At 39.8% G+C, this 1,153,433-nt stretch overlaps 1 protein-coding gene, 1 long non-coding RNA gene and 2 other non-coding genes across 6 annotated transcripts; 2 read left to right on the top strand and 2 right to left on the bottom strand.

The window, feature by feature from the left end:
- Positions 1-76,780: 76,780 nt before the first annotated feature.
- LOC123825025 lies at positions 76,781-76,909 on the bottom strand. The gene has a single exon (XR_006786809.1). It is a non-coding gene; the product is annotated as a small nucleolar RNA SNORA38 (small nucleolar RNA).
- A 75,032-nt stretch (positions 76,910-151,941) lies between these two features.
- On the top strand, positions 151,942-152,045 carry LOC123825074. The gene has a single exon (XR_006786840.1). It is a non-coding gene; the product is annotated as a U6 spliceosomal RNA (small nuclear RNA).
- A 46,237-nt stretch (positions 152,046-198,282) lies between these two features.
- CTNND2 (catenin delta 2) lies at positions 198,283-1,029,190 on the top strand. 3 transcript variants are annotated; one of them, XM_045848255.1, is made up of 23 exons: positions 198,283-198,917; positions 335,287-335,423; positions 495,578-495,690; positions 621,124-621,158; positions 623,484-623,600; positions 638,169-638,341; positions 651,631-652,198; positions 678,190-678,384; positions 693,048-693,303; positions 790,683-790,815; positions 825,888-826,101; positions 867,224-867,407; positions 902,245-902,362; positions 907,530-907,715; positions 921,425-921,598; positions 932,128-932,202; positions 933,252-933,402; positions 982,176-982,386; positions 987,697-987,781; positions 1,011,783-1,011,909; positions 1,016,467-1,016,598; positions 1,021,866-1,021,939; positions 1,028,011-1,029,190. In XM_045848255.1, exons 1-23 carry the CDS (start codon positions 198,881-198,883, stop codon positions 1,028,269-1,028,271), a joined length of 3,756 nt encoding a protein of 1,251 aa, XP_045704211.1. In that variant the 5' UTR covers positions 198,283-198,880; the 3' UTR covers positions 1,028,272-1,029,190. The 3 variants fall into 3 exon arrangements, with proteins under 3 accessions (XP_045704211.1, XP_045704212.1, XP_045704213.1); XM_045848256.1 differs by lacking the exon at positions 932,128-932,202; XM_045848257.1 differs by lacking the exons at positions 198,283-198,917; positions 335,287-335,423; positions 932,128-932,202 and adding an exon at positions 471,649-471,738.
- LOC123824853 lies at positions 583,224-587,515 on the bottom strand. The gene is made up of 3 exons (XR_006786773.1): positions 587,413-587,515; positions 586,158-586,302; positions 583,224-583,522 (listed from the first exon to the last, which is right to left on the bottom strand). It is a non-coding gene; the product is annotated as an uncharacterized LOC123824853 (long non-coding RNA).
- Positions 1,029,191-1,153,433: the final 124,243 nt, after the last annotated feature.

Genomic DNA, 1,153,433 nt, shown 5'->3' with positions numbered 1-1,153,433 from the left:
TGTCTTAACAAAGAATTCTTCCCCACTTGAAGTCATAAAGATTGTTCCCATATAACTTTTTTAATATTGTATCCACTCATATTTAAATCATTAATGACTTGGGATATGTCTTTATATGTGGTGAGAGATAGGGACATAGTTTTTCCCATAGGTCTGCTGGTGGTAAGAATCTTTGCAAGGGAACTGGAAAGAAAGAGTAAAGATGGGGTCATGACACTTGAAAATGAGAAAAAAAAGTTTTGTTGTTATAGAAAATAATAAAACGTAGGATATGTCCAGAGAATGAGCGACTGAGAGAGCACGGAGGGTACATCATTCAAGCAACTATTTTGAAAGGTTCATAAGCTGAAATTACCAAGAACCAAGTCAGAAGTTTTGACAGAGACCAACTGAACCAGATGATAAAATCTTAATCAAGAACAGCTGATTAGAAGATGATACAACAAAATGAGCAATTAGATGATAGAGCCAGCTGACCTGAGATTCAAAGCTGAGAGCAGAGTTTAGGAAAAAGAGAGAGAGAAAGATTTAGAAGTGGCAATGACGAGAAACAAAGATATCTAGTCTACCTCCAGGTCAAAAAGAAGGAGGAATGGAAGACAAAACATCCCCTGCTTGAGGGGACTGCTGAGAAAGCAATGGCTATGAAGAACAGCCCAATTTCAGTTAAACATGAAGTCAGAGAAAAGCAGTTGAGAAAAGTGTTTTGTTGGTGATAAACCATGAATTCCAGAGATTTTAGAAAGGTCTCAGGAGCTGTGTAGAGGGATGGGCTAAGGAAAGTGAAGCAGAGAACTGGAGAAGCATAGAACTGTGATGTAGGAGAGAAGGGCTGACTGGAGGTTTAGGCTTGACATCACAATGCCCAGGTGACTCATCTCCAAGGTCTCTTTACGGCATGTGAGATGATAAGACTATGACTGTTGAGGGAGAGTATACATGGGGACTTTTCAGGAGCATGGAAAGTCCCATAGCTTTCTTATTCTTCCTGCCAATAAGGTAAACTTGGGGAAATGGCTTACTTAGAACTCTTGAATCTAGAGTTCCCTCTCAAGATATGGACCCCACACCATCAACGACATCGCAGTAAAACCTGGAAACATCTTAGAAATGTAAATTACTGGTTTCAAATCAGGCCGACTAAATAAGAAGCCCCGGCTGGGGCCCAGTCTTCTGTGCCTTGGAAGTACTCCAGGCGATACTGCTGTGCACAAAGAGGTGTCTGAGAACAGGCGTCTGAGAGCAGGAGTTCTGAGAGCTGCAGCTCTCTCCCACTGGATTGGTCCCAACGGCGGTCTGGAGGCCAGTGTTCAGGGCTGCACAGTCTGACTCTAGCAGTGGTACTTGTATCCAAAACACAGCATCTCCTCATAACTTAGTTTGTTATATAATATTTTAAAGAATTTCAATGATCTTGCCACAGGAGCAGTGGGCCAACACTCAGGAAACTCATCTAGAAGATAAAACATTGACATTATTAAGATGATTAATTCTGCTGAATTTAATATCCTTAATGAAATGGAAATATATTTGTTGAAACAATGACATGTATACTCAAAAAATAAAATTAATGTTCTTTCAGATATATGGAAATTTGTAATTAAGAACTAAATTATATTTGTAGAATAATGAAAATGTGAATATATAATATCTTATAAAGTTCATTGAAGCTTAATAGGATTATTTTCATAACACTCAAAGAAATTTTTTAATGGAAAAGTATTTTCTTGAATGGTTGCATTCAATTTGGATAGCATACACACTTTATACTGCACATTTGATACAAAAAATATAGTCAATTACAGATATTTAAGCCATCTGTTATAGAAGAAAAAAATCCTTTCAGAACTGTGATTGAAAACATAATTAACAAATGGATAAAATGGAAAGTCATTACTATTCATTTATGTTTAACTCTACACAAAAAAGGGCAAATTTCAGATCTCTTTAGTATTTTTAAGACTGTTAAATAAAAAAATATCAGTTTCTCATGAACTATTAAGACAGTCTCACTCAGTAAAAAAGCAAGTTAGATTGATCAACTCATTTTTTCAACAGTTTCATTCAACAACCCAGCCTGCTGCATTAGTCCTAGGTTGATGGAAAGCTAGAGTTTCTGAACTTCAGACGTTAACATTCTAGTAGTACACAGTGTTTAGAAAACAATCCTCTCCATTCACCTATCCATAAAAAGGTAGTGTGAAATTTTCATAATTGGGATTTGTGTGTTTGGGCTTTCAATACTTTTAGTCATTAAGATTTGCTGTTTTGCACTGTAATATTGTGACTTGCAATGAAAAATAAATACATGCTCCTCATTCGCAGTTCTATCCCAGAGCTTCTGAAACCCTTAGAAAATCCGAGATGCATTCTGTTGTGTTAATGAGGTGACTTTTGGAATACACTTAAGGATGGGGCCTGGTTGTGGAAGAACCAATCATATGAGAAGGGCTACAGGTTATATCAATTGTCAATGAACAATGATTTAAATGACAAGGTTTATGTAATGATGTTGCCTCTGTAAAACCCCCAAAAAGATGGGGTTTGAAGAATTTCCAGGTTGGTAAATATGTGGATGTCTGGGGAGAGTGGCTTGCTTGCTCAGAAAAGTAGGGAAGCTCCAAGCCCTGTTTCCCCATACCTTGCCCTATTCATCTCTTCTATCTGGCTGGTTCTGAGTATCATCCTGAAATAATACACTGGTAATCTATTAAGTAAAGGTTTCTCTGAGTTCCATGAGCAGCTCTAGCAAAGTCATCGAACTCAAGTAGGGAGTCACAGGAAACTTCAATTTCTAGCCAGTCATTCTGAAGCACAGGTGACAATCTGTACTTGTGATTGACAGATGAGATGTGAGGTGGGGGGTGGGGGTGCAAAGTTTTGAAGAGCTGAAGGCTTAACCTGTGGGATCTGACTCTGTCTCCATATAAACAGTGTCAGAACTGTAGGAGAACCAGCTGGTGACTCAGAACATTGCTTGTTGGAGGTACAGGGAAACTCCCTTCACCATTCCCTCCCTACACACAAGTTAAAATTGGGTTCATACTTCTGAAAGAGGACATACCTGAGTTCTTTATTAGTGATTAGTATCTCATAATTTATCAAAGATTCCACAAGAATATGTAAAATGGGGAATTCCTAGAAAACTGTACTAGGCATTGTACCACTGCATAAAATGACTCACTGGAAAGAGAAAATAAATATGCAAAGATAAATGTTTTTGTCTTACATTTGTACAATGCCCACCCTGCTGAAATACATAGCAGAAAACAATGCAAATAAATGGTGTGTGCCTTTGTAGTTTAAAGACCAATGACAGTCCTTGCCAACTTCAACTTAGCCAAGATTATATCTAAAGCTGAGTTCAATTTTCATCTACAATAAGCATAAAGTTGGCTGAGATAATGGGTTTCAGTGTGAGAATTAAAATCTTTTTATTACTGTATTAATCAGAAGAACATATTATATGAAAACATAATTATGGAATTTAATTAATAATACCACCAGTTTCAATAGCTGGATATATAATGAATAGAAATTCCACTTAGGCAAAATAATCTTACAAATACTTCATGGAACTAATATATTCTTATCAGGGTGAGCTACGAACTCTGTAAGAAGAAATGGTGCAACAAGAATTGTAGTCATGTTACAACGTTAAGCCAAAACAAATAGAAATCTTTCTAGTAAGACTTAAAAAAGTATGAGGGGCTAGAAGGCTGTTAAAGAGCAAAATTCAGCTAAGTAAATGAAGATCTAATTGGTTTTATTAAACAAATGGTAAATCAAGCTGCATCCCATCTAACATGAAAAGCATTCAGAGAGGTTGTACAAAATAGAAGTTATTTCTAGAAAGGAGAGTGGTCAAGGGAGCTATTAACCAAAGATAAGAAAGGATTATTTTTAAACCAGAACATCTTGTAGTGGGAAGGAAACGGGCAAGTGCTTTTATCATGAAGAATGCCTCCTCTGCCCTGGCTGGCGTAGCTCAGTGGATTGAGCGCGGGCTGGGAACTAAAGTGTCCCAGGTTCGATTCCCAGCCAGGGTATATTCCTGGGTTGCAGGCCATAACCCCCAGCAACCGCACATTGATGTTTCTCTCTCTCTCTCTTTCTTTCTCTCTCTCTCTCCCTCCCTCCCTTCCCTCTCTAAAAAATAAATAAATAAAAATCTTAAAAAAAAAAAAAACTTATTTAAAAAAAAAGAATGCCTCCTCTTTCTAGGGTGTGGAGAAGGTCCAAGGGACAGATTACCTCACTGGTATTGATCAGAAAATTCCAGAATGGTTAAGATTATATTTCTAGAAAAGGCTGTAACAGAAATTAGATCAGGTATTAAATCTAAGTATGGTAGAACAGGCATTAATGCAAATGAGGCCATTTGGGGTCTGTGATTTTCTCTTTGTCAAGATTGTTTTTAAAATCCAGAAATATCATAAAATGTGATTAATCTAATAACAGACAATAAATGCTTGAGATAATTAATTTATTTACTGTTTCACACTAACTAGAGACTTTTACCTGTGTTTGCTTAAATTGGAGCCATTGATCAGATTGCTTAGTATCTGGACGAAGGATATGAGCTACCGTGGCTACACATAGAACCCAGGACAGTCACTATAATCCCTTAGACAATAAACTCTGAATTATTGAGTTTTCCTCATGCTTTCTAGTGTTACAGAACAAACAAGGGGGGCCTGGGACGATATGCTATTACTGAAAGAAACCTCCAGGTCCGTTATGTCTGCCACCTATAGGAAAGATGTCTCTCAATGCCAGCAATTCGTGAAAAGGAAAGGAAATGTTTATTTAATGCTATACAGACTTAAAGTAGTGACCTAATGTCTTTATCAAAATTCCAAAGTCCCTTAAAATACCCACAAAAACACACAGTCCTTCCTTCCCCCCTTTGCCCAGTCCAGAGTACCATATCTCAGGAAAGGAAATAGAAGTCCATGGCTCAGGCAGCCTCTAGTTCTTCCCAGTGATCCGTCTTGACTGGGAGACCTCCCTTGGTTCCGGCACCACCAGCTGTGTCACCAGGATCCCTGCTAGAGCCAGGTGGTGGTTCCCCCTTCTAAAGCTGTGGAGGTCCCCACTCTGGCACAGCTGCATGGTCCTCTCTCCCAGAGCCACAGGAGTCTCCACTCAGCCAAAACCACGTGCTTCTCCCCATAAAGCTGCGGGAAGGGGGGTCGCCACTCTGCCAAAGCCAAGTGGCGATTCTCTGCTAAAGCCGAATGGTGATCCTCTCTCTCAGGGCTGCAGGAGTCCCCACTCTGCCAAAGCCGTGTGGTTCTCTCTAGTGGCTGCTGAGTCTGGGTTTAAATCTCCATGCCAATCTTCCTCTGCAGCCCCATTTCCGACTCCTCCCACACCTGGGTACATTTGCCCTCAATCTGCTGTCCTTTCCAGCTTTTATGGCTGCCATCATGGGTCTGGGTAGGTGTGGCCCCATGTCATGGAGCCAATCTTCTCCAAGCTCCCACATAGGTGCTGTAACTCGGGGTGGAGGGGGGGACCCGCCCCCCAGTTATGTCTTGGTGGGGAAGTTACTTCCATTCCCTGGGCTCAGAGCATGGCCACAGCTATTTAACATATCTATATAACCAGTCAAAGGTTATAGATATGTTAAATGACCACCCCATAGGGTAACTGCAAGGCTATTGCTGTTCAAAACAGCTCTCAATGGCCCTGCTCCATTTGTCCCTTCCCCCAACCCACACCTGGGGGGAGGGGAGGACATCCTAAAATCTCCTGGACACCTTGAGTTCTGGATCCCATTTCAAATGCCCACTTGGGGTCCCCCCTCTTAGGACCCTCAGGGTGGGGGTCCACCCTGTAATACTAGGGCAAGTCATTTAAGCTTATTAATCCACAAGTTTCTCATTTAAAAAATATTAATAACAACATCAATGTTTTCTTGTGGTATTAAAGAAAATAATTAATTGAAAATATTTTCTATTACATAAAGCACTAAATATATATTTAAGAAATACTCATAACAATTATAAATAATGTGTGAAGAACATACTTAACTCCCCAAAATCAAGTAGACTAAATCCAAATCTTTCAAATCCCCAGAAAACCATACAGAAAAAATAAAGATGACCCACCCAACAAAAAATTAAAATTTGTTTTAATCAAGTCTAATAGCATAAGTAGGTGAGGGAAAATATTCCGAACTTAAAGTGAAACTAGGAAATAAATACCCAAATCCAGCAAAGCCAGCTTCAGAGTTCATTCCCTGGCAAATCAGTCAAGGAGATGCTTTATAGAAAACAGAACAGGGGAGAAAGACTCAGAAGTGATTAAACACATATAAATTCACCCTAAGAAATAGAAGACACCATCATGCTTCTAGAAATCCATTCCAAGATCTAGTAGATCATAGTGAGTAAGGTCGGTGGGTAAGGGCAGGGCATCACCAACATCTGAGCATCCTTCTGGCAGCATCTTAAAGTGCTTCCACCTGTATCCAACTCCATCCAACAGCCAACATGGGCAATGCTTTTTCAGAGTCTCCCTGCCAGACTTCTGGGGCTCTATGGAGCTGGCTTCATCCAGTGACTGAAGAGTGTGGAGTACAAAAGCCCAGCATCATTGCTCATTGTCAGGGCAATTCTTCAGACCTAGGGAACTTTGCTAATATCACCAGCTTACAGGTGGAGTAAGTCAAATGGCTTATAGAAAAAATAAAATATAATGGGCTGTAGATATACTGACACATCCAACCCACCTTCTTCAAAGAGTACAGTCAATTTAACAAAAGTATACTTGATTATATCAATAATGTTGGCAAATAGATTAAGGTGTCAGCCACTACTACAGAGAGCTGTTTCATCAAAATTTATGTTCCTTCCCAAAGTGAATCACATTCAAACTTTTTATAATGAAGAATATGAAGACCTGGCCATCTGCCCTAACTTGGGAAAATTTTGAAAGACCATTATGGCCCTGGCTGGTGTGTCTTGGTTGGTTGGACCATCATCCAACACCAAAGGGTCACTGGTTCAATCCCCAGACAGGTCACCGCATTCCTGGTTTGTGGGTTCAATCCCCAGTCTGGGTATGTATAGGAGGCAACTGTTTGATGTTTCTCTCACACATCTCTCTCTCTCTCTCTCTCTCTCTCTCTCTCTCTCTCTCTCTCTCTCTCTCTCTCTCTCTCTCTCCTCCTTCCCTATCAAGAAAAGAGAAAAAGAAAGGGAAGGGAAAGGGAGAGAAGGGAATGGAAAGGAAGAGGAAGGAGAGGAGAGGAGAGGGGAGGGGAGGGAGGGGGAGGGAGGGGAGAGAAAGACCATTATGCATCAGATGTCGCATGGGGCAGCCAAATCTGTGTTGCAACTCTATTTCTTCCTCTGCCATCCACTGCTGCTTCCTTCCACTACTTCCCACAAATACTGACCTTCAGGTCTCCCGTGAATAAATATTCTGAAGCTAAATTTATATCAAAGTCTGTTGTTGAGATACTCAACATGTAACATAAACTAACTCAAATCCTCAGCAACCACTGCACACTACTATCGTTGATGCTGAGAAAATTGACTTATACATGATTTTGTGAGGAGAAAAGAGAATATAATAAATTTCAGCTGATGAATATTCTCTTCTATAAAACATGCATTAAGCAAAAGAAAATTATAACAAAAAATCCATAAATAACTATCTGCATATGATAACACCCCTGTGTCAGAATATCAAAACCTGAGAACAGAGAGAAGAAAAAGGAGGATGTTAATTAAGAATTGTCTGTAATAAAGGAAGATTTTTAATAACTCAAAATAATCTTAGAAATAAATATTAAATTTAAAAGTCAATGAAGACATTCATGATGATAGTGAAGACAATGAGAATAAAATAAAAACATAATTAGAATAAGAAAATAAAGTCAAAATTAAAAAGAATCATTGACTGACATACAAGGTAAAAATAGAAGTCATATGGTATGCATCGATTCCGTACTGAATAAAAAACAGTGAAGAAAAATACATATATTTACATCAATCTAAAAATAATTTTTTAGGAGTAAATTAAGACTTCAAGCTCCATACAGAATGAGTTCATGATCTATCTGGAAAAACTGAGCTAGCATTGTCATTTCGGTGATATATCCCATTGTAGGAAAACAATTAGATTTTTATCAAACAAACAAGAAAAACAAAATAAAACAAAAACAAAAAAACCCTCAGAATCTCCAGAAAAACAATGCTAAGACAATTTCAAAAATGAGAGGAAGGGGAAGAAAAAGGAAAAGAAAAAGAGAAGAAAATCAACTTGGCCCCAGAATTCTTGAGAGCAATATAAAACACAAGAATTAAATGCAGAGTTTTAGAGGCAAATTTAACTGGGTAAACCAAGGACTTGACGTTCAACAGAGCTGTCTTTCCAGTATCAAGGTCTCAGAAGAACTGTTTTCAGTGTGCAAAGTCAGGGCACACCATATTTGCTCTCACTTCTTTTAAAAATTACCTGTAGAAAAGAACAAGCGTTGACACCAAAGGATTGGTCAGGGAAACTGGGAAAAGAACTGATAGAAAACAATGCATCAATCCAATTCTAGATCTAAGACTAAAGCAAGGTGGGGACAGAATAAAAGAATAACAATTAAATACCCACACCCAACTAAGAAGAAATGAAAGACATGAGGATAAGGTTTAGAGAAAGTAGAAGGTAGGATAGTCTCATTGATTGCACCATAGCTAACAAGGTTCAAGCAGAAAATGATGAGGTAAAACTGATAAATCCAAAGAACAAAAGACTAACCCAGAAATACCGACAATTATGGCGGTATATAAAAGTTTAATATAAAGGTACATAAAAACATACAGCCTTTCTGAGTTAAAAAAATAGAAAAATATAAAAGAGAATAATACAAGGGTAAGTGAGTATCTGCAGAACATGTTTTGTTTTATATATGTAATGACTGGTTTGAATAAAGATATCAGGTATTTCAAAAAATGTAAATTGGCTCTAGTCACCTGTTAAAAGGAAATAAGCATGTTAGACTGAGCAGCAAATATGAATTCTTATCTGGTCTATAAGACATCATAGGACAATGTTACTAGGCTCTTTAATATTTTAAAAACAACCCAACACTAGAAAAAATTCATATATTATTAAATTTTTCAAAATGATAGTCATAAAATTCTTCATTGGTTAGAAAAAATATTTTGGAAAATAATTTGGAAACTTATTATAGTGATGTCCCTTAAAGATAGTGAATTTATTCTTGAGTTTTAAGAAAACACTACACTCTGGAAGAAAACAATATTATCCCTACCCCATGTTTTTTAAAAAGTTCACTGAAAATGCAGGTTCCTGTCAAAAAATAAATATCTCTGGCAAAGAAAAACCCATGGCTTAACTGAAATGTTGATGGGATGTGGCAGGGGCACAACTAGGGACTCAATTTTCCTCTCTTGCCAGTACCGTCTCCATGACAACTTCAATTACATGTACTTGTCAGCTAATTGATACTTTATTGGGCTTTAACATTTTCTCCCACGTTCTTCTCTGAGAACATCACAACCGACTTCCACTCTGGACAGGCGACTGCACTAGAAGGCCCAGACCCTGGCCAATCTGCCCGAGTCCCGTGTACTGAAGAACCATCTTGGTGCTCTCTCCCAGGCACAATTGTCCACCAGAGTGTGAATCTATCTTCCATATATCCATTTTTGATTGAAGAATACAGTAAATGCTGCCAGAAAAAGTGCTCAGAAAAATCTATCGTATACATTTACTTAAGTTTGTTGCATTTGAACACCCTCCTTGTTTCAATATCAATCTTTAAAATTATGAAAATTGCTACTGGAATGATATTCCTTCTCTGATCTTGAGCTTCTCTTTTCATATAATTTTTACTGAAATATTTTCTGAAATACTTTCAATTTCTTTATTATTATACTTCTTAATATGGACCATCTAAATGTATATTTGTTAGTTTTCTTTTATGGAAATATTAGTAACTATTTAAGTGTTATATATTTATACATTAACCATTTGGCATAAATTACATTTTGTCCTACATCACCTTGCTAACATTAATTAAAATTCCTGCTCGACTGTAAAGTCCGGGCAGCCGAGGGCCTTGCCTTCCTTAGTTACCAGTGAGAGCCCAGCCTATGGCAGAGCGCAGGGTTGCCAGCTGTGGCAGGATAAGTGATGGCCCTTCCAAAACTGACCGTGTCCTACTTCCAGAACCTGTGAACATATTAGCTTATGTGGCAAAAAGAAATTTGTATATCTGATTAATTAAAGATTTGGGGGTAGAGAGATAGCCCTGTATTATCCCACTGGACTCTACATAATGAGCAGGGTTTTTATAAGAGGAAGGTCAGAGTTAGCACTCTGAAGAGGCTATGCTGCTTCTTGGAAGGTGGAAGAAGGGGCCAGGAGGGATGCAGATGGCCCCTGGAAGCTGGAAAAGACAGGAAACGGGTTCTCCCCTGCATACTCCAGAATAAACCACACCTACTGTGGAGAACAAGACCAATAAAGTGGCATTGATCTGATCAAGATAGCATAAAGTATATTAAAAAAGTGGAGTCACTCATGTCAACTAAGATGGCTGCCAGTCAGCTATGACACTTCGGTTCAAGAGGGAAACTACTTAAGTCATGGTAGACACAACTGGCAAGGAGACATGCCTGACATATCTTCACGTGTGACCAGAACAGCCATGTCTGCAGAGTGAGACCATAGAAATTCCCCACTTGTCAGCAGGGGTGCCAAGCAGAACAGCCATGTATCACTCATAGGCCCCTGGTCAAATTCCCTACTTGGCATCAAGGGTGCCAAGACATTTATGAAGAGACCCAGAAGGGTGGAGTACACCACTTTTAAGGCACAACTGAGGAGGGTTCCGGCCATTGCTGAGACAGCTGAGCTCCACACACCAGAGTGCTGCTCCACGCCACACCAATCTCCTTTCTCACCAGCCACTGGAGGCTTTGCCCTGCTGAACTGAGGACTTCGTCCACCCTGATGCCCACCTGGCTCTGGAGGTCCTTCCTTGCAAGACTTATAACTCCCGTGCTCACCATGCTGTCTCCCAGACCTCCAGACTGAGACCCTGGGACTCAGGTTCATTATTCCCCATTGATTGCTCTATGTGTGTGTGTTTTATATTTCTCTTAGATTGTTCGAGTGTGAGTAGGATATTAAGGTATGTTGATGTTCTACTTTGAATGAACCTGTATTCAGTAAAAGCTGAGTGAACAGCTTAGTTACCTTGTGTGTGACTCTTGTCTATTCCTTGGTGCCAGGCTGCTCAGCAGGCAGCTAGCCGAGTAATTGCCCAGCTGACCAATAGGAAAGACTGTAACGTGAACATACGCTGGTAACACCACCGATGTTCTGACTGTACTACGGAGGGACTGATATCAAATGTCTGATGTCCAGAACTCCAAGATAATAAATTTGTGTTGTTTTAAGATGGTGATTTCTTACAGTAACAGTAACTAATGCCTCAATAAGTATTCTTCAGATTTTACTCTTAAAAAGTCAGTTTTTAGTTTTTAAGGTAATCCTTCTTAGATGGCATGTGAATAGAATCAGGATCTAAAATGAGATTTTTCTGACAATAAACACTATGCTATTTTGATTAGATTTGCTGAATTATGACAGCCATTCCTGCAAGACAGCTGTATGGAAACTGACTGCATGTTCAGTGCTGAAATATTTTTCTGTGTTACTTTATTCATTTTAAGTAAAATAGAGGACTATAAATAAATAAATTTTAGTATGTGTCAATGATTGATATGCATTTCTGGGGTGAATATGGTAGAATAAAAATGTTATCTATATAATATACTGGTACGACTTTTTAGTTTACTTGCTAATTTATGCAGAATGCTTTCAGATAAGCCATTAAAATGATGGAATGAGTGTTAAAACTGATTTCATATATTAGTCATTTTGAAATAAGTTTCAGATCATCTCTTTATGCAAAGAGATTTAATACAAATTCAACTTCTCTCAAAAATTTCCATAATATAGGGCATCAATTTTTGTGTTTAACATTATAAATAATTGTATGTTTCAGGATCCACATCATAAAAATACAAAGATTTCTAAAAATTTAGTTTATTGAAGTATAATTAATATTAAAGAAACACACCTTTTTAAAGTATGCCATTTGCTGAGTTTTGACAAATGTGTACTGTTCTAGATTCACTACCACAATTAAAATATAGAATATTTAAATTTTCCCCAAAGCTTTCTCAGACTACTTTGCAAGAAAAAGTGTCCCACTCCCAACCCCTGGCAACCTCTGATCTGTTTCTTGTTACCCAAGTGTTGATTTTTATAGAATTTGATACAGATTGTGCCATGCTATATCTGGTCTATTTCATTTAGCAAAGGGTTTTTGTGATTCATCCATGTTTTTGTGTATTTCAGCAGCTTATTCTTTTTATTTCTAAGTTCAATTCCATGAGTATACCAGGATTTGTTTATGTTGGGAACCCCCACCAAGGCTAAGGCTGAGTGAGTGACCTTCGGACCATAAGCCTCTAAGGAGACAAAGCTTATCTCCCTGACAGGAGCACCACTTCTGATCCTTTTACTTCATCCATAACTGTCCCCCAAGGCTTGATTAGTTAGCCAATGATGGGTAAGATTCCCCAAGGAGGGAATGATCTAAGACAGGCATGATCACATGGGAGGGGGTGACAGACCTTTGCCCCTTGGCTTTGACAAAGCCTGAGTACTCATTCTGCCTGCAAGAAGTCTCCTATCTCTGGGCTGCCTTACTTCCTCTGCCTGACTTAATCCTGAAACAATGACAGAAGGCAGTGCAGCCCTGCGCTAGAAAGGGTTCCCCGGGTGATCAGGCCTGAGAAAGAATATATAAACTCCTGTGAAACCTGCTTTGCTAAGAATGCTGTTAATTAAATGATAAAGGTCCGGGCAGGAAATGAGTTTGTTTCCCAAAAAGTTTTGTAGCCCTTTAGCTAATAGACCCTGACTCAGAATAGACCCTTAGAGTTCTTTATATGTTATCTATTGTTTGATCCTTACTGCCTGACAATGATTAATGAACTTTACTTGTATTCCTGGGCAAATTAAAAGCCAATAAAAACCTTGTAAAGGTAAGGATAAGGGCACTCTCCTTTGAGAGAGTGGCCAAGCCACTCCGAGTCGCCCTCCCCTTGAGAGGGTAGCTGTGCTGTCCCTTTTCCTCCACAGGACTCTAGTCTGTGTGAATGTCTCATGTTTCATCCATGATGCCATGGACACTGCAGGCCGGTGTCTGCATCATGTTTATCCATTCACTAGTTAATGGACATTTAGGTACTCTGCAGTTTGGGATTACTACAAATAAAACTTCTGTGAACATTCAAATACCTGTTAGTGTGAGCACATGTTTTCATTTCTCTTGGATAAATACCTCAGAGTAGAATAGATAGGTCATATAATAAGTATATGCTTAACTTTACAGTGAACTTTCACATCATTTTCCAATTAACTTAATCATTTTACACTTCAATCTATAATATATGAAAGTTGTAGTTTCTCCCCATCTGTCAACACTGAAATTGTGAGACTTTTTAATTTTAGCCATTCTCGTGGGTGTGTCCTCATTTCCTAATAAACAGCAAGCAATATGGAACATTTTTTCATGGACATTTTTGATAAAATTTCAGTTGACTTTCTTCCTTGCTATAGAAAAAAATAGTTTTGCTTCCATTTGAACACTCGTTTCAATGTTTCTGATAATACCTTTTGAACTGGTTATAACATCTATCTGGTCCTTTCCTTGATGGATGAATGAAATAGAATCTTCACATGTGTTCATTTTTATATCTGTAAAGGCTCAGAATCTAACTTTAAAAAATATCTTTGATAATGGTCTGGTTATTATGAATGTTAGATGTAGAAACTCTGAAATCTATTCTTATTCTCTAGAAGTAATGTTTCTTTAATTCTTTTTTTAAATTTTATTTATTTTATTTTTAGAGAGGGAAGGGAGGGAGAAAGACAGAGAGAGAGAGAGAAACATCAATATGAGGTTGCTGGGGGCCGTGGCCTGCAACCCAGGCATGTGCCCTGACTCGGAATTGAACCTGCGATGCTTTGGTTCACAGCCTGCGCTCAATCGACTGAGCTATTGCAGCCAGGGCTAATTTTTCTTTTTTTTTTTTTTAGTAAACAATTTACTTGGTTCACTGCAAAATGGAAATTGTTTCTCGGACAGTAATTCCAGCAGCCTCGGTGCCCTTCTGTTGTCTCTCAACTGCCCACTCAGGCACGGTTCACGGATCAGCCAAAATGTGGTCAGACAGAAATCCGAGATCCCTTTTCTCGCTTTTTCAGTGAACTAACAAGCTGTTATCATAGGTATTTTGCCCTGTCTGCAATATGCCTGAATCACTCTGACCTCTAACAGTGCACCCTGAGGCCAGAAGCATTCCAGCCTTCCTACCATCCCCTCTTTGGAGCCACCTGTGTGTCCACTGCTCCTTGGAGAGAGACAATGAAGAACTGACGCTCTACACCTTCCCTCAGGATCAGTGTTGCACATCTGCCTGCCTCTGTTCAGTGCCCCATGCCTTCAGACAACTATTATATTCTGTTCAGATTTCATCATTGCTCTCTGTGGCAACATCAGTCCATTTGGACCTTAGTTTGGAAAATGCCATTCTGAATGCACTAAGGCTTTGAATAAATGTACCTTTGCTATACAGTTGGACTCTGTGCTTAATATTATATCAACACTTTTAAGTCTATTATATGCTTCAGAATATTGAGATACATGTACATATAATTGGAACATAAACATTGAATATGTGACATATTCCTCCCACATTATGAATGCAGTCTAATATTTGGATAACTGTGCCATTTTTATAATGTAAAATTAAAATTTTAATATATTCTTAATTGACTAGTATAAACTATAGTGTCTCAGAAAATAAAATAGGTAAAAATTGGAAATTTTTGAAGCTGACCTCTATTATGTCTTATTGAAAGAAAGAAACAGAAAGAAAGAAAGAAAGAAAGAAAGAGTCAGTGATAACAGTGATTAAAAATGGTTACAAATGAAAGCCTCACTATAAAAATAGAATCAAGTTTACATAAGCTGCTTATCCATCTTCATACACTTTTGTTATTACCCTTTTCAAAATGCTCATCATTACTGTGACTGCATCTTTTATTACCCTTTTGTATAAAAGCTTTGGAGTTGTCCCCTCTACAGGATGTTGCACTCATAACTCTCACACTTCTTATTTCCATGATGTAACAAAACACAGTCTGTTGCTATGGCAATGATCAGCATTTTGCAGCATGAGCTACTGTGATTACAGGTCCCTAGTGCTAGACTCTTTTTCTTTCAATCAATTGCAGAGATGCCTTTTGTTCCTCCATGCACTCCAAATTCAGTGCTTAATGTGATTTGATTAATATTTCAAAGTTTAACCAGTGTAGTAATATGTTAAGTGGTAATACTTGATCTGCATTTTTCTATAACTGCATTGTTCAGCTTATATGAATGTGTCACTGAATCATAGTAAACTAGGTGTATCTAAAATTTTAAAAATATGTTATTTACTCTTGAAATAGAACATAAGTGTGTTTTACAATGTGTTTACATGAGATCTAGATGGTCAGACTCAAATCCTATACATATAAATTGAATTATAAGGGAAATTTTTATTTCAATACTCAGGTCATGACCCAGACTTATTGTATGCTGGAGGGCAGAAACTATTCAAACTACATAGAGAAGGCTGCCCAAACTGACATTACCAAAGTATTACTTTATACTTGTCAAATTTTAGCTGAACAAAGGCCTCTTCTCTTGGAGATATATATGTTTAACTTGGAAAATGTATATATGTGTATATATATGGAGAAATTTATATATATATAAATTCACTCGAATTTAAACCAACAATTAATAATTTATATATATGAATATATATTTGCAATTTTTAATTCCAGTTTAGACCACAACTTAAAGTCCAACTAGCAATGAATTTTTGTTTCATAAAAATAATGAAAATGCACATCAGATTGTATAGAAAATAAATTACCATAGAAAACATACTATGAATTTCCTAGTCAAAACTTATTTTTAAAATTTTCACATAATATTTAAATTTGGTTTTTTACAACAAGGCAAATACCCTACAAAATGAAAATTTGGTTACATTTCTTGCATACATAAGAGGTCTTATTTTCCTAATTTGAATAATAATTTAGTAAAATTATTTAGTATTTACTATTAGCCTAATTACTTAGGCTAGGCTAATAGTAAATTAATAGCCACTGATATGAAACATCAGCCAAGCACCTATAACTCTCCTACCTGTGATTCAAACTTGGTTCCAATTAAATATCAATTACCAATTTGGTTTGCCATTGAAAGACTTGGAGTTTATAATACTGAAACAAATCCTTTCTTTTTCCCCAAACTAAAATGCTATTTAAATTTCAGTAGGTAAGAAAATCAATTCTGTGGACCACCACCTGGCATTATACAACTAAATTTCCTTTTATAATTATGAGTATATAGACTAAATATCTTGTATAGTTTCAAAATTCATTATTATAGATTAATCTGTACCCATTCATCAACCCATAGATTTCTTTAGTGTCAAACTCTATTTAGGAAGGAATATAGCCCTGGCTGGTGTGGCTCAGTGGACTGAGTGGCCCCCTACAGACCAAAAGGTTGCCAGTTCAATTCCTGATCAGGGCACTTGCCTGCATTGTGGGCGAGGTCCCTGGTTGGGGGTGTGTGAGAGGCAACTCATTGATGTTTCTCTCTAGCATCAAGGTTTCTCTCCCTTTCTTTCTCCCTCCCTTCTTCTCTCTCTAATGTAAATAAATAATATTGGTTATTTACAAGTTTATGAATTTAAATTTAGAATGTATAATTGACATGCTTATCTCCTCCTCTTCAGGATTATTCCCAAATGTGAGCCATATCTAGTACTATATCCTGTGCACCTCATGCAACTTACTCTCTCAAGTTGCCTTGTTGTCAAAATTCACTCAGAATAACTTAAACAATTAATAATTAATAATATAAATGCATTGTGTTTATATTGCATTAGGAAAAGCTGGTTTTAACAGTTAAACATGTCTGATTGAGACTGGTAGCAGGGGATATAGGATAATTAATTCCAAGGCAGCCACATTTACACTTCGAGTGATAACCTATCTCTGGTAAGGCACATGCCAGAAGAATAGCTATAATTGTTGTATGTAATGTTGTTCATATGGCAAGATTTTACAAGACTTGAATCAAACAAAGATGGCAATATATTTCTTATCATGTGTCTATAAGAATACATTTCAGAGCAAGACAGTATATATTTTAAAACCATTAATGACTGACAATAACTCAGAGTAGTTTTAGGTAACACGGTGAGATCTAAAGGAGGATGTGCAACTTCAGATGGAACTTTATGATGAAGTTGTTTTAGATTGACACAAATGAATTCATATGAAGAATGAAAGCAGAGGCATCAAGGACAGCTGACATGAAGTGCAGCTTGAAGTGAATGACCACAGGGAAAGGCAGCCAACTTAATGTGCCAACTAATGATATTAGTTGTACCAATATAATTTAAAATACCTATTCTGTTTGATGACTTTTTTTCATGATCAGAAGAACTAATCTGTAATTTAGAAAACATGTTTGTAGAAAGCAGCTAGACATTTTTAATAACTTTCATGTAAGAACAAATGATATATTTTAAAATTCATTGCCAATTTAAAGGTATTGTATTATTTATGTCAGATATCTAGTCTTGAATTTTTAAGTGCCATTGAGCAAAATTTCTAAAGTAAATGTTTAGCTTTCTTGTCATTGGTTTTACCTACCTACTTCTTAAGTGGCTGAATTTATGTATATACTAAATATTAACAATACTTACTAGAAACACATAAGCCAATAAATTCTAGTCACTTATTTAAATTATGCTTAAGTTGCATATAAAAGATTGAATTTTCCTAGGGTTGTTCTAATTATTTTTTTCATAGCAACTGAGTAATGATACGTTTAGAATAGTTTGAGGGTGGAACTCCCCCTCAAAAAACATGAAATTTATTCATAAAAAATTGTATTCATTCTTACCTGTTTGAACTTCAGCCACCTTCAAAGCACTCTTCATTTCATGCAATACACCTATCAAGACATTTTTTCCACTGCTCAAACAGTTTTCAAACTCATTGATATTGACACCTTTCAGTACTTCTGCCATTTTTTGTTTCACCTCTTTCATGTCAGCAAAATATTTCTCTTGAGGACATTTTTCATCTGGGGGAAAAAAAAGTCACTCTGGGCAAAAGATGGTGAATAGGGAGGGAAGGGCACATGGGCCATCCTGCTTTTAGTCAAAAACTGCCGAACACTCAGTGTGGTATGGGCAGGTATGCTCATAAATCACCCATCATTTAATAGGCAAACACATTGAAAGAGTCTTCAAAAAAATCACAGAAGTCAAATTCAGCCTCTCACAACAACACCAGCTAGTCTACTGACACAGATGGGTTCCTAAAACATGCACTTAGTGTGGGAAGACTGTGCTACAAGTGGCCTGCCCTCCAGAAAATAATTTCTGTTTTGGGGGGTTCCCCCATATATGAATTGACTCTCCTTTGTTCTCTATTACCTTGAATAAAATTATTAATTTCCCATTTTAATTTTTCATATATATATTTGAACCAATATGTTATTCAATTGATCTTCATCAGCAGTTATTATCATATTTCTATTATACAGATTCTTAAAATTGGGTTTGGAAAACACTGCAGTAAGATGAAGAAAGAAAATATTGGAACATCTGTTTACGACAATCTCATCCTCTAGAAATGTCTCATTCTATATTTTATGTAGAGAGTATAAATGTGTGTTATTGAAATCACATATGACTTAAAAATACACATAAACAAGTTATAAATAGGTAAATTGTACTTCTTAGTAAGGGAAAAAATGTAATTAATAGAAAAGCACTTTCAAAGACTTCAGAGACTGACTAGAATGTCCTAAGGTATAATTAATAAATGAATTAATGGTTTTATGTTATATTATGTTTGCTTTTCAACTTTTAGAAATTTTTCCATATAACAGATTTAATATTGATAAAATAACACTAAACTTGGACAGAAAACTACATGCAAGCACCTATTTATTTTTAAGATGGATCCTAAAATGTGAATAAAATAGTCTCAAGAGTATAACTTGAGAACATAATAATTCATTTAAATTTACATTATTTCTAATAAAGGAATAAAGAAAATATACAAAGTATAATGTAAAAATTCCAGTTCATGGGAAGAAATGCTTCTTTTGGAAGTACATCTGAAAACAATTATCACTTGATAGGCAGAGATCATTATTTAAAGAGGAAATTTTACAAGTAAGAAAATATGTGATTTTTACAGTACCTAATCTAATAATATCTAAAAGAATATTGCAACTTTGAGTCAAGATGGAGGCATAGGTAAACACAGCTAGGGTCATCACACAATCAGATCAAAATTACAACTAAACTGTAGAACAACCAGCACTCAGAAGAGCCAGAAATCAAGTTGAATGAAAGTTCAGTAATTATGGAATTAAGGAAACCACATCCATCCAGACTGGTAGGAGGGGAGGACACATGGAGGTAGAGAACGGGGCTAGTCCCACACCACGTGTCATGGATAAAAATTCAGAAGGGGTATCTTGGGAGCGAGGAGTTCAAGCCCCACACCAAGCCCTCCAGCCCTGTGTTCCAGTGCCAGGAAGATAAGTCAGCATACCTTCTGGCTGCAAAAAAAAAAACAAACAAACAAACAAAAAAAAAACAAAACCCTGCAGGGATTGAGCTGGTGGCAGAAACTTCAGGAGTCTGAAGTAATTCCTCTTAAGCACACATGGAATCACTCAGACTCACTTCCTCTGAGCTCCAGCACTGGAGTAGCAGCTTGAAAAGCACCAGTGGCATATGGGGAGGAACTGAAGTGTTTGGCATCAAGCTGAGAACTGCAGGGCAGCTCTCTCCCAGACATAAAGGAAGGCAAAGGTCATTGTTCTTAATTGAACCTGCCCCCACCCCAGAAAGCCATAGAATTGGCAGGTGGGTGCCATATCTGAGACTCCATCAACCTAACACTGTTCACCTGGCCCTGGAGAGCCCCAGAGGCTCCACCCAACCCAACTTATGGTCCCACCCAAACTGTTAAAAGTGGCTTTTCCATATGAAGGGTTGGTCTTGATCCTGGCTTTACAACTTACTAAATTTTCTCAAATAAGCAACAGCCACCTCAGCAAGTACCCAGACTCTATGAGGACCTCTTGCTAAGTGGCCCCATGCCTGGTACTAGCTGCAGCCAGCCTAGGTTCACAGCTTGGCTTCAGCTGGGAACCTTGAAGCTCAGCCCAAGTAGCAGCCATCTGAAGATTGCTTTGTAGCTCATACAGGGTGGCCCTAAGCAGAACACAGGTGGGGGCTGACCTTGGTCTGTGCCACCCAGGAAACCCCAGATCCTGTGTACCCAGTGGAGAGCTATAGACCATGTTGGAACACTGCCACGCTGCTCCTGCAGAGCTAATTTATCACAGAAGGCAGAAGTTGGTGGACAGTGGTCACAGTGAGTTCTGCAGCTGACTTGCCTAGGCAAATTCCTCCAGCTGACATGCCAACAACAATCAAGGCTCAACTACAAAAGGAGGGTGTAATCAGCTCATATGGTGTATCTTGAGTACCCAGGTTGAATGATAGGTAAGATTGTGTCACTATACAGTAAAGGACACCTGTTACATTAGGTCATGCTAACAAGACAGAGAGTCATAGAAACTCTACTTAACAGAGAAACAAACACAGGGAGGCTGCCAAAATGAGGAGTCAAAGAAACATGGCCCAAATGAAAGGACAGATCAAAACTGCAGAAAAAGAACTAAACAAAATGTAGATAAGCAATCTGTCAGATGCAGAGTTCAAAACACTGGTTATAAGAATGTTCAGGGAACTTAGTGAGGACCTCAACAGAAGAAGAAAAAAGATTCAGTTGGAAACAAAGAATACGCTGATTGAAATTTTTAAAAAATTACAGGAAAACAACATTAGACTGGATGAAGTTGAGAACCAAATCCATGATTTGGAGCAGAAGGAAACAGAAAACAACCAATCAGAACAACCAGAAGAAAAAAGAGTCCAAAAAACCAACGATGATATATGGCACCTCCACGACAACTTTAAGCATACCAACATCTGCAAAATAAGGGTATCAGAAGGAGACAAGAAAGACCAAGAAAATGGAAATCTATTGAAAACATAATGAAAGGAAATTTACCTAATTTGGTGAAGGAAATAGACGTGCAAGTCCAGGAAGCACAGAGTCCCAAACAAGGTGGACCCAAAGAGGCTCACACCAAGACACATCATAATTAAAATGCCAAAGATTAAAGATAAAGAGACTATCTTAAAAACAGTAGGAGAAAAGCATTTAGTTACCTAAAGGGGAGTTTCTGTAAAACTATCAGCTGATTTCTCAAAAGAATATTTGCAGGCTAGAAGGAACTGGAAAGAAATTTTCAGTCATGAAAAGTGGGGACCTGCAGCCAAGATTAGTCCACCCAACAAAATTATCATTTTGAATCAAAGGACTGATAATGAGCTTCCAAGACAAAGAAAAACTAAAGAGTTCATCATCACCAAGCCATTATTACATGAAATGTTAAAGGAACTTATTTAAGAAAAAGAAGATCAAAAGTATGAACAATAAAATGGCAACAAATATATATCTATCAACAATTAAATCTAAAAACACAAAGCAAGCAAACAAGAGTAGAGACAGAGTCATGGACATGGAGAGTGTTTTGATGATTGCCAGATGGGAGGGTACTTTGGGAGAACAGTTGAAAAGATTAGGGGATTAAGAAGTACAAATTGGTAGTTACAGAAGAGCCATGGGGACGTAAAGTACAATACAGGGAATGAATGGCCAAAGAATGTATATGCATGATCAATGGATGTGAACAAAAGTATGGTGATAGCCTGAGGGAGTAGGAATGTGCTGGGTGGAGGGGGGTAAAAGAGGGAAACTTGAACAACTCTGAAAACATAATCAATAAAATATAATTAAAAAATAAATGAATATTACAACATGTTTTTAATTTTTTAATCACAATTTCTTACTGTTTTTCTTAGAGATTATATTCACTGTGTTAATACAAAATAGCATGCTAGCCAAGGAAAGTTATCTATTAGGTAGAAAGAGTTTTTAATTTTCTTTATTTGACTTTGGCTGATCTGTTCCTTACACAATGAAACTTAACTTGATCCCCATAAAGCAGCTCTTCCCTTTGGGAATCAGAAGTACTTCATTAAAGCTTGTGTTTCTGCACACGTCACTAAAGGTATGATGATAACACCCTAGTTACCTCACAGGGTGTGGGATTCCCGACTTAGCTGAGCACACTCCAGGACCGTGGAGGTCGGGCAGTTGTCGTCTTCCCTTGGATCAAAAAGACTAATCCCAGCATTTATAAATCTATGCATCAAGAGGAAAATCTTTTATTTTTGTTCCTTAGGAACATTATGGACATAGTCACAAAGAAATTTATGGGTAAATTTTATATAGTGTATGAAATATAATTACCAGCATCACAGTTTTCCATATGGCAATGCATTTAAATGCAATATCAAATTGTAAGGTTAAATATAATAATAATGTTTTTGAATCAGGGCAGTTTTCTATTTATTTAATGTAAATTTTAATAACATGAAAATAGCTGAAATGTTTTTGCAATTTTCGTGCCTTAAACTTTCATTTTGAATAGTGCAGTATGTCGAGGATCTACAAGTGACCGAGCCACTTAGTTTACATAACTTAGTTTACAGTGCGGCAGGTAAACGCTAAGAGAGTCTCCGTGGTCCCCATTTCTTACACTCACGCCTGATATGTTCACCTCGCTCTGACTATACACAGGACATTTGACTCACCCCCAACCAATGCACTGTAGCAAAGGTATAGGATGCCACTTCCATGATTACGATACATAGGATTGTAACTTCTCTATTGCTGTCCTACTCTCCCTCTTTCTGACTTAGATGTCACAAGTTTTCATGTTGGGAAGGCACGTTTGTCAAAGAACTGAGAACTTCCTCAGGCTAACAACCCTCTAGAATCTCTGACCCTCATTTCAACAGCCAGAAATCTACCAACAGCATGTGAATAAAGAAATGGATCTTTCCCCAATTCAGTGCTCCAATGATACTCCCAATGCTGGCTGACAGCTTTGTAGCAGCCTCATGTGAGACCCAAACAGTGGATGAAGCTAAGCTATGCCTGACTTTAAGTCATAAATGTGTATAACTTTAAGTAGCTAAGTTAGTGGTGATTTGTTATACAATAATAGATAACTAATACAAACTGAAAACTTTTATGCTCATTATGCTATTTATGTCACTTCAGTGGTTGAGGAATGAATAGAGACTCATTGCAAGATTTCATGGAAAAGGAACTGTTACCAACCAACTGAAAATCAAAGCCAGCACTGTTTCAGGGGCTAGCATGTTCGATATATTTTCCTGCTCACCACACTATCTAAGGTTAGCTTAAGGACTCCCTGTATAATATGAGGTGACTTCTGAATATTTTTAGGAGTAGGCAAAATAACTTTATGGGTACAATTAATTCTGTATTGATAAATGGTATAGAAAATAAACAAGGTTCTAATCATACTGCCCATCATCCCACTGCTAAGAATAAACTCTGTGAGTATGAATGTATTATTATCTTATCAGTATTTCTATTAACTGGATTAAACAATAGAATGCTTATGAGTTGAGTATATGCTACCATTTGAAAACTGTTTTGAGATACATTAAGGAGTATTATCACTATGCATCAGTCAGAGAACTAACTCTTATGTGGTGAGCTTAATCCAGTTTTCATTGGGATGTCCCAAATTTAGATGTCAGTTTTATAATACTTCCCCTTTTCTAACCTGAATTAGAATATGTCCTCATACTAAAAATCAAAGCAACTATTATTTCTATCTTTATGAAATTCTTTATTGAATATTATTCTTAAAGATTTCATAGAAATTGACCACCAATTCTATTGAATTGCAAGGTGAATTTTTGAGAATTTTTATTTCATTTGGGAAGAGAAATATCCAAAATACCTTTTTACCATACAATATCTTTATCAACTGTTCAAACTTGGTTAAAAATAGAAGAGAGCAGCCAAAATCATCCCACTTCGGTGATTGTAGAAAATAGCATGTTTAAATATACCCAAAAGGAAACAGAAACAGTAATTTTATTTAAATGAGAGCCGGAAATGAAGTACGTGACGACATTTTTATGAGGAACAAATATGCGTGTGACAGCTCCAAATGGTGAGAATGAAAATGCAATCCGTTTTCTAATGAATTAATAGGCACAGCCAAGACTCCCCTGTTACTTCATGGGAGATAGCTAATGAGATGCAGGGAAGTTGCCAAAAAACAGGGTAGTCAGCACATTCCAGAAGCCCACTTACATTTTACAAATCATTATAAATAGCACATGGTTGCTTCACAGTCAACATACTTTCTTTTTCCCTCTACATGTGGAGTACATGGTTAATTTTTTAAATCTAGAGACATAACAATAATAGGAAAAGCTTCAAGTATCATATTATATATCTCATGTTTGCACTTTCTTTTTTACTTTTCTTAATTTGCATTACACTTAATATGAACTTAATATGAACTTTATCACTACTTTCCCTTACAGAATTCTTTTGGCCATCCCAGCAGAATGGCCTTCTAAGAATCACTTCACTAACACCTGTAGAATTAGCACATGTTGGCTGGACCAGGTAAGTAATTTAGAAGACTAGAGCTCATAATCTGGCACACAAAAAAGGAGTTATCACATCAAAAGGGCAACTCCTCTAGACTTAAATTGTTTGTGGATATGTGAAAACAAATACTTAATATTGATTGATTATTGAGCTTTCAAAGTGGGATCCAGCTGTATACTTGGAACCTTCTATTTTTTAAATGTCGATGCCTACTTCAAACAATTTAAAATATGGGGAAAGCTTAGTAAAATAATGTCTGGTTGCAAATTACCTGAATTAGTTTAAGGCAATATATACTGCAATACTTCCCCAGGGACCCATTCTCAACTCACTCCTTGTTCCCTAGCTGAGAGACTTCAAGTGAGATGCTCCTGACCAAAACTGGACCGACCACAGTCTTTGCAGGGAAGTTTAAATATGATAAAGGAAACTCAGATAATCACTTTGGGGACAGATCATCTTGTAAAGCATCAACAAATATAGTAAGAAGATCCAAAAACTCCAGGGAAGCATTGATTTCTAACCCCCTTCAGTTTTTTTTAGGAAAGTTCCAGTAGTTCTGACAAACACCTTTTCATTGTTTTCTCCCTTGGAGTAGCCTTATTTGGGTTTTCTTGCTTTCATGGGAAAACAAAACACAAACAAAATAAAACACCACCTACCACTTCTAACCAGAAGACCTTAATTGAGATGGAAATCAGTCTTTTTCCCCATACAATTCCCTTTCTCTATTCAAGTGGTTTCCAACTAGGAGAAAGACCATGTTTCTATGGATGTTTGAGTGCGGGGAGCAGTGTTTTTGGTTGTGTATGTGACTGTGGAGGCAAGTGCCACTGGTGTTTACTGTTTCAGGGCGTGCAGTTTGCAGAAGTCCCAGGATGGCAAACCTCCTGCAACAAGAGGCATGGTTCTATGCATACATTTTGCACCATTTAAACACCAAAGGACATATTGCTTTGCTCCTAGAAGATTCCAAAAAGAATGCCATTATATAGCTAATATCAATAAGGTTATTTCAAAGTTCAAGATGTCAACTAGTATCTTTTCATTCATATTCACAAATTTTATCTTTGTTCTTGAGTAGGTACAAAGTGAAATAAGGTATGTTAAGTAGCCTGGAATGCTTTTTTAAAAAAGAAGGAAAAGGGAAGACATATAGTCTTAAGTATCTTAAACCCAGGGATCATATTTTCTTAGTCAGCTGTCTGCCAGTTTTCACAGAATGCAGTCTTCTATCACCCACGTCTCTCTCTCTCTCATGTGATCGCTGGAGAGAAACATGAAAATTTCTTCACTTCTCATTATTTATTTTTGAATTCCATACTAAAAGAAAATCAAAGTTTCCCCCCAAATGGTGTGAACTTATTATTTAAGTAGACAACGAACCATTTTTACTGCTACAATAGCACAAGTCCATTCGAGAAAACACATATACATGCACTTGTACAAATGACAATACATTCATTTTTTGGTTCGGAACTCGTTGGAAACCTTGATGAGTGTACACAAATTGTGAGAAGTAATGTGGTGTGTGATAAAGCGGAGTAAAGCACGAATTGTCTACATTTCCTTTAGCCTCATCTCATTCCCATTTCTTATTCAAATCAATCTGCTTTCCTCAAATCCTTCAACCTCCTCCAAGTTCATTTGTCTTCATGGCAGATCTGGGGAACCCGTGTTTATTGAACACCTGCCACAGGCCAGCAGGTACCTCTGGACTGCAAGGGCTGCTGGTCAGAAATAGAAGCAGAGTGACACAAAGACACTGATAGGAGAGTATTTTTAATGTGGTTATAAAAAATATCTTAGGCAATCAACACTTGATGTCATTAACTATTTAAGAACTCTCTTGTTTACTACAGTTCTACTGTAAATACTTGCATGTTTACATAATTCCAACTTCACTATAATGTTAACCTTTTAGAGCAGTTGTTTTCTCGCAGTGTGTATCTCCCATCTAAGTAACTAGCCTGCAGTACTGTAGTTAATACATATGAAGCAATTCTAAGCCGATGTTTTAATCGAGTTTCCATCTGCATCACTGATTTCTGTGATTTTTGTACTGTATTTGGAGCAACTGCATCTTTCATTAAAGGAAGGAAGGAAGGAAGGAAGGGAGGGAGGGAGGAAGGGAGGGAGGGAGGAAGGGAGGGAGGAAAGTTGATTGACTGGCCATTCTTTATCTAGTGAATTGATTAATGGGAGTCAATCTCAAAGACTGTGCCCAGGGCACTGACAACATCTCATTTCTTAATTTTGAGAACTATAACTGGTTGTGGTGAATGTATGGAGGGAAATTCTTTCATAAAGACAGGATGATTTGTTGCTGAAGGTGGTGTGAAATTCTAAGTGGAAACCTGAGTCAAGCCCAGAATTGTGTAAAAGAACTTAAGTGAAACTCCTACACTCCTCATCAGAATCACAAATATGACATGCCCATTTTGAATATAAGTTACCATTTGTTACTGAAATATAACTCTAATAGAAGGTACTAGTAGGAACCACACACAGCAGCATGTGGTTTAGACACAGATAAAATTGGACTGCTTTCAGTTTTTGTCAGTTACGATCTACAGAAAATCTCCTTAATATTGCAGAGCTTCAGATTATTCATTTTTAAAGATGTTAATGAATGTAATATCTATCTTAAGAGCATTCTATCTTACAGGGCTGAAAAGTGCTTTGCCAAGTGCCTGACACACAATAGGCACTCGAATACATTACTTCCGTTCCCCCACTAAAATCAGAACATACCCTGCCTATCCAAATCCTATATATTGTTTAAATTCAACAAACATTTGTTGAGGACCTCAATGAAAGATATTATAGGAGATACAGGGATGAAATAGATAATTGCTCTGGCCTCCTGGGGCCTTAACAATTTGAGTTCAGACCCAATCACGTATGTAACTGAGGAGAATGTGGTGAATGCAGTGTTAAAGTTCAATTACCATGTTGCCCCGGTATGATGGCAAGTGAGATTTATGTGAAGGAGAGAAACATTGATTGGTTGCTTCTCCTCCATGCCCTAACTGTGTGTCAACCAGTGGTCGAACCCCACACCCCAGGTGTGTGTCCTGACTGGGAATCAAACCCATGACCTTTTGCTTTGTGAGACAAGGCAGCACAACCAACTGAGCCACACCGGTCAAGGTGAACTTTATGTTTTGACAGAGCTCAAAAAATTTATTTCTTTAAGTAATGAAGAAAGGATGATAATAAGCAGATTAGCCTTTATCTATTAATGTAATTCAATAGTAACAAGCCACAAGCATTTAAAATAAATTAAGATAAAAATTGGCAGTTAAATTTTTGGAGCCTGACGTTACATTGATAACTTAAAAATCAAGTATCACTTGATATTCACTTGAAAATGAAATCCCTACAAATATTTTAATTTTAAATAAATCTTCCCTCCTTTTGGAATGTCTTAAGCAGGATCTGAACTAAAGGATTGGGATTCAGATCACCTCTGCCTCACCAAATTTTCATGTCTTTCCAAAAACACGATACCTTATTCTCTCCCACTGATCAAATGGTTTCCCACTAACATGTCTACTACACATTTCATCATTTGCCAGCTCATAACCTCATAGCATACTTTCTTGTATTGGTCTCTAACTGCATTCTTTAAAGACTTTGATGATAGTAGAAATCACTGAGATGATGAAACACTTCAAGTTTAAATTCGGTACATTGTCCATAATGAAAGTAAACTAAGAGAATTTATCCAGTGGACAGTGACAACATGCTAACACTTATAAGAATAGTTTTTTAAAGTGTAAAAATATGGAGCAGCATATGTGATTCCTTCCTTCGTGGCGTTACATCCAGGATGTAGAAAATAGCACTGTACAGATGCTAGAGAAAAATTGGCACACGGTCTCTGCCCCTGAGGGGTTTTTCTCGAGTATAGAACCCATTTTGTTTTGCATATCTAAGTACAATAAACTTAGCATGTTGTGTTTGTTTGCTTGTTAGAGTTTCCTTTCTGGTTTTCTGCACCTATTTAAACCATACAAATAAGATATCAAACAAATATTTTAAATATTCAAAAATGAGGAAAGAATATCAAAGGAGAAAACCACATCATAGACCCCAATAACAAAAATGATAGAAGCCATAAAGTAAACTCCCTTTAATATTATATTAATTTCTGCATGTGTGAAATAATTTTTGTATCCAAGCACATTGACCCAAGATATTGCAAGATGTTTAAATATTTCTAAATAAAATCAGAACAATAAATTTTGTTTGTTCTGTGTGTGGGTGTGGGTGCGTGTGTTTCTTTGTGAGTTCAGTGCTGTGCTTACAAAGGTTCTACTATGTGCTCAGGGGTTTACCTGCTCCCTGTCTCCACGGATGCCCGCTGTCCAGGGCAACATTGCTATACCACCCTCCCTCTCTGTCTCCTGGCTTCACTGTGGTCCACTCTACTCTATGTATGGAAAACAGTGATCTTTACAGAATCCAAAATGGATCATTCATGGATCATGGATCATGGATCATGGATCATGGATCACTTCCCAGCTGACTATACTTCATGGCTTCCTGTCATTATCAAGATAAAATTAAACATTCTCAACATTTCATGCAAAACTTATTTTCCCCCTGGACTACTATAGCTAAACTCATTTCTTCTCTTTCACACCCTAAGTACTAGATACATCTTACTTTTTTAACTCGAATTTATTCTCACCCATTGGCCTCTGTATATATACTTTGTATTTTAAAAATATCTACGATGTCCTCTGTGGTTAAATTGTGTTGTGTGTGTATTTTTTTAATCACAAAGTCTGTTAGACATTGTCTCACACATTTTCTTCCTCATGGAGATGATTATTTTTTCTTCTAAGATCTATCAATACAGATTATACTTTCAGATTTTCTAATATTGACACAACCCTTAAGAAATCGCACTTAGGGATGATGTCTTCATTTTAAACAAACTGTTGAATTCTGCTCACTGCTATTTTTACATGATATTTCTGAAATAATACTGATACTTAAGATTGGCTTATAGTTTTGTTCTTTAGTATAATTTTGTTGGATTTAAGGATACAAGTTATTCTAGTTTCATAAATCTGATTTAGATATTTTATTTCTTAGTCTATAGTCTGAAACAACTATGATCCTTGTTCCATTCATTCCATGAATCTGTCTGGGCCGGAAATTTTTGTGGAGGAGCTCAGTCTCTACTTCCTCTCTTCATGCATTAACTTTTTCTCTATTTCCTCTAAGAAGGTGGTCTACTTCTTCTGGGGTTTAGATTTTAAATTTCCTTTATTTAGCTGTTGTTTTGACTATTTTCTTGATTTTTTCAAACAATTACCTTATAGATGTATTAATTTCACTGCCTTTTAAAATACTGTCTAACTTGTTAAATGATTGAAATTTGCTTAGAGAGTAGAACTTAAACGTTCTCTCTCAAAAAAAAGGGTAAATATGTGAGGTGACCGATATGTTAACGAACTCAGTGGGGAAAGCTTTTTACAGTGCATAGCATAGCAAATTATAATGCTGTACACTTTAAATAATTTACAGTTTTATGTGTTAATTATACCTCATTAAAATTGTGAAAAATTCTTTTATTTCTATAAATCCCTTTAATTTATTTTATTTTGGTTACTTTGATACTCATTTTCTTGCATTTTGAGTTGAGCATGTTAATCAGTAATATTTATGCATAAAATTTTTATTAACATAGGTATCCATTGCTACAAATTTTTTTAGAATACAGATCATTGAAACATAATCACAAGAAACCGTTTTACCCCTGCATCGTTGATTTGGAAGTTGTCATTCCACTATTTATATTGAAAAAATGTATATTTTTGTGTATTGTTTCTTTTTAACACAAGCTGTTTGTTTATATATTACACTATTGTTTTAAAGGAAAAGTTGTTTATATATTAGTTTTATAGTAAATTATTATAAATGTGCCATGTGCCATTTAAAAAGTATGTTCTATATTACTAGGGTTCCAATTATATAAGTATAAATAATATACAAATACATATTATATATTAAAATATGTACTTTTTCCTTTTCCCACGCTACCATTGTGGTTCCTGCCATATCACTCACCACCTGGATTACTGTGTCTCCTAAAAGTTCTCCCTGCTCTTCCCTTACCCCCACCCACTCATATTTTCTTAACATACTGGCTGGGAAGACCCCTTTAAGATGTCACTGAAATGTGGCCCTCAGTTTCTCTCAGTTTCTGTTTGCTTTCTGGGGACGCCTCTGATTTCCTCCTGTAACCGCCCTCTTGCTCACACTCCTCCATCCATGTGGCTGCTGCTGCTTTTCATTTAAAACTTCTATCATGTTCCGCATTTAAAACCAGATATTTTCATGAGGCAAGAAAAGACATGCATACAAAATTACATATAAGGAAACTATAGGAATAGCCTCTATACCCTATTTTTGGCTGGCTCGAAAGTTCACAAGGGCCTCAGGTCACAACATATTGGGGGAGCCTCCCCCTGGAAGCCCTGATGGGCTCTGGCAGTGTCTTAATGTAACAGGGTGTAGCCAAGAGGGGAGCCCCAAATAGGGATTTGTAATAGGGTCCGGAAGAGCTTGGAGATAATTGGCTCCACACCACAGGGCCACACCTGCCTGGAATGCTGGCAGCTGTGGCCAATTGTGAGAGGAGCCAGAAATGAGGATGCAGAGGAAGATTGGTGCTGGGATTTAAACGGAGGCACAGCAGCCACTGTGTGTCTCTCTTTTTGGGACCACGCATCTGTTTAGGGCCACATGGCTTTGGTGTCTTGGTTGGGACCATGAAGCTTGGGTGAGAGTCAGGACCACGAGGCTTTGGAAGTGCTCCCTTTTGCCATGTGGAGGGTGCTGGGAGGACTGTGTGCATTTGTGGGGAACTTTAGTTTATGTTATTTCAAATGAATAATAAATTCCTTTCCTTTTCACAAATCTCAGGCATTGAGAGATGTCTTTCCTCTGGCAGCGGACACAATGAACTTGGGGGTTTCCTTTTGGGTAATAGTATATTGCCTCATCTGCCTTTGGCCCCCCTTTTGTACTGTAACAGTAAGATATTCAGTATCACAACTTTTAAAATAAAGCATGTATATTTTAAAATTTAAAAAAAACAGCTATATCTTTTGCCTGAATTATTCTGCACCCAGGTAGCCATGTGGTTAACTCCTTCCTTTCTTTCCAATATCTTGTTGAGATGTTAGTTTCTCAATGAGGTTTGTCCAGATCACTTTGTGTAGCAGTGTCCCATTCCACCCGCCTCTACCATTGCACTCATGTCCTATTTATGTTGCTCGTCTCCTTTCTTCAATATCATTTCACCAAATAACATACTACATTGCTTGCATATTTATTATGATTATCACTCTTTGTTGCTTCTGTTCACCCCCAGGTGCTAAAATTCATGCTCCTCTGGAGTAGAGATGTTTTTTGGCTTCATTCACTGGTATTTCACAATCACCAGCAAAGCTCTGGTCTGTGACTGACACTTAGAAAAAATTACTGAGACATCAGAGTGCAGGGAAGTTTGCATGCAAGTACACTATTAAATGCAAATACTGATTTAAAAGTAAGGCAATGATATTGATTGTTATAAATAAATAAACAAGTATGAATTAGCCTTCTTGCATAAAGAGGAAAAGTAGTGTTTCTTAAATTCCTACTTGATAAAACAGGAGTTACTTCCTCCACCGTCTTCACTGGATAACAATAGAGTACGGAATATAATCAGAGACCAGTTTTCCTGTCGAGTGGAAACATGTCTCCGTCGGGCACAATGAAGTGAGGCTGTAAACGATAACCCTTCCATACACATAGGATTTTTTCAGGTTTAAATGTTTTGGTAGGACTGAAAATTCAATAGTGTCTCTCAGATGTTTGCGGTTTCTACCTGGTGTGTGATAACACAGTGCATGTTTTTAGAAAAAAACAACTTGCAAACAACTTTTGAGCATTGAGTGAGCTTTCTAGTAATTTAAAAAAAAAAACACATATATACAAGGAAGTCTAAATTGCAAAACAACTGGTTTCCAGAATAAAAGTGAAAGCACTATTTACAGTTCAAATTATTACACAGTAAACAATAACTTCATTTGGGTAAATGAGTCAATTTTAATGAAAAAGATGTTTCTGTCTTTGAAGGTAAGTCTCAAAATTTAGGGATTTATGAAGGCTCTAATTTACAATGTCTTCAGGAAGTTTCTATAATTGATTGCTTATCTCAGGATTTGAGAAACGTAGGCTGTTTTTTGCCTACAGCCAAAATGTGTGGTGAGGCCAAGGGCCAGAGAGCAGATGTACTTCCCGGGACCTTGTGGTGGCCCTCCACTACGGCACAGATCTCATCAAATAGTGAGTTTTTTAATTCAGAACCATCACTTGACAATCTGTTCTATTGGGCTGGCCAAAAAGTTTTAGGGTTGTTTTTTTTTCTTTCTTATCATGGCTCTTACAGTAGGGCTTAGTTGTCTTACCAGCATGCTGGTATAACATAAATTTTAAAAACTTATGAAAATTGGTAATGTTTTAAAGATGGAAGAAGATACACAACATTTTTAGCATATTATACTTTATTATTTCAAGAAAGGTAAAAATAACAACTGAAACGCAAGAAAAGATCTGTGCAGTGTATGGAGGAGGTACTATGACTAATAAAACATGTCAAAAGTGGTTTGCAAAGATTCATGGTACTATTGACATTTTGGCCAAATAATTCTTGGCTGTGGGGCTGTCTAATGCATTGGAAGATGTTTAGCAGCAACGCCTGGCCTCTACCCACTAGAAGCCAATAGTAGTAGGTAGCTGACATACTCAAAATATCCAAATCAATAAAGTTATTGGTGAAAATGAAATGTGTCTTTTATTTTATGGAAAAAAAACTAAACAGATGATTTGGCCAACCCAGTATTTTACCTATTTTATTTGTATTTGTGTCCCTATGATAGTGATTAATGATGTTTTTGTGGTATGGGTAACAAAACTCTAACTATAAAATACTCAATCTAGATGCTTTTAAAGTACCTAGAGTTATTCACTCACCAAATTTTTCTGCAAAACATAACTTCATTGTCCTTTTCTTGTGATCATTCCAAGACTGGAAACCAGAATCTCCAAGTTCACTGATGTAACTGGCAAGAAATAGCATTGTCTATTACCTGGGAGGCTGGATTCTGCAAACCCAGAGCAGTGACACACCACCTAAATAGGAAAAATTTACAGACATGTTCTCCAAGTATGAAATGAATGAGACATATTCTTACTCATTTCCTTGGCATATTCTTATGAATATTATAACTCTGGCATGGCCATGGTTGATGATTTAGTTGTTGTTTCCCTATGCAAATAAGTATTTTGCCTTAAGTGATTTTGCCAAAAATCACTTAAATCAGCCCTGGCTGATGTGGGCTCAGTGGATTGAGCACTGGCCTGTGAAGCAAAAGGTCTCTGGTTCATTTCCCAGTGAAGACACATGCCTGGGTTGCAGTAAAAGGGGTGCATGAGAGGAAACCACACATTGATGTTTCTCTCCCTCTCTTTCTCTCTCCCTTCCCCTCTCTCTAAAAATAAATAAATAAAATCTTTTTAAAAATCACTTAAATCAACAGTTGACTATGTTTAAACAAGATTTATGAGCATATATTTTCAAAAGAATTATCTTCTTTAGGTAGTCTTTGTTCACTTGTATTCCATACATATAATTTCCCATAAAGTATGTTTTCATGACTTCTGAGTGATCATTTAGAAAAGTCACCATTACAAATGAGTGTCATCCCAATTTCCCCAAGTAAGTCCTTTGAAATTGGTGGCTAGATTTATTATTTTTTCACAGCCCTACCAGAAAATAGAACATTAAAACAATATCAGCAGTATTTCAAGACAAATAAGTGCAGTTAAACTTTCTTCTTTAGTTTCATCTTGACCTACATAATTAATGCCTTTTCTCCTGATCTTGAGTCAGCAGTTCATTTCAAGAAATCATCTATTTCAGCAATAAATATGTAAGTCGTGACTCAGTCCCCAGAGGTGAGGTATCTGCTTCAAGAGGCAGTGTCATGCGGTCCTGAGCCTGAGCCCACGCTCATGGCCCTATTCCCTGTATCAACCATCGACTTGTCACAGCCTTTTCCACAGACATTCTGCTCTTATTGTTTTTTCTCCCAGGAGATTTAACTTCTGCTTTATAAGCTGTAGCAAGAGTTTTAAAGCACTAATAAGAGGATAATTCTGGCAAACTATTGAGATCATTTTGATCTTTGACAAGGTCAAAATGGAGGAAAATAGAATACCTTATTGTGGCCTGAAGCACACCCAAAACATACGGAGTCAGTTAATGGTTACCCTGAAGATAAGGAGCTATTAAGACCAATGAGGGCATTTGCAAATTTCCCAGACTTTCTAATCTATTTTATGAAGCACGTGTTAAGATTTTCAACAATGAGAGGTGTATTTTATTTGAAGAAACCTAATTTTCTTAAAAATCAATTTGCTAACAAATACTGTGCTAGAGTTTGCCCATGGATTATGTTTAGAAAATATTTATATCAATTGTAAAATATAATATAGCTAAAACGTTCATATTAAAACTATGATCTTGATAAAATAATTTCATTGCTTTATTGAGCTAATTCAAAATATAGAAAAATAAATGTTTTTCATAGCTACTTATTTTAGCATCACTGCTCACTCATGAATGCCATGACTCACAGTAACTAGTTCCTAGAGTTGGCACTACCCAGCACTCATTTCTCATTCAGGGATTTTAGGGAGGCAACATCAGAGAGTTATCAGAGGAGACTTACTGTTATGTCAGTCGGTGTGTACAGTCATAGGGATCTCAGGAAATGAAAGAGTTACATAATTAATGTTAGCATTCTTTGTATGAAGAAAAGTAGCATTATTACAAATTTATCTTTGATAAAATGTGGAACTTTTATTAAAAGCAATTGAAGACCATAGTAAAATTCAAACCAGAAACACAATAAATGAACAGGTTCTCAGGAAATAAGGGAATTCTGCTAAAATCATCTGTTTTTGCAAAGGGCACACCGATACACATGGTTTCTGTGTAAAAGGTATTACCTATAACTCAAGATATTGCTCAGCAACTGAGAATTCTGATAGAATAATGTCAGTTTTGTGAAAAACCAGTTCTTACTATTTATCATGGCGTATTTCAAAATGCACAGCTTTTAAGATACTCTCGTTGTTCAAACCTTCAGAAAACTTGTGTTATTTGTGACATATCAGAATGCAAGACACTTTAGAATTTATTTTCTGGGTCATATAATATTTTAATATATAACCCAAGTGGCAAAGTCAAAAGGAAACATGTTGCTTTACCATTTCATAATATTGTCAATAAAGAATAAAATTGGAATATGATATAAATGTATAAATACTAACATGCTCTAATTCTGTGTTAGTGTATTATTTTAAAATGTTTCAGCACCATGAAAGATTAACATTTAACTTGATATTTAATGCTGAAATGGTATTATCCATGAAAATACATCATTTAAGTGATTAAAGGATGAACAAATAGTGTTTATTAAAGATTTATTTTGCTTATGACTAGATTAGCTCTTGCAGGAACACTGAGAAGTACTGGTAAATAACTGTTGTGTCAGTAGATAATAAATTTATTTTATAATTACAATAATAAACTGGATTTACCACAAGTTAAAATGATAAGACACAAAAATACAACAAAACCACACTTCTCAAGATAAATCTGGTGAATAAGATCCTAAGTTACTAAAAATACTTTAAATTTTTGGATTCCCTAATGTTATTTATTCAGGCATTGCATTATATGCAAGCCCTCATATGGTCTCAGAAATGTTGCCACACTTAGATGTCTTAAAGATAAGCAGTGAAGAAAACAAAATTAACTGTGATGTTAGGATTTGGCACACTGAGGCCTGCACCTGTTTGGGTAAATTAATTTTTATTGGAACATATCCATATCTCCTCATTTATGCTTGTCCATGAATGTTGTTGTGTTACAATGGCAGATTTGAGTAGTTGTAATAGACACTGTACAGCTGAAAAACCTAAAATATTTACCATCTGGCCCTCTGTAGATAAAGCTTTATGGTTCCTGTTCCAGATTAATGATAACATGTTTAAATCTGGTATAAACAATAATATGGCTAATTGAGAAAATTTAAGGAAAAACTCACCCTCAGCTAGTTATCTATCATCCATCTATCTCTCTATCTATCTATCTCTCTCTCTATCTATCTATCTATCTATCTATCTATCTTAGTTTTCTTCCCTGAAGGCCAAACAATAGTACTTTGTATACTGAGATTTATTTTAGACATAAGTAAAATTCTTAATTTTCATATCAACTGTGCTTCTAAGTTATTTTGACTGTATATAAAATTAGTATCTAACCCTCCAAATAATCTCCATATCTGTGGTTCTGTTTTCGTTCTGCTTGTTTGCTTAGTTTGTTTTTTGGATTCAATTGTTGATATTAATGAATGTATTGCCATTGTAATGTTCATAGTTTTGATCTTTGTCTTAAATAAGTCCTTTTAACATTTCATGTAATAATGGCTTGATGATGATGAACTCCTTTAGATTTTACTTGTCTGGGTAGCCAAGTTCTGATTTCACTTTGTCTGCCCTCAATTGTAAATGATAGCTTTGCTGGGTAGAGTAATCTAGGTTGTAGGTCCTTGTTTTTCATCACTTTGGACACTTCTTGCCAGTCCCCTCCTGCCTGCAAAGTTTCATTTGAGAAATCAACTGTCAGTCTTATGGGAACTCCTTTGGAGGGTTATCAGTTGGTGGGGGAGGGGGAGAATGGTGGAAAAGGTGCAGTGACTAAGTATAAAATGGTAGGTACAAGATAGGGGAATGTAAGATACATTATAGGAAATGGAGAAATCAAAGAACTTATATGTATGACCCATGGACATGTACTAAGGGGGGCGATTGCTGGATGGAATGGGGGGCACTGGGTGGATGGAGGCTAAGGGGAAAATTTGGACAACTGTGATAATAGCATAATCAATAATATATATTTAAAAAGAAATTAATGGCTAAATCTTAATATAGATGTATTAATTAGCTACTTCTGTGTAATGAATGACCTGAAAACTAAGTGGCATAAAACCATAATCATTGTCATTGATCACTAATCTATAGATCATTTGATGGAGGTTTGTGTCAACTGGACTAAATCCGCGTCTCTCCAATGAGACTGTTCATGCATTCTCAGGAAAGCTGCAGGTCATGGCGGGACGGATGGGCAACAGGAACTTCACCTGGACTGAATCTCCGTGGTCTCACTCCCTATTATGCTTCTCCTTGTTTGGCAGGGATCAAAGAGACAGTAGAAACAGGTAGAGCCTCTTGATGCTTCAGTTCAGAATTGAGGGAAAATTGAAGAATTGGAGCGTTTTTGCAATCATCCACCACAGATGTAAAAAATTACAATGGAATGATTTTTTGTAACAGCTTTCTAGGGGGAGCAAAAAATGACTAAGTGCATATATATAAACAGAGTTGAAGAATAAGGGCCATGTTTGGGATCATCTTACTAAAGATGTTATATATTAAAAAATAATTAGTGGTATCACTTTCTTGTAAGTAAGAAATACTTTAATTAAAAGAACATTTGTATATTCAGAGTAAAGTTTAACTTAACTTTAATTGTGAAAAGTGAGGGGTTTTTTTTTTGAAGCACATAGTCAAAGCAGAAGCAAAAAACTTGGTCCCTGGACATCAGAAATAAGTAAATAAAGAATTCACTCAGAAAGGTCATTTGGGGACCACAGTACCTTGTAAAATCAAAAGTTTTTAAAAGGAAGCCATTGATGTCTATTTGTTCATCAGAAACATAACAATATGGCAGATACAATTCAGAAAACCAGGGACTAAAAATGAATGAAAATTAATATAAGAGAAACAACATACGACAAAATGTTTTTTAAACACTTTAAAATTAACCAGCTATATTTCTTAATATAAGGTTTTATAGGTAGAGAAAATACTTTACACAGAACATGATCAAAAATTATTATTTATTAGGCCAAACAAGAAAGCTGGCATACTTACAAGACAAATTCAGTTTATGAAGAAAAATTAATTTAATTAAAACATCATTCACACGGTCCTTATTATTACATAATTCAAAATACTAAAAAATTGGGAAAATTCTAATGTGATGAAATGTAAGATATTTTAGTATTTCACATCTCTAAAAGCTATGCTTTACTTTTTCGTATCTTTTAACTTGTTAGAGTTTCATCCAAACTTTTTGATTTCTCTAAATAAAAACATTATAATTCATTAAATTAATCAATTTAAATAATCGAATCACTTGCAGTTCTAATTACTTTGATTAGACCTTTAAATTATAAAGTGGATTTTTCATTATCTAATCAATTAATGCCATCTCTCTGCCAAAATGAGTAAATATGAATGGGCATTTTACTTAGCTCATTTCTTTAAATATATTAACACAAGTTTATTAAATGAAAATTAGATATTTTTCTAAGGGAACAGAGTTATATTTAAACTTTAAATTTTTAAGGGAAATAACTAATTCTTTTGGCCCTGATATATTTTTGCTGAGTTTTGGAGATTCCGTGTATAAACATATTAAAAGCTGAAATAAAAACAAATTCTAACATCAGTATTTACACAGTATCCTTTTATTTTAAATAAAATGATATTGAAACATACTGAAATAAGCCTTTTTCACTTACATTACATAGTAATTGATTTATATGCAAGACTAAAATTTGGTAAATTTTATTTTATAAGATGTATCCTAAAGACAATAGAATGACCTAATGTTACATATTTTTGAGGGGTGGAAACAATGGGAGAATTAATTATATCTTGGCCTTGGCTGCATGTTTTTCTTTAAATTCATACTTAACAATACTAATAGTTCGAATAACTATTTTATGTTGTACACAGACATATGTGTGTACAATACAGCACGTGATTTGGTATATACTTCCTCTCATAAAGTGTTTCTCAAAAGCAAATAAATGATCTATCTTGAAGAAATAAAGAAGTATTTCAATGCTACACTTTTTGATAAATGAAAAATGGGTTAACAGATGAAATTGTGTAAGAGTTCTGATTTGACCTTTTTAAGCAGGCATGATCAGGATTCTATAAAATCAGTCTTTGGCAAGCAATAAAAATAAATTATTTTGAAGTCTATTACATTTTGTTTATTTTATTGGATTTTTTCCTTTCCCTTTCTTCCAAGGCAAAATTGAAAAGCTTTTTCCAACATCAGCCAATATCAGACATTTTGCCAGACAGGCAAAGAAGTGGAAGTAATATCATGAAGATTAATGACTAAATCTATTTTAGAACCTCTGCTTTTGTAGCTTTGGAAAGAAAGTGATTCATTGCTGAGAAATCAGGATAATGTAATAAAAAATCCCCGTGGTACCATTCTTGACCTTTAAAGCCAACCCACATTTGCAGAATGGAAAAGCAAGCAGGAAGTTTGTGTTCAAAGCCTTTCCTAGTTCTGTCTGGTATTGTACCAGCTAGACAGTGATCCTTCCCAATATCTCAGAGTCTGATAGAGCAGGGGCCCTTTGTATCCAAGGGTCATATTAAGAACTGGAAAAGAGAACGGCATGAAGGAAGTCATCTCCGGTAATACTAATCATAGCTACAGAAGAATGTAGAAAGTAATTTAAAAGGAATGTTTTCAGGAAACATTTCAGAAAAGGTATTCTAATAGTAGACTTAACTAAGAAGCTTCTATAGCTATAATGTGTTTGTCAATATTCAATTACAAGAACAGAAAGGTATTCGTGCTTATATATATTTAAGAGTTTATTTTGTTTAAACACATAGAGGATCTCATAATATTTGTAGAACTAGAAAAACTGCACATCCAAGGTATAGGAATCTGGAATTGGAAAGTTGGACATTGAAGCTGCTGCCTCTTTCCATCCCCGTCTCTCACTACACTATCAAATGCACACTCCTAGTTCTCTCCAATTGCTGATGAGCTGTGACTTTCCTGATCACCAATGGCTTCTACACACCATGTTATTCACTCTGGTATTACATCCAAATGACTACTCAAGGTCAACACCCAGCATAATGTTTCTAGTTCTAACACTTATAGAATCAGAAAATTCACTCATTGCAGCATAAAGATTAGGTTCCTTATGCCAAAACTCCTGTCCTCTTATAGTGTTAAAAGGGTTAGATGCTAACAAAAATAAAAAATAAAAAATATCACCCTGGCTGGCGTAGCTCAGTGGATTGAGCGCAGGCTGTGAACCGAAAAGTGTCGCAGGTTCATTTCCCAGTCAGGGCACATGCCTGGGTTGCAGGCCACGGCTCCCAGCAACCACACATTGATGTTTCTCCCTCTCTCTTTTTCTTCCTCCATTCCCTCTCTAAAAAATAAATAAGTAAAATCTTAAAAAAAGAAAGTAATATCCAAAAACAAAGAAAATTTTACCCTTTAAAAAATAAAATAAAAAACCCAAAAAGGCAGGAAAATATGGATGGAACTTCAGTTGGTTGCACAGTATTTACAAAGGGGGTATAGGTAGGGGAGCAATTATGAGCTTCTCTGCTGAAATTAAATAGATTAAGGGTAGAAAAGTTCACCAATTTAAACCATTTGAATGAGCTTATTTACAACTAAATAAAGGCCTGTGTTGCGGTCTCCAAAGTAAAAGTTCTAATTTTCAAAATATGTATTGATGTACTACACCATACTGACTTTTTTCCAAGGATTACCAAAAAGCTCTGGAGCATAATGAGACATAAGTGATAGTAAACTAACCAGAATTGGAACATCAGATTACTCATGATAGTAGAGGAAAGAGGTATAAAGTTACAAAAGAATTCTGAGAGAAATATGGCCAGGAAAAAATACAGCAAATGCACCTTAAAATATAACATCATGGTTAAATTGTGACTTTAATATTAAACAATTTTTATACAAATATTCTCTTTTTAAATGTTTTATTTTTATTTTTATTTTTGAGAGAGGGAAAGGGAGGAAGGAAGAGAAGAGATACATCAATGTAAGAGAGAAACATTGATTTTCTGCCTTCTGCAAACTCACTGATCATAGACAGAGCACATAGCCTGCATCCCAAGCATATGCCCTAAATGGGAACCAAACTGGCCACCTTTCTGTTTTCGGGATGATTCTCAACCAACTGAGCCACACTGGCAAGGGTCAAAATTTCCTTTTTTGTAACCTAAGAAAGTTGAAGTAGATTCATACCATGGTCATTTGTTGAGCACTAACTGGGCCAGAAAATATACCTAGAGCTAAAATTATTAGTAGTAGTAATAAATAATACTCTATCTTTAGTGTCAGGGAACTTATAATCTAGAGATAATATCTGTTCTACCTCTAAAATCCTGCCAAATTAAATGTTTTGGGGACAATAGTGGTATTGAGGGAGATATTGGTAATAATGAGCCAGACCTGGGTTACTCAGATCTGCTTAGTACAAGCATTCTTTCACTCTAAGATTCTGAAAGCTATACACACTAAAAAATAATTTAATGAAAGCAAGCTATCACTTTCTACTGATGGAAGTAATGCTGCAATTCTAATGTTAAACTCTGATTAAAGCTGAGTTGTATAACGTGAAATGACATTTATAGGTCTAAAATGACCTTTGTTTAATTTCTGAAACCCAAATCTAAATTGAGTCTCACTGCCATCTGGCCAAGAACATGTCCTAAGAAATGAAAGCAGTGAAGATTCCAGGTCATAAGTGAGTTTATTGGCCCATCTTGCCACTTGTCCGGTTGTGTTGGGTAGGAGAAAGAAGCCATAGGTATCTGCAAAACATAGGCTCTTTGTTTAAGAAAAGAAGAAATGGATGGAGGCAGAGAGGGAGGGAGGGAGGGAGGGAGGGAGGAAGTGAAGGAAGAGAAAAGAGAAAAAAGAAAAACAAAAAAAGGGAAAATGACTCTATCACTATCTTAAAATCCCAAGTCAGATTAGCAAATATTTGAGGGAAAAAAGAAAGCATGAAGAAGGCACAGTCAGATAGGAAAAGATAATGTTTCTTGATAGGAAATTCCTGAATAGAAATCTGGGAACCCAAAATTGGAGTATGAATGACTTATGGATTCACCGAATCTACCAGTTGTCATAAGAGCAGTCCATATTCCTGACTAGAGCCTATAAGGTCCTTCACCATGGATTACCCACTAACTTTCCAAATCTAACCTCGGCCCTTTCCTCTTCATGGCTAGTTATACTGATTTATTTACTGGTCCCCATTCAAAACATCCTCATTGTGGCTTCCTGGCTTGGCACATCCTACCCTTCCCCTTCTAGATGATGAACTCCTTGTCACCTCCCAGGCCATCCTGTCTATAGGAAATATTTCCTAACTCCTGCTAAAAAGCCTCAATTATTTTTCACCCATGATTTTCATAGTGGATTTTACATAGCATTTAGAAAGCCATGATGTATTTTTTCTTCTCTCTTTATGTCTCCCTGATAAACTGAATGCATTGAATGTAAGGTAGATGAGGCTCCATTTTTGTGTCCATAGAGTGTATTACTTTACAGGTGCTAAAAGTAAATAGGATATCACTATACAGAAACAAAGAATAATATAAAATGCTTAAAAGTCATGGTATAATTGGCAGCTGACAACAAGAATCAACAATAAGTAAAATAGTAAAATAATGGTTTAAGGCTTCTTTAGTATCAAAGGTAACTTCCTATTAAGAAATCCTTTTCAATTCCTAAACAATTTATAATCATTTACATAAATAAGACATACAATATGTGTTAGATTTATATCAAAAAGTGGTCCCTCTTCTTCAACCTTCCTGTGCCTTCTCATCCTTTGTAACATCACTTGGAATTCTTCCCTTGAATCTGGACTGACCCTGTGATCTGACTTTAATATACTGTGGATGCTGGTTCTGCTGTTTCCCTTGGAGCCCCACCTACATGAAAAGCAAGCTGGAGCTGACCTCCTGCAGCACGAGGGACCATGTGGAGCTGAGCACTGTTGCGTAGGCTCAGCCTAGGCCTCCCAGATGAGCAAGATCCCAGAAATCCAACCACAGATGCATGAGAATTCAGCCCAATAGAAGATTATCACATCCGTACAGACACATAGGAAAAAAATTAGCTTTTTATTGCTTGGAACCACTAAGTATAGGGGGGTGGTTATTTAGCTGACACAAAACAACACACAAGTTTAAAAGACAAATATCTCATTACATTAGAATAGAAAGCAGACAAATGCAGATATGATCAAACTTATAAATATTTAAATATTTTACAAAGAATAACATAAATCCATCAGTACAAACCAGTATCTAAACTAGATTAAAAAACAAATTACAATTATTCTTCTTCATGGTAATGTTTTTGGACCATTATTTCATGAAAAAAATTATCACTACCTTAAGGTTTTATAGTCACATAAAAATAATTAAGTATTATAGTAAAAAAAACTTTATTCATAAGGACATCAACATTTATATCAATTCCTATTTTTATATTGCTCTTTGGCATCCAATATTTTAGTAAGTTATATTTAGACTCATGAAAGTGATTGGAAATAAGTTCTTCTTACTTGATTTCCTGGCTTTGCCGTCACTAAAACTGAGCAACTGAAACACTAGCTTTGTTCTGCTATTTCATTCCATTTTTCCTTTTTAATCTCTGGATGATGACTTAGATCAATATCATGATTTATAGAGCTATTTCTTTATCTGGAGTATTAAACCATATGAAGATTAATAATCTTTCTATTAAATTACCTTTGTCCATCAAAAAAGTTTTGAACAAATATGTTTATCTTGTACATAAATGTCACCATACATATAATTAAAAACATAGTTCCATTTGGATCATGCTTTTATCTCACAGAACAAAAAAAGTCACATTTACCTGGTTTTCTATGGGGATTTTAATATTCATTTGATCTTCTGCATGAGTCTTTTTATTTTTAAAATGAATCATGATGCATCTTTTCTCCGTTTTTCTAAAGAGTCAGGACAGTAATAAAAGGACTTTAAGAAAGTCTTTAAGACTAAAATTTTAAAGTCTAAGGACTTCAGACTAGATATTTGTGCTTAATAATACATGTGTAGTAGATAGTACTTGGAAATTCAGAATGATGTATGAAAGAAAAATGCACAAATGTAGAAAATTTTACACTGCTGCACTGCATTTAAGCTCTTCTCAAGGCTTTAATCACTGGATCATGGAGCTAACTGCTGAAAACAGTTATGACATCACTTACACATGGAATCTGAAAGAGCCAAACCCATACACACAGAGTGGAGTGGTGGTTACCCAGGGCTGTGAGATGGGGGAAGTAGAGAGATGTTGTTCAAGGGTACAAACTTGCAGCTCATAGATGAATAATTCCTGGAGATCTAATGCATAGCCTGGTGATTATAAGCAACAGTGCTGTTCTATAAACTTCAAAGTTGGTGAGAGACTAGATCTTTTTCCCCTTTTCATTGACTTTATTGGGGTGACACTTTTCATAAAATTATATAGGTTTCAGGTGTGCAATCCTGTAATACTTCATCTGTATATTGTATTGTGTGTTCACCACCCAAGTCAAGTTTCCTTCTATCACCTTTTATCTCCCTTTATACCCTCCTCCACTTCCCCGACCCACCTTTCCCTCTGGTGGTCACCATACTGTTGCCTGTGTCTGTGAGTTTGTTCTCACCATAAAAAAGGAATTAAAATTATGTGGCACAATAGAGGTGTTAGCTAATGCTAAGTGGGTAATCATATTGCAATATACAAGTATATCAAATCAACGCTTTGCACAACTTACAAAGTTTGTATGTCAATTTTATCTCAATTTTTAAAAAGACAAATTATCAGTCCAACTACAACCTCTTTACATAGTTTACAACCCAATACCTAATTATCTATGAGGAATGTCCATTTGAATACCAGGTGGATCAAGCTAACTAAACCTTCCCCATCCCTACAACCTAAATTTTATGAGTAAAAACCATAATCCAGACCTTTGTTCAAAGCAGAAAGCTGGTCAGTGGTCCTGATTTCAGCTTTTCATCAGAACCCTCCCTCCTCCTCAACTGCCTGTTTTACAACCTGCCACATCTACTTCTAAAACTTGTTTGCTTCACAACTCATGTATCTAATTTAGGCTAAAATTATAACACACCATGGCTTACACCACACCTCGCATATTCGTCACTACTAGGGGCCTGTTTCAGGTCCCTATAAACCCAGCTCCCAGGACCAAGAGTGCTGAGCTGCTGACAGCTCAGCTACACCCCTAATGTTCAGCGAAGTTCCTAATAAAAAAAATATGTTTTTGAATGAATTAAATAATGGGTAAGTCAACTTACAATAACTTAGATAGATAACCCTGATTTGCCTATTGATCATATGCATTTCAACATGAATTGCTAAACTGAATATTTTTCTTAATAAACCTTACAATATTAAGTAGACTGAATAAACCATGAAGGCAGATTGTTAAACTAGGAAGAATGCTGAATTAAGTCAGGAAAGAGGAGATCCACCTTTCAAATGTATTTACACCCGTGAAACCATCACTACAATAAAAATAGTGAACATACCCAAAACTTACCAAAGTGTACACTTAAAAGAGTGTGCCTTAATATATGTCATTTATACTTCAATAAAGTTGCTTTTTAACAATAGAGTTAAAATGGTCAAAGGAAAACAATACAAATTGTGTTCTGAATGGCCACACAGTGAGCAGCTGTAAATAAAATTCATATCACCCCTGAAAACACACTGCCAGAGTTATATCTGTCATCTTCCCCCAAAGAGAATATGAATAAATATATCACATAAGAAACTTATTCTAGCCACTTAGATAAAAATTGAGGAGAGCCCTTGCTACATGCGTCCATTTTTGGAAAACATTTATTGTTTTCCTCAGTGAGTGTTATTACTCTCTCAAGTTTCACTGGCAGAATTACCCTGCTGAAGGTCCATTCCTTTCTAAATGCCTAAATCACTGTGTGAACATGGCAGTGATTGACCATATAAATCAAAATCATAAAATTGTATATTAATAATTAAAGTCTTTCTGAGAAATCTATTTTTACTTAAACTTTCAGAGAAAAGGCTGTCATTGAAGGTAATCTCAAGATTATATTTCCTGTCAGCCCTTAGAAAGCTGACCTATGGCCAACACTTATTTTAAGCTTGGGGGTTGAGACAACAGTTCATTTACAGATAAAAAGTTCGCAATGCTTCCCCATGAAGTTGCAGAATACAAGCTTTCAATAACTGGGCTATATTCCTCTATAGTAATAGAATAACTGCCTGAGAAAAAAACTTGCATTAGCCATTTTTTTGAATCTTTCATTCTCATGAGAACTAAGCCGCATTTTCTAAGACTGAAACGCATCCCAAGGAACGAACATGCTGTTGGCCGCTATGATGACTAGTTTGGTTCTCTATAAAAGTACAAAAATAAAAACGTCACTTTCCTTTTTTTCTTTTCTGATTTTTGTTATTGTTTTGATAGTTAGGAAAAAGAGATAAAAATAATTGTTGTTCTTTTCCCCACTAATCCCAAGAAGTGCAGAAGGCATTCCATAAACCGTATTTATACCATTATTTTAAGGAAATTACAGACATAGACAGGTGGTTGTCAGTTCTTTTTTATTTAGAGCAAGTATTATATGTATGGCCTTTAGTTAGAACATTATAACTATTATCTTTCAATTAAGTTATGGGCAAAAATATGACACAGGGAGCTTAGCAGGATTTAAGAAGTTCAAAATGTGGTTCTTGTTAACTGCTAGAAATGACCACTTGCAGTATGATTCCGCCTCTTTTCGTCCCATTCAAGAACAGGGATATATTTATGATGATCACAAGATTGTTTGTGTTCACTTAAGACAATTAGCTCTGACAATAATTTATGAACTCAAATAATCTGCTTGCTTCTAATAAATCCAAAACCAGTCTGTTTTAGTTCTAATAGGGATGAAAATGATAACTCACGTATAGCCAAATTATGTAGAATACCCTTATTAAATACAGTTCCCATGAATCCAGATTTTACTTGAAAAACCAAACTAACCAGACAACTGGTGGGACCTCTGTGTGTTTCTCACGTGAATATGGCTCAACCAATTTTTGCAATGTAAACAGACTCATGAAACCAGCAACCAGATCAAGAAACAAACATTATCATAATTCCAGACACACACCTGCATTTCCAGGCATTATTCCCACACACAAGGCAACCACCATCCTAACTTCTAAGACCCTACATACCTTTTCTATGTTTTTGACCTTGTCATAAGTGGAATCATATGATAGGTTCACTTTTGTGCTTAGCCTCTTTGGTCAAAGAATAGGTTTACAATATTTATCTATCTTGGTGTATATTGTTTCAGTACATTACCATTGCTAATTAGTATTTTAATTATACAAGCTTTAAACAATTGAAATATCAATACCGTTTATATATAACAAATATTTTGTTCTACATGGATATATTATGTGACAATGTAAATATATCTGCCAATAGGCAAGTTTATAAAATAAAAATAATGAATTATTTCATTTTCCAATATTTTAAAATATTGGCACTATTTTAAAACAGTGCTACTGTTTTTCTATAAAATTTGTCCTTTGTCTTTTGATCAGCTACAGACGATTACAGAAAAAAATGTAGCACAAAAGGAAAATAGAAAGTATAAATTACCATCTCTATAGTAAATATTAAAATTGTTATATCCAAAATAATTATATTTCAAATGAGTAAATTGGTTTGCACTACACCTATGTTCTTCAGTATAAGGAGATTTATATTTTAAATTTACATGATGCTGGAGAGATAATAAATATGACACAGTTTTCAAAAATAAGTTTTCTCACTTATGTTTCATAGAACATAGAAAGAGGGGTTATGTGACTACCTCTTATATGTCTTGTACAATACAAACTAAGGTGTAACCTTCTGAAAAAGCAAACATCAGCATCACAGTTATTGCCCTTAAAGAAAATAGTTTTTGGAGCTGACTATGAAGAAGACAGAACTGGAAATGGAGAAGCAGGAGAAGCAAACAATGAAATATGGAGAATGCAACAGTCCTGCTTTTATAATACCTTTAATCCCCTCGTTTTGAAAGTGTTACTTTCATGTTCTGGCTTTTCATATCCCCTGTTCTTCCCTCACAATCCCCCAACTATGATTTTGAGGTTGAATATGAATGTGATATAGGAAGCAACAGACCTATTAAGTTAGGCAACCATAGCAAACACCTTTCGGGAGAATCTCCAAACTCAGAGATAGAGTTCTTGAAGATAAATGTCTGTAGACTGTAAGTTCCTTATGAAATATCCTCAGCTGGTGGTGGAGACCTGACTCCACTTCTGGGGGGGGCCTGTCTTGGCCCCATACAGATCCACAGAGGTGGGGAGTCCTCCTTTAAGGAGTGAGCTCTCAAACCATGCCAATGCCTCAGAGTCTAGGGACAAGAGGTATGTTTTACTGCTGGGGGATGAGAACCTTGGGTCCCTCTACAGGCCACACAAAATCTGTGAAAAGGACCAAAAGTGAGAAAGTCAGGACCAAAGTCCTAAGAAATGTCATGTGAGAACACAAGGAAACAATTTCAGTAACAGGGGAAAAAGTCATCCATTCACTGACTATTTCAAAAGCAGGAAACTTGAAAAAGGTTAAAATTTTAATACTCAGGTTCTGGTGGATGGATAGGCAAAGTTTCAGCTTTAGAAATCCCAATTTTAATCTAAATTATGCAGTGTGTAATCTAGGATTTCTCCTTCTTCCGCAGACATGGGATACCGCTGGCCTTGGGCCAGCAGTTCTGCAGAAGCAAGTCTTAGTGAATTTGACAGCCAACACTGGAAGGATGCAAAGCCTAACTTACATACATCATTCAACTCTTCTGTCTCCACCTCCATCTACAAAATTAGAAGGTTGAGAAAGACCATCTCTATCTGTCTTCTCGGTCTGCAATCTTCAATTTTTCCATCTTTTTAACATTTTTTCACAATCATTTTAGAGGTTAGCATTTCTTAAAGTCATTTCAACCATATGACTTTGAAAATTCAGACTCGCTGAAAAATCAGAATTAATCCAGCAATAAAAATAGACAGAGGTCAACAGTGGCTAAGTCCAAAGAAAAAGCAAATGAGGCTGTGGTGAGAAAATTATACCTGACTTCACCTTTCTATTTCCTTTGGCTTTGGCTTTTTCTAGGATGCTATATTTCTGTAGGAATCATTCATATTTGCTGTAGGTAAATACTTGTGCTCTGAATTTACTGAGACAGGAAGCAGAAGGCCAAGGTATAGGCCAAGGGTAGCTAAAACATGGAAAGAACATTTGAGAATGAGGTATGTGAATGCCAACTTTGAAGATTAGACCAGTTTTATCTTTGGGAGTGGTAAGCATTTACAGAAAAATGTAACAGACTTGCTTTTAAACAGATAGAATAAGAAAAAGGGCTGGCCCCATTTTTCTTTTCTTTTTATATTTTTGGGGAGGTGTTTTTCCCCCATTTTCTCCATTCCTGAAGCTGTCCTGAGTTACTACAAATAATTTCAAGAAAAGAATAAAGGTCCTTAAAATCGTAATGAATTGCATGTAGAATATTTGTTCTAGTCATATGCTTAGCTAATTTTGTGGGGGAAACATAATTTATACTTAATATAAATTCAGTCTCTGGATTGAACACTTAGAAAACAGGTACATAGCTTATCCATCCAAATGATGCAATTTTTTCCTCAAATATAAATGCTCAGTGACATTTTCCACTGGCAAATCACCCTAATGGGTTTAACTGAACATAGATGTTCTTATGAAAAATAAACAAATAAAAGAAAATAAAAATCTATAAACTAAACATTTACCCAGCTTCCTTTATAACAAATACATTGTTAGCACAGATCAAATAGCTAAGGAGTGGTTTTCTAAATAAATATGAAAAGTACAAATTGCTAATTCACTTTCAATTTAATTTAATACTATATATAGAATACAAAACAATTTTTACTAAATTCCAGGTTATTTAAATCACAGAAATCTAAAACATGGTTTTTACTTAATAGGCTTTTAATATGAGTTTATAACATACAGGGGATGTTCTTACAAACCTATACAGAAGTATTTAACTTGAGTATTAACCTGCTAAAAGAATATGTGTGTAAACTGAAGGGCTGTTGTCAAAGAAAAGCAAAACTTTTTTTTTAATTTAACTATTTAAAATTGAATTTATTAGGGTGACATTTTTTAAATTTTTTGAATCTGTTTTGTTTAATGTGATAGTTTGAATCTTTTTTAAAGATTTTATTTATTTACTTTTTAGAGAGAGGGGAAGGGAAGGGGAAAGAAAGGGAGAGAAACATCAATGTGTGGTTGCTCCTCACATGCCCCCAACTGGGGACCTGGCCCACAACCCAGGCATGTGCCCTGACCAGGAATCAAACTGGCAACCCTTTGGTTTGCAGGGCCGCACTCAATCCACTGAGCTATACCAACCAGGGCATTTGAATCTTTTTTTAATCTCTTTTGTTTAATGTAGTTTATAAAGTGCTTTTTAAAAGTCTAGTATATTTTTAATGGAAGAAGGTGGTAAAATCTCAGTTGAAGTCAGACTAAACTATTAGAGTTTCCTGTCACTGAATAATTTAAATTATTTGGTATTATGTTTTTACCTAACAAACTACTATCATAACACCCAAAATATACAATTATCATCAAACCAAATAAAGTCAAATTTAAAATGATCACTAGTTTGGTTGGTTGATCGAGAATTTTAAGATTTCCTAGACAATACCACACAGTATAAACCAACATTATGCTGAATGGATTGCTCTGGTGCTGGTTGGTGTGGGGGCTAGGGATTATTTGTGTAAAGGTCAAATAAAGGCAGCCGATTGAGGGTTTAGCTTGGTATATTAGTTGATAGAAAGTTAGAGTCAGTTACCTCTTGAAATGAGTTGAACAAGTCAGACCTGTTCATGAGCACAATATAAAGAATTTCAAAGACTGCAGATGTAAATACTATCAAATTGGAGTTTCTCTGTAGTATTTTTTATGGTTGATCATTCTTTTCCTTATTTACAAATGGTATGAGTAAACTGATATTAATGTGACCATATTACATCATCGGCCAGGATTCTTTAGAGGGCGAAGAGGGAACGATTTCTAGCTATTCCAGGTGAAAAAAATCTGTTCACCAGGATTATTTTGAATAAGGTAAATGTGTGGTCATGCGGTTTAGAAAGGCTCCAGGAAACTTTCTAAAAGCAGCTTTCTTGTTTGTCTTTTCTAAGCCATAAGTAATGGTCACAATAATCACCATTATTGACAATAAACAGTACTGCTGGAGTTGCTAAGTTGGTTGTAAACAGATGCTGATTACAGCCATTAAAAATAGAAACAGTGAGCCTGGTTTTCTGGGTAAGATTGAGTATTCATATGGTCCTCAGGAGCCCCAAAGAAACTCCGAGCCTGCCTCACTAGAACCTTCGTCTCATCTGAACCAAAGTAGCCTGAGTGTCAGATACTCAGACGAAGGGAGGACCCAAAAGTCAAGCAGTCAAAAGAATTGAGAGAATTGAATAGTAGCATTGTCTCCTGACGTGGGATCATTCTGACTGCAGAACCTTAGGCAACGGGGTTGAGAGCCCAGGGGACTCACTGAGCGACTCCATGTAACTAGGGCACAAGCCAGTGTTCAAGGTGCTCCGTGTTCCGGCTCACAACTAACACATAGGTTTCCTGAACAGGCCATTAATGTGGTGCTCTTTATTATTATTATTATTATTATTATTATTATTATTATTATTATGGCAAAAAAACCATATCATGAGGTCTACTTTCTTAACGAATGTTTAACAGTATAATACAATATTGTCTACTATCAGCGCAATATGGCATGTAAGATTTCTGGAACTTGCTCATGACTGAAACTCTCTATTCTCCCTCCAACAGCCCCCAACAAATACAATTCTTATTGTCTGTTTCTATGAGTTTGACTCCTTTATATACATCATTTAAGCCAATATATTTTATATTTTTTCTTTTTTATTTATTTGTTTTCATTGTTGTTCAAGTGCAGTTGTCTTCATTTCCCCCCACCCCTCAATCCCACTTCCCACCCTCAATCCTACCCTCCTTTGGCTCTGTCCATGTGTCCTTTATACTTGTTCCTTGATAACCCTTCCCGTTCTTTCCCCTTTATTGCCCTCCCCCTCCACTCTGGTTACTGTCAGTTTGTTCTTTATTTCAATGTCTCATTACATTTTGCTTGCTTGATTGTTTTGTTGATTAGGTTCCACTTGCAGGTGACCTCCTGCGGTATTTGTCTGTCACTGCCTGGCTTACTTCGCTTAGCATAATGCTCTCCAGATCCAATATTTTTAAAATAATGTTTGCAGTTGTTTAGAAGGAAACTGAGTGGTAAATGGGGGAAACCCAAAGAAAGAGGAACCTCTTTGTTAATCTCCATGTGACAAACGGAATAACAACCCCCAAAGGTATTCAGGTCCTAATCCCGGGTCCCTGCAAATATGTTATCTTACATGGCAAAAAGGGACTTTGTAGACCTGTCAGTGTTACAGATTTAAGATTATCTGGACTTATTCAGGCAAGCTCAATGTAATCACAGATAATAAATCTGTGCTGTTTTGTGTTACCAAGCTTGTGATTATCTGTCAGGAACAGCAGCAAACTACATTCCCCTAGATATAGAGACTGGCCACAAAATTGAAAACCTCACTCAGCAATACAAATCTGTAGTTACCTATATCCAACACTTTAAAGGGCAATACAGTGTCATTCATCATTACCTGAGAACACTGATCTCACCAGGTGAGTTCTGGTGAGACTAGGGACCTCTGCATATTATCAAGGTAGACCTCTTTAAAGTAGGCAGACTTCCCATGAGGGGTGTGATGTCAAACATAGTTTCTATTCCTTCTAACATTTCCAGTCACATTTTAGAGGCCTAGTTATGAATATGCCTCAAGAAACTAAGCAAATAACATATCCTGCCTGAGTATTCTGCTCCCCCGCCCCCACAATTTGTAATACATGCTCTGAAGCAGAGGGGAATTTGCCCAAAAATCAAGTACAGAGGTTCTTTATTGTTACCTCCTCCTCTCCTAAATAAGGGAATTACTGTAGAGGTCAACAGACTCAAAACAGAACTAGAGAAGAACTCAAATATTTCCTTCCCAATGAGGGTCACACCAATCACACCATTTATAAATTGTACCTCTTGTGCCCCTTGCCTTGTCTTATTTTGTATTTCCTTTAGCATATATCCATTCAGATTCACTATGTTTTTTCTTTTTTTTTTCTTTTGGCATATTGCATATTTTCTACCATTCCGTGCTAGAATGCAATGCACTGGATCAAGATGTTTTCTTGGGTCAGTAGTATACCCAAAACCTATATAAGTTGAATGAACGTGAGTGGTTTAATTAAAATAGAAATTGTGGAGTCTGGCTTAGGGTAAGCAGACTCTATAATGACTATTCTGCTTTACCTCTGGATCCAATACTGAAGGCAACTCAGGACAGGTAACCCTTTTGAGTGAGGGTCAGGGTTAGGCTGCATCGTTCTTAGTGGATTATTTTAGGGAGCCTGCTATGAAGCTGTTTAATCTCATTGCCTGGCAAATAAGGGTTCAAACATACCCAAAGACTATGATAACTATATGAGAAGTAAATTTCTTCTCTCTGCAAAGTCTCTGCTTGCTCACAGACAGCCTGAAGTTTACCTACGAAGACTATACCTGCTTTGGTAGTGCATGAGGCCCAAGGCTATTGCTCAAGGATGTCCTGAGACAAATGTTCTCACAACAGAGGAAACCTATAGAAATTGGTGGTGACTGGCCAACCCAATTTCTAAGAAAGGTTGGACAGCAAACAAATGGAGAAAAAAAACAATGCATAAAGTAGACAAGAAGCAAAAGGACACCCATGGACAAAGCAGAAAGTAGGATCAGGAAAAAGAAGATAAGAATCACTTAATAGGTAAGAGTCACTTAGTGGAGGGCAAAAACTATCAAAGCAGAAATTAGAGAATTCTGTTACCATGAAGTTGAAACTCTACAGCAGTGGATAGGAAAGCCTTGCAGCTGGAGGTGTGGTTTCTAGAGCTGTCATCATGTTACCAGAGTCATTGCCAGACTATTGTCAGCTACTGTGTCCTGGGTGATGGGGCTGTGTGTTGGGAACCACCCTGACTGGTATCAAAAGCTGCAACCCCCACCTAGGCTAAGGCTAAGGGAACGCCCTTGGAACCGTAAGCCAGCAAGGAGACAAAAGCTTATCTCCCTGGCAGGAGCGCTGCTTCTGCTGCTTCATTCATAACTGAACCCCAAAGCTTGGTTGGTTAGCCAAAGACGGGTAAGATTCCCTAAGGGGGGAACGATCTGAGACAGGCATGATCATGTGGGAGGCCCTCAAAAGAAGGACTTTGGGGGCTACAGCAAAAGAGGGTGCTGGACCCTCGCTCCTCAGCTGTGACACAGTCTGAGTCCTCATCGTCTGGGAGAAAATCTCCTTATCTCTTGGTTGCCTTAGTTCCCTTGCTCCCTCTAAACCTGAAACAATGACAAGGTGGTGCAGCTCTGTGCTGAAAAGGGCGGATTCCCCAGGTGATCAGGCCTAAGAAAGAATATGTAAATTCCTGTGAAACCTTCTTTGTTTAGAATGCTCTCAGTTGAATGAGAAGGGTCCAAGGAGGAAGTTAGTTTGTTCCTTAAAGTCTTACAGCTCTTTGACCCTGACTCAAAATAGGCCCTCAGACTTCCTTGTTATCTATTGTTGGATCCTTACTTCCTAGCAATGAGTAATGAGCTTTTACCTGAATTCTTATTCAAATGAAACCAATAAAAAGCCTCTCCAGAGGGGGAATGGGGTGCTCTCCCCACCAGGGAGGGTGGCTAAGCAGGGCCCTCCAGGAGAGAGGGTGGCCAACGTGCTCCCCACATGAGGAGTGGCCCTGCTGTGCCTATTCCCCCACAGGACCTGGTTGTCTCTGTGTATGTTTTTCTCGCATTTCGACGAGCCATCCGCAGCGTTCCGTGATCACTGCTGGCCAGTGACCCATGCATCAGCTGTGTTCCATAAGACTCTCCTGCGAGACTGTTGAGATGGATTCCTGTCTTTATTAGATAATACTTTATTCTCACTACCAAACATATAGTTTAGAACACAAACTCAAGTTCTATTTCTAGCCTCCATTGAATTGAATTGGATTAAACTAGGGTAATTTCTAATCCTTATTCCCATTCTTTCTCTGGAGTTGCACCAGATTTTAAGCAGCACATACAGCAAATTTGCAGCAACATTGCATGCAATTGTGAATGACAACAGTAGAGGGGTGGGTGGGAGTTCATCTTCACCGACGTCTACACGTGGGTATATGCACGTGTACATGGAGCCTTGGATCCTGAATTCACACAGTGATATCCTCTTAATCACAGCCTCTCTCCACACCTCAGCTACTTCTAAGACCTTCTCACACCTCGAGCCCTGGGATGTCTTGTTGGGAACCGCCCTGACTGGTATTAGAAGCTGAGACCCCCGCCTAGGCTAAGGCTAAGGGAACGCCCTTGGAACCGTGAGCCGGCAAGGAGACAAAAGCTTATCTTCCTGGCAGGAATGCTGTTTCTGCTGCTTTGTTCATAACTGAACCCCCAAAAAGCTTGGTCGGTTAGCCAAAGACGGGTAAGATTCCCCACGGGGGAACAACCCAAGCCAGGCACGATCACTTTGGGAGGCCCCCAAAAGAAGGACTTGGGGGGCTGCAGCAAAAGTGGGTGATGGACCCTCACTCCTCGGCTTTGACAAAGTCTGAGTTCTCAGCGTCCGGAAGAAAATCTCCTTATCTCTCGGTGGCCTTAGTTCCCGCGCTCCACCTAAGCCTGCAACAATGACGGGGAAGTATAGCTCGGTACTGGGAAGTGCGGATTTCCCGGGGGTGATCAGGCCTAAGAAAGAACATGTAAATTACTGTGAAACCTTCTTTGTTCAAGAATGCTCTCAGTTGAATGAGGAGGGTCTTAGGAGGAAGCTAGTTTGTTCCTCAGCCTTACAGCTCTTTGACCCCCCAACTCAATAGACCGGCAGAGTTCTTTGTTTTATATATTCCTTACTTCCCCTAATGAGTATTGTACGTTACCTGAGTTATTATGCAAAATGAGCCTAATAAAAGCAGGTATGGACGGTAAATCAGCGCGCTCCCCACTAGGGGGGGTGGCCATTCTGTCCCTACTTCCCCACAGAAACTGGTTTGTCTCTGTGCATGTGTGTTTTTTCTCGCGTATTGTCGAGCCATCCACAGTGTGCCGTGGTCACTGCTGGCCGGTGACCCACGCGCAACAATGTCTAAGGCCACAAGTGCTTAGGTAACCCCATAAATCACTTTTCATTAGAGCCTTTCTATGTTGTCAAGCAAACTTCAGACATGCCAAGGTATTCAACTGCTTCCCCTCACCTGGTCTGAACTTGGCCCCCTCGTGGGGCTCCTGGTAGGTGAGGGAGCGGGAAGCTCCGTGTCTCTTTCCAGAATACCACGGTGCCTTTTCAGCATTCACAACTGTCCACCCAATCTCAGTCCCACCAAACCAGGCCTCAGGAACAGACAGCCTCCAAGTAGTGTTCTCTAAAGTATACTCTCTCTCCCAGAAATGTGTCCCTAACCCCCTTCTTCTTTGACATCAGATTTTCAAAGAAAAGGCCATTAAGAATCGGCTCTAAATTCTGCTGTGTCATGTCTTCCCTGAAACGAAAGCTGAAAACTCCAACTGCCTAAAGGAGGAAAGGACACTGGGATATGATAATACCAAAGGAGAAAGCTTGATTAATATTTCAAGATAATATGCTGAAATATTCACATTAATTATGGAAAACTAGGTAACCTAAATACTGTGAATCTTAATAGAAATTTTAGGGCATGCAGTACATTTTTCTAAGGATACTTTTTATAGATAGATGTTCAGTTTTCCCCATAAGGCTTCTAAAATTGTTTCATCAATTATACATGCATTCTTAAACCTGAAAAAGTGAACTCACATGTATTTGGCACCAAAAGAAATAAAGTATAACAAGGTTGTGTATAATAATGTAATGATTTGGTATTCTCTTCCATTTGCAAACTGTTAAAATAAGTTGCACTGGCAAGAGAAATCTCTCACATTCCAGAGTCTGAGAAATAATTATAACTACCACCAAATACTAGCATTGTACCTCGGCAATTACGAAGAACTCCTTGGTATATTGCTGCAGTCAAATTTTATGGGAGAAATTGACTGCAAACTTTAAGTGAACACATTTTAAACCAATAAATCATTTTATTTTTTTTCCTTAAAATGAAGGATATGCATGGGAGTACATGGGCTGCCCCAGTGCTCACTGCAGTGGTAACTTTATACACGAAACAGTTACAGTAATTTCATAAAGAGATTTACCCTTCACCTTGAGAGATTTATTTGTTATACTAGCACAGACCCTGTCTCGGTGCTGTTCCAGGAGTCCCGTGTTTCAGTCTGTGAACTGTTTAGTGATCTTTGGTTGACCACATACATAAGCTGGAAGACTATTATTGCACAGAAAGGATTCATTTTTATCATTGTCCACTATGACTGGTTTTTGTGGTAATTACTTCTATTAAAAGCAAAGATTTCGTATCTTCTTTTCTATTCCCTTTTTATAACATGCCTGCAGCACTTACTCGGTATTCCAAGAAGACATTCAGTTTTCCCAAGGGTTTCTCTGTTTCTTCCTACTTACATTGTAACCATATTGAGGATTTCAGCAATTCATCAAGAATCTGACAACTTGCCAATCTGTCAGGGAAAGCAGCTATGTTTTAACCAACAGAGTTTAAAGGAAAAGAAAGGAGAGACAGAGATAGAGAGAGATACAGACAGAGAGGCAGGCAAAGAGAGAAATCTTTTTTTAAAAGACAATTTCTTTAAGTCACTCTAGAATTACAGGTTATACAAGAAATACTTTAATAACTCAAATGATGATATTGAAATAAATGGAGTTGCAATTTGTATATTAAGGATTTTCAGTGCTAATATCAATGAAAGGAAATAATTTTTATTCATTACCACAAATATGGCTACATAGAAGGTATATTTATGGTGTGACTGTTTTTCTAAAATTAAAATGTAATCTAGCTTATTAAATTTAACGAATAAATATAATGGATATTTCCACTATAGTTATAATGGAGAGGAAAAAGAAAGATAATAAAAGAAAGAAAGAAAGAATAGTATCTTACTTTCTTCCATACCAACGTTTGTTTCCTTACTCTAGATTTTTTCTTTTGAATTATTTTCTTTTTTATTATGTTTACCTTAATATTAAATTTGCTTCTGTAAAGTTCCTATTGCTCCTCCTTTTTTTTCTGTGTGCACGTGTCCATGAAGATGAGCTTGTGTGTGTGTGTGTGTGTGTGTGTGTGTGTGTGCATGTGGGTGTGCTGTTCTGTGCGTTGGGGGACAGAGGGAGAGCTGGAGAGAGACACACAGAGAGAGACACAGAGGGAGACAGAGAGAGAAAGATTGATTTTACCTAGATAGTGCATGCTCATTCCCAATGGGTCCAGTGCTATGAAAAAACCCTTCATGTCTCATGATTTGAGAGCAGATTTGAAAGTGACAAGAGTACAAGAATATTTTTATGGTCCACAAAAGTGAGCATTTCTATTTATTGTTCATAACAATTTTATATTATGAATTACCATTTTATTCAATCTACTCTAGTACACTATAATGTACATCACATGCCCTGGTGTCTCTCCTAACAGATTCTCAAAAAATTATTATTTGGTGAGAGCAACAGATAGACAAAATAACTATATTTCCAAGAATTTGAAATTGGCCATGAAAGTTAAGAGATGGCATAATTTCTGCAACGGGAGTGAGTGTAGCAATGACAAAATGCCTACAAGTCAACATGAGCATGGAATATGTTTGGTAAATTGAGAAGTATGTGAGTTCAGTGTTGGTCTTGGTCAGTTTGCTGTCATTTGCTACATGGCCAAGTAGGAATATCAGAAACACAAGTACCCGCATGTGAATGGCACCAGACAAAATGCCTTATTGGAAATCCACCCTATCTGCAGTCTTCTGGCAGTAGTAGGAGTAGATAAGCTCATACAGGTATGGCCTTCCATGAAATTTCTTTCCGTGGACCTAGTATTCAGGCAAGTAATTTGTTTTAATGTATCGGTACATTTCTTTAATTCTAAGATTCATCTTTTGTCATTTTTGATGTATTCAAAATTATCATAAGATTTGTACACATACAAATAAATGTATGTGTGTGTGTATACATATAGTTCATCATATTTTTGTCACTGTAAAGTCAAGGAAATACAGTTATATGTTTTATATTTCACATTTATATAACTTTTAATCCTCATTTAAAAGTATAACATCCCAAACTAAACATTTAGAGAGAAATTTTTAACAGAGAAAAAGCCTTCCCACTATCTGTACATTATCACAGGTAGAATTCAAATATTTCAAGCAAAGGGTGGAAATTTTAGGAGTGAACAGGTTGAGGCCCATGTCCTTTTTCTTTAGAGACTCAAGGCTGTTGAGCTATGTCCCTAATTGAAATAGTTCCAGGCAAGATCAATAGGCTGGGAATTCATTACCAGTTGTTTTGTGAGTGTGAGAATGCTGGAGGAAAAAGAACACTCTTTTTTTTGCACTTAAATTTCTAGCTTTGGTGACTGGGGGAATGATGTCCTTAAATGATACAGACACAGACAAATCAGCCCAATAAAAAGTTGGGGTGGGAGAGGGCAAATCAGCCTGAAACTCTTTAAATCAAATAGAAGAGGAAAGTTGATTATTTCTGATAAACTTCTGCAGATTTATATCTAGAATGCCAACTGGTATCATTCCTACTCTATATTTCTGACAAAGGTGTGCAGTGAGAGTTCACAAATGCTTTTTGAACACATTTTAGAAATATTTGTGTACATATCCTTTAGTTCTAGAGCTATGAATATTTTTATCAAGGCAATCCTGTCCTAAAGTGCAGATCTGTGCTGCTCAGTACTGTCAGCTTTCTTCTTCACGTTCTCGATGTGTGCCTTCAACCCGATAAGGTTGTCTTGTAATTACAACAGCTGCTCCATTTGTATTTCATTAATTTCTCATTTGAATGTGAATTCACCTCCCATTCTTAGTGTTGCCTTCTCTCCTTTTCTCTGTTCTTTTTAAAACTCTTCTTGGTTTATTTTTTATTATTCTATTTAATTCTGCTATTAGCTTTGTAGATTTACCAACTGTATATGGTTACAAGGTCTTTTACTATGGTTTTTAGTGACTACCCAGAACTTATAACATATATCCTTGACTTAGCAAAGTTCACTACTTTTCCTACTTCCTGTAGCAGGCACTGATCTTTCACCGTTTTAATTTCATTTGCCACCGTCCTGACATATTTTACCTTCGTGATGTGTTTTAACTCTATTTCACTACCACAAGTCATTATTAACACAGTACTGAACAGACAATATTCATTCATATTTATAAATATAGTTTACCACTTCCAATGCTCTTCTTTCAAACTTTCATCTTCAATCTTTCATCCAGGATTATAGTCCTTCCACCTTAAAAAACACAGTTTTTACTTTTGCTTGTGACAAATCCTCTTCACTTTTATTTTTCAAAAATGTCATTTTTTTCTATATTCACTTGTTGAACATGTTGGTGGGTCTGGAGTTCCCAGCTGGCAGATACCCGCTCTCCCCCTGTGAAGGCACCACTGGGTGTCGTCCAGCCTCCCAGGCCCCTGTGGGGACGTCAGCTGCCGCCCTTCTGTTGGTCCTCTGGAGGCACCATGTCTTTGGTCTGGTTTTTTAAAAACATTTCTTAAAAAGCCAACATGTTTTGAAAATCTTGAGTGTATGATTTCTAGTTAATAGTCAATTTGGGGAGCAGACTACAAAGTTTTTTAGTAATTCTTGTCAAGAATCTATCCTGTTTTCAATAAATTAGAGATTAACCTCACAAATTAGAGATTAACCTGACAAATTTAAAAGACAACCTTGATGGACCAGATTGACTCCTAACAGCATTTTAATCCACTGTTGTTCTCTGGCCACCAGGCTGTGTATTTCTCAATTGCTCTTTATTGTGTTTGTGAAACGAGTTACAGCAGAGCCTTGTGTTATTCCTATGAACAATTATTATCCCTGGTCAAGTCTTCTTTCAAGTGAAATGTGTTCAAGATTTCCTCAATGGAATCAGCCAGATAAATTAAAATGAATTCTTTCCCATGTGTTTATTACATTCCAGTCATTTTTGACAATTAATTTATTTTCATCAAATATAAACTATTCTCCTATGTCTTCTAGGTAACTACAGTGGAAGTCTCTGATGACAAAACAATTAATGTATGAAACATACGGACTACTGAAGAGTATTCGTCACCATCAATCTGACCAGGAAGGGATGGGACGCTGAGAGTGTCGGTGCTGCTGCGGTGCTGGTCTGTACGCCCAGCCCGCCTGAGTCCTCGCCGCCGCAGGGAACACCCTGCGCATGTGCTTGTGCGTTAGTTCCTTCTAAACATCGAAAAGCTTTTCTGGGAAGTGCACCATAAGCTTTAGCTTCTCTGATATAAAGGACAATGAGAGCCAGGTTATTTTGTCACTGTACTGTGGCATCTCCTCAACATGTGTTTCACTTAAATGCAGAGAGCAGGTATTTATTAAGGTAATTTATTAACACACCTATGTATGTTGGTCAAATATAAAGAAAATGGGGGGAGGATTGAATGTGGGAGAGGGGAGGTGGGCAGGGCAAGGAGAGTAATGGGGGAAAATGGGGATACCTGTAACAGAACAACAATTTCAAAAAAGAACAACAATGTTATCAAAGAAAAAAATTATTATTATTATATAGCACAGAACAACAGAATTTGCTCTAATGTAAATTTTGAAGTTCCACCATTCACTATGGTTGTATTCAATGCTTGACTTTCCCCATACTGAATAATAGGTCCGCCAATTGAATATTAAACTAATACATAAGAATAATATCATCATATAATTAATGTCTATGTATCCTACATGTAAATTAGTTTTCTTTTAAATTCTTAGCTTCTCTGAGTCTCTTGATATCTCCCATTGTCAGCTTTATAACAGGTTCCAGAATTTTCCTAAGAGTGATTATTATCTAAACCATTTATTTCACTCCAATAACTGGGATTATCATAGTCAGCACATCAATTTCCAGCTGAGAGCTGTCTACACTGATTTTCTTATGTTTTTCTTTTCTAAATGACAATCTTTCTTACAACTTCTGTCAATTCAGGGTCATATTCGAAAATGATGTAATTTGAATGGTTTTTTCAATCTGCTCCTATTTTGCCACCCATACTTTAGCTTTTTCACAGATAATCAAGTTATCATTGGGTTAGAACGAAGTTCTACCAAATGTAGGGACACATGCTTAGTAGAGTAAGGGTTTAAGGAAGGCTCTTTCTAGAGCCTTTAAATAGTCTTTACAGGTAAGCATAAACACATAACCTTCATTTCCAAAACTGTTTTTGTAGCAAAAGGCCTTCTTAATCCAAAAGAGTAAATGTGGATTTTTAGAGTACAATTTATTTATTGTTTTCAAATAGCCTAATTTTTTCTTCTTATCTGTGTGTAGTTTTTAGATTTTGTATACTTGATGCAATTAATTAAATTATACTAATCTAAATAACTTGTTCATGGTTGAGCATCAGTTTAGAAGCATGAATTATCTGGTGAATTTAAGGTTTGTGACTAAGAATTCCCAGCAATATTAATGTTGTACAGAAAAGCAAAGGAGATCACTGACATGCACCTTTTTCAAAGACCAGAGTCATGTGATTAATTAACATTTAACTCACAGGAATGTTGGTGCTTAAATTATGTTTAAAAAATTGATCAGGAAATGATGAATCAGATAAAAAAACCCTAAGTATGTTTGCAGTCTCTACTAAGCAATTATTCAATATTTCATCTAAATATTAAGGGCTTTTCTGTGCAATGATTACAAAGTCAGAAAGGTTACTAGTAAACTCTAAGATCTAAAGAAAAATTCCATTAAAAGGAAGAAAGATTTCACAGAATTCCTAGATACCTCCGCTGAGATTTCACTGAATGAAGGAAACCGTATCACCTTTAGCCTCTACCCAATAGAGGCCAGTAGCACCTGCTCCACAGTTGTGACAAAATGTCTCCAGTCATTTGCAAATGTCTCACAGTGGGCAACACTCTGGGGAAACATTATTTCTAAATAAAAGTCAAGGAAAGTTTCCTAAATTCCTAGCATGTGCTCCAGTTCCATTTGTTAACTTATCTAATAGTAAGATATTTGACACTGTGTATTTTTAACCTGAGCCTACACCTGCATTTTAAAAGAGGGAATTTATCTAGTGTATTGAGCGCAGAACAGTAAAATTGTTCCAATCCTTTCTGCCTGTACCAATTCCTGCTCCAACAACTATCACCTACCAGGAACATCAATCAAGCCTTCTCCCGTGGCCCTCTGCTTACCACCATACCCAGGTTTCACTTATTCTGCACATTTCAGAAGTGCTCTCCATTCGATGCAATAACTCATCTCCTCAAACACTTTGTACTCGCTATCCCACCTTCAGGAATATCTGCTACACTCAGAGTGCTTTCTCCTTGTCATGTCCTCCCTAAGCCCTAAATTTATAACCCTCAGGCAAGATTCATTCTAAACTATGAACAAATGCACTGTTATGTTAGCCAGACTGTAATTTATTTGAGAACAGCTGCCATTCAGTATTCAATAATATGCCCTTTGATGCATATCACATATATTAGGAAATTATGTCTTTAATAAAGAAATTAAAGAAATGCATTTTACACAGTGTAATAAAACCCTGTAATGATTTTGTGCTTTCCCATCACTTCATAAATTACAGTCCTATCCTGACTTCTCCTGCTCTAATCCAAAAATGCTCACACTCAGTGCCATCCTTGCAATTTCACAAGGGAATACCTTTTTCCTGGCTGATGCGCCCTGGGGCTGGGTCTCCTGGCTTGGATGACACATTGTGTGGTAGATTTCAGCTCCCACTGACCACATGAGGATGCCAGGACCTTTGTGGAGGGTAGAAACTGAAGAGCCACAAATAATCTTTTACACCCTTATATAATAGCCAAGGAGAATCCCATCTTGTCATATTAATCTCCATCGTCACCACTTTGTGGGAACTGTGCTATTTGAATAAGGACATATACCATTTACAACCTTTTAAATAGTCCACTTAAGTGAGATTAAGTCCCCAGTTATAAACATTACATAGTATTAATGACTAAAGGAGATTTTAATTCTGCATTAATTATTAAATAAAATTTCTTCATTGTCCTAAGAAGTGTCTGTGATAGTATATCAAAATGCACTTTATAACTAGGTTATGGAAGCATGTTAGGTCAAGATCTCATCTGTAAGTAGATTCAAAACCATCTCAAACATATTTTCTACCATTGCTTTATTTATTCTTGGACAAAATAAAAGATGCCGTAATATTCTGGCAATTCTATTAGGTTAGAAAGGATAAATGCCTTTCAGTGAACTTCCACATTGGAGAACCTCCAGGTTGCTTCCACATGCCACTGACCCAGGCTCCAGCTCTGTGAGGACAGAAGCTTCTCAATTTAGGACATTGCCCTAAGTATCTCTTTATCTGGCTGTTGGTTAATATCTGTTAATATCCTTATAATGAATCATTAATCTAGTGAAAAAAGAAAGAACAAATGTATAACATGCATTATGTATAATGCTAATATGGACTTAAAATCTGCATTTTAAGGCAAAATGGCAAATCAAAATGAGAGAAATTTTGAATAAATATTATGCCACTTTCTATTTTTAGAAGTGGCAGTTAGTAAGTCAGTTGGCTTGACTGTAGCTGAATTTGATCATGCTCAACACGCAACAGTCTCACTGGTGTTAAAGGTCTTCCCATTGTGATATACTTTAGGTGATCAGAATTGTCAGCTCTAAAAATATCCCTGGTTCAATTGTGAAAAGCTGTGCTCCAAAGGGACACCCATTGTGACCATGTAGTCCCTTTTTGTGTAGGTTTGTATTTGCTTCAAGTATAAAACATCTGCTGAAATCTGGCTCTTTCAAATGGCTCTTCTGAACATTTGCCAGTATCTGCTAAAGCCTGCCCTGTGTGACAACGGTAACAGCCCTTTAATGCAAAAGTGCTCCTCTGAGTAGAAAAAAAAGGTTGGATTAATTGCTAATTTGAAAATTTATAATTCCATACATTTGAACAATTTAATAGTTTAAAAGTTCACTTCTAGTTACCATGACTTGTTAAGTAACTGGCACTTCCCTTGAATTGGTGGCCCTGATGAAGAATTCTTCATCATTCACAGGCACTTCAGGGTGTCAGTAAAGAACAACACTACTGGCAAAGGACAGTGGTATTAGCAGGCAGCCCAGTCACCTCCTGTAATCAGCCAGACTGGATCATGTACGGATAACAAATGCCTCCTTACCTTTTTAATTTAAGAGCTGACCAGGCTATCTATGCCTCTTTTGGGGAGTACTAGTCCCCCCACATGTCTTCATGTGGTCAGACCTTCCTAATTATAGGAAGCAAGGGACAGAGCATAAAAGTAGAGAAGAGGGTCCAGAGACCACCAATGCCCTTCTCCAGTTGCATCTATATAAACCCTACATACCTTTCAAGGAATGATCTTTCAAGGAAAGGTCTACCGTCTACTACAATAATCCCATCAGATTCTTAAGCATTTTATTTCGTCCATGAGCTTTATCTAAAATATCTGTTTGTCAGGGTAAAATGAATGAAGAGAATTTCTTAAATTTATTGGATAGTGAAAGAAAGAGACTGTCTAAAATGTATATACAATAGTGGACTGGAATGTGCATGTGTGAACAATGACGACTTCATTGGGGGTAGTAGATGCTGTTGAGTGAGCATGTGTACTGTGGGACCATCACATTCAAAATGAATGATCGAGTAGAGCAATGAGTCTGCATTGAATTTTGCGTTATACTTGAACAGCCCTCCACAGAAATTATTTGGATGATTCAGAAGGCTGCAGCTATGGGCAACTGGTGATTGACAGCTTCATAATGACAACTCACCCACTCATACATCATGTCTCATGGAAAGTTTTTTGGTGAAACACCAAATCACCCAGGTGACTCAGCAGCCCTACAGCCCAGATTTGGCACCTTGTGACTTCTGGCTTTTCCATAAACTAAAAACTCTTTTGAAAGGGAAGAGATTTCAGACCATCGATGAGCTTCAGGAAAATATGATGGGGCAGCTGATAGCAGTTGGAAGGACTGTGTGAGGTCCCAAGGTGCCTACTTTAAAGGTGACTGAGTTGTCATTGTTTTATGTACAGTGTTTCTTGTATCTTGTATGTTCTTCAATAAATGTCTCTATTTTTCATATGACATGGCTGGAATCCTTCTTGACTATATATAAAACTTTTCAGCAGTTGGGTCAGTATTTTTTAATAGGTCAGCAATAATTTGTTATATGTGCAATCTATCAAAGTTATATATTCATATATTATTGTCTGTGCGGCAGTATTATCAGTTTGCCATACATTAACCTGGACATGCAAAATGGTATTGTGACCTGTTTAAAGAGGTTAAGAAAACACTTTAAACATACACATAAACATTAAATTGCCTAAAGTGTAACTCTGAGAAAAACAACTGTCCAAATACTCTGACCAAAATTAACTGAAATGTGCTAATGCAGCCTTGCATGTCTATGATTTGTTGGTGAGGGCAACAAAAATTTGGAACACTGTTAATTGATGAAACCTCCTTGAGGAATGAGCAATTTGACAATACTTAATAAAGGCAAAAATGCAATCACCATGAGACTAAGCAACTTAGTGGTGCGACTAGAGAAATGCTTTCACGTTTGCCTAAGGAGACACATCCACACATCTTAACTGGAGCACTGGTTTTTTAGAGCAGAGTAGGGAATCTGCATTTTCTTCTCAGGTATTAGAGTTGCTATAAATATTTTTGAATAATGAAGTATTCTGTGGCTGTAAAAAGAAATAAATTGGACCTATATGTACTAACATGGATGAAAACTAAAATGTGAAGTTAAGTTCAAATATTGCAAAAAGATATGTACATCATCATACACTTTATATAAGTTTTAAAAGCACAGAACAATAATATGAACTGTTAGTAGTAATAGGAGTTACAAAATGATGTCGAGGAATTACCGGCACCATTTTCTGGTAGTAATTACCACTAAGGAAGAAAGGCATGGGGGCACTTTATGTATGTATGCTATACAGAACATGCCAAAGAATCCACAATAATGCCTTCTCATGGGGAAAATTATGAGTGAATGCTGTGTCCTTCACTATAGTTTTCTGGAGTTTTTGGCATTTTAATGATAAATAATTTTAATAATAAATGTATTTGCTAAAAATAATTTACATTATTTTTATTAGATCATAGCTATAGCCATCCCTTACTATACTCAAATTATTTTATTAAGGTTTTTTTTTAAGATTTTATTTATTTATTTTTAGAGAGGGAAGGGAAGGAGATAGAGAGAGAGAGAGAAAGAGAGAGAGAGAGAGAGAGAGAGGGAAATATCAATGTGCTGTTGCTGGGGGTCATGGCCTGCAACCCAGGCATGTACCCTGACTGGGAATCGAACCTGTGACACTTTGGTTCGCAGCCCGCACTCAATCCACTGAGCTACACCAGCCAGGTAAATTATTTTATTAAGGTGTTTTAAAAATGAAACATATATACTTAGAAATATATATATTGGCACCAATATATGAAATACTATTAATGTTTGCATTTGTCACAAAGTGTTCAGAAGCTATGCATTGGTGAGTTATTGTTATCACATATTCACTTGTTTCTGTTCACCTCTGCCAACTCTTCAGAAATAACCATGAAGAGTAGTTATCACAGCATTAGTCAAATATGACATTCAAATCTGCAATATATCATTATATTATAGTTTAGAAAATCAAAACAAGAAGTTGAGATGTGCCCAAAGTCAAGTCAAGAATAGCAAGTCAAGTTTTAATACCTTGTGCATTTAGAAAAGTGTAGCCAGGGTAGACACACCTAGTTATATAGCATGGCTCTGACCCTTGGCCCCAGTGAGACTTTGCAAAAACTGAGAGTCTTGGCCAGGTTCAGTTTCCTCCGCTGAGCTTCAGGCTGCATCTCTGCACTGTCTACATGTTTCATATAATTTTTCTCACTTAATTCCTTAGCAACTCTGAGAGGAGATCTTATTACCACCATTTGATACTCAGGGAAACATATGTTCACCAGGCTAAGGTCTCCAAGTTGCAAAGTGTGCCAGTCCACACTTCAACCATGTTTTCTGACACTCCACCTTCCACTCTTATAATCAAGACACTTAATCTATTGAATGCATTGGCATATGTAAGTTTTGTGTAAAGACAATAAAAGAAGTTTTCAAAAATAAGAACTTTAAAGCATACAATAATTATAGCTTATCAACAGTAACAAGCTATTAACTCAAATGTAATCTAATAACAACCAGATAAAATCAGCCAAATCCCAGGCAAAGCAGACTGACTACAGTTAGAATGGCATCTTCTTCACTCACCTCCCATAGGAGCCCTTAAAACGAAAGCAATGTTTTCATGTCTTGATCATTTACTTAATACCATCCAATTTGTCTTTCCCACCTCCTCATCGTCTTCCCTCTCTTTAGGTTCCGCCCCCCCCACCAACCACCACCACCATGAATGTTTCTTTGGAGATGTGGCTGGTGGGGGAATTACACTTAGAAAATAAAAAACTCTAGCTACAAATTATTTTGCCTGGTTCGTAAAGCTAGCTCTGGGTCATGCAAATAAAAGTGTCAAAGCACACGAGCACACAAGGACTGAGTCATGAGCACTGGGGTTGTTTCAAGGACATGATCTGTAACTGTGCTGAATAGCAAACTCTAGGGAAAAACCCAAATGACTGTGTTAACTTTTTTAATAAATGAATGTGATCTTAAGGTTTTCTCTGTAGAAGCATATGCCCTTAACACTTGTAAAATTATACACCTCCCACAATCACCATAGCACATTTCATGTCTGTATTTTAAGAACTCTTTACTTTGTGTTTTGCCTCCCAGAATCTTTGAATTTTTAAAATTGAGATCAATATGTCTTTGTGGAATACAGCTTCATTCTTTAAATATTTTTTTATAATTTCTAAGTAACAAATTTCACTTTAGGGTAGACATAGTGATGAATTTCATGTTCCAAAGAATATTGCTAATTTAAGATCTCTGCACACTGAAGTTATTTATTGACTTTATTTAACCCTTAGGATCCAATTTAAAATGAAATCTTCACTTCTAATAAAGGTATAGGAAGATTTTTAGAATAAAGGGAACATGGTAGAACATACCCAAATATTATTTCATTTTTAATTTCTCATTTCTTTCCTAATTCTCTCACCTAGTATTTCTTTTGTTTGGGGCAGAAATGGGCCCAGTTCCCATTATAAAGGTCTTGGAAAAATTATAATTAACATAGGGAACTCATCCTATTCCTGAGGTTCAATCGTGGTTTCTCTGGACTTCAATAATTCTCAAAAAGATGATAAATTTAAGAAAAGACAGCACATTTGGGGAACTTGGGACTGAAGTTATTTCTAGGACAGGAGGCAAGTCCTTCTTGATCTCTCTTCATAATGAAATTTATTATTTGAGTGTGGAATCAAAATTTTTCCACAATTTATTTTATTTATGCTGATTTAACAAGGACTATATAGGCACTGTTCTAAGTGCTTTATGAATAAGAACAAGCTTGCTTGTCACTTTTTGAGGTAGGCACTAAGATATCCCCACTTTACAGATTAAAAACATGAGAAGCAGAAGGGTGAGGTCTCTAACCACTAGGTTACACAACTCGTTAAAATAAAACCAGGCATTCTGCCCTTAGAATATCTATCTGCCCATGACCACTTGCACTCCTGAGACAGACACAGAACCTTATGGCGCTTCTGATGCACAATGGTGTCTACCATATTGGAATAGTTGTTGGGATGAGAAAAATAAAGTACGCTTTATGTTTAACCTTTTTTTAACTTTTACTTAATGTTGTCCCACTTATGAAAGGGATAACTCCTCATCTACTAAGTATACATGGTCACCTGCCCTTCAGTCTTTTTGGACTACAACTTCTTTAACCCTCTCATCCTTCATCATGATCAGAGCTTAGGAAAAATGATGCCTGTTCTTCTACAGTGTGCTCAAAATTATGACTCACTTTGCACTTATTTCTGCTATCCAGTATTAGTTCTATTCATTTCATTTTTTGGGCTCTCCAAGTCTCCCTCCATCTATAATGACTTTCTCTGGCTTAAAGACAACTTTAAATACCAATGCTTGGTTCCTTCTCCCTTCAAAAGTGATTGATTTTTCCTGACAAAAGCCTACAACCCATCTAGTCTCACCTTTTATTGCTATTTTTAGTGCCAATTCTAGTGAAGACAATAAGCTACATGAGGAAGACTTATCTTTGAGACCTTTCACCCTGACCAAAATCCCAGTTCCCCAGTAAACACAATACCCTAAACCTGGCCTTCTTTATCCTGATCATCCCATCTTATCTGTTGTCTGACCTTGTCTGGCCCGTTCTTTTTCTAGCATGATCTCAAACTCATCCAAGAAACTAATCTCATGCATGTGTAAACACTGGTAAAACTTAACACCCCTTCCAATCCAAGTAGAGCCTTCCTTCTTTTCTCTGAATAATTTCATAAATATCCAAAGTTAGAGAATTCTGATCTACTTCAAGGCATTGTCCCCATCTTTTGATGTATATTTAGTTACTAATCCACAAGAATGTACATTTAAAATCTCTCTCTATCCTATTTCCAGATTTTATTGTATCTCTCCTGCAATATTGCAATGGTTTTTAACTGACTTGTCATAACCCAACCATTTAACATTTTAACAAATATTTTTAATGCCTCCTCATGCATGAATCCAAACATGGTTGCAGTAAAACAAAGTCAAATCACACATTGTTTCTCCCCTTTACCAAGCTCGATGGCCTGATTATGTGTGTGTGTGCGCTCATCCTTCAACATGGCAGCCACATTAACCCTCCTGAAGCATAGAATTGATTATTATATCCCCCTGACTAAAGCGTTAACCCACACGTATACCATCAACTAGTCCTTGACAGCACTGCCAAGATGCAATTAGGAAAAAGACAGCCCATTCAATAAATAGTGTTGGGAAAACTGAACAGCCATATACAAAAGAATGAAATTGGATCCTTGGCTTACACCTAACACAGCAATCAACTCAAAATGGATTAGAGACTTAAATGTAAGGCCTGAAAGCATAAAACTTCTACAAGAAAACACAAGGGAGAAAACTGTGTAACACTGGACTTTATAAGGATTTTTTTTGGATTTGACACCAAAAGCACAAGTCATAAATAAATAAATAAATAAATAAGGGGGCCTATGTTAAACTAAAATGTTTTTCTGCAAAGCAAAGGAAATAAATAAATGGAGTGAAAAGACAATCTCTAAAATTGGAGAAAACACTCACAACTGTATTCCTGATTAGGGATTAATATCTGAAATGTATAAGAAACTCATACAACTCAATAGCAAAAAAGAAAAAAAAAGCCTCAGTTAAATGATATAAGTAGACATTTTTACAAAAAATACAAATAATAAATAGGTATGTGAAAAGTGTTCAACAGCACTAACTAATCATCAGGGAAATACAAATCAAAACCCTAATGAGATATCACCTCACCTCACACTTGTTAGAATTGCTAATACCCAAAAGTCAAAAGATAAGTTTGAGGTTGTGGAGAAAAGGAAACTCTTGTATGCTGTTGGTGCAACACCCTTTTAACTTTCCAGGAGACCTGATTGCACTAGGGACGATGAAAATGCAGGGGTAGCATTACTAGCCAGCATAGTGAAGGGCTCACCTTCATTGCTCTCTGTCTAATGTTTTCCGGTGGTGCTTTGTGGGAAAATTGCCAGTGGCCTATATTTTTAGGTTTCCTTAATGACTGATACTGAATTCCCTATAAAGTCTCTTCTTTTTTTTTCATTTTGCACTCCCTGGCCCTCTGCCACATTCATCTTTTAAAATTCTGTGCGAATGTTGGCTTGCATTATGTGTATAAAATCCCAAGAAAAAACTTCTTTGACTGGAAGTACTCACGTAATCACAAATAAAATTTTATACATCTCCCTACGAGAAAATGTAGATCAAAGTTGCTGTCATATATGTGTGGATATGAGGCCAGTTTTACATACATCCTTTTATAGACAACCAAACCATCTCTACCTCCCATGCCCTGCAGGTACACACACCTGTGCATGCATATACACAACCTACACACATGTACACAGAGGAGACTTACTTGGATTTTACTTATGAACTAAAAGTACTAAGGATCATGTAACACATGCCAGGTAACTTACCATTTATCTTCCATTTTTGGATTATAGGTGGGTAAATCACAAGGATCTCTATAACCCCATGAAGACACTCACGTGTCATTAAGAGTGTATTTTTCTAAACTATTATAATTGCAAGTCATTAATGGAGACAATACCATTTAGTAAGATTTACTTTTTTTGGTGGTACTTTTAAAAATCATTAACTATCTTTGAGAATAACCAGGTATATGTACAATGATAAAAAAAAGATACTGTAAACCCATATTACTGAGAATAACAGGCCAGTTGTAATTTTTGGTTGTAGAACCAAATGAGTAGTTCTTTGCTGATTCAAACCAGCCTTAAGTGTCTGGCACTAGGGTTTAGAGATAATCACAGAGAGATTTTGCTCATTAATTTGACAGAATCTTTGCAACCAAGAGGAGTAATACAGCCTGATTTTCCCACATTATTGGAAAAAACTGCGGTTCAGAGATTCAGGTGACTCAATTCAACTGGAACTAAACTAGGGTTTCTGATGTTCTTTTCCATGACTAGTCAGTAATGTTTATAAGACAAAGTCAAATATACATTTAGACTAATTCATATGCATTTCTATGCTCTGCATAATTATTAAGTAATTTTGTGAATGTTTCTGATGTACATACACTGAGTTTTCTATAAGTGTGACTAGAGGTTTACTCTGTAATCTACTACCAAAATAGTATATGACTTGCATTTTCCTCCTTTGTAAAATTTATCCAATCAAATATGGATAGTGAAATGTCAATCAGATTCTAAAACAGAGACATCTCCTCTCTGAATTTTTAAGTATTATCTCTGCAGAGCAGAAGGTGTTTTATTTTTATGAAGCTAAATGTCTTGGTTATAAATATATTACTAAAATAATTTTAACTTCACATACTTACTTAAAAAAACAAGTTGTGCTTACAATTCAGTAAGTCATTTGCCTTGCAGGTAGAAAAAATAATGTTGGTGATTGCTTTGTGAAAATTAGAAAGGAAATAAATTCAAGTTAAAAAAAACTAAGTGCACTAAACAAAGAAGCACAAAACCAAAATTTAATTATCAAAATAAGTGAAGTATAGACATATAATTAGAGAAAAGTGTTTCATACATGTGTGGTCCAATTGCATTGCTTTAGAGTGTTATGTAAACTTTTAACAGGGGAAAGTTTTAAATGACATTATACTAGTTTCATATAGATGCCTTAAGAGATTTCCACAAACTTGGTGGCTTAAAACACACAAATTTATTGGGTTACACTTCCCGAGGCCAGAAGTCTGAAATCAGTTTCACTGAGTTAAAATCAAGGTTTTAACAAAGCTTGTTTTGTCTAGAGGCTCAAAACAAAAATATGGAGCTTCTTTCTTTCATTTCTAGAGTCTGCCTGTGTTCCTTGGCTTCTGGCTGCATCCCTACCATCTCTGTGTCCACAGTCACATGGTCTTCTACTCTGTTGTATTCAGATCTTCCCCTGGCTCTCTCTTTTAAGCACACTTGTGATTGCATTTAGAATCTACTTGGATAATCCAGGATAATCTCATCTGAAGACATTCTATCACACCTACGAAGTTCCCTTGTGGTATAGGGTAACAGATGTCAGAGATTAGGGAGTGGATATCTTTGGGGCTATTATTTAGTCTACCACAGAAATGCTGGGATTATTCTTGATAAACGGGTTAACAAATGCAGTTAGAATTTCCTTAAATCTCTAGACTAGTAGGACATTAAACCTCTCTGCCACCATCAGTCCTCAATAGAATTGGTAATGTTGGAAAATCTTTCCTTAGGTTATGTCAGTAATTAATTGAACTTGTACCATCATTAGAAACAAGTTTTGCTCAGAAAATGGATTATTTCTCTGTGAATCTTTTTTTCTAGACAAGACCTTGAGAAGGAATTTAAACTATATTGATCCTTGAAGCTCTTCATTAGTGAATTCATTATTGGCATGTAGCCATCACCTTATTGGGAAAATAAGCCCTAAATGCTGGACAAAAAGTAGCCAAATGATAACAAAGACTGAGAGATAAACTAGGCTATGGATAAATAGATCAATGGCAGATGCCTGATTACTTAGCTTTATTTTAATTGAAGCATCACCTAATTATGTTTATATATATATATATATATATATATATATATATATACACACACACACACACACACACTATAAAGTGAAGCAAGTATTTGAATAGTTGGAAAAATTACATGGCAAATTAAGCTTTTTGATAAATATAAGTGATTATTTCAAGAGCAAAATAGTTGTTTCATTAATAACAGTTTTTACTAAATTTGCTACATCTCCTCACTTTCTCACGTAGGCACAGCTTTAGCAAGGCACATTAAACTTTTCCCCAATAGACAAGAGGTGCACATTTACAGATGCAAATGCAGTATAAAGTACTTTTTGGAGCTGCCTATGCAGCAGCCCTGCGTAGCACCTGCAAAACAACTGCATGTGGTGGAACTGGGGGCTGATCAACTAAACACCCATAGATGTCTGAAAGAAGAAAAGGAGAAAGAGGAAGAAAGCAAACAGGAGGAAGAGAAGAGTGGGGGAAGGAAGGGAAGGAAAAGATAAAGGAAGGGAAGGGAAGGGAAGGGAAGGGAAGGGAAGGGAAGGGAAGGGAAGCTCATGATTATGAAATTAATTAAATTGAAATCCTCCAAAAACACAATCATCTGACTTGTTCAAAATAAATTAAAAAAAAGATGGCATCTTTAATGACTTTAGGCAGCCAAATCCCCAGAAAAGAATGGCTTTTTCCTTTTTCTGCAAGGATGGTAGACAACACTCTCTACTGATTAGGTAGAGAGGCATGATTCACATTTATCCATATGCCATGTTAATGTGGGGCATGAATCCAACCAGAATGTTCAGGTGAATCATTTCTGTTCATTTCCTATAAGAGACATGTGCTCTATCAACACTTATATAACAGATGTATTTTTTTCAATTATATAATCAAAGGTAAAAACAGAACACTTCCAATCACTTGAAAGTGAAAAAGTTTTTAAAGAGTAATAAATACAGGTTTACAGTTAACATTTTCCTCATGCACATCACTTTATCAAAATTCATAGGCATCACATTAATTTAAACACAAAAAATGGTGAGTCATTTTCTTGCCTACATCTGTAATCTTAAATGTCTGGTTTTAATTAATTGTAAATGCCCACAATGTTCTAAATCATAAGAGAAAAGTGTGAAATTTATATCATAGCAAAGGTACCACATGGTCTCAATGATCAAAACAGTCATTGCCAAAAATATTAATAACATGATAGGTTGTTCTTCAAAGGATTTCATTTTTCACTAACTTAACAAGTGAAATATAAAAAAATTTAAATATGGAAAAATAATACATAATTATGAACTCCTACAGCATTATTAGCAGATGTATACCCTACTTCTGGGTTTCCTTCAGTGAATCACCACAAACAACTAGATTCCACACTTTTTCTTCTTCTTCTTTGTTTTCCTTTTTTCTCTGTATGTGGGATGGCTGATCTTGAGCCTGCAGGGAGCAAGCTGGCCCCAGACCTCTCCAGTCCACACTTTCGTGCCCCAATTCTTATGTGTCCAAAGACAGGGAACCACAGACACACCTACGTAGGATGATTAAATTCCACACATTTTAGAGTTCAATTTGTTATACCTTAATTTAGGAAAGAAATAGGGCATGTTCCCCTAGAAATCAACAACTGCACAATAAATATGAGCTGAATTATATTTTACCCTTTTATTTCCCCATTTGTGTTGAATATTGCAAATGTTCTTGAAGATGCCATGATCGAATTTCCTTCCCAAAGAGGATGGTACAACCTTCGTTTAATCCTACAGGAATTAGGGTCCCCATAGTTCCTGAGAGCATTAAACTAATTGTTGTTCAAGTACTCAGAAGATAAAAAGCCTATAAGTGCTAGGCTTTAATTAGTATTTCTGTTATAATTATGACCTTGAAAGATAATCTGTTAATTAATTAGTATTTCTATTATAATTATGACCTTGAAAGATAAAAACTGTAGCTCACTCAATTAAATGTGGCTATACTTAGCAGTTAGAAATAGATCCAGTGAAGAATCAGATTTTTGATTGAACAAAGATAAAATATGTTACCTAAACACATTTCATTCCTGTCTTGAGAAAGGACAAACTATTCTGTATGCATGATATACATATGATGTATATGCACACATGTATATACACCTACATCTTTCAGCCATGAAAATTAATAGCCTATAATATAACAATTGACTAGGGACTGAGCTAAAATAGCCAAGATATATCTAAACCTTATTGCAATAAAAATGGAGTGAAAGGCATAAACTGCAACAAATACAAATATAGGTTCACAAAATCACCTCTACAAAAACATTATTTTATTATTTTCTGTACTGGAACTTAAATGCTGTTTTGACCCCTGTCTCACAGGGTGGAGGAGCCATACTTTTAGTCAAATTATATTCCTCCCATCCGAGCAAAGCCCTGGAAGACCTATCTGAGAAGCAGCATGCTGTGTGCTTAGTGGTGCGTCTTTCTGTTTGTAGTCCTGCTACAGTGGCACAGTTCTGCATCCCTAATCTAGGAAGGTTGCTTCTGAGCACGCCAGGAACCGCTAAACAGTTCTTATTCTGGAGGAGAGGACACAGAGACTTCTTGTCCTAGAAATGCCAACACGTCTTCGACTCCTTTATTATTTGAAACACTCATATAAAGTTTTCTTTTGAAAAAATTAGGAAACATACTGCACAGCACAAGAAGGAGAAAGTCTTAAGTACTAACAATTTTAAATTTATATCTGTACACATTTTGTCATATTATAATTTTAAAATCCTCATGTGGGGATATTTTTATTGATTTAAGAGAGAAAAGAAGAGAGAGAGAGAGGGAGGATAGAAGGGGGGGAGAGAGAGAGAGAGAGAGAGAGAGAGAGAGAGAGAGAGAGAAACGATGTGAAAGGAAAACGTCAATTGGTTGCCTCCAATATTCGCCCTGACTGGGGATCAAACCCTCAACCTAAGTGTGTGGCCTGACTAGAAATTGAATCTGAACCTTTTTGGTGTACAGGGCAATGCTTCAACCAGCTGAGCCATTCAGCCAGGGCTGTCATATTATAATTTTAAAGAAAAATGCCATTTTATTGTTTTTTATGGAAAATATTATAAAGTTGAAGTCATTTTCTCCCCATTATTAGTTTCATTGTGCTTCCCACTCTGCAGATACAAATTCCAGTCCAAGTTTATATGGTTACACATACAGGAATAAAAATATTTTTTAAATTATCATTGTTTTTGTCTCTACATTATATAAATGCTATCCCACTATTTGCATCATTATGCAACTTACCTGTTTTTACTAAATGTAGCTCTGTACTATGACTTTGAATGTATGTATATGTGTGTATACATATACACACACATACATATATACATATATTCATTTACATTATTTTCTGCACAGTCTTCCCTCATATCAATAAAGCATCATTTACATATGTAAAGGTATCTCTGTCTTTTTCCATAAGAATGGTCATTTAGTCTGTCTCTACATTTTGTGGTTAATACAATTTTATGATTAATGCCATACACAGAAGTTACATTTGATTTAGTTCAAAAATATCTGAATTTTTCTTTGAAGTTTATGCTTTATATGCTGTGTTTAGGTTATGTCTTTCAGCCTTGAAATTAAAATAATATATTCTCTTGCAGTTTTTGTGAGATATTTCAAATGTTAGATATTGTTTCCACTTGAACTTTTGTGTGCACATTGGTAAGGTAGCAATCTGGTTTAACATTTCCAATGTGCACAGCAAATTATTCCAACAGCAGTTGTTGAACAGCCAATGGCTCTATACTGATCTGCAAAACTATCTCTGTCATATGTATAGTTCATATACACACGTGGATTTTTGTTTGGTTTACATGTGGTTGACACATTTGTCTATTTCTTTTTGACACAACTCAATTTCAGCATTTACAGCTTTACAATATGCTTTGAAATTTGAAATGACAACCTCCACTGCCCCTACATACCTATATTCTTGACAATTTTGAAAGAATTTTACAATCAGTTTTTCAAATCCCACAAAAAGTCCTATTGCAAATTGTCTAAAAATTGTATTTAACTAATATAATCATTTATAAGGAATTTACATCTCTATAATGGTGCATCTTTCCAGGGTGTTTAAAACCTCCAATAACATTACAGATTTTAGGCATAAAGCACATTTCCAAATGTTTTACACACACACAGTGAGAGGCCAGTCAGCTTTGGTTGGTCTGGAGGCTTAAAGAGAAACACGCCATTGCATGTTATAATGGTTATTTCTGGAATAAAAACATTAATAATTTTTGTTTGTTATTCTGTATCTACATATTTATTGAAGTCATTAATTGTTAGGATTTTGTAAATTTTCTTGACTGTTATATCACTTATAATTTCACTTTAATATTTTAACTCCTATTTCTTTTAACTTTATTATTTTGTTAATATTTTAATAGTGTTAAATAATAGCTTAATATCTATTAGTGTGAAATTAAAATATTATTAAATATTAGATCAGCATAATTTCCTATTTCTAACCTTAATGAAAATTTTTGTATTTTCAGCACATTTATTAGCAACTGTTTTATAAAAAATAAATTGACTTATGCTGCACAATTTTATCCTATGGGACACAGTCATCTTGAGAATGTAACGGCAATATTTTTTGAAAATTATCAGAAATTTCACATTTCATCCTTACTTTGAATATATATTCAAATATATATATGATGTGATCATATGTATTTCTTTATGTGATATATGATTATTACAATGCTGTAGTAACACTACATATATTTAGTATGTGATCATATATATTTATGTGACATGATTATTACAATGTTGTAATAAGAAGTTTATATCACACACTTTAAATAACAAATGGCTTAATCAAAAATTCTAATCATTTTACATTTTTCTATTTATTTTATAGATGTGATCTAAAATAAAATGTTAATGCTACTCAAAAACACAAGTCTATATCCATGTAGTACATTTCATTGATTTAGTTCAATTCTACCTTTTCCCCAAAGTGTTATGCTTTAGGTTTTGTTCCAGATCATGTAAGATTTGATGTGCAAACAAATATACTGCCTGTCTAATATTTTGTGCTAAAATGACATGCTTTTCCAAATGGGCTGATTATAGAATGACAGTGATAACCTAATAGATAAAAAAGAGCCTTTTGGGTCATAACATCTTTTGCTATCAAGGCTCTCATTTCAATGCTTCAAGAATGAAAGTATGACACTTCTTTGAATTCTGATTATTCTTTCCATAAATATGGTACATAAGCAATTTATTCAAATATGCTAACATAGAATTGCATTTTTAAGGCACAATGTGTAAGGAGCTCAAAACAGTGACATACATTTCAATGTTAACCACTGAAGAAGTGGCCAAGATGTATTTTATTTTGTGTTATAAACATCAGTGTCTTAAATAAGCTAAATTGCTTTTGGGATGCTTCAGTGGTCTTGAGGAAATCATCCACTGTGCTGAACCAATCGATCTCTAGGGCATAAAACTCTATTCACAATTCTCTTTTGAATATAAATATGATGATATTGGCCAAAGCAAAATTTCTATGTAAGTAAATTTAGATTATAATTCACTTCCAAGAATTTTCAATAGTGGTATTAAGATGGAAATGAATAGCATGCTAAAAAGGGTTTTCTGCTCCTATGTGTGAAGCTATGTAAATTATTTGTCAGGACAAATTACACAATTATTTCAATTTATGTTTAGCAAAAAATTTATGTCGAAATAACAAAGTTTAAATTCCATTGGTTTGTCCAATTCTGTTTTGCCATCTTTATCCCCTTCTTTTTTATGTATGTTAGCAAAATTACAATTAATTAAAATATTAATCATTCTGGAACAATTCCCAGTAAATTCCTGTCTGTGTTTATTTGCTGCCATTCTTCCCTCCACCAAAAATACTTTTCTCTTTCCCGATGTTTGCCAGACAGGATTCACCCAAATGTCATATCATCCTCTGCAAATGTGTTGCATTCATGAATATTTATAAATCAACTTTACCAGAGATACTTACTTGTAAACTACTGGAAGTCAACTTTCAATAAATAGTATATATATTTTAAAATTTTATTTTAGGAAGTATTAATATGAATTAAGAGCTTTTCCCCCAGGATACTTGGGTTTCTTTTCCTTACATCTTTTGACCCTTTTCTTCTCACTCTCTGTAGCCCCCAGGGTTTTCACTGCCTCCAAAGGGGCCTATCACTTGGCCATCCCTGACACTTGCCAGGAGCCCCCAATTCATATGTTTGCCTGGCTGTTGCAGAATTTTACCCAATGAATGTTCCACTGGCAACACTAACTTAATTAGACTAAATCTATGTTCACTACTCTTCTGCCATGTTATACCTGCTGTCGGTGGTACCACTATATTTTTAGTAACCAAAGCCAAAAACATGGAATTCATTCTAAAGTCTTCATGTTCCTAACCTCCTTTGCTCACTGAACCACCAGAGCCTCTGTATTTTCCTTCTAGTCTAGTTAACTCAGATCTATTTTTAAACTCATTAGCAGCATTCCCATCGCTTAACTCAGAGCAACAGTATGTATTTTTCATGGGTCCACAGTGGTCCACACCTCATTTTAACTTCACTCTACACCAGTTCACACACATACTGCTTTCACTTCAACCCATTTCTAAGATGCCAATCTGTCAGTTGAGAAAGGAGCTTCAAACTATTAGCTTTCTATTGTCTTGAGAAAAGATCGAACCTCTATTATGCATAGCTCTTTATAATCTGACTTCTCACTTTTGCTAAATGCTTCCATATACACTGACACATAACCAGTATTTTTTTCAACATTTGAAAATAGAATTTGATAGAAGTTACACTATCGGATGAAAGTCATGTTCCCATTCAGGGGTATGAAGAAACCATCAGTGCTGCTGATTAGGGACAATTCCTCTTCTGTTAAATGGCACAAAGAAGCATAGTCAATAAGGTTGGCCACTCATCAACAATTGTCAACTGTAACCATGATTTTTGGATAAGTACATGATGCTCTACGCTTCTTATATAGTGAGATAGAGGGATCACCTTTTACAAACTAAGCAAATGGCTGAAATCCCAACAGTTTCACACCTGCCACCACTACTCAGAGCATTGGAGCCTGTACAACTTCCCAGCACGTGAAACCTGTCAAGAGACCTGGTACTAGAACAATCCCATTAATGATCTCGTTTAAGTCCTGCTTTTGTTCAGGGTAGCTGGAAGAGTAAGTCACCAGTGTAATTTACTTGACACCTGTACAAATATATTCATACTAGATATAAAGTAAGAAATGTGGGACAACCACTGCAATGCTGTTCCTTTGGGGTTAGTTAATTTTAATACACTCTTGCTGAAAATATTTAGAGAAAGTGAAATATTGAGGTCAATTCTCTCTTAGCAGTATACACAGCAGGATTTGTATTTCTAATCTCTGTAATACTGGGCTGTACAACCACATAACCCCCAATCTACATGCCAAAAAGGATGTAGAAGAGAGAAAGGAGTGTTGTTGCCATATTAACATAATGAAAATATATCTACCCTCCTCCTGTCTAAAAACAATGAAAACTATGAGGGAATGAAAAGGAGGGAAACTTGTCATCAAAACTACAATATCTATGCAGAGGAACTGCCAAGGATATTGAATATACAGGCAAGAGGTAGAGGACAAAAGAGAGGATCCTTGGCCTACAGAATCCAGTAAAATCTCAGAGAAGAAAGCTCCCCAGTAGGTGGCCTTATCCTCATTTTAAAGACAAGAGCAAAGACCTGTTGTTTGAAACAAGATCCGGGTAGAGAGAGTGCTAGGTGAAGTACCCAGTACCATGTGGGATAGCATGGCATATTCAGGGAGGTGCCTGTGAGCCTGGAAATCTCTGGGTGAGCCAACTTTGCAAAACACAAGGCAAGGAAGCCCCCAGGTGGTGGTGCATAGCACTGCAGCACTAATCTCGGTCAGCTGGAATTTATCAAAGCTCACTTCTTTGTTCACTCAATTTTTACTTATTTGAATGTGCATTATGTGCCAAGCATTCATCTTTTAGGTGACATGAATGAACACAGCAGAAAAATATCTGTCTCTATGATCTCGCCATCCATCTCTCTCCTACCCCCCACAGAAGCACACACATGCACACATACCCACACTATACTGGGTTTTAACTGAAGGCTTGGGATCTTCCTGTAGGCATTCCTGCACATTATTATTTTTTAGATATCTGTTCCAATAAGAACTTCTCTCATTCAAATACAAATAATGGAACAGAAAATAGACTTGAAGCTTTTCAATATTCTGAAGGAAAAAATGATAGTGAGCAGAAAATATAAAAATCAAGGCACCTTTTAAAGAAAAAGCATACTTTGCCATTGAGTCAAACACACTCATTAATCAAATCCTCACAGAGTCAAAAGTAATAAAAATGGCCTCTGTAAACAGAGCTCAAAATAAAAACTTAAGTAGGAAATTAGAAAATAGCATGAAGAGATTTTAAAAATAAATAGGCAGAACTTATGAAAGAAGTCTAATTAAAATATAAAACCGTCAGAAAGCCTCTAGTGCACTGGAAGCAGCAATAAGGAGAGTGGATACTTCATCTGAAAAAAAGACCCAAAGGAGAAGAATAAGAAAGTATATGAAATGCACAGAAAGACAAAAATAAAAGAGATTTAATTAATGCTTAATTGATACCCTTAATGAATACAAAATAAATGAGACCAAAAGATGGTAACTCAAAGAAACTTGCTTAAAATAAAAGAAGTCTCAACTCTACAAATTGAAAGATGCTCCAGTCTCTCACACAATTGCTACAGTTATCTATACTGAGTCATGTCTTATGATATTTACCAGATGTCAAAAGTAAGATAAAAATTATTATGAACCCAAAGCAGTAATATGAAAACAAAGTTAAATATTTTGCAAAAGGGTAACAAGGACACTGAATCTACGCTTCTATGCACCATCATGCATCAGTTCAAAACAGTAGAATGTTACCTACAATGACTTTAGTGAATACATGTTCCATGGATTTTCTCTGTCTTTAAGAGCTAGAAAACATATTTAGCAAAAGGCAAATATTTCCAGGGTTCTATCAACTCAGAAAGTATGGCTATCATGAGAAATTTTGAAAAAAAGTTAAGGACAACATTTCCCAAACAAGGAATAAGTAGAAATGTGTTTTCACTAACTGACAGCAAATCAGATCCACTTAGGTGTACATTGAAGTGTCACTAGGAGAATTATGAATGTAAGATGGAAAGTAGACGTTATAAACCACAACAATTTGAATATAATAACATAACTCAAAGAGTTTTAGAAGAAAGAAGAATAAAGAAAATATGTGAGAGAGTGAGCATTCAAGATTGTGCCTTTCTAGCATGAGAACAAAAACAAAACCAAATAAGCCAACTAAAAGGAACCTACCATGAGCTTCTACAGCTCAGATAATGAAATCATTCTCCACCTTGAACCTTTATTCTAGAAATTTTCAGAGATTTTGTTATTAAGAAGAGAACATGCAAAAACATACAATAGGCTAAAGATAGTTTCTTCAGTAAATGGTGTTGAGAAAATTGAATAGATATGTGCAAAAAATGGTGAAACTAGACCACCTTCTTATGCCACACACAAATAAATTCAAAATAAAGACTTAAATGTTCAACTCAAAACTACAAAATCCTAGAAAAAATAGTCAGTAAAATGTGAAACATTACTACTAGCAATAGTTTTTCTGATAAACCTCTTTGGATAAGAGAAATAAAAAGATAAAATAAACTAATGGGACTACATCAAACTAAAAGTCTTGCCTGGCAAAGAAATCCATCAACAAAATGAAAATACAACCCACTGAATGGGAAAACATATTTACTGATACATCTGATAAGAGATGAATACCCAAAATTTAAAAAGAACTTATAAAACTCAACACCAAAAAACAAACAATCCAATTTTAAAAAATGGGCGGAGGACCTGAATAGACACTTCTACAAAGAGGGCATACAGATGACCAATAGACATATGAAAAGATGTTCAATGTCACTGATCATGAAAGGAATGCATCATAGGTTAGTTTTGCCAGTTTTGGAACTATAATATAAATGCAACCTGATACAATATATCCTTTTGTGCAAGGTTTTTTATTTTCAGAAAAATTTCCATAAGTCCAGCCACATTGTAGCATGTGTTAGAAATTCATTCTTTGGTAATTTATTACTTAAGAATTTTATGTTCTCTGATATTATGGAATTGCAACAGCTTAATTAATTGTTTCTAATTTTTTGCTGCTAGTTTATAAAAATAGTTTTTTATTTTTGTATACTAGCCTTGTATCCTGAAACTTTATAAATAAACTTACTAGTTCTAACAATTATTTTTCAGGTACCTTAGCGATTTCTATGTAAACAATTATGTCATATGCAAATAAACAATTTTCCTTTTTCCTTTTTCCACATTCTAACACTTTTTTACATGTGGTAACGGCTAAGCCACAGTAAATAGCGGTCACATATGGTAAGAGGAAGCATCTGCCTTGGTCCTGACCCTAAGAGCAAGTGGCAAATAGTCCACCATTGTTAATCATGTTAGATAATGGGATTTTTTTTATGATGGCCTTTAGCATATTGAGAAAGATTGCCTCTTTCCCTAGTTTAATGATAATTTTACTATTATGAATAGGTATGAGGGTTTGTTTTTAAAAGCTTTTGTACATTTATGGGAATGATTTTATGGTTTCCTTTATTCTTTTAACAAGGTTGAATTGCACTGACTTTCACATGATAAATTGCTCATGTATTCCTGTGATAAACAATACTTAGTTGATCATGTTATTAACATTTTTACCTATTACTGTGTTCAGTTTGCTAATATTATTTTCAGTAATTTTAATCTATCATTTACTTCCTCCTTATCTATGATTTAGTTTCCCCTTTAACCCTTTCAACTTTGCCATACATTTTTGAAAACTTTGTTATTAGATGCTCCCACACTTATGATTGCAATTGACAGTTGACCCTTCACCCCTATACATCTTCCTGTTTTGCTTCTTTACATAAATAGCCACCTTCTATGTGCCAGGCACTGTGTTTATTGCTGAAATCCAAAACAAACAAAAATATTAAGTCAGGCTTTCTCCTAAATAATTCACAGTGTGATTGTGGAGGATAACAGCCAAAGCAGTAATCAAAATTTGGTGTAATAAGTCCTATATTTTAAATTATACATTACACTCTATGTGAGCACAATGAAAGACACACCTTTACAGGGGAGTTGGCACTTGAACAACTGGTTTCATCCAGGTGCAGGTGTGCATAATAGTGCTTTTGAGGACATTTCACTGTATCACTGTCCCTGATGAGAACAGCTACATAGATTTTGAGTAAAGGTGGTATCATCCACTTTGCTGATGTTAAAAGATGACTGTATTGTCTTAAATTCTTGTTTGGACACAATGTACCTACCTAACTATATCATTTTTAAAAAGATTTTTATGTGCTTCTAGCCACATTATGTAGTTAATTGATACTATATAAAGTAATTCCAAATGCGGTTTCCCTTCTTTAGGCTAGAATCTTCTGACTGAATTAATATTTGTAGGCATTTGACAGAAGGGGATTCTGATTTAGTTACTGGGTTGTGGTAATCTTGTAAGTTTGCCAGTGCAGTGACTACCTCTAGGACTTACTCTCTGAATGGGTAGTAGTTAGAGATATTTTCACCAAGCAGCAGAAAGGCTATCCGAGGCCCACCGATATCATTGTAACTTATCAAGTAAATGAAATGTTGGATGAAAGGGTCTCTCTCACAATCAAAGAGAAAGAACACAAGCTAATTTCCATGCTGAGAATCAAAGAGAGATTGTATCTATCTTCTCATGTGGGCTTCAATTTATGTGTAACCAGCTGCAGAAGTATATTGCCAGTTTCATTGCTTGAAGAAGAAACTGATGAGCATCATGTTAAAAATTTGTGCCTGTCTGCAGGCAGTGATGAACTACTCAGAAATATAATGAGCCTGCCACCCAAAATCATCTATCACCTGTCTCATCATTAAGATAGCTTAATTTCCATCATTGTTAAGTTGCATAACCAATTCTTAATGAATAATTATTAAATGCAGTTAAGCACTGTATGGGTGGTGTCTGGATCATCAGTTTCAGGCGTTTCAATGCCTTAAAGATGAAGCCAATGGCCATGTCACACAGGCAGCTGCATGTTTCTATAAAGAATTAGTAAATTGAACAGGAAGCTTGATATCTATGGATCATAGATTGCATAGTTTTCTGTGAGCTCCAAACTGGTACATTTTGGTAATTTTATGCATCACTTTCTCCCTTGATGACCATTAAGATCCACTGAAATAATCATTCTACAAATCCCTGGAAAACCATAGTTTTTGTCTGCATTAAAATTTATGTAAACTTACCTTTTGAAAGTTAAAAGGTAGTGATAAAATTTGAAACCTATACACCTTTGACATTTTAGGAATTACATGAATATGATTATTAAAATAGATTTGTGGTAATACTGTGCTCAAAATATATACCATGTCATAAAATAAGTGATTTACTTAAAAGTTATGTGGCCCATTTCCTTTTATCATGAGATCACAGATGGCCCAAGACGTTAAAAATATATTAAGACCTGACAGTTGATAGATATTACTTTGCAGGACATCTTTAAGTTCTTACATTTCTAATCCAGACTGTCATTTTTACTCACTTTTCATGTTTTCTTAGGAAGAAAAATTATTCCCTCTTGATTTATTCTGCCTAATATAAAACCCTAACTGAATTTTTATGAGGTTCCTTCCAAACACCCATTGGTACAGTGGATCATCAGCTGTTTTTTTGTCTAGTAAATTTTTCTATTAGTTTATACAAAATGATTGGGTTCTAGAGTTTGCCAGTTGGTAAAATACTGAAACACAACATTCTACATAACAATTTGGTGGAGTTTGGGGGAGGTGGTTTAAATTAAATACATCAATTAAAGAATGCTGTAGAACTAATGTGCTTCCTCAGTACTGTGTAAAACTTCCTACATACCAGTAGATAACATCTGGATACATCAACTCTAATTAAGCAAACACAGCAGGAAAAGATGGAAAAGATCTCTTTATCGCTACCCATCTGACACCTGCATATTCCTCATTAAACTATACAAACCAATGAGAAGCAGGTTCTAGGACTACTAAAACCTACCTCTCCCTTTTGCTGCTAAACCTAAGATAAGTCAGTGAAATGAAAAATCAAATATGTATTTAAATGTAGACTCTCAATTACCTTGTTTTACTTTTAAAAGTTAGTGCTGTTTTCTAACTTATAATGCACAAAAAATATATCACATTTTGGATATTAATTTTATTATATAAATGTTAAATTCAGTGTATAACTTTTTAACTTAAATGTACAGTATATATCCTAGGCTTTGAGTTTTAATAAAACTGGAAATAAGCCAAACTGTTTTTCCCTTTAGGGATGTGTTATCTCTTCCTCAAGAAAAATAATCTAAACAGGGCCCACATAACTCTGTACTTGAAAATATTTCTGGAAAAAGAAAAAGATGTTATACTACAAATAAGGTTTGGTAAACACTAAATTCTTTTCTCTGCCTCTATGGTCACGTTTCATACACATATTTTACTGTCTCTGCAAATTGCTGCAGAGTAGACTCCTGTTTTCCTTGACAACAGAATTTGTTTCCACACTGAAATACCTATTAGAATCAACTTTTGTGCAACCTGTCCTAGCGTATTCACTGATGCTAGTTTAATTTAGCATTTGCAAAGAAGAATCTCAGGTCGGAAAGCTAAACAGCCCCTCCTGGGATACCAAGACCTTGTCCACCGGGAAGGTCGGATGGCAGGCCCGGGGCCGTGTGCCCCCATCTGGCGGCTGAAACTGGCATGAAAAGTCTGACTCAGGTCATGACTTTTAACACCTAACCCCTTTCCTCTTTCACGCCAAAAATTAAAATTAAAAGTTTGCAAGTGTCCTTTATTTAAATGTAATGCTAAGTGTTTTTCTAAATAATTAACAGGGCCCGGTAGAATAGAAAGTCTCTCGGGACTACTACAGTGTTATCATTTCCACGGGTTGGCTGGGTTGAAAACCAGCAGAGGTCCCTTCCAGAGCTGCACGATTTGTACAACAGAAGAAGGAACTAGTGCCTCTGTCATTCCTAACGGTTGCATTGTCCTTTGTGAGCTGTCATCAGAGCACTTCCTTGGATGGAGCACGCAACTCAAAATTGACATCTGACATAATGTTATGTTTTTATTGATGATTTTCTCCACATGATAATTTTATTGAGTATAATACACAGACCTCAAGTGTGCCATTTAATCAGTTTTGACAAAATAATGTGGTCATATAAACTATGCTTCTATTAAGGTAAAAAATTATTTGGGCCTGTGCCAGGGATCCCCAAGAGCAACCCCCCCAGGTCAGTGATTTGCTGGGGGGAGGATCCCAGGACACAGCACACAGTCATACTCATGGCAGTGACTTACTACAGCACAAGGGTACAAAGCAAAATCAGCAAAGGAAAAAGGTGCATAGAGCAATGTCAGGCAGAAACCAGACTCAAGCTTCCAAGAGTCCTCAATGAGCGCAGTCTCACAGGATGACATTCATTCTGCCAGTAGCAAGTTGTGAGGACACATGTGGAATGCTGCCTGCCAAGGAGGCTCATGGGAGACTCATGCCTGTGGTTTGTATATATTAGTGGTGTCCCTGTAGACACAATCTGCCCAACACAAATAAAATGTTTAGATTCTAGGAAAGAAAGCAGGTGTTCAGCATAAATCCATTATTTGCAAAACCAGTTTAGGCCAATGAACCATTCTTGTTGGAGAATAGTGGGAAGCCTCTGGAAATACAAATTTTCACATGTTGGCCAAGGCTACAAGCAGTACCTGCTGAAGATCAGAAAATATCTAAAGAAATGAATGACCTCTCAATATTTCAGTAACTAAAAAGTCCTCAATTTAAATAAACTGTTTTCGCAGGTCGTGAAAAGTATGTGTTAAAAGGCAAGGCGCCATCTCCTGCATGTGGCCCACTTGGCCTGTGCTTGTCACACCTGCAAAATTTCTGTGTGTATTTCAGGATAGGTAGGCTTTTTCTGCTTCTACTTTTTAAGAAGAATCATATATTTTGTGCTTTACGTTTGATCTTTACATTTCACAGAAAAGCACATTGAATCACAGAAAGTTTTACCAAGATTGACAGTTAGTAATGGAGCTGGGGTGTGGAATCAGGTGGGCTGCGGCTAGAGTTCTTTCTCTTCAAGACCACAGGATACCATTGAGGAAAACTCACTGTGAATTTTGATGAAGATTATTTACATATCAATCTGTGAATGCTGTTTGCTGTTTGACCCTCTGAGACTAGAGCTGAAGGCAAATAAATATGAAATCACACCCATCAGGATACTTTGGAGGTGGTTAATTAGAAAGCATCCCAAGGAAGGTTAGTTTATCAAGTTGTCAGAGTACCTGGAGGAAACAACTGTCGGATCTGCAGACGACACCTCCAGGAGCCCCTCACAAGGGGAAGCAATCAGCAGTGAAGAAGTCCAGTTGCGTGGGGCTGGTCAGAATGGGCCAGGTCTCCTTGAGCTCTCCTACTTCCGGTTAGTTTTAGGATATGCCTTCTAATGACATATATGAGCAAGAAGGATCGTTTTCTTCACATCTCTTAGTATAAAGTATTTGACATGGATAATGCAGGTATTCTGACCTCTCATTGATGATGAAGAAACTGAGGCTCACTCACTTGCTAAGTGTATGTATAAATTCCAGACCAGGAGCTCAAACTCAGTTCTTGGAGTAACGCGCTCAGCCCGCAGAGCACGCTACTCAGTTCAGATGAAGTGGGTTTTTTCTTACCCTTTACCAAATTGCTCTTGTTTGATAAATTCTGGAAACACAGACAGCTAATCCTTAACATAGAATTAATTCATTATTAAGATGTCTGTGCTGCCACATTTAATTAACTTCATGTGAGAACAGGAAGGAATGGTAAAATCTTAGAGTGCTGATGCTTTTAATTTTTAACATAGCTGGTGTTTCTTAGGACCTTAAATTGATTCCCTACAAGATGCAGTATCTTGATGTCAAGGGTTAACATTGAGATTGTGAGGAAATTAAAACAGTTTAGGTAACCCAAAATCTAAAATCTGGATTCTCTTTTTATGATATCTGCTTTTGTTTTTTCATTTCCTAGGAAGTTTAATAAAACCCCAGTAGTTTCTGTCAATTACACATATATACATATTTGTTGTTAAGCAAATGTATTCCATTGAATATGTATATTCTGTATATGAGTTCATGTGCACTGTGACACCTACTTAGCCCAGCTCACCAAACCTGTTCGTTCAGTCCCAGCCTTCAGCAACTCATTAATAGAATTAGTTAGGTTATTCCCCTGAAGTAAGTGAATAGCTGCCTATTCTGAGGAGTTTTCTCTCTCTCCCAGAACCCGAGACACTGCACACTCATCACCTGCAGAACTTGGCCAACGATGACGGGCACAGACTACAAACATCTGCCCACCTTGCACCAACCAAAGTAGGATAAAGAACGCTTCAGCCTAGTTGGTGCTTCAGAGCTCCGTGGGATTAGAGTGAAGCCAGTACCCAGTCGAGACCACATTCTTGCCAAGCTTCCTCTCTGCTAAGGTGTGGTGCTGACCTCGTATCCCCTTTGAGAGCACTCCTTCAATAGTGCACTTAGAATACAATCAGCATCTCAAGCTCTGTTTCTAGGGAAGCTGGAGTCGAACAGCATTTAATAAGGATCTTGGTGATAGAAGAAAGGTTCTTCCACGGGATCACCAGGAGAACATTCCTTGTATCCACACATGGGAGATTTTGGTGTGGCAAGGTTTATTTAGGTAGAAATAAAAGCTGTCACGTGGGTTTCCAATTTCTCATCTCCTTTCATCCCCTCATGGAAAAAGTCCACCTCGGTCCTCTGGAAAGCCAAAGCAAAAGCCAGTGTCCAGTGTTTCTGCTTCATCTTAAAGCTCAGTCTTTTGGAACCCCACCATCTGGTGTGGGCCCTGGTAGCTGCTAGGCCTACTTGGCCATGGGCAAGAGAATGGAAAGGACACATGGGTGAGTGTGATATCAGTGGGGGAGAGAAAGAGAGAAAGGGAGAGAGAGAGAGAGAGAACGCACATCTTTGTACCTCTGGGAGTATATTAGCTTGGGTTTGGGATAGACCAGGTGCTTTTTCAAAAGAACCAATCAACTCCCCAAGCTTTCACAGGCTTTGAATAGGCTCACCCCCTAGTTAGACTGACAAGCTTCTTTGGTTAAGATCTCCCTTGCACCATTTTGACTTCTATCGTGCATTTGCTTGCTTCTCCCTGAGCCTCCCCTCGGCAATCTGGTGCCAAACTGGGAAACGGAGGGCCATTACTTCTCTTTATGAAGTGATGCTAGGATTCCCTGGGGTGTGAAGCTGTAGCTTTCTGGTGAAGCAAACAGGCTTATGCTTCCCAGTTTATTAAAGTCCATGTCTAATTCCCTTGCTTTCTTTTTCTCATTAATAATTAGCTAACTGCTGACAGTAAAGCTGTGAGTGAATGACGATGGTGGTACAGCCAAGTGAGCCCTGTTCATGAAGGTGATGAACATGGAGCCTCAAGATGTGGTTCCTACAAAGCAGAAGAAAATTTGGAGCATAGAATAAATTGGTTTGACTCAACTTTTTTGTGAGTCTCAAAAAAGCAACATTAATTTTTAAAAAGCAGAAAAGTAAAAATATAGGAGAGGAAGAAAAGAAATGGCTTTCCTAGTTAAATGTTCTTGATGAGCAGTACATAATCTTCCCACAAAAATGCATAAGGATTATTACAGCATATTAAAAGAGCAAAAATTTTGAAGGCTCCTATAAAATATCCACACACTAATTCCTGGAGCTTCTGATTAGCCTATATTAGACAGCAAGCGGAAATTGGACTTGAAGATAGAATTAGATTTGCTAATCAGCTGGTCAAGAAATACAGAGATTATATTGGATTGCTCAGCTGGGCTGAGAGTAATCACCAGGGCCCTGTAAAGTTGAAGAGAAAAACAGAAGACGAGTTTAAAGTCCATAAAAGATTCTCTGCCTGCTAACCTGACTTTAAAGTTGAAGGAAGGGACCAAGGGCCCTGGAATACAGGTGGGATGCCAGGAAGCTGGCAGCCCCAGTGAATTCTCACCAGGAGCCTCCAGAAGGCCCACAGCCCTGCTGACACCCTGGTTTTAGCCCACTGGGACCCATGCTTGACCTATGGCCTCCAGGCAGGTAAGATAACAAACTCATATTGTTTTAAAACACTTCTGCAGCAATTTATTCAGCAACAATATATATGAAACTAATACATGCAGTCAATAAGCTGCTTCACTTTTATTGAATTTGATGTTCACCAAATACATGGCAAAAATCATATTTTTCTAAATACCTATTAACATTACTTGTTAAATGCATATTTAATCAATCTAATCATCATTATTATCATACCTAAATTAAACCTGAATTGTTAAAATTCTGAAAAGTCACTTTTTACAGAATAATTTTTCTATTTCTGTAAACTGTCCACAAATTAATCATGGAGGAGGGGTAACATTATAATTAAACATTTAAAGGTACATGGAGCAAATCTTCATTTGGAGTAAATAATGAAAATGTATTTTTGTGTAATTTATGTAGCACGTGGATCTGAGATCACTCCTTTAGAATAAATACTTATTCGGAAAAATGATGGAAAACAATCTTGCTCTCCATGTAAAACACAGGGAGGACCTCTGGAAAGGCAGTGCCATTTCTATTTGCTTTTGAAGCTTTTTATGTGAAGGAAAGTCTACAAAGCTATTTTCCAAAACATTCACTACATTGCCACAAACATTTCAAATCCCATTGCATAAACTCTGTGTTCTACAGTGTTTACCATTCCAGAAATTGTTTATAGCCATTCCCCTCCCAGCCTTGCAAATACACACAAAAATAATTTTCCTTGATCTTCAGTCTACACCCTTTCTCTGTCACCACTGACATTCTTGAAAAAGTTTTTTATACTCATTAAGGAGCTTCCCTGTAATCTGACACTTATTCACCCTTCCGTTTGCCATTCCTTCTGACATTATCACCAGCGATTTAGACTTCCACAATAGACAGGCATGTAGCTTTTGGCATTATCAACATAGCTTCAGGTGGCTTTGGGGGATGTGTTGTAGGTTGTGAAAAATAACATAGGCGGAGCTACTTTGAAATGAAGGGGAAGCAGCCATTCCTGAGGGGACGCCTTGCATGTCCTGTTTTGTGAATCTATGAACTGGGCCAAAGCACCAACATTCCGAGGAGTCCCCAAGAACAGGAATTTCTTGTCAAAGGGACTGGAAAAAGTTAACTTCTACCTAGTGACCACTTCTCCTGATTAACTGATGCAGAACAAACCTAGTTCTGCTTGTTAGCACCAAAGAACTCAACAACTGGCCTCATCTTTCTCATTTTATCCCCATAAAAGCTCTGATTTCCTCTTCTGTAATTGAGGCGTTATCTGGGCTTCTAACTAACTCTGTATATGCAGAATTGCAATCCTTTGATCTTAAGTAAACATTTTTGCCTCTTGAACTGGTTCTTGGTTTGTTTGTTTGTTTGTTAGGTTGACAAGGTGTAGCCCAGTGTATGCAAAGGTATTGAGTGGCACGCAGTAGTGTGAAGACTGAAGTGTTCAATGGGCCATTTTTGGGTGGTGGGAATACTCTGATGGACTCTGTATCTAGAGGCCCAAAGAATGGCTGTGAACAGACAGCTAAACTTGGTGTGTTTTCAGGCAAACGATTATACGTAGGGTATGACACCTCTTATGGAATTAAATGTTTGAAAAATTACTTTCACTTTTAAAAACTGTGGGACTCTATGGAAATTACTTCATTTGGAATCTGTGCTTATGTATGTTTGTGTTTCAGTTTGTATGGAAAAATTATATAGTAAAATGCATAGTTTCCAAATTCTTTCCATAACTCAATAGCACATATTATTAGGTAAGCTATTCTTTAAGGCTACATCAAGTACTGAGGTACTCCTTGAGATGACTCAATTTGTGAAATAATACATTAATTAGAAAAGGCAGCTAATTCAAAGGCAGAAATGTTATGATTTGATCAAATCCACTGACCTCTGGGTTTCATAATTGTACGTCCTCTAAATAAATAAGTTGCAGAGTGGCCAATTAGAGCACATTTATACTTGTCAAATTTTCTTTTCATTTAAAATGAAACTCTTTCTTTATTCCATCTATTATTCTTTTAATCAATTTTTCTTGGTTAAGTTGCCAAATGATAACTTGCATGAAATTTATACTTTAGAAAACTTGAAGCATAACTCCAAGTTCATGAGTAAAGCCAAATGCTTAAAGGTATCAAAACTATTGATGTCCTATCATGGATGCTCTTCCAAAACACTGAGACACGGACAGCAGTGTTATTTGTCACTTTCTCGCCCAAAGTTCAAAGCCACATCTTTGGCATGCCTTTTCCCATTGACATTTTCAAAAACAAGCTAGAAGTTAGAATGTCCAAACAATCACTCTCTATCGCCAACTGCTTTATTATTGTTTAAATCAGAGTAATTGTTTTTCAAGTAAGAAAGTCAGTTTAGTTCAGTGCAAAATAACATTATTGATAAAAACATTATTGAATACCTGTACTTATCTCCAGAAAAAATTAATTAGATTCCAATTTTGCCATACAAAAATTTTTAATTTTATACACATTTTAATTTCATAAATGGACACATGAAATTAGATGTGTTTCAAACATATTGAAATGTTTCTTTTTTGGTGAAAACTTCATAAATTGCAATGATAATTCCATATACTATGGTTTCAGTGATAAAGCACCTAGTAGAAGAAGCTGAATGAAAATATGACATGTCTAAATCAATAAAAATTATTTAATAATAGTAAAGTAAATATTAGTACTTTTCTAAGTTACAGTTGTGTTTTTTATTATTACTTTTGCTAAGTAGTATTTGGTTAGACGTCTTCCCACCTGGTAATGCTACTTATCAAAATTTATGTAACTTTTGTCTCCAAAAAAAGAACAGTTTAAAAAAGAAATTGCAGCCCTGGATGGTGTGGATCAGTGGATTGAGCACCAGCCTGCAAACTAAAGGGTCACCTCTTTGATTCCCAGTCAACGTACATGCCTGGGTTGCAGGCCAGGTCCCCAGTAGGGGGCGCATGAGAGGCAACCACACATTTATGTTTCTCTCCTTCTCTTTCACCCACCCTTCCCTTCTGTCTAAAAATAAATAAATAAAATATTTTAAAAAAGGAATTGTAAAGCAGAAGAAATACTCAAGTCATACCAAAAGAAAATGAGATTCCAAACATAAGTTGGAAAGTATAAAAGTTTATAACTGAAGGATTCCTTTAAAAAATGTGAAACTGGTTTTTCTGCAAGTTACTGAACTTTGCAATTGTATTCCTGCTGAGCAGGAGGTAAATTGACCTAAATTTTATAGACTCTCCAATTTTGTGTAGTAGAGAAAGGCTTGGAAAAACAAGGTTAGAGAATTAGCATTCAGTTACTGGGAGGAACATGTCTTTGATTACTGTATTTGATTTATTAATATTGATTTTTGTAACAACTTCACAAAGCCACATATCTTTTTCCAAAGTCAAAATAAATGTTTCTTTTTGGGGGTTTGGGGAAGGGGAATTTTATTTTAAGTTTTACAGGTGAATTGGTATCAAGAAAATATTAAGCTAACAGTTCAAAATCTACAATGTTAGGTCCTAGAGAAAATAAAAGAATAATTTTGTATCGAGAAGCATATAAATTAAAACTGTGTAGAGTGAGAGTGTGGAGCAGCATAGACACCCGTGTCCAGAGAAAGAGCTGCTGGGCTTCTCCGAGCAGACGGGGATACTGATGTCGGACGAGTGCTGGGGAACCCCACACGCCTGCACCCAGCTTTACATCCACCCCAGCTTCCTACAAGCTGCCTGCTCTCCTTTTGTCAGGCCCCACATTCTTTCCTTCAAAAATCTCATGTGCGAGTCTAAAATTCAAACCTGCTTGCAATATCCAGGCCTCAGAAGAACGTGTAAATTTAAAACATGTAAGAAAAAAAGATTATACTTTCAGGGATCATTTCTATAGTTCGTTAAAACATGGACAAAAAATGAAGAAAATAAAGAAATTACACCTTTCCCTCTTCCTCCCAATAGCAAAAGCATTTTTCTTCTGGGAGATTCCTTTCTGGCTTTAAGTTGCAAACAGGTTGAAAATGCCATCAAGCTGACTTGTTACTTCCTGTGAGTAAACATCACCTAACGGCCTTTCAGTCATAAGTGCGGTTCCCCTGCCTTTGCTGGCTGATGACTTGTCATCTTGCGGACTTACATAACCAACCAGCATTTCAGCCGAAGTTTCAATATGTTGGGACTAGGACAATAACTGCAATTTACCAAAAACACAATAAGAAGCAAAGAGAAGGAATGAAAAAGGAAACGAAATGTTGGGAATGTGAAGGGAAGAGGTGACCGGTGAGTGTTCTTGGTGCAGACTCTCGCTGCAGAAAGGTGGGGATTCTGCTTCTGCAATCCAGACTCAGAACTAAGTAGTCCCTGTGCTGTGAGCTCTGGCAGTGAAACTCTCTCATTCATCCCGGCAGCTGACACCGACCCCCTATTAGGAAACAGATGCCTGTAGGCCTGTGTGGGACGAGGAAGTCTCCTCCTTTAGGTTCCTCTAAGTATATATAATGAAATGTTAGATTCTTTATTCTTAGAAATCTTTTATTTTTTTAGAATTGGTAAAGTTTGCATTTGATAAAAACAAGTTTAATAATTTTTCAAAGAAGCTCAAATTGATATCATTACTATTTGAATAGATATAATTTAATATACTTTCACATGAGGTTTTTAAACAATGATGACCTTAAAATGATATTTAGTCTCTGTTCAAGTCCACGTTAAACATTACTTCACTTTAATCGTCCTTTATAATTTTACAGGAACGTTTTTGCTTAAGTATTAGGGATGAACAACAAGTAGTCGGTACTCCCAGATTTTCCTTTATGCTGTCTGCAATTTCAGTCATAATGGGAGTCCGTGAAACTTCAATAGTGAGAGTTCTGAAATCCTGAGGCACACTGAACAGAACATTGACAGAGCAATAAAAAGTCAGAGACTTAAAAAACTACGCTGCAACTTTCATCAATCAGAAGATTAAATGATGTCATTAAAACCTTGGGATACATTCTTCGTAATTTATATCTAGTTAATAATGCAATAAACTGCAATTCATACCAGATAGGTGTACCTGCCACAAACAAGTGCCTACTAAGCCAATTAATGCTGAATTCTCACTATTGGTAAGGCAGTGTGCTGTACCAGTAATGGTAATTATGTTGTTATTATAGATCATATAATATATATCATTTGCTAATTGCTAGTCTAAGTACTTGATGTTCAAATTCAAAATAATACTATGAAGTAGGCAATATTAATGGACCCCCTCTTTTCAGATGAAAACTGAAATTCAGGAAGTTTAATTTGCTTGTCTGAAGTCACATAGTCATTGTGTTTGCCAGGATTGGATTCCACAGCGTCTGGCTTTGGAGTCAAAGCTACGAGATGATGCTCTGGTTGGCAGTACCTTAACATACCATGTCCCATTGTGCCTTCGCTGTTTTATTTTTGTGTTAAAAATTGAATCAGTTCTGCAATCCTTTATTCATCTAACAAATTAAAATACAAATTATAATTTTGGAAGAGATTGCTTTGATAGTACCTATTAATAATGATATTTTCCTTCTGAGAAGAATTGATGTGATTAATTTTAAGAATTTTTGGATAATAATTATTCAAATAAATATAATTTAAAATTAGAGAGTTAATTGTCATAGATTACAAGTTTATTCATGAGATTTTTTGTTAATACAGAATCAGGATTCCCTTTATCATGCATATTATAAGTCAGTTGTAGATATTCACTTATTCAAGAATTTTAGTGACTATTTCTTATGTACTAACATAATTTCTAGGAATATCCAGCTGGACTGGACAATGAATCTTTAAATATATAGATGGAGAGTAAAGGACTTACTGAGAATTTAGGGGAAAAAGTAAGTACATCAGCGCATGGCAATTTATATATTGCTTGCCATAAAAATTAGACAAACGTATCTGAGCTAGTTTTCACGTTCATTTCTCAGTAACAACAGAAAGCCCTGTGATGAGAATTCAAAGTGCAGGAGTTGGAAAGAGCATCTCCCTGTCCTCCAACAGGTGATACTTCCGCAGCTTCTGACAACACCACGGCAGTTGTCTCAGAAGACGCTCCGCTTTCTAGTTATTTATAATGATCCCTGTAAGAGTCAAGACTTCTTTCAAAAAGGGAAAAATAAATATTTTTATCAAATATTAACTGCCAAGTATATCAGTCTCTAACGTAAAATAACTTCACTTTTGTGGCTTCCCTCACAGTATTTTGTTCTTGTCTGTTGGTTGGTGGGTTTTTTCCTTACCACTGCGACAAAGAGTTTGAACTAAAAGAGGGGACCAAAAAAAATTCAATGCACAACTAAAGTATTTGTTGCAGCTAACTCTGCTGTTTAAAAGTAAATAAGATTTTAAAAACATGCTTTAGTGCCTGTGAATTCTCATTTTGTGCCTCCAACTACCAAAAAACAAACAAACAAAAAAAAAACAGAGGCAGCATGGAGTGCAAGAACGGAACTGCTCTTGGACTGGGTGGGATAAATGACTTCCAAGTTACTTTTACTTGAATAATTTACTTTTCTTCTAAATTAAGTATAGCAAAGTCAGTATTTCTTCATCTTCACTTTAGAGTATACCAGTTCCTACAGCTGTCACAAATAGTTTTAAAAACAGAAAGCAAGGGGGGGAACCACTGGAGAAAATCTATGTAAAACTACACAGCATATGTTTAATGTAATGGTGGTAACACAAGGTAAATCTCTCAGTGAGGCTTTTCACACTCATAACTTATGCTATAAGGAGTCAAAAATATAGTAGAACAATTACCCAAGTGAATTAAAAATTGCTTGTTGTAACTACTAGGAAGAAAACGTTCCTGAGTCATAAATGTCCATAAAGCGGGGGTAAGCCTATTCTGGGTATCTGGGAAGGATGACCCTCTGAAAGGCATTTTAGACTGGGCAGTGGAAGGATCAGGTTATTGGCTCACTTTTTTACCTTCTCACTGATAGTAACGCTGTGAATGTGCTGTACACCTTTCCCTGGATATGTCGAGCGTTGTTGTAGACAGTGGGCCCACGGGTGGGATTTCAGGGTTTGAGGCTACGTATATTATCACATTCACTACGTTTTGCCAAACTACTTTCCAAAGTGTATTCAAATTTACATGAACAATTCCACAGTGTGATTTACATTTCCACAATCATTCCCATGGCTCCACATCCTCATGAATTCTTGATATCGAGTTTTCGATATTTTGCAAATATGATAAACATGAAATGATATTTCTTTATGGTTGCAACTCCCTGACTACATGTGCAGTGAAGATTCTTTCACCTATTTATTGGCCACCTTATATTCTTTCTTTAAATTACTTGTTCATTTGTGTCTCATCTTTTCCTATTGAGTTACCTGTGTATTTTTATTTACTATACATTTAAATCTTTCTATGAATATTGTTTATCATGTTGATGTTTTTCAGTGACAGCTCTGGTTCCCAAACATTTAGATAGTTACACATTTACTTAACTCTACTATAGATGTATCATTGCTTCAGAATTTCTATTTCCATATCATTAACAACAAAAATCTGACCAACAAAATTTCAGTTGTGTTTTTTTCTTTCTATCTTTAGAGTATTTCACTCTGACAGTGTATATGACTGAAGCTATAGACTAGTCAAAGTTACTTAGATTAGTTCTGTATTTCTTTTTTAAGCATCTTTATTGAGAGATAATTTATGTACCACAAAATTTCTTCATTTTATATGTCCAACTCAATAATTTTTTATCAAATTACAGAATTATATAACTATCAGCACAATCCAATTATGGAATATTTTCATCCTTCTAAGAATAAACTTCATGAGTATTTGTAACCACCTCCATTCTCAATCCCAACCCCAGAAAACCACAAATTTACTTTCTGTCTCTATTCTTATCCTGAACTAGAACAAAGGTCAACTCTATAAAGAAAAATATTAATTAATATTAATATTTTGAATGCATGACATCAAAGTATGACATCAAAGAAATTGACTTATTATAAACATAATTATTAAGTCATTAAGAAATTATGATACAGTGAAGTATGTTCTTTATTATAATGTATTACATAACAAAATTTAATATTAGCTGTAATTACTATAATTTTAAGGTAATGATGAGCATTAATGGTAATTTGAGTACTATATCATGTGTGATATAAAAGAAAGATGATTTCTACTAGTAATAAAAATCTCATAATTCTTATGATAATTTTCTATTTTCAATAATAAATGAAGGAAATTTTAAATTTCAGGACAGGACAGATGTATTTTCTACCAATGTTTTATGTAGATCCCCCAAGTTATCATCATGGCAACCTTGTGGACCTTAAACAAAGAATTTCTGTTTTAGAGAAATGTAAGACAATTTGATATGGTTGTCTTTGAATGTAACTCTGTGTGTGTGCACACACAGGTATGCACATAATATGCCATGCACAAATGATACAAAGACCAAGGACATATGGGGGCAAAATCCTGAAGGGTCAGATGCCAATAAGGGGAATTCAAGACTTTAAATAAAAGTTCATAGAAAACCATTATAAATTACTGGTTGTAGTAATATCATGATAGTTTCTTTATTTTTAGAAAGTTCTCTGGTGGTAGGGTAAGTGTTCAAAACTGCAGGAAAGATCAAGATCAGTAGATAGTTTTTTCTCCAAGTAAAAATTTAAAGCATTTTCATCACACTTCTACCAGTCACATGACTTTTAAAAGAAACTGATATACTTCCGGTCAAGATGGTGGCTTACGTAAACATGGCTCACTTCTTTGTACAACCACATCAAAATCACACTAACATATAGAACAACCATCATTCAGAACTTTCAGAAATCGAGTTGAATGAAAGTTTGACAATTACAAAATCAAGTGGAATGGAAAGCTGACAACTGTGGAATTAAAGAAACCACATCCATCCAGACTGGTAGGAAGGGCAGAGATGCAGAACAGGCTGGTCCTTCACCCACATGTGGTAGATAAAAATTCAGGAGGGATATATGGGGAATGAGGAATCCCAGCCTTACATCAGCCACCCCCAGCTGGGGGTTCCAGTGCCAAGAAGATAAGTCCCAATAAACTTCTGGTGATAAAAACCAGTGGGGATTAAGCCAGTGGAAGAAAATGCTGAAACTCCAAGTAGTTCCTCTTAAAGAACCCACATATGGACTCACGTACTCTGACTCACTCCCTTTCAGCTCCAGCACTGGGGTAGCAGCTTGAAAGTCACCAGTGATGTACAGGGAAAAACTGAAGTGTCTGTCATCAAGGTGAGCACAGGCTATTGTCCCTTTTCTAAACCCTCTGTCCATAGAGCCAGCAGGTTGGTGCCATGTCTGAGACTCCATCAGCCTGGCTAACACTGTTTGACCCCACTTGGAGATCCCCAGAGACTCTGCCCCACCCAATTTAGAGACCCACCCAAGCTGCTTTTCTGTAAGAATGGCTGGTCTTGACTCCTGCTTCACAACTTCTAAAGCCTATCAAACAAGCAACAGCTAGACTTAGTGAGCCCCAGGCCTGGCACTAGCAGTAGCCAGTTTAGATTCATAGCTTGGCTTTGCCTAGATATCTCCAAGTCCAGCACATGTAGCAGTCATCTGATTGCTTTATAGCTCATGCAGGGTGGCCTGGATAAAACTCAGGTGGGGTCTGACCTTGGCCTGCACCACCCATGAAACTGCAAGGACAGCACAACCAGTGGACAGCTATAGACCACATCAGAGCACCACCACCCTGGTCCTGAACAGCTGATCCTCCATGGAGGGTGGAGATTGGTGATCAGAGGTCACAGCCAATCCTTACAGCTGACTGGCCTGGGTAAATCCCTCCTATTGATCTGCCAACAGCAACCAAGACTCAACTTCAACAAGACAGTGTACTCAGCCCATCCAAAGGGCATACGCAAAGATCCAGCTTGGGTGATAGGGGAGGCTATGACACTGGATCCTACAGGACACCTACTACATTAGGGCACACTACCAAGACACAGAGTCAAAGCAGCTCTATCTAATATATAGAAACAAACACAGGGAGGCTGCCAAAATGAGGAGACAAAGAAACATGGCCCAAGCAAAAGAACAGATGAAAAGTCCAGAGTAAAAGCTAAACAAAATGGAGATAAGTGATCCATCAGATGCAGAGTTCAAAACACTGGTTATAAGAATGTTCAGAGAACTTAGTGAGGACTTCAATAGCAAAAAAAAAGATCAAGTCAGAAACAAAGGACACACCAATTGAAATAAAGAACAATTTATAAGGAAACGACAACAGAATGGATGAAGCTGAGAATCAAACCAATGATTTGGAACATAAAGAAACAAAAAACTACTAATCAGAACAACAAGAAAAAAGAATAAAAAAATGAGGATGGTATAAGTAGCCTCTGGGACAACTTCAGAAGATTCAACATTTCCATCATAGGGTGCCAGAAGGAGAAGAGAAAGAACAAGAAATTGGAAATCTATTTGAAAAAATAATGAAAGAAAATTTTCCTAATTTGGTGAAGGAAATAGACATGCAAGTCCAGGAAGCACAGAGAGTCCCAAGCAAGATGGATGGAAAGAGGCCCACTCCTAGACTTATCATAATTAAAATGTCAAAGGTTGAAGATAAAGAGAGAATCTTAAAAGCAGCAAGAGAAAAGAAGTTAGTTACCTACAGGGGAGTTCCCACAAGACTTTTAGCTGATTTCTCAAAAGAAACTTTGTAGGCTAGAAGAGATTAGCAAGAACTATTCAAAGTCACAAAAAGCAGGTACCTACAACCAAGATTACTCTACCCAGCAAAGATATCATTTAGAACTGAAGGATAGGTAAAGAGCTTCCAAGACAAGAAAAAAATAAAGGAGTTCATCATCACTAAACCATTATTATATGAAATGTTAATGGGACTTATGAAGAAAAAGAATATCTAAACTATGAACAATAAAATGACAAAAATATATATCTATCAAGAATGGGAATAAAAGACAAGGAACTATACTTGAACAACAATTAAAATAAAATTAAATTAAAAAAGAATTGAATCCAAAAAACGAACTAAGCAAACAAGAAGAACAGAGGCAGAATCATTGATATGGAGAACGTTTTGATGGTTGTCAGATTGGAGGGTTATGGAGGAGAATGGGTGAAAGGGTGAAAAGATTAAGAAGTATAAATTGGTAGTTATAGAATAGCCACAGGGATTTTACATTGTACAGTTTAAGCAATGGAGTAGCCAAAGAACTTAGAAGCATGACCCATGGACATGACCATGGACATGACCCATAGTCATGAACAATGGTGGGGGATTGCCTGAGGGAGTGAGGGGTGCTGCATGGAGGGGGTGCAAGGAGGAAAATTTAGGACAACTGTAATAGTATATTCAATAAAATATAATTAAAAATGAAAGAAAGAAACTGATACAATTATTAGTCCAATCTTTTTGGAAGTGTAATAGATATAGCTCTTCTTATGAAAGAACTTTATTGGATTGACATATTTCAAAAAAATTCCTAGTAAAATATTCATGCAGGGAAAAATTCTCACTGAAAGCCACCTATGAGCTTCCACTTTAAGGTTAGAGAATTCATTTACTCAAAAACAAAGTCAACAAAACTATTTTCAGTGAAGAATCTTAACCATGTTCTCAGAGACTCCTTTGCTCTCAGTTGGAAGACATCTATGCTGTATCCTTAGTTTTCACAAGAAGGTATTGATTCCATGTTAGTTTAACTAATGTTTAAAAACTTGTTGAGTACCCATCAAGTACCATAGACTATCATTACAGGTGTCTATAAAGAAATATATTACAGGCCTGACTAACATTTTGTATCTTCTGAAAATGTGGTGGAGACAAACATATAAGAGGGGAGACCAATATAAAAAACAGCAATTTATTTATAAAAAAAGCATGTATTTATTCTTACGTGTTTAAACTTCAGTCACATTCAAAGCACTCTCCATTTTATGCAATACACCTACTGAAACATTTTTTTTACTGCTCAAAACAATTTTTGAACTCATGGATTTTGATCCCTTTTATTGCTTCTGCTGTTTTATATGTCACCTCTTCCACATCGGCAAAACATTTCCCTTTGAGTACCTTTTCCAACTGTGTAAACCAAAAAAAGTTGCTGAGGGTAAGGTGGGGTAAATAGGGAGGGTGGAGCATGAAAGTCACGCTGTTTTTGGTCAAACACTGCTGTACACTCAGCATAGTGTGGGCAGGTGTGCTTATAAATCACCCGTCATGAAATGGGCAAACACATTGAAATAGTCTTCAAAAAAATATACTAAACTTGAATGCAGCCTCTCACAACAATGCCCACTGGTGCACTGATACAGGTGGGTTCCCAGAACACTCACCTAGTGAGGGAAGCCTGTACTGCAAGGGGCCCGCCCTCCAGAGGACAATTCTGGACTTTTTAGGTCACCCCTCATATGAATATGATAAGCAAGATTAATAAACACATGAACTTTGTTAGATTTTAGATCATGGAAACTATGCAGAAAAAATATTTTGCATGTTGCATGCCAGCTTTCACTGTTCTCACATAAAATGCTGACCATATCTTCTCCCAATTTGTTCCAAATGATTTTTTTAATTTACTGATAAAACTAGTCACATTTTTCAATAGTCAATATTACTTAGAGTTTATGTTTATGAGCACACTGGTATTGATATTGAACATTTGTCTTTTGGATTAAAAGGTAACTAACATAATCAGGTATGGTATTAATGTCTAAACCCCTGCTCTACATTGAAACAGAATAAGGGGAAAAAGAGGTGAAATATACTTCCCAGGCCCTCGGTGATATATGACAGAAAGTAGGCCTAAAAGCAACCGACATGGTATCATTATCCAAATACAAGCTGGTCATACATAGAACTACAGTCATGAACAAAATAAAGTTATAAATAAATGATACTATTATTTTTTCACTGCCTCCTGAGCACCAGCTCAAATAAAATTCCTTGAAATTAATGCCAAGCTGGCTTTAATTTAATCATTGCTTCCGTAGTTTATAATACATATTACCAGTTATCTTTCATATGTTTAAGCCCCAAAGAGATCGAAGGTTCTTACACTCAAACCACAGAGCACATTCCTCCAAAATGAGAATATAAAGAAGTAAAAATGTCTATACAAAGATGTCAGTGACTCTCATATTTTATGATAATATTCCTCAGTCCTTTCCACTTAAAAAAATGCCAGGGTAGTTAAATTTGATTTTTTTTTAAGTATATTATCTACCAAGCTACTCTAAGGTAATTAGAAATCCATTAATAACATCAGATATTTCTTTTCCCAGTAGAGGGCAGTGCTACATATGGAAACCAATATATTACTAAGTTCTTCCAGAGTTTGTGAATGAATGACCCCTGTAATAACTTCTTGAAACATAGAATCAAATACGAATGAATAAAGTGGCAATAGTAATATGAAGAATTAAAATGTGCTTATAGCTAAGCAATAACTACAGAACTGGGCAACACCAATCTAATTGTTTAATATGAAGTGTAGTGCTGTTTTCAAATAATGGGTCAAATAGGTATGAACATGAGAGTCATAAACTGGACAGCTTTTCAAAATTAATATTCAAAAGTACTAGAAAATATGTAAACTGTCTTTGCTTCCCAACTGCTTACTAAAATTAAGATGGTCAAAGTCTGTGAAGACCAATGTTCTGAATGACATCATAAATTGGTATAATGTAAATTCTAGCTATTGAAATTTTTACTCCATATGGATCTCTACAAAGTGGTTAATTTTTTCAAATCAAATATCCCAAATTTGTGATCCAGTTTTATTTCATTATATAGCTTATGATGACATCAACATCCTAACACCAAAGACCAAAGTAATATTTCCTTAAAAACCTCCTCCTCAGAGATATGGAAATGAAAACAAAAACATCCTTTCGCACTTTACTTGAAAAATCCAGGAGTTGCAACATGTGAGTCTGATCCACAAGGGGAAAAACTATTCTAGTTTCATTTGGTTTTGCTCAATATAAATTTAAAACAAACTCCTAAAAATTGCTATGTTCATTTGTTCAATTATATATCTTTGATACATCTTGAGTATAATAAACATTTTCATAGTATTTCTTTATTTGAATCATTCTTTTATTATTTTGTTTTATTATATTTTATTTTATTTTATTCTATTTGTAAGCATTATTCTGGATATTTAGTCCTTAAACTGAGCTCTTTTCAGACTTTAAGAAGAAAGAATTTTATCTCCTTTATTTTATAAAATGCTTAGAAGTATTTGATGATGATGATGATGACCATGAAGCTTCCATGGGATTTCTTCTCTAGTCCATCATTTAAATCACAACTAAGAGGAGTCTCTAAAAAAATTTATTTAAATAAGCATGAGTGCAAGTTAGACATTTCCAGTTAATTTTTGTTGCAGCACCTAAGTCAACACTGCCATATGTTGACTCTCCTATTAAAGTGCTCTGCTGTGAGGGGAAGAAATTGGTAATGATTTTATAGACTTTATTTATTTATTTTTAGAAAGAGAGGAATGGAAGGAGAAAGAGAGGAAGAGAAACATTGATCTATTGGAACCTGGCCTGCAACACAGGCGTATGCCCTGATTGGGAATGGAACCAGTGACCTCTTGGTTTGTGGAATGACACCCAACCTACTGAACAATACTGATCAAGGAAAGAAATCGGAAATTTGACAGAAAAATTTTATTTAAAATGGCTACTTAAGAAAAATATATTGTCTACCAAAATCTTCTGGAATCAGCTGTAAATTATCTTATATTTAATCATTTGACTTGAAAAATAAGAACCCCAATTTTTCTGCTATCACAGAATTCATTAATATAACTATCAAATCAGGAGAAAGGAAGCTAACGTGAATGAGGGAAAATTGTCTTATGACAGTAAAATGCTCTTAGTTTAGTTCTAAGCCCTGCTATTTAGCTGAGTTAACCTTGGTTTTTATATCAGTTAACTGGTGGTAGCATGACTGGCCTTGGAAGACTGATGCAAGCATTGCAGGCAAAGGTATGCAGAGCACCTGTCTTACTGGCTAGGCTGTATTTTTTGCTTAGTAAATGCTTATGACTCTTTTTAGCTTTGAAAATCACTTTCTGCTTGATGCTGGCAAATCATTGACTTTCTTAAATCTCTTCTGCACCCCACAAATTAGAATGATAATACCCACCTATCTTACCAAGAGTGTTGTGAATTGGAAAACAGATAATAAATAAGTGTGAAAACACTTTGAAAGTGATAAAGTGCTGTGTAAATATTAGGATATATAATTAATTGGGAATATATACAGGAATTAAACTGGCATAACAAAAATCTCTTTTGTATACTCCATCATCTGGGGAAATTATTTAGAAAGATTATTTTCAATGAAAAGTTTACACTGGCTTGTAGAAAACAGATTAGTATTTATAGCACCATTATTATCATTTCTGTTTGTTTTGTGGAAATCATGTTTACATATTTCAGACTTTTGCCTGAATACTGATTGATTGATTTAGTGGGTCAGAACTAACCATGTTGATGATGTACTTAAAATAAAACACTCCCAAACTTCAGATTTTCTTAAATCCTCTCACACAACTTAGCAGCACACCTCTTGCTAATCCTCACTGTGCAACTTAGCAGCACACCTCATGCTAAGTTGCCCCAGGCCCAGCACTAGCAGTAGCCTGCCTTGGTCCACAGTGTGGCCTCTCCTGGACACCTCCAAGCCCAGTATAAACAGAAGCAATCTGCAGATGGCTTAGTAGCTTATTCTGTGTGACCCCAGAGAAAATCAGGCAGTGGCCGACCTCGGACATGCCAATAGCAATCAAGGCTCAACTACAACTGGAGGGTGTATACAGCCCACATGGTGGATGCACCTAGAACCGCCCCTCCCTCCAGGGTAATAGGGGAGGCTGTGCCACTGAATCTTACAGGGCACCTACCTTATTAGGTGACTCTACCAAGCCAGGGAGTTGCTACCAAGCCAGGGAGTTGCAGCAGCTCTACCTCATACATAGAAACAAACACAGGGAGGCTGCCAAAATGAGGTGACAAAGAAGCATGGCCTAAACAAAAGAACAGATCAAAACTCCAGAAGAAGAACTAAACAAAACGGAGACAAGGAATATACTAGATGCAGAATTCAAAACACTGGTTATAAGAATGCTCAAGGAACTTAGTGAGGGTCTCAGCAGCATAAAAAAGATCCAGTCAGAAGTGAAGGACACACTATTTAAAAGAAAGAACAATTGTCAGGGAATCAACAATAGAGTGGATGAAGCTGAAAATTAAATCAGTGATTTGGAACATAAGGAAACAAAAACAACCATTCCAAACAGCAAGAAGAAAAAGGAATCTAAAAGAAAAAGACAATAGATTAAGGACCCTCTGGACAACTTCAAACATTCTAACCTTCACATCATGGTGGTGCCGCAAAAAGAAGAGAAAAGAGAGAAATTGGGAACTCATTTGAAAAAATAATGACAAAGCTTCCTTAATTTGGTGAAAGAAATAGACATACAAGTCTAGGAAACACACAAAGTCTCAAACAAGATGAACCCCAAGAGGCCCACACCAAGATTAAAATGCCAAAAGTTAAAGACAAAGAGAAAACTTAAAAAGCAGCAAGAGAAAAGAAGTTAGTTATGTACGAGGGAGATCCAATAAAACTGTCAGCCCATTTCTCAAAAGAAACTTTGCAGGCTAGAAGGGATTGTCAAGAAATACTTAAAGTGATGAAAACAAGGACCTACAACCAAGATTGTTCTACCCAGAAAAGCTATCTCTTAAAACTGAAAGACAGATAAAGATCTTCCCAGACAAGAAAAAACTAAAGGAGTTCATCAACACCAAACCAGCATTATATGAAATATTAAAGGGTCTTCTTTAAGAAGAAGAAAAAGGTAAAAAATATGAACAATAAAATGTCAATAAATACATATCAACAATTGAATATTAAAAAAACAAAACAAACAAGCAGAACAGAAACATAATCATAGATACAAAGAATGTTTTGATGGTTTCCCGATGAGAGGGGGGTCAAGGGATTAAGAAGTACCAATTGGCAGCTACAGAACAGTAAATAAAGCACAACACAAGGAATAGAGTAGCAAAAAAACATATATGCCTGACCCATGGACATGGACAACAGCGTGAGGATTGCCTGGGGGCATGGGGTGCATGCTGGGTGAAGGGGTCCAAGGGGAAAAATTGGTACAACTATAATAACATAAATAATATAATATAATTTTTAAAAGATATGTTCACATTTACCCTTTTAATATAAATTTTAGTGAGCACATGTAAATGGGAAAGTTCCATATTTTTACCCAAGCAAATTTTTGTTACTGACATTTTACTGATAAGAGAACCCTGGTCTATATTACAAGGATTTTATATTCAGGATAGTAATCAAGATACATATCTGTTATGTGGGAGTTCCTTAAGGAACTAAAGACACAGATATTTTTGTTTCTGAAGAAAGCCATGCGAATGGTAAAAATCTAACCTCTGTCCCCTTATAGAGGGTTGTTATATAAGCAGCAGCATCAAGAGCTAAGACCTTCTGAGGACCACGATAGAAGGAAGATGTTGAAGAGCCGTTAAGATGCTTTCAGTACTTTAAGCTACTTGATCAACCAGGTCTGCTCCTTTTAAGAAGGGCTGTCATAACCCTGAGACCCTTCCCGCAGGAGTACCTATCTGTGAATGTGTACTGTATGACCTTTGTGTCTATCACCATGTCTTTCCCACTAGAAGGGAAAAGACTAGAACTGCTTTTATGCCACATGAAAAGCAGGGCTGGTGCCTGTTTTCTCATTATTTTGCTTAGAGATCTCTGCACAGTGCCATACACAGAATAGGTGCCTGGTAAATACTGCTGGATAAATAAAGTAGAGAGATTTAACAAATGGAAGTAGAGAAGCAGACATTCACTTTTACAAAACTTTTGGACTATTGCATCTCATTTTTTTAAAAACTTTTGTGTTTTTTTAAATATTTATTTATTTGTTTGTTTGTTTGTTTATTTATTTATTTATTTATTTATTTTAAGGAGGGAGAAAGAGGGAGAGAGAGAAGCATCAATGTGCGGCTGCTGGGGGTCATGGCCCGCAACCCAGGCATGTACCCTGACTGGGAATCGAACCTGCAACACTTTGGTTCGCAGCCCGAGTTCACTCCACTGAGCTACACCAGCCAGGGCTTTTTTTTTAACTTTTTTTTTTGAAGATTTATTTATTTATTTATTTATTGCATCTCATTTTTAAAAGCAAAAGACAGCACTGATTTACAGTTAGAAAGTAGGAAACAGGTAGATAAATTGCAAAATAACAAGGTACTTGAAAGCACCTCTTGGATACACTTCTGTGTAGCATCATCAAATGCCACAAAGAAGTGGAAGAGTATGGCAACTGAGAATAGTTAAGATGTGGCAAAAATAAAGTGCATTCTGCAGAGCATTTTTGAAACAATATCAGGAACAGAAAGCACAGACAGTTGATCCTTGAAAAGTGAGGTAATTTTGGAGTACAAATGAATTCATACATATTAGAGAAGATGGTAGCAGATGGAGATTATTTTTAAAAAGATGATAATATGCCTTGGCCAGTGTGGCTCAGTTGGTTGGAGCATCATCTTGTAACCAAAATTTGCAGGTTTGATTCCCAGTTTGGGCCTGGGCGTGTACGATCCCCAGTCTGATAGATACAATCCCCTCGGGGTGCGTAAGGAAGGCAACCAATCCATGCTTTTCTGTCACAGTGATGTTTCTCTCCCTTCCTTTCCCTCTAAAAGCAATGAAAAAAATGTCCTCAAGTGAGGATTAAAAAAAAGGAAGATACGGTAATGCTTCTTAGAGGATCCTTGCCACTGTGAAATCATACATATTTTCTTATACAGCTAATTTGGTGCTTGTTTAATATTTGTTTAATCATTGAAAATAATATCACGAGTACACCTGAATAACATAGAAAAAAATGATACAATAGAATCTGTGGAAAGTCAGCTAGTTCAATGCCTACTTGTTTACGATAAGGGAACGCCGAGACAGAACACAGTGTTTTCTCCCAGGGAACTAACCAAGCACTTTAAGGGCAGAAGTGGGACTAGACAAAGGTCAACTTTTCTTCACCAAACTTTTTAAAGGCTTATTAGCAATTAGCATTTGTAATATATTTTTCAGCATATGTTAAAGGAATGAAAAATAAACTGCTCTTGTTCTACAAAAACTGCTTCTTCTAATTAAATCATAATTAGTTAAAACCATATAATTCTATTTTGTTTGGATATGATGTGCCTTTATTCTTCAGAAGCAGAAAGAGTGTTTCTGTAGTTATGCTTACATTTTCCATTTGGTAGGTATCCAAGTACAGCTCTTTGCAAGTTATGTATCCTATAAACTAAAAATAATGTCTGGGTATTTGTTTCAGAATAGAAGCAATTCTAGACTAATGTGATAAATGGCATTCCCCCAGCTGCACCCATAATGATTCCATTTTGGTTATGGAGTTGCCTCCAAGACTCGATGCAGCTCAAAATGTCTATCTTAGTGCACTTTACATTTGTGACATTCGGAATTTCAGGCATGGAAATATATTTGCCTCTGTGTGCTTTAATTCATGGGCATAATGTTAAAATCTAACTCATTTCTTTCATTTTATTTTTTTGAGCAACCACTGAATGGTCAACATCCAGATGCAAAGTGTTAAAATAGGAGCCATGGAGAAAAGAAATATATATATATATATATATATGTGGTATACTCTGATACAGAAATTGTCTTATAGTCCAGTAAAGGAGGATGCCATGGTATACATTTTTCCCATTTTAAAAATTTATTTATACCCCCTTGAAACCCACATAGATATTGTTGCTATGCCCAGTAAGAGTAGAAAATCATTATTACTCAGCTTAGAATTCAATAACAGTACAACTACATTAGTAATGGTCATAATTAAATTGTTCCTTTTCAATATTTCTCTACTACAATCACGTTGTCAATTAGAACCGCAGAAATAATTTTTAAATGATGAAAATTAGATTCTAAAAAATATCAAAAAAAGCAATAAAAAATGTTTCAAAATTCTGTTCTGAGACATCCTTTTAAACATTGTTTTTTTCCAAACACATTTTCCACAATTTCAAATAAATCTTTCCAGCCAGCCCAGAACTATTTCATTATCTGCAAGAGGAATAAGCATTATTAAAGCACCCTGAAATACACATGCCATGTGTCAAATTTATGGCCAAAATATTGTTACTTATATTACCAAATCCATGGGATAATAGTGGGAAATGGTGTTCAGTAATCACTGGGAGTGATGAAGAGCTCTACAGTCTTTTGCTGATTGTGACAGAGGCTTTGTCCATAAAGAAGAATACTTTACTTTTGTTTAGAGATGGGTTGGCATGAACTCAAAGCTAAACTAGCAGCCCCATGGGTATTCATTAATTTTAATTGAATGAATTGAATGTCCAGTCTAGACACAGTTTTTCAAACGCAATTAATAAGGTACTTAAGGTGTTGACAAAATTCACTGCAAGGATTCTAGCTATAATTTTAAGAATTAGAAAGATGGGCAAGATGCCTAGGAATTACACAGGCATCAATACAATCATCTAGTTGAGGGGGCGGTGAGATGATGCTGTATGTACTAGAAAGCTTAATGTATTTACAGGCTTGTGCACAAGAAATTTCCATCAATATGTCAGTTTTAAGACACCTAGATGAGAGCAGGTACTAGGGAACAAACAACGCTGCCTATGAAAGAAAACCATGTCAGATTTATTTTATTCTCACTGTGAGGAGGAACTAAAATTAACATTTTGTGCTGGCAACAACTTCTATTTTTTCAAATATTATCTGACTTTTTTAAGAATATTCATTTTTCCTTTGGCAAAATTTTAATATTTTATCACCTAAATTGACATTACTTATGTTTAATAATCACTTTTTGGGCTACATTTTCCCGAAAGATTGATTTTGCACACTGTGGCACTCATATGTATAACTTGGACCATCATACATGTTACGCTACCTGAAATCAATACACTTGCATTGATCTTCACAACATTCTTGAATGCAGAGCAGTGATGGTTTTGCTAAGCCCATTTTAAGGAAGAGGGGATTCTCTGGGTTGTAATGCTGCAGCTGAGGTGAAGCTAGCTGAGGGCTGGGCGGGGGTAGGGGGAAAGAAGGAGGAGCAGGCAGCCACAGTTCCGGAAGAGTCAGAGCTAAGCGTTACAGGCGAGGTGTTGATCTAGAGCAAGCAATGGGGGTTTGATGAGAGAGAAGTTGGAAAGACAAAGAAAGACGATGTATAATGAGGAGGTTGATGCCCTGTGTCAAGTCCAATAGGCAACAAGAAGCAACAAAGGGCAGAACGAGTCCAGCTGCTGAGCCTGGTGGCAGGTCAAGATGCTGTGTGTATAATAAGTCAGAGTGGACATGTGGGGCTCGAGCAGAGAGTGGAATGAGACAAAGGCTGTGAATAACGTGAGGGTACGAAATAATTGTTTTATGTTGTCCTGGTTCTAGGCTTTGGGGATACATCTAATGCTCTATGAGCTCCTCAGAGGACAGATAGCAAGTGAGACCAGCAAAAGTGAAAACATTAATTTTTAACTTATGAATTTATGGATATTATTAATATATATTACTGTATGTTGTTGTAGTAACATTTCATATACTCTACATATGGAGATATACAGATATAGACACACAGACACAGAGACAAAGAAAGAGTTGGTTACAGAAATTGCTGTGCACATAGTAATTCTGATCACCTAAAATTAAAGCCTACATTTTGAATGTGTATGTTGGAAAGTGAATCTAATTACGATCACTTTAAAAATCAAAGCAAGGCAGAATATAATGAGCTCAGTCCTCCCACTTAACTAGCCTAACCAGAACAGGGGAGCATATTAGGTGGAGACCGGGTGGCTCCCAGGCTCAGTGGGAGGGAGGCAGCCCAGCCTCTGAAAGGGACTGAGCACAGGGTCTGGCATCCCTTCTGATTTTCCTCCTCTCAACTCCCCTCATCTTAGCTTTATCTATTTAATCTTCTTCATCAGGGCTTGCTTCCCTGGCCCCCAACCCCCGCCCTACAGAACAGAGAGCAAATGTTTTCTCCACTGCCACACTTCTAGATGCAGACAAAGTAAATGCCCAAGGAAAACATTTTGCATCTCTGAGCTCAGTCCAGTCAGCTTTGCACAGGGCTGGGTTCGGGGCATGAAACTACCGCCTGTAGTCTTTGCTATGTTGGAGGAGGAGAGAATTTAATAAAAACCAGAAAGGTCAGCTCTTAAAAATTATGTTTTTATTTAGATATCACATGTTGTGAATTTTGCTCAGAAGTCTGATATGTCTGGATTACAAAGTTCAGGGTTAAAAAAGCCCTGGATTATAAATTGAGGGGTCAAAGGCTGCTCAGAAATTTATGGTACCTGGGGTGGGGGGAGGGACTTTGTCCATTGGCACACTAGGAGGGAGACAGTTGCAAAGTTGCGGGATCACTAAAACCATGGGTGTCTCTCTCCAGAGGTCCTTGTTTTCCCTTTTCCCTGAGTGTCCACATCCGATTTCTAGTGTTTGTGAAATGACTATGGGCTAAACGTCTTTACTCCAATTTCTCCTCCAGGTACTTGAGTTATAACTGCCTCTCGTAACTGGCAATTGCCAGTCTTGGGAGTTCTGGGGTGCCAGAGGGATCGCCACTGGTGTCAACTCCTGCCCTGCTCCACACCCAGGTTGCTCCACCGCGCTCTGAAAGTGACCATGCGTTGGCACACTTTCCTCCTGCCCAAATAAGTGTCGGATTCTCTCCCGCTAATGTTCCACTCCTCTGCCCTTTCTCACCATTGCGAGATGACACCAAGTTTACACCTTGACTGTCATTTTAACGGCATTTCAGGTGGTGCTTGAGGGTCCCAGATACAGAGCTCCATGGGGAGATTCACTAGAGGCACTCACAGGATTGCTGTGCTTTATACTCGTGGCTGTGGTTTATCACTACAAGAAAAATACATGACGGAAGCAGAGAAGGGGCAAAAAACCTGTGGGAAGAGGTCCTCAAGAAGACAGCGGACCAGCGAGCCTGCCCCCGGAAATTACAGGCTTCTCGCTCCCACCCCTGTTCTTACAATGTGTTTAAGAGCCGTTTTCAAGGATGCTGCCTCAATAGAGCAATGCGTTTGGACACATATACGCAACCATATATTTGGACAATATACATGACTGAACCGAGTTAAACCCCCTACATAAACTTTTAAGAATCTGGCTGTTGGATGCAGAGATGGACATGTTTTGTGGTTGCCCAAGACAAGCCTCATGACTAAAGCTAGTGCTGCTCCTCCTTAGGAAACTAGGGATGAGGGTCAGGGTCCTTTCTGGAGGAGATAGCACAGCTGTGGGTGGCGCCCAGGTATCCCTCTCTCCTGCAGATTCCCTGGTAAAAGAGTCTACTTAAACTTGCCCCCTACCAATTGCTCTGCCTCTTTCTGCAGTCTCTCCTTGCCCTCCACATGCAAGGGCAGTTTCAGATTTCACCCAGGAAGTTCCCGAGGTTTGCTAACCAGCAGAAACATCAGACAGAGGCTGCAAAAATGCACGCACAGAATCCCTGTTCTCTCCCCTCCAGCACCAAGAGTGCCACACCAAGTGTGTTTTCCCCACAGCGAAAATGCATCAATATCTTTGCATTGTTTCTGTCCAGAGAAGTCAGCTCAAGAATCAGAGTGCAGAGATTTTCAGCGGGAGCTGCTCACGTAGGCACCCTCTGCCCACGTGTGTACCATAAATCACAATGTTTGGACAAATAGACCAGGTACAGCAAAGCAAACGTACCATGAGGAACAGAGAGCCCATGCTGGGAAATGAGTTCCCAGAGGCCAACCACAGGGGAGCCCTGCAAACAGGACCTTTTAAAGTTCAGTCCTGCTCTGTTAATTTTCTCTTGCACAAGTGATAAAAGGAGAGAAATATATGTAAGGAAACAACATTGGTAACAAACTAAAAATACTTTTGATCTAGGCAGCCACTCAAAAGGGAGGTTTACACTGCAATAAATTTATGCTAAAACCCATGATTCAGGTAATAAGTAATATTGGAAGTCAGAGAAGTCAGTAATTATTTTTTCCTTGGCCAGCTGAGCTAAATCTCACGTTTTTATTTGGATTTTGACGCATGAGTGGAGGGTAAATGAATTTAGAAAAGCATAAAACAGCATGAACTAGCATGTGATTTTCTGCACAAATGTACAGCATAGGGCAAAAAGGAAAGTCATCCATTACTCCAGAAATGGGATTACATTAGGAACCATATGGAGGTAAGAATTTATAGGTACAATCATGGACAATGTTGAGCAATAAATGTTAGCATTCTGCAGTAAGCCAAGAGAGGTATGAAGGCTTTTTTTCAGGAGAGGGACATAATGCAATTGAAACTATTGACAGAGAAACATCTGTGTCTGGACCCTAGGATGGTTCTTTGGTGATGAATGTGGGCAGCCACCTGAGCTAAGGCTCTTAAGAATTAAAAGGGAGAGCATTATTCTAACTTCAATGCTAGAGTGAAAGTATGTTGAGGGGAGGGAAGGAAGTGGTTGAGGGGCAAATAAGAGAGTTTGAAGGGGTGAGTATCAGAGAAAGGGCCGGATTTTGGTTCTGAGCTTCCTGACAGCACAATGAAAGAGAGCTGTGGGTGGTCATGTGTTTAATTCTCATAGTCACTGAAAAGAAAATATCCTCAAGCATCAAATGTGCAGAGCCTTCAGTACATTCTCACACGGTGCTCTTCGCTACAGCAGCCCTTCATGAGAGTCCATGGAAAACTCCCCCAAAGCAGCTGCAATTCTGCAAGTATCCAGGACCCAGTGTTTCCCACATGCAAGGCTCAGGTGATATGACCTAATCAATGAAGAAATCTCAAGGGATGGGGAGTCAGTTTGGTCTTCCATGATCATCCCTAATTACAACTTCTTCCAAATCATCCTGTAATGCTAGACAGCGAGTCCCAGGCTGTGTTCTTTGGTGAAGAATTAGACCGCGAGTTAAATCTACCCACTTATAATTAACTTTACATAATTTTAAATGATTTTTATATTATAATTTTTTTAAAAAGTTGTCCAAGTTAGCATGATTACTTCCCTTGAAAGTGGACCTATACTCTCTCTACCAAGGTTACCAATAATGCCTAACCCATCCTCTTCTAGGTGTGTCTCTATCCTTGCTGTGAGGTTCTGACCACAGAGTGGTCTCTGGCCAAGTCTCTACATCGAACTACTAATCTCAGAGCAGAAAATACAGAGTACCAAAGAACTAGCTACACAAAGTCACAGGCACACCCAGACTGTGGTAAAATTTATAGCTCAAACAATCTGATTTCTTCTAATCAATAAACATCAGGACAAATAAAATTGAAAAGGTAAAAATTGGAAAAGGTAAAACAAAACTTTTATTTGCAAATAAAATGACTCCCTACATAGGAAACCCCAGAGAATCTGTGTACCAAGTATTATGAATAAGGGAAGCTAATATAATGTCAATAGAATAGTGGTATTTCTCTACAAAGTAATGAACAGAGAGCCTAATTAAAAAATGCCCTCTTATCATAGCAACAAAAAAATACAGTGTTCTTAGGAAGAAATCAAGTGGAAGTTGGTCAAGGATTCTTTAAAGTAACTTTAAAAACGACCAAAGAAAGAGAAGTTCTTTAGATCAGAGGTTAGATTCAAAATTTTAAAACAAAATTCAAAATGCATTAACTACTCTGATCTGTGGATTGAAAATAACTTTGACTTAAGTCTAAGTCAAATTGGAAGAGAGAGTTCTAAAGTGAGTATGAATATTCAAAAGCTCACAATGGCCTAGATACTTCTAAGGGAAGCAAACTAGGTGGATTTGCCTGTCAAGTGCTATAATATATTACAAATCTATGGTCTTAGGGTAAGCAAATAATAACGTGGAGAACAGGAAGGAAACATGCAATATGGAAACTGTAAGAGAGATCAAGCATTGCAAATACATATGGTGTAAGAGGCTATGCAAGAAACAGTGCTGAGATGATTTGCCCTCCACATAAAATGAAATTCTACATGGAACCCTTTCCCATTTCACACATAGAAACTAAGCTTGGTTGGGTTAGACCCAAATGTTAGAAGCTAAAATGTAGATTTTAATGGGAGAGAATGTTGGAAGGTGTTCTATTTTCATCGATTAGGTTAAGATATTTTAAAACGATACTGGAAAGCATAAACTGTAAAGTAAAATAATAATGTATTTTGACTTCATTAATCTTTAAAAAGTGTTTTTTTTCAACTGAGAACACTGGAAAAGAAAAGTAAATGTACAAGCCATACTGTAGGAAATGACATTTTCAACACAAATAATTGATTAAGATTAGCATACAGAATGTATAAAGATCTTGCAAATCATTAAGAAAAGCATAAATGTGGAAAAGATGGTAAAATGCATATACATGCGACTTCCAAAAGCAAAAACAACAATTTATTGCCAATAAACATATAAAAAGATAGAAATACGTTTCACACTGACCTACAGATTCAAAACAATTTTAATCAAAATCCTGGCTGGCTTCTTTCCATAAACTGAGAAGTTGATCATAAAATTCACTGGAAACGAGAGGGACTCAGAACTGCCTACACAATTTTGAAAAATAACAGAGTTGAAGAACGCCCTACTCTCAATTTGAAAATGTACTAAATGCTGCAGTAAATGAAGAAAGTATAATACCAGCATCAGTGTAGGCATACGGATAAGTAGAATATAAGTGAAAATCCAGAACTAAATTTTTACATATTTGATCAATTGATGTTTGATGGGAAAACTAACCTTTCCAACAAGTGGTTCTGGGGCAATTGCAAATTTCCATGAAAAAGAATGAAGCTGGACCTCTCCTCCACACCATATTCAAAAGAACATGGAATGGATCATCAGTCTGTATATAAGAGCTAAAATGATAAAACAACTTTCTAAATGATAAAACTTTTAAGAGAAATCAGTCAATCCTTGTGACGGATGGCTGAGTCAAGTTTTCTTAGATATACAACTAAGATGAAGTAAATTATACTTCATCAAAATTAAGAAAATTCTGTGCTCTAAAGAACATCATCAAGAAATTGAAAAGACAGCAATGCAATGGTAGAATACGTGTAGAGCTGCTCCTCACCTTATAATGGGGTAACATTCCAATGAGACCGTTGTAATTTGAAAATATAAGTTGAAGTTGAACATCCTAGTTTAGCATTGCCTATGTCAAACTCAGAGCACTTACATTAGCCTACAGCTGGGCAATAGCATCTCACCACCACTGCCCAGAATCATGATAGAGTAACATCAGCTCTAAAAAAGATAAAAATTTGAAAATAATTAAAAGACAGACAATAATATGTGTTGACAGGATGAGAAGAAATTATAAGTTTTTGACAATTTTATAAGGTATTTATTTCCTTAGGGTCATACTCTATTTCTATAATTTATTTTTTCAAGTACATATTTTTTGTTTATTCTATTACAGTTATCCCAATATTTTTCCTTTTTGCCCTCCTCCACCCAGCCTCTCTCCCACAGTCAATCCCCTCTCCATTGCCTATGTCCATGAGTCATTCATACATGTTCTTTGACTAGTCCCTTCCCCTTCCTTCCACCATTCCACCCCTCCATACTTCCCTCCTATAGCTAACAGTCTGTTCCATGTTGCCATGTTTCTGGTTCTATTTTTCTCGTTAGTTTATTTTCTTCATTCAATTCCAGTTATAAGTGAGGTCACATGGTATTTCCCTTTCACTGACTGGTTTATTTCACCCAGCATAATAGTCACCAGTTTCATCAATGCTGTTACCAAAGGCAGGAATTCCTTTTTTTCTTTCTGTTTGGAACATTATCCCATACACCAAAAGGATAAAGAGAAATGAAATGATCAGACATTGCTGATGGAAAGGTGATGCAGACCCTGGCTCGTGGGGTCCTCGACATTGTGGATGGGGGAGAGACATCCACATGGACTACCGAGTCCTGTGGAGAAAAAGGGACAGCATAGTTTTTTCTCTCAAAGGGATCAAAAGCTGCGGCCCTCACTGTGACAGGCCTTTATTGGGTTTCTTGGCACATTACATAACGATCCTCATTTACTATGCACAGGTTGGCTTTAGGTGGTTACCTTTTACAGAAAACAAAGGAGGCAATGTCACTAATGACATCACAGAAGAAGGATATTTGCAAATGAAAAGGGAAAACTGGTTGAACCCGCTTATACCCAATACTGGGAGTTTTAGCATGGACTTTAGGAAGTTACAGTAAACACTTGCTGTCTCAATTCAGGGTGAGGGAGTTTTAGCAAAAGCAAGTCTCAAAGTGGCCTAATACATTGCAGGCCTGATTGCCTGCGGGAGAACCTATCCATGGGCATGGGTCCTGTGCACCTCCGAGTGGGAGCTGGGCCCACGCCACGCAGAACAGTCTCCTACAGAAAGGTAAAATGGTAAAGTTGCCTAGGGAAACACTTTGGTAGTTTCTTAAAATGTTAAAAATAGAGTTATATGGCCCAACGATCTCATTCCCAGGTATACACCCAAGAGAATTTATTACATATGTTTATGTAATGACATGCATACAATTGTCCATATATCATTGTATAGAGCACAACACACACAGAATTGAAAAACCCAAATGTCCATGAACTGACAAGTTGGTGAACAAAGTATCATACATCCACACACTGGAGTATTATTTGGCGATAACAAAATAAAGTACTTACACATATTACAACATAGATGAACCCTAAATACATTGTACAGTTTCTGTGAAAGAAACTGGTCATAAGACCACATCTGGTGTGATTCCTTTTATACGGCATGTCCACAGATGGCCAACTTTGAGGGACAGAGTACACATTAGTGGTTCTGAGGGACTAGAGGTAGTGGGAGATGGAGAGTGGCTACCAGTGAGTATCAGATTGATTTGGGGGTGTTGAGAATGTTCTTAAATCAGAGAGGAGAGATGACTGTACATGTCTGTGCATATATAACCACTCCACCCCACAAATTGTACATTTCAAAAGGCTGATTTTATGGTGCATGTGCCATATCCAAAAAAAACTACCATTTTTTTTTAAATCTGTAAAAGCTGACAGTGACATCAGGGTTACTTTTCATTTAAAATCTTTTTTAAGAGTAAATAAAGATCCTTAATGCAATGCTATATAAATTTTTCAAAGGCAATTTGAAGTTACGTTAATTTCTTACAAACTAGAATAAAAAGCATATTAATGCTGCTGAATTTTTAGACCCAGAGCGGAGCTTCTGTATCTTTTCATTTATTGAACTGTCCATTTTAGAATTAGCTATATGAACTGAGATAAATTGTCTATTTTTTAAGATGAATGAATCAAGTTTAAGTGAAAGAAATTGGAATTTTAAATGATGTCCAAACTTTAAATTATTAAATGATGATATTACTCACTTTAAAGAAATATCATTTTATTTTCCTCTCACGTATTCCACTTTAGATTACTGATAAGGCTAACAAATCAAGGAAAAATACTGACAGTGTATATCTCAACAGGAAGAAAAAGGAGAGAGTATTCTGTGCCCATTATAAAATGCTAATTATAACACAGTCATCCTTTATAATCATGCAAATTGTACTTTTGTTTATTAAAATTGGACAGATTCTGCTCAGTGTGATTTATTACAATTTTTTACACAAGGATGATTTGCTCACTGAACTTTTTTCTTTAGCTAGCATAAGGTAGAAGTTTAAAATAGATTTCCACTTCATCTTTTTAAGTTGTAAATAAAATGCAACACAGTATAACTATACTGCTGGAACTAAATAAATAAAACATTAAATAGATTGGGAGTGTCTTTGGAATTGGGATGATTTATCAATATGCTTAGAGATAACTAAGATGCATTCAACATGGGCATATTATATAAAAATCATGGGATACACAGCTATGTAAAATGAAATCTCTGTAAAGGCTTTCCAGATATGAATGCCCTTCTGAAGCCATAAGTTCCACAGTTGTTTAATTTTTGTATACAGTTAAATAAATTTAGCAATAATCGCTCCATATACTTTTTGACTCCACATTTTAAAAAAATAACTAATTGGTGGGTGTTTCAATCACCAATTTTTTTTTGTTATTGTGGTTAATGTTGCTATCTACTTTTTTATTTATTTGTTTCTGTTTGTTGTGCCATGAAAAGTCCATTGGTAGTATGAATTTTATTACATTTTAAAGCATCTACTTAATGGATACCTTATATTTGACTCGTATCTTGGCTTGGATAATAATAAATATCCCCATCTTCATTTTGTCTTGGATGAATAAAAAATTGGGGGATTATAATTTTCCCCTCAGAATTTTAATCATTACTCAATTATTTTTTTCTCACCTGAAATTGCTGGGTGGAAATCATTTTATGATGAAAAACAAAACACACCAAAAACAAAAATATCTTCTAGAAACAAAGAAACTTTCTTACTGATGAAACATCACAGCAAACATTATACTCAATAATAGCAAAGAACAGGGAGACTAACAACAAATTTAATAAAAGGTGTGCTAGAACTCTATGGAGAAAATTGTAAAACTTTATTAAGTGACATTAAAGAAAGCCTAAATAAACTGAAAGCTAATCCTCAAAATCATTCCATTCTTTGAATAAAACAAGGAGTGATTTGGAATCCCAAATGCTCAGGCTGATTCTTATTCTAGGACATTTTGCTCAGCTGGTGCTGAAGATCGATTTATTCTAGGATAAAGGAGATTAACATAAGGAGTTTGAAAGAAGGTACAGTCTCAGTCAAGTTTGCATAGTATGATTTTTAAAAATTAACTATGAAGTTAATTATCAAAACACAAACCCTACCCTCTTCTAGAGGACTTAAAGAGCCTTTGCATCTAATACCTCCATCTCCTCCATGCAGGCTGGGTTATGACTTAGGCGGCTTATAAACATGTCAATTTCTGCAGCGGTGACCAGGTTCTGTTACACTTCACCAGGACAGGATTCACTGAGGGCAAGACCCCTTTTGTATTTGTGTAGCAAAAATAGGTACTAAAAGATAAAAAAAAAAGTCCTGGATTTGACCCCTGTCTTAACAACTGCATATGTGAGTTAATTACAAAATACTGCAAATTAAAATTTTCTCCTTTATAAGATGGGGTCACTGACTAGGCTGTTCCTACACAGTAGGTGGGTTAAAGAGTGAGTTGCAAAGTCACTCCCCACAGGGTATTATCAATTGTAATCTTCTTACTTATTTATTTTACAACTTTATTAGTGTTGGTTTTATATTTATGACTGATAGATATTCCAAGTGATTAGATTTTACATAAACATTTCACTAGTTTGTTTTACAAATGATTCTTTAAATGTTAGTTACCTCTAAACTCTTTTAAAATGTCATATATATTTGTTATCAAATGCAGGTGCAGCTGATTGCCACAACAAAAGCCTCACTCATGAGACAGGTGCCGGTGAGAAGGAAAGGGGATTATTCAAGTGCTGACCACCTGAGAAGATGGGAGACTCTCGTCCCAAAGACCCTCTCCCCATATCCGTGTAGGCAGAGGTTTCTGTAAGGATGAAGAGGGAAACCAGATGGGGGGGAGCACTGAGAATTCTCTGTTGAGAGGGCTACATGCAAGCCAATAGAGTCTGTTCAGATAACTGGTTGAAAGTCATCAAATCTCCTGGAGCTGGAAACACCTGAATGTTGGAGTCTGGATCTTCTGAACTTAGTCCCCAGGAGTCTAATACCTACATGCTTTTTATCCACAAGCTACATATTAGTCAGAGTCAGCATTCACAGAATGTCAAAAGAATCGTGGGGTGGGTCAGAATTTCCCACTGTTATATTTTCTCATTCCTTTATACTGTGATTTTCCAAGTGTGACATGTACATTTAAAAAGTTATGCAGTCAATGCCATGGCAGAAAATGTCCTGAGACACAGCTCTGGGGATGGACAATATCGAGACATACTGGACAATATCACAACATGCCAGACACTATTGCAACAGGCAGCTGCAGGCCAGATGATATCACCATATGCCAGACGATAAACAGAGAGCGAGCACAACACGGTACAAAAAGAGAAGGAAATGTTGAATACCGGCACACAACACTAACACAACACGATTAGGGAGTCAGGCAGAAGCAACACCTTCTCAAAGAGTGGAATTAGGCATTTGTATTCAATCAGGATATTTTAAGTTTTAAAAACCTCACATTAGCAAGGATATTGGGAAGAGAGAATGGGAAGAGTGGCTAAGCTTACCTACATTCTCCATAAAAACACAGGAATTTAACTTACCTACACAGCCCAGCAAATATTAAGAATAAATACAAAGACAGTCAGGTTTAGGTGTTGATGTCACAGCAGACTAAACAATTTTTAAAGGGACCTCAATTCCACCAGGACAGTCTCTCAAAGCTTGGGCTTATGATAGGCAGCTGCGGGGCCAGGCAATACGGTGACATCCAACTGCACGACTGTGCCCACGAGAAGCAATAATAATAAGTGGGAAAATACTCAAATATAATCTTGAATGGAAAGAGTCTAATTGGTTTTTAACTCAATATTTATTTATGTTATATCAATGCATAGAAAAAAAATGTTCGTAAGGAACTCCCCAAAAAACATTACGCAGTCATAAATTCAATAAAAGTTAAAAAATAAATTAGGAAAAGATAGAACAGCAGGAGTGAAGGATCATTGATTAAATGGTATAAATAATTTGAGTTTTGGCCCTGGATGGTGTGGCTCAGTGGATTGAGTACTGACCTTTAAACCAAAGTGTCGCCTGTTCAATTCCCAGTCAGGGTACATGCCTGGGTTGCAGGCCTGCTCCCCAGTAGGGGGTACATGAGAGGCAACCTCACATTGGTGTTCCCCTCTTTCTCTCCTTCCCTTCCCTGTTCTCTAAAAATAAATAAATATTTTTTTAAACTCTGATTTTTGCCATCTGTATTTAGTACTTCATAAATTATTATATAAAGAATCAGATATTTGTGTTGGTTCCAAGTCTTGATATTTCACTGCTACAAAGGAACTTGGAGCACATTCTAGAAGAAAGTGACATCTTTATTTTCATAACCAATGATAGAAATATGGCATCCTTCAATTACAAATATGGTCAGCAAACCACAGTGGTATTAGTAATATGTGTGACTGTCACAGATAAAAATAGAAATCACAGGCATTTTTATATCCTACTATGGACTGCAGACATCTCAAAATATTTTGAAATTACAAAAGTTATTAGACACAATTGTTAGGCCTTGATATTCTATATGTTAATAATGAAGCACACATATTACTAAATAGCAAACTGTTAAATAATAGTTTGACATCAATGGCATTTATAATGCTCATTTTGTAACCTTATGTATACTATGAATTGTATTACATTGTTTTGAGAAAAGTCCATAGGCTCCATAAACTTCTTCATGGAGTCTATGAGATGTATTTTTTAATGATTAAGAGCCCCTCCTTAAAAACATACAATTGTATGCCCCACTCTCTCTAGCTTTTCTACTCCAAGGGGCCACCAGCAGCATCCAGATCATCTGGGAGCTTAGAAATGTAGAGCCTCCACCCCCACTCCAAAACTACTGAACTGGAATCTGCATATCAACAATATCCTTTGGTGATTTTTCAATGTTCCATTATATCAACATATTTACTATAGCAGGACCCCCTTTAGTACCTATACACTTTCTGTGATGCTGCCTCAACATTAGGCAGTTTACCAACATCAACATAAAGCAACGAAAAAAAAGGAAGAGGGGAGGGAGGAAGGAAGGAAGGAAGGGAGGGAGGGAGGAAGGGAGGAAGAAAGAAAGGGAGGGAGGGAAGGAGGGAAGAAGGAGAAAGAAAGGAAGAAAGAAAGAAAGAAAGAAAGAAAGAAAGAAAGAAAGAAAGAAAGGGAGAAAGAAAGAAAGGGAGAAAGCTCATTCTGTTGCAAATAAAATGAGCTTCCTGGGTTTAGTTAGAAACAGACACTACTTATCTAAAATAATTATTTATTGCATTAAGTTCATGGAGAAAATATTTCCATGTTTCAAAAGACATGACTCTAGAATCATCTAAAAATACACACATCTTTCTTCATTTTAATTTCATTTTGGAATTTAAAAATCTATGAAAATATGGAAAAGTCCAGCCATTGCTAATATAACAAAAACAGTTTGGGCAACATACATGTAACCTGACAGCCTAGAACAGTGGACTGGAATGCACATGCAAGAACAATGATGACTTCATTGTACTACTCAGTGGCAGTGGTAGACACCGCTGAGTGAACATATGTACTGTGTAGCCATCCCATTCAAAATAACTAAGCAACTACAGCAATGCATCTGCATAAAATTTTGTATTAAGCTTGAACATTCCTCCATGAAACTCTTCAGATGATTCAGAAGGCTTCAGTTATGGGTAACTGGTGATTGACAGCTTCCTCACAACATTGTGCCCGCTCATGCATCACATCTCATGCAGAGTTTTTTGGTGAAACATCAAATCCCCCAGGTGACTCAACCACCCTACAGCCCAGATTTGGTGCCCCATGACCTCTGGCTTTTCCCCAAACTAAAATCACCTTTGAAAGGGAAAAGATTTCAGACAATTGATGAGATTTGGGAAATTTCTATGGGGCAGCTGATGGCAACTGGAAGAATCCTGTGAGGTTCCGAAAGTGCCTACTTTGAAGGGGACTGAGGTGTCACTCTTCTATGTACAATGTTTCTTGTATCTTGTATCGTCTTCAATAAATGTCTCTATTTTTCATATTACATGGCTGGATACCCTCTGGAGAGGTCTGGTATGTATTTATCTAGAAGGCAGGAAAGAAGGAAAAAGAACCAAGTCACTAGGGAACATTGAGTGCTCTTGACTAGCAACAGCATCTGTATTTAAGGCTTGTGAAATGAGAAACAAGAGAGGAAAGGGATGACTGAAGGAAAACACACTGGCATATTAGTGCATTTATTTACCATCCAGTTTTCTCATTTACACAAATATTTTAATATGTGCATTAACTTAAAGTGTCCTTAAAAGTAGCAGTAATACTTACATTGATTTTTTAAAGAACTCCAGAATGATGGTGAACTTTCAGAATTCCAGGTTCTTAAAGTAAAGGATGTAATACCTTTCTCTGAAAATTTTGACTCAGTAATTTCCTGCCAAAAACGTTTTTTAGTAGTACTGCCTTTCAAGTATAAATAAATTGATTAAGCACAGAATACCTTCAAAATACGAGATAAGGCAACAACATGCTTAGGTAATGACACTTTCTGCAATAAAATAAAGTGTGCATTTTTATTATTCCCTTTCAGCAAGATTTATTGACTACAGTGTCAAAATTCTGAGCAGCTCATTAAGAAATGACTGGGTGAGCAAACACTAATGCAGCAACTTCCACTTTTTAAATCCCATTGATTAAAGTTTAAAAAGCTATATTTAGCCAGTTATTTTTTAATAAAGCCCATGCATACCTCCCTACAGTAGTTTTTTTTTCTAACTGCAAATGTAGTGTAGGAAAGAGTATACTTTAAAAAGAACATTTTTCCTAAGAGGGCCATAATTTATCATATCAGAAACTAACATGAACTTTTTCTTCATAAGAAAAAACTGAAAAAAAATATAGGGGAAAGGGATGAAAGATACTCATTTGCAAACAGAACTGAATATTCATCACTGACCTTACTATCAGATGAACACCTGCATAAATAAACCTAGAGTGAATTTAATTACAGTTCTTCCGGGGGACAGAATTTGAGATTCAGTGTCATAGGTAATGGGCTTGCATCAAACACAGGTCACTTGGACACTCAACACTGATACAAAAACCACTACTCTTGGGGAAGCAATAGTCACCCAGTTGTAAAGTGTCTACAATAGTGGCCCCTTTCCCATCTCACAGGGGGACCGTATGCCCTCGGGCCTGGAGAGGGTCTAATGGAATCTGTCCTCTTGAACTTCTTTCTTAATCTCTGCACGTATCTTCTAAGCACACAACTTTTTAAAACCTTATTCCATTTAATAATCAATCATTTTGCTACCATTTGTTGAATGTTTACTGCTTTCAAGGTTTTGAAACTTATAGGGACACAAAAGTAACATGGGTGTTCTGGTGGGACATGCTGATGTGCCATCCACACTTCCTACCAAGGAAGGACTTCTTTTTTAACGGATGGTGTTTAACAAAGAGGTGCTGAGAGCCACTTCAAAGATTGCCTCAGCTACCAAGACCCACCTATCCCTAGACTCCAGTCTTGGTATATGGGTCTTTATTCAAAGACTTACATGGCTGGGCTAGGAAGGCTTTACCATTACAGCCAACATGGAACAACTCCTCAGGCAATTCTAGCCCCAAAGCACCTATGGGAGTGGCCAAGATGTCACCTCCACTGCACCTTCACCTCTCCCTCTACCCAACCCTGCTCCCTTCCCCTGCCATACGTGATTTTAAACCAATGCTGACTGCTTTGTCTGAGAGCCTGCTTTCTGGGGAAACCCACCTGAGACTCTGCTGCTTTAGAAAAACAACTAAGCAAGAATAGTCTTTGTTCCTCCCCCCCATTCTTTCTCTGATTAAATTCTCTCTGTCTAGTAATCTATTATTTTAGATATATTCCAGTTAGCTGGCAGTTTAGTTGATGATTAAGCACCTCCCAAAAGTGTATTTTAATAAGGAGCTTTTGGAAGATGATATTGCCTTGACAGCCCAAAGGGATGGAGCCCAAAGTGATAGAGACAGAGGTAGGGGTTAACACTTTAATCCAGTCAACTTCTTAGCAACAAGTCAAGTACATCAGTAAGGAAAAATTGGCTTACGTTCTAGAAAACCCAATGTTCAGATCTCTGACCTCAGAATTAACTCCCATGGAACCAAACAAAAGCACTGGCATGGACCACAAAGCACTCCATCAAATCAATCTTTGAGGACCATTTGAGAAACCACGTGTTGTGTTCCTTAAGTGTTTTAGGGGAATTACTCCCAAACTCAGTCATTCTAAAATATCTCATCACCTTCGCCTCTTCCTAAAACACACTTAATAGAACACACTTATGTGCTATTGCCTGCTTGGAAATGTTAATGGATCCCAGATGCGAGAATGCTTTCTGACTTTTCACAGTTGTCATCAGGAATGACCAGAAATGCAGACCAAGGGAACAAATTACACAGTGCCTGTACCAAATGCCATTTGGATGCCTTACATAAATCATATAAAATTATTTACAGAAATTATTTTGGATTTGCTTAAGCGCTTTCCAATATTTCTGGTATTCTAAATTTTCCTTAAATTCATGAACATACAAACAGATCTATTTAAAATCCAGTCATGGGTAACCATGAATCAACTATAAAAAGCAAACTGATCCTAAACTACTGTTTTTCTTTGCTTTTTCATTTACAATATCAAGGCAGTAGTAGTAGAGGGAAGTGTGATTTACTTCTGGCAAATTTTGTTCCTCCTGTGAACTAGAACACCCTTCTTTTAAACATGTTCCTTTTCTTTCATCCTTTTGCTTTTCTATTTTTTCCCCTTTGTCCTTCACTTCCTGCTAGGCAGAGGTGCCAGGGAGTGCGCGTGTAAAGGAGCCTAAAAGACTTTTTTTCCATAACCCAATTGTACTTTCATGCATGTGGACAAAAGGCACACCTGTCTTTCTTTCAAGCCCCAATTAACACACATATGGTAAGTTCCTAATTCAATTAAGCAGTGCACAGGTAGGTCCTTAGTACAAGTACAATCCCCAAAGATTTGCCTCTCTGAAATGGGCTTCATAATCAAGGTCTCTTGCACATTACTTTAAAAAGACTATTGAAATATATAAAGAACTTTAACCAGTAAAGATATTTGCAGTTATTTGTAAGCAATGGTATCACAATAGTGGAAAAGAAGAAATCACTCTCTATTAAGGTTAACTTACAGTGCACTGAGTTGTGTTTGTAGCCTCTCTATAACCTGTTATACAATTCAAATATAGCAAATTCACAGAAACTTTTTGTGATACCATCTGATACCAGAATTATGCATATTATTTTTAAAGAACATTAGTAGTTTTATTTCTTGGTAATACAAAGAGAAAATAACAAAATTATATTTTTTATTTTTTGAAAATTTACTGGTAATATTTAGTAATGAATTTAAATAATTGTTGGGTATTTAACAATCTGTATGAAAGCAACAGAAGAATGTTTTATATATTTATGTATGTACTTATATACAGCTTATGTGTCCATTTTATTTAAGTAATTGAGTTTAAATACCATAGATGTTTAGAACTGGTCTGTAATTTCAAAACTGATATCTATCCAGTTATTTTCACTAATAATAAGTCATTTACTTTAATGTAGAGTCAGTTCCAGTATGTTATAAACTATTATTGGAATATGCATCTTTTTTCATAAAAATGTACTCTTGAGAATAATTAGTATGTTAGACACTACTGAATACTATAATAAAAAGGTAAGAAGGCCAAGTAATTTATATATAAGTTCTCCATAGAACCTTAAAAGTATATCTTTTATTTCATCACTTTTTTCTTGCAAGATCTAATATTTTCATCAGTACAATTTAAAAAATTTAAATGCACTAAATGAGTTCTAAGTCCCCTTGCTTGTTTTAGAAAATATCATTATTGCAGTTCATTTATCTTAATCTTTTGGATTTTAAATATGCATTGTTTCTCAGATCCATAAATAACATATGTAAAATAGAGCAGTTTGTATCCAGTATGTTACATGATAAGTGTATATATTTAAAGTCTTCAGTGAAAAGCACCCTAGTTACAAAGAATAAAATGTTTTTCATATTATAAAAATAGTTATGTTTATTTTATTTTTATATTGTAAAGAATTTATGATAAAGTAATATAAATTTATTACATTTAACCATTTAATTTTTTATTTGATATTTGTTAAAGCTCTGGGTTTTTTATACTGACTAACAAGTGAGTCAATAGATTTCTAATAAATTTCTTTCTAAGCCTTCTCATAATTTTGAAAAAACAAGCTGTATACACACACACATACACACACAGACGGATATATATATGCTGAAGCCACTTAACTTTCATAAATATATCTAACCATTTCTAACTTACTGTATCAGTCATCTATTAGCATAATAAAGCTGTGAAAATCACCAAAATCTCTGGAACTTAATAGTATAGCACTGTTCTCCTTTGTGTGCGAGCCAGATGGGGTTTGGGCAGTTTGGGATGGGCTCCTCAGAGTTTGGCTCTAAGCTCCAGACCTCAGATGTCCCATGGGTCTGTCATTATCTCAGGACCAGGCGACAAGCTGGAGCATGATTTTGGTGTGACTATGACAAAAGTTCAGGGAAGCAGCCCATTGTGCAAAGCACATTTTAAGTTTTTGCTGTTGTAATGTTTTTTAACATTCGATTGGCCAAAGAAAGTCTTAAGTGGGGAATTATAGTATATGCATCTCTAATCGGGGGAACCGCAAAGTCCTGTGGAAAAAAACAAAGGGAAGAATAAAGTACTGCAGACAGCAGTTCAACCTACAGCAGTCTCCGAAAGTCGTGATAAAGTCAGGAGATTCAGCTCAGCGTTTGGTGTCATTACAGTAATACTAATGGCTGCTGTCTTCAAAACAGAAGATAAGCTTTAGAGGTTGAGGTATTCTATTACTGCCCTTATGGCTTTCCATGATGCCATCGTGAATGAATATTAAAACAACGCCACTCTAGAAATTCCTCTGATATAGTTTCATTTCAAATTCTATTTCTCCCCCATCTCTTAAATTTTACTCTCTACATGATATGCCTAAACTAGCACATTCCTTAGAACTTGTGTTCAAATTCACAACTTCCTTTGTTAGTGTTTTATCTTGGAATGTAAGAACATACTATCTATCAGATTGAAAATGTAATTAAAATACTGTTGCCTACATGTAATTATTTTTGACCTCTAACCACTCATTATATTCATTCAGAATATGTTTTTCTTTTCTAAATATCCTTTGTCTTTTCCGTGTATCTTTTATATATACTTTAATTAGGTATATTTAAGGCCAGGACTCATCATTATGTTATCATATCACATAATTTGGATTATTAATTTTTTTCAATTCTATCTCATTGCCTCCTCACATACAATTTACAAGTGAAAATTAGAGAACCATTTAGTGTGCAAAGATTATGCACTTGACCTCAGTTCAACAGATATATTTTTTAAATATGTTTAATTTCACAAACTTTTTAAAAAATATATTTTATTGATTATGCTATTATAGTTGTCTCATTTTTCTCCCCTTTATTCCCCTCTGCCCTGCAACCCCCTTCAACCAGCGGAATCCCCCCCCTTAGAAAATTTTAACTTGAAATAAACTTAAATGTACAAAAAATTGCAAAGATAGTACAGAGATTCCCTACATACTCTTTACTCATATTCCACTCTTGTAACAACTTACCTTCATAATATTATACAACTATTAAAAGTAATAAATAAACATTGACACATTATTAGCCAAACTACTGACCTTATTCAGATTCCTCCAAATTTTTTACAAATGTCCTTCTGTTTCAAAATTCAAGGCTGGATGTCACACTGCATTTAGTTGTCTTTTCTTCTTGGTCTTCTCCAATGTGTGGCAGTTTCTGCCAGAGTCCTTTATCTTATCAATTGCTTCTCATTGTCTGGTATCTCAAACTAAACACTACTGTGTGATTTTCATACTTTTGGATTTAGAACATGGCTATTGGATAAAAATTCCATGTAGATAATCATTCAACCATTTCTTCCAACCTGTAAGAGTTATTTTTCATACCTGAGCTTTTCTTGGTGTTGCAATGTTTACTCACTGGCTCAAGGATATGCAAAATTGGTTCCTTGGAATATCATACTTGTTTTTTAACAGCCATCCTATTTCCATTTCCCAAGTCAGCCCAGTAATGGAAAGGAATGGAAAGGAGAGAGGAGGGGAGGGGAGGGGAGGGGAAGGGAGGGGAAGGAAGGAAGGAAGGAAGGAAGGAAGGAAGGAAGGAAAGAAAGAAAGAAAGAAAGAAAGAAAGAAAGAAAGAAAGAAAGAAAGAAAGAAAGAAAGAAAGAAAGAGAAAGAAAGATGCTTCCCCTATGGAATCAAGAATATAGTGTCTTTTGATAAATCCCAGAACTTTTTTTATTTCCTTGATCACAGAGAATTTTAATTGCTCACCTTTCCCACTGCCCCCCCCCATATTCTTAGTTGCTAATGTCCTTACTTTCCTCTCCAAAGGATGTTCTACTGCTTAGAACAACACATAAAGTATGTAGATAGTGATCATTTGCCTTTCAACTATCCATTGGCCATTGTCCTCATCATATTAACAGTGGGAAAACTTGTCTCCATAAAAGTATTTTCTTTTTTGTATTTTGACATACACAATAAGTAAAGTTATTGTGATGATTATATTTGGATAAAGATAAACTATTAGAAGTTGTGCTTTACTTGTAACTTATGAACCAGTATAGAATTTTAATTATGCAGCATTATTCAGTTTCTGATTTAATTAAACTAGGAACCACATTCATATTCAGTTTATTTCAAAACAATACCACTTATTTATATCTTTACCTTAGAATTTTCTTTTTGTTTTACTTTCTATATTATTTTTTCATAAAGATCACTATGTTCTTAAAAACTTGCATGCATGTCACTGTGACTTTATTTTTCCATACAAATAACAGAAGGTCTGAACCATGATAACCATATATTTGCTCTCTGCCTGTCACCTCTCTGCTGTTTTCCAAGGCTTATGAGGAGCTGTCTCCTTACAGCTGCACTACCAATCTTGTCATGTGCCATTTTCAGTTGCCTTTCACAATGTAGCACCATCTTCTGTTTTAACACTTAACTGTTAAGACATTATGCAATATAAGCAGTTTCCTCCAACATAAAATTCTCTCTTCCACATCCAGTTTGAATCAGCAGTGTCAGGTGTGGGGGTCAATGCTTGGTCTACATAAGGACAAAGAGGGAAATAAATGTGAAAATCAAACATTCTGTATTGAGCCATAGATTAAGACAATTATAAGAATTATGTTTGCATCCCAAAATACACGTGGTAAAATATAATTATCTGTTACTCTTTCCAAGATCGTCCTTTTCATAGTCACTTTCCAGTAGAGTTCTGATTTATTTGCAAAATGGAAGATTTGGACCTATGATGTGATAGTAATTAAAAGATGTTATTTTGCTTCTCAGGGTCCTCAAAGCCTACATAATGTGTGCATGCAATTAAGTCTACAATCATTATTAAGTTATCTTCATTTCAAAGCTTTAAACATGTATATATTATTATGTTTGGGGAGAAGATGGAAAGTCATTTGGAAAAACACTTTAAGAAAGATAAAATAAATCAGCTTGCCTCTGTTTTTTACCAGCACGTTTTCCTAGAAATTTCTCCCCAGACTCCTTCTTGTAATCACCTAGGATTTAGTGACTAGTGCACTATAAGCATCAACATCTTCCCTGACATGTGGCACCAAATATTTTGGATCATTCCCATATCTAAAATCATCAGACCTAATTAGTGTCAATGTTTTATTGATCTTTCATGAAACCATGGGGAAAGCACAAGTACTGTGATAAAATAACATAGGGAAGATGCTGTCACACAGTCATTAGGAAATTTAAAATGATGTCCAACTCTAACAGTTGAAAGATCCTAGGAATATTATAACTCTAAACTTCTGAGACTAAGAAGGAACACTCAGAAGAATGGAAGTTGGCTTACTGGAGAAGAGAAGCTGGACTTGGGGAGTGATACAAGCAAAGAAGCAGGGAAGAAAATATGCTGTGTATAGTCTTGCAGTTTGGAATCTGAGTTTAATTTTTAAAAAGTCAGGTTTCATAAGACATAGATCCACAAAAGAAAAGAAAATTTTCTAGCATCTAATTGAGTATATCTGAAACTCTGTTACTCTAGTATTTCACTAAATCCAATTTCAAGTCAGATATTTAATTCTAGAGTTCACTACACAATACAAAATTTTAAAGCAAAACAAATTTAGGAAATGTATGTAAAGACACTGTAGTTATTCTTATTAATTTAATGCTGATGAACCTGAAGAGAAATTCATGACTGAATTATCCACTCATTTTAGTTGAACATTGATAAGAAATAAAATGCCTAGGTTTTCTTAATAGAGAATAACAATCTTTTATGTTCATATTGCTAATTGTCAATCCCTAAAGCACAGCAGGTATGCGTACCTCTCCTTTATAATTCCTACATCCCTACCACTTTACTTATCCCCAAGTTCCACATCCATGCTAAATATAATAAAATACACTTTTTTATATTTTCTTCTTTGCTGACAACTACATTTCCACTCCAGTTGCACTTTCTATTTGAGGTTTGGAGCATTCAGATCTTTGTTGAAGTTCTGCATTCACAATAATGGCCAGACCAGACGCTGTGTAGGCAGCTACAAAATAAAGATTTAATTCAATTCAGACAGTGATACAGGGACCAGTATTCCTATATCATCGGCTACCATGTAGAAAGAAGGTCCTCCAGAATAACTTTTTTTTTAAGATTTTATTTATTTATTTTTAGGGAAGGGAGAGAGAGAGAGAGAGAGAGAGAGAGAGAGAGAAACATCAATGTGCGGTTGCTGGGGGCCATGGCTTGCAACCCAGGCATGTGCCCTGACTGGGAATTGAACCTGTGATGCTTTGGTTCGCAGCTCGTGTTCAATCCACTGAGCTATGCCAGCCAGGCCTCAGAATAACTTTTTGATGATCATTGTCCTTGTGAATTTTGAGTCATTATACAAATTCTTATTCAGTGTTCCATAAATTGTAAGTCAAACATCATAAGCCACATTCGTCCTTAATGATACATCATGAATACTATTTCCTTTTGTAGTAATTTTCTTTTATCACTTATGTAAGTTATTTACCACAGCACAATAAATTATACCATAAATCTTAGCAGCTGAAAATAACAAGTATTTATTACATCATATGTTCCGTGAGTCAGGAATCAGGACATGGATTATCAGAGTGCCCCTGGTTCGGGTTCTTTCTCAGGCTGCAGTCAAGGTGTCAGCCAGGGTTGCAGTCTCATCTGAAGGCTCAGTGCGGGGGAGGATCCACTTCTAAGCGCAGGCACATGATCGGGGCAAGATTCCATTCCTTTTGGGTTTAGAACTAAGTGTCCTAGTTTGCACTGGCTGTTGACTGGAGGTTTCCTCCTTGTCTGTGGCACACTGCATAGCAAAAGTCACAACATGCCACCTGCCTTCTATCACAGTGAGGAATTAAGTGAACATGAGGGAGTGTGCAGGATATCTCTATCACCTAGTCCCAGAAGAAACACTTCACCATCTTTTCCATATTCTAATTGTTAGAAGTGAGTCAAAAGGCACAGTTCACACTTGAGGTAAAAAGACTACAGGAGGGCATGAGAATTAAATGTTGGGGACCTTGGACCAGTCTCAGGGGCTGCCTACCACATCATGTTTAACCACTCATTGCCCAAATCCAGTGGCAGACAAAAACTGAACTGACCCAGTGACTCTGGCCCATGGAACCTCCTCCCTTTTGAGTGTGGGTAGAACCTATGAATATGGTGAAATACCAATCCAGTAATTATGTTACTTTATATGAAAGAGTTGACCAAAAGAAATGGAGATTGTCAGCATGGACCTATCTGTATCACATGAGCCCTTTCTCATCAAAGCATTTTCTCCATTTGGTGGCAGAAGAGGAACTCAGAGAGAGTAGACCTTTGAGAGGGGTTCAAAGCAAAGGGGAATATTTATTATTGACTTTGAAGATGAAGGGGCCACATGAAAAGAGACAGAGAGCAGCCCCTAAGGCCTGGGAGGAACCCCAGGCTCACAGCCAGCAAGAGAGCAGGGATCACTGTCTTATAGCCACAAGGAAATGAATTCTTTCAACAATAAGAAAGAGCTTTGAAGCAGATACTTCCCCAGAGGCTCCAGATGAAAACTTAACTCAGCCAACACTTTGATTTCAGCCTTGAGATACCCGCAGCAGAGAACCAGCTCACATCATGCCAGACTTCTGACTTACAGAATGGGAGATGATAAATGGGTGTTGCTTTAAGCCATTTTGTTTGTGGTCATTTACTATGCAGCAACAAAAAAGAATATACCCAGGTAACCAATGTTAATCTGCAGAGGCAAATTCTCCCTAGAGATTCTTTAGTATGAAGACCATTGTATACAAACATAAGCATTTATGCAATAGTTTTGTCTTTTTGGAATTTTTAAGCTATATAGTACAGACATGCATACATGTGTATTTACACATACAAAAATCAATGAATATTTATGTACACATACAATATATTAAATACCTTACATAAATAAATATATATTTATTTGTAAGTTACTCTCTGAAGATTGCTTCCTTATTTATTGTCACCTGGCCATTCCCTCAAATTTGTACCTAGTAATCTAAATCAGTACTCCTTTAGTTTCATGGGTGGTTGTCAGCAACCTCAAAAATATTTTTTATATTAATACTAAAACTTTAGTTACTTGCTTTACTCTCATGCTCTCATAAGTACATTGTAGAGTTTTCCAGGAACTGTATAAGGTGTGATATCACAACAGATTGGGTGGGGAAGCAGTGATGACAATTCAGGCATCTGAATCTTCCATTAACAAAGACATTAAAGAGGTTTTTAAAGTGGAAACAATGCCACTACTCCACTGTTACCTGTCATTCTGGAAAACATTATGCTTTACAAAAATATCATTTATCTTAACAGATAGTGGATTTACTAACATTATTGTAAAATGAATTAATGCATAGTGATTTCATATTTTCTCAATATTAATTGCCCATATGGTAAATATTGATAGGTAAAGCCTTTCTAAGTAAAAGCTCTTATGATTCTCAATAATTTTTAAAAGTGTAAAGTAACCTGAGACAAAATCCTTGGGAACTCCTGATCTAAACCTTTCTTTCTGTTGATGTTTTAATAGTTTACCTAGAGGATGAATTACACTTTATTGGCAGGGGGCGGGGGGGGTGGTGTTTGTTGATTTAGTGACTGTGAATTCCTACCTTTTGTTTCAAATAATTTTAGCAAAATGTAGAACCTAAAATATGCATACCTTTGATGCACTAGATCAAAGTCTAGAAAGCAAGTTGTGATAGAAGAAGGGAAAAAAATTAGTAACTCTGTTAATCAGAAAGGCTGATCCTTTTGTAACAAAACAAAACAGAAACAAAATATTAGTGCATTAACACAAGAAAGGTGTTGGTCTCATTCATACTGCATGTCCACAGTGAGGTAGGGGAGGAAGGACTTTACTTCATAGGGACCAAAGAAGCATTTAAAACTATTCAGAATATTAGACAATTTGTTTAGAAATGTGTGAGGTCAAATGAGCGAGGAAAAAAAAGGCACTAACACTCATTATTTAAGACAATGTTCAAATACACTGCATTAGTGTTGTGATGAAAACTACATCACTTTATGGGGAGAGACTCAGGAAAATCATACAAAAGACTGTAAGGGTTTTTTTTTTAAAGAAAATTTAAGGTGGAAATCTTATGTATTCATGTTTGTCTCTAATATCAGTTAAATTTTAAGAGGCATATATTTTAGACAGAAGATTTTGGATGTTGTTCAAAAACAGCTTTACAGAATTTGAGAAATGACTAGATTTAAAATGTGCGTTGAAGTTTCAAACTAGCAGTTGCTGCCTAGCTGATTTTTTTTAAGCCAATAAAGCACAAGAAAGCTTTACAGATGACAGATCTACAAGTTTTTAACTTTTTCAGTCAAGGAAGATGTCTAAAGGACCCATGGACAAAGGCGAAGGGGAGAAGAAGGGTTAAGGGCAGGACGCAGGGATGGGTGAGATGGGGGAAAGCGGTGGCAGGAAAATGGAGACAACTGTACTTGAACAACAATAAAAATTTTTTTAAATAAATAAATATAAAATAAAAGTTCTTAACTTTGTCATTTAACAGTCTGTTGTAGATGAGAGGGAAGGTGGATGACATATTTTTGAACAGGGGCAAGTCTTTCAGAACATGGAATTTTCAATTATGTTTAATCTCCAATTCCACTTCTAAGATGAAGAAAGATATCAACACAGTTTTTTCCTGAGAATGTGAATATATGAGTTAGATGCTCAAATGTGAAAGTAATACACTAGTGACATTTACATAAATCAAAAGAAGGTAATCCCCAAATAATTCTAGATTCCCAAACCAAAATATACAGATTAGTTAGAAGCATTGTACCAATGTTAATTTCCTGGTTGTATTAATTTTACCATGATTAAGTAAGATTTTAACATTTAGGAAAGCTAGGTGAAGACTATAAGGGAAGACTCTGTTTTATTTTTTAAATTTTGTATAGGTCTGAAATTATTTTGAATGAATAGTTTACCATGTAATTTCATTTGGAACAAGGTAAGAAGAAGCAGAGAGAAAAATAAAATGAAAACAAACATGAACACAAATGAAAATTTAAAATATAATGAAACAGACTATTCAGATCAGTGGGAGAAATTAGTTCCTGGGGTTTAGAAAACGCACTTGCTCTTTAGAACACGAAAAAGGATTGATTACCACATGATTTAAACTTACAAAATAACTATAATTACAACAAGTATTTAAAATGAGAGGTATGCAAGGTCTTTCTAAGCAAGAAATTTAAAATGAAAACAGAGACTATAGAAAACAAGTAAGAATTTCATTGAGGCTATTAGAAAAAACCAATAAAATAGGACAATAGAAGATAAATATAAGGCCAATGGCTGTGAATAGGTATACCCAAAAGAATAAACATGGCAAATAAATTTATGAAATGACATCCAAATTCAATCCTAGTTAATAAATACAAAATAAAATAACATTGACAGGTGACCTTTAGGAATTAAATTGGCCAAGATTAAAAAAGATGTATAGTGAGACCATTCCTTGTATGACTGATGGATTTGTCAACAGGAATGACCATTTTGGAGGGCAATTTTGGAGTATCTAGCAGAATTTTAATGCACATAATCTTTCTTTTAATAATTTCCTTTCTGGAAATTTATAATATTTTCTGCTCTCAACAGGACCCTAAGGATGTTTATTTTCTGGTAGCAGAAACTCCATGAGCAAAGAATTGTCTATTTATTCCCTGTTAAAGTCCTAGAACCAGAGTTCAATGTTTTTATGGAATCAATGAAATGATGAACAAATCAATTAATCAAACGTAGCATGCTTGTGTGGCAAAAGCTCAAACAAATACCTATTAAATAACCTATAATACCTTATATAGTATCAAGTATCGATTCTGGTTATTTTTTAAGGAGAAAGAGCTATGCATCTTCAAGTTAAATGCAGAACAGTCTATTCACAACTAAAGAGTTTCATTCAATCATGTGGCCATCAACGGCACGTTTTGTTGTCTTTGTATTGCCCCTTCAACTAAGGAAATTGGGCTCTTTCTTCCCCAATTTGAATAAGTCTTCGTAACTTTCCAGTCACTCACAAACAATAAAAAGGCTGCAGGTCATTTTCAGACAAGTGACACTGTTATTTCTGAATTAAAATCCCCAGTCTCAAGTCAAGCTGAGCCCCTCCCACAGTTTTCCTTCTGTAACTCCCTCTTCCAGCCTCGGAGTGTGTGTGTGTGTGGGGGGGGGGGGGAGGGGTGCAGGAGAGGGAGCAAGCGTGGTCATTCTTTTCATCTCAAAGCTTGAGCATTTCTCGTCTTCACTTTCTTAACGTGCTTGTGATTGCCACATGGGGGGTGTGACAGGAGGGAGGGAGGGGAGGTGAAGGTCATACACAAACACAAACGCAGGCTGCGCCCTCTGACCCTGGCAGAGGTGCCTGCTGAGTTCCTTCTCTCTTGTCATCTCAGAGCCTCTCTGGCACTCCGGATGGCCCCTGACCACTGCCCCTCAGAAGGCTGCCCTGCTCCCCCATCAGTGGGTCACCCTGAGAAAGTACTTCTATCCCCAGCCCCACCTGAAGGTCCAAAAGGGCCGTTACTCATCCCTGTTTAGCAAAAGAGACTAATGAGAGGCCTCATAGAATTAAACTTTCATATGCAGATTAAAGGTCAGGAATGAAGCTTATTTGGGCATTTAAAAATATCTGACAATAAAACTGACATAAGACTCAATGTGTGCCACTGGAATATATGGAGTCCCACTTGGATAAATTCTTTTAAAGCTGTTTTTCTTCTTTCAGCCTCAGTCCAGTCCAAACGCTTGTTAAATGTAATGTGTTTAGCCTATGTTGATGGTTGTAAGGGCATTTGGACAATAATCCATTTAATAAGTTAAAAACTGGAGAAATGCTAGTAAAAGTACTTTAAACTGTCAATTTGTTAATTATAATTAATTGTTAATTCTAAAACAGAGGCTTTTCTTTTTAAAGTAATATGCATCATGCTCTATGTAACTTTAAATTTTATGTATCATATTTTGATAAAGGTTTTATAAAAATAAAAAGCACTGTTTATAATATTAAACATTGAAACCTGGCATTGTGCCCAGTGGATATTGCTACAGAAGGAAATGTAGGATGGAGTGTGTTTCTAAAAATCTATTTTCAGCAACACTACAATAATAAATGAAAAAGTGTCTGAAACTCTTCCTTCCTGTGGACAGTCCCAGACTGGACATCAACTCTCCATTCAATGAGTGTAGACTAAGTCCATTTTTCACTTATTGACTATCCCAGCAACATAGGGGCATGGGTTCAATTAATTAATATAAAGGAATGATCAATTTAAGAGCATAAGCATGCACATACCTTGGTAAAATATTTAGCAAAAGCATCAAAATATAAAACAACAAAAATTTAAGCAATAGACAGATATTCTGCAAATTAACTTGAAATATTTTTCTGTAATTTCCAAAGTTTATGCAATGAGTATCAATTTCCAAAGTTTATGCAATGAGTATCTATCAAAATATTTTGTTCTATGGATAACATTTTCAAAGACTATCCCTAATAGATAAGGGATAATGAAGTGACCACAAAATATTACTAGATGAAAACAGTGAAGTCATTTCAAAGTATTTCCCTCATATCGTGTTGCTATTGATTTAAAACTAACTTTTAATTTAATAGACTCTAGTATCTTAATGAAAAAAACTGCTTCCTACATGAACGTATGTAGAACTACTATTTCTAGCAGTGTGGCAGGTGACATACTCAGAAAATCCTTTTCTAAAATGCTGGATGATATATTCAAACATGATGTTAACTGCAGAGGTAAAGAAGTAGAATAACTATCATGTACCCAAAATTCATCCGAAACTGGAAACAAGATGTAGAAACCCAAGAGTGATGTTACTGCCGCCTCTGTGACTTTAAAATTGAAGGGCTGAAATCTGCATCAGCTGAGAAGGTAGGCAACGTGTCCATCACCATGCAGAATGAGGACTTGGAACTGTAACACCACACAGTCAGTTTTCTTAAGGAACTCCCTCTTCCGTGAAAGGGTGGGCTTTAGTGAGAAAACAAAGTTACCTTTTCAGAAAGGGAGATGAGACATTTTCCTAGCTCTGGGTAGAAAAAGAAAGCAGTCTCCTCTGAGACCACCTCTCCACAGCACACTCGCTCACATCAATTTGCATACCTGATGCAGGTTAGCAGTGCTCCTGAGTGCTTCGAATGCCAAGCACATCCTCCTTGGAGGGACACAGTCAAGTCTGGTCACACAGGATTTCCAGAGCCGAGCCCCACTGAATTTAACATAACAAAAATAAATTAAAAAACAAACTAAAATAAACCATTGAGGAGAATCCACAGAAATAATAAAGAATAGAATCAGACATCCCCCCACATCCAAACTTCAGATGATGCAATTTTCAGATGACAAACTATAAATATGGAAAATGTTTTCCAAACTTCAGAAAGAATGTGAAAAGAATAATATCTCTGTGGAGTGGTGGAAATTGAGCAAGTGTATGCTGTGGCACTTGAATCATTCCAGCATCAAATCTAAAGTTCAAAGTTTTATCCAAATATCATCTAAATCACGCATAGGTGAGACTCAAGGTATGATGAAGATTCATCCTTAAGCAAAGCTTCTCTTCAGCTGTGAATCTGTAAAACAAGACAAGTTATGTGCTTCCAAAAATATAACGGAGGAACAGGCATAGGAGAGATAGCCCCTCCCCCAAAGGGAGAAATATGAAAAAAGGGAAGGGTGATGGGTACAAGGCAAGTCCAACACCTGGCAAAGTGAACTTCCATTAGATCTTAAAGGCTCAACATTAAACCTCTTCGGTTCAACGCTCTGCCCTCTAGGCCCACTGGGTGGCAGCATCTCCCCCCAGCTCTGGAGGGTTGCCCTGCCCTTAAGCTCAAAGGTGCTATCCCTGTGTCTCATTGAGGGCCTTGCCCCTGAGCCCCGGGTGCGGACACCCTGGCCCATCAAAACCCCAAGCCAGCAAGGCAGCCACACACTTTGAAATTAAGAAGGAACCAGCGCTGGCTCCGGGGCTGTGCTGGGAAAGGTCTGATGATCTGTGAATCCACTTGGGGGTCAGTCTTTGGTTTTCTTGAGGCAGTTCCAAGCCAAGCAGATCTGTGGTCCCGTCTCCCAGGATCCCAGAATCCCAGAATCCCAACATCCCCATTTTCATTTTCTCCCATGTTTTCTGTTCGCTTTTGTTCACAGCGACAGTGTCTCTGTTGATATAACATCTCTAATTCTGGCTTTTGCTGACAACAACATAAATATAAAGAGAATTAAAAATTTAGAAGAAATATTTTTAAAAACTTTAAAGTACCCATTATCACCACTCCTATTCAGCACTGTTCTTAAAATTTTAAGAAGTGATTTTAGAAGGAAAAAAATACAGGTGAGAAATAAACCTGAAGTAACAATTTACCATTATTTGCAGATGCTGCCTACACAGAAAATACAAGAATGACTAAAAACAATTTAAATTAATAAGATAGTCCAGGCTGTTGATTAAAAGATAAATATATTAAAAGTAATAGAGCATTCATAACCTGGAAGAAAAATTAGAAACATATCAAAAATATAATTTTAGAATGCAACTTAAAATAGCAATAGAATGTAAAATACCAAGGAACAAACATACCAAAGGTTTGCATGAATTTTATAAAAATTACTACATTTTTAATTTTTTTTGTATATTTTGTTGATTATGCTATTACATTTGTTCCATCTTTTTCCCTTGGTCTCCCTCCTCTGGGTACCTCACTCCTCTCCTTAATTCATGCCCATGGGTCATGCATGTAAGTTCTTTGGCTTCTCCATTTCCCATACTGTTCTTAACATCCCCCTGCCTATTTTGTTCCTACCAATTACACTTCTTAACCCCTGAACCTTTTCCCCCATTCTCCCCTTTCCCCCTCCCCACTCACTGATAACCCTCCAAATGATCTCCATACCCATGATGCTGTTCCTGTGCTACTTGTTTGCTTAGTTTAACTTGTTTTTTTAGATTCAGTTGTTGATAGTTGTGAGTTCCATACTTTTTTGATATTCATGGTATTTTAAAAGAACTAAGTGAATTGTAATATTCTCATATGTGAAGATTGGATATTAATATTTGTTAAGATGTCAGTCAAGCAAAATTCATTCATAACTATAGACTAACTTTTAAATAAATTAGAAAAACATGAAAAATATTTTTTCATGATGTTAGGAAAATTGTTTTAAAGAAGGCATGAGCAAAGCATGAGCAATAACAGTAATATTAAAAACACATTTGCCAATGATACTTCAGACAAGGGTTTAATCTCCAAAATATATAAAGAACTTACACGACTACACTCTAAGAAGACAAGGAACCCAATTAAAAAATGGGCAAAGGACTTGAACAGACACTTCTCCAAGGAGGACATACAGAAAATCCAAAGACACATGAAACTATGTTCAATATCACTAGCTATCAGAGAGATGCAAATTAAAACCATAGTGAGATACCACTTCACACCAATCAGAATGGTCATCATAAACAAAGCAACAAACAACAAGTGCTGGAGAGGTTGTGGAGAAAAAGGGACCCTAGTGCACTGCTGGTGGGACTGCAGACTGGTACAACCACTATGGAAAGCAGTATGGAACTTCCTCAAAAAACTAAAAATGGATCTGCCTTTCGACCCAGCAATTCCACTGCTGGGACTATATCCTAAGAACACTAAAACACCAATCCAAAAGAACCTATGCATCTCAATGTTCACAGCAGCACAATTTACAATAGCCAAATGCTGGAAGCAACCTAGGTGCCCATCAGTAAATGAATGGATCAAAAAACTATGGTACATTTACACAATGGAATTCTATGCAGCAGAGAGAAAAAGGAGCTCCTTCCCTTCCTGACAGCATGGATGGAACTGGAGAGCATTATGCTGAGTGACATAAGCCAGGCAGTGAAAGACAAACACCATATGATCTCACCTATAAGTGTAACCTAATCAATAAAAGAAACAAGCAAGCAAAATATAACCAGAAACATTAAAATTAAAATGACTGTCAGAACAAACTGACAGTAACCAGAGGGAAGGTGGGAAGGGATAATGGGATGAGAAAGGGGGAAGGGTTTGCAGGGACATGTATAAAGGACACATGGACAAAACCAAAGGGGGGTAGGATCAAGGGTGGGAAGTTGGGATGGCTGGGGTGGGGGGAGTAGTGGTGGGGGGAAAATAAAGACTTGACTTGAACAACAATAAAAAAGTGAAAAAAAGACAGTTTTTTAAAATGAGAATGAAGCTTTCAGACTAAAATATTTGTAACATTTACTTCAACAAAGTAATTTACTTTTCCAAATCCAAAGAACTCATAAAAATGAAGCAACAGACCAATCCAACAGAAAAGCCAAAAGACAAAATATGCAGGCAAAATATTCATAGGGGAGAATATCCAAATAACCAATAAATATTTGAAAACTTGTTTTCCCACCCTTTGGTAACCAAAGACCACGAAAGTAAAACTAGAGAACAATTAATTTAATGTTAATTACAGTTTAATGCTAAACATTGGTAAAAATTAAGTCTGAAGATACCATGTGCTAGGAAGGATATAAGCAATCAGATTATTTATACTGTTGGAAGTATTAATTGGTATATATCTAAAAACCAGTTGGACAATATCTAGAAATCTGAAAAAAAAAACCCTCAAAAATTTCAGACATTGGTGTATCCTAAAGAACCATTCGATCATGTGAACAAATAACAAGTGTACAAATGCTCAAGCAATATTGGTTTCCTTTAAATAATACCAGAAACAGCACTAATGCTCCTCAACAGGCAAGTGGGTAATAAATTGTGATATATTCTTGCAAAATAATAATGAGCAGTGAAAATTACTGCATTTAAGCCACATGCACTCACAATTCTGAATATAATTTGAGAAGAATAATAGTTGGAATACAGAAAAAATTTTGCAAAACTTTAAAATATGCAAAAATAAACATATTGTTTCAATGAAAAATTAACACCATATGCAGGAAATGGTTATCTTCAGCGAGAGAGAGGAGCTCCAACTGTACTTTCATGTTCAGTTCTCAAGTGGAGGCTAAATTATTTCAAACTATAACACAAAATAGGTAAATATAACCTATGCAAACTTTAAATTTATTTTCTCCTTCCCTCAAAATATTTAAAATATTTGCAAGAATTTAAAACTATTTGAAATAGATAACCCTGAGTTGCCACTTTATCTTCAGATACAAAAATGTTTTAGAAGTCACCATTATAACTATTATAATTGTAACTATTATTTTTTTCTAATAAAGAAACAATAATCTCCTGTCCTTGTTCCATGGATATTCAGTCATTTGAATAAATTATTTCACTGCAAACAGCATTAAACATTACTATAATCAAGCTCTACTCAATCTACCAGGAAAGTAAATAAAATAAACTGAGATTTTGACAATTCTAAAGGTAAGGATTAATAATTATAAATTAGTACTACTTTGTGTGCAAAATGATATAATTGGTTGTAATTTTTATTAAATTTTTATTGGCATTTATGAATTATATAAATATTATGTATGCACTTATCTACATTTGAAGTTTAAAGTAACATATAAGAGAATAAACTGAAAGATATTAATTAAATAATATAATAGTGCATTGAACATTCACTCATGGTTTTTTAGCTAAACATAGTAAATGTAAATCTGTGTTTTTAAAATCAATAAAATGATGAACTATGTTGCCAATTAGTAGTAATTCAGCAATATAATTGAATGCAAATTGGTAAATTATTGACTTTGTTTTTAAATATGTATGTGAGATTTTCTTAGATAGTGGATAGAGAGATGAGAATCAATTTACAGTGTAGGTTATAGCTGTTACATTCTATTCTGTTACATTTATTCTGAATTTCAAATATTTGAAAATAGTTAAACAATATTGATAATATATGTTCACTTTTAACTTTTGTCATAAAATATATGTCATCCCAAATTTATTCATGTAAAGTTTACCATATCCCTTCTTAAAAGAGTTTATTAATGAAATTTTTAAATTATCTTAAAAACTTGTGATAAATAGTATCCAACAGTATATTTCCTAATCACTCAATATTTACTAAGCATGTTATATAACTTTTAATATGTAAAAAATGTTTGTTGTATAAATTACTTTCAGACTGTTAATTTTCCAGACCTGAATTCTCCAGCATACAACTGTGGCCTCTTCACGAAATGTTAAGAACTTCCAATTAATTTTGTAAGTAAAGAAATAAATGTTTGTTCTTCTCTCTGAAACAAAAGAAAGCAGTGAAGAGCCTGCAGAATAGAAGAGGAAGAGGAAAGCCTATAGTCCATGTAACTAGGAAACACTATTAATTTTTAATTTTGCAGAAGTCCTCCCAGTGCCCAGTGGGAATAGGGTAAAGCGAGCACGCACAAGAACACCGTGACCTCCTCACCTCTCAATTACTGTCACTCCTGGCTGTGGAACAAAGCCCGTGGACAGGCGGTCTCTGTAGTAGCTCACCGACTCAACACAGGAGCTGGAGAATGAGGAATTGAATGAGAAACAAACTGATATTGCCCTTTTACAAAAAAAAAGGAAAAAAAGCAGAAAATAGAAAAGGCTATTGATGTAGGCATGTAAAGGGGGAAGCTTGGTTTCTGTGGCTCCATCAAAACACATACACACGTACACACACACACACACACAGAAAGAGACTTACTGTATTGCACAGTGAGCCAAAAAGCACCTCTTTCTTTCTGGACCACATTTGTATCTGCTCATGCAATTCATCATATTAATGCATTAAATAGAAAAAAACTCATGAAAATAATAATAATAAAACCTTCAAAAGGGGGGAAAATGACTTGGAACTGTTCACACATTTATGATAAGTTGCAAGTGAAGACACTAGAAAAGTTCCTTACAGTGTATTTATTAAAAATCTATAGCCAGCACCATACTACATGGGAAAAAGCCCTTAGTTCAAAGCCAGGAGCCAAACACAGGTGACTGCTTTGGGCAATAGTAGCAACATAAAGATGTAAGGAGGACTGTCCTGTACAACAAAAATAATGAAATATTTGAGATTGGAAGGGAAACATTAAACTACTATTGTTACAAAAATATATTTAGGAGAGTATTAGGTACAAACTGCATCAGGAGATCATTAAGAGAAAAAAACCTCATCACGTATTTCAACAATGTTGGATGCAAGATCAATATGTAAAAATAGGCAGCTTTTTATGACGCATGTGTAACAATTAGAACATATATTCAATAAAATAAAAATCTCATTTCAGTAGCAAAATAATACACAACGTACCTAAGTGTAAATCTTAACAAATGATATATAAAGATATCTATAGCATCAATATTTATACTATTCTGTGTCCTTAGAATTAGTAAATGTTTAAAACCCAAACTGCACACCTTGAGCTTCTTTTGAAGTACCTACTGATGATAATATCTAAATATTATAGGATTGGAAATAATAGTACTCCCAAGATAATAAATTAAATAATGTATTGCCCAATATAGATTTAATATGTAATTTATATAAAATGTGTTATTTAATTTAGAATTGGCACAGATAAAGAACTTTAAAAGCAGCCCAAAGACTCTGCAAAATATTTTCTGTCAATACCACTTAAGCTTCAGGCTCAGCTTCCTGAATATTCCCAGATCAAACTGACAACATCTGTGATATTGGCTTTATCTCCAGCATATGAGTGGAGCATCCACTATTCTGTGTTCACTACCCCAAATCAAGTCTCCGTCCACCACCATTCATCACCCTATACTCTCCTCCACTTCTCCCCACCTCACTCTCCCCAACAATCTCCACACTGTTTTCCATGTCCACGAGTTTTTTCTTCTTCTTTTCTTTTAGGATCAATAACTCCACTGCCCTACCCAGTACCCGTGCTCCCCGATAGCTGTCAGCCTGCTCTCTCTGAGTCTGTCACTATTTTCCTTGTCAGTTCAGTTTGTTCATTAGCTTTCACATATGAGTAAAATCATATGGTATTTGTCTTTCTCTGACTGGCTTATTTCACTTAGCATAATGCTGTCTAATTCTTTCCATGTTGTTGCAAAGGGTGATTCCTTTCTTTTTTAATGCCAAGTAGTATTCTATTGTGTAAATGTACCACATTTTTTTTTATCTATTCATCTCCTGATGGACACCCAGGCTGCTTCCAAATCTTGGATATTGTCGGTATTGCTGCAATGACCATAGGGGTACATGTATTTTTTCTGACTAGTGTTTCAAGTGTCTTCAGGTAAATTCCCAGAAGTGGAATCACTGGGTCTTAAAGCAGTTCCATTTTAAATTTTTTGAGGTATCTCCACACTGCTTTCAACAGTGGCTGCACCAGTCTGCATTCCCACCAAGAGTAGTACATGAGAGTTCCCTTTTCTCCATGTCTTTGCCAACACGTGTGTGTGTGTGTGTGTGTGTGTGTGTGTGCGCGCGTGCATGTGTTTTTGCAAAGATACAAGACCATTGATTGCCCCTAGGGAATGTCATTTGGCAGTTTGGCTACTGCTCACAACCTTCTCTCTGAACTATTGTCTCCAATTAGAGTCCTCACTTGATGAACAAAACTGCCCAAATCCTAAATACTTAGGCTTAGAAGACCATTTGCAGGGAAAACATATGAAAAGAGGTTTATCCATTGGATTAAAAGCACAGAATCCAAAGGTGTCCTTTTTAAAGGGACAATACTTTCGATGAGTAATATGATTCTAGGTCAATAAATATTTTTGCAATGTTCCCTGTTGAAAGGATATAAGAAATTCTACACCTCTGCCCAGCATAATCTTTGTAAATACATTATTTGAAAGTCACCATTGAGTACTTTCTTTGGCAGCACATATGCTAAAATTGAAATAATACAGAGATTAGCATGGCCCCTGCATAAGAATGACATGCAAATTCATGAAGTATTCCATGTTTTTTGGATAAAAAAAAACTGCAGTACATCCACACAATGGAATATTACACAGCAGAAAGAAAAAAGGAATTGCTACCTTTTGAGACAGCATGGATTGAATTGGAGACTACTATGCCAAGGGAAATAAACAAGTTGGTAAAAAACAAATATAAGAGGAACCTAATGAACAAAATAAACTAATGAGAAAAATAGATCCAAAGGCATAGAATCATGGAACATACTGAAAGCTATAAGAGGGGCAGGGAAAATGGGGTCAGACTGAAAGAAGGTGAAGGGATGGGTCAGAGAACATATGTGAGGGACCCGTGGACATGGACAACGATGAGGGGACTGATTATGGAAGTAGGGGGGCAGGCCGGTAGAGAGAGGCAAAGGGGGAAAGAGTGAGACAACTGTAATAGAATAAACAAAAATATTTTTTAAAAGTCACCATTGATTTTTAAATTTAATTTCTTGTGTATTTATTTACTTACATTTCACTGAATCAAGTTATGCTCATTTGTAAAATAATATTTTACTGCAATAAAAAGTCATGTAGCTGGATACAGAACTGTGATATTCTTTGGCCCAAATCAATGGGGACTAAAAAAATTATTATAAGATTAAAATATCTAAAAGAAAATCAACTGCATGATTGCCACCCATATTTATTTTGCCATCCAATTTATCCCCTCTTGAGGATTTAGATATTTAAAGTGCTGAGTTCAGCTAACAGAAAGCTTTGGAGGTGATGAAGGAAAGGTGAAATCCCATAAGGCTCCTTCATCAACAAGACTTGTTGAGGTCTACTAGCCATTCACCTAGGGTCTCTCTCTCCTAAGAAAATTGTTCCTCAGCTGCTCTTTCTGCTGTCCCTCACAAAATTTCTTATCCAAACAAGGTAAAGAGAAATGGATACTCTAGTTAAATGGCTAATAGCAAACAGTAAGGACAATAAAATGAAAATAAATGAACTATAAAGAAAAAAAGTAATATATATGTACTTTTAGACCAGTGATGCCTCTAGTTTTTAATATTGCATTAAATATTTTCATGAAAATCTAGGAACTCACTTATTGGAAGTAGGTTTATACAGGTTTACATACTTGTAATTCTATCAAATAGAAAATTAATGATGCCCTGGCTGGTGTAGCTCAGTGGATTGAGTGTGAGCTGCGAACCAAAGTGTTGCAGGTTCGATTCCCATTCAGGGTACATGCCTGGGTGGCAGGCCATGATCCCCAGCAACCACACATTGATGTTTCTCTCTCTCTCTCTTTCTCCTTCCCTGCCCTCTCTAAAAATAAATAAATAAAATATTTAAAAAGAAAAAAAGAAAATTAATGGCTTCAGACTAAAATATAATATAAACTAGAGTACATGTATGAAGATGTACATAGGCATACATGACTTTACATATTTGACTACTAAAACAGTTTTTACACTAAAGGAGCATGGGAATTTAACCTGAGTCAAGGCAGAATATTTTCAAATTATTTCAAACATTTCTGAAAGCCTTGGAAAAGAATATTCATTTATAGTTAGAGTAATTGTCTTGTTTCTGGAAGAGAACAAATTCACTCTTCACCATCACCGCATTAATTTTATGAACAAATAGTTCTGTCAAGGAATGTGAGGACCCTAAAAAATCTCTTTCAAAAAGTGGTGAAGAGTGAATGGTGAATATTTAGGAAAGAGATTCAATGATTGACTTTTATATTTACATAAATTACATTTCAAGACTCCTTTGTCATCTCCTCCTGGTGGTGCCTGAATGTGTTTCCAGCCTAAACGATACAATGCCAGTGTGTACAGTTCATTAGTCTCAAATGCTCTTGCTCAGAATTTACAAATGATATAATAGCATCACTAATTTTACATGTTAAGCTTACTTAATCATGTGAATACTATTTCTGAAACCATGAAAATTAAAACTTCATAAATAATTTACTTTTTTCTTTACAGATAACCTGAAATAATAGGGAGAGCTAAGTGTACATAAAATATTCATACTTTAAAAAATAATTCTGGTCAATTTACATTTACTCAGATGGTTTATAGACCTCTGATCTTTAGTTTAGAGACAATGTTGGATTTCAAGAATAGAAATAAATAAGCAGGATACTGTCGTGGTGAGATGATACCCATAGTATATTCTATTCTATGTGTTATGTGTGACTTTTAAATGACAGCGGAAAGAAAATATTGTAAAATATTTTAATGAATTATAAATATTAGAATTCAAGATACTATATCCCAGAATCTAATAACGGTGACCCTCAAAAATAGCCTATCTAGAGGGTCTGGCCACAGTGTGTTAACATCAAACTGACCTGAAACCTACTCAAAGGAAAGCTTATGGGTTTCTAAAGTATGGATTAAAACTTTTACAATCAGATGGAAAATACATTACAAGGTGATGGAAAATTACGTCTATATGTGATTCTGAAGAAAATAAATCTTGGGGAGATGCTTTAATGTTCAGGCTTAAAGGATGTTTTGAAGATTCTTCAATGACTTTTCACATGAAAAATGTGAAGGGAAACTTTGAGTCACACTGTCTTAAAATGCGTTGGTTTGTCTTAATCATCTATATATCATTTCATGGGTCATTCATTAATCCTTTCATGTGCAGAATCATAGTAAAATAAGCCTAGAATTTAAAAAAAAATACTGAAACTGTTCCATTCTTCCTAAAGACCTTAATTATTAAACATGACATTCTATTACATAGCAGATTAAAATAGCATCATAAACTAAAGACAGGTATTATTATTTTGCATAACAACAGTATAGAGACCAGTGCAGAAGTAAACAAATATATGATTCTGCTGGATGAGCAGAGATGGAAATTGAGAGATTATAATGATACATTAAATTCCACAAAGAGAGTGTTATTCATATATTTTAAAATTTGGAGCAATGATATATTGTGTTTTGAAAATGTTAAAGAGAAAGATGCTTTTAATAAATTGACATCTTTACAATGTTAATGTTAAAAATTATGTTTGCTAAAGGAGAAGGGGCAGGAGGATGGGAATTTAGAAAAAGAAAAACTACATCAAAATACCATTTCCCATCTCCCAGCAAATTTCCAAAAGTCTGACAACATATTCTATGGGAAATGCTCTAGGGAAGTAGGTACATTCATATAGTTCTGGTGTGAGTAAAATATGCTACACATAAAAAATAATAATAAAATAAATTTTAAAGCTCCATCTATAAAAATGATTAAGAGAAGACCTATAAAACATGCCAAATGGATAACTAAAATTTGACCGTGGTGGCAAGCTACCTGGGACAAAGTGACATGCTGCCCCAAGCCTATCAGCACTGCTGGTGTTCAGGTTCCTGTGACAACTCTTCACTCTTGCCTGCGCTGCCTGAAACTCTTAAGTAAGGGGAACTCTTAAGTAGGCAGTCTCTACGTGACAGGCTGGTATCTATGCAAATTTAGAGTTCCCTTTCCAACTCAAAAACAGGAATCAATTTCTTGAAACACAGGAAGGAGTGCCTGCTTTAGCCTTCCAAAACTTACGCTGCTTCAGTGATTACAAGTTAATTGATCTTTTCTCTTCTGTGACAAACCAACCTAAATCTATGGTTTTCTCTAAGGAAACTATAAGGAAAAGTGATCTTCTCTTTGGAAGCACATATTTTAAGACAATCTTCCAAAAAAGATTTTAATTGTAAAAGTCCCCATCATTTCAAGTATACAGTTAATTTTTCTCAGTAATTTTATTTAAATAAAAACTTTAGAAGTATTCTTCTTGCAAGGTACTTTTAAAGTGAATCTTTTAAGAAAAATTTTTTGGGGGGAGGCCTATTCACAAGAGTATATACAACTTAGATTTTTAGTGTACTCTCTCATGTTCCTTTTGTGGAATGAAATGAAACCCAGATGGTAGAGGGTTGTTGTACTATTGAGTTTGGGTGTGAGATTTATGTATTTGTTTTCTTGCTTTGAGCAGTGGAAATAGAGGAAAAGCTATCAAAAACTTCTTTGTGCTTGGTTTCATGTGAGGGAATTTAATCTGAGTACCAGATAGCATCAGGCTTCCAAGCATCTGACATTTCTGCCCCAGGGCTATTTTTAAGCAACTTCCCCCTTTTCTTATCAATACAATTTGGCATATAGCTCTCCATGTCCTCTTAATAAAAAAGGGAGGGGGGTAAATGGAAAGCTGTGCTCCTGCCTAATTAAGTGTCAAAGGTGAAATCAACAAGACAAATCAAATTCTGACTTCCATGTAGAAAAAAAATGACATATTTCACATGTAAATTTTGTGTTATTTGGGCTCCCATACTTTATCAAATTTATATACATCATAAAAATCATGGATTAAGATAGAATCTTCTGTGAGTTATTGAAACCCTGATGTTTCCCTGTATAAAAACATGTGGATATTATCAGTATTGGAACTTTTCCTTTAATAATGTTGTGGGGAAAATAACTTTAATTCCATGATCTCTGTTCAGAAGAAACAGCACAATGGAACTTTACCCAGAGCCACATGTGAAAGACATGCACAGCTTTTCAGAAATGACATCAACTGAAATGTTTCTGGTGATTTAAATATGGTTTAAACAGAAAATGGTTTTCTGTTTAAACCATATTTAATGGTTTTGAACCATATTTAACCATTGTGGTTTTGTCTTATATCCAAAGACAAAAATGCCCCTGCTTTTTGTTTAAAAATATTTTTACCTGTTTATTATATCAGTAGCAAATTGAGGGTTTCTAAGAAATGTCCTTTTAGCTAATGGCGTAACTTAGTTAAATTATTTGCTATTGGCTCTGCTTTGTTATTAAAGCATATGCATACCCAAACACCATACTCGAGGATTTGTGGATTGAGATGATGCCCTAAAACTATTATCTTATTGTTAGGAAAAGTGAAGCATAAATATACCAAATGACCTGCATTTGTACTAACAGACTGAAATATAATAATGTTTCTAGTATAATGTTCACTTTACTGCTCAAGGGGAATGGCTGTTACCAATGAAATTCTTGCTATTTTGGTATCAGTTGATAGGTATTAATGAAAATAATCATAATAATTTGTTCTGTGCTATTTGCTTTTTGTGTTTGTTTTGCTTCAAAGTTCTTCACAAACATTCTCAAAATGAAAATGTAAATTGTCTAATGTCAGAGATAGAAAATATATAACAGGAAGAAATTTTGTAAAAGAGTCAACAAGAAAGATTCAAGCAAAAATTACAACTTAGATCTCTTGAAAAGAAATTTAATTGAAAACTACTTATAAGATAGTGTCACTGCCTATAAAATTATTTTTTTGTTTAACATCTTCACAGTGCAAGAACTTCATTTCCCAGATTCACTTCAGTGGATCGTGCCACTGTTTGCTAAGGTTGTATACAATAACAGATGCACAGTCCATTAAGGTATACATTGTTTCTGTTTCATTAATTTATTTGATAATTCCTGTTATTCAGGCCAGCCTATGTGATCTTTCTTTAAATTAAAATTTTAAGTCCACCAAACACACTGACCCTTTTCATGAATATTAGGATAACAGTAATAGAATTAATGTAATTGTTTCACGATATTAGAGCATTCATAAAGTAGCACATATGACAGGAGGTTATAAAGATTAAAAATAATAATTGGCAATCTGTTCAAAACCATACTTAGCTTCCCAGATGTAATACTGCAATATCTCTGACTCCAGTTCCTGAAGGGATTAGGACACATTTACAGCAATTAAAAACACTCCCTGTTAGCTCATAAAAGGGTGAAAATCTATTTTCACAATCAGCTGCAATTATTGGTCCATTATCCACTTTCCCTCCAAGGGTTGTATGTGACCTTGGACCTCCTTAAACACAGGCACTCCAACACTTCAGCCTCAAGGGAATAGCCATCAAGATACAAAGACTACTTCTTAATGGCCAATCATGACAGAGATAGAATATTCAAGACAGATTGCCTCAGAATGTTCAAGTAAGTATGTAAAACTAATGAAACAACTCTGTAAACACACACCATAAAATAAACGAGCAAACATTGTTAATATAACAAGAATGGTTTGCGTGACATGCACATAACCTGGCAGCCAAGGAGAGTGGACTGGAATGCACATGCATGAATGATGACGGCTTCACTGTACTAGTCAGTGAGGGCAGCAGATACTGTTGAGTGAATGTGTGTACTGTGTATCCATTGCATTAAAAATAACTGAGTAGAGCAATGAATGTGCATCAAATTTTGCACTAAGCTTGAACATTCCTCTGCAGAAATTATTTGGATGACTCAGAAGTCTGCAGCTATGGGCAACTGGTGATTGGAAGTTTCCTCACGTCATGCCTGCTCATGCATCATGTCTTCTGCAAAGTTTTTTGGTGAAACATCAAATCACCCAAGTGACACAGCCCCCATACAGCCCAGATTTGGCACTCTGTGACTTCTGGCTTTTCCCCAAATTAAAATCACCTTTAAAAGGGAGGAGATTTCAGCCTGTCAATGAGGTTTAAGAAATTACAATGGGCCAGCTGATGGTGTTTGGGAGAACTCTGCGAGGTCCCAAGGTACCTACTTTGAAGGGGACTGAGGTGTCATTATCCCATGTACAATGTTTCTTTTATCTTCTATCTTCTTCAATAGATGTCTCTATTTTTCATATTACATGGCTGGATACCTTCTGGACAGACTTTGTGTACTTATTATATAAGTAGTATTCAGAAAGTTTTGAGAAAAAATCACAAGAATTAAGGTTTGGCATTTTATGCATAGAAAACATAGGGAGTCCCTATCATGTGCAAAGCACATTGGTTGTTGGTGCTGTGGTCTTCTCAAAGTTAAAAGCAGAATTCTACCTGCCAAGAGATTTAGTGAGGTGGTCCAACAGCTAATCCCTTCAAGGTGAGATGTGTTTAATGTCTTATAAGTGGGGCACACCATGCTGGAGAGTTATAGCCACTTGAATCACTCCTGGCTGGAGCAGCCAGGGAACGTTTAATAAAAAAAGGAACATTTCATCTGATTTTTATCCTTTCAGGGGAATCTCAAAGTTATCTGGGTAAGTTAAATTTATATCAATGCATTTTCTGATCCAGGGCAGGGTGGAAAGGCATCCCTAAGACCTGTGCACTTCTCTGTTTCAGGCTGATATGAAAAATATAGAGACACTAATCTTGGGAAGCATGCATAGCTATAATTCTCAAGCCAAAAGGTGGTCAATACATGGAATATTTTAGTTTGACAGAAGCTAAAGATTGTTCTGTTCTCCTGATGTGCTGTTCTATTTGACCTTCTTTGGGACAAAGTGACAATTATTTGAAGTTCAATGGCTTACCTCCAGGAAAAGGGACTACATTCTCATGAAAGAAAGGAGCTACCTGCGTAAATGCTTCCCGAGTTCCTGTGAGTCATAGCCATTTCCACATTTCCTGGAATGTGAGTCCACTGGTTAAGAATTCCCAAGATGGGAAAGCAATCTGAGATATCACAGCTATGCATTTTGTTTTTACTCAAGAACTTCCTCTCCAGATATTGACCCACTGGCTTCTCATCTCTCCCTTGAGCCAGCTTAGTTAAGAATCATTATAGGGCACAGTAACAGTGGTTTCCAGCACACGAGAGAAAGCAAGTGCTTTTAGGAAGGCTAAAAATTCTTATTTTCATGGTAATATTAAGTTTACCCATTCATTTTATGAAGCAATATTCTGGTTAATCAAGGTATAGTTAAAGTACCCTTTGGAACATTTCCTTCTTACTAAATTAAAGAAGAGAAAAGATGAGGCCAATCTTGCATATGTATTTTGTTTATGCCAAAGTAAAATACAGATTTCATCAGAAAAACTCTAAAGCAATCATTTAAAAGCTCTACCTTACCAAAATTTCCACAGCAAACAAGTTTTTACTCTATTCTGAACTCAGTGCAGGAAGAAACACATGTTTTACATCTGCTTTATTCTGTCTTCATCACTGCCAAGTTCAAGTTATTTTTTTATAACTTTAATTACTAATGTTTCTCACATTTAGTGCAAAATATTTAAATTTGAATCACATGTTCAAATCATTGCACCACTTGAATTCTAACTTATTCAAACTATAAATACTCAAGACTCTCTATCACCTGTCTAGATTGAGATGCTCACTGTAACTGATGTCAACAGCTTTTCTGAATGCTGTTTCCTCTCATTCCTGTACAGAAAATCCTGTAGTCCATTCAAAATTCATCTAAAGTCCAACTTCTGTTCAACATCTTTGTTATAGAGATTAACCACTATGGCATTGTAAGATATTGTTATAGAGCATATAATTTTGCCACAATTGTAACATTTATCAGAATTTGCATTTTGTTACTATCATTGCATTTTTTATGATTTCTACATAAATATTTGTTTATTGACTCAAGTATTCAAAGTCTGTTGGTTAAATAATGCCATCAAGTATTCTAAATTTTACAAAGAAGAAAAAGATGAGTCAGACATGAATATGCACCCCTTTCTGTTCAACATGAAAAATAGGACAGTTATACAGATATCTTTAATGCAGAACTAAAAATATAAAGCAGTATGAGAGGCATGGATTTGGAGTAATGGTAGCTCATAAATAGGAAAAGGGGAACATCAGAAGGCGATGAAGAGTGTGGTGGACCACATGGCTGGGAAGTTTGAGTTTTACTCTGTAAAATGAAAAGACTAAGTCAAGTTTTTCAACAGGAGAGTTAAATGGTCAGGCATAGCCTTAAGGAAAATTAACCTGACAACAATGGTTACATTGAGCCAGTCTGAGAATGGCTGGGAGGTGGAAGAGAACTTGTGTGAAACTTAATGAGAACCTAGGTTAGGGACACATCCGTGGAAGTAAAGAGGAAGAAACAGACCTGAGATGTATTTTAAAGGTAGAGTTAGCTATACCCAGGCACTGACTGTTGATGAAGCATTGGGGTAGGGATGGCAATCCTCAGTGTCTTCAAGTTTTTTGGAACTGAATGACTGAAAGATCTGCAATAAAAGCAAGTCTCTCAAAAGACAATTCTGTGTGTCCCTGCCATCCAAAAGTTCAACCCAGGGTAACATAACTTTCTGCAAATTCCCTTGTAAGTATCTCCCTAAAAAGAGATTTTTTGGTTCATTTTGTCTTTCTTTCTATGCATTTTCCTAGAAGTTTAAGGACAAATATTTTTTGTTCTGCGTAGAAAAACAAACAAAAAAAAGATACCTGTCTGGAAAAGATGGAAATTTCAGACAGTTCACCCAAAAATGAAGATTAATAAGTCATACATCTAAATCTTAGGAGAAATGCATACATTTCCACCACAAAATATGAGCAGGAACTTAAGATCTATTTAGAGATATATGAAATAATGATATAAAAGTACTTTTAGGAAAATGTGTATAAAGAAAGACAAAATGGACCAAAAACACCTGCTTTTTCAGGAAGATTCTTACAAGGGAATTTACAAAGGTTATGGTTACTCTAGAATGAACTCCTGGATGGCAGGGACATGCAGTATTGATTTTTGAGAGACTTTTGTAGGGAGACTTTCAGAACATATTTGTGATATTTACTCATTTCAAAATCTGTGCCAAGGATTTTATGTATGGGCTAATTAAGAGGAGTGGATTATGTGATCCAGAAGTTTCTACACCAATATTCTCTTGTTTCTTTGCAACAAAGCTTTTTTTTTTGTCACAACGTAATATCTTGTTAGTAACATTGTTCATAATAATAATTAAGAACTATACATGTGTGGCCTGTCCAAACCATATCCAGCCATTTATCATGAAAAATAGAAACATTTATTGAAGAAGATACATGAGACATTGTACAAAGGACAATGACATGTCAGTCCTCTTCAAGTAGGCACCCTGGGACCTCATGTAGTTCTCCCAATCACCATCAGCTGGCCCATTGTAACTTCTTAAACCTCATTGACAGGCTGAAATCTCTTCCTTTTCAAAGGTGATTTTAATTTGGGGAAAAGCCAGAAGTCACAGGATGCCAAATCTGGACTATAGGAGGCTGAGTCATCTGAGTAATTTGATGTTTCACCAAAAAGCTCTCTGCAAAAAACATGATGCTTGAGCAGGTGCATTGTTGTGGTGAAACTGCCAATCACCAGTTGCTCATAGCTGAGACCTTCTGAATCATTCAAATATTTCCTGCAGAGGAGTGTTCAAGCTAATACAAAATTCATTGCCTTACACGCTCAGTTATTTTGAATGCAATGGCCACACAGTACACATGCTCCCTCAGCAGCATCTACTGCCCACACTGACTAATACAGTGGAGTCATCATTGTTCACACATATGCATTCCAGTCCACTCTGCTTGGCTGCCAGGTTACATGGATGTCACATAAACTGTTCTCATTATATGAACAATGGTTGGACTTCTGGGCAGACCCCATACACAAATAGACAATGGCCAGACCATGCATGACAACGGAACTCTGAGCTGCAACCTCTCCAGCAACCATCTTAGAAAACCAAATACCATCCTCTGCAGCAGAGATCCCGAAAGGTGACAACTTGGTCAATGCCTGCCTGCTTTCCTAATCTTTGTCCCTGCTTCCTTTTGCAGGACCCACTAGACAAAGCCAAACATGTTCCCCAGACCAATCATATGAAATGCCCCACTTCTAGTCAACCTGCCTCCAGCTTCCCTGGTCCAAGACCCTCTCTTTCTCACTATAAACCTTTTCCATTCCACAGTCTCCCTTTGAGTCTGCCATGTGCAAGGGATGGTGGCTGACTCCCTTCGTTTCAGCAAACTCTGAATAAATAGCTCTTGTGCTCCTCCTTTGGGTGGGTTTTATTTATTTCCAGACTTGTCCTTGCGAAGCAATCTTCTCAGCCTTGGCTCCGAGTCTCTGAACAGGAACAGGAAAGTGGAACCTCCCGTGCCTTGCTGTTCATGGCCGCCAAGCCTACGTCCACCTGCTATGTCAGCACCAGGTTGGAAGTCTTCTCTTTTTGTGTCAGGCTCCTCAACTATTTTCAGGATGCTTGTAAATATTGTAACAGAAGAGATCCTGTAATAAAGATTTTTCTGCCAGAGAAAAACAACAAGACTGAAGATATTGATTTGTTCAATCAAGGCCCTCAACAAAGTTGTTATCCCTCAATTTCCGCTAGTGCCCAACCCAAATATCATCTTGTCATAAGTTCCTCCAGAGCCACTGACTCCTTGTAGCAAAGAGCGTCTTCTCAGTGTGTCTGCCTGTAGGCCAGGATGATGAGGACCTTTTTGCCTTCACCTCGGTGAGAACAACAGTGTACCTAGAAATTACGTCCCAGGGGTTCCCTGCACCCCTCTATGTTTTCCAGGTCCACAATCAAGTCTTAAGAGATCCAAATTTCCTTTGTGAGTCTGTTCTGATACAGTATGTGACTGATCTCCTATTGTGCTGAGGGAACAAGGAAGCCTATAGAAGGAATTCCATTTACTTGCTCTCAGCTTTAGGAGAAAAGAGACATAAAGTTATAAAAGCTAAACTGCAACTTACCCAACACATCTATTATTTGGGCCATGACTTACCTATGAAGAAATATAATCCTCTCTCAACAGACCAAAAACTATCCACGCTTCTCCCGGGACCCTTACAAGACAACTAGGAGAAGGTTTCTAAGTGTAGCTGGGTGTTGCAGATGGAAACTGCACTGTCCCTTTGTGAAATGACAAAGTCCTCAGTAAGAAACCCTCTGGTCTGGGAACATGATGGCCAGGTCTTCTGGAATCGGAGGAAGTTCCTGCAGATGCTTTCTTAACTACAAAATGCTTTTTTATCTATTTGTGCATGAGCAATATGGACAAATCCTTTCCCCTTTTAGTGGTTTTTGAGAACCATCAAAAACCCATCACTTTTGTACAATTCTATAATACGTCCAATGTCATCCCAATAAATTCAACCTTTTTTTAAAATCACTACTATAGCCTCATGTTTGGCCCACGTGCAAAGGTTTATCCCTCTTGTGTTAGAGAAAGAGCTACCACTGGAATATATGCCAATACCTCTGCTGAACTAGTTCTAGGCTCCACACTTGGTCTCCTGGTTCTCAGTCAGAACACACAACACTTCTCGGCCAGCTAATTACCTCTACGAGGTCATTAAAGGTAATTATTTTCTCCTCCTTCCTCTCACATTGCTATTCACCGCTACCACACCCTAAGTCCTGCTACCCTCAGGCTCCTGTCTGAAGAAAGGAAACCTCAAGATTACCTTACACCTGGGAGAGAAATTTTAGTACTTCGCTCCGATGTACTAAAGACCCCCAATTGAGAACTCTGACCTAATATTCTTTGCTCACGAATCAGACCTCCACACAGAAACTGAAGGTTATCTGAGGAGGTTTACGGTATCATCAATTTAGCTCTTTAGAATACAGGGCTGGATCTTAAGTAAAATCAGCCCAGATGGCCTAAACTTACTGCGCTCGCTAGAGTTTTTCAACCGGCCAAAGTCCAGAGACCACGGACATGTGCTGACAGCTGGTAGGCTTTGGAGAAACACATGACTTTGGGATGCTTTGGAAACAATGGGGCTTCTCATTAGCTAAAACCCCCATCGAAAATAAAAATGGATTGAAAATTAAGGAATTTTTAGATGTACTTTTACTTCTAAACAGAAGGCTTAGGTTTAGGCCCATGTAAAGAAATGATATGGCAACTAAAAAAAAATTATGTAGCAGATCATTATGCCAAACAAATAGTCTTACCCAAAGTTATGATCCTATTTAAACCTGGAAAGAGTGAATCTCTGGACAGATTCAAAGAGGCCATTAAAAAAATACAATCTTCATCTTTGATTTTAAAAGGGAATAATTGAAACATTTTGCTTATACCTGTAACAGGGTGTGGCCAAGAGGGGGGGCCCCAAATAGGGATTTGTAATAGGGTCCAGAAGATCTTGGAGATGATTGGCTCCACACCACAGGGCCACACCTGCCCAGAATGCTGGCAGCTGTGGCCAATTGTGGGCGGAACCAGAAATGGGGCTGCAGAGGAAGATTGGCGCTGGGATTTAAACGGAGGTACAGCAGCCATTTGGCATCTTTTTGGTTCTACGTGGCTTTGGCAGCTTGGAAGAGGAACCAGGCGGCTTAGTAGTGCTCCCTTTTGGGACCACGTGGCTTTGGCGAGAGTCAGGACCACAAGGCTTTGGAAGTACTCCCTTTTGCCACATGGATGGTGCCAGGAGCCTGAATCACGGACTTCTACTTCTTTCCTGAGATACAGTACCCCAGACTGGGCAGAGGGAGAAAGAAGGAGTGTGTGCATTTGTGGGTATTCTAAAGAACTTCAGTCTGTGTAACCTTTAAATAAATAATAATTCCTTCCTTTTCCACCGATCTCTGGTATTGAGAGACGTCTTTCCTCTGGCAGCAGGCAAAGTGAACCTAGTATGGGGGAGCAACCCCTGGGGAAAAGGGGGGATCTTTTATATCATTCAGCCCCATCCCGTGTTCTGTTCTGTAACATACCTTTCACTCAGAAAATCTTTAGCACTCCTGACATTGACTCTTGCTGGTATAAGGTGATTTCAAATGGGTGTTCACTACATCTCTCATCATGGTACAGACAAATCGATTACCACCCTAAATCAAAATGAGTGGGGAAACTTTACAAAGACAGCGGAGGTCATTTCCATGGTCTGTGTCAACTGTCAACAATGCATCTGTCACCAAAGTTTACGCACAGCCAGGAACCAAAGATTCAAGTTCTCTTTGAACACCCTCAGGTAGGTTTTTACTCAGGTTTCCTTCTCCCTGGGATTTGAAAGTGTTTTAGTAAGTACATATTTATTTTGGTGATGCATTGAAGTATTTCATTTTTGGAGGTCTACTGCAATTGCAGTTACTATAAAGTTACACAATTTGTTTCCAGCCAGGGGAATGCCAACTTTTATACCAAGTTATTGAAACAGAGTTTATGGGACCCACTATAAAAGAACACTGCAAGACAAAAACTATACTGCCCCTATTACCTGCAGTCTTCTGGAAAACCTGAAAGAACCAGTGACATCCTTACAATAGAATTAGAAAAGGCTTCAGAAACCCTTAAACCCACTAGCTCCATTGTCCAAAGGAAACTCCAATAGTCTTCATGGCCACGTGGGTGATTCCCTTGGAGCCCTGTCAGTCATCTCTCTTTGGACTGGTAACTGGGAGACCTGTGTCCTAGGGATTTCACCTCCTTACTAGACTCTTCCCTGCTGTATAAAGACATGAAAGGTGTTACAAGGGATTGGGAACTATAATCAGTCCAGTCACTAACAGGTTAAAGTCACTTTTCCATAACATTTCCTAAACAGTCTCTTTACAACACTCAACCAGATCTCCTGTATTAAAAAGGACAACGGAGAAAAAAAACTGCTATTGAACTTCATTGAAAGGGACCTTTGAACACCTTCAGATGGATTTTATCCCCATCCATTGTCCTGGAGATTTGTTTTAGTTATTGTATCTTATCAGATATGAACCGTTAACAGCAAGTTCAACAGTGAAGTGCCAGAGAGTCAGTCTTAGGTTCACATTTCACAAGTAAAGAATCAGTTCAGTATTCTACACAATTTGAGGGCTATTCCAGTTGGAGATCCACACAAGATTCTCAGGATCCACTTCCTTCAATCTCACTGACTGCTCATGACCAGCCCCCGAGAAAAATTACCTCTGGGACATTCTGATCTCATCAGATGAGACCGCAGGTAATTGTACCTGACAGCAATTGCCCTTGCGTCTCTATGGGGGGGGTGGGAAGACCTTAAACAAATTTATCTACAACCCAGAAAATTAGTGAATTTACAATCTATCTATTAGATTTTAGGTAATCCTAAATTTAAATTCAACAACCGTCATAGGAAAGTGAGCTAATTACTTGCCATCTAGAAGACATTAGTAGAAACCCAAATATGTAATCCAGCCAATGCAAGACGTTGGTTCTGACCTTGTGTCATAAACATCTTTTTCTTGGATCTTCACGTGCCCCTGCCACATACTACTTCTGCTGTTTTCAGGGTACCTGCACCTGCGTGTCTCAAACTAAAAGCTCCTGCACTTGAGAGTGGTATTTTGAGATTGGCCTATACACAGAGACACACATCCCATAAGTATCCAGAGCTTGGGATTCCAACTCAAACATGAGCTCCAAAATAAGGCTATTTTTGATTGTTTAGGCACTCTACCCAGGAAACACACTGAGTCATTAGTTACATGAACAGTCAGAAGAGTATTTCTGATTGTGTGTGGATGGAGGAATGACACAAAATAAAAAAACACTACAAGAAACTTATTACCAACTCTGGCAAAGGTTATTAATTAGAACACTTTTGCCTTGGGAGGAATATAAATCAGTCTCAACTTGTTGACAAGAATCATGATGGACAATTACCTTGCTCTAGATTTCGTATTGGCTGGTCATGGTGGTGTCTGTGCCATTGTCAGCATTCCTGTTGCCTTTGGGTCAATGAAACAGGCAAGGTATAACAGGCTATATGCTACCTTAGGGAAAAAGGTATTTGGCTCCCTAAGGTTGATCCTCATGCTTTATGGGATTTGTTCTCTTGGCCTGGATTGGGCAATTGTGTCTACTGGTTCCCAAGCTTCTTACCGTGAATGTTATTTGTTCTTCTTTTTGTCATAGTGATTATGATGTTAGTCTGTTACATTTTTCCCCAGAATCTTAAATTCCTCTGTGCAATTGTTTCTCACCATATGATCATCAAAATACTACAACAAGAAAAAGTCAAAAACATTTCAAAATAAAGTTGGCCAAGGAGACAAATGGATAACCTCCATGCAGTAAGGATCTCAATCTTTAGCCTTCCCTGAATTGGTCAGCTTCTCACACACAAGAGAGTAACCGAAGGGGGAGATTGAGATTTGAATGTACACATAGATATTTAAATGTACAAGTAGACAATGTCTAGGCCATATGTAACAATAGAACCTCTGACCCACAACCTCTGCAGCAGCTACCAGCCCAGGAAGCCAAACCACAGACTTCCAAGCAGAATAGTCAGGACTTGTACAATAACTGCTGGCTTCCCTATATACTGACTCTATTTCTAACTTAAGACCAATTACTTTTAGTTAGCTCACCTCCAGCTTCAGCACTTAGAGCATACCTGAAGCCTCCCCCTCTTTTATTATAGCCTTCCCACTCCCCTTTCTGGCTTTAAATCTTGCCAAATGCAGAGTATACATCATGGGCCAGCCATTATTTTATGCTCTCAGTCAGTCCAGGCCCTCTGAGAAGCAGGTGCTAAAATGAGATTAACCATAAAAGGAATTTACTGATGGAAACACCTATTCAGAAAAATGGGAAGAGAAATGGAGAAGGCTGAGAGAGCACTCAGTTAGTAGTAATGGTCTGGTGCCTAGGACAGAGAAAAGAAAGGGAGGGAGGAGGAGAAGAAGGAAGGAAGAGAGGAAGAGAGAATTTGGAATATAGCAATGAGAAGGTCTAAGAAAATTTCAGCAAAGATGAGGTGAGCCCTCAAGTCTTGAAGCAATGACCTGTCACAGTCAGCCATTGCGAATTCCTGTCACACTCAGCCATTTAGCCAGAAGGACCCCACCTGTGAGAAGTGTGGTTTCAGAGTGAATGCATTGTGGATTTCAGAGTGGGCAGCCTGGGCCTTTTACCAGTTATGCTCCACCAAGCAGCAAATCCAAGAGGTGTGTTGTGGGTTGAATGCTGTCTCCCCACAATTCATGTTGCAATCGCAACCCCAGTACCTTAGAATGTACCCTTATCTGTAGATAGAGCCTTGGAAGATGTGACTAAATGAGGCCATTGGGAAGGGGCCCTTACCTCATGCACCAGTATTCTAATAAAAGGAGACACTAAGGATGCATGTGCACAGAGAAGTAGCCACATCAGGATGGAGGGAGGAAGTGGTCGTTTGGAAGGCAAGGAGAGAGGCCTTAGGAGAAATGAAATTTTCTAGCAATAGGATCTTAGAATCCCAGCATTCATAATTGTAAGAAATAAACTTTTGATGTTTACCCCCGCCTCCCAATCTGGGGTATCTCATTATGGCAGCTGTGGCAAACAAATTAATACAAGAAACATTTCCAGGGTTGTCATAAACACTCTAAAATGCATGTGTTTGTGTTGTGCATTGATTCATTTCATTGTTATGACACCCTATGAGATATTACTTATGCTCCATTTGCATTAGAACTCTATATCACAGCATGCTCCCTCCTCATATTTTATGTTTCTCTATAATTAACTTCAGGTACTTCTCTTTTGGATGCAATTTTTTTAAAGCATTTAGAGTATAGATAACAGGTGAATGATTTTTTAAAAAATATGTTTTAATTCATTAGTGATATGAAAAACTTGTAGTTTTAAAATAAAATTATTTGATTTAGCAATCCAGTTTGATTTAAGTCTGTGCTAATCTGTGTACCCACGAAGATATCAATGTACATGAGTTCAGTGCATCATTGTGCTCGCTACTGAAGGCTTTATTCCACTTTGGCTCCTAATGTTCTTTAGTAAACAAAACATACAAAAGTTATAATTTTATATAACATAGTGATAAATGTTTATTTTTCATATTTCACTAAATTTATTATATTAAATGTGTATGGCTTATATATAATATCATATAAAATTAATCTCATAGTTTCCTTTGCTTCAATGATGTTTCTCCTATTAGGAAATGAAAACAGCTAGTGGCTTAATCTCTATGCACTTCTCCAAAATTTACTGTAATCCTAGATCTTGGGCTTTCATAAAATGATATGATACATACAAAAGACTGTGCACTAGAGTTCAGAATCCCAGAGATCTCTCACTAACTACCTTCTTTCTTTGCGCAAATTCCTTCTTTTCCTAAGCCTTTTTTTTTAATTTCCAATCTGTAAAATGAAGATCTTGGGGTAAATAGCTCTTAAGACACCACAAGTCTCGGGCCTAAGATGAACAACCCCACCGCCATCCTATGCTGCCAGCACATTTTCTTATACACTTGCTATCATGTGGCAACTTCCATTCCCACTGCTCATCCGTTAGTTAGACTTCTGCAGCCTGCGCAGCCCGCTTGGTTTAAGCAGGAAAAGATAACAGTCTACACCAAGGATTTCAGAAGAGCCTCAGTCAGCACAGGGAGCTCATAAAAAATAAAGAATAAAAAATGATAACATATGAAAGACACACTGGAGTCAGACACATTTCTGCCCAATAAACCTGGCATAATAATATTTGAAAACTGTTGTGTTTATACTAACAAATTAACTTTAAATATGGATTTATAACATAATTAGCATGTTAATATTGAAATTTTGTTTGTTAAAATCAGCTTGAGGCTTGATAATTATCCATTGTGCATTATGTAACTATAAATTTTTCCATTTATTCATTTATTGTTCACTGGTATGAAAGATTTCAAAAATCTTTTATGAAAGATACTGTGTCATTTAGCACAAATTTTCAATTATTGTGAACACTTTTACCAATTTATATTGGAAGCAAGTTTTATGTGAAAAATCAATTTAATAACTATCATAACTTTATAAGTCTTGGTTAATATTCATGTTAATAAGAAAAGTTTGTGTGAACTATTTCCTTTGCTTTCAGTAATCACATTTGCTGTAGAATTGAAACCAAAAGTATGACGCTGACTCATTTATAATTTGTTCCAAGTGTTCCTTTTGATTATGTTGTTTTTTATGGCAATTTATACTAATAAATCAATACTGAAACTCAACAGCTTTATTTTTTACTGGATGGATTTTTTTCAGTCTAACCCAAAAGCATACATCAGTCTATTTTAAAAGTATTCCCTCACTTAATGCTTTTGTAAATTACTAAATGTGATCTAACTTAATTTTCATTTAATATCAAGATCAGGTTCAAATATATGAATTTGAAGTATGATCTTTCAGATTCCCACAAAGCTCTGAACACTTTCAAATCCCTAGCCCCAAGCCAACTTATGTGGAAAGGCGATAGAAGCCAGTAAACACAGTAGGATCTGGTAAATAATTTCCTCATTAATGATGGTGATAACATTATTGACACCTTTTAAAACCACTTAAAGGGGACCTAGCATAAAGCACCGTTCAAATCATCCCACTGTCACTATATCCTCACAGTACAACATGATTGGGTCAATGTCATTGTTACCCTTAGTGGGAAAGGGGGGAGCCTGCGGTCCGGCAAGATTTCTGTTGAGTAAGTTGTCAGGGAGCGACCACACATTTGAGCTGATTCCAGCCTGGATAATGGGAATTAGGCGTAATGCCTCTTATATCTATGGTAAAGTATGTTTATCATTCTAATTCAATGTGGGCCTCTCACACACACACACACACACACACACACACCATAAATTAGATGAGGTATTATAAACATTAGAGAGGTTAGATTCAGTTCAGTAAGTGTGTTAGCCACAGGTATTGAGAAGCTCATGAAAAATTAAACTGTCATCTCTTTGTAGACTAGTTCATTTCGGGCTTAAAAGAAAGTATCTTAATGAAATGGGATTAAGAAAATTGGTATTTATACACTTTTTACCACTTACTTATTCTAATGACCCTGGGGCTTTCTTTCACCTTTTTCTGAAATTCACTCAATTTCTTCATTATTAAAAAAAAAACACTGACCTAGATAATTTATAAAGTTACTTCCCAGTAGCAAACTCTATTTGTATAAAAAACTATAAAATATTTTTATAAATGGTAGCAAACTCACAAGATAATTTCTGATCATCTTACACTGAACGAGGAAAATAATTTTACTCCTTAACTATAGAGTAGTAATGCATCTACTTTGCTTTACACAGGACATGCTACATATAAAACACAAAATTTAATTTAATGGAAATATTAACTTCCTATAAGTACATTACAACACTGTAGATTTCAATATAAAATCTCCCAATGTGGGAATGGAGTTTTGCTTTTGATTATGAATTGCCCATTTGACCTCCCGATGTCCAAGAGAACCATGAACTGTAATGAAAAATGTTTTATGGAAATAATTTTGAAATAACAGTTGTGTAAAAAGCCACAATCATTCCCAAGTTTGTTACTCAACTTGTTAGGGACCACCTTTCATTATCCTTTTCAGGGCCTCATATTAAATATACCCAGCTGCCTCCTACTCCAGAGATGGCAGCTCAAGGACAGATCAGTGCTGCACCTGGGAGAACCTGGATCCCTATCTGTCACTGCTCTCTGAGAAGAAGATGCTCATTGGAGAATGGAAGGGAAGGGGTCATTTATGAGAGTTATTGTTATCTGGGCCAGAGATACCAATTCTCTTATAACACAGCCCTGTTGAAATGCACTGTTGCAGCCCTGGTTAATAATTAAAACAAAAAATGAAAACCCAGCTTTTGATGGGCAATTATGTTGCTTCTATATATTGGTGATTATAAATAATGCTGCAATAAACTTAGGGGTGCATATATTCTTTCAAATTAGTGTTCTGGGTTTCTTTAGATGCATACCCAGAAGTGAAATCACTGGACCATAAAAACAGCAGTGGAACATATATACAATGGACTACTACTTGGCCATAAAAAATGAAATCTTACCTTTTGAGACAGTATGGAGGGAGCTAGAGGGTATTATGCTAAGTGAAATAAGTCAGCCAAAAAAAAAGACAAATTCCATATGATTGTATTCATATGTGGAATCTAAAGAACAAAACTGAAGTGAACTCATAGACACACACAGCAGACTGATGACTGCCACAGGGAGAGGGTTTGGGGGCCTGGGTGAAAAAGGTGAGAGAATTAAGAAGTACAGATTAGTAGTTACAAAATAGTGAGGGGAGACAGTATAGGAAATGTAGTCAATAATATTGTAATAACTGCGTATGATGCCAGGTGTGCCCTGGAGATATTGGAGGGAGTACTTTGTAAAGTACAGGATTGTTTAACCCCTATGTTGTAAACCTGAAATCAACATGACATAATAGTAACTGTAAACTGTAAGTGAAAATGAGATATTTAAAAAGGATGAAAAAGTTGAAAATTAAAAAATATATCTTAAATAGATTTATTGAGATATAATTGACAAACCATAAAATACAATCATTTAAAATATATGGCTCAACGGCTTTAATATTCAGAGAATTTCATCGTCTCGAAAAGGATCCCTTTACCACCACACCTCCCCACCCTTTCCTGCACCCAAGCTCCCAGCCTTAAGCAATCACTAGTCTACTCCCTAGCTCGATAGACTTGCCTGTTCACCCCATTTCAAATAAATGGAATTGTTCGTCATGTGGACATTTGTGTCTGGATTGTTTCATTCATCAGGTCTTCATAATTCACCTTTGGTATAATACATGTCAGTACCTTATTTTTTTATTGCTGAATAATATTCTATTGTGTATATACCCAGCATTTTGTCAGCTGATAGACTTTGGGTTGTTTCTACTTTGTAGGTATTATAAGTAATGCCACTATAAATATTTGTATACAGGTTTGCTTTTGATACTCAAGATTTGGTCTTCTTATCTAGAGTTCTAGGACTATGGGTTGGATTGCTAGATCATATGGAAACTCTGTTACCACATATTACATATAAGACACATGTGAATATGTATGTGCATGTGTGTGTTCTGTGTGTTTGGGGGTGGTGCCTGTGGATGTGATAGGTTGGTTGTTTCATGAGATGAAAGGAAAAGAAGAGAAATTACTTAATGGAAATTAAATATAAACATAGCCTTATACTTTAACAACAAATGTGTTGATTTTGTGTTTCCTTACTCACACAATGGGCATATAGACATAGCATTTATAGATTGCGATATTTTTTAAAATATCAGTAACAGCACAGTTCCTAACTTTACTCTGTTATCTAAAGAATATCTCAACCCCAAATTCTACTTATTACTATTCTAATGAAAATACCAACTTTGTGACATTGAAATCTTCCTCATTCTCTCACATTATATGAGCTTTTGATATTAAACAACCATTATGCCATTGTTTTCTTCAGACAGCTGGCAATCCATTCCTGCTTACACGCTTCATTGGATAAGAAAGACCAGCCTGTCAGTTGACTGCAGAATGAGCTGGAGGAACATCAGATTCCATTAGCTCTGGAGCAGGCATGATGAGGCAGAGTTTGAGAGACGGAGGACACGCCTTAGGGTCAGTTTACCCATCATTGCTTGCCAAGCTGAGGAGCAGATGTACCCGGATAATGGAAAGTAGTTAGAAGACCTTTAAGGGGTTAATAAAGTGAGTTAATATGTTAATAAATTCACTATTTTAGATAGCAGATCAGTAAACAAATTGTATAACAATGCCATTCCATGTGAATTTCCAGCAACAATAGCCAGGCTCTCAAAAGATAAGCTTCTGTGTTAAATGCCTTCACTTACCTGTTAGTTGAAAATGCAGATCCAAGTCACTGACGGTTTTAATTTTGCTTCCTGTCTCCTACGGTGTGCTGCAAAATCCTGTTTCTGCTCGCCATTCACTTTAACTTTAGTTTCCTATTTCAACCTCCAATTCATATTTTTATAGCTGTTGTTACATATATATATATATGAATGGAATTCATGAATTGTAAGTATGAGAACATTATGCTTGTAAGAAAAACCGAATAGCCTGAAAAGACACCTGTATCCGTTACCTTGGGATGCCATAACAATATCACGGGCTGGATGGCTTAAGCAAAAACTCTTATTTTTTCACAGTTCTGGAGACTAGAAGTCCCAGATTATGGTCCAGAGGAGTCTATTTCTCAGGAGAGCTCTCTACCTGACTTAACCTTCTTTCAGTGAGTTTGTATGGCCTTTTGTTCTGCTCACGTGCAGGTGTGTATGCACACAAAGGAGAAAGAGGGAGAGAGAAAGGAAGAGAGAGAGAAGGAGGAAGAAAGTTCTCTGGTTTATTCTTTTCATCTTATAAGGTCACCAGTCCCATTAGATCAGGGCCCTATTCTTGTGACTTTGTTTAACTTTAACTCCCTAAAGTCCCATACACAAATAGCACCACACGGAGATAGAGACTTCATCATATGGATTAGGAGGGAACACAATTCATACCTAACAAAACCAGCACCAGGGGTAGTTATACATAATGAATCTGCAACTTTATTAATCACACAATATCAAGCCTATACACACTAACCTCCACACATTCTAACTATGTGCTGGTTATCTGAGTAATGAGACTTTCATGCATGCTGATACATTATTATTCATTAACCTGCTTCAGCATTCCAGGGTAATCTATTCCACTTTATAAAACCAGGATTTTGTCCAGAGTTTAATCAAGATAAAATAAACTGATTTCTATCAGATAAGATAGAATTGAAAAATAAGCATTCTGTATATTTCAAGTTCCACATCAGATACACTTGAGTAGGTTCAAGAGGGAGAATATTGGGACTACACCAAACTAAAAAGCTTCTAAACCACAAATGGACCCAGACGCAAAATGAAAAGTCAACCTAAAGAGTGAGAGGAAATCTTTGAAAACCACATATCTGGTAAGAGGTTACTATCCAAAATATGTAAATAATTCAAAATACTTAATAGCAAAAAATAATAATAAATAACCCAATTGAAAGCTGAGGAAAGGGACTGAATAGACATTTTTTAAAAGAAGACATATCAATGGCAAACAGGTACATGCAAAGAAGCTCAACATCACTAATCATCAGGAAAAATGGAAATCAAAATCATCATGAGTTATTGCCTCACATAGGTTAAGGTGGGTGTTTTCTAAAAGACAAGTGATAACAAGTATAGGCAGGGTAGGGAGAAAGGGGAACCGTTGTATATTTTAGGTGGGATTTTGGAAAACAGTATGGAGTTTCCCCCCAACATTAAAATAGAACTACCATACAATCCAGCAATTCCATTTCTGGGTATACACCCAAAAGAAATGAAATTGGGATCACGAAGAGACACCTGAACCCCCATATTCATTACAACATTATCACAGCAGTCACGATGTGGAAACAACCAAGTGTCCATTGACAGGTCAGTGGATAAAGGCAATGTGAGATAGATAGATATATAATAAGAAAATCTTGCCATTTGTGACACAAGGTGAACCTAGAGGACATGATACTAAGTGAAATAAGCCAGGCACAGAAACACAAACACTGAATTATCTCACTTATATGTAGAATCTTAAAAAGTTGAACCTCTGTCGAAGCAGAAAGTAAAATGGTGGTCAGCAGGGGCTGAAAGGTAAGGAATATAGGGAGGTTTTGGTCAAAGGGTATAAATTTTTCAGTTGTAAGATAAATAAGTTCTGAGGACATAATGTATAGCATAGTGATTGGAGTTAATATTACTGTATTGTATACTTGAAATTTGCTACAAGAGCCTGTCCTAAGTGCTCTTATTACGCCCACAAAAAGATGACTATGTGAGGTGATGGATGTGTTAATTAACTTGATTGTGGTAATCATTTCATGATATAAGGAGGGACCTAAAAATGTAATTATCTTCTGGAAGGTGGGCCCCTTGTAGTATAAGCTTCCACAACTAGGTGAGTGTTCTAGAAACACGTCTGTGTTACTGTGCCAGCTGGTGTAGTACATTCAGTTTCAGTGAATTTTTTTTAAGACTCTTTCAATACATTTGCCCATTTCATAATGTGTGATTTATGAGCACACTTGTCCATACCATGCTAAGTGTTCAGCAGTGTTTGACCAAAACCAGCATGACTCCCACACCCCACCCTCCCTATTCGCCCACTCTTACCCAATCTTGCCTCGAGCAACTTGTTTTTGTTTTCCTGATGAAAAAAGCCCTCAAAGGGAAACATTTTGTTGTTGTGGAAGAGGTGACAGAAAAAATGGCAAAAGCACAAAAAGGTGTCAAAATTGACAAGTTCAAAAACTGTTTTGAGCAGTGGAAAAATGTCTCGATAGGTGTATCACATTAAATGGAGAGTAATTTGAAGGTGAACATGTAAGTCCTTTGAAGTTTAAATATGTAAGAATAAATACACAATTTTTAATAAATAAATTCCAGGGTTTTGGCCTCCCCCCTTGTACATGCATATATTAACTCATCATATGTGCACCTTAAATACTCATATATGCAATTTTATTAGTCAGTTATGCCTCAGTAAACATGAAATAAGAAAGTAAAGTGAATATTTCAATAACTAATATTAACTTTGAATTTTAAAATAACAAACAAGATACCAGTCTTGCAAGAATGCTAACTCATGAAGTTGTCAATAATATCTTCTGGGTCCCAATATATTTTCTTTGTGTGAAGTATACACATACTTGTCTGTTTTGTGTACTTCTTATTGTTCAGAATTGTAATCAATGTGTTCTTATTTTACTTTTTTTTACCATGGGCAATAAAAATGACCATTACAAGTTTGTGTGTCTTGTAGAAAACATTACATTTGTGAAGATAAGTCATGTCTGATTTGGAGAAAACATCTGCTCCATCGCTGCTGGATAAGCAAGACAAACCAGCTCTGATGAAACTGCCAACAATGTTCAGAAACAGCTGTGTGCTCATGTGCTTCCCTTTTATTAATGAATTTAAACCACTTACTATTAACAGAACTTCAGCAGTATTGTGGTTTTTAAATATGATGTTGATATATCAAATTTCAGGCTGCAATTTACAATTTTAACAGCAAATCATTAATATGTGTATAAAGATCTTTTACTGTTATCACATTAAAAAATTTTGCACATTCTTTTTGACTGGTGGCAGATAATGTGATTCAACAAGTGCCTTCTATTATTTAGTGGTGGCTCTAGCATGTCATAGGGTATATATCAGTATCAGTGTTGTATTTCTAAAGTATACTTGAATTCACCTAAAATTTTTTACTTGAAAATAAATTATAATTAAAACATAAACTTGTGTCTTTTATTTTATCCTAACTCTTGGGACTTTGGACAAATAATTTATCCTCTTCAAGCTTCAGATGGGAAATAAGGAAGTTTACTCAGTTGATTTACATTATCCTTTCTTTTAATACTTTCAAACTTCATTGTTGTTCAAGTATTGTTTTCTGCCTTTCCTCCCCACCTCTCCCCAACAACAACCCCAGCCATCCTCACCTCCTTCCCCTGATTCTGCCTACCCTTGGTTTTGTCCACATGTCCCTTATAGTTATTCCTGAAAACACTTCACTCTTTTTAAATGAAACTTTCTATACTTACCAAGTGAATTAAAAAAATATTTTTCAGGCCACAAACACTTTGATTAGACTCACTTTTTTTTAAAAGTTTTCTGCTAAATGGCATTGCTGAAAAAACAATATTTTTACTTCAACCCTCTTCCCTTTCAAAAAAGAATCATAACAATAACTCACCACAAAACACATATGTTGAATTTATGAAAACAACAGGCTAAGACAAAAAAGTAATGATCAACCAGAAACACACTTGCCATGTCTGTATCTTGCCTTCTTGTGATGTAAACAGTAACTGAATGGGGTGAGGCTCACATGAACCTCCAGTTATCAGCCTTGATTAAGAAAATTGGAGTGTAAAATATTTGGCAACTTCAAATATTTTTATATGTCTTTACATAGAATTTACCCAAATTCAGGGAGGGAAAGGATGACTCAGCATTTCTGTCATGGAGGCACTGTCAAGATTCACCAGAAAGGAGGTTAAAACAGTCAGGCACACAGCAAAGGCGCACTGATGTGCGTCCTTTCATTCCTGTGGCACCGTGTATTTTCCAAGATGACTATACCAATACTCTATCCCATCCCCTGCCTCTTCTTCCTGTGGACAGGCATTCCTCCCACATGCAGGTTCCACCCATTTCCTTCCACTGAAACTGAAGGGGCTTCTTGCTCCCCAGACAATGGGGTACAGCCGAAGTGATGCCATTTACCTTCTGAGGCAAGGTCATTCATTCATAAAGCCCAGGTTCCTGGCCCTGGCCAGAGAGCTCAGTTACTTAGAGCTTCATCCCAATGTGCCAAGGTCGCAGGTTCCTTCCAGGTCAGGGCACATACAAGAAGCAAGCAATGAATGCATAAATAAGGGAAACAACAAATTTGTGTTTCTCTTTTTCTTCTTTTTCTTTCCTTGTTCTCTCTAAAAATCAATAAATAAAAATTTTAAAAAATAAAATAAAGAAGTAAAAAAAAGTTTTTAAAAGAGTAAAGTTTCCCTGGCTCTCTCGCATTTGCATGCTTTCTCTCTCATTCTCCCATGTTCTCACCCTCACTCTATCAGAAAAAGTCATCGCTGTGTGACGAAGCCCCGTCTACACAGAGACCAACTGGATGTGTCCTAGCTGACCGTGGCAGCCACGGTTTCAGCCACCAGCCAGCATCACACCCAATGCATGGATGAATAAGCCTCCAATCATCCAGCCCCCAGCCTCAGGCCGAGAGCAGAGACAAGGTGCCCTCACTGAGTCCCCTTCAGTGAGTGACTCACCTGCTGCCACTGTGACAGGTCCATTAAGGATTAGTGTTTTAAGCCAAAAAATGTTGTGACAATTTGCTAAGCAGAAAAGGGTAGCTAATTCAACTTATTTTATCTTCACTAATGGAACTTTTAAAATGGACAATTACCCACCCTAAACACCACTCCTACTTATGCTGACTGGCTGGAATTAAATGCAATTTCATTTCACAAACATAAACTAGGGTATACCTCACACACTGTGATCAGATCAAACTCTGAGATGATGATTAATATAATCAATGTCCTGATAGCTCTAATAGTGGGCAAAACAACCATGGGCTCAATAAAATGAGATAGTTATAGTTATAATACATGTTTTAGATTTGTTGTCAAATGCCAGATGAAAACATATATTTTCTGAAAATGGTAGCACTTAATTTAAATTATATTGACACAAAGTAATAAGTCTATTATAGTTATTAATGTAAATTTAATATAAATGCTTCACAGCTTGCATTTTTTGCCACTCTCACTGGCCCTCTTCAGCTACTACTGTGGTAACACCTGTGATCACACAGCACATGGTTTCCCACCAGGGGGTCCACTTTATAGAAAAGGAGGTACACGAACAGGCTCGTTTTCTTGGCATCAACTAGTCTCATCACATTCCTCAGCATTCAGGGGTGGCAGGTCAGAGAGAGCGACAGGATGTCTTGGTAGAAGCACAGCTGGAGTGCCAGCTCAGAGGTGACATGTCCCCCAGATGGAGCCCACACCTGAAGTCGGAGGCCTTACATAGTTCTGTGTCCTTGAGAAGAACACATGGGTCAGGAACCAGTGGGTAAAAACAGAACAGTCCCACTTGACAAAGTGTGCTCTCTGTCCCTGTGATGCTGGGCTCTGAAGGTTTAGAAGCTCTTGTCTCCCAAAGAAGAACACTTGTACCTGGGGACACAGCCGATCATCCCTGTGCCCAGGCTCTTTGGGCAAGAAGAGAAGTGTATTTGTTTCCAGGTTTGCCATAACCAATCACCATATTTTTCAGACTATAAGACGCACTGCTTCCTCCACCCTACACAATTTGGGAGGAAAATGGGGGTGTGTCTTATAGTCCAAATGTAGCTTACCTGGCTTGCTGTGGCGGGGAGGGGTGGCGGTGGAGCAGGGTCACAGATTATTAAATATTTTACCACATTTTTTGCTTAAATTTTTTTTCCTATTTTCCTCCTCTAAAACCTAGGTGTGTCTTATGGTCCTAAAACTACGGTACCACATAGGGGAGGAGTGTGAAAAATAGCAGAAATATGTCCTCTCACATTTCTGGAGTCTAGAAGCCTGAAACCAGAGTTCTGTCCATCACCAGAGCTTTGCACCCCATGAGGCTCTAAGGAAGAACTTCTCCTGGCCTCTCCCTCGCTTCTGATGGCTCCATGCAGCCTTTGTCTTATAGCTGCATTGCTCCAGTCTCTGCTTCCCTCTCCCCATGGCCATTTTCCTTGTTCTTGTCTGCGTGTCCTTTCCTCTTCTTTATAAGGGTGTCAGTCATTGAATTTAGGGTCCACCCTAGCCCAGTATAACCTCCTCTTACCTTTTGCTTCCATCTGCAAAGACTTTGTTTCCAAATAAGATCACATTCTAGGAGGGCATGGATATTATATTTGGGGACACTATTCAACCTGCTATGAGGAGTCACTATCCCGGTAGGGCTCACTGACTTTGATCGTTAGGAAGTTAGTGAATATGTTACACAACAGGAATTGGGAGGAACTTAAAAATATTAGGAAATCCATAAATATAGAAATTATGATTTTATTAATACATTGTGAATATTGATGTTTTCTCAGATATATTGAACTCTCTTTTTCTGTTGATATAATTTACATTCAGTAAAATTAATTTGGGGTTTACAGGTATATGAGTTTTGACAAAATCATTGGAAAAACTTGTAGCTCAAAGGAAAATTCTACTTCTGTTACATAAGATTATATAAGAGAAACACCACTTTGTCCTTCAAAATCATCTCTGCCAACCATATAGTCTTTACTCTAGCTACACATAGTATTTCAAGGCAGGAGACTCATATTTCATATCAGCAAAGCCTGCAAAAGCAATTCTCCAAATTACAGCGATTTGGTGTTAGAAACTGCATCCATAAATGGGGTCAAGATCAGAGTTCTACAAGTGTTACTAGTTTATCTTCTTACGTTAGCACAGCTATGTGTTTCAATGCCATAAATACATTCTCTTTGCTCACAAATGAAAGCTTTGTCAACAAGTTGTGTGACCCCAGTATCTTCAAAATAATGTGAACATCCTCTGGCACTGGTCATATTAATGATGTGCTCATAGTCATCAATGTAACCTTAAAACCAGCCCCTTCCAGTGCAAAGCACAAGAACCAGCATACCTACAAGTTAGTCTGATAAGCTGCCAAAGTACTCTGTAGCAGAGTTACTGATCATTCATAGTATTATAATTATTTATATGTGCAGATATGAATAAGATTTGAAGAGTGATGTTTCTTTAAAAGAATTCTGTAGGGAAAAAAGTGTGAATAAGAGTTAGCAGTTACTAGAGTAGGTCTAAGGGTTTTTTTCTGTATTGTTTTGCTGTATTTTTCAACTCTGAAAAACCCAGAGTTTAATTTTTCAAGTCCAAAATAGAAATGAAAACAGTAACAACAGGTCATGTTTCAAAGTCCTTCTCACCATGAAGTTGAAAGGCACATACCACCTATGTGCCTGATTTTCCTGAGTACTGAACCCCTCACTCCCAGCATGCAGTGCTGTACACACATTCCTTATGTTCATTTCCTTCCCTCAACAAGTGAAGACACCTTCTGAGATTCTAGGAACACAAATATAAATGCATGGAGCATAATGTTAAAAATCTAAAGTATACATATTATATATATATAATTAGTTGGCATTTTTAATTTGTGAAAATGCAGGATTTTACTGAAGACACTAAGAAACACTTTGCTAAAGGGGGAAAAAATAGAACTTTGAACTGGATCTGAAAGAAGCATAAAGGTTGGCTTAGGCAACCCCATCGGATGGAAGAGACACTAAGGTGAAGAAACAAATTCTATACAAAGAGAAATGATGAAAAAAGGGCACAGAAAATTGTGACCCCATAATGCAAAATCTGACAGGAAAAATCTTATGCAGAACATCATACATCATGGAAAATTTTTCAAAGTATTAACATTCAGTGCAATGAGATAAAAAAGTATATGGGATTTCAAAAAGGACGACGCCAAACACCAATTATTTGTTCACAATGTAATTGTCTATCTAGAGAGTCAAAGGAAAAATCCACAAGCTATTAGAAGTGCTGAGAGAATCTAGCTAGGCCACTGCCTCATGCTGTCACTGTGCGATCTCTGGTGCTGGGTAACCCTCCCTCCATTCATTATTTCCTCTTCTCACCACACTGCCTGGTTGCTAAAGCTTAATGGTCACATATAGATTTTTATTTGCATATCATCATTACTCTAACTTTCTGTATATCAGGTAACCTTTTGTAAGATTTATGATTCTATTTTTCTCTTATACAGAAGTGAAATTATCACACCCTAACTTATAAAGACATGCATGCCATTCACTTGACTTTCCTAACAATTTCTACCTTGTCTCTTATGTCAGTTACCTTTAATAGAGTTCCCCTTTGGGACTACAGCTCTACAAATTCTGCATTTCACCCCAGTTGTGGAAGGAAATATCCTAGGGAAGATTCAACTGGATGGGGCTGAAGCAGGTGTCCACTCCTCAGTGGGCAGCACTGTCCCACTTCCGGCAGGATCTGTTCTAATCTGGTGGGTTTATCACAATGTTCCAACCAGGTGAATGACAAGCTAGAACTTTTCAATATTTAAGAATAATCAATAACCTTATATAGAAAATTATACTCATCCTTCACCATGCAGAGATGTTCTGTCTTATTTTAGGCGTCCCCAAGAGCTTCCTGTGCATGAAGTTCAGAAGCCTTGTCCCTTTCTTTAGGGTTCAATGATCAACATGAGAGAAACCAATTAGATTTATGGGGAACATATTTTCATATGCACTGTCTTTGTGTACGGGGGCTGTCATAACAAAGTACTGCAGGCTGGGGACCTAAACAACAGAAGAAACATATTTTCTCACAGTTCTGGTGGCTGGAATTCTGAGATCAAGTGCTGTATTCTTCTGAGACCTCTCTACTTGGCTGGAGATGGCCATCTTCTCCCTTTGTTTTCTGGTGTTCTTTCCCCTGTGTGTCTGTGTCTTAATCTCCTCTTCTTATAAGGACACTAGTCCTTTGGGACTGGGGCTCAGCCTAAGGACCTCGTTTTAATTTTAATTACCTCTATAAAGACCCTATCTCCAAATGCACTCCTGGGGAGTTGGAACTTCAACATGTAAATGAGGGAAACACAATTCGGTCCATAACATGCACCAAGTAAGCATCCCCCGAATATCTTGTATTGTTTATGAACTTGTCATAGATTGTCTCTTCATTTTGACTGATTCCTACACATTCTGCAGACTCCAGGTTCTGGGCTACTGCATATTTCCCAGTATGTTTTGCTCATGATCTCTGGAAAAGAACCAACAGTGATTATAGATCTTCCCGTGCCCAAGGTACAACCAATGTGGTAACTATTTTGTGTTGAGGATGGATCTCAATGACCCTTCAGCACTCCCATCCAATTTGGTAAATTGAATTTAGCTCCAAATTTCAAAGGTTGATACTTTGGGGGAATTTTAATTCAGATGAATCACCATATGAATGTGTTCTGTTTTTATATCTATATGTATTTATCATGACAAGAAGCACAAGGTCTGGGTGATAAAGCAGAGCAATCAGGGCAGGTTCCCCATGCCACGACTCTCCCCAGGGCAATGCAATATTGGCTGATATCTCCTGCACATGCAGGAGAGTCACCTGAAAGTTCCAAAACTCAGAACATACATAGGGTAGCCATTCTATCACATCTCCTCTCCAGAGATTATATTAAGACAGAGAGAGATGGACTTTGGCTCCGGGCTGTAAATAAACTGCCTCTAGGAAGAGGAGCAGGTCTTTAACCTGGAATGTTATCCAAGAGTTCCAGGAGAATACAGAATCTCTACCTTCCCAGGCATGCTTTCTATTCAAGCGGCCTTGAACCCAGGTTGCCAGTGACTTTTGCTCAGAAAGCTCCTATTATGCTTAATTACATCATGGAGAATTCCTGCCCAGCTGAAATGCCTTCCCGTATGACCACCGGACACTGACATGATTGGAAACCTGGCCAGGTTTTGAAGCAGCATCGCCTTACTGAATCCAAGGACAATCCCAGTGTGTTTGTCACCACTTCCACTTTGCCCACATTTAGTCAGTTGAGTCAGTTTATGTTGTTTCCTGACAGAAGGAAAAATCGGGGGCTCTAACTTAGTGCTACAATGTCAGCAGCAGAACTAGCATAGCTACTGTCTCAGTCAGTGTGGGCTACTATTACAAATTACTAACCCTAACCCATAAAGCATTTTTTCTCAGTGTATACAAATCTGCATTCAAATGTCACCTACTTAAAGAAGTGTCACCTGAGCACCCAAAAGTGGCACTCTTTAAAACTCTACCACTGTTTTTTTTTTCTCAGAGACTTTATCATTTACAAACTGATGGCATGATGTAGAAAAATGAAATTTGGTATTTGTTGTCTTTGTTTCCCTCAAAAACATCAGTTCTACGAGGAAAGTAGAACTGCTTTTTCCTTAGTACCTTGAACATGGCCTGCCACTGAGTTGGCTTTTAGTCAACATTTAATGAGTACACGAGTGAATGAAGGAAGAAATGAATGAGCAGGCCAAGAGAGGGAAATTAAAGGGTGACTGGCCAAATGAACTAAACCTTGAATTACCATTATAGGTAAGTAGCTAATGTGGAGTTAATAGCAGATACACTTATTTAGAAATACAGAGGTAAATACAGCAAAAAGAAAAATGAGTGAACTAGTGTTTAGGATACCAAGTAAATTCACTCAAAATTTAAAATCCAGTCTAAAATGCATTTTAATAAATTGGGGAAATCAAATTTATGACATGTTATCTGGAGATACATGTAACATGTTTCTAAGTAGAAGGCATTTGAATTGTCTACTGTTATTTTTGGCCGAGAACTAGAACAGATTTTGCTTTAAATAAAGCCGATTGAGTTAAGCACAATTTGGTCACATGTTCCTGATTTAGAGCAACAACTACTGTAAATTTATTTATTGAAGTTGAAATTAAATGTAAGACTTTAGTATATTGATATTTAGACAATGTAGACAAATGAGGTTACCTTATACTTAGTGGAGAACAATGGTAAGTCGTATGGAAAGAGAGAGAACTATGAAACTTGGATTTAAGGATACATGTCAACCTGAAAATAGGTCCCTTAGAAACTGGAAGTACAAATTCACGAATTTTAATAGTGAGATTAAAACTAATGAAAAATAACTTAGGAAAGTGCAACTGTGTGAAGGCAAAAATCCCAAGGAAGGACACAGAGTTGTGAGAGGGTGACAATTAATGGGAAGGAAAGAGACAGAAGACCTTGAATTTTAGGTGGCCACTGAGGGTGGCAGTGTTGAGAGTCACAGCTCAAGTGACTCTCAACAAGGTTCTAGGTGGTGTCAGAGGTCTGACAGGTACAGCAGACTCTAAGTGGTGCTTCATTTTCATGTCCAATGATAGAAGGATGAAGATGCTGTCCAGGCAGGTAGGAGATTAGATTCGTTGGGGTCACCAATGCTTGCCTCTGAGTAGAATTAGCAGCAACCTGCAATAGTCAGGAAATCCAATCTTCCCACAAAGGCATTAGAAGGAAATTTCCCTGAATAGATCCAATGAAGTGGGAAGCAGTCTGTTCCATGAACACTAAACTTCCCAACAACTGGGAGCAGCCAAACAGTGAATCACTGTCCAGAATCTCCAGCTCCAAAGCTGAACCTGCTCATGCTGTTCTGTCCACCTAAGGGAAGAACATGATGTTTCTCTCCATTGAATTTTACTGTGTTAATGGCAGACCACTGTGCTAATCTCCTGAAACATGTTTTGAGGCTTTAAGTTGTCTTTCAGTTCTTTGACTTTCTCTTCTTGCAGGTCCTACCTGATATTAGGCTTCCTGTGCCCTCATTGCGATTGTCAGCTGACAGTATGACACATGACAAGGCCACTTCCAAACCACTGAGAGGCCTCCTCGTGCTTATGTCTATCCCTTAAATAACCCTGGATATCCATTTCACAGAATTGTCCTGCTCAGTGTTTTTCATTCATTTTCTTGCCTGGAAGTTGTTGAAAAAAATTTTTTTTAATATATTTTCTGTGAAATAAAGATAGATGAGCCTAAGGAAGTCTCCTAAACTCTACCCGTGCAGGCACTGTGTTACAAAAGGAGACAGGAATTTCGATAGTGTGTGTGCACGTGTGTGTAGCTTGAAAGCGAGGCACTTGAGTAACCCATACAGATAAGATAAACTCTCGCTTGGTAATGACTAAATGTTCAGAGACCAGGGTCACTTAGTATGGAGCAAGAGGCACTGTAATGACACCTGAGACTATCATGATATCGGAGTGCATTAACATTTATATTATTTCTCTGAGTTATCACAGGAAGGTTTAGCTATATTTCCCATGCTCTGCTTAATAAACAGAAAATGAGTCCTTCATGAACATTTTACATAAAGTAGAGGAAAGTTCAAATGTTTTTCTAAATCTTGACATATAATGCAAAATAACCACTAAAACTGTTATGATGATGTGTATTTCATTAGCATTTCTTCATTCCAACCAACTGAATATCATAAGTAAAATAGACAGCAAATTTGATAGGGGAATATTGGCATTCCAAAGCTGTTTAAATTATTATGTTTATTATCAGTAAATGTATTTCTATGATTAATTTTTTATATTTTATGTTTTTACATATTTATATTTAGGTATTATAAATATTCCATAACTGCATGCACAATCAGTAATTTTAATATTGAATCAACATATAGCTTATTTATAAGTTAAAAAGAATAAAATAGCAAACTCTGTTTATCCACCACTCAGCTTTGGAATGAGGACCTTAAAAGCATCATGGAAGCTCCCTGGGTAAACCAGTAGTCCCCACCTGGGATGCTAACTTCTCTGGTACATACAAACTTTCCCAGGGCACAATTTGGTTCAGAAAGGCACTTAATGCATGATCAATTTTCATGTTCTTCCCCCTAAAATTGATATCCCTAATGACATACATATCTGTGATAGCAGAGATCCCTTCCTTACTCCCCTTTTAAAATTTCTTCCTTTAACAACTTTATTAAAGAAAAACACATACCTATCTCATACAATCCTAATTTTTCTATCATCAAGAAATGTCCCTCCTTATCTCAGTAAATTCTCTTTCTTGTGAAGTTTCTTTTATCTGCCATTAATGTAGACACTCTAGCATTCTTTTGCTTATCTTCGCATGGTAGGTCTTTTCCATCCTTTACTTTCAGCATTTGTGCATTTTTGTATTTAGCCTCTAGTAGGCATCATACAGTGTGATCTTCCATGTTAGTTACACTGTCAGTACCTGCCTGTTAAATATTTTGACTATTAACATTTAACATTTTTATTAACAAAGGGAGTTAGATCTACCAATTCATTCAATGTTTCTGTTTGTCCCTTCTTTTTAGTCCCTTTGTTTTGCCTTGCCTGACTTGCTTTGCATTACAGTACCTGAATATTTTTAATATTCCAATTTAATTGGTCTCCTGTTTTTCTAACAATATCTCATTGTATTATTTTTGTTATGTGTTGCTAGAGGAAATAATGAACCACTTCAATAAAGTTATAGCAGACTTGCAACTATATGTCTCTTTACCTTACCACCAACTCATATGTTACAGTTGCTAAATGTGTTGTATTTACATGTATGAGAAACCACTGTTGCGCGTGGGTCACCGGCCAGCAGTGACCACGGAACACTGTGGATGGCTCGACGATAAACACGCGAGAAAAAACACACATGCACAGAGACAAACTAGTTTCTGTGGGGAAGTAGGGACGAAATGGCCACCCCTTCTAGTGAGGAGCGCGCTGATTTACCATCCGTACCTGCTTTTATTAGGCTCATCCTGCATAATAATTCAGGTAAAGTACAGCACTCACCAGGGGAAGTAAGGAACTATAGAAAACAAAGAACTCTGCCGGTCTATTGAGCTGGTGGTCAAAGAGCTGCAAGGCTGAGGAGCAAACTAACCTCCTCCTAAGACCCTTCTCATTCAACTGAGAGCATTCCAAACAAAGAAGGTTTCACAGTAATTTACATGTTCTTTCTTAGGCCTGATCACCCCTGGGAAATCTGCACTTCCCAGTACCGAGCTGTACTACCCTGTCATTGTTTCAGGCTTAGGTGGAGCACGGGAACTAAGGCCACCGAGAGATAAGGAGATTTTCTTCCGGACGCTGAGAACTCAGACTTTGTCAAAGCCGAGGAGTGAGGGTTCATCACCCCCCTTTTGCTGCAGCCCCCCCAAGTCCTTCTTTTGGGGGGGGGGCCTCCCAAAGTGATCGTGCCTGGCTTAGATCGTTCCCCCCGTGGGGAATCTTACCCATCTTTGGCTAACCGACCAAGCTTTTTGGGGTTCAGTTATGAATAAAGCAGCAGAAGCAGCATTCCTGCCAGGAAGACAAGCTTTTGTCTCCTTGCTGGCTCACGGTTCCAAGGGCATTCCCTTAGCCTTAGCTTAGTGGGGGTTTCAGCCTCTGATACCAGTCAGGGCGGTTCCCAACAAACCACACCAGAAAATGTTAAAATTTTTATTTTTAACAGTCATAAATAGTGTAACCAAACTTAAGAGAATAATACAGTATTTTATATTTATCTAGATATTCACTATTTCTGTTGCTCTTCCTTACTTCCAAAAGTTCCAGGCTTTCCTCTGGTATCATTTCCAAACACCTGAAGAACTTTTAGCTTTTCTACTGCAGCAATGAATTCTACTTGTTTTCTTAATTTGAGGGTGTCTTTTTTTGTCATCATGACTCAAGGATATTTTCTATGGATTTCAAATTCTGGGTTAATATTTGCTTCATTCTATATTTTAAAGATTTTGTTCCATTGTTTTATGCTTTCATAAACTTTTCTGAGAAATCTGTGATATTCCCCAATTGCTCTTTTCCTCTGTGGAATGTGTTTTGCTCTATCTGACTTTAAGATTTCTTCAATCTTTAGTTTTCAACAAATTTATTGAGTCTTTATTCTTCTTTTATTATGTGCTTATTTTTGCTTTTTCTTTCCATACTAATGTTTTTTCGATGTACTTTGAAAATAGTACATAATGTCTTGAAGAGACACTGGGCCCTGTTATTTTTCCTCAAAAATACTGAGCTTTATGTTAGGAAACAGCAAAGTCTCAATGAAATACATTGATCTTCCAGGCTCTGATTTTAGGCTTTCTTCAAAGAAGTCTAATATAGTTGTCCCCCCCGCCCCAATACTTCTATGTTCCAGCCCTCAAACCTAAAGTGTGGCTAGCTTTACTTTTTCTGTCAGTTTGCTACGACTGCCATAACAAAATCACATATACCAGTTGGTTTAAACAAAACAGATTCATTTTCTCACAGTCCTGGAAGGCTGAATGTCCAAGATCAGAGTGTCAGCAGGGTAGGTTTCTCTGAAGTCTCTATCCTTGGCTTGCAGACTGCCACCTACTTGCTGTGTCCTTACATGGCATTTTTGCTGTGTGTGCACATTCATGGTGTCTCTTCCTCTTCTTATTCTTCTTATAAGGATACTGTTCTTATTTCATTAGAACTCAACCTCTCTGACCTCTATGACCATTTAACCTTAATTGCTTCTTTAAAGCCCTTATCTTTAAATACAATCACACTGGTAGTTGAGGTTTCTCGTATTAATTAACTGAGCCCACACACTCTTATCAAATGGCCTGTCTGATATGTCAGCTCTATTTGACTTCTTTATAAAGGTTCTCCTTTCTGGTTGGGTCTGGCAACGAGTCTCCATAGCACTGAAGGAGTTACAGAATCTCAGCTTAGCTCATGGCTTCCCAGCAGTTGTTCTCTACCTAGCTCCTTGGAAATTTAGTCCACCCTCATGAATCCAGGGTTTGGTCAAGAGGTCCAAGGGGGATCTCTGTGGAAACTTCTGGATTTTCCTCTCCATGACTTCTTCTTCTTCTTCAATTCTCTTTCTCCTAAATCACAGCCACCTTAGTATCCCCATATTCTGGTCTCTGTCTTCTCTGCCCAGTGAAACCTCTTCTCTTGCTTGCATTTTACATACATACACCACATCCCAGAAGTTCTTCCTGGGAAGAAAGCCCATATAAAAGTAAAGCATCCTTTGCATGCCTCCTCTCTTTCAAGGATACAAGCCTCACATTGGTGGATGTTCAATGCTTGCAACTTGTTGCAGTTATATATATCTTGACATAATATATTTTATACATACTGTTTTAGGTGCATCTAACAGGTTTCTATACATATGCATTGTTTATCTTTTATGTGAAAATAATTTAGCTTTCTTAAGTAGATTTACATTGAAGTAGTATAGGTCAAGTTCATAACAAGAATTATTTTTTGTAATTTTCTGACTCCTTGGTAACTATTTTCTGACTTAATTCCACTATTGTATGAGAATATACTCTGAATGATTCTATTCACTTTAAACTTGTAATAATCCAGCATATGGTTGATTTTGTCAAATGTTACCTGTTCACTTGAAAATAATTTTTATATAATGGGTTAAATAAAATGTATTATTGAAATTCATTTTAGCTATTATAGTTCTAAGTTCTCAAACTCCCAGTGGATTCTTTCTCATAGATTCCAGTTCTATGGTGAATTTCTTCATGTTTTCTTTTCCTCTATCATTTCCTACATTCCTATTTTCTTTGGAACATATTAATCATTCTTATTTTAAGTATCTTGTTTGCTAATTCTAATAGCTAAATCACATATGGTTGCAATTCTATTATATATTTGTTGATTGATTATGGGTCATTTGCTCATTTTCTTGCATAACAAATGTTACTGAATGCTGGAGACTCTATATTAAATAATTGGGGAAGTTTGCCTGAAAGGGTTCACTCTATCCTCTGTCAGACAGATAGATGGCCTTGTTCACCTCTGATCTAATCAGGGACCTCACTGAGTTGGGCTGTGGCCGTGTACGGCTAAATGAACATCCACTTCTGTTTTCCCCAGCTCTCAGAGAGCAACCTCCCAGGGATTTCAACTGAGAATCCCATGTGTTTGCCAAGGTCACTACCTCAGAAAAGTCTTGAATGTAAGAGCTTTTCTCTTTTTCACAGCAACATTGTTAAAATTATATTATGCTTCTTACTTAACTTTTTAACCCTGTACAGCTTCAGAAACTAGCAAATTTTTGAAGGAAAACCCAGTTATTTTTCAGCCTCAGTCTGCTCCTCTCTTCTTACTGGGATCTTGATCAGGTTTTAATATGAAGCCATATGAAACCAGCCAAACCTCTCCTGCCACCTATCTCCAACAGTGACCCTCTGCTCAGGAAAGTTTCAGACTCAGTCTCTTTCATTGCATCCAGCACTGGCGATGGTTCCCAGGGAAAAAAGCAGATACACGGCATCAGTTCAAACTTCACATCCTTCTCTTGCGGAATCTTGGCTCATCTGGTTTGTCTGTGCTTTCTGAAGATGCTGATATTAGAGATATATCTTTGATTTTTATTCAAGAATTCTAATTAATTTAGAAATATGGGGCTGCCACAAGTTATTCCATTTTACTCAGACATAGAACTTTTCAATTGGGGTATTTATTGTTTCCAACAATTTGAGAAAACAATTTTAATTGAAACTTTATTATCATGGGAGAAATCATGTCATCATAGCCAAATGTATAAATAGAAAATTGGCTACACAGAGAGTAATCTAACCTTAGAATAGAAAAGTCTAATTATGAAAAGACTAAATGGGAAATTACAGAAATGAAATTTTAACTTAATGAGAGGATGCACATTTGTGGACTACAATTAATCCAAACTATTTCAGTTCTGGGTTGTGAGATTATAATTTTCTCCACATTTTCCTGAATTTTCAAATTGATTCATGATTGAGAATTTCTTACTTTTAGAAACAAAAGCAAATGGTCAAGAAAATACTTACACAAACTTAATGTTCTATCATTTGGAAATTTCTTTTAAAAGTTCTTATCCCTGATAATTCTATAAGAAATATAAAATCTAACTAGCTGTGTGAATATTCTGTGTACACACAGAGACAAAAATCTTGAAGGATTTGGAAACTATTTGATAACATTATTATCAACAGATAAAATAAAGTGATACATTGCATGGAACAGCCAATTAAAGTGCATAAAGATATATATCATCCTGAAGTATAATAAATAGGAAAGCCAGTTGACTCTGGTATGGATGTTATGCATTTTTAAATTTCTAAAACTTAAGTGAAAGCAATAAACACAACCCATTTACAAAATGAAGATCAGTGTAAACTCTCATCATTAGTCTGCAAGATATAATGATCTGAAAATGGAAGAAATTCAGTTAGTGCTTATTAGTAAATAATGAATGTGAAAAGTATTCCTTAACAAGGTGGCATCGCCTCTGTGTTTTGATGACTAAGACACATACAATCAGATAATAAGTATGTGTTGGTATCATGGCTAAACCAGCAGAATTAAAAGGCAATTTTAATGCCATCACTAATATTAGCTATAATATCTTCATTGTTCACTATGAACCAGACATAGTGCCATTTGTTGTCATAGTGTGATCCGTTCACTCAATTCACACAACAGTCTAAGATGCCAGATTTAGCTTATTGGACAGGCAATAAAGTGGAAGGTTAATGAGTGGGTTGATTTCAGAATGTGCACTGTTTTCTGGGAAACACTAAGGAGACTAGTGACTGACACATGACTTAATTTACTGGTCAGTGACAGCAATCCCCTGCCATGCACTTTGCTAATTTATAATACATGCGATTTCAGACTGTATTTATTTAACTGAAAATCATCTTTAAAATTTTACATATAAAACATATCACAAAAGAAAGTGATACAACTAAAATAAGCAGAAGAGAGAGATTACAGTATGTATATATCAGAGATGACATTTAGCTGCATGTAACAGTAAACAACTACCATGGCTTCACCAAATAAAGGTTAATTCTTCTCCAATAATAAAAAGCTCAGGGAGCAGAAGTCCCAAACCTGCATAGTGGCTCCACAAAAATTTCAGAATCTTGGGCTTCTCCTACCTTAGGCTCAGCCACTTTTGGTCTATGGTCCTCGTTTGCATAGACAGTTTACAGTTACGGTGTGGCAGGTCCAAGTCCAGCCTTCAGACCGCACTGCAGACTGTCGGAAGAATGAAGGAACAAGCAATGGCGGAGGTTCCGCTTTCACACAAACAGCTCTGTGCACATTCATGAGACACTCATGTTTGTGTCACTGATCGATTATACATAGCAGCAAGGCAGGCTGGGAAGTGTTGTCTTAGAGTTTGTGACAGGCTTTTCTGAACAAAATCTGGGTCCTCTGCAAAGGCAGATAGGGAGGACAGACATTGGGCAAGCAACCAGCAGAGACCTGGGATTAATCACAGTGTTCTGGCTTAATCAGAAGAGTGAATTGAAAAAGTGGAAGATAAATGAATCTAAAAGGCCAAATCAAAATTCTAAAGCAAATAACACAAAAAGATGGTGATATGAGCAAATATTTAGGATTCTTAATGAAAGACTGTAAGACTGAGGAAAAATTGCCCTTATAGATTACTCAATTTTGAGGCCAGCACGTGGGATTAATCAACTATTATTTTTTACAGACTACCTGATCACTGGTGAGATCAAGACTGGTTAATGAACCTACCTTCTGTTCCCAGAGGTAGAGTATACATGATCATACTAGGTGATATTAATTTTCTTAAATGAATTATTTAGGCATTTCATTCTCAAACCTATTGACACCCATTGCCTCATTTTCATAACAAATACTGTGTAATGCTTATTCTGCTGTCCTGAAAAGAACTTCATAGATATTAACTGATTTTTTAAGGACCTACACAATACTTCAACATAAATATAGAGAAGAAATAAATGGAGAGACACTGAAAATATTCAGTTTTCTTTTGTGTAAATACCTGGTCACAACTAGGCTAGCAGAGCTAACCAATATGTATACACTTGTCTCTGTACAGATCACCGCCCCAACAGGAGTGGCTGTAAAACAGACTGATACAGAAATGTTTGCTGGGTGAGTTGTATACTATTGCCAATGCTCTCTTAATATTATGAACAGGGCTGGGTCAATTCTGAACCAACCAATGCTATTTTTTTCTGTAATTTTTATCTTAGTGGCATTGAACCTCTAAGTCTAAATGAACCTCAACAAAAACTCCCTGTTCCACACTCTTTGAATTTCACTTTAGGCAGTTTCTCCTTCCTATTCTTTTCTGTAGACATCAAGCCAGTCAATTTGGGGAGCCAATTCCTTCATCCTCTAGAAGCTTACTAAATCTATAAGCAGGGCTGAGAAATCATAGCAGAGTTTATTTCTCCTTCTGCCAATGCCTGTTATCAAGATTCTGTGCCAAGTTTCACACTCCATTATTTGATGCCTTCTTTACATGTGTATGTAATTCATCAATGCCTGTTGACCTAGACTTCTGACCCACCATCCAATTTTAATCAATAATGCTGAACCTTCTCTATGCCTGGCCAGCCTACATTGAACTTAGACATTTTAAAACAGACTGTGATAGTGTCCTTCACTTAGATACGCCACTGCTCTCTGATTCCTCCACTGAGTCTGCTTCTGGCTCCATCGCATCTCCAAGAACCCCAGCCCCTAGCAAACACACTCTCTCTACACCCCTCTTCCTTGCTTTGCTTCATTGCTTTAGGTCCTAGTTTCTCACCATGCTGCCTCTGTCCTGGTGTAAAAAACAAAATCCCTTGGGGAAGATAAAAACATTGATAAAACAGGAATAAAAGAATGATCAACATCATATATATATATATATATATATATATATATATATATAACACTTTTAAAACAGAGTAACATTCTCTAGTAACAAATGTATATCTTTTATGACAAGTAACCATGTTATTAGCCCCTCACTATATATGTATATACCTATATAGTTATTATGACACCACTGGGTTCCTATTGCAGAGATTTTGATTTAAAATTTAAATTGTATATTCCTAGGTCCTGTCATTACTCTCCTTATGATCACTAATGTAGTTTAATTTCCCAACATGAGAAATTTGTGTTTACCAATGGGCAATTCACATTAAACATTACAGAAATATTACCTTCTATTTCAACCTCAACAGTAAGATGAGGTACTATATTTAAATATAGTTGAGTTGAGTTGCTTTGAGTTGAACAGGGGTTCACTCTCCTAAAACTGGCTTATTTTAAAGTATAAAACATGATACATAAATTTGTAAAAGTATTTTAATTATTGGGTTTTATTTCTAAAATTCCATAAAACTGCTATATAAAATGTATTCCTTCAAATTTTGAAAAGTGATTTGAAAAATCAAGAAATACAGGAATTATTATTTAGATGTGATTTCTGTATCACATAATTATGATGATACATAAACAGAATAAACAATAAATATTTTCAATTAGCATCAAGTTCTCTAATTTGGACATAATAATTTGGACCTAATAACTCTCTGGTCTTCTAGTGAATTGGGGAGTTCAGAGCACTCCTCTTTACAGGAACTATCTGAAGCAGGAGGCAAAAGATGGCAGCAGTGAGTTGTTCCAAAACCTAACACTACATATGATCTTTTTACTTTAATTTTTTAATGTTATCCAATTGTGCATTTAATATCTTAAGTTACAAATTATTTTAGAAGAATAGAAGTCACATGTGTCCCAGTGAAATCAGGCATAGAGCAAACTGAATCGAAGAGTCCAGGGTATCCCCGATTTCCTTAAATACCCACCCTGCCCACCCTCTAAAGAAGGCTGTAGAGACTGCCTACAGGTCATTTCCAATTGTTGCAGTTAGAAAGTAAGGTGTGTTTTTGCTCATCTCAAAAATACTGTAAATAACTCTAGAAAACAATGTTCTTAGATCTATGTAGACATACAAGACGTGTTTGGCAAAGAGCCTCTCTGCCCCCATTTCAAGTGTAATCTAAGTGTAACCGATGTGTGCACGCCCCCCCCTTATACATGACTTATTGAGTTACAAAATGCAAAGAGGAGTACAGATTTTTTTTTAATCTGACCAAAGCTAAGGTGGGAACAGACAGCACACTTTAAAATGTAATGGGCCTAATGGATACCGTGCTGCTAATTCCTCTTGTACCAAGTACTCCACGGCAATTGAACTGCCTTTCTGACAACTAAAATAGCAAATATAATTCAACATGTGCGGAAATATGGCTTTGTAGTGTCTCCCTTCACAGGAATCAGAGCTATTTCAATATGGAGCTGGCTTTCAAACTTGGAGCTAGGCTGGAGCACTACTTTGGGAGGTGGGACCAAACCTGTGTATACACTCTCAGCCCCGGGGTAGAAGGACTAAAGGCAAACATTTGCACTTCTTTCAGAAGTCCTTGCTTTTACCTCTTTAACCTGTATAAATTTTTCCTCCTTTGCTCTTACTTCAAACTATATTTTACTTACTCCAAAGTGCAATAAATAATAGCCCTGGATAAATATTCAAATCACATGACTTGGTTGAATAATGTCTTCTGACCCAAAAGAGAAGCACTTTGCTTCTGAGACTCATCAGCCCCCAAACCCCTCTGGCACAGGTTCCTGTGTGCTGTCATGCTTCCCTGGGTCTCAGAAACCTGGAGAGGGACGGAGTGGAGCGATCACGACCCCAGACTGTCAGGGAGGTGGGTCTATAAGATCGGGGACAGTGAGTGGTGGCCTAATTAGGAGAGCCACCTGCCTTGGCAGGCTGTGCTCTGCCTGGGCGAAGGGACTCCTCGAAGGCCCGGAGGACTTCCTCGTCACACTGCATGGGTCTTGTTTTCTAACAGCCGTTCACTGTTTACTACGGCGATTCTACGTGCTGAATTTTAGCGAGAGAGGCATAGAGAAGTGCGGATGGAGTCAAGGAGCTCTGAAAACATGAGATGATAGAGAAAACCAATCTGAAAATGAAGAAAACAGTGCAGGGTGTACAGGAAGCCTACGGGAAAGGAACAGGTGAGGGTGTCCCAGATAGGGGAAAGAGGAGGAGGAAGGGAAGGTGGCAAAGGTGCTGAAGTAGCAAGAAGGAAGAGCGGGAGCTGGAGCAGGAGGAGAACCCTGTCTTAGTAATGCATTCCAGATCCAGACTAGACGAGGGTCTTTCTTGCAGAAAGTTTACATCCATTCCAGATTCGAAGAAAGGGAAGGAAGAAGGAAGTCTTTCCACCTGCAAAAACATGTTTAATCTAAGCACTGGAGGTGACTAGCATTGGAAGGGAGCTGTAGAGAAGATTGCAGACGGATGTCCTGCCTTCTTTGCTCTAGAACCCTAGGATCTGAGAGCATCCACCTCCACCCAGAAGCATGCACACTCAGTCTGCCCCTTCCCCCGCTCCCAGTGTACACACAAGGTATTCTAGATCCCCCTCCACCCTCGCCCCTTTGTTTGCAGGCTGACAGCTACCCCACACAGTAAACTGTCAGCATCTGGCCCGTGAACGAAGGAACCGGCCCTTTGAGAACCGCTTCGAACTGTGGTTGCGGGCCTTCCTCGTGTCCCTTCCAGCTCTCTTGCCGGGTTCCCGAGCATTCTCCCATCTCAGGGCCAGGGTGTGCATTCCCAAGGATGCTCGGCCCTCTCCCAACCCGAGTCCTCCTCCCCTCTCTCCCGCTGCTGCTGCTGCCACGAAAACCAGGAGAAGTGGAACGCGCACGGCGAAGCGCGGCGCTCTCGCGGCGGCACTGGGCATGCTCGGCGCCCAGGGCAGGTTTGGGCGGCGGGGCTGACGCTTCCTCACTTGCCGGGCGACGAAGCCGGCCACCGAGGCATAAGTGGAGGTTGAGGCTGCCACGCCGCGGGAGGAGCCTCGCCCTCGGCGGAGGCGGCGGCGGCACAGGTGGCGCGGGCCGCGGGCTGGGCGCAGCCAGGGAGCGCTGGGCGCCAGGCGCCGCAGCGGCGGCCCCAGGCTCGCGCCCGCGGCGGCGGCCAGCCGACTGGAGCGGCGGGCGCGGCGGCGGCGGCCGCTTTCCCAGCCCGCTCGGCGGCTGCGGTACCCGGAGCCTAGAGGAGCCCGCTGGAACCTCGAGCCCGTGGAGCCCGCCGAGCCCGCGGAGCCGGGCAGGGGGCGCTGCGGTCGCCGCGTTCGGAGGGGCTGCCGGGCCGGGCGCTGCGCACTCGCGTGGGGAGCCGCCTCTCCCCCGCGGCGCTCGCCCCTGCTCCCCGCCAGCAGCACTTGTCCCGCGGCAGCGCTCAGACAACAAAAGCCGAAGATGCTGCAGTTGGGCAAGGTCAGGACCTTGCCCTGAAGCCGGGCGGCGGCACGCACGCCTTTCCCCGGACTGAGAAACTGTCGCTGGTGGCGGGTGCATGTTCGCGAGGAAGCAGTCGGGCGCCGCGCCGTTCGGTGAGTTGCCTGCGCGGGGCTGCTGGGGCCAGGCGCATCCTCCTCCTCCTCCGCGCCGTTGTCCTCCTCGCCGCCGGTGGGGGTTGGTCCTCGACTCCCGGCCGGCTGGCGGTGGCGGCGGCGGCGGCAGCAGCTGCGTGGTCCTGCCAGCCCGGGGAGGACCGCGACTGCTCTGGGTCCCCTCTCTGAAGACAGCTCTGCCTAGAATGGGGGCCAGGGTTAGTGTCTTTCTCGGAGCGGTTAGCAAGTGGCTTCTCTGCGTGCTCCCCCTCTCTGCCACTCATCTCCCCCAGAGGAGGCGTATATAGGGCAACACCAACAATACTGCTCCCCGCCACCCTCAAGAACATACCCGTTGCATATATGACGTCCCTAATATAGAGGATAAGACGGGTGGGGGTGGGGAAGACTTCCCTCCAGTCTTTTGCCCTTATGTTCAATGTCATTACGATGTTTGGCTAGAACAAAATGGAAATACTTAGTCATTTGCGTCCATGGCCATTCCTTCGGTCTTCTGCCGCTTGCCAGACCCACAGCCCCTTGGTCTATATTTAGCGGTTTCAGAGCAAGCATTTTCAGCTCGATTCACAGGTTTCGGGGGCTTCTGCGTCCTGACAATAGATAGCGAGGCTCTGGAAAGCATCGCCTGAAACCCAGGTTTGGAAAGGTGTGAATGTGTACAGGAGGTTGCGATGCGATATTTGGGTGACTGGCAATTAATGGTAAAAGCAAGCTGCTTTTCTTTTTTTGCCGACCTTCCTCTTATTCTGGTGGGTAATGTGTTTCCATCGATTGCTACTCAGCTGCTTGGAGCCACTACGTTCTGAATTAAGTCATTAGAGGTGGTGCAGCCTTCCTGGTCTGTACGGTAGGAAAACAGTCTCAGGGATTGGTGTGTGCGTGTGTGTGTGTGTGTGTGTGTGTGTGTGTGTGTGTGTTTCCCACAAAGAACACTTACTTCCCAAATGCCTAAAGTTGTGTCTCGCTGTAAATGTGGGAGTAGTGAAGGGTGTGGAAAAAGAGAAAAAGAGGAGCAGGTTGTGGTTCCGAGGTGTTTTTCCCCCTTGCATGGCTTCGGTTGAACTGATCTGATTTGCTTTGGCCCTCAAAGGTGTTATTAACATGCATGCCTAGTGTTATCAAGTAAATATGCTGGTTTAAGAAGAGGGATATGTTATACACGTAATAGTGGGCCTGACATGCAGAGATCTTCACTTTTACGAACTATGTGACGGATATTCAAAACGCTGGGAATTTTCTGCAGCGACTTCCATGGAAATAGGGGGGTGCTGAAACTACCCTAAGAGTTACCTCATTGTGCATCCCTCCGTCAGTACCTTAGGCTAATGCTGGTAGTTCAGTTCATCTCTTTGGTGTTAGTAATTCTCCTACATGATTAAAAGGCTTTAGAGCTGTACCACTAATAAAATCCCATGAAGTATTTGATATGACTGGTATCAAATTACAGGGATGAAACTGCATGATTCTGGGCGCTACTCCAGAGGAAGCATGACAGGTACGGCGGGCATCCTCATATATGGACTAGCTGCTTTCAAGTGCTGTAAAATATCCTTGCCACATGCAGAATCCATTTTCACTGTTTGCGGGGAGAATGTTAAGAGGCATCCTTACTGGTCTGTGGGTTACAAGATCGCAGGGCTTGAATGAAGATGATTACATTTAGAGTCAGTTGTCATTTGGGAGGCCTTTAATTAGACAGCTAAGAAGTCTCAGCATTACAGAAAGACTAAGAAGGTCTATACAGCTTGAGTTAAGTGAGCGGTGTGATTAGGTTTATCAATATCGCTTTAGTTTCACCTTCTTCACATTCAGAGAACTTTCAACAGCACTTTGAACATGCTGTTTTGCTCATTGCATTGTTTTATCATAACATTTCTTTTAAAAACAAGCAATATATGAAGTAGACATTCATTTTTCTCTTCTCTTCTCTTTAGTCTACTGTTACAGATTTAAACATGATTCTCAAATGACTAGTAGATATTGTTCCCTGCCTGTGTGTGCAGACAGAGAGCAGCTGGGAGGCATGGGGAAAACTACGTGTACTGTCTATGTGAGTTTTATTTTATGTTGTGGATTGAAAATGATAGTACCTGATTGAATGGCAATTGCAGTAACTACATGAGGTTGTTGCTTTAATAAAATTGTCATAGTCTTGGGGAAAGGAGTTATTTAATTTGGTGTATGTTTGTATACTTGTATAACCTAATCATTATAGATGTCACTAGTGTTTTCATTGTTTGTAATAAAAGTCATGTACTATCAAATTACAGTATTACCATCAACCTCATATTTTTCATAGTCAGGCCAATTTCTTCTCCCAGTGAAATGATTCATCAGGGAGAAAAATGAAATTCAAATGATATTAGGTGGAAAATGCAATTTTTCATTTTGTTAAATAATTTCTAAGAATAATATCACTTTCCTAATGACCTTTAATATTAAAAATGAAGTTATAGTATTCTCCAATATTACATTACTTTTAACATATAATTGAATATACAGTGCTCTTCCTGAAAATGTTATAGAACTTGCTAGTTACTGTTGTGCTTTATCAAAGTTGTCTTTTGTGTAGTATGCCTTGATGTGGAATTGCTGATGAGTTCCCCAGAGTAATTTCATCAGGTTGTCCTTATGTGAGAAACATTAAAATTATATTTATTGGTCCATAAAGTCAGGTATATACTTTGTATGAACCATATAGCTGATTGCAGCAAACCTATTGAACTGCATTAGGAACTGTTGTAAAGTATTATTTTTCCTTTCTTTTTCTGACAATTAACCAGAAGCAGATAAGGAGCACCTGTTTATGGTTGTTTCTCTGTGAACATTATTTTCCCTCCTCCAGTGGGGAATTGATGTTGCTAGTATCACTCTTCATAAAAATTTCAATTTTTAAAAATAGAGATTTTTATTTTAAAAATAAAATGGTTGAGCATCCTTAAACTCAAACACTCTAATTCAGAGGATGAACAAATACCCTGAGAAAGCAAGCAAATATTTTTAAATCCAGTACTTTCGTGGGGGATTTGGTACAGTGGGTCTTTGCTGGCTGATTTACAATTCAGAAACACACTTTCAAGCCAAATTTCTCAGTTGGTTTCCATCATCCATATTGTGAAGGTGTCCTCAAGGCCACAGTTCCTTCATGGCTTTGTGAGAAGTGTCATACGGATGTGGGAGAAAAGTCAGTGTGAGTGGGAATAGTTCAGGATACTTGTTGCTGGCTTCAAGTTTATCTGGTTATGTGCCAAAGCAACAGCTTTTTATATTAATGTAAAATACTAAACATGTCATAGATAAATAGTTTCTATCACATTGTCTGCCAATCTAGCTTACTGATTAAATAAACTGCCTGGTTGGGTTTAATGAATCCAATCACTTTCACAAACAGTACCTTCAACACAGGAAACTCACAGAAGTACTTTATCCTACTGTGCTTTTGGTCTATTAGTAATGGGAAGACTCAAAACAAAAAAATGTGCAGTGTGACACCTCCAGTTATTTATCTTTTGATCACATAGTAGTTAAATGTAATTTCAGGCTCCATATCGTGGTTAATTGATTTGTAGGAAATGTCTTAGCTGTATTAGGATATTGAAGTTATATTCTTTATCAATTAGTTTCTGACAAATTGGAAAGAATGGCCAAATATGTGAAACAGTGCTTCCCAAACACTTTCCATGTTAGACACATATTCACCTGTATCCCGTGGCAAGATTTTTAAAAAGTTACCTGTAAAAGGAATTACATATATTGAAACTTATTATTCCACTACTGTTATTTCTTTTTTTAAAAAATATTTTATTTATTTATTTTTAGAGAGGGAAGGGAAGGAGATAGAGAGAGAGAGAAACATCAATGTGCGGTTGCTGGGAGTCATGGCCTGCAACCCAGGCATGTACCCTGACTGGGAATCGGACCTGCGACACTTTGGTTCACAGCCCGCGCTCAATCCACTGAGCTATGCCAGCCAGGGCTCCACTATTGTTATTTCAAATTACAAATATATTTCTAGAGCAAAAGTTGAGCTGTGCCCTCAAATAAATATATATATAATATTGTGATATAGACATAATATTGGAATGCATATTAATAATGTGATGCTGTTTGTATTCTGCTTTCAGTAGGTGTTGATGTGGTTGAGTAGGTTCAGTGGGTGTTGATGTGTTGATCTGGCTTTGGGTGGATCCTAACTCTGCCTCTTCTTAACTCAGTCCTTGGCCATTTATGTGATCCTCAGATCTTAGTTCAGCATTTTAGCTATAAAGTGGGTGCAATAAGACACAATATCTCAAAAGATAGGTTTCAGATAAAGTAAGTGAATATATAAGAGGCTTTTAAATTGCAAACATTTGTAGAAACACAAGAGAAATAGCTATATCTTAAGATGGATACTATGCTTCATTTATGTATCATAAAAATATGTTAGACAGGCCACCACCCTCAACCAAAGGCTATTAGATGGGTATATTATCACCCATATTGTAATATTGTGATATTACTCATCTTGTAATATTACTTTATATGCAGATTTACATATCAAATATATCAAATTTTCTACTCTGCCACATAACAGTCCTTTGTATATACATATAGAAGTAAAACTTATCTCCCAGCAATATTATTTAAAAAGATTCTAACCTTATAGGCATAGATGGCAGAACTTTGATACTCTTAATAGTGTTATATTATTACCTAATGAAAATTAAATTTTCTACAATTAATATTAGACAAAGAATATTATAGATCATCCAATGAGCATAACTCTTGGTGGGGTCCAGTGTTAAACATCTGCCCCATTTAAAACTACAGAGCGTGAGTTCCGTCACAATATCATTATGACAAAAAAAGAAACCTGAAACATCTAAATGTATGATGTAAATAAAAAGCCCACAGTGTCCCACCCTACTCCACTCCACCTCCTATTAAAATCAATTCTTGAAAAAGAAGTAAAAGTGTGTTCATTGGTACCTTTTGAAAATAAATGGCCATTTTCACATGTTATTTCATTCTTAGTAGCTTCAGTGATGTACCCACCTTATCTGGGTGTGATTATACCCAGCTCCTGCAAAGTATGGCTCTGAACTTCAGTGACATGGTTTGATTATAATAACCCTTGGTTGTATCTTAGAGTTTGTTACAGACTGTGACCTGTGTTACAGGAGACTAATTTATCTTCAGTCAGAAAAACATTTTGACAATAAACATGGTTATTTATATTCAAATTTATGTGTTGTTGTAGGAGCCACTGCCAATTATAAGTTACCAGAGTAAAAACATATTATAATAAAAGACCTTTGTATTTTTTGGATGAAATAAGCAAGTGAGCCACTTTGGTGAAATAAATGTGTCAAAATTTCTACAGGTTTTGAATGATACAGTTACAGATAAATGGGTTGTTTAGTTTATAGCATTAGATTATGGAAATAGTTAATTCTGTCATTTAAATTAGCAAATACATTTGTCCTTCATAAGTAAGGGTTGAAGTTTTATCATTATTAACAGTTTTGCTTCCTGCGGTTATTATGACTCTCCCTAGAAATTTGATGCAATAGGTCCATATTAAGAAAAATTCATTTGCTATACAGGTTTTATATAATTTAGTCTTTTGGTCTTGGAGCCTCTTCATAATCTTATCATACTTACTGCAATCTTTTCTCATTTAAATATGAAGCAAGATAAATGACAGAAAGGTACATATTTATCTTAAATTACAAAATGTGCAGAAATATGGAGTGTTTTGTATCTTTAAAGATCTTGATAAATATCACCTTCACCAACACTTCTAGGTTTTGAGTAAGTTGGAATATTGGAAGGAAAAATATGTAAAGGAGTAGCCATCAGAGGTGAAATGTTATTTTGGATTATATATAGTTTGGTACAATGCCAAATGACATCCCAGGTCCTTGGCCTTCCTCCCTCCTCACAGGGACAGAGCTGCCTCTGAGCCCTAGGGCCCCGGCCGTGCTCTTGCTAGGCAGGGAGACCTGCAGGGGGAGAAGGAAGGGCAAGCCAACCTGCTCCCTTTATTCCTCAGAGGCAGGGAAAGTGAAAGGTTGGAGAAAGGCCAGACGTGTTCCATTCATTAAGTTCCCTTCACCTGGAAGGACGCATCACAAGTAGGGAAGAAGTGTTCCTGAGTGACATGGTTTATAAAGAATTCAAGTTGAAGAATTCGGGATATAATAGCTTTCACAGTATTTTGCTTAGTACTTGAGCTTTTTAAATATTTCATGGTATTTTGACACTGTATCAGGAATGATCAGGGGAGTGTCTAATGTCCTGGCTGATTTATAGAGAGTATGGTCCATGAAATTCAGCAGATTTATGGATTGCTAACTTTAAAATAACTCACTCAGTATTTCTTCCTTACTCCCCTTGTTAGATTTTGACTGCCAGTAGTTAGATGGCTTTGGAAGTGATGAGAATTAGGCCTAAAACGGACCGAGTCAAAATCTGACTTCCCAAACCATACATAAATGATGATCCATGATAGCTTTCATCCACAGCACTTTCTATGTCAGTGCTGATAATTAGAGTTTGGCCATTGTTTAATGTTTTAACTTTTAATAGGAGCAATCATGGGCACTGTCAATAAAGAAGAAAAAAATGAATTTCCAAATAGACACAATGTTTTATTTGACTCTAAGCATGACTACTCAACCTAAAAAAAGCTCACTTCTTAAAATAAATTTTATTCTTCTTTCTCAAATATTTTATTTGGGCTTTCAAACATTAGAGTAACATAGCAGTTATTACCTTCAGTAACACAGAATAATTTAATTTCCAGGAAGAGCAATATCTTTGGCAGCAAACCAAGTCTTGCAAATAGAAAAGAGCCCGAGTGCAGTCTCTCTTCTCTAACACAGTGTTCACTGGTGCTGAGCACGGTCCTTTTGGAGTCCCTGGGTGAGGACCTGGAGGAGTTGTCCAGATAGGCATACAGGTGTAATGGGCAGTCTCAGAGACCGTAGAAATCGTGTCAAACTTACCCAGGACTTGCAAGGTGGTGCAGAAAGCCAGGGGCATGTAGAGCGTCAATGAGATGGTCTGGCTTGAGGTGCATTTGAAAGAATAATGTGAAATCCATAGTAGGTGCCTAGATACATCATGGTACCTCAATTCAAAGAGGTGCTATGTGCAACCATGAATTATCTCTCCAAAGTATAACTATATGAGAAATATACTTAATCTTCATGGTACTGAAGGTTAAGAAGAAAGTCAGGCATAAAACTATTGACTATGATACCCAGAATACACACCCACACAAACACCAGAGCAGAGCAGTTATGGCGGGGGTTCAATTGTGTTGTTGTTTTTATATTATCTTTTCATCAGATACATCATAGTTTGATATATACTGCAAAGGAAAAGCATGTCTTTAAACTTTTGAAAATATTATGTATTTGCTTTGGGATAAATTTCATAAATCAGCTGGATGCCTGACTGAAAATGAACAAGGTTCATTCTTCATGAAGTGCATTTTCTACTTACTCTAATTAGTGCCATACCTAGATTTTCTTTTTAAATTTAAGCTGTATTGAGTAGCTTTAGCAAGCTGGTATCTTCTTGAGAACTCTACAGCACATTAATGAAATATTCTTTCTCAAAATTCTTTTTTCTATTTTCAGAAGTAACACATGGTCATTAACATTTGGAAAATGTAGAAATGATAAAAAAAAGTTGAAGTTCATGTATGAACTCAAGCCCCAGAAGTGACTCAATTTTTATCAGAAATTCTAACTTGTATACATTTTTTAATTTAGAAGATATCTCATATCCTGTTTTGTTACTTTTTAATATGTAGAGAGGCTTTTAATTGACATTCATTTTTAGTGTCTGGTTTTTATACTTTTGTAACATCATTTACTTAAATAACTTGCTATTTCTGGATATTGATGACATTTTCTTTTCTTTCTTTTCTTTGGCAGTATATATGATGCTGTGATTAAAGCTAAATAGTTTCCCTTAAGTTATTTCTCTAGATTAATTCCAAGAACTTGATGTTTTCAAGGCTGTTGATATCATTGTCAAATTGTCCTTCAGAAATATAAATGTAATTTATATTTCTTTTAGCAAAGCTGGAGTATGCCAGTTTCCCCATGATTTTGGCAACTCTGGGCATTTTAACTAAAAACAAACAGACAACAAATTCTGATTAGATGGGGGTGATTCTATGTTCCTATTATTTAGTTTGCTTTCTTTTGAATATGAATGAAATTAAATATTATATAAGTGTATGATTCATTCCCCATTCTTTTGTGAATTGTTGTTTGCACATTTCTCAAGTATTTTATTTGCCTTAATATTGATCTGTATTATTTGTCTATAGTAATTACACTAGCCTTTGTCTTATGCTTTATCAGTTTATTTCTCATTTTATTCTTATTTGAAGCATAATGCTAAAGCTTGTAGCATACCGTCTCCCTAGGGGTGTTCTTTAAGGGGGCAGGGCATTCTGTAGCTCCCTGATTTTGTGTGTCTTGGGAGAAACCACAGCAGTGCAGCCAATGGTGGAGGGAATAGCTTAATAGTTGTACCACCACTTGATTGAATCATGTCACCACTTTTCCATATTTTTTTTAGCAAGTGGTTAAATGACTACTGTGTGTCATTGTTGATAGGGAGGAAGTAATAATTCCCATGTCTTCAGGTTGTTGAGAAGGCAAATTAAAGAACTATGGACTTAAAATACATAGCAGAGAACCTAGTATATTAGTGAACCTCAAACAACTTAGCTGTTTGTACGGTTAAATAAACAAGATGATATGCCTTTTTCTCTAATTCTGGCTTTTGCTTTCTCCGCATAAAGCGTAATTACGCACCTGCGCAGGCTTGGGGACCTCTGTGTGAAAGGAAGGCGTTTGCAGCAGCCTGAGGCTCCCAGGTGGAAGCTCTCTGCACTCATAATAGTCACTTCGCTACGCGTCCTCTGGTAGTGCTGTCTCTGTGTGTTTCAGATTCTTTGGGAACAGTAAGTCAGAGTGCTGTTCTTACGCAAATGCATAATTTCCAATATCATATGCATAGGCCCATATGGACATATATGTCATGTATCCAATGTACCTAGTCACATAGGACCATGTTTCTCTCCACCCCCACCCCATGTTGGTAATCTCTTTTTGTCATTGGTTCTAAAATCCTAGGACAGTAATTAGCACATGATAAACACTCAGCTAATCATTGTGAGTTCTGTGTGCATTTTTGTTTTTACTGTCAAAATGTTTCATGAGTTAAGGCTTGCTTGTTTACTTTTGGCTTGTTATGGGTTCTTGTCTTTGCCGTGTGTTGGAGGGAACATGGGATTAGGATTCTGAGTTCTGCAGGACTTACATCATGCTTGGTGCTAGCTTTCCCTTGTCACCTTCCATATGTGCCTGTATTTCTTTTGTTCATTGGGATCAAAATTCCCCTTTCTGTGTGTGCAAATGTGATATGATAATTCATATGAAAATGCTTTGGGAGGCATAATCATGAGTATTTACATATGAAATACATTCCTTGGAACTTATGATGTGTTCCAGAAATAGGGTATTTTTTTTTCTGTGAGTTGGAGTCAAATAGTTTTTTGCCTGTAGAATTAAATCTCTGACCTCCATTACTTAATGGTTTTAAAATACCCCATGGTTGTAAAGATATGTTATTGGGTATTGCCTATAGGAAGAATTCTCCTTTATCCTTCAGTAGAAGTAATTCCTGTTATTTCCTTATACCACTTCAAAAATTATGTCATACCAAATAGGCTCCAAAAAGTTCTCTCTGTTTTTCTTTTCATTTTCACACAGATATTTCCTGCTTAGAAGGAGAGTAGAATGTCGCCCCATTGTTCCTCAGTGATTGAAGTCTATACAAATGTCCCTGGAATATTATTTCCTCTCCTGGTGGGCTGCCGAGTCTGGCGCCTGGAAGGCTTTATCAGAACAGTTTTAGAAGTGTGAACTGAAGCTGGCTTCCATTTTTTGAGCATATTTCCTTAAATACTTTGAACAGAATTTCAGAGGATTCTGATCACTCTAACTATAGCCTGCCAATGGAAAGAAATCATGTATAAGTCATGAAAAAATAAAACTTTAATCTGGTTCCCACTCTCAAAACTTTTGAAGGAAGCACAAAAGGGGGAGGGCTAATAGACCTCATTGAGCATGTTTCTTAATGAGTGGCAGAGTTTCAGGTACTCAAGGGAAGATGCTAATCATGATGTTGTGCTCTGTGTATAGCGGGTTCAGGTATGGTTCTTTTTTCTTATAAATCTAACGCCTTCTTTCTGTAGCTGAGAGCAGGTTGCATGACAAATTGTATAGTGAGTCCATATTTCTTTTCAGCGATTAAGAAGATTCGTGGCGTACCCTTAGCTTGTACTGTGAACCCTGGAAAGAAAAAGAGTGTGAGAGGAGCGGGGCCAGGGAATGGCTGGGAGAAACTGACACTGGCCTGAGTGACAGGTGACACCCCATCTTCGTCTGCACATGCAGACTCTGGGCACAGAAGACTGTGTCCTGCTGAGTCTGACAGAGGGGCTGGGGGTTTGGTTGACACCTAGGGACAAGTGTGGAAATTTTAGGGGAGAAGAAGCAGGTAGCCTGAATTAGTTTTGGCAACAAAGCTTTTTTTTTAATGGGCTGGTTGATTGCTCATTGATTAATCCATGCACTCAATAAACTGGGCTGAAGATATGTTTTGAAGAAGCACTAAGTTATAAATAGTAGCAAACCACATGCTAGAAAATCTGTCCCCATCCCAGCGATTTATACATTTGTTCTAGTTGAAGGGTAACCAGCTACTTCTGTCTATTTCAAACTAGGACTTCAGACTTAGGTGGCCATTTCCCGTCACAGGTCTGAAATTGTTTCCTTTCTTCTATGTGTCAGTTCTAGTAAAATGAATTCATTGCTACCAGGACACAAGTTCTTTTAGTACCACAACTGCTTTACATGTACACAGTGTAATAATATGAGAGTGTGTATGGCTTCTTCTGGTGGCCTGGCAGCTTATGCTTTTTTGCAGTGGAGCAGTTACACCTACAGAAAGGCAGGTGACACAGAGTCACAAGTGGGAGAACAGGGTGACAGCCTGGTGAGGTGCTATCTGGAGTTGAACAGGGTAGGGGAGGAAGTATAAGCAAAGTTATTCCTTTGAGTTCTATGGCATGTTAGTCACCGCAGGTGCTTTCTTCTATTTTATCTTTTGAAAGTGAGGATCAGAATTTGGAAAGCAACACAACAGATTTTTGAACCCATAGTAGCATTTTTCATGTTCAGTTATTCTGAGAAACTCGCTAGGTGATGTCACCTGAGTTTAAAGGAAAGTGGGGGCAGACTCATAGATGGAGAGCAGGGTGACAGCTAGTGGGGCGAGTGGCGGGGTGGAGGGATTGAGCGAAAAGGAAAAGGGACTCATGGACATGGACAACAGTGTGGTGATTGCTGGGGGAGGGGAGCACAAGCGGACCAAATAGTAATGGAAAAATACAATAAAGATTTAAAAAAGAAAAAAACACATGCTGTTTGTCGTAGTTACTTCTCATTTCAGCTGGCTGAGATGTGACAGGTCCAGGACTTGGTGGCTGGACCAGTTCTCCAGTTCTGGCCCAAAGAAGATGCTGCTGAACGCAGCTGTTTGCACAGTTTCTGCCAGTGGCCTTTATGTGTGGAGTGAATTGCCTTGTGATCCTCAAGAGGAAATTCTATTTCTTATTTATACCTTAATAGTTTTCAATTAGTATGCTGATGATTTATGTCAAATAGCGGCCCATTACTATAGGAGTAATTTCAGATTTTCTGCTGAGTAGTTTTCATATAAGTAGAGCACTGTTACTTATAAGTTCCCTTCTAATGTATCTTCAAAGCTAGATATTGCTGGTCATTTGACAAAAGGCAGGGCTGCTCGTATATCCATTACAAGACATTGAGAAGGCAGGTGGGTTATTCCAGTACATGCACGCGGTACTCAACACTTTGTAGTGATTCTCTTGAAACATGGAAAAGTTTGCCATCATCATGTCAAGAAGCTAAACCACCTGTGCATGTCAAGCTAAACATATAGATGCAGCGTGAAATTTAGGTGTCGTGATGTGCAGATGTGTGATGTTCTACGGAATATCATTATGTCAGAAGACTTTTTGAAGCTGTTTTTGGATCGCCAGGAAAAGATGATAGAACATTTTGACAGCAGGTCTAGAGACGGCTCAGTGGCACTGAGTGGATAATTGGCGACCATGGTGAGTGGCATAGATACTACCTAAATCCAGATCTAAGAGTACGCCGTGTTCCCCTCCGTCCCGGAAGTTCGGGAAAAGGCGCCTGATGACTCCTCTGTTGTAATGGTGAGACCCGACTCTGCCAGGGCCTCAGTAAACGAACACACCTTGAGAGACTGTCTTTGCTCAGGTTGCCATAACTAACTATCACAGGTTTGGTGCCTCAGACAACAGACAATTATTTCTCACAGTCCTGGAGGCTGGGAAGTTCAAGATCAAGGTATGAGGGTGCCCGCTGATTCATTTGGTTCCTGGTGAGAGCCCTTTTGCAGGCTTGCAGATGGCTGCCCTCTTTTTATGTCCCCGTCTGTCCTTTCCTGGGTGCATGCATCGCCCCCCTCCCCTCCCCCCCTCCTGTTAGGCCACCAATCCCCTCATGAAGGCCTCATCTCCTCACGTCGTAATCTAACTCTAATTACCTCCATGGGCCCGATCTCCCCTTTGAAGGTTGGTCATTAAAATGGATTTAAAATTCATCCTATACTGATGGAGTACAAATAGGAACTCACAAGCATTGATGCATACCTGGCTTCTAAGTGGATGCCCATGTAGGATAAATTTTTAATAGATAATAATCATTGAATCATATCACAGAATACATTGAAATGGGAAGGATGAAGACAGGTAATCTATCACCGATTGAATGTCAGAGATCAGTATGACTAGTTAATAAGCTGGTAGGTTATCCTGTGCAGATCTAATAGAATGCCTCACCTTTGAAGTTAGCTGTTGCACAGTTTCCCCACGTCTTCAAGTATAGCAGGTTCTTTTTTCAAAGGCAGATTGTCTCCTAGCAAATGAAATAAAAATATGCCAGGGATTTTGCTACAGGAGGATATTAAACTTACTTTTAGAATAAAAAATGGAGCTGTACAAAGTTTATGTTTTCATGGAACAATAATTGTCATCTTCAAGAAAAGTAGTAGGCTATAAAACATAGGGAAATGTTGATTTAAATGAGAACTTCTCATATTTTTTTATCAAGACATTCTCTTAAGAGAAAGCATTGTTAAGTATAGGGAAAATTATGAAAAATAGCATATATAATTCTCAGAAGTAGATTCACTTTCTCAAGGTGAATGTATATTACATTTTCCATTACAGTCATAAGGATGTTAAGTACAGCATGGGGAATATAGTCGTTAATAAATAACTGTGTATGAGGGGTTACCCCCCCCAAAAACAGAATTATATTCTAGATGTTGGGTCCCTGGTAGCACAGGCTTCCCCCCCCACCAGGCGAGTATTCTAGGAACTCATCTGTATCAGTGTTCCAGCTGGTGTTGTTGTAAGAAGTTGTGTTCGGCCTCAGTGAATTTTTTGAAGACTTTTTTGATATGTTTGCCTATTTCCCTATGGGTGATTTACCAGCACACTTGTCCACACCACACTGAGTATTCAGAAGTTTTTAATGAAAAATAGCATGACCCATGTCCCCACCTTCCCTATTTACCCAGTCTCACCCCAAGTTCTTTTATTTCTTTCCTTTGATGAAAAAAGTCCTCAAAGGGGAACATTTTGCTGATGTGGAAGAGATGAAACAAACAACATCAGAAGCACTAAAAGACATCAAAATCAATGAGTTCAAAAACTGTTTTGAACAGAGGAAAAAAGTGTCTCAGTAGGTGTATTGTGTCAAATGGAGAGTACTTTGAAGGTGACTAAAGTTTAAACATGTAAGAATAAAAACAAGTTTTTTTTTATAAATACGGTTTTTCGGGGTCTCCCCTCATATGGTGTCAGATAAGTATGGGATTTATCAGGATGATCACTTAGTAAGTTATAATGTCTAATCACTGGGATGTACATCTGAAACTATTATATATTAACTAAAATTGAAAATAAAAATGATTTAAACAAAACAGAACAATATGTAAATAAATTGATGTCATCTATGATTTGGCATTTTGCCAAATGAAAGAAAATTTATTTGAAATTACTACAAAATTATTGAAATGTCACACTTAGCAAAAGGCTTTGAATGATATATATTGGAAATTTTGTCATCTGTTTTACAAAGAGTAAATATTAATGTATCAGGGATATGGAATGTTTTTAATGGCATCACAATAAAGTATCAGAAGCCAAATTGTATGACTTCAAGTGTGATATTTTTGTAATTGCATGTTTACTTCTTTCTCATCTCATGCAGGAAATGTCAGTTAATGTTATCAGAAAAAGAATTTTTATAAACTTTCATTTCACGTTTAGATGCTGCTATCACAAAAATCCCTCTTCCCTTTTTATAATCCTCTTTGATTTAAATTAGCTGTGCCGTTAGTCAAATTATGTCTTTGAAATATAAAGCCTCCACAAAGAAAGTTCTTGAAGTTATTAAAGTAGTGTCAATAGATTGGGGAGGTTCCTCTTAATCTAACAAGAGTATGTTAAGTTGATCCCTTTGATGTTTAATTTGTTGCTATTTCTGCAAGCAACAATTTAGATCACATTGTTTCTTTCTTGGAGCACTGCACCGGCTATGTATTTCTGTATCTTTACCTTTGCACCTTTGTATAGCGTGTCTTAACATCACACACAGGTTAGCCTTGGAGAGCAGTTTGGAGGTGTGTAGCTGAAAGTGTGTCATCTGTGCACGTGTCCAGATGCTGGTCCCTCATGAGCTCAGTGGAAAGTGGCACTGTGGCCTCTTCTCACAATCCTCAGCCCCACGGTTGACAGTCAGCAGGATGTCTAATAACTGGAGCTTTCAGCTCTGAGTCTTGCACAAAGAAGGAAATAGGACCTGCACCTGATTGTTTACCAAAGATAGTACATGCCTTGAAAAGTCTTTTATTTACCAGTCATTCTGGGAAATTGAAAAATACAAATCCGGGCCTGCAGAGCTGTGTTGCTGAGCATCTTGGTTAGAACCACTTGAAACTGCTAATATGCAACTTCCTTTGACCTACAAAAAATGGCAATTTAAAACTAATCATTAATCTCATTAATTGAGGAGCTAATTAACAACTGCAAAATTACATTTATACTTTCCCCCTGAAATTCACCATTTAGTGGGTTAATAACAAATAAGAGATTCAAATTCTCTTGTGTTTCAAGTACTGTGGGAGATGTGCCAACTCTTGGGTCACGAGGGAAATCACTGATTGGATTAAAGTTGGCAAGGCTGGAAAGAATTAACTTAAGTCCCTGAGAAATTTAAAGATCAGCTGGCATGTTGGCCCTAGGGCAGCAGGAAGCAGGCTGTTACTCTGTGCATCTCATATAAGATGTTTGTAACAAGGGAAATTGGGTGTGGAGTATATGGGAATTCTCTGTAGCATTTTTGCAATTTTTCTATAAATGTAAAACTATCCTAAAAGATAAAGGTTACTTTTCAAATTTAATTTTAACACTAGAAGTTGTTTGAATGTTTGCTCAAAGTTTTCAAAGACCTCAGTAGAGGAGAGGACATTTAAGTTTGATTTTTAGTAGGCTTCAACTATTATTAAGTTGATTTGTTAATTAATGAATAGCAAGTTGGAATTAGCTTCTTTTTTATCATTCATGTTCTGGATTTATGGTTAAGGGAAGGGAAGGGAGAATAATTTCTCAAAGTTAGAAAACAAAGCAGTAAAAAAGAAAACTCACTTTTGTTTTTGTCTCATGATGGCTTACAATGATATAATGTGGATAATTTAAAATTTGCAAAATTTCTCACTGAATGCATTTTGTGTAGTATGTTGCCTGAGAGAGGTAAAGGACATTGGTGTCATCTGTTTTGAAAATATTTTTCAAAAGATTTTGTTTACTTATTTTTAGAGAGAGGAGAAGGGAAGGAGAAAGAAAGGGAAAGAAACATCAGTGTGTGTTGCCTCTTGAGTGCCCCCAACTGAGGACCTGACCTGCAACCCAGGCATGTGCCCTGACTGGGAACTAAACCAGCCACCCTTTGGTTCACAGCCCAGTGCTCGATCCACTGAGCTTCACCAGCCAGGGCAAGTTTTGAAAATATTTTAACAAATAAGTAGGAATCTTTACCTTCTTCCATTTGTAAGACCAAAAAAATGTAATGAGTTTTTATGAATCATCTTACTTATAACTTTTAATGCCTAGCTACTAGCCAGCTTATACAACCTGTGCAATCTTCAGGATATACCCATGGTTGCTAGATTTAGCAAGTGAATATATATGACACCTAGTTAAATTTGAATTGCAGATAAACAATAAGTTTTGGGGTTTTTTTTTCAGTTTATGTCCCAAATATTACATGGGACACATTTATATTTAAAAATTATTCTTTTTCTGAGACTCAGATTCTATTGGACATACTCAGGCAGAGTCTCTTGGACACTATGGGCCCTGCTGTTGTCTCACTTTAATAATAATGGTGATAATAATTGTTGACCCTTTGTCATAGACTGTCACACTTTTTTTTACTTGTGGTAGGAGACCTTCTTGGTTTATTGATTCTTCAACATTACTATCTTAAATGCCACTTTGTTGCACTAAGCCTTCCAGTTTTAACCTTGGCCCAAAGGGAGCACATATAGATTGTTTTCTATTCACTATGAAGAATTTCATATATTGCCTTTTATATGAATCATCTGCTGATTTGTCAGACTGTGACCTTGAAGAGAGAATGTCCTCATTCTCTACGTACCTCATACAAACAAGCATAATGTCTTAACCAAGGATGTTGTGTATTCATTAGGACAAGCTTGGTTATGCTGCTTTAACAAACAGCCCCCAAATTTCAGCAGGTGTTGCATTTCTGTTGCTATGATCTTGTCTCTTCTATCTTAAGCCCTTCCTTTATTTTGCTGTTCCTAACTTTAATCACTGTATTCTCAAAATTAAACAAACAAAAAAGGTGGGGGGGTAGAAGTTGGCACCTCTTTAGCATGGGTTGGCAGAAAGTGGGAATGGAGCTTGGATGATCCTACTCACTCTGGGACCCAGGCTGATGTCCCCTACATCTTAGTGCATTCTCCCATGTCCACTGAGGTAGAGAATGGAAAGTGGAGAGTTGGTCATCTGTCACTCAATCCTGTTCCATGAGACAGAGAGAATTATGTGTTGATGCTCAACTTCCAACGGGGAGGGAAGCCCAGTCCCACTGCATGCCCAGGGGATGGGGAGAATGGCACACTGGTGAACAGCCCTAAACACATCGTAGAAAAGTGTACTGATGGAATCTCTGAGTGCGAGCAAGAGAGCTTACATACATACTTTAACTTTAGGAGTTAGTCTTTGTAACTTTAGAAGTCTCCGTAAGCCTTTAGTTTTTATTAGCACAGCAAAACTTACTTCAGGATTCTTGTACATAAGATAAAAACTGAGGATTTTGTTTAAACACAGGAATAAATAAATATCAAAGTCTCATTGATGGCACCGGATAAAGCGTGAGTTATGATCAGAAATAAATATTATGATAATGTGCTCGAATAAAATGGTGAGATGTGCTAAAGGCATCTTGCTGTTTTTCAATATTTCCATGAAAATTAACTTTACCAGAAATTCTGTTTCAGAGGTTGAGATCACATTTTTTCTGTATATTTATACACACACATGCATATGCATCCACATATATAATTTTTAAAATAAACTTGAAGACCTGATTGTATTTCATTTTTATAGAAACGGGACATTGTATCCAGACACCTGCCAATTTTAAATGTCTCTTTCTTGCATCTCAGTCATTTCCTTGTTCCTCCTGGTGTGTCTGTCCCGAGGACCTCGGATCTGGAGTGCTGTGGTCAGATCCGGCTGCTCCACTTGGCATCCGCCTCTCCATCCCCCTTCATGCGGGCACCATCTCCATGGAAACCGCAGGCTGCTCTGCAGGCAGCTCTGCTGTGCCAGGCGGCTGGAGCTGGCACAGGCAATCAAAGAGTGAGGAAGCCTTGAAGAGCCCTGGAAAAAGCTTCCAGTGTAATTGCTGAGACAGAAATGAAAAATGTTATTAATTTGAGACATCCAAGCTAGTGGCGAAACTCCCTGGAGGCTGCATCTCCCCTCGCACCTTGCAGATGTGGTCCTCCCACACCCACGTGCTGCCTGCTCTCTTGGGCCCCTGTTGTCTCCTGGGGTCTAAGGAAAGTAGGCGAGGGCAGCGTGGAGGCTGGGCAGGAGGGAGTCCCCGTGCTGGGGCAGCTGCTTACATGTGTGAACCTGCCATGGCGCTTAGGAAACAATATCTGAAAAAACATGGTCACTGAATATTGTAGTTAGGGAACCTTCAGCTACAAACCGCAGCTCAGGGTTCTGGAAATAGCTTCCAGTCACTTTCACAGGTGCACAAGCTTCCGAGGAGTTTTCTGATGTGATTGTACATAATTTGAGATCTGGGAGATAGAACACTGACAAACATTTGCTTCCCCCATGCTCTCTGAGCATCGACCTACCCTGAAGATGGGAATAAACACACGTACTAAGGCTGTTCATTTCTTGGGCTTCTCTGATCCCTGCCTAACTTGGACCTGACCTTCTGCTTGGGGAGCCTGTCCCAGACACAAGTGAGTGAACTTTTAGAAGAAATGACACATATTGATGAGGGGAGAGAGCAAAGAAGAGAGAAAAGAACTTTAGGGAACACAACTGAGAGAAACGTGCAATATTTATAATAGAGTTTTCATAACTCTTATACCATGTTGGTTAAGACAAACTAATGTAGTTTCTCAAGTATAAAATGAAAAGCAATTCAGAAAAGATATAATCACAACTCTGCATATGTTTCTGGTTCTTCCGAAATTTCTGTTCCTTTTATGTCCCTCTCTCTCAGTGTATATAAAATTAAACTACCATGTAAAGCAGTTTTTTAAAGAAAAAAGCTTGAATAGAATCTTTGTGCATATCTTTTCTTATATACAATAATTATCTGTTTGATTCTGCCATATAGAAAGTCTCAAAATTTTGCACACGGCTCTTTGATGCTTACATATTTTAGTTGTTACATGGATTTATATATAGTTTTATAGAAATGGATGTTTGAAACTGTGTTCTCTCTTTCTTTGGCTCTGTAGCACTTCTTCACAAACCAAATAAGCATTAGTCCTTCACATTTTGATTCTCTTATGTCTTTGAGTTAAAGATCAGTGATAATTATCAACATAATATGATGATTATGATAACAATTATTTTTATCGAGAGTGAGGAACTTCTTTTTTCAACCTTATTTTCCAGCTATGATTTGTGCAGTAATGTGAAATATAAACTTTTCAATAATAGATACCTTAAACATTGGGGGATGTTTTCAAGCCTACTCAATTATTAGAGTTAAAAATTACTTCCTTAACTTTTGAAAATACTTCTTTTGCAAATTAAATACAGATAATTTCTTATATGCTTTATTTATGAAGATAATTCAAAATTGCTTTCAAAAGTTAACTTTGAGACATTATAAGGAATTTTATAAAATGTTTATCACTGGCCCTGGCTCGCGTAGCTCAGTGGATTGAGCACAGGCTGTGAACCAAAGCATCACAGGTTCGATTCCCGGTCAGGGCACATGCCTGGGTTGCAGGCCATGGCCCCCAACAACCACACATTGATGTTTCTCTCTCTCTTTCTCCTTCCCTTCCCTCTCTAAAAATAAATAAATAAATCTTAAAAAGTGTTTATCACTGAATACTAATTAAAATAGCAAATGGCAAAACTCAAAGAATGTAGCTAGTGCAGTACATAGAGACTAATATTTAGCATTCAATTTATATATTGCAAAAGAGGAATAATTGATCATTTATAAGCTTGTGCTCATCTCAAGACATTAGGAAAAAAAAGCAATGGAGTAAAAGGAAAGGAAGCAGATAAAAGCCAGCTGTTACAAATATGCATCAAAAGGCATTTCTAAGAACCCAAACATGATTTAGTAATAGATTTTTTTTCTTAGTCACAGATGACCTCAGCATTTAAGCAGAGGGGATTTCATGTAGGAGATTGGTTACATAGTTCAAAGAAAAGCTGAGAATTCAAACAAGAGAGCAGAGAAGTAACTCAGGAACAACAAAGACTTAGGTGGCCCCAAAATGTCAATAGAGCTGAAACTGAGAAATGAAAAGGTTAGGGAAAGGAAGGCAGCATCGCCAGAATCCCAGCTCTGGGTTTTCCAGAGGGAGAGGCCCATCCAGCAGGATACAGAGCCATGGAGAGGATGCGGCAGCTGTCAGAGAGGGTACGGGAGGTGAGAGAATGGGAGAGGAATACTCTGCAGTCTCCTATCCAGCCAGCTGCCAGGGCCCCCTGTTGGCTGCACTCAGCTGGAAGCTTGCTGCTGCTACAGATGCACAGAAAACTGCCTGCAAGGCAGCCCTGTGATGCAGGGCAGAGCTGGGAAGGCAGAGGGAGGATCTGAGGACACAAGGAAGGGAGCAACCAACACTTACTTTAATTCCCCAAAGTAACAGGCCAAAGAGAGAAACCAGTGGTAATTTCAATCAGCATTTAAAACATTTCAGTAAATTTTAATACTATGTCATAGTTAGTACTTACAGTAAACTAGGAATTAACGGGAATATTCTTAACCTAAGTAATACTCTCTAGGTTTATAGTGCCGTTTTGATTGTGAAAACAAAGGAATATGTGTTTTCATTGCTTCTTTGTCCTTGGCCATTCACAATAAGACAAGAAAGGAGAGAAAAAGCAAAGCATTGGAAAAAAAGAATGTTTTTAAAATATCTGCAGATCACATGAGTATTTACATATAAATCCTAAAGGAATTTTAGGATTGACTATCAAATCTATAAAGAGAATTCAGCATGTTTTCTGGATCAAATATTAGAATGCTCAAATGTGGCTTATTTCTTTCACACTTAATTTATAGTGACAATTCAAATTTTAAAAGGTAACTTAGAGACATCCTAACTTTTGAAAATATGTATAATTCAAAGCCAACTAAAATGGCAAGTTTTTAAGATAATGTTTTATGCAAGTCACTCCCTTGGACTTTTTTTCTCATTTCACTTTCTATGTAAAGTTATTTTATTTTAGTATTTATTTCCTTTTAAATTATATGTACTTGTGTATTGAGAGTCAGTTTGTTGAAGCCATGTAATATTAATTTTAGTTCTGTGATTGTATTAAACCTGTAGACTTACAGAAAGAGAATTCTTCTCTGTGAAATTCATTTGTGACCCAAGTTACCTTGTTGAAAGATTATACATACAATCTCTAACATATATATTTTACATATATATACAATCATAAACATGACACAGCTTTTTTCATTTTTTCAAGAGAATAAAGTTGACCATTCAGCTCTGGCAGCAATTAAAGAAATACTCTATTTTTAGTTCCATCCAATCTTTCTTAATTATTTCACAATGGAGAGGTAACTTATATGAAATATGTTTATTTTGATCTTAAATTTATAATTAGGTAGTAAACTCACAGAGAGTCAATAAAATTTCCTTGTGACCTAATTCATCTTGAAAGATAAAATGATAGCGGTGAGAATAAACCTTAGCCCTCCCAATGGAAGTCTCCCTCCATGCTCTGGTCGTGGGAGCAGGGGTACCATAATTCACTGTCTGCTGGCTGTCTTGTTTGGTTTGGAAAAGATGGTCATGGTTTAGAGTGGCTTTCCATTTTAAAGTCTCAGTTCAGGTCATTTCAGGTACCATCCTGATATTCATTAACTTTTAAATACTCATGCAAGTAGGGTCTGCCCTACACACTACAAACATTTTGGAACTACCTTTTGCTTTGTTTGTTTGCTTGTTGTTTTTTTTTGTTTGTTATTGCATAGGAGTCTTGAACAAATAGGCAAGAAACCATTGAATAATTATTGAGGAATGAATGGATTTTCTGCAGGAAATATCTAGAAGTTATCAAATAAAATCATACTAGTTCTTTACCCAGCCCCTCTAAAAAAATGTTTAATCATTCCTCTTTCCCAATAACAGGACAGGAAGATTTCCAGTGAAAACTCCTACCACTGCAGTTGACTTTTATTCTTATCTGATCTCAAGTCTCGGAACTTGTGAAGACTTGGGTCATTTTAAATGATTAAGGCATTAACTACATCACAAGGAAGAACCAAATATTCCATGGGGATCTTTCGGAGATACAAGCTGAGCCTCTAGAAGGTGCCAGAAAGTCTGTCTTTGGTACCATTTTATGAGAATTTGGTAAATTGTCAGTTCAGTTTCCTTAAATTTCACCATCATCTTTTTAAAAATACAGATTCTTATATATTGGATAGTTCTGAAAGAAGTTACATGGTAAACAGAAAGTAGGCAATCCATGAAATAAGCCTTCACTGAATGCCTTTTGTAGATTTGCTTCAAAGTAATATGGAGACTGAGCTATTTCATATTTTGAATATAGATCAACAGTCATGAAACCAACACCGTAATCAAATGGCTAACTTAGTCTAGTTCTATTACTTTATAGTGTTCCATTCACTCTACTTGTGGTTGCTTTGAGAATAAAGACTGTTATTTCATCATAAACAACTTTAGAAATACTACTTTGACATTGATAAGCTTAGGTTAATTATTTCAAATTATAGTGAGCTTACCACTGCTAATGTGTTTCATGAAATACCAATATTTTTTATACAAAGGGAATAGCATTTTTAATGTTAAAGTATTTCCTCCCCCAAGGCTAATATATATTTTTGGCAAGAAAACTTCAAATGTGATATTGACTGTTCAGATTCTAACTACTTAACATTTCCATTTTAGTATTGGCCTTCCATAATCTATAGACACTTGGGCATCACATTGAACTTTTCTGAGCCTCGGATTTCATCTCTGAAATGGCAGAGTTGACTGCCTCTAAGATGAAGTACTTTCTGCAGTCTGATGAGGGCCGATTTTCTGGTTCATGGAGGACCATCTTCTCGCTGTGTCCTCACGTGGCAGAAGGGGTGAGGGAGCTCTCTGGAGTCTCCTTTTTTTTAAAGATTTTATTTATTTATTTTTAGAGAGGGAAGGGAGGGAGAAAGAGAGAGAAACATCAATGTGTGGTTGCTGGGGGTCATGGCCTGCAACTCAGGCATGTACCCTGACTGGGAATCGAACCTGCGACACTTTGGTTTGCAGCCCGCACTCAATCCACTGAGCTACGCCAGCCAGGGCTTTTAGAGTCTCCTTTTAAAGCCCATTTCATGAGGGCTCCACACTCATCATATAATCACCTTCCAAAGGCCCAACCTCAAAACACCATGACATTGGGGGTTAAGATTTCAACATATGGATGTTGGGGGAAACAAACGGTCCATGTTGGTGGCTTAGAGGGAAGCCTCATTCCTGAGTCTCCACCAGAGGTTAATGTTGTATAAATCAGTGTGACAAACTTAGGTCTTGATGAGTCTCTAGTGAATTTAACCTCATCGCTGCCTTGGAATTTGCGCAAGTTTCCCTCCTGGCACTGACCCCAGCAGGTCCTGGCACCCGCTCCCCGTGAGTGATGCCGCAGAGGGGTAGATAGCAACAGGGAGGGAAAGGCGTTCCCTGCTCCTCAGAGAGCTGTCGAGATGACAGGTTTTCTTATTCTGCCTTGTCAAAGCCAGCTGAACACTTGATGCGTTTTTAACACATCCTTTTTATAGGAAATGGAGCTAAGGGAACTTTTCATTTATTATCAAGTTTAATTCAGGGAACTTTGCAAAAGCATGTTCATGATGAGCAGATCCGGGCCTCCAGTATTTCTGCCTGCCCAGCTAAGTCATGAGTCTCACTGCCCTCCATTGTAATGGCTAGCCTGGCCACCAAATAGGGCCAACTTCCACGTGGAGCAGGGTTTCTCCACTTCTGCATCGTTGGCCTTATGGGCCGGATGACTGATGCTTGTGGGGAACCATCCTTCTGGCCCTCTCCTGGAGGCCATTTTCATGAGTGCGGGGGACTCCAGCATTACAGTCACTCTGTGTGTGAGCATTTGCCCAGTGGTTCTCATGCCCTAGCAAGGTCTCCCCAACATTCTAAGTGCAGGCATCTGGAGATTTTCATCCTAATATTGATCAGCTGCTGTGTGACTGTAAACATCAGAGCCAGTCTCCATCCTGGGCTTCTGTGCATGCTGCTCCGATTCCGCACAGTTGGTTTCACCTGGCTGATTAGTGATGGCGCTGAGATGTTGCATATGGTACCAGCTCTGTGATGGTTGCAGAGCAGACTCTGCTGGGAGTTAAATCAGGAAATGAGGAAAACTTTGAGATGTCCAGCACTGCTTAAATTTTACTTCTGTTTTTAATATATGCTTGTGATTTATGAATAGATCATTTTCTTAAGTCACAGTATAAGTTGGCATTGCTCTGATCCTGTGAATGTTCTCGCCTTAGTATCACAGCTTTGCAACTGATTTGCGGTGTGATTCAGGGATCCATGTCTGACTGCTTGATATTTGCACAGGTCTCATTGAGCACAGATTATTGTTGAATGAATGAGTGATGAAAGAGTCCCCCTGTCTATCACTAAGGAAGAAAGTGACTGGTCTTTCAAGTTACTCTGAGTTCTAGCACACCATGATTTTAGAAGTGAGGATTGTTTGTCTCTCACATGGGATCTCCACGTTTCCTGCCACTGTGACAGAACTCTGTTAATGGAAGAGAACGGCCATCTCTTGGAGGAGAGAAAATCTTAAACAGCTCATTAAAGTTCTGATTGGCTGATTATAATGATCTGAGATGTTCTTCTTCGTCTGTAACATTTTTTGGTGATTTCGTATTTTCTTCTCGCAAATAAAAACAAAAACAGCAATTATTTCTTGCCTCAAATAATTATTAGATGTGTTTTCTGAAACCAGTCCAAAGTCTGAGCAAAGGGCAATTTTCCTGTCTAGAATTAACATGACATAAAATTAGCACTGCAGCTTTTAGCAAGTTCATGCTTCTCTGGAATAACAACTTGTTGAAACTGTCCTCGGCTTCACCATATATTTTGCATTAGCCAGCCAGCTGGGTATCCTAGGTAAGGTCATTATGCCTTGGCAGTCCAGAAGGCATTGAGCTGCGAGCATGGAGCTTGAATCAGTATCATGTGGTATTACACACAGACTTGTGATATTCAAAGGAGGCTGGGTAGAGAAAATTTAATGCTGTATCATGCATTTGTCACAATGATAGATGTGCTTGCAGATATCTAGAAAAATTGTTACAGCTTATCTGCTGCTCCTGATAAGGTGTCAAGGAGGCAGTGACTTGGAGTGAGTTCATGATGACTGGAATCTTGTATTGATTGGGGACCACAAAGAATAGCACACAGTTATTGATCATTCTCTGGATTCTAGGAGAGTCCTAATGGCACTTGATTTCTCTCTCTCCCTGTGCATTTTGCATGAGCAGTAGTGTAGCTTGTCATCAGGCCAACACAGGAAAGATTATTTCATTATGGCAAGAGCTCTTTTATTTGTTCGCAGGGAAAGTGCAGTATAATATTTATTTAGCACTTTGGTGTGCCAGGCACTGTCCTCCATGCTTTATAGACAAATATCTCCTTAACTTCTCCCAGTGGTTCTCTGAGATAGATTTATTTTTTAATTTCCTGTATCATAGATGTCATGTAGGGCCTCTTGATTTTCAAAGATGGTTAACCTTGGCCTGTACTCACACTTATGTGGCCACTGAGCTACGGGCGTCTTCCGCTGTATAGTTCCTGATAGTTTACTTACTCAGGCTTCCCTGTAACCAGGCCCAGCACGCTCACATGCTTTCAGTTGTAATTGATTGTATTAGTTTTCTATTGCTGCTATTGCACATTACCGTATCTTTAGTGGCTTAGGCAACACAAATCTACCCTCTTATTGTTGTTTAGGTTAGAAGTCCAACATGGGTCTCACTTTGCTGAAATCAAGGTGCCAGCAGAATCCTGGAGATTCTGTGGGAGGATCCATTTCTTGCCTCTTTCAGCTTCCAGAGGCTGCCACATTCTTTGGCTCGTGGTCCCTTCTTCCATCTCCAAAACCAATGACACCTGATTGACTACTCCTTATCACATCCCTTTGACCATCTCCTTGGCCTTCTTTGTTTACATTTTAGGACCCTTGTGAGTTCCTTGAGATAATCCAGGATCATCTCCCTATTTCAACATCAGCTGATTAGCCTCCTTCAATCTCTCTGCAACCTTAACTCCCTTTTGCATGTAATGTGGAATAGCCATAGTTCCCAGGACTAGAATGTAGTCATCCCTGAGGGGTGTCATCTGCCTTCCTTTGTGATTCAACCTTTTGCTGGTCCCTATTAATAAGCTGTTAACACCTTTGCTGGTCTTTATTAATAAGCTGTTTATTTCAATTATATCAGGAGTTTTTCAGTTTATGAAGGCTAAAGAAGTTGGTGATTATAACATCTCTCTGCACCTTTCTCTCATTTCCCTTTTTCTCTGAAGTTATTGGTAGATTTTCCTCCTTTCTCTTCCCATCTCAGGGCCCTTGAAATCTCTCCCTGTCAGTAGCAAATGGGCTACCAAAAACCAAACTAAAATGAAATAAAACAAGACAGAACTTCATAATAACAGAGTATTCATCTTGAGAAAAACCTTATCAAATATGCTGTTTTCCATTTCATTTAGCCCTGTTTACAGAATACCACCAACAATAACTGGGACCACGCAGCTTGTGACTCACCATAGACCATGGTTTTCATCCAGGGATAATTTTGCCTTCAAGGGACACTTGGCACTGACTAGATACACTTGTTCCTCACAACTAAGGGAGGGTGGGTGGTGGTGCTACTGGCATCTAGTTTGTAGAGTTGAAGGATGCTTCTAACATCCTTCAGTGCACAAGAGAGCCCCACGAGAGAGTGATCTGCCCCATAATGTTACCAGCCTTGTGGTTCAGAAGCTCTGCTGAAGACAGCATGTCTAGCTGCACAGTAGATCGAGGAAAGTCTGCCTGAATGCCAGTCCCAGTCTGCAAACAGTTAGGCAGGCTCTGGGACCAGTAACTTGAGGCATCATTCCAGAGAAGAAAGGTAACACTTCTGTATAAACTTTTCACTTTTCTTGGATGTAGGATTATCGTATTCGTTTTTCATGAATCATATTCAGAGAACTTGTCAATATCCAAATACAATCTCTTCCCTCTGTTTGACTTCCCCTTTTCTTGGTGGTACAATAATGATTTCTACTAAATAACTGAAAAGAAAAACAATTTCTAAGAAGATAGGCATCATTTGTCTTCCTTTAAGATGGAATGACGATGTGCCTCTGAACCAGGCCTTTTTTTGTCTTGAACTGGATGTCAACGAAGACCCTTGCTGACGGCATGCATCTCTGAGTCAGCTCTTAGAGCCCCGCCTCTCATTTTGGAGGAGAGTCTTTTTGTGTTTCATGGCGACAGATCAAATTAGGGAATAAGGAAGAAGTAGAGATGCTGACCTGAACAATAAAATAATACATAGGATTCAGTTAGGGTGAACCAATAGAGAAGTTTCAAACCATTGAAGAACTGAGTTCTGTTTTAGATGGACCTCAAACTGGACCTCAGATAAGATGTTAGCCTTGGGTGTACATCTGCTGATCTCATATACCTACCGCACCTATTACACAGAGAATGGTGGAGGGGATTCTAGAATTCTGAGGTATAAAACCATCCCTTTGTCTCAGACAACTATAAATCAGACTATTCCTGATTGTGTGTTAACTTCTATGGAATATGTTACCTTAAAAATGCTATTACCATATTCTCAAATTTATTTTAAACAGAAGTAGTGTTTTGGTAGAAGAAGCAAAGTATGGATGGTGTTACAAGTTTATGCTACTTACATACTTGTAGCAAATTGACACTCAGCTGGCAATTGTTAAGTTGCGCTTCCAGTGCTCAGAGTTTATTATTTTCATAAAAATCAGCACTAAAAAGAAAGAGCTTCCCTCCCCTTCTTTTTTGCCCTTTGTAACACATATGCAAGCACCTGTTGTCCTAATAATTAAATTTACTACTTGAAATGATTAATAATTTCATTGTCTTGGTAGCACCCTTCCATGTAATGCTTTGACCAATCAAAAATAAGTGGTTTGGAAGCTGGGGCAGCTGTTGTGCATGGGATCATGTTGTGACCTATCTGGCCCCATAATTTGATTTATTCCCTTGGAGTAAAACCCTTTGAGATCCATAACCTTCAAGTTATGAAAGGTCATAATTTTCAGGATATATTACTTATGCTAAGAGACAATGATTATTTGGCAATCAACAATTTTGTTATTAAATATCTATTTATATAACAATGTGTTGGGTACCATGGAGAATGTGTATGGACAATAATATATGATTTATTCTCTTTAGGAGAATGCTTTCAACTTGATTAGGAAGATATGGTTGAAAGATATGAATGTTTTTATATAAATTTAAGCATTAAATGAAATATGAGCAAATAGATGTGACCATGCTGCATTGCTTAAACAGGGAGTGACAGTCAGTACAGGGATTCCAGATTGTGTCTGAGCTGCATAACTGAGTCTTGAAGTCTAACTAGTTTTTATATTTTATTTTAGCCCTAATTTTCCTGTTGTTTGGGACACAGAAGACTACTTTCAGCCTGTCTTCCAATGATACTCACTCTATGTCATCCATATGCAATTTGCTATTCAATTTAATTTCTCCCTTATTTGTACCACCTTATTCATATTCAAAAATGGATTGACAATAAATATGAAGGAGTTGGAGAAATGTCAGGAGGCTAAACATGGGAGAGTTACCCATGCGCTGAAAGAAATATATTGAAGAATAACCAAGAAACAATGTTCTAATAGTTGTTATAAAATCAAGACTTATTTTTTTGAGGAAAGGGTAGTAACTCTTCAAAATGTCATCTGTTGCCCTTTCTGGCTGGCTCATTTGGTTAGTGTGTCATTCCAATAGGCCAAAGTTGTGGGTTCAATCCCCAGTTAGGGCACATACAAAAAACAACCAATTAATGGAGAAATAAGTGGGACAAAAAAGAAATGTCTGTCTGTCTGTCTGTTTGTCTCTCCACTTTCCTCCTTAGTCTCTGAAATCAATTAAAACTTTTAACAAATATCATGTATTTAGGATTATAAGGTAACACACTAGAACTTCTATTTCAGTACTAATGCTAAGAAGTGCATCTTTTTTTTTTTCAGTTTCTTAATGCTGTACCATGCAAAGGCACTTAGGGTTGTGCTGAATAGGTGAAATACAAGTTTATTTCCAAACTGCAGTGCTTTTAAGGAATAAAAATGTCATGTTAGTGAATACTTGGATGTATTCCATGATTTGCAAGGAAACTTCCTCAAAATTTGACCAACTGCCCTAAAAATACTATAGCAAACGTGAATTCTTAGAGCAAATACCATCATACTTACTAGTTCCTATTGGATAAAACAGAACAGTTTTTGAGAAAAGTTTCATTATAATTGGTCCATATTTATATGATGTAACTGTAGATAAATTTGGTTAAATCAGCAGTTGGAAGAAATCTTGATTTTTATTTTCCATTTAATTCCATTTCATCTAATTAGAGTAGAAAGTGATAAAAGCCATGAGAAAAAAAGTAGAGCAAGGTTAGAAGAATCAGAAGATATGAAGAGAAAGAATGAAAAGATAGGGTGAAGTATTTAAAGTTTAAGATAGAGTGGCGAGGGTAGGCTACATTGAAAATGTTGGTTGAGCTAAAGTTTCAGGAAGGTGGGGCAGGTAGCCTTGGGTATCTGGGAGAGCAGCAAGGAAACAGCCAGTGAGGCCCTGAAGTGTGGGAACGCACAATATCCTCGACTTATAACAAGGAGGTCAGCTGTGGCTGGAGCACAGGGGACGTGAACCATAGGAAGTGTTGTGACATCAGAATGGTAATGGGAGACACATCCAGTGCTTTGTAGACCACTGTGAGGGCACTTTAGCTTTCACCATGCAGAGTCTTGAGAGGAGAAGTGACACAATCCAACTTGTGTTTTAAAAGAATCTCTGATTGCCTGGCCAAATTGTGGATGCTGGAGCTCAGATGGGAGGCTCTTGTAGGGTACCAAACGAGAGGGGTTGGATCGGACAGTGGTATAGAGATGGTGATCATATATTGGATATGTTCTAAAGTCAAAGGACTTGCTGACAAATTGGACAGAAGTGTTAGAAACAGAGGGACAAAAGACAACGTCAAGTTGTTGACATGGCAGCTGGAAGGATACAGTTTCCATTGAGGGCAGGAGAGTAAAGTTTAGTGGGGGAGTTTAACAGATCACTTTTGTTATTATGCTGCAGTTATGCTGTGTTACACTGGGTTCTGTGTCAGCAGTCTCATAGACACTGAAGTGGAGGTGTCTGGTAGGCTGTAGATTCTACGAGCCTGGAGCTGTGCAGAGAGGGCCGAATGGGACTCTAAAATGTGAGGTAATCATATTATATGCACATAAAGTGGACTACATATGTGGAATTGTGTCATAGTTTGTTTTCTGTCCAAGTCATTTTCTGTGGTTTACAGTGTAGAGGGTAGTAACAGGACGAACAGTGCAGTACCTTTTAGGAAAGTATCCATTAACAATGCTGTTGAGATTTTGATTTGTGATAGAAAGATTTCTGAAGACATGATCTTTACCTTTTGACAACAAAAAGAAACCTTATGTTTTATGGGGAGAAAAATTTTACTGGAGTAATAAGGTGTGGATGGTGAGTCAGGCAGACATTATGCCATGCTCTGTACTTAGAATATTTACAGAGCTGTACTGTTTAATGTGAGATCTTGGAGTAAGTGGGATTTGCTAATCTTCTTCAAACACTGTGATATTTAAATGCCATTTTTCATTAACTTAGGTCACTGCTTGAACGAAAGTCAATGAAAAGTTCTAATTTGTATCTAAATCACCTGGTTTAACTTGTAGTTAAATTATAGCACCTCTTAAAAAATAAACAACCAACTCAACTCTGGTTTCCATAGGATATAATTGTTTCAACTGGTATAATTGCATGTTTTAAATTTTTCCTATTTTTAACTGGATTACAGTTTATGCATGTTATAAAGCTTTAAATAGGATTACCAGAAACCCAATTAAGACGCTATAAGATAAACTTTACAGATGAGCTTAAAAGTACTTGGCTCTATTAGAAAATTGGTTATAAACCTCTGTGTTAAACATTACTGATTGTGTATCTTTTGAAATGATATCAGATGCTATATTATTAAAACAATAACAATCAAACTACACTTTAAGATTTACTAGGGACAGAGTTGTACAGAAGTGATTATAATGTTGGCCAGCGGTGGAAACATTAGTTAAGTCTCGGAGAGTCATTGCACAGAGGGAAGTGTGAGTGCACAGAGGGAAGTTTTGCTTAGAATATGTAATGCTTCTGAGCAGGGGAATTGAACAAGAAATTGAAATACATTTATAGCCACTGAGCCTTGGTTACAAAACATCCCTATTTAAAAAATAACTTTAAAAAATAATACGAATACACCACCTATGCATTCAAGGATTTACTGTATGACATGTAATGAAATTGTTTGCTAGTTAATTCCAGTGTGTGTGAGCAAGGATAGCAGAGTAAGAACACTACTTAAGAAAAATAAGCTTTAGAGCCAGAATTGGTGGCATGAAGTGCAATTTTTTCATTCTCAGTACTTCTGCAGTTTCTATTTTCATGGGAAATTGAAGTGGAGCTGCTGAAAGACTGATAGAATCACGGTTCCTCTGGCATTTCCTGGCAGATTACAAGCCCAGGACATATAACGTGGACTTCAGTCTCTGAATGAATCTGTACTTCAAGTTTACTATTCAGTGAAGTTGTTGAGTTTTTACATGTTGTGTTGTATCATGATTTGATTTAAGCGTCAGTGTTTCGGAGATTTAACCTGGTTGGTCGTGAGTCATGTGATGAGCCAACATGTGTTGCTGTTTGTGTAACAACAGACCAACGATTGGTCTGCTGCTTGGTCTTATGGGAGGAGATCTGCTGCTGAGGAAAAGGCTAAGTGGGAAAACGGTGCTGGAGGAGAAAACACGGGCACAGAGACTAATGTTGTGTGAGGCGCACATGTGGGTCTGAAAGATGAACCCTGGTGTCAACAGACAGACAGTTCTGAGAGTGAGTGTGTGCAGACCCGGGGCCAGAAAGAGTCTGGAGCCTTACTCAGTGGAGAGAAGGCCAGTGAGAAGCAGGATGCTGACCAGCAGAAGCCCTCCGGGCCCATGTGGAGACTCAAGGGCCAGATCTAAGAACTGGAATTTACTCCTTCTGTAACAATTTCGTGATCACTGGCTCTGAGGATTGAGGGAAAGGTGTTTTCATTATTATTGCCATTGCTGTTGTTGTTTAGTATATTTTGTTTTGTCTTTCCAGACGTGTTGCCCCATGAACATGTGCATGTGGAACTTGACTTGGGTGGAGATAGAGCAAACTGCAGTCCCCAGCACTGTATGTTAAGTATAGGACGTTTGGCACAGAAATGAATGGCTTCAGTCCTTCCTAGGAAGGGGATGCCAGTGTCAAGGGAAAGGGAAGAAGTCATACAGGATGGCACTTGCGCTGTGTCTTAGCTGACAGTCCTGCAGGAGATGCTGTTGTGGAGGTCCAGAGTGTGGCAGGGGGTCAGGCCAGGTTCTGACATGCTAGCTTTGAAACTTGGGGATCCTCTAGTCTCAGCTGTGAAGCATCGGCCATTACCGAACCTGCTTCGTTAGGTTTTTCAAATAAGTGAGACAATACACATAAAGCACTTAACCTGGGGCTGGCATCTCACGTTAGCTGAAATAGTAGCCTTTATTGTTGCTCCTTGTACCACTTTTTGTTATTTGATTTAGTTGGTAGCAAGTAGGGTGGGCAGGCACAGAGTAATTTATGCTTTGGAATTAAGAATGTGCATCTAAGATAAAACAGTAAACTGGATACAGAATTCATGTAGAGCAGTACTAGAAGGTGAGATGAGGAAAATAGGACAAATACTGGTATTTTATTTCTCATATTATGAACCAACACTTAGAAACCACAAGGGAGCTATTCTGGATTTCTTCACTCAAGAAACACTTCAAGTGCTCACTGTCACCAACCCTCCACCCCTTCACCCCACTCCTATCAACTGGGTATTTGACTACCTGTGAAATGTGAGGATTCCTTTGCATGCGTCATGCTGATGTTTTTATCCAGAGGTGCTCAGTAAAACTGACCATGCCACCTGTTTATGTTATTAGACAGATGCCAGTGTGGTTCTATAAAATGATAAAGGCTTATAGGGATGCATTGGTAACAAGGAAGATTGCATTAAAGCTGGAGCAAAACAAATGGAAGAAAACCATCAGCACATCTAGTATAGTCACTTTAAGAGAGTACAGAGCTGGGTCTGCACCCCATTGTCTGAATTTCATTCTATCACAATTGGTTTTTGGAATTAAGTCCACTACCAAGTGCATGCGGTAAGGAGACTCAGACTTGTGTGGGCCCCAAGCAAGTGTCCCTTCCAGCCTTGTGCTGACCATGAGCAGCCCTTGTCTGACTTTTGTGGATCCTGGTTTGAAGATTTGTGTTGAAATCACTACATGTTAACATTTGTACTCTTCCTTTTACTATATGCTGGGTACTATATCAAGACACATAAGAGAGCAGGCAGGCATAATTTTCCATGTAGGGAGATGATATGTTTTCTTTAATAGCATAGGTAGTCTGTGATTAAATATGTCCATTTGTAGCTTAGTTCAAATTTATTAAATATGACATTGAGCAGGTTAACACATACTTACTGTATATTAGCTCTTATGCTTATTGACCCCAAAGATCAAAGGTACCCTTATGAGTCAAGAGCTTTTTACATTATTCTGGACCCAGATGACAAGATTTGCATTAATCATTAGAACACAAATATAAATTCATTAACTAAGGGTGGTTGGAACATTCCGTTTTCCTGCTTACCACCCTTCCCGCATTTCCATGCACTAGGAAGAGCATCTTCACTACGGTGTGCAAGGTCACACCCCTTAGACCACCATGCCCCCAGCCACACTCGGTATTTCCCTGTTCTTGCATAGACCAGGCATGTTCCTGTCTTGGTGCCTTTGCATTTGCTACGTGTTCCTTTGTAAATGTCTTTGACAGAACTTCATACCTTGATACAGCTGGCTCATCCTTATCATCTTGTGCCTTATTCAGAGGTTTTCTCCACAGGGAGGCTCATTCCTGTATGTTTTCTTACATAAGATTTCAATTAATCAGGTGAGAGTAGATAACATTGAAATATGAAGACAGATATTTTTATTATTTAAAATGAAATTTAGAATTTAGGAGTAGATTCATGATGCAGTACTATAGGAATGTTTTTTTTTTTTCAAGTACAGACAGCTAATGAAGGGTGTGAAAATTTGAAAATGTACATTCTGAAACCAACTAATTAGACATTGATATGTCTTTATCACTGACTAATTTTAACTATGAGGGGGTTGGTTGAGAAGTTGATAAAGTGGAGAATGAACAGATTATGTAATGTTAAAGGGATTTCCATAATCATGTTTCCATTTTGGTTGGACACTCTATAAAGTGCTGTGATTGTAGTTTTGTTTCTTGCAAAAGTAACTCATCATGTGAAGCTCAGACTTATACTAGTCTGAATATATATTGCAGTCATATTATATAAAGCTCAGTTGCAGCCACATTATCAGTAAATGCATCATACCTCATACTACATCCATGTTGGAGGAAGATATATTTTTGGTACTATTTTTCTTTCTTTCTTTTTTTGCTGTAAACCTGGGGCCACATTTGACTCACCAATCCATTCATCCTGTAGATCTAGTCACTGATGCCTTGTATAGCCTGTCCTAACTGTGTTTAATTTCACTTCATCCTTATCGCCACTCTTTTCTGCACTATTGTTCATTCCAATCTCTGTGTAGCCTCTTTCCTCTCTGAGACTCAAACTGTTGCTGAACTATCATCCTGAGCTGAGTTCAGTGTATATAAAGAAATGCAGCCTTTCTCTAAAACCTTTAACAACTTTGTACCAAAAAAGTAATAAAGATCAGACTCCTCACATGACACTTGTATCCCAATGACATGTCCAGCCTCTTCTTTTACAACATCCCTTGTCACCTCCTTCCTCCGGACCATGCCTGACCAACAGTCATAGAGATCATTCCTCACATAGTTAATCTCCCAGAATGTTACTCGGTTTCTTCTTAATGGTGATAGCAGGAGCTGCATCTTGCTTCACATTCTTGGTAGTCTTTCCAGGTCTGAATACCTCCTAATATTGTTAACTCCCAGGGAAGAACCCTCATGTTTTATTCTTAGTGTCTTTCCCAGTTCATAGCCTGGTGGCTGACACAGAGTTATTGGTGGGTGGACATTTGTGAGTTGGAGATTCTGTGTCCTGCCAAACACAGTACAATTTACCAGTGAATACTGTATTTGCTCAGTGTTTTCTAAAGACGTTTTCTTGCAACCAAACACTATAACTTAATCACTTGAATAAAATACTCAAAAGTCAGGTTTAATTCTCCATCAGTATCTTTTCTCTTGGGAGTTGATGGCTTAGGGCAGTGGTTCTCAGATGTTGGTTAACGTTCCCACCATTGGGAGGCTTATGGTACATCAGATTGCTGAGTGCCAGACCAGCAGTGTCTGATTTATTAGTCTGGCTGAGGTCCAAGGAGGTGCATGTCTAACACGTTTGCAGGCGATGTGGATGCTGCTGGACCAGAACCCCACTGAGAGAACTCAGGTTTAGGGCAACCAGGAATTGCTTGGTGCTCCGTCCTTAAGTTCCTGGGTCAGGGAGTGCTCGCTCTGTGGACAGTCTTAACATCGGAGTCGAACCTAGCATCAGGTCATGTATATTTTGCATACCCCTTTGTTTTAAATTTTCTTTGTTTCTTCACCTAATGAGAAGGTGCTTCCCCACCTCTAGTCCTCTGGCCTTTATGTCATTGGCAGGGAAAATGCTTTAACCTGCTGGATGCCTACATGGAACACTGCTTTGTTTGTTTCCCCACACTTGGTTACCTAAAGGAATTTCTGTTGAGCACAGATCTCAGTGCTTCCCAGGTGGTAGCTCATTTGAGCCTCTCGACAAGTCCAGGGGTTGACTGCATTTTTCCAAGGAGGGAAGATTTGGTCTGAGGCTAGATACACAGCAAAGGTAGGGGGTTCAGGGGTCAAACCCAGGCACCTCACCACCTCCTTTGGTCTCTCTCTAGGTAAAAAGAGCTGCTGTTGTCCTTATTTCAACCTGCGGCCTGATGCCTTCTCCACAAATCCTTTTGGCATCTCCTGTTAATCTCTGGGTGAAGGCTGCCCTCTGGGCATCACAGGGTTTTTACGCCTGAGTGCAAAAACCCAAGTAACCATCACTCTTTAAGGAACTGTGTCTTAATCAGATTTATTTTGGTCTGTGAGTGCAGCTGCACAATTACAATTACAGTGTATTTTTACCACTTGCTTTATAAAAAATGACAGCGCACAGCAAATGTTCAGAAGAGAAGAGTGGCTCCTCCGATCCTATGATCTTGCACTTTTTAATTTACAGTTTTACATGCATCATCATATTTGGCCTTAAGCATAAAAGCAGCAACAAAAAACCTGTGAAACATTGTCCTGGTTTTACAGAGAAGAAGCTGAGTCTCAGGGAAGTTGAAGAAGTTATTCAAAGTCGAATCATAAAACCAGAATCCAGGCTCCACTCCAGGTTTTTCATTCTTAATTCAGTGTGGATTTCTCTATGTACTAGGGATTTGCATTAAATTGAAGTATATATTTGTAAAATTTAGGGGAAATTTTGTAAATATTGTACACAATTTTTTAAATATTTTATTTATTTACTTTAAGAGAGAGAGGAAGGGGAGGGAGAGAAACATCAGTGTGTGGTTGCTTCTCATGTGTTCCCTACTGAAGACCTGGCCTGCAACCCAGGCATGGGCCCTGACTGGGAATCAAACCAGTGACCCTTTGTTTCTCAGGCCAGCACCCAATCCACTGAGCCACACCCGCCAGGGCTTTGTGTACAATTTTTAGGTTAGATTTTTGAGTATTCATCTATTCACCAAAGTTTGCTGAGCCCCTTCCTGAACCAGGCACTCTTCTGGTTGCCCAGAATATATTACTGAACAAAACACAGAGACACCTATTACTGTGGAGTTTATACTGTAATGGCGGGAGACTAACAATAAGCAGTTAACACAAATGAGTAAACTACATTATATGTTAGAAGCCAATAAGTCTTATAAAACACAAAAGGGTTATAGAACAAGTCAAGGGAGAAAGGAGAGCAGGCAAGGGGGTGTCATTGAACTTTTACTTTGGGTAGTTAGGTAGAAGTGACATGTAAGCAAGAAGCAAAGGCAGTAGGGCCATTAACCTGCCTGGAAAAAGACTGGTCCAGACACAGAGAGCCACATGTGGGAGTGGGATTTAAGAATAGCGAGAAGGATGGTGTGGCTATGGGGTGAAAAATAGAGGGATACGTTAGAGAACTAATGCTCAGCCAGATTTTCCAGGGCCTTGAGTACCATCGAAAGTGCTGAGCTAAGGAGTGACATGACCCAATGTGGACCTAGATACATACGTATGGTGGCTCTGGTAAGAATAGGCTGTAGGGAGGCAATGGGGGAAGCAGAGAGAGCAGTTAGGAGACTGCGTCATGAGCCATGTGAATGAAGATGGAGTTCAGATTAGGGAGAGAGGACAGTGGAGGTGGCAAGAGGTGATTAAATGCTGGATATATTCACGCAATGCAGGCACTGAATGGCCTGATGGACTGTGTATAGGGAGTGAGAGAACAAGCTGAGTCAAGAATGCTTCCCAAGATTTTGGCCTGAGCAATGGTGAAGGATGGAGGTGGCATCAAATGAGAAGAATATAGATGGAGCCAGCTTGAGAGGTAGATAAGTTTACAAGGTCAGTTTTGAGTTCAGAAGGCCTCTTGGGCATCCAGATGTCAATGATGAGTAGGATGGGGGACAGAGGAGTCTGAGTCCTGATTGGGTGCAGTCCCTTCCTATTCATCAGCATGCGCATGCTATTTAAAGCCACCAGACTGGATGAGATCCCCAAAGAAGTGAGTATGTAACTAGATCAGAGTGTTTAGGGCCACTGAGTTCTGGTGCAAGTGTTATGAGAAGGTTAGGGAGAGGAAGAAATAGCAGAAGAGTGAGAGGAGTAGCCAGCGAAGTAAGAGGAAAACCAGCTGAGTCTAATGTCCATGACGCCAAACAGGACTAGGCAAGACCTTGGTTATAATGAAGAAGGCACGCTATGGTAGCTGAAGGAAGCAGCCCTGAGAACTGACCATGAGGTTAGCGCAGGACTGGTCACTGAGGACCCTGAGAAAAGCAGTTGTAATGGGGTTGTGGGAGTAAAAAAATGAATGGAGTGTTTTCCATAGAAAGGGAGACACAGGGGTGGGGGGCAGGTTGGGGAATATAGCAAGTGCGCTAGTTTGGAGCTATGTTGATTAGGTTCCCCTGATTTGATTCTTTTAAAAAAGAGACATAAGAAGAAATAAAGAGAAGGAAGGAAGGGGTGGAAAGGAAGAGGGAGAGAGAGCAAGAGAGAGAGAGGAAGAGAGAGAGAGAAAGAAGAAAAAACATTGGAAGAGAGACACAGAGAAACAGCTGAGACAAAGACAGGAGAAAGAAAGGAGAGACACAACAGAATGATTAACTCAGATCCCTGGGACTTTCAGCTGCAAAAAAATGCACATGATAAGGGCAGACACATTATCAAATCTGTTTCCTATTGTTCATTTCCAGCTTCCTCCTTTCTTTCTGATGAATAAGGGAATGGGTCTCCTGCGAACAAGTGACTCAAACACACATTTTTCATCCTCCATTACATATCCTAGCTTCGAATTAGATGCATACCATGAGCATTTCCAAAGGGTCAATGTGATTTCAAGATCTAGAGAAAGGCTGTTTTCAAACATCATTTAAATAAAAATGTTGAGGTTTTAAAATTTCAATGTACAGTATCTTTTCACTAGATGTGTGTCAGTGAAATCTGCACTGTGTGTATCACCTGGAGGGTGGTTTCTGTGACCAGTGATACTGTCAGTCTCCTTTCAGGAACCGGAGCTGTCAGCGATTTCCTTGGCATGATGCTGTGCAGATGGAAGTGCCTCATGTTGACTCAAATAAGTTTTCTTACAGTATCTACCAGTTCTTTCTTAAAAATTTTATATTGATTGATTTTAGAGAGAGAAGAAGGAAGAGAGATTGAGAGAGGGAGATTAATCAATTTATTGTTCCAATTATTTATGCATCCTTTGGTTGAATCTTATATATGCCCTGACCTGGAATCGAACCTACAAACTTGGTATAGCAGGACAGTGCTCTAACCAACTGCATTACCTGACCAGTCTACCAATTCTTGCTATTACTCTTTACTGCCATTTGACCATGACTTAGTGTCAAGATAGGAAAATAATGGTTCGGAATAATACTGATCATGTTTTGTCCATCATTACTGAACAAAGATTCCATTACTATTTTTTTTTTTTAGTTTGGAGAATGCACTTTTATTTTTAATCTCTTCTGGATTAAAAAATCACCTTTTATTGTAATGAATAGCTTTTCTTTTTTTCTTTGAGTCGAGTTGGTGGGTGACATTCTGAGAATGAGCACAGGGCCACTGACTATGGTGGGCACTGAGGAACAGAAAGTTAATAACTGAAAAATAATGAACTGTAAAGGGGATAGAGGGGACATACAGTGAATGGCATTGGGTTGGGCTAAGGAGGGAGCAAGGTTCACATATACAAGCTAACTTTCAAGGGGGAACAGAGAGAGATGGAGAGGGAAAGAAAACATGTGTCTGACTTGAGCTAGAAAGAGAAAATACACCATGACTTTGACCAAAATCCTACTCACTCGAAACCTTTTACTTGTCCTTTCTGGGAAGCATAGAATGCATTCAGCTGCCCTCTGTCCTAACCAGTTTGTCTACAGCTGATTAAAATGTAAATAGCTTATTCTGGCTAAGTTTTTGGATCTCAAGACTTCGATTTTTGAGATTACTTTTACCATTAGCACATTATGAAGCCATATGTGTTTACCAAAGTCACAAATGGAATTGCCCAATGCCAAAGTGGAGACTTGGCAGCAGCACACGGGCCAAGCAAACTCCCAGAACTATAAACACGATTTCTCATCACTCATTGGCACACGCAGAGTACAGCACTTCTGCGAGAAGGTCCTGGACACACTCTGTTGAATGACTTGAAAATAGGATCACCAACTAGGCCTTGTGTTTATTAACAAGGCAGCAGAAAGCCAACTGCTCCTGCTGGCTGTAGGTGGGCGGAACCAATTACCATTGGGCCCCAGAGTGGAATCAGGAAATATTTGTAAGAACTAACTGGAACTAAGAAAACAGCACCACTTCTTTCAATCAAACAAAGACTTTTCTCCTCAAAGGTAAACTTTAAGCCAGGATCTTTTGGGTGGCATTTAAACATCATTAAAATAAATGAAGTCCATTCCATGATAAACCATATGTACAGAAATTCTGGTATAATTTAATATTAATGATTTACATTGTCATTGGTAAATGTATGAGGGTTCGATGGAGTAACAGATCTAGTATGTCAGGGAGACAGGGGGAAGGAGAGAGAGAATATGAAAATGTGCTTTAAAATGTTCGGGCCATAGCTATTGCAGTTGTAAGTCCAAAATCTGTATGGCAAGGTAGTAGCCTGGGTTCTCAGGAAGGGTTTGTGTTGTAGCCCTGAGGCAGAATTCCTTCGTCTTTGGGACACCTCATTCTTTGCTCTTCAGGCCTTCAACTGATTGGATGGAGCCCACCCACTTCATGGAGAATGATCTGCTTTTCTTAAAGTCCACTGACTATAAATATCAGTCACATCCACAATGCCTTCACAACAGCATAGATGCTCATGATTGACCAGAGAACTGGGCGCTGTAGCCTAGCCTACTTAACACTTAGAATCAACCACAGTAAATGGGAAAACATAGGCTATTTATTTTCTTTCTTTTTTTTTAATTATAATTTTATTTTATTTTTTTAAGATTTTATTTATTTATCTTTAGAGAGGGAAGGGAGGGAGAAAGAGAGAGATAGAGAAACATCACTGTGCGGTTGCTGGGGGCTGTGGCCTGCAACCCAGGTATGTAGCCTGACTGGGAATCGAACCTGCGACACTTTGGTTCACAGCCTGCACTCAATCCACTGAGCTATGCCAGCCATGGCTTATTTTCTTTATAAAAATATGTTTAAGGAAGTTTAACTTATATAGTACACAGGATTATTAATCTATTTCAAATAGAAATCTTTGCTCTTTATTAATGAGATGCAAATGTGCACAAGTGAAATCCTGTGACCCTGGGTTTGCACCCCAGGAACTGTTGTCTTTATCAGTGCTCAGGAGTGGAATGGATTTGAAAATCAATGAACAAAATAATTACCATTATTTTTAGGAAAAAATTATGTTTTATATTAATAATATTGGGCTTCTTTCTCATTTCCCAGTCTTGTTTCTTCTGTCAACTTAATCATGTATTAAAAATAACAGTAGGGATAATTATATTCATAAAGTACACAAAGGTGTATGCTTAGTATATATAATGTAAATGAATCCATGCTTTCTGTATAAACGAGTCCATCGTTAGTAGTTATTTTATTGCCAATCTGTTACCTTACAGTTTCATATCTATGGAATTTATTTGTTTTTATAGAACAAACTATGCTCATCATTTTTAATTTGACACAGAATTTAAGCCTACTTTTTCCACTTATGTTTCCCATCTACTTAGAGATTTTGACAGAGTGCAACATCTTTTATGTTGATATTCTCTTGTGTTTGGATGCAGAGTTTCAGTGAGAATCCTGTATCAGCACCTTAGCTCATCTTTGTCCTCATCTCCCTTTCCTCCAGCTGTTCCGGGTATTTTAAAGCATATATCTTATAGCCAGACTTCTGGAGAAAAAGAGATGTGATACTGGCCTAGACTTGCCTTTTCCAGCCTGCAAGGCTCATGGTTTTCTGACTTGGTCATCTTGGGTTGCTGGCCAAGGGTAGAACTTGGCCCTGTTGTCCTAAGTTTATTTCCTTCTCTCTCTGTTTTCCTGTATACTAGTCTAAACATAAGATTTCCTGGGAGGACTTCACTAAAGGCTCTGAGAAGCATCTGGCACACCCCATCAAGTTGTCTGAACCTCCAGCCCCACAGCTGAAGCTGCCTTGCTAACAGAGGCAGGAGTTTGATAGCTGCCTTGCTAGCAGAGAGTGAATCACTTTCCTTTCCAGTCAAGGATAACACATCTTAAATACATAAGCCTTCCACCTAGATCAGCCAGGTCTACATTTCTGGGTGTGGCAGTAACTGCTGAGGCTGGGTTTCTGATTGGCTGGGACTCCTTTTGCAATCACAGAAAACCACTTAATGTGGCTTACTGGAAGCAAATGGGATTTACTGACTCTCACGTGAACAGATCTGAAGGTTTGTGTAGGTTCAGGCACTCTCCTCCTGACACGTCTCTCTCTTTCCATCTCTTAATTCTGCTTTCTTCTTTATTATCTTTAGCAGGCTCCTTTCACATAGCATCAATATGTGAGCGGGAAATCCAACTTTATATTCCTGGAGTTGAGCAATGCTAAGAAAGAGTGTACTTTTTTCCAGGTGGTTCCAGAAGACGCACAATTGATTCTGCTTGGTCCAGTTTAAGTTTCCTGGGAATCATCCTGGCCAAAGGGATGAAATAATCTGATGGAGCAGACTTGGGTCAGGATTCTCTCCCATTATATGCACACTACAGAGGACGGATGGCCCCTGCAGCGCCCGGATTCCTTACATGTGGAGACAGATCTGGAAGCAGTTGGTGAAAAAAGTTTTGGGTGTGGAAGACATGGCCCGAGCAAAGACTGTAAAGCATGGCTTTGTGCAGGACTGAGGTAGTTCAGCATTCAGAGATCAGGTAGGGAGGGATGACCTGGCAGAGGAAAACAATGTAGGGCCAGAGAGGAAGGAGGAGGGAAACCGGTAGGATGAGTTGTGCCTTTGAAGCCAAGCAGAGAGCATTGGGTTGACCAAAAAGTTTGTTTGTTTTCTGTACGATTGTTCTAGTAGCACTTAGTTGTCTTTAACTTCATTGCAAACCATTGTGTTAGATTGTGTTGGGTCAGCTGTCAGCATGCATTTTTTAAAAAATGGGTGAATATTTGTGTAGCCATTTTAACATTGAAGATGGAAGAAAATAAGTAATATTTTTGGTGTTTTATGCTTTATTATTTCAAGAAAGGTAAAAATGCAACTGAAATGCAAAAACAGATTTTTTGTACAGTGTATGGAGAAGGTGCTGTGACTGAGTGAACATGTCAAAAGTGGTTTGAGAAGTTTTGTGTGGAAGACTTCTTGCAGGACAGTGCTGTCCAGGGTCAGGTAGACTAGGTGAAGTTAATAACGATGAAATTGAGACATTAATTGAGAACAATCAGTGCTATACCACATGACAGATAGCCAATGTACTCAGAACATCCAAATCAATAGAGTTATTGGTAGAAGTGAAAAATGTGTCTTTCATTTTACAGGAAAAAACCACACAGACTTTTTGGCCAACCCAATATTTCAAGGGGAGCGAAGTTGCCAGGGGGAGGCGTAGAGAGGATGCAAATGTGTGTATTAGGTTTAGTGGCATGGGGCTGAGCAGTGGCATCGGCAGAAGGGATCCTGGTGAAGTGTCAGGAGAAGCCAGACAGGAGTGGGCTGAACGGGAATTTGCACCCTGTGTTTATAGCGGTGTTTGTAAACAATGATGGAATCACATTTGCTGTTGGCAAGAGCAAGGATGGGCTTCTGTACATTCGTAAGGATTTATGCAAAGTGAAGGCTATCTGTCTGTAGAAAGTAAAGTTTGGCATTGTGTGAATAAAGTAGGAGGAAAAGTGAGTCATCCTATGACACAACAAATTCAAAAAGATTTACACCCTACTGGTCAGTTCTAAATTCATGGTGTGAGCAGTAACTTATTTTCCTAAGCAGCAGCACCAAACACACCGTATTTGTGCTGTTGATTTGGATTTTGAATTTTAATTATTTTTAAATTGTCTATATTTATTTTACAACTTTAAAATTTATATGGGTGTAATTGTTGTACACTTAAGGATTTTTTTTGGCTCAGTTGTATATCTATGTTAAAGTAACTTCACAATAAATATAATTTAAAATTGGATGTCCTTTTTTTTTTTCCTTGAGAGATATACTCTAAGACCAGGTTTTGTTTTTTTTCTCTCTTGTAGAACCTAGTGTGTTTGAACACAGGAAGCAATTTGCTAAATAGTTTACCTTTTATTTTTGACCTAAATAAATTAAAGACAGAGGGCAAACATTTACCTTGCATAGGATCAAATCTGTGAAAATTATGTGCAAAAGTATGGAAAAATCCTCAGCACTGTAAGATTCTTATTGGTATCTTAACATATGTTAAAGATAAGCTTAAATAACTTTTTTCCAGAATTCTAAACAATGACCAGTTTTTAACATAATATTGTTATTAAAAGATTTTCATAAACTAACAATATAATCCACTAGTAATTCATTACGCAAGGTGCATATATGGATATATTGGCATAATTATGCTCTTCATTTAAAAATGTCAGTATCTATTTCCTCCTTGTTTATTTCTAGTCACCCCTTAAATACATAGGGACTTTGCCATCTGCACAGCATGAGGCAAACACTTGATAAATAGTTCTTTGAAGTGTTGAAAGGTCATTGTACTTGTGTTTTTCTCAAGCTGATGACATATGGCATATTTCTAACTTTTCTACTAGGATATCCTTTTTAATGACTGACATATATCTGATTTTATAAAAATTCCAAATGCCTCAAGTAGAACTGGTGAAAAACAATTGCTTTCTTTAAAAAAAAATCATTCTTTCTAGAAACCTTTTGCTTGCTTGAATTTTTAGTTTTTGACATTTTATTAAGTATGTTCACCAATTTGTTCCTATTTTGAATTATACAGAGTGGGACAAAAATAGGTTCATGTTTATTTATATGGAAAATAATACAATAATTGATAAATAACAATATAAGAATAAATTCTGTGTTTTGCCTACTCACAACTATTAACCTACTTTTGCTCCACCCTGTACATCTCTGTGTTACCCATTTATTTATTTATTCATGCATTCAGAAATCATGGTGGTTTATGGCCCTAATGAGGTAGGCTGTATTTTAGGTACTGGGGAGCGTCTGTCAAAGGGAAAATGAGTTTTTTTTTCCCCCTGAAGAACTTATGTTTTAGATTTATGATTTAATTTAGTTGATTTGTTTATGCTTTTCTGAAGGCAGACAAGGTACAATTTTTAGGGAACCAAACATTAAATGCAGTCATAAAGATCGCTTGAAAAAGCTTTTCTTAGCTTTGATATCTTACTGATTTTATTTGGATTTAAACTTTTCATTTTTGTTTATAAATATCAAGTCACAGGTTGTCTTGATTACTCTTGGTTTGCTAGGGTTGTTGTGACAAAGTACCACAAATGGAGGGGCTTATAAAGCATAAATTTATTATCTCACACTTCTGGAGGCTAGCAGTCCAAGATCAAGGTGTTGTCTGAGGCTGTGAGGATCTGTTTTGCATGTCACCAACATCTGTGGCTGCTAGTAATCTGTGGTGGTCCTTGGCTTTTATGGCATCTCCCTGGAATGCTGTTTCCATGTGGTATATTACCTGTGTGTCTGTCTCTTTAGTCGGCGTTAATTTGTGAAAGCACCAGTCACATTGGATTAGAGTAGGGGTGTCAAACTCATTTTCACCAGGGGCCACATCAGCCTTGCGGCTGCCTTCAAAGGACCAAATGTAATGTCAACTCCTTAACAGTTAAGGAGTAGTTCCATTTATACAGTCCTAAAATTATTTTGGCCCTTTGAAGGCAAGCCCGAGGCCGATGTGGCCCCCGGTGAAAATGAGTTTGACAGCTGGATTAGAGGCTCAGTGCACTCCAACAGAACCTCATCTTAACTAATGACATCTGCAAAGATCCTATTTTCACGTAAAGTCACATTCTGAGGTTCTGAGGGTTAGGACTTCAACACACGGATTTTGGAGGAGATGCAGTTTCACCCATAGGAGTCACCATGGAATGGATGAAACTTATTTAACAAACATTTCTTATATGTCTACATATAAATGGGAGTACTGCGTTAGGGATAAGTGTTACAGAAGTTGTTTCTAAAAGGGACATGTTGTAGCACAGGAGCCCCAAGCCAGAGAGATGCTTCAGTGTTCATGACTAAAAAACAAACAAAGAAACAAACAAACACCCGGTGGACTAGCAGATGTGGACATGCCGTGTATGACTCGTGTCACCAGTGAGCGCATCAAGGTGGTGGTCAGTGCAAGGGAGACCGTCCCTCCTGCAGTGGGAGGCTCCTTCTAAGGGGTCCCAGACAAAGGTCGCAGAAACCTGCATGTGGCCCAGAGCTCTGTGACATCAGTGTGCAGAGGGAAAAGATTGAGAAGCAGTGACAGGACAAGCAGCCGCCCCCACAGGAGATGAGGAGAGAGTTACAGTCCATTCCCCAAACAACACACAGTCCTTCTGGCCGGGGCCCCTGGCCAGCCCGTATCAGGAGTGGTGGTGTTACAGAACAACAAAGGTGGGGGGCGACTGGGAAGATAAACTATTACTAAAAGGAACCCCCCAGGTTCGTTATGTCCGCCACCATAAGAAGACATCTCTCAATGCCAGAGATTTGTGAAAAGGAAAGGAAATGTTTATTTAATGTTATACAAACTTAAAGTAGTGATCTAATGTCTTCATTGAAATCCCAAAGTCCCTTAAAACACCCACAAACACACACAGTCCTTCCTTCCCCCCTTTGCCCAGTCTGGGGTACCGTATCTCAGGAAAAGAAATAGAAGTCCATGGTTCAGGCAGCCCCCAGTTCTTCCCAGTAACCTGTCTCAGCTGGTAGGCCTCCCTCAGTTCTCGGCACCATCAGCTGTGTCGCTGGGATCTCTGTTAGAGCCAGGTGGTGGTTCCCCTTTCTAAAGCTGCAGGGGTCCGCACTCTGGCAAAGCCGCAAGGTACTCTCTCCACTGCCCCAGCTGCATGGTCTTCTCTGCACAATGGCCGTGGGAGTCTCCACTCAGCCCAAACTGCAAGGTTCTCCCTCCACAATGGCTGTGAGGAGGGAGGTCGCCACTTCTGCCAAAGCCATGTGGTTCTCCCCTCAATGGCTGTGATCCTCTCTGCACTGCCACAACTGCATGGTTCTCCCCTCCATGTCCACAGCTGTGTGGCTCTCTCTATGCACAATGGCCATGGGAGTCCTCACTCTGGCAAAGCTGCGTGGTTCTCCCCCGCAATGGCTGCAAGGAACGGGGTTGCCACTCAGCCAAAGCTGAGTGGCGGTTCTCTCTCTGCTAAAGCCGCATGGTTCTTCCTCTCCCAGGGCTGAGGGAGTCCCCACTCTGGCAAAGCCTTGTGGTTCTCTCTCCCAGGGCCACAGGGGTCTCCACGCTGCCAAAGCCACGTGACTCTCCCCTGCAATGGCTGCTGCATCTGGGTTTAAATCCCCACGCCAATCCTCCTCTGCAGCCCCATTTCCAACTCCTCCTACAATCCGTTACACCTGCCAGCACTCTCATATCCTTCCAGCTTTACTGGGGTGCCACTGTGGGTCTGGGCAGGCGTGGCCCCATGTCATGGAGCCAGTCTTCTCCAAGCTCCCACACAGGCACTGTAACTCAGGGGACCTGCCCCCCAGTTATGTCTTGGTGGGAAAGTTATTTCCATTCCCCTGGCTCAGAGCATGGCCACAGCTATTTAACATATCCATGTAACTAGTTAAAGGTTATAGATGTGTTAAATGACCACGCCAGAGGTTAGCTGCAAAGTTGTTGCTATGCAATACAGCTCTCAATGGCCCTGCTCCATTTGTCCCTTCCCCCAACCCACACCTGTGGTGAGGTGAGGACATCCTAATATTTTCTGGACACCCTGAGTTCTGGACCCCATTCAAAATCCCTATTTGGGGTCCCCCACTTGGCTGCATCCTGTTACAATGGGAGAGCCCTGTATTGACCCCCACACATGGTAAGGCCTGATTTGTAAATCTGACTGACAGGTCAAACCCATAAACATAGTAAGACTGGTGCTGACAGCCCTGGATGTTTCATGTACTGAAAGCTGATACAGACAGAAAGTTACTTTCCACTTTGGAAGTTCCCTTAACACGGTGATGGCTCCCTGGCCAGTTCTCAGCAATGGAGCCACTGGGGAGTCAGGTCCTTTGCCATGGGACCTTAGGTGACACAGATCAGGGTGCATTCCACCTCCTGCTCACTGAGACCATGGCCCCCTGGGCGCCCAGGCAGTGAGAGGGTGACTCCCTAAGTCTCCCCTTCCTGCTGTTCCTTGGAGAAGCCTTGTGATATGTAAATACAATGCTGACACTGCCCAGGAATCCTGACTAAAGACACTAACAAGACTTAGCATATAAAAGTAGCTTCCCAGGTGAATATAGTGATGAGCAAGAAAAAGGAACTAGCTTTTGAGATTTTTAAAAAAGCCATGAATGCATCAAAAACATGGCAGCAGGGTAAGCATGGCCTGTCTAAAAGAGCGGAGATTCAAGTCAGCAACAGGTGCTCCTGGATCCATTGGCTCTACAGTTAGAAATGAAGTGATACCGACGTTCTGGGCTGTGCGACTTCACACCACAACGTATTTCCCAATTTGCAGAATGAGTGTGATGATTATAGCTGGGGGATTGCTCTCCTTTTAATGGGAATCTGCAAATGCAAATCCTAATTTGCTTCAGGAGTTGCATTATTAGACTTCAAAATCCAGCAAGGAATGTGGTGTGTGTGTGCACATGTGTGTGTGCACGTGTGTGCCCATGTATTCCAGCCCATCCATCCCTTATTTCAAGGTACTCAATTTACATTCAAGCTACATGGCTTTATAAATTTTATAAAGTCTTTGGGGAGCTATTACATATCCTCCTTAGAAATATGCATTAAAATATTTCTGTAAGGATGTTCATTCTCAAATATCACCTAGGTTTTCTTTGGAAAAATATTGATTTTCTGTGGTTAAATAGAAAATTCCCTTTTGCCCCTCCCACTTACATAACACTCTGAAGTGTGGAGAGTTGGAGCTGGGAGGCAGGGCAGTACGACAGCCAGTGCCCTCATTAAGTGCTGAGCAAACTAAAACCTTAACAATTTGACCACGGTGAGAACAAGGACGCAGCCTGAATTCTTACGAATCTAAATCAGACAGCAGTGTTTGAACCATCGCAGGCCACTGATATTTCCTCATTTGAAGATAGACCAAACTACTTTTCAGATTCTCTATGCCAGATCAAATAATATAACTTTTTATTTCCTCTTTACCAACCTGGGTCTATCGAAACCAAACAAACAATCCTTGAAAACGTTTACTTTTTGGGATTTCATTGATCCAAATAAGGACAGAGTCTTTTTCTTAGGACCATAAATAATAATTTAGCATTTTTAATGGGCATCTAGGGGATGAACTACTTAGCAGTAGTGAAGCATGAGCCAACATTTTGTACTGTTATCTTGGAATCAAGATAAGATCGTTGTTTTCATTGGTATTATCTTCCATAACATAATGGTAAGATAGACACTGCTTGTTCAGCTCTTGTCAGTCTTGATTATATTTTGTTGAGATAAGGTTAATAGAAATGGGGAGGCTTTGCTTGCTTACTTATTTTCTTCTCCTGCAGTACTGGAGCAGGCTGGCTGGGCAGCTTGACAGTCCTGGCAGTGTTTGTTCTAACAGATGATGTGTAATTTGTCTGTGCGGACAGTTAGCAACAGTAAGTGGTACCTTCAGGAAAGTATAAATCTGCACACGTGAATGTCAGTTCTTCTTATCACGTCATTCTGTGCCGGGACTTCTACCATTCATTCTCTCAAGAGAAAATGAAATGTAATTCTTTTCTGGAGGAAAACAGAAAGTGCATTAGAAACTGCTCACGAGGCACTGTTTTTATAGGTTTTTATAGGTAGTTAGGTTTTCTTGTTTCTTTTTCATTGCCATATTTTCAGATTGTTTTGTAAAACAAGAAGTGCAACCTTTTTTTGACTCTCAGATTCAGTGATGAATCTGTGGCGTGATGACATTCTCTGCTGGGCTGGGTTAGAAAGCAGGTGAAGATATTTTACCTGCTTTCAGTCATAGAACATTGGAGCCTGTCTCCCGTCCTTGGCTCTGGACTGAGCCCGGCTAACACTGTCCGCATGTGGTGGGCCTCCCTGTGTTTGAGAACTGCAAAGCCCGCTCCTGGTGGCCTCTAAAGCAGCACTATCCAGTAGAAATAGAATGAGAGCCACAGAGGTACTTAAAATCTTTACAGTAACCATGTTTTAAAAATGCAAATAAAATCAGGTGAAATTAATTTTAGTAATATAGTTGAGTTAAAACAACGCATCAAACATATTATTTTACCATAATTAATATTAAAATGATTGAAACTGTATTTCCCTTTCATTTTCTTTCTTGCTAAATTTTTGCAGTCAGGGTGTACTTTACACTTACAGAACAGCTTAATTCGGACCAGCCTCATTTTAAATCCTAAATATCCTCTTGTCACTGGCTACTGGCTACCATGTAATGAACAGCACATGCTGGACTCAACATCCCCAGTGCCTTTGGATAATCTTGATAGTCTTAGACGTTTGAGTTTGTCCACTGCTGTGGTCTGATTACCTCATTAATGTGTGAACACAGGTGCTCCTGGTTTGCAGGTGTGGACTCTACACAAGGCTTGAGCTTTACCTGGTCTTCATCTAGTTAAGAGCCTCAGGTGGTGTTTCCCAAATTTTGATGTGCATGAAAATCACCTGCAAACCTTTTTCATCCTCAGAGTGTGACTGTGTATGTGTGGAGTGGATGTGAAGGTTCTGCATGGCTAGCCAGCTCCCAGGTAATAGTGATACAGCAGGTCCAGACACCACACTTCAGAGAGCAAAAAAAGCCTGGGACACTGGGGGAACCTCTTATTTTCAATTATTGTAAACCGTGCCTACCACTGCCAGAATGCCTGATAGATTTTCTTCATGTGTGTTGCTTCTAAGCCTCTCCATGCTATTCTTGCTCATTTGTTTATCTAATCCCTAATATAAAACTTTGCATTTGTTTCTGGTACATCTTACTTTGCATTTGTTTCTGGTACATCTTTGCATTTGTTTCTGGTACATCTGGTACATTTGTTTCTGGTACATCTGGCTTCAGCCCATCAACCTGGGCATAAGAGGTCACTGTGGATCCTAGTTCTCCAACGATGTATTCAGAATCAGCTCCTTTCCCCCAATCCCTATTCCTGATAACATTTATTCAGTGGAATCCTTCATGTCATAAAAAAGGTCAGGTTTCTGCATTGAAATTGATTTCAATTATTTGTATTTTTTATGTTATGAGAATTGAAGCAATAAATAATTTACCAAATTAGTTATCTCTGTCTGGTGGACAAGATAAGCCAATGTAGAATCCTGAAAACGCCTTGCTGATGTTCAGAGACACTGTGTCTGTTGTATTTCTTCAATAAATGGTGTTGGGAAAACCAGAGAGCCACACACAAAAGAATAAAACTGACTCACTATCTTGTACCACACACAAGAACTGACTCAATGTAGATTAAAGATTTGAATGTAACACCTGAAACCATAAAGCTCCTAGAAGAAAACAAAGGTGATAAACACTTTGACCTCAGTCTTGGCAATGAATTTTTGACTCTCAAAACCCAAAAATAAACAAATGAGATTAAATCAAACAAAAAAGTTTCTGCATAGCAAAGAAAATTATCAACATAATGAAAAGGCAACCTATGGAATAGGAGAAAATATTTGTGTTTTTTTTGTTAATTTTTATTTATTTATTTTTTTAGAGAGGGAAGGAAAGGAGATAGAGAGAGAGAAACATCAATGTGTGGTTGCTGGGGGCCGTGGCCTGCAACCCAGGCATGTGCCCTGATTGGGAATCGAACCTGCGACACTTTGGTTCTCAGCCCATGCTCAAGCCACTGAGCTATGCCAGCCAGGGCTGAATGGGAGAAAATATTTGCAAATCATATATCTGATTAGGGGTTACTATTCAAAATATATAAAGAAATTCAACTCAATGGCAAAAAATGAAAACAAAATGAATTTGATTAAGAAATTGGTAGAAGAGTGAACAGGTAAGGCTGAAAATGGTAAAAGGATTAAGAAGTTCATAATTGCATGATAGCCACAGGGCTGTAAAGCATAGCATAGGGAATGTTGTCAGTCATGCAGTAATGACTGTGTGTGGTGCCAGGTGGGTCCTGGAAATATCGGGGGGAACACGTGGTGACGTATACGATTGATTATCTAACCACTGTGCAGTACACCTGAAACTAATACAAATAATATTAAATATAAACATAACGAAAATAAAATAAAATAAAAATAGATCTGAATAGTTTTCTGAAGAGTATCTACAGATGAGCAGCAGGTACATGAAAAGATGCTCAGTATCACTAATCATGAGGGAAATACAAATTAAAACCACAGTGGGAAATCACTTTACACCTTTTAGAATAGCTGTTATCAGAAAGACAAGGAATAACAAGGTTGATGAGAATGCAGAGAAAAGGGAACCCTTGTGTACTGTTGGTAGGAATGTAAATTGGTGCAGCCATGAGAGAAAATAGTATGGAGTATTCTCAAAAACTAAAAATGGAACTATCATGTGATCCAACAATACCACTTCTGGGTATTTATGTGAAGAATTTGAAAGCACTTATTCAAAAAGATAGATGTATCCCCTTGTTCATTGCAGCATTATTTATAATAGCCAAGATATAGAAGCATCCTATATGTTAATAATGGATGAATCAGTAAAGAAAAGTGATACATAAATAGTATGGAATATTATTCAGCCATAAAAAAGAATGAAATCTTGCCATTTGTGACAACAAAGATGGACCTTGTGGGTATGATGCTAAATGAAGTAAGTCAGAAGGAGAAACACACATACCTTATGATTTGCCCTATAGGTGGAATCTAAAAACAAACCCCTACCACCAACAACAACAAAAAGAATCTCATAGATACAGAGAACATGTTGGTAGTTGCCAAAGGTGGTGGTCGGGAGTCAGTGAAATGGGTAAAGGGGGTCGAAAGGTATAAAGTTCTGTTATAAAATAAATAGGTCATAGGGATGTAAAAAAAAGGAAATATTGTATCCATTGCACACAATTGTACTAAACAGCCCACTAAGATTCAAAAGAAGAGACCAAGCCTTTCTTCTAAGAGGGGGAGTGTTCATAAGGGAATACAGCATAGTGATACATTAATACTCTTGGTTCCCGAATCAGAGATCTGTAGGTCAGCTAACAGAGCAAACTTCACTTTAAGGCTTTTCTTTTGAGTGAAACACCTCCGAGTCACAGGACTTCAGAGCATGAAGTTCTATTAAATGCCATTCTGGCCCAATTCTTAATTTGACAGAGCAGGAAACTAGAGCACAAAGAGGTTACATGATTTTTCCAGGGAAAGCAGGCTCTACTTTCTAGACACGCTGTAATGTGCAATGTACCCTCTGCTGAAATGTTACTGCCCCGGAGAGCCATGCCCTGCCAGGGTCACTCTCTGCGCGCCTTGCCCTGCTTCATTTTTCTTTCTCACTCCTGCTGCTTAGCCGTTTGTTTCCCGGCAGAACCTCTAGACATGGAAGCTCCAGGAGAACAGCCACTTCTCGTTTTAACTGTTTTATTCTAGGCAGCTGGCACAAAGTGTGTGGTCAGTAAGTATTTTTACTGACTTAATCAATTTAAGGCCTAAATACAGTGATCCATATTTCAAGTTTAATTAATTCTTAACTACAGTGATTAATGGGGCAGCGGGAGGTTTGCAGTGTCTCTCGTTTTGTGCGTCTGGTTGTTATTTTGTCTGGGACGAGTTAATTGCTGATCTGGGAGTTAGACATCCTGAAAGGCGGGTGGTAGTGCTGTGGGGACTGGAATAAGGAAAACGGGTTTCTAAAATGGGCTAGTGAGAAATGAGAGGGACAAAATTGCACGTGGGAAGGTTAGTTTTCCTTTCATTTTTGTTTGTTGTGAGGAAATGACTCCTTGAGCGTTTGTAGAAAATTGGGTGGTTTGTACAGCAGATTTCTCAGATCTAAAGTTGAATGGGTATCATCAGGCTTGTAGGTTTGTGGTGAGAATTGAGTGAAATAATATATTTCAGGCCTTCAAGAAGGTGTTTAAAATAAAGTTTGTAATATTAATACCGTAAACATGAAAATATAATAATTTAAATATATATTTTACATAATCAATTCCCTTATTACATTGGAAACATATTTTTGAAGCTTGCCAGTGGCTTCCGGTTAGGTGTGGACAGTTGAAAAATGGAGTTTCTAAATGACCTTAATTTTATAACACATGGGCAAAAAGAGAGATCTGGGGTGTTTTTTTTTTTGTAAAGTTGGGTACACCATTTACCAACATTACCACCTGGTAAGCCTACAGTCTCCCCTTGTCCCCACTTCCCACTGAGAATGAACTCAGACTGCCAACTCTGAGACCCGCTACCCTAACGAGCATGGAGCGCCTCACCCAGGCACTTCTGCTCCTTCAGTAAGTGAGGTATCACAGTCGTTTCCGTGGGTTCAGTGTGCAGCGTTAAGTCCAAGTGTGCGCGTCCAATCACAGAGAAGAGGCGTCTGCCCGTCTGGTGTTTACTTCGTTGAAAAATACTCAGCAGAGAGCCCATGGGCATTGTTTTGACTCTTCGGGTCCCTAGGCTTCACCTTTCTCTGGATGCAGTTTGCAGATAAGAAATAAAACCATCTACTAACCTGAGATAATTAGTTTTGAGGAGCACAACCCTTTCACAATGCGTTTTTAAAATGATCTTTAACACATCATTATAAACAATGAATATTTCATGAAGAACATTACTTATGGCATTTAACCAACTTTGTTGAGAAATTTTGTATTGATCCAGTTTGTGTTTAGGACATGCATTGTATATCTGTGGGCTTTTTTTGTTTTGTTTTGTGTTTTTTTTTTGGTTGTTTAGAGTTCTGTTTGTCTCAGCAGAGTACTTACATGTAGTTATGATTTTCTTCCTACTAATCAAAAAATTGTAGTAATTTCAATAACTTTTAAAATTAAAAGATCAGATTTTTAGTAATTAACTTTCCCAGTAGAGATTATTTAAAATGGAAGACTTGACTTTAGTATTCAAATGATCACTTTAATTTAAAATGCTTCTTTGTAGCAGTTTTTTTCCCCCCAAAGATTTCATTTATTTATTTTTAGAGAGAGGGGAAGGGAGGGAGAACAAGAGGGAGAGAAACTTCAATGCGTGGTTACCTTTTGCACACCCCCCACTGGGGACCTGGCCAGCAACCCAGGCATGTGCCCTGACTGGGAATTGAACCAGAGGCCCTTTGGTTCGCAGGCTGGCACTCAGTCCCCTGAACCACACCAGCCAGGGCTTTGTGGCAGTTTTGAAACATATTCATGAACTTAACCATCTTTCTCTTGAATATAGATTGGCTTCAGTGACTCAATTCTAACAAATATGATGCAGCAGACTTGCAACTGCTAGGCTAGGTCATAAAGAGCTGAGCCATTTCCATAGGCTCTCTCTGTCTGTCTGACTCTCACGCTCGTTCTCTCTGTGGAGACACTCACCATTAGAGCCCTGAGCCTGCCTGTAAAAAAATCTGACTACTGTAAAGACAGTATCTTGGAGAGCCCTGATGAACAGGCCACATACAGATTACAGGAGGTGCCCCATGATCCCACAGGTTCCAGCCCCCCGTAGTTTGTGTCTTCTTATCTAGGCATTAGATGTGTGGGTGGCCCCTGGCCCCAGCCACTCACGATCACGTTGCAACCACGTGTAAGACCCACATGTAAGGGAACCTTACTGAGCTGAGCCAGGTAACCCTTGGAGCCATGACAGAAAGCAATAACTTTTTAAAATTGTCTCATTGTGTACCACTAAGTGTGGAGTAGTTTGTTATGCAGTAATAGACAACTCTGGAACACTTCATATTTTCTAAAAGGTTCTCATGTGGACCGGAGTTTGGTGACTACAAATCAAGAAGTCCAAAACTGGAGTGTGGCTCCTGCCTCACCCTTTTGTGGCTCCTGCAAGAAAGTCTGCAGCTCTCTAGGCAATAGAAACTAGGTCACCACAATACCAATTCCTGTTTTGTACTTTCATAGGCCAATATTCTAAAGTGAATCCAATTATTTTAATATTGTCATTCTACCACTTTATTTCCATAGTAATTGAAATGTTTGACTGGGCTGGTGTGGCTCAGCAGACTGAGTGCCTGTCTGCAAACCTAGAGATCGCGGGTTGGATTCCCAGTCAGGGCACGTGCCTGGGTCGCGGGCGTGTGAGAGGCAACTGACTGATGTATCTCTCACACATTGATGTTTCTCTCCCTCTTTCTCCCCCCCCTTCCTCTCTCTCTATAAGTAAATAAAATCTTTAAAAAAGGAAATGTGTGAGTATACAGCATCTCTTTTAACTTCAAGTTAGATTAAGATTTATCTTTAAATTTTAGTTGAAAGATGTCCCATTATATTAGATGCCAATGTGAAATAAAAAATGCTGACAACTATTGTTAATATGCAGATTTTAAGACACAATTCAGTATCAAACATGTTAAAATGTGAAAAATTGTAGCTCAAATATAGATACAATATAATATTTAATATTGATACTTTCATATTATAGCAAAGGATATGAACACTAAAAGAAATTAAGACAGGCTTCATGGGACGGTACCTGAGTTGGCTGAGTCTGTTCCGGGGCCTAACTTTCATTCTCATACGTGGACAGCTGAGTCACATTACCCAGTTCCTCAGCAGTATCTTTCGAGTATCCATGTGTATCAGAATCTAAAACTGAGGAGCTGAATGGAAAGGGATTATAAGAAGCTTAAGTAAACCCCAGGAATTGGGATGTTTAGTGCAAGCAAACAGGCTGAGTTATGGAGAATTAGGAAACTCCCCCATGGGGAGAGGAAAATGTGGGAGCTCTGAGGCTCTGTCTGGGATGTCAGCAGGGGCAGGTTCTCTGAGCAGGGAACGTGAGTATGCAAAGGAGAGAGAGCATGGATATCATGAGTGGTGTTTCAGGACAGAAGCTGGATGTGAAATCGATTGTAGTGGTGAGAGACCGGAGTCGGGAATACCGGTTATCAGTGCCTGGTGATAACTGCGCTCCATGCTCAACGTAATAACAGTGTGTCATAGGGTAGTAGTGGCTCTTCTAACAGAGAAGAGGGAAGGGCCTGGAAATATTGATCAGAGTGTAAGTATATCTATTTGACTGTTTTCAGGATTGATTGTTTCTCAAAATACAACTCAAAAACCCAATAACCAACTATGTGGTGGATATTTGTGACCAAAAGTGCGTACATTATTTTGTTACTCTAGATTGTGAGTCTTTGAGAAGAAGGAACAGATTGAAGAAAAGATAAAACAGTCTTTGAGCTGAGAAAACCAAAACAAAAACTTCGAAACTCTTGTCCAAAGTAGCTGCTTGCTCCGCAAAGATACACATAGTAAAAAAGCCAAGAAACACACAAATCATGTTACTAAAACCCAACAGCTAGGACAGTGGCATCACTGGCAAGCTGTGGACTGAGATTCTAGATGGCCGCCTCTCACAAAAACCAGTCTTCCCTGTCCTTGAATGGCATTCTCTGCCTTAACACATGCTGGTTAAAACAAACAAAAAAAAAGCCAAAAATTTTATAACACAAAAAGTAAGGAATTGCTAAAAATTCCATAAAAGCACCGAAGTCATGAGGCCTTACCAATTCTGTTCCTTCTATTTTGACCACTGGCAATAATGCCTGTTTATATACATTTATTATGTATTTACATGTTGTAAAGCATTTTAGGAAGAAGCCAGTCTCAGAAGGTTACATGTTACACATGGACACACATACAAGGTAGGACAAATGTAGGTTTACAGTTCATATGGAAAATAGTGAAATAATAATAATAGAGGAATAAGCTGTTTCATATACTCACAACTGTAAACCTACATTTGTCCCACCTTGTATGTGTGTCCATATGTGATACATATGTGCATGTATATGCACGCACATATATGCATATATGTATATATTCATAGTTGAATTACAGTTGGAAATGGTGTGTTACTTCTAAAATAGAAAGTTTTTGATCAGTGTCATCTAAAGAACTATATCATAACGCTTCTGAGACGGTCCCATGGTTTGTATGTTGTTCCCCAGGAGTGGATCTGTGGCATGACCTGCCCTGCATTTACCTGAAAAATAATCGGATACAAATTCCACACAAACCAGGAGTGGCAACAGAAAGAGGAAGGGCTGCCACCTCTCTAGCCACTGCTTTGCATTTTACTTCCACAAAAGTACATAAACTTTCTTCACTGATTTCTATCTTAAATATTAGATTAATTTAATTTAATTTCAACAAGCTGCCATTAGATAGCCTGTCAGAACAAGTAGTTGGAAATGAATTGTTTTAAACAGGTAAATTAATTTATCTTCCAGTGGTGGTGGTATATTTTTTATTATTATCAATTACCATTATTAAAGTGCCATGTTATGTTCGGTGTACAGTGTGTGTTGAATAGACTCTGTGAGTGTTAGCGCCTCACTGGAGCTCGAGGAGGCTCCGGGAGGGTGCTGGGAGTGGGCAGGCATGGTACACAGGGTAGGATATGCTAGAGCCTAGCACGGTGAAGACGCTCAGCACGGCTGCGTTATTCTCCTTTCTTTATCCATGGGCTTTAACAATGTTCCTTAGTCCTATGTTTCCTGTGAGGGATTGCACCTTGAAAGGGGGCAACTTGAAAGACCTGTGAAATTAGGAGATTGGAAAGGTCTTGTATTTGTAGTCCTGGTTCCTCCAATGTGGGAGGCAGGACTTACCACTCTATGATGTAATAAAAGAGCATTCATAACTGGATCCCATGTAAGGCCCCTGGGATACAGGGGTTCATGAGTTCCATTTAATTGGATGCTTTCAGGTCACCTTTGATCTTAAATTCAAAAAACAACATGGTGTGATTACTTGTTTTGACACCTCATGTTATCTACAAAAGATAAATTAAAATGCACAGGAAAAAAATATGTCTATACCTGTGGTTACCAGATGTTGCAGATGAAAGAAAACGTGGATGGAGTTAGAGGGAGGGAGAGGGAGAGAGAGAGGGGGAGAGAGAAGCAGACAATAAGATCATGCTGTCATTTTTTTAGGGCATTTTCTAATGTATAAGTTTGCTAAAGGGGCTGTCTTACTATTTTTGCAGGCATTTGATGGTGCAAGTAATAAGAGTATTGTCATCTGTGTGTGCTTTCATTTTATTCCTTAAATTTATCTTTTTCTTAGATTTTACCTACAACCTGGCTGCTCCAAGACACACTGCTCTCACCCCTCCTCCTGGGCTCACCTGACTCACCAAAAAATGTTTAATTTGTCATGACATTAGCCCTTTGAGTCTTCGTATGACTAACATTTTCAAAATTCAAATTTGTTGCAGGATCCTTTGAGGATTTGAGCTATAATACACATACAACTTAACAAGTATGTGTTTTGGAAATACGTTCTCCCAATCTGTGGCTTGTTTTCCTTTTTACGACAGCGTATTTTAAAGAGCAGAACTTTTATAATTTAGTAACGTTCTTTTTTAAAATTTTTCTCTTTGATGACTGACACCTTTTGTTGGCACGGAGTCTTTACGTAATTCAGAGTTATAATTTCTCGTGTTTTCTTCTAAAATGTTTACCCATTGTTTTACCTGAGATCTGGGGTCCCTGTAAGTTGATTTATTTTTGTATATGGTGTGAGGTTCTTTCTAGATCTATTTCCACAAATACGTCCAGTCCTGATATCAGCTGTTGGGAAGATTTTCCTATGTCCAGTGCATGGTGTTTGCACATATAGTCAGAAAGCAGGTGACTCCTGTGTAAGAGTGAGCACATTTCCGAACTCTTCCATTCTTTTATTCTGCACATATATTCTTATGTCCAAAGTCACCACTTTGATGACTCTTGCTTCACATTAGGTCTTTTTTTTTTTTTTGCACTTTTTATTGTTCAAGTACAGTTGTCTCCATTTTCCCTCACCCTTCTCCCGCACCGCACCCACCCCCACCTCCCACTCCCAGTCCTACCCCCACTCTGGCTTTGTCCATGGGTCCTTTATACACGTTCTTGGATGACCCTTCCCCTTGAGCCCCCACTTGTGAACAGAAGGTCACTGGTTCTGTTCTTGGTCAGGGCACATGCCTGGGTTGAGATCCCCAGTTGGAAGAAAGGCAGCCAGTTGATGTATTTCTCACACATTGATGTTTCTCTCTTTCTCTTTCTCTCTCCTTTCTACTCTCTCTAAAAGTAAATAAATAAAATATTTTATTTTATTTTATTTGGCTGGGGTGGGGGGGAGTAGTGGGGGATAAATGCACACAACTGTACTTGAACAACAATAAAATAATTTTAAAAAACAAAATATTAAAAAAAATCATATTAGGTCTCTAATTGAGGTCTATAAGCCCTTCAACTTAATTCTTCTTTTTCAAATTTTTTTAAGTCTTACTTTTGGTCCTTCCTTTACCAGGCAAAATTTAGTCAACCTGTCAATTTCTACAGAAATGACTATGGTGATTTTGATTCGTATTGCAGTGAATTTAAAGATTAATATGGATATAGCTTAATAATATTGAATCTTCCCCTACTTGAAGGACAATAAAACAATAAAATATTGAATCTTCCAATCCATAAAAAATATATACTTTATGTCTTCACATCATTGCCTTATAATTTTCACTGCATACATCTTGAAGTTATTTTATGACATCCCTACATATCTCATATGCTTTGATACTATAAATAGAATTATTTTATATCAATTTCCAATAGTTTATTGCAAGTACATATAGATCCAGATATAGCAGAAAGTACTTAAGACAGCAAACACTTTCTTTATTTTACTTATTATTTAACTTTATGCTTGTGTGTGCATTCATACTAATAAGGAGACTGTGGTAAGGATGCTGCTGATAGGGTGTAGCTGTGTAACCTTTGGCATTTAGCAATTAGAAGTGCCCCTTTATGTATTCTACTTTTTGTGTAAGCATTTCCTTGGATCCCGTTGATAATTTCTACTAAATATTTAATGTTGAATGCCACAGTGTAATATGTCACTACTTGGTATGTACTAGCCTATAAAACTTACATATTATCATGAATAATACCTTCCTCTAAATTTATCACTAATATGAGAATGTTGTTCTTATTTATGATATTTTTATCATGTAAATTTATATAACATCAATTTGGGTAATGAAAATGAGCTATATAACAGCTAGAAATTCAGTGCTTTTGTAATGACTAATATTTAGACTTCAGATATGAAAATATCCTCAGTGATTAGTACTTTGGGTGAACCACTAGTGTATTTCTGTAACTGTGGCTGTAATGCTTTTATAATCAAGCTTAATATCAATTATATTTTCTTTGAAAATATTTGAGGACAAAATTGAGTCAATGAAATTCCCAATGAACTGTAATAATCCATCTAATGTAACCCAGCCCAAACTTGAAAACACAGTAATTGGGAAAAACTGCATGCATCATTAGTGGTTTTTCTTAACTCGATGTTTTTATCTTTTTTGGTAGGGCACTAAGTGTCAACATTTGAAATCTTCAACATGTGTGGTTCTTTTATCTTTCTCATTTTAATTAATGTTTTACTTCTGAACATATTTCCCATTAATTTAGTTTAATATATATTTGAACTTTAATATAAGTATTAAAATGCTCAGAATATGAATTCAAGAAAATTAGAATTAAGTATAAATTATCAATGCTTAGGATAATTGAATCATTTTAACATAGCAATATTGAATATATCATTGTTTTGTAAAACAATAAAAACTATAAAATTTAGAAGCTTAAAGAAATAGATATTAAAAAAATTTTATTTTTGTTGAGGAATTGTATTTTGTTTTGTAAAACAAAAAAAACTATAAAATTTAGCAGCTTCAAGAAGTAGATATTAAAAAATTTTTATTTTTGTTGAGGAATTGTATTTTATTGTATTATTTATATTTTTAAATTTTATTTTTCAATTACAGTTGACATACAATATTATATTAGTCCCAGGTGTACAACATAGTGATTAGACATTTAAAAACCTTATGCTGTAAAAGGGCTAGTGCCCATCTAACACCATACATAATTATTACAGTATTATTGAGTGTATTCTCTATGCTGTATTTTACATTCCTGTGACTCTTTTTATAAGTGGCAGTTTTTACTTTGTAATCCCTTTCACCATTTTTTACCCAGTGCTCCAACCCCTCTCCCATCTGGCAACCATTAATTTGTTCTCTGCATCTATGGGTTGTTTCTGTTTAAGGAAATGTTCATTTATTATTCATGGTTCCTGTGGGCAAAGTAGGTTCTGTGTTTCATAGTCCCTCGCAAAGCCTAAAACAAGTTCGCAGTCCTATCTGAAGGTTTGGGACTATGGGGAAAGATCCCTTTCTGTGCTCACTCAGTTGCTGTTGGTGGCATTGAGTTCCTCCCACGTTTTCAGACTGTGGTCCTCACATCCTCACTGGCTTTGGCCTAGGGGCTTTCCTCAGTTTCTTGCCATTGGCCTCTTCAGTAAGGAATCCTGCTTCATCATGGTGTGCAAGCAAAGAAACAAGAGGAAGAGTTTACTAGCAATATGAACTCAGAAATATTAATTGAATCATTGAAATGACATCCCATCAATGTCACCTGTTATTAGTTATAGGGAAGTCATTCCTGGGGGAGAAATTCCACAATGCCATGGATACCAGGGTGTGGAGGATCAACCATTGGGGTCTTAGAGACTGCCTGCCACGTTGCAATGATCATTTGTTACACAATCCAGGTATTATTTGACTCTTTTGTTAGACTTTCTGAAATTCTTTATCCTAGTATTATTTCTTTGAAGAATTTGAAAGTCACACTCTGCTTTTTTTTCTACCATGTCCCCAAAATTTCTTTTTAATTCAAATTGTAGTATAATTTATGATAAACCTCCAAAACATAGTGTTATAAATACAGACTAAGGCAGTCACTAGGAACTTAATGGAAGGGGGTTTAAACATAGATGTCAAGATATTATTTTACTCAAATTCTTTTCCTGCCCTTTAATATCTCTTAAGAATCATTTCTTCTTTTTCAGAAGAAGATAACAATGCTACCCTATTTGATACTTTTTACAGTTTACCTAAGATAATAATAATAATAAAGGACTTGTCATACTGGTGCATGTTAATTGTTACATAATTGGATTTTATCAGTATGCATATCATTACTTAAAGACTGAGTAGCCTATTGATAAAAACTATTAACTCATCTTTAGTTACGGAAGTTGTTTGCTTATTTTGGGACACTTACCTTTACTAGTAAGATGGTTTGTTTAAAGTGGCATTTCAGCGAAAATAGAATTGATGTGATCAACTATTAATCAGTTACTGAATTGTGACCTTCAAAGGAGCCAGGCTTTACTGGGAAGCTTCCATAGACCATTTATATACCCAAATTTAGTATTGTGAAAATGTCCACACTATTCAAAATGATCTATAGATTTAATGCAATCTCTGTTGAAATTCTAGTTGCATTTTTCACAAGCACAGAAAAAAATTTCTGAAATTCTCATGAAAGCACAAAAGACACCAAATAGCCAAAGCAATCTCTAGAAAGAAGAACATAGATGGGGGCATCATAATACCCAACTTCAAACTATATTATATAGCTATAGTAATGAAAATGGTATTGTACAGACATAAAAACAGATAAATGGAAAAGAGAGCCCAGAAGTAAACCCATGTGTGTAAAGTCAACTAATATTCAACAGAGGTACCAAGAACTAAACAATGGGGAAAGAATAATCTCTTTAATAAAATGTGTTGGGAAAACTGGATATCCACATCGAAAAGAATGAAATTGGACCCTTATGCTATCCACAAAGATCAATAACTTAAAATATGTTAAAGCCTTAAATGCAAGACCTACAGCCATGAAACTCCTAGAAAAAGTCATAGAGAGAGCACTGGCTGGTGTGGCTCAGATGGTTGGAGTATTGTCCTCTAGACCAAAAGATCATGGGTTCGATTTCCAGTCAGGGCACATACCCAGGTTGCGGTTCAGTCTCTGGTGGGGGCACCTACAAGAAAGCAACCAATGGATGTTTCTATTTGACATCAGTGGTTTTTTTCTCTCTCTCTCCTTAAAAAAAAAGAACTCAGAGAGAAAGCTCCTTGAAATTGGTCTTGGTAATAACTTTTTGTATATGACTTTAGAAGCACTGGCAGTGAAAGCAAAAATAAATTAGTGTAACTACATTAAGCTAAAATGCTTGTCAACAACATGAAAGGCAATCTACCAAATAGGAGAAAATATTTGCAAACCATGTATCTGATAGGGTCCAATAGCCAAAATATGTAAGGAACTCATATGACTCAATAGCAAAATAATGAACAACCTGATTAAAAATGGGCAAGAGACCTGAATAGACATTTTTGCATAGAATACCTGCAAATGGCCAACAGGTGCATGAAGAGCTGCTCAGTATCACCACTCATCAAGAGAATGCAAACAAAACCACAGTGAGATATCACTTAAAATCTGTTAAGTTGGATATTACCAAAAAGTTTAAAAAAATATTGGTGAGGATGTGAAGAAAAGGGAACCCTGTACACTCTTGGTGGGATTGTCAGTTGGTACAGATTCTAGGACAACTGGACAAAGATTCAACGAAAAAATGAAAGTCAAACAGCTCTATGGTCCAGTGATGCCAGCTCTAGGTATATAGGCAGAGAAAGTGAAATCAGTGTCTGGATAAGATACCTTTGCTCTCATGTTCATTGTTCACGATAACCAAGATAAGGAAACAACCTAAGTGTTCATCGACCTTAAGAAAATTAGAGTTTTCTTTTAAGCTTTACATATTTTCTTTTCTCTCATATTCACAAAACCTGGTTTAACTGCATTAATGTCTGTATAGTTATATACAGACCTTACTTGAAGTAGGGCCTCAGAGAGCCTTGCCCACCAGTAACCAGCAGTCCACTTAAGCCCGTTTATAAACCTGTCAACACATCCAGAAAGAAATTAAATAGGTCTTTGAGACACATTGTATCTCCTTGCCCCTGCCCATCTCCCACACAGCCACAGTTTCCTGCTGAGGAGAGAAACCACTACAACCTCTGTCAGGCATTTGTAAGTTGACTCCATGTTACCCTTGCAGCTTAATTTCAGTTGGCACATGAGCTTTCCCTTTTGGATGTGCGTGTGTGTTCTCTCTCTCTCTCTCTGTCTCTCTCTCTCTCTGTCTCATTTTGTACTCCTATGTTGTTAAATGCACTTTTCCCAGTATTTCCTACCACTTCACTGCAGCGGGGCTCAGAGGGTAAGAATGCAGGTGATACAGACAGTCGGCCTGGTTCAAGAGAGTTACTCCCTTCACAGCTGTGCAAACTAAGTTCTGTGACGTGGGCTCCTAGCACAGTGAAATAAATTAATAGATTCATTTAATGGATTAATGAATGAAAATTATTAATGTTAAAACCATTAAAATAATGCCTTGACATGTTGTAATCAATACATTTCCTTTTCTCTACCTGTCTGTTCATCCTTCCCCTCCTCCTACTTCCTTCTTCTTACTTCTGATTAATTGCCATGTTGTTTAATTGGTAAGGATATATTTAAGAACTACACTCACCTGCCAAATTAATGACTCTGCTGTGCTCTGAAAGGAAACATAATGTAGGGTTTTGGCATTGGATAGAGGAGAAATGGGAAGAAAAGCCCCATGATATGTATCTTCCCTTAATCAAATTTTGAAACTCTCAAGAGACTTCTGAATGAGTTATAGTCTGTATTCTCTGCTTCCATATTCAGATAATATACTCCTTCCCAAGCATTTTTTTTTATTTTGTAAGTGTTCTTTTAAGTATACAGAATATGTTTCAATTGCTGTTCTACATGAAGTCCTAGCCCTGCTCGAAGCATGTCCAACCCACTGGATGGATGCAAATCCCCAAGGAGCTAAAGGACATGCCTCTGGGAGCCTGTCCTTCAGCAGGCCCCGTGGATCCCCCCTTTCCTCTCCAATGGAAACATATACCACAGACACTCCTGGCACTTAGGGTCCTTTCAAATAGAGGAATGGTCTGATTTTAATGACCACATACCATTTTCATGTATTAAGTCCTGTTGGATTCAGAATTCCCACCACAGCTGTCAGCCGGAGTCCTGCCCCTCCCCTTCCTTCAGGCTGACCTAAAGGATGGAGTTGTGTTGATGAATTACCAGCCTTGCTGGCTGTCTCCTTTTCTTCTCTTTGCTGCTGCTGGTTTCTTTAGTGCTGGGCTTAGGGGAGCAGGCCTCAGAGGGAAAACAGTTGCACTAATCCCGGAGGCCTTATTATGACAGGCACCCCAAATGCTGGTTCTGCACAGACCCCTGACTTGTGTAGTTCTCATGACATATTTACACACTCTTGGGATTTCCTCTCCCAGCTGCTTCTATGCACAAAAGACACCCAACAACATCTTACATCTATGATCTCCTCACTCCAGCAGGTAGCCCTTTGGGGCTAGATCCCACCAAAAAGGCTCAGGCTCAGTTATCTTTTGTGTTGTCCAGTGGCCTGTGGGGCTTAGCACTTGTTTATCTCACTAATAGGACAAGCTGACTTAACCCATCTCCCCCTCTTTCCTCACCCTGCCTGTTATGGCTGTTCCATGCTGCATCTGTTTTCAGGTTTCTCCAAACACATGAGACGCGTGCCAGCCCCTGGCCCATGTGTGGCCCTAGGCTCAAGGACACCTGCCAGGCCTCATCACCTGCCAGGCCTGTTTGCTGTGCTGGACACCAGAGTGGGCTCCTGGGTGCAGCTCAGCTGGCAAGCAGGTGCTTCTGTATCTGTGTGGGGACCTTGGAGATGCCATCAGCGACATGGGAGACAGAGGTAGTCTTCCTCTCTGCTCTCACAAAGTTAGGACCAGAACCCTGACCTCTTGGCAAGTCTGGAAGGATGGCTCTTACAGCAAGAACCTGCCTTGGGCTTTTGCTGAAATGCCTGACAGCAGGAATTGCTCCGTTCCTCATCCTGTCTCACTAAGCAGTTGCTGACACAGCCCTGTTACCTAATGGAATACTTCATTTGGCCAAATGTGGCACTAACTACCACCATTTTCATGTGAGGTCTATATTTTCCACTTGACAGAATTAGATTTAAAAAATTGGGATTGTGATCCAGTAACATTTATCATACAGCATAAAGAACAACTGATCTGTAATCAGACAAACTCAGTTTGAGTCTCGTAAGGATAAGATAAAATTCATTGGTAGCTGTCAATTGCTTAAAACAGAATTTGTTCAATGACATCTTTCATTTAAGCATTCTTTATTCTTAGCGTACTTATGTAAGTAGGTATATGACAACAGTATTTTCTACAAGTTTAATTATGTGAAGTAAAATAATATAGGTAGATGTTCTACATTAATGTTGATATTAAGTAACATTGAATTTTAATTTATTGGTGCAGAAACTCCGCATTTCTCTACAGTTTTAAATTAATTTAAATTTATTTATTTTCCTTTTTATTTTATTCTTGGCAATCTTCATGTCATTTCTGCATCTAGCCATATATTGCTCCTTAGTGAAATCTTTCCTCTTTTAAGGAACCTGCATTTTGTAGGGATTTTGGTTTTTAGATATAATTTGCAGATATAACTCCTTTAGCAAGTAGGATTCCAGCATCCACAAAATTCTCATTAATGAGAATCCTACAGAATGAGAGGAGAGCTTAAAAATAAGTCCCTCAAATAATGTTTACCTTTAATAATATAAATCTATTAAATCAGCCCTGGTCAATTATAATTTAGCTCCAGTTTATTGTAATAAGGAAAATACCAACTCATTAATCTTGCTTAGAAATATACTGTAACCCCACAACCACAACTGCATTGTTATTTCTGCAGTACTTTTATTTGATACTTTATTTCATTTTGATCAAGTGGAGATAGGTTTCTGTTTGGGCAAAATTGCAGAGTCCTTCACATTTCTACCAAGATCCTTGACATCTTCCCATTAAAAGTGCAGTTTAGATATGATTCAAAGCAGATTAGTCTTAACCATCTCTGGCTCATCCTTTGCTGTGTAACTCTCCCTTGTCATGGCCAAGTGCCATTCACTTGGCTTTTCCCACGTACCATTCAGCTAACCATTCCATCAGCCCTCTGACTGTCACTAGTGCTTGCAGACTTTGAGGTGCACTTTGGACAGACCTGCCTTACTGTCATAGGGTTATTTAAATTAGCAGTCTGTTACAGTATTAACACATCCACCAGTGAATTCCCCCCACCCCCACACATGAACTGCCATCATCTGCCACATCTTGAGATTAAACGTGTGTCCACTGGAAACTCAGTATTCTGCAGCATCAGGTGGTCTTCACCACTCACACGGAGACTCCTGACTGAGCTGTGTAGGTGTGCAAATGGGCATTCTGCTTCAAAGTGTACACGCATTTAACACTCATTTTAAAATCTGCATTGGTATAATTTAAAATGTTTTATGCACCACCTAATTGAACTTTAGAATATTTGACTTTCATCATTGTTAAAAAGACATATGATGGAAAATAATAGGTATATAAAATATAATACACAGAAGATGAAAATATATATATATGTATAAATAAGTAAGCAAGCATAAATTTAAACAATCCAAAAATGAACATAATAGTTCATTCTATTAGGAATTTTGTGGTAGCTGTAGTAGATTTCACTTCTCAAATAATTACACAATTTTTTTACACAATTTCCATGGGGCAGTAAGTGTGCTCATCAATGATTTGTGGCAAAGCATGAAAATTGTAGCTTCATATTATAGCTTTGGTAACATTTGAGTTAAAATAATTATGAAAAATGTTTGTTTTAGAGCAGATGTGGACTGTTTTAGAAAGTGTGTGCTGACTTAAAAGGAAATATAGGTATCACCAAACATATTAGTTGCTAGGGAAATATTTGGATATGTATTTGAGTTCATTCAAAATCCCAGTAAGGGCAGACCTAGTTGAGTACACTTCTGTAATAAGTAGAGGGGAAATGAGAATTAATTCAAGCTATTAAAATGATAAATTACCAGGGAACACTTCAGACTGTGAAGACATTCCCAGGGTTTGGGCGACTGAGGCAGAGCTAATGCTATTTCACTCTATTATGGGACACTGTAGTACTAACAAGACTCTAAAAACGCCCAATTATGTGGCTTCATGAAGGTGTATATCCAAACATGTATGTACACATGTGTACGTGGGGAGGTGATAGTTCAGATTTCCTTGGTCTCATAAAACAAGAAAAAGACAGAATTAAATAACCACGGGACTTTCTTTGCACATCTGAAACACCTGCTGGTGCAGGGGGCTCCACGCTTAGCTTGATCAGGGGTCCATGACATGCCTGTGCGGTCACCTTCACTTGTCCTCTCCTAAGAGGAGGCTCGATCCCAGGCCGTCTTTCACTATCAGAAATCAAAGGCTGCGATTGTCGTGGGTCCCACATTTCCAAACACATCATCCAGAGAAAGGCGTCTGTCTTCTCGTCCTTCTCCTCCAGCTGAAAGTGCTCAACTATGCCCTTATTCTCTTGCCCTAGGTTTTGCTCACATCCGAGGTCAATAAAACGACCTACTTGGATTATCTTACATTTGGGATACCGACCCATCTCTATGCCAAATTTTGTTTCAATGTGGTGATCAGGTCAGTTCAGAGAAAAACCCAGGGCTATGGAAAAATGGGCTAGAAAAAGAATAAATGTGGGGGCGAACCCCACAGTGTCTGCCGCGGGGAGAATGTGAAACAGGAGTGGGAAGGATCAATAGGGGCCATAATATGTCAGCCTCAGGGTAGTTTCTAGGTTTATGGTTATAAAAAGACAGGAGGGATTTGGGCCTATGTCCAAACTGACCTCTTAACTAAAGAATATGGTTTTCACAGAAATAAAAATATTCTACTATAACCTAAGAATAAAAATAGGACAAGAACAGCAAAGATTGCAAACGGAGTATGGTAATGATATACAATTATAATTAATATAATCAATTTGATTCCTGCCCTTATGGTGCCCTCCCGTCTTTATTCATGTCAGTGTTCTCATCTTGACCCGCTCCATACAAAAGAGAAATATCTCACCCCACAATTTCAATTCACTTTCTCTGTTTGATTTCCCCTACATGACTGGACATCTGTGTTTAGTATTTATTTCTCTTCTCTAGAAGGGAGCTGCATGAGGGCAGAGATTTCAGACTGTTTTGAACATTGAATTGGAATCACTATTCCATTTAGTATGTGTTTAATACTTAATGGACACATTGTCATATATCCTTATATTGTGTTACAGTAGCACTTGAAGTTCATGAGGATAGCATTTGACTAAAGATTTAAAAAGACCATCTTGACTAGAAAAGTACTCACTTATCTTTCTTAGGAGGCTGTGCCTGATGCCATTCCTAGCCTGTGTTTGGGAACACAGTTTGTCAGCTCATGCTACACTGATAAAACACCATGGACATGGTAGCTTAAACAACAGAGGTACGTTCTCTCACAGTTCTGGAATCTGTGAGTCTAAGGGCAGGGTTCTGGCCAATTCAGTTTCTGGTGAGGGCCGTCTTCCGTACTTGCAGGGCCCACACAAGGTCCCAGTCCTATAACCTCACTTAGCCTTTGTTACCTCTTTCTTCAAAACACAACCCCCCACCCCTGCCCTGGGGTTAGGGCTTCAACATACAGCTTTGGTGCAGGAGGCAGAGATGGACACAAATATTCAGTCCATAACAGACAGTTTACCTGCAGGCTCAATGTCTAGAAGGAGGTGGGGCTCCTAAACCTTAAAGTATAGAATGATAGTGAAACTTTATATCATTTGATTTTACTGAACACATAACTCACATTACCGAAATTAGAGCATTCATGAATAGCAGTTCCTGTTATCTATAAATGCCAAAATGAAAATAAATCAGAAGCTTAAATCACTTTATAGCACTTAAGCAATGCAAAGTATAAAACAAGGGCATTAATGGGACTCTGCCCCATACAAATTGAAATTGGATGCCCCATATAAAATGGAAATTTTGGCCACTTATATCTTGGCTTACGCAAAAAAAAACCTTTCTGATGGCCTCTTAGATTTATTTGTGTTAATACATCATCTTTTTGCATAACAGTGTTTAAAAAATGGACCTAGGATCAGGCAGTTGTATAACTTATTCACTAATCAGGGTAAATCAAGATGCAATGCGGTGGCCCAGTCCTGCCAGGGATGGCACTGACCCGTTAAACCAGGCCCTGGAGTTGTGTGTCAAGTTTCCAGGGCAGTATGTAACCACTTTCTCAGTATTTAATACTCTTGACTCGATTCTCAATTAAGCAGCAGTGTAAGGCTGTGGAGAGAGCATGGCATTTGGGGTTGCCAAGGTCCGATTTTAGCTCAGCTGCAGATTGTGGGAGGAGGTTTGCACACGTGACAATCAGGTCAGAACCGTCAGTCTCAATTTCCTCAGTATCTCTTACACACCCTAGGAGCACCTGCTTCCAAGGAAATCCATTAAGTGTTTGTTGGTTGAAAAATCATTCTATATTTTTAGTATGTTTCTTTAATGAAAACTTTTCATTTTTAAGATGATTTCTTATAGCTTAAAGTATAATGAGTATATCTAACTCATAAGCTACAGTAAAGTTCAGATGATTTGTACAAAATATAATATTATGGATATAGATATAGGAGTCATTTTCATCATTACTTATCACAAAGTATGTCTTTCTTTAAAAATAGATCCGTAAGTACTGACTCCAGGTGTTGACTAACTTACCCTAGCATTTGAAACATCCATTTAAGGTGGTATGACGATACTTAATTAGTTGATTTAAGAGGTTCATTGCTTTTCATTTTAATCAATAGCATATCTGCATACACACACCTACATACACACACCAGTAATTGCGTTGCTCTCCAAATTATAATCATGCCTTCCACTAAGCACTGGAAACAAAGTTGTTTTTCACGTTAATGAATTTTCTGACACAACACAATTGATGTAATTGCAAATTATATTTCATAGTAAGTGGAAAATATGCTCATTTTTTAATTTAGAAATCAACATTTGTTAAAAGTAGTAATCTACATTTATAAATTTAATGCAATGCACATTTACTTTTCAAAACATTGCTTGAGGCAGTTCTTTGACATTTCTTACAATTTATCAGATTGCTTTTCAAGATTAAGCTGAAAAATTAATTTGTTATAGTAAATCTTTGAAAAAATTAATGAGTATCTTCCTAAGCACCACAACCATTTTTAATGAAGGCCTTTCTTTGTTTTCATTGTCAAAGTCACAGTTATCGTTAATTGCTCTTTAAGCTAATGTCATAATCTTAGCAATTTAACTCCAATTAACATGATAGCTCAGATGCCATCTTTAGCAAATGCTTAGGAAATGTACATCACACAATTTAAAACTACTGTGCTTGATACTAGATACAGTAGCATCTACAGTAGATATCTAGTGGCACTAGATATAGTAGCTATGTTTTTAAAACATAGCATATTATATGCAAATATTTCACATATTCAAGAATATGCAGTTCAACTTGGGTGCATCTGGTCTTACATTTAGTTCTTTAGGACACCAAGTTTCTCTGATCACGTGGTTTTCTCAATATTTAAAAAGTAGAGTATTATCAGGTTCCATGCTTTTGTTTAAGAGACTGACGCTTTCTGCAATACATTTACTGTATCATCAAGGCCAGTGTTTCTACCTGATGAGTTTCTGAAGCTCTGCTCTTCCATTGAGACCTGGTGCGAATCCACTCTCCTGAATGCACTGACGTTTTATGGTAGGGCTTGAGTAACCTCCCTCACACCCTGCACTCTTGTAACTGTTATTGATTGGATTTTGCATTTGACCATAGTTAATTGTTGTTTACAGATTTTTATTCTATCCAACTGAATTGTGAGCCTTCTATTAGTCATATTCCATTCCCATTTCTTGGTATAGAATGGAGTGTTACCTTGTCACTGTACACCAGTGATAAATCAATATTTGATGATGGGGAGGGAGCATCCCTTGATGTTGGAGACCTGTGAGTCTATTCTTCCTCAGTCAGTCCTTTCCCTAGCACAGTATATGAGCTTCTGCCATGACTCACTCTTTCTTTATTATAGGCTAGATTCATGCTCTAAAGGTACTGATAGAAGTGAGTAAATTCAGAGTTAGGTAATGAAATTATGAGCATATTTCTATCATATTTCTATGATATAACTTTCTTAATATATAGTCTAAGAAAAGAGAACTAAGTTAGAATTCTAACCAGAATTCTGCCAGTTTATTGTGAAACACATTTACTTTTTTTTCTGGAGCTTGAAAACCTCTGTGAGAGTTCCTCAAAATTTATCACTTTGGAAGTGAAGTAATTATATACAATGCTAGAATAAATAGTGCATTTAGAATTCAATTGTCCTAAGAGCTTTAAAATAAGGATGTTATAGTTGAAAACCGGGTTATGAAAAACATGTAGATTTCCCAACCCTATCACAAATAGTTTGTGCTTTCACACAAGAATTTAGTATTCAGCTCAATGCTCAACCTTCACCCTTCCCAGGGAGCTACATTCTGGGAATCCTCTTCCCCTGATAAGAACAGACTGGAGTCTCCCCAAGCAGTCTCAGTGGTGGCAGTGTGACAGCTTTCCCTGCCTACTGGACTTGCCCCATTTAGCAAGTGGATCAAGTTCATTTCCTTGGTATCTTTTTGAATGGTTTATCGGCAATTGTCAATACTCTCATTTCCACTTTCAACATCTTTTGTAATAATATATAGAATGAAATGTATTTATAACCACTGATCTTCTGGTCACATGTATATAGTAATGAAAATATGCTGTGTATTTCAGTACAAATTAGTTCTGCTGAAAGGTTTTTAAACCATGTTCCAATGGATTGGAATGAATAACTAAAAAAGGATAGAATCATTTTAAAGGAGAAATCTTGGTATCAGAGTTAACATGTTAGATGATTGTTCAGAGACCAAATAGTGTGATATATACAAGTCCTCAAGGTCCAACCTGCAGCTTGAGCATGTAAAATTGGCTCCAAAAACCAAAAGCTCTTTCGTGTGTTCATAGAAAAGTCACTGGCAGCACAATCTGACCTGGACTGATATACAGTGTATGCTGCCATGGTTCGTCCCACTTAATGGGGATATTCATATTTTTGCCTCAGAAATGTCAACATGTTTCCTTACAAATACCACGCTAGACACTGCTCGTAGGTGAGTCTTTCTAAATCCGAAAGAATTTTAAAATAGAATCACATACAATTCCAAGGATTCAGAGAACAAACTGGGGAGCTTGAAAAAGATAAAGGTTAATTGCTTTTACTAAAAAAATGATGAGGTCATGATCAGGCATAGAGGAATGTTGCTACAGTTATAAAAATGTTGGTTCATGTTGCTAAACTTCAGGGAATGGCTGTGATTCATATATATTTTTGGGTTTTGGTGCCTGAGATAGAAGATGATGGAAACCAGATGTAGGTTAGTCCAAGGTGGCAGACAGACCAACTAGAAGTGGGAACCTATTAAAATAGGAGCTATCTGGTTGTAACTGAGATGGACTTCTGGCAGCTATGATAAGCAGCACAGAACAGTTGGCATGAAACTACTTGGAAGCCCAGAGCTACAGAAAAACCCTGGGAGGATCTGATTCTAAATTAAAGAAATCCCGGTGAAAGTTAGGGTTGGTTTAAGTGATGATGGATCTTAATACTCATTGTGCTGCCTTGTTATTGCCTGCTAATGTCTCTGTATGCCCTCAGGACTAAAGCTCTGTGAGTATAGCAGTTTCCATCTATATTATTGAGGGAGGAGTTCTCAGCTCCAGCACATGGCCTGCCAGGTGGCGAGTGTTCATTTAATATTTGGCAATACATGAATGAAGTGTGTGTGGCCATGCTTCAGTGACTTTGTCTGCACATTATGTTTCAAACCTATGATGTTTAATGTGCAGTAGAGAAGAGAGGGGAGGAAGAAAGGAGCCACATGCTTCCAGAATAACTTTGAGTAAAGGAATGGGGGTTTATTTTCAACTACAGGACTAATGCCATCCCATCCAAATTCTAATATATTATGGTACCCTCCATCTGATGAGGATATTCTTATTTTTCTTTGTACCAAAGAGAAAAATAAGGGTGACAACCACCTTCGCAAGCAGCACATGAGTTACTCAAACACAATCAGGAATAATACAAGTTAATTTATAGACTTAGCAGTTCTAAAAATAATAATAAATAATGATAATAAATGTTTTAATATATATTTCATAACACACCATGTCATGCATTTCTTTTGAGTTAAGTGAACCTATGGGAACTTGCATAAGTGGATTTGGTGCATCCCAGTAGATTGCAACTGTGAACTATGGATTGTATATCCCATTCCTTTGGATTTGGTAACTGTGGAACCATATTTGCTGGATTGATACTGGGGAATATTAATAGCAAAAGAAAGAGAAGTATATGAATATAACGTTAACAAAATTAAGATTTTATTTATATATTTTAGAGAGAGGGGAAGGGAGGGAGAAAGAAAGGGAGAGAGATATCAATGTGCAGTTGCCTCTCGTCTGCCCCTAACCAGAGACCTGGCCCACAACCCAGGCATGTGCTCTGATTGGGAATCAAACCAGTGACCCACTGGTTTGCAGGCCAGAGCTCAATCCACTGAGCCACACCAGCAAGGGATGAATATAATTTAAATTTAAAAGCCTAATAAATACAGGGACTTAAAGTTATGATGTAAGTGCCACATACTGGGTAGAAGATGATAGTAGGGATGGTTAATAAATTAGCTAAAGTCTCATTTATTAAAATAGTAAAAAGACAATTTTTAACTTAATACAACAAACATTCTTGACACATTATTTAGAGATGTGGAAATAACCACTAGGAGAAGCACAAATAGAAAAATGTTAAAGTTACCAGCATGAATGAGCAAATGAATTTGGAAGGCGATGAAGAAGGAAAGAATTGTTTTTCAATACTAATCTTACTGAACATTAAACATTTAATGTGCATACATTATCTTAATAATATAAATTGTATTTTTTCCTGTCCACTTCATTGGAATATTTTTTCCAGCCCCTCACTTTCAGTTTGTGTAGCTCTTTTATTCTGAGGTGGGTCTTTTGTGTGTGGGTTATGTTTTCTTATCCATTTAGCTACCCTGTGTCTTTTGATTGGAATATTTAATCCATTTACATTTAATGTTAGCACTGCAAGACACTTATTCATTGCAGTTTTTCCTTTTGTACCTTTTCCTTTCCTTGTGTACCTTTTCCTTTCCTTTTGTATCTCTCTCTCAATCTATACCTTCATCTTCTTAAAGCAGTCCTTTTAGCATGTCTTGCAAAGTTAGTTTGGAGGTGGTATATTCTTTTACCCTTCTTTTGTCTGGGAAACTCCTTATTTCACTTTCCATTTTAAATGACAGCCTTGCTGGGTAGAGTAGTCTTGGTTGCATGTCTTTGCATTTCACTACTTGGAATATTTCTTGCCATTCTCTTCTGGCTTGTAGTGTTTCTGTTAAAGAGTCAGCTGCTAGCCTTATGGGGACTTCCTTGTATGTTACTTCCTGTTTCTCCCTTGCTGCTTTTAAGATTCTCTTTGTTTTTAAAATGTGACATTTTAATTATGATGTGTCCTGGAGTGGGTCACTTTGGATTCATCTTGATTGGGACCCTCTGTGCTTCCTTAACTCACATGCCTTTTCCCCTCTCCAAGTTAGGGAACTTTTATGTCATTATTTTTTCAAACAGGTTTTCTATCCCTTTTTCCTTTTCTTCTCCTTCTGGTATTCCTGTCATTTGAATGTTGTTACATTTCATGTTGTCCTGAATTTCCCTTAAGCTAGCCTCATACTTTTTTACTCTTTTTTTCATGTTGTTGCTCTACCTAGGTATTTCTTTATACCTTGTACTCCAGCTCACTTACTTGGCCCTCTGCTTTATTCAGCCTGCTTGTAATTGCTTCTAGTATATTTTTCATTTCAGATATTGTATTCTCCATTTCTTCCTGGTACCTGTTTATAATTTCTACTTCCTTTTTCATGGTGTTGTAGTTCCCACTCAGTTCCTTGTGGTTGTCACTGAATTCCTTGAGCATCCTTATAACCATCTTTTTGAATTTTGTCTGATAGATTGCTTGCCTCAATTTCATTTAGCTCTTTTACTGGGGGTTCTTCTATCCTTTTGATTGTGGGTTCTTTCTTTGTCTCCCCATTTTATGTAACTCTTTTTGTTTATTTCTGCACTTCAGGGTGCCCTGCTTTGCCTGCCTGTCTTCTTGGGGTGGACACCTATGGTAGGAGTTCTATCAGATTCAGTGGTACAACCTTTTTGATGTCCTTGGCAAATAGGATCCAGCAATACATTAAAGAGATCATACTCCATGATGAAGTGGGATTCATCCCAAGGATGCAAGTATGGTATAATATGTACACATCAATAAATATAATATGCTGCATAAGCAATATGAAAGACAAAAGCCACATGATCATATCAATAGATGCTGGAAAAGCATTTGATAAGTACAGCATCCATTTATGATAAAAACACTCAGCAAAGTGGGAATAGAGGGAGCATTCCTCAACATCATAAAGGCCATGTATAAGAAACTGACAGCCAACATCATAGTTAATGGGCAAAAACTGAAAGCATTCCCCCTAAGATCAAGCACAAGACAAGGGTGTTCCACTTTCATGACGTCTATTCAACATAGTATTGGAAGTTCTAGCCACAGCAATCAGATAAGAAAAAGAAATAACAGGCATCCAAATTGGAAAGGAAGAAGTAAAGATGTCACTGTTTGCAAGTGCCATGATAGTATACATAGAAAATACTATAGATCTCACCAAAACACTACTTGACCTAATGAATGAGTTTGGCAAAATGGTGGATACAAAGTCAACATTGAAAAATTGAAGGCATTTCTGTACACCAACAACGAAATATCAGAAACAGGGATTAGGAAAAAAAACCCATTTACTATAGTAACAAAAAAAAAATAAAATACTTAGGAATAAACTTAGCCAAGGAGGTAAAAGACCTATACTCAAAAAATTACACAACATCGAAGAAAGAAATTAAGGAAGTCACAAATAAATCAAAGCATATCCTGTGTTCATGGACTGGAATAATCAACATCATTAAAGTGCCCATACTACCCAATGCTGTCTATAGATTCAATGCAATCCCTATCAAAATACCAATGTCATATTTCACAGATGTAGAACAAATATTTCAAAAATTTATATGGAATGATAAGTGACCCCAAATAGCCTTAGCAGTTTTGAGAAAGGAGAACAAAGTAAAAGGGATCACAATACCTGGCATCAAACTTCATGACAAGCCCACTGTAATCAGAAGAGTCTGGTACCAGCATAAAAACAGACACATAGATCAATAGAACAGAATAGAGAGCCCAGAAATAAACTCATGTCTCTGCGGTCAGTTAATATTCAACAAATGGGGCAGGAGCATAAAATGGAGTAAAAATAGCCTCTTCAATAAATGGTGTTGGGAGATCTGGACAAATACATGCAAAAAAATGAAACTAGACCACCAACTTACACCATACACCAAATAAACTCAAGATGGATATAAGGCTTAAATATAAGGCATGACATCATAAAAATCCTAGCAGAAAACATAGGCAGGGAAATCTTAAATATCCCACACAGCAATATTTTCACAGATACATCCCCTAGGGAAAGAGATATAAAGGAAATAATAAACAAATGGTACTACATTAAAATAAAAAGCTTCTACACTGCTAAAGAAAACATCAACAAAATAGAAAGGAAACTAACCATATGGGAAAACATATTTGCCCATGGTACTTTGGACAAGAATTTGATCTCCAAAATACATGAAAAATTCACATGACTCTACACCAGGAAGACAAGCAATCCAATTTAAAAAATGGGCAAAGGACCTGAACAGATACTTCTCCAAAGAGGATATAGAGAGGGCCCATATGCACATGAAAAAAAATGCTCAACATCACTAGCCATTACAGAGATGCAAATTAAAACCATAATGAGGTATCACTTCACACCAGTCAGAATGGCCATCAGTAGTAATAAGTCAACACACAACAAGTGCTGGTGAGGTTGTGGAGAAAAGGGAACCCTAGTGTACTGTTGGTGGGAAGGCAGACTGGTGCAGCCACTGTGGAAAACAGTATGGAATTCCCTCAAAAAAACTAAAGGTGGAACTGCCTTTTGATCCAGTGAAATAATTTCTGGGCTTATACCCTAAGAATCCGGAATCACCAATTCAAAAGAACCTATGCATCTCAATGTTCATGGCAGCACAATTTACAATAGCCAAGTGCTGGAAACAGCTTATGTGCCCCTCAGTAAATGAACATCAAAAAGCTGTGGTACGTTTACACGATCACATACTATGCAGCAGAAAGAAAGAAGGAACTGCTGCCCTTACAACAGCATGGATAGAACTGGAGACCATTTTCCTAAATGAAATAAGCCAGGCAGTGAAAGACAAACAGCATATGGTCTTGCTTGTAAGTGGAACCTAATCAACAAAACAAAAAAAAATGAGCACAACAGAATCAGAGACATTGGAAAAAAGAAAAAAACTGACAGTGATTAGAGGGGAGGGGGGATAAGGGTCAAGCAAAGGAACATGAATAGAGGACTCATAGGCATGGACAAGGGGACAATTGACTGTGGGAGTGCAGGGGATGGGGTTGGGTTAGCAAAGGGGAAAAGGGCAGGACAACTGTCATTGAACAACAACAAATTAAAAAAATTAATTAAAAAGTCAAATAACTTGAAAAAATAATATAAAATTTAAAAACAGGCAATAGAAGCTTTGGCTTAATATATCAAATTGATTCACAATTTTAAATATTTTTTACAAGCTAACATATATTCCTTAGTAATTTAAGAAATGCAGAAAAGCATAAAAAAATAAAATCACCTCTGATTCATCCATTCAAAGGTAATAGCTAGCAGCAATGTAATGTCTATCCTGGCAAATACTCCATCCCACACACGTAAACCCCCCCACACAGTTTACTTTTAGTACAAATGAAATTAGGAGGGTAATTACTAATCATCTTTTTAAATGATAATTTCTCCTTTATGATATAAACATAATGCTAACTAATGTTACAGTAGGTATCTTCATGTGATATATAAATACATATATTCATTCCTTTAGTTTGCAGTGCCCTATAAGTGCTTTTACAGTATCGTTTTACAGACTAAAACCCAGAGTGTTAAGGACATAAACAAAACACATTGCTAATAAATGGCAGACTGGGGAAATGAACCTTGAAAGTGAATAAGCAGGAGTAACAAAAGCTTGACTACAAACTTTTGATTGAATATATTCTACCTTATGAAATATAAATTAGATACTAAGACACCTTTGATTTTAAATTTCCTTTAGGTATTCATTCTGTATTCAGAGTATAATGTACCCTTAGGTTATCACTTCCTGCTGCTTTTATTTGCTTTAAATTTTTAGAGGTACAATATAATGCATTTTTAGAAAAATACATTACAAATTTTTAGAACAATTTATAACTATAGAAAAGTTGAGAAGATCATGCTGAGAGTTTCCATATTTTCCACAAACAGTTCCCTATTACTCATATTTTGTATTAATTTGTTATATTTATTACAACTGAAGAGTCAGTATTAATTCATTATTATTAACTGAAACCTGCACTTTATTCAGATTTCCTTAGGTTTTACCTAATGCCCTTTTCTGTTCCAGGATCCCATCCAAGATGCCACATTACATGTAGGCTGCTCCGTGCTGTGGAAATGTGTGACTTCTTTTGTTTTTGTGAACTGTTCAGTTTTGAGGAACATTGGTCAGGTATATTGTAGGATGCCCTTCTGCTGAGATCCGTCTGATATTTTCCTCATGTGAAAGCTCACTTTAGTGTAGGCGTTCATGTGACTTCTCATTGGCAGTGTTGACCTGCTCACCTGGCTGAGGTGGGGTCTGTTAGATCCCTCCACTGAAAAGTGGCTGTTTCCCCCTTTCTGTCCTCTACCCATCATCACTGTGTTCAGCCCACTCTCAAGGAGGGGTAGTTATACTTTTCTCTTTGTGAGCCTGGTGTACCTGTACAAATTATTTGGAGTTCTTCTGAATGAGAAATGTGCCTTTTATCCCCTGTTTACTTACTTATTCATTCAATCTTTCATTTATATTATGATGAACGCTTGGGTATTTCATACTTTGGGTTATAAACCAATACTGCTTTATTTTGTGGCTCAAATTGTTCCAGCTTTGGTCAAAGGGGCTCCCCCATCCCTTTGGCATATGCCTATTGTTTTAGTACTTTCTTATTTCTGGCACTATAAGGTGCTCCAGACTGTATTTTCCTTGCCACAGCCCTAATACCAGTCATTTGTTTAAAGAGCCCTGATTCCTTTTGATTGGAGAATGGTGTTAGAAAACAAAGGTATTAGGTATGCTCATTGCTACAGGGTTGCTTTTGTTTTTAGGAACTCTGGCTAACAGAGCAAGAAAATATATGAGTGCATACCAGCCTAAGTAATATAATTCTCTGTAAATGTTTCTACAAGTACCCACCATGCATAGTAGCCCGTGTATATACATCTATCTGAATGTTTCTATATGTAACCACCTGTACCTATATTAAGTTATACATGAGTTCATTTGATGTCTCCAACTCTAGTGCTTTACCACATGGATCATTCAAGCATCCTCCTTTTGTTTATGTAATTTCCTACTCAGATATGAGAAATCCAGTTCAAACCATCTGCATTCATTTACTTAGTTGTTCAATTATAGTGTACATGTATAGCAGGCGCATAATTGTTAACCTGTACCATGTGGAAAATAATGACTAGGTTACAGTGCTTAAGAGTGGCATATTTTCCCTTTAGTCTTTCACACTCCACTCATTTCCCTAGTTACTTAGGTCACCAGCTCTTTACCCCACCTGCTTCAGTGAGATCATTTCTTATGTTGTAACATGGTTAGATTGCTTTGTTATAGTTTTCATTCCATCCCCCGATCCTTATCTCCTAAATTACTTTTTACACTTGCATATATTAAGCTTCATTGTTTGTGCTGTGAAATGCTGTGGGTTTTGAAAAATGCATAATGTAATATCCGTTATTACAGTGTATGTGAAATAGGTTTTTTTAAGATTTATTTATTTATTTTTAGAGAGGGAAGGGAGGGAGAAAGAGAGAGAGAAACATCAATGTGCGGTTGCTGGGGGCCATGGCCTGCAACCCAGGCATGTGCCCTAACTGGGAATCGAACTTGCTATGCTTTGGTTCGCGGCCTGCGCTCAATCCACTGAGCTACACCAGCCAGGAAATAGTTTTTTAACCCTAGATTATCACTTGTGCTTTACTGTTCATATTTTTTTTTCTTGCTCCAAAACTCTGGCAAACCAGCGATCTCTTTATGATCCCTATAGTTTCACATTTTCCAGAATATCATATATCTGGAATCAGACAGTATGTAGCCTTCACAAACAGAATTATTTCATTTAACAATGGGCTTTTAAGAATTATCCATGTCTTTTCATGGCATGATAACTCTTCTCTTCTCTTGCTTCTTAGTGCTGAATAATATTCCATTTGTGGATGTACCACAGTTTATTCATTCACCTACTAAGGCAAATCTTGGTTTCTTTCAATTTTGGTAATAATGTATAGTTACTATAAACATCCACATGCAAGTTTTTCTCCAGCTTGATTGGGATAAAATTGACATACAACATGGTATATGTTTAATGCATACAACCTGATGATTTGGACACATTGTTTTCCAAAGTGTCCATAAGTCTTTTACATTCCCATCAACAATGAATGAGAGCTACTGTTGTTCTTTATCCTTGACAGCAATTAGTATTGTCAGTTTTTTAAAAAGCCATTCTAATAGATATATAGAGGTTATCTCATTTCAACGTGTAATGTATTTTTTAAAAGAAACCATGATTTCTACTTGAAATAGCATCTACCAAGAAGTCCCTGAATCAATCTTTGTAAATCTTATTCCAGAAAGTATAGAGACTTGAAAAAAGTGGAGAACCGTTACGAATCCTCAGAGTAAAGGCCAGAAGTTAGAATTTAGTAGCATTTCTTTCTGGTTATATTAAGAGCAGAAAAATGAGTAAAAAAAAAAAAAAAGAAAAACCTAACAATACAGCATGAACAGCTATGGGAATGAGTGGACACTGGCAATAAAATGATGGTATCCAGGAGAAGTGGCATAAAATTGTATCCCCTTTGAAATAGAAAGAGAAAGAGGCTGTAGAATAAGCAATCAATTTATCACACATTAGACAGTGACAGTCTGTGAAACCCTGGAAGATGAGTTGTGTAAGTCATATTGCAGGAAAGGGCTAATTTCTGCAATATTTCCTAAACTTAAATCTGGTGGCTCTTGTCTCTCTCTCACCCCATTCAATGAATCATAGAGAAGTCCTGTTGAGTCACCTCTGGGATATCACTCCACACCATAATTTATGTCATCCAGTTATAACTAGATAATGGCAATATGGCCTGCTCCATTCAATCTTGTATACAAGGTCTGTCTGGGAAAAGTCCAACCATTGTTAATATGATGAGAATAGTTCATGTGACATTTATGTAACCTGGCAGCCAAGGAGAGTGGACTGGAATGCATATGTGTGAACAATGATGACTTCACTGTACTAGCCAGTGGGGGTGGTAGACAGTGTTGAGTGAACATGTGTATTGTGTGGCCATCGCAGTAAAAAAGAGTGAGTGAGTAGAGCAACAAATCTGCATCAGATTTTGCATTAAGCTCATATATTCCTCTGCAGAAACTATTCAGATGATTCAGAAGGCCACAGCTATGGGCAACTGGTAATTGGCAGCTTCCTCACAGCAATGCACCTGCTCATGAATCACATTTTGTACAGAGTTTTTTGGCAAAACATCAAATCACCCAGATATTTCAACCTTAGTATAGCCTAGATTTGGTGCCCTGCAACTTCTGGCTTTTCCAAAAACTAAAATCACCTTTGAAATGGAAGAGGTTTCCAACTATTGATAAGATTCAGGAAAGTATGATGGGGCAGCTGATGGCAACTGGAAGAACTGTGTGAGATGTCAAGGTGCCTACTTTGAAGGGGACTGAGGTGTCATTGTCCTGTGTATAGTTTTTCTTGTATCTTGTGTCTTCTTCAGTAAATGTCTTTATTCCTCACATTATATGTCTGGATATCTCTGGAGAGAACTTCAGATCTGTTTTACCCATTGGAACCAAAATAATTATGAAAAACACAAAGTTAAATATCTCAATGGGTGCTCTTCCTCAGAATATTGTTATTTAATTTTGTTAAAAAGACTTGCATGGGCTTATTCCTCTTGATAAACCTTTCATACATCAAGATTTCCTCTTCCTTTGTGCCCTGCATATTTTGAAATTCAAGACCCCTGATGTTTGTGTTTCAGAGCAGATCTAGGACACTGGATTGTAAGTTTTTGAGAGCAAATATTGCATTTATTATCTAATTGTTCAAAGATTATTAGTTGAATGGACACATATTTGATAAAATGATGTTCATTATCATGCAATTAATAATTAAAATTATTAAATTATCCAAGTAGGTAATAGTAGAAAATTGTTAAATAAATTTTGACAAAACCATGTAGTGGACTAATCTGTACTATTAGAATTGGGTTTGGGTTGTATCCAACCTGGTAAAATATTTATAATGTAACAAAGAATAAATAAATAAAGCTGTATTTATAGTATGAATCCAGTATCAGGCACATATGGACATAGCGATGAGTTTGGAAAAAAGGTTATCAAAACATTAACATCTCATGAGTGTCAGGATTATTTTTCTCCTTTTTCATGCTTTTTCTGTATTTTCCAAGTATCCTATATTAACCATGAAATTGCTTTTTTGTTAAATTCATTAGAAAGTGTTTGTTATTTATGTCACTATGTTCAACTCAAAACACCTGATTATTGTTTAGTGATTTGCTATTATAGTGTTACTTTTAACTTTGACCATAGAGGAGTGCTGATTTTATACTTAAGCACTTAGAATAAAAGTTCCAGTTCTGAATAATACAATATAGTTAAGGGTATTTAAGCAGATGCAAAAACCAAAAAAATAAAACAAAAGAAAATAACAATTGCTGCCTAAGGAGAGTCCCCAATTATACACCTGGAATGTACCAGCCATTCTCATTGCAAATGCTGGGAGACACAATTGCAGAAATGGAAACTATAATTACTGAGTTATCATACATAAGAGAAAGCCAGCACTGACTTTAAGTATCTCTGTGTCTAGTGCCTACTCAAATTAGGACTTTTACAACTGAACAAAAGCCCAGGTTTTGTTATTAAACATGGAGCCGAAAACAGATGTGAACATTAAGAGAGATCCCAAAGAAACTGTATCATCAGTTCAGTACTTTACACCTAGAGATTGCAACTATCACTGTTACTCACCCTGGTTGGTAAGTTTGCTCATTATTACAGTTGTTGCATATTGGCTCAGAAAATAAAACCACTGTGCAAACTTCTGAAAAGCTCCATGCTTACCTGGTGCCTATCAGCTACCAAGACATTTTGCCAGTGTGCTATTTAACTCAGGAAACTACAGGAACAAAAGAATCTATTCATTTTGGAAGATGAAATTGCAAAAATTCACTATGGAAGAACACTCCAAAATGTGTCCGAACCATGTTTATTTCTGTAGCAAATTAGCTGCTGCTGCTTTTTTTAAAACCCTGATGGGTGTAAAGTCACCTTCATGAGAAACAGTCATGAAACACTGTGTACCACCTCATTCAGCAATTAGTATGTGAATGCTGGTTAACTAACAACAGCATTTTCTGGAAGTCAGGAAGGTGTGAGAAGGGAATTCCCAGATGTATTTTTATGATTTACAAATACTCTAAAAATATCTACTACTTTACCTTTGGACTTTAAATATAATACTTAATTTTAAGTAAGAATGATCATATTTTTAGTTAGCTGAAGATACTGTGAAAATGCTGTTATTCTGCTAAAAGGAACTATTTCTGTCTGATTATGTCAGTTGATTCCATTTTTATCAATCATTATTTCATATATTGTGGAGAAGTCAAGTGAATGTATTGTAGTAAAAGCTTCTTTAGTAGACTGAAGCTTATGACATTTTCTCCTTTGTCACCTGGATACCCACCAGAGTGTCTGGCACACAGTACGACCTCGACAATTGTCTTTTAACTGGATGAATAAATTAAGAAATTTATGCTGGTCATTTTCTTCTTACTCTGCTATTTCGATCTTTAGAGTCAATAACATTCTTAATATATGTATTGTGTGATTCCATGACGACAATACCGAGGCTATCACATCTACTTTGAATTTTGAAGTATATGTCTCCAGGTGTCTTATGCCATTAAGCATTTTTTTAAAGATTTTATTCATTTATCTCTGTAAAGGGGAGGGAGGGAGAAAGAGAGAGAGAGAGAGAAACATCAATGTGTAGTTGCTGGGGCCGTGGCCCGCAACCCAGGTATGTGGCCTGACTGGGAATCGAACCTGCAACAGTTTGGTTCGCAGCCCATGCTCAATCCACTGAGCTACACCAGCCAGGGGCCATTAAGCATTTTGAATCACACAGGCAGTAGCCACTCTCAGGAGCCCAGATATCTTTATGCAGTACATCGAACCGTCTTTGCCTTCAGCTCCTCTCCTGAGTTCTGTATCTGCTCATAGGTGGCTACAGAAGGAAAGCTGAAACTGATACTCTGTGACATCAGTAATTAGTTGAAGATTAAAATTCCATTCAGTACTCAACATCTGTTTGTATCAGGCTTTTTCAGACACTTTATTTTATTTAGTTGTCTCAGCATGTTATTGTTATGGACTGAAAGTTTATTTTCAAATGTTTAATGATATATTGCTTTTAAAAACCTTTTCTTGAGGATAAGATTATTTTTCTGTGGCTATGGGTTTCTAAAATATGAGCCAGTTTGAAAATATGTTGTCCAGCTTATTAGGAATAGCTGTCATACATTTAAGACTACTTCTGATGGGTTTTACTGGAGCAAGTTCTTTAAAAAATTTGAACTATACTCTAAAATCCTATACTTTAAAATAAATTGCTTTTCCAGATTCTTCTGGGTAAAAATTATGTGTATTCTAACCTACTTATTTGCCATTTGAATCTGCATATTTTGTTGCCCATATTTGGTAGTGATATTATAGTTAGTGTACATATTTAGGATGTATTGCTTCATGAAAACATTGAATTGTAAACATAATTTTGTATTTAATTGAATATGTTAGGGTAATATACTTTATAATTCTTATTACCTAGAAATTCTCCCCTCAAATATTATACAAATTTAAAAATAAGTGCTACATTGAAGATTTCACAAAGGAGTAAATTGAGGTTTATAGAGGTTAACTTACTCAAAAAACACTCAGCAAGGAAAAAATTTCAATAAACAAGATTGTGTCTTAGGTATTTTAGATTTCTGAAACAGCTTTCTTATCTATGAATGAAACTGTTACCTGCATTAAATTCTGTTACCTGCAAATAAAAATAATGATCAATTTTCCAACCATGATTTATACTATATTTTATATGCCACATTGAATGGACCCAGGATATTTTAAGGCAAAACCTTTTAAAACAAAACTTTTTGCTGAATTCTTGTTCTACCATATTTGTAGAAAACATCTTTAAAGTATGTCGTGTTACTTTACACACACACACACACGTACACACACACACCAGTGAGAACAGGAATATTCTAATGTACAAGAAAATAGTTGCCAGTGAAAAAACTAGGGTTTCATATAATAAAATAAGTAAGTTAGTATCTTGATTTGAAGAAGCATAAATTGAACAATAAAATAATTTATAAAAAATAAGCATAAATTATTAAAACATTCACTTTTCACTTTTGCTCTGGGTACATTTAAAACAAATTTTTTATTGTATTTTTCTCATTACCATTTAGTCCCGGTATACTCTCCACCTTCCCAGCAATCACCACTCTGTTGTCCATGGCCACGAGTCCTTTCTCCTTTCTGCTCAAACCCTCCACCGCCTCCCCAGCCCCCAGCGTAGTAGCTGTCATCCTGCTCTCTCTGAGTCCGTGCTCTGAAGTACATTAAACTACATGCAAAAGTTACTGATAAACATACAGGAAAAACATATTGTATTATTGCATAGTTACTGAAGGAGAAAAGCAACTCTTGGCACTATCTTTTTATAAGTCTGGCAACTGTACCGTGAATTTAAACTATTAACCCATTTCCCGTTTGCCCCGAGAATGTTCGCCAGTGGTGCTTGTGGCTGCAGCATTTACATTAGGGTTAGACCTAAGCTCTGTTTAGAAATAACTCTTAGAACAGTTTTTATATTTTATTTTGACATTTAAAACCAGTCAGATTTGCTTCAGCCTCAAAGAGCCTGTTTATGCAAAATTAAATGAATGCTGGCAGCAAGCTGCACTTTTTTTTTCTAAACAGGAAATAGGTTAAATGTATAGATACTGGAAAATTACCTTTAAATCTGAAAATCACATAATCTTAACATGTTTATAGTATAGTTAGAAGGAAAAAGTATTTACGAGTGATTTCATAGATATATAGAACTAATAGGATTGGGTGATGAATTGGATACAGGTTGTTAGGGCCACTGTAACAAAACACCACAAAGTAGTATTTCTTCAAACAACAGAAATGTATGTTCTCACTTTTCTGGAGGCCAAGTCCGAAATCCAGGTGTCAGCAGGGCTGTGCGCCCTCTGAAGTGCCACGGAAGGACATGTTTCAGGCCTCTCCTGTAGCTTCCCGTAGCTCCCTGGCTGGGGGCAGCAGGACTGTAACCTTCGCATGGCCTTCTCCTGTGTGCTTGCCTATGTCTAGTTTCTCCTTTTCATGACTACTGCAGACACGCTGGGTTAGGGGCTCACCGCATTCTAATATGACTTCAGCACACTGCGTCTGCAGTAATGCTATTTCCAAATAAGGCCACATTCAGAGACATTGGTTAGGATGGTTAGGCCCTCAGCATATGAACTCGGGGGACGCAATTTAACCCACAACCAGTGCTGTGTGAGTCAATAGGAAAAGAGTCAAGAATGAGTCCAGATGCTTTGGACTGGGCCACTAGGAAAATGGAATTGCCATTCACTAAGGAAGGGGAGGCTGTGAGAGGAGCAGGTGGGTGGGAAAATCAGTTGTGGGACCGCAGAAAAAAATAATGCCGATGGACTCGTGTGAAAAGTATAGGTTTAGAGTTAGGATTGGGGGGCCCATAATCCAATAAAACAAATAAGAAAATATTCATCTGATATTCTGTCCATGGACATCTATATCAATAACTCATTGTGTGAAAAATTATAATATTCATTGCATAAAATATTTTTTTAACTATCCAAAGTATATTTATTTAAATACATTGTAGTTAATCATGGTATGTATTAAAGAGTTCTGGAAATGTGGACTGATATTTTTCCTCCTAAACAAATGTAGCTGATGCATTTATCCCTGAGTTAGTTTATCATTTCATGTCTTTGTTGGTGAGAGGTTATTGGCTGTGAATGGGATCTGGCAACAAAGCTTTCCTTAGGGGACGAGGAAATGGGAACAGAATAGAAGCATTGTGCACTGCCAGAATATCTTTCTTTTAAGAGGACATTGTTGTTTTATTGGTGGAAGTAACCATGGAATTTGATAATTAAAAGAAAGAATAAGCAAAATTCTAGGCCTCAAGAAGTGAGAATTTTATAAAAAGCCATGTCAAGCATGAATAATTTCTTGAACACTCTATTCATTGGCCTTGATATGCTTCCTCTTAAACCCCTGCTGTAATCATATTTAAGTTTTTGAAAGGTTTCACGCTTGCATAAAGATGTAGGGAAGAAGTATCTCAGGACATTTTTTCCTTCTCGTAGTAGTGTACTGTGTGTTAATGAGATATTCATTTATTATTGATTTGAGTAATATTGTTTAATTATTTGAAAATTGAAAGTAAAACAAGGTTCAGAACTCATTTGATAGTAACAGGTTTGTGTTAAGAATCACTAGTGACAGATTTTTCAAATACACACATATTTAGATAATTAAAAATATATGCGCATATATATGATTTAAAGAAAATTGGACCTTGGCATCAAAGTCAATTGGCATCGCCTGATAATTTTTGAGGGTAGAACATTGCAATAATTACTATCAGTCCTTCCCTGCTATGTAATTAGAGCACTGAGTTTGGCAGGAGTTCTCTTATTTAAACTGATGATCATCAGAGAATAAAAATTTTGAGACCGCCTGGTCTGGAGAAAAGAAAAGAGAATTGATGGTGCGAAATTCTGGTTTCATTCCCAGATTTAGAATAGCTCCATCATATGACTTGGAAAGCCAGTCAATCAACTCTATTTGTAGAACGTTAAATGCAGCCACCCACTTTCTTGGCATGATGGCCACACCTTTGATCTTCTGTGGCCAGAGTGAAACCAGAATGCCTGCATTTTACTTGCCTAGAAAATCTGATCAGATAATAGTCATGATTAACTTGCTTTAGACATCAATCAGAAAACAGGGAGTGATGAGGAAGATGAAAATCCAAAGATTGAGAATGACACTACTTAAGGAAGGTTATGGATTTGAAATTTGGCAGTAATGAATTGAGAGCATAAGTGTGAGTTACAAGGCAACAAAGAGTCTCAGTGCCCAAGGTGCTTTTTCATCTTTTCTAATAAAAAATTACTTTGGAAAATGTAACCTATCTAGTCACTATGCTCCAAGAAATTGCGTTTCTATGGCAATATTTGCTAAACATATTATCAGATATATTCTGGCAGTTAAATTACACCCATTACCCAATGAAGAGCATCCTACACAATGTTAGGAACTCTTTACTACAATTAGATATCATGATGTAAATGGCCTTTTTCTATGTCCCTTCTGTCATTCCCCCTATTTGCTCTGGTTGGTGCACAGTTCACAACATGTTCCTACTTTCACCAAGCTCAGAACACATATGACTTAATATCAACATCTTCTTGTTGTGGGTACCACACCATCTGCCTCTTGGTATACTTCGTTGACAACCTGAATCTCCAAGCCATGCCCTGGATCTGATCCATAATATCCTGGGCCTGCCATAAAAAAGTAACTCCATCCGGGTGGCTTAAAACAACTGAAATACAGGGTCTAGCAGAAGTAACACCTGCTTGAGTGTGGTTCATAGGGTAATAATATGGGTGCAATAATTTATAGTTTTCATTTGAAGATTTCACCTAAATTGTCAATGATGTGCTTCAGTATAATCTTCTTATATTCCAGAATTACATGCTGATGATTTTGTAATAAAAGATTTTGTAATTAAAAAGGGGCATTATTTGTGCTGGACCTGTATATTAATCTGGAGTCCTGAAGGCTAGAAGCCTGGAAGCAAGGTTTTGACTGAGCAATGTTCCCTCCAAGAGGACCCCTTCTTGCCCCTTCCAGCTTCTGGAAGCCCCAGGTATTTCTTCCCCTGTACATGCACCTCCATCGCTTCCATCTCTTCTCTCACCTTGTCCCTGTGTGCCAATGTCTTCATATCACTTTCCTTCTTTTTTGTAAGGACACCAGTCATGTTGGAGTAAGAGCCCACCTTACTCCAGTGTGACCTCACCTTAACTAATTATGTCTGCAGAGATCCTATTTCCAAGTAATGCCACATTCATATGCACTTGGGGTGGGAGAGAGCAGGCCCTCAACATATCTCCTGAGGGGACACGTTTCAATTCAAAACAATTGCCTACCTAGGCTGCTATTCCTATTATGTAGTTTTCATTTTCTCTACTGTCAGATTGCCCCAGGACCTGTCACCAACTTATGCTCACAAGACGACTAGTAAGCCTTTCTTTTATGAATGATATTTATGCATGTCCTGTGTAAACCTATGCTTCACTTATCATGCAGAGACCAAGGGTGATGTATTTAAAGAAACAAATGTTTATGTCTGTGTTCATCCAGAAAAAGCATCACTGTCATTACTGAGGAAAAACCTTGTACACCAGCTACTCTATAAGCATTAACTTCAGTCCTTATGGCAGTTTGCAGTGTGGGAGTCATATCAGTTTTACAGAGAAGGAGGACATAGGTCTTGATTTACACAGTAATGGGTCAAAATGGGTCACCAGCTGACTCCAAAGCTGGTGCTCATTCTGTAACCGTCTGACTTTGCCACTCAAATGAGAGGTTGCAGGACTGCATGTTAAAATGTTCTTTGAACAGCCAGTGAGGGCATATGGTGGGCACTGAATGGGTGAAACATAATCTGGGGGTGGGGGTTAAAGGTTGCAAAGGCTGACAGACCAGTGATATCTTGTCATTTGAGTTGGTTAAGGAATGGAAGATATTTTAGAGGAATTGAATTTTATATACAGATCTCAGTGCCCAAACTAGAAATGGAAAGCAGGATATGAAACTATAGGCTAACCTTACATTTTAACATTCAAGCAAGAGTCCTAAATAAAATTCAATTACATATATAAAATAATCGTAGCAAAATCAGTTTTATTTCAGATATGCAAGGATGGCTCAACATTAGCAAACTAATTAATAAAATGAAATAGTTTAATATTAATCAGATAAAAGCCCATGGTCATTTCCACAGATTCCAAAAATATATTTGATAAAGTATCATATTTTCATCATAATTTAAAAATATTTTTATCAGAATAACATGGAAAGGATGCTCTTTAACTTAGTTAAAAGTCACCAATCAGAAATATCATATTTATCATAGGAGTGCCATATTAGAGGGGCTTCCATTAAAATTTGGAGCATTATGTTTATGTCACCTGTGATATTCAACTTTACACTGGAGAAACTAGACAGTCCTAATCATAGGGGATGAGAGTGTGGGGAAGCATAACACATGCCATAATATGTAGACTCTATAATCATGTACCCAGAAAATGCAAGGAAATAGCTGACAAGTTATTATACCTAATAAAGTGATTCTATTAAGACATTCAGATACAATCTCAAAACACAAAAATCAATAGCATTCCTGTATACCAACCATAAATAACTAGAAAATGTAAAATGAAATGAAGTCTCATTCACAAGAACAATAAAATGATAAGATGCATAGGTAAAAATATGCAAAACTTTTGGGGGAGAAATTACAAATTTTAGAAGTCTGCAGAGAAGACCACAGAAAAATGAGACATGCGCCTGTTAGTGAATGGGAAGGCAAACTGGAGAAGCCTTGAATATAAAGGAAAGAAATCCTTCTATAATACAAATTTGATGCTCTTCCATTCACAACCCTAGCTAGATTTTTAAGAAGTGGCAAAAATTATTTGAAAAATCACATATATGTAAATGAACAAAATAACCCAAGATAATTAACAAAATAATCATTGCCATAATAAGACAAAGTATGCACAGGCACTATATATTTTTTAACAAGGCTTACCTCATTAAGGCCTTCAAAGAATTATATAATGACTAGAAATAGACTCCTACATAGATGAGAATTTCATGTATGGCAGGGGGAGTAAGAAGAGATTGTTTTAATGTTACTGTCTCAATGCCGTATCATTGGCTGTTTGTATGTAAAAACGAAGTAAAATTAGATTTTTATCTCCATAGTATAAACAAATTATGAGTTGATTAAAGGCCTAAATGTTTTGAGAATATACTGTGTTAGGTAAAGTTATGAAGATGTTCATTAACTTTACATATTTAATATCCTTATGGACATTAAACATGAAATAGATGACTAAATAATGAGAAATTGGACTATATCAATCCCCAGGTCTTCATAATAACTAAGCTTAAAAGTCAAGGGCTATGCAAATTAAAGCAACAGTGAGATATCACTACATTCGCATTAGAAAGGCCACATTTCAGAATGCTAATAACACCACGTGCTGGTGCAGCTGTGGAGCCAAAGCAGTCTTTTGTTGCTGATGGGAGAGCAAAATGGGACAGGCACATTGGAAGATGGTTTGGTAGTTTCTAACAAAACTAAACATCCTCTCACCACATGATCCAGCAACTGTGCTCTTTGGTGTTTGCCAAAAGGCTTTGGAAACTTATGCCCACACAAAAACCTGCATGCAGACATTTATAGCATCTTTATTTATAATTGCCAAAACTTGGCAGCAAGCAAGCTGTCTTTAGTAGGTAAATGGACAAACTGTGGCACCTGCAGACAATGGGACATTATTCAGCACTCAAAAGAAATCAAGTCATAAACAGACATGGAGGAAACTTAAATGCTCATTGGTAAGTGAAAGAAGCCAATCTGAAAGCACAATATACTATATGATTTCAACCACATGACATTGTTGGAAAGGCAAAAGTGTGGAGACAGTAAAAGGATCAGTGGTTGTCAGCGGGTCTGGGGGGATATTAAATCAGTAAGCTCAGAGGATTCTTAGGGCAATGAAATTGCTCTGTGTGATACCATAATAATGGATATACATCATTATATTGGATTGGCCAAAAAGTCTATATAGTTTTTTCCATGAAATAAAAGACATTTTTCATTTTCACTAATAACTTTATTGATTTGGATATTTTGAGCATGTAGGCTATCTCCTTCATGGCATAACATTGATTATTCTCAATATCTTGATTTGATTGCAGTCAACTTCAGCTGGTCTACCCAACCTTGGAGCATTGTCCAGCAAGAAATCTCCAGCACAAAACTTTGCAAACCACTTGTGACACATTTGATCAGTCAGAAAACCTTCTCCACACACTGCACAAATTGTTTTTTGCATCACAGTTGCATTTTTACCTTTCTTGAAATAATAAAGCATAATATGCTGAAAATGTTGCATATTTTCTTCTATCCTCATTATTAAAGTGGCTACACCAAAATTCACCAATTTTGTTAAGTTTTTTAATGTACACTGATATAACAGCTGTCACAATATAATCTAACAACTTTTTTGCCAGTCCAATCCATTTGTCCAAGCCCATAGAATGTAAAACACCAAGAGTGAGCCAAAATGAAATCTACAGATTTTGATTATATGTGTTAGTGTAGATGTTGGTAACCAATGTCTTACCCTGGTGGGGGATGTTGATAACTGGGGAGGCTATGCATATGGAGGGCAGGGGATACAATGAAAATCTCTGTATCTTCCCATGATTTTTGCTGTGAACCTTAAATTTCTCAAAAAAACTTATGGACTGAAACAGGGGCCTTTGCTTGTTCTGTCCATCAGATATTATTATTATATTATCTCTAGTACAGTGATAACAGAGGGAAGATTTAGGATTCCGTAGTGCAATAATGGACCCCAGTGACTGCTTATTGTCTTCAGTTTATTCAGTTTAAATGGTTTTTGTGGAACATGTTTTCTAATATCACAGAAATCTGATGATACTTTGCAATAGCTATTGAGGTTAAAATTGTATTAAATAGATATTTACAGGTCAAACTTTTGCTTATGTAAAAAGTTGCAAACTTCAGATTTGCTGAAGAATGCTGTTCCTAATTTTCCTCAACTTTTCTGTAATGACAGGTGGCTGTCAACTATATGCTATATATTTGAAAATATATTAGAAAAGAAAACTCATTTTAAAAAGTGGGTATTTCCAGGTGGCTTTTAAGAGAGAAGAATAAGTTAATACTCCTTTGTAAATGCATTATGCTCAGGCAAGAGCATTTTGAATGTTTGAACAAGTTTGGAGTTGTTTGAAGTGTTGTTTTGTGATGTTGTAGCTGAAATCACATCAGCCCTCATGTGTTTTTTTCATATTTGCTCATTTAACAAAACCAAAGAAAATAAGTATTCAAGACATCTTTGATTATCCAAACAATTTTGTTGGTATGTGGACCCGCTTGTTCAAAAATATAAACATAAAACAACTGGATAATTGGATGGCAAGAGTGGAAATTAAAAAATCACTACTTCAAGTTCAACCTTGAACTTGAAATATACCTTATACCAAAATATACCTTAATGATGATCAACTTCAGTCAACTACAAAGGTAACTGATCAACTGTCTGCAAAAAGGAGCACCCTACCTCTCATCACTGCATGGTTTCAGCTCTCACTCACTACCTTCTTCAAGGCTAATTCCTAATCTGCATTGTCTTTAAAAAGCTTCCCTTTCCTTCCCTTGCCTCTCATACTCCTGCTTCTCTCACTTTGGCTGACTTTATGGAAATGGTTGGAAGGGCATTGCTGTTGGGTGTGTGAGTGCGATTCAAAGAGCTGTTTGACAGCAACCACAATCACCTGTCAGGGCTTCAGAATGTCTTCTTTTGGGTGCAATAATCATTTTTCCATGAAGTTTGTTTCATTCATTCAAACATAAACACCTACTGGGGACTGGCAAAATGAAGATTGATGAACTATAGCTTCTTCCCTCAAAGAACCAGCAATCTAGGGAGACAGCAGTTAACTAGAATGTAGTAAGTACGGAGATGGGGAGACACTGAGGACCAGCCAGGAGGAGAAAGAGATCAAGGAAAGCTTCCAGGAGAAGGAGAATTAGCCAAGAGGAAACAGAACACTATTAGACCAGCAAAGGCAGGGAAGGGAAAAACAGGTTTGAGGTGAAATTACTACAGTTCGTCCTGATGGAAAGCTAGTCAGCAGCTAATTGAGATCTCTTGGTTTTAGGATGTTTCTATCACTAAATTATAAACTTTTGGTTCTTAGCCCTGGGTGTGCATTAAAATTGTCTGGGACCAAACCCTAAGACTACTGGATCACAGACTTCAAGTGGGGACCCATGCACTGGGTGTTTTACCACATCCAGAACCCAGAACTCAGAATAAATTAATTTGAGGGGCTGAGAAGTTTGTCTGTAGGGTGTGTATATGTAATGCTGTTTTGATATTGCAAGGCCTTCCTACATCGACACTCATCTATCTCAGCATGTATTCATCACATCCCAGGTTAGTTGCTTCCAGGCCTTGGTCTTCACTCCAGTTGAAGGCAGTCTGCCCATGGAGCAGAGTACTACGGACGCTTAGCACTGTCTTGAGCATAACGTGATTAGCCTGATTTAATGTGCTGAAATAACCTTAACAACTAGAGAGTGCTGAATGCCATGCTAAGTTGTTTACAACTGAAATTGTTTAAAGAGTTGGATCATCAAACTGAGCAAAACCAACTAGAGTTAAAAATTTGATGTGGCCATTCATAGAATGGTTTCAGCTTTGAAATGTTATACATGTTTTAAAAATAGGGTTTGAACAAAAGAAGTATTTTTTAGCATATCTTTCCTTGTATTTATTGGGAAAATCAGTCATTATTTTTTTATTTTAATAGTTATTAATTTGTTGCAGTTACTACATATTAATTCATACACTTCCATGTAAAAGTACATGTTCTTTTTTACATGTTCCATGTAAAAATTGAACATATTCTCAGCAGTGAATGGAATTATGCCCCCAACTAAATACAGCTTTATTTTAGAATTACTTTCACCTTTCTTATTTAAATTCCAAAAGTAGCTGTGCAAAATAATCTTTCTAGAAATAATCCTTTCTAACTCATTTTTAATTTAGGATCTGCATTGTTCAAGCATACACACACACACACACCCCCCCCCAAAAGACCCTTACTAACTGGTGGGAGTTTGTACAAAGTGCACTTATTTTTAACATAAAGCACAGAAATTTCAGATGGAGTTTTAACAATTCTTTGTGCTAATTAAAATTTTAAAATGATCCAAATCCAGCCTATTAAGAAATGTAAGTGGGACCTAATCATCACAACAAACAAGCAAGCAAAATATTACCAGAGACATTGAAATTAAGAACAAACTGACAGTAACCAGAAGGGAGATGGGAGGGGATAATGGGGGGAAATGGGGAAGGGTTCTCAAGGAACATGTATAAAGGACACGTGGACAAAGCCAAAGGGGGGTAGGATCGAGGGTGGGAGGTAAAAATAAAAATAAAGGTAATAAATTCTCACAAAAAAGAAAAATAAAGTAAACTTTACAGACGTTTTACATAATTAGGTCAATGCCAGATAGGATTAGAATAGTCCTCCCTGGAGAGCCTGTTTCATGGTGTGGCCATGGTGGCGCCAAAGCAAGTCCCTGGAAACCGGGCTGAAATACAGGATTTAATAAATCAGTAATAACATTTATTAGCACTGTTGCATGTATTTTAACCATGATTTATGTTCACTCTCAGATCTTTTTCTGAGTTGCCAATGTAGTTGGAAACCTTGAGTATATCTTGATTATGAACAGAAGTTTCAATCTAGGTGCACCCGTGCATAATAATTTTGTTTAGGTCTGTTTAACCAGAACATTGTGTAAAGATATTTATTCATTTTAATGAAGGCTTGCATTAAAAGAAATCTCAGGATCTTTAATAACTTGCCCACTGGGGCATGGTCCAGAGGTCTCACGTCAAGGGTGTGGGATCATTAAAACCAAAGCATATCATAGACACAGAGCTGATTTCATCTCTGAGGACATCTAAGTTGTTTCTATGATGTAACTCTATTTCTTTCTTTTTTAAAAAAGATTTATTTATTTTTAGAGAGGGAAGGGAGGGAGAGAGAGAGAGAGAGAGAGAGAGAAACATCAATGTGCGGTTGCTGGAGACTGTGGCCTGCAACCCAGGTATGTGGCCTGACTGGGAATTGAACCTGCGATGCTTTGGTTCGCAGCCCATGCTCAATCCACTGAGCTATGCCAGCCAGGGCTGTAACTCTGTTTCTTAAGGAATGGTGCATCTTTGTGAAGGCCTAACATCAGGAAGGTAAAGATTCCCTTCATCCAACATTTTCATGATCTGACTTCTGGCTTCAACAATTCAATTCCAGTACTTTAAAAGAAAATGAAACTCCTGTACAATAATAAAATAAATTGTGGGTGAACCCTGAAATAACTTTGGGCATCACAAGCTCAGTGTATTATAGCACAATGTAAGAACTTTGAAAATTGAAGTGACTAAAGAAAAAAAAATGCCAAACATAGAACAAGAGAGATCTTGAGGGAAACTTCATTTTTTACTTTAGTTCAGTTTCTTTAGTCCAAAATAAACTAATTTACATCATAGTTTTGCATTATCTTTGTCATTTCATTTTTATTCTGTGTAGCGTCTGAAAAATATCTCATCTGTCCTCTTGCCTTTCCTAACTATAGGAAAAAAGTGAATTTTCAACATCACTTATTTTCATAACATCTCTCTGGAAAATCAGCAGCATTTGCTTTTTTGCGCTAGGTACTGAGGGACTTATGATGTAATACTTTGTTTATAACCACCTCAATGATTTATCAGAAGGGAGCATCCTGGGAAGCTGTATCACTTTGAAAACTGTTAATAAATTAATAGAGTAACAGAAAAAAAGTCCCCAGGAAATATGCAGATTGAAGAATTCCCTTCTGGGAGGGCCATCTCATACTCTGCTTTTCTAAAATACAATTACAACAGCTATAAAAGTGGCTTGCGATTACTGAGAAATGAAAAACAGCCATGGCAGTCTGGGAGCTGGCCTGGCGCCCAGGCCTCCACCTTGGTGCTTTCCTGGTGCTCATCAACACTTCCAGAATGGGTGCTTTGGTTAAGAAGGGTGAGGAGGGCCAGGTGCACGGCAGTGGCCTGGGCACAGGAGAGGTGCTCCAGGGGATACAGTTGCTAAGGGTGCCCCTTGCAGGCCATGCACTTATGACTGCCCAGTCTGAGAGGCTGTTCGCGCTGCAAGGGCGGATTCCCACCCTGCCTGGCAGCTGAGAACCAACCGGGGAGGGGCTGAAGTTCCAACAGCTTGACCCTGCTTACCAGCAAGACCTTCCTCTACAGGGGCAAGGGCGAGGGAGGGCAGAGTTCTCCTAGCCTCCTGAGAAAGTTGAGAGAGACGGTAATAGTTCATCCCCCAAATTGAACCAAGGCACTCTTTCCATGAGTAAATATTGTACTGGCAGTTACAATATATAACCAGCAGGTTTGGGATACCATTATGCATTCTGTTTGAAGTTTCCTTTTAATTCCATTAACAATATACTATTAGCATATTTTCATTTCAGTCTTTCTTTCAAATGTGTTAAATAATTGAGATTATTTTGGTAGAACACACATTAAGCAACCAAATCATATTTTATTCACTTTAAAGTGGAACTGAACTAAAAACTTAGCTTTTAATATTTGATATTCACATGACTAAAAAGTATTTTAAAATGCTTATCTTGTTAAAAACCATAATGATTAGACTTTTTTACTTCATCCATCATTATTTATGATATTTCTTCTAAACATCTCTACTTGTCCTACTTCCAAAGAGTCGACTGGTAAAATAATTAGTGAGTATTTTTGACCAACACTATCCTCTTCTAGGTGTATGTGAATATTTTTATATTGGGACACATTAATTATGGTTCAATGGACTGTAATTCCCAATGTACACTAACTCCTTTATGTTTTGTTGAGAGAAAAAACTATACATAAAATGTTGCAATTTGCGAAACTACTGTAATCAAGAGGAACTTTTCATTTTTACTGTATGTGTACATATGAACAAGTTAAACATACATATAGTCACTTAAATTGAATTAACATTAGAAGAAAAGTGTGATAAAAATTGTCCCTGTATTAGTTATATACACAAAGCTGCATAATAAATACCACAAAGTCAGTGGCTTTCAGGACATTCACCTGTTATCTCATAATTGCTGTAGACCAGTTGTCCAGGCATGGCTCAGCTGGTCCTTCTCCCAGCATGTCACCAGCTCAAATGAAGGCATCAACCAGGCTTCAGTCTCAACGTCAAGTTCAACTATGAAATGATCCACTTTCACAATCTTTCAGATTGTTGGCAGAACGCATTTCCATTTGACTGTAGGATTTATGAATCTTGCTTCTTCACAACCCACGCCAAACAGAGATAGTCTGCTGCTTCGAGTTCCTGATCTCCACACCTGTTTTGTTTTTAATGTTGTTCACAATATCCTTATATACTTAAATTGCCCATAATACATCTGCTTTTAAAGAGCTCACCTGATTAGGCAAGGCCCACCAGGGTAATATCACTTTTGATGAACTGTAGGTTAATTGATTTAGAGACCTTACTCTGCCTTTGCCATACAATGGCAAAAAATGCCTGAGGAAGCGCTTTTGCCTTTGCCATGTAAAGTAGCCTGGTCAGTGGAGTGTCATCCATTATATTTACAAGTCTTGCTCACACTGAAGAGGAGGGTGTAACACAAGCACACGGATAATTGCAGGTCATTTTAGAGTTTTGCCTACCATATCCTCATCCCCCAGAAAAACCTCCCAAACTGTGTTATCGCTGGCATTCTTCAAATCACCAGTGTATGATAGAACATATATTATTTCTATTTATGAAGCACTTAAAACCAAGTTATTTTTCACAAAATTTTAACTGTTATGTATTTTTCATTTCATTTTTTTTCATTTTCCATTTGATGTCCAAGAGCATTTGTTTAATTTCCTATGTGCTTTTGTATATGGCAACTATTCTCATCTTGCCATAGCTCATGTCATTTTCCATGAGGCGACGATGATCTTTACACTAGTAAGTGCGCCCACTGATTCCCAATAGAAGGTCTATTTATTCCCTAGTGATTTTTGTAAACTGTCATTTTGGTTCTGCTTTATTTTACAGCAGCAACTTGTGGGGGGAGGTGGTAGGTAGTCCATCTACTGAGCATGGCTGACTCCCTGCTATGTAAGTAGGTTTACAGGTCTCCTTCTCAACTCTTCTGGCTTCTCTGCTGGCTGCCCAGGGTGCCATGGAGAACCAGCACTGGGGGTTCAGGGAAGGGGACCACAGCTCTGGTGATCAGGGCCTTAACTCCCCCTGGTGGACCTGGAAGAAACTATGGATTCCCAGAGCAGTGGGACAGAATAATGGTTTTGAGAAATAGAGCAGACGTTTTGGGTTTCTTTGGATATATTCCCAGAAGTGGGATCGCTGAGTCATAATGCAGTTCCATTTTTAGTTTTTTGAGGTAACTCCATATTGTTTTCCACAGTGGCTGCCCCAGTCGGCATTCCCTCCAAAAGTACACGGGGGTTCCCTTTTCCCCACAGCCTTGCTAGTATTTATTGTTTTATTGATGGTAGCCATTCTTACAGGTGCGAGGTGATGTCTTATTGTGGTTTTAATTTGTATTTCTCTGATGATTAGTGACATTGAGAAACATTGATTTGAAATAATATATGCACCCCTTTGTTCATTACAGTGTTATTTACAAAAGCCAAGATGTGGATGTAGCCCAAGTCCCCATCAGTAGATAAGTGGATAAAAAAGTCGTGATACATGTACACAGTGGAATACTATTCAGCTGTAAAAAAAGAAGGAAATATTACCTTTGGAGATAGCATGAATGGACCTGGAGACCATTATGCTAAGTGAAATGAGCCAGTAAGAGAAAAACCAATACCATATGATTTCACTGACATGTGGAATCTAATGAACAAAAGCAATAAATAACACATAAACAGACTTGTAGATGCAGAAAGTAAATTTAGAGCTGTCAGTGGGGAGAGGCTTTGGTGGCTGGATGAAACAAGTGAAGGGGTTAAGCAGCAAAAACAGAAACAAAAAAACCTCATAGACACAGACAATAGTATGGTGATTACCAGAGGGGAAAGAGGGTTGAGGGAAGTAGCAGGTAAAGGGGGGACAAATGGTGACAGAAGTAGACTTGACTTGGAGAGGTGAACATACAATACAACATACAGATGATGTATTGTAGAATTGTACACCTGAAACCTATAAAATCAATAAACCCAATAGAAACCCAGTAAATTCAATAAAAATTAAAAAGAAGAAATAGCCCTGACTGGTGTGGCTCGGTGGGATGGGCGTCTTAGCACCAAGGGTAAGGTCACTGGTTCAATTCTCAGTCAGAGCACATGCCTGGGTTGTGGGCCAGGTGTTCAGTTAGGGGCATGCAAGAGTCAACCAATTGATGTTTCTTTGGTACATCAATGTTTCTCTGCCTCTTTCTCCCTTCCTTCCCCTTTCTCTAAGAATAAATAACAACTTTTTTAAAAAAAGAAGAAGAAATAGAGCAGATGACATAATTACAGGTGGCAGATGGGAAGAGTGTCCAAGACAGAATAGCAGTGCATTTGGCAGTTCCTAGTGGGGACCATGCCCAGGTCTGCAGTGTGCTTAGTATGTGTGTACAAGGGGGGAGAAGCTTCTCTGGTCTGGCTCTCTCTTGCTACACCAGAGGTACACCAGCTAGAGAAATCGTCCTGCTCTAAGTGCCTCACTCATCTCCCCTCAGGTGAGTGGGGAGCCTCGCTTCTCTTTGGGAGCTGCTTCTCCGTTTCTCTACTTCATAATTCATTAAGTTGGCTACAGGCAGTCTTAATCAGTTGGTCTAGTTACATGTGTGCTTCAGTACTAGGATCCCCTCTGGAACACAGCCGTAAGCTACATTCTCCACAGTCCACTAGACCAGCATTAAAAGTGAATGTTTTATGCCCACTTGCCTGAATCTTGAACCAGCCCCTTACTTGGTTCTAATCTTGGGCACTAAACATGAATTTAGAGTAATATTTTAGGGGAATGAGCAATGTAGAAAGTCCCATAAAATATTAACATTGTAGAGGTTGGTGAATTGGTTATAGTCATGAGAGAGATCACCATGTAGCAGAGAAATAAAATCCTGAAATCATTATGGAATATGATAAAGAAATATGTTATTGTCACCCTTGTGAATAGGTGATCTATAGAACATTAGTCTTCAATCTTGTTTCTTAAAAAGGAAATTCTAAATATGGTAAGTTTTTGAAAGACAACATTTTTATACTTAATATTTAGAAGAACAATGATTTTAAACATTGCTGTGTATAAAAATTATCTCTGAAAATCCAGTCCACACCCCAACGCAGTTCCATCAGAATCTCTTTTTGACAGGGACCAAGGTATTAAGGTATATGTTATTAAACCCAGATGATCCCAAAGTATAGACAAATTTAAGAATCAATTAAACAGTAATTTTAAAGTAGTACATTGCAAACAGTGTTTTGAAATTGGAGAGAGTTGGTAGGTACCAAATACATGGTGATGTGATCAAATATAATAAATGTGATGCTTTGTAAGTGTCATTCAGTGTGGAGAAATTCAAAGGAAAAAAGGTTGCAAGTACATGTTTTAAGCACAAATGATCAGTTCATAATATATACAAATCATCTATTCTGTAAATGATCCGTTAAGCCCAGGAGAAGCTAACAGCTGACCCCCACCTAAGTGACTTGCGTAGTCTACCAGCTCATAATGAATATTGTAACTGGTGTCATATCTTATGTTTACATAGCACTGATACCAGCAGCTTGTTGGGTGCTCTCCCTCTGTGAGGCAGCCCATGATTCTCCCATCACCAGGGGGGTTGAAGTCAAGAAGTCTTCTTTCCATACCTGTTTGTGTCTATTGTGTTATCACAAATAGGCGATTTAGCTAAATAGCATCTAAACCAATGAAAAGCGAGGGAGAGTACAAGACAGTTAGTTATTGTCTCAATGGGAGCTATGATAAATGCTGGAAGGTCAGAATAAAAAGATAGCTGTTGAAACAGAGTATGTGAGAAAACAGTAGAAAGTATGGTGAAAAATCATAAACTTACGAAATTGGTCTGCTCTCCTGTTTCAGCTTTGTTTTTTAATTCCCCTTCCTCTTTCAGTTAACTGAGACAGGAGGTCATAGATGGTGTGTAATGCTTAACATATCATGTGGGAGGGTCCAGTGGCCTTTGGACCCAAAGCCCAGACTCAAAAAGGGAGATTGGGAAATTGAGTGTTTATTATATTCTATGTTTGAAAAAATTGAGGGATATATCAATTTTTATCAGGTTTTATTTTTCACTTAAAAGATACTTGAGAACATCACTGTCTCTCTCTTATTTTCTTAAAGATTTTATTTATTTACTTGTAGAGAGAGGGGAAAGGACGGAGAAAGGGAGAGAAACATCAATGTGAGGTTGCCTCTGGTGCGCTTCCAACTGGGGACCTGGCCTACAACCCAGGCATGTGCCCTGACTAGGAATCAAACTGGTGACCCTTTGGTCCGCAGGCCAGCACTGAATCCACTGAGCCACACCAGCCAGGGCTTTTTTTTTTTCCATTTTAAAGCAAACTTTCTTATTTTAGATAATTTTAGACTTATAGGATTATTGTGAAAATAGTGCAGAGAGATTCCATATGCTTCATACCTAATTTCCCTATTACTAGCATCTTATATTCCTGTATTACATTCATCATAATTAGTAAACCTGTACTGATGTATCATCAGTAACTAAAGTCTATAGTTTACTCATATTTTCTCAGTTTCTTTCTAATGTTGCCTTTTGGTTCCAGGACCCCACTCAAAATACCATTGCATTTAGTAGTCATGTCTCCTTAGGCTTCGTTGGGCTGTGCAGTTTTTCTGACCGTCCTTATTTTTGATGCCCTTGTCAGTTTTCAGGAGTGCCGGTCAGGTATTTTTTAGGATATCCTTCTACTGGGTATTGCCTGATGCTTTCCTCATGCTTAGACTGGGGTTTAAGAGTTGTAGAAGGAAGACCATAGAGATGCCTGCCATTCCCATCACATCATATTAAGGTTGTGTACTGTCAACATGACTGATCTCTGTTGATGTTGCCCTTGATCCTCTGGCTGAGGTTGCTGCTCAGAATCACCTGGATAACCCACTCACCACTCACGTCTTCAGGCCTGGAGATTCTGATTCTAAAATTAAAAGATATAGATGATAGGTGGTTGGGGCAGATAACACATGGGCTGGCATACAGTAAGCTCCATTAATATCTTTGGCTCTGAAGTTCTTTTATTCTGGGACCATTTTAGAACTAAATACCAGGTGCTGAGACTTACAAGTTTATGTCATAAACTGGTGGTCATGGAATGCTTAGGGACATCAGAGTCACCTAGGAGAGCTAATAAAGAACACACAGGAGTCTGGGGTCATTGAAAAAGCCTGGGCCTGGATGTTTGTATTTTTTACCAAGGCATTCAGATAAATCCTGATATGACTGATATTTAAGAACTAAAAATAAAAATGTTGGATGCAAGATAATTTTTCTATGGACAATGCCTGTTGTTTTTTCCTAACAAGCATCCAGTTCCCTGCTTCAGGCAGTTCTGAACACTTGTTAGAGATGCCTGCCCTTCCCAATGCTATGGCAGCCTTTGTCAGGAACAAAGCTTTGACCCATGCCTGGCAGTCAACCAACTCCATTTTCCTGGTCTCAGAACTTGATCCAGGGCTGGAAACATGAGTCAAGTCAATTTCATTAACTGGAGTGAAACATATGAATGGGAAATAGGAATATAAACATTGCATCCAGCCAACTTAATGTATTGAATGTTGACATATGAAATGCCAAGGTAAACTTGACTCGAAGTGTTTTGTAATCAATAGTCAATGAACTAATTATCTAGTCATGGGCAATATGCCATCTTTGGATGAATGATTGATTAGTATTGTTAAAGTAATTGTGTACAAAGGCCCTGTTTATTGAAGAGAAAGGTGATTCATTTGTAGCTGAAAGGCAAATTCACATATCAAGAGATGTTTCTTGACATTTTGCTCGTGTGAAGATCAGTTATGGTAATTTATTTAAACAATTCAATGAGTATATTAAAACAAAGTAATTGAAAGTGAGAATGTGCTTATACAATTCATATTTTGAAATGACACAATTATTAGCAGACCTATATAAGTATAACATATTTGTTGAGACTTTCTTAATGAAGGTAAATACTATTTGACAAGTAATCATCCCATTGATTATCCTTTTTGAAAAGCTAGATTTTATATACTATTTTTATAGAAAGCTCTGATAGCCAATAGTATAACTTACCAAATTATTTATTATAGGATGCTTCCTAGGTGTCAATTATTTTGATCATTATTATTAAGGACTTGTAACTAAAGAATGTTTAAAAATATTTCTGTCCTCTAGTGTGCAAGATTATGCCTTTTTTAAAAGTAACATGCTGTTTTTGTTGGCTACATAATTAATTTGGAAATAAGCCCCTGGGATAAAGCACTGTATAATAGCTATAATCAGATATATTTTATGTGGAAATCCCAGATCAGTCACTCATAGGCTGTTTGTGATGTTGAGTGTGTTAATTAATTTTTCTAAGGCTCAGTTTTCCTATCTATAAAATAATTGGCATTTTTAATATTATATTTCTGACTGTGGATAAAAATAACATATCCCAAAGTCTAGCATGCAGTGTGTATTCAAATAATAGTACCTATTTTAGGTTCTCATGAATTGTATCTGTTACATTTCTTTACCCCTCCACAGAAACACTAGCATTCTCAGAGAAGCTTAATGACTAGGGATTTAATTAACAAGTTATCCAAGTGCATTGTTGGTAGATATCCTATGGAAGTTGACAATGTCAAGTTCCAGTGTTTGCAACCTTCTTTGTTTTTCTTACTGGCTGATGAGGTGGAAGATTCTGCCCTCTGCTCCCCAAACCCTCTGCTCTGCACGCTCATGACCAGAGCAACTCCAATACTCGGGTTCCCTCCCGCTCCCCAGATGTATTGATTCCTAACACCCTGTAACAAATTACCACAAAGTGAGCAGCTTCAAGCACTAGAAAGTTATTCTCCTAAATCAGCGTGTCAGAAGGGCCAGCCATAGTTCCCAAAAAGCTCCACGGAGAGTCCTTCCTTACCTCTTCCAGCTCTAGTCAGTTACTGGCAGTCCTCGGCATACCTTGGCTTGTGGCAGCCTATGCCGACCTCTGCCTCCATCGTCACGTGGCCAAATTCCTTCCATGTGCATCTGTGTGCAAATTATTATTCTTATAAGAATACCGATCTTTGGATTAGCTGCACTCTAGTCCACTAGGGCCTCTTTGTTTGATTACATCTGCAATGACTCTATTGACAAATAGGTATCATTCACGGCTTCTAGTGAACATATATTTTAAGGGACCCAATTCCAACCAGTACTTGCTTCATCTCTACTCCCTTCTGGAAAGCAGGGTTTTTCACACGCTTTGCCCTTGACTCTTCTGCAGTCAGCAGCACCCATGAGAACAACCCACAAACCTCTGTGAAACTGTGTAGGAAGGTGAGGGGCCACACCTCCTTGTGACATAATCCATGTCAACTCATTAGGTGAAATGTCACAGCTGTGAATCCTCCACAGGAAGACATTCTCTGAAAGTACTAAGTCAACTAGCAGGAGAGTTGAGGACAATGCCGTGGAGGGACAGGTGACAGTTATTCAATGGTCATTATTGTAATGAGCTAAACTCTATCTCATCTCAGGATGCAGGGTGGGGAAAAGGTAGTTTTACAGTTGTTTGTGTGGAAAAAATACAATAATTAATAAACAACAATACAAGAATCAACTGTGTTTCATGTACTCACCACTGTAAGCCTGCTTTTGCTCCATCCTGTAGGACGAAGCGTTATCTCAGTTTTACAGATGAGGACATGGATGTGTAAGTTCTGTGACTTCTCCAAGGTCCTGCCACTAAAACACGACTGAGTAGATTCTTATGTCTAATTCTGTTCAACACTCAAGTTCTTTTCAGTTCTCCAAGAACTTAGGGTGTTTCTTTTTTCTTTTGTTTAGCTGCCCAGTGATTTTTATCAGCTTTTCTTACAGGGCATCAGAATGGCGGAATGTCCTGAGAGGACAGTGTGGCAGAAGCTGCGCTTTCCCGCCCTTTGAAGGAGGCATGTGGGACCCACACAGCGGCCTGAGGCGCATGTCCTCTTCATCCTCTATTTTTCTCCCTGATGAGAACCTTTTCTGACTGTTTCTCAAAAGCCAGATGGGATGTGTGACTCAAGGGGAATCTAGGGGGGGGGTTAAGAAGTGAGGAGCTAGTGACTGGATCTCCAGCTGAGCTGTGTGGCAGGTAGAAACTCTCCAGCTTTGAAGTCAGCTGCTGAGGACTGTCTCTCATACAAGCCGAAAAGCCTGGTTAGCTGGACTGTACATCAGTCCGGTGTTTGGGCTAAGGACCACACCATTTTTATCTCAATCCTTAAGAAGGTTGTATCGATGAGGTAACACAGAATTGAGTAGCATTTTACAGTTGAAAAAATATATTCCTTAGGTCAATGTTGAAATGTCTTTTTCCACTTTTCAAGTGAAAATTTAAGAGAATCTAATAATCAGCAGTGCTGGCATGCATACCAGTGTTTCAGACAACAGTCAGTATTGTTTTCTTCTCTATCAACAAATAAGCAAATTGATTTTAGCTTGAAATACATTCCAGTGAAGCATTCTGTATATTTGTTGTATAATAAGTGACACAATGATTTTAAGGTTTAGTCAGTTGGGGTTTTTTTAACTGCTACTTGAATTTCCTTCTGCTCAACGTTATTTGATAACCAGTTTCCATCCTATAGATTAATGTGCTCTCTCTTCTTGCTTGACAACTTGTTCAGCATTTTATCTCTTCTAACAAATTGTTCAGAAAAACAAGTGCAAACTTTAAAAGATAATGTCTACAGATCAGCCCTATTGTTCATCCTCTTAGTATTAAAAAAAGGAATTTCATGGCTTCTACATGATGATGCCCTTTTAAAATTGATTGGGTATAAATTTGCATGTTTTTTCATGTGCTTTTTTATTAGGTCCTGATATATGAAAACTACTTGTAAATCAAAAAAATTATTAATGTTCTGTTCTTAAACAGCTTTAAGCAGATTCTGGGGCTAAGGCTAAGCTTGACATAATTAAATATGCATCACAATAACTTCCAAATTAATTAGCTATGTTATTCGTTAAATAAAAATTCATTCTTTTCAGCAATATTATTGATATTATACAAAATATGAAAGCTGGAAATAACCTAATTTTACTTCCTGAAAAAAAATCATTGCATTTGTGTGGGCTTAGAGACATGTTTAAATTTACATGTTGGATGCATTTGTTCCTGTTCCTTTTTAAAATGCCTGAATGAACCCTAGAATATTATTGAGGGGAAGTTGGGGTGTTCAGTATTTGTAATTGATTTCATGGTGGGCAGTCACCATTAGCTCAAAAAGCTCCTTCTGTGATACCGTCAGTCTAACTTTGCACCATGCCAGACAGTCTGATGCTGGATGGTGACTAGGTCATCTGACACTCAGGTCTTTGAGGTAAGAGTGCATCTCCCTTAACTAGTCTACTACATCATTTTTTTTCACATTCTATAATCTTCACATATCTGATTTATGATGAATCATTATGAGAACTTCCATTTTAAAAGGTAGAAAATGAATTTATACGACACATTTTACCCCCTGGAACCATATTCTAATACAATATTTTCAGATTCTGCTCCAGATGTTCAGGCTCCCTGGCTCCTGCTTAAACAGAAGAGCTTTGCTTTTATCTCTTGGGCTTTGTGTGAAATTTCATCGGAACAAAGGAATTCAATGATCAGAAGATCAGACAACTATGTCTGCTCTTCTGAAATTGAAAGGGATTTACCCCCTTTAAAAGAAAAAAGACTACTGTGTGCTTAGTCTGTATTTTACTCTTTAGAGCAAAGTACTTCACCATTTAGGGTTCATATACCTCCTCGAGAATTTTATATAAGCATTGAGACCTCTTAATAAAATTCACAAATGCATAGGCATCTACATCTATCTGTTCAGAAGTAATTTAAAATATTCCAAGTCTACTATAAACCCTTAGACCCCAGGTTAAGAACTCTTCTCTAAATTTTATGTTATTATTATTATAAATACCACAGAAAACCTCAGACACAAAAGCCCACCACTTGACTTTATAGTCTTTATCAAAATGAATTCAGTAGAGGTACAATTTTAAGTCTAAAAATGAATCTATGAATAGTTAAGAGAAAATATAAGTATTTATAAAATATTGGAAAATCAAAGGCAAAAATAATATGGAAAAGAATCAAAGATTGAGTCAAGATTAAAATTTGAAATTTCTAAACAGCTAAACCACTGGGAAATATATATGACAAGTGAAAATATAGTTTGAGACATTCATATGTAGTTAGAGAGTTCATCTCTCACCTATACAAGCAAGAATCTGGTAAGGAAATCACTGCCCTACAGTATAAAAATGGGCAATGACCATGAATGTGCAAATTGTAAAGTGAGAAATAAAAATGGGCAAGAAGACAGAAATACCTATTTTCCCCTCCTAGTCCAAACTATGAGGTCACTCTTTGTCCTTTAGCTTCACACACTTGGCTAAGAAGTCCTGGTGTGCAGCACGGCACACTGATGTGCCCACTGAGCCCATAAATTGACCGGCCTGCCGGAGTGAACTTTTTCAATATGTTTCAAAAGCCCTATAATGGTACAGGGCTTAAGGCAATAATTTCCACCCCAAAGAATTTAAGAAAATGGACAAGCAAGCAAAGGTGTCTATTGCAACCTCTTTTAGTAGTGGAATATTGGAGACAAGTTAAATATCCAGAACAACAGATGGAGTGGATAAATTACAATACATCAGCTAATTAGATGTGATGAAGTCATTAAAATGGCATTGCATAAATTATTGCTGATATAGAAGGAGGTCAGGAGAAGATATTAATTGAAGCTTCCATATTACAGAGTAATGTAAAAGTTTGTTTGTAATTATGTGTCTGTTACAAATATCATGTTCAGGGCCCAGCACAATAATGCCTCTTTTTTATTACATAAAACTCTTTTATTACAAAATCATGAGCATGCAATTCTGTGACATAACAATATCACATGGAAGCATACTATATGGCATTCTAGGCGAAATGTTCAAAGTGCTGTCCATCTCGTGTGTGACATTCATATGACGTACCAACCACACTCAATAAATGCCTTTACTTCTGCTGAATCCTGTTTATATATAAAATTTTTAATTTGTCTTCCTCTGAATGGTGGTGTTTGAAATATTTTATCTGTTTTTAAAATGCATTGCTTTTCTGTATTTTCTGTTTTATACTATAGTCCTGCATTATGGAATGAATCTAAAATTTAAGAAAGTTCATATCAAATTCTAAAAATAATGCCAAAAATATGGATCTAGGAAACTTATACATATTTGCAAGATGGGAAAAAATCTGGATCCCTTTTCTTTTTTCACTGTAAAAACTTGTAATTTCACATATAGATGTGTATATGTGATTTCCTATGTATATTCAGATGTAGTGATTTTATAAGTACTTAATAAGAATATTTAATTTGGACAGGACCCAACTCTCACACAGGTTTAAGAAAAGAAGTGTTTTGTATTTTGTTTATAAGGATACAGTTGTGTTTCCCATGATCCAAGAGGACCATGGCTGAGTCTCAGGAAGTAAGTGAAGCTAATCTTCATGGTCCTTTCTGGGCACTGCTGTGTTCTCTCCCCCCCGCTCTCTCTCTCTTTTTCTCTGTCTTTTTCTGTTTTCCTCTCCCCTCCCATCCATCCCCTGTTCTCTGCTTTTCTGGTCCACATGGAAGGAAACACAGGAACTCATCACTCTGAAACTTTACATCCTTCAGCTGTGATCATTAGAAAAAAATGGGGTAACCCCCTGGGCCCCAAATCCAACAACCCCAGGACAGGCTCTGTCTGTCAAATGCCCAGTCTCTGTCAGATTTAGCATTGTATGGAAACATGTCAGCTCCCCCGCCCCCCATAGATCCCAGGACGCACATGGGTAGTGCCTTGAATATACTAGGAATATATCAATTCAACTTCATTAAAAATGCATCCACCATAGTGAAGTATTTTTTTCTTTGCATAATACTTGATGAACTAAATCTGTATTTTCATAGTATTTCAAGAGTTTTCTATATTCTAATTATGTTTACTTCATGTAATATTAGTTCAGTATGAGGATTTCAAACTCCATGAGTACCAGTTGTGTGTTTTGAAAAACAGGGAGACCTGGTTTCAGTGCCATTTCTGTGTCTCTCTAAGCCTTGATGCTGATGAGGTCTCCTAAGCTCCATGGTCTCTGTTTCTTTCTCTGTAATATGTGCCTGGGGCTTCTGCTTTCTGAAGACTCTCCCAGGCCTCAAAGCACAGGCTATTCTTAAAAACTGTCATGGTAGTTGACTTGAATGGTAGTTGACTTGAATGGTTCTCACAGGCTGATTATAATCCTTTAAATGTATTAGCTATTTGGAATTTCATAATTTTTTCCAGAATTTTAGCACAATATAGTCCTAAATAAGAGAAAGGTATTAAACCTGGAATTAGACTGCCAACATATTTGCAAATTGAATGTTTAATTTACTATTTGAAAAATGAGACATCTGCCCGGAGAAGACCAGTGGGGTTGGAAAACAAATTACATGTCAGCAGTGTTGGTATGGAAAAATTATACATATTTATGAATGGCCAAATTATTTTATTCCTGGGATTTGAAAATATAATTAACAATCATTTATAAGGGTGTAACTTCAGTTGAATTCCTTATGCTGGGGCATGTACCTCGTGTGCGTGTGAATTTACACATTTATGCTGTCCACTGTACAGTGTTTCTAGGTACCAGCTACTTTGATGTTTAAATCTTTATGAATATAATTCAGATGCTAGGCCATGAATATCTACTTCAGTGCTATAGGTAAATGGATAGTATGTAAATGAGTAGTAAAATAAATTGCCATTTTTAAGCTCTAGAAAAATGCAGTGTTTTACTATATTTTAATATTTATGTATAATATACATTTTAAGTGCCTTGTGTGAATTATTCAAAGGCTACGTTAAACTAAGTTCCTTTAAGGATTTAGTTGTGCAGCCATAAATGCGAAAGGATTGTCTTCCATTCATATGTTGTTACTGTAGTTCCTTATAAATATTAGTGTCTTGTCCACATCATTTTCTCTTCCAGGTTCACTGTTGGAACCAGGAGGCACCAGCCTCCAGAGGGCAAACCAGTGCCAGAGATAAAGCACTGAGATGCTCCTCAGAGAAACAGACCATCCCTAAGGGCACTGAGCCTCGTGTCTTCAGGATTCTGGGTCCTTTCTCTACCTGTCAGGCACTTGGAGAACTCAGTGATGGAGTTGTTCTGCTTGGATTTGTTTCTGCAGGAAAGAGCTCACTCAGCTAACATAATAAAGACAATTTCTTTTAGAGAGGAGAGGAGAGTGTTTTCTTATTCTTTGGTTTCTGTATAATATATAATGGATGCCTTTCCCCTCTAAATCAAATCATTGGGTCCCAAACTTTAATATGCTGCAGAATCTCCTGGGAACCTTAGTACAGTGTAGAATTCTAGGCAGCACACCAGCAAATCTCATTTACAGATTCTGGATTTCCTTCAAGGATCCATTGCTGGGTCACTTCAGGTACCAACTGTCCTGCACCAGTCTTTGAAAACTCAGTCACAGAAACTGCAGCGAGCCTGTTTCCATGGTAACTTTGTGGGGCCCAGGGGTGGGGCCTCCAGAGTGGCCCTGTGCAGGTAGTGTTTGTCAGGCAGCATGAGACAGTGTGTGTTTGTGAGTTTGTGAGAGATGGGAGGTGTGCTGCTGTGCACACCAGGTGCTCCTAGGCTCTGGGTCTCCTTAGTCACTTGTTAGTTATGTGAATTTAGGACGTTCTTGGAACCCTTGGTGCCCCGGCTCTTTACTAACATCTGTATTGAGGGAGGCTCTTTGGGTTGCAGGGGGCCCTCTCTGCCCGTGATTTGCTCTGTGTCTCTGCGCTAGTGTTCAGGAAGGCCAGAGACTAACTGAGAGACCTCAGAAAATTTGGGTCATTCCATTTTGTGAAGCTTCATGCAAAACCTTTTTCATGCTGACTACTGTAATTTAAAAAAACTGGCATGAATAGGCATGTCAGCCCCCTTTTTGGATTATTCATAGAAATGAAGGAGTCTGTCGTTTCAACCTAGAATTTCTATAGTTTAGTTAAGAATTTAGTGAAACATTATTGAAATAGTCCCTTTTTTGACCAATAAAACTGTGAGTGATTATGCATAATATTTGCATGTCACATATTTTCCTTTTTGTTTAATTTAACAAATATTTTCCAAAGAATATACAGGGAAGTAGTGGCAGTACAACAGGGACTCTGTCAACAGAACTCACAGCACTGTTGATCAGGCATTTGCCAGGTAACAAACTTGCTTTGTGCTGCCTTCACTCCTTCAGACGTGGTCATCTACACTTGATCAGTGGCTAACGTAGAGCCAAGAAGAACTGCGCCTTATAGCAGTCTGCCTTGATATGCATCCTCTAAAAATCCATTCCCAATATACTTACAGAGAGACTGAAGATATTATGCTGGAAATTTGCCAAAAGGCAGCAAAATAAAAATGGGCATTCATCTGACTCATCCTGCAGAGGGGATATAATCCTTGTGTGTGGCTCACTTTTAATTCATCTCTTGAGTACAGCATAAGCTTGGTGGTTTTTTGTCTTAGAGACAGAGGTGCTCAGGCATGACCCCTGAGCTTGTGGGAGAGGGATTGGAGAAATTCAGTGGGTGTATATGAACAGACAGAGATGAAGGCAGAGCACACACCCATTCTCACACCTGCAGTCATATGGCACCTTAGTAATTAATAGATATTGCATAGGCAATGGCTTTCCTGCCATCAGAACAGTATTGGAGCAGTGCTGGTAGTGAGGCTGCTGTATACAGCTGTACAGGTTGTACACTACACAACTCTAGGGGATATTATTCATCTGTATCTGTGCTCCTCACATGTGCCTGCAATCTTGTTACAATGCTAATCCACTCAACTTCTGGATCATAGCCAATGCTTCATGTGCGCTGATCACGTTGGGTAGTGAATGCCCCAGCATCAGTGTGGATGCCACCCTGTAGAGTTGTGTGGTGGGCAGCTCTGGGGCCATGTCAGGCTATCAGTGAAACACACCCTCTTGGCTGCAGCCGTGTGTTACTCTGATTGGCCAGTTTCTTGGTTCACCTCTCCTCTAGTACATAGAATGTGAATACTTCTAACTCACAACCCTTGCCCTAGAATACAGGGTGTACTTGGGATTCATGTTACCATACTCTAAAAGTGAGGAGAGGAGAAGTGAAATAGAACTTGTAACACATCAGCCCATGTGTAACAGGACTAAACATCTTTTCTTCATAACTTGTATGGAGCTTACAGCGGTAACCAGACCTGAACCAAGGGTCAGTCCGGTGTCCTGCAGCTTACCCTTTCTGAACATCAATGGCTCCAAGCCACCAACACTAATATTATTGTAACTTGCATTTTCCCTATGCAATGCTTTTTACTAATTCTCCCTATTAGATGTGCATTCACTCGGCCAGCCAATGGCATGTTGAATATACAAATATATATAAATAATTTGTTACTGGAATGTCATTTAATTATTAAACTTAAATTTAATGGGAAAATAATGATCATGTGTAACTCAAGTTCTCATTATAGGATGAAAACAGTTAAAATGCCTAGTGTCCATACCATGGGATTTCCCAATATTAAATTTTATAGTGCTGGCTTTATGGTACATCTTTTTAAATTTAAGCCTTTGTTTTCTATTTCTGTGGCAACTATAGTTATTAAGAAATCATGCCTGGCTTATTTCACTTGGCATAATGCTCTCCAGTTCCATCCATCCTGTTGCAAAGGATAGGAGCCCCTTCTTTCCTTCTGCTGTGTAGTATTCCATTGTGTAACTGTACCATGGTTTTTTGATCCACTCACTTACTGATGGGCATTTAGGTTGTTTCCAGCACTTGGCTATTGCAGTTTGTGCTGCTATGGATGTTGGGGTACATAGGTTCTTTTGGATTGGTGTTTCAGGGTTCTTAGGATATAATCCTAGCAGTCACCAGTGACTGGAATCTAATCAACAAAACAAGCAAGCAAAATGTAATCAGAGACATTGAAATTAAGAACAAACGGACAGTAACCAAAGGGGAGATGGAAGAGGATAATGAGGGGAAATGGGTAAAGGGATTTCAGGAACAACTGTAAATGACACATGGACAAAACCAAGGGGGGTGGGGTCAGGGGAGGGAGATTGGGTTGGTGTTGGGGGGGGAGGTTGGGGGGAGGCAGAAAACTCTACTTGAACAACAATAAAAATTTTTAAAAAATGAAAAAAAAGAAATAATGCAAAATCCACAATGTATAATGGATCTATTTTGATGCAATCAACAGATAACACTTTATTATTTCAATAATAGTTTTAAGTGAAACATTTTAATAAATATCGTAATAGTTCATGATTAATAAATTATTTAAGTCATGATCTGACCCTAAGAGTTCTGAGTCGCTTTGACAATCCTGTGTGCATCAGAGTAGCTCCCTGATGCTAATTCCCACATCTCTCGTCTGTGCCCTGCAGTCCACCTCTTCTGTCAGCCGTCTCCACACAGATGACCAGAGGAGCCTTTTCACTGGGCTCTGCCATGAGTCTTACATCTATTTAAAAATAATCTTTATGCTGCATTTAGAATAAAATTTTCAAAGTGTTAAAATCCGATCTTGCAGACCATTGCCACATGTATGAAATCTTCTCATGCATCACTAGGTTCTTCCGGATATCTAAAGAGTACAAATTCAAAAATGTGGACACAAGACCCAGGCCCTCTGACCTGGACCTTCCTTTCTTTCTTGTCACTCTTTTTAAGAGTCTTTCCCTCAGGGCTTTGCCCTTCTTTTCCGATCCATTTGGCAGCCTCACTGTTTGTTTTTCCTGCCTCAGACCGGCACCTGGGCTCCTGTGACTGGGACTCCCCTCTGCTCTCCGGCAGTCGGCTTCTGCCTGTCCTGCAGGCCTCCGCTCAGCGTCCTGTTCCCCAGACATGCTCCTGACCTCGCTGGCCCTGCCTGGCCCTGTCAGAGCGCTTGTCTCACTGCAGCCACTGTCTGTTCACCTGCACCACCTGTCCTCCTCCTTCTCCCCCTCCTCCGTGGCTTTGCTCCTATGCCTGGTATTCCCATTATCAGTGCATGAAAGAGGGGCTCTATGAACACCTGTTGTGTGAGAAAACTGAAGGAAGAAAGAGAGGGATGGGAAGGCCCTACCTGAAGACAGATTTAGTGATTCACTTTTTTTTTAAAGATTGTATTTATTTTTAGAGAGGGAAGGGAGGGATATATATATAGAGAGAGAGAAACATCAATGTGTGGTTGCTGGAGGTCATGGCCTGCAACCCAGGCATATACCCTGACTGGGAATCGAACCTGCGACACTTGGGTTTGCAGCCTGCGCTCAATCCATTGAGCTACGCCAGCCAGGGTGATTCACTTTTTGAGACTAGATCTTACAATATTCACAATGCCCCATGGCCAAAGGAATCGTAACACGTTTGCAGTCTGAGTGGGTGCCAATGAGATGATGAGTTCCTTGCTTTATGTCTAGACATAGTTTTCTTGGTATGACTTCTATTCCCATGAATGGATCTGCAATTATGGCTACTAGGTGGTACGTGCTTTATAGTAGACACTGCTTTTCTTGTTTACTTCTTGACCATCAGCACCTAGCACAGTGTCTGGAAAATAATTTTTTTAATAGCACAATGAGCCAAAGGCATTACTACAACCAGTTTAAGTAGCTAACTGACTGAAATGTATCAGTTAGGGTCATTGGTTACAAGACTAAGAACCACAGATTCACTTAAGGGGAAAAAGATATTTGTTGGAACAATATGAGAAGTTCATGAATGAAAAGGAAATGTATAAAAGTTAGGGTTTAAGAAAGGCAAGACCATGAGAACTCTAGGACTAGAAGTTCCTAGAGTAAACAGTGACTATGAGGTGTCCCCTTTAGGAGAATCAAATTCAACAATTTTCTATCCTTGCATTACTTTCCTTAAAGTTCAGATCCCAGGAGGGGCCCATTTGATGAGACATGCTCACAGTTGGCCAGGAAAGCATGGTATGTTAGTTTTCTGTTGCTACTGTAACAAATTACACATGTTTAGGTCTGAAAACAACATAAATTTATTGTTTTATAATTCTAGAGGTTGGGAGTCTACCATGGGTATCACTAAGATAACCTCAAGATGCTGATAGCTACATTGCTTCTAGAGGACCTGGAGATGAATCCATTTCATTAACTTTTTCAGTTTCCAGAGGTCACCCACATTCCTGGGCTCATGACCCCCTTCCATCTTCAAGGCCAACAACTGCATCATGCATCTTCTTCTGTTGTCACATCTCTATCTCTGACTCTGACCATCTTGCAACTACAATCCTTGTAACTACATTGGGCCCACCCAGATAACCCAGGATAACCTTCCAAGTTAAGGACAGCTAATTAGCAGCTTTACTTCCATCTGCACTAATTCAGCTTTGTCATGGAACATAACATCCTCGTAAGTTCCAGGGATTGGAGCATGGACATCATTGCGGAACATTGTTTTGCCTGCCACTGGTGGGAACTCCAGGTTGTGAGCCCAAGAAACTTCATGCATTCTAAAATGTATAACTCCATCCAGGAAAGTCAAGGTTCAATAAACCAAAGCAGGGAGAAGGGCTACTGATCAGACAAAAACAATAGATTTCCACTGTACACATTGAAGTTCACATTGTCCATTTTTAGCACTAAAAGTTACATTCTAAAGATGTTTCACCTTGCAGTGAGGATGTCTGAAGTTAGATGAGTGAGTTTGACAATATAAGATGTCGAACCTAGTATTTGGGTAAGGCATTCCCCTCCTTCATTACTTACTTTGAGAGCTCTGATGATGCCAATTGGCCAAGTTTGACAGACAAGTAAAGCCTAGTCAGTGTTTCTTCTGCAAAAGAGTTGCCCTAGTCAGTTGAACCATAGGCATGTGGGATACTAATAAGTCGAAAAACCACTACTGAACCGGTCACCATCCTACAATGAAGCGGTCTAAAGAATTTTTTGTCAGTTACCTTGCTTTCATAGGATTGGTTTGGCTTGAGTAACTGGGAGACTGTAGTAGCTCTGAATAAAAGTGTGTTTCTCCCATTTCTATTGCCTTTCACAAACCTACTAACAACAAGTAGAAAGGGGTTCTGTGACTTAGGTTAAGAACAATTGTCCAGGCAATATTCAATTGATGAACCCTCTTTCTTTTGCAAAGTCAAGTGTACGATTTCAGATTCAAATCCACAGAGAAGCAGGAGAAAAGAGGGGTCAGGTTGATGTTTGGGGTTGACTGGCCCATGAAGTTGCTGGTGGCCATACCAAGACAGCTAATTCATGATGCCCTAGATTAAACTCATGAGGTCATTGCAAAACACATGAAAAAAGCAAACAAAGTATAAATATGTTTACACAGTGTCATTTATCTTAAAAGCAAGCTCTCATTTGGAAATTGCAATATACCTTTTATTTCATCTTTCATTTACTTTTTGAAATAATTCTTTTTGGATCATTTCCTATCTTGGATAAGCAAGTGTTTCATATTACACATAAGAGGGTTGCCCAGGCCCAGCTTCTTCCTTTTGGTTCATTGTGCAGGATTGGGAGCTTGCTCTACACATTAGAGTATGTATCTAATAGCCAGACTTATGGTTTTATTCTCTGCTGTATTAAAGATGCTGCATATGACCTTGAAAGTGTTACTTAATTCCTTTATGCCTCATTACCCTCCCATTTATAAAATGTATCTGCAGAGAGTCCTTGCTTCATTCTGAGAAGAGACAGAGAACAGTTGTCATTGCAGAGGACTTGAGACCTGATGAAGTGAAACCGAGATTTTACCTAGTTATACCAACAGATATATTCTTCCTATTTAAAAGTTCAATTTATCTTCCATATAACTAAAAACTAAGTATAGGAAAAATCACATATATATAAGTGGATAACAGTTCTTCTTACTGATTCAACCAATACCACGTGCTCTATATGATTCGGTCCTTCAATTTTTTACTTCCCACATTTTTCTAATCATCATAGAGTCCAGTTTCCCAAAATTTCCTAATGTATAAACTAATATGGTTGATTTAAATTTTAAATTGGAAATTTTCTTGGTCACCAATATATAAGGTATGATTTTTTTAATGGGGGTGGCAGGGTATGTAATTGTGTACATAGGAAACATTGGTTTTGGATTTCACACATGCCTGAATGGCAATGGGATGAGGTCTTATGCAGCCAAAGCAGAGTAACTTGAATTTAATGATGGATCTGTGTGATGTGATGTAAGTTTAATTATGCAAAATTAAATTTCATTAATTTATCATTCAGTTTTTCTAGGAACCTATACAATGAGCAAATTATCACTAGGTATGTATAATCTTGAAAATAAAATCAACAAGTTAATTTAAGATTAATGTCCTTCACCCTATTACTTGTTCAATGTGTCCAATATATCAATAAAACTTTAATTCCATGTTCAAATTTCAGGGAAATTTTAAAAAAGTTAACCAAGAGACATTTTTTTCTGAATTGTGCAAATTATGTGTGTGGCACGCGGAAGTTAGATAATGATTTTTCAATAAGATGGTGTGTAGATTTGCTATTCTAAATTGAAATTCAGTCACTTGAACAATTTAAATATAGTATCGTTCTCAGGGTAATTGCTGTTTCACAAAAGCAGTCTGTCCGATGGCACTGCCTTGTGTTGATTCTGTCCACAAACACAAAGTCACCGGGGAATAGAGGCAGGATCTGCATGAAACAAGAGCGTCTTTCAAAACCCACCATCAAAAATGCCTTTGATTTCTGGATATTGACTTTGTATCCCACTGTTTTGCCAAACTCATTTATTAGGTTGAGCAGTTTTTGGTGGAGTCTATAGGATTTTCTGTGTATACTATCATGTCATCTGCAAACAATGACAGTTTTGTTTCCTCCTTTCCAATTTGGATGCCTTTTGTTTCCTTTTCTTGTCTGATTGCTGTAGCTGAAACTTCCAATACTATGTTGAATAGGAGTGGTGAAAGTGTACAACCTTGTCTTGTTCCTGATCTTAGTGAGAAAGTTTTTAGTTTTTGTCCATTAAGTATGATGTTGGTGGTAGGTCTCTCATATATGGCCTTTATTATGTTGAGGAAATGAATGGATCAAAAAACTGTGGTACATCTAAACAGTGGAATTCTACTCAGCAGAAAGAAAGAAGGAGCTCCTACCCTTTGCAATAACATGGATGGAACTGGAGAGCATTATGCTAAGTGAATAAGCCAGACAATGAAAGACAAATACCATATGATCTCACCATTAACAGGAACCTAATCAACAAAACAAACAAGCAAGCAAAGTATAGGCAAAGACATTGAAATTGAGAACAAGCTGACAGTGATCAGAAAGGAGAGGGGAGGGAATAAAGGGGGAAAAGGGTGAAGGGTTTACAGGAACAATTATAAAAGACATGTGGACAACAACAAGGAGGGGTGGAAATGGGGGAGAGAGGCAGGGAGGGCTGGGGTGGTAGGGAAGGGTGGAGGGAAAAGGCAGAAAACTGTACTTGAAAAACAATAAAAAATAAAAAAAATTAACCAAAAAGATCCCCCCCAAAACAAAACCCACCATCATTTTTTTGGTGGAATTGTTGACATCAACAAGTACCAGTAGCCACTTGTTTCTTAATTAAATTAATAAATGACTAGTTGATCTGGTTAGTAAATGATTCTAGGCTAAACAAATGTTCATACAATGAGTGAACCAACTAAATAATCACAAAACAGACAGACTAGGTTGAACACTACAATTCATTTAACATTCATTTATTGGTTATATAAATACTGAGACACTGGTTTAAAAAACAACAACAAAAAACAAAAACAAAACAAAACAAACAAAAATGCTTTAAACCAACAGATTGGAACCTGTTAGCAAAGAGAAGTCATTTAAAATTAGGGAGTCATTTAAAAATACATAAATTATATAGTCATTTGATTTCAACTTAATTTTACCTGTGCTCACTAATTTTATAGAACCTAGATTATTTAAATATGAGTGTGCCCATAAGAGGGCCAAATAAACATATTTGCAGACCCCTCCCTCACCTTAGCTTCCCCTCATTGCATCCTTTATGATTTCCAATTTCCATTTCTTTAAATGAAGAAGGAATCTAAGGCAGTTGTAAAGCATTTTGAAGGAGGAGTCCTTTTAGATGTTTATAATTTCCCCTAGCCTCTTACAATTATCTATAATTAATTCCATAACAATTTTAAATGAGTTATCTTAAAGGATTTTCCTCAAAGCATTATAAAGAAACAAAAACTCTTATTCTTGATGCAATTATGCCTCGTTGGTTTACATATGTTTAATTAAATAATATAATTATAGGTTACATTGGAATGAATGGTTTTGAATGCAACAAGCCTAGCTCTTGGAAAGCTGCTCTGTAACCAGTGAGGGCAGGAGAGTCCCAGGCAGCTGTGGAGTAGACAGCTCACCACAGGGGCAGTGGGGGCTGGTCACTGCACAGTAGAACCAGTTAAAAGAGCTTCTAGAATATACACTGGTCATAGTGCCAGGCATTTGGACACCAAAATAATAAGTCCTCTGAAGGCATTCTGACTTGTAAAATTTCCCTCTTTACAACAAAGCTCCACACTTTAGATCCAATGTCCATATTTATACTAGTCCCCTACAGGACCTCCTAAGTGAGAGGACACCATATCCTGTTCACTTTTTTGTCTCCAGTATTCAATGCCTAGTACTGGACTGGTGCACCCTGGGGTCAGTGAATGATTTTTAGTTAATGAACTCTTTTCAAAATTTGTCTCAGCATTGAGGAATTCCATAGATTAACACAGTGCAGTGATTGAGAGCCATAGGACATGTTGCTTTAAACAGTGTCTCTTCCCTTGATACCTCAGGGGGTTAACTTCTGAGGACCCCAGTTTTATCATCAGGAAGATAAGGATGATAATAACAGAAGTGCAACATAGTTTTTATATTAATTAATACTGGTGAAGAGTTTAGAAGAATGCCTATTACCGATTGAGTACACATTAATATTATTATGTTGCTTTGTAAAAATATTTGTTCAATTACAATTTAAAAATGTAAATATAGTTTCACAGCTATTTCCTCATTTGCACAAAAAATATTTATAGCTAATATTCTTTTATATACTTGCTAGGACTGGTATGACAGTGATGTGCATTTTTATTGCTTTTCATTTAAGAAATATTGAAATTAGTTGATAGAAAATCTGATTGTAGGAAAGATAAATATAAGAAAAAAAATTTTTAGTTGACTATTTGTGGTTTATCTAACCAAAATCTCTATATCTATAGTGTTTACATAATTGAAATTTTTAAAAATATTTTATTTATTTATCTTTTGAGACCAAGGGGAAGGGAAGGAGAAAGAGAGGGAGAGAAACATCAATGTGCAGTTGCTTCTTGTGTGCCCCCCCTCAAACTGGGGACGTGACCCACAACCCAGGCATGTGCCTTGACTGGGAAGTGAACTGGCGACCCTTTCATTTGCAGGCTGACACTCAATCCACTGAGCCACAGCAGACAGGGCATAATTGAGATTTTAAATAAATATTACGTTGATTCATCTTTGGGTAGTATTTTCTTAGGAACTTTAGACATTTGTATTAAAAAATTCAATCTCACATGCTTGCTACTATACTTTGAAAGACCCCAGCATGTTAACAGAGTTTTTGCATTAGCTAGAACTTAAAACATTTTTCCCCCTTTAAAAAAAAATGTTCTTCTTGATTGAAGTTTCATCTATCAGTCATCTTTTGGAAGTAGTAAAATCTTGTCAATAAAAGAAACACATCAAAAGAGAGATTGTAATCAAGTTTACTCTCAGACCATTGCCTTCAGAAAGACCGATAATAACCCCATAATATTGCCACATACACAGTATGAGGTTTCTATCTAATTGGGAGAAATATTATTATTCTCTCTGGACATAAAGCCAAAAATTTTTAATAAGGATTTGTTTACTTGAAATCTTCTAATTGACTAATTTTATACCAAATAAATTTTTAAATATTTGACATTTCATTCAGGAACAATTTGTGTGTTAGAGATTGGAACTGCTGATCATGAAAGATATAAATATTTAGAAAAAGAAGAGAGAGGAAAGGGAAAAGTGAGAAACCTAATGTTGGAAAGAGATTTTTCCACATACATAGAATAATTTAATTGTGAAAGAAATTATCTTTAAAAAATACAGTAGAAAAATGGTACAGGTGAATTTTAAGATGTTAACAATTACAGTTTTTATACCAACAATATAATATATCATAATTAACCAAGCCTACTTATTTATGTCTGAGATTTAAAATATAGGTTTGCATACAATCTTATTGCATGCAATAACTGCATTCAGTATTGCATACAGTAACTGGAAACATAGAGGGCTTTTTTCAAACAACTTTGCTGAAATTTGCCTTTGGGGATTTGAACCAGCTTGGTCTCATAGAAGGTAATGGACTCATAACACGTTTAAAAATGTTGGCATCACGATGACTTAAAAAAGATGACATTCCATCTTCAAGAGTTAGGTTTATCTAAAATTACAAAAGAAATTGTTTCCCCAAACTGATGAATATCGTAGTATATAAAAATCACTATTACATTCAAACCTTGAGAATCTTGAGGTCTTATCAAAATGATATGTGAGAAGATGTGAGATATTTGGGTTAAAATCTTTGACTGCTGATGACTTTTGACTTCTGAGACTAAACATGCTATACATTTTTTGAGTTTCATTGTTATCCTTTTATGAAATGAAGTTTCTAGAATTACTTTATACATTTGATGGGAGGGTCAGAAAATTTGTGTATGTTATCTCAATAAAGTGGGTAAAGTGCTGTGAGAAACATAACAACACTCACTTGAAAAGTCAAAGTGAAAGATGACATATTTCTCTGTGATTGGAATTTGTTTTTTTGTCTGGTGTATTCTACAGTTTAAAATGTTATTGTCTGGGCAGAGGCACTGATAGACATTTTTTCCTAAGAAGGCATATAAGTAGCCAACTACATTAAAGTGTGCTCAGCATCCCAATCAGCAGGGAAATGCATGTCAAAACCACAATGACAAACCATGTCATACCTGTTAGAATGGCTGTCATCCAAAAGATAGGAGGTAAGTTTTGGTGAGGATGTGGAAAAAAGGGAACCCTTGCACACTGTTTTGGGGAATGTAATGTGATGAAGTCACTATGTAAAATGAAAACTAGAACTACCGTATGATCCAGCACTTTGACTTCTGGGCATGTATCTGAAGAAAATGAAGCAGTGTATTGGAGAGATAGCTGCACCCCCTTGTTCACAGCAGCATTATCCACAGTAGCCAGGATACGGGTGCAACCTAAGTGTCCATCAGGGGATGAATGGTTAAAGAAGATATGGTCAAAAATATGCAGTGGGATATTATTCAGCAATGAGAAAGCAGGGAATCCTGCCACATGTGATCACATAGATGCCCCTTGAAGCCATTATGCTAAGTAAAATAAGTCATGCAGAGAAAGATAAATACTGTATGAACTCACATATATGTGGGATCTAAAAGAGGCAAATTCATAGAAACAAAGACTAGACCCTGAAAACAAATTGGCAAAGAAATGAGTTAGGGATTGACGCTCTCTTTGCATAGCATCCAATTATTCATCCATTTAAAATTATTCATTGGTCAAATACTAGGATATTTGAACTCCCAATGTATAATATTTAATGAATACGTGAACCAAAAAAAAAGAAGTGCTTTGCTGCATAGCCTTTACAAGTACAATAAAATCTCTTGTGCAGATATAACTTAGATTTAACTTGCTAAGCAAAGAAATTGTGGGTTGTAACAAGCTAATTATATCACTTAAAATTTCAAAATTCCTTGTCTGTGGGTAAAAAAACTTCAACATATCTTGGCAACTGTCAAAAATTATTCTGGCTCTATTCATTTTTGCTTTTATTTTTTGTCCTTTTAAGGCCAGTAGAGATATTTATGTTAAAAAAGTTTCAAGTCAGTGGTAGCAACTAGCAACTAACATTGTTTGAGTAGTTGAAACTGTGTTCCATAATTAAATTTAAAGCACTGGTAATTGCCCTGTTGTGATGGGTTATTCATACTGACTAAGGAGTGCAGGTGTTTATTTATGGTGTGAGGTTTTGCTCTTGACTGCCCATTGATAGTAATTCTGGGGCAGGGGTAGGGGGCGGTTGGGCTCCAGTATCTTGAGAGATTGTGAAGCGGCATGTACATATTTAGAATCAATATGAAGGGCAAGTTGCCATACTTTGAGTGGACACTTTCAAGTATGAAGTGAGAACATGGTGCAGCCAGTGCGTGGCTGGCACTGGGGACTTTTTGTCTAACATTGTGACAGTCAGAGTTGGTACTTCATAATAGTTAAACTGTGGGCTGGCTTTAGAGCGTGATTTTTTTTTTGTACCAGACTTTATCATGTCAATTTGTGATTAAGTAGAGGTAAATAAAATGGAAAACTGCATATTTTTTAAAAAATTATTATTAGAAAGAATATTTGGGAAAACAGGTTGCTTTTCATTGACAAGCTTAAAAGCTGTTTTTTTCAATGTCTCAGACAGAATATAGAAGATGGAGGGCAGGTCCTTAGAAGCTGCGGGGAAGGAGACTCTGGCGCCTGGGGCATTGGGCAGTGACAGCGTGTTCCGGTCCGTCACCCTGTGTGCAAGCGCTGTGTTAGAGACTGTGCTAAGCATACATCTTTGCAGTTCCAGCCAGAAGAACAGTCAGTCTGCCACTGGGTCTCTTTATTATAGAACATATTAGAACTTCCTTCCCATTCAGGGAGAGTAAAAATTTACGGTATTGTGCCCATATCAATTTCTGTTCAACTCGCTGTCATTGTGATGGATCTTTAATTGCAACATTTTGGACTTTATTGCTCTGGTATAAGGAGAAATGCTCCTGGAGCTTACTAAATCAGTGCCATCAGCTGTTGAAACACATTTGTGGGATCTGGGGGAGTCTGGACAGTTACTGAGTCTAAAAGTGGGTCACTGTCTTTTTTAGTTTTATTAAAGATGAGTCTTGAAATTGTTATGATCATAATCATTAATTTCATCCACATATATCCCCACTGTAAAGTAGGCACAGGTGCGATTGGTAAAATTATGTATAGTTTGGCTCCTTTAATATATACTACCCAAACTTGTTTATGTGAATATTTTTATTTTATAAACTTGGAAATACTTATAGGACTTCGATGTAGCAATTACTGTTGTAAGTATAAAATTCCTTGATAATTTTAAAGAGAGCTGATGATGAATTATAAACTTTCTTTCATTTTAATTTATTCAGTAAGCATTTAATGATGCCAACTATTTGCCAGGCAGTTCTCTAGGCATTGTGGTTATAGATTGGCCGTAGATATGCATAAGACAGTTTCTGTGCTCAAAGTATTCATAACTAATTAGGAGACATATAATGTAAAATAGATGGTGTTGCCATAAATCTAAAGTGGTGGGTAGTATACCATTGATTTAATAATACTTTTAGTTGCAAGTGACAGAAAAATCCATCCCAAATGACTTCAAGGAAAAGGCTACAACAGTCACATTAAGAAGCATCCTAATTTCAGAAACATTAAAAGATTTTTAAAAATCCCCAAAGAGGTAAGAACATAAGAGCTTGCAATGCTTGAGGAAGTTTCAAGTTACAAAGGTAACAGTGAGGGGGAAGTGATTTATGTTGTTCGAAAAGACTGCAGAGAAGAAGCAGCGTGTGCGTGGAACCACGAGGAAGGGAGGGTTTGACAGCCAGACAAGTCTAGGAGATGCCAAAAGCACAGAGGAAGGGGAATTTGATTTAATAAGATGTGTTCAGAACTGCATGGAAGTTGGTATATCTGTGGTGTAAGGTGTGAGGGGAAGAACAATGAGACTTGAGAGTGGAGTGTATGTCACCAAGAATAACAATTCAGGTGGCCTTAAGTCTGATGATATTTAGTTGGTCCCATTTTCTTAAACAAGTAATAGTTTGTGCAGTGATACACTGATACAAGATGGATTTCCTGACCTTCCGTGCTAGCAAGTTCAACCTCCTAATGTTCCCACTTCTCTGAACACACAGAGCAATCAGCCCCTTGTGTTTGACATATGAACCCCACACTCAGATCCCATGGTGCTCCACCCTGCCATCATATCTTCCAGCACAACAGTGAGAGACTTGTGTCTCTGACTCCATGAGTAATACCTCATGTCTCACCCTCAGCTTCTCGGGTAGAATTGGGATTTCTGTACCTCCTGGCTTTGCCTGCAGGTGCCTTTGTAGTTTCATATTACCTGTATGGCTCAGTGCTTCTGCTTCCCATCCATGCATGGTGCTCTCCATAAATTTTCCCAGATTCTGTTTTCAAGTTCCAAGTTCCGAGTGTCAAGTCCCAGATGCCCCAGAGTCTGCTTGAGTGATGGCTCTACCTTAGATACCAACAAGCCAGGGTGTGGATACTTGGGTCACCGTCTGAGGCAAAGCCTTACACTAGTCTGACAATTTCAAAAAGCAGTTTTCTTGAGTCTAAATTTAAAAAATATCATTTCAAATACCATTTAGAGAAATGTTCCTCGTGCAAAGCCCATTTTACTTATGTTACATGCTCTACAAAGCAGCCATTATTGATTTTACACTAATAGTCCATACATTAACTCAACAAACATTTATTAACCAGCTGCTATATATTAGATAGTGAGCTAGGTGTGGGAAATTGAACATAGACCGAAACAGATGAAGCTTCTGCCCAAATTGTATTTAGTTTGACAACCATTAATTATTATATTGTTTATATTAGGACAAGTTGTAATTTGTAATTTCTCTTTGAAAGGAAGAAGCAAGAATGGATATATTTTTATGTGTACAGAGAGTGGTGCTGTGCCATTTCTCTTGGTAGTGACATACTAATTACAATAGGGAATTACAGTTTTGGTGACCAGAGTGATTACACAAATGAGGTCTTCAATATTATTGCTCATGTCACTAATTTGTACTAATCTATGCATTCTCTGCACACCCTAATATTAATAAGGTGTTTACGCTTATTCTTCATTTTACATAATCATGGTCTTTTAAATGTCACCTGTGGAGTAGTAGGTTATAAAAATCCCATATGCTAAGTTACATTCAATTTTAATACATTAGATGCATATGTACATAGACATATAAATGACAGTATTTGCAGTATCCTAGTGACCAATGATTATTCTCCTGGGCGTGAGGTCACAGTGATTTCTGAAAGTGATACTTAACAGTGTGAGTAAAACTACAAGTGAGGCTTGAGTGCTAATATTTTTGTGTTTTAGAAAATAGGTGTAAGAAGTGGGAGGTGATTGTTTTGGAGAGGATGGGACCTGTGAGAGAGGAGATAAAGCTGGGAGTGGGAACACACGAGGTTCGTCTCTTGGTCTGGCATGAGGAACGGGAAATCAAGGAAGTTAACACCAGCGATTCTCCCGTTGATGCTATTAGCTGAAGGAGAGGGGAGGAGAGAAGTGTGCTAGAAGTTTCTAGGAAATGTAAAGTAAAAGATAAAAAGGGGCCTGCTTAAAGATGAGAGAAAAAAATAATATGTGACAAGCAGTGTTTAGAAATCCGCACTCTTCATGACCCCCATTCACACTAGAGTGTAGCTGCTGTCTGGAGTTGCTACCAGCTGCCCGGATGTTAGCAGTGCAGATGAATCATAGGTAGACACATTGTAGGTTGTGGATTCACAGGTCAGGCCCCCTTCCCCTGCCCCAATCTCTTCCACCCACTGTGCTGACATCTTGGCTGATGGCCAGTCACTCAGACCAAACCCTGGAGTTATCTGGACTCCTTCCTCTTTGTCTCAGAGACCACGTGCAATCCTGACAGTTCACTCTTTAAATTATATTCATAATCTGTCCACTTCTCACAATCTCTCTTATACAAGATTAAAGTTACAGATAAAAAATGACATCAAAGGGTTGACTATTGGGCATAGATCAAGGCCATCAATAGAACTTCCTGCACTAATAAAAATTTTTACATTTTCACTGGTCAGTATAGTAGCCACTGACCACATATGGCCATCAGACACTTGAAACATGCAGAATGCAACTAATGAACTGCCTTTTTAATGTTGTTAAAATTTCAACAGCTGAGTTACGAGGGGCTACCATGTTGGACAGTATAGGTCTAGCTAAAGAAATACCTGTTGAATCCCACAGCAGAGTGGAATTTGGAGATTCTGGAATTTGGAGCAAGTAGGACCTGCTAACTTGGGAGAAAATAAAACAGGTCTTTGATGTAGCAGAGCATGAGGGCCCTGGGAGTGACGTAGTGAGAAAAGTTGAGAGACTAGGAGGCCATTGGGTAAAGGAGTGGGCAGCTTGAGAAGAGCAAAAACTGTATCATGGCCAAAGGAGCTTGTTCTTGAATTGAAGAGAAAGAGGTCAAGTCATGGTAGCCTGAGAGTGCTGGGTGGGACACTGAACTGCATCATTGTGTGACACAAAAATCCCTCATTTACTGAAGGGGCTATATCTTGATGCTAAAGTCATTGGTCGCTGGACCAGAAGTAGCTAAAGAATGAAAACAGTTGAATTATGTAATGTAAAACAAGACTTTTTGGTGTGTGTGATGAGGTTCAGTAAAATAGAATATTGAATGTAGTCTTTGAATTGAGAGCAAGAGAGTTTGGCTTTCCAAAACACAGAGAAGATTTAAACATGTTCCCAAGTATAATATAAATTTATAGTGCTTATGTTTTGGATAAAAGTTTAGAATATTTATTTTAACCTCAAAAATCTTATTACATGTGAACACAGGGGTTCAGTTATATGGGGGCTGCCTGCTTTTGCTATTATTGTTATTGCAGCCAATTTTTCTGAATTTCTTATTGTATCACTACGAAAGTGGTAGTAACGTAGATGTGCTTAAGGTAGTGCTTTGTCCCCCCAGGTTTCTTTCACACCAGTGGGCACTTCTTTGTGAGCTTTGATTTACCCAGGCGTGCTGATTTAAAGTAGTGCAAGCCTGTTCCTGACGCCTACAGTTCATCTCCAACGAGGGTGTCAACAGAGAGCTGTTTTAAATAGTACCGCCCTGCTACTACCATCAGTTTCCAGTCCTCTCATGCCACCGTCTGAGGGAATTAAGGGAAAGAAAATGAGAAAAATCTAACCCTGCTTATACCAGTCTGCTTGGGCTGCCATAACAAGATGTCACAGACTGGGTGGCTTCAACAACAGAAATGTATCTTTTCACAGTTCTGGAGACCAGAAATTCAAGATCAGTCTGCCAGCAGAGCACATTTATGATGAGAGCCTTGTTCCTGACAGCCACCTGCTCTCTGAGTCCTCACATGGTAGAGAGAAAGACCTCTGGTCTCCCCTTCTTGTAAGGACAAAAGCCCTATGGGATTGAGACTTCACCCTTATGACCTCATATAACCTTTATTGCCTCCTTAAGGGCCCCATCTACAAATACAGTCTCATTGGGGATTAGGACTTCAACGTATCTATTTGAGATGGGGTAGAGGTGAAGGCAAGGGTGAGGAGCAAGGAATTCAGCCCGTGACACTGCTCATGCATGTGAGGGCAGAACAGGGTGACTTGGGCCCAGGAGCTGCTACATTTTTTTGTTCTGTATTTTCTAGACACGGAATTTTTTAGTACCAAATTCTGCTAGAGAATTAACCTTCCAGAATTTGAACTATTCTTCCCTTATTATTGTCTCTTTCCTCATGTTGAAGATGGGTCTGTTTCAAATGCACTTTGGGTATTTGTAGATTACCTTTCAACTCTAGACAGAAAGACTGCTCACCCAGTAATTATTGGTACATAAAGAATATGAAGAAGTGTTGTATGTAGGATGGGAAATAAGTAGGTGTTGTCTGTGGGGAAATGCCCACTGTAATCATTATCAAATGAAAACAAAATCAAAGGTATGAATTTTTCTGTACCAAGTTGACGAAAGCAGGACAGGACAAGAAAGGACAGTGTTGTTGCTGATGTGAGGAGGGGACATTCCCAGGGCACTGCTGGTGGACAGCAGGGCAGTTCGGCTCCTAAAAGCCTGAAAGATGCAGACCTTCCTCTTTCCATTGATACTAAATCTAGGTTAACTTATCTATTGAAAACATCATAAACAAAAGATAGGTAAACTGTGATGCCTGTGGTTGCTGAATACAAAGTGTTTGTTACGTGACTAAACTGTAGAATAAGTCTTTGACATAAAAATAGCTCATGGTATGTTCTGAGCGAAACTCTTTTTAAATAAAAAGCATTGCATTGAGATCCCATTATGTAAAACTTATTATGCAGAATGAGTCAAATCAGAAAAAAAAATATGTCAGAAAAACCTGTACCAAAATATCAAAGCACATACACTATCTGGGATGGCAGATTGGCCAACGATTGCTCTTCCTTTGCGTTTTTTTCTTTTTGTCCCCTACACTTTTCAGATCTAGCATAGATTAACTACTAATTTTTAGTGGTTTAGCTCTAATTAACACTAAAGTACTTAACCATAGACTGCGAAGTCAGGAGGCTTAAAATTAAGGCTCCTTATGCTTAGCAGGAGGCAGGCTTGGTTCTAGCAGTCTTACACAGCCCTCCCTCCCTTCCCTGTGCTCTGAGACTAGAAGACTGGGAGTGGAGGGCAACAGTCTTTACTGTTCATACATAGTGATGACCAGTGGGGCAATTAAGTCTGGATGTTAAAAATTATGAACCATGAAAATTATTCCAAGCCTTGTTTTTTCAGGCACACAGGTTGCCTTGAGTCATAGTAGCTCTGTATGGGGGGATAAGCCTTCTGAGGTTCACTTCTCTTTCTGTTATTGCTATAAGGAAAGTGGATAAACAGCCTGAGTTATTCTTTATATTCTCTGGGTCAGAATTGCCAAGTGCCTAAGGATATACCTTGATTCATTGCTTATTAAATCACATATTTCATTATGAGAGATAACTGTCATACATATGAAGGCTTACATTTTATGTAAAGTGGTATGTAGACTAGCATTTAGGAGGCAGTACAGGTTATAAGAAAATAGGTTGCTACATCAAAGGGCACTAAAATTGGAATTAAAGGGAGAAAACTTGGGTTCTGGGCCCACTTATGTTACTTAATAATTTGGGACCTTACACAATTTTTTTGGTCAAAAACTATATTGACAGTAATATTTGGCCCAGAACCTGAATGTACACAGGCCCAGTAAAATTTAGAAATCATGAAAGTTAGAATAATAATTTAAAATACATAAAACTCTTTATTTCTCAGCTTTAGACTATCCTTAGAGTCCTTTGGAGTCTAAGGATACCTTTGGAAGTCACTGACATGGCTCTACATGCAGATGCAAGGTCAAGGGCAGGTCTTGCACTGGCCACAGGTGACTTGGCACACAAGAACTGGCATTTTCTTCTTCTTACTTTCCTCCCCTGCCCCCTGCCCCCATCTCCCAAACCTCTCCTAAACAGAAGGGCATGGCTTTTAGGCGATTTTACCTAGGTACAACATTTATTTGTACATCTGTTTATCTACATCTTTATAATTATGGGGCTTGATTAAATTAAAAAAAACACATATTAAAGCAAGTAGAATATGCAAATGTACTTTATTATTGTCTTCTTGGTTCCACCACCATAATTACTTCATCCTGTTGGTATCCATGGCTTCATTTTACCAAATCATATTTAATCCTTATTTAATAATTTGATCCTTACTCTTTCCTCAAATTCTGCTTACTAATATTATTTCCCCAAACCCTCCCATGTATTCTGTTTGTAACTGACTTATTTTTCCAGTGCTGTTCTAATCCCTATTGGCAATAGTATAAGGAACTTACTTCACAAAATAAAAAGTTAAAACTAAGTGGGACTTTCCAATGAGCAAATAGATGACCACTTCTTTTTTTAATTATATTTGTCAACATAAGAAAAGGCCAAATCTGTAGAGAACTTTTATAAAAGTTTATTTGAGCCAAACTGGCCACATATGCTGGGGTGCAAGATCTCAAAAGCTCTGAAGAATAAGTTTTGGAGCTTCTTTTATGCATTTGAAATTAAGGAGAGGACATAGGGAAAACTGGAGAAAGCAAGGCTAGGATTGGATTACAGGAAAGTTAACAAGATTATGAACTCACTTGAGGGTTAATACTCTTTTCAAGAGGCATTTCAAAGGCTTGTGGGCACAAGAACAATGGACAGGGCTGGCTTAAAATCTTTCAGTTAAATTATAGGCCTGGGGCATGACTACCCACCCTGACCTGCCCAGTTAGGAATTTATGATAACATTTCTGATAAGCTTACCATGTATGTTTACTTCCCAGAGAATGCCTTCCCACACTACTCCCACCCCCTGCACACAAATTTTAAAGAATATTTGTAATGGAGCTCTTTGAATTCACCTATCCCTAAATTATTAACTAAAAGTAGCTGAGAATACAGTGCAGTGTTAGGGTTGCTATGAACGTTATGTCACTTAGTATAAAACCCAGAATGTACAGATAAAGTATAATAAAAGGAAATACCTTTTAAAACTCACAGAGCACTGGCTCCCCTAGGGACATGTAATGTGATAGTTTTAGGTCAGAAAATAACCTTTATTTACACCCAGCCTTCTACATGAATTGTGATTTTGTAATGCCTTGGTAAAAAATGTTGTCAGTTAATTATTTCCTCTGCTGATGAGCATTGCTATATAATATATGCAACAAATACTTTGCCCTTATTTATTTGTTTGGGTAAGTCAAATACAGTGGAACAAAATAATGTTTGGGAATCCTGTTTTTAACCTGTACGTGTGTGTTCATTTAGGAACTGAGCCCATGTTAGGAGTTTCTCCTTTTTTCCATAAATGAACTCAGACAAAACAAACTGTGATAAATGAGCTTTGCCAGATTTAAGGAGCTTTTGTTTGCTGTTGGTCACAGGGTAAGAACTCAGTAAATATTTGTGGAGTGGCTAGTTATTTATTATAGTTTACAAAGCCAACTGAGCTTCTTATGTTAATTGTGGTATTTCTTAATTACTTATAAATTATTGACCATTTATTTTCTGTGATTTCTTTATAGAGGATCTAGCAGGTTTTCTTTTTAGATGAAAATATATCAATGCCCAAGTAATAAATTTACCTAACAGCTATACAAAGGTGGTTCGACTAGCTTTTTTTTAAACTCAGTCCTTCTTTATATCTTTACCCTTTCTTGTAATCTGACCTGCATTTCTCCTCCACTTATCTCAAAGACAAGACATGACGTTGTGCATGTATTATGGAATGTGGTTGGGGTTGCTATAGGAGAAACCATTCTATTCATCTGTTTCCCAAATGTTATGGGCTTTCACTGCACTTCATAGTTTTCAGTTTGCCAAAGTGTATAGACTAGAGTTGCCTGAAAGATGTGTCTGCAGCCAGTGACAACATCGGATTGCATTGAGCATGTCCTCTTGCTTTGCAGGAGCTATGCCTGTCCCAGACCAGCCTTCGTCAGCCTCAGAGAAGACCAGCTCTCTGAGCCCTGGCCTCACCACTTCCAACGGGGATGGCTCGGAAACGGAAACCACCTCTGCCATCCTTGCCTCCGTCAAAGAACAGGTGGGAACATCTCGCTCTCATGATATACTACTTATGGGCTATTTTGAAAAGACATGTTCTTTCCGGATGAACAATGGTGGTTGGGAAAAATTATGATTTACTAATGGATTATTGGCATTCATTATCGAATTAATGCTCAGATGTTATTATAGAGGCTTTTGACACCATGTTTTATTCATAATTTTGGTAGATATTCTTGAAATAATATCCCATGGGGCAAAAATGCTTTACAGTCAAAATTACATACAGATGAAGTTTTGACAGATTTGGTGATGGACCTACATTTTAATACTATTAAATGCATGAAGTCAAATAACTGGTTTTTAGAAAATATGAAGTCTAATCAACTGTCAAAATGTATCCACTAGGCCACTAGGCTACATTAATATGTGTGACAGAAGATAAATATGATCTTGGGTCAAGGGAAATTAGCCTTCCCAGTGTTTCTGAGATGATGGATCTGGAAGAACGAGTTACAGAATTTTCCCTCTAAAACTAATCAATGTTTTGTGTATTTCCTCCTCCAGAATTACTTTGTCATAAAGATGGACACATAAATTAAATCTGAAGTCTTAGATCTAAACACATTGTTTCTTAAAAATCATGTTTCTTATCAACAAAAAGGTAGTACATAATTAAAGAAAGCTGGAAAGTCAATATTTTTTTTACTTCTTTTTTAGTATGTGCTAGAATATAAACCAGTACTTTTACTGAAAAAGCATCGTGTGTGTCTGGGTTACATGATTTGGGGATGCTGAGTTAACAACAAAGGTGGGTGAGAGTGACAGAACTTACCTAATTTCAGGAATATCTCAACAGAACAATAATCTAAGTGGGGTAATGAAGGACAGTTACTCTACTCAAAGAAAAAGACTCCAGGTTTTTTTGTTGTTGTTGTTGTTGTTGTTGTTTATATTTTGTTCAAGTAGGGACTAATTTAGGTAAAAGTAGGAAACCACCTTGACAGTCACGCTGTCTGTAGAACAGCGGAAGGAAAATCCATTGACAGGAGGGATCAATGATGCTGTCAGTCAGACACATGCCACTGGGTCAGGCAGTATGCAGCGAAGTAGGTACACACAGGAAAGTTGAATAGCTTGATTGGGTAATCTAGCTGTTGAAAATGGTCAGCAAGCAGAAGATTGGGCTGAGGCATATGCTGTATTGGTTGATTAGTTCTCTTCCGAGTACCAACCTGAGGAGTTTTCTGATTATTTTTCAGAAGCAGCGAAAAAGAAGAGCAAGGCTCATGCCCCTTGTATCCATACACAGGGTACTGCTTCGTTATGGCTGGGTCGTGTCATGGTTTCTTACTTTGGTATGATTTGGAAGCCCCGCTAGACCACTAAATTTAGCGTGGTGACAAAATATAAAACACACGGCATAAATTTAACAAGAAAACTTCGAGACCTGTCTGATGAAAACTCTAACACTTTGTCAAAAGACACAAAATGATTCAGAGTAAATGAAAAGGCATGCCACAGTCCTGGGTAGGAAAGCTTGATGTCATAAAAATACTACTCTCTCCCAAGTTAATGTGTAGCATTTAGGCAGTTGTAATGAGGAAGCTGTGGCCAATGGTTTGTTTCTTTGTCAAACAGAGTCAATTATTTTAAAGATCACAGGAAAACATAAATATATATGAATCCAAGGAAAATTTTGATAGATCTTTACAAATCATGTTAATCACAGTAGTGTTCAATTACCGCAAGGTAGAAAATGAGCTCTTTGTAGGGCATAACTGAGGATTCAGAACAGATTCAAATAATATAGAGGTTATATGTATTTAAAGTATTTCTGTTTAGTACAAAACAGTGTTTTAGGTGTTATTAACATAATCAACTAACCATCTGGAAGAAAATTAAAGCCTTTAACTCACAATATATACAGAAATAAATCACAAAGGTAAAGTACTGTAACTGGATAAATTGAACTGTAAACATTAGATAAAACATTGAAAAATATTTATATAAATTACAATTGGGAAAGACGCTCTATCATGAAAACTCAGAAACCATACATGAACAGTTGATGCAAGTTGGCAATATAACAACCAAGAATAATAACAAGAAAAATTTCAACATAAAAAGTAGAAAAATAGGCCAAGAGAAAATATGTGTGCCACAAATATGACAAAGTACTGATATTATTAATATAGTAAGATTTTTCCAATGTTGATAAGAAAAAGAGAAATCAAATAATAGAAAACTAGGCAAAAATATAAATAAGCAATTCACAGAGGAAAAATATTCAAATAACCAATGAATATTTCTCGCTCTAATGTGCTAATCAGGGACATAAAATTAATTGTAAAAATTAATTGTAAAACTATTTGGAATAGAAAAAACCTAAAACAATATTGAATGATGAAGAATTGAATAACGATATATATCTTTTCTGTAAAGTCCTTCATATAAAAGATATATCTTTTCTATGTTGTTATCAATAAAAATGAATTGGAGCCATACATCTAAACTTTGAAGAAATTCCTGAGGATTTTAGAAAGTAAATGACATAGAATTGTATTGTCTTGTTTTTTAAAAGAACAGTAAATATGTTTTATTTGTATATGTTTATGAGCTTCTACAAAAGTGTAGAAAGAGATCAATGAGCCTATTAGCATTGGTTACCATATGTGTTTTCAGTTAGATGGACGTGGGAGTGGACAGAGAACATGCAGAATTAGGAAGAGAAACGGACATGGGAAAAGAATTGGGAGACTGGAATAAATATTAGTTGGATAATAGGAAATATTCCTCTAGCTAAAATAGTGATATCTGTGGTTGAGAGAGTGGTAAGCTGCTTAAAGCAAAAAAAAATGTATTCCTGGACGGAAAATAGCCTCTCCAAATCCTTGTTGAAAATTTGGTAAAAATGTATTCTGAAGAGTTTTTTTTTTCTTTTTTTTTAATAAGCTTATTTTTTATTTTATTTTTAGATTTTATTTATTTAGTTTTAGAGAGAGAAGGGAGGGAGATAGAGAGAGAGAGAGAGAGAGAGAAACATCAATGTGCGGTTGCTGGGGCTCATGGCCTGCAACCCAGGCATGTACCCTGACTGGGAATTGAACCTGGAACACTTTGGTCGGGAGCCCATGCTCAATCCACTGAGCTATGCCAGCCAGGGCCTGTTTTTTGTTTTTTTTTTCTAATAATTAACATAAATCCATTGTTCAGGTTTGGACAGCAAAGGTGTGAGGTTCTTTGTGGCAGATAAGTACTGTGTGGGGAAATGATAATCTGCCCTGGGAAGCGCAGAGAGAGCAACCTGAAACACCCAGACCAGAGGCTTGGGCGTCAGGCCCTGTGTGTGGTGTCTGTCCTTTTCAAGGCAGAAATCGACAAGCAGCCAAGTCCATAGACTTTCTTGGTGTGACCTGATAGAAACAACCACTCTCTCCCTTTATGTATTTTTTTTTGTCCTAAATTATTCTTAAGCCTTCCTTCTCTTCTTTTCATCAGGTATAGACTATCATCTTCGAAGTTAAATATATTTTTAAAGAGATTAGCCAGATTAAAGAAAACTGACTTTACAGATTAATACATTCTATAATTCTATTTTTTACATTTTTATTGTATTTTTATTACCCTTTACCCCCATATCCTCTTCCATTTCAACTCCATCCACCCTCTTTCCCTCCACAATCACCACATTGTTGTCTGTGCCCATGAGTTTTTTCTCTTTTTTCATTATTATTCTTAATGTTATATGCAAAATATATTTATAAATCTGTTCACTTAAATAATATTATTTTCCCAGTCCTTTTTATGTACCAATGAGAAATAGGTTTTTTTGGTAAAAATCCTACTTACTAATTTAGGGAATTTCAACTAAAGTTTTTTTGGGGCACCACACTTTTTTACTACTGTAGCCTTCAGTTCTGCAGGATGAAGTTATCTTCTGTCATAGCAAACATATATTCTGAACTCTACTAGGTTATATACTTGATTTGCTCATTTATTAAACACACAGAGCATGTTATATTGGCAAAAAGCACAATAAAGGGTAATAAAAACTATAAGAAAACTCTCTGATAGAGATCATTGGAATAAACTGTTAATGAGACTAAGAATACAGGTTTTCAGGCAAGTAGTTAACACTGCATAGAAACATATCCTAATTTATAACCATACAATGAAACTTAAGTCATGCAAACCCTAAGTCACAAATACACCTCATATAGCATTGCATGGAATGACTAAGATATTTGTAAAGTGAGCCTTAGTCTCTTTGAATGCAACAGCTATGGGTTGCTCAATGAAAAGCTGTTTATTGATTTCTTTGTTTGTTATAATTTCCCATTTTGATTGCTTTTTAACTGGTGAATTTTACACTTTTATATCAACACTGATAGAACCTTGAATTCTGCTACACTTGGTAGGAAATTCGCCATACTTCTGATCATCTCATTTCTAGCAGTTCTTATGTCTCTCCTCCTCTGGAACTTTATTTTTTTCATACATCACTTTATTGTTGTTCAATTACAGTTGTCTGCATTTTCTCCTCACCAATCCCCCCCCATCCAAACACACCTCCCTCCCTTGCTTCCACCCTCCCCCTTGCTTTTGTCTATGTGTCCTTCATAGTAGTTCCTGAAAACCCTTCTCCCACAATCCCCTCTCCCCTCCTCTCTGGCTATTGTTAGATTATTCTTAATTTCAATGTCTCTGGTTATATTTTCATTGCTTTTTTCTTTTGATGATTATGTTCCAGTTAAAGGTGAGATCATATGGTATTTGTCCTTCACTGCCTGGCTTATTTCACTAAGCATAATGGTCTCCAGTTCCATCCATGCCCGCTGGAGCTTTAAGAGAGAGATACCAGTCCCCATTTCCTCTCCTGTGAGTGAGTGTCCTTCACCAGAAGAGGAGGTGGTGAAGGAGTTTGGGCATGTGATATCGCAGTCATATTATTTGGATATATAACTGAGAAAGGTGACTGATAACATTTATTACAGACATGGTTGAGGGACTTATTTTAAGGACAGGAGATATTCCTCTGATGATGGCAGTGAGCAAGAAGAGGAGACATCACCGATGCTTGGGGGAGGGGTATAATTTCAGGGGAAAGGTCACTGAGTAGGTGAGAGTGAACAGTATCCAGTACACCAGTGAAGGGAATGACTTTTTGGAGCAAATGTGACTCCTTTGTGAGGATAGGAGAGAGACAAACTACATGGTCGCAGATTCGCTGATGGCTTGGACTAGAAAGGTGTGATACTTCTCCTGTCATCAGTTAGGCACAGCAGCCTGTTTGGAGTGTGTGAACTGAGCCAAGGTGAAAAGGGGGAGGCAATGAAGGTAAAGGATGGAAGAGAGTGACTATAATGATGGATCTTGGGATAGACACTGATTGAAAGGGAACAGAGACAGAAAAATTGATAGGGATCATGGGTTCCCTACAGAACCCATACAGATAGTTATAGCTTGAGAACCTTGGGCTTGAAATCAGGAATTTAAAAATAATTATAGTTAATGTCTAAATGGTCATGGAAAACATACAATAAAGATTAAATCAATCAATCAGTCAATCATTACAGTTAATGTCAAGACCTGGGTCATGACTCCGGGAAGTGAGATCAGAACAAGAAATGAGAGAGAAAGCTCCCTGTGGGCTCTGTGAAAGTCAGCGTGCGAATGGCGGCAGAGCCGTGGGGACGTGAGAGCATGAGCAGCAGCTCCAACCGCTTGTCAGTGCAGAGACCCGGATGGCCTCATGAGTGTGAGAATATCAGTACAAACACGTTTGCTCATGATTTGCCTGTGAGTAGTCTTTGGATCTTCATTTGTGTGTTTACACTCTTTAATAATTGTTATAATATTGGGCTATACCATTAGATAAGAATTTACATTCATTTGTGCTCTGTAACATTGGTCTTTATATTTTATGTTAGATATATACTACTTTACTCTTAAGAAAATCATGAATTTCCTAAAAAATATACTTGTTTCAAAATAATATTTCATTTTCTTCAGTTGATCAGTGTTTCATTTGATCACCAATGCTTCTGAACTTCGCATCTAATGGGTCTTCTTACAGAAGCTAGAAAAGTTACTGGGGCATTTTAAAACCTTTAGAGCTCAAGTAGTTCATTGATCTTTTAAGTTATTATGACTCAGGTAAATGGTTGTTTATAATAAGTCTACCAACCAAGTATATTTAGTATTGAATAGATTAAATAACACATTTCTAAGTCGGTAACAGTATATGCAAATGTGCGTATTCATTGCATTTAATCCATTGTGTTTATCAAGTGTCTACTGCCTAGAACTGTGCTTCCTCTGAGTTATATACGGATTTACAGTTTACCTTAAAGTAATTAGCAGTGGAGTTAAAAATAAACATAACAAACATTTAAAAAGAGCCATAAACTATTTAAAAATTTAACATAAAAATTTAAGAAAACTCTTTAGTCCTTAAATGATCAAACTCAAAATAATTTATACTGATAAGAAAATTTCTTAAAATTGAAAGTATTTATAATGACGGACATACTATTTCTACAGTAATTTCTCTTGTTCTTTAAATCCCACAAAAACTGTAAATCATATTCTTGGTTTTAGGGGAACTTTTAGTACCATTGTATAGGATATTGATGATATTTAGGTAGTAACACAGAAGTTCTTTTGCTTTTAACAATTTTTAGTATTATGCTTACTGTAGAAAAGCAAGAATAAAGGCATTTCTGAGCTTTCATTATTGGAAAAACTGTTGTATGGAGTACTTTACATATGGGGTGTCATAAGAAGGCACTAGGAATTTAAAAAGATGAATCTTATGTAAAATCTAATGAAATCTTGAGGGAGGGAGGTTTGGCCGGGGTGTGGAGGAAGTGTTTGGGGGAAAATGCAGGCAACTGTAATTGAACAACAATAAAATAATTAAAAAAATAAAAAATTTCTAAGCCAAAAAAAAAGTCTAATGAAATCTTGATTTTTTACATTGACTCATGTGAGGCTAGCATGGCTTTATTTTTATGTAGCTTCTACATTTATAATTTTTAACATAATTAGCTCTGTATAACAAGACTAGTATTGAAAAGAAACATGTTATAAAATGCTTCCTTAATTAGTATTCTTCCAGTGCAAAATATCACTGCAAAATCTTTTAGCATTATTCATGTTACCATAATGTGCAGCAATAGTTTCCGATAACAAAATGTGGAAAATGACATATAACTGTTAATCAATTTCCAGACTATGTTTTGGAAAGCATATTATGAAAGTAATGACACAATTATTATCCATGAAAAAAGGAAATTAAAATACCTTTGAGAAAGGTCAAGAAATAGAGGGGGATTATCTGCAAAGGCTAGTGAACTTTATATTCATTTAGTCAGAGAAGAAAAGAATTATACATATCATAATGTCACAAACTGAACTTTCTTCATATATAAAAATTGTAATAAGAATTAGTTCATTGATGGTTTTTTAATGTATTGTTTCAAGTCAGATATGTATGGGAAATATTTTATGAAAAACATAATTTCACCCTAACTTTTATTACTAGAACAGAGACTATATTAGGAGCATTGTCGGTTTCAAGATGGCTTGAGATATGAAGGCACAATGTGGACTAGAACAAGAAGCTGTAGAACTGGGTCCTGGTCAAGGGTATAGTTCATAACAGGGAAAGAACAGAAACCAGAGTCATCAAAGGTCAGAAAGCCTTGTGAATATTATATGCACAGGATGGTGGGCAGCTGTAGATAGACTGATCATATTTGCTCTTTAGACTTCCAGAAGGGCAAAGAAAGAAAACAGGTGTTTTTTGTTTTGCTTTTTTAATTGAGTTTATCAGGGTGACACTGGTTAACAAAACCATATAGGGTTCAAGTGTACAACTCAATGAAACATCATCTGCATACTCCATCATGCACCCGTCACCCAAAGTAAAGTCTCTTTCCATCCCCACTTATGGCCCCTTTGTCCTCTTCTGTGTCTCCCTACCCCCTTCCTCTGGCTATCACCATACTGTTTTCTGTGTTTATGTGGAAAATAGGTGGTTTATGTCAAGTTCTGGAGTTCCAAGTGGGAAGGAAAGGCTGATGGGACCTGCTGGGTTTGAAGTGGGTCTGCTTCTTTGAGGATCTTTTGCATCACACAAAAAAATGATGGTTGAAACTAGAGATCAAGGAAAAACAAGGGTCATAAACCACTTGTGTAAGATTTTGGGAATTAATTTAGAGGTTTAGTTACGAGTGAGTAAGTCTGGAAGTGTAATAGATCATCTTCCTTCTCCCCACCCCCTGGTGCTTCCTTATGTGTCTTCTATTCTTCTTGGTAAGTTGTTTTGACTTTTCTCCTAAAACTTAATTTTTCCTTTAAAATATTACTTTGTAACTCTTCTTAAGACATATATGTACTTATCTTTTAAATCAGCTCAAGCTGTCTTCTAAATGAATTAATTCATTTGTGATCTGGTCTTTCCCGTTTGAAGGATTTTCTTGCTGAGTTTTTAGGGGGCTAGAAGCTATGATGGGAAAAATAAAAATGGCCTAAGCTTTGATATGCTAACTTAGAAGATAAGCTTTTAATATGAGCAGTTTGTAATATGATATTATACTGCATTTCTAATGGCTCTTTTGTGTTTATCATTAAAATTCATTGTTAAATATTTATATGTGAAATCACATTAAATATTTTAAATGTGATATTTTAATAATTTTTGTGAATTTTCCATTATAAAATAATTCATGCACATTGTAGAAAAGTTAAAAAACTCAGGAATAAAGGTGACAATTTTATTTAGAATAATACTGCTACTCGAGTTTGTTGCTAAGATTTAGGAAGATTCCCTTCTAAGATTTTTATATGACTGTATAATTTATACAATGATTTATTTTCCTTTATAAATATTTATGCTTGATATATTTAGCATTATAACAAGAGTATTTTTTATATTATTAAATATTTTTAAACATTTTTCTAATGGCTATGAACTATGAATCACTGTGAATTAATTAATATTATAATATTATTTAACTTTTCCATCTTTGTTGATCTCTTAGGTTAATTCAATTTTCCCAAAATAAAAAAAATGACAGGTTATACTTCCTGGTACATAAATCATTGAGTCTACTTTGACAGAAGCTGCCTGGGGCCAAGTTTTGAGAAAGGGTTTAAAGACCCTTAGGAACTCACTGGGAAGATGGTACTCCTTAATTATCAATAAGAGCCATGGGCAGTACTTACAAAGCAGGAGCCCCTGGGTTTGCATAGAGTAGGAATTTAACAAAGAGAATAATCTAGAGGGAGTAAATGGGGAAACCATGTTCAATATTCAAATAAACTACACCAAATACGGTAGGAATTATAGAATAAGAAACAACGTTAAATAGTATCTCAAAGTAATAAAAACATTTTTTAGGACACATTCAGTTTCTTTACAATTTATATATTTTACAAAATTGATATGTATTTCTATAAAATCTGTAAGTAAATATTTCATCATATATAATTAATTACTTTTCACTACATTGTGTAATATTTTCTATTTATGATTGAAGAAACTGATGATTTAAAAATACTCAGTTTACTTACCCAAAGCCCTATAGGAAACTGCCGTATAATTGAAATAAAAAGTTAGACGATTTTACTCTGAATCCAATGCTCCTTTCATTTTATTACATTGACTCATAATTTAAGTATAAAATGGGTTTCTGATTTATTTACTATAATATCTTCTTCTAAAGAGAAAAGTTTCCCTGTGACCAAGGGTTTGTTGATTTCCAGTTCAGCAGTGCCCTTGTCCATCTGGCTCTCAGTAAACTAAGAAAAGGGGTGTGTGTAACTTTACATTCATTTAATCTGCCATATTATTCCTGGAGTCTGAAGGAATTGTTAATGGGAGTCCAAACAAAAAGAGTCCAAGGAACTTACATACCCCATTGTCCATGTTTGCAGAGAAGGTGTGTGAGGAAGACAATGCTGGGGAGTAAATACGACATTGCTTTCCTCCAGCATTCCTGTTTCTGAGAGTCAGTGGCTTGGGTGGAAGTTTTCTGTAGCTTGCATCGGCAGCCCAGGTACACATGCCCAAGGTAGCCCATCGATCATGTTCAAGTTGCTGTCACTCAGCTGCAGTTATTAAAGGAATGTGCACATTCATGCTGTGGGCTCCGAAGGAGGCAGCTCTGCGTCCTGCTTACACAGAGCAGTGACGATCAGCACCCTCGTTTTCGGCCGATGACAAGTTCTGACTTACACATTCTACTCATGGCCTCCAGAAGCAGCTGGGTCCCTTGCCTAATTACTAGGAGAACACACTCAGTATGAGTAAGACCAAAAACAAACAAATATCACTTTTGACAGACATCCTTCAGCATTTAAAGTAGCCAATACTAAATAGCTCTATTCACCAAGTTCATATATTTAGTTATCTGGGGATGCCTTCTTCAGCTTACACATCCTGGAAGGTCTGCTGGAGGGAGAAGTTATGTACACAATTAAAACTCAGAATTACATGAAAGTCCAAACACCAAGATGGTTCCATAGTGGTTTTAGGCAAGTCCAGGCAAGTCCATGAACATTTTGAGGCCAGCATCTCTTCTGCTCTGAGAAGTAAAACTCTGAGATGTCAGGCCAGGGCGTTCAAACACGAGTTGCTTTGTAGTTTTTGAAGTACGGCTGTGGCCCTGTTGGTGTGTGCCCACACCCGCTGCCTGAACCAAGCAGAAGCCCCGCATGCAGACAAAATGTCAGCTCTGCACCCAGCCCACTTATCAGCGAACACAGACACTTTTAGTAAACAATGCCATGCACTCCACTGCCTGTCAGAGGCCTGAATTTGCCTTGTCATAAACCAGACAAGGCTTATTACTAAATTACTACTAACATTAACAATCCAGAGTATACATTCTCTCTGTTTGGGGAATTCTGTTTTTTATTTGGAATAGCATTTCAGCCCTCCACTGGAACACCTTCCAACAACTCAGCTTTAATAATGATGTAGCGATGTGGTCACTCCACCTTTCTGGGGCCTCGAGATAAGAAATGACCACGCTGGGCGCTTTGGCAGGTTGTGTGGAAACCTTATACTGAAAACCTGCCCTCCACTGTTGAGCCTGCATTGAGTAGAAATGAAATGGTTTAGTCCTAGGTATAAATACTGCTATTACTACTAATAGTAATTAACAACTCTAATATGTTTTTCTGTAAAACAGCTAACTTTATTGGATTATTTCTGGACTAGGGTTGTGGCCAGGTCTCCCCTCCTAACATTTGGTCGCCAGTTCCCGGAGCAACGGCAGACACAAGCGACATGTTCAATATGTTTGTGTCGAGGGTGTGAGTTCATGAATTAATTTGTTGTGCTCTCCTATTCCGTTTTATCTCCACAGAATGCTTTGTGTGATTGTGATGAAAACCCTTAGTAGCTGTGTAACAAAGGTCTCATCTCCATTCTCATATTGATCCTATTCTTTTACTCTTAGTTTAATGTTTATATTGGATCTCTGCCTAACCCTGTGAGCTACCTTTGCATTGTTTCAGAATTAGCCCATTTACATTGATAAATCCCAGGTCTCCGAAATGAAATTTCCTCTATAAACAACCTGAATCGAAACTCATTTAATTGGTTGCAGTGAGGTGTTTTCAGCTTAAAGTGAGGTACATTAGCTTAAGCCTATCCTTCATTAATAAATGATATGGGCGAGTGTATTTTTCCCCTCAAACTAGACTTGTATGCCTTATTTTAGTAAAAGGGAAAAAATAAACAGTGACTATGTTTGCACATGAATCATCAACTTCACATAAAAACACACAAATACCCAGTCCTTTTTGTTTATATGCAGTTATGCCAAATAATTGTTGAATATCTGCTTCAATAATTTTAACTACCCTTTGAAAATATACTTTTCCCCAGAGTGTGGAGCAATTCAATTATTTGCCTACCTTGCATTCCCTTTGTATTTGGGAGATTTTGTGCATATTTTTACTTTTTCTTTGTGAGTGCCTAGCACCATCTGAACTCCCAGCTGACACCAGCACCAACTTGCCAGCATGTCCAATGAGCCACCTTCAGTCGAGCCCCAGGTCAGGTGGCCCCAGCTGATGTCATATGGAGGAAAGGCAATCTGTCCTCACTGTTATTTGTACATTGATGGCCCAAATAAACAATGATTGTAGTTCTAAGCCAGTAAGTTTTGAGGTAATTCGCTATGTAGAAGTTGGTAACTAACTTACTCATTTTTCCATGTTTATGTAAGTCAGTTGTATTAGAGCATCCCTGTAGTTTTCTCTACTTCTAAGTCTTATGATTCTATACATCCTGAGGCAATTTTTTAAAAACCAGCTTGTTGAAATACAACTCACATACTATACAGTTCACCCAATTCAATGGTTCCCAGTATATTGACAAAGTTGTGCGACCATCACCATGATCTAATTTTGAAAACCTTGTCCCCTCCATAAGAAACTCTGTGCCCATTCACAGTCCCTCCCCATGTTCCCCGACCCCACAGCCCTAGGAAACAGCTCGTAGACTTTCTGTCTGTACATATTTTCCTAGGGTGGCCATTTCACAGAAATGGAACTGTAAATATATGGTCTTTGGTGGATGGCTTCTTTCACTTATCATAATGTTTCAGGGTTCATCCATGGGATAGTATGCATCATTAGTTCATTCCATTTTACTTCCAAATAATATCCCACTGTATTGCTATATCTCATTTCACTTATCCATTCTTCTGTTGATGGCCTTTTGGGTTGTTTCGGCTTTGGGCTAGTGGGAATGTTGTTATGAATAGTGGTGTACGAGTTTTTGTTTGGACATTGTTTTTATTTCCCTTGGGTAAATAACTAGGAATAGAAATTCTGGGCCATGTGGTCATTCTGGGCTTCGAATTTTGAGGAACTGCCAAACTCTTTTACAAAGATGCTACAGCACTGAGGGTTCCAGTTTCTTCACATCTTTGCCAATAGTCGTTATTCTCTGTCTTTTTCATTATAGCCATCATAGTGGGCTGACGTAATTTTTTGAAATGGACTGCTAAAGCAGAGCCAAAGGAAATGTACCAAAAACTTCTATGGGAAATTGATGACATTTAACAGTATTAAACATTATGTTAAAAGAAAGTATCAGTATATTTACATTGTAGACAAAATAAGCTCTCCAATGTGAGTTATAAGCCCCAAAATTCCTGGTTCGGCCTACCCATGCCTATAAAGAGTCCAGAAGCCAAATTACACAGTGTAAATGTCAGATGGAATAACCAATGATGTTTGGCTTGCAGATCATGATAGTAAGTTGAGATGAGTGGGTAGGATGGCAAGGAGAGCTCTAGGAGCTGTCTTCAATTTATTTTTTATGGAAAAGAAGGAGTAAAGTTTATTGGTCAGCTATTGTACAACTAAGTAGGGAATTTGGTAGGGTAAAGGATCAAACTTTGAGAGAGGTTTTAGATGTGTCTCAGACATGATTCTTGGTTGCATGCTTAGGCAACATTAAGCAAAAATGGAATAACTCTCCCTGGCCAGGCAGCTCATTTGGTTGGAGTATTGTCCTGTACACCAAAAGACTATGGGTTCTGTCTTGGGTGAGGGCACATACCTAGGCTGTGGGCTCAAACCCCAGTTAGAGCATGTATAGGAGGCAACCTATCAATGTCTCTCTCATTTCTCTCTCCCTTCTTCTCTATAAAAGTCAATAAACATATCCTCAGGAGAGATTCTTTTAAAAAAGAAGAAATAGAATCACTCAAAGACTTAGATAACTCATAAAATGTTTGGAAGGTCCAACTAGGCTTGGGGTTCATATTGCTAAGGACAATGGCCGGTTTAATTAGTTCACTTTAGGGATGGGTTCAAGAAGTCAAAATTTTCAAAAATGGAAGAAATGTTCTCAAAGAGTCTGGAAAATTACAAATTTAGAAAAGTACCAAAAAAGGATAGGTGGTTACTGCTGTGTCTTCATAAAATTGACTAACAAGCAATGATCAGTGGCAGACCTATGACCAGTGGGTGGTGGCACAAGTGGCCACCTGTAACTGATATAATAAGATATACTTGCTTATTAGTAAAGCTGATGTGACAGGTACTTTTTAAAATAACTTCATATATTGTTGTTCTATTAGAATTGTCTCAATTTTTCCCCCTTTTCCCTCCAAGTAGCATTGGAAACGATATTGAAATTAAGAACAATCTGACAGTAACCAGAGGGGAGGTTGGAGGGGATAATGGAGGGAAGAGTTTTCAGGAACAACTATAAAGGACACATGGACAAAACCAAGGGAGGGTAGAAGCAAGGGAGAGAGGTGGGTTTGGCTGGGGTGGTGGGGAATGGTAGGGGGAAAATGCAGACAACTGTAATTGAACAACAATAAAATAATTTTAAAAATTTTTTTGCAGTCTTATAATAAAAAAAGAAAAGAAGAAGAAACTATTGCCTCCAAATGAATCCATTTAAAGACTTGAGCTAAGACATTTGATAAATCTTTGATAATTATGGGAGAAGTCAGTTGGCATTACTGGTCTGAAAACTTTCCTTCCAGTTTCAAGGACAAGTTGAATTTTCAAAGCTTTTATCATGCCACAGACTAAACCTGCAGTGGCTTTTGAAGGAAAAGTGTGTCATCATGTTTTAAGGATTTATGCCTAGGTAGATGTGGGGTTTGGGCCAATATTCAGCATAGTGGAGTAAGTGATATACTTTGGATCAGTAGATTGTATTCAAATTACTCCATCATTTTCTTACTGAATACCCTTGTTTAAGGTAACATCTCCCATAAATTGAGTTTGATTAATAAAATAAAGGGAATCAGACCTCAGAGTTACAATGGAATGTGTGCTAATTAAAACACGGATCATACAAACACAGTAGTTAATTAGTTTATTATAGTTCTATGGAAATTTATGTTCCTTAATTAGTTTACAGTAGCTTGATGAATTGCTCTTCACCAGTCTTTCTGAGAAAATTAAACATATATGCAACCTTAAACTCAGGATGAATTCATGAAACCCAAAGGTAAATCTACACCTTTGTTGTTGTTGTTGTTAATTAGGAAATTGGGAGAGAGGAAGAAGATATTTGGCTGAGATAAAATAATAATAGCTTAGCTTTTAGAATTTTATCTATTGTGAGATTCTTACTTGAGATGTTGAAGAGAAAATGTGGGAAATAATGTTTTGAAGCTTCTTGATCACATTTAACTATGTTAAATTTCAATTTTCTAGGTGAATATATAAACCATTTTTTTCTCATTTTTCTTACACACTTCATGAATAAAGAGAGAAACACTTGTATCAAAAATCAGGGCATTTGTGTTGTGATTTAAAAATCCTCTGACTTCACAGTGTATACCCAAGTCCCAGAACATGCCAATGTCTGAAATCAGAAGTCTGCAGGGGAACCAAAGAAAGCAAGCTGTGGTTTTGTCTTGGTCTGCACATGGCACATGGGTTGTGTTTGAGAGAAGGAGGACATAGTTTCTACAGAAGAATGAGCTCAAAGACAGAGCTCTCTAGAAGAACATGAAGATTTAGGGTTTTCAGAAATTTTAGGCTAATTGGGATTCTCACAAAATATGAGACAGGTGACTCAAGAAGTCCTAATTAAATTTTAAGGACATTGTCATCCTTTGAATTATGTATGGATAGTGCTCCCGTGTCCCTCTGATATGTCATCCTTCTTTTGTATGTTATAGGGAGGCCCTTTCATAGTGCCTAGAATATGGAAGCTGCTCCCTTTGTGTAGTGGTTACAATTAAGGAAAGGGTATTAGTTTGTTGATTAACAATATGAGTGACAATAATAATATATTTCATTCTTTACCATCAAGTTGAATTGTATAAAATTCATTCCAGGAATTCTGATGTATTACTGTTCTATGTAAGTGAAACAAACCATGCATATTATTCAAATTATTGAAATGCTTAAAGTGTTAATAATGCATACAGTAAAACTTATACCTTTTCCAAAAATTTCTATTTGATAACCAAATTCCTAGTATCAAGACTTTAGTAGTTTTCAAAATCCTAAGATGGTTATTCAATTGTAGATTGAATGAACAAATGAATTTTTAAATAAATAATTTAGGAATTGTATATAGGAGAAATATAAGTAAATGAAATTTTATATATTTAGAGTCAAGAGCTGTGAGGGAGAAGAATATTTGAATAGCAATAATACCTTACATTTAATTTTAAAATAATTTAACCCATTAAATATCCCTCTTTACAGTAATGCTATGTCCCTGGGTATTTGCTTGAATTTTCCCTTTTAGATACAATGTAGATAAAGGAATGAATGACAAATGGGGTAAGCTTCCCTTATTCATTATTTCATTATTTAATCTACTTATCCACTTAATTAGCTGTGTGCATAACTAAATTGTTACTCTCTCTTTTTTTGTTAGAATTCACATTTTGTTAAGCCTTATGATGTTGGAATGTTGTAGTGTCACTTCAGGCCTCGTACAAAGGAGTCCAGAAGTGTACCACAAGAGATGGGACCACTTAGGGGTGGCTGCCAGGCTCACCTGAGCCCCTGCACTCTGTACAGTCACCGACACCCAGTGTTTGTGCTGGCCACAGAGGCTGGATAGACCCCAGAATGGTGGACACATCAGCACATTTCTCTGGGTCTTTTAGTCTCAGCTGTGTTTACCGAATGAGGTCTTATAGTCTCACGTATGAAGGTTGGCTAATTGGAGACCTTGCTTTTTGCCCGGTGAATCATCTAGAGTGGTTGGTGGTTCAACTTTTTGAGAGATTTGGTAAGATATTCTAGTATCCTCCCAATAAATGTTTTTGTTGTTTGCTTTTTTGTCATTGTTGGTTTTTGCTAAACTAGTTTAACTTAAGTATCTGTCACTTACAACAAATGTGTCCCAGCTGTATTTGGGACCTGAAGGGTAAGCTTTTTAAAAGTAGACCCATGCCTTTTCTATCTTAAGACATGTACAAGATGCTTTGAAAAAGCTATTAATGAGTTGAAGCATTTTCGGATATCAACTCCTGGCAAAACCAGTAAGAACTGAATTTCTAAAGAGCAGGCAGAGAAATCTGCGATCCATGTGTTGTGATTTGGACAACATTCTGTAGTTAGTTATAGGATCTTTTCCTTAGGTGAAAAGACTTGATTGACTAACTGGGGGTTCTGGAATTAACTATTAAGTCAAATATTTGTGAATACTTCTTATTAAAAAGTCATCACAAGGAGGCAGTCAGAATTCATTAAGAGGGAACTATTGAAGCTTGTCCCACCCTGACCCAACACACTTTTTTTTTTTCAGCTTACCTTTGGATAAGACTGTATGATTGCATCTTTGGTGGTCGTGGTGATAATATTCTTGTGTAAAATGAATAAATGCAGAGTTTATGCCTGATGGTACAGTTTGCATCTTCAGTAGCCATGAGAAAATAAACTCTTGCCCAGAGAATATTGAAAATTAAATTGAGGTGTGATTTTTTTCCTTTTGTTAATCAGCCTGCCTGGACAGAGGCAGTGGAGGGAAATTCAGTCAAGACAGAGATCCTGTTCCTCCAAAACCTATTTTCCTTTTACATAGCTACTTCTGTTGCCCGTAACAACGATAATCCTAATAATAACATCTAAGAATTATATATTACAATACAAATAAGTTTTCATTATCTTCCTGAATTCTTACAACCTACATATAAGCAAAGTTGTATTATCCCCATGTTAAATTGAAGATGAGACCAAGAGAGATTTTACAACTTGCTTAGGGTGTATCAAATTTCAGAGTGGGATACAAACCTAAATTTTCTTGCCTTTAAAGTGAGCTTGTTTCCACACTACAATACAAATGTATGCAAATGCACTCAATCGAGGCAACATATGTTGTGCTCTGTAACTAGTTGAATAAGGTGTTGGAGGGAATAAAAGAAACATTCAGGCAATGATCTTTAGAAAAACAGAGTTTTTCCTAGAAATAAGTCATTATCCCTAGGAAGATAAAAGCCTTTGAAGATTTGTTGGGCCATTTTCTTTGTCTCTGAAGACCGACTCCAGGCGATTTTTTTGCTGGGACTTTCCTTTTTCATTTTCTACCCATTTCAGCTCCACAGCAGCACTCCGCCATCACATGCGTTCACTTCGTTTGTAGCTACAATCCTGAGAAAAGTCTTTCAAGTTCTTCTTAAGAATAAATTAAGCCATTACAGTAAACACACACTCCTCATGCAACAAAACTAAATATAGGGGGTAATTTACAGTTAATCTAATACCTAATGTGTTGTTGAAGCTACAGTCTTGTTACAAACCGGACAGGAAGGGGTGTGACGAGGAGTCTCCAGGGTGCCCGGGTGTCCTCTGCCGTACCTCTAGGGGAGCAGTGGGTCAAGATGGCAAGTTCAGGTTTTATGAAGTTTTTCAAACCACTAATTTCGGTATTCAAATGCATCACACATTCTCTCTTATTTTGTACTCTAAGAAAGACTCAGAATTGTAGCTCTACATTATAATTTATTTCTTGCTGTGAAAAGGGAGCTGATATTAAGGTTGTTGGGATAGAGTCTTATCTTCCTGATGAAGTTACTAGGAAAAGAACTGTTCTGTGCTTGTGAATATTTGCATTTCTTCTGGGGCTGGGTGCTAAATATCTCTGCAGAGAATCAATAAGTTTGTAAGTCTTATAATAACAACAGTAATAGTAACAACACCAAAAAATGATGCTGGTGAAATATTGTTTGTGTTTATGTTTCTCATCCTAAAATAAGAAAATAAAATGCTAACTATAGCTACTGTTTCTGTCTGGTCATAGTCAATATTACTTTTTTAGGAAAAATAAATATCTTAGGTTCTCAATTCTTCCTTCTTTCACTCAATTTGGAATACTGTGTTCATACCATTTTGCAGCAAATGAGATTATAACTTTTTAAAAAATTTATCTTAACGTGACTCCTAGACTCATATAGAAGAATTTATAATCAAGAGTAACCCTTGTGTTATATGCTGATATTCAGTAATATTTCTCCATTTTCAGCTTGGCATATATATAATTATCCAAAAATTAACATTAGGTAAATTTTCATTCTTAAGTATAAGTATACTTAAAAGTATACTTTAGTATACTTTTTAAAACTATTTTAAGACATTGAGTATAGTGATTATGGGATGCTTCTAAACTTCAGTTTCAGGAATTAATGAATATTATTTTATTCTCTGTTTGCTGTATGGAAAAGAGAGTAAAATTATATCCCAAATTTATAAAAATATTATTTAAGTTAGACCCATTTACTCAGCCGTATTCCAGATAAATGAAACTCCAGATAAATGAACCTGCATCCCAGAAAATTTCTTTGAGAGAGTTCTTTGTTGAATATATCACCAAAAGTGTTTTTTATAAGTCATCTACCACTTTGTCATTAAAAAATGTAGTGAAAGCATTTAGCTATGTAAGCTTAGGAACCCTGAAAATTTGTCAAGTGGTAACTATAGAGTAAAAGGTCAAAGCATCTTTCTCCTACCTGATTTTTAAAAAGTGATAGTTTGTATGCATATAGTTCTTTACAGTTTACTGACTCCTTCTGCAAACATTTTTTAATTTAATCTTGTACTACCTAACATGTTTGACACAGGACATTTTATTAATTTCACTCACAGGTAAAGGAACTGGTGAAGCATAGTGCTTAAGTTTCTTCTCCAAAATTATACAAATTATAAGCTCCAGATCCAAGATTAGACATCATGTTTGAATTTATAATAATAATAATAATAATAATAATAATAAAACTAAAAATCATTGAGGGCTTACTGTGAGCCAGGCACCTGTGCCACATACATTATCTTAGTGACCTTCTCACATAGAAGCATATACAACTTCAGTGTCCATCTGATACATGAGTAAATTGAGGTCTAATGAGATAAATTAAGTTGCCTAATGTAGCATAGGTATGTGGCAAACCATAAATGTTTAGGATGTGAAGTTCATTCATAACTGAAAGTGCTATAACATATAGTTTTATTACATTATTTAACTTTTCTATGTTTTGGTTTCCTTATCAGTTAGCATATAGTTAATAATATTATCTTCTTCATAGGGTTGTGAGAATTTCAAAGTTAATATATGTAAAGAGCTTACACCAGCACATGTTATGTAGTAAATACATAAGAAATATTAGCCTAAGAATATCTGCTTAATTTTTTTATTTAAAAGGTAATAATGAGCCCTGGCTGGTGTAGCTCAGTGGATTGAGTACCGGCCTGTGAAACAAAGCATCGCTGGTTTGGTTCCCGGTCAGGTCACATGCCTGGGTTGCGGGCCAGGCTCCAGTAGGGGATGCTAGAGAGGCAACCACACATTGATGTTTCTCTCCCTCTCTTTCTCCCTCCTTTCCCATCTCTCTAAAAATAAATAAATAAAACCTTTAAAAAGATAAAAGGCAATAATGAAACCTGAACAGTTATGTAAAATAGCTTGGTATTAAGGCAATTGAAACTGACAAATACATTTCCCCATGTACATGAAAGTAACAAGATTGTCTTACAAGTTAAAAGTAGGACTATGCCGACTAAATTAAAAGCAACACTATCAAATATGATGAGTCATTGGTGAGAAGAATGTGAATCTCAGTGAGACTCCTTGAGAATCAAGTCAGTAAGAAAGACATTTGAATGTAAAGAGTAATATCTGTACGGCTAATGTGGAGTAACAGGTGCTCAAACTTGTTTTCCTTCATATGACTGTTTAAAGTTCATCATCAAGGCAGCAGATTGTGTTGTATTCTGTTTGGCCATGACAAAGAATAAAAGGGTAATTGAACAAAAATGTTAATGGGGATGTGAGCTCCACCCCAGCCTTCCCCTGGACACTGACAATGTGGCTGCGGTGGCCCTCTCCTGAACTCCAGCTCTGGCTGCGGGATGAGGGAGCAGGTGGAGGCATTTAGTGAGACTAGGTACACAGAGTTAAAGTTCATGATTGATCCTCACCAATACCTTCTTCCTAGATCTACTCTGGAGGACTTGTATTAATGAACCAATGAAGGAGAAAGTTTAGATGTCCTTCGTGTTGTTTTTGTTACATCGGAAATTAGTCTTCAGGAAAATTGTTTTAGGCTTCTTTCACAACTGTGTAACCACCAACTAAATTTTTTTAACTTCCAAGAAGTGTTCAGTGTATCATGTATACATAGCTTTAGATTCATGTCTCAAAGCTGGAGAATAAATTCCTTAGAAGTATTGAAGACACCACCCAGTTAAAATTAGACACCACCCCTATATCTCTTCAGAGTTATTAGGCTGGGATTTTGTCAGCATCTGTTGTGAAGCACTGCAAGAGACATAATGAGATCATTTACATTTATGGGGAAAGGGGAAGCACGCACATCAGGTATACAGTACGGTCTTGAGAAATTCATTTGTTCATTCAACTATGTATGAGTTTAGCCAATTGACAAACATTCCATCAGCTATTGTATACTATAACTGGAAAGATTAATGAAAAAAAGTGCTCTTTCAAGATCTTTAAATAGTAGATCGGGAAGGTATGTAATGACTGACCAAATCGTAGGATAAAAATCATAGCAAGTGTGCTAGGACAACGTAGAAAGGGGCATAGTTCATCCTAGGCAGATAGTTGAGGAGAAGACAGTGCCACCATGGGATCTGGGTCTTGATGATTTAGTAGAAGCAAAGAGTAAGGGAAGACTGTGGACTAAGTAGCTCAAGTGCCTTCCTCATTTGTTTGCTCTGTAGTCACCATCCTGACTGTATAGACTGAGTTCTCTTCTCTGTGGGTTTTCTGAAATCAAAGAAATCATCCTAGCAACAGTAGTGGAGAGATTTATTACTTTTACATGTAAGTGGACCTGTCACAACAATAAATCCCTATGAGTCACTGATGGATGGTGTCCCCCTTGAGGTTTTCTGAAATAATCCTCTCTCTTTGTCACTCCTGAGTCATTAAGGCTGCAGTGTTTAACCTCTCGAGCAGAGCTGTTGGAGTGAACTCACAGACTGGGGGTCTAAGGGTGAAGTCTCTAGTCCCCAGACAGCAAGCAACGCCTCCAAAGTTGCCAGCAGACACAGGGATGGAGGGCTAGCTGTCTGTGTCAGGGGAATTCTGGGAGCAGGTGATGCCACTGCAGTGCTGCATGGTGTCAATGCAGGCATGGGGACCAGAGATAAGATTACCCAGGAATAGAGGGCTCGGGACCACTATTCATTCATTTTGGATCTTAGTTTTCAGGGTCATCCATTCTGTCACTTCAAATTGAAAATGAAACCATTTTCCTAGTGATTAAAAAAAGACAATGTGTTCAAACAAAAGGGGTTTTGATTTGGCTCTGCAGAGAGTGGAAAATCACACTAGGAGGTGGTGGTAGTTGTGTTTTAGAGTGGGGAGATGCAATGCTCAGATAATCCTTTGAGGGGGAGTGCCCCAACAGTCTTGTTGAGAAACAAATGGAGAACTTGGGAGCTTTCGCAAAGCTCCAGGAGAGAGAAAATAGTAGCCTGACCTGAAGAGGAAGCCCAGGAATGGTCAGGGAGGGAGGCGGGAGAGCTGGGAGGACGACGGGGTGTGGTCCCTGGTTGGATGTGGACGGTCACGGGCAGGAGCTCGTGCATCCAGCTAGACTAAACCTCCGTGTGATTTGGGAGGTGGAGACAAAGTGAAGCAGATCAAGATTCAAATTAATTGTTCTCCACTCAGCCCTACTTAAAGCCTCCCTGAGGAACAGTCCTCTCTCCTTGGCCTGCCCGTCTCCTGGGGCCCCGAGAACTCTCTACCTGGTGTTCGAGGTGTCTGTGTGTGTCTTTTCTCCCTAGCTAAATTGAAGGATCTCTATGGGTTTAGCTTAATCTCTAAAGTAAAAATATTTTTATATTTCATGTTCACAGAATACATTGCATTCATGGATTTTAAGTGAAGCACTACAGACATTTGCCTAAAGAAGTACCTCTTGGTAATAATCTACCAATATTACTTTTATAGTATCTCTATTTAATTTTCTTTAAACGGGCATATTTTCTATTTTAAAATATGCTTAGATGACAGTTTCACTATCGTATGTTTTAGCTAACAAAGCATGAGTTTAATATTAAAATATAGCTCTTTACAAAGATCTCTTTATGAAAAACAGCCCAGTTTTGTAGTTACTGACATCATTTGCATTTTTTTTTATGTAATCTAAATACTTTGTCTACTGTTTCAAAAACAGTTCCGTCTGTACTGTGCTGTTTGCTTTCTGCATAACATGGAACTTTATATATTGTTTCAACAGTTCACTCTATGTTCTTTGCAGGAAAAAACAAAATAACTTGGAAAGTGCTTGCCATAATTGTGTATCAATTTAGAATACAGTATTAGTTTATCAACTTATTTTATCTGACATTTGGACAAGTATCTTAATAGATCAGAGAAAAGAAAAGCTTTTTCATGATTAAATTATACCAAGAATCACACACACATCATGTCACAGTGTAGTTGAAATTTTCCCAGAATCAGAAATCACTGAAGAGGTGTTAATTCATACCTTTCTATAACAAGTCCTGGGGGTTAACTCTAGCTGGCATTGTCCTTAAAGAATAATGACTACAGAAGCACTTTGAACTTGTAAGTCTTTGCCGGACACTGCAGATTAGTCAAGTTCAAGCAGCTTCTCCCTTTCCGATTTCTGCTTTAAAAATGAAAGAGATGACTTTATCTCAGCATCTTCTGTAGCCAGGTATGTCCCAAGTTACAGATCTGACAAATAAAAGCGGAAGCCAACTGAGATCTTTGCTTTCCTGAAAATGGTCAGTGTACTGCACTTCCCCATGGTCCCTGCCTCAAAAGTGGACCAATGCCTGGCAGTACAGTAGCAGCCTGTGGCGATGAGCTGGCCAGCAACACACCCAGGAGAAGGAGGCACCAAGAAAGATGGAGCCTGGGTCTTAGCATCCTTGAATCACACCACAGAAGTCCTGGACTAGAAAACTCCAGAATCATCATGCAAGAAAAATAAACCTCTAGTTTTTAGGTGGCTGTTATTCAGATCGTATAGATGGACATCACTGCAGATACAATAACATATAAATACTCATCGTTAGTATTGTCATAATTAGTAGAAGTGCTCAAACCTCCCTAATGTCTAGGGAGAACCCCAATTAAACCCTTTGCAGAAGGATGTAAACTTTTCTTCATTAAAACTTTTCACTATAGGGGTATTTTTCAGCCTCCTTAGTAACATTTAACAGTTCTCTTTAGTAAGCTGAGGCACATTTTATATTATTCTAGAAACAAAATAGAGCTGATTACTCACCAGTAGATATTTTCATATTTTACCACTGATAAATCTATTCAAATATTTGTAAGGTTAAAGAAAATCACCTTTTATTTAAAGATTTTATTTATTCATTTTTAGAGAGAAAAGGGAGAGAGATAGAGAGAGAGAGAAACATCAATGTGCGGTTGCTGGGGGTCATGGCCTGCAACCCAGGCATGTACCCTGACTGGGAATCGAACCTGTGACACTTTGGTTCACAGCCTGCACTCTATCCACTGAGCTACACTAGGCAGGGCCTAGAAAATCACCTTTTAAAACATAATTTTAATCATGTAGGTATATTTCCTCTGAACATATATGAACTGCCATTTAAATATATATATATATTTTGTTTTAGAGAGAGGGAAAGGGAGGGAGAAAGAGGGAGAGAAACATCAATGTGTGGTTGCCTCTCATGTGTGCCCTCTGTTGGGAGCCTGGCCCACAACCCAAGCATGTGCCCTGACTGGGAATCAAACAGGCGATACTTTGGTTTTCAGGTCAGCACTCAATCCACTGATCCACACTGTCCAGGGCATGAGATACCATTTAAAGATAACAGATATCTCTGAAGATTTTTATGAGGATGAACCTGTAATTTTAGAAATGCAGTGAGAACTGCCTTGAAAGTATTGGGAATAAATAAATCACCAAGGGAAAATGGGATGGCTATAGAGTTATTTTAAACAACAGAGACTGCATCTGCCAAAATCCTAACAAGAATATGTTAACAAATGTGGGGTCAAAACAAACAAACAAACAAACAAACAATGACCTAAAGAATGGAAACACTTCATATATGTCCCAGTCTTCAAGAATGGAGTGCAGTAACTACGGGACCATTGTTCTAATTTCCCATGCAAGCAGTAATGCTCAAGGTGATGCAGCTAGGTGTTGACCTTCTGTGGACCACGGAATGCTGGATATTCGAGCTGGATTTAGAAAACAGGCACTCAAGATCTAATTGTGAGAATTTGCTGGATAGTGAAGTGCTCTAAAGAATTTCAGAAGGTTCCTCTGTTTTATAGACTACAGTAAAGCCTTTGACTGCGTCCATCATGAAAAACTCTGGGTTGCTCTGAAGGAAACAGGCACGCCTCAGCACCCCATCGCCCTGACACATAACCTGCACTGTGAGCAGGGAGCTGCTGTCAGGATAGAATAGGGAGAGACAGAATGGTTTCCTATTAGCAAAGGTGTCAGTCAGTCCAGGGTGCCTTTTATCTCCCTGTTTAATCTGCATGCAGAACATATCATGAGAAAAACTGGGCTAGACTCAGAGAGGAAGTAGGAGTGAAAATTGGTAGAAGAAATATTAATAACTTAAGATATGTAGATGACACCACCTTACTGGCAGAAAGGAGCAATGATCTGAAATGACATCTGATGAAAGTAAAAGAAGAAAGTGCCAAACCAGGGCTGCATCTGAACATCAAGAAGACAAAAGTCGTGACTACAGAAGAAACACACAACTTTAACGTAGATAACAAAGGCACTGAAATTGTTAAAGATTTTACCTACTTTGTTTCAGTTATCAGTTCAAATGTAGACTCAGCTAAGAAATCAAGTGAAGACTGGGGCTCGGAAGGGCAGCAACGCAAGAGTTAGGAAAGATCCCCAAGAACAAAGATGGGTCATTAGAGACCAAGCCTAACATCATCCACAGCCTTGTGTTCCCAGTTACTATGTACAGATGCAGAAGCTGGGTAGTAAAGAAGGCTGATAGGAAAAAAAATGATTCAAAATGTAGTGTTGGAAGAGAGCTCTACGAATACCCTAGACCACCAGAAAGATGAACGAGTGAGTCCTTGAGCAAATTAAGCCTGAAACATCACTTGAGGCCAGAATGGCAAAGCTGCAGCTATCCAAGTTTATGAACACCGTGAGAAGGCAGGGTTCTTTGGAAAAGATGCAGTGGTGGGAAGGAAAGGAAGCAGCAAGAAAAGAGGAAGGCTAACTATGAGATGGATGAAAACATGAAAGAAGCCCTAGATATGAGTCTCCGGGAGCTGAGTAGGGCTGGCGAGGGCAGGGCACCGTGAATACCACTCATACACAGGGTCACCGGGAGTGGGAGCTGATTCGCTGTCACATAACACACGGGCTAAAAATCCCACCCTTTAAAACATATTTTAAAGTATGTTAATGTATGTTCTCTGAAAATATATGAGTAACCAATTTAGTGTTATAACTAATGTCCTAGAATTAGCAAAATATAGAAATTTAGAGTTGAAAGTTCTTAGAAGCGTTTAACTACCTTGTGAGATACGGGAGTGCGGGCTCCACAAGGTCAATGAAAGTCGGGTGGTGAGAGTTATCTACCTGGACAGTGATGGCCTCTGGAGACCTTTGAGGCTTTTTTGAAGCTTTTCCTCTTTGGGGGGACCAGGGGAAATTTTAATTTATGGATTTCATAATCATGAGTGGTTGCTATTCTAAAATGTCACTTGTAATGTTATTTCCATAACAAAGAGAATAGAAAGAAAGTATTTAAAATTTCTATTTATGTTTAGGTTTTATCTAAAAAATAATTGAGCTTTTACCATTTGCTATGTACTGTGGCAGTCATATGCCCATTCCTGGTTTGGGGCATGGTGGCTTGTCACTCATCATCTGTTGTAGCTTTATTTTTTGAAATATCTTTCTTGAGCACAAAGTCTGGAAAGGAAAAAAAAAACACTTTCCAGATTCCTTTTCATTTTGACTTTTAGATTTGCTTGAGGTTTTTTCTGGTTGGATCACTGGCATGAGATCGAGAAGGCAGAATGAGACAGGGTCATCCTTCTGCCTCTGAATGGAGAAGGGAGGGGCTTGTTTTGTGGGAACCTCATTAGATTTGTGCTTATCAAGAGGAGGGTGGTTATGGCAGGCCTGGTCTGTTTCTGAAGTCACAGATTGTCAAAGTTCTCAGTGATGGAATGCTTAGTTCTCACCCTTTTACTGTAGTAGCTAACTTGGTGAGCAAGTTTGGAAATAAAAAGGAACTAGTCAGTACTATGTGCAATGCCTGGATGAATCTCAAAAGCGTTATGTTAAGTGAAAGAAGACAGACATGCAAGAAGTACAGTATGTGGTTCCATTTACAAGGCATTCACAAAGCAGACAAAACTATAGACAGATGCCCTGTCAGTGGATGTCTGGGGGTCAGGGATGGGCCTGATGACAACAGGGCAGGAGGATACTCTTTGGGGTGAGAAAACTAGATTTTCTTTAAATCATGGTGCTTACACGCCTATAGACATTTATCAAAATTTGTTAAACTTTATGCCTAAGAAGTGTTGATCTTACTGAATGTAAATTTTCCCTCTATAAACTTGACTTTTAAAGAAATGTTTGGGGAACACTGGTCTTGATAAATCATCCTCTCCACTCCCCATGTTTCACTGCCATGGTTCAGACCACACCAAGAGAAATGGTTTTGATTTTGGCCTAAAGCAACACACACGTGTGATGTCACAGTTTCTGTGGGTCTGAGGTCTAGGACTGGTCATTTGGGTCCTTTGCTCAGGGTCCACATGGCTGCAGTCCAGACGTGGGTTGGGCTGGGTCTTCGTCTGAGAGCGACCTGAGGAGGAATCTGCCTCCATGTTCACCCAGGTTACTGGCAGAATGTCTTTCCTTGCGCCTTTAGGTCTGGGGGCCCAGACTACTTGTTGGTTAGAGGCTGGGGACTACCCTCAGCTCTTGGAGGCAGTCTTGGTTCCATGAGGTGGCCCCCAGTTCCTAGCCATGTGGGCTTTCCCAGTGCGGCTGCTTACCTGCTCAAGCCAGCCAAGAGAGCCTTTCCAGTGAGTGTGTTAGCAAGATAGAGTCTTATATGATTAAGTGTAATCACAGGGACAGCATCCCTTCACTTTGCCATGTTCTGTTCATTAGAAGCAAGTCCTAGTTCCTGCCTATACTCAAGAGGAGAGGGTTATACAAAGTTGTTAACGCCAGGAGACAGAGGTGTGTGGTGGGGGGTGGGGGAACATCCTGATGTCAGTGCATCAGAGTCAGGAGGAAGATAAGGGGAGGAAGCCGTTCAGGGCATGGTGGAAGCAGGTGGGAAAATCAGGGAAGTTCGTGGGAGGATCGGGAGCTGGGTCAGAGGCAGAGAATTGCTGAACATGTGAGGATGAGGGTTTGGCAGGGGGTGGATCATGAAGGTTCAGATTTGACACTGTAGCATTAACCTTCCCTGGAGAGATGTTCGTTCTCTCCAGAGACCAGCTCAACTCAGGTTTTTTAAAAATGCCATTTCAAGAGAATCAAAATGCATCTATATGAATAAAGTAGAGAGTAGAGAAACTTCACACTTCTTCCTCTCCCTCACACCCCAAATATCTACTGCTTGTGTTTTCAAATGGCTCATCCCAAATATCTACTTATTTGCCTTTATGTACATACATTTTTTGCATAAATGGGATCTGGCTCCATGTATGGTTTTTGCAGCTTATTGAGTTGTTTTCCTCATCTGCCTTTTGCCTTTTCCATTTTATATTGCTTTTATCATTTCTTTTTCTGCCAATTATCCTGTTGATTCTTGTTTGAATAGAGGACTGCCTCAGGATGGGCTCAACCACAGAACTCGGTGGGGGAGGGTGTTTTGGCTGGAGTATGGCTCCAGTGTGGTCTCTTCCTATGGGTACAGTCTGAGTGAAGCATCCTTGGACTCCAGGCAAAGGAGCTGGCAATCCTGGCAGAGGGCAGGCTGGTGTGTGCCCCTCATAGGTATTTGATTGACTGTTTGGAGATTACTTATTCCTGTACTATTGACAAAGGTCAGTTCTTCAAATGCTCCTAGCTGTTTCCTTTCTTTACCCTCTGGCTTCGTCTTCAGCTTCTCTAGTTTAATTGTCAGAAAATAGATCATTGGTTGAGACACTGAGGATTCTCTCACATAATTCCAGAGAAATCTGCCTTTGGCTGGGGCTCTGGAGCCACATTGGCTGTTTATCCTCAGTGGAATTTCACTGGTTTTGCCTTTGAGTTGTAGATACTCCATTTTTCTTATTGTGAATGCATTAATTATTTTCTCTAATCCCAGCAAATTACAGTGGAGGGGGCCAAGTAAATTTGCTTTTCTTAGGCAGCTTTTTCCTTTTAACTGTAAGCCACAACTAAAACTGCAACAGTTGTATCATGATTAGGACTGGCAGAGTCTCCAAAGTACAAGCTGGATGTATATTCATTTACACTGTATGCTTAAATGTATTTGTCTTATTATGGGTTAAAGGTTGGAATGCATCTGTTAGAGCTGATATAAATGGACTCTCTAGGACCAACACATTCAGTTCTAAACCTTAGTGACCTCCACAGATATTTATTGTCTTCTGGGGACCAGAACTTGAGCTTCATCCCTGATGCTCAGGGCTTGGGTCCAGGATCCCTCCGTGTGACAGAGGTGCCTTCGACACTTGACCACGTGAGAACAGAGAGGCACTCACTCATATTTTCATCAGGCTCATGTTAAGGTTAACCATCTGCTCCTCCCTGTCATCTGTTTCCTGACTTAAGTGACAAATGGTATGTGTCACTCAGTTCTCATTAGGTAGGCATCTGTATGCTGAGAAGGCTCCTTAATTAATCTTCATGTAGTGAATGTTGGCCACGGCCGTGCATGGAATTGCCCTGAAGTGTGAGCTGCCTTCACACCTTTGTCAGTGGTCCTTTAAGGTCAAGCCTGAACAAGATTGATAGAAGGAGCACCACTGAGGATTCTTGGATAATTAATTTCAAAGGAGTTTGACTACACCTAGTCTTCTGTTCACTGTGATCGAAACAGCATAGTCAGATATTTGGTTCAAGTCATGATTTTCTCCTTTTATATCTTCTTCATGAAAAATACAAAAATTGTAGGATCGTGGACTAAGGTGCTTTGAAATAAAAATTCTAGAAGATGTACTAAGACCCTTTATAAATATTTCCAAGAACCTCTCAGACCAGAGGTGATTCTTTTAATTTCTCCCTCCAGGATACTGTTTCCTTGCTTCTTCTTCGTATCTCAGTTACTAATGGATTGTGATCAGAGACATTTAGTTCTTATCAAAATATATTTTGTATTTTTACTCCAAATTATAATTATTTGGCAAATATACAAGATATCTTGATAAACAACTTAAGCCAAGTCTTTTTTAAAAACTCTTTTTCAGACACAAAAGACTGAAAGCCATATGTTTATTTATATACTAAATACCCCTGTGCATTTATCTGTCTTCTCCCTGTGGGCAAATATAATGTGGGGCTTTTTTTTCCATTCTAAACCCTTGAGACAACTAAAGCAGTACTTTGAACATAGCATTTGCTGAATAAACATTAGAATAAGAGCTAAGATGTAATTTCAAGGTAAAATTAATGTTGGCAGAGCATAAAACTCTATAGTGACAGCACTGATTGGCCTGTGTAGCCTCTGAGTGGTTCTGTGTTACACTCTGACTCTACAAAACCCAGTTACGAGCAAGATTCACATTAAGCTTTCAGTACAAAGCATTGGCCAGGTGCTACTCAGGTCTTCTGAGCATAAGAACATTTTTCTGCTGGGAAATCTAACAAATAGAGCAAATCCTTGCAGTTAGTTGCTATGCCCTGAGTCAAAGGTAGCAAAACTGTAGCCTACATGTACCTCTTGTTTGAAACATGTTAAGATTTAAAAAAAAATTAGTTGCTAACTATATTTTTAATTTATTTTGAAAATGTGGTAGATGAAACTATATTCTTCTTGAGAAAGATTGATCAGAGCAGAGTGGCTCTCACCCTGTTGAGAGTAGCCTGCAGATCGTAACTCAAGCCCCAGCCGGCCTGTTGCACTGATCTTTGCCATCTGCCTGATTTAGTGGGAACTTGCTCTCATGGCCTCAGAATGCTTCATCCTAGCAATTCCCTGGGTCAGGTTTCCTCTGTTGCCATGTTTTGGGTGAAAATGAAGCATCTGAGCATCAGGAAAGTCAGTAACTAAGTTGCCATGATCAGACACCTAGCCTCTCCTCCAATTTAAGTAGTGAGCTTGGTTTTCTGGTGCAGGATAGGGTCCAGAAGTCAGGACTGGTTTGCACCTGCAGATATTAGAGCAAGGAGAAACAGAAAAAAGCATCCCAGGAAAAGAGGACTCAATACCTCCAATTAGAGAGAGCCAAATCGAATTAATGACGTTTTTGTTTTGACCTATATGAAGCAGTTGCATTCACATCTAGGCAGAAAAGCCAGACAAAATCTTGTCCTCAGATTTCCACCGCCAGGATGCAATGTAACAGTCCCTGTCCTGGCAAGCCTGTGACCGGTAGTTGTCTTAGTGATTATGTGTGGAAGGAGGAAGAGAAGGTGGGTGATACTGGCAGGTGGGTAGAAGAATTAAAAGATATGGAAGAAGACCAGACCTGAGTCCAGGACAATGACTGGTCTGGACATGAGGCACCCTGTTGGCAGGAAACACAGTAAAACAAGTATTCTCTGGGTACCTCCTTCACGTATTCCATGTAAGTCTTGGACTGTGGGTTGGGGACGCTGACATGTAGATGTAGAGTCTGAAATTGAGTTTAAACAGTGTCTGTCAGAAAAGGGAAATAAACTGGGAGCTACCATCAGATACTGAGGTTTGATAGCTGTATTAGTTATCCGTTACTGCAATACTGCTGTATAACAAACAACTACAAACCTCAGTGACATGGAACAGGAAGCACGTATCACTCACAGCTCAGTTCTGCTGATTTGGGCTATACTCCCTCAAGTGTCCGGGGTCAGCAGGATGTTAGCTGGTACAAAAGGATACTCAGGTTCTACTCACTATGTTTCATCCCCCCCCAGGCGTGTCCTTGCATATTCTCATCGCAACAGTTGAGGCACGAGAGAGAGGACACACAGAACTGTACAAGTGCTTTTTATGCCTTCCCTCATGTCGTTTTTTGTCATTACCAGTTACATAGTCAAGCCCAGAGACAGAGTGAGAGGGCCCTGCAAAATTAATTCATATTGAACTCGTGGGGAGTTAAGCCACTACAACTTTTAGGGTGTTTTCATAACCTAGCCTACCTTGACTAATAAAAACATGGAGTATTTTGTCAGCATTATTTTTGTGTTATAGATGACGGGTTATACAGATGACACATACAAATGGCCATATGTTTTCTCAAGGTTTTATAATGGAAATTCTATACTTACACTGTAGGGGGCTAATATACTACATAACGGGACATAATACTTTTTTCCTTGTATATTCTTATAGTTTTATTCTTATGTGCATGTATGGGAATATATTTTGTGAATTTTAATGTATGGGTTGTTACAGTAAGTGAAGTGGATAAAATTGCACCCCCAGGCATTGTCATTGCATACACAGTCACATGTGACACTCATCAATAGTCATTCTGTGTCTTTTAATGTGATTTCAGCAGGTGAGTTTAAAGTAAAATAAATATAAATATGGATATATAACAATTCTTTGAGGTATGTATAATCACCCTGTCAAAGATAAGCTGTTGACTGAATCTGACATTATCATTAGGCTGTCAATTAAGTTCCATTTGGATTCACTTATACTTTACTCCCTTTTATCTTGGGCTCTCAGCTACCAGTTCCCCACGTTTGTCCAGGGGAACTGGTAGCTGAGTTGGTTGGAATGCAGCCATTGTCTCTGATATCCAGTGACAGTACTCTCTACATGGGAGGTTTCTAGCTGCTAGTGTAGTGCTGGGGGCCCCTCTTAGAAGATTTCCTCATGGGGATATAGATCTTATTAAAGCGGGAATGGACACTCAGAAAGACTATTGTGCCTTCCAGTAAAAAGGAATTGCCACCTGTGGCCCATGCTTATCTTAAAAGCCCCCTCACAGAATTTTGACAATTCAATTGGATACCACAGAAGATTATTTTATGTAGAATGGTCTTAGGTAATCATAGAATATTTAACCAAAGTTAACATCCTTTTAATAAAGCAACTGCCATTTGATTACATATGATATCAATGAAACAAAGATAATCTTTTGAAAGTAACCCTGAATTAACACAGATTCTATCTTCACTAACTTCTTAAGTATTTTCTCAGTAGAATACATTTACCTTTTAGTCCCAATCCTCTAATTTCAAGTCAACCAATTGTTTTAAAATGGTCTTTTTCTCTCTTTAAGCTCAGTTTTCAATAGGACTCTCATTTCAGGATCTCTCCTTTCTTTCAGCACTGTTGTATATTTTAGACATTCCTGAGAACTGACAATAATCTTCTAAGCTGGTATCTCTGTCGACCTTTGGTGGACAGGCAACAGAAAAAGGGTGCCGGTCCAAGAGGCTGACTCAGAATACGACTTCACAGTGCAGACCGCAGGCTCACAAATGTGTGTCGTCACAGTGTGGCAGCTTTTCTCCATGGGCTATTTGCCAATCACACTTAATAAAACCAAATAGGAGTTTGACCCTTAAGTACTTCATCCCATCGTAAACTTTAAGTTCCTTAAGGTCAGGGGCCATTACCTTTAATGATTAAATCTTTAAATAAAAAATTAATTTCCACAGATATTAATATGATATTATACACACAAGCATTTTAAAACCCAGTATATGAGGGGGACCCCCCAAAACTGCAATTTATTTATAAAAAGTTGTATATTCTTACATGTTTGGTCAGCCATCTTTAAAGTACTCTCCATTTAACGCAATATACCTATTGAGACTTTTTTCCACTACTCAAAACGATTTTGAACTCATCAAGTTTGATGACGTTTAGTGATTTTACCATTTTTTGTTTCACCTCTTCTACATTGGCAAAACATTTCCCTTTGAGGACTTTTTTCATCTGGGGAAACAAAGAAAGTTGCTCAGAATGAGATCAGATGAATAAGGATGTGGGACAGGGTCATGCCATTTGGGTCAAAAACTGCTGAACACTCAGCGCAGTGTGGGCAGGCATGTTCATAAATTACCCATCATGAAATGGGCAAATGCATTGAGCCTTTTAAAAATTTTTACTAAAGCCAAATGCAGCCTCTCACAACACCACCAGCTGCTACACTGAAGCAGATGAGTTCCTAGAACACTCACCCAGTTGCAGGGAAGCCTGTACTACAAGGGTCCTGCCCTCAGAAGGTAATTCTGTTTTGGGGAGGGATCCCCCTCACATCAATGATCTGGACAAAGCCTTTCAGATCAGTGAAATGGAGTTTCTACGAAGCACCCAGTTTCCTCTGCTTTATAAAGGTGAGACGAGACCAAAGAGGGAAACCCACTCCTTAGGAATTTGATTAAATTTATAGTCTGTTCCATTGTCTTTGTTTCATGCTCATCCTTAGAATTTCTAAGTTCACAAGAAATCATTAAAATGTTGCTAAAAATATTTTTGTTTTGGAAAGAAGCTCATGAACTATACATAGGTGCTTGTGGCAAGAATTTGAAGAAACGGCAATAAAATGAAGGAGAAGTGGTCCAAAGTATTTTTTGGAGGTTCCTCCTTCTGCTTTCATTTTTAAAATAGTCTTTATATCGTGGTCCTTTTCTGCTCCTCTCACTGTTTCTTTGAGGAGTGTGATTATCCTTCCCTTTGTTTTTACTTGCATTGATGAAAATTTACAACAGTTTTACCCAATACTCTCTGTATCAATTTAGACTTTTTCACTCAACTGCTTGTGCGCCTATGACAGTTTAACCTTCTAATAGCATACCCATAACAAGCTCATTTTTTCTTTGTCTCCAGTCTTCTCTTCTTGTCATCCTTACTCTGAGTTCTCAGATGACTCAGTCATCCTGCCACTTCCCAAGGAAAAGCTCGAGGGACATGCCTCGCTCCTTCCTTCACTGCACACTGTTGATTAATTACCAAGCCCTAAATCTCCTCTTCCGTCTTTAACATCTGCTCCCCTCCATTTTTACTGCCACTCAGTTTATGCTTTTATTACTCCCTACTCTCCACTTCGTCTCCCAGCGGGCTCTTGGCCTTGACTCTGGCTCGTTCCAGCCTATCCACACAATGACAGACCAATGTTTCAGAAATGTAAACCTGACCATATTGCCTCAATGCTTAATATTAAGATTGAGTGTAACAAACCTATTCCATGGATATTCACTTGATAAATGTTGACATAATTTGTGGCAATTTTAAAAAGGTTGCCCTTTTTAAAAGAATAATTACATAGTTCTAAATAATGTCTAATCAAGAAATCTCAAGGGAAATTTAAAATATTTTAACTAAATGAAAATGTAAACAATGTATCAAAATTTGTGGAATATAGCAAAAGGAGTGATTAGAGGAAAATTTATGGCATTGAATGCATATATTAAAAAGAAGAATTATCCAAAACCAATAATCTAAGTTTCCACCTACAAAAGCTATAAACAGAGAGGAAATTAATTCCAAAGTAAGCAGAAGAAAATAATAAGAATTAGAGCAAAAGTCAATGAAATTAAAAACAGGAAGTCAGTGAAACCAAAACCTGTTTTTTTGAAAAGATCAATAAAATTAATAAACTTTAACCAGGATAACAAAGAAAATAAGAGATAGGGCACAAATAACTAATATCAGACATGAAAGAGGGGACATCACTATAAATCCCATGGAAATTAAAAAAATAAAGTAATACTATAAAAAACTATGCCCACAAATTTGACAACCTAGATTAAATGGATCAATTTTTAATATAGTTTATTGATTATGCTATTACAGTTGTCCCATTTCCCGCCCCCCCCGCCCTGCACATCCCATCCCACCCACATTCCCCCCCTTTAGTTCATGTCCACGGGTCATACATATAAGTTCTTTGTCTTCTACATTTCCTATACTATTCTTACCCTCCCCCTGTCTATCTTCCACCTACCATTTATGCTACTTATGTTCTGTACCTTTCCCCCCTTTTGAAAGACACACACTGCCAAAACTCCATCACGAAGAAAAGGTCATCTGAGTAGGCATGTATCTATAAAAGAATGGAATCAATAATTAATAACATTCAAAACAGAAAGCACCTGGCCCATGTAGGTTCACTGCTCAATTCTACCAAACATTTAAGACAGAAATTTTACCAATCTCTTTCTGAGGATAAACACAGGGGGACACATCTTCTCACTCACTCTGTGAGGCCAGCGTTACCCAATACCATCACAAGATAAAGACATTGCAAGAAAAGAAAACTACAGACCAATATCGCTCATGAACATACATGCAAAAATTCTCAAAAATTTCCTAATTAAATTTTAAAAAGTGTGTAACAAATTAAACGCCATGACCCAATGTGATTCATCTCAGGCATGCAAGGCTAATTCAACATTCAATAATGGATTAATGTGATCCCTCACATCAACAGACTACTAGAGAAAAATCCTGTGATCATATCAATAGATGCAGAAAAAGCATTGGACAAATCTAACACCCATTTATGGTAAAAACTAAGTGTAAACTAGGAATAGGAGGGGACTTTCTCAAAATGGCAGAGACTGTCTGCAGAAACCTACAGCTCCTTAACACAGAATGGTGAGAAACTTGACGCTTCCTCGCTAGGATCTGGAACAAGAGAGCAATGTCCCCTCTCGCCACTTCTTTGGAACGTCTTGCTGGAAGCCCTTGCGTGTTAGGCAAGCTTTGTTGGGATGCTGGTCTTTTATCATGGATGACGCCTTTCCATCCTTCAAGCTTGGATTTTAATTATCCCTGCTAAGATAGGCCTTTCCTGACAGCCCCCCCGAGTAACTCCTGCCCTCCACCGAAAATTACTGCACCATACCTGAAAGTACAGAGGTTGAGAGCACAGACTTGACTTGGATTGTGCAAGTTGAAATCCAAAACCACTACTTTAAAGTTATATTACATCAAGAGATTCCTTATCCCTCTATCTCTGAGTCTCCTAATCTGAAAGGTGGGGATAATATTATCAGGGCCAAGCTGCCGATCCGGTTGTGCTGCGGGGTGCTGAGCGGTTGGTAGACACCATACATGTCATGCATTGAGGACTTATAATGTCAAGTGTAAAATCTTAGTATTATCTTATAAAGTAGAAAAGAGTGTTTAATACATTTTACTTGCTCATTTTTTATTTCTAATTCTATAGTAACACTGTCAGGGCAAGAACCATATCTGCCTTTTTTTAAAGATTTTATTTATTTATTTTTAGGGAGGGAAGGGAGGGAGATAGAGATATATATATAGAGAGAGAGAGAGAAACATCAATGTGCAGTTGCTGGGGGTTATGGCCATATCTGCCTTTTTTAACCACTGTGTCCCTAGCTATCTTGGGAGATCAGAGAATCTCAGCAGATATTTTCTCAGAGAACTGTAAATTCAGGTTAGATTTTTGCACATCAAATTGTATTGCTGAGATGGGAAGGTTTTTATTGGGGGCGGGGAGGCAATGGAATGACAGTTGCTAATGGTGAGAATTAGGTGAGACTTAGCCACTTCCAAGCTCTGCCTACCAGCTAGGAGGGAAAGCAGTTCTCAGAACAAATCCTGCTGTGATGTGAGGCATTTGGAAGGCAAACACTGACTGATCTTCAAGCAGGGGCAAAGCAGTTCATCCAATTGTCTGTGAGATCAGAGGGATTCCTTTTAGTCATAGCTCATTTTCAGCTCCTCTGCACAACCATGTAGGTTGTTAAATGCTAGTCCTTCCTGCTGGTTGGTATATAATTCCTGTCTGGATACCCAGAGTGCCTATGACCACTCTCATGATCTGCAGGAGGTCAACTTTAATGCCCGAAAGAGATTAAAAGCTGGCACTTGAATGCCATTAATTTCAACAATGGCAGCTTGTTTCTAACAGAATGCCATTAATTTCAACAATGGAAGCTTCTTTCCAACATCTGTTATGTTAATAAGCCAATAATTTCACCCATGAAAACTTATTATGATGCAAATTATTAAAATATCTGCTGTTGCTCAGATGTAAAGATAGTTGAAACTCTGGCGGCAGCCTCCCTGTGGAGGGAGGGGCTTCTGGTTTCGGAGGGAGTTGACCAGTCCTGGAGCAGGAAATCCTGGGGCAGGAAAGCTAATCAATCCAAGGTGCAGTGTGGCTTAGACTAGGGCTGCAAAGCACAGCCCACTGCCTGTCTTTCCGGGGCCTGTGAGCTAAGAATCATTTTCGCATTTTTAAGTAACTGGAAAATTCTTGAATTCACAAGAAGAGTAATATCCTGACATGAAAATTATGTAAAATTCAAATTTTAGCACCTGTGAAGTTCTGCTGGAACACAGCATGCTCATTTGTTCCCGCACCATGTTGCCAGCACAGGGAGGAGTCCTTGGGACAGGGACCTTAGGACCCACAGATCTGAAAATAGTTTCTACTTGTCCCCTCACGGAAGGAGTTGTGGTGGTTCTGGCTTCAACTAAACTGTGCACGGTGTCACACTCTCCATGCTCAGGGTTTTAAAGTGCATTATAGATATCCATAAAAAGTATAAAAATATTTATAATAAATATGGTAAATGCTTAAATAATTCAGCCATTACAGGGATGTGAACTGTCCCATTGATTGTTTAGTGACTTAGGATGAAACTTATTATGTATTAAATATTTTAAAGAATATAAGACTAAATATAAAATATAGCAACAGTGTTAATATGTAGTATATGTGTATGTAATGTTACATATGTTTATAATGAGAAATAGATGGAATAAATTGAGACATTATAAATAATAATATTTACTTTTCTACATTGCCTAAGTAAGCCTATTTTTACTCTGTAAAAAGCTTGCATCAGTTTTAGAATATGTAATAATATAGAACATGAAACTTATGCCAAATCTAAGTAGAAGGAAGTTTTCATAGCATTCTTCATTAGTGAATTAAACATGAATGTGCTATTGTTATGGAATAAAAATATTCCATTATTCTCAGGATATAAGAGAGCATTGTTACAATACACAAATAGGAAAACATCACTTAATTGCTTGTTATTTATCCATTCCATTATAAAAGAAAAAAGAGAAATGGTGGATGCTTTGTCCTAGTACTTAATGATTCTACAGGGGATAATTCTTTTGAACTTCAATGGAATGAGAAGCCCTATTCCAACATGCAGGACACAGAGTTGTCAAGACAAAAAGTCTTTTCCCCTCACAGCTTGCCACGGAACAATAGCTTGGATAGATTATGATGAGTATTAATTTCCTCTGAGGCCACTTGCTAGACACTTGTCTTGAACAATAAGCGATGTGACAGGATATGACAGAATTGGCATTTTTAATAACACACTATACAAACCAATTTCCTTCTTTGTGTGATCCCTCTTCTTCAGGCTGCCTCTTACTGATCTGACCTTTTTATGATTATGACTTGCCTGTAGTCCTGCAGTCTCACAACCCAATAATATTTGTTGAAAGCCATACCTCTTTAGGTAAACCTCACACAAAATCACCTGCAGTATACAGTATTTTTGGTGCCTACTCTACCATGTAAATTTAAGGTGACAAAGTTGTGAGGTTCTAAGTCCTGTTGTATATTTAGTTTCCATTGTACTGAAAATCTCCTAAAACTCTTGCTCAACCAGCACTGATTGGGTGTTTACTGCTCAAACAGCAGTATTCAAGATATTGCTGAGCAGAGGGAGAGGGAGAGGGAGGAGAGAGATACATAGGATTAGAAAGTATAATCCTTATATGAATATTTTATATTCTCTGTTTAGATAAACAGTCAATCCTCATTATTTTCAGACTCTATATTTGGGCATTTGCCTACTTGTAAAATTTTGTTGGGAACCCCAAAATCAATGTCTATGTTTCCTTGGCAGCCATTCACAGGACTTGCACAGTGATGGCAAATTTTAGTCACCTGACATGCACGTTTCCAGCGAGGTCAAATGAGGTGGTGCTTTACCTTCTGGGTCCTGCTCTCATGGTGTAAAGGAAGGTCTGTTTGTTTGTTTGTTTTTTTGTAGTCTACTTTGTGACCTTTTTTATACTTTTGTGTTTTCTTTTTGGTGAGTTTTGCTGTGTAAAAGCATAGTGCTAACGTGCTGTGTAGTGTACCCAAGTGAAGGAAGGCTTGTAAAAGGAACACATGTGTGTTAGGTAAGCTTCACTCAAGCTTCAGTTAGAGTGCTATTGGCTGGGAGTTCAATGTTAATGAATCAAAAATGCATATTAAGTAAGTATCTTTAAAGAGAAACACACATAAAACAGGGTTACATATTGATAGGTGAGAATATTGTGACCAGAGCCTCTCACTTCACTTCCTCCAGGAGCGGTTCATTTCTCACTAACTCAGGGCTCACATTGACTTTGTAGGACATGTACCTGCAGTGAATAATGAGGATCTACTGCATCGTGTTTAGGCTGGTACTGTAAGGAAAATTCTTAGAATAATTATTGATAATATTCATTCATTCATTCATTCATTCATTCACTTACTCAACAAATACATATTGAACATTTCTGCGTGCTGAATGTTCAGAAGTGATCAAAAGGCACAAACATCCTTGCCCTCACTGAACTCCCATTGCAGTTGAGATGTATGGATTTCTAGGGGCCTTTGCCACTGAGCCCTTCATGTGTGTCATACAGTCCTCCACGGATGCCACAGCACGGGTGTTTTCAGCCCCATCTTAAGTGAAGTAAATGCTAGTTAATTAATTTAAATACCTGACAAGATAAAACACAGTTATCTTGCAAAACTGGGTTTCAAACCCAAGTTTACTTAATCTACATTCTGTGTTCCTAAATACTATGCAGTTGTAACCATTTATTTTTTAAGTTATTTAAAACTATACGCTGAGAATATAGTCATAGAAAATCTACATGACTCCTGAATATTTAAATTTCATTTATTAAGTGCTACAGGATAGCAGTGTTTCAGATTCAATAATTTAGGTGAGTTTTGCATCATGGTACTAATTTTGTTTTGCCTTTGGCAGATTCTTTCTCATCTCGCTCCTCTTGGGAAATGGAAATGAGCTTTTGGAAATGTTCTTGGTTTCTGGACTTTGTGAATTTACGTGGGATTAAACTTTGAAATGGGATGGGGATTTTTATTAAAGTTTTGAGGGGAGTAAAAGGAGATTTTATCAAACGTGTCACAAGTAAACTTTCAAAAAGTCTTTCAACATCTGTCTTGGTATCTAAATCTTACCTAGAGGCCTTTATCATCTCAGCTTCATTGTCTTTCTCTCACACGCTGCCGACCTCCTCAGGACCCTCCTCATTTCTCTGGTCCTCTTGCCACCTAGTGTTTGGTCTGTTGCCTACCCTGTAAGACAAGGTCTGGACAATGAGATTTCAGCAAAGCCACATATGTGTGGCGGCCACTGTGCTTCTGGCTAGTTGCATTTTAACCCGCTGTCCCTTACCACTATTTTTCTAGTTTGAGTTACATGTATTTTAAGATGACTTAAGAATCATATTCTATTATGTTTGAAATAGTTAATTTTTGTGCAGATTTCAGGGAAAAAAGGAAAGTAAAAGAGAAAATTAACATCTCTGGTAATTACATGCTCAGGATTAGCCAAAATTAAAATTTAAAAAAATATATATTGTAGCTATATTTTGAAATGATTGAATATTTATCTTCTAAAACAGGTGTTTTTATTGAATTATCATTCAGAAGAATATATTTATAATGTTTTTGAGATACTCAAGTTATTTAAACCAAAGTTTTGATCATATTCTTTTTGATTATTAGCTAAATAAGCTTTAGATTATAGAGAACCACTTAAATGAAAATGTTAACATATAATGTGGAAAATGGCACTGGGTACATTGTAAAAATATAGTTGCATAATTGGGAACAAAAATATTTCTTACTTTCACTTATTATATATTTAAATTTTCCTTTAAGAACAGGAAGATTTGTATTTGTGTAGCCAGAAAAGACACTGGGCATTTGGACTGCCTGTCACTACCAAATCCAATAAGCAATGACAGTGATTGAATCTTTTATGGGTGCTTTATTCAGATGGCTGACAATCCTAAAAGATGGTGGGTTCATATCCTAACAAACCATCTTCCCTTCTCTTTCCAGGCCAGATCTTTTATAAGGGGGGTGGGGGAGGACAAACAAGGTGCGGTGAGGGCTTTGAGTTTCAGAAGCTGCAACATTCCTGTCCTCAGCAGTTAGCTGTTCCCAAGGGGGGGGGAGGGGGTGTTGTCTGCTCCCCTGGAACACAAAAGGCCCAGATGCCTCCAACTTTCCCCCAGGTGGTAATCTCTAGCCAGTGCCCCAGGAGGTCGGCTGTTTTTCCCAGGAGCCAGGATGGGCCTTATCTGTAGTTTCTGAAACAAAAGCTTTAACATACACATTACTTACTACATTTATAACTTTTTACCTTAAACTAAAATTTTCCAAGTCTTAAGTCCCCTATCATTTGAACAGTGCATCTTTAATATGAAAATCATTTTTAAAACATTGCTGCTTCTGTTGAGCACTTGGCTGCTTATGGAAACTATAATTTTCAAAACTCACACTAAATACCACATTCTGTGATCTCCTAGCAAAACATATTTCTTTTAAGGTAATTATTTACATTTCTTTGTCCTTATCTTTTAGAGACTCACTTGTCTAATGGATTATTTTTAAATGTCAAAAAACAATTCAGCTATTATCTTGGTCAAATTGTTACATTTTGTTAACAGAAGTTTCACTTTTCCTTTTCAACATGTTTTTTGATTAGTGCTGTGCCGTGATTCATCTGCCTGGAGTCGTTAGTTTTATATGAACCCATAGTGCATATAGCAGTGTTTTCCATCATTGCACGACCCAGCCTGCTGCTCTGTGAAAGGGATGTGCTGCTGAAAACACAGATCTCCTACGTGAGAGCTCCCACTTGCTCGAGGGAGAGGAGCTGTGGAGTCAGGTGTTCCTTCTAACCTTACTTCTCAGCGTTCCTGCAAAAACAAAGATGCATTTGAGGAACAAGCATGCAGTTTTCACTAACTATGTTTTTTTATTCCTTTGTAGCAGTGTTTGACAGGTGTTTTTCATTGTTATTTTCCTGTTTAGTTGTACGTTTAAGCTGCTGTGTTGCTGTGTAAATATCTGTCAGGGGTTCCACGGTTCTGAAGCCCTGGGCCAGCGGCTGGTATGTTGGATGCCATTCCCTTCCAGCCCACACTTGACATGCATTTTATTTCCCCACCAAATTGTGATTTTTTTGACTTTGTCACTTTCACTTAAGTCACTTCACAATTGTGACAATTTTTAAATTGCCCATGTTGGAATGATCACCTTCTAAAACTTATACTCAGGTTATTTTGTTTAAGAACACATGACAGATTCCTGATGTTTGACCAGTGCTACATATCCCCAGTTTTGTGTAAGGAGGAAGAAGACTAGTGATTCATTCACATTGTCCACTTGCTGTCTCGGACTCAAGGCCGGGGATCGTAATGCTGCTGTGCCAAAGTAACTTTCACTGTACTACAATTACTCTATAGAAAAGAGATGATGGGATCAGTCGGCATCATATTAAGTTGGAGGAAATAAATTTCCTTACTTTAGCTTTCCAGGTAATTTGATGTAACTGATCCCTTATTACTTTATGATCACAGACTCCTAACAGCTTCTTTTGTCAAATATCACAATGTGATCATAATAAAATACAGAAGGGCTATTGCTGAATAAAATGCCTTTTGGAGGCATTTCCGCAGTGCAGGAGTATTAGCTATGTGAAACTGTGACGTGCTGTATATGGGAAGGGTGTACGTCTCAATCTTCTCTGTGATAGCACTTGCAAATAGTTTTGTTTGCCCAAAAGTGGCATTAAGATATGAATGGGTCTGGAGTGTAATTCTGTTTTTATGTCCTGATAGTTATTTACATGATAGAAAAATTCTTTATTATACAGGGTCTGGCAGAAGTAATGCCTGCTTGAGTGTGGTTGGTAGGGTAATAATATGAGTGTAATAACTTACAGTTTTAATTTGAACATTTTACCTCAAATGTCATATGGTGTACTTGAGTGTGATATTGTTAGTTATAGAATTACGTGCTTATGATTTTGTAGTACACAGGGGGAATTATTTGTGCTGGACTCTGCATATTTTATAATTATAATAAAATCTCAATAAAATATCATGTGATATTTTATTAAGGCAACAGAGTTATCTGCAAGTATACGTGGAGGCAGACTTTTATTTTCTGTGACCTTCACAGAGCACATAATCATTTTTAATATTCTACAAATAATCTTATTTGTAACAAATCTTTGAAGTATACATTGTCATCTCCATTTTAAAACATGAGTCCTGGGATCAAAATAAATAAGCAGGTACAAGATGTCATACACAACAAACTCAGAGTCTCTCTTAGATCCAAGGACAGTACTCTTTGCTGTTCTGTTTTATATACAGATGTTAATACTATGTTCGCATTTGAATTTGATGAAAGTCCGGTATAATAAAACAGTGATATGGAGCACAGACACCATAGGTAGTGATTTGGGTGTAAATACTGTTCATTCAAGCCACCTTGGCAGCATCTCTTGTTTTGTGGTCCTCACTCTCTCATTCATCAGAAGGGTGACTCCATCTGTGATTGGAGAGTGAACACCAGAGTTATTTCTTGCTTAGGTTCTCCCTCATCACTCCCAAGTCTTGCTTCATTGTCTCAGGCTGTGGGTAAGTTTTGCTGCCCACCTCAGCTCACCCTGCTGCAGCCGATCAGATGTGGGTGCTCCACTGTGCTCTCTGTGCTGGGAGAGGCAACCCCCTGCCCACACAAGAAGCAGGGCCCTCCTCAAAGGACCAGCTTCCTCAGCTCTAAGCCTGAGTCTGCCACTAGCTCCTTGTTATTTCAGACCTCAGTGTCTTTAGTTGGAAAGACAACTGAATCTGAAAAGCAAAGTATTATTTTGGAGGCAGAGTTAGATAATGCAGGCAAGAATTTTGAAAATAAGACATAATTATTTTAGCTAAGTAGTTCAGCATCTCTGAACCTTATTGTCAGAATTACTGAAAATACAAACACGATGTCCATGGAAGGCATATGCTTGTTTAACATCACTATTCTCAGAATCTAATGTAGTGTACTGAACTCACTGTGGTGTAGGCATTTTTGTCAATCTTCTGGAAGCACATTGCTTATTTTTCATTTCTTCAAAATTTATTTATTCATTTTTATAGAACCATTTCTGTGTGCTGAGCACCCCACAATCATTGGGGTTACTGAGATGAATACTTGATCCGTATTCAGCTGGGGAGTTAGGAGGACTTCTGTAATAAGGGCCATCATATAATAAAAAGTGCTATCATGTAATAAGCGCCAATAAGGTGCCTTATGGGGGCAGAGACAAACTGCTTGTTACCTAGATTGAAAGATTTGCTTAAAATTTCACAGGAGGATTAATAAGTGGTAACAGCCAGCCATAGAGTAAAAGCCAACATCCTTAAAATGAATGCCAATGCACAGCACAGCCCGTCTCAACACTACGCTGCCCTCTGATTTCGTTCTGACACTCCTCCTGGCAAACTTGCCTTTGGCCTCGCTGGTCTCCCTGCTAGTCCCCAGACTCGCCAGTGCATTTCCACCTCAGTGCTCTTTTCTCTGCCTGAATTTCTTCCCCAGATGTCTTGTTTCTCACCTCTTTTGCATCTTTGGTCGAATACTACTTTGTCAGTAAGATCTTCTCTACCTGCCTCACTTAGCATGGCACTCCTGGACAACCCTCCTTTAGTTTTCTCCACAGGAGTGTTTACTTCCAGCATGCTCTAGAATACATTTATCAATTTTTAAAATTGTCTATCTCCAGTGGAATGTGTATTCTCTGAGGGTTCCTCCCTTGTTCTGTTTAGCATTATTAGCTCTCAGCTCTGAAATTAGTATCCATGCATGAGCCAAGCACCGTACAGGAAACTTCACGTGCATCATCTCATCTGATCCTTACAGGAGCTATGCTCTGAGTTGGGTCCAATCAGTGCTCCGTGTTACAGCAGAAACCGCAACCTGAAGAGGTATACTAGCTGGCCCAGGCCGCAGCTTCTGAGTGGTAGGCAGAGGTTTTGAATCCAGAATGCTGCTAGATTGCTTGGTCTTTACCCTTGAATTTAGATCTGAAAGAGGACACGGTGTATATGGAACATTGGAATAGCTTTCTGTGATGGTGTGATGGCTGTGGGTAGGGAGGGCCTGAAATCGAGGTTGTGTAGTGGGCAGGAGGCCAGGAATAAAGGCCTGATGTTGGCTTTGTGATGCTGCCTGGTCTTTATATATTACAGTTATTGAAGAAAGGTGAGTAGGTGGTGATGTGGTGAGACTTGTGTTTGGAATGATCACTCTGGCTGTGTTATGAAGAATATACTGGAAGGAATCAGTGTTGTGTTTGGGAAGCTAGTTAGGAGGTTATCAGAGTCACCCAGACAAAAAATTGACAGAGAACTTAACAAGGTGAATGGCAGTGGAGATGGAGAGAGGGGTGAATTTAAAAGACTTTTTAAAGGCAAAATGACCTGAAGTAAAAATCAATAGAAGGCATGTGAAAGTCTTAGGTGACACATTTTTGGGAGGGACAAGAGGCAGAAAATCATCTTGTATTTTCTTACCTTCTTGATCATGTTTTATACGTTTCTCTATATTAAAAATACTATATTTTATATAGTGTTTAGTATATAATATTAATTATCATATATTCTAATAATAAACTATATTGTTAACTATTATAATGTGTTAACCCTCACACAGTCCATTAGCAAGAGCTGTCCCTTGAGGAGGAGCCAGAGCTCCTGACTCTGAGACATCCGGCTGGAGCTCACAGGTGCTCCTGGAAGAGCCCTTGGAATATGGCAAAAATCATGCACATAATACACACACACAAATATACATAAATATAACATAGTATATATAAATATAGTATAAATATACATAAAATTATACATATGCAATATACATTTATATATAAATATATAATTATATATATTTGCTATATATTTTATATAACTATATATAGTTATATATAATAGTAATAGTATGATCATCATTATTGTATGATTTAAAACCACACACTCCCCTGCCATCCTGCCCTCCAACCCCCTTCAACTAACAGCTCACCCCTCCAAAAGAATGCTTCCCTAACTCTGCCCAGGAAAGACAGGTTACTGCATGTGAAGGAGAGCTGCTGATCATAGCGAATGCAGTGTGGCCTGCTGCTGGCAGGTTGCTCTCTGGCTGTGTCAGGCAAAGCTGGTCTCTTGTTATATACACTATAGTTCTGTAACACAGGACTGTAACACAGGAGTATTTTCAAAATGCAATGCTTCAAGTGAGGTTTTTTTCTTTTAATTCATTAAGCTTGTTTACATAATGGCTGTGAATGTTCAGGGGACTTCTTGTGAGGGAATATGGAATCTAAGAATAATTACCTCTGACCTTCATTGACTTAAATCTACAGAAAAGAACTCCCATGACAGATTCCTGTGTGGGAATAACATGAGATAATGTTTGTAGAAGAGTTTTTGGGAACAGAGATCAGTAATATTACAAGTGTTCATCAAATTGCATTTAGTTGTAAGATTGGTATTATCATTAAAATGTTTATTGTATTATTTACTGATGTAATTTAACCTAGAGAAACCTTCAGTGTCTATGTGTAAAGTTTGCTGTCTGAAGAGTTTATATATTAAGAAGTAGGCCCTGGCTGGCGTAGCTCAGTGGATTGAGCGTGGGCTGTGAACCAAAGCATCGCAGGTTCGATTCCCAGTCAGGGCACATGCCTGGGTTGCAGGCCAGGTCCCCAGTGGGGGCCACATGAGAGGCAACCACACATTGATGTCTCTCTCTCTCTTTCTTGCTCCCTTACCATCTCTAAAAAATAAATAAATAAAATATTTTTAAAAAAGAAGTAAAAGGTTGAGTTTAAAAATATTTTCTTTGTTTGCTAAAGTATGCCATAATTAGAATAAATTGCTTTACTTGAATTAATTCTTACATCAAAAACAGTAAGTGTATGTTGCAGTAACTGGTAATTCCATTATGACCCAGTTTGTTCAGATACAATCAAGTATCCCCTGGCACTGCAATATCCAGAAAGTTCAAGTACTTATAAATTTGTTGTAAGAAAGTCATAAGAGGTGAGACTGTGAACTGTCCAGGTGTTGGGAATTGCCCTGCCTGGTTTCAGGAGCTGTAACCCCCCACATGGCTAAGGCTGAGTGAGTGACCTTTGGACCCTAAGCCACTAAGGAGATAAAGCTTATCTCCCTGGCAGGGGCACTGCCTCTGCCTCTTTTACTTCACCCTGCCTGGCCCCCAACGTGTGATCAGTTAGCCAATGACAGGTAAGCTTCTTCAAGGGAGGGACAACCTAAGATAGGCATGATCATGGGGAGGCCCCAGGGAAGGACTTGGGGAGCAATAGCAAAAAGGGGTGATGGACCCTCACCCATGGGCTTTGACATAGCCTGAGTCCTCATTCTGTCTGTGAGAAGTCTCCTAATCTCTTCGCTGCCTTACTTCCCCTGCCTGACTTAAGCCTGAAACAATGACAGAGGGTGGTGCAGCCCTGTGCTGGAAAGGGTGGTTCCCCGGGTGATCAGGCCTAAGAAACAATATATAAAATCCTGTGAAACCTGCTTTGCTAAGAATGGTCTCAATTAAATGATAAGGGTCTGAGCAGGAAATGAGTTTGTTTCCCAAAGTTTTGTAGCCCTTTAGCTAACAGACTCTGACTTAGAATAAGCGCTCATAGTTCTTTGTATACTATCTATTGTTTGATCCTTACTGCCTGACAATGATTAATGAGCTTTACCTGTATTCCTGTGCAAATTGAAAGCCAATAAAAACTTGTGAAGGCAAGGGTTGGTGCACTCTCCTCTTAAGAGAGTGGCCTCGCCATCCCTTTTCCTTCATAGGACTTGGTAGTCCATGTGAATGTCTCATTTCATCCATAACGCCATGGACACTGCAGGTCAGTGTCCGCGCCACCCAGGACTTATTATGATAGCTGTCATTTTGCTTTCATTTTTTAAAAAATTGAACCAGTTTTTGTTGAACATGGGTCCTTTATGTCACTTTGGTCCCTGTGACTCCCTTAGTTCTTATGCTCATCCATGTCACGCATACACTTTACATTCTGCCCCTTATCTGAATGCATGACTCCTTGTATATATGAAGAAAACTGTCTTAGGGCACAGGCGGCAAACACAAGGCCCACAGGCTGAATCTGGCCCTCCACCTTTTTTTATCCATCCTGGCACCTTGTTTCTACTGGGCCGCAGCACCCAGCTCTCCCTTAACTGTTAAGGAGTAGTTACATTCATACAGTCCTAAAATTACATTTGGCCCTTTGAAGGCTACTGCGAAGTTGATGTGGCCCCTGGTGAAAATGAGTTTGACACTTCTGTTTAGGGGTTACTACAGTATTGCTATTCCTATATATTAACCTCTGGTTTTTGTAATGTCCTGGTCATTTAAAAATAATAATCCGCTTATGCCAGACCATGTGGAAATGCTGATATTAGACTGTTTTAGACCCACAAAATGGCACTTTTATTAGGGTCCATCACTACTAAGATGAAGGTAATAAAATAGAACAAATTAGTCTGATGTGATAGTGTCATGAGAATAATGAGGTCATCATTTATCAGGAAGAGGGAAGAGTTAGTGGATCATTCGTTGTTTCTACTTGTTTGACTACAGAAGTAGGAAGTATTCCAAAGATTGAAGTTCAGGAAGTTTCAGAAATGGGGAAAATCTTTCTGCCTTTAAATCAGTTAAATGAGGAGATAATTCACGTAAAACTCTTGAGAAGTACAAGTGAGGTGCCTTATGAAAGTGATTGCCCAAGCACACAGCAATTATAGAAATAACCATCAGCTCACCTAAGAGCACTACAGCACCTTTATACCAGGGCTGTCAAACTCATTTTCACCAGGGGCCACATCAGCCTCGCAGTTGCCTTCAAAGGGCTGAAATAATTTTAGGACTGTATAAATGTAACTACTCCTTAACAATTGAGGAAATTACATTCGACCCCTTGAAGGCAACCACAAGGCTGATGAGCCCCTGATGTTTCCCCTGGTGAAAATGAATTTGACACCCCTGCTTTATATAACATAAAATCTAGCCTTTTGCAGCCCCAATTTGATTGTGTTTTAACTTGTTATTTATAATGAGTCTAACATGTTGTTCTTTCCTTTTGTCTTTATATAGTTTGGTTCTTTTATGGGTTTTTTCAGTCTGTTTTCTGTCCTGTTCAGATGATCCATTCAATAGAATCAAAACTTGAGTGTGCAAAAGAGCTGTTAGTTACTCTCCCCATATCTATGCTTGGTCAGTATAGCAAATGTAACTGTGGTTTTGAAAGCCACCCTGACATTCGTAATTAGCAAAGACCTTTCTTTCAGAGGGGGTACTCCTATCTGTCTAACAATAGAAGTTCTGTTGGCATCAAGCATAGACTATAAGATCACAACTTCTCTCTGAAAGCAAAATTGCCACAAAAAGCCCACCATTCCCGGGACATAGGAACATGGGTCAATGTAAAACAATCAAGCAAATAAAACCAGACAAACAAAAGTGATATTCCTTTGCCAGTTTCTTTTCCCCCCCATACATATGTAGTACAGAAACCTTTTAACAATGCCAGTCTCTTTCCTGAAATCACACAATCCTAGCATTTTTACTGTAGTAACACTTTAGAGCCACTGAGAGCTCAGAATGTATCTCCTCCAAACCCCTCATGTTACACAGGGGGGCATGGAGACAGGCTGAACGTAGTGACTTGGAACTTGGACCTCACGTCTGCTGCTGGGTCATCATATTGGAAATACACTGTCATGCTGTCTGGAGCCCTGTATGCTGTTTCTTAATTGGATTTCAACAGAGATTTTTAGTTTGCCCTCTGTGATTTCAAGTGGCTTTTGGAAGGAAAGAGATTGGAAACTCATTGCTGTTGATTAGGGTCATCTTTCCGCTAGACCATTTGAACCATGACATTTCCACTTCCTGGTCTATATCTCCAGTTAAAAGTTTAAGAACATATGCATTCATTCTCTCTCTGAGTACTCCATGAAGAGCCGTCTTGTAAAAAAAAGGAATGGGGGGTAATTATCAGCAAAGTACTATATAAGTGCAAAGGCAGTCTACAGTAGTTATGGGACTATTAAGTTAGGTTGTACCATGAGCCATTAAAAGAAGATAAATATGAGTTTGGGGGAAAATAATCTTTATACTGGATTATGAGTATTCCATTGATGATTTTACCATGGCTTATAAATCAAAGTTCATATATTGTGACTTAGGAGAAAGTAAATATTAAGTGCACATGAAACCTGTTCATTTTCTGCTGCTGTTTGCTAAAATGTTTGCATAATGCTGAGAATACTTAAATTTGTTTTGGTGACAGTTTTAACACCTCACTGGGTTTTATATTCTGACATGGTTGGTACCTTAGTATCCTGGTTAATTCACACCACATTTAAAGGAATATTTAAACATCTTGAGGCTCCACCGTGTGTCTGTGGATTTCTACGTGATATACAGAAACAAGTTAGAGAGATAACCCATAAGCATATGATGAGTTAGCAGTACAGACTGACCCGTAAAAACACAAGTGACTTTATAAATCAATGTGTAAATGACTGGCAGATAAATGATGTTCCAAGAAATTTAATAATCACCCTTATTCGATTATTATATTTTCCACACATTTAGTTTGTAAATTCTCATTCCCTCTCCCTTTCTTTGCCTCCTCATTCATAGGTGTTTATTTCTGTGATATTTCAAGTGGTGGAGTTGTTTATGTTGATTTTAATCCCATGCTAAACAACAGATGATATTTAGTGTTTTGGTCTCGTTATTTGTTACATCTCTAAGAACAAGGACTCTTTGTTTTTCCCACACTTAACAGAGTTCTTGATGCATCTTAGTTGTTCAGTAATTTCAGTGGGGCGATTGAGTACAATAGCGTCTCCTACAGTTCACCTTCTGTTTCTTGTGAAATGTGTTAGGATTTATATAGCGCCAAGTCTGTTGACCTTTATGAATATACCAAAAGGATTAATAAGAAAGAAATTAAAGAGGACCTTTAGTTTTCCTTTGAATTTATACATAGAAATGCCCTTCCAGGGTACATCCCGTGGTATCTTTTTATTTTGAACACAATCTCCACTCGAGCAGACACACTCACATTGTTATGAGAGTACCCGGATGTCATTGGCAGACTGTGCAAACAGTCCCGAGTGACCTGTGTTTGGATCACCTTTGGAACATTGCATGTCAGGATACAAGGGAAGTCCTCTGCACCTGGGTCTGTCTCTGTCAAGTTACTTCCATCTGTTGGAAGTAACTTGATATATATTCTGATAAATATTGTCCACAGCTCAGGAGACGTGCCCAAGGCTCAGGTACAGGGAAACACATCGGCATGAAGCTCTGCGTGTCTAGGGAAAAAATACAAAACTGCCATATGTTAAACTGGAGTGCAGCCTCACTGTCTTCTTTATAGAAACCAGAGAGAATTCAGATGCTGCATGACTCTGCTGTGGCTCAATGGCTGGGAGTCACAGATAGGCTGTGTGCTGTTCCCAGGTCCCTGGGGCTGAACAAGCAGTGCGCTTACCCGTGCAGAAGGACAGCAAGCTGTTCCAGTCATCTCATGTGTCGACAGCTTATGTGTTTCTTATTGCATGGTGATAATTAGTTCAAAATGTGGCCAAAATGAGTGCCACTGAGAAAACTTAACCCTTTCCTGAAAGGTCAGTGGGGTTTTATAACAGGTAATTAGTAAACTTGCAGGTAGCTGGCAAAAGCAGCCTTTCTGCTGGATGCAAGCTGATTTGTTTTCAGGAAGTCAGCATCAACTTGTAATATGCATCTACATGGAACAGTCAGTGTAACTGCCTTGTGATATGTGTCTCGGTAAATAAGATTACTATGTAATAATAAAAAGCGTTGGCTTATGCAAATAAATTAGTCTTTCTACTTTCTGTTGCATTAATTCTCCTATCATTAACTTTCCCTATTGGAAATGGAGAGTGTTTTGTTTCCTGAAGAGCCAGGAGAATCCTTTAGCAGATACTTGGTAGAAACCCTGTGGAATAGGTAACAGGGTCACATTCATTTACAAAGCTAAACCAATACAGTGTGGTACCACTTGTATGTGGAATATAGAAAAGCTGAACTGATAGAAGCAGAGATTAAGTGGCAATTACCAGAAGCCGAGTGGCGAGAGAAAGTGGGACATGTTGGTCCAGGAGCACAAACTGGACCAACTGTGAGATGGATAGGTTCTGGGGACCTTCTGCACAGCATAGTGTTTCTCCTTAATGACAGTGTCGTATGTGCTTGAAAGATGCTGAGACAGTAGATGTTAAATGTTCCCACCACAAAAATGAAATGGGAATTATGCGATGAGATGCAGATGTTAGCTGACATGCAGGTGGTAATCACTTTGCAATATTTAAGTGTATCAAATCAACACATAATATACCTTAAACTTACTCAGTGTTATAAGTCAGTTATATTTCATTAAAGCTAGGGGGAAAAATAAGCCAAATGAAAGAAGAAGAAGGTAAACTGAAAGGTGATATTTCTATGTCAGTGTGGACACAAGTTTTTGACTTTAAATTTAAAGTGAACTTTTTATTAAGTTCCTGAGACTTTAATCTGCAGTCACTTAGATTCATTCATTTCAGTCTCAACTATGGACATGGCTTTGCTCTCATCTTACTGCATCTCCAGACTCTATTCATGAGATAACAGTACTCCATAGTTGAACAACCCATCCTTGTTGAAACACTTTTTTTGCTCAATGCGAATATTCTTCCCTGAGTTTTCTCTTACTCCTCTGGCTGCTCCTTCTGTTTCCTTTACCAGCTTATTCTCCCCTACCCAGCTTTACATGAGGAATAGAACAGGGCTCAGCTGGATTCTTTGGATCTCATCTGGCCCTTCCTAGATGAGCTCATCCTTATCCATCGCTGCCATCTCTAAATGACGTCAACAGCCCAGCCTTTCCTACATCCTCTGAATCTCCACTTCACTGCCTCATACGTACCACAAACTCAACATGCCCACCACTGAATATGTGGTTTTCTCTCAAAAACCTGGTCTTCCTGGCTCAGTTGGTTGGACCATCATCCCATAACCAAAAGGTTACAGTTCGACACCTGGTCAGGGCACATACCTAGGTTGCGGGCTCCATTTCCAGTCTGGGCACAGGCTTGAGTGACCGTCCATCAGGATGCTTACAGTCCCTGGTCTGGGCACCAATCCCTGGGCGTGTATGTGGGGCAACCAATTGATGCTTCTTTCTCACATCGATGTTTCTCTCTCCCGCTTCCTCTAAAAAAATGCTCCTGACAATTAAAAAAACCTTAAAAAATAAAGTACACACACACACAAACCTGGTCTTTCTTGAGCATTCCCCTTGTTGGTGATTGGTTTCTACCTACCCAACTGCAAAGCTAAAACCGTGGCAGTCTTTTTTAGAATTTTTCTCTTTCCTTGCTCCCATGGCCAATTATGAACAAGCCTGTTGGTTTTTGCTCCATGATATTTCTTGAATATGCCCATGCTACTTACCTCCATAGTCACGTCACTCATCTGCATCATCACTTCTGTCTTGTTTTTCTAGACTAGTTCCCTATTTGACATCTCCCCTTCTTCTATTACTCTCCTATTCATTTTCCTAGTAGGAGCTCCAGTATTTTGGCTCATTGGAGTGTATTCTGTGCATATTTTAATGTTGTACTTCCCCACTTAAAACATTTTTAGGTCTTCCCATTTTTTTAAGGCAGGGTTTCTTAACTTCAGCATCATTGGCATTCAGGCCAGACAGGTCTTTGTTGTGGTGATGACCAGAGCCGTTGAAGACATTTAGCATCATTCCTGGTCTCTAACCACTAGATGTCAGTAGCATACTCATCCCTACAGTCCTGACAACCAAAAATGTCTCCATTCCTTACCAGTCGTCCTGGGTGTGGAGGTGAAGGGGTATTGGAAGGGGTTGTGGCCAATTGCTCTGGCTAAAAACCACTGCTGTAGGGCTAAAGAGCAAACTCCTTAGCAAAACTCTGGGTCCTTGCATTATCTAATCCCTGCCTTGGCTCATTAAATGTGTTGGATGCCACACACCTGCTTTTCCCACTCTGGCCTCTGTGCTGTTTCTCAGCATGCCAGTCTTTACATCCTAAAATGTGGCCTTAACCTGTTTCCTTCATCTGGAAGCACTCTCCCAGTCCCATTCCATTTGTTCTAGTTAATTCATGCATTTCTTTCATATTGCACTCCCAACATCACCTTCTTAAAAACAAAAACAACAAATGCTTTCCTAACCTCCCAGAATAAGTCATGTGCTCAAATCATACTCTTTTATTAACCTGGAAATTGTATTTAAGAGTATTCATCGTAATTAAATTAAATAATTAATATGTTGCTATATCACTTCTTTCATATGAAAAAAATGCAAGAAAAATTTGCATAAAGGGGTCCATTTGCCTGTGTGCATCAAAGCCCAATAAGACATGAACAGGTGTCTGCAACAAAGAAAGTTAAGGGTTTATTTTCAGGAAGTGGCCACTCAGAGACATGTTAGCTAATAATACTCAAAGACCTGGTTCTGAAACAGCTTTCAGGGGACAGATTATAAAGGGTAAAAATCATTAATCATGGTGACTAATAGAGTTAGGGTCATGGTCAGGGTCAAGGTCTCCACTGATTGGTCGGCTGGGCTGGCGTAGGGGTAGTTGATCAGTGCATGCAGCCCTCCTGTCAGCCAGGGTGTCACTTGGTCTGGTCTGGTTTCCCAGCTTCTCAGGGCCTGGAGCTGATACTTAACAGAGGCCTAGATGTTATCTCTAGTTTGACTGAAATTCTATCTCTGTGGGCAACAGACCCCAAGCTTTGTTCCTAAAATTATCTGATAATGATCAGAACCTCATTGTCCTGAGGGCTTAATGATTAAGACAGTAGACTTGCAAGGCAGAAGGCAGGTGAGTCAGGGTGCTGGATGAGCAGTTTGAATAAGAAGGAAAGAAAGAGAGCCCTAGCTGGTGGGGCTTAGTTGGGTGGGTGTGGTCTCACAAACCCAAAGGTCACTGATTAGATTCCTGGACAGCACACAAGCATAGGTTGTATCTCTGCTCTGGGCAAGTATGGAAGGCAACTGATGTTTCTCTCTCACTTCGGTGTTTCCCTCTATTTCTCCCTCCTCCCTCCTCTCTCTAAATAAAAGTAAATAAATATATTTTTTAAAAAGAAAGGAGAAAAAGTCATATTAAAGAAATGAAGCTTCTATGCCATTACACCATGAAGCATGCCTTCACTTTTCATCCAGTGCCCAGGGCAGGTTGTGTTATAAGTATTATTCAGTAGAATCAACAAATCATGATCAAGTGTGGTAGACTGAACAGTGAACCCCTCACCCCCTATGATATCCATAGCCTAATCCTTAGAACCATGAATGTTACCTTACAAGGCAAAGGAACTTTGAAAGTATAATTAAGTTAAGAATCTTGAGATGAGAGGTTATTTGGGATTATCTGGATTATCATGTAGTGTCCTTATGAGAGGGAGGCAGGGAGAGATTTAACTACAGAGGAAAGCAGTGTAGCATTGCAAGAAGATGTTACACCATGGGCTATGAAGATGGGGGAAGTTGTCCACAAGCCAAGAAAAGCAGGCAACCTTTAGAAACAAGAAAAGACAAGGGAAGCCTCCTTTAGAGCCTCCAGAAGGACCCATTCTTGCTCATACTTTGTCATTAGCTCAGTGAGACCGACTTTGGATTCATGATCTACAGAACTTGTAATGCACCAAACCACTAAGTCTGTGGTAATTTCTTACAGCAGCAATAGCAACCAACACAACAAGCAAGCAAAATTCTAGTGGTGACAGAATTTATGGAGTTCAGATAGTTTTTGACATTAAATCTAATAAGTAAAAAATGCACATAATTATAGAACAAGATAAATGTGTCATAGCTGAGGTACAGTGTGCTGTTCTAGTGGGACATAATTAATCACCATATCCTGATAGAAAGGTCAAAAAACACTAGACTTGTTAGGAAACCATATTTTGCAATTTAAGGGGATGCAGTAGGTCACATCTGATGCTCAGGGATGAAGTGAGGGATGTTTAGGCAAGAGAAACAGCTTGCATGGGAAAAGGGGGACAGGAAGTATGAAGTGCATCTAGAAAAAGTCCAGTTACTTTGAGTATTGGATGAATTGCAGTCAAGCAATGAGATATTAATTTGGTAGGGTAAGCTAGGACAGATGACAAAAGATCTTGATTGACAGCTGTCCAATTATTCACATTGTCAGTAGCCTGTGAGAAATCACAGAAGTTTTTGATCAGTGGATGAGATGATGAAGCTCTGCTTTAGAAAGAAGTCTCAATGTGTTGGACAGTGTGTGCTTGGATAAAGAGGGGCCGGAGGTAGGAAAACAAAGCAGATGTCTTATCGGTCTAGGTTAGGGATAACTAGAGGGAATAAAAACCAAAGAGACATCTTGAGAGAACATTAGGAGAACACAGTGTAATGGAAAATGAGAGGAACAAGTAGACTGGTATCACCAGATAGGGATTTCCATGTGAGAAATGAGGACGTCAGAGGGAAGTCTGAGGTATGATGGTTAGTATTGAATGAATGTGGCTCATGCATGGGACATGCAGGTTCAGATATTCAATTGTAAGTAAGAAAGGCTGACTTCTGTTCTGAGAGCCACAGCCTGGAAATCCTACATCCAGGTTAACAAGTGAAACCCTGGCAGGCAGATGAGATTGCTAAGGGGGTGGGACTGAGAAAAGAAGTAGTAATTAACAGCCATATGGATTTAGGGTAAGTTACAGGGTGTTTTAGGGTGCAAAAATCACAAAATCTCTTCTCAAAGTGGCTTAAACAAGAAGACCAAAGAAAGAAGTATAGAGATAGGTTGGAGCCCAAGCCTTGCTTCTCCATTGTTCTTTTAGCACTGTTCTTCTCCATTCCTGGACTCAGTATTTAGCTGGGTGGAGAGCAGGCTGCCTTGCATCTAGATAGGACAATTTCTAGACAGGTAGGGGGCTGGATCTTCAGAAGCCTTTTTTCTTAGCATCAAGACAACATCACAGAAGCACCACACACTCCGCACATGTCTGCCCTCTAGTTTCATATTGGTGCATCCCTGGACCAGGCACTGGCAGAGTGATCATACGGAGGAGAGGTGGACCCCTGGCCAAAATCCTGGTTCTGGGGAGGAATGGGTGTCTAGTAGGTTACCAACAGTGTCTGCTCAAAGCATGGCAATGTTTAGGAAATGGCTGGAGGAAGAGGAATAAATAAAGGGATTATGGAAAGAAAAGCCAGTTAATAATCATACAAAGACATTCATTCATCAAAAGGATGAGGAAGTAAAGTTTTAAAAGCTGTTCATCAGTACCAAATGCCACAGAAATGGTGCAAGATAGGTATTAGGAAGGCTATTGGTGATATTAGAGGAGAAATTTGAATGAATAGGTAGGAAAAAGAAACCAGGTTAGGGAGAGGCAAGATTTTGAAAACAAGGAATATTCACTGTTGGTTCAAGACGTTTGATAATAAAGATGAGATTGAAAGAAATATAGCACTAGCTTAAGAAGTACTTTCTGGGGTTGGTGTCCCTGTCTATTTGTTGGCATGTTTAAGGCAGTGGGATGTCTTGAGGAGAGTCCCGCACATATCTGGGTGCAGAAAGTATAGATTCTGATGAGTGTGGGGAAAAAAGGGACCACAAAATTAGCCTATTTGGTCACAGTCAATAAAGCAATTATTTCAGTCTAGCCCTAAAGCCGGGTTGTGGTTCAAGTTCTAAGTACCCGAGAGAGTGATATCCAGCCTGGATGAAAATTCCTTGACTTTGTTACAGACTCGATTTCGGCAATACCTTGATCCAACATAATGAACTGAAAGATGGTATGAAAATGAGGCTTCAGTTAATTGCAGTACTTTGTGATACTGCAATGGAGAGAAACATCAGTTTCATTCCCCCTCTTTCTGGGTTTGTCAGGCTTAGCGCAAGGCCTGGCCCATAGCTGGTACTCAATAAACTCTACTTGAATGGACTGAAAAAATAATGTGTCTGTAGTAGACATATGATGTGTGTGCAGCCTTTTTATTTTGATAACTACTCATTTCATATGGTTTTATTGGGGTGGTTGATTTTTGTGCGAAAGAATGGGGATGTGCTTATGACTGGCCAGTCCAGGACCTGATCTCCCTGATCAGTGACCGGATCTTGAACAGGCATCAATTCAGAGAAGACCAATCAGAACCCCTCCATGGAGTATGGATATAAGGACGCTTGGAAACCACAGTCCCTCTGCTGCAGACTGAATGTTTGTGTCCTCCCCAAGATTTATGCATTGAAACCTAATCCTCAATGAGATTACATTTGGAGATGGGGCCTTTTGGAGGCGATTGGGCCATGAGGGTGGAGCCCTCATGAATGGGGCTAATGTCCTTATAAAGAGACAGCAGAGGAACCCCTCACTCCTTCTACCATGTAAGGACACAGTGTGAAGACTGCAACCTCTGAACTAGGAAGCAGTCTTTATGAGACACTGAATCTGTCCAGCACTTTGATCCTGGACTTCCCAGCCTCCAGTACTGCAAGAAATATATTTGTTTTGTTTAAAAGCCACCCAGTCTGTGGTATTTTAGTATAACAGTGTGAACAGATGAAGATACCCCCTGTTTCTCTGGCATCTCAAACTTTTAGGATGATGTCACCCCAAACCATTAGTGCCCATCTTGCTATTATGGGGAATCTGTGTATCTGTCAATGGGACCAAGCTCAGGGCAGTCAAGAAAAGAATGGCAGTGAGGTTTGCACAGAAGGAGGATCATGCACACCTCTCTCCTTGGTTCCTGGAGGCAGCTGTGCCAGAAAATCACAGACTCTCGGCTTCTCGGTTGGTGAGCCCCCAAGTTTTACCTCATTTCTGAAATTAAGATACAATGTGCCATAGTCTTAACACAGTACATTAAAATAGTGTTTGTTACTTTTTACTAAATGAAGAAGAGCCTTACTTTGCCCATGATCTGCATTATTTTAGGTTGATTAATTTGTGTGGTGATGCAAAGGATGCAGAACCTCATATTAAACTTAATCCCCTGCTCCTGTCAGTGGTGAATGGTGCTAGGGGCTTTGCCTTCCTAACATTTAATTTCCGAAGCGGGGCCGTGTGTCACAGTATTAGCTAATCCTCCTAATTTCATTTGAAATCTTTCAAAGCCTCTGCCATCTGCATGGTGGCCGCCTGAGCTGTCCAGATGAAAGATTGCCAGGTGGGGAGTTTTACTTTAACTCTTGATTCAGCAGGTTTATAGCTCTGGCCACTCTGTGAATGTAAAATTTTGAAGTTCTGAAGTCACCACTTAGGAATCCCAGTCTCTTCTTGTTAAGCTGCAGCTGTTTGGTAAATGAAAGCATGTTTCTATCAATGTTAAGAGGTAACACCAGGTTGGCATCCACAGGACTGATCTGATACATTAGTTCTCCAAAATGCCTACCCAGGTTATTTGAAAGGAATTCTGACATTATATACTCGCATATGCTTATTGGCAGTGCCAAGTAATGGTGAAGTGCTTATTGTCAAAATTCTCCTGTAGTATCTGTTCTTCTCCCAGGGTCTGTGGTAGAGTGGATATTTTTCCAGCTATGATGAAGGAATCTTTCTCCACTTCTTTTTTTCTGTTCACCACCTATTTATGGGATATTAGACCAGAATAATGTTTTGAAAGGGGAAAAAAATAAGACAAAAATGCATTTCCAACATTAGGAAGACCCCTGCAGTGTTCTGCTCAAAAGCTCCTGGATCAGATTAACTTGACCTTTGCCACGAATCTGGACTTCTTGATAGAAATGTCAGTGATGTCATTGGATAAGCACAGATTAAATGTAGGCGTTTTATGAGACAGCCGCATATACCTCTGGTCAAAAGAGAATCCACTTGCATGTTCCCTTTCACGTTGTTAAATAACAGCAACTGGAAAAATACAGACTCAAATGTCAGGGCTTGTATTAGACCACACGTACATTTTTGAATTGCCCGCATTTCTGAAAGGCACTATTATGTGCCAGAGATTTAAATATTTCTACTCAAAGCCATTCCCTTTTCTGCCTCTTAATATGTCTTCATACTAACCTGTTTCTAGGGAATGGCAATCACTATACTAGTCTGTCTAGCATCGCTTTCCTGGAAAACCACTTAGAACCAAAAAAAAGTAAGCCTAGAATCAATTACGCAAGCCAGGAGAAAAAAGAAGTTAGGTTTGCAATGGAATCAACTAATTGAGAACAAAGTTTTGTATTATCTTTTGGGAAGAATGAGATCATTTTAAGACAATGAAATATTTCATGTACTTAATATCATTTACTGGTAATATGTTAACTTAAACAAAAGGGAAACAGAATCAATATGAATCAAAGTAGTATGTTACCTAAGAAACATTCTGGGATTAAGAATCAGAAGCTAAGAAGAATAGCAGAAACCTCAATAGAACATAAAATGCAATTTCTCTGCACCAAAGAATGACCCAATAGCCTTCTAACCTCAAGACAAAAATTCTAGAAACGAGTGATAAGTATGACACAAGACCATTGGGGATTAAAAGCTTTCTTTTCACGTATTGAAAAAAATGAATAGCTCTGAGAGATTTGGAGGATGTCCATCTGGTTTCTTTCACTTTTTGGGGCATCCAAAGACTATATAGACAGTTTAGCATTCTAATTGCTGTTCTAAAACTTGGGAGATTTGCATCATTCATAAATGCTCATCCCTTTTCCATTTGTGAGCTCCTCCCCACTGTATTCAATCACTGAATTTCACTCCCTGTTCTCCTCCTTAACCCCTCTCCCCATAAATTGGGCTCTAAATGCCCAGGATTGACAATATTGAAGATTTGTGCAGCGTTTATTTCACTGCCATATTTTTATGACCCTCTAAGAATTTCTCACCCCCTTTCTCAGTAATCGTGACCCAGTCCAGAGTAACAAAACAGTGGTGACAACATTAAGCTGTGATGTAGAGTTTCTTACCACATCTAATAAGGCCCATCTCTTTAGAAAGCAAGGTGCCAAATAAAGCTTTCTTTACACTTGAGAGGCAGTAGAGAAAAAAAAAAGAGAAATTATATGTAAGCAATTGAAAATGTTATGTATATGTACGACTCCCATTCTTTTCAAAATTTATATTCAGTGAATGGATGAGTGTTTCACTCACAAGGAAAAGTTTCGATTGCTGCTACATTAAAAATAGTTTCAGGGTCACCTATGAATTGAAGTCTTGGCACAGGCAAAGTGCCGGGAGAAAGGGAGAAAAGAAGGCAAAGAGATCAAAACTGAAGCGGGTGTGGTTACACAGGGGTGGAGAGAGCAGGTGGGCATCTAAGAGGAGTGAGCGCTGGCCCTCTCCCGTCTCTCTGTGGTCACTCACGTTTCCGCCCCTCCTTCCCAGGGCCCTTCCCATTCCTACCCGGCAGCGCCCATCTCCACCTGGGTTCAAAACCTCGGTACTCACCTGGTGAACACAGGTTGTGTTTAGATGAATCTCTGTTGGTCACGTCAGTGGATGTTTCAAAAATGGGCTAACAAAGGCTCCAGTTTACCCTGATTGCATTTCAAGTAGGTGTATGGCTGATCCAGGGCTCTCCTCTTCTCCCCAGTTCTTCTCCCCTGCCTCCTCGTCCTCCTACTCCCTCAGTTTTAGCAAGAGATATACTTTCTTCAGAACTGCATCTTACAGAATAGTTCCATCTGCAATATTATATTACTCTGAATATTTGAATCAACTAAAAAATTCTGCTTTCCCTCAGTAGCATATGAAGCACTTAATGAAACTTGGTACATGTTGTATGAAATAGACTCTTTTACACTCACTATCATTTTGAAAACCATTGGATAATTTCATTAAGAAAAGCTCTGTAGATAGTATTTCTATTTAACATCTACTGGTGTATCTCTGACATTCAAGAGACACTCAAAAAGTCAACATCTAAACTAATCATATGGTATAGTTGTTTCAGACTAGAAAATTTACTATATTTACTTATTTAATGTTCAGATAACTTTTTCTGGTAATTAAATACTTACATCTATTCCCTAACCTTTGTGAATAAATATGGCTTCTTTTTTAAAATGCGGGTGAGCGTTCCTAGGTCTGGTCAATGTGGTGTAAATTGAATTGGCCTTCCCTGCATCGTGCACTTCTCCAGTCCTAACTGCATCATGCACCCCAGCTGCATCGTGCACTTCTCCAGTTCTAACTGCGGGCCAGGGGACATGCACAGATGAGGAGCCTCACCCCAGGGCCACACCTGGGACATTCCACTGCCCCTTTTTGTGGTTCTGTTAGAACTTTTGTTGAGCAATGACAGCCTTCAGCTAACATCAGATTACATATATTTTTTTCAGTTTTTGTATTCCATTTTCTCCCTTACCTGAAGTTATGAATAAAGTCCTGCCCAAAAGTGTCACTTCACTTTGTGTAAAGATGAGCTAAATCCCTAATATTACATAAGCAAATCAGCATGCTAATCCCATCTTCAGAATAATATTTTAAAATATGAGAAAAAGATTAGACTGAATTATCAAACATAAAGCAACAACCTCTCAAGTTAATTTTAACTCCTAAAAACCAAAGCATCTGCATAATTATTTACTATAGTTTGAAATAGGTCTTTGCTCAATATTTAAAGCAACCCATATATATAAAGATGATAAAATCCACACACATGCATTTGTATGACAGTGGAATTTATACCTGTGTCTGTACATAGAGCGAGAGCTCTTTCTATAAATCTATGGAGAAATAGAGAGAGAGAGAACTACAGGCAGTAAAACTCAACAGCACATAGCTTCTTTCCTCCTGCTCCTCCCTACTCGGGTGGGAAAATTATACTGATCTCACCTAAGTTCCAGGCTTTCTGGAAAACTTGGAAGGAGTGGTGTGTTCCCGAAATGGAGGTCCTGAATTCTGTGATTGTATAACCTGTCAGTATTGAAGTGATCGGCAAAAACATTAGGGGAGGTTCAGCATCATCTGCATCCAAAATCTGTGAAACTCGTATCAGCTTCGCGGCAGTCAGACTCTCCCTCGGTGAAGTGAAGGAGAAACCATTCACGCTGTATCACAAAAGCACAGTGCAGAGCCTCCAGTGCCTTGTGCTTTGGAGCAGGGCGGAAGTGGGCCCTGCGACGAGCTCTGCCTCCACCACTCATGCAGAGAGAGAACAATTCCAGTGATGAGGCACAATTAGTTCCATTTCATGTTCACAGTGTACTTTTATTTTTATCCAAACATATTCCTCCAGCTTAATCTTGGAAAAAAAAACTTTTAAAAAAATTTTATAATTTCTGACTTTTGAAACAATCCCATCTATGAAAATTCTTTGTGAAACCCTTTCTTTGAAGGGTGTGTTGATCTTTCCAGGCAAAAGCAATACTGTCTATATAATCTTTGTCCTCTTCTTAAAGTACTTGTTTCATTCTGGGTTTGCAAGGTTTGGCTTCCCCTCTGAGCTGATACAAACCTGCTGTCTTCAGAGGTTCCTTCTAGGAAGACGTAGACCAGGGCACACAGCTTAGCCAGAGTAGTGAGCGTCAGATTTCAACGTCTAACAACCTCCCCCACCATTTGCTCTTCTGGCTGCACACAAACTGTGCAACTGAACCTAGAAGCTGTGATTTTATCTCAGGTTACAAATTGTCTACACGCTTTTATCCCCCTAAAGCTTATGTTTGGGACTTCAGTCTCATCTTTCTTGTGACCACATGCTCAGATATTTGGATACTTTTTTATATTTCCTTGCTCATAATACTTATGATCCCCACCCTGGCTGGTGTAGCTCAGTGGATTGAGTGCGAGCTGCAAACCAAAGGGTTGCTGGTTTGATTCCAAGTCAGGGTGCATACCTGGGTTGCAGGCCAGGTACCCAGTGTGGGTCATATGAGGGGCAACCACACATTGATGTTTCTCTCCCTTTCTTTCTCCCACCCTTCCCCTCTCTCTACAAATAAATAAATAAAATTTAAAATAATAATAATAATAATAATACATATGATTCCCAAGTGGTAATTAACAAAATATTCTGCATTTGCTTTCTTCTGACATGTTTTAGCTGTCACGTCTTAAGCATGTCACTGTACTTGTGGTCCATTTGGAAGGATGAAAGTGAAGAGACTCACACAAGGTGAGATGGGGAAAGCCGAGGGCAGTAACTGTCCAGAATCCTCACTTGTCGTTTAGCTGGTGTCTGAATGCACATCTTAGTCCTCAATTCTACATCAATAATAAGACAGAAAAAAGGAGAGGAAGATGGTACTTCTTTAATATGTGTGTAATTATGTAAATCTGCCACTATAGAATGTTAAAACTAACCAGGAAATAGCCATGCTGGATGGAATATCCATATAGCATTAAAATATAAAACCAAATTATACCACCTGAAAAGAGAGAAAGCCCTTTTGTCACTTAATCTATTTTCCCGCAAGTGAAATCCCTGAAGGCAGCAACATTGTGTTTGAGGAAATGTAGTAAGAATTACACAGAGGTCTCAGGAGTTCTGTTTTACTAAGTAACTGGGTTTATGCTAGGACTAGATGCCCTGCAGAGCAATTTATATCAACCTATACAACAGTTCTTTAATACAGGTGTCATTTCCCCTGTTCTACCAATGAAACAACTGGTTGGAATACCTTGCTCCCTATCTCATAGCTGCTAAGTAACAGAGCTGAGTGAGATTCACGGGCAGAGTTCCCAGCTGGCCTGTGTACTCAACACTGTGTCTGTGAGCTACATATTTCACTACCGAGCTCTAGCCTGACATACACTCTGCACCATGAGAAATGTATGCCACACAGGACTATAAACTCACATAGGACTTTAGTTTTTCAGTGGAGATCCATTTGGGGGAAATTAACTTCCAATGTATCCTCATACTTAACACCTAAAGAGAACCAGCACCTTCGATACTAGAAAACCAGATATACCAAATGTAACCATTTCAGTGATTTTTCATTCAAAGGAGCCATTTCTTTAACTGGGGTTCTTCCTTCAAAACGATGATTTCACAGTGCAATTAATTTGCTTTCATTCTATAATTACATACTTCATACTTCATTCCCTGAACAAGATCTGTTGGAGCAGTTCATTCAGTGGAGGATGGAAAACTAAGTCGTCAATTCTGGCTTTCCCCAATGGGTGTTCATGGGGGAGGTAGACAGTGAAATGAATTAGGGCTGATAATTTGGAGGAAAATAATCTCAGCCATCTGAGACTCAGGAAATGAGCAGTGTTTTCTTGTGATAAATTTCCTGTTAATGCATTCATAAGTTTATGTTACAAAATTTAAAGTAAGGTATCTATTTTGATTTTTAAAGTCTTCTTAATACAATCAGGCCTGGATATATATTTTTTAATATTTCTCAAAGTATGATGAAGAAACAATTTTCTTTGAAAATGCTCTTTTGATAGTAATATGGTATGTGCATAAGCATTTGATAGACATATGACATTTCGAATAAAGATATCAGTGTTGGCAACCAATTTCTATCATTATGGAGCAGCATTTTCATTAGCAGCTTCAACTGAGGCATTCAGATCTGAATGAATTGCAAGACTAAACCTTTTTAATTAACTCCTCTGTAGCTCTGAAACATGTTGGCAGCTAATGGAATTTGAAGATGGAGTAGCATCTGGTCTTGAGATGGTTTCTATTGCCTTGGCTCACTAAGAAATGCTCCTTTGGAGTGGTGCCAATCAAATCCCTTCTACCATCATTAAAATTAATTTCACAAGCTAATGTAATTCAAGGACATAATAACTTAAGTTACTTAATGCTATTAGCCATGAATGCAGTGGTAAAAATAAGGAATATCTTTAAATAGTGTTATTATGCATATCTAACATTGTATAATTATTATCTAATTCTTCCTAGGTCAAATTTTGACTCCCTTCTAGACTATTTTATTAGAAATAAACTTACGTTTGCATAGTCTTTGAATTGAATACAAATGTCTTAAGAGTGTGCACAAGTTTGAAATTTGGCTTTATTAGTCTTCCATTTCTACGACTGCACTAAACTGTAGTATTTTTAAAGTAATTAATCAAGAAGAATTGTTCTTCTGTGCTAATTGAAAACATATATTTAATATACACATGTAATACTAATTTATGATTAGTTGTACCTCATAGTTCATGGCTTTTCTGGTTGTTATTATAAAGAAAAAGACCATTTGATTTGACAGCAACAGATGTCTTTTCTTTCAGGAATATCTCTGTACTACTCACTAATCACCTTAATAATTTGATTCTATTTTCCATTACATATATTGATAAGTTGTATGTATATAATATTAAAATATTGATTGCAGATAGGAATGGAAACTCAAGTTCGTGTTTGACTATTTCCTCTTTAATGGGAAATATGATTCTCTTTTCACTACAGATCAATGTGTAGACAAGTTAGACAACATTAGGATAATCTAATTTCTATTAGAAGTTTGTATTTCAAATCAGTTATGCAGATACATTTTCAACAATGCCATGGTCATTTTGTCTCCACAAAGTCCAAATGCACACAAGGCCACCTGAATGGCTTGCTGGGTGCTGCATTTGAGCCTTACCTTTATTCAGACCCAGATTTAAAACATGGATTTCTTTGAAGTGAAAATTTTAAAAATAGCTAGGAATTATATGCTGTCCTCCTCACTTCCACAATTTTCTTTAACTCATTACTTCATACAATTCTAGTTTTTACATAATTCCCCAGTGGGTTTTTTTTCTCAAGTCAGTGCAGTCTGGAGATATTTTGGCTGCTTTATTTATTTGCTGGTGGCTTTTGTCTGAGCGGTTGTGTGGTGATCATGTTTTAGTTCATAGGGTGAGTCAAAATAGAAGCCTTATTTTGCTTTTCCCATTGTCTACATCAATTAGGACTCACTCTTTACTTTGAACTTATTTCTGTCTCCAAAAAATAATAAGGAAAAAAAAAGTATCTGTATCTCTGACTCAGAAATCTAAATTTTTTCTTCTTTGGTCTTTCCAATCTGAAAGAAGCAATTGCTTTCTACAGAGAAGGAAAATAGCTCTCTTTCCATTTTTAGTATCCATAGTGGCTCTCTCAATGGCCTAGTAAAGATAGAATTTGCCAGAAGCTTTAGATATGTACTTTCATGAAACTCTTTCTCTACATATTTTTAACATTACATAAGAATAATTTCAAGGTGATTTAGTCAGGATTTGGAAAAGCAAAATTTGAGAAATAAAAGTTTCTGAAGAGATAACATTAAAGAAATTCATGAGATTAAAAAAGGTTGACATTTCAAGTGTCTTCATTTAACAAAACAGGAACTAAGTTCTAAAGGATTCAAGAAGCAGTTAATGAAAAGTGAGAATTATGGTTCCGGTTCTGCTACTTTTTTCAGTGCAAACTTTTGCAATTTTTTTTACCTTTCCGAACCTGAGATTTTCATCTCTAGCATGAGCAATCTCTAAGATGTCTTCCAAGTAATATTTTAGGCTTTATGTGGCAACACAGAAAGTTTCTTACCTTTGTCTAGTACTCTTCAAATCTAGAGATTCCTGCTCATGTCTGACTCCTAACTATAATTAAAATACATCCTTTAAAAAATCACTGATTTTCTAGTAACTTTGTAACAACTGCTTTCTTTGGGTTTGGTAAAACAACCAACCTAAAAACAATCACCCATACATTTGTATTTCAGTCCCTAAGAGCTTATTTTTCAGATAAACTTGACTGACTTTTTTAATGCTTTCTTCTTATTTTATGTATTTCATGGTAAAAAGTTCTCATTGTTAGTAAATAAATGTTATTTAAACAATGCTCTAATCCAGAAGTTGGCTACACTTATTTTCAACTACCACTAACATTCTTCCTTTAAATTTTCCATTTTATATTTTCATGATTTTTTAAATTAAATTTTACTATTAGTGATATTAATCCTCTATAGATTTGTGTAATTTAACTTTATTTCACCTGGACAATTTTGTGTAGTTACAACCAAAGCAGTTTTAAGATTTAGTTTATCAACTTGGGACACACACACGTACAAACATTCAAACTAGATTAATATTTTAAATATGCAAATGTTTAATAGTCCCAGATAATATATGAATAATAGAAAAAATGTACATATCACCATCTTCTCTTTCCAAGTTTGGGTTTTTTCCCCAAATTCTATCATGTACTAACAACCTATTTTCCCTCCTTGAATAACTCACTCGTGTCCTACATATATACAAATATTCTCAGATTTCTATGTGGAACTCAGCCCTGCCTAGAGGCTATAGACCCATATTTTTAGCTGCCTACTAGTCATTTCCATCTAGGTATCTATCTCCTCTTTCAGCTTGTCTTATCTTGGCAGCCCTCACACTTAAAATGATAGAGTGATATAATTGGTCCTAAAATCAGTTACTCTTCTCTAAATCCCTTATTTCCTAGTCCCTAGTAGTTGTACTTCCCTCTACTCCCAGATCAGGGAGGTTCCAAATCTTTGATTGTTCTTTGACTTGTGCTTTCTTGGCACCACACTGAACCAGCAGTAGACCTTCCTAACATAACTCCCTTGTCCTCGCATGAAATGCCTCGCCGCCCGCACCCTCCTTCATGACCTCACCACCTCAGGTGGCAGCGCCTTGGCTGCTCTCTGTATCCCATTCCAGTCACTTGCCCAATTAAACTTCTTCAAGTACAAACTGCTGATCCCATCTCATCAGCTCAAAATTCTTCTGAGCTTCTGCTTAGCCAGTCTCATAAAGGCTCTTTATTGGCAGATAAGGAAGTCCAAAATCCAATTCCATCTATCTTTTCTCTACCTCAGTACAAGCACCCAGTATTCTAACCTGTCTAGTGTTTACTCTTCACTAAAGATACTATTACTACAACAGTAGCAGCTCGTGTTAGTTAGATACTATTACTACAACAGTAACAGCTATTCTCACCTTGTACTTGACTGGGGTTCTGTTTCTGGCCATAAAGAAGTAGCTGGTAGAAGAGGGACACTTATGACGTAAGCAACTCTAACACTGACTCCATCTATGAGACATGTGTTTTCAGGCTTTGGGAAACAGCTTGTGCGGGCCTTGATTCTCAATAGAAAAGAAGCACACAAAGAATCTAGCTTTCTGCCCACCCTGGTGGCATGTGGAGGGGAAGTGGAGGTCTCCATAAATTAAGGAACAGGTAGAGCGTGGTGCTTCTGAAGAGACTAGAATTTGAAGACCAGGATATCAGAGAAGAGGGAAATGTAAAATTTACATGGGGGAGTCCCTTGGGTCCTTGGCTGAGGGCTGGGTGTACATGCATAAGAATGAGTCACCAAAAGTCTCATGTGGGGCAACTCACAGAAATCAGAAGAACACTTGACTTACTATTACTGGTTTGCCAAAATGGAACAGCCAAGTGGAAGAGATGCATGGGCGAAGAGGCAGGCACAGAGCTCCTGCGCCTCCTCTGTGTGCACCGCTCTCCCAGCCCTGCAGTGTGTTCGCCATCTGGGAAGCTCTCTGAGCCCCGTCATTGAAGGTTTTATGGAGGTTACAATGCGTAGATATCACAGATTACATTAGTGGCTGCTGGTGATTAACTCAATCTTTAGCACCTCTTCCTCCTCCCCACCTCAGCTGGAGCTAAAATTCCAAGCTTCTAATCAAGTCTTGGCTCTCTAACAAGCAGCACCCATCCTTGTTTCAAGAACAATCAAAACTACTCTGTGGTTGCAGAAAGCAGGTAATGGCTGGGCTCTGACTACAAAGGGTGTGGGGAAACTTTTAGAGGTGATGGAAATGTTCTGTACCTTGATTCAGGTGTGAATTTCCTGATTGTGTATGTAGAGAGAGCTTTATCAAATTATGTACTTGTGTGTATTTCAGTTCGGGCACATTTTATCTTAAACTTTCAAAAAATTAACTACTTCAATAAATTCAGTTTGAACTGGAAAAGAAAACAAAGAATGAGAAAAATATCTCTGAACTTCACTGCTTCTGCTTCTGTTTACTTTATTCTTCTAATTTATTTTCTTCTCTTTAAATCTTACCAGTCTCCAGTTTCAGATGGCTTCTTGAGGAATTGCCCTAAAGATGCATTTATATAGCAACTACCAGAAAATATTGTGCCTTATAGCTATTTGTGTAAATGATACATCTATAGATATAAATGTACACTGCCTAAGGCAAACATAATAATATACCTGTTCATTCAAGAAAAAAAATGATCGAACCAGGCATTGGGCTGTAAAACCTAAGAAGAGAGGACATGGTCTCGGACTTCAAGACTGTTTTTGAATTGAATTTTGAATTATTTTGTTCACTGAATGAATCTATTATTAGAATTTCATCCCCAACATTCATTTCACAGATATGGAAGTATTACCTATGACACTTACTGAAATGTTGCCAGCCATTGCAAATAACAATGATGTCTAATCAATTGTGGTTCATGACTTAAAGTATCCCACCGTTAATGTCCAAATCAAACAAGTGAATAAGTAACTTATAAAAATTCAGAGAAATACCAAATGCTACGTAAGGCTAAAAGAAGCAGCCTAAGCAAAGGCCCTGGAGGGAGGGAAATTTAACTAGAGACTTGAAGAGAGAATATTAGGTTCAACCTTACAACCTTACAACCTTACAACCTTACAATATTGCTGAGATTCCACCATTTTTGACCTGCAGAAATGGCAGTTGCATACAGCTCAAGCTAGTATCTATAAGGGCCATGTTTCTGGCAAGCGGAGGACATGTGGAAAGGCCCCAAAGGAAAATCCAGTGTGACGTATTCAAAGGACTGAACAATTTAGTTCAGTTCTGGAAGGCTAAGCCCTAGGGTGAGAGTTGAAACTGGAGCAACATAAAGGTAAAAATTATAGAATCAGACACCCATTGTTTCACCTTGGGGGTGGGGCAGACAGAGAGACAGAGAGACAGAGAGCACTAACACAAGAAATGGTGGCTGCGATCAAAGCTGTGTTTGGCCTTGACACTCTTATGCTTGGCATTCCGGAGGGGCCACTGCATCCATCTGGGGATGATCCACTTCACAGGCATCAGACATCTGTGTTCCTATTTTCACTGTTTAAATCCTGGCTGTAGAGCTGTTTTCCAGTTGGTACTCTTGCATTAATATACCTGCTAACTCTGGAAAGCTATAATGCCCTAGACAAAATGTGAATTATGCTTGGATATGTATAGTCCACACCTAAATTTATTCTTCTATAGGAATTAAGGATTGATTCTAAATAGCATATACTATATTAAGAATAGTTGTAAGACACAGCCTACTATTTGTACATAATCAACTGAAATGAATTTTTTTAACTTTTTCAAAAAATATTAAATATAAGCCCAAACTGGCATAGCTCAGTGGATTGAGCATGGGCTGCGAACCAAAGCATCGCAGGTTTGATCCCCAGTCAGGGCACATACCTGGGTTGCAGGCCAGGTCCCCAGTGGGGACCACGTGAGAGGCAACCACACATTGATGTTTTTCTCTCTCTCTCTCTTTCTCCCTCCCTTCCCCTCTCTAAAAACAAACAAATAAATAAAAATACAATCTTAAAAAATATATTAAATAATTCCTAAAGGCTATCTGATTATACTCACCATTTTATTATAGATCTCTAGATTCTTTTCACTTATTTGTTGTACACTAAATAAAAACATGATGTTTTACACAGATCCTCAGTATATAAAATTTCAAGCTCTGTAACTCTTTTTGAAACACATTTTAGTAGCCAATAATGTTAATTGTCAGGAAATGCATCCATATAGTGCAGTGTAAATTTTTAATTCACTCATTTGTCACTTCCTCCCATCAGCACTTCCCTGTCATTTATGGAGAGCTCGCATGCTGAGTGCACGGAGCCAGAGGGCTTAAGGGACTTCAAGACATTGACTGTGCGGTGTTTAGGGCCTTGACAAAGATGAGGGATGTCAGGCTCTCAGTTTAGCGAGTTACCCACCAAATGCAGCAACGCAGAGGAGCATGGGGAGACAGGAAATAAAGGCTTTTCAATAATGGATCCTGTTTATTTGCTGGTTGTCAGTAATTTAACTTGACTCCTTCTGATCCGCTCTCGATTGGCAGATGAACTCAGAGAGCATCAAACAGCTGTAATGTTCCTGACGTTCAGACCAGTTTTCACTAATGCATATTTATTTATTTCTTCTCTTTGCTCTGGGTCTCAACCTGAGCCCCTGTCATCTATGGAAGGTTAGTTGGACCAAGCTCATGTAGTGGTGATGTGTCAGTATACACATATATCTGCATACACACAAGATATTTTCAGTAAATGTGTGTTATTCTCATGAGGAAAAAAAATGTAACAACCCAAGTTTTATAATCTTTATAAACCTGAAGAAGTTTACTATAATTTGTGGTATAGACATTCAGAAAATATTAATTGTGGAGCTAATAAATAAAAATAAATGAATGTAGTAAATCTTGAAATATTAAATAATTTTACTTTAATTTTACCTTAATTTTACTTTACAGCATTAAAGTAAAAATTTTACTTTACAGCATTAAAGTAAAAATTTTACTTTAGTGAAAAAAATAAACAATGTTCTCCTGAATGATGATTTTGAGGACATGATTTTAGTTACATTAAAGACAGTTACACAGATTTATATGATGAAAGTCATAGAGCTAAGAAACAACCCCAGCTTTTGTCATTTAAAATATAAGGCATTAATAAAATGCAAGGTTTTAAATTTATGAATATTTGGAAGTTATGTGAAATAAGCTTATCAATATGATGTTTTAAATATTTTGATTAGTGTGTCAGTTAAAAGCATTCAAATGTACTTGTAAAAATATATTTGAAATCTGAAAAATTGCTTTTGTCCTGTCAGTCTTTAGACTAATTGTCACTAAACGGTGACTAAATATGAGAATTACTATCACTATTTAAATTATTGCCACATTTCATAAAATCTAAGACACATTTAAGTTAACACACACCATTATTTAATTACCACTAAGAGAAAGGACAGAAGGAAGAAAAGAAGAAACAAAGGAGGGAAGAGAGGAAGGAAGGGAGAAAAAGAAAAAGGGGAAGGAGAAAAGGAGGCAGAAATGAGGAGGGGAAAGAGAAGGGAGGAGGTAGGGAAGGTCGAGAGAGGAAGGGAGTAACTAGAGGGGATACAAAGCTTTTTTGTTACTTAAAATTTTTATTTTACACCTATTGGAAAAAGTTCTTTTAAACTCATCTAGATAAAATTTTAATTATATATTATTATTGTACCTTGTTAAAAATGAAAATAGAATTTATTAATTTGGTTAAGTAGTTCCAAAACTTTCCCACAGTGTTTTTGTTCCGATTCACTTTTGATGCTGTCGTCAGCACCTCAGTGCTTCACACACTGTCACACACTAGGGATGACAGTGTGAGCGGTGAGGGCACAGCACAATTTTAAAACATGTTTCACGGTTTCCTCTATGTTTTGAACTGTTGTGACACATTCTGCAAGTTTTGTTTTCTTGATTTCACCAGAATATGCCACTGGAAGGTTTTCAAACAGCTCCCAGAATTGACATTCCTTCCTCAAAGTCCTTCATGAGTTTTTTGTGCCCAATCACCCAAAGTCAAAACATCTTCTGTCACCATATATTTGGTCCCCTTTACCCCTTACTGCCTCTTCCTTGTGTGGTGGAGACACAGTGCAGTATATAGAACATGTATCACAGAAATGTGCACTTGAAACTTATATAATTTTATAAAGCAATGGATTGACCTTGATGATGATTGTCATGCCCAAATCCCCACTGCGGTGACTCTGTAGACAGAGAGTGAAACCAGAAAGAGTAGAACCTGGAGTTCTAGGCATTCTGAAAAACCCGGGAGTGTAAAAGTGTGAATGAAATTTTAGTTTCTTTCAGATAACATCATGATTTCTGTTCAATAAAGAGCCAAATGTCATCCCTGAAGAGTAGAACAGAATAGAAAGGAGATGCAAAGAGAAGAAAGAGGCTTAGCTGTCCCTCTGAAGTTGATATGAAACAGTGACTTTCCAAGTGTGGTCCTCCAACCAGCAGCAGCAGGAGTGCCTGAGAATTTGTTAGGGATGCAAATTCTCTAGCCCCATCACCAGCTTTCCAAATCAAAATCTCTGGTATGAGGCTCACAATTTGGGAATTAACTGGTCCTCTAGGCAATTGGATGCATGCAGAATGGTGAGAAACACTGATACAGAAAATAGACAATAATCATTCTGTAGGTTAAAGTTCTACCCTTGGTGTTATTAATATGGATCTGAAATATAAATTCAGGGCACAGAAGAGATGGCAAAACACAGAAGCAAGAAAAGTAGAACAGAAGCACAGAGGACAGTGTTACAGTTCTAAGAATTACACAAGGGGTCATAGAGATTGCTTGGCATTTCACATAGTGACTCAGTATTCTTTTTACATTTTCAAACTTTTCTAGGCATTCATACAGAAGAAAATAACCATTGAACTGATGAGTTTAAGTTCGTCTTAAAATGTGTCTATGAGACCAGTGCAATATACAGATGATGTACTAGGAAATTGTATACTTGAAACCCATGTAATTTTATTAACCAATGCCACCCCAACAGATCTGATAATGGTTTTGAAAAGGAAAAAAAGGAGTTGCTGGAATGAAGCACAGAGGGAGCAGTTTCCTACATATCTCGAGGGGGCTCGAGAACTGTGACGTGACCACCATCGGCTTGAAGGGGACTGTAGGAAGCTGATTTCAGAGGTGGCAAAATGTGAAAAAGTGTGCATCTCAGAATTACTGAATACACTATTGTATCATTCACTTCTTCTTCCATTACTGATCTTGTGTAGCTAACTCAAAGATAGCCATTGCTTATCTTATGGGGGGCTCTGCTTTAAAGCTCATCAGGTAGTTCAGAGCTTGAGGGCTCTGCTTTATGTGGGTTTCCACTTTCCACAAGTCAGTCAGTAGGAGCAAAAGGTATCTCTTGAATTAGTGTTTTGGGCTCCTTTGGATATATTCTCAGAAGTGGGATCACTGGGTCAAAAGGCAGATCCATTTTTCAATTTTTGAGGTATCTCCAATACTGCTTTCCACAGTGGCTGCACCAGTCTGCATTCCCACCAACAAGGCAAAAGGGCTCCCTTTTCTTCATATCCTTGTGCTCACCTGTTTGTTGATTTATTGATGATGGCCATTCTGACAGGTGTGAGGTGATATCTCATTGTGGTTTTAATTGCATTTTTCTAATGATTAGTGATGTTGAGCATCTTTTCATATATGTCTTCTTTGGAGAAGTATCTATTCAGATCCTTTGCCCATTTTTAATTGGATTTTTTGTTGGTGTTGAGTTTTATAAGTTCTTTATAAATTTTTGATATTGACCCCTTATCAGCTATATTTGCAAACATGTTCTCCCATTCCAAGCAAGGGTTGTCTTTTTATTTTGTTGATGGTCTCCTCTGCTGTGCAAAAACTTTTTAGTTTAATGTAGTCCCATTTGATTATTTTTTCTTTTGTTCCCTTGCCTGGGGAAATACCTCAAATAAAATATTGCTGTGAGCAATGTCTGAGATTTCACTGCCTGTGTTTTCTTCTAGAACATAAGCACCCATAGTTCATTGCAGCATTATTTACAATTGTCAAAATGTGGAAGCAGCCCAAGTGTTCATCAGTAGATGAGTGAATAAAACAACCACGGGACATTTACACAATGGAATACTATTTGGCCATAAAAAAGAACATTTTACCCTTTGTAACAGCATGAACAGACCTGGAGAACATTATACTCTGTGAAATAGGCCAGTCAAAGAATGACAAATACCATACGATTTCACTTATATGTGGAATCTAATGAACAAACTGTATTAACAAGCAAAATAAAAATAGATGTATCAATAGAGAGCAAGATGACAGTTATTCATCTGGTGAGGGGTTAGGTTAGGGGGTGGAGGGATGGAGTAAAAAGGAAAAAAGACTCATGGACATGGACAACAGTGTGGTGATTGTTGGGGAGAGAGGGATATAAAAGGACAAAATGGTAATGGAAAAATACAATAAAAATAAAAAATAAAAATTGTAGTAAAACACACATAATGTAAAACTTTTTTAAAAAAAGAAGTTATTTCTTGAGATGGAGAGCCCATATCTTTGTTGTTAACAGCATGATGTAGGTTGGAATAATCTCTATGGTGGTGTCTGGAACAGAGAATGTAGACAACAAAGAACCTTCAACAAATACTCTGAAGACCCAAGATGTGGTTGTATAATCTCTCCAGTCCACATTAATATGGAATATTTCCCTGGCCTTGCTCAGCAGAGAATATAGAAGCAGAGATCAAAGTCAGGAAAGTTTTATAGAGAAAGCTTTGAAGGAAAGTCTCTAAAGGGCCACCCTGCTCTTACTTTCTTGAGTGTTGTATAAGATCATTGCCAAGGGTGGCACTGCAAACAGAATTATGCAAAGAGCAGAGATGTAAAACCACTTATCAATTTTATTTCTGCATAATGTGTATGGGAATTAAAACTGAAAAAATATATATGCATACAAAGAGATGAATATGATCCAGATTCATCTTGCTTAATATGTTGGTATTTTCTGACTATATACTTGTGCCAATTTATGGGTGTTCATATTTTGTGTAATTACATGAGTTCTAAAATCCTTAAAGTACCTTAGAATGGAATTATTTAGAGCTATTTTTAAGCTTAAATGATTCATTTTTAACTAAATCAAAGAGTAACCTGCTCCAAGTACAGCCTTTACAGTTCTCTTACAGAAATAAGTTAGAAAATGTTGACTCAATACCTCTCTGCCTCCCATAGTAACAACCAAATGATTGCATGTCATTGTCATTAAAAAAAGTGGGGACCTTGGAGTCACATTAGTGGCCATTTCAATTACTAAAACCACAAGTGTGCGTAATGTGTACTTCCTGGGTATGAAAGCTACTTAGAGTTGCTTCTAGTCCATTTGGGTTGATCTCATTTGATTCCTAAGCCCTGAATGAAAATGACCAATCCATATTACAAAGCATTCTGCCATTTGCCTTGTGACCTATTTCAGTAAAAACCATGTGACTTTGAGCTGAACAATGCATGTCTTCCTTAATAATCTGTTAATATAAAATTATCTATGAAGTGAACTTGGAAGAATTAATCAGGACAGGAATAAGAGGAATAAATATCTTTCTCATGCTTCTCCTTTTTATTTACAAATGGTAGTGGTATATCCACATTGTAGAAAGCAGAGTTCTACTGGGTAGTATGCATTTTCAATTGAATGTGTGTACCCTGTTTTACAGGATGTCAAAAAGCTCTGTCACCCTTTAATAATAAAATATCCAGAAAATTATAATCAGTAACTGATTGAGTGTCAGAATCTCAAAGGCCAGTGTTTCCTTAAGAGGTTAGACCATACCCACCTGACAAAAACAAATAGCAGATGCTGTCTTACTAGTGAAAAACTAGAGGCATTCCCTCTATAAGGTAATATGGGACACATATATTTAATGCAAGATACATTTATTTAAAATTGTGCAGAAAGCCCTGGCTCATGTGGCTCAGTCAATTGCATGCTGGCCAGTGAACCAAAGGGTCTCTGGTTTGATTCTCAGTCAGGGCACATGCCTGGGTTGTCAACCATGTCCCCAGTAGGGGACATGAGAGAGGCAACCAAACATTGATGTTTCTCTTCCTCTCTTTCTCCCTCCCTACCCCTCTCTCTAAAAATAAATAAATAAAATATTTAAAAAATAAATAATATTGTTCAGAGAATGCTAACCAAAACGTTTTTTAAACAGAATATAAAATGATAAATTTTGGATTTTTTTTTAAAAAATGGTATCACTTCTTTTAACTCTATTTATTTATTTATTTATTTATTAGAGAGAGAAGGGGGGAGAGAGAGAGAGAAACATCAATGTGTGGTTGCTGGGGGCTGTGGCCTGCAACCCAGGCATGTGCCCTGACTGGGAATCGAACCTGTGATGGCTTGGTTCACAGCCCATGCTCAATCCACTGAGCTACGCCAGCCAGGCAAATTTTGGATTTTGATAAACAAAATCTATATTTAGTTTGATGACCTCTCATCATTTATATGTAAATAACTCAGGATAGTCAACAAATAAATAATTGGAATTTATAACAACATAATGAGATAATATACAGAAATGCTTTCCTGTATACTAGCAATAACAAGACAGAAAAAGAGTGAAAACTTCCCATGCACAAATACACTATCAGTAATATATGAATAGGTAGAAATATACTTTCTCCATGATTTGAGAGGTAGTATGAGAACTTAGTGACCAAATGTCATGGATTCTGAAGCCCAGACAGTCTATGAAAACACAAGCTTTGTCATTCATTGGCTATGTAATGTGAAGTCATCTGAAATTTAAAGAGACATCTCTTCACCTTGGTTCTTTGTGAAATGAATGTAATAATGTCAATGTCATAGGGTCATAGTGAGAATTAATATTTGTAAAGCTTTAAACAATGCCTACAATGTAGTAATCTATAAATATTAGTTATATTAACAATATAACATTTTAATGAAGAATATAAGTAGATTATTGGATAAAGAATAATCATCATACACAGGAACACTTAGTGTTTGTTCATCATTCTTAATTCTCCCCAAATAAATCTGTAGATTTCTTTAAAATCGGAGCCCAATGTCAACAAAAGGTTTTTTTCCCCGATGAAGATGATATATTATAATCATATTAATCATACTGGGTACAGGTTTCAGAATCAGACAACCTGGGTCCCTTACTTAATGGTCCCCATGTTTATTCTCCTAACCTCCAATGATTAAATTAGATTATTCATGTCTATAAAACTTTTAACACCATTCCTGACCTATAGAAAGCAATCTTTAAATAATAGTTGACTATTGCTATTAATATTTGGAGAGGGGAGGATTTTACTAAAGAAATAATTGCACAAAGTAGCAAAAGATTATTAAAAATAAAAGGGAGATAGAGGTGGAGTGAGGGCAGGGATGACAACTCTGGGACTGTTCTCACTGTGTGGAAGTGTGTCGTCCTCTGCTGCACTTGGTGCAGCATCGCACCGCTTCCACAGGGAAAGGGGAAGGTCTCGTGCAAACACAGATGGTGGCAATAGTCACACGAGCACAGAAGGGTCTGTTTTAGATCTCTCCTCCTTTAAACATTTTGCATAGAAATTAACCACAACCCTGAGAGACAGCGACTGTGGTTACCCTGCATTACAGCGGCACAGTTGCTTAGATGGACATCAAGAGCAAGAAATTTTTATTGTTCTGTTTTTAAATAGGAAACAAGTACAAGTTAATAGTAATACAGAAAATGTGTCCATAAATACTCTTTCCAAACTATTGCATGAAAAGGGAGTCCCACTTTGTTGAAAGATGGTAATAATTATTGACATCTTCAAATATCTCAATAAAGAATTGCTAATTTTTTATTTCATTTGGCACAGTGACTACTTCAGAAAATTATTTTAATGTTTTTTTCTTTTTAAAAGTGCTATAAAGATTAGCAAAGTTTTTAGATATGGTTTTGTTATATACACACGTTTCCTATTCTTTTGGCTCATATATAATACAATGAATATGTGGGAGGAATCAGTATAGCTTGATGTTCATGTATCAGAAAAAATTAATAGCTTGCTTCTTGATGGTTTTAGAACACAACTGCTAGGTTTCTACCATAAAACTAAATTACGTCTCTCAAGATATTTTCCAATGACATATCCAATGAAGGGTAAATATCCAAAAATTATAAAAAACTCATACAACCCAAACCAAAAAAAACCTGACAGTCCAAAAATGGTCAGAGGACCTGAATAGACATTCACCAAAGAGTAGACATAAAAAGATGTTCAACATCACTAATCATCAGAGAAATGCAAATTAAAACCACAATGAGATATCACATCCCACTCTTCAGAATGACTATCATCAGTAAATCAAGAAAAAATAAGTGTTGGCAAGGATGTGGAGAAAAGAGGACACTTGTGCATTGTTGGTGGGAATGAAGATTGGTGCAGCCACTATGGCAAATAGTAAGAATGTTCATCAAAATGTTAAAAAATGGAACTGCCTTATGACCTAGCCATTCCATTTCTGGGTATATCTCTGAAGAACTCAAAACACTAATTCAAAAGAATATATGCACCTTTATAATCACTGTAGCATTATTTACTATAGTCAAGGTACAGAAGCGACCCAAGTGCCCACCAGTAGACAAGTGGATGAAAAAGCTGTGGTACATTTGCATAAATGGAATATTACTCAGCCATAAAAAGAATGGCATCCTACTATTTGTGACAGAATGGATGGACCTAGAGGGCATTATGCTCAATGAAATAAATCAAAGACAAACACCATGGGATTTCACTAATATGTGGATCTAAATATGTTAGCCTCAATAACAATTACAAAATAGAGTAACAATAATGACCTCCAGAAATTGTAGAAATGAAATTTGACCAATACTTTGTGTGTTCAACTTGATACAGACAGACAAACATATTACAGTACAAAAAAAGGAAATAACTAATGGCTTAGTAGTTCTTAGAACATTTGTGCATTTTGGGGGACCAATTAGAAAAAAATTTACTTTCCAGTTTCTCACAGTAATGAGTGATAACATAACAGTTTAAAAAGAAGTTATAATGATAAAAGATGAGTAATAATGAAAACATTTATCCTGAAGTTGTAATTGAAGACAAGTGCAATTTTACATGTAGGGACTAAAATTTGCATGCACGTACACATTGATTCTCACCATGACCCTGTAACATGCACATTGCACAAAATAAATGAAAAAAAAAATAGAAACAGACTCATAGGTACAGAAAACAGGCTGGTAGTTAGCAGAAGCTGGGGGACCATGTGAAGAAAGTGAAGGGACTGAGAAGTGCAAATTGGTAGTTACAAAATAGTCACAGGGCTGTAAAGTAGAGAGAGCACTGGGAATATAGCCAATAATAGAATAATAACAGTGTATGAGCAGCTGGGTAGTTGAAATATTGGGAGCAGCACTTTGTAATGTATGCGATTGTCTAACCACTATGCTGTACACCTGAAACTAATGCAAATTAATATTAAAAATAAACACATAAAAATGTCTATCACATCTCCACTTGATAAACCATATCCACTAAAGCCAGTCTGTTTTAGTATCCGTCCTCACGTTGGTTCATAGGTGACAGGCTTCAGTTGTCTGGTTGTGTGCACAAAGGTGCCAACATAGCGATGCCATGATGGACAGTGATGACCAATTTTCATTTTTGTTGTTTTTATAAAACCAGCAGAATTTTTAAAAATACACTTCTGAATATTGTCTTCACAATTTAATTGTCACTGTTGTCAGAATTAATGATTACAGTTGTTTGCCTAATACATATTCTAGGAGTTTGAAACAAAAAAAAGTAAATGTATTGCCATACAAATTATACAAAGTGACACTTCCACATCTGTGCTCTAAATCTGGCATGACATGTTCCTATCAGCCTTTAAAATCCTATTATCTGGGTTGTTTTCACTTTTTCTTATTGATCCATTTATCGATTCAATTATTAATGAAACTTTCCCACTGTGGAGAAGAACAGCCCAAGTAATAAAGTCAGCCTCTGGATGAAGCAACTTGACTGTGCTCCATGCACCGAATATTTGAGAAACACAATCCAGGGGTCGCTCAGTCACTGGCCTCCCTCGTGCATGTGACAGCTGGAATGGCTCACTTTGTAACATCCCCTCTTCCACACAAAGAGTTAGCTGCAATAACAATTATGAGATAGAGTAACAATAATGACCTCCAGAAACTGTGAAAGTGAAATTTGACCAATACTTTGTATGTGTGTTCAACTTGATAAAGACAGACAAACATATTACAGTACAAAAAGAGGAAATAACTAATGGCTTAGTAGTTCTTAGAACATTTGTGCATTTTGGGGGACCAATTAGAAAAAAATTTACTTTCCAGTTTCTCATAGCAATGAGTGATAACAGTTTAAAAAGAAGTTATAATGTTAAAAGATGAATAACAATGAAAACATTTATCCTGAAGTTGTAATTGAAGACAAGTGCAATTTTACATGTAGGGACTAAAATTTGCATGCATGTACACATTGATTCTCACCATGACCCTGTAACATGCACATTGCAGCTTATGGTTTGCAATCTCTTGCTCTTTCAAATCTGAAGTGCAAATAAAAAGCCATGTGCTCACATAGAACATAATGCAAGATCTGTTTCTGTAAGTTGTAATCACTGCTCCCTTGACATGGAAATTGAAGGCAGGACTCTAGTTCCACAAGGGTTTGGAGACAGAAACTGCACGTTCAAACAAGCCAGACCATTGCACATTTCCTCTTGAAATGTCTGTAGGTATTGTGGGTTGACTGTATAGCAGGAAGTTATATATATTACAAGCAATTATAGTTTCATAGCAACCATAGCAATTAATTAGAACTTAAACCAACAGAAACTTAAGGAGTGTTTTACCTGTGACATGACTTAGAGTTACTGAACATTGTGTGAAAGATAAGCAGAGGGGTTTCCACTTGATTTATCATTACAATTAAATTCTCCATGTTATTGCCAGCGCCCAGGCACTCTGCTCCTATTTCCCCACCTGTGGGCACCCTGCTTCCTCTTCCTTTAACAAGACCTGGCAGTGACAATCGGCCTCCTTTTGCACCCAGCCTTCCGTCACTTTCCGCAGCTGCATCTTCTGGCTTGTGCACGCTGTGTACCCTGTGCACACCCGTTCTGTTCCACCTCAGGGCCTTTGCATTGCTCCTTCCCCTGCCTCTAACACTCATCACTCAGCAGTCCACACGGCCGGCTTCCTCACCTCCTCCGACTCTTTGCTCAGTGTCCCCTTTTCAAGGACACATACTTTGACGGTGCTGCTTCCATTTTACAGCCTTCCTATTCCTCACATTTTATTATTCTTTTTTAAAAAACACAATGACCAGCTTCCAACAGAATATATAATTTGTAGATATATTCTAATTATCATTGTTTCCTGCCTCCTGCTGCTAGAATCTAAGTCCCATGAGGACAGGGGTCTCCAGGTGTCCTCGTCACTGAGGACAGTCCAGACCCCTGGGCAGTCCCTGACTCATAATGGGTGCACAGTCAACATTTGTTGGGGAGCTACACCTAGATTTTTGCCCTGTGCCATTGGGGTACAAAGTTTTCAAATCTTTGTGTACTTTTTTCACTTTCTGAAACAATTTCCCTGATTCTCCTTGTCAAGCTTGTGTAATTTAATATTCATGGAGAACAACAAACAATTACGCTAAGCCTTGTGGGAGAAGTGTGATTATGTTATGCACCATAAAGAAAAGACTATTGGGAATGTAATGGAACCAACGAACAGCTTCATCATTTTTAAACATATAAATTGTTTTATATTACCTAAATGAATTCTTTCAATAACCTCGTGAGTGAGGCAGAAAAAAAAATGTACTCTTGTTCTGAGAAGGAAATAGATGCTAAAATAGATTGTGACTTTCCCAGTGGGACGAGAGCAGGCCCAGTAGAATGGAAGTTGGCGTGTTCCCAGACCACTGATGTTTCCAGGGCACACACTCCACTCTTGAATTGCACACGTGAGAACTGAATATTTGAGTGAATTAAAATGGACCTAGTTGATGTTTTTATACTGTCAAAGAAACAACACTGCTTGATGGTTTTTACGTGGAATTCACAAAAGGGCAGCATGGCCTACCTTTTCTGAAATCCTGCTCTTATAGAGGGGCCTTGAATATGCGCAGCAGCCTTTAGAAAAACTTTTTCCAACACCATGAACTCATCTTGCGTCTCATAGTAAACCACTGATTTTTTTTTGAATGAATGTTACACTCAATAAAAGTGAAATATTTTAAGGTATACTCTTAATGCATGTGGCTGTGGCATTTATCATTTCATTGATCAGCAGACTTGATTGGGCCCATTATTCCTTTATCACATCATCGACTGGCAGAGGTTACCGGGCTCTTTATTCCTTCAGAAGCACTGTCCGGAGAATAGCTTAGATAAACTGAAATGACTGTTTTCACCCAACGATGTCTGAATTAGGTCAGCAGCCTTAGAAAAGTAGATATTAAATATGACAGTAGCAATTGCTGACAGAGTGATGCCTTATTATGTGCCAGACCCTCTGCCTGCTTTTCCCATATCTTTAGCTCATACCACATGCACAAGCGTTTGAAGAAGGTGCAGCCCTTTCCTTCATGTTGCTGGGGTCGCTGGACATGGAGAATCTGTGCCCTTAATAAGGGGAGCTGTTTGAGATTTGAATCCAGATATGTGTGACTCCAGATCTCGTCCCCTAATGAATAATCACAGTTATAAAGGTGCACATTTTCCCCTTGATAGTGTAACAGTGTATGTATAGATATCTAGAAATCAAAATTAAATGCCAGGAATTTGAACTCAGTCTGTGGCAACCTTAAGAGATTGTTAATTGCTGAGGAAATGTTCAAGGTTTGCAAAGCTGTCCACTTCATGGCGATTTTATTCATTAAGTGAATCTTAAATAACCCTGAATATGAAAAGGAAAGAAAAGAGACAGTCTGTGACTCCAAATAATTTATGTGCATAATAAAGTCACCATTGGCATTGAATTAATTATTTTTCCTTCTGTTTTGCAAGTCGCTCTTAAGAATTGCTTATTAAATTACTTTTTCTTTTACATATGGAAGAAAATGTTACATCACTAAAGCAGTAAGATAATGTGAGGAAAGCATATGTCTTTTATGATTTCTCAATGAGGATTTCTGAGAATCCATTCATCCCCAGGCCTGCACTTGGTTTATCCTTTCAACATGCTCTGGTACCCAAGAGATTGTTCTGTATTTTTGTATACAAGAAATTCCATCTGCAAGATTCTGCTTGGGCATGGACTTGATAAAGCTTTTCTCTTCTTGAGGTTCTACAGGGTTTTCAATGGACTTTCATTATCAACGTGGGCCTTGGGTTTTGTATTTTGTTGAAGCAACCTGCATCTTAGATAATAACTCACTCTCAACTGTTGACAGAGGTTTGAACTTTAATCAGTTCTTCTTTAGTTTCCATGCTGAAAAAGGGAAAGTGTCTTCCTTGAAACCTTGGGTCTATTAAATAATCTGAGGAAAAATAAATCCTAAAGTTAAATAATTTGTGAAATGGTACCTGTAATTGCCCTTTTTGGGAGATTCTTAAGGTACATTAGCCTGTTCAAGGTCCTAAGGCATTTAAGTTTGCCCAACTGGGAATTTCCATTTTATTGAGCAATGATTTTTGTGTGTATAACAGTTACAAACATGCACTGAAACTCCTGGTAGGAATGGCAGTGTTGCATTAGAGACAGGATGCTGCAACACGGAAGCTGTTCTTCAAGTTGAGAGGATTCTTTTGGGCTATAAAACAGCTGATCTTTTAGAACACTTAGTTAAGGCCTGCCTAAGTGTTGAATAAACTTGAGTGTCCGCATGAATCACTTGGCCATTTTGCTAATATAAATTGATTCTGTAGGTCTGTAATGGGGCTCATGTTTCTAACAAGCTCTCCCAGATGGCCAAAGCTGCCAGGAAGAAGACAGCACTCTGAGTAACAAGAATTCAGGTCAGGGTTCTCACCCTTGGCACTGCCGACTTTTTGTGCTGGATAATTCTTCGGTGTGTGAGATGCCCTGTGCATTGAAGGATGTTCAGGGGCGTTGCTGGCCTCTGCCCACTAGGTGACTATATGGCACTAGGTAGCACCTCCTCACCCCAGTTTTGACTACCAAAAATGTATCCAACTTTGCCAGATGTCCCCAGGAGGCAGAGTCACTCTCTCTTGAAAACCACCAATAAAATAGTTTGTACCAAGATGGCCTGTCTCTTTGGTTTCTGAAGTATTTCTTCTTATTCTTTCTCAGTTCTAATGGAAATGATTGGCCAAACCAGAAGGATATTTAAATTGCCACAAATCACAGATTTTTTTTTCTTAAGAAGCAATAATAAAATAGCTTTTCTCAAAATTGGGGTTACTGGAAAGAAAGTTGTGGTTTTTTCCATGGTTCTATTTAATTCATAAGGATATTTTGTGTGCACTTACATTTTTTTCCAGGGAACACATTTATGGTTCAAAGGGGCTTTCTAGAACCAGGGAGTAAGATGGGCTTCAGAAAACTTAAGGGCTCGTGCAGAACTAAGAAGGAAATTAAGACATCCAATCTATTACTGGAGTACCAGTTATTTCTTAGATTGACACCAATGATTCTTGCTATTCTTTTAAGTGAAAGTAGAATTAAGGCATAAAAAAGATTAGGAAACATACAATAAGATAACGAAAATGAATGTTGCTAGCCTTTGGAGGAGCTGAATTCCCTAGCCAGAGAGTGGGGCAGAGTGTTTGGGAATGCACCTCTCAGTCCGGAGGCGGGACAGGACAGCTCCGAAAAAGAGGGAGGAGCTTGGGCTGGCCTGAAAGGAGTTGCCGCTCTCCCTGAGGCAGGGCAGGTAGCAGGAAACCGCACCCCCTCCCCCACAGCTGGCCCAAAGAATCTAACGTTCTATGAATGTATTAACAAAACTTTAATGAATCTGAACCCAGAATTCTTTTGATTTTTAAGAATAGGCTATTATCTTTTCTCACTAAAAACAAAGACTTTGGAGATGAGTTCTTTACATTAAATTTTACATTTGACTTGTAAGGCATTGCTCTTCTTAAGTAGATTAAATGCATATCCAATTTATATCACTTCCCTGGGCCCCAGTGGCTGTACCTACAAAGTGAAGGTTTTGAATTAGATGATCGCTATGCTCTCCATCAAGTTCCAGATGACATGTTTCAGTAATTCTATAACCGGTTTTGATTGGATGGAAGAGAAACCAAAGCGGGTTTGAAAAAGAATTGTAAAGAATAATTTAAAAAAACTTAAATGTGTATATTTTACAAACAGTTATTTTTGGCGACTAGATTGATAGGCTGGCTTTTAAGTTATAACTTTTTTATTAAATCAGATTATAAGAATTTATTTTTTATTTTTTTATTGTTGTTCAATTATAGTTGTCCCCATTTCCCCCATCACTCTTCCCTACCCTACCCACTCTACCTCCCACATTCAATCCCTCCCCACCTCCCCTGTTGTCCTTGTCCAAGGGTCCTTTATACATGTTCCTTTACTTGACCCTTTCTCCTCTTTTCCCCCTTTTTCCTCTTCCCCCTCCCCTCTGGTCACTGTCAGTTTGTTCTTTATTTCCATGTCTCTGGTTCTATTTTGCTCACTTTTTGTTTTGTTGATTAGGTTCCACTTAAGGCACAGGTGGCAAACACAAGGCCTGTGGGCTAAATCCAGCCCTCCACCTTGTTTTATCTGGCCTGGCACCTTGTTTCTACCCGGTGGCAGCACCAAACTCTCGCTTAACTGTTAAGGAGTAGTTACATTTAGACAGTCCTAAAATTACATTTGGGCCTTTGAAGGCAACATTGAGGCTGATGTGGCTCTCAGTGAAAATGAATTTGACACCCCTGACTTAAGTTATAACTTTTTATGTTAACAAAAATATAGAGGTCATTATCATAATTTTCAAAAGGAGGACTGAGACGTTTGTGTGAGCTAGAAATTGATACTGCAGAATGTTATGTCAGTTCAGTTTTTAGTAGTACTGTTCTGAGGCTAAAGAAGTAGAATTTTGTACTAGGACATTTTGATAAACAAGAAGCAATTCAAATAAAAGTAACTTGTCATGTAGATTTTTTTTAAGAAAAGGAATGGGGAGAAAATTAAGCACAAGGTATATTGATTTGCAAATTCTCCAGATGGAAATATATTTAAAGTACACTATATTTGAGCAAAAGCCAACTTCTCAGCTGGTTTTGGGCATATGTACTCACTTTTCTTTCAAGGGAGCTATTAGCAAGACAGTCTTTTAATCCATCTCTGTACCCCCGGGTTGTGTGTTTTATTAAAATGGTTCATTGGCAAGGACTAAATCTACTTGGGAATATACACATCTCCTCTGTTATTTAAAAAAACTCAGTGGGCATTTAGAAATAGAAAACATTAGGTGAATATCTTCCAAGAATCAGGATTGTATTATGAAGGTGGTGATTTTCTTTTAAAATTTTACAGCTATTAAAGGAAATGATTGTTTTGTCATTCAAAATTGACATCTATTACCTCTATTTGTGGTAGTAATTCCTTTTCCTTCAGGTAACCTTTGTTTTTTTTTTTTCATGGTTTTCTGGATCATGATATTATTTATTCCTGCTACAATCCACCTGCACCTTGGAACCCAGAGAAATAAATTCTGAGTCATAAAAGCCCATGTGAGGAATTGCCTTCAACTTCCAAAGGAAGGTCATCGCTTAATATTTATGTGGTCTCCACTGCTCTTTTTTCATGCTCCGCTCAACACCAGTGTGCAGGTCTTAAGCTTGCTCTCTGCACATATTGATAAATAGATCTACTCCAAATGGTCGCACTCCAGCTGGTTGTCAGGATGACACACTTTATAGTGTTTTAGAAGTGTCTTCCAGACTTGAGCATTGGACCTGATTTTCTTTGATTAACAGCGTTCCACTTTTTCTGGGCATCAGTGGAGGTAGCTAGTTTGCCAAATACTACTTACTGGAGGCTGGGAAATCATCAAGGGGGGGATGCAGATACTCACTGAAAGTGGTCTGCACTATTGCAACTGCCTATTTTGGTATATATTTGTCATTTGTATAACTTCTTCCACCCGAGGCCTGCGTTTTGTTTCTGGTAAAAGTTTTATTCCGTAATTACTAAGGACATGAAGTCTCTGTAATTGCTAGGGTTTGGATGGATATTGCAAAGCACTATATAGACTGCTTCACAAAATTACTTTCTAATTTAATAGATATTCTATTCTAGGAAGGGAGAAAGGGGAAGAAAAGCTTATATTTCCTGTAGAATGATCCTGGTGTAAGAATAGATTTGAGATTGGCTGTAGTTACAGGTATAAAATATTCTGCAGCAAACTTATAAACAGTGTGTGTGTGTGTGTGTGTGTGTGTGTGTTTAATTTCTGTTAGGAGTATGATGTATGTGCCAAATGGGATATGTTGCAAAGCATCATTTGTGGTGCTCATTCAAGAGGCAGGTTGTCCTCATTTTTCTCTCGCCCCCTGTAAAATTCCACTAAAGGGATGGTAGAATTATGAATGAGTGGGAATTAAATGATTGAAACTGGGAGGGCCTAAGAACATGAAGAATTTGAACTCATTTCTAGAAGACTACAAATTAATGGAAGAGCTTTGATTTACAGTTCAAAGTAGAGGGATGAGACACTCAGAATGCTTTTGCAGAAAGCAGATGGTGTGAAGGAGCCCAGAGTGGTGGGAGCTGACCTGCCCGCAGAACCACAGAGGCCACAGGTCCGGGCCGGTAGGTCTTCGAGGCAAGCTTGGAAAAGTGACTGCAAAAAAAGGGTGGAAATAATAGCGCCTGTCCACATTAGAAGAAACAAAGGATACTCTTTCCTATAAGTAGTGCAAGGCACTGATATACTAAAATACAATTATAAAACCAGAAAAGAATAAATGTTAGAAATAAGATGTGCAGAATATTGAGATGTGGTTGAGATGTTGTGGTGATTCTGAAAAACAATCCATAGCAATTTGGAGAGCTGTAGAAGTTAGTAGCAGAACTGCATTGTCCCTAACATCCCTCTGAAATTATGAATTTCTGTCCTTCCCAGTGTCACCTGATCTCTTTAAGCTTCTATGACATTCCTGGGTAGCTCCATCTCTCTCCTTTTATATCTCAATTTTTTGTTTTTTTTTTTTCATGCTTAGGACCTGACCTTCAGCCTCCACTTTCTCACTCTTCTGCCTAGTCGTTACCTGTCTGAGGGAGGGTGCCTTTTTTTCTAAAGATAATGTTTAACCACACTCCGCCATATTCATCTGTTCCATATTCTTCTGAATCTTCTTAACTTATTCTTTTTCTCAAGTTTTTTAACTCTTCCCACTGTTACATATTCTTTGCTGAAAACATGTTCAAATCATTCCCTTCATCTTAAATATACAGAGAGACAAATCATTGCCTTTTTGCCTTTTTTCAAGCTATCCTTCCCCTGCCACTGCCACACCAAATGTCTACAAAGGATGCTGTATACTCTTTGTATCCAATTCCTCATTTTCTGTTTATCTTTCAACCTGTTGGCTATATCTTCTGCCCCCAATATGACATTAAAATTGCTCTAAAGGCTTGTAATCTCCATGCTGCCAAAATAATAGCCTCTCTTTTTCCCTTTAACCCACTTGGCACATTCATGGTACCCAACAGTGTGGGCTGTTCCCATAGGAGACGGGTGTTCACACCAAACTGTCCAGCACAACTGTTCTTGTTCTCTCATTTTTCTAAGAGTCTTCTCATTTCCATCACTGGCTCATTTTCCTCCATCTTTCCATTAAATATAATACTAAAATGCCCTGTAATTCTACCCTGAATCTTATCACTCTTCACATCATTTTCTGGGCTGTTACCATATCTTGTGTTCAACTACCATTTATTGAAAACAGTAAAATATTCAACTTTCCTGATCTGTCTTCTAAATTCAGTGAGAGATTGCACAGAAGCAGCCATCTACTGAGAACCCAGACTCCCTTATGAAAGACCCCTCTGTCTGTCATCTCTCCACGCTCCAGAACAACAGCTAGACAAAAAAGCATGCAGTACAAAAAAAGTGGGATTGAGAAGAAATACAGGAAAATATCCATGTCCTTCATGTCCCTGTGGAACTAAAGGGAAAGGTCTTATCTGTGTTCTCCCAAAATTTCAAAATGTGAATTCTCAAGAACATCAACCTTGAAGTTCATGGTGCCTTTAAGAAGGGGAGACAGCCACCGTGCTCCAGGGCTGGGTGTGTAAGAGCCCGTGGACCTGCTCCAGTTCCACTGGGGCTAAAAGAGAATATTAGAAAAATATGATGCTCTTTGCAACCAGATGAAGGGTAAAATGCTCCCCAGCTAGCGAGTGTAGTAAAGATTGGTGCCTTTGTGGTCAAAGGCCCAAGAGTTGGGAAAAGGAGGATAGATGAAATTGCAGACTTCCGAAGCACTGGAAAAAGAGTTTCATGTAGCAAAAGCATGAGCCTGTTTCTATCAGCTGGGTGTTGGACCAAGAACATAACCAAATTTCACAAGGCACTCCCAGTGGGTCCTGCCTGGCACCTCATCCTTTATGAGCACTCATTCTCCACCAATTGGCACAGACGTTTGTCAAGTTGCTGGCTGTGTCATGGTGACCAGCACAAGGGACATGCCCATGCCTATCCACCTTTCCACCACCATGGTGAGATTGGCCATGTGTTTGCAAATACCAACTTTCAGTGATAATCTCATAAAGGAACAACTTTTCTTCATCCTGGTCAATACCCAAGAACAAAGATTAGGCATAAAAGATAGACTACACCTCTGTCTACACAAAATGACGGGACCCTCAAATCTAGCCTCTGTTAGAGGAAGGAAGTTATTTGATTCCAAATGAAAATTTTTAAAAGAGGGGTAGAATAAAGTCTTAACCTAAAAGGCACAGTTTTTAATACCTAACATAACTAGAAAGTTATGGAACCAGACAGAAATTCTTTTTTTTTTCATTTTTTTAAATTTTTTTAGAGAGGGAAGGGAGGGAGAAAGAGAGAGAGAGAAACATCAATGTGCGGTTGCTGGGGGCCGTGGCCTGCAACCCAGGCATGTGCCCTGACTGGGAATCGAACAGACAGAAATTCTTTAAGACGGTTTGTATTTAACAGAAGGGAGGGTTGGTTATAAAGAATTCCAGTACTCCCCATACACGGACAGGTTTATTTCTAGATTTTTAAGCCTATTCCCCCAATCTATATTTCTATCATGTCACTCCATTCATTACTGTAAATGGGAAGTTGAAATTTCCAACTGATGTTGTTGAATTATCATCAGTCCCTTTTCAACTCATTTTTCTGTTGTGCATTTTGGGGCTCTGTAGTTACTTGCATGTATATTCAGAAATTTCATATCTTCCAGATGGATTGATCCTTCTATCACTAAAAGATGTCATTTTTTATATCTAGTATCATTTGTTGTATAAAGTGTATTATGTCTGATATTAAAATAGTCACCAGAGATATTTTTTTGCTGTTCACACAGTATATCTTTTCCCATCCATTTGCTTTCAATCTGTGTATGTTTTGAATCCAAAAGGTGTCTCCTCTAGACAGCATATGGTTCGATCTGTGGTTTTTGTTTTTGTTTTGTTTTATATCATATATGTCAATTTGTCACTTTTGACTAGATTATTTAATTCATGTACATTCACTGTTTGTTACAGTTGAATTAATTTCTACTAATTTTTCTTTTCATTTTCTGTGTTTCTTGTCCTTTTCTGGTCTTCTATGCATCTTTTCTGTTGTTCTTGCAGTAAGTGAATATTTTCTAATATAACATTTTAACTCATTTAATTACTATTTTTTTTAAAAAAATACAGGCACATTGTACTTCCATACAATGGGATATTTCTGTATAAATTAACCCTGTATTGGGAATAGCTACTCACACACATTTGAAATTCATCATTTTGCCCCCAAGAAAAAAAGTCTTCTTAGAGTTTAACTCACGTGACTAGCTTCATCACCTGTCCTTTTCCATCATAGTTTCTCTTCATAGCTCATGCTTTTCATCTTTTACCACGTTTTTATAGAAATTATTTTCTTAGTGGTTACTTTAGGGGCTAAAATGCATATTATCAGACTTATACTAAATTCTAGAGAACTACAGAAAAGTTACTCTGATCCAGTTCATTTCCCTCTTCCCATTTTTGTGCCTTTATTATTATACGTATTACATTCATCTATATTACAATCAACACCAATGGTATATTGTTGTGAGTATACTTTATATAATTTTGTCTTTTTAAAAGAAACTTAGAAAATAAAGTAGAGCAAATATATATTTATATAATTTGTTATATTAGCTTTTTTTCCACCACATCTGAGTCTCTTCACTTGTTTCTAAGTAAACGTTCTATTTGCCATCTGGTGTCATGACTTACCTAGCAGTGCTTTTCTCCCATCTATTTTCTTGGTTCTGTTTCTGTCAAAATTGTTATATTTATATATGCTATAGGAGCAGTATTATAATAATGTACATATTGTTTTATGCAATTGCTTTTCTAATTAATTAAGAGAAGAAAGGGGAAGAATTATGCATGTACAGTCTTTTATAAGTACATAATTACCTTGACGAGTGTTCTTTTTATTATGTTGATTTAAATTAATGTTTGCTGTCATATACTTGCAGCCTGAAGAACTTTCCTTAGTATTTCTTGTAAAATGGGTGCACTAGCAATAAACCTCTCTATTTTTGTTTATTTGAGGGTATATTTATTTTACCTTCAATTTTGACAGATAGGTTCGATGAATATAAGGTTTGGGGTTGAAAGTTTATTTTTCTTTTAGTACTTTGAATATTTCATCCCACTTTCCTTCTTGCTTGCATTGTTTCTGGTGTGAAATCAACTGTTAGTTATTGGTGTTCACTTGAAAATAAAGAATCGTTTTTCTCCTGCTGCTTCCAATATTTCTTGTTGTCTTTTCTTTTAACATGTTAATTATGATGTACCTGGATGTGAATCTCTTTGTGTTTATCCTACTTGAAGTTTATTGAACTTCTGGGATGTGTAGATTAATGTTTTCCACTAAATTTGGGAAGTTTACAACCATTGTATATTTGACAATTTTTCTGTTTCTTTCTTCCTCTCCTGTGCTTCTGGTGCTCCCTCTGTAGGGATAATGGGATGGATAATGGTGTTCCACATTTCTCTGAGGCTCTGTTGGATTTCCTTCATTCTTTTTTCTTTCTAATCTTTAGGTTGTATAATCACTACTGGTCTGTCTGTAAGTTCATTGCATCTTTGTTCTGCCAGATCAGGCCTCCTATGGATTCTCTCTAGTGATTTTTTTTTAATTTCAGCTATTGTACTTTTCAACTCCAGGACTGTCGCTGGGTTCTTGTGGATAATTTCTATCTATTGATATTTGCTTTTTTGATTAGTCATTGTTCATATATTCCTTTTATTCTTTATGCATGGCTTTTGTTTCAGTTCTTTGAACATATTTATTACAGCTGCTATGAAATCTAAATCTACCATCTGGGTCCTGTAATGGCAGTTTCTAATATTGGCTTTCTTTTTTTTTCCTTTGTATGGTTTATACTTGCTTTTCCATTTTTTTTTATGTCTAATCATTTTTTGTTGAAAACTTGACATTTTAGATAATACATTGCAGTAAATCTGGATACTGATCTCTACTTCCACAGACATACCTGAGCTTGTGGTTTCTTTTTTTTTTTTTTTGCATATTTATTTCTCTAGCAACTTGTCTGGACTAGTTCAGTGAAGTTTGTTTTCCCTGTATAACATCAGAGGTTGCATCCTTTGGCATTTGCAAAGTCTCCCTAAATGCCCTTCTTCCTCCCATGGTTGATTTTGCCTGGCTCTCTTTCATTGTATTTTTCTTTGATGACTCTATTCTTTGATTTGCTTCAACTTCCAAAGCTCTCTTCACAGCTGTCTCTTTTCTGGACTCTCTCTGGTAAACTTGTAGCCGGTTTACCACGTCCTTTATTCCTACCACGGAGCTGCTAGCCTTCTCTTAACTACTCCACAAAGTTGTTTTCAATAAACCCTTGGGCTTGAACTTTCTCATACTCTGTTTTAATTATAGTCAATCCCATTAGGGAGAACACTGGAGCTGTGTTCTTTCACCTTGCCTCTCCCCTTGGGTAGACTATCTGCATGACTGCTCTGGAGAGGAAGGCCAGTGCAATGATCCACCTCTTTTGGAGGGACACTCCTTGTCTATGAGCCAGGAGCTGGGCTGGAATGGCAACTCCTGGTCTTATCAGCTGGCATCTCTCAGCATGGCACCACCTCCTTTTGAGCAAGCTGGCACAAAGAAATGGCACTTTGACATTGTCAGCTTGCTGCAGCTGGGAGGGAGCTTCCAACCTGCCAACAGGGCTGGGTGGAGAAGAGCGCCTCAGGCCTCTCAGCCACATTTGCCTGAACTCAATCTCCTTCCACGTGGAGTAGCAAGGGAAAAGTAATACTGCTAGTTTGTCCCTCTTGAAAAGAAATTATAGCCCCTGACTTGTAGGTGGTGAGAGTGGGAACCCTATCTTCCTGTCCAGGGATAGAGCTGCTGTCACACTGATCAGGAAAGAGGGGAGTATGTTATGGTTAAATGCCAGGGACTCTCATCTTACTGAGATTTACTTAATTTTCTTGAGCAAATGTTTTTTCATGTGTTATATGCCCTTCAGACCATTTCCAGAGACTTTAAAGCATTGCTGTTTAATAATTCTTAACACTTATATTTATTTTTGGGGGTAGTGCTTCCCTACCTCAGTCCTGTTTTAGTATCTGCATTAGCCTAAAAAGTTCTCTCATGCCCTGTTTCACTTAATCCCTGATATCAACTTCAGCTTTAGGCAACTACTTACCTGCTTTCTTACTCTATAACTGTGTCTTTTCTAAACATTTCATAAAAATTACATCATACAATATGTAACCTTTTGCCTCTGACTTCTTCCATTTATCATAATGCTTTTGAGAATCATCATGTTTTGACATGCATTAGTAGCTCATTCCTTTTCATTGCTGAATAGTAGTCCACTGCTGAACTATCCCCCATTTTTTTAACCATTCACCCCTGGATGGACATTTGTATTGTTTCTAGTTTTGGGCTGCTGTGAGTAGCACTTCTTTGAACACCTGCATGCACATCTTTGTGTACATTTTCATTTTTCATGTGTAGATGCGCAGGAGTATATTTCTGTGTAGTGTGAGTTTATGTTTAACTTTTAAGCAACTGCCAAACTGTTTTCCAAAGTGGATACATGTGTCATTTTACATTTCCACTAGCAATGTATAAATGCTAGTTTTCCCATGTCCTAGACACCGTTTGTCATTATTTGTTTTTATTACAGACATTTTGAGGACTGTATAGTGTTGTCTCATGTTAAAATTCTGATAATGAAACAGTTATGCTAATGCCCCTAAGTGAAATATCTTATATTTTTCAAAATTATAGTAGGTTTTCTCTAAAATATATGAAGAAACTCTATTTTGTCCAAAAGGAAACTAATATAAGTTACTGGTGTTATCATTAAGTGTTATTACATATAATATTATTGAAATAATGAGATCTCACAAAGAAAAATTTCAATAACATGTTCAGTAATATTTAGACTTTGGAGGGTGTCTTTTCGTACCTACATAAAATTGATTCTTAAGGACACATTTGGATAATACCACTTTAGATATATTGATTTTATTTCACTTCTAATCCTTTTAGCTTATATTTATTAAGTTGTCTATCTTCAGTACTGAAGCATGTTACATACTAGGTTTTAATTTAACATAACATTTCATTGTTCCGAGTTGCTTTTGCAGTTAATTTTTAAGTAACCACCCTTGAAATAAAGGATGCTTCCATGTCCTCAGCTGGTGTACATACAATCTTATGTTTAATACAAGGCATGAAGGTGAATGCACAATTACAGTCTACCTTCCAGGAAGCTTGGCCAGAAATAGAGACATGGCAATTGCCTATTTTTTCACTGAAATTTCTATTTGGGTGGTTTTTATAGGCTCCTAAAAAGTTTCAGGGCTTAAACAGACCTTCATCAGTATCTTGTCCATTCATTTTATTTTAGAAATCAGAAAAGTATGGCTTGGCATAAGATTTTAGTTGTAGAAAACCTTGAACATTAAACAACCTTTCTTTATATTAAAAATAAATGTGTATTCTTAAGAGTAAATATGGTGAAGAGAGTCTTCATTCATGGCAATATGTGGGTGATTTTGTGGTAACTTAAAAATGTGTCCCTTAATCTTTAGTTTGAATATTATTAGTTACTTAATGTATTTATTCTATGTCATAAAATACAGAATGGAATCTTTTTTAAATTAAGTTTCTTATCTTCAGTGTATATTTAAAATAGTAAGGCCTGTCTTTGCCAAATAATAATAATCATTTCATGGTAATAAAATCTGTGTGTTCTTGTTCAGGAAAAGAGAAACAGACCCAACTGCAGTGAAGTCCAGAAACATTTCTCAAGAAATATGTGACCTTGATGTGTGATAAAAGTAGTGTAACTTGCAAGGAATCTTAGTTTACTGTGGGAAGAACAAATAAAACTTCTGATATTTTAAAGACATAAATGTGAAGATAATCCTATAAAATGTATAGAATAAAATGTCGCAGAGTATATTAATGAAGTAAGGACAGGAAAATCTTTCATGAAAAAGTTTTCTTTCCCCTAAAAAGCCAGAATCATCAGGAAAAACCATTGACACTGTAAATCTGCAATAGAAGTAATATTTCTATTCAGGGGAGCCCGACATGGAGAAAGTAAAGAGCTGCATGAAATCAGTGACTGGGAGAAGACATGTTGACTCGCCAGCAGAGAATTAATGCCGAAACACATAAGGAAACAATATAAAGAAAATTAAAAAGGAAGAACTTTTTCTATTAGAAAAATGGGCAAAGTACATAACTGGACAAGTTGTGGAAGTAGAAACCAGAAACCCATCTTAGTAAATTGTGCATGAAATTGAAGAAAAAGACAACCTCTTTATACTAGTAAAGTTGGCAAAAGTGTTGAATCAATTCTACCAAGTGCTGTTCAGAATAGAATGGTGGGGAAACCGCATCCCGCGGTGCTGCTGGTTGGTGTGAGTACTTCCAGCGCCTCTGGAGCCCAGGGCTACTAACTGCACAAAATTCAGTCTGCGTGTTGCCCAGTGTCCTCCGCGGCACCCTGGGGTGCATTCCTGGAGACATTCTCCTAGCTCCCAAAGAGATGTGTGTGGTAGGCACGCATCACAGCATTGTTTTGTGGCAGAGAGTAGCAAAGCTCTCTGGAGGAATGGATAAGCAAAGTGTGGCTAGCACGTGGAGAACTCTGCGTCAGCTCAAAATAATAAACTGAATTTCTGAACAGGCACAGGGACTCAGAGGCATGGATGAAAGAAGGCACAGTATATACTTCTCAAAGGTAAACATATAAGGAGATAAGCAGCTGGAGATGGGATTAGAAGAACATATATTAAATGTACTTGGGTGAATTACCATGGGGACTGGATTAAGAATAGAAGATGAAGAGGAGGATGACCAAAACAAATAAAAACAAATGTTAAAACGAGTGACCTCCCACAGACCAATTGTAAGGGTTACAATGGGAGGAAAATACACAGATTTCTGGTTTTTCTCCTGTTAAAAACAATGAGATACTTTAACTTAAAATTAATTATAATTAGTTTTTTACTTAATGGCATATTTTATCCTGTTTGATTTGAGGGAGTAACTCTGTTTTAAAATAGAAACTGAACAAGTATTCAGATTTAAATAATGTGTGCCTACAAATGAAACACAGCACATATAACCCTATAAATGGGCAAAAGTGGTCAGTGGTGTCAACTCAACACTTGTTCACTATGTCATCATCTCCCGTAACTGCTGTTCCTTTTTATTGGATACAGTTAAAAGGCTCTGTTGCAGAAGTGGACATATTTGTATTTTCTAAACATACCCTATTATTAGTGATCTGGGGACTCTGGAGAATGTTAATGACATGCCAGGGATTCCTGGGCAACCTGGAGAGCAGCTGTTGTGTTGTTCACCAAACAGGTCTGGCCCATCTCCCTCCGTCTTCATCGGCTTCAGGCTGCCTGACCAGCATGTGAAGATTTGGGGGGTTTTTTGTTTGTTTTGTTTTTTGTTTTTGTTTTTTAACTCTTCCAGACTAGGCGATGGGAGTGTAGCTAATATTCAGTAATTCACAAAGATGCTTAATGTTTTTCAAAAATATTGACATGGAACTTAGTTTTTGAATCCTTATTTAAACATTTTCATGCTAACTAGGTCACGATAAATACAGAATTGTAGCTACTTAGAGTGGGAAGGTAACTTTGTGGTCACCTGGTCAAATCTGCTGTCTTGGACCAAGTCCCTGAACTTGCATCATCCACCTTCCAAAAAAAATAAATAAATGTTCTCCTGAATAAAGGAATTTCCCATCTCAGAAATTAGTCTGTTCTATTTTTGGACACTTGCAATTGTTAAATGGTTTTTCCCATCAGCCTCGCCCCGCTTTCTGGAGTCATGCCAAAAAGTAAAATTCAATTTGCAAATGACAGTTTTCCAGACATTTAAAAATGGCAGTTGTGTCCTTCCAAGTCTTCTCAAAAGTCATAATCACTCATTCTTTATCGATCCTTTACCACTCTAAAGATGCTGTAATTTGAACATCCGCAAATTTATAAAAAGTAGAAAAAAGTGGTTTAGAACAATCAGGCCCTTTAGCCTGGACAACATATCTACCCAAGCAGCACAAGGTTTCATTGGTATTTTTTGGAACCAAGTCATACCTGTACCTCCTTGAGAATCCATGCACAGTGTTGGTCAGGAGTGTGGCTGTAGACCCAGATAGCCCAGGACCTGACAAATACATATTATCTGTATGACCTTGGGTGGACTCCTTAAGCCATCCCAGTTGTTGATGGCCTCATCTTTTTCTTGGAGATTTGGATATCATTACCTTATGAGGATTGAACTAACTGGTACTTATAAAATGCTTTGCACTTAAACTAATGCAGAACAAATGCTCAAAAATATTTCCTAATTTTTGATCTTCTATCTGTGTCATATTATTAAGCTTCAGTGTGTTCATCCCACACTATAAAACATTTTTGCCTGAAATTAGGACTTTTTGTTTTTCCTGTTTAAATTTTATTTTTTAGGACTCAATTCATTGTTCCAGCATGGTGAAAACTCATTGAATTCCTCTTTCATCCAAATAATAGCTATCCCTATCTGAATCACAAATTTAATAAGAAAGTCAGCTGGGTGCTGAAAGATAACACCCTTTCATCTGAAATAGTAAATACTATTTTCATGTTGTCATTAAGTAACTATCTATATCTACTGTTACCCATAGTGAATTTTTCTCATTTTGTCCGCAGCACTGACTCCACAGCTTTCCTCAAATATTTGTTGATATTTTAATGCAGACAAACATTATGCTATATTAAGGATCACATTCAGGTAGAGGTGGGTGGTGTTAGAACAAATTGTTAGAAGCACACCTAATGAAATGACACGATAGAGAAAGTCTGTTCTGTGGAACTACTGAACAGCTGCTGGTCACTCTACCTGGATTCACCGGGGTCTTGTTTGCAGAGCTGGCGACATCTGAATGAGTCTTGGAGAATGAACAGATGTGATGAAACTTGGAAGGGCGTTCCAGGATGCAACAGTACCCCCTTATGCTCGGTGTTACTTGTAGCACTTTCAGTTTCCCCTGGTTAACTGTGGTCTAAAATATCAAGTGGAAAATCCCATAAATAAACAGTTTGTAAGTTTTAAATTGTGCACCATCCTGAGTTGTGGTGAAATCTTGAACCATCCCACACCTTTCTTCTCAGGACATAAATCATCCCGTTGTCAAGTGTTTGTGCTGTGCATTTTACCCGCCCATTAGTCACTTACTAGCCATCTTAGTTAGCAGAGTGACTATCTTGGCGTCACAGTGTTTGTGTTCAAGTAACCCTTATATTACTTAATAATGGCCCAAAGTGTAGAAGTAGTGATGCTGGCAGTTTGGATATGCCAAAGAGAAGGCATAAAGTATATGTACATATAGGAAAATATGATGGTATCTGCGATTCAGGCATCCACCAGGGGTCTTGAAATGTGTCCCCAGTGGATGAGGGGGGACAACTGTGCTAGGAAGAGGCTTCTCAGATGCTTGGCTCAAAGTCAGAAGCATTGTTTTCACAGAATTTCCCAGTTCTGCCAGTGCTAACAAATCTGTCAAAAAGACAAAAGATCTGTCATATGGGACTTGATCTCATTGACCCAATTTTGGAGCCTAGTGGTCATCAGTAATTTTTCAAATGCTTTCCGAACATCTCTGCAGATTAATTCAAATTTTATTCAGCACCTATCCTGCACATGGCAGCTAAAATGGATGGGACCAGTGTAGCAGAAATAGTGAAGAAGTTCCCAGCACACCAAATAAAGAGAAAGAAACACACTTCTGGAAAAGTTTTAAAACCTGGATTTAGGCGCACATGGATTGGTTCTTCAGTGTTTTGTGTGTGTGTGAGTTTGTGTTTCTGTTTGTGTCTGTGTAAAACTCTTCCCTCACTTCTACTTTCCTACTTGAATGTAAAACTTAATAAATAGTCTGGAGTACATAGTCCATTTTGTAGAAAGCATGACCCAGTGTATTTTGGTAGGCGGGATATGGGGTGCAATAGCTCCCTACATCTGGGGTAGTGATACACTTGCTGCCTTAGCTCTGCTAAAGAGAGAGCATTAATTAGCCAGTGGCAGCCACCAGAGACAAAGTCAGAGGGCTTGGCGAAATGGAAAACGCATTCCAAGACCCAACCACTTAACGACTTAAGTGACTTAAACATCCCGACTCTTCAATTTGTGATGGTTGAATATAATTTTGTAATTAGCAATGTGTATGTTTCTAATATGGTAGTGTTTTATATAATTTCAATGAATTATGTAAATGTCTTACCTGGAAGCTTATATTTTAGTTTTTACCTCATTACTAAAAAGCACACATGCTATAGTGTTCGCTTGTGAGACAATGCAATTAAAAACTTTAAATGAGGTAATTAGGAGGTGACAACAAGCAATCAGTCTAAAATATGCAATCAGGTGAAACAAGATATAAGCATGGATGAGTGTTTGGGGGGATGGGGACAAGATGGTGTCACCATGTGTGTGAAAGAAACATGTCCTTTTGTTGCACCTGCAAAGAAAAGCTCCATAACCAATGAGTTCTTAGATTTTAGTTGGTTTGTATTTCCACTATGTCTCAAAGTTTATTCCGCATCAGATATCTGATACATAGTCATTCCCCATTATCTGCATGAGATGTTATAGGACTCCCACCCGCAGTGTATGGCCTGAAACCGCAGACAGTACCTAATGCACCCCCCCAACCTATCTACTTATCTATGTTTTTTTTCCTCTGCATACATATACTTCATGGCTTCTTTCTGGTGTATCTGAATTACCAGCATCACTGCTCTTACACTTTGGGGTCATTATTAAATAATATAAGGGTACCTTGAACATAAGTACTGCCACACCAGGACAGTCGACCTGATATCTGAGATGACTACTGAGTGACAAATGGGTGATTAGCATCTATATGGAGTTGCTAAACACACGTCCCAGGCAGGACAGAGTGGGAGAGCAAGAGATTCCATCACAGTACTCAGAATGGTACATAAATGAAAATTTATGAATTGTTTATTTCTAAAACTTTTTATTTAATACTTGTGAACTGGAGTTGAGCTCAGGTAACTGAAGCTGCAGAAAGGGAACTATTTTATCTAGTAATCTGTGCTCAGTTTTTGAAAGAAGAAGATATGCCAACAAGATAATGCCATTCTCTGCTGGTCAGCAGATTTTTTTTAATTAAGAGTTTTTAATCACCATTTGGCTTCATGTTGTTTCTGTATTACTAGGTTTTGGCTTTACATTTACATCCTTTTATGACTTCTTGATAAAACCCATCCCTTTATGCTGTAAGTGTCATTTGAAGCGTCATTTGTAGGGCCGGTAGGAAGTAACTGGTATTCTTGGAATTGTGTGTATAACGCAAGTTGTCTATGGTGGTAGCGGTGTGCCAAGGACTGATCTCTGGGTCACATGCCATTCGCGGTCAGATTTTTGTGAGCTCCATTTCGACCACTTGGCAGTTGTATGCTGTATCTAGGATGTTACGTGTCATTCAAAGCAGTGGGCTGGTAGCAGAAATCCTCAGAGGGAATTAGTTTACTTTATTTCAAAAGTTACATGGGATGGCTAGTTGATTCCTGTAGTGGAAGTTTGCTCAAATGAAGAAGGCTGGAGAAAGACAGACTGACTGTTCCCAGCTTATGTGAGAATGGTTTTTCCTGTCATGGTTTCATAAGCAAGACCTTGAACTCTGAAGACTGACACTTAGATATGCCCGTACTTCAGGCAGACCTATTAAGAGATGGACACCAACGTCAGAGCCTGGAAAGTCCTGTCGTACAGTTTTAAAACATCTTATCCCTGAGGTTATCTGACCAGTCTCCTCAGCATCCTCACTGTTTGACCTTGTCCTTCCATATAATCACAGACTTCTAAACCCTTCCATGTCCCCACCGGTGACCCTGTATCACTCTGTGTGGGGGTGAATCTAATCGACTCTCAGGTGGCCAGCATACTCATCTTCATCTCATTCTTTGCTTTGGCCAAACTGTAAATCTGATGCTCAGTGCTTCGAGAGGACCAATTCCTAGCCTCCTAATATTTTTACTTCTTTCCCTTGTGTTGTATGTTGCTGAAAGAAGTTGCACTAATTTTCATATTGCCCTTCTTCATTTGCAGTAGCTAACTGACCAGAAGACACAAGCATGAAGGAGAATTTAGATGATTGTGTTTGTGTTCACACAAATGGCAGTATTCACTCAGAATGCATTAGACCAGAGGTGTCGAACTCATTTTCACCGGGGGCCACATCTGCCCCGTGGTTGCCCTCAAAGGGTCAAATGTAATTTCAACTCCTTAACTGTTAAGGAGTAGTTACATTTATACGGTCCTAAAATTATTTCGGCCCTTTGAAGGCAACCACGAGGCTGATGTGGCCCCTGGTGAAAATGAGTTTGACACCCCTGCATTATACTAAACTACTTGTACACCTCTAAATATATATTTGGAGAGAAAAGAACATGCTTGTAATGTTAAAGTTTAATTTGTAGTTTGTATCTAAAGTCTGTAGCAAACACCAGTGCTATTAAAATTTTTGATGGCTTTATTTAGGTATAATTTATAAATCAGATAACATCACTTTTACAGGTATAAGTCAATGAGTTTGACAGATGTAGCCACCACCACAGTCACCCGGGACAGCCTCCCTGTCACCGGGAAAGTTCCCTCACTCCCCTTTGAATCGGTGCCTTCTTCCCTACACTCCCCAGCCTCTGACAACCATTGCACTAATTTCAGTCACTGTAGTTGTGATGTTTTTAGAATTTCATAGAAACATATTATTTAGTGTTTTGTGTCTAATTTATTTTATTTAGTATCATACTTTTGAGATTCATCCATGTTACTTAGGGTATCAGTGTATTACTATTTTATTTTTGACTTTGTGTTTGTTTATCCAGTCACCAGTTTTTGCTACTTTTGTGATTATGAATAAAGCTGTTAAGAACATTCAAGTACCAGTCTTAGTTTGGGCATATTTTCATCCTCTTGGGTAGGTACCCAGAGGTAGAATTGCTAGGCCATATGCCAAGTGTATGTGTTTCTAAGGAAGCCCCCAGACTTTTCTCCGAAGAGCCTCTCCCCTGTGCTTTACCCCTGCAGGGTGGCAGCTTTGGTCACTCCACATCCTCACTAACAATTGGTATTACCAATTTTTTTCCATTGTAGCATTTCTAGGAGTTGTCATGCTATCTCATCGTGGTTTCAATGTTCATTTCTCCAGTGACAAAATGGTCTGTGAGTTTATTTATATGCATATGTATCATCTCTATATCTAACTTTTGAAGTGGTCATTTAAATCATTTGCCCATGTTTTTGAGTTGCCTCCTTCTTCTCCTCCTTCTCCTTTTTCTCCTTCTGCTCCTCTTCCTTCTTCTTCTTCATCATCATAATCCTCCTTATTATTATTAGTTCTTTATAAGAGGTCCATACGTTCTGGAGACAGGCATCAGATGTGTTTTTTTGCAAATATATTTTTCCAGTTTATGGCCTCTCTTTTTCATTTTTTAACAGTATCTTTTGAAGAGCAAATATTTGTAATTTTGATACATGCAAATTTCAATACATGCACATTTTTATTGTGTAGTTCATGAGTATATGTCATTTTAAAGAAACCTTTGTCTAACTCATAATCACAAAGATTTTCTCGTATTCTCTTGTAGAAATTGTACAGGTTCTATATTTAAGTCTGTGATAGATTCACAGACTTAAGATAATTTTTTGAAACGGTGTGAAATAAAGGGTCAGGTAAAATGTACTATCTTTTATTTCTTAGTTTTGTATATAGTTCCCTAATTGTTTCAGCACCATTTGTTGAAAACTTTATTCTTTCCCCATTGAATTCGAGTGAATGACCCTTTGTTGAAAATCAATTGACCATGTATATGTGGCACTCTATTACTGGTTTTAAACAAAATGTGTTCCACTAATTATTCTAACAAGGAAGTTTGGTGAAATGAACTTCTGAGGACCAACTCCTGTCCCTATGAAAACTAAACACAAGAAACAAAGGGCATACTGATCCCTAGCTGTTTTGTGAAATGTCACTGATTAAATAGCCTTACCTACCTTTTTGCTCTAACACTTTCAGCCATGTGGTCATTTTTCTGTGTGCTATTTGCAATGCATTTTGTTGACATTTATTATAATTTGGGTTTTTTTGTGGTTGCTGTTATCAGTGGATTTTTGTTTTACAGAATGCTGCTTCTAAACTAAAAACCACAACTTGCAGTAGTTTTCGCACAGCTTTGAGTATAGCACCTTGCATACAGTGAACTCTAAATAATTATCCATTTAACAAAATGGATGCACAATTGATATATGCAGTTTTAACAATGGTAGTTACAACATTGAATTTTATTTTGGAATTTTTTTTCTTTTGTAAAAATTTTAAACCCCTCCCATTATGGGGAGGAAAACGAGCTATCATTATGAAAGTACCTAAAGTTCAATTTCATTAACTGGAGAAGAATTGTTTTGTTATTAACCCAAATTACAAAACCACTTTTTAAAGTAAACCACTCTTAATAAATATATTTTTGAATTCTACTGCTCTGTTTCTTTCAAGTCTTCTTTTAATTTAGTGTTTGAAATTACATCTGTTTAATAAAATCACATCTGAAATTAAATCTGTTTAATAAAATACAACCTACAGATTATATCTAGGCTAATTATTGTCACTTAATAAAATGACACCATTGTCTAAGTCTTAAAAAGAATTCCATGTTATCTTATGCAAATGAAACAATAGGGTTATTTGATATTTTTACTCATCTGTAGAGTTACGTTTCACATTTGTACCTTTTTTTTTAACAAGTTTGTTGACATGAGCTATTTCTTTAGAATAAAGGAAATGGCCTGAGAGTTTTCATATTTCTGTGAATGTTCAATCTTAGGCAAAAAATAATCATCTTTCTTATTTTAAGTTTTGCTAATGTAGTATTCCTTTGTATTATTCCTACCTAATTTATCAGATGATTATATTCAAATACATTAATATTTTATATTGCTTATTATATTTTCTTTCACTCTCCTGAATACCAAGGGTTTTCTTTGTTTGCTTGAATTCATTAATTAACCAAATTCATATTAAAATCTATACATATTATTCACACATGTACACACATTTATGAGTAAACACAATTTTATAGCAAGAGAAGTCATCCATTTCTAAACTGGTGGGAATTAACCAATATATTTGCCTTCTCTCAGCTTAAGTGCTACGTCATCAAAAGACTTTGAGGCTAGATCTTTCTATTCTAGGTCACAGTGACTTAAAGATGTTCTCCATGCAGTTATTCAAATGTGTAAGTTTAAAACTGTATTTAATTATTTTCTCTTTCTTCTAATGAAGTGTAAGCTTCAATGAGGCAGGGACCATTTCTTTCTTGTTTTATATGTCCTTCACATAGAATTGTGCCACACACATTGTAGAGACTTTAAAAAGTATTAACTAATTAATTAAAGAGTTAAAAAAAAAGACCAAACTTTCTGGCCTCTAGAATCTTTGTCTGGAAAACAGAGTAAACAATAGACTCACTCTGGGCATCCAGTCAGATCTCTTCGAAGGCCCTTAGCACAGCCTGACAGACTGTATCCCTTAGTTTTCCACTTCTGTCTGGAGGTTACAAGTCTCGGACAATGTATGGTAGAAGGAGTATTTCCACGGAAGACTTTTAAGGACCAGCAGGGAAATCTTAAGTATCTTGCTCTCATCCAGCGGGAGCAGTTTGCCAGTGAATGTTCCCATGGTGCCCAAGAGAAGCCTGTCATTTCATTCATGTTACTTTGAAGGACATACTCATAGACTAAGAATATCAACAATGAACAAAAAGGTTTTAAGAAGTGAAAATCTTCCATGTTGTGGAGTATAATGGCTGTTTTAATCACACTGAAGGTAATGTGAAAGATATTAGTGTTATTTGTTAGTTTGCTTTTTATCCCTTCAGGGTCTTTTTTTCTTTTCTTCCTTGATATAACTGTCTCACTCCAGTCTGAAGTAGACAGGATGTAAATAAATGGTTAAGAAGACACTGCTGTATGAAGGTGGGAAAGCCTTTGTGGGTACAGTTTTGGCTCTGTCAAAGGTATGTTTTTCTAGAAAGCACTGAACAGAACTGTAGTAACTGTGTTCATTTTAGCCAGTTTTACTGCTTGGTCAGTCTAATCAATTGTGTTTTTAGGATAGTTGAAATAAAACCAAATCAACAAGAACTGTTCAATTTGTGAGCCAGCATGAATACAAACAGCTATGATCTCTGTTTTTGACAGGAGCTCTTTACAAGAAAACAGTCAAAACTGTCTTATATATTATCATTGTTGTGTTTACTGCAAAATTCCTTCAATGTATTTGCTTTCCATTGATGTTTTATATTAAGCCAGCTAGTGTTTTATCTCCAATCGATAGTATATTCATCATGTTTTATGTTGGTAAGAAAATAAGTTCATTTAATATTTGGTCTTCATTTGAAGTAAATCTTTGCTTTGGAAATAGAATCTATGCAATATAAATTCCTATAAAAATCATAATTTTAAAGTATACTGAGAGATTGGGGAACAAGTTACATGATTCCTTACCAAAATTTTATGTGAGGTGATTATCGGCAAATCTGCAGGAAGGCACAGGTATTCCTTTCTCTAAGTGAGCATTAGGTTTTAAACTCTATATTTGGGGCCCAGTTAGTCATATTTGGAGACTATTGGATTTTAAATGATCCACTGAACAAGTTTAAATTTAGTTTTATTTTGAAATGAGGGTGAATATTTTATTTTAAAAGTAGTATATATTTTTCTGTAGATATAGGTGCAAGTCACAAAGGCTTTAGGATGAGAAAAGGGAGGAGCTTCTAGGCAGTTTATGGAACATGCCAACTGTGGCAGGGAAACTTTCGTGTATTTATTGAAGCAACTCTTACTGTCAGGAAATAGCCTAGATACTTGGGGGATGGGAAACATCAAAGAGTAATTGTGGTAGAATTTTTTCAAACATAGAGAAAAGGGAGGTGAAAAAGCTGCTTCCTGTTCTGACTCACACTTTACTGTGGACTCCTTGGTGGCAGGGAGGACACTAGGTGTGTGCTGATACATCATCTCTACATATCTAAATTGAATAAGCTGTACCGTGTTATGTTTGATCTTTGATTAAAGATATGTATCATGCTTCTACATCATTTAAGCATATTTATATAAACTACAAAAGTGTGCTATTTGTAGGTTTTTCCCCTCAACAAAAAGATACAAATTCCAAATTAAGCGAAGTCTATTATCTAACAAAAATCTCTAAAAATTCTGGAATATATTCTGCTTTAATTCCCAATAGTAAAACCAGAAAGCAGGCTACTGGAAAAGTAAAATATTTACATTTGTCTTATAATTCTAACCTCCATTAATAAAAATATAATGATTAATATAATCAATAAGAAATTTGTATTTAAAAGATTTTTCATGTATATGATTTTGTTCTATATGTGTGTATATATACACATATATATCTCAAACAAAATTATTCCTAAGTACAAATATGCTATTTCAAAATCTGATACCTATTTTACACAGCTTACATCATACTGATTTTACATGTTTACATTTAGTAGAATTATTTTGACAGATATATGTGAGTGTACATGTGTATATGAATGTGTGTCTGCATGTACACAAGCAGACACTCACTGTGGAACTTGAGAATAAATAGTGATGAGCCAAGACCTAAAGCTAAACTTGATCTCTAGCACGAGAGTGTCAGGAAGGCCAAATATTGGCTTAAAGACCATTTCCTGTAGCCATCAACAGCTGCATGTGAGCCCTGTTGGGGCGAGTACTCTTCGAGGGTCACCGAGACCACTCAGTCATTTGGTATCAGGAAGTGCTGGGAGCAGGTATCAAAGGCACTGGGCTGAGTGTCAGGTAGCACTTGGGACTGGGAAGAACTCCAGGCTCCAGGTACGGAGGGGCCAGAGAAGTCAGAGTTTACAGATATAAGGACTTAGAAATAGATAGTAAGGCCTACGCCTAGTGACCTATTGTTTGAAAATGCTGTTTTTTGTATTATTCAGTCACGTGAGGCCAAATGATAAGGAGGTGGCTGTCATTGAAAGATAGCACTCAAGAGTTCCAGAGAGGTAGGGTATGCCACAGCATGCAGGGCCTTGTAGGGAAAGACCACAGTCCGTTAGGAGGCAGAGGGAGCAAGGGGGTAACTGGGCAAGAGCCTTTGTTGTGGGAAACAGCCTTTGTTGTGGTTCCCTGTCAAGGAACAGGTGAGGCAGGGTAAGCAGTTGAGGGTTGGCTAGCTCCTAGAACATTTCTAGAAGAATATCAATGGACACTGGGGAATAGGGACTACTGGCCCTGAATGTGAGAGGCTAGTAGAGGAAGTGGTATGGTGTGGGGGTTTGGGGGAGGGGTTCTACACTGGTTAGTTGGCATATTAAAGAGTGGTAATGAGAAAGTCCAGTTTACTGTCTCTGGGAGTCGGCTGGCCCTGGGAGGGGCAGTCTTTCCAGGGCCAGCAAGACCCCAAGATGTCAAAGCATCAGGAGAATTACGGAAACTATGAAGGAATGATTAATACACCCATGAACTATAACACTCTTGAGAAGAGTAACAAATATGATAGAATCTACTATTTACAAGTATTTATTTAAGATTTATGAGATTTTTAAAATATAGAAAATGCAAAATATCATTGATTAACATCTTATTTCTGTTGATGTAGAAATGCATTCGATACATTATCTTAAACATTTTTGAAAACATATTAAAAAACAAATATAAAGCCCAATGTTTGGCTTCAAATCCAACTTAATATAAACTGCAAATGAGCTTTGCCAACAAATACAATGCACCAACAAGAAATGAGTCACGCTTTGTAAGACAATAGATAAATATGAAAATGGATAAATACTGTATAGTATGACAGTAACCTTAATATTCAAATAATAACATGAGTCATGATTTTTCTTCTGTGAAATCTCCAAACACCCTCCAATTTGCATGCCCATTCCTTCTGTGCCAACAGATGGCACCCGCTGTTAATGGAGAAGGGTCATGACTCGACGGGATGAGTGAGGGGATTAGAGATCTTCCGCTACTTGTGCAGCCTCCGGAAACTGGGATGTTGTGTAAATGTCATTGTTCTGTACTGGCCTAAGCCAGAATGCTTGCACCTTCACTATGGAATATTTATCTAGACTCTGCTGTCATGGAAATTAGTTCAGAACATTAAAATATCTTGATGATGTCTCATGTCCAGGGTGCAGCCAAGTTCTCTGATCAGCAGAACCTCTTGCACCTGTGGTTAAAAAAGGCTAAATAATGCATAACCCACCAGGACCACAAATCAACTGTACTTTCAGACCACACACAGAGCAAGGCAAAGAAAGAAACTATGCTGAGAATGTATTTTGAGTTGTTTTATATGTAAGATTCTTCAGTTTGTAGTGCTTATAAATAAAAGTCATACACTAGAAAATCCTAGAAAGAAGATATTGGGTTTTTTAAATGATTGTCTATTAATTGTACAAAATTCTTTTTTAGACTCATACATCTCTTAATACTATATAATTTACTAAACAATGGAAGGAAACACAGTTTTCAGTTAGCCAGTACTATGTTTACTAAAATTTATTTTAATTTCAGCAAAAAAAAAGAACCTTTGGGAGAGGAAATACTGCACTGATCAAATGAAGATGCAAATGATGTCAAATGTATGTCACGGCTCATCTAATTCCTGGAAGGTTGCTTGGATGGTAGTCATAATTTCTTTTAAACTGGAAAAGGCCATACAGATTTGATTATAAAATATCTATTTATTATTAGTTGTGCAAGTAAAAGAAAATTAGTTCTTGTTAATAGATCAGAGAGTCAGAAGTATGGAAGAGATGAGAGGCTTAAGTAGTATTTATTACCAAGTACAGTTACCATCACTTAACTGCATAACCTATGAGAGGTGGGTGTGTGTAGGTATAGTGAATGTTGTGTTGCCAAGATGTTTCTTAGGGAAATTAACAGTGTATAGTCAGCAACGTGTTGAGGAGAGAAGTAACCACAAGCTTTTTGCTTTTGAACCTAAACCTGACCCAAAATATCATGAGGCTATGTATGGTACTGTTAATCTCACGAAATGTGAATAACTGCATGTATTTTTGTAGACTCTGTAGTGTGTTGATTTTGGTGTTTCTCCTGACTCCACAGTATATGTATGGTAATATAGTTATATTTTAAAATTCTGCATTCGGAAACACATCTACATCTAAGCATTTTGTATAAGGGGCTGTGGACCTGTCATTGGAGAAGCACATATTGACATTTTTCAAATCATGTGAAATGAACATGAAAACTCGAGCAACTGGTATGGTCAGATGTGATAGGGCTTAAGCAGAGAGGGGCAGGAAGGAAAGTCAATGTAGTCAAGGTATAGAGCAGATTGTCGAAGTGCTAAATATGTGCAGAATAAAAGAGAAAAATGTTTAGCAATTTAGAAGGAACTATACTAGCCATAATTTTATAGTCTGTTATAATAATTACTTAGGTTCTACAGACATCAGTTTCCCCATCCATGGAACGGGGACAGGAACACTACTTTACCTCTCTGAGATATTACCAGGTGCCAAGGGTCAGAGACCTTTTTCTGCTGTAATAAGTTAATGGTTGCATGTCCCTTCTTTCTTCCTGGAAATTTACAACATCTGTGAGTGTATCAGTAGGTCTGAGAATCATGTAGTACAGATGCTTGCTTAACTTTGACCTGTGTTGTGCCAGAATTATTTTTCCATAGCACTTGTGGAAGTATTGTTCCCTAGAAGACTTTTTCATAAATAGCTCACATTTTTTTCAGCATACCAATGTTACACTTGAATGAAGGTCATGAGCCATATTTTATTTACATTCATATTAATGTGTTCTGGATTTAACAAAAATCCTAGAATAACAGCTGTTCATAAATGTTTGTTGAGTGGTTACATAAAAAAATTCTTATTGAAGTAGGTACAGTATACATACTCCATAAGTGATAAATGAATAGAGGATGAGCTAAAAAATGGTAGCATAGAAGGCAAAACATGAATCAAGTTAAGGGACTATGATATCAAGTGCCTGTGGGTGTTCGATGACATGAGAATGAAATGGTACCAGGGACACAGCTAGTGAGGAATGCCCAGGAATTTCTCTCCAGAGTGGAGAAATAATGAATTGAAGATGGTGTCACTAGAGGTAAGTAAGGATCATATTTGACAGACACACTTGAACTTGGAAATAAATGCCGGAAGCAAATAAACAAGAACAGTTGGAGCTAACAATATGGTTTTGAACCTGGATGACAGGAAGAATGTAGCATTATAAACCAAGATGAGGAATCTGAAAATAGGAGCATAGGTGTAAGGGAGAAAAATATTGTTATAAATGTGATTTTAGTAACCCCTTGCCCATCCATGGAAGGCGTGCATACTTGGAAATGCACCCCTGGGATTTTTTTTTTTAATTTGAGACAACAGATGGCCAGAAAGCTAATCCATCGTATTTATGAGTGTTTGTGTGTGCATGATGCTGTCATCGTAGAGACACCCTGGGTACACAGGTCCTGAGGTGGCTGAGGTATCAACCTCATCTTTTGGGGGTTCAAGAAGACCTTCATCATTGCATCCTGATAAATGCTGTGTAGGCTGGAACACAAAGGCCCTATAACTAAGGGCAGATAAACAAAGATGGCCCTAAATCTTGCTTCAAGTAAAATACTTGTAAATTCTACTTATAGCATTAATAGGTTTTGCTGTTAGAATTTTTCTACCAACTTAGACCTTAGATCTGTATCCAAACTTTTGGTTCCAAATTACAGTTTACCTCTAATCTATTTGCCTTAGGTAGAATGTCTTCTCATTGCAGCAGAAAAGAGCTTCCTTTGGTAGCTTGAAATAGTGTTTCTTTGCTAAACATATATGAAGTTCAACAGTGTGGCCACATATGTAATAAATCATTCATATTAGAAATATGAAATTATTACATTTTTGAGATAAATAGAACTCTGAATAATATTTTGGATCAACATATTTTTGCTATGATAAATATAATATTCATGATAATGAATGTTCTTAAAAGTTACAGACCATCAGCTAGAACCCAAATGGTTTGCTTTTATAAGCAGAGGAAGAAACATGGTTTATTGGAAAGTGGGTACCCTGGGCTGAGAGTAAAATTCAAGGCAGCCCTCTGGCATTAAAATTTCGTTGTTTATAAACCTGGGAAACTCAGCTCCCTTCCCTGGGCCTGAGTTTCTCATCTCTGAAATGTGACTACTATTATTCTCACATATACTTTTAGGGGTTGTGGTGAATATCACATTGGATTATCACAGGCTTATCTTTTAAAATATTTTGAGATGCTCATCTATTTTTGTGAATAAAGTCTTTAACAACTCTTCAGCTAAACAGTTTGAAATCTTTAGTATTTTAAAGTACAATATACAAAAGAAAATTAAGATTTTGAATGTCACTTCCTTGATGGTACAAACCGAATGTTTGTCCTTCCCAGTCTAACAAGGCTGCCTTGTTTTTCTCTGGATCCATTCATGGAAGGCATCGCTTTCCTCCAGGCTGGCTGGGCATCACACCGCTCCATTCCAGCACACCAGCCCAGTCACTGACCTCATGCATTTAGGGGCATCCCAATGTATGGAGAGCTAAAGTCAAACTTCGTGTCTGGATGGAGTCATAAAGCTCTTTGTCGTGGACACTTAAATTGTTATCATAAATCAACATAGCAAATACTAGGACGCAAACCAAATTGCTGTCAAATAAATCAGTTCTAAATTTCTTCTCATGCTTAAAGGAGGTCATTGTGTAGGTTAAAAGATTCTCAGTGTGATGTTGTTGGGAAGAAACTATAATGATAATGTGAAGAATATTTATCATGAATGAATTGTGAGGTCATAATCCCAACATTGGGTGTAAATACTGGGGAGTCTCATGTTCAAGGCTCCTGTTGGATCTTGGTCTCAAACCGAAGAACACGTGGGTTCAGACCACGCTTTATCTGTATAACTCTTCCCAGGACTTGAACACAATCAGATTGACAGACAAGGCATCCATTTCTTATATCACTGGTCAGTGTTGGGCATTATCAGTCACTACTAGACTACAAAATAACTTTTGAAACGTTGTCCACTATTGATATTATAAAATATATTATTGTCCTATTAAAAGGCCAAAAAATGCCATTCTTCTGTTAATGGTGAACAGCACCAGATATTAGACCTTGGTCCTTGAGGTCTGGCTAAGAAAGAATTCAGAGTCAAGACTCAAATACAAGCAGAAGTTTATTTAGAAGGTCACAGAGATAGAAGTGAGCTGTAGAAGAAGGGAGCCAGTTGGGCTGAGTGAACAAAGGAAGCAAGTTACAGGCCAAAGAGGCCAAAGAAGGACCCTTGCAGCTTAGGAGAAGGAAAGGAAAACAAAACTTGTCTGGGGCAAAGAGAGGAGGAAAGATGTGGCAAGGGAGAGGGAGGGGGAGAAGGAAGCAGAGAGAGGGAGAGAGAGTGTGTGCTGCACTGGACCCTTCAGTGCTTTCATCTGGAGGTCTTAGGGGAGGACCTCAGTAGAATATTCATCAGCTTTAAAGGTGTCATGGCCTCCACTTGAGGATCATGGCCTCCACTGATTGGTTGGTACCAGGCAAGGGGTCATTAGTCACCACAGCTGGTCCTGACGTCAACCATGGCATTACCTGAATGGCCTTGCTGCTTTTCTGGACCTGGAGCTGAAACACAGCTGGTGCCTACATGCTATTTCTCCACCTTGACCAAATCTGTCTCTGTGGTCAACAGACGTGAGGCTTTGTTCCTAAAGTTATTTGATGTGGGTCAGAACCTCATTATCTTGAGGGCTTAGTACTTAAGGGAGTGGTTGTGCAAGGCTTTGTATGGCAATCATATGAGGCTTTTCCCCAGCCTCCTTATTCTCCCTCTAAGGGTGTCTACCACATGACTAGCAGCATGCCAGGGGAGGAAGGGTCAGAGGAGGGTCCCAAACTCATGACCAGCAATATAGAAGGTCAGGGGGCTTAAAATCCCATGACCAGTTGTATGCTAGGGGAGGAAAGGTCACTCTGGGGGTGAGGTTCCACCTTATAATTGCCTGGTGGCAGGCACCCCGGGCTTTCCTCCCTGGTGATTTTCCATACCTGGCTTATTGTTCCTACTCTGCTCGTGTCTTTCTAACTGCCCACCATATTTCCATTAGGCATCAGTGAGTGATTACTAATTCTACCTCATTTAAGACTGACTGTCATAGTGACTGGAGGTCAACTAAAATCCACTGATTTGGAAAGAAATTCATACTCTTAACAAGCAGAAATTTTCTGTGTTCAGTAGAAAAATACTAGCTGTATCATAAGGTAAACTATTCATAATTCATCAAGAAGAAAATAGCTTCATGTTTTGTAAAAATTAAACAGAAATAGACCATACTGACTTATTGGGGAAGATAAAAAAAATAAATATGTAAGAAAAAGCAATAATCAAAAGTCAAAAAGAAATAAGAAATGCACATAGTTTCAGGCAGGGTTGGGTATAAAGAAAATTAAATGAATAGGTTAATGAAATTAGAGTGAGTAGGGGAGAGTTTGGCAAGGTTAGGAGAGGGAAGGCTTTTCTGGATAAGCAACGTATGTGCTAACACTCGGTGAGAAGGTAGGAGGCAGCAGGGGAAGGGCTGTTGGAAGAATGGTCCAGGCTATAGGAATTGGTTCAGGGGTATGAGGAAAAAAATGTTTGGAGCTTAGTCAAAGGGGATAATGGTAGAAGTAAAATCAGAGAAGTAGGTAGGAATCAAATCCAGGTACTCTATGGATGAGATGATGATGGTGGTGGTAGTGATGATGATGATGGTGATGATGATGGTTTCATGGGAAGCTTTCTGAATATTGTCAGCAAAGAAGTGAAATGATATGATTAAAGTTAGAAAAACTCTCTGGCTGCTCTGTGGAAAATAAAGACTCCGGAAGCAATGGGGGTGGGGCAAGGAGGGAAACTGGGAAACCAGGAAAGATTCTGTTGTTGTAATTCGGAGTGGAAATGATGGACTAGTTGGCATCAGTAAGCATGCTGTGAAGGGGAGAAGTCAGGATATGATTTACAGGAGAGCAAGGCCAACAGAAACTCACTGATACCTCTTTTGTGGGATATGGGAAAAGACTGGTCCAGAATCCCTTCTATGTTTTGTTCCCAAGGACTAGATGATGGTGGCTCCATTTTCACAGATGAGGAAAGATTTGAAGTAATGGGATGGGGATAATGAGAGAAATGACAGATTCTCCCCTGGATGTGTGAATTTACAGAAGCCTGGTAAATGAATACCCAGTGGAAAAGCGAAGTAGGTAGTTGTCTAGCCAGGTCTAGAGCTCAGTGGAGAGGGCAGAGCTGGGATGAAAGCACTGGGAATCATCAGCAGATAGATCATGTTTAATGCATTGGGCCTGGGCCAGATAACACTGTATTTTCTCCTTTAGTCATGTGCTTTCTGGGTGTCTATGAATCATTGTTTTCCAGAATTTAACAGGGCTCTTTATAGCTTCTGTTGCTCCGGTTGGGTTCACATTTCATTTATTTAGCATAATACAGTAAGTTGGAAGCTTCTATTTTTAGATTTGTTGCAAATTGTTGATAAAATTTATAAGTGCTATATTTTATGGGTATTTTTTCCTGACTCTTTTTTATGGTTGTTAATGAACTTGAGAGTCTCTTATAATGTGCAGTGTTAACCATAATAGCACATTTCTTGCATGGGGAATAATTATGGACAGTATTTTTCCCTTGTTGGGGGAGGAATATGTTTCAAGCTCCCCAACACATCCCTGAAACCATGGATAGCATCAAACCCCATATATGCTCTTCTTTCTTATACCTACATACCTATGATAAAGTTTAATTTATAAATTAGACATAGTAAGAAATTAACATAACAACTAATAGAATAATTATAACAGTATACTATAATAAAAGTTATATGATTATGGTCTTTTTCTCTCAAAATATCTTATTGCATTACATGTACAACTTGAGTACACTGGACGTAGGGATGATTCACATCCTAAGTAGGGTGCACTGGGATGGTGTGAGATTTTATCACAGTATTCAGAATGGCATGCAATTTAAAACTTATGCATTGTTTATTTCTGGAATTTTCCATTTAATATTTTCAGATTGTGGTTTCAGACCAATAACTGAAACAGGAAAGTAGAACCATGGATAAAGGCAGGACTACTTTTTAAAATTTTCTTTAGAGTAGAAGGCATGCACCTTTTGAAGTTGGAGAGTGTTGTCAAACTTGCCTTGTTCATAGGTATTCAACTCAAGTTCTGAGTTTTTCCACTTAGAATGTTGATAATTTGACATTTGTAGGAGGTCTAAGTTAAATAAAACAGTATTTGAATAAATTAAGGGAATGTCATGGAGAAGTGGTTTCGTATTTATGACTATTGAGCAATTTTCCATAATTTTTAATGGAGGATTAATATTCAAATAATAGTAATTTGTGTCCACTGAATTTATTATTATTTATCATCTAATAAACTTTAACTTCTAAGTGACTTTATGCTTGATAACTAATGTATTTGCTTTTTCTTAAAAAACTGAATAATTAAAATGTTACGATTATAGTTGCAGTTATTTTAAAAGATCATTTTCTCCTTGCCATAGGTTCATCTATTTTATTTATTTGAAGTGGCTGATCATATTATATATGTCAGCTATGGAGACTATATTGGTCAAGGTATTTCTGTGCACCTGCCTCAGCAGTCAGCACCGCAGTATTATGTATGTGAATTATGTGTGTGAATCACTTGTAGCCACCGTAACAAAGTACTGCAAGCTGGGTGGCTTAACCAGCTCGACTTTATTGTTTCTTGGTTCTGGAGGCTAGACCTCAAAGGTCCAGGTGCGGTTCCTCCTGAGGCTGTGACAGAGAGTCTCTTTGCTCCCTCCCAGCTTCCTGTGGTTTGCGGGCAATCTTGGGTGTTTCTTGGCTTCTGGATACATCACCCACATGTCTGCCTTTATCTTCAGTGATTTTTCTCTGTGCTTGTCTCTGTCCGTATTCTCCTTTTTAGAGGGCACCAGTCATTTGGGATTAGGGACCATCCCGATGACCCTATTTTACCCTGACTACATCTCTAAACACCCTGTCTCCCATCATAGACGCATGGACGTCTCCTGGGAATTGGGATGCCAGTGCGTCAGGAAGGGAGAACAGCTTCACCCATAAACGTGTGTAATCTCCTGTCCCGCATAACATTTCTGAATTTCCTTAAACATTATTAGAGAGCCGATCCTCAGGATGTTCTTTCTTTATCTATGCCTATTCATAGAAGCGCACATGTAGCCTGATTTATGTGTTTATGACACATTTTTGAAGCTGATTTACATTTCCAGCCCTGACCCCCCCTTCTGAGCTTCACATTTATATTTCCACCTGCCTTTTAGTCACCTCCATGTGGAATAATGATAGACATCTCAAGCTTAACATGTCCAAAACCAATTTTTGTTTTCTATTTCCTTCCTTAAATGTTCATCCATCATTCTTTTCCATCTCAGTAAATGTTCCCTTTATTCCCCTAAATGCTCAAAAGAGCTGAGTCATGCTGACCTGTCTTTTCACTTAGTCCCTTCTAATATCTAACTCACTGCTGTATTCATTTTGTATTGCTGCTGGAACAAATCGCCACAACTCATGGCTTAAAACAATACAATTTATCTCACTATTTCTGAAGTTTGACCTTGGTCTCATTGGACTAAAATTAAGGTGTCATCAGGGCTACATTCCTGTTTGGAAGAATCTGCTTCCAAGTATATTCAGGTTGTCGGCCAAATTCAGTTCCATGCAGTCCTCGGGTTGAAATGTCCTTGTCTTTGCTGGCTGGTGTCTGTGAGTCATCCTCAGCTGCCAGGGTTCACCTGTATTCCTTGGTGCATGGCTCCCTCTATTCATTTTCAAAATCAGCGATGGCGGCTTCGAATCTCTCTGACCTCCTCTCCTGTCTATCTCTCTGGCTTGAACCACAGAAAATTCTGGGCTTTTAAGAACTCATGTAACTAAAATAGTCTACTTTGGATAATCCAGGATAGCCTCCATATTTTTAGGTCAACTGATATGTAACCTTAAGTCTGTATTTAAAGTCCCTTCACAAAGGACATACTTGAATGTCTGATTGAATAAAGAGGCACATCTTTAGAGTTATTGTCACAACTCCTGTTGTCATGCGTGTCCTGTCTGCGCCACTTTAGGGCAGTTTTGCTTTTCTTCCGCCACCACTACCACCCTATTGCCAGACCCCGTCACCACTTCTGGGTCATTGCCTTATCCTCCTCACTGAGCACTCGCATGATTTCTGTGAACGATGGTTTTTCTGATCCAAATGGAACTATTTCTTCATAGCTTATATTGTTCCAGATAGTTTCATGTGAAATTTAGCATAATATATTAAGTTGATCTTCCTAAAAACAATCTCTGTCAGGTTGTGTCACTTAGATCCCTCAATGGCTTTCTTTAAAAAAAGAAAAATCCAAACGTTGAACTTATCTACACAGCTCTGCTGACTCCGATGAAAGTTTGATCACTTCACCAGACTATTCTATTTTCTTCATAACGTGTTCCACCAGGAGAAGCCATCTTTTTCATTTAGTGTTGATGTTAATTGTCTGTGATGCTCCATTGGAATGTAAGGCCCTTATCCGTTTCCTTAGCATCAAATCTTCAACTGCTATAACACATTGACATTGTCATCATTTTACATGTTTATATTCCAGTAGAATTTAAATTGCTTTCTCATGTAGACATTTATTTCATAACATGGGCCTGTCTGCTTTGAGGGTGTGACTGGGCTGGGTACCCTCCCAGACTGGTAAAAGGAACAGCTCCTGATGAAGTGTTCCCGTAGACACAGTGAGGAGTGTAAGTATGTATTAGACAAGCCCTCAGCCCCACAAAACTTGTAGCTTTAATCTTGTATTTCTGTCTCCTTTTACTGAAGTAGGCTGGCTGTGTGAACGTTACTCTAATTTTATAAAGGAAAGAACTTCTTTCACAACAAGTTGAGTGACTTCCTCCAAGGAACCCTGTTGCTGTCACTAGAATTCAGAGCAATTGTTCCTACTCCAGATTCCTTTCCGAATCACAACAGCATTGTAATTTATCCCACTGTTCTTGAGCGCAGTTAAATGAGTGTACACAGGTAGTAAGTACTTTTTTCCAAAAGTGGACATATATCATCATCATGCTATAGTTTAATGCCTTTTCTTTGTCATTTCTATTACTCCCAAACATTCAGTTATATAGAAGATGCCTGAAAAGTCAGTGACAGCACACTGCTACCCAAAAGGAAGCCTTTCCAGGCCAAGAAAGAAGGAAGGTTAGAAAGGTGAGATGATCTGCTGAGGGGGTCTGGGGTCACACCTAAGGCTGGTCATTCCTTCTCCAGTTCACCCGGGAACCCAGGAGCAAGCAGGTACTCATTCCTTTACTACTCGGGACCAAGCCTGCCTGTGGCTCCTAATTCCGCATTACCTGTTTCTGAGTCCCCAGAGGAGCGAAGGCAAAAGTAGGTCTCCAAACACTTAAAGGAAAACAGCCCAAAATGCCCACGAAAATCTCTCATTTCTCCACGGATGCTCTTGGAGTTATAGATGCTTCATTCGTTTCCCACTCAATGCCATCACACCAAAGTAACTGTTTTTAAAGAGGTACTTTCTGAGATCTTGGGCCACCAGTGTTTAATTAGGGTCCAGGTAATATCGGAGCATTGGACAGACCTGGAGAAGGCGAGTCCCAGGGTTTCTAGGAGACAGGAGAAGAACTACGATGTGGAAAGCCAGAGAACACAAAAGCAAGGGGCCGGAGAGTGAAGAGTGGATGCAGAGGAGGGGGAGGCACTTGGCAAAAAGTGAGGTTCACGTGCTGCAAGGGAAGACTCAAGGTTTGAGGACACACTTTTGCTCAGACCCACTCTCCAGGATAGACTAGCTGGGTACTTGCCGCAGTGGCTCCCATTCTGGAGTCTCTCTCATCTTATCAAAGGAAAATAGTACTTTTTTTGCAGTGGTGAGGTTTGGTGCTGATATAGGTAAAGAACTTTGCACGATGCCTAGATCATTGTTACTGTTCAATTCACAGTAAGAGGTACAGTGTTTGTAAATCTCCCAGACTAACTAGATGGCAATGAAGACAGGGGGGTGCAAGTAGCCTTAGCAGAATGCTGCCAAAATGAAATACTGCCTTCGTTCCCAAATCTGAACTCCCATAGATCACATTCCAGCAACTGAGACTTCAAAGGTAAAAGGAGAAGCAGTCTATGAATATGCATGCTTGCCTACCATGCAGTAGTGAGTTTCTGCAGTCTTATTTCCTTCCACCACTGTGTGTGAGAGTAAAGCCGTAAGTACCTTTGAAGTTTCAGAATGTGCCCTAATACTATCCATTTTTCACTTGCAAATGAAAATATCTAATCCATCTGTCAGGGCATGACTAAATGCTTACTATGTGCAAGCCACTGTAAGAATAAGTAAACTGATTTGTTTAAAGGAGATAAAATTAAGTTTCTAGAAGGATCTGGAACAGATGTCACATATTATTTCCAAAATAAAGACGGACTGTAAGCTATGTGAAGGTGGGGCCACGTCTGTCTTGTTTACTGACCTTCAGGGTAGTACCTGGAGAAAATAGGCATTCAATAACTGTCAAATGGAGGGAGGGAGGGAGGGAAGGAGGAAGGAAGGAAGAAAGGAAAATGAAAACAAGAGACTTCTCAAAGTATTTAACAATTTGTTGTGCTATGTAACTGACATCTCTGTAGTATGTATTATCTATCATGAACTCAGCTGCTGACCATCTACAATGACTTTTATTTTTAGAGAAAATAATCTTTCTGGCTGTTACATTTTATATTAAAATAATATCATAGAGCTGAATACAGCACATCTGTAATTAGTCGTGTACTATGCATTCCTTTAGGGCCTCTGTTCTATTTCACTTTCAAAGCATACATGTATAGGAGAGGGTAATCTTGGTTCCTTAAAACAGACAGGGTTTTTCAAAAGCCTGATGATAACACCAACAAGGGATCCTAAAGTTGGAAACCATCAGCTGCTGCCACTGTGACATGTAAAATGATAACATGCATTAGCTAATTATGTTTGTTGCATGGTATGGTTCAGGGTAAATGCATATATACTTAGAATCTATTTTGGAAACTAAAATCAACAACTTCCATATTTATTGCAGAAGTAGGTAGTCACCTTTTTAATATACTAAATGCGGATTTATGAAATTTTGACATTTCTACTTACATTCTGATGGTGAGTGCATACTGCTTTGTGGAGCTAAAGAAATAAAGGCTCAACAGTTTGTTTGGTTGGCAAGATACGTACTGTGAAGAACCCTCATCGAAATGCCTCTTTTCTCTGTAATAGTGTAGAGAAAAGCTCAAGGGGCATTTTTAATTTTGAATTATCAAATGATTAATATATATTTATCAAATTAATCTAATAGATCATCTCACAGTGTTGCCATGTTCAGGATTTATCCTGTTAGTGATTTTAGGCTACTACGGCATGGGAGAATTCTAGAACTAGGATTGCTTCAATCTACCATTATACATCAGTATTTGTAGCTTGGAAATGAAATGCAGTATACAAGATTGCTGGGGGGGGTTTGTTAATGTTTAAAGAGAAAGCGAAGCTGTCTCTTGGTTTCTGCCTTTCTCTCAAACCTGAATGCTGTAAGGTTATTCCATTAGTGCCCCCACTGCCTCAGTGAGTCACTCTTCCATCTGGACAGACACTCGATGAGACACTCTGATCTCTGTGGCCAAAGGGCAGCACCCTGGTTTCTTGCTGTGGCTGCCAAGAAAGTGTTTGAACAGTGCTATGTAATGTCACCATGCTTATTATGCACACATGTCCAATGGGAACTTGCCTGAAAAATAATATTCATTTGTGTTGTTTTGGAGCTTCATGTCTTCCCAGATGACAAAAACCACAGAACTGTTGTTTGTACCAACAGTGAAAAAAGTTACTTCTAATTTTCCTCTAACTATAATTTTCTAATTATGATAATGTTAATATTGAAGTGGTGATACTAATGTATTGTTCTGAGCCATTTACAATATTAAAAATAAAATTATTACAGTGGCATATGTTACAGTAGTGAAATAGATAAAAAAGAACCTCTACCAATTTCCATAACAAGAGAAATGGAATCTCACAGTGCCTCACATCCCTTTATTATTAAAGGGCCTTAATTACTGCACCCTTGGAGGAGTGTTCCTGCCTGTCTGAGCCTGGGGAACAGAGGATAATAGGAAGGGGTCTGTCTCCTTTTCCCATTTGGCAAAGCCTCCTAGAGAGTTGGGTAAAGAGAGTGGGGTTAAAGGAGTTCAGGTGAACGTTTTGAAATATTGCATTAAGTGCTTTCTTTAATGAGCATTATCTCTGTATATTTTAATATTTGCCTGAGTATTTTTTGTAATTAGCTTGATCATTTAACTTCCCAAATAAGAATTTTGATATAAATTAGCTCTCTGTTATTACATTCATAATATATCTGGTTTTATATAATTACTATCTAATTAAACAATTATTAAGATCAAAAATGATAATTTATGCAAAGTCATTTTGTAAACTATAAGACAACAGATGTATTTATGTGGTTATTATTATTATATATTCTCCTTTAGAGAAGTATGAGTTATTAAAAATCTTAATGACTTGTGAGAAGTGAACAATTAAGTATTAACAATTAAGTCTAATGAAGTGATTTCCATAAACTCACAATGACCAAGGATGTTCAAATAGACTACATTAGAATTTAGAAACCTAAGTTTCATTTTTAATGACTTGAATTAAATCTGTTCCAATAAGTTATGTCTTATCATGATGCCACTTTCATTCAGGGAATTTTCTGCACAAGGAAATAAATTTCATATATAGCAATATTTCATTTTCTGTAGCATTATAAGAAGGAGTCTAAAAAACAGAGGGTAGGTAGTGAAATAATACCATTTCAGTTAGGTCATAAACAGAAAATAGATACAAATTATGCCATGAAAAAAAGGAAGCAGCATATTTGTGAGACTAGCTTTCCTTTAGTTGTCGTATGTGTCACTCAGCATTTTATACATGTGAAATGTGCATATGTGTGATCTTGTTCATACAAATATCAATATAAATACACATTCACATAATTCACATTCTTTTCTTTCAGAGGTGAGATAGTCTAAGATATTTCTACATCCATATACAGTATTACTGAAATAAAGTATCACTCATCATGTCCTTGCCGCTTGATGCTAGTTGAATTACTTACTGTACTTGTTAGATTTCGAATTCTTTACATGTTTTTTCTTTAGCTATTTGTGAACTTTCCATCTCCCCAGTAGACAGGCCCTCGTGGACACCTTCCCAATAGTGTGCCTACTGCACGTTCATCACCACTACTCTTATTCCCTCCGACTTCTGTGCTGTTACTGCTGGCTAATTGCTGCCGTTGCTTTCCAGATCACACCTTTCAGTACCAGCATTGTCTGGAAGTGGTCTGCCCGGCAATTTTGAAATAAGATTTCCTGGAACAGTCTTTCTTTTGAAAGATATGCGTACCCATACTGGTTCAGATGTTGACATATTTTTTCAATATGATAGATTTACTATATTGGTAGAATATATTTGGTACCTGTTAGACATAGATATTTTTAATAGTTTGGGGGATGATCCAGATATTGCTTAGAATGTAAATATCAACAAATGCTTTTCAGACACTGATACCAAAAAGCAATTGCTCACATATTGATACAGTAATGTAAATATGAAATCCTCTTAGAAGATAAATACCTCACTTACTGTCTTAGACATCTAACATTAACCAATTGATGACTGATGGACAAGTGGAAGTTTCAGTCCTGTGCTTTAATCTTGGGTCATTTCTGCTCCGTTTTGTATTTATATCTGTGCTTGAGAATTAGATAACAAACATCTATGCATTTATGATCCCAATATTGGGGATTTTCTGAAAGTAGGTACTCTGATGCATTTTTGAGCCACTTCTTAGTTTTGACATCCCTCAGTGTATAAAGTATCAATTTGATGGCAATAGAATATCCTCAGGATATCGGAAGAAACTTGCATCTTTGAGGTTCCCATGTTTCAGTAAGATCCTCAAGAAATTGGATAACTATTTCCATGTTCCAGTTCTTATGAAAATAATAAACTTTGTGGCCTATGAATCCCAATGGAATGTCTAAACTATATTTCATTAATCCCTTTTCTATTGCCTTGATCCATCACTGAATTGTACTCTCAGGCATGAATCTCCCAATTGATCCACACTGGCCTCATAGACAAGCAGAGTTTCTAAACTTTTTGGATTTTAGGAACTAGCAAAAATAAAACATAAAGCAAAAACAACAACAACAAAAACACTGAAATCTTTTGCCAGCCATGGATATCACATTTGGGGGAGAATTACTATATTTTATAAAACACTGGTGGCAAGTTAAAAATTTCATTCACTGCCCTGGCTGGTGTAGCTCAGTGGATTGAGCACCAGCCTGTGAACCACAGGGTCACTGGTTCAATTCCCAGTCAGGGCACATGCTTGGGTTGCAGGCCAGGTCCCCAAGGGGGGATGTGCAAGAGGCAACCACACATTGATGTTTCTCTCCCTCTCTTTCTCCCTTCCTCTCTCTCTAAAAATAAATAAATAAAATCTTTAAAAAATTTCACTCACAAATGGAGTTAATGACAAAAAATTTCAAAAAATGCCATTAAATAAGTATAGCTAAATATGTTGTTGAACTTTTTTACGTTGTTGTAAAACTTTTTCTACAAAAAAAAATTTTAGAAGACACAAGCTTCCAAAAGGATGTATTAGAAATAAACTCATTTGAGATAGAACTTTCTATGATAGTTTATTTTTCTCCTTTAACACTGAGTTGTTTCAGCTTTCCAGGATTGCAGGAGCTTCCTGATCTATTCAAGCACATGGGCCCATACATTTTTGTTGTTGTTATAGATGCGGTACTTACTTTTGATATTTATGGGCCAGTCATTAGTGGATATTAACTCTAATGAATATTAAAGTTTTACATTTACACTTACTGGTGAAATGTTTTGCTTAAGTCCTGTACTTTTCATAAATTATCATGGTGCCTGAAGATAAGCGTTTTTAGCTCTTGGTCTTCACTCTATATGTTAAAAAGGCTGTAAAAATAATAGCTGCTTCCTCTCTCCCCTCTACTCGTAAACCCTTCCATAGGAGGTTTCATGAAGAGGAAAGTGATTTGTGTTTCCTTCAATTCAATGAAGTGCAACTAAATCATCCCAATGTAAGCAGATAAAGGCTTTTTAAATTTTTATATGCAATAGGGACCTTAAGTGACCTTTAAAATAATAAGCAAAACCATAGTTGGTGAAGGATTACTTAGTAGGTAGATTGGAAGGGGACAGCTTTGGGGTGCTGGCTCCCCTAGGAACCTGGCTGGTTCTTAGGGCTGGAATTACTCCTCATAGACCTTTCGTTCTTGGTTGGGGTAGAGGTGTAGACAGTCTGACTTTTCATAGTTGTGCAAACCCTGTAAGGGTGTGATGTTATGATTTTTAGGCATGACTCGTAGAAGACAAACTTTAAACTGCGTAAATGATTATAGGTCTTTCTCTTGGTTTAGAACACCACTTCTGAAGTCAGACTTCTTAAATTCAAATACAGGTTTTACTACTTGCAGTCTGTGCTATTTGGGGAAAGTTATTTAATCCCACTGAAACTCTTTCCCCATCTATAAATGATATTAAAAACTTGCTCCATGTAGATATGTAGAAACAATGGTAAAATTCCACTCTACACTTAAGCCGCTTTTTAGTACAGAAGTGACACTTATTCCTTATCACATAAAAGTTGTCAGTTCAGGGGTGTGGTATGCAAGTTCTTGTTATCCAGTGGTGAGTTACCTACCCGATATAATGCCACCTGTTCTGATTGTCATTATTTTTAAATCTATTCAGATTCCAGGGAGCTTAATTGTAAACTGAGGAAAATCACATAATTGACAGAGGTGAAATTGTGAACTTAGAAAAAAAAAGTTAACATAGCATAAACCTACAGAGCTGAGTGTTAAATTTTCATCCAATCCATCAGACGCCATGAAAAGTTGTGAAAGTGCTGAGGAAACATTTCCAGGTGGGCTGCAGGTAGGAAGAGAGCAGACTCCTTATTTAGGAGATTTTTAGGAGGTGTAAGCACAGTGTCTACGTATCCAAACAAACACTAATTTCAGTATGCAGCATCAATTCTAGAACCAACTTAAGTTGTATCATAGAGACAAGGCCTCCATCTTCTGGACACCATCTTTGGGAAATGTTCAGAAACAGAGGTGTATTCCAAACATCTTCCAGAAAATTTTTCAAAATTCTCAAAAAAGAATGTAACATTTTGACAAGTGATAAGGCACTGAGCCTGTTGTGATTCACATCTGTTTCATACACAATGTTACAGAATCTGTAAGCCAAGTCCTTTTATTAAAGATCAATTTGGACTTGTTTGGGCTCGCTCTTTACACATCCAACCCCAGCTCAGAACAAAGAACAAACTTAGAAATTGTCCACAGGCATCCAAGAAGAAAGAGAGCAAATATACTATGGTTCGTGAAAGATTGATGACCAAGTATTTACATACTGCTCTCAGTTTTAAAAACTGTTGACAAACAAAAAGCATAAAGAGACCAGTAGAGTCTAGAGTTATAGGCACGCCAGCCATGTGGATTCTGTCCGTCTGCCTGTAATCCCATTCTCCACGACGGAGTGCCAGCAGCCACAGTCTTTTGTAACTCCCTAAGTCACTAGTTACATCTTGAAAGTTAGAGGACAGAATGTTCCAGGCTAAATGTTAGAAATCGTGACACTACCCAAGGATTTCATATCCAGCAAAGAATACCAAATCATTATACCAAAATATTTATGTTGTTACAATTGGTGACATTGAAATGTGTCACATTTTTAAGAATTTTCCCCATGTTTGTGAATTATACCCCTGTGGTTTCATTGAACCTTAGTATTTTTCTTTTTGCAAAGAAAATACTTTTAAAGTATTCTCCTTGGCTAGTGGTTTGGTCAAACACATTGCACGAAGAACTTAAAATGCTTAGTCATGTGCGTTTCCTTATTGGTATTCCTTAGGTGTCTCAGCCTGGGGCAATGACGTAACACCTAAGTCCGGCCAGAGACACAGGGCGCACTCTGTTCTGACAAGAGTGTTATTCATGATCACCACTTTACATAAATGTGAAAGAATATCAAATAAAGACGTGAGCTAATTATGCAGAAAGTGGAAACAAATGCTTCTCTTAATACTGTGAGATTTAAAAAAATACTGTGAGATTAAGATGTGATATTCTTAGCAGGCAGATAAAATGAGTTAATTTCTCGGAAGATAGTGTCTTCAGTATGGGCTTGAGATATAGAAAAGGGTAAAATATGATAGACACTTTCCATCTGAGTTCTGCCATAAGTAAACTCTTCTTTGTAATTTAAAATTCTGCATTCTGCCAAGGCATATGAGTGTGTATATGCACGAGAAAGAGAGAGGGCGGGGGGGGGGGGGAGAGAGGGAGAGTTTTAACAGGCATATCTGCATTTGTTGTCTTTCATATGATTTGGGAAGTGTGTGTGTTCTTAGAAAACTGGCACACTGTGGCATTTTAGGGGTGTCGCGTAGGGCAGCTGTGTTTCAACCTTCAGTTAACTAATGCGTTTTATGAATCAAGTCCTAAATTCATGCTCTTGCAGTCATTGCAATCACATATTTGGTAATGGGGGATTCCTGCCTTCAAGTTTTGTTTACACCAAAAATACAAATTCATATGAATTTCACGGATTGATCATTTACAACATCGGGAAAGCCAAGGGGGTTGCTGAACTGTTACTACATGGTCAACTACACATCCTATTTCAGAAGCCAAGGGTGCTTTGAGTGCAGTGAAATTAATTTCATGCCAGATAGAGCACTCCCCCTGAATTCCTTTGCTTTTCTTAATCTATCATTGCATAGGCTTTAGTTTAAGGCATAGAGTAAATGAAAGTGTGTGGCTTGCCCAGTGTAAAATGTCCCAAATTAGAATTTATAGCCTGATAGGGCAAATGATAACCCAGATATATTTTATTAATGGGGTTTTGTATAGCCTACACTCCTAGTGACAGGATTCAAATTTACACTGATTCAGGAATAAGTGCCAATGTGTAATGTCATGTACTTGCAACCTCTAAGTATCAAGTGTCTTATTTCTGAGCGTATCCAACACTACACTGTCTTTAGCAGCAGCAGGCAGCACAGGGGTTTCAGTTTTATCTGAAGACCTGTCACTACGAGGGCCAGAGGCAAACGTCCAGCATTGTTTGTTTGACTTCCTTCCTCTTGCTTTTCTCCTCTTCTTTCCTCTCCCACATCCTACAATCCATTCTGGCGGTGGACAGCAGAGATAACTGCAGACTACAAATGAAAAGCTGAGCTGGCCCTGAAAATATTGCTCCTTGCAGCTATTTAATTGCAAAAGAATCTTTGTGCTGGAGCTTCACCGTGCCCCCTTGGAAGGTAGATTTAGTAATTTGTCTGTCAATCATTTGTAATTTTATACCTTAGAGCCTGGAGGGGCAATAAGATAGAATTAGAGAGTTTTACACTGGAATGCTGATTCTTAGAAAATGAAAAGCCAAGATTGTAGGAAAGTCAAGTCTTTAAAAAATGGCTTCTACAGATCAAGTTTTATTGAAATAACAGAAGTAAACTCTTCACATTAAACTGATTTGAAAATCAAAGATGGTCACTTATTTATTGTAAAATATTAAAGCTTTCCTATATTAGTGCTACTTGTTCTTCTACTTTGCTATCAGTTAGTAGATAAAAATGGTCAGTACATTAAAATGCATTTTTTTCTTCTTTATTTTTCAACTTTTTGTCCCGACCAATTGGATTATTTGTTGAAAGGACCACAACATAATGAACTGTTTTAGAATTGATGATGCAACACCAGATAGTGATTTCTTCATCCTTAAGTTCTACTTTTATTTTATAACAATTAAAAATTCATTATTTTTAAAAAATACTATTGGTAAAGATAAATTGCTGAAAACCTCTGAAGTTAAAATGATATGTATTTTAAAATCAGGAACATTAATAGGTAAATAATGTTTCTGTTTTCATGTGTATCTGTTATGACTTCCAAAATCTAGGATTGCAAATAATTTAGGACTTTATTTTTAAGTATGCCATACATACAGGAAGTGCGTACCTCATCAGGTATATGGCTTACTCAAGATTATGTGTGTAAAGACTCAGCCATAACACTGTATTTGGTTACTGGTTTATTTATTTATTTTTTTGCTGAATAGATTTTCATTTTGCACATGACCCGTACTATATCCATTGTTATCACTGGGAATTTCTGTAGTGTCCAGTTGCAGCTGACATGAACATTGCCGGTAGATTTCTTCTGGTCTGCTTACATGCACATTTCTGTTGAGTATTGGTCTAGGAGCAGAATTGCTGAGACAGGGTGTGCATATAAAGAGCTTTAAAAGAGATTGATAAACATCCAAATTCTTTTACTATTGTACATTCCTACTCACAGTTCATAAAAATCCTGATAACACCCAATACTTGCTAATATTTGACATTTTTCCCCTAATTCACTCTTTTTTTAAACCATTCTGATGGGTATATATTGACATCCAGAGAGATTTAAATTTGCATATTATCTTATGAGTAATGAAGCTGATCATCTTTGTATTTATTTATTGGCTGAGTCAATATCCTGTTTTGTGAAATGCTTGTTTAAATATTTTAATCTATTTTCTATGGGTTGCCTACCATTTTTGCACTTTACCACGTCCCATGCTTTTGCTGGTAAAAATGTAAAGATACAGATGATACAGACACAAGCACATGCAACACACAGAATGAGAATGTTCTCTTCCACTAGTGCGCCTTCACTTTCTCAATTCCCCAACTTTTAATATGGCCAGATGTAAATTTTTTTAAATTCCCATAATGGTTAGCACTGTTTGTGTTTTCCTTAAGAAAGCATTTACTGCTCTAGGGTCAGGCAGGTATTCTGTATTTTACTTGAAGGCTTGATTGTTTAATCTTTCCCATCTAGACTGGCACTCCATATGGAATTGATTTTAGTGTATTTTTTGAGTTGGGAATCAAGGTGCATTTCTTTTTTACTATCTAGATATCCATGTGAAAGGGCATCTTTCTCACTGTGAGGCAGTACACATGACTCTCATAAATGAGGTATATTTCTAGGCATAAATTAGGTGTCTGTATTCTCTCCTGTTCCACTGTTCGTCTCTCCTTACATGGACACCACACAGTCTTAATTGTGCCTTCTTTATAGCTTTGTAATGTGCTTTCTTATCAGATCAATTCATTCTTCCAGATTTGTTTCTTCCATTTAAGTCTTGCCTTTCCTGGTCCTTCACACTTTCACATACATTTTTGGGACAGAAACTGTGTTAAATCTATCAGTTAATCCAAGGAGATTGAAATCTTTATAATATTACACCTGCCAACCCATAAGCATGGCATTTCTCCAGTAATTTAGGTCGCCGTTACTTTCAGTTGTGTTGTGCGGTGTCTGGTGAGGACATCTGGCACCACCCACATGGATTTACTCCTAGGCCCTGGATGCTTTTCTATGATATTTACAAATATTATTGTTTTAATTTCTTCATTGATGATAAACAAAAGAAATTGAGTTTTGTACATTGGCTTTTTGTTTGCACTTTATCAGTGCATGTTAAATAGACGTGCTGATAGCAGTGAATGACATATTGCTATCTGAAGAGAAGTTTTCAATATTTAACTTTGAATGTAGTTTTAGGTAGCTTTTTTTTGCATTATCAAATTGAAGGGATCCCTCTCTGTGCCTCATATGGAGAGATTGTTTTTTAAATGATTAAAGGCTTGAATTTGGTGAAAAATGTGTATTTATGCCTCTTATGAGTTTAATATCCACTATTATTATGGTTGTCACACAATGTTCTGTTCATTCTGCTTCTTTGCTAAAAACACTAAAATGAACCAAAAATATAAGAAATTAGAAATACATTTTTATTTACAATAATGCTGGGAATGGAATCAGACACAAACTATAAAAAGTAGGTATACAGAGTTCTAACATCATTTTTCAGATATCATATAGTATGCAGATCTTATTAAAACAAAAAGAAGGAAGGAGAAAAAATGGAAGGAGGAGAGGGAGGGAGGGAGGAGAGTAGAAGGGCAGGAAAGAGGAAGGGAGCGGGGAAAGGCCATGACTCCCAGCCCCTCACTGCATCACTGAGTGCTGAAGACCAGAGAAGACACAGGGGAGACAGGAGGCCCATGGAGGACAAGCTCCAACATGAGAAAGTAATGTCGAGGGGGTGTTACAAGAACTGCATTTTTAGTTTCCACTTCACACTCAGCACCCTTCTCTTCCTCAGTCAGTTATTAAGCAACAGTGAGGCCAAGATGGAGTTGTCATCATTCAAAAATAAATAGCTGAAGGGTCTAACTATAAGACAGTGAGTTGACATATTAAAAAAAAGTAAGAAAAAAAGAAATCAGAAAAAGGAGAAAGTAACACAACAATAATATGCAAAAGGCAGAGACAGTGTAACTCTGGAAAAATAAAATTACCCCCAAATAACTTAAGAGGAAGTTAGCTATATACTTTTTTATAGCCTAAAGATATTCAAAATAATGAAAAAAGATGAATCAGAGAGACAAAGGAGGCATCGAAGGAATAACAATGAACTGGCAATACTCGTGGGAAAAGAGGAACAGATAAAGCAATCACTGAAATAAAATCAGAAGCATGAAGAAGAATAGATAATGCAAAAATAAAGAGGACTGTTACATGGAAGTAAAACAGAAGAGACGGAAAAAGACAAAAACAACAGAAAAGAAGGCAATAGGTATAAATGAGAGAGAACGGATCTAATATATGGGTGATGGTGGTTCTCACCTGGAAAGCAATTTTCTAAAGGAGTAACATCATACTGGCTTTTTAATTCTCTAGTTTTCAGTGTCAGAAGGTTCACAAATTTATTCACAAATACTGTATAATCGTCTAAGTAGGGCCAGGAGTCATCCAACCCCAGGGTTGTCCTCAGAGAAAATAGGGTGGGCTGCTATGTTTCTGGAGGCACCGTGAACACTCCATTGCAGGTAAATAAAGTGCCCTGGGGTCATGGGACAGGGCCATTTTCCTATCTTGCAGGCAACAGAAAGTCTTATCAAATATGCATTGACAGGAAATGTAGGCACCCATGTGTCTTTCCTGCATAATTGCCTTAAAAACGACAGGGACTCAATTAGAACTGAGATCAAGGTGCAAGATTGAAATCTAGACATGCAACTATTAAAGGAGAGGTGGAGTCGTGTTGGGAGTGTGTGCAATAAGAACTACCCTTTACTTGTTAGCCCTGGCTGGTGTGGCTCAGTGGATTGAGCGCAGGCCTGCAAACCAAAGGGCTGCAGGTTTGATTCCCAGTCAGGGCACATGCCTGGGGTGTGGGCCAGTTCCCCAGTTAAAGGCACATGAGGGGCAACCACACATTGATGTTTCTCTCCCTCTCTTTCTCCTTCCCCACTCTCTAAAAAATAAATAAATAAAATCTTTGAAAAAGAACTACCCTTTACTTTTTAAAGTATGTACTCTTTGAATTTTTAATAAAAGCTTGTATTGTTTTAACATAATCAAAACCTACTTTTAAAAGTTTCCTCCTTCTTATTTGAACTAATACTAAATAGGACACTTTCAAATTAGAACTAGTAATGTTTCTTTTCAACATCATTAAATATTATCAAGAAAAAACTTCTTTGATAAGATATCATATTATTGATACTTACAATAACCTAATTACTTTGCAGGGTTATCTCTGTTTTAAATAACTTGCCCCAGGTCTTCTAATTATGAAACATGGATCTGGGGAACATTTGGTACATACTTCAATAAAACGCATCAAAAATAATTTGCTGGATGTATGTTTTAGGAAGTCATGGTTAAGAGAGAGAATCAGGTAAAAGACTCATAGGCTGTCTGAGGTGGGTAGAAGCGTGTGACATTGAGCTTCAAAGTCAGCATCTAGACAATTTCTCTTTTCTGTGAGCCTTTTGAGTTGCTTACATTTTACCATATTTTATGCCTTTTTTGAATTACAATGTCATTTCAAAAAACCTGAAACAATTTTAATAAACTGATATTTGTCACATTGTCTGTTTTTGAGATAAAAACTAGTTGGTTTTGAATATGAACTTCAAACAATTTTGAATCTATCTCTTACCTTTGAGTTCAAGGAAACAAAGTCTAGATTCAGTTTGAGACAAATTTTATAATTCTGTGGGATTTCTTTCTTTCTTTTTTCTTTTTTTTATGTTGAGATTAAGAGAGTGAAGGATCTAGATACAAATTCAGGGCAAAGGAATGGAAGATTAGAAACTAGAATTTGCTAGGCAAGCTACTGGGAGGGTCCTTTTGTGAAGAAATGTTGCATAAATAATGCCAATGGGGGTCTAAATTCACTGTTGCCATGGAGACCTTTGTGCCTGGTTGCACTCAAATCTTTTCTCTTTTAAGAAGGCAACCACTAGGCTTGTGGTATCTCTGATGCGTCTTGCTTTGCTTTCTCTTAAACTGTTTGCAAGTGAAAGCAGAAATTAAACTAGGATAGTTTGGCATCCTGACTTTTTCAAGGCTGTTCTTCCAGTCCGTTCGTGCTTTTTTAGCTCTTCTGGGGACCTGCGAAGCCCTGGCGTAGGGAGGGGGGAGCAGGTGGAGAAGCCTGGACCCCCGCACCACTCTGCCCGGGCTGCAGGGGAAAGTCACCTCTCCTCCTTGTGACTAGTCGACTTGTTTGCCTAGACTACAGTTCTGAAGTATTTAAGGACCGTTTGTTCCCAAAGGTAAAAGAGAAGATGTGAAAACTAAATGTATCTTTTTTTTTCAATTCTTTCATTATTAATATTGTTTCTGTGATGTTTTTAACTGAAGCTTTAAAACTGCTGGTTGAGTGTCATGTGTAGAAAACATGGGTAGGACTTATTACTGGCCTCACACTTGTCAGTTTGTTCAGTGTGTTCATGTTAAAACTGCAAATGTCAGATAACCGAATTAAACAGAAAGCAGTTGTCAGGATCGAAGTGCCATTTCCTATCAACTAACCGCTATAACTGGTTAAGAATTATTTTTAGTAAAACTTAGTTTTGTGAATATATCCTGTAGACTTTATGAAAGTTGGTATTCATCTAAATAACCATTTATAATTGCATGGGTATTAAGTAATTGAAAAATGGTTTGGAAACTGTGGGCCTTTTTTCTCATTTGGTCCACAATTAAATGATTAATCTCATCAAGAAAGAAATTATTCAGAGAGTAAATGCATAAAAATTCCCTGATCACTATCACTATGTAGTCACAGTAAAAATTCAATGTTGGACAGCTAACTTGTTGCATTAACTTTCCTTTTTTACAGAAATTATTTGGTTTTCCATGATGAGCTTTATATTAGATATAGAATACAGTAATTACATGTTTTGATCAATCTACATGATTCAGATGTAAATGGGATGTATACATCCCATAATTACAGAAAACCTTTACCATACACGTTTTTCTAGATTGCTTTTATTCAAATAACTCATTGAGAGAATAATTGATCAAAATTTATGGCTTCATAATATCAACTGTGTCACCACTAGAATTCACAATATTTGTGATGCTCAACAGATTTTAAAAAATTGATTCAGAAAGCTTGTGATTTGAAGATGACAGTCTGTGGGAATTGTATATGTATTGTTTATATTTGTAAGATAGGCGATAGGCGTACATTGGAGGATTGTAGATAATATGCAATTTCTGGAAAGTCTTTAGGTTTTCATCTTTTGAATATTTCCAAATGGATGACAAATAGCAAAGAATACTTTTCAACTGAATTATGAGAATCACAAGATAAATTTCCTACTTGATTAGTATTATTAGAAATTTGAATGACTCTGAAAATCATGTACTAAATATAAATAATGACCATGTTTTAGAATGCTAATTGCCTAGTGTGGATATGATTTATTCTAAAAATACTAACAAAGGATCACTCATGTTCTAGGGGTACTTTTAAGTAAATATTTCATTTCAATTAATTAGAAAGTATAAGTTTATGTTAATCCTATTAAGACTCAGAGACCTTTTCATTTTTAATGAATGAAAATAAACCTCAACATATAGATTGAACAGTGAATTAAGAAAACTTTGACCTTTGAAAATGTTGTTCATGCACTGACTGTTATTTAATAATACTGCCAAAATACAAAGGTGAATGAGAGTGGAGCTTCACTTTAGAAATATAGTGCCTCACACTCACACTTTGTGTAACATCAGTGTTTAAGATACATTAAATCTTCAAATTATAGGGTATGTTATCATGCATGTGATCCACATAGTTTTTTTAATAAAAAGTTAACTAACCAAATGGCCTATTACTCCCACATTGCCAGACATAAATATTATATTTATATGAGAAGAAAATTTAAACTATTTTCAAGTGTTTTTAAAAATCTTGATATGTATATCATGTGGATATACCCAAAGGTTCTGCAAGTTGTATTCCAAAACAAAAGCAGAGAGTCAAGCAAAATTTGACTTAAATATATGTTCTATGGATTTCCAAATGCCTTGTTGCAAAATCCTCTCTGAGCTATTTTACTCATGTTTTATGCACACAATTAAGAGAAATAGTTTCAATTGTTTAAAAAAGTATATTTACCCAGACAATCTCAGATTGGGTTCACCTCCGTTGATCATATATTGCCAAGTTGCAGAATTATAGCTAAAACGTCTAACCAAAAGTTCTAGTTGGCATGGGTTAGGGACAAAGATTTGTGTTTGTGTTTTTTGCATGTAGCTTACTAACATGGAAATTCTGTTTTAGGGTTCTGTTTTATAATTCCTGTATTTTGTAATACCTTATATTCAGCAATTTTTTGTTGAGTCCCTCCTATGGGCTAAACATTGTATGAGTTACTGTGTACAAAAATGGAAAGAGATATTCCCTAAAGTCCAAGAACTGAAAAATCTGGTGGGAATTCAGACATGAGAACTAGTAACTGTAATGTAGTAAAATTGCTGTAATGGAGGCATGGCCCAGGAGAGCATGCTATAGTTTATACAGTGCATTAAAATACATTTATCTGCTCCTCCCAACCTAACTGAGATGAAGAAATGTTAAGCGACGTGCATGAAATAACTATTAATGAATCACTGTAAAGATTATTTCCCTGTGGTAGCCAGAGAAGTCCTATGAAAATGTAAATCCTGTCTTGTTACCACTTTATGCAGAGTAAAAGTCAAAGCACATACAAGCCCTTTTGTGATCTGAAGCCGTGTCTATCCCACATCTCCAAGAGCCTTCCTTTCCTCTTGTTCCCTTTGCTCCAGCATAAAAACTCCTTGCTTCTAGAACGTGATCCCAGCATAGGGCCGTTTGCGTATGCTTGAAACACTACCTGACCTTCCACAAGCCCAACCCAGATAATACACACGCTTCTCCTTCATTTCCTTCTTTTTTGTTGTTGTTTTTTAAATATATTTTATTGATTATGCTATTAAGTTGTCCCATTTCCCCCTTCATTCCCCTCCACCCTGCACACCCTCTCCCACCCACATCCCCCCCTTTAGTTCATGTCCACGTGTCATAAGTTCTTTAGCTTCTACATTTCCCATGCTATTCTTACCCTTCCCCTGTCTATTTTCTACATACCATCTATGCTACTTATTCTCTGTACCTTTTCCCCCTCTCTCCTCCTCCCACTCCCCTGTTGCTAACCCTCCATGTGATCTCCATTTCTGTGGTTCTAGTTGTTTGCTTAGTTTGTTTTTGTTTTTGTTTTAGGTGTGGTTGTTAGTAACTGTGAGTTTGCTGTCATTTTACTGTGCATTTCCTTCTGATCTTGGCTCACATGCCACCTTGTCAATCAGTTTATTCTTGGTAATCCTACTTTAATTCCCTCTCTCACCTTCTTTTTCTGCATTATTTTCCTCCATTGCTTTTACTTGAGATGGTGCTCTCACTAATCATTGGTCCACTTTGTTTAACATGTGTTTACTCCACTAAAATGTAAACTCCACGAGGGCAGGGATTTTTGCCTGACTTTTTTTGTGAAATACAAGTAGCAGGTTTATTCTTGCTTATATACCAACACTCTTAGCCCAGTCATCTGTATCATCACAGAATAGGAGTTGAGAATTTCCTTTCTGTGGCACGATAGGTGACAACAGATGAAATCTTAGGGAGAAGACCCAGCATCTGACCCCCTCTTATCACTCTCTGGCTATAGAATCTTGATCAATGCTTCAGCTTCTGTAGCTGTCTGTTGCCTCCATCACAAAAGGTGTGCCTGTTACTGTAGTACCCTGGCTCTCTCTAAGACGTTATGACTTATCTGCATATCCTTTGAAGTATTTCATAGAAAAATTACATAAAGAAGTATGTCCAATCTCTAAAACATTATGTATTTCTGTAGTTTTTCAATGCCTGATATCATGATAAAAATTATTCAATGCTTGGATTATTTATGTGATCATATTCAGTAAGTAGTTCTGTTAAATTTAATCTGAATAAAAAGACAAAATACATTCTTAGGATCCTAGGAATTACTGATAAATATTAGTCATGTCCATGGGGTATCTCCTATACTTTAGTTATATCTAATGCCTACTTACCTGGGAATCTGTGGATAGATCACTGGCCTCTGTCCCATTAAGATCATCCTATATTTGACAAGTTTCATTAAACTCAGCACATAGTTTTGAAAAGGAGGTGGAGGAGAGTGTAAGGGGAGAAATGGTGTTGGAAGGAGACTTCATCTGGGATGGTAAACACACAATATAGATGATCTATTGTGTAAATGTGCTCCTGTAACCTGTACAATTTTGTTAACCAGTGTCACCCCAATAAATTCAATAAAAAAGGAAGACATAAAATAAGGAATAAAATAATAAATAAAAATAAATGTTTTTCAGCAAGATGGAAAACAAATAAAAATAAAAATAATAAAAATAAACTCTGCCAGCTTTAGGAGTTTAATAAACACTATTATGTAGATAACTACATAGTGACATGTATAAATATTTTTCAAAGCTGGAAGGGTCACTTCTCCTAGGAACAAAAGTATGGAGTTAGTCTGCAGCTTCCAATGGCACTAGATTGTTTTTTAAGAAGGAAAAGTAATCTTCACTGTTGGCGAAGTGTCTGTTTCAGTGTGAAGGTGAAAGATCAGTAGAGCCTTTCTGCCTCCCATCAGCCTCCACCACGATTTTACTTACAGTGTCAATTTGTACGTGCACTTCTCCAATGAGGGCAACTCTGAAAACCATCACTTATTGCACAGCCTCCCCAATGTTCACATGTCCATTCGTCATGTGAAATTTCAGCTGCTTGAGCTCATGGCAAGCCCTCATGCTCTTCTGAACCAATTTCTCGTCATTTGCATCAGCATTAATACAGTTTCTGGAAGGGATATTATATTCAGCATTGAGATGTTAAAGGTAATCAAATGTAGGTGCCCAGGCTGGGGATTAATTGAACCCACATTATCATGGAGCACTTCTGCCAAAAATTTGAAACCATAAATTCAGTGGCCTTACAGTGGGAAACTTTGACTCAGCTGTGGGTCTGTCTGCCTACTCACAGGCCTGGGGCTTGTTGGGCTTTTTTGCGCTGCTGTTGTTCGCTGGTTGGTGTTCAGCACAGGGAGCTGACCTGATGTTAGCTTACAGGCCCCGGCACATTCCATCACATATTTAACAATTTTAGTGCAAACAGATTGGCCAAATGTTATACATTTTCAATGTAGGGCATATGGAATTAAATAGAAACGTTGCATTTTTCATTTAAAAACTTATAAATCTGACCCTTTTTTGTTACTGTTCTGAAATAATGATTGATACACTTATTGAGCAGATACAGTATCATCCTGATTATTTACTTAAATAATCTCAGTGAGTCTTAACAAAGTCCCTATATGTTAGACATTATCTTTGTACAGTAGCTGAGAAACATTAAGCTGAGTAATTATTTCATTAGGTGGTATGACTAAGGTTACAGAAATAAATTAGTGCAAGATTTAGAATCCATGTCTGCTTAACTCTGCAGCTCACTCACTTTCAGCCTTCTAACCACAAGCACTGCCCCATTTAACCATCTCACTTAGATTTTGGAAAACTTCGCTTGAGCAACTGTTAGAAATATAGCTACCTTCTCCATGTCTCAAAGGCTGCAGTTGGACATCTACATTTTTAATGGGTTCCCTAGAGGATTGCTAGACCCATGAGCCTTTGAAAACCAACTATGTGATTTTACAGATGCAGAAACTGGCTGTGAGGGAGAAGGAGAGGGACAAGTTCAAGGGTGATCTGAGAGTTCTCTGCAGAGAATTAGCAGCTGGATAGAGGTTGGAGCAGTCCTGTCTGCCACATTGGAGACTCATGCAGATGTCAGGTTCAAGGTGGTAAGAGATGAAAGGAGTCAATGGCATGCAATTAATCTCAGTCTTGTATTATTCCAGGCCTACTCTCTTCCATCCTGTGTTTGTGCATGCACTCATAAGGTAAAGAGAGAGGGAGATCAATGCACTGTTGGCCTAGATACAAGGATGGGCCATTTGGTGCTGAGGAGGTGAATTCTAGACAGTTGGGTTGAGGCCTGATTTTACGACATCCTCCCCATTCCTCAGTCCATTTCTTCATTCTCTTCACACTGCTTTCATTTGTAGCCGGTGTGGTGCTTGTTTTATTGTGCTGTCTTGTGCATCATTTCATCCTATCCAATAAGTCTATAGATGCTAGTATTTCCAAAGCATCTCATAAGGGTGTTTTAAATTAAATGGTATAGCATAGTTATTTCTACATCACAATTTACTGAGCTCCTACCCAATCCCCGTTCTAAAAGCCAGGAATAAAGAGATGTAATGGCAGCCTTCATGGAGCCATTGTTACGGTAAAGACCAATAAATAAATCAGTGTTATTGCTATTGTTCCTCCTCTGAAACAACACTAGTGTAGGAGCAGAGTATGCTATGGTGACATAGAGGCTACATGCATTCTAGTGACATCCAACAAATGTATCACTATCAATGTTCTCGAAGCTAGACAACTTTCTTATCACCTTTGCTTACAGATAGCATTGAGGTGCTGGGGAAACTTTGAGAATATGTGAATTTTTATTGGAAACAAAATTCTTAGTTTATTTAACCAAGCACGGACAAGACCCCTTAGCTGTGGTGTAGCGGGAAAAAAGAGAGACCTGCAGGTCAGAGGCTTAGTTTTATATGTGCAGTGCAGTCCAGTTGTAGGACATAAAGAAAATGTGGACATGCTTTGTGCGTAACTTTCACTCCATAAGTTCAGAGACATTCTTAACATTGTGGTTCAGGTGCAATGTGATCTCATTTATAAAATGTATGGTAACTTCCTCTTTCATATATAGAAGAATATTTTACTAGATCAAGATGATGAGCGATGTTCCTGTGCTGTAGACCTTTATTTTTTGGTACTGTGTTATTCATAGCAGAACAATGTGGATGTTCATTACTGGGGAAGACAGAATTGTAAAGGGGCTTGCAGTTAGAAGATGACCATGCTGCACTGAGGGACACAGACAATGTTTAGAAAGTTTGCTGCTTGTATTACTTCCTTGTGATTAATTCTGTCACCGGAAATTTGGTCAATGTACGGACAGTTCCAAAAGATGTACTTAAGTGACTTTTGCCTCTTGCCTTCTAATACCTTCTTTTTCTTGTCTTTCTTTGTTGTTTTTGGCTTTTCATTTGCTTCTTTGTTTGTTTCCTTATTGGAGTAATATGTTTTCAGAAAGAGCAATGGAGTGCAATCAGATCCAGCTCTGGTATTAACTTTTCTTCATTTCATTTTCTTTTCCCTTGGATGTCCCCAAAGGGGTTCGAAGCAGCTCAGTATAGTCACTTAATCCCTCTGCGCCTCAGTTTCTGTACCTGCAAAATTAAAGGCTTCAACTCTGTGATCCCTTCCAAATGAAATGAATAGGATTTTATTATTTCTTCAGTAGTGGCTTCCCAGTGTGAGTTAGGGGTACACTGTTTAGTTCTGGAGCAGAGCAGTTTGGCCAAGGTGGGATCTCACCTAGGTGCCTTGCCTAGCCTGTGTGGCCCTCCCATCCAGGGATCTCCAGCCTTTGCGAGTTTCACTTCTCAATCACTAACAATCTTTTTAGCAAGAACATTCATTATGTTCTCATTTATTTGCACATGGTATAAATATACCACTGTACCAACATTTATCTTTTAGAAAATATAATGAAAATCTTATTTTAATAGTTAGAACAGTAAATGTAAACATAAATCAAACATTACTCCCCCTGCGCCAGCGGGTCATCTCGTGTACCCCACAAAGATAACTGTTGCCGAGCTGCACAGCTCAGCACAGTGTAGGGATGGTAACAAATTCACATTGGAATTCAAAACCTGTGAAATAGGTATACTTGTTAAGCCTGCTCATCTGTCCTTGTGGGACTCTCTGTGTTGATTATAGCCAGATTTAAGGGTCACTGATAAAGGCAATTGCATAATCACAAATGATTGTTCATCGTTTGTACAATGAGTACATAATAAGCACCAGCCATTCTTATTGCCCCAGAGAGGGGGCCAATAAGACAATGCACATTTCATGGTGCACTCCGTCTAATTAATAGACGACAAACCAAGGGTTATGCTGATCTCTGTATGCTGATGACATGTATTTGGCCTATGTTTATACATCTCTTTTGATCCACTGTTCATGTTGTTATAAACATGAAAAAGAGTCTATGGTAGAAAAGCATTGAGCTAGGCATTTGTAATTTAAAACTTGCCTTGGAGTGGTAAACACACAATACAATTTACAGATGATGTATTATAGATTATATACTGGAAACCTATCTAATGTTTTTAAATATTTTATTTATTTATTTTTAGAGAAAGGAGAAGGGAAGGAGAAAGAGAGTGAGAGAAACATAAGTGTGTGGTTGCCTCTTGCACACCCCCTACTGGGGACCTGGCCCACAACCCAGGCATGTGCCCTGACTGGGAATCAAACCAATGACCCTTTGGTTCCCAGGCCCATGCTCAGTCCACTGAGCTACACCAGCCAGGGGAAATCTATACAATTTTATTAACCAATGTCACCCCACTAAGTTTAATAAAAAATAAATAAAACTACAATCAAAGATTTAAGCTAATGTCTTCAAAGTAGGCTTATAGAATTCACAGACTAACCAAAGTTAAGACAATTATATGTGTGTGACAAAGGTTTAGGTTCCAAGAAAAACCTATAATGCTGAAAAAATATGAAGTTAAAAATAAGAAGTTAAAAATGTGAGAACTATGTCCAGCCTTGTCCATATGTTCAAAGGTATCAACTGCAAGTGTATATTGTGTGTAGATGTATGGTTTGGCAAAAGTTCAGGAAAAGGTGGCAGAGGTTCACTTGAATTTAAGTTAACTATTGGACAAGGTTAAGAAAGAAAATCCAACCATAGATTGCTTTAATGGAAGTTCAGTTTCAATGCTACAAGTCATGCTGAAGTACTTGTTGCTTTTCAGACTGTGTTCGGAATAGTGTGTGAAATGTTGGGTATTTTGAATTAAGATTTGGGTGGGGGACATCAACAAATGAGAGGTGATGCAGAGGTGTGGCCAGAATGAGGAGACACCCCTGAACACAACGCTGAGACCTCTTAACTGCCCCTGTTGAAATCACCAAAAATATGTGATTTCAAATACTGGGTGATGTGTTTGATCATTGAAAACACCATTGTAATGCTTTTGTTGATCAGAAGGCAAACCTATAACAGAAGTCAGAGCCAGAATTAAAAGATTTTTATAAGAAAGCTTATTATGGTTTTAACAACCGATGTGACCCTCCTATGAAACAGTGTGGCTCTGCATTTGGTGTCTGTCCTCAGTAACTTTCAGGCAGGACTGTCAGAGAGGTGGAATCTTCAGGAAGGATGGATGATGAACTGAATCTGGATGATGACCTTCCAGATTCCATCTACATATGAAATTGCATGATTTGGGGCATTATAACCAGAGTGATTAGAACTAGGTATAGGTTTAGTGTGTAAAATCTAGAAATGTGGGGTCTGGCAGAAGTTATACCTGCCTAAGTGTAGTTGACAGGGTAATAATATGGGTGTCATAATTTATAGTTTTTATTTGAACATTTCACCTAAAATGTCATATGGTGTACTTGAGTGTGATATTGCTATGTTAAATGATTACATGCTTATGATTTTGTAATAAAAAGTGTGTGTTATCTGTGCCAGACCCTGCATAATCAGATATTGACAGCACCCATTTTTCTGCATGCTAAGGTTTCTAGAGATAAGAGGAGGGGTTTTGATTGTGTAAACACTGCCAAGTGGTTCATGTGTATGTGTACCTGTCGTTTAAGGTATAGAACAAGAATAGAAAAGTTAAATTATTCACATAAATATTTATTCATTCTATTCCTAAAACTCCATGGAAATAACCTTAAGTTGCATATTGAATGTCTGTTCCTTTAACTTAGCAACCAGTTAACCATGGTTAATCTATTCCCCTAGTTCCTCATATATAAAACAGAAATAATAATTATAATAGTGATGCTATTAATAGTATCATTTTCTGAATCCCTATGGTATGCACTCTACCATGGTAAGAGAAGGAGGACTTTGTTTTATAGGAGAAAATGGCCTAAGTGTAGTAAAATAGAAAGGTGCACTATGCTGAGTTTAGTAGTATATAATTTAAGTCATTTAGCTTAAATACAAGTTCTACAATATTTATAAGTTATGCATGTCTTGTTGATTATTTAATTTCTGATTAGATTATTGCTTTTCTCACTTGAATAGTGAAGGGAAATTGTGTGGGAGAAAATAGGCCTAGTGTGTACAAAACAGCTGCTGGGATCCTGAGCAGCTTGCTGCCCAGCTCTGCAAGCCAGAGGGGCTGCTGTCGATCAGCTCTGCCCTCTCTATCAGGTAAAACTGCAGCTGATGAAAATCACAGTCCCTCATTTCATGGGACATGAGGATAATTTGGTTGCTCCTAAGAAGGCATAAACAAAATATTGGCTAAGCATAGACAGATGTTAAGGTTATACTCTGCACATGAATTCATGTACTAGAATTCACTTTAATGGAGTTGAGCTTATGGTGTAAGATCTTGGAGCTCATTATAACTAAGTTGTTATGGGCTGCTAATTTGCTAGAAGCTGCTGTATCTAGAGCTAGCCCAACTGCCTTGATGGGTCTCCTGGTAGTTAATATGGATTAAATGTGAATCTTTTATTTTTTCCCCTGTGGTCTCACATAATGATATTAGCTTGTCTACAGTGTGACAAATTCAATGTACCAGGAACATCTGGTACACTGTTCTTTATGAGTGAAAATAAGCCTGCAAACTTGATGATGCACATCCATTAAGATACTTCTATGTATCGGGGAGAAGATGTAGAAGGATGACGACAATAGAAGCAATTTGTTGGTCACAGTTCATTTTGCTTCAACATGCAGAAACTCTTTCTGCAGTGGTACATTCATCAGTGCTACATTCCAACAAGTTCTTGAGTGATTATCAGGATGCAAATATGGATATATGCCTTCTTAGGCTGTATGTAATTCATTCCCAGCAAAGAGATTTCAAAAAGGAAAAAAATAAATAAAAAGAAAGGAAACTAACACCTTTACAGCTTGAAGGTTGGTTCTAATTCAGTCTTTTGAAGTTGATCTGAGAACGGATCACTCTGAAATATTAAATCATGAAGCTATTTTTGTGAAGACTGCATTTTTTAATTGAATGTGTAATGTTATAAGAAATGAAAAGTGAAATCAAATCCTGTTGTCCCATTTGGATTTACAACAGTTGATGTAAGAACATTTATGTTTGGAATATGTAACTACCCAAGCAATGGGGAAATATATTTCACAGATGAAACAATGGAGTCGACAGGAATGAACACATGTATATATTGTATCAAATAGGAAAGGTCACTGGAATGGCCCTCACTGTGTTATTGTCTCTACTGTACCACTGGCTGAATAATCTTGAATTATTCATATAACCTCTCTGATTACCAGTTTCCCCCTCTTTACACAAATGGATTATATTTTATATCCTAGATCTCCCATTGGGCCATTTGAAGATAACACACAGTAGCAATACAGCTGTTATTATACAAGTAGCAAAACCATTATACTCTTATATAACATTATATACTCTGAGATCAACCCTATGGTAATCTCAGATTCCTCAAGAGTAGATATGACAGTAGCAATTAAAAAGTTCTCTGGAGGCAATGAGAAAGGAGAGCTCTGAAAGACAAATGCACACACACACACACACACACACACACACACACACACACAAAAACAGAAAGGAATGTCATCCATATAAAAGAAGCAGACAAGTAATGAGACTATTTCTTTGGTTGTAGGAGCTGATAGCTGTCTGTGTCCACAGTGCCAGAAGACTTGACTCTGTTCACCAAATTATGAAAAGCTCTGCAGTTGACAAGGACATTGAGGGACAGGCAAATGAATATCCTTGTCATGCAGTGTCTTCGTAATGTGGTACAGGACCCATGTTAACACTGTTGACCTTCAAATGTCAAAAAACAGTTAAGTTTTATTAACTGTTTTCTTGTCAATAAAACAAATGACAAAATTTCAAAGGGTTTCTTACTTTGAGGATAGAAATAGATGAGATGATGCATCACATTCAATAACTGAGGAAAATCAGATCATCGTTAAATAGTAACCTTTTACTTAAGTAAAAACTTCCAATCTAATTTGCCTGTTATTCAATCTGGCTCTACACTCCAATCAAATTGAACTCTAATTACTCTGTAAAACAACACATGCAAACGTTCTGTATTTGCCTACTTCAGTGCCTTAACTCATGCTGTTTCTTCCATCTGTAGTGCTTTTCTCCACCCATTCACATGGTCAAATAGTAAACTCTCATTGTATGTCTCAGATGCTTCCTTCTGCATATGCCATTGTGTCTGATTTCTTCCTTCTTCCCACCCCATTCTGTCATCCCTAACTTGATGTTATCTTTAAATTCATTTATGTCTCTCTTAGCACAGTTTTGCATTTTACTTTGTATTCTAATTAATGTTCCACAGATTTTCACTCATTTACTACCATTAAATACTGTCAACAAGATATGTATTAGTCAGGGTTCTCCAGAGAAAAAGAAATGAGAGTATATATAGAGATCTATAGAAAGAGATTTATTGTGTGGGATCGTGTCAGACAGTTATGAAGGGTGAGAAGGCCTACAATCTGTCCTCTGTAAGCTAGAGGCCCAGAAAGGCTGCTGGTGTAGTTCCACACCAAACACAAAGACCTGAGAACTGGGAGAGTCAATAGTGTAAGTCTCGGTCCAAATTTGAAGGCACAGAGAACAATGAGTATGGATGCCTAGTGGGAGGACAAGATGGATGTCTTAGCTCAAGCAGGGAGAGCAATTTGCCTTACCACCATCTTTCTTTCTATTCAGGCCCTCAAGGAATTGGATGATGGCCACCTGCATTGTTGAGGGTGAACTTCCTTACTCAGTCTACTGACTCAAATGCTAAACTCTTCCTGAGACAATCTCAGGGACACAGTGAGAAATAATGTTTTTATCACCTCTCTGAGTGTCCCTTAGCCCAGTCAAGGTTGACACATAAAATTAACCATCACAAGATTCATTCCTGAACTAACTTTGTACCATGTATTTTCTCTCTGACATTCAGCACCTTACAGAATGCTTTGTGCTTAATATCTGTTGCCCTACTGTTATTTTATTCAGTCATTCCCAAAATGTTTATTTGGCACTTAGTATGTGGTGGGAACTGCAGGTTTGGATGAAAAAGGTGGTGTTGTTCTTGCCTTGGAATCAAACATAGCAAATCCAAAACTAATTGTGCCTTGTGATTTGCTACCAGGCAAGTAAGCATGGATGGCTCAATCTCCACCTATGATTTCTGTTAGTGAAAAGGTGGTATTCCTTTTTTGTTTCATTTATGTACCAGAAAAATTTGATATTGTAGTACTGAAGAGCAGTAATATCAGAAGAGCAGCAATTGAGCAGAAATGCCACAATTATGTTGGAGAATAATTTTGATTTCCAAGTATCTTATGAGAGAACAATCTGGGAATTTAGAGGACCCTGAAGAGATTTGATACATGTAGTCCTGAAATACTGGTAGATGCTCAGCTCCCAAGGAGTTACCAGTAAAATGCATTAGCAAACTTTATGTGGGAAGATGATAAAAGGGGAAAGTGATCATCCTGCCATGCAAATGATATATACATAAAAGTATAGGAAAATGTCACCTTTACAACTGAGTTTTTTTTTAAGATTTTATTTATTTAGACAGAGGGAAAGGGAGAGAGAAAGAGAGGGAGAGAAACATCAATGTGTAGTTGCCTCTCACACACCTGCCACTGGGAACCTGGCCTGCAATCCAGGTACGTGCCTTAGACCAGGAATCAAACCAGCAGCTCTGATTCACAGGTCGGCACTCAATCCACTGAGCCACACCAGCCAGGACTACAATTGAGTTTGTAAATGTATTTTTAGTGGATTTTATGACCTTTGAATTTTGGTATTTCCTCTTTTCAAATGGATTATTATGTAAATACTTACCATATTGGAATGTTGGAGCACAGCGTTCCACCATCCTCATTACTTTCATTGCATATGCCCGAGTTTGGCAGTGGCCCTTGGAGTTAAGGATCATTAGCACAAAGGAATTTCATGTGAACTTAAACCATATGATGAGTATAATTATTCCTATGGCTGAACATAATAATTCCAGTGTTGTATTTATAGGAAGGCAAGGAAAACTAAAATAAGAATGTGTGAAATGGTAAGCTGTAGTCATTCTTTACTAAGGAAATTTTGTTATTATTTAGCTGTAATATTCCTGGTTCTGCAGCATCTCTTAAAACAATGGGATTAAATAGTCCTAGAGTTTTGAGGCAATGGGGTTCTGAACAGTTAGTTTGAGTTAGATTTCCTAGTTTTAGTCCCAGCTAATCTTTTGGGGAAGCTACTTAAACTCTTAAAATTTGAGTTATCTCAGACCATAAAATGCCAACCTTATTGGGTCAGTGAGAGGAATGAGTAAGTTAATGCGTATAAAGCATTCAGAAGAGTATGATACATACAAACTAAATTCTTAAAATGTTAATTACCATTATTATGTGTTCTTGTATAAATGGTCATTCCCAAGCAGGTATGGGCATAAACATCATAAGCAGAACTTTTTTCATAATCCCCCAATCAGGCCCCCAATTTCCTATCAAATTTCATTCTGGGTTATGTACCAGGAATTAAAATAATTTTGAGAGATCATCATAATGTAGTTAAGAATCACTAACATAATGGTAACACTAATTTTTTTTATCGAACTTAATGGGTTTTTGCATCATCTTAAGCTACCAGAAAATGTTGCCCACTTTATTTCATAGAGTCTTTATTTCACTTAGATGAATTAAATAAACTATGGGAAACATTTTATTTGGATAACAAGGCATTTGGCAAGATAAAATGGCAGAACAGAGCAGATGGAATCCTATAGCTTGAAGGACTGGGTCAGAAAGAGGTGTTTTGTTATATTTTTATTCATTTGAAACTGTTCTGGAAAGGGCCTATGATTCTGCTTCAGGGTGCTGATTCCTGTCATCCTGTGTCTTGCTAGGTGACCCGGGATGACACTGTGGTTTTTTAAAACATTTGTCTGTCAGTTCTGTGAACTTTCGCAGACAGCTCGTTGCCATTGTTTTTGTGTCTGCACCGAGGTCTACATAGTTACACAGCTGACATTGATTTGTTCCATTCCATCTTGACATCATGGCTCCTGCTTTCCAGATTTGTCGGACAGTTTGCTGAAGGCTTCCTATTATTACCCTGTCATCTGCGCCGGCTTCCCTCACATTTGTCTTCACCATGTGTCTCCGTCATATGAAATTACCACTGCCAGGAGTCCATGGTTATGAAGTCAACTCATTCATGTTAAATGAGGATAAAAGGTATTGTGAGAAAGAAGGTCACCCAGGATTAAACCCTTGATGAGTGCGGACACGAGGGACACTGGGGAGCAAATTCCATCTCCACAGTGGAAAACTGGTCTTTCATCTTTTCTGTGGAGCCACCAGCTAGAGGACTCTGATCTTCTCCCAGGCAGGAGAACACCTGAGGACAATGTTTACACGGTGATGCCAACGGTAGTTCATTTTCTAATAAAGCGCTTTCTAGTTCATTTTCTAATAAACACTCAAACAGTCATGTGCTCCAGTACTACAAGCACAGTCACTATGTCAGATTCCCTAAAGGCATTGCTGAGGTAGAATAGCAGAAATGATCTTCCATTCTTTCATTATACATAGAACTGGTGTGATGGTGTTGCTGTTGGTGCTTCTAAAACCAAGGTCGTAGAACCTGATGTGGGTTAGGATTTTCCATGGAGAGAAAGTAGGAGGACCAACCTGTGTAAGTTAGAGTATTCTAGCTAGGCGTTCGTCAGAGGGACGGTGGCTGGGGGCATTTTAGGTTCACTCTCACTCAGGTATGTACTCCTTTCTCCGAGGTTTCCACGTTCTTTTTGAAAATGACCTACCCTCCAAATAAGGTACATTGGACCCTTACATTAACACCTACTCCCTCACCAAAATGGCAATGAGACTTGCCAAAGGGGGTAGCCCCGTAAACCTAGAGAATGGGCTAGTAAGGAACTATGTTTCACCAAATTTGAAATGCCGTAAACCATTAGCATTACTTTGTGTACTATTGAGAAAGCAACAATGCTTTTTAAACTATCACATTATCAAATATAAGTCATCCAAATTCAAGAGATAGTAAACCCAGAGATGTTAAATATTTTTTTAAAAAATCTTAGAACTGATTCAATATCAGTTTGACCCCCAAGTTCCTCACCCCACCATCCACAACTGGTTGACTGGACTCCTCCACACTGAGGAATATGAGAGGTTTATTCTCTGGATGGGATAAAATTAAAGTCTGAACTCCAGGACCACAAGAAAGAATGTTTAAAGTAGAGTATTGAAAGTTGGGAGTGGGAAAACATGAAATTTTGCTCACTAAATTTTGAGCCTCTCCCTGCTCCTGGCCTCTACATGGCACAGTTTTCCAACTAGTTTCAAAGCTAAATGTTTACAGTTACACCTGGAGCTTGAAGGACTCTTCTCTGGGAGTGTTGCATGCACACACGTACTAGACCCCCCTGCAAGAGCACCACTAGCAAGCCCCACTTATGCTGAGTCTGACAGCTCTCTCCCCCTACCCACCCCCCCACCCCCGAAATAAAAGCAGGCTGCTAGGGAACTTAGACATTTCAAAATGCCTGTAATGTGAAAGGTAAATTCTAAAACAAACTCGTTATAAAAGAGGAACTGTGCTGAGAGAAGGAAGCATGACAACAGTAACATTACTGAGGGAGAAAAGATTATTTCACAGCTACATAATAAATACTAGATGATAATTAAAAGTAATAGAGGGAAAATATGTCTTAGAAAGTAGGAGTATAACAACACCAATGAACCACTTGTTAGAGACCGATATGATTTGAGTTAGTTTGGATGTGCAGCCAGAAGTGGGATTACTAAGTCATATGGTAATTCTATTTTTGTTGTTACATAGATACAATTTTATCAGTAGCTGCATTATTTTACATCTCCACCAACACTGCACAAGGGTCCCAGTTTCTTCACATCTTGTCAAACTTGTTATTTTTTTGTGCTAGGATGATAGCCACCCTAGCAGGTGAGAGGTGATATTTCATTGTGGTTTTGATGTGTATTTCCCTGATGATTAGTGATGTTGAGCTATTTTTTTATATACCTGTTGTCCATTTGTGTCTTTTTGTAGAAATGCATATACAACTATTTTGCCCATTTTTTGTTGCTGTTTACTATTGAGTTGTATGAGTTTTTTTACATATTTTAGAAATTAACCATGATAAATATTTTCTCCCATTTCATAGTTGCCTTTTCACTCTGTTGGCTGTTTCCTTTGCTGAAAGGAAAGGAAGCTTTTTAGTTTTGGGTAGTCTTAGTTGTCTATTTCTGCTTTTGTTTCCTGTGTTTTAGGTATCCATCACTTTTTATAGTTTGATTTGAGTCACTACTTCCCACTGCCCAGGAGAAAGTCATACTGGTGGTCTTTAGCCACATAATTATTCTTTTATTTATTTTGCCAGCTTCTCTTTTCCCGTCTACCTTCCAAATCCAGATAACATTCAAATATCTTTCTTCACTCTTCTTCTCATCATTTTTTTAAAGTCTCAGCTTCACCAACTTAATTTAATACCATCTATTCACTTAACAATTTTACCAAATAAGAAATCCAAGGAATTATTCAGCCCTGGAAGGTCTTCCCTTTCTCCAAACATCCCACTGAGTTAAAACTGGAGAATTGTCCTCTCTCAACCCACCCCACAGTTTAAGTATCTCTTGTGGGACAGAAGCTCATTTCCTGTTGCAGCAATGCCCCAGGTGATGCTATGGATGCCCTTAGGCCATAGGAGTGTCCCAGGTGTGAGAACCACAGTTCCAGCTCTTTGGTTCCCAAGTCTAAGGTCAGTTTTCAGTTCCAACCATAATATCATATCAGGATTCCAACTATATGATGTAGCAAAAACAGTCCTCCCTATGAGCCTGAGGCCCCTTGGTTGGGGTGAGGAAGGAAATAAGTATAATATGAGTGACAGTGTAGTAAGTCATTTCAGAACCTGGACTCTAGAGTTTATTTTTAATTATTGTAATATGACTCCTAATGAATTTCATAGTATATATTGGCATCATATGGCCTCTACACTACTGAACTGCTATTGTCTCTAAAAAGAATTGAAAGGAATAGGAATATTTAGTGCATCCACAAAGAATTCGTTCCATCAGTGCCCCCCTTCTCTATGTCCAGATCTCCTAAAACACCATTTTTATTTATTCCCTTTTCTGCTTTGGAAGAATTTCTTTCCTGGCCAAGGCTAATCCTTCCACCTTAAATACCCTAACATTTTTTGTAAAGTGAGAAAAAATAGAACCTAGGTAATAGAGGTTTTAAGATGTTTACAAGGTAATACATGCAAAGCACTTAGTTCAGTGCACATACACTTATTTAACAGACATTGATTAAGCACCTACTGTGTGCCAGTACCACTCAAGAGTCTAGAAACAGTAGCAACCCATCAGGAAAAGTTTCTGCCTTGTATACTATCCTAGTAATTAGGCACTCGATAGTCAGCACTCAATAAACATTTTAGCCTCTGACTTTATGTCTTGTGTTATTATATTAATAAAATAGAGGATTTCAGATGAAGAAGAGAAACTTACTTGCTCCTCAAGGACCTTGACATTTATGTGTACTCCTCAGTGAAGCACAGAGGGATAATTCACTTAATTACTTGCTTGTTTCATATACGCAATGACAAAGGAAGCATTTATTGAATGGGCATTCTAAAAAGACAACACGTTAGTTCACTTTCCCTAATAAAGAAAATGTCAATTCAATTAAAAAGTCATCAGGCAAATAAAAGTAACAACCCAAAGGTAGCCTCTATTCGTAATACTGTATAGTGAACAACGTTTTTTCTTGAATGTGGAAACATGAGTACTTAGCTGGTTACTAATTTGGTGTGAATTTTTAAATGCAGTGGAAAATATGCATTTAAAATTCAAGCATAGGGGAAAAACTTATTTTTTAAAAACCTTCCAGCTTTCATTAAAGATACAGTAACAGGATGTGGAAATACCTTCTACCTGAAAAAAAAACAGCAAAACCCAGACAGACAAAAAATATGAATGCAACACCAGTTTGCATGACACTGAATTGTAGGCAATGAAGGATGGTGCTTCCTAAGAGGCATGAAGCAAATAAGATGAGCCCTGTGGTTGCCCCAGCTCACAGCAGTGAAAGAGTTTCCTCAGGATGGTATGGACGGGGGATTCAGACAGAGCCCAGACCACTCCGTGAATTTGGAAGACAGCACCGAGAGTCCAGGAAGTTAAAAGGTGGCTGGGATTTGCAGGACAAAATAGAAGAAAGGATATTGCTGCTCAAGCAGATAACTCCTGGGATCTGCAAAGGATCACCTTCTCCTATTCAGTAGAGAACTGAGTAGCCCATGTGTGTAAGGAAGCCACTGAGGAGCAGGGAAAGAACCACCTGAAAGAATGGGAGGAGATAGCACCTGGTGCTCACACCAGGACCAAGATCTGTGTCCACACCCATCAGCCAAGCAGGGACACCCCATAATGTATGGGGCATGGAGTAGAGCACTCTGAAGGTTCTGCCTAGGCAGTGTAATTAGCCCTACACTACGTGCAGTTCTGTTGCCTCCAACAAATAAATACAAGACTCAAATATGTCAAATTCTTTCCACATATCTGTGCCCCAGAACAGAGCTTAACAATATCTGTAGGACTTTGAAGATAACCAGAATATAAAGAGATAAAATTCAAAATGTTTTATGTTCAAAGATCTTCACACATGAAGAGGAGAAAAATAAGGTCCATATTGAGGAAAAAAAAATCAATCAGCTGAAACTGACACAGATGCTAGAATCAGGGCATTTAAACAGTTTTTACATGTGTATTCCATGTGTTCAAAAAGTTAAACAGAGACATGGAAGATATAAAAAATTCTCAGATGGAACTTCTGGAGATGTTTGATTCATTTGAAATAAAAATACACTTAATAGAATTGATGGTAGAGTCAACATTGCAGAAGAAAGGATTGGTTAATTCAAAAGCACTCATAGAAGTATCCAAAATGAAACACAAAGGGTGAGAAAAAGAATTATTTAAATGAGAGAAGAATTCATGAGCTGTGGGGCAATTCCAATTGGCCTAATATACACTTAATTGTCACTGAAGAAAAGCAGATAGTGGGTAAGAGAGAGAATTTTTTGAAGAAATAATGGCTGGAAACTTTTGAGATTTGAGGGCAACCTTAAATCTGAACACTGAAGAAGCCCAATGAATCACAAGCAAGAGCAGACACCCCAAGGAACATGAAAATCAAGTTGTTCAGCACTGATGATAATCATAAGTGACTCCGAATAGGTGCAACAATTTTGAGAAAGAAGAACAAAGTAGGAGGGATCACAATACCTGACATCAAACTATATTACAAGGCCACAGTAATTAAAACAGTCTGTTTCTGGCATAAGAACAGACAAATAGATCAATGGAACAGAATAGGGAGCCCAGAAATAAACCCAAGTCTCTATGGTCAATTAGTATTTGACAAGGGGGACAGAAGCATAAAATGCAGTAAAAATAGCCTCTTCAACAGGTGTTGGGAGATCTGGACAGCTACATGAAAAAAAAATGAAACTTAACCACCAACTTACACTATATACCAAAATAAACTCAAGATGGATAAAAGACTTAAATATAAGTCGTGACACCATAAAAATCCTAGAGAAGACCATAGACAAGAAAATCTCAGATATTCCATGCAGCAATATTTTCACTGATATGTCCCCTAGAGCAAGGGGCATAAAGGAAAGAATAAACAAATGGGACCTTGTCCAATTAAATAGCGTCTGCATGGCTGGCTAAAGAAAACAGCATTAAAATGAAAAGGGAACCAACCATATGGGAAAATATATTTGCAAATGATATCTCAGACAAGGGTTTGATCTCCAAAATATATAAAGAACTCACATGACTCCACTCCAGGAAGACAAACAATCCAATTAAAAAACAGTCAAAAGACCTAAACAGACACTTCTCCAAGGAGGACATATAGAGGGCCCAGAGACATATGAAGGGATGCTCAGTATCACTAGCCATCAGAGAGATGCAAATTAAAACCACAATGAGATACCACTTTACACCAGTCAGAATGGCCATCATAACCAAATCAACAAACAATAAGTGCTGGCAAGGCTGTGCAGAAAAAGGAACCCTAGTACACTATTCGTGGGAATGCAGACTGGTGCAGCCACTGTGGAAAACAGTATGGAATTTTCTCAGGAAACTAAAGATGGAAACTGCCTTTCAATCTAGCAATCCACTGCTGGGATTATACCCCAAGAATCCTGAATCACCAATCCAAAAGAACCTATGCACCCCAGTGTTTGTGGCAGCACAATTTACAATAGCCAAATGCTGGAAACAGCCTACGTTCCCATCAGTAAATGAGTGTATTGAAAAGCCGTGGTACATTTACATAGTGGAATACTACTCAGCAGAAAGAAAGAAGGAGCTCCTACTCTTTGCAACAGCATGGATGGAACTGGACAGCATTGTGCTAAGTGAAATAAGCCAGGTGGTGAAAGACAAATACCATATGGTCTCACCTATAAGTGGGACCTAATCAACAAAGCAAACAAGCAATCAAAATAGAACCAGAGAAGTTGAAATAAAGGACAAACTGGCAGTAACCAGAAAAGAGGAGGAAGGAGGATAATGGGGGGACAAGTGAAAGGATCATCAAGGATCATGTGTAAAGGACCCATGGACAAAGCCAAAGCAGGGAAGGATTGAGGGTGGGAGTTTGGGTGGAGGCTGGTGGGAAAAGTGGTGGCAGGAAAATGGAGACAACTGTACATGAACAACAATAAAAAAAAGAAAATCTTAAAAGGAGTCCGAGAAAAAAAACACACCACATAAAGAATCAAAGATAAATAATACCATAGTTTTTTTTTTTGCCAGAAATAATGCAAATGAGAGGACAGTAGAGCAAAAGTGTTTTAAAGAAATGAGGACAAATAAAGACTCTTGTGGGCCATGTAAATCTGGAAGAATTTATCACCTAAAGAACCACATACAGGAAATATTAAGGGAAGTCTTTCAGACAGAAGGCAAATGAAGCCAGATGGAAATACAGATCTGTACAAAGTGATGAGGAGCCCTGGAAATTGTAACTATATTTGAAAGGCAGTTTCACAAATGAAAAAGTGTCTCCTATCACTTCCCACCCATATGACTGAAATGAAGAAAATATATAGTGAGGCCACAGCTTTGAGGAAGCACACCCAAGTATAGGGTCTGTCCTAGCAGAATTCCAGGAAGATTTATGAGTCCTGACTCATAATGCTGCACTGTCTCATTGTATTGAACTACTGCTAATATATGCAAACATGCAGTAAATTAAAGTTCTTTCAATAATACAAATAATGAATTTCTATCTACCTATGAGGAGTTCTCTATGGTCCTCAGGTATTATGTTTTTAAGGTGTTATCAATTCAAAGGTATGAGTTGGTTTCCTGCTATACAGAGGAATTTACGATAATATAATGTAAAGACTAGTAATGAAAAATCTCCTAGAACTTGCATATTTTTGAGGAAAGAAACACGAAAAAAGCAGAACTTGAAGGCAGAAGAAGGGAAGCTAAACTGCACAAAATACACTCAGCAGAAGTCTTGGTACCCATTCTTCACAAATAGTCTTTGCTCTCCTTCAGAATATATGAGAATAAAAGTTTGACCTAAAACAACAGCATGCTTCCTAAGTTTTAGCATCCCTAAAGGGAAAAGTGAAGCAGTCCTATGTAGAATGTCTCTTACACAGATCCCCTAAATAATGTCAACATTAAAAAATCTGCTCTTACGGAAAAGAGGAAAGATATTCTTAATTCATGTAGAGGACAAAATAGATCCTACTTTTTAAAGGCCTCACCCAAGACTGTCCTGGGGTAATAAGTAAAACTCACTCATCTTTTCTGGACAGACAAATCCCTGCAATGTTGGGAGTTTTAGTTTTCCAAAATTGACTGCAACCCTATATTTCATTATTTTTCAGCATTCTTTTTTTAATCACCAAAACATAACTGTGCAGATAGTTAATTTTTTAAAAAGAGGTTAAATGTAACACAGTAAAAACATTTCTTGAACTGTTTAGTTAAAGCACGTGATTTGATATAATTATATTTATTTAAAAACCTAAATGTATGGGGAAGTAAAATATAAAAACTAAAATATGGTACAAAGCCCAGTAGTTGGAACAGCTAAGATTCTTGATGTACTGAATGAATAATTGTTTATGAAAGTTAATCCTTTAACAGTAGACTTGGGGATATTTTGTAGAACTGTAGATCCTTCATTGGTTTAATAGGCTATTTTAAAAAATGATATAGCAAAATTTCAAAGGTCATTCTCTTAGTCACTAGCCTGTATAGAGTCTATCATTGCCATTCCACTCAAATTCAAAGCATAAGAAAGTATAGGTTTAAGCATGACTTTTCTTCAGTCTACAATATGTAAGTAACATGAGGGTCAAATTAGCATACTGAGGCAGCTGGAAGGCCAGTAGGGAAGAAACACTGTACTGCAAATGATAGAAAAATTAAATCTTTCACTTTTGGTATCCGTGGGGTGATGGGTCATCCGCCAAACACAGCATAGGCTAATTTTTCATGGACAGTGTCTCATTGAGTCCTCATGTCAACCTTATGAAATAAGTATTGTAAACCCATTTTATAGATTATAAAAGTGATATTTAGGTTAAATAACTTATTCAAGACCCTGCAGCTAATGGGCCCCAGGACTGTGACACAAGCCTGGGTCTGCCTGAACTGCAAATTCTTCTTCAGTTCCACACCAGCACTCTCTATTTCTTAGATTTGACATCTTGGCCAGTCAGATTTTTCCCCCTCAACCACCTGTCTTTTGGGTCTGAATTCCACTTTTTACGTAAACAATAGAATTCATCTTTTTGGTGGTTCTCTTTCAGGAATTACAGTTTGAAAGACTGACTCGAGAGCTGGAGGCAGAGCGCCAGATCGTGGCCAGCCAGCTGGAGCGATGCAAGCTGGGGTCGGAGACCGGCAGCATGAGCAGCATCAGGTACTGGGCGCCCCGCTCTCCGTGGCCTGTGCTTTGCGTTGCAGTGAAAGTAAATTGTGGTGTTTATCTTCTCCTTACAAAGCTGGCAGTAGAATTGGAACATTCAGTCAGTCAGATGTTGGAAAGGAATTGCAACTGACCTGATTTAAGATGTTCAAAAGCTCTCTGAAATGGCCTTATTTGTCCTTGAAACTTTTAACAAAATTAGGCCCTGCCCTGAGTGCAAATATGCATGATTTTACACAAATGAAGGCTCTTCATTTGGTCAGCTTGCTTGAAGTCAGGAGATGTCATACCACAATCTCCCAGTTTGTTCATCTTTTCTGAATGATCCGGAGTTGCAGGTTCTGGAAATGAGAGAATATTCTGATGTAACCCTTATTGTTTGCTAATATAGAATGCTAAATTATAAAATTGCTCCTTCCATGTCAACCACACATTTAATTGCCAGGTGTAAAACTATTTCAATTTCATAAATAGAGTGGTTATTCAGCTAGGGGTTAGTTTGAAGTTATGAATGTAAAAACAAAACAAAATGTAGTCATTTGGCCACAGAGTAAATGATCCACCTTAGGACTTTGTTTTTCTATTTAAAAATGCAAGTGTGCACATGTATGTGTGTGTGTGAGAGAGAGAGAGATAAACATACATATAGCTCAGTTTGTCAACTTTGGTTTCTCAGAAATGCACTGTACTTTTCTGTCCTCTTGTTCTACATTGTTTTTGATACTGCATTTTTAGGGAAGAGTCTTGATTAAGGAAACAGAAGTTACTGTTGCAAATAAATTCCAATATTATAGTAACTTAACACAAGAGCAGGCTGCTGCCCATTCATGCAACAGATGGAGGTAGGGGACGCTGGTCAGGGAACTGCTTCCTTGCTTCCCCTCTGTATCATGAGCAAGGACCCAGCTTCTCTCTTGAGAACCCTTATGGTCTCATTGTCAAAAACATCACTATACCCACAGCCCATTGGTGAGAACCAGTCACATGGCCGCTCACAGATGGGAGTGGGGCAGGGATTCCTAGTCCTGGGGCCTATACCCACTCTGCTGAGGAAGCAGGAGATTGAGTTTGGTGAGCCCTTAGCTACCTGCTGCCACAAAAGAATTAAAACATCATTATCCATCGCTTTAATGCATTTATCATCGCAAGAGTAAATTTGCACTTTGGCGGCACCTGCCATTAGTTTTTTAGCATTGTCCTTGTCTACATTGAACAGTGGTAAACCTTTAAATAGAAATCATCACATGAATGGGTATCATTGTCAATTGCAAAGCCGTATTTGGAGCATGTGGAAGCATATCCACTTCTGTAGTACCTTGGCAGCAAGAAGCAGGCAGTAGTAAATTGTGATCTCTTAAGCTCATCACAGACTTGTCTGAACTCCCAAGTTACTGGAAGGAGGATGGACAAGAAAAAGGAAAAGTAAGTTGTGTCCACTGGAAATTATGTTTAGAAGGTTAACTGGTGGAAAGTAGTGAGTCTAAGGCAGGAAGAAAATTAATATTTCTAAGAGTGTATTTCTATTACTACATGTACTTAAGAGCTGTTTTTTTACTGCTGAACACCTTTTCAGAAGCTAAGCTTGTTGGATTTTGGGGTTCATAAACACCACCAAATTAATATCTATTTAGCTTTGAAACCAGTTGTTTCCTTACTGGTCTGATTACCTGTGGAATTCATATTCCTAATCTTTCTGTGTGTTATTTTTGCATACTGTGCATCTTTAATTTTGTTTCTCCAATTCCAAGCCCCTGGGAAGAGGAGGTCTGGGGGACCACGTTGTATTCTGTGCCTCGATCCGCAGCTTCTGATTGGATCAGAAATGTCTGTCTAGGCCCAGGGAAGTCCCTCCAGTGACAGGCCTGTAAAAAAATAGGCTCTTACTCCTTACAATGTAAAATAAGTAACCCCAAATCTGTGACATCCTGTGGTAAGTGCTAGAGGATGGAGCCACATGCTTTGAGTGTTAATGGAGGAGTCTGTGGTGACAGAGGGCAGTTCGACAGACACAGACCATATTGTTCCTGAGAGTTAAGACCAGTGTTGTTATCACTAGGACTGGCAACATCACAGATGGTGCATCCATGATATTTCCTTTTAAATACTTATAAAATCTCCTCCGCTTGCACTTGAAATGATTGAGTCAATTTCTTTTCTCGGATCCAAAGTGTCTTGGATAGAACACATTGGTGAACTACCAAAGTAGATGGAAACATTATCCATGGTGATGTTTGGTTCTCCACACTCTGTCTTGTATCCTTAGCTCACAGCTCACAGTACATTAGCAGTGATTCTGTGTTAAATGTATATTAAGTAATAGTGCCACTGCCTCATTATTCCCCCACCTTATATCTCTATAATATTCAGTCTTCATCAAGCTTAATTATTTTGTACTTTGGAAATCTCTAAGGTATGAATCTGCATTTCAGTAGTATAAGCAACTTACTGATATTTCACTGGAGAAAACCCAGTCCATCCCTGCCGTGTTCTTTTTGGTCATAACCTCATCGTTTGCTCAGCTTCAGAAATTCACCTTTGGAAACTCAAGTCTTTATTAAGGGTGACAGACAAACCTAGTTAGCACATCAAAAGGGATATTTTTTAAAAAATAGAATATAAACAACTTTTGAGAAAGGAAAACAGATAAAGAAGTCTGATAATTTAGATGTTTCATATTTCCTAGGGATACAAGGAGGGGTAAGAGAGTTTCACACAAAAAAAATAAAGCAAAGTCAAATACTTTTCATACTTTTTATGTAAATGGTAAAAATGACTGACAATTATAGTTTGGTTTTCTTCTGCCTTAACCTGGTAATAGGTAATTGCTTCATTTGATTCTCAAGACCTCTTCTTGGTAGTCACACTGACAGTTTAAACTTACTGAAAACATGTTGCTGGTATGCACTTATGACAGTCAACTTCATACCAGTCAATCAAATAAGGAATGAGAGCACTGAAAGTTTGGAGGAGGGAGAATCTGGGCCATCCATTGTTGCAGCCTATCAGCTTCTGCATTCAAGTATCTAAGATAGAAGTAACTACAAATAGGACCATTGTGATCTCTTCAGCTCTTCACAGACTTTTCTAAACACCCAAATGCATATCGTAACTTCCAGAATTCTGGTCATTTAGTGGTTGTTTAAGTGTTATCATTCTTCCACAAAGAAATAATTGATGCTTCCCACTGCAGCTGTTATTCTTCCATTTCTTCCTATTTTGACTTTCCTCACTCTGTTTTCAGGCCAAACTACTCTAAGCTGTTGGACTCTTCTCCCTTCGTACAACTAGTTTTCTTCCATACTTTCTCCCTGATTCCTCAGAACCATCCAGATCTGAGGCTACAACATTATTTATACTGATAATGCCCTTTATTTAGGGTCACGATCAAACCCCTCTTGCTAGTAACCCACTCCCACCCTCCGGCCAGTTGGGATTACTTGGATTACACCCATCCCTCAGGCAAAGGCTCATCGATGAGGTCTTGGTCTAACAGTCCTATAAGCCATTATTCCGTCCCAGACTGGGCCCCCTGCATTGCTTCTGTAAGTCCAATGGCCTGAGGACCTGTCTGTGCCCATGCCCTTGTCATACTTCCCACAGACCCCTGTGACTGCACTCTTAACTTAGCTCTCTGGTTGTAGTCTGCACAGACCTATTTTCCATGGGGTATGACTTTGATCTGAATCCTGCATAAATCAGAACCATGTCTATGAGGGACCTTTATTTCCCACTTTTGCAATTTCAGAACTACACCGTTCTTTCCCATCTCAGTGTCTATGATTGAGTGATCCCTTCCATCTAGAATATGCTCCCCCTTTTGCCTGCCCCCCTCCTCCTTTGGACTAGATGCTCCACTGAGGTCCTATACCTTTCTGAATGCCTTCTTGACCAGTCCAAACAAGGCCAGGTGTCCCTTCCTTGGGAGTCATCAGAACTTAACAAAGTATTGGGGATGAGACTCTGTTGAGCCTTCTAGAAGTTCCATGCCACAGAATAGTTTAACCTTGAGTCAAAAGATGTGTACGGATTTCTCAATTGCTATTGAAAACTTAAGGGCAACAAAATTGATGTCTACTCACACTCCTTGATTCTAATGGACACTAAGATCATAGTGGGAGAGAAACAGATTCGTATCACACTTGGACCTGTCTTATAAACTCCTAAAGAAGACCTGACTCTTGGAAGACTGTAGATGAATGTGATGAGGAAGAGGATGACAGTGGTCTAGAGCTCAGAGACAAAGGGAATCCGAGATTCAATGCTACAGAGATTTTAAACATGATCAATTCTTCCTTGCTGGTGTGGATAGCAGTGCACATGGCTTCAAGAAGGTTAGGACAAACCCCTGACTTACAGCCAAAAAAGAGAAGAGGACCTCAGTCCTATAACCAAAAGGAATTGAGTTCATTTCACACCCTGAGTGAATTTGGAAGTAGATTATTCCCCAGAACCTCCAGAAGGGACAGTAGCTCAGTAGAAACTTTGGTGAAAACCTTGCAAGATCCTAAACAGAGAACCCAATTGTGTCGTAACTTAACTTTACAAAACTTACAAACTATAAGCTAAAAAAAAAGTGGACATTGTTTTAAGTTTCTCAGTTGATAGTAGTTGGTTACTCAGTAATAGAGAATGATGTTGCATCCAGCAAACGCGAGAACAAATGTCGGAGACTTTCAGGGAATCAAGGATGTTACTTTATTGGCCAAGTTTAACCTGTGCAGGGGCGAACTCTCAGAGTGTCCAGAGACACGGTACCCACAAGGGGCTGCAAATGAGAGACGCCCCGAGTTCTTACAACTACGTCCTTATATAGGGGTGGGCAAGCAAGCGTTATACAGAAGCAGACGTGGCAGTTAGCAATTCACTTACAAAGACTGCGTGCGGGAATTTCAAACCAAGCATTCTTGTACAAGGCGGGAAGGCAGGATGTTTGTTCAGTAACCTAGTAATCTCCTGACTGTAGCTGGCAAGGTTCCTATTTTCTCATGGTCTAAGTTTTTCCCTACTCCTTACAAATGACACAATGCTTTTCAATACTTTGTATTAGAAATACAGGATGAGGCAAAAGTAGGTTTTCAGTTTTTTGTATGGAAAATAATACAATACTTAATAAATAATTATATAAGAATAAATTGTTTCCTGTACTCACAACTGTAAACCTACTTTTGCCTCACTCTGTATATTATAGCAAGTTGAATTATGAAAGATTATTTAGAGAAGATAACTTTTACTCTGTGACTGTCTGTATTACATTCAGAAGTTTAATTTATATATCCAGTGTCATTCATCATGTATGTACTACATGCATCTGGATTTACATATCAAAATGATGTGCTATTTTGATTCTAAGAAGTGGAGGTATTTGAATGTGGAATAGAGTTGTTATTTCATGTAGAATAAGGACAACTAAATAAAGTAATCATTTTAGTCTCATCATTTTTATAATGTAGATACCCAAGAATGATTGGAATTATATATGTGAGGTCTGTTCAGAAGGTATCCAGCCATGCAATGCAATAGAGACATTTATTAAAGAAGATACAAGACACAAGAAACATTGTACATTGGACAATGAAGCCTCAGCCCCCTTCAAGTTAGGCAGCTTGGGACCTCACGCAGTTCTCTATCAGGTGCCCCATCATATTTTACTGAATCTCACCATAGGTCTGAAATCTCTTCCCTTTCAAAGGTGATTTTGGTTTTGGGAAAAGCCAGGAGTCATAGGGTGCCAAATCTGGGCTGGGTGATTTGATGTTTCACCAAAAAACTTTGCATGAGATGTGATGTATGAGTGGGTGAGTTGTCATTATGAAGCTGCCAATCACCAGTTGCCCATAGTTGCAGCGTTCTGAATCATCCGAATACTTTCTGTGGAGGACTGTTCAAGCCTAACGCAAAATTCGATGCAGACTCATTGCTCTACTTGGTCATTCGTTTTGAATGTGATGGTCCCACAGTACACAGGCTCACTCAATGGCATCTACCACCCCCACTGACTAGTACAGTGCAGTTGTCATTGTTCACACATGCGCGATCCAGTCTACTCTCCTTGGCTGCCAGGTTACATCAATGTCACACAAACCGTTCTCATTATATTAACAATGCCTGGATTTTCCAGACAGACCTCGTATATTTAAAATGACAAAATGTACTATATACATGAAAATATCTTGCTCCACATAAGAACATGCTCTTTCTTTCCCACAGATGAACTATTGAATTTCTTGCCAACACATTTTCAGAAAACTCTGCCATATTTTGGAGAGTGGAATACAAAAAGAATTCATGTTATAACTGTTATGAAAGGTTGCTCCCTTTATTAACTAAGTTTTGTGAGCCCAAATGCCAACAGTTCTATAAATAGTGTTCAGATCTTTTTCATACCTACAAAGAGGCCAGACGTAGTTTAGAGAAAATGCTGATTTCTGGTTAAGTTAGTTAGTGGTGAAGAAATACAAGTCAAGTAGTCACAGAGTGACGCTTGTGGTGTCACAAGAGTGAAATGTACTTATTTAAATGCATGCTGACTGAGCTTTCTTAAGTAAATAAATCATATATGAATATAACTGTTTCTCAAAATCATACATTTTGTGCATTTTTATTTTTTCTATAAGACATGATATTTAAACAAGTAGATCCTGACATTTATTCTTTTTAAATAAAGTAATAATTATTTTTATTTAAAAAGTCAAGTATCTTAGATAATTACTTTAACATTTTAGGTTTTAAAAATTTTTATTATGTTTCCATTTATACATATATACATATCTCCAAACACAGTCATCTAGCCAAAGGTTAAAAAACCACACTTAGTCAGAATTCTAGATTCTTACTACTAATAGATAGATGTTTGCCAGTTAAAAAATCACTTTCAATTGAATTATTTTTTAATTTTATTTTTCATTAAATATATTTTTAATTTTAAATAAAAAAAATAGCTGTTTGTTCCCATAATCATTTCTCATGTGGTTAAAATACTACTCTTCCAACAAAGTCATGCTGATTTATTTAAATGAGACATTTAGTTTATTGAATTGGTAATCTAATTAACATTACAGTGGTATTTGTGAAGTCATTTAGAATGTCTGCTTCATTAGAAAAACAGAGAAAAGAACAAAATATAAAAACTGTAGACATATTTTAGCATTATCTACATTGCCAATATTATTATTTTAAAACAAGTGTTTTTCTTGTTTCCTTCTATTCTAAATTCCAGAGCCTGAACCTTCCTCAAGAATATTCCTGAATAGTCCTGGTTTGCTTAAGTCCCTTCGTGAACCCCTGTCTTTCTTAACTTTTGTACAACCATCTTTCACTTATATGTTTCAATTTCCTGGCCTCTTATAGCTTATTTTTAATACTGAGATTATTCTTTTAGGATTCCCTGCTACAGTTTTTTCCCCTTTTCCTGCATAAATTAGGATGGATGTTCTAGAACACTCGAATGTTTTCTAGGTCCTCAGGACTCAGTTCGTGCTTCACAGCACCATCCCATTCCCGCCCAGGTCTCCACTCAGACAGATCTCTTTCTCGTTCAGAAGGAGCCAGAACATTTACAGGTATTCCTCGTTTAACTGGGATGCACCGTTTCTCTAGTGCTTCTTTTTTTCCCCCAGTTGGCAGGACTCTGAGCCTTTCCCAACTAGCCTAGAGTCCAAGTCACTATGCTGAGCCCTCTCTGTAGTACCTTAGAGTCCTTGAAACTCCTAACCCTGTAGCAAAATTTACAACCTGGATTAAAGCCGGTGCCTTCCCCTCACGGACAGTGAGATGTTGCTGAGCCTTCTCAACAACTGCACGCAGGTGCTGTCCCTCTTCTGTTTTCTCCACTGCTCTCCAGTTTCTCAAGCACAGGGACAGAGTACATGCCCAAGAATGACCCGCACATCGTAACTGATCAATGCCAACTGAATAAATGGATGAATAAGTATACAGTAATTTTACTGCTGTTCTTATTCTCATTGGTATTGTTTCAGAAAGTTTGCCAGTTTTATTTATCTATAAATGTTTCCATCTCTCTATATCCTTGAATATATATGTCTTTTATATATAATATACATATAATATATTATCATTCATATCAAATATTATATACTATTCTGACCAAGCCAGACCAGAATAATTACATTTCACTATTCATTCTAGTTAGTCTTCTTGTTAAATGGTACCCTGGATGCCAGGACCTGTCGGTTTGATGTACTCTACATGTGGAACTGTGGTTGACCTGGTCTCGTACTTTCACTCTGATCTTAAGAAGATGATGATAATAGTGACAGCAATAGCAATATTAGTGACAATTTTAATAATTATAATGGCAGTATTCATTGAGCGATTTCCATAGACCAGGCACAGCCTTAACTGGCTTATGTAGATTGTACCATTTACTCCTAGTGAACCCTGTGAATCGTCTTGTAATTTAACATTGTGGATGAGAACACTAAGATCCAGAGAGGAAAATTCACTTTCCCAGCCCCGAATACCTAGCGACCAGACACCGACTTTTGACCCCGGGCATCTTGGTTCCCTGAGTCCCCATGTTAGTATGCCTCACCGCCAATGCTGCTGTTCAGCCTGAAATGGTGTCTTGAATTATGTTGTAAAACTATCTAAATTACTCCAGTCCATTTTCACCCTGGGCATACAAACAATTTCGGGCTTACTTTGTGCTTCTTTTTCTTCCTCCACTCCCTATTCCAGTGATGAGAGCTGTTTTGAAGTTCTTCATCTGAATATGTTTCTGAGATTTATTCTTAGACAAGTGAGGTAAAGGGTGTTAATAGTATATATTGTTATTGCTTTTTAAATACATCCAGAGTAATCATTCAGTATTCTCTTGCAAATTGCCAAAGGACAAATTATACTAATACTTATGTCTATAAAATGCTAATTATCCTATTGTCTTAGTCTTTTCAGGCTGCTATTAAAAAGTACTATAGATTAGGTGACTCACAAATAAAATAAATTTATTTCTCACATTTTAGGAGCAGGGAAGTCCAAGATCACAGCGCAGGCAAATTTGATGTCTGCTGAGAGCCCGCTTCCTAGTTCATAGATGGTGCGATGTGTACTCAAGAGGCAGCTGTCCCGAGAACTTGATGTGGGTCCCCAAAAAAGTTGAATGCCGAAGACTTATAATCACTTGATATATGTTTTATATCAGCTACTCTATCAACACTTTTGCATCAATTTTGCCTGACTTTTTTTCTGAAATATATAAAAACTAATTAACTTTACATATAATGACCATGTACCAAATTTTACTTAGAGGTTTTGCATTATAGAACAGATGTTTTAGGAAAACTAACTCTAATATATTTTGAAATTTAATATTCTGGTTCATAAAGAACTGAACATTTATATACTTAATTAGTCTAGAAAATTCTTCATATTTTCTCTTATCCTTAGAGCCTTTTTAACTTGTAGGCTGAAATATGAAGTTTGCAGTTTTACAATGTAGAGCTAAATATCATTCTTGTGTTTTTATAGTATTGCCTAACTTTGCTAACTTCTCTGAATTTCATCTTTCTTATCCACTCAAATGGGAATAATGCTCCTCTGTAATTTAGTAAAGATTAAATGAGAAATGTAAATAAAGCATCATCTTGCAGTTACTAGCTAATCATATCCATTTTTTATTTTTGAAGAATATACAGATAATCTTTTTGAAGTCTCCTTCCTAATTTTTCTACAAAAGATTATAAAATGGCTCCTCTAACTATGGGCTCAGATGATGTATAGGATAGCGCTGATTAGTCTCCTTTATAACATAGACTAAAAACCACACAGAAACCGACACCACACAGAAACAGAAATTCAAAGCAGTTTTTCATTCACATGGTGCAACATAACATGTGTCTGTGCCCACTGCTGGAGCCACAGGTAATACTTGTGATGTTGTATCATTGTTAAAAAAAGAGCAAGATTGCAGGGGTAACATGTATGACAGAAAATGCTTAGTAAATTAAGATACAGAAGTTAGTGACTCTTTCAATAGATATTTTTCAGAGAACAGCAAGAGATGAATACATTGCCGAAAGATGCATGCTCGTTGCTTTCCCGTGTGGCTTATGTGGATAGATACTGTGAAAAATGGAAGTGCCTGTTGATGAAGGCATTTGTGTATCCATCATGTTTATTCTTCCTTTGCTGAGATGCCATGGGTGCAAAACTTTTACTAAATTGCTTCGTACAGGGTAAAGTAGAAGTACGGCCTGTTTGAGTGTGGTTGGTAGGGTAATAATATGGGTAATAATTTATAGTTTAAATTTGAACATTTCACCTAAAATATCACATGGTGTGCTTGAGTGTGATATTGTTATGTTGGAATTACATGCTTATGGTTTTGTAATTAAAAAGGGATGCTATTTGTGCCAGACCCTATATTTGTTTGTTCATTTGTACTTATTTTAGAGAATTGCTAACTGGTGATATTTCAACTGACAAAATAACAATGAGCATTTGACTCACAAAGAAGAAAGAACTTGAATCATCAAAACTGAGACGATGACAGCTTGCTAAAAACACTATGAACATTGTGTGTTCAATCTAATAATAAGAAAAGGGCAGCAGGGGTATAGTGGGAAGAATATTCTAGTAGGGGTGAGAGGAGCATGGTGTTGGCACCTGCGCACTCAAGGTGTGGCTTGGGACAAGTCATTTGGGGTTTCTGGGCCTCCGTTTTCTCACCTTAAAATAGGAAAAGATGAGTGTCTAGGTTTGTTCCAGCTCTACTCTTGTGCTCTTCATCTCATTCCAATGTTGCATTATAGGCAGTAAGTCACATCTGAATGTTTTAAGAAGGGGGCATTATTTGAACTTAAGTAATAAGTCTAAGTAAGTAGTGGGGATAGTAAGACATTACCAAATAGATTGCATGCTTCAGTGGAAGGCACATAGGTGTCTATCTGTGTGTGTAAATAGTTTTTTTTTCAATATGGGAATTTCCAGTTATGTCAAGACATGAACTTTATATTTGGGAACATGCAGCCTTAAAGAAATATATAAGTATGTTGTAAATTGCTTTAGAGGGTCTAGATGTGTTTCTAGTTTGTCTAAATCCTGGGGTAAAGTTAGGAGACTGGAACAGAGGGTTTCACACTGAGAAATCCTTTGCAGTAGGCCTTTTAAGAAATAATCATTAGTCCCATTAAAAAAATTATAACATACTTCTAGGGGCCCACCATGTTAGTAAGCACTCCTTGTGCTTCAAACATGAACACGATGCAGCCCCTGGCCTCCAGGGGGTCACTGTCAAATACAGAGAGACATCTAAGCACAGAAAACATGATAAAATGCTTTGGTGCCATGAAGCCCACAGGAAGTCATGCCAGGGACGGTTTCACAGAGGGATACTTGTGTGTCAGTGATGTGAAACATTGGCAGGGAATGGAATGGGGTAAAAGCATTGCTCACAGGGAAAGTGGAAAGTCAGAAAGACAGGAGTCAGTTTGGAATCAGTGTGGTTGGAAGAGCAAGCCCAAAGGGTGGAGTGGTGTCAGATAAAGGTGCACACAGGCATAACCATTCTGTGAGCAGCCATATAGGTCAGAACAGAGACCCAGAGAACTCAATTCTGTGGACTGGGTGGTAGAACCTGGAGGAGAACAAGGAGGTGGTGACATCAGCTCTGCATCAGCCAGCTGCGTGGAGGATGGACTGAAGCTCGTGGAGGCTGCCACAAGTTAAAGACGGCAACTCTTGTCAGGAGATAGGTCAGAAAACTGCCACCAAGGGCCTGCGCATTCCCATTGATTTCTGAGTCAGAGTTGGGAAGGTCCAGGGACACATTTGTATCAAAACATGCAGCATAGGAGTGCAAAATTATTTCAGAACAAATTTTAAACATTTGGTAAGCGAGGCCAACACTGTGAGCTTAGCTTATACCACAAGCATTGCCCATTTTCAACAAGGAACCTTTGATTTCTTTGATTTTATGTATGTGAATGTATCCTAATTCCCTTTTATCCAGGAGAAACTATCATTGAATTTTAAATTTAAGAGAGTGCTGTGTTAGCAGCAGGCAGCAAAGATGTTGCCTAATTTGTTGACAGTAAAGCTGTATTCATAAGCCCCAGCCCTGTCAAACATCTGTTTGTTTAGTACCTCAAGAGCTGAGGAAGTTCGAAAATCGTCACACGTTGTTGCTTAGTCTTACACACTCTCTGAGAATGTAACTCTCAGCAAGATTTTATTGGAAAGCTCTATCCAAGGGATTGGCTGCCAACTTGACTCAAAACTTAGCAATTACCCTTCTCTCTAATGGGTAAGCGACAGCCTCCACCTGTGAAGGACTCACTGTCATTTTGACATTTCTCATTTAAGGTAAAGAGGTTCAATCTGCCTTTGGGGACACATATATTACCTGTTATATCATAACTGCCCAACAAATATGTAAGCTCTAGTTTTAGGAGGTGGTGCAGAGTGCTATTGGAGACAATAGAGTTTGGAACCTGTAAGTTTTGGATTTGAATCACAGCTCTGCTTACTGCCATCTGGGTGACAGTGGGAAATACACCGGTCCTCCAGAAACTCCCTGTATCTGTCTGTATATTGCGGAGAACAATGCCTACCTTTGTTGTTGTACCTGAGTTTGTTGTAAGAATAAGTATGAAAATGTGTTTAAAACAAATAACAGTGTTTGTTGCTGAGAAAATACTCAATATATGTGGGTTGGTCCTCTTCCTAATTAATTAATTAATTAATTAATTAATGGCCAGGACTATTACAGTTCTGACTCCTCACATGCACAAGTAGTTAGGAAATGCCCTCGCCTTCAGAGAGAGATACTGCTTCTTTACACCTTCTCTTCTTTTTCCTTTATTTCATGGGTGGTTATGATGATTCAGTTTAACTGAAGACCGAGTAGTCTGACTGTTGCCATTCTCTGCCAGGGAATGCCACAGTAAAGAGGCGTTTTTAAAGTAATGGGTGAACAATGTGTATGTAATTATGTAGTCCTGATTCACCAAAGCATCACACTGTTTAGGACAAGGTTTCATCACGGCAAAAATTATATTTGCCCTCAAGAGGATGGTAGTTCAAGGTCACTGTAATTTTGAGTGTCTATGTCCTACTGTTAATAAGTTTCATTAAATGCCTTTGTAACCTGGTACTAGAAAAGAACTTTACCAAAGAGATGAAGGAGGGAATAGAGAAAATCCCCAATATTACCTAAACATTGGAATTGTTAGCATTTTTTTAAATCCTTGGGGTCTTTGATGGATTGTGGAAGCTAAGGGTTTTCCTCTGGAACTCGTATCTAAAAGCTGAATTCTGACAGTCTTGTCCCTAATTTAGAGAAGCATTGCACACGCACGTGGATAGGTTGCTGGGGTCAGCAAAACAAGAAAACATCTATAGATACATGGATTTGTGAAGTTCCTTCCTTATGGCGGGAAGGAGTGTGAGATCTCATTAATCCACTCATTCACTCACTCATTCATTCATTCATTCAACATGTAGGAGTGTGTCTCTGTCATGGGTCTACTATGTGTGTGTAACAGATACTAGGTACAGTTCTAAGGAGGAAAGCAAATGCTCTGCCCTCATGTAGCTTATAGTCTTAACACTGCCTTTAGGATATGACTTTACTTAGTAGGAATGTGAACAGGGTCATTGCCTTATTCAAACTCCTCTCCTTAGTGTCTATAACAAAATGTTAAAATCAAGTTAATGTTCATGTGCCTGACTGACCCCTTAATGCTCCCAGGAAACAGCAAATGCAGGATCAAAATTCAAGAGAGAGAATTAAATTAGTTCAATTCTATTTAATCTATCCTTTGGGGTAGAACACAAAAGTGTATTTTAAGCTTAAATCTGACCATTTCATATACTTATTATATTTGGCTAATGAACTAACATTCCAGAGGGAAAACATCAATCAGAACTTAGTTTCATGTGCAACTCATGGAATCAGAACAAAGGAATTATAAACTAATGAAGAAATGAAGTTCCTAAGAATATTTGAAAGTTTTTAAAGAGATATTAAAACTTCAAAATAAGGGGATTTTAGGAAATAAGTTATAAAGGAGATGGCAGTGTGTTTGCCAGCAGATCTGAGTCACCATTTTTCTCAGAAGATTTAACTTGCATTATTATTCCCAGGGAGAATTCTTTCATTTTCAGTTAGAAAAGTACAAACCAAATAAAACTCTGGGATGCTAATTGAACACAATGATAAAATAAGATACTTTCAAATAAAAGTATTCCATTAAAATGGACTGATGGTCTATTTTTAAAATGCTATCACTTGCTAATAGGACTTTAGTAATTTAAAAAATTAAGACTATACAAAATTTTTAGAAACAAATCCTTTATTTTAAGATAGTGGCATATAGAGTATTACAAATTCTACAGTACATACAGTAGAGAATTAGTGATATTTTTATATGTGTGGTTTTAAAAAAGCCATCGCCACACTGAGGGATAGAATTTGATCAGTGGTTGGAGACTCTTCTCTGCCCTTCCCTCACACTATCTCTAAGTCGGAAGCAAACACTCGACCAAATTTTGTGTTTATTCTTTTGTGGATTTCTTTATGTTTCCCCACATGTATGCATCCCAATATGCAAGATATTATTTGGTCTGCCTGTTTGTGGATCTTACATGCACGTGTTACATTTTTTTACAACATGCTTTTTTAAAACTCAGCTGTAATGTTTTTTGGAATTTTTTTTCCTATTGATTTGGGTGCTTGTAGATTATGACTTTTTTTTAACTGATGCCTCCAAGTTTAGCTTGTGAATATGACAAATGCACATATCTTGTCTCCTGAGAAGAACATGTGCAGAGTTTGCAGGTTTGCTTTTAGAAACATATGGCTTGGGACATTATTCTGTACGACTCCTCGTGAGGGTGTGCATGTGTCTGTCTTGGGTGTGCACAGAAAAGTGCTAGCCGTCTTGTAGGATTTGAATGTCTTCAATTTCTCCATAATGCCAAAGAACTTTCAAATGCCACTGTAGAAACCTACATTCCCATCAGCAATGAGTACTCCGTTTCTCCATTTACTCCCCAAAACTTGCTCTTTCCAAGGTATTTGTTGGTGCTGTTGTGGCAAATCTGATGGGTTTGAAGGTTGAATGCATCTCCCTGACTTCTGCACTAATAGCACTTTTTATAAACTTCTTAAATACTCATTTTTACTCTTCCATTAAATGTGTATTTATGTCTTTTGTATGTTTTCTATTGGTGTTTTTTTCTTTTTCTCAGTTATTTTAATTTTCAATATATTTGGGTGCTGATCTTTTGTTTGCTGCATGTTATAGCCATCTTTTCACAATTTTTTTTTCATTTTCTTATCACATCCACTGGTGAACAGAAGTGCTCATTTTTAGTGTTGTTCAGTTGATCAGTCTGTTTGTTTTTAGGATTTATGGTTTTGGAATCTTGTTTAAGAAATCTTACCTGCTAAAACAACATTAAAACAATTTCCGGTATTTAAATAATTGCAAAGTTATACCTTCTTACAGTAAATTCTTTAGTATATGGATAATTGACTTTTTTAACCTAGCAAAAGGTAGAGTTTCAGTTTCCTTCTTTTCCACGTAAATAAGAGATCGACCCAACACCAGCCCTTGAGTGCACTGCATTTGTCCCCTAAGCTGTGAGGCCATCTCTGTCTGTCATGTATTAGATTTTCCCATGTGTGTGTTCTACTTGTGGGAAATTGGGGAGAGTTACAACTTTATTATTTTGAGTCTTCCTGTTTATGAACTCTATGTCAGTCCATTTTTTTAATGTCTTTTGATGAAGTGTATGCATTTCTTCTTCAAGGCTTTGCACTGTTCTTAATTTCATTCCTTCCTAGGTTCCTGGGCGTTTTGTGTTGCTCATGGAAATGTTATCTTTTTTATGTGGTACATTTGCTAAGAGATACTGTTTTATGTAAAAATGCAATTGATTTTTATATATTGATCTGATAATAGGAAAAACTTGGCTAAACTCTCTCATTACTTCTATAATTTGTTCATAGAATTTGATAGGGTTTTTATTTAAGTAATCTGTGAAGACTATGGTATTATGTCTTTTTAAAAAATCATTTAATTTCATTTTGTTTTGTTTTCTTTTTGTACTGGTAAAAGTGGGATATAGTAGGCAACCTTTTCTATTTAATGGAATTTCATTCATCTTTAGCACTAAAAGAACTGCTACAGAGTTATTTTTAATGCCTTTATTGGGATATAATTCACATAGCATTCAATTCACTTATTTAAAATTTGAAAGTTAATGGTTTTTAATATAGTTATAGTCTTGCAATCATCACCACAGTCAAATTTAGAACATTTTTATCATCCCAAAAAGAAGTCTCATACTTGTCCCAGCTTTTTCTGGGCATTTCATATGAATGAAATCATGCAGGATGAGGTCTTTCATGATTGGCTTCTTTTACACATCATAATGTTTTTAAAATTCATCCATTTTAAACCATGTATCAATGCTTCTTTTCTTTTTATTTCCTAATAATATTTTTTGTGGATATGCCACAGTTTATCCATTAATCAGTTGTTGAACACTAGGTTGTTTTCCATTTTGGATTGTTAGGAATAGTGCTGCTTTGAAAATTCGTGTGCACGTTTTTACATGTGTATGTTTTGTTTCTGCTGGGTATACAGCTACAAGTGGGGCTGCCGGATCACTCTGCTTAATGTAGTTTTTTATAGGTTCATTTTGTCTAGTTAAGGTCATTTCTTTTCATTGCTACTTTGCTAAGTGTTTCATTGCAAAGAACTATTAAATTTTAGTTGTTACAGGTTTCAATAGCTCATTGCCTTTTGTGGCTGAATAGTATTCCATTGTATGGATATAGCACCTTTTGGACATTCAATTCCATGAATTAGTAACACACCACAAAATAAAGCCAAACCAGCCAACAAAAAGCCTTCAAACTATCTAGTTCTTACAAACATGTATTGTACAAGTAATATAAGTATGTATTATTTTGCCCCAAACCCCATTATCCTGCTACAACTTCCTTAGATCATGGAATGCCTATATATAGGGAGAACCTTGAGTGGACTGCAGAGTTCATCACTTTTCTGATCAATTTCTGTTATATTTCAACATTTAGAAACATTTTTAGGGCGTAGAGTGTTTGCAGACTTAATCTACATAGAAGATGATAAGAGGACCTGCCCATTTTGGCTGTCTCTGAATAGTTTTCAAAGTTAGACCTAAGAAGAATTCAGTGATTTTTGACTGCAGTTGATTGAGCAGACTCATAGGCCAACTTTCATTCTCCTTACTTCCAACACCTGCTTGTGACCCCAGAGCAGTCAGAGGAAGTATTTGCGCATTTACTAAGTTCCACAGATTCCCGACAATTGCATACCTTGCTTATCCTATGACTTTTATTTGAAGACCCAATGTTAGTACATGGGAGTACTACAATTCAGTGACAAAGTTCAGGGAGAGCCTATGGCCCCACCACGAATGTTTAGTCCCTCTTTCCCGTTGCTGTAGGTTTTGCAGGGCCCACATAAATCAGAAGTAGGGTGATGCTTTCTTAAGGCTTTGTAATATTCCAGAAGAGGAGTGGGGTTTTCATTCACACACAGAGTAAAGATGGAAAACACTCTCTTTTGTATGTTTACTGAGAAACCACTTGAGTTATATAGCAAACTTTTCAATTCTTTCAAAAGTTTAATTTTAATAACTTGACTGGATTATATGACTTCTTAAGTTTATTATTAAATTCACAATCCTTTCACCACCTTATCATTATTTAAATAATATATGTAAAAGGATTTTTAAATGGTAAAGTATGTTATAAATGAAAGTTGTGGATAATCATAAAATATTTATGCATTACTAGCTGCTATATATTACCAACTTATGTTAGCAGCTGTAGCCATCAAATTGTTTATTTTAACACTAAACAATGTTAATACTCAGAATTATTATCCTGTGATTTTCCTAAGAAAATGAACAGAAAAATCTTAAATGTTAAAAGGATACTTGAAATAATGAATAAATGGAGTTATTCTTTAATTTTCATTTTCTATCTATTTTTTCCCTCAAAAAAAGGTTGTTTGTACCAGCCAGTATGTCTCTGAAGCATTATACAAGGCAAGAGCTTAGAATTTGATGCAATTTGTTATTTTTTAAAATTTAGAGAGATATCTATTTGTTTGTCCACTTATTTAATGCATTCACTGGTTGATTCTTATATGTGCCCTGACTGCAGATCAAACCTGCAACTTTGGCGTATCGGAACAATGTTCTAACCATCTGGCCAGGGCAACACAATTTGTTATTGATTGTGAGTCTTTACTGATTCTAAGTTTCCAGAGTATCTTCTGGAGTTTCCTCTGCAGCAACTCCTCCCACACAGCTCAGACTCTTGGCTGATAGAGCCATTTAAGGTGTAACAAACATTCTCAACACGGAGAGTGAGCTCCCTAAGGGGGCAAAGCTTGTTTTTTGTTGGGAAGAGCAAAAACTTCCCCTAAGATATTAGAGTAGTTGATGGACCTCCACAAACCACAGGACATGCACAGATACGCAGTGTATCTGCGGTGTTAAAATTGTATAGGGGGTGGGGTTTAGGGGGGAGTCTAAAAAGACTCCTTTAGAGGGCCAATAACGTGGGGGAAAGGTAGAAAAACATGACTCAGAGCATATGGAGATTTGTCTCATAGAACTCAACTGCTTGGGGTCTGATATGCATTTGAATTCAGATGCCCTGAGAAAAGTTCACTGTAGTCGAATAATAGAATCATTTTAATATAGGTATAATAGTCAAATGTTCCCTGATCAAAGATAAACTATTTCCTGTCCCTTACCTATAGCCCTTTTTAGGAAACTGCAAGCATGTTTGTAATTCCCTAAGGCTAAAAGCTTAGTTATGCTTTTTCCTTAATCCCTAAACTCTTATCACTCAATTTTATTTGGGAAGTGTGTTCTATTTTTTTATGTCTGTTTATGGTGGTAGCCATGGTTTGAGAACATCAAAGTAACAGAAATGTCAAGTCTTTTCTATTTGGGGTGTGGCAACTCTGGAATAGAACTTTTAGTTATGTTTATGTACCATTATCCCAGAAACTAGCACCAAAGTACTGTAAGTAATAGTTAAGTGTGGCCCAGAGTGTTTTACATTGGAGTGCTTTACAGTGGAGCCAAGCCTGGCTGCACTGTGAGAATCACCCGGGACACAAAAACACTGATGCCTGGGCCCTGACCTTTTGGAGTCTGATTTCACTAATCTGAGGAGCCTAAGGACTGACCCATAGCTTTTAAGGTACCCCAGGTGACACCCCTATACAGCCAGGGGCCCTGGCCCCTGCTCTGAGTTCTCAAACAGCCTCTCTTCTTCCTCAGAGATGGCCAGTGCTATACACACTGGGCTTTGGATCAGGCTAGTCCTCGGTATCCCCACGGGAGGGCTGGGCTGAGTTTACAAGAGACTAGTTTGTACCATTTGTCATTTTGAAATAATAATTATAGCTGATAGCCATTGAACTGTGCCTGAGAAGGTAACTTTTTAAATTCTCATACCAAATTACAAGGTAAGTATAAATTGTTATTCTTTTCATTTTCAGGTAGGGGTAAAGCAGTAGGAAAGAATTACCTTGGGATTTGAACCTGGGCATCATGACCACAGGTTTGGGTAATAACCATTTTCTCCATCTCCTCTGGCATTTTCAAGGACTCTTGCAAATAATTATAAAGCACTTACAAGGAGCAAGGGGATCTGTGAGATACAAAGGTGGAGGGGAATGGGCACAGCCCTCAAGAGGGCCTGTCCTCAACAGCCCATTGGCAAGGAACGTGTCATAAAGAGTCGTGCTGGCAACTTGAAAATGCCCTGAAGAGGGACTTTGGAGGACGCAGAAATTTCTTGCAGCTAAAGTGAGCAGCAGGATCATAGGTATAAATGCAGTTCATTTTAAAATGGAGCCTTGGGATATAGGGTGTAAATTTGTAGAAATATTAGGTCAAGTGTCTGAAATTTTGAATAACTGGCCATTCAATCTATAGCTCTAGCAATTTCGTATGGTTCAGCCTATGAGACAGGGCAGTTCCAGTGGAGAGATGAGCATATGACAGTGTCATGAATGTCCCTGTGGATACTGATGACATAGTATTGGCTGGAGAAGGGCTGTGAGTTCCACTGGCCAGCGGAGTCATCCATGACCTGCTAATTGCACCAGTATTGTGTGGAGCCAATTCTTGCAACTGAACAGCTTGCTCATCTAGACCATGGACCTGTTCTAATGATTCCTCAAACTACAGCAGCACGAAGTGATTCCAGTATCACTAAGCCACAGTTGCATGAGAAGTTAAAACAGGTGATTAGAAGACAGGTTTGGATGTGCTTCGTTTGGTCTGAGACCATGTAGCTTCAGGGATGTGAGAGAAACTTACTGAACTGACCAATATGGTAGACCAAGGGCTGGGCTCTGGGTCTCAAAGACAGCTGAGCTCTCCGAAGGCACTCGGCACCAGGAAGGGTATGAACTCAAACGCGGATGCACTGTAGAGTCAGCCGGAGGACCTTCTAAGTAGAAGAAAAATCTTCACATGTTCACAGTGTTTGGGCAATCCCGTGTCTCACATCTGCATGGGAGGCACTTGGAGAGCAGCAGTCCTGACATGTCCGTCTTCAAATCCTCCCCTCAGTCTGGAAAGAGGACACCAGGACACATTTTACACTTACAAGTTGAACTGGCCTGACATATATGCCACACATACAGCAAGCAACACATTAATGTTAATAACAGTACTTGTAATTAATCTTAATAATGCCGGGGTTTAAAAATTGAGTATACATGATACGTGTTATTTTTATAAAAATTATTTATGGCTTTTGTGGGTGCCATTTAACTGTTGTTTTATACAGCCAGGTGAAAAATCTTAATAGCCTACTGGAAAGCTATGTAGAACTGTTTATAAGACCTTTGTCATTAAAAATAACATCCTGTGAGTTGTTGGAGAGCCCTACAAGACAGAAAGCATCAGCCTAAGTGTTCCCAGCCAGTCTGATTAGAAAAGAGCTCTTCACAAAAAGTAACTAACAAGCCACCGAGACTTGGCTTACTTCCATTTCTCTTCACTAAAAATCTGTATCTCCAGTAGGGAGTGTCAATGAGTAATGATGGAAGATACAGGATAAAGTTGTTCAACCGCCACGTTACTGGATTTCTTAGCATCCAGAAAGTGCTATGAAATTAGCATTAGCGGCAGCATTAATGGCAGGGATTAATCTTTGAAATTAAGGTCAGGAAGAAAATTATTATAATAAATAAAGCCCTTTGCCCTGATGATACAGCATCCCTTACTTTGATGCTTCAAGAATACTCTTAAGGATAGTAGCCGTTGGTTCAATGAAAACTATCATGTTGTTAAAAGTATTGAAATGAGTACAAGGTACAGCTGTGCTTCCTTCTGATGAGCAGAGTTTGTTGGCAGAAAATTATTATGCAATTGCCATAGATTTGTATGCTTCACTGAGTGTCTGCAACAATCCATAATTTTCTTTCTCCCATCTTCTGTTAGATGAAAACCCTGACATCTAAACTATTCCAAAAAATTGGAAACTCACCCTATCTAATTCTTACGGGATTCCAGTCTATGTTTAACCTGCTGGCCTCAGGGAAGGAGCTGGTTTATGGACACACTGCTGCTTTGCTCTGTGCAATGCACCAGTACTAGTATGGACGTAACCTGCACCAAAGCACTGCTCATGCGGAAAGAGTTTCTTCAAGTTTAGTGTCAGATTTGATCACCGAATGGCAGATGGGTTCTGGAGTTCCTTCAGGATATTCTAGGAATATTGTGGGTGAATGTAGAGCATCTGAAGCTGGTGATTAATGAGCTCAAATGTAGCACTCACTGTTCAACACCATATAATATTATTTTACCAGATAACATAATTATACAAGTTTATGAATATGTATTTTTAAGTTTCCTTTTACTTCATTTTTATAAAGGATGTTAAAATATGCATTTCATAACCCTAGTTACTAAAGCTAATACCCTACTTTAAGGCTATATCCCACCCTTCTTCTTGCTCATGGAAAGAGTACCCCTGCTGAACCCCACCCTACGGGAGTACCCAGTCCCCCAGCCTAACTGTGATATCTTCACCATTTGATCATTTCCCTCCTTGTGTACCTCAAAACAGAATAAAAAGGAAACAACATTTTTAAAGTAACTATTTATTCTGTTTGTAGGATACTAATGCCCAATTCAGAAGGGTCGTAAGATATCTGAGAATGAGTACCATTTGCAAAAGTATGAGCTGTTCAATGTATATAATTTCTATTCAATCTCCTAATTTATGATTAAAGTATTTAATGTTAATATTTGCACTTAATTTTGAATCAGGTTGTATCATAACAAAACAGGTAATTTCTATATTATTTTACAGATATTATTTTATTAACCTGAGGACAAATTTTGCTTCAGAACACTGGGGTATCATAAAGATCATGAGCTCATGTTAAGAACACCTGGATCATCTCTAAGTAGTGCTTTACCAACCTTTCCCTCACCACCTCCAATTAATTCATACATAAGACAAAACCAGTACCCCCTGGGAATGCTTATCTAGAAAAAGAGTCAGTATATTCTGTCTTTATCACAGTGGTTTGCAGGCTTGAGAGTGCATCGCCGTGGCTGGGAAGGCTCATTATAGACTAATTGCGCTCCAGTCTCTGGCCACCCCTCCAGTTCTCTGATTCAGCTGGTCTCAGATCAGGGCCAGGAATTTGTATTTCTGAGTTCCCAGGTGATGCTGACACAGCAGGTCCAGGGCCCGCACTTTGAGAAGCACTGCTCTAAACTATTGAATGTGTTTCAAAATGATAAAAGTGAGTGTTTATTGAGTGCTCACTCTGGATCAAGAGTAAGCATTTAAGCATTTTACTATAGAATTGTATTTAATTCTTACAACAAGCCCATGAGGGAGGTTCTGGGTTTCACCCTGTTTTACAGTTAGGGCCAGAGTTCAGGATACTTTTCTGTCACCCAACCAGTAAAGGGTGGACCTGGGATCTGAACCCAGGAGTGAAGGACCAGAGCTCACCCTTGTCACATCAGGAGAAAAATGCCTTTGTCAGTCAACTCTTTTGTAAATTTTACTAGCTGTATCATTTTCCTACTGTGCTTTGTTTGTATTTCACCAATTCCATATTTCAGAGATATGTCCAATAGGGAAATACCATATTTCTATAATATTTTGTGATATTAAAGATGCAGTGATGCTTTTAGTTTCCTTCAATCCGTAAGTACTCAAGGAATAAACAAAGAAAAAGCTGCCTCTTACGAGATTACTTGTAAAAATACTCAAGTTAGAATGGAGAGGAAAGAAAGCAGGGCAAGAAATTTCACAGTCAGCATGGTACTGCCTATGGGAAAAATTATACATATGAAACAAACAACTTGAGAACAAAATATGGCATAATGCCAACATAGGCACAAGAGAATGTTCTACATGGGTATTTTTAAGCGCACTTTATTCCATATTGCGGGCTGTTTCTTTGACAAGGCAGTGTAGTTGAGTAAAATGAGAAAGGGAATCATTTTATTAGAATTCCTGTTGCATTTTAAATTAGTGCAGATTAATTAATATTCCATAAGAAATAAATGTGGTTGTTTTTATATTTTCGGTGTTTTAATAACAAAGAGCAGGAAGAGTGGGTTGTCACAGAAGTCTTTGAGAAAAAGCTAGCTTATATGTTTCCCAGAATATTTAGCTCACAAACAGGTCCCCATGCTTCAGTGCATTTTATTCTGCTAACAACTCCCTAAAGGGGGAGGCATCACTCCCGGTTTCAGACAAAGAACCTGACACCCAGATTTTAAATGCCTGTGGGCAGACCCCAGGGCAGAGTCTCAGTCCAGGACCTCTGCCTCCCGCCCCTACCAGCTACACTGTTCCCCAAGTTCCCTTACCAGGAGTGGGGACTCTGGTGCCTACAACAAGCCGGGAAGCTGTGGGAGTCCACAGTTAAACACAACAACCTTGGGGTTTTCAATTTTACTGCAAGATGTTCCTACTCATCAACTTAATTACAGCAGGTGAAATGGTTTTCAGAATAGAAACAATGTGCAGAAGGAGAAAAAGAACTCATGGACAGGGACAGCACTGTGGTGACTGAGGTGGGTGAGGGTTGGTGGGTGGAGGTGGAAAAGGGTATGGGGGGTAAATGGTAATGGAAAGCATACAATAAAAAATAAACTATTTTTAAAACACCTGGTGATGGAGTGGGAAAGGCTGTTTTTGTATGCCTGCCATTTGAGAAGGAAAGGACAGGTTGGGTGTTGATTTTTGAGATGGGTGGGTGCTAAGGGAGAGAACTGTTTGCCTAAGATGGTCCTGTAAGTCACTGTTGTCTGGAAGCTGAGTGCTATGAACGCATTTATCCTGGTGAACGGGCAACACAGGAGCTCTCAGCAATGATGTGCAAGCTTCTCCTTTCTCCAGTCTAGAGCACTAGACTCTGGCTTCCCCAAGAGGGGTACTGGACCCAGGAACATTCTTACCAGGCAGTCTGTTTGGCATGCAGCACCTCAAGACCCTGGGGTAATTTGGATACCCATCAGGATTTGAGATAAGCTGTCCTAAGTGCCCCTCTAACTGCAATACTTGTGTCTGCAGGTAGGCAAAGAGATGGGGCTGCCTTAGGTGAGGGAATTGATGTACAAGGGGAGGCCTTTCCCCAGAAAGGAAGTTCATGAGCCACCAGGGAGAATGGGTTGTGCTGGATACTAGGACTTAGCTGGGGTCAGATTACCTGGCCACTTAAAGGCCGAAGGGTGCTCACTGCCCAAGGTCTGGGCAGCTTTTGCTCATGATTCCCAATGGAGTCTGCTGGGAAAACACTTGTTCCCTGGGACAGCTATGGGCTACCAAGTTTCACCCCAGGGGGAAGGAGCAAAGACATCCCTGTAGGACTTCAAGGAACCATTCTTGAGTTCGATTTATTTAATAAAGCTGTGGAGGGCCATTAACTGATGACTCAGAAAAATAAGCATAGCCTATCATATCATTTTCTATTAAAATGGTTATCTATGTAGGCAAAGTCTCATATTTGATGCAAGAATTAATGTGCATTCAGTGTTTTTAGAAAAGGTGGCTGGCCTCTTCTGCATGTGGACACAAGCTCTTCTTGACTCCTCTTGGCTCGAAGTGCCTCTGTGAACTTGCATTTCCACCCTTCCCCTTCTCAGCCCCCTGGGGCTGCCACTTCATGTAAAGCAGTGCCTTATCATTTTATAAAGAGGTATTAATTGCTCACATAATTTCCTCTTTTCCTGTGAATCTCAGACTCTTTTTATGCAAAATGACTGCTTGAAGTGCTTTCCTATTCCCCCTTTTTTTCCTGTCAATAGCAGAACAAGCACACCTTGGATGGAGTAAGAAATCTGGCTTCAGCATCTAATGTAAAAATGTATTCCATCAAATGTTACTTAAAGTTTATTTCCTGAGCTAGCAGATGACAATTTTCTCCAAGCCCCACTTCGATTTTTTTTGAGCCTATAGAAATAATTATAAATTGTAGTACAAAATACTTTAAGACACAGGGTTTTTCTTACTTTCCACTAATTTTGCTGATTTCGTGCCTTAGTTTACATAGTTCTGTTCTCTGTAGACTGCTGGGCCCAACTCACATGTGTACATTCAACACTCATGGTATACCACACATCACACACCCAGGAATGCACACATGCACACACACACTCATCAGCATTCCCCAGAGAATTCCCAGATCAAGGACTATGCCTGTTTTAATTATGTACTTTCAGCCCCTGGCAAGGTGGATGCCCTACAGTAGACACTCTATAGCTTAATAAAAATTTGTTTTATAGTTTAAAAATCTTAATATCCTTTTTGACTAAGAGAGTATTTTAAAATTTTGAAATTGAAATTGTCTTGTAAAATGCTGTCTTAAAAACAGTTGGGGGTTCAATATCTTTTTTTCTGATATATGCTAGATTTTAGGTCAGTTTACTCAGAAAGCCAACTCTGATATGAAGATTAGCGCACAGAATGTTTTGGGGGTGCTTTTGGAGGGGACACTCTAGGAGGAAGCAAGACTGGGCTGAGGGAGAAGATGGACTGTGGAGTCTGCCCAACAAGTGCCCCAGTTGACCTACAGGGCAGCTGTATGGATTGCTTGGAGCAAGGGGACTGAGCCTATTCATTGCCAAAGTCAAGTGGCATGGGATGTAGGCTGTTCCAGGAAGGGGGAGTGAGTCTTCAGCTGAGTCACTCCACCAGGGGCTGACAGGTGGGGGTTGTCCAGTGGCTGTTCTTCTAGCAGCTCGGTAATACATGCTTCCCTCCTCGGGGGGACTTGGGCAGAGCATCACAGCGCACACCGCAGTCAGCATGTCGTATAACAATGTTCCTGGACTTTATTTAGCAGACAAGCTGAATTGGTGAACAAAATAATTGTTCAATGGCATGTAATGTAAAATTTGGTGAAAACAGCAGAATGTAACTATCTAAGCGCAGTACATTGACTGTGTAATATAGTCATAGACCAGAAGCCTAGAAAAGCATGTATCAAAATAGTGAGTGTTATCTTTAGGTCTTTTTTATTTTATTCTTCACTCTTTTTTGAGTTGTCCTATTTTAATAATTAATATGTACCACCTTATGGTAATAATCCCTGTGGCATTGGCTCACCCTAACTCTTTGAATTTACCCCCAGTGCCCTGCCACAATGTCCTGCCGGCCCCACTTCCTTATCTGTCCTGTGCACAGTTTTGATGAATTTATTTAGTCCCCTCTTGTTTGCTTTTGTTGCGACATGTGACATATTGCCACAGCCCTATCCCCATTTTCCAGGGCTAGCCCTGCATTTATGGAGACAGTTGTCCCATCCACACTAGCCTGACCACACTGGATGAAACCCTTCTGTAAGTTAGTTCAGAAGTCTCAGCTCTAATAAGGCATCAACATTTTCTATCACTCCTCTCCCACCAGTGGAGTAAGCACTAATAATGGTTATATCTACAGGATATCATTATCATCACTCTTATTGTTTGCAGGAGAGAAAGCCTTGTGTTATGTTGCTCATGAGTAGAGTATTACAAAGATACTTCAGTGTTGACAGGGTGCTTATGTGTGTGTGTCTGCAAGTTAACATTATTTTTCACCCTGAGGATGGATAATAAGCAGTTGAGGACCTGAATTAGGAGTCCATAATCTAGTGATGACTACTGGGCCCTTCAAAAAGGTGCTGAGACCCATGCCAGTGGGTTTGGTCAATGGGAAGGAAGGATGGAGACATGCAGTCATGGATGAGATGAGCAATGTCAAGACATAGTCATTGGAAGTGCAGGCAAGGCCCTGGCTGGTGTGATGTCAGATTCTGGAAAACCCTGCGCTCTAGGACTTCGAGGGCCATGCTCGGGGCTTGAGGGCTGAGGGCCCGTGGTTCCCGCTCCTCCGCACCTCCCGAAGACTCTGTCTTGGAGGTTGGCCGTTTCTGCCAGGGAAATGCTGCTGTGCCCATTTTGGAGGGAACCTTTCTTTCTCCTGGAAAGGCCTGGCCCCAGGACCTGAAAGCAGAGAGGGGCTCCCCTAAACCACAAACATAGGCTGTGGGACTTTTGTGTCTACTCGGCCAAATAGGATCTAAAACTGTATTCTTTTAAACCACATGATGCTTGTAGGGACAGGAATATTCATCTGCCACCCATTTCTAATCACCTGTGTTGCTATTTACCAAAAGCAGCCTTCAGTTGGTATATTCACTATTTATTTAGCTATTATGAGCCATTCTTGAATCCTCATCTCACACTGGCTTTCCAGGTGGAATTGTACTGACTGCTTTGATAATGAAGACTTTCAGGTGGGTGCTTAGGGAGTTAACACCAGAGGAGCTATTGTACTCGAGGAAAACCTGGGATGCCCATTTAATAGGAACATTTCGGTATCTAAAACTAAGCTGATTACATGGTACAGTGTAGCTTAAAGCTCAGGAAAAAGCACAGCTTAAAAAAGTAATCTTATGGCATATAGTATGTAATTTTCAAGATAAATTGCTATTTCTGAGTAATATAAGAATGATGGAGTTATCAGTGTACAAAGGGATTTTGATAATTCTCTTCGAAATACCTAAGTGCATATTGTTCTGAGCAATTTTAAAGATGATAAACCAGAGAAAGATCTTTCAAATCCATGATTTTAGATTGTTTGAAAATACCATTAATCTCTTTCTAGCCATTTTTTATGAAAATATTTCTAAATCTATTTGAAATTTTGATCTGAACAAAGCTTAAACTTGCTGCATAATCTTGGGTTAACTCTGAAGTTCTCATTCATATGCATGGTTTTGCTAAAGATTTAGTAAACCCACCGCATGCTTTGAATTTAGGAGACTACACGAACAGTTTCCAAACAAAGCTTTATTTGATTATGCTCCAGCAAGGATATTGCTTTTTATTTTATTTATTTTTGTTTATTTTTTTTTTACTTTTTGATATTGGTTTTTATTGAATCCTTTTTTCCCTGTGAGTTTCTCTTGAGTACCAAAGCAGAGTTAAAAATAGATCAGAGCTGGCTTGAGTTATGTAGAACCATAGTGTGTATTTCTTATTTATGAATTATAGAAGAATTTTCTTTCTCTGTTGTCTCCTTTTCTGAATATCTATAAATAACATAGTTCATGGAAAGAAGACTCTGACATTATAGAGCATTTGATTTTTTTTAAAAGATTTTATTTATTTTTAGAGAGGGAAGGGGGAGAGAGAGAGAGAGAGAGAGAGAGAGAGAGAGAGAGAGAGAAACGTCAATGTGCAGTTGCTGGGGGCCATGGCCTGCAACCCAGGCATGTACCCTGACTGGGAATCAAACCTGCAACACTTTGGTTCGCAGCCCGTGCTCAATCCACTGAGCTACGCCAGCCAGGGCCCATTTGATTTCTTAACAGAAGTAAAGTAAATCAACTTACTAGAATTCTCAAACAAAATATTTCGATTTTAAAAATCTGTGCTTTTTACAAATGGATAGAACATTTGAGCTAACTAAGCATTGTTCCTTCATTTGGCAGTGGGCTCATAATTATCATTCCCTCCAGCCCATGGGGGGAGCACTTAAGCAGAATGGAAGCACACTGCCTTTGGGTCAAGCCTCGATTTCCACTCCCTTTGGTCAGAAGTAAGCCACGCTCACCTCCCACCCAGCTCTCTCAGCCAGTGAACACCTAGCTCCCTTGTCTTCAGCTTTGCCATTTACTGCAAGTGCCCATCTGCCAAGGGCAGCACAGGGCAATCCTGGGGTTTCTCTTCTCAAATATTTTTGTCACACCATGGATGTCAACACATGCCTTCTGATGTCTCTCAGAGGATCAGAAACTTGGGTGTGTCCCCTGAAGACAAAGACATAAACAGCCAACCACAGAAAGCTTGGCTCAGTCCCAGCAGCAGCTGATGCCACCTTCTGATGATGACTAGCAGCCTTCTGCCCCCCCGTTATGTGGATAGAGATTAAGGAATCCTGGCCATACCTGTATGCCTTCTGTTCAGAAGGTATGTCAGTGGCCATTTTTCTGTGGTCCTGGCCCAGACTGGCCCAGATATCCAGCTGGAAATGGACAGCATGTTCAATTCTCCTTGGTTATCTTCCCTGAGATCGGGCAGGGTTTGGCATCCGTGTGTGGTGGACATTTGGGACAGAGTTCCATGGGGACTCAGATGTGCCTGTTACTAGCTTTAGATCCTGCACCTCCCCTTTGGTGGTTTCATGGAAACCTTGTTTCACACTCCAGTCAGGGCTGTCTGAATCCTTCTGATAGATTTCAATGGCTCTAACTCACAAATATACATAATACGAAATTTCATTTTTAAGTGATCCCTTGGAAACAGAAATTATTTCCTAGGTTGCTGTGTTTTACTTGATGAACCCAAAGTACGTATGCAAATGAAAAGCTAGCCAGTCGTTCTTGAAGAGCATGGTTTTGAGGTTCTGAGAACAGAGTATTCCAAAACGTCTGTGCACACGGTTTAAGGCAGGCTTGGCTTGAATTTACCATGCCGCCTTCTTGATGGATGATGTTGTCATTTGACACCAAGTACAGTTGCAGGAGTAACAATATGTTCATTCTTTCTGAACCTTGTATGAGTTGTCTGGGCTTAGAGACTGATTGTGAAAATGACATTGATTGATAAGTCCTCTGGGAGCTTTTAAATACGCCTCTCTTTGTATGTATGCTTATACTGCATGAGGTTGGTTTTTTTTAAAATTGAACCTGTTAATATTGTTGTTATATTATTCTAGTTTATTTACATTTCTAGAGAAATATCTGTTCACATCTATTTAGAAAAACACCCTGGAATCGTAATGCATCTTGGTGTCCAAGTCATAAACTTTTGCCATTATGTAGATGACACCTTAGGGTACCAATTAAGATAACATTCATCACACAAATGTTTATTGTGAGTCTCTGCATCTGTCGTTCCCTGTTAAGTGCTGAGGGAAAAATAAAGCCTAAGATCACCCTCTCTTCTTTAAGACTATACAGTAAAATTTAGAAGACAGGTTTATATGAAATGTTAAATATAGTGACGTGGTAGCTTAGAAGAGTGCCATCTGGTGCCAGAGTTCTTGGTGAGAAGCTATCACTAGAAGATCAAATAATAAAAAGTCCCAGAGATACATACTAGAATGCCTGAGGAGGAGATGTCAGTGGGACAGCCATTGACTCCGTTCGTGCTTCTATTGATCCAAAGTGAAACACGCAGGGAATTGAGAGAACCTGGATATAAAGAAAGGGGGCGGAGGGGAAGGGCTGAGGTAGGGCGAGTGTGGGGAGGCACAGACTCTGGTCACTCCTGGAGGGACATGGGACAGAAGGTGAAAACCGTGGGCAGGCTTGCAGGTGGCCTTGCTGGGGTCTAGTGGGGGCTTGGGCAGGTGTTTCATTGTGCATTGTAGTTGGCTGCAATGTGACTCATGCACAAAACTCTTGATCCATTCACACAGCTAGCATAGGTGGCAGACCTGGGTGCAGGGGTATGCGTCCTACTGGCTGAGAGCTGAGAGTGTGGCCTCTGGCACCAGGCTGCCTGAGCCCCAGGCCAGGCCCTGCCATTGACTGGCTCAGTGATTTGGAGCATGACATTCTACTTCTTTGCCTCTTAAAGGTTTTCTCATATATATATAATTTTACTGTGGTAAAATATAAATAACAGAATGTATTATTTTTAAGTGTACAATTCAGTGTCATTAAATATAGTCATGGTGTTTTGCAGTCATTGCTACTAATCACTTCTAGAACATTTTCTTCTTCCAAAACTGAAAGTCTGGGCCGTTAAACTGTCACGCCCCAGCCCCTCTCCTCCTAGTCTCCACCGTCCATCTCTGTGAATCTGACTCTTCTGCATACTGCACATAAATACAGTTGTATGGTGATCTTCCTTCTGTGTCTGACTGACTTCACTGAGCATTCTGTCTTCAAGGTTCATCCATGTTGTAGCGTCCATCGTCATTTTATTCTTTTTTAATATTCCACTGTGTGGATGCACCTCGTACTGTTTCTCCACTCATCCATCAGTGGACGCTTTGGTTGATTCCACCTTCTGGCTACTGTAAATAATACTACTGTGGACGTGGGCGTACGAGTATCAGTTCCAGTCCCTGCCTTCAGTTCTTTGGGGAATGTCTTGGAAGAGGAAATTGCTGGTTCAAATGGTATTTCTGTGTTTAACACCTTAGTTTTCTTACGTATGAACAGAGGATAATGATAGTTCCTAATGAACAGGGTTGTTGTGAGGATTAGATGTCAGTGTATATGAAGCACTTAGACATGTTTGCAGGAGAGCTGGTGTATGGTGAGCTGGCGAATGTCACTTAAAGACACAGCCTTGCGGAGCCTGCAGTGCAAGCACCTGGAGGTGGGGTCTGAGCACTGGCACTTTTACCAACAAGGTGGCGTGCCACTGCTGGCAGTGTTGGTGCGTCCTGTCCAGGCGCGTGCAGCTCCTGTCTGTCCTGCTCTTCCTCCAGCTCTTGCCATGTCTGGTGTCTCACAGGTAGGGGATGAGATCTTAAATAAAAATGTTTAGTTCTTCCTAAATTCTTCAGAAAATCGAATGAGATTTGTATTTTTAATCTGAAAATGTTATTCATAGTATAAAAAGACAGTGTATCCATCTGTTTGCACAGTATATAAGGTTAACTTGGAAACATCATGTTTGTTGGCTAAAACCCCCTGGTGAAGGGGGTTATTCAGAGATGCTTTTCCTGGGATAATTCAACAGTTATTGGTAACTGACCATTCAGTAACCAGTTCTTGTTGCTAATTGTTCTCTGAGTGCTATGAGCTGGGCTGAGGATGAAAGCTTTCCTTAGCCACGTACCCCCAGCGCAGACGCTTAGCCACACTAAAGAGCACAAAAGCCCTGGTCAGCATGTTTCTCCTGTGAATGTTAGAAGCATGGATGTGTTTGCTCACTTTCATTGGGGAAAGGTCATATTATAATAAACACAAAAATCACTTTCATCTTCTTGGGTCAACCTTCTTTTCTAAATCAGTTAAAATTAAATATTCTGTTTAAACTCCTATGTCAAATAATATCATACAAAGCATCTTGGGCCCTGACTGATGTGGCTTAGTGGGTTGGGCATCATCACACAGAGCAAAAGGTCACTGGTTCGATTCCTGGTCAGGGCACATGCCTGGGTTGTGGGTTCAGTCCCTGGTCAGGGCGGTGTGAGAGGCAAATAATCGATGTTTCTCTTGCACATTGATGTTTCTCTCTCTCTCTTTCTCCCTCCCTTCCTCTCTCTAAGGATAAGTAAATAAATAATTTTTTTAAAAACATCTTGAGAATGGGAGTAAACTATGGATCAATGAACAGTTCATCCAAAGGATTCACATAAAAGAACATTATAGTCTTTCCTTTTTTAAATCTCTGCTTCCTTTACATGATGGGGAACAAAGTACATTTTGCTAAATGAATTGATTATACAAATAATTTGATGTATGACACAAGTTCTCGTGTATATTGCACTGGAGAACCTCATACTTCACTTATTTTGTCACGGGCAATGACTTTATTGATGTGTGGAGGTGCTTTGTTGAAAAAAGAAAAGACAGACTTTTTAGAGGGAGAAACTTGTGAAGCAACAGACAGAAACTATTCACCCCTAATTGTTCTCTATCACCAATCTTCAAATTGCCTAAAATCCTTTTAGAGAGGGCTTTGTTGGGGAAAGAAAACGTGTGAACACAGGGTTCTCCATGCGTGACATGTCACTGTTGGCGCCCTCTCTGGGCCCACCATTAAAGCAACAAGGACTTGAGTGCCCCTTCACTGGTCCTTGTAGACCCAAAACAATAAAAATCTCCTGTTCACTGATGCTTTAAATTATGTCAGCTAAAGAACAAGAGCTTTTCATTTTGCAACTTACAGAAAGAATACTTTCAGTTGAATGTTTTAATGTGTTTGTGTTGGAATCAGGGTGTAATAGGTCAAAGAAACCATTAAAATGGTTGTTTTGTTAGGAGGCGAAAGGGCAGGCATTGTGACTGAGTGCTGCATTGAAGAGGGTGTCAGGCAGAGGGGCCATGGGAACGTGGAGACCAGGGGTGGGTTCCGAAGGGGGGGATGCCAGGGCAGAGAAGGGATTGGAGATGCCAGCACAGGGCTTTACAGCTTCTCCTGTCTGCAGTCTTAACTTCAGCTGAGACAGTGCCAGAAGGAGCGGTCCATTAAGGGATTTTTTTCCTGAGCAAGCATTTCTGCCCATCATGATTTATGAGGATCACTTTTTAAACATGGTTGAACTTGTATAATCAGGGGATTAATTAGCTAAAGCATCACTGTGACAATAATATAGATAAGATACCAGGACCCAGGGCCATGGGGTAGAGGCCTGGCTTTTACAGTGCACGGTGCCTGGTGAGAGGGGAACACGAGATACAGGCAACCAGTGTTTCCCATTACAGCAAGGAGAGGTCATCAGCACTGACTGAGTTCAAAAGGGGCTGATCAAGACTGGCAGTAGGTGGACCTGGCTGAGAAGGGTGGGCAGGGTTTGGATATGTTTAGAGAAAGGATTTCAGCCAGAGAGGGGAGAGAGAGAGAGAGGGAGAGAGACATATAGACAGACAGGATGGATCTTTCCAGACACCAGTGAATGGACCAGTCCCTTCTTATTGTATTCCACTTGATGACAACCTGGGTCATCAGTATTGTGGGACAGAGTTATAAAATTTAAATATAGGATTAAAGGTTTTTGTTCTGTATATTGATGTCAATATGGTCGTTAATTGTGACGGGATTTGATGGTTTGCAACTCTATGCATTTATATCTACTGGGAAATTATTTTTTAAAGGCATGGAAACAACTCCAAATCAGAAACCATAAGAATTTTAAAATAAAATCTTATGTGATTTGAAAATACCAGTATTACACATCAACATATTACTATAGATATTATAGAATGATTTGCTTTAGAGCTGAAAAGGGTTTTGGAGAAAATGTAATTGATATTCTTCATAATTTTATTGTATGTTAAGTATTGAACAGGGCCAGTATTTGTGGATTAAATGTGAAATTAGTACCTGTTATGGACTCTTAAAAATATATGTATTCCATAACAAATGACATGCGGAAGCCAGGCCATGGCATATAATCATGCCAAAAGCTTCACTATAACTTTTTCCCATCATTAACATCAGATAGTGTATGTTGAAAATGTCCAAGATTTCACCAGAGACTTAATTTTAAAAGTAATTAAAATGTATGTGTTTCTATACAAAAATGTATGTGTATGCATAGTTTATAGAGAGGGTATTTAACATGTTAAGTTTTTCTTCTGTTCAGAAACAACTTTTTTTGATTAGGTAGCTTATTTAGTTTTTATTGTATTTTTCCATAACCATTTAGTCCCCTTTTATCCCCTCCCCTGCACCCTACAATCGCCACACTGTTGTCCATGTCCATGAGTCCTTTTTTCTTTTTGCTCAGTCCCCATCTCCTGCCCACTAGCTGTCATCCTGTTCTCCGTCTGTCCCCATTTTCCTTGTTATTTTGGTTTGTTCATTAGATCCCACATATGAGTGAAATCATATGGTATTTGTCTTTCTCTGACTGGTTTATTTCACTTAGCATAATGTTCTCCATATCCACCTATAATGTTGCAAAGGAGAAAACTTTCTTCTTTTTATTGCTGAGTAGTATTCCATTGTGTAAATATCCCATAGTTGTTTTATATACTCATCTTTTGATGGACACTTGGGCTGCTTCAATATCTTGGTGATTGTAAATAATGCTGCAATGAACATAGGGGTTCTTATGTTCTTTCAAAGTAGTGTTTTGGGTTCCTTCAGATATATTCTGAGAAGTGATATACTTGGGTCAAAAGGCAGGTCCATTTTTAACTTTTTGAGGTGTCTCCATACTGCTTTCCACAGTGGCTGCACCAGTCTGCATTCCCACCAACAGTGCACTAGGGTTCCCTTTTCTCCACATCCTTGCCAGCACTTGTTGTTTGTTATTTATTTGATAATAGCCATTCTGACAGGTGTGAGATAATATCTCATTGTGGTTTTAATTTGCATTTCTCAAAATCACACCTTATAGTCAATATTTGACAGAAGAAGCAAGTACATACAATGGGCTACAGATAGTTCATTCATTAAACAGTGCTGGGAAAATTGGGCAGATATGTGCAGAAAAATGAAACTGAACCACCTTCTTACACCATCCACAAGAATAAGTTAAAATGGATTAAAAACCTCAAAGTTAGACCCAAATCATAAAAGTCATAAAAGAAAATGTAGGCAGCAAAAATCTCAGACATTGCTCATAGCAATATTTTATCTTATATATCTCCCCAGGCAAGGGAAACAAGAAAAAGATAAATGGAACTACATCAAACTAGAAAGGTTTTGCACAGCAAAGGAAAATACCAACAAAATAAAAAGACAACCCACAGAGTGGGAGAACATATTCACCAATATATCTGATAAGGGGTTAAAATCCAACATTTATAAAGAACTTACAAAACTCAATACCAAAAAAACAAACAAACAAACAACCCAATTACAAATTGGACAAAGGACCTGAATAGACCCTTTTCCAAAGAGGACATACAGATGGCCATAGAGATGTGAAAAGTTGTTCAATGTCTTCTTTTTCCATCATCCAAGAATGGTGCCTACATCTATTTGAAATAACAGGATTTAATTAGTCTTGAGTACTGTGATCTGATACCTGTTAAGGCCCTGTCTGCCCTCTCATCATGAGCAGGCTGGTATTCGAATGAATGGGACATACTAGTTTTCGATGTCTTTGGACAGCATGAGAAATTCTTGTTACATGGAGGAGTAGCTGGCTGGCTGCAATAAATCTGCATTGTGAGTGCTGATTGAATATTATCTCTCTGAGATAGAACTGAGATAAAATGTTGAATTCTAACATGTAGAATAGAGTTGATTGTACTCTGTGGCAGTGCATCTGGAAGGTGATACTAACGAAACACCAGATTGTGAGGATGAGGTAGTATTATTAGTGTTGTACAACTAGAAGAGAACTGACATGTTTCAGAGGAAAACTAAGTCCTGGATATAAGGTGACTTATCCAAAATCACAAAGTCAGGACTACACAGGGAGAATTCTGGGGCTTCCAGTCTAGGGCTCTTTCCACTCAACCACACAGTATAGAGATTGAATAATCCATTGTACCTCTGTCATGTCAAGCATGCAAAATTTATGATCCTTATTCCAACATGTACAGACTTAAAGATCTTTATAAGTGACAATATTAGGTAGATTATACTGTAGTTAACATTTTACCTATTTGCTATTTATTTTTTTTAAATCTTACATTCTTAGATGCCAGACTTAATAGCTAATAGTCAGGTAGTGTGCCCACTGGATTTGAGAGGGATCTCTTTCTTCACTGTACTGTATCATAACCATGGGAAGCTGGTCTCATCTGGGTGGGTAGACTGTGTAGGTTACAGCCGAATTCTTCATACATGTAATTAGTTATCAACAAATTTATAACTAATTATCAGTAATTGGTTATAAATTACTCTTATTGAGAGTAGATTTAGCATCACTTATCATTGTAATGAACATGCACCCCTGTGCATCATCTAACGGATTGTCCAGGATCAGCTGTGCACCATTCAGTCAAGGAGCATCCATTGCATTTGTGTCCCTAACACTATGTCCAGCCTAGGAGGGATGCGACACGACTTTGCCTGAGTGGAACTAGAAAAGGAGGTAATATGTGACCAACACTCAATATACATTTGCTAAAATCTGAATTTCTGCCCCATACTGTGTAGGGACCAGAATACTAATAATGTGTGGCAGACTCTTTTGAGGAATGTTAAGAAAATTCAAAGTAAGTGTTGATTATACATTTGTTTCATGGTGGTAGTACTGAGTATGATGATCGATCCACGTGCATTGAGCTTACCATGGGGTGAGGGGTGAGCATTGTATCAAATATTTTACCTGGATTATTTCATTCAGTCTTCAGAACAACTCTTTAAGAAAGACTTATAGCCCTGGCTGGTATAGCTCAGTGGATTGAGCGTGGGCTGTGAACCAAAGTGTCACAGGTTCGATTCCCAGTCAGGGCACATGCCTGGGTTGCAGCCCATGGTTCCCAGCAACTGCACATTGATGTTTCTCTCTCTCTCTCTCTTTCTCCCTCCCTTCTCTCTCTAAAAATAAATAAATAAAATCTTGAAAAAGAAAGACTTATTATTCCTTTATAAGAACAATAAGGAAATAGAGGCTTAAATAGATTAAATGAATTACTCAAGAATAACCAAAGAATGCTCTGTTAGAAGAATTCTCTGATATGTACCTTGATAGTAAGATATGATTCACTTGACATTGCAATTGCTAAGGGAGGGGACAAAATTAATAGAGTTATTGAAAGGTAAATTGCATTTAAACATGTATGGCCACGTTAATTGAAAAAAAGCCCTTGATTATGTCATGTTTTGGAAATGCCCAATGCCCAGTATTCGATATTAATGTTTATTTCTGAGTAGTAGTAAGTAGTAAGAATGTTCACTGTTTGAACATTCAAATTAATCCTATATCTCTGTGAATTAAAATAGAAAATATAGAAAATAGGAAAACAATGAAAATTGCATTAAACAAACTCTAAACCAAATAACACAAAGTGATCATTTATTTCCATTTGTCACTTTAGGCTCATATAATTACACTTTTCCATTGTGAAATATTGTTATCATCATTAGCATTTCTTCTGAACAGAAATCCTGGCCACATTAAGTCTGTTTATTGCAGACTGCTAGGTGCTAGGCTCTGGCATATGGTAGATGAAATAACACAGATTCCCCACAAAAGCTGCTGAGGATTAGCTGGAGCTTGAGATAGGGGACTGCCCATCTGACTGGGGAAAGCAGGAGACACAGTGGTGATGAGTTGTCACGGGATGAAGGCAGTATAAACTAGGAGGGCCACACTTTAAGGTCAGTCTACTCTAGACAGCATTAGACAGAACTCAGAGGAAATTAAATACGGCCATGGAAAGTCCTACAGGTGACAGCTTGCTGTGACTGAATTCAGGCCTAATGTTAAACTGTAGGCTTCTCAGAAACACCTGCAAAAGGAATCCTGCTTCTACGAGCTTAATCACTTGGGCCTAGAACATATTCCTGTATGCCAAAAAGGGAGGGGCTCTGTGGCTGTAGAGATGATGTTTATAAAAGCAGCTTTGCTGAGATTAAGTTCACATGCAATATAATGCACACTTTAAAATGTACACTTCAGTGAGCTTTAGTATATTCACAAAGTTGTTCAGTTATCCCCACTGTCTAATGTCAGAACATCTCCATTAACCGCCCCCCACCGGAAAATCCTACACCTATTATCTTCTCCTCCTATCCCCGCCAGCCTTGATCTACTTTTTGTCTCTATGTGTTTGCCTATTCTAGACCTTTCATGTAAGTGAAGTCATACAATGTGAGACCTATGTAATTGGCTTCTTTAACTTAGCATAATATTTACAAGGTTCATTCATTTTGAAACATATATGTACTTCATTCCTGTTTATGCCTGAATAACATTCCATTGCATGAATATAGCATATAATGTTTATCCTATCATGAGTTGATAGGCAGTTGATTTGTTTCCACTTTTTGGCTATAATAAATAATGGTACAAGAACATTCACATACAAGTTTTAGGTGGAGTTATTCTTTCATTATGAGTACATACGTAGAAGTGGAATTGGTAGATCTAGGATTTGTTAGATGTAGGAGTGCATACCTAGAAGTGGGTCCCTTGGTAAATCTAAGGAACTACAAGATTCTCTTCCAGGATGATAGCACCATTATACATTCCCAAGAGCAATGAATGAGGAATCAGATTTCTCAACATTCATGTCAGCACTTGTTAGTGTCTGTTTTTCATTTTATTTTGGCCGTCCAAGCAGGGGTGAAGCGGTATCTCACTGTGATTTTGATTTGCATTTCCCAATGACTAAAATAGTATTCTATTAACTATTTTAAATGATTTTATTGTAGATTCCATAACTATTTTAGAGCTTTTTAATGAAACTCTACCTTTGAATATTTGGATTTTTCTTGTAATTAACACATGCACTTCTGCTGAAATTCAAACATAAATTTGTTATTTTAAAGCCCAGTGTGGTGCTATGTTACACATACTTTGTAGACATACTTTGTAGTGTAAAAATTATATAACTACATGTTTGTGGTTTGCTTTTATGTGTAGCATTACCAGTTACAAAGAAGTTCAAGGGTACACTATGGTATAGAATATGGTTTACCTTAACTTAGTTCACCCCTTGATTATAACATTCTGAAGCCTCTTTGCCATAAATTGTATAACTAGATGCATCTTATGTGTCACCTAGTTAAATGGGGCCCCTGCTGGTTAAGCTACACAGTAAAGTGGATCTCCTCTGAGACTCTAGTCCTCTCTTTTAAAAATTTTCACATAGCATTGCTGTGGGCTTGTCAGCAGAAAGCGGCTAGTAGCTTCATTTTGTCTGCAGGGTTTCACATCATTAACCTTCCAGTGTCACTTTCATCACACGAGGAAAACAAATGGAGTAGTATTTGAGGAAAATCACTGTGGTACTCCCCTTGCTTAGAAAACACACTTTCAGGGTGTGATGACCATGACGCTTCCGCAGAGAAAAGCACCCTCTTCCGTTAGGGAACTGGTTTTGCTGGTGCGGATTAACGGGGCGCGTGTTTCTTCTTTGCTTGTTGTTTGTTTTCCCTGCCGTGAAGGAAGTTTGAGTGATTTCACATGTTCATTCTGGGACACAGATGTTAGAGCACATTCTTTTCATTACAGCAATGCAAAAAGTATGCGAATATATAGACATATTACTGCATGGGATTCCTTGGGGGGGGTGTGTATGTGTTTGTACCTTAGGCAGAAGTAAGGTCAGAGTGTAAGCAAACAGAAATAGAATCGCAGAGGTTTGTTTTAATACTTCCTGCGCACATGCCTTAAATACCAACTCCTGTGTGTCACTGTCACTGCACATCTGTGTGGCGTTGCTACTTGAGGTCAGACCATGACATTTAAAAATGAGAAAATTTTCATGCTGTAGATAGTTTAAAGGACAGTAAATTAAGCTTGTCACCTGGTCATCCTTGAAACATATTGTACATTTTGAAATATTTGTATTATATTCATACTCCTAAACATATCAGTAACTCCAATTCATCATGTGGGTATAGACAGCTGTCAGAGGAAGAACATAACTAACTTCTTTTTAGAACAAAAGATATTTATACAACATCCATTCAAAGTGCTGGATTATCTTGCCTATATAGTCAGGTGGTAGGTTTTATATCAAATCTTTTAATACATGGTGGGTGAAAGTAGGTTTACAGTTCATATGGAAAAAGACATGCAGGTTACATAAATAATGCAAGAATAAACTCTGTGTTTTGCATACCCACAACTGTAAACCTGTTTTTACTTACCCCTGTATATATGATCCAAACATTTAGTAAATACTGGTTTATTCTTCAATGATTTCTTTATTATAAATGCATGGAAATAGAATCGCTACATCAAAGGCACATATTCCTTTAGTGCACTTGATACTTACACATACTCTCTATTGTCTTACAATGCAGTTGTTACTACATCTCTCTCCTTTTAGATTATTGGATTATGTATCTCTGGGTCAAGCATTATACATAGCGTGGACTTAATTAATGTCTGTTAAATGAGTGGTTCAACTTATAATTAGACACAGATGGAAATTAAGACATACTTGAAGAGATTCTTAAAACTATAGACCTGAATTGCTAGAAAATCAAATTCAAAAAGATAGTTAAATCATTTATACATATTTGATGATCTTGAGATCTTGAATTACACATTTTCACCCGTGTTCTATTTTTTCTTGAATAGAGATGATTTTTAACTTAATAGTTCAAACCACAATTTTTGAAGTGAAATGGTGAGATACAGAAGAGTCACATGAAGTGAGAACAGGAACACGAGAATACAAGTAAAGGGTAGTCTTTTCTCTAGCACATGGACCAAATGTTTGGCAACCGATCTAATGAAACAGATGTGAGAAGATTCAGAAACAGCCGAAGTGGCCCCTGCTGTCCAAGCTTTCACTGTTTATTAGTTGGGACCAGTTTGCAGAACAAGTGTGGTGTTTGGTTGTGCCTCCAGGGGCATGTGTTAGGGTCCCTTTTTCCTACAGAGAGGAAAAGGAAAAGGAGAGGGGATTTTGGCAGTTGAACCCTACAGCCTGTTGGAGGGGTGAGGTGAGCCCTGAAGCATGCACACAGCCGAAGTATAACACAGTGCAGCTGGATTCCCCTTGACACAAGTCTGCATGCGTCCCTCACACCCTCACCTGGGTGCTTGGCAATGGGGGGCTCCTGTGCCAATGTGGGTAGTGGCTTTGAGAAGAAAAACAGCCATGGAAATGCAGGTGGCTGTGATCAGAAGTGGGTAAGTTAGTGCCACCTTCGGGAAGATGTGGAGAGAAGTATGGGAGAGGCCTGCGCTGCAGAGAAGGAATGAAGCCAAGACAGGAATGATTCGGGGTTTGTGTGAAAATGCTAGCTTGGACCTGTGCACTGGAGAGAACATGTAGTTTGAGAGCACGTTTCTTCTCCTACCGATTTTAGTCAACACCAGTGTAGTTAATTACACGCCCAAGGTGCCTCACCCATTCTTGTCAACAGCCTTGCTTTCAGAAGGAGTCACGGACTGGAGGAGTTTTCCTCACTTTTCGGAGCCCCGTGTGATTCAGCTGGTAATCACTTCCTGTGCCTACTGGAAGCGGGTGATGAAAGGTGGACATCACATTAGTAAAATGGAATCTTGAAGGATGAGTTGAGTGTGTCAAACAAAGAAAGGAGGAAGTGACTTCAAGTCCATGTGATAGTGACACAAATACATGGCATCTGGTGTGGGGGGCACCCTGTGGGCAGGGGTAAATGCACGCGGGAATTTATGCTGGTGAATTAACTGTAGTCAAAGCCCAAAGACACTTGATTAATTTTATTCTTTGGAAAACTGATAGCAGAATTTTTGCCTTAAAAAATAATTTAATGGAGGTACTAACTGCCTAAGTTTGATTTAGGAAAATGATTCCAGCAGCAGGGACAGATTACAGAGAGGGGGTAGGGCACTAAAAGCAGAATTTACAGGGTTTGGGGACTGCACCAGTCATATAAATCACAGAGCTCAATTCAAAATAAAAATGTAGGGACTTTTGTTCAAAAATTGCTAAGAATTTTGAGGTAGCAACAGCAGAGCATTAAACCAAGCACAAGCTTCTTCTAAGTACAAGACTCTGTGCGACTGCACAGGCCATGTGCTCATGAAGCCAGCCCCGATGGGGGAATAGGTGGGAGGTGAGATAAATCCAGGTTGTTTGGGGGTTTGTATGTGAATGGATGAAAGTGCCATTGTCCAAATAAATGAGAATGGAATTCAAGAAGGAAATCTGCTTCATGAGAATGCAAAGTAGATTTGTCCAAGTGATATTGAACTGACTTCAAAAAAATTCTGGTAGTGTCCAGAGGAAGTCAGAAATATGAACCTGGGGCTCAAGAAGAGAAGTGAAATCCTGAATAAAGAGCTGAGTATTAGCAATATGGAGGTGGTGTATGACACCCTCAGGAAAACTATGTACAACAAGGTGCACGTGACTTAGGATAGAAGTCCATGGGGACACCAGAATTCAAAATGGGGGAGGATTTCTTTTTTTTGGGGGGGAGGATTTCTTAAGATGTGTTTTCTTCTGAGTATTCTAGTCTCAAGCTCAGTGCTTGGCATGTAAAGGGAAAGTTAATGGGCAGGAGAATAATGAGAGATGAAACAGTTATTTGAGATCATGTGAACATTTTTACTACCTTTCTAGAAATTGAATGATCCATCTACCAGATGTCCCAAATGGGCTTGTTCATCACCCTCTAAATGTGGGAAAAACTGAATGGCGTGGGGAGTCCAGGAAGTGAGGGCTCCTGGGTTTCTGTCTGGTCTCCATGCTCACTAGCCTCTGCCAGCTGCCTTTCCTTCTCGAAACAACCTTGGTGCTGGCGTAGCATTTCTGCAGTCTCTGATCTTCCCTGCAGCATGGCTCTGGATCAATTATTCTAATTTCCTGACACATCCTGGGTTAAAACTTTGGTTTTGATCTTTGACTACTACAGATAGGAACCAAATAGAACGATCCGTCTGTGACTCATTAAATGTTAGATACTTTTTCTTAGAAAAGTGAAATGACCTTTAACATTTTTTGAGAAAACACAGTGGAAATGCTGGGAATAATGATTCCTTTAAAGAAAAAGCCCCAATCAGCTCTCAGCAGGACAACGTGAAATGCCACGGGGCTTTTACTTTTACTGAGGCCTCATTATCATAAAGTTCAAATCCTTGGACATGGGAACAGGGTATCAAAGTTTCTGGTTTTGTCACGTAGAAGCTCTTCCACGTGATCCTTTGTCATGATATGCTGATGAATGTGGAAGGCAGAATTTCCATTCAAACGCATTTCAGTGAGTGTATTGACTTTATTATTACTTTAGCTTCTTACATAATGTTAATGCCAGTCACAACGATGTGCAATTAGAGAGAGTCCTAGTACCAATTAATAAAACAAATGTACAAATTTAGGTTATCCAATTACACAAATGTAACGACAAAGTTGTCATAAATGATACCAAAACCAACTCCATTTATCTTCTCTACCAGTTACTTAAATGAGTGCTTCTTACACTAATGATCATAGCTTTGGAGGAGGTTGCTAAATGCTGGTTTGGCCTGAGTCCTTTGAGGATGGGGCCTGAGATTCAGCAGTTTTAACAAGCTCCTAGGTGAGTCCCATATTGCTGGGATCAAAGGCCACACTTAGGTAGCAAAGATTTTCTTCCTAGATCAAAGTGCAGCCCCCTCTTTTTTTAAAAAAAAATTTCTATTTCCTATCTTGCAAAGCTTTGATTCTGTTTCAAAGTTACACCGAGGATTTCTGCCCAGAGAGGAAAACCCTCACTAGAGGAAGTGAGAAATTTAAACACTCTCCCCAGTAACATCTGTTTGGAACAGCTGTGTCCGTGCTAAACTTTAAACACATTTCTGACTAAAGAAAGGTAAAGGGACCACTAGATCTACTTTCAAGACTTTACCTACCTCAGAGCTTCTACATGAGTTGTATGTACATTTTTTAAAAATTATTTTATTGTTGTTCAATTACAGTTGTCTGCATTTACCCCCACCACTTCCCCCACCCCAACCATCCCCGCCTCGCTCTCTTGCTTCCACCCCTCCTTGGTTTTGTCCATGTGTCCTTTATAGTTGTCCCTGAACCCTTCCCCTTTCCCCCCTTCCCCACTTCTGCTTATCCCCTCCCACCTCCCCTCTGGTTACTGTCAGATTGTTCTTAATTTGAATGTCTCTGGTTATATTTTGCTTGCTTGTTTGTTTTGTTGATTAGGTTCCACTTGTAGGTGAGATCATATGGTATTTGTCCCTCATCACCTGGCTTATTTCACTTAGCACAGTGTTCTCCAGTTCCATCCAAAATAAAGAAAACACTCATTTCTCATGTATTTACCATTTATAATATTTTGAAACCTCCATGGCCCCTTTCCCCTACGGCTCAGTTTCTCTCTCTTATAAATAGTCCATAAATAGACTATAAATAGTCTCTTGCTTTACCACTCGTCCTATATGACCATTCTTTAACCCTCATCTTTTTCTTACTTGTTTCTGTTATGTACCTTCTTTTCTATCGCCCTCAAGTCTATCAGATGGGAACATCAGGGGAAATGTAAAACTGTTTCGTAATAGGTAAACGTTGGAAAGCCATCTATGGGATGGCTTTTTAAGTAGTTTTTTTTTATAGTTCCATGTGTGTAATTTCTGGCACCCTCTATGTGTTTTATAAGCACCTTTCATAAGCATAAGTGCCTGTATTCACAGAGAATTGTTCCCTTTAGCCAGTAAAACTCCAATCTGTTCACCGATGCAATGCCTCAGGGAAACCAGCAAAATGCCAGCCTGGAATCACTGTGAATGCTCTCTTTCTTATTAATGCTTAGTTATTTGATCTTTGCAGTGCTCTCGTATTTGAAAGCAGTGGATGGGTTTTGTCTTAAAAACATCAAAAGGTATCAATAAATTACCTATGTCGAAGGGAAGTCGTAAAAATATCATGTTAAACTTACCCCAACTTTGTGATATTTCTAAGCAATTCTCTTCAATTCTCACATTAATATTACCTATTCTGTAGTTTTATGACAACTTGGAAACTGTGCTGTGTCCTGGGGAATATTTTTATGTTGCATTAATTTTTTTCTAATTCTAAGCATTTTTTATTTCCACATGAATATTAAAACTTTTTCAGAATGCATCATAAAAGAGATTATTTCACTTGATAATGTGTTGATCTATGGTGTTTGGGGCTCCATAAAGAAAACCAATTTTCTCTTTCGCATTATCATATCAGAAGCAGAAGGGAAAGGCCTTCCTCTCTATCACTACATCTGTTGTTTCAACCTAAAGTCTCAGGAATAAGGTAATTGTTTGCTTAGCAGACCATCAACATGAATGCTAGCAAAAAAGTCAGGTCCCAGCTTCAGCCTAAAGCTTTGCATTTAAATACATGTGTGGAAGAGACAAGTTTGGCTACAAAACAGACTCCTAGTTTCATCCCAAAGGAAGCAAATAAGTAAAATTCTCCTGACCTGAGGAGAGACCAGCTATTAACAGTAGCTGAATTATTGTCTTAGGATAACTCCTCAGAGATAGTAGAATATTATTTTATATACTTAAAGTAATTCTGAATCTCAACAGCCATAACATAAAGGATCTGAAGACAAAGAGATATAGTAAATAATGTCACCTTCCTTAGTAGCTAATGCTGGCAGAATAAAATTCCACTTCGTTATATACCCATTGCATCCTGGTATAAGACTTACCTCTCCTTCTTTGCTGGAGGTCAGCCCACTCAGAGTTACCCTAAGTATTTCCGAGCATTGCATACAGGGCTCTGGGCCAGGGCTGTGGAATGTGTACTCCATAACTTGTGACTGGGAGAAAAAGTTTCCCTGTGCCCTACCAGGTTCTTCTGGCTGGTCTGTAATTAACATAGAAAAGATTAACAGGAGAAAATCAATTTTTAAAAAATATTTTACTTATTTATTTTTAGAGAGGGGAAGGGAGAGAGAAACAGAGAGAGAGAAACATCAATGTGTGGTTGCCTCTCACATGGCTCCCACTGGGGACCTGGCCTGCAACCCAGGCATGTGCCCTGACTGGGGATCAAACCTGCGATGCTTTGGTTCACAGCCCACAGAGAAAATCAAATTTAATTATGTATGAATGGGGCCCCACAAAGACTGTGACACCAAGGACAATCCAAGTGCTTGAGGTTTATATGCCATCTTGAGCTAAGGAATGGAATGGAGCCTGAGCTTCAAAGGAGCTGAGGGTTAATCACAGGGCAATAAAATAGATGTATAGCAATTATATGCTTGTCTTGCCGTGCATGTAGGTCATTTATATAAAAGTTATCCCCAGGTACTAGCTCTCTTTCTGGGCCAGGCCCCTATCTAAACATTTTAAGGTAGTTAAGGAAGGAGTAAAAGTTCTTCTTCATTCTGATGGGTCTTGATCATATCATGCTCAAAATAGTTTGGCAATCTAATCTATGTTATGTGGGACCAAACTCGGTCCAATTTCTAGTGATAGATTTTCCTTTAATGAGAGTTCAGGAGAGGAGCAGACCACTCCTGTTACCTACGCTCCATCCCCCACCTGAGAACTGTTTGGAGTAATTGTGGGCATCTTTCAAACCCAGACATGGGGCATTTTCATGCTTCTGGATAGTCATGATTTGGCTAAAAATACACCCAATGCAAATTACCGAGCAACACTTAAAGTCCTGGGCTGAAGCACCTGCTGGGTTTGTATGTACCAGCTGTGTGATCCAAAGGGCTCCCCAAAGCAGTATCATCACCCAAAGAGGGAAGTCTACTGTGAAGTCAAATTCCATTTGTCAGTATGAAATGCAGGACCTGCACTACTTAAAATAGCACCATTCGGGCTTCAAATATCCCAAGATCCTTTTTCCAACAGAACCCCCATCATGATGGAAGCAGAACACCATGATTAGCTCAAGATATTAGTCAACCATGGCCGGAAAAGGACTGCATTTTCCAAATATACCTAATTTGTCCCGCAAATATGAATTAGCCATTTGAGGGTTCTGTAACAATTTTGTGGATGAAGGATAAGCAGTTATTTTCCACTCTGAAGTATAGTCATTTAGATGGAATCCAACCCTCATTCCTTCAAGCAGTCGTTCCGCAGACATTTATGGAGGATTTTAATGGCAGTAGAAGATAGACATAGTTAGCATAAAAACAGTTTCTAACCTCTAAGCACTCCAATGTCCTAGTGGGAGAGTCAACTATTTAATGCATAATGAGGTGATGAATACTTTGAAAAGCTGTGAAACGGAGCATGGTGAAAGGAGCATCAGGGCAGGTTGGAGATGGCCTGGGAAGGACAGCTGTCGCAATGAGTGCTGAAAGGTAGCCGTTCTCCAGTTACCACCGTGCTGACTTCATCAGTCTGCATAAAGGGAATGGGTAGAAACAGAGAATCAAAACATCAGACACATCCCTATGTGCTAGAGAGGTATTGAATGCTAACTGAAACTCGGACACAAATGACAGACCATTCTTCTGCAAGGTCTCTTTTTAGTGAGACTTTGGATGCCTCTTGTCTATGTCACCTTTGGCAAACAATCTAAACACTGCTTATGTTTTTCCTCTCAGAGTGGCTCTCTAATATGATTGGCCCTTGTTATCCATGGGAGGGAGATTATTCCCTAACATCGTGCCATTGCGTCTCTCACCAGAGACTGCTATCTGGTTAACAGGTGGGAAGGAACCGATGCCGAGTTCCAGAAGAGAATTCAGTCTCTGGGAATTCGGGCCAGTAGAATGTGTGTGCCCTAGGAGCGCAGTGTGTGGAGGCAGGGGATACATGCGCAGGAAGAGTCAAGTAACTATGCAGCGGGCCGTCAGCAGAATGTGCACCCGAGGGTGTGCGGAGAGAGGGAGAAACTCTCAGAGACCCCCCAGGCCTGGAAGCCCTGAAACAGAGAGTGGGCCGAGTGGAGAGGTGGAGGGACACAGAACGACTCTCTGGTGGGCGCCAGGATATGTGTCACCTGATTTCTGCCCTGTGACGGGAACGCGTGAATAACCTAGCACGGAGTGAGCCAAAGTCAGACTCATGTGAGATCTGATCTCGACTTTTCAACCAAGAAGTTTATTTAGACCTTGTCAAATCTATAATGGATAATAAATAAGCCACTGTTGCTTAACAACCTTGGGGGTTGATTTTATTTGATTTGGAAAAATTTGTGTTTCCTGCCATATATTTCACATTTCAAAGTACCATTACTCATAATTAGATTCCTGTATAGTAGAATACATTCATGCATTTATTCATTTCTCTTTCAGCCCATCCACCACTGAATGAAGGAAAGTCAGGATAAGTAAAACCCTCAATAAACATACCATCTATTTGAAGAGGCAGATGCTAGGTAAATATAGATATCAACAGATACATATCTATATGTACAAATTATTAAATGAGGTAAAATGTGTATTTCATGACAGTTTTGAAGAAATAGCATGAAAAGATGGAGAAAGCTGCTCTTAATTCCAAAAGCAGAACATTTACTAAGGAGAACTTCAGGCAGTGATGCGTCTTGAAACAGAGGTAGGACTTTCATGGTCAGAAAGGAGTGCAGATGCAACGACTGGCTGCTGGAGACGTGAAAACCTGCCCGCCTGCCCGGCTGCACCTGGGCGAGGAGGTTGGAGAGGTAGGTTGAGGTCAGATCACTCAGTGCTCAGAGGCCTGGATTGATTCTTCAGGTAGTGAAGAGCCATTGTAAGTTTCTGAGCCCTTTAAAGACATTATTATTAGGAAGGTAATTGGTGACCGAATAAGGGTGTTTCAGAAGCAAAGGGGAACTATTACGGGGTAGCACTCTGCAAGGCAATCTGTGCACAATATCCCAGTGAGGGCCTGACTGTGGGGATCCTGATGAAAGATGGCGAGGGCCTGACGTAGGCTGGTGACTGTGAAAGACGAGAGCACAGCTCAGCTTTAAGAATTAATTTGTAGATTTGGGGTGTGGGGGTGGCAGGATTTGGCAACGGATTAAATATGAGGTTTAAGAAGGAAGCAAAAATGACTCAGAAATTGATTACTAGTCTAGGTGTCTAAAGCTGTGGTGATTTTGTTACTGAATTTGGGCACAGAGCGGGAGATACACATTTTGAATTTAAGGTAATGTATTAAGTTTTGGACAAACTTGAGGCGACAGCAGTACATCCGTGTCTGGCAAGCAGTTAAAGCTCCCATTCACGCAGGCCTTGCTGTGTTTTGGATGCTTTGGCAAGCCCTGGATGTGCATCATGTTCTTTATGATACAATGTTTATCACTTTATGATGGTTGCTGGTATTTTTTTTCACTTCTGTAACTCAAATAAAGGAAACTAGTCTTAATGAAGTAACTTGACCAAAGTCACACAACTTGCTAGCATCGGAGACAAAGTTGGACCATGTGGCCCCCTCTTCTGGTCACTGCCCTGCTATAGTCCAGGAGTCTGGGGGAAGTTAAGGATAAAAATGTAGCTTTGGAAGTTAGTCATTTATTCACAGCTTTTACTGAATGCCTGCCTGTGGCCAACTACAGTGCTCCAAGCTCAGGTCCCAGGCACCTCCAGCACTGCCGAAGAGCTGTGAGTGGAGGCAACGGGCGAGAATTAAGGAGTTGTGAGCCAGAGAAAGAGAATTCGCTACAGCACAGGACCTCAGGGTGGGCCAATGCACGTTTCGTGGGCGAACAGGAAAAATAGCAGTCTGCACAATAGGAAGAAAACTGAACGCAGTTAGCACAGGAACCAAGGATAAAGGGTGTGTGTCAGTACTTGAGAAAATAACTTGATGAGAGAAGATTGTTAGGAGCTGTTGACTTTTATAATTCAGGCAGAATTTTCTCCCTGGGAGTGAATTCATGTCACGCTGCTCTCTGAATGGCTCTTGCTCCCAAGATGAGAAATTGGAAAAGGAGGCCTAAAGAGAACACACTTAGATTTAGATACTTTTTCTGTCTCCCCCTCACTATACATTCTTATTTGCTCCATAAAGAATCATCACATGGCACATATAGGCATTGCAGAGGGTACAAACATGTATAAGGCTGTTTACAAAACAGAAAAATAACGCTCACTTTAATTTTAAATACGTAAAGGTCCTTAATTCTCTCTGGCTTGCCCAGAGTTTGGGTGAGTGTTTTTCACGTTTGCACCCTCATGACCAACCCTTTCTTTGTAGGAAGGTTAATGAGCCAGCACAGACCAGCTGCTTTTGAAAACATTGTCTTCATCCACCTCCTTACACCACCTGAATCCTTAGCAAAGATGCATTTATTTATGTATTTACTTTTTGAAAACATATGATCACTGTTTATGAAATTTGTCCAGAATAAAAGCTAAAAGCAAAAGTTGAAAGTCATATATAATGAAAACCTCAAAGAAGTCACCTTGGACATATTGGGGCCAGCTAGGCTGCTAGTCTTTCAATTGAGGTCGGTATCCCCAAGCTCAGTATAATAGCCCAGAAGAAGTAAAGGGCTTATAGTCATGGTTTGTTTTTATCAGGGTAGTGTATGCCAACAAGCTAAGACTTGCAGTTCCTATTAGTCATGAAAATATACCCTCTCCTCATGCAGACACTTGTTAGAGCAGGACCTATGACAAGCTGTGTTCTTCCTGTGTGACGTGTGCATTTGCAGGCTGTCTTTGTGTGGTCGCTGGTGGGTCAGGTGCCTGCTGACCCCTATAAGGTCATAAATACTGTACTCCCTTGGTACAACTTTTAGGCCTATTTTGGTTGCTAGATACAGTTTCATTCATTGATTAAGACGGTTTCCAATGTAAATGTAATAATCTAGATGATAGTTAAATGTTCATACACTAACTACAGGCATTACTGAAACTTTCGTTAGAGCTCATATTCCATGTTAAAATACAGATCGCACACTTATACATGTATGTGCATTTCTAGTTCTCTAGTCACCATATTTCCTTGGTGTGAAATACATGTTGCCTCAATTTCTGACCATAAAATTTTGACCTGTATTTCAAGGTCCTGTCTTTCATGGTGATTTCTTCAATTCCTTTCTTTGGAATTGAGAGCCTCCTTCTCCATCTTTTTGTGAAGACGCAGTAGAAGAGAACAGTGTAGAGAGGCTTCAGGAGTTGGAGAGGGTGGAAGATGGACTTAGACAAGAGGCTGTCTAAACGCTGTGAGGATGATGGCCTAGGAGCAAATGGGGCCCAAGGTTCCTGGAGTTGTTATGAAGACTGATGTGATCGGGGGTAAAAAGGACACAGAGGTTACCCCTAAGGGTTCTCAAGATATAATAGATCGGGGTGGTGAGGAAGGCAGGGCTAGAGTGGATGAGGGTGTGGAAGCAAGGATGGAAGTTGTTTCTTTTTTTTAAGAGCCCCATGGTGTACACATATAATATATGTATATGTCATACGTGTTAGATGTATAAGTACTGTAGTCATGAATGGGCTTTACCACTTGCCACAGTAGCTAAGTAACTAGCTGGACCATTGCTTAGCTCCCACAACCAGCACAGCTGAGATTGAACCCCTTGACCAGTCTTGAAACTCCCAGTTCAAAGTCAACACCAGCTAGAGTTGATCATGCATTTGGGTTATACAAGATTCTGTTCCCCAATGAGATGCCTTGAGTTTTTAGTTTCTTTAGAGAAGGATATCAGTTTGTTCAGCGCTGCATGGCCAGTTCCTAGAAAAAAAATACCTGGCACATCATAGTTGCACAATAATTATTTGTTGAATTGGATTGAACCTATGAGTGTAACAGTGAATTTCAAATTGTGTTAGAGGGCCCTGTCAGTGTTCAGAGGCAGGGCTTCAGCGGCTTCTGATTTTGGCATGCTTGGGTGGTCGTTGGCCAGGAGAGACCCAACAGTCTCTTTCCATTGGCAACAGGTGGGGGCTTTTGCCTGGAGCACAGAGTTCTAGAGTGTCGTTCTCATTGTGGGTGTGTAGGGGCCGTATCTGGTAAGAGTCCATCTTAGAGGCTCCTGCCTTGTTCTTGGAACACATGAAGCTCTGGGGCTCCCTCTCAGCTCTCAGGAATGGGTTCACGAGGGGTTCCACGAAGCAAGTCTGTTGAGGACAAGAGCCGTGTTTCTTTCATCCTTTTCTTTAGTGTTAGCTGAACTTGTAACCACAGTGCTTTAACGAGTTGCTTCATGACAGAGTTGAATGATCAGGTAGCCCCCATCTTCTGTAAGTGACTCTGCTAGCATCCAGCATCTGCTTTCCAGGAGTTTCAAAGTATGCTTGAGAAGCACAAAAAATTAAACAGCAGGAAAATTCAATGACAGAGATATTACAAGGTGGTTGTTGATTAATTGCAAATTAAGAGGTAGTGACAGCTGACATGCTCATGGTCTGCCAAATGCACCCCTTATTTTAGGGTTCACTGGGTTTTGTCTATGAAAGTAATAATAACAATCCTTCGTTTTCTCTGAGTAGCAGATTTGGACTGTACCTGAAAGTGTAAGAAAAATTCCACTCTATTCGTGTTCTGATAAGATCATAGTCTCCTTTGACAGGCATTTAACATTGCATACTTCACAGCCTGGGGCTAAATGTATTTCTTAGAATATGGAGGTGGTGGAATAATGAGCTGGCCAATATGTGCAGTGACAGGCTAGTGATAATTACGTGTGGTGCCCATTTTTCTTGCAGCCGTAAGATGGGAACTGAGGAAGATATTTATTTCACTTTCCCGAATTGTATTCGGAGCCTTCAGCCCTTTGACTGGCTATTTTTGTTATTGTCATCTGTTTTTCATGATCAGGTTTCGAGTACCAAGGAAGCACAAAGTTCTCCAAAAGCTGACATTGTCTGTGACAATGAATAGGCAGTAGTATTCTTACTCCTCTTCCAATTCAGAGAATCTCTTAGTTTCTATTGTGATGAGTTGTAGAAGCTTTTGTTTACCTCAACCCAGAAACTGATGATCTATTTTAATAACTTATATACAGTTATTTTAAGTAGTGAATGAGGTTTATTTTGGTTCAGCTTCAACCAACATCTGACACCTTGCCATTTGTTAGGGATTTTGCCAGATGCTTCCATGCATATTGTCTCAGTGTAAGACTTGGAACGTTCTTTATTACAACTCACCTGGTCTTCTAAACAGGAACAAATGCAAGGAGAGTCCCTTTATATCAGGAAAGGCCTGTTCCTTAGAATAGAAGTAACTCTGTGAAATAATGGAAGAGCACATCTTACAGATGAGATGAGGGAAGTTTGGACTGAAAGATAACAATATGTTTTCCGTTGACCCCACTCTCTGCATTGAGGAGATGCTCATAGACTCTTTCTGCCCCTTCACACTAAACACAGTAGAACAAAAGAGAAAGACCACCTGCCTCTAATTTCTAGGTTTCAGGGCATCACAGGACATAAGAGCAAATTCAATGATAAGTAAAAGAAAGTTGCTGGCCAGATTCAGAATGTGGGAGATTCCTTAAAAAAAAAGTTTTTAAAGACAAGTCAATACAAAGAGAATTCAGGAAGGGCCTGTTAAATAGAAGAACCTTAGAGGTACAACGAGCAAGTTAAATATGTGAATATTTTGTATTCTGATTTGAACAAACCAACATTAAAAAAAATCTTAAAGATGAGAAATTTAATATGAATTTGGTGGGTGATAATTTTATCAACGGGCCTGGGAATCTCTACTAATGAGTATAATGCCATGCCTTTGTCATTGAAGGATGCACATTGCTGTTTTCATGGACGAAACAACAGGATGCCTTGGATTTGTTTTAAAATACTTCAGCCCAAAAAGTAACGAGGTGGAATAGGTGACACAGGGTGACCAAAATATTGACAGTTATTGAAGTTCAGTGACAGATGTATGGTGTGAGGCAAAAGTAGGTTTATAGTTGTTCACATGGAAAGTAATACAATAATTAATAAATAATAATGCAAGAATAAACTTTGTTTTGCATACCACAACTGTAAACCTACTTTTGCCCCACCCTGTACTGAAGCTTAGTAAACATCTCCCAAAATACTTAAGAAGATTTGAAACAAACCTGAAGCAACTTGATAAACAGTAACCAGCAATAGCTCGGCCTCTCACTGTGCTTTCTCCTTCCACTGAGCCTGTAGACAATAAGGATAGGAATGTATAGGACAGGAATAATGATTCTCATCTAGAACTTGAACAAGATCAGATCTCTTATTCTGGAGACCATGAACTCGTAGGTATTCATAGATGGATTTCCAAATGATCCAAATGGTCTACCAAATTTCTATTTGAATTTTTTGGGGTGAGGTATTACAAAGATTTTACCAGATCCTCAAAGGCATTCATGACCCCCCAAAATTGAGTTAGACTAGATTATAGGAGTTCTGAAGTCTGTTTCAGCTCTAAAATTCTATAAACCCATATGTCTAAGAACAAGAAATTTAATTGCCCTATTTTAAGAACTCTCTGCACAATGGGAAAGTCTCTAGATTTCATGAACTCTGCATTCTAATGTATTTAAATTCTTAGGATATGAGAATGTTTAAGAGCCATCAGATACGTATTTTAAAAAGTCACATTTAGATCTTACACTGGTTTAGCCATTAACACAATGGCCAAATACATCAATGTGATTTTCTGTCTTTTACATGCCTTTCAATGTCATCCCAAAGTCTCTGCAGTAAAATCTCACTATCAAAAGGTCTGCTTCAGAATAGAAATAGACTCATAGATAGAGAGCATTGTGATGGTTGCCAGATGGGAGGGGGGTTGGAGGTTGGATGAAAAAAGGTGACAGGATTAAAAAGTGCAAACTTGTTGTTGCAGAATAGTCATGGGGGTGTAAAGGACAACATAGGGAATATAGTCAATAATATTATAATAATTATGTGTGGTGTTAGATGGGTATGAGATTTATCAGGATAATCACTTAGTAAGTTATATCTCTAATCTCTAGGGTGTACATCTGAAACTAATATAATATTGTATGCCAACTATAATTGAAAAAAATTTTAAATGATTTTAAAAAACTGTAAAGAAAGTGCTGCTTCATAAAAAAGAACCCCTAAGAAGTGGGAGGCATTACAGCAACATAAAAATCCCCCAGCTATACACAAGGAAGCAAGGTAATAGCTTTATGTGCCAGCATCTGATTGTCAAGAAAAAAACATGTGAGCAAGAACCCAACATGTTCCTAAGCTGGAAACTGAGGCTGTGCATTTGCCAGCTGCTCAAGGCAGTTCTCTTGTGCCATTACATGTTACTGCTATCCTAGCTTTGTTCTGAGTAAAATAATTTTGCAGACAATCTGAGATATTTTTTATAATTAAGCCCAGAGCAGTGCAGTCCATAGCGTAAGCCTGGTTTAATTCCGTCACAGAGTCATAGCCTAGCTCGCCATCATTTAGTTTTGTTGGAGTTAAGACTTAGGTTCACAGGATGCTTCGTTTCCTAGCCATCATTTCCGTTCCTCTTCTGTTGGCAAGTCTGGTGGAGCCACCACATGGCAAATGCCTGTGAGTGAGCATATGTTTTCTGTGTGTGTGTGTGTGTGCACATGGGAAGTGAGTCATGAGGACTGTCTTTAATGTTAAAACTTTGTGTTAGCTCTTGCTGCAACACAGTTGCATAATAAGTCACCCCACAACTTGGTGGCCTGTAATGCAAGCATTTGTCTGAACACTCAATGTTGTGCACATCGCTAAGGACCTGGAGTGTGTCCGTTCTTGACTACAAGTCCCTGATGCACACATTTTTCTGGCTGAGGCTGGCCTTGCCTCCAGGCAGCAGGCAAGGTTCAGATAGTTGGATGTGCAGTCATTCTGGGCCCAGGATGAAGGCACATGTGCTTCTCCCAGTGGGTGGCCAGGACCTCTGATGCTCGCATCACATACTCTCCCATTCACTGACTGAACCAGGTCACCTGGTCAAGCCGATTCCACTACATTGGGAAGGGGAAGAGTACAGATTTGCTGGAAGATAATCCAATTTATCTGAAACCATTTCCTTATAATATTATACAAGAATGTTGTTAATTTTTCTTGCCTACTTTACGGTAAATTCTGATGTAAAAACACCTGATCTATGGGTGACTCACACACACTAATCAACGTCCACTCACTAAAGCTCCCAGATGCAGTGTGGGTCACCTGTCTTCTATTTCCTAATATAAATTTCTTCAGCCTATCCAAAATATTCCTCATCTCACCCCTGTCTATTTTTACAAAGACTCCCTAGTAATGCTTCTTTCATTTTTTACCTCCAGCAGGCTTTATTTAAATCTTGAAAATGCACCAAGTTCTTCTGTGCCTCAGGGACTTTGCACAGCCTGCCCCTTCTACTCTACCCATCATCCTTTTCACCATAGATGTCTACTTTTCCTCCCTGTCTCAGCTTAAGAGTTACTCCCACCATGGTCTCCACTGACCACCTGATTTGATATAGCCCCCATTATGCTCCAAGCTCCCTACCCCTTTTTACATATCCCACCATAATTCTCATTTATATAATTCTTTATGTACTCCATCTACCTTTCACATTAGACCAAAAATATTCTTGGTGTAGAAATGTCATCCTTGTTCTCCTTTGCATTGGACGCACTCAGCCTGGTATTCAAGAAGATTGTGGAATGAGTGAAAATAATTAGAACCCTGAAAGGGGAATTTTCTCCTTTCAAATGTACTGAGTTTGTAAGTTTGGAGACACACAGACAGACAAGCACGACCTTGAGCCCCAGATCAAGCGGTTGACTAGGCCTCCTCCTTCCCCAAGCGGCCAGACTTTCCTGTGCTCACGGCCAACTCACTCCCTCACTTTGACCATCTGTGTGAGGAGTAGTGAGAGAAGGGATGCAAAGTTCCTGGCCCAGTGCGGTCACCTGCAGGAATCCAGGGTGGATGCTCCTTTCTCCTCCCCAGACTGTGGGGCTAGTCCCATTCATACACTGAAGCATCGACATTGTAGAGCCCTTGTCACACTCTCTGACTCTTAGTCCAAAGAGTGCGCTTAGTTGCTATAGTAAAGTAATTTGATGAGTGGAATGTGGAACTAATGATCATGTGAAACACCATTTCTATGGGAAAATGAATTTGGAATTCAAAACAACTGGCTGATTAAGGGCTTTTGGAATATAGTACATAAATAAAGGATTCTATTCCTGGAGGTCTCTTTATTGACAATAATGAGGGAATTCCATGCTTTCCAATTACATAGCACTCCCCCAAGTTCATCATGTAGATGTGAAGTATTTTATCCAAGTTCCTACCTTTGGGGGCGGAGATAGAGAGCTCTGAAAACCCTGAATGCACTTTGTAAAGGAATGACAAATAGCCAGCACTGCTTTCCCAGAAGAGCCCTGTTTTGTACAGACTGGGCCTGATGAACAGCTCTACTGTACCAGCCCCACAAAGAAATCTTACCATCTAACTGCTGACCGAGTCACTCGTAAGATGGAAACCCAAGTGTATTCTCAATGTGACAGAACTGATGCGAGCTGCTTGATAATTGGGGGTGCCTGCTACTTACCCAACAGAGAAATAGGACAGCTGACTCTGGCCTACTTGTTCTGAAACCTATTTGTTCCCGATGGTCCTGAAGTTAACACACACACTTTCACAGTCCCCTCTATTTTTCATGCTTTACAACAACAATAATAGATAACTAAACTTAAAAAATAGCCTTGGCGGGCTATTCATGGTCCTATTTTATCCAGATAAGGGGAGACAAATGAGGAGGCATTCAGGGGATTGTTTAATGTAGAACTCTCACTTCTGAATAATCATGATAAAGGATGCTGAGAATGGGAGTTAATTAGCAGGGACCATGAGGCAGGATAAGGGATGAGGACAGCAGAGGAATTGCGATAATATTACAGAAAATAGCTTGAGGCACTGGTGGGCACACAGTTCCTCTTGGGGAGAGCATCTTTGGTCCACTGGATTGAGGTAATGTGCCATAGGCGTGTGTTGGTGGGGGGAATCAGAGGAGGCACAGGTGGAGATGGGGAGTGGCTCTGTGAGTCCCCACCCACTTCAGTCCTCTGCAGGGGAGGCTGGTGTCTGAACTTGGGTGAGTTTCTGTTGCAAAAGTCACCTAAGGGCTGAGCTTGATGACTTGTTCTACAAGGGCTGGGAGAGAGGTGGCAGCAGGAAGACAGAAACCTGGGAGCCAGGGATGTAAGTTCTGCCCTACCTCCTGCAATATGCAATATCCAGTGCGGGACTGAGGTGTTCACCTACCCATGTGCAATGAAGGGCCCCAAGGCACTATGTCGTAGACCTCAGGGGACAGTGGTGGTTTCAGATTATATCTAGATTTTACACTGAGGGGTGATTCAAGATTAATGCTAGTATTAAAACCTGGGTTAAATCTCAGTTTCCTTGAGTCCTTTGGACTTAGTCCATGGCTCACTTAGTGGGCCACCATTACTTAGGTTGCAGGTGCATTTTAGAAAACCTTTAAATTTTTGGCACATAAAGTCACTGGTTTGAATAAGTAATTATTTTAAAGGGATGGAAGAAATACTGTAAATATCAGCAATACTACTGAATTCCTTAAGACAACTGTCTGGTTTATAAAGTATAAAATAATTGGCATTTAGTATACCCTGATTAATATTTTGCTTTGCTAAAATACCTTTATGAGCAATAAAGATAACCATTTGGCTCAAAAAAAAGGTTTCCAATTTTAAGTTAGTTAAATAAAGTCATTAAATATTATAGAGTCTACTCTTTTATAATTATTGATCAGACAGCAACTGCAGGAACTACAGCAACTAAATTACTTTCTGAGGGGCATCTGTTCTTTCAACTGTAATGCAAATTATATTCCTTGGGATGAAAGAAATTTGAAAGAACTTACAAGAAAAGGAGAAAAGAGAAACTTGATTCCTACTATATTTAGAGAATAGGATTAATAAAAATATTCACAAATATGAGAAATGATCAATGATAAAATGGGGCATGGAGTCTAAAATGATGAGAACAGAATATGTGAGTGATCTTTTTTGCCTTTTATTCAATACAATAAATATTACACTTTATTGCCTCTATTGGTATCATAAGCATAGCATTAAGTATGTCTGACCCCAATAAAATATGGAACATTTCTTCATTTCTGGAATGGATCCTTTCTATTGCTATATTAATATTTGGAAAAATCACTTCATATCACAAAGTCTTTCTGAAACCTATCAAAAATAGTGGGAACCATCTGAGTACAGTAAAGCTACTGTACTACATAATGGAATTGCCTACAATTCTGATATGTTTACGGGCGTTTCACTGAGCAGTTCTCATGACTTTGCAGGTTTCCAAGAAAATGAGTGTGTGCTTCACGGGAGAGCAACCGAAAGGTGGCAGCATCTCTTTGAAAATTATTTATATTTATCTTATGTGAATATTTTTAAATACCACTCACACATAGTTGAACCATGTTATAATAGGCATTTAAAGATCAGAACGCTCCCTTTCTTTGCAGATGGGATCAGTGGAGTGATTGGTTTGAGCTTTTCGCTTCCATGAAGAACAGAACTTGTCCTTCTCTTTAGCCAAGTGGTCCATCAAGTTTGATGATGCAGAAACAGACCCACTCATCCTGCAGAGTCAGACAATATTCAGAGAGTCACCTAATCACTAACAATGATTCATTATCCCTGGGAAATTCAGAATCTTGCTTGTGAGGATATTATGAGAACTAATCTATTGTTAAGGACCACAAAGAGATCTTTTATTCCAGAGGGATGCAAATTGAATTAATATTCTTTTGAACTTAAAAACGTTAAGCATAAATTCTACCAAATTATTACAAAAAAGTTTTAATCACTGTGATATTTGATACCTCTTTAATATGTACTTTAAAATTGTTTTTAAACTTTTTCAGACATTTATAAATCTAACTTATTTCAACTACCAATCTACATTTATCTAAGAGTAACATTTTTGAGGTCCTTAAACTTTTTCATAAGCTGACTATTTATAAAGAAAATTAGTAAAGCCAAATTTAAAAATTTTCTTAAAATAATAGTTTTCTCTTCTGAAAAAAAATTACATAAAACCTCATTGACTCAGATAAAATAAAGCCTGAAGATTGGCATTCTCTTTAATGAAATTTCATTTCTGTTGAGCACTTGTAGTTAACCTAAATTAAGCTCAGTAAGGTAATAGCTTGTGTCAGTCTTGCTTTGATATGTAAATATGTCTGTATATATTTTTTCACATAAATTTTAGGTAGATATAAGTGACTTCTAGACAATTAGATTGTCAGCTCCATTAAAGCAGCCATAGGATACTTTTCTGTATTTTGCACAGATGTATAACTAGTGGAGATGCCATGAAAGGCCGCAATAAATCTTAACCTCAATGTGTCTCTTTGGGGAATGAAATGACAAGAACATAGAGCTATAAGCAGCCTTAGAGATCAGAGGTTTCACATGTGTTTAAAGATCAGAGATTTTCACATATGTTTTGATCTCAAATTTCTAGTAAAATCTTCCTCAGAAGTTCAGTCTATAACTCAGCCCAGATGGGTAGAGTTTTAAGTTGTTTAGTGGGTGTGAAGTCTAGAATCTCACCTCTTTCTTCTGTATGCCAGTCACCCTAGAGACTTGAAACCTAGGGGTGCTGCAGACCCTAGCTAGGCCAAAAGGCATTGCTGTAGTTCAACACCTTAACCCTTTGGTTTTCAAATGGCAAGTTAGGATAAGATCATCTAAATGAAGGGTTCAACACCATGGAGGTCATTGAATCAAACCCAATAATTGTATGAATAATTGTATCAATAAAAATATATATTTCATTTCACCATGTGTTAGTCCATTTTTCCACAAAAGCAAAACAAAGCAAAAAATAAACATGCTGGTAGAAGAAAGAGAAAGTCTAGATCTAGATATAAGTATTGATACATAGACATAGATATAGGTATCTGAAAACCAATTCACAGAAATCACGTATAGGCAGATATATATGCATATAGACATTTTCTGGTATTCACACATGCTTATAAATATGTGTAAGATACACTTACCCTATTGAACCACATTGTCCTGACACCAAGACATCAAGAAATGAAGAATGGACAGTCTTCTCCACAGGGAAGAATCCCAGACTACAAGTTAATGCATCACATGTTAGAAACACTAGAATAGCTTTCAAACTTCTTAGAGTCTTGGAGACCTTTTCTGAGAAAAAGCAAGTAAAATACCTAAATTACATGGTGGCTGTGCAGAGCCAGCGAAATAACATTTGCAAGTGTGTTTTGATAACATAAAACTACAGATAGACGGATGTGTGCAAGATGGTATTATGTGTTGTGGGATTTGAGGTAAACATCCAAGCATTATACCCAGTCTCCATTTCACACTTACAGATATCCAGCACTTATTTCATGATTCAAAGGTCATGATCATTTTTTGACAGCTGTCCTTGTTCTTTTGAAAACATTGTTGCTGAGCAAGTTCTCGGGCATGAACTAGCAGTGTTTTGGTGACAGCAGAGTGTCTAGAGAGAACCAAATGTTCGATGGTAATTAGAATAAATTTACCATGAGTGCTTGTTGAGTCACTGGGTTCTGTCTAAATATGTTATTTAAAACGACTTGGTATCTGCTTGGAAATAAGACTTGTCACTTTAGTGTCTTTCCATTTTGGCATCCGCGACTGCTTCACGGGTCCCCCACTCTGACAGGGAACCAGAATGCTTGCAAAGAGGGTTGTTATGGGACAACTGTTAAGGGACATGCTCAGTCTTTCCAGAGCATTCATGTAGAAGTGGCACCAGTTCTTCTTAGGAAGATGCTCTGTAACTCCGTCCTGGGAGGCAGGGCGGGGTTAAGATAGTGGACTCTGGAGCCAGACTGCCCAGGTTGGAATCTCAGCTCTGCTTCTTCCTAGCACTGGGAACCTAAATAAACTCTTCAACTTCTCTATGCCTTCGTTTGCTCATCCATATATTGGGGATGGCATTAATAAATGTGCCCATCTCCTGATGTGGTTAAGAGCATTGATGGAAATCATGTTTGGAAAGCATTTAGAATAATAGTGCCTGGTGTCCCATAAGTGCTATTGAACTTTTTGCACTTATATAACAAGCGGTCCATCCCATTATACATCCCAAAGCGGAGGCCTCGCCCAAGAACCGAGACCTGGCCATGCATCCCTGGGAAAGCGGCACAGGCACACGACGAGTGGGTTCCAGGTAGTAATTGTGGTCATAATTGTGTGGAATTTAAAAAGCCGCAGGCCTTCTAAAAACCCATTCTCTCTACCTTTAAAAAAATCTGGATATTAACAGTCACATTCATCTTTCTTTCTGATTTCTTCATAATGGCTACAATCTCCATCATAAGCAGTCTTTCATGTTCTTACTTTAATGTGTCTTCTTTTGCATATTTTATTTCAAGGAGGGGGCTGACTAGAAATTATTCAACCCTGTTATTGCTCGTCATCATGCATCCCAATATATTTATTAACATTTATGAACGTGAGGTTGCAGATTACCTAAGTAATGAAAAAACAAAATGAAAACACAGTGTGTGTGTTAATACACACATATGTTTTATTTTGTTTCTTGAAACCAACATTTGCTGTCAGGCATAGGAATTGGAAGATAAAATTCAAAATGGAAAGGCTTGAGATATTTAGCCTTTTATATTTAGCATTTAAACTTATTAAATGTTTCTGACATTTTGAGGGCTCTTTCAAATCTTTTAGTTAGTGCCTAGGTCCTGTTTGTCCAAAAGAAAATGTGTGATAAATGTGTATTTAATGCCCAAAGCAATGAATGAATTGAAAGTTATGAAACCTACATTTCTATTTTTTTAATTTTATGTTTTATAAATAACATATAAAGGATGAAACTCAACATATTTCTCAAAATGTACCATATTATCATTCTAATAGGTAAAAAACACAATTGTGAAACACTTTCCATTCTTTGTTAATATCTCGTTTCAAAACTGCATGTATCATGATTTTTTTCATATGGAAATTTTGAAAATCTCATAGACTGGAGTTTTGAAAAATGTTGCAAGGTCTCTGTAGCGGAAAGTCTACTGTTAACACAATACAGATGCAAAGGGAGCCTAAGTGGAGGCTGCGGTTCTTCTTGAGGATTATTTCAGATCAGGGGTGTTATGCACCTTCAGTGTGGGCTGAGGCTGATACCGGACTGGCTGGGAAGCATTTTCTAGAAGAGGAGTCTGAGCCATTCCTAGAGCAGGTAGAGCCAGGAGGCATTGGAATGAACACTAAACCTAGAACAAAATTTGCAGAAACTGCCTTGTACGTATTCACTGAATTGTTTCACACACAGCTGTGCCGCAGATCATAAAAAATGCTTCCCTAATAACAAATCTAGCGTTTACAAAAACTATGAATAAAATGAGTAACAACTGAATGTGTGTTAGGACAATTCAAAGAACCAGCACGGAGAGTAAGATGTGAACGTAGAAGTGGTGCGAGCAGCTGCGTGCGGGCCGCTGACTGCATTATTGCTCGTTAACTTCGTTCTCCTTTGCATATTTGGTTACATTATCCAGAGTGCATCTCCCAATTCATTCTGTCTCGTGTTGCTTGTAGGAAGTAGAACTGTGTGTTGAAAAGCTCCTTTTTCACATGTTTATTTCTATTCAGTGATTTCCAGAGCACGTTTATTGAGTTTATAAACAGAAAATGGGTCGTCAGCATAAAAAATTCAAATGGATTGCCTAATCCAGCCATATTTTTATAGCCTGTACATTTTATCTAGAAAAGTGACAGTGAAGAAGTATCTCTGTAGTTTAAAATGAAAAGAGTATATGGAGGATGTGAACACAAATTTCACAAAAGAGGAGGGTAGCACATAAGCACTTGGAAAGATGTCCAACATCATTAACCATTTGGGGAATGCAGATGAACAGCATCGTGAGATACCTCTGCACACTTATCCGAATGGCTAAATTGAATGGGAAACATTTGTAACAACCCTGACAATACCAGGTTCTGGCGAGGGTGCATGGGAACTAGAACTCTTATACATTGCTGAAAGGAACATAAAACACTAGACTCCAAAAACAGGTTGGCAGTTTCTTAAAAGTTAAATGTTAAATAACAGGTTGTGATATATAGAATTCTGATGACCTAGCACATGGAATTTCCTCAGTAAAACAGGGGGCAGTGATTGAGCGCATGTAGTGTGGAGTCAGACCTGGGTTTAAGTTTCAGGCCCACTGTTGCCTCCCTGGTTGGCCTGCCCAGTCTCTCTAGTCTCTCCAAGTCACCGTTGTGTGAAGATAACAATAATATCTAACTTCTGACTTGCTCTCGCATATCTTTTTGTTAATACAACCTCAAACTTATAACTTCCAGAGGAGGCGTGCAATATATCGTCTGCTTAATTGAACTTCAGAACTTTCTTACTCTGTTTCTTCACTTCCTTTTCCAGTTGTGGTGCTTAATTTTTCTGGTATAGTTAATTTTATTCATTTGTTAAACTTTGGAAGACTGTGGTGGCCTCTACTACTGTCCAAAACCCAGAAACTAATTTTAAGCCATAGGAAAAAAATGTCTTAACTGCCTTTTGGAAATAAAGAGAGTATTAGTCACCAAATAATTTTCCTCAAAGGTGATCATTTTACAGTGTCAGGTATGAGAAGTTAAATTAACATTCAAAAGGTTGCTTTGTGAACATAAAATTTAGAAACCAAACCAAGCATGGGGGCAAGAGATGGTTGGCCTTAGGTGACATACCTCAGCATGGGAAGGACCCACAGAGTACGATCTGCAGGGTGTGGGTGCTGCCCTTCCTAGTGAGTGAGTGTAGGCTCCCTTTTGTTATAGCCCATTCCCTTTCTTGTTTGTTTGCCCTCTGTTTTTAGACCTTGTGCTACATCAAATGCAACACACGTTCCCTTGTTCTTACGTAAGCGTCGTGCCTGTACACAGTATTCTGTGTATACTTTGGTGTATGTGAGCCAAATGACTGATTCAGACCTGAGGTGAACTCTGCTCAACAGTGTGTGACAGATTCTAAAGTTTGTGTGCAGTTGTGACAGGAGATGTCACAGAAGCAGAACTCTTGGTGAGAGCTTTGTGTATTGAATGAGTTCGCAGGTTGCACAGTAAAGAGCCTGGAGAAGAGCAGAGTCAGAGCCAAGGAGGTGTGAAAGCACCCCGTGCCTTTGTGGGATGTGGAGTCGTCCTCAGCTTGGCTACTAGAACATGGCGAGTGTGGCTGAGATGCCACTAGACAGAGCCTGGCTGGGGAGAGCCAGCTGGTGATGCCAGCAAATTTGTGCTGCTGTGTTGACCCAGGCTGATTCTGATTTCTAGTTCTATGCCTGTTTCTAACTGCTGTTCTCATGTTCTCCCTCTGAGTCACTTGTATTAATGTCTAGCTTTTCTTCCCTGAGCTGCTCAAATATGAAAGTTTCACCCTGAGACATTTCCTCTTGCCAGTCTGTTTCCTGCCCCACTTTGTAACCTTCCAGTAGACTCCTAGGTGTTGACTTCCCTTGAACTTTTGTAGAGCACTTTGTTTTCTATACCAGAACTCATTCATTTGTTTGCCAGATATTTACTGAAAATTGACACAATGCCAACAACATTACTCAACCGTTAAGAACAAGATCCCTTCTCTTACGGGGAACCACAGACCCCGTTACCCATGAATGAAGCAGGACAGCTATAGGGCAGGCAGAGGGAGTGAGTGATGGCCAGTGTAGAAAACCAGAATTTACATGCTCCATCTAACGGCATACAAATTCCCTCTTTTAAAACACTGATCAGCACAATGAACCAAGCTTGCCAGTTGGGTCCACTCCAGCTTTAAATGCCATCTGTTCTCTGCCAACTGCCAAATATCTATCTCCAGCTCAGAATTCTCCCTTGAACTCCAAACAGCTCAGAATTCTCTCTGGAACTTGAAATTCCTTAGACTTCAAGCTCCTACCTCTCATGACTGCTTGGGTGCCCAACAGGCCCCTCACACTCACCACACCCAAAAGCAAACCTTCAATCTCACCCATCCCGAATCTGTCCTTTATGTACTCTCTTCTCCAAACCAGAAAATGGCAATTCTGTACTTCCAGCCGCTCAGATATGAAAGCTCAGGGGTTGTCTTTGACTCTTACCTTTTATCACATTGAGTATCTAATTCATTGGACCCATTGGCTCTAACTTCAAAAATTACCCAGAATTCACACAATTCTTTTTCCTCATCTGCAGTCACCTTTGTCCCAGCCACCACTGTCCTCCACGTACTTCCAGTTGTGTTCCCCTGCAAACTCTTCTCAGCGCAGGTAGAGGGAGCCCTCGAACCTAAGTCAGACCGCTTTGGCCCACATCTTTCCATGGTTTCCCATCTCAGAGAAAAGCCACATACCTCACAGTGGCCTTAAAGACTACATACACAGTCTGCTTTCTCCCTCTTCACATTACCCTCTCCCTTCTGCCCCACCCCCACCCACTGCACCCCCTCTCCACCTTTTGTCCCAGCACTCGTCTCCTGACCGACAACGAATTTTTAGGCAAGCTTCAGCGTCAGAGATTTAATATTCGTTAGAACTTCCCCCCAACCCACTAATTATCCATCCACTCCCTCACCTCCATCTTGCACTCAAATGGTACCTTCTCAGACATTCTTTTGTAGCCAAACTAAAATGACATCCACTCATCCCAGGCAATCTCTGTCCCCATCTTCTCTCCCCATCCCTGCTTCATTTTTCTCTCCCGTGCGCTTCTCTGACTCACTACTTGCCTGCTTACGGGTACCTTCTCCCCTGGAATGTTAGCACCTTGAGGGCAGGGCTTTTTGACCCTTTTACCCACTACTTCATTCTCAGCACGTAGAACAGTGGCACATAAAAGGCATTCAATAATTTCTTGTTTAATAAAATTATTAACATTCAGGGAGGTTTCTGTTCACTGAATCTTAAATATTCCTGGGGTCAGTGCTCAGAATATTTATCATTCAGATGCTATGTAGGAGAAAGGAAACACTTCACAAAGGGGCCCTGCTCTCCAGGCCCATATCCATAGAGACCTAGTGTGCTGGGGATACAAACCCCAGATGGAGGAGCTGCCAGGAAGATGTGATGTGCAGCAGAATGCAGAGGAAAGGCCCTGGGAAACCGCACAGCACCAGTTCCTTCTGTATCAGGGTCAGTGCCGTGGAGGCCAGACCATAACTGTGTTCGTGTATGAATGTGGGCTTCAATGACCGGTCAGGGTTAGACTTCACAATACCTTTTGAATTGGTACAAAGACCTATTCCTCAAGCCCAAGGAAGCAATGGCAGGGGGTCAGGCACTTCCCTCACCCGCTGAGGCTGTGTGCCATTCTCTACCCCTTATAGTTGAACACTGCATAGGAATTCAGAAAGAAACAGCATCATTTAAAACATCCAAACAGTGCGTTCTGAGTCTTGTGCGGACTGCTGAGGTCAGTGATTCCTGTGTCTGGTTTTGGCCTCCCCCAGCCAGTGACTTATCAGCTTGTCTGTCTGTGACTGCATAAAGGAATGGACTTCGTAACCCAGCCCTGTTCACACAAATATGACTGTTAAAACTAAATGAGACTTAAGCTTCTTATGTTTGAGGCACCCAGAGAATTCCCATTTTGTTCCTTTTTATTTTATGGTTACTATTGTCTCAATGCCGGTTGACAGAGTAAGGCAGGTGAGGAGCTCCCCAAAGCCTTGAAACTTAAAGAGGAGCCAAATTCACAGTTAATCAAGACTAATACTATATTTAGGCAGTATTTTTAAAAATTCAAATTAAGATAAACAACACATGATGAATAAGATATGGAGATTTTTTAATTGATTTTTTTTAAAGACAGAGAGAGGGAGGGCAGAAGGGAGAAAGGGAGAGAGACATCTATTTGTTCTTCTAATTATTTATGCTTTTATTGGCTGATTCTTATATTTTCCCTGACCAGGGATTGAACCCACAACCTTGACACATCAGGACAATGCCTCAACCAAATGAGCTTCCTGGCCTGGGCCTGGAGATCTTGAATAGAGACAGGCAGTTGTGTGTTTCACGGCTCTGCGTTAACATGGACCTGTAGGTTACCGTGTTTTTTACCATTGGCCACACTGGTTGCCTGGTGGGTTCCTGAGGGTTGACAATGACGTGCAAAAGATTGGGCAGCATAGGGCTTTATAGTCATGCAGTTTGATTGTAGAACCTTGATTGACCTTTTCCATTGGTTCAAATATGAGAGCGTTTCTTGCCTGGGTTCTAACGTCAATCGAAAGTGTACTGCTGGTTGACTGTCCACTACCTTTATTTCCCACACTACTGGTTGGGGAAAAAAAACATCCCTAGTTCCTCATCTGCCTTCCTAGGCCTCTGGCTCCTGCCAGTATGCGGAGTCCCCCTGACAGCAACGCCTTCCCCTCCACCCATCCTCTAGATAGCCCACCCTATGCTCCATTAAACTAACTGACCACGTGGGGCTCTGAATGACTCCTTATTTTCCAAGTTTTTTGAAATATAATTAACCTTTCTAACTGTATGTACATATAAGCACACATACATACACACATATTTTTGAGTCGTACAGAAGGCACATCATTGTATTGTGAGTTCGGTTAACAAAACATGCCTAAATAGTTTAGACACAATGAAGAGCTATTGCTGAACCGGCATCAGGCATAACAGTGGGAGCCTGAAGGGAGTGTTCAGTGTTCTTCACCTAAGCCCCTGGCTTATGTCATGGCAGTAGCCTTTTCAATAATCAGTTGCTTAAAATTTAGCACAGGAGATACAAACTTGATGCTGTCCGTGCTTTGCTGGTGGAAATCTTAAATCAGGAAGAGGTGGTTATGCCGCCTGAGGTTGCTAGGAGTGGCATTGTCATTGGCGAATCAGATTCCAAGTTTGTTTCCCTCTCTGGTGTTTGGTGTTGTAGAAGATCCTCCAAGGTTTGTTAAACACTGTTATTGTTAAACTTGGTATGACCATGGTGAGATTTTGAGTCAGATGAACATGGAACAGAGTCACCATCAAACCTCTCCTAGCCTTAGATCTAATCATGCGTGCATTGTTTTTCTTTTTTTTATGTTCGGGTTTAAGCTCAGTAGATCGACTGTGTTAAGCAGTTCCAAGTTCATAATTAATTGCAGTGGTGATGACTAGTGCCACTGTCATGGAGCAGGAGTGCTTAAAGACCAGTGCGAATTTCAAAGGACTGTGGAATAAAAGGCGTAATTAGCATAGGCCAATGGTTAGTTCAGCTCCTCAAGGGGAACAACGGCATATACCTTTGGGAAGTAATCAAGCAGCAGCAATATGCTTGATTTAAGAATATCATAAAAGAAGAGGTGTTTTCTCGGGTTCAAGTAAGTGAACAGATGTGGCTGGTGTGATGTGTTTTGACAAAGTGCTCCAAAGACACGGTGTTTAAAAGACTGAAAAGCCACTGTTCCAGCAATTGCCATCTTCTAAGAGCCGCACTGCCAGATTTCACAGGTCTCGCACAGGAAGCGAAAGCAGTGTATGAAAGTGCAAGGGACCGGCAATTTCAGAGCCACAGGTAAAAAGCAGGGTTTTACATCTAATCAGCTGTGTTACAAAAACTGCTTTTTGAAAAATAGATTTCAAAATCAGAGGTCCCCCAAGCACAGCAAAAGCAGTGGGCCCGTGACAAAATGGATAAAAGTTGATAAAATAGGGTGGGAGGAATTTAAAATAAATTTCAGTCATCTGTAAAACAGAAGAAAAAATATGCACACGTGTGTTCATATCTCTCCCCATCCATACATATGAAAGAAAAAATCTAGTTGAGAGTCTAGTAAAGCCAGATAATGAAAAATAATTCTAGTGGACTTGTGAGCAGCAGTCAAGTTAATTTTTTCCAAGGTTATATTGTCCTTCTGACTAGGTACCGAATTTTTCAGACTGTAAGGCGCGCCAGACCATAAGATGCATCTAGGTTTTAGAGAAGGAAAATAGGAAAAAAAATTTGAAGCAAAAAATGTGGTAAAAAATTTAATAATATAAATAACATAGGCCGCCACCCTCCCCCACCCTCCACCCCCCGCTACCACACACACAGCAAGCCAGGAAAGCTACATTTGGACTATAAGACGTATCATCCCATTTTCCTCCCAAATTTGGGGGGAGTGTATCCTATAGTCTGAAAAATATGGGTATATGTGAGATAAAACTGTCCCCCCAAACTGGTTGATTTAGGGTAACATCTCATAACTTGACATTGGTCACATTTATTTGCTTGATCTTAAATCCCTAAGTATCAGACAGGTAGCACAAGAATACAAGAATTAATTACCAGCGGTTCACCATTTATACAGTGTTTTCTTCTTTGTCCCCACCCAAATGCTCTAAGGAAAAGTGAAAGCTGTGACCCAATGAGAAGAGATTTCTTCTGGACCATTTAACCAGAGTGGAGAGATAAACTTGTAAGCTGGGTTTGTGTGGTAGCGTCAAGATAGGCAATGTGTATTCAACTCAGACCCATTTTTCCTTGGGCTGAGTCTACCTCCCTGCCAGGTATATGTCTATTCTTGCCAAGTTTACCCTCATACAGGTAAGTTGTTAGAAGAAAGTAAAAAATAAAAAACTTGCCTTTCCAAAAATAGGTCCTATGGGGTTGAGAATTAATGGTTTGTGACAGTTAATTATCATGATGACTGCAGCATAAATCACAACCTGCTAATAAAACAATGAGACACAAAAGATTTGCTTATAAAGCTAAGAGAGTGAATTCACAAAATAGTCATTCAATGTGGTTTGAGTCGTCCTGCCATTCAATTTATTCCAGTCAAAGAAGAAAAGAAAACATTACTGAGGACCAATTATTCCCTTAGTCAATATTTTTTAATGTGAACCTCACAGTGTTAAAGGGAGACCCTTATATAAAAAGGGGAAAGCTTCGTCTCAGGCCCTTCAGCCCTGGCGAGCACCCGTGCCGTCCCTGCACAGCATTATAACTTGGAAGGACAAGGCAAGCCCAGGCATAACTAATAACACAACCCTTACTTCATCAGTGCACCACCATGTACTACTATTTTTACCTTTAAAGAGTGTGAAAACCTTACATTTATATAGCACTTTATATTTTAATGTGTTTTGGGGCTATCCATTAATTTAATTCTAATAATAATCATGTGAGTTGAGTAGATATCTCTTGCTCTACCCAGAAATAACACCTTCTTGGTATATCCCCATTACTGGATAAGAAATGAATGTTATTATTTACAGAAAAAGAAACTTGTGGGAAGCTGTCATGGGAAAGCCTGCTGGGTGTGCGGGTGTGTGGAGTTTGTCACATGTGCGAGCCCTGTGGAGTCGGACGCGTTTGCGCTCCGTTCTGCCTCCATCTGACAGTGGGGTCACCCTCGGGAGGACCCCTCGCCCATCTGAGCACCCCACAAACTCACAGAAGAAAACTAAATAATAATATCTATCTTGCATTATTATTGAGAAGTTTGAGTGAATTTGCATGTAACTCACATCTCACGTTGCCTGGTACCTAGTAAATTGTCCAAGTAATAAGTCTTATTGGCAATTATAGCTCAACACAGAATGGTCAAGTGGGAATTTAAAGACATTCAAAAATTCTGAAAAGTCATTAATAATGTAAGACTATTGATAGAGTTACAAGTCCTTAAGTGGATTTTCCAAGTTAATTAGTTTTTCGAATCATCTGGTTTGAGTCCAGTCAGGCTTAACAACATAATCTATTTCTTTTCTTTATGTGAACACAGGACATAAGATGCCCAAACCAGCGCTGAATTTAAATATGGAAGAGAGAAGAATATAAAGGTTTCACTGTCCAGCCTCCACTTTTTGATATCAGTTGACTCTGCTCACATTACAATATTCACTATTGGGTTTTTGTGTCTCAGGTTCCCAGCTTGTCTCACTGGCACTGGGAATCTTAACACATTGGAGTTTGAACTTTCCTTCTGTCTTAATTAGAGTTTACTTTTTATGAGAGTCTAACGAAGTGTTTTACACACCAGAATTAGGTACGTGATCTATTTTTAACACAAACCGATTCAAAATGATGTACTGGAATTTTTATACCATTAGTTGTCCACTTTTAGGTGCTCGAGTGGATGGAAGGCAACAGAGTTAGTCATTCACTGTTCCTTGAGTGTCTGGAGTACCACATTTAATTTCTGGCAATATGGCTGCTTGAGTAAGCTGACAAGTCATTGAACCTCTTAGTCTTACTAGACAAAAAATGAAAAGAAAAAACTCATCCATTCTACATTCTTTCACTTTCAGCCTTTCTTCAGTATCACTCACTGGCTATACATGTGAAATAAAGTTTGTGAGCCAAATTGTTTGGTTTGCAGTGTGAAGAGAGAATGGTGGTACTACCTGAGACTTGCTTAGTTCATAACCTCTACCTAAAGCCTTTCCGTCAAAGTTGGGTTGAGGTTCAGAAAATTCTCCCTGTGGAAGCAGCGTAACTTTGCTGGTCATACCTCCGCTTTGCTAGGCAAATACAACCAGATGTCACAGGACTGTGTCCCTAACATACACAGCCAGTGAGGGACAGGTGTTCACAATGTCAGCACTGTAGACACTTCAGAGGCACCGTGGACGGTAACTTTTTATAATGGGGATGAGAGCTGAGAAACGGACACAGACTACTTGCTGAACTAATGGGTCTCAGTCTAAGGGGTTTGGTTTGAATAATGACTTCAAGTCCAAGAATTTGCAGTTTTCATGGTCTTTTAAGACACTTTAAAAGAAAAAAAAATTTCCCATCTGATATTCACAATGGTGCTTCAAGCCAAACCATGATTTTCGAGCTGACTCATGGCCACTTGCTGCTGTATCACTAACTTGTCTTCCCAGGAAACTTTAGTCCCCACTTCTGTCTTTAGAAAGCTACCCAATGTTCAAGGCCAAGGTTAAATACTACTTTCTTTAAGGTGCTTTTTTGATTCTCATGCCTTCACTGATTTCTGTCTTAGTCTGTTTGGGCTGCTTAACAACGACAACAAAAAGAAAACATAGACCAGGCGGCTTATAAACAACACAAATTTATTTCACACAGTTCTGGAGGTTACAAGTCCACATTCGGGGTAACAGCACGGTCACATTGTGGTGGGGGCTGTCTTCAGGGCTGCAGACTGCTGGTGCATGGCAGAGAGCGGAGAGAGAAAGCAAACTCTCTAAGACTCTCATAAGGGCACTAATGCCATTCATGAAGGCTCTACCCTCATGACTTCATCTAATCACAGTGACCTCCAAAGGCCCACTAGTTTTCTCTGTTTTGTATTATAATATTTGGACGAGTTAATGTTCCCTTTAAATAGATTGGAAGGACCTTAATAAGTCCTGCTTATTTGGGGGAAAGGAGAATGCAGTACCTTCCCCAATACACAGAGTAGGGGTTAATAATTCATGGAATTGTTAAATAATTATCTAAATTAATAGTTCATTGAAGTCTTATCTATATATATCATGTTGTATTTTTTTCTAATTTCACATAGCCAGAATGCAAACATCAGCAGTGATCAGGGTTCAGAGAGTTTTCTCTATGTAAACCAAATGATCATATACAGATACCTCTCATCTGGGCCCCCTGCTCCAAACAGCATGTTTGTTATTCCTACGGCTATACTTTGCTACTTACCAAGGAGGAACGGGCCCTTTTGTTCCAGCCGAACAGGAGCTTAAAAATATAAGACAGGTCAGGGGTACGTTCGGACTTGTCGCCACTTTCACTCGGACTGACACTACTCCTTTGTGCTCTGAGGGTTATGTTCTGCATTGCAGTGGGAAGAGCGGTGGGTCCTACAGAGACTCATTAAGTACTCTGATCTCAGACCTTGTCCTATACTATCCCCGAACCTGCTTTGCCAGCTTTCCTCTCAGCTCCTCACTCCCTCCTTGGTGTTCTCACAGTACCGTGACTGTGCAGCTATCTGCTGCATCTGTTCCTTAGGGCTCTAGGGAAGATTTTTACCTGTCTCCTTAGGGGAACATCTTCCCCTAACATGGGGAAGGGCTTGGTAGAAGAGCCATTTCTCCCTGTTGGTGAGCACGCCAGTGAGTTGTTCTCCTTGGCAGTTACAGCAAACCTTCTTGGGCTCCCTTGCTCCTGTTCTGGAAGCCACTGGCAATATGGCCCATCCAGACTCTATCCCCGTGTCCACTGAGTGGATTCCCTTGGGATGCCAGGTGTTACTTATGTCTTTATTACTTGGTAGAGAGAAAGCTTATTACTTTCAATAAACCACGTGGATAGTTAATGCCAGGACTGGGCTGAGAGATGCTACAGTCACAGTTGCTTCTTATTGATTTTGCATTTGCTGTCCTTCCCCTTCTCCACCATTGGCTTGCCTCTGTTGGGTGCCACACAATCTTTGAGAATATAACTGTCATTCATTCTCCTTAAGTCTGATACTCCTAAGATCTGGGTATAAAAGGAATCCCATTACTTTCGCTCTTGAGGTCTGGCCATTCCTTTCCCATTTTCTGATGAATATTTTGACCTGCCACTGAATTTTTATTATAAGTGACACTGCTAAAATTTAACCAGTAAAGGTCCCTCTTCATAGATGGGACTAGGACACATTTTGTTTTATCCATTTCACTCTTAGTACCAAACTTGGTATCACTTAATTGCTGGTCAGTCTAATACTTTCAAACTGTACATCTTTCTAAATTAGAAGATACTATATTACATAAAAATCAATAGCAGTTCTAACTATCTGTCTGCATGTTTTGGAAAATGTAACAGTACTAGACCTCAAATTTGTAACAGCAAAACCGTAACATTATCAGAAGTTAGTTCTACCTAAAATGCTGGTAATCTAATTATAGAAACACAGAAATGATAAAAATATATTTGATTGAAACTTTATATAAACACTGACCATTGAAATGATGTAAGCCCTTCCAAAATACACTTATAGATTGAACAAAATTTCATTTAAAAGCAGTTCATTACAGATAAGGCAAGAATAAAGGAAAGAAAATTTTAATTTAAAGTTTATCTGGAAAAATCAATGGGTGAAGCTAAAAAAATTAAGGAAAAAAATAATGAGAGGTAAATTTCCCCTCCAATTATAAAAGCAAAAACTAAAAATAATTAGACCCACACAATACCAGTGCTAAGCATGGGAGTCAAAGCAATGGCAAAGCATGAGAGAATTCTACTGAAGATAGTACTGGTTATCCCATCAATAAGAATTGTAAAATAAGAATTAATATGTTAGTAAGGGTTCTGTTAAGTTCAGTATTTTTTCAGCAATCATAAGGATTAAATGAGACTCTACCCTACAAAAATCAGGATGAGTAAAACATATAAAATGAGAACGGAACATGGTGACATATTTTGCTTCCTCAGCAAATAATTTTAAAGGCAAGAAAGTAAGTTTGAGGAGTATCTTTGGATATTATAATGTAATCTCCTGAAAATAAATTAAAGGCGGAATTGTCTTACATATGGAAACAGGAAGGGTAAGTGGCCTTGCCAGCCTGTATTATGAACAAAATGGAATCAGACGTAGATTTATTCACCTTAACATTTTTAATATGTAAATAGTACCAAATCCCAGGGCCTTGTGGCTTGACTTTGGGAACTATGCTAAATTCCACCTACTTCCTATTCTTCTTGACAGTGGTATTTTTTCTCTTTGGCCTTGCTAACTCCTCCGTTGAAATTAAGTCTTTATAATGACAGGAAGCTACCATGTCAATTTTTCTCAGAATGATTTTGGCACAATGTTTAATGGACCAGCTTCTGGCCTTTAGAGAATGATCTGTCTGAGCTTTTAAAAGTCACAGTCGATATGTGTCTGTCAGATCGAGAGGGACACGCTAGTGGTAGCATGTACTCCCAACATGTGTAGCACTTACTGTTGGTAAATACCTTTACCTAAAGCAATATTTTCCTCCTGGAATTTGATATTTACAGACATTGATCACATCACTAACTCTGCTTCAAAGACAGTAGGAAACAATGCGTTCTGATTGTAATCAGTCCTTGTTTCTCCAAGTGAAAGAAAAAATGGAAAAACCTTTTCCTTTTAGCAGAAAACATTCAAATGTGTTAAATTTGGTTTCTTAGACTAGAAAATATATGTTAAAATGGTGTAAAGGGAAAATAAAAATCTAAACTAAAAGCTAAAAAATACATTAAAGTTATAGGCTTTGTACCAAATGGTAGTTGGAATAGAAGGATTCGGAGACTGGTGAATGGGCTGAAGCCCAGCCCTGCCCCCTCCTCGTTGTGTGGTCTGGGGAGGCGTGTGAGCCAGGCAAGTCACAATTATCGGGAGTGTGAGCGTCGCATTGTCAGGTGATGAGCATTAAATGAGTTAAAGAATCCAAGCACTTAGCCTAGGGCCTTGCAAAAAAAGTCAGTACATAGTACCAGGGAACTGCTATGTTTTGATGCTTTTATTCAGATAAAGTCAGTGAACTTCCTATTTCTCATGTAAAATGTTCCATCTGTACGGTCACAAAGCCACCAGACAAGATGCAGCTAAGAGATATGAGTCCAGGAGTTGGACAAATAAGAGTTGCTGAGCAGTGAAGTAGCCATCTCATAGACTTCACCTTCCTTCTCCCTGTTATCCTAATAAGGGATTATAGCAGGGTAGTAGGAATGCAGGTTTTATCTCAACACATTCTGGGTTCAAATTCCTACCCTCCAACTTACTCAGTAGCTGTGCAAGTTTGAACAAGCTTCAGTTTTTTGTTTATAAAATGAAGGTAATGATCCTGGCTACTTCCCAGGGCTACACTGAGGACGTGCAATAAATATTAGTTAGTTAATCCTGTTGTTTCCTTTTGCCCCACAAGCAGAAGAGACCATGGCTCTGATGGGCTCCGTAACGTGCCAGTGGCCATGCAGTGGCAACGAATTTACCCAGATGTCTCAGATCAGAGTCCTTGCCCCTTTCTCTCTGCTTTTCCATCTCTCCTGGGTTCAGTGCTACAGGCAGCACAGGGTGCTCGAACATGCAATGAATTAAACAAATTAAAGTAGGTAATTGGAAAGAATCCACAGAGAGGATGGATTTTGAAAGACAAGTAAAGTATGGATAAAGGAACAGAGGAAAACATAAACCCATTTAACTATGACTTACGGTATATAATTGTGGTTTTTATTAGGGCCTGCATTGAGTCTAATGAATATTCATGAGTGATCAGACAAATAACCCAGCAAACAGACTAGAGTCTGATCTCAGACTGGGGTTCTTAAGGGAATTTAGTAATCTCGGTGTTGTAAATCACAGGTTAGAGGAGAGTAGTTTAGTGTATGATGTTGAAAATTTGCTGCCCACATGGAGAAAAATTAGTTTTCTCTCAATATAAAGTTGTGTAATTTCATAATCTAGAACAGTATATTGGTGACTGTAAAAAAATATTTTTTAAACAAAATACCCAAAGACCAAAGCATAAATAAAGAAGTAGTTTAAGTAAGGACATCATCATAAAGGTGAAAGCTGGGACGAGGTAATTGCAACATGAAAATCTGACAAAAGATTCATATTCAGGATACACAAAGCAGTTTGGCACATTCACTGGGATAGCAAAAAACCAAAATAGAAAATTTTAAAAAACGAACAAAGGATATGATTAGGCAGTTCACAGTAAAGCAAATGCCAGGATCAGTAAAAGTAAGTTAGACCTTGCTAATCGTGACAGTTAATTTTATGTGTCACCTCGACTGGCCATCGGGTGAGAAAACCCTGAGTAATACACTTGTAATCAAAAATGCCAGTTAAAACAATAAGGATATAAGTCTTTTTACCCATCAATGTAGAGATTATTTGAAAGTGAAATAATACCAAATCCTAGCTAGGGAGTGGGCAAAGAGGCACATTTGTCCCACGTAACGAGGTGCAGCCACTCTGCAGTCAGATTGCAGCTCGCCAGCGCCCACATTTTCATCCACGGGTATATATTGGATTGGCCAAAAAGTCCATTTAGCTTTTTCCATAAAACGAGACATTTTTTACTTTCACTGATGACTTTATTGATTTGGATATTTTGAGTGTGTCAGCTCTCTTCCACCTAGTATGTTGTCGATTGTCTTCAATTAATGTCTTGAGTGGATTGCTATCAGCCTCCACTGGTCTGCCCGACCAGGGAGCATAATCCAGCATGGACCTTCGCAGATCGCTTTTGCCACATTTGATCAGTCACAGCACTTTGTCCACACACTGCACAAATCTGTTTTTGAGTTTCAGCTGTGTTTTTACCTTTCTGCAAACAATACAGCATAATATGCCAAAAAAGGTTGTGTATTTTCTTCCATCTTTGATATTTAAATGGCTGTCCCAAAATTGACCAATTTTGATAAGTGTTTTTTAAATGCAAGTTGATATGACAGCTGTCCCAATATGGTCTAACAAAATTGTTTAAAATGAAGTTAAAGACAACAAGTGCTACTAGAGCCATCTTATGAAAAAGAAAAAAGAAAAAAATTTTGGCCAACCCAATACAAGACAGAAATTATATAACAGTACCATAAAAAAACTCATCTCAGGTATCAACTCCAGCATTTGGTGTGGACACAGGAGCTAGAAGCATTTCAGTTGCTATCATTTGAGTCATGGATACAAGAAAATGCGCTTGACATACTCAAAGGACTATTAAGCAGCAGTCAGTAGTAATGAGCTGGCTGGTTCTCCAATACATAATGTTATTTTTAAAAAGCTTTTCTTAAAAAAGGCATTAGAAGATGAATGTGTTTTTAAAATTTTACATGCTAAAATACCACATTTTATCTAATAAACTTAGGAGGGATAAAATAGGGCAGTTATATACTTAATAGAGAGGCTCTGTTGGGGTAGTTGGGGTAGGGGCTATGTGTGGTAGGTGTGGAGATAAGAGAATGCAGGGAAAAAATAATAAAGTTGAACAAAAGAGGGACCTTAGAGAAAGCCTTTTTAAACATGCTCTGTGAACCACTTTTGACCAGTAGAAGTCAGTGCGTGGGAAGTCCTGACAAAGGGAGAAACCTGACAAACACCACCTCAGCCAGGTGATCAAGGTCATGGTCAATGGGGAAGTCATGTCGATGGTAGTATGTACCCTTGTTACGATGTAATGCAATTGTCACTTTACTTCTGTGGTATTCCTTCCCAAATTAGTACTCACAATCTTATCATGAGAAAAAAAATAAGACAAATTCCAATAATGGGAAATGCCACAAAACATCTAACCAGCACTCATCAAAACTGCCAAGGTCATTCAAAACAAGAAAAGTCAGAGAAACCGTCACAGCAAGAGGAGCCTGAGGAGACTTGGCAGTAGATGTAAGGTGGAGTCCTGGTGGATGGGTCCCTGCGATCAAGGAGGACATTAGATAAAAACAGACAATCTGAATATACTATGGGCTTTAGTTATTGCTACTGTGCCAACATTAGTTTAATAATTGGGGTAAATATGCCTTACTAATATAAAATAATAATAAAGGGAAAAGTGGATGTGGGGTATATGGGAACTCTCTATACTATTTTCTCAATTTTTCTGTAAATCTAAAAGTATTCTAAAATATATAACTAATAAATAAGTGGGGGCAGGGGTGGGGTGAGATAACAGCATTGCGATATGCTGTACGGAATCTGTTTTCACAGTCTTTGGGAGCCTCTGAAGGACTGAGTTGTAGAATGTTAAGTCTAGGAGCCCTGTGAAGGCTCATGCGCACAAGGAGCAGCAGATCAGGGGACTTTAAGAAGCCAGTGAAGACAAGGCTGAGCACCTGAGCCACAGCAATAAAGGTAACAATGAAAGGAGGCAGGAGGCAAGTGGATGGATAAAGTGTTGAGATTAATGGCACTTAATCCCTGATTAAACAGAGTGAGATGGTGAGAAGGAGGAAAGTCTGCTGAGGTAGTTTTCAAGATAAAAATGGAGTGTTGGCACAAGTTTACAAGGGAAAGGAAAATGCTTTAATTAAGTATTTAAAAGACTAAGAAAAAATCCGTGAGAAAGTCATGAGTGGAAATCTACCACGGTAGAGATTTTTCCAAGGAACTGGCCTTGAGTGGCTGTGGCTGTGTGGCTGTGGGCTTTCTGGTCTCCAGACAGCCCTTTGAGGCTGTCATTTGTCACCACCGTGATGTGATAATTTATGTCTATAACAAGCAGTGTCTATTCACCGACTGACTTCTCTGAATATGAATCCAGGTTTCAATGCTCTGTCACTCCAGTAAATGCAGCGTCTTTACACCTTTCTGGCTAGAAGTGAATTAACAGGATCCTCGGTTTAATGTGCTTCCTTAACTATTGATTTATTCGACTTCCAACAACATGGCTGACTGGGCTGATGCTGGCTGGTCTTCCGTCTACATGTGATAAACTGTTAGAAGTCATCAATAAAATACAACCCCCAAATACCTAATATGTAACTTATCTTCAGGGGGGAAAAAGAGAAATCTCCAGGCATCAGAAATGGAGAAATCAAAGGATGCAACTTAAGCTCAAGGCTTTAAGATCCAGATATAATCCAAGAGGAAAGAGGACCAGATGCCAAAGTCCTACTGCTATAGACTCAATGCTTACATCCCCCCCGCCAAATTCATATATTTAAAAAAGCCTAACCCTTAATATAGTGGTATTTGGGGGTAGGGACTTTGGGGAGTGATTAGGTCATGAGGGTGGAGCCCTCATGAATAGGATTATTGCCCTTATAATTAAGGCCCCAGAGAGCTCCCTCACTTCCCTGCTACATGAGAGTGTGCAGGAAGCCAGCCCTGTACAAGCCAGTAAGAGGCCCTCACCACACCCCGACCATGCTGGCCCCCTGATCCAGCCTCCAGGCCTGTGAGAAATACATTGCTGCTGTTCATAAGCTACCCAGGATATGGTACTCTGTTATAGCAGCTGAACAGACTTAGACATTACTGAGGAAGGAGCTGGAAGAGGGCGTTTGTACAATGCCTGATGACTGAAAGGGCAGCCCCAGCTGTGGAAGGAGCTAGGAACTTCTGACTGATGGTGGGGGATCAGCAGAGCAGTTTGCACGTGCAGGGCCTTGGGTGAAGACAATGTTCTCCCTGAAAAATCTCAGACACCTTCGAAGGTAGGGTCTGAATTTACACCATGTATGTTGTATGGAAACTTGAGCTGAAAAGATCAAACTGAAGACTTGTCAGAAGTGAGGACACCAGCGTAGGCAAAGGCCACATGTCTCTAGAGGGCCCTTCTGCACAGCAGATCGTACAAGAATTCCACAGAGGGGAGAGAAAACTCCACGGAACCTGAGCACAGAGTTAAAAATGTCAAGTGACCAGAGGAATGAAGGGGTCACCATTTTCAATAAACGGAATAATTAGTGACCAGGATTTTGAGTTATTAGAGCAAACTGGGAGAAACAAGAAATTAAGAGACTATAAAATTTGAACAAGGACCAAATAGAATTCCTAGAAATGAAAGAGTATAATCACAAAAATTAAAGCCTTATGGGAGTGTTTGAGTAACCCTTGGACATTCCAGAGTGTATTGGACATTCCAAGTAAACTTGGACATTCCAAGTAAACTTCTTGGACACTGTGTCTAGAGGGCGACCTGAAAATGAGAACTTGCTGTTCTTTTGCTAGCTCATCCCTTCCTGTGATTTACACCACAGAACCCCTGAGATGGCTTCATTCTGTCCTCATGCCCCTGAGTGAGTTTGTTTTGTTTGAGAAAAGTATTTCATAACCCCCTTTTTTACACCAAAAGTGTCATAATGGATTTATTGTTCACCTTCGTGATTTTCTATTTTATGATCACGCAATGAAAAAAAAATCACTTTTCTCCTCCCCCTTCATCTACAATGGCCCGAAGAACTGATTGATACTCAGAGACTCTGATTCCAAAGGATCATGGTACATATCCAGATGCTCAATCCCCTCTTCATGGGCTCAGAGCCACCGTGACCCCAGGATATCTGCTACCCTAGAAATCTCACAACAGAATAGTCTTCTGTGAATGTTAATTGTGCCCCAAGTTTCATTCTTCCTGCTGGCTTTGCCATTTCTTGGTGTAGATTTGAGTAATGATTCCAGCTTGGCATTTTACAATGAGACATTTTTAACTCCCTAATTTAAATTAATAAAAGAAGAAAAAAGGAAGAAGAAACTTATAAATACTTTAGTTAAAACAGGAAGACTAGCACAGTATCATTAAAAGTTAACACATTATTTTATCCCATTCTTTTTATAAACTAAATTTAAAGACAGGAAATCTTTCTTATTTATCTCTTTTCCCCATAAAGGCAGTATATATGTATTAGCTATTAAGGACACTTCTTAAAAGTTTTAAGTACTTCTGCACATCTACGCAAATAGAATGTTAGTGGCTCAATGCAACTCATCTGTCAGAATTCACTGGGACTAAATCCCCAATAACTGCTGCTTATATAACATCAGAATTTCTGTAAGTACAAAGATACCCCCGGGAGCCCCAACGGTTTTTTTCAAAAGTCTAGTCAAAATGTACTTGTTTGTTTTCCTACTTATTTATCTTTATACATACATGCATACACGAAGATAACAAACCAAATTACATTTCAAAGCCAGAACATGTTACAGATTATTTGCCATCGTGACCATTCTGAGAAGAGTCCTGCCCCAGCCCACCATGGAGAACAGGGACTGACAAAGCTGTCACTCTACCCAGAGACCCTCACAGATGTCAGGACTCCCCTCAGCCTTGGCTATGCACTTGTGCTAGAGCATGGCCCCAACAAGAAAGAAGACGAGAGGGACATCTCAGGGCCGGGCCATTGCAAAGAAAGCCAGGACAAGGGGGAAGCATGTGGAAGAGGAAGGTGGGGAGTGAGGGAGGAAGTGATCACATGTTCTAGCCAGCCTGCGGTGTCCAGGACAGGGACAGGCAAGTCTGGGGAGCCTAGCTCTCCTCTCCCTCTTGAAGGAACCTATAGCCTATGCTGGTTCCACAGGCACTTCCTGCGCATCCATGCCACACTGAGGACTGGACTCCTGCCTGTGCTCTTTGCATGGCTTCAGTGAGTCACCTGCAATCGTATCACCCTGGGGCCTGGGCCTCTGGCCCTGTCGTGAGCTCTGTGCCTTCGGTGTGCAGCCCCTTCTCCCTTCCTGACCACACTCAGCAGACCTCATAGCCTGGAAAGACCGGCACAGCACAGTTTTCTTCCATCGTTAATTCTACCTGGAGAGCATCTCTGCTAGAGTACGTGGGTGCGGAAAGCCGGCCATCACGGAGAACATTATTTCCCTCGAAATAATGGGGTAGTAGAAGGAGGGCATGTGGATGAGAAGGCACCCACCACTGTTACACAGATTCTTACAGCATCAGCACTTACAGGGCCTTGGAAATGCTGCCACCTCGTCAGTTTCTCAGGAGTCTGGGGATAAGTAACCCTAAGCTCTTGTACAAGTAATTTTTTGATAGTTATTTTTTAGAGCCATGATTTTTTTAAATGCTTCAAATCAGACTGGAAAAGAGTGACAATATTTAACACTTTGGGAAAAGAAGAGAAAAAAGATCCACTTTTCTTATTGTTCTTAGTATTTTTTGAACATTAAAATCTGTATACTTCTGTAAATGAGATGTGTCATAATCTAGTGTTGACTTGATTGTAGAATGTGGTAGATACTAGCTAGTCTATTTTATCATATTCCTTCAGTCATTTTCCCAAGACAATAGAATTGAAGGAACTCATTAGTAAACTGACAGTTGGGCATCAGTTTACTGATAAAAGGTCTAGAACTCAAGGATAATCAGTAGCTCTTCCAAATGAGGTATATAGTTATACATGCCTCCAACAGTCTCTTTTTAAAAACTGTTTTATCTTTTTCACTTAGAAAAAAAATCCCATAATCAATCTTTAGCAGTACCCCTAGTGTATGTCCATGAAGTCTGAGAATGGTTATCATAGGGTGGCCATGTGCACTTGTGGACTGAAGTCGACGACTGATTTCAACCTCCTCCTGCTGTGAATAAGCCACCGTAATCCATGGCAGTGCTCACATTTCTATAATGAAATTCCAAGAAATGACAACAAACTCCAGATGGATTTGGTCATCTTCTTGCCAGTATTATTGGAGAGGCTAAACCAGCCCAGCCTGCTAAATTTATTTAATTGCCTTAATGGGTTTTAATATTTTCAGGGTCTGAACAATTTTGGAAGGAGAAGCAGATGTTGTGTAATCACTATGAGCCTTTCAGGAGCTGCTGCTGAAATAATTGCAAATCAGGAACCACACAGTCAAAGGTGAACTTCACTCAAGTCAGTTCGGCGAAAATAAAGGTGGCTGGAAAGCTGTCTCACTTTTGTTTGTCTGCTCAACCCTCACATTTCAAAACTGGGACACAGATCATGTGAGGACGCCCAGGTGCACAGTGGCTGCATTGATTATGTTTCAGATTTTTGCCATTTGCTTAGCCATCCACAGTAATGGACAGCACCCCAGTAACTGTACTCACTTTGTGAAAGGAACAACACTGACTGGAGGAGAACACAAACAACAGTCTAGCTGTGGATACTTTATACTCTTCCAAGAAAGACTCTGAATGAGTATGTATAATGAAAGACTGAGTTTTTTCCAGAAACTTTGTAATATAGCTTGACAGGAAAAGTGATGCAGAATAATAACACTGTGAACAGTAACTGTGAAATTATAGAATGGTTTTAGTAATTTTAACATAATTATTAAGAAAAATACATTCTCAGGAAGACAAATAGTGGCTGATTATGAAATCTAAAAAAAGTATTTTGCGGGTGAGAAGAGAAAAATATCTTTTCAACTAGCAGTAACAAAGTATGCAAGGAGAGACCATTTGGGATCTCCACCTGTACTCAGGTTAACTAAAAAAGGTATATCCTCTTTTGTGTTGTTAGAAATTGTTAGTAAATATTGTCAAAATGACTGAACATCTACATTAAATTTATGATTGAACATTCCTAGAGTTTTAGTTAATCAAGTATCGGAATCAATTTCAGCTGTTTTTGTCTCTTAAACCCCACGTTCTACCCAACAGCCAGTCCTGTTACCGTACTTGCACAATGTAGCCAGGACCAAGCGCCATTCACCACCTCATGGTCTGCCTGGCTCACTGCCCTGTTGAACCCGAATGGTTGCCTTGGCCCCATCACTGGCCTCTTCAGGTTGAGTTCCCCAGCAGTCTATTCTCAACAAGAGTCAGCGTGATCTTTAATAGCCTCAGTCAGCATTTCACTCCCTAGTTCACATAATTCGTGTGGCCTTTCAGGATACACAGGGTAAATTTCAGAGTCTCATCCCCTGATGCTCGACCCCTCCCTGGGCTGCAGGTGCACTGCTCTCGGGTGCGCTCTGCCCTCCCCTCCAGGACGTGGAAGATGCTCTTCCAGCTGCCTGGGATTCTCTGCTTACATTTTATCCCCTGCTTGTTCACATCATCTGCTCGGTGAAGACCTCCCTCTACTGTATTTAGAACTGCATCTTTGACACTATGTATCTTGTTTTCATTTTTATCACCTTCTCAAGTATAATTGAAGGAATTTTTTGGTTCTTTGGTTAACTGTTGAGTTGAATTTACCAGTGTCTAAAGGGGCCTAGGCATGTTGTAGGGAATCAATAAATATCTGATGAATGAATGAAGGAATGAAAAATCCAACATGTTTACAATTTAGTTTCTTAATCATTTACTTAGATATAATATCAAAAGTGAATTTTAGTTGCCACCACTAGTTAAGAAAAGTTACCTGAAAATAATGAATTAAAATGGCTTCTATACTAACATTAATTTTGGCAGTCTCTGCAGAGCTTGCCTCACCAATCAGTTGAGAATGGTAAAGAAAACTGGAAATCTGTCTCTGATTTACATATAAAATGTAAGGAACACTTTCTTGGTAGCCAAAGCCTAGCTGGACCTGTAATTCATACACACCTGCCTTCTTTACCTAGTACTTTCCAATTCATATAAAAAAATAAACAACAAAAAGAAGGAAATTGAATCAGTGCTTACTCTTTGCATGACAAAGGGAAAGTATTCCTAAAAATCATGTATGCTTTCTTGAGTATCTGGTACAGCTATGGCACGAGGTTTGTGCTCTGAGTTAATTCTGGTGAAGAGTGAGTCAGATGTCGGGGGAGTGGAGAATGACGCTGGGACGTGCCGTCCTCTCTAACTTCCTGGGATTGAAGAGCCACAAGTGATTCCTCAAAACACGTAACTGGGAACCACACTCCTGTTTATAAGCTTGAACAAGCCAATGACGGAGGTCCTTGTGTCAATTTATTACTAAAAACACAAGCATAAGATAGAACAGTGGTTGTACAAAGAGCCAAAACAGCCAAAGCATAAATGATTAATCCCTTTATGAATTTATGGATATGTATATAACTGTACAATTTAAGGAATAGATAGATTCTCTTATACGTATATCTTATTTTTAAATTTTGTGCATAATGAACATGAGGGCGAGCCATGTTAGTGCACCATATACCAAAAATAAGATTATTATTTGAATGTGTTTTCTAACTTGGCCAGAAGCAATATAAGGTAATTACAGTACACTTGAAATGAAACGTTAAAGCGGGAGCATTTAAATTGGCAAAGCTATTATGTCGGACTTGTGTGATTAATCTTTGAGAGGAACAGCAAACAGATTTTTAATGAAGTGTAAATGGAGGACTAAGATTGATGGATAGTCCACACTTGCTGTCAAGACTGAGGAGTCTGCCAGTGCCAGGATGGAGGGCACCCACGCAGGGTCCGCCTGGCACGGAGGCAGAGTCTCCAGATGGTTAACTTCGTTGTCCTTTGCCTTGTGTTTCTTACACTGTGATCATTCATTTGCTGCAGACCAGAGTTAAGAAACACATAGATTGCAATTGTAGCAGCTCATTTCTTTGTTGACATCTGTAATTATTTAAACAAAACACTGCCTCATATAAGTTAGTTGCTTTCCAAGATCCCATTAATGGAGTTTATTTCTCATTTATATTTCTTTGTATTTTAATTTTTTGCTTCAGTTTCTGTGCTGACATTTTTCTACTCATAGCCTATTTCAATATCCTTATTATCCTGAAAAAATTAAATATAGTATTTGTTTCGCAAAGGCACCTGTAATGTCCGAAGACAAGAGCTTGGTCACGAATAGTGAATATGTCCACTGTCACTCAGGGAAACGGGCAGGGAAGAACAGGGAAGCCAGGAGGCAGCGAGACCAGCGGTCAAGTTGGAAGGAGATCTCTGATAGATATCGGTGCTTTGCATTTCTTTAAATCCAAAGTGAGTGCTAAGAAGCCAGGCCTAAAGGAAAGGAAGCCGGTCAACTGAGTCCTCTGCCTAAGTGGGGAGAAAGAGAAAAAAAAAACAAAATCTAGATTTGAACATTAGAACTGTGATCTCTCTAGTCCTCAGCTCTTGGTTCTTGGTCAGAATGTATGCCCTGCGGTACAAGTGGGCACAATGTACAGAAGTCTGTTTAGATGTGAGTGGATTGTAGTGAGGAGAGAGGCCACTGTTTCTCAGTAAGGACCCATCTCCATGACCCTCTTTGGAGGCCTTGGAACCACCTGCTGTGGTTGGAGTGTTTGTATCTGCCTCCTCACAATTCATATGTTAAAATCCTAACCCCTGTGTGCTGGTACAAATAAGGAAGTGGGGTCTTTGGGAGATGCTGAGGTCATGAGGGTGGGGCTCTCGTGAATGAGCTTAGTGCTTTTATAAAAGAGACCCCGGAGCTCCCTCACCCCTGTCACCCTGGGAGGATACAATGCGAAAGTCTGTGACCCAGAAAATGTTCCACCCATAACCGTGCGGCATCCTGCTCTCAGACTTCTAGCCTCCAGAAATGTGAGAAATAAATTTACATTGTTTTTCAATTATATTGTCTATTTTTTATAGTAGTCAGAATGACCTAAGACACCACCATACGCTGATCACCACCCGGAGTGTCAGTCACCTCCTACCCTTGTTTTCATCTGTCCCCTTTTGTTAATTCACACTACAGGACTCACTACAAACTGGGTATCAAACAACAATGATGCAGCCATACTAATATCACTTTATTCCTGTGTAAAATTTTAAGCTTTACCTAGAATTTATGTAGATATTACACAGTGACTCAGAAGCAGTGACTTAATTCTTGCTAATCTAAAATTATTTCTTGGAAAATAATTTCTCCAAACCTTGAGTACAAAAGTTTGAATTTTTACAAATGTCACTCAGTTTTTTCCTCATTTATAAAGAGTATTGGCCCACCTATGCAAAAATTCATTTTAGCTTTGAAATTCAATGATTTTATAATACTTGCTCATTACAACGAGAACATGCTCAGAATGAGTTAGGTCAACCACTTTTAGAGGATGGTGGTCACAGATTCCACAGTGACCTGGACATGTTGTCTCCGGGCTAGTCCACCCCAAGAAAAAGCCAATCATACAGCTCTTGAAGCTAGACTACCTAGAGACACACCTGGTTCCAAGGGCTAAGAGGTTCACGAGCAGTCTCAGACTCTGAATCTCAGTGGACCTACTCCCACCTGGCCTCCTTGGGTTTATTTCCACATTTAGTCTCAAGTGCTTGTAAAAGGGTTGAGTCTGGACCCAGTTGGGAACTGTTGCGCCTTCTGGCCTCTCTATGTATGTCCAAGTGCACATGCAGATGTGATTCACTTGTTTATTTGTGTATATTCACCCAACACATACTTATTGAGTGATATTTTTATTCCACAAACTTCTAGGGCTTGAGTTTCAGCAACAAACAAAGTTAATAAAGTGTCTGCCTTTATGAAGTTCACGCCTAGTAGGAGGAGGAGGAAAATGAGGAAGCATAAGGAACAATGAACAAGAACAAGGCGGGGGAGAGAGATGGGAGGGTGCCATTGTATAGGGAAGAGTCAGCTAAGGTGACTAGGTGTTTGAGCAGAAGAACCCTACAGAATGAAGAGAGGGAGTGAGCAAGCCCTGTCTGAAGGGAAGGTACCGGGAGCAGCAAATGGAAAGACCCTGAGGAACTTGCCTGGAATAATGGCCTGAGTGAGGCCAGATCCAGGAACAGGTAGAAAAATCCAGAGAGGCCACCTTTGGGGGTATAACATTAATCAATTAATGGGGACAGCATAGTAGATAACAGTAGAAAGTATATGTTTTAGGTTCTCATATACAAACATGTTTCTCAGTATTGAAATGCAAGTGAAATATAGCATCTCAACATTTAGGTTATTCCAGTGTAAATTAAATTTAGAAATTGGTTGAACAATTGAAGAAACAGACAATGAAGCTTTTATATTCTGTGCATTTCTTCTGCTAAATTGCTTTCTTAGGTGATTCACTCTTTATTCCTTCTTAGATGATTGTTTCCTGAAAAAACGTTTCCTCTGAGAGAGGCGAGGCAGGAGCCTCTCAGCAGGCTGTGGGTGGGGGGTGCCAGGGTCTCACCTGCCTGAAGAGGCCTTCTGACTGTACTTGTAGGATGCACTGTTGGGGGCAGAACGTGCTAGAAGCAAGACCATTAAATCTGTTTTCAAAAAGGCTTACAGTTCTGTCCATTTCAGTTGAGTGATCTTGTCAAAATGGTGGTAAATATTATTATTTGAGAAAGTTCACCCTCACTAAAATTCTAAGCATGAACTTTACAGTATAGAAATGTCATTTTATCAGATTTCTTGAGATATTAACCCTCAGGCCCTTTACCTGTACACAGACCACAAGGTTTGTGAAAAGGAAAAGAATGATGTAGAATCTGAATATGTTTGTAGGTGATTGCAACATGACATTGACCTAAGCATATGTGTAAGTCATCAAACATTAAACAGGAATACAATATTGGCTAAATGCACTCTAGCAAGTGTACACATGACCTCTTCCATGTATGTTTGAAGTTATATTAGAAAACATTTATTTTGCATTTTTAAATGAAATATCTTTTGATATCTTTCTGTAAGTTCTGGTATTTGTGATATGTGGAGAAGAGGTACCTTTCTTGTCTTGTGGAGAAGCAGAACTATCTGGAAACATTTTCCATGCGGGAGCAGGGGTCTTCAGCAGTGTATGCTCAGGAAGCACGTGAAAGTTGGGCCACTTTAAGTCTAACACCTTCTTGTTGTTTCTCCTCTGGGCTTTCTTAAAAGTACAAAAAAAAAGGATGAATACCTTTATCTTTCAAAATATCTTTAATAAGACAAAGCTCTGATTTGCCAAGAGGAACGTTTTATGATGTGGTTTTTGTATGTAGGTCACTACTTATTTTTCTACATAAAGTGACAAACTTAAGACTGACACATTATTTACAGAGATAAAATTTCAATGAAAATCTCGGACTCTGGTCATATTTTCATGACAGAGTTCTCTTGATCACCAGCAGCCTTTATTTCTTCCTGTGACAAATCTTTGAGTTAAACCAGCACTACTGTCTCTACTATACAGGTGAACAGAGTGAGTTGGAGCAGTGAGGGGGCTCACCCCCTAGTCCTTCGGGTGAAGAGCTAGTTCTCGGAATCCAGGAACCCAGTGTTTTCTACGGTGTGCATGAATCACTAAACCCAAATGATCTTTGCAAAATTGAAGTTCTTGGAATCGTGCTAATATTTTAATGTGGTCTTATATCACATTCTTTATTCTCTCCACAATGAAAATCTTAAATCTGATCTCCTGGATGTAGGTGTAGGTAAAATAAAAATAAGATAAATAAAAGTTAGGAACAGGAGAACCAGCATTCGAAAAAGTGAAACCCGCTGGTTTACAGCAGGAGTTCTAAGAAACTTCTCTATGTTAATGTGCCCGTGATTCTCCAAGAAGAAAGCGGGGCCTGTACCGTGTTCCCCAAGTGCACATGGCCGTGTCAGGGAGCACCTGCTAATGTCCTGCAGAAAATTCTTTCCCTGGTCCCAGTCAGAGAAATCAGGAACTAGGAGTCAGGATTTGCTCTCTTTGGTTGCCTTCCCAGGCTTTCACCTGTATCTGCTCGGATACTGAAATTGTTATTAAGGGAATTCCTCATCCACAGATCTGCCCAGAAGCCTCCCACCCGTGACGCTTCTGTGGAAAGGCACTTTAGGACAACTTATCCCTGGTTATATTTCCTGGGTCACAGGGTTCCCAGTTTTCTCATGTCACTCAGAATCCAGCAGCTACGCAGGGCTTCGCTCCTACCACGGGATGTTTAGACTCCACCACCCATGCTTCCATCCATACGTCCGTGCTAGGTTATAGAACAGCTCTCATAGAACTTACCAGGTAAGTTTCCACAAAGATGCACTCTCCTTCTCTTATGGATCCACAGTCACATTTTTGAGCTTTGAGGTCAGCAAATTCTCAGGGATTTCCCTGACTATACACATTGGTAAAGACTGGAGAGAATGAAGGGTCAAAGGTCGAAGGACTTAATAAAATGCTACTTATTAACCACTAACTTGATAATGCCAGACTTTTTGGCTCTTCACATGTATTTACTCATTTAATCTTACAGATCTTTTAAGTACATAGTCTTATCATGACATAAAAACATGCTCAGCTAGTAAATTACAGAACTGGAATAGGGTTGAAGTCCAGGGATTAGATTCCAGAGACCACACAAGTAGCAGGGGGTTGTTTTGCCTCTCATCAGTTACATGATTGCTAAGTTTCTAAGGGAGACAGGAATATGATGGTTACAATCAGAGAGATTACAATGGACTCCAGTAGGCTGCTGAAATAGGATGGAAGCAGACATCCCAGCAGTGGAGATGGGAAAGGAATGAAAGGGCCATGTTTTGGGGTCTTGGAGTCATCCACAATGAGGGCAAGAATCTGTTCTGAGAGATGTTATGAAGTAAAACAAGTGCATAAATAGACAGATGGCCCAACATGCCTGTATTTGGGAATGATAAAGTAGGACTACCTCAGAGCTACAAATTCATTACTTCTTCTTTATCAATGAAGAATTGATGAGTGCTTTGATTTATCAAAAAGATAAAGTGTAAAGAATCCCAACTGTGGAATCTACAGTCCTAACACCATCACTAACTATCTCTGTGACCTGAAACAAAGGATGTTACCAATTTTGATCTTAAAAATGTGGATAATGCTATGCAGGATGTCATATGAATTAATGTGATGATCTTTCAATTATCATGCAAATATAATGTGGTGAATTAATATTATTACTCCATTGTGGGCTGATATATATAGCAATTCTGCTCCTAGAAAATTTTAAGTTTTGAGATTATCTATACAAAATAATTTCTAGACCTTTACTTTGAATAATAGCTTTGGAAAATATAATTTATGATAAAATTTCAATCAGTAGACTATATTTAAGACTGCCCCCTCCAGGCACTGGGGTTGGAACGTAGGAGTACGCAATCAAGGGCACATGAAGCATTTTCTCTGCTCATCTGTTTCGCAGCATTCTGCCAGGTCATCACACCTGTGCCTAGACCCTGGTGTCAGATTATACATCTACTGCATATAACTTCCAGTGTCTGTGAATCGAGTGTTGAGTAAAGCAGGAAGGTTTTCATAAAGTGAGTGTCTGTTACACACTCACCACACCCCGTGTGGCACAGCAAGCACACAGGGCCAGCGTACTTTTATATGGCTAAAACCAACACTGTCTCCTTGATGCAGGGAGAGAAACCAAATACAATCCTTCTTCCCTGGGGGCACATCAAGAAGTAGCAGAACCCATTAAAATCTATTGCCCAGATGATTGAATTAGAATCTAAATGAGTGATGGTAATAAGTGTGCCTTTGCCCAAGTGGGTAAAGACTAAAATACAATTTGCTGTATTGTGGATGCTGTACTGTGCAAAGACTAATTCATAATAGTGGATAAGAGATCCCATTGTCTTTAATTGTATTAATTTAGTAGCATTCATTCATTCTGGCATATGAGAGGTTTTATTTTTCCAGAATAAATAAATAGATAACTAGATAAATAAATAAAAAGTTCCCATCGCCAGTGGGAAAGATTTATGCTGACAGATCTAATAGCGGTAGTAATCTTGTGCTGTTTCTCAAACGCGCCTGAGCAAGCAGTCTTGGTTTGGATGGAAAGCAAAATGCTAAACTCCTATTATATATGATCACTTTAATTCTGAGCAGAACAAACCTTCCTTGATAAGCATTAGTTACCATTATTTAAAGTATAAAGTCATCTTTTCTCATGCCCTTATTTTCTCTCCTGTTAGAAATGGATGATCACTTCTTGAATGACAAAATGATTGATTTTTTCAACCAACACATCAAAAACTGAAAGGCAAAAAGGAGGAAGGAAGGAGGGAGTAATGATTCCCACAGAACTTTCTAAGCTGTCTCCAGAAAGAGACTTTAAAGGTCACCTCTTGCTATTTAATTTGAAATTCCCAATGGATTCCTAGAAATCTAAATTAAGATCAGTCTCATCATGAGAGAGTAGGGCAGGCCACCTCTGTGGCAGGCAATGTGCTTCACAAAAATAATCATATTTTGGATAAATTATTTCCACTGACAATGGGAGGATCGTGGTCACTATATGTGTACCCTGTGAGAGAGTTAACAAGAAAAAATTAGAAGGGATCCCAAAACAGTGTTACCATCACTGTAGCTGGCGAAATAAACAGGGTTCTGTACACCAGCTTCACCTTGGGAACCGACAGAGAACATAATACTGATTTTCTCTTCCTTCTCTTCTGCATCTGAATAAAACAGCTTTTAAGTCCACTAGAGTTCAGTTTTCAGTGTTCCAACTGGCTTTTGTTACTACCAGTGTTTGAATAGTTTAAAGGACCTGCACCAAGTGTTTCTGCTAAATTTACCAAAAAAAGCAGATGTTGATACCTACCCCGTCCAGCTTCAGCCTTGTACAAGTTACATTCCTCTAGCCTCGATGTCATGATGCAAGAAAAAGGACTTAAATTATTTACCAGCATTCAATTTCCAAACACTTAGAAAATCTCTCCTATTTGTCAGAAAGAATCTAAAAGATTACTCTTCTCAAAAAAAGAAAAAGCACCAAGCTGTCTGTTATAGGTATTCTATTACATTATATCTGAAGAGTGTAGAGTGTGGACATATCAGAAGATTTCTTGAAGCAGAGAATACATTTGATTTGAATATATATGAATTGATTCAGAGTATATAAAAGAAAGTAAATATTATGTTAATCATATTTTATTGTATCTTTCTAAGCAGAATCTGAAGGTCATCTAAGAAGTGTTTTAGAGAATATGGAGAGGAACAAATTAAGTAATATATGTCCAAACAGTTCATTCTATAGCTACTTTTAAATATATATTGAAGCCTTTTACTTGTGAATGCTGATAAGCTAAATTTTTATTTACAACAGTATTTCATAGGAAAATGGGTCTCAATTCTCCATAAAACTATTTTACTCCTATTTAGTAAAAAGTTGCATTTCATCATGTATTAAATGACTTTCAAGCAAAGTACTATAAATCTGGCAAAAACAAATGATCTTCAAAAGGGAGACCACAGGTGTGTGTGTAGAAGAAAACAAGGAGGCATGTTATCTTTTTACCTAAAGTAAAAGAAAATGCTTCAAACTGCACATGACTTACCATAAGCCATGCCATTCCCAGAGCTTAGAGCATTGCAGGACATTCAGAAAGAAATTGTGATTAGGTCTAAATGAATCTAGAAATGATATAGTTTCACATCCTTATAGTGTCCTTTCTCCAAAGGGAGTTAAAATGTTTTGCAAAATATTGGGATAGTGCTGTGGCTGTTGATGGCATGGCTTTTAGTGTTAGCCATCAGATGTGGTATTAGCTATCACCGATCCCATGTTGGCACATTAACTCATGATGGTATTGAAGATTTAATAGTAGGGCAGTTGTGTCTGAGTAAGAAGCCATGTTTTAGGAGGAGGCATAGTAGAGAGGGCACAAGATTTCAGGTCACTCGGATCGGGGTTTAAACTTCAATTTCTTTGGAACTGTCTAGCTCTGTGGTGAGTCACTTCAATTCCCTACTGTGGGAAAAGGAGGTGATGGCACTCACCTCTCAGAGTGATTGACAGAGTCCCTGTTGTTCATGTAAAGCACCTGAAATGCGCAGGGACTCATCATTGGCAGCTGTTGATGACTAGGAGGTAAGATTTCCTCCCGGAATTTCTTCAGCCCAAAGTTGATCAATGTAACATACATATATTATGATGAAGTGTATATGAAGTGCACATATGAGTGCATAAATAAACATATGCACTTCAAACAAATATATGCACATATTCTGTGTGTTTCCAACTATAAAATTCATCAAGTTTGCATTTACATAAACTATTTCAAAAGAAGTTTAGGTATTATGTCTGAGCATTTTTTCTTCCTGCAATTAGCCAATATTGTATAAATTACTGGATACAGATCAAAATGTTTGCTGGTATAACAAGATATAGAGAATAGATGGGTAGAAAGAACAGAACTCCAAATAATCTCATGTCAGTCAGCATATTCCTATATTTTGCTTTTTTTGAAAAATATGCATTGAATAGATGTTGTTGTCCAATGGCATTCATTACTGAAAGCCAAAACTAAGTTCTTTAAGTGTCAGCTGATTTGAACTGTAGAAAGTGAATTTCCTGTGGAAGGGAGCAACTTGACACCGATTTCTCAGCTACTCCCTATCCATCAGTGTCTCCATTCACACATTTGTTTTTGAGTTCTCTAATAAAATTGTTTAAATGACATGACCTAAAATGTTTGCATTTTGCAAAAACTTAAGATTTCCTAGCATTTCAAAAGGTTTAAATCATGTTAGTTTAGGGAGGGACAATTTATCTTTGAAAACCCACAAAACTTTTATTTTTATTTTGGGGTATATTTTTCCATAGCAGCTCAATTTCCCTTGGTAGAACATGAAATGCCTTTCTATTTACCAGTATATTCTCTTCATTAATTCAAAGGCTTGCAATAAAACTGTAGCAGCCATAACAGTTGAAAGACTGGGATACAAAAAGCAAATATTGAATTCCATTTGTTCTTTTTATTGATGTCCTATAGCCTGGCTCTTCATCCTGTTATGCCAGCATAGGGCACTTAGCCCAAGGGGATATAACATGTAAAATCATTAAATAAGCTAATCCATTATTTTTAAGGTTTCTTCCAAGTATGTTTATCCTTAACATGTACAATTATGCCTGGGATTGTCCTTGCAGTCACCATGGAAAGCATCACTACTGGGGCAGGCAGCAGGGGAAGCCATCTTTGGAATGCTGTGGTTGCCAGTCATATTTATTTGTGTATAAATAATTAAAGGATAATGCCAAGTAGAAGGATATGCCAGTATGTTTATTTTTCAAATGAAAGAATGTGTTATTCACATGTGTTGTCCAGTCGGAATAAGACTTAATCAGGTTTCTGTTTTGAATTTAAAATAGGCATATTATAGGATTTATGCAAACCGTAAATTGTTAATGTGTGAAGCTTATAAATAAAAATAATGTTGAAAATTACTTTCATAATAAATAATGTACCATTAGGATTTGGTATTTTAGTCAGATGTTATTGTAATATTATGAGTCCTAAGATAATTATGATAGAAAATGTTCAAAGAATACAAGCCTGTCTGAGTCTTTGGTACATGTATTTGGGGAGAAGGATGCTGTGCTCGATGTGTTTCCAAAGCCCCTTGTTCCGGCCAGTTACTCTGCCACTCCATTGGGGTGATGTTCAGGGAATGAAGGGCCTCTAGCCTTCAACTTCTATATTAAATATGCCTTTGCATTAGATGAGCTGGAAAACCCTTTTTCTTTCTTTTCAGGGAATAAGGGAGGGGGGAAGATTTTTTAACTAAATGTATTGGGACAACAGTTGTTAATAAGATTAAATAGGTTTCAAGCTTACAGTCCTACGATACATCATGTGTGTCTTGCACTGCATGCCCACCCCCAAAGTCAAACCTTCCTCTTTGACCAGAATAAGAACTTACATACTTCAGGACTGTGATCATTACACTTAAGGCATAGTTCTAATTTATAAATGCGTAGGTACCATATGTATAACCCTAACCTATATTATTTGGGAAACTCTGGTCTAAAGTTAATATTTTTAAGTTCTTTTTTTAAAGTTTCTATAAACCACAGAAATTTTGCCACAATAAAGTACTTTTTTTGTATTGAAGACTGCTCCTATATTGCTTCTTATGTCTACCCTACATGATATCGTAGCTGTGAGAAGAGTGTATTAAAAGAGGAGCTAAACATTTGAAATGAAGATATTGGATTGTTAGTATGATTAATAAGGAAAGAATGCTTACAAATAAAAACAAAACTACAAAAATCCTAATGGAAGTGTGTGCAAAGAACATGAATGAAAAGAGTAAATATTTACAAGGTATAGAAAAGTGGCCCTGGCTGGCGTAGCTCAATGGATTGAGCGCGAGCTGGGAACCAAAGTATTGCAGGTTCGATTCCCAGTCAGGGCATATGCCTGGGTTGCAGGCCACGGTCCCCAGCAACTGCACATTGATGTTTCTCTCTCTCTCTTTCTCCCTGCCTTCCCTCTCTAGAAATAAATAAATAAGTCTTTTAAAAAATATATAGAAAAGTGGATTAAACTTGATCAAAATCAAAGAAACCCAAATTGAAAGAAGTGTTACAGACTGAATGTTTGTATCCTTTGCCCCGAAATTCATAGATTAAAATCCTACCTGCCAGTGGGATGGTGTGGGGAGGGGAGCCTCTGGGAACTCAAGAGAGTGGAGCCCTCATGAATGGGACAAGTGCCTTCATACAGGGGACCACAGAGAGCAACCCAGCTCTCTGTCTGACATTTGAGGACACAAGGAATGGTCGTCTGCAACCAGGAAGAGGGATCTCCTCAGCACCAGACCATGTTGACACCCTGATCTCAGACTTACAGCTCCCAGAACTGTGAGAAATAAATTTCTATAGTTTGTAATCGACCAAGTCTATGATATTCTGTTTTAGCAGCCCAAGCAGACCAAGACAAGAAGATACACCACTTAAAAAGATTTTTTTTTGAAAGAGCAGAAGGGAGTGAGGAAGAGAGGGAGAGAAGCATCGACGTGAGAAACATTGATTGCTTGTCTCTCGTATGTGCCACAACAGGAGACAGAACCCACAACCCAGGCGTGTGCCCTGACTGGGAATCGAACCAGCAACCTTCTGCTTTGCAGAATGATGCTCAGCCAGCAGAGCCATGGCAGTCAGGGCAAAGATATACCACTTTTATCTACAAAATTGAGACACTTATTTTGTAATATTCAGTGCTACCTTGGATATAGTAACCTCCCTCCCCCTTAACAGTAATAAACTGCAGGCAGAGAGAGCAAACTTTTCCTTTTAAAAAGTGGCAATATACGTGGTAGCCACTGACTATTTAATTCAATTTGCAGAAATCAATCCTAGGAAATTTAAAGAAACACTATACACAAAAGTGTCAGCGTAATTTAATAAAAGATAAACAAAGCTAACTTTCCAATAAAAGAATAGTTGAGAAATCCTGATGCATTAATTGGTTCAAGTATTATGCAGCCCTTACTTTTTCGTGTGATTATGTAGGAAAACTTTGAACAATAATGTTAATAGACAGCACCACGTATAACAATTACAAGTGGGACCCCAAAAATCAGAGTTTACTTATGAAAAATTGTGTACTTATTCTTACATGCTTAAACTTCAGTCACCTTTAAAGTAATCACCATTTGATGCAATACACCTATTGAGACATTTTTTCCACTGCTTAAAACAGTTTTTGAATCATTGATTTTGATGTCTTTTAGTGTTTCTGCCATTTTCTGTTTCACCTCTTCCACACTGGCAAAATGTTTCCCTTTGAGGACTTTTTTTATCCAAACAAAAAAAAAGTCACTCAGGGACAGGTAGGGTAAATAAGGAGGGTGGGGCACAGGGGTCATGCCATTTTTGGTTCAAAACTGCTGGTCACTCAGTGCGGTGTAGGCAGGTGTGCTTGTAAATCACCCATCATGAAATGGGCAAATGTGTTGAGTCTTCAGAATAAATTCATTGAAGCAGGACACAGCCTCTCACCACAAGGCCAGCTGGTACACTGATACTGGTGGATTTCTAAAATACTCATCCATCCCGGGAGCCTGTACTACAAGGGCCTGCCCTCCAGAAGGTAATTCTGGTTTGGGGGGAGTCCCCCTCATATAACAGACACATGAAATATTTCTGATTAAGTTGTATATAATGTTACATTTATATCTCTTGTTATAGTTGTGTTTAATTTTCATCTTAAAGATAAACTATTCTTCCTAAAACTTCAACAATACAAATATAGATTTGATCATCTGAAAAAAGAAAACCATCTGAACAACATTCACTCTCTAATATTGATAAATGGATCAACACATTATTTTTGTCCCCAAACATAAGTAAACCTGTCCATAAAATGGCTACATTAAAATATTTTTAAGTTTAAAATCAGTCCTTCTTCAGAAACCCATGTGTTTCTTGAAGCTTTGGTAACACAGGGCTCCGTGAAGAAGCCTGCTGTGGGCTGGCATCGGTGGGGCAAACCTGGGGCCCGCTGGCTTCTCTTCCCTAGGCTAACTTATGGGAGGGAGGGATGTTATAACTGACCATGCAGCTCTCCAACAGCGTTAGTCGTCTGTAAGGGCTTTAAATCTCACGCATTGACACCATCACTGGAGGCATGGCTGTCCCATTGCAGAGCACAACCCTCTCTCTAGTCCTAGAAATGCTTAGGTTGACCTGTGGAATAATGTCTTCTATGGATCTTATGATAGAACGGGCCAGCAGCACCTTGGACTCTCACAGGTTGGATGTATACAAGAAAGAGTCTTGCTAGTGAGATTTATAACACATGTCACGGTAATGTAAAAAGCAACCCATGTCCTAAAGATGATGCCTCGTTTGGGAGAGCTGTTGAAGCCCTGGTCTGCAGAAAGCAAGGTGTGTGGGCAGGAGAAGACATACAGTGCATTATAGACAACCTGGCGCTTTGCTGAGTCTGTGAAGGGCCCTTTTTTTTTTAAATCAGTGAGCTTATGCTAATTTTACAAAAGGAAAACCTCTTTCCAAATTTGTCCAAATAAAACTGTAGCTGATCATCCTATCTGGCAACTGTAAAGATGATGAATTCCTTGGAAAGACATTGTAGTCAGTGGATCCAATGGAAACTACCTTACGTTCAGTCATCCTTTACTGAGTGTCTGTATGCCAAACGGATACAAGTGAACAAGAGAGAAACTACCTTCCCTCTCGAGGAGAGTATATTCTAGTGAAAGAGATAGATAATAGGTCACTAGCAATAAATAATATAGTTTCATGTGGAACTAATGGACATCTAAAAATGAATAATGATACCATATCAGTTAGGAAGCTTTCAGATGTAACAGAGAAACCAACACAATGAATTAATTTAGTACCTCATTTCTCTTGAAGTGACCATCAGGGCTGGTTGTCACTCAGCAGAGACGTTAGGGACCAGATGCTTTCAGAGTTGGCTTTGCTGTGCTCCATGTTGTCTTCATTCTATGAAAGTGCAGCCCCTGCCTTCACTATGTGATCCTCAGATGGCTCAGGCCTTTAGAAATCCACCTGCTATTCGTCCATGTTAAATGAGAGACTCTGGCTTCTTGATGAAGGGCCGATACAAATCTTGTTGGCATCACAATGGTCAGTAACAATGTGGTGTTTGGCTGGGATAATGAGGTCTCATGTTTATTGACAAAGCCTAAAGATGCTGAATTCTCCCCGGAATTCACTATTCATTTGAAACAGTTGATCAATTAATTTACTTTCAAATGCGGCACAATGAAACGTTAGTGAGATAAAGCATAGGTTCCTATTACAAACAATTGGTTAGCTTCTTCTAGTTGCTATTTCTAAACTGAATTAAAGCCAATATTCACACTGCTAATGGAGAGTAATTAATCATTTTATTTATCTGTGTGTGTACATGAAATGGTGCCATTGTCTAGCAGCCAATAAACAGTTGGTGTCAGTGTGGAATAAATGGAGTAAGTGGAAGGAAACTGATGTTTATCCAATGCATATTTTTGTTATGCCCACCCAGTCAGGTTGATATTATTATTATAATGCTATCTTGGAAAGGAAAACTGAAACTCACAGAGTATTTAAAAACCTCAAGTTTAAGCTGTTAAAAAAGAACAGATTGAATTTGAACCTGATTTAATGTGGTTTCCAAATGAAAAATATTTCCTCTCTTAATACAGTTTTCTTATTGTTTAGAGTACTGGTAAATATCATGTTTGGTTTAGTGTTTTTTTTTAAGAGTAACAGTATATAATTTACGGGGGAAGAAACTAGAATATCAAAATAGAGAAGAAAATAGAGATACATATTTGGAAGAAAACTTTTTATCTAATAGTATTTTAATTAGTCTATAGCTATCTGCACATGGTTATATAAAGGTGTGTGTGTGTGTGTGTGTGTGTGTGTGTGTGTGTGTGTGTTTGGAGAATAAAGAGTCAAAGTCTGGACTTGTTGGGATAAAACAAAAGTGTCCTGAATTGTACACCAATGCCACAGTACCAGTGAGTTTTCACTGGGTCACATCAATGGTTTTCCTTCAGGTGTACTTGTGGTCAAGTGCAGATATAAACCAATAGGCTGTTTGATCATTTACTTCACAGTGTGTATCATGACTGTGGTTCCACGAGATGGAATGTATTTTCCCCTCACCATCCCACTGATTCAAGGCCCTTTATATCCTTAAATTTTAGGATCGATTTAGGCTCAAAACTAGAACACAGTGCATCTGGATTTACCCTGTGTTCACCCTTGAGCACTGAAAAAGTCACTAGCAAATCAAAACACATTTCCCCAAACTACTCAATATTCACAATAAGGAAATCTAGAAGTTGTGTCTAACAAACTCTTCTTCCTCCTGCCAAGGGTATGTGAATAATTATTTTTTTTAGTTTGTGTCAAATATTTCCAATCAGCATTAACACAGTTGATTTTCTGAGCTTACTTGTTCAGCATCAGTGATAGCTATTTTCATCATTTGAGACTCTAACCACATCCATGACAAACTGATTAGACACTATGTGCAGGCACAAGGGATTCTAATGTGTCAGTCTATCCAGAATACCTCTGTATCTCTGCACAGTTTTTTATACAAAAAATGAGTTAGTGAAAAAGTATCAATACACAGTCTGTTTTAATAACTTACAAATGTTCTGTTTCTACATTCTATTAAAACAGGAGTACTATTGCCTGTAAAGAATGTACCCGTTTGGTAGATATGTAATACCTTTTTCATGGTTATTTCTTAGAGGATATAGTGGAGTATTGCATAGATATCTCTTCATTAAAATAAAGAAAAGTTGACTTATTATTATATAAAAGATGAGGTTGATGAAGTTTTTACACAGGTCTAGACACAAATTCAACATACTAAAATTATAAAAACATAAAGGACTTAATTACTGGCACTATGCCAAATGGTCACCTGTAAGCATTATTATAAAGGACAATCATTTACTGAATAAGCTGGTTGCTGTCTCTTGGTAAATTAATTTGAAATTGATTAGAATCAAACAAATTAACCTTTATACATAGGAGAATTGCTTTTATAGTTCTGTTGAGGAAAATAAAGATAACAAAAAGTAGACTTATTATGGATTTTATAAAGGGAAGAATGTTTTTTTCAATATTCTAACCTGTTTAGAATCAATCTGTGTATAGCTTATGGATCTTAAGTATGTGTATATTCTCTGCAATTAGGAAATTGATTTATTGAAAATTTCCAATTTGCCTTTGACTATGTAATTAAATCTTAAAAATAAATTCAAGTGTTTTTTAAACCCTTATATTATACCTGAACTTTTGGCAGACTAACTGTAAACAACATTTTTGGAAAAGACATTGTAAAATTAACTAGGGACACTAATATAGTTTCATTGTTTGTCCCCACAATGCCACCTGTAGAAATCTGTTCAAAGAAAACAACCAGTTTCATAAAGATATGTATTGCAGCAATATATACACTTATACATACTTACTAATATATGCAGAATTTGTTTAAATAAATATGTAACCAAAAGAAATTGCAAATTGACTAAACAATTAAAAATGAGTAAAATATTATAGTATATCCATAGTAGTCTGATGCGTAGCCATTATGAATTATTTCTTCAAGGAATAAAAGACTGGAAGAAATGCTTACAAAACAGTGGCAAGTGCAAAAGAAGTATGACTTTAATCTTCTAAATTAATAAAATTTAAAAATAAATATGTTAATGAATAAAATTTATAATGATTATTTTTATTTATGGGATTAAAAGTAATTTTAATGTTTAAATTTTAGTGAATTTCTAAATTTTCAACATAAATATGAATTACTTTTATATTTAAAAATCTTAAGAAGCGATCAAGAGAAAATAGATTAAAACGCACATAAAAGAATGTCATCCTGGACAAGTTTGGGGAAAAAACTAGATTAGAAAGCCACGCAGGCCTATTTGCTACTGCAATTTTTATGTCAGATATTTAAAGATGAAAAAAGCATAAGGCAATTAGGGCCTAGACTTATGCTAACAGAAGAAGCACATGTGTGGAGAAAATATCCGGCTAACAGACAGATTAACTGATGATTAAGGGAGAAGACGGTCTGACTGACGCCCCCTCCCCCAGACGCAGCAGTGGAGCTGAGTGGGGGCCCCGCAGCAGCCCAAGTGCGGTCACATCTGGCCCCCCATACCTGCTGGAGACTTGAACAGTTGTTTTTAATGATGAATATAATGAGCTCAGTAAAATGCTAGATAAGCAGTTTTTGCATTTATGTCCACTCAGCCCCATGCACATGGAAGTACATGTTGCAAGGTTACACATACTTGTAAGAAAAATTCTAAAGTATCACTAGTTTATTTGTTACTAATGCTATGACACATTACAGTAAGAAACAAAATTAGTTACCAAACATGATCCTGATGTAATATTTTGACTTTGCCTCACAGCAACATTATCACCTTTTTTAAGAACAATAATATAATTGAAATATGTTATATTTTCAGCTCTCTAGATGAACAATATACTCTAAATCCAGAACTCTGGCAACTCATATTTTCCTACGTTGTTCATATGTTTTGCAAGAAAGACAATCATGCATTGAGAAACATATATTCTCCCTCTACATGATTATATTCTCATTATATTTAGTTTGTATATGAATGTGTTTAGCATATAAGGGCTAAAATATAGTTTGGCAAGTTCATACATAATAGAGCATCATGAATAACTTTATCCTTGCTTTCTGGAAGTTAACTTTTAATTTTTGGAGGGAATATATATGTTTATGAATTACATTTTTCCAAAATATGCTTCCTTTATCATAAATATGTAGAAATGTACATATTGACACCTTAATGTACTCTAGCATTGGATATCTGTGCCTCACATCTTACAATACCAGTACTGTGAGTGCTCCTAAACAGTTGCTGCAAGTCGAAATGAACTTCAGTCTTCTCAATTTCTGACTATAAAGCTAGATTACCTCCTAGTATTTTTCATTCAGGGATTCTCTGAAGTCAACATGTTCTCATCCAATAATAGTACATAAGAATTTGGAAATACATTTTATTTGCTCAGAGATTTTCATTGGAATTCCAATATATTCAAGGTAAATTGCCTGTCTTATTAAATAGTTTTTCAAAACCCGCACACTAGGATCATAACATATCCCCGGTAAAGCCCTATGCTGCCAGTTGACTAGGAAAGTAGAAATTAAGTTATAGAAAAATAAAAACCTACATAATTTTTTTAAGTGTGAGATCAAATGCAGCATCAGTCACAGAGCATTTCCATGCAGTGCACTGAGTTCTTCCATGGACTACAATAGTTGGAAAGACACTATTTAGCATACATTAAAATGAATGAGAAAATAGGTAGGGATGAAGGAAAATATCTTAGATCGAACAAAGAATCATCAAAATAACATTTTATTTGAATATTAACAATGGCATCTTTGAATTTTTGGTTAATTACCCCATCTCTGGATTGCCCAGAGCAGCCTGGTTTACGTCAGTTGTTTGGGTGTTAATAGCTCCCCCCTCCCTTAATTGCCTCTTTCAAAAATTGTCCTAATAAATCAAACTATTCAGTGGGTAGAATTCATATGTATATACCCCATCTTCTTTCAAAGAGTCAGTCCATTAATAAGAAATTAAAGGAATCAAAGGGAAAGAATGTTTGACTCACTTTTTGCTAATGAGGGTGCCACAGAGCTTCTGGGTAACTTATGGACAGATGACCTGCTCTTTGCGACTAGGGGGACTCTCTCTACCACTCCCACCATCCACGAGTAATCTTCGGTGCAGTCTGGGCTTTTCCCTGAGAGGAATGATTTGATGCCAGTGCAAGCATCCTGAACGGTGACTGTGAGAAACATTGTGCGTCTTGACCTTGCAGTTCAGCAGTGTGAATGCGGGGCAGGCAGCAGAGGCCTGGGAAACCCATGCCGTGGGCCCCAGCCTTGGCTAGCACAGGAATTGGGACCTCGTTACTGAGCTAGCTGCCCTCTCTGACAAGCAAAAACAAATTCCTTATGTAGAAGTAGTTGTGCCTGCTGCTAAGTGTGCGCACACGCGCCAGTCGTAGTGGTGTGATTTACATCCCAAAATCAACACTAGACGGTCCATGGAAAGCTAAGTTAAGTCATTGAACACGTACAACTTTCAGATGTGACCTCTTTTTAGCAGCTATGCTCACTCGCTCCAGGGCAAGGAATAAAGGATAAAAAGAAGAATTACATGTATATTAGACTTTTCATAAAAGAAGCAAGTCCCTTAAGCAGGGCTATGAACTGCATGTCTTACAAAGATAAAAGTGCAGCATGTCTTTGGGAAAGAACTAAATCATGTTTTTCTTTTCTCTCTAAATACTGATTAAAGCATCTAATCTTAACTGGACTGTGTAATAAGGACATCAATGATAATGCAAAGAAATCGTTTGTCTTGTATGTGAGACCATCCAGATATTCTCCCTTGATAAACCATATACCACTAAGATTATTATGTTCTTTTTTAGTAATTTGCCTCTTCTTACACTGCTGCGATCTTATAGCTTAGAACCCTTTATCAAGGGTAATTGTGAAGTTAGGTATAGATTTTTAACACAGGACCATATACTTTTATCAGTGCCATGTGTGACTTGGGTAGTAGATCTCAGAAGTGCTCTAACTCCTCCTGGAACCTTTCCCAGACTGCTCACCCTATACCTCCATGTGGATTCTGCACTCACAGTGGCACCACCTTGTATGTTCACCATTGAATCCTCAGCCTCCAAAAGAGTTATTGGTACATACACATTCGATGAGTGAATGAAGTGAAATCAAACACAGTTAACGTATTTTTGTAGTTATGTATTCTCTATGAGGTTGCCTTCTCCATACTGAAAGTGCTTTGCAGATGAAGATCTGGTTTATACATCCTGTCCAACAACAAGTAGGTGGCTATTTTCTGTATCTTTGAGATCCTCGTAGCGTTCTTCCTGAACAAAAACTCTTATCAGCATCAGTTATGGTCAGGCTGTGAGGGCTTCTTCTGCGTTGTCATACATGCTACGCACACACCCCGAGACTGCTGGAGAGATACCACATAAAAGCCTATACTGAGCTGTGGGGAACCTCAGGTGACTTCAGAAGAGGCCCTGCCAGCCCTGAGCATGTGATGCTTATGTGAAGGTGCTTGTGGGAAATTCTTCCCACCACTTTCTGTGATCAGGCCATTCTATTGATCAGAAAATCCCAGTGACCCCCAAGTCCCTTCAGAATAAATGGCAAGTATTGATATTTGGGTCTCTCACAGACTGGCCCCAGTTTATCATTTGAGACCATCTCCTCGTACACCCTTTCACTTCCTTCCTGAAGGTACCTCCTTTGCTTCAGGCATACAGGGATATTGTCTGTGCCCCAAATGTACCCTTCGGGTTCACACACATGCCTTTATTCAGACCACCAAGGTCTTTCTTTCATCCACTGCACCCAGTCCCAGCTGTAATTACATTCTCACTATTTGTTTGTAAAAAAAATCCCCCTAATCTGTAAGCCCTGCTCCCACACCACCTCTCCTTGAACATTTCTGCCATTTCCTTCATCACATGCAACCTTTCCCAACATTGTGCTTCTGCTGCTGTCATACCTTAGCCTTAGTCCCCCCACCAGCCTGTCCTCACTGCTGAGCCTGCACACATGGAGGGCAGGACTGCTGTATGTTACCTTGCCCCCCCAGTCCCTGGCACAGTGGCAGGCACAGATTGGGCACATTAAGATGATGCTTGATCATCTGAACTCTTCTTTGTTCCCTCTTTGGAAAATACCCTTTCAAGGGAAAGGTGTAAATTTTAAATCCAACTTGATTTCTTATACAAGGAATTGAGAGTTGCTGTCATCAATTCACAGGCAGGGGTGTAATGAGCTCAGTCTTAAAAGGGCTAAGATACATACCAATTTAGTCCATTTGCCCTTGCACTGATTGTCAAGTTACAGATTACTGGGTTTTTTCAGTGCTTCAGTATTTCTAGTTGATATGCCATACCATTTCTTGCAAAGTGATTAATTTATTTCAAAATATTAGGAAAAAGTATGGCTTCAAACTTACATGAATGAAACTAGTTGAATGTACTATCTGCAACCAATATGCACATTATAAAAGCTAAGATCTGTGAAGTTAAATTGCAGAGTAATTCAATTATGAATAGTCTTCAAATACATAGAAAAGGAGTTGGCAAACTACAGCCCAATGTATTTCCCTTATGGCCAATGATAGTGAGCATTTTTTATTTTATTGTAGATTATTTAACCTAAGTGCATGTTAAAACTGCTAGCATGGCAGTGTTAGAATAAAACTCCTAGGAAAAACTCGATGTGGGGAAAATACACACTTTGTTTGTTTCACAGCAGTTTTGCCTATAAAATTTCATTACATAGCTAATTTCAACTTTCTTCCAGAGACACCTAAGATATTTGCTGCTGTGAAATATGTGCTACTCACACACACACAGTAATACCACATTTTGCAGTGTATAATGTGCATTTTTTTGCCCAAATTTTTGAGGGAAAAGTAAGGATGCACGTTATACATGGGTAGTACTAGTTTTGTATCTACATAAATGTTTTTAATTCTTTTATGTATGCTTATGTATTAAAGTATAACTCTAGAAAGCAATAACAATATCCATATGGAAAATAATACCCTGGAATATAATAATTGGCTTTGTTTCTAAATAAAAATAAATAAATAAATTGAATTACAACAAAAGATCTTTATCCTGAAAGTGTAGGCCAAAAATATGGGTCACATTATACATGGCAAAATACAGTAAGTCCAAAGCGAGGTGTCTCTGCAGTACTTCCCCATGACTTTCTGGGCTTTTTATTTTTTTGCTGTTAGGCTGGTTGGTTGGTTTTACTTTTGTTTGAGTTTTGCTTATCATTTTATTCAGTTTATTCTCTCTCAATCTCCTTTTGATCTAACACAAATATCACTGCTCAGTGGAAATTGCCACTCACCACCCTTATACTTCCCTTTTACCCACCGCAATAGCATTGGGAGAAGTATTTCTCAGGCTGAATTACACTCTTCAGAGCTTAGTTAGGGTGTTGTCTAGACATATTAAACTGACTTGTGTTATTGATTTTTCTTTTTTTTTATTTTTAGCTCATATTAGAAATCTGCCATGTCCATATTCATGTGGAATTCCCCTCTATTCCACTGTCCAATTTTACCCCATCCTTTCTTTCAAGATCTGGTTCAAACCACATTTCTGCCCAGATATCTTCCTGGTGAAGTTCACTTTTTTTTTTAGTTCATGTTGTTATATGCCCAGTTTACGCAAACTTGTAATATTTTTAAGTAACCCAATATTAATTTATAATTTTATACATCATTTCCATTTCAAACTATTTTTCTCAAGGTAATAGGCCATACGTGCTTCACTTTTTGAAAATCATTTCAACCCCAGAAACTTATAATATGGAGTATATCCAGTGTGTTCATTTTAATTCATTGAAGAATTCAATAAAATAGAAGATTAACTTACTCAGGATACTAGGAAGAAGATAGTTAAATGTCTAACCCTGTGTTTCTGCAAGTGTCTTTCCTTTCAAAATAAAATGCAAAAATACATTATCCCTTGTAAATTGAAAGTCGATCATTAGGGTCAGTTTCTTCTGCAGTTGTTGGCTGCCAAGGAGTGTTCCATGCTATGCACATTATAGTGGTCACCTATCACCTTCAGTGAGCTAGGCCAGAACCTAGAGGTGTTAACAACACCATTTCACTCGCTTGGGTTCCTATGACTCAAGAATCGAAGCAGGGTTCATCTGGTAGGTCGGTTGCCTGTGGCGTTAATTGTGGCCATCTACCCTACTAGCTGGGCTTGGAAGGAAGGTCTAAGGAGACTTCACTCCCATGTCTGGCACCGCAGTGTCCCTTTATGTGGCCCTTCACCCTCCATGTGGCTCGTTTGGGCTTCCTCATGGCATGGTGACACCCAATAGTTGAACTTCTTATATAGAGACTGGCTTCCCAAAGGGAGCATTCTGTCATGAAGGTATCATACAACTGTAGATCTCTTGAGGCCCAGGCTTAAGATGTTACAAAGTTCCAAAGCATCAATCCTTCTGCATTTTAATGAGCTAATAGGTCATGGCCCAGCCAGATTCAATGGCAGGAGGAAAATAGACATCACTTCTCAATGACTAAAGTGGCAAAAATTTATGAATAACTTTAATTTATCACACACATTTCTGACATATGTGCCTAGTTTAACTGGCTGGACTAGCCAGGGTTAGCTGCCGCATTGGAGCTGTGGGGTCCACCAGCTGATTTCTGATCTCTCTGTGGGTTTGATGTAGTTCCAGCTGAGTTTTCCTCCAAGAGCTTTTGTCACCTTTCACTTCAGTTTACAAACACAGGCTCAAAGGAGGCAAGTACTGCAATGCCTTGCACTGAAAGAGGGCTCAGGAAAAAGAAGAAATTCCATAGACATTCTCTACTAAATGACATAACCTTAGTAAAGAATGGCTCCTTAAGACTATTTAATTTTATATAAAGGTATCTCTACAGGCCTGTTCTCAACAGGTAGTATATGTTTATTTTTTTAAATTGTGATGATAATTTTTAAGGACCAGGCACATTAAGCTGCTTAGTCCGCTTGAAATACACAGTCCAAATTTACAGCACGACAAGCTAGAGTTCTTCATTGAATCTCTGAAAGGAGAAGAAAGGAGAGAGATTAAATATGACCCTTATGCTTAATGTACACAAAAATTACATATTCCTTGTATGAACTCTAAGGCTAAATGCTGGACATTTATGTTCTCTATCCCCTGACACAAAATGCTGTCCCAATTTTCAAATTAGGACTAAAAGAATATTTTGCTATTGGTGGTGGTGGCATGGGCGGGGTGGCGTGTGTGTGTGTGTACTGTGTTTGTATGTGCAAGTGCAAGGTGGTCTACATAGATAATATCAAAATAATGTAACACATATTTTCATCAATTTAGCAAATTGACATTCTGTATCTAGCTTGTCTGGCCACTATGGGGAAAAATCAAATTGCTTAGCAGGATAGTGCATTAACTCTTCTTTTTTTGACTTTATGCTTTTTTTAAAAATTAAAATTGTCCTTACCTACACTATTATTTTTAAAGTATTAGCCATTTATGCAACAGCACAAGAGAAGCATGCCTTTCTCTGACTTTATTTATTTATTTTAAGCCCCATTTCAACCTTTTACTCTTTTTCGATAGAGTGTGCATGGGTCTGTGTGTGATTTAATATTAACTCATAACAGTAAAAAAATCACTATACTTTTCTTTAGAGAAAATGCAGATTAACCCCACCACTTATAAATAAAACAAAGCCAAAATTCCCTTTGTTTTCCTGGTTTTCTCTTTCTGAATAAGAAAAAAAAATGAAGAAAATCTCTCCTCCAGTTGGTATCATTTTCTCTTTGGCTGAAAATGACCTGTGTCTTCAGGGGTGTGATAACCCACTTTCTGGGGACTCTTTAATCATTTCACTTTCTTGATGTTTTTGGAAAATCTATACAAATGGCTAAGTCTGGTTTCCATGGCGAATTTTCCATGTGAAGGGCTCATTAGAGTAATTTATCGGAGGTTTGTATGACTTAGAAATGGGTCCAATAGGAACTAAACCAACACCAGCAACTCATTTCATTTAGACCATTAAGCACATTAGGTGATGAGGATTTTGTCAGTTCCTGTCTAGCCAAATTAAACCAACAAATTAAAAATGAAGGATGCCCTTGCTGCCTGGGAAATTCCTGAGCTTCTTCATCAGAGCTCCCTCTGGGGTCTTGCTTTGCCCTATTGCCTTAAACCAACATGTAGTCAGCAGATCAGGGACACGTTAATAACAACCGCCACTGATGAGTTCTGATGTATCTTCATGTAATTGTGCTCAATCAGAAACCACTAGGAACACATCATGGAACATTTATAAGTGAAAATAATGTTTCATTTAACAGGAAGCTTGAGTGAACGGGCCTAATTAAGGGGAGGAAAATTAGTCTGTTCAAGTCTATAGGAGGAGTAGAATTTAACATGTGAAAACGAGAGTTTACTATATATTGGTGTAATATGCAGTGTTACTTGAAAAGGATGAATTTGCCTTATATATGGTACCACATGATTGTCTAACCACTATGCCACACCCCTGAAACTCAGACAAAATAATATTGAAGGTAAAAAATAGATCTGTTCCTATGCCAAATTGGAAAAAAAAATGTATATTGTTCCTTTTTGTCAGAGTGCAAATTTGAAGGAAGACAAAATTCAGCAAAATAAATAAAAATCACACTTAGAGTGTGAACTGGAAGTCCCGCCTTGTGGTAACTGCGTCGATCTTCATGTGTTAGCAGGTGTTATAAGAGTACTAGGCACGGAGCTTCATACTATATGATAAGAAAGATGAACCCTAGTTGCTCTCTGTCCCCCAGCAGCTCACAGTCTGGCAAAGACAAACATTTAAAAACCAAATCATCACAGCGTGTTTTGATGAACCATAAAGCTACTGTGGGGTCTGAGAGGATGAAGAGCCTCAGTTGACCTACCTCTAAGGCCAGCAGCTAAGACTTCAAGATGGGTCGAGGAGGTCCTCACAAAGCATATTCTGCAAAAGAAGTTTGGGTTTGATCTCACAGGCCATGGCAAACCACGGAAGAGTTTTGAACTAGGGATTTCCATGATAAGGTGTCTGCTGTAGGGTGTTGATTTCAGTGACGTGAAGGATCATTGATTGGGGCAAGAAAAGACTACAGACAAGACAAATAGGAGGAAGGCTGCTGGGTGGACTGAATGAGGGAGAATAAAGACTGGTTGATACTCTGTGCCTGGGGCCTTCATCTATCATATCATTTACATCTATATTATCATTTACTTTTTTCATATTTTTATTTTTATTTTTGTTCAAGTAGTTTTCTGCCTCCCCCCCAAAACACAGCCTCCACCCAGCCCTCCCCACCTCCCTCTTGTTTCCACCCACTCCTGTTGTCCATGTGTCCTTTATACTTGTTCCTGCAAACCCTTCACCCTTTCCCCCTGAAATTCCCTCTCTGCCCTCTGGTCACTGTCAGCCTGTTCTCTATTTCAGTGTCTTTGGTTATATTTTGTTTGTTTGCTTGTTTTGTTGATTAGGTTCCTGTTAAAGGTGAGATCATATGATATTTATCTTTCACCACCTGGCTTATTTCACTTAGCATAGTGCTTTCCAGTTCCATCCACGCTGTAGCAAAGGGCATGAGCTCCGTCTTTCTTTCTGTCATTTAATCCCCACAGTGGTGATCTGAGGTAGCTTATGTTTAGAGCCAGAAACAAAATCTGCAATACCCAGTGCAAAGTGAAAATATGAACTTGTTCATAAAACAGGGGTGGGGAAAATGCCATTGAAAGTACTAAAAAGATACTAAAGCTTCTTTCTTTCATGGTCTGTCTCTCTCTTGGCTTGTCATTATGTATTTTATTTACTATAAAGTGCCATTCTTAGTATGTAACAATTAAAAGTTTAAATTATTGACATGAATATTACCATTTACCTTTATATTGTGCAATGCCAGATTTAAATGTAAATACAAAAGCACTTGCTTACACACAGGATTATTGAATTTAGGTGATGCACATTCCATAGCATATGCCATATTCCATGTGCATCTGCATTTCCTTCTCACCAGAGCAGTGGAAATGTTGCACAAATCTACCTCACCTACCTCTATTTCACTTCCCAATATGCACATATTCTACTGACATTCCCGTACTGAAGATGAGAAAGGACTGACTACAAGGAAATAGAGCTGTGGGTTCTCATATCTGTCCTTTCCTTCCAGGTCATCACTTCCAGCATAAGTAGTGGGCCAACATAAGGGAGTCACATGAGGAAGAAAGGATATGAGAGAATATCATTCATGTTTTTTAGACCATCATTGATCTCTCCTTGAAGCAAATTCTGCTTTGAAGGGAAAGCATAGCCTTTGTGGGCTGTCAGTACCCCTGCAGTACTCCATCATAAACATAACATGCCTACCTTGTACTTGCCTTGAGTCTTAGTCAACTGCCACAGTGCACCATGGGTCCTGCAGGATGTAGCCAATGCTATATGGGAATGAGGCAGCAAGTAACAGAGAACATGCGGATTGTGCATATCTTCTCCACTTATGTACTTGTTCCATTGTCCCACTTCATTTCACTTGCAAAAATAGTTCAAAATTAGAACTATTGAGTTCCAAGATGGCAACAGAGAGCATTAAACCAAGCGTGGAGCTCTCTGAGTGTGGGGCAGTTTTAATTTTGGGCAACCACAGGTCTCACTCCCATGGAGCCCACCCTGATAATGTTATTTCAGTACATATGAGGGGACTGAGAATAGAGAGGGTTTGTGACTTTGTCCACGTTCCTCTCAGGCGGTAGGGAAGCTGTGATAGTGTTAAAAAATTATTCACTGACACTTGCTGAAGAATGGTAAAGCAGACTTTACCCAAGAGGGGCCACTACAATGTGGTTTAGTAGTACAGGAGAGAGATTGAGCTCAACCACAAATACAACAAGGTAAAGGGGGAATTTGTAGCCAAGGAGCAGGGTAGGGGTCAGTGAATGGGAAATTACTAAGAGGAAGCATCAGGAAAAAGGGAGGATTCTGGCAAAACCAACCTAACAGAATTCTTGCTAAAGATAGGCCAGGGTGATTAGGCACCTCCCAGGAAATGGTGGAGGATGAAGAACCTGATCAGATATCTAGCGTTATCAGATATGGAGTGTGGTGGATTCTGGTTATGCTGACTTAGAAAGATTCTTGCTAAAACTGGACTCTCCAGGGAAGGACATGGGAGCCCAAGATTGGACCTAGTCAAAAAGAGACCTCAGAAGAGTCTAATGCAAGTTTATCAAGGAAGGAATCTTTGGCATAGAGCTTTTTCTATCTCCAGGCAAAAGAAAACAAAAAGTTCCGACTATGTCACTTAAGGAGAGTAGGTTTCAAAGGACATTTACAAGGGAGAATGGGAGGTGCTTGGGATCTCAAAAGGGATTTGAAGAACTATATGCTTTTAAATATCTTAAGAGCATTAGTAGATATTTCAATTCACGGGCTTTTAAATGAATTTATACATTTGGGTGCCAGTATAATTGTCTAGTGAGACTTCGCATTCAAATCTTCATTCTTTCATAAAAGGAGGACTTCAGGACAAACACAATTGCCATGTGGTGGTAAGATGGGGAGAACATGAGGCTGATCCAGCTTTTCAGTTTCAAATATCAGATATTAAATGTTGGAAAGAAAGTGATATTTTTAATGTGATATTTTCCCCACTGCAATAAATATGAAAAGAAACAGACAGGTGTAACCAAGTAGACCAGTTTCAAGACTCAGCACAGCAGGGAAGGGGTCATGGAAACAGACTGGCAGGGCTGTAGCTCCCCTGCAGTTAGTGGCAGGGGCAGGAGCATATCAGCCTGGCAGAAGCATTACTTTAATGAACATGCTTCCAGAGAGCCAATGTATATTATATGAGGTCTCCTGGACACACATAGACTGCATTAAACTTGTACTTTGATCTGGTACTGTAAGCCAAAATACTGTTTTTCATTTTCCCTGTAAACATATAGCAATGCAAGTGCATTCAGGGGCCTGATGAGTTTAGATACAATGGATGAATTTCCATTCAAAAGCAGTACAGGTTCTGTATCTGACTGGCATTGTGTTCCAGGGCTAATGCCTTCATTCACAGAACAAAGCAGCCATGGGCCCAGGTGGTGTCACCTGAGCTCCAGCTGCTAAGACAGGAGAACAAAAAGGATGATCAGAAGGGAGCACTGGTTTCTTTTTTTTTTCCCTTCCTTCTCCCTTCTCCCTTTATTCCTTCCTTTCTTTTTATTCCACTATCCCCAATCTCTTTAAATTCTAGTTTAATTATTACTGGGAAATAATTAATCATATTGCATATAGAAAAGCCACATCAGGGAAAAGAAAGCAAGGCATATACCAAAGTATACCTTCTTATTTTATTAGGTTTTTATTTGGAAATGATTATAGATTCTTTGGAAGTTACCAAATGAAGTACTTGGAGAAGTCACCTATAACCTCCTATAACTCTCAATGGAAATATCAGGCATAACTATATGGTACAATAGTAAAAGCAGGAAACAGACACTGGTACAATCCATAGACTTCCATGCACTATTTGTGTTTGCATGTGTGTGTTTCTATGCAATTTTATCACATAGGTAGTTTTGCGTAACCACAACCAGCGTCAACATGCAAGCCCACTCCATCACCACAAGGACACTCCTGTGACCCCTTCAGAACCACACCCACACTCCCAAAGCCCTGGCAGCCTCTAACCTATTTTCCATGTCTATAATTTTGTTATTTCAAGAATGTTATTTATCTTTTGCAGTCAGCATAATTCCCTCGAGATCCCTCCAGGTTGCCAAGCATATAGCATAATCCACTTCTTTTTATTGCTGCATGCATCTCCCTTGTATGGATATATAGCCCTGTTTATCCACTCACCTGTTGCAATACATTGGTTGTTTCCAGTTTTTGGCAATTAGGAATATACTGCCATGAACATTTGGGCATCCATCAAATTGTTTAAAAACCACTGCTGCTCATAAGGAAGTGAAGATCTATAATACCATGAGAGTTGTTTATGAATATTACATGGTTTCTGCTCTATAAGAGCCCTAAAATTGAAATTTATTTTTAAAATCATCTGCTGGTATTCCAAGTCACAAAACAAAAGATCATTTTTCTCTTTCTTGTGAAACAGGCAATGGTTGGTTGCATAAATTTCCATTAAATGTCTAAGAGGTATTAGTTTCACTTACACTAATACAATCATATCAATTTCAGTCAAATTCAATACTGTAATAGACAACACACTTACGAAATAACAGCAGGTAAAAGAAAAGCTCTGAGCAAATTGGTGTGTTTCAGAGAAACAGATGAGCGAGACACACACACTTGCATTTTTACACACAAATGCACAAACATACATCTTACACATACACACAAATAATCACTAGATGCTAGGAAAACATAAATTTGACATTCCTTTTTTGCTCAGAGATGGCTCTAAGGTTAAGGAGTTCCCCTCATAGATAGAGCCATAGAAACAGGGACAATGCTGGGATATTAAATACAGAAAACTTAAACTTGGAACATCTGAAAGCCTTCATATAGGTGCCACCGCCCTCAGCAAACACACCAACTACTCTTCTCCTGCCTAAAAAATCAGTTGTAAGTGGTCAAACCACAACGTACAGTGACTTCTTTTTCTATCTCAGGATCAGTGAATGAAGTGGTCAGGTTAATCAAAGGCCTAACTGTGAAGTACACTGAGCATCAGTGGAAATCATTAATATAACAGTGTGTAATGCATTTGGCACGTAAACCACAGGAACTATTCTATTTTCGATCGTTTGAAAGCATTTGAGAATATTATAAGAGCTCAGAGTCAATTGATAAACAGTATCCCCTGGTCACCTGCAATTGTCACTGATCACATTCCAATTTATGGAATGCTCACAGACAAAGATATTACGGCATTTATTGTCTAATGTGACTGGCACTCAGAACTTTGCTTCAGCTGAAAAATTCTGCAGTGCTGTATAAGCAGTGAAAGAAATACTTGGCCTGTGCATGAGAAAGCTACAGAGGGAGATAAAATATGAGAATTTTCTAATTTATAATTCACCATTTGTTTCTTCTTCTGATATTAAATTCTATATATAACATGCCTCTTGTTATGTAAGTACAATCAACTCCGAAACGATCAAAGCCTTTGAAGTAGAGAAACTTGAAGGCATGTCTTTCCCACAGTAAAAGCTTGGCTTTTGTGTAGATAGCATATTCTGAGGGAGTGAGCCTAGGGCTGATTCTTTGTGCTTGCTGGAAACTGGAGTATGTATTCTGAAGGAATGAAAACAAAACAAAATTCATGTTAATTCTCCCTTGTTTAGCTCCAGCTGGCCAGCTCACATGCCTGACAGTGTGGTGTGTTCTGTGATAAACGTTGGAACCGTGAGTGTTTAGGCTACAATGTGAGAGCCGATACTTCTCTGCACTATCCGTTGCCTAATTTGTCCAACTCCAACAAAACTAGTTTAGAATATGAGTTTCCTCTGCCTGAAACTAAAAAGAAAATCCATGATAGCAATTCCAGTTTGATTTATTTTCTTCCAAGGTTTTGAAAATAGTAAGTGGTCTTTCAGGTTCTCCTAAGGTAAGATCAGTAGCAGGTGTCAGAAGGGTCATCCTCCGTAGGACTGATTGGAAAACTTGTGGTTTAAAAGAAAATCATGTTTCTTGAAAATCACAGACAACCTTTCCCCTGCTGGTTTTTCATCCTCAATGTAGTGTAGAAAAGTAGATAAACAATTTCAGTTCTGCAAAGCCTGTAACATATTTCCGTGATAAAATGTATTGGCCCCCAGACACGGACATGCTGAATTCCATATTGTTGACCGATTGGACTTTCAGCCTATGATCTAGCTATACTCCCTCAGGCCTCTGATCCTCTGCATGCAGAATGATAGCTTACTTTTATCTTTTAAAGCCTTGTATGTCCCCAGCACTGCTGTTTGGGTTTTACATACATTACATTACACACCTAGCTTTCACATGATGCCTAGGTGGGGGAATCCTAGTGATATCCTCATTTTACACATGGAGAAACTGAGGCTTGGGGATATCCTCAAGGCCTAGTGATATCCTCATTTTACACATGGGGAAAAGAGAGTAAGTGATGTGCTCAAGGTCCCATGGTCTGGTGTGCACTAATACCTTGAACACACCTACTCCTGCCCTGATCTTCCAGTTCATGCGCCTTCTTACCCATGCCCCTGCTGGACCGCACAGTCACGGGCAACTGGCTCTGTGTCTCTCTGCTATGTATGTGAAAAGCCACAGGGAGCTGTCACCACGAGTTTGTGGTGACTTGGTTCTACCATTTTCTCTAGGATTGGTTGTGACCAACTGCCTCGCCATAGATCCTACCATGCCTGGGTATTTTCTCAATGTCCTCTGTTCCCTGTGTCTGTCTCCTTTCTGACCTGCCCACAGTGGCCTGCAATGTAGTCCAAGGGATGAAATAGGTTAGAATAAGTCATAATCTATAAGTCATATAAACCATTTTAATAATATAAAACAGGGAGCAATTCCATATTTGGTCAGAATGTGCCTGGCCTCTGGTCACTTGATAAGTCATAAATTAATTTTGATATTAATATAAATTGATATTTATATAAATATCAATTGATATCACTTGATATAAATTAATTTATTTAATCCTCCAAAAGTCTTCATTTAGGACTAGACAATTCAAGTAACTTTCTGAAAGGATCCCAGATTAGAAGAAGCAGAGCTGGTCTCCAGCCTCAGAGTCTGGCTTTCGAGCCCACATGCTTCCCCACTGTGCACACGGTCTCCTGGTTTTGGTGTTTTGTGCTGCCACAATCCATTGTCATCTTGTAAACATTTGTATCATAGCTGTAAAATTAAATTTTTGATGAAAATAGTTGAGTCAGAAAGATTCTGGGAAGTCTTTCTGGGAAAGAAATAAATGGTCTAATTTTGTGGCAGAAATAGTACAGTGTTCATTAGAAAATGTATCACCGATAGGCAAGGAAACCACAGGCTGTAGAGGGAAGTTCTGGAGGAAGCAGGGTTCCCACCAGCCCGCACCGGTAAGAACTGAACACTGTGCACTCACACGCAAGGGCCACGAACAGCCTAAAGCAAAGCTCCACGACACGCCACCTCTCATCATTTTTGCTGAGTATTTCCACAGTGTTTAGCACTTTTTACCAAGGTCATTTTATTCTGTAACCAACACCTATTCTTGTGGTGTGGCTATGTGTGCTGCTGTATACTAAAAACACTTTGTGTCAGAGTACAACTTGGGGTCATGTGGACATCATAAATATCAGGTTCTTTGTTGCTGTAGGCAGGAATCAATGTCAGCTCAGAAGGACGTTACTTTGCAAAAATTTCTCTGGCTTATGTTTTAGGTATACTGCTTAACTTAAAAGCAAACTAACAAAAAACTCAACACTTCCTTACCTTGATTTCATTTGGTAAGATTTTGTGAGCAACCGTACACCACATGACACAGCGTGGGGACCAATGCTTTGGGCATCAAAAAGTTGAAAAGGGAAATAAAATATATTTGAGCAGGTTCATGACAAATAGCTACAGTAATTGTATGCTTTGTATCTTCTCTTGACCTTAAGAAACTCTCCGAACTCTCCTCAATATATTTTTATTAGAAATGGCCTGGAGATGGGTGAGGAGACCATCATGCTGGAAATGATGAGGGAGTGAAAATCACATCTCAAGGAATTCAAAGGTCATCCTTTGGTTTAAAGTAGTCCCCCACCACCTGCCCCTCACCACACTCACAGAACTTGTTATTGGTGACTTACTTGAAATGTTCAAGGTGTGTTAAACTTGAAACATAGTGAAAATGATACTGTCATTTTTCTCAGGTACAGAATAGAGAAAAATAATTATATCTCTAAATTATATATGTATATATAAAAGTTATATATTTCAAAATTCTTTTGCATCATTTTAATTTCAACTATGATGATTCTAACGATGAGAATAATTATGGAAGGCTGAATCATGGGAATTTATCTACATTTAACTAAACATGTTTTAAGTATAAGAATCATGATTTTTTTTAATTCCAAGTATCAAAGGTATTCTTAAATTAATGTTAATATTTTGTCCTCATTTCTTATTAAATTTCTTGGGGTGACATTGGTTAATAAAATTATATAGGTCTCAAGTATATAATTCTACACATCATCCTCATTTTTCATAGTCGATAATATAGTGAAATATCCTTTTTACCACTCTTCACACTCATTTTTCCTTGTCTCCTTCAGAGGCCACCGCCGTCATGAGTATTAGTGCATCCATTTATCCATGTGTTTATATCCCCTCTCTATAGCTTTCTCTCTCTTCATGTATGTATTTGCATATAATACCCAGTCAGTGTTTTAAAATTCCCATCATTGGGATCAGGAAGTACCTTTCTTGTGTGCATTTGCTACTCTATATTTTGTTTTTGAGAACCATCCATGTTGATCCATATGTAGTATCTGGCTAATTTTCTTTAACTGACGAATAGTGTTTCATCTATATGGGTGTCATATGTGATGTGTAATAATATTGCTATGTTTTTCCCTTCCCCATTGCTGACCACTTAGGTTGTTCCCATTGTTTTGTTTTGTTTGTTTACTGTGGACATGAGACATGAACAGTCTTGTACAGTCTCCTAGGCACAAGTGTATGGTTTCTCTGGAGGCTCCACCCAGAAGCAGAACTGCTGGGTGGTTAGCTATTTTCATATAAAACATTACCAGCCATTGCCTCATAGCTCACCCAAGTGTTCCTGTAAATTGTTCCCCCACATACAATGTATGACAATTCTTATTTCCCTGTCTCCTCCCCCGCACTGGATGCTGTCAGACTTTCTAGCTGTTTGACAGCCCATGGAGTATAAAGAGGAATCTCGTGTCTATTTTTTAATCCTTCAATCCCTAATAGAGTTGAATATCTTTTAATGTGTTCAATAGCCTACGTTCTTGATTTTTCTATTGTGCCTCAGTTATACATACATTTGTTGAACTGTCTTCTATTTGCTCTTTTAATCTGTCTCATTGATTTGTATGTTCTGGAAGCCCTTTGTAAGTTGCATGAGTTGCAAATATCTTCTAGGATGTGGCTGGTTTTACAATTTCATTTCTGGTGTTTATGTTTGAGTTTGTATTACATAGAAGTTTAATTTTGATGTAGCTAAATGCAGCCAGAATGTGGTCTCTAGCACCACATGTCCAGGGCCATGGTCCTGCTCTGCTGCTTGCCGTCTGTATCACCTCCAGCAGGTTCCTTAACTTCCTTTTACCTCAGCTTCATTATCTGTGAAATGGGAAAATATTACTACTCTTAAAAATTTTGGCATGAAGATCATCTATAAATCAGAGTATTTCCTGGTATAAAGCGAGAGCTATCTAAGTGCTAGCTATTAAAATCAGTCCCTTTTAATATATTGTTTTAAGAACTCTTTCCTAAATTCACTGATTTATGTCCATATTTAAGTGTATGTTTAAAGGTTAAATGTTACTTATGATAGTCTTTGTAATACAGTTTTCTCACAATATTTTGATTTTGAAATTTACATATTGTTATGGTTAAATACATTCAGAATGATCTAAATTATAGCTATATTTTCCTTATAGTGATTTCTATTTTAAAAATAGTATTTTAGTAATGAAAGCCAACTTTATCTCCTGAAATTGAACATCCATGTAGGTACAGCAGCTTAAAAAATGACTTTTACGCTATATTAAATTGAATTATATTATTGGGAGAAAGTTCACCATGAGTAATTCCTAAACACCTTAAATAAGAGTGCCAGAGACACAGGCATAATCCATGTTTATTGAATGAAAAAAATAGTCTGTTTGCTTTTTAAAAAATCATCCACCTTACAGCAATTTTTAGGAGAAGGAATTAATGCATAAAATTTATAATTGTAGTGAATACCCTAACAGAGTAAATGTACATTCAAAGGAAATAAAATCCAAACTAGATTTTCTTGGGATTTTCATTTTCTGTGATCATTCATACTTTTAATGCATTTTTAACTGTGTGAAAGGAATCAGGAAACCATTTAAGTGATTAATGCTCTTTGCCCCAAAGGAAGGCAGTTCTGCTTTGAGAGGATAGTTTCATAGTCACTGCCAACCATAATTTTCTATTGTAGTTAAAAAAAGAAAAGATTCTTCTTGCTTCTGTTGCATCATAAAATAGAAATATTTTAAAAGGAAGTGAGCAAAAAGTAAACATTATGTAATTGTGGGAAGTGTGGTCTATACTGAAATCAGCCATTCTTGTAGACTAGACTAAATCTCAAAGGATGAGGACAGCTGTGGTGTCACCTGATTTGTGCTGGAATGACCGAGACATCTTCCAGCTTTGTGTGTGGGAATGCAGGTAAAGAAGCAGAAAATGCCTTATGAACTCAAATAATGGCACATTTCTGTGTTACTCAGTGTGACCTTTATTCTACAGAAACAACCCTTCATCATCAAAGCTCCAACTCAACACTGGTTCCTTACTCATGCCTTGTCTAGTCTGGGTTGGCAGGAAACTCTTTAATGTGGTTACTCAGGGACCCATCCAGCCCAGGGCTTAGCAGGGTACAGATTAATGAGCCTGAAGATCTCATCCCCACCTCTCATTGGTTGGGGCAGGAGATGACACTTGTCCTTCCTTCTCAAAGAGTTTCCAATGACTCTCTCTCTGTGCAAGGCGATGGGGTAGTGTGGTCTTCATTGTGCCTGCAAGGAGGGAAGTGTGGGACTTTGGTGAGCCCTGGCAGAAGCTTCCAGTGACTTGCTGGCTCAATGCCTTGGGTAGGAAGTAACCTTACTGTGTTTCTCTCTGTTGCTTTAGATGGGAGTTAGGAGCATGAGCTTTGGAGTTGAACAGATTAGTTTAAACCCCTGCTGAGTCCCTTATGACCCCTGTGATCAAGTTATTTACCATCAGTAAGGCTGTTACTCGCCATCTACCAAAATAAATTTGTGACTGTTGTGAATTAGCAGAGCCCTGGTATACAGTAAGTACTTAGTGAAGGGCTGTACTGGTGAAAGGAAAGTAGTAGTAAATCCTGGAGGTTATAATAGAACATTTTTATTGTATCAGAAAAATAGTGTGTCAGCTTCCTGGGGCTGCCATAACAAATCACCACAACTGAGTGGCCTAAGAAAAAGAAATTTATTCTCTCACAGTTTGGAGGGCCAGAAGTTTAAACTCCAGATGTGTTGACAGGACTGTGGCTGCTGTGAAGGCTCCAGGATGGATCTTTTCTAACCTCTTTAAGGTTCCCACGGCCCCAGGCATCCCTTGGCTTGTGGACGTATAACTCCAATCTCCACTTCCATCTCCCCATGGCCTTCACCTCTGTTCCTCTCCTCTTCTATCTCTCCTAAGCACACTTATCATTGGATTTAGGACCATTTCATTTGAAGATCTTTAATTACATCTCCAAACCCCCTTTTTTCAATAACAATCCGAAATATCTAGGCATTTGATGTGGACATATATTTGGGGGGAAAGGGACATCATTCCACTGGCTACAAAAATGAAAGTATTTCCTACTTCTCTATTAACACCACTTACTAAATGGACATGCTCTGCAGTTTTTTAAATATTGATTATAGGATTACATCTCTGTATTGTTAAACTCTATAGATGTTACTGCTGTATAATGCCACATCTTTTTGATGCAAGAAAAAGTTGCATTGAACTGAGCTTGTCACGTTATTATTTCATGTGTCTACTGTCTATAGCTCTCATCATTGTAAAGACATTTTCAAGTTACTCAAATGTACTAGCTGCAGAACATGATATACCCCATAAAAGTCACATGTCCCTTAAGGGACTACTCCTGAACTCATTTATATCACTCATGGCTTTTCTGAACACTGATTTATAATAGTATTCCCTTTCTCCCTATAAATGCATTCAGAAATTATTTCCAAGGTACAGATTAGAGTTCTAAAACCCACTTGCTGTTGCAAAACTGATGAGCTACTCATAGAATCTACTTGATCAGAGTAAAAGATGCAGTGAAGTCAGTGTAGAGAATCATTCTGACACCACTCTATTAACTGGCATCTAAATTTCTCAATTAATGACATATTAAAAGGAGCATGTCAGAAGTATTATCATATATGATGAAAATTGTTTACATTTAGAAATTTTAATTTTATTTATATATTTTTTGATAAATCATTCAAAGTGAATCTCTATTGCCTACACAGATGTACTCTGCACAATATCTTTGGCATATCATGTGTTTGAGCTAGCCTTTCTACTGGGATTATTGTATAAGTTGAATGTGTAAAGTGAGAACTTGGGAACTGTATAATCAATTAGTGATAAATAGCTGTAATTTTTAAATTACCTAATTTAAGCTATAATAATCACCTGAAAGGAATAGCTTATCTGATATGTCTAGAAGAAGCTATAGGTTTATTTTATCTTCTTTATAATGAAAAAGGGAAAAGTGATTTCTTTCTTAGACTACCTTGTAAAGTCTACATGAAACTATTCAGGTGTATTTTTAAAGAACTAGGCTTGGGTAGAACTGCATGTATGTAAAAAAACATTATAAGGAACAAGTATAAAAGGCAAGGCTTTGTAAAAATTGAGCTGGTCTTCTGAAAATGACTGGATATGTCCATTTATAACATGCTAACACCTGTGAATGAAAAGATATATGCATGAAATGGGTTGAAGTTAAGATTGTATCAAAATGGGATCTCTATGCTCAGTAAGAAATTAAAGGGTGAGCCATGGAGCCACCATTACCACCATAACGTGCCTTTGTGTCTCGTGGTTTAGGGCCCCTTCTTTTCTAATCAATGCATTACACCTGTGTGTTCTCTTTTTTTACAGTTCAGCAGAAGAGCAGTTTCACTGGCAATCACAAGGTAAAGTACAGCTTCTTCATGAACACTTACTACATGTATATGTACGGATTAATTTCCTTGTGAACTTTCAAAAGAGGCATATGAAGATCAATGTGATGACACCATGACACTAAAATTAAGTAAAGTTGTTGTGATAGCTCCCAGTTTCATGGGAGTTTAGTTCTCACAATTCCCTAGACACTTCATGTTCTTCGTGGATGCATAGAATTGGCTGGCCTTAGCTTTTAATACTGGTTGACTGAAGATTGCAATGTGATATTTAAATGGAACTTCACATTTCCATACCTGTGGTTCTATTTTGTTTGTTAGTTTATTTTATTCATTAGATTCCTCTTATAGGTGAGATCATATGGTATTTGTCTTTCATCACCTGACTTATTTCACTTAGCATGATATTTTCCAGTTCCATCCATGCTGTCAAAAAAGGTAGGAGCTCCTTCTTTCTTTCTGCTGCGTAGTATTCGATTGTGTAAATGTACCACAGTTTTTTGATCCACTCATTTACTGATGGGCACTTAGGCTGTTTCCAGCACTTGGCTGTTGTAAATAGCACTACTATAAACATAGGGGTGCATAAGTTATTTTGAATTGGTGTTTAGGGATTCTTAGGGTATATTCCCAGCAGCCAAATTGCTGGGTCAAAAGACAATGCAATTTTTAGTGTTTTTAAAGAAATTCCATACTGTTTTCCACACTGGCTGCACCACTCTATATTCTCTAGTGCACTGTTGGTGCATTACGGTTTCCTTTTCTTCCCCATCCTTGCAAGTACTTGTTTGTTGATGTATTAATGGTAGCCATTCTGACAGGTGTGAGGTGATATCTCATTGTGGTTTTAATTTGCATCTCTCTGATGGCTAATGATGTTGAGCATCTTTTCTTATGCCTATGAGTCCTCTGTATGTCCTCCTTGGAGAAGTAGACCCTCCAAGGGTCTATTTAGACCCTTGGCCCATTTTTTAATTGGATTGTTTGTCTTCCTGTTGTTGACTCATATGAGTTCTTTATATATTTTGGAGATCAAACCCTTGACCAATGTATCATTGGCAAATATGTTCTCCCATATAGTCAATCCCTTTTCATTTTTATGATGGTTTCTTTAGCTGCACAGAAGGCTTTTAGTTTGATGTAGTTGCATTTGTTTATTTTTTCCTTTATTTCCCTTGACCTAGGAGATACATCAGCAAAAATATTGCTGTGTGGGATATCTGAAATTTTACTGCCTATGTTTTCCTCTAGGGCTTTTATGGTGTCACAACTTATATTTAATTCTTTTATCCGTTTTGAGTTTTTTCTGGTATGTGGTATAAGTTGGTGGTCCAGTGTCATTTTTTCTGCTTATACCAGTCCAGCTCTCCCAACACCATATATTGAAGAGGCTATTTTTACTCCACTGTATGCTCATGCCCCCTTCCTCAAATATTAATTGACCATAGAGACTTGGATTTATTTCTGGGTTCTCTATTCTGTTCCATTGATCTGTGTGTCTGTTTTTATGCCATTACTAGACTGTTTTGATTACAGTAGCCTTGTAGTATATTTTGATATCAGGTATTGTGATCCCTCCTACTTTGTTCTTTCTCAAGATTGCTGAGTCTATTCCAGGTCCTTTTTGGTCCAATATAAATTTTTGAAATATTTTTTCTAGATCGGTGAAATATGCCATTGGTATTTTAATAGGACTTTGTTGAATCTATAGATTGCTTTGGATAGTGTGAACGTTTTAATGATATTAATTCTTCCAATCCATGAACATGGTATATGCTTCCATTTGTTTGTATCTTATTTATTTTTTCAGTACTCTATAGTTTTCTGAGTACAGGCCTTCTGCCTTCTTGGTTATAGGTATTTCTAAGTACTTCATTTTTCTTGTTGCTATAGTAAATGAGATTTTTTTCCTAATTTCTCTTTATGATATTTCATTACTGAAAGTGACCAGAGGGAATGGGGGGAGATAATGGTGGAAAGAAGGGGAAAGGACTAGACAAAGTACATGTAAGAATGACCCATGAACATGGACGACAGTGTGGGATTTGACTGTGGGAGCAGGGAGTGGAATGGGTGGGGGAGGGCAAAGGGGGAAAAATTGGGACAGCTGTGATAGAATACCAACAAAAGAAATAATTTAATAAAATTAAGAAAAAATATTTAATAAAATTGTTAATACTGATTGCATTACTAAAGTCTTTCTTAAGTGTGAAAAATAAATAAAGAGAACTTCATAGAGGTCTTATCTTAGGTTAGCATACTTTTGATTTTTAAATGATTGCTTTAAGCTTTAATAGTGACATGTTTGTTTATCACTTTAAAATATTGTAATTTCAGATGGTCAAAAAGATATCGAAGATGAACTCACAACAGGTCTTGAGCTGGTGGACTCCTGTATTAGATCCCTGCAGGAATCAGGAATACTTGACCCACAGGATTATTCAACAACTGAAAGTAAGTCAAATGAGAATTCTACTTGAAGACAATTAAAAGAATATCATGCCATTACTTTTCTAATATAATTAATATCATAAGACACAGCTAATAGCACGTCTAGAAATGTTTATACTTGTGTTGCCCATTTTGCTCCACCCTCATCTACTTCCTTCCCACAGTGCCCCTCCCCAATTCACATTAGAGTGTGAACCTTCCAAGTCAGTAAGTAATTAGCATCTAAATTTCTCACCGAAAATTGATGTAGTGGTGATTCTCACCAATCCTCTGATACCCTTTTTGGTGTATAGACCAGCTCATTGTATGAACACATGATATATGTATTTAATCAACACAGTGCCAGCTTTAAAATTAATTGACAATTTACTTATACAGATAATCATTAGTAAGGATTTTAAACAGCAAAACAATTATATAACAAAATAGAAAAATTGACGTAATATATGCAGTACTGTTCAGCGCTCTGTTATAATACTATACATAACTTTATATATTTAGCAATTGTATATTGCTATATTAACCTCAATAGAGTATTTAAAGATTTCTTTACCTCCACTTAATTGCATATTTTTCACCCAAAGTGGCTGAGACTTAGAATAAAAGGGCTGAGTTGAAATGAGCCTCATTTTAATAAATCATGAAATACTCTTGACTTATTTCAATAAAATCCCATAAAAAGTTAAAAATTAAGTCATTAAAACATACATTATCTTGATAATTTCTACATTAGAGATCAGTGGAGTATTTTATTCTTTAACTTATAAAAATAGAATTTCCTTAAATACTCATCAAGGCTTGATGTAGAAATGGAAGATATAAGAATTAAATGGTATACTGACCTTGAAATCATTTCATTTACATATAAGCTCATTTTCTCTATAATCTTTATCATACCACTACTCTTCAAGCAATATCATCCTGACTATCCAGATTTGTTTAAATCTATATGCATCCCCTCAGTAAAACTCCTAAAGGAAGATGTGTGATTTGTAATACCCTTGTTCTATTTTATATGTTAAAATGCAGGATTGTTGCCTCTTCTCTCTGAGTCAATAAATATATTTCTGTTGTAGGGGTGGTTGTACTTAGAACAATATTTAATTTATATCTGATATACATGTGTATGTACTCAATCCTCCCTTTATTAGAGAGTAAGAAAAGCAGAGATAAAATACTGTGTTTTGAGAGGGGAGATGATATTGGATATCTTATTTTTTGACATGACAATAAGCATTTGATTATAAGTTTAGGAGACAGGATAACTTTTAACACATGGGATTTTAGGGAAAAAAGAGGAAGAATAAAATAGGCAAATTTTAAAATAGAGATAAATCAACTTTATCAATCTAGTTCAACATATAAGCACAATGGATTCTTTTTTGAAAAGAATAAAAATTCATATTTATACTAAACAAAGATAAAATAGTGATGTGATGTTTAATGGGACACTAATTAATGAAGTAAATGTTGAGATTAAAGGAATAGACACACTAGTAACAGCAAATACATTGAACAACAGTGGGATTGAGAAGACAATGTGAGATGAAGTGGAATTTCATGGAGAAGCACTAAGCAGGATGAAAGAGGAATACATAATGAAAATAACTTATAAAAATTAAACTCACTAAAATCTAGTGAACATGTATGCACCAAACAGCACAGCATCTGAATATTAAGTCAAAAAATACTTAAAATGATAAAAACATTGATGAAAACTATTGTGAATATTTCAATACATGTTTATCAGAATCAGACTGAATAGCAGAAGAAAAAGCCACAGAAATCTGGAATTAATAATTACAAACTAATGTATTAAATAAATTTTAAAACTTATATTCGTTGAATGGTAATATATATTTGTTATATATGTCCAAGAAATACATATGAAGATTGACCTGCTTCTGCATGGTAAAGACAACCCTAAAAATTGAAAAGTGTAGGAAAGCCACACTTGTTAATAATAATCCAGTAAAATTAAAAGTGAACAATAAAAACAAGCAAAAATGTAATCATATTAAAATTTAAAAACAGGCTTTTGGATCTACTGAATCAAAATTGGTAAATGCTGAAATTTTTCTTCTTCAAAAAGATTAGTTATGTTATCATGAACTGAACTATCTGTCTGTCTGAAGATTCCTAAGATTTTAGTTAATTGTTCTTTTTATAAGCCTAAGCTTCCTTGTTTGAAGATAGGAAAGAAAAAGCAAAACCAACAACAATAACAACAATTAAGGAAAAAAACAAGTAATGGAAGTGTCACCTAAAATTTTTATGCCAAAGGATCTGAACCACAGTGAAAAGTAAAATATTGTTATTAAGAAATATTTCTTCTTGCCCTGGCTGGCATAGCTCAGTGGATTGAGTGCAGGCCTGCAAAACAAAGGGTCACTGGTTCGATTCCCAGTCAGGGCACATGCCTGGGTTGTGGGCTAGGTCCCCAGTAGGGGGCACATGAGAGGCAACCACACATTGATGTTTCTCTCTCTTTCTCCTTCCCTTCCCCCCTCTCTAAAAATAAAGAAATAAAGTCTTTTTAAAAAATTAAAAAACAAAGAAATATTTGTTCTTAACATTTCCAGAGTCAGCTTGAGAAGAATGAGTAAATTTAGGAAATTAATTTTAAATTACTAAGCAGGTAACTAACACTTGGGGGACTAATGAATGCCCATATTAAATGTAATCAACTACTGCTAATAAAATAAAAGTCCCAGTTGTTTGTATCTGGATCAGGGTTCCAAATGCAAATAGAGTCTCTTCAAAGGGCTGAACTGAAGAGAATTTACTTCAGGTCCTGTTTACAAAGGAGTGGACAAGCTGAGGGGAGCAAACAATGCCTTCTGAGGTCCCCAGGGAACTGCAGCGACAGAGCCCTGTCCGCCCCTAGTCCTGCAGGAAAAGCACAGGGACCAGGGCAGCAGAGTCAGGATGCGTGGAAGGAGTCTTGACTGACCGAAGCTTAGGGTCATTAGCATCTCACATGAGGTACAGTTTGACCCAGACTGCTGTGGAATAGATATCCAAACCTCTCTCTCCTCCCAGGCTCAAGTCCTTGTGCCTCCCAATGGCCAAATACAATTGTAAAACAAATACCAGAGACCCCTATGATATGATCTAGGAAAAGGGCAGAGAATGAATATGGGGAGCAAATACAATAATCAGCTTAATATTCTACTAAATACTAGAGCAGGATACCACATTTATATTCTTGATATATAAATTTAACACGTACACATGTAGTGGCTCTTTGACACATTTCTTCTAATTACTACACGCCCATCAGATTCTGCACGAGTCCCTTGATTTTGTGATTATTCAATCAATGGATTCATTAGCTAGAAGAGACATGGAATAGCTAATGTGGAATTGGGCCTGGCATGCTGCCCTTGAGAGCAGCCTCTTAGTCGTAACTCAAAAGAGACAACACTAAATGCAGCCTAAAACCAGGCTGAAAAAGTTCTAAATAGGAACCAGTCTCAATCCCTAAGTACATAGTACTTACTTGGTCATGTTTAGAAGCTTTTGTTATTTTACTTTCCAAGGTCTGATTAAAATACAATTTGGGTTTTTGTAAACCTATCTTCTTGACCCTTAGACTAGCAATGACTGCTCTACTGTACTGACCATAGACTCATACGGTTACCGGTATTTTCCAACATGTGACTTTTGTTAAAGTACCATCCTAAGCAGTGTATAAATCATCTATACATCCTTTGCCACCTGACACTATCTCATGGCTGCTGGCTGTGTAATTTCAATTCCCTAGCAAATATGTTTCACAGAGTTACTGGGGGAATTGCTGTTGCTTTGCTTGAGAAAAAAAAAGTTACTGACTGAAACCTAGGGTCATCAGCATCTCACTTGATACTCAATTTGACCCAAACTGCTGTCGATGAAGCACCCTATTTAATCCACGCATTCTCAGAGGAGTAAACTCAGAGATAAGGGTGATTTATTTCTTAGCCAAAAATTAGCAAAACTATGTCAGTCAAAATCAGAAATATAGTGGACAACTTGGGAGAAAAGGACTTATATGTTTATTGAGATTGCTAGCTTGTTTAAATATCACATTTTAAATAGTAATTATTTCTCTCTGTAGCATATTGACAAATTGAAGCTTCCCCATATTCTAGAAAATACCAGCATTCAGAAGCAAGGACATTTAGGAATTTAATATATTCTGAATATGATGGCAAAGAAAGGAATGTTATTCTGAGTTTTCAAATCAGAATATATTAAAAAACAACAATATCAATCATATAAGGTACTATTCTGAGTAGGTGAAACCCGAATATAACAATCGTGTGTAGTTTGGCAAAGGTGAATATATTATATCCTCTTGATTTACAGTCAGTCATTTTCATTTAGTTACTGTGATACTTAATTCTGTGTGATAGGAGAATTGTTGAGAAAGCAGGTTATTAAAATACTTTAAAAGATAATTTTGTATATTCTTATATAATAACAGTAAAGGTGAGAGACATCCTTGTGAAGTGACTAATTTCATAAGGAAGCATTACACCTAAAGGATGCAGAAGTAGTTTAGGAGTATAAGGTTTTTAAAATAATCAAGCAAACCAAATTAGAAATATATGAATTGTGTGACCCACAATTTTGAAATTACACTCTGGGAAGAGGACTGACATGTTTGATTTTCTATTATGATGGCAAATAGGTCCTTAGTTAGACCTGCCAGGGTGGAGAGCTGCGGGGTGGGCATACTAGGTAACCTACGCTTCCCTTGGAGCCGGAAGACTTGGATTCAAGCCCTACTGCTCCCTTTATGTCCCCAGTGACTGAGGACTGCCACCTGGCCTCCGGAGGCCCTGAGTCATTTCCTGGAACCATTTGTTCAAGTTAGCTCAGTTCATCCCCAGATGGTTCGTCCCCGTAAAGTTACTTTGTCAAATGCCTCTTGGTTCAAGTTTTGAAATACAAATAAGCTGGTCTCCTTTCCAGAAGCATGTTACTTCGTGTTGTAAGTCTAATATTACCTTTAGATTACCAAGTGAATCCAAACGTCTTTACATACCAAGTTCTCTCACATGCTCAAATGCACTTCCGTCACCACCTTTGGTGTTCTGGAGCCACTGGGCCGTTTCAGTGGCAGAAATGGAAGGTGTGAGCAAAAGTCAAGGAAAAGCGCTCAGGTGTCACACAGCATGTCTTCTATCCTCCAGGGAGCTGTAATTATCTTTCCTTCCAGATACTGTCACTACCTGTTTCTTAGCTAAGGCTCAATTTCTTTTTCTTTGATTCCTTCTAACACAGACATTTCAGAAACATGTTACACCTTCTGCAAAGAGGCCACCAACTCAGAGGCAAACCTAGGAGTTGAAGGGATAAGCAAAGACATACACTACCAAATGCTTCTTATCTATTCCATAAGCAAGAGACAGCAATGTACGGTTTTCATTAAAAACATCACTCTCACATGAGTTATCAGGGTCTTCTGGGATCAAGCACAAGGTCAGAGCCTGGTGGAAATTTCTAATGAAAATGTAATTGGGTTTTGAACTGTCAAGGCACCGTGGGTGGCCAAAACTTTAGTGTGAGAACCAAGTGCAAGCTGGTGAAAGTGAGGACAGCATCAGAACTGGCAGGAGCATGAGAAAAAGTACAGGCTGGAAGCCCTCACGAGAACATCAGAGTGAGCAGACTTTTCCCCGGGGACAGAGGAAGGTGAGGTCTCCTGGTAATACTGTGTGGGGATGTGGGGTGGGATTCCCCTGGAAGTCAAAACATTAGAACTGCCTCTGATCAAATAATAAGTCACTTCCACAGCAACTGATAGAATCAAATCTTAATACATATACTCAGGTTTTATTATATCATTACAGGCACAGGTAGGTGTGGTAGCCATTCATTTTTTAAATGATAGGTATTAAGTACTTCTTAGCAGTAGCATAGAGAGTCTCTCTGCATTGTGGCATTTCCATTCTAGTCAGAAAAGTCTGAAATCAAGCAATCTAAGTACTCATGAGTTCAGGTAGCTAATTGCTACAAGCGATGGCAAAGCCAGTGAGAGGGAGAATGGGCCTCTCTAAGTGTACTTGAGAATCCAGGGGGGCCTGCCAAGACCCTTTTGGGAGCTCCAAATAGGCACCAGTTTTCCCAGGAATCCTACAGCATTGTTTGCTTTCCCATGCTCATCCTCACAGTGAGAGTGAGCGTGGGAATGACAGTCTTCCAAGGTGAAGGTTCCATGCGACTTTCCAAAGGCACCATGGAGGTGATAGCGTCATTGTCATCGCTGTGATGGCTCATGGAAGGGGCCTGATGTATCCTTTTGTTTTAAATATTTCCCCATTGTAATGCAGTGAATAGCATCTTATATCACCCATAGAAATGAGCTCTTTGGGGTCCTCAGTGATTTTTAAGAGTCTGAAAGTTTATGAGACCAGAAAAGTTTGACAGCCTCTCTGGTTTTGAGAGAGTGGCCAAAGGGGCAGGAAGTACCCCACCATGAGAAGTATTTTATCTGGGACCTGAGTGGGATGCGTAAGCAAGCCATGATGGTGTCAAAGGAAAAGGCTGTGGTTTCTGGCAGATCAGAAGCTGGTTGTTTATGCTAGTGTAACTCCATACGTCAATTATAATGTTTTCAGGATATAGGTTTTAAATTTAGCTTGTTTCTAAATTTATTTTTGTTCATTTTCATTTCTTGTCACAATTATTTTTTTAATCCACATTTTTTAAAAGGTTTTGTTTATTTATTTTTAGCGAGGGGAAAGGAGGGAGAAAGAGAGAGAGAGAAACATCAATGTGTGGTTGCCTCTCATGTGACCCCCACTGGGGATGTGGCCTGCAACCCAGGTATGTGTCCCAACTGGGAATCGAACCTGTGACGCTTTGGTTCACAGCCCGTGCTGAATCCACTGAGCTATGCTAGCCAGGGCTTCTTGCCACAATTATTGATAATGAGAAATACAAACCTATTATCTTTTGACTATTAATTTAGAAAGAAGTGTATATAATGTTTTTTCTCTCTTTGTGCTACAATTATTTTTTTAAGTGGTAAATAATCTGATTGTAAACCTTTGTAAGGAAATACTTAGAGATTGGAGTGAACTATAAAATATACCATTCTATGGTTGTATATGTCATGTCAAATCCCATGCACAAAAGCATTCCTGAGCCTTACATTTTAATTAAAGTTGTACATTTAAATTTTAGTTTTTGCTCATATCCTTCCATTGTGCACAGATGTAAAGAACTGAATCATTGCGTAGTATGAATGCTTTACCAAAGTTCAATTTTCCATATACACTCAAACTTGGAAAAGCAAACTAATTAAGCCAGTAACTTTGGTTGAATCTTAATCAGTTTAAAAAACTAAATGAGTACTTCTGTATTCCTGGGACCATTACAGTTTTAATGTTCACATAAAGCATTATGCATTGAAAGTGGCTGACCAGATGAAATCGATATTCTGGAAATAGACTTACAAATGAAGTTTAAAAACACACCTGCCCATAGAACAGCCACATCACTGAGTTTCCTTGCATAGCAAACTGTTTCAGTTAATTTTAGGGATGGTAGATGGTTCAACCGCTATTTTCAGGGAACTCCTCAGCAAAATTCATGCATATGAGCTTTTCAAGTTACTAATGAAGATTAGAAGAAAAGAATCAGTTTATCACTACTAGCTATTCTTTTTTAAAATATATTTATTTATTTATTTTTATTGTATTTTCCATTACCATTTATCCCCCTTATAACTGCTTCCATCTCTACCGTCACCTCCTCACAGCCCCACAATCACCACACTGTTGTCCACGTCCATGAGTTTTTTTAATTTTTTTAAAGATTTTAATCATTTATTTTTAGAGAGGGGAAGGGAGGGAGAAAGAGAGGGAGAGAAGCATTGATGTGTGGTTGCCTCTCACATGGCCCCCACTGGGGACTTGGCCCACAACCCACACATAAGCCCTGAGTGGGAATCGGACTGGCAACCCTTTGGTTCACAGCTCACGCTCAGTCTGCTGAGCTACACCAGCCAGGGCTCTTTTTATTTTTTACTCAATCCCTCCACCTGCTAACCACCTTCCATAGTTGTCATCCTGCTCTCTATCTATGAGTCTGTGTCTATTTTGCTTGTTAGCTCAATTTGTTCATTAGATTCCAACATATGAATGAAATCATATCGTATTTGTCTTTCTATGGTGGGATTATTTCGCTTAGCATAATGTTTGCCAGGTCCATCCATGCTGTCGCAAAGGGTAACATTTTCTACTTTTTTTGCAGCTGAGTAGTATTCCCTTGTGTAAGTGTACCATAGTAGTTTCACCCACTCAACTACTGATGGACATTTGGGCTGCAAATCTTGGCTATTGTATATAATGCTGCAGTGAACATAGGGATGCTTAAATAGTCTTTTGAATTAGTGTTTCAAGTTTCTTCAAATAAATTCCCAAAAGTGGAATCACTAGGTCCTAAGGCATTTCTGTTTTTAATTGTTTGAAGAAACTCCATACTCCTTTCTACAGTGGCTGCCAGTCTGCGTTCCCACCAACAGTGCGAAAGGATCCCTTTTCTTTACATCCTCACCAGCAGTCATTGTTTGTTGATTTATTGATGATAGCCATTCTGACTGGTGTTAGGCGGTACCTCATTGTGGACCACTAGCTATTCTTATTCCAAGTAAGTTTGTAAATTGACAAGTTTACCCAGAACCCATAAAGAAGACACTGCTGGTATAAATGCAACTTGTTGGTAGTACAATCTAAACAAAAGTCAATATTTTTATTCTATAGAATTAAATTGTAGTTAGATATGACTAAAGCACTTTGAGCTTGATTTAAATCAATTTGATAATCTTACAAAGAATCGGCAGTTTTTCTCATTGATTTTGTAATTTATACAGCTCTTTTGTGTTATATGTGTAATTTTCATCTCCCCTTTCCTTTATTCTCACTTATTACTTTCTATAAAAAGACTCCCCCTTTCTCTTTATTTGATCTTATTCTAACAATTTACTCTCATTTAAAATACAGTAGCAACCTCCAAGTCATTCTTAACCTTCCACAACAATTGGACAGCAAGAGAGTAAAATGCACACAAGTTCTCTGTCAGTTAGCGGTACGTGTGAATCTTGTTGGCATTATTTTTCAAGGACTACATAAAGATTTTATATCATTTTGAAAGAAGCAACTTAACCCAAGAGTAATTAAAGAATGTCACTGAACTTCCTGACAAAGATAAATCTAAATGCAGCTGCCACCGTCAGGTGTCCTCTTGTCAACATGTCTGTCTCAGTTTGTGGGTTTACTGCTGTTGTCAGCGTCCTGGTTGAACAGACTCACAAAACACTCATGAGCACTGGTTCCAGGCCTTGCTTAGTTCTCTGTTTATTTCAGTGCATTCTTATTAATAACACTTTTCCTTTATTGATAAAAACCATCCTTTGGAGTTAAATCGATAACTATTCTTCAGAGACCTCGTTTTATTGCTGTGGCTTCAGCTTCCAATACTGATGACTTGCTTTGAGTCCTAAAATTTCATTTACATATAATCAAACTTTGATCTTGGAAATCAGACATTAGGGTAGGCTGCATGGAGGAGGTGACATTTAGATAGCACTTTAATAATGAGTTTTGAGGTCGACAGAGAATGAATTTTCAGGCTGAGAGAACAGAGACAATTTGGTCTTTCTTATTATCTCTTGTTCCTATCACTAGGTTTTGTTAGGTTTTGCTTTTATTTTCAAGCAGGCCATTTTAATGATCTACCCTTGACTGCCTCGTTTGTAAAATGAAAGCTCACAGGGTGATGAAAGAAAGCAGTAAGTGATATATGGGACAGTACTATCATAAAGTTTTCAGGACAAACAAATTCCAGTTGAGATTTATTATTATCAGACCATGTGGTTATGTAATTAGATAATTAGATAATAATACTAATAGCTGACATGTGTATAGCAGGTTATATTTTTTTAAGCACTTGCACATCCATTATCTCATTAGGTGCTCAAATTTGCAGAAATTAAATTTGTAGAGACAGAATGATGAAGTGTGGTTACAAGCAGACACTCAAGCCAGACTTCCTTGCTGGCACCAAGACCCACCACCAACTCCGTGGTCTCCGCTAGTGTCACCCCCGGGGCTGCCGACATAAACGGGAATGCCGGTACCGTCCTCACTGCAGTCTTGTTGCTTCGCAGTGGGTGAATAGATGCGAAGTGCCCGGGGCAGTCCCTGGGACTCAGGAAGTGCTTGGGAAAGCTTATTTGGCAACACTGGCATCATCATCGTCATCACCGTCTGTGCTTTCACAGACCCGAAGGTGGACGAGAGCCCAGGACTGATGAGTTCCAGCCCTGGGTTTTTTCCCAACACACACCCACCAATTCCATCAGCGTGACTGTGACCTGAATAACGACTTGGAAATGCCACATTGTAGGCCTCTGGCCTTTTCTGTACTGTTATAAAGAGTGTAGTTTAGTTAAGGTTTCTTGTATTCTGGGACTGGTGTTCAGCTAAGAGGCAAGAAGGGGTAATTCCAGATGAAGCCTCTTTAAAACCGTGCAAACAAAATGAGTACGTATGATTGTGAAAACACTACATATCTAGCTCATTTAAGAAGAAACTGCCTCTACATTGGTGTTTGTGTTAATACAACCTATAAGTGAGTCTGAACTTTTACACGGAAAAATTATCTCAGCAAGCTTTCCATGTGCTGAGGTCAACCTCTGTCCCCCAGGTGGGGGACTGCAAGGTCCCCCCAGTCACCACCTGGAACCTCTAAGCAGAGGTTCCTTGGGAAGTCTCACAACCTGAGGTGTGAAGATTTCCCCTGCAAACAAACTGACTTCTACGTAGGGATGAATTTTTCAACCTTAAAATGTTGATATGTGCATGGGACCTTCGACGTTAAAAGATAACAAATCCTGGACTTGGAGACAGGAGACAGGGACCCAATTCTCCTCTTTGTTTTCCCAAGTGTGGGACACGGGCTGACCTCTGAAGTCTGCCGCGCCTCAAATTACCCTTCTGAGAGTAAGGAAAAAGATACAAGGACAATTTCCTCACAGGTCGCTATGCGGCCTGCGGACAGTTCATGTATTTGAATACATAATGAGGTGCTGGTGCTACATTCAAGATGCTTTGCTCCAGGTGACTTTCTAGGATCAGTGGCAGACTCCATGTCCCTCAGCTCTGCAGTTCCCTCAGGACGTCCCTGCTCTGTCCAGTAGGGGCTACTGTGTCTTGATCAGAACAAGGACACACACACTCCCTGGAGTTTTATCAATTTATCAGGAAATCGTTTCACTTCCTCTCCCGGCCTGCAGGCCTGAGTCACTGTGAGTAGATACCTTGTCTCACGATGGGGAAGGTTCAGGAAGGTCAAAGAATTTGCTGTGACCCTTCAGTGTCCTGCAGGCATGCATATCAGAGTGTGACTTCTGCTTTTTGTGATGTCGGAAGACATTATGATCCACTGTTCCTCACAGTTGAAGTTTCTTCTGGAGCAGTTAACCAAGTTGAAGGCGAGATTCTGTTTTCCCAGCTGGAATGTTACCTCTTGGTCTCATCTGTCCCCCTCACCGCCTGCACTGCCCAGTGGGTGTGTGTTGTGTCCTCAGGACTGAAGCCTAATTCACCACTAAGCCCAAGGGAGGCTTGATGGAAAGTCCTGAGTTTTTGGAGGAAAAAAAAATCATAAGTTAAAGCCCAAAACAATAAATGCTTTTAAAATCTCTGGAAAATTGGTATTTTCTACCTCAATGCACAGTAATGTTGGTAAAGCTAATCAAGTGTTAGTTAATGTGAATTTTACTCCTATTATAAAGTAATTAGTAATTGTTCTATAATATTAACTTTTCCTATATTCTCATAAATCTCTGCTTTCCAAAATTGGAATGAATAGAGTGCTCTTGATTTAAAAGCTAGTGAGTGATTAGAAAATCATTCTAAAATGCATGCAGTGTTTCGTCTATTGTCCTGACTGCTTCGCGCCTGCCAGGTGACACGCCATTGCTGTAATATTATGATGTATTGCTCATTGTTGCAATTACCTTTGTCAGAGGACATCTAGGTTTTATGCTTGAGATGTGTGAACAAAGTAATGAGATGGAGAATTTGGGGTTTTTATTGAGTATTGATCAAATATACGAGTGATTGTAAAAGATGAGCACCTCTGATGATCTCAGATGTATATTTTAAGAGCACATAAATCATATTTTTAATTGAAATCCCTCTTAGAAAAGAGTTTCAATTGTCACCTTCAGATCCTACATGGAAAGCATTTGTAGGTTTCTGGAGCTAATTTTATGAATCTATTCAGAATTTATAAAGTTGTTTAACTTGCTAACTATATCTATAATAAAGTTCGTCAGAGTAAAGTCACACTCACAAAGTCACAAAGGAGGTATTTGTCCTTTTTAAAAGGCAAATAACCAGGAATGCAACTCTTTTGCTTCATAAATCATGTTAAATCTATACATGAGATTAAAGATGTTATTTAATTCCAAAGGTCTGTGCACGTTGTATCTATTTTAACTTTGCTTGTCCTGGAGGTGCTTTACCATGGGGGGGGGGGGGTGGCAGGGCTGGGCAGAGTGCCCTGAGAGAAACAGCCAAAGAAAATCTCAGTGGGAAGCTCCCCCCACCATTGTCAGGAGGAATGGTGACTGCTAGCCTTAAGGGCCTTAGCTCTGCCACCATAGCTCACTCTCTCCCACTGAGTTGACCTTTGGGAGGTTAGGGACCAAGGAGAACCCCCTTGGCCACAATTTGTCACTGTCCTCCCAGTACCTACCCCTCCCTCCTCCTCCTTGTACTTAGTCCCCATCCACCTCTGCCCCCATCAGTGGTGCCCCCTTCCCTCCCAGAGGCTCTGCCATATCGTGGCCTGCCCATCCCCCAGCCTCAGAGACCACCTGCTGGCTCTGTGTGCCCGCCTGAAGCTTCCACTGCAGCAGTGGGGACAGTGTGTTCCTGGCATCCAGAATGAAGCTCTCAGAATGCGCACTCCCCACAGAGGCATCCCGTAGCTGGTGATGAGACCTCTAATACTATCAGAATGGATTAAATGACTTTTTGCAGGCTATTGCAAACTTCACCATCTGGTATATAGTGTTTTCTTGGGACTCTATTTTCTAAATTAAAAGAAAAAAGATTACAATTGTACTTCTGTTATGCCCTTCATGATGAAACTGGGCCTGGATAGAAAGGTTTTTATTTTCTTGCTTGACATTTTTCCAGAAACTGTAGAGATTCCAAAATACCAAGCCTTTACCCATGTCCGTTAATTGGCTAATTATTCAATATCTAATGATGAAAAAGTATTTTTTGCATTGTTTAGAACTTCCATCGGGGTATCAGAGGGAAAGGGAAGGTCTTAGATGGCAAAAATTACATTAGCCAATATGTTTAAAGGGCATACACATTATTTTACACAAAATAAGTTTTATGTCACCTCAGATCTTTAGTCTCAATTGAAATATAAAGCCATGTTCTATTCTTGAAAAGAAATAAGGAACTTGAAATTTGCTCACATTTCATGGAAATGATACCATTATCTAAAACAACCAAAGAGAAAGACAAAGGAACAGAGGGCGGGGTAGTGATTGTGCCATAGTCTATGTGGATATTATTGCCTTCCATCCCAAAAGAAGTGACTCTGTTCAGTGGGTAAGATAACATGGGAAAACTCGTGTCGCCCAGTCCTCCTCCCCCCAGCTCACCCTGCTTGCTCTCATCCTCTCTCAAACATACACAGTAGAAAATGGCAAGTACACTTCCACTCCTCTCTACTTCTTTTAATTCCCAAAGCGAATATGAAATGTGACTGAAGAAATTTTTCTTAAACAGGAAATAAGCAAACTCCCGCAAGAATCCCGTTTATATAAAATGCAGGAAAATAAAGCACCGTTTCTTTTGCAAAGTATAATTACACGATAAAGCCAGGCGCTTATTCCCACTTCTCCATCACTTGCACTGTCAGCCACGTTAACACCGCCAATTGTAACACTGTGTCCTGTCTTTGTTCTCCTGCTGGGCACAGCTGTGATGGCAAAGATTACGAGCCGTCAGAGATCCTGTGAGATCGGGGTGAATTTCACATTGTAGGAAGAGCTATTAATATTTTAAACACTGTCAACCCTTCAGGGGCTGAGGTATTACATCACTATTTATACAAAAGAATTTGTTACTGATTGGAAGGTTTCAAGGGTTTCAGCAGCCTGATAATTAAGTAGGAGATATAATTATATTAATGCAATTAACATGTACTAAAAGGTGGACTTTTAAATGTTTCTGATATTGTCTGATCCAAAAATAACTACTTGATTAACTAATATGTCTCAGAAGAAGTATCTCTATGTAGGTCAGGATGAGATCATTTGAAAAAAAAAATCTACTCTTTTGAGAACTTCTAAACCTCCAAAAAAAAAAATCTCATTTAAGAGCCGGAGTCAAATTATATGGTCATTTTAGTTTTCAGAATTCAAAGCCTAGATGGCTGGAATCATGCGCGTGTGATAATTCTAGGCTACTCTCAATAAATAATACATGTCATTTCTGCTTCACTGAGGCTGTCACTTACTGCTCTAAATGACTTTCAACGCAGGGCCCAGCCTGCTCTCCCAGAGTGCACTTCAGCTCAATTCCAAACCTGAAGGGTCCTTCCAGTATCCAGCCAGCTACCATAGCAACCAGACCCTGGCCCTGGGTGAGACAGCCCCATCACAGCTCCCTGCCCGCAGCACCCAAGCCCGAGGCGCAGGCCAGAGCTTCAGCCAGGTATGTGTGGGAACGGGCCCTCTGCTGTGTTGGTTGGGGGCTCCCGGGAGACGGGCCGGGAGCAGGGCTGTGTCAGGCCACCGTGGTCCCTCCTGCCTGTCTGTGGCCTGTCCCACAACTCACTAAAGATGCCTTTGGTGCTGGGAGTGAAAAAAGTAAGTAACGAAATACCATTGTAGAGCAACACTGAATTGTAAACGTGTTTTGTTTTGGAATATCTGGGAGTTGCTCGTGCTGTGTTTATACTGCATATGTTTACCTGTGAGAATATGTGAATGTGTGTCTTCACTATTTCTGTGTCTATGTGAGATATAAATAGGGCATACATTCTGATTTGTGCATGCACCTGGAACTGTGGTTCTTTTCTCCTAAAAAAAAGCATGAAGTTATTATTTTATGGGGTTATTCATATAAAGCAACATAATATAAATGCATAATACAGTATGTAGAACTAATTGTGGTTAGTTCAGGAATGGTTATACTTTGTCAAGTTTGATTTTGAAATGTGCCCTTAGTTGTTTCTTGAAGGTGTTTGTTTACTTGTTCTTATAGTTTCACTGCCCAGATGTATTAGCTGCCATTGAAACCAGCTGCAAATTAGTAGCCGCTGGAAGTGGCTACTAGTAACTTCTGTTACTAAATTATTGCCCAGTAACATATTAAAGATATGGTTGTGTTCTTTCAGCAACACCTTTGTCCATCATCAGCTTTGTGACTTTTAGTAGCCGCTGGAAGTGGCTACTAATCTGTATTTTTATTTCACAGAAGATGTGTTATGATAGATTGACAGGTGGGTGGATGGATGGATGGACAGACAATTTTTTGTTTCGATAGCTTTAGAGGTTAAGCTATATTTGATCAACTTAGCAGAATTAATATATTGGAGGTCAATCTTGTCTTGAGCTATTCTAAACTTATTTTTGGTGGCATAGGCTGTTTTAATTTCTTGCTCCTGGAATGAAGAACCTGCAGCTCCAAAAGCAACCTCTTTAGCTGATGAGATTAATTTCACCCTTTGTGCATTTATTGGGCAGTACATCTGCTGTGTTACCTACCACTGGCTCCTGTAACAACCAAACCCACCTTTTCACCAGTTTATTGTCATCGTCCATCTGTGAGTCTTTCCAACTAAACTGAAAGCTACTTGAGGGCAGGTTCATTTTCATCTTAATCAGAAGCTCCTCGCCATCCACATGACCCCCAAGAAATGTCTATAGACAGATGTCTGCAGGAGGCAAGGTGAGTTAGAATGGCATAGCATAGTCCCTACGAGATGCCCATTGGAGGTGACATGGACATAAATGAAGCAAGAGCTGAGAAGTTTCAGTTCACTCCCGTTACTAAGTTATTGCCCAGTAACATACTAAAGATATGGTTGTGTTCTTTCAGCAGCACCTATGTTCATCATCGGCTTTGTGACTTTTACCTTGTGAGGCTGAGCTGTAGGATCTGTGGATAAAATGGACTGGGAAATAAAGGACTCACTGAGAAAAAAGGCCTGTCCCTTGTTGGGGCTCAGTGTGTGACCACAGTTCAGGGGTTTCCTCCGTTTGGATGGAGAAAGGGAGGTGCGCAGTGCTCCAGAAGGGCAGCGCCTCCGGGGCCAGGCTTTCTGGGAGGGTCGCAGGGGCCCTCGCAGACACATCTTGGACACGCCAGCGGCTCTCTGCCCTTTACAGCGCTGGTTAGTTACGCCTCCCTCGCAGAAATGTGAAATGAAGGAATGTCTACAATGGGTTTTAAATTATTAGAAAAAGTTATTTCGTATTTGCAAACATACACTTATGTATATCATATATAAAAATAGTCACTATTTTGTTACATATGAACTTTGTATAACATTAAAATGTCAGATGATGTTATATAGAAAATATTATTAGAATTTTTGAAATATAATTTTGTTTTATTCAAAAATGCAGTGGGAACCATATGATTTCTTTTTCTAGGTACAGATTTTATGTATATATTTTAATTCTTTGCAGGCAAACAAGCGGGTTACAGTCCTCTTTTGACCCTTGTACCCAGCCATACTTCCAGGTCTAAGAGGCCGCATTCAGAAATGTGGCACATTTTTATAATTTAATTAACCTCTGAAAGCTATGAACTTCCCTTTCTAAGACATGTAACTAGCAAGTCAATAAAGTTCTACCTTATTTTATATTTATCTTGAGCTCATTTACTACCTATGCTGGGCCTTTTCTCTTAAATATCAAAAACCCCTATAATTTAAGTTGAAAACATTGAGTCAACTAACAAAAATCAGTATTTCCATGTAGTTGAACATCATGGAAAAGGGAAACATCAATATAAAATGAAAGGTCAGTCAACTCATCAATTTACTGTGAACGTATTGTAATCCCATTTACACAGAGCCATGCAATAACTAGCTGTTCAATCAAAGCTTTCTTATAAAATTAATACATACCACTCATTGAGCACCTAGAAACAATATGTTTTACACATATCTTCTTATCTAGTCCCCCCAAAAGGATATATTACTACCTACATTTTTAAGGCCTGGAGACTCAAGGTCACTGCATTTAGAGATGTCCCGCACCATCTTCCGGCATCATCAGTAAGAATGGGAACAGAATCTTGACTGAATTGAAATCTGGTCCTTCTAGAAGAGAGTGTTTCATAGGTTTATTTTATATATTTCTAATTCTGTTAAATAAATCTATGGTTTGAACCTCTCCAGAGGTATATAAATGTGGACGAGCAATGCGGTGATGCATCTGCCTCCATGTCTCGAGCGTTTCCCTTGTCAGAGTCAATCCGGTCATCCACTGAATGCCAGGGGAGTAAAACAGCAGAAGCTTTAAAATGACACAATCAGGCCTCGCATTAAAAGTCTGCTTTAAAGTTTAATCAGGAAGTGTACCTAAGTTGTGAACACATCAGAACACTGTATTTGAAATCATCAGGGTTCTAGTTTGAAAGCATCGATAAATGCGCGTGTTCGAGGTGATAAGTCGGAGACAAAGGCTCTTGGCAGTGCTCACTTACCTAGTGGACGGGCAGGATAAAATCTGAATCCTCACACCAGGGGGTTGTTCTGGTTCACTGAATTAATAGGAGTAAGGCTGATGGTGACTCTGAGTCCTGTTTATTTTAGCTTAGCGGTGGATATTGGTCCCATGACTTACTTTCAGCTGTAGCGCACTGCAGTATGAAACACATGTTTTATTGAGCACCCCATAGGACCTGGGACTTCAAAATTGTCCGAGAAATGCTGGACAAGTAAACCAGTATTTTCACTCGGCACTTAGCATTTTACCTCAAATATAGGGACACCCATTCCCATTCTCCAAGCAACTCCATCAGGTTTTCTTGGGAATCCCTCTATTCTAGTGGTTTCCGACAGGTGTTAAAACCCATTCCTTTGAGGCTAGGTTAATATTTAGAATATCCTATAGTCAAAAGAGTTCCAAAAAGGGCTGCTAACATTCAAATTATGGCTGTAGAGGCCAGACCAAGTTAACAAGGTCAACAATCAACAGAAAAATAGTTCATTTTTTGGTCTTAAAGAGAATGTGTAATTGTAAAACAAAGCAAGTGATTTTCTATCTCAGTGATTTTCTATCTCCTTCATAAATCACTTTGGAGTGCAATTTCAAAGCAATATCACAAATGTTCAAATTGTCTAATTTCAATTTTTGAAAGTCTAGCTTATTTACCATAACCAATGTTTGAGTGATCAACACCCAGCTCTACGCCAAAGCTCTGGTGATACGTACATAGCCAGCATTGCCCATTGTACCAGTCTGAATAAAAATTGTCATAAAATACTAGTTGTTTTGCATTTCCCTTACTAAAACCCTTGCAAGTCATTCTCCTGAGACCCTAAGATGAGTTTGTGGGGCTGGACTGGAGGTGAGAGAGTATAAGGTTCTTCCCAAAGACCCCAAGGCCATTCTGGGAAGCAACCTGAGTCCGTGTTTCGTTACTCCTTTTTCTGCCCACAGCACTCTGCTCTACCCTGCAGGCTCTCTGCCCCAGTCTCTAACACTCTGGAGGTTACCCCTCCATCTTCCCCTTCCTCCTCCAAGCCACCCTTAGCCTTTGTGTGGCTATTTTGAGGTGCCCCAATCAAAATCGAGCTATTCTTTCATTTATATTTGTGTATCTCTGGGTTATTCTTTAAAGCATTCAGGATGTTTATTGCGTGCCTGCTGTGTGCCATGAGCTGATGTATCTGCTTGGGATTGAATAGCACAGAAAATAGCTGCCTGTCCCGGAAGAACTATTCTAGAATCAGTGATAGGGACTTAGGAAACCAACATGGTGAGTCCATTCCATCGTTTGTTAGAAGGTGATGATTTCTAGGAGGAAATGAATGCAGAATAGGGCTAAGTGGGATTCAAAGTGCAGCGTGGGGTGTGGCATATGAGGTCTGTGGAGAAGGTGACATCTGGGCAAAGACAGGAATGAGAAGAAGAAGGCAGCTGTGCAGCTGCTGCAGGACAGCAAGTGCATGGCTCCTGATGAGGTGGCCTGGAGTATTGATGGAACAGCAAGGAGATCAAGGTTGTTAGAATGGGGTACAGGAATCACAAGCAGATGAGAGACCCAGTCATTCATTGTATGGGTCTTGTCTTTCACTCAACTTGAAAGGAGGAGCCAGTAGAGAATATTAAGCAGATGTACAACATGGCCTGATTTATATGTTGACATATCCATTGTTCTGTCACATCACATATAATAATACCCTACAGTGAGTTGCATGTAAGTCTGTTTCTTCCCATCAGATTGCCTAGCTGCAAGAGTAGAAACCTACAAAATTAATCTCCACTCCCCAAGTAACTAGTCCAGGGTTCACCAAATGTTCATCAGGTTCCTCCAACCCCAGTTTTATTCTTTATAATCACACTGCCAAAGTCTGTGGGTGGTGAGACGTTAAAGGAGTTGGCTGTCCTCCAGGCTCTGTCTGGTTTGCTTCCACTCACATGCAATTTCCTAAGGATTATATGGAATGCGGAATGCAAAGCTTCTGGCACAGAGGAACCCCTCTAAAAATGCCAGTTTCTCCCCACGTCCAAACATGAAGTGTCTCACCAAACATTTTGTCCTTTAAAGCAACAAAATATGAAAGGTATAAGAAAGCAGTACAGAAACCTAAAGATTTTAAAATGACTTTTATGTTCTCCAGCAGAACCTCAGCATGTGCGCATTCATAATCCTAGGGAAATGGCTGCGTGCTGCAGGAAATTAAGAATTGTGTGATAGTTCTGTAAAATAAAACTGAACCAGAGTGGAGCCTCTAGAAAAGCAATAAGCTTTTCAAGGAGCAAAATTGTCATTTCTTTTTGATCCAGCCTGTCTAAATATTTAAAGTTGTGCTGACTTCTATGTCTTAGAAGTTCTCATTTATGCTAAAGCATAATTTTATATATTTATATATATTTTATATATATATATATATATACATGCTATCTGCCCACTTCTGCCAGAGGCTGATGTGTTCGTTGAGTCTGGAATATTGCTGATTTGTGCACTCTCACATCAGGCACATGTGAAGGTCAAGGGAATGAAGAACTCTGTGAGTGGAGAGACACAGACCATGCAGTGCAAAAAAGGAGCAAGTCCCCAGTAAACAACGACTTACTGATCGTGGAATGATAGGGGTTATACAGACAGCCAGTGTGACATCTCTCCAGTTTGCTTAATTATGACAGAAGTTATTGACTTGTAAAGAGAAAAGTGGCTAATGAACTTGGAAAACACAAAACTAAAAAGATATGTTTCCTGTACAATGTGTACCTTCCACAGCATTTACAGGAGAAATCATGTCACTTTATATACTTTCCTTGGCATATTTATGGGAAATCAGTAGTTTATTTTTTTAACAGTGTTCAGATGACTACCTATTGGAAATCCTTCTTTATTGTTCTGCTTTAAACTCTTCTCTGTCCATTTTTCTCTTTCTAGCATAAGCATATTTAATCTGGCTTTAATAATTGAAACCTTTCTCATGGCAGGGAGGGTTGTGTGTACATTTTACTATAACATGTCCTGTTCTGAGCAAATATTTGAGTTACTGAAGTCATACTAAATGATCATCTTGCTGAAATAAAAGTTTTATGTAATATGGTTTTGCCAAAGCTCGTGTTTTTTAAAAGCGTTGCCATCAAGAAATCCCTCCTCATATATTCTTAGAGATCAATTTATTGACACTTTATTAAGACACTTATGGCATCATTTTATTTTTTCTTCTAATTCTTCTTTCCACTGGAAGACCCTATTAATGGCCATACATAATGCTTTTCAGAATATTGATTTATAAGGATCCTAATTATACTTTTATTAAAGGAAGGTCAGAGGGAAGGAAAAGCCAGTACCCAGGATGACTTACTGGCCCTGGGAAAATGGATCTGCTACTCCCTTCATTTAGTGCAGTGACAGGGACAGTACAGTCTGCAAGGTCTCTGTCACACACGCTCCCCCACTGTTTCAGGATGTTGGGACCATCACATGAAGAGAAAGCATTGAGGCTGGTCTCCAATACCACCTCTAAGATTGTAGCTCTCATGGTCTTTTGAATTTAGATGTTCTCATCATTCCTTCCAGATGCCTTGGTTTTTTAGTCACTTAAGTTTACATCGCTCTGGGCACTTTCAATGTCAGTACAATGTCACTACCAGATAAGCCCAGGCATTCTTTCCTCACCCCAGCAGCAATGACTCCAGGGACAGTGTGTGAACTGTGCACAGAAGCTGCCTTTTTGCTTTGTTTCATATTAGTTTTTACCAAAGCTAGCACTCCTCAAGGGCATTGCTAGACAAGGCCCTTGATGACTTTCCTTGGCTATTTCCAAAATCAAACATTTCTCACAGTACCAGGAGTTATTTTAAAGAGCGGCATTCCTTCTCAAGGCAATTTCAAAAAAGAAGTAAAATTTGGGGAACAATGACAGTAGTGTTCAAGCACATTTATTTCATCCCAGGGGGTAAGTTCAAGGGCACAAAACTTACGTGGGGATGTAGACTCACTTTTTAATTGTACTATATTAAGAGGACATTTCATGTAATGCCGAAGTGAGATGGTCAGCATTGTAGAGTTGGTGATTTCTCATTTCCAGGTTGTGAGCGTGAATGTCTTTGTCCATATTCATGGGCAAACCTAATCCTATGCATCTTAGCCTGAGAAAGCTCAACAAAATCTCAGATATTTTAATCAGCACGTGTAGGTAATACTACTAAGTCATGTTACCAGTTTGTTCTGGTTTAGAAGTGGATTTCTTCAAAGATGGTATCTTAAAGCCATGCGCTAATTTTTAGTATGTAAAAGGTACTCAGGCCTTTTAACTCATGGAAAGAATAGCCTTCAGTCCTTGTTTTGATTTTCCCACTGCCTCATCAGCACTTCCCCTCTCTGCCTTTGCATTCCCTAAAGTATCCAGCCCCTTTCCTTCCTCACCAAATCCAATGCCTTGTTGGCCTGTCGTGGCTGTTCTGTGGCCCTGATCCTGTGGTTCCGCCTGTCTCTGAAACATGCTCACCAGCTTTGCCTCTTAGGATGCTATTTTCCCAGAACCACTGTCCCAGCAACGACTTCAGTCACCACAACCAGAACCGTCTACAAAGGGAAGACACTGGGAATTACTGGATTGGCCGATCTCATAGTAATTCCAAAAAATGACAAGTGATGAATATGGCTGATGGGGAACAAACTACTTACCCCAAGTCATGAAGCTCCCCTAGGGAAGCCACAGGGACTCCAGGTCCCCATTCCTGACACCGTGGGCCTGGCTGCCTAGCACTCTGGGCAAACATCCTTCAATTCCAGGAACGTTGGCAGGTCTAAATGCATCTTCACAAAGGTTGATGGTAAATCATGGGCCTGCTTTCTAAAACGCAGTTCTGCCCAGTGACACAGTGTACACATGGTTGGAAGTCAAAGTTCCTCAGAGTCCAGCCTGTTAAGGCTCTGGTTAACTGGCTGCAAACAGTAGGGTTGTTTGTTTGTTTGTGTTCTGCACTGCTAAATCCCCAAAGAATGAGGATTACATAAGATTTCAAGGTCAGAGAATATCTTCCATCACCCCACACCATACCTATCCCCTTTAGAGAAGATACAACACAAAGGGATCTGGAAACAGCTCAGCTTTCTATGGAAGCTGATGCCACATTCTGGTCCGAGAGTGCCAACGTTTCAGGGACCCAAACTCTCAGGAAAAAACAATGTCATAAGTGTGAGCCAGATAGTTTTCTGTACAAACAAAAATACAACATTGACAGATCTCCAAAGTAATGTCAAGGTGAAACAGTCCATGTAAGAGGATTGCAGGGAGACCTTCACAGACATCTCCTTATTTGTACATGGAATATAGCAGGCTCTTATTAACGGTTTATTGACTTGATGAGTGAATTAATGCATGGAAGTTGAGATCTGTTAGTTAGTAGGAATAACGTAAATATGGCCTGAAGTTCCATTTCAGTGTTTTTTTCCACTACACTTTGAAAATACACCTGCCCTTAAACACTTTGATAAAATAGGTATAAATGCAATCCACGGTTACACAGGAAGAGTCAGGGTACCTAGTATGTACATGGGAACATACAATATAAAAATCACAACTGTAGTATATCCTAAATCTGATCTATCTGAAACTTACATGTAAACTACAATACAGATGAAATATTTAATTTATCAGTGTTTTATGGAGTTATGTATATTGCTCATGTCTCATTAAAACACAATTCCTACTTTTTTTTTAATTTGAGGTATAATCTACATAAGGCATCCACAGAAATTGGAGGTAACATTTTTCATTTTTGTCTTGATGAATTTCCCATAATGGGGAGCAAGAAAGGAATGACATTTAATGTGCACAAAACTGCCTGTCAGGGGCTCTTCAGCCAGAGCATCCACCTGACAGCGTTCTGCTTGTCAGTTTTCCACAGACGGACGCCCCACTCAGGAGAGGCGGGCCTGACCAACACAGCAGCCCTTCAAAGGGCTGAAAATAAAAACATTGACAGAGCAGTTCCTGTCAACAGCCCATCCTGAGAGCCAGGACGGTATCGGGGCCCAATCTTCACCAAACAGATTAAAAATTTTTCATGTTATTATTTTTCTTTTAAAGGTGTCATCATCAATGAAAATATTATTTCAATTGTCATTGTTTGTACACACACATTTCCAAATCCACTTAGGGGAGACAGGTGTAGTCGCCTGTTTTTTTAAGTGAAGTTTTGCAACTCTAACTTTAAAATTGGATTTACAGTTGTATAGTATTAACCCACTCTGAAGGTAGAATTGAGCTTCCATGACAGTAAAGTGGATAAGATTCTTGTGTGTTGAAGTGAGTTTACATTGTTTTTAGTCCACTGGCCGAGGCAGTAAGAAGCCATCCTATGAAGTGTGCAGGGGGCTTAAGGTACAGCCTCTCATGTCCTAAATGGCAGAGGATCATTACATGAAATTACACAGTGGAAAAAAAACATAAACACAAGAATAGAATCAATCTCCCAAAGACTACTGGTTTTGTCTAATTGATGCTAAAAACATATTTCTCAGTTTAGCCCAAAAACCATTTTTAGACACTTATTGCCTGAAAAGACATCAGATGGAATATGATTCCCCTGGATTATTTATTGTAAATTGCAGAAGGCCTTATATGACTATTCTGTCCAGTCGGATGGCCACTAGCCACGTTTGCCTATTCAAATTCAACTTCATTCAAATTGGGTGAGATCAAACTGGGCGTGTTAAAGCCCAGTGCCCATTTCAAGTGCCCAACAGGCCATTGTGTCTGCAGGCTACTTTGTTAGTGAAGATCTTAAATGCTTCCCCGTGGACAATCATTCTGAAAGACTATATAAAATTTCATTGGTTATGTGTTTCTTTTTTCATGGAAAACATTACTGGTCAAATTTCACCAAGATATTACAATATTTAGAAATATATTTGATTGGTTGCTGTTGCCTGTCAAAATATCTGGAGCTAGTGTGGCAGTTCTCAAAACCTCGGCAGATTCGGGGCCATTTAACAAACCTTATTAGACAGTAGAATTCTGCAGAGTTAGCATTCCTGAGACTTGAAGTTCCAACAAATTAAAAGAAAAGCATTTGCAAAATTTATTCAAGGTTTCCCTAGGATCCATGTCATTCTAACATTTAAATTTAAATATTAAAGTATTATATAATATTGGTATACTTTAGTACATATTTTAAATACTTTAGCATTATTTTACTAGACATTGCACTACTTAGTAATAGCATCATTAATGTCTTCCAGGGTTATTATTAATATCACATGTGCAAACCATAAGAAAGAGTGTTTGTTCTCCTGTAAGCAGGGGGCTCTCCTTGTACCCTCTGGGACTCTTTCTCCTTGTGCTCCTGTGAGAAGACTTTACAGAAATTCCCATCTGGGGCTTTTCTGTCTCATGTCAGCTGGGTTCTGCACTGGTTAATGTTGCTCAGGTCCCAGGGGAGCCGCAGAGGAAAAGTGAAGGAAGGAGGTGACCGTTGCACCTGAGCAAGTGGTTCTCACACCAGCAGCATCTGCCTCCCCCAGAGATGGTTAGAAATGCAGATGCTCGGGCCCACCCCAGGCCCCTGAGTCTCAATCTCTTCTAGGTCAGTGGCTTGCAGACTTTAGGGAGCACCATAAACTCCTGAGAACTCGTTAAAACCCCTGGGCCCCTGCCTCAGGGTTTCTGACTCAGTAAAGGTGGGGTGATGCTGGTGCTGGTCTAAATGCTACCCGCTGGAACAACCGACCATCTTTGGAAAACCACTACTCTAGGGATAACTTGTTCTCACATTCATTTGCACATTGGAATCACCTGGTGAGCTTCCAAAAGTCTGATGGCTGAGTCTCACCTCCAGAGATCCTGAGTTAAATGGCTAATGTACAGCATGGGTACTGAGACTTTTGCAAAAGCTCCCCTGATGATTATAACATGCAGACAGTTTGAGAAGCCCAGTTTGTACATTTCATGCTCGGAACTTCTATCAGGAGGAAAGCAAAATTGGATCTAAGCACTCCCAGGACTCCAGATGCTGCCGGGATATGTCTCTGGAGTTCAGGGTAAGCCTAGCAGTTCTGCACATTTGCCCCATCATTCTCCGCGCATGCACACACGTACACACCAACAACCCTTCTTGCCAAAGCCTTGGGACCAGCTTTATTAACAATTTTTTTTCATTCATTCTATAAACATTCATGGCATCCCTGCTATGAATCACATTTTGCTTTAGTTTCTGGAGGCACATCATTGAATAAATCATGGAGCTTACATTTACTTTCCCTCCTAATATTAAATTCAAAATAATTGCTCTTTGGTGTTAGAGGAGAACTAGAACTGATGAACAGTGAACTGGTAAATACAGATTTTATTCAGAAATAAACTATTGCAATAGGAGGAAAAGAGACCTTGGTATAGAACGGGCTCAATTTCAAATACAACAAGGAAAAGTGGGAATTTATAGCTGAGGACTAGGATGCGGTCAGTGGGCAAAACATTACTAAGAGGAGAGAGAGAGACATCAGGGGGAAGGGGTCCTGGTACAGTGACCTGTCAGGACTCCTGCTGAAGGCAGGCCTGGTGATGAGACCTGGTTGGGGGGGGGGGGCGTTCAGGGAGACCTGGTGGCGAATGAGGAACTCCATCTGATACAGAAGGTGATTAGACATAGGGGGTGGGGAATCTGGCTGAATGCACTTAGCAGGAGTCTTGCTAAAACTGTACAATGCAGAGATAAACACAGAAGTCCAAAAATCAGTGCCTAGTTTGACACAGTTCAGAGGGGCCTGACCAGAGTTTGGTCAAGGAGAGAATCTTTGCGGGGGAGGGGGGCAAAGAGAGAGAAAGGGGGAGAGGGAGAGATACTTATACACATGCATGCAAATATATAAAATAGGTACATTATATATAAATAAATACACACACACCCCTCACATGGAGAATGTCTTTCAACAGTTTGAGCCCGTCTTTCCAGGCTGCTCTGAGCAGAGAATTGTGATGCTACTCAATTAACTCCCTCAGATTTTCACATGAACCTGACATCCCAGATAAAATTTGGAATGCTGTGGGTGTGCGAATGAAAGTGCCCAGTCTGTTATTTGCCAATTGCCATTCTAAAACGGGTGGAAAGGCATAATTGAAACTTTTAATGGAAAGCATCTGTTCAGTCTCTCTCCCCCTTCCCTTCATCTCATCAGCTTCCTCCTCCCCACCCAATTCCCATTCCTAATCTCCAAACCTTTCTTCCCCACTTCTCTCTTTCTGGGTCTAATCCTACCCCTTTTCACACTAGCCTGCTCTCAAAAACCTTTCTGCTCCTCTGGGAAAGCCTGGGAGATCCCAGATCTCCTGCCCAGAAGTGGTTGACAATGTAATGTTTTCACTGGAATGCAAATGTGTCTCTGGATAAGATTCAAGGAAAGTGCTCCCCCTCCAACTGTCTCCACCCCAGCCCTTGTTGTCTTTTGTGTTCTTGTAAATAAGTGAGAAGCAACTGGCTTTCAATGGGAAGACGCAGCTGCAGGGGGCTCTTAAAAGCCAGCTAAAGAAAGACAGAGATGCTGGAAGATGTGGAGCCCAGCATTAAAATCTAGAAGAGGGAGGCTTTTTTAGTCTTTTCACTTACAACTGCTCCGATTCCCTCTAGAAGTGCCTTTTAAAAGGATAACACTGGAAGACCAAATGTATTTATTCCAAAGTGATATTTTCCCCTCCTTTTCACGTTTTTTTTGTCCAGAAAGCAGAATCAACGCGACCATAGCGCAGAATAAACTCTAGGAAGTATGTTAATTCTCGGTGTTCTTTAGTCAAGTATGCAGCTTGACCAATTTTGGAGGTAGAAACTGTACCCAGCGACATGACCGGAGTCGGAGGGGAAAGATTTAATATCTGGATTTCTTATTAAAACAGGCAGATCGTGATTGCCATCAAGTAGATCAAGGTTACCCTGTCGGGTGGCCTTTTAAAATCTTTCTGTGACTAATGGGATGCCTCTGCTATTCCAGAAACCTCTTAGCTATGTAAGCAGAATACTGTCCCATTTGCCAGACGTGATGCCCATCCCACTGTCAGCCGGCCTTTGCTAGTTTTTTTTTCTTTCTTTCTTTCTTTCTTTCTTTCTTTCTTTCTTTCTTTCTGAGAAACACCTGCCTGAGAAGCTGGAGGGGCATCTCCGTCTGGATCCCACGCGCCGTTGCGCGCTCAGGCGGCGGAGCGCCCAGTTTCCCTCCCTCGCCGGGCGGGGGCCGAGCTGGGCGGGCGGGGCGCTGTGCTTCCCCCGGCTAAACGCGCGTGTTCTCTGCTCTCCCGCGCACAGGGCACCACGAGCCGCGCGGGGCACCTGCCAGGGCCCGAGCCCGCGCCGCCGCCGCCTCCGCCGCCCCGGGAGCCGTTCGCGCCCAGCCTGGGCAGCGCCTTCCACCTGCCCGACGCGCCGCCCGCCGCTGCCGCCGCCGCTGCGCTCTACTACTCAAGCTCTACGCTGCCCGCGCCACCGCGCGGGGGCTCCCCGCTGGCTGCCTCGCAGGGCGGCTCGCCCACCAAGCTGCAGCGCGGAGGCTCAGCCCCCGAGGGCGCCGCCTACGCCGCGCCGCGCGGCTCCTCTCCCAAGCAGTCGCCCAGCCGCTTGGCCAAGTCCTACAGCACCAGCTCGCCCATCAACATCGTCGTGTCCTCGGCCGGCCTGTCCCCGATCCGCGTGACCTCGCCCCCCACCGTGCAGTCCACCATCTCCTCTTCGCCCATCCACCAGCTGAGCTCCACCATCGGCACGTACGCCACTCTGTCGCCCACCAAGCGCCTGGTCCACGCGTCCGAGCAGTACAGCAAGCACTCGCAGGAGTTGTATGCCACCGCCACCCTCCAGAGGCCGGGCAGCCTGGCAGGTAAATGGCTCGCTGCCCACCTTCCCTGGCTCCACCACGGGGGCACCTGGGCACATTGTGGGGGGCTGGCTACAGGACGGAGGCAACAGCTGGGCTTGAGCAAAACTCAAGCTGGGCTGTTCTGTGGGCCAGGGTCCAGCATCTGCCAGGACATGGAGAGAGCCAGGGTGTCCCTAGACTATGCTGGTGTCTAAACTAAAATATGCCACTTCTTTCCTAAAAGTAATGCAATCCCTCAAACTCTAATTCCTCCCCCATCAGATTGACATTAGTAAAATTAAGTCATATTTGATAAAGAATCACATAGACCTGTTGATTGTGTCCAGAAAAAAGACCAAAGCAAGTAAAACTCACGTTATTTATATGATTACCTATAGTTAACCACACTCAATTGTAAAAGAAAGTAATGGATTTTCCCCAAAGCAGACATTCAATTTATGTAGATTTCAATAGTAGTGGAAAAAGTAACCAATGATGAATTGCCTTGAAATTTTACTACTTTGTTATGGCTGGACTTTATTGTATTTTGTCTAAATTTAGTTAATGAGAAAAGTAAAGGACTCCTCACACCTGTCATTGACTTTACGTAGATTCCAACAATGAGGGAAAAGTAACAATAATGAAGTCCCTTGGTTCTGTTACCTGCTTATTACGGAGGGGCTGGGCTGGACTGGGGCTGAGCTGGACTGGGGCTGGGAGAAGAAACCTGCTTTTCTCTGCGGATACATTGGAGGGGACATGTCTGTGGTGGGTCATTTTGTCCATCAAAAACCAAGCTGGTGACTCTGTTGGTAGTACCATATGCTCAGCTGAAGAAGACACAATGATTGAAAGACTAATTTGTTGTCTCCTAAAACACCTGACAATTATCCTGGATTTATTGGCAACGTTTTTCTTCTTACGAAAATATTAGGTAATTGTGACATTCTAGTAGCAGATGCCATGCTCATAGGTTTCTTTTCTTGACATAAACAGATGACTGTGAAGATAAGTAGAATAAAAAAGGGAACTTGTTGCACACTTGAGGTAAGGGTTCAAGGGCGTCTTTCATTCAGCACAGTGTTTGCTGGAGAAAACTGGCCCAGCATAACAGGGTGCAGGCTGGAACTCTGTTGCCCCCAAGTTATGCTAGGTTTGTTTACTGAAATGAACACAGTATTCTCTCTCACTCACTCCTTCTCTCTCTTTAAGAGAATTTTGGAGGTAGATCATTATTAATGCCAACCTGGAACCGGTACCAAAGTATCTGTAAGGAAGGGACTGGGAGGCATTCTGGCTGAAAGAGGGGGCTAGGAAACATGTATGGAAACTTTGTTTGATAAGTTTATAAATTACTAGATCATGTCTGTAAGTGGTGGAGCTTGTGGGAGAGTAAAACACCATGCCACTTTTCCCAGCCACTGCGGAAAAGAGGACACTGAACCCAGAGAGTCCAGGTGACTTGCTAATGTCATTCCATCACCTACACAGACCTGGGGAAAGAACCAGGAGTCTTAGCTTCCAGCTCTTTGTCCCACTGATGGTACGTGCTAAACGTGCGCATGTTCCACTGCATCATTTTAGGAAAAATCGGTACTGTGAGTCTGGGAGAGAGAGCTTGGGGTGTGCCACTGGAGCTGAGATAGAACCCTCAGCTCCTTATAACGCTAAATGTAGGAAGAGGTCGTGAAAGTAGCTATGTTGTGCAAACTGCTTGCACTCTAGTGTCCAGAATGGGTGTTTCTGAGGGTTTGATGTGATGGTGTGTGTATGCGTGTTTGGGGGGGGGGGGGCGGCTGTAGACGGCCTTGGCCAGAAAGAGAACCACAGTTGGTCAGCACAATCCCTTCTGCCTTCACTTTGATCCCTGTTTCCATCTGTGCTTCAAATCCTCTGACCATATTTCATTTTTTTGCCACCTGGTGAAAAAAATCAACTTGCCATTGAATATTTTTAATTTCAGAGTGACAATGAACACTTTTAATGTTTGAACTACTTTGTTTAAAATGCATGCTTTGAAATATTCATTTAAAGACCCTTTTCATGCACATTGCTGCTGGCAGTTTTTGAGTTTAAAATTCCAGGGTGGGGCAAAGGTATGTTTATAGTGGTAAGAGTGTGAAACAGTTTATTCTTGTATTATTAATAATTATTGTATTATTTCCCACATGAACAACTGTAAACCTACTTTTCCCCCCACCCTGTATTTTATAACTCCATATAAATGTTTCCTATGCCCCATTTAGAAATGAGAAAACTATGGCCCGGGAAGGGTGCGGGCAGACGCTAGTGTCTGTGGGAGATCAGGGATTTTGGGGTTCCTGGGCTCTCCACCTAAATCTGGGTGCTGGATACCATTCCAGGCATCAGCAACTTTGGAGCCACCTGGTTTACTCATTGAAAATACAGTTAAAGTCAAGACTGAAAAATAGCTTTTGGGTTTTCAAGGTTGTGATTTTGGAGATTTGTCACTAATAACTAGGGCGTGTGGATATGGGATAGGTAGTGACTTTCACTTTTAAATGAATTAATTCATTTAATAATTGTTGATTAAGCACCTCTGATGTACTGGCACTGATTTAGAGCTTAGGGATACCATAGCAATCAATATCAACCAGTATCTCTGCCCTCATTTCAAATGGAGAAGACAGAAAATCATCAGGGTAAATATTTTTGATAGAGTGGCCAGGGAAAGCTCTAACTGGGAGGTAACTTTGGAGTCAGTCATCAGGGAAGTCAGGGAGCTGGCCACGTGGGCATCGAGGGAAAGGCGTTCTGAACAGAAGGAACCACAAGTGCAAGGCCGGTAAGTAGGGATGTATCTGATGTGTTCGCAGAACTGCAGGGACACCATTGTAGGTGAATCAGAGAGAAGGAGGAAAAAGAAATGACATGAGGTCAGTGAAGTGACCAGTGAGGGAGGGTCTTGGAAGTCTTGATGAGGACTTGGGGGCCCTGGCTGTGCCAAATCTATGGGAGCCATTGAAGATTTCAGCAGAGGAGTGACACAATCTGACTTAACTTCTAACAGCCTCAGCCTGGGTGCTGTGTGGAGAAACACTGTTAGGGGTCAAGGGCAAAAACATGATGAACATCAGTTGGAAGGTTATTGCAGTAATCCAAGCTAGAGATGATTTATGGCATGGGCTAGGATGGTGGCATGGTAGGTTATGAAAAGTGTAATTCGTGATGTATATATATGGTGGAGCTGACTGGAGTTTATCATGGACTGGGTGATGATGATAAGACAAAGAGGACTCAGGGATGTCACCAACCCAACATCCAGAAGAATGGAGTCACCGCTGACTGATATGGGGTGTGCTGGAAAGGGGTCTGATTGGGTTTGGGGATAATGATTAATATTAAGATTTTGGTTTTGGACATGTGATATCTGTCACATCAAAGTGTGCATGTGAAATACACAGCTGGATATGCAAGTCAGAGTTCAGGGGAGAACCTCAGGCTGGAGTAAAATTAGGAAGCCATCACCAGGTAGAAGGTGTTTAAGGGCACGAGTCCAGAAGAAATTACCTAGGAAGTAAGTACTGAGAGGAGATCTCCTGGTGAGCCCCGGTGCCTCCCACAAATGTGGAAGTCTGGGAGTTGTGAAGGCACCAGCCCGAGAGAGAGAGAAGCCAGAAGCATAGGTCAGTGTCGTTTCTGAGAAGCCAAGAGGACAGCTTGCTTAAGGTAGATCGATAAACTGTGTCCAGTACAATTATAAAGTCAAGACAAAAAGGAAGACTGTTTGATGGCATTGGTTTCGCAGAGAGCACACACTGACGACATTGAAATCATTTCAGCGGAGGGTAGCAGAAGGGAGGATCCAAGAGAGAATGGGAGAAAAAGTAGAGACCGTGAACATGCACATTTTCAAGAAGTGGTTGTCGTTTAGCTACAAATATTCCCAAACTTTTAAAAGTTCTGTATGAGGATCTTAGGATGTCAGTTGTGCAGGCACTTGGTGAGGAGCAAGCCTAAAGTTGGGGCAGAGATCTCAGAGTCCCCCTCTCTGTAAAAACACCACGCCTTGAGTGATACCTAGAACAGTATAATTTCTTAGATGTTAAGTCATCAGAGTCCAAAGACTTCTTAGAATATTATATATTTTTTTAATTGTGTCTCCTTTGACTGGAGCGTGGTGCCTGAGTGGAACCCCAGCTCTTCTCATTGGAGGTCCCTAACTGGTCTGCTTGAAGTTGCTTCCTCAACTAGGTTTCCACAGTAATACTTTTCTACTCTCATAATTTCAGACATAAATAAGGAAATGTATATAAAATAGTAGTACACTGGTTGGCTCAGTAAAAGTTAACTCATATTACTAAATAATACCTATCACACTAACTTGGATGTGCGAGGAAGTCACTTGTTTTGACTTTAGACACCAAATATGTCCTTTGAGTCCCAAGCCATGCCAGTTCCTGTGTTGGGCATACAAAGAGGAGTGAGGGGTGATTCTTGCCCTCAAGAGACCTCGCTGGTGACAGACAGGAGAATGGACAGTGTGCAGCCCAGTGCCCAGGTGAGACAGGTTGGTTACCATGGGAGCTACTCAAGGGGCATGTAACAGTGGGGATTAGCTGTGCACTGTGAATGCTTCCTAAATGCAGTTGCGCCACCAGAGCTAAGCAGTGCAGACGGAACTGGTAAGAAATGGGAGCTGGAACAAAGCCAAAGAGTAGAGCAGGGGTGTGGTGGGATGCAGTGTGGGCAGGGGTACAGATGACCAGCATATCAGGCTTCCTTGAGGCAGAAATGAGTGATGGAGTGGGGGTGGGGATAAAGGGGGAGAGGAGTGGCAAAGAGCTTGTACTTTCATCATTCCAGCTGAAGGCTCACCTGATCGCATTGGCATGCTAGAAACTCCATTCTGGGGGGGCTATGTGGAGGAGGGGTTTTCAATGAAAAAACAGGCAGAGAAACACCTAGGAAGCCACTGGAAAAGTCCTTGCCTGCTCCCAGACCTAGTTATTAAAACTTTCACCCACTTATTTTGAAATGAGACAATTTAAAAATGATCACTCATAAGTAGTACAGGAAAAAGAAGGCTAAATAAATGATATAAGTAGTTTTGACATTTTTCTCCTGAAAGATAGGTTGCTTAATTTTATTTTTTATAATTTAAAAGTTAAATGTGTTCATTTTATTCATGATGAATAAGATTAGGTTTAAAAATAACGTATTGTGGTATAAAGCATTTGCAAATCCAGGCATTGTGCCTGACACTTGGCAAACTGTATCTCTTCCTCTCCAGCAATGTAATATGTTAGGTACAATTTTCACACCCATGCTATAGATTCAGAAACTGAGGCTTGTCAATAATAAGTTTCTTGCCCAAAGTCACATGGCCAGAATGAAAGAGATGTGATTTGAATGTAGACTACTTTGCATTCGGTTTCTCTAGACTCTTAAATATATGCAATATGTGGGTAGAGGCAGCATATTTCTATGGTATTGAAGAAAAACGCCAAGAATATAAAAAGGAAACATAAGTTTTCAACTTTTGTAAATGACTAGTGATTTTAAAGAAAGCAAGAATGTCTCAAAAACTTGTCAACATTCTATTGAAGGACTTTACAGTACCAATCACTGTTCACTCTTGTAAGAAAGATAACATGATCCTTCCATTTTCTGTTTTTGAGCCAAATGAATCCTGTTAAAAATAGAAATCTGAGTTGTAAATATGTATTCAAGTTAAGTTGAACATCACAAGCATATTTAGAGGCAAAAGTGAAATGGATTAAACGTAGATCCTTAACCAACAATTGCAGAAAAAAAAATTGACTGACGTGGGGAGGAATTTAGTCAAGGCATGCCCACCTTGTCCCCCTGCCAGATGAACATAAAACCAGGTATTCTGAGTGGACCGCATACTATAAACCCCACATGTCACATATTTGGAGATTTCCAATCCATTCCCTGACCTGCTAATGCTTCCAGGCGCACCTGCTATAAGAAAGGGGAAAAAAAAAGCCTAATCCTAGATAAAAGCTTTCTGATCTCTGCTGTCAGGTTCTCAAAGGAAACATGAAGCCTCCTCAGATAATGAGCCAGTTTGGTTAATACCCTGCACTTGAGATATAGTCAAAATGCAACAGGATACCTGACCGCCTGCTTCTTTAAACTGTGCTTCCTGAAGGTGAGCTTTGCCTGCAGAGGACAAACATTTGATCAGTTCTTGTGAACCTCCTGTTCATCCACAAGTAAAACAAAGAAAATAATTCCTAGTTTAGGTTTACTAATTAGAATGTGATCAGCCTATGGAATCAGTCAACACTTTAATTTCAAAGGTCGTTAAAGTTCACTCTCTACCTGCATTCCCCAGGGGTTTCTGAAGGTGGACCCTCCCTCGCCCATAGAAGCTTGATGGCATTCCACTGGGGCGGGGCCCCCAGCCCCAGCGCCCTCCTCAGATGCACCCTCTCTCTGATCCCAAGTCCAGGCCAACTTCTAGATCAACAAGCTTGCAGGTTGATTCCCACATGTTGACCCTGTCCTGCTTTCACCATCAACGGGACTGCTCCACCCTGGCCAGCCTGCACACTGGTTGGAGCATTGGCCCATACACCTAAAGGGTGCAGGTTTGGTCCCCGGTCAGGTTCATACCAGGTTTTGGGTTCAATCCTCTGGTCGGGGTATGTATGGGAGGCAACAGATCGATGCTTCCCTCTTTCTCTTTCTCCCTTCCTCTCTTTCTAAAATCATTAAAACATATCTTCAGGTGAGGATTTTTTTAAGTGACTATTCCTTCAGCCTTTAACCTCCTGGAATTCTGGGACCCCATTTCATAGCAGAGAACCCTCATCCAAGTGGCCCCATGGACACCCCTGGTCCCCAGGCTTTGCCTCCGAGAGGGTGGATACCAAAATCTCGTCAGCACACCTCCTCTCCACTTGCTGACCCCTGTCTGACAGCCTCCATCTGCTTAGAGACTCAGAACTCCCAGAAATGGCCATCGGGCACTCCTTTATAACGTTGCTTTATGCAGCATCTCATCACACTTATACTGGTGTCTGATTTCTCTCCAGTTGTGTCTGGGTCAGACTGTAGCAGTGAGAGGCTGTTTTAACATCCCATTACTGCAAGCTGGTGGCTGGTTCTGAAACTCAGTATCTGGGATGCTAGGTGGCCCCAAAGGCCTTCCTGATGTCTTTCTTTTTTTCGGTGATTCACAAAAATTAGTCCCTTCCCTACCTACGACATGGCAACCTTGCTAATTAAAGTGGAATGAACAGGTTTTTGTTTTGTTTTAGTAGGAAAGTGGCGTCTTTATGTAGAATTCTGTCAAAGCTTTTGTAATGTTATTGATACTTATATGATTTTTATCATGCTTAACTAGGAAATGTAAATTTAAAATATGAAACTCTATCTTGAACAAGAGTTTAAAGGTGGCACACTCTGACCACTCATTTGCTGCCCCTATGTCTCAGACCCCTTGAAAAATCACATGCAGAACTACAACAGCAAATGGCGTCACGAAAGAGACCAGAACACAGAGGCTAGAGGCCAGTGGGTGGGTGTCACCAAGAAGCAAGCCTTTTTAGGAATTTTCTAGAAAGTAAAGTAGATAGGAGTGATAAGCAATTAAAATGTAGAAGTTTCTCCCAAGAATCTGCTCTGCCAGCACTGCGGAGGCAGACTGGCTGTCTTCAGTGAATGCCTGGGCAGGCTCAGGGTCAGAGTTGAGCTGAGGAGCTGGGGGGAGAGAGGCCTAAAGATGAAGGGACCCATTGAAAGTCAGGGCTGGAGGTATTTCTGAGTTGGCTGCCTCCTCCCACTCACATCCCCTCTCCTACCAGGATGTTACCACATAGCCAGTGCCTACTCCAAGGTGAAGAATAGGAGCTGAAGAAACTGAACCAACCGAGAAACTGGGCTTGGGTTGTGGCTGCCTGTGGCCTAGACACAGTTTACTTCACACAGGCCTGTGGGGCAGGGGGCTGGCAGGGGCTCAGCCCCCAACCTTATGTCCCCGAAGGAAAGTACCAGCCTGGATGCCCCACCCTCCCCTCACAAAGTCTTACGCAGGGACACATGGTGGGAAAGACTTCTGTGTAGATGGTAGCCGAAGAAATTGCTGCTGAGTTTTTCTTTCTCAAGATGATAAATTAACAAGGATTCCTGAGGAATTGGGGAGAATTAGAAGCATAAAAAATAGAAAGTGAACTCTCAGCAGAAACAGAGATAATTTACAGAAGAAAAGAGATGAAAAGAAACAAGCAATAACTTCAGTTTAAGTTCTAAAAAGATTCAAGAAGATCTTGTGTGTATTAAGTAAAAACTATATGATATATGAAAGGAACAAAGAACAGGAAAATGTTTATAGGCCACAAAAATGTAACTACCCAAATTAAAGGTTTGATAGGATGACTGGATAACAGTCAAGGAAATCACTGGGAAGGGAGACCAAAGGGGGGGAAGACTGGAAACCTCAAAACAATGCAGTAAGAGCCTTGAAGGACAAATCCAGGGCATCTAACTATTACTAGAGTCTGGGAAAGAGATTGGAGAGAAGAAAGTTATCAGTGAAGTAATACAGAAGAATTCCTCAGTGCTGAGGGACCTGTACCTTCATAGGAAATACCCTATGCTTGGAGTCAACAATAATTTGTATTATATATCATGAAATTTTAAAGTGCCAACATAGAAAGAACCTAATGCCCCTGGGGAGAGATAAAACAGATGCCACCTGACTTGCGGTAGTGATATTGGATGATAAAGAACAATCCAGTGATGCTCTCAGAGTTCTGGGGTAAAATATCGTTCAACTTAAAATCTATATGTAGCCAAATTATCCATCATCATAAAGGGAGGACCACACATTTTCAAACTTCCAAATCCTCATAAAAATCTATCTCCTGTGCACTATTTCCTGGAAAGTTACAGCCATTGAGGATGTATTCAGCTAAATAAGGGCATAAAATAAAAGAAACGTGATACCCAGAAAGCAATGGACACAGCTAGAACGAAGTTCCAGGGCAATGAGGAGAAGTCCCGGGTGCGGGCGGGAGCAGGGTGGTAGGGAGAGAGCTGGGCAGAGGGCTAGCCAGCAAGGAGAGGTGGGACCCAACATGAAAAGTCCACAGTCATGAATGTAGGTGTAAATCCCTGAGAATCTAGGTAATTTTAGTGTCTAAGGATGGAACAATTAATAGAATGAGTAAGAATAATTGAGGAGGGAGAGAGCCTTGTGCATATCTGGGAAGAATGTCCCAGGCGGTGGGAACAGCCAGTGCAAGGCCCTAAGCTGTGATCATTCTTGGCCTCTTTGGGAAGCAAAATGGGGCTCCACTGAGATTGTCTGTATGTCTTCTAGTGAGGATAACAATTCCATAGACTCATCACAGAGATCATATGAGACTGAGATCGCGCCTACCCATTTTTATTATTGTGCCCACACATTAAGAGGACCCAATAAACTATAACTGTTGTAACTGTGGAGACTCATATCAGCCAGGCTCTATTGGGAATTCAGAGAAGATGGAAGCCGTGTCTCCAGGGCTCTTGCTGGATTGGAAGGAGGATGGGAGAGACAATAGTTCAGAAGTAGCTTTAATACCATGTAGTGAGGATACGAGCTATGAGAGGGGACCAAGGGCTGGGGAGGCACATCCAGATAGAAGGCTCAGGGAAGGATTCTTAACAGAGGCAACGTTTGAGGTTGGTTTGAACTAAGTGCAAATGTGACAGGTGCAAAGAAGATAAGGAGAGTGTAGGTCAGGGGGAATGGATTCCATATTAGTGATGATAAGCGTCCTTTGCCGCCATGAGTCCTGGGGACGTGGGAACCTACATGAGATGAGGCTGCATGTGGTCTGAGGGATGCTCTCCTGAACCGACTCTGAAGAGGTGTGGTCACACCTCTTCACACCACATTCAGGATGCACTGCAGAGACAGTGATGGTTTTCCTGAGTGGAGATTTGAATTCTTTTTTTTTATAATAAGGGACACTGAGATTTTTCTTTGAAAGAATAACTTCTCTAGAAGGCCCTTATGCCTCTTTCCAGTTGGGATTGGAATTCCAGGTGCATGTGAAAGAATATTCAAGACATTAGAGACCAGAGGCAAGATGAGGGTGTGTGACAAGTGTGAAGAGAAACAAATGAACACGGACCCAGTTCTGGGTCCCCATAAATGAACCAACTCCCAGGCTGTTCCCTTTTACCTCATTGAGAAACAGGCCAGGTAATGTGCAGCCCATTGATTTTCTGGTAGTGAACTGTGAGAATCTGTCACCTTTCTTTAGTGCTGCAGGCCAGACGGATGACTGGTAGAAATAGGAGTCTACGGGAAACTGCCTTTAGGTATAATATTGCATCAGAGAAGGAAATGACGGACTGGGAAGAGAGAGACATGGAGACACATGCAACCCTGTGTTTTTTGGCCACCTGGACTGTGGCTTCCAAGCTGGGTCCTCAGCACCTATCAATGGAGAAAGCCTGGCTGATGTCTGACCCCACGGTGTGTGTCTCTCACATCTCCAGGCTCTGTGCCTCTGAACTTCAGGTCAATGGAGTATTGGGGCAAAGGTCCCTGGGTCTCTTGTCGGTGGCTATGCATTTTAGGTCATAGGTGTTAGGTGAGTTAAGCTGGGCAAACAGGCCTCCATGCTAGCTACTCACTTTAAGTGTTAACATCAGTCCCATGATTATAGTTAAGTAGTATTTCTGTTGTAATAATAATGAGGTTTTTAAATGTTGAAATTACTTTTTCAATTACAGTTTACATTCAATATTATTTTGCATTAGTTTCAGATGTACAGTGTAGTGGTTAGACAATCATGTACTTGACAGAGTGTCCACCCACTATTTCAAGCACCCATCTGGCCCCATGCATAGTTATTACGATGTTATTGACCCTGTTCCCTATGCTGTACTTTACATCACTGTGACTATTCTGTAGCTTAGCAATTCATATCTTTTAATTCTTCACCTTTCTTACCCCTTCCTTCTGTCAACCATCAGTCTGTTGTCTGTGTCTGTGACTCTGTCTTTACTTTGTTTGTTTATTTTGTTGTTTGGATTCTACACATAAGTGAAATCATATGGTATGTGTCTTTATCTGTCTGAAGCATTTCCCTTAGCATAATACCCTATAGGTCCAACCATGATAGAGCAAAAGGTAAGATTTCATTCCTTTTATGGCTGAGTGGTATTCCACTGTGTACATGTGCCACAGTTTTTTATCCATTCATCTATGGGTGGGCTCCCACAGCATGGCTATTGTAAAAAATGCTGCCATGAACCTGGGAATGGATTTAATCTTTTGAATTAGTGTTTTGGGTTGGAGTTGTTTTGGGGTTTTTTTGACATATTCTCAGATGTGGAATTACTGGGTCATAAGGCAGTTACATCTTTAATGTTTTGAGGAACTTCCAACTGTTATCCACAGTGGCTGCACCAGTCTGCATTTCCACCCACAGTGCACTAGGGTTCCCTTTTCTCCACATCCTGACCAGTACTTGTTGTTTGGTGATTTATCAATGATGGCCATTCTGACAGGTATGAGGTGGTATCTCATTCTGGTTTTGATTTGCATTTCTCTGATGATCAGTGATGTGGAGCAACTTTTTGTATGTCTGTTGCTCACCTGTATGTCCTCTTTGGAGAAGTGTCTATTCAGGTCTTCTGCCCACTTTTTAATTGGGTTGTTTGTTTTTCTGGGGTTGAGTTGTCTGAGTTTTTTTAAAACTTTAGATATTAACCCCTTATCAGATGTACTAGTATCCCTGGCAAACATCTTCTCCTGTTCAGTAGGTTGTCTTTTCATTTGTTTTGGTGTTTCCCTTGCTGTGCAAAAAAAAAAAAAAATTAGTTTGATATTGTCCCTTTTGTTTATTTTTATTTGTTTCCCTTATTCCAGAAAATGTGTCAGAAAAAATATTGCTGAGAGTTTACTCCCTATGTTTTCTTCTAGGAGCTTTATGGTTTCACGTCTTACATTTAAGTCTTCAATTCATTTTGAGTTTATTCTTGTGTGTGGCATAAGAAGGTGGTCTACGTTCATTTTTTGCTTGTATCTGTCCTATTTTTCCAGCACCATTTTTTAAATAGACTGAGTTTGTCGCACTCTATGTTCTTACTCCCTTTATGATAGATTAAATGACCCCATAGGCATTGATTTCTGGGTTTAGTTTTATATATATATATATATTCTCAGATGTGGAATTACTGGATCATAAGGCAGTTCCATCTTTAATGTTTTGCAGAACTTCCAACTGTTCCAACAGAGGGAGAAAAAGATATTTACTCCCATTGATCTCCATGTCTGTTCCTATGCCGGTGCCCTGCTGTTTTTATTACTGTAGGTTTGTAGTATAGTTTGATATCAGGTAATGTGATACCTCCCACTTTGTGCTTATTTTTCAAGATTTCTATTGCTGTTCAGGGTCTTTTGTATTTCTATACAAACTTTTGGATTATTTGTTCCAAATCTGTGAAATATGCCATTGGTATTTGGATAGGAACTGCATTAAATCTATAGATTTCTTTGGGTAGTATAGATATTTTAATGATGTTAATTCTCTCTATCCATGGGCAGAATGTACATTTCCATTTATTTGTATCTTCTTCAATTTTTTTCTACAGTGTCTGATAATTTTCTGAATACAGGTCTTTTACCTCCTGTGTTAAATTTATCCTTAAGTAGTATTTTTGATTCAGTTGTAATTGGGATTTTTCCTTAGTTTTCCTTTCTGATAGTTCATTATTGGTGTATAAAAATGCAACTGATTTTTTAATATTAATTTTGTATCCTGAGGCTATTAAACATTTTTTAAAATTTTTATCAAGGTACCTGGGATTGTGCCGAGACCAACTGTTTTAACAGATGTACAAATAACCTTAAATGATTAATAACTTTAAGTTTATCAAAATGGAGTTAATTTTCAGCCAAGCCTGCATGAGAATTCCTCCTTCTACAATATTTAATCAAAGTGCATCTTGTAACTTTTATTATAAAATTACTTGTCAAATATTTAGTCCATGTTACACAGAATGTATTGTTTTATATTTATAATACATATAATTTTTATTGTATATTCTAAACATATGACAAAAATTCTATACACATCCACATGTGCATATACACATGTATGTATATGTGCATATATACACACATACAGGGTGGAAGAAAGTAGGTTTATAGTTGTTTGTATGAAAAATAATGCAATAGATAACAAATGATAATACCAGAATAAACTCTGTGTTTCACGTATTCACAATTGTAAACCTAATTTTGCCCTACCCTGTGTGTGTGTATGTGTATAAATAGAGACTTTGCATTTGCTGTTGAATAACTAAAGTGAAAAGTCTATTTATAGTGCTATGTATTATTACCAAAGCACTGACTTTGGTACGAAGAAAGTATCCTGAATTTTCCTACAGTCAGAGGAAGCAGGGCATTTGAATAAGCGCACACATGGACTCCCCAAAGGCAGCTTAGACCCCTGCATATTTCAGAACTCATCACTCCTTCCCTAGCAGGTAGTCAATAAATGTTTTTGACTGACTATAGTAAAGTAGCTAGCAGGTGAAAGTGTTGTATCTCATTGATAACTGGAAGTCATCCACAGTACAGGGAGAAGCATGGACACATACCAGGTTCTCCCATAGTGACTGAAACATTAAAAATTTCCAACAACTACCAGAAACACTTGGCTCAGTGGGTATGAAAACCTGTAAAATTAAGCATCTGCTCCCTCACACCTGCGTTTCCCAATTCTTGGGAAAGTGGCTTCCTGTGTGTTTTTGGTCTCAACTGTAGTACTAACAGAGGCCTAGACAGCAGTGCATGGGATGTCATAGGCTCGCCTGTGGAAACAGCAGATCTCCCAGTCTAGCTCTGGAGGTCATAAGAGATAAGTAAATTAGAGAACATGAAAACAGATGATGCCCATTCTGCGGTGTCTGTATCCCGAGGATCTGTCCAGGTACATGCAGGTAGAGACTTGGCAGCAAAGGGAACCCAAAGAAAACCATTAATGGTTTTGACCCAGTGGACTTGAGTGCCTGGCCCCTCACATTCCTGCTTGCTACGTACATATCTTGCAACAGACGTGAGAGCGTGGGTTTTTCCTGTTTGGCCTCCCAGACAGGACCTAGGCCCACAAGTGCTACGTCATTACAGAGAGGGAGCCCACACTCAACCCCAGGTGATCTCTGCGTTTCCTGGTGTCTCTGGCTTCCTCCTCTCCTCTCCTTGGATGGACTGGCAACATGCTAAAGAAGTCAGAACCTCTCTCAGAAGATAAGCCTCTTGTAGCAGTCAATGTAGCAAAGGGAAGTCCATAGGCATTTCTCTTTAGAATGAAAAACATATACACACTCACATGCTTACACACACAGGTTCAGGTGTGAACCGTTCAGGTATGGTTCCCAGCTGGTTAGAAGCCCGTAGGGCCACAGTTCCCTCCGTGACTGAGTCAGTTAGCTGGTTGTTGTTGAAATGGCCACAGACTGCCCTCCCACCTGGACAGTCTTCTAGCAAATATGTAGTGTTTGTTTTACATTGGAGGAGCCGATGGAAATCGTTTTCTGTACTAGAAGAGCATCTCTAGCATCATTACCATACCATACTAATCGGTGGTTTAGTAGTAAGTCTTTACATAAAAACAACAGATGAAAAATGGGGTGGGCGGGTTATCACTATATATAGTCTCATTAGTGGTGCATTGCATGAAAAAATTTTGTTTTAGTAAACAGAACTGGTATTCAAATAATAATTATTTATATATAATTCAGTTACTGAATGCATTCTAAAACACACACACAAATATTAAATCTTTAAGCAGGAATGTATTAACTAAAAACTCTAGTCCTCCCAGAATTGTTTATTACACAACATAATTCCTCTCTTCTCAAATTATTTTCACATGTCAAATATTGTGTTGAGTAAAATAATAAAAATTCAATATAGTGTTGATATAAAAATGTGTAAATTATAAAGAGAATGACTAATCTATGAAGCAGTTATTTGCCCTTTCCCCTATAAATTACATTAAGGGTTAATGGTGTCTTTTTCTTCTGAAATTATCACCAAGGCCACTGGATGGGTGTTGGTGAAACACATAAAGCAGTAAAAAAAAAAAAATGATACAGGAGTAATTCATTTTATGTTTGCATTTTAAGAAGCTAAAATCTAGTTTTTAAAAAGAAATCTGGGCAGCCTATCTATGATATATCTAATCAATCTGAGTTAAAAGGCCTGTGTTTAAGATGCTGAGGTACAAAACATCTTAGTTCACATATATGTTGAAATATTTGAACCTGTATGTGGAGAAATGGCACACGTAAGCCAGATGTTATCTGATAAAACCCTTCTCCTTGTCCAAACATTGAGAATATCATCTGTGCCCTTTGATGGGCAAAAACACATAAATGAAAATGAAATCTTAGCTTTAGGTCCCAGAGCAGTCAGCACTTCTGAACGCAGAATGGGGACTTCTGATCCCTTGAAGCTGCAGCCTCTCTGTGTGTCCTGCTTTGCATCTCAATATAAGAAGGGAAAGATGGGCCCTGGCTGGTGTGGCTCAGTGGATTGAGTGCAGGCCTGTGAACCAAAGGGTCATGGTTCGATTCCCAGTCAGGACACATGCCTGGGTTGCAGGCCTGATCCCCAGTAGGGGGCATGTGAGAAGCAACCACACATTGATGTTTCTCTCCTTCTCTTTTTCCCTTCCTTCCCTTCTGTCTAAAAATAAATAAATACAATTTTTACCAAAAAAAGAATGAAAAGATGGACCAGGAGCACCTTTTTCTGGGTGCATACCAGGGAAATATCCATAACCATTCAAGCAGTTAGGTCCGGAAGCCAGACTCCAGGTGCACTGTCCCTGCATTACACTGATGGAGCATGAGAAGCAGCTGTTGAGAAACAAAGTGACATTATTTGAATTTTATCCACCTTGCTAATAAAGGAGAGTGTGTGAATATGAGGCTGGCCATTAAAAACTCTGATAAGTTACTGTTTAACAAAGCACCCAATCATAGATTCCTGTGCATCAGTAGTAAATTAGGAAAATAGGAACATCTCAGTGAGCCCAGCTTCTGGTTCATTTTACCCGGGACACTGCTGCCAAAGCTGCTCCCAGGGAGGAGACAGGTTTGGGAGCAAATTTTAAACAGGGGGCCCCCTCCCGGGTAAAAATTAACACAGATTAAACTTTTTTACAATTTCATGTCAGAAGTTTTTAACTACAAGTCTAAAATCAAATTAGCTTGCCCTTCTGTACAAAAAGATACTACAATTCAAAGTTTACCCCCTTCCAATTTCTTATTCTGCCCAGTGTCAGCTGAGGATTTGGGCTACCTGTATGAGTCTTTCTGGGGGTCTTTCATCAGCTTCCTCAGGACTGTCTCTCACTTGAATAGCTGTGGTTCCTCCAAAGTTGTGTTTAGAATGACTTCTAAGAGATCACAGGACACATGATTATCACTGCAATGACCTCAGCCCCAACTGACACAGACAATCAGATATTGCCTAAAAACTTGTTAAAAACTGGGAACCTCAGGCCCATCCCCAAACCTACTGAGTCAGAACCAGTTTATGGGGGGATTCACATGCACATGGCATTTTGAGACACACTGAAATCCATGGCTAGAACATTGCATACTACTCTATACCCTGCGTCCCGAGATAGGAGACCAAAAGCAGGTATCGGGGACAGGTGCCAGACCCCCACGGTTTACCCACTGCGCTTCATTAACATCAGTACCATCTTAGAGAGTAGGTTTCTACAGGCTCTTCTCTACCTTGAAGTTGTTCAGAGTCCATAAATGCAAAGCCACATGACCTTTGACTGAAAATAACAATGGAAATGGCCCATTTTAAAGATGCAAAGATATCAGACTCCGCAGAGCTCATTATACTCCATTACCACTGTCTCATTACTTTTCACATGCTTGCCTGTCACAAGCAAAAAAAGAAAAAAAAGAAGTCTGTTTTTCTAATAGCTTGGGGAGAAATGTTTGTGGTTGGGGAGAAAATACAAGAACAAGAGGTCTATGCCTTTAGAAAGGATCAGGTCCCACGGGCACACTCACTGCTGCGTTCTGACCAGGGATTTTGGCTTTTCAATTATTCTTACTGGAAAGTATTTGACTCCCAAAAGATTACAGTATTCATTTGGTAAAAGGTGTGGTGGGGCTTCATAATTACAGTAAATTGCATTGGAAATGTCATCAAGAAAGTTACAGGAACATTTAAATCATCCTGTGTTTTGTAACTTGCCAGAGACTGTGAGCATTCACGTCACTTGTGATGGCAGCACAGCTGTGTCACCGGCCGCAAGACTGTGAGCATTCACGTCACTTGTGATGGCAGCACAGCTGTGTCACTGGCCGCATTTCCTTAGTATGGTGTATAAACTCCTTAATCTGGAGTTTATAAAATAGATGCAACAATAGGGCACTTTTTGCCTTCCAAATCAAACTTACCATACATTATTTTTATCATCAGATGGCCTGATACATTGAAATTATTGGGCTTCAATGCAGTTTTATCATTTAATGCATATGAATTAATAATCTCCCTTATAAAAATAAGTCTGAAATAGGGCCACTGGCCTATACAGAAAATGTGTCCACATATTGTTACATTTATAACAACATGAGACATGATGGGAAACTAATTCAATGAATTAATGATCACTTGCAAATGAAATTTAGTTTATGGACTTGACTCAGGATACACAGGAAATATTTCGGATCACTTAACAACTGAAAATAATTTCTGAATTAGTATAGGAGTAGAAAGTAAATTTTGGAATTTCGATTTGAGTCAAAAGCAAAAATCAAGAATAAAACAAGTAAATCTCTATTGTGGCAAGGTATTCCCTAGATCTAAGATGTAAGAGTTGCATGTCTCAGCAATTAGCACACATATATGATATAACAATGTTAACCAATATTGTTACATTTTGTATTTCTTAAAGTGCTTGTTTGTTGATGTCATATTTAGGAAAATTAATGTTTAATGATAGCATATATCAAACCAGACATTTTAAGAGGTTCAGAATCCACAAAATAACTCTTTCAAAGCCATAAACATCAGAGACAGCCCGCGTAGCTGCACAGGTCACAGTGGTCAGGGAACATGCCCTGACATTGGGAAGGGTGTTCGGTGAGGGGGGAATGGGAGGGGAAAATATGCTTCTTTTCCAGGCTCCACACTTTTCTATTAAAGTGTTATTTTGCCCTTCAAAGATGTCACTTTGTTAATAAATATCTGTGCATAAACTGCAGTTTTTAAAAACCTGAATTCCTAGATTTTACTTTGGACTTTCCTTCATAGCACAAGAAATGTATAGCTCTTCTTCTGAAGACAGTTCTTTATCTCAAAAACAAGAGCATTTATCTCTGCCCCTTGCTCACAACTGAGTTGAGTCTGCTTGCTCTGGCCAACTGACCCTGACCTCTATGTCATTTAGGCCCTTTCTTCTTCCATTTTTTTGCAAATAAGCTTTTGAAACTCACTCCAAAATTTGAAGTGAACAGATCAATGGCAGTTTGTCTTTAAGAACCTAATATTGATATTGCCAAGTGAAAGCATGCAAACATCTATTTTTTGCATGCAAAGCAAGTGAATTTGCATTAAACTAGAGAGCCATAAATTATATAGTATAGAAATAAAAGAATGTGAATGGGTCATCATGAAAAATGAATTTGTTTCTTTCTAATTAGTAATGGCATAGCATGGTTGTAAATAATATTATTGAAGAAAGCAAGAAATGATAAACTGAGGGCTATAACATATTGAATCTTTCTTTCTTTCTTTTAAATATACCTATGTCCTCTCTCTCCACTTTACTGGGGACAGGTGGTTCTCATTCTGACCCCTGCTATGATGATAAGGCGTGGGGGTACCCATGAAATGCACAGTGCCACTCCCCATGCAGACGGACTGAGCCCAATTCATTTGGAAGTTGTGTTCAGGAATCAGCGTTTCCAAGAGTCCCCCAGATGATTCGTTGTGGAATAAACAAAGATTTGAGAATTAATCATGTTTTAAGTAATGAAAATTCTAATATACATGTATATTTGAGCTGAATCTTTAGTTTTGAAATTCTCATGCGTTTATATGTGATCTGTTGAATATTTCAGATTCTTTTGGTAAAAATATAGTTGCTCTATGAAATTTTGAGTTAAAAAAGTATCTGTTTAATTCTTACCATAAACCTAGTATGAACTCATTTCTTTTAAAACATGGTGTCAGAGCGAAGGAGGCTGGGAGGTAGAGGAGGGTAAAGGGGGATAAATGGTGACAGAAGGAGACTTGACTTGGGGTGGTGAGCGCACAGTACAACATACAGATGACGCCTTGTAGAATCGTACACCTGAAACCTGTATCGTTTTATTAACCAATGTCACCACAATAAATTCAATGAAAAAACACAATGTGGATTAAATAGGTACTAATAAAATCTCTTCTATAAATACTAGGACATGAACCACTAAGGACGGCCTTTTCTCTGGCTGCTAGTTCCCTGGGGCTGGGGAATAGGATTCTTCCTGCTGTGGCACCTCTGGGCCTTATAGAAGTTTTCTGCTGAGATTTCACATGCTTGGAAAGAACCTCTTGATGCCACTCCATTAAAACAATATACCCTCAACACTTCGTCTCCTCTCTCCTACTCTACTTAATTTTTTTCAGCCTTTATCTTTCTCTCTGTACCTGTCTGCATGTGATCACCTACTTATTTTCAAGGGCAGACACCTGGTCTGTCTTAAGCACCATGGTGTCCTCAGCCCCTAGAAGTTGCCCAGCAGCAGTGTAAATATGTGTTGAATGAATGAATCCATCGAGCGATATGGATTAACTGGTACATAAAAATGATACCTGTACCAGCTAGCATGTAGACATTTATTTGCAAATCAGTCAAAAAATGATAAATGTTGCATATTGCTGGTCAGATGAAAACAGCCTGTTGGATCCTGTGACCCAGTGAAATGTGGGGTGAGGATGAGGCGAGGAAGGCAGTGAGGGATACTTCAGCCCTTTCAGCTTCACAATTATTTTCCATGTCAGCGACTCCCTGCAAGTCTGGTGCTGGCTTCCTGCTAGATTAGCAAATGTTTGTTATCTCCCATTTGCAGGTTTAATTTATGCCATATCTATTTCTAAAAAGGATTCTACCTTTTCTCGGTCATTTTCATATTTCTTCCCCTTTTGGACTTAATTCATTCCTGCGTGCTTTGCAATTATCCATTCCAAAGCAACCCTATTGTTTAAGAAAATAAAAATAAGCTGTAAGATTTACACTTTGCAGTATTTTACAAGAGTATCAACATTTTATCAGTTATAATATTTCAAAATTAGATCTGTGTTATTTTTTTAATATTTCGATGGGTTTTATTAAGACCTGTTTGTTTTTCTCCCAATCTAAAGAATAGTTTCCTGAGTTAACATAATTTGACTCTGAGACTGAGTGACCTGAGAATGCCTGTCACAGGCATACCTGTTTTCATACATAGTCACTCTCATCTCGATCCTCCCACAACTTCATGCCATACAGATGCACGTATTGCTATCTGTAGTTTTACACTTGAGGACGCCATGGTTTGCAGAGACTTGGTGGCTTCCCTTGGTTCACCCAGCTGGTTAGACACAGACCTAGGGCCCAAATCATGTACTTTTATTTTAGGTTATTTGAGCAAAATTGGCTCAAGAAATAGCAGTAGAATTGCCACTTTAGATGCTACTTCTTTTGACTTCAAAGTGTTGAACATCATATAGTTGCACTCGTAAAGCCACCTCTTGTGCGCAGAATTTGATGGTGAGCTGTAATCTCCGGCTTCAACATAGGACTGTCTTGTGCAAATTAGTGGTGGTGCTGGTAGGAAGCCGCCTGTACAGAAGCAGGGGGTACCAGAGGTCTAATGTTCTCTCCAGTGGTCCAGTCTGCCCACCCCTCAATGCCAGAGGACTGAACCCTTTCTCCTGCCCCCCTACCTCCAATGCCACAGTCCAGTGGCCAGCAGCAGGTTGGGTCTGAGCCATCTGAGCATCCATTCAAGTCAGCCTTAGCACCAGTGAGCAGGAGACTGACGTTTTAGGACAAATGGTAGCCCTTGTACAGCCACTGTCTCAGGCCTGGCCCTGCATCAGTTTGTGGGGCTCTTGGAAGTATGGCCTATACAGAGCACCCATGGGCTATTACAATACCCTTTGACACTCCTGAGTCTCAGCCTCTCTTAGCCTGTAAGCTGGCCATTCATTTTCTAGAAGTGAGTCTTCAAACCCCTTGATTTCAGAATCACATTACAGATAAAAATTGCCAGTGGCTGCCCTCTGTAAATCCAAACTGTCTTGTGAAGAGGGGAAGTAGGAAAAGTAGAAAGATACAACGGCATTGAAAGGTTGACGTTGGATGGTGGAAGTGTTGTTGAGGAAACTGGTCGTGCAGCGGTATGTAGACACAAGTGCTGCACGTGCCTGGCCGCTGCCTGCAACAGCAGGGGACCCTTTGCTGCAGTTGCTCTGGTCTGTGGGGTCTGCTTTCCCCTTCCTCTCCAGCGCTCTCATGTTTCCGTTGCACTTCATCACGCTGCAGCTCTGACCCTCATCTTGGTCGAGGTGAGGCTGTCAGAACTTTTTGTCCTGGATATCTGTGACATTTTGGACAAAGTCAGTTTCTCTGGCATTTTTTCTTGTTATGGTTAATAGCATCGTTCCAATTCCTGTGAAAGGCATAAATGCTTACTAATGGTATTCTGAGTCCAGTGAGATGCTGAGGACTCATTGTCAAATAGGCCACAATGGTGAAAGAAAATTACTACTAAAGAAAAGTATATTTTCTTTGAATCAGCAAATACATACACCTACTCATGAACTTTGGAGCATATTCCCAGAAGAGGTTGTGTGAGAAATTTTTTTATTGAAATTGCCCAAAATAAAATAGGTGTTATTAGTATGGGTCTTTCATGAGCACGAGTGGTAGAAAGCATGAATTCCAGAACTTCCACCTTTAACCTTTAACTCCTTGCCTTTCTTCTTTCTCCCAGTTCTCAGTATTTCTTGCCAATACCTCTGCCCACCCATGAGCAACTGAAACCAGATAACAATGGATAAAAAGGAGTGTAAACAACGCTCCTTTTAGAAAGCCTTATCTCATTCAGCTCTGTGCATAATGCTAAAATATGCAAATGTATTTTGCACAAATGTTTCCACAGGGAAACACTATGAACTTACAATTTTATCAAGAACATGCTAATTACAAAGCATGGCATACTATTCAAATATTTAATAATTATACTATTATATTTTTTCTTAATATCGGCACATAGTAAGTATGACATCCACAGAGGTAGACTTTATCTTTAGGTTCCTGTCCCCTGCCTAGGACCATTGGTCATTATTTTCTGATTCATGATATACTAATAAAAATTTTCTAATGCCCAGTAAATGCTAATAATAAGAGGATTTTTACACATGCCATCAGATCATATCACCACCTATAAGGTCAGCAAGTCACAGATACAGAAAACATTTTGATGGTGGCCAGATAGATGGGAGGGGGCCCTGGGGGGTCAGATTGGTGAAAAAGGTGAGGGGAATAAGAAGCACGAATGGACAGTTGCAGGGTAGTCATGGGGATGTAAAGCACAGCATAGGAGTACAGTAGCCGAAGAACATATGTACGTGACCCGTGGACACAGACAGTGGTGTGAGGGTGGCCTGAGAGAGTGGGGAGTGCTGGGTGGAGGGGGCAAAGGGGGAAAACTGGGACAACTGTAATAGCACAAACAATAAAATGCAATTTGTAAGAAAAGGTCAATAAGTCCTTTCATCCCTCATTGTTAGATGTTTTTAGAGGCTTACAGTCAAGAAATGATGATAAAACAGTATCTCTAACTCTTCCAGTGACAGATAATGTTTGTTTAACTATAAAACATCGGGATATACAATTAGCCCTTGCACAACACAGGTTTGAACTGTGCAGGCCCACTTATATGCAGATTTTTCATTCTTTGAACAGTCAACACAAAGTTATGGTGTTGATAAATATAATACTGTGAATGCATTTTCTCTTATGATTTTCTTAATGACATTTTCTTTTCTAGCTTACTTACTTCATTGTAAGATACAGTATACGAGGTTGGTCCAGAAAGTATCCAGCCATGTAATCTAAAAAACAGAGACATTTTTATTGAAGAAGATACAGGTTACAAGAAACATTGTACATAGGACAGTGGTGCCTCAGTCCTCTTGAGAATAGGGAACTTGGAACCTCACACAGTTCCAGTCACCATCAGCTGCCCCTTCATATTTTCCTGAATCTCATAGACTATCTAAAATCTCTTCGCTTTCAAAGGTGATTTTAGCCTTGACTGGTGTGAGTCACTGGACTGAGTGCCGGCCTGAGAACCAAAACATCACTGGTTCAATTCCCAGTCAGGGCACATGCCTGGATTGTGGGCCAAGTCCCCAGTAGGAGGTGAGCAAGAAGCAACCACACATTGATGTTTCTCTCCCTCTCTTTCTCCGTCCCTTCCCTTTTCTCTACAAAAATACATACATACATACATACATAAAAATAAAACATCCTTAAAAAAAAGAATTGCTTAAACTAAAGTGATTTTAGTTTTAAGAAAGCCAGAAGTCACAGGCTGCCAAATCTGGGCTGTAGGGGGGCTGAGTCACCTGGTTGACTTGATTTTTCACCAAAAATTTCTGCACGAGACATGATGCATGAGTAGGCACATTGTTGAGATGAAGCTGTCAATCACCAGTTGCCCATAGCTGCAGCCTTCTGCATCATCTGAATAGTTAACATGGAGGAATGTTAAGGTTAATGCAAAGTTTGATGCAGATTCATTGCTTTACTTGCTCAGTCATTTTGAATGCAATGGCCACACAGTACACATGCTCACTCAATGCCATCTACTGCCCCACTGACTAGTACAGTGAAGTTGTCATTATCCACATTTGTGCATTCCCGTTCACTCTCCTTGGCTGCCAGGTTACATCAATGTCATGGAAACCATTCTCATTATATTAACAATGGCTGGAATTTTTCCAGACAGACATCGTATAATACATGAAACATACAAAATATGTGCCAATTGACTATGTTATCAGTAAGACTTCCAGTCAACAGTAGGCTGTCAGTAGTTAAGTTCTGGGAAGTCAAAAGTTACTCAGGGATTTGTAATTGTGTGGGGAGTTAATCCCCCTAACCCATGTGTTCAATGGTCAACTGTAACAACTGTTTTCTTGCTTTTGGACTTGTAAGTTTTGGGCAATATTATTAAAACCTCCAGAGTAGGAAGAAATGACAGCAGGAACTCAAGGAATATCATATTTAAAATATATTCTTGGAAAATATGAATATAATATTCAGTGTGATATTGGCATGTGATCAATTGGATGCAATGAACCTAATTATGCAAAGCAGTTATTTTGGACTTATCACGCATCTGAACACCACCTAAATCAGGATTGAATTAATTGCTAGTGAAGGCAAAGGGTAAGGAACGTGCCTGCCCTATTCATTCCCTTTCCTCAAAACAGTCAGTGATTTTTATTAACATTGAATTCATAGAATGCTTGGCATGGTTCCGAATCATTCAGAAATTCTCAGTTTTTTACTTATTTAAATTTTAAGCAGCCTGGGTAAAATATATCTGTAAAGCATTTATCTATTGGCAATTTCAAAGCTTTTGAATGGCTTTTTTTCTCAAAAAATACTAGACAAGAATATTGAAGTCCTTGTGGTTACATGATCCTGAAGAAGCAGCCTCATCATTGAGCACTGAAGCTATTGACTTTACAGTGCCCCCCAGTAAGGACTTGAGCCAGCAGGACAGAGGTCAAGCTGTCCACAAAGACCACCAAAATCAAGGAATTCCAGCACCCAGTTCTCTAGGCTGGAGCGGCGAGCTCAGATTTAGGGCTGTTCAAAGGCAGTGGACAGTTGAGTCCTAGCGTGCCATGTGGGTATTAGCTTTGGAGATTCAGCCAAAGGGTCTTCCCTAAAATCAGCTGTGGCCAGATTTGGTTCTTGCGTGTTCTCTACGCACCATCATGAGATAACCGTTTCTCCTTGATGCCCCGTGTGCTTCATTGTCCCTAGGTGTCCTGTACGCAGTCCGCCACAATGGAGATGGTTCTCCTGGCACTTCTGTTCCTGTGATTCTGACTCCACCTCCAGTGAAATACTGGCTCTCAGTGAACATGTTCCCTTTCCTTGTGTCAACTCAACCTCTTAGTCCCCATAAAACTTTATTTGCCCCCATGCGGAGGTTCTCTGGTTTGCTTCAAAGCCTCTTCCCAAACAATGTAACAAAATGAAACATATAATGATTTACAACTACTACAAGGCAAGTGCTGTGTAGTCTCAGTTTATAAATTAAACCAGTTATTGACAACCATTTGTGTCTTCTTTAGAGAAAGGTACACTAACTGTAAATGCTTCGATTTGGAGGGTATGAGTAAAGCAAAATATAACTTAGAAATCATTTTGAAAATATCTGCTTCTCTTAGGGACTTAGGCTGTTGTAAGACTGAACATTCGGGTTCATTCATTGTCCAGGGGAAAATTGCTGATGAGAACAAATTCTGGTTCACTTTTCAGAAACAGCGTACAGATGGCTTGCCATCATGGCCTGTTCGTTGGCTCATGACTTTAGTAATTTCTGTTGTAAAATTTAAGGTGCAAGGACTATGGGATGATAAGAGGTTTTTAGGTTTGACTGTCTACCTGATCCCATTAGTGAAGAAGCCACGTGACATCTGTTAGACTGAGAAAAAAGTCATTTCGGTGCCCTGTTCAGCGTGGATTTCTCTCAGCATGCTCGTCATCCTCATAGGGTGATCAGGTTTGGGAGCAAAGCAAAGCAGCAGGGTGATACCGATAAGCTAATTAGCTTGACATATTTCTACCATTTCATGTTATTCATTTGCTTTTCCGCAAATTTCAACATATTTTGTCAAAAAACAAAATACATTTTGATGAAACAAGTTCTGTTTGCCTGTTGGTCAGGTCTTCACATCTCCGGTTCTTCTGTTTCAGCCGGGTCCCGGGCCTCGTACAGCAGCCAGCACGGCCACCTGGGCCCCGAGCTGCGGGCCCTGCAGTCCCCAGAGCACCACATAGACCCCATCTATGAAGACCGCGTCTATCAGAAGCCCCCTATGAGGAGTCTCAGCCAGAGCCAGGGGGACCCTCTGCCGCCAGCACACACCGGCACCTATCGCACGAGCACAGGTGTGTATGCAGGGCACCCTCCCCAACCGCGGTCAGTGGCCCGTCCGAGTGGGTGGGCATGCTTGGGAGCTTACATAAAGCTCCCTTGTGAGACGGGTGTGTGTGTGTCCATGTGTCCTCTTTCCTTACAAGCATTATGAACTGCTTCTGCCATCCACCTTTGTGGCGATGATGATGGAAACCAAACCGGAGCCCAGTTTACCTCCCTGAGTATGCTGTAAAGGGAAGAAGTGAAAGGGCCACGGGGGTGGTGAGCTTGTTTTGTCAGACAGGCAAATTGAGGAAAGCAGGACTGACGTTTTATTCATCATTATTAACGTACTTAATATCAGTACTCCAAGAAAGCGCAGTCACTATACGGGATGTAAAAAACCTATGTCTAATGCTGGTAAGCATTTTTCTAGTGATGCAGTCTACCTATTTGGCAAGCTTGGGAGAAAAATATATTTACTAAAAAGTAGCATACTCTGTAAGGCAAACTGAGAATTTATCATACACACTATTAGGCTGAATCATATTGTTATTATTTAAAGGTTGGCTATTGGCCATTGCATATGGTTCAATCAATGGTATAACTCTCCTGGATTGAACACATATTTTGAATTGAACACCACCAGAGGCCGCAGGAGAAAGGCACATGTTTTCCCAGAACATGCAACCATTTGCAAAACAACTGGTCAAATGTCATGATTAAATGTACCAGAGAACACTTATCTTAACTATAAAATAGATATAATTAAGATGTTGAGACTTGCTTTTATTATACAGCCTCACATTGCTAAGTAATCTTAGGAAATATTCTGTGGCTGATTTGCGGAGAGAAGCACTCTCTCCTTCCCCCCTAATGATACACATTACCCTGGCCAGGGGCTGGCCGAGGCGTGGGAAAGCGGAAGCTTGGTCGGGCACTTGGCACACGGGCTTCTGCGTCTTCAGACTATTGTACCTTCTAGTTACCATGAAGTAGAGCGTAGCAATTTTGTTAGACTGCATGATGATGCTAAATTACACGTTTTGAAGTCCAGTCAAGCTAAAGTTGCTTTTATAGTTGATTATTGATATTTACATTTCAGCATTTCACTGCATCATAGGAAAAAGGCGCAACATACTCTTCATTTTATTTTTGGCATCATAAATGCCATCCAATGTTAATAACACATATCTTGGTTTAGGTGAAAAAAATGCCCATTTATTCCTCTGTCAGAACGTGTCTCCCCTTCTGCCTGCTAAATCCATACCTGTCTGAGGCTGGGCTATTTCAACATTGAGTTGTTGCATATTATTAACCTAGGTAATTTTTATTCTGATGCATCCCTTATAAAGATGAAGATAAACTCAGTTATGTTAAATATCTAATTTAACATAAGAAATTGACAACAAAAGAAATTATGTTCATTCTCTGTTACCACATTCATATGCTCTTAGAATTATCTCATTAATATACTTCTCGAGGGAGGTAAATGAAAAAGTAGCTACAAAAGACATAAATACTTCATTTGTCAGTGTCAGATTAAAGACAGGGGAAGACCCTCGCACTTTAAAAAACTAACAAACTGTAGAGTCTTTCCGAAGGCAGGGTCGGCAGCCTGGCTCCGGGGCCCCTCCCAGCCAGCCGCCTGTCTCAGTAGCACTCGTGAGCTAAGCGTGATTGTTACATCTCTAAGCAGTTTACAATCAAAAGATGGAATCTAATTTGTGATGTGAAAATGTATATGAAGTCCAAATTTGAGTGTTCATACATGAAGTTTCTGCAATATGGCGCGCCCATTCACTATCAACTTTAGCTGCCTTCCCGCTGCAGCGGCCACACTGAGTCCTTAACAGAGACCAGACAGTAAAGCTGAGAATCTTTACTTCCTGGCCCTTTACAGAAAGGGTTGCTGACCCCGGCCCCCAGCCACTGATGGAGAACCACATGGAATGAATGAGTAAGGGTTCTTCTTTGGTCCCTCCCATGAGGAAAGGCAGCAGGGTCTCCTATGTGCTCCCAAGGGGAAAGCCTGTTTGCCTGGGCTTTTCCTAGGAATGGTTATCTCTGCCCTGACAGAGATCTGCTGAGGTGGCCACATCCAGATGTCTAAGATCCTCTTCCAGCCTGCACCTTGGAACTTGAAACACTGTTGAGGAAATATGCTGACTTAATGCAACACTAGGGAAGTTTCCAGAATTGCATGGGTAGTCTCTTGGGATGACAGGTGGGGAGGACCACTCCACTCCAGCTCCTGAGCATAAAACCACAAACTCTCAGAAAAAAAAAAAAGCTACAAGCTCTCACCCTCCCCTTGTACTTCCTCAGTTAACCCCACCTGCAACTCCATTAACCATCAGATCTCACACGTCTGAGAAAATGCCTATAATATGGATGTATATCTTTTACACAAATTGTATACATATAATGCAATATTATTAAATTATAGATATTAAAAATCCAGATTAATAAAGAAACTTTTTAGGATTGCTTCCCCATGTCCAGGAGGACACCTTTCACGTCCCCGTGTGGTACACACCCCACACGAGAGACACCACTACAGACCTTTAAGAAGGCCAGAGCAAATACTCGCAGTCACAGGTGGCAAACACAAGGCCCGCAGGCTGAATCCAGCCCTCCACCTTGTTTAATCTGGGCTGGCACCTTGTTTCTACCCAGTGGCAGTACCGAACTCCTTGCCCCTAGTTAAGGAGTAGTTACATTTAGACAGTCCTAAAATTACATTTGGCCCTTTGAAGGCAACCTCGAGGCTGATACGGCCCCTGGTGAAGATGAGTTTGACACGCCTGCTCTGAGTCCTTGGGAGAAGAGGACATGTTCTGTGGAGCCTGTCAGACTTGAGGTGTTCAGGCGCCACTGGCTTGTGGCTCAGATTGGTGGCCAAGCGACTTGAACAACCAGTCTTATCCCTCTGCCCTGAAGTGTCAGGCCACTGCAGCCAGTGGCCTGCAGTTGCTCCAGTTTAATTCCCACCACATTTCCACACGATACTTCAGGGAGAGCAGGGCAGGGCAATGGCAGGCCAGGTGCCCCTCCTCGCGGAGTCAACACTTGGGATTGTGCTGATTGGGAAGTGTGCTTCCCTAAACATTAGGGAATTGCTAGACGGTACCACAGTATCAAGCAGGTGAGACAGGATGACAAAAGTACATAGGACGTCGCTACTTTCAGGTACCATTCTAAGCACTTAGAATATATTTAGGAATCCCCGGACCCACCCTGTGAGGGAGGTGCTATTACGGTGCTCACTTTACAGGTCAGAGTACTGAGGCACAGAGATACTGAGTTACCTGCCCAAGGTCGTGCAGGCTGTAGAGAGCCGGTTTGTAAACCTCCACACCCAGGCAGTCTTGCCTCAGAACCTGGGCTCTTAATAGTTATCTCGGTTGGCTGACCCTGCATTTGCAAAACTCATCATTTCAAAACAAAATAGATATAGATTCATTTTCATCTAGAGCTTCGGGATTTTCTATATCCTGTTATTCAGGTATCTGTGAAAGACATGTCATGTATGCGATGCTCTGGGAGATTCAAAGAAGCTTAAATCTATTCCTTGTCCTTGAGCGTGTTCCCTTTTATATCATAGAAAGTCATAAAAATAGGAAAAATTAACTGGTGACGGAAGACAGTATCTTAAGGACCAAATAAATATTCCAGACAAAATTGAAGACAAAGTATTAATAAGAACACTAGACAGCACGTAGTATCTTTCTTTCCTAGGTAACATGTAACTCCAGATTGTGCAAGACACAATCCCCCCCGCCCCCTGCACTCACTTATCCCAAGGCTGCCTTCCTCTGTCTTCCGGGCAAGCAGTGCCCACCCTCGGACATTCAGGGTTGCAGCCATGCTCCCTACCAGCTTGGATTCCAGGCGTTTCCTCCTGGTTCCATGACCCCTCTCCTCTCCCTGCCCGACTCAGTCCTGGGCTGACCCCATCTCTGTGCCTCTTTCACCCCCAACACCACAAAGGCTTTCCTGAGTACTAGACTGTTCTAGGGCTGAGAGATACCCAAGGAGAAGGCTGCACAGAGGATACCAGGAAACAACCGTAGATATGGAAGAACTGTTAAGACTCCCTCAACTTCCCACCAAAGGGGATTTCTCAGCATTGCCCCTCAGGCTCAACCTCCCAGCATCTTTTTCCATCCATCCTCTCGGTCTTCCTTCTCCATCTCTCCTTTCAGCTGCCATGCTAAGCCATTCACCCCTGTGCCTTTATTACAAAGGCTAATGCACATCTCAGACACTAACTCAGACAAGGAGCACAGTCTACTTTTGGGTATTGGGAAAAGGTTCTCTAGGCTTTTCTAAATTAAATCTCCCCAACCATCATGATGGAGACCTTACACATGTGTTTATATACATCTAAATATTACATGTTAAAGGATCAGATGTGCAAATCCTACTTCCCACCTCTTTTTCCATTCCAAGCTTGTAGATGGTGAGACATACGAAGAGGTCCAGGGTTCACACACAAGTAGGCGTATGGAAAGTGCGCTTGGATGATTCAAAGCGTAGCTTCAACCTAAAGCATCTAGCTCACACCTAGGAGATTTCATGCAAAATGACCGCTTTGAGCTGTACTTAGCCCGAACCAAATTAAATACAACTATCAATCTTAAGTAAAAATAAAACATTCATCATACAGGCAAAAGTATAGCAGATAGAAATTTTAATTGGTGCTATAGAGAAAGCACCATAAGGGAATAATGAAAGAACAGACTAGAGCAATAAATAGCAAAGCTTACCTCTTCTACCTCTTGCATAATGATTTAACTGGAATAATTTAGCAAAGAGAACTTAAGTTAATCCCCCCGGAAACCAGATGAGCTATTCATGAAAAGCTTTACAGAGCAAACTCATCTACATGGCAAAATAGTGAGAAGATTTGTGGGTAGTGGTGGTAAGCCTACCAAGCCTGTTGACAGCTGGTAATCCAGAGAAGAATCTTCATTCAAATTTAAACTTACCTAAAACATTCTCAATTTAATTGTGAGCTTAAATAATAATCTAAAAGGGTGCAGCCCTTTAGATGTAGGATACAACCTTTATTAGAGAGTAAGCATAAAAAGAAATCATAGTTGCCCAAAAGCAGCTGAGAAATCAAATAGGATTTTATTCAGCTGAGCGGGCACCGCCACCCCAGACCTAACTCCGACCTTTCGGGCTCAGGCACCGCAGCCACAGCAAGACCAGAACAGCAGACCTCTACCCTACCCAGGCCTAGCAGAAGGGAGTGGGCTGTCAGGGTGGCCCGCCTCCCTGGGCCCGGATGTGCTCTTAGCCGGGAGGCAGAGAGAATGTTAAGCAGCTGCCCACATGCCCCAGGGCAGAAGTAAGCACCACAGCCCCAGAGATCTGCAACCAAAGAGCAGGTCAAAGCCATCTGATTCAGATAAAAAGCACTGAATCAGCCGTGGCCTATGGTCAACAGAACTCCCCAGACGTGACAGCTACTCCTTTCTTGTGAGGTCAGTATATGAAGGGATAGAGAGAAAGAGACAGACAGGCCAGCTGCCATCTGCACTCTCTCCCTGGGCAGGGAGGCAGAATCGTGCAGACACAGACGGCAGCGGGAAAATCAGGCCAGTGAGTAGGACTGTGGTGTGAATACACCCACCTGCTTTTATGGGACAACCAGCCTAACATGTTGCACGATGGAAATTTGAAGAGGCATCCTTTTAACTAGGGTGTCTGTTTAAATAAAACATACCTTTCATCTGGGAAAAGGCTTCTCAAAACCAGGGTTTATACAATGAGCACAGCCAGACAAGGAGTATGCCAGCCTCGTGGATTTGCTCATAGGGAAGTCCATTAAGCAAAAACTGAATAACACAAATTTTTATTTCAAACTCAAGCACATCGATGCCTGCCAACTGAGGAGTCATTTGATTAACACAAATGCTTGACTCTGACAACGTGCCCCCGACACGTCTTTCTAAACTAGGGAAAATGGCCAACGTCTGCTGCAATGACAGACACGTGAATTTCCTCTTAGACCAATGTGATTCTAAGTGAGTGGAGGAAACAAGCTTTCTGTGATGGAAGTGTCAGCTGGTAATAAAGAATGAATTATCATAGACACATTGCAAGGAGAAAGCATGCTGAATATCTTTATGAGGTTGACAAGTATTGCAAACATAAAAAGAAAGAAGGATGTGGGGAAAATATTTGCACATGTGGGCAAAGTATTTTTGAAAATCTTATTCTTCTGCAGTAATAGCTAGTGCTTAATAAAGTTATAGAAGGGTGACATAGAGCCTTTATATTCATAATGTTCTATTACTGTTCTTCAATAACATAAATAACATTTTCAATTAAAATCATCACTCGAGTCCACAAAAATGTGGATGATTAGCAGTTTATTGCTTAGGCAGTGCTGTTACTTCAAACTGTAAAAACTAGTGCTTCCCATTGGAGCAAGTCAAATTAATTCCTGCATAACTTTGTAGTTAAAATTTTTACCTTTTTTATCTAAAAAGACAGGGGCATATTATTACCCAATTGGAGATGTTTAATAAGCCCAATGATAAATAGATCTTTTTGAAGTATATTTTATTGATTATGTTATTACCTTTTCCCCCCTATATCCCCTCTCTGCGCTCGCTGCTCTCCCCAGCCCACCAGCATCCCCCCCTTAGTTCATATTCATGGGATGTACATATAAGTTCTTTGACTTCTCTGTTTCCCAGACCATTCTTCACCTCTCCTACCTATTTTATGTCTACCAACTATGCTTCTTATTCCCTGTACCTTTCCCCACTATTCTTCCCCTCCCCTTCCCCACTGAAAACCTTCCATGTGATGTCCATTTTTCTGATTCTGTTCCTGTTCTAGTTGTTTGCTTAGTATTTGTTTTCATTGTTGTTGTTTTAGGTTCAGTTGTTGATAGTCGTGAGTTTGTTGTCATTTTACTGTTATCGTTTTTGATCTTCTTCAATTTCTTAGATAAGTCCCTTTAACATTTCATATAATAAGGGCTTGGTGATGATGAACTTCTTTAACTTAACCTTATCTGGGAAGGCAAGAACCTACATCCAAGATTACCCTATGCAGCAAAACTATGATTTAGAATGGAAGGGCAGATAAACTGATAAATAGATCTTAAAGCCAGAAAGAACTTCCAGATGCTTACCTGTGTCAATTCACCTAATGTGGTGTAAATAAAAAATCTAACTACAACTAAAGGAAAACAAGAGTGTTTGCTAGTAGAACAGTTCATGGTAAAATTCAGAAATATCAACATCATTTCCAACAATAGTGATGCCATTATTATTAAAAATTATGCATTGAATGTCACTCCCCACAAACATAATAATATCTAATGTTAAAAGATTATCTTAAATTTACCCTTGAATATTTTTCCATTGAATTTAGCATGGATTAACCTATGCAGAGTGCAGAAAATTGGTAGACCTCTACATTTGGGTTCTAAATGATAATATGGTTCAAAATACAGTGGATTGGGTGCTAGTGGTTCCTCATCCCTAAAGCAATAGAACTGAACTCTCTTGAAGAGAGTGTAAGCCATGTTCTTGGACCCACTGCCACCTGAGCCATCTTTATTTTCTGGGCTTGAAGAGGGAATGCATATTATTTAATTAGCTTAGTGCATGCTTAATTTGTATTTATGTAATGTGTAAAATTTTGTTTTCATATTTCTGTATAGACAAATATACAAAAAAGATAAATAATACAAGAACAAAAATGTTTTTCTTCCTTTTGTTGAAACCTACTTTATATCCTCCATAACTTTCTGCATGTGCAAGATTCTTATATTTTATTCTGTTCTTTTTCCCACTGTCAGTAAATAATGCATGTAACCATCTATCATCATCAAAGTACCTGGGGAATGTTTGATTTTATTAAAAAGGATTCCTCGTCCCTCTTTCAAATGTAACCCATAACACATCTCTCTCTCTCCTTTTTCTTTACAAACCAGACCTTTATTTGTGTAGCTCTATGGAAAACAGACAATTTCATGAACAACATAGATACAAGGTGAAGTATCAAGTCACCTGCTGAAGAGGCTACTTCTAAAATCCACTCAAAGGGACCAGTATTGTGGTTCATTGAGTTCTGAGAGCTTATTGAGGGAGAGGGGGCTGTTTGCAGGGCCGATGAAGAGTGTTTACAGAGCTGATGAAGCACCTTCCACTTCAAATGTTTGCCACACAAAGTTTCAGTTGAATAGCGTAATCCTGCAAGGCAGGCAATTTGGTCAACTGAGCTCTAAAACTCCACAAACAGAAAAATGTGTAACAGAACAGGAATTAAGGGAAATACTATATTAAAAGAAGTCTTCTAACAGTGTGACAAACATTCATTTACCCATAGTAACAAGGAGCCATGGTTTGCATAGGCCACATCAGGGTCTGCACAGGGTGGGCAAAAGGGAGAGTCTAATCTGTATGTGTTCAAGTCATTGTTTCCTGTCATGGTTGACATTATAAGGTATTGCACTGTAACATTGCTGATGGTTCATTTGAGGTGTTAGATTCTCACACATTTTTCTTTCCATGCAATCATGTAATCTGTTCTTCCTGTAGTATTTTTCTCTCCCCATTTGTATGGTATTTGACATTATTTTTCCTGCATTGATCAGTCTCTCATTTATTTCCATTGGGAATTGCCAACTTAAATTCTGATTTTATATTTTGAAATTCTCATCAGCTGTCATATTTATTATGACCTAACAAACATTTAACCTATAGATTCAGGAATGCTACTTCAAAAGGGCCACTTTTCAAGGGCCACAGATGCGATTGTCATTTTCTAATATGATCTTTCTCAAAATTGTTTACTGATCTTAGATTTTATAGCCCACCCTCCTTTTTTTAAATATGGTGATATCATTGATTAAACTAAGATTCAAAACACCTTAAAATAAAATGAACATAACTACATATATTTTCATCCATTGATTTTCATAAAAATGAACAATTACGTGTTTCTGCATAAAGATTTTTATATATTGTCTGCATACCTTAATAAATCCAATTTAATATGATATGGCAGAAATTAGTTAACTCATGAATGTGTAATACATTCTTTCTACGTTATAGGTTACTAACTTGTATTGTAAATCCATCTCTTCTCTATCCTTTTAGGAGAGATTTCACTTAATTTTAGGCCTCTGATCATTTTATAACTTTTTCACCATGGTAGGTAATTCAGTAACATGTATCACCGAGGATTTAAAACTCAATCCAGTTTGCAGTGGTGGTTATAAGCATAAACTCTGGAAGCAAAGGGCTTGAACTCCCTCTCTGCTGGATATCAGGCAAACTGGGGATAGTGACATAGTCATAATCACTCTGTGCCTCGGTGTCCCATCTGCAAAGTGAGAGTAAGGTGTTCACTCCTTAGAGGGCTGTTGGAGCAAGTACAAGTCCACACAAATGACACCCCTACAGGAGCTGTAGAGTCTGATGCCAGTGGGAAGGGCCTTTCACCCCAATGCAATATGGCCCTGCTTCCCTTTTTTAACTTTATTTTTTATTTTTCAATTACTGTTCACATACAATATTGTATTAATTTCAGGTATATAACCCAGTGATGAGACATTGTATAACCTACTAAATGATTGCTCTGATAAATCTAGTACACAGCTGGCACCATACATAGTTACTGCATTATTGACTGCATTCCCTATGCTGCACTTTACATCCCCATGACTAGTCTGTAACTACCAATTTGTACTTCTTAATCCCCTCACCTTTGTCACCCAACCACCCAACTCCCTTGCATCTGGCAACTGTCAGAATGTTCTCTGTACCTGTGAGCCTGTTTCTGTCCTGCTTGTTTATTTTGTTTTTTAGATTCCACATATAAATGAAATCATATGGCATTTATCTTCCTGTCTGACTTATTTCACTTTGTTTTAAGGTCTCTTTTGTCTGGTGTAAGTATTGCTACCACAGCTTTAGTTTGTTTGTTTGCACTTTATGACATATCTTTTCCCATCCCTTTACTTCCGGTCTGTGTGTGTCTTCTTATCTGAAGTGAGTCTCTTGTAGACAGCATATGTAAGGGCCCAGTTTTGTTATCCATTCAGCTTCCATATCTTTTTTTTTCTGCAGCCACTTGGAATCTTTTATTCAAACAAGGATCACTGATGGATAATTGCTTAAGACAATTAGATGAATGGTTACTAGGGACCCAAATATTCACATGGACTCAAAGCACCCTGCAGATTACTTATTAAATACATCAGACAAACTTAGTTTCTCCAGTGATGAGACAAACTGGCATTGTGTCATTCCTGATGTAACAGAGAAATATACAGCATCATCTATAGAGTTATCTTGCCAAAATGTTTTAACTTGAATCATGAGAAAACAATCAGACAAAGGAGCATTTAATCCATTTTCATTTAAAGTCATTGTTGATATCCCTTGCCAGGTGGCTCAGTTTGTTAGAGCATTGTCCCAAATATCAAAAGGTTGTGGGTTCAGTCCCTCATCTGGGCACATAACTAGGTTGTGGGTTTGATCCCTGGTCAGCACATGTGCAGGAGGAACCCAATTGATGTTCCTTTCTATTTATCTCACGTGATGATTTTCTATCTCTTTCTCCCTTCCTCTCTCTCTAAAATCAATAAATACATCCTTGAGGAATGAGGACTCAAACAAAATAAAAAATAAAGTAATTGTTGATAGGCATCTATTTTCATTTTATTATTCATATTTTTTACCTTCTTTTTCCTCCTCCTTGTTACAGAAGACCCTTTAGCATTTCTTGTAATACTGTTCTGGTGGTGATGAACTCTAGCTTTTTCTGGTCTGGAAGGCTCTTTATCTGCCTTTCCATTCTAAACAGTAGCTTTGCTGGGTACAGTAATCAATGTTGTAGGACCTTGCTTTTCATCACATTGAAGACTTCATGCCATTTCTTCTGGCCTGCAAAGTTTCTGTTGAGAACTCAGCTGACACTCTTTTGGGAACTCACTTGTGTTTGACTAACTGCCTTTCTGATCCTCTCTTTGTCTTTAAACTTTGGTATTCTAATTATATGTCTTTTTGTGGACCCCCTTGGGTTCATCTTTTTTGGGACTATCTGTGCCTCCTGGACTTGTATGTCTATTTCCATCACTAGGTTAGTCAATTATTGTCCATTATTACTTTTTCACACAGGTTTTCAATTTCTTGCTCTCTCTCTTCTCCTTCTGATACCTCCATAATACAAATGTTGGTATGCTTGAAGTTGTCCCAGAGGCTCTTCTTACTACCCTCATTTTTTTCATTCTTCTTTCTTTTTGCTGTTCTGAATTGGTGTTTTCTGCTTACTTATCTTCCAAATCTCTGATTTGTTCATTTGCTTCATCTACTGCAATGTTGATTCCCAGTCATGTATTCTTCATTTCAGCTAGTGTATTCTTCATTTCTGACTTGTTCTTTTTTATGTTCTCTCTCTCTAATTTTATGTTTCTTATGGCTCTGTTAATGGTCTCACTGAATTCATCTACTCTTCCTCTAACTTCATTGAACATCCTTAAAGCCGGTGTTTTGAACTCTGCATCTAGTAGGTTGCTCATCTCCACTTTGTTCAGTTCTTTTTTTGGAATTTTGTTCTTTTCATCATTTGGGACATGTTTCTTTGTCTGCATTTTGGTTGTCTCCCTGAGTCTGTTTCCATGTATTAGGTAGAGCTACTATATTTCTGGGTCTTAGTAGAGTGGCCTTACGTAGTAGGTGCCCTGGAGGGTCCAGTGGCACAGCCTGCTTGATCACTCAAGCGGGGCATTCCAGGTATGTCCCCCATGTGGGCTGTGCACACTCTTCTGTTGTGGTTGAGCCTTGATTGCTGTTGGCACCTCAGTGGGAGGGATTTACCCCAGGCTGACTGACTTCAAGGACTAGATGCAACCACTGTGGAAAGTCAGCTGTGGAGGGGCCAACTTTATGGAGCAGGACTTATTTCAGCAAGGCTCTGGTTGCTGCTGAGTCCATACCTTGAGTGCGTCCCTTGTAGCCCACCCCCTTGAAGAGTTTGGGTGGTACTTCAACATGTTATGAAGCTGTCCACCGTCACCCTATTTTAATATCAGTTTATTCTAAATGGTAATAATTATAACAGCTCACTTATTTGTTTAACATTTTCTACATATTAGGTATTTAATGCTTTACGTACTTTTAAAGCAAACAACAGTCCCATGCTGCCATTTTGTTTTCTTCACTTTGCAGTGAGGAACTGAGCTCAGAGAGCTCTGTGAGCTGGCACAACACCAGGAATTCCCAAAAGGCTGGCGTGAGCCCAGTTCTCTAACTTCCACAGCCACGCTCTGAATGAGTTCCATGAAACTTTCTCTGCAAAAAGCTAGAGTGAAATACAAATATGAGCCCAGTGATATTCATAAATTTTCTGTTACCTTTCCTTCCTCCTCGTATTCTGAGATGTTGCCTTCCTCTCTCTGCTTACTTAACTGCATTTCACACTCCATCTTCACATTTTGGCCCAGCCTGCCGTCGAGTCTTCATCAGATTTTGCCTGCTGCTCGGAGTGTTTTTCTTAAACTGTTCTCATTAAATTCTTTTTTAATTTACTGTTCTTTGAGAGTTTTTGGCATGGCTAGTCAGGTCTTCACCTTACATATCCTATTTTTTTAACAATTACGTTTCTTTAGATTTCAATATTATTTTCTAATCTCTGCCATTTTGTCTTCTGTACTGTTAATCATTGTAAGTGTTCATTAGTGATGAATAATTTGGCATAGATTTCTTTTCTGATATCAGCAACCATTTGAAGCAGGTTTAGATGTAGATACTTCATTTCCTGAATGGAAAAATAAATGCATTGATCTGAAAAATGACAGGTGTATTTGGGTTTCCCTTTTCTTCCTTGATTTGGCTAGCTTATCACAACTCTTAGAAAATAAAATTTTATTTACCTCTGCACATTTGTTCTTCTAAGAGCAAGGTTATGCCTGGCCTAAATTTTAAACCCCTCTCACCATAATATAAAGCACATTGTTCATAAACTTATAAAACTTTATTTTAAATGGCATGTTTGTAGTATTTTCGAGAAAATATAATTCCTCCAGAAATTGCATGAAGACATAAAACAGATTTTTCTGGCTATAAACTTAATATTTATTAGTCTAATCTGATCATTGTGAAACAGTCCATCAGGGCAACCTCATCATTTCCAAAGACCACTCCTCTAAAAATGTATGCATTTTTTGTTTAGAAAGTTTTTCTTATATATTTTTTCTCATTTTCATCATGTCATGGTGCCTATTCCCATAATTTTGGTAATTATAAGATTAAAAACTCATTGGAAATGAGACACACTAAAGTTTTAGTTAAAAATGAGTTTTCAGTATTAGAATATGTTCTTCAGCTCACTTTGCAACTTTTTTTTTGTCTTTTCAACATGATATCCTTAACTTCTTTTAACAGTTGTTTTCTGGATGTGATATAATCTCTTTTGTGTTTGATTTGGCATATCTCATTTAATGTAAGAAAGGATAAAATAAGCTCTATTATCATCCACTGAGAAGTTCAGGAAGTCACAGTTATGGGTGGGGCGGGGGGGTGATTTATAGTTGGAACCTAATGCACGTGGAATACCCATGGTAGAAATGGGGACACTAGATGCTGGCCGTATTTTGGATATTTTCTGATCTACAAGGCCAGGAAGTAAATATCCTGTGTAAAATTGATCATGGCTAATAATTGTTGCAGCAGTTAATACCTAATCACATTCTATTAATATGAAAGATGCTGCTTTTATTGCATAGGCCAACTAAAACCTATGTGTCATACTTTTGATCAAGAAAATATCAAAAGCTATAATATGAAATGAACTGAAAATAATTGAGGAAGGAACCAATAAATTAAAATTCAGTTTGGAAATAGTCAAACTGATTTAAATAACTGGTATAAAATCTTCTCAAAATAATTTAGACACATGGAAAAGATGCAAATACTCTGGGAAAGCGAAGTAAGCTCATTATTTTGTGTGGTTTACAGTTGTGCTGGTCTTCATCTTCTCCTGCTTGCCTGACTTTCTGCAAATATATTTGTTACTGTGACAGCTTTACATGGAAAGAGGTCTATGAAAATCTTCTGCAAGTTACTTGGCAGGGAGGAGAGCAGTCCTGCATTCCCTGATCCAGGACTAATTAGGGAGACGCAAGCCCCGCCCCCCTCCACCCCACACGTGTGCATTCCGCTTTCACTTTTCCTTATTTTTTTTAATTCAGGAAAATTAATTGCATTACTAAGTTTGTTTTACACCCTTAATAAACATATGAATGAACACTTTAAGAATTTTTTCAACATGAACAATAACTAACTGTCCATGATTCCCATAAAATATGCCCTATTTATCCTCCGGGTTTTGGTTTCGCACAGAGTTCACAGCAGATTAACAAACCTTCCCTTGGAAGCTGGTAAGCAATAAACACACAGCAGATGCATTTTCCCTAGAGCTGAAAGTCTTATTTCTGAAATCGCATGCCAATTATTATTTTACTGGACAACATTGAATATATTGGTTCAAATGTGACCAGTTACTATTTTTTTATTCTTTCAAACCCTTATTTTTTTTGTTATTTTTTTGTTATTTTTTTTTAATGTGTGTAATTTTTCCCCCTGCCTAGACCTGGTTAACCGTTTCTGTGAGCAGGTCCTCAATTTTTTACTTTGTCCCTACTTTCCTGTCCTAGCCCCATCTTCCCCTGGTGTCGACTCCGTCCCCTTGCAGCGCACAGGCAGCCAGCATGGCCCACCGACTGCCGCCACAGCCACCTTCCAGCGGGCCAGCTACGCCGCCGGCCCAGCCTCCAATTACGCGGACCCCTACCGACAGCTGCAGTATTGTCCCTCTGTCGAGTCTCCGTACAGCAAATCCGGCCCCACCCTCCCGCCCGAAGGCACCTTGGCCAGATCCCCGTCCATTGATAGCATTCAGAAAGATCCCAGGTGGGTACAAACATTTTCCTTTTCCCTACATAATGTCCAAGGAGGTTTTCTAGCCAGGCATTGTACAGCACTATTTTTTCCTACATCACATTGTTGCATTCATGTCATGGGCTGAGTATTAAAGGGTTGACTTTGGTTGGGTTTTATAATCTTTTGTCTGATTTGGAGTGTGGATATCGGTCATGGGTCCCTAGAATCTAATGCAGTTCAATAGCAAGTCATACAGATGATCTCGTGATCAGAATATCAGTAGGTGCTTGAGGTTTCAGCTATTGGACGAGATCTAGAACAGCTCTCCTTAAAGCAAAGGAAACTGAGGATTGGGGATGATCTCATTTGACGTCACATAGCACGGACTAGGTATTTTACTGTTTCCATGGACATGTGCCTTGTTGCTATGCATTGTTTCTATTTTTCAGCATATAAAGTGGTTCATAGACCAGGCTAAACTAAAAACTGAAAACTTAGAAAACCCATGTTACCTTTATTTTTCTGTGTCTGAAAGTGGACATAAGGTTAACGTTGTTTGGGCATTGATAAAAACTTGGACAGAATGTATTAAGGAAATTGTTACTTTGAGATGCGTCTCTTTTGGCTTCCCTTTTTCAACAGTGGCAAAGAGATTTAGTGATGCTCCACTTCTGAAGTTGGAATTGCATTCCTGAGGAATTGAATGATGTTTTATTCATAGCCATTTGATTTATGCTGATAGAGTCTCATAAATATATATCTGCATCTGTGAATACCATAGATATGTCAGATTCCTGGTAGTTCTTTATCGCGGGGCATGCAGCTTGACTCCGGTGGCATACTTGAAATTCATCCCCAAGAACTTTCTCTAATAGAGCACACAAGTGCATATGTAGTGTGTTGAGCGGTTTGCATAGATTAGTTTGTGAAAAGATACCACATCTACAAACATAAAGGCAGAATGGGATTCTTTTATGGTATTCTTTGGGATAGCTACTTTAGCACCATTCACCCCTGCCCCAAGGATTCATAGTAAATATATTTGGTAGAACCTCTCTTGTGAAAGTGAGTTGTAGTAAATGTTCACTGTTAACTACTAGAAATCAGAAGTATACTTCCATCTACACTGTGTAGCATCCTGCTTATTAAGGTTTGCAGTCTCCACAGCAGTCTACAGTCATGGTCCTTTCACATTCTGGTCCTGTGTGGATAGAATGTTCTTCAGCTAACCGTTCAACACTCTATTTTTAAATAAATTTTCTCGACATGCAACTGAAAACATACAGAAATAGAATAATAGTAAGCTCTTAAGAAATGCTAAGTAGAATATTGAATTAGCATTGCTTTATTTAACATCGTATATTTAAATTAGGATAAATATTTTATCTCCAATGGGAAGATTTTAAATTTTTATATTAGGGAAATTTGGCTTAATAAGGAACAAAATTTATGTTCCTTTAGCTACAGATAAGCTTCTTTATTTTCTACTGTGTGTTAACATGCGTTTTATTTTACTAAGTGGCATATCCTTTCCATTTTACATTATTGCCACTTTTATAGTCTTTTTTCCTCTTTCATTATATTGTCAAGGCTCTTATCAAGTTGTGGATTATGACATTTTTATTTATTGAGTGCACACTATCAACTCAAAAAGAGAAACACCAATAAGAAATGTTCCACTGAACAAGATAATATTGGCCACTAATCCTTTGTTTGTGTAAAATTTTTATGCAAATTAGTGTTATATGAATTAGAGATTTACTCTGCTTTTTTCAAGAATGCTAGGCATTAGCCTTAAATATGTGTTCATCCTGAAAAAGAAAATTACACCACCACTCTAAGCCCAGCTACACAAAAACAGACAGAACCGGATCTAGAACCACAACTGGATTGCTGAGACCTAACACCAGTGGCACCAGTAAGCTGGCACCGCACGAATGGAGGGAGTATAGAATACAAGGAGGCCTTGCTGTGGAGTTTTTGTAAAATAAATAGTACTATGACAAAGTAGTAATCAGTAATTTTCATAAATAGTAGTAGACATCCACAAATTTCTATACATAGTAATAGTACTGTAAAAAATCTAGTAATTTTTTTATGACAAGATATTTGCATCATCCTTCAAATAGTGAATTTTTATTCTCCCCAAGTCACTATTACTGGAACTAGTATGTTTAACCTCTAGGGTTCAAAATAACTTATTTTGTCATTATTGCTTATGATTTACAGTTTTCCAGTCCTTAGACCTCTCTCTACTCTTACACATATGATTTTAAAGAGTGTTAAAGTTTTATTTATCATTAAAAGCAGACCATTGAAGCCTCTTTACTATTACAAACATATCTTCATAGCACAATTCTCAAAACACTTTTATTACATCTTTGATATAATTCTCCTTTAGCGAAGGGGAACTCGTATCTCCAAATGCCATGCCTGAGTAAGAGAAGAATTGGAGTATGAATGACTTATCGAAGATCACAGTGCTGGCACATGGGTATGCAGCTAAAAGCCACACTTTCAGGGCACTGTGGCCCATATTGGCATGAACATTTTTATTTTCTGATGAAAATAGAAAGGAAAGGATATACTCACAGCTCTTCCAATTCGTTCAGAGTATAGTAGTTACCAGGTGTCTGTGTGTAGGGGTAGGGAGGAATGAAGGAAATGAAAACCGTCTGAGTAGATCTCCCCTCTCTGATAATTGCTTATTGGATACATAGTCTTTCCTTTATTTTTCTTTTCTAACATCTGCCTTATTTCTCTTATTGCAGCCCAGTGTCTTTTCTCTATTGAAGAGTTTTAATATCATTCAATGAGAAGTTTTCAAAGTGTACATTTTGAAATAAATTGAAATCAAGATAGTCCCAAGTCAGTCATTAGACTCCAGACCAGAGACTCCCTATTAGCTCTTAATTGCTCTAAGCCTGAGCATCTAAAAGGGTCGGCTCTGAAGGGCTGGTGTTCTGCAGCTTGCTTGCCTCCATCATGTAGATGTTATTGCAAAACTTTGGTCTTTTCACTTTTCGCTGCCCCTACTCTGTACTCCAACAAAAAATGTGCAGAAACTTTTATACAAGAGATGATAAAGTCTAATTTCCTTTTAAGAGTCAGCAATCACTTTGAAAATATTTATATATATAAAAATATTCATATATATAAGATATATATATATATATATATATAAAACTTTACAGCCACACTTGCAGAGGAGGTTTTATTTGTTAGTTGCATGTTATTCTCCCATAAAATATGAATCTTTTAAGAATTGTTTTCATGGTTAATATGTTTTTGATGCTATACCAAATATTGTTTTATTTACTGTTGTTTTTAAGTATATAGGTCAAGCATAAATCTTAAAATTAAAGTACATCAAGTGATGTTGGGAGTGACTTTATAGAGCTTTTATTTTGAAAATATGACTAGTAAAATAACTAGAGAAAAATAAAACAACACTGACATACCTGAGTATACTAAAATTACTATAAATGTTCTTGATTAAAGGAGAAAAGTTTGACTAGGATATTGACTGATGTAACTGAATGTGTAGGTTATAGAAGGAACAGCATCTTTTAATAATGTTTGATTAATCCCTTCTCAAGCTGTTGTAATCCTTGATGTACACTTTCCAAAAAACAGTTTTCTAAACATGCAAATGAATCTAAATAATCATAAACATGATTTACAATAAAACTGCCTTTTTGTTATTCAACATAATAGAGAAATAAATAAAATGGTACACCTTTACTGCTGAATTTGGACCCAGATAAGCAATTGAAGTTGTAGTTGGCTCTCAAACTCGTGCTGCGTGTTTGGATTCAAGCCGCAATATTTGACCAATAGTAAAAAAAGGGGGAATTTTAAGGAATTATCTAGTCCATTTCTCGTGCATATTTTATCTGCTACTTATATTAATAAAATTATCAGATATTATTAAATACTATTAAGTAATATTGCTTATAAATTTCTTATTAGGTAAACCTATGTTAAGAATGTTTCCAAATGTTCCTTCTTCATTGTTTGCCCGTCCAACTGAAAAACCCACATAGAGAGGGTGTAGTGAAATGAGTGTTCAGGAAACAATATACACCACAAAAATGCTTTTCGAAAGATGAAGATTTGAAAAATATTTTTAAATCTGTATTAAAGTTTGAAGTACTATTATTATTTAACTTAAGTAACATGACTGAAGTGTTTACAATGAAGCAATATGATGGTCTTCCCAGTTTAGTTCCCTCAGGTGATGAATCTCTGGGGAATTAATTTGCTTTTCACTTCAAACACCCCGTAATCACTCATTTAACTGGGGAGCTGTCAGAGGGGAAAATAAAGCTGCACAAGTTAAAAACCTTCAGAGTATGAAGAGCACTTGGAAGTCATTTATTCAGTTAGGCTAAAAGCAAGTCACACAAGTGGCCATTCATTCTCTGCTTGAATGCCTCCAGCAATGGGCCGCTCACCATCTGTGGAAGAACTTTATTAATCCTTTGAATAACTCAAACCTTGAAAACTAATTTATATTGATACAAAATCTGCATCCCTTGTACGTTCATTCCCTGACCTTAGAAATCATAGGAGAAACACCCATCCTTCTTCAAAGGACAGCCGTGAACACAGATGTTAAACCTCCCAGCATTTCCCAGGCCTCCTGCACCCCTGCAAGCTGCAGTCAGTCCCCTCTGTGACTTGTCATTTCTCGGGCTCTTCTCTGGGAGCCCTGCAGTGGCCACACATCTTCCTAGTTCTGTCTCACATGTCACCAGACATGCAGGGAGAGGACAAGTGATACCTCCAGGCATCCTGGGTTCGTAGCAGGTTTTCTTGATAGGTAAAATGACAAAAATGTTTCTAATGACAATGCTGATGATGATAATTAAAATTACTTAAGTAATATGTTCCATGCTCAGTGTTAAACTTTTTGTACTCACTATTTTATTTAATCCTCCTTAAAGCCCTCGGACCCCCTGACCTGAACTTTTATGGTGCCTGTTTTACATATGAGGAAGCTGAGGCAGAGAGAGTTAGACGTTGATCCTGCCTGTCTGACTTCTAATTCTGTGTTTCTAACTCCTGGAAGACTGATACAAGTGTTACTGCTACAGTCACATAAAATGCCAGGTCTCTCCACATGTGACTCTGCAAAGCTCTGAATCAATTATCTTTACCTTAAATTTTTAATTTTCTTTTTAACTTAATAAGGGACTTTACATTTACTTCTTGTTAGGCGATTCCAGTTCTTGATCCTACAGAAATATTTTCTTGGTCCCAGTTTTATCGCCCAGTGCAAGGGTCCGCAACTCCCAGGCCACGGAGCAGTAATGGGCCATGCCTGTTAGGAACCCGGCCACACAGCAGGAGGTGAGCTTGAATTACGCACTTGAATCATCCCAAAACCATCCCCTACCCCAATCCATGGAAAAATTGTCTCCATCAAAAACCAGTCAATCATCGCTACTGTTTTATTTCCAAAAAAGCTGGGGACTGCTGATTCAGTGTGATTACTGTACCCACTGCTCCGTGTCACTTGGAAATTTGAAAGGCACGTCTTCAGGTTTTATCAAAACATAACCAAAGTGGATGTGGCCCAAGAATAGAGCTTTGTAGCTTTCATTCCCCTGGACTGCTCCCCTCAGGTCCATCTGAAGGCACCATGTGTGTTCTCGGTGACTGTTCTTTGGAATACTCTATGGTGGGCTCTGCAGGGGTAATGAATGACGGCATGAAAACAGCTTCATTCTTTAAGGGGCTTTCAGAGTTGTGCAAGAGAGAAAGACGTATTCACAGGTCACTGTAATGTATTGAGTAAATAAGACTGATGCATAAGGAAGTACTAAGGAGGAATTGAGTATTTGGTACAAACTTGGAAGAGTAGATGGTATTTACACATGGAAAATGGGAGAAAAAGCTTTCTAAGCAGAGGGAACAGTTCAAACGAAAAGAAAAAATGGCTGGAAATGGAGGGAGGAGGGCCGGTTCGAGTCAGTCACTCCCACCCGGTTCTGCTAGGATGTGGGGTACACAGAGGGCAGCCATCTCTGAACCTCCCCATCTACCCCCCTCAATCCCAATAAAATGTTAGCTTGTACCTCCATATGTGGATATCTTTTACTTATAAATTATAAACATAGTGTACTAATTTCTTAGGACTGCCATCACAAATTAGCACAAACTGGGTGGCTTAAACCAAAAAAAAAATTTATTCTCTCATAGTTCTGGAAGCTAGAAGTTCAAAATCAAGATGTTGGTGCAGGGCCACATTGCTTCCAAAGGCTCTAGATGAGACTTCCTTCCCCCTCCAGCCCCTGGCTGCCCTGGCTACAAGGCTCCAGTCCCTGCCTTTGTCTTCACGGGGTCTTCTCCTGTTGGTTTCTGTGCTCTCTTCTTACACCGACACCACTCATGGTTTTTAGAATTCTTTCTAATCCAGTACGACCTTGTCTTAATTATATCTGCAAAGAACCTCTTTCTCAGTAAGGTCACTTTCTGAGCTTCTGAGTAGACCTGAATTCCGAAGAGGCACTGCTAAGCCAACTGCACATGCTGTCATGTCCTAAGATGCGATTTATACTATATAATAAATATACTCAAAAGGTAAACCTGAAAATAGAGGATTTTAAAGATGAAACAACATAATTTAAAGCTTTTATTTCAGTTTACATTTTTAATCATAAAATGTTTTGGTTCAAAGGAGCAATATAGTTAAACACGTTAGACCTGGGCAGATTCTCATTGTTTCTACTGGTTGAGATGACTGGGCTTCATCGCTGCAGACACAGACAGACGGGTGAGCTTGGCCATGTCTCGGCTTTTGGACATGTGAGAGTTGTTAGTGCTTTCTTGTTGTTTCTGATGTACGTATTGTTAGGATTCGATCACAGGTAGATAATCTAAGCCAAAATTTTGCACGGACCAACACACATCAGCAGCAGGAAGGAGCCCTAGGTGGGCAGTGCACATGAGCAAACGTGACCTTTTCAACCACCGTGCTGGAGCTTCCGGTAAGACATTCCCGCCTCTGAAATGTGGGCCCACTGAGAGGGCCTAGGACAGTTCTTCGTTGCTGATTTTCTTTAGGCAGGTAAATGGGTGGAGATTCAAATGTTCTCTACCGCTCCCCACAACCCAGTGGGTGATTTTGTTTGGGCCAGCGGTGCATGCTCTCACCCCCATGGGAACAGGGAAGACGTGAGCCACTGAGAGCGCCCAGTCCAAGGCAAAAGGGATTCGTAGCAAATGACAATTCTGGCCATGGTGCTCCTCTGCTCTGCCCTCAGTGTGCATGTATGTAAATGGAAGTGATAAAAGTACCTTCCTCAGAGAGTTGTTGTGAAGATGCAATACTTTAAGTCTTTGGACTGTTCCCTTACATAGGGAAGGGCCCGTTGTTAGCAGAGGTTAGTGCCACTGCCTTCCTGCTGCATCCACCACTCCGGCCATCAGGAGCACCTGTGGACAGAGTCGGACTGAAAATGTCAATTGGGAGTCAGAGACATAGGAGAAATGGGAGAAGACAAAGAGGCCAGGATCTGTGTGGTTGGAAAGGCAGAGTAAGGCCCAGCAGTAGATGCTGGGGCATGCCCTGCTGGGAGGCCGGGAGGCCGGGAGGCCGGTGGTGGGAGGGGATCTAGTGAGGCCAGCAGGAAGCAGCTCAGGCTTCATGGCCAGGACACAGAATTATAAGGTGGAAGGGAAGACTTCACTGCAAAAGGATTTTTGTTTGGTTTTACAAAAGCCTCCTTTTCAGGACTCCTTTTATCAGTTTAAAGCAATGTTCACACACAATGCTTGTCTGCTAATATTGATTTTGCGGTAGCCTGGAACACTCACTTTGCTTCCTGTCCTCAGAATCACTTGTGGGAGCAAACACTTGCATTTCTAACATAGTGACTCATTCTAACACCACCCCCCGCCTCGCTGATACTGAAGCTTGTTCTGGCACAGGGGCCACCCTGACATTGCTCTCTTAACTGTGATGGAACCCAGGCAGTCACGACTGATGTGGAACTGTACCCAGTGTTCTAATTAGTTCATTAATCGTTAGCAAATAATCTATCAAATGAGATGGTAGGAATCTTCGTTTTGTGCTTTTCTTGTATACAGATGTCCCTACTAAGAACCAACCCTTGGCCCTGGCTGGCGTAGCTCAGTGGATTGAGCGCAGGCTGTGAACCAAAGTGTCGCAGGTTCGATTCCCAGTCAGGGAACGTGCCTGGGTTGTGAGCCAGGTCTTGGTGGGGCATGCATGAGAGACAACCACACGTAATACTTATCTCGCTCTCTTTCCCTTCCCCTCAAAAAATAAATAAAATAAAATATTAAAAAAAAAAGAATCTGAGAAACCCAAGTCCCACCTCTCAAAAGTGGGCTGCATGCATTCTTAACTTTCCTACATGATCTGGGGCAAAAAGCTAAATCCAGGTTAGCTAGAGCCAACATACAGGAGCAGAAGCTATTGTACACCCTGTCGTTCTTCTCAAAAAAGTCCCCTCCCTAACACCCCCAGTCGTTCATTCCCCACTCATCCTCCGGAGGCGGCCGTGCTGGGCTAGGATTGGTCTGCGTTATGAAGCCAGGAATACAGTTGGCCGGGAGAGTATGTTTACAGTTGTTTGTATGGAAAATAGTACTATAATGAATAAATAAGAATGAACTCTGTGTTTTGCATACTCACAGCTCAGTGTATCTATCATATGTTCTTACACAATCTGTTAAGAAGTTTAACCCTTCTACCTAAACCCAGTTACGTTCTGAGTCTCCGAGACAGAGGTGTTGCCTTTCCCCCAATTCAAAGCAACTGGGGCGTTCCATACAGTAATTAAATTCTCATGCAATCTTTACCAGATGGCCTCATAGGAGAGACTGACTCTGTTGACACCATCCAGCATCAGGCTATTTCAGATCCCTGGAAGTCACAACTCTGTGGTACATCAAGCATCTTTAATCTCAAGCTCCCCAATAATTATAAGTACAGTGATAACACATAAAGATAAAAATGATTGATGGTTTCAGGGAATAGTGTCTTGAATTACAAAGTCAAACAATCATTTTGGAGTGTAGTTTTTATGCTCTGAGTACATCCCTTCACTAGTCATTTATGTTACATCCTGCTTCATGGTGGCTGTCTATTTTCTCGCTGATAACCAGGTTTACGTGGGTGATGTGTGTCTATTGTATTTGGACAATCTCGTGCTGAAAAGAGTGAGACCCTGCAGGGGAGGTCACTCCTTGTACCAGTCACTTGGGATGACGCAGAGCTCTGAGACAGGAAGCTACAAATGAGGGAGGAAGTAAATCTTTCCATCTTCATTGTGAACTGAACAATCAGAATTTTTGAAAGCACAAAAAAGTGTGAATATTAAAAGTGGTGTCCCTTGGAAATGAGCTGAGAACCAAAACTAGGGAGCTTCTTTCCCTGGAATCTCATGGAGAATGTGAGGGGCTTGCAGATCTGGACAGAAAGCTCCCAAGTTCAGCTGCTCCATGTTGGGGAATGGCTTTGAAGGAATCAAAACTAGGTTTTGTGCTTCAAAAGAAAGGACATTTTTGTAGGTCTACATTCTAGTAAACATAAGATGAACAAAAATGGACAATAGCATTCCTTAAGGTTCGTTCCCATGAGTGGAAGCCCTCACCAGGAGGGGAGAAACCAAGAAAATTCAGAGTGACAGAACATGTACTTAAGGTATGTGTTTGTATGCACATATACATAAATAATCCACCTGCTTGTTTATTGGCTTTGCACACATTTATCTAGAGAAAATGCCTATAAAACTTGCACAAGCACACTGTTATTAAGTTGACAAAAGATAGTGTAACAAAATATTGATTTTCCTTCTTGCCTATTTATCAGTCCTCTTTCTCCTTTGCTTTGCTTTTATTTTGTTTTACCACTTTAAAAAAAGTCATTCTAAACAGTTTCCATTCTTTAAATCAATATTGATAGAGTGTTAAAAATGAATAATATACACCCCCCAAATTAGAGAAATACAAGATTTGTTTCCCCTTCAGACACATGACTCTGTCATAGGAGCTGTGTGAACATGGAAAAGGATACTCTGGTTGCTGGTTTGTGAATTTTATAGGTGTCCGCATAGCTATTTGCAGTGTTTCAAAATTATATGCTCTTTAAGGTGCTCTGTGCTTCTCAGAAAACTTTACCAGTTCTTAATGAAAAGGACTTTCTTCAATTTATGCTCCCTAGCTGTGGAACGCATGTTTCGTTTTTAACACAGTCCCCAGTTCCTCCCGAGTCCTCCCGGTTTATTCCACCACAAGCACGAGTCTGAAATACCCTCTGGTCATTTTATGTGCAATGCAGTCGTAATCTTTTTTGAGGTCATCTGGCTTTGCACATTTAACAGAGGACGAAAATGGAGCATGCAAAACCTTTATTGTCTTATGTGGCAGGTGGTAGTTGACTGTCAGTTTGTAACTAATGGAAATTCATTTCTATTGCATCTTGAGATGTTTTGCAGCTAATAATGCTCATTAATTTAGAGGTATTGACAACTCTGGAGAGAAAATTAGCAATTTACAGTAAGAAAAAAAATACATTTTAAACTAAAATTACCATTGCTTATGATACATTACAGTTTGAGAAGTCTAGCAACTTAAATTTTTCATCTACTGAAGGCCATGGTCAACTACCTTAACTGGGTTGCTGAGCTGAGTGTGTTCCACAGCCCAGGTAAAACTATTAAAAAGAGTAAGAGTCTGAGGAGGAGGAAGGAAAGGAGGAAGAAAAGAGAAGACGACATCAAGTGGGAATTTCAGTAGGAGAGGTTCCTGTAATACAAAATGTTTTTTGTACTTAAATGCATCAAGTGAGATGAAGCATGTGTCCTCACTTAAAATTTTACACTAGACCATAGTCCACGAACCATCAGTTTCGGCAGACTCTCTAGGGATGAAGTCACCACACCAGGAAAACTCTGACTGCTTTTGATAACTGGGCCATTTGCAGAGAACCCATTACAGTGAGAGCCTCAGTCTACCTTCAGCTGCTCCAGACTAAAGGATGCCGCAGGGCGACTCCGGGGTGGTTCCTGCTGACTTTGAAACTCAGCTCAGTGATTGCCAACATTTTTGGAATTCAAACACTTGTTACATTTCAAAAGACATATGGGGTGCCAACATAGAGTGGCCAGGCTTTTACTTTGTAAACGATCTCTTCCAACCACTTCTTAATACACAGGAAAGGCAGACGTGAAATACCCTGGAATATAGGACAGCCTTTTCAGTTGCATCAAAGGGGCCTCATGAAAAAAGAAAAATTGGTTTCAGACAGATGTTTGGAAACCACTGGCTTAGAAGCCACAATGTGACAGAAATCACTTCTCTGAACAAGTGAGTGATGCAGAATTAGCTTAAGATACTCACATAAATGTGGAAAAGAAATCCGGCTTTTTATCTTATTTATTTTGCCTATATACGCTGTTTGAATGTATTTGCTGAATGAATGACTTGAATTAGAATTTTTCTTTTGAATGCTTCCACATGTTTCAAAGCAGTAATAATATTCTAAAATCTTAATCATTTCTTAAAAAACTCCATATAACTAGCTTACTCTGTGGAATTAACAGTAATAAGGTTGGTGGTAGCCAGCATCCTATAACCTCAGATTCCAGATATTCACACCTTTGCGTGGTCCCCTTTCACAATGAACCAGATCTGGCCTTGTGACCAGCGGAAGACTGCAGAACTGCCAGTGTGTGACTTCAGTGGGTGGGCAAGTCAGTTGAAAATCCTGTGGCGCTCCAGCAGCCCCGTGGAGAGGCCCACGTGGCAAGGCACCAGCTTGCCAACCATGTGAGTGAACCATCTTCAAAGCAAGTCCCTCAGTGCCAGCTTTGGGTCTTCCGGCTTCGATCCCAGACACTGTGGAGCAAACTGTCCCTGCTGTTCTTTGTCTCAAATTCCTGCACAAAGAAACCATCAGGTCATGAATGATGACAATTGTCTCCAGCCACCGAGTTGTAAGATGGTGTGCTCTACCTAATCAGACTGGCCCTCTCACCAAGTTATCCACTTTCCTTCCCATATCTCCTGTGCAGTTCCCTTTTTACTTTTCTTATTTAAAAGAGAAAAGCTAAAAATGCCCAACAACCCAAACATCCATCAACGCACAAGTGAATAAACAAAATGTGGTCTGCACACACAATGTTGTTTTTATTAATACTTTTTCTTCAGTTATCCAACCTGAAAAAAGGACATTCTGACACATGCGACAATGTGGATGAACCTTGAAGACATGCTCAGTAAAATAAGCCAGTCACAAGCAAGGACAAATCCTGTATGATTCCATCTATGTGAGGTACTCGGAGTCATCGTCGAAAGCACAGAGAGGCAGAAATTAGAATCCTGGTTACCAGGGGATAGGGGAGGGGGGAATGAGAGTTGGTGTTTAATGGGTACAGAGTTTCAGTTTGGGAAGATGAAAAAACTGCACACAGAGATGGGGGTGATGGTCCCACAGCAATGCTGATAAACCTGATGCCAATAAACTAGGCACTTAAAATGGTTAAAATGATAAATTTTATGTTATGCATATATATGGTGCCACAGTGAAAAGGAAAGCAAAGAAAGGAATAAAAAGAACAGAGCCAGCTAAAGGCTGTTCAGGCACTACTCTTCCAGACAGGAGCCAAGGTCGGATGGAGGGGCATCAGGTGAGGGTCACCGGGACAGAGAATGAATGGAAATGGCTCCGTGGATCCTGAGCGTGACCCTTGGAGAAGCAGTGCCTTCTGCTACTTTGTGGGTGGCCCCAGAGCCCATTTTTAAAGGACAACATGCAGTGTCCTAGCCCACGTATTAGTTGTCTGATATTACATAAGTACTGTAATCTCTTGCCCACATTTTCTTTTGATTAAATGAAAATAATAACATATTACAATAATATATACCTGATATATTAGCTATTAGACCCAGTTAAAACAATGTGAAATTGTTTTTTAAAGTTGATGACACAATATTAGTCTATAGGTAATAAATATTTATTAACATTATTTGAGAAATGGCACTACTTATGGTAAGTAAGCACCTTATGGTAATTGGTTTTAAATATATTCATTCTTTTAGTCAGAAAATATTTTTTGAGTACTCAGAACCACCAGGCACTGTTCTGGACACTAGAAACTTTTAGATAGGAAAGATGAAATAGGAATATTAAGTAGGAAATAAATAGGAAATAAGCTCATTTAAAATCATATAAACTTTAAAATAAATCAAATTTAAATTGAAACTATCTGCTACAGTTTTATTTAAAATTGCCCTTAGTAACTGATTATGCCAGCTACCACATAATTCTGTTTTAATAACCTCGGAGGCCCCTGCTGTGCTTTTTGCTTTCGGAGCCAAAGTTTGCATTTAGTGACTTTTACAGGGTTAGTTTCCCCCACACTGAAGATAAAGGCAGCGACTCATCCCTCGGAGGCCCTCCGTCAGAAAGCCTTCAACCAACACGCAGAAAGCAGACAGGAAAACACACACCCCATTTCCTCCAGGAGCCGGCAGAACTCCTATTCCTATCTCTCTGTGACAAAGAAGTCTGCTGTATTTCAAGCCGGGCTATTTTATATTAGAAAAGAACTCATTAAGATAAGTGGCAATTAACATCTATACTGCAGTAAGAGTGCTTCCGACATTAACAAAGAAAATATAAAAACATGGGCTCTTTTAGATAAACTAAAATGTTTCTGTAGGGGGCCTTCCCAGATACTTGCTGTGCTTTGTTTTGGAGATTGCTGACACATTAACAGATTTAAATTTACCATAAATCAGCCTGCAAGTAATAAGCAATGTTGCTAATATTGTAGAAGTGGCCATTAGAAGCACAGATACTGGACTTGTCTGCTAAGCAGTGTGCATGCACAGGCCTACACACACCGTACACACAGGCTAGACCTGCTCTGTTTAAGTAACCTTGAACCCTCGGTGACTACAAATTTTCCTTTGTATCCGTTAGAAAGGAAAAGAGTTTGTTTGATTTCCCTGCACTGCCTCTGTGATGAAATGAAGGCGAAGTACGCAACACACCATGTAACAGGACCATTGTGTTCATCTGCATGGAATGTGCATGTCATTGAAGTCCATACCATCTACCAAAGCACTTGTATGTAACATGTCCCATTAGCTCATTCCCTGCAATAAGCACTTACAAATTGCTAGGAATAAAAACTCACTCTGGTCATCTCAGTCAATGGGAGCTTGTTGTAAGTTTCCAGAGGAGTATGAAAGAGACAGGAAGCTGCTGCAGCAGCCTCACCAGGCAGGTCTCATTGAAAACCAGGTCACGGTCCTGGATACAAAAGCTGCTTTGGGGCTGTGGCAGGAACTCCGAGCATGGCACTGAGAAGTGAGCGCTGTGGTGCGGGGCCTCTGCCTCTGCCCTCTGCTTCCCTCTGACCTCCTTCTCCTCACCTTCTTCTCCCTTAGCACTGACTGCCAGGGCCACTGTGGCTCCAGCTTCTAACCTGTCCTCTCTCTCTCTGCACCTCTCCAATCACACGTCCCTCTACAGTGCCTCGAATTCACACTTGCTCAAGAGAGCTGCTAGGGCTGCGTGGTGTCTCCCTGCATTCACATGTTCCAGGCCCAGTCTCTACCGTAGAATGAAACTGTAATTGGAGAGAAAGTCTTTAAAGAGGTGATTAAGTTAAAATGAGGCCGTCAGAGTGAGACCCTAATCTAATATGACCGGTGTCCTTGTAAGAGAAGAGACCATGTGAAGACATGACAAGAAGGCACCCATCTACAAGCCAAGGAGAGAGGCCTCAGGAGAAACCAGCCCTGCGGGCACCTTGGTCTTGAACCTCTAGCCTCCAAAACTGTGAGGAAATAAATTTTCCAGCCTCTGGTATTCTGTTTTGGCAGCTCTAGCAGACACTACGAGATGCTGTGTTTGGAGCCATAACTGGGTATTAGGGATGAAATGTGCTGGACAGAGCTCACGCAGCAGGCTGCCTCCTCTCCACACCTGTAGTCAGACCTGCCTTTTATCCATGGGAACCCCGAAGGCATTCAGCTGCGGACCTCTGCAGTAAACTGTGCATCTGTATCCTCAAAGCGGGGCCTGTGGGGCGTGTTAGCCTCTCTCCGAAGGCCCGAAATGAAGCAGCTTAGCTGGCCAGTCATTTTGCTCATGTAGATACACCTTTGCTGAAGATGAATTTTGTATAGTGTTTAAAATACAACATGCAAGTCAACATATATACCTTTATCCTCCCTAAATTTGAGAAGACTTGTGATGTATGAGAAAGCAGGTTTCTTTGGAGAAAACAATAGCCCTGGGAAAGCCAGAAGGCTGCAGGGAAAGAGGAAGACCAGGTGTGAAGTGATTGACAATGTAAAAGAAGCCACAGGCATGAGTCCCAGGAGCTGAGTGGGGCTGGTAAAGACAGGAGAGTGTGGACATCGCTCATTCATAGGGTCACCAGGAGCCAGAGCTGACTCAATGGCATGTCACACCAACAGGTTATAGAAAATGAGATTAAAGAAAAATAACGAATATTTGTTATTAGTTTTACATGTAAATCATTAAACATGAATAAATCAACCTAATATAATGAATCATTAGGGCTTTGATAAATTGGATGCACCCACATATGAAAATGAAATGCTTTCTACAAAGCAAGAGTCACTCTCTTTCATTTTATTCCTCTGGTTTTAAAATCACTGAAATAATATCTTCAGCCTACCACATTTTGAATTTTACATCAACATATTATCTTTGTACTTAAAAAGTTACAAACACTAGGATGACCAAAACTTAAACTTTCTAGCACCTTCTCCTCCAGAGCCTTGCTGTACAAAGGGTGGCATGGGACGTGGGTGCTGGTTAGAAATGCACTGACTGCCTGAGAATCTGCCCTGTACAGCCAGTCCTAAGGGGACTCTGTGCACGTGAAGGCCTTGTCACAGATCTGTACTGGGGACTCCTCTCCAGTGCCGCATCTGGTCTATTGAAGAAGTTAAAAATCAACATAGATATTGAGTTGTTAATCATATTTGACCTCGAAAATGTGCTTTTTATTGTAATATGAGCAGCGTAATGAAGCCCTAAGATAATTGGACTTTTGCAGTCTTAGAGTTTTCTCTTATTTTCTCAAAAATCTGAATTAGGAGGCCATGTGTTCAATATCATTGTTAATGCAATCAACAAAATTTAAACATAGTTTTTAGTATGAATTTTAAGACATAATTTACTTTCAAAAATTCTCACTATAATCTTTATTTTTGCAATAATTATAATAAATGTGTTATTCTGCATATCATCTGATATGGCAATCTGTTCTGTTAAAATTTGTAAACTGACTTTATTCACTTAGCCACTGCATCCACAGTGTGGACCTGACACCACTTACCTCAGCATTCCCTCATAGGTTGTCTTACGTGCTCTTTTCTGGGAACTCTTCTCTTTGATTATGTATTATGCAGGTATTACAGTTTATGTGGTGGCACTATTTTCTTTAAAACTGTCAAAATTGTCAGCCTGCCTTCTAGAGATTTCCAGCAATTCCTTCGCCTTTCCTGTCCCCAGCCAAACCCTCCCAATGTCTTTATTTTCTCCTATTGAGCCTTTTTCAGCTAGCCAAAGGCATCTGAACTAATCATGCCAGAGTTAGACTTGCTCAGAACCTTATTCTTCCCCCTCCCTTTGCCCTTACCTGCCTGCCTTTGACTTCCATCAGAGCCAGTGCAGCACTCAGCCACATCCAGTCATTCCCGATTAGCTTCAGCTGGTAGCATCCCCCTCTAGCCCGAGACTCCTCAGTGTGGATGTGGGCACTTTGTGCTATGTTGTCATTCAGCACTGACTCTGTGGGTGCCTTGTACATGCTCTTTACAGAAGAGGTGGGTGCTCCTCATCCCCTCAGCAGTGTGGAGAGACGTAAGACCATTTTCTACAGCCAAAGTACATCCCAAAGGATGGCTCAGACTCACCTTACAGCTTGGACCCTTTAGAAATACAGAATCTCAGGCCCCAGCCTGAGACCACACGGACCTACTGACCAGAATTGGTGTTTTAAAAAGATCTCCCTTAATTCATTTCACATTAAAGTTGAAGAAGCCCCGATCTGCAAGTCATTGTTACCCATCCAGCTTCTTTCGATCACTAATAAAAGGCCTTTGCACTTCTTACATAATGTTGTGGAGTTTGCACCCCCAGTGAAGGATCTGGGGTGAAGCTCTCAGGAAGCATGGGGATCTGGAGAAAGTAAATTCTGGGCCAGTGGTTTTCAGGCTGAGGTAGTACGTCCCCAGCGTAAGGGTCACTGAGCATCCAAGGCGATCAATTTCAAGACGCTCACTTTTGCCAGTATCTGTCTGCCTTCCGCCCGTTCTTTCCGCTTCCCTTTCACAGACTCTCTTCCTCCTCCTCACAAATAAGGGCCAACCTTGTATTCATCCCAAACCTCACTGCATATTTACGTGAACGAAGTATTTTTTTTTGATAGCTGCCTCTATAAAAGCCAAGTATAGACATTTTGGTACTGACCCATCATATTCTAGCAAAAAATAACATTTGTGCATGGATACATACACTAAGTGTTAAAACCCAACATCCATCTCATCAAGGGATGCATTTTCAATAAAATTATATTTTATGCTTCATAGTGGTATATCAAACTGTCTATAGTTTAGTAATCATACCTATGATGATAACTTAATCCAAAAGGAAAAAATTGTTACGTCTATAAGGGAAATAAGGATATATGCATAGGTATGAATGAGTTTGTATGCTGCTTCAATGAAATACCAAGAAGCTGTCTTTGATCTGCTATATATGATTATTTTAAAGGGAAAAAACCGTGAAGCTTCCTTCAACATTACCGAGATTGCTTCATACTCTAAATTTTATTGGGTCAAGCTCTGAGCCTTTTATTAAGACTGCAGAGGAAAATAAAACTTCTGAAGAGTTCCATTAGGCGTGACCTTTGAACCGGTTTCTCAGAAGTGAGAAAGGAAATGCGGAGTCTCGTTTCTGCTGAACACCAGTTCAGGCGAAAGGGGTTAGTTTTTGCGCTTCAGACTTTGATTTCCATTTAAGGCTTTCACTCTTTAGAAAAAAAAGGATAATGTGTTAGGTTGAAAGCTGGAAAAAATTTAACTTGGCTTTGCGTTTTCTGAGAAAATCAGCACCCATTTTTTAGCAAGTTTCAGAAGCAAACTATTTCAGCCACCAAACAAATGGTTTCTTTCAATTAATACACAGCGAATGAGAACGTCTGGAGTCCTATTTGAACAATGGGCCAACTATACTTTTTCCCATCCTGTTACCCTCTCCACGGTCAATGGCACACTGTCCGGCCGTGGCAGGCTGCCCTCCGGCTGAGACGCCTTGGGCGGTTCATCTTTTCAAAAAAGCCAGGATTATTTCCTGCCAGTAACCTGATGTGCCCCCGACCCTGTTAGGAGAGACGCCGTGTAGTTTTTTCATCTTTTTAAGGAAAAGAGAAGGGAAATACTCTCAAATACTTCCTAGTTGTTAATGCAAGTGGAGAGCACGCTTTCTTTCAACGATCATTGCAGTTGATGGGAATGTCTCTTTGGTTAAGTTTCAGAGAGGAGAAAAAAGAGGGTATTGATTCCTTTCTGATATGTGCCCTTTAAGGTTCTCCCCACTGGTTTTCAACTGGTAACACCTGGGAATGTGTAGGCTGTGACTTAGAGAATGTTCTGTGGCACGAAGGAAAAAATGTTGCATGTTGGTATTATACAGCAGGATTTCAGTGTGATGGGACTGTCACCTGTAGAATGGTGTGGGCATTATTCTTTATTGGGTTTTTTGGGGCGGGGAATCATTTTAGTGTTTGGCATAAGAACATCAGAAAAGAGTGCACTGCGCTTGTCCAGAATCCCTTCCGTCCACACCAGCAGGTTTAGCTGTGCCCCCCACCCCACCTAGAGAGTGAATTCAACCCAGACACTGTAGTCAGAAAAGTTGAAGAAAGCATCAGTCATGTTCCAAGAACCCAACATCAAGTTCAGCCTAGTCTGCCTGTCACATAGGGCCTGGCCTTTTCTAGATTACCAGTTTCAATCTTGTCCCTTACTTCCAGTGACCAGGGGAGGGCATGCTTCCCTGGGCAACTCCCCCTTCAAAACATAGCACCTCAGCTCAATAACCCTGAGGCAAGGCACATCCTCTGTTCTGGTGATTCCTGTTCTTTCCTGTGCCCGGAATCCTGGCCTTGGCTAGGACCTTGCTCCTTGCGCATCAGAATTCCCTGTGGCCATCTGCTTACCTGCTTATGCTCACCTGCCCAGCTTGTATCCCTGAGGCAGACTCCTCTCCTGAGTGCCATATGCACATCTATTGGATAATTGTTCCAGATACTTCAGGAGCATTACACCTTTTCTCAAGACCCTAAGTCTGTTCTGCTTCCTTGAGTCCGTGCCCTGTGCTGCCTTCTACTTCCTAAACCAAAAGTCTTGACCAAGTCTTCAAGTCCATCCCCACTTCACAAGTCATGAAATTGTTCATGACTTTATCTCTGAAATATATCACTCTAGACTTACTCCCCACTCCCTGCTTTTCCTTTCATGCAAACCCTTGTCACCACTTATCTGGAAAGATGCAGAGCCTCTCACCTGGTCCCATGGACCCCAATCTCTCAGTTCTGGGCATCCTCGTCCCAGCCACCAAAAACACCATCTTCAAAACTAACTAGATCATGCCATTCCCCTTCTTAGTAGTTCCTCCTCCTGCTCTGTTGCCTGTAGAATAAAATACAAATCCACAATCTGAAATGAGAGGCTTCACCATTTTGCCCCCCACCCCTTGAGTCCCAGACCCCACCCCAGCTGCTCTCCTCCCGGGGACCCAGCTGCCTTGCAGAAGCTGCGGCTCCCTTGCACGTGCCTGTGCTCCTCCTGTGCTTTTCTCTCAGCGGAAAGGCCCTTTCCCCTCTCCCCTTCTGGAAAGTCCAAATCCTTCTTCCAGTTTCCAGTACCGTCTCTTTTGCTTCTCTCTGTGCTCCCCCTGGAGGGTCTGCAGAAACCTGCAGGTCTGTAAAGCAGGGAAGAAGGGAAGGGAGAAACGGAAAGGAAAGGGAAATGAAATGGAGCCCACATAATTCGAGAAATGTTGAAGAGAAGAAGATGATGCAGAGGAGTGGAACCTTGGCCAATGCCCAATTTTCAAACACACACACACACACACACACACTCTCACACATACACACACACATGCACACACAGTTTGATTCCAGACACTCGAGAGCAATATGCTAAAGATGTATCTTTTAGGAAAAAATTTTGGGAAAATATTAATAAAATTGTTTGTTAGCACATTGCAGTGAAGCTAAGAACCATTAAATACCATCATATTTTTTTTACTGAAATTGAGTAATGACAAGCAATGTCACTTTGGTTTTTAATGAAGTTATTAAATTAAGATATTAGAGGCTATTTGTAGATATGACATATATTTATTTTTTTTAAAAAAGCCCTTGTATAAGTTTATTATGTTATTGTAAAGAAGATGACACACTGGTGGATTACTGGTTAGATAATTCAAGAGTTTATGGCATATTCTTGCAATGACCACAGTCTCCTATGGGAATTTATTTCTTGCCACTGAGTCCCTTTACTCACGGTGCAAGTGGTTTTATAGCTTCTTTATGCTTTAGTTGTATTAGCCTTTCATTTGAAAACATTCATAATTTTTAATAATAGAATAATGTAGAGAAAGGCCAAATCTCTTCTGTGAATTAACCATGCTTTCCCAGGAGTGGGAAGTTTGAAAAGACACTGAGGAAGGTCATCTTGCGTCACATTTGACAAAAGAAACCTTTGTGACACCATTATTGCTAGTAGAGAAGAAAAACCGAGTGGTGATTTTAAAGTCTTTGAACCTAAAGAGAATTTGCTTTGTTGTCAAACATCTTTTAAAGCCATCCTAAGATAAGGGAAAAGTAAATGTAAAGTGTGATGTGTTGGATGAGATGTGAAATGCAGGCGTCAACTGTGAGCTTTGTTAGATGCTCTCAGTGAGCAGTCAGGATGTGACGTTTCCTTCTCTGGCAGGAGACTCAAAAATGGGGGACAGGTTCTTTCCACTTCTTTTCAGGATGGTACCGCTGGGAGAAAAGGGCTGTGCAAAGGACTCACCTAGTTGCCTGGGATGGTAGAGCGATTAGTGACTGGTCTTCACTAGTTTGTCTTCATAGATCATGTGACTCACTGACTTTCCAAAGGCTTGAATTCAAGAATTAGACTGTGTGGGGAGAAAAGATCACACATACATCACATGCGCTAAAGTGATGTCTCCTATCAGCGACATGAACTAACTGTGCTCTGGACACAGTTTTTGACAAATGATCGTGTCTGCTCACAGAACTAAAGACCATGTTACTTTTTGCTCTCTAAACTCTAAGTTCACATGAGTTTCTTTCAAGAAAATGCCCTGTAACCTTCCCCAGAGTATGTGTATCTCTATAGACAGAGTAGGAACACATATGAGCTTTTTAAATCTTATTTGATTTATTAAAAAAAATACATGGTTTTTGTTACCTTCCAAAGCAGACCACTTACACCTTGATAGAAACTTATTTTGACTTCGAATGTGTTTTCTTCTAAACTGTACATATTTTAAGTCTCTTGTTTATAGGTATAAAAAAAAGGAGCTTACATTGCATCCAAAGGCCGCTGAAAAAACATATTGTTGAGAAATCTCATAAAATATTGAAAAAATGGATTATTTCAATCTAATTTTGCTACTATACACACACACGTATAAATGACACTTCAGTGAAACTCTCACATGGAGCAGTGCATTTATGTCACTAGTCACTAATCATTTGGAGGAAATTCCTAAATGCTTATTGTATAAAATTATGCAACTATGCTTTCATTATGTTGACAGAGATTCTTGACAGCAATGTTGTGATAACATTAAAATTCCAGAGACAAGTAAGTCGTATTCATGTCTTCAAGAGACTTTGGGACGTTTGCAGGACAGGGACAGTTTCAGTCCTGTGAAAGTGCTAAGCTACTGAAGTCCAAGTAGAGCATTTAATGAGATTGGAAGGTAGGGAAGGCTTTCCAGAGCAAACTCCTTGAAGTAGAGGCAGTTCCTAAGTCAAGTTCATGATGATGCAACAGGAAAAGGATGATGCATGCAGGGAGCAAAAGTTACCCGGGATGGGAAATGTTGACATGTGGAGGGGAAGGGCAGGACAGGACCCGGCCAGGGGGCAGTGTGTGAGCTTCTGCATGGCTCTGAAGAGCTTGGAGCTGGGAGATGGCATGATTGGATTTCTTTTTCTTTTTTTTTAATTTTAATTGTTGTTCAAGCACAGTTTTCTGCCTTTTCCCCTCACCCAGGCCCACCCCACCAGGCCTCCCCACCTCCCTCCCATTTCCACCCCCACCCCTCCCTGTTTTTGTCCATGTGTCCTTTATACTTGTTCCTACAAACCCTTCACCCTTTTCCCCTGAGATTCCCTCCCTTCTCCCCTCTGGTCTCTGTGTTTTAAATCAAGGCCACAGGGGGTGGGGAAACAGGGGCGGGGTTTAGGAAGCGGCCCTCTGCTTTAGAATCAGACGTGGGAGGCCAGTGTTGTAAGCCAGTCTACCATGTTTGAAACTCTCTTGACAAACGACCACATCTCGACAGGTTGCTGGTTCAGTGTGTATGGTCTATATTTCTCCAGTGTTTTTGAAACAAGACAATCTGTTCCCTTCCATGTTTCCCATCTTTCTTTTTCAACTGTGTTCCTTGCCATTTTTAATGAACTTCTCAAAATTCTAACTTTACATTTTTATTACATCATTATCAAAATGTCTTATGTTGGTAAAGCCATAATATAGGATGGCTTTCTCAGTGAAGACGGGGCTTTCTGAAACAGCAACGGGGGCGGGCACGATGGAGATGGGTGTCCTGTGCGCAGTAAGTCAGAGCTGTTTGCTCCTGGCCGGACAGCTGTGGTCTGAACCTCTACACCTGCGCCCACTTACCACCGTCACCTGGCGCCGCACGGATATGAAGCCAGAGCGATGGGTCGGTGCCGGCAGTGCAGGGTGCAGTGGGTGTCCTATGGAGCGGAGCACTGACTTGATACTTTAATCTTTATTATCATACACAACAGCTACACATGACAAAAATGGAAAAGAAAGTATCTTTTCAGTGTCTCAGTGCTGGAAAAATCACTGTTTTGTAAAATAGTATCCATTAGTATGTCCATTTTTGTAATAGCTCGAACTGTTTAATTCCCTTTTGCTGGTGGTGGATCCATTTCCACTTTAGGTTTCTGTTACTTGTACTAAAAAGACAATTAAGCTGGTTTTTAGAATGCATTGCGAAGTTCTGCATTTATATGAGAAAAAGAGGGAGAGTGCACATGGCTAAGGAAACCCTGCCAATCTGGATGGATGCATACATCGTTGAGCTGGAGCACTGAGACGGAAGTCTTTAATAACAGAACTGCAGCGTAGTCTGCAGAATTAATTAGGTCTCAGAATTCTTGAGAAGAAAAGTTGAAAAACTGTCCTTCTATTACCCAGTTATAAAAATCAATTGATCCCTGAATTGCCTCATATATTTATACGTACATGAAAAGCATTTTAAACAAAATACTGATTGTAATTTCTCATTCTACAAGATTGTGCTAACAGTGAGAATTCTAAAATAAAAATTGCCTTCATATCAGTTTTTATTACAAAAGTTACTGAAATGCAAAAAAGAAGTCAACAGTATAGAATTATTTATAATTACTCTAATATTTTAGAAACATGGAGTATAAATTACTTTATAGTCTCCATTCATCTCTAAATTTATCATCTTTAAAATTTTTTAAAAATGACAGCAAAAAAGTAGCACTCCTCTATTCAATAAATTGAAATATGGAATTACCCCTGTACTGCTCTGCTTTTTACAGGTCAGTGTGTATGAACACAACCACAATTTTGAAAACTTTAATGTGATGTATTTCATTTCTGGTGAACCCTCGGCTACTAGCACTGCCTGTTAGCGTTCTTATGGTGACTACAGTCGAATGGACAAATTGGGAAATTCAAATTAATAATTTTTTGTGTTAGTGAATTACAATATAGAACAACCAATTAAGTTTAAATTTCAGGTAAGCAATCAATTATTTTTAGTATCGTGGAACCTAGGCAATATATTGGCTATAATCATACAAAAAAATGTATCAACTGTTTATCTGAACTTCAAATTTAACTGCACATCCTGTGTTTTATCCAGCAACTCTCCCAGCCACACCCGGCTACCTCCTTTTACATGTTTTGTCAGCTGCAGGGGGAACCAAGAACCAGAAGATCTGGGCTCAGTTTTAGGTTCAAACAGACATTTTAAAATATGATTGTCCAAGTTTTGGTATGCCAGCAAGGTTGTTTGATCTTCAAGAGCCAGGCTGCGATGTGGATGGGGGAGGAAGACGTGGGGCCCTGAAACCACAGCTGAAAAGCTGCCCAGAGAACATGTGAAAATCCAGAGTGAACACAGATGCAGATTTCCTGAATTTTGGAAAGTAGTTAAAAGATCAAGCAGGAAAGACAAAGTCAGGAGATTCAGAGGGAACGCATCTGGGGTTATGGTTATGCTGCTGAGTGGGACCCCATAAAGGTAGCCAGCAGACCCTACCCCCTGAGATTCAGCCAGGGGGGTGGGAGTGGAGACATCAGGACCCCAGAGAGGGGTGGTGGCTGCCTTCATGTGGAATTCCAAGAGGACGCATCTTTCTGGGCCCCAGCACCGAGCAGTTGAGTAGGAAGCAACATGGCGTGGTAGGGTCTTCACTTCTGCTCAGCCTGAGGATTGCAGATGCTTCCATAGGATCCCTGCAGAAGGGTTCAGCCTATCAGAGACTCAGAAAGGAGTCTCAGGACCAGGAAGGCTGAGAAGGGTGTGGATCCTATCTCTGGAGCCTCGGGTGGCCTTTGACCTGAGCACTGTGGAGCTCAGGGGCCCTGCTTCTGGCTGATGACCCAGGTCCTTCGTTCTCAGTCAGAAAACGAGAAAAGACACAGACCAATGTGAGGATTTCCACCTTGGTGACAGATGGAAAAGCAGACATGTCTATACGAGTTGACTCTTAGTGGAAAGGCACTATCTTCTCAACAGGATGGAAGAAAGTGTCAGGCCCTGCAAAGAGAAGAAGCTCTGGAACAAATGAGGGTTTGTTTAGAGGGAAGAGAAGGCAGTCACATTCCTGAACCAAAGATTAGTCGTGTTTAGATTTCAGCCCACTCCAGCAGCGTGTGATAAGGACTCACGGAGCTGGAAACCACAGGCACTATCTGGGCCCTGCAATTCTCCACAGACAAAGTGGAGTCAAAATTGATTTTAACAGTGTTTTGAAATGGAGATAAGGAATTCTGGAAGAGTAAAATGCCAAGCAAAAATTCATTTAGAAAGTACAGAGTATGTGATAAAAGCAAGCTGTCCAAGGTAGTGTGGGAGGCTCTGAGTGTGTATAAGCATGTACATGTACGTGTGCATGTATGTGTGCATGTTTGTCTCTCAGAGGGTGGAAGGGGGATGAGGGGGGAGCCTGCTGTGACAAGTCACAGGGACAAGTCAGAGAAAGAGGACAGGTAAATCTGGACGCCATGGGTGACTTCCACATGAAGAGCAGCCCGGCCTTTGCTTCTGAAAGTGGAGCGCAACTCCCCAGGTGTTAGGAACGAGGACTGACAGAATCAGAACTGAGTTGTAGGAAAATTAAAGTGATTATAGCGTGTGGGATGGAGTGAAGGGATGGATCCATGAGCTGTCACCAAAGATGACTTTGGGGTTTTAAACCTTAGAAAACAATATTATAAATAGAAGCAATGAAGGCAGACGGGGAAATTCAGTGTGAAGGGAAGATAAGGATTCACTTTAGATGTGTCAAACGTGATACAGCATTTCAATCAATCAACGAAGATGTCGAACTGGCCAGCACTGGCGTTGTAATGAACAGGGCACTGAAAACATTCAGAGTCCACAGCTGCGGGAGTCCTCTTAGGGGCTGTCTGAGTTTATTCCTCCTAGCACAGGACCTCACCCATTGGAAGGGTGCAAATGTTTGTTAATGAATGAAACCAGACACAAACTGTGGTGCATCCAAATGGAAAGAACTGAGCAATTAAAAATGTTGCCTGGGTTTGTATCAGTATCAATTACTTCAATTCCTTTTGCCTTGAATGAAGCTACATTTACTTTTCAAAATGAAAACGAAATGAACACATTTTAAAAATTAGCATAGACTCCACATTGCACGTAGTCTATCACTAATTTGAAGTCTGTGATAAATGGAGCCTGGGGAGAATTGCACCTATATTTTCTAAGTCAGGATTGGTAAACTGCAGCCCACAGCCTGTTTTTTAAATAAAGTTTTATTGTAACACAGCCATATTTATTTGTTTTCATACTTCCATACTGGCATTGCACTACAACAGAGGAGCTGAGTAACTGTGAGACTATCTGGCAAAGCCTAAGATAGTTACTGTTTAGGCACTTTACAGACAAAGTTTGCAGACTCCCGCTTCTAAACCAATATGCGAAAAGTTAAGAGTAGGTTTATAAATGCAATAGATTGACAGATTGCTTCAAAAAATATAATTGTAATCCAAGCAGAGGGTAAGGTGGCTTAGACATGCAATTTAAAAAACTAATTATACAACATGTCTACATCTAGGAATGAAAGCAAAGCTTTTACTAGGCAGCACTATGAGTCCAATGTAATGAATGTACTTAAAAGTAATAAATCTCCCTTGCTCTGAAAAAAAATTTTATTATACTTCATACTTTTTATCGAGTTAAACCAAACTACTGATGGTTTCTAATGGAACCATAATTTTTTTTTCCTGGAGAACACTTAGTACCAGTTAAAACAAGCATAAACTGATCTCATCAAATAATGAGTTAAGGTAGTACAAATTATTATCAGTGAGAACATATCTTTTAAAAAATGGGCCGTGCCCAACCATTGGCATTTCCCTCAGCCCACTACCCCATGGATTTGTTTTAAACCACATCCACGTGAAAGCTGTCTCACGTGGACTGCCTGATGCCAGAGTGAGGGGGCTCCCCGTCCACCAGGTTGCCCCCTGTAGTCAGACCCCTTGCTTTGTGCTCCATGCCCCTGAACACGTGGGAACACACATTCTTGCACACGCAGCCATGTGCACACACCTTTGTGGTTTGGGTGTCATCTGAGGGGCAAAGACCTCTGATCTGCCCTCACTTCATGCTCTCTTAAAAGCAGAGAAAGAAGGGGAAAAAAAAACACTTTTAAGTGTGGGAAGAATTACGATCTCCATAAAAACTAATTTGACCTTGGGGACTAATAAATGACTCTGGAGGCAATTCAGAGAAAAAGCTTTGAGATCACACTCTGAGCAAAGCAGCTCATTTAACTAGCACGTGGCCCCCTGAAGGGACCACTGTAAAGGACGGCTGGGCTGTCAGGTCAGTGTGTGCAGCTCAGAGTGTTGGGTAGAACTCCACCCCCGGGCTGCAGAGCAGAGCCCTGCACCCCGGCCTGCAGCATGGCCTGCAGCATTCTGCCGGAGTGGCATCCAAAAGGGAACCGAGTTGGGTGAAGATAGCAATCTTCAGTTTTGAGGCAAAATGCGGGAGCCAAACTCAGGATGGAAGACTGTGTTTTATGAATTTAAGATGAAACTTGGTTCTCTGTGTCTTTCCACCTGAGCACAATGCAAGCCAAAACTTTGAGAATTTTGGCATTTTGATTCAGCAACATGGTAAAAGATCAAAGCATCCGACAGTCCTGTGCATACGTGGATATGAAAGCAACCATACATTTTAAAGATAGCTGTGCCTTGTATAACAGGGCCCAAGGTGAACCTGTGCTCTGAAAAGATAGCAGATCAAGAAAGCTAACTTTTTGCCTGTTTCCAAGGCAACAAAATGACAAATAGCTTGAGTCTTAATCCAATGGATGGTATGAGAATTCTGGCACATTTCAATTAGAAAACAGCTAGAGGAGAACAGAAAGTCCTGGGTCCATCTCATACTCGCCCAAGAAGCCTATTTTCCTCATAGTCTTTCTGAAAGATGCCCTAACAACATCAATGGAAGCAGCATTTAGCTTCAGATCTGTTGAGAAAAACAAAGGCAAAGAAATATAGAAATAATGCGATGACTATGTATAATACGTTATCACACTAGTTGTGTGGGATTGGTTCCAGTGCCTTACTAGCCGGTTGGGATGTTGTTGAAAAAATATGCTAAGGGAGGAAAAAGGAGAAAGAATGATGTTTTCACACTGGGGAATGAGAAAGGCTGTAGATCAGTCATTCCCACCGAGCCTGGACGGATGAGTAAATTTGGAGGCGAAGAGGTAAGGGTGCCATCCCACAGTCCTGGAACGAGCATGAGCGGTGGTGGCAGCAGAGGGTCCGTTTCAGGAGTGCTACCCAGCTAGGGTGGCTGGGTGCTGTGATGGGAAAGAGAGTGTGGAGATGGGAGGAGACAATTGAGGTTTGATGATGATTATCCTAGGAGACTTGGGTGTTACTAGAAGGCAGGGTGATATCAAACTTAATTTAGAGAAAGAAATCTAAGAGCAGAATGGATAAAAGGAGGAAGTGAGGCACAGAGATGATTCTTTTACCTCACTAGAAATATTTATTGAGAGCAATGATTTGCTCAAATCTATCCTCCAACTCTATCTCGAGTCCATTATCTTTAACTGCACCTCCTGGTCACTTCTGTAAGCTAACATGACCTCCACCTGTGCTACTGTCATAGCCTCCTAATGTTATTGACTAGAAAGAGCCCGCCCACCAGGTGCTGGCAGACCACTGAGAACCGCAGTGCAGAAATATTGGCTATTTTATTATAATGGTGCCACCCAGGAGAACGAGAAGCAAATACTCAAAAGCCTGAACTCTGATGGTGGAAAGTTAAGATTATATAGGGCAAAATCACATGACTCCATGGGTTAGAGGCTTGGGGTCATGCTGAGAGCTGATGGGTTGGAGGTGAGTAAAGGTAATTAATCATTTATTTAGGTCTGGGGGTCAGTTCCAGTGACCCTCTGTCTGGCTTCCTGGGAAAGTAGTCAGGGGTCATTCCACCTTAGAGCTCAGGAGCTGAAACATTAACTTAGGTCAAGATGTTATCTTTAGCCTGCCCGAGTCCAGACAGTGTGAGCGTTTGTCAAGTCCAGGCCGTGGCCTTTTGCTGCCTCGGGGGTTGCTGATTATCTGGGGGCGAAGCCTGTGTCTCTGAGGAAGAGAAAGAGAGAGAGAGATGACTTCTGGAGCTGGGATTTACAGCTAAATTTCATCCAAGTCATGAGGACCTTCAGTCTCACTTTCCAGCTTCTCCGCACTTCGGGCCTTGCTCCCTCCTGATCTATTCTTCTCGGAGCAGACAGAATATTCATTTTTCACTTATGGAAATCAGCATGCCACTCTCCTGCTCAAACCCTTCATTGTCTTCCCATCACATTTAAGATCAAATCTGAAGTCTTTTAAAAATATCTTAGTAGGTTTAGCCTGCCTGGCTCGCATCTCATCCTCAAGTCACAACCCCTTTGTGCTGCACAGTGTGAGCCAGCCTCAGAGGTCTTCTTTTAGCACCTCGAACAGATCAGCCCGGTCCCCACCTCAAGGCCTCCCCACGCACTCATCCCCTGGCCGTGGACACACTCCACCTTTCTCACTTGGCCAACCCCGTTCGTCTCAGGTGTGCATCAGAGAAACGTATTCTGGACCCTCACCACCATCCACCCGTGTACATTAGATTCTTTCCTGAAAGCTCTCCTCGTACCCTTAACCTTTCCTTCTTGACATTTAGCAAAGTTTGCAACCACATCAGGTGTGTGTGCTCTTGTTGATGCAGAAAGGCCCACCGCTTCTCTATCACAACTGCCTGTACCTGGCTCATGGGAGGTACTGACAACATTTGTGGGACAGAGGCTGCCAAGCGTGAGAAAGAGGCATGAGTAATTTAAGAGTCCAGTGGATGTGATAAATGAGCCAGCATGATAAATAACAAACAGGGCACATGGGACCCTGCCCGGGGAAGTGGCTGCAGGGTAGGCGTCCAGGGACACACTGGAGAGGTGTATACAGTATTAGTCTGAAAGCACCTAAAGCTCTAGAAGTGGGGAGGGAGCCAGGGATGGAGAAGGGGCAGAGCACAGGTCTTAAAAGGCAGGCCTGAGAACTAGGTGCAGCGTTTGCATTCTGGCTCTGCTCCTTCCTCACTGAGTGATTCTGAGACATCCACTTAAATGCTGTGCACCCTGGGGTCCTGTCTGCCAGCTGGAGCTGATGATGATAGTACCTGCCCCACTGGGCAGTTATGAAGATTGAAGATGTTAGTGTTTGAAAGGAGCTCAGATCAGTGTAGCAAAATCTGCATTACCAGCTCTGAAAGCGGGCAAGGAGGTGAGGAACAGCAGTGGCCCAGTGAAACAATCACAAGACCAGGGATGCTTCTAAGATTGCTGACTGGAGGCTCCATGGACAGATTGCTGACACTCATTCAGTCATTCATTCATTCCTTCACTGGGCAAGCACCAGCCCCAGCACACTATGAGGAACAAGGGATACAAGGTTCTAAACTCAGTTCTCATCCCCATTGAGTTTGGACCAGTGGGAAAGCATGGAGATGTCCGGCAAGTGAACAAAATGACTGGTGCATGAAACGCGTTGAAGGAGAGGTAAGGATGTTGACTGATCTCTGACCTCCATAGACAGGAAGAGACAGACTCACCAACCGAGAGCAGAGGTGAGAAAGGACAGGGAGGGTTTGGAAGAAAAGCAGTGACATAACCACATGGCAAATGGGCTGCCTGATGGCGATGAATCACCAGGAGTTGAGTTAGAGCCCAAACAACCCCTGTCTTGCAAGGAGCTCTCCCTCCCACCACTGCTCCTTGTCACTGTTCTCACTTTAAATAAATGTCATTTAAAGAGATTCATTTTATATTGTAGTTTTAGAATTTTCATAGATGGACCAAAATCATTCTGTAAGTTTCAGGTCCCCCAAAACCTGCATTTATATGGGCAGGAGATGCACTGCTGAGCGGCACTGAGGGACTGCCCTTGCTGGGGAGAGGGTGTGGTGGTGTGTGTGACGCACCCGTGTGTGTGTGTGTGAAAGCCAACTAACAATCTAATCAAATTGCTTCTTGCACAACATTTCACAAACTATTTTAATAAAATGCTAGTCCTCAGCAACCAGTAGGACCAGTACATTATCCTCATTTTAGAAAGAACACTGAGACTCAAGATACCCTGACCAGCTCACCTGAGATTACTGTGCACAGTGGAATCAGAACATGAAGTCAGGTTGATTTCCCTCTGCCGCATGCTTCCTCCCAGTGGAAGTCAAGAAGCACTGAGAGGAAGGCTTGCGTGGAGCACGTTCCTGAGTGAGGAAGGAGTGGCTACCCTTGAGGTGTGGCCAGCAGACAAGTTCTGGGGTAGGCTGACCATGTGCCCGGCATCTCCTCCAGCAGTTTGCATCTGCTATATCACTGTGTCCTCCCAACAAGAAGAGTGATTTTATCATTAATGTTTTACACTAGAAAGCTCCAGCAGATGGGTCACTTGCCCAGGGCCATGAGGTCAGTGGGAAGAGCTCTGGAATTCAGCCAGGCCATCGGCTTCCTTAACCACCATGCTTGGCTTCCCCTCCTGGGTTCCAGGAACAAGCTACACCTATTATCTTTTAATAATTAGGAATTAATTATCTCCTGAGGTCAAGAGTAACAGTCTTCCTGCCTACCCAGGTATTACTTTATATCTTCAATACCAAACTAAAGTTCAGTTCAGCTGTTTGGTTTTTGGCTTGGGGTTTTTTTTTGTTTGTTTATTTGTTTTGTTTTGGGGTTGTTGTTGTTGTTTTTTTTTTTTTTGAGTACCTACTCAATGCCAGATACTGGACTAAGCACTGCATGGAAAAGAATGGAAGTTTCTGGTGCAGAAACTTCTCCATGGCTTGGAGGTGTTCACAGTCTTGAAGAAAAAAGACACACATGAAACACAGAACATGATAACATGAGGTGCCATGTGCTGAAGACAGGAAGTTCAACCAGGGCTCAAAGTCTAGTTGTCGCCGTCTTTGGGGCACGTTGGCAGAGAGGTGGAAGGACGGGGGTTTCTGGGCGTCTGAAATGGCTTCCCTACCTCCTCTCTACATTCGGGAAACCTTCCAGGAGATGCCTCATGAGCCAGGTGGCATGTGCTAGACACTTTTACATCCTCTAGCAGATCATTTCCCTTTTTTTTTTGCTATCAAGCATTGGAGGCAGCTATGCAGCACCAGGAAGCAGAAGACCCATTGGTAATTGCACTGTGATGTCAGCACGGTTTCTTCTCCATTAGCTGTCAGTGGAGAGCAGGTACAGTGTTATTACAGAACCTGGGGAGCCTTGTTTTCCTTTGCTGCCTGTCCCTAAGTTATCCTGGAGCTGCTGAGCTCACTTCCTGTTCTCATGTTTGGTACAGATGGGACTTGTTGCATGCCTCCAGCATTGGCCTTATTAAGGGTATGCACCATTCGGTTCTCACTCCCATGGCCCCAGATAAATAGGCCGCACAAGGAGAGGGCTGGGGGCAGTTAGGAGAACTTCCTTTGTTGAAACAAACATGCACAAGACTTCAGCCAAGGGGATCCCAGGGTGAGACAGCCGTGTGCAGGCTGGGGAAGGCTCTGTAGGAGCAGCACCCTCTCAGTCTCCCCTGATCATGGGCTGTGCCTATTTTGTCTTCCCTAGGATCAGGGGTGACCACATAGCCAGGCACAAGGAGAGCAATGCTTACCCTGAGAAAATAAGCCCCCCTTCCCTTTATCCCACTCAGAACAGATGAGATGGGCCAAAATTTGGAGGAAGAATTTTATCCAAGATCGGAGAACAGATACCAATTAATTATAAAGGCAAAGCCAGAGCACCAGCCTAGGAAAGTAAATTCAGTGCAGGTTTCTGGTTTGAGGATAATCTAACTCCCATAGAGTTCCAGCTACAAGTGCTCGGGGGGTCTGGCTCCGGGCCAGTCTCATCCCTACGCAGGGTCTTCCCTGCCCTTCTCTGATTTGCCCTGTTTTCCTGAGACACTCAGTCATTCAAGTGGAGATTAATGCAGAAATAGAACATGCACAATCAGTAAAGGGCCAGCCTAGTCCAGGGAGCTAGCATTTCTATAGGAGAGGTGATAGGAAAGCCTAGGGCAATCGAGTTTCCAAAGGGTGGAATATTTGGAATATTTTCATGTTTTCCTTTGGTAGGAAGTTAGCAAAAAGGAGTAAAGCTTCCAGTATTTGTGAGGAACCTGTATTGTGTGAGATTAATATAAAACTTTACATTTTAGGATTAAAATAAAATTGTTTTAACCTACTCCCTGTCAGATTGCAAACTGGATTGTAGTGCTGAGTAAAGAGTAAGGATTTGAAAATATGGTGATTTCTACCCTCAATGATGAATGTTCAGGAAAAACTATTATTTTATATTTTCAGAGAGGGTATTAGGAATACAAAGAGGGAAAGATTGTAATGTTTGCGGAAGTAACACCACAGACAAGAATAATTCAAAATGGATCAAAGACTTAAATGTTAGACCCCAAACCATAAAAACTGAAGAAGAAAACATATAGGCAGCAAAATCTCAGACATTGCACACAGTAGTATTTTATCAGATACATTTCTTCAGGGAAACAAAGGAAAAAATAAACAAATGAGACTACATTGAACTAAAAAGTTTTGCACAGCAAAGGAAATCATCAACAACAACAACAAAAACAACCCACAAATTGGGAGAACATATTCACCAATACATCTGATAAGGGGTTAATATCCAAAATTTATAAAGAACTTACAAAACTCAACAACAAAAAAAGGAAAAAAACCTAACAACCTAATTTAAAAAATGGACAGGGAACCTAAATAGACACTACAAAGAGAGCAATCAGATGGCCTATAGACATATGAAAAGATGCTCATTATCACTAATCATCAGAAAAATGCAAATTAAAACCACAATAAGATATCATTTCATTGTCAGAATGGCTATCATCAATAAATAACAAACAAGTGTTGGCGAGGATGTGGACGGGGGGAACCCTTTTGCGCTGTTGGTGGGAATGCAGACTGATGCAGCCACTGTGGAAAGCAGTATGGAAATACCTCAAAAAATTAAAAATGGATCTGCCCATTTGACCCAGCAATCCCACTTCTGAGACTATATCTGAAGGAACCCAAAACACAAGTTCAAAAGAACATAAGCACCCCTATGTTCATTGCAGCATTATTTACAACTACCAAGATATGGAAGCAGTCCAAGTGTCCATCAGTAGATGAATGGACAGAACAGCTATGGGACATTTACACCATGCAATACTACTCAGCCATAATAAAGAAGAAAATTTTACCATTTGCAACAGCACAGATGGACCTAAAGAACATTATGCTAAGTGAAATAAGCCAGTCAGAGAAAGACAATGCCATATAATTTTACTCATGTGTGGAACCTAATGAATAAACTGAACTAACAAGGAAAGTGACTCATAGATGAAGAGCAAGATGACAGCTCGGAGAGGGGAGTTTAGGGGGTGAAGAAAAAAGAGGAAGTCCTTTGCAAACAAGCCATTCGTAGTTGTCCATATTAAATTGTATAAATGATAGAAACCCTCTGTGGTCCACCCCATACCACCCCACAGAGTCTTAGAATCTACACATCACAGCCTCTGGAATCTCCTCTGTGAATCTATGTTATCTCCTAGTCCATTTTGGAGGTACACTGGTGGTACTTACCTTTGCCAAATCTCCCTCAGCAGTGATGATTTAAGGAACCAATCTATCTGCAGATGCCAATGTCTCTTCCTGGCTGGCCAAAGCTCCCAGCGTTTTGGCATCGATGGCTTTGCATTTGGCTCCAGTGGTGGCCTTACTCTGGAAGCAGCCTCAGCCAGGAATCAGATACATCTCTGCAGAGGAAGGTTCACAGAGGAAATAAAGAGAAAATGTGGCCATTAAACATGCTTCTACACTGAACAACCCACAGGTCCTGCTAGTAGATTATGCTGGCTTCTCTAGAAGATTCTGTCATGATGATAAGCTCACAAGAATAGAAGTACCTGCAGAGGGGCCATGAAAGGTGACAATAAGGTGATTGTTGCTCTGCAGAAGTGCTATCACAAACATGCTTCCTTGGCATGTGTAGAATTGGGAGTCAGAAAGCTGGAGTTCTGCCTCAGCTCTGCAACTTTGAGCTTTGTGACTTCACCTTCCTACGCCTTATTTTCTTTAACTAAAATGGGAGTGACAGTATCGTGGTCTTGGCTTGTGGTGGTAAATACATGGAAACAGCTTAGCAGGTGTTTGTTATGATAAATATGCAAATGGTAGATAAACTTTCACAAGTGTAACAACAAAATGGTAAATTTAGACAAAACAATGCAGAATAGTCCATTCAAACCACGGGAATGTGTAGGTATGCCAAATAGGTAGTCACTGAAGTTAGGAAGGAGACACGTGGGAAGACAAACTAAAGAGTTGACTGATACATGTCACTATCGTTTTATTCTCTAACAAAATATCCTCAACACATGTTGAGAATGAGCATTTATACATTTGTACCAAAGAGTTTCTGGACACTGGTAAGAGATGATCCAAGTAAATATGTTTATCAACTGTGTTATCATAAGTCACTTCCACACACCAGGCACTGTTCTAAGAGTTCACCAAATATAACTCATTTTGATTCTCACAACACCCTGTGAGGTATTGTCATTTGCCCCATTTCATAACTGAGGAAGTGAGGCACAGACAAATATGTAAGCTGCTCAGGGTCACCCAGATTTTATGATGTTTCTTTGATGACCAGGTAAAAACCATTACAGCTTGGCTGGGAAGTTCAGATTCATCCACCGTACTCACCAGACATTGCATCTTGGGATTTACATTTATTTCGGTCTTTACAGAATTCTCTTAATAGAAAAAATTTAATTCCCTGGAAGACCATAGCAGGTACCTGGAAGAGGTCTTTGCTCAAAGAGATAAAATGTCTGAGGGAAGTGGGATTATGAAAGATGGCAGAAGGAACGAAACAGTAAATACATTGTTCAATAAAGTTATTGATGAAAATGTGTCTTTTATTTTTTCCTTAATAAGTGAACATTTTGGCCAACCCAGTATATGTGGTATTTGGGTTCATGATTCCACTCAGGCCCTGAAGCACATTTAGGCAATGCATAAGTGATTTAAAAATTTCCCTTCAGGAACGTATCTGTAGCTACCAGTCACCAGAAACCCAGATCATGGAACTGATAGAACTAGCTTGATGACAGACATAACTAAATGAGAGACAATCCAATTATTTAGACATTTTAAAAGCAAAGTATAAAGAATTTAGGAGAAAAGATATTTTACTCTTCAGACTTACACATCGATTGCCAAGCTTCATCTAGTTGTGAAACAAAAGATAGACATTCGTCTCCTGAGGACCTTCTTACCATTGAAAGAATGCCATGCTGTTGTAAAGGCATGAAGTCCTGGTGACTGGATGCAGTGACAGTGGCGTGGCTCCGTATATGAAATTTACTAATATTTGGAGAAAGTCCAGAAAGGGGACAGTGTAAGGCTGTGCTCACCATCTTTGCACTCTAGCAGCTAACTTGTCCAGGGTGTAGGGTGCTGCTTGGTATGTTAACATATAGATGATGGTGTTTTCATTACGTCTTGTTTATCACTATGAATTTTGAGGTGAAGATAACTAAAACTCTGTTTCCTTGGAAATCTGTTAGATGGCAGTAGGTGGCATACATTTCTGCTTCCTGGGGATAAAACCCAGATGCATGCATACTTTGGCATTTTGTTACATAGTCCCCACTCTCCCCTCTCAAGTCCTCTGTGACAGTTCTCAAACTTTCTGATAGCCCACCCTTCCCCTACATGCTTACAAATCACAGAAAAACTCAAAGAGCTTTTGTCTGAGTAAGGCACATCTATTAATATTTACTATATCCAGCCCTGGCTGGTGTAGCTTAGTGGATTGAGCGCGGACTGGGAACCAAAGTGTCCAAGGTTCGATTCCCAGCCAGGGTACATTCCTGGGTTGCAGGCCATAACCCCCAGCAACCGCACATTGATGTTTCTCTCTCTCTCTCTCTGTCTCTCTCTCTGTCTCTCTCTCTCTCTCTCTCTCTCTCTCCTCCCTTCCCTCTGTGAAAATAAATAAATAAAATCTTTAAAAAAAAAATTTACTATATCCAATATTGAAATAGATAATATTCAATATTTACTATATTCATTAAATATGCATTGATAATAAATTTATTAGATTAATAATTTATTGAAATTTTTAAGGTCATAATAATAAACCCATTATGTATTGATATAAATATTTTATTTAAAATAGCTATATGTTTTTCCAAGTATGGCATTTTTTAAATCATTTTGAATCTCTCTTGTGTATGGCCTCCTAGAAGACAGATGGATTCTCAGATCTGCTACTTTGTTCAGTCTGCTCAGTCTGTAATCTATTTTGTGTGAAGTTGGAGAAAAGATGGTCTCACCCAAATACATAGTTGGAAAAGGGATGAGTATTTTCATAGCTTTTTAGATCATTGTGAATATTCTTTGATACTAGACCAAAACTCTACAAGTTGTAGTTTCTTCAAATTTAGTTGAAATAAGGAATTTTAAAATATAGCAATGAACTTTTTGTACTGCGTTACTTAAAGTCCATCGCTCTGCCTTGAGTGGATCATGAATGCTTTGGATGGATCTTTCACTTGTGTGTGCGTTGGCATATAATGCTTTGAGTTATGCAGATATTCCACATGTTGATAGGTTCACCGTGTGATTTATTCTTTTTTTTAAGATTTTATTTATTTATTTTTTAGAGAGGGAAAGGAGAGAGAAAAAGAGAGAGAGAGAAACATCAATGTGTGGTTGCTGGGGGCTGTGGTCTGCATCCCTGGCATGTGCCCTGACTGGGAATTGAACCTGTGACACTGGTTTGAAACCCACGCTCAATCCACTGAGCTATGCCAGCCAAGGCCTGATTTGTTCTTATAGTAACTTTTCAATGTCACATGTGTTAGTGTTTTCAACCCTTGCCATGGAAAGTCTCAAAGTACTGAAAAAATTTTTAAGTTCAAAGTGACAGATTCAAGTTCCCCCACATTCTGATGTTTTCATGAAAGCTTGAACTTTCTTATTGGCTGAAGATACTTTCAGTGAATTCCCTTAAGGTGAGAAGCTCACTTGGTCCATTGTTGTCCATGAGAAAATGCCCACAACACCAAAGACTAAATAACTATAGTCTGTCTATCAGTCTTTCCTTCGAGTGAAATCAGTGTCCCATGACAAAGGCAGCTAGTTCATTTCACAACTCAACACAGGGTAAGCGCTTTTCCAGGAGCAGACCATGATAAAGTAATCAAGGGTCCAGGTTTAGTAAAAATTAATCATCCTCACTGGTACATCAGGGGCATGCTTGATTGGAACTGGATTTTTTCCCTGTAGTGGAGAATATAAGTTTGATGCCACTGTCTTGATTCCTGATATGACACCCGCAGTTTTACCCACCATTGCATCTGCAGCTTCAGTGTAAATGTCAACAAAACTGAAAGGACAACTACTATCTTAATAGCATTATGAAAATGGTCTTAACCTTCTAATGTCAAAAGGAGCCCTGGGGTTCCTGGCCCAAACTAAGAAATCACTGCTCTAGATCAGCCCTGGTCTGTGAAGTTTCAATGACTGCTTCCAATATGAGGAAAATTTTATAGAGCAACTCATGCCTCTGCCCTAGAATATACCATTATTTTTTTAAAAAGCATACATTTCTGAATAGTGTTTATCTGTGGTTAATGCTTAAAGAAAGGCAGTTATGTTCTGTGTTCAGTGGTTTAGAAAATGCTTTGAAATAGCGGGTAATGTTTGGGTTGTTGATTGCTTTTACGTTTGGTTGCACACTGCTTATTAAGAGTAAATATAAACTTTGAAATGTTTTCAGAATTTAATTTTCATTATTTATGCACAGAATGATGCTATGATTTTAATTTCTTTTAGCAGTAGTAATATTATGTTTGCATTATAAAAGAAATGGTAAAAAGTATGCAGCCAAGCATATTAGATTTGTTGGAGTCATTTTATTTTAAATAATACATTTGATAAATTAGATAAAAATGATGTCCACTTTGTGAACTTCTTGTGAATATGCTCTTGTATAAAATAAAATGAATTATTTTATTCAAGTGTATTAATCCATGGAGACCTTAAGGAACGTCTTAAGTGACAACTCTAGTGTGGTGCCCTGGAATCATGTAAGGGCCACCTGCATGACCTTGTTCCAGCCTGGAAAGGTATCACAGGAGGTCCTCCAGAGGCTTGGAGTAGAGTGATCATGAACTTGGGTTTTGGAATCACAGACACTTTGGTTTGCTCTTCTCTTTATTATCTGGGTGGTCATGACCTTTGTTTTCACAGCTATAAAATGGGGCAATGATTGTATGAACCTCTAGCTTTAGATGACTTTGTGTCTACTATGATCATTCAGTGACTGTAGGTCTGAAAAGGGTTTTAGCCTATTGGCCAGTACCTGGTGTATTAGTTTGCTAGGGCTGCCAAAGCAAAGTACCACAAACTGAGCAGATAAACAATAGAACCCTATCATCTCACAATTCTAGAGGTTGCAAGTTTGAGGTCAAGGTGTTGGCAAAGTCACACTGCTTCTTATGGTGCTAAGGGAAGACCTGCTCCTGGAGGTACTAGTAGTTTCGTGGCTAGTGGCCACCTGACTGTCATCTTCACATGGCGTTCTCCCTGTGTGCATGTCTGTGTCCAAATTTCCCCTTGTTTTAAGGACTCCAGCCACTCATATTGGTTAAAGGACTTACTGTACTGTTATACTCCAGGGTGACCTAATTTTAACTAATTTTGTCTGCAATTATTCTATTTCCAAATAAGGACATATTCTGAAGTCCTGGGAGTTAGGGCTTCACAATGAATTTGGTAAACCCTCAATAAACATAACGTTTCGTTATTGTCATTTTGTTGTTATACTGCAAAAGAGATGGCAAATAATGGGTGGGGAAGTAGGAACTATGGACAATTCTCAGGTTTCTAGTTTTGACAACTGGGTGAATACATGGGTTGCCATGAACTAAGATAGGAATTTAAAAGGAGGAACGGGGTCTGGGGGAACAAAGGATAAGTCAGGATGTGGATTTGTTTTTCAATTTAGGGAAATTTTGTTTATCTGGTTAGAACATCAAGTAAAAATTGAAATTGCAAATCTGAAGAGAAATGTGGGATGAAGATAGAGTTTTGCCAGTCATCAGAAAATGTTTTCTTATTTTCTTCAACTTTCATTCATTCCTCAGACATTGATCAACTGCCTGTTTTGTACCAGACCTTGGGGTAATTTTTGTTCCAAGTTATCCGGTATTTGGGAGATTTGGGAGCTGACAAGTCATTAAATCGGAGGCAGGTTTGGAGAAAAATTGAGTAGTTAGACAACAGGCACATGGGGATTCCAGAAATCCCTCTGAAGAGAAAGATTGGAGCCAGGTAGAGGAAGACCAGATTTCTTTGCTTTAAGTTAATTTTTTCCCTAAAGGCAGTTCCCTAAAGGGGAACAACTGAGGGCTTTGAGCAGGAAATGGGCTTGTACAAGGCTGTATCAGAGGAAGACTAATCTGGAAATAATTGTGTAATGGGTTGGAAGTGGTGGGCACCGGGGCGGCCCGGTCAGGCAATATCAGGTTCTCCCACAGGAAATGGATCCAATTCGGGGCCAATGCCTAGGAGAAAATCCACAGAGAAAATTTTGATGGTAGTGGGAGACAGAATGTAAACAGTGAGAAGGCAATCAAAATTGACTCCAAAATTTCTTCAACTTTTTTCAGCCTAAGATAATGGAAAACTGTGGTATGACTGAAAAGATAAAGGGAGGTTCGGAGGGGAAGCAGCTGTGGGGAGCCATGGCATGCTGGCCTGGATGGCACGCCTCAGTGAATAGCAGCACATGCTGGGTGGAGGAGCCCCACCTGGAGGGGGACTTGGGTCAGGAGCAGGGTCATCACTATGTCAGTAAACTCACCATTCCCTGAAAGTGATCCTCAGGTGATCTCCTTCTCATAGCTTCTCTGCACACATCCAACTTCCTTTTCCTCAGTAGCTTACCTTCATTAATCAAGACTAATGCAAGCAAACTGTCCATTTTCTAGGACTCTGCTTACGGCGATAGTTTAATAACACTTACAAAACCAGCTGCCTTCATGTGTCTCTCGTTGGAGTCCCAGTGTACTCTGCTTTACTATATATATTAAGGTAAAGAAACGACAAAGGTTACTCGCTGTTCAACCCAGTAGGGTCTTTTGAAAGACTCAGATGCACATGCATGTCTTTTAATGTAAAAGAGGAATCAGAGCATGAGCCTCAGGTCAGAGCACCAGGGTCAATGTCAGAGATCATGGAGAAGGACTACTAGTGGGTGACACAGAAGTCCTCCATGAAACACAGACTTCAATATGGTTCTTTATAATTTCCTAAAAGCCCATTCTGGAGGCCGATGACAGTTGCATTCAAAATCACTTGTTCCTCTGACACCGTGAAATTAGGGGTGTTTTTCTCATGTGAGGTCATCCATATATGGATAAAATGTAATCCTCAGTAGAGAAGTGACAGCTCCTTAGAGAATCAAGATGTGGTGGAAGTAGAAGTGGTAGAAGACAATCAGTCATTTTTACTGTTGAACATGACGGTGAATGCAGAATTCACTATCATCGACTTTGTGAGCAGCACGCCGGAAGTACTGAGAAGACACAATCATGTGCTTAGTGTAGCTTTTCTTGTCCAATGAGCTTCCGGTTAGATACCTCATAGGTAGTTCTAAACAAAACTGAAAGCCCACTTTGCCGCTCACATAGCTTAAAATCTAGTTTAAGAGGAGACAAGATGAAATTTTAAATTACTTAAGGAGACTTACAAGGTAAGAGTGGATCCTTGCTCATGAGTGGGGAGGAAACTGCTACAAGGTGATATCATAAAACCATGTAAACATGGTGATATTCTCCAGGAGTGTGCAGTAGACGTCTCTTAGCTTATGTGCCGAAATAGTAGCTCCTTTTTTTTGTCAGGAAAATATGTTGTTTCATATTTTATCCATGTGGTTTCTAGAGGTGATGGATCATAGTGCCCCACCTCCTGAGGACAGTGTCCTCACCCAGGCAGAGCCCATGAGAGCCCTCCTCAGATTTTTGGACTTGGGACCAAAGTGGGTGATCTGCTTTTATCTCTGGTGGTGAAGCGTGAGGGACCAGCACCAAGAGCGGCCACTGAAGTGACAAGGTACAACACGTGCAGTGAAGCAGTGACAGGGACCCGGAGAGACCCTCAGGTCCCTCTGAACCTGCTCTTCCAAAGGTTATGGAAGTTGATGACAAGCTCCACCAGCCTAGAGAGCCACTGTCATTGCTCCCTTGTTTCCTGTTGCGTTGTTGTCACCTACGTCAAAGGATTCTGATTAATACAAAGGATGCCTCAGGAACTAGACCTGCAGAAAAACAAATCTGCACTCATGGTGCAGAGCACCAGTTTGAGAGTGAGGGGTTGCTCTCTTGTGAGTGGACTGTGAGTGACTTTCCCAGTGCCCCACTGGTGTTCTTTCGGCCAAATTCAATTTGATGATAGAAGATGCCCTACACGGTCCAATTAGACATCGTGGAAAGTCTTCATTTGCGCTACCAAATAGTTGTTCTTTCACTGGGAAATGATATCAGAGCCTGACATTAGGATATGGGCCTCTCTAAGCATCTCAGGGAAAGTTGAAAAGACACGATATATTTTGTTTTTATACTGAACAATCAGTGATTCTTGCATCGTGTGGGGCACTGTATTAGGTGCCCTGAATACTAAGAAGAATAACACAGGTTCCCTGCTTGAAGTCAGAGCCACATCAATAAATGACAGCCTCCTGAATCTGATGAGACTGCGAGAGGTGTGCAGACAGCGGCATGGGGACTCGGCCAGGAAGGAGAGCAGGCGGCAGGGGGCATGCAGGTGAGGAGGACGTCAGAGGTGAGACTGCCAGGCTGCCTACAGCTAGAGGAGGGGACAGCTGAGTACCAAACTGTGGTGTTCTTTTCAGAGCAATTGAGTGAAGAAAAAAATGTGATGTAAGAAGCAGAACTGATCATTTGGGAGGGGAAAAAAAGCCTAGAATATATAAAAGATAAAGAGATTAAATTAAAGCTATATCCTTGTGACTATTTTCTAACTATATGCTAATTCTGAATATAAAAGTATACTACTAAAAGGATATACAACATCTTAGTAAACGTGTTTTATGCAGAAAATGTGGCATGCCATAATTTTTTACTTAAATTGTGTCTTCTTTTCACTACCAAAATTCATGGAAATTCAAATGTCTGACCTGCCATTTTATTATGAATTTGACACGGAATCATAAAATTCTTTGAAAGGCAGGAAGAGCTTCCATCATCACTTCACCTCCTCTTCATAATTTTACCAAATGAGACAGTGAGGCGTAGATAGGGACGGTTTCTTCGAGTTCCTAGGAAGACTAGTCTGGACAAGTGATTTTTAAACTGCAGTTTGTAGCCTATTGGTAAGGGTTGTGAAATCAATTTTGTAAAACACATTGAGTGTTAAGAGACAAAGACAGAGATACAGATGGGGGGGTTATGACAGAATGGAAGATTTCTTGTTGCATGACATGTAGTAAGAATGCAATTTTATGACCTTTTTGTTCACTTATATATTCAATAACTAATTAATATAGATATACATATGTCTATGCACACGTGTTCTCACTGCTAAGCAAAATGTATTTCTAACCATAGGGTCCAGGAAAAGAGCAGGGAAACAATGGTAGTCTGGGCACTGTGACCAGAGTCCCAGGGGTAGTGAGGTCAGCTGTCCACTCAGCTGACTGGGAAACGCCAGGATTCTCAGGAGTCCCAGCTGATGCTCAGGCCTGTCCTGACCACACAGTCCATTGCCAGCTTCCCCACCTCCCAGCTGCCCTCCCGCTGCTTTCCTGGCTGGGCTTGGTCCCCCTTCTCCTCTCTGACCACGCCCCTTTCACCCTGCAGCCTTGAGAACTGGGTTTGGTGATCTCTCTTCTCTAGCTCTGTCCTAAGTTGGACCCCTAAAAGCAGAACTGAGACCAAAACTTGGGTGCAGGCTGTGTATTTAGGAGGTGATCTCAGAAAGCAGAGAGGAAGGTGAGGCAGGGAAAAACAGGAAATTACCTAAAGGTCCATCATCAAGGTCACTGCCATAGGCACTGAGTGAAGAGTTAATCTGCCAGTCCTTCTAAGAAGCATGCAGAATGCCTTCCTGAGTGGTCCAGGGCGTGCACTGTTTATCTACCAGCCGCCAGCGGTTTCAGGCTCCCTGGGGGCATTAACTTCCCTGTACTTCGAGGCTCTGCATGGCTGTAGCCAAGTGGGCTGTATGGCTCTGGGGAAGGTCCTAGGCTGAAAGCTACAAGGCCGTGGCAGGTACTCAGGTGTCTATTGAGCTCACAGGAAAATGTTCCCTATGGTGTTGTTGGCTGAAAGTAGAGAGAGTCGTGAGGTGCCAGAGAGCTTCTCCTGTGACACTATGGTATTCATAATGTCTGTCACACGACTTGGACCTGGGTTCTTTCCATCTAGTGATGGGACCAAGGCAGGAGTGGAATCGGATCCAGAGTCCTCCCAGCCTGCTAATCCCACTGTCTCCCATTGCCACCACCGCAAATTTTAATTCAGAAACTTTCTGGCATGTTCTTCTTCTGCTAGAGTAATTTATCTGACATTCCCTTGAGTGTCCATGTTTTGTCATGTAGAAAACTGTATTTACAAGTGAAAATTATTTGTTTTCTGCCCAGAAAAGCCATTCTTTCATTCTCATTTGAATTATTTATTTTTCTTTGAAGAACGCTGAACATAAAAGTTCATTTACATTCCCGGCTTCTCGTAACCCATCACGTCGGGGCTGCAGGAGGAAAGGCAGCCTGGAAATTATGTGTGCTGATAAGGGGGAGGATGGATCACCAAGCACTCCAGCCCCTCATGCAGAAGAAGCCCGTGTTCACACATAGCAGGCTCGTCTGCCTGAAAATCAGGTTTGAGACACAAGTGTTTGCATAAGTGCAGAGAAGATTTAGTGCCTTGGCATCTGCCTCTGCTTTTGATTAGGTTTCAGCATTTTTTCCTTCCCTGGGTGGAATTCAGAAGTGGCGAAATCCTAATTATAGACTTTGCAGAATTATAAGCAAGTATGTGCCATGTGTAGTTTTTCAGAGCTCACATTTTGAAACATATATTGGCTCACTAATTGCACATGTATGAGGAGAAGCAAGGGAGTTTTCGTCATCCTAATTAACCTGCATGTCTCCTGGGACTCAGGACAAGCTGGTGTCTTGCGCTGATTTCTGTGGCGGACACAAAAATAAGCATGTTTGCCATCCAATTGTCTACCTGATCATCAAAATCCAGGCTTGCTTTTGGAGGTGCCCCGCACCCCTTCCATCCCGTCCTCTTCTGCTCCCCTGGGGATGACCACTTCAGAGCCCGAAACAAAACGTTACTGTTCCAGAAGCTAAAAGCTTTCCCTGCCTTGCAGATTCACTTGCAAATAAAAGAGAACTTTCAACATAAAATTTTCTCTCTCTGTGATGGCTTCAAGCCTAGTAAGAATCTTGTTCGTATTTCTCTTTCCAGCCTCCTTTTTATAAACAGTCCTTTCTACCCCCGGGTTAAGCTCCAGCCACAGAAAATGGATAAACCTCCTCCCCCAATTATCTTCTCTCTCTCATTTAGGAGCTTGTAAGCATGCTGCTTCTCTATGTGAAATGCCTCCTCACCCCCTAACTGTTAGTCCTCAGCATGGTTAGGGCTCTGCTCACACACCACCTCTTCCTGAAAGCCATCCTTGATTCTTAGCCTGGATCAGATGCCCCATCATATCGCAACACACTCTGTATTTTACTTTCTGGTTTACAGCTTCTGGTTTACCAGGCTCTGGTCCCTGCCAGGCAACGTACTACTTTAAGGCAGAGTCTGTGTCTTGTTTAGTAGTATCCCCAACACCTAGCCCACAGCTAGGCAGACATTATAGACTGAAATGGAAATGTACATACTTGTTTTGCTTGGGTTTCCACATTTAGCAGCAACTGAAGTTACAATATCCTGCATACTCCCAAAGAACCATTATGTCCTACAGAATAGAAGTTGCTGTGATTTTCATATATATTTTTCCTTGTACCAATCACATGTAATCAACTGGAAATATGATAACTAATATCCAAAGTGTCCTAACCACTGTTTCTTATTCCTTTAAAAATGCTAGTTCCTCACCTTCCGTCTCTTCCTGCCGTCTGGGTTCCTTTCTTTCCACAATGAGCATCCATACCTTACATCTATGGCACCTTAAATACTAAGTACTTTTTATCAATTTACCCAGTGCTTACAGCAGGCAGAACTAGATATGTCAAAAGATCTGTGCACAACCAAGCCCACTGTACAGGTTCATGGTAAAGTTAATAAGTATCTGATGATTAACAGCCTATATAATAATTAACACACCCGTACACTCACACAACACACAAAGAAAGACTGATTTACATCACAAGGATTTTAATTAGAATTTTTATTAACAGAATTAACCTAGTGTTAAAATTAATTAGCAACTGTTTTTTCCCAAGTCATCCTTAAAGAAATTCCTTGAAGGTGCACAGGAAAACATTCCACGAGCCATTTCTGTACAAAACGAAGAGCATGAATGTATGTAAATGGTTTGCGCTGTGTCAGTGTCTTTTAGTGTTAGTGTTTCTTTAGGAATCATGATCTCACAGGACTTTAAATACAGAGCAGGCGGCTCCCATGCCACATCACCTTAAAATATTGGCATAATAATTCATGCAAAAAGAAAAATAACCTGCAGCCACGAATCTGTCTACAGCAGTGTAATAGCTTAGAATGCATTGAATTATTTAAATGTCACACCTGAATGATGTCTAACATGGTCCAGAAGCTAGCACAGCATATTTTTCTCTAATTCATAATAAAAAACACATTGTAAATTATAATACACATCAGAATATAAATTATTTTCTGTTGCAAAATAAAAAATAAGACACGGCAGTTCAGGAGAATGGGTAATATGTACTTATTGTGTCGGCTGAGTGTTGTGAAGTTTTTGTTCCGACATAACGCCTCCATGTAGTTTTCAGAGCTGGTCCAGTAATTCAAATTAGAACTGAGGAAAATCAACTCATCATCTTCTTATGCTAGAAAATAAGGCATATCCCTTTTCTTGAGCAATAAAACTCACTTTAAATGCAACTCTCAGAATTGTCTGTCTCTCAGCACTTTCTACGTGTGAACACGGCTGTTTAAACCATCCATTAGAGCTGCGCGCCCTTGACCGTACGCACTGCTGCTTGTGCATAATGAGAGTTAAGCAGGCCACCACCTTGCACTGCACCAGGGGATATCATTCACGTGTGTGTGTGTGTGTTCATGAACTGCTGTGCATGTTGTAAACATTTACATCATCAGCATCTCCGTTAGTCAGACTTTTCCAAAGGAAGAGGACCAACAGGATGTGGAGATAAAGAAGGAGAGATTTCTTTCAGGAATTAGCTCATGCAACTGTGACTGTTGACAAGTCCAAAATCTGCAGGGTCAGCCAGCAGACCAGAGACCCGTGAAAAGTTGTAGTTTGCTTCCGAAGGCCGTCTGCTGCCAGTATCCCCTCTTCTTTCCCAAATGTCCGTCGTCTTCTGTTCAGACCTTTAGTTGATTCTATGAGACCTATCGACATTATGGAGTGCAATCTGCTTTATTCAAAATCTACTCATTTAAATGTTAACCTCATCTAAAAAATACCTTCACAAAAACATCTACCATGTTATTCAATCAAATATCTAAGTATCGAGGCCCAGCCAAGCTGGCACATAAAACTAACCACAACGGCTTCATACTGCATGGACATGGGCACGGATTGGGATATAGATGTGGTTGTGGATGTAGATCCGGCTGAAGCTTGCTTTTTAGGCTCCATATTATTGTTGCAATCTATCCACGTGGATGCATGTATGAGTATTTCATGCATTTTTCCTGCTCTGTAGTGCTTTCATTGCATAAATAGACCATAATGTACTCATGTGTTCTCTGATTCATAGATATCTAGATGGTTCCTGTGCTCTTCCTGGTTCACACTGAGCACATAATGACTGTCCTTGTGCATGTGTCCTTGGACTCACGGGGAGCACGAAAATTGCCGGACCAGAGGAATGAGCATTTTCACGTTTCAGAGTTACCTTTCTGTGGTTGTCTAAAATGGTTGTGCAGAGTTACACTCCAACTACCAGTTTATGACAAGTCAAGTTTCACCACATATGTGCCAACTCTTAACATTGTCAGCCTTTTCCATCTTTGCCAGTGTGATGGTTCTGTCGGTTCAATAAACATCTCCTTAGTTGCCCCTGAAGTTTAACATGGGTTTAAATTTGTTAGTTGTGTGTGATTTGCCTGTTCATGTCTTTCCCATTTCACTATTGAATTACAAATGAGGGCACTGGGGCAAGGCTGCCCGGTGCAGAACCCCCGTATACTGACCATGCAGCCTTCTACACATTTAACCTTTAACATCTGTGGTTTCATTTACTCTTTAAAATAAGACTAATATGATTAGCTATCTTGTTCGAGTTATTGTAAGTTCTTAAGAAGTTAACTGATGTATAGTACCTAAATAGTGTCAGTTCAGTAAATGAAAGCCATTATTAATATGCATAGGAGATATTTATACATTCTTGATATTATGTAGATTCTAATATAGTCTTCCAATCTGTGACCAGTATCTTAACTTAATGTTTAACTTTTAAACTTTAATGTATTTAAATTTTCTTTATATGTCCTGTTCAAGAAACCATTCACTATGCTAAGCTCATAGTATCATTTCCCTTAATTTTCTCATTAAGGTATTTAAGATTTGTTCTTTAATGTACCTTGAACTTGTCATTGTTTGTAGTGAGGTAGAGATGTAATTTTATATTTTCATATGTATATTGGTTGCTGGAAAAACCCTTATGTGAGGTCTGTCCGGAAAAAGTCCAACCATTGTTAATATAAAAGGAATGGTTTGTGCAACATCAGTGTAACCTGGCAGCCAAGGAGAGTGGCCTGGAATGTGCACACATGAACAGTGATTATTTCACTATACTGAGTGGGAGTGTTGGATGCCATTGAGTGAGCATGTATACTGTGTGGCCATCACATTCAGAATGACTGAGCGAGAAGAGGAATGAATCTGCATCAAATTTTGCTTTAAGCTTGAACATTCCTCTGTGGAAACTATTCAGATGATTCAGATGGTCACGGCTATGGGCAGCTGGTGATTGGCAGCTTCACTACCATTCCTGCTCACTCATCCATCACGTCTTGTGCAGGACTTTTTCACAAACATTAAATCACCCAGGAGACTCAGCCAAGCCCAGATTTGGCGCCCTGTGACTTCTGGTTTTGCCCAAACCTAAAATCACTTTCTTGTATCTTGTATCTTCTTCAGTAAATGTCTCTATTTTTCATATTGCATGGCTGGACACCTTCTGGACAGACCTCATATTTCCAGCACCTATGTCCCTCTGATTTGTAATACTGGCTCTGCCTTTGTAATGCGGCATCAGTATTAATCTACATCCACCTGTGCTATAGGAAGCACACATTATAGTATATATTCGTAATGATTTTCAAAATCACATTGTCTTTAACACACAGGGTGGGGCAAAAGTAGATTTACAGTTTATATGGAAAATATAAGAATTCATGAATGCTAACACAAGAATAAACTCTGATTCTCATACTCACAATTGTAAACCTACTTTTGCCCTACCCTGTATGTGTAGAGGTCTCCCTCCCTCACCCCACTCCCAGAAACACGCCCCTCTAACTCTTAATTCTCAACCACTTTCCAAACTCCTGTTGGTAGCAGGAAATGCCCAGGGCTTATAGAAGCCAAGGGAGCTCAGGTGGGAAGGGAGAAGAGCAGAGGGCTGGGAGCAAGAGGAGGGAATCTTACCTCAGGCCCCTGCCCAAAGGCCCCTTCTGTCATTCAGTTCACTGCCGCCATGCCAGGCTGGTGTGGAGTGGCCCCCTCTTTCTACTGGGGAGGATAAAGGGGGAAATCCCCTTTTGGGGGTCCCTAAACTTCAGGGGCAGAAAATATGGATTTGCACCTTGCACTAGCATCTTATACTCTTAGTAATCTCCTCTAGTCTTTTCCAGAGCTCTGCCCAATCCAGAGAGACTTCTGGGCTTTCCCTAGCATGAAGGTGATGTACCTTTCTTTCCCCCAGCTCTGTGGCTCCTGGTAGCTTCTCTAAGCCAGGCTGCTCTTTATGTTTGAATTGCAAAGCCAAGTCTTTCTTCAGAATTACAAAGTCCTTTTTTCTTTCTCTCAGCTCTTCTTCCCAAGAATACACTTGGCTGTCCCACTATCTCACTTCAGAAATTCTCTTCTGAAACCCAAAGCAGGTTGTGAGCTTGTATTGCACAAAAAGCATGTGTATTCTTCATGAATTCTCGTAAGCACCTAATTTCCAATATTTCTTGAAGTTCCAAAATGCCCTCGTATTTCCATGAAATTTTTAGTATTTCCTAAAACTCCAGATGGTCAATGCAAATCATCCCAAAATTAAATAATAATGACAAGGGGGGAAAAAGCAGACTAAATGAGCATTAGAAACAATGTACATTTTATTTAATAAAAGAATTAGACAAAAATTGTGAGATTTTTAATGGCTTTCCAGTCTAGTTGTTACAAACTAGTTCTAAAAGTAGCATCTTCTGATTTAATCCATAGGTACCAATAGCCACTTTTCACACCTCAGTAGTTATTTTTAGGCCCAATTTAATTCTTCTGCCACATGCATTAAAAACCTGTGAGAATAGTAATTCCTTTTTCAAAGGAGTTTGGTGAAGCTTGCCAGAGGCAGGTATGTGTAATCTGTGCCTGGAACACTGCTCACCGAGGAGAAGGCATTCCTCCCTAATTCGGAGGGTGGGCACAGGGAGGACCTACACGTGTGTGGGGTTAAAAGCGTATGGCGAGACTGCAGTGAGAGTCAGATGCACCGTGAGGTTTGGTCCTCCTGTGTTTTTAAGGAAAACCTTTACACTCGGACCTTCAGAGAGAACCAGAACGGGACGGCGGTTAAAGCGGTAAAAAGAGATTTTATCCAGAAACAATTGTGCTGGGAGAAAGCAGGCCTCAGTGTAGAAGAGGGATCAGTTCTAAGTACAGCAAAGGCAAGTGGGATGTATAGCCCAGGAATGGGGTTGAGGGGAGCAGTAGAGAGAAAATTACCAAGAGGAGACATGTAGGATGGGGGGCATCTTACCCCACTTGACAGGATTCCTGCTGAGGGCAGGCAGTGTGATCCAGTGTCACCGGGGGAGGCCGCGGAGGGTGAGGAATTTGGTCAGGTAGGTCAGGGTGGAGGTTCTCTCCAAACTGGCTTAGCAGTCTTGCCAAAACTGTGTTTGTCAAGGACAGTGGCCGAGGCCAAGTTGGGAAGAGGGCTCAGGAGAGCCCCCTTGACTAACATTTGGCCGAGGAGAGATTCCTGGTCAGGTTCAGGTCTCACAACACAAAAGAAGCACATGTCTGGTGTGAGCTGTCCCCTTGTCTCAGTTCCAGCAGAGTCAGTGAAGAGGCAGGGTTCCGGCCCAGAGCACGCCCAGCCTACAACAGCGAGATCTCTGCCCTGTGCAGCTTTCACGGCCACCTGTCCGCCAGCCCATAGCCCACACCCCAGGACTAACAGCTCCATGCTGGCCCTGTATTCCATCAGATTGTACAAAGGGCAAACTGTGTTCCACGTGCTCCCCCACGGGGCTAAAGGCTCCCACACAACCAGAATGCCTGACACATGCCCAGCGGACACTGCCCACAGGTGTGGGGCTCAGGCCTGGCTGCTCTGTGGTGGTGGGCACCTGCCTGGTGTCTTTTGGTAAACCGGCCGCCCCTGGTAGAGGACCAGTTTCACGGTGAAGGTTCCTAATGCCGCGCATTCTGAAAGCATCATCACAAGCGCATTGGAAGAGGAGAACATTTCCATACCGAACAGAGGGGCGAGCAGATCGGAGGCCAGTGTGGAAACAACGGCCAGCGTTTAATCTGAGGAATCTGTTTTCCTTAATTTTGTAGAAGGTGACTCAATACTTCATTTTTATGTGTGATTAAATTATTTCATATTTTCTAAAAATTTCTCAGTAACTTAAGATGTAATCCTTTAAATTGGCCTCTTTATGTTGAATTCCAAACTCACCGATCCCCTTCTCTCCCTTCGTGTGTATATGGCAGGGAAACTGGTACAGCTCTTTGATTTAATCACACTCCTTAACATGTAGGCAACACTCAAAATGTCCTTATTTGCACATTTGGCACGGACAAGTGATTTCAATTCCAACACAGGAAGGAAACAAAATCCATATTTTATCTTAATAAAATCACAGGATTCTTCTAAAAGTTAACTGATGAATTAAGCAGTCTGGTTAAAAGTTACTCAGAATTTCTCCCATAAATATGGCAAAGGACAGGGGCTATAAAGGGAACAGCATTTTTTGGAGGATTATATGAGTAGGTGTTAAGGACCCAACCAGGGGAGCTCGCTGGGTTAACCTCAGGGCCTCAGTGTATCACTCTTTTGTCTTAAAAAGACCTGAGCAAGAGAGAGTGCTACTTGGGGCAAGTTTTAACAAGACTTTCCTGAGTTCTGAGTTCCCTGGCCAAGATGTATTATTGTGTGGACAGTACGGTAGCAGGGACATTAATTGTTCTTAGTTAGGGTTGTAGTTAAACCTATACAACAATTCCAGATAGCAAAATAATAATTTGTATGTATTAAAAGTACTCATGGTTCATTATTCTGTAAATATTAAATTCAAGACTTAAATTTACTTACAAAAGCCTCCTTTTTATTACTCTTAATAAGTTCAGAAAAGAGATATAAATTGTACCCACCTGGGTGACCTAAGTAAAATTAATTCCTACAGAGCCACATGCACAGTGAGTGTGTCTCCATGCGGTGCGCAGTGGCTGCTGCCGGTCCTCGGGGAGCCAAGGTCGCATCGTGCATCTGGATGGGTGCAGGGGCTGTGTAAGAGCCACTTTTCACAAGATGCTTTTAAAAGAATGCTTTTGTAAAGGACACATGATCGCCTGTCTCATAGCACCCCTAGAAACACATATTTCTTTCTGTAAGGGAGAGTATATCAATAACCCACTCTCTTGAGTCTTCTTAGTAAGTGCCTTCTTTGGGCATTTAAAACCCTGTCCTTTCAGTGCAGTGGAAATACCGTGTATTGACACCATGATCAGGGATACCTGCCACTACACGTTTATGCACACCCATAGAAGGTACAGCACCAAGACCAGCCCCTGCTGTAAACTGTGACTTTGGGTGATGATGGCATGTCGGTGCAGGTGCATGCATTGTAACAAGTGTCCCCTCTAATGGGGGATATTGATGATGGGGGGGCCGTGCATGCATGGGGTGGAGGGTGGGGGATCTCTGTATTTGCCTCTCAGTTTTGCTACACACCTAAAACTGCTCTAAAAAAGTTTGTTAAATATGAAAGCAAAACAAAAAAATGTACTGTACATTTAGCATCTGCTTCATGCCAGGCGCTCTCCTGGGTACCAGGGTAGAAAGCAGAGAAACAGGGGCAGGAGGCTCGCGCTGCCTCCTTCCAAGCACCCTAGAACATGGGCTGATGATGCTGACAAGTCTTGAGCTCCCTGCCCCACAACCCTCCACCCACACAGAGTGCTCGGTGGGCAGCCAGTCACACCAGCCTGCCAGCCATGGTTATGAACCACCTGGAGGGAGGGCTCTCAAGCCCCAGCCCCGTCTTCCCACGTGTGGGGCAGAGGTGAGTGGTCTCTGCTGAGCCCTGCCCAAATTACCCAGGTTTGTGAGCACAATCAGTGATTGCTGTTTCAAACTACTGAATTTGGGAGAAATATATCAGGAACTGTATTATGGGCTGAAATGTGGCACCCCCAAAACTCATGGTTTGGAGATTTAACCCCAGTACCTCAGAAAGTGACTATATTTGGACATAAGAGCTTTAAAGGGGTGATTAAGTTTAAATAAGGTCATCAGGGTGGGCCCTAATCCAATATGACCAGTGTCCTGATAACAAGAAAAAAATATGAACAGAAAAGACACACCAGGGATTCTCGTGCACAGAAGGAAGACCACGTGAGAACACAGTGAGAAGGTGACCTACCGTCTGCAAGGAGAGAGGCCTCAGAAGAAGCCCAGCCTGTCGACACCTTTGTCTTGGCCTTCCAGCCTCCAGAACTGTGAGAAAACAAACAGCTATTGTTCAAGCCACCCAGTCTGTGGTATTTCGGCAGCCCTTGCAAACTAAGACAAATCATAGGACAACAGATTCAGTCTCCAAGTGTTGACGTCATTCTGTACAATCCTTCAGATTTTTGCTCTTTTTTTTAAAGATATAATTTTTGTATTTATTTATTCATTTATTTTTAGAGAGGGAAGGGAGGAAGATAGAGAGAAACATCAATGTGCGGTTGCTAGGGGTTATGGCCTGCAACCCAGGCATGTACCCTGGCTGAGAATCGAACCTGCGACACTTTGGTTCGCAGCCCGTGCTCTACCCACTGAGCTACGCCAGCCAGGGCTTAGATTTTTGTTCTTGTCATTCATTCCCTTTTGCTCCATGAACTGCGGTTTCCTGTGGTTGTCTGATTTCAGTAGTGCCAACACCTGTCGTGGAATAACAGTATTAGTCAGTTAAAGGTATCTTTTGCAAAAGCAGATAGATCTCGTCAACTTCTAAAACATGGATTACCCAAACCTGCTATAGTCAGCAATGCAAACATACATAACCTTTCCTTTCACTCACTGAACTTACTGCCTGTGGAATTTACTGGGCTTGTGTAATTACTTCTGAAAGGTGGAGAAAACATTACCTCCAGGACCAAAGAGCTGCTATTAAAAAGCCAAAAAAATGAAATGTTTGATACAATATTTTTGCCATCAACTAGCTATGTATTCATTAATTCTGATTTATTATGAGGATTTCTCATGTTGTGAACATGTTATATACTTTTTCAAAGAAGATAAATACTGACTTTATTTCTTTTTCATCCTTTCGCCACTGGTCATGGGGCAATGCCAGGCTGTGGCATCTGCTCCCACCTTGGTCACAAGTGAGCCGTTCCCCGCCCACCACCACCCACATCTCTTCCCTCTTCGCTCATTACTGTGCCCAGGGCGTTGAGACATGCAGTCGATGGGGGTCTGCAGGAGGGGGAGCCTGAGCAGGTTAATGGAGTCTTTGAGGCTGGAGCAGGATGAAACTGGGCGTGGGAGGGCTGAGTACGAGGGGAAGCAAGAGTCCCACGGGGCACAACTGAAAGCACTCCATGATTGCAACAAAAGAAACGGGCAAGTAAACAATTTCATCAACCATACAGAATGAATTCAGTGCCCCCCAAAATTCACGTTGAAGTGCTAACCCCCCACGTGACTGTATTTGGAGATAGAGCCTTTAAAGACATGATTAGGTTCAATGAGACCATGAGGGTGGAGCCTCAGTCTGCCAGAACAGGTGTCCTTACTAAAGAGGAAGAGACAGCAGAGCGCTCCCCTCTCACCATGTGAGACTCAGCCAGAAGGTGGCTGTCTGTGAGCCAGGAACAGCTCTCGCCAGGACCCAGTCCTGCTGGCTCACTGCTGTGCGACTTACCCTCCCAGCCTCCAGATCTGTAACAGACCATGGCTGTTGTTTAAGTCAGCGAATGCCTGAGTAGACTGAAACATCTGTTATTCCCCTACACTGATAACCGTCTGCTTTTAGTAGACCATTATTAATACCTACTGGCCCGTGTCCCTTTCCATGTGTGATAAGATACTGCTGGATTTTAAGTATTCTGAAATTCACATTAAATGCTGCTTGGGGAGCTGAGGGGGGTAAGGAGAAATAAATTACATAATTGGAGACATCAGGCTTTTAAATGGACTCTTCCTCTGAGGGAGATGAGGAGGCTTTGAGAGGGTTAAGCATGGGATCTTCCTTAGCTCCGAGGTGAATTCTTCTGGCTGCTTTTTTGGAAGTAAACTCAAGGGGGCGAGATTCAAAGCAGGGAAACTAGTGAGGAGGCTGCCATAGAGATGGCGGTGGCTTGGGCCATTGTGGTGTAGGGCTGCAAGTGAGGAGTGGTTGGATTACAGACATATTTTGAGAAGGGAGGAGATAGACTTTTTTGATATGTCAGTGTAAGACCTAGACCCAGTGCACTGCATACATAGTCGGAGTTGTCACTTACTGAGATGCCAAAGACAGTGAGAGGAACAGTTCTGGCGGTGCTGTCACAGTCACAGCTTGCTCATGTTAAATATGAAAGATCACCTAGGCATCTGAGTGGAGAGTCACAGGCACAGGTAGCCAATCTGGAAGACAGGCGTGACTTCTGGGCAGGCAGTCTGAGACTGGGAGGCATTTGTACACAGTGGAATCAAGCAACCATATATTCTCACATGCCCAAGATGACCCACTGTATGCCCTTTTCCCTTTTGTAAAATTTGTGTCACCCCATTCCATTGTCAGAAGTGTCCCAGCTTGGACAACAAAGTATATTGTCACCTGAGTCTGCACGCAGATCTGATTGACGTCATGAGATGATGGGGGGACTCTGTGAGAGCAGGTGGAGGTAAACCGGAGGGAAGGTCCAGGATGAGCCTGCGGCTGCCATCATTTGGAAGTCAAGCTGAGAGAGAGAACCAGCAAAGGACACAGAGAAAAGGGCTGTGAGGGAGACAGCAGCCAGGGGAGGATGAGGCCTGGAAGCCACGTGAAGAAAGTGTATCAGGAAGGTAGGCTGACCTGTGCAGGGGTGGCCCAGGCACATCCTTGAGCCTCATCTCTGCCCGTATTCATCCATCTCCCTGGTGAGCTCTTCCAGACGCAAGGCTTTAATTACCGTCTGAACCGCATGACCGTGCTTGTGTATCTCGGGCTTCCTAATTGGCCTCCCTACTTCCATCCATGCCCCCTGCCTATCTCCTCTCATGACAGCAGCCATGACATTTCTCAAATGTCACCTACCTATCAAAGTCACCCCTGGATACTAGCTTTTACAGCACCCCTTTTCTCATTTCATTTCCCTGCTCATTCCCTTTAGGGCACGTACATTTATTTCTTCCTTCCCGCTCACCCCCCTCATAAAATGTAAGCTCCATGGAGGAAGGACTTTTTCTTTATTTGTTCTCATGCCTGCCCCATAATAGGTGCTGCATGCATAACTGTTGAATTAATGAGTTAAAGGAAAGGACACAGGGCCTGTGAAGAAAGCCCAGTGGGCAGAGACACAGGAGGGAGACAAACAGTCCAAAGGCAGACGCTTGAGGGAGCAAAGCTCATCAGTGTGGCAAGGAGCCTGGGTAGAATGAAGATGAGGAAAAGACACTGAGTTTACCCATCCCCTGTGACATTAAATGGATTAGAAAACACAATTAGTAAAATGTAGTCTGAAGAAAACACTAAGTTCATTGTGTTCCCCACCGTCTGGCACAAAGTAGAATCCCAATTAATTTGCAGTCTTGTCAGTAACAGTTGTTTCAATGATTGTTTCTCTTGAATATAGAATTGTAGTAGTTTATGAATAAGCAGATAAAAGTTGAAGACACATGGTATAAGAAAGGGAAATGATGTTTATTGAGCATCTACTTGGCTAAAAATATGGGAAATCATTGGACTCAATGGAACCCCATTTATTACCAGAGCAACCCAGACAGGTGGATCAGTTCTTACCTGCCTTATAGCTGAAGCTACTAAGAAGAAGGAGGCATTCATAAAAGGGCCCACTGCACAGGTAGGAATCAACAGAGGCAGGATTTGAACTTGGCGCATTGGTTTGCCCTGTCTTGGTGCACTGTTCCCCTGGCTGGAGCATAAAGATGGTTGGAGCAAAGCTCAGAGATCCAGGTTCCCATTCTGCCTTCACCACTAACCAGCAGTGGATCAAGAGACAGTGCTGATGGGGTCAGGAGCACCACCTCTGGCACAAGATGCCAGAGTCTGAATAGTCGCTAGCTGTAAGAACTTGAGTCACTTACTCCTGTCTTTGTGCCTCAGTTTCCTGTCCATAAAGTGGGAATGATATTAGCACCTACCTCATAGGGCTGCTTGAGGCTTACACTGAGTGATTTATGTCTAAAGCACTTGTAATGGCACGCGGCACTTAGGAAGCCCTGTGGAGGACCCCTGTTGCCACCCTGGGCCTGTTCATCGCTCTCCACCAACCCTGTGCCACCGTGAGACCGCAGAGGTAGTGAAACACCCAGAAGGACTAAGTGTCCGATAAGCCCAGAATGTACTGGGTTTATTTTTTTCAGTTGAAAGATTTTTAAAGTGTTCATTAGCTGATGACAAAGAAATAGTTAATTTTTTTAGAATTTTCTTGTACCGATAGTTCTAAACCTGCCTCATTCTTTGTCCTTGAAAAACAAGCATTTGTTCAACAAAAAACCTTTCCTTGTATGGAAACCATCATTTTCATCAGAAGCTTAAGAGCAAAAATAAGCTATAACATATTACACAAGGAGAAGATAATCATGAATTATTAGACCTGAGTATCTGAGTTTATAATTTATGTACAGATAGATTATATCTAATTTAATCGATGTGACAAACCACGTTAAATAAACCTTGATGAAATCTCGTTCCAGGAGCTTTTTAACATGTTTTGCTATTGTCACTTTTTTGTCAGCTAGCTTTTTGTGGAAGTCATTTTATTTGTTTCTGCATGTCTGTTTTCTAATTACTCTCCAAACTGTGTTTTTAATTTGATATTGCACATTCATTTTCCTACCTTGGGCTTGCCTAACACTTTTACTGATGAGTCTCACTGTGAAATGAGAACTTAATAAGACATTAGTTTCATAAGAAAATGCTACTAGTTATTGGTAAAACAGACATATAATCAACAAAAGTTTAATAAGGGCCCAAGCTGCCATGTGTACATAAACCCACAGGTCTTCAGAATGAGGCTTTAATTAATACTTGTCATATGAAAACTAAGATTTCCATCAAGTTGTAAAATATTGCCTATAGGATAAGTAACACCATCCATGATTATAGCAGTAAAACATACCTTGGCTTACACCCTAGTTAATATGAGAACGAGGAATGAATATTGATGGAAGTTGTTGTTTAAGGTTTTTCATTCAAAAGGAAGTGTTTTTACGATGGTGGAAGAGAGATAGAATGAAGCAGGAACAGGCAAGGTGTAAAACCTGGTAAAAATTAAAAGCAGAAACTATAATCACTCCCAAGAAATCTATGTATTCATTCAAATTGTGTTTTTCCAGTGCTAAATTTTAAAATCTTAATACCCAGTAGAGCAAAACATCTTTCTTAGGGAAACTTACTATGCATTAGAATAGAGTAAAAAAATGTTTTTTCTATTGGAAAATATACACAGAGGGAACCATACCATACTGCTTCATGTCAACCCAAAAACAAATTAGGATTTCTTAAATGTAATGAGCATGAGGTTGCTCAATAATACCATTTATCTGGGCCCATAAGTGGCAGTTATTCAGAATGCAGTTGCTGTTGCAAGGAAGACAGGAACTACTCATTTTACTGAGATGCTTATTAAGTAGAATGTCTCCCACTGCAGCTCTGTGCACCTTTCCATGACATTGTGGGAATTAAGTGAAAAGCAATTTCATTGAACCAAAAGCCCAATTTTCGTTTGAACTTATGGCTCTTAATAAAACAAAAGCAAAGCTATTTTTAACAAAGGCGTCTGAGTTTCTTTGGCTAAAGAGAGGGAATCCTCAGAGAAACAGTATACCCTAGGACGAAGGGGACAGTTTTGTACCTGGAGCACAGGACGGGGCTCCTGCATGTAGTTAGTCACACACCTGGTGCCTGTATCACCTGTGTGCCCACCTGGCACCAGAGTGTGTTTCAAGTTGCAGCCAGATCACTGTCTGAGCGGACAGGTGTCTACATTAACATGATAACAATGTAAAAATGACACTAATTAATGCATGGGTCAGCAAACTTTCCGTAAAGGATCAGATAGCATTTTAGGTTTGGTGGACCGAGAGGCAAATTGAGAATATGTCAATACTTATATAACAGGAGAGGAAACAAATTTCCACAAAATTATTATTAATGAAATCCAAAATATAAAATGTTAATAGTGTTTTGTAAATAGGTCTATCAATAAGAATAGAGTTGTTTTGGGGAGATAACATTTTTGCCTAATTGGGGTTCAATGTTAGAGTTTCCTAACATCAAATCTATTGTAAATATTCATCAGTCAAAACTGGTTTTAGCTCGTGGACCATTCAAAATCAGACTATGGCCCAGATTGGACCCAGGGACTGAGTCTGCTCTGACATAGTATGGACGTTATGTGTTTACGGGTGTAATGCTAGTATTCTTCTCTGAAATATAAAAGCAGATACTTTGCCCAAGTACGTTTTAATAAGGTAGCCCTTTGAGTCTAAGCGATTCAAATTCATTTCTATGATATTTTTATAAGATTGATGAACACTATCCAAGATAGAATTCAGGAGTCCATGGCCTGGTTGGATTAGTACAATTTTTCTTTTCTACCTGGACACCACCCATGAATGAGTAGAAAAAGCAGTATACAGGGTTTTGGCTAGCACTTTAAAAATTGAGTAGAATAGAATAGAATAGATTACACTACCCGTAGTACAGAAAGTTTGATTTTAGTGATCCAGAAAAGGGGTGTCAGACTTGGGTGAACATACGTGCGTGTGTAAGTCTAAGACCTATTTTTATCACGGGTCTTGATGTAAAATATATGCAAAGCACTGAGAAGGGCAGTATTTACCTTTTCCAAAATAACAAAATTTTTAAACCTCCTGGATGCTGACAGAGGCACAATATTATCAAACATCTCCAGCTATTTAATGCTAATAAATCATGTTGTAATTGATGAGTATAGAATAATTTGAGTGGGTAGAGTGTTGTTTTCCACAGTAGATGGTGAGTGATCAGATAAATGACACAATTTTGTCAGGAAAATGTTCTCACATTGCTATAATTGTTTTCTAAATTAATCTACAAATTTGAGTGCAAAAATAATCTAAACTCATTCTCTGTCTATTTGTCAGGAATTGCTATTTTAAAAATTATAGCTGCATATCGTTATTAGAAAATGGAAATTATAGTTGCAGAGAAAGATATTTTTATAATATTTTAGTTTATGTGCTGCAAACAACTTCAGCATGGTATTTTACACAATTTGTCTCCTTTCTGGTAAGAGCTGTTTTCTCTTTATGTGAAGTGGTTGGTTTGTATCTCAGAGTGAAGTCTTTTCTCTGCCTTTTTATTTCAACCTCCCATTCATTTCTCACTCAGCCAGCCCTTGGTAGGGACGCACCTGGTCATCGGAGCTGAATTTTCAGGTGACATGAGATACTCAAAAGCACAACATGATCTGTCCCCATGGATCATCGAAGCCCAGTGTTCCCTGTTCATTTGAATATAAACTATGTCATAAGGCCATTGGGACCATCGGAGAATTGAGATTAATGTCTAGATGGAAGTGGGCAATATTATCAATATCACTGTCCTCCTCATCATCTTCATGAGTGTCTGAAAAATCTTTCACATTTATGTGTGGAGGAATGGAAGAGGGAAGATGCTGAGTAAACCAGGAATTTTAATACAATTAAAATCATGAAGAAAAGCTCTTTTTGCCTCAGTCTAATTTTAGCCTTTAAAGCTAAGTATTACCCAAATTGTCAAACAATTAATATGTATTATGTGATACTGTGTATGTGATGAGTGAGTATGTGTGATTACCCAGCTCTCACACAGTGATATATACAAATACACACACACACACACACACACACACAGAGTCTTGTATGGACATAAACTACCAACCACAATCCTTAGTGTGTAGCAAAATACTTTTATTGGTCATGAACAGTGTTTTGAAAATAAGTCAATGGAATAGAGCAGAGGAGACTATCATAGAACAGGAAAAAACCTATCAAAAATATACGTACCTTAGTAAGGATACTTTTTTCTCTCTACTCCATTATGCATACATTTATATGTGTGATTTGGTGTGTATAAACTGAGTTGCAGTGTAAATATTTCAGATTGTGGCTCATTGCTAAAACTTTTTAAAAAATAGTTTTAAAGTCAAAGCAAAAGCAATGATTAGCATGTGCCTTTTATTCTCCTACATATTTTGTATTTTATTGCCAAATGCCAATGCATAGTAATTAGTAGATTATTTCCTGGAAATGCATAATACAATTGAATTTAATTGAATATTTTAATGTTTAGTTCCACATGGCATCTAAACTATTATATGGTTATATAATAGCTTTTCATATCTGCTGGTTATTGTAGTTGTCTAATTTGCTATTTTAAGCTTTTTAAAAAATAATAATAAGGCTAAGGATTGGGTTACAATAACCCAATAATGCCAACCAAAGAATTAAGAGATGTAGTGTGGAAATATAATGTTAAACACTGGGCCCTGGGACAGTGACCCTTGGCAGCTAATTGTGCTGTGAAAGGGGTGGGTGCGGGCAGAGAAGCCTGTTTTGGAGGAAGGAGGGGAGATGGCAGATGGTCTTCTGATTCTGAAGCCAAAGATCTTGGCTCTCTAAGTATAATGGGAGAAAAGAACTTGATCCTCTCCGGTACACAGCTCCTAATGGCACCATGTGTTCAAGCAGAGATCCTGTATTTTTTATGAACATTACATAATCTATTGTCTCCCTGTTGAATATAAACCAATCCATCTAGAAATCTGACACTGCAGAAGCTTGAGAATTCTCACAGTCCAAATAGAACAGTGACTGGATTCTTTTTTCTTACCATATTGTTTTTGTTTTGAATGTGTACGAAGAATAGGCTTATAGAAATGCAATGTGCCTGACAGGTTGCATGGTCGTTATGCACGATATTTCACCAGTCATTATTAGCCAATACATATGAACTACATACAGGTGCATTACTTAAAGTGTGGGTCTCTGGGTGCATACATTAGGAGTTACTTGTTGGAACTTTAGAAATAATGTAGAGAAAATCATGCCATGCTTGCACTTCTTGTTTGTGAGCAAAATAAAAACAGCCCCTCATTGGGGCAGTTCTTCTAGCAGGAACAAATTCTAGTTAATTCCAACAGTGGTGTAAAGTGAACTCGAAATTTAGGGTTTAGATAGAAATTTCATGTAACTTTATCGTGAAGATTTTTTTTTACATCTTAGAATTCATAGGTGGTGAAATAGAATGTTTGTGAATATTAATGGTTTACATGTTTACAAATATGGAAGTTTTTGAAAAATAATTGTTATATGATTAATATTCCCAAGGGTAACATATCATGCAATTCAAGGTTCCATGTTTTATCATTTTTGATCACTAGTATGGTATAATTTTTGTATTCTGCAGTCTGTAAATAGACATTTAACTTTCTGACGTCTCTGCCTTTTAGTTTACGCAATGTGAATGTGAATATTGATGATGTCCTGCTTTTCTGAGGGGGAGGGCTTACTCCTGTAAAAATCATTCTGCAGGGTTCCAAAGTGCAAGTCTAGAGAGGAACTCTGGCAGCATTTGCAAAAAGAGGCACCTTTTTTGTAAGTATTTACATTTATGCCAAACATATATTGTGAACTTCGTGTACATGTAGTCTTTGTTGAGGCCAGAGCCCTGGCTTCTTTACTGGAATAATCTAACTCGGTGTCAGCTCATTCGGCTCTGTTACAGAATTACATGTTGAATATGTGCTGTGGTCCAGTTGAATATGAGGTATGGACACAATATACTTTTTTTGAATGCACATTGCTCACCATTAGGGAAATGCTACTTCAAAAAAAAAGAAATATAGAAATAAATGCAAATTTAAGTAACTATTCACAGACACACGAGCTATAAATGGTTGAAAAGTGACTATGAAAAAACACAAATTGTGATGATATAAATGAGTCTTCAATATATAACTTTGATTGCATTTACTGTAAACAGTGACGATGGTTTACATGCATTTGTTGTGTTGTTTTTCAGTTGGACTTTTGGTGATCGAGAAAGTGAATAGGTACCTTACTGAAAAGATTTTTTAAGCTCACTTGGGATTTTTTAATAAAAACACTCACTAAGTTTCTAGTGTACATCTGGAAAAGAAGTGTGGAAACACTTGAGAGGGAGCAAGCACATATTCTGTGTCTCACTGGACTACCTGATGTTCCAGAAATGATCCTGATGTCGGGCATGCCTCTGCCCCCACTGCATGCAAAGTCCCTGCATCACACCTTCGGCCACGGGCGCTTTTCATCAGAAGCAGTGTTTTCTTGGGTTTCACCATTACGGTTTGATCCATCTGCTCCCTTGATAGTTTTCTGACTTAAGTTTTTTCTGCACAAGAGCAACATTGGCTCACTCCCCTCAAGCCGCATCTTTTTGTCCCTTGTATGAAACGATCACTATTTTTCAATGTTGTGAACTCAGAGGAAGCAGAAGGTGCTTGGTTAAAATGTCAACACCAAAAACATTGGCAAATGCTCTTTGGTGAAGTCATTTTAATAGTTAAATTGTTTGTGCAAAATATAATGAGCTACTAGAACTGAAGATTTTTCCGTTCAATCATACAATTTTATTATTATTAGGACAAATGTGCAATAATCGAAAAATGTGCACAGTCCCATTAAATCACAATGTAGGTATTTGCCATTTTGGTGCCAAACCAGTAAGGTGGCTCCTTCTTCTTGTTAATTGGTCTTGGGAGAGGGAGCTTTAGCGCAGAGACCAAGATGCTTAGGCTCTTTCAAGTTAATAAAAATCTCTTAAAGGTCTCATTTATCTGGGTCCCAGTTAATAACTGATGGCATCTAGTTGAGGCACACGAATAGACATCCCCTGGGGATACAGATCCAAAATAAAGTGTAGAGATGTTTTCACACCTCAGAGTAGACAGTTACAGACTAATGAAGTCAAACCCCAGCCCACACAGCATAATTGACAAATCACTCATCGCCCGGCCCTGGGTAATTATGGAGGGTGAGCCCTGTGCTGCTTATACCCTCAGCAGGTGGTGCTGGTTTGGGAGACTCCACCAGGTCCCGTCCTTGAGAGGCATGCCCTCCCAACCATCGCAATCCCCCGAAAGTGGGCTTCCGATCATCTCTGTGCATTTGTGGCAATTCAGGAGTAGGAGGCATTTGTCTCTACTTATGATGCTCCCTGGAAGAGTTCCACGTTGGAAGCCAACCCATAATGGCAGCTTCTTTATTAAAATATGTGCAGTGGAAATTATGCTAATTAAGCTGCAGTGTAATTATAGACTAGAAAGATTCTTTGCACTCTGAATTAAATTGTTGTAGATAAATGTGCATTAAGTTAATAGTTTGCAGCTAATTATGAAAGGTAAAGGAGAGGAAGAGAGGTAATCAGTTACACAGTGTTGTAGAGACGCTGCAGTCCCAGGCAAACTCTCCCCTGACAGCCCAGAAAACCCTGCAATGAGAATTCTTCCAGCATTTTTCTGATTTTCAGTACTACAATTAAAATAGGCACGGGCGACCAATTAACCCATTTCGCTCTTATTTGTCTGTAGCATTTACTACAGCAGAGAGTTAAATGTGGTGACACTGCGCAGCTTTATGTCCTCTCCCAACTCTATCTGTGGAGTTAATTATTTATTCTTTACGCTTTTGTGTGCATTTATGATAATTATGAAAATGAGGTGAGGCTCCATCATCCCAAAGTGATTTTGCCATGCTCAACTAAAACTGTATCCCGGGAAATAAATTCTTTTCACTTAGAATTTTAAAAAGCTCAAGTGGTAGTCATATGCCTTTTGTTCCAAAGCTGTCAATTCAGAGGATCTGTGCAATACCATTATCGTGCTGTGGTTACATGAGGAAAAAAAAGTTAGTGATTTAATTCTTTCAGCTACAGAGTTCTAAAACATAGCAGTAGGTGGGTGTTCATTGATGAAAGTCTCATGAACCAGCTAAATCAGAGGTGCCTTTAAAAAAAACATACAGAATACATATAGGTATGTTGAGTGACTTATCAACTAATTTCTGAAAATTTAATGTTCACTTGTCATCTGAGCGGAATGGCTTGACACCCAGTTGAACAGTTGTAGAGAGTTCAGAAAAGTTCAGGCCCAGCAAAGCGCAAGGTGTAAATGGACTGGTGTGTGGAGGTCCTTTACAGAGGGGGCGGCAGTTTGGTGAAGGGAGGGGGCTTGTTTGAGGGATGTCACAACTCACTTTCTTCTGTGTTTACAGGGAACTTTTATTGCTTTTTTTTAGCTGGAAGATGAACAAAAGTGTTTCACTTTTACCAATTCCTTTAAAGTTCTATCGTTTCTCTTCTCTATTTACCTTATTGCTGCAGTCTTACATATAGATCATTTCAGACACTAACAGTCAATAGCCCTAAATTTTAATGGGAATTTCTAAATCCTTTCTGATATATCTGTACGTTCTTTGCATTCGTGGAAAATTTTTTTTATTTAATAAAATTTAGCCTGTTTTTGTTTTGCGTCTAATATATTGTTACATTTCTCTTGCCAAGGCAGTTTTGGCACAAGAGTTTTAACTTTCAGCCTCATTTCCCTCACCTGTCAATCAGTAAAAAATTATGTTCTTTCTCAAAGAATTATCGCAAGGGTTAGAAAACTATAGCCCTTGGGCAAACTCAGCCCACCGTGTGTTTTTGTAAATAAAGTTTTATTAGAACACAGCCAGGCTCATTTTTACTCTTCATCTGTGCTGCTTTTCAGCTACAGCTGCAGAGTTGAGTAGTTACAACAGAGCCTACGCAGCCAGCAAAGCCCAAAATGTTTATTTTCTGTCCCTTGACACAAAAGGTTTGCTGTTTCCTAGGTAAGAATACTATATTTGTATGTTTATGTGTAAAACATATGTAGCACATGTGTGTGGAATATAACACTATGTGTGTACATATACATATGTAGCAGGTGTGTAAAGGTTTTTGCATAATGCTTGGCACTTGAAAGCATTCAATATGTTGAAAACTTTAAATGTTATTTTGTTAAATCCAGTTTTACTTTGTTGTTAGAAAATTAGTTGTGAAGTGAACATTGGTAAGATACCATTAGGCCCTCAAATTAATCACAATTAAAATACTTTTCTTCCAAAGTGTTTTCTAAAGTAAAGGCTTTGTTAATAATTTAAGCAGATGTGGATTATAAGAAGATATGTCACAGCAGCCCTTGTCCTAGTGTATTAGTCTTCTAGAGCTGCCATTAAAAATTACCGCCGACATGGGTGGCTTAAAACTGGAAATTTATTGTCTCGGAGCTCTGGAGTGTGGGAGTCTGAGATCGGGGTCTCAGCGGAGCCGTGCTTTCTTCGGAGGTCCTGGGGAGAGTCCCCCTTTGCCTTTTCCAGCTTCTGGGGGTGGTAATCCTCGGCGCTCTTTGGCTCCTGCATCACTCCAGTCCCTGCCTCTGAGTCACACAGTGTCTCCCTGTGTCTCTCTCCACCTGGTCTTTTCTCCGTACCTCTGTATCTAAAGTGCACTCTTGTTCTAAGGACACCAGTCCATGTGACCTCATGACTGTGACACTTCTGCAAGGACTTGATTTCCAAATGAGGTTGTACTCCAAATAAGGTTCTGGAGTTAAGACCTCTATGGATCTTATCAATATATCTTATCAATATATTGTGGGGGGGAACAATTCAACCCATAGTATCAAGTAACTATCCTTTGGAAAATTAATAATTCTCCTTTTGTTTTATTATATATATTAGATCAAAACAAATGATATAAAAAATATTCCAGTCAGCCAATTTGAATACTGAAACTGAGAACAAAACTGACCAAAATGCTTTAAAATGTGGATTCAAGGGTAAACATGAGATTTCAGATGACATGTTGCCAGAGGGAACGTGGTTTTAGACACATGGAGAGAAGGACCCCATCTGGGTCAAGGGAGACCTTCCCTCCTCCACCTGAGTGCTCACGCCAGCACACCTGGGACACTGTCCAGCTGCCGGCAGCCCCCGGAAGACACATGCGCACAAACTGGAACGTGATCAGGGGAGAGGGAGACATTCTCCAAAGCAACCAGACTGGGAGAGCCTGGTGTTTGATGAGAGCGTATATGAAAACTCTGGAGCAGATGAGAGGACACGGAGGCACACAGTCGTTACAAAGGCCTAAATTCAAGGTTCCTGTTGGAAAATAAAAAGGACTATTGTCAAAGTGATCCATGATGGCGCTGTTGATAGTACTCTTCACGTGGTCATCTATTCTCTGAGCCTTAGCATCCCTTAGTTCTCTCGTCCATTCCTTCTCCCTCCCACCCCCCACCTACACACACACACACACATACACACACACGATACACACACTTGTGACCCTATTTCCTGTATAGATGTGTATCTTGGTTTTTTAAATTGAATACCCTTTTATGAACGTTTTTCTCTTATTACATGTATTGGGTACACATTTTAATGACTTTAAATATTCTATGGATACAGCACTCTTTACCCACTCTTCCTGATTGATGTATATTAAATACAAAATGGTCATCACAGAAAAAAGATTTTAGATGTCTTTTTTTTAAGATTTTATTTATTTATTTTTAGAGAGGGAAGGGAGGGAGATAAAGAGAGAGAACATCAATGTGCGGTTGCTGGGGGTCATGGCCTACAACCCAGGCATGTGCCCTGACTGGGAATCAAACCTGCGACACTTTGGTTCACAGCCTGCACTCAATCCACTGAGCTACGCCAGCCAGGGCTAGATGTCTTGATAGGTCTCAGAAGTCAAGGACAAAGCCAGATGGGCTGAGGCAGAGACCTGGGGTCACCGCAAAAGGAAAGTCTGAAGTTCATCCTCAACCGACAATGAGCCGGGGGAAGAGGTGTTCTCCTGTCATCCCCACATACTTAAAATCGCTCTACAACCTGAGTTCACATGTCAGGTGAAGGTTGGACCCCATGGCATGAAGGTTCCTTTCGCCTCTGAGATGTTAGGTTTTGTAAGAACCATTAGAAATTCCTTCTGGAGCATGGCAGGTCAGATGTCAATAAATTAAATGACTGACAGGGAAATGTTTTTTTCTAGAAGCAGTTTTTGAAAAACCTATGTTGTTGAAAGGGATCAAGAACATCGACCTGTGAATGTAAAATGTGCCTCTGAAACTCGTGACGTCTTTCATAGATGAGATGTGATTTAAACAGCTAACACACCATGGTCTTTTGGTTAACTTAGACCTTTGACATAACATTTTCTACTTTACATCGTTATCTAACATTGTGGGTCTAAGTAGTCCCTGACCTGTTTTATGGTATATAATTTTAATATTTCTACCTCAAATAGTCTTTCAAGAAAGAAAAATGTGAGCCTATTCACATGCAGACATGGCTACTACAGAATCCATTAGATTCCTGCTTTCCTTTTTTCCCCATTTATTAATACTCATTGTAGGTCGGAAAGACTGCAGCTGGAATGGAGGGTGGGTGGAGCCCAGGAGGGATGGCCGTTGTTGGAAGGTCCCACTCCCCAGAGCTGGAGAAACAAATGGCCCGTGGTTAGTGCCGCAGGATCCTGAGAGGCTGCTCTAATGTCTGAGGCAGCAGCCAAAGAAAAATGCTAAGTGACTCCATCCTTGGGACAGTCAGCTGCCTTGTCTGCTGGTGGATTTTATAACTGGGTATTTGTTAGTCTCCACTGTCAGCCTCCAGGGAGGACACTGGGTGGCTCGCCAGACCCTGAGCACAGTGTCAGCATGCAACAAATAACGAAGTATTCCATCAGTAGGTTCTGGAGGAAGGAGCTCCCCAAATATGAAGAGATGCTAGCCTGTCCCCCTTCTCTTGCTTTGGGGCAACACCAAGAGACATGGCCTGGATCCACGAAAGGCTGAGAGGAACCTCACCTGCCTGAGCCCTGTTTCTAATGCTTAGTGATCATTTTGGCTTCATAGTTAGACTTTTAATTTTAATTTTTATTAGAAGGAAGGAAATCACCCTAAATCCCCCTCAACCAACATGAAGTACTTAAGTACAAACATGCTCACGTATGGCTGTGGTGTGTATCATGCTGAAAATGTCAGCTTCTGCCTTCATCAACCTGCAGGTGGAGCCCGGCCTATGCCTCCCAGACATGCGAGCTGATGTCACCTAGACTCTTAATGTCCTGCTCTTGGGCTATTCTAATGAGGGGCATGTCAGAACCAATTCAATAACCTTCGTATGGATTAATTCTTCACCCACGAACTCATCTATTATACAAAGTATGTCTAGAAAATACCCAGCCTGTAATAAGAAAAATAGAGACATTTATTGAAGACGATACAAGATAAAAGGAATATTGTACATAGGTGAGTGATGCCTCAGTCCCCTTCAAAGTAGGCACCATGGGACCTCACATAGTTCTCCCAGTCATCATCAGCTGCCCCATCTTATTTTCCTGAATCTCAATGATGGCCTAAAATCTCTTCCCTTTCAAAGGTGATTTAAATTTTGGGAAAAGCCAGAAGTCACAAGGTGCCAAATCTGGGCCTGAGTCACCTGGGTGATCTGATGTTTCACCAAAAAACTTTGCATTAGAGGTGATGCATGAGCGGGCACATTGCTGTGATGAAGCTGTCAATCACCTGTTGCCCATAGCTGCAGCCTTCTGAATCTTCTGAATCGTTTCTGCTGAGGAATGTTCAAACTTAATGAAAAAATTGATGCAGGTTTGTTGTTCTACTCACTCAACCATTTTGAATGTGACAGCCACACAGTACACATGCTCACTCAGCAGCATCTACTACCCCCACTAACTGTTACAGTGAAGTCATCATTGTTCACATATGCACATTCCAATCCATTCTCCTTGGCTGCCAGGTTACATAGATGTTGCCCGAACTGTTCTCATTATATTAACAATGGCTGGACTTTTTCCAGACAGACCTCATACTTTCCATAAGCACTAAGTTTAATGTTACTTCCTTAATGGTTGTCAGTAACATTATTAACTTTATTTCTGAGCTTTTTTAGGTCATTGTCCTCTTTTTACACATTAAAATTCCAAATTGCATGACACCTAAAATTATTTTTATGTTATAATAAATTAATCATTTTGTATTCTCGTTTGATTTTCACTTGAGACCTTGTGTTTTTTAAGCCCCCTTTTTGAGTCTGTAAGTTAAACTCATTAGGAGACATAACAATTTAAAAGTACATGCCGTTATTTTATCCATTACAATGATAATTTGTTTTTTAATAGCATTTTATGAGCCAGACTTTCCAAAGAGGTCTGACCGCCAGGAAGTATCATTTTGTACTTTTAACCTCTCTGCATAGGTGAGGGTTTGTCTACTTAAAATACACTTGTATACCTGCTCTGTTTCTCTTCTTGTTTTCCTGCTCCCCACTCCTAGCTATGCACATGGAGCAGTAGACATTAGGACACATCACTCGAGGAAGGCCCGTCTCAGCTTGTGACGGAACAGCCTCGTGCTGCAAAGTGCCATGGGGAGCGTCACAGATGGGCTGGAGAAGTTAGTACAAATATCTCCATTTTAGGGCAGTTTCCAGGTAGCTTAAATGAGTGTATCTTGTATTCTTTTATGAGATGGTCGGTCACGTGTGACCACAAGAGGAGACAGGAGAGGCTCAGGAAAACGAAATTTATTACACTCACAAGTCCTAGCGAAAAGAGGCCTGGAACACCACACGGCCACACGGCAGACATCAAAGTGGTCAGAAGATGGGAAGAGAAAGTTAGCACTTAGGCCAAGGCCTTTACTGGGGTCTCTGTGGGGAAGGCAAGGCAGGACGGGGTACACAATTTAGGATCGGCTAGTGTGAATAATTTCACCGGGCTCTAAACTGTATGAATGGCTCCCAGTGGCCTGGCCCCCAGCCCTTAGATGATTCAGACAGAAAAATATTGTCTTAATATCAACAGTCTGTGGTGTGTGGCAGATAGAGGAGGTGAGGCCCTGGATGGGCTACTGTGCATGTCAAATGCATGCTCCGACTGGGCCCTTGGTTATCCCTAAGATTTGGCCAGCCTCTTAGAGGGATTTGGGCAGTCTCTCCCCAGCCACAAAGGTTATGTTTAAGAATTGCAACTTACAGAAGATTAAAAATATAGTATGATATGTTTGCTCCTTTAAAAATATTAGTGGAAAAGCACAGGAGATGAACTTTCCTCTAGGCCCACACACTTGACACGGGTGAGCTTAATTCATTCAACTCTGTCTTTAGGGTTCTCAACAGTAGATTTACGTTCTTTCTAGACCTTTTATTTCCATTTTGTGGGAAAAAAATTTAACAAAATTAGGCACTGTTTGTACACAGTACGTTCTCTTCTAAATAGTTTCAAAATTCTTGTTGGATGGGTGTTTACATTTAGTACTATAAGAAGTATCCTTGGTTGAAGCTGTCAATGTAAGAAGTGTCCAAACCTATAGAAAATGCTTAGAAGAGTTTGAGTTTATTTGAACCAAATATGCCAAGAAGCAAGATCTCAAATGCCCTGGCAAATGACAGTTTTGCAGTTGTTTTTATACATGGTGATTAAGGAGGGAGATAAAGGAAGATTAGGTGGGAAAAGCAAGGTGGGGAAATCTCTATGAGTGGATTACAGGATAGTTTACAAGATTATGAGCTCTTTCCAGTTGGCTACACATCCCAGGGGGCTGGAAAAAGAGGATTACTCTTGACATTTCAAAGGTGTGTGAATCTACGCGTGTTCACAAGAACAATGCACAGAGCTTGCTTAAGAAAGAGATAAATGTTTTTTAGGCTTGGGGGCTTGCCTGCCCACCATGACCTGCCCAGTTAGGAATTTATGATCAGACCCCCCTGCAGGTTACTGTCAGGCAGATTGTTGTACAGAGCACCTTTTCCCCAAACAAATAAACAAATACGAAATGCCTTAAGTGCAATGTAACAAAAGCTTTTTCTACATGCTGGAGTTATCTATTTTCCCATATAACAAACCACTTCAGAGCTTAGTTCCTTAAAACAGCAACATACCATAGCACCCTGTTCTCTGGGATTAGCTGGGAGATTCTCCCTTGGGTATTGTGGGAGAGGAAAATGTTTTCTCCCTTTTTGGTTCTTTTGGCTGTTCTAATAATTAAATCTGTATGAGACAGATTAACAAGAGAAAATAACCCAATTTAAATACATATGTTTATATGGGAATGCCACATACGTGAGAAAGTTATAGACCCCACACACACACACGCGAGAGGTAAAACGAGGTATGTGTGGCACCCTGAGCTGAGGAATATGGTCAGAGGTGGAGCTTCAGCGGGGAGGGGAGTCATACACAGGTCAGTAAGAAGAACAGGTGTTCAGTAATGAGATGTTTGCCCTGTCATATATATAAATAGGTCACAGAAGTTACCTCTGGTGATAACTCTTGCTAGAGTGAGGCTCCTCATTGAAATTCTTCTAGGTTGTTAAGGGAGGGTCAGAAGCTCTCCTGATCCCTCAGGGTCTCCACTGCCTTTAGCTCAAGATAATCTACGTGGCCAAGAAGCACCTGCTGGGAAGGCCTGTTCGCCCCCTTCAGCATCCACATCGGGATGTGGTGAGCGGTTGGTGGGCCATAGTCATGTAACATCCCCTCAGGGCTGGACATTGTAGGGGAGTAAATGTAGTGTCCCCTGTCCCTTCTTAGTTATTGGCTAAGGCACTCCCCTGCCATGGTAAAAGAGATTAACGAGAGAAAAAAAACAAGTTTATTAATATGTATACCTCACATATACATGGAAAACACCCAGAAAAATGAGTAACTTCCTGAGAATGCCCCAGGACACCACTTAAATACTGTCTTCAGCTAAAGACAAAAATGATGGTGGTCGGAGAGAGAGTGGAGGGAGAGGGTGGCCAATTCCGGGACGGTAGCAGGAAAAACAGGGTATGCAAGGGTAAGGCTTGTTACATGGATTTAAGTCCATGCCTTCTCCACTGCTGAGATTCTACTAATTAGGGTCATCCTATGCTTCCTAGTACAGCAGGGAGAGACCTTACACATGGAGATTCCCTTCATAAATGTAAGTTTCCCTTACAAAAGGGTAACTTCTACTCCATTTTCAGAGCTAGTCCTATCTGTAGTTTCTCAAGAATAGTCAGTTCAAACTAATCTGAGTGCCAAAGAGGCATATTATGTATGGGGTGGCACACTCCGGTACCCTTCAGCATCCAAGGTGGCACACGCTCACTCGGGCAGCTGATGCCCGTTGCTCACTGGGAGCTCAGCTGGGGCAGCTCACCAGAACACCTAGTCTGCGTGGCCGGGATCCAAGAGGGGGACTCTAGGAGTGAACACCCCAAAGGCAGATGTGGAAGCTACAAGGCTTCTTATGACCTGGCCTCAGAGCCACGTTCTGTCAGTGCAGACAACCTGCTTAGCCCAGCCAGAGTCCTGGGGAGGGACTCCGCCTCCTGCAGTGGGGGTGGGACGGGGCGAGGGAGGAACCGCAGCTCCTCTGACTTCCTGCCGCAGTGAAGGTAGCTACCACTCAGAATCTAAGAGAGAGAATTCTTAGTTTCTCTTAATTTAAAAAAAATTCTGTGTGTATATGTTTACATATTGGGTTGCCCAAAAAGTTTGTATGGCTTTTCCCATAAAAGATACATTTTCCTTTTTTACTAATAACTTTATTGACTTGGGTATTTTGAGTATGTGGCTATCTCCCGCATGGTGTAGCCTTGATTGTTCTCAATTCATGTCTCAGTTGGATCACTATCAACTGCACCTGGTCTACCCGACCTTGGCGTCTGGCATCCACTGAGAAATCTCTAGCCCAAAACTTCACGAACCACTTCTGACACATCCAGTCAGTCACAGCACCTTCTCCGTACACTGCACAAATCTTTTTTTGTGTTTCAGTTGTTTTCACCCTTCTTGAAATAATAAAGCATAATATGACAAAAATGTTGCTTATTTTCTTCCATCTTCAGTATTAAAATGACTGCATAAAAATTCACCAATTTTGGTGTTTGCAAATGCATGCTGATATGACAGCTGTCATAATACAGTCTAACAAAATTGTTTCAAATGAAGTTAATACAACTAAGTGCTACTAGAGCCATCTTACACAAAACAACAAATGAACTTTTGGGCCAACTCACTACATATATACACTACGCATATCTATACATCGAGAGAGAGAAAGGAGCACAATTGAAGAAGTCACCCCATGTGACTACAGGGTCACTAGGTCTGAAGTCTGTAGGTCAGGCCAGTCGCTGGAAACTCAGGCAGGGGCTGAGATGGCAGTTCTCAGATAAAATTTATTTTGGAAACCTTGGTTTACTTTTATGGACTATTGTGTGACTGGATGAGGACCACACACATTGTCAAGGATGCTCTCCTTTACTTAGTCAACTGATTATGTTACCCACATCTATAAAATACCTGCAAGGCAACACCTAGATTAGTGCCTGATTAAGTAAATGGGTAGTATAGCCTAACCAAGGTGACGTAGAAAACTAACCATCACAAGTGTCTATAAAATGATACACTTGTTCATAATAGTGGAGATGGATGAGCAGGAAGAAGAAAGACACACAAATCTTTTCACTGGCCAATCTTTTCTGTCAGAGGGAAGTCAGAAGTCAAAAAGAAAAATAAAGGAAAGAATGAAAAGGTTAGAGAGAATGTACAGACCTTTTTTGTTTAAATGAAACTTGGTCAAAACTTTATGAAATCTAAAAATAGATAAGCTATTTAAAATGACCTGAAATTCTTGGGATTGTTTTAAATTATCTTTTTATAATGACCCACACTTAGGAAGCATGACTTCTTTTTTCTCTTCATCATGGAGATTATCTTCCTTCTGTATTCTTTATCTCAGATGCTATGATCTTTTTCCACTCCAGCAATGAAAAAAAAAAACTACTTAGTGTTTCCTGTAATTTCTACGATAAAAACAAACAACAGCAACAACAACAAAAACCTTTTTGGTGCAAAAGCGAGAAGAGTAGACAAAAGGGAAACTTGCCGAGCTCAGGTTGAGGAATTGCAACATGAAGTCTTTTTCGGCGTTTGTGTGATTTTGTGTGTGACCTTGAATAATTCCTCAACCAATAATTCCTGCCTAATTGGTACCTGAGCACACACTTGTTTTGCACAGTTGACAAGTTAATAATGCATTAAGGGTTTTGGGGTGAGCAGATGGAAGCCACAAGGTTTCAAGGGAGCGGAGGGTAAGGAAAGCTGGGGCCGAGCCAGCCCCTCCAAATGCCTCCGTGTGCCAGCTTTCCAGCGTCTGGACTGCGTGTCTGCCACTGTCCTCACCTGTGGACCTTGTTACAATGCAGCCTTTGCCCAGTTCCCTGATGGGAAGGATTTTGTGCTGCTGTGATGTCTGGGGTTTATTAGAGGAAATCCATTAAGCCTGAGGTAGAGGCCGGCTGCCTGCTGTCACCATACTCACCGAAGCAGCTCTGAGAGCATCTGACTCTCAGCAAAATCTAAGTTAGACTGAATCGCCGGATCAGCTGCAGAGCATTATGCACAACAGGATTGTCACAACTGAACACGCAAACCCAGCCCCGGTCCTTGATGGAAGCGGGTCTGGCAGGGTCTGACGGTGGTGTGAAAATGCATGAGGAGAGTTACTTAGTTATAGGGACCCCCAGACACCTTTCCTTGCAAATATGTCCACAAACTGCCAAGCTAACTATAAGGAACCGGCATGAAATAGCTGTTTATTCCCCAACAGTTTGTTTGTTTTTTTGCACAAAGATGACATGGTGTGCCGTAGCAGGCCTGCAAGCCATCAATCAAGCTGCCACTAGGGTAGCTGATGAATTGGAATATAGCCATTCCACCTGCCACCTGGTCACAGGTGTGTCCTTATGCCTCATGCCAGGCTGTTGGCTACTCATCCACTTAGGTGAGTAAACCGAAGGGAACAAGAGGCGACACTGCACCTTCTCCACATTTTCCTTCCTGTTCACGATTCTAGATGAGAACCCACTGAAATGCAATAAAGGGAACCTACCCTACCTTTTAGCCACATTCTCAGCAGGAAAGGAGTAGGTGGAGGCCCAGGTAATGTGACTAGAGCTGAATAGTTGCCTACAACCTTTTGCTGATGACATCAGAGATCTTCCTTACACCAGTGGCTCTCAACAGGGAGTGGTCTTTCCCTCCTCCACTCTCAGAGAGGTATCTGGCAATATCTGGAGACATTTTTGGTCATTACAACTGAAGAGGGATGCTTTTGGCATTTTGTTGGTGGAGACCAGGGATGTTGCTAAATATCTTGCAATGTGGTAAAGTCCCCCACTTTCCCTAACCAAGAATTATCTGACCCAAAGTGTCTGTAATGCCAAGGCTAACAGACCTTGACTTGCTCCTGGGCCTTCTCCCACCTGAGCCCACCCTGAGCCCCCCAGCGGAAGCTCCGGGGGGCCAGTGATTGCACATTGCCTCAGATTGTTCACTCTGCCTCACTAATACACAGTAAATACTCAGCAAATGAACGAGTGCATCAGGGAGGGGTGATAAGGGAGCAAGTAACTATTACGTTACCACTTACATGATATTTGCATGTGTACGCTTCTTGTCATTGTCAGTGTTTTTATGTTGGAGATGTTTTAATCTTGGAGCATTTCATTTGTTTGCTGAGTGCCTGCTATAGGCCCAGGAGCATTAGAATGAGTTAAAAATAGCTCAGTCCCTGGTTGCTGGAGTTTACTTCTCTAGTCGAGAAAACTGCCATTAACCAATTATACAGATAAGTGTAAACTTCCAGTGTGACAAGTGCTGCAAAGTGTGTGTGTTTGCCACAAGACAGGCCGGGGAAATTGCCATGGTGTCAAGAACGAGACAGTATTTTCTCCAGACTGTTGTGACCCTCTAAGTCACAAATAATAAGACAGTGTTTTAAGTGTCTCTGTTAACATACCAGTGTCACCTGTGGATAGTTTCAACTTCTTTGTCATCAGGAAGGGGCTTTCACAGGTGCTGGAAGCTGGAGCAGACCAGCATTTGGCCCACAGATGGGAAACGGGCCCAGTTGGTGGTGGAGGACAGGACACTGTTAGGCCCTGTGGGGAACTACAAAAGTACAGCTGGGGAGGAGGCAGGGCCAGCCACGGGGGCCTTTCTGGGGCCAAGTGACAGAGCACAGTGGAGAGTTTCTTGAAGGTCAGTAAGATGTTCTGGTTTGCCGTCAGCAACATTGCAGAGGTGGTGGTGTGCGGGACAAATGGGGGCTCCAGCCTGGGGTGAGGGTGCCTGTTAGAAAATGTCACAGTTTGCAAAGCACGAGAGAAAGAGGCCGTGAGCCATGGTTCCAGTGATGGGACTGGGATGGAAACAGAATTCACAGTCCTTGCGTCTGACTGCATGCTGCATGTTTGGAGGGAGAGAGGAGCTTAAAAACCACTCTTGGTGGCAGTAATACTTTCTTCCCTAATAGGTAATCAACAAATAATCTCTTGGAAATATTTATGTTTTTCCAAGATAACGATGACTGTCCACTCTTCCTCAGCATCTTGCTGGCTGGGGAACCTTCATGTTCCTGGCAACTTTATGGATTTTGCATTTCAGAGAAAATGAGGCAAGACTGAATTTTTACTAAAGTTATAATACTGTGGTGGTTTCAGTTCTAAGAGGTTTGAATTGATAACTCCCTGGCTGCTTAAACAAAGATGAAATATGCTAGGATCCAAAGATGTTTTTTTTTCTCCCTTGGTCACACACTTACCTGCTTCAAGTTCTGGTTGGGTTGTGTGGCAAACCAGCAAGTACTTCCAAACAAAGCCTTCTCTGTGAGAGCAGCGTTGGGAATGAGCTGGAGGCCCTGCTGCCGCAGAGAACAGCCAAGACCTGGGGGTCCGTGCGCAGTGGGTCGGCCCAGGTCTTCCATAAAGGGAGCCTAGTTTTGTCCCCACCCCCAGTGCATTCAAGCCTCCTTCTGCTTTTCTGTTTAACCTCCAATAGGTATTAGATCACACAGTAGGCAGTGCATTTCAAGTCTCAAATGTTGCTGAGACTTAGAACGTAAATAGGTCAAGGCCTATTTAGAAAAACTCATAAATGACACACACGTACATAATAGTGGAAAAAAGGGAAGTTATTTAAAACTTGCCCTTAAACTGTTAGCTCTGGCATCATCCAGAACACGAATCTAAATAACAACAGCCCAAACCACTTGGCGCTACTCTGATAATGAAAAGACTCAGCTGCATTCTCAGTGTTTTCACTGTAAGGTGTGCCTTCCGCACTTTATGTCTAGATTGTCAAAATAGGCTTCATCCTTTAATCTGCCATCAATATTTTCACTTCTGGAGAATGATATTTGCTTCTCCTAACTCAGAGAAGTATTTCATAGATCTTACATACTTCTACTTGAAGTTATAAAAACAAACATTCTTGACCAAATCTTCTGCTTGCTTATTTTTACATCTGCTGACAGAGAACAAATCCGAACACTCTCATAACCTGGGGAAACATGAATTTTCTGTATAACTTAGTGGAAAAAAGCTGTCCATGAGATCTTGCTTCTGAGCACAGTCTGCGCCTCTGATACTAACTGAAATATTGGGTTGGCCAAAAAGTCCATTTATTTCTGTAAAATAAAAGACACATTTTTCATTTTCACCAACTACTTTAGTGATCTGGATATTTTGAGGATGTCGGCTACCTCCTGCTATTGGCTTCTAGTGGGGAGAGGCCAGGGGTGCTGCTGAACATCTTCCAATGCATAAGACAGTCACAAAGCAAAGAATTATTTGGCCAAGATGTCAATAGTACCAAGAAACTTCACAAACCACTTTTGACTCTTTCTGTCAGTCATAGCACCTTCTTCATACACTATACAAACCTTTTTTGTGTTTCAATTGTGTTTTTACCTTTCTTGAAATTTATTATTATGTATTATTATTTCAGCATAGTACACTGAAAATGTTGCATATTTTCTTCCATCTTCAACATTAAAATGGCTGTACAAAAATTCACCAATTTTGGTAAGTTTTTAAAAAATACATGCTGATATGATAGCTGTCACAATACAATCTAACAAAATTGTTTTGAATGAAGTTAAATACAACTAAGCACTACTAGAGCCATCATGCAGAAAAAAACTAAATAAATTTTTTAGCCAACGCAATAAAAGTCAAACACTCCCTGAAAATCACTAGGAAATTTGAGCGTGCTCAATTTTATCATGCAGAATACGAACAGTTCTACCTATGATTAAAGCCTTCCTTCATGCCCACGCGAATTCCAGATTTCTGAACCACCTCTGAGAACCACAGCCATGGAAGGGGTGGGCTCTGCTTCGTGTCACCAGCACAGGACACGGACTTGTAGAAGCCATGGTGACTCTTGGGCTGTCCTTCCACCAACTCTGAACAAGTCACTTAAACTCTCTGAACCTCAGTCTCCTCATCTAGAAAGTAAAGATGATTATGGATCCTACCTCAAAGAGTCATTGGAAAGAAAATGACAATTTCTGATCAGTCCAGTGCAGTCAAATCCAGAAACAAGTGCTTGTCACCTTCCCCTGAGAACAGAGTTTCTACATCACTGATCTCGCTTGCTTTCTTGTGGTTCTCACAGCCCTCATGTCATTTCTTGTTCTGCACTCTAAGTCCACAGAGCCCAGAAAGACCCTGGAGAAAGGCAGGAAATGCGTATGAAGAGGTCCCTCAAAGTCAAGTGCAAGAATGAAAACATTAACAGCAATCTAAGACAGTGAAGAGCAAGCTGAATATAAGAAGTGTAATTCCACTCTACTAACATGGTATTTTTGTCGTGAGCACCATGTCATTCCATTGTACTATATACATGCTCTTGCTAAGGTTAAAAAAAAAGGAAGGCGATTTTAAATGTTGGTATGTCCCCCAAAGTCTGTCATAAGCATCTTTCTAAGCAAATATCTAAAAAACCATTAAAGAGTGTTGTGATTTAGCTTTTTAAAAATCATAAATAATACATTTTCAAATAGTCACCAAAGAAAAAATTGTTACACACGAGGAAGAATATTTTCCCAAATGACAAGTATTTATGTTTCATTGCACTGTGTCACTTTATTGAAATTCTAAATTTCAATGAAATTCTAAATTTCAATGTTACAAGATAAATTTCCTTTTTCTCTGTATACAAACTCTGCTTTTCCCAATAATTGTCCATTATGCTAAGTTCTTGATTTAGGGTGAGGTCACAGCTATTGGACCTTCATGTACCACTGTTCCCAAATTGTGTCCCGAAATGTCCCTGGGTGACCCATCAAACTCAGAGGGGACCCTCGGGGTAGTTTAAACCATTAAGGGAAACACAGCTTCTGTCAGACACCCACAGAAGTGTGAGCTCCAATGAGCTCAGCTTCAGAATTCAGTTGTGTCTCATTCCTCTCGATGATGTCATCACTTTGCAAGAGCTTTCTGTCATAAAAAGCAAAGACCATGTGGAAATCAGTAAGAGAGGGGTGGAAGAGAGCAAAGTCCAATTCCAAGGTGTGAGGAGTTGTGCAGCACCCCCCAAGGCACAAACTTGTTAGGACGTAGATAATTCCCAAGTTGTTTGGACTTGACCCCTTGACAAATGGAACTGTCAGGCCTTGGTTTCGGCCCTGGGGCACCGTGGAAGTCTTACAAAGGGCCCCGAGCCAGTACGGTTTGGGAAACTCCGTAGTCACACAAAGTCAAGTTCTGCCCATTCATTGTGTTCAGTCGCTTCTGACAAAGAAAATCTGCACGATAATTAGTTATTGAATTAGCCCTCTTAAAATCCTAATCATTCCTCTCCTTGTGGCTTCAGTGTGTTGCTCTGAAGATAGAACTTAAAATGGTTTTCTAGGGAATAAAAAATGCTTAATGAAGAAACCATAATTCTTAATAATGCAAGAGATAAAAGAAATAATGTATGCTTTTATTATTTGCATAAATAAAACTATATTTATCCAGCACTTGCTCGTTTTCCTGTACGCAGACCTATTTTATTTGCCCTGTTTGCCCATCTATCTCAGTTTAAATTACAAAGATCTGTGGCAGCAATAACACAAAATAACTTTAAACTCATTGCAAACTTTTCAATTAATTTTCAAATTAATCACAGATATTCTACTGAGAATTAGGTGGCACACAGGTAATAAAAGCCTAGTCTAAGACTTTATCAATGGGTAGAAATTAAAGGTAATTGGACACTATTATCTTGAAATGAATACCCTCTTTTTGGTTAACTGCACTTCAAAAAGAAGCTTGCTAATGGAATATCCAGTTGCACAGATGGGGAATCTTCCAGGACAATGGACAGCAGGCCTCTCCATACCCCTTTCACTCATGACCTGCAAGGACTGCTAATGATGTCCACTGTTGGTTATTTTATTAAAAACCAACCATGAATATATCCTCTACATTTTATATTTAGAAACATTCAGATACCAGAAATGGAAGTAAATGAATATAGTTTTATAGCAAAATTACTGTGGAATCTGTTAAAAAATGTCTAGTAATAAGAAATGATTATGAATGAGCACTCGGACACTGTAGGTCTTTTAATTGAATGTCAAGTAGCGTGTCCCAAATATTCACAACTTCTTTATACTTCCTTTAAGGGGAAAGTGAAGCAAGAGACCCAGACAGATATGTTTTTGACACGGGCACTAGTAACTATAGACCTGACTACATGTCTCTAATTTTGTTTTGTCTTTGTCTTTGTTTTCCTTTTCTAAGCAATAAAACCAAAGCTTTCCTCCTATCCTTAACATGTCAGGTAACAACAACCACAAAAAAAAGGCTAAGAACATAATCAACAGAGTCAGTAATCAGTATCACATTCCAGTGTCGGACTTGCTGTCCATAAGATTTCCAAATAACTAGTCCATGATACAGGCAAAATTAGACCGTAACTTCTTGGAGACAGCAATGATTTCTTCCTTTTCCTTCCCTTTCCTTTCCTTTTGTTTTTACTTCTGGTTTTCCTATCATGTTGACAAAGCTTAGGAACACCAGTTTAATCCTCAGTGTGACACTTCGGCAGAGGCAGCCAGTCACGAAGGAACCAGCCCTCTCTCCGTGACCCCTGGACCTCCTCACTGGCTGCTCCGTGCCTTGTGTCCAAGGAAGAGGAGAGAAGCCCTGGCAGCCAGGAGCTGGCCAGGCACCCACAGCTAGGTCTCGGTGTCCTTCTTCTGAACATAAACAACCCATAAACTGTTACCATCACGCAAGGCATCACACTCTGTGAGGATGGGTCAAGGCAACATCAAGACCCCTCCATAATCATGTCTGAGCACGGGCACAGCACGAATGTCGTCTGAGTCACAGAACTGGTGACGATGGCCCCCTGTCAGCCTTGCCCTGTCCTTCCCTCCTTCTAGCTAAGGATCTCTAGATGCTCAGTCACCCAATGTCCCCTACTTCCCGGTAGCAGCCAATCTAGAATGAAGCCTTTCTCCCTGGAATCTGCCCCAAAGCACCTAACAAAAGCCCTAATTCTAGTCTATTCTAACATCATCTTAGTGAAATACCTCACGGTCCCACAGTGTGGGTCCCTGTTTCTCATTAGGAGCCATAAGTCCAGCTTTGTTCAGCCACAGATGGGACCCTGGTGGGCTTGCCTAGATGATGTTGGCATGGCCAGCAACTTGCTTTTTGAAAGATACTCTTCCTGAATACACCCGCTCCTACTATATGATCCTATGTCCATTAAGAAACTAATCCATAAAGCCCTAAGATTAAGTGTTCTCTTCCGTCTTAGATAACTTGCATTTTATATTAGATAATTCTGCTCCCACATCATTGCCTAGGACAAACAAAGGCAAGAACCAATGCTTGAAACTAGCGTGCAGAGCAGATCTATGACGAGACATCTTGGCTCAGTGTAACTTTGAATAAGCTGCGAACCTTAGACAGTTGACCACGGTTCCATGCACTGACGTACTTGTGACCTTGGTCAGGTCACTAGATGGTCTGACCTGACTTGTCAATCTGCACAATACACCTGGGGAAGGCTGGGTAGGGTTCTTTCCCATTCTACAGTGTGATATGCATATGTTAAAAATATCTTTAAATACCTTCTCCCACAGCACCTTTCTAAGCCATATTATATTAGATTTTACTAAGACTTTCTTTAAGGAAGTTTCTCTGTTCATTGTTATCTGAAATTAATTGTGTTGTGATTCTTTGGAGAACCAAGATGACAGAGATGAAATCATGTATCTGAAACATATATCGTAGGACTAAAATTAACCATGGATGTCACTAAGTGATTGCTATCACCAAGACTGGACTCTGCTTACCAATCAATCAGCCCTGGAGCCTACCTTGTAAAGACACCATGACAGGTGCGTGGGACTGGTTCTCACTTCCAGAAACAGGAAGCCTGTTCCGGAATCTTAAGAGATGGTGTTCCTGTATTTACAGTGTATCTACTATGTAATTGTGGCTTCTCACAGAAGTTCAGAATGTTTTCAGAAACAGAATCGTTAAAAACACTATTTTTTCCACAGAGACTATCAAGTGATACACTTAGTTAATTTATAAGAAAGTCTGTGATTTGTACACAGTATATTTCCAGTTCTTTATGTAGCATTAAGTTCCCTTTTATGTATACAATGTCTATGTGCACGCACGCACACACACACACTCAAATTTTGAGGATAATCAGAGCCTTTGTGCCTTTTTCTTAAATTAATCTAATTTGAGCCAAAATCTTGATCTTCTGACATCAATGAGTTAACACTGCTGCTTAAACAGACTTGAATTATGCACCCCTAACCTGGATCTTGGCCACCAAATTCTTTCCCTCTTGTTCTCACTCAGGGTTCACAGGTCCAGGTGATTTTTCTAAGGAGCACTATAGGAAGTTAATTTTAAAATAGGCACATAGTCATAGAATATAGACATTTTCCATAAACTCATTGTGGCTTACAGGGTAAAGTTTATAGGTAATAATGTGTTGTTCAGCAAACAGAGCCTGTTAGAATTTCAAGGGCAACTAAATTCTTATATGTATGAAATTAATTTTTTATGGTGGAGTATATTTTTGTTGAAAAAGTCTAGTTACATTAATTAATAAATAAATAGTGTTTTAAAGTGACTTGACAACAAACAGGTATCACAATACAATTGTTAATATTCTTTGTAATCTAATAACCTTTTAGAACTTTCAGGTCTTCGATAGAGGCAGAAATTCACTGGTACTTAAACTACATGTGATTAAAAATGATAAATAATAGTATACATTTCAGGTAATCATTTTACATTATTTTCCCTGTCAACTCCTAATAAATTGAAGTAAAGAAGTCCATTGCTTGGCTGAGATTCATTTAGAGTACCCAGTACCCATAATCATTCAGAAATAACCAATTTCTCATTATTTTACTGTTTCTACTTCAGCAGGAAACTGCTATTTGAAATTGTTCCTTCTTATTCTGAAGTAATAAATGCTAATCCCCCAAATAGGGTTCTAGTCTGACCAGCCCACCCAGTGGCCCCTGGTTGGGCCTGAGGTGGAACATTGGGTAGGGAGATAAGTAAAGGGTGTCTATCAGAGGGATTCAATGAGCATCTCTTTTGAGCACAATCATATGCAACCCATCTGGGAATGCTACTGCTCTGCTTTTGAATGCGTTCAGACTCCCTTGCTACTCTGTGCCCTCTGCTGGGCCACCACCATTCTTCACCCACTGGTCTCCTCCCCTCATTCGACATGCCAAGCACACCCCTGCCTTGTTTGAGGTCTAGCTGCTGCTCAAAACATGCCTTCTACCTGGCACTACCTGTAGGTCTCTGTCCTGAGGCCACCTTCTCAGTGAGGTTTTTCACAGTCGCTGTGTTTACAGTAACAACCCCACACTCACACACACCCTTACAGCCTTTCTCTGTCTCTCTCTTTCTCCCCTTTCCTCCCTCCATCCCTCCGTCTCTCTCTCTTCAGTCCTGCCTGGGTCTACCCTGCTTTGTTTTTCTCAACATACTTGTAATAGTTTCTTGTGGCTGCTGTAACAAAGGACCACAAAAAACAACAAATTTCTGTCATATTAAGTCACCAAAATCTCATTCAGGGGACCAGAAGACCAAGATCCAGGTATGAGCTTAGCTGATTGCTTCCAGGGGCTCTGAAGGAGGGACCATCCCAGGCCTGCTTCCCTCTTCCTGGTGGTGGCCAGCAATGCTCAGCGTCCCTTGGCCTGCAGCCGTAGCCTTCCACTGTCTGCCTCTTCCTTCTGTGTCTCTGTGTCCTTTTCTGTCTCTTATGGGGACACTCTCATTGGATTTTAGAACCACCCTCATATAGTAAGATCTCATCCTGATCCTTAATTACATCTGCAGAGACCTTATTTCAAATCAGGTAACATTCTGAGGTTTCAAGTGGATGTGAATTTGGTGGTGGTGGCTGGGGCAGTGGGGGGCACAATTCAACCCCAGTACACACTATCATGTCTCAAATAATGGACTTTGCTCTTTTAATAATAAATTGACAGTTGCCATTAGAAACTACATTCCCTGAGGACAGGAACCTTTGCTCTGTTCAGTACTGTATCCCTAGGGGCCCCTCAGTGAGCCTTGGCTGGAGGAGTGAGTGTTTCGTGGCTGAATCCTAAAAGGAGGCAAGCAGCCAGGCAGCTTGTGGGACTAATCCTGAAAGTAAAGGCTTGTGGGCCTCCCCGAAATAATCTGAAGGTTAGGGATGTTGAAGTTCTAGGCAAACATGAGGAAGTCAGAGTAAATCAGTAGAGAAATCTACCTGATAATCACAGAGAGGACTCCTAGAGGCATGAACTGGAGGTGGTGCTTCTTGGAATGTCGTGCTCAGCTCCCTCCACCTCCTCCCCTCTGTGGGGTGGTCTTTTCCAGGCTCAGAAGGGCCATATTCTGGGGCCAGATAAACCTCTGCATTTGTTTCCTTATAATAAATTAACATACAATTGATGATGTGAAACAACACACACTCGTTCCCTTACAATCCGAAGTCGGGCTCACTGGACCCTAATTGTGGTGGTAGTAGGGCTGTGCTACCTCTAAAGGTTCTGGGGGAAAAGTCCTTTTTCTCATCTTTTCCAACTTCATTCCTTGCATGCCTGGGCTCTGGGGCCCTTCCTCCACCTTCGGTGTTATATTGCCTTCTTATTCTGTGCAAACTTTGTTTTGCCATATAGTTCACCTTCACAAGGGTCCAGAAATTAGGCCCTGGATACTTTTGAGGGCCATTATTCAGCTTACTATAGCATCCTAATTAGAGACCTGCCACAGATATTGAAGCAAGTATTAAGTCCCAGATTCTTCCCTCCTGATTTCCTAGTGCTCGAAGTGGTGGCCATTCTGTCTCTTCCTTTAACGGGAGCTGCCCCTTCTCTCCTACATTAATTTATCTCCTAGAACAGGGCCACTAGTAAGGAAAGAGAAAAATTCAAAACAAATTAAGCAAATAAGATGACCTCATGCTCATATTTAAATGTTTCTTTCATGTATTTGATTTCTAATTTCGGTTTTGTCCTATCATCATAGATGGTCTGTGGGAGTTGCCACAATCTTTTGTGAAAAGGGAGGATAGAATTTATAGTCCAGACTTCAGGTGAGAAGAGGAAGGAGCTGCGGGCTGTGAGTCCCAGAGCAGTTCCCGTCCCCTTGGGCTGAGCTGTCTCCAGGCAGGGAGCAGGGCTGCAGCTGCATCAGGAGACAGGTCTAGAAGTCCTGCTGGAGGGAACCGATGCTTCCTGCGCAGTTCTGGGAATTCCATCTCCTCAAGATGTCAAGCTTGGAGAAAGCTGCTCCTTTCTAAAAACTGTAACAATTGAGCTTGCTTTCTAGACAGCCGTAATTTTAGTTTGACTGTTTATGTAAAAGCAAAGCATGTTTTTCAACAGGATTAACCATATAGGGCAGCTTTTTTTGTTTTGCTTACAAACTCTCTACAAATGAGGATTAAGACATTAATGCTTGCACATGTTTATCATTGGATGTTGGTTAACAAGAATTAAAATATCTCCATTTTGTCATTACAAAAAAAATCCTCTAATTTATTTCTATGACCACCACCTCTGTACCCCCCCAGCCCTACCAACAAAACCAAATCAAGGGCAAGACACACCACCTCACGGCTCTGAGTGTAAAAATTAAAGCCAGTGCTGTCTTTCATATGGTTTGTTAGAGTTCAAAAGTTTAGAGATGATTGATTTTCATATGTTCAAGTAACGTCCTTCCCCCCATGGGGGTGACTGACACAGCGAAGCAAGCACTGTTTCTCTGACAGGAAGCTTTGCAGAAAATTGTATTTTGAATTCCCAAAGGCTCCGGGTGTCCTGGGCTCCTTTCAGGGCAGAAGAAAGTGTGATACAATGTTGTGACAGGGCATCAGCTCTTTTGTGGCAGTGCCAGCATCACACAGTAACAGATTTCAAACTGTTTGCTGTTTTGCTCTGTGCTGAGCACATCGTAGTTTTAACAACCCAGATAGTCCCTGGGAGAGTGAGGATTTAGTCACAATATTGGTGGTCTGTATGACAAGTTTTAATGGAGAAAAGGTTACATTTGCATATCCTCCAGTTCCATTAACATTTCTCAAGTGAAGCCCAGTAAGGATGAGAGTTACGAGTTTGGCATCTTTAGGAGATCTTAGATGGCTCTTATTTCTTATTCTTCTCTTCTTCGTCTAGTTACATTTAATACTTGACATTTCTTGAGGGCCCACAGTATGTTCCAGATAGTTCAACTATATTATTTCTAATCACCCCAACAATACTCCAAGGTAGGAATTATTATCTCAATTTGCCAGATGAACTTAATGAACAGACATTCTGAGAAGACCTCGCATGCCAGCAGTGGAGAGCCTGCAGCCAAGGCAACACGGGGGAGCCCAGGGCTGCAGGAGGGTTCTTGGTGGAGCAAGATGTGAACTAGCTCTGACTGCATGCAGAGAAAGCTGTCCACCACTGCACTAGGCCTCTGAAGAGGGGTCGGGGAAATAAAATCATTACCTAATGGCACATATTATTTTTTTGTTTAGTTTGTTTTTTTAATGAGAGTTGACATTCAATATTATTTTATATTAGCATCAGGTGCACAGCATCGTGGTTAGACACCTTGTATGATTTATGCAGTGGCTTCCCAGTAAGCCTAGTGCTCCCCTGGCACCAGACGTAGTCATCACAGTATTATTGGCTGCATCCCTGTGCTGCACTTTACGTCCCAGGGCTGTTTTGTAACTGCCAGTTCGTACTTCCTAATCCCTTCACCTTTTTCACCCAGTCCCCCGACCCCCAGCCCCTGGCAACTGTCAGTCTGTTCTCTATCTCTATGACTCTGTTTCCATTTTGTTCATTGCTTTACTTTGTCCCCTGGATTTGACATATAAGTGAAATCACATGGTATTTGTCTTTCTCTGGCTGATATTTCACTTCGCATGATACCCTCTAGATCCTTCCATACTGTTGCAAATGGTAAGATTGTGTTCTTTTTTATGGTTGAGTAATATTTCATTGTGTATACATACCAAATCTTCTTTTCCACTCATCTACTGATGGGCACTTGGGTTCTTTCCATACCTTGGCTATTGTAAATAATGCTGCAATGAATATAAGGGTGCATACGCCTTTTCAAATTACGGTTTTGGATTTCTACAGAAACGGTTAGGTGATATGGACATTTTTAAATTTTTGAGGAACCTTTATATGTTTCCATAGTGACTACACCAATTTGCAATATCACCAACAGTGCATAAGGGCTCCCTTTTCTACACATTCTCACCAACACTTGCTGTTTGTTGATTTATTGATGGTAGCCATTCTAACACGTGTGAGGTGGTATCTCATTGAGGTTTTAATTTGCATTTCTCTGATGATTAGTGACATTGAGCATCTTTTCATATGTCTTTTGCCCATCTGTATGTCCTCCTTGGTGAAGTATCTATTCAGGTCCCCTGCCCATTTTTTAATTGGATTTTTTTTTTGTAATCTGGAGGAGTTTATTTTTGGTTTTGAGTTTATAATTTTTTAAATATTTTTAGTTTACTGCCCATGTTTTCTTCTAGGAGTTTTACAGTTTTAAGTCTTATATTTAAGTTTTTAATCTATTTTGAATTTATTATTATATATGATATGAGAAGATGGTCTAGTTATAATTTTTTGCATATATCTGTCCAATATTTTCAACAACATTTATTGAATAGACTGTCTTTACCTGATTTTATGTTCTTGCCTCCTTTGTTATATATTAATTCACCTTTATAGATACAGATTTATTTCTGGGCTCTCTGTTCTGTTCCATTGAGCTATGAGTCTGTTTTTATGCTAGTGCCATGCTGTTTTGATTACTATAGCCTTGTAATATAGTTTGATATCAGTTAATGTGATACCTCCAACTTTGTTCCTATTTCTCAAGATTGCGGTGGCATTTGGGATCTTTTGTGGTCCATATAAATTTTTAGATTATTTGTTTTAGTTCTATGAAAATACAATGCATATTTTGATAAGAGTTACATTGACTCTGTAGAGTACTTTGGGTAATATAGACATTTTAATAATTTTTATTCTCCCTATACTTGAGTATGGTTTATACTTCCATTTATTATTACCTTCTTTAATTTCTTCAACATCTTATAATTTTCTGAATACAAGTCTTTTATCTCCTTAGTTACATTTATTTTTAGGGTTCTTTTTAATGCATTTATAAATGAGATTGTTTTCTTAATTTATCTTCTTAATAGTTCATTATTGGTGTATAAAGTGAAAATTATTTCTAAATATTAATTATATATACTGCTACTCTACTGAATTCATTTATCAGTTCTAATGGTTTTTGGTAGACTCTTTAGTTTTTATATACCGTATCGTGTCAACTGCAAATAAATAATGACAATCTGGATGTCTTTTCTTTCTTTCTCTCTCTCTCTTTTTTTTTTTTTTTTGGTCATTGCTGTGGGTGGCTAGGACATCTAGTGCTATGTTGAATAAAAGTTTTGAAAGTGGACAACCTTGTCTTGTTCCTGATCTTAAGGAAAGTGCTTTTAGCTTTTCTCTGTTGAGTATGATATCAGCTGTGGGTTTGCCGTTTATAGCCTTTGTTATGCTGAGGTATGTTCCCTCTATTCCCACTCTGCTGAGAGTTTTTTTCATAAATTGATCCTGAATCTTGTCAAGTGCTTTTTCTGCATTTATTGATTTGATTATGTGATATTTTATCTGTTATTTTGGTAATGTGGTATATCATGTTATTTTGTCTGTGGATATTGAATCAAACTTGCATTCCAGGAATAAATACCACTTGATCATGATGTATGATCATTTTAATGTATTGCTGAATATAGTTTGCTAATATATTGTTGAGGATTTTTGCATCTATTTTCATCAGGGATATTGGCCTATAACTTTTTTTTTGTAATGTCTTATACAGGTTTTGGAATTAAGATAATGCTGGCCTTGTAAAATGAGCTGGGGGATCTTCCCTCCTCTTGAATTTCTAGAAATAGTTTGAGGATAGGTGTTCACTCTCCTTTGAATGGTAAAATTCACTTGTAAAGTCATCCCGTCTAGGAATTGTCAAGAGTTTTTTGATTACCAAATTTATTTCATTGATTGAACTTGGTCTGCTCAAATTTTCTGTTTGTTTGTGTTTTTTTTTAAATTCAGGCTTGGAAGATTGTATGTTTCTAGAAATGTATCCACATCTTCCAGATTATCCAATTTGTTGGCACATAATTGTCCATGGTATTTTCTTATAATACTTTGAATTTCTATGGTGTCAGTTGTCATTTCTTCTCTTTCATTTCTGATTTTATTTACTTAGGTTCTCTTTTTTTTCTTAATGAGTCTGATTAAAGGTTTATCAATCTTATTTATATTTTCAAAGAACCAACTCTTTGTTTTATTGATCAATTGTATTTTCTTAGACTCTCATTTATTTTCACTTTGATCTTTATTATTTTGTTCCTTCTATTCACTTTGCACTTGGAGCTTTGTTTGCTGTTCTTTTTTTAGTTCCTTTGGATGTTACCTTAGATTACTTGAGATTTTTCTTGTTTCTTTAGGTAGACCTGTTTTGCTATGAATTCCCTCTTAAGACTGCTTTTGCTGTGTCCCATAATTTTGGTTTGTTGTGTGTCATTTTCATTTGTCTCGAAATATTTTTTGATTATTTTCCTTGATCTCAGTGTTAACCCATCCATTGTTTGGTAGCATGTTGTTTGGCCTTCATTTGTTTGTTTTGTGTTTTTTTCTTTTCTTGTGATAGATTTATAGTTGAATAGCATTATGGTCAGAGAAGGTGCTTGATATGATTTCAATCTTGTTAAACTTACAGAGACTTGTTTTGTGTCCTAATATGTAGTCTATCCCAGAAACTGTCCCATGTGCATTTGAAAAGAATGTGTATTCTGCTACTTTGGGGTAAAGTTCTCTGATGATATTGATTGAATCCATGTGAGTGTGTCATTTAAGGCTGCTGTTTCCTTGTTGATTTTCTGTCTGGAATATCTATCCATTGCTGTCAATGGGGTATTAAAATCCCCAGCTATGATCGTATTACTGTCAGTCTCTCCCTTTATATCCACCAAGATTTGCTTTGTAAACTTAGGTGCTCCTGTGTTGGGTGTATAAATGTTTACAAGGGTTATATCCTCTAGTTGGATTGTTCCCTTTATTATTACATAGTATACTTATTTGTCTTCTACTATAGCCTTTGTTTTAAAGTCTCTTTTGTCAGATATAAATATTGCATCTGCTGCACCCATGTGTGGCAGCTAAGAATCCAGAGTGACCTCTCAGCTGCACAGATTCCCCACTAAGGAACAAGAAATCTCAGACCCATTCCAGGCTCCCCAGTTCTGATCACCAGTGCCAGGAAGAGGAGCCCACACAATATGTGACTGTGAAAATCAGTGGGGATTTGTCTGGATAACATGGAATCTGCTAGAAACTGAGGCACCTTCCTAAAGGACTAGCACACAAACTCCTGCTCACCAGCAGTCACCTTGGCTCCGGTGGAAAGGGAGTGGCTTGGGGAGCTCCAGAGACAAACTGGGAGAACCTGAGTGGTGTGGCTTTGGGGCGAGGGCTGGACAGTTGGCTGCCATTGTCCCTGTGTTGTATTGTCTCAAGTGGCCAAAAGATGCTGTCTTTCCTGTGTTGAGCCTTCTCCTCACACCGCCAAATTTAAGTCTACATTGGCTTGGCCTGCAGAACTCCACTAGCTCTCCCTGTGACTCCTTAAGACTTGCCCTCCTCCTTGCAGCCTCCCCAAAATGTCATTAGAAACAGGACACAGAAACCCCAGTCTAAACATACTCTGTATTGGATCACCTTGTTGAGCAAGCATGTTATAAATCTTTCTCTCTTTGATTACCACAGTAGATTGGGCACAGGATTTGGCATCAGAGTAATTGGGGAAAAGCTCACAACTTGAACAGCTGGCTTTCTCCCTTCTAGCCTATAAAAATAGAATAGTCCCTTAGTGTTTTCTGGTCTTGCCTTCCATGAATCAAAAAAAGAGAATAATGCTGCTTATTCCATGTGATTTCATTTGGGGTAATGCCATAAAGTCCTATATGTAAAAATGCATAGTACACTATTAAGAACTAGATTTATACTAGTAATTGTTATTCTGAGGCTGCTATAAAGGATATATAATAGCCTTTTTAAAATGACCTTTTACTGAGGTGTATTCAGTTGGACATTATACCTATTTGAAGGAATATAAGTGTAAGGAGAGACACTTCTTTAGCTCATGGAAAAAAATGAGTTAAAAGGAGCCATCGTGAGAGTTCTGGTCAAGTCAGTGGGACAGGAGAGCACTGCACTCACACACCCCCGGGGCCGCATCTAACTCCCAGCTAGATTACATACCAGTCAACCCAGGTAACCGGGCAAAGACTGGCTGAACTGAAGTCCTATAACTAAAAATATAAAGAAGAAGCCACCTTGAGACTGGTAGGAGGGGCAGAGGTGCAATACAGGCTGGCCTCCTGTTCCCCAGACTCACTCCAGCCATGCCGAACACCTCCCCTTTCTCAGACCAACCCTCCTACAGCCTCGTGCCTTCACATGTGCTGTTTCCTGGCTGGTATTTGTCTTTTTCTGGACATTTGGTCCTATAAGCCACTCCTTGTCCTTAAGGATTAAGACCTTATTTGAAGAAACTGTATCATAGGCTGAGTTCTGGCCCAAAGGAGAAGCTTATTTTATTTCTTCTAGGCTTCCAGCTCCTCCTGTGAAGTCCATTTCCATGGGCAGTAAAAATTCCAAATAGAATCTCATCTAAGTGAAATAAAACTATCCTAGTAAAAGAGACTCGGGTATTATAATCATCCCCCCAAACTTTTTGCTGAGGGGTGGGTACTCCTTTAGCATTACCCTGTGAAATCGAGGAGAGCATTTGAAAACCTGTGTATACTCTTAGTGGGTGACAGTTGCCATGGCTAGGTCCATGGGAAATGGCGATTAGAATAAGCCAGAAGTAAACTATGTGGACACACCATTTGTTTCAACCCCATCCTGGAAAGCTGGCCTAGGCTAAGAGACAACTAAGTCATATGAAACACTGACTGACTGTTGAGTTTGGTCTGATCTGACTTTCTGATCTCTCTAGCCCCTTTCCCTCTCTCCCAGCACCCCACCCTCACAGTTTTCACTGCACCAAATGAGGCCTGGGACACTGTGGCTGCAGGCAACATTCCTTCATACCATGGGGAGTGTCCTTGTCCCCATAGTGAGGGAAGGGGACAGATAACAATAAATAATAATAATAAATAGAAGAGAATTTCAGGTAGTCATAAGTATCATGGATAAAACGGACCTCTAGGGTAGAAATGATGTGACGGATGGGGTTTCTTTGGCTAAAACATACAAGGAGATCCTCAAGGAGATATCTGAACTGAGACTTAATAAAGACAAGTCAGCACCATTCAAAGCCCAAGGGATGATGCCCTGCAGAAGTTCCCACGACTGGAGGTGGGAACAGGAAACTGCAGGTCAAGGGAGTTGGTGCAAGAGACCCAATGAGGTTTGGCAGTCGATGGTGTTAGAAATAGGCAAGGGTCCTGCCTGTGGGGCTTCCTAAGCAGATGTGAGGAGTTGGATACTGTTCTAAGTGCAGAGGCATGCTCATGAAGGGTGTAAGTCATAGAGTTTTCCCTTTGACACATTGATAAGACTGCTCAGGTTGGCAGCATGGGGTATCATTGTGTGTGTGTGTGTATCTTTATCTCAAGGAAAGTAAGAACCACTGAAGGATTTTTAGAACAAAGTGGCACATTTCTGTTTGTGTGTTTTCGTATTTTGATGACTTAGGTAGAAAGAATGGTGAGGTGAGATGTGACTGGCGTGGTGGGCAGGATGAAAGGGGAGAAATTGTCTGGGAGGGCGGTTGTGGGGATGGAGGAGACTCCCATTTAGGATTCCAGAGGTTTTAGGGAGATGCTGTCTGTGGTCTTTCTTCTGATCTATGACTGAGAAGCTTGGACCCCTTCTTTGATTCTTTGGAGTGTCCATCTGTTCTATCTGAGCTTGGGCTGTGTGTATATGCATCCAGGGAAGCACATTTTCCTACATGTAAGCTGGGGGTCCCTAAGACTGTCCCCCTGGAAGCCTTGTCCCAAAGATGTTCTTGATCTGTACCAGATAAGCCTAAAAGAATAATTACCACCTGGTTAATAAAACGGGCTGAAATGAATTCTTTATTAATCACTTTCCAATAGCACAAGCTTATCTGAATTCATCCTAGCCATCCAGTGGCTTAAATGGCACTTCTAATTTTAATTTACAGGTATTCTATAGATTCTTTATTTAATTTGTACCAAGAATATAATTTTAAGATGCTGCTATTAAAAGAAAAGGGATTGTGCTATCTCTGTTGTAGAGGTAACTGAGAGTCAGGCAACAGAAAGAAATTAAATTAAAAAGAAAAATGAGCTTCCTGTGTTTTAATCCAAAATTGTTTTCTACTGTGATCACATAGCCAAGAAAGTCAATAGTTTGTCCATTATCAGCAATCACTTAATTATATTTTGTAGAAAATGCATTACTTACTATATATCCTTTAGAAAATGTGTGTATGCTTACAATTTTAGATAAATTTATCAAATACTTAATGCATATTAAATTGAATGCTTTATCTTCCCAATAAAAACTAAGCCAGTTCAAAAGGAATTCTGTTTCGTCATGTCTCCAATAACTGTAAGGGAAACACCGTGTTCCAAGGTTTGCTTGACGACCTCTACCAGTTGTGATAAAGGAAAGATAAAGAGAACAGGTTAGAATCTACAAGGAAACTTTTAACCTTTGTCTGTTCCTTTCGCTCTCTCATTTTTCATGACTTATTCTCAGATGACAGCCCTGACCTGGCGTCCATAGGATGTGTGCTTTCGAGTTGTTTCTCCAGGAGCAGAGTGGTTGTTGCACAGCCTTCTCGCTTCTCTTCCTCCCTGTCCTTCAGATAAATAGTATGCCTCTGTGGCTCACGGGGTCAGGCTTTTATCTGTGGGATCTCAGGTGGCTTTTTTATTTCTCTGTTAAAAATTGACTTCCTGTTACATGAATAGAATTCAAACAGTTGGTCCTTTTAGCTCAATATTGTAACTGGTTGAACTGATTCACTTCATAAAAAATATTTACTTGTGTAATGGTATAGTCAACCTGATATTATAGAATGGATTTAAATATCTTAGAGCATATTTCTTTAAATAAACAACCAGCTTCTTGTAGTATCTAAGATATAAAGAGGGTACCAGAGAGAAATATATGATGGATGAAATTTATTAACATTGTGTGAATAATCTTAACTCTTAAATAATTTTATTTATAAATTCTTTTTTTATTTTTTAAGATTTTTATTTATTTATTTATTTTTAGAGAGGGAAGGGAGGGAGATAGAGAGAGAGAGAGAAACATCAGTGTGTGGTTGCTGGGGGTTATGGCCTGCAACCCAGGCATGTACCCTTGCTGGGAATCGAACCTACGACACTTTGGTTTGCAGCCCGCGCTCAATCCACTGAGCTATGCCAGCCAGGGCTATAAATTCTTAATGATACACTTTTATCCCCAGATATGATAACAATGATAACCATAAAAAGAATGATGCCATTAACCGCTGTTACGACATTTTGGATCGGATCCACTCAGTTATATTTTCTCGTGTCTGATTATTTAGGTAAACACTGTACCCGAATCAGACCATTGAAATAATGCATTAGAAAATAAATAACATTTTATAAATTATCCTTTTAAGTTCAAATGAAAATATATATATATATTAATAAAATCGGGTACCATTTTAAGTTATTTTTTCATACACACACACTTACATACTTACAAACCATTTACTTGTGGAAATCTTTTTAAATGGATTCATGTGTAAGAAAAGCAGGACAATCATTTGTGGAATATCCCATGTAAAGGTAACTGTGTGTCGGCAGTGTGGCAAGATTTCCCTCTCATGTTCTCCCACCTTCTTTTTGTTCAGAGAATTTGGATGGAGAGACCCGGAACTGCCTGAAGTGATCCAGATGTTGCAACATCAGTTTCCTTCCGTCCAGTCCAATGCTGCAGCCTATTTACAGCACCTCTGCTTTGGAGACAATAAAATTAAAGCCGAGGTAAGCACTCCTAGATTTTTCCAATGACCAGTGTCAAATTCATCATCACTGAGGTTTTTAGAGTAATGTTGGCAGGGGAAAGAAATAGGAAAAGTAAAGTTTGAAAACTTCAGTGCAAGACTGAAACACAGCACTTTCCACCTAATTAACTGGCAGGCCTCTCACACCTTCCTCTGTTTTAGTGCTCGAACACTGGGGAGTGGAGGACCAAGGCTAAGTGCGCTAGTAGTGTTAAGAGAGACAAGATTTTCAACTGCTGTACCTTGGGTGTGGCTTTCCTTTTCTTTGCAATTCCATCTCTGGAGATGATTCTGCCTCTAAATTCTAAAGAAGTACAAAGCATCGAATGTTGGCTCCTCAATTTACAACAACATTACTACACCCAATCTGTGTTATCGCCTGTCCTGCCTGGAAGACTCACTGATAGGATGGGAATTTTAAGCAATAAACCAGCTTTGTATTATAACCAAGAATTCTGAGCCATTCACAGACGCTTCAGTGGGTATAATTCAGATATGTGTTCCATTACAGGAACTATTTTCTGTGTCCATTGTGTAAACAATTGTTAATATGCTCTGTGTTTTGGAAAAATACATTAAAGTGCATAAATTATAGCATGCAGTATTTCTGGAAAATCACAGTGCTCAGCACAGCTCACTCTGACTTTTTAGACAAGAGGTAAGAATTTGCACATAAGAAGCTGAGTAATCATTAAAAATATTTTATGTTATATTTTATAAGTTATGGACTTTATAAGTTATGGATGTAGTTGCTTACATCCATAGCATGTAACAGTCCTGAGGATGAGTCTAAATTAGTTTGAGAGTGGAAAGAGATTTGAAAGTATAATTGCCATTCACTATAGATTTTGCTTGCTTGCATTGGGATGTATGTAGACTAGTCGCTTTTCATAGTTTTTCTGTCTCTTCCACTGAGACTCAAAGGATTTGATCCATGCTCATTCTAATCAAGAAAGTCATACTTCCTTGTGGAGTAAATATAGATCAGTGTTTGTTAATCAGGTGTGATTTGACCCAAGGGACTTTTGACAACATCTAGAGACATTTTTTGATTGTCACAATTGGAGAAGGTTGTGTGGTGCCTTGAACATCCAGTGGGTAAGGGACAGGGTTTCTGTAAGACACCCTATAATGCACAGGACAGCCCCACCACAAGGAATTATCCAGCCCCAAATGCCAGCAGCACGTAAATTGAGATTAAGAAAAATATTCTCCATTTAAGATAAATTTAAAATGTCAAAACATGCCACCTATTAAAATGACCTAAAAATAAATTAAACCTATGTGGCTCCTCTTCCAAATGGAAATTATCTTAATCATTCTCTGTTTTTAAAAGAAAACAAAATGGTCGTTCAAAATGAAGGACAGATTTCTGCTTAAGGGACCAGATACCATCACTTTTTGAAGATAACAATTTTGAGGGTTCCTGTAAAGGTCACAAAGGCATTTTATTTCATTGTTGGTTAAAGTTGGTTCAGGGGTGTTATATTACCCCCACAACAGTGGTATGCCCTCCATCTTCAAATTCATTCTGATGTCAAGTCTGATTAGAGCGCACACGTCTCAAGAGAGTACAAAAGGGTGGGTTACACACATAACGAGGCTTAACGGGGTGAGCAGGGTAGCTCCCAAGCAGGGCCAAACATGGCTTGAGAGAGCAGGAAAAGAGGTTAGCTTGGGATTTCATGGTAGTTATGGGGTGGGGGTGGGCAGACTGAGGTTCCCACATGTGGTTAGGGACTTAAGGGGTTCAAAGTCCTTGCAGATGTCACAGGAAGAAACACCTGGGCTTTCTTATCAATGTGCTCAGATATGGGCAGAGGGGAAGAGGGAGAGTGAGACTTAAAGGCTGTCAGAAGCCAAAGATCAAAAAATAGAGTCAGACTCTTTTTTATAAGAAGTCATGCCAGCAGGCAATACAGACATCGTGGCCTGGGGAAGTTCAAAGTCACTGGTCTGACTCTGCTGCATGATCCATGGACTGGCCTTGAAGCCTCTCCGTAGCAGTGAAGCCTGACAGCTGGCTGTAGACTTGTGTGTGGCCACATCAGAAGCAACCCCCCTCCTCTGGCCAGTGCCCTGTGGTAGACAGAGGCGGTGCAGTGAAGCGGAGACCAGCATGCACTTCAGTGTCAGACAGATACATCTTCCAGTGACACTTCCCTGCTCTCCAGCTATGTCTCCTTGAACAAGCTGCCTCAAATCCAAGTTCACTGGACCAGTAGGAAAACTTCAAGACAGAGTTTTGGTCTGCTGATTTATGGAAGTGAATTCTCAGCATTATTTCTATAAGATCAGGCATCATTTTGAACAAAGCTGAATGTCTAGGCTTCCTTTTATGAAAACTGTACAAAACACTGTAATAAAGAATGAGAAAGGCATTATTTATGAGGCCTCATTTTTATCTTTAAAAGAGGGATACTGATACCTCCACTGTAGAGTCTTTGTAGGGACTATAACTTAATGTATGCAAACTGCTTAGTGATGACACATTCATTCATTCACATTCTTTTTTTGGTCAGGAACTCAGCTAAGACACTCACATTACAATTGTATCTGGTGGGTGCATGTGTACGTCTGTGAGGACATGGTCCGGATGCCCTCCAGGTTGCCTGTGTCACCTCTCACTGCAGAGAAATTCTTCCAACGGCTGCACTTAAAGCAGTGGTTCAAATTTTGGGTGCCATTCCTCAGCTCCACCTCTTACAGGCTGCTAACACTGCCAGGACCTCATCATAATGTTCTCCCAGCACCCGGGAGTCTGGGATGAGGAGAAATGAAAGGGTGATACAGGGCACAGCCTCAAACCATGTTGACAAAATGAGATTGAAGTCAGTAAAACCCAAAGGAACAGGGAAAATGCAGAAAGGCTTAAATAAAATAAAAAATAAGCTACCTGGAGTTTCCCTTTTTCCTTCAATTGCGTAGGGAGCACACATCTGTTCACACAGGTACCCATGCATGCACACGCACAAATACAGATGTGTGACCTCTGATAGGGATTTTGCATAAACCTGTTCTGTTCTCTCATCCTAACTCAGGACCCAAATCATTAGTAATAGTCCTCTCTTTGTGACAGATGACTGCCTGTCATGTTTTCATATACATGTATTGATCTTTGTAATTACCTGTTGTCCAAATACTAATCTTGTAGGCACTAACCTTTCCAAATTTACTCAGTCTTTTAGTCTTTCTATTGCATTTTATTCAATTGATTTAGCTCTTCAGCCTCCGTTTCATTATTGGTATTGACTTTGCTCACACAATGGATAGGCCATTGAGCAAAAGACAGAATGAAATCTCCTGTATGTGGAGGGTCATAAATCATGCCTTTCTCATTCTTTATCACAGCACTTTGTGTGGTTTTCACATAATGAAGCCTAGAAATTCAGTTTTGTTCAAAATTATGCCATATCTCATAGGAATAAAGCTGAGAATTTACTTCCATAGATCAGCAGACCAAACAAAGCTCTGTCCTTAAGTTTTCCTACTGGTCTGGTGAACTTGGATTTGAGGCATTCATCAGGGAGGTGGGACTGAGGGGAGAGGGCCCTGTGTGGTTATTTCAGAACCACCAGTGACTAAGGCAGAGTCTGCAGTCTACTGAGTGCCCTGACCCAGGGTAGAACATTCCATTGTAAACACTTTGAATATCAGTGAGTATCCAAAAATCGGGATAGGAGAGTATCATATAAACAGGAGTTCACAGCCAGACTGAGTAAGATTAGAAGAAAAGCAGTTGAGGAAAAATTCAAACAGGTGAGGAAGGAGAAAACAGAAGGAAGGGGTCTGGGTCATTGCCACAGACACACCAAGTTTGTGCAGCTCATTTTCATGAGCCAGTGAATATCTGATATGCAAATGAGTCTTCCTACTCTCAGAGGCAGAGCCAGGATTGGCAGGGATGGATGTCAGTGATATTTGAACTATGCCTGCCATTTACACTGTCTCCTAAACTGTTAGGACTGTTATAATAAATTGAGAAATTGAGCTTTAGATAATCTAGAGAGTTAGTAGACATGAAAACTTGCTCATGTGTATGTACTACAAGCATTTTTAGGCAGCGCCTAAATGTTGATAACTTCTTAGTATTTTCATAAGTCCTTTCTTCATTCTATCTGGGAACTTTCCCTCAGTAAAGATATTAAGAACATCCCAATGGTTAGGGGACAGTACTAAGTGCCTGCCTTGGGTTGCAGTGATTTGAATTTATGTTCCTCCCTCCTGCATCTCCCCCTCCCCCATTTCTTCTCCTACCCACATCAGAGCACACCTGCTGCCTGGTACCCATAGCCACACCTGGACAGTCAGATACAAACAGGACATATATGTGCATGTGTACACTATATGGTCACATTCAAGGTGATATGTCTCCTACAGATTAAAAAAAGTGTTTGCCCATTTTCAAATGACAAGAATGGATTATTTTTAAAATATAAACACTTTAGTTCTGAGAGCATCCAGCCAAGATGAAGGCATAGGCAGAAATTCTTTGCTTCCTTGCACAACCAAAAGAAGGATAACGACTGATTTAAAAACAAAGAACAGCCAGAACTGCCAGAAAAGCATTTGCGTGGAAGTCCAACAACCAAGGAGTTAAACATTCATCCAGGCTGGTAGGAGGGGCAGAATTGGGAAGCTGCAGCAGAGATGGGAAGCTGGGACAGAGAAGACCCATGGCAAGGCAAGGTGGTGGACTATGCAGGTAATCCCACAATCGTGCCCAAATAAGCTGGGAGGAACAACTGAGGGGTGAGGCAGACTATGCAACCCAGGGTTCCAGAGTAGGAAACTAAAGACTCAAAATCCCTGGCCATAAAAATTATGTGGGGATTCTGATAGCCAGAGAAACTCCCAGCCTCATGGGATAGTTTGTAGGAGAGGCCCACAGGATCCTGAAACATACACAAACCCGCTCACCTGCGAATCAGCACCTGATAGGGAACAATCTGCTTGTAGGAAGCCAAAGAAGTGACAGAAAGTGGAACAAGAGAGAAGCAAGTGGCATCGTTTCCTCTCTGACCCCACAGACAGTGACACAATGCAGTGAAGTGGGTTGCCCCATCCTGGCAAATGTCCCTAACAGGTGCACTGAGACAAAGAAATATGGCCCAAATGAAAGAACAGATCAAAACTCCTGACAAAGAACTAAGTGATGAGGAGATAGACAACCTATTTGATACAAAGTTCAAAACACTGGTAATCAGGATACTCACAGAATTGATTGAGCTTTGTTGCAAAATGAAAGAAGAGATGAAGGCCTGAAATAAAAGAAAATATACAGGGAACCAACAGTGAAGGGAAGGAAACTGGGAGTCAAGTCAATGATTTGGAACAAAAGGAAGAAATAAGCATCCAATCTAAACAGAAGAAACAAGAAGCGAAAAAGTGAGAGGCTTTGAAACATCTGGGACAACTTTAAGCATTCCAACATTTGAATCATGGGGGTGCTAGAAGGAGAAGAGGAAAACTAAGAGGAAACTTATTTGAACAACTAATAAAGGAAAACTTCCCCAATCTGGCAAAGGAAATAGACTTCCAGGAAGTCCAGGAAGCTCACAGAGTCCCAAAGAAGTTGGACTCAAGGAGGAACATATCAAGACACATCATCATTAAGTTACCCAAGATTAAAGATAAGGAGAGAATCTTCAAAGCAGAAAGAGGAAAGGAGAGATTTACCTACAAAGGAATGCCCACAAGGCTATCGGTTGATTTCTCAAAAGAAACCTTATAGGCAAGAAGGAAAGAAGTATTCAAAGTCATGAAAGGCAGGTACCTACATCCAAGATTACTCTATCCAGCAAAGCTATCATTTAGAATGGAAGGGCAGATAAAGTGCTTGCCAGATAAGCTAAAGTTAAAGGAGTTCATCATCACCAGACCTTTATTATATAAAATGTCAAAGGTACTTAACTAAGAAATAGATAAAAAATGATGAACAGTAAAATGACAACAAACTCACAACTATCAACAACTGAACCTAAAAAACAAAAACTAAGCAAACAGCTAGAACAGGAACAGAATCAGAGAAATGGGCATCTCATGGAAGGTTATCAGTGGAGAGGGGAAGGGGACAATGGGGGAAAAGGTTCCAGGGAATAAGAAGCATAATAGATAGGCACAGAATAGACTGGGAGATGTTAAGAATAGTATGGGAAATGGAGAACCCAAAGACCTTATATGTACAACCCATGGACATGAACTAAGGTTGGGGGGATACTGGAGAGCAGGGAGAGGCCATGCAGGGAAGATGAGGAGAAAGGGGAGAGAAAAATTGGGCCAACTGTAATAACATAATCAATATAATATGCTTAAAAATAAATTTTTAAATATTTAAATTTATTTTATTATAAATTAGTAGATTTAATTAAAATTCTATATTAATATAATATAAATTTGAAATTTAAAAATTTAAATAATGTTAAAATATATTTTTTAAACATTAGACCAATAAATATAAGTCATAGACTGATGTATATTTATTGCTATTGAGGGAAATGACTGGTGACTACCACTGGCAATGATTTAATTTACTTCTTGGCCTGATTTTCTCTTTTTATATGAAAAATTATCTTCATCTATCAAATATGCAACCAAAGTGTTCTAAGTATTTGAAAGTCTTATATAGGAAACTTATGAAGTTCTAAAATAAGAGCAATTTTTATAGGCAATTAATGCTGAGTTCATTTTGCTAACTGCTAACAAACCTTTTCTCAACTGCCTTACCATCCTAATTCCAATAAAGCACTTTTTAAAAAAGATTTTATTTATTCATTTTTAGAGAGAGGGGGACAGAGGGAGAAAGAGAGAGAGAGAAACATCAATGTGTGGTTGCCTCTCGCACACCCCCTACTGGGGACCTGGCCCGCAACCCAGGCATGTGCCCTGACTGGGAATCGAACTGGCGATCCTTTGCTCAACCCACTGAGCCACACCAGCCAGGGCAAAACACTTTTTTTTTTAAAGAAATGGAGTTTTTAGTTGTAGTGGATAATAGAGTTTATCAACAGCCTGTTTTGTGTTAATGTGTTAATGAGGGAATCAAATAATAATAATGTATAGATCCTACCTTCAAGAAATCCACAACCTCCTGGAGAGACAGCATGTAAGCAGGGTGATATTACACCAGGTGTTAAGCACCATGGAAGGGCAGATCCCTGGCCTGGGACAGTGCTGACAGAAGCGTAAAACTGAGTCTTGTGGACTCAGAGAAAGCTTCCTGTGTCCTGTAGTGGTTATGATACAGAATTTTAAGTTAGAAGTTTCCAAAAGAGTTTAGCCTAAGTCATACTCACTTAGAATTAATGGAAGAGGACTCATATTTAAGGGCTTCTGTACTTTGGAGTGTGTGTGAGAGAGAGACAGAGAGAGAGAGTCCATGTGCATTGCCATATACTTTCAATATATTTGTACCATTTACACTAATTTTTTTCTAAATTGGCATTATCTTTGGTGATATTAACTAAAATGTAGAAATTAACATTTTATTTTATTGACTGATTTAGAACATTTCATATCTTTAAAAAATAATCTAGTCTTGTTCCTTTCTACTACACTTAAAGGGCTTCATAATTTTTACTTTATTCGTGATCCTTCCCGCCTCATATAGTTCAAGAGAAGGTGCCATCTATCTTTTCAGCTGATTATCTTTGAACCAATTCTTCTCTTTCCTTCGTCATAAATTGTTCAACATTTTTTGCAGAAGAGTCTCCGTTAGTTACCAGATGTCAGTAGACAGTATACTACCAGCTCACAGCACAGGCTCTGGAGCCAGGCTGCCTGCCTTTGAACCCTGGCTGCTTGACTACTTTTTAACTGCGTGATCTTGGACAAGTTTCTTTACCTCTCTGAGCCTCAGTGTTCCAGACTGTAAAATGTCAGGAGACTCCACATGACTTCAGAGAGGACACACAGAGACTGCCAGCCAGAGTGAGAGGTTAAGAAAGGGGGGTTATTGTCAGTATGTCACAAATATAAATTAAGGAAACCTCTTCCTAACAGTTAAGTGTAAAGCCAATGTCATAGTGTCATGGACAGAATGTCTGTGAGTACACTGCTTTACCTGTACTGTTCATCATCCACAGTTTGAAATCTGTTATAGCTATAGGGAACAATGAAAGCACGTGGCTCTATGTGGAGCCACTATTGAAACAAGTAGTTGCAACCACTGCCTTTAGCAAGTTGGAATCAAAGAACCATTCACACATGCAACATAAAAGGACACGTAAACATGTCCAAATGCTTAATACACTGATATTTTGGGAAAGTGGAATTAATGAGTATATTCATTCAATAGATATCCATTGAGCAGCCATGAAGTTCTAGGCTTTTTTCTTGGTGTTGATGATACATCAGTGAACAAACAATACTCAGATGAGTGGGGAGGGGGGGGCCGGGTGGAGCTAAACAAATTAAGACCTAAATCTATTATACGTCAGATGGTGTTAGTGGCCCTGAAGATACAGCACAGCATGGTAATGGGGGCGGGGTGGGGGTCTGGGTGGGGATCCACTGCTATTTTACAAAACGTTGGTCAGGAGAGTCATCTCTGAGAAATGGTGTTTGCACAGAGCAGCGAGGCAGTGAGAGAAAACCACAGAGTGAGTTCTCTGAGCAGGAGGGTTCCCATGCATAAAGCACAAACAAATGGGAAGTAGGGGTGAGCCAGTTTGTGCTCCCGGAGTCCGGAGTCCATTAATCCCCTGGGACTGCCGTAACAAAGTACCACACAGGGTGGCTGGAAACAGCAGATTTCCTCCTCCACACTTCTGGCAGCCAGAAGTCCAAGATCAAGGTATTATCAGGGCCAGGCTCCCACTGAGGCTCTGGTAAAATGCTTCCTTGCTGCTTCCTAGCTTCTGGTGAGGCCCTCAGTCCTTGGCTTGTAGACACATCACTACAGTCTCTGACATCACATGACCTGCTCTTCTCTATGTGTCCCTGTGTGCCCTTCCTCTTCTTAAAAGGGCACCAGTCATTTTAGATTAGGGTCCACCCTACAGACTGACCTTAATTTGATTATAACTGCGAAGAACCTGTTTCCAAAGAAGTTCATATTACTAGGTACCTGGGGCTGGGATTTCAACAAACCTTCTGGGAGGGCACGATTCAGTTGATCACAAGGAGTAGCCAGGACGGTGGCTACAGTCGGGCGAGCAAGTGGGGAGGTATAGAAGGTGGCCAGGGAGGTGAGTGTCCAGGGCCAGGCTGTGTAGGCTTTGCAGGGAAAAGGCTTTATCTTCCAAGAAGAGAAGTCCAGGGTCTGCTTTTTGGCCAGGTGGTTTGGAAAATAGCACATTTCAAGAAAGATTGCTTAGATAGAGATTGAAATCATTAAATGGTCGAAGGAAAGGGTAACTGGTGATCGGAAGGAAGATGAGAAGCTGTGTAGGAGCGGGAAGGAAGCGGACCTCGGGAAGCCTCTCGTGGTGATCACAGAGTGATTGAGAATGTGTGAAGTGGCTTGGATCTGAGGGAATTTTGTCAAAGTACTGATAGAAGTAACACAGTCTTCTTATCATGTTCTGTCCATATATACCACATTTTTCCAGGTATAATGTGGACGTTTTGCCCAAATTTTTGAGAGAAATTATAAGGGCGCACATTGTATCTGGGAATAATGATTGCATGCCATGGGTATAATAATCCCTTGTATAATACACACAAAAATGTGGGTGCACATTATACCTGGCAGAATATGGTAGATTATAACACATACTTTCCTGTTTTACGGGTTCACTACAGTTACTTGCCTTTCTATATTTCTGGAATCCCTTTCACTAATACACTCTCAGTAAAGGATCTTGCACTCACACCTCTCGATCCTCTGACCATTCTAGATTCGAGTTTCAGGCCTCCTCAACCTGATGAGGTTTGCAAATGTGTCAGTGACCATGCTCTGTGTGTGTGTGTGTATGTGTACACCATCTTGGAAACCTTTAGCATGGCTGAAACCAGAAACCATGGAAGACTAAAGCCTTTTTGACTTGAACTAGCGCCTCAATTGACTTATTTAAGTGTATGTAAATTTCTGGCTCAGCCACACTTCTGTCATTCAAAGCCAGATTCTTATTGGAAAAGATGTGTCTCTATTCCAAAACTATTCTATAGATGTTTTGACACATCTCTTCCCTATTACATGCACTTCATCTTTGCAAATCATTTCTAAATGTTTCACATGAAACTGTGGGTGATCATTATAGGATGACTATTCTTGCTTGGTAGCTCCTGTGCACTTTTTAACCGAACCTGTAATATAAAGGAAAGAAAAAAATCGATTTTGTTCAGAGCTCTTCAAAATTCAAATTGCTCTTCTGCTTTTACAATCCTTCTTAATTAATGTACCTCTTGAATAAAAACGAAAACACTGAGTAGGCATTAACTTTTATTTGTATTAATTTTACCCATGGAACAATTTCTGCATTTTCTTTGGATCTTATACACACTGTCTTTAATTTCCAAAGTTTTTTTTTTAGAGGAAGAATCTCACAGACTGTCTTTAACTTCCAAAGATTTTTTTGAAAGAAAGAATCTTACTATTGAGAAATGTATTTTCCCTGAAAACAGTGGTATATAAAGAGACCAGGTTCCCCAGGACAGCTCACAAAAGCCTCATTAAACCAAAACATCCCTGAAGTATAGCAGTAATAAAACTATAGCAGTGGGTGAATAATATTATACTGGCCAGTCTCTTTGTAGCCCCGGGGGACAGCAGAGTGTTCCAGTCGGAATGCTGGGAACTCATCTCCAGCGTGCTACTGCTTGGAAGGCAATGTTCCCCACAACATCCCTGTGGGCTATGAGGTGGGAGAGAAGACCATCCTTGCTGCAAATCCCAGTGATGGAATCTGCTGTCTGGGCGGGGGGGGGGGGAGGGGGGGGCGCTTTAAGACTCCAGTGTGTGGACTGAATGAAAGGAAACTGGAAATGAAGGTTGGAAACAGATTACAGGAGGCCAGAAAAGAAAAAGATATGAGGAATGGAAGCTCCTATTTGCATACTCTTAAATCCCAAAGCAAGTCCTCTGACCTTACCAACTCCTTGACATTCCCTTCATTTAATTCTACTTTAACTACTACCCTTTCTCTTGTCACCACCTATAGCTTTTAAGCCAGTTTCTTTCTTTTCGAGTCCACTAGGGAAAAAGAGGATTATCTTCCCAGCTGTCCCCAATTCTTTTATATGTAACACAAATACACTGGATTTTGATGTTTTATATAGATTTTTACAGCCTGCACAGGTCACAGAGAAGCATACCGGGAATGAAATGTTTCTCTCACAAATGTCACCCTTCTGTTTTTCTCTTCTATCTTAAAGACACGAATAATGTCACATCTGACACTCTCCATCACTGTATTTCACCAAAGTCTGCCACCCTTGCCAAGCACTGTTGCCCCTCCTAATGGATGCCACTGTCTTACATCAACCATCACTCTTACCACTCGTGTAATAGATCTTTCAAAGCCTAAAAATGTAACAAATGGTGAGATTGTCCGTGAACCACTCCTTAGTGTTTCTGTTTCTCATATAAACTGAAAAAAGTCAAGAAAATAAAGCAGATACCACCTATTTTACTTACAGCCTCCACATGTTATATGGCCCGTTTAAGACTTCAAGGGAGACCAATTGATTCAAAAGTTAAAAACCATTTTCTACCCAGAGTTATCCCTCTTCCTAACCACTGAAGCTGGCTACTGAATTTAAGTGCCAATCTTTCCCTCCTCTCAGTTCTTCCTACAAACAATTTGTGGGAATCTAGCCCCCCTTCCTACAAACAACTTTTTGGGCATGCCGAATCTTGTTTGACATTCCCAAATATGCCTGAACAATAGCAGCTGCATCATTGAAGCTCAGCCCCCTTGCCATCTACTTTAATTTACAGAAACTGGCTCTACAGAGGAGAAGATCATGTCTTATCTCTAGTATGTCTTGGTTGTCCTTAGCTCCCAGCCTCTGAGTCTCATGGGAATGCACTACACTGTTAATATCAAAATTATGTGTCCATGCATGTGTCCAAAGTGGGACTGGCACACGGACTCCAAACTCTATTTGTGAAGATGCTTTGGGGCCACACATATGGAAACTGAAAGAAATAGAGACGATTCTTTAATGCCTTCTTGGTTACCATATGATTCTTGGTATGAGACCATAAAACTTCACATCGGTAAAGGAAATGACTGATTTCAGTGCGAAAAGGTTCATTTATCCCCTTGGTTCTGGGAAATTTATAATATTATATTGTATAGAAACTATAATCCAAAGAGAAATGGTTGCTTTCATTGACTCTTACCAAGCAAGCAGAGATATCTGAACTCTTACCAAAGACACCAAAACTTGGCATATAAAAAATATGGAAACTGAACTTGGCTTGCCAGTATCTGTGTTGTAGACAGATGGAGCAGAGATGGGATGGTGAACTTTTGGTAGAATGTTCTCTTCAAAGAGTAATTTGCCTTCCTTTAGTTTCATCTGTCACTATTAGGTACATTAAGAAGGCCACAGACACAACTCAAGAGATTTAAGGGCAAAAGAGCTAGACAATTTTCCCAATTAATATAAGCAAAGATTCTGGTAAAAGAAATTATTATCAGTGATACTGAGATAGAACAACCCAATCACTGGTAGTTTACAATGAATAATAGTGATATCAGGCTTTATATAGAATAGAATCAATGATAGGTAGTTAACGATGCAGCCTAATGCTTTTGCCTCTACTCCATGGCTATGCCCCTCTGGCCTGAGTGAAAACCTTGGTGAGCGAGGCTTACCCCAAAGAGTACAATTATTCATACCACTTGCAACCCCATTCTTGCCTCTGAAGAATGGCAATATCAAGAGCAGAAGCCAACATGGACTGGCCTGTGACTATGTCCCAAATCAAATTGGACCAAATATGTTTTGACTTTGAAATAACCCCCCCCCCCTCATATTGCTTAGTTATATAATTAGTTGAAGATGTCCAAGAGGAACTTAAGGCACAGTTGCCTGACCTTTCATAACAGGGGCTTGCAGACTTTTTGGTTAAGCTGGTGCAAATATCCATGAGAAAATGATGAATCATAGGCCGTGGGAAGGCTGGGTGAAAATGGAACAGGGTAGTCTAGAACATATTAGACTAGAGAGGTGTATGTATGGTCATTAAAGAAAGAAATGGAAAACAGTCAAAGGACCTTAAATATAGATTACATTAGTTTCCTCTTGCTGCTGTAAGAAACTACTGCCAACTTACTGGTTTAATACAACACAACTTTATCATCTTGTACTTCTGGAGGTCAGAAACCTGAAATCAGTTTCACAGGACTAAAGTCCAGGTGTCAGCAGGGCTGTGCTCTAGAGGAGAATTTGTTTCCTGGCCTTCTCTAGCTTCCAGAGCATTCCCACATTAACTTGGCTCGTGGGTCCTTTCTCCATTTTCCAAGTTGATTGTTACAACCCATTTTTCATCATATCTCCCTACTTTGACTCTGATCCTCCAGCTCCCTTGTTATAAGGGCTCTTGGGATTACATTGGGCCCAAGAATATAATCCAAAATAATCTTGCAACTCAAATTCCTTAATCTAATCAGAGCAGCTAAATCCTTTTTTTGTGTGTAAGGTGGTAGTGTATTTACAGGTTTCAGGGTTTGGGATCTGGACATCCCTGGAAAAGGGGAACTATTTAGCCTACCATGTGAGTTCCTTGTCCATTGAAAAGAAGCACTTAAGAAATCAGAACTGATATTTTTCCCTCCATTATAAGGTTCTAGAACATTTCAAGTATTTATGCTTAATGTCACTGATTTCAAAAAGACCTTGATTGATGCTCAGAAAGAGATGAGGCCTGGTGATCTTGGAGAAAGATTTTGATTCAACTCATATAATGGGGGAAGGAGCAGATAGAGGTGGGAGGAGTCATAATGTGTGTGACACAGGTCAGGAAGAGCAGCCTGGTAACCCCACTGCATGTGGGCAGGGTGGTTACTCTTATAACCCTCCCAACCAGAGAGTTGAGACCACACTGAAGCTTCTTTGATTGGCAAGAGTCTGGGAAGTTGTGTTTCTGGGCTTAATCAATGTAATTTTACCTTGTCATTGTACTAAAGAATTAGAGGTTGTTTGGAGAGAGAATGGAAGGTAGCTGTTCAAAAACACAAGGTAATTTTTCATACCCATTGGCCTAGATGTAACAAATGTACAGACCACAGTGAATGCATGCTCCCATAACACATGAGGAGAACAGGCATGGTGGAAATGGTCTCATAAACCCCTTGTGATTGTGTAAACCGAGAGCCTCTTAGCTAGCCAAAATCTGAAATTCCAAGAACTACAACACACTTTTCCTGAGGAAGTACTGGCAATATCTGAAATGACAATAGCCCCCTGGCTTACAATACCCTCTTATTCAAAAGTAGTCAGCTCTTTTAGGGTACTTTATAGATTATCAGGGTCTGATAGAGTGGTTCGCCCTGTGGCTTTGACAGTATCCAATAGAGTTCAAGCTAATAAAGAAGCTCGATAGGCACCAGGGATTTCTGTGCTGTCATTGATCGGGAAAATTCCTCTTATTTCAATCCCAGTTTCTGATAAAAATCAATCCATGCTTGTTTTTACCTGAGAGACCATACAATCTATCTTAACAGTTCTTACACAAGGCTATATTAATTCCCTTGCCTGTGGCCAAAATCCCTGTGAAGGGACTAAAATTTACTGATGATAAAAGATACTCTGATATCCAACTTGGATGATCAATGATTATCAGGCTTTTAAAAGATCAAGCAGACAGAATTGAAACTAGCCTGACCTGTGACAAGGTGAGGTTGACTTGTAACTTCTGCAGAGAAATGGTGACCCAAAGGAAAATTTGAAGAATCAGGAATATTTCTCAACAGATGAAAAATACTCCCTGATGCCACCATGAGATGAATAGGAAGCATAATACCTGGGTCTCCTTGGGGCCTATGGAAATCATGTATCATATTTGCGGCTATTAAGTGCCATTAGAAAAAAAGGAAAAGAAAAGGGAAAATGATAGAAAAAAGAAGGAAAGTCACTTTTGAAGGTTGTCCCAAACAACCAAAAGCTCTTAAGGTCTTCTCTGGATAGGAGTAAGAATATGGATTAAGATACTTCTGGGTGCATAAGATCCACAAGCTGTTTTACCCAGTGACAAATACCCAAAGAGCCTGCAGTTCATAGAAAAAGTCAGTAAGGGCAACAGAGAGTCAACTTTAGTGCTGACTGCCATTTGCAACTGGACACTGGTAGGGATTGCTTGCATCCCTAATGGAAATTTGAGGCTGAAAATTCCTGTGTTAGACCCTGGAGAATGTCAGAAAACACTGACATAGAAAGGAACTACCTAAAAACTCTGACTAGGTGTGGGGATTTGCTCAAGAACTTTCTGAGTTTGGTTATACCAGACATGTCCACTAGATGCATAAACAGCATTATTTCTCCTACTTTATTTCCTCTGATGCTCATCCTGTTCTACAGAGAAGTCATAGGCCCAACCTGTGGTTCCTTATAAAAACAAGGCCAGCAACAACAGGACTTGCAGACAAGAGCATTAAAACAATGGAGAAGGAACACTTTTGGAAGACTGCCTTCCTCCAACCTAGTTTATAGGAAAGATAATGTTAATAGGACAAAAAACAAAACACCAGCATTGCTCGCCACAGTTGGCCAGGTTGTTTTCCTTCGAGTGATCATTTGAAAAGACACTAATATAGTGAGCCATTCATTACTAGTATAGACAGGGTCAACCATCCAGTGTGCAACTTGGATATTAGAAAGACTTCTGTCTTTTGTCATTGAAGTTATGTGAAAAGAGAATCATGTGGCAATGACTGGTGGGCAGTTTCCAATGGGCTAGATACTCATTAAAGAAAATGGACAAAGAGCAATGCCCTGCCCTTGGCACTTCTTTATGTAGAACAGATACTCAAATCAGATTGCATTGGTCCCACCAGCCTTCAGTGTGGGCAGGTATGTAAGTGCACCTTAGCCAGCAGTCAAAGAACAAGCTGATGGTTAAAGCAAGAGATAATCTGCTGCTTGGCTGCTAGATCTAAATGACACCAAGACAATTCAAGATGAACTCTTCATTTTAAGGTATTCTGGTCAGCAGTCTTAATTCCATGTGCAACCCTAATTCTCCTATGCCATGTAACATACCTATTTACAGGCTTTCAGATTAGGACATGAACATCCTTGGGGTGGGATGGTGGCATTAATTTGCCTACACAACCTGTTAGAAGAAGGCAAGTTCTCATTTGGCACTTAGGAGCCCTGCGAAGCACACCCCTGACTGAAGGACACCACATACCTCTTATTCCGTGGGGCTATCTGCTTGCAGATAAGGTTCTGGAGTTATCCCAGTAACAGCATTTTTTCCTTGAATAGGTCAGCTTTATCACATCGGTTTGTTCCATCTTGAGGACCACATGGTCTCAAAAGCAAGTTCATTGGTCAAATGCTGGGCAAGTGCCAACTGTAATTATGAAAATCCCCTTTCGAAAATTTCAAAGTAAATTATAATTTCCTTAATTGTGTCTTTCAGCTTTCCATTTCCTCACCTCTGTAAACATGATGTCTATATTAATAACTACTTCACAATTTTTGCATGACTCAGAAAGCTAATGTTTTCCCTCCTTTTGCTAGTCTTCCAGGCTCTAGATTTAATTTTTCTGTAATAAACACCCTAACAAATGACCCAATAGATTATAATTTGTTTTGCAACTTAGATTTAAATTTAATTGTTTAAACCCTGAAGAACAACAGGAGAATATGAGGATTTTAAATTATGATAATCTTCCTTATTGGTCTGACTTTTATTTGTCTCTTTATCATTTAGCCCAGTTCACCTAGTGGATATTGGGTATTCAACCATGAGCCTGGGTACTGTACTAGGTCCCATGCTTTTATATAATTATATATGTATTTTCACATTAAGGAAAACAAGACATCTGCATATCTATAATTAGCTAATATATTCAGCATTGGCTCCTATAAACAAGATGCAGGTGTGCATACTGAAGAAGCACTTTTGTATGTAATGTTGACTTTTCTTTTTTTTTAAGATTTTATTTATTTATTTTTAGAGAGGAAAGGGAGGGAGAAAGAGAGAGAGAGAGAAACATCAATGTGCGGTTGCTAGGGGCTGTGGCCTGCAACCCAGGCATGTGCCCTGACTGGGAATCGAACCTGGACACTTTGGTTCGCAGCCTTCACTCAATCCACTGAGCTATGCCAGCCAGGGCTGATGTTGAGTTTTCCTTTTGGGAAAAATTAGTTTCCTCTCATGAAATGAAGAGATAAAGCTATAAGAAAAACATTTATAATATGTACATAATGTTTGCTGGACCAGTGTCATTGTTTTCAGTTTTATGATACTCTGTGGTTCCAAGATCTCTTCTTAGGCACCAGAATTCTTTGTTCTTAAGTACTAATTTGCTTGGCATATGATGTTTCTCCTGAAGGTGTATTGTAAAAATTGGTTTGATTTTAAAATTTCAAAGTTCATTGTTAAAACTACATTCAGTCAAAAAATTATATGGAGCACTTCCATATAATTGTGTGCCAGGTACTCCTCTCGGCACAGGAGACTCAGCATCAAATAAATCAGGCAAGATCCCTGCCCTCTTGCACTTACCTCCCTCTGGGAGGGAGTGGGGCAGAAAATCAACAGGACTATTAAATATACCAGGTGGTAAATGGGAGCAAACGGGAAATCTAGAGAAAGGGAGGAGCCCAAGAATGGAGAGGAAGCAGGCAGGGTGGACATGTTATCTTGGATGGTTAATCATGTTGGGTGGACACCTGAGAGATGGAAAGAAAGCCACTCTGAGGTGTCCAGGACAGCACGTTGGGCTGCTCAGGACCTTACAGAAGCCCAGAGGAACTGGAGCCAAAAGTAAGTAAAGGAGAAAATGATGAGCAATAAGAGACAGAGAAAAGACAGGGGCAGGTCATGCAAGACCAAAGGCCAAGGTTAATGATCCTCTGAAGGTGATGTGGATCATTTGAAGATTTTGAGCAGAAGCCACATGATCTGATTATGTATGCTTGAAAAAAAAAATTCTAACTACAGTGTATGCAGGATTTAAAAAGAAAACAAAATTCTCCCATAAATCTCTGCTTCATTAGTAGTCCTCTACCTTTACCAGAGCACTAAAAACTGAGAGTACAACCATTGCCTTTCTTCTAATCAGGAAAAAAACTGTACTATAACATAATAATTTACTTGAAAAATTTTAAAGAATTAAAAATACAAACCAGGACATTTATGTATCAAGTATTTTTTCAAACATATAATTAGAAAATAAATAAGACAGAAAATAAGGACACTTGATTATTTTTAGCTGGGATTTTATACATTGAAGATATTTTAAAAGAATTTAGTAATAAACTCTGTTGTGAGTGAACAGCCGACAGTAGAGTGAAAGCAGAGCATTTCATGATTTATAATTGGGGTTCCAGCCATTCAATCTGTTGCACTCCAGGACTGAAGAACTTTAACCAGAAGTCATTAAAGAAATAATCTCCTCAGTCTCTGTGGTTATTTTATACATTGGAAGGTAGAATGCCTACAGGGCAAGTCCTTTGAACCCACAAGTGACAGCTTATAAGAAAAAACTGACACTACAAAATTTTAATTGGAATAAAATAATTGAAAGAACAGAATGAATCCCATTTTGGTTGAGGGAGGGGAAAGAGACATTTCTGAATTACTTTCTATTTTAAATACATTAATTCATTAACATTTATCCATATATTTATTATATATTAATATACTGTGACACTCTAATATATATGTATATAACATTACAGACATGTGTGATCTGGTACCAGCAACTTACTAAAATTACTAGGAGAGTTCTTATGCTGTCAGAATTTCTGAGCAAACTGATAAAGTCCGGAATGAAGTTCCCTTCTCCATTGAAATGACATGTGATTTAGGATACACTGCATTGCACTTGATGAGATTTCTTAGAACATAATTTTTAATATCTCAAAGGTCACAGATGCACCCAACAAGTTTGTGTTCTTATTATACCACGTTCCAGGTGTCGTATAAATGTTCTGCTTGGGCTGATGGACAAAATGAAGAGTGAATAAGATTAATCAGTTGAGCAGTATCATAGAATAACTCATACTGTAAAATGCTGTGTTGCAGACAAATCCCTGGTAACAGCTTTCTTTGTGTTCAAGATAAACATGTGACAGAACAAGGCTGACATGTTCCAGTTTGTGGGTTCTCAAAAGAGCTGGTCACAGTGGTGGAGTCTGCCGGATGTCTGGGGTGCTCCAGGGAGCCGGAGTGGAAGAACTCCTGGCTTTCCCTTTTGCTCGGTCTCAGGGGTGCCCTGCACATCATGCTCTGATTCTGGGGACACACCTAACCGGGAACCACAAGCTGGGCTGCTGCAATCACTTTGCTCGTACACAGAGCACAGGGCTATCAGGATGAGAAAATCAGAGTTAATCTAAACAAATGGTCGAGAGATGTGGGAAACCCCATGTGCGTATTGTGCTATCCATAAATTCCCAGATGGCAGGCAAATGGCTGAGAATGTTTCATAGCTAAGATATACTTCTGCAACACCCATAATGCCTTCTTTGGTAGTCTCTCAAGTTAATTCTCTTGCCTTGTTGCCACAACTTCCCATGCCACTCCTCTGCTCAAAAAGCATGGGTCTCCATGTCCCAACACGTCAAGCATTCCTTATTTGCATGGTTTTCAGTGCCAATCCCAATTTGGTCTTTTCCTGGCCTCCTTGACAGCACTCCCTGCATCTTGCCTCTGCACAGCCACTCCGCAAGCCTCCCATCATGTCTGACCTCCTATTGCTGAGCTCTCTGCACAGCCATCACCCATGTGAACCCCAGGAATTGGGGACTGTCGGCCAAAGAAGCCTTCTACAAGGACCTTCTTTCCTTACATTCTGTGCTTTTTCTTTAAAATGCCACAAATTTTGTATTGTACTCCATGAATTGTCCAAGTATGATGATGATGATGATGATGATGATGATGATGAAGATGATGATGATGATGCCGCCTCCACCCACAATCTTTGGGTAAATTTAAGGGTCAGGAAGACATGGCAGCATCTAATGCACTGGTACCTACTTTCCCCCTCCACCCTACCACACGTGCACCCACTTTATAAAGCACGGACCTACTGTGCCCAAACATTTTAGAATTTAATCATATTCTACCATGTGTGGTTCACCAGTTTTCAAACTTCTTAAAATCAGTTTATCTGTTATTTTTTCCAGAATAATTAATTCCCCACCCCACATCCCAAGGAGGTTGGTTTCAGGGCTTCCCTGTGGGCTTCACAGCTCCTTACTTGTTTGTGTTTCTCTTTTATTAGCCTAGGAGAACCTCAAGGAACACAGAGCAATGCTTAATACATATCAGTTGAACTAAACAAAGCTGAAAATTTTTTTCAACCCCTATTTAGTGGAGTAAATGTTGGCTTTTGGCTTTCACTACAACAAAAGGACATATGAGCGTTATGTACCTTTAGAACACTTCGGTGACTTCACTACCTAAGGTAGAAAAACTAAGAGAAAAAAACATGCACAATAAGCAAACACTTAAGCAGATTTATATTCTGTGTATTTTTATAAGTATAATAGCAACGTTACTTGATATAGTTTAAATTTTTTAAATGAGGTATATAAATTAAAAAGAAAATAAATGCATATTAAATACATTTTCTGTACATATCTATTATAACTCCTTTTGGTGATACTATTGCATTTACTTTAACACTCAGTAGTTCTTATAACCATAGGCTATGTAAGATACAAAACAACTTCTGTATTTTGCTATGTATTTGGCATAATTTTATATTTAAAAAAACATGTTATTTTCCCTTTTGCAATGACAAAAAAAGTACATGTTTTAAATGTATGCTTTCATAACCCCACTGAAATAGAAATTTAAGTAAAGGGTGGTCTTTCATAAACAATTTGCTATCTGTCAGTCAACCAAACACTGCTATTGCAATGATTATCAGCACGTTTGTTTATTACAGATGAAAGGCTAAGAATCCTAGTCATTCGTGATTCCTTTTTGGTCAACAGAACTAGAACTGGAACATTTCTGAATGCTTGGACTGTGTCAAACCTGAAGATACCAGGTTTCTGGAGCCTGGACAATCTCAGTGGCCTGTAACTGGTGTCCCTGCTTCGGCCTTTGAGTCCTTACAGTCTGTTGTCCACGTGGCATATACAGCAGCCTTTCAACAAGCGTGTTAGGTCACTTCTGTTCCCATACTCCTCAGAGTGAACCCGATATCCTGACAGTGGCCTGGAGCCCCCAGGTCCAGCCTGGCTCCACCACCCATTTGCTCTCATCTCATCTCTCATTGCCTCTGCTCCAGCCACACCTGCCTCTTTGGGACCTTCTACCACCTTTTCACATCACTTGGTCTGCATTCAAACATCCTCTGACCATGGTGCCCTGACCAGCCCCCCCAAAACACCTGCCTGCACCCTCCCCTTCTTTCCTGCTGCATCGTCTTTATGGTTCTTTGGTGAAGGTGGGCACAGGATGGAGTAAGGGGCTTCAGCTTGTGCAATTTAGCAAATCCTCCATAAGGAGCAGAATACCAAATTATAACTAGAAAATTGCGAAGTCCTCCTCAAGATGAAAATGCCTCTGTTTTTCATTATTAAAGTGGTCTCAATAGGCCATTTCTTTGCTGGTTTCTTTACTTAGTTTCTGGCTTCTCCACAAGCACAGGGACTTGACCCATCTCACTCACCTCTGAACTCAGCACCTGAGCAGACGAGGCCCTCCGTAAACACTGGGCAACTCAGAGACTGTCCAACCCAACAAAAATGAAAGCTTTGGGACAATATCTATAGGCTTCCTATATTCATTATGAGACATTTCAGTAATTTTCAAATAGTTGCCTGTGTTCCTTACAGGGCTTCTGTTTCCAAAACATGTGTGTGCTCATCTAACATTCTCATGAGATGTTGGACAGTATATGAATTTGCCTCTTCCACTCACAAATATGTTAGGTTATATATTTTCCCAATGAAGAGGCACAAGATTAAATTAGTAATTGTTAATCTAAAAGTAAGCATTAATACTCAAAGGGGATGACTGATTTATTATTTTAAAAAATAAGACCAGAATTTGGAAAGTATTTGTTTTCAGTTGATCTTATATCTTGATTTATTACATTTTCTGTATAAATCTATATTCAGTTTTAGGCTGGCCTCATTGTGTGTGGGCTAAAGGGGGTAAAAAGGAGATAGAAAATGAAGTGAAAATCTGAACCCTGTGTTAGATGAAGATGTATCCTACTTTCAGCATGTCAGTGTGATACCCATGAGGATGTAAATATTAAACTTATATTTAAACTTCTAAAATCAATATACCCAGGATATGAGAAGCCAAAACAATACCTTGTATCTTTACACAATTATGATTTTTAGAATTAAGTTGTTTTCATCCTTATTTGTGTATGGGACTCCTTGTTCATCCTTGAAAGCATATAAATACTCACTTCAATTATTTTTGTCTTTTGGTATATTTAGTTCTTAAATTGTTGGGATATTCATGATGTATAGTCAGCTTCCTTACAAGCTTGATGCGGACTCCATCCAGCAGGGTCCGTGTGTCGTGGCTGAGACAAACAAGTTCACATGGACTACAGAAACCTGTGGAGAAAAGGGGACAGCACAGCCACTCTCTGAGTAAGAGAGGGCCCCAACCCCTGCCTGGACAGGCTTTTATTGCTTTTCTGGGCACATTACATTGAGGATGGTCCTCATTTACTATGCACAGGTTTTCCCTAGATGATTACCTTTTACAGATAACAAAGGAGAGGACATTGCTAATTACTACAAAGAAAAAGGATATTTGCAAATTCAAAGGAAAAAATGGTTGAACTGGTTACACTCCATCCTTGGGAGGTTTAGAACAGATTTAGGAAGTTACTTTAAAGATATGCAGTAAACATTTGTGGCCTCAATTCAGGGTGAGGGAGTTTTGGCAAAAAGCAAGCCTCAAAGCAGCCTAGGTACAATGCACTCCTAATTCCCCATGGGAAAACCTGTCCATGGACCTGGGTCCTGTGTGCCAACTCTCTCCCCACTGGTTTTCTGAGTCAGGGGCTGGGCTACATTCACCACTGCCATGTGGATAGGTTTCCTGTACAAACTTTTCCTATAATTCAACCCTTCAACATTAGTTTGTAGTTCTTCTTTTTGTCACATTAAGCTCTAAATGCACTAAGCTTTATTTCTTGCTATCCCTCTTTTTCTCCTGAGCCATTTGACTTTTGTATCACTATGACAAGGTTTTAATTACCAGGGATTTATGTAATACTTATATCTAAGATACAATAATTCCTTCCTTGTATTCCTCTTTATCAAGGTATCCTTCATTTTTATTGCTTGCTTAAGATTCCAGGTGAAAGTTAGAATCATTTTGTCTTGATTGAAATAAATCTCTTTTGAATTTTGATTAAACTTGTGTTGAAACTATATATAAATTTTAGAGAGTCCCTAACCTTTTCAGTATCCACGTTTTTCATTCATAAACAAGGAGGTGTTTCATTATATTTATGACTAGTTTTGTTTATTGCTCAGTAAAAGAGTTTAATTTTGTTCAAGGATATTCTGCACCTCTTGGGTCCAGAGTTTGCTCAAAGACAGCCTTACTAGTAACAAGAAAAATGCAAGTTAAAACTAAAGAGATATCATCTTGCATTTAATATCAAAGAAGTCAACAATGCCAAGTATGGTCAAGGAAACTCTTACTCTTTCCAAGTGGTAGTAAGATAGTACAAGATTTTGGGTCACTCCATGTAGTTGCATATATACAAAATCTAAACCCCACCTATTCTAAGTGTCCATCCTATGAAATTCTTTCACTGTGCACACAAATGTACATGGCACCATTGTTTGTATAAGCTGGTCATTGAAAATAATCAAATATCTACCAACACGAGACTGGAAGAACAAATTATGGTATGCTCCTACAAAGGAGTACTTCCCAGTAATAAAAGTGAATGCCTAAGTGCTTTGTCTACTGGCTTGGATAAATATCACAAATGCAACGCTGTGTGATAAAAGAAAATGAGAAAAAAGTGCACAGCATACCACTCACATATGTGTAAGTATGCAAACCATGCTGTGGACAGTTAGGAATAAATGCCTACAACATAGGACACCGTGGTGCAGGGGTTCCAAGCACAGACTCTGAGCACAGGTTTGAGCCTTGACTCTGCCTTCTGCTGCTGTGTGACATTGCCAGTCATGTCATCTCACTATGTCTCAGTTTCATCATCTCTAAAGTAAGGACATAAGCTTTCTATGGTGTTCACTGCCAATAATTTTCTCAGTTTGTTGTGCACTACTTACATTTGTTTCTAATGTGTTTCTAATTCTAGGTAGTGAATCCTCACAGCTTCGTGACTATATCCTGAAGTCTTGTAGAGATCTGGATCTTTTCTGGGTTTTTTCTTCTCTTCCTTTGTTGTGGGTTGATTCTTGGGGCCATTGTCATATTGTTCTATTTACTTAGGGTATATTCAGCCTTCCATACTTCTCAATTTTTTTTCTGTGATTTTCTCCATATCTATTCTTCTTTATAAACTTTAGAGTCATTATGTTCAAAAACAACTTTAAAATGCATTGGGTTTTTAATCAGAACTGCTTCAGTTGTTAAATTAATCAGAAGACAACAGAAATCTTTACAATACTGCATTTTCTCAAACAGGAACATGGTGTATCTCATTTTATGCACCTTAGTAAGTTTATGCAACTTTCTTCAGACAGAAACTACTCAATCCTTGGAGCTCCAGTGGCACAATCAGTTAGCATGCAGTACTTATACAACAGAAACTACTCAATTCTTATTATGTTCATTTCGTTAGTATTTTGTGGACCATGTGACTATTTTAAATGAGATATTTTTCTATTAAAATTCTGATTATTTTTAGTACTTAACTATGGATTATCACATTCACAAGGAAGCTTTTCATTTAAAAATTTTTTTATTTTGTATTTTATTTGAATTCTCTTATTACCTATTCTGAGAGATTTTTCAGTAAATTTTAATAAATGTGTGGTTGTTTTCCAGTACATTTGTGTCCTCATTTTTCTTTTGTTTTACAGTGTTGATACATCCAAAATGAAGTTAAACAGTTAGGATAATAACTCTGTCTTCATTTCATTCTAGATTTAAGTCAGGGTCCTTTTAATGTTAAATTGCTTTGGTGCCATAGTGGTTATAGATTTCCTATAAGCCAAGTTTAAGTATAAGTTCAAATTGTCTACTTAGTTAGCTACGAAGTAAATACTCACAACCAGAAATGAAGGCAGTGGTGGAAAGAGTCCAGACAAGCAATGTAACCAGGGCCCAGATGGACAGACAGCCCCCACCCTTGATCAGCTGCCCAGCCCACTGGAAAGAAGCCAAAAGGATTAGACTCTGGAGAAGTGAGAGACAGAAAATGTGCCAGCACTGGCATCCAGAGAAGTCTTTGAATATGTTATATACTGTCCACCTTTGTTGATAGTGGATATTAATCTTAGGCTATAGTACTAACTATATATTATTGATGTAAATAACTCAGGATAATGAGTCCTCGCACATCTTTTCATGAAATGTCAAATAGAGTAAAGTTCCTGCTGTCAAATACAGTGTGTGTCTGCCTGAACAGACTGCATGTGAAGACCTGCAGGAGCAGTACAGCACTAGAGAGGGAGAGAAAGCAAAGGTAGCCCTTGAACCTGGGAGCATGGTCTTGGCAGGAGACATCCACCACACTCACACGTGATCCTTGCTTCTAGATAATTCAAGGAAAGCACTGGGAGCTCTTTCAGCCAAGTGTGACCTGGAAATGCCGTAGGTACTTACTAATCTGATTTCACCAGCACTTTGTAACATAGAGGAAACCATGAGATTTTATGTGGAAATAGAGTTCACTTTGGAGCACAGTGCAAGGGGGTACTTGCATTGGAGGCATTCTTTCTAATTTTCAGAACTTTATGAATTTTTATTCCCTATCTGCAAGGACTGCTCTAAACTCATGCTGGGTAACTGACACTGCTAGACTTAGTTGGACTTGTTGAGTGTGTCTGAGGGAATGCCTTTAGAAAAGGAATTGGTGAAATCCCTTGAAATTCTTGCAAGAAAATTAAAGAAAAGAGGCGACCTTTCCTGAGTGCTCTTTAAGGCAGTGGGCATGGTTTTTAGTGTGCAGTAGTGTTGCGCGTGGGTCACCGGCCAGCAGTGACCACGGAATGCTGCGGATGGCTCGACGATAAACACGCGAGAAAAAACATGCACAGAGACAAACTAGTTTCTGTGGGGAAGTAGGGAGGAAATGGCCACCCCCCCTAGTGGGGAGCGTGCCGATTTACAGTCCATACCTGCTTTTATTGGGCTCATTCTGCATAATAATTCAGGTAAAGTACAGTACTCATTAAGGGGGAAGTAAGGAACCATAGAAAACAAAGAACTCTGCCGGTCTATTGAGTTGGGGGTCAAAGAGCTGTAAGACTGAGGAACAAAATAACTTCCTCCTAAGACCCTTCTCATTCAACTGAGAGCATTCTAAACAAAGAAGGTTTCACAGTAATTTACATGTTCTTTCTTAGGCCTGATCACCCCGGGGAATCCGCACTTCTCAGTACAGAGCTGCAACACCCTGTCATTGTTTCAGGCTTAGGTGGAGCAAGGGAACTAAGGCAACCGAGAGACAAGGAGGTTTTCTCCCAGATGCTGAGAACTCAGGCTATGTCAAAGCCAAGGAGCGAGGGTCCATCACCCCCCTTTTGCTGCAGCCCCCCAAGTCCTTCTTTTTGGGGGGCCTCCCAAAGTGATCGTGCCTGTCTTAGGTCATTCCCCCCTTGGGGAATCTTACCCGTCTTTGGCTAACCGACCAAGCTTTTGGGGGTTCAGTTATGAATAAAGCAGCAGAAGCAGCATTCCTGCCAGGAAGATAAGCTTTTGTCTCCTTGCTGGTTTGCGGTTCCAAGGGCGTTCCCTCAGCCTTAGCCTAGGCGGGAGTTTCAGCTTCTGATACCAGTCAGGGCGGTTCCCAACACAGTAGTACTGAGCACCGAGGAGTATTTGTGGAGTGTCAGCTCCCAGTCCCCAGATGGACACTCTGAGGCCCCTTTGCCCCCTGAGTTGGCTTCAGAGCTGGACAGCAAGATTTTCAATAGAGAACCCGACTGCCTGTCGTTTATCCACTTAGACATGACTGTACTTCATTCTGAGCTGGGGGCGGGGGGAGGAGGCGGGGGAAGGCATCTAGAAAGCTGCACTGCTCGTGGTCCCAGTTAGCAAGAGGGGAGTGGAGAGGGCTGAGGACTGTGGTATCTGGAATTTGTATGCTGAGTTTCAAGTGCTGTGTTCCTCTTAAAGCATCTTGTAAAATGCATCAATGGATGGAATAACAATTCACATTTTGACCAACTTGAAGGGCTTTTCTCAGCTCTTACCTTTAGCTCTTTAAGTGATGGGATCGTGAGGGTGATGAGAACTTGAAGGTTTGAAATGCTGTAAAATGGTCATTTCAGAGAGTTCATGGGAAATGGTTGCCTTTGACCAGAGTTATGGACAGACACTTATTAATACATGACTAGTACAAGATCAGCTACTTCACTTAAACTGGAGATAATAAAATAAAGGAAAAAATGTTTACGTCCTCCCCTTCTAGCTGTTCATTCTGTTCTAAGTTAATGCAGTTCCAGTGACAGCTGAAGACATGCTCAATGGGGTGGGAGCTGGACTTGGAAGTCTGTACAGGGTGACAAAGGTCCTAGGAATGTGGGAGACTGAGGATTGGAAAAATAAGGGAAATCAAATCACAATACTAATGTATTTGTAGACTTTTTTATCTTTCCATATGAGTTTCAAACACCAAAAAGCTTCCCACTAGACACAGAGATGAAACCAAAACTCCTCCACATCCTGCATCATGGCATGTGAATGGCATCTGGGAAAATCTGAATGAGACTAGGACCTCCTGAGTTAGTTAACTTGATTCTGGTTTAATGTTTTGCTACTGGTTGCATTTTTGTCTGTTTATTAGAAGCTAATTTGTTAATAAAATCAAAGCATGGTACTTGTCTCTTTTTGCCTAATGATTCCCTCTGTATTTCAGAAAAAAATATTTTCTTTTTTTCAAGAATTAGTATGATAAATTTATCCCTATGTAATCTCATTAGTTATATACCATCTTGGATTAATAATTTATTAGATAATATATAGCTTACATGCTAAATAAAATTTATGAAGTTATAAGTCTGAATTACTTGCCTTCCACTGACTTTATCATGCATCAGCATAATATTAAGTTAATTTGTATATTGACCAGATAAGTCAATTAAGAATACCATTTAAATGTTGATGTAGTGGGTAGTTTCTTAACACATAATATTTACTGAATTCTTTGTTAAACAATTCACATGTGAAATTTCATTTAATCCTGAAAACAACCCTATGAAACAGGTCAACATTTTGTTCATGTTTTATAGACACATAAGTAACTTGCCTCAGAGAACAGACATTTTAAGAGAAAGGGGAATGATTTGAACCTGGCTGCTCTGACCACAAAGCCAGCACCCCCAAACACTGTGCTGTACCCCCTCTCACACATAACTTAAAAAGAAACAGAATTCTTTTGTTTTTTTATTTCCTTATTGAATGGAGAAAATAGATCATTTTCCACAGCTATACATAGAGATTTTCTCTAAAAATTCTCAAAATAATTTCTACCATAAAAATAAAAAAGATTTTGGCTTTTATATATTGTACTTATCTTTTATTTAGAGGCAACTATATATACATACATCAGTTCAAATTATGTGGAAACACTGATTATCTAACTGGATTTACTATAAGGGCAAGGGATGGGATTCAGTGAGGTAAAACATGTGTTTTACGATGTTATAACTTTGCAATTTCCACATTAATATTAAAAAGTAAGATTCAATTACTTCCAGTTAATACCCTGGTTTTGGAGCCAGACACTTTGTATCTTCCAGTAGGTTTTCAAGCAGAAAAAATTATTTAATTTTTAAACACTGAGAAGGAATATAAAACAAATATATCTATTTTTTTAAAAAGCTTTACACTGACACCAATGAAGAATAACAGTTCATTGGAGACATTAAAATCACTGAGTCTGAAGTGCTTCTTTTTAGTCAGCTTTCTATAAACCATTTCTCAGACGTTGTGACTTGATTGTTCATAAATATGCAGAGCAAGAAGTTATATTGTTAGTATATAGTCCCATGGACTATTATTTAAATTTACTTTGAGTCTCAAGTCCAGACAAGTTTCTTTCAGCACTAAACCAGAAGCCCAAAGATAAATGTCCACTTTGCTTAAGACCAGATGGATCCTTGAGAAGCGTGGAAATGCCTACCCAGGACCTCACCTCTCTGAAGTCCTATCTCACCAGCCAACAGGTTAACAAAGGCTCCTCCAGCCGCTTCTGTCTTTGCCCCTCAGCTCCAACTCCCTCCCCCTTTCAGATGCAGGGTACCCTGAGCAATCTGTTATTGGGGGAAGCACCTGGAGCCAGGACTACAGGCTCTCTCTATCCTGGGAGTAACTCTTCATAGTATTTTTTAATTGAAGACAGGGACCCCCTAGAGGAGTTCTATTTCTTGTTAAAGTAATTTTTAACCCTCTATCACTCATTATCATCACTATAATGTTTTGAAGACAAGTCATGAACTTACAGACACCACTGTAATTGGGTATGTTCTAAATGTATTACTGCTGTTCATATCAATGCAATGATAATATTTCTTATCTAGTTCACTGATAAATATATCTTATCCTCATACATGCAGATGTTAAGAGCAGCAAATTCTGTAAGTGGTGAGGCCTCATTTGCAATAGCTGATATTGTGTAACTTGCATTTTTCTTGTATTTAATTGTCCCTCTATTTGTTTTCTGATTTAAAAAGGTCTACATATATTTTTGTCTTGTAATGAAAGGATAAGAAAGAAAACCATTGCATCCTACTCTTAAATGATTTTTAAATACATTTAGATCCAGAGTTTAAATTGTAAAAACACTTTAAAACAATGGTTTGTATGGCAGAGGAGTGAAAGCCAATTTCGTTCTCTCTCATTACAAACTGGGTGAGATTCAGTGACCCCATGCACACATATCACCTCCTTTCCCCCAAGAGACTGTTTGCTCAGGTTTGAGAATGCCTTATCTGTAAACAACCAAAAAAAAAAAAAAAAGATTCCCTATCTGTAAACAAGCAGAAAGGACAGGCAGTAAGACCTAGTTTTGCGTTGTTTGATTGGTTAACCCATTTTTTCCATTTTTCCAGATATGGGGTTCATCAGTCCCCATCTTCCTTTCTCTTTCTGTCTGGATCCCTGAAGTTCACAGTGAAGCAGAAATAGAAATGAGAGCTATTGCTATAGGAACAATTGACTAAAGTTGACCATCTATCAGAGAATCACATAGTAAATGAATTAGTGAGTTTAAGACTGTCTTCTCAGGTTAGGTATGAATTCCCTAACTGAATTCCAGTCATTCCCTGAGCCTGCCAAGTCCAGGAAAATAGCAGGTATGAAATGTGTTCATTTTAAATCCAAGTCAAGCTATGCTTCCCTATGTGTACCTCAGCATTGATTGTTTTTATTCAATGATTTGTAGTCATGTAAATAAAGCTGAACCAAACAGTCAGTCTTAAAAGACAAGAAAACACAGTGAGATACCACTGCAGCCTATCAGAATGGCCCAAATCCCAAACACTGACAAAACCAATGCCAGCAAGCATGAAGAGCAACATAAACTCTCACTCATTGCTTCTGGGAATGTAAAATGATACATCCACTTTGGAAGACAGTTTGGTAGTTTCTTACAAAACTAAACATACCCTTACTATACAATCTAGCAATTGTGCTCTTAGGTATTTGCTCGAAGAAGTTGAAAACTTTGGTCTACAAAATACGTGCAAACAATGCTAATAGCAGCTTCATTCATAATTGCCCCAAACTGGGAAGCAACCACAATGTTTTTTTTAGTAGATGAATGCGTAAATAAACTGTGCTACATCCAGGCAATGGAATATAATCCAGCATTATAAAGAAATGAGCTATCTAGCAAGACATTAAATGCATATCACTAGATGAAATAAGCCAGTATGTAAAGGCTATATACTTGATGATTCCAACTATAAGACCTTCTGGAAAAGGCAAAACCATGGAAACAATGAGAAGACCAGTGGTTCCCACTAGTTAGGCAGCAGTAAAGGAGGGGCAACTAGGCAGAGCACAGAGCATTTAGGATCGTGGAACTATTCTGCATGATGCTGTAATAATGGATATATGTTATTATACATTTGTTAAGACCCCTGGAATGTAGAACACCAAAAGTGAACCCTAATTTAAATTGTGGACTTTGGATGATAATGATGTATCAGTGTAGGTTCATCGGTTGTAACAAAAGTGTCACTCTGATGATGGGGGAGGCTGTGCAGATATGAGGGCAGGGGTATATGGACACTCTGTACATTTGGCTCAGTTTTGCTGTGAACATAAAACTGCTCTAAAAATGATGTCCATTTAAAATAATTTAAAAGAGAGGGAACCTAGAAGGTGAAAAACAAGTGCACCATTCTTGCATTCATATGATAAATATTTATGAACTTACTGCCACATGACTGACACTTTTCTAGTGCATTTCATTTTCTTATATTTACATGCATTAGATATACAGCATTTTATTGATTTGATTTAATAGTACTAAACCTAGAATCATTTAAGATTTGACATTTGGAGAATTTCACATGATAATAATTAGGGGAGTAAGGGACGAGGGTTAACTGGCCTGGATGGTAGTGTGGTGGCTAAAACAAGGGCCTGCCTGCTGGCTTCAGAATGATCAACTGAAAGGAGAAATGGAAGAGAGATTGCTTGCCATTTAGTGGGAGAGGAGGTAAAGGTGCCATATCAAACAATGGAGTTTTCCCTGGTAGGTTGTCAAAGAGAAGTTGTACCTTAATGTTTAAAATAGGTTTGGGGTCTTATAAGGGTTTAAGGTTGGATACAAGAAGAAACTAGAAGAGTGGGTGTGAGGAAAAATGGAAGGGACAGAGGGTCCTGGAGCAAAGCAAAAAGTCCCCGAGAAAAGCAGAAAGTGAAGAGTGCAGCATTCAGAACCCCTCCCCCGGCCACCTGGGGAACCCTGTAATTACAAAGAATCTGCCAGAGAGTTGGAAGTCCACCTCAGGGTTGGGAGAAGGGAGCCAGCAGGAGCCGGAAGAACCAAGGGCCTGGCCATCATGTTGCACATCTGTGAATGTTTATATAGCAGCTCTAAAACTGAAGTAAAATGGTCACATTCTTAGATAAAATTCAACCCCGAGAAAACAAAAGTTTTTAATATAGTGACCTGGTGTCACCTCCCCCTTCCCCATCAAAACAGCGGAAAAGAAAGTCTGTTGTCTTATTTGTGTTTCTCTAAATAGATTAAAATAGAACTTAAGATTTTGTTATAAATTTGGATAAATGGCATTAATTAGAGTCACACTGAATGCACTGTGTTCTCATTGTAATATTAAGAATTGATATTGCTTTTGTTTTGAATTCATTTTCCCTTTTAATGCTTTGGAATAATATTTTAATAGCTTGATTTATCAAGTTGTGTGAATGAGAACTATATTATCATAAGAATATTAACTATAGTAAATAGTACAGCTAATATATAGCTACAAATATGTAGAAAAAATAGATTTACTACACCATCTGCTCTAATATATAACCAATTGGTTAACTGTAAGAAAGGCTTTATTGCCTCTTTTTAATGGTTTCATCATTATTAAAATAACTAAGCCCAAAAAAGTTTTAAGAAAAGCACACTCGTGCAAATATACACACAGAGAATATGACATTCACAGTTTAACCTTTCATACCAGTGGAACATCCCTCTTGAAGTATTATAACCAAGTCGATGTGGCTATTACCCAGATGTCCAAGACACATGTAGACAGTGGTACAAGCTTTCATCTGTCGGGTGGGTGCCAAGCAGGCAGGCACTGGGTAAAACTGTAAATTGGGAAAAAGTTGTTTTCTGATCCTTTCTCTCTGTTTAAAATTGACCCAATAATCCCTTTAGCCACCAGGCCTGGGTGCTGTCCCCACCACAGTCTGTGCAAGCAATTCAGGGAGATTAATTCCCTTCACCACCCATATTCCCCCTCTTCCTTCCTGGTCCTCTTCTCATAGGAGGTGAAATAATGTGAAACACCACATTCACGTTTTCTGCAGACTTAGAGTCTGTGAGTTCTAAGCATTGCAACTTTTTCTCTTTTCATTTTGTAGATGGTTGAAAATAATTCCTACAGATGTATTTTGTCATCAGATGGCCATCTTCTATGAATGATGCAGGACTTCATTTTATTTGTAAGATGTTGTGGAAGGTCTGTTGTAGCCTCAGAGGTGGTCTTAGCTGGGCACAAAGGGGATATTACTCAGTTTTGAAAAGCTGATTGTTAGCTAATCTGAGAAACACTACTGTAACAAGTAATATACTCTCCCTCCTAATTCACTTAACAAATATTTACTAAACATCTACTCTGTGCCTGGCCTTGCACTGGGGATAGGGATGGAGTTTATCAGTGAATACAACAAAGAGATTTTCCCTCCAGAAACATACTTCTAGCAGAAGACAGACAACAACAACAGCCATAACAAGAAGTTAGCCCTGGCTGGTGTGGCCGAGTGAATTGAGCACCTGCCTGCAAACCAAAGGGTCGCCAGTTCGATTCCCAGTCAGAGCACGTGCCTGGGTTTCAGGCCAGGTTCCCAGTAGGGGGAACATGAGAGTAACCACACATTGATGTTTCTCTCCACTCTTTCTCCTTCTCCTTCCCTCTAAAGAAAATAAATAAATAAAAATCTTTCAAAAAAAGAAGAACATGACAAGTGCTGTGAAGAATTCTGTAAGAGATTAAAGTAAAACAAGGTTAAATTGGGGAGGAGTGTGTTTCAGATTGCAGTTTTAAATAGTGTGGTGAGACTAGCCTCACAGAGAAAGCAGAATCTGAGCCTTTGAAGGAGTTGGAGGATGGAGCCATGCACCCTGACACATCTGTAAGATGAATGAGTTTTCTATAATAAGAAAACTAAGTAGGAAAGGTGCAAAATTTATTCTTTCATGCCAAATTATAATTCTTCAATGCCTGAGGGATATTGAAGTTAAAGAAAAAAAATGATGTTACTGGATGAATCATTTTATTTTTTCATAGAAATGCAGAAACATTCAAATGCAGCTTTGCTAATGAAAATTCCACAAAATAGTCTATATGTTAACTAGGAAATTGGTTTAATTTAAATTTTAAAATTGGTCTAAAAATTAAAGGATAGAAAAGAAAACAAAATCTAAAAACATATTGCAATTTTTTAAAATTCACTTATAAAAAAAATCAAATGGGTTAAAAACCACCAAAATTCATTTTTTTTGTTGTTGTTATTAACCAAATACCTAAGTTAAGCACAATGCAGTTCAGCCTCCGCGGTCTGATGATCTCTCATAGTGAATGACTTCATTTTCCATGTCTCCTCAGATGAAAATCTGTGCACTAATTCTGTTGGTTTCTCATTTAGCTTATGGTTACTTTGATCCTTTCCTATTGAGCATAATTTTAACATTTTGTACATCAATTCTGCAGTCCTTTAAGACAGTGGTTAAATGCTGTAAGTCTTAGGAAGGAGAAGCATTCTCTTGGTCCTCCATCTGTTTCATGCCATGAGTATGTGGCATATTATTATAGAGAGATGTGTCTGAGATACCCATTAGAAAGTTAAAATCACCTTTCTGAAATTCCATAGCTTCAAAGGAAGTGCATTTGAATTTTTATCAGTAAGATATTAAAGCAAGTTAATGTAATAAAATCTAACTAGAGCACATACTTGTTTTCTTTTTTGTGTCTGTGCTTTAATTCGATTCAGTGCAATTAACTGTAGCAGCAACTTCACATGAAAAAACTGCTTTGCTCCAAGTACTGAAATCTTCCTCCCTAAGGCACACGGTGTGTCCTTCACTCTTTCAGATAAGGAGACAAGGAGGCATCCAGCTCCTGGTGGACCTGTTGGATCATCGGATGACGGAAGTCCACCGTAGTGCCTGTGGAGCTTTGAGAAACTTGGTGTACGGGAAGGCCAATGATGACAACAAAATTGCTCTGAAAAACTGCGGCGGCATCCCAGCGCTGGTGAGGCTACTCCGCAAGACCACCGACCTGGAGATCCGGGAGCTGGTCACAGGTTAGAATCCTTATTATTGGCACAACTGACTCTCAAGATTAATTTTCTATTCTCTAGCATGTGAGCAAATGCGCTAGCAAATGATATTGCCTAGGCCTCTCTCAGGGCTGTCAACGCAGGCAGTTCCAGTATGTTTGCAAATGACAAAATGTGTGACTAAGAGCATACTAAATGTTACACACGTGGACTGATCAAATTAAGTCATTAGACTCCAATAAACATATCCCTCACTACAATTTTGTCACCATATTTCAGTTTTTGTCATTTGATTTAGAAGTAGTTCAGCATCTCATAATACCCACAGACCATCATTAGAATGGTATTAATAATAATAAAAGGACAAAGTATCTGTATTGCCAATATGGTATATATTCTGGTTTATACTGTGGTTAACAACAGTGAGCTTATCGTACTTCGTTAGTTGCTTGAATAAAATATTTATGCCTACAAAGTCCCAAGGTTATATGATTTTACATATTAAGGAACTTTTTAATAGTGAACATGAGAGAAAGACTTTCCATAATCATAAAACTTTTGAGTTTTATAACATAGAAATAATTGCAGTAACCATCTTTTAGAGCCTTCAGGATATATGGATAAGACCATGTAATGCGTTTAACACATGCCTTTCTTGGAATACATGTGGACCCGGTAAGCATTAGCCATGCGCTATCATCCCTCACGTTTTACTTGTTGAAGTGCTAATAACATTGGTGTATCCTCAACATGGCTTTCGCATTATTCTTCCTGATTATAAACATGGCTGTTCTAGGTGGCATTTGGTTCATCAGAGTACCCCATTGAAGCAAGTTTTTGGCCAGTGGATTGCAAGGTGTTGGTTCTCAAAAATGGATCTTTTAATTGTCCAGGATTCCACTGGCCTTCTGACTTGGCTCTAAAATTTCCCTGTGGCTGTGCTGACAAAGTTACATGTGCATGTGTTTGTCTGAGGAGTACATTACTCGAGCTGGAGGTACAAATATTTGTTCAGTCTTGGTTCAAGACTCCCAGGGTCAACGTATTTTCTTAAATTTACTCCCTTTGAGATCATTGTCATGTCTCTTTCACACGTTCAGCTAAATTAGAACTAGACCCTGATCATTTTTTTTCTTTCTCTAAATGAAGAATTGTCTTTGTGGGAAAAAAAATAGTCGTTAAGGGTCACAATGTTATTAAAGTCATATTTCACACTGAACAGGAGATCACATGGGTCAGGGAAGGTAAAACACTTATTGTGCACATATTGTGATGTGTAGGATAGTTTGGGGTGACTTAAATCCCTGGAACTATCCCCTGCAATTATGGTTATGAACACCCATCCTTATTTCCCTGAATTGTGTTTGAATTGGAAATGCCTGCAAGAGAAAGGACTCTGTGTGAGTGATGAAACATCTCCCGGTCCATCCATGCATTAAGACCTTGCCAATGGTCACATGAAGCCAACAGAACTGAACGAGACCTTCTACGGTTTACTTACGTATCTGTTTTATCATTTGAAAAGAATTGGATTTTACTAAAATTTCTACTTGCTCCAACAGACTTCTGTTTTGGTTCCTATTGCCAAGGAAACTCAGCCACATGCAAAAGGTTGAGATGATTGACAGCTGAAACCTAAAAGGCAATGGCAGCACTGCCTCTGTCCCACGACACCATCCACGGCACAAGTCTGGTGTCTTCTGATGTTTGAAGCCACCATGAAAGAACTGATGGTTGTCTACTCCATTGCCTTGGCTGCTTCTGACAGATGCTGGGTATCACCTGTTATAATGCACTTCGGCAGCATCAAAAATTTTTACATGAATCTCACTGGGAAACATCAAAGGCAGATAACCTTTTCCAAATGTCAAGAGGTTTCTTTTCCTGGAATTTTGGCTGTAGGAAAGATGTAAATACTTGATACACAGAGGGGGTACCTATGCCTCTTCTCTGCTCCTTCCAAGAAGAACAAAGGTCATTTCTCAAATGCTTTTGAATTTCTGCAGGATCAGATGTGTGCTAAGCCTTGGACCTCTGCCTGGGCTGGACTGGCATTAGGTGACCGCACACTGGCCCAGCCCTGTTGATGTGGACACCAGTGCCCACTGCAATGGGTGGTACCCTCTTCTGCTTTGTCACACTGGTGCATTCCTGGCAGCTAAGTATTAAAAGGGAGGTCCCTGACAAACATGTCCACATTTGGAACTTTAACAAGATGAGCAGCAAGGGTGTCGATGGGCCTGGGGGTGGAGTCGAGCCTAAGAGTAAAGAGACTCCCTTCACTTCTGTTGTCACAATGCCCCTCCCCAAATGCCTTTGGAAAGTAGGTTAGATATTCATGCATAAATTTAAAAAACAGTGATGTAAAAAGAAGAAACACTACTTCCTTCGTACCTTTTCGTAGAACTAATACAGAGTTCAGCAAGGAGTAAGGCCTCAGGACATGACAGGAGCCCCACTGGGACCCAGGACTTTCTCTGCTGCCTTCTCCTTCCTGCTTATTAGCAAGGGCAAGAAAACAAACAAGCTGAAACACTTACAGGGGGCAAGAGGCTTTAAATTCCTCTCTAGATATTTATAAACTAGGATGTTTAATAAACAAGTATTCAAAAGAAGCATTTTATGGATTTTTAAAAATTCAAGCATGTTTATAAACCAGATTTCAGATTAGATCTAGGTTATGTATCCAGGAGAATCTAGAGTGCCAATTTATAAGCAATAGAAGATTAAAAGAACGAAATGATCTTGCAGAGCTTTAAATTATTTACTGAGTATTCCTTGGCAAACTATTTGAACAATACTAAAATGTTAAAAGTGAGGTATTTATATACATTTACATTCAATGCAAACATGCATGCTTAAAAAACAGCTGCCTGTTTGCACTGTGATGTCTATTCACAGCAAAATAGATACCGCCCATTAGGCCTTGTAATAAATAATTTTTTTCCCTATGCAGTAATTACTGTGAGATGATGATCAGAATTTTATTACAATCCACTTGAAGCCATGATATGCTAGCCATGACTTGAAATGCTCCAAAGCAAATAAACTTTGATTAGAAATGCTGCATGTCCTTTGAGCTTGACTAATATAATTTTTCTCTCTGTAAATATGGAAATAATCAACCTAAATTTTGAAATGCCCAACTAAAGATTTCAGAGTGCTTTACAAATCATAATAAAGCAGGTTTTATTGAACCATAAAACTTAATAAATAACTTTTATTTCAGTTGAAAGCCAGTGTCCTTCAGAGCTCTACTTCTCCAAGAGCAGAGTATATGCTTTGATCTTGTGCTTCAGAGACCCAAATAGTCTTTCCTTTTATTTAAGGAAACAGACCTCACTTTCACTATTTTACTTAATAAAGTTAGGTCAGTTGACTCATTGCCTAGTCTCTAAAGTTATAAGCTGAATTATGTTCCCCCAAAATTCATAGGTTGAAGTACTGAGCCATAGTCCCTCAAAATGTGACTTGGATGTAATTAGTTAAGTTAGGAGACTAGAGTAGTGTGAATCTTTAATCAGATAAAGCATGTGTCCTTATGAAAAGGGGACATTTGAACACAGATGCAGACAGAGGAAGGCAGAGACCAAGGTGATACATCAATAAGGCAAAGAACAGCAAAGATTGCCTGTAAACCCTCAGGAGCTCAGAGAGATACCTGGAACAGACTCTGCTCATAGCCCTTACTAGGAACCAACCCTGGTGACACCTTGATCTTGGACTTGGAGCCTCCAGAACTGTGAGACAATAAAGTTTCTGTGGTTCAAATCATTCAGTCCATGGTAATTTGTTATGACAGCTCTGGGAAACTAATACAGACTTAAATCCAGACTGTCATTTTTTCTTTTCCCAGAGGTGAGCAAACACATTTGCTCATCAGAGAAATAAAGCAATGCAAGTAAGTACAGAATGATGAGGGTTTCATAGTATTGCTGTGTTTAAAATAAATAGATCCTTATATATAAAGAACTCACATGACTCCACTCTAAGAAGACAAGCAACCCAATTAAAAAATGAGCAAAGGACTTGAATAGACACTTCTCCAAGGAGGACATACAGAGGGTCCAGAGATATATGAAAGGATGCTCAGTATCGCTAGCCATCAGAGAGATGCAAATTAAAACCTCAATGAGATACCACTTCACACCAATCAGAATGGCCATCATAAACAAAGCAACAAACAGCAAGTGTTGGAGGGGTGTGGAGAAAAGGGAACCCTAGTGCACTGTTGGTGGAATTGCAGACTGGTACAACCACTATGGAAAACAGTATGGAATTTTGTCAGAAAACTAAAAATGGAAATGCCTTTTGACCCAGCAATTCCACTGCTAGGATTATATCCTAAAAACCCTGAAACACCATCCAAAAGAACTTATACACCCCAATGTTCATAGCAGCATGATTTACTATAGCCAAGTGCTAGAAGCAACCCAAAAGCCCATCAGTAAATGAATGGATCAAAAAACTATGGTACATCTACACAATAGAATTCTATGCAGCAGAAAGAAAGAAAGAGCTCCTACCCTTTGCAATAGCATGGATGGAACTGGAGAGCATTATGCTAAGTGAAATAAGCCAGATGGTGAAAGACAAATGCCATATGATCTCACCGTTAACAGGAACTTAATCAATAGAACGAACAAGCAAGCAAAGTATAGGCAAAGACATTGAAATTGAGAACAGGCTGACAGTGATCAGAAGGGAGAGGGGAGGGGATAAAGGGGGAAAAGGGTGAAGGGTTTACAGGAGCAACTATAAAAGACATATGGACAACAACAAGGGGGGTGTAAATGGGGGAGGGAAGCGGAGAGGGCTGGGGTAGAGGGGAAGGGTGGGGGGGGGAATAAAATAAAATAAATAGGTCTTTATTGGCCTGATTTCTTAATGCATCTTCTTAAAGCAACTTTTGTGAAGGATTGGAAACAGCAAGGGTGATAATTAAATGCATTATCTTCTTTCGGTGTTTTCAATCAAACTAAGAAATATATATGGTCAAAAAAATAGAGTAGTATAAAATCCTTATAATGAAAACACCACCAGTACCCTGCTTTATCTGTACTTCTGGGCCCCTCAGAAGCATTCAGCTTTAACTTTTACTTTTTTCCCCTTTGGTTTTTAGGTTTTTTTCATCATTATTCCATGTCTTTAAACAATATGCTTATTTTACTCTAAGTGAATTATTATAGGCTTTTCATCTGACTTTCTATTACAATGGAGAATTATATTTTTTAATTTTCAGCATTCATGTCTTCTTCTTCTTCTTACCATAGTGGTGGGATCATTATCTTTGTTCCTTTTGCAAATTTAATTGGTAACTTTAAAATTAAGTCTCCAATTTTTCCATCTAACACAGACATTATCTTATCACTCATTTTGTAAGATAAGGATATTAGTGTTCCTATGTTTTTATCCTTTCCATGCACAACCTCTGTTATTGTACTTGACTTCTACATTGTCAAGGTTGACTATATTTGCCATTTCTTCTGTAACCATAGTCAATCTTCCAAGGTTTTCTATAGCTTGATTCAAGAACTTGGAAGCCAGAGATCAGCCTTTGCATTATCGTAGAAGAGCAGATCCAGGCATGTCCCTATAATCACATTTTCCTGCATGGGTCCAATGTGATGCTTGTCAAAAGAGCACATTTCTACATTGTGTCTGAGTGGATCCTCCATCAACTACAATGCCTGTTTACACCAGTTCATTCATGATTTCAACCATCATCAGTTTCAAAGACTCTCACTGTTAGAATCATCTGTGTTTGGGGCACATTTGGTTGACTGATCACTAGACCTGCTGCACAACCCTCCTGAGTTGGAAATCCTATCTCCTAGATCCCATGCCCTCCTCTTTCTTGGTTTACTTTCTTATATGTTTCTTAATAAAAGATGCTTAGAAGATGAAACTTTGAAAATATCATATTAAATCTTCATGCATGTCTATTTTTCTAATGAATATTATCTATAATTTAATTTGAATCTTGATACTATAAAAGTCTGTGATGATATATCTAAGTCTGTACCTTTTTTAAAAAAAGTCATTGGTATCAGACACTTCCAATTTAAAGAGCCATGACCTTCACTGTCAAAAGATTGCACTGTTATTTTGTTAAAAATATGTCCATTTTTGCTGTTCTCTCTTTCTGGAATTACTTGTCAGATTTTGACATCTTGGAATTTTTTCTCTCTCTTACACTTTCTTATATAATTTAGAGCCCTTTGCCTTTTTATCATACATTTTGAGAGATTTTTCCAGTACCCAGCATTTCCCTCAACTTGTCTATAGGGAATGGGGGGTGTCAGGAATCTAGGGAGATATCATCATCATCATCACCATCATTTAAATCTAAGAACTCTATGCTATTTTAATAACCTGTTTTTATTTTTTGAATATCAACTATTCTTGAATTTCTCCAAGGATGATATTTAGAACTAAAGTTTGTTTTTCTCTTTATTATGAATCATCTCACTTTTCTCTGGTGTCATATTTTTTTGTGTTTTATAGGCATCTTTCTTGTTGTGTCTGCAGGCTTACTTTAAAGGTGTAGAGACCCTCAGTTCTTTCCTCACTTTTAAGACGAGAGAAATAGAGAGTTTGAGCTCTGTGCACATCGGTGAAGCTTGTTAACAGTGAGCTTGACTCCAGCCGAGCAGGAAAGAGTGAGCTGTGTGACGGAGAGTCCCTGAAGTACCCACATGAGGAAGACTTTTCTCTAACACTCAGATCTCCATGTTGGCTTTTTAGTTCTCCCCCAGTGCGGTCAACCTCTTTGGAAAATATTCTCCTGAATTGTTTATTTTGTTTATTTGTGTGGCCTGGAGAGAGGAGTCAGTAATTTTCTGGTAGCTGGGTATTCTCTTCACCTAGGCAGGAGTGGAAATGACAGGGCGGACCATTGTTTTCTTCAGTCAGTCACTCTCCCGTAGCCTCCCTTCTCGTTTCTGCACACAACATGAATGCAGAGAACAGCAGAGAAGGGCCTTCTCTGAGCGTGAGTCTTTCCCAGCGTCCCAGCAGGACAGTCAGCCGCCTCATTTGCCCATCAGGACAGAGTTCCCTCTCTGCATATCCTGGGCTGTGTTGGCTTCCCCTCAGACTTTTCCTGCCAACTCACCTTCACCTGTCTTGCATCTTGCAGAAATGTGATGAAATTTCTCACTGCTCAGTTACTCCTTCCATTCTCTTCTTTATTCCATTATGTCCCTTAAAAAAAGGGTATATTTTCATATGAGTTTAGAGCAGTTAGATAAGACAAAGTATAAATATTGCTAAATATTCTCTCTGTTACTGATAGAAGCCAGGTTGGAGGCATTACTTACATTCTCTTAGCCAAGTATAGACTTACTATGTCAAACGGAGTCTTGGGTGTAACATTAATTAAACACCCTTAATGGGAGAAGACATTGGAAAAGAAAAGCATTTTCCCCACCAACATCTTCCAGCCTGTTTTTTTCTCTCACCTTATTTTCCATGACCACCCCGAGGCCTGGTTCACCTTTCCAAAGCAGGAGCTAACCATTTTGTCAAGATAGCCTTTCCTGCATCTCCATGGGGCATTATAACCTAGGAGTCCTTGTGTACAACAAGATTAAACAGCATCATAAAGATACAAATGAATAGAGACACACCAATAATGAAATTCCAGCAATGTAGACATGCTTTGAATTTTAATGTAAACCCCACCAAATATCAAATTTCCAAAGAGGAATTAAAACTCAAAGTCCAAATCCACTTTCATGTTGAAGTCCAAAGACATTAAAGTTCAAAGGAGCTAAAGTCTAAAAATCAATATCTCTTGCCATTGTGTGTTTAAGTTCAAAGTCCACAATTCTTAAGTTAACTAAAGTGTAAAAACCATTTTTTCCAACTTTTTTTATTCTATACCATCTTCACCAAAGAGTTTCCCATGCCTCCACAAGGTCTGGTTTCTTCAGAAAGTGGAGCTGCCTCTCACTGGAGTTGGTGCCATACATTCAGGGCCTTAAACAGATGCATTATCTCAGTGTCAACTCCCACTCATCTCACAGTTCAGGGTGTTCACAAACCCTGGCCCATGCCCATCCCCTTTAGAAAAGAAGCCATCCCAGGCCCTAAGAATGGTTACCCTGCACACAGTTACACCTAGAGACCAGTTCCAGCTGAGGCCATGGTAGCCACTCAGTGGAGTCTGTGTTGGTTGCCAATTGCTACTACAACAAATTTCCACGAACTTTGCTGTTTAAAAAGTGCAAATTAATTTTCTTCCAGTTCTGGTGGTTAGAAGTCCAATCCAAGTCTCACTGGACTAAAATCAACACATCAGCTGAGCTATGTTCCTTTCTGGAGACTTTAGGGGGCAGTCCTTGACTTTTTTCAGCTTCTAGAGGCTGTCTGCATTCCTTGACTAGTGACCTACTTCCTATCTTCAAAGACAGCAATGTTACATCTTTGATAAATACTCCATAGACACATTTCCCTCGGAATGCTGTCAGCAATGGTTCTCTGCTTTTAAGACACATGGGGTTAAATTGGGCCACTGGGCAATCCAGGATAATCTCCCCATCCCAAGATCTTTAAATTGCATCTTCAAGTCCCTTTTGCCCTATGAGACAACATAGTCACAGGTTCTGGAGATTAGGATGGGGACACTATTAGAGGACCATTATTCTGCCAAGCAGAATTGGAGGACAGATGAGTAAATGAAGATCTCTTTGGATTTAGTCAGTCAGGTGAGGCCAGTCTGTTGGTGCCTGGCTTCCAGAATCCACAATCTGACCTCAAACTGAATCAGAAGAAACAACCCCAGCAAATGGTTAATTTGGGTATTATGCATTGACCAGTCGAGGGGGAAATGAGTCCATCCATGCACATTTTCTGCTCTTTGGGAAAATGGAATTGTAAACATTGCTGTCATCTTGCAACATTTAGGTGCTGGCACCCTCTTGGCTGCACCACAGGTGTGTGCTGATGACATACCTTCCACTATCACTTGCTAAACAAGTGTCCCTCCATCCTGTGTTATACCAGCTATTTCTGTGCTTTGTACTGTGAAAGCATAAGATCACCTGTCGCTACAGAGGCTGCAAGAATCGCCTCAACAGGTTCCCAAGCTGAAGTTGCTCCTGGTGTTGCTGAGACCTGTGCACCCAGGAGCACCTGTGTTCTGTGCTCACTTGTGCTCAAGCCCTGAAATCCTCCTCTTCCTGTCCCCTCTTCACTGCTGTGATGGGGTGTGTTTCTGTGGTTCATTTCCCTCTACTAGTCAGTCCCCTGTAACTTTCAGGACAGCTCAGCCAAGTTTCTACCTGTTGACTCACTTCTTCAGGAGGATGCACTGCTGTTGAACATGTGTACAGACAGCAGTGTTTGCTGGAATGGAATCCTGCTTGCCCTTTACTGTCCCTTGGCTCTCCATTCTGAAATCATTGCTCTAGTGGGAACATGCATTTCCAACGTTCCTCTGGATTCCAGGACAGGAGTTGGCAGATGTTTCTATAATGGTAACTATTTTAGCTTGAAGGCCGCAGGGTCTCTGGTACAACTCAGTTCTACCTATATTAGAAGAAAACAGCAGTAAACAATACACAAACAAATGGGTGTGGCTATGTTTCAACAAAAATTTATGTACAAAAGTAGGTGGCTGGCCCCAAAGCCTTAGTTTGTAGAACCCTCTATTGCACCTTCTCTTCCACTGCCAAGTTCTGAACAAAAGAAAGGCCGAAGCCACATTTTCAACTCATTACTGCTAGAGGCCAGTAAGTACTGCTGGAGGCCCATTTCTAGGCCTGTCTGCCCAGAATTAGGCAGATGTATCCACCCATGCACTAGCAGCATTTGGGTCAGAGCAGCCTTCGATTCTCCTCTGCCAGCACCCCTAGGACACACCCCATAGAGACTAGGGGAACCCGTGTTCCTAGGGGCCATGCATTCCCAAGAGGAGCAAAGGTGGAGTTGAACCAAGCTATGCATGCCCACAGATGGCTTGGTAAGTCCCTCTACTTCCAAGAGGAAGAGTGAGAGAGGGGTAGGGGAGCCTGTGTTACATTAATTATGCTCCATTCACAGGAAGGAAACAGCAGGCCTGGGGAGGAATCATTCCCCTGCAGCCCATTGCTGTTAATTCTAATGGATCCCTGAAGGGGAGAAGAGACAAGTGTTCTGTTTGGTCTGCTTCTTGACCCCAACTCATCTCCTAACCAGCTATGCATTTCACAATTTTTTTTTATATTTTATTTATTTATTTATTTATTTATTTATTTATTTATTTATTTATTTATTTTTTTAGAGAGGGAAGGGGGGAGAGAGAGAGAGAGAGAGAGAGAGAAACATCAATGTGCGGTTGCTGGGGGTTATGGCCTGCAACCCAGGAATGTACCCTGGCTGGGAATCGAATCTGGGACACTTTGGTTCCCAGCCCACGCTCAATCCACTGAGGTACGCCAGCCAGGTGCATTTCACAATTCTTTATAGAGATGCAGACTCTGGTCTTATGCCCTATCATTTTAAATACGTTAGGGTTCTCTCTCTATAGCAGATAGCCCAGTTATGCCCAAGTGCAAAGGGCAAAAACTTACAATCCTCAGCACTAGCTCTGATCCCTAATTTTGTCCCAAACCAGACTGAGTCTAATCAAATTAAGAAATTCACCTTGTTAACTTCCTGTCCACCCCTACTCTTAGTGCTAAAGATTGAAGCAGCTCTGTAGGGTGTGTATCTCACTCATTCATTCATTCATTAAACAAATGTTAGTTGAGTATCTGCTCTGTGGCAGTGAAGTTTAGGTGCTTAAGATACAATGGTGAATGAATACCCAGGTACCCTGTGGCTATAGACCATCACTAGAGTGTTCTTCCTAACGGCCCAGGTGGTGATGCCTGTGTTCCAGGGATCCAGATGGAGAAGGTGAGAAAGAAAGGGCACAGTTGGGAGGGGCCTTGGATTTCAGTTAATTTATATAAAAATAAGGGAATTATATGAAGACCTTAAGTGTGATTTCAATATCCAGTAGCAGAACCGTTGCAGAATGTTTCCAGCCTAAAACTCAGAGACCTTGTGGCGGTTGTGTTGTGGTGGACAAGGCAGACAATAAACCTATAATTTCAGGGAGTGGCAGGTGCTGTGACAACCAGTGAATCAAGCTAAGGTGATTAGAAAGTGATAGGAATGAAGCCCAGCTTGAAGAAATGAAAAGACCCAAATAGCAGTGTGTTAACTTAGATGAGAGTTTCTTGCTGTTTCTCATAAATGAGGTATGGAGTTTGAGTGTCCCAGGGTGATCATTTCCCTCTGGCCCATAGTCTTCAGAAACCCAGGCTCCTCCCAGTCACAGATCATCCTTCCCTTCAGTGTGGCTCTCTTATTAATGACCAAGATGGTGACACCTATATTCTAGTGAGCAAGACATTTTGATATGAAATGTGTTTAACGGGGCTGTAGTTCGCGCCAGTTTATGTTGTGGTGAGATACTGACTTGTTGACTGCGCATGTCAGTCTTGGAAGCCTGCTTTATGACACGTGCCAGAAAGCAGGACACGGGTGGCTGTTTCTAATAATGTCACATTATTTCCTGCCTTTTATATTCTTACTGTTCCCCCAAGTGCCTAACCTGAGAATCAAGGTATTTGCTGCACTTTTATATCCCGAGAAGGGATAAATTCAGTCATTGTGCTAGGTGCCCTAGATACAGCCAGTGCTCCTCTGAGGCCAGATTTAAGGAGGGTCCTCAGGGTCACAGCTATTGGGTAGCACATTCCCCAGACTTGTTTCCATATCCTGTGTGCCTTACACAATGATTTTCCAACTCCCCCTAATCAGCTCCAGAGTTCTGGGCCCCAGATTTCCACAGTAATAGCCTAGCAATCTACATTTTTACCAAGGCTCTCTGGCAATACTCACGATCGTGCGTGTTTAAAGAACATCACTTTCCACTCTCTCTGGGACAACAACACAGTGGGCAGCCGCCGAGTGGTTGGGGGGTTAGGAGGCACAGACGTGTTTTGAGAGATGCCAAAATAATTTGTTGCTGATTGTATTCAATAACTAAATTATCCAAAAATGGCTAATGTATTATTTTTTGCATATTAAAATGAACTTAAGGTTACCTCTTACTCAAATGTGCTTGCTTATGTGGGAGAGAAAAAAAAGTGTGAGTCACCTGTAACAAACATGGCAGAGATTGTCTGTAACAGTCCCCTAAGTTACAGTCAGCAGCAAGCAACAGTTTCTGGTGGCACTGTTTGCCAGGGTGGGGCTTGTGCCTGTCATGGCCCTCTGCTTCCCTACAGATCCTCCTGGGTTCCATCAGAACCTCTGTACTCCCATCTGAGCATGCTGCCCACCATCCACTTTAAATGCAGTGTCATCAGACTGAAGTTGCCTTCATTTCCAGTCTCCATGATCACTGGTGCTGATGATGTGAAGCATACCTGTGTTTACCTAAAGTTCAAGGTGTGCGAAATGTTCTAAAGGTTCAAAGAAAAGTGTTGCCAAGAGCATTCTGTTCTGTTTGCCGGATGGAAATCTACAGTGCATTTTACTTGTTAGGTCTGACAATGCATAACTGATTTGTGCCTCTATGCTGTGACTCACTAGTTACAAGTTAATTAGAAACACTTTTCCCTAATTATGTTTGAGAGTTTGCTCTATTTGCTCTACAATTATCACAAAAATTACATTAACTAGTGTTAACGAACACAACATGGAAATCCCCACTAGATGCTGGAGGAGAGGGGAGAATTAAAGAATGTCTGCCTCGTCTGCCCAACACCTGGTTTCCTTTCCAACAGATGTTTTCATTTGTTACTCCTGATGTAATGTTCAAAATAAATGTCTGTCCTGGTTGTTGCTTAGAGGACAAAACTCAGCCTGGCGGGGAGAAGCTTCAGCTTTCTTTGTTTCACTTGGCGACTCGCTCTTCCCCAGGCTGCCCATCATGGCTGGTGGGACATGTGCCATCATGGCAGCCGTGTGCCAGTAGCTAGGTGTCCTCCCAAGGGAGTTCCTTGAAAAATGATCTCTGTGAAATGATTTCTTAACACAGGGACCTGTTTCATGGAGACCTCTAGTCCCAGAAAAATAAGGACTTTGGCCTTAGCAGCTGACATTTCTGTCCACCTCCGTTCTTTTGTATAGGCTGTGCTCTGTGTCTGAGCAGCACACCATGTGAGGTGGAGAGGACGAAATAAAACATAAGAATGATGCAGACGTGAGCTCTGTTCTCAGGGAGCTGTCCGTCAAGTGTGAGAGAGGGCACACACAGGGATAACTCTTCTACAAAGTAAGCACTGAGAGAGGGCCAGGGGAGCTTAGAAGAGGAGAGAGAATTCTCAACCGAGATGAAGAAAGACGTAATGGAGGAAGTCATGTGCATAAGGGGTTTTAAAGATGGACATGAGTCTTTCAGACAAGATCGGGTGCATTCAGGGTGGTATGGCCATAGATGGATGTGAGTCTTTCACATGATAGTAACAAGGGAATAAAACATGAAGCAAGCAAGTTGTGGGGGTAAAGTCCCCACACATCCTCATAGAATCACTGCTCCTGTCATTAGAATCAATTTTATTGCGTCATCCTTATGCATGTGTGGCTGAGCACATTCACGCTTGCACACCCACTCCTGTGCAGAGTAGGTCCCTTGTGTATGCCTACTGTTTTGACCTTCTGTGCAGCAAGGCCCAATGCTGCCTACTTCAAAGGGTTCTATTCTCCTCCATGCATACTTGCCTTTTAATACCTTTCTAGGAGCCGAGTGCCTTTGGAGGGAAGGGAACTATGAGGATGGCGCATGTTGGTTTCCACATAACTTGCATTACTTCACACGTCTGTTGATACAAGTACTCTTAGGGTCAGCATTGTTCTCTTCAATGAGAAAAAACTGGCACAAACTAAATATTAATTCACAGTAGTGAGCAACAATTAATTTATTGTGTAAATGACAGCTGTCTGACTGAAAAGTTTGGGGACTTTTTAAATCACTATTTTTAAAACATAGAAACTTGCGCATCAAAGTGTGCAGTCCTTCACACACGGCCGTCCCATTACAAACACAAGTAGTATCTCATCACTGATACATGCCAGACAAAGAGCAGCTCACCCTGCGTATCATTTGGCTGTCATGCATGTTGGATTGATTTTTGAGAAAATGGATTTTAAATCATAAACTCAGTTCCATTTTCAAGGGGCATACTCATCTGTTCACAAATATAGTATCCAAAGCTTATCTTTCTAGTTACTTCATTAAAAGCAAACATGAGCTTTCACTCTGATGTGGTTTCCAGATACAGGTGGCCGCCAGCTTAAAATGATTTGACTTAGGATTTTCCGACTCTATGATGGTGTGAAAGCCGTATGCGTTCATACAAGACCATGCTTTAAATTTAGAATTTTGATCTTTTCCAGGCTAGTGATATGTGGTAAATACTCTCTCGTGATGCCAGGCAGCAGGAATTAGCCACAGCTCCAGTCAGCCACATGATCAAGAGGATAAATGACAGATAGACGACAGTGCACCGTGTTGGTAGTTTGGAGACTGTGTTCTGAGCACGCTTAAGGTGGGCCAGGCTGGGTTCTGATGTTTGGTAGGTTAGGTGTATTACGTGCATTTTTGACTTAGGATGGGTTTATCAGGACATAACGCCATCCTAAGTCAAGGAGAATCTGTCTACTTATATTAAACCATATTTTTACATTCATAAGTATCAACAGTATGAAAAGCTACTTCTGTTCCTGACATTTTATGTTAAGAGGTTCTTTTTTTAGATCAAAAAAAATGCCCTCCATCTTTTATTCTTCATTCAAAATTATTTCTCTGTAAATGGAATGAGAAGTAGTAATATGCTTGGAAATCTGAGGCTGAGAAATGGGGATTCAAAGGAGTCCAAAAAAAAAGTTTATTAATACAAAGAAGCCTTGGATATTAACTGGAGCAGTTTTTATTTTGCTTTCATTGTTTCTTTCATTTTAAGTGCTCTCATAGTCTGGCTGGATTAGATGTTTAATTTCATATTGGCTCCAAGCATGTTCAGGGCAATGAAAGAAAAGAGCGAGTTAAAAAGAGAGAAGAAAACTAAATACAGTTGCTTTGGCCATGGAGCCTCAGCTTTGTGGTGGTACCTCTCCCAGAGCAAGGGTGAGCAGTGATGCCTCCTCTTAGCTCTTGGCCCTGGAGGCTTTTGCTGATACGTGTGGTCAGTTGTATACACTGGATCACATGCATCCTGCATTAAGGACCTTTATAGGCAGCAGGGTGTTAATTTACTTTATCGTCAATGACACTTGCAGGAGGCTTCCTAATGCCGTGTTAAATTAACAGGAAGTAAAAATTTGTACTTAAGACACAGTTGTGGTTATGTGATGAACATGAATCCTTTAGGATTTTCAATCAGTCTGTCAATTTAATAATTTTCTGCAAAACTGCCCTTGCTATTAACTTGGCTATTGGAGTGTGTAAACACAGATGTGAAATTGTATTGTCATGTATAAACTTCACATTGAGCATGATTAGGTATTTTTAACTTGAACCTGATGAAAATGGGATTGAAAAGAAAGAAATGATCATGTGATCCCAGGATGAGACTTCTCCCAGAAGCAAGGCCCAAGTCTGATTAAATAAGCCACACATCCTTGAAAGGCAACAAATACCTCTTTGCCATTTGCTCCATTTGATGAACATCCAAACATCAGGGTCTTATTAAAAGTCCTTTTACCTCCAGGGAGTCCCCTTACCATTTCTAGGTGGCTTTGCTAAAAAGCTTCCATTAGAGCTGTGATATTATATAACACTATTTGAGTTGCTATGGAAACAGCTATATCTATGCAAATTACTTTCTAAAATATCATTAGGCCACAGAAAGTCTGTCTGATGTGAAATTTGCAAGGCCTCCAGCCCACAGCTCCTCTTAGCATTGTGCTTCCCCCTAACTGATCTCAATTTCTTTATTTTTTGCTTAATTACAACTTTCTTTTTAAAAAATTAAATATATTAAGCCAACATTGATTAATAACATTGTATAAGTTTCAAGTGCACATTTCTGTAATACCTCACCTGCACATTGCATTGTGTTCACCACCCAAAGTCTGGCCTTCTTCCATCACCAGCTATTTGACCATCTTTGCCCTCTTCTACCTCCCCATCCTTCCCTGTGGTACCCACCATTCTGTTGTCTGTGTCTCTGAGTTTGTTTGTAAGGTTTTGCTTTCGGTTTTATATTTCACATACGAGTGAAATGCTATGGTTCTTGTCCTTTTCCACCTGAATTATTTCATTTAGCATAAGACTCTTCAGATCCCTGCAGATGTTGCAAATGGCATTCTTTTTTTATGTCTGAATAGTATTCCATTGTATATATGTACATCTTTATGCAGTCACCCATTGAAGGGCATTAGGTTGTATCCATCTCTTGTATCTGGTGAATAATGTTTGAGTGAATATAGGTGTACATAGATCTTAATGAATAAATATTTTCAGTTTTGGGGTGGAGAGACCCAGAACAGGGATTGCCGGGTCATATATGACCCCATTTCTTTTGCAAATGCTATTGAATCCTTGGGAGAGATCACCAGCACTACAAGTTGAAGGAGGTAAGTTGAGGGCAGTCACCTGCATTCAGAGTTTTGAGAGCATCTGTGGATTATGGAAGAATAAATTTACCTCTACATGGATGGGGCAAGAAAGAGGCTGAAGATAAGGGAAATCTACTCAAAATGCTAAGTATCTCCCATTCATCTCTCTTCTCTGAAAAATAAAAAGCACTAGCATGCACACTCAAGCATGTTTACACACAAACAAGTATGCACATGCATCCATAGGCATGCACACACAGGCATGCATACACATGTAAGCAATGCCTGTGCCATGCAGGCATGCCCATGCAAATACATACATGCCAGAAATCACACACAGAGGCATACTTATACATATCATTCAAGGAACCTGTGTGTTTGTCACACGTTTATGTCCCTCACACAGCCCCGTCTGCCACTCTGTATTAAGACTGCTGTTCCCAGCTTCCTTTATGTGTCTGTTTTATACACTGTGCTACAAGGCTTTGCAGTTTCCCCCTCTGGTTGCCACTGCTCCCTTGGGCATGGCATGCACTGCTCTGCTAGTTGTCATGGCCTCACCTGCTGCTCCCTGGGCAAAGTGCTCCCACAGGTGTCTGCCCTGAGCCCCCAGGAGGCTGTGTTAGGAAGCAGTTTGTACCCAGAGAACAAGAAAAGCCTTCTGCCCTTTGCATTACAGTTTGTTCTGGAGTCCCTTAACAGTGCTACATATGCCCCAGGCATTACAAAAATAGTTTTTTCCCATCTTTACCTGGTGCCCTTCTATTGCTGAATGGGGAAATATTCAAGTCATGGCTCCCACTATGGTCCTTAAGGCCACACTCCACATTTCTGCATCCTGCTCACGATACCTGGTAACTGGTTTTCACTCACATCAGTTCTCTCCTTGGAGGATTTCCCACCCCATTTGCCAGTCTCTTACTAGCTAGCTCTCCTCACCAACTCTGACACACCCAGGTCCCCACAGTGCACAGGGCAGGAGTTCTTCCCCAGAACCACCTCCTGGGCCTGCAGACTAACAGACTCCGCCAGCCCCTGTCTCCAGGCTGCCAGAGCGCTGGACCTGTCTGAACTCAGCAGTGGACAGAAGTGTGGGCTCGCACGTAACCAGGCACTCTGCTGCACAGGAACCCTGTAGTCCTTACAAGTGGACACATTTCAGGTTGGTGCTCTGAGGAGCCAGCTCACACTGCCATGTTTGTTATGGAGAATCAGATCCCAGCGAGTCCTGCCAGCTAAGCTCACAGGCAGAGATGGAGAAGGGACTGGGGTACCTGCCTTGGCGGGTCAGGGGCATCAATAGATCAGTCCGCATCCTTGCAGGCATCCTGGTGTAAAGATTCCCCACTATGTCAAGCACACGAGCATCATTTATGCTTCAAGGTATAACATCTAAAAGTGAGTCCTCAATCAGTCACTGTTATTTTTTTTCCTTTTAATGCTTCAAGTGTTAATTTAGAATTCTACCTTCACAATGAATGTGTTACATTTTAAGCCCATGTTATCCTACTTTCTTTGCTAGTTATGTAAGTAGTGACCTATGCTCAGCCTTCTTTCCATGGTCAGTATTCTATTTCCTCAAAGAGCAGAGTCTGTAATTCATTATTCCCAGCAAGGGAAAGTGGGTCATTGTCACTACCCCTACACTGAGCTGAGAAGGGGACATGCAAAGTCTAACATCGCATGTCCCAAACCAAGAGTTCTTTCTTGTTTAAGCAGAATCAGTTTGGAATGTAAATGCATGCTTTCCCCATGCCAACTATATAGACAGGTAGGTAGGTAGGTAGGTAGGTAGATATTATCCAGGTTTACCTCCTCTGGGAATACCTTAAGCCTTATTGGGATGGTGTAAATTAGATGAAATGTCCTCAGACTTACTTCTAGGAGTGGAGGTCAAAATACCACATCTCTTTTAAAACCACATCTCTTATACCAAAACATCTCTTTGCGTAAAGAATTGGCAGTGTTATAGAATGCCAGTGTTTCATATATGTAAGTGCATATATTTAAAGGTGTAGTTCATATTTTAAATTGGTAGTCTTGTTGTAGGGATTACAGTACAGTGTTCTGCTTTGATCTTCAAAAAGAAATGTCTTGTGATTTATGTTAAAATGTTTCCATCCAGGAAAATATGGCCATCTGAAATCAAGAAAAATTAATCAAGCTATGAAAAGTATACCAACTCCATAATTAATAACTAATTATAAAACATGTGAATTATCTCTGTGGGCTAATTTTAAATAAGAATCTTGAATCTATAAACTATTGTAGTTATATAGTATCAAAAAGACCAGCAAGACGTAGTTGTTTCTTTCTCTCCTTTTTTTAAGAATAGGTCTTTCTAAAGGCTAAATTTAAATTAGATCCAAAACATATTATATTTGTCTTCTTTGTACACTAAATTAATAACAACTGTTATATTTTTTCCACATTGAAATGATTAAATGTGATTTCTCTCATTCTAATTAATTTTAACAACAAAAATCTATATACTATAAATGTATAATTTTATGGACACTTCTACAGATAGTAAAATTCTACTAGGCTTTACTGACTTCTGTCATCTCAAATCCTCCTCATTTGCCCATCCCTTCATTTTGTTGGCACCGTCTTCCACCATGAAGTGTTAGTGATCATGCTCCCCTCCACTGTTGATATGACAGGTTTTCCATTCACATTATAAAGCAGAGATTTGATATTATCTCCTTGAGGGCAGAGACAGTGTCATATTCATTTTTGTATCCACTCAGCACATAGCCGGAGCTCAATAAATCCCTCCTGGATTAATTTGTTGGAAACTCTTCCAATCTCCCCCACGTTGAGCTGCATATCTATGCCTGCATACCACAGATATATCAGCTAATAACCACTGTTCTGTCCTCTGTTTAGGTTCCTGAGAGGAAGGTTAGAACAGTGGCAGATACGCTCCTGTTCACTGACTATTCATTTGTCTCTGGTTTCATCATGAGAGCTTGCTCTGTGAGTTCTCCAGGGTGACGGTATTTTAACGTCTCTGTGGAGAGTGCCAAGAATTGGAGTGGGCAGTGGGAAATCTCACTTCCATCTCAAACAACATAAACCCAGATTGAATTCTAGGCCAACGTTTTTGTGTTTTTCAACTCTTGCTTTTCTACTTTATAACCTTCACCACCACCTCTGCCAGTACCACCACCACCTCCACTACTTCCACCACCATTACCACCATCATCATCATCACTAACTCCACCACCTCTGCTACCCATCATCATCACCGTCACCACCACCATACTACTGGCTATTAGGAATTAATGTTTGTGTGTGTGTATATATATATCTGATATAGACAATGTGACATAGTTTTCAGATTAATTGTTGCATGTGTTCTTATAATGAAATTGAGGATACTTCCATCTAATGACATGGTTTTATCATCACAAACCATAATTCATGCAAAGCAATAATTGACATGCTATGCAATTATTGCCATAAAAACAACTCAGTCTGAAAGACTACAAAGGTTTTTTCTGCAAGATATTTTTCAAAATGTAAATGGATTATATGAACATTAATAGTAAATATCCTGTAGTTTAATGAGAGCATATTGTATATCTAATAGCTCTGAGCAAAATCAAAAGAAATGATAGCCCTCAAAATCTCACTTCTACTAAATATTTAGTCTCTAGTAGATGATAGGTAAAAACTGTTCTTAAGCATCTGCAATGCATGTATTTCATACATTTATTTGTATGTGTATCTTGATTAATTTTTCCATTGTAAAACTCAAGTGTCAAATAAGCAGTAACTTAGATCCTTGAATAGACCATGAATTTTTAGCGTGGTTTGGGATAAACAGAGGTGGTACTACAGTCAAGTCAATGTGTTATTTCAAGCTGGAAGTGATGTGGTATTTTAAGCTAGAAATTGTGAATCAAAGTCATGACAATAGACTCCAATTACGATAATCCTGATCCTGAGTTCCCATTGTTGGAGTTATGCTTCCCAGAGTGGTGTGAAGAAGGGTAGAAATTACTATATAGGTAAGTAGGAGTTTGCTCCATGAGTGAACTCACCCTGTTTTTTGATCACACCAATGCTACTGCCCTCAACCTGCGAATACAATGAATATGTTTAGTCAGTTGGACACCTAGAGCTCTATGCCCTTAGACTCTGGAACAGAGAATAGTGTCTGCCATTGAAACAGTGGGTAAATGTTAATATCCATTCTCAACAACAGATGTGAGGTCTGTCCAGGAGGTATTCAACATGTAATATGAAAATTAGAGACATTTATTGAAAAAGATACAAGAAACATTGTACAAAGGACAATAACATCTCAGTCCCCTTCAAAGTAGGCACCTGGGGACCTCACACAGTTCTTCCAATGACCATCAGCTGCCCCATCATATTTTCCTGAATCTCATGACAGTCTGAAATCTCTTCCCTTTCAAATGTGATTTTAGTTTTAGGAAAAGCCGGAAGTCACAGGGCGCCAAATCTGGGCTATAGGGCAGCTGAGTCATGTGGGTGATTTGATGTTTCACCAAAAACTCTGCACAAAATGTGATGCATGAGTGGGTGTGTTACTGTGATGAAGCTGCCAATCACTAGTTGCCCATAGCTGAGACCTTCTGAATCATCCAAATAGTTTCCATAGATGAATGTTCAAGCTTCATGCAAAATTATTTTTTTAATCTTGTATTTATTCATTCTTAGAGAGAGGGAAAAGGAAGGAGAAAGAGAGGGAGAGAAACAGCAATGTGTGGTTGCCTCTCACATGCCTCCCACTGGGGACCTGGCCTGCAACCCAGGCATGTGCCCTGACTGGGAATCGAATCAGTGACACTTTAGTTCACAGGCCCGCACTCAATCCACTGAGCAATACCAGCAAGGGCTGCATGCAAAATTTGATGCAGATTCATTGCTCTACTCTCTCAGTCATTTTGAGCGTGACAGCTGCACAGTACACATGCTCATTCAATGGCATTTACCACCCCCACTGACTAGTACAGTGAAGTCGTCATTGTTCATTTATGCACATTCCAGTCCACTCTCCTTGGATGCCAGTTTACATTGATGTCATGCAAACTACTCACATTTTATTAACAATGGCTAGACTTATTCCTGACAAATCTCATGTATTTGTTGGCTACAGGATCCTAAAGCCTTTAACACATTCTAGTTTAACCTTGTTCCTACCAAGACATGAGGTAGAAAAGTCATGTCAGTTGAAAACTATAACACAGACAAACGTCACCTGAATTTTAAAAAGAAGGATTAGTAACAGAAAACAAATGAATTAAAAGGCTCCATTAAAAGTGAAAGGGACTGGGAGACTGAGTGAAAAAAAGGTGAAGGGAATAAACAAATATATATGCACATAGACACAGACAGCACTACTGTGACAGCTACAGGGAAAGAGGGGTGGGCGGAGCTGAAATTGGGCCCAGGGAGGATAAATGTGGGTGGAAAGAGACCTTGCTCTGGGCGATGGGCACGCGTTGCAGTGTGCTTGCCGGTGATGTATGGATGAGCTGTATACTCGAAACCTGTATGGTTTTGTTAACCAGTTGTTATCCCAATAAACTCAATTTTTAAAAAGTGAGACCTGACTGGTGTGGCTCAGCAAAAGGTTGTCAGTTGAATTCCCTGTCAGGGCACATGCCTGGGTTACATGTTCAGTCCTCAAGCAGGGCATATACAAGAGGCAACTCATTGAGGTTTCTCTCTCACACTGATGTTTCTCTCCCTCTCTTCCTGTCTCCCTTCCCCTCTCTCTAAAAATAAATAAATAAGACCTTCCTTTTAAAAAGTGAAATGTAAGGGTCAGTAGACTAAGGGTTACAAATAATAAAGATTGGAAATAAGACAAATAATTAATGCTCGTAAGCATCAATACTACTTCTTAATTCTTCAGGGTCTTCACAACTTTGCAATTTTTAATAGTGTTATTTATGTGTTTAGCCCCATTCATGGGCCAACTGAGAAATAAAATAACAAAAAATATGAACTGGCATTTCAGAAAACAACATGCAGGCAGTTAATATGCTCATAAGAAGTTTAATTAAGAAGAATGCCAACAGGAAGGAGACAGGATGCTTGGGATTAGGTCTCTAAAGATGAAAATAATTGCTGGCATGCAGAGCTGGGCAGGGGACGCAAAACGGGCACTGCTGGTGACAGGGTCAGGAGTCCAGCCTTCCTGGAGAGCATCTGGCAGTATGCCTTCCTGTTTAAAATGTGAAAACTCTTGGCCCTGGCCAGGTAGCCCAGTGGGTTAGAGAGTCATCCTGATATGCTGAGATTGCAGGTTTGATCCCAGGTCAGGGCAAATATAAGAATCAACCAATGAATGCATAAATAACAAATCGATGTCTGTCTGTCTGTCTCTCTCCCCCTTCCTTCTTTCCTTTCTCCCTCTTTAAAGTAAAAAAAAATTTAAACACGCAGACTCTTTACCCAGCAATTCATGTTTTAGGAATGTGTTTTGAGGAGCTATTAAAAGAATCTTCAGAGCAAACAAGTTAATATATATGGAAAGCATTTAAAGCACCACAATTAACAGCCATTGTCAGCAAAAAAAAAAAAAAAATAATAATAATAATAGAAACAACTTAAACGTCCATCGGTATATATACAGTTGGAAGAAAATGGTCCATCAAATAGAATACTACCGGGCATTAAAAATTAAGATGCAGCTAGATATTTGTTGACACCAAAATGTGACCGTGACATATGTTGAATGCAAAAACCAAGTTAACTGGCATGTGTGCTGTGGTTCTGTTTCTATGAAGTGATGCATGTGAGTATATGATGAGCAAAGGAACATGCATAAGCATTTCCCTCTAAATCTGATTGTCTCTTGGTGGATTATTTTTTACTTTATCCTTTGTCCCTTCTTAATAGGCTGGTGATTTTAAGGTTACCATGTGTTAATACTATAATCAGAAAACATAACACTTTTGTTATCTTAGAAAACTTAAAATATGTATCAAAACATGCATTTGGGGGAAATATGCAGCTGATAAAATTTAACTATCATGTAAAAGGGAATTTTATATGCTACGTATTCATATGGAGAAATTGCTAATGTCAAAAATAGACACATTCTGAAATTTGGTTTGAAATAGACAAAGCATAAAATTTCCAGTGTTGGCAGAATGACTCAGTGAAATTGCCTTCAGTTCTCAGAAAACAATGTATTTTTTTATACTAACCTAAGGGTTAGTCAACAGATAAATGCCTTACACGTGTTCGGCACATTCAACAATATTTCTAAAAGTCACTTTATCAATTCTGTAATTTTACTAGAATAAATAATGCCAAATGTCACATAACATTTAAATAAGCAAGATTGTCACTTCTCCTAAATTGTTTTCTGAAAATCCTATTACACTTTGCATTCCAGTCATAACAGAGGCCCTGGCATTAAGCATGCTTCACCATGCTCCGGCTGTGTTGCACTGCTGTGATTCAGGAAATACCTAAACTAGGTGACTTTATTCCTTCATGTCATTTGTTCTGCTTGTAGCCACTGAATACATGCCATAATGATCAACCGAATAACTTGTTTTCATTTGTCCTCAATCAACCCAATGATGGGCCTAAAACAGATGTTTTTAAAGGAGAACTGTGGCTCAGTTTTTTATTAATGCCCGTAATAAAAGGAGAACTTGAACATTCAGATTACCTGTGATATTTAAAAAAAAAAAACACCTCAGCAACTAACAGAAGAGGCCTCCTTTCAGACTCAAAAGGACTCATGTTTCCCAAGGCTAGAATTTTTATAGTGCTTTTCTTCTTTATGCCAAACTGCCTTCACCACCAGACTCTAGATGTAGGCGTGCTTAAGACCAGCTCTGGGCATTCGGATCTCCATTTAAACTCTATTTCTGTGACTTTCATCCAGCCCTGCAGCTTTAAATACCATGAGGCGGGCTTTAAATTTATGTCTCTACTCTGTGCTCCAGACTCTTACATCCAGCTGCCCCTTGACATTTCTGTGGGATGCCTCACCGGCACCGCGAACGTAACACATCCCACACTGCAAGGCGCATTGCCCTCCAGGCCGTCTCACCTCTGTTGTTCAAGGCGAGAACTTTCCCTTGCGCCCCCACCCTACATCTGGTCCATCTGCCAGGCCTGACCGTGTGTGTCAGGCCTGACCACTTCCATCTCTGCTGACCGGATTATTTCTCCTCTGGAATTCGGAAGTAGCCTTCTCACTGGTCTGCTCACTTCTGACCTCATTTCAGCCCATTTCCTGCTGAAAGCTTTCAGACTGCTGTCTTTAAAAGCCAACTGTCCTTTTGGGGTGATGACAACATTCTGGAACTAGACAGTGGTGATGGTGGCACACCATTGTGAATGTACTGTACATGTTAACATGGTTAATTTCATGTTATGCAAATTTCATAGTGACTTTTCTTAAAGATTTTAAAAAGTTACCCTTGTAGTTGGGTGACCAATTGGGAATTTGTCTTGCACTTTATTTTTTAGCTGTGAGTGTGCCAGAAAGGAATGAAGCATTATAAAACATGTTATGACATTATGATTTAATGATGTCCCACTTTAGTTGTGGATAAAACAGAAACTTTTTAGCAGGTGCCCCTTGTTTATGCACCCAATTCGGGGTTTCAGGAGGACACATAAGGCTCACTCAGCTAAGATTCGAGAGAGCATTTAACAAAGGGCCTCTTTCCCAAGGTGTGCGCAGAGCTAAGGGACTGAGCCTGCATTGTGAGTTAGCTGGTGACTGATTAGTGGAAACAGTGGAAGGAAATGGTATTTCCAGAGCCCAAGAGATGTGGATGCATGGGGAGTGTGTGCTCTAACCACAGAGGGTATCACGCCAGACAGGCATGACTGATGTGGATTGTAGGAGCAGAAGCACCCCCACTCTCTCCTCCTGCTGTCTCATCTCCCACTCATTCTTCCATTGGCTGAACCCAACTGCATGCTGGAGGGCTTGGGTACCTGGAAAATTCAGCACAGGGTACAGAGCTTTTTTCATGCATAATGGGAGTCCTCACTGTAAATGGTGTTAGACATGGTGCGGTAGATAGGGAATTAGTAGGACACTGAAAATCAGATGCCTTGAATTTATAATGGAACATGAATTTTCCTATCTAGACACCTAGAAACAAAAGCACAGAGGTTTCCCTTGAATCTGAAGCTGGAAGAATACCTACAACCCACTCTCTTCTTGAAGTCCTCACTTTAACTACCTAGTCCTTGCTGAACACTCAGCTAAGCGTGGACGGAGAGGGCGCCATGCCCGGTACACCACCCCAAACACTGTCTAGACACACAGACCTCCCTTGCATTTTTCTAAATAGGATATTCTCTCTGCCTGACTGGATTTTTACAAGAGCTTTTGACATCCTGGTCTGAGGAACCCCACTAAAGCTCCTCAGGGCTGGAGACCACTGCTGTCCCTTTTATGCCGCTGTCTCCACAGCTGTGTGGAGGGACTGTGCCCAAATCAGCCCAGGTCTGTGGAATTGAAATCTGAGATGCTCGCACTAGGTGGGAAACAGTTCTGCTAGACAATGAACATTGTGTCAAATGAATGGATGAATAATCAAATAAATGAACACAGAGGACTGAGTGAAGTTGTTGGGTCATGGCATCAAAGTACAAAGATCTCCAATTATGAAGCTCACTAGTCACTTCCCTTTAGTCTGAACAGATTGTTTTTCTGTGTTCATCAGAAAGAAGTCACAGTAGAGAAGCTGACGTTGATGAACTCACTTAAATTCACCCGGGATAAGATGTCGTAACTGCCACTGGCTCTTCACTCTGCCTACTTTTTAAAAAGTATTGGTGGCAGGGGCCACCACAGACCACTTATATCAGAATTTACAGAAACGGAGCCTGTGCACAGGTGTTTTCTTAATTTCCCCATGGCCAATAGGATAACTACCATTCTAGTGGGAGACGGCGGTTGTTCAAACAATAACTACCCATTTGATTATTGAGAAATGTATTTTTATTCAGTTAACATTGTAGGGGACATTTACTCTATAACTGGGCCCATGGACATTAACACTATCACCCATTACCCATTCATATCTGCAAGCCTTTGGTCTCTCTCTCCACACCTCGATGCCTCAGTCCCATTTCCTGGCTAATTCTCCTCCCTCAAGGGCCAACCAGAGACCCTCTTCTCCCCTCTTATACCCCTCTGTGATCCCCTCCCAGGGGACCTTTTGTTACCTGAATGTCACGGCACACCCTCTGACAGTTAATGAATTCTATCAAAAACAACCCTAGAGTGTAAATTTCATTTTTTCATTATAAACATCTATGTTTTATGTCCCTGAGAAAATGCTGCGTAATTTACTATATATTACCCAGAGTGCCTAGCAATACTTTGTTTTCATAGGCACTCACAGAATATCTGCTGAAAAATTAAAACCATAGAAATGGCACAAAGAAAGGAAAGTTTCCTCAAATCTCTGCTTTGCGTAGCAGATTAGTTTGGGGAGTATGAGGGGAAAGAAAATTTGTCTGGAGGAAAATATGCAATAACAAATGTTCAGATTTGGAGTTATGGAAATGAAATTCAGAAATATAAATTTGAGAGTGATCAGCAGAGATTATAGTTGAGTCTTCATGTTCTTATCTACTGTCATCATATTTTTCGTGAAAAATAACCTATCTGAGAGAAACTGTATTTATGTCCCAGCTGTGTCTCTCTTGTTCGTCAGCTGTCCTTGGGAGATTTTTGTAACCTCTTAAATCTTAATTCTGAATCTGTAAAATGAAATCAATAGCACTACCTCTCTCCCGAACTGGAGAAAGGGTTTAATAAAACAGTGCGTGTGACATGGTAATGGCTCAATAAATGAGGGTTATGATTATCATTGCTATTATTATGGCAGAGCAGCAGTATTAGACAATTTTGATTTAACTGAAAATAAGACCTAGTTTTAAAATTAGTGTGGTGGGTAGAGGAAGAACTTTCGTTTTAAAATTACCCTGCCTCTCAGTCTGGGTTTTGTTCAGTGTTTTCCATAGCTGTATATTTTTTTAAAAAAAATAGAGGTCAGCAGAATTAAATGTTTGCAAGAAAAATTATTTGTGAAAGTTGTTTCAAAACTAAATGTTCTTCATTCTGTGAACTCAAATGACTTCTCGAAGTTTCTCAAGCTACCTGACCTGAGGCTAAAAAGAAACTGGCTCAAGATGAAAAGCAGAACCTTCTCTTGTGTTCATCTGTGCTGCTTCAAAGCACTGCCAGCCCCATCACCTCTCTCCAATTTCAAGTAGCAAATTCATGTGCCTGACATTTGTCTGATTATTCATATGTGTCATGGTGAGACTCCTGCCTGATCTTCATTTTCACCTACAAATGTGATGCCATTGCATGCGTGGCTGAACTTCTTTGGCTCAGTTTTCGTATCTGTAAAATGGAATTGGTGGAAGGTTTGTATAGGTTAATACATGCAAGGTAATTAGCAGAGATCCTAGTGTACAAGAACTCAAAAGTTACATATTTTGAGCTATTTTTATTTTTTTTTGTTCTTTCCATTATGATCTTATTTTGGATGCCCAGTGAAAATCTGAGATTCTTGACCCAACAACATCATTTATTTATTTGTTCATTCATTTGATTATTATCCATTCAGTGAGCACTTATTTTAACCCTGGTTAGGTGAGAGCTGACCTAGGACCTTGGCCACTGATAGCCAATAGTCACTCTTCTTAAGAGTCTTAATGAAGAGTCAATCTTCATTAAGGCCACTTTACTTTGAGAGCCATTGGAACCAAGGGTGCACTTTAAAATGGCCCCAGTACAGAAGATTGTCCCCAAATGTCTTCTTTCTAGAAATTCTTAACGAAGAGTGCTCTCACAAATTTGAGTCCTGATGTTGACTCCCTCAGGAGGAGTGAGGAGGGTGTGCTACCTGCAGGATAAGAAACCCCCAAGGTGATAGCCTTCACTATCTTTTTTTTCTTTTTTTTTTTACTATTGTTCGATTACAGTTGTCCCACCATTTTCCCCATTGCTCTTCCCTGCCTCCCCCCTCCCAGAAACAGCCTAAGTTTTCATCAGTAAATGAGTGGATCAAAAAACGGTGGTATATTTACACAATGGAATACTGTGCAGCAGAAAGAAAGAAGAAACAACTACCCTTAGCAACAGCGTGGATGGAACTAGAGAGCATTATGCTAAGTGAAGTAAGCCAGGCGGTGAAATATCACATGATCTCACCTCTGAGTGGAGCCCCCTCTGTCTTCATGCAAGGCTACACAATGTACCTCCTCACCGTAGGGCCATTAAGAGGGCTTTCAGTGGCAGCCTGGGCCCTGCGAGAAGTGTGTGGGCTGTGTTAATTCTGGGTTATAGTTACTTACTAGAGCTGCAAACAGCTCAGCACCCATTATTGCTCACACAAAGTCACGATTATGGTTAATGGATGCTGTGCAGGTTCATGCATTTGCCAGGCTCTGTGTTTACCAAAGGTGAAGTTAGTTATCGACTCATTTTTCAGTAATTCACATGGTTGGTCAACTGTCAGCTCCCTCAAAGATCACCAGAAAAAAAACTGTAGATCTAGCTAAGTTTATTAGACTTACTGAAGTAAGCGAGAATGCTACCTTGAAAGAATCAATAATGTTAGAAAGGTAATTGGGTAGGGTGTTTATAAGGCTATGGGACCTTGTCTGGGTGATGTTAAGGTGGGTAGTATAACATAGGAAGCAATTGGGATGGAGTAGAGTTTATAACACACTAGCTTTGGACCCATGGCACAGTGAGGCAAGCATCTTGAATGCCGTTTGATAAGCAAACTGTTACTTTTGGTAACCGAGCTGAGTAATTCAGCCTGAACTTCAGAGGGAGGTATTTCCTGGAGCAAACAGTTAAATTAGTCTGTCCCAGGATCATTTAATCCAGGACAAGAAATTACCATGGTTTCAGCTCCCATGGGTTTTTGTTTAAATCATCAGATAATGGGGATGTTTGTCTTTGAATCTCTCTCTACCTCTCTTCTTTTTCCCTCCCCCCTCCCTGCTCCCACCATCATTTATGAAAGGGGCAAACCTAAGTTATTTTATTTAACACATATAATTTGGGAGGCACAAAACTATGGAGAAACACAACCAAAATATAAGCAATTATTTTTATTAGCACAAACAAGACTATGACAATTTTCAGATAAAAAGACATAATCTTTAACTGCAGTCACTTTTAGGATGAGTTTCTAGATATTATAAAAATCGATCTGAGTGCTTTGGTGACATTTTTTCAAGGTTCTGGAATTTCCAAGGTCATTGAGGCAGGCTATACTACCAAGCAAGCCCAATTTCATATTCCTAGCTGTTATCTCTTGGGAATTGATAAATACAGAATTCTACGGTTCGTTTATAAAATGCTGTGATCAAACATGAACCCATGACTTTCACAGATGGTTACTATCAGACATCGACATCTCAGAAGGTTCTCCAGCTGTGGCCCTGTAATTCAGACAGACAAAGGACAAACTAACACGAGAAGAAAAAACAGAAGTATATTCACGTGTGCATTGCTCAAACACCAGGGAGCACCCAGTGATGAGTAACCCAAAGAGGTGGCTGATTTAGGCTTATATACCATCTGAGGCAAGTTATGGGAAGGTGCCTAGGAGAAGTATAGCAAACAAAGGTTGTTTAGTAAGATTTGTTATGCAGGTTTTCATTGGAGAGAGAGACACCGTACAAATGAAAGTTTCCTTTGCAAAAAGGGCAACTTGTGCCCTGTTGGTGCTCATGACCTTCAGCTCAAAATTATCAGTAAGCCAAAGAGGCACATTTGGGGTGGCAGATTCTGGTACCCTTCACATGCAAATTAATTGTTTCCATTTTCTCATGACTTTATTTTTTTCCTTTTTATGGAATGTATTGGGGTGACACTGGTTAACAAAATCATACAGGTTTCCGGTGCACAATTCTACAACACATCATCTGTGCACTGAATGTGTGTTCACCACCCCAAGTCAAGTCTCCGTCCATCACCATCCATCCCCTCTCTACTCTCCGCCACCGCCCTCCACTCCCCTTCCCCCAGCAATCACAAATCACACTGTTGTCCATGTCCATGAGTGTTTTGACTTTTAATACAATTTACTTTTTACAAAAATTACCATGAGATGACCTTCCCCTCTTAGATAAAAGCTGCATTGCCCTGCCCCGATTGGAGACAAGCCTTGTTTCTCAGAACTGGAATCTGAATCTGGCCTGATAGCCTTTATTGTAAATATTTAATAGAAGGATTCTAATGAAACTAGAATCTGCAGACTCCAGCTTAGAATGGAAAGAGGGATCAGAGATATACTTCAGTTTTATTCTTTCTTCAAAAAAAGTTAGTCATCATTTTTTGTCTATAAAATTACCTAGTTTTAACTTAAATTCACTCAGGCCCTAAAAACAACAGGAGAGATCATTTGTTAAAGTACCAATCAAAAATGTAGGTGAATATGGCCTTTTGCTTATACTAATCTCTACCAGTGTGGTCTATACTTCTAATGTTCGTTCCTCTGCTAAAGTTTGAATATCAGAGAGTGGCAGGATCAGTTTTGGCTTTGGAACAGGGCAGCATCTCACCTTGCTGGCTGTATCTTGTAACAAAGTTGTGTAAGAACTTCAAGAGATGTCTTCTGGGGGCCCGGGTAGATTTAATCAGCATACACCAGTAAACCAGAATTTACTTGGTGTGTATTAACAAAGACCTGATTTGCTTTCTACTGCAGAGAACAGCTCACTTCTCATCCATTCTGGAGTTAACCAACTTCTGTCCATATTTCAAAAATGAGCAACAATAATTCTGCCTAATCCCCAGCCTGTATGTGTATGTGGTCATTTAATAAGGAATCTGTGTTTGGACTGGAAGCTGTAAGTGGCAAAACAGGGTGACAGTTTACAGTTATTGTCTATGACAATCCAATTCTCTGGCTCATCCCTCACATTTATCAGCCTAAAGCACTTTCATCCATAACCATCTCGGTGAGACTCTCAGTGAGAAGGATTCAGTGAGTCAGATGCTAAAAGGATTAACCTTCGCCTAAGTGCCAGGGTCACTGCAGTTTCCTCTTCGGGGATATTAAAGCTAGGAACTCAGAGGTCACTTGCTCTGGTCAGCTCATTTTTTGAATTTTTTAAAATTAGTTTTTGTAGTGTCTTCATTTAGATTTATTTTAAGTTGGGTGACAGGATCGCTTATTCTCAATGAATGAATTGCTCTTGAGGGAAGGCTTACAAAAGTAAGACAAAGCTTCAAATTTTATCATAGAATTTATTTTCCCCATATACATCCTAGAAATGCTCATATTCTATTGATAAAATTCATTAAGGCTCTGTCACAATATTCATCATCCGATCTGAGGTTTTTGAAATAATAATATGTACATTATTGTTTCATTTCCTATGAGGCAAGTCACTAAGTATTATAATAAAATTCTTTTTTAGCATTCATAACCACCTTCACGTGTGTTTCCAAGCACCTCTGTATGTGCACGGAGAGTGGCTACCCCACCCTTCTCTACAATAACACTCTTCTCAAAGAAACAAGCACATAGTGCTCTTTTTTAAAAATAACTTTTATTTTTCATTTTGATATAACTGACCTATAACATTGTGTAAGTATAAGACATACAATGTTTATATTCATATGTGACACATTTATATATTGCAAACTGATTATTACCATAGCATTAATTAACATCTCTGTCACATCATGCCAAGTATCATTTCTTTTCTGTGGTGAGGACAGTTGGGATCTGGTGTCCTGGTGGTTTGTAATGCAGTATTGTTCACTATAATCACTACGCTGTGCAGCAGCTCTCCAGAACTTACTTATCTACTAGTTGCAAGTTTTTACCCTTAAACAGCATCTCCCCAATTCTTCCATCTCCAACCCCCAGCCCCTGGTAACTAGCACTCTACTCTTCTTATGAGTTTGCCTTTCTTAGATTCCACATGTAAGTAATATCGTACAGTGTTTGTCTTTCTCTAACTTAACTCAGCATAACGTTCTCCGTGACCGTTCGTGTTGTCGCAAATGGCAGGATTTTCTTCTGCCTCATGATTGGATAGTACTCCATTGCATAAATACATGAGGACTGTCTGGAAAAAGTCCAACCATTGTTAATGTAACGAGAATGATTTACATAACATCAGTGTAACCTGGAAGCCATGGAGAGTGGACTGAAATGTGCATGCATAAATAATAATGACTTTATCATACTGGTCAGTGGGTATGGTAGATGCTGCTGAATGAGCATGTGTACTGTGTGGCCATCATATTCAAAAAGACAGAGCGAGTAGAGCATTGAATCTGCATCAAATTTTGCATTAAGCTTGAATATTCCCCTGTGGAATCTATTTGAATGATTCAGAAGGCCCCAGCTATGGGCAACTGGTGATTGGCAGCTTCATCACGACAGTGTGCCTGCTCTTACATGTCTCCTACAGAGGTTTTGGTGAAACATCAAATCACTTGGGTGACTCAGTCCCCCTACATCCCAGATCTGGTGTCCTGTGATTTCTGGTTTTCCCAGAACTAAAACCACCCTTGAAAGGGAAAAGATTTCAGACCATCATGAGATTCAGGAAAATACAACAGGGTGGCTGATGGCAATTGGATCTGTGTGAGGTCCCCAGGTGCCTACTTTGAAGTGGACCAACATGTCATTGTCCTATGTACACTGTTTCTCATATCTTGTGGCTTCTTCAATAAATGTCTCTGTTTTTCATAGTACATGTCTGGGTGCTTTGTGAACAGACCATATATATATATACACAGATATATACATACAGACACACATATGCATACACACAAATGTATATATGCATATATGCATATCATATCTTCATTATCAATTAATTCATTAATGAACACTTAGGTCATTTCTTTATTTAGCTATTGTGAATAATGTCTCAATGAACATAGGAGTGCAGATACCTTTTTGTTGTGTTGTTTTCATTTCCATTGTATAAATACCCAGAAATGGAATTGCCAGATCATGCAGTAGTTCTATGTTTAATTTTTGAGGACACTCCATACTGTTTTCCACAGTGGCCAAAACCAATTTACATTCCCAGCAACAGTGGACAAGCATTCCCTTTTCTCCACAACCAGGCCAACACTTGTTATTTCTGTCTTTTTGATAATGGCGATTCTAACAGGTGTGAGGTGAAATGTCATTGTGGCTTTGATTTGGATTTCCCTGATGATTTCCCTGATGAATAGATGGTGTGGAGCATCTATTCCTCTACACGTTGGCTATTTGGGTATCTTCTCTGGAAAAATGTCTACTCAGTTCCTTTACCCATTTTTAATCAGATTGTTATTATGTTTTTTTTAAACTGAGTTTTATCAGTACCTTACACATTTTGATGATAACCCTTTATCTCATCTATGATATGCAAATATTTTCTCCCATTCCACAGGTTGCCTTTTCATTCTGTTGGTTGTTTCTTTTGCAGGGCAGAAGCTTTTTAATTTTATATAGTTCTACTTGTTGATTTTGTTTTGAACTACTCATTATTATATGAACATTTTGGTAAACTTTAGCATCAGTTGAAATCAACACTTTTAGTCCTGGCTGGCGTGGCTCAGTGGACTGAGTACCAGTCTGCGAACCAAAGGGTCACCAGTTTGATTCCCAGTCAGGGCACATCCCTGGGTTGCTGGCCAGGTCCCCAGTAGGGGTGCGTACGAGGCAACCACACATTGAAAAAAAATCAACATTTTTATTCTTAAAAACATTAAATCAGTGTGGTGTGTGAATCTTTTTGAAGTTATCACACCTACTATCTAGAAGGACTCGCAAAACAATCATAATTTACAAACATACTTTGAGGGTCATGACTTCTCAGGGACAAGTTGGCAGTGTTTATGTTATGCACTCAAATATACATATGCACGCACACAGATGCACACATGAGTGTGTACACAGGTACACATTTACACATGCATATGCCTACACTCATGAATATATTTGCCTATATACCTGTGTGCACATTCATGTGTACATGCATATGTTTACATGCACTCACAAACACATGTACACGCATGCCCACACTGCTCTCCCATGTGCACACATGCATTCTGCATGAGTTCAGGGTATCATGAGCATACAGATTTCGATCAGCCACCCTCTACCCACCTATGACTCAAGGTAGGAATGGGCAAGGATGGATAACATGGTGATGGGCATCCCACTGGCCCCATCCCATTCCAACCCCAACCACAGCTGGCCTAGATTGTTTTAAAAAATAAACTTGTTTGCCTCCATTCTTCTTCTTCTCTCCCTTCCCCAGGTACACAAATATCCACTGTCAGAACAAAGTAAATGACAGATTTGTTTAAAGTAAATCTTCATCTACTCATTAGGTTAATTTTTAATTAATTAAAAAATTTTCAAAGCATTCATTTGAAATGAATTCAGCCCAACTTTTCTCTGGTTTGAGGTTTAGCATGTCCAGGGATTTAGTTTTAGGTCTGAAGATTAATAGCAACTGAAGGGGTCATAGGAAAGTCTTGCATAGCCACAGGCAATGTTTGATTTTATCCTGATGTAAGACTTGCAATTATTAAAATGCTTTCTTTTGTCAATCCGAGTTTCTTCTTTTCATGATCATCTACATCTCTTTTAGGAAAAGAAAAAAAATAATCATCCTCTACTAAAACAAAGTAAAGGAGCCAATGAATGTAATTAAGATTTTATTAAAGAAATTTTAATGAACCAATTACTGCACATGAATATGGATAATCTTGAGGAAAAGAGCCATCCCATGCCCGAAATAAAAATAAACTATATTTGAAATATATTTAGTATACATAATTAGTTATTTAAATATATTCTCAACTAAACCTACTGTCAAAATTATATTTGGAAGCAGTAATAACTTTATACTGATAAAGGAAAGTTATTGAATATATGTAATTTAAGGAAAGGTACTATAAAACAATTTTATTAGAGATTGTAATCTGGAAGAAATCAGTATTATTTTCATCAAGTGAATTAAAAATTACTAGTGATCATTGACCAAAAAGCTAAAACATTTTTATGGTACTTTCAGAGAAGAATAAATGGGGTGGCTTGTTGTGGCTGCTGAACACCACTGTGAATTCACTGTATTCCATGAATCGGATTTTTGTATTGCCTTGGCTCATTTGAATTATTAGGGAGTTAATGTAAGAAAATTACCCCAATGAAGCACTGGAGATATGCCTTCTAATGCTAAACTGATGAATGTGTTTTAATGATAATTTTTCTCTACTAGCTAAATGTAGAGTCTAGATAAATGTACTAGCTTTCTGTAGAGTCTACTAGCTAAATGTACTAGCTTTCTATAGAGTCAAGGGTTATAACCATCCTACTTAAATGACATTTTTGTGTTCTCATTTGGATTTATTATTTATAGTATTACATCTTGCATCTTCTATTTTATTCTCTCAGGCCATGACTTCATCTTGCTAGCACTATAATACTTAAAGAATGTTTGATGCTAGAAGCACATGACACCCTATAAGGTCCATGTTATCCATTTATAATTCTTGTATTTATTTAGTGTCTATTTGGTGAGCACACAGTGTATGTCAGAGCATGTTGTATGTGCTGTGTGTGTGCTGTATGTGCTCTGTACACTGTGAGCCCTCGGACAAGGTCCTTGCCTTCATTTATTGACTGGACCTTGTGAGGAAGAACAGTGAGCAAATGACAGAAAATCAAGTAATGAAAAAGTGGAGAAAACATATGATAAGTGATGAGGTCTGCTGAAAATTAAAATAACAGATCGATAGCAAGTGTCTGGGAAGGTAGTTTAGACAGATCCAGAGAAACCTCTCTGAATTTGGCACGTTTAAGGTACCCAGTGAGAAGAAAGACGGACCAACATTGGAATGTCCTGGAGCAGAATGTGCCGGACAGAGAGCAGTAAGTCCAAGAGACCTGAGTTACAGGCGAGCTGTGTGTCCAATGAGAAGAAATAAGCCCATGTTGGCCAGAGCATAATGACCAGAGTTATGGTAATGGAAGGGCCATGGGGACATTCACTAACGCGTCCACCGTATCAAACAGAACCCAGTACACAGTAGGTCCTTAAAATACACAGGGTGAACAAATGGATAATGGAGGGTCTGCTTGAAGATGAATTTAGAGGTTTAGCCCTGGCTGTTGTGGCTCAGTGGTTGAGTGCCAGCCTGCTAATGTAAGGGTCACCAGTTCGATTCCCAGTCAGGACACATGCCTAGGTTGCGTGTGCTGTGTGTGCTGTATGTGTTCTGTATGCAGAGCTGGCCAGGCCCCCAGTGGGGAGTGCATAAGAGGCAACCACACATTCATGTTTCTCTCCCTCTCTTCCTCTCTCCTTTCCCCTCTCTAAAAAATAAATAGATAAAATATTTTTAAAAGATACATAACATTTAAAAAAATAGAGGTTTGGGGAAAGCTTTATCAGGAAGCTACAATTGGCAGTTTAATTTTATTTTAAGCATAACAGAATATTTTAAGGGGATGTGTGGTAGACTGAATAATAGCCCCCCAAGGGTGTCCTAATTCTCAGCTCCTGGGAATGTTTTCTTACATAGTGAAAAGGACTTTGTACATGGGATTCAGTGAAGGATCTCGAGATGGGGAGATTGCCCTGGATGACCCAGGTGGGCTCGATGGAATCGTAAGTGTCCCCGTAACAGGGCAGAGTCAGGGAAGGAGATGTGATAATGGATGCTGACGTCAGAGGGACACCAGCCTCAAGTCAAGGGACCCAGGCAGCCTTTAGAACCTTAAGAAAACAGGGGGATTCTCCCTTAGTGCTTTTAGAAAGAGCGCAGCCCTGCAATCCATTTTAGACTCAGACCCCCAGACCTGTAAAATGATAAATCTGTGGTTTTAAACCGCTACATTTGTGGTAACTTGTTACAGCAACAATAGGAAATTAATACAACTAATAAAAGATTATTCCAAATTAAAAAAAGTGTTTAGCCATCGGTAAGTTTCAAACATGAAGAAGGATGCATTTTTAAAAGTCAAATATTTGCAATCTAAATTAAAATTCATTTTTAATTTAATTACAAAGTTGAGCTGGATCCTCCTTCCTGCATCTTCTGGACTCAGAATAGACTTCAGAGAGAGCATAGGGTGTCTGTAGAGAATACGAGAACAAGCGGGCCTAAGTTAGAGCGAGAGGAGAAACTGGGGGGAGGGAGGTGTTGTGGGGGGTGGGGGGAGAGTGAGCCCAGGAGACAAAGGGAACAGCAAGGGGAGGGAGGAAAAGAGAAGGGAGAAAAGAGAGGGAAGTATAGGGGGAAAGGAAGGGACATTAACTACTGTTACTGCGTCAAAAAAATAACCCCAAATTTTTGCAGCTTAAGACAATAAACATTGACACCATCCAGTCTGAGTTTCAGGAGCCCGGGAACAGCAGATTCCGGGCCCCTCATGAGTCTGCCGTCGTCTAAGGCCAGACTGGGCCTGGGGAGTCTGCTTCCCTCACGTGGCTGCTGGTGGGAGGCCTCACGCCTGGCCACGTGGGCCCTCCCGGAGGGCTGCTTACTCATAGGCACCTCCACTGTATTCTGTCGGTCAGGAGTGAATGGCTCATGGGGCGAAGGACTGGGTTCCACCATTTCGAGGGATGTTTCGGCATGCCTTAAACCACCATACAGGAAAGAGAAAAGAGTGAAGAGGAATTTGAACAAAACACTCATTTCTCATTTGTTCACCAAGAATGTCTAAATATGTTCATTTTTGTCCACAAATCTCTCTCGCTTTGGCCAGAACTAATGGTGTGTGTGTGTGTGTGTGTGTAGCGAGACAGAGGTGGAGTTCCCAGTTGTTTCCCACTTTTGACTCCTGCCAGACATGCTGACCTTTATCTCAAATGTCTCCACAAGCTACTGATTCCACACTCGAGCTTATCTCCACTGTCCACATAAACTAACCAAAATTCAAAGTTTTGAGGGCCCCCTGCTTCCAGTTTTCTGAATTCCCCCCAAAAGAAATCCTGCCACATCATACCCACTTGGCCAAGTCCTCCTCCAGAGAGAGGAGATGAAGCTGTCCATGATCAGAGACCCACTGTAGTTCTGTAGTTCAGAAAGCACGGTGGGTGCAGAGAGGAAGTAAGAGAGAAAGCTCAGAGACATGGGTCAGGCATTTTGATGAGTTCATTGGAATGTGGAGCACAGACGGAGCCGGCCTGGGAAGGTGGCATGAATGTGAACTAGGAAACATCTGTCCACGCATGCTTCGGAATTAGGTCACACTAATTAATGAATTAATGAGAAAGGAAAGGAGAGAAAAACCCAATAAAGAGTTATCTTGGATCCAATCTTCTTTTCCAAGCTTTTACTTGTGAGATATTAAATTAGGCCTTCATATTTTTTTTTACTTTTCCCCTTCTGACCACTTTTCTGTTAGGAAACAGTAAAAATCACTTTATTGTTACTAAATACCTTTAATTTACATTCTTTTAAATTTACTGCATGTAAAAATACAAAAGTCTTTCTTTTACTATTTAGTTTTTAGAGGAAGTGTGTTTACAGCACAACATATCAACCATATTTTAAAACATTTACTAACCTCAACTTTCAGGTGTTGGTACAATATTTTCAAATCAGGATTTGGGAATGAAAAGACTCATTTTCTGTCTGTATGTTTGCACTATGTACTAAGAACAGACACACACTCTTTAGTGTGACATTGTACAAAGTTATCCTAAAATTCTAGGTCGATATTAACTTCACTTTAATGTGCTTTTTTAAAACTGAAAAAGTAATTATTTCACTTAAAAAATATTTCTGTGAGACTGAAAATAAATGAAGATAATCATTTTGATTATTTAGATTATCCAAAATTTTGTAAAACATTTCTCAATGAGATGAATAAAGAAGCAGGTTCATATATTATTTAAATTGAAATAAATGTGTATGGTAATATTGCTAGTATTTCAAGTCAGTCCAAATCTGAGTATATTTTGAGCACCTTTTGTGTACCATCAAGCATTTTTGTATACTCAATGTAGGGTCCTAATGGCAATGCAAGCATGTAACTCAGAAGTGTGAAGAACAGGTCAATGCCAAAGCAGAGGTGGGCAGAATCTTTCTATAAAGGTAAAAATCATTCTATAACAAGAAATTTTTTAGGCTTTGTGGGCCATGCAGTTTCTGTCACAGATACTCAACTCCTCCTTCATAAGACAAAAGCAGCCATAGACAATATATAAAGGAACAGACAAGGCTGTGTTCCAATAAAACTTTATTTACAAAAAGCAGACAGGCAGGAATTGCCCTCAAGCCAGGCCCTGTACTGAAGGGTGGGTTTGTACAGACAAGGCACCACTTTGTTTCCTTTGCATTTTCTTAAATAAAATTCTGAGTACATGGGAGTACAAAGAGAGCTGGAAGAGTTTGTTTCTAAAGTCACTTCTGTAGAATTGATTTTAAACTGTTAGCTTTGGTTATTAACAATCTAACATTATTGACTTTCAGATTAATATTATTAATGTGCTTTGACAGTCCACCATGCTCAATGCAAGAAACTAGCGAAGCAAATTTCAGAAATAAGTGTGGTCTGTTTATTATGAATAGAAAAAGTACAATCTCATCTTTAAAATAATTGAAAGCCTATTGGACAAGTAAGTTTGAAGTCATGCATTTGAAAACAACTATGCTATTTTATATTACCAGTATCTGCAATGACGGTATCTGTTTAGGTGAGTCTTGGGGGAGAATATGATCTTCATACGATCTTCCTTTCACAGTAATACGGAATATCACCTTCTGTTTCTTTTAGCTTCATGTGTACTGTTTTGAACAACAAAAAGAATAATAAGCATTTTTCAAATGCTATTATAACACATATGCAGTACTTACAACCTTTTCTAAAACTAATCCCATTTTAAAGACTCTTTAAAAAGACACCCGGAAGCCCGAAGGGTTCCATCTTTTGCAAAGATATTTCCTTCTGCTCTGCCGTCATCGTTACTGTTACCGTCTGCCCTTGGCGGACACGCCCTCAACTTTCCACTGCTCTCTTTGTCGTTATGTCAGAAAGGACGATCCACAGGTCCTCCTCAGCATTGCTTTCGGGGAAAAGCTGATGAAACTGTCACAAGTGACAGGAAATTTAAATCTCTTGTTGAGCCTGTTGTCATCGGACCTGATGCTGGATTCTCATAAGGTCCTGCATGATGGTGACTGGCTTTCTATGAAGCTAAGTGAATCAAACAGGCCACAGGTGCACACAGAGGTCGTGGACAAGACTAACACACCCTCGTAGTCCATTTCAGACAACTGTCACTGTTCTTTGGGTTTGGTTAGAATTTGGGTACTTGGTCCATTGTATTAATAGGGGAATGGAAGCCTGGTCCTTATCCTCAATTCAATCAGATCTCTCAACCCTGGTTAGTCTCTTAGATGGAACAAAGATAATCATGTAATTCCTCTGCTCATTTGTCAGATGTTCGCAGCACTCTTTTGAAGGGCTCACACAGTATTCTGAGATGAAAGGTGTGCTCAGGAACGTGTGCTTACACTCTCTTATCCCTCTGCCCGTGCCGTCAACCTGATTAGGGAAAACAGTTTGGGGATGAGAGAAAGAGTGGCCATACAAAAGCTCTGTTTGTGTCTGTCTTACAGGAGTCCTTTGGAACCTCTCATCTTGTGATGCTCTCAAAATGCCAATTATCCAGGACACCCTGGCGGTGTTGACAAATGCCGTGATTATCCCCCACTCAGGCTGGGAAAATTCACCTCTTCAGGATGACCGAAAAATACAGCTGCATTCATCACAGGTGCTGCGAAATGCTACTGGATGCCTAAGGTGAGTCCTGACGTCATCGCCTCCTCCTGCCGTCATTTGCGCTCTCTGTTTCTGCATCTCTAAGTGCTTCTTTACTAAAGATCAGGGTGTTCTGGGAAGATAACTGTTGATTATGGAGTATGAGAAGTTTGCAAAAACATCTCTAATGAGGTGTAGGCATCTCCCACTATACCTTCAGTATTCAATTTATTTAACATGTTTTCTTAGGTCTTGGACAAAAAAAAAAAAAAAAAACAACAAAAACATTTTCATTTCAAACAAAAATAATTCATTTTCTTTGATGAAAAACAATATTTTGTAATAATTTCCCATATTAGGGCATGTCGTGCACATAGAATAACCAGGGAGGCCAGCTGGTGGGGGGAGAGTCCGTGACAGGTACACAGGGATCTAGTCAACTGTTGCCAGTAGCTTTTTTTTTTTTACTTTTCCTTGTGATTGCAAGAACCTATAATTCTTAGAACAGCTCTTTAATAGGCATATTGTCTGAAAAATTTTAATAATAAAAGCAAATGTGTTGTAATTTTCTCCCAATGCATTTTTACAAAAATCATCCTTATGTTTTAATTGTTGTTCTTAGAAAAGGATATAATAATCAAGTTCTTCCAAACTCTAGAAACTATGCTCCCAAGGACATTGTATTGTGTACAGAGTTGAAAATCTCTGCTGGAATAAACTTAATGAATGATGGGGTGGGGGTAAAAAGCGATTTCAACACCTAGTCAAATAATCTGTATTCCAAAGGTAAAACATACATGATTACTTTTGCTGGGCTGCCTCAAAGCTGCCGTTTCTCCTACAGCTGATTGGTTTCTAGGTGCAAAAACTCGTCTCTACTGAGAAGGAACAAAATCACCTTGGTGACATTAATAATAATTATCTCATGAATATTTATAACAGTGTTCTCAGCCTCTAGGCTAGAGAGGAGGGTGTGTGTTTGTGTGGAATGTGCATGCACAGAAGGAGATAAAGAGAGTCTGCCTCCACAAACATCAACATGCACTCGTGGGCAGGAATAGGAAATCCTCTTATGATTTTGCTTTTCCTCAAGGTCACAAACTAATGAGCTTTTGACACAGTTTCTCTGGATAGTCTACATCAAAGGCCAAATGTACAGTTCTCCAAAAACCCCTGTTGAACCATCTATTTAATAACTTCTTAAAGTCTATTATCTTCCAGAAGCTTTCCATCCCACCATAAGAAATCAAACTCTCCCAAAGCTAAAACTGAACGTGCTTCTGGCCCTTTTTGCCTTGTTTTTCTATTTCAGTTATTTGCAACTATTACAAGTAATTTCTCCCTTTCGAGCATCCCTGACTCGTAGACTGTCATCATTCCTAATGAAGAGCGTGGACAGAAGTGCCTCAAAATCGATTGTAGAAGTCCAGGCAGCAAAGACGCGGTTAGCTCAGTCAGTTAAAATTCCCCCTGAGTAATAGAGTAACATAATCACATACTCATGATGCTTGAGAGAAGGATGGAGGCCATTGCCGCCGTGAGCATACATTCAGCACTATTAGATGAAAAGTTGAAGAGCCAGACCAGTGTGGGTTCATGGGTCCCTTTGTGGGTCATCTGGCTGAGCTTGGAGTCTGGGATATGACCTAGAGCGATGTTAGGTCAGAGCAGCATGGTGCTCCCTTCCTCTGTGTTCACACACACGGAGGCTTGACCTGTGCTATCTCTGCCACGGACCAGGAGGGACTGCATGCATCATAGGGAGCAAAAAATGAGGACATCTGATGTAGAAAAGAGTTTCACGTAACCGAACTGATTTTCCTTAGTCCGGACACAACCAGGTTTAAGGTTTTCCCACTTTTTGGAGTTTATCATGTGAGCCAGAAAGCCAGACTCATCAATGTGTGGTGAATATTTCACCACCCCCTTCACTTAATGCCTTCCCTCCTACAGAAAGAAATGTAATTTCTCCTTTTATTTGAATGTGTTTATGAACCATCCGGCATTGATAAGCAGGGTGGACAAAGAGAAGAAGAAAACAGCCCTGGGAATGGGCTAAAATTACAACAGTGTATCAAATAAAGCCTCAGTGGATGAAAGGTTTCAGTGAATTTCTACTCTTATTTGCCACCTACTTAGGTTTTAATATGTGAGGTATTTACATTTTTCATTTTTTCAACAAAACCCAGAACTTATTTACATTAAAGAAATTATTTTGCCAGCTGCTCCTGTCTTTCAGCAGCTTTATCTGTAAGCATTTGCTGAGTCCCTGCTGTGTGCCAGGGTGGGGGGGGGGGCGGACCGGGGGTGGGCAGAAATAAACACGGCAGCCCCAGCGCCTTAGAAGCTCATAATCTATTGTAAGAAAAGGGCACCCATACAATTAACCCTCATGCAACACCTTAGAATGCTATGTTTAGGGTAGTTCAGAAGGAAAAACTAGGGGAAGGGTGACTAACTCAGCCAGTGTGGCCAAAAAATTCTTCAAGAATCAGAGGAGACTGGGCCCAAACAGAGAAAGGACTCCTTCAGTCAACACAGTGGGAAGCACTGTGGCCAAAGGAGCAGCAGGTGCGCTCTGGCAGATGTGGGGAACTCCAGGATCTGTAAGTGATCTGCGGCACTAAGAGACTTCAGGAAATGCAGATGGCATAGTTGTTCCACTCCAGGTGATGAAGGGCTTTCAAGGCAAGGAAAATAGACCTGAGTATGTGAGCAGTTGAGAGCAATGGCGAATCTTGACCAAGAGAGTACAACCATCAGCTATGTGTGGGAGCAATTGAGCAGGGCAGATTAGGGGCAGGTGGGCAGAAGAGACAAGGAGAGTGGAGCTGTGATTTACTTGGGATAGATACCCTGCATGTCTGATTTTTAAGATGCCTTGTGTGGACCACAGTGAATATCCGCATTTTGTTCCATTCTATTAAATTTAGTTGTCACTGATTTGTAGCTTTGTGAGCTATTTCCATGGATCTTCACATTCAATACACCTAACGTACCAAACATCATAGTTTAGCCTAGCCCACCTTAAACATGGGCAGAACACTCACATTAGCCTACCGTTGGGCAATTATCTTGAGTTTCATCTCTAGAGTAATTGACTTTCTCTTCTTTCTTACCAGAAGCAAGAAACACAGATAGCAATTTTGTAGATATGATGGGATGCAAAAACACAAAACACAATATTCAAAAAACGCTGGCAACTGTAAAGTATTGGCCTGTCCTTTACCCTGGTAATTGCAGGCTGGAAGTGCAGCTCACTGCTGCTGCCCAGCGTCACAGAGAGTGTCTGTGCTACCTGAGAAAAGATCAAAATTTAAAATTTGAAGCACAGTTTCTGCTGAATGCATATAGCTTTTGCACCAACATAAAGTCAAAAAATCATTAAGTCAAACCATTATAAATTGGGACCATTCATGCATTGTTTATTCTTGAATTTATTATGAGTTCATGTCTAGCGAATTATGAAGCCAGTACTTACACCCACATCCTGACTCCTACCTAATCCAGACTATTCCCACTATACCCCACAAAAGGGAAAGAAAATGTTCTATGAGATAGGATGAGCAGCTCTGTGCTTAGTACAACCCCACCAAACAACCAATGAATGAATAGCACTCTCTGCACGTTAGTTGCTTTAATTTGCTCCTTGACATTTACTGAGTACCATCTACTTGCTCAGCATCCCTTTTGCGTTTGATTGCTGCTGTCGTCTCCCTCTTCCACCTTGCTTGCTTTCCCTTCTCCTCCTACAACCTCAACGATGGATAGACTGGTAGCCAGGTTCGTTCCTTAGCCCCACACAAGTCCTTCTCTCCACCAGGGTCTTAATCCTCAATTTAGACAGTCAGTCAGAGCAATGGGTGCCTATTTTTAAAGCTAAGGCTATAAACTATAGTTTATAACTTAAACTATAGTTTAAGGCATAGCCTAGATAATAAAGTTGACATTAGTTGTCCAGTACTCAGATTCCTTTGTTCCTTTACTGATGACTTAAAATGACTTGATATTTTTGGCTTGTTTCTCTAACTATACTTTTCAAGAATATGTAAAGAAAATAATATGTAAATATTATTGGAGTTAAATTTAATAATAAATTTATCTGCTTATCAGAGTGAAATTTACACTGTTAGAAAAAGGCCAGAGCCTTACTTAGCAAGCTAAAATCTGGAACACTAACTCTGCAATCTTTAGATGAGTTGGTGCAGTCTTAACGGACTTGTCCAGTTTCTCAAGCCTTTGGCAGTAGGTGATGTATCAATATCAGTGGGTCACCACCCCATCCCCAAGCCTGGAGCACAGGGCACACTCATGGGGACATTCTAAAGAGAAGAGCCCTGGCCTTTGCCCTCTCTAAAAAGGCATGGTAAGTGTTCATGGGAGGATGTCATACGTTGACATAACAAAAATAGAAGCACATATGAAATATAAAATGAAAAGTGAATGCTCCTAGTCCCTATCCTTTTAAAATTCATTTTGGGGTAGAAAATGGAATTTTTCAAAAGCACATCTATGTATTTGTTCCTGAAGTCTCTATCTGTCATTGAGGAAACGGGATAAAATGTTAAAAAAAAAAAGTCTCTTAACTTTTGTTGGAGGAGCATGTTGATAGAGTGATGGTGGCTAGACTGTGGGATTCCAGGAAGCAGTGCCAGATGGGGACAGTGGTCCTCAGAGCTGGGGGGGATTGGCAGGGGGAGGGGCTCATCGCCACAGGCTTCCTTTCACTCACACCTCCCCGCCCCCTTCCCTAGAAACACAGAATACTCACCATCTTCCTCATTTCTTTCCCTTTTCTAAATTTGGCCTTTTGCTCCAATCCTGCCTGATTAAAACTTTAGTTGTTAATAAACATGTTTTAAAATATGCCCTAAAATAAACGTGCTAAATGTTAGAAAGGCGTAAGACATAGAATGCACGAAGTTCTTGTGATAATCTTTTCTTCCACGTCACTTTGTGACTTCGGGGCCCTCCCAGGAAACTGCTTTCCTGTGGCCCAAGCCAGGCGCCTCAGACCTGGAACTCGGTTCAGACCTGTGCTCGTGACTGTTTCGTCGTATAGTGTGCAACCAAATACTTTTCTTAACCTTTAGCCAGAATAACCATCACCTTCAACAAAAAGCATGTATTGTCCAGCCGTGGCCCAAATACTGCCTAGTAGAGGTTAGTCTGGCTCAGCTGTGAACAAGCTTATTGTGGCTAAAGTCACAGTAGGTTCAGTAAGTGTTCCCCTCAAATTTATGTCCACCAGGGACCTCAAAATGTGACCTTATTTGGAAATAAGGCCTTTGCTGGTGTAATTACTTAAGTAAAGATGAGGTCATACTGGATTAGGGTGTCCCTAAATCCAATGAAAGGCACCCTTATAAGAAGAGGACATGCACACCAGGACGCATTGAGGAGAAGGCCATGTGAGGACAGAGGCAGAGAATGGAGTGATTCAGTCATAAACCAAGGAACCCCAAGGATTGCTGAAAGCTTCTAGCAGCTAGGAAAAGGCAAAGAAAGATTCTTCCCTAGAGCCATCAGAGGAAATATGGCCCTGCTGACACCGTGTTTTGGGGCTTCTAACCTCCAGAACTATGAGAAAATAAACTTCTGTTGTTCTCAGCCACACAGTTGGTGTTTCTTTGTTCCAGCAGCCCTAGGAACCCTATATAGCCCCCCTAGTAAGTTTGTCAGAGGGGGCCTGCAAAGCTGGGGAGCCACTGGAATACATAGCACAGGGAGAAAAAAAAGGGGTAAATAACCCAAAAAAGCTGCCTGTCCCTAAACAGTGCCCACACACTGGAAAGGACCCCAATTGGGAGCTCTTTTTCTGTATGCACAAAACTGTTCCCCTCCATAGCTCAGGCTCAAACCAAAACATCACCTATAGTGGGATTGGGTGCTGCAACCCAGATGTGGCTGCCCCATGTAGAGAAGGTTTAAATCCAGCTGCTTCACTGGTGGCTGTGAAATAAGCATCCCCAGGTGTGGATCCGATTCCTGTTTTCTGATCCTGTGTATGAGCCTCCTCTTCCCTCCTGATTTGGAACTAGCTTCTGAAAGTTGCGTGGATTTTCTGGACACTGCAGAGGGCTAGAAGTCATTGTAGGTTCTCATGCAGGGCACACGGCATGGTATCGGTATCATTTAAGGAAGCTGGCTCCAGCAGCTGGGTACAGAATGGATACTTTCTCAATTTAATGTGACACATGACCGTGTTTCCCAATTACAGGATCACAAATCAATACCGTAAAGATCCCTGTCGCGGCCATTATCCTCACTTCAGAGTGAACTGCAGGTGAAGCCCTTGCTGAGCACCCTTTTTCACTTTTTGATCTACCAGCTCAGTAAGACTACGCCGCTCTCTGTTACTGCATGGCTGGGTTGCATTTAGTCGTGCAGATGTGGGACTTTATCTCCAGCTGAAGTATTTGCAACAAGGCTGGCTTTGGTAACTTCCACAGCTCATTTCCTGTTGCTGTCGAGTCACTTATTTATTTTTATATTCTACTCCCACTTCAGCATCTTGTCCTGAAGGACAAGAATATACACCCCTAATTTTTTCCATCTATCTTTGTGCACACGCGCACGTTATTAAGCCTGTCAAAGGAGCTGCGCCGCACCTTTGCTTATGAATATAATTAAACTCACACCCTCAATTAGTCATTTTAACCCATATAATGGATGAGTGCTTAGTCCCACGGAGCCACTAATTCCGGAGTGACCTTGAGAAAACACTGTCACAAAGTAATACTAGTGATAATCACACTCTGGCTGGAAAGCCCCAAGGATGTGTATTTTATGGGGCTTACTCGTGCATTAACCTCAGGTAAGAGGAATTATTATTATTTTTATGTTATGTTCAGTTGGTTGCCACTATTATTCATCTAAGAAGAACCTTTTTTAAAAAGTATATTTTAAGCCTTGTATAATGAGCTCTGGATTTATCCGAGTCTTCTGTGGCAGCTGAATTGAACACTGTTATCCAGGTACCTCAAAAGGGAATGGCCTCGTGTATGTGGATGCTGTGAACAGGCAAGAGACCCCCTCGCCCCACTCACCCCCATTTCCCCACACCTGGTCCGAAAGTAGAAGATGCTTCTCGCCTGAGCAGTTCTCTACTTCTGATCAGTGTGTCTATTATGGATACAAAGTGAATGTTTTTGAGGGTTATGACTCAGCAGTGAAGGTCTTCTTCAAAGGAAGGGAACAGAGTTTGAGAGGGCAGAAGGAGTATGGGGTCTTAGGACCCCATCAGAGAGGACGGATGGGCTGGCCCCTCACCTCCCATGGTGCACTGCTCTAGCTCACTTCCTCCCACCCAGTCAGAAGGAGGTGGGGGTTTATACTGAATTCATTTGTGAAGGCTATCATAACAAAGTACCACCGATGGGGTGGCCTAGACAGCAGAAATGTGTTGTCTCACAGTTCTGGAGGTGAGATGTGTGAGATCAAGATGTCAACACAGCTGGTTCTCAGAGGCCTCTCTCACTGGCTTGCTGACGGCCGCCTTCTCACTGGGCCCCGCACATGGTCTTCCTCTCTGTGCATCCCTGTTCTAATCTCATCTTCTTATAAGGGTACCAGTCACGTTGGACAAGGGCTCACGCTAAAGCCCTCATTTATCCTATTACCTCTTTAGAGACACTATCTCCTGATACAGTCACATTCTGAGGTACTAGCATTTAGGACCCCAACAGATGAATTGGGGGTAGCGAAGACACAATTTAGACCATACTGTGCATCCATTACTATACTGTAATAGATGTCTTTCACTGTTTATTTTCCCTTGGGGAAATAATTTTTAATAAATTAAAACATTCTTGCAAGGTCATGTTGACCAATATGAAATATATTTTGATTCATTGTATAGTATAAACCAAAATTATCCTTACTCCCTAACTTTAGCTACTGTTAATTTTTAGACTCTATTTCTGAGTAAAAGTGATACTGTCCTTTTCTTACCTCCAAGAAAAGGTAGTTATCAATGGAACTTCAAGCAATTCTCTATACAGCAACATAAGAATTATAAAGGCCAACTAATAAATTTGTTCTTGAATTGGGGTTTACATAATTAACTATCTTGTGCTTTGATGGAATCAATAATGATTTAACAATAAAGGAGGGCACTTAGAAAATCTCTATACATATTTCTCTTAAAATCTAAATATTGAATGTATTTGAAATGACCTTTCATTTGGAATCAGGGTATCTACATTTGAGCCCCAGTGTGCTCTATCTTGAGGGAAACCAGGCTACAAAAAGGAGAGGTTTGATCTAGACATGTTGTAAAAGAAAATGTAAAGCATGGTGAGGGTATTGCCGGCTGACTCTAGGTGTTTTCTAAATTTGGATTCCCAATGGAGGACCCCCTAAGTGTGTCATCACCCTTGAGTACCACGGGCTGCAGGACCTGGCCTTTGGCCTTACCTGGTCATAAACTGGACCTTGAAACTGCAATACTCTCAGAAGGAAATCAGCTTTTGGTTTAATATTATTATAATGTTGTGCTTCTTTAATATGCATGCTGTTTAATGCAGTTGTCTCAATAATCTAGTAAGGTAGGGGTTTCTATTCCATTTTACAGATCAAGATGCTGATGCTCGTAAGGATAAGAGTAAATTGTTCCAAGTCATATAGCGAGTAAGAGAAGGAAGGGTGATATAAATGTGTAGTTGTGTGATGCCACAGCTGGGCTCCTCCCACTCCATCATGTTCCATTAGAGGCAAGAAGCAGCCCAAGAATGTGTGTGTTTATTTACACTTGAGGACAGGATACTGGCTCAGACAAGATCCTGTGAGCAGCAAACACCAAGACAGAATTAGCAATCTATACAAGATATGTAATTAAGGTAACACTTGAGAGGACAAATGGATGGGAGCCATCAAACCATGACACAGGCCTGACCTCAGGTGAAGGAAAGAGGGAAGGAGGGAAGGAATGAAAGAAGGAAGGAAGGGAGGAAGGAAAAGGAAAGGGGGTAGGACAGGGGAGGAGAGGGAAGGAGAAGGATGGATGACAATACATTAGACTCCAGAGGTGTTCAGTAAGGCTATTGGAGAGTTCCTGAGCTCAAGCGCTCCTTCCAAGGAGTCCCGTATCTCCTGGGAACAGGTTGCCTTGTCACTGCTGTCCAGTTCAGTGTCACTGGCTGGGAGTCTCCATGGGAGATGAGGCCTCATCATGGAGGCAGACACAATGATGGATTTCAGGGCTTAGCAGCAGCACCACCAGCCAGTGATGCTCCTGCACTCAGAGATTTGAGGGGGAGCATTTTCATGGACAGTCTGTAAGCCTGATGATCCCCAACACTTTCATTCTCCATAGGTTAGCCACTAACCAGCCATATTATAATCACAGAGCTGCTGGGGGCATCCAAATAAGAGGAGTTAGTTAAATTGACTGAAAGTTTCATTCCCAGTATCTATTCTTTTGAGTCCTTACTAAGTGCCTGGCTATGTGGTAGGCATGAGGATTATCATGAAGAGCAAATAGACAGAGTCTGTGGAGGTTGCTGTCCAAGGTCACCCATAATGTCATTAAGACAATCTGATGTGTCCAAGTCCCATGAGGCTGCCTCCAGACTAGACAAGTTGGAGTGTATTTTTTCTAAGTAATGCCTCAATAGGAACTTTTTTCCCAATATTTTCATGGCTGACCAACCTCCCTCTTCCTGATACATCCTTTCTTTACATATAAAAAGCTTTTTTACCTTTACTTGGTTTACTGTTATATCTTGTAGCCCTGAAGCTTTTTATCTCGAGGATTTTTCATTTCTCTTATCTTTTCTATTAGGAATAGTCTCAAAAAGTAAAAATAAAAAAACTTTTATTTTTCAGTTCTTTCATAAGTCCTTTCTATCCCCCAAGATTTTTGCGAAGGTCTTCCCAGTATTTATGTTCAATGAACTAGCAATTAGGATCATTTCTCCTCAAGCATTATTTTGTTTCCCTGAGCAAGAAAAAGTGAGTATAATGATTCTCCTAAAATATAAATGATAAATATAAAATATCCCAGTATTCTATTCCTTCTTAAGTTTCCATCACTTACTTCTGCAAAATTTGAGCCACTTAATAATGAAAATTTGAAGGATATAACCAAAACTTATTTTAAATTATTTATCCTATAATTTGGTGGCAAATATAGGCTTCTCTTAAAACAAGCAAATATTAAAGTTTATCTTTTCAATATAAATAGTCATTTTTTCTATTAGAGCATGAATATTCAAGTATTTCCATTAGTATGAACAAATTATTTCCTTTGAAAAAAGATTATATGAAAAAGCTTAGTTAATTTTTAATTGGTGGACAATGGTGTTTAATACTGATCCTTATAAAACACTAGATTGTAGAGTCTTAACTCGCTGATAAATAAAAAGAAAATTGTAAGAAATGGTGTATTCCTGAAATCCTTCCTAACTTCTTGATATTAAAAATATAATTTTTCCTCCCACTGCCTCCCAAATTACATTGTGTTGCATCAGAAGTAGCATCCCTGGAGAGGAAGTGAAGAAACAAGTCTATTAACCATAAATTAAGGAAGAAAGAGCTTGCCAAGCAGTTTCACTTATTGCTTATATACTAAGGCTCTCCAATATTTTAAAGCATCTATATTTTCATACCATTTCTTACTTCCCATTCCAAAGCAGCACTTACTTTAAAATAAAGAAAGCCAGCATTTACCCAAGTTGGGACAAACCTACCAAGGAGGTAAATACGACTCATAAAACAACAAGCAGAGTTTGTGTGGAGGCTAGTGCATGTTCATTAGCATTTGCTGAAGAGCTCCAACTCGCAGCTACGATTGCTCTAGGAGAAAAGAGAAATGCAACCAGTGAGAGCCACGAATAACATTTTCCAGAGGAAATGATCTGTTATTCACAGATCACGCCTCTTGCCCACCATCTCATGAATTCAGAAGGAGGAGCTGGATGCCAACTCTGCTCTTCACAGCCTGTCTCAATTCTGCTACCTGCCTCATTCTCTTTTCCCTTCAGTCTAATTGTTTTGTAATTAACCAAGAATATTTGCAATAAGTTTCATTTCTTTCTTAGTTGACTGAGAATATTTTAAATATTCTCAGAGAGGAGAAAATATTATTCTAAGAGAGGAGAAAAAGTTTGATTTGTCATTCTAGTCTCACGGACTGCTCTCCTGGGGTAAAGACCTCTTCACGTCATGCAGAGATGTCCTTGACTATGTACTTAAGGGCACTGGACTCACTGCTGTGGCTGAAGGCTGAGTGGGACATCTGGTTCCCGGGTTTCTCTCCGTTGGCGTTCAGAGCTGATAGGGAGGAGTGAGAAGTGGGGTCTGTGAGCACAAAGAGCTATGGTGCATGAGGGTCCTAGGAGGGAGAGATGCAGGTGGGGTGAGTGGAAAGAAAGCACCTGCACTTGGTGTCCAGCTCTGCACCATGAGCTCCTGGTGGCCTCTCTGTGCCAGGATCTTCCTCCTCTAATAGAATTGCTCATCTCATTGCTCATTCCGGAAACGGAATTAAGGAAGCTACTGAAAGTAAAAACCACTATTCTTTCTTTTTTTTATTAGAAAGGTGTTGTTCTAAACTGGCAGAAGCTTCTGGAAGTACCAAGTAAAACATTTTCTTAAGCAGAGAAGAGCCAAAGAGAGGGCAGCTCTGCCCAGATTTTATGCTTGGTTTACATTTTCTTGCCTCTTGAAAGGTTTAAGCAAAAGAAGCAATAGTAATAGCAGGTGTTAACCAAAGTGACAACCTTCAATACTGGATTTTTAGGACACTCTGCTTTTCTGCCTGTGTCAGAAAGCCATTTGCAGTTTTTCAGTCTGGTAAGTAAAAGGACAAACATGCCAGGACTTCAGATTAACCCTATGTCCTTTGTTATTGTCCCGTAGAGGTACAAATACATCATTACTCCCCATTAGCAAGCAGTCAACCAGCAAGGAAGATGCTGTGCTGCGGATGTACTAACTGGAGCTAATGAATCCTAACAACTAATTACATTTCTCTTAAGGTAACTTAGGACCAGAGAGTAGCTTTGTTAGCACAAAGATTTTATGTGGGAATGGCAATACCCAGGAAGAGGCCAGCTGATTAATCACCCCCTATAATTCTCCATAATAGTCCTGTCTGGACATTTGTATCCAGACCATTATTCTTGCCTGACCTTATTTTGGACCAACAATGTAATTGGTAATTGCAGACTAATTTCTATAAACAAACAAGGGTCTGGCTAACTGAAAGCCTTGTCACCATGATTGGTACTTCCTACTCAAAGAGCTCTCTATTCTGTACAAGTTTGTGAGTCAGGTAGTTAGAGCCAATGAAGCTTACTGCAAAAAGAATAATTATTTTGGGTAAGAAAAAGCATTATGTCCTTAAGGCTGCCTGGAAGCACATGGCCCTGGTCTGTCTCATGGAGTGCCCTTATGTTTTGGAAGAAAATGGTTTAGGCCTTTGCTTAGAATCTTGATAGGCCCTGAAGGGCAGTAATTCTCCTTAGTGTGTATGAAAGCAGTGCTGATAAGTTTCTGTCTAGAACATAAAGGGACTTTACTATTTCTCCTCTGCAAGCAGCATGGTCACCCTGACTAGCAAACATGATGAAGTGTCATTTGTCCTTGACCCCTCTCACTCCTAAGCAGCTGAAATAGATTAAGAGGCCAATGTTCCATGAATAAGATGGACCAGAGTGTCCTCAGCCAGGACCTGCAGGAATAAACTCACAAAGGAACTTATACTAGGGGATTTTTTATGATTTCTCGGGGCTCATTCCTATTTGAAGGGAGATAATTGAGACAAATTATCGTCCTATTTCCTCTCAAGCACCCAGCCAGGATCCGCTGCAAGCTCCGGTAGAGATCTCCGCAGGGGCCCACTAACCACTGACCAAGCATCCTCCTCAGAGCCCACAGGGGGCAACAGCTCAGACAGGGGAGGCTGTGTGGGGGCAGGAGCACGGTTGGAGAAAAAGAGCCTCTCACCTTTTGTGCCTCAGGGCCTGCAAGCTTCTTCCGCTGTCTTTGGGAACTTTTTATACTCCAAGGGCTTTAATTCAAGTGCAGCCAAAGGTCGAAGAGCACAATGAACCCCGAAAATGGGATTAATCCTGGCCATGTGTGGATCTGACTAGCAGCACAGAAGTGCCCCTCTACCCAATGGGCACCTTCAATTTGGACTCGTGATGCCTGCCCACCTCCTCAGTATTTCCTTCTCTACTCGCTTCTTTCCTTCCTTTTAAAAAAAAGTTTGGATGAAATACATGGAACAGAAAATTAACCATTTAAACTGAACAGTTTTGTGGCATTTAGCACATTCATAACATAGCGCAACCACCTCTATCTAGTTCCAAAATACTTTCATCACCCTAAAAGCAAACTGTGTACCCACTAAGCAGTTACTCCCCAACACCCCTCCTGCGGGACCTGGCAACAACCAGCCTGCCTTCTGTCTCCGTGGGTTTGCCTACTTTGGATATTTCATTTCATTTAAATGGAATCAAGCAAGATATGACCTTTGGTAACTGGCTTCTTCACTTAGCATAATGTTTTCAAGGTTCGTGTTGTAGTATGTATGAGTACTTCTTCGCTTTCTGTAGAGGAATAGTATTCCATTGTATGGATACACTGCATTTTTCTAATCCTTTCATCCATCAGTGGACATTACGCTATACCGTCCCTTTGGATGTTGTGACTAATGCTGCTATCGACCTGCTCACATGTGTATTTGGTTGAGCACCTGTTTTCAGTTCCCGTAAGGGTACAATTCCTGGACCATATGGTACCTCTGTGTTTAACTTCTTGAGACTGTCAACCTATTGCCCACAGTCGTCTACCCATTTTACGTCTGCCCATCTCCATTACATTTTCTGGCCCAGACTATTCTCTCTCTTTTATGGAAGATTTTGTTTGTTTGTTTGTTTGTTTGTTTGTTTGTTTTTAGACATTGGGAAAGGGAGGGAGAGAGGAAGAGAAACATCAATATGAGAGAGAATCATCCGTCACTTGCCTCTCGTACTTTGCCCACCCGGGGACCGAGCCAGGCATATGCCCTGACTGGGAATCAAACAGGAGACCTTTCGCTTTATGGGATGACACCCATCCAATTGCAACACCCATCCAATTGGGCCATAACAGTCAGGGCAACTATTCTTTTTTTCTCATATGATTTGCCTTTTCTTTTGTCTTTTCATTTCAGAGAAGTTTTCTCACCAGCTTCTGGATTATTAAGGCCATTTGTCTTTTTATCACTCTGCATGAGTGCTTGGAAGACAGAGACTTTATTTTAAAACTCTGAGGACTGATACCAACTCATTGTGGCTATGGGGACAAAGCTGGCCAGACCCTCGAGTCTCCAGCCCCCTGCTCGGCCCCTCTGTCCCCACAGTATTAGCTGTACTGGCCTCCTCTTTGTTGTTCTATACACTAAGATCTTTTCTACCTCGGGACCTTCACGCATGACTCCCAATGCGTGGAAGACTTCATTCTCCTCTTTATGTTTATATCTCAGGTAAAAGTCTCCTATTTAGAGAGACCTTCCTTAACACCCTTCCCTCCCATATAAATTAGATTTTCCCTAATACCCTTTCAAAGCATTCTGGACTTTTGATCCGATCTTCTGACAATTCGGAGTGAGGATGTTGCCTGTTTGCTTGTGTATTTAAGGTCAGTTGCTCCATGAGCTGCATTCTCATCTACGTGAGCATCATCATGGATTTCCCAGGCCCAGAACAACACCTGGCACCTGGTAGACCCCTGATAAATAGTTCTTCTTCCCGGCTGCAGAGATAATGTTACTTGCATGATAACTAGTCTTTGTATGAGATTAATTTCTTGGTTGAAGCCACATACCTACTTGTTTTCCGGTGTCACGTGTGGGTATTTGTGATATTTCTGCTGGATAAAATGAACATGTCAGTCAGTTTTGTCAAACAGAAGAATATTTTTCTCTTGGACAGTCTTTGCGGGCCCACTTAGTACAGTTTGTCCTTGCAGTTTGCTCATCTGGCCCTTGATTCTCATGATATGGACATTGAATGCCTCATCTGCCGCGAGTGCAGGAAGCTGTTGGTCTGTCGGCTTATCAGCATAGGTAAATAAGCAAAATAAAATCACTGTTGTGCTTTATGGGCAAGGAACTCTTTCATACCTCTCATCATCACTTAAGTCTCATAATAGCTTTATAAAAAGCAGGTTATTAAGTTGTTTTCCAATTTTAAATAAGAAGAAACTCAAACTGGAATTTCTTCTAGTTGAGCAATTTGTCCTAGAACTAATGGTGTAACTAAGATTCGAACCTGTGCTTTCAGAATCTAAACAGAATGCTTTCCTGTGACATGATTGCCTTGAAGTTGGCCTATTAGTGCTAAAGAGTGTAGTGTGTGTGCCGTTTGTTAATAATTAAAAAGCCATGAGCACTTCATCATCTCCTCCTTGGCCAAGTGCTAGGTCAACAGCTTAGATAAAATGGATGATGTCTCTTATTCTGCACAAACATATTTTTCAAGTTCTAGGATGTGCCCAAAGCTCTACTAGGTACCAGAGAATCAAAAGTGCATGAGACATGATACCAAGAGCCTAAAAGGTAGAAGGAGATCTGAGCCATGGTACACAATGCATATACTTAGTGCCATAAAAATGTCCACGCAGAATTGCGGGAAGGCCTCTGAATCAGGGAGTCATGAAGTCCACCAGAAAGACTCCCAGAAAGCTGGCTCAGAGGCTGCACTGGGACAAGGAGGGTTTGCAGGGGAAGGGATAGAGGAGATGTTTTGCCCCTCCCCCAACAAAAGATCCACATGCATGCTGGCGATGGGCAAGTGTGGTTAGTCAGGGCATGGCCAGAGGGGGAAAGGTTTTCTGGGAACGGATGGTTAAGAGTGTTGGGGTAAAAGGGTAATGTCGAGGAGGTCTCTTTACCTTTGTAGCCATGTGGAGCCATGGAAGCTTGGTAAGCAGATGGAGACAAAATGTTCCCTGTGCTGCAGAGGCACAGCCATGTCTGCAACTCATGGAGCAGTGAGAAGGAACCTGTGGAACCCCAACAGCCCTGGCTCCATTGGCTGAGCTGGACTGGGTCCAGCGCATCACCAGGAGCCTCAGATGCACTGTCTGTGTGGTGACTATGATGCTGTTATGGGATGTCCCTGTGAATATAAAATCCAAAGCAAGCGGGCCTGGCATTCAAATACAGACCTGGCTGGAAGCCCACTAGTTGCGTGGTCCTGGGTGATGGTGGTCACCTCCCCAGCCTCAGTTTCCCCACCTGTAAATAGAGATGATAGGGGCGATGCAGGGCTGGGAAAGGGTGAGACGGGTGAGACTGAGCTGTGCAGGGCTGGATCCTGCCTTTATGTAAAACACTGATATTTTGTTCATAATGGATTTTCCCATTAATTTTGATAAAAACACCGCATTAAATATTACTTAGCACAGTAATTGATGGTTCTTAACACTGCTGAACAACTATACACTGAAAATGGTTAAGATGGCCAATTTTATGTTGTGTATATTTGACCACAGTTTAAAAATGTATGTTATTTACAATAATGAGTTTTATGGCACTACCTTGTATTTTGCACTAAGTGAAGGTCTTGCTTGCCTCAGCCTCATGCTGGCCCTGGGGTCACGCACATCAGCTGATTGACACAGGGCCTGGCCGACAGGAAAGTCCCTTAACTGATGGCAGCTGACTCTGGAACACTGTCTTTCTGCTGAAACAGCCACTGTGCAATTGCAGTGAAAGTCTTGAGAGCTGTTGGGAATGATCAAGGGAGGGTTGAGGGCTAAGCATTGACTCCCCTTATGTCCCCTCTGTGGGACATAGGTCCCAAAGATATCTCTCTCCTAGAAACTTGTCCACCATCATGAGCTAGGTATCCTGGTGAAAAAACCTGTTTGTTGCCTTGATCATCTTAGCATGGGTGGAGGCCCTCTTCTCAGGGAAAGAGTAGGGAGGCAGTCCGCTGGGAGATGCGTAGCCTTTTCTGGTGTTACCTAAGACCTCATCCTCTGCTTCCATTTCTTTAGACCAAAGGGATGAACTCTAAGGTTTCCACATCTCGTATGTCGGTTACCTGCAGAAACCCTTGCCCTGACTCACTGAACCCCTCCTATCTCAGACACAGGAAGGCACCAGATGGTCCCTGGGAGGAAGCCACAGCCAACACATCCCAGGGAAAAGTACTGGGCTTCTGTCTGGCAGCCTGGACTTGGATGAGAGGCAGTGGGACCTCTGGCCACTTCCTGAACTTTCTTAAACCTTCACAAGCTTCTCTGAGCATCCGCTGCCTCTCTGATGGCTCTTTGCAGGCTTATGTTGGCCCAATAAACATAGCCCTTTTTTACTCCCATTCAGAACCAAGTGGAAATTAGACCAAGTAAAGTGATGGGTGGATGAAAGTCAAATAGTCTCTTTACTGCTGAGAATACCAAGTGGAGATCATGACTTCTTATCTGCAGCTAAGAAAGCAGGCTCAGGACCTGCTCATGGTGCTACCTTGCCAGTGTAGACCTCGGGGCTGCCCCATGGAAAAGTCAGCGTCTGTAGAGCTGACAAGCCATCCCACATCATGGCCCCCCACAGTCCCAGGGAGTCCAGTTGATGGATAAATTCTGTTAAAGGAGAAATCTCAACCAATGGATGGCAGAATTTTGCCACCAGCCAGTCAGACAATTCACTCTTCCTGTTGGGGACTATTACTGTTTAAAATCGTATGCTCCCCCAAATTCATATAGTGAAGTTCAAACCCTTAGGATATTAGAATATGACCTTATTTGGAAATAGGGTCCCTACTGATGTACTTGGCTTTCATAAGGTCATTGGGGTGGACTCCATTTCAAGATGACAGGTGTCCCTTTAAAAGGGGATTTGGACACAGACACACCTAGGGAGAATGTCTCATGAACCTAAAGACCTGTATAGGTGATGTTGCTACAAGCCAGTGAATGCCCAAGATTTCTGGCCAACGGCCAGAAGCCAGAGGAGAGCATGGAACCAACTGTCCCTTATAGCCTAAGAAGGAACTGACCCTGCTGACACCTTGGCCTTGGACTTCTGCCCTTCAGAATTGTGGGGGCACAGATTTTTATCGTTCAAGCCTCTTAATGTGCATTGCTGTGCTAAATGACAGCAGCCTGAGCAGACAAACACAGGAAGCAGGAATGCAGGAAGGGGAAGGGAAGTTCTGGGGAGTTTCATGGAAAAAGAAGCCAGGAAAAGAGTTTCACCTCCCCCAAAAGCGATTGGGGCATTATTTGAATTAATATAATAGTTTTCTGTGTACTGCACTAGGTTCTTTACATGTATTTTTCACATTTTCTTTTTGAGGCAAAAAAGTCCCTCTGTCCTGTGCTTTGGCCTATGTACATGCCCAGGTGAGCAGGTGTCAAGGAGAAAGGGGAAAGGAGGGAGTGTGACTACAGGTCTGGCTCCTACAGACTGTACTTCACAGACTTTACCTCCTTTCATCCTCCCTGAGCATTAGCCCACTTTACAGATGGAGAAACCAAGGGTCAGAGAGGTTAGGTGTGTTGGTGAAGGCCAGGCAGACAACGAAGTTGAAACTTGACACCAAAGTTTTACTATTCGACTATCGTTTGGAGTATAAAACACTTCCATTCTTTGCAAATGAATGTCATCATTCACAAACTTTATACTACACAACCTGCCAAGGTAGAGGTGTAGCAGTATTCCCGGTGTGTTTTCACTGTTCATGTCTTTCTCCCAGGCTCTCCATGAATCCCCATGGCCTTCAACTGCATAGTCTCTTACTTGAAATTCCTTAGACATACTCGAGACAAGAGTGCCATCCGATCTGTCTCTGTACTTTCAATGGCTAGAGAAGCAGAAGGCAGTCGGCAGCTATTCAGTTGCTAGCTTTGAATTTTATTTCCTTTCTGTGGCTAGAGTACAATAACATTGGTGTCGCTTTGTCCTTTTGTCTAGTTCCCATTCTAGCAAGTTATCATCTACTTGACAAGCAAAGAAATCAATTACAGGCAGCCATGCATATTTAGTCACAGACCAAAACTGGCCCCAGATGGAGATGTGGAACCATTGAGGGCTATCTGCTGCCAGCCTGCGCTCTGAGTATAGATGCAGCCAGGCAGGGCACCTGTCGGGCTTCTCCTAACCTGACTGGAGTTGGTCCTCACTTTGTCAGCTCGCGTGGCTGCGCATCCTTGCCACAGCTTGCCTTCTTGCAGGCTCCAGCCTCCAGCCTCTCCCCACAGCAGCCTGATGCTCTGGCTGAGTGCAGAACCCTGGCAGAAAGTAAGCGAGTAACATAAGTGGGGTGAGAGTTATGAAAGAGAACCTTGAATGAGCAGAGAACAAACAGATTGAACCTGCTTAGCAGAATGGGGAAAGCCTTCTTGTGAAGAAGACATGAAAGATGAGGAAGAGCTGGCCAATTAAAAAGGAAGGGAAAGTGTCCCAGGCATGTGCTGTGGGCAGGACCATGAGTTGAACTAAGAGAAGTGGAAGGTGTTGGAATGGAGGACTCTTGTTCTGATGTACATTTTAGAAGAATCACAGAGCTTTCCTGGGAGGTAGGAGGAATGAGGACAGAAGCAGAGAGACCCAGGAAGAGACGGGAGATGGCGGTGGTATGGACCTGGTAGTGGCCGTGGGGAGGGTTCTGGAGATGCTTTGCAGTTGGAGCTGACCGGATGTGCTGACTATTGGACATAGGTGTGTGGGAGAGACGGGAGTCAAGGATAAAGGACAACGTATTTATAGAGCAAGTTAATCAATGTGTTCTGTGCACGAGAAAAGAGCCTTTAGGGAAACCCCCAAAGCAGGTTCCAGTCAGCACTGCTTTTCTTTTTCTCCATTTCACTTTTCTCTCTCCTTTTCTCTCGCTCTCTTTTACTTTGGTCTTTAGTTTCTTTTTGTTTTTTTGTTTTTTGTTTTGAGGTGATAAAGATTTTTTCTCTTTTTTATAATCTTTGTTCAAGTACAGTTGTCTCCATTTTCCCCCACACCAGCCAGCACCACCTCACACCCTCGCTCCTACCCGCCTTTGGCTTTGCCCATGTGTCCTTTATACATGTTCCTTGATGACCCTTCCCCCTTTTCCCCCAGTTATCCCCTCCCATCTTCCTTCTGGTTACTGTCAGTTTGTTCTTAATTTCAATGTCTCTGGTTATATTTTGCTTGTTTGTTTTGTTGATTAGGTTCCACTTATAGGTGAGATCATACGGTATTTGTCTTTCACCATGCCTTATTTCACTATGCCAGGTCTTTAGTTTTGTTTTGCTTTTTAATTTTCTCCTCATTTACTGCTCTTGCTCACCCTCATTCCATTTTATTCATCCCCAATATGAGTTAGGGTCTCTACAGTAATGGAAATTCAGAATTAAAACCAAACTAGAAAAAGCTAACCAACACTAATTTAGAGGTAAGTGTTTTCACCCACCCACTCTGATGCAGACCAGATGGAAAGCAGGGGTGAGGCTGTGGCTGGCTGGCTCAGAACTGCTTGTAATCCACAGCGCACGCACCTCACTGCGCTCTGAGTGGCCACTGCTGATGGGAGAGTGTCGGTCATCGGCACATTATCCTCGAGCTGTATCCATGGAGGAAAACAGGGGGCTTGCTCAAAGATTTGTCACTGCGTATTTGATTTTTAGCACATGCTGTAATGGTATTTGTAATTAAAATTAAAGTATATGCTGTTTCTTGGAGAATTTTAGGGAAATATTGGAGTAAGTGAAGTCATTGATCCCTGGACCTATTGGCCTAATATCCAGGGCATTTGTGTCATGTATAAGAATCCCCTCCCAGCTTCCCTTTTCTACAAAAATAGAATCGTTCCACTGTCTTTTCTGTAATTAATTTTCTTTCCTGATCAACAGATCTCCCAAACCTTTGCATATTAGCACATATAGAAGGGTTCATATTAAGAGTAATCATATTAAGATGAGCACTAGAAACACCTTTTGTTTCTAGGTTATATTTTTTGGATTATTTTCATGGTGCATTGGTGCCTTGACATTTTTGCCATGAAGTTATTTTCTGTAGTTTGCACCAGGGTTTCCAGGACCATTAGTATTTACAGACAGCACTCAGGCCAGAATGACACATGTGCCCCTGGCCAGTGGGGGAGGACACAAGTCTCTCTTTTGTCTTCTAGTTATTCTCAGGGTGGCCACTGAGCTGGTTCAGTAAACAGTTTTTAGATAAAAACTTAACTCTTGCTCACCCTCAAGACAGTGACCCAAGCACCATAATAGGTAAGAATCCCTTTGATTGCAGTGCTTACCTAGTGTGACAGGGAGAGACAATGAAACAAAGCTCTTCATGGCCAACTTGTGGCCTCTTTTTACTGAGGCTCTGTGGCTCCTCAAAGTGTCGTTGCTCCAGGACCTTTCAATGCAGTATTGCAATTCTTAGATTTTTGAAGCCTTCCTCCCTTCACAGGTAAAGCAGTACAAGGGAATTGTGTGCCCCGTGGTGCTGTTATCCCACACACAGACTGAGTGCCAGCCACCTGGGAGCAGTAAGCCAGGCAGAGTCACTCATTGGTTACCTGGTGTCGGTGAGAAACTCATTGAGGTTACCATTCCTGCAGCAAGAGGCATCTAAAAAATCTAATGACGGCACCCTCTCCTTCAGAGCATCTAAAATGCCTCCATTTGAAGATGCAGAAAGTTTATCTAAGAGTTGAATTACTTTAGCAGAAATGTTAAAATGAACTTTTGTGAAAACTGTCATGGTAGACCTTTTCTGTCTCATGTGGACGTGTGAACGTAGTCATTTTCCACTGCTGCTGTAATAAATTACCACAGACCTAGCGGGGTTGAACAACTCAAAGTCTGTGTCTCAGAAAGGTGTACATCAGAAGGCCAGGGCCTGGGCCGGTGTCTTGGCTTGAAGTCTCACGTGTCCAAAGTCAATGCATCTGCTGGTGGGCACTTGTCAGCAAGCTCTGGAAAGAATATGCTTCCTGGCTCGTTCAGGCCATTGGCCAGATTCAGTTCCCGCTTTTGTAGACAGAGGGCTGCATTTCCCTGGCTGGCTGTTGGCTGGGAGCTGCTCGCAGCTCTCAAGGCTACCACTCGCTCTGGTTCCCGGCCACCTTTCTCAAAGGCAGCCGTGTCAGGCCCTCTTCCCGAAGTCTGGGGTTTCTCTGGCCCAAGTAAAAGACTACCGAATGAGTCATCAAAACTTTTAAGTGTATGAGACAGCAACTAGGAGAGATGGGTAATCTAGGAGATCAGTGGAAATGTGGTCTTTATTTTTAATAATTTCCTTCCCCAGTTGGACATGGGGTTTAAGGTGTTTTAATCCAGGGACTGTTTTTATTAGCATTTTTGTCAAAATTTAAGGAGAAATTTTTCAAGGAAGAAATGTGAGACAACACCCCCCCCCCCCCAAAAAAAGGCAGAGAGGGATGGATACCAGCAGATGGCTGGCCCAGAGCAGCAGAGGGACAGGTTTTCTGTTCCTCCTTCTTAACCTGGTGGCTGCCTGTTCTAATCACTTAATCCTTCCATGCTGGGAGAGGTTCAGGAGCAGTCAATTTAGGGAAATGTGGATGGCATTGGTATGACAATAAATATGCAGAATAAAACTATCTGGGGAGGCCTAGGAAGTCACACAGAGTACAAAAGGGTAGAAGGAGAGAGGGGATAGAACAGAAGAGCTAATGCAATTCCTTCCTCGGAGGATGCTTTCTCGACTGTTCTTACTGGTGTCCAGTGAGGTGTGAGTGAGTGGTCAAAGCAATCGTGACAACGAGAAGTGCACCTGGAGGAAACTTAACAATCACACTGATTTTCAGCCTTAATAAGTCTTCGAAGTACAATTTGTTAAAAGTTCCTGCAAGTAAATAAATGGAAGGATTATAGAACTGCAAGTGGGGAATTAGGTGATGAATTGAAATCAGAGTTGGAAAGGTTGTTTTAATAATAGCTATTTATTAATCCAGAACAGAAGGCCAAATCTTGAAATTCTTCAAACCCACAATCTGACATTTAAAAGACAAGCAGCCAATTACCTATAATCCCTTGATTAGTCAGATTTGCTCACCTATTTTTTAAAAGAGAGAGGATTCAAAATACAAAAAGAATGGATGACCTCAGTGTTGCTCAGTTTTATTTATTATTAGCCACGCTGCTTGTTTTCCTGGAAGCTGTCTGCTTGGTGAGGCGGACATTGCATTTCGATTTTGCAGCGTTCCCTAGACTATTAATTCATTGTATATATTTTTATGTACATTAACTTGTATCTGGTTGATAAGAAATAATTTGGTTCAGCCAAGAAGAAAGAAAACGCTATTTTTTACTCATTTTTGAACTTAAATTGCACTTGACCCAAGTGACAATTTCTTTTTGCTGCTGGTGCAGGTGTCACGGGGCCGCGGCTGCCCACTGGGTCTTTTCCAGGGAAACACTTGCTGCCGTGGTGGTGGCAGTGGGTAGCCTTGACGGGAGGCCTGCTTGCTGAGCAGAGGTGCCAGGTTGGACGTGGCAGCTTCCAATGTGAGACGCACCCTGATTCTGAGTCAGCACAGTAGAATATGCCGGGGTGAAACGTTTTAGGTGCTAGTGGAGCACAGGGTAGGTGGACAGTGGCCAGGGGGTTGGGCCCCGTGGCACCGCTCCAAGCTTGAGATACAGCCTGGTAACTCGAGGTACTGTGAGTACAGCTCACTCCCCGAGTACAAGTCAGGAAACAACAGCCGTGGGTGGTCATGGAGCACAAAGAGCCACTGGCACAATTAAGCTCACAGTTAACGGTGTTGGCTACACAGCATTCACCCTTTTTTCCCTGCAATTTCCTTCTAATTTAGCCCAATGGGAAACTTTCAGCAGACATTTCATAGAGCAGTTAACTCTGTGGTGTCCATCAATTTTAATTGGAATCGTGTAGCTGAAACCCTAGGTAGTACTTGACAGTGATAGGGTGTCTTTTAAGGCAAGTATTTCTGGTTCTGCTCTGCAACAAAGTGCCCCGATGCAGCGCTGACTCCAGAAGGCACGGATCTAGGCTGTCCTGCACGGGGCCAGTGTTGACAAGTCTGCGGAAGTGGAGCTCAGCAGTCTCTCTGCTGGTTTACGTTTAAGAGTGTGGGCAGCGGGTCGGTGAGGGGGCTACAGATTGGAGGTGATCGAAGGACAGCGTGGCAGCACTGGTCACAGCTGGCCCCACTAGGTAGCTGGTCTTTGGGCCACTGAAGCATTCTGTCTCTACAGCTCAGAAAAGTGATTACCAAGCCATCAGTGTCCTATTTTATTAAAAAAAAAATACCTTCCTTGGGAGAAGACAGTAAGGTGCACAGCAAGAATACAAACAGCAAGATTGCACTGGTCTGAAAAAGAAGAGGAGAGGAGAGGAGGGGAGGGGAGGGGAGAGGAGAGGAGAGGAGAGGAGAGGAGAGGAGAGGAGAGGAGAGGAGAGGAGAGGAGAGGAGAGGAGAGGAGAGGAGAGGAGAGGAGAGGAGAGGAGAGGAGAATTGATTCCTCTGGAAATTGTTCTGATTTGGCTGTAATGAAGGACCAGTTTTAAAAACACAAATGTAGAGAGAGAAGTCAAGAGCTTTTCAAGTAAATTCAGCCTTCCATTATTTGTACCCAACCCAAGTTTCTGGAGGTGTGGCTAACCCTCATACTGGCCACAGCACTGGGTCCTTACGGGTGGTGTTTCAGATGACGTTCCAGAAGTCACTTGAAGTGGTGAGGCTGTAATACAGGCTTTGCTCCAGCAGAGGTAGGAGGCTGCTTCATTTCCGTCCCTTGGATCCAGTGTCCTCCCTTCCCACAGTGTGGAAAACTGTCCACTGTACTTTCCATTCACTGGAAGCCACGAAGACTGAGTTTTCAGGGGCCTCTTCTGCCTGAGAGAGGACTGACTGGCAAGCGTGCAGTGCAGCCTGTCAGCCAGGTGGGAGAGCAATCTGCACAAATTGATGGCCGCAAACTTGGTGACACTCCTGTGGCTTAATCAGACTAGCAACGGGACAAAACAAAGCAGTCGACTTTTGTCCCCGAAAGTGCGTTACCACATGACATCAATGTTGCCTCTGCAGAGGTAACGCCCGGAGTGATACTGAACGGTGGGCTGGCCTTGCACAGTTGGGGGCGGGTGCTTCACAAGCCACCCTCCTCCGCACACACACCCCTGGGATGCATTGTACCTTTCGTACACTTGCACCAGTTTGGTTTTAATCAAGGTAATGCAATTATTTGATCATCTAGAAAAATCTTATTAAAATGTGCATGAGCCCACTGTAGATAAGCAGTTTTCCAGGAAGAAACATTTAGTGATGCTATTGAGAAAAATTCCATTTCCCCTTGAGTAAAACGAGCTGCTATAGCAAATTACCACAGATTAGTGACTTAGAACAAAACAAACTTATTAGCCTACAGTTTCTGTCTGTTACAAACCAGACACCGGCCTCACCAGATTACAACCACGGTGTCAGCAGCGTTGTGTTCCTCACTAATGGCTCTGGGAAAATCTGCTTCTGAGCTCCTCGAGGTCATGACCAGAATCCAGGTCCTGGTGGCCACAGGACTGAAAGCTCTGTTTCCTTGCCGGTGGTCAGCTGAGAGCTAGCGGCCTCTCTCTCATCTCTGCATGTGGCCCCTTTGTGTCAGAACTGCCAGCTGGAAGATCAGTCCTCAAGCTGGGGATCTCTCACCTCTCCTTCTGCGGCGTCTTGCTCACTGGAGCCAGAGAATGTTCCCTACGTTTAACTCTCAAGTGATTAAATTGGGCCTGCAGAGATCATCCAGGAAAATCTCTCTGTTTTAGAGCCTGTAACCTAAATTCCGTCTGCACAGCCGCTTTCCCAAGTAAGATGACCTATTCATGGTTTCAGGGATTAGGGTGTAGACATCTTTGGGACCACCATCTGCCCTAAAGCTCCCCAAATTCCCATCCATCTCACATATTTAATCTCATCCTATGGCCTCCAAAGGCCTCATCTATCTCATTACAGCATCAACTCAAAGGCTCCAAAGTCCAAAATCAGAGTAGTCTAAAGCAGGTGTCGATGAGTTCTCCCTGAAGTCCAGCCCTCAGGGGGCAGTTCCTCTGCGCTGCGGGGCTAAAGAAGCAAGCTCCATGCTCCCAACAGGCAGTGGTGGGACGGGCAGAGTATGACAGCTGTGAACACTCCAGTGCAAGAAGGGGAGAAATGGGACCAGTAACCTGAGTCACTGGCCCAAGCAGCTTAGAAATCCAGCTCCACAAACCCCGTTAGCTCTCAAGGCCAGGGTCTTTTCCCCATCATCCTCGGCTCTGCCCTCTGGGTAAGACAACAGGAAAAGACGACAATGGCCATGCCTCTTGAATAACTTGAATTCACTAGGTGTGGGGGGAGCCTTGCTTTGGTGCCCTCTCGGTTAGTGCCCAAATGTCACAGGTGTTCATCTGCCCATCCCTGCAGAGCTACGGCTGCAGGAAGAACCACTGGTGGTGCACACTTCCTGGCATGGAGAACAGCCACGTGGGGGGTTGGCGGGTGGCAGGTAGGTGTCAAGGAGGCCTTAGTGCAGGTCATGCTGTTCGGTAAAAAAGCAGCAACAAATTTTACCCTGGGGAACCGTGAGCCCACCATGTTTGAGTAAACACAAGGGCTGTGTCAGGCTCAGTCAGAATAGAGACACACGTGCCAGAATTGGTACTTGCTACAGAATGCGGCCTCTCCCACCAGGCTCTGTCCTCTGTTAGTGCCAAGAGTGGCCCGAAGACCCTGCCTCTGCATGGCTGTGCCTGGTTGGTGTTTATACAGGCTCTTCTCCTGGAACTGCCCCGAGCCCGTGGGTGTGGGCGAAGCCTGGCCCTTCAGGTCTGAAGGGAACTTCCGCTGAATTCCCATGAAAACATTTGTTGCTAAGAAACCATTCATTGCACTCTGTGTTCATATGTCTTAAGTCACAACCCATGACCTCCTGCAGCAAATCTTAAGGAAAATAAGTGATGTCCAAATTTGTAGAATACATCATAAGCAAAGATTTTACTGAAACAGGTGAAAAGTAAAACTTCCATTCGTTTCATCCTGTGTTTGTTTTCCGGTCACTTGTAGGCAATCATTTCCATAGGACATGGGTGCCCAAATTGTTCAGACTGCTTGTTTTGTGCTAATTATCTCAGTTTTAGGCACATCAAATATATGTCTGCCTTCCTGGTTGCACTGTGAGCTCCTAAGTTTGAGGGCCAGGTACTTTTATTCTATTCCATGACTCAGCATTGAACGTGGAACAGAGTTCATGCTCAGTCAGGACTGTTTGGTGTGTTGGTTGGAACTGATTTATCTGATACCCTTTCTTCCTAGAATGGCTCCTCAGGGTTTTTTGTCAAAATCTATAACTGTACATTAATTTTGGATTTAAAAAATCAGCCCTGGCTGGTGTGGCTCAGTGGATTGAGTACCTGCCTGCGAACCAAAGAGTCATTGGTTCGATTCCCAGTCAGGGCACATACCTGGGTTGCAGGTCAGGTCCCCAATAAGAGGTGTGTGAGAGGCAACCACACGCTGATGTTTCTCTCCCTTTCTCCCCCCTTTCCTTTCTCTAAAAATAAATCAATAAAATCTTTTTTAAAAAAACAACGATCAAGGTCAAAAACGAGGTGGTCAGTCTGCTGTAAAACCTTTCACTCTTTCTTGTGCTCATCCCTTTTCCTCTTCATACTCCGAGTCACACACATTGCACGTGGTGTGGAGTTCCCCGCCTGGTGGCCCTCTCCCTCTCAGAAGGGAGTCTCTGGACACTAAGCAGCTGGGGGAGATAACATTTCCTGCCAAGACTCCACGCCAGGCCCGGAGCACCTGCCTGTGTGAGCACACAGTCCGGTGACGCCCAGCCACCCCCATCATTAGAAACGAAGAGACCTAGACAAGACACGTGCCTGCACACCCAGGCTGGGTGCACCATGCCAGGTACACAAAAGAGTCCACCTTTGGGGAAGGTATGGAGTGATCGGAAGGACACACACTGTTCTTTTTCTGCAGAGAAGGTACAAACACATCAACAAAGTGAGCCATGTGGTTTCTGCAGGGGCGGAGAAAAGGAACAACAGACTTGATGGGCTTCATGCTGCCTCCTGGACCCTGTGACCACTGTACCTAGGGTAGGGATCTGGCTGGATGGCCATCACTGCGATGGCCCAGCTGGCTGGGCAGAAGACCCCTTCCTCTTCCTCCTAATCTTGCACACCCCGCTGAGGAGGAGATCTTTCCACAGAGAGGAAAAGGGTCTGGGTTGTTTGGACAATGATTAAGGAATGACAGACAAGTTTTCCAAGGCATTTCATGGGTGAGCACAAGGCATAGCTCCTGTTTACCAAGGAGACAAAAAATGCATCTGATCCCTGAAGCCTAATTTGGGAGAGCAATGTTCTGCTCAAACCAGGGGTACAGCTGATTTTGGAGGGAGGTTCTTAGACATTTCTGAGTCCTGTCCTCAGAATGTAATGAAAGTTCTGTACCTCTGTTACAGGCAAAAAAAATGTAGAAAACTTGGAGCAGAATATCAGGGGTTCTGTGGCCCCTCTGGAGTTTCATAACCAGCTTTCGATGAGGATCTAGGTCAGGGGTCAGCAAGCTGTGGCTCACAGGCCGGATCCCTCCAGTGACCTACTTTTACATGGCTGCAGATAGCAGTGGGTTTTATGATCTTAAAGGTTGTTAAAAGAAAGAGGAGGAGGAGGAGTGACAGAAACTCTGTGTGGCCCCAAACCTCTGATTTAGACATTCGTGGACAGAAAGGCCTCTTTAGTATTTGTTTTTAACTAAAGCAAAAGCAAACATACTGCATGGGCCAAAGGCTCACTCATGATTGGTATAATTTCCCATTTCCACACCTGGCCAGATCAGATCATTTGTGATGAGCTACTAATCTCACTGGCCTCTGAGAAGGTGATCACATGCAAAAATTAAGACAATCCAAATGTGTGCCCTACTTAGATTTCCCCTCGCAAGTTTAGTGTTGTTTCCGGATCTTCGCAGGTTGCCTATTGGAAGCCTCTGGGGATTAGTCTAAAAGCATTGCTGTTGGCTGTGGGGACCACAGTGACCCCACTCTGTGGAAGGAGATGAGGAGAATTGTTAGAAGCCTGTATATTTTTAGTGCACAGAGGACAATTGCACGGTCATTCAATAAACAGTTCCCTTTCTTGCTGTGGCTGAGACAGTGGTTCTCAGACTTGGGTGTGTTTTGGCACCACCTGGAGAGCTACTAAGAGCACAAAGAAGCCAGGGCTCTTCAGAGTAGGGGAGGGGCCCTGGCTTTCGTATTTTATCAGGTTCCAGATATCATTCGGACGTAGCAGAGGTTTGAGAAGCACTGGCCTGAGCGTGTGTTCAGTGTCAGGGAAGCATACACCCCAAATTAAACTCTTGAGGAGCCCACCTCCCCAGCGCAAGAGCGGGTATCTCCACCTCCACACTGTGGGCGTTCCTTGTTGGAGTCAGGGTGGGGAGGCTGTCATGAGCATTGTAAGTACATTTGGCAGCAGCTCTGGCCACCTCAACCCACTAAATGCCCCTAACACCCCCTCCCTCTGCAGTTGTGACAACCAAAGTGTCCCCAGATGCCCAGACATTGGCAACCGTCCCCGGGAGCAAAATTGCCCCAGATAAGAACACTAAAAGGAGACAAGCCTAAAAAGTAACTATGCAGCATTTTATTTAGTAAGTATTCACTGAGCTCCTACTAAGTGCTATACATTGGGGAGCAAGGAACAGACAAAAAAATAAGATGATGCTCCCCCTGCCTCCCCTGCATCACGGAGGGACCAGCCTTGAACATCAGGTGCTACAGGTGCTGTGAGAGAGGCTTGTGCCCCGGGCTGTGAAGGAAGGAGGGGAGGGGTGAGGCAGAGCTCTGACTGGGCCTCAGCGGCTCTGACTCTCAGATTCAATGGGCCTGGAGGAAGGAGGAAAAGCATTCCCCCCACCTACTTTTCTTATACGCCGGGGGTGTCAACCTCATTTTCACCAGGGGCCACATCAGCCTCGAGGTTCCCTTCTAAGGGCCGAATGCAATTTTAGGACTGTATAAATGTAACTACTCCTTAAGTAGGGGCAAGGAGCTCGGCGCTGCTACCAAGTAGAAACAAGGTGCCAGGCCGGATAAAACAAGGTAGAGGGCCGGATTCGGCCTGCGGGCCTTGTGTTTGCCACCTTTATTATAGACAGTTGAGAGCGCAGAGGCTTATGACCCTGAGGTCATGCACCCCCATCTGCTCTGTGCTGCCCTCTGTAGGAAGTGCTGCCTCTCCCCACACCTGACCAGCTGGGATGATGTCAACAAGGCCTCACTGAGCACACGGCTTCAGTTTCAGCATTGCCTCAGACCACTGGTCTTTCCGGAAACAACCTCAGCTCAGCTCTTTGAAGCCCTCGAGCAGCCCGACCACACTTCTCACACTGTTACACAGTCTTTGGAACCGGGCCCAGGCCCTGTAGAGACTCAGCCTCCGGGCTCTGCTGGTTATAAATTGGCAGATGAGACAAAAGCACCAGATGAGCCCCAGCCTAGAGGTGTGCAGGGCTGGTCCAACAGGAAAGACTGTAAGAAATGTGAGCAGGGCTGGAGCGCAGTGCCGGAGCTCAGGGCTCAGCGGGTCACAGTGGGCTTGGTATGAGATGACACCAGCAGGGGCTACAGCCTAAAGGCCGAGAAGCAGGTGGAGTGGAACGGAGAAGAGGTAACAGACTGCACAGGAAGACAAAACAGTCGCGGACCAGAAAGCTCCTCCCCCAAGCCTGGAGGCGAAGACAGTGGCACTGGGCCTGCCTGGCTCTGGGCAGCAATATCGTGCAGTTCCCTCAGCGTGTATGATCAATGCTGTCAACAACCACAGGAAAGTTTATACCTCAGGCTGAACAAGTTTACTCCCCATGCCACATGATATGTACAGTTGCTTTTCTTGTTTTGCAAATTGACACTGCCCTGGAAAATCCAGGGTGGGGTTGTAGTGGCAAAGCACAAACCACAGCAAAAGAAGCCTACATTCAAACGGGAAACAGCCCCCTGATGGTGACCCGGCAAGCTTCGAGCACAGAGGTAAATCAGCCCTGAAGTCCAGTCCAGCGACAAGCTGAGAGCCCATGGAAGAGCCACTTTGCCCTGAGCACCCAGGATGTGTCGGGCACTCAGGTGCATGTGGGGTGTGCAGATAACAATGCCTCTACCCTCCGGACCGTCCTGATGAGGGAGTGATGAGGTCACACGGCTTAAATGATTCCAGTCTGAAGTCAATGGTGATCAATGATGGACATTCAGAGAACCAAGGGGAAAGGGAGAGCCTAATTTCAAATGGATTAACTACTAAAACCATAGTTCCTTGGTTTTCTCTGTGATTTGATCCCCTGTATTCAAGCCACATCTGAAGTAGAGATACATAAAGTAAAGTTTTTCCTGTGAAATGCTCCAGTCATTTCTTTGAATCTATAGTGTGAGTTCCACTTTGGATCATATGAGCACTCTATGTTGGAGTTGTTTTAAGTAATTGCAGCCAGTGTTGGATGCTTAGGGAAATGAGATGTGAGACACCGCTCAAGAGACAGGAAACAGAGCAGTTTAACCAGTTGTATTTGAATGAGAAGCTGTAAGAGGTGTTACAGCTTTTAATTGTAAAATATAAAAATAAGTGGTTTTATTTTTATCTACTAGATTAAAAATCTTATAGAGCCTGCTTTAAGGAGAAATTTCCAAATGATGTATCTACTGACATTTCAATACAGATTATAGGGATTATTTCTAAGGAATAGATATTATACCATCATTGAGTTTTTTTAAATAAACAGCCTACAAGTATTTATTTTACTGTTATATTAATGCATAGAATTTTGCTACACCAATTTCTAGTCAGGTGTGGAAATCACCTCCTCAGGATAGGCAGAAGGTGGTTTAAAGGCAAGGGGAGTGTGGAACTTTGTAGGCTGGGCACGTAGGGTCATAGTTACAACCAACTGTACAGTGACCACCACACAATGTTATTGGCTTTTTAAAAAGTTTTTAAACAGTGAAGCATGCATAGTACAGTAGATCTTGTGTTTGGAGGGAAAGGGAAAAAAAGAAATCCCTCCTCCATTCCAGAAAGAAAAACCTAAGGAACTCATGATGTGTTCTACCTGTTTGAGAAACAGTTGTTATGAGTAGAAAGCCAGCCCCAAAGGCTTGTAGGACACTGCAACCCATTGATAAAGAGACAGGTGCATACCTCAGTCTATTTAAAAATATATATTGGCCCTGGCTAGTGTAATTCAGTGGACTGAGCGCCGCCTGTGGACCAAAGGGTCGCCAGTTCAATTCCCAGTCAGGGCACATGCCTGGGTGGCAGGGCAGGTCCTAAGTTGGAGGTACATGAGAGGCAACCACTCACTGATGTTTCTCTCCCTCTCTCCTTCCCTTTCCTTCTGTCTACAAATAAATAAATAAAATCACTTAAAAAAATAAAAATATATATTGATCTTCCTCCTGCCTGCAGACACTGTGGTAACTCCATCTATCTGCTGTGCCAGAGTTGGGGTGGAGGGCAGATGTTCCAGTCATTTCTCCTGCAGGGACCCTACTTATCAGTCCTTCTCATTTCTCAATATCTGACAGCTTTTAATATAGTAGCCAGTTAATATTTTTTTTTAATTCTGGAGGAGACTAGACTGGAATCAAACAGAAACTAAAATAAAGAAAAATGCTTAGGTTCATGTTGACAAGTTATAATGTTGACGGATTTGTTCATTCTTGATCTTTACCATTGGTTCTGTGGTTGGCCCTGCCCATTCACTGATTACCAATAAAGACAGGCTGATCATTTTAAAGTTTATGTGTGAATGAGGAGGCAGCCCACCGCCATGGTGATACTCAAAGGAAAGATTGCGTGTCTATCGGTACAGGAGGAGTTACCGAGGATTTCAAACCAGGTACACGTGCACTGTCCTAGGCGCTCTCGAGTCTAAATCCCATCATTCTCTCTTTGGAGACAGGGCATCATCAAAGAACAAGGAAGCCAGATTTAAGACACACAATCACACATTGCCACCCAGCATTCTTCTGGCCAAAGAAGTCTGACTAGGATTTTTGATAAACCTACTATTTTTTTCTAACTGCCTCAGAGCTCAACCTAGTGAAAATCACTTCAAGAAGCAATAGTCTAAAACTGTTTTCTTACAAAAGCCACCCTTCTGGTGTAGAACAATACCAGTGTACCTCTCACTGCCTTTTCCTCAGCAGGACGTTAGTTCTTCCCTTCCCAGGCGACTCTGTCAGAAAGGAGGGTTAACTACTCCAAGGCAGGATCGGTAACACTTCACACAAAAATGCTGTCAGTATTTGCCCAGTTGTATTATCTAAGGAACTGAGGAATTTTGTTTATATTTTAAAATCAGCAAATGCCAAAAATATTAATTTGAATTGAATGACCTTTCCCAGCATTGCATTAAAATGCTGATAGATTCTATTTAAACATGTTCCACAGAACATTTTAGATATCAAAGAAAATATTTATGCTCAGTAGCATTTTGCATTAGGCCTATTTTATTTTGCTTTAATGCCTAAAAAAACATCATCCATCTACATTGCACTTCCAGCCCTTGCTTTCCTCTTCTTCACACACTTGGTCTTCCTCTACTTCTCCACTTGCCGCCTACATGGCTTTAGACAACCACTGTGAGCCTCAGCTTTCCCATCTGTACAATAGAAGGAAGTGTAACAGTGAAGGAGGTAGTGAAATGAACTAAGAATTCATGGTCAGTTACAGTGTGGGTGTGGAGATTCATCCCATTCAACTCCTCCAGCCAAAGGTCCTTGGTATAGGCCTGGGGCTATCAGCAAACAGCAAAACCCTCCGCAACCAAACCCTCCCCCTAGACTACACTTGGAGCAGTAGAAATTCTCAACACCAGCACCCCCAACTGTGCAAATTGCCTGACTCCACCAAGACCCTAGGGTGGGGACCAGCCACCTACATGATCCTGCCCCCCAGGTGACTCATTCCTGCCAACATTTGAGAACCATTTGCCCAACCTAGGTCATTCTCTCCCTTCTACAGCATTCCTAAATTCGTTCAGTCACTTTGTACCTTCCTTCCATGAACCACCTGCCCCAGCATCACCCCCGACACACACAGGCTGTAGAAATTCTCCACTGGAACCCAACCTTATCCCTGGTTAGAACACACTGTCAGGTGGTGGAGTGCCTGAAAGCATCCCACAGGCTCACCTCTGACTGGGATGATTTCGTGTGTTTTCTAGGTCTAGTGACCAGTGTAGTCTCATGTTTTTTACATCTCTCTGCTTCCCACTTGTGCATTGCATTTGAATGGGCTCCTTCTGTTGGCTCTAGCCCAGCATGTGCCAGTCCAGGAAGGAGTTTGGTTAATTCCTGCCTTTAAAAGGTGCCAAGGGGATCCCTGTGGCTAAATTTTCACAGAAACCCTTCACCATGTTCTCAGAAAAACAATTCTAGTTTAGTTCTGGCTGGACACAAGTAGGTATGTTTTCGAGACAGGTGAAATTAGCTCTCTAACGTATTTCGGTAAGCTGGAAGCTCTGTCTTTGAAAGATGTTTCACACTTCTCACACAAAAAAGAATCCTTTGAATCAAAGAGCTTCTGATTCCTTCATCAATGGTAAAGGAAGCAAACTTTGAAGACTTTCTGAAAGTCTGCCATCCTCAGTGGTCCCGGGGTACTCCCAGATCACACGTTCGTAACTGCGCTCGCCGTTTCTCTAGTTGCATAACAGACATCTGTGACTTGCCCGGTTCTGGGGTGCATCTGATAAATTATTAGAACTGGTTGAAGCCATCCTTATTCAGTAAAACTCTGTTTTTGATAAACATTCTGAAAAGTCAAGCAAAGTGTTTTCTTTGAAGCTAGGAGAGGAGGCATGTGTGGAAGGACATTTTTTGGTGACTGCCCCGGAGGTTGCTAATGGGTCCTTTTGCTTTGCAGGAATGTTAGTTCGGCCGGAGAGGAGGCCCGCAGGAGGATGCGGGAATGTGAGGGGCTCACGGATGCCCTGCTCTACGTGATCCAGTCTGCGCTGGGGAGCAGTGAGATCGACAGCAAGGTCTGTTGTGTTGGCATAGATGAAGCGCCTTAAACAATACAGATGCCCAAAGGGCTAAACACTGACTGACAGCGGTAGAGAGTTGTGTTTAGTACTTTCACTCTGAAGTGTTTCTTAATCTCCTCATGTACATCCAACATTTCCTGGATAAGGCCTCTAAGCCTAGCCTACTACTAGACACTCAACTCTTGGTTAGCATTGAGTAGAAATTTAGATTGTTTTAAGTTACACAAACCACAGGTGTTTCAAAAAAAAAACACAACCCTGATGAGTGTACAAATTTTGCATACCACAATACCCACAAGCTTCTACATAAGTTTTATTTTATGAAATCAATTTTCATAAGAAAAAGAAATGTTAAATCTACCTGAGATTTGAATAATCCTTTATTTCTACAAGTTAGTTTGTTTAACAACTATTAATTGTATCAAATGCAATTTAAAAATGCCTCATGAAGTCCAAATAAATGTTGTCTAAATGCTAAACAAATGAGGCTGTTAACATATTAATCGTCAGTCTATGCAGTTTTAGTTCACAAACCAAAATAGAACTGAGTGGGCTATTCCGGTGTTTGAGCTATTTTGGTTTGGTCTTAATTTTTCTTTTGATTAGTTTTGATTCATTCCAAACATAAATTTGTAATGTCATAATATCCTGATATAAACATAGACTATACCAACACTTTCAAAGCAATACATGTGACAAGTGTGATCCATAATAAGAATTTAATAAGACGTTTTGGGCCGATTAATTCTTTGTGGTGGGGAGAGACAGTCCTGTGCACTGTGGGATGCTGAGCAGCTCCCTGGCCTTCACTCACCAGATGCCAGTGGCCTCCCTCCCCCATCCCCACTTGTGTTACAAGCAAAAACATGTCTCCAGACATTGCCAAATTTGGTCCTTCAGGATGCAGAACTGTCCCTGGTGACTAACTACAACATAGATTCCATAGTTTTCAGTGCGAACTTACCAGAATTGCCTTTGGAGCATTTAGTAGATACATGTGCCTAGACCCCATCACAGCCCTCTGACCCTGAATGTCTAACACTGGTCTCTGATTTTTGCACCTTTAAAAATTCACCCAGTAATTCAATGCGCATCTTGGATTGGGAGCCCACCTTAGTAGATACACCTTTGAATGGGCTCTAATTGGGAATATGGAATAATGGAATATTCCCAATTACAATATGGAATTGTAAAGTCAGATAAAGAACAAGTAATAGTGGTTTTATCCATTTAGTTACTAACTGGCACGGGGGCAGGGGGGTGATTTAACAAAGCGCTTCTCAACACAACTGCACATTACAGAGAGAGACCAGGAAACTTGGGAAATTACTGGTGCCTGAGCCCTACTCCTTAAGTTTTGGATTGACAGCATCTTCGGGGACTCCGACCCTTTGAGTGCTAGTTGACTCCGTTCTGACACTGTTCATCATCTTGTCAGTGACAGTTACGTTTGCATCCATTTGTTTGCTGTGTTGGTGTTATCAACATCCAGTACAGAATATGATATAATAAAGATGTTATCACTCCCTCTTGTAAACACCTTTCACAGCCATTTTAGACTTCTTAATATCATTGACAGGAATACTGAGTCCCTAAAGAAGTGACCAGTCAAGATGTCTTAAGTATTCACAGATGTCTGTTAACATAATAGATATATGATTTTTTTTGAAGAGCTGAAGGTAATACACTGAAGCCACAACCCAGGATCTTAGTATTCAGATCAGTAAAAAACTAAGACATTGGGACACTAAGTCTCTTACTATAACAGATACCAAAAGAGTTCTAACACTGTCTGAGCGTTGCAGTTGTACAAGGGAAGTCAACAGCTCCTTGCCTTGGCCAAGTGCCAGGCCACCGCTGCTGGTGGGGACGGCAGCCCCCAGGAGCACGGTTCAAAATCAGAGTGCTGTGAGGCACGCACATTGTCCGCCTGGTGTATCAGACAAAGACTCCTCTTTTAAATTCCACATTTTTCCCCAAAGAGGAGATTGGAATCATTGGGACGATTAAAACTACCTGACATTTGAATCATCAGATATTCCTGATCGAGCAGCAAGGGCACTGAACTTGGCAGCAGAACATACTGGTGGGTGTGCCATCCTGACCTCCCACAGACTAGAGGGCCGCAACCCGGTGACCTCCACCTGGCAGCCAAGAGGATCCTCAGAGCTGCCGAAAAGATCAGATGTGATCGATGGCTTGGCAGCACTTTGCTGGCCAGAATGTGCTATGCATTTTCGATGTACGATTATTGTCCCATAATTTTCCACTCAGCCCTCTGCTTGGCCACGTCTGAGCTTTCACAATAACAAGTTAGAAGGAGAAAAATGAGTACATGTTCTCTTTAAGGCCAGCGAAGTCAATGAATAAAAGAGCCTGGATTTCGGCACGCTCTCAACCTGGCTTCCACAATTGGGAGAGTTTGTTGAGTGGGTAACATATGGTAGAGCAGTCTCGGGACAACTTCCCTTTCTAATAGAAACTAAGGAGTCAAAATGACCCTGGTGACTACGAGAAACTGCTAAAAGCATTGTTGACAGCAGTGGACGTCAAAAGCAAAACCACCAGCTGCCACATGCCTTCTGCTGGCATGCCTAAGAAAGGCAATGAGTGGCTGTCTTTTTTTCTTCCCTTTCTTTTCTCTTCCCCTTTAGAGAAAACTGCTTGAATTGGTAGAGTCCTCCTGAACCAAACTAGACAAAATAGAGATTGATTGAGTCCCTGTGACCTCCCTGGCCCCGAGTCTTCCGTCTACACCGCCTCCTCTCTCCCCACCCGCTCTCTCTACCCCTGGGCTCTCTCTCCCTGTCCAGCCTCTCCCCCGATCATCGCCAGCTGCAGGCCGGTTATAAAGCATTTCCTGAAGCTGCATATATATTCCCCAGTTGTCGTTTGTTAAACAGAGCCATGGAGATGCCCCCAGGAAGGTGAACAGAAAGATGAGAAAGAAGTTTATTCTCCCAAATCTTTGATGTAAGGAAAATCAGTCTGAGCTGATTTGAAAATCATTCTGACTTAGGCCACAACATTTTCCTTCCAGGGAAGGACTTTTCTCCCTTTCATGCATCGTCCCATGTTTACCTGCTTTCATTGCCAGAGTCTTTTTTTGATGCTGTGAGGGTGCTTGAAATAGAAAATCAAGTTGACTCAAAGCCTGTGGGATTCACAGCCATGAAACCTTGAAAAGCTGACAAGAAAGGTCTACAATGGCAAAGGCTCCAAAGATAGATCCTGAAAACCAGTTTTCTGGTTGGTTTTCATGCTCCCATGGTCAAATCAAAGACATGTATGACCTCCCCCAGATCTCAGGCACAGGGAGGAACAGCGCAGAGTTTGGACCCTGGTGAGCCATCCCCTCCCCCTTCCAGCCCTGCCCCAGAACCAGAGGGAAGGGTCACTGTCTGCTGGGAGTCACCAGCAGCGTCAGCTCTTGTTCCCTCCCCTGAGAAGTAGAACTAGCTTCTTTGCCTGATCTGTGGCTCTCACACAGGAGGTGCCTGGAAAATGATTAAATAGCGCTCACCTCAATTCTGTTTTCCACCATTATTTTGTCTTTTTTTTACATTAGGTATTTTTTCCCTCAGCCCACAGTTCCTTGAATCCAGAAGGAAGGTCAAAAGGTTGAACATGCCCTCCCCAAGTGCGTACATTGAAACCTAATGGTCAACATGATGGTAGCTAGTGGGGAGTGGCCCTCGGGAGGAAATAGAAGCACAGAGAGATTTTGCCCTTGGTACACACAGCAAGGTCACAGCTCATTCAATGGCAGAGCCAGGACTCAAATGCAGACTGGCCAGCTCCAGGTCGTATGCCTGGACCTCCCCTCGGAGCTGCCTCCACCATGGTTCGATATGAAACCTTGTGTCATCCCTTCTGAGTGCCGGGCACTCTTCTCAGCGTGTGTACAATGGGTGTGTTTCCTGTGGCTGCTGTAACAAATGGCCACAAACATAATGACTTAAAAACACACATTTATTATCGTACCATTTAGGGCAGGAGTCCTATACGGGTGTTGTTGTGCTGAAGTCAGTGTGCTGACAGGGCCGTGTTCCTTCTGGAGGCTCCAGGGAAGCAGTTCTTTCCTCACCTTTTACAGCTTCTAGACCCTGCAGGCACTCCCTGGCTCCCGGCCCGGCCCGCTCCACCACCTCCACAGACGGCAGCGGCCGGTCACGTGTTTCTCACATCACCTTGCTCTCCCTCCTCTGCCTCCCTCTTTCACTTACAGGAGCCTCATGATTATAGGGGTACACCTGGATAACCCAGGGTCATCTCCCTATCTCAAGGTCATTTGATTGGCCACCTCAATTCCATCTGCAATCTCAGTTCCTCCACCACATAACCTAACATACTCACAGGCTCTGGAGATTCCGCTGAGGACATTTTGGGGGAACATTATTCTGCCTACCACACTTACATACCCTAGCTCACCTAACCCACACGGCCAAGTAAAACGTGGGTATAATTATGAGCATCTTGCAGAGGAAGTTATGGAGCCGTGGAGACATTGGGTGCCTTGTGCACAGCACACAGCCCATATTCAGAGACATAGGGTTCTGTAGGTGTCCAGCCCCACAACATGTGTCTTCAGCCACTGTTGAGCCCCTGTGCTAAGAAAACAGGAGCACCGGCCAATGTAAAGAAAATCAGTAGCTCGGTAACGTCAATGCGCCCCGGTGACCACGGCACCTGGCTTGCCTGGGAAAACTCTGGTTTGCATCTCCTGCCCCATTTTACTCCCAGAAAGTGCCCTGGTGGACAGTAAATATCAGTGCCACCCTCCCAGAGCTGACAGAAACCTGAGCATCCGTGCTTTCGGTGATTCTGAGCCCCAGTCCCCAGGTGTCTGTAAGTGGGTAACATCTGGAACTCCCGTGGTTGGAGGCTCTTTCCCACTCACACATGAATTCCAGTCAGCAATGACAGGTGTCTGTAAAGTAACTAGATTTGATAACTAGTTTCTTTGTGGGGAGCAAAGGTCTTAAGACCTTTCTCAGCTTTTCTAAGTGCTTTCCACTGTGGCTGTCCCTGGAGCCTTTATAAGCCGGTAGCTAAATGCTTCCGAAGAGAAGTGTGTATGTGGAGACATTGCTTCTCCAGCTGGAGTGCCCATGAGTCCTTCTTCATTCCCCCTGTCTTTCATTTGTCTCGGATTCTGCAGACCGTTGAGAACTGTGTGTGCATTTTGAGAAACCTCTCGTACCGGCTGGCAGCAGAAACGTCTCAGGGACAGCACATGGGCACGGATGAGCTGGACGGGCTGCTCTGCGGGGAGGCCAGCGGCAAAGACGCAGAGAGCTCCGGGTGCTGGGGAAAGAAGAAGAAGAAAAAGAAGTCCCAGGACCAGGTGATGCGGGCGACTCGCAGCTGCATGCAATTATCCCCTGCCCTGATTGCCACATTCATATTTCGCCTGTGTATATAGGTACAGGGTTTTCAACGGGTGGTAACATCACTAAGGTGCCCGCGTAATTTCCCTGTGGGAATTTCACAGCTGAGGCAGTGGGACAGCAAATGACTCCTCCATGTCCTGCTGAGCCAAGATAGGGAATTTCAAAAGGAGAAGGAGCCACTTGAGCCCCAAGCAGACTGCAAGGTACCAGCTGATAGAGTCGGGCCCAGATGCTGCTCCTTCCACGTGCGGATTCCCACATTTATGGAGGTCCCTGTGGGGTCCAGGCGGGCTGCCCGCAGGGGGTTTGGATACACAGAATAGATGTGGTCTAAGAAAAGAAGCTGCGGAGAGATGCATGAAAATCCAGCACATATTTTATATTTTATGTAGCATTTCTAAACATCAGAATGTGCGACCTTGTGGGACAGGGGGCGGCAGGCTGGGTGGGACTCAGAGGCCCTCCAGCAGAATGACACTAGAAGCTTGGCCAAGGGGAGCAATTCCCATGAATTCAGGGGGCTGTCCAGCCGGAGAGGCCTCCTCAAAATTGAATGGCTTTTACCTGGAGCAGCTGTAAGTAGGTTGCCCTGAAGTGAAGTCAAGGCCCATAGCCTTGGTGGAATCAGAATAGCCTCTATTCCTCTTGCCAGGAGCCTCTGGGAGGCTGAACCCCTCGCCCACCGGCCCCTGGGTAAGGGATTAATGTGAACAAAAGCCCCTCTTGCTATTGGCCAGACACCCTGCCACCAGGATTTCCCATCTGCCCTCAGTGCTGTGGTCACATGTCCAGCTTTCTCCTGGACCCTACGGTCACATGCTCAGCATTCCCTGGACACTGACCATAGGTCCAACTTTCCTCTGGTCATATCCACCATGGTCATATCCCAGCTGCTGAGGGCTGTACTCACCCAAGATGTGACCATCTGCAAGCTTGGATGACTGAGAAAACAGAACAGAACCCACAATGCTCTGTGTTGCTGGGTTAATAATTCAAAATAAATAGGCAAAGTATGTTTAAATCATGGTGCACCACTTTTAAAACTGTTTTAGAAATCATTTCACTTTGAATAAAGGTGAAAGGAACTCTGTCATTCAGAGTAGGGATCGATGAGAATGCATTCTTACACAGAATTCCTAGGTTTGAGTGGAATGCATCAGTGTTCGCATTTTTGTGGGCTCCAGTTCTCTAGCTGTTTGTGGGCCCAGCAGGCTGTTCCAGGTACTGCTACAGCTAGATCTGTGTGTTCCACTGTAGCTGTGCCTGTCGCATAGAAGATAGATGTGTGTTGCCTCTTCGATGATGACCTTCTGCTCCAAGGACTAAATCCCCAGCCCTGCACTTCCTCCTGTTGCGCATCAGTGCTCTGAGTCTTCTGTCCTCTCCCTGAATCGGAGGAACCATTTAAGAGGATCGAATCATGGTTCTTCATTCAGCCATTTAAAGCCATTCCACCAGGGGAGCACAATGGTCAGCCCTCGGGCATTTATTGAACATCTACTATGTGACAGGCATTATACTAACAGATGCCAGATGCCTCCGTTTTCCTACCCTTTACTTGAGAGAGCCAGGCTATTCTGAGTTCTGAAGATGTTCAATATCAAATAGACTAAGCATGCCCTAACAAAGGTATGATTGTCCTTCTGATGGTGTCCTTATGCAGCACTGTGGTCCCGTGAGGCCCAGTCCCTGCACTGCTTTATTCTGGAAAGTGAGCAGGCACAGTAACGATCAAAAAGAAGAACAACAGCGTATGGGCAGGAATATGGACTTCCCCAGCTCTGCCCGGCGGCCATGATCCCGGGGCTCTAGTACCTACGGGACTCAGAGCCTTTGGGTGGGCCCAGGCAACTTCAGGAGGCGGACTGGGGAAATTGCTTTAATAGAGGTTTCACCTGCACTAAAAAAACTTCAGACCGAGACTGAAGTCATTCTGATTTCAAGGTGTTCTCTCCAGTCTGTTGTTCAGATTCTGAAGTGCATCCTTCTGATGCCCCTTGTGCCAGTCACTGGTGTCTCGTTCAGTAAGACTTTGCCCTGAAGCCTGACCCCTTTCTCCAGCTCAGCCGAGGTGCGCTCACCTGGCTTGGAGTCTTTCCAGTGACAGGTGAGACTAAGAGCTGACTGGCTGTAGAGAAGGCAGGGGTCAGAAGAGAATGTTCCTGGACTTGATCCCTGAATAGAGCCCCACCTTCAAGCTGTTAGCTGCCTCGCGAAACCTTGTGATGAGCAATTTTCTAGGCTTAGAAAGCTGTCCTTTGAACCATATTCTATCACATCGATGAGCTCTTTCCTGAGTTAAGTGAAGTGATTTTTGTCAGAGTCTGAATAATTCCGTAGTCTCATTTTTTTCTTATATCATCCTTTAAGTAAAAAACAAGCATTCTGTAAGTTTTGCTGAAACTACTGCAAGTTCAAACACAGTGGAATATTGTTGTTTATGAGAAAGCTTCAAAGGCATGGTTTCAACCAAGTGATATTTTTTTAAAAAGCTTTTTAACTGGCTCTCTGTAAGACAAAAATATTTTGAAGTGCCCAAAACTTAAGCACCAAGAGTAATTAGGATGTAAACAGATTACAATTCTGCTTTTTTGTAAAGCCGTTTGAGTATATATTGTCAATCTATTTAAAGACAGTCGAAAATAACTCTTCTATATTTAAAGACCAATGGAAGGGAGTAAAGGCTGAAAGGCCTGGGCATGAGAGGAGAATGCAGGCCAGACGTGAGATGAAGTGAAGAAGGAGAGCACTAGGGGGTGCCATCAAATCCAGGGGACCTCCTGGTTTGGTGGCCAGGCCCAGGAAGAGAAGTGAGTAAAGGTGGCACCACCTGCTGGAAAAGACTGGCATTTGAGTCAGCCTGGGGTCTCCTTCTGCAGGAAAATAGTGCTTCACCCTGAGGATTTCCTCCAGTGGTTTGCACTTGGGGAAAGCAAGCCACCATTCCTACAAAGGGGCCCAGGAGTCTCAAGGAATTAAAGGCTGGCTGCCTCCAGTGAGAGAAGGAGCCAAGGCCTGATTCACCACTGTTACCAGGTTGCAGCAAGGTGAGAAATGGATGTGTTCCCAGGCCCTTCTGGGCCATCCCCAGCTTTGCTAACAACCAGATCAGCAGGTTGCCTTCAGAGCCGGCAAAATGATTTAACTCTCTCAAAGCCCCTGGACAGTTCAGTTTGACAGCTTTAAAGATGGTCAGATATCATCCATCCCTTGGTATCTCTGCTTATAAAGTCAGGTTTTTAAAACAAGTGTAGTGATTAGAGAAAACATACAATGCAAATTGAAGAAAGAAATACAAAAGTAGGTATGTGCACAAGTGGAGATATGGTATAGCTTAAACCTGGCCAGTTTTGTAAAATATGTAACATATGCAAATATACAATATATGCACACACAAAGAGTATATGTTTCTAGAAAAAGTGCAGTAGCATCAAAGACAGAAGTTACTGATTGAGTCTTTTTGTGCTTAGATACAGATTTTCTACAATGGGCCTTACATTTGTAACCTTTTCAAACACCACTTAAAAATAATATTAAAAAAGATACCATATGATTAAGTCAATGTTTGCTTATAAGAATGTATAAGTTTTTGTCTCCTAAATTTAAGATACCTTGGAGAAAGACACAGGGACTATGTAAAATGAAAAGTTATCTAATCCATAACAAAGACTTCCCCAGGATATAAGAGCCAGAGATTTTGCCAGGAAGCAAATCTGATGAAAATCATAATTGGTTTAAGATTTCCTCTGGAGCTTTCTATATTCCAGAAATGTATGTTGACTCTTACCTTTGGGATTCATATTACGTACCTAACGAAAAATATTAGAACACCCTTCAAGTCAGATTTAGTTACAGTAAAAATCTCGAGGAGCCCTGGCCAGTGCAGCTCAGTTCGTTGGAGTGTCATCCTATAGTCCCAAAGGTCTAGGGTTTGATTCCCAGTCAGAGCACATACCCAGGCTGTGGGTTCAATTCCTGATCAGTGCCCATACAGGATGGCAACCAATCAGTGTTTCTCTCTCTCAAAGGAATGAAAAACATGTCCTTGGGCGAGGATTAAAAATATCTCAAAACATTTTCTTTATATCCCTAATAGGGATAATTAAAGAAAATACAAAGATGTGCTTCATTCATACTCTTATTTCAAGAATGGTTGCTGCTGAAATGTACTAGAATCATCAGACTATAAGCCTCTGTGTGTGAAGTGTGTGATAATTCTATAGTATGGGTCCTAGGCTGGTCCAAAAGAGCTTGGCAAATTCATTAATTCTCGAGTCTGTTCAGAGCCTATTGCTGAATTCCAGCAATCAAGACATTGCTAGTTTCTATAGCCCTTTTTGGGCAGAACCTCCCCCAGAGCAGTCTGTAGGTCATGTGCCAGGAAGCACTCACTGCCACCCAGCAGGGCTGCGTGCTGGCCACTGGGGCCAGCAGTGCAAGGGGCCATCCAAGGGCTGGGGTTTGGCTCCAGGGAAAGGGAAACAGTCAACATCAATTTATTTAATTTTCCACATTTTTTAGAAAATAGCATTTTTTGTTTTCCAAGTTGGGATATAGCAAGGCTCTTGTGATGTGCCCTGAGAGCACAGGTGCTCAAACTTGGATTAGAGGCAGCAGGACACTACCGGCTGTTTACCAGAGCAGACCTGGGCCTTCAAGACCACTCAGTGTGAACTTGACAGTGTGTGGAGAATCCCGCTGACAGCAAAGAGAACAAGCAAGATCCCCTAGAACTCAAGACCTCTCTTTTCTGCTTGAATATCATTTCTGAATTTTTTAATTGATGTGGATATATAAGGTCTGTCTAGAAAAGGTCCAGCCATTGTTAGTGTAACAAGAACAGTCTGAGCAACATGGGTGTAACCTGGCAGCCAAGGAGAGTGAACAGGAATGTGTATGTGTGAACAATGATGACTTTACTGTACTAGTCAGTGGGGGCAGTAGATGCCATTGAGTGAGCCTGTGCACTGTGTGGCCATCACATTCAAAATGATTGAGCAAGCAGAGCGATGAATCTGGATCAAATTTTGCATGAAGCTTGAACATTCCTCCTTGGAAGCTATTCAGATGATTCAGAAGGCCATAGCCATGGGCAATTGGTGACTGGCAGCTTCATCACAACAATGTGCCCACACATGCATCACATCTCATGCAGAGCTTTTTCATGAAACATCAAATTACCCAGATGACTCGGCCTCCCTACAGCCCATATTTGGCACCCTTAGACGTCTGGCTTTGCCCACAACTAAAATCACCTTTGAAAAGGAAGAGATTTCAGACTGTCAGTGCAATTCAGGAAAACACAATGGGGCAGCTGATGGCGACTGGGAGAACTGTGTGAGATCTCAAGGTGCCCACTTTGAAGGGGACTGAGGCATCATTGTACTACATGCAGTGTTTCTTGTATTTTGTATCTCCTTCAGTAAATGTCTCTGATTTTCATATTACATGGCTGGATATCCTCTGGGCAGACCTCGTATGTCCATCTACATGGCAGAGGATCTACCTATCAGAATTCAAAGGTGATTCTGATCTAGGCCTTTTATAGGGTAGACTGTCTCTTCTGATAGTCTGTTTCACAGTTTACTGACTTGTGGTCAGCTTGAGAGTAGTAAGTGTGATTGTTCTTTTTTCATCTTGTTCTTCCTTATATTATGGATGCCAAATGCATATTAGCAGCATTTCACTTATGATTTCATCATGATCTTCACATGCAAAAGCAATAGCAATATGCCTGTGTGTAAAACCTTTGTTAACTTAAAGACAAAAGGGCCTTTCAAAGTGAGAGGCCATCAAGCATTTATCTGAAACCCGTAAGAATCACTATTTGGGAATTGTTGATGCAGGCTGAAGCCCAAATCACGTTCGACGTGGGAGATGGAGGCAATAGGTGTGTCCGAGAAGGGGAAGGAGAATGATTGCATCAGTAAAGGAAGCATTTTTATTGGTGCAGATAACATAACATAGTGATGCTAACTCTAAACAATGTCTATAATTTTTGGTCTGATATTCATCAGTCCATTAGTTATAATAAGTACTTTCCTTGCAAATGGTTCTTTGGGATACAGTGTTGCCCTAGGCCCAGTCAAAGGTTATTTTGTCCTGATTTTAACATTCCAACAGTTTGAGATATAAGACATGCAAGTCCTCCTAATCACCTCTCCAGAATAAATTCTTAAAAGTGAAACGTCTACACCAAATGCATGTTTTTAAGGCTTTGGATACATGGGCCAATGTTCACCTTAATCACTCTAGATACCAGCGGGAGCTGAAATACATTTTGATTTGATTTATTATCACTAGATGAAGCTGTCCTTCGTGACATTCATGATGCCTTTCCTAATCTCACAGGGTGTTTTTCTTTCTTTGAGACAGTTTTCATTTCCTTATTGGTAACCATCTTTTTTCTTTTGCTGCTTAACACCATTTCCTTCCTCACCACCAGCTGATGTCAGCTGCTGCTCATTCCTCACGGCTGGGCCGTTCCAGGAGAGTCTCACTCTGCTTTGACCTCACGGTGTGCTGGGAGCGTGGCGACTCAGGCATGGTATTTCATGTCCACACAGCAGCAGACCTCAGGAGCCTGCAGAGACCGTGGCTGCATGTTTTCACGCAGTGACTCTCCTTTGCCACGCCCCAGGAACGAATGCGATTCCTCTGCTTCTTCTGCACCATAGAAAACATATCCTATCACCTAAAACTTCTGCTCTCCTAATTTCAATGAGTTCACAGATGTAAAACTTTATTTTAGGTGTCTCTTTTCGTTTCCTTATTTACATTTCACCATGCAGTACTCCACCCATTAATAAATACTCCGCATCTTGGACTACTAGACCATGGCTTCTCAACCTGGTGCTGCTGGCATTTTGAGGGGGATAATTCTGTGCTGCGGGGCCTGTCCTGTGCCTTGTAGGATGTGGAGCGGCATCCCTGGCCTCTGCCCAGCAGATGCCAGTAGTGCTGCCTCCCCGCAGCTGTGACGACCAGCAATGTCTGCAGACATTGCCAGTTGTCTCCTTAGCTGGTGAAATCATCCCAGGTGGCTGTATTAGATTACCTCCAAGGGACATATCACCAAAGATATTAACAAATGAGACTACAGAATTACCTGAAGGAGGTCAGGGACAGAGCCCCCTTTAAAAGGCAGGTAATGGGGAGGGCCATGGCCCAGGTGAATGGGAAGTCAGGTACAGAGAGAGTTCTAGATAAGCATCACTGGCGTTCCAGCTGGTGCCTCTTGATGACCTGGCATGATGTTCCTGCCTCATGATGACCTGGGGAAGCGGCAGGTGAGCCCTGTGATGAGGACCAGCCTTGGTAAGGGTCCTCTGTGGGGCACAGCCCAGGGGCCTGATGGTGCCAGTGTCTGGAGCGGGCAGCACCATCCGCCCCCTCCCACCTCTTCCTAAGGGAAGTGTGTGTCCGCGCAGCCCCTTCTCAAAGCCATCTCTGAGCTCACTTTCTTCTGAAGCTTTGTTCAGAAACCACCATACCCTGCCTCTGCTTTAATACAGGTTTCTAATCTTGCAAATGCAAACCCCCTCCTATCTTCCACAAGGCGAGCCTGGAGACAATGTGTCTCCCTCAATACAGCTCGTTGACCCCCGTCTCACCTGCATTCTTCACTGCTCTGCACAGCTCAGCCCGCTCCCCCCAGCCCCCTGTAGCTGCTGTCTCCTGAACAGCTCCCAGGGGAATTCAGACACCTGAGCTACCCTTTTCTTTGAACTCCCCAAGAATCAATACAAGAATCATTTTTATTCTGGCTTTTTCCAGTTGCTTGGAGTTTTTAAAAATCATCACTCCCATTCCCCATCTCCCTTCCCCCACCCACCTCCAAAAAAGCTGGAAGTGATAATGAAACACTATAAAGGCAAAATCAATTAGTAGCTCTGCTGTTCAAAGCGAGTCAAGCAAATGGCAGACTGTAGACAGACTTGGGTTTAGGTCGTTGCTTTTTAAAGTCCTTAGTACTGACTACAGCCTCATTAATCCAAACCCTGCGTGAGAGAAAAATCAGTCTGCCTTCACAGAACCATCTTGCAGTCCCTGTCTCTTCCCCGTGGTGTGTGACTGCACCTGGGAGGGGAGGGTGGGATTTAAAGCCAGAATGCTTCCTATGACTGCAGACTCACCCCTTCATCTTGCACTATCACGGGGCTGCACTGCATTGCATAGAAGTCCCTGAAACGAAAAGCCTGCACATGTGGAATGACTGTGATGCCCCATCCTCGGTAGAGAAATCTGGGCACTACAAATGCACTCCACTGGTGAAGAGGCCTCTTCTGTTTGTGATTCAAGGATGCAGCTCCACAGCCAAAGTGCTTTTCTTTACGTAGACTTGAAGGACCATGACAAAGCTGTGAGGAGGAGCAGCGTGTTTTCGCATTTCTCCTGAAACGCAAAGCCCTCTCCCTTCCTGTTTGCACCTTGAGGTGCCTGGCCCAGTGCAGAGTCCCAGTTGGAGACGGAGGCTGGGCCAGGTGCAAGCTCCTTCACAGGGGAGGAGCCGAAGTTCTTTCATTAATTCTCATTCAATAGAGGCTTTGATGAATGTGGTCACTCAAGTGGTCTTGTGAGCTGCCGTCCCTACAGAACCCCAGTTTACAAAAGCCTCTGTGTAATGTCTATGGACATCTTTACTTTCCAGTTTTTGTGCTTTCTGATTTTTATCCCTAAGTCCTATTTTTCTCTTCCTATAAGCAGCACATGGCTTCCACTCTTCCATCCTCAAGCCAACTAAGATAGAAATCTTTTAAATAGAATTTAAGCCCTAGTGGGAAGCAAAAGTATTAAAAGCAAGTCCAAAGAAAAGCTTTTTCCTTTTCTATTTTTTTTAACTCACACATTGTACATGTTCCCCAGTCTACGTGAGTCTCTTCCTGAGCACACATTTCTTACAGCGGCCAGCTGGTCCGTCTCCCCTCGCCGGCCGAGGATCCTATCAGAAAGTATCGTGTCCACATTTCAGCAGCCCCTTGGCTGCTAAATTGGGAGCTTGTTATTTTCTTCTGTTCTAAAAAGGCTTAAGCATGTCCATCTTGGAGAGATAATATATATTTGTAATTTTCTGCAAATTCAGAAAGTGAGCAGTATAAACTGTTCACTGATTTGTTTTATTGACACTTACACTATTCATACTGTCATACATTTAAAGCCAGGAAAGTACTAGTAATAAGTTACTGAGTGTGGCACTCTTCAGGAAGACAAATCAGTCCATCGGTTTGCTCTGTGATATACTTGCAACTCAGTCCTGCCACATGCTTCCCTTGCTTTGCTGCAAGCCTGCCCCCAAGAGAGCTCCATGGCAGAAAACCTAGAGGGTCCTCCTAATGCTAAGTTTTCCTAGTCTTTGCTATGATTACTGTCTTAGCCCACTTGGGCTGCTAAAACAAGATACCGTAGACTGGGTGACTTAAACAATGGTTCTGGAGGCTGAAAGTCCAAGATCAAGAGACCACCTGACTTGGTGTCTGCTGAGGGCCTTTTCCTGGTTCACAGGTGGTCATCTTCTTGCTGCGTTCTTACAGGGCGGAGAGAAAACTCTGGTGCCTTCCTCTCACGATAGGGACACTATCCCATCACCGGGGCTTCACCCTCATAACCTCATCCAGTGGTCCCCAACCTTCTTGGCACCAAGGACAGGTTTCACGGAAGATCATTTTTCCATGAATGGGGGAGCGGGTGGAGGGAGGGACAGGAGGCAGAGCTCAGGAGGTGACGTGAGCAAAGCTGGCCACTGCTCACCTCCTGCTGTGAGCCCGGTTCCTAACAGGCCTTCAGTCAGTACTAGTCTGTGGCCAGGGGTGGGGTGTTGGGGACCCCTGAAATCCTAATCACTTCCTAAAACCCCCGCCTCCCAAGGCCATCACAGTGGAGATGGGGCTTCACCATATGAATCTTGGAGAGACACAGGCATCCAACCCTTAGTATTATTCATAGAACATCTTAAAACTCTGTCTAACTCACTTAATCTTCAGTTTCATGAACTCTAAAAATATGTGTAAAATTCTAAATTCCTATAAACAAGAGAGTGAATAAGAGGGACTTAAAAGCTAAAAATATATTCTGTTATTTTTTCCTATTTAACAACATCAGAATGACTTACACAAAATACAATTTGAACATTTAAGTAATACCTTTAAGAATAGAGAGCTGCTAGAACTTTTGCAAATTTTATTTGTTGCAATATAACAGATGAAATGAAACTGTGCACAAAATTGAGGAACATTCATTTAACGATCAAGTGTGAAGAGTAAAACTATGACAAGAACGGGATATTTCTTCTGAAAACTTCTCCCAAGCTGGAGTAAGTTTTTAAAATCACAAAATGCTTTTCTCCTTTCTTTTTTGCTTTCCCTTTTACCGATTTCAGCTTGACTTTTAAATTTAAACCAAATGCACAGTTACATGTTTATGCGTGAGTAGGTGTGTGTATATGTCCCAACTTGGCAATAGTGCGGATGTTATAATCAAAACCTCCTCTGCCGGCATTGCCCTGCTGGGTTCTTGGAAACTCTTCCACCCCTTGGCTGTGCCCTGTCTCTATTACATGGAAAGTCCTCTCTCCTGACTCGATGACATTGTCCTTCTGAATACATTATTTTCATATTTCAAGCTCTTAACAAATTTTGGTAATATGGATGCCCTCAAGACATATTCCAAAATAAGCAGTTTTCATAAGGCTCATAAACATAGTCCTGTGTTCTCAGAACCACATAGCTGGATGACCCATGTTTTGACTGTTAAACATTTAGCCACAGCTTGTGTTCAGCCCATGTGCCCATTTTGTAGGAAATTTAGGATAGATACATCTTTTGTTTAAACGTGTAACTGACATATGTCCCCGCTGGTAAAAGAGTTGCACAGCTCGTGATTTCCTGTGGATACTCACTGGCGAAGACAGCTAGCGGTGACAGTGGGCACATGCAGACCAGCTTTGCGATGTCAGTCTGATCCGTGGGCACCAGTGCCCTGCAGGCCTGTGGTGCTGCCTCTCTGGGCAACAGAACGTCCAGGTGTTAGCACAGCTCGTAAGACTTCTGTTCTTTTCACGGGTAATAAAGAGCAGTTTCTTAATGGATAATTGACACTTCTTTTGCTCTTAACTCAAAACTTTTAATAAAGTTCCCAGTGACAGTGCCTGATTTGAAACAGTTCTTTTTCTTTAATATTGACAGGCCAGGGCACCATCAATGTTATGAAATTAGCAGAGAATCCCCTTTGAACTCCGTTTCTAGCTCCCATCCAAGATTATCCGTATTTTATTGGTTTTCCTTTTATTTTCTCCAGATTCGCTATGTAAGCATTAAGAAAGGGTTGTAATAAAAGGTATTTAAGAGCCACAGAGATAGCATGCCAGAGCAGAAGGAAATCGTCCATTGACCTGGCCGCTTATCCTGTTTTGTCGTGCAGACGTTAGAAAAGGAGAGCACGCTAGAACCCAGGAAACAACAGCACAGCTGCCTCTTGCTCCTCGTACAGTTTGGCTGCCACATGTGCTATTGAGCACGCACACACTGTGCACTTTGGCCGTTGTGTTAGCTCTTACGTGAGAGGGAACTTTTGTCCATGTGGAGTTCTAAATTGCATAATCTGTTTTTTTCAGTATTATTACATTTTTGTATGAAAATGAGAGCTTAAAAGTTTTAAGGAGATGACAAAATAAAGAAATAAAAGTAAACCCAAATGAAACAATTTCCCATTTTCCGTTGCACTAGCAGACAGATTCAATCGCCCAAGCTGGTTTCCTTCGAGAAGCCAATATCACTCCTGCTTCGTCGATGTCAACACACCAACAGACTGGCAGTGCTCTTGGCCTTGGGCTGTCTTTCTGTCCCACGGAGTGAGCCAGTCTCAAGTAATGAGCCAGGTGCAGTGTGACAAGGCTGGTTCACTTTCATTTTGGGGTTTTTTTTAGGTATTTAAAAGATGTGCAGGTTTTATTGACTGGCTGTGCACAGATGCAGTCATTTTTGAACAGTTTAGGAGTGGCTTTGGTTAAAAAAAAAACAAGAAGGTTCTCACATTGAGTGTTCTTGTTAAAAAGCTGAAAAAAAAATAACACTCCTATTGAAAATGACCTTTAATGGGAAATCCACCATTTATCCTTGGGATATCATTCATCCCTGAGCTTTAGCCTTGACTTAAACTAAGCTGTGCCATAACTAAGGAAAAGAAGGCCTGAGTTTTCAGGGGTTGTTCTGAAAGTAAATGATGAAATTCTTGAAATTATTTGTGACAGTTAAGTAACTTTACATGTTCTGTATGAATATTTTTTATGTCACAAGGATATGAAATAAGCCTGTTTGCTTCCAGTAAGATTTTCAGAAGAAACTGACAAGATTCTGAAATATAGTTGTGATATATATATATATAAATATATGTGTGTCGTGTATACATATGTCATATACACATATGTATATGTGTATACATGTATACACATACATGTACATGAAATACCTGTGAGAAAGCTTAGTATATGACTTTGAGACTATATTTATTTTAAGTGGTCACTAATAAACACAAAACAGCAGGTAAGTAACTTGGTGCTGGGACTCTAAGATTAAGGGTTATTTTGTTTTACTATGGTTCTTCTCAAAAGTGAATATGGTAGTATTTTTTTTCTATATATAGTTTACTTCATTTCTACCCTCATTGTACTCACTGCCTTTCTATTTCACAAATGACAAAGACTATATATGATCAAAGATCATAACCATTATTACAGTTTTAGTTTTTTTTAATTATAAAAGTAAAAACTGAACATTTGAAGTGAGAGGCATAATGATTTTATTAATAAGTTTTTATTATTGTTACATGGTTTTATGGTGCATTTTATATGCTACAAAGCACAAAGCCCATACTGCTTTGTATCCTGCTCTGTGCACTTAATTTTTATTGTAACCATTTGCCCAAGTTGCTATGAGCTCTTCAAAACTATACTTTTCAATGGTCTACTGATATTTCTTTGTGCAATGATCCATAATTTATAAATTACTTGTAATTAATTTTCCATTTGTTCTTCTATTATGTATCAGAGTCAATTCAAAACAAACTTAACTACATCCGAATTGCTGTAAGATCTGGCGCGTCTGTACTACATCAGTGCATCCAGTAGACCACAGCCACTTTCTCTTTTGTTCATTCTGTCATTCTGTCATTTTGAAGCCCATAGATACAATGATGGTCCTTAAAATCAAACAAACATGATTTGCAAGTAATGTAGAATTTATCAGAATTCACACTTATGCATAAGAAGTGAAGGCATTTGATTGTTACTAACCACTATGTTATGTCAGTAGTATACTAACTATAAAATACGCCACCTTGATCTTTAGCCTTCTTCCTCCCTCCCCAATCCATCTCTTCTCCTGCTTTCCTGTAGCATGACCTGGAATTGTTTGCAGGGAGTTTGTCCATTCTGCGAGTTCCATTCACTTATGTCCGAGCAACAGCCCCCTCCACTCTCTGTCATAAGCTCCCAGTGGGCAGGAATGGCCCCTAATTTTGGACAGTTACTACATTACCCTACATGTAGGACATGCTTACCAGATATTATGACACTCTGCTTCTTTTTTATCATCTGTACTGTTTATAGAAAGCAATATTGGGAAGTATAATGATGTTAAAGATGTTTACTCTCTCATTTTTCTTCCTTCAGTGGGATGGAGTAGGACCTCTTCCAGACTGTGCAGAACCACCAAAAGGGATCCAGATGCTGTGGCACCCATCAATAGTCAAACCCTACCTCACACTGCTCTCTGAGTGCTCAAATGCAGACACGTTGGAAGGGGCCGCAGGCGCCCTGCAGAACTTGGCTGCAGGGAGCTGGAAGGTATGGCTAGTTCGTTACCATAAAAAAAGAAATCTGGGACTATGAGCACAACCTTAAGAAAGTAACAGTAGTCCAGTTTTGAGAAATGCAATTCTAATGAAGTTTTTGAGGATGTTAGAGAAAGACCAGTTACACTGAACCGTTGGCCTCAGAATAAAATATTCCTTTGAAAAATTCTTCTTTAAGGCTCAGGGGTCCTTGATGACCACTACAAAACACAGATAGACAGGTATAAGTATAGGCATTGAAAATGCTGTGACATGCTTTCCGTTCTCCTTGTGGAGCCGAGCTACTTCATTTGCAGAGGAGACTGTGACATGCGGATGCTCTTCTGTGCACTGCTGTTGATGGCTAAGGGAGCTAACACCCAAACATCTTGTGTGAGATCCCATGTGCATTGCTATTATGTAGTCAGTGGTCCTGTGCCCAGAGGACAAGAACCCATTGATTTTTAAATCATTGGCTTACAGGGAAGAGTAGTATTGCTAGTTATCTTTGGCAAAAATGTTAAAGTAAAACAAACAGAACATTGGGAAAATTAGAGTCCTTATAAACACACACTGTCCCTGATTAGTTTTCACTGAAAACTTCCATGACCCTCATTTTGAGTAGAAAGGGATTCACCACAGCAAAGAATTCTTGAGTTTGATAATGAATTGGTGTATGAGCTAACTTGCCTTAGTTCATTAAAAAAATATATAACATCTTGGAAGAATGAGGGCATATGGGGAAAATATCAAGAGAGGAAGTTTGGACATCTGCCATCCATTTTCCATTAATTTAATATCAAAGCTTGGGTCTGGAGTATGCATAATCACTCTGTTAACATTTTCTTTAAAAAAATGTTAATATAGACACATAACTACAGATAATTCTCAGCAGCCCAACACTGTAGACACCAAGCATACTGGCCTCGGCATTGTCATGCAGCCACACCTTCCCTTCTTAATATAACTTCCAACATCTGCCTTCTTGTCATCTCTCTCTCTCTCTCTCTCTCTCTCTGTGTCATCCTTCATTTCCATTGCTACAGTCTCGGCAGTAGCACTGCCTTCTTTCTCAGATGTGACACCCCAACTTTCGGGGTCCAGCCCCTGACAGTATGCCTGGGCAGGCCCACCCCTCCTTTTGAGAGTTTAAGGAATGAACATACTGTCTCTTTCTTCCCCTGCCCCTAGGCATCCCAAATGTTGTACTGAGAGTATTCAGGTTGGGGGAAGGGAAGTGAAATTGTTAAGTGAAGTTATTGCTTGCTTTCAACCAGAGAAAAGCTTCAAAAGCAGAGTCATGCCAGGCAGCATTCTAGAGAATAGTCTTGCATGAGTAGGAAAGAGATAATAATAGAAACTACTTCCTTGAAATAAACCTTAGATCTTACCTCCCTCTAAATTTAGGAGGCTTTGACTCAAGTCACAGTTCTAACCTAGACTGTCTCTCTCTTCTGAGCTTTATGACCCTGGACAAATTATAACACCTCATTATGTTCTGAGATGTGCCATCTTTAAACAGAGAAGGTTGTGGCTGCTTCACATCACATCATGTAGGTCAATCATGACACTGAATGCAAAGATGGGAACAGGACATCATTGGCCAAGGGGGTGTCAGTATACACAGCCAAGAATATATAGCTGGAAGTCCTTACCCAGCTCCCCTGCCTTGGAGGACTCACTATATGGGTGTGGGAAAGTGAGCTCTGGCCTGCAGGCATGAGTCTGATCTGAAGCACAAAGCCATCTAGATGGTATCAAATCAAGTGTGCCATCTTGAACTATGATGTTTTAGTGAATCATTGTTTTCTTTGAGAAATACTTAGATGCTTATAACAATTTAAAAATGGAGGCATATCTTTGAGGTCTAAAGGATTTTAAATGAAAGACTACAACCTCTACTTTAAAAGTTAAATTTTGTATTCCACATATGCAAAAAGTTATTTAGAACCATGGGAAACATATTAAAGATCTAAAGAAAACTTCTAAAGTTAATTTGCAATGTTTGAAACAAAAATCACTTATAAATGGGATTAACAGCATTTTGGACAATGCCGAAGAAAAGATTTGTGAAATGGAAAACAGCAGTGGGAACTATACAAAATTAAACACAGAGTAAAAGGAAAAAATGTATAGTGGCCTTATATATGTGTAATTGCTGTCCCCAAATGAGAGGAGAGAGAAAGGAGGAAGAAAACAGAAAAAAATATTTGAAAGATTAATGCTTGAAAATTTTTCAGATTTTGTGAAAACCATATACTCACAGATTCAAGCAGTTTAAGGGACCGAAACCACAATAAATATAAAGAAACTGTACCAAGGTACATCATAATCAAATTGCTCAAAATCCATAGTAAAGAAAAAATCTTAAAAGCAGCCAGACAAAAAAAAGAAATGTTATGTACTAAGAACTGCACCAAATCTAAACACCAAAATTAAGGGTCGGTGTTACCAGCTATTCCTTTGCATATAGCAGTCGTTCCTAAGCTACTAGGCATGTCCCCTAGAAAGGAATCTGGCCTGTAAACCTTTAAGACAGAAGTCAAGTCCCATTTATGTCTTTGTACCGCACTGCCCAGCCCTATGACAGAAAGGAATTATGGGAAAACTGTCTTCTTTTCGGTCTCCACACTCATCAGTGCTTTTCAGGCTACAGATTTTTATAGCATTTCCCAGTCCCACAGTGTCTGCAGTGTTGAACTTGCCGTTGGAATGGCCAGGCTCTCTGTGTCTCAGAGGTAACCAGGTCAGCCAGCAGAGCTGCAGAGATATGCCTGGGTCTGCAGGTGTATGCCTGGAATAAGGAAGTGATAAGATTAAAATTTTATGCTATCTTGATAATTCAAAAATTCTGTCCTACTTTGGATTATAAAATAAGAATTATGAAGTATGATAGAAATTTTCCACATTTTCTGGCAATTATATGTTGTTGACAGTTTTCAGTGCATAAGCCTGCCCACTAGCTCAGCAGTGAGCCCCAGTGTGAAATTTCCCCCCACATATCCAGAAGCCCGTTATTTCTTGTTCTTCCTATTATTAATAGAGACTATTAATAAGGAGGCAGGAGGGTCTAGAGCAGATGAAGTCAGCATCACAAAAATTATTCCATATTTTAGACAAAGTTTAACAACTATGACCATGATGATTTCCCAATCCAATGAGCTTTCGAGCAACACATTAAAAAATGCAAGGGATGTTTCTTATAAATGGGCATACAGATCTGCCACGAGAAGGGAGACTATTCTGATGGCAAAGAGAAAAGACAGAAGAATTTAAAAAGGTAACTGCAGGATACAAGAGAGAAAAACAGTCAGACGTCATTCAATGTCTTGGCTGTTGCATATATTCCAGTAACTGAGAGTCATAATGCTGACCCTCTGTCATCAAGAAAGCGTTAAATAGTTACTAGTAATTTTAAAAGACACAAAGCATTTTAGAGAGATTTCCATCCCAATGGTTCAAGTAGAATTCTGACTCTCGGGATGTCAACCTCACTTTTAAGAGCACTAGCCTTCCTAGTACCATAACTCTAGAGAAATGGAATGGTCCTCAGACAGAGCAAGGAGTTTCTGGGGAATATTTATGTGTAGTTTAAAAATATATATATATATAAGCACTTCCTTATCAAAATGCAAATACACAAGCATGCATAAAAGTCAATCATATTATCATCACCTGTTATATAATTTATTAATTTATCATATTAAATGGTAAGGGAATATGTAGGAAGGGAAGATAAGCAATCCATAGGGATGATTTGAGAAGACTGTCATTAAGCCAAACACAGATACCTTGTTATAATTTTCAAGAGATTAGAAAAACTTGTTAAAAAAAGTCTTTAAAAAGCAGATTTAAGAAAAAATTGTAAGTACAAGATTAACTTAGGATACGTAACTGCATCAAGTGGCATATAGACAGTGTTACCGTCTGAAATCTGGAGTTCTAAGAATATGATTTTATAGCAACCATTGAATTTTAGTGCCCTTCACTTTTTATGACACAAACAAAAGCAGGAATGTGAAGGTAAAACACCAGGATTTTGCATAGAGGCAGCTTTTTATAGACTTCATCATCTGAACCAATAATTACTCTTTATGGGGAGATCATGCACACTCTTTATGTGGCAAATTGACTAGCAAACTAGATCTTCATAATGGCCCTAAATACTTTTAAACTTTAAAACCCTCATTACTGGTTTATAAGCATCAGAAACACATAATCGCCTTATGGCAAAAGCAAAGCGATAAATGTTTTTCATAGTCAACATGGAATTCAGTTGGTACCTTTTCCTCATTTACAGTATAATGACATTTTTTGTCACAGAATATTGAAACCATCTGATATAGTAGGTTAAAGCTTTCTAAAACTGTGAACAAATATTCTTTAGACTCCCACTTACGGGTTACTTCTCTTGTAATTGAACTTCATGAACACCCAGGGTTTGAACTATAGAAATATATCTGTACTTGCCATTAAGCCAAACATTTTAGATATTTTTTTAGTCAGCTTTCCCCCTAAAATGTGACTATTCTAGGGCTCTATTGTTTCCTCACTTACTTTTAAAATAAGATAAACTAAATAGATACTTGGATATTAATCTGTTAATATTTAACAAGCTAACGTGATACTAGCATAGATGTAGTAAATAAGGAAACAATCTCCTGCCATGTGACCCAAATAAATAAAAAATAAGAGAACTGGGAAATGTGAGACTTGAACCTAAAGACAGGGCCAACAGCCTTGAGAAAGCAGTGAATTTAGCGTAGCTTAGCAGTTAGCGTATCAGGCACCAGTGAACCAGGGCAGATTAGTGGAGTGCAACATCATGGTTTGCCATCTAAGACAAAGAGAATTGTCATTGTCATAGTTAGTGGATTGATATAATGTGTATGGTTTATATACAAAGAAAGAGAATTTTGAAAGATTATAATGAAAATGGGACATGAAGCATGATGCCTAATGGGTTAGAAATTAGGTCCAAATGATGACAAAGGTTATCTGAGGACTCCCCCAATCAGTGAGCTCCTGGACACAACACACTCAGTTGGACGTGAGGACCAACCTGACACAGTTCAAGGGTGGACCCCAACCTAGGGAAAAGGAGACAGGGGGATCGGGGTCAAAACCAAGTCACTGGCCCTAATCACACACAACTTAGTAATTTCTTTTCCATAAGACCCCAGTAAGTAGTACTGATAGCAAGGGCTGTACCTGTACTATAATGTTCACAATTTTTTAAAAAATCTATGTTAGGAACGTTCATTTTTAAAAGTATGATTTTTCATAAAAAAAATTACTGACTCTTGAGATAGCCTGAGAGTTAGTTGGATAGAAGAGGCCAGTGTACTTATTACTGCTGGTTTAGTGAATGCTTCCTCTATGTCACTTTTACTTGAATTTGACCTCCTTTATTCTTACCACAAAAGAATATCTAAATGCTTTTTCCCTTAGAAAAATCTCTTGCTTGGACATTAATATTTTAAGCGTCACATGAAGAGATGCAGTAAAATTCAGTCTTTGCATTTAACCAGATTGACATTCCAAAAATACAAACAGAAAAACACCTTAAATGTGCAATAGTTGCTGTTACCTTGACCAAACTTTTTATTCAGTTGATTTTTTGCTTTACTAATATAAGGGAATTCCTTACTAGTCCTCTTGATTAGAGATGCCACTTTTCAAAATAGATTTGAAAAACAAAAATATATAATCCTGTAATATGGCTCTGAGTTCAAAGACCTGATACCTAAATTTTATGTCCGTTGCAAAGGAAGCCCTCCATTTGAAGACCCTCATGCTGACACTGCTCAATTCTTCCACAAACCCTCTTGCAGCCACCAGCTAGAGCTGTCCTGCCACCGGAAGAACTTGCTAATCCAGATAGTGGTCCACACTGGAGAGAGAATGATGTGAGGCATGCCGCAAAAAACACAGGCTTCTGAATATTTTTAACATTTTTATAGTAAACCTTCCCTTCAAATATGACTAAATAAATAAACTCTTTTTTTGTTGTTGTTGGAAATGCTGTCCTCTTAACATGAGGATGAAATACCATTGTAAATAACATGGCGTTGTAGATGAATTCCAAAACGAATTTCAGAATCTCGCTCAATCTACACTGAAGTCTTCGCAATGTACTCCTCATCTTACAGCTGTAGGACCTTAGCACCCGGTGGCTCTGTGACACTACAAGATGCTGCAGTCCCTCTGAAAGGTGAAATCATGTTTGGAAGAATTTGGCCTGAAAAGTGGAACTTCTCTTTACTGTATCAATGGAAAAAGTGAGGAAATGGCTAATTTGATAAAGGAAGTCAATGGGAAAAGAATTACTTGACAAAACCATAGAACATTTAAGTGTAGAGATATTAATCAACCAATTCAGAATTTCAGCAATATAATGGGTTTGACTTTACAGTAGAATATTTAATATTTCAAAGAGAATACTAGCTCTAGTTATTTAGCAAATTATTAGGATGTCAGGGGAAAAGCTAGTTAAATTACAGTGTCAATCTCTTTCTAGGAACATAAATCAGCCTTAAATGAACCACCTTATTTTAAAAAGGGAAGAAGTTAATTTTGAAAAATGATAGCTATTAATTCTGTTTATGAGTGGGCTGGGATTTTTAAAAGTCAAGCCCCTGGGAATTCACATCGGAGTGAGGCAGCCTGGGTTCAACATTTCTTGACTTCACTTTATTGCCCAACCATCACCATCAATATGGATAAGAAACATGATTGGACACCAATTCACATACAAGTAACTTTCTTTGTTTTGTGTAATTCAATTTAGTTTCATCTCTGAACCCTCATTTTAAGTAATGCAAAAAAAATAAAAAAACATTTAATCTGGACATTTCTAGGTAAACTCAGCTAAATCCAGCTTTTGCCCTCTCCTTCAGGCTTGAACTTGGCCACCTTTATGTTTGTCAGTTTTTATCTTCTCCTTCCCCCTGCAGTTGATGCTAACCTGGGGGGAGTGGGGAGCATCTACAGGCATATCCCTGCAGGGGGTGGGGATTAGGTGTCCATCTCTCTGTATGTATGCTTTTCTGTCCTCCTGCTCAGAACAAGCCTCCTTGTCCTTGGGTTCTCTGCTGGGACATGCTCCTTGGTGATTGGACTATCTCTGCCCCTATGTGCTCTCCTGGCCCACACCTGCCCTCCCCCACTGTTGCTGTCCCCTGAGATGCAGCCACATCCTTTTCTTAATGTAGGCAGGCCATCAGTGCCCATGATTCTGATGTTTGCCCCACCTCTTGTCCAACTAATTTCTCTGCAGCCCTGGGTCATTAGCCTTTTCTCCTTAACTAACTTACACAGCCACCCAGTCAAGACCACAGAAACACTCAAGGGCTTCCCCATACCACACTGGGAATTCAGGACCCTTCTCCCACCCAGCAAGTCATGGTGTCATTCCTACTCTATGGTTCCCACTCCACGATGGTGCAGGGGAATTCTCTGAGTCTTGCATAGACACTGTTGAGGTCCAGGAAAGGCAGCAGAGCTTCTGTTGACTCTCCATTCTTCCAACTTCAGGGGGGATTTTATCAACAGCCCCTCACACAGGGGACGTCTCAGCCGGGGCACTTCGGGTGGCAGTCCCCCACGATGTTTTCACACCTCTTCTTTCCTCTCCAACCAGGATCCTTTCTCTCTCCAGCTGGGAGGCTGTGTTGACTCTGAGGAGCAGGCATGTTGTTCTCTACCCATTTTTAGCCCCTTTCAGGAATACCCCATCTTTCAGCTGCATCTGCACCCTCTTAAACACTGAACATTTGCTGCTTTGCTCTCTGTCCCATTCTGACATCACATCACAGCCTCTCACCGGGAGGAGCCATGGGTTGGGAGGAGGAGAAGGAGCAGCATTTACTGTTTGGAATTGTTGTCATAGCACATGCAAATAAAAATGATCTCTTCCTGTCTCAAACAAGGCCCTTCTCTATGATTCCAGTTATACACGACTTCTCAACTTCTTGTACGAGGTTTGCTAAATCTAGGCAAGTTGTTATCAAGACTAGATTGAAATGTCCAGGACCTCCAATGACATTACTCAAAGGGTCTTTAACTCAGGAGTTTAGAGGAGGGCCAGACGGATTATTGGAACACTAAAATAATAATGTAACTTATTAGGCCAAGGTCAGTTGGTGAATTTGTAGAGGATTATATGACTCTGATTGCAGATGTGTATAATTTGCACTGTTTTTTTGAGATGCAGAAGACAATGGTAGTCAAGTGCCCCAACTCTAAGGCAGTGATCCCGGGTTCAAGACATGGGCAAACATCTGCAGGCTGTGGGACTTCGCTGTGCCTCCCTTTTCTCATCTGTAAAATGGGAATAATACTAGCACCTACTGCATAGGGCTGAGATGAGGATTAATGAGTTAAAACACATTAAAAAAATAGAACTGTGCCTGGAATTTGGTTAAGTGTTAGGTTTCTTGAGCTGAGATTATTTTGAGGGAACATAGCTCTCCTAGGTTCTCAGTGGGAAAGCATCTCTCCAGGAGCAATTTGGGCCACATTTTCATGCTATTTCTCCTGAACCAGTTCTTCCTCCCCCATCTCCTTTTTGTCCTTCTCCCTCTCCCCTTCCTATTCCTCTTCCTTCTTCTCCTCTTGAATCATTAAACATCCTCTCTTCAGCTCATGGAGCATTCTTCTCAAAGACATCCCGGCCCATACCTGCACATGCTTACTCAGTGTATAGTACTCTCATTGCACCCAAAGATTTCCACCACAACTGCAGTGGGTTATGGTACACATTTCTCTCTTGTTCATGTTTTTATGCCAGCGGTACTCCGACTTTTGTTTAGGTTACAAAACTCTTGGCAACTCATACACCTTTCTAACAACCACAGAGGCTGCTGTGTTCCAAGTCAACTTATTTCTCTTTTGGAAAAACTCAACAGGAGCCTCGTGGTTCTGTGTTGAGTGGACCTGGAAACATTCCTCATTTTTGTAACTTTGTCTGTATGGTACCTTTCTTCTTACCTCTGCCTGGTGTTTTACTTCTTCGTGGGTTACGCCTTGGTTATACATGAGCTTCTCTGGTTGGCTGCCACTTAAAATCATCACTATCACATATCTCTGCATGCCAAGAAAACTTGCAGAAACTTACAACACCTTTTGAATGAAATGTAAACAATTTATTCTGAGTTGTCCTATACTAAGCTAATATTGTCAATTTTCTGTACACATACAAACACATACACAACTGAAAGTTTCCAAATAAAAGATATTTTCTATGTGGCAATAGCAATAATATTAAGTTCGAATTTGTTGTCTGATTATCCCTTTTCACTTAGGGAAAATATACCTCTCTTGACCATTTTCTCATACCAAAAATGTGTATCTGTAACTCACCCACATTTTTTGGCACACACAGCCTTTTTTTAAAACTCTCAAATCAGTTCCCAACAAGGCTGAAAAACTCTCATTATTTTCCAAATACCAAATCATCTTTCCATCCAACATGGGAGGAACATAATAGCTGGACTTCTAAGAAGATCAAGTCATAGTCTTCCCTTCTTGAGTCGTTTCAAATATGGCCCAGTTCTTCTCTTGGAAGGACATTTGGAAGGATGGAAGGAGAGCGAGGCTGTGTCTGGGAGACTGAGCACAGAAATTAGGGGAGAGAGAATGAGCTGCTGGCAGAGGAGGGAAGATTGGCAGCATCGCAGAGAGAAGAAGATTAGGAAAAACAGTATTGGGGGTCAGGGATGCAGTTGACTCCAGTGGGCAGGTTACTTGACAACTTTGTGTCTAGATTTCCTCTTGGGGAATTAGAAGACGTCACTAATGCACAAACCCACTTCCTGGGATGGAATGAAGGTGGTACCAGGAAAGAGGCCATATTTAAGGCCCATGTATCAACCTGTCTGAGTTCCCAAGGACCTTTCCTATTATCTCTCAAAATGTCAAGAATATTTCCCCAGTATAAAATCTACTATTGATGGTCATCTCACCATTGGTAAACATTGATCCCATACTTTGATTTCCATTTTCTTTTTTTCTCTCTAGCCTCCCTCCTTAGTTTTAAGGAAGAACCCAATGATGAATGGGGTGCGCAAGCTCAGGTTTACTACTGGGGAAACCTGAGCTTATGCAGGTTTCCCAGCTTCCCTGGACCATGGAGACCAGAGGTTTACAAGCAGTAGAGGAAGTGGATGAAAATTGTGTCTTAGCATGTGGAATTGCAAATGAAATTTCCAATGGACATGAAGGAGGTTTTGTACTATGTTCACAGAGCACCTCCCTCCAAATTCCAAAAAACAGCTTCTAAACCTGGATGTTTTTCCATGTCTAAGACTCCCTGGCCATCCATTTCTCTGCTCCCTGAGAGCAGGGCTGTGAAACAGTTCACAGCAATCAGGAGATGCTTTAGTGATTGTTTCTGCTTCCCACCCCCTCAGGCTCCCTAGAGTGGGGGCAAAGGAAACATTTATGGTGTAAGTTGATGGTGATAAGAAACTATGTGAATGTGACTTCTAACGTAGGACAGGATGAAGTTGTGTGTGTTTTTTAATCTCATATTTCATGCAGGGCTGGGCTGAGGATGTGGCAGGCATGGCGTATGCCCTACGTTCACTGCCAGAGGGGGCTCCCTGCCTGCCACAGGTGAGAGCCAGCTCTGGGGTGTCTGCCCCATGGGGAAGGGGGGGGTGGAGGGGACGGTGGGGGAGGGATGGGGACTTTGCTTACCTTTGGTGGTCCCCAGGGGTATTCAACCGCAGAATCCAAAACTTCATATCATGAATGTCATTCTCTTAGATTGTAAATGCAATTGCAACAGATTAAGCCCTTATATGGGTTGATTTTTATAGCGCACTCTCTTCTCTGGAACACCATACAAGAGTATAAAGTATATATGCAAATGTCTGCAGATCTGGGCCTACCTGCATTCTGTGAAATGAACTGGAGTGCTTTATCATTCTGATATTGCAAGTGTATTTCAATAGCAAGATTAGATATGTTTTGTTAAAGTCAACAATCACCAATCCAAAACAAATTACATATTTTATTTTATAAATTAGAATTGTGGCCTTAGACACAATGCATTTTGATCTAAATAGTTTATTAAATTGTATCACTTTTACTCTTGATTTTCAATGTCATATTTACTTCTACTCACCCCTACCTTTATCTGACTAATTTATTCTTTATTGTCAGCAGACAACTGGTGTGTTTGGCAACTAACTCATCTCTATGCCCCACCTCCATATTAAATCTCTTTTTTTTTATTCAAAACAATCACCCACATTCAATCTTTTACCATTTTCTACATTTTTCAGGGTTCATTTTTTATTCCTCTTGATGTCAATGGCCCACCCCTTGCGTCCCAAACCTTCACATCTAAAAGTGTCAAGTGCATAATCATGCAAATGGCCACAAATGGTTTTCAATTTAAATTTAAAAAAACTGCTGGTACCAGAGAAGCAAAGTGCGGTTAACTGACACCCTAAAAGCTTCATCGTATGTTGAAGGCAAAAATCAAGTTAAAACATTTAAATTTATGTCTAACCTGTTCAGCCTATTCTACAACTAGGTCTTGGTAATTCAACCTTTTTGGCTCCTGCAAACAGCACACCGAAAACCCGTACGTGCTATTTGCTTATAAGGTTTTCCTCCTCCACTGCTGATGTCTCTGCCTTCCGTCTTTTTCGCAGTGGTCAGTATACATCCGAGCCGCTGTCCGGAAAGAGAAAGGCCTGCCCATCCTGGTGGAGCTGCTCCGAATAGATAACGACCGTGTGGTGTGCGCAGTGGCCACGGCGCTCCGGAACATGGCCCTGGACGTCCGAAACAAGGAGCTTATTGGTATGTTCTCTCCAGTTCACAGCGTCTCGGTTTTTATGTGGAAATATTTCCTGGCAGGGTCCATGTGCTTGAATCCACATGCAGAACATATGTCCATGCAGAAATCGTGCATTTATTAGGGGCCACTTTTTCCCCCAGTTCTCCTAGTTTAAGTCCAAGAGTCCTGTTTACCTTTCAGAATTTGGAGAAAAATGCAGTGTTTGTTGACATTTCTAATCCTTGCAAATTAAAAACAACCATGATGCTCAGCACTGGATACCATCTTCCCCATCCCTTAAATCCCTGTCAGGCTGTTTGTTTGCTTTCCACGTGGTGAGCAGCAGTTGAAATGGGATCCACGCCACTCTGCTTCTCCTCTCCAGTCTTCACATTGTTTTGGATGAGACCATACTGGCTCTTTAATCCTATGGTTTAAAGAATGGTCTTTCCTTAATTTGGTATTCAAGAAATAGGGAAGATCATTTATTAATGAACATTAAAGAGCTCCTACATTCATCTATATATTCAATAAATGTGTATCCATGACCTACCTGGTTCCAGGCTTGTTCTAGGCCCAGACATTACCACATCAATGGGCAACGCAGACAGGAAGCTTTGCCCTTGTGGAGTTTCCATTTGGGGGAGGGGAGATGCTACCATCAGCAAAATGCACCCATGGAGCCCATTGTGTGGTAGGAACATTCTATGGGGAGAAATGGACCTGGGTAAAGGAGACAGTAATTAGTGATACTGTCAATTTTTTAATTAAGGTGAAATTCACATAACATAAAATCAACCATTTTAAAGTGTATCTTTTTGGTGGCATTATAACCACCACCAATATCAAATTGCAACTCATTTTCATCACCCCGAGGAAAGCCCTGCTCCCACTGAGCAGTTGCCCCCCCCTTTTCCCCTCCTCCCAGCTGCTGGTGCTGACCCGTGTGTGGTCTCTTTCCACAGATTTTCCTATTGGGGGTGTTTTATGTAAATGGAATCATACAATATGTGAGCTTTTGTGTCTGGCTGCTTTCACTTAGCATAAGGAGTTGTGATTTTAAATGGGAGGCCAAGGTCAAGATAGGAGTTGTTGGGAAAGTAACATTTGAGCCAGGACTTCAAAGTGTGGATATTTAGGGGGAAACGCTTCAAAACTGAAGGAGCTTCCACTGCAGAAGCCCCCCTGGGAACCTGGAGCAAGACATGGGTCCAAGGCCTTTAAGAGACCTCATGTGCCTGGGACAGAATGAGGTGCCCAGGCCAGAGAGGCCCCCTGGGTCCTCCCTCTGTAGGTGGGAAGATGCTCAGGTCAAGGCTGATTGATGCCTGGAGAACTAATGAACCACAAGGACCTACCCGGGAAAACGCACAAGTCTCCCACAGATCAGTGTCCTAATGCAGGTATCAGGGATTGAAGAGATCATTCCGGAACGGTCATTGGTCAGTCAGTGCAGCTGGAAGCCTGGCAAGCCTGACTGAGAGTAACAGGTCAATGGAAGATAAACAGCAGGGGTCTGGACCACCCACCATGCCAAAGGGTCAGGGTGTATAGCTTTGGGGGCTCTAGTGGAAAGCAGGCGAATGGGCCGAGGGTCAAGATTTCATTTCTGGAACAGTTGGAATACCAGGCGTTGATCCAAATTTCATACCCAAATTTTACATTGATACATGGGTCCATTATTGCTATTCAAATTCCCACACATGGTGTACTTTGTGGTCTGGGAACCAGCCACTTTTTCTCTTCCTGCCATTTCATAGTACCCATCATATCTTCCAGCAAAAACTGGAGTTTTTGCAGGTCTCCAGCCATGTATTTCTTCACAAGTAAACCAGACTTCACATCTGTATCTAATACATGCAATTATTGTTTATACTTGCATTGCATCATAAGGCATGAAATAAATGCAAGTTGATGTTTAGATTTAGTTTGACTTCAAATATTGTTTGTCGATTTTGTCAAGTATTGAAACTAGGCCATTAGCTCAAAAAGTCAAGATACTCTCCCTTTCTTTTCCTTATAGTTGTTCCAGACAGGACAGGGCTGGGGCTTCCGATAAAATCTCATAGCTCCTCTTAAAAAATGGAGGAAAAATCAATAACTAATCAGTCTACTGACTGGATACTCACTACTCAGTATTGTGAGTTCACGTGTTTTATTTCTTTTGGTGGATTAAAATATAACAAAATAGGGAACTATTGATTGGTTTTCTAGCTTCCAGGTATGCCTTCTTCCTCCGAAGCCAGTTATCTAGTACTCTGTCTGACGCAGGAACATTTGGAGGTCCATATTGCCCATGTTAAATTAAGCCTTTACCAGCGAATGTTACCAGGGAGGAAAGGGAGCCAATCCCTTAAAAATAGAAGTGAAAGTATCTAAGTCTCGGGCTTTATGGAATCAATAACCTTTTTCCTGAATGAGAAAAGCAGAATGTAGCAACAAAACAAAAGCTAAAATGCACCATTATATTCTATCTAGGAAAAAGGAAATGTGGCCTTCACTAATTCTTGTACTTTAAATATCGTATCAAAGTAGTGGTCTTCATAGGAAAATGCTGCATAGAACTTCACATATTGAAAAGGAAGTCACAATGACTTTGAACCGAGAACAAAAACAATAGACTTCTACATCTTCTTTTTTCTGCCAACTCTCAGGCAAAGCTTTGGTGATGCCATATAGTCTCATGGTGTTAAAGATCACCTTTATTCTGACAACTCCCAGATATGTGTCTCTGGCGCGAATCCCGCATCTGTGTCCAACTCTCTGTCTAGCAGCTGCACTGGATGTCCGACAGGCATCTCAGGTGTCACACCTCCAGACCTGACTTCCTCCTCTTCTCCCCAGACCCAATCCTTCCGCAGTCTTCCCCACCACCGCGAATGGCAGTGTGTCTTTGCAGTGATCCAGGGCAGGCGCCTCACAGGCCCGTTTGATTCCTCACCCTTCACATCCAGTCTGTCAACAGATCTGGTCTTCCTTCTGTATTTTCTCAGAATCTGACACTTCTCACCTTCCTTGTTTTCTCCTCAAACTCCCATCATCTCTCACCTGGGTGATTACCATGGCCATCAACCTGGTCTCCCTGCTTCTACCCTCACCCCCTACAGTGTACTCTTAATGCAGAAACCAGAGTGGTCCTGTTAGAACCTTAGAGCTTGTCGTTTCTCCACTCAAGACCCCCACAGCTCCTCATCTCTCTCAGTGTAAGATGAAGGCTGTTAGGCAGACACGACTCTGTACAATGCAGCTCTCTCTTCCTCCTCTAACCTTGCCCTCTGTCTGGCCTCTCGCTGTCACTGACCTTGCTGAGGCCACTGAGTCAGGATGGTTCCCTGATCACATAAGCATAATCCTGCCTCAGAGCCTTTGAACTTGCTGCCTAGAGTCCTCTTCCTCCAGGTGTGTATGTGCCTCAGTTCTCACTCCGCTCAACTGCCAATTTCCCAGCACAACCTTTCCTGACCTCCATTTAAAAAAATTCTACCCCCTTGCCCTGGCTGGTGTAGCTCAGTGGATTGAGCGAGGGCTGTGAACCATAGGGTTGCCAGTTCCATTCCCAGTCAGGGCACATGCCTGGGTTGTGGGCCAGGTCCCAAGTAGGGGGCGTGTGAGAGGAAACCACACACTGATATTTCTCTCCCTTTCTCCTTCCCTTCCCCTCTCTCTAAAAATAAATCTTAAAAAAAAATTCTACCCCCAATTTCTTCCCTGCTTTATTTTCTCCGCAGCACTGAGTACCATCTAATCTACAACATATTATTTCCTTTATCTTGTGACCTGTCCGTCTCTCCCCACTGGAATGTGAGCCCATTAAGGGCAGGAAATTCTGTCTTGTTTGTTCACTGATGTAGCCCGTGGACTTAGAACAGCACTCAACCCACAGCGGGAACTTCACAAATATTTGCTGAGTGACTAAACTTGTCTCTTGTCTTACCATCATTTTAAAATGAATTCCAGATCAGCAAAACATTAAGTAAGCAAATGTAGAATGTCCACTAAAGAAAAGGATTCTATACTAATGAAGAAAATCATCACGAAGCCAGTTCGTTTGCCTCCTGAAGTTTACCACATGTGTGCAGACTCTCAGATTTCAGAAGGAATCCAGTTCTTCCTGTGATTGATTCCGGGGTTTCTCTTGAAGTTACATCTCTTCTTACACCATTCTTTCAGTTTGGGATGCAGGGAGGAGCGGCTGCCACACTCTGGTTAAGGAATCATTTATCTTCCTTGGGCTCCATTATCAGAAAACTCCAGATACGCTGTGGAACCACAATCACCCTGCCCCGCCCACTCTCATGAGGATCGTATAGTAGCACCGAAGGGAAGGCCACATTCTCTGCCTCTCCTGTGTCTTCCCATTCGGGCTGCGTTCCTGATTCTGTGTGTGTCCCTGCCACCGGGCAGGTGACAGGTGTGCTGCAGACAGGTCCTTGTGTTCTTCTGCGTGACTGGGTGCACTAGTCCAGCTTCATGCACATCCATACTTTTCACTGCGACCTTCTGAAAATGTTAATTATCCTTCTGAGTAAAGTGTCATTTCATCATTCAGAAGGGTTTCTTTGTTTTTTTTAATTAATGGTACTAATTAGCTTCAGTGAAAAGAGAAGACAATATATCACTTAACCAGTTTAGCAAAATTCCTTCCATTTCAGAAGGTGGATAGTTCCTGATAGAGATGGCAGATATTTATTTTAGCCAAATATCCACCCTCTCTGCCAACAAAACAAAACAAACAAAACTCCAATATATATATATTTTTAATTTAAAGCACATGGAAACACCAGAGAGAGGAGGTATCTAGCACTTGAGAAACATTGATCTTTAACCCGTGGCTACCCACCCACGGAAAATGATCCTCAAGAGAGGAATTTCATCATATGGGCTGTTTTGTTTTACTACATTTGCAGACAGCATAGAAAATCAAAAGGCTGGACCCCCCTGTCGAAGGGAGGGAGGGAGGGAGGGAAGGAGGGAGGGGAGAGAGAGAGAGAGAGAGAAAAGAAAGATTATCAAAAGGCTGTATCATGTATCAAAATAGTTTCATTGACACCACGAATAAGTTCCCCGATGTATAAGATTATCTCTTCCATGAATGCCTTGGTATCACATGAGGGGTGCTGTCTGTGAACACCCCAAACTGCCTCCTACCTCTAACTGCACTTTTCCCTGAATTCTGCAGCCACACCAGTGTCTGCAACACCATTCCCATGAGCACACCTGCGCCCCAGCTGCCTCCTCCCTGGCGCCCTCTCTCACAGCTCTTTCCTCACCAAGCCCCGCCCATCATTCAGAGCCCAGCTCAGGCTGGCCTCCCGCTGGAGGCTCCTCTTCTAACTCAGAGTGGAGTGGGTAGCACACACTTGATAAGAAATGTTTTCAGTCATCTTAGATTTCCACTGTATAGTTTTATTCTTGTATGTGCATGCATCACAATATCTCCCAGTGATGTAATAAGCAGGGATCTGGTACCCTATTTCCTTTTATTTCCTGCCTAGCACTTTGCTGTGTCTGTAATGGTCACTTGGTACATACATGCTGTAGTAATTCACTGGTGGATTCACTGGTAACAAGGGTCATTTATTCTGAAGAATGGATCTAGAGGAGGTTAGGAGAATCCCAAATAGAGAGGAAGACGTGGAAGGGTGTCTGTTTCGGCCTCTTCCAAGAGCATGCAGGGAGTAGAGGAAAGATAGACAGCTTTGACATTCACTGAAATCCAGGACTCTACTCACCCTCAGTCTCTGATGCCACACTGGAAGAGGCTTGAGACTGGGTAGGAAATAGTAACACTATTGTTTCTGTGCGCCTCCACCTCTGCCAAAGGTTGGCAGAGCTGCTGCACCCTACAGGCGGGATTGGCAGAGCTAACTGAGCATGCTCCCTTGCTTTCCCGAGTGGTGGCTGCCTGCCACACTTTTTGGCAGGTGAGCCACGGCTGGGATACTGGAAGCTTCCTCCCACTCCCCACGCCCCTCTCTGGACTGCAGAGACGGCCCTTCCCCTGGCTTGTGGACCCGTTCCTTTCCCATTTCGCTTGGGTCCTTCTCCTCATCCTCTTTGCTTTGCATGACCCTTTCCCTGTCTCTGTTCGCATGTGGGTGGTTGAGTCAACACATTTGGAAGATCTATACGAATCCTTCTTTGATGCCCCCACACATTCATATTATATCATCCATTCTTTGCATTTGCACGGCCTTTTCACACAGACAGCTGGCTGAGCCTCTGTCCAAGCAACACCTCCGCTATCCATTCCAGCCTCAAAGGGAGCCCCAGACAGAACTCAGCTCTCTCTGGGGTCAGGGAGGGGCCACATCCTACCAGAGCATGCTGGCTCCCAAGCCAGATGCCCCCCAGGAGAGACAGAACAGGAAGGAGCCCCAAGTCTCCAGGTGTACCTAGCAGTGCCCCTCTCCTACTTCCCCACACTAGTGACTCGTGAACAAAATAAGGGCGGCTTCTTTCCCGGGAACTAGTTATTATTTGAGCAGTAAATCTCGTGCTATTCCTCTCCCCTCACGTGGTGTTCAGATCATCCCTCCCATTCATTCTGAGCAGCCTGGTGGCTGGAGCAGGTGGAGGGCATTCCCAGCGTCTTGCTAAAATCTGTTTTAACTATTCAGATGAAAGAGTGCATCTGGCTGTTCTATAGAGAAGGATTGCTGGTTGTAATATTTAAAGGGCAATGTTCTTAGATATAAATGATTAGTCTTTAAGAGAAAATAAAGAAAAAATAATGTTGCCAATAGAATGACGGCCCCCTCTTCTCCCCATCCCCTCACCCCACCAGATCTTGACTTAGTGAGAAGTGTATTTTCCCTTCAGAGAACTGTGGGGGTTGAGGGGGATGGGGAAGCCTTCACTGTAGCCACACTGTCCTGAATGTTACATTGCTTTATAAGGATTCTCTCTCCTTTTAAAAAAATATTTATTAAATTTTCCAATTACAGTCGACATACAATATTACATTAGTTTCAGGTGTACACCCCAAGGACTAGACATTTATATAACTTGCAGAACAATCACCTTGATACCTCTAGTACCCACCTGGCACCACCCATTGTTATTACAATATTATCGACTACATTCCATGTGCTGTACTTTATGTCTCCATGACTATTCTGCAACTCCCAATTTGTACTTTTTAATCCTTTCACCCTCTTCACCCAGCCCTCTCCCATTTGGCAACCATCAAAATGTTCTCTGTACCAATGAATCTCTTTCTGTTCTGCTTGTTCATTTATTTTGTTTTTTAAAGTCCACATATAAGTGAAATCATACGGCATTTGTCCTCCGTCTGACTTAGGTCACTCAGCACAATACACTCTAGGTCCATGCCTGTCGCTGCAGGTGGGAAGATTGCATTCTGTTTATGCCTGAATCATATTCCACAGATGTATGCACCAGGCAATCTCTTTCATCTAGTGACCTTACAGCTGACCTTTGAGATGTATGCCCCTGGAGTTCTAGACCTGTATCTAGACCTGTGTTGATCTTCATCTGCACTTTGGGACACACTTTTACCCAATTCTTTAGTCTTAAGAGCGTGTTGTCTGGGGAATACACAGAGATCTAAAGCTGGGTCTCCCTCTTCATGAAGCAGCATTGGAAGTGCTACTCAAGAGATCATTTCTCAAAGTTTGTCTAAATTCTTCAGCCTCGGATTGAAACACATCCCCATCATCATCCTCGGGGCACTGGGAGTACAGCTTTGCCCCACAGTGTGTCCTGGCAAAACCAGGAGAGAGCCTTAACAATGGATGGGGCGCCCTTCCATTAAAATACACACACACGTGTGTGTGTGTGTGCGTGCGTTGTTGCTGTCCCATCTCGTGCCACTGGCTCGCATGTAGCAGAACCCCCTGGCGTGCGGGCACCCCATTCTGGAGGGCCAACCGCTCGCAGGCCACTCATCACGCAACACGTGGGCACCTTCCCCACCTGTTTTCTTGACTCTGGCGAGCAGTCCCCGCCTGTGCCCAGGGACAGACTGAGGCTCTGGAACCCTGCTCAGTGCGACCGGGGAGGCTATGTGTTATTTTTATCCCAGCAAATTTGAAAGCTTCACTTTATTAATTCAGTTTGAGGACATTTTGGTGACATGCCGTCTCTGCTTTTCAAAACATGTTTCTTTAGACCCTAGCAGATGTTGTTTTAATTAAAACACATGCCATTTCAATTAGTATTTTAAAAAGAAGCCTGGTTTCCCAGACAAGGTGATGTATCAGAGCACTCTCTGCCGGCTCACTTTAATAACTGGATTTCACAAGCCAAATCCTGGGCGGTGGCAAAGCTGTGTGCTTTGGCCCAAATTTGGTATCTTCAGATTAAGTGCCTGTATTCAAGCTCTTATCTCCCAGACCCAGGAACCTAATCTCCTGAATTCCGCCTCCTTTCCCCACAGGAGCCAAGGGCTCTGCCTTAATTAATTCAGACACCTGTTGGGGACTTTTGGCGGCTGGGTCTGGCAGATAAAAATTCCTTGGAAAGGGGACCTGTAAATAAATTGAACAGCCAATAATTATTTCATTAAAGGAGACAATGATTCACCCCTTGGAAGTACTCTATGTGAGGAGAAGGCAACACTGAGAGATTTCCCATTTCTTCAGATTTGGGACCTCTGCTTAAAGACCTCAGAAGAGAGGAGAAAAAATACCCCACTTTAATTTGACTGCTTAGGTATTCATTTTATGCCTGGCCAAACAGCTTCAAAAAAAAAGTTTGAGAGAGGAGAACGCATGAGAAATGAAGTGGCTCTTCTCCAATGCCCCAAATCTTGAGAATCTAAAAATAGAAAAGAGGTTTTTAGCAGGATAACGTTTTTTTTTCTTTGTATTCCTTCTACGTGTTGACTGTCCTCTTCTCCCCTTGCTGAACAAACAAAAGTGTTAATCATGTGCGAATTGTTCTTTTTACTCTCATACTAAAAATATGGATTTAGGAAATAATTTAAAAGTTTACAGGTGAATACTCTTTTTAGCTATGCAGGCTTACATTTGGTTGTATCTATGATGCTGGATCTTGAGAACTTACAGAGCAGGCAAGGATGACCATCATTGGGGATTCTGCTAAATAAAGGGGGAGAGGGGACTGATTCTATAAGTTGAACAGGCCAGTGGTTCTGCCCTGGAGGACGCCTGAGGCAGAAGAGGAGAGGACAGCTGTCCCAGAAAGGACACAGCAAACCCCAGGCAAGAGGCCAGGGACCCGGGAGGCAGATGGAGGCCTGGAGGTGCAGCCCCCTCTCACCTGGGCAGCCCGAGGCCGGGCCCCAGGGTCCTGCTCTGTGAAGTGGCACAAGCAGCGAGAGCAGATGTTGCTCTTGCTGAAGAAGAAGGCCGTCTGTTCATCTGGCCAGACTGGAGTCAGAGAGATGCTGGGCAGCAGGAGAGAGAGGCACAGAAGCAGGCAGTTCTTGACAGCTCCTCATCAAAATGTCCTAAAAGTTCTCTCAAGAAACTTAGTTGAAGTTCAGAGATTTCTTCTCTTATAACCAAGACTGGTTCATGAAAACTTCCTATCAGGAAAGCCTGGTTTTCAAATTCGAAATGAAATTTTCCTATTCAATGTTGTGTATCGTGATGTCTTTGAACAATGCCCAGTGACATAAATGGCTTGGGAGTGGAATAATAAAAGACAACTGGTTTGTTTCCTAAAACACATAAGACCCTTTGCATCCCAAATTTTATCATCCTCATGATGTAATACAGGCAACTGAAGCCGAGACAGGACAAACCAGGCTGGTGCAGGCATATAGTGATGTGCAATGTGTTGCTTTTAAATTGGAGTCCCTAATACCCCAACAGCGACATTAGAGGGTATTCAGCATGAAAGATCAGAAGCTAAAAATTGCCATGGTCTTCACCTTGAGACTTGAACAAAGTAATTTACTCGTTCGCAAGGGAAGTTAGAGCCATAAAGTGGAAAATGGTAGTGTTAAACTTTTACGTTGAATATTAACTCCATAGACTAATACCGCTTAGTGAGAGTGGTATTATGTGAGAGTCCACTATAAAATTAACCTGTTACTCTTAAAATGTCAGAGTATAGGTGTGTGTGAGAGAGATGACCCTGGCTTCTCTCACTGGCAAACAGTTATGGAGGGCCACCGAGTGCCAGGACCAGTGGGGATGCTGTAGTGGACAGGCCTCTCAGCTCACTCCTTTGGACCAGAATTCCCCACATGTGTGGTGCACCATGAACGGGTCATAAGTGTGCTGAAATTTTAATACCTTCAGCCCTTAGGAAGGTCTGGGGAGCGCCTGAGCCTTCCCAAGACCCAGGATCTATGGGCTCCACCAGGGCACAGACCTTACCCCAGGACACATCCCTGGCGTTACCGCTTTCCGAATATGCCATGCTCAGGACACAGTTTGAAAGCTCTGCCCTAGACGGGCCTCCCACCTGCACGCCCTGCTACAGTGTGTATCTTATGCAGTCTGTCGCCGTCTGGAGCTCAAAAGGTGTACCGACTTTCAAATCATCATCATCTCCTTTACTCCTTACATGCTCCAACAATAGTTTTTTACATGCCCTCATTTTTCAAATGAGAGAAATGGACAAAAACTTCTTTATCCTTATTTGATAAATCCATCATGATGTCATGTTGATACTTCTTGAGGGAAGTTCTTCAATTCTCTTTTCTCTTCATGTGCATTTCACCTTTCAACCTCAGCCTGTAGTATGGCAGGTGCAGGGCACACCTAGAGCTTCCTACCTGGGTCCCTTTGCCCCCCTCGCCCTTCCTGTGCTCCCACCCCTTGCTGTGGCCACCTTGACCGTGCACAGGACTCCAGTTAAGGAATATTCAGCATTTCCATGATGTGAATGAAACAGAACGAACTCTGCTGCCTGGTTTGTTTTCAAAAAAACAGTTCTGTTAAGGCCCTGAGAGTCTCCATGCATCCTAGAACAGGCACATCTCTCTCCTAATCTTGCTCCAACCTCCCGACAACATTTAACATTTTCATACTTGTATCTCTTGGTTTCTAAGATAAAACTTCCCGAGTTTTCTTCCCCTTCTGTCCGTTTGGCTTTTTCTCCTCCACTGTCTCAAAGCTCTCTCCCGAGTCAATCTCCTGGAAAGCTCATCATAGAATGTCTTTTTCTGATACTGCATTTTCCAGTTCTAGAATTCCCATCAGTTCTTCCTTATAGTTTTCATTTCTCTGCTCAATTTTTTCCATTTTTTTCATGCATGTCCTCCATTTACCCAGTAGATAGTTTAACTTATGTATCAAGGGTAAAATCCCTATCTGGCTATTCTAACATCTGGGTTATTTGTGGATTTGCCTATATTGACTATCTTTTCTCTTAATTTTTGGTCACATTTTCCTGCTTATTTGCACATCTTGCAATTAGTTGTTTATGCCAGACATTGAATATTAAAATATTAGAACTGACTGAAGTAGGTAATACATGTCTCCAAGAGAACAGCACCCCATTTCTTCTATCAGATTGCTAAGGTAGAGAGCTGAGTTCACCTAATATTATTTTAGCTGTATCTTGGCTTTAGTTCAATTCATCTCAGTTGCAGCTTTAGTTAAATTCAGGTGTTTCTAGAACATGATCACATTAACCTACAGTTGAGCTTGGAAGCTGAACACCTACAGATTCCAGAGATGTCTCTATGCATCATAGCTCAGACATCGGTTTTCTGAATCCTAGGAGCTCGTTCTCTCCCTCTCTTACTCGCTCCCGCTCCCTCTCCCTACTGGGATGCTCACCTGCCAGCTGTTTGGGTCACTGCATGACCCACATTGTAGAGATCATTCTACTCTAACTCTCTCTGTCCATTCTCAGTACTTACTATTATTACTAAGTTCACAGTCTTCCTCCCAATTGGGTATTCTTCCTGCTGTCCCTGCTGTTAACATTACTTTTCAACTTGGTCACTTCAATTATTCTGATGCCCCCAATTATTCCTTCACCTCCTTTCCTATCCACTCCTTACCCATCTTCCTTATCTATGTACCCCCCAACGTAGCATGTAAGGAATGCTGGGTACAAGGCCCATATTACTCAGATGGAGTAATGTCATCTTCTTGTCCAAGCTGGTAGCTCTCCAGGAACAAGAACATCTTCCTCTATTTTTATGTTTCTTTCAGAAGCCCTGACAATGCCTCCCATTGTATGAATGTGGTAAGAGACGCAGTAGGTGTTGCACTGTTACTCTTCTGCTAGAATGTGAGCTCCAAGGGAATAGGAAAAGGATCTTCCTTGTTTGCTGCTGGAACGCCCATGACAGGGCTGTTTTAGCATCTAGTAGACACTTCTGAGTTTTATTTGAATGCATAATAGGTTGGATTCATAATATTGTGGTTTCATCAACCAAATTTCCAGTCTCATACATAGGTTTCCCTGCTTATTCAACATTGGACATAAGCTGCATTGTAGCATCTTTAACAGCTGAGAGGTACCTGCATCCTCCTTCTTCACCTGGAATGTACCACCACCATGCCCCTAAAACCAAAACTACATGCCTTATTTTTATTATGCAACCCAAAGCAGATGTGAAGCACATTTTAAGAACATGATTCTTGATCTCAGTTGTGCATTAGAATAACATGAGCCCATTCCCAGAGACATTCAGGTGTTAGCCTTTATTTTTGAGGCTCCCTGAGGGATGGTGATATATGGTTGATAATTCCTATTTTACAGTTCCATCAGACTCATCATAAAAGAACAGCTTGCTAATCCCCTGGAAAACTGTCTTGTTCCAATTTTGAAATATTTTACCGTGGCTACAATTTAAACCTCAGTATTTTTCTCTGGGGTATTCCGTTCCTTTGATTGAAACGGATGCAAAAATTTTTCTCCCTAAATTATTTTGATTCACACTTCCTCCTGTTATTATTGTATATAATAGGCAATTGCTTTGAAATAGTAGATTTCAGATAACATTGCCACTAATGGTATTGATATCTGGAGTCAAAGCAAAGCTTATTATTGAAAATATGTATACAGTAGGAACATCAAGTGGGTATGAGTTCCTTGTTTTAGTATAATCTTTCATAACGCACTAAAATGGAGATATCATGAGCCTCCTTGGTTTAGCAAAGAGTCTAACTTTCCTTTCCACTTAATAAAGCCCCTTATGTTTTTTAATGTAATTTATTGGAGTGATATTGGTTCACTAAAACCATACAGATTTCAAGTGTACAACTCAATAAAACATCATCTGCACACCGCATTGTGCACCCATCATGTTTAAAGACTAATTTATTCGAGAGGACACATGTAAGGCACTTGTTGAAAACATCAAATTCAAGTGTAAGACTGACAGTCAAGTTCAGAACTGAAACGGCTCTATGAATGTCTCAGTTCTTCTGATGGGGACAGGATTTCCCCCTGATGCTGTCCTTCCTACCGAAAGCAGCCGACTTCCTCACCACTCTGGAAGCCTGCACCGGCCCGGCACAGTTAGACGGGAGGGCTGAAGGTACAGGGCCCCTCCTGAGTCCCACCTTCCCTTAGCCTCAGTCTTCAGTAATCTGCGGAACCTGTGTCTTTACCTTGGGTTAAGAAAGGAAACAAACTCCCTTGGGCTACCAGTAAGCATGCAATAGAGAACAAAAGTAAACAAAATATATGAATTTGTGCTTTGATATATAATCCTGCCTCTCACCCATTCTTCAAAAACACTAGGGTATTAGCTTTGCCTTTCTGAGACCTACTTTTCTTGAACTAAAGCCACTTATCACTTCTCAAATAAACTCTTTTTTTGCTGCTACCTCATATCTTATGCCTGAATGATTTTTAAAATGTGTTCTCTTTCACATGCAGAGGGATGCTAGGCAGTGTGTGTTTTAGTTGCTTTCGAATCTGTTGTGACAGGATTTCTCATATGCCCGCTCCACCTCACCCCCTTCCCCACCCACTGACCAACAGAGTATGTTGTGTGCAGATGTCTCTGCAGTTTGGTGTGGAGGCTGCATCAGCCACTGGGAGAAGCTACTCTGTGAACAAATGGCAGACAGTGGGAGACCCAAGAAGTAATTCTGTTGGCTACATTGAACATTCCGTAGTTCACCGGATATGGTATATCCTAGTGTGTCATCTTGTTCTATGACTCCTCACCTCCCCAAAAGAGCAGCATTGGAATTATATTTCATTCTCACCCATTCTCACTATTGGTCCAGGCTGAGGAGAAGAGGTAGTGGATAAAAAGAGGTAAGCTAGTAGAAAGGATATAATAAATATTGACAAGGAAATTTGTCAAATGAGGAAACAGGAGTATTGTTTTGAGCATCTTTATATGGAAAAATAGAGGAATTATTCAGTTATATACTGTCCATTAGGCAAAGAGCTTGAGCTAGCTAAAAACATTTGAATCAGGGGGCCTCCCTTGGATCAATATTTTAAGTGGTAAGCATGTGTCCATGCTACTCGATTGGATGGTAACCAACTAGAAGCAGCAAATAACAAGTAGGGAGCATTTGGTAATTAAGTACAAGCTGCGACAAAGCCCACTTAAGTGGATGAGTGACTTCATAGGTGTAAACGTGATTGCATTTGGAGTAAGTAGGTGCAGAGGGGAAGACTGACTGCATCATGTTCTGTCTCCTTCCCACTTGGCTTCAAAGAACACTTCCAGCATCCCTGCTTGTCAGTGTCTCAGCTGGCCCGAAGGCCACCCCCACCCGTTCCTGGTGGCTCTGGCTGGTGATGGAGTGGAGGATTTGAGGTGGTCAGAGGGAAGCGATGCTCGGGGAGCTGTGCTCAGGAGTGGAGGAAACCACAGACGAGAAGACAGTGACTGGATGCACAGTGAACCAACAGCAACGGCCTAGAATCCCAGTTAGTTTAAGTAGACTCACAAGTCTGTCTAACAAGGAACAGTGGGACTGAAACGTATCCAGCCTTTACCAAAAATTGATTCAGTTGTTATTTTTCTCTAAGTACTCTGATGAACTTTTAGAAACAAAAACCTCATTTCTGTTTTGCTTTGGTAAGATAGACAGGGATGGTTCTAGGTCATGGAATTGACAGAGGAAGGGAGACCCAGGGCTGGGCTGGGGCAACACTTAGCCAAGGACCAGCTGTAGTCTGGTCCTTGGGGAGAGGGGATGACTGGTTCTGTAAATCCCTACGGAATGACTGAATGGCACAGGTAGAAAGGTGCAGGAGGGAGGGGAGGTATGTGGAATGGACTTTCCTGTCATGGGGACACATCTTCTGGTGACTTCCATGCTTCCTGTCAAGCCTGACTCTTCTCATCTTTCTACTCTTCTTATGTTCTCACTTCCCACCCATGGGTGGTGGGAGCCGACCTTTGTTTTGTTTGGAGATCTCTGGGTACAAGGCCTTGGCAGATGGCATTTGTTCTGTAGTCGACACAGTCAGCTAGTGACTAGATTCTAGTCTCTGCTCAGTTTTCTTTTACAGACGTATGTGATTCCTTATTTCAAACACAGAAAAGAGAGGACTCAGATACGTGCAGAAAAACAAGCCAGTTTCTTTGCTTGGAAAAACAAGAGGGGATGAAGTGAGCCTGAGTCCACCCTGCCTTCCTCTCAGGCTGTTCTGTAAACACTGAGCAAAGCCCTGTTTCCCTTTTCCCTGCAGTTCCCTGAAGTCATTTTATTCTGTTTTCTACTGCCATTGGCACTCCTGGGCCTGGTCTTTGTGCCTGGTATTCCCCAGATAGAAGGGTTGACCCCACATTGCCAGAGGAGGCCTCTGCTGGTTTATTGGTAGAATCAGGTTGTGAATCATTACAGAATGAGTAAGAACAAGGCTCTGCTATTTATTTTTGCCTGTGAACTCTCTAAAAAAACTTTTGGACAACTATTTACCCCCACTCTCATACTTTTGACTTCAAATTGTTGCAAAGGATATAGTTTCCTAAATGATAATTTTATTTTTACTTTTATTTCTTTTATTATTGTTCAAGTACAATTGTCTCCATTTTCCCCCCACGCTCCCCCACCCCAGCGGTCCCCACCTCCCACCTTCCATCCTTCTTTTTAATAATAATGAGCAGAGTTTTCATTAAGGTTAAGAATTGTATATCATTTCTTTTCTTGTTAAACGTATGACCATTCCACATTTCTCAAGAATTTTAGTCTGATTGATATATTTTATGCTGAAATGTCCCTTATTAATCATCCTTTCTACAATCAGGATATATAGTGGGTTGACCAAAAAGTCCATTTGGTTTCTTCCATAAAATAAAAAACACAATTTTTATTTTCACCAATAACTTTATTGATCTGGATATTGTGAGTTTGTTAGCTAACCTCCCTATTGGCTTCTCCTGGGTAGAGGCCCGGGGTGCTGCAAACATCTACCAATGCAGTAGACAGCCCCACAGCAAAGAATTGTTTGGCCAAAATGTCAATAGTACCAGGAAACTTCTCAAACTGCTTTAGACACGTTCAGTCAGTCACAGCATCTTCTCCATACACTGCACAAATCTTTTTTTACATTTCAGCTGCATTTTTACCTTTCTTGAAATAATAAAGTATAATATGTTGAAAATATTACATATTTCTCCATTTTCAATATTTAAATGGCTACATAAAAATTCACCAATTTTTTTTAAATGCACGCTGATATGACAGCTGTCACCATACAATGTAACAAAATTGTTTTGAATGAAGTTAAAGACAACTAAGCGCTACTACCGCCATCATATGGAGAAAATGTCACGGATTTTTTGGCCAACCCCATACAAATAAAAACTTATTTGTAAAATATTTCTTATGGTATGAGGCTTTAACTTAAAATTCTCTATGGATTAAGTTATTACTATAATTATTAATAGGATACAATGATCAAAATAACATTATCATACATCTGGATTAAAATTTTAAATATAAAAATTAATATTCTATTGGAAATGTATTCTTTAGATGAATGAGTCTTTTTATCCCAATCAATTTATATAGTCAAAATGAATATTACTTAGTGCTTGAATGAATGTGATTCTGTATCATTTATATCTCAATTTTTTGGTTTTATAGATTTAAGTACAGAGTGAGTGATGTTTCTCACTCACATATATAAGCTGAAGGAAGTAGGTGTTTCCTTATAGCAATAGCACTTGACTCCTTGAGCTTTAAGCATTTTATTTCCCAATCTCTTTGGTATCCATTATCAGAAGTTATTTTTAATCATCTACCAAATGATGCCTTGATTAGGTTCTTGTTCAATGTTGGAGAGGGTAAAGAACAGGAAACCACCTTATTGAAAAGAAAGGCGAACTGCTGGTCATTAGAGTTGCGTCCTTCTCAGCCCCGAGGGGAACACTTCGCGGAGCCCTCGGGTTGGACTCAGAGAACGACTTCCTCTCTGGAGCGGGGAGGAACTTGACGCGCTCTCGTACAGGCAGGGCAGCAAGGCCCGGAAAGCGCACGTGGGCATGTTTTCAAGCAGATCAGTTTCACGTTGTCAGATCTCAAAATGTGTTCCCTTCAAACCCCACACCCTGCATCCCCCTGACAAGTAGCCCCATGGCACACGGGACCCAGCGTGGGCACCACTGCCCCAGGAGAGACTCATCACGGAAGAACCGTGGCTATGACCTTTGCGTTGTTCCCTCGTGCCAGGGGTTGATGTTAGAAGAATGAGCTTCTCTAATGGATTAGCTGCGTTTCCACAAGCTGTTCCCACACGTGCCATTTTCCAGCTGTGCTCCCAGAGGGAGCTTTCCACACAGACAGCAGCAGGCAGCGGACTCCATGGTGAGAAACACCAGGCAGGATTTAAGGATTACATTTGAATCTCATTAAGGCTACAGTATGAATTTTATGCTCCATCATTTCTTATCTACATATAAAGTATCATTATTGGGACAATGAGTAGAGTATTTAGAACTTCCCAGGGACTAATATGAAGATGTCCAGCTTGCAGATTGGAAGCTCCACAGTTCAGTTCTCTTACCATAAAAATCTAATGTGATTGTTTAATGCAGTTGCCAAGATATTGTAATAAGGAATAACTGGATGTTTTAAAGTTTTAGCATACTTTTTCTTTTCTTTCAACTTCCAAAGCATGAAATTCATTCATTCATTTATTCATTTGACCAGTATTTACTGAGTGCCAACTCAGTGCCTACTATGTGCCAATCTCAGGAGAGCATCAAGGTTTTCACTTCTTGGAGGTATGGTCTGGTGGTAGGAAGTTTCAAAAAGAAGCAAGCTATATTTACTTTCTGCTTTGACATGAGTTAAATAGCTTAAGGGATTAGAAAGTGACAAGGGGAGAAGAGAGGTGAACACCGCGGTCAGGAAAGGCTTCTCTGAGGCAGTGACTCCCAGCAGATCCTGAGTGACAGACAAGAGGCAGACATCAAGCCATCTGGAGACAGAGCTTTCTAGGCACCTGGAGCAGTAAGGGCAAAACCCCAGTGCGGGACGGAGTTGCGGGACAGAGTTTGGCAAGTGGCAAAAAAAAAAAAAAAAAACACTGAGAAAGTCATTACTGTAGTCAATGCAGGAGGCAGGAAAGGTTAGAGGTCATGATGGTGAGCAAGAGATGCCTTTCAGTCTGGATAAGGAATCTGAAGGATTTCTGGCCAGGGACAGCATAATAGGGTTTACACCACTTGAAGTCCTTTCTGGCTGCTGGCTGGAGACTAGACTGTAGGGAAGCAGGAAGGCCAGTAAGGATTTGATTTCAAAAGTCTGGGAAGGAGAGCACACTGTGCTTGACCAAAAGCCATTGCAGAAGAGTGGAGAAAGTATTTTGAAGCAGGACTTGCTGAGGGATGGAGTACAAAGGGCTGTGTGCAGGAAACTGACAGAGGAGATGTGCTGGTGGAATCAGGAGTCTGGTTTTCAGCTGAGAGTCTGAATGTCTGTTAGGCACGAAAGGGGAGATTCCCAGGAACCTGGAAATATTGGTTTGAATCTCAAGATCAGTGTATCTATCATACATGAAGTAAAAAAGATATTTAAAGTCATGGTCCAATTAGTTTAATTCTCTAAATACAGAAACAGCTACAGGAAGTCTAATCTTAAACTAAAATGCCTAGCCACAGGTAGACAGGCATTTCTTGGCTCATTAACCGGTGATAGGTTTCTTACATAATTTTCTTCTTAATTTTTTCCCTTTCAATAAAGCCGACAAGAGACAATGTTGTTTGTTTGTGTGAGTACTACTGGAAAATAGAAGACCACATATGTTGAAATAATTTTAGAATTATCTGTAGGTCATCTTGTGAAGCACTTCTAAGTTTGTCCTATTTGCTTAGTACTGTAAACAGCAAGTTATACACCCACTGCAGTGGGGGCATCCTGCCTGTCACTGCATCCCAGGAAAACAAGAGGGAAACGGTGAGGAAAGGGCCAGTCAGTTGAGACTGAGGAGCAGTCTGGATTTTCATCTACTGGTCTCGACTCTTCTGTTGATAGTATTTGTTTTACTTTTATTTCCTAAGGTTCATTACTTGGCATGGTCACATTTTACTGCTGCAATTTTCATCTCTCTAGTAATGTGTGTGTGTGTGTGTGTGTGTGTGTGTGTGTGTGTGTGTGTGTGTAGTCATCCCTTCTTACAGTGCTTCTGAGAATAGATGAATCCCTGCAAACAGAACAGCGTACCTCGTCATTCTGTCTTGTTCGATTTTTCACATGGCAGAAGTTGGTTTAGGGGTCTGTGCATGCAGTCCCAGGCTGTTTACCCATGGAATATATTATAATGAAAATGAATGAAAATGCTTCTTTGCTGGTTCATTTATGAACACAGCAGGGGTAGCTACCTCCCCTTGGCACCACTCGTACAAATGCTCTGGTCGTGAACTTATCTTCCATTTTTCAGCTGTGTGCAGGCCTTGGCAGGAGACTTTGTCAAACATTTAGAAGTGAGAATAGCCTGCGGTGAGGCAAATGCTGCAGGAGATATAAATCTACTTGATAGGGGACCATTAGAGACACCTTGTAGTCAAGCTCGCCGTATTTTGCAGGAAAAAATACTTTATTTCCCTCTCCTTTTTTCAATCCTAAATAAGGCTCAACAAAAACACAATTCTATTTCTGTTTCTACTTATAGATATGGATACAGGTATAAATATAGATATAGATACTGGAAGCAGAAAGTTTCTGTGATACTTTTTCTTATAAATTGAATATTATTTTATTCATTTGAATTTTAGTTGCCTATGAATGAATGATTTTCTTAATCTTTTATATGACTGGATCTCTGTGTGCCACCAGAGTTTTTATAAGCCATGTGATTTTTGTCCCAAGACATTTTTAGGGATGTATGTGGCTCCTGGGAAATGGAAAATCATGGTAGTTCTGCCTTCAAATTCCCAATAAATTTTTTATGGTTTTTTTGCTCGTAACTGAGACCAGCTCTGTAGGACTGATGATCCACACAACCTGCCCCATTAAACATCAGTATACCCACTGTGAGCTTCCTGTTTCCTCTACTTTCCTAGCTGCTCTATCGATGAATCGACTTTCTGGTTTTGACCTCAGCCCTGGGACAGCTGTCCTGTGCTTAGAAGCATGAGTTAGAGGAAGGATAGGGCAGAAGCATATGAATTTCTATAATGCAAATTAAAGGACAGGCATAATTATACAGAAAGACATAGGCCAACAGCAACATACCACAAGGCAGAGGTTCCATACACAGTAATTAAGTGAGACAGGCTCAGCATGGAATCAACTTCAAAAATATCTAGAATGATACATGTCCTGATCTGACATCTCCTGCATCTGGGTCTTTGGAATGGGGCCTGAGCATCTTTCCAAAACTTTGTGGGTGATTCTGATCTTCAGTCAAGGCTGGGCATCGTAGATGTCGTGTTGTGCTAGTTCTTAGTAGGTCAGCCATTTCCTCTCATGAATGTATACTACCCTTTTCACTCTCACAGAGCTTTAAATTACTATTTGCGAAGGGCATTAGCACCTTCAAGAGGCTCAAGTCAGGTGCCATTGAGATTGTGTGATGAACCCATGAATTTAAAATACATAAGCAAATTGGAGAGGAAATGATGTCATTGTTTTGAAATAAGTTGTATGAACTAGACATATACATAGACATATCAGGTTCTGTTATACTCTAAAAATAGAAATAAAACAATTTTCCCAGTTCATTTAAATTTATTTATTTTACATCTCACTTGTCAATATTTCTTCAGTAATAGTTGGAGTGAATTCAGTCAGTGAACATTAACTGAGGGATTACCATACTCAAGGCATCATGCTAGGTTCTCTGGAATCTCAAAAGAAGATTCACAAAAAGAATTGAGATGTGAAGGACTTATTCTCAGAAGTGAGAGCTGTTATTTAAACATCCAATTTTGATTCAAACACACATCTACCAAAGCCCCAGCGGTCCAGGGTCCCAGCAAGGAACGCAGATCTCATGAATGGGTGTATCTAAGACCCCACACTACATATGGGCTGTGAAAATGGGAACTGACTTATTCCAGTAGCCAGACAACCAGCTCAAATCCAACTTCGTATTGTGGATTCTGGCCACATGACTTGTGGCACACCCCTCTATGGTTCTTCTCACACGTCACCATCCACTACAATCTCAAGTTTAGGCCAATAGCTGTTCAACCCACTCTGCTCTTCCTTACAGGTGTTATCTCTCCCTAAAGCCAAAGACCACGTAGAACAATACCACCGAGCATAGCTCACCTCTCAAACAACCCATCGCTGGCTACCTTGAGCCATGCATGTCCTGGCATACCTAGTTCCTGGCTTCATACTATTGAGAGGAAATTTTTCTCTACCAACTTAGGGTCCTATTGATGTAGTGATGGGAGTGGGAGAATTAATTGATAACAAGACAAGTTAACAGAAAAAAACAAAGTTTAATCACATGCATACAGAGTGCTCAGTAATCTGAGTAATTCACTGAATAGCTAGGAGTAATGGTTCATAAACCAGCTTAATAGGGGGAAGAGCAGGAGAGGGGTTTTAGCAGACACGTATGGAGGGTATGGCTGCTTCTATACAGTTTATTTATGCAATTTCTCATCCCAGTCTCCTACTTAGCTAGACGTTCCCCCGAGAGAGGATTTATGGCATCTTCCTCCTCAGAAAGCTCTGCCTTTAGCCCAATAAGGGAAGCTCAGGAAAGGCTTCCTTCTAAGTCCGCTGGATCTCCAGCATCTACAGTTTAAAGTCGTCTTCACGGCGTTCTGTGGCGTCCCTTCGAGATCTCAGGAGTACTTGTTTTGCTTTACTTGTGGCTACAGCTCCTATGTCCTTAACCTTATTTTCTCAGGCCCTTTTACTCTTTTTCATTTCTCAAGCCTGTGCTGTAAAAGAAATGAGGTTATTCCTCGAGCCGATGGTGTAAAGGAAATGATTTAGGTCTGGCCGGACCTCAAGCAGTGTGCACTACACAGATGGGCAGCCTGGGCCTGCACATCACTGAGCTCCAGCCCGACAAATAGCTACCGCGGAGCCTGTGCAGCGTTCTCAGAAAGCATGTCAGCGCTCCCAGTCTACTGTTTGACATCAGAGCGTGTATTAGAAAGAAGAAACCAGAAATAAACTGGCAATATTAGAGGGTGGAAATGTAACTGCTCTTTGTATGCATATAAATAGAACTGTCTGGGACGACTTAGCGTGGGGCAAACAGCTCCTCATGGGAATATTATTATAATACAGAAAATAAATGATACGCCAACAGAGGCCCTGAGTCATCCAGAAAGTGTTCAATTATGTTGACTATATAGCAAGCCTTTCAATTCTACAGAGGAAATGCTCTGAAGCTTCACTGACAATAGTGGCAGGCAAAAGGCAAGTGCTGTTTTTGAGGAAAAGCTAGAGGGGTGCTTCACGGAGTGGGAGGCCAGGATTGGGACTAGCCGTGGGGCGGGCGCTTGAGAGGCGAGACAAGTGGGTGGGCACTCTAAGTTGGGGTTTGCAAGGAGCCACTGACAAGGCCGCCAGAAGGGTGTTTTTAACCCCACCCCTCAGTATCTCTGATAATCCTTTTAGTGTCTCTCCCCCTGTTCACCTTTATCTCAGATGGGTGTGTCATGCATTTTCTAGCTTCAAGGCCTTGGGCAAGTTGTTTGACTTCTCTGCGCCTTTGTTTCTTCATGTGTGAAATAGAAATACTAATAGTGTTGACCTCGTAGGACCATCCTGAGGTATACATGAAGACACACAGACTACTTAGAACAACACTTGGGACCCGGCGGGCCGAGTTAACGTTTGCTACTGTCATTCCTCTCAGGCGCTGCAGCGACAGCAGCAGCACTGGTTCTAATACGAGTTCCAGGGGAAGTTTCTGACTTGCTGCTGCTCCTTCAAAAGTTGCTCTTGGTTCAGTGGAGGCTGCCAGGCAGAGGCTCTTTGGTGCCTCAGTCCTGTGAGAAAGAGATTAAAAACTTCCGGTGCAGTATCTAAAGTTATCCCTACTTTATTGTGATGAGGCCTTTTTCCCCAAAGCACACTTCTCGTTTTATTACAGGCATAAATGTTTTCTTTTTCAATGAGGATGCTTCATTTTTTCCCCATAAGAAACACGCTCCTGTCATTCTCCAGTTGGGTGTCATATCTGTAGTCCTCCAGGAAGCCCTCTGGTAAGTACTGGGACAACGAGGGAAAATGTTGATAGTAAAGAGCTACCTGCAAACGACACGAGTAGCTGGAATCCCAAGGACCTATGATTATATTCTACACATGTGTAGAGTTTGATAAAAAGAGAGAGAGCCTGTTTTGCTAGTCCTTAGTTTTAAGAGGAAAATACTGCCAAGAACTCTTAGTTTTAATTTCCAAAACAAGCTCACCTGAAACCAAGTCAGACCCATGAACACAAGCTAGAAGATCAAATACACTCGGTGACCCCGAGCAAGTACCCTCTCCCCCAGGCTCCTCACGCCTCCCCTTGACATGCCACACGCTGCACTGCACAGCACGCCTAAAACAGGGCCATCTCTCCGTGTCTCCAGGGAACCATAAAAAACTTCGGGAAAAAGGCACATTTCTAGGGAAATCCTTTGAGATGAGAATTCTCAGGAAGGATTTGTGTACATTATCCAGTGTAGTTGAATTCCTTCTTTGGTATTGAATATGCTTTGCTTTATACCAAAGAGCTGAGCCTCTTCCTACAGACATTGAAATTCATCTATTTCACTCCTGGCACAATTTAAGCTTTTTTTTTCCCTTCCCCTCTGGAACTTCTCTGATAAGCTTACCTCCACTTACAAAAACATCAAAGCCTGAAAAAAAATTATTAGGGATGAAAAAAGAACAGCACCTTTGGTTTAAGCTTCAAATGAGACCAAATTGATTAGTCATCTGAGATTAAGTTGGCCTGGCAGTAAGCTTACAGCAGGTCATCGTCCTTTTCTTATTGTAATTTATCTCTGAAACTTGCAACAAACTGCCTACGTTCAGTCCTATCCTGTAGAATGGTTGCTTAAATCTAAAACTAAGCTAGCTCTTGCCCCAGTTGAGTCTTGTTTATTCTAAATAAGAAAAAATAAAGTAACTCATAGGAAAAAAAAAGCATGATAGGCACAGACCAAAAATAAATGCTGCATTTATCAAGTGTTATGCAATAATTTTATAGCACATTTCATGAAGGGAAAGCACAAAAGGCTTGTTGCCTCATGTGCCCTTGCATGGTTCAGAACGAGTCTCCCCAGGAAGTGCCACTTTAGTATATGGATTCTTTTGAGCTAATGACCGTTGAAGCCCCCAAAATCCAGGAAGAGCTTTTACCTCCTTCTTAACTGCCTACAAGAATTTAGAAAGAGAGCTATTACCAGAGACAACTACAAAGAATATGAGCCTGGTGCGCGCTGGGGGTAGAGACCTCAGCAGGACCTGTTTATGCACAGTCCTCTCTGTGTCCCCTTGTCTCTGCATGGCACAGTAGACATTTATATACCAGAGATTTGCTCTTCCCACTTTTCTGTAAATTGTCTTCCTCCTCCGTGAAGTCACAGATTCCTACTCCCTTCTCCTTAGCTCAGAGTGGCATATAAGCCTCAATTGCCTGACTGCTTGTGGTTTTCATACTCTTATGGGGCCCCTGTACATGTGTAATTAAAATTGTTTTTCTCCTGTTAATTTTTCCCATGTCAGTTTACTTGTTAGAACAGCCAGAAGACCCAGGAAGGGTAGAGGAAAAACTCTGTCTCCCCAACAGCCTTCTCTACTTGAATTTCTAGTAGGAAAACAATGGCCCCTTTGAGTCTAATCCTGACTCCCCACACAGCCAGTTGCTAAAACAAAGCTGCATGTATTGCTCACCATGGTGAGGGACAACACCACTCAACAGAGCGCTGTCAGTGTCTTGAGTGAGGTGACATCGGATTTTGTTGAGCATTTGAAGTCCGGTTCATGGCAAGTTCCGAACTGGTAGGAACAGGAATTCGAAGAGTCCTAGGGTGCAAATGGTTTATTGATGCTTTCCACTAAAGACTTGATGGGTCTTTCCACATATTTCTATGTTGAATTATCAAGTGATTTGCCTAGGCAGGAATCTCCTAGAATAGGAGGTACTCTCATGAGCACAGTGAGATGGTAAATGATGCTAATGAAGACAGGAAGCCATGCTTGTGTCTTTGTTGTCCAAGCTGAGTGCACGTGGGAAGGGGTGGTGGGGAGCTGGGGTTTGCAGGTTTTAGTTCTCCATGGCCTGAAAGGAGACAGGTATCTCGAGAATTGTTCCTTTTCATGGTGGATAGGTAGACAGATGACATGGAGAGGAAACAGAAGTCCAGGTGATACAAAGCTAGCAATCATCACAATTTATTTTCATTTAACTTTAACAGCATTTGTCTCTACTGTCTCCACCTCTGCATCCACTCTCAGTTACTGGTGCACAACTGGCGTGAAAAGTGTGACAGGTGATTCCTGCTCTCAGGGCGTGGGTCCTTCCACTGGAGACGAGAGCCAGCCCATTTGAAACCACACTTCTGTATCCACAGACACGTGTATCACTGTGCATCCTCTCAGGGCTGTGGAAATTCACAGAAAATAAATGTAATGGAGTGACAGTGCTTACTACACACCCAGCTTTAGGTTGTGAAGAAACAATAAGTAAAAATTGAGTATTTCTAAAGGAAAATTTAGTTTGAAGTATATTCTTAGTTGATTTAGGACACAAGTCTGATTGTGTCACTCTTGTTTATCTTTTGAGTAAGAACAAAGAGTTGTTTTTCACACTATAAAATCACAGAGAACAGACATTCCAAGATCTATAGCTATAAAAAGTCTAATTCTGACAAAGTTGAGAGAAATGTCTCCATTCTCATAAAAAACCTTTTGCAGTTCTGATTTTGCAGTTATGAGAAAATTTTCACGTACCTACAAACTTTTTATTAGTGTCAGATGTCTGTTTTTCTATTTTTTCTTTCTTACTGTAAGTGGACACGCCGAGAGAAGTTCCACGTGCACACGAGACAGTGGCTCACGCTGTGGAGACAGCTCCTGTCTGTCAGAGCCCAGTCCTTGTCAATTCATCTCCACTTCCCACCAAGATTAGTGACATTCACCAGGTGTCACCACTCCAGTTTTCACACGCTTGCTGCCCTGGCCAAATTTCAGCATGGCTGATTGCTTGTCTTCCATCCAGAATTCTCTTCAATTTCAATTAGCTCTTGTATCTGCATGTTCTATTCTTTGTGGGTGCCCACTGGTGCTCTTAGCCACTGGGCAGGTGCTGTGCTCCAGTCTAGAGATGGAGCATTTTTTAATAAAGAACCTCCTTGAGACCCTTGAGAAAGAAAGCCACTAGCCAGCCTGGGCAATTTACTTAAGAATGTACATGCTCTCATACTGGACCATGGGGCGGGTGGTATGGGAATAAACAAAGACCAGCCAAATGAGATGGGCAAAGGCTGCTTTGAGCTGCCTGTTGCAAGGAAGTCAGCCACCTTCACTTGTGTTTGGCAGAGACTCACAGGCAGGCAGAGGGGTGGGGAGCTTCCCAGCGGATAACAGGGGAGGCTCAGGGCCGCCCTGATGGGAGGCTGCTGGCCTGGGGAAGCTGGAGGAGGGCTAAGTAGAAGCAGGACATCTTGTGTGATTGGTTAGAGGAGCACATTTGACTTCCACTGGTTGGTCTTAAATTGGTCCCTAAATTAGGGAAGCTGCCAGTTATTAATCAAGTCCTAGCCATTTGAGGCCAATTGTCGTTGTTTAGCTTCCTAGATTGTCACTAGATAAAGCCATCTGGTTTCCTACAAGTCTGACTCATACCAGGCTGGCTTCCTGGGTTTACTGTAGAGAGATGGTTGGTTTCCTGGGCAAGTTACTGCAGGTTATGGATCAGAGTTCTGTTTTTATACAGGGTCTGGCCATTTGTATATCTGGTCTCCCTGTAGAGATATATGTAGAAGTTATAATGTAACACAGCTATCTGATTCTAAAATACACTGTCCTTTAAATGAGATTTTAGTTATAGTTGTAATAATACTAAACATAGGCAGGTAGTGAATTATTGGAGTGAATTGTCTACTGTAGATTTTTCTCCCATCATTGTTGAATCTAGAGGCCAGTCTGCAGCAGTGGGCACTAACTGTAAAGGAAAGCATCGTGGACATATAAGAACCTGGGGATTAAGCAACAAGAAAGATGAAACGTGACTCGTTGGATCTGTTTTCCATTCAGACTGCGGTTGATGGACACTTAGGGTGTGTGTGTGTGTGTGTGTGTGTGTGTGTGTGTTTCAAGGAAGTCTTCACAAATTCTAGGTCTAAAGTTCCAGGGACAAGCAGATCTGAGAAACAATATGGCTTAAAAGAGGAAGAAAATATATCAGATTGGTAAGAAGGGAAGAAGAAAGAGCATCCAGTTAAAATTCCATGGCTAAATAATATATTCAGAATTCTACATTCTAAACTATCTCAGTAACAAATTGCTAAGACTAGATTATTGAAATGGCCCTTTATTCAACTCAGTAGACTCTTGCATTGAACATTTACTAGACCCTACTATGAGACCCTACTATTATTTGTTAGCAGTTGTGTGCAACCCCCTGGGGAAAACAGTATGTATCTTCACCAAGACAAGGAATAGCTTGTGGCTTACAAATGCAGTACTTAAATAAAATGACTACCAGGAGACAGACATGGTGACGCATTTCCTCCTTCTGGAAAGAGCACTCTTTATCTTACTTTGCACAAGTGGTATTGAAACTGTTTATTGAACACAGCCCATGCACAAGGGCCTGGGTCGGTGTCTGGAAAATGGAAAGTGTTTCTGGACATGGAGGAATTTTCAAGGAAGCCGTATGGATAATGGGTCCACACACGCATCCGCAGTGCATCAGTAGATGGTAATCATGCCTCCTGAGTGGTGTAAACTCAAGGGCTCACCAGGACCTCCTCGGGGAGGGTGCTCTCGCCTTGCCTCTGGTGAGCGAGGAACTTATCATTACACACTTGACAAGTCTTACATTTTCATTTGCCAGGTTGAAAGTTAGTACACTGTCCATGCCAGCGCAAGTTTAGGCATTTATTTTTCTCTGCGTGCATGTTCTCACCATTGCACTCTGCAGACAAGTGACAGGGGAAATTTGACAAGCAATTTGTATTATGTCAGTTACACCAAATCACATCCCCTGTCTTCCCCTCTAATCACACAAAAGCTCCCAAAGCCCAGGAGGCATGAAGTTCCCAGGGCTTATGAGGTTACTGAGGAGAAGTGAGAAGTTCAGAGAAAACATGAGGAAACTTTGGCAGAAAGAATCGTCCCTTCAGCTGCCCGACACGACTGTCCTATGTCTTTCAGAAAGTGACTTACCTTCACCCACTTCCCACAGCTTCCTGATGTTATGAGGTGAATATTTCTGCCTTCCCCCAAAATTTGCATGGTGAAGCCCTAGCCCCTGGTGGGGAGGCATGTGGAGATGGGGCCTTTGGAAGGCGATCAGGTTACGTTGTATCTTGAGGGTGAGACCCTCACCAAGGTTTCCCCTTGTCAGAAGAGGAAGAGAGAGAGAGATTTTCCTCTCCATACACAGGCACCGAGGAAAGGCCACATGAGAACACGCAGAAAGTGCTGTCTACCAGCCTGGAACACCAGGAATGTAATCTACCAGCGCCTTGATCTTGGAGTCCAGACTTCTGGAACTGTTGGAATCAAATGTCTATTGGTTAAGCCTTGCAGGCAGCGGTATTTGGTTGCAGCAGCCCAGGCTAAGACAGCGGATCTCTCCTTACTGTGAATCTCTAGGGCAGTGACTCTCACCCAGGGGCATTTCCCCCCAGGGGATGGTGGGCAGTTCGGGATACAATTTTTCTCATCACACTTAGCGTGGGTGGTGAATTGGCTGCTGGCATGCAGTGTGTAGAGACCAGGGGTGCTTCAAACCACCCCACAGTGTTCAGGACAAACGCCCACAGTGAAGCAGGGTCCAAACCCCCAAATATCAGGAGTGCTGAAGTCGAGGAAACCTGCTCCAGATCCTGTGCAGGCGTCTCCCAAGAAGCCCCGGGAACCTGACAAATCCCATCTCCCCACGCACAACCGCTTTGTTCTTTCTTATCTGTTTCTGACAATTCTGAAAATCATCACTTCTAGGAAACCCACTAAAGTACTACCCTTGGTGGCCAATAAAAATAGCTGGAAACAGCACAGATGTGACACCCCCCACACACAAGTGTTCCCACTGCGTCCTCTCATCATGCTCAAGCCCCCTCCCTCTCCCTGCCCTCCCCCTAGGAGTGATGCTGGGTGGCTCGGTTCCATCAGCTCACGTGTGTCTGTGCGTCCATGGCCATGGCGCAGATGCCTGCACCATGAGAAAATGATCCAGAAACACTTCTGAGGCCAGCTCTCTCCAAGTCATTTCTCTCTCCACCCAGCTGTCTGGTTTCCCAGACAACCAAATTCATTACTGAAAGATGTAACATGCAAGACTTTATAGTGAAAATAAAATAGCATAACATTAAACTTAGAGCTGACCAGCATTAGAGATCATTCAAGTCTCTGGAAGCAGTTACCTCTACTAGGGGAGTACAGTTCATGCTTCAGTTTGATACCGCCCCGGGATGCTATTTGCAGCAGCTGGGTCTGAGCAGGGCTCTGGTGTGTTTGTTTATAGCCCCTTTGTAGACACAGAGTTTGGACGAGGCATCATTGAGTGCAGTGTTTGTGGAATGCCTACCTTGACCCAGGCCGGTCCTAGGTACTAGGAGCTCAGGTGACAGGACCAGTACCCCTTGCTTCCAGGAGGTCACTGGGTGAGCAGACCCTCTTGTGCATGTTGTTAGAGAGAGGCCTGGATTGATGGTGGGGGCGGGGTGGCTAAAGCAGCCTCAGAGGAGGGGATTTAGGACTGCCCTCCTGAATGCTGTGAACCCTGAGCTGAGCCTAGAGAAGTCAGTGTTAACCAGACAAAGAAGAGAACAGCACAGGAAACAAGAACAATAGGAGATAAACCCCAGTGCCCCCACTCCTGTGCAGGGAGCTAGTGCCCTTTGCTCTCTCCTTTTTGTTAATAACTAACTGCCCACTCTAAGCAGGGCTCAGGGTGAGAAGAGAGAGACTCCTGAGACCTGCAGGGCCCTGTTCACCAGGCCCAAGAGCCTGTGTTTATCTGGTAACTGATGGGGGGCAGGAGGCATGCATGTGGTCAGCAGAAGAGTGACACACACAGGTACATGATCCCAGTTTAAATGTACAAGGACAAAAATGTAACGGAGTTGCAGCTGTGGAGGCATCTTCAGCTGCATATTGTTACTGAATGAGGACTGGGACCAGAGCTGATGCCCCAACATGGTCTGGAAATAGGATTCTTCTGTGGTGTCACAGGAAAAGAATTTCAGGGACACACACACATAGGTGGATTTTAAGCGATAGTGGCAAGATTTATTAGAGTGAGAGTTAGCACACCCTCCTGGGAGAGGCAGAGCGGGCAGGCTATAGTAGCGGCTGTGTGAAAGGAAGTGACAGAGGCTACAGCGGAGTCCTCTGTTGCTGCTCACTGCTCCCTGGTTGCAAGTCTCGTGGGGGAGCCTTAGAGTCTAGGAGAAAAGAAGGCAAAAAGTGTGTGCTGAGAGAAGGGCATGGCACGCTCCAAGGGCAGGATGCACTGGGTTCTTTGTCTAACTTTCATTCATTTCCTTGGATTTGGAGAAAGGCCAGGCTTTCTTTCAAACTATCCACTCTCCTGGCATTTCCTGGGGCTGTACCTGTGCCCTCCCCCATCCAACCCCTTCTCTGGATCTTCCAGGGTTTTGTGCCCTTATCCTGTCCAATCTTTCGCCCAGATTTTCCCAGGCTAGTCCCCTCCCCTGCTTTGCTCAATATCTTGGCTTCTACTACACGTGCACTCAGTGGAAGGAATCCCCCCTCGCTGTTTTCTCCTTCCCCTGTTCATCTGGCAGAACAACTGCCTTTTGGGGTGACTGAAAAGTGTCTTTCCTGCCGACTCAGATGCCAGGAGTGACTGTGAAGCTTCCTTTCCTGGTTAGTCTGCCTTAATCAGATGGCCGGTTCCCTTGGCTCTCTCCTTGTTGGTAATAGCTGACTGCCCACTCTAACAATACTGTAGAATCAGGCAGTGAACCACATTGATGTTTCTGTTTGTACTGACTTCCCAGTGAATGCAGTCATAGTATGTATGTATGCTTTCCATACCCTCCATACCCCTAAATAGACGTATGTCTTGTCCCTCCCTCCATTACACAAACCCTTGGTGGGTAATCGCTTGCCTTTTTGTAAACCCAGAGCTCAGCACGATGCCTTTCACATGGGAAAACAAACAAATAAAAAACCCACGTATTTTTTTGTGGTTGCTGTTGGTGGTCGAGGATGTGCAAGGTCCCTTACGTTCTGTATTCTTCAGAACCAATGTGCCAGATCCCTGGTTGTGACATCATCCTGCTGGTCCGGGGAGGGTGTGTTCTGACCGTTTCCCCTGCTTCTCTGGAAGAAGCAGAGTGCCGTGGGCAGGTCACCTTTCATTTCCAAGGCAGGGACCCTGCACCCCGCGCACGAACCCACTTCCCTGAGACAGCCGCGCCTTCTCCACAGGGGCATCAGCGCCAGCAACACCTGTGTCATGAACTCTCCTGAAATTCCCAAGGCAAGTCCGTTGACAGGAGCACCTTATGACAGAATTTTAAACTTTAATTCACCTTCCCAGTAATGTTGTCCCCCTTAAACCACCGGGGCTTCCTGCTGCTGGTTGGGACTTTCTGGAGAGACTGGCATCAGTGCGGGTTTGCGCTCAGTGGACTCCGGGGAACGCAAAGGGACTTGTTTTTAACAGCCCAGGACAAGGCGGAATCTAGTGGCGGCGCTGTGGCCTGAAAACCATCACTTTTACCAAAGTAATGTTTGCTTTTGCTTAATTTGTTTTAAACGCTAATCTTACATTTTAGAGACCTAGAAAGTAGGGATGTCATTCAAGGAGACTTCTAAGTGTGCTAAAAATGGAATGACAATTAATATGGAATTATGTAGGACTGATGATATATGCATATCTGTCAAAGAAAGGAAAAGTTAACTCACTATTATTTTGTGGTCTCCTCTCCAAAGTAGCTGCACTGAGCATGGACCCAAACCCGAATGCCGCGGTGTGTTTATTTGCTAGGGTGGCAGTAACAAAGTACCGCCAACCAGACAGATGAAACAACAGGTGTTTATTGTCTCATGGGCCTGGTGGCTAGAAGGTGCCAGCAGGGTTGGTCCCTCCTGACGGCTGTGAGGGAGAATGTGTCCCAGTCTCTCCCCCGGCTTCTGGGGGTTCGCTGGCCATCTTTGTCATTTCTCCACTTACCAAAGCACTAACTACCCTGATTGCCCCCTTCATGCTCACACGGTGCTCTCCTTGTGTGTGTGTGTGTCCATTTCCAGATTTCTCCTTTTCACAAAGACACCAGTCATGTTGAATTTGAGCCCTACTGTGCTCCAGTATGACCCCACCTTAACTTAATGGCATCTGCAATGAGCGCATTTCCAGATGAGGCCACGTTCTGATGTTATGGGACCTAGGACTTCAACATAGAGGGAGACTGGGTTGGAGACACAATCCCACCTATTAAACAGCAACACCTCCATTTCTATCCCATTCCACCCCGAGCAGTCCCATGAACTGTAAGCAAGCAGCCACTCTGCCCTTTACCACCCAGCGAGGGTTAGCCATTTAACCTTTCTGGCTACAACCAGCAGGGACGACACTCCTGCATCTCTAACTACACAGGAAGGAAAGGAAAGAGGAGAGAAAGGGTAAAGGAACACGCTTTAAGAAAAATCATTGGCAGGGAGAAGGGAAGACAGGTGTGGTGAGCCGCATGGTGGCACCACAGAAGCTATGTCAACATCACAGTCCCTGGAATGTGCGCATGTGGCCTCATTTGGGAAAAGGGTCTTTGCAGAGGTAATTAAGGATCTTGTAGCCCAAACATTCTGGATTGCCCAGATGGGTCCTAAATCCAATGACAAAGGTCCTTCCAGGAGACAGAAGACGAGATGCCACAGGTACACCGAGGAGAAAGGCCATGTACAGATGGAGGCAGACTCGGAGGGACACAGCCGCAAGTCAGTAAATGCCAGAAGCCAACAGAAGCCAACAAAGCAGCTTCTCTCTTAGAGCCTTCAGAACAAGCACAGCCCTGCCAAACCTGAAGTTCAAACTGCCCTCGAGAACTGTGAAAAAATAAATTTCTAATTTTTAAAGCCACCCAGTTTGTGGAAAATTCTACAGCAGTAACAGGAAACTAATACAAAAGGAAAGAAAGAAGCAGCATTTGCAGAGACCCCGAGTGTCACCGAGGGTGGCCAAGGGGGCACCGCCCTGGAGTCCTGATTGCGTCTCCAGCTCTGCCCTGGCCCAACTTCCTTGAAGACAAGTAAAGCCACCAGATGATCCTGTGCCCTTTCCCAAGCCCTGGTTTCTCCTCCTTGAACGCAGCTATCCAGTTCTTGCCCACACCTCTCAGTTTCTGTACTTGACCTTTGCAGTTTGTCACTGGAAGGAAAGTCGTTGCTGGAGACCTCTGTGTAGCTAATGGAATCATGTCAGGCCACACAAACACCACTGAGTCTTCATGCTGACAAACAGGCTAACAGCCCAAACATTCTTGGAAGCATACTCGAAGATCCTGTGAACTTTGAAAGTAAGGTAGCAGAGATACTTCGTACTGGGCTATGAGGTGTATGTAGAAAGCATTCCTCAAACATGCGGACTCCTAATTGTTTTTGTCTGGTGCTGAGTTTGGATCAGCATGGCTTGGGTCGTTTTGGCTTGGTGTGACGGTGCTCACCATAAGCATAGCCTAATAATAACCAAGTTGTTAGTAGGCCAGTGCAGAGGCTTTTGGGTGATCCTCTTAAATTCTAGCGAGCCCGCCTCAATAGAGTACCAGGACAGAACCTGAAGTGCATGCGTGGTGTTTCCATTTCAAAAGCTGACACTGCCAAGAAGTCATCCTTACCCAGGGAATGGACATCCCATCACCAAACCGCACTGCGGTGAGAGCAGATGGCCAGGACAATCAGATTCCTGCAGGGCAGAGGCTGCTGTCACTTCTGTACACCCTGGAAGACCACGCAGGGCTGATGCCAACTCGCAGGGCTACTACTCTCAGACCACCGTGGGTGACGGCCTCTCCCTGCCTGGGCTCCATAGTGTACCTGGTGAACAGATACTTAAAGTCCTCAAAAACTGGGACTGTTGAGATAGATAAGAAACCTCAAACACCAGCCACTTTGTGGGGATTTAGGGTATCTGATCTACAGAAACTCGGTGTCTATATTTTCCTGCTGTTTAAAGTCATTCATGCAGTCTCATCCACTTACTGTATCTTCCTCCTCTGCTATGAGTAAAATCTCACTATGATAAAGAAATGGCCAAAGGCCTATCATCTAGCTTTCTTTCTTTCTCACATTCTGCCGTGTCAAGTGTTGCTTGTATTAAACACACCATCAGTTGGGCTCAGAGCTAATGTTTCCTCATTTTCATTGAGTGGGATCAGCAGAAATAAATTTTGGTCCATTTTTGGTCTTCTGGACTCATTTTTTTTGTTTGTGCCTTTATGTCTACATGGTCTTTTATTCTTTATCTTAGTGCCTTGCCTTATTTTTATTCCTCACCTTGGGAATAGTTCAGACACAGTCACATGTCGCAGAATGCCATCGGCAGCCCCACAAGACTAAGGGAGCTGAACATTCCTGTCACCTGGTGACACAGTCTTCTCATGCTTGTGGGGGTGCTGACATGAACACCCCTATTTCACTGCCAGTTGTAGAAGGACACTGTATTTATAACAGTTATTGATTTTTTTAGTATAGCACAAACATAGTCCCCCAAATTTTAAACTCATCAAAGTATAAACCCTGTAAGTTTTAGTTTCACAGCATAAGCCTATAATACAAACTTAAATTAGAATTAGAATTGCCTAGTGAAGAACAATGCTTGGCGTGGCTGGGACATACTAGGAAGAATCAACCTGGGAAACAAAATTTCATACAATGAAATTTTCCATTTGAGAACCTACATGGGAATTCTTTCGTAAGCTGGTCACTGATTAACGAGGAAGATGGAATTGCAGGCGAACACCTATGTATCCGCCTGTGAGGTTTGTCTGTCTGGTTTCTGAAGCCCACTGTGAGCACAGTGTGGGAGTGGGGGTGAGAGGTCAGAAGGACAGACGCATTTAAGAGTATGGTGTATCTAGGGCAAACTGCTCCTGTCAGTCAGTGCTGAAAATACACTCCCACACACTCGGAACCCCAGTTCTCCGGGTGGGAATGGGTGTCATGCACAGAAAGATTTCTCTATTCAGGTAAATTTGGGAAATTCTAGGTTAAACTAAGTTCACTGAGTGGCTTGATTTTGTCTAACTGCAAGTCTGCTAACAGACTTGACTTTGCCGTTAATACATTGTAAATCTCGGAGATGGGTGTCAAGGGTGCCATTTCCCACACTTAGGATACAGTGATACCCTTGTTAGAATACTGCATCCTGTAGAACAAGTATCCCCAGTATACCTCGCTGTCCTAGAGGTGGGTAACAATAGCAGCAGGATAACGTGGAAGCAATTCTCATCAAAGGGCTATTATTGCATCTTCTTACATTGTGTAGTCAAGGAGACCATATAAATTGCTTATTGATTTGTCAGTAAACCTAAGGTTAGCAGATGTCATCCTGTCCTCAGTTTATATTATTGTTGAAAAAATAAATTATATACCGAAGCTAACTAGAAATAACTCCATCGAGTGTCTACAGAATGACTGAAAAAAAATGACTAACAGGGTAGGTATCATATACGTGGTAAAGATTACACCTGCAGAAAAAGCTCCAAGGAGCAGGGGAAGGGGGCTGAGTTACAGAGAGGAATTTCTGGCCAGGAGATTCACAGAAATGCACCAAAGCCAAGAGACCAGGTAGCCCTGTAACCTTACACACATCATTTAACCTCTTTGGGCTGCATCTGTCTTCTACGTAGATCAGAAGTTGTACCTGCCCTTTTTATACCCCTGGGTAGAGCCGAAGCAGCAACTAACACAGAATGTGTGACTTTTCTTGAAAACATTAAACCACCCTGAAATGTAATCTGTGAGTAGTCACACGTGAAGAAAACCTATAGCTGATTCCCTCTCTCTGTGCCCTTCACTGAAACTACCTTATGTTTCGAGGGAGAGGTGGATCGGTGTGAGAAGCGAGAATGAGAGAATGCAGTGTTCTCGGTCATCGATAGGCTACTTGCACTGCCTGATGCATTCCCGTTATCCCAGCAGCCAGAGGACTCACCTTAGGTTCTGTGCCCAAAGCAACTTTTCCTACAGAGATACTGGTCTCACCAAGTCTCAGAGACACTGTTGCCTCCTGTAACTTTTGTCCTAGGAGAGTTCCCAGGTCTTTGTTAGATAGCAATCTTGACCTAAAAATAACAAACCTTCTAGGTGTCTCCCCTGAAGCTAGAATCAATGTTTAAATTTTCACCCTTACTTCCTTTCTGCTAAAATTAGGCAATGAGTTGAGATAATTTTTTTACTATCTTGCTTCATATTTAATCAAATTATTTAAATCATTTAAAACTGTATCATATCAGCTACTTACCTCATTTTCAATATTTCTTAAAAATCAATTTATCTTTATATCAAGAAGGTGTTCCAGTGAACCTTTTAATTAACTGCCATTTTTATTTTAAGACTGATTCTTATACAAATTAAATATGCTTATTTTAGTCACCTTCTTGTCTGCATTTCTATTCATTACTTTAGTTCTTAACACTTCGACAATGTGAGAGTTTCTCAGAATCTAATTCTGTGAAATCCTCTGGACAAAGTCTCAAGGTTCAAAAATACATAGTTCCTTTTGCCTGCCAACCAGATGGAATAGGTTATTTGTTTGGAGGTAATAACTCTAGAAAGAATTGCCTACTGCATATTGTAAACCCATAAGATTCTGATTCACATGATTCCTACTTGGAGGGTTGAGTTACTGCCTGAGACATTGTCTCAGACCAACTGCTTCCCAATCCTTGCATGTGAAGTAGGTTCCTCTGTGTGGTATAAGACTGTATGTGGTTTTAAGAAAATCACAGTTAATAGGGAAAATGCATAAGGCACTCTAGTGTTTCTTCTAGAATTTGCTTAGCCTCTGCAGGCAGTAGCCACCGACGCCTGGGCTCCAGCCATCCCGTCTTAGTCTACCCTTTTTTCCCTCTTTTTTTTCTCTATTTAGATAAATCCTTAGTCAATTAAAGCCAATGATCGATATATTAAGGAAGGTTCATTGCTTAAAAAAATCAGTGCATCTCTTAAATATTTATTCTACTCCAGCAAGAGCCAAGGGATGTGGAGATGAACAGGTCCCTCCTGAGAACAAGGGACAGGCATGCCTAGACCAGAGGGCTGGTGTCACCACAACCATTTCCAGTCTGCAAGGAGGAAATGAAGACAGAAGCATCCAGAGCAAGGGACCAGTTACCTTACACATTGTTGCAAGGGACGCATACTTAGGAAATCGACACACAGTTTTATTCATAAGATAATCACATCATCCAGTATTGCAAATGTCCAAGATAAAGTCGACTGGGGAGTCAGAAACTGCTAGGGAATGACTCAGAGATTCATTCTGGGACTAAGGCTAGAAGGGGATCCTGCATCTCTTTTTTCTTTCTCTGATTTGCTCCCCTGGGCTGATCTTTTGTTGTTTCCCAGACTCCAGGCTGTGACTGGCCCATGATATGTACACAGCCACGGTGGAGGCAGAACAAGGTACCAGCTTTTCTCCATGGCTGCTCTCAATGCTGAAGCCCTGCCCCTGAGACACAGATTTAACCACAGATGTTTGTGTGGCCGTTAGTTGTGTGTGACTATTAACTTGACGGTGTTGCCTTATTTGCCCAGCTGTGCAGACACAGGTATAGCAAGCAGTATAGATTCATTCACCAAGACCTGTTTGCATGGTTATCAGAACTAAAGCTATGTGATCATAAATCTTGACAGTTAACTTCTGTTTTCTTGATATAGTTCCTAGGATTGTGATTTCCGCCCCTTCATATAGCAGAACTATTTTGTTCCCTTTCATTTCATCTACTGGGATCAGCAACCTGACAAACCCAAATCTGTTGGTCCCTTCTACCAGGCTTCCCCTCCATTACCTGTAATTCAGGGATTATTCCATCCCTCTCAGCTCCCACTTCTCCGTGTTACTGGCCACGCTACCTGTAGGGCTGGGATTCCTTGAGCCACACCACACTGTCCCAGGCAGTGTCCTGGGAAGATGTTACAGCATCACCTCCGCATAGGACATGCACTGCTGTTTCAATGGGGTTGTCATGCCTAATTAAATTATATTTCCTTTAAATGTGGCATGTATGCATGGATAAAGACTTGATATTTTTGTTGTTCTTTTAGAAAGGAAGACAGATTCGAGTTCAGTTAATGAAAATCTATGGTCAAAGAAAGTAAGCATTTTAGTCAAGGCTTTTTTTATATTATTTAACTGTTCTTTTAAGTGTATGGACCAGATCAATTAACATTTGTTGTTATACCTACAGAATTATTATTATTGACCTTTCCTGATAATCTGTCATTTTATCTATTTTAAGAACTTTCAAAGGATTTCCTTGTTATGGATTATGAAGGATTAATTAGAACAAGGATTCCATGTAAAGAGTGTTTTATTCTAATTTTTATAACATAACCTATTAAATTAAGCATTAAAGACAGGAAATAGAAGGAACAAGATTTTTATAACATGCCCAATTCAAAATAAAAGGTCAGCCACAATTAAATTTGTTTAATTTAATCCAGGTAAATTAATCCTTGCTCTGTTAAGTTTGGATTAGTTAGCAGTCCAGTTTCTGAAAGTGAATGAGTTCTGGAAATGCAGATTCCACCCCTTGGTCACCCGAGATGTTCATCTTGTGATGCTCTCAACCTTACAGGGGCACCTGTAACTAATAACCTATTTTCTGTAGTATCCAGTATTGAGTCCCTTTTAAGGTTCTTTAATTGGACTATTTTGATGTTTCTTCCAACAGACCCTATTCCTGATTCATGGCTCTGGCTGGGGTCTGGTGATGAACCTGAGAGAACATTAGAACCACCTGTTGATGATAAGGCTGAAAATCTCTGAGTGCTCACTCACCCCAACCAACAATAGCAAAACTGAGACAAGTTAAACTTTCATAAGGAGTTAGTCAGTGACTACCATGAAAGGAAGCACATATTCTAGACAATGAGGGCCCTGAAAAACCTCGAAGACTTTTTCATTTACTACAGAAAGAGTATATTAGGATTGCCACCGAGTAAAAAGGCTCTTTTCCTTTAAAAACTTGACCATTATCATGCTATTCTTTAACATGAAAGGGAGCATGCTTCTAAGCAATGGAAAGATTCATAACTGCCGACAGATCATCATTAACTTGTCATAATTAAGTGGAGGCTGAACTTTCGTTTTTCACTTGCCAGGCCTTTCTTTTCATATTGGAAGCTTGATAAACAGGACAGCTCTCACAATGGTATTAAACCCAATAAAAACCTGCAGAATGCCAAGCATACCTAATTAGTCCTGGCACCCTCACTTCATAACGTGAGGAAGAAAACTCTTTGATGTTACCTAGCGGCACTCTGGGACCCCCCCAAACACAGTTCAGAAGTAAAAGATACTTTTAAAAGTTTTAATAGTTTGACTATGGAGTATAGATTTGAGGAAGGCAATTTCAAAAAGAGTTATTAGGGGACAATAAATATAAGTCCTTCATGCCTAAAGACAAAATACAAGTGCCGCTATGCTCAGAGCTTTCCTAAGGAAGCAAGCAGTCAAGCTTTTTCAATAACCAAACAATGCCTTCACCTCTTGAATGCTTCCCCTCTTTGGTCTGTAAGCCAGACAAGCCAGTTTTAAAATATAGATTTTTTTTGTATGTTTCCTCCCCTTTCATGATAAACTGTCTGCTTATATTCGATGTCCTAAAGGTACACAGTGGCAGATTTTTATGACACATTAAGGTCCAAACATTTCCCAAAAGAGAAAAGGATGAGAAAAGGCGCTAGCCACATAAAAGAGGAGCGATGCGGATGGAGCATTGTAAAGACTAACGATCTTCCTTTGCCAAAGGCGGCAAAGGCTCTTTTCACATTTACCTGGGGACGCACAATCACAGGAAATCAGTGCCTCACTTTCACAGCTTCAACCACAGATCAAAGCAAATCCAGGCTGGGGAGAGGACCCTAAGAAGCTGGTGGGTGGGAAACACCAGGAATCTGTCCCTCCCACCCCCCAGCCAGCAATCGCAGTGGTAGAAACTGGCTGATGTAACCCTTCTGGAATGCTGGAGTTTAATGAAGGGGGAACCTTGGGCAGTAAATTATGGTTAATTTGGGTCGCTTTAAGTTCTTAGCATAGTAGCAGCCCCCCACCCCTCACCCCCAGCCCCTTGACAGGCAGCTGTGCATGCATTCATGGAGCAGCTTGCATGCAGACTGTGGGAGCCACAGTGGGCAGTACAGTATGGATTCTGTCTGTCAAATATCAATCTGTGTTCTGATTGCTGCTACTGTTCATGGAGATGCAGGCAGAGGCAGTCACTGTTGCAGGTCCCTCTCCCTGTAGCTGAAGTGACCTTCAGGGACTGAAAGAGTTGGGGACCTGTTTTTCCCCTTTATTTTTTTCCTTTTTGGGGGGTGGGGATGGTTTGGGGGAGCCAGACATTGAAGATTAGGATGTGTAAAAGTAAATGCACTTGGGGAAATTAGAAAGTCACTGTGCGTGCCCACAGAAAGGCACAGGTTCAGAAAAGACCTAACAAGTCCTCAAGTGTACACCTCAGGCTGATCGTCAGCACGGACACATCATATAACAATAAAAAGCAAACATACAAACAAAAAACACAAACCTACAGAAGGGAAAGAATCTGATTTCCGGGGTTCCTGCATCACTAGATTCCAATGTCCAGGTAACAACAAGAACAAATCACAAGGCACACACACACAAAAAAACTGGGAAGTATGACCCATTCAAAGGAAAAAATAAACCAACAAAACCTGTCTCTGAGAAAGGCCAAGGGGCAGACTACTAGACAAAGACTTTAAAACAATTATCTTACAGATGCTGAAGGAATCAAAGAGAATATGTGGAGAAGACCAAGCAAACAATACATAAAATAAAATGACAATATTCTGAAAGAGATAGAAAACCTAAAAGGAAATAAAAAAGAAATTCTAGAACTAAAAATTACCATAATCAACATGAAAAATTCAACAAAGGGATTCAAAGGAAGGTCTGAGCAGGCAGAAGAATCAGTGACCTTGAAAACAAAGCAATTGAAATGGTCAAGTCCAAGGAAGAGAAAGGAAAGGACTGAGGAAGAGTGAGCAGAGCCAAGGGGCTCCTCTGTGAGTCACCATTCGGGGAAGCAGCGTGCACGCAGTGAAAGTGGCGGAAGGAGAAGAGAGAAGGAGCCAGAGAGACTATCTGAAGTACAATGCCTGAAGACTTCCCAAATTTGATGAGAAACACAAATATGAACATCCAAAAAGCTCAACAAACTCCAAACACGGTAAACCAAAGAGACCCACCATGACACAGGTAATCACTGAAGACAAACACAGTAGATCTTGAAAAGAGCAAAAGAGAAGTGACTCGTCACAAGCAAGGGATCCTCCGATTATAAGCAGATTTCTCATCAGAAACTCTGGAGGCCAGAAGGCATCGGGCTTTATTTGCAAAGTGCTAAACTGTGACCAAGAATCTTCTGTTTGGCCAAATGGTCCTTCAGAAGTGGATAAACAATGAAGACATTCCTAAGTAAACAAAGGCTGAGGGAGTTTGTCATCACTAGACCTGGCCTGCAGGTAGAGGGAATTCCACAGTTTGAAATAAAGGACAGTAACTAGAAGCCATATAAAGAAATATTTCTCTCAGTAAAAGTAAATGCATGGATAATTGTAAAAGCTAGTATTATTGTACGAACAGTCTGTAACTCCATTTTTGTTTTCACCATGATATTAATTAGACAGTAATGCATTTTTTTAAATTATTAGTCTAAAAGCTAGTATTATTGTAACTTTGGTTGGTAACTCCACATTTTGTTTTCTACATAATTTAAGAGACTGATGCATAGAAAACAATTATTGCATGTTTTCATACACACAACAAAGATGTAATTTTGTGACATCCATAATTGAAAGGGGTAGGGATGGAGCTATAATGAGCAGAGTTTTGTATGTGACTGAAGTTTAATTGGGATACATTTAAATTGAGAGCTATAACTTTAAGATATTAAATGTAATCCCTATGGTAACCACAAAGAAAATAGTTATAGAATACACACCAAAGGAAATGAATAAAGAATTAAAATATTTCACTAAAAGAAACAAACACAAAAGAGACAGTAATGCAGGAAATCAGGGACAAAAAAATACAAAGTGTTTAGAAAACAAATAGCAAAATAACATGGGTAAGTCCCTCCTTATCAATAATTATCTTAAGTATAAATAGATTATATTTATTTCAGTGAGTTTTTTCTGTTGCTTTATTTTCTTTATATTCCACATATAAGTTAAACCATACAGGACTTATCTTTACCTATCATAACATCCTTTGGGTCTATCCATGCTGTCACAAATGGCAAGATTTCATTCTTTATCATCGTTAAGTGATGTTCCATATCTTCTTTATCCATTCCTCTGGCAATGGACTCCTGGGCTGCTTTCATATCTTGGCTGTTATTAAGTAACACTGCAATGAGAAAGTAAAAAGGAATAAGAGCTACAAACTTCCAGTTATAAAATAAATGTCATAGAATATAACGTACCACACAGGGAATGTAGTTAATGGTATTGTAATATTGCAACTTTGTGTGGTGGCAGGTGGACTTATCATCATGACCACTTTCTAAGGTACATAAATGTTTAATCAGTTTGTTGACACCTTAAACTAATATAATATTGTAAGAATTAATTTTTAAAATATATGCAAATGGATTAAACTCTCTGATCAAAAGACAGAGATCAGCAGAATAGATTTCAAGAAAAAAAACATGCTTCCACTTTCTGCTACAAGAGACTCCTTTGTATGAAGGGACATTTGTACACCCACATTTATAGTAGTGTTTCAATAGCTAAAATGAGGAAGCAATTCCAGTGTCCACAACAGAAGAATGGATAAGCAAAATGTGGTATATACATATGATGGAATATTAGACTTGAAAAGGGAAATTCTGATACATTTCAATACGGATAAAGCTTGAGGATGTTATGTTAAATGATCAGTCACATAATGACATATACTGTATGATTCCACTTGCATGAGGTACTTTGCATAGTTAAAACCATAGAGATAGGAAGTTGAGTGTTGGCTGTTAGGGGATGGGGCGGGAAGCTAAAGTTTAAGTGGTCCAGGGTTTCGGTTTGGCAAGATGAAGAGTTTTGGAGCTATATAGCGGTGGTTGCACAAAAGGAATTTAACATCACTGAACTGTACACTCGACATGGATAAGATGGTAAACTTTCTGTTATGTGTATTTGAACACAATAAAAATTTGAAGGAAAAAAAGTAAATTTAGGGCATCTTGGCAAAAAATCACAGGCACATTCTATCAGCTCCAGCAACAGAAGAGCTACGTAAAGAGCTGCCGGGACCTCAGAGATGGAGGAGCCGTGGTGTTCCTGACCCAGGGCTGCACGCGGCCCAGCTCACATTTTTTTTAATGTCTTTTTTCTAAAGTTGGTTTGAGAGACTGGAGTTTATAACAGTGCACCACAAAGACCAAGCTGTACAGAGGACTCTATCAATGATCCAAAGAGATAATAATCGGTGTAGGAAGGGACTCAGGTGACTTGTCTGTTGTCTGCCACCTTACAGAGCGCAGGTGGTTAGACCATAAAACCACTACTCAATATCGCGGCCACCACTGGGGGAGCTATGTGGTAGTGCACAAATCAATACCGAAATAGACATAGAAACAAAGTCATAAGCAAACAACACGGAAGCAGACACAGTCAGCAAAAGCAAAGCTCTGTCACCCGTCATGCAAGTCCCGCCAGCTCTTGTCTGTACCGGAGCTCAGCAAGGAGTGCCCACGTTGGGCCCCAGTTTGTTAGGTCTCCTGGATCTATCTGGACACCTCCACGTGCTCAACAACTCCAAACAGAAGACTTCCAGAAAGAAGCATCACAAAGAAGAAATTGTTCCTACTTGAAATGTATACACATGCAGGGAGGAAAGGGTGGCAAAAGTGCAAGGTCACTGTTCATCTATCACTGATGGAAACGGTAGGTGTTTTTTTACACAGTTATAACATCTCCGGTAGTTCTGACGTCAGAAATGAAGTCAGTAGAGATTAATAGCTTAGAAGAAATGGTCCGAAGATTCATTGCTGTTGGGAACTTGAGCAAAACAGAGTGACCTGTTGGTCGGCGCTGGCGAGCTGTGTTTTCTTTGTCTTCATCGCAGGGAGAACACGCCATTCTTGTGTGACGTGACTACCTGACGGGGTAGCGGGAAGCACGTTGATGCCTGATGAAGGCCGGGCCACACGGCCGCTTCACTTTCACAAATCCCAGTGTCTTTTCAACCTAATGGGCTGCTTTTCTCTCTGTTGGGGTTTTGCTGGGTGGTTCTTCCATAAGATGTTTACTAATTGTGCATGTTTTTCTTTATGTGAAAAAATAAAATAGAAATCAAATTTGTTCATTTTATTATTAAACTTTAGAATTCACTCGCTTTTCACCAGCCATCTCATTGTCCCAGCTAGAAATTTCTCAAGCCTCTTTCTCTCCATTACCCCCAACTTTCCCCTGGACCCCAAACCTTGTTAGCTGAATCTTAGGAATCTTAGTCGCAGGTGCTTTGCTGTCCCTGATCACCTCCCCCAGCCCCACCCCTATGGCCAACACTTTGTAGTTACAAGTCCGTGTTGTTTTCATCCTGAAATATTACAGTTGCCTGCTCAGTGGTTTCAGCAGCATGAACCACTCTCTGACTTTTGGTCTGTGTCACATCATTTACTTATTTTTAAACTAAATTATATCCAGAAGAAGGGGAGGGTGGTCTTCAGTCTGCCCTGGGAGCTGGTGCCACTGCCTCTTTTGTGAGCCTTGGAAATTCATTCTAAGACAGGGAGTTCCTCAGCCTCATGCCAGCCTCAACCACAGGGGGAGGCCCGTGCTCTTGTGATCTCCCTGTATCCACACAGTGTCCCCGTGCATTTCAAGGGCACTGCTGAGCTCTAGTGCCTTTAGTGGCCCTGGCCCATGCCAAGCCTCCAGCTTCTCCTCCAGGCTGGCAAACAGACAGCTCCCTGGTGGCACAGCCACTCCCCTTGTTTGCCCTCAAGAACAATTTAATCTCCATCCCTTTCTCTGTTTGATACCAAAACAAACAAAAAAAATTGAATCACCTTGATGGTGTTAGGCTGTGAAAATTCAAGTTTGGCTCACCTGCCTGGCAACTTTTTCTTAACCCCACTGTGACAAAGCAAGAGAATTGGTTCCAAAAGGTAATTAACTACTTTCACATCAGAAGAGGAAATCTCAGACCTCAAATGTCAGACCAAGACCCTGCCTGAGCTATGGTGTTGGGAATGGGACAAGATTTTTTTATTAGGTAACAAGATTAGCTTTGGTACTCTTTCTGTGGTTTAGAAACGTAGGGGATAAAGTAAATATGGGGCATAGAACAACTGTAGGCGCAAGCTACCATGAGTTGTTCTGCGTATAATTACAGTTGACACTCAGAGAGCGAGCTTTATTGTCAAGAAAAAAACTGTTTCTTCCACTTTAGTCTCATTATTCTGAAACCTGTCTTGATGCACAAGAGTCTTCTTTGTGCGATATTTTGTGGTTCCCCTGATCTATAAAACAAATCCTAGATGTCTGCTTCCCAGTCCAAGCCTTCCATGGCAACCTGGTTTGATTTAATTTCTCTAAACTCCTGTCATGAGCGTGTCACTCAAGGTCACTTGTAGCTGTAATATGTTTCTTATTTTCTCTCCCCCCCGCATAAGCCTCAAAATTTCTAAACCCAAGAGAAAACTTAAAAGCTATTCTTGCTACCCAAATTTCACATAAAGATAGGATTCAAGTGTGAAAAGACAGCTTTTCTCAGCAACATAATCAAAAGCTAAAACAATTGTATGCCTGTAAAAGAATTAACAGATTTTGCCCAGCGGTCTTCTGCCCTTTGGGATAATTTTACTTGATTTGTTTCTCCACTTGGATGGTCAAAGTATAGATTAAAAGGTATCCTTCCAAATAAGCTAATAAATAAACTAAGTGAAAAATCTCTAATTGCCTAGTAAAATGCCAGTGACCTATATTGGAAATAATAGAAATAAACTCATTCAAATGGGTTTCCTTGACATGCTGTATAAGATTGTATATGACGGTGGCATCTGCTGTGTTCCATGCCATGGAGCACATGGAAAATGATGGTGTTCTTGCAGCACACTGGGGGCTGTTCTGGGTGGAGGGGAGTGACTGTCCCTGCCACCTGAATGTGACTGGGACACCTTGTATCTCATTAAGACCTCTCCAGTTAGAAAGCCAAGAAGGATGACACTGCATCTTCAGATTTATCTGCTGTCATTTAAAAATTGATGGTAACAACAAAAACTTTTAAATGCTGCAGCTGAATCCTCTTCTGGTCCTCATGTTTGCTTTCAACCTTGATGATGTCCAAGGTCCCAAAACCAGTCTTCCCTATGTCAGGAGTGTGAATGCCCCGGTATGCACAACAACTGAAGTAGTTTCCTATTCCTTCCTCCATCACATCCCTTATGAAGAAAAATTAAAAAGAACCCATCCATCTTCTAGCTCCTATGGAACTCAGGTTTGTCTTCAGTGGCTTGTGGGGGTTAATGAACTGATAAAGTCACCAGCATGCTGAGCTCAGCGAAGTAAACTGTTAGCCCGAGTTGAGTATGATTTAACGATAAATAAAGCAACTTGCTCAGAGGACTGCCCATGTATGAAGGACCTCCTCCAAACTATTTTAAGTGCTGTCATTAGAAAATAAATATACTACATTTAAGTGTTTTCAGGCAAACATCTTTGTCACATGTTTCTCAGCTATCATGAAGAGAATGAAGACACTTGCCTATTTCAGTAATTTAGACATCAGCATTTTTTGTTCAAGCTAAAATAAACCACCTATACATAGATAGAATAAGAGCAGACACCCAAATTACAAGTGCCTATGTTTTATTTATTCCTGCATGAAATTAAGATATCATTGCCTCCTCCCAAGGGGCTCCCTTTCCTCTCCCCAGGCATCAAGCGCCAGAAAATTTAACAACTTAAAGAGGCTATCCTTCACAGACATGCACGGAGGGTAAAACATTTCAAATCGTTTTTAGGTGCTGGCTAAATATGGGTAATGGGGGATGAAAGACAAGGAAGGGATTTAACTTTGGACCTGGGCCAGTTTCATTTGACAATTTCAAGAACAGCCAACTTTGCTACAGGCACTGGTTTGCTTAGTTCCAGGAGTAAGTTAATGGGACAGAATTGGAAGCTGCAGGTGGGATGCATTAATTGTCTTACAGGGTTGTTGGTAATGCCTAAAGTACTTTGTAAGCGAGGAGTACTCCATAAAGATGTCACTGTAAGTACCTTTGTCATTGGGAGTCACAAGATTATTAATGATAAAGTGAATGAAGAAAGCAAAGTTGGATTTTATTTTATTTTCATGTGAAGAAAAACATGTCAAATTAAGAAATGTTACATGGTAGAACCATCCAATGAAATCCTGTCACTGAGACAAGGAGATCATCCATCCAATTACTCTAGTTCGAAGGATACCTAGTTGTGTGTTATTTGTAATGCTTCTCTCCCTCACTTCAAATGTTTCTCTTTGCTTCACAGGGGCCAGAACACAGAAGTTATATATAAGATCATGCTCTCCACATAGTTGTGTTTTGACTCTTGTTATATAATACAGGTCCTAACATATGGAAAATCCTTCCATAAAAGGATTTTTAAGGCTGTGTTATAATTATCATGTTTTCTGGACTTCTGTGAATGCCACGTAGGAAGCTACTAGTTGTTAATGTTGATCGAGTCCTGCATCCTCAGTAATCCTTGTGCATTAAATGCTTTACACATAGGTACTGATTCAATCTTTACAACAGTCTTGTGAGATATATACCATTATAGTTCGTGCTTTACAAATGTACAAAGCTGCAGTCTATGAAAGAGGCAATGAAATAACTTGCCCAAAGGTTCCATTCCACATCCACCTGGAACTGAAGCCCATTCATTCACCATGAGGAAATACTGTGTTCCCTGTGTGTGGTCCCAGTCACCCAACGGAAAGTAGTCAGTGGTGGGAAAACTAACAATATTGCATGAATCTTGCTCCTGTGTTTCTTTTTCTCCCCTATTCCCACTTGTCTCTCTACCCTTTTCCTCCATTTTGACCTCATTTCAACTCTTCCCTTTATTTTTTCCCAAAGGCAAATATGCCATGCGAGACCTGGTCCACAGGCTCCCAGGCGGGAACAACAGCAACAACGCAGCAAGCAAGGCCATGTCGGATGACACGGTGACCGCAGTCTGCTGCACCCTGCACGAAGTGATCACCAAGAACATGGAGAACGCCAAGGCCTTACGGGATGCGGGCGGCATCGAGAAGTTGGTTGGCATCTCCAAAAGCAAAGGAGATAAGTAAGTCAGATGGCGACTTCACCATAGAATTTGTATTGGCAGAATGGATTCTAAGTGCGCCCCACGGCCCCTGGTTATGGGTAACACTACTGAACATCACTGAAAAGCATTTGTCTCTGATCATCAAGAGAAGAAAAACAGTCCAGTCTTCCTCCCCAGAGTGAAAGCTGGTCTTACTAGTAATTTCGATTTGGTTAAGAACTCATGAGTTGGTTGACTACTGAGATAATGGCAAGGTAGACTTGGAAACCCAGCATGCATACACTAGTGTGTTCCTCCAGCACAGGAGAAACAACCAGCTTGACCCGGATGCATGAAGGCATTCTGTGGTAGTTTTCCTCTGTGGTTGCAGGTCCAAGTGTTGATGATGTATCTACATCCTTTTGCTCTTTGCCTCTTCAGCTCTGCATAGTGTGTCATCATGCAGGGTGGGTAGGGGGAGAAGACAGAGTATGATGGAGTCAGAGAGAATTCAGTGCCTGACCAGCACCGCCCCCACTTGCTAGGTGTGCATTCGGGGCAAATTATTTAATCGAACACGTCACTGTGCCTATACTACTGTCCAATCTAAAACTGAGGGAGGAGCTGTCGTAGTATACAGCCTGGAAAAAATGATGGTGAAGTTTTAAAAGAATGAATAGAACTATCCCAGGTAGAGGGGAGGGCGGCGAGGAAGGAAGACATTCATGCAGATGGAATACAGAGGGAAGGCTCCATGTAAAAGCAACTGCACGCCACAAATAGGGATGCGCCCAGCCTGGCGTAAGAATCAATGGCATCTCACTATGTGTGACTAAAAAACGTCCTCACAAGCCAGAGTGTCAGTGTATCAGAGCTGCCAATTTTACAGAAGCATTCACTAAACTTAATTAAATTTCGCCTCCTGCGAGTCCCTCAATGGAATCAAGTAAGATTAAAAGGGTAAACCTTTGGTTATCGAGGGCCTGCTCCTTGACTCTTCATCCCCTGACCCCTCCCCGTTCCTTCACATCTAAGTGCTAATAATTTATCTTTGGTTATTAAAGGCTGTGAGAGATGCACTTCGAGACTTTTTGAAAATTCTCCTGTTATTTCATTTAATTCGGGATATTATCATTGTATTCTAAATGAAGTTTTGGGGCTTATGTTTAAGCACCCTGAGACCTCCAAATAGTTTCAATCAACAGATCACTGTTAGGATTTCAATACTTTTCTGCATCAAGCAGAGAAGCCCCATAGGACTCTAATAACTGTGCAGTATAGATAGTTGACTTGAATGATATCTTATGATATTGTACTTACAATAAAATGCTATTCTGCATAGGCAGTGAACCACATGGTTTTCTTCTTTATATAGCTTCAGCAGACCCTTGGAGACTCTCATTAAAATGCTTACCTGTTTTGAATATTAAGAACTTGATATGTTAATGCTTTTATAAGCAAACATACATACACACACGATAAAACCACAGTTCACAAAAACACTCTGACATATTTGTCTGTAATCACAAGACATTTAAAGATTAAAGCATTTTCTTGGGATTACAAGAAAATACTTTGGGGGGTGGTTTGGCATATATTAATTCCTTCCAACTGAGTGGGCACCCTAGTGCATTAAGCATCACTAATTGGGCCTTGAAGAGACAAGATGCTTTTATCAGTCCTGCAGTTGAAGAAAGTTATTTGTTGAAACTAAAAAAATCATTTGAGAAAAACATGTATAAAATAGTGTATCTCCTCATTACCAATCCAGAAAATGGTCCCTTTAGGTTGGGTCCACTCTTGATTATTGTCGATGGAAACTTTCTTTCACTGTAGGTGATCCCATGAATGGTCTTTAAGTGAATGGAATTTCTGTATAGAGTAGTCACCGATTGCATCTCATTGTTCCTTTGGTTTTTTTGTTCAATGTGAACAGTGTATTTACGTGTTTAATAAGAAGTGTTGAACTGAATTGAGTCAAACATCTTCCTAGGCATAATCAGTTTCATTGATTCTTTCATGTAGTTTATCTCTTTTTTATATAGTGACCAATTTGGGGGGTCAAACAGGTTTTTAGAGCTGCAGATAGCCTCACCTCTCACCTATATTTGATTATTCTCACTGCTCTTAACATGACTCCATAATAATTGCTCTGGATCTTAGCACCAAACTCACCATTTATCATTCAACTCTGTTATGACAGCAGTCAATGAAACATCCCTATGGCCTTCTAGACATGTTTTAATAAAATAAAGTTCTTTATTGAAAACAGAATTTTTGGAATCAGGGGTGATTTTATCATTAGAAAAAGGAGGAATATCAATTTACTCTAGTTGATAAAATGCTTGAAAATCTTTCCTCCTTAAATAGTCCTTTAAAAAGTATTTATAGAAATGCATTTAATTCAAACCCAGTTTTTAAATTTAAGATGGCATGGGAAAACACAGATAAAAAATGGGCCTAGCTGTGGTCCTCCATTTTACATACCTGTAAGTTTTATTTCTTAAACATGCCATGATATTAACGAGTCATACTGTCAAGGTGCCCGTCACAGTCTGTCTAAACTGCAGGACACACTGTGTCTTGTCAACACAACCCGAGAGTGGTGTCCTGGGTTCCTGCTGCTGGAATGGCCATGTTGAACACCCACAATCCACCACGCCAACGAAATCTCCCGCCACCCCTAATTTGACAATGCTGGTGAAGGGCAGACATTGTATAAATGTTAAGGACTCTTGTAGGAGTCAGATATTTACCATTTGAAGTCTTGATAACTTATATTATTCTGTGCACATTATTTGAAACACCCATATGGGCATTCTGTCGCATCCATCTGTTTCAGAAGCACATTTGTATTTTTCTAATTTTAACTGTTATATAGGAAATAGTGTTGAATGTGGCACTGCATTTTGTCATAAGACAGAAAAGCCATTAACGGTCTCAACTGCTACTTGTCAGTAAGGAACTGTATGTTGTGGCTGAGGTTATAATCACTTGTCCCATTAAAAACACTCAATTGTTCAAGTCCTTCAATCAATAGTCATAGTTTTTCAAGTAGAAGTTGCTATGGTACCAGTCTAGTGATGGATTAAAATTAAAGGCTAAAAGGAAGCAATGTTTCTTTGACCTTCGCGTCTTATTATAACACTGAGCTGTGCTGGCATTTTAATTGAAAGGTTAAAACCTGCTCTCCATTACACATGCACAGTCTCTGTTTTGTAACTAAGGAAGAAGTAGAAACAAAAAATTACACTGTGTCAGAGAGATTTTTTTGCATACTTAATACAGAGGTGGGCAAAAGTAGGCTTATAGTTATTCAAATGGAAAAATGTATAATATAAGAATAAATAATAATACAAGAATAAACTCTGTGTTTCCCATTCTGATAACTGTAAACCTACTTTTGCCCACCCCTGTAGGTTTCAACTGCATTATCACTCCCTGAATATTACTATGTGTTCCTCTACAGCTTTTGATTATTGCCCTGGATAAATATCTAGCTAACAATGATAAAACACAGCAAAACATAGCACTCTATCTTTGCTCAGCATTGGCTGTATAAGATTAAAATGTACCTGTATCTGTATCTGTATCTGGGAAAAGATCTAAAAGTCTCTTCCTTTAAGTCAAAAGGATTTAATATTACATTTACAGCATGGTACTAGCATAAATCACAAAATCATTCAGCAACCATCCATTTTAGTAAAAAGAAAACATACCTGTTACTTAAACATAATTCATCTTTTGTAAAGAAAAAAGTGGAATTTATAAGAACTCTACATTTTTTTTAAAGTATGTGATATAACAGATAGATTTCCAACACAGCCAAAGCAGAATTCCGTCTCAGTAACAATAATAGAAAGAGCGACAGTTACTGCTACCAGTAAATAAATGGAGGAGGACACCTTAGTTGGTCTAAATTGCAAGCGTGAAGATCCAGGAAAAGAGCACACATGAAATCGGCCGTGTGTGAGCAGATCGTCATTTCATTACAAAATGCTCGTCCTCACAACATCCCTTTCCTCTGGCTCTCAGATCCAGCCTCAGCTTGAGCCCATCTCACCATCTGCTTGCTTTCTAATATTTCAAAGGCCACTTTATTTGAAAGGCATTTTTGGTCTCAGTACAGATATTCTCTGTCAGAGGCCCAGGGGGCCGCTGGCCCCGTGGGTTAGCTTCAGGGGTGGTTCTAGCCTGTGCGACTCCGGGAGTCCCCATTCAGATAGACCGGGGTCGGCAAATTGCCAGGTCCCATGGGCCAGGTCCTGCCCGCCACCTGCTTTTGTAAATTACACTTGATTGGAACACAGCCACATCGTTCATTTATGTATGATTGATGACTCCTCTCAAGCTGCAACGGCAGAGTTCAGTAGCTGCAACCGAAATCACATGGCCCCCAAAGCAAAGAATATTTATTACATGACCCTTTATAAAGAAAGTGTGCCAACCCCTGATACAGGCCTAGCGTCAATGGCAGCCGCTAGACTTGGGCAGCTGCTTGTGGAACCAGCCTGTTAGAATGAAGAATCCACAAGTAGCTAATAGTTTCCAGGCCCCACTAGTCTATGTGACTTCCAAGAATTTGATAAAATTACATCAACACAGATTTATTGGTCTAGTGTCATTTTGAGATATAGACTGGCACTGAACCAAAAGGCAAAATATTTAGCTATCATTTCTCAGGGACTTCAAAGCCATGATTCAAACAAAAAAAAAAAATGGTAAGAACCACCAGTCCAAAGGTTTACGTCACCTTACTTTCTCACTATGGCCCACGGGATGGAACTGTGATTGTCTGAAGGGTTTTACTATGGAGGCTTCTCTCTCCATCTGTAGACATGCACATGCATGTGCACGTCTGCCTGCACTGCCAGTCTCTTGTCCGTGGCATTGGCAGCAGATGAAGAGCAAGTCCTCTCAGTCAGGCAGGTGTGCAGGGTGAACACTGGGTGTGCTCCGATGCTTCAGCAGAGAAAATGAACATCTTTGTCCATCTTACTGCTGGGGGCGTACACAATGCTGTTGTGAAAAGCCTAGTACAGGCCCTTCCTAATCACTGCTTTTCTCTCCTGTTCTATCTCGTAGCCCAATGCTAAATTTGCTTTGTGATTGAATGCACTCTTCTGTTTGCATTTCGAGCATTCTTTTCCAGATTATGGTGCACTCCTTTCTCTCACCTTCAGGGATGTGTTGATGAGAATGAACTTGGAGAATGTGGACAGTCAATCCCTTGTCCTCCCCAGGCTGAGAGGAACAGAGCTAGAAAGCCAGGAGGATGCTTATTCATGCCTTCTCCTGACAAGCCGGTGTCCACTCACCATCTTGCATGTCCTGTCTTTTCTTTACCAGACATTCTCCGAAAGTGGTCAAGGCCGCATCTCAGGTCCTAAACAGCATGTGGCAGTACCGAGACCTGAGGAGTCTCTACAAAAAGGTAAGGCTTGCTTTACCATGTCACTCATGAACAATACGTAAGCCCTCAGCCAAAAGATATAATAGCTGGTCACATTAAGATGCATCCTCGAGGTGGAGGGCACTTATCCCACAGCCTGCATAACTAAAACAAGAGAATCACTGACAAAGCAGAAAAGCCACTAAGTGTCCCCTAAATATACACAAAGATTCATGAACTTTCTGGACTGGACAGATCCACACTCACAGGGCCATACCCTGGATCATCTTATCAGAAAGAAAATAAGCTTGTTTTCCTGAGCTTCCATATTTTATGATAAACTAGAAATTAATGAACTAAAGGATTTTGCAAAAAAAAAAAAAAGTCAACCAGTAATTATGGAGAGGAAACAGAAAGAAATAGAAAAAGCAGTTCAGGAAGTTGGAGTGTTGCAGCCCAGGAGGCCCAAGCCCAACCTTCCCCAGGTCACGGTGGGGGGAATAAGGGGCTGATGTTCCCACCCTCTGCCGCTGCAGATTGCAAGGAACAGGCTGGCCACTCATTTAGCACCATCGAGCAAGGCAGGCAGGAATTTTTATCATACATCTCAAAGGAATCTTCATCCCCAACATGGTTTACAAATAAAGCCTGAAGAGAAAAATGTCACTAGTTTCTACACCTCATTTCCAATTGCTGCTAAAAATGTATGCATAACTTCTCTTATTTGGTTTGGAGGGAAGAGCCCTTTAATGTTTCCCAGAAGTTGTTTTGTTGTTACCAGACCAGCAAACACGGGTAGTTGAAATGATTGGTGATCGCAGGGGTGGAGAACATTTGTGATCTCTGTAGAGATTCAGAACACATGAGCAGGGCAGGGGGAGGGGAACGGGCTTCCATCAGCCACTGCCCCACGTGCCTCCTGGCAGCCCCTTGGCTGCCTGCAGGGAGCGGGAGGGGGAGCCTGTCTCCCTGCCCTCCTCCCCAGCCTGCCAGCCCTGGGCTGGGGCTGGTGGGCAGCAACGAGATGCTCACATCAGAGAAAGCAGAACCCATCTTGCCAGAGGAGAAATTTGTCTTTTTCTAAGCCGATAGGGAAATGTAAATATTTAACAGCTGGTTCTACTAACTTAGAGTCTATTTCTAGATTTCCCCAAGTCCTTTCTGTTTCCCTTAAGTACTCCTACTTTGCACTTCAAGTTTATGAAGCTTAGCCTAAGTATTTCTCTTCTAAAATTTTCCTTATTCCCTAAAAGGAAGTATCATTAAGTTGAAACAGAGATTGCAAACTTCAGTGTGGGAGGAGCATGCTAGATTAATTATATCCTCTCCTAAGATTTTGCATGTTAGGATAAGCCCTTCGTCTCACATGCTTTGGGTTCCATCTTGTTTTCCCTGAAACTCATCTCCAGGCACCCCTGGGAAGTTCTTGGTTGGACTCCTCCAGCAGCGAGTGAGCCCCCTCCCAGGGCAGGGTCCTGCAGCTGAACAGGCAGCGGGGACATGAAGGGCTCGCTATGAATTAGAAAGGAGCCAGTTGCTCTGAATCAGTGGCTCCAGAAGCTCCATGAAATATTAGTGCCTCATAAATTCCACTTTACCTTAGATCCTTTGCTGAAATACACCTTCTCATATGTGCATTGGAGGGAAACTGCTTTGAGAGCCTCTACACATTACTAGTTGTTGAGTAGTATCAGTCTCCCATCATAATTTTTTCTATGTTGGCAGTAGAGTTCACGTTTCCATGAAAAAAAAAAAAAAAGGATGTGTTGACAGGAATTCAACGGAGCTAGAACTTAAAAGCTAAAGATGGTTTAAAATGTGTTTCGAGTGAGGAGATTCAGGAAGCACGGGCTGGAGAAACTGATGGCAATGTCTTTAATTGACCCGTGATTCAAAAGCATTAAGAGCAAGCTGACCTTAATAATCTCCAAATGATGCAGTTATGAAATGAAATGCCGTTAGGCACAGTATTGTAAGTGCTGCTCATAGCAAAGCTCAAAATTCACCAAAGCATTTATTTTTGAAAAGTCCATTTGTGAAAAAACCAAATCCATTCATCCTGTGAATTGTTTTTAATCAGTGGGGGAGTGGAAGACTTCTATTATTCGCTCTTCATTGACAATTTTCATATCATTGGAAAAAATGATCCATATTTGTTCATTATCCATGCTTCAGATCTATTTATTAAATACCTAGTGGAGGCTTAGAAAAGGTAACGGTCCAGGGAAAACATAAGACCTGGGAAGCAGCGACTGTGGGTGAAAATGAAACATGGGACAATTATTGGCAACTTTCTTTGCTTTTGGAAGTATGTACCACAGATTTTCAGGGATGCATTTAGCACAGGAGAATCAAAGCAAAGTTTTGAAAAACTCATAAAGTTTGCATAAAGTAGGAGAAAAGGGGTGAGGGCATTATAGATAAGAGGAAAAACATGACTAAAGAGATGAAATTTAAAGTGAGTATGGCAAATCTATGGGACAGAATCGAAGGCCCAGCTGTCACGGGCTCATTTCTTCCTAAAACCCAGGCAGGAAGGCCAGCATCTCATTTCAGTTAGCTCAACTCCTTTATTTACTTAGAGATACATTTAATATATCAAAATATTCTTTTGGTGCATGTGTTGACCAATACAAAATTATGTTTGATCCCTAATACACTTTGAGCCAAAATGTATTTGCATCATCCAAATCCTCAACTTCTCTGAGGCCTGGTCTCCCAGTTTCCTCCCCACCGGGAAAACAAGCGCAGGAGAATGTTATCACGCGCAGGCTAAATAATGCATCACTTAAAAAAAAATAATGAGTAAATCAATCCTTACATGTAGATAACCACAAATAGAACTTTAAAATTTCTTTAGCATCTGTATCATCGCAGAAGATGTTTCTAAAGGAAAAGAAGATGAGCCCGAGGAACAGACTTGATTCGGGAATAAAAGAGAATCAGGAGATTAGAAGTCCTTGACTTTTCTGAACCTTGGTACTTTAAAAAACAAGGTCCCTGATACAATGGCATGCTTATGCTTGACTACGGTGGGGACTGTTGGGACAGCTGGTTTGGGAAGAAAGCAGATAAATTTGAGGGGGTAGACATACAATTATAAAGTTATAGAAATTATTGCTTACAAATCCTTATATAATACCTTAACAATCTGTGCATCACCAAGAAATAGTTATATTGGTTTGTGCACAGGCATTCTACGAGAGACTCAAAAACACAGAAGCTCAGGTCACACAGGCATCTCTTTCCCTCTCACGGTACCTGGTTAGGCAGGTGGCCCCGGAGCAGCGTGTGATCCTGGGATCTGTCCTGCTGCTTTGTCTGGCATCGGGGTGCTGTCCTTGCCCTTGTGGGCAAAGCTCCCTAGCCCTTCCCCCTCTCATTCCAGCCCACAGGAGGGGAGTGGGGGAGAGAGCAAGTGATATTCTTTAAAGGAAGTGATACAAAAGTTGTCAATCTCCTGCTCGCATCCCAGGACCAAGAACTCAGTCAAACCATGCCACCCTGCTTTCAGGAAGGATGGTCAAAGGAGCAGCTGGATCTTTGTGGCAAGAGGAAGGTAGTTATTGTACCAGAGGAAGAAAGGCAGCATTGGCTCCAGGAGTCATTTCATTTTGTTCAAATACCTTTGATATCAATTGCAGTTGCTACCTAATGAGGCATATTATTCCATTTTTGGGTGGCTATGGTTATTCAGAGTTTTTACTTACATTAAGCAAAAATCTTTATCTGCAACTTCTGCCCTCCAACGCCATTCTGCAAAAGTCAGATTTCTCTTCTCTCTGAGAACCTTGTCTGGTGCCATCCTGTCCCCACCCACGAGGTCACCCCTTCCCAGGCCAGACATGTTCACTTCTAACACACCCGCGTTTCCATGCCCCTCAACCATTGCTGTCACGTTTTTCCACCTGCGGGCAAGTTCACCAGCATCTCTTTTGTAATGTAGCACCCCAAAAATGAATCTATCCATCCAAGTCTATTTGAAGCAGAAGAAAGAGGGTGAGATTATGCTTCCCTGGTACTGAGATCCCAACTACTCACAAAGCTAGGGAGCAAGTTAGTGCCTGAGAGGCTCATTATACTAGATGGTAAAGTTGAAAGAGCATAGCACTTAGGATCAAATGGGCAGAGATTAAGGGCACAGCCTGCCATCTACCAGCAGTGTGCCCTTGGGCAAGTTTTCTTGAGCCTCCTTACCATCAGTGCAGACTTGACTGCGGGCAGCCCTGTGGCCCTCGGCTGCTGCAGGGCCGTGAGGAGACCTCTGATTCACCAGGCCTCTGGGTCAGCACTCAGAGATGGGCTGGGGTTATTCTCTATCCAGTGGTCCAGACCTGGTGAGCAGCGCTTCCCAACCGTCTCCAGAAGACTAAATAACCTCTTAAAACATCCTATGGCAGTTCTACCTGGCAGAATGTTCTCTCCAGACTGCTGGACATGACTGCAAGGCCCTGGAGGTTTGTGTACCAGAGCCTGGAACTTTCTTCAACCCTTGCATCAGGGAACCTTCACATCCTTTCACGGAGACTGCGGGCATCTCTCCATCTGCACAGCCCCAGTCCCTTGAGTTTCTCATCCATGAAGTGGACAACATAACACTGGCTACTCTGGATCACTGAGTGTCCCCAATGGGACAGCAGTCACCAAAGAGCTCTGTGAACTGGAGAGGCAGGTCCCAATGAGATTACTGCTGTTCGTCCTCAAATATGTTTCCTGCTGTCTGGCTGACAAGACACTGTTTGCTGTCCTGTCTGCAGGCAGCTGGACAGGTAGAGCCAAGGATTTCTTTTTGTCATCACCACCATGTTTATCATCATTCACTTTGACCCACATCCTCACAGTTCCCTTTGCTCCCGGTTTCTCTGCCTCGCTCCTCCCAGCCCCTAGAGGCCTAACCCAGTGTCCCCTCCCACAGTCCCTCTTCTCAGCAGCTGGGCCCGTGCAGGGGGCTTGCACTGTAAAGAGCCCCAGAGGGAAGAATCCTGCACAGTGGGGTTTACGTAAAACAAATTCGGTTTTGTAAGAAGGCCATCAATGACAATGAGAGCTACCATGGTTTTAGAAGTAGTTTGAATGATTTTATTCCATTTTAAGGCTGAATCTGTGGATAGTATGGCAGGTCGGATATGCTGAAGACTAATGTTGGTTTGAGGACCATGGAGGAGTCCGAGGCTGGAATATGAAGACAAGAGTTTACTCCCGGACTCAGTAAATAGCATGCCATGTTTTCCCAAGAAAAGGCTGTATCATGATGCTGTATATTTCTAGTTTGAAAATATTGTGGTTACCTTCCACACATATTGGTCTCCCACAGCTGTTTCTCTTACCCCAATCTCTCTTCATACATCTAACCACCAACTATACAACCTACTCAGACGCCCACGGCACCTCTAACAACTCAGATCTCAACCAGACCTCCTTCTCCTGGAACCAACCCCTCTTCCTGCCTCCTCTGGTCAGTGACTGGCACAGCTCTCCACCCATCCCCCATGCCACTGCCCAGGAACCACGCCGGCTCTTCCCCCCCTTCACACGTCTGCACCCACCCACCCCCCCAGCAAAGCCCAGCCTTCTGCCTCCACTCACTTTTTCTGCAGTCATCACCACGGACGGCTGTCTCCTGTCTGCTGGATAGTTGTCACAGAGTCCTCACCGGGCTCCCCACCTTCAAGACTCCTTCTGTCTAGTCCATTCTCCCCCAGAAGACAGTAAGGGTGAACTTTCCAAAAAGCAGTTTGGATTAAATTAGTCTTTAGAAATATACCTTTCTGCTGATTCCATTGCCCTCAGGACAGAGTCCAAACATCTTAGCACATGTTAGCCCTTGAGACCTTTCAAGAACAGCCGTAGCCTAGCTCCCTCGCTCACGCCTGCTCTCTGCCCACCCTTGGCCTCCAGGTGTCCCTAACTCCTGTGTCCCCAACTCACTCTCCCTTCCTCTACACCCTCCCATCTTTCCACAACTCTGTACTCCATCCTCTGCCCTACTTGCCCATCTAAATCTTCCAATCTCCCTTATTTTCCTCCCACCCAAGGATTAAAAAAAGGTGATATTTTTTATATCACCTTCCCTGAAAAACATCTCTCTGACCTCTTTCCCAAGTCTGAATTAAGGTCATTTCTTACTAATCTGAAATCATTGTAGGGCAAATTAGTTTGAATGAATAGAAAAAGTTTAATTCAAACTTTTAAAGAATGACTTTAAACAGCATGAATAGCTTGAATCTACTGCTCAAAGTGTTGCAGCATAAAGTACTGTAATATTTAATATCTAGATAAGATTTATTTGTACTTTTATAGAAAACCACATTTTTTCTTGGCTCAAATATTAATTGTGGGAGGATTTCCATTAGGAACTTACATTAAAAGTCATTTCATCATAGAAATAAATTGCAGTGAAACTTGCCTCCAACTCGAGTGCAATTACCATCAATTCCTAATAAACAGAATTCTGAATTAAGGGATACCATAAATGTATGTCATGGAAATTTACAAATGCTGCTTGAAAGAGGCTGTGTTACTATGGGCTAGAAAATAGGACAGAAGTCAAGAAATAAATTAAATAAATGATCTCTATATCTTTGGGGAAACTAAAGTCGATGGTTTAACCTTTCTTTTTTAATTTCAATTCTCAGTTTACTTGAACTCCTTTGGTTTCTCAGTTTCTCAAAGTTCTAACCTGCGCTTTTGGCTACCAGTGTCTGAGAAGGCTTCTGATGTAACCCTCCGCTCAATGAAGAGGAAAATTGAAGTTTATGTCATTCCCAGCCAGTGCAGATCGCTGTTTTATTGGTCTTCGTGATGCAAAGATCCAAGACCAGTTCAGTGGGGTGCATTGAGCACAAACTTGGTAACAGGCTTTGATTTTAAAATTTACGTGGTCCATTTTGCTTTCAAGTGTTATTTTAAGTGGCTGCTTATTTACATAGCAGTCACTTAAAATATTAGCTTGTTTATCAATTGCACTCAGAATTAGATAAGATTTAACACATACATTTTAGGCTTTGGATCAAAATCTTTTTTCAATTATAGTCAAATAGTACTATGTTAATGTTTAATCATTAAAAGGCAAACAAGATCTTCATGTTTACTCTTTTTAAAAATTATATTTTATTGATTATGCTATTGTAATTGTCCTGATTTTCCCCCTTTGCCCCCCCACCCAGTGCCCCCTACTCCTTCAGGCAATCCCCCCACCATTGTTCATGTCCATGGGTCATGAGTATAAGTTCTTTGGCTACTCTATCTCTTATACGGTACTTTACATCCCCTTGGCTATTCTGCAACTACCTATTTGTACTTTTTAATCCCCTCACCTCTTCACCGCTTCTTCCCCTTCCCCCTTCCGTCTGGCAACCATCCAGTAACTAACTTCTTTTCTCTTGCTGCTTTTAAGAGTCTCTTCATCTTTAACATTTGGCCTTTTAATTATGATGTGTTTTAGCATGGGCCTCTTTGCCTCCATCACAATTGGGACTCTCTGTGCTTCCTGGACTTGCATGTCTATTTCCTTTGCCAAATTAGGGAAGTTTTCCTTCACTGTTTTTTCATCTAGATTTCCAATTTCTTGTTCTTTCTCTTCTTCTGGCACCCACATGATGCAAATGTTGAATCTTTTGAAGTTGTCCCAGAGACTGCTTATGTTATCCTCATTTTTTTGGATTCTTTTTCTTTTTGTTGTTCTGCATGGTTGTTTTTTGCTTCCTTATGTTCCAAATCATTGGTTTGATTCTCAGCTTCATCCACTCTACTGTTGTTTCCCTGTAAATCGTTCTTTATGTCAACTAGTGCATCCTTCATTTCTGACTAGGTCTTTTTTATGCTGCTTAGGTCCTCACTAAATTCCTTGAGCATCCTTATAACCAATGTTTTGAACTCTGCATCTGATGGATTGCTGATCTCCATTTTGTTTAGCTCTTTTTATGGAGTTTTTATCTGTTCTTTCATTTGGGCCATATTTCTTTGTCTCTTCATTTTGGTAGCCTCTCTCTGTTTGTTTCTATGTTAGGTAGAGTTTCTACAACTCTCTGTCTTGTTAGCATGGCCTAATGTAATAGGTGTCCTTTAGTGTGTAGTGGAACAGCCTCCCCTACCACCCAAGCTGGGCACTTGAAGTGCACCCTTTGTGTGGGCTGAGTGCACCCTCTTCTTGTAATTGAGACTTGGTTGCTGTTGGCAAATCAATGGGAGGGATTTACCGAGGCCAGTCAGCTGCAAGGATTGGCTGTGACCACTGACCACCAATCTCCACCCTCTGTGGAGGATCAGCTATGGAGGGGCAGGGTGATGGTGCTCCAACATGGTCTGTAGCTGTCCACTGGGTGTGCTGACTCTGAGGTTTCCCAAGTGATACAGGCCAAAGTCAGGCCCTACCTGTGTTTCACCTGGGGCATCCTGCCTGAGCTGTAAAGCAACCTGAGATGGCTGCTACCTGTGCTGGGCTTGGAGATTCCTAGGCAAAGCCAAGCTATGAACCTTACCTGGCTGCCACAAGGGCTCACTAAAGCCAGCTGTTGCTTTTTTGATAGGATATAGGAGCCAAGACCAGCCATTCTTATGGAAAAGCAGCTTGGGTGGGCCCATGAATTGGGTGGGGCAGAGCCTCTGGGGATCTCCAAGGCAGGTCAAACAGTGTTATCCAGGTTGGTGGAGTCTCAGATATGGCACCAGCTTACCAGCTTGGTATGGGAAGGTTTAGCAAAGGGACAGTGGCCTTTGCTCGCCTAGATGCCAAGCACTTCTGTTTCTCCCTGTATACCACTGGTGCCTTTCAAACTGCTACCCCAGTGCAGGAGCTCAGAGGGAGTGAGTCTGAGTAGGTGAATCTGTGTGTGTGTCCTTTAAGAGAAACTGCTTGGGGGTCCAGAAGTTTCTTCCACCAACTCAATCCCCACTGGTTTTTGCAGCCAGAAGTTGTGGGGACTTATCTTCCTGGCACTGGAAGCCTGGTGTGGGTCTGGGACTCATCACTCCTTCCTGAAATATCCCTCTCAAATATTTATCCACATGGGTGTAGGACCAGCCCGTTCCATCTCTGTGCCCTTCCATACCATTCTGGATGCATGTGGTTTCTCTCATTCCATAGTTGTTGGACTTCCATTCAACTCAATTTTGTAGTTGTCTAACTTCCATTCAGCTCAATTTCTGACATTCCTGAGTGATGGTTGTTATATATTTTAGTTGTAATTTTGATGTGGTTGTGCAAAGAGGTGAACCATGTCTGCCTATGCAACCATTTGACCAGAAGTCTTCATGTTTACTCTCATGTTAGAGAAAAATAATTTCTTATTAAAAATTACAACCAGCATGCCTGAATGTTTCTCGGGCTATGAATAATTCCTACTCGGCTGTAGTTGGCCCCTGGGCCAAGTTGCCAGCAGGAGATTCCCTGTCAGACCCCATGACATTTGTCTTATGTGGGACTCATTCCTAGATTCCTGGAGTGAACACATCAGCTCAGCACAGCTGCTCCTTGCCCTTCCCCAATTTCCACCTGCCCAGCAAAGCTGCTTAGAAATTCCAGGCTATTCTGAGGGTTCCTAGAAAAGGTACATTGGCAACCTGGAGCCATTCCAGGCCATTCCATGGATCGTGGCAGTTGATCTACAGCAGTTCTCAGGGTAATTGATCTATGGGAAATCATGGAGTTCCAGGTGCGTTGAACCTGCTCTGTCCTCTGAGGCATAGGTGTGTCCAGAGATGTAGTGGAGGAAGTACCAGGAAGCCTCAGTGCACCATGATGGAAGTGCCTCTGAGCATTTGGCACTGACAGAAGGCCACGGGAACTGAGGGAATGCCACCCCTGTCCTTCCATTTCCTTGCTTCTCCTTGGGCTGCTTGCCAAGAAAACATGCCAGACCCTCAAAACAGACCCTGTGAAGTTATCATAGAAACAGATAGGGCAGTGCCTATTGTCAAGTAGGAGGAGACGATTTTTCTGGGGTTTGTTTAGCTTAGGGTGCTATGCTCATTATTTTGCTCTAAGTATTTCAAAAGGCTCCAGACAGAACAGCATCTACTGAGCCTCTCTATGACTAATTAAAATCCTTAATGTGTAAGTTCAGGGATCAAATCAAAGACAGATCAAATGCCAGAGTACAAACTTGTGTTGATAGTCGCAAGGTTAGGAACCAGACCTAACTCTCCCGCACTAATATTCATGGCCTGATGTTTTTTCAGTTGTGTTTCTGTAGTGACCCCCACCCTCCCACCTGTTACATGAAATATCAGTATCTTGCAACAATGAGCTGGTGTCTTAAAGAATGCCAAGCTGCCTGTGCTTGAAACTGAATAAGGTCGTGTTTCTCTAGACAGAGGTATTGCATTCATTATTGCCATTTAGATTAAAAAAAATAAAAAATAAAACTAATCTTTAAATGTCCTTCCTTTTGTCATTGGAAAATAGACTCTCATGTAGCATGTACCATTCCACCAGTGAACAATGAGCGTGAGTAGGAGTGGAGTCATGCCCTTCATGGGCCGTCTCACACAGGGCTCTCCCTTCTTACTGCTGGTGCATTCATTGCATTGGCTCTCACCACCACGGCACTCACAAAACAAGAAATCAATAAGTAATTTTGGATAGGTGAGGGATGCCTACAGACTTCCTCAAATATCCAAGCCCTAGTAGGTGAGAGAGTGGACACAGCCCTTGCATTGTCCTCCACTGCTTTCAGGATACTGGCCACTGTCCAGTGAGGAAACTGTGGTCCTGCTTTTTGCAAACTGAAGTCCTGGGCTCATGCTTCACAGCCCTTCATCACCCTTATCTGCAGGGCATTTACTAATCAATACTTGATTCCCATGAAAGCTAGAAAGATATTTTGAAATATTGTCAAGAAAAAAAGCACCACATGATCAAGAAAAAAATCACCACATGGTCAACATTTAAAATTTGGATCTTTAAGTCTTATCATAAAAACTTATTATAAGGGCAAGAACTACTTTAATACTTGCTTTAGTATGTTACCATCATGAGAATTAGTATATTTTTACTTTGCAGTGTCTAAGACAATGATAGAAAAGCAGTAAATCCTCTATAGAAATAAATGAAACTACTGAATTTGGAGCTGTCATTTTATCAAGGAAATTACTTATTGGCCAGTTATTAACCTTTCTACTATGCTAGAAACTTCTTCACAGAGAAATGATTGGAAGGACTTTCAGCCAGATTCTAAAACAGCGCCAAGTCTAGTGTCTTCAAGACTTACAATTTCAGCTTCCCAAGCTCTTTTCTAAATCACTTGATGTCAAGTTGGGGGAGAAAAGGAAAAGGCGGAGGGAGGTTAGCTCAGCTATGACACTGTCTTCTCCACAAATCTAGGTGTTTGTCGTGGGTGTGCGTATTGACAAATAAGGTCTTCCTTCATGAGGTTCCCTGACCTTTCGGAGACAATTCTCAGACACTCATCATATAATATCTGTCCAAAACAAAGGCACAGATGGGAGCAGAAGCAAAAATCAATTGTGCAGAAGTGGAAATCAATGTGCACGGCAGCTGCTAAACAAGAAGTGACTAAGTTATAGCTGTCAGCAGGGTGAATCCCCAAGTCAGGCGAGTCCTGCCAAGCAGCACCCAAACTAAATGTTTCCTCCACGCCTTCACCCTTTTCACAAGGCTTTACCCATGACATTTTAAATCAAAACCTGCACAAATAGATGAAAGGCAGGGGAAAGGGATTGGGTCAGGTACTAGAAAACTCACTCGTTTTAACGTAAGTTTACCAACATTCTTGTTACCTAACTCAAACTTAGCCCTCCTTTTTCAAGGCATCCCAGTAAGTGGGAAGACATTACATCTATGAGAGTCTTAATTTGGGCAGAAAGGGCCTGGTCAGTTTCTTCTCTTCCCATCTCCATCTGTTCCCCCCTCTCACAAACCATTCATTCCTTCCCACGTCCCAGTGCCCCCCACCTACCAGGCTTTCTCAGGGAAGGGGGATCAGAGGAGAGCAGAGCAGAGCCTAGCTGGTGCAGTTACAGCTTGGAACTGGTCTACTCTACCTATGGGTGATGCTCACATCTCGCTCCTTGTCTTGTGGGGGCAGTGGTACGTTTGCTCAGTGGTACCAGCCCTTAACTGCAGACCGCTGGCCTGGACCTGGCCTTCTCCAGCTAACTACTCTGAACCCTCAGGCTTCTGTTACTGCACTGCACACAGACCATGGTGGATACAGACTTTGTGCCCCTGCAGCTTAGGCCATTTGAAAGTCCTGTTTACACTTTAGGAATATAAAATTCAGTGCAGGCCTCAGAGGGGGCTCATGTTGTGAACAGATCTGAAACTGCCACTTCTTGAGTTCCATGGTCAGTCTCTGGTGCTGAGTCTCTGCATCATCCTGCTAATGTCACTGACATCACCCATCTCTGCAACCCCCACACCCTAGAGAGCTGATGGTCAAGCTAAGTAAGTAGTTCACTTCCTGGGCTTCAGGAGCAGGAAGATGGGGCATGCCCAACCCTCACCTCCAAGGAAGCTCTCAGCACCAGCTCCTTCCACCCTCTAGAAAATTCTCAGCCTAACCTTATAGACCCTGGAGATGGATCATGTGCTAATACTCCAGAACTCTATTTTGTCCTCCACTTTGGTAACTGTGAAGGGATAATCTAGTATTTGACTTAGAGAATGCAGGACAATGGGGCATCTAGTATGCCTGCTTTATTCCTTAGCCAACATGGAGACAATATGAGAAAAATCATATGAACGCTGTGATGCAGTAGCTTATCACAGCAGTTTCATCATCCAGAAGATCTTCACAGTTCTAATGATCATGTCTAGTAAACCCAAAATAAACATGGCTTTTAAAAGGTTAGAAATGTATCACCCTCTGTATTGGTTTCTTATGGCTCCATGAATAAATTATGACAAACTTAGTGGCTTAAAAGACACGAATTCATGATGTTACAGCTCTACCAATCAGCAGCCCAAAATGGGTTTCGCCGGGCTAAAAAGCATTGGCATGGATGTTCCCCCTCCTAGGCTCCCCAGGGAATCCATTGCCTTGCCTTTTTCAGTGATAATCTTTTTAAAGCATCAAGCAGGTCCCAAGTTTGTGATAACTAATATAGAAAATATACACATCTAAGCAATAAAACTCAGTATAAAACTCAGTAATGGTTTAAGTAAATTTACAATTTTGTGTTGGGCTGCATTCATAGCCGTCCTGGTCTGCATGTGGCCCACAGGCCATGGGTTGCACACTCCTATTCTAGAAGTTGCCAATCTCTCTGGCAAGTGGCCCTTCCCTCCATCTTCTAAGCCAGCAGCCTAGCATCTTTGAATCTCTTTCTCTGATTCCACATTCACATCACCTGCCCTGAGACTCTCCTGCATCTCCCTTATAGGGACCTTGTTACCCAACAGCAAGTGGGGTCCCGCTGCCCACCACCACCCTCTAGGCAAAACTCCAGAGACAAAGGTGCTGTGATAAAGGAAAAGAGTCTTTATTCAAAAGCTGCACAATTTTGCAATGACAGCTCTCCACATGCATTAGTCACTTAAGCCTATCAATTAGTGCTACACTCTTTAACTGGTAACAGCTTTAATCACTTAAACCTCTCAATTAAGGCTAAACTCTAATACCTGAGTTGTTCTATCACTTTCCCCATTTTAATTATCTTATTTCTGTAGGGTTAGTTTATAAACTAAAACAACATAAGATACAAAAGCTACACGATTTTGGAAGAATGACAGGCTTCTGTCTCAGAGGTCGTCCCTATAGAACAATAACCCAAAGAAGAATAACCGTGCCACCCTCTGCCAGGCCAGGCTGACCCCTAGGCTACACCTGGAGTTTCTTCCCATCCAAAATACCATCGGTTGGGAAGTATAGGCAGCTGCAAAATGATCCTCCAGGCATCCTCAAAGAAGGAGAGCCAGAGAGTCAGAGAGAGCCAGCACCCACCTGTCCGAGAGCCCTTCTTTTATTTCAAATCTTCTTGCCCATAATTCCACACACTCTGGAGGCATTCAGCTTCTCAGCCAATCCCATCCGTAGGCTGTCTACCACTGCCTCGGGCAAACTCCTCCTAGGAGGAGCCTCTCCCCACTCCTTCCCAGTGATTGCATCAGACACCTCTGTATCAACCATTGTGATTAATTACATTAGCCCCACTTAGATAACTCGCAATAATTCCCCCCTTTCAAGATCTCTAACTTAATCACATCTGCAAAGTCCACTCTGCCATTAAAGTAACTCGTTCACAGGTTCTGGAGAATTAAGACATGGACATCTTCAGGGGGCCATAGTTCAGCCAAACACATGCGAGTCTGAGTATAGTGGCCCCAGTCTGATATGATGCCTCCCAAACAGGGTTCTGGCTCTTGCTCCCTCAGTGCTGCCACATCTACTGTGTTGTCCTCGTCCACGTTCTCCACACTGGCCCTCAGTCTGTCTGCATTCCAGGCATTTGGAAGGGATAGAGGTGGGGAAGGGCACGCTTTTTCTTCTTGGAGCATGCCTTCGGAGATACTTCCAGATCTTAGTCATGTGGCCAAGTCTCCCTGCAAGAGAGGCTGAGGAATGGGCCTAACTAAAAAGTAGAGTTTCTCTTACGAAGTGGACAAATGAAAAAAAAAGGCTACCGAGATGCTTGTGCCCACCATCTTATGTTACCTACACACCAACACCAGCACTCCGAAACATGTTATGTCATGTTTCATAACATGAAGCACTCCATGTTTCATGTTATGAAACATGGGCAGGGAAAACATATCCCTGCCCATGTTTCATAAGAACCACTGTCTTCAGAGAGCCCAGAGTACTTCCATAAATTGAAAATGCTTCTGCAGTAATTACCAGTTGGCTTCAATTTTGAAAACTGTCCCAAAGCTCTGCCCCCTTAGTCCTACGCAGAGAGGCCAGCTCCGTGGGAGAAGAGGAAGGACTGTAAGTTTCCAGACTCGTTTCGTAGCTCCAGCAACATCAGGCACAGTCACAGCACCTGAGGGGGGACGTGCTGGTTCGTGTTTCTCCTTGCCCTGTCATAGCACAGCACCCGTGACAGGCTGTCAGTGATGCCCGCGAGGAAGCCTAAGGAACTCAGTCCCATGCGCTGCACCGAGAGCCAGCGTGCTCTCTGCTCACCGGGAGTGACCCACTTAACCAGATGACAGATTCATCACTAATCACTAATATACGGTATCAAAAATATAAAATAAAACACACATCAATTGAGTTCAACCTACTTTATCATCTTCAACCTGTTTTCCTTTAAGCATTCACAGTACACTTTTATGGACCCAAATCTAACCTAGCCAGTCCCCCAGTTAAAACTCTTCAGTAGCTTCCAGTTCTCTCTTGATAATGCCCTACCCATCTCTCCCAGCTCACCTGCTTGGAAATTCCCCATCGGTCATTTTGTTCCAGCTGCACTGGCCTCCTAGGTGTTCCTTGCTGTCCTCACAGGCACAGGGCTGTGCCACCCTCAGAGCCATTGCACCGCATGGGCACAGGTTGATTCCTGAGCCACCAATGCCTTCCCGCTCCTCCCACCAACCCTGGCGGCTTCCATCTCAGTATAGCTGTCGCTCCCTCAAGGAAACCTCCCTGACTCTGTCCAGCTCTCCAAGGCTGGTAAAGATCTCTGATAATAACCTGTGCTTCTCCTTCATGGCTCTTACTACAAATGCGATGTGATGTGACCATTTTTAAATATCCAACTCCTACACAGGAGCCATGCCTACCTCTCTCCCTGTTCTTGCCTTTGTGTCTCCCAGTGAGAGTTACTTATTCAATAAATGCCACAGTGCAGCTACCCCAGAGTGTAAGCTTAGCAGAGAGTGCATGCACTGACTGCTTCCATTTCCGTGGCATTTTTAAAATGGGGTGGAATGTGGAGATTAGGGTCCAGCATGAGCTTTGAACTTATTGACTACTGTTGAGTATGTGTGTAAAATGCCTGGCTTTTCAAAGGTTAGAATAACTTTGATACTAGAAGTCAGACATTTTCATTAGCAATCCTGAAGACCGGACTTTGCTCAGTTTCACCGTGACTTTGATTTGCAGCCCCACTTGGAATACGAAGGCCAGTGACAAAGACCATTTGTGTCAGCTCTTTGTTTTAAGACTTCAAAAGTGATGCCCAGAAAACAAGAGGACTAATCTGGTCTTATTTCAATTTCTCTGAGCAGGTTTTCTGCATTGTGTTCATACCAATTAACTACTTTCTTCAACCAAATTGTATAAACTTCCAACTTGTCAAATCTTCTTGGTGATATTGGCTCTTTAGAACTAGGCCAATGGCAATAAATTGAATTTCTGAAGTGGATTTACTCGGTATTTGCTTTTAAAATATGGCACTGCTGAAGATTCTTATCCTTATGTATTCTGTTATCTTTAAGTATCCAAACCAAAGCTGAAACAAACTAATGAAAGCAACTAGTACATCAGGTGGTATTTATTTCTGCATTAAACTGCAAATACTTCCTTTTGGCCCTTGCAATGTAGCTTAAATATTTAACCCTAATAGCTTTTGGAATTGTGGGTGGGATTAGTTTTAGTGACTCTTTAACAGTTCTTAAAAATAAATGGAAGCTTGTTTTTTTACAGCAGAGAGGAGCTGAGGTGTCACTGACAGGTAAAACCTGGCATGGTCTTCAGTCACAAAGACTGTGAATACTCTATGTCCTATTCTCTGTATTGTTGATGTTAGAACATCCAAACCTATAGACAATGTTATGAGTTTATTGGAGCCCAACTGAGGACATGCCAAGAAGCAAGCTCTCAACAGACTGAGAAAATGTTCCAGAGAATGGCAGTCTTGCAGTTCTTTTGATACATTCGGAATCCAGTGAGGTAGGGACAGATTACATGAAATTCAGTGGTGGTAGATTAAGGAGACAGAGAAAGCAAGGGTGGGGGGGAAACCTCAGTAATTGGATTATAAGATAGTTAACATTTCACATTTACAGTAAATAGGAATGGTGTAAGGGCAAGATCCTATGCTCCCTCTATGGGGTTATACCTCTGAGGGCTCTGAAAAAGAGTATTATTCCAGTATTTCACTGGTGCGTTAACCTACATTCCCAAGAACAATGGACAGGGCTTGCTTAAGGCAAAGACAGACTTTTTATTAGGGAAATTATAGGTCTTAGGCATGACTACCTACCGACCTGCCCAGTTAGGAATTTATGGTCAAATCACCTGTTGGGGTACACCTGTTGGGGGCACTTTTGGTCACTGACCTTGTCCTATTTATTGCAGAATCCCTTTTTCATTCACAATAAAATACCTTTTATTGCAATAATGGGAAGGTATGTATAACTACCACTAATTTGCCATCTTTTCTTTCCCTGCTTCGTGTGAGTACATTAGTAGGTTTATTCTATTTTAAAATGACTGGAAAACCAGCACAGTTTTTAGTAATCGAATTTCTTATAAGTGAGCTATGGTGTCTTAGGGTACCATTTTCAGAGGATGGAAACGGTTCATGTCTTGACTTTCATTTAAAAAACGGGTTCCTGATGAAGAAGTCCTGTTAGTGAATTCAAATAACAAGCTATGAGTGTTCTAAGTTAAATGAATGGATGAATTTGGGTTGCTAAATGCCCAAAGGATTTTCACCATTTTTTCTCTATATCTCAAGTCACTCAAAGCAAATTAGAATTGAGAAGTTTTATGAGCTGAGAGCTTTCAAAGACAACTAAAGCAAAAATTTGTATTTGCTACTTCAGAACCAAATAGTCTCTGTATGCCCACTGAGAAATCCTTGTTTGGAGACCGAATAAATCTTCTCAGATTCACGAGGCCCAGAGCTGCTTTAAAAAGGGATGGAAGGTGGGGAAGGGAAGAAAAACACCAATGACTGTACAGTAACAGTGTGTTAGCATATATTTTGGGTTCTAACTGATATGCCCAGTAGACATAAACATCGAGTCTCCATTTCCAAGGTTAATTATTTATTAACACTTTTGTCTGAGTCAGAAATGCCACTTGTCATTAGAAAAGATTTGTTCAACCTAAATTTGAAGTTCAGAAGGTAAAACTTACACCATGTGCTTTGCAACCAGATCTGTAACTGGGAGCATCACTATGTGACTCACCATCGTAGCTGTGGCCGTTTGCCCATTCTGTCCCCTTCCACCCCATCATTGACCATTCTCTAAAATGGGCTTTCTTCCAGAGGTCAGAGGTCACAATAGAAGTAATGTGAAATTCCATTTCCTGTTACCCTCATCTCCTGAAGCTCATCAGTGAGGATTATGTATACAACCCTGTCCTATCTCCCTGATCTCTAGATCCTCCAAATAGCCCTCAATATATTTACTTCCCCTTTTCACCTCCTCTCTCCAGATGGATGGATCAGCATCTCTTCCTAATCCTTTCCTTGCTCCTCCAGATGGCAGTGTCCCTCGTTCCTTCTCTGATCCAGCATAGGGGTGGCAGGCAGGGTCCAGTGGTCAGCCAGCAGCAGTAACAAAATGTTCTGGGCAGTCGGGGGAGCAGGGAGTCTGTGAACACCCCCATGTGGCTCAGTTTCACCCTATCGCACTGCAATGCTCTGCGTACCTGCTGCCGTGCACTGCACCCCTGCAAGTGTAGGGGTGGTCATCACCACAGTGGTCATCGCTGTCCCCTGCTCAGTAATGTTCCCACAAGGTGCCCCTTTCAGAAACCGGCCCCTTCGGTCTGGTGGGCACATTCCAGAAGTAGGTGTGCATTCCAGTACCCAACCTTAAAATGTATTGGAGTATCTCTCATGAGAAATCGATGCACTCTCCCTTCTCCTCCTTTTCTTCCCTGGCTCTCCTGAGGGTTTGTGTTTGGGAGGCACTGTGTATTTGCTGTGGACACATGCATGAGTTTTTGAACTGCAGGACACAAGAAACAGTAGACAGGGGCCTGGGGTAGTGAGCAAAGTCGTGCTCTGAAAGCGATCAGCAACAATCCAGGACCAGACACACCCAGGTATAATGATGCTTCAAACTTATTTACAAGATCGGCTAAAGAGGAAGCAATTTTATATACCTCACATTGAAACACGGGCAGCTGAGAGAAATTATTATTTAAAATAGAGTAGGCAGCCAGTGGCCTTTATTTTATTTTTTGGCACCGTTTTACCTGAACTAACACTGCCTTCAACGTAGCTGCAAGTATGTCATAAAAGACAGATATACCAACAGCAGAAGATGATACTGATGAGGTTGCTCTAAGCTAAAATTAGAAATAAATAATTATAAAGCTCTAATGACCTTCATTTGTTATAAAACAATAAAGTGTAAAGACTTAGAGACTAGTTGCAAAGCCAATGACCTAGGTCAGCATTTCATTTTACAATAATTAATGCAGCCATCTGAAATCATTGGATCCCACTAGCATACTCGAGGCACCTCTGTGTTGCAGGGTCTGTGTTAGGGACCGGGACTTCAGAATTCAATAAGGCCGCAACCCTGCCTCACAGTTGGGGAACCGGATAGGGTTGCAGCTTTCTGTAGTGTGATATCAGAGCATTTTGTTCACAGCAGGGGAAGAAAATAATGCTAAGTAGCATTGCTCAAAGCTCCTCCGAAGCTCAGGGGCATAATTCACTTAGCATTCACTTAATGAACATGTAGTGCCTGCCTCCTGTTTCCCCAGCACAAAACTGGGCAGGATAAGTCAGACTGGGCAGCTGTGAAAAGGGAAGGTGCAGTGTCAGGCCATGGAGCTGGCTGATCTGCGGTGCAGACGTGTGAAATTGAATCACACAGCCAGCGAATAGCAGGTGATCAGGTGTGATCAGGGCTCACTGTGTGAGTGTGTGTGGCACCTCTGTGCTCTGTGGTTGGGACATATTTATTTGTTCCTGTGAAAGCCAACCTTGAGGATGCTTTCTCCGACATCCCCAAATGAAGTCAGTGACATTAGGACCTCCTAGGATTTAGCACTTAAAAAAAAACATGTATTCTGTGTCCCTATTGGTCACTGCTGCCTGTGCATGGAAACTCCAAGCCAATGGCTCTGGTCCTGCTGTTCATTAGTATTGCCTGGGGCTCCGACAAATGCCAGTGGCCAGACCTGATGCAGAACAACTTAAACAAAATCTCGGGGCCTGTGGCCCAAGCATTACTATTTTTAAAACTCTCCAAGCCGATTGAGTCATTTTGACCTTTATTTATGGAAAAGCAACTGACACAGAGCTTACCAGTAATTGTGACACTCGTGTGTACTGGTGTAAGGGGCTGACTCCTGACAGATTTCTAATCTCACCTCCCGGTCGACAGAGAGACCCAAGGCGAACAGTTTTCAGTCTCAGCAAACAGCCCTAGCTCATCCTCTGCACAAAAACCTAACGAATGCATGTGCTGATCTTGATGGAAGATCCTACAAAGTGTCCAGAATAGGAAGCTCCAGGCGAGTGTGTGTTATACTCACCTCACGCAGACCAGTCTGAGAGCCTCTAGGTTAGCCCCCTGTCCTCTGAACTCTGTTCGTGGAAGTCTCCCCAGTCACACAGTTTTCTTGGAGCTGATTGCAGGATGGTTGAAAAAACAAAACGGAAATTGTTAAAAATTCAGGGACCTCGAAATACTTCGGGGAAAGATCTGCAGACAGACCGTGAAGACCGGCGGTTGTGAGGCTGTGGAGAACATTACCTGGATTCCCGTGCATGCTGGGCCATTGAAAGTACAAAATGGACGATAGTAGCTTTGGGGAATAATACAGTGTCATAAAGAAACACATCAGGAGCTTGTGCACAGGAGCCGAAACCCGTGGAAGGACAGTAAAAGGGGAAGATAAAGAAAATCAGATTGTTCCTTGTGGTAATTTAAAGTTCAATGACTTTGAACTTCTCTTTTGGATTTCTATCTCTATATACTTGGAACAATTTAACAACCTCCAGTCTTAAGTTTAATGCATTAAAAATAAAAACCAATTTGAGGCACCGATATCATATCACATTTTTGACAGCTTGGCCGGGTTTTGGGCTGAGGGGTACAGCTTCTGGGTTGGTCTGCTGGAGGGGACCAATAGACTGAAGAGAGTTCCTTATCACCAATATTAAGGATTATCGGCCTTTCCCTAGGTTCTATGGCTATTCTTCGTTCTGTTTTTCTTCCCTCAGCTGTTTTATCTAATCCCTGGTGGTCAAAGGGTTGATGCAAAAGGGAACTGTGCTTAAACACCCAATAAAATAGAATTGGGGAAAAAAGTCTCTGGTCTACATTGAGTTAACACTTCAAGGAAAAAAAGTAGTGATCAAAGAGACAAATAATGATTTAAAAGCTACTTGCCCAGGTTGTATGTGTTTATGTAAACCACTTTCAGGCCTTTCTGAATGACAGGGGAAGTAAATGAGTAGTAAATTGATTGCAAGCTGTCTAGATAACAAGTATTACATGGGTATTTGAATAAAAGAAGTGCTACCTTAGTAATGATTTTACTAAAGAAAATGTGTCTTCATTTCCTTTCTTCTTTAGAAAGCAAAACTTTTTTTTTCAATTGAATGATGAAAAATTTCATGCAGTAAAAGATGTGGAAGGGCAGTATATTTATCCTCAAGGTAATTAATTACTCTGAATAAGTAAAACAGGTGTTGATTGATCTGTACCCTGGTCTATAACATCCAATGTTACACTGTTTTCCATGACATCTGCAAGTATGTACCACCATCACAATTCAAATTGTAAGGTCTCTTCTAGGCATTGTTGAATGTAGCAATATTAGAGTTCTTTGTTTCAGTCCTTGCATTGCACCTTTCACTCTGCATCTGTGAATGAGAGGAAGATGGAGATGGAGAAGTAACCAGAGCTCCTTTTCCTGCACCTCCAGGGGCTCCCAAGCTATGACTCAGAAAACTGCTTGAATCAAGAGCCTTGGGAGGGTTCCCATTCTGCCCTGTTCCCTAAGCTTCTCCTAGGACTCTCAGCTCCATTCGAAGCTTCTGTGTCCCCAGGCACACCGTATGCAGAGGTGTCTGACTCAGATGGCTTTCTTGGTGCCTCTTACATACTCCTCGTCATCCTCTGGTATCTGCCAATCCCACCAAGCATTGACAAGTTACTGGCAAGATCACGTTTCTGTCATACATCAGCATTCTCAGACCTGGGTTTTACAAAGGATCTGAAAACTTTTGGATTGTGTCCTTGTAAAAATTTCTTCCTTCGTATATAGTTTTATTGTTACATTCATGTTCTTGACATTTCCAGAGATGTAAGTACTTACATGGTCCCATAGTGATATAAACATCATGGAATCTGAACTGCAGAGCAAGACATATCTCCAAAAGCATGTATAAGACAGTGATACTGAGTAATCCATTGATATCTTGCCAAGAAAACCAAACCTAGGGTTGTGTCCCATTTATATCTAGTTGTCTCCTTTGGTCTTAGAACCTATCAAATACTAAGTATTAGCTGATATTCTGATGTAAAGTACCTTCCTCACCTTTAATGGCATATGCCATATTATTATTGGGTTGGCCAAAAAGTTTGTTTGATTTTTTTTCTGTAAGATGGTTCTAGGAGTACATAGTTGACTTTATCTTCATTTGAAACAATTTTGTTAGATTGTATTGTGACAGCTGTCATATCAGCGTACATTTAAAAAAACATCAAAATTGGTGAATTTCTATGTAGCCATTTTGATATTGAAGATGGAAGAAAATACGCAATATTTTTGGAATATTATGCTTTATTACTTCAAGAAAGGTAAAAATGCAACTCAAACACACACACACACACACACACACACACACAAGAGATTTCTTCAGTGTATAGAGAAGGTACTGTGGCTGATTGAACATGTCAAAAGTGGTTTGTGAAGTTTCTTGCTGGAGATTTCTTACTGGATGATGCTGCGTGGTTGGGTAGACCAACTGAAGTTGATAGTGATCAAATCAGGACAATTAAGAATAATCAACATCATACCACAACAGATAGCTGACATCTCAAAATATCCAGATCAGTAACGTTACTGGTAACAATGAAAAACATGTCTTTTATTTTATGGGAAAAAAAACAAAAACCATATGGACTTTTTGTCCAGCCCAATACTTATTCATGACCAAAGAAGCCAAACTTTTGACTAAGCAATTTCCTGAGCCACTACCTATAACCCCAGAGTATGTCCCATTGAGTCCTTTAAATGTCTAAATATTATCAGAAAAAGAAAAAGCTAATGGAGTTGAAAACGGTTGCCCCTGTGAAGCAGGAATTGTGGGTGGATCAGTGTCTGCTTTTCTATGTATACTGCCAGTGCTATTTGATATATTACTCCGATTGAAATGAACTTGGCTTGAAAAAGAAAAAAGACTGGAAGGAAATACCATGACATCCTATCAGGACATCTCAGGGAAAGGGGAGTGGATTGTTGGCTATTTTTATTTTCTTTCTTATGCTTTCTAAATTCATAAGATTATCCACAATGCATTTATATCATTTCTATGATGAAAGATAGCCTATATGCTTTTCATGTATTAACTTGATACTGGAAGGCTTAATGGAGTATCAGTTTGGCAGGATGCATTTTGGATATGCTCTGAATTAAGAAATGTCTTTTCTGGGGCAAAGCAGAGGACATAACAGTGAAAGCGTAAACACATGCTGGAGGCTTTGGGCAGGTGGGGACTGGGCATTTGTGACAGAGAAGGAAGCTCAACACGATGTGGGGGAGTCAAACCAGGAGGGAGAATGCTGCTTGGCACCTGGTCCTGTGAACAAAAGTGTAGACCCTTTTGGAAGCCTGTTGGTTGAAAAGAGAGCCAGGATGAGCTGGAACCAGGTAGGCAAAGAAGAGACAGTTTCTGGATCATTCGACATTTTGAGCATGACATTTTCATTTAAATAAAAGCTTCTGGCCAAAGCAGGTTTGCCAAGAGACCATTTATTCCGCATTTGGGAAGGAAAGCAGGCTCTCCCATGTCAGTCTGTCTGGGGGGAGCAGGAGGCGGGCCTCAATTCACACTTGTCTCTGTTAACCTTGATGATGGCGCAGAGCTCCATGATTGCTTCTGACAGATTGCAGGAATGTTTTGCAAATTCAAATGCTTGGAACTTGGAAACATCAGGAAGTGAAGAATCACTCTGCCTTCCCCACTTAATAAAAGCATGCTGTCTTTGCAGGATGGATGGTCACAATATCACTTTGTAGCCTCATCTTCAACCATCGAGAGGGATCGGCAAAGACCTTACTCCTCCTCCCGCACGCCCTCCATCTCCCCTGTGCGCGTGTCTCCCAACAACCGCTCAGGTAAGAGATGCCCAGAGTCAGCCAGGCCTGATTTCCCTCTGTCCTAGCCCTTTAGCTGACCCCCACAGAGAGGAGAGCCTTCCCCATTCCGCCGACATTTGCTGGAAATATCAAATGACTCTCTTTTCTTTTTATTGCCATGGCAACTTTGTGTTACACACACACTCAGAACAAATCTCTAACAGATTTCTAAAAATCTCTCACAGGTGTCATGGACATGAAATGCAGATCACAGACCTACATTCAGTGAGGAACAAAGATAAAAACTGTCAAGTGTTTTCAAGTCAGGGTTTTCCATGGATATTTTTCCAACCAAAAATAGTTTGAGTTTCATTTTATCAATTATAAGTGGGATAACAGAATAGGGGAGAGAGGACATGCTGTTTCTTCATTTGGAATGATACACATTTGAACTACATCCTTAAGGATTTCGTTACTGATCAGATGTTTATTATTACCTTTAAGCCAGCAGATAAATGATGGATAAATTCATATCATAACCAAGCATAACCTTTAAGCCATGTTTTTCTAAATTTGTCACCTTCTCATTGCTTTTGAACTAACATTTTTTATTTACTTGTAGAGATATTTTACTTTTATACCCTTTTTCAATCATGTCATACAATGCCAAAGATTAGAGAAAAATTGAAGAAACATGAGCACACTGTTTGGTGTATATGTGACATAGGATTTACTGTGGTTTTACTCAAAGTATAAGTTTTTAAAACTTGTCTTTTGATTTCTGCATTGTGGTTTCCATTGTGAGAAGGATGGATAAATAACTGTATGTGCATATGCGTGCCCATGCACATGCACTCACATGCACGCACACATATGTGCAAACATTCACACCTGTATAGGCTCTTATTAAAGAAATTTTCTCCATACTCTTTGCTGCCCTCTCACTGCTGAGGAAATAATAATATCAGGAGCCACTACTCACAGGGCAGGATAGAGAACATGCCCCAGCAGAAGTCCCTCTCTGCTTGAGAACGCTTGTCATAAAACTCTGCACAGTACTGCACTGTCAGGATAATGAGGAAAATCAGAAATGAATGGGGAATACTTGATGGAAATAAATGACCCCCTCCCAGCCCCTTGAAAGCTTATGTTCTTTAGTGTAGTCTTACTGCTCCTAACATTTAGTCCTACAGTAGATGAGTCAGGACCCTCACCCACGTGACTGGAGAAACTTCCACCTGTCTCAGAAGCACAGCAAATGATTTCCATACTCCTTAAACAAATGAAATGCAACGAGTCTGGCAAGCACAAGGATGGTGTCTTTTTAAAAGCTTTAATTGCTAAGAACCAATCAGCATTAGGAAGATGAAATGCTCGAATAGATTGGAAGGTGCCAGAAGGAGCAGCGGCACCCTATCAGGATGTCAGCATCCCAGCCATTCAGCTAAGGCTTTGCCTGCTGTTCCCTAGGCCAGACACATCAAAGACACCTAATAAACACTTGTGTACATGATATGATTTTTCCCAAAGTATCACCCAGGTTTACCAGAGACCACTGTGTGTGAGGTCTCAGGAGATAATTACACACTTGATGTGGTTTAATAAACCCCACCATCTGTGCAATGTTAGATTCTAATTGTGAAAGCTTTGGTCAACAGGCTCCAAAATATTGTCTCTTTGTGATTGCCTGGCAGTGACTAATAAATGGCCAGCCTTCATGCAGAAAGACCTAAAAGCAAAGGAGCAAGGACAGGCAAGGGACTCTCCTGGGAAAGGAGGATGGAGACCAGAAGGAGGGGCAGCAGGTGGAGGAGGTTCTGGGAACACTCGGGGACTGGACAGAGTCTGGCTGAGTTATGTGGAGCAAACGTGGTTTCCTTCCCTGTCTTCCCACTGGATTTACTTTCAGAGATTCTGGTCCAGCTGGTTTGGGGTGGAACTCAAGCATCTGTATTTTTCAAAATATTCCAAGCAATTACTCCTGATGGGCAGCCCAGGACTGGAAACCTCTGAGAGTTTCAAGAGCTGAGCAATAAGCCTTGATTCTATTGTGATCAGTTTGAGAAGTGAGTGGCGGCTTTTCAGGAGACAGGAAACGATGAAAAGGCCCCTCTGTTTACCTCCTAACATTTGGCTGTGATGTCTTCTGAGTACCAGCCTCTTATTCTGGTTTATTTGCACATCCATTCCCTCACCTGGCTGAGGGTTCCTCTGGTTTAGAAAGTGTGATGCAACTCATGTTTCTGTCTCCCCGTGACTAGAGTAGGGATTTTCACATCAGAGATACTGAATTTGATGAAATGAAACAATTGTTCAGAGAGTGAAAAGAGGGGTACATTCAGGGACCAAGGTTACCCAGTGGGCTGGAGCTGAGGGATTCTGCAGAGAGTGTGAATGATAAGCTTTAGGGAAAACTGAGGCTTGACTGGGGAGGATCAAGGACACTAGCCAAGGAAAAAGGGCTTTATCCTAAAAATCAAAGTTCTCCAGAGTTCCCCTGGCCTTAATAATCACTAAGTCTGGTTGTTAAATATGGACTCCTAAGCCTATTTCCTGAAAATTCAGACCCCCAAAATCTGGGGCTGAGTCCTAGAATCCTTAAGATCTCAGGTGAGTCTCAAGGTTAGACAAGTTTCTGAAGCATGGCCCCAGGCACAGGAAGCTGGGCAAGGCTCTGAGGCAGAACAGTATTTTTCTGAGCTCATATGGAGTTAGATTGTGGGGGAGCTTTGCCCACAGAGCACCCCATCCTCCACGGATGAGAATAAGTCTACCAAGACATGATCTGCTTTGGGAGGAAAGGTGGCGGATCTCTCACAGGAGAAGGACCAAGAGCCTTTTCTCAATGGCTTTTATTGGGTTCCTTTACACAGGAATTCAGGTAACGCTCATTATTCATTGCCAGGAAGTAAGGATCAAATAACAAGGAACTCTGAGGGCCTATTTTGAGTCAGGGTCAGATAGCTAAAGAGCTGTAAAAAACTTTAAGAAACAAACCTACTTCTTCCTTGGACCCTTATCATTTAATTGAGAGCATTCTAAACAAAGCAGGTTTCACAGGATTTTACATATTCTTTCTTAGGCCTGATTGTCCGGGGAACCCACCCTTTTCAGCACAGAGCTGCACCACCCTGTCATTGTTTCAGGCTTAGGTGGAGCAAGGGAACTAAGGCAGCCAAGAGATTAGGAGATTTCCTCACAGACAATGAGGACTCAGGTTCTGTCAAAGCCGAGGGGCAAGGGTCCATCACCCCCTTTTGCTGTAGCCCCCAAAGTCCTTCCTTGGGGACCTCCCACATGATTGTGCCTGTTTTAGGTCGTTCCCCCCTTGGGGAATGTTACCTATCATTGGCTAACCGACCAAGCATTGGGGCCAGGCAAGGTGAAGTAAAAGGAGCAGAAGTGGTACTCCTGCCAGGGAGATAAACTTTTGTCTCCTTGGTGGCTTATGGTGCAAGGTCGTTCCCTCAGCCTTAACTTTGACCGAGGGTTACAGCTTATGATACCAGACAGGGCGGTTCCCAACATTAGATGCAATTGAGTAAGCTCCAGATATGAGTGGCATCTCAAGGAGCAGGGAGAACGATGTGAGGACAACCACAGGGTGGGGTGCACAGCACACACAGGCATACTGTGCACCCTGCACCACATCTCTGCATCGACAGGGCTGTTTAGTTCCTCCCAGTCCATCCCATCTTTCAAGAAAACTAAACCTCTTCTCATTTAGTCCTTTACCTCCAAGTTCATCCTTTTCTATGTTTTGGGGCCAGTTTGTTAAAGAATCATGGAATTCCCAGGGGACTCCCCTAATCACAGTCCACCACTGTAGAAATGGAGACACAAAGGGATGACGGGGCTCACTCTCTGGAGTCCACCAAGTGTCGAAGGGCTGGCCGAGGTGCACAGTGTGGGTGACCGATTGTGGGGAGCACTCATCAAAAGAGCTGGAGCAAGATGCTGCCCCATCAGGAAGAAGGAGCTGTCCCCACGCCCTGCCCCCAGCCCACCCCAGCAGGTGGATCTTTGCAGGCTGGAGTATTTTGGCTCCATAAATCACCCTGTGTGGAGAGTTGCTTCCTTTGGCTTCCTTTAGGGGAGTCTCTGGGTGACTTTGTATTTAAGTACAATTTATTTTACTTTACATACTTATTTTAATCAGAGATTCTTCAATATAAGCAATAGCTCCTCTGAAACACATCTAATTTAAAAAGGGAAGAAAGTAAAAGGAAGGAAGAGAGAGAGAGAGAGAGAGAGAGAATGATAAGAAAGAGAAGTAAACCAAAACCATTCTCATTCTTAAAACTGTCCCATACACCTAGGGCAGGTCATGTTCCCACCAGAATGTCTCTCTAAAAATGATGGCCCCAGGATAGAGTTCTTAATTACTTACCTTCAGCATCATGTGTCCCCTTAACTACAAAACACCAAATGACACAGGGGAAGGAAATGAGTAAAGACAAGGAAATCAGCAGGTCCATGCACATATATTGACATATGTTGAGCCAGGTGTATTTATGACTTTAACTGTTCGTGTGGAGTGCTGTCCATGCTGTGAAATGAGACTCAGAAAGTCAACCTTTCGATTTCTCTATGCAGCAAGTGCCCCAGCTTCACCTCGGGAAATGATCAGCCTCAAAGAAAGGAAAACAGACTATGAGTCCACTGGCAGCAACGCCACTTACCACGGAACGAAAGGAGAACACACCTCCAGGAAAGACACCATGACAGGTGAGCTCTGCTTTGCGTGTTCCCCCCTCGGAGCTGGTGACTTGATCTGGGACAGGGAAGAAGACTGGGACATCAGGCGTCAAGCCGTGCTTGACAGCTCAGCAGGGCTTAGCAGCGAGCAGGTCACTTGAGAGCTTGACAGTAAAGACCCCCAGGGATTGGAGATGAGGAGATTAAGCCAGAGGTGCAAAAATGTAGCATCTTATTCCTGAAAATAGCTAGGAGAATATGTCCTCTGCACATGTTATCTTCAGTCCTTTTTTACCTTCCCCTTTCCTCTCACTTGCCTAGCTCATAATATTCTCTCAAATTAGAGAGAGAAGTCACTGTAGGTTTCTTCTTAGTTGGCATATCAAGCTTTGCCCACTAGCAATGAAGGGTGGAGCAAAAGGATAAAAAGTGCAAGAAAGGGGAAGGAGAGAGGAGGGAAAGGGAAGGAGGGGAGGGGAGGGGAGGGGAGGGAGGGGAGGGGGAGGGAGGGGAGGGGAGGGGAGGGGAGGAATAGGGAAAACAGCAAAGGGAGAGAATTTAAGGGAAACCCACTTCTGTTGAGACATTTTCTCCTTTTACCTTGAAACTGAACTCCCAAGAAGATTCATTAGAACCAATGACCATGGTTTCCCTGAGGAGGAATTGATCTTTCATGCTCCTCATCCTTCACTACCCCAATCATACCCATTGTCTCTCCTTTCTCATCAGCTGGTACTCCGTGGAGGCCAAATTGGTGCCCGTTACCACCCCTGCAGTGTGCCCTGCCCAGGGCATTTAATAACCAGACTTGACCTTAACTCTCCTTTTATTCTGTGCAGCTCTCCTCGGGGCAAGGTTTGCCTTTCACATTCCTCATCCCCTCCAGGCTCTCCACATACTATGTTCTACCCTCGTTTGCCCCTCCTCCAAGGCCCTGGGGGTATGGATGCGGAGGAGGCTATGCCTTGGGAACAGAGCTGCCAGAGTCATCAGGATCTCTAGCTAAGGACTCATACCCTTTCTTACCACATAGACAGAGATGGGTCCCTCCTGAAAACTGGCCATGACGAACAGGGCTTTAACAAAACAGGGCCAGATTGGGCCAGTCGTTAAACTGGGGTGTGAAGAGCATGGCTCTAAACACACACTGAGACCCTCTTATCAGAAAAATCTTAAAAGTATGGGGTGCATTTCTCTAATATTTAGGTGCAGACCTGCAGGGAAGCAGGATAGATGAGGTGGATGACTTATGAAGATTTCTCCCAGACCAGAATAGCTAAGAAAATGTTTCTGGTGGTAAATGTTCTTACCCCAGAGGTGGTGTTTCCCCAGGTAACTGCACGGCTGCACAGAGAGAGGCATAGTCAATAGACGCTCATGATCCCCGCCGCTAGGTGGGCACTCTGTCTCCAGGTACAGACCCTGTAAGCAAATGTCTCAGCCTCACTCCTGAACTGTCGCCTGGATGGGAGGACTGAGCTTGTTACATATGATGTACCTTATCATGCTCATTCACTGGCTTTTTCCCCATCAATATCACCCCAGCTGTGGATAAGCATGAACAAGGAAAGTTGTGAATGTAGATGCTGAGTCCCTAGAGTCACCACATTCAGCAGAGAATCCAATTTGCCCAGATAGCTCCAGAGCAAGAGGGACACCAAACTCACCTGACCCATTCATTTTGCAACTATTATTGCCTGAGGTAGCCACCTCACAGGCAGTCTGGAATGATAAATTGAGATGGTATAATTATAAGAAACAATTGTGAAATTGACTGCATTATCTAACTTTTCTCTTGAACTTTCTTGCCCAGTGGAATCATTCAAAAGGCTTTTAAATGTGAGTGTTTATGTTAAGATAATTCCAGTGGTAGATAATTGTGCCCTGCACACATAATAAACTAAAAATAAAATCTAATATGTTTCTGATGTGCAGTCTCCCTAGAAAATAGCGGGGATCTTGACAACTCTAGTATTGAGAGATATATGTAAATTTTCAAACTTATATAGAGGCTTAAATAGCTTTGGTCTACTTCATTTAAAAATGCAATTCAATAATACACTATCAATCATGTAGCAAGCCTAGAAGGACACCAATATCTTTATTGAACAACATGTTTATACAGGAAGGTTCCCTTAAAGCCAACTAGTACTGTGTAAGAGGTAGTTGTTATAATCATATTGATGATGGTGACGGTGGTGGTGGCGGTGGTGCTGCTGCTGCCATTGATGGAGGAGGTAGCAGTGATGGCGGTGTGAATGAGGGAGTATCAACAATGAGGTGAACAGAGATCATGGTATTGTGGTAAGACAGGTGGTGGCATTCACCACGTTCTACAGTGGTTTGAATAAGTCCTCACCAACGCCGGGTGGGAACCAGCCAACCATGGAGGAATGGAAAGGATGAATTGCCAACCTCCACTCTGCCATACTTCCCCAAGTGCCCATCATTCCAGCGTTGACTTGCAGATCAGATTTCTCATGGCCTCCTCATCAAGAGCACTACTTTTTCTCATTCACCGGTAAATCCAGAGGACACAGAGTTCAGCATGTTGAAAAATCTGAAAAATGGCCACTTCCTTCTTTCTAAGGCGTCAGTGGATGAGGATGTCCTACCATTTTCCCCAAAGCAAACATTCTCTCTGCTGCGGGAAAACCATGGGAGGCTTCACCTTCAAAATCCAATGATGAGAAAGCTTAAAGTGAAAGCAGTTCCTTACCTGGGTTATAGTCTCATCGATGACGTCTTAGAAATATAGATCCATTTAGGTTTTTCATTCCAGGCTTCCCTGCACCCACCTTTTCTGGATTCATTTTCTCACTTAGATGGAGTCCCTTGAAGTGTCTCTCTCCTTAGTGCTGCTTTGCCACAGAGGAGCCTTCAGAAAGCCAAAGTCAGCTGCTCATTCAGGCGTGTGGGACTGTTATGGCTTTTTCCTGCGGTCATAATCCCCTGGGAACATTATGTGTTGAGAAGCACGCATCACAGGAGGGCTGTGTGATCCCAGCAGCTACACAGGCTGACTTTAAAAATTCACTGGGGGATTTCACCCTCCGCTCTAAGCTTCCCAAATGCCTTTACATCAAATGGTCTAGTCTGTTTTTGCCAGTGTCTCTCATGCCTTTGAAAGCCATTCTAATCTTTAATATGCTGATTTGGTTGGAAACAGGGGCCTATAAAGAATGGAAAGACACTTTCCTGTGAGTCTACTCTGAGCTCCGCTTACAGAGGCAGAAGCATTCGTGAAGATGTCTATTTCACAATTTTGCAAAGGACACAAGTTCAGTCTCAGCTGCACAGTCTCCTCTAAACAGGTGAAATGGACAGAGAGCAGGAGGAGAGAGCTTCAGGAGAGACAGCTTAGCTCAGAAGCCACAAACACAACAGGGAGGGAGGCCGGGGCTCTGATAGTGCACGGTCTACCAAATAAAATTGTATTTTATTCCAACAGAAAATTTTTTCACCTTATTCTTGAAGTGACATTTTCCTTCAGCAAATTGTAGTTCTGAAGGCAAGTTTTCTTAGGTTTACTCATATTCATTGATTCATTCATTCAGCAAATAAAGCATCCATTCTGTGAGCATCCATCAAGACCAGGCACTGTCCCAGATGCTGGGTTTACCTACAAAGGTGTCAGGACAGACCAATCTCTGTCCTCACAGAGCTTCTGCTCTCATACATGAAAGTAGATACACAAGATAAACAGTAGAACAAGCTCACCAAGAAGGTAATAACACATAGTGTTGAGCGTAATAGGGAAAATAAACAAAGTAATGAAATAGAAGGTGTCTAGTGCACAGGGTTACTTTATCTGCCAAGGTCAAGGGGGCGACATTTGAGCCAAAACCTACCCATCAGCAAGGAGAGGCAGTCCAGAGTCTGGGGGAACCAAGTTCCAGGGAGCAAGTTCAGCCAGGAAGTACAACATCCCTGAAGCAAAATAAACTTGGCAGGCTCAAGCTGGGAAAGCAGGCCAGCATACCTGGGGCTCCCCAAGCAAGGGAAGATGAGTGAGAGATACTGCAGAAAGTTCGGCTGAGGCCAGATCATCCAGAGCCTCGTAGGCCATAATAGGGAGCTTGGCTTTGTATCATAATCCAATTTGTCTAACAAGATGCCTGCTTGGCTATTGGGAAAAGGATGGACAGGGAAGCAGGGTTGGGCAGAGCAGAAGCTGGGCCTCCAAGGAGGCGTCCAGAGCATTGGTCCTGAGACGGGATGGTGGTTTTCACAGTGATACAGACAGAAGTGATGTGTATTCAGCCAGAGTCTGTCTGGGCGGTGTTTAAAATTGAAAGTAGGCTCTCAACCCTCACTTCCCAAATAAAATTTCCCAAGAGGAGCTTTATTGCACAGCTATTATGTGCTCTTAGTAATAGCTGCAGGTGAGATGATAGGTTACACCGACTTTGTGTCTAGACTGACCTGTCTCTATTACAGAAGAGATGGTGTGTCATCCTGTTTCATTATCCCATAGATACTGGAAGCAAAAGATAAGCCCTTCTTTATTTCTGGAGTGTTTTATACCCCAATGGCTTGTACAAAAAATGTTTTCAAGATCTTTCTTTAATCACAACCTTATCGTCGCTATGAAGGGGTTGGTACCCAGGGCCCTTGCTCTGGGTACCTGTGGCATGAGCCTCATAGGTTCCAGGTAAGCACCCCACCAAGGCCTTTGGAAGCTGCCAGTAGCCAGAAGAGACATCCCTTCCTTTCAGCTAGGCTGCTCACAAGGCAGAGTGGGAGCTCCTGTGTCTGTCTCACAGGATTCCAATGCCGCAGCCTCCCAGATGCGCAAGGCGCACGCAGGCGGTGCTGCCCACCTGTCCTTCGGGCCTTTGAGCAGTGAACTGCCTGAAAGATGACCGGGCGCTTCTGTGAGCTCAAATTAGAAATTTCATTCTTGTCACTCTCCTGCTAAAAACAAAGCTGCTGATACAGATTCCTGCATGCTTCAGTGCAAGTGACAAGCTTTTATTATCTCCCAGTTTTCGCCAGAAAGGAAGGCCATAAAACTTGCAAAATGACCATCTGTTTGTCGCACCTGCCCTGACCCTGTCTGCAATCTGAACATTACTGCAGGAGGCTGACAAAATATGGGGATTTTATAGAAGAACTGTGCTTCTTCCTTACCATCTGTATGCAAAGTGAAGTGTTTGGGGCCAGAGAATTTCTTCCACTTGGAATGGTCCATGAGAAACCAGGCTGGTTAGGGCAAGAACTTGCTTTGAAAGCCATTAGTCCTCCATTAGAAATTTTGCTTTCTTTACTAATACATTTGTTCCCTTTGCTTTTAGCTCAAAATACTGGAATTTCAACTTTGTATAGGAATTCATATGGTGCGCCCACTGAAGACATCAAACATAACCAGGTAAAGGAGATACAGAATGTGTATATTTATTTTTTCCCTTCAACTTGTGTGAACTGTCCTGAAATTGTCAAAATAAGTTAACTTCTATCTAGCATGCCTGAAGAATAATAATTTTTTAAAGTCCTGTTCCCTACTGTCCTTCTCTCAGATGTCACCCCGCATCCATGTGGGTGGTGGCAGTCATTACAACAGCCTCCAATTTGAAAAGAGTCTTAAATTTTACCACAACCACACACATTATTTCGTGGTGGAAAACAAGTTTTCTACTATGATGCAAAACTAAAAGAAAGAAGGCAAGCCCCAATTACACACACCTAAGATGCTGGTTACTAGACAGATCGGCTAATTACTAGACAGAAATTAAGCAGTTCCTGTAACCTAGCCAACTCTCATTCAGAAGAAAGCATTCACTATGAGTGATAGTTATTAACCAGACAGATGTATCAACTTCAATATGAACAGCTAAATAGAATGCATTTTAAAGGGCCTTGCAACTCAAAGTCTAGTTGAAGCAGCAACACCAACGTCACCGGGAGCTTGTTAGAATTGCAGAACAGATTCTTCTCTGTCCTGAACCCCAACTTGTCCAAGGTCTCCGGTGTCAGACTCACATTTTATCAAGGTGTCTGAGTGATTTTTGTGTCTCTTCAGGTTTAAGGAGCTCTGGGATGGTAGAAACCTAAAGAACTGATCTAAGTTTGTGCCTGTGTGTTTTAGTCAGCAAACATTCATCGAAGCCCATTTGCTCTGTGGTTTCTATGGGGACTATAAAAGCCAAAAGGCTCAGCCTCAGCTCCATCACTGATGAACAACCTCATACTTTTCTGCCCCTTGCATGGCCATCATGGAAAGAATGCCATTCCTTATACCTGTTAGCTACTAATAACCATTGCCAGAATGGGCTTCTTGCTGATAGATTCCTCTCGTGCATCAGGAAAGCTGGGCTGAAAAGATAAACCCAAAACCTGTTTGCTCGATCACAGTCCCCAGATAAAAGTCAACATGGAAGGGCAATGGGTTGTTTTTGAACATTTCTCAACACCCAGCAGGCCGGCGTCTCTGAAAAGGAAAGAGAACCCCTTCCAGTGGGTAGAATGTCCTGTATAGAACCATTTGTAAGGGAAGGAGGAGGACATGAAAAGTGTCTCCTAGACCTGAAGTTATTTTTGCTCTAATCGACCATCAACAGAAGAAAGGAGACTGGTTAGAGGAGTTATCCCTTTGCCCTCAATTTCCCAGTTCATGCACTGCTGCCCCTGGAACATCTGGTGCTGTTTGCAACCCCTGGGGAATGCCCGGACCCTCCTGACACATCACTGACATCAACGCAGCCTCCCTCAATTCTAGTCATTGCTAAAAGCAAAGAGGCCAATGAATAAGTAAGTCTGGGAGTGAACTATAGAGCAGAGATCACCAGGGGTGGCTCCAACTATTCACATGTCAACACGCCTGCCCAAACAGAGGGGAAAATAGCAACAGAAGGTATTGGAAATGCCAGCTCTGTTTATGGAAATCCACCCTTTTTCTTTGAACAAATATTAGGAACTGTGAGTGAACTGTCCCCAGCTTTTAAAGATACTTATAGGATATGATAGGACCCTGATTTGCATCCAAGAGTAGAAGATTAGTGCTTAGTTTCGGTAGCTCAAGAGAAGCTTGTCACCAGAGTCAGCCTATTCTATCCCTGCCCTTCTCTCATGGAATTCTGCTGTTACTGGCAATGAAGAAACACCCCAGTGTGGCCCTGAGGTCCTTGCCATCTTACAGTGTGGCAGCTGGAGGTTCCAAGGGACTGCTTGCAATCTAGATATAGAGGACTGTGCAGAATGGTGGTAAAACCACATTCTTTTCATCTAAGCATCTTTAGAGCATTTAAGCAAATTAGAATTAACGTGCGAAGATGGAATCTTCCCAGCAAGAGAGAGCACAGCCTACTGTAGTCCTTTCCCCAAGGGCCCCAGGATGAATTTGACTCGGCCTCAGTGTAAATGTCAAGGCCACGGGGGTCTCAGACAAATGCTGCTGAAACCCTCAGGCATGGATGCTAAGGTCTGCACCACTTGTCAGCACTGGGGAGATGTCAGCAGGCCACCGGCAGAGCTGAGTCCTGTGGCCGTCGTTTAGTGCTGTCATTATTCCCTGAGCAGCTCCAGCAAAGGGAAGTAGGCAATCAGATTGTTAACTCCATTCTAATTTTTAAATGTCAGCCAAAAATAGTTGTTTTTTTTTTCCCTTAAAAATGTCCAAGGGAACATGCCATGAACTTGGCAAGAAGGACTCATTTTGGACTCTTATTAGAATAAACTTTGGGTCTACCTTCAGGTCCCTCTTGGGAAGTAAGTCAAGTTTGATCATCCTAACCATTTGAAAAAGGAGACAATTTGGTTGTCTTCCAAAGGTGTGAGTCTAGACACCACCTTGTAGATATCACCCATGATTCGGATTCTCTGGCCACATGGCCATGGTCTGCCGGCCATGGAATGCTTTCATATGGGGAACTCCCCTGTGCCCAAAGTGACCTCACAGCCTCGCAGCTGGTACAAGGCCAGCTGGAACGATTTAACCAGGTTGGACATTATGGGCTCATTCAGCTTCAGTGTCAAAACTTGTCCACTGCTACGCACTCGAGTCTCCCGGGTGTCCTCGTCACCAACTAGTCCTCACGGGCTTCACTGTGATGGCTGGACAATGAATCCTCATAGAGAAGAAGCAATTCCCTGGTGGAAATTGGTTTTGGGTGGATATCTGAGGATGAGGCATCAACAGCATGGCCGAGCGAGGTGGGGGCCTAAGCAATAGCTGTGACCCCAAGCTTTCCCTGAGTTAGAGGAAAAGGGGCAGGGCTGCTGCTCAGCTGTGGCGCTCCTCAAAGGGCTCCCTGGGACACAAGTCTTATTTTCAGTGAATTCCAAGCGTAAGGACTCCTAGACAAAATAACCATTAGTGCAAAATAAGGCTGGCGATCCTTGGTTTTCATGTTTGGAGCCAGCAGGTTACAGACATCATTTTAAGAGTTAACTACTTAAACATTCCAAAAATTCTACTGAGTTTATACCAGTCCATTCCATCCTTATAAAGAAAAATAGCAACCCTGGCTGGCATAGCTCAGTGGATTGAGCGCGGGCTGCAAACCAAAGTGTCACAGGTTCGATTCCCAGTCAGGGTACATGCCTGGGTTGCAGACCATGACCCCCAGCAACCACACATTGATGTTTCTCTCTCTCTCTCTATTTCCCTCCCTTCCCTCTCTAAAAGTAAATAAATAAAATCTTTTAAAAAAATTTAAAAAGTGAAAAAAAGAAAAGTAGCACATAAAACTGTATATATGCAGACAGCAACAGAATTTTTGTTCATAAACTAGAAACAAGGGGATTTGGTATTTTCATTCAGATTATTATTCATGACAACAGAAGAGCATCTTGAGTGCCTAGCTGGTTTTCTTAGTGCCTGGCCGGTTTTCTTAGTCTCACTTCCAGGCGGGGAGGACAGAAACAGTTGTTCCCCAGAAATGAGGAAACTGACACTCCAGGTGAGTGAGGTTTCCTTCGGTCACCCAGCTAGGAAGTGGCAAAGACATGGTTCTCCCAGCCTCTGATCTCATTTTCCCTGCTCTGTACCAGTGGTTCTCTAATTTAAGCATGAGTCAGCTAGACCCAAATTATGGATGGATGGAAGGAAGGGAGGGAGGGAAGGAATTAGAAGGGAAATTGAGAGAGATCTAGAGAGAGAAGGAAGGAGACATACACACACATACATATATGTTTATGATATGAAGATTAATAAAGAAGAATTTGTTAAATGTTGAATATAGTACCCAAAGAAATAGAAATACAGTAAATTCTAGTTCCCTCCCTGTATAATGTTTCCATACCTCCCAACTCCAACCCTTCACATGCTCTGTGCTTGGGCAGCAGCGCAGTGTTGGAGCGGAGAAGCTCAACACGAGCACACAGCTCTTCTGAGAACAGAAAAGGGCACCTTAGCTTGGTCTTAGCAAGGTCTGGTTGTGCATGTTGCAGATCAGTTCCAAACGTCTTTCTCATAGCCAGGCTCTTAGCCTAACAAACGCCTACACTCTGGACTTTCACAGGCAGACAGAAGCCTCATTCATTCAACTACCCCTAACTAGAAGTGCGGGACATACTGGATGGCAGCTGTGATGAAGCTCACCCTTTCTTTGAAGAACAGGTTGATTACTAGTATAAATCAATTACCTATAAGAGGGAGTTTCATGTGCTTGAGAGGAGAATTATGTACAGGCCATTAGAAGCATTCATTTACACACAACGTGCTAATTACAAATCATTATCTATTAACTAAGACCAATTTCCGGAGGACGTTTCCATGCTGAACCTTAGTTAAATTAATGGGGAATTACTGAATTGGCTTGAAAGTGATCAAACTGTGTTTCTTTAAGAGTGTTTTATCATTCACATCAGACCTCCTCCCTGATAGTTGCACATGAGCAGAGCCTTGTGCGTGCCTGTAAGCACCAGCTGTGGGACTGACCTTGATCCCACGCCTCGGGAGGTTCTGCTCACTTCAGGGGCGTAGTCTTGGAAAGGGACCCCAGAAGGGAAGGGGAGAGCTAGACCAGCCCGACACATGCAAATGCTAATTATCAGCCCATGAACACGCTTTGTCTTACTGTCCTTACCGCCAAGCAGAGGGAACTAATTCTTGACTTCACATATCTCAGAGGCTCCTGTGGTCCCTTTAACCTTTGAAAGGTCCCCTAAAAAAAGGACAGCAACCTGCAGAGGACAAGAGTGCAAGCAGGGAGCACTGAGGTGGGCCAGGGGACATGAGGCAATTCTGAAGGCTCCTCTCCCCTAACCAAAGCCTTCATAATTTCACAGCATTCTCAAGTTGCATCAAGTCTTAACTGAATCAAGTTGGAAACATTTTGGTCCTCCAGAGTATATTATTCTAAATTTGGAGTGGGTTCTCTTTTTCTTATGTGCTTTTCTGAGTATCTTTCTAAGACTGTGGTACCTGTCCACTGAGGCAGGTGTGATGGAATGGCCCTACTACCAGGAAGCCTATTCCTCAAGAGAGGTATTGATCAGAGCTCTCTGCCCTGGCAGGAAGATGCCTTGAGTGATCATGAGACCTTGTACATCTTCACTGTCTCTTTGAGACTGCAACACCTGTCTGTACCAGAGAAAATGCAGGAAAGATGAAAATCAACTACTGTGTTCTGTACCATCTCCTGGATACCTCTGTAATTTGAAAAGCTTATCTACTAAAATGGTGCAGCTGCTGTGGCAGTTTGGAGATTCATCAAAAAGGAAAAGCAGAATCACCACAAGATCCAGCAATTCCACTTCTAATCCTTTGAAAGAAAGGACTCAGACTGATAGATACTGGTGCACCATGTTCATTGCAGCATTATACACAGTAGTCCAAAGGGGGAAAAAAGCCAGGTGTCCATCAGAGAATGAAGAGATAAGCAAGTGCAGTATTTTCATGCATGGAATATTAGCCTTACAAAAGAAGCATCATGCTCATGCTGTAACATGGATGAACTTAAGGATATTATGCTAAGTGAAAGAACCAGACACAAACAGATAAATATTATATGACTCCACTTACATGCAGGATCTGGGATGTTCAAATCCATAAAGACGGAAAGTGGAATGGTGGTCGCCATGGGTTGGAAGAGGGGAAAATGGGAGTTATGCTTAATGGGGACGGAGTTTCTGTTTGGGATGATGAAAACGTTCAATGAAAATGAACGGTGGTGATAGTTGCACAACACTGGGAAGGTACTTAATGCCACTACTTATACAGTTAAAAATGGTTAAAATGGTAAATGTCATGTTATCAATATTTTACTACAATAATTATTTTTCAAAAAAGGTGATCTAGAATGGGTAGCATGTAGATGCTGGAACAAATTTTTTTAAAGACAGGCAATCAGTAGCTGGCAATATCTAGGGACATGCCATGCTGGTGAATGCCTGGGTGGCGTGTGTTGCCTTGCCTTGAGGGAGGGTGGAGTGCCTAGACAGTGGAGGAAGTGTGATGCGGGAACGAACTGACCCAGGTGGCTCTTCTCTCCTGTGCAGGTTTCAGCACAGCCAGTCCCACAGGAGCCCAGCAGAAAAGATTACGAGACCTACCAGCCGTTTCAGAATTCCACGAGAAATTATGACGAGTCCTTCTTCGAGGACCAGGTCCACCATCGCCCTCCAGCCAGCGAGTACACCATGCACCTGGGACTCAAGTCCACCGGCAACTATGTTGACTTCTACTCAGCTGCCCGTCCCTACAGTGAACTGAACTATGAAACGAGCCACTACCCTGCCTCCCCCGACTCCTGGGTGTGAGGGGCGGGCGGCACGAGGCGCTCCGGGAACAGTGCATGTGCATGCATACCACAAGACATTGCTTTTTTTAATTTTTTTTCCCTGCAAATTTAGTTTGTTAAAGCCTGTTCCATAGGAAGGCTGTGATAACCAGTAAGGAAATATTAAGATCTATTTTAGAAAGCTAAATGAATCGAAAGTTAACTCGGACACCAGTAGAAAGCTAAAGCGATCCTAAAGATGACCTTGTGACACCTTTCTAGTTTGAGCTGTAAGGGATAACAAATGCTGTGTACTGAGTGTGGCCGGAGGCAGCGCAGGAGGCGGCCGGGGCGGTGGGGCGGTGGGGCGGAAGGTTCTAAGCACAGAGGCAGGCAGCACAGGTCGCACATGTCAGAGGGACGGCTTCTCACGCTTTGTTTACTCTCTTCATCCGTTGTGATTCTAGGCTTCCGGTTGCATTGGGGTTCCTCTGTACAGCAAGATGTTTCTTGCCTTTTGTTAATGCATTGTTGTAAAGTATTTGATGTACATTACAGATTAAAGAAGAGAAGCGCGTTGTGTATATTACACCGATGCCGCAGTGTTTCCTCATCTATGGTTCTAAATATTGCTTCAATCTCAAACTTTTGAAAGATGTATGGATTTCCAGTTTTTCTTTTTCTTATTCTCAGTATGTTTTAACAAAAAAAAATGGGGAAAAAAGGAATATTTAGCAGTATTGTTCGTTCTGATATGTGAACTTGTTTGTGGCAACTAAGCAAGGCATCCAGCAGTTTCTGACAATTAACATACATCATTCCACACTCCTTGTCAACGAAGTGCTTTTTCACTGCCTAAAATTTTAGATGTAGATATTTGAAATAGATTTTTTCATTTATACCAGTTTTCTTTATGATGATACAGTGTTAAAAGAAAATAAATTACAATTGATCTGTCATCCACATTTGCTAAGAATGTCTATTTCCAAGGACCTATCTTACAAAATACACATTCTTGCTCGTGTGTCTGTGCGTGTGTGGGTGTGTGTATGTCCACGTATGTATACAAATGACCTGTGTGAGACTTTATTTTCACAGAAGCGATTTCATTGGCTGTTCATCCTGTACAACCTTCGTTTTTGGTTTTTAGTATAAATGTACATCAGTTTGTTCCTTCCGTACTCTATCTATGCTTCTGACCATCTAGTGACTCAGGATATTAGGCCAGTTGAAGTGAAGTTATAGGATTTTCACACATTCACACCTTCTCCAATACCGACTCTTTCTACAGGTCCATTTCCTTTCCTGTTTTATGCCCTCGGAACACGACAAACCATGGCCAACTCAATAATTTCACTTTGGGGCCAATTACTTGAACTATCCACAGAAAATGTAAACTGCTCGCCTTATTCCTCCCAAACTTCTTTTGTTCATGTGGCAGGGAGCAGTAGACTATGATGGATTAGATTATTGAAACTGAACTTGAAGCGAATGTTAGAATAGTGGTTAACAGAGCTCAGAAATAAGGCTAACCATTTAAAAGAACACGGGCTGTGGGTAAATTAGCTTTGCTCTTTAGATGCAAGTGACTGAGGCCAATAGGTGCCTAGTAAATGTTAACTGTTCTTGGAAAAAAAAATAAAACATTAAATAACAAAAGAAATTGGCTGCCATCTTCCTTTAAAACTTGTTCCCCTTCACTCCACATAGCTTAGTTCAGCTCCAAGTCTAAAATCACTGTTTCCTTCTCCACATTTAAAAACAATCAAAAGAGTCTTTTGTTCATGCATATTTTTGTGAATGAAAAGCTAATTTCCAGAATACAGCTGTAGACAGAAATTTCCATATGCATTGTCCTACAAATTACCTACACGTTGGACCCTGTTGGGCTGTTTACTATAGGACTTGACAGTTCTGGATTCCCTCCCAGGAATGCTTCAGCCCCTAGACAGAGAAAGAAAGATGTAGCCTCAAACACAATGTTTCCATTTCATCCATGTCATGGAAGGAAATAGTAAAAGTTTATCCAGTAGAGACTGTGGAATAGATGTGACTGTCAATACCCCAATAGCTGGTTTAACTTTTCCAAGGGTAACAGTAGGACACACTCCCTGGTTTGAGTTGTGCAGAGGGAAGTGAATGCATGAGTTAAAAAGTCCTCCCAGCAGGAGCTTCTTATTTCCTTTGTGATTTTGAGTCTCTGCACGCCTACATTTGCAACCCTTAAAGACCAGATGTCTCTGCTGCCTGGCATCCTTTCTTTGAGAGCATTGTGCCAGGCTGGGATAACCTACTTCAGCCAGGAGCCTTCAGCATGAGGTAGAGGAGGAAGAAACAGAAGTACATAATTATTGCTTCTCCATTTCTAGAACCCTCAGGTCCACACCTCCTGAGGAACTCATTGGCGTTGGTCCCGGGTCCTGCTGAAGACAGCATCTAAGAGCATTTGCAGCACAGGAAACATTGCTACAAATGGTGCAGATGAACAGCCCCAGCTTCCAACTGCCAGGTGTCGGAGGACAGGCGCTGCATGAACTTGCCAACCACTGCTTTGCTGGTCCAGACACATTAACGAACTCCATTAGTGAAACGTCCCAACCAGATCTTCTGTCCCCTGAAGAGCTAAGATTCTGAAAGGCAGGTAGCTTCACTTACTTTCCCAAGAATTTTTAAATCTGAAAAAAAAAAAACCCTCACATTTGCTAAGAGCGTGCTCGTGGCATCGAGTGTGCTGTTAAGACCCAGGAGGGAGTGGCTGCTAAGCTATGTTATGGAATGAACACACACAGGCAAGGAAAACTGTACAGGCTCTGGCACAAATAATGCTTTTTTATTCTAAAGTCTTTTTATTACAAAATCATAAGCATGTAATCCTGTAATGTAACAATATCACACTCAAGCACACCATATGACATTCTAGGTGAAGTGTTCAATTAAAACTATAAATTATTACACCCATATTATTATCCTACCAAACACGCTTAAGTAGGCGTTACTTCTGCCGGACCCCCTGTATTTTTAAATGGTTCCATTTTGTTTGAAACTATTCCAGAGACGTCAAAAAAGGTAGAAAGGAGAAGTCCCTTTTAGGTAGAAGTACATTGGGATTAAAAGTCACTAGCCCAGTTACTAGGTTATCATAAACAATTTTATGCGATTAAGTTTGACCCTAGTAAAAGTTGAGAGAGCTGACTAGAGTCAGTGGTAAAGGAAACAGATATTTTAAAAAATAATAGGACTAGAGCAAGAAATCTTCCAATTGTTAATATGTAAACATAGTATTTAATTAAGGCTACCAGATTCAACTAATAAAAATGCAAGACATCCAGTTAAAATTAAATTTCAGTGAAACAGACAATATTTTGTTTTAAATATAAGCATGTCTGATTCAATATTTGGAACATTTTCACACTAGGAATTTTTGTACTGTTTTCTAAAATTCAAATTTAACTGGACATCCTATATTTTACCTGGCAACCCTTAATTTAATCTATATTTCTGCTATTATTTTTCTAAGGAGTAATACTTTATAGAAAAATTAAAATCAATTCAGAAATTTATTACTTGATTAATCTCAATTATTGTACGACACTTGATCATAGCCAAAAGGAAAAAAAAAGGAATCCAGTTATCATAGTTGCATACTGAAACTGAGGATAATGTTGCCATCTGGCAGTTTCTGTGAAGATCAGATCAGGTTTATGATCAGTATAATACTGGTGAATGTTTAACGACTGATTCAAAGAAAAAAATTCTTGGTTTATAGCATTTGCCAATTTCTGTGCTATTAGTGCACACACCACTTTCAAGCCTCAGATATGATGTCACTGATTCAGAGTTAGAAGTGATGCTCAGTAACAGGCCAATATTTTATTTCCAGGATACAAATAAAATAGATGCAAGTAACATCAAGAGCATAGGTAAAAGTAAAATGTAGTGAAATAATTAGGTTGTGATGGATTCTGAGTATTTATTACCTTTGGTTTCACAATAATTGATTTCATTGAAAGTTTCTATAATTCAGTATTTAATAATGGCTGCATTTAACAACGAGCTTGCAAATTCCTCAAAATTTAGCAGCCAGCTCTTGCAAGCCGATAAAGGCCAGCAGCACCACCCACTGCCCATGACTTGGTAAACTGCTGTACAAATGTGTAATTAACATTCACTCATCCCACCAACATGTATGGAAGTTATCCTGTAAGAGGCATGATACAAACACTCTCGGCAAATGGATGCAACGAGGAAAGCCGTGCTGTTCACAAGCACCAGGAGCTTTCTCAGGCGGCAGGTCCCTGGGAAGGAGGGCGTTTTCCAAGGGGTGGAGAGTAGTGCTGGCCTGTAGTCACCTGCTGAGCCTCAGATTCCAGAAACGCCCAGAGCAGGGGAAGGCAGCCATACAAATGACCTGTACTGCATATTTCATTTTACAAAAATGAAGAAATAGAATGTTGTTTGCAACCTTGGCTGTGCTGAGGCAGTGGTTCCTGTGTTCCAGCGATAATGTTATACAGTTTGCTTCTGGCTGTTGCAGGTACAACCCTGATGTATTAATTTCCTATGGCTGCTACAACAAATTACCACCAACTAATGGCCTACAAAAAAAACCCCCAAAATTTAGTAGCTCTGAAGGTAGAAATCCAAGATGGGTCATCAGAGTTGTATTCCTTTGGGGACTTGAGGAGAGAATTCGCATCCCTGGTCTTTCCAGCTTCTACGGGCCACCTGTACTCCTAGGCATCATGTGTAAGGCCAGCAGAGAGCTTCCTCAATCAAATTCTCTGTCTCTCTCTCCCTTTTTCTCTTTCTCTGTCTTTCTCCCCCACTTCCCTGTTTTCTCTCATAAGGACCCATGTGATACATTGATACTCTCCTTGTCTCAAGCTCTTTAGTGACATCACACCTGCAAAGTGCATTTTGCCACGTAAGGTAACATATTCACAGGTTCTGGGGATCAGGACACGTTGGTGGAGGGAAGCTAGCTCCAGTCTGTCCACCACATCTGGCAGTCGCCACAGCACTCTCATAGACTCCAGGCAAAACGCAGTCTTAAAATAGCTTTTTGCTGTATAAATACCTAAATTCTTAGAATAAGCCCCTCAAATAATGTAGCTTGTATCAAATTCTTTGGCATGTGGGAATAAAACTCATTTTTTTCTATTGCAGAATTCTTCTGGAATCTCTAAACAGGTGGTGATTCTCGTAAATATGTCTGATATTTATTTTAAAAGATTTTTTTCTAAAGATATTGATGTTAATTCATAATATTTATGCTCCCTGAGGTGGAGCCAGAAAAAGATTAAATACAAATAAAACAAAAGAAATAGGAAGTGGTTGGAATATGTGTAACAAAAGATCAAGTGTTTGAAAATTTTTTCAAGCTTTATTGAGGTGTAATTGACACATAAGATCGTAAGACATTTAAAGTGTATGATGTGATAATTTGATACATGAATACATTGTGAAAATGTTCCTACATCAAGTTAATTAACATAGCACAAATGAAATTCTGCTCGGCAACCAGAATTACAATCACAATTTGGGCCCTTATATTTTTAAGTCTCATTCAAAGAAACCAGTTTATTTTACAACCGGGTCTTCCTCTGGTAGAGAGGATTGAAAGTTCCCAGTGTGAGTGAAAATCACTGTATAAATGACCAGAGGGAACCCCTAAGACTGGGATTGTCTAAGGGAAGATGGCGAGAAGCTGTTCTCCTAGTGCCCCAGCCAATCCCATCCCCTCACTGTTCACGTCGGTCCACCCTTTTCAACTGAGGCAGGGTTCTGAGGTCCCATTCTGGCTCCACCTCAGGCTCTGCCACCCCATGTTTCAACACTTCCTTGAAAGACAGTCACAGCTTTCAGAGACAGAAAAATGTGTCAGCAAAGAAGGGTGCATGTCTTGCTCATTGAACACCAAAGTGTGGAATAGATTGTTAGGGGCTGAAATATGACCCCCAGATTCATACAATGAAGACGTGAATCCCAATTTTGAAGATAAGGTTATTCAAAAGGTAATTAAATTAAATAAGTTCATTCGAGATAACCCTAATCCAGTAGGATTGCTGTTCTTAAAACAAGATCAGGGCACAGCCATGCACAGAGGGGAGATGATGCGAACCAGGGAGAGGACGAACATCTCCAAGCCAAGGAGAGAAACCTCAGAAGAAATCAGCTCTGCTGATGCCATGATTGTGAAATCCCAGCCCCCGGAACTCAGAGAACATAAATTTCTATTGTTTAAGCCACTGATCTGTGCTACTTTGTGATGGCAGCCAAAGTAGCCATAGAGAGCTGTATTTAAAGCACTGTTGACCACCCGTCTTGAGACCATTGAGAAGACAACAGGAAGACATCCCAGTTTCCAAATCAGGCTTTATGACGCTTCCCCAAACATCACAGCCTCTCCTGACTCAGCCCATGTCCCTGCTGAGCAACCAGACCAGTGAGGTCACTGATTTCTCCACTTTCTTCCCTAGGTTAGTGCCGAGCAAATGGCATTTCTGCCTCTTCCCTTCCCTTGCCACTCCACCTCTGTGCAAATCTTTCCACTAGGTCTCAGTCCTCTTTAAAAAGCATGTTGTTCCTGGGGACCCTATGAGCTTGTGAAGGTCCCATTTGGCATGCAGAAATTCAGCAATCTGATAAATGTGCTAAAGAATACATTTTTAAAAAATGTGATAACCAAGTGGTTTCACTTCATATACTGAGTTGAATAGTGTCCCCTAAATTCATGCTCACTTGAAAACTCAGAATGTAACCTTATTTGGAAGCAGGGTCTTTGCAGATGTAACCAAAGTGAAGATCAAGATGAGGTCATACAGACTGACAAATCCAATAAGCATGTTTTTTTAAAAAGAAACACAGAGAAGAAGGCCATGTGAAGATTCAGGCAAAGACTGGAGTGATGCATCCACAAGCCAGGAATGCCTGCAGCCCCCAGCAGCCAAAAAGGAGACATGAAATAAATTCTCCCTCAGAGTGTACAGAAGGAACAAACCCTGCTAACACCTAGATTTCTGACTCTAGCCTCCAGAGCTGTGAGAGAAAAAAATTTGTGGAAAACCGATACCCCTTTTTTTTTTTAGGTAAGATCACATCTAATTGTAATAAAGAGTCTGACTTCCTTCTTGATCTTTCACTGCTAACTTAAGCCTTTCTCCCCCTTTCCCTTTGGCCCTACATGTGGATAGATTGGTAAGAGGACCTTGAGCTCAAGTCCTTTTTTGGTGACAGCAGGAAACATGAAGCTCCCATGCTGGGGAACTTTTTCCACAGTCCCTCCCCTCACCCACCAATTTAGCCACTTATTATAAAGCCCAACCCACTCCCTCTACTCTGCCCAAGTCAACTTGGTCCTGCTTACATCCACCCAGCTCTTCCAGAATGTCCTCTGAGTGAGTGATACGCCTTCTCTCAGACGCTCTGGTGCACGGAGAATCATCAACCTCAATATCTGAACCAGATTTTGGAAGGGGCGTGCTTGCTGCTTTTGCAGAGAGATTCTACAATGCTACCAGAGGGAGAAGGCTTCTCTGGGGACGACACTGATGTTGAATGACTGACATCTACAGAATCCGATAGAACCCTTAAGTTCTTCCTCCAGCACCTGGACCACCAAGCTTCATGTTCAAGTCAATGAGCAGAACCACCTCGTTCTTTGAGTTCCTGAGAAGAATCCAGAGGTCTTTAAGACAAGCTGCCATCAGAAAGATCCAGCAGTCATTTTGACAGCCTCGTTCAATCATAGCACCACAGATTTGGTGTCCTCTTATTTCAGCTTAACACAATTTTTTTGCAGCTTTGACAAGGTTAACTTAATTAGCAAGCAGATGTTGCATTAAAAAAGAAAAGAGAAAGAAAATCTCCCATGAACCTATGGTACACTGTGACTAAGCATTTCTCAGCATTTCTGTTTTGGTTCCAACTTTTCTTGCCATGAGACCCAGACTTGGCATTTACCTCCTCAGGCCAGATGCTAAATTAAGTTTGAAGACATTTCAGGTGTTCATTATTGATCAGGCTTTTGACACCTAGAGGGAGAATTAAAGAAGCAGCAGCTGGGGTTTTAAAGGTACTGTCTGTAAGCTAGGAGCCGCCAAGAATAACAAGTAAACTTTTTAGGTCAGCGTGCCCTTGATGTATCACAGTGGGTCTCCCTGCACTCTGAGCAGAGATGATCAAGGAAAGCGGTGCTCTCAGTGCCTCCATAGCCTCCTGCGTGGAAGGCAGGAGCAGCTGCCCGGTAGAGTCTTCACATTAAACAATAATAATACCTCTACAAAGATAGGAGGAGGTCTCTCTCCCGGACTGCCTCTGTTCCAATACTTTCGTTGCACGTTGCTGAAAACCTGACCCAGACTGCACTTAGGAAAATGGAATCAATTTACTCTGCAAACGAAAAGCCCAGAAGCCAGCAGGCTTCAGACACAGCTGGATTCAGGAGCCAGATAAAGTCATCACGAGCCTATTCCTCTCCATCTCTCAACTCCACCTCCAGTTGTCCTGGCTGTAATATCCAGGTCCAGATGTAATAAAATCTCCAGGAAGTTTGTCATCTCAGCTTAAACCCATTAAGCAAGAATAACTCCAAGAGGCATCAGCAAAAGTCCCAGAGCATCCCATTAGTCATCGTGGGGTCCCATGTTCTCGCCCGTTTGAGTTCTTACACATGGAGGGATGGACAGCTCTGAAGACACAAACTTTTTAAAAATTAACATGTACTGAGCACCACACAAGGGGCTTCACTGTGCATTTTTTAATTGATTTTTAAATCTTAATATTAAAAATATTTTAAAACATTTGTTCTTAAAGCCAAGGAAAGAGAGACTCAGAGAGGTTAAATAAGTTGCCCAGGGTCACACAGTAAGTGGTGGGGCTTGAAGAGTTATCCTGGCCTCTGGACTCATACACTCGAGTTATAGTGAGGCTTACGGGCCATCTGGTTCAAAACACATGTTCCAGATCCCTGACAGATATCCACCAAGATGTTCACATCCTTCCAGAAACACACACCAACTTAAGACAGCCTAGTCTAATACAATACATAGAAAGAAAGTCCCCTATTGTATTGAACTTGCACCTGTTCACCCTATAAGTTACTTTTGCTAGGTCTCTGGGACCCTAAGCCTGATTACTGTTTTTTGCCACGTATAATGGGCACCCATGTATTTGGCCCAGGAGTTCAGGGAAAAATCTTTCGTTTTAATTTTTAACTCAATTTTTTATTTATTTGTATTTAGAAACAAAACCAATGATCATATTCCAGGGTGTTATTTTGCATACGAATATTGTTATTGCTTTCTAGAGTTAGGCTTTTAATGCATAAGTATAAATGAAAGAATAAAAAGCATTTAAATAGATACAGAATTTGTACTACCCATGTATAATATGCATCCTTATTTTCCCCTCAAAAATTTAAGCAAAAGACTGCACATTATATATGGCAAGATACAGTAATTTGACTTAAGTGTCCTTTTAGGTTTTTTTTTAAATTTTGTTTATTTTTAGAGAGAGGGGAAAATAAGGAGAAAGGGAGGGAGAGAAACATTAATGCAGGGTTACCTCTCATGCACCCCACAGTGGGGACCTGGCCCACAAACCAGGCATGTGCCCTACCTGGGAACTGAACTGGCAGGCCAGTGCTCAATCCACTGAGCCACACGAGCCAGGGCCTTTTAGTTTCTTCAATAGTCACATCACACTCTTACAAATCCTAAGCTCAATCAACTCTATTAAAACTCTAGTCACTTTTTAATATATTTTATTGTTTATGCTACTACAGTTGTCCCATTTCTTTCTCCACTTTATTCCCCTCTACCCTGCAACCCCCTCCCACCAGCATCCTCCCACCTTAGTTCATGTCCAAGGGTCATATATATAAGTTCTTTGGCGTCTTCATTTCCTATACTACTCCCAACCACCCCCTGTCTATTTTGTACCTGCCATTTATACTTATTCTTTACACTTATTCTTTATACTTATACTTTATACTCTTATTCCCTGTACCTTTTCCCCCATTCTCCCCCAACCCCTACCCACTGATAACCCTCCATGTGATCTCTATTTCTGTTAATCTGTTCCGGTTCCAGTTGTTTGCTTAGTTTGTTTTTGTTTGTTTAGGTTGAATTATTGATAGTTGTGAGCTTGTTGTCATTTTACTGTTCGTATTTTTTATCTTTTTCTTACATAAGTCCCTTTAACATTTCATATAATAAATGCTTGATGTTGATGAACTCCTTTAATTTGACCTTATCTGGGAGGCATTTTATCTGCCTTTCCATTCTAAATGATAGCTTTCTGGATAAAGTAGTCTTGGATGTAGGTTCTTGCTTTTCATAATTTTGAATGCTTCTTTCCAGCCCCTTCATGCCTGCAAGGTTTCTTTTGAGAAATCAGCTGAGAGTCTAATGGGAACTCCTTTGTAGATAACTGTCTCCTTTTCTCTTGATACTTTTAAGGTTCTCTCTTTATCTTGAATCTTAAGTAATGTAATTACAATGTGCCTTGGTGTGTGCTTCCTTGGGTCCAAACTTTTTGGGGTTCTCTGAGCTTCCTGGACTTCCTGGAAGTCTATTTCCTCTGCCAGATTGAGGAAGTTCTCCTTCATTGTGTTTTCAAATAAGTTTTCAATTTCTTGCTCTTCCTCGTCTCCTTCTGGCACCCCTATGATTCGGATGTTGGAACATTTAAAATTGTCCCAGAAGTTTCCAAGCCTCTCCTCGTGTTTTTTTTTTTTTTTAATTCTTGTTTCTTCATTTCATTCTGATTGAATGTTTATTTCTTCCTTCTGCTCCAAACTATTGATTTGAGTCCTGGTTTCCTTCCCATTACTGTTGGCTCCCTGTACATTTTCCTTTATTTCACCTTTCATAGCCTTCACTTTTTCCTCTATTTTGTGACCATACTCAACCAATTCTGTGACCATCCTGATTACCAGTGTTTTGAACTGTGCATCTGATAGGTTGGCTATCACTTCATTGCTTAGTTGTATGATTTCTGGAGCTTTGATCTGTTCTTTCATTTGGGCCATATTTCCTTGTCTCAATGCACCTGTTAGGTAGTAATGGGTGGAGCCTTACGTATCCACCTGGGTGAGGCAACTCACAGTGCTTCAGTGTGGTGCTGTATGTGGGGGAGGGGTCCAAGAGGGAACAATGCCACTTGCTCAGCTCTAGACCAGTTTTCAGTCACTTCCTCAGCTACCTACAAGTAAATTGGGCCCTTCTGGTGCTGATTCCCAGGTGAGTGGGTTTGTGTACATTCTATGGCCCTCTGGGTCTCTGCAATGAACTCTCCTGTGAGACTGGGAGTTTCTCCTGCCATTGCAATCCCCGCAGATTTTTTTAGTCAAAGGTTTTGAGGCTTTAGTTCTCTACACTGGAACCCTGGATTGTGAGGTCTCTCACTCCCCAGCGTTGTTCCTCCTGGTTTATCCTCACACAAATGTGGGACCACTCAGTCTGCCAGCCGCTGCCTCACCCTACCTGGTCCTCCAGCCACCATCTTGTCAGGTGTTGTCTCTGCCCTGGCTGCCCATGTCCACCCCTCCTACCAGTCTGAATAAATGTTTGTTCTTTAATTCCTTGGTTGTAGGACTTTCCATACAGTTCAATTTTCTGGCAGTTCTGGTTATTTCTTGTTTTTAAATCTGTCATTGTCCTCCTTCTGGTTGTGTGAGGAGGCAAAGTGTATCTACCTCCACCTCCATCCTGGCTGTAAGTCTCTAAATGGCACACTCTAGTCATTTTTGTTTGGGGAGGGGATTTCTGTTTTTGTTTTTGGTGATATGAATTACTCTTATCAGGGCCCTCCCTTTTTGCATATATGCATTTGATCTTTTCAATTGCACTTGAACTTCATGTCATTTGTTTCAACCCTGCCTTTTTGTTTTATTTTTTTATTTTTTTATTGTTGTCCAGTTAAAGTTGTCCCCCTTTTTCCCCTATTACTCTCCCCTGCCTTACCCACTCCTCCTATATTTAAGCCTCCCCCCATTGTCTTTGTCCATGGGTCTTTTATACATGTTTTTTGACCCTTTCCAATCTTTCCCCCATTATTCCCCTACCTCCTCCCTTCTGGTCACTGTGAGTTTGTTCTTTATTCCCATGTTTCTGGTTCTATTTTGCTCACTTGTTTGTTTTGTTGATTAGGTTCCACTTATAGATGAGATCATATGGTGTTTGTCTTTCACCACCTGGTTTATTTCATTTACCACAATGCTCTCCACTTCCATCCATGCTGTCTCAAAGGGTAGGAGTTCCTTCTTTTTTTCTGCTGCATCATATTCCATTTTGTAAATGAGCCACAGTTTTTTGATCCACTTATTTACTGATGGGCACATAGGCTGTTTCTAACACTTGGCTATGGTAAATAATGCTGCTACCAACATTGGGGTGCATGGGTTCTTTTGAATTGGCATTTCAGGATTTTTAGGATATAATTTTGGCAGTGGAATTGCTGGTTGAAAAGTCAGTTCCATTTTCAGTTTTTTGAGGACATTCCATGCTGTTTTCCACACTGGCTGCACCACTCTGCCTTCTCATGAACAGTGTACTAGGGTTCCCTTTTCTCCATATCAACCCTGCCTTTTTTAATCTTGATTTAGCAGGGAAGTGCCCATCAATGCAATAGGCCTTTATTAAGGTCCCATGTTCAAGAAGAGAGAACCTCTTCAGGACTATGGGAACCCAGGCAATGTTTCAGAGTCAAACAATTTGACCGGAGGAGAATATGGTTTAACTTGATGTTTGCAGCCTAGATGAGCCAGGTGCCCCTTGGCTTGTAAAATATCTTCCAGATTTTACTCATCACAATGGACACATCAGAGATGTTAACATTTCATTCTTCATTTATGAGATGGCCTTCTTTTTTTAAAAAAAAAGATTTTATTTATTTTACTTTTAGACAGGGAAACAGAGGGAGAGAGGGAGGGAAACATCAATGTGTGGTTGACTCTCACATGCCCCCTACTGGGGACCTGGGCCACAACCTAGGCATGTGCCCTGATTGGGAATTAAACTAGCGACTCTGTGGTTCACAGGCTGGCTCTCAATCCACTGAGCCACACCAGCCAGGGTGTATGAGATGGCCTTCTAAACTTACACTCTCTCACTACCTAATAAGTAAGTTTGAGTAGGCTACTTTCTTGCCCAGGCCTCAATTTCACTTACTGGCAAAATAAGAGTATTGCACTATATGGATATCAAAGGTCTATGATGCCTATAATTTTTATTTTCACACAAGAAAAAGCTCAACAAAGCTTTTTACTTCTTATAGTGGCTTGGTTTTTAATCTAAACAATCTTTTTAAAACAACCTCAATTTCCTGCCAGGATAAGCAACAGATAGTTCAATGTCTTACCTCTCATGTTCGAAGCCCATTCATTTATTTGCTTGTTAATTTTTTTCTTTCTCTCTAACCCCCTTTCAAAGGTTTACACAACAAGGTAGCTTCTTGCCTGTCCATAAAAACCTCACCAGGTAATTCATGGTGATGATGTACCACTCAGACATTTGCATATATACCTCTTCTCTAAGCAATTCCCACCAAAAGCCCAAGAGATGTGTTTTCAATTACAGGCCAGGTAAAGGTGACTTTCTGTTTAAAAGACAAAAAGTTCATGATACTTTATTGCAACAGCATTTCCTATCTTCTGTGACAACTTCTTATTCAGTTGACTCCTGGGAGCTATTTTTTCTCCAACATCTTGACTCAGTTGACACACCTAAGAGTCTATCCAGATTCCCACTACAAGTCACCATGGCCCACGATGCTTTAGCATGAGCATTTAGCTGTAAAAGTTTCCCTCATCTCTGCACTATGCCAAGCATGTTCATCTTTCAAAAGAATGAATTGTAAGTATAGTGGGGATGTGTTTAGCTTATGAATGTAAAGGAATGAGAAGTTATAAAATTAATGAAACCAGATGCTCCTTCCAAATCCCCTATTAGAGAGAGTCATTTGTCAACTGAATACATCCTATACGTTGTTTACAAATGTCCATCCATGCAAACGTTGGTGAACCCTGGAAACATGTTCAGAAAACATGACTTACACAGGTCATTAAAGTATCCAATAACAATCACCAGAATAAGAAGAGATTTTATTTCAAACAGAAAAATTAACACAGTTGATGAGAGCCAGAGCTAAAATCCAGACTAAGGAGTTCCTTCACTTTCTTCTGATTTTTAGAACCAGTCCATGACACACAGAGGGCATATATGTAAGTACTCTGAGCTACTCAGAAGAAGTTATTTGAATTTAGCCTTTCTTTATTTGATAAAGTGATATTCAATTTTTCATGTACTTCTTTGATAATGATCCACTATTTAATCATAATAACATAGCCAAGACAATGAATTTTCTAAATAAGAGTAGCTGACTCTGGCTGATAAGGCAGAAGTAGTATATACAAGGAGGGCTAGTGAAGCAGAATTGAGGTTAAGGTTCAAGGCACGATGCCTAAAACCCAGCTACAGTGCTGCCTGAAGAGATATCCATTCTTCTGCAGCTTCCTCAGGGCACAGAGGAAACAGCTCCAGAGTCACCCAGCTGCAGTGGCTGCTGCACCAGGGAAGGATCTGTGCAACCATCTGCTCTGGGAGATTGAATTCCATCCAGAATCTCCTTCTTTGAATCATTCGTTTCCCACCAGAAATATCCCATGGCAGAGGGTAGTGGATTGGACCTAGGTCACCTATCTGCATTGATGCCTCAAAGACAACTCAGGATCCAGACACTGAAGCCTCTGTCTTGGGAAAACTGGACTTAGACATGTCAAAAACCCACTAAGACATCCTCAGGGATTAAAATTACATGGAACCATTTTCTTTCATCAGAGAATCAGGAGAAACTGTGAGGAAGACATCCAGGAGTCAGAAGTCTGTAACCCATGAGATTCTCCTGATTCCTCTGTCTAGTCCCACGTGTTCTCCTTACATCTGACCTCCCTCCCAGCCAGGTGCAACAGATTCACTGCAAATGTTCAGGGCCTAGAAAGAGGCCTAGCTTACCCTGCCACCTTAAACACCTGGAAGACTAGACAAAATAAATGCAATAGGGCTTTGGACAAAAGGCTGCATGGGATTATGGTCCATGAAAGGAAAAAATCAAGATGCACCTGGCAGTTGCAGTGGCACCCTCCCAGGGACAAGGAGAGGAACAGAGCCTAACAGTATTGAAAGAGCTAGAAGTTTGGAAAGACCAAGAAGGCCTAGGTTTGTGGGACAGATACAGGACAGAAGGAAGCCGCACAGAGTCAAGTTGGACAATATGCCTCTCCCATTGATCCTGAAAAGTTCTTGCCCATCCTTCCTTCCTAGGTTCCTCCCAGACCGATGTGTGAATATACTTATTTTCACACATTCTTCAGGATGTTAAGAGCTAGATTTACATGATAGATCTCCTCATTTAGCATAGTGTGTTCCAAAAACATGCCTTTTGAAGAGACATGGGTGTTTCACAAACATCTCAGGACATACATTTAAAAAATACCATCCCTTGAGTTACTTCTGCAAAGGTACTCATTAATTCAGTCCAAAATAATCTTCTAACCAGCCCTTCTACATCAAGCATTATCCTAAGTGGTGGCAAGATTGAGATAATGTTTAATCCTTAAAGAACTCAGCCTAGTAAGAGACACAGGTCTGATTTGCACTCTATGAGGTAAAAATTGGATTGGATGATTGGATCCACGATTGGATTTTCAGAGGGTAACCCCTCCATGGCCTGGGAACAGCTTTCCTTTTTCTGCTGAAGTTTGAGTTGACTTTTTTTAAAATCACTTGTTTATTGAAAGACCAAGCCCCAACTGAAGCAAATCTACTGTTAAGATTTTAATAAATGAACCTATATTTTCCCTCTTCTGCCAAAGTTTGAGTTGTGTTTTCCAGTACCTGCTATTAAAGTCCTCCTAATTGATATACCAGCTGAGTAACTTTGCTGCTTCACTTTGTGATATTCCCTGAAAGGCTTTGCTGCCTGCTCCTCATGCAGAAAAACAGATCATTTTTGTTTATTTATTTATTAAAACTCCACCCAAGGATATGTTTATTGATTTTACTGATTTAGACAGCGAGATAAAGATGTGAGATGTCATCAGTGTGAGAAACATTGATTGGTTGCCTCCCGTATGCACCCCTACCAGGGATCAAACCTGCAACCTAGGCATATGTCCTGACCAGGAATCAAACCCACAGCCTTTTGGTATATAAAACAATGCTCCAACCAACTTGGCCACCTGGCCACGGTAAGACAGCTCATTTTTAAAGATTCTTTTTATAGAAGTGTCTCAGGTCATTTCTGGTTCTGTGAACACTATGATAGGAAATACTGAATGATACTAGATAAGTTATTTGGGGTGTTTTGTTTTCATACATGCCAATATACATTATGAATTTCCAAGGTTAATTAGCAACTGAATGTATCTTTTATCTGGCAACTGTTACATACTAAGAAACTTGTGTTCACAAAAATTCTCATTAAATTCTTGTGTTCTAAAGAATTCTCATTAAAACACTGTGTTTCCATGTGTCCTTTACACATGTTCCTCGAAGATCCTTCCTCCTTTTCCCCCTGTTACCACCTCCTACCTCCCCTCTGGTTACTGTCAGTTTGTTCTTAATTTCAGTGTCTCTGGTTATGTTTTGCTTGCTTGTTTGTTTAGTTGATTATGTTCAACTTATAGGTGAGATTATATGACATTTGTCTTTTACCCCTGGTTTATTTCACTTGGCATAGTGCTCTCCAGATCCATCCATGCTGTCACGAAGGGTAGGGGCTCCTTCTTTCTTTCTGCTGTCCTATTCCATTGTGCACCAGAGTTCTTTGATACACTCATTTGTTGATGGGCACTCAGGTCACTTCCAGCACTCAGCTATGGTAAATTGTGCTGCTATGAACATTGGGTGCCTAGGTTCTTTTGGATTGGTGTTTCAGGAGATAACTGTACTTGAGCAACAATTTAAAAAGAGTGGGAATAAGTGCACTGTGTTCACAGAAAAAAAAAAAAACAGAATAAATTTCCTTCACAGAAACTAGATTATCAGATGTGTGATAACTGGAAGGAACTTACTGACATTGCTCACAAGAAAAGATCTTCCAAATTTCATAGAAGATGCTGGAAGATAGTAGGAGGGTAAGGAGGGAAAGCCCAAGGGAGGCTCTATCTCAGCTGACTTCGGAGAGCCCGGAAGCTGCATAGCAGCATTGGGCACCGGATGAAGTGGGAAGTAGAGTGCACAAAGAGTCAGGAAGAGCAGGAAAGAGGGGGTAAGCGAACACTTCACGTGCTCAGAACAACATTTGGAAATAACAAACAGAGGAACGGAGACTTAATTATCCTATAAAAATGTATTGGTAATAGGACAAGCATCTGTCAATTTAGATGTAAATGACTTTCATAAAAAAGATATTTATTAACAGAGGTTTTCTCATTCTAATACAAACTTGTCAAAGGGTTGGTACTTTCAAACAATCGCTGTAGGAAGAAATCCCCCCAGTTATCAAGCTTTTGTATGATTTTGAAAGTGTTTGTCCTTAAAGTGGACCAGCACCCTTATATTGTTTACTTAAAGATGGGGGAAATAAGAAGGATAACTGAAAAGTCAACTAATTTATAAATAAACTTGTAGTTACACAATTTGCTACGGCTTTTTCAATAGGACTCATTTATGTCTGTTAGAGTTTTAACTTATTTAAGTTTTACTTGTAACATTAAATATGATACTTGAACAGATGAGACTTTTAAACATAAAAATCAATAGAATGCATTTGCTCTGGGGCTGCCTGCAATGGAGATGTGGAGTTGTGCTACTTATCATGTCTGCTGCCGAGTACACAAAGGGGCATTTTTCAGGCTGCCAGGATCCCTTATATCCTCACCTATCTTGTCTCATAAGTCATCCAGAGTTGAGAGCTCATGTTATCATGTACAGGCTGTATATTCCCCTGATATATTAAAGGTATATAATCATTACTCCTGCTTCGGTCCTTTAAAAATGACTAAGGTTAGGAGATGGTAAAAGGGGCAAGAGATGGTGATGGGAAGAGTCTTAACTTGGGGTGGTGAACATACAATACAATATACAGATGATGTATTATAAAGCTGTACACCTGAAACCTATGTAATTTTATTAACCAATGTCACCCCAATAAATTCAATTTAACAAATGACTAAGTAAAAATAAGGCATGTGCAAATAAGACAAAAAAAATAGATATGGAGAATATACTTAGTCTGTGCAAGCTAGAAAAGAAAGGAAATACATTTCTTCCTAAAGTCTCCAGAAGGAACACAATCCTACTGACACATTTCTTCCCTGTAAGACTCACTGCAGGCTTCTAATCTCCAGAACTGTAAGATCATAAATTTGTGTTGTTTTCAGACACTAAATTTGTGGTGATTTGTTATAGCAGCAACAGGAAACTAATACAGATTCCATCCTATCTGGGCTCACTAGACCTTTTCTCATGCCTGCCCATTTTAATGAATAAATCACCTAGATGATGTTAAAATACACTAAGTAATAGCAGAAAATATTTTTCTATCTCTATTCCAAATTTTATTTAATTTACTCTTTTCAGGTAAATATTTTTAAAGGGTAAGTTTTCTGGAAACAATGGCTATTTTTAAAATACAATAGGTTCCCAAGTAACTTCTCTATTCAAAAAACAATGTGTTTTAAAGATGAAGGTCAACATTACACAGTGTTTTAAAATGCCCAGTGAAAGAGAAAACCTTATAACAATTAGTAAAATTTGTGTGAGACTCCTGTCCTATTGGAAAGAGATCTTCTGGAGATGTTCACATAAACCAGTTTTATTTTAGCATATAATTTTGTTGTTCTATTTTTGCTGCATATCAAAATGAACCAACTAGCAGAGAGAATCTTCGAAGGGCAATCAGTCATTTCCCTGATAAGGTGTCAGTCAACTTACCAATCAACTTACCAATATATATATTCATCATTTCCTATAGAGAGGGTTAAGTATGTACAAAAAATTAAAATAATGGTGCCTGTCCTCAAGGAGTTTACAATATAATGGAATCAGAGTTCTCCCAATATACTGAAAATTCGGACAAAGGAAAGGTGACAAGAGAATTAACACTTGGAAAACCTGGCTGAAGGTCATTCAATAAAAGACAAGTGCTGAGGAATAAAGTCATTTCAGAGTGACTGAATGCCCCAAGACTTGTGTGAAAGCAAATACCATGTTAGGCAATGATTGAAAAAAGTTATATGTTAAGGAAAGATATCTAACTGTACTCATGTGTTTTTACTTGTTCACATTTTCTCTAAACGGTACACCATTCTTTAAAAATATTTATTGATGAGTCCTGGCTGGTGTAGCTCAGTGAATTGAGCATGGGTTGGAAACCAAAGGGTCATTGGTTCGATTCCCAGTCAGAGCACATGCCTGGGTTGCAGGCCAAGTGCCCAGTGGTGGCCACATGAGAGGCAACCACACATTGATGTTTCTCTTCCTCTCTTTCTCCCTCCTTTCCCCTCTGTCTAAAAATACATACATTAAATTTTAAAAAATAAAAATACTTATTGATGAGCATCAGAAATTTGTATCTATTGGAAGTTTCTTCCTGTAGTAGGTAATTTTAATTATATCCCAAGTCTCAGAAGAAGTGACCTTTCTTTAGGGCACAGAAGAACCAAAAGACCAAACAACATCTGATGCTACATATTCATTAGGTCACAAAGAGACAGGGCCTGTCATTATAGGGAATGTTAGCCAAATTTGAGGACTTCTACAGTGAAAAGAAATTTCCATAGCTCTTGAGGAACTCACAAGAGAAAAGGTGGCCACAGTGGGGAGGGGCACACCAGCTTCCCAGGGGTCCATCTGAGGTATGAACAATCCTGATTCTCTCTCCATCTCCTTGACAACTCCTTCCCTGGTGCTTCCTTGGATTCTTTTTCCTCCAATCACTCCCTAAATGTTGATAATCCCCAAGCCTCTCCTCTTCTTCCTCTGTGTCTTCCCTTCATATAAATCAATAATTCCAACCATCAGCTGTTTGCTGAGTACACACAGTTCAGATGTCCAGTCAAGACCTGTGCCCCAAGGTGCAGATTCAAATGTCAGACTGCCTTCATAATTTCTCCCATTAATCTCTTACATGTACACATGGTCTCAATTCCCTCCAACCCCCTGTAAAACCTTCCTTTCTCTACATCCCCCAGTGCATAGGATGGCCCTGTCCCCCACAGTAGTGGGAATCATTCTAAACCCTTCCCCTCACTCCTCTGCCCATATCAGTAATCAATTCATTTGCCTTGGTATTTCTCATGCTACACTTTCCTATTCTTACCACTGTCTCTGATTTAACCCAACACTTATTGCTTCTCACCTGGATTACTGAAACAGCATCCTCACTGGCTTTCCTTTCTCTAGAATTCTCCTCCTTCAACCTATATTCTACACGTCAGCCAGAACTACCCTTTTGCGACATAAATTCACTCACATTGCTGCCCTGTTTCAATTCTTTTCTGGGAACTATCAGCAAAGTTTGACTTTCAAGACCCCTTTATAGCCAGAAATTGCCTCTTCAGTAGCTCCTAAAACTTTCTACCATGCGTGTTTTTCCATCCATCCCAAACAATTGGCCATTATACAAAGTCCTCCTGACCTGCTGTTCTCCTTTATATCGGAAATGCTCATTGCCACCATGCAACTACCATGCATCCATGAAGGCTCAGAACTAATATCATTGCCTTTAGGAAGGGTTCTCAGAACCTATGATCTAATTTGGACCCCTCTCCTCACCTCCCACAGCATCCATTGTTTTTGCTATTCCACAAACAGAAGGCCACCTGAGGTCCATACTGGGAATCTTGATGTGAGTTCCTGGCCCAACGGCTGGCACATAATGGTTACTCAATAAATGTGGTGACAGAAAAATATGTAGTCAATTTCCAGAGAGATGTGTTATTGAGATAATGCACTGGTTACAGAAAAATAATAAAATTATCTCACACTTGGAAAAGACTTGGATATATCAAAGGAACCGATGGGCAAAGAAATTCATTATTATTAAATTGAAAGTAAAGTTTGTAGGATTTGGGGAATAGAAGTAGCATTTGACAAGAAATTGGCCAGGTGACATACTCGAAAACCTAAAATAAGAGAGATTTTAAGCAAGGTAAAGGTCTAAAAAATGATGACTTAATACCATATTTTTTGGACTGTAAGATGCACTCCCCCACCCAAATTTGGGAGGAATAATGGTTGTTAATGCTGCTGTTGAGTTCTGTTTACATTTATATTGGTAAAATATTATGTTATTTATGTTATTAAATATTTTACCACATTTTCTGCTTCAAAATTTTTTTCCTATTTTCCTTCTCTGAAACCTAGGTGTGTCTTATGGCCTGCAAAAATACGGTAAGTTGGTTCATTTTGGGGGGAGCCCATTCTCCACTTTATTCCAACCATTGATCAGAAATTATATGTGGATGTAACATCAATAAAAGTGACCTCTAGTCTGTGCAATGAGTACTATATAAGACTCTATCAAGTAATAAATGAATCTTATGCAAGTATTTCAAATCAGCCCCCAAATTATTATGTCTGTCTTTGGAGGATACAAACCTCTTTTTAAAGACACAACATCTGTCCTATTGTAGACCATTGCACATTTCTTTTCTTTTATTCTTCTTCTTTTTTTGACTATTTCCCAACTTCTAAGCTATTGTCATCCATGAAATCTTTATTTCCTCTGGCATAAACACTTGCTCAGAATATCTCAATGTACTTAAAGTATGAAGAGACAAAAAAGGACCCTAAAGCACTGTGGGCACTGATATAGGTTCAGTGGTTTAACTGTTTCTCATTTAGTAAAGAAATACTCACAAACCTTCCACCCTTATGGGGCATTTTCCAAACTCCAATAACCACTGGGATGTCAAAGCCATTTCTTTTATCCAGTTGGTAACCTTACACATCAGAATAGAGGACTTCAGACATTAAAACACCATTAAGATCACTTTGGTTGTAAGATTCCCATGGGCTCAGCAAATCTGGGCCTAATTAATGTTGTTTTAAATGTTTAAAGAAGATGTTCTGAAGTCACTTACAGAAGGCCTTGCACAATTAAAAATATAAAAATCAACAGTGAGACAGTGGACAACTTTAACTTAATTAAAAAATAGCTTCTGGTGAGAAAAGCAACATGTACTCAGAATTGCTGATAGAGGAACATTGAAATACCTGAAGTGGCCTGAGAGTTAAACAATCAAAGCTCTTCAGCAATCCTGCCTTCTTGTTCTGCTACCATTACAGTAGAATTATGTGCAAAAGGAAGGGAGGGAGGGAGGGAGGGAGGGAGGGAGGGAGGGAGAGAGAGAGAGAGAGAGAGAGAGAGAGAGAGAGAAAGAAAGAAAGAAAGAAAGAAAGAAAGAAAGAAAGAAAGAAAGAAAGAAAGAAAGATAGGATGGAGGGAGGGAGGAAGAAAGGAAGAAAAGAAACAAGAAAGAAAAGAATACAACCCCATGAAAAAATGAGTTTTGCATAGGAGAGGTGACCAGGAAAAGGACCTATGATGAAAACAATGACATTTTTGATGCAGACCAGCAAGAACACAGTTCAGTTCCCGTTCAACCAGCAGCTTTCTTCTTCAGTCTCCCACAGTTCTGTAAAGACCTGCCCTCTTCCATTCCAGTGCCTTCTGATCCCCACTTTTGTACTGACCTTTCCCTTAACTTACCCTTCATTCCCTTTCCTCTTTCATCACTGTTTGTGATACAAACTGGAAGGTTGGGAGATGAGGGGCAGAGGTAAATTATTGTGGATTTCCCCATTTTGATGCTGCCTTGAGAGGAATAGGAACAGTCTGAGTCAACATCCTCACAGAAGCAATTCTGTCTTAGTATACTTGAAGGAAATTGCTGTTTGAATTGAAATTAGGGCTGGATGTAGAAAGACAGTTCAAAAGACATTTGAATATTGTGTCAAATTTTCTTGGATCCCTATTCACCAGGTACCTCATTTAGTTAGGCAGGGCAAGCTTACATATTTGGAAGAATATACAACCCCCATGCAATCTGAGGGTTGCTAAAGGAGATTTGATCTTCTTTCCCTGGCCACCAAGCCTCCTGCAGACCTCCTCTGTGTCCCCTGTGTGGGGCTCAGAGCTATTGCAAACAGCCATGTGAGAATCTATGCTGCAACCCATCCAAGCAGCCAACAACCTTCTATTCCACTTCTCCTTCCAGAACCTGGAAGGAGCATACATCCTAGAAAGCCTGTCCTTTCATATTCCCCATCCCCAAAGCCAGCACACAGACCAGTAAATACATAGAGATGGACGACCTAATCCATGAGTGCAGGTGTTCAAGCACTGTGACAGTTTTCCTACATCCCACCTAATTTCAATTCAGAGCACCCATTAGGTCCCAATGGGTGGTGGCAGAGGAAGCCGCAGTCTTCAAGTGGCAGAATATCACTTCCCTCCTCTGCCCATCTTGGGGCCAGGTGGGATCAGAGGCAGGAAATGGGCTGGGGATGGAGAAGACCACTCCAGATCTAGACCCATCTCTTGGGGGATGAGAACTGCCTGCTGGCTCATGACCTTCCTGAGTGATCAGTGAGGTAAGCAGATCTACAAAGACTAGACTGTGGTTTCAAAAACACAGCAGTCCAGTTCTGGCTCCACCTTGAAGGATGGTCCAGGGAAGCTTTGGCCACCAGTGAACATTGATGCCAATCCGGGGAAGGAGAGCTAAACCACTGCTTTTTAAATCATGACTGAAGTGCCCTTTATCACTCTGCTAAAATCCAAAATACGATGAACAGTATGTGCCAGAAGGATAGTGTCAAGCCTCCATTTCCACCCCCTAATTAGTTAATAATTAAAAGTGCCTTTAAGTAACTGTAAGAATAACAATTGTTGTAGAGCTGCCACTTCACCTAGAGGTAATATGTTCGTGAGTGTTTCACTCCTGGCTCTTGAAAAAATTTAAAAAAAAAAACCCTCATTATTCATAAAGCTTCTAGCAATATCCTAACATATTAATTTCAAAAGCTCATGCTCAAAAACCTTATTTTACTGGGTGCTGTGTGAGGCTGAATAAAAGGCTCACAAGAAATGGAATAAAAGGGCTGGAAAATATCTAAGAAGTCATGAGGTCCATTCCCTTTTCTTCAGGTGAGATCTGTTTCAGTCCCTGTGTGTGCAGGGGTGGGCTCCATGTGACCTGAAAGGCCATGAGTAGAGAGCACCCCTCCTCTCCTTTCCAGCACTTACAAGTAGCGCAGTATGTCTCATATCAGTCAACCCCAACCACCTCTTTTTGTGCAGCCCCCTTTAGTTTAGGCAACATAATTGGTCATGAAAACTCCAAATGCTACTGAACTGACATCCATTACTGTGGACTTGAGATATCCATTAGGACTCAGTAAAATTTCACCACAACATGGTTCAGAATCAGAGAGACTATAGCCCAAGCTTTAGCTTCCAAAACATAAAAGTTCCAGAACAGCCTTAATGTAAAACCATGACACACATCCAAATGTCAGTGGTGTCCAACATCTCCATGGGGATTTGTAAACCTCAATCTGCTGCACTGGAACCATTGATCAGCAAAGACTGGAGGGAAACAGCATGGAGGCCGGCGGCTGATGAACAAATCCCAAGATGTAAAATTAATCATCAGCTCTAAGAATAAAGTCCCTGAAGACAGAAACAATGGGAAGGTCACTTCCTCCTTTCTCCTAGTTTTACTGTCCTGACCACCACATATGATGTCTGTGTAAGACATGTCTAAGTCTCTCTAGAGAAGCGTTCTCCTCTGATGAACCAACTCCCCTCTCTCTCCCTCTCTCTCTCTCTTTCTCCCCCCCCCCCATATATACACACATACACACATACACACAGGGTCTGGCAAACTAAAGCTTGCTTGAGTGTGGTTGGTAGTTGGTAGAGTAATACTATGGGTATAATAATTTACAGTTTTAATTTGCACATTCACTTAAAATGTCATATGGTATACTTGAGTGTGATATTGTTATGTTACAGAATTACACGCTTATGATTTTGTAATAAAAGAGTTTGTAATAAAAGGGGTGTGTTATTTGTACCAGCCCTATATTTATACACATATTCTTTACCTTCTTTAAATTTATCCTAAACTCTCATAAGTTCATGTCATGATTTCTTGTGGCCTGAAATTAAAGAACCCATACTATATTCAATTGCCCTAATTGGTAGTCATAGATCTTATCTTCAATTCATAGAGGCAATCTCCTCTGACATACTGTGAAGTCAGCTTTGATAGTTCACTGTGCAATTTGCAAAAGATTTTTTAGCTTACATCTGTTTTTGCCTTGGTTGAGGCCTTGATCGCATCTCTCCTGCATCCTCACAAACTCTCCCATGCTGCTCAGTCAGTACCCATGCTGGCCTGTTCCTATCCTCGATGTCTTCCCTGTGACCCAGCAGACTGAGTGGCTGCCCTGTGGATAGTCCCTTCAATAGCTCTGCCCAGACTTTGGGAGGAAGTTGAATTACCTTACCAGGTTCATGATCCCCTTGCTCACACCTTTCCAGTCCTCCCATCCTGCCTGGCCCTCTGCCCCCGTTTGCCAGCTATACCAAACACCAACTGTGGCCCTAAACCTCACAATAGTCCTGGTCTCCAATCCTTTACCTATACTGTGGTCTCTGCTTGGAATTCTTTCTTGAACCTGAAGCCCCAAATTAACCATCATCTCCAGCAATGCACCCTCCACCATGATGCCTTTTAACACTATGTCAGACACCCACAGAAATGATAATACTTGAGTGGCAACAAGTAATGAATGGATTGAAAGGCCCCCAGGGGTTTCTCTGGCCAGAGAGATCAGGCCCTGTCCACTGGATACTCCATGCCCCACTCAGCTGCTTCAAAGGTGGGGAGATCAGTATCATGGTACCTCTCCAACCTGGCATGGGCACACCCATCGAGAAACCCTGCTCCATTAGGTGTTCATTTTATGTGCATCCGCTCCTCCCCTATCATTAAACTCATCACAGAATGGGAAGTTGTTTAATTATCTACTACAGGTAAGATAAGTGGTATTGTTCTGTGGATTCCATGAAGGCAGGGGCTGTGGCCTTTGTGGCCACCGCAGTAACCCTAGCACGGTGTCTAGTACATCATCGGCTCTCAGTGTGTGTTGACTACTTTGCCAATAAAAACAAATGTTAACAAGAAACCTGGTACCGTCCCTTTGATGTGTAGCTGCAGGTATATGTAACAGAAGGGACAACTTAACAAAGCAAACTTTGTGGCTGAATGCATTTATGATTGGCTCAAACCAATTACTCTCCTTGCTGCTATACTGGAGCTGGAAGAATTCTAAAGGTCAGCAGAGAATGCATAAATGGCATTTCCTCTACATTGTAAATGCAAGAGTGGTCCCCTCTATGGAGGAGTTTATTTTGTCCCTCCTTTTTTATACTCAGCAGACTCAACTTCTCTGAATTGAAGAATCTTCTGCATATTGTCAGAGCTGGTTGTGATGATTTTTCTTGGGCTACCAAGCAGCGGAGCAATTCCAGAGCCCTCCCTGGCACATCCATTTTACTGGGTTCTGTCTGAGAGCCTACGACCAGCATCTCATGAAAAATTCAAAATTAAAATAGAGTGTCATTGTAATTACACAAAAATAGCATCATAATATATTGCCATGGCATGTCCTGTCTCATTTGTATTCCCAAAAACATATTCTTTGTATTTTAAGTACTACTGACTAGATATTTTTACTACACTCCCCTCACCTTGACATCAACTTATTTTTCCTGAGAGGTTTAATTTAAGAGTTACTATCAAGAAATTATATGGAGTTCTATGCAACCAAAGCACAGCTGAACAACAAAACTGGGAAAAGGAATTTGTCAAAAACAGAATGTTTTCAGAAGAGACAGATGCTTAAAAACTTTTTTTTTACTTATTTTGAGCTGAACACTATTTTGAGAGAAAAATTACAGACCTGCTCTGATGCAGGCCATGCAGCAAATGCGAAGAAAAGTTTTCTGGGCAGCTCCGCAGCAGACTGTGGCCCCACACACCCACCACTCCTGTGGGTACTCATCACCACTCTCCTCTTCGCCCCGGAGTAAATTTAGGACAGGATGAAAATAGGCAAGTACAGCTGTCAGTCACTTTAATTCTTCATTTTTCTGAATATAATGTTTTTCTGGGTCTATTAAAAACCACATGGCCACTCATGGAATCCCTTCATTAACGTGAGGTATTAGGTCTAGTCCATTTGCTATTTTAAAGCACTATCTTCTGTTTATTTAAAATCCTGTTCTTGAGGCAAGGTTAATACCTGCACCTCTCAATACTTCTATTTTGCTCAAACTCCTCACTTCAATCACACAAGTCATTTTTATTATGTGCCCATAATTTATTTGAGAACAGAGCCCATGTTGTATTCAAAAGATTAATATGTGCAACAGTATTTTTAGGCTCTGAAGAAAAATACAAGCACTAGTTACCTTTATCATCCCTTCAACACCTGATGCATAGCAAAGTCTCAATAAATGTTTGCAAAATAAACTTAAGTATGAACAAATGTAAAAGAAACAAAGGGAAACATTTCATGAGAATGATGATCAATCCAGTATACAGAGTATCTCATGGGGCCAGAATTGCTGATCTCAGAGTGTTGGTCCAAGCGGTCTCCTGAGATTGGATGTGTTCCCATGAACCAATGTGGCCATTGTCCCTCAGGGCCATCTGGTACGGACCTACAGTTGTATTCCAAGCTCACATTCCCCCAAAAGAAAACAGACTGCACAAGGCATTAGTAAACAATGAGACTTTACTGAAGATTCCATGGGCAACCTGAGAACGCCGTATCGCACACTGAGGGTGAATGCTCTTCTCCGTCCACCCGGCCGCACCAGATGCTGGCCTCCGTGCCCACTGCTCCAGTCTGACAACCTCCTGCTCTTGACTCCACACTGTCATCAGAGAGGTAAAAGGCAGTCACACTGAAGACGCTTATCAAACAGGGTTTTTTCCATATTTGGGACAGAGGAAAAGAGGTAAGGAGAGAAAAGAGGAACAAAAAAGACATATCCCATTATGGACCAAACAATAAATAGCTCCAGTCTCACATTTTCTACCAAAATATAATTGTATTTCCTCTCCCACCACACCATCTCAGCTGTGTTAGTATGCAGAAAGTGTAGGTTTCTAAAAATAACTAGTCCAGGTTCATGGAAACAACCTGCTTCTCAAATGCAAATTTCACTTTAAGTCAGTGGTTCTCAACAGAATCATAGCATCTGGGTGATTCTGATGCAGATTTAAATGTGAGAACCAAGGTTTAAGTTGCAGCTTTTAAAAAGGTGATGTGACTTATCTAGACCCACCAGTTGAGGTTGGTCCAACAGGAAGATGTAACTGCACCAAAGTCTGAGAAACAGAGATGAAGGAATAGTAGAAAAAGGGGAAAGAAGGGGAGGAAGAGATGAAAAAGTAGCTGACTTATTGGGGGAAATACAAAATTAGGATTAAAAGAGATCACAACAAAATGTAAATGGAACCTAAGCAGAAGTCCTTGATATTCACTGGGCGTCTGTCTGTCCTGCAGGGTCTGTACCTGGTCTATGGGCAATGAGCATAAATCCCACTTCCAGGTGGACACATGTGAGAGCTGAGTGGTGACCCTCTAGCTAGCTTCTCCCCTGACGCAGCAATCTAGAAGCCCACCTGTTAAAGTGACAGCACTACAAGATGAAAGCAGCTGGGTCACTGAGGATCCAGAAAAAAAGTTTCCTTGGAAAGCCCCTTGATTTCCAGTGGCCTTTATCAGAGCAAGAAACCAATCTTGATGTTGTTCAGGCACTGAGATTACAGGAGTTAATTTGTTACTGCAGCCTAGCCTCACCTAGCCTAACTAACAGCACCTGAGGTTAACCTAAAGCAAGATGAGAGTCAAAGCCTATCTCCAGCTAGCAGGTGTAAATAAGGGCTGATTAAGAACATTTACCCATTGGTCCAGTGTAACCAGACACAACATACGAGAACATGTAATGACTAAAATAACATTAAAATCCTTATAATGAATCATCACCTAGAATGGAGTGGGTAAGTAACTCCAAGGGACAAGTTGATATTGTTCAGGGTTGTCTCTGTGGTTGAGTCTAAAGATATGCTCACCACAAAGAGAACCAGGCCATCCTCAGTGAAGGCTCTGGGAGAAGCTCAGACCTGTCTAGGTTCTTGTTTGTTTTTCTCTCTTGTTCCAGAAATGGGCATAAAGACAGACACCTATTAAGAGAAAGAGACCAGTAGGTCTCAACCGGTACCCTTAGGAAAGTGTGTTAACAGTATGGTAAGAAATACCATACCACTACTAAAACAAGTTTAACTTTCCCGGCATCTCTGATTCCAGCGGGCATCTACAAACATAAGTAAGGAGACTCACACCACTTTCAGCAACCGGACATTGTTTCCAATAATCAGATTATTCCTTACACAGAAGATGCCTATAAAACTTTCCATGAAAGTAAAATATGAATTCTTTTTTACATTATTGGAAGAAATTGCACGCTCCAGGTTTCCCTCTTACGATATTGTCTGTGCCCCACCTGATGCTCTTTCTAAGTTGGATCACCCACCACCTGGGATCAGTGTGAGCTGGCAGTGTTGGCGACATGGCATAGTGCCGGCAGGGCAAGTGAGTATGCTCAACACCCCCAGATCGGAAAACTCACTGGGTGTTAAGTGATCGTAGATGAAATCTTTGAATCCAAAACACCTCGATGTGTAAACATGAAGTGGAACAAAAAGAGCTCCTAGGGGGGAAAAAAAGTAAGATTTCAAAGAAAAAAAAAAGCCAGAAGACTTCAAAAACAGAGAGAAAAAAGCCAGCCAAGGATTGATTGCCTCCCCTAGCATTCTCCCCAGCAGGAGTCAGCCGAGGACTGAACTAACACTAAAAGGCTGAAGCTGTAAGTCCCTTGGGCCTCATTAGACAGGTGGGATGATTTGGCAGGGGTACTACAAACAATGTAATGATGACTTCTCAGACCCAACCATGCTCTTTGATGTCTACTCTGGGTGTGTGTTTTGGGGATCCCACATAGTTGCCTAGAAGACAGGGCATCTCCCTGGCAAGAAGAATCCCTTCAAATGTGTCCCCAAAATTCTGCAGGTTCTGGGTGACACTGGCAAGACACCTGCAATCTCTAAGACTTAGAGTGCAGGGGGAGGAGATAGGGTGGGAAGATCAGGGTGGCTTATTCCCATATTTGACCACTGCACCCTCTCTATGTGGATCTGTGCTTAAAAACATGATGTTTAGCATATAGGTGGAGGGGGGAGTTGGAAATCCAAGTAAATGATAAGAGCATTCATTAAAGTAACTAGTAGACAAATAGGATTGATAACCAGAAATATCTAGTCAACTCATTTAAATCCACCAATTTATGCTGAAATGTAACTTCTTGAGCCATATTTCACTTCCTCCACAGCCTGAAATCTTTTGGCTCATTTTCAAGTGTTTTCTGAATTTCTTTAAGAGTCATTTAATAAAGAACCTTTCACATGTTTTTGTTCCACTATGTCATATTATGGCCACAGTATTAACTTGTCACTAGAAATTGTCACAAAAATATATTTGCTTGTATCTTCTCTTAAAATTTGTGAAGTTGAGCTGAGCGAGTCTGCAGGTACTTAACTGTTAAGCATGCTGGCTTTAGAAAGTAATACTGATAATAGCAATACATTGTCAAATTTATGAGCCTAATTAAAGTCAACAGAATAAAAAATGGGATCCTTACGCCATCTCATAGATCGGAGCCTATAAAACATGTCAAAATGTGATATGTGCTGTGGTGAAGGCATTCACTTTGTGGGTATATTTATTGTTCAATCTGTCCCACTTTTCTTTCACTCTCCCTGAAGCTAAAGAAAGAGGAGAAACATGCCTAAATTATAGCTTCACACTTTGGGTTGGGTATATGCTTTTCCTGTGTTCTCCTTGTCAACTCTTAGGATCTCTATACTTACAGAGAAGAAGGCATGGAGACAGATACTCAATCACTTCATGCCACGTGGACAAACAGAAACTCAGTACAAAAATAGATGCCAAAGGCCTGTGGATAAACCACACATATTGCTCTGGTCATTTTCTACCTGTTAGCTTCAGCTCTTCATTTATGTACATTAACCCTAGGTCTTATCCCCTTTTATCCAGGCTCTTTTCTTGTAAGCATTTCAGTTGTTAAAGGTTTGTGTGGGTGTTTCAAGGATGAGTAGTGAGCAAGCAAGCTAAATTAGTAAGCCTTGGGGAGGATTAACTGACCAAGTTCAAAGGGAAGGGAAAACAGCAATCCATTTGAGCATCAGGAAGAGAAACAACAATCTTGGCCATTGTCCCTACAACCAATACGCTTCTTCCTTGTCTCACTGAAATATAATCAGAGACTTCAACATTCAGGTTTCTGACACCCTGCTTGAGTAATTCAAGAGCTTCTGATTGCTCATTCTTGTAATTTTTTTCTTTCTAATTACCAGTCTCTTCTTTGTCTTCAATTTGAATTTGTTTCTTCTGTATACCTAAGCTAAACATGTCATCCATTTAAAATGCTCTTTTGTAAACCCAAGTGTCAATCATGTATGAGTGAGTGTGGTTCTGAATAAGTTAGTTATCCCTGGAGTTTCTAAATAATAATCTTTGACATTTTAAAACAGGTTGCAGTTAGTAAAGCACTTTCACACCCAGTATGTTATTTGATTCTCACCATAACCCTACGAAATAGACAAGGGAGCCATTGAAGAAAGTGAGGAGCAAGGAGGTTTGTGGCTGCCTGATGTTGCCTGTTCCCGGTGCACTTTCTGCTGTGCTGCCCCCCAGCATAGCCAGGCAGGACTGTCCTAGCATTTGTCAGCTGTCATTTATTATGTCCTGCTAAAGGCCCAGGATCAGAGACAGAATAACCTGTAAATTACTATATCCCAGATCTTTAACTTTCCCTGAAACTAAGAGAATCTTCTCCTTTTTCTTCCTTCCTTCCTTTCTTTCTTTTTTTTTTTTTTTTGGTAATGAATGAGATTTTTAATGCAAGTAAAAAATTAATTTCAGCTTGTAATGAATTAAGCACACACAAACACGGTTAGAGTCAGCCATCTGTGAAATGATATACTTCCTCTGTTTCACCTACCTTTAAAAAATCACTGCCCTCATAAAAATTCAGTAGTCTCCCTCCATGCTTTTCCCATTGCCACTGGTAGAATGCACAGAATCTGCTCATACTAAATGTGCTCCACGTTCACCAAAAAGCAGTTTCTTATAGATAATTAAAACTTAGTAGAAAGGATACACTCTACTGTGCTTCCTGGCCTGCTTATCAGCTACCTTTCACTATTGCTACCCAGGGATGCAAAAGTACAAACCCTGCTCATCAAGCCATGGATGCGAGCAAATATATTTGTATCCAGAACCAGAGCCTAAGGGATCACATCAGGATAAGACCACTGACAAGCTGCCAAATGGATAAATATAAGCTCCAGCTCTCCAAAAGAACAATTGCTCAAGTATAGAATAAGAACACATGAATCCACAGGAGTAAGTGGAAAAATAATCTGACACTTCAAGTCAACAGTGGAATCACAGTAAGAGGCAGCTCCCTGTGAGCCAGCACAGCATTAGTCTATCTGAATGGAAGCCATATGTCCTGGTCAAGGAAGGTGTTCTTTCCTAATATGACCTGTCCAGACTACATTTAAGGACTGGGCTCACTTTTTAAATTTTTTGTCAATTACAGTTGACCTTCAATATTATTTTGTCTTACATTCAGGTGTTCAGCATAGTGGTTAGACAATCATACTTTACAAAGTGTTCCTCCAATATTTCCAGTGCCCACCTGGCACCATACATAGTTATTATAGTATTATTGACTGTATTCCCTATGCTGTACTTTGCATCCCCATGATTATTTTATAACTACAAATCTGTACTTCTCAATCCCTTCACCTTTTTTATCCAGTCCCCCAGCCCCTTCCCCTCTGGCAACCATCAGTCTCTTCTCTGTATCTATGAGTCTGTTTCTGTTTTGTTTATTCATTTATATTATTCTTTAGATTCTACATACAAGTGAAATCATAAGATATTTGCCTTTCTCCAACTGACTTATTTCACTTGACATAATACCCTCCAGGTTCATCCATGCTGTCACAAATGGTAAGATTCACTTCCTTTTTATGGCTAAATAATATGCCATTGTGTGTGTGTGTGTGTGTGTGTGTGTGTGTGTGTGTGTGTATCACTTTTTATCCACTTGTCTATTAATGGGCATTTGTGTTGCTTGCTTCCATAGGTTGGCTATTATAAATAATGCCATAATGAACACAGGGTACATATATTCTTTCAAATTAGTGTTTTGGGTTTCTTCAAATATACACCCAGAAGTGGAATTGCTGAGTCACAAAACAGTTTCATTTTTAATTGTTTGAGGAACGTCCATACTGTTTTCCACAGTGGCTACACCAATCTGCATTCCCACCAACAGTGCACAACGGTTCCCTTCTCTCCACAACCTCACCCATTTTCATTGTTTGTTCATTTGTTGGTGATGGCCATTCTGATAGGTTTGGGGTGATATCTCATTGTGGTTTCAATCTGCATTTCTCTGATAATTTGTGATGATTGTGATTTTATTTGCATTTCTCTGATAATTAGTGACATCGAAGATCTTTTCATATGCCTGTTGACCAACCTGTATGTCCTCTTTAAAGAGGTGTCTGTTCAGGGAGGACTGGGTTCACTTCTGGATGTCCATTTTAGGAGCAGTATAGACAAGACAGGAGACATTTAGGGAAAGCACCAATAAGGTCATTCAGACCATGACTGGCATGTTGGGGACTAAGTAAATATTAATGAATGATGCATGAGGAGTAAATATGAGGAACTGCAGAAGGAATTGGGCCTGCTCATTCTAGTTAATACAGACTTGGGAAACTCAATACAGGAATGGTGCACTCAGGATCTCTGAGAAGTTGATACCAAGACAGGCATAACAGGCAAGGATTTTATTAAGGAAAGTTTCCTTTGACCCACACCAATGTGTGTTTTGTCTGATACCACAAAGCAATTAACTGAATTCTGACTCTATCTACCTGGAGATAAGATCACCCCACAGGTTAAGGACTCAGATCTACAAGACTTTCCCACTTCAATGACCAATGGTAAGCCCAAGTTGCCACCTGTGCTTTTGATCAATTGGCTACAGTTTAATTCTTCCTCAGATTCAAGTAATTTGCTAGAGCAGCACACAGAACTCAGAGAAATATTTTACTTACTAGATACCAATTTATTATAAGAGGATATAACTCAGGAACAACGAGATGGAAAAGATACATAGAGCAAGATGTGAGGTAAGAGCATGGAGCTCCCATACCCTCTCAGAGCATGCCACTCTCCCTAAATCACCATGTGTTCACCAATCTGGAAGCACTCCACACCCTCTCCTTTTGAGGTTTTATGGAGGCTTTATTACATAGGCAAGCTTGATTAAATCATTGGCCATTGGTGACTGAACTCAATCTGCAGCCTCTCTTCCCTCCCAGGAGGTTAGCGGATGAGATTTAAAGTTCCAACTCTCTAATCACACAGTTGGCTCCACTGGCAACCAACCCCCATCCTTATGTGATCTACAGGCATTCCAAAAGTTGCCTCCTGATCATAACAAAACGCACCTTTACCAAGGTCATAATTTAGGAAATTTCAAGGGTTTTAGGGACTGTGTTTCAGGATCAGAGACTTAGGCCCAATATATAGTTTTCTTATGATAAATCACAACACCATACACACCTTGGGAAAAGACCCTTTACAGGTCTGTTCCTACCTCGCCTTACTCCCCTGTGTACCAGATATCTCCTCCTGAATGTCTCAGCAGCACCTTAAGGTTAATATAACACTACTCGAATGCTGTACCATTATATCCTTACAGCAGAATAGAGGCAATTTATAACCTTGGTAGTCTGAGTTTGGAACAAAAATTTTTTGTGGTCTAGTATTTTATATGAACATTTCATGCTCCTAAGGTACTTGTGACTGTACTAGAATAACAATGTATTTTCCCCAAGCATTGATCAAAAGGAACTCCCCAGAAATATTCAGCAGATTTATCTGTAACTTCATGTCTCCACACAATGCTAAGAGATGATGGCCGTAGTTTGAAAAGCATGGAAATTGGGAAATTCACTTCTCTCTCTCCTTCTTTTCTCCACCCAAATTTCTCCATGCCAGTTTCCTGTGTTAATGCTTGGGTCATCAATGCCCCATTTCCCTTCTTTCTAACCCACCTCTGGGTCTCAGCCTCCTGCCTTAAGGCTGTCCCTTTCTTTGCCCAGTTCTCCTCATGACTGTCTCTACACTGTATATATTCTAAATACTTTCCAACACAATAATTCTTCTCATTTCTATGCAAAAAATCTTTCTTTTGCATTCACCCTGTGGACCACTGTTGTAACAGTGAGAAATGATACCCTCCTTTTTTTGACATTGTTTCTGTGGATGTCGACTCTGACTGATGTGTGACTATAGATATATGGCCTGTTTGCTTGAGAATTCTGTAAGTTGACTTCAGGGAAGACAGACTCCAACCTTCAGACATCCAGTTCTGGGTGATTTGCTGACCTTCGACCAGTTATCTGAATAGACCATGTTGGCCTGCACATAGTTCCCTGCACAGAGAGCTCTCAGCCTCCTCCCCTTGATATCTTTGTTCTGTTTTCCCTCTTCCTTCATATAAAAACCTTTGCTTGTACTGAGATGTTAGGATGGGCTTTGGGACAAGAGTCCTCCATCTCCTCAGTTGGCTGGCACTTGGATAAACCTCTTTCCTTTTCACCAGCACCTGTCTCATTAGTTTGGCTTTTGTTGTGGCAAGCAGCTGAACCTAAAATCAATTACATTATCAGAACAATTATGTCATTAACACTTGCATTTTTCAGTTTCAATAAAAATCGACAATGACTCCCAGTAACCAGGAATTTGCATATGTCCGAAGGTTTTTGAAGTGACCCCTCCATTTCATGTGCTGGATTTCCCCTCCAAACATACTTTCTTTACTCTGAAATGTTTGGATTGGTCATTGCTGTCACCATGCAGTCTGTGCTACAGGCCACATGCCATGAATGATACAAAGAGGAATAAGACAGGAGCTTAAAATAAAACACACACAGATAACTGGTTTAAGATGAAAACAATCAGTGCTTTAGGAGCGGGACAAACATCAGACCAACAGGGTTCCAAAGGGACTCATACTGTAGCTGTGAAGATGGCAGTAAACTCTGTGAAGGATATCATATTTTAAATATGCCTTACAGGGTAACTACAATGTGAACAGACAAAAATTTGGAAAGAGGACCAGTGTGACCAATAACACTAAAGTATAAAAGCGTAGGGGTAGAGTAATGAATTCTATAGTCTAGCCGGCTGAACAGAGAACCTGAAGCACAGTGGTGAGGAACAAGTTTAGGGAAGTAGCGTGGGGCCATGTCCTAAAGGACCCACGCTTGTCTTCTAATGGAAGGAGACCAGCGGACAGCACTTTCATTACCAACTCAGAGGATTTGCCCAGCCCCTGCCCAGGATGTCCTCTAGCTCCCGCTGCTGACTTTGGACCTTGCAGTGTTTTCTAACTACCCCGGCAGGTGCTCCACTGCACCGATCAGTGTCATGTGCTTAACCAGCCTGGGCTGCTGCATCACTTACGTGAGCAATCACTCAATCTCTGAGCCTCAGCTTTCTTGTCTGTGAAATGTAGCTGAACCTTGCATCTGATGTTGTGAGCATCAAATGAGATAATTGTGTGCAATTAAAATAAATGGAAGCTATTATTTTCAGGAGGGATATTAAAAATAGTTGACAACCAGATTAGCACAGGCACTAATCAGTCAGAAAGACACCAGCTATAAAGAACCTTATCTGGCTGTAACAGTGCATCCCAGATGAAGTCAGCCCCAGCTGCTGATGTTACTGTCATTATCAGTACATGCCAATCCATCACTTCTCTCCGTTTCTCTAAACTGCCAGCAAACTTCTTTGTAGTTTAGCAGTTAAATTACTATTAGGTAAGGAAATTATGAGGTGCATGAGGACCACTTACATCTTACACAGCTTTGTGTTTTCTAAAATATTAGCGTAATGTTTGGGGACATTTATCCATTAGCTTGAGCCAAGGGAAATTCTCTTCCCACAAACACCCTCAGTTTTTCCATATTTCACTGTGTCACGTAAACAATATTTATCAAAAAGGCAAAAAAGTTCAAAATACACATGAAAGCATTTGTTAAAGTAAAATATGCATGTATCTTTGAGCCAGCATTATCATTTCTGGACATTAACTGTTAGAAATAAAAGAGTCAATATACAGAAATGGAGGCAAATAGGTGATCATTGCAACTGTTTGAAATGGCAAACTGGCAACACATTCCTAAACCCTGGATGACTCAGTGCACTGTGGAACCTCCCTGCCATGGGCTTCTATGTGAGTCTTAAGAATGAGGTCAACAGCATATACCACATCCAAAGGATGCTGTCTCAGTCGGCTCAGGCTGCTATAGCAGAATAACAGAGACAGAGGGCTTAAACATTCATTTCTCACAGTTCCAGAGGCTGAAGGCCTGAGATCAGGGTGCCAGCATGGTCCAGTTCTTGGTAAAAGTTCTTCCTGGTTCACACACAGCCACCTTCTGTGTCCTCACATGTTGGAAAGAGAATGCTAGTGTCCCTCCATTTCCTCATAAGGGCACTAATCCCAGTATGGGGGCTCCACCCTCATGATCTCATCTAAACCCACTACCTCCCATACACCATCACATCAGGGATTAGGGCTTCTTAGGGCTTCAACATAATTTTTAGGAGGACACCACCATTCAGTCCATGGGAGATGGCTATGATGAGGTCAGATGTAAAAAGGAAATTAATAAATGCTGTGTTTAGTATGATATATTAAACATAAAAAAGATATACCCACATGTTTATATAACCAAAGAAAAGAGTATAGAAAAAATGGATCAAATTGTTCATGATGATTATAACAGGGGTAGAGTTAGAAGGAGCTATGGGAACATTTTTCATTTGACTTTAGGCTCTTCTGCATGTATTGCTTTTGAATTTCCCATCCTACCTTAAAAAAGAAAAAGAAAACCATGAACCTGTAATCCACAACAACTGTACTGCTAATTCTGGACTAGCATGCAATACCAATATACAAGCCCAGAGGTTTGGTCTCTTGAGAATGTACTTCTTTAAAGAGCAGCATCTGAGTGATGTCTATACTCCAAGTGCAATGATAGGGGGCCAGTAGGAGTCTAATCCTCATGCCTGAATTAGAAGGTGCACCTCGATTCCAGTCTACAGGTGGCCCACCTTGTCCAGGATGGAGTTAGTAAGCAGACTGCAGGCCTGGAGGTAGGCTGCACGTCTAAAGAGAAATGCCCTCCAGAAGATGAAAGAGCCAGGGATGAGGACTGCCAAGGTAATTATGACCTTCCCAATAAGAGGGACATAGGTAATTTTAGTGGGCAGGCCATTCTATTTAGATTCACAACAGAGGCATGATTGGAAATGGTCGGCCACATAATTACAAAGTTTGGATTCCTGGATGATGAATTAAATGGAGTGGCTTCATTTTATGTACATCCTACTTAATGCCACATTGCCTGAAATAGAGCCCCTCAGAAATGAATTACACTGTGCACTAGAGACTGAAAAAAATAGATTACATTGAAAATGAATCCAAAAAAATCCATTTTTTTCCTCTGACTGATCTTGCCAAAATTTTAAAATTTGTATTCATATTGGGCTCTTGAAGTACTCTTGGTCTAACCTCAAAATATAGGTCATAAATCGTGGTATAAAATCCTTTTAGGGAACTGAATTCTTTTTAAGTGCGAGGAAAGAGTGCTAGCATTTTACAGATTCACAGAACTAAAATAACCTTCAGAGCACATCTGAAGAGTCATCTCAACCCATTGTCAACTTGACCTTCAGGCAGAGTCACTCCTCAGAAACACAGCTAACCAATGTTCTCCTGTTTTCTTTCTTTTTTAGATCTTATTTATTCATTCATTCATTCATTTATTTATTTATTTTTAATCTTTATTGTATTTTTTCCATTACCATTTAGTCCCGTTATACCCCCTCCTCCCAGCAATCACCACACTGTTTCATTGTGGTAGAGCACACATAACATAAAACTCACCATCTTAGCCATTTTAAGTGTACAGATCATAATGTTAAGTATATTCATACTGTTGTGCGATCAATCCCCAGAATTTTTTTGTCTAGCTAGAATTTTATATCTAACTCAGTGAAACTCTGCACTCATTAAACAACAGCTCTTATCCCCCCTCCACCCAGCCCCTGACAACCACAATGCTACTTTCTGTTTCTGTGAGTCTGACCGCTCTAGGTGCCCCAACTAAGTGGACTCATACAATGTTTCGTGCTGGCTTGTTTCACTGAGCATAACGTCTCCAAGCTTCATCCATGTTGTAGCATGTGTCAGAACTTCCTGCCTTTTGAAAGCTGAAATATATGTCATTGTATATATAGACCACCTTTTATTTGCCTATCTATCCATTGGTGGACATCTGGACTGCTTCCCCGTTTTGGTCGCTGTGAATAATGCTGCTGTGAACATGTTGTACTAATATCTCTTTGAGGTGCCACTTTCAATTCTTTTGGAAAAATATCCAGAAGTGAAGTAATTTGATCATGCAGTAATTCTATGAGTTTTAGAGCAACTTTCATACTGTTTTCCACACCTTCCTCTTTCCTTTTAATTAAATTGGATTTGTTTTTGTTTTATTTTGGCAATGGAACATATATGCTCTTGGCAAAATCTACCAAAAGTGGAAAGTGAATATGACTGGTAACTCCTCTACCCAGCAAAAGCTAATGTTGATGTAACAGGTCACCTTCAGGCTCTCTATATTTTTTTCTAGTTTATTACCTGAATCCTTGTAATCAAAATATTTTAAAAGAAAATAAATACCGTAATTAACAATAACCACAAAAATCTCACCCAGGTGATCCTAATGTGTAGCCAGGCTTGAGAAAAATGAGTAGGTGGACTGTCCACCCTCCCAGCTAGGGCCAGCCCACACCGTGCCTGGATCCAGTCCTCTCGCACATGGTGCTATTTCTCCCCATCCCCCCACCCACCCAAAATCCTTTCCTTGTTCACTCTTGTCTCTGAGATCTGTCTCATTTCTCCGCTCCTCTTCATAAGGAAACTCATTAAAAAAGAACGGCCTGCTCTTTCTACTCTTCCTCTCTCACTGTAATAAGACTCTCTCACCTCCTCTCCAGGAATGTGGCCCTTGTCCAGTGCATCTGGGGCAGCCAATCCAATAGTTTGCCTCAGTCCTCAGTCTTTATTCAGCCTTTTAATGCTAAGTCATTTCTCCCTCCTTCCTGAGTTGCTTCCTCCACTTGGCACCTCCACTGTCTAATATCCCTAATCTTGATGTAGCAAGACTCTACATTTCAGAAATGTATTCATATTACAAATGCTGTTCATAAATTGCATTTACACTTACTACTACTATGTCTTATACATCTTCCTGTGTCAATAAGCACAATTTTGCATTATCATTTTAATGCCTGAGGGACAGCACAATATGGATAGACCTTAATAGGAATGACAATGAGAGTAGTGAAAATTTATAGGTGTTTTGTTAAGCACTTAACATGCACTGCTTCATTTCATTCTCACAACTCTGAGGTGTGACTAACAATATCTGTGGCACTCATGAAGAGGTCATGGTTTAGGAAGTCATCTGCCGGGACCCACACCCAGGCCTGTCTGGCTCCTAATGCACACCCTCCCACACCACTCTCTGCTGTCACACATTTACTCCTGTCTCCATTTTCCTGGTGATGAGTTTCTAGAAATAGAAATTCTGTGTCAAAGCATGTGCATAATTTGACTTTAGGAACATACAAATTTCCCTCCAGAAATGTGTTGTGAGTTTATGTTGTTTATTTCCTACAACCTAACCATTCTTGGGTGTCTCATTATTGCCTTAATATGCATTTTTATAATTACGATTGTATTTTTTTTCTTTTATAGATTGCTTGTTTGCAAACTTGGCTTGTTTTTCTATTGAGGTTCATCTTTTGTCATATCCATAGAAACTTTTTATGTTTGGACAACTAATCTCTTGCTAATTTTATTCTTAGTTTATTTTTCTGTACATAATCAATTCCTCTCTTTGGGGGTTTGCAGTTTTAAATCCAGGATCTTTGACATAATCACCAAAGTTTTTGTTCAGTCATTTTAGTTTTATTTTTTTACATTAAAATAGTAAATTCTTCTGAAAAGTGTGTGTGAGGGGTTGTACGTTCTGGGGTAGTATCCAAATTTACTTCTTTCTAAATTCATAGCCAAAACCTCCAATTAATATTTATAAAATATATCTTTTTTTCTAATGACTTGAGATGCCATTTTTGTCATGTATACCTGAATCTTTGAGAGTCACCATTTCATTGTGGAAATGTCGGGGGAGGGGAGAAAGGTTTTCATGAACAACTATAAAGAACTCATGGACAAACCCAAGGGGGTGTGGAATCAGGGAGCGAGGTGGGGATGGCTGGGGTGGGAGTGGGGGAGAGTGGTGGGAGGTAAATGCAGACAACTGTACTTGAACAACAATAAAACAATTTAAAAAATAGTCATCATTTCAGTGACCAGTCTTCTTTTCTTGCATTAGAATTGTACTGTCTGAAATGAGTAATAAGATAATTTAATATCTGGTAGGACTAGTTGCACCCCCTTCCACTTGCCTTTTAAAAAAATCGGGCTTCTTTTCCACTTACATTCTTTTTAAACATATGGGGGAAATGACTTTAGGTTTTGAATTTACAGACCACTTAGATAAAAATTTTATTTTTCCAACTTAGGTTTTTGCATCTAAAGGAAATGCAGATATCATTCTCTTCTTATTCAAGCCTCCATTTATATTCTTTCAAAAAGTCTCTTAGTATCCTTCACACAAGTCCTATACTACCTTGCTTTTTAATTTTGTGCCTAAGAATTTTATCACTGCTATTTTGAATGGGATCTTGTCTTTCTATTACATTTTCTACATATTGATTGTTGATGTAATAAAAAATAGTAATTGACAAAACATGCACTTCAGTGAGGATGTAGAATAATGATTACCTGCATATGCTGCTGATTCAAACAGGAATCAAGCACAGCTGGGTTTGGTCTAGAAATGGTGGAGACAGGGTCCTCCCCAGTTCCTGGTACATACTCTAGGTCCCTGGCGTCTAGAGAAACACCTACACTTGGGAAAAGTGAGCATGTACATAAGTACTCATAACAGCAATGAAGAGTAAGTTGCACTCTATTCATGCACTGGAACAACTGATTCATAGCAATGAGAGGGCTGTGGTAGAGCCCCAGGCACCCACTCAGGTGCATTCCACACCCATCATGCTGACACAAACCAACAGGTCGAAAAATAATCCTTTCAGTGGGATACCTTTTTAATGAGGCATCAAACAAACAGTAATGGAATTTGAGAATATGTAGATATTTAATGAAGGTATCCAAAGCACACGAATGACACAATCAGGTCCCCGATGAGGACTACCTCTGAGGCGAGAAGGTGATCAGCACGGGAATGCAAAGACGGCAGCCGCATTGGCAACTTTTCCTTTAGCTAGATGGAGGCTACGCAGGTGCTCATATAGTTTTCTGGTATTGTTCTGTGTGTCTGAAGTATTTTATACTAATTTATAAGTAAAAATGCTTTCGCTTTTTTCATACTCACTGTGTAAACAGACAGTTTATCCAGTATTCTGATTGTTTCTTAGAGCTTTTTCAACAGATTTGTTGGGGTTTTGAGGTAGATTGTCACATCATCTGAAAATAAAAACTGGTTTTGTCTTATCAAGGTGTAGAATTCTGATTTAAATTTTCCCATAACTTTATTAAATAAAACTTTCAGAACAATGTTGATATGATACAAGTGGTCTGTTCTAATGTTTCTCCACCAAGCATGATGCTGGCTATTGTTCTGATGAAGTAACAGGGCTTATGTGACTTGCAGGCATGGAGTATGATATACATATACATGTGATTGATACGTGTATAATACAGTGTATACACATATATTATGAACATGTATATATCATCTATACATACTTATGACTGGTGTGTGTATAACTGATGTTTGCATATATGTGGATCATGCATATGACATGATGTATGTGTGTGGTATAATGTGTATGCACATGTGATTGACATGTGTGTAAAATGTGTGTCTTGTGTTTCATATCTCATATCTTACAACAAGGTACCTGGTCATCTATTTTACTAAGAATTTGGGGCCTGATATATATGTTAAATGTTATTTTTTGTATATAACTTTTCTCATTTAATCTATGAAAAGAGTCTACTACATTAGTAAATTTTCTCACATCAAAACATACTTTCATTCCTGGAGGCTGGCCTTTGGGCATTATTTTTAAAACACGCTGCCATGCTTGATCTGCCCACACCGTTGCCAAGGATGCTGGCGTCTACATTTGAAGTGAGTACGTTGTAAGTTTCCTCCCTCGTGGTCCCCGTTGGTAACACAGATGAACTGACACCAGGAAAGGAGAGAGAAGCTTCATCCTTTCTACTGTAGAACAGAACCTACACATCACAAGTTCCCTGAAGATGAGAAAGGGAGGATTTTGACGGGTAGGAGGGGGTGCGGGGTCTTCCTTTGATGATTTTCTTAATTCACCCCTTTCCATGATTCCCTTTTCATCTTCAGGAATGAAATCTAAAGGCAGCATTGTGTCACAACCACTGCAATTACGAGCATCCACAGACATCTGTCCTGCCGCAGGTGATTCTGGTGTGAACTAAAGACAGGTCCAGCTGCCTCCTACACAATGTGTGTTTTATTTCAGAATTTTTTTCAGGCTTCTCTTTTCATATAAAATAAAACTATCTCCTTTGGTCCTCCTATTATGATTACCCAAGTTAAGGATAGCAGAGTGGGAAGAAGTTGCCAGTATTTTATCTGAGTTATGACAACTTCAATACGGTTAATAGTATATTTCCAGCTGGTCACAGAGCCTGGGAGTGATTATCTACCTTCTGGCTAAGAAAGGAAAACTAACAAAGAGATTTCAGGTGGAAAAAAGATAAAGTAAAAGTAACCTTCTTTATAGCAGGATTTTAAGGGGGCAACTGTAAGAAATCTCATATTTCTCTCTTAACATTGACAAGTTCCTGCCACGAGGTAGACAGTAGAGGTCAACTGGGGTTATTGATTAGAAAAGTTTTAGGCGGAAAAAGAAAATTTCCGATATATCGGTCATAGCAACAGGGTCAAAATCAACCTGTGGGAAATTCCAAACAAAGGCTTTCTATGCCATGGCAGCAAAATATCACTGTAAACAACTCTTAACTTTTTTAAGCAACCTCATCTTGTCTTACAATATAGCCTTTATCAAGAGTAATTACAGTGGGTGTTATTATTTGTAAATGTTCCCAGTCAATATTCACTAAAAATCTTTCTCTTGTTGCTTTAGTAATCCCAAGAAATGATAAGACTTGGGCATCTTGTAGCAGGAGGTTCATTATCACTTTTCAACACGTAGTTCTGGAGTACTGACTGTGAACCTCTTCAAGCCTGAATTAATATTGATGTGCTCATAACTGCATGAAGATAATCAGCTTCTCTTCTCCCTTTGTTTTAATTAAAATTTGAGAGCTTAGCTTTCCTCTGACCAATGCTATGGGGTAACACAGTGACTGACCTGCTAGTGGGCAATGACTAAGAATGGCAGAGGCCACGGATCCACTGTGGCCTTTAAAGCCAGGACCATCTCAGCTTTCCCGTGAGGTGTTACATCTTCCACTGTCCTTCCCCGCAGAGACATTAAAATGATGGGTGAGAGCAATGGCTTTGCAGACCAATAACTGGAGCATCGTGGTCCCCCCTTACTTCAGGGACACTTAGCAAATTAACCTCTAGACCTCAGTTTCCCCACCATAAACATGTCCCTACCATAGGTAGGTTCTAAGAATTTTAAGAGTCTCATGCTCTACCGACTGAAATAGCCAGGTGCAGCTGGTTCTAAGAATTTTAAAAATACTATTTATAAAGGTCTTAGCATAGTGCTAAGCATTTTGCCTGGTCCTTAGACAATATTTCCAAGGCCTTCACTAATTATTCCAAACAACTTCATCTGCTCCTTTCCTGAATTCCTGTGACAATGTACAAGAATTTTATGTTTTTGATGGGTTTGTCATCTTAAAAAGTAAAATTATCAGTATCTGGAAGACGATTATGATGTTGGACCCCTTGTTGTTAGATAGTCCACCTGTTCTTGTGTTTATGTCTGTGCCTGGTGAAGGTCAAACCCCCTGGCAGCAGGTGCCATGGAGATGTCACAGTAGTGCAAACAGAGAAACGTGAGGGGAGAGCTGGGTTGTCACCACACCTAGGAGCACCAGCCCGCCAAGCTCAACACAGTCTGAGCTGCCATAGTGACTCCCACATTCAGGCCACAAGTAGACCAGGTCCACTGTCTCCAGATGATTCTTGGGCAATGAGCAGAGTGGCATTTATGCAATGATGGGTTTTTTTCATTACATGACATTTTTACTTTTCATCATTGTATTTGGGGGGATTCATTGGCTTCTCAAGATAATGCATCATTTCTTTCAACTTAGACCATAAACAGGAACATTTAAAACTCATAATTGGCATTCAAAGTGTTTTACATGATGTGCTACACTCTTCTAATTGCTTTATATACATCACTTATTTACATACATACTTCACATCCTTTAATTCTTATGAAAACATTAAAATCCTACTACTATTTCATCCTCATTTTACAGATGAGGACAGGAGGAGACAGGGAAGTTAAGTAACTTGCCCAAGGGCAAAAAACTTCCGAGTGGCAACCTCGAGCTTTAACATCCATGATTTTAACCACCACGTAACAGACCTTTCACAACGAGTCACTCAAATGATGGTCCATCCTGGGGACGATCGTAACACAAGTTGAGAAGAAAGGACCATAAATCTATTCTTAAGTCCATTGTAAGCAATTTAATTTCAAGAAAACATTGCCCATCAAAGAAAACTAAATTATACAAGAATGTTATTGGTTTTGTAGTTGAGTTCATATGTAATTTATATATATGTTATGCTATAATACCATGAAATGTATAGTTAGTTTTATATTTTTATTTAGTTTTAGCATTATAGTAAAATAATTTGTCAACACTGGAGGGTCAGAACATATTTATAGGGTTCATCTATCTCAAGTGTAAGAACACAGTAGTATAACATTTCTCACCTGGCTCACTCACTGTGGCACTTACAATGTTCCTCCTGCTCTAAGGCCCAGGAGAATTCTTGCTCTTCTCACAAACCTTGGCCCTAAAATAATAGGGGAGAACACACCACCCATGCTCCAGGGCAGAAGCCCCGAGTTTTGGATTCCAGGTGTCCTCACTTATTCCCTCAGTACTTTTCTTTGCCTTTTGATTCATTCGCTTGTGCCATGTACGTGTTTATCTCTTCAACAAAGTGTTCAGCTTAGTGAGGAGAGGGACCGCACACTCCACACCTGTTCACTCCCTCCAGGCAGCACAGCAGGCTTCGGCACATAGCAGGTGCCCGATGAATGTCTGTTAGTTTAAAAGAACTGAAACAAAGACCAAGACCACTCTGCACTCTTAATTCATCTGTTGTGTTTTTCATAGTATCTTGGGGATTGAGATGAGTTCTGTAACCACACTGTGGTGTCTCCACTAAGATCCACCTACCTGGTCGGAGCATGAGTGCCAGAAGAAAGAGAGATGACTGCAGGGCAAGGCAGCGCAATTGCGACGGTCACCTTGGATGGTAAGAAGTCCCTCCTGAGACTCTACTGGAAAATCTGCCATTTGCCCCATTTAGTCCAGTTCTGCTCTCTCATGTGGACTGATTTGAACATGCTCTACCCAACAATTCAGGGAAACATCCATGACAGATGTTTTTAATCTACACTTCACTGAGATAACTGAGGCTCAGAGACTGTCAAAGATTCGCCCAAGGTCACACAGCTAGTGAGAATGGCAGAAGGAATGGTGTCAAATATTTCAATGTGACAGTGGTCATCTAGATTAGAAGCTACTAGAAGATAAAAACCATGTCTCAAATATATTTCACCCTCCTTACCATTTGGTTAGTCCATAGTGGATTTAGAATAAACACTGGATGAATAAGTGCATAAATTAATGACTCTGGGACCATAAATACAGACTAAATACCCAGACACTGTACTCCACTCTTATCAGAGAATACAGAAATTAACCTCTGATGCCTTGTGGACCAAAGTTAGATAGTGGTTCATGATGTTTGGAGATAATGCAGAACACTGGCAAGATTCTCACCAAAAATGGACCACTACAGCATGCTTTGGAAAGGGCAGTAGTCGGTATACAGTCCCATGAGGCACACAACATGGGAACAGCCTGAACCGCTGCTTGGCTCTGTGCTGCCATTTTTCCTAATTCTCTAAATAAATGTAGCAAGAACCCCAGAAGGAGAAGGGTGAGATCTGCTCACACAGGCTCAGGGCGCAGACACCACCACTGCCCCACCCCAGTTTCCTGGGAAGTCGAGTGGGCAAAAACTAAAATGTGGGTAAGATGACCTTCTGTATCTTGCTCTGGTGGAGGGAAGGAAGGATCCAGAAGAGCGGGCATTTGGAATATGGGGCAGCCCTGCCCAGCTCAGCACAGGAGGCTACAATGTCTCAGTGGTTGGAGTGAAAGAGGGGCTGGTGCCATCAGCAGGAAAGACCAAGTGCCCTGCAGGGTCAGTGCTTTGCCAAGGGCGACAGCAATGTAGGAAACCAAGACATGGCCATGACAACAAGGCCTGTTTGGTTGATTCTCCCTAAAGCAGAACACAGAAGGGCTCAAGGAAAAGGATTTGGCAACATCTGCTGGAGGATTGGAGGCTAATGCTCTAAGAAGCAGCAGCACTATTTGGCCCACTTCCCCATGGACACCTACCCTGGACCATGGACACTCTCAGCATAGCACCTATACTTAGTCATCCAGATCAGGGTCCAGCCAGATATGTGGGTAGGTGAAGTAAGCTGGGAGTGGTTGATCATCGGAATCGGTTGGATTCCATGGGGTCATTTGCAGCCTCCAACCAAGGCTTCATTGTTGGGACTCTTGAAAGACTGAAATGAGAAGACTGAGAAGTTCTCTGTTTTATTTTTTCTTTTTTAAAAATATATTTTATTGATTATGCTATTACAGTTGTCCCATTTCTTTCTCCCCTTTATTCCTCTCCACCCTGTACCACACCTCCCACCAGCATTCCACTGCCTTATTCATATCCATGGGTCATACATATAAGTTCTTTGGCTCCTCCATTTGCCATGCTATTCTTACCCTCCCCCTGTCTATTTCATACCTACCATTTATGCTTCTTATTCCCTGTACCTTTTCCCCCATTCTCTCTCTTCTCCCTCCCCACTGATAACCCTCCATGTGATCTCCATTTCTGTGATTCTCTTCCTGATCTAGTTGTTTGCTTAGTTTGTTTTTGTTTTTTGGTTTTTTAGGTTCAGTTGTTGGTAGTTGTGAGTTTGTTGTCATTTTACTGTTTATATTTTTTATCTCCTTTTTCTTAGATAAGTTCCTTTAACATTTCACATAATAAGGGCTTGATGATGATGAACTTCTTTAATTTGACCTTATCTGGGAGGCATTTTATCTGCCCTCCCGTTCTAAATGATAGCTTGCTGGATAGAGTAATCTTGGATGTAGGTTCTTGCTTTTCATAATTTTGAATGCTTCTTTCCAGCCCCTTCATGCCTGCAAGGTTTCTTTTGAGAAATCAGCTGAGAGTCTTATGGGAACTCCTTTGTAAGTAACTGTCTCCTTTTCTCTTGCTGCTTTTAAGGTTCTCTTTTTTTCTTGAATCTTAAGTAATGTAATTATGATGTGCATTGGTGTGTGCTTCCTTGGATCCAACTTTTTGGGGTTCTCTGAGCCTCCTGGACTTCCTGGAAGTCTATTTCCTTTGCCAGATTAGGGAAGTTCTCCTTCATTATGTTTTTAAATAAGTTTTCAATTTCTTGCTCTTCCTCTTCTCCTTCTGGCACCCCTATGATTCATATGTTGGAATGTTTAAAGTCATCCTGGAGGTTCCTGAGCCTCTCCTCATTTTTTGAATTCTTGTTTCTTCATTTCATTCTGGTTGAATGTTTATTTCTGCCTTCTGCTCCAAACTGTTGATTTGAGTTCCAGTTTCTTTCCCCTCACTGTTGGTTCCCTGTACATTTTCCTTTATTTCACTTTTCATAGCCTTCACTTTTTCCTCTATTTTGCAACCATACTCAACCATTTCTGTGAGCATCCTGATTACCAGTATTTTGAACTTTGCATCTAATAGGTTGGCTATCTCTTCATCGCTTAGTTGTATTTTTTTCTGGAGCTTTGATTTGTTCTTTCTATTGGGCCATATTTCTTTGTCTCAACTCACCTGTTACATAGTAAGGGGAGAAGTCTTAGGTATTCACCAGGGCGGGACAACCCACAGAGCTGTGGTATAGCACTATATGTGGGGGAGAGATCCAAGAGGAAAAAATGCCACTTGCCCAGCTCTGAGGCTGGCTTTCAGTCACTTCCTCAGCTACCCACAAGCAAATTGGGCCCTTTGGTGCTGATTCCCAGGTGAGTGGGTTTGTGTATGTTCTAGGACCCTGTGGATCTCCCCAACAAACTCTCCCATGAGGCTGCGAATTTCTCCTCCCAACTCAACCCCCACAGGTTTTTCCAGTCAGAGGTTTGAGGCTTTATTTCCCTGCACTGGAATCCTGGGTTTTGAGGTCTGTCCCCAGTTGTTCCTCCTGGTTTATCTGCACACAAATGTAGGACTGCCCACTCCACCAGCTGCCCTCTTGCCTGCCCCAGTCCTCCAGTTGCCACCTTGCCATGTGTCCTCTCCACCCCAGCTGCCCATTTCTGCTCTGCCTACCAATCTGGATGAATATTTCTTCCTTAACTCCTTGGTTGTCACACTTCCATACAGTTTGATTTTCTGGCAGTTCTGCTTATTTCTTGTTTTTAAATTTGTTATTGTCCTTCTTTTGGTTGTGTGAGGAGGCAAAGTGTATCTAATTACATTTCCATCTTGGCTAGAAGTCTCAGAAGTTCTCTATTTTAAAAGAGATGTCAACTTCAATCTACTTTTGAGGCAATGCATTCCTTTGTTCTAGGGTAACACACCCAAAACCCTCTTGGTTGTGCAAACACAAAGTATGGCCCCATCACGTGGACAGAACAGATTGCATGATGGTCCTGAGCTAGGTGGTGGCTGACCTGACAACTAGGAGAAATTGGGAAACATCTAAGAAATTCCTGAGGCTTCCCACATACTCTTGGGGAAAAAAATGGATTTTCATGTAACTGAGCAGGATGTTGGCTCAGGTGACTACAATTTGAAAAAATGTATATAGTCTAGTGAGACCTGTAGACCTGTAGACCTCAGGAATATCTGAATCTGTAGCATCCAACAAATTGCTTACAAAATAGAATACATCCAATAGTGTTTGCAGCACTAAATGGACCTGTAGTTCTCCAGGCTGGTGACTTGGCAACTATCCATTACATTAGACCTAGACCTTGAGGCATCCTGAAAAGGCTATGTGGTTGAGCAAGCTTTTGTGGAGTCAGGATCATGCAAAGGGGTACTAATTCAGGATCATAAGAAGGAGGAAATTACTGCTTTGCCCATTTGGTTGACCTTATTCAATACAACCCGTCCATCTCTTGGGAGTGAGGGCAAAACCTCAGATTCTGATGTGCAATTATAAAATAAATAGGGCCAAATTTACTCCCTTTCTAGTCTTTTAAATTTATTTCCTTCATTTACTAAGCAGCTTACTTCATTTGCAATAGTTTCAGAAATGTCTAAAAGTCATCTTGAGTGAATTTATCTCTCTGTAAGATAAAGGACATTTTCTTTGATTTATTTTTCCTCTCTTCCCTCAGTTTTCCAGCACAGTATCACACAGATGGCAGAGATTTGCTAACTTATTAATGTGCATCTAAAGTATGACAAATATGACTCAGGCACAGACATGCGAAAAAATCAATTAACCAATTGCTTGGTTTTCTTTTTCCTTATTTAATTTCATTGTTCCTCCCACTAATAACCTACAAGGTCCAGTAGGTGGGGCCCTGTGCAGTGAGATAGAACAGAGCAAGCAGCTGTCTCAAAGAGAAAAGTCAGCTTTTATTGGACTTAATGCCTTGTCTTACCCTGATCTACTTTAAAGTTTTCTCTTTCTTTCTTTCTTTCTTTCCTTCTTTCTTTCTTTCTTTCTTTCTTTCTTTCTTTCTTTCTTTCCGTCTTTTTTTTTCCTGTTTAAGAATAAAATGTGCAATTGAACTAAAACACAGCCATATTAACAAGTCACATCTGAGAATCCTAGACTGGAGTTAAAGCCAGGGCTGATCCCACCTGCTGCTCTTATCTCTTTTATTCAATCGTAAACCCAACTCTTTAAGTTCCTTTCTGCAAGAACTCCTTTCATCTTGCTTCTTAAAAGAATCTCATTAGCACATTTTGTCTTTCTCTAAGAATGTTACTGAGTGTTAGCTGTAGCAAAAGGAACTCTGTAATTAGCCACAATCTCTTAATATTCTCCCATGGTTCATAGAAGAAATGAGATCACCAAAACAATCCTTGACCCCAAGAAGAAAATGACAAGAAACTGGCAACCAGCTTGGGCAGAGTCAGATAAGTGAGTCTGGTGGGTAAGTTTCCCTGAGTCATAAACAAATCAATGATCCTCCATTAAAGATGAAAAGATCCAACTGTTTTCCAGACATCATTAGGAAGGAAAACATTACGGCCTCTTTCCTTGATTTTCAATGGGCCGTTTGGACAGGCAGAGACAGCAGCGAATTTACAATTCACCACCCATGTGCAGCTGACATCCTTTGGTCCGAGGCCAGGTGGCATCTCAGCATTAGTCACTATTTACAAGGCTCCTATTCCCACTGTACTTGCACTCAATCCATTGCCCCCTGAAGAATTCTACAACCAGTGTCTCCGGAGAAACCCCTCGGGTGTGGAAAACATCTCAGTCCATTTCTGGGATGAACAGATTACCCTGAACAAGCCCTTGGCTGTGGGCAGACTATGGAGTACCACTGTGTCCTGGTCCTTTCTCCCCTGGTCACCTCCAACTCACGAGAATTCACCTACTGGCCATTTAAGAAATTGAAACTCTGATGTGGTGGGCAGAGGACTTTTTGTTCTTCTTTTAAGAATTTGTACTTAACAAAAAGTCTTAGGCCAGTATAAACTTTTAAATTTTATGGCAGATAAATTTTGCTTAACAAATGAGGGAAAGCCCAATCTTACTGTAATTGAGTGTTTAAAAGCACACTATTTATTTTTCATATAAGAAATATGCAGCATTTTGTTACTGCAAAAGGAAATTTTTTAAGATACAAAATTTTATCACACAAATAAAATTCTCCCTTCAACCATCCATTCCAAATATCATTCTCCTAGAGATTACCATTGCCAACTAGGAATGGGCTTTTAATGAAAAGAAGGAAATTACATTAAATCAAGACAGTGCCCTACCTTTGAGTCATTTGTGGGGTTAAAAAAAAGATGTCACAATACAGTTATTAATTCGCCACCTTTTTTGTCTTGCTCTAGCCTTTATCCCTAGCACCACAGATCAGTTTCAGGCGCCTGGCTCAGCACTCGTTTGTCCAAATATTACACATATTCTGGTTGAACTTATTCCCCCTCATATTTTGGTTCCAACATGCTACAACTCCCAGCCCAAGCCTTGCCTCCCTACTGGGTAGACAGGTCCCTCTAGATGTGCCGTTGGCATCTCAGACACATCTTGAGACTGAAGCAATCATCAGCCACCTCTCCCTCCCCATCTATGCTTCATCATGCCTCTGTCTATCCAAGTTACTGAGCCAGAAAACCAGAAATCATTCTCAGCTCTGCCCTCCCAGACCCATTCCCCATACCATTTATCACTGAGCCCTGTGGATTCTCCTTTCTAAACTTCCCTCAAATCCATGCTGCCTCCCACTGAACTAATTCATAGCCTCATCTCTTCTCACCCAGACTGCAGTAGCCCTGCCAACTTCATCTCCATAATACATCTCAAAGCAGCTGTCTTCCCCACATTTCCAACGCCACCATCTCATTCCTTGCCAGAGACAACTGAACCAGCTTCCCAGAAGGTTTCCCTGCCTCTTATTTTGCTTTCAGAGGGGCCAAGATGAATCCTACTCGTGTTTTTGGTCTCAGAACACATTAAGGAAGACTTTCCTTGCTCACCCATTGAAATGAAGCCACTTCCTCTTCATATTTGCGTGTAACATGCTGGAATTCCAGTAATCACACTTACTACTGTTTGTAAATATACACATGCCTTTAATTTGGTATCTATTAAAACCCAACTTCCCCATGACACATATTACACATCCAAAAAATATTTGTAAAATGAACGAATGAATGAATGATTGGCACTTTCTAACTGATTTCCCTCTCTTGGCCCATCTGTGACTTTATTCTTGAGCTAGAGAGGACTTTCTAAGTTGCATACATGATTTCGTCACTCTGTTGCTTAAAATTTTAAAAAAGCAAGTTCCAAGGATCGATTAAAGGTCCTTTGTGTTATCTGCCATCTCCCCAGGAACAGCTCGTGCCACTTGGTACCCCTGCACCAGCCCACACTCTTCACCCGCCCTTCCTCACATGGGCTGTGCTCTCTCCTGATTCTGTCTCCTTCTCCTTCCTCAAGGCCCCGCTCATCATGTCCCGTTCTAGGAGCCTCCCTCAGGTCTCCAAACACTGGGCCCTGGTACTACTTCTACTTAGATCAAATGTAGGTGTTTTCCTTTTCTTTAGCAGGCTCTGTTTCCCCCACTAGTTTGTATATTCCTTGAGGACAAAAACCATTTATTTTTATATTTCCAGTACTTTCCAACGTGTTCAACTTGATGAATGGGGCATTATTCACAATAATTAACATGGGGTACAGAAAAGGCAGCAACAGCCAGGGGACCCATCAGACAGTCACCCACATAGACACATGCTGGCTGAATACCAGCCGGATGCTGAAGAATGAATGACAACTAAAAACCCTCCTTTCTGTGCTTATTCTCTGTGCTTCCTCAAGAACCAAAAGCAACAGCATGAGGATCAGCTCCCCTCTCTCTTTAGCCAGCAACCTTGCAGTGGCCATTTAGGGAAGACCCGGCAGCCTGGCAGTCAGCACCAGGCTCAATGCAACCTTGCCCACCTGTCTGTTTGGCTGTAATCACAGCATTTAGTGCCACATGTCTTCAGTGAGCTCCCTTGAAACACACTCATGCACCACTGAGGGGTTACCACAGTTCAGCTGCAAAGTGATTTATTGTTGGGGGAGTAGTTATCAGAACTTCTTGCCAACTCCTCTCTATTTTGCTGAGGAGAAAGAAAGATGTATTTTTGAACAAAGCAAGTCCAGCACACACAGGGCCTGTAGGGAACTGGCTGATGAAGGAGAGCTAGAAGGCACCATGCCGACCCTCGTGAAGGTCAGAATCCTCGCCAGATGAACTGGAACCGACCTGCCTCTAAGTAAACATGACTCTCCATGGCGGGCACTGCGCTTTGGGCTGCATCAGCAGTTTTCATGCTTTCTTGCCTTGCATGTGCACAGTGTAAAACTGGGGTCACAGCAGCATTTTACCATTTTTTCTTTCTTCTTTTTCCTCAACTCAGCTAATGGTCCTACAGTAAATATGGTACCCTGTCCCCAGCTCCAGGAAAGGATTGGCTCTAATCTCCAGCCCTGACTCCCTCCTACACCCTGGCTCCACAAATCCCTAGAATCAATGAAGTTTCCATTCCAGAGCAACGAGGAGAGGTCCGTCTGTCATACACCAACAAGTAGTAACTACACATTGTGTCAGGTGGCAACAAGTGATATATCCAATGTTTGAGACATGTCACAGCAGAAATGACAAGTCAAACCACATAAATTCAAAATGGGATCCTGTAATAAACTTATGAGCTCACTAATAATTCAGAAAATGCTGGCCCAGGGAGCTGGATGGTGGTGCAGTTTGATGAGTTCACATTTCAGCGTCTGCCCTTCCGCAATCCAATTTGACGCCTGAATTGGATTTGATCCACTTGGCAGGAAGGAGGGAAAGTTGAATCAGAGATGGGGAGTAGAAAAATTAAGCCCTGTTAGGTCTGCTTATACCATAGGCCTTTTGCATCTCATGTTGTCTGCCCAGCAATTGAGAGAAATCCACACATAAACCGGTATCATCGCTCCCAGTTCACAGATTGACAACACAGGATCCTGAAGGCTCCCACATTCACAGTCCACCAGAACATCAGGCAGAGTGGACACTGGGGCTGCAGATCCCCAGCACCCTGGCCCAAACTTCTTTCCACTGAATCATGTTGCTTCTTTAATAAAATGGTTTTCTAAATAGTAGAAATAATAACCACAACTAACAGTCCTAACATGCCTGTGCTCAGCACTGTTCTCAGACTTTACATGCATTAACTCTCATAAGCCTCCCAACAAACCTGTGCAGTAGATTCTACCTAACCCCCACTCTACAGATGAGCAAACTGAGGCTCCAAAAGTTATGCAACTTAGGAATGTCAGTAATGGTAGGTGGACTTTGAAACTAAGCCTGGCCACTGCCTATGACATCATGGAAGCTTAAACACAAATTGGTGCTTGCAGGAGACCATTCTGCATGGCGTGGGCCCAGCTCCCACTCAGAGATGCTCAGGACCCACACCTGCAGACAGGTTCTCCTGTGAGGAATCAGGCCTGAAATGTGCCTAGGCCGCTTTTAGACTTGCTTTTTGCTAAAACTCCCTCACTCTGAATTGTGACAGCAAGTGCTTACTGTAGCTTCCTAAAATCCATGCTAAACCTTCCAAGGACTAGTGTAACCGGTCCAACTACTCTTCCCCTTTCATTTGCAAATGTCCCTCTTCTGTGATGTGATTAGCAGCATTGGCTCCTTTGTTTTCTATAAAAGATAACAACCAAAAGCCAAGCTGTGCATAAAAAATGAGGACCATCATGTAATGTGCCCAGAGATAGAAATAAAGGCCTGTCATGGCTGAGGCTGCGGCTTTTTGCTCCCCTTGAGAGAGAAGCCGCTTGCCCTTTTCCTCCACAGGACTTGGTAGTCTATGTGAATGTCTCTCCCCCATCCATAATGTCGTGGACCCCAAGAGCCGGGGTCCATATAGGTGCTAGATACTCCAACTGCAAGTTCAATCAGTTCTACTCATTCCAGAATTCCCCAGCACCATTTCCCAGGATGAGCCCTGAGAAATGCCCCGCATCGTTGACGGCTGACAGTGTGTGGCCGAACAGTCAGGGAGATGTAACTGCCTACCTGGCCCGAGGGAGAGGAACTGAGGCCTCCAGATCTCGGTTGTGGACACCTGTAAGGGAGACCTTTGGGAAGGATGCTGTGATCAGGCAGAAGGCATGAGGTCATTCTTCGGAAACAAACCGTGACAAAACTTGGGGATAACATTTTCAATTTATTTTGCTTCGGCCTAGCTGAGGAATCATGGGACGTCTATTCTAATTCTATTTTTAATGTTGTTGTGAGGAGATATCCCTCCCCCAACCTCCACAGCATGGCATTATTTCTTCCATCTCCTCTAATTCCCGAGGGAGCCCTGGGTGGAGCTGTGCGCTTGTTAGCCGGAATTTATTAACAGCCACCTCTGTCCAACAACATGCTGTTCCTCCTCCAATGTGAATATGAGGAGAGCAGGGAACATAGTATTCTTTGGGGCTAAAAATAAGTAAATAAAAAGACAATGTGTGGGAAGTGTGGTGAAGCAGTTAAGGAAGGGAGAACATTGGGTATGTTTTTGGCCTCCTGGAAAAGTAAATAATGCTGCCACCAAGCATGAATGCCACCTTTGCCTTGTCAGAGAGACTGCAGCTTCAGAAACTTTTCAACTGCTCATTCTGTGATAGGAGGTGAGGTCTACAAATACACATTCTGTTCTGTATCATTTTGTGGTAATCACGGATTTCAAAATAGAGTCAAGACATGGGGTGGTGGGTTATTTGTAGGTGTCAGGAGCAGCCTGAGGGATGGAGCTGGCACAGCTGCACATGAGGAGCCCCAGGGTGTTTCTGTGGTTTATGGAGATGAGCAAACGGCTGTAGAGATCAGTAGTCAAGGGTTCATTGCCAGGGTACGGGCCCTGCTGCCCTGACTCAGATGCAGCATTTAAGTAAATGAATAGTACTTAGTAATGGCATTTCCGCTGTGGTAGTAGGCTAGATGGAGAGAGATTGTGGAGTTAGGAAGGCTTCCTAGATCAACAAAATCATATTTCACTGCCTCACTGTTGATTTTACTTTCAGTTCAGAAATTAAAATGAAAAACACTAAGTTGTGTATTATTAATGCTAATTTCCCAAATTATTCCTAAAGTTTTTCTTAACTCTTATTTTCATTTAAAATGTTACCCATCCTTCATTCTATTTCATACCCAGCAGATGCAAAAATTTTCTTGAACCTCTACTTCCTGCTGCCCAAAACCACTGGGAGACATGGAGCAGGTGGATCCAAACACACACAGAATTATATCCAGAGGTGATCATGGCCCCATGATGTGACCATCTGCACCTCACAGGTAAATCCCTTAAGTGACATGGCTTGAGAAAGAATGAAACTCTTCAATCCTGTCATGCATGCACTGCTCCCACTGCCCAGAACACTATGGCTGAGATCTGCAACTTAACCCACTCCTGAAGGTCCTTGGCTTGTTAATTGGCACAAGGACATTGCTGTTTTCTAGCAAGGTTGCTAATGAATTAGCTAAAGCATTCTCTGTGATGCTTATAGCTATGCCTATAGAGAGCCTATGTAGGCATTTGTTTGACCTACAGAGAGCTGATTACCCCTGCAGTCTGCTGGAGTTGTGGTCCTTGAACTGCAGAACAACTCAGAAGGACCATTGAGCTGGTTCTCCTAGGGGCTCCTAAGGACCCCTTTCCAGAGCTGTGGAAACAGGTTCTCTTCGGGCAGAGCTCAGGCACTAGTTTTTATCTACATTCTCCAGCCAATTGCTGGTGTCACCAAAATTGAGAACCATTGACAAGAGGGAGAGGATTGTTCTAAGGGAGTAACTGTGCTACTCACAAGTTAAATGAAAGAAAGGAGACTAAGACAGACAGCGCCACCTACAGAAGTTGGTAGAAAGGCCCAAGGGAAGCTCCAATTAGTGACAAGATTATCATCAAGGACATCTGGGGAGACCAAGGAGGGCACTTGAGCTCTTGGGCACCAAAATAAGGAATAAAAGAGGTTCAAAATCAGACAACACCTATCTTACAGTCCTGCCTATGAGCAGTCTGGCCACTTCAGAGAGCCTTGCCTCATTAGCCAACACAGAGAGGAATATTTTTCTCCTAGCGATCCTGTCCCTGCTGTAGGCCAATCATAAACCAACGCTAGTCCTCAAACAAGGCTTCCTAACTCACTCTCCTGGACCACCTCAGAAGGGCCCTGTCCCAACCACCCTTCCTTCATTGCTTGAGCAGATAAAGTCAGAGCAGAAGCAAAGCCACGCACAACGTCAAAATGTATTAGCACAAGCATTGCCCTAGTGCACAGGAGTCTGAGGACATTATTTTGTGTTAACCTTGCTATTCACTTTTAGTTGTATGTTGGCTAGGTTCTTGGCCTCCGGTTCTCTGACAAACCAAATTACAGCACAACAAATTGCCCTGACCACAGAGGTTCTGCAAGACAAGCCCGGAGTTGTCAGAGGTGGCTCCAGCCAACCTTGGTTTTGATTTTCTGGCTCCATAACAAAGCTCTCACAGAAGGCTACCCAGGCCTGCAACTCTTCAGCCTGCATGGTTCCCATGCATTCCAGCATCATGGAAAACCCCTCTGTCCCACACTGTCTCAAGACAACAGCAGTGGTCATCTAATCAATGTCTTCCACGAGCCAGGCTCTTTGTCCAACATCTTATAGGCACTACTGTTCAATTTGATCACAGCCCTGTGATACATGGCTAAGCAAAGTGGATTTTAGAGAAATTCAGAGTACCTTGTCCCAAACAGCCAGCAAATAAGCTTTTGGTGTTGCAGTCTTCCAATAAGCCATGACATTTTTAGTTACTACTGAGATTTGAGTGTGCTTGTTTAAAAACTATTTTGATATTTTAAAAATTTGAACTCTGAATCATGTATGGCTTTTTCAAGATTAATGACTCAATTTTTAAAGTTCTAAAAAGTATATCCAAACTGCAAATCTAAAGAGGCATCTGCCTGAAGGAGCCAGAGTCAGCCACCATATGGTAATATTACAAAGTTTCTCTTTCAAGAACAAATCCTACTCTAATTTTTTAAAAATTTCCAAACAAGTGTGATATGAAAAAGACAGTATGAAACTTGATAAATAACCCTGCACCGGATGTATCATCTATACCCGAGGAAAGCTAAGGAGGGGACAAAGATCAGTTAACACATTCTCTTAGAAATAATAGCAAAAGCAATTCCTGTCTTGGCTCAGCCACCATAACAAAATACCACAGACTGGGAGGTTAAACAACAGAAATTTATTTCTCACAGTGTGGAAACTGGAAGTTCAAGCTCAAAGCTTTGGCAGGTTTGGTTTCCTCTGAGGCCTCTCTCCTTGGCTAGCAGACTTCCATCTTCACACTATGTCCTCACATGGCCTCCTCTCTGGGTGAGCCTCCTGCGGTCTCCTCCTCCTCTTCTAAGGCTGCCAGTCATACTGGATTAGGGCCCTATCCCTATGGCCTCATTTAACCTGACTTACCTGCTTAAAGACCCTCTATCCAGATATAGTCATATTGGGGGTCAGGGCTTCATCATAGGAATTCAGAAGGGGACACTATTTAGTCCACGACAGCTCTTTATCAATTAGAACACAGTTCACGGAGGGGAGAAGCTCTCATGGCACTTTCCTTTGTAACTCAGGATCTGATCTCCTGTGTGTCAAGCCATCTCTCCTGACCTTCTGGGTATTGGATGACCATACCACTTGGAGAAATCAGCTCCCTCAGACCCAAGCCCTTGACAGCTCTGCCCTTGTCGTTGAACTTTTTTCCTCTGGTCTTTTCAACTTTTCTGAACCATGTTCTCCAGCCCCTTCACCTTGTGTTGAAGATCTATCAGTGTTTGGGTTTGTTTGTTTGTTTGTTTGTTTGTTTGTTTGTTTTTTCCAGTTGTGGGGTCCAGACTCCTGAGAGCTCCATGGCTTCACTGGGGCATGGCATTTCTAGGGATACTCTTCAGTATCACTTCCCATCTTCTGGATAGATGCCAGACCCAGGCTCTTCCTGTTTCCGGTTAGGCAGGAAACTAAGTTCCTTTTTCTTATCTCAACTATTTCTAGAGTAAGAATGACCAATGAGCAGGGAGCCGCAAAGATACGCAACCCTTACCGACTCAGGTGACCACCACCTATTTTTTCCTTGGGTTTCTGGGGCTTCCCAAGGTATTTTGGTGCATGCATATGCACAATCCATTATATGCTCAGAGAAAGGGTTTTCCTTATTTTACATTAAAACACGGAGTGGAATGGGAAGGGGGTATGAATGTGACTTTTTGGGTCCCAATTACATTCTATTTCTTGACCTGGGTGCTTGTGGCACATAGGGGTTCAGTTTGTATAAACTGACGATACACTGATGACTTACACAGCTTTAATATGGGACACTTCGACAAATTCCCTCCCCAAAACACACACAACACTGAAAACGATTTAGAAAATGACCAAAAAATTACCCATAATACCACTATCTTCACCCTCTGTTCATTCCAGATTCTGTGCAAATGTATTTCTATTTTTATGCCCACCAAGAAATAACATTATGTAATAAACACTTCCCCACAAGTTAGATGTTACAGTTTTAATGGTGTCATGTTTTACCTACAGTGTGGTACATTACACATGAGGGCAATATGGCAGCTCTCAGCGAGAGCAGCAGGCTGCTCTGACGCTGACTTGAGTGGGTCTGGGGAGGAAGCCAGGCACTGGGGCGGCTCCACCTCTCCTAGTCCAGCCCCTGGGAACAAATGGAGAACTGAGGCTCACTCTGGGAAAGCATGGGTCTCCCCAGGGAAAAATCAATTTTTTATGAAGCAGTGTTTAGTGTCTGACACTCTAGGATTTTAATCTTCTCATAAGCCACCTACTAGCCTAGATTCCCACTGAGCAAGAAGAACATTACTTCCCAGAGTTCAGGATTGTATGTGCTAACACGGAAAGTGTCCAGCACATTGTAGGTCCTCAAACAGCCGTAGATGAATGGCTGAGGAGGTGAGAACCAGTAGAGCCCCCTTCAGCACACTTAACACTTGGGCTTTGCATCTGAGAGACCTAAATTCCAGTATCTTCTCTCCCTCTCTCTCCATTTACTAAGGGCTCAGCCAAGCTCACTCAATTCCCAGTTATAAGAGCTTAGGAAAGTCCTTTCACCTCTTTGCACTTCAGTTGGGGGTAATAAATGTCTAATAATAAAGTCATTGTGAGAATTAATCTGTATGTCTAAAGCACTGCAACATTGTATCTCTGGATCGTAGAAGATATGAAATGGTATTTTGTGTACTATTTAATTCTCTCAGGCAGGATATTACAAGTGAGACATCAGCTTTGTTCTGTCTGTGTGTCATTCAAAAAGTTATATAACATCTCTGAGCCTCAGTTTCCTCATGAGGGAAGTGACAATAAAAATTATTCTAGGATATATCACAGGGTGTATAATAATCATAATCTTAGCTAATGGATGCTTTAAAAACTAACCAAATCGAATATCTTAAATCTTGACATCACACCTGGCACATGGTAAGTTTCAATAAATCTTATCTGAATGAAGCAGGAAGAAATAAGACAAGAAAATAACTTGAAAGTTTCATCCCACTGATGAACACCATGGAAGCAACTGTGTGTAGAGGTACAATAATATGTTATTTTAGCCATGGACAAGTCAGGGATCCTTTCACTGCAACAGACCATTTGTGGTCTTTTCTGAGTGTGTCTCACCAGGTCTTTAAAGCTCTCAGCCTGGTGAGGGCTCTTTGAGTCTGACAGCCTTTGGGTTATTTTTCATCATTCGAGATGAAGTCCTTTCCTCAGGAAAACAAGTGAGGAAGAAAAGTGACTGTCCTACTCTAACCAGAAATCCCTCCCTGTAAACAAAAGAGGAGACAGCTCAGCTATTAAACCTTGATTTCATTTTCAATCCCTCCACCCTCTCTAATTCCTCCAACACAATCTGGTGCCAGATTCACCTTCCTAAAGCCCAGCCCCAACCACTGTCTCTTTCCAACAGTATTCCAAATCCTCCAGAATCTGGCCCCCATTCCCCTATCTGGCCTTATGTGCCACAAATCTCCTATGTTACCTCCAGGTGTTGATCCAACTCTGTTGTTTAAGGATCCTGGAGCACTCCCTGGGAGTTCTCATCTTTATGTTTTTTTGTTATAGATTTTATTTATTTTATTTCTTAGATAGAGGGGAAGGGAGGGAGAAAGAGAGGGAGAGAAACAACAATGTGTGGTTGCCTCTCATGCACCCCCTACTGGCAACCTGGCCTGTAACCCAGACATGTTCCCTGACTGGGAATCAAACCAGCAACTCTGGTTCACAGGCCAGCACACAATCCACTGAGCCACACCAGCCAGGGCTCGTCTCTTTGTCTCTGATTATGCTGTTGTCTCTACCTCACCCATCTCCCCCTGCTATAGTTCTACCCATTCTTCAAGAGCTACCTACTCTTGGAAGACCTCCCCTATCTGTTGTGTTTTCTCATTCATTTTAATCCAATTAACTCTCAATTGTTCCTTTCATTGGCTGCCTAACTATAATGGTTATTTTTGTGTTAATTTTTCCCCAAGTCCACAACCCAATAGAATTATCGCCTCCTTTGGAGCTAAGGGAACCATGGCTAGCCTGATACTTTGCAGTGTGCAGGGGCAAATATTTGTTGACTTTAGGTCAGATTATACTTACCTGGATCCAGCAGCCAGTCCAAAGCATTTTTTAATGATTCCCTCCATTTTTAAATCCAATTCAAATATTCATTCAGCATTTTTTGTCTATATACTTCTTAGAGGGCATGAGCTATTTTATTTTTCCTGTCAACAAGATTTTAGGATTTCCTGCCTGCTACAGGGGCAAGAACAGCTCATACCACCTGAAGTGGTGCCCATAGAAATGATTACCACATCCATCCAAAACAGGGTCAAATAACAGCAGCAGGTCATTGTATGTGTGAGAAAGAGCGTTTGTCCCCCAATGGACCTGAATCATTGTTCTCTAGTATTAGAAATATTAACAGTGATTACACTTCTGTCTGAGAAAACTCATCAACATCCAAGGAACCTCAGAATTCTAGGAACTTTTATGGGGATCTTCAAGAAAGTGAGAATTTAACCGGTTACTTTCTATTAAGCCCTGTATGTGAAAACTGGACTCTTCTTGACAAAACCAGATCCACAAAATCCATAAACCAGAGCAAATCTCACTGTGAAGACTTCCTAAATTAGCAACATAAATGAATGCACTTGTATCAAAGAAGCCACTTATGATGGGTAATAATTACCCATTACAACTACTTTTGAAAACACTTTGTCCCAGACAAACTAAGGAAGCCCTTACCCTTATGAAAGATGGCCTCTCTTCGAAGAGTAGACATCATCCTCGCAAAGCAAAATGCATGGAGGAGTGGGAGTGTGTGTCTATTTCAGCATTAAATAAAATTTTTTTTAGAATTCTGTTTTAACATATCTATTGGCTTTTTAAGTTTTTTAATGTTATGCCACTTCATTGAAAGCATACAAACTCTTACAGACTGACCAGTTGATTGATCCCTGTCCTCTGCCCTATGCTACAGTTGTCATATGTATTACATTTCCATAGATTACAAATCCCATGATATTGCAATATATTTTTTGCTTTTAATTAGTCATGCATATTTTTATTTTAAATATCTGTGATTTGGAGAATACACATTCCCAATTAATTGACCCTTTATCTGTAATGAAACATCCCTCTTTTAACATGGTGGTACTTTTTGTTGTAATGTCTATTACCTGATATAACACAGCTGTCCTGGTGTCCTTATGCTGTCTTCCATGGGACATATTTTAATGTCCATTTACTTTATCCTACCTACAGTTTTTTTAAAGATTTTATTTATTTATTTTTAGAGAGATGGGGAAAGGAGGGAGAAAGAGAGGGAGTGAAACATCAATGTATGGTTGCCTCTAGCACACCCCATACTGGGGATATGGTCTGCAACCCAGGCATGTGCCCTGACTGGGAATCAAACCAGTGATGCTTTGGCTTGCAGGCCTGCACTTAATCCACTGAGCTACACCAGCCAGGGCTACAGTTTTATATTTAAAGACATCATGCCTTTGGGAATTTGGGTTTTGCTTTTTTCCTTCATTCTGAAAATCTCTGCCTCTTAATCAGAGTGTTTATTCCATTTACAATTAAGTATATTTTTTTATATGATAGGATTCAGGTCTGCCATTTTACTCTGCTTTCTGCTGGTCACATCAGTTTTTGGTTCCTCTGTTCCTTCCTATTTTTGTTGGTATTAATTGAATACTTATTAAAAATCTCTGTATTACAGTCATAAATGTTATCCCTGGTTCCCTTTTACCCGCATTGTCTCTGACCCCCTGATTCTTAAAATTCTCTAACTGGAGCCATAAAGTACATCAGATTCCCAGAACTGAGGGCATTTACACTCTGTATGACCTAGTTACCTAATATACTCAGCCTGTCAGCCCAAGAAGTATCTGAGCACCTGCTATGCTCCATGCACACACCATCACACAGGGTGCTTTCTTCAAATCAGTTAATTCTGGACCTCAGGACTGAGCCCAGACAGTGGATATTTCATAAAGCTCTCCAGGTTATTTTAACAGGCAGCCAGGGCTGGTGACCAGTGAATTCATTAGTCTTCGTTCTCAGCAGAGGCTACAACATTCCAGAATCCATCTTGTTCCTGATTTCCTCTCCATCTCCTTTCCCTCTTTTCCCATTCACCCCAGCTTTCTTTGGAGACTCCACCCAAGGAACACAGGGGTAGAGTATCTACAGTCATAGTCTTTAACTGGGGAAAATCCCCTCACTGTTCAGGAAACATTTGGCAATTTCTGAAGACATTTTTTGCTTGCCAATCATGGAGAACAAGTAGATAAAAGCCAGGGATGCTTCTAAACATTTTACAGTAAACCAGACAGCCCCTTCCCACAGCAAACAAACCTTGGTCTACAAACCTTGGGCTACAGTGGTCTTGGGTCAATGGCTTCTCACCCTCAACATAGCTAGGGGACAGAAGGGACTATGCTGAAATCTGAGCTCCAGTCCAATGCCTCAGTCACCAGCTATGACCACTGGAATCCATCTGCAAAGAGTTTTCTTGCATTCCAGATTGACTAGCTGATCTGCCCTTATCAAAATAAACCAGATATGAGGAAGGGCTAAAAGCATAAAAAACTAAAATTCCTGAGAGACCAGGGATGGCAAAAAAAAAAAAAAAGGAGAGTGAATGTTATTTGCAAAGTTCATAAACTCAGCAGGTACACTGTAGCTATGAAAGACCATTAGCCATGAAAAATTAATTCTAGTTTGCATTCAGTAGTAACTGACATTTAAAAAAAATAAAAGAAGACTGAGCAATTGTGAACGGCATCATCCTGGCCATTACCAGCTGTTTGACTATCTGGGAGAAGGTACTGTCAATCACAGAGTCTCTGAAGCAGAAAAACAGTAATTTCAGAGAGCTTGCAAATCACCCAAGCAGCAGCCTGTTTTCAGTTCTTTTTCTCCATTTAAAGGCATTGAAGAATCAGCTAGATGGAAAGCACTTCTCTGAAAATTTGAAGATAGGTTTATTGGTTTTCTTCAGACTAAAAGAGGGAAAATAGGGTTGTGGCCACAAAGAAAATGAAGTGTGCATTTCTCTCACTCCACATCTAATGAATGGAATAGTCACAGAGTCAACCCCCACTGAGAAGGGAAAAATGAGCTGTACATCACCCGATTTACAGGCTGTAAGTCATGGGTGCCAGAGTCAGAGAAAAGGACGCTGATTCCTCAACAAATAAAATTACCTGCCTTTTAGAGAAAGTGTCTATGTCCACTAATAAAGGCTAAAATTATTGCTATGAAGGCAGGACATTTAATTCACAACAACCATGAGCATTCCATTGCCACGTGGAGCTTCTAAATTAGCAGGGAAGAAATTTGGTTTTATTTTGAGTCAGGACCTTCCTGGCTTGACAAGTGTTAACAGAAGCTAAAGAATATTTTATGAGGAAGGAGCATATGGTGGTTAAGGTGTCACTACTTGAGTAAGAGTGTGAGGCCCTTCCTATAAAATAAATTTTAAAGAAGAGTCAAAAACTGCTTCATGCTCTTTTTATCTCCACAATGGAATGCACCTAAGGAAAAACTCTGAGTTAAAAACAACTGGGAGTTGGGTTGTTTTTTCCTCCTGTGTCCACATGCATGGTGTCACTTTCTGAAGCTTTTTGTCTCATTCTGTTACAGAACACAACAAGGGGGGCCTGGGACAATATACTATTATTGAAAGAAGGCCCCAGGTCCGTTATGTCCACCACCCTAGGAAAGACGTCTCTCAATGCCAGAGATTTGTGAAAAGGAAAGGAAATGTTTATTTAATGCTATACAGACTTCAAGTAGTGACCTAATGTCTTCATCAAAAATCCCAAAGTCCCTTAAAACACCCACAAACACAGTCACAGTCCTTCCTTCCTTCCCCCTTTGCCCAGTCCAGAGTACCGTATCTCAGGAAAGGAAAACGAAGTCCATGGTTCAGACAGCCCTCTGGTTCTTCCCAGTTAGTCCTCCATCTCGACTGGGAGACCTCCCTGGGTTCCTGGCACCCTCAGCTGAGTCGCCGGGATCTCTGCTAAAACCAGGTGGTGGTTCCCCTTCTAAAGCTGTGGAGGTCCCCACTCTGTCCAGGCCTCGTGGTTCTCCCTCTCAGGGCTGCAGGAAGGGGAGAGTCCCCACTCTGCCAAAGCCGCGTGGTTCTCTTTTCTCTCAGGGCTGCGCATGGTTCACCTCCTCAGGGCTGCGCATGGCTCTCCTTCTCAAGGCAGCATGGTTCTCCCCTTCTTAGGGCTGCGCATGGCTCTCTCTCTCCAATGGCCGCCAAGTCTGGGTTTTAAATCCCCGCGGCCAATCTTCCTCTGCAGCCTCATTTTTGACTCCTCCCACACTCAGCTTCACTTGCCAGAATTCATATCCTTCCAGCTGTACTGGGCTGCCATCTTGAGTCTGGGCAGGCGTGGCCCCATGTCCTGGAGCCAATCTTCTCCGAGCTCCGAGGCAGGCGCTGTAGCTTGGGGAATCTGCCCCCAGTCACATCTTGGTGGGGAAGTTACTTCCATTCCCCTGGCTCAGAGATGATCACAGCTATTTAACATATCCATGCAACCAGCCAAAGGCTATAGATATGTTAAATGACCACGCCAGAGGGTAGCTGCAAGGCTGTTGCTATGCAAAACAGATCTCAATGGCCTTGCTCCATTTGTCCCTTCCCCCAACCCACACCCTGGGTGGGGGGGATGGAGACATCTTAAAATCTCCTGGGACACCTTAAGTTCTTGACCCCATTTCAAATGCCCATTTGGGGTCCCCCCTCTTGGCTGCACCCTGTAACAATTCCATTTTACCAGAGTTCTTTTGTTCTTGAAACTACAAAAAAGAAAGAAGGAAAGAAGGAAAGAAGGAAAGAAGGAAAGAAAGAAAGAAAGAAAGAAAGAAAGAAAGAAAGAAAGAAAGAAAGAAAGAAAGAAAGAAAGAAAGAAAGAAAGAAAACTGATTGGATACCAGTTTGGTGCTAAAATACCCATGATCCTCCACATTTATAACCATTCTTAAGCTAAAATCAGTGGATGCAACTGCATCACGTTGCTTGTTCTGACCTTGACTCCACTGCACTGATTCTGGGTGTTCTCTAGGTCAGAAGGAACAGGGGCCAGAATTACTGGATTCTTTTTTTCTTTCTTTCTTTTAAATCCTCATCGGAGGGCATGCTCATTGATTTCGGAGAGTGGGGAAGGGGAGGAGAGAACCATCAATTGATTCATTGCCTCCCTTAAGCTCCCAACCAGGGGCTGAACTTGTAACCTAGGCATGTGCCCTGACCAGGAATGGTAACTGTGACCTTTCAGTTTACAGGATGACATTCCAACCAACTGAGCCACACCAGCCAGGGAAATTACCTGATTCTTAATCCAAAATTCAAACTGAACATTTTTCTCTCAGCTCCCCCTTGGTTGAGAGGGCAAGTGTCCAGAGCTGGTAGTAAGGATGAGTTCTTCCAATGCAACATAAAACCTGATGTGGGACAAAAAGCCACACTGAGGAGGTGTTCTCTGGAGTTGGTTATCTACCCTATGGCCTTGGATGTTGCATGGGTCACCGGCCAGCAGTGATCATGGAACACTGTGGATGGCTCATTGAAAAATGCAAGAAAAACATACACAGAGACAACCAGGTCCTGTGGGGGAATAGGAACAGCAGGGCCACTCCTCACCTGGGGAGCACCTTGGCCACCCTCTCTCCAGGAGGGCGCCATTGGCCACCCTCCCTGGTGGGGAGAACGTGCCATTCCCCCTCTGGAGAGGCTTTTTATTGGTTTCATTTGAATAAGAATTCAGGTAAAAGTTCATTACTCATTGCTAGGAAGTAAGGGTCAAACAATAGATAACAAGGAAGTCTGAGGGCCTATTTTGAGTCAGGGTCAAAGAGCTGTAAGACTTTAAGGAACAAACTAACTTCCTCCTTGGACCCTTCTCATTCAACTGAGAGCATTCTAAACAAAGCAGGTTTCACAGGATCTTACATATTCTTTCTTAGGCCTGATCACCCGGGGAATCCGCCCTTTTCAGCACAGAGCTGCACCACCCTGTCATTGTTTCAGGCTTAGGTGGAGCAAGGGAAGTGAGGCAACCAAGAGATAAGGAGATTTTCTCCCAGACGGTGAGGACTCAGGCTATGTCAAAGCCGAGGAGTGAGGGTTCATCACCCCCTTTTGCTGTAGCCCCCAAAGTCCTTCTTTTGGGGGCCTCCCACACGATCGTGCCTGTCTTAGATCGTTCCCCTCTTGGGGAATCTTACCCGTCTTTGGCTAACCGACCAAGCTTTGGGGTTCAGTTATGAATGAAGCAGCAAAAGCAGCATTCCTGCCAGGAAGATAAGCTTTTGTCTCCTTGCTGGCTTACGGTTCCAAGGGTGTTCCCTTAGCCTTAGCCTAGGTGGGGGTTACAGCTTCTGATACCAGGCAGGGTGGTTCCCAACACTTAGAACCAAATGAAATCAATCTGATCTGTGTGAAAGTCAAATACAAGCTTAGGCACATATAGGGTTTTAGATAAATATTTCTTCCACAAGTAGATGGAAGGAGTGTTGGATAAATGAAAAATAAGCAAATTAATGGGCCAATGGATACATGACAGAATGGGGAGATGGCTACATAAATGGATGGCCATAAATAGGGACACAAAGATGGGGCAATTGTATGGTTACATTGTTAAGGGACCACAGACAAGAGTGCTTAATTCTGTCTGGCAGAGAGCAACACTGAAGACTTCAAGATAAAGCCATTAAATGTTATCAGAAGCAGATCCTTAACAGAGACAAAGTTTGGAGCTTTTGAAGAAGAGGGACCAATATCAGAAAAAACAGAGTTGAAAGCATTGTCAAAAAATGATGATGAGTGGCAAAAGATAAAATAAGGAGAGATGGGGTTTTGTACAGGAAGGACGATGTACTGGCTACTTCCACCACTACTTGAATAAATTCTGTTGTTTTTTTAATCCTTGGCACACCATATTGTCATTGCAATACCATCCCATTGAATTCTGCATTTCCTTCTGCAAACACTTCTTCTATATCAGCTTATGTTCCAAGTGGTGGGGGACCTGAGAATTTATTAACAAGAGATTAACAGAAGAAAAGTTTATTTCGCATGAATGCAGGAGGCTCTAGAAGGAGTTGCCCCCTGAGGAGCCAGGGGTAAAGCTTTATAAGCCAGTTTGATGAGACTCGGGAGGAGAGAGGAGTTTACAGCTTCAGTGGGAAGGTATGAAAGGTTCTGACAAGGCCTATAAAGATCAAGAAGACTTGCATGGCCTGGGATCCTTGTGGGGAGAATTTAAGGTTCAGACTATTGAATCCTAAGGTTTTTGTTATCAGAAGTATGCTATGCCATATAAGTTATTTCCATTCATTTGTTTGGGACCAAGGGAGTTCCTGGGAAGGATGATTAACAGGTTCCCTGGAATGTTGCTAGAGCAAACAGCAAACCTGCCATCGGAGACCAGTGGCTACAAGTGATTCCATTGCTCCCAAAAACCAGCCCAGGGGGTTCTTTTTACACCACGCACTTGTTAGAAATCACTAAATAAGAGGAGACGAGGGTAGCAATATTTATTTTCTCAAACTTTCAAGCCTCAGATCACTCCTTCCATTCTGTCAGAAACCTCAGGGAAGAACATCTGTCAGGAGCAAGTGACAAAAATCCCCAAACAACCAAAATGTCTTTTTATATTTGTGTCATTTAACCTGCAATTCAACAGCTTTTTTGAGTGCATCAGCCAGCACACACAGTTAATTGTGACATTACACTGAAAGCACCTGACACAGAGCCTGTCTGTTTAAAGGGCAGTGCCATCCTGCAGGTGTGCAGGTTTGTTCAGAGGGCAGGCTTTGCCTGGCCTGGAGATGGTGGTGTCGGCCTGCCCCTCATATTCTGACACCTTCCCTGGCAGCAGACGTGTTTCCAGATGGGAGGACAACATCTGTGTTTCTTCCATTTTCAGCTAAAATACAAAAAGAAGTTCTGACGCAGACCTGAGTTGTCCTCTTCCCATCCTGATCACTCCCCGCTCTGCCTCACATGACAGCAGGTATCTTTTCTGATCCAAACGTTTGAAAAAACACAGCAAGTGTTTAGAGCAGTTCTCAGTCATCTGACAGCAACATTAGGGGCATAAGACCACCAGGCATCCAATGTGGGGAGGAAGCTTCCGATCCCCCTGAGACATCAGGGTTTCCTCTGCTTCTCTTCTCAGTGTCCCAGAGCAGGTCACTCCCAGGTGCCTCCGCTTCACTGCCCTCACGCCCACTGCTCCCTTCATTCAAGATGAAATATTTATTGAGCAACTGCTTTGAGTAAGAGCGGACCTTGACCTCTTGCAGAGCTGCACTTCCAGCTTGAGAGACAAGACAAGCACCTTTGAAATATTTAGTAATGATACAAAGGCCGAAACAAATGATTCAGAAATAAGAGCAGCCATTGGTGCAGAGAGGAGGAAGATCGTTAAGGTGGACAGGAGAGGCTTTCTAGCAGATACCGGACTGGGATACACTTACTAGAGATCAGAAGCAGGGGAAAGACCAGAGACAAAGGGGCACATAGAACAGGCCAAGATGAAAATGCACAGATGGGGTTTGGAAAACGGCTCGGGGAGCCATCAGGGTAATCTTGCGCCAGGGAGAAACACGCTGGGACACCACAGGAGGAGGGATGCTGTGGAAACCGTAGGACACCCACGGGAGGAGCCCCTTTCCTCACTGACAGAGGCCCACGCCTCACTTCTCTCTGGCAGAACCTCTCCCACGGCACTCTACCTCAAAGCTGCTACTGACTTATTTCCTCCAAAGACCTAGAAAACAAAGATCAAGGAATCTAATTAGGATTAATTTAGGCACTGCATCTTACTAGAGGAAACTAGAACTCAAAATAACTCTCTAGGCATAGCCTGACCAAGACAGAATTATCCTAATGGTACAAACTTGCTTCGAGGCTCTCAGATGAAAGAAAAATTATATTCTTTATTTTTCCTAAATCAAATTACATGTAGTTAAACCAAATAGAGGGACTAGAAACAAACCCACAGGTAAGCGGTCATTTTGCCGACAGAGGTAATGGTACAGGCATGAGGAAAAGATAATCCTTGTTGTGAGTGGTGCAGGGTAAATTGAATAGTTACATTTCCAAAAGCGAATCTTACCGGCTCACATCACACACAAAAGCCGATTCCAGGTAGTTATACACTAGAAGATCACATAAGATGATATCAGTTTGACCTTGGAACAGGCCAAGATTTCACAACATAATACAACAGCACACTGACAATGAAGAAGAAATTTGATAAACTGGAATTGATTAAAATTAAGAGCTTTTGTTAATGCCCCAGCTGGTGTGGCTCAGAGGACTGACTGCGGGCCTGAAAACCAAAAGGTTGCTGGTTCAGTTTCCTGTCAGGCCACATGCCTGGGTTGTGGGCCAGGTCCCGTTTGGGGCATGCAACCAGTTGATGTTTCTCTCCCACATTGATGTTTCTTTCCCTCTTTCTCCCTCCTTCCCCTTCTCTCTGAAAATAAATAAATAAAATCTTTTTTAAAATTAAGAGCTTTTGTTAATTAAAAGTCACGTTTAAGAGAGTGAATATGAACTCACAGAGAGGGAGACAATTTTCAAGGTGTATACCGGTAGCCAATAAAGAGGTTGTATCCAGAATATGTAAAGAACTTCAAATCAATACAAACAAGACAGACGCGCCAACAACACAATAAGAAAAAGATGTGAACAGGCAACTCATTCATTAAGAGCACAACCCAGGGGCCAATGAACATACGAGAGTCACTCAAATGCATTAGTGACAGGGAAATGCTCATCAGAAGTGCCAGGAAATGCTGTCACATCATCAGAAGGGCTGATATGGAAAAGATGCAGGGCCCTGTGTTAGCAAGAACATGGAACAACCGGACTCACGCGCCGTGCTGTCAGGGGAACAAATTTGCACAACCCCGTCTGAAAGCCACGTGACATGATCTGCTAGAGCGTACCACGCGCAGACCCGTGACCAGCAATTCCCAGTAACCCCAGTATTTACCAAAAAGAAATGAAAATACATTTACCCAGAGATTTATGTTCAAATTTTTATAGCAGCTTTATTCATAATAGTCAAAACATGGACACAGTCAAATGCTTACCAACAGGAAAAGAAATAAACAAGTGAGAGTATATGGACCTAATGGCATATCATTCAGCAATACGCTAAGTACTGATATGTAGAGGTAAAGAAATGCACATACGATGATGTAGATTACATTGTATGGCAAAGGGAATTCTGGAAATAATCTAAAGTTTATATATTTTTAAAAAGAATGTTAAAGAAAATATGGTACATTCATTCAATGGACTATCATAGGACAGTTAAAAGACATAAGAAAAAAATCAGATGTGTTGATAAGGAAAGAATACCAAGATAAATAACTGGAAAGTTCAAGTACAGGACAACATGTATAGCATTTTCCATTCACGTGAAAAGTACATATTATATATGTGAAAACTTTCTGGAAAGAACACCCAAAGAACAGGTAACTATGGTTAGCTCAGGGGAGAATCTGGGGCAGCAGAACGGTGACCAGCTGGCCACCGAGGCCAACCTAGTCTGGAGTGGAATGCCTGCTCACTTTTCTTTGTGTGTCGTTTGTACTGCCTGAATGTTTTTATCATGAGCAAATCAGTGTCTTAGTTTAAAATATTTAATTAAATAAAATGTAAAGTTCTCTATAATCACTTTTCTTTTAAAAAAAGGACATAGTGGTAAAGCTGGTCCAATGTAATAATTTGCATTCTAAGATGTGGTAAACTAAATAATGGCCCCTAAAATGTGCAACTCCTAACCCCTGAAACCTGTGAATGTCATCTGCTATGAAAAAAGAAGTGACTTTGCTAATGGATGTACGTTAAGGGTCTTGAGATGGGGATACTATCTGAACTAGCTGAGTGGACTCCAAGGGTGATCAAGTATCCTTACATGAGGAAGGCAGAGGAAGAGGAGGCACAGTAATTAATAACAGATGCGGGGCCTGGGGTGATGCACTTTGAAGATGGAGACAGGAGCCACGAGGCCACAGAGAGGGGGACAGAGGTGGCCACTGGAAACAAGAAAAGACAAAGAAATGAATTCTCCCCTAGAACATCTGGATGGAGTAAGATTCTGCCCAAACCTGATTTCAACCTGCTGAAACCCCTTTCAGACCTCTGGCCCCTAGAACTATAAGAGAATAAACTTGCATCATTGTAAGCCAAGTTTGTGGTAATCTGTTACAACATTCACAAGAAACTAATACATAAAAGTTTTCAAATGCTAGAAAATCTTCCTAGACGTGGCTATGTTGGCAAAGCCTTGCCACACAGAGAATCCAACACCTGATGTAAAACTAAACTCACAAGGCCCGGCTACTGCGAGATCATGCCACCCCTTTTTCCATGGTGGGGGTTTCATTTCTACGGCCCGTTTCCTTCGCCACCGACATTTAGACTCTGGTGCAGAGTTTTGGAACTCGAAGAATGAACTCTGCCGCTAAATACAATTTCTCTGCTCGGGAAACAACTCAACACAGGTCCATAAATCAACATATACACACAGGGACTCAAGATCAAACTTTGGCCACTGTGTGTGACCGGTTAGATCATTAACAAATGTGGGTTTTAATGAGGTTATTTTTTAATATCAACTAAAATCACCTCGGTGCTCAGACTGAGATCTCCTTGTTTTATTACCATTTTCACTACAAGTTAATGAGAAATAAGGGGCAAAATCTTCAAATATGTGGGCATTAAGAAGTAGTACATTACTAAAACTACTCTTCATTTGATGGTATAGATCAATTTGAGGCGTGCTAATCACTGTCCGATTTGGACCTTTTACCCTAACATAAAGTTGTCCAGAGGGGCAATATCTATACACATTTACTCAAAGCATTTTCTCGGGCGTTATGGGTGGGGCGATGCATAAAACACACGAGGATTTTCCTACCAACTTAGTTTATAGATTCACTTTTTAAAGTGCCATGTTTTAACCACTTAGTAAAAGTCAAACTAGAAATGAGAGAGGCTTTAAAAACCAGACTTTCTAGTGATGAATTTTACCATTTTCTCAGTGATTAATTTTCAAGCTCTCTCTCTCTCTCTCTTGCTCTCTCTCTCTCCCTCCCTCTCTCCCCCTCTCATGGTGTTACAGTATTTGCAAACTTCTTCTCAAAGGAATGTGGACATGTAACTTTCCAGGGCATCCCCTCTGGAAAGTCTCTGATCTTTATAAAAGGGAAGCAGAGAAGTTTGTGTAAGGCAGGGTTAAAGAGGGAGAAATTTGCCAAGAACTTCTTCCAGCAACACTTATGACATCCACCATGAGATTCAGGATGTGTGTGTTGACGAGTTTTGTGCAAGAGTTTTAATTTTAATGCAGCTTCCATGGATGAAATAAACCTCTCCTGCATCCTTTCTCCTCCTTGGGTCTTTATTGTTCTTACCTCCAGCTCAAGATCTCTACACTCAAGCTAAATCCCTATACAGGGCCTCCTAACTTTTTATTAAATTTATCGGGGCGGCATTGGTTAATAAGATAATAATATAGGCTTCAAGTGTACATTTCTATGACACAAGATCTGTATTTTGCCCTGTGTGCCCACCACCTAGAGTCAAACCACCCTCTGTCACCATATATTAGGCCCCTCCACCCTCCACCCCCACCACTGCCTTCCCTCTGGCAACCACACATTGCTGTCTGTGTGCACGAGTTTCAGCTTTATATTCCACATATGAGTGAAATCATATGGTTCTTAGCTTTTTCTGACTGACTTCACTTAGCATAATATTCTCAAGGTCCAACCATGTTGTTGCAAATGGCAGTATTTTGTCTTTTCTTATGGCTGAGTAGAATGCCACCGTGTATCATCTGCATGCTCAGATACCAGTCTTCAACTGCAGACGGGGTGGAATGAGGTCATAAATCAACAACAGCAGCAGCAGCAACAACACTTGCACCCTGGCCTCAGCAAGACTGCCTGCTTAACATGCTTCAATAGGCACTTGTCGACTCTGTCTCTGACAGAGAGAAGTATTTTTAAAATGGTTCCCTAAAGTAGAGGGTTGTACAAAGAAGGAAGAGGAGAAGGAACAGAAATGGGGAGGAAGCTGTGCTAAAGGATGAGAAGAGCTATTAATGTTGACATCTGTTTTCTGATCCAATTCAGCAGGGCACTGCTCGGGGGAAATCCTGTTTACATGGGGGTATTTCCTCAACACCAGAACTGTTGACCCTGGACACCTTCATGGCAGAGGCTATCAGAATAATCACAACCCACCCTGGCTGGCGTAGCTCAGTGGATTGAACGCGGGCTGCGAACCAAAGCATCGCAGGTTCGATTCCCAGGCAGGGCACATGCCTGGGTTGCAGGCCACGGCCCCCAGCAACCGCACATTGATGTCTCTCCCTCCCTCTCTCTCTCTCTCTCTCTCTCTCTCTCTCTCTCTCTCTCTCTCCCTCCCTTCCCTCTTTGAAAATAAATAAATAAAATCTTTAAAAAAAAATAATCACAACCCTCTGACCTGGCTCTGGTCGCGCTCCCGGCTCCTCCCCTGCACACGCCCACATCTACGCACGTCGCGCTTCCCCAACCACAGACTCAAAGGAATCATTTCAATCTCACTTCTGAAAAGACTACATTTTTAAGCCCCACTTTCCCCAAAGATTTCCTCTTCCTTTCCTGTTCCCAGCCCTAACGTCTTTGTTCATGCAAGCTTGTCTCATGATAATGCCTATCGTTTATTAAGCTCTTATTATATGCTAGTTACCATACTAGAGCAACATCTCTTTCCACCGCCTAGCACAGGAGGCATCATTATCTCCTTTTCACAACTGAGGAAACAGATTCATGAGATTAAATTTGCTCAAAATCAGTTTGCAATGGACTTGCCAGTGCTTGCTCTGTGCTGAAAATGTGGGCCTTTACCAGTCTTGCCTCCGGCAGGTAAGCAGTGGCCCAGGATGGCTTGTATGGAAGAGCTGATACACGTGTGCTGCCCACTGATTTTTTAAAATTTTATAGCAGTTTTGTAAGTTCACTTCTGAATTCACACTAAACTTATAACAAATTATCAGGCTGTAATCAAATTCAAGGTGGGAAAGAAGGGAGGGAGGGAGAAAGGAGGGAGGAAAAAGGTTAGAGTGATTATTATTTTAAACCCAGGGAAATTCTACAAAGGATTCAAGTTTCTACCCATCTTCCCCTAAAATGGATCACTAATTCTGATGTCATTCCTCCAAATTCACTGAATGAAAGGGGAATCATCTGTTGTAGGCTTCCCCATTGACTTTACATCTCTGAAGCAGAGTCTGTGAACTTGGCAGAGGATCTATTTTTTTATGGCTTATTGAGCCTGGGGCAAATGGACTACAGCAAAGGAGAGCACTAAATCAAGGCAGTGGCCAAACTCCAACCGCGTTCCGCGGCAGCCAGGATGTTTCGTAGGCGCTGAAAGACTCCAGCAGGACCAAAGGGGCTCTATCTGATTCTGGCCCCTGATCGCCAAAGGGCCAAAAGGTAAAGTAACTATCTGAGAGGAGACGTTTCTGATTGACCACCTTTTTTGTATATCTACAGAATGGAAAACAGCTGCTTTGAAGGAATTTTTTTCATTGGGTTTAAGAGGTAGATTTATGAAACAAAGAACTCTGATAGAAAACAGAATAGTAAGATACAAGCTCTGAAAACTCTCCAGGGGGCCAAATGAAAGCTGTGAATCAAAGAAAATAGAGGAATAATGGGTCACATAGATATTTAAGTATCCTCCCATTGGCACCAACCCCCCTCACTGGGGCCACACAGAATTTCATTAAAGGTGCTGATGAGCAGGAGGATGGAGTGATGCTGAGAAGGTGCTCCCAAGGCCTGTTTTGAAAGACAATTGTTAAGTCAAAAACATAATATAATTGCTAACATAGCAAAACATTTGACAAAGTATTTTCACATGCAGTATAACAGTACATTTATTCGACCTACTATGTGCAATTCCTGATGCATGCAGCTGCTGCAGCCCCTCCCAGGGTTCCTGTTCTGACATATACTGTCTGATGTGGGTTCTCTCCCAGGACACCCTGAGCCAAGAATTCAGGGGCAGTGATTCACTGAAGTGGGCATGGTGTGGGCGGGGCCAACCAGGGAAAAGCAAAAGCCAAGCAAAGGGGCAGATTCAAGAGAAGTCTCCCACTCAGCCTGATTCCAAGATGGCTCTGGAATGCACATTGCACCTCTGGGTTGGTTCCACCTTTCAGCAAAGGAGAGCTGTTTTTGTATGAGGGGCATCCTTGTGGAAGGTGAGGGGAACTTAAACATCCCACAGCTTCCATCTTTGCTGATGAACAGGGAAGGCAGGTGTTGGGGGCCATCATCTGAAGGTCACTGATAAGGCTTAGCTTTGAAGAACAACATTGCTGACAATGGGATTGCCAAGCTGAATAAAGATCCTCCCTCCTGCAGAACTCCTGCTCACCCTTCAACACCCTCTCCAGGTGTTAGTGACACAGTCACTGATAACCAGTGGTGCTGCTGGGGAACCTCTTCTTAGATGCTCCTCCTTCTTGTAATATCCTTTAGAGTAGCACTTGTCGTTACAAGTAAAGGATTCTTTCCCCGGGAGCCAACAAGGCTCTTTATTAATAAGTTCGAGCCCAAGGAACAGATATTAACACATCTCTCCAAGACCCTAGTTGTCCCCAGGGAAGCAATGGGGAAAAGCTAGCCCACCAGCTGTGGTTTACTAATGTAGTGCTAAATGACCACCAGCTATAATCAAGTTTGTTTGCCAAGTCCTTCTTCTGAAGATACAGAGGGAACCATATGAACAAGTTCCTAAGAAAATCCTATTTCACATACCTAAGAACGTTGTTCAGAGAATAACACATTATGCATCAAGAATTTTATAAAGAAATTTCTCAAAAACTTGGGCTTTTCTTATTTTCATAGGTAATTGTGTTGTGGTCACATCTATTATAGGGGTGCTCTTGGGACTTTGGGGTTTTCTAAAGAATATAAAGCACCAAAGATGAAAGCTACAGCATGGACAAGGAAATTCTCTCACTTTCACTCCACACTTAGGTGTACAGTCCACTGATGTTCAAAGAGAGACACCTTTAGCAAATAATTCTGGTCTTTGAAGGATTTCTTTTCAATTATATCAGGCAAGTTCACAGATGTGTTTTACAAGGCACTCGGAGAAAGAGATCAATTCCACTGCCGAGAGAGAATCTGAGTCAATTTTATAGATTCACACTCACATGAAATCCACCTAGGTACCAATTTGGGGAGAGATTAGTTAAAAGAAAAATTATACCAACTATCAAAATAAGTTAAATGGATATCCGTTGACAGTTCAGTAAATGGAAAATATCCCAGGTCTTTACCCAAATCAATTTCTTTGGTGTCCTATGGAAGTTGCCGTGGGATGCTAGTAGTACTTAAAAAACAATCTTGTACAACAGTGTTCCTCAGAAAAGGAAATAAAGACTGGGGGCCCAATTTTCCATTTTTGGCCATCAAGATTTCAATTACTCTTACCTGAACAAGCTGTTTCATTCAGTTCACGCTGATTAACTGTAGCCCAATCACTGAAAACATCGCAGTTCTGGGAAGTGGGTTTTAATCATCTTCATAATGTACCTGGAAGGTCACTGGGGAAACGGAACACAAGTGTTTCCTATGCACTGCGGACACAGGAAGGCATGTGGGCGACACGGACCTCGGAAATCGCAATCCCAAACAGACCTTCCTTGTGTCCCCTTTCCTCTTAGAATGTGTTTCTCACTATTTTCTTTTTCTGCCAATATTTATGCAGATGTTAGCTATACCCTTACCTCTCTCTAAATATTGCTTTTCTCTAAGGCTCAAACATGAAAACAAAATTACAGTCAAAGCTATGATATTTTTTATCCTCCCTCTATTTGTAGAAAAGATGGGACTTGGTATAAAATTTATCAAACTGCCAAAAAATTCATTCATCAAGATAACGTCTTATGCAATCATTTTAAAAATAAAAAATGAGTATTAAAAAAACTCATGATAAATAAAATATTAAAATTTAATGGCATGCTCACATGTTTCACCCAAGTCCCTACCCTGTCAGGGGCTCTGTGGTGGTCACAACTGGCCATCCAGTGCCTCCAGGCACAAGGTGGGGTTGTGCTTCCTGTCTCCCCAATGGTCCTGGGCAGGGCCCTGTTACCCGCTCTTGTAATAGGTTCTGAGGACAAGTGGTGAGTGCCATCTCTGGGCAGGAGCATGTGATTGCCAGCTCTCTCACTTACAAAAACCAACAACTTTCCAGAGCAGCAACACTGTACTGACCAGACCCCTGAACAACTATGTTAAGCAGAATCCATCTATAAACCTGCACTGGACATGGAGCACGAGTGAGGAATAAACTTTTGTGATTTCAAGATTTGGGAGGGTGTTTGTTACAGCAGCTAACCAAGACTTTCCCTACTGATGCAAACTACAGACAAGGTCCCCACTATGGAAATCATCACTTTTCAGTTGATAGAAACAAAGCTGTCTCCAAATCCAGTATTACAGCTTCTTGCCTTGAAAGAGCAAACTGCTTCTTCTCTTCTTCCTAGTTTTCCTGTAGATTTTATTCTTAAGACTGGGGGCTTTGTAAATGAACAGATACAGATTTGAAAATTTGTTTCACTTCTTTCAAACCCCTAGGATTTAACACAGCCAGACCCATAAAATAAAGTTAGTAATACCATCCACGTAGGGCAGTCATGGAATTAAATGTGATAACACATGAAAGTACCTGGAACAGTGTCGATGACTGATGCATGTCAATCTAATTGTATTCAACTCACACCTGAGACCATTGTTAAAATGCAGATCACTACATCATGCCCAACTCAGGGGACCCAGGACCTCAGAGTCTGCATCTGAGCAGTGCCTTGGGTTTTTCAGCAGACCCCACTTAAGAAGCCATGGATCCTTTCCTCCTGGTGTCATTATTTCTAGACATACAAGGGGAGACCCAAAAGAAACAGAATTTATTTACAAAAAATTGTGCATTTATTCTTATATGTTTAAATTTCAGTCACCTTCAAAGTGGTCTCCATTTGAATGCAATACACCTATTGAAATATTTTTTCCACTTCTCAAAACAGTTTTGAACTCGTCAGTTTTGATTCCTTTTAGGTTTTTGTTTCAACTCTTTCACACTGGCAAAACATTTTCCCTTTGAAGACTTTTTTTCATCCAGGGTAACAAAAAAAAAAAAAAGAGTTGCTCGGGGCAAGATCAGATTAAATGGAAGGGTAGGGCACAGAGGTCAAAACACTGCAGAACACTCAGTGCGGTGGGCAAATGCGTTGTAAATCACCCATTGTGAAATGGACAAATGCGTTGATTCTTCAAAAAAAAAGTCAGTGGAGCCAAACTCAGCCTCTCACAACAACGTCAGCAGGTACTCGGACACAGGTGGATTCCTAGAACACTCACCTAGTGGGGGAAGCGTGTATTACAAGGGGCCTGCCCTCCAGGAGATAATTCAGTGTTTTGTGGAGGGTGCCCCCTTGTATACGTCAGGCTGGGCTGTGTAAATTTACTTACTTCTCTAAGTATGAGTCTGGGAGGAGAATCACTATAAGTCAGTCTGCAACGACCTAGAAAACTGGAAGAAAAACCAGCATGGCTTTGAAAAAAATTCTGCCAGGCTATCACTGTCCTGACCAATCTTCATGTGTTTAAAGTAAAGGTAGATTAAAAATTCCTGAGAGTAACAAAATGAGTTGTATGGTTTGGTTGAGTAAAAATTCTCATTCTCATTAAGAAACCCACAAAGCATGTCCACACAACTAAATAGGTTGTCGCCCAACTATTTGGAGCATTGTGCTGATACAAAATTACCACCTTTCCACCTTGAACAAGGAGAGTGAACATCCTGATGAATCTGAGCAGCAGAGGGGCATCCCAGGATCTGCAGACTTTCCTTAGCAAGCACTACGTGAGTCTTATTCTAATGTGGGTGATCATACACCTGCCACCATTTAAACAAACCCACCTGGAATATATAAAGAGGACAAGAACTGACATCTAGGTGGATGTGACACAATAACACTGACAAGACATGGGGCAGCAAACTGGAGAGAGGAGGTGCTATGAGTTAGCTGGGTATTGGAAATGGGGAGCCAGAGACGCCAACTTAAGAGATGGAGAAATGCACTGAAGAGCAGTAGAAAGCCTTACTGTTATGTCAAGCGCTGTAGTCATCACATTTCATTGCCCATTTCAGTCAAGATTAACTGCAGGAGAGTCCTCTCTCTGACCCCAGATACCCTACTTATAGAAACTTTCCTTACAACTTGTAACTCAGGAGCACAGGCTTCAGGGGCATTGGGGGATTTTCTAAGGCTTAAGCCTGGGAAGCACTAGCTGCTCAAAGAACAAAGAGGTCCAAATATCTGTGTCCACTACCCTTAGAATGCACTGTGTGGGCCTCTCCAATTGTCCATGTTGGAACCTTGGTCATCCTCGGAGTCCTCCTTCCTCAGAGCTTCAGCTACCAGTGCGTCCATTCATCTTTTGAGATTCCACCAGGAGTCTGCAAAGGGATCCTGTAAGTTCAAAAACAAAAAACAGAAACAAAACAAAACTTCCTTCCCAGCACTTGGAATGTAGATCATGCTGCTCAGCATTGCATATCCACCTGGGCTTTTATTATAACACTGTTTGCTTGCTGTAAGAACAGCAGCGTATGACTGGGAACCTACTGAGATGCACAAAAATGAAAAGTTCCTCTCAGGAGGGTCTACCAAGGGATTAAAGTCGTGTTATTTACATTGCAGTGTGGCAACCAGCTTAGCACATTAGCATGGGCTTCTGTGCAGCTCAAGCAAGTCAAGGCACCTTTCAAGTTCAGGGGGAAGGCCCACCAGGTACCCCTGTGCATGAGGGACTAAAAAGCTCCAGAAACAGAACTCAAGTGTGTGGAAGAGAGAGCAGGGTATAAAATCTGGATGAATGGGTCAATATGAAAAGTAAGCATGCTTGTGTGAAAATGGTCTCTGTGACTCTAGGTGTCCCTTAACCGAGGTCCCTGTGGACTCATGCCTGAGTCCTGGCTGGACTACCACAATAAAGCACTAGTGAAATGTAAATGAGCTATTTCTTCAATATCTCTGTACAACAGTGAGAGCATAAGGCAGTAGCTCTTAAGTATTTCTGCTCAGTGAAAGATGCCATAAACAAGGACAGATGGCCCACTCAAAGAAGATAGTTTCACTTTATAAAGCAACAGGGATTACTGTCTAGAATAAACAAAGAAGTTCTTTAATTTTTTTAAAAAAGATAACAGTTGGTTTGCAAAAGGGGAAGCACCGATAACCAACAGGTTCAAGCGGAGATGCTGAGTCATTAGCAATGGAAGAGAAAACAAAACAGTGATGGAAAACCAACATCAGGAGGGCAACAGACTGGAAGGGAAGACCTTGCCTGGTGTTGGAGAGGGCGTGGGGGACAGGTGTGTTGCCACTGGGTTTATGCAGTTCCTGGGGAGCAGTGTGTGGGACTCATGAAGCTCAGTCTGAACGTGCCTGGGAATCAGGAGCCACTCCCAGCTGTCCATTTTGAGAAATCATCACACGAGTGCCAGGGGCCACATACAAGGATGTCCATTAAGGTTTTGCCTATGGTCATGCAAAGAAGTGGCACCAGGGAGGTGACTAGTTAAATGTGGTGGCACATGCTATGAAACACACTCATGACAGAAAGAAGCAGCAGTTCATTAAAGAACTTATTTAAAGCAGACTGGGTGAATGAATGGAGAGCACGAGGGATAGACCTTGGGTGACAGGGCTACATGGGAAGGGGGGCGGGGGGAAGGCTGTGAGTTCAGAGAGTAACACTCTTCAGGTCTTCTAAAACATACATTAACACACACAAAGCAACACCACACATTCTATGTGACACCGTCTTAATTGGAGTCCCTCAGAAGCAGAGTCTGGGACAGGATTCAGATATACGTGATGCTTTGAAAGAGGGCTTTCCGGAGAAAGGGGCAGGGATAGGCAAGGGAAGGAGCTCACATAGAGTGTAAGCTTGGGAAAAGTCCAGAAAGATCCCCAGGGGGCTCTGGGCATAAGACACACCCCCGGTTAACCCCACCATCAGGGGAGGGATGATGGATCTTTTGTGCCTTTTATCTGCCAGTCATTGTCTGGGTCACCCCTACCCCAGGGTGTGTGAGTCTCAGCCAGGAAGCTCCCTGCAGTGAGTGACTGTCATCATTCGGAGCTGGGGCAGCTGGAGCTGTCAGCAGCCACTAGCAGTAGGGAGTCAGGCACACCCCTTGGGAAGGGGTCCAGGAAGGGCACCATTAGCACCTCCCGCAGATACCGACACTGATTGAGCAGGTTAGAGTAGGAACATGTGGAGGACAAGGAGATGGAGAGAAGGTAGGTGAGGAAAGAGCCACAGCTCAGACAGAATGAAAACAAGAATGTGCTGGAATAGGAATATGACTAACTCAGTCCTGAGCCTCAAGCCCCTTCTTTGTGACTCGTACAGGAGAGGAAGCCACAGAGAGGAATACACCTAGGATCTGTTATAAAAAGAGAGGGAGGGACACCCTGCCCCCTGCTGGCAAACTGCATAGCACAGCGTAGGCGGCGGACAGGTGGTGCCTCCTGGGCCAGGTTTGCCTGTGAACAAAAAATCAGAAGCTTCCCAATTCCCTCTCTGCAAAGTAGAATGACTGTACCCACAAAACATGATCAGAGGTGAATAGAACAACAAAAGCAGAGATGGTTCAAAATGTCCTTCTGTGTAACTGGCATGGGAGAGGCAGAGATAAAACGCTGGACTTTGCTGGGCAGGGAGCAAGGTTGCAAACAGTAAATCCCAAAGAGTCAGAAACTGCAAATCAGGAGGCAAGGGGTGTCCTACAAAAATAGACTGCTGCACAGCTGAGTGAAAAATTCAAATAGAAAAAAAAACATGTGAGTGTATGTGTTGGGGGTGAGGCTATTTTGGACTGTTTATTGGAAGCTCCTGCTGCTGCTAGTGGCTCTGTTTTGCACAGATAAAGCAGAAAGCACTTAACAAGGCCCAGACCAAATGAGTGTGCACGCAGAGCACACACATGCACACACAGATGCACAAGCATGCATGAGAATGTCCTGCTCCTGTCTCTGAGTCAAGCTTTGTCTCCTCTGCCCAACAGAATGGCTAGGGGACCCCTCTGTCTCTTAGAAGCTTCCAAGCAAACAGCTCCTGGGCCTGAGACAGAGACCAAAGCCCAGAAACCAACCTTTTCAAACGCACCAGCCTGGCCTCCTCCACCCTCAACCCGTCACACAGACCCTTTCCATTTTCGCCCAACCTCAGAAATCACACACGAAATTAATTTCTGCCGTCCTTTCCCGGCATGCTTGCCTTCTCAGGCCATCAGTCCTGCCCAGACACCATGAAATCCCAACAACCACGTAACTGAGGCTGGGGGGTCCCACGGGGTTGTTCTTGGGTCAGCAGAAGCGGCACCAGAGAGCTTGTTAGAAAGGCCAATTCTCAGGCTCCACCCGACTCACTGAATCAGAGTGTCTGGAGTTAGGCCCAGGAATCTGTGTTTAAGTAAGTTCTTCAAGGGATCCCCCTCTGTGCTAAAGGTTGAGGATTCCTGCCTAGGCCATGCCTTGCTCAGGACGATGGGTAGAGCCAGGCAAAGCGTGTCCACCCTCTGGGAGTCAGAATCTGGTGTCTCAGTTCACTTCCTGGGAAGCCGAGCCTGAGGCCAGGCAGAGGAGGACTGGAGCGCTGTACTCAAGATGGGGAGGAGGGAAGCAGGACCAGCCGGAGGACACAGACAGGGACACGGTTTCCCCTCAGTCAGACCCACAGGCAGCTCCAGAAATGAAAAGCACCACAGAGCCAGTCCCCTCAAGGTAAGACTAGCAGCTTTGTTTTCCCAGGTTGGTCAGAGGCTGTGGGCTCCCCTCCCACATTCTGGGAGTGGCCGCTCCCACTCCACAGAAAGCAGTCCCCGGAGAGGAGAGGAGATCTGGGCCACCAGCAGCCCAGACTCAGAGAAACTTGGGAACCAGGGCAATAAAGGGACTGAGTTGGGAACATCCTCTGTTCAGCCTTCCCTGGATCCTTGCAATATCATGGCCCTCAGAATGCCTGACCCCAGCACTGAGGGAGAGACACTGAGCAGGAGTGAGGTTTCCGGGTGTATTCCTTACCCAGGGCTGCTGTAAGGGGCACAAACCGGGTGGTTTAAATGACAGGACCTTATTTTCTCATAGTTCTGGAGGCCAGAAGTCCACGGTCAAGGCGTCCGCAGGGCTGTGTTCCCTGCGAATGCTCCAGGGAAGAATCCTTCCTGCCTCTTCCTCATTGCTGGCAGCTCCCAGCAATCCTTGGCATTCCCTGGAGTGTAGACTCTTCACTCCAATCCCCGCCAGTGTCGTCAGGGGGCCTTCCCCTTGTGCCTCTGTGTCAATGAATGTGCTCTTTGTTTCCTAGGAGAACTCCAGCCAGACTTTCGGGGCCACCCTAATGTGGTGTCATCTCATCTGATCCTTAACTGCTTACATCTACAAGGACTCTATTTCCAAACAAGGCCACCTACACAGGTACCAGGGGCTAGGATGTCCACAGATTTTGGGGGGGGACACAATTTAACCCCTAACACTGAGGATGGCAGAGTGCCACAGAAGTCACTACACCCCAAGCCAGCTCTCCGGGGAGCTCAGTGCCAGTTTCTTGAGTATAGAAAGTATTAAGGCCAACTCTCAGAGGCTAACAGAACGGTTTCTTTTCTGGCTGTTCTCCTCAGTACAGCGGGTGCAGTCTGGCCCTCGTGAGGGCGTTCAGAGGCCAGCATAGGCAGCAGCCAATGACCGTCCCATGCCTACAGGGGGAGCCAGTCCAGACTCTAGACCAGGGACCCTCAGAGTCTGGAAGAACAGCCCAATCTCACTGCCCTGGGGTGCTTTTCCTTCACAGTCCCTGCTCTGCAGTTTTGGTTTTTGCCCTGCAACACTTCCTCCACCGAAACCCCGCAGTGAGGCCGCAGGGAGGATCTGGCCCCCAAGAGGCAGCCAGAACAAGTCACCTGACTCTCAAGTGGGGAGCTCTGGGGTGACCTTCTGGGACTTGGGAGTAGAAACATGGTCTTGGAAATCATGATTTTCTACTGCAGAGCCAGACAGGTGAGAGAAGACAGGATATTTCAGGTAATGTAAAGAGCCAGCCTAGGGGCCCCCAGAGCAAGGCGCTTGGCCCACAGTGCACGTGGGGACCAAGAGTGCTTCCTGGGCCAGGGCTGTGGAGCTCACAGACTGGAGGCAATGGGGTGATGGGAGGCAGAGGCTCTGAACACGGTCCTGAGCTCAAACTCCTTCTCCCAAAGAGGTTTGCAGCCCCAGAGCAAAGTGGATTGTCTGAGAGTCTGGGCTGGAAGCTGGCTCCTCTGGAGTGTGAGTGCATGAACCACATGGGGTGGTTCTTATAACCAAGAAATGGAAGCAAAGCTCTTTTAGGGCCTCCGGATGCTGAGATGTCCCCAGGATGTGGAGGACTCCAGGGTCCCCCAATGCTGCAGTGGGCAGCCAAGAAGAGCGGAGACGTGAGAGCTGGTGCACTTGTCAGGGAAACAACCGCACTGCGAGGCCAGGGACTGTTCGGGCAGCCCCAGCTGGGGACCAGACGGAGGGCGTGGCTGAGTTTCCAGAAGCTGAGCTAAGAGCTGGGTGTGGATCGGGCCAGCAGGAGTGACTACTCAGCTCCGGTGAATCAGTCACAGAGGTCCCCAGTCTGGTCAGAGGCTGGCTCTCAGGCCAGACATGTGGTCTCCTGGCTACAACTGCCACAGCAGAGAGCACCCCCAGCAGAAAGGTTAGGGAGGAAGGGATTAGGGATCCTGAATTAACTAAGTATTTCCCCCCAAAAGACATTTGGTTTTAAACCAAGACTGACAGAATTGCCTGGAATCAGCAAGATTAACTTCTCTGCCATTAACAGAAATGAGGACTTGTGAGCTAAATTAAATGCAATTATAAAACAATAAAGAAAGTTACATTTCTACACACCGGAGTTTTATGGTTGTGAAATTTGTACCCACCATACAAGAACTGTAATTGCAATTCAAGGCAATATGTGATATATGCCATATCAATTGTAGAAACAAAGTGTTTTATGATTTCAAAGAAAGGGGAACATGTGCTCACCAGAGTTTTAGAGTCTGTCTCTGTAACTCAGTCTTTCCATTATAGATCACCTGACAACTTTCCTCAAACCTCACCTCCCATAACTGTATCACTTCTGTATGATTCTTGCTTCTGCAGGTGACAAAACCCCTAAGTCAAACCAGTGGGGGAAAAAAGGGAAAAATGTATTTGCTCACAAAACTGAAGTATCTAGAAGGAGTACTTGATCGAGGCTCAAATAATTTCACCGGGATGGAGTTTCCGTCTCTGGATTTCTCAGTTCTGCTTCCTTGGTGCTCAGTCCTTGCTCCAGACCCAGGTGCTCACAAGATTTCTGCCGCAGTCCCAACCCCCTTATCTTTTCCCATGCACACCACCAGGAAAAAGAAGTATGCTTCCCAATAACAACAAAAGCCTGGGGACTGAATTCCCTTAGCTGTGATGGGTGCAATGTATGTCTTGTGACCACCAGGAAGCCAATTACTCTGGTCAAAAGGATGGAAGGTGCCGATTGCCCTACAACTGGCGTCATTGTGTAAACTTGGCCCCAAATGCATCCTTGGAGAATGGCGGGGCAAAGGCTCCATCGGGCAAGAAGAGGAAGCTGGAACAGAAACAAGTGTCCCGTATTCTGTCTCCAGTTACGGCACATAGTCCTGTCACTTTTACTTCTAAGACAGACTGAGTCATCCTGGGGCTAGGAGGCATTCCACTTGTTTTTCCTCCCCAGGGTTGTAAGGACAGATGAGCTATTTCAATTATAGCCCATCTTATTGGTGCAACTAATACAAACCAATTTCTGTTAGTCTGTTTGGGCTGTTATAACAAAATACTTTGTGCCAACCTCAGTCCTAAGCACCTTACTTAGAGTAGCTTATTTAACCCTCCAAATACTTCATTAAGTAGATGACAAGTTGTAAATGGAAATGTTTTTATTTCCCAACAATATTTTAAAGGCTTTGAGCCTAACTGTTCTTTTGGAGTGTGGATTGGGGAGCAATGAGTTGAACCTTGGATGTGGTAGGCACAGAATGTGACAAACTTACCAGTTGAAGAACACTTTCTCCAGGCCCTGACTGAGTAGCTTAGTTGGTTAGAGCACCGTCCTGATACACCAAGTGTTCAGGCTTTATCTCCAGTCAAGGCACATAGAAGAATCAACCAATGAATGTGTAAGTGCAACAACAAATTGATGTTTCCCTCTCTCTCCCTTCCTCTTTCTCTAAAATCAATAAATAGGAAAAAAAAGGAAAAAAAGAACTTTCACAATCTCTTTCCCCCTACAACTTTTAATAAAAGTTTCAAATATACAGAAAAGTATGAAAAATAGTACATCTACACACTAAGTTCAAGAATACATGTGGTGTGTGTGTGTGTGTGTGTGTGTTTGCTGAATCACTTGAAAATAAGTTGATAATTAACATACACACTAACCCTAAGATGCAGTGTGTATGTCCTTAAAACAAGGGCAGTCGCTTACACAACCACAGCACGGTTACCACACCTGAGAAAATGAACCGTCAGACAGAATGTGGCTTGCCTTTTCCTCCCATTGCTATTTGACCAACAAGAAGACAATAGAAAAAAACATTTCGTATTTGAGTTCTAACAATCTAATATTTCCAATCATCTGGTTATCCATCAATGCTATAATTAGCTTTTCTTCTTATGTGGAAAGTCTTTTCTCCTTTGATGGGGAAAGAGACAATTTTTTTAAATAAATACTTGGAAGGCTGGAACTCACTCTCTTAATAACTCTGAATAAGGTAAATGGGAACATACCCATGGCTTCACGGGGGAAACTAAGGCTGAAGCTATAAACAGCTTTAGCCTCTGTGGATTAGAACTCTGGATTAAAAAAAAAAAAAGCTCAAGTTAAATTTAGAGCTAGTCAATAATGCAGAGATGCAACCTCCCACCGGGGATTTCAGGCTGATGAACAAAAACCATACATCAGTCCAAAACTAACAGTTTATACCTGGGACTTCAGCCTCCATTTTCAAGGGTGTGCACTAGCTAAGGATCCAATTACATCAGTCAGCTAGTGGCAGAGTGTGGCTCTCTTTTCCAATTTATGAAAAAATCACTATTTTTGCTGACCACAGAAAACTATAACTTTAAAAACCTTGAAAAAATAACAGAAGAATATATGCACCCCTATGTTCTTTGGAGCATTATTTACACCAGCCAAGATTTGGAAGCAGCCCAAGTGTCCCTCTGTAAGTGAGTGGATAAAAAAGCTGAGGTACATATACACAATGGAATACTACTCAGCCATAAAACAGAAGGGGATCTTACCATTTGTAACAGCATGGATGGATCTGGAGAGTGTTGTGCTAAGTGAAATAAGTCATTCAGAAAAGACAAGTAACATATGATTTCACTTATATGTGGAATCTACTGAGTAAAATAAACTAACAAACAACATAGAGACAGACTCATAGATACAGAGGACAGATTGACAGCTGGGTGAAAAAGGTAAAGGAATTAAACAAACAAAAAAACTCGTAGACACAGACAACAGTATAGTGATTACCAGACGGAGAGGCAGGTGGGAGAAGGCAGACAGAGGTAAAAGAGGGATAAATGGAGATGGAAGGAGACTTGACTTGGGGTGGCGAACACAAAATACAACATACAGGTGATGTACTATAGAATGGTACACCTGAAACCTATATAATTTTACTAACCGATGCCACCCCAATAAATTCAATTAAAAGAAATAAAAAATAGTGTGCAAACTCTGCTTCATGTTTCCTTCCTTCAAGCCAACTAGTGTTTCAAGACTTCTCATGCAGGTATAGTTTTCTCACACTCTAGATTTTCCTCCAGGTATTTGATTAGGCTCGATTAAGTTGCCTGACAATTTTGTTCTCAATGACAGAACTTTTTTTATTACTCTGACAATAAGGACTAATAATACTTTGTATGTGACAAGGGTAATGTCTGCTTCTTCAGATTCAGGTCTGGAACTACGTTTGGTCATCCCTAGCTCTGTGGGGATGACCACAGAGGAAAATGTTATGTAACATATAAGAATATTCAAATAACCAAGAAACATGCAATAATCCTGTTGTTTTAATATTCAGGGAAATATTCATTTTTGCTTTCATGGAGAGACTGAACTATTCATGAGAGCAAGAGGTGCTCCAGAAGGAAATAATGGTCTTTGCTAAAAAGCTACCACAAGATGTACATTTTAGAAAATAGCAACTAGATTTTAAATGTATTTAGAATATCTAATGTGAAACCAAGCTGGTATGGGTTGAATTGTGTCCTTCCAAAGTGCCACGTTGAAGTCCTAAGTTCCAGTACTTCGGGATGTGACCTTTTGGGGAAATAGGGCCGTTACACAGGTAATCAAGTACAAATGAGGTCATTAGGGTGGTGTCCTTACAAGAAGAGGACATTTGGACATGAGCCACATGCACAGGGAGAATGCCACGTGAACATAAAGGCAGAGATCAAAGTGATTCTCCTGTAAGCCAAGGATGTCGAAGATGACCAGCAGACCACCAGAAGCTCCAAGAGAGGCACGGAAGAGATGCTTTCTCACAGCCTCAGAAGGAACCAGGCCTGCTGACATCTTGGCCTCAGACTTCTGACCTCCAGAACTCCCAGATGATAAATTCCTGTCATGTAAGCCTCCCCAGGTGTGGTATTCTGGCACTGCAGCCCTCTGGGACTAGGCCCAGGCCAAGTTCTTGAGCCATGAGAGGGGGTGGGAGGAGGTGATGTTTCCTTAGTAACTAGGTTACAACTCATGTTAGTATAAGATTTCCTTCAGGAAAATAAAAAGGTCCCTATATTTACTTAAGGGACCTTTTCCCTTGAGTTTTTTGGCTATTTTATTTTAAATTAAATTCTGTGGATACCCACAGGAAAATTTAATTAGAGAATACAAACGATTAGCTATTGACCACTGAAATATCAGCAATGATTATGTCTTTCTCCTTTGGGCAGTGGTAGAATACTGTTGCTCTGCTCCATGTCTCACCTCAGAAACATCTCTGAACCACAGTAGAGTCTCTGCTCTGTTCATGTGGTGTGCGTCAAGCTGACTATGAATTCTACATAGCCCCAGGGAAAGCCAATAAGAGTTTTCCATTTCCCTGGTTGTTTGATTGGTTTAGCGAATAACATATAACCCAAGCTAGTCCAATCAGAGCATTCCCCAGAACTTGCCAACGTCATCAGAAAATATAATACTCTTTTTGTCAGGTATTAGAAGTCCTAAGGTCAATACAGACTTCTCTTTGGGGATGGGAGCCTCAGTGAAAATGATGGGGCCAAGCTAGGGCAGGGGATATGGGGTCAGTCAAAATTCTTATTCCCTGATAAACTCCTACTTGAAATCAGAAATGGTCCTTGGAATTTTCACTTATGTAAGCCAAAAACTTCTTTTTTGTGCCTAAAGCCAGTTTCAGGTGGGTATTTGACACTTGTAGTAAAATGTGTCTTTATGCATCTGCAAAATATAATCTTTACTCACTTATTACTCCCTCACGGCCTATGGAAGACTTGGATTGGTCCTGTACTAGAACTTTTTAGAGCACAGTGAGCCCTCCATTTTTGTTCTACATTGTCAGAATAAAATCTATGTCCAACTTAAACAACTGACCCTCGGATGGTTTCTTCTATAACGTGGGATGGTCACAGTCTATTCACCAACGTCACTGTGTCAGGTTGTGCTCCCAACAATGGCTGCATGAATGCATGTGTCCCCATATCTCCTGTTACAACACAGTTGCCTGTCTTTCCACTAAGAGGCATCATCTGTGTTTCCTCCCAAGGAAACTGGTGAGGCCGGGACTGCTCCAAACAAGTCAAAGTGAGGGGAATGGTTCTAGATGACTTCCAAGGCTGGGTCATATAAAGAATGTGGCTTTCATTTGGCGCTGACTTGGATGTTTGCCCTTGGAACCCAGTTAACCATTTAGTGAAGAAGGCCAAGCAAGGAGACACCTGTGTGGGGAGGAGCTGGGCCCCCAGCCTCCGGCCAGCATCACCCCCCAGACCTGTGAGGGAATGAGGCTTCAGATCACTCCAGCCTTCAGGACTTCAGACGCTGTGGAGCAGAGAGGAACTGTGGCTGCTGAACCGCATCTGAATTCCTGACTCACCAAATGCATGAGCATGACAAATGGTTATTTTACAGTGCTAAGTTTTAGGGTGACTTATCACACAGCCATGGTGAGGTCATTTGCAGTGTGTCAGAATTTCCTTCCCTGCATGTTTTCAGTCAGGGTGTGCCACAAAAGAGATACTCCCGGAAGATTTGGAGGGCAGCAGGCATTTGTAGCTGGCTCGCATTGTCAGTCCACTGGCTCACTGGCCTGAGGCAGGACTGGGACCCCATCTGCTATTTTGAGCTAGGATATGATTTGCTCCATGATGAAGGGCCAGACTCCAGGACACCTCTGTCACTGTTAAGGTCAGAGGCAACAGGAACTGACATGTGATGGGATCTAGTCTGTGCTGTGGGCACAGCTTGACATTGCTCCCTCCCAGTCTATAACCATCTTCTCTGCCTGGCGACTGTATGGGGTGCAGTCAAGGGTGAGGGGCCAGATAGGGATTTATAATGGGGTCCAAAACTCAGTGTCCAGGAAATACTAGAAAAAAAATATATATAGATAGATTGTCCTCACCCCCACAAGTCTGAGCTGGGGGATGGGACACAGGGAGCAGGGCCATTGAGTGTTTTTTTGCATAGTAACAACTTTGCAGCTAATCTCTAGAACTGTTGTTCAACATCCCTATAACCTTTAACTGGCCTCATAGATATATTAAACAGCTGTGACCCTGCTTTGAGCCAGAGGGATGGGAGTGAGTTCAACCCATAGTGTAGCTGGAAGGCAGCTCCCCCTGGTTACAGAGCCTGCGCAAGAGCTTGGAGATGATTGGCTCTACACTACCGAGCCACACCTGCCTGGACTTACTATGGCAGCCCAGTAAAGCTGGAAAAATACGGGAATGCTGGCAGCTGTGGCCAATTGTGGGAGGAGTCAGAAATGGTGCAGCAGAGGAAGATTGACACTGGGATTTAAACCCAGGCACAGCAGACATGCGGCATCTTTTTGGGACTATGCAGCTCGAGCAAAAAAGAACCACAGACTTCTATTTCTTTTTCTGAGATACGGTACCCTGGACTGGGCAGAGGGGGAAGGAAGGACTGTGCATTTGTGGGCATTCTAAAGGACTTTGGGGTCTCAGTGAAGACATTAATTTATTACTCTTAAGTTTGTATAGCTCTTTAAATAAATAATCCCTTTCCTTTTCAGCAATCTCTGGCATTGAGAGACGTCTTTCCCTGGTGGTGGGCAAGGCAAACCTGGTATGGCGGGGGAGGGGGGGGCGGTGGAGCACAAGGGTGTGTCCATTCGGCAATAGAATATCATTCATACCCCCACTCACCAGGTCTGATCTGTAACACAGCTGCCCAGTAGACTTCAAGCTCCAGCATCAGACTCTGGGACAACAGCTTTACAGAAGCCACTTATCTTGCTCCCACAACTACATGAGGTCAAATCCTTGTCTATAGTATCCAATATATTGCATATAATGTGTAGTTTTATAACTTAATACATAAATCATAATGTAAAAAGTATAACATGAGATATAAGGCATATTATATGGCATGAGATAAATGACATATAATATTTCACAGGTATATATACTCCCACACATGCATATATACATGTATGTAGATACATCTCCTAGGTTCTATTTCTTTGGCTGAACCTTGACTGATACACACAGGACCCAAAAGCCAGGCTTTCTTCTTCTGTTTTCACTTTATCCCCCTCCCATTTGTCATTCGATGTTGTGCAGCCACTTGCCTCTAGTTATCATCACTCACAGCATCCTGCACCTGTTCCCTGTTTACATTAGCATTGCTGCAGTCCTCACTGATTTGCACATCTGAATACATTTTGATGATGTAAATAACCTTTAAATACAAGCTGTGTCTGAGAAAAACTTTCCCAATTATATAAGAACAGACTTCTATCCAGATTGGACTTACAAATATTCACATTAAGGAAAGGCTTCTTTCTCATCATTCTTTGGATGACCCTTCATCCAATTTTGGGGGCCAAGATGTCTTAGCCTGTAAAAACTGCTGTATTAAAATGCACTGTAAATTTTGTGGCTTAAACAAAAGATATTTATTTCTCACAACTCTGGAAGCTGGAAAGTCTAAGGTCATGGTAAAGTATGGTCAGTTCCTGGTGAGGACCCTCTTCCTGGCTTGCAGACCACCACCTCCTCTTTTCCTCACACGGCAGAGAGAGAGAAGGCTCTGAGGTCCTTCTCTTCCTATGATGACACCAATCCCTTCATGGGACCTTCGCCTTCATGACCTCATATACATCCAATCACCTCCCAAAAGCCCCACATTCAAATACCATCACATTGCAAGTTAAGTCTTCACCACAGGTGGACACAAATATTTAGTTCATAACACAAAATAAGAAAAAAATCCAATTAACCTATAAGGACTTCTGCAAAAGGATTTACATGTTTATGCATGGTTGCGTGTGTTTGGAATTTGACAATTGAAAAGTACACTTTGCACCTGGACATGCACTAGGAGGGGCAGACTTGAAGGGGACTGTCAACAGTTCCTCCACAGTCCCCATAGCTGATGGAAGTGACCCGTCTATTGGTTGTATTTCGTTGCACATGTTGAGGCTTCCAGTGTGTGCTGAGAAACCTCCTCACCAAGAAAGAGGCTAAGGAAGCCAAGGACACTGGTGGACACCATGCTGATGACTCAGAGTAAAACATGGCACCCCTTCAGAGAATGACAGCTGAATTCTCTTCTAGTGGAGGTTCCCTCAAAGAGAGAGGTGCTTCTATAACCCAGTATGTTATATTCTTAGTCCCAGATGTAGCAAGGTTCATCAATACACACAGAACACAAACTAAGTAGCTTGAATTCCTCTTTTTACCCACATGCAGGGAAGGCATCTAAGCATTGACACACTGGGATCAACTGCATATGGCATAAATATGTCTGCCTGACTTTCCATGGCCCCCTCTGCCAGATCTGCCCTCACCCATGATGGTATTACAAGCCCCCCCAGGAAACAGTTGGATGGACTACATATGGCCACATGAACCAAGCTGGGCCAATAAAATTATTTTTCTTGGGAGTTTATATCTTCACTAAGAGATACTCAAACTATGTATATTACTAGAACAGTGTTATAGACTGAACTACATCCCTTCCAAAATTAATGTGTTGAAGCCCTAACCCCTAATGTGACTATATTTAGGGATATGGCCTTTAAGAAGGTAATTAAGATTGAATGACATTATCATTGGGGGCCTTCATCTTAGAGGGCTGATGTCCTAATAGGAAGAGGAAAAGACACAGGAGAACTTTCTCTGTGCCTGCACACCAGAGAAAAGGCCATGTGAGGACACAGGGAGAAGATGCCATCTACAGGGGAGCAGCTCCTCGAGAGACACCAAATGTGCTGGCATCTTGCTCTGGGAATTCTCAGCCCCAGAACCAGGAAAAAATAAATGCTTGTTGTTTATATGCCCCATCTATTAACCCCGTGAGCCCTCCACACTTAGGAGGCAGTGGGGGTGTGGAGACCCAGGTTGTCTGATCCTACACCATACTCTTCTGTGGGGAACTTTGAAGGGAAGGTCAGCGTGTGCCTTTCTGGGGTCTCACACTCTAAACTTCCGATTTAGATATCCAGAACGTGATTATAATCTAGCCATGAGATGAATTCCATCTGTGAGCTGTATTAACCGAATAATAACCTTGCGTGAAACTTAATATTTCTGAACTTCAATTTTCTCGTTCTTATTTACCACCCAGATTACTATGCTGATCAAGGAAGGTATTTGAGAGCACTTTATGAATTTTAATGCACTACATAAATGTTATTGGTTTTATTCTACATGACCAATTCTCTAAAGAACTTTGAGCGAAAAACTAAGCAGAGAGCCATTGAGAATTTTACTCTCTAACTCAGCATGCACAACAGGCCTCCATTGGCTGAGGGCTACGGGCCAGGCCCTCTGCCCAGCTTTTTCATGCATTATCTCAATTTTACCTTCAAAACAGTCCTCCGAGGTGGGTGTTGTTGTTGTTGTTCTCATTTTAGAGATGAAGAAGTATACGAATAACTCATCTAGGACCACGGGTGGATCTTGGATCTCAGCTTGGGGGGGGGGGGCGCCAGGCTTTGCCCTCAGGGGTGTGGGACTCACAGCCAGCCTTCTCCCCTGCTGTGCCTCCTCTAAGGTCGGAGTCCCCTGGCTGTGCATGTAGATTGATAAGAATGTGATTCATTTTACTAAATCTCCATCTCGCAGAGCCCTCTCTCCAACCACCTCAGATGGATGACAACAAACATTCACTGCTGGGCACCAGGCAGTTGCATGGTTGTTATACGCCATTGCTGTGGCGAGAGAGAAATGCTGGCCCAGGGCCTTCCAACGAGCAGCCAAAGGGGAGAATCTCTGCTTTAGGTTCATCTGGTGTCCCACACACATCTCTTTACGCCCCCTACGGACAGGCTAACTCATGCCCAACACCGCTGCACACACCGTCCTTCAGGCTTCTGGTCTAAAGATTACTTCTTCTGGAAACATCTTCCCTTCTGTCTTCTCTCCCTCAGCCCCCACCCCTCCGCCTCCCAGGGCAGCTTTAAGGCTTCTTTTCTGTGCTCTCAAGGCACCAGATACTTCTCACAATTAACACTTCTCCTAATTTGTTGCCTAGCAGAGGAAGAAAAGCTTTATTCATAGGAGGTGCCTGGAGAATTCCTTTGAAGAGAGCCTGGCTTAGTCAAAAAAGAACTTTGCTAAGCCAAGGGGCTGAGTACTAAAGCAGGGCAAACATTGGAAAGAGGGTGTTCAGGGAGAAAATGTTGGAAATGACCAAACTTCACGTTTGTATCTCTGCAGAAGAAACATTTAGGAGAGAACAGGGTGGGGGAGGGGAGAAGGCGTGAGTGGCACGATCGCTAGTGACGATCCCTGAGGGAGCACCTTGGAGTTTATACCGGGACTTCCACACACAAATTGCTCAGTGAATATTTACACGGGATGAGGGCTGCCTTATTATCTGTGTTCCCTTGATTAATCGGGGGAAAGTTCTATATCCTGGTAAGTATTCTGTCCTTACATGCAAGCTACATTTATTCATCTAGGCCAGTACCACACCTAAGTCAGACAATTTGAAATGACAGAATGTAGTGTTACTTATAAAAAATTGTTTATTATAGTAAAGCATCACCAACTCAGGCCTGCTAACACAGTTTATAATCCTAAAGGAACTTTCCTGAGGCAGCTTGTTTTTATTTCTAGATAAAATCCATTTGCAATCATCTTATGTGTCATACCTCGTATACATACCTTATGCGTTAAACATAGCTTCTAACATGTTTGATGAGTAGGTGTTGAATTTGAAATTTACTTCTTATATTGAAATATTAACAGGCACTACCTTTGAAGAAATGTTTGCTGAATTAAAGCAACATCAATTGAGTTCCAGTCTGAACGGTAACAAATGTTAAACTGATGAAGTCCACGTGACTAAGGTACATTATGTTTTCGGTCTGAGTCATTCAGACTGGCACTCAGTTTATGTCTCTAACTTAGCAGGTTTTTTCTTCAAAGTTAATGTTAATTAATATTTCAATATGAGGAGTAAATTTCAAATTCAAGAGACCTTGTCCTTTCAGAAATTATGATTTAGATGATTAACATAAAATATATAAATGAAGAGTTATAGTCTTTACATATTTTTATTTCTGCCAGTGGAAGAATGTCAGTATTCAAGAATTGGGTCACATTTATCTCCTCAAAAAAACTGTGTACCTATGTTCACAGAACACAGGTTAAAAGACTTGTTCTAGAAAGTTTAAAAAAGAACTATTAATAATTACCAAAAACTGGAAACCACCTAAATACCCACCAACTGCAGAATGGATAAATACAGCTATTCTAAAGCATTTGTCTATTAGCTGTCACTCTATTATAATATATCCTTTTATTTATAGTAATAATATTGTAATAGGATAATAAAGCCCACACAATGGAAAATTATGCAACATTGAAAATGAATGTTCTACAACATGGATGAGCCTCCCAAACATACTGTTGAGCAGAAGCCAAACATAAAAGAATTTGTTTACATAAGGTATTAAAACAGACAAAGCCCACACATGTTTTTAGAAGTCAGGCTGGTGATTACCTTTAGACGGAGTGGTGACCAAGAGGGACATGATAGGGGTTCTGACTTGCTGGAAACTTCCTTTCCAAGGGCTCTGAACACATGGGCATGTTCTATTGTTAAAAACTTATTGCATGAAATTTTTCTGTGTGCAGGGTATGCTTCAAGGAAAGTATTTTTTTTCTTTAATTGGAGTAAGAAAATAATACGCAGATAAGAACAGTACAGAACTTGCCAAAGAAGAAGTTGTTTTAGACCACTTTCTTGGAGTTGCACTAGAATTTTGCTGATAAAGAACAAATTTAAATAAAAGATTGTAAAGTAATGCTAGGACAGCTTTCAAATGCTAAAGAATGGTAAGGGGGCCAGTCATTTGGCTTTGCCAGTCTTTGGAGACCAAAACCCAGACACCCTTTAAGGAACTGAACGAATGGGGCAATAGAAATCACTCTACCTCTGTTTTTATTTTTATTTTTGTTAGCTTATTTGTTCATTAGCTACCACATTTAAGTGAGATCACATGGAATTCGTCTTTTTCTGACTGCCTTATTTCACACACATGGAACAGGCTGACAACAGAGGGGAGGGGGGACAGCATGGAAAAGTGTGAAGGGATCAGCCACAGGACATATATACATTACTCACAGACACAACAACTGTGTGGAGACAGCCAGAGGGACAGGGGCTGGGGCATCAGTGGAGGTGGACAAAGGGAGGAAAATGGGCACATCTGTAATAGTGTCAACAATTTTAAAAAGGTAGAAAGAAAGACAGAATCACTGAGCATGGTAATATGCTTGAGGCCCAGGGAAAAATTCTGCATTTGCAAATTATATGACCCCAGGGAAGCTGCAATTCTTCAATTCCCTTACCTATCAACTGAGGCCAAGAATACCTACTGCAGGCTTGTTTTAAGAATCAAATAAGAGAAAATGTGGGAATAGGTTTGTCAACTTCTGGGCACTGCACAAATGGAAGTTACCAGCTTTGAGCAGTGTGGTCCCCCATCGACTTATATAAACCGGCCACAAAAATAATGTCACTCCTGACCACAGTGAGGCTACAGTCTGAATATAGGGGTGTGTTTCTGTACTTCACATAAAAATACCCATCCAGAGCAACCCAGTGCCAGAAACAGAAATGCTGTTTTGTTATTTATTTATTAAAATTTTATGTAAAGCACAAGATCCAAGAATTCAAAGCAACTCCATTTTATTTCAGAATAATCCTTCATAGTCCTTCAAGCAAATAAGAGATTGCCTCATTATCTAGTGTTGTGAGACTAATTTTACCACTCGGTGACCAGCTATTGCTCACACCTTTCATTTTTATGTGACACCAAACTCCAATCTGGTCTAATTTTGGATCCACAGATATACACCTCACATAACACTTCACTTATCTCTGAAATAAAGTTATTGCTCTAGTTCTGAATTCCTTTCTCCAACGCATTGTTGTTTGTTGAAATATTGATCTTACTTGGAAAATTAGGAAATTATCTTTCAAGTCCTTTACATTAAAATGCCATTTGTTAATTTGCATTAAATAGCTGGCATGATGGGCCCACTGAGAATTAAGTTTGCTTCTAGCTGTTACTAATTATTAACATTCTTTATCCTTGGCCTTCAAGTATTTGTTTTGATACCCTACTTTTCTAGCTGTTCCAACTCATAAGTCATCAGTGAGGAAGCAATTAAGCCACCAGATTGTCCTAACAGCATTCATCCTGGGAGATCATCCATACTATGAACTAGAATTTGTGTTTTAACAACTTGGTAAAGATCAATCTGTTTAAATGTGGATAATTACAATGCAGAGACTTCCTGATGTTATGTATGAATATCCAGAGTCTTATGCTTGACTTTGGATTTCTGGCCATGAGGAGAGCTGGGTGAATGGGGATGTCTGTTCTTTCCTCCAACACAGAGAAATCTTGGGTAAGTATTACAGAATGTTTAACAGTACATAATCAAGTTCAAAAGTAAAGGGGATTTTTCCATGCAGCCAGAAACTAAGAGGGAGCTTGTAGGGAACATGATGTCATGAGACGGACATCTGGAGTGTGAGCACAGGGCCACAGTTTCAATTCCCATGTTGGCAGAGGGGCTGAGGTCTTGGACCTTCGGGAGCTAGAGACAGAGGTCTTAGACCCTGCTAGCTCTACGCAAGTCAGCCCCTTTGAAGCTCTTCTGGCTCCAGCAAACAGTTAAACTGTTATCAGAAGTAGGGTAGTATTAATAATCTATTAATGTTAATAAATTGCCCCAGGGCTTCTCTGCTTAAAACAACATTTATTATTTCACAGCTTCTGTGGGTCAGGCTTCTGAATGTGACTTCTCAGGGGGTCTCTGAATCAGGGTGTCAACTGGGGCTGAATCTGCTTCCAAGATCACTTGTGTGGCTGCTGGCAGGGTTTAGTTCCATGTGAGCTGTTGGCCTGAGAGCCTTGGTTCATTGTTGGATATTGACTAGAGGTCTCTCACAGCTTCTCACCCCTGGGGCTTCCCATTGGCAGCCAACTTCCATCAGAGCAATCAAGCGAGAGAGTGAGAGAGGGCAAGCAAGGTAAAAGCCAGCTTTAACTTTCTGTAACCGATCTTAAACGTTGCCTCCCATCATTCTGGCTGCGTTCTACTTGTCTGTTAAGTCCAGCCCATGTTCAAGGGGTGGGGATTACACAAGGGCACGAATATCAGAAGATGAAAATGATTGGGAGCCATCTTAGAAGCTTCTCAACACATGGTGCTTCATCTGGACCCACATGTTCTTGCCCAAGAGTGGGATTATTAGACCTAGAACATGGTGCGGAGGCAGGGCAGGTCTTTGCTGACCGAAGACCCAAAGCTCTAAAGGAGGAGTGCTGCCCAGCTTGTATTGGTATCTCTGAGGGTGAGGCAGTGATGAGTGGTGTATGAAGAAGCTAGAAACTAGAACCATTGCCATCACAGGGATGATGAGCCATTGCAAAGGCGATGCTTGAGGAACAGCGAGCAGACAGGAAGCGGTCTCTTCTCTCTCCTTTTGTCTTCCCTTCTCCCTCTGAGCCCCCTATGGGCAAATGCTGAAAGACAGCCAGATGGCAAAGGAAAGGTGTGGTTTGCAGAATCCCAGTCCTCACATCACAAAACAGAGTATGGAAGGAGGGGGGTTAAAGCTGAGACCCCGTAGCTTAATAACCAATACAAACAGCAGTAAGAGACATCTTCCTACTGGCCTAAGAAAGTGGCCAGGAGGTTTATCACTGCCTAGAGATCAGGGTGAAAACAATAATATCTCCAGTGAGGAATCAAAACAGTAATTTTGTATGCAGCTTACATGTGGAGTCTAAATACTATCCAAAAATTATAGATAGCTCAAAAAATAACAACAACAAATCCCAGACAAGTAAACCCCTGTGGCTACCAGCAGGAGCAAATGCAAAAACCCTCTGTCGGGGCCCTTCTATATCTCAGGGCCTCCCACAGAAAGAAAGAATTTTCCACTAAAGATGAGCTCATTATCAAAAATTAAAAACCAGAGGGGGAAATGATTCACCATAATAGTGAGTCAGCCATCACAAAACCAGAGGGAAAAAAAAGAAAACAGAACCAGCAAAGTCAAGGATTTGAGAGATTAGAAAAACAAAGTATATCTGTTTAAAATCACAGCAAGATAAAAGAAAATAATCGTAATGAAAGAACAAGGAAACATGGGGGAAAGAGGCATATTTTTCTAACAGGTGAAATAGAACATCCAAAAGAGCAAAATATGTCCATTAAAATTAAAAATTCAAATAGCAGATTAGACAAGATTAAAGAGAGAATTAGCCAACTGATGTCTCTAAATCTGAACAAATTATCCACAATGCAGCACACAGAGATAAAGAATTGTCTTTATATAAAAAAAAAAAGAAGGTAAAGCCCTGGCTGGCATAGGTCAGTGGATTGAGCTCAGGCTGCGAACCAAAGCATCCCAAGTTTGATTCCCAGTCAGGGCACACGCCTGGGTTGCAGGCCACGACCCCCAGCAACCGCATATTGATGTTTCTCTCTCTCTCTCTCTCTCTCTCTCTCTCTCTCTCTCTCTCTCTCTCTCTCTCTCCCTCCCTCTCTCTCTCTCTCTCTTTCTCCCTCCCTTCCCTCTCTAAAAATAAATAAATAAAATCTTTTAAAAAAGGTATCCAGTTAAACATGGCACCTTTTATATAAGCATTTATTACCCCTCTTTCCTGAAAATTCCACCAAAAGGATAGTGGTTAAAAAAAGGCAGAAACCCAAAAGGACAAATGGAATGAGAGAAGACGTGCAGTAATGAAAGGTTAGTAATAAATGTTATGCCCAGAGAAAGCTCAAACCTAAGCCAACAATGGCTAACTATAAAGCCAGAAGATTTATGTTGGCATGTCTGATAGCAGAGGTGTTTGCAGAATTCTAAATAGAACTGGCTGAAAAACCATGAGTAAAAGCTGGATCCAGTTCCCCTCTCATCCCCAGCAGGTAATGTTCTGTAGAAGTTGAACCAGATAGAGTCTGGATTCAGCAAAACCCAACTAAACTTTGGGCAAGGATCATGCTAGAAATTGAGGGGGTTAGTGAAGTTCTGCATACTGTAGGGTGAGCCCCTATGCCTTCCTGCATTTAACTTTGAGAACAGTAGCAGCCAAGTTCCACCTCTCAGACAGGAAAGTGCAGCATGTTCCCACTGGGAAACTGAGCAACTCAAGAGAAATTTCTACTCTTCGTGATATAAATAATACTTTTTCTCCCCTGTATGGTAATTTTGGGCTAGGTTCATTTTGAAGAGTGATGATTAAAAAGTTGATTGGAAACTCTGTGTGTCAAAAAGGAAAGAAAACAGAAAAGAAAAGGAATGCTAATGGAACACAATCAATGAGTAGAAGCAAAAGACACAGAAAAAGAAGCAAAAAAAAACCCCTATAACTAAAACTTTCAGTGACAAGAAAAAAGACAACACATGCATTAAATAAAAACAGAAAACAATTAAAGAGAAAACAACTGGGAAACAAAAATAACCTTTTGGAAAATAAAAATATAACAGTAGAAAGGAAAACTTGTGTGGAAAGGTTGAAAGATAATGGAAGGAAAGAGTGCATCAAAGAAAGTATAAAAGAGAACTAACTCCTCATCTTCTCTAGTAGGAATGAGTGAGTGCATGACAGTGAAACCTGAAAATCCAATAATAGCAGCAACATATTGTAGAAATACAGAGGTAAATATTAGAAGAAACAAATAAGAGTTGGAATTGTGTGTTTGGGAGTCGGAATCTAGTGTGAGGCAGGAACTATTTATCTTGGTATAAGTCGGTCAAACCATTTGGCTTTTAAACATTGCATATGTATTACTCCAACAAAAAAATTTTTAACTACATATATACATATATGTTTTGTACATACACATAGGTATGCATGTATATACATGGAGATGAAAACATCATTAGGAATCATGTAACATAAGATGAGAAGGACCAACATATGGCTAAAAAAGTTTCAGAAGAAGAAATAGAGGAAATGAGGGAGATACAATATTTTTTAAAACATTGGTTAAGAACTTTGTATTTTTAAAGAAATACATGCTGTTCAGAATAAAGAAGCTCTCCAAGTCACAAGCAAGATAAAGTTAAGTGCACATATTATAGTAAATCATTTTCCCTGTGTTTTGCGTTTTACTTCATTGCGAGCTCACCCTGGCTGGGCTGTGGAAACATCCCTACTGAGTGATTTTCAACATTTGCTAAGCAAAAGCCTGATGCAGAAAGTGTTATAATACAGAAAGTTTGATAATAAAATATAGTATAATAAAATACAACATATGATACAGTATAATGTATAGAAGGTTTAAAAGCAGAGGGATGAAAAATATATACCAAGCTAAAAATAAGGAAAAGGAAGTTGGCATGGCAATGGTAATGGAAGAAAAGTAGCTGTAAGATTTGGCCACCCAAGAGCCCTGGGAAATGTACAGGGTTCACAATCTATCATCCAGCAAGTGTTTGCTGTGGCCTGCAGACAGGGGGCTGCCAGGCCATCTGACGAGCCCACTACTCAGCCTCAGTCAGGTCCTTCTACTTTCTCCCTTCTGTCTGCAATGCTGAGATCGGTTTCCACATGCAACACTCCCCTGAACCTGTACACAGTGGTTTAGCATTTGCTTCTGCTGAGCATCCCAAAGGTTTCCTGCCCTGGAGTCTGTTTCGAGCTCATCTCTTGGATTGGAAATAAATGCAAAACACAGGGGAAATGATGGACTATAATATGTGCCCTTAACTTTACCTTACTGTTGGCTTGGAGAACTTCTTTATTCTGAACAGCATGTATTTTTTAAAAGTACAACTTTATTAACCAATATGCTTTAAAATATTGTATTTCCCCCATTTTCTCTATTATTCCTCCAATAGCTTCAATGTGGTTGAATAAAACAGCCATTCTGCATCTTCATCTGGTCTGTCCTCTCAGTGGCATTTGCCTGTTCACCTTCCTCTGTTTTCCATGGTCCTGATGTGACCACTCTCTTCCCACTTCTCACCCTACCTCTCCTCAGTCTACTTCCCTGGATCACTGACCTCTTTGAATGTGTTTCTCAGAGCTCCCTGAGCCCTCTGCACTTAGTGGAGGAAGCCATGCAAACCCATGGCTTCATCTAGCACCCAATGTTGACATCTTCCAAGTCAATAGTCTGTCTGGGGCTGCCCAATAAATTATCTGTTTTAATGTCTCAGTGTGTATAAAACTATTTCATTTCTATCCCCCCAACCACCTTCCCACACTCTTCCCCAAGTCCCCCATCCACCCAGCTCCCCATTTCCCTCCCTTATGTCTGTCACATGAAATGTTATATCATCATCCTGGAAACATCAAAGTGAGTGGTCCAAAACTTACTCCTTCATCCACCTGCCACAGCCAACCTGTTACTAGATCTTTAGAATATACCTAGTTACATCTCTTATAACTAATATATAATATAAATAAAGGTATTAAAATTTAAATGATTGGAGTCCATCAGAATAAGAATTATTAATTAAACTTTTAAAGAGCAGTAAGTGGGACTTTTATAAATAAATATGAAAATATATTTTAAAGCTATAGTAATTATAAAGTATGGTATTTGTGCAAGAACTGGATTAATGGAAAAGGAGAGATGGAGCTGACATAGATCCTAAAATATACTTTAAAAACTATCAATTATTCAATAAATAGACTAGAAAAATCAGGTGCAGAAATTGTTATACCATGCTCCAAAATAGATTTCTGATGTGTTCATAAACTAAATATGAAAGAGACATGAAGAAACTAAAGAGAATATATGATAAATTTGTCTATAAGAAGAATGACTTCTGATTAACATAAAAGCAATTGAAGAACTTTCAACAACATGATCAGCAGATTAGATGGCATAAAAATGTAAAGCCAGCATGTCAAAAACTCAGTAACATAATTTACACATAAACAATAAACCGGTTTTGAAAAAGTAACACCAAGGACTAAAATATATCTGGGCTCTGTATTTAAAAGACCTGAGCATGGGCAATCTTACCGAGGTGAGGGTGTACATTGAGAAGCTCATTTGTGGTGCTTCTGTCTCCAGTCTGTCTATTGGCCACTGGCCTCTCAGAGTAGCCACGCTTTAAATGCATAGGAGAGTGAGCCTGAAGGATGCCTTAATAACTATGAGCCAGTTTATCTTGGGAGTTCTTCCATCCTTTTGTAATTGAAGTGCTGAAAAATTTTTAAACAGGATTTTGGGTAAGTGCTTAAAACTTTTCAGCTTTAAATAAAACACAATCAAAATAGCAAACTGGGATCTCCTTCACTGAAAGCTGTTGGGGTGCAGTCTTTCTCAGGCCACAGATGGCATCAGTGGTGCCATAGCAGCTCCAGACTTCCTCTTCTCCACATTACCTCCACTGTCTATTTCCATTTCCCTTACTTGTTTTCCTGGCTCTGCAGAAGCTTCATCCCCGTTCTCCCCATCTCCAACAGGAGACCCATTTATGTGTACTCAACATCATTTCCAAGTTCACAGATACCATAGTGGTTAAAGGCATGGATTCCAGAGCACAATATAAGTGTTCAAATCCTGGATCTACCTGAACATCTGAAAGTGATGTGTTTCTGAGGCACAAATTGCAACTCCCTGCTCCACTACAACCCCTCTCATTGGTAGTCCAGAAAATTGGCCATCCATCGGCTCCATAACACTCTATCAATTTACTAAACATGCTGCAGTACCCAGAAGACTATTGAGCAATAAGCAGTATTATAATACTCTAAGAGGGCAGAGACTCCCAGAGAATTCTGAAACAAAATCATTTTTTCTTGGTTTGAAATAATTAGATATCTCATTTTTAAAAACATCATTCTTAAAAAAATTAACTTGTGTTCTAAAATAAAATCTGGGTTAAACTTAACCATTTTCAATAGACCTTTGAGACTCTCAAAGAATAAAAATGTAGGATCTAATCACGCAGTATCTAATACTTACTTGTACAGCACTTCTAAACCTATGATTGTGTTGTGGTTTCTACATGTTATTTTCACAACACTGAGTTTAATAGCTATTTGAGCTATTAGCATTCTTGGATGAAGAGATTTAGGAACAGAGCATAAACTAATTGCCTCGGATTACATGACCGAATAGTGCCGAGATGAACACCACCTTGGGATCCTCGCTACAGTGGTATCCATCAGGCAACCAAGAGTCTGCGTGGACCTGAGAGGTGTTTTCCCCATGGACGCCCTGGCAGTTGGGTCTTCGTTCATTTTATGTCAAGTTATCAGACCTGCTAATCAACAGAGGTGGGAAAATAAGGAGCTTGGGAAAAATTTGAAAGAAATGGATTTCATCTCAGTTTGAAAAATGGAACCTAGCAGAAAACTCTCAGGGGGGGGAAAAGAAGCAAAAGCATGGGGAAGACAAGTCAGAGCACAATTATTCAGACAAAATCAGAATGTTTTTAAAAATCCAACTACAATAAGTATTTCTAAATTCATCAAATTTAGGCCAGAATTAAAGCACTAAAAACTTGAACATCTCCAAATAGGGTCACATTAAGCCCACAGAGGAGTTACAGATACCAGATCCATGCAGAGAATTGGCAGGAAGAGGTAGAATTAGGGGACAGGTAAAGTGGCTTCTCTCCGATCCTTTTTTAAGGCATCCCAACTCATCACCCTCCACCCTCATCCTTGCCGTCACCCTCTGTGCAGAGCCTTGGTGGGGAATATAACCCATGGTTTTCATTTCTCCACCCTGGACATTGGAAACAATGTGTTGTGATGAGAGGAACACAGGAATGCAAATCAGGAGACCTGGTCCTAGACCCCCTTTCTGCTGCTGACCAGCTAGATGGCCTTTGACAGTACATTAACCTCTGAGGCACATGAGCCTCCTTAGTAAAATGACTGTGCTGAGCATTAAGATCACTTTTTGCCTTGAACTTTAATAAACCACTCCAAATGAAGAAGAGATAGATAAATCCCGAAAGCTTCACTGAGATCCCTAGAACCACTAGCTTTTCATTTCTCCTAATTTCTGTCCAGGAAGTGCCTTTATTTCCCACCCACCCTCAAACCCCCATTAAAATACGATACAGTCAGATTCCATCATTTGGACTTTGTCAAAAAGCCTTTAATACTAAACTCATTATATTTATATAGCAAGCCTTTGAGTCTACAATTAGCCAAGTGAATGGAGTTTCAGTGAAAGCCAAGAGTAGGAATTTGACATGGAATCAGAATGTCCTATTATTCTTGCTAAGCCTTGTCCTGTGGGTAATCTGGTTGGAGTCATTTCAAAAAGTCTGCAAGGTTGGATGAAAAGAGGAAATATAGAGGATTGCCTGCTCTCTCCCTTCCCTACTTCTCCTTTCTCTTAATCATTTCTTTCTATAAAAGAGGTCTCAATGGATAGAATATGTGGGCAGCATTCTGACAACCTGGACATATGAAGAATCTCTTTGCCACTGGAGCCTGAGCCTGCAAAATACATCATCCTGGGGGTCCACCCATTTGGGGGGCCATGCAGAAACCAGGCTTGTGTAGAATGGTCTATTGCAAGCAAGTAAAACTTACTGCAAGGAAAACATGATACACTATACCTAAGAGCTATTTAAGCTTCACAATAACTAGGAGTGAACAGTAAGAAATCCATGGTTTAGCTGCATTTGTTTTGGGACTTTTCACTTTACTAGCCCTCCTGTTTCTTCAGCTGACAACCTTCCCTGCTCTTTTGTACTATTAAATCTCACTCACACATGCTCCAATACCCCCAAACACACTCAGGGAATTAAATCTGGGCATTAGCAGTTTCCTTCTCCTGAAAACCTGCTTCCCCTGCTCCATGAGATTTCCTGAGTTCTGTCCTGAACCCCAACACTCAGCTTTCACATCCCGTGGCCTCGCAGCCTTCTTCATTTTCTTACCTGGAGAGTTCCTGACTGCCACTGGCATTCGAGGCTCCACCACCAGCACAGCAAGTGGTGGCTTTGACTGGGTGAATGAAAAGAAAATCATGAATCTCAGAAGAGGAAGAGGAGGGAAGACCTCAAACATTTAGAGATGGAGAACGTTGATCTTCTCTGAGCCTTCCAACGCTACTACTCTACTTTATCTTATGTCTCTCATTTTTCTTCTGAGCACAATGGCTGAAAGTAAACTAGGAAAATATAACATACATAAAATAAAATGAGAACATATGAATAATTACCAAGAGCATGGAACTGAGATTCCAACTCTAGAATCTAATGATTCCTTTAGAAACCGTTTCTTACAGAAGTTCCTTTCAGACCTAGTGGCTCAGCTACACCACGACATTTAGAGCACCTCTCACTGAATTCGTCCATGTAGGTAGGGGAGAAGGGAAATACAATTTCATGGCCCAAAGTAGACTGATATGCAGGAAAACCGGAAAGCCAGAAAGAATGGTGCCGAACTTCAGGAAGACGTTTTCTTCCCTAAAGAGTCAAGTAACCGGGTCTAGATTTCCCTGTTCTGTATCATCGTGACACCTGCAATGACAAATATGTCTTTGGATGCTGCAAGTTGTGATCAACAGACATTTTTAAATAGCCAGCGAACAAGACTTCCTCCAAACACGGGTTTCTTCCTCCCTCTAGAAACAGAATTTCAATATATCCATTCTAACAGCAGGAGAAGAAGGTGAAAAGAGAGAAGGAGAAAGTGAATACCCAAGAAACACAGCCACACACTGTGATGCTTTCAAATAAAGCAAAAATATCGACTCCGTGTATTAATCAAGGGGAGGAGCAGCCGCATGCAATTTCTCAGATAAGAAGTAGTTACGGTTACTGCAATTTGGAAAGCAGGAGTGGAGGGGAAGTGTCACATTAGATAACTGCAATTTAAGTCAAACAACAGCTTAATAAAGTGTCAGCAGCTCCCTCACAGTTTTAAAACAGATGGGCTTTGCTACCCAGGAAGAAAGAATTTTTAGACACACTGTGATTTGGAGAGTCTCTCATCGCCCCTAACTGAATCATTAAAAGTCTGAAGAGCAAGAATAATGATGATATCTCTCCTTCACTTCAGAAACTTTGGTGCTGTATGTCTCTTGTGGTCAACAGTATAAAACCATTGTCAAATGATGATATGGGGAACAGACATTTATATATTTGCAAACTTGGAATAAGATTGTAGCCAAAGCATTTTAGAATCTTTTTATCTCTTTGTGAGCAGGTATCCAGGGTACTAATAAGGTGTCTAACATTTTAAGGTCGGGCCAATGAATCGTATATTATGGCCACATGGGTATGTGTGCATGTGATTTCAGCTAAGGAATGAATAGATTTTCTTCCTGTCACACACAGGTGAGTAACTTTTTCCAGTGTGCCCAGAATTTTCCAAGTTTTAGCACTGGAAATTTTCAATTTCCTGGGAAATTCCTCAACCCTAGACAAACCATTATAGTTAGTTACCCCTCTGCCTTAATGCTTTCATATGCTACAATAAATTACAGTAGAGTCTTTTTTCTTTCTTTTTTTCCAGCTTTATTGAGATATAATTAACACAATGTTTTTTAAGGTGTACAAGGTGTTGATCTGACCCATTCATACATTGCAATATGATTACCACCCTCGTTTTAGCTAACTCCCCTATTACCTCACATAGTCACTATTTCTTTTTGTGGTGAGAATATTTAAGGTCTACTCTCTTAGTAACTTATATAGCACAGTATTACTATCTATCATCCCCATGCTCTGCATTTGATCCCCAGAACTTATTTATCTTCCAACTTGAAGTGTGTACTTTTTCACCAATATCTCTCCATTCCACACCCCAAACCCCAGCCCCAGGTAACCACCATTCTACTCTATTTATATGAGTTTGGCTTATTTAGATTCTGTGCATAAGTGATACCATATAGTATTTGTCTTTCTGTGTCTGACTTATTTCATTTAGTATAGTGTCCTCTAGGACCATCATGTTACCCTCAGAAAATTACTAATAGAACTACCAATGCTCCAGCAACCCCACTCCTAGGTATACACCCTAAGGAAATGAAAACAGCATATCAAAGAGGTGTTTGCACTCCCCTCGTTCACCACAGCTGCATTCACCACAGAACCTTTTTTCTTGATGGAAGACCCTAGTACCTTAAAGAAGCCATGAAAATCCCTTCCTCCCAATTCTAACAAGATCCTGGCATCTGCCTCACTTTCCGTTTGGAACTGGAGACTAAACCATTGGAGATGAAATATGTAGTTCATGAAAGCTATCCCACAGATAAACTTAGGAGGGAATAAGGCTTCCAAGTGTTCTTTCCTCACAGGCCCTGCAGGGTATTTAAGAGGACTGATCATAACTTTCCCTTAAAGAGGTGGAAGCAGCCCTGGCCAGACTGGGAGGCCTAGGTGCTTGTCCGGGTACTGCTCTGACTAGCTACCTAATCTTGGGCGAGTTGCTTCACCTATGTGATTGACCAGCCAACTGTATGACCAGTCAGCTGGCGATTGGGCTGTGTTTCTCTTCCCAGTTGTCTGACTTCCTGTATTATCTCTTCCCAGAGATAATATGTATGGTGTTAACCCTGGCTCTCTCTAATGAGCTTCATAAACTTGTGTGTCTCAGATACTGAGCAACAAAAAGCAATAATATTAGGACATTTTACTTAGGTTACTGATAAGTTTCCATAGGGATGATAAGGTTAGTGAACAAGAATTTTCTAGAATATTTATTCCCCTAATAATCAAGATTAACATCTCTCCCCAAACTCTGAAACCAATTAGAACTTCTGCCACATGTAAAAAAGTTACTAAGTGACACTACACTTTTGTGTTTAATTACTAATGAAAAGAGAACAATATGGCATCATTCCATCAAACCAATAGATAGCTTGGTTTTATGTGATAGAAGAAACTATGCTAGAATTATAACCTGTCTTCTTTAAATAGAGAGATCACACATATTTTTATTATAATGTTGTGTTCTTCTTCCCCATTAAAATTTGAGTCTTATCTGGGGAGAGGCATTAATCCTATCATGGCATTTTATTTAAAAAATAAGCTCTTATCACACCAACATAGAAATAACTTAATAATACAACATTGTATCCATTGAAGCTTATTAACAAAGTTGCAGATTCTAACACAACAAAGCTTCATCCCAGATAGAAAAGCAAATCAAACTCATCTCTTTCATCTTTACTTTTTGACTCTGCAAGTCCCTGTCAAAAAGCCCAATTCTTTCTAGCTTCACACCCTGTGTGTTAGAGGAGGAGGTCAGTAATAATTCATTAAAAGAGTTATTTAAACAGAAAATAGAAATTTATTGAGCAATTTCCCACTCTTGGTGAAAACCTCATCCTGGGCAATAGTGTGTCCTGAGCAAGTGGCTTTATTCCTGATTTAACAGTAGGGTATTTCTTAGCTTCCTCATCTGATTTGCATCCATCTTCACAATGGCTGAACACATGCAATTAGCTTGTAGTGAGCCAAGTAATGGTTTTCTTAAAGGATTGGGAACACTTTCTTAGACTCTAATGTGTAAGGATGCCTGCTGCAGCTTTTTCCAGCCGGGCTCCCATTGGTAGCAACCACATGTGTTTTTCTAGTATACCAAGACAGCAAACAATGCCAGGGGGTTGAAGGGCTCATTGAGAGTTTGGAGGTGGGGGGAGAGATGCAGGGCCTCACTGCCATTTCTCAGTTGTGAACTCTACCTGGAAGGAAAGGATCTAACACATTCATGCATACCTATGGAATGCTGGGTGTTGCACTAATGCTTTTACACATATCATGCCAGCATTCTGGATCTTCAGTTCTATCACAGCAGAGACCTCATCTGTCTTGCTCACCATTGTATCCCCAGAACACATGAGAAGCTGTATACTCTTGGGTAGATCCATATTTAATTTCAGTTGCTACACAGAAAAAAAAGAATTCTACTTTTTTCATACTCAGTGCAAAACTATTTGGCAGGCTAAATTCTGCATGCTTTGAGCATACTTTATTCTAAGTAGAATAAAGTTAGTTAATATAGCAGTCATATCTGCAGTCTTATTTCTGAAACTGACACCATTATGGCTTGTTTTGTAGCCCACAGGAATTTGTCCAGACAACTTTTTTTATTTAAAATAAATTTTCTCAGCTTTGTCCAGTGCAGCTCAGTTACTTGGAGCATCACCCCAGGGACTAAGAGACCACAGGTTTGATTCTGAGGCAGGGCACATACCCAGGCTGCAGGTTTGATCCCCAGTCAGGGTGCATACCCTGACTGGGGCATGTATAAGATGGCAGCAAATTGATGTTTCTCTCTCACACTGATATATCTCTCTCTACAACACCCCCTCCCCACCCAAAAGAAATGAAAAAAAAAAAGTCTTTGGGTGAAGATAAAATATTTTTAAATAACTTCTTAAAATCATTTCTACATTTTGGCTCATTGGAGGGAAAAATTTACTATTATTAAGTAGATATTTTTATACAAAAAAAGCAAACTTCCTAATTGTAATGATATGTAATATTGAATCTCAGAAAATTTTTAGGTTATAGAAACTTGACCCAGTAAAGAAACTATAGTTCCTCAGAAAGTTACCTCATTTGTAGACTTATCACAGCAAAAAAAATGAGCAAAAAAAAACACTCAAATACAAAAGCAAAAAACAAAACTGTGAACCCCCTAAATCATCAGCCTCCAAACAAGAAGGGATGGATGCTGTTTTTATGGCACCTAGCACGTAATAGGCTGTTAATAAGCATTTATCTTTTTAGATGGATAGATGGATGAATGGATGGATGGCTGGATGGATGACTTGCATCACCATGTAAGAATCTATAGTAAGCAAACATGAAGGCATAGGTAGATATACTTCACTTCACTTGCTCACACAACCAAAAGAAGGATAACAACCAATTTAATAATAAAAACAGACAATCAAACTGTATGGAAGTCTGACAACCAAGAAGTTAAAGAAGAAACATTCATCCAGACAGGTAGGAGGAGCAGAGATGGGAAGCCGGGGCAGAAAGGACATGGACAAGGACAAGGCGGCAGCTGGCAGACCAGGGAGGAGGAGGCATAGCTGGTGGACCAGGATATCCCACATTCATGTGCCGGTAAACCAGGAGGAACAACTGGGGAGAAAGACAGACTGCGCAGTCCAGAGTTCCAGTGCTGGAAACTAAAGCCTCAAAACCTCTGGCTATAAAAATCTGTGGGGGTTGCAGCCATGAGAGAAACTTCCAGTCTCACAAGAGAGTCTATTGGAGGAACCCATGGGGTTCTAGAACATTCACAGCCCACCCACCTGGGAATCAGCACCTGAAAGGGCACAATGTGCTGTGGGAAGTAAGGGAAGTGACTGAAAGTGGGTTGAGAGTCAAGCAAGCAGCATTGTTCCCTCTCTGACACCTCCCCCACAGACAGCACCACAACACAGCAAAGAGCGTTGCCCCACCCTAGCAAATACCTAAGGCTCTGTCCCTTACAACATGACAGGTATGCCAAGACAAAGAAATATGGCCCAAATGAAAGAACAGATCAAAAGTCCAGAAAAAGAACTAAGCAAAAAGGAGATAGCCAACTTTTCAGATGCAGAATTCAAAACACTGGTAGTCAGGATGCTCACAGATATGACTGAGGATGTCCACAAAATAAAGGAAGAAATAAAAGCTATGCAAAATCAAATAAAGGAAAATATACAGGGAACCAACAGTGAAGGGAAGGAAACCAGGAATCAACGATTTGGAACAAAGGGAAGAAATAAACATCCAATTGGAACAGAATGAAGAAATAAGAATTCAAAAAAATGAGGAGAGGCTTAGGAACCTCTTAGACAGCTTAAGATGTTCCAACATTTGAATCATAGGGATGCCAGAAGGAGAAGAAGAACAAGAAATTAAAAACTTACTCAAACAAATAATGAAGGAAAACTTTCCCAATCTGGTAAAAGGAATAGATTTCCCAGAAGTCCAGGAAGCTCACAGAGTCCTAAAGAAGTTGGACCCAAGGAAGAACACACCTAGACACATCATAATTAAATTGCCTAAGATTAAAAAGAAGGAGAACATCTTAAAAGCAGAAAAAGAAAAGGCAACAGTTACCTACAAAGGAGCTCCCATAAGACTCTCAGCTGATTTCTTGAAGGAAAACTTACAGGCAAGAGGGGCTGGAAAAAATCATTCCAAGTCATGAAAGGCAAGGACCTATATCCAAGATTACTCTATCCAGCAAATCTATCATTTAGAATGGAAGGGCAGATAAAGTACTTTCCAGATAAGGTCAAGTTAAAGGAGTTCATCATCACCAAGCCTTTATTATATGAAATGTTAAAAGGACTTATCTAAGAAAAATAAGATAGTTCATAGTTCATCAAAACTATGAACAGTAAAATGACAATAAACTCATAGCTGTCAATAACTGAACCTAAAAACAAAAACAGACTAAGCAAACAGCTAGAACAGGAACAGAATCACAGAAATGGAGATCACATGGAGGGTTTCAGTGGAGGTGGGGAGAATGGGCAGAAAAGGTACAGAGAATAAGAAGCATAACTGGTAGGCACAAAATAGACAGGGGGAGGTTAAAAATATTATGGGAAATGGAGAAGCCAAAGAATTTATATGCACAACCCATGGACTTGAGCTAAGGGAAGGAATGCTGGAGGGAGGTGGGTAAAGGGCGGAGGAGGATAAAAAATAGGTCAGAAAAAAATAAAAAATAGGGAGAAAAAATAGGTCAACTGTAATAGCATAATCAATAAAATATACTTCAAAAAATAATTAATTTTAAAAAGAAGCTATGGTAAGCAAAGGATATGTAGTTCCAGGACTATAGAACATTAAAGAACAGATACAAGAAACCAATGTGAAGATCCACTGGCTTAACAAAACACAGTATCTGAGAATAAGTTAGCCAAAATGGAGGTCATTGTTTATTTTCAGTAGGGGTCATGGATTTATTCTAATCTGTAGATCCAAAGAGACTGTACATGTTCACATAGAGCAGGGAGGCAAACTCAAGCAGAATACAGATAGGCTTTCTAAATGTGGATATTTTAAGAGCTACAGAGCCCAAGTACTATTCTATTGACTTCCCATTGTGGACTCTGTGAGACCCAGATAAAGCTTGTGTGGGTTACCTAGAAAATTGGGTGACTTCATGAAGTATTTTCTTGGAGATAGCACAAGTCCAAGAACAGATTGCAACAGAGAGTGACTCCCAAGTCGTCATAGTCTCAGTTTACACATACAGCCAGGGCTGGTTCTCCTAAAACATGATGCTTTCCTGAGTCTCAGCCAGAAGGCTGGGACTCGAGTCCTGAAAATACCTAATACTGTGGTCAAAGGTGAACAGAACAGTCATTTGACCCAACACTCTGTTTGGCCTTGTCACATCTCCTAATTAAGGTGAGAGAGCAGATTCTATATTGAACATTTCTGCCCACTGCCTTAAAAGCTCCCCACCCCCAATGATGGTTGGGAGGTCGAGGTGACCCAGGAATCATCTTGCTTTGACTAACGCTCTGTCACAGCAGTTTGGCTGCAACAGAACTGCTGAGCTGGTTTTCGCTCTGCCTCCAGTGTCACTGGTGACAGTCGGTTGAGCAGAGATTGCTGAATTTTTATGCCTGGCAATGAGGCAAGAAAAAGCAAATGCACAGCTGGATTTTCTGATCACAGGTTGGGTTCACAAGGCTTAGGGCATCTCTGAATGAGCTAACTGAATAGTCAAGCTGGAAATCGAAATCGATAAAATCAAAGAGGGAATCCCATATTTTGTTTGTATTCAGATTTCAGATAAGGCTGTTCTTTAAAAAACAGCCTTATCTTATTTCAGGTGATCAAAAGAAGTAGGAATTCCTCCAAAGTAAAAACCATTGGATTTAAATAATTTAAGTACAAACCCAGTCTTCTCTTCACAGTTTGTCTATAAACTTCTTGAGAATAGAGACCCTGTTTTCCACTTTTTTTTACTCCTTGCAGTACCATTTCTGGCACCATGCACACAGCAGGGAGTGAATAGCTGCTGTTGGTGTGAGTGACACTACACAGACCTAACACAGAACAGCTTCCTAACAGACAATATACAGGCCTGAAAAGGGGGCATGAAAGACACTCATAGAATACAAATTTGCAACTAATATATTTGGAAGAAAATTCCTCTAGTAGATAGCAGATAGAGCAAGGACTTAGGTTAGGCCAAGAGGACGTAGGGTCGACTCCTGTCTCCACCATCTCTGTCTCTGTGGCCGTTGGGAAATTTCTCCATTTCTTGAGCCTGAAGTACTGCCTTTGCAGGGCTGTCATGATCTTGTGACACTGTAGCAGATTACACCAATCGTCTGCTCCAAAAGCTCCCTCCAATGGCTTTCTATCTCATGCCAAGTAAAAGCCAATGTCCTTATAAGAACATTCTCCACACTCTGCGTCAACCTCCACTTTCCTGAGGAATAGAGCTGAAATAGATCCTATATATCTTCTCGATCTACTTTATTTATGTTCTGTCTTCCTCCTAGAATATAAGCTCAATGAGGTTGAGAATTCATAGACTTTATCCACAGCACTTTGAATGGTACCCAGAACTCAATATATATTTGTTGAATAAATGGATAAATTTCTAGCTCAGTATCTGATACATGGGAACTTTTCACTAAACAGAGATTTTCACCACTGTTCTTATTATCTAGGACCACCAGGATAAGCTAAACTAGGTACTGTGTGCTTTAATTATACAAAAAATAATAATAATAAGCCTTTCTAGGAACAAAATCATAAAAATGTTTAGTGAAGTGTTTTTATATAATATTTTTGAGACCTCATTTCCTGGGTTGGATTTTTTTGTACATAGTCCTAATTATACTCCACTGTTCTTACCAATGAAATGATAAAAGGGAAAACAGAGAAAACAAAAGTATAAGACAAAAGGAATCAATCAAAGGAAAGGGATACACAGGTCATGTAGTAAAGAGCAGCTACAAAAGAAGCCTTAAAAGTAAGAAGGCAGAGGAATCTGTGGAGAAAGAACAGGTGCAGATGCCATGCTCACATACGAGAAAATAGAGTCAAGGAGGGAGGAGGACTTGGCAGGGAAAAGCAGAGAGACAGAGAAAAGAAACTGGACATTTTTGCAACACTGCCTCCAGCTCTCCAACTTTGAGAAGCCAGCTCGAGCCATTGAAAAGCTCTATTTTCTTTCCTTGCAGACATTTTTTTCCACATACATTGCAGCAAGTTGTGGCAATTGCACTGATTCCATTCACATGATTCATAAGAGAGATGCTTTCTCAGAGATTCAGATTTCAAACATTTCTCAGAGATGCTGATATTAAAAAAAGTTCACCCCACTATTACATATTTGGAAAACCCAAGAGACTCTAAGAAAAAGATATCTTGACAATAAAAACACACTTTTGTAAGGTAACAAATTTTTTAATTAACAAAGAAAAATGAAGACTCATTACATATTATAAACAAAAATTAATAAGAAGATATTTATGATAGCATAAAAAAGATGAAAATATGTAGGCATACATCTTAGAAAAGAGTGCCTGAAACCCATATGAAGAATATCATAAAACACCCCCAAAATACCAAAAATAGACTTGAACAAATTGGAAGATACTCCATATAAAAGATATCAGCTCTCACCAAGATAATACATAAACTTAATGTGATCTAAATTTGAAAAATTATCAGCAGTTTTTCTCTTGGCTAGAGAGGTTGATTATAGAGCTCATTTGCAATAACAACCAAGCAAACATAACACCCAGAAAAAGAAGAGGAAAGAGGGGGACAGGAGAGCGCCTGGGCCAGTGAGAGGGTAAAACACACTATGCAGCTTCCATAATTTAGAAGTTTTTATATTGGTGCTTAAGTACACGGACAGGATGCAGAATAGGAAATCCAGAAACAGACTCATGTGAACACAAAAGCCAAAAGCCTGGTGTACAATAAAGACAACATCTTCCGTCCGTGGGGAGAAGGTGGACGTTTTCATAGGCGGTATTGGGATAACTGCATAGCCACGTGGGAGAAACAAAATTGAGGCTTTACTTATCCTGCACACCAGGATCATTGCAAATGGTGTACAGTTAAATGATTTAAAAAAAAAAAAACATAAGATGGAAAAAGAAAATACGAGTGAATTCCTTTTAACCTCAGAGTGAATAAACTTTCCTAATTATGACTTGAAATCTAGAAGCAATAAGTGAAAAGATTAATTTGATTTTTTAAAAAAAACTTTTTATTCCAAAATAAAGCATAAGTAAAGTAAAAAAACAAACAATAGACTGAGAAGAAAAATAGCGTGCCTCAGTCAAAAGGCTTCTTGCCTCACAAGGGACCAACTGTGCGGTGTGGTTCCTGCTCCAGAGGGTCCCGTGGTCTCCAGTCTCTGGCAGAGCCCACATCACTGCTTAGGGCCTCCCCTCACACACACCTCCCCCAGTCACTGTGGGTGCTGGGAGTGCTTTCTCAATAAACCCCTTGCACAAGCTTCCTGTCTTAGTCTCTGCTTCCGGGGACCTCAACATTAGACAGTCCACATCTAAATAAGAAAGTATCTGAGTGGGTGGGGACTTTCGTGGTTCCCACTGTCGCTCACACACACACACAGGCTGGCCCTGGCTCCACCCTCTTCTCCACATCTCCAGCTGGACTTCCTTCCCCTCTGAGAGCTCAGGGTTCTGACAGCTGGGACACTGGGGCACCCCCAATATCCAACACCCCCAACACTGTCAGGCAGGCTCCAAGGACATGAAGTCTCTTCCTCTTCACTGAGCAGCCAGACAGAGCCCCAGGGACACCAGCAATTTTATTCTGCCATGAATTTTTATGCTGCTGCGATGCCTCCCTACCCTTTTACACAGCTCCTCAATGCATTTTAATGTGCCGGTGTGTTGGGGATGCCTGGGGATCATTATAGAATCTATTCAAGACCTTGTCAGAGAGCCTCCCTAATGTGACAGATGAGAGGGGAGAGAAGAAAAAGAAAAGAAAGGGAGGAAAAAACCTTACTGTTTTAAGATTCACTCGGGGAAAAATCCACCTGTCTCCCTGTGAGACTGCACATGGCTAACAGCTCCACCACTTGCTTCTCCCTTGCAGTAATAAGAAAGGTGTTGTTCCCAAAATTTTGCAGGCATCTGGGGGGAAAGGCAGTATTTTTGTGTTCTCTTTTGCTTTTTACCTCTGATTGGGTGCCTCACTCTAATGGCAGCCCAGAGGGCAAATGGAGAGGGAGAGATTCCGTAAATTGCTTTGTTTTCTATCATGTTTCAGCAGGTCTGAGAACAACTTCTTACTGGTTTCCACGTGTCTGCATAGCAGATGGTTTTCAGGGTGTATGTTTGCACTCACAAGCTGTGCCCTGATGGACACGGCTGCTCGCCCCTCCAAGAGCATCTCCAAGGCAACTAAATACAGAGTGGAAAGGCTTCAGACACCCCTCTGTCGGCCAGCTCTCCAAGGCAAAGCTTCTGTGGAGTTGCCTCCAAGGCTTAAATGTTTTCCCTCCAGAAAATATTCCAGAATATCCCTCCAAAGTGCTATCTTGAGGAGCCTATACTTTAAAATGTAGCTGTAAAAGTGGGAACACAGTTAAGTCTCCCACCCAGGGTTTCTCCCACCCAGGGTTTCACATCTTCCTCTGGGGCATCCCAGAATGAACAGTTTTCACCCATCTTTCCTATTTCTTTTAAAATTTTTTATGAACATCATTCTTAATCCTATTTTTCAGTTTGGCCTATCATTTTTGTTCCACTCTTATCTCTGTGACAATTTGCCACTTGTCTAACCATGTTTACTTGAAGACGGAAAGATGAGCGAGATGGAGAATTTTGCAGGACAATCAAGAATGCACCTATGTAGAAAGTGGAGCACAACAAATGCCCATCATGAGGATTTTACAAAGTGACACAGGGTGAAGGGAAGAGGGATCAGCTCACCTGTGGATTTGGGACAGCACATGGCTTTATAAGGGAGATGATATTCAGATGGGATTTTGAGCAATGGACATGATTTCTATAGTTACAAATGGAGGGGCATGGTATGGGAATGCAACAGTGTTTTCCATCAAGGGGACAATGTGTGCAAAGGCAAAGGCTGGAAAACATGGGCCATGTTCACTGCATGGCAATCAATCCAGTGGGTGCACAGAGGGTAGATACCTAAGTCATGAAGACAGTGAGGGTAGGTAAGCCACAGATCATAAGGTCCCTTAAAGGCCTGGGGGAGAACTTCTACCTTAATGTTAAGAAACAGAAGCCACTCTGGCTGGTGTGGTTCAGTGGATTGAGTGCCAGCCTGCTAACCAAAAAGTAGCAGGTTTGATTCCCAGTCAAGGTACCTGCCTGGGTTGCGGGTCAGGTCCCCAGTTGGAGGCATGCAAGAGGCAACTGCACATTGATGTTTCCCTCTCCGTCTCCCTCCACTTCCTTCTCTCTAAAAATAAGTAAATGAAATCTTTTTTAAAAAAGAAACTAGAAGACATTATAAAGTTTTTGAACAAATGAGTGATTTGATTATAGGTGGTCTGTACTAGTTTGCAAAGGCTTCCATAACAAAGTGCCACAGACTGGGTGGCGTAAACAACAGAAATTTATTTCTCAGAGTTGTGGAGGCCAGGAGTTCAAGACAAGGTGTCCACAGGGTTGATACCCTCTGAGGACTCTCTGTTTAGCCCCTCTCTAGCCCCAGATGGCTGTTCTCCCTGTGTTCCGTCACATGGTCTTCCCTGTATGCACATCTCCTTGTCCCAGTTTACTCTTCTCATAAGGACACCAGTCATGCTGGACCAGGGCCCCTTCACTGGCCTCATGTGAATTTAATTACCTCTTTAAAGAACCTATGTCCAGATATAGTCACATTCTGAGGTACTAGGGTTAGGATCTCAACTCTTAAAGAGGAAGGAGACAAAGCCCTGGCTGGTGTAGCTCAGTGGATTGAGCGCAGGCTGCGAACCGAAGCATCGCAGGTTCGATTCCCAGTCAGGGCACATGCCTGGGTTGCAGGCCACGGCCCCCCCAAAACCACACATTAATGTTTCTCTCTCTCTTTCTCCCTCCCTTCCCTCTCTAAAAATATATAAATAAAATCTTTTTTTAAAAAAAGAGGAAGGAGACAGAACAGAGGATGAAGGCAATAGAGCTTGGGAGGCCAGTGGAGGCTGGCCCAGTGGGTCCAGTGAGAAGAAACAAATGACAAGGAAATGAAGGCGTGAGGAGATTTTGTAAAGATGGGCACTTAAAACTTGGCATTACTGGACATTGGGAATATGGGGTAGTGAATGGGGGTGAAGAATCAAAGATAACCCCATAACTCTCCCATAACTCGCCCGCTGGAAATTGACATGAACCTTTGCATATAATAGCTCATCAATTAGGAGGAAGGAAATAGTGAAAGAGATCATTTGAGCAGGGACTAGGATGGAATCAAACTTGCTTTTAACAGTTCTTTTGTATTGCTTGAATTTTTAAAAAATTATGTGTGCCAATTTAAAAAATCAAAAACATTAATAATTATGGAATTTCAAAGACTTTCCCTTTGGGGCTGGCTTTTCATATTACTGAAGTCTCTTTCTGTTCCCTGGACATGTATGTTGAGGACACCATCTGAGAAAACAACCCAGGAAGAAATCACAGTGGTCAAATGAGGTCAACCATGGGAAATTATTATTTAGACAGAGCAATTTGATGTAAGAAAGATTAACCTTGGACTCTTCCAAGGAGATACAATTACTGAAGGTCCCTCCCTCTTCACCCCAAATAATTCGTTACAAGGGGGCTTCAGGCTGTTGAGATGATTGAATGAAATGATAGCTAGAAAGTTCTTGACATCCTACCTAGTGCAGAGCACCTGCCCAATACATGCTAGCTATTATCACAGCACTGACATCTTATCTGCTATGCATTACTTTTTTGAGGAGCCTGGGTCCATGGTTCACATGCACCAGAGAAGCAGTTGTTCTTGGTCAATATTCCAACAGCTCTTCCTTTTCTTCTTGCCAACAGGATTCCAACTGTGTCCAGAGATTAGAAGGCCTTGTGCTTCTGGGGACCAGACTCTCACAAGTTCCAGGAAGAATCTTGATCAGTCTAAGCCAGTCTCTGCCATTTCACTCCCCTGTGGGTGACTGATTTGAGTTTGGGGAGGGGATGCAATCATGGTCAAGTGCAATGGGAGGGAGAACCAACTGGGAAATTATTCCCTACTCTTCAGAAGAGACAGATATGTTGTCATCGGTGTGGTATGCCTAGAATTGTGGCAGCCATCTTCAAACAGTGAGAGAAGCCAGCACAAAAGGAGAAACCAAGTCACCAAGAATAGCAGGGAGGAAAGGTGGGATGAATTTAATCCTAGACAATTTTGTTGAGCTACTGATTTGACAAATCCTGGTGCTGGCCCATCTCAGGATTTCTCGTTAAGGGAGTAATAATGACCTTAACCTTAGTAGCTTGTGCATCCCTTGCAGCCAAAAGCACCCTAATCAGTATAAACTCTGGCTCACGTGAAAAGGTTTGGTTCCTCTTCTCTTGGTACAGCTCTCACTGTTTTCTTCACCGAGAGTCAGGATAGACTTTCAGGGTCCCTGTGCAGAGCCCTGCAGCCCAGCTCTCTCCAAGCCAGAGCACATTACATATCCCTGAAGCAGCTTCCCCCTGGAAGATCCTGAAAAAACAAGTACAATTCCCTGGTAGCTAAAGCCCACACATTTCCCACTGACTCCCTCCCAAGCTGGGCCTTCTGTTCTGGAGCGATGAGCATCACTTTTCCCTGGACTCCCTCCAATGTTTTCAGCACCCTGGTGCTCATGTTTCTAAACCCCAGTGCAGAATTCCAACAGTGGGCTCATCAGCTTTCTCCAGACTATTTTCTCTGTGTTTGCCAGGCTTCATCTCTGATATGACTCACAATGCTTTTCCTACTTTATCTGCTGGTAAAGAAATGAGTCAGCCTCCCTGCCCTGCAGCCCTGGGCTGTCTGCCATTCTTCCCAGATCCAATCTCCCGGCTGGACGTGAAATGGTAGCAATCGTAACAAAGCCTTACATTGCACAACAGAGTCTTGATAGTTTACAGAGCATCTCCACACATGCCACCTAATTTAGTCCTTGCAATGATGTATGAGATAAACAGAGCACACAAAATCATTCCTATTTTGCAGAGGATGAAACACATTTAGAAAGGATGACTGGTGGGTTCAAGGTCAAACAGCAGATAGCTAGCACAAGTAAAAAACTAATCCGGAGTTAGACCAAGTGTCTCTCCATCTAATTCAATTCTATTCCACATGCAAGTACTCACTCTTGCCTCTGTGCTCAGCACTTTTGGATTCATCCGGGACATCTGTAAGAAT

The sequence above is a fragment of the Phyllostomus hastatus genome, unplaced genomic scaffold (assembly GCF_019186645.2).
Source record: "Phyllostomus hastatus isolate PE091 unplaced genomic scaffold, TTU_PhHast_1.1 phas_contig_58, whole genome shotgun sequence".
NCBI classification, from domain to species: domain Eukaryota; kingdom Metazoa; phylum Chordata; class Mammalia; order Chiroptera; family Phyllostomidae; genus Phyllostomus; species Phyllostomus hastatus.
The sequence above is the reverse complement of the archived record's forward strand: the minus strand, read 5'-3'. Positions and strand labels throughout refer to the sequence as shown.

What these genes read in the sequence shown, in the direction of transcription:
- CTNND2 (XM_045848255.1), top strand. Translation starts at nt 198,881, where the DNA reads ATGTTCGCGAGGAAGCAGTCGGGCGCCGCGCCGTTCG. An exon ending in CACCTATCGCACGAGCACAG is followed by an intron (nt 678,385 to 693,047) that starts GTGTGTATGCAG and finishes TTCCTGTCCTAG; the next exon opens with CCCCATCTTCCCCTGGTGTC. An exon ending in CAGGAAAGACACCATGACAG is followed by an intron (nt 1,016,599 to 1,021,865) that starts GTGAGCTCTGCT and finishes CTTTGCTTTTAG; the next exon opens with CTCAAAATACTGGAATTTCA.